Below are 1,027,415 nucleotides of genomic sequence, written 5' to 3'. Positions count from 1 at the left end.
CCCTTATTTCAATTTGAGTATACACAGAGTTGGTTGTAATATTTCTGGATTCTAAATAAATTATTTAATTACTGAATTTTCATGAAAATGGCACCACTTTGCCACCACCAGGAAAAATTGCCCTAGGATGAGCTACTAATGTACTGTTACAAGGGTTGCCAAATATCAGAACTCAAAATCAAAAACGGATCATGCAATATGCTTTATGTATTTTGGACAATTTTTTTATGATGTTGACTACTTTAAAATCAAAAGACCAAATCGCCCTCAAATGGTCTCATGGATGGAATGTTTTTCATATTTTTCAGAATTTCATTGTTAATAAAGCCGCTATGACCTTGCATTAATGTTTTTCCTGTCCAACAGCGCCACCATGCGGCGCAACAAACATACTTTATAGGTTAGCTCGACTCATCACTGAGCATGTGACAAATTTCATCAGTCAGAGAGAGTTTTTGTATGGAGGTCAATGAGTGTTGAATTTAGTTAACAAAAAATGGAATTGCTTATTTGATAGAACATAAATGTTGTAATTAAGTTGTTACAACTGTACTGATTATAAGTAGGACACGTGATATCCTGGAAACTTTAAGAAAAAACACTTCATATCAGAGTTGTGCCTGGTCATCACTGGTTACCACATCCACAAAGTCCTAAACCCTGCCTATCTCTATTTTTAACCTAACCTTAAACACACTGCTAACCCTAACCTTAAATTGAGACGAAAAAGCACATTTTTGTTTTAATTTTTACGAATAGCCAACTTGGACTTTGTAGCTGCATTAATTAGTGGAAACCATTGTGCCGGTTGTTCATGCGTCAATCTGCCCTCTCAGTGGCTAGAATGGTCCCACCTGATATTGCCTCCCAACTGCCTTCCATTTAGATTTTAATTTATTTGTTGGAGTGGCCTCGGGAGTATCTGGTCAATATACTGGAAAATCTGTGGTTTGGAATGCATACCAAGTTTTTTTACAATATGAATACAAGTGACTGATTTATATGAATTTGTGACAGACCACGCCCATGTGAATGCTTATGCTCATGTTGGTTTAGGTACTGGAAAATATTGCTTTAGGAGAACTTAGTACAAAGATGCAACACATCATGTTTTGTGCAGATGGGTCATTCTGTGCCAGAGGAGTAGTGGTTTAAATGTTTTTCACAAAATTTGAAATGAAGGCCCTTGAGGCAAACGTGTTCCTTGTGAGGAGAGTGACCTATGTTCCGAATTGTATGACTAGGTCAAATGGGGTGAGGGGCGTGACCTTTCAATTTGCATTTTCAATCGTTTGATATAGCACCACCATCGTGGCAATTGGCATTGCATGATAGGGTGTGGCCCTTACCCCTTTACGCAAAGTTGCACCCTCCGAAGCCTTACCATCTCACGGGAATTTAAATGGTAATGTTCCATTGTGGAAGAAGAGGAATAGTAACCAAGGGCAACAAATCCAATAGGGTTTCACCAGCGAGGTAGGCAAGTGGTGGTTTCTTCCCTGTCCTCTCTGTGGCTATGGCGTGAATGATGAATAACTGTAGGCGTGTGCAGAGGCCCGTTGGTCGGAGGCTTGACCACTTTGAGCTGACCAAATCCGACATGACATAAGAACTGCCACTGACAGAACTCCAGGGGTTGCTAAAATAGCTATCCTCAAAATAGTCTGTTATGGACATGGGCTTACTGTGCAAGTGCTTATCTTACAGAAACGAAGGCCACCTCTACTGCGTATGCAGACAATCTGATCCACCACATGAAACTTATCACACCAATGAGGTCTAGGATCCAAATTTACCGCGTCTGCCTTGATGTTGATAAAACTTCACGGACCCCTCTTGTGCAGTGGAGCCCAGAAGGATATGTGACCACCTTGTTACGGTGCTGTCCTATCAGCAACACGATTCGAAAGGTGCTCAAACCGCTTAAAATAACCCTCAGTCAACATTAAGATATGTTGCCTACGCCTACTGTCCTACTTATCACTTATTATTATTACAAATATAAGACTATCACTTCTCACAATTGTTCTCGATTAGTAAATTTAGATCAAAGCTGAATCAATGTCTTGCAAGATAATGATGAACTTCAACTTAATGATGAATTTGTATCTTGTATAACAGAACTGAATATGATAGCATATACTGTAGCACACAGCCTGGTCTTATAGACTGGACATAAATAGTAAATGTAATTCTGGGACACTCAAATTGGTATGATATGTTAAGTTTGATATGGTTACATAAAACAGAAGGTTACTTAAAGCAAAAACTAACAGTGGTTGGTCATGGTGGATGGGTGGGCGTTTTATGCGAACGACTAGCAACCAAAGGTTGCGTGTTTGAATCTCATCACTATAGCATTGTAGATAATTAGCTACTTTGCAACTATTCACTACGTTTTAGCTACTTTGCAAAAAAAGAAATAACCTCTCACTGTCAATTGCATTTATTTTCAGCAAACATAACATATGTAAATATTTGTGTGAACATAAGATTAAACAACTGAGACATAAACTGAACAAGTTCCTAATGTGTGACTAACAGAAATGGAATAATGTGTCCCTGAACAAAGGGGGGTCAAAAGCAAAGGTAACAGTCAGTATCTGGTGTGGCCACCAGCTGCATTAAGTACTGCAGTGCATCTCCTCCTTGTGGACGGCACCAGATTTGCCCGTTTTTGCTGTGAGATGTCACCCCACTCTTCCACCAAGGCACCTGCAAGTTCCCAGACATTTCTGGGGGGAATATCCCGAGCCCTCCCATCCAACAGGTCCCAGACGTGCTCAATGGGATTGAGATATGGGCTCATTGCTGGCCATGGTAGAACACTGACATTCGTGTCTTGCAGGAAATCACGTACAGAACGAGCAGTATGGCTGGTGGCATTGTCATACTGGAGGGTCATGTCAGGATGAGCCTGCAGGAAGGGTACCACCTGAGGGAGGAGGATGTCTTCCCTGTAACGCACGCCTTGAGATTGCCTGCAATGACAACAAGCTCAGTCCGATGATGCTATGACACACCGCCCCAGTCCATGACAGACCCTCCACCTCCAAATCTATCCCACTTCAGTGTACAGGCCTCATTGTAACGCTCACTCCTTCGACGATGAACGCGAATCTGACCATCACCCCGGGTGAGACAAAACCGCGACTCGTCAGTGAAGAGCACTTTTTGCCAGTCCTGTCTGGTCCAGCGATGGTGGGTTTGTGCCCATAGGCGACATTGTTGCCGGTGATGTCTGGTGAGGACCTGCCTTACAACAGGCCTACAAGCCCTCAGTCAAGCCTCTCTCAGCCTATTGCGGACAGTCTGAGCACTGATGGAGGGATTGTGCGTTCCTGGTGTAACTCGGGCAGTTGTTGCCATCCTGTACCTGTCCCGCAGGTGTGATGTTTGGATGTACTGATCCTGTGCAGGTGGTGTTACACGTGGTCTGCCACTGTGAGGACGATCAGCTGTCCATCCTGTCTCCCTGTAGCGCTGTCTTAGGCGTCTCACAGTACGGACATGGCCATTTATTGCCCTGGCCACAACTGCAGTCCTCATGCCTCCATGCAGCATGCCTAAGGCACGTTTACGCAGATGAGCAGGGACCCTGGGTATCTTTCTTTTGGTGTTTTTCAGAGTCAGTAGAAAGACCCCTCTAGTGTCCTAAGTTTTCATAACTGTGACCTTAATTGTGTACCGTCTGTAAGCTGTTAGTGTCTTAACGACCGTTCCACAGGTGCATGTTAATTGTTTATTTATTGTTTATTGTTCTTTGAACAAACATGGGAAACAGTGTTTAAACCCTTACAACGAAGATCTGTGAAGTTATTTGAATTTTTACTAATCATCTTTGAAAGACAGGGTCCTGAAAAAGGGCTGTTTATTTTTTTGCTGAGTTTACTTAGCCTGTTAGCTAACCCTCCCCCTAACCTTAACCCTTCCCCTAACCTTAACCTAAATCCTTACCCCTAGCTAACGTTAGCCAGCTAGCTAATATTAGTTCTAGCTAACGTTAGCCACAACAAATTGAAATTTGTAACATATCATACATTTTAGTGAATTTGTAACATATTGTAATTCGTAACATATTATACGAAATGGATGATGGACATCCACATATTAGGAGGCAAGTAGCCTAGTGGTTAGAGCGTTGGACCAATAACCAAAAGGTTGCTGGATCAAATCCCCGAGTTGACGAGGTAAGAATCTGTCGTTCTGCCCCTGAACAAGTTAGTTCAGGTTGAATTTGGGAAATAAATGGGACACTTCCTGCATTTCCTTCTTCTGTAAGCTCTTTCGGAATCTATCCAACATATTATCCCAACACATGATACATTTATGAAATCCTCAAGATATTTCCTTATCACATAAAAAAAAAAAAGTGATATCATATTCACAAGAGGCATGACTCACCCTTTTATGTACACTGAGTCAAAACCATATGTTCAGTTCACATTTGGTAGACTGGGACAGTAGGTTAAATAAACTGGTACACCATTATTATAGTCCTAATTGTACCCTAATGGCAATTAAATTACATTGTGTGTGATTAGAAAACATCTGAGGAATTCAGAAATGTAGGCTATCATGTGTTGGGATAATATGTTGGATATATGTCTGAAGAGGTTACAGTAGGGCCGTAGGCCTGTGTGGACCCATTGAATATTTATTTGTATTTTCATGCTTTACTTGTCAGTGTTCCAAATGGGACATTATTTGTCTTTACTGGACTTGAACAGTACTTGACTTGGGCAGGCACCACACGGAACTGAGTACCATCACCGCATAATGTATTCTGCTGAAGTTCCTGCACCTACTATAGAATATTAGCAAAAAAGTATTTAGGAGTTTGTGCACCTAAATATAAACTGTACATGCTCCCAAAATGAGTACCGGCACCTATTTCAGTCCAAGTCGAGCACTGGCCTAAACATGCATACACCATCAAATAGAATTTATTGCAAGCAGTAGGGAAGGATTGGGAAAACTAAAGGGATATAAAGTGAGCTCCATAAGTATTGGGACAGTGACATTTTTTATTGCTGTTTTGGCTTTGTACTCCAACACTTTGGATTGGAAATGATACAATGACTGTGATGTTAAAGTGCAAATTGTCAGATTTAATTTGAGGGTATTTTCATCCATATAGAGTAAATAGTTTTGAAATTACAGAACTTTTTGTACATAGTCCCCACCATTTTAGGGGACCAAAAGTATTGGGACAAATTCACTTATATGTGTATTAAAAAAGTCAAAAGTTTAATATTTGGTCCCATATTCCTAGCACGCAATGATTACATCAAGTTTGTGGCTCTACAAACTTGTTCATGTATTTGTTGTTTGTTTTGGTTGTGTTTCAGATTATTTTGTGCCCAATAGAAATTAATGGTAAATAATGTATAACACTTCTACATTAATGTGGATGCTACCATGATTGTGGATAGTCCTGAATGAATGGTGAATAATGATTGGTCAGAAATTTACAGAGGCACAAATATCAAACCCTCAAGACATGCTAACCTCTCACCATTACAATAACAGTGGAGGTTAGCTTTTTGGGGGGGGGATATTATATTATTTTCTCATTATTCACGACTCATTCAAGATTATCCTTAATAGTGACTTTATCCTAATAAAAGTGACTTTATGAAAGTCTTAAGTTACATTAAAATATGAAAGAAAATGTATTCCAAAGAACACAATAGCATTTTCATTAGTTCATGTCACTGTAATGCACCAAAGAAAAACAGTAAAACACCACAATGTGGTAATCCATTCAAGTGTTAAAGCCATCCAAAAGATCATTCATTATTCATTTGTTAAGGGCAGGTCTTAAGGAATGAATAAATACATTTAAGAAAATGCATTTCAAAAGAAAATAATGCACATTCGAGTTTAAATATATTGCTGTGCTTTGAGTGTTGTGAGTGCATGTAATAGCAGTTATTCTGCCCAAAATAAGGTTATGTTCTGAAATAGAGCTCAAGGGGGTTTTTTAAACAGGTGTTTAGCAATGACAGGTGATTTTGGCACTCGGCTTCGTTTCCCTGCTTCTGTGTCAATTCCAAATTGCGCTGTTCATCAGATTCTTCATATACAATTTAACAATTGATAATATTCTCACCCATCTGACTATTCTTGATTTAATCTTGTCTTTTGGCAAACTTTATTATTATTATATGTGTGAAATTAGTTTTGATATAGTTTAGGTGTAGTTTTGAAGGGCCATCATCAGCTGCAAAGGCCTGACAGGTAAGCGGGAAATATTTTCAAATTCTGTTTGTGATATTAAGATTCTAACAACTATAGTGTGTTGGATAGACTTATGGGGGGAAATGGGGGGCATAATGAATATGACTATTTAATGAAAGCTATTCCAAATTATATCCTTACTTTAATGAAGGATCAATTACACCAGGAGTGTCAAATTCATTCCATGGAGGACCTAGTGTCTCCGGGTTTTAGTTTTTCCCTTTCAATGAAGACCTAGACAACCAGGTGAGGTGAGTTCTTTACTAATTAGGGACCTTAATTCATTAATCAAGAATAATGGAGGAGCGAAAACCCACAGAAACTCGTCCCTCTATGGAATGATTTTGACAAGAATATTACATGCACTATATTACAGGGGTAGGCAACCCTGGTCCTGGAGTTGCGCAGGCACTTCTTGTTTTTGATTTAACCAACCTGGAAGACCAGGTGTTGAATTTAGGCAAATACCGAACTGATCAATTAGCTCAGTTGGTCAGGCGTGGTGCCGAGTTGGAACCAAATCCTGCAGCATCTGCGGCACTCCAGGAAGAGGGCTGCGTACCCCTGGTGTAGAAATGAATGGCATCAGTATATTAGATAAAAAATGTAACAACAATTTAGTCAGATAAATTATTAACAGGAAGTTTACCTCTGCCGCAATTTTTCAATGAGCATCTTCATTTGATGTGAAATGGCAGCATGACTAATCCACATAAATATTTGATAACTAATAAAGTGAGAGAAGTCTCTTACAAGATCCTAGTAAAATATTTTGGACAGATATGAAAATATATATTGCATTGTGAATTTTTTTCATTTTACTCATTTTACGTTGCAATATTTTTTTTATTGATTTAGAATATTATAGAACAGGCCTGAAAGGAATAAATAGCACATTCTCAAATAACAAAGTGTATCTTGTCTATAGTGTAATATATTTGTTGGTGTCTCTGGTTTTATGTATTATCATTTATGTATTTTGGGGTCTTTTGTTATGTGTGATATTTCTATATTGTTTTGTACAATGTGTGTGATGTAACAACAACAACAACAAAAATGGCAGAGTATGTAAAAAAAAAATTAAAAAAAATGTTTTGAGTCAATTTGTTGCTCTCGGCTCTCCTAGTGTTGAATGGTTACATTTGTGGCCACCTAGCCTACCCTACTATCTCCTGGTAGCTGAGCCAGTGAGAGGCTGCCAAGCCTATTGTGATTATTACCTTTATATCAGGACATTGTGTTCTCGTTTCATGGTCTTATAGGCCTATGGTTTATTATGTGTAGGTCTATGTTAAATGCAAGAGTCATGGATTACGTAGGCCTACAAGACAATTACAGTAGGTATAGGGTAGGTTATGCTTTTATGTTAATATAATGAGGATTTGAGAGCCCAAATTTTGTCCCACCTACATTTTTGCTGGCCCTGTCATCAATGGATTTCTGCCTATGCCATTATGTTTCAGAAGACAGAAATGCAAAAGTGTCCCACTTTTTATGAATTATGATTATATTAATTTAGATAGACATAAAGAGCATTGGGATTGACTTTTTCTATGGAAAATTATAACTTCTGAAATGTTTGACAATCTTTCAGCTGTCAAAAGTCTTGCCATCCTGTGACGTTTGTGGTACGAGCCGTTTTTTTCCATACAGACTCCTCCCCCAGAATCTTGGCCAAGTGTAAAGATGGCGTCGGTCATGGAGGGACCGCTAAGCAAATGGACTAACGTCATGAAAGGTTGGCAGTATCGCTGGTTTGTTTTGGATTACAATGCGGGTTTACTGTCATACTACACGGTGCGTATTTTCTTGTTCTTGATAAATAATAAGCCGAAAACCTCGTGGTGTCCGGTAGTATAAGTTACCAATGCATTGCTTGTCAAAACCGAGTACTGGAGTGGGGACAGAGGCCTGTGTGCCAGGAGTTGGGTTTGGGAATCTCAGCTGGCAGAAAAGGGCGGCGACTTTCAATGACAGATCCATTGTTGACCAATCATATCCATGCTGGAGGACCAACTAACAAATTAAATGCCAGTATTTTCTCTACTTCCTGGAATTCGCTAATAATAACTACGATGTGCTGTGTTCTTTTCCTTGTTGCTAACCTGCAGCATTTGTCATCGTTGTATTTATCTCATTTTCATGTCCATGTTTTGCTGTCAGTTAGACTTAAATACGGTTGATTATTCGAGGCATTAAAAGCTACGTAGTAGGAGTAATTTATAAGCATGTCAATAAAAGGTGGAGGCAAGGTTAGCTACTAATCATGTGAAAATGAAAAGTGTTTTTTTTCTTTTTCTCCTGGTTGCTTGCTTAACTTGATTGCCTGCGTAATAATAGATTTGTAGAATTCACCGTTAAGGTCTACTGTCACAAGAGTCAGAGTTAGCAGACATTGCCTTACCATGCCACATCCCTCTTGTTGATTTTTAGCTAATACGCTTTGTCGAAGGCAGGTGTATCATTAATTGCACCCGTCATAAAGCTACATAAGCTGCTATCGACATTTCGACAGCCCCCCCCACACTCAGTTGACAACCTAAGCCACTTGATTATATCATTTAAACAGCCTGCCACTTTGGTGTGTAAACTGATGGATGAGGCTGGAGGTATGTAACGATTGACAGGGCTATGTATGAGTTAAATATCTATGATATTTTAAAGCCAAAGAAAGGCAAACAAGCTACAGTTTGTTTACAAACATTCAAATGGCAACAAAATGTACAGTTGCAAAAGCTACTAGTTACTGGCCTGATAAGGCATTATAGCTAAGTCAAGAATCATTGGGCATATACTCGGTGTCCAGTTTATTAGGTATACCACCCCATTCACAAAACTGGTTAGCTCCTACAGACAGTGAGTCACGTGGCTTGTTATATAGGCATTGAGGTATTCAGCTACTGTTAGATTGAACTTTAGAATGGGCAAAACAAGTGACCTACGCGACTTTGAGCGTGGTATTATCGTCTGTGAAAGGCACTCTGGATCCAGTATCTCTGAAAATATCTTGCCTCCTGGCCCTTTTCCACGCGCACGTCTCTTACAGTTTACAGAGAATGGTGTGACAAACAACTCATCAGTCCTTGTCACGGATGGGCTATTGCAGCAGATGACCACACCAGTTCCACTCCTATCAGCTAAAAACAAGAAGAAGCGGCTTAGGGGGGCACGCGATCCCCAACACTAGACAATTGAGGAATGGAAAAACGTCACCTGGTCCGACGACTCCCAGTTGCTCTTGTGTCATGCTCATGGTAGAGTCAGGATTTGGCGTAAGCTGCATGAGTCCATGGCCTGGTGTCAAAAGTGCAGGCTGGTGGCAGTGGTGTAATGGTATGGGAAATGTTGACCTGGCACAAGTTAGGGTCCCTAGATACCAATTTGAGCAACGTTTCCATGCCCTGAAGAATTCAGGCTGTTCTGGAGGCAAAGGGTGGTCCAACCCAGTACAAGATGAGTGTGCCTAATAAACGGTCCACTGAGTGTATATGTCCATGAACAGAAGGAACTTCATGAAAATATGGTCCACTGTGTCACATCAAAATGGTTCTATCTCACAGGTAACAATAAATATGCCCATTTTACTGTCATTTGCGAAGATGGGAAGGTTTCACAAAGCAGGTAGGCTAAACTCAATATCTCAATCCCTAATCAAACTATCTGCTGAACAATGTGACCCTTCAGTGAATGACCGTAATAGGGGCACTTTCGGTTACAGTGTATGTCATCTATAGCCTGAGTGCTGTCATGTTAACTTGTCACACCGAACATTTGGCTTGACAATGACCAATGAAGTTGGCAAGAGCACAAACAGAATATATATATATATATACACACACACACACACACACACACACACTTTAGCTATGCATGTGACACTTGCAGATGAGATGCAAGCCCAGGGCACTTACAATTCAGGTTAGCAGCTATTTTTATCAGAGAATCTTGGCTTGCTATATGTATGAAGTTCCATGAACTTTCCACTGGTGAACTTGATAATGAATAAACTTAAACTTGGGGTGAAAATGTTTGTGTGAACGAAGTATGCGGAAATGATAAAAATAAAATTTGTTTTGTTTTCTTCTCTTCAATTTCAGTCCAAGGACAAGATGATGCGTGGCTCTAGGAGAGGTTGTGTGCGGCTCAGGGTAAGGAACTGGCCTGTTCATCGTCTGCTTGGAGAGAGAGTTTGCACCAGCTAATTGAGTAGCTATTTTTCCTAACTAGCCTAATTATGTTCTCTTCTTTGTCTATATAATACACGTCCAGCACTGCAGGGTATCCATATATATTTATAAATGCATTTTGTTTTACATACCTACAGTAGAAAAGAGGAGTATCTTATTTCTAATGATGTCAACTTTATTTCTCAACTCCAATTACACTCACTGGAGTATCTGACATCGGCACCTGCATCGCAGGTGCTCACTGAGCAAGAAAAGGTTAAAGATCCCTGCAATACAAGGCTATTAAATATAATAACTTGCTATATGTTTGTGTAAAAATATTGCCACAAGATGGCAGTATTCAATGTATTCTAATTGGACTCGACAGTTACAAAATAGGATTATAATGTGGTGTTTCCTAAAGGATCCTAGCTGGCCCATTGTGTCTTGCCCTTTTTTTCCCCCTTCTGTCCTCAAGGAATTAAGCATACCTAATTTAGTAGCAAATGGTTCTCAGATCTGTTTGACTTTGAGCCAAATCAGAGGTTTTACTTTTAACGCTTGACAAATAGTTTGATTGAAATGTCTTGGGGTCAAACTTGTTTAGCACATATTGTTTATCAAGTGTAGGCGTATCACACTGTGTAGTTATCTTTGTTTAGTTTTTTTGACCTGTAGTTATGGCAGGGATTTGTGAGGGATCTGATGCAAAATCCAATGTCAGAACCTGTTTCTTTTTGCCTAGAGACAATGTTAGCAAGACCTTCAAAGACATCACACACCACACATAGAAATATCTACATTCAGAGTAGCTTTGAGAAAATAACATTGGCTAGATTATATTCGATTGTTGGAGGTTTCATGCCAGCAACTAAATTTATAAGCTTATTTTTCAGTCAGATGATAGATAATTCAATTACAGAGACCTTTCTCATGTGTTTCTTCAGTTTTGTGTGCTGGTTTTAAAGGGATACGAGCAAGTTATCTTCAGTACTATCATACTACTGTGCTATACATTTGACTACTTCCAGTAGTTAGTATTTACGATTCCCCTCCTTAGCTTTAGACTAAGACAGTACTGTGGATTTTACTTATGGCTCGTGGAATTTTCTCCTCAGACACATACGTAGGCTAAATGCACACCACATGTATAAACACACACATCTTAGTCTACATTATTTATAGTCTTAATTCCACTCATGGTTAGTTGAACTCGCGTTCCTCATTTTGTCTGTGTGAAGCCGACAGCCAGGGCATCGTCTTTTAATGAGTCATCACATGGTTCTAATGTGATAATGGATGCCTACACCTCATCAGCAGTACATGGGAAGTCTTAAAGTAACTTTCCAGAGAAAATCTCAATTTAAAAGTTAATATTCTGTTAACACACACCCAAATAATGTTGTTGACTCATCCTATACTCGTATTTGTTGCCAAAGCATAATTTGGAGAAAGAACACTTCAAAAGCCCCACCTCAAACTGACCGTTTCAAAAAAGCTTGCTATTGCCTCAGAGGATGATGTCATCCTTCTGAGGAGGATGAGCTGGCTAATCAGCGGTCTACTCGCATGAATATTTTGAACGACCAGTATACGCCCATACCATTCCAACACAGAAAGCTGATTTTTAACATGAGTAATACTTACACATTTACATAAGGAAAACTATTTTTCACTCATATTGTAATTAATTATAGGTCCTATTTAATAGAAATCTGGAAACACTAGACAGTTACTTTAATGCAGATTTGTGACCTATCAGACATGTTTTATTTAAATGGCATATGCTTATCTTAATTTTTTTCAGGTTGGTTTTGACTGGCAGGCAGGTTTGAGATATACTGTTGCAAGGTGCCATGCTACAGCCATAGCTCTGAAATGTTGCTCTTTCCTTCCTTCCTTCCTTCCTTCCTTGCTGCTGGTCCCTAATGTCTCTTCTCTACCCTTTCTTGCCTCTCACTCCACCCAGACACCCCCCTCCTCTTTTCCTCCTTCTCCTTGGTAGGTGTGTGATAGAGTGAACAAGAGAGAGGGATGGTGACGTCTCCTCTCTCACTGCCTCCTCTTCCTTTTTGCTTTTCCAGGGAGCTGTAATAGGAATCGATGATGAAGACGACAGCACATTCACTATCACTGTGGACCAGAAGACTTTCCATTTCCAAGGTTAGTCTCTTGTTCTTTTCTTTCTCCTCCTCTCCCTCACCTCCCACTTTGCTCGCTTCCCTGTCATTTGTAGTGAATCCATCAATGCTGCATACTGCCGGCTGCTCACATGTAGGCTCTATTTGTAGCTTGTTCTCTCTCGCGCGCTCTCGCTCTTTCCAGCCTTTTTCTTCTTAGTTTTTAAAGGGGGATTATTTTGTCGGTGCGCTAACACAAGCAGACACACACCACACACGTCGAGCTCTAGGCATTTGAATGGCTAGTCGTCTAGAGGCTAAAGCAAGATTTATTCCACAGCAAGATTCCTCTGTAATGGAAAGAAGCGAAGGAGGCTATATTTAAAACAAAATTGAAGATTATTAGCATTTTCTACCGCCTATGGGAATAAAGAAATACTGCTGAGCTGCACTGCCGATCCACACCCTGAACACTTCAGAGACAGGTCTGGTCCCCTTCCCAGAACGCTCTCACCCCACCCCCTTCCTCCGGCCAGCAGCTGCACTGACCATCCACCCAGCGGACCAGTCTCCTCCAGGTCTCTAACCTCCTTCACCCTGTCACCTCCATCGCTCCCCCCCACACAGCCACCACTACCTCCACCGCCACCAGCATTCTGTCCACGGTGGGCCCATTTCGTCCACCTCCATGCCCTCTCCTATTGCTATGTTCCGAAACTGTATGCTGTGGCTCTACAATAGGAAGGGTAAGGAGATGCATGATGTCTGCATGTTGGCCTCTTGTCAGGTTGAAGGGCATGGCTCGGTGAGGCATTGGTTGTAACCTTTACCGAGGCATTTGTGTTTGTTTTAGTAGTTTACTGCTTGGTTTGATTTTAATGTTTAATAAAAATATATATATGTATAGTGGTTGTTTACCATGGAAGAAGTATTGTATGAAAGAAGTATCGTATCTTTAAAAAATATATTTTTAGGCTAAGATTAAAGAAACAATCTTTCATAATATTGTTTCTAAGAGGTGCTTTGTGAGGTCACCAGTGTTTATTATGATTGTTGAGGTTCGCGAATTCTATGATATTATTATCGGTCTGATTCAATTTGAGATTAATTCCATATCAAGTTGGTCGAGTTAGAATTCTATGGTCATAACCATGTTTTCATTTTGTCTTTTGGTCTACTTGCTCCATTATGTGTATCCAGTCAATTTTATTGGAGTTCACCCTTTAAAAGATGCATTCGTGAAATAGGATGCTCCTCCAGATGATTCCTCCAAGTTGGAAAGTAATTATAAGATTACGTGGAAAAGATGGGAATGTCACAGCCATTATACAACCTATCTAACACCCAAGCCTGTAGGTGATTTAAAAACAATTCCTATATCACAACAAGGGACATACCAATTTGCACGTGAAAAGGTTAACAAAGATGTATGTGCTACTCTCCCAGATGTTGCCTGCTGGAGATGCATTACTGTTGTATTCATCCTTGTAAAGGATCCAGCTGATGTTACACACATTTATTCTGGTGTGGCGCTGCGGCAGGCAAGCAGGGGGGCTGTGTCATCGTCGGAGGACTATAGCAGAGCATTGGTGAGGTATGGGGTGGCCACAGATGAAGGCTGCGGAGAGAGTGAGAATATGTATTTCTATTTAGAGGAGCATCCATAATTCATCTGGCTCTTTTCCTGGCGGAGCATCAGAGCTGCATGAGAGGCCGTCAACTCCCCCTCCCCGCTTCCCCCCCCACTTCCAAAGCAGACCTTGTGTGCTAAAGAGCTCTACATGGCCCCATACAGACAAAGCTGCTTAGCCTGGGAAACTGCTGAATGCATTGACCAAGCCCACGATGAGCAGGTCGCGTGTTGTAGAGCGGGTGTCTAGTGGTTCTGGTAATGTATGACATACCCAGTCTTTGGAGTATACAGTGGGTCCTCATTTAGTAGTTGCGTAATACCGTGGCGCGGGATGCTGCGGTATGCTACGGTGTGTTACAGTGCATAGTATTTACTGTTAGCCGTTGTTGCCGTTAATGCTCGTTCGAACCACCAGAAGGAATCTTTGAGGGCATCTTTATGAAGCTTGTTGGTGCTTGCTTCCTTTTCCAAATGATCCTACAGAGGTCCATGCAGGCCAGACGTTTTGATTGCATTAACCTATCTGAAAGAGCCTATTCTAAGGTTTTTAAATATTCTAGTTTTTCCAAACAACACAAAAATATTGCCCAGATGGTCTGTTTCAAAATATAACGTTTTCCTAGAAAACCTCTGCTCCATGCGTAGCCTACTAGCAACAATCAGCAAATACCTATTTGGGAAAAAATATCCTTTCTATTTAATTCTGTTGTATTCCATCATATTATTATTGTAAAATATACACCGTGTACAAAACATTAGGAACCCCTGCTCTTTCCATGGCAGACTGACCAGGTGAAATCTATGATCCTTTATTGATGTCACCTGTTAAATCTTCTTCAGTCAGTGTAGATGAAGGGGAGGAGACAGGATAAAGAAGGATTTTTAAGCCGTAAGAAAATTGAGACATGGATTGTGTATGTGTGCCATTCAGAGGGCTAGACAAAATATTTAAGTGCCTTTGAACAGGGTATGGTAGTAAGTGCCAGGTGCACCGGTTTGAGGGTGTCAAACTGCAGCGCTGCTGGGCTTTTCACGCTCAACAGATTCCCTTGTGTATCAACTACCACCCAAAGCATATCCAGCCAATGGCAGGCCATTGGTCGAAAACGAGTCTTTGATAGGGCTATGACAGTAATTGGATAACATTGACAGTTATGACAGTGATTGTGACATTGACGGTTTTGGGTCAAAACCATCATGAAAATAAAATAAGTCAAAACCATTTAATAAAAAATGTGGGTGGATGGGTATGCCTTTTTTCATTGTAACAGTAAATTGGAGGAGTGAGGTGATAAAGATGGCTCTCGTAGCAAAACAAATGTAACAGCTTACGACGATGGAGAACCAGATGACTTGGACCAGTCTGTCTGCAGAATATGTGCAAAAAGTGTACCTAATGGAGAATTCCAGAACCACAAACGGGACACCGATAAATGGCGAGAACTGGCAGACAGTCTAACTTCTTATGTAGGAATAGAAACCCACCTTTGTAGAAATGCTCTGTAAATTTGACGGTTAATAGGGAGAAAGTACAGTATTTCTCTCATAGCAGTCCCTACATTGTTCAACAAGGTGGAAGTTCAGACAGCTAAAGGATGTCTTATATTTTTTAATAAATAATAAAAATTGTATTTGCACTAGTCAAGTGTAAATATGACTGGACACTTAAATCCCACTGTTTAGAAACAATCTACATGGCGGAATCCCACACAGCCGGCGGAATCCCACACAGCTGGCAACCTGGCTGACGTCCTGCGTTCGGGCTTGACTAAAATAAACTGCCCTGTATCACCACAGACACCGGGGCCAACATTGTGGCAACTGAACTGGCCTTGGCTAAATTGCTTTGGCCACAATCTCCATCTTGCCGTCACCAACGGTGTGAACAGCGAGAGCACACGCACAGAGGTCGGGTTCTAAGCCTATGTAGAACCCTAGTGAAGGCCCAGATGGAGCTGAACCTCAAATCACAGCCTCATTCTGGTGAGAAATTAAGTTTAATCAGCTATAATAACCATTTAAAAGAACAAGCTACGTGAAATTATTGTTCATGTATAATTATGTAATTCAGATGCCCTAGGAAATCAACAAACAAAATAGGCATATTTCCTTGAATCATTCAAGGGCGGTTTCGCGGACAGATTAGACCTAATCCTAGACTAAATTGCACTTTTAAACTGGACTAAATGACATTGCATTTCTCAGACATGTTTTAAAGTAGCCTGACTTTCACTAGATTTAAAAAGTCTGTGTTCCAGAGGGATGATTTAGAGCTAGATCTAAATAAAGGCTTAAATTTAACCTGGACAGAGGCAGGTTTAACTTCAGATTAATGGATGTGTGCCCCCAGGTTGTTCTGGGCAACGGAGAAAGATGGATTAACTAGACTATTTCAATGATGATCAAAGAGTATCACCAAGGCCAGACAGAAGGGTGCTTATAGACAGGAGCAACCCACTGAAAGATTTTTATTAAATCAATTTCTGTGTCCTTCTCCGTATGTACTAAGAAAATGCAGCTGACATTTGTTTGCTTGAAACAAGCCTTTCATCTGACTCTTTGGGGAAGGCCCATCCTTCCTTCCCTACAAGTTCTGATCACCTTGAGGTTTATGGCTTCTGTAACCTTCCGTCGTGAAACAGGATATTTGTGTGGTGCAAGTGATCTGACTGTATGCAGAATAGTCCACAAAGACTGCAATGCTATATGTGAACTGAAAGACAATTACATCAAGTTCCCTGATGCTGCTGCCCAAGCCAACAACAAGGTAGAGTTCTATGAATATGGGAACTTCCCACAAGTAATCGTTCTATAGATGGATGTCATATTCCCATCGTGTCCCTCTACAGCAGATGCTGAGGAGTGTAGGAACCTTAAACTGGTTCTCAATAAATGTACACAGTGTGGGTGCTTCCAATTTGCAGTTCTCCAACATTGTTGCACGTTGGAAAGGGACAACTCATGACTCAAGGATTTTCCAAAACTCCTCTTTGTATGCTCAGCTTGAAGGAGGACAACAGAATGGAACCATATTTGGTGACAGTGGGCATGCACAGGTTAACTTGTTGTTCACCTCCTAGAGCATTGGGCCAGTAACCAAAAGGTTGCTGGATCGAATCCCCAAACTGACAAAGTAATCTTTCGTTCTGCCCAAGGCTTAACCCACTGTTCCCCGTGCACTGAAGACATGGATGTCGATTGAGGCAGACAACGCACCTCTGATTCAGAGGTGTTGGGTAAATGTGGAAAACTCATTCAGTTGTATAACTGACTAGGTATCCCCCTTTCCCCTTCTTCATGCAATAGCACCTGAGCAACAACGAAACAACCAAGTTCATATCCTCACCAGAGGTGTAGTGGAGCGCAGGTTTGGTGTATGATGAGTCATTTCCAGTGTCTCAAACACATTGCACTTTCAACCTAGAAGATGCTGAATTGTCATAATTGCAACCGCAGTGCTTCACAATTGCCTTAAACAGCATGGCTGCCCAGATCCTGGCATTGAGGATGACCCAGATGTTACCATGATTGAGGCAGACAATGACAGAAATGGACAAGCCTGCAGAGAGAATTTTCTCACAACAAAGATGGCTTAAGTGATTGAAGCAAACAATAGCCATGGATTGGTAACAAAAGGTTTTTGATTCAGGAATGGAAATATCAGGACCTCGTACTGCTGATGCTTAATGTTTCTCTCTTGCTTCATAACCAACTCAACATAAAGGATTTGCATCTTCATATCATGCTTTTACATTAGCTTGTGCTCATGAAATTCCATGGCCAGTTTCTCATGCATTCTCAGCCTCTTTTGTCTTTGTCCTCCAATCTTCCCTCCTGGCTGCTGCAGATGTAGGGGGCTGACCTTCATCCTCTTAAGAGAAGTCTCCTCCAAACTATGGCGATCATCCGCCTCTAGAAAATGATTACATTGCTGCCTTAGAGAACATTAGTTCTTCAAGAGTTAACTTCATTACATTTTTATTATGGGAGTGCAAGAGATGACTGACAACATTACATATTCTCTGCAGTCTGGGGATGGCACATGTTGAATGAATGTGTCCTACCATATGAGGATTGAAACGTTCCCCCATCTAAACTGTCCAAATGGTCATCATCTGGGATACCTTCCATTGGTTGCTGGCTATCAATTATCCCGGTAAAGTCCCCCAGCTCATCTGTCTCTGGTCTTAAGTCTTAACACTCCCTACGAGCAAAAGCATTTGTCTTTAAGTAGATTTTTGTTGTTCCACAGGACCTTAGAAACATGAGACAATATAGCAATTATATTAGAAATTATGTATAACATTGTTTGTTACATTTCTGTCACACATACATTTAGGCCCCACTGTTATGCAATAACTAACATTTCAAAGTGACTCTGATTTGTAAAAGTGGGCCAACAATAAATAGTGTCTTAGATGAAGTTTTTGGAGCGTCCTTTTGTTTACTCTTTCATTTGAATTCATTACAAATGGTAGTCCAGGCATTCTTCTCGTTTTCTGTTGAATCATGTTGTTTGTTGTCAATAATTGGGTGGTTTGACACAATTCGCTGAAGAGTGTTTTGTATATAAAATGAATCTTTTACCTCCGTCCATTGTTTGTTTTAGGTGACTTGCTCCAATTCCACACAATGCTTATGTATTCCTGTCCCATCCCGGGTTATTGTAGCATCCTCAGATTAGCACCGAGTGCACATCGTTAATCTAAGCAGGCTTCACAAAGATTAATTTGTTATGCCTTATTTACCTTAACTGGGACTCCTTAATCTAGAACTAATACATCTGAAGTTAATAAGATCTCAGAAAGTTTTGTAAATCTGGATTCATTTAAGTAGAACTAGCTTAGTCCTGACTTAAATCTAAATCAAATCACATTTTATTTGTCACATACACATGGTTAGCAGACATTATTGCGAGTGTAGCCTAATGCTTGTGCTTCTAGTTCCCGCAGTGCAGCAATATCTAACAGGTAATCTAACAATTCCTCAACTACCTAATACGCACAAATCTAATGGAATAAGAATATATACATTATAAATATATGGATGAGCAATGACCGAGCGGCATAGGAAAGATGCAATAGATGGTATTATATATATATATATATATATATATATGAGATAATGCAAGATATATGTAAACATCATTATTAAAGTGACTATTGATCCATTTATTAATGTGGCCAATGATTTCAAGTCTACACCGCCCATAACAGGCAGCAGCCACTAACACAGAGAGGCAGCAGCCTCTCTGTGTTAGTGATGGCTGTTTAATAGTCTGATGGCCCTGAGATCGAAGCTGTTTTTCAGTCTCTCGGTCCCAGCATTGATGTACCTGTACTGACCTCGCCTTCGGGATGGTTGCAGGGTGAACAGGCAGTTGCTTGGGTGGTTGTTGTCCTTGATGATCTTTTTGGCCTTCCTGTGACATCGGGTGCTGTAGGTATCCTGGAGGGCAGGTAGTTTGCTCCCGGTGATGCGTTGTGCAGACCAAACCACCCTCTGGTGAGCCCTGTGGTTATAGGCGGTGTAGTTGCTGTACCAGGCGGTGATGCAGCCCGACAGGATGCTCTCAATTGTGCATCTGCAAAAGTTTGAGGGTTTTAGGTGACAAGCCAAATTTCTTCAGCCTCCTGAGGTTGAAGAGGCACTGTTGCACCGCCTTCACCACATTGTCTGTGTGGGTGAACCTTTTCAGTTTGTCCGTGATGTGTACGCCGAGGAACTTAAAACTTTTCCACCTTCTCCCCTGCTGTCCCGTTGATGTGGATAGGGGGGTGCTCCCTCTGCTGTTTCTTGAAGTCCACGATCATCTCCTTTGTTTTGTTGACATTGAGTGAGTTTATTTTCCTGACACCACAGGAAAGTGCCCTCACCACCTCCCTATAGGCTGTCACGTCATTGTTGGTTATCAAGCCTACTGCTGTTATCATCTGCAAACTTGAGTGGAAGTGTGCATGGCCACGGAGTCATGGGTGAACAATTCAATTCTGTCCACAAAACTGCGCTTCAATGTTGCATTGCCGTAGGCACATTGTATTTTCACAACGAAATAAGCCTCTTTTTTTTGCCAATCAAACTCTAGTTAAACCACTGATTATACTTAAATAATAATGATAATCTATAAAATATTATGGGAATCCTGTGTGTACTACACTAGAAAGCATGATTTGGAGGATCATTTGCTTGTTTAAAAAAAAAAAGTGGGGGAAAAAAGTGGGGGAAAATAAAGCTGTCGATTTGTTTTTAAGTCGTAGAGCCTGTCGGAAGGCAGCGGATTTGGAATATAGGCTACCTAATAGAATGAGTCAGTAAAAGAGAGGCCGAGCCAGGCATGTCACAATATAAAAAATAAAAAAAACAGTACAAAGCAATTGGCTATTGCTGTTAAGAGAAGACGATAAAAAGACAGATTAGTCTTAGTTATAAAAATGTACAGTGACTGAGCAAACAGTTAATGGAACTAGCAGAGCATATCCCTGGTGAGTGTGCATATTCACTGTCTATCATTGGTTCATTGTCACTTGAAAGTTGTATTAAAAAAATATTCAGTAGAAAATAAATATTAGCCTAAATGATGAAGATCCATTTTACTCATCACATTAGGAATAGAAGGCTTCATATTTTGGGGGGTGAAAATTAGCTCCCCCAACTCACGCCACCTATGAGCAGGACATTGAGGCCTAAATGCGTTAATGTTGTTCCTTTGCTAATGCTGTGCCCCCCCCTCCATCGAGTACTGAAAGTATTAAAATAACATGTATCCACCAATCCAAAGAGTGGAATAGCTGGGAGTTTGAAAGCCCGCTCTTCCACTCTGTGGACAAAGAATCCCATTGTTGCTCTGTCAGAAGGGCTACAATTTTGGTATTTTATTAGGATCCCCATTAGCTTTTGCAAAAGAAGCAGCTTCTCTTCCTGGGATCCATACAAAACACAATACCTAATGACATAATACAGGACATCAATGGACAAGAACGGCTCAAAAACAGAACTACATAAAAATAAAAAAAGTTTAAAGGCACACGTAGCCTTCATATCAATGCATACACAACTATCTAGGTCAAATAGGGGAGATGTGTTGTGCTGCTTTGTGTTTTGAAAATCAGGTTTGCTGTTTTATTTGAGCAATATGAGATGGAAGTTCCTTCAATTAGGGCTCTCTATAATTCTATTCGCTTTCTTGAATTTGTTCTGCATTTGGCAACTGTGAAAAGACCCCTGGTGGCATAAGTGTGTGTCAGAGCTGTGTGTAAATTGACTATGCAAACAATTAGCGATTTTCAACACAATGTTTCTTATAAAAAGAAGTGATGCAGTCAGTCTCAACTCTTAGCCAAGAGAGACTGGCATGTAATAGTATTATTATCAGCCTTCTGATTACAATGAAAGCAAAATGTGCCGCTCGGTTTTGGGCCAGCTGCAGCTTCACTAGGTATTTCCTTGCAGCACTGGACCACACAACTGGACAATAATCAAGATTAGTCAAAACTAGAGCCTGCATAACTTGCTTTTGGAGTGTGGTGTCAAAAAAGCGGAGCATCTCTTTGTTACGGACAGACCTCTCCCCATCTTTACAACCATTGAATCTATATGTTTTGACCATGACAGTTTACAATCTAAAGTAATGCCAAGTAATTTAGTCTCCTCAACTTGTTCAACAGCCACACCATTCATTACCAGATTCAGCTGAGGTCTAGAATTTAAGGAATGATTTGTACCAAATACAATGATCTTAGATTTAGAGATGTCCAGGACCACTTTATTACTGGCCACCCATTCCAAAACAGACTGCAACTCTTTGTTAAGGTTTTCAGTGACTTCATTAGCTGTGGTTGCTGATGCGTATATGGTTGAATCATCAGCGTACATGTACACACATGCTTTCTTTAATGCCAGTGGCAAGTCATTGGTGAAAATGGAAAGAGTAGAGAGCCTAGAGAGCTGCCCTGCGGTACACCACACTTTACATGTTTGACATTCGAGACCCTCACATTAAAGAAAAGTTATATTAGATGGCTCTGAATCCACGATATGGCAGAGGTTGAACAGCCATAACATGTTTTTTTCAACAACAGGTTATGGTCAATAATATCAGACTGCACTGAAATCTAACAGTACAACTCCCACAATCTAATTATTATCAATTTCTTTCAACCAATCATCAGTCATTTGTGTCAGTGCAGTGCATGTTCATTGTCCTTCTCTATAACGTGCTGAAAGTCTGTTGTTAATTTGTTTACAGAGAAATAGCATTGTATTTGGTTGAACACCATTTTTTTCAACAGTGTGTTATGAGCTGGCAGCAAGCTTATATGTCTGCTGTTAGAACCAGTAAAGGCCACTTTACCACTCTTGGGTAGCGAAATTACTTTGGCTTCCCTCCAGGTCTGAGGACAAAGATTTTTAATCTGAGCCTAGAGGAAAGTATGAAAGATAGGAGTGGCTATGGAATCAGCTACCATTCTCAGTAGCTTTCCATCTAAGTTGTCAATGCCAGGAGGTTTGTCATTTATTGATAACAATTTTTCCACCTCTCCCACACTAACTTTACAAAATTCAAACTTGCAATGCTTTTCTTTCATTATTTGTTTTATGCATGACAGTCCAGTACAACATTGGTTCCCAAAGACCCATAAATGGATACACAACTCCTTGTACCTTGACACAAATGGGGTATGGTGTCCGACAACCTTACAGAGTTACAATTCTTTCAGCAAAAAAACAAATCACTGCGTTTGCAGTGGACTAACGAGCTAAAACACTAGAGAATTGGAACCACATTGCCTGGTCTGATGTATCCCGGTTCCTGCTGTTTCAAGCTGATGGGAGGACTAGGGTATGGAGAAAACAATACATCCATCAGGTGCATCCCTTCATGTCTGCAATGTATCCATATGCAAATAGATTTGTTTCAGTAGGATGACGCCACAAGGCTAAGATTGTCCAGGAATGGTCCCACAAACATGACAGTGAATTTGGCTTACTGCGGTGGCCTGCCCAGTCACCAGATCTCAATCCAATTGATTATCTGTGGGATGAGATTGAATGAGATATTCACAGTAGAGATCCACTACAAGCCAACTTGACACAACTGTGGGAAGCATTGGCGTTATTATGGGACAGCACCACTGTGGAACACTTTCGAGTCCATGCCCCGATGAATTGAGGCTGTTCTAAGGGCAAAAGGGGTGCAATGCATATGTAGGTGTTCCTAATGTTTAGTACACTTAGTGTATGTGTGACGAAGTAGGACGGAGAAATATAAACGTGTGATGTCCGCTAAATGAACATGTTCATTTCACTGACATGGCGCAGGCACAGCCTCCGCTACTATAGCATAAATTAATCTTTCTTAGTATTCTGTCTTGTCTATGTTTTTTTATGACCTTCCTATACAAAATATTAATGGATTACTTTGTGTATATTTAAATGGATTTATTAGACTGGTGGCCATTGGTACTCCTCAAGTCCCGACTGTTCTACTGTTAAACGGTGCAACAGATCTTCATGGCGCATTGAAGGATGAAATGCTCAGTTTGTCTTTCACAATATTTATCTAAAAGTAGGCCTACTGTTACTGTAATTTTACATCTAGGAAAAGTCAGGGACAGGTGGGTTGAAGGTTATTTTAATAAAGTCATTGAAATTACGTCCAACTATAGGCCTAAGAGTGTGTCCTGTTTAACGTACCTTATTGGCGTGAAGGCCTACGTCAACAAACAGTGCATTTGGAAATTATTCAGACCCCTTGACCCCAGACCCCTTTTCCCACATTTTGTTCTATCCTCCTACACTTCTTGATTTCTTACAATTATTAAAATAAGAATAATAATAAGTAATGTCATTATCATTAGTAGACTAATAGCCTTCTATAACCACCATTGAGCAGTAGGCCTAAGAGCATGCCTTTTACAGTAGCATATGTATAGCCTACCTACAACATCTGTTAATACATTTCAAGTCCCTTAAAAATAGAAATCAACTTGACAAGAGTCTATTGTCCTGCTTCCTTTGTATTCCAATTAATTGATTGAATAGGTATGGCTGCCAAATAATTTACACCTGGCTCATAGCTTTGTAGCGTATTTACAGTGCACTTTCAGTCAGAAGTGCATCCCAAGCTTTCTGTAGTACATTTTATTTATCAACAATTACATTGAGCAAAGGGCACTCACATCGGCCATTCACAGTGAGTGCATAAGCCTATACTCCGCCCAACCCTGACCATCTCCTCCCTCACCCCCTTCAACGAGTCATTCTCCGCCTGACTCTACCATTGCCACCGAATGCATCTTCCGGTCTCAAATAAATCATTACATATAATCATATACGTATTAACCATAAGAAGCCCCTTCTGTCTCTCTGCTTGGTAACAGGGTTAATTACACGTGATTACAGTGTTCACCTTTGAGTTTTTTTCTGTTTTAACAGTTCAGGCATTCATTCCAAGTGGTTAAGGTTTGGGGAAGGCTTAAAACAAAGTAATAAAAAACAATATATTGCTATAAATATCTTGTTATATCAGCTATCGACTTTCATTAGGTTATTAGAAGGCTATTTCAAAGCGATTTTGAGTTGTCAATGTGCAACATTGTGAAAATGTAAATGTATTTACATTTTTTATCGTATTTTGTTTGGTAATGGACCACGAAGCCCCTTATTTCTTCAATGTAATCATTTATTCATTCATAAGGGTAGCCCTTTCCTGCAGTCAAATGACCTAGTGGCCTCATGGGTGGAATGTTATTCATATTTTTCAGATTTTCATAATCAACATTGTTTATTCAACATTGAAAATCCAGTGTTTTGATGTCCAACAGTTTTGTTATTTCAGTCTTCTGTGATGTATATAATGTGTAATATTGGGATGCAAACTCAATGTAATACATTTCAGCTCTATCTGACATGGTCTTTTTAAACGTTTTTTTTAAAGCCCATAACAATGTGTGTGAGGTGCATATTTTTTTTGTTTGAAAGTAGATTTGTTTTAAGACTACCACAAAACACTCTGTGACCTTGATTTAGCCCACTGCAGTAAAAGGTTATTAAACCGATAGGTCTTAGGGCTGCATTAAAAAAAAATAAGATTACCAGGTTCATTTTTCAAAAGATTTTACTGCCTGCAGTATGTAGGCCTACAGTAGAGAGGGGGTAGCCGATTTATAGCTTTAACATGCTTGTTCTCAACATTGATGAAAAATTAACTCTATAGGCTAATAGGTGTGTTGGAAAAATTACAAGCTCACAACACGCATCGGATTCTTCATTAGGATTTATTTGATTTCATTTGTTGACGTTCATTTACCATAGAGTCACAAATAATTGGAACACAAACAACATGAGCATATTAACTTGGTCAAAAATGTTGTTTAGTGAAGATGTTCAGAAACAATGTGTCGGTACTTATTTGTGGCTTTGGTTCAAAATGAGTCAAAATAGCCTAAATGAATCAATTAAATTGTCTAAATAAATTGGTACATGTAAAATATTGTCTGACATTCTGCTAATTTTCTGATCTATTAAACATTCGATCTCCATACAGTTTTCTGTTTCCAAAACTAGGATCTGTAACAGAGTGGACTGCGTTTTGGAGCCTTTCTAAAAGTTTCTAAAATGTGCATTGTTTAAAAGGAGTGCAAGGGCGAATGGAGTTATTGCACCCGCGTACTTCACAGAGTAGGCGTTCCCTAATAGAAATATGCAAACAAATGCTAGAACATGCCATTAGGATCTCACTAGCTCATGCTTGGCTCTGCACACTTCCTTGCTTGTTCTGCCCACTAGGATTTTAATTTGCTCCCATTGGAAATGTCAGGCTCTGGTCTGTCTTGGGTTGGTTATACAAATCTTTACTAATAGGCTACAGTCCAGTTACAGCTACTTCTGACAAAGTAGAAACCAAAAAAAAATGTATTTTCACGGGTGTGAGGAGTTGTGCACGCGGAACAGAAGAGCAAGTCTTACACTGTTCTAAATTCATTCATCCTCATTCAGTTCATTCATTATTCAGTCGTGCACAATTTATCAGTTTCTATCACCTATTCATTGACGTTATTCATTCAGCAAGGAGAGAGACAAATACAGTGCCTTGCGAAAGTATTCGGCCCCCTTGAACTTTGCGACCTTTTGCCACATTTCAGGCTTCAAACATAAAGATGTAAAACTGTATTTTTTTGTGAAGAATCAACAACAAGTGGGACACAATCATGAAGTGGAACGACATTTATTGGATATTTCAAACTTTTTTAACAAATCAAAAACTGAAAAATTGGGCGTGCAAAATTATTCAGCCCCCTTAAGTTAATACTTTGTAGCGCCACCTTTTGCTGCGATTACAGCTGTAAGTCGCTTGGGGTATGTCTCTATCAGTTTTGCACATCGAGAGACTGACATTTTTTCCCATTCCTCCTTGCAAAACAGCTCGAGCTCAGTGAGGTTGGATGGAGAGCATTTGTGAACAGCAGTTTTCAGTTCTTTCCACAGATTCTCGATTGGATTCAGGTCTGGACTTTGACTTGGCCATTCTAACACCTGGATATGTTTATTTTTGAACCATTCCATTGTAGATTTTGCTTTATGTTTTGGATCATTGTCTTGTTGGAAGACAAATCTCCGTCCCAGTCTCAGGTCTTTTGCAGACTCCATCAGGTTTTCTTCCAGAATGGTCCTGTATTTGGCTCCATCCATCTTCCCATCAATTTTAACCATCTTCCCTGTCCCTGCTGAAGAAAAGCAGGCCCAAAACATGATGCTGCCACCACCATGTTTGACAGTGGGTATGGTGTGTTCAGGGTGATGAGCTGTGTTGCTTTTACGCCAAACATAACGTTTTGCATTGTTGCCAAAAAGTTCAATTTTGGTTTCATCTGACCAGAGCACCTTCTTCCACATGTTTGGTGTGTCTCCCAGGTGGCTTGTGGCAAACTTTAAACGACACTTTTTATGGATATCTTTAAGAAATGGCTTTCTTCTTGCCACTCTTCCATAAAGGCCAGATTTGTGCAATATACGACTGATTGTTGTCCTATGGACAGAGTCTCCCACCTCAGCTGTAGATATCTGCAGTTCATCCAGAGTGATCATGGGCCTCTTGGCTGCATCTCTGATCAGTCTTCTCCTTGTATGAGCTGAAAGTTTAGAGGGACGGCCAGGTCTTGGTAGATTTGCAGTGGTCTGATACTCCTTCCATTTCAATATTATCGCTTGCACAGTTCTCCTTGGGATGTTTAAAGCTTGGGAAATCTTTTTGTATCCAAATCCGGCTTTAAACTTCTTCACAACAGTATCTCGGACCTGCCTGGTGTGTTCCTTGTTCTTCATGATGCTCTCTGCGCTTTTAACGGACCTCTGAGACTATCACAGTGCAGGTGCATTTATACGGAGACTTGATTACACACAGGTGGATTGTATTTATCATCATTAGTCATTTAGGTCAACATTGGATCATTCAGAGATCCTCACTGAACTTCTGGAGAGAGTTTGCTGCACTGAAAGTAAAGGGGCTGAATAATTTTACACGCCCAATTTTTCAGTTTTTGATTTGTTAAAAAAGTTTGAAATATCCAATAAATGTTGTTCCACTTCATGATTGTGTCCCACTTGTTGTTGATTCTTCACAAAAAAATACAGTTTTATATCTTTATGTTTGAAGCCTGAAATGTGGCAAAAGGTCGCAAAGTTCAAGGGGGCCGAATACTTTCGCAAGGCACTGTAAGTGCCTAGGTACTAGAGGTTGACCGATTTAATGATACCGATTATTGGAGGACCAAAAAAAGCCGATAGGGATTAATCGGCCGATTTTAAAAATAAATAAATTAAAATAAAAATGTATTTGTAATAATGACAATTACAACAATACTGAATGAACACTTATTTTAACTTAATATAATACATCAATAAAATCAATTTGGCCTTAAGTAGATAATGAAACATGTTCAATATGGTTTAAATAATGCAAAAACAAAGTGTTAGAGAAGAAAGTAAAAGTGCAATATGTGCTATGTAAGAAAGCTAACGTTTCAGTTCCTTGCTCAGAACATGAGAACATATGAAAGCTGGTGGTTCCTTTTAACATGAGTCTTCAATATTCCCAGATAATAAGTTTTAGGTTGTAGTTATTGTAGGACTATTTCATTAACCTTTGACTATTGGATGTTCTTATAGGCACTTTAGTATTGCCAGTGTAACAGAATAGCTTCCGTCCCTCTCCTAGCTCCTCCCTGGGCTCGAACCAGCAACACAACGACAACAGCCACCACATCGAAGCAGCGTTACCCATGCAGAGCAAGGGAAACAACCACCCCAAGGCTCAGAGCGAGTAGCGCGCGCTAACTAGCCAGCCATTTCACTTCGGTCACACCAGCCTCATCTCGGGAGTTGATACGCTTGAAGTCAAACAGCGCAATGCTTGACGCACAACGGAGAGCTGCTGGCAAAACGCATGAAAGTGCTGTTTGAATGAATGTTTACTCGCCTGCTTCTGCCTACCACCACTCAGTCAGATACTTAGATACTTGTATGCTTGTATGCTCAGTCAGATTATATGCAACACAGGACATGCTAGATAATATCTAGTAATATCATCAACCATGTGTAGTTAACTAGTGATTATGATTGTTTTTTTATAAGATACGTTTAATGCTAGCTAGCAACTTACCTTGGCTTACTGCATTCGCGTAACAGGCAGTCTCCTTGTGGAGTGCAACGAGAGAGAGGCAGGTCGTTATTGCGTTGGACTAGTTAACTGTAAGGTTGCAAGATTGGTTCCCCCGAGTTGACAAGGTGAAAATCTGTCGTTCTGCCCCTGAACGAGGCAGTTAACCCACCGTTTCTAGGCCGTCATTGAAAATAAGAATGTGTTCTTAACTGACTTGCCTAGTTAAATGAAGATTAAATAAAGGTGTAAAAATAAAAAAATTGGCAAAGCGGTGCCCAAAAATACCGATGTCCGATTGTTATGAAAACTTGAAATCGGCCCTAATTAATCGGCCATTCCGATTAATCGGTCGACCTCTACTAGGTACAAACTCTTTTTCATTGTGTGTTGCGCAATGACACAGTAATGCAATGTAATGTACTATGCCACAACTTACCTCAATGTCCCACGGCATAGTCTCAACTTACTTCAACCCCCTCTCTCTCCTCCAATCAAGATACTACTTTATTGTGTTTACCAAAAACTGTTGTGCGTCACGCCATCTAGCTTCTCTCTTTGTATTACAGAACATTCCATTCATTTAGCCAAATGATGGGAAGCAGAAGAAGAGGTGAACAGTAAATAATTCACATCCTTTGGAGGAATCCTGAAGAGCAGTTTGGAGTAGTGTGTTTTTAGGAATGTGATAATGAATAAGCAGAGAGGAAATGGAGTCATGTCATCTGCTGCTTGTTAGACACAGTGCTAGCGCCTGTCTGAACACTGTCACCTTGCTGAAGGCTCTCTGGTTTTTCCACTGCCCATCTCTGTATCTCTCTGTGCCTGGCTATCCGTAATAAGACGTGCTCTAGAGAATGGCCTCTTTGTGCACTAATGGCCCAGGAGTTGCACTTTGCTTTCAGCCAGAGGAGCCACTCTACCTTCCTGGGGAGAAGGGAAGCATTAGGCCCTAATTGGGTTGTGAGAACGTGCCATGTCATGGCCTGTTTGGGCTCAGTGTTGAACACTCAGGCACTGCACAGGTTTCTGACCTGCCTGGGCCTCAAACCACCACATTCATACCAAGAGTTCAGATTTTCCCAGTTCATATTATGCGAATGAGGGAAATCATAACCATGAGGACTATCAGAACTGAAGTGTTTTTGCTGTACAGAACAATAGTTTTATTGGTCTCCAAGTTATGTAAGTGTTCAATGTATTATATTAGTGTTAATGATTTGCTGTTGCTATCACTTCATCAGCAATGTCTGTAGCTTATATCACACTCAAGACTGACCCCAGTAATGATGGTTGGTGTTATGACAGATGGTGTATCCTCTCATGAGACTGCATCCCTCTGTTAGTAAGGAGTGGCCATGTTTGGGATGCACTGTAAATGGCACACAGAGATGGCACATTGCTTGCAGGTCACAGATAGGTGTGGAACTGACCAAACAGGGCATCCTCACTGTCACACAAAGAGCTTAAGGTAGAAGGGAGATACATCATTAGTTCTTTACATGCCATGCAACCAAGTGGTAACTACTACTGTTTTCACGTAGGATTTCCTATATTTTGCCTGTAACAAAAATTGGGCAATGATTTATATGACCCCCTTAGAAAAAGGCCCATTATTACCACATTCTTGCCTGCATACGCCTTTTATACCAATTGTGTGCATGTCGGAATGCTGGGGACCAGTGGTAGTAGTGGTGTGCAGATTTGTGTGGGCGTCGATTTGAATAATTCCATTTAAATATACACCAAAAATAAATCAATTTTTCGTTTGTTTAGGCAGGTCTTAAGAAACATACAAATAATAAAAGGCATTTTCAAAAGGCAAGAATATAGCATATTTTAAGTTTTAATGTCAAATGAAATCGATAGCTCCTTATTTTGTTCATTTAATAGACAAGTAACACCTACCCGATCACAGTCAACACGCATATATTTTATAATGGAATATAACAGAATAAAATACATATTTTCCCACAACTTGTGTCACGGGAACGTGTTGAACCACTGTCAAAAAATATGTAATATTTTGAAACGGAGCCCAAGCCCATACTTTTTTTTTTATGCACGTTTCGCTCCACTTTGTTAGGGAGCAGGCGTAGGGTCTTACCTTCAGCATGATACCGATTTGAAAATAATAGCCATCATATTTTAATTGAATCGTTTACTTAAAATATTTTCTCCCCAATTTTGTGGTATCCAATTGGTAGTTAGTCTTGTCTCAGCGCTGCCACTCTACGGACTCGGGAGAGGCGAAGGTCGCGAGCCGTGCGTCCTCTGAAACACAATCCAACCAAGCCGCACTGCTTCTTGACACAATGCCCTCTTAACCCGGAAACCAGCCACAGCAATGTCGGAGGAAACACTGTGCACCTGGTGACCGTGTCAGCGCGCACGGCTCGCCACAGGAGCCGCTAGTGCGCGATGGGACAAGGATATCCCTGCCAGCCAAACCCTCCCCTAATCCCTAACCCGGACGATGCTGAGCCAATTGTGGGCCGCCCCATGGATCTCCCGGTCGCGGCCGGCTGCGACAAAGCCTGGACCTGAACGCAGAAACTGCAGAAACTCTTGTTCATATTTCACAACCTCTGTGGGCTTTTGAGCAAAATAATAGACCTTCACTTTAAGCAACATCATTGCATACTAAATGTATCTGATCAGAGAGAGATCATATTTGTTTGCTACAAATAGATGAGCGACAGTGCATTTGGAAAGTATTCAGACCCCTTGACTTTTTCCACATTTTGTTACGTTACAGGCTTATTCTAAAATCAATCTACACAGAATACTCCATAATGACAAAGCGAGGACAGTTTTTTTTAAAACATGTTTGCTAATTTAGGGATGGTCACTCTGACAGAGCTCCAGAGTTCCGCTGTGGAGATGGGAGGACCTTCCAAAAGGGACATGCCATCTCTGCAGCACTCCACCAATCAGGCCTTTATGGTAGTGGCCAGACAGAAGCCACTCCTCAGTAAAATGCACATGACAGACTGCTTGGAGTTTGCCAAAAGGCACCTAAAGACTCTCAGACCAGAATAATAATGAAGACAAACTATGAAATATTACATATGGAATCATGTAGTCATCAAAAAAAGTGTTCAACAAATCAAAATATATTTGAGATTATTCAAAGTAGTCTCCTTTTGCCTTGGCAGCTTTCCACACAGTGACTGCTACTGTCATTTAGACAGGTTACCTTTGAGTTCTTGGGCACAGGGACTATGGTGGTCTGCTTGAAACCTGTATACTGAATAAAAATATAAAAGCAACATGCAACACTTTCAACTATTTTACTGAGTTACATATGAGAAAATAAATTAATTGCAATAAATTAATTAGGCCTTAATCTATGGATTCCACAGGCGAGCAGCCATGGATGGGCATGGAGCCAGGCCCAGCCAATACGTTTTTACCCACAAAAGGGCTTTATTACAGTGGGTACAGTGGGGCAAAAAAAGTATTTAGTCAGCCACCAATTGTGTAAGTTCTCTCACTTAAAAAGATGAGAGGCCTGTAATTTTCATCATAGGTACACTTCAACTATGACAGACAAAATGAGAAAAAAAAAATCCAGAAAATCACAGGATTTTTAATTAATTTATTTGCAAATTATGGTGGAAAATAAGTATTTGATCACCTACAAACAAGCAATATTTCTGGCTCTCACAGACCTGTAACTTCTTCTTTGAGGCTCCTCTGTCCTCCACTCGTTACCTGTATTAATGGCACCTGTTTGAATGTGTTATCAGTATAAAAGACACCTGTCCACAACCTCAAACAGTCACACTCCAAACTCCACTATGGCCAAGACCAAAGAGCTGTCAAAGGACATCAGAAACAAAATTGCAGACCTGCACCAGGCTGGGAAGACTGAATCTGCAAAAGGTAAGCAGCTTGGTTTGAAGAAATCAACTGTGGGAGCAATTATTAGGAAATGGAAGACATACAAGACCACTGATAATCTCCCTCGATCTGGGGCTCCGCGCAAGATCTCACCCCGTGGGGTCAAAATGATCACAAGAAGTCCTAGTGAATGACCTGCAGAGAGCTGTGACAAGTAACAAAGCCTACCATCAGTAACACACTACGCCGCCAGGGACTCAAATCCTTCAGTGCCAGACGTGTCCCCCTGCTTAAACCAGTACATGTCCAGGCCCGTCTGAAGTTAGTTTTTGGTAAAAACTCAACTCGTCGTGTTTGGAGGACAAAGAATGCTGAGTTGCATCCAAAGAACAACATACCTACTGTGAAGCATGGGGGTGGAAACATCATGCTTTGGGGCTGTTTTTCTGCAAAGGGACCAGGACGACTGATCCGTGTAAAGGAAAGAATGAATGAATGGGGCCATGTATCGTGAGATTTTGAGTGAAAACCTCCTTCCATCAGCAAGGGCATTGAAGATGAAACTTGGCTGGGTCTTTCAGCATGACAATGATCCCAAACACACCGCCCGGGAAACGAAGGAGTGGCTTCGTAAGAAGCATTTCAAGGTCCTGGAGTGGCCTAGCCAGTCTCCAGATCTCAACCCCATAGAAAATCTTTGGAGGGAGTTGAAAGTCAGTGTTTCCCAGCAACAGCCCCTAAACATCACTGCTCTAGAGGAGATCTGCATGGAGGAGTGGGCCAAAATACCAGCAACAGTGTGTGAAAACCTTGTGAAGACTTACAGAAAAAGTTTGACCTCTGTCATTGCCAACAAAGGGTATTGAGTATTGAGATAAACTTTTGTTATTGACCAAATACTTATTTTCCACCATAATTTGCAAATAAATTCATTAAAAATCCTACAATGTGATTATCTGGATTTTTCTCATTTTGTCTGTCATAGTTGAAGTGTACCTATGATGAAAATTACAGGCCTCATCTTTTTAAGTGGGAGAACTTGCACAATTGGTGGCTGACTAAATACTTTTTTTGCCCCACTGTACTCCTCAGTTTCATCAGCTGTCCGGGGTGCTGGTCTCAGACGATCCCACAGGTGAAGAAGCCAAATGTGGAGGTCCTGGGCTGGTGTGGTTACACAGGGTCTGCAATTGTGAGGCCAGTTGGACTTACTGCCATATTATCTAAAACAACATTGGAGGTGGCTTATGGTAGAGAAATTAACATTAAATTCTTTGGCAACATCTCTTGTGGATATTCCTGCAGTCAGCATGCCAATTGCACGCTCCCTCAACTTGATACATCTGTGGCATTGTGCTGTGTGACAACTGCATTTCTCCTTTGCCAAAACTCTTGGCAAAGGAGAAATGCACCCTAACAGGGATGTAAGCACATTTGTGCACAAAATCTTAGAAAATTACGCATTTTGTGTGTATGGAAAATTTCTGGGACCTTTTTTTAATTTCAGCTCATGAAACGTGGGACCAACTCTTTACATGTTGCGTTTTATATTTTTGTACAGTATAGGTATTAGATTCAGTCAGGAGGAGTTTGAAAATGTCAGGGAAGCTGGTCAGCACATGCTCGGGAGTACTCATCCTGGTAATCCACCTGGCCTTGTGAATGTTAACCTGCTTAAAGGTCTTACTCACATCGGCTATGGAGAGCGTGATCACACAGTCGTCTGGAACAGCTGGTGCTCTCGTATGATTCAGTGTTGCTTGCTTCAACGCAACCCTGGTAGGTAATTTAGTGCATCTGGTAGGCTCGTGTCACTGGGCAGCTTACGGCTGGGTTTCTCTTAATTCGTAGTAGTTTACAAGCCCTGCCACATCCGACAAGTGTCAGAGCCGGTGTAGTAGAATTCGATCTTGGTCCTGTATTGATGCTTTGCCAGTTTGATGGTTCGTCGGTGAGGGCGTAACGGGATTTCTTATAAGCGTCCGGATTAGTGTCCCATTCCTTGAAAGCAACAGCTCTAGCCTTTAGCTCAGTGCTGATGTTGCCAATAATCCATGGCTTCTGTTTGGGATATGTACAGTCGTGGCCAAAAGTTTTGAGAATGACACAAATATACATTTTCACAGTCTGCTGCCTCAGTTTGTATGATGGCAATTTGCATGTACTCCAGAATGTTATGAAGAGTGAGCAGATGAATTGCAATTAATTGAAAAGTTCCTCTTTGCCATGCAAATGAACTGAATCCCCCAAAAATATTTCCTCTGCATTTCAGCCCTGCCACAAAAGGACCAGCTGACATGTCAGTGATTCTCTCGTTAACACAGGTTTGAGTGTTGACGAGGACAAGGCTGGAGATCACTCTGTCATGCTGATGGAGTTTGAATAACAGACTGGGAGCTTCAAAAGGAGGGTGGTGCTTGGAATCATTGTTCTTCCTCTGTCAACCATGGTTTCCTGCAAGGAAACATGTGCCATCATCATTGCTTTGCACAAAAAGGGCTTCACAGGCAAGGATATATTTCCGATTGTTTGGAGCATCCGGAAAAAAGCTTGTCCGGAGAAGACAAGTTGAGCGCTACCATCAGTCATGTGTCATGCCAACAGTAAAGCATCCTGAGATGCTGTGTGGGGTTGCTTCTTAGCCAAGGGAGTGGGCTCACTCACAATTTTGCCTCAGAACACAGCCATGAATAAATAATGGGACCATCACATCCTCCGAGAGCAACTTCTCCCAACCATCCAGGAACAGTTTGGTGACGAACAACGCCTTTTCCAGCATGATGGAGCACCTTGCCATACGGAAAAAGTGATCACTAAGTGTCCTGAGGAAAAAAACATCAATATTTTGGGTCCATGGCCAGGAAACTCCCCAGACCTTAATCCCATTGAGAACTTGTGGTCAATCTTCAAGAGGTGGGTGGACAAACAAAAACCCACAAAGTCTGACAAACTCCAAGCATTGATTATGCAAGAATGGGCTGCCATCAGTCAGGATGTGGCCCAGAAGTTAATTAACAGCATGCCAGGGCGGATTACAGAGGTCTTGAAAAAGAAGCGTCAACACTGCAAATATTGACTCTTTGCATCAACTTCATGTAATTGTCAATAAAAAGCCTTTGACACTTATGAAATGTTTGTAATTATACTTCAGTATTCCATAGTAACATCTGACAAATATCTAAAGACACTTTCAACTTTTGGCCACAACTGTACGTTCAGTGACTGTGGGGACAACGTTGTCAACACAATTATTAATAAAGCCGGTGACTGTGGTAAACTGCTCAATCCCATCGGATGAGTCCTGGAACATATTCCAGTATTTGCTAGCGAAACAGTCCTATTAGCTTAGCATCCGCTTCATTGGACCACTGCTGTATTGAGCACGTCACTGGTACTTCATGTTTTTGCTTGTAAGCATGAATCGGGAGGTTAGAGTCAGATTTGCCAGATGGAGGGAGAGCTTTGTATGTGTCTCTGTGTGTGAGAAGATCTGGAGTTTTTTTCACACCTAGTTGCAAAGGTGACATGCTGGTAAAAATGAGGTCAAACGGATTTCAGTTTTCCTGCAGTAAAGTCACCAGCCAGTAGGAGCGCCGCCTCTGGGTGAGCATGTTTTGTTTACTTATGGCCCTATACAGCCCGTTGAGTGCTGTCTTAGTTCCACCATTGGTTTGTTGTGGTAAATAGACAGCTACAAAATGTATAGATGGAAACACTCTTGGTAAATAGTATGGTCTACAGCTTATCATCTGTCCGTCAGAGTGGAGGGCCTCTCTGGTCTTTTCAGTGTAAATGTCAGACGTTTTGTTTGCTCTGTGTCTTTGCTCTGAGGGTGCAGCCTGGCAACAGGCTGTGTCTCTCGTCAGGAGACCTGCCTTGATAGTCTCTTGCCCAGCGACGCACCAGACGGGTTGCAAGAACCCCCTTAGCAGCTGCAAAGGCACAGCACAATGAGCACGTAGTTAACTTGTTGGGCCAGATGAGCACAGATGAGGTGCTCTAGTCTTTCTTGTAGCTACAAGGTTACTACTAGGTGAAGCACTCTGTTGCTGTTGTAATAATTCCTATCTCGACTATGGCTCATCTGCTGTGTTTTGTGTGTTTTTCTTCTCAGCTCGAGATGCAGACGAACGGGAGAAGTGGATCCATGCCTTAGAGGGGACTATTCTCCGTCACACCCTCCAACTGCAGGTAAGTCACTCACTCATCTGTTCAGACCAGCTTCACTCTAGTAATACTGGGGGTACTAGTCCCAAGCCATTGAGTTCAGCTAAAGAGGAGAAAGATTTTGCTCAACTTTTTATTTGAAATAAGCTTTCTCAAATGATGGGGATAACTCTTGCTGCTGTTGCATTGTAAAACACATTTTTTTTTAAGTGTGTCTGTGTATTAACCTTCAGAGGGAACATAATTTGAACTGTATTTCTTCAATTTGTTATTTTACCTAAGACCACAGGAAATAATAGAGGAACTGTTGAGAACATTAAGCAATAGCAGTTTGTTTCACCTTTTGGCAGCATGTGTTGTCAAAATAACCTTTCATGCTATTTGTTGAGGTCTTTTGGATGCAGGAAATCGGGATATAGAATTAATATCATGCCTCTGTCAGCTTCTTCTCAACTAGTAGCACTGGGACACTGATGGCAGGCAAAAGCACTCTTGTCCTAATCAGTGAAAGGGTTAATTAGTCATCTGAGAATATAAGGAAATGAGTCTGGACACAGTAAGAGTGTCTCTGTGTGGTTAGGAGCACGGTTTGGTTAGACTGTTGGATGATGGGCATCATGTTTATCTATGAAAGCCTGTTTTTAAAGAGTGCTGTGTATTAGTTGCTCTCTAAACTGCTAATTTCCATCTCTTATTTTGGTCTGTGCCCTTTGTGGCTCACAAATAGGTCTCCTTTCTCTCACCAGCCTTAATTCTACCCTCCAGTTGTTTATGTGCCTTTTGTTCTGCTTTCCTTCTCTAACCCACTCCTCCCCTCTGCTACCCCTCCCTCTGCCTCACTCTCTCCGATCCCCGCCCAACACTGCTGACTGGCTGCCTGCTTGCAAACACTGTGTAAGCGTGGAGTCATAGCGGGGTCATGTGACCTGGACCAAATCAGAGCCCTGCTTACTCTTTCAGCCAGACATCTGCACCTCCGCTTTATCCAATCAGAGCAGCTGTTGTTGCTTGTCACATGGGCTTGTGCTGCCTTTTTTCTATTTTTTTTAAAGAAAGTCTGTACTTCCTGTCAGAGAGAAGAGGATCCTGGATTAACTTTGCCTGCGTGTGCTGCTGCTCAGCTGATGTAGAACATACCACAGATGTACCAGACGATGCTTTTGGTGTCCCTGCTGGCAGTCTATCGGAGTAGAGAGTACTAGAACAGTCGTTTGTTTGCGTAAGGGAGGAGAGAGGAGCTTTAGGGTCAGCTTTGGCCTGTGCATTTTGACTAGGCATGTCCCTCAGAGCTCTGCGTCCTGTGAGTACCACACTGGGGGGAAATGGTTGGTTGGAGTGCGACAATGCAGTTAACTGGGTCATGCTGTGTGGAAAGCCTAACGGGGAGGGGGTGAGGTGTCTGAGTGAAGGGTGGGCTAGATTGGTGAGCTTTGAGGTTTTTTATTTCCAATGTCTGGTGGTTAGTGGGGGTGGGTGTGGTACACTAGCATAGGGAGGGATTGTCTGGTTAGACAAAGCTCTTTTTGGAACAGAATGTGTGAACATGCCAAAGCTGCAGATACAAGCCTACATGACCGTCCTCTGGTTTTATAAGCTGCTCTAGTCCAGCAGAAGGATCCCTTCCATCATGGTGATATGGGCTTGTGTTGACATAACAGAAATAGAGAGCAATAGGGACTCTCTTTCCCTCTTTGTTTGTAATGTTAACTGCTTTGTCCCTCTGCAATTATGAGGTCCGTGTCATATTGATAGCATTTTTCTTAACCTTTTGAACCTGAAATACAGCAGGGGCCCGCTCAACAGTTTTTGGTATGTAAGTGTATGGTAGGACTTTTCTATGTGAAAATTGGGATGGAAATTACTCTAAAGAAATTACTCTAAAAGTCTGACATGAATAGAGGGAAACTCCTGTTCTATGTCATGTGTCTTTGGATGCAGGTGTTCAAACAATACAGCTTCTCACAGGTGTCAAAATCAGTCCATGTTGTGATACCTTACCCTCACTCCAAGCCAGCACTATTACTGTCGTAAACATAACCATGAGCATGCATTTCCCCGCAAGTAGGTTGACGTCGCTTTCAAATTCAGAATCTACAGTCGTGGCCAGGATAAAAAAAAAATATTCAGTTGATTTCCTTGCTACCCATTCACATCGCTCCAGCCAAACACCTCACCCTCTAACGTTTCTTCTCCACCTTGAGTCTGGATTTGAACTCCTCATCTCCTCGAATGTGAACGCATTCAAATCGTTCGGATTGGTCCCAGAAATCAATGGCTTGGGCCAGAGCCTGAACACACGTGGGTAAAGCGGTGTTTCCAGAATAGTCATTGGCTTTGATACTCTGATTGGTGTGTGTTGTTTTGTACCAAGCCCTTCACTTTGACGTAAGCAGAAATGACTACGTTGGAAGTCTGAGACTTAATGTTTATAGTGATTAGGGCAGTAGAATTAAATTCAGTATGAGTCGTCAGGCAAGGATTTGATATCCGGCATTTGTATTTATTAGGAATTCTCTTTTCTGCCTCTTCAAATGTTGTTGATAGAGGAAGAACAAGAGCGACAACCGGAGCTGTCTGTTTCTTAGACACAAACGTGAAGCTGTGTAGATGTCTGCTTGGCCACAAACACAAAAGAAACACCCACGAGAATCCCGATGCCCTCAGTCCTGGGACTGTGACCACTTAAGGTTTATATATAAAAAAGCACAAAAAATATATATATATATTTTTTTTGTGCTTTTTTTTCTCTCCCAAATTTCATGGTATCCAATTGGTAGTTAGGCGAAGGTTGAGAGCCGTACGTCCTCCAAAACACAACCCAACCAAGCCGCACTGCTTATTGACACAATGCCCGCTTAACCCGGAAGCCAGCCACACCAAATTGTCGGAGGAAACACCGTACACCTGGTCAGCGTGCATGCGCCCGGCCCGTAAAAGGAGTCACGAGAGCGTGATGTGACAAGGACATCCCTGCCGGCCAAACCCTCCCCTCTAACCCGGACGACGCTGGACCATGGGTCTTCCGGTCGCGGCCGGCTGCAACAGAGCCTGGATTTGAAGCAGGATCTCTAGTGGCACAGCCTTAGACCACTGCACCACTTGGGAGGCCCTTCACTTAAGGTTTTTAAAGAGGAGACGGATGTATTTTTCTTGTTACCCCAAGCTCTAAAGAGCACTAATGCCAGACTCCTCTTCCCCACAGATTGAAAGGGGACTATTCTTTAGCTTAGCAAAGTACCTGTTTTTATTTTATTTGCTCAGGCACCTCTTTAGCCACCAACACTAAGCAACTTGCTTCTATATTGATAGCGAACCACCTTTGATCCTAAAGGAATTTTAGAAAAAAAGGCCCAGACTTTGGTCTCTTTAAAGCTTGTTATGTTTTTACAGTTTACACTTTAGACAACGCTGGGGTTAATGTGTGTTAATGGCTTTTCTTCACATCCCTGTACGATACATTTCAGTTGAGAAACAGGCGTCGTCCAAAGGCGCCTGCCAAACCATAGGACATGCTAAGACCAGAGCAATACTGAGAGAGGGGAGTATATGGTTTACTTACTGTCCAGCAGTGGTTATGGATGTGTTTTATGAGTTGTAATATTGTAAGGTTCGACTGCTTTGGTTAAGCATTAGTTTTCAGGTATTTTTGAGGAAGTTGTTGGGTATTTCATTTCTGTATTTTAGCCAAGCTAACTTCCAGGTAGTGAAGGGACTGTTCTTGATTTGTTATCAGCAGGTATGGTCAGGCAGGCTAGCAGGCAAAGCCTTTAAACAATGCTAGTTGAACAATTCATATCACTCTACTTACTGGAAGCTTCTCCCAAACAGTTGCTGTTTTGTGCTGCTACCTGCTTTTTTTTAAAGCCCCACCAGGAGAATATTTAACTTTTTTTAATCTGCTAACAAACTTTCAGAGTAGAGGTGCACTGGCAGTAAAATCTTTGTCCGAAATAGGTTACTGGTGGAAGCAGAAAACTGTCATACTGTGCTGTGAAGTTCTGCTCTTTTGTCATTTTCTATTTTAGGAGGCAGAGACAGGATTTGTTCCAAGTGTCCAAGACTTCGAAAAGAAACTTGCAGAGGCTGACGCGTACCTACAAATTCTAATTGATCAGTTAAAGGTGAGGCTTTTTCACATTTGAGTGACTAAGTATGACAGTGACTTTCATAATAACGGTGACTGACTCGTCACTGCATCATCGATGAATGTGTTTTTATTCGGCTCCTGATTTGAGTGTATCCTCTTCAGCTTCTCATACATATCCTCTCTTCCAGCTCTTTGATGAGAAAATCAAGGATTGCAAAGAAGATGAGTCGCGCAGAGTGAGTGATATGTTTCTTCTCTTGTCACCAGAACTGTGGCTGATAATTATTGACTCAGATTTTCTGTCAGTTTCTTTAGTAGCTGTGATTCACTTCCTTATTGAGATCATGAGTTTAGTTTTAGGTCAGTTTGGAACATTTAAACTCTAGGTTATTTAATATGGTGAAGACAATGACCTGTTCTGTTGTGATGAACATGAAATCACTGTTTGGCTGGTCTAATGCCATGATTGTGAAAGCGTTTGAACAAAGCATGTTTCTGCGTTGGTTTCACTGTGCCGATCTTTCTCAGTCAATGACTCACCTAACTTTGAGTCCTGAAGTCTAGTTAGGTGTTAAAATAAAGTCTGAAGTGAAACAGCCATTTTTCATCATGTTTTTCTCCTTTTAAGAAAATTGAAAATTTGAAGGAAACCACATGTGTAAGTAAAACCCCATTTTTAAAAAATCCTTATTTTCAGAATCACCTGTCTGAATTTGAGTGCTGTGTTTCATTCTCTGTTCTGTTTCTCTTTTCAGAGTATGGTAGAGTCCATCAAGCACTGTATTGTATTGCTGCAGATTGCCAAGGTAAAAAGGACTCATTCATTTGACTGTGGTGGGGCTCTCATTGCATCACTGTCATGTCATTGTTGTGAGACCACATCACGGTACACTGCATGTTTTCCCCACGCCAGTAGTTTTCCACTTAACTACAGCCTGGGTTGTTGTTTATTGTGGGCAGTTTGCTTCATTCCATTAGGTTCCATTTTGACATTTTGGAGAGGTGATTCTCACATATGCTCGATAATCTTAGAGCTCATAATGATGTTACCATTACAAATGTTCTGACTTTCTAAATAACTTGATGGCTGCTTGAAAGAGAAGCTCTTAACAAGCTCATATCATCATTACATACAAACAGTTGAACATTCCTCAAGTAACGTTTTCTTCTCAAAATTTTAAGGATCAAAGTAACGAACAGCAACACGCATACGGACTGATAGTAAGTTCTGACGTTCTCTGTCCATTAGAAATATCAAAATCAACCAAACCTCTATCCTTTTCCGATTTTAATTCATGCTAAACGATAGAAAAAAAGACGAATCAGATCTGTAAAAGTGCATGCCATTTGTTTAGAAAAATAGCTTCATCTCGTATATTGCTCTTTCTTTGCCACGCCACTATCCCCTTTCTCAGCTGAAATCATTGTATTTTTTGTTGCTGATAATAGTGAGAAACTTTACTACTCCTTTTAGACACAACATCATTCTGCTTCTTTTATGACACGTTTGTAGGAGTGTGTGTGAGTGTGCTTATACCCTCCCCCAAATCACCATCGATTTTTACTTACTGTGCATGCCTATTGAACCGTCAAGGGCTAATAGATGTCAACCAGTCAAAGGCTGTTTACTGGCTTCCCATAGATGTTTTTAAGTCGGAATCCCATAGAATCAGCCTGCCAGGCCAGTCTTCTGACAGTAATCTCTCTGGCCATTAGCCTTACATATATAGACCCTCTTCTAACCATGCCTTAAGCACACTCTAGCTCTAACCCCTTCCCTCAGCCTACACTAGAGGCATCTTTTACTGTTGGTTTCATCTCTAACTAGCGAGGCCACACTGGTTCCACCACGGTGGAGCAGCAATGTTTCTGTAATTGGCTATAATTAGGAGTGGCTGCCTTACTTTCCAGAAAGCACGTGGACAGGGGGAGGGTGGAGTGAATGGAAAATGAGAGAAATCTCCCAAATTTCACTCCGACTCCTGTTCTAAAGGGCAGAGAGAGGACTGAACTTCACTGCATGCCTTCATTTCCTTGATTTTTTTCTTATTTTTTTATATTTCCACTTTCCTGACTGCAAAGATCCTTAGTTGACGTAGTGACTTCTGTCTGCTCAGTAGAGTAGTGTGAAATCTTCCATTCTGCATGGTGCCCAACTTATTTTCAGACCACACTCTCCTTCATTCTCTGTCATACCTCAGTATGCTGCTCACTGTTGTGTTCTGAGATTGTGTAGGACTTGATGATTTCTGACCACCTCTTGTTCTGCCTTTTGCTGTTGACAGGGTCAAAGGTATCACTGACCCATAAAGCTATGGCAGCAGTGCACTTTGTATAATGTGTGCACCACAGTTAAATATACCTAGGATTAAAGTCTGTGGGTTTCAAATCTCAAGAACTTTAATAAGAGAGAAGTTATGCCATCACATTATGTAACTCGCTGGAATGTCTTTTTGTCCTAAATTTATCAGGGTGGAAAATATGTTTGATCATATTAGATTTTACTGTAAGTGTTGTGATATACAGTGCCCTCTAGTTGTTGTTTTGGCTCTGTACTCCAGCACTCTGGATTTGAAATTAGGTTAAAGTGCAGAATGTCAGCTTTAATTTGAGGGTATTTTCATCCATGTGGTGTGAACTGTTTATTACAGCACTTTTGTACATAGTCCCCCCATTTTAGGGGACTAAAGGTATTGGAACAAATTCACTTACAGTGCATTTGGAAAGTATTCAGACACCTTCCCAGGGAGGTGACCAAGAATCCGATGGTCACTCTGACAGAGCTCCATAGTTCCTCTGTGGAGATGGGAGAACCTTCCAGAAGGACAACCATCTCTGCAGCACTCCACCAATCAGGCCTTTATAGTAGAGTGACCAGCCTGAAGCCATTCCTCAGTAAAAGGCACATGACAGCCCGCTTGGAGTTTGGAAGCATGGTGGCAGCATCATGCTGTAGGGATGTTTTTCAGCGCCAGGGACTGGGAGACTAGTCAGGATCGAGGAAAAGATGAATGGAGCAAATTACAGAGCGATCCTTGAAAACCTGCTTCAGGACCTCAGACTCGGGCGAAGGGTCACCTTCCAACAGGACAACGACCCTAAGCAGACAGCCACGACAACGCAGGAGTGGCTTCGGGACCAGTCTCTGAATGTCCTTGAGAGGCCCATGTACAAAAAGTGCCGTAATTTCCAAACGATTTACGATTTATGGATGAAAATACGCTCAAATTAAATCTGACAATTTGCACTTTAACCTCATAGTAATTGTATAATTACAAATCCAAAGAGCTTGAGTACAGAGCCAAAACAACAACACGTTTAACTATCCCAATAATTCCGAATGGCACTGTACGTAGTTAGATATTTATTAGGTAGAACAACATTTTCCAATATTTACCGGAAGCAGAGTGAAAGGTAATTGATCTTTCTAGTCATTGGCAGTGTGTATTTATTTTGTCCTTATAGTCTGCTCCGTATTGGTGCGTTAAGTGCTACTGCTGGTTTAGAGCAATGTGCGTTGCAGATGTACCTAACTACCTATTATGTCTTAAGACTGGCATCATTTTGTCTTGCCCTGTACAGAGCACCATCAACCCAGTGGATGGGATATTTCAGCCTCAGGACACTTCTTTAGTCAACTTAGCCATGCCAACACAGACCACCCTTCCCAAAGGTACAGTATACAGAGAGCCATACACACAATCTAATCTACAATCCTATCAGGAAGAGTAGCTCCTCAGAATAAAAATATCAATTTGAGTTCACATACGGATGGATATTGTATACAAAATTGACTATTTGATTTCAGTGGATTTAATACTTTCAGATTTTTGTACCTTATACATTTTTATTTCCTGAAACACAAATCTATAGTGCCCCCTGGTGTGCTTGAATCCCTATTTTTCAGCACGTCCACTTCCCAATGTAGGGCAATCTAAATTAAGCTTTCTCTGAAATTGGACACAAATCCAATCCCAAGGTCGAGACCCCGTGTCAGCAAAGTTTAACATTTTAAGTCACAGTTTAATAGATACCTATGACTGCTTTGCAGGTTTAAAAAAATAATGTAAAGCTTGCTCTCTCAGGTCTGTAATGACATTGTCTGTTGCATTATAAAGCAGTGTTCTCATGCCAGAGCCTTCTCCTTTTTCTTGTCTCCTTTCTGTAGATGGCTCCAAGATTTGTAAAGGAGAACAGCGGCCATCCACTCTATCAGTGGGGCCTGTTGTCACGGTGATGGGCAGCCTGCAGACGCCGACCCCCAACAGCACAGGTCAGAGGTCATCACACTCTAGTGGTCAGGTTACCCACACTTACAGTTCCTTCAGAAAGTATTCATGCCCCTTGACTTATTCCACATTTAGGTATTTTTTTTAAAATTATTATTTAAAAAAATGTTACCCCTTTTTTTTCTCCCCAATTTCGTGGTATCCAATCTCATCGCTGCAACACCTGTACGGACTCGGGAGAGGCGAAGGTCGAGAGCCATGCGTCCTCTGAAACACAACCCAACCAAGGCGCACTGCTTCTTGACACAATGCACATCCAACCCGGAAGCCAGCCGCACCAATGTGTCGGAGGAAATACCGTACACCTGGCGACCTGGTCAGCGTGCAATGCACGCTGCACCCGGCCCGACACAGGAGTCGCTAGTGGGCGATGAGACAAGGATATCCCTGCCGGGCAAACCCTCCCTAACCCGGCGCCGCCCCATGGGCCTCCCAGGCGCGGCCAGCTGCGACAGAGCCTGGGCTCGAACCCAGAATCTCTGGTGGCAACAGCTAGCACTGCGATGCAGGGCCTTAGACCACTGCGCCACCCGGGAGGGCGAATTTAAAATCTATTACTTTTTCCCCCCGCATCCATCCACACACACGACCCCATAATGACAAAGGGAAAACATGCTTTTTATTTTTTTCATTTACTGAAAATAAAATACAGAAATATCTCATGTATGTAAGTATTCACATCCCTGAGTCAATACATGTTAAAATCACCTTTGGCAGCGATTACAGCTGTGAGTCTTTCTGGTTAAGTCTTGAAGAGCTTTGCACACCTGGATTGTACAATATTTGCCCATTTTATTATTTTCAGAATTATTAATGCTCTGTCAAGTTGGTTGTTGGTCATTGCTAGACAGCCATTTTCAAGTCTTGCCATAGATTTTCAAGCAGATAAGTCAAAACTGAACATTCAGTCTTCTTGGTAAGTGTAGATTTGGCTGTGTGTTTTAGGTTATTGTCTTGCTGAAAGGTGAATTCATATCCCAGTGTCTGATGGAAAGCAGACTGAACCAGGGTTTCCTTTAGGATTTTGCCTCTGCTCAGCTCCGTTCCACTTATTTATTTATTTTATTCTGAAAATCTCCCCAGTCCTTAATGATTAGATTACAAGCATACCCATAACACGATGCAGCCACTACTATGCTTGAAAATATGGAGAGTGGTACTCAGTAATATGTATTGGTTTTGGCCCAAAAAACACTTTGTATTCAGGACAAAAAGGGAATTGCTTGGTCACATTTTTTACAGTATTACTTTTGTGCCTTGCTGCAAACAGGATGCATGTTTTGGAATATTTTTTATTCTGTACAAGCTTCCTCCTTTTTACTATGTCAATTTGGTTAGTATTATGGAGTAATTACAGTGCTGTTGATCCATCCTCAGTTTTCTCCTATCACAGCCATTAAACTGTTTTCAAGTCACAATTGGCCTCGTGGTGAAATCCCTGAGCGGTTTCCTTCCTCTCAAAGGGATATTCAATGTCTGCCTTTTTTTTTCTTTTTTTTTTCACACATCTCCCTGATTGAATCTGTTTGAAATTCTGTTTGACTGAGGGATCTTACAGATAATTATATGTGTAGGGTACAGAGGTGAGGTAGTCATTTAGAAAATTACTATTATTGCACACAGAGTGAGTCCTTGGAGCTTAATTATGTGACTTGTTAAGCAAATGTTTACTCCTGCACTTATTTAGACTTGCCATAACAAAGGGGTTGAATACTTATTGACACAAGACATTTCAGCTTTTCATATTTAATTAATAAATAAATCAAAATGAAAACATATTTTCGCTGACATTATGGGGTATTGTGTATAGACAAGTGACCAATAAAATCTTAATTTAATCCATTTTAAATTCAGGCTGTAACAGAACAAATTGTTTCAAAAGTCAAGAGGTGTGAGTAAGGCACTGTAGCTAGCAGCTGTACTCTGACAAACATTTCACTCTGTCACCTAGAACTTGCATTTAGGGCTTGAGTATCCACTCAGTGGGGATGTCACGTCATAATCACCACACATATAAAACAGTATTGACTTTTTAAAATTTACTCAATTGTATTTTTCAAAATGGGTTTTCATTAGGTTTGTGTCTCTTGCTAGAAACCGCTGTTAGCAACAGGAAGTTTTGTTTTACTGCTAGAATGTCTGGGGTGTATGTGAAGCAAGGAGAGCACCTTAGGTACTTTCTCCAAATGTCATTATTCCTCTGGCTTGGTGGGTCCTGCCTGTTTTCAATCCTGCTGATGCTGCGGAATAAAAGCTGAGCTGTGCACTAAGGAAGAAACCTGGGAGCACACATTGCACTGCAGGGGAGATTATGCAAGGAATAAACTTCTCATGGTACTCTAACAATATGGGAACAGTAAGAACAGAAAAATGGTGTCCATATGATCACAGAGGAAAAAAAGCTGCATATAGCCTCTGTATATGATTTTAGTTCAAAGCAGTAAACAAATATAGCAATTTTTGCTATACATGGTTTAGGACCATCTCAGCTGGGACCTCCTGCTCACCCCCACCCTGTTTTCTCTATCTCTCTGTCTGTGTTTCAGGGAGTGGCCCCTCGGCGCCCAGCAGCAGCGTTGCCTCCCCCAGTCACATGACCATCACCTCCCACTCGGTCCCTGACTTCTCTTACTCCAGCAGTGAAGACGAGTTCTATGACGCTGACGAGTTCTCCCAGAACAGCACGTCTCCCAAACACTTCCTAGAGTGAGTATTTACTCTCTTTATCCATCCACACAGCAGTTTATTGGGGATTACAGGGACGAAGGACGGTGATGGAAATGGTCCACCTGACCACATCCTGGCACTCTATTTCATGATTTTATTGATCCTTTGTTGTCATTGTACATTTGTGAGTTGTGCTTGTGTACAAATGGCAATTTCCTGAAACTGGTCTGATTCAACCCCATGTTAAATACTTGATGGGTAGGGCTGTGGCGGTCATTCAATTTTGTCAGCCGGTATTGTCATGCAAAAGACTGCCGTTCTCACGTTAAATGGCTTTAACATATACACGTTTAGCTGCTCCAGGCCTCCATGCACACGCCTTTGGAACATCCACATATATACACACACATAATAAATCAATTGAATATATACCATCACAATAAATTGATTATTTATTTCAGGCAGGTCAAAAAACCTGATGTATTTCAGAACAGAATGTGAGTTGGCCGACTATGTTATCTGGCTGTGGCCATGCTATAGGCTGTAGGCTTGTTCATTTAGCTGACAAGATATGCCTAAGTCCCGTGCCATTATTTTATATTATATGATTTTATAGTAAAAATAATATAATTGCACCTAGCTGAATAAAATAGCTATGTAGAGCGTAGACGTTTGAGCTCTGTTCCTTCCCTCGGGCTGCACACACTGTTCTCTCATCAAGTGGTCATATTTTCACACCTCAGACTATTCTCTTGTCTTTACTAATATGTAACATTTGTTTAGATTTAGAATGGCCCATTATCCAATAGGCAGGAACGGGCACAGGCAAAAAGGCATCCATATGCACTCGAATAGGCGGTTAGTTTTTCAATCATGCAGGGTAGGCTACTCCAGTTATTTCACTGTACACATCAACCACTGTTTGAGGAGCATGCAGCCTCTTGCTGCACGACAGGTGATATTCCACCCAAACTCTGTATGCCATGGGCTCTCCAACCATGTTCCTGCAGCTAGCCAGTGCTTCATTTGGGAAACCAAGTGAAATCTGTTAGGGAACATCGGTAATAGAAAGTTTGGAGCAGAGCATAAGGTAACCAGTCCATCCAGTATGCATAATAATGCAGTCCACACTCAAAGGCAATGACTAAAATGTGTTTAATTTTGGAGTGTAGGATAGACCAATTATGTACCAGACACATTAAAAAAAAAAAAATTAATGTTGCAGTGCGTAATATGTGGTAGGCTATTTATTGCATCACGGAAAATATTATTTTCATTTTAATTTTTTCGTCCTTGATCACATATATAATGTTTGAATGAATTATCACCTAAGAAAGCACTGTCTTATGTTGTTAGGCTTTGAAACAACATCCACAACGACCATGTTTTCCATTCAGTTTCAACCTGTTGTTGAACTTCTTCAAATTTTAAAAGCACATACTGTTTTGATAAGTGTTTGATGTGATTTTCATTTGCATTGACGTCAGTGGTTAGAGGGACAATAGAGCCCTGAGTACCAGGCCATTAGGACCTGATGGTAGTTAGCATTTTGGGTACTTCCAATGCATGTCCAGTGTGCATGGAATTTTACTGCGGTCATGACTCATGACTGCCGGTGTGGCGGTAATACGGTCTCCGCAACAACCCTAGGTATAGGAAAATGCAACTTGTCATAAGCTGATTGTGTTTTGCTGGAGGTGTGTTTTAATCCTGTGCCTTTATGGCATATATTTCCTATTAGGTAATCAGTTTTTTCTTTCTGTGCATCCCTCCACCTTCATCTCTCCCTCCACCCTTCTCTCTGTCAGTCCCTCTAGGCCTTCTGCTGCTTTGCCTCACAGCGATGATGGAACAGTGCTGAAACGACCAAACACTAACGAGTCCCTCGACTCCTCCATGTCTAACGGCACCACTGACGCAGGTGACACACACACACAAACACATGCACATTGCCCTACTTATCCTCACACCTGTCTACCTCCAACAATAACCTACAGTGAGACCCAAAAGTATTGGGACAGTGACATGTTATTGTAATGGTGAGAGGTTAGCATATCTTGGGGGTATGATGTTTGTGCGTCTAACTTTCGTACTCATCATTATTCACAATTCATTCAGGACTATTTGTAATCATGGTAGCATCCATATTAATATACAAGTGTTTAGAAACATTCTATTCTTATTTACAATAAAATTAACTACAAAATGACACCATACATTATTTACCATTAATTTCTATTGGGCACGAAATAATCCGAAACACAACCAAAACTAACAGCAAATGCATCCAACAGATTTGTAGAGTCACAAGCTTGATGTAGTCATTGCATGCTAAGAATATGGGACCAAATACTAACTTGTGACTACTTCAATACACATTTGTTCAAATACTTTTGGTCCCCTAAAATGGAGGGGCTATGTACAAAAGGTGCTGTAATTTCAAAACGGTTCACCCAATATGGATGAAAATATCTGCACTTTAACATCATAGTCATTGTATAATTTCTAATCCAAAGTGCTGGAGTACAGAGCCAAAACAACAACACAATTGTGACTGTCCCAATACTTTTGGAGCTGAATGTATTTTTATGTAACATCACACATTCTGTTATCTTTGTGGCTGATGTTTTTCTTTAGTAACCGAAAAGAGGATGTCAGGCTGTCCTGTATCAGTGGTGTAGGTGTTTTTAACTGTCTGCTGTCTGCTCTGGTCAGATCAATTTGACAGCCATGATGATGAGGCGGAGGATCAGGGGGAGTCTGTGGAGGAGCACAAGAGTGTCATCATGCACCTGCTGTCCCAGGTGCGACTAGGCATGGACCTCACCAAGGTAAGAGCTCTGTGTGTCTGTCTGTCCTTCTTGTCACTGTCTCTTTCTCTCTTGCTAACTGTTTCTTTACCTTTCCCTCTCTTCTCTCTCCTCAGGTGGTCCTGCCCACATTTATCTTGGAGAGGAGGTCTTTGCTGGAGATGTATGCTGACTTCTTTGCACATCCGGATTTGTTTGTCAGGTACGTCACTTCAAATTCTCTCCAACAGTTTCCAAAAATAAGGAAACAGTTTTGTTTCAGAATCCCATCCATGGCATTATGAACAGATCTTTGCTTAGTTGGGGTCCTATTCTTTGATCCAGTGGTGTGATGGCTGATGTTCTCATCCCCAGTATCGCGGATCAACTGGAACCCAAAGAGCGCATGGTGCAGATGGTAAAATGGTACATGTCAGCCTTCCACGCAGGGAGGAAAAGCTCAGTGGCCAAGAAGCCTTACAACCCCATCCTGGGAGAGGTTTTCTTCTGCCACTGGGACCTGCCTTCAGAGAGTGAGGAGCCCACTGCAGTGGTGAGCATTGACAGAGCCCATTGTACCACAGTAAAGACTGACAATTTATATTCATATGATTTGATTTTTAAGTAAAACTGTAATCAATGTTTGTTTTTTTTTAATCAATTATTTACTAATAAATCAATGCTAACCACCAACCCCTCAGGAGCCATCGTCAGAGGGTCCAGTGCCATGGTCTTCAGCCAACAGTGTGTCTTTTGTAGCAGAGCAGGTCTCTCATCACCCCCCCAGTGAGTCTCTCCACCCAGTCAACATTACAGACAGCTGACAGAGAACCAGAGTCATGGAGTTAACTGTACTGTTGCCTTTCCTCTTCCTTGTAGTTTCTGCATTCTACGCAGAGTGTCTGAGCAAAAAGATTCAGTTCAACGCCCACATTTGGACCAAGTCAAAGTTCTTAGGAATGTCAATTGGAGTCCACAATATTGGCCAGGGTAAGACATCTCTTCAAGCACTTACGTTGTCCATAAATGTGTGTCCTCACACACTTAAAAAAACTTATGGTGTTCTGTGTGTTCTGATATGTGTGCTTCGCTCTCTCTCCTGTAGGCTGTGTGTCCTGTCTGGAACATGACGAGCACTACATACTCACCTTCCCCAATGGCTATGGCAGGTAGACTCATGCTTTAAACGTGAATAACACAAACGCACTCACTCACACTGTCTCACGTTTGTTGTTCTGGAAATAAAAGCCCCAGTTCAATTCAAAATAAGTGAACTCCAGTACAGCGCACATGATTTACTGTATGTAAAGTGAGTGTGTATAAATTGGTATAATATGTTATCAGTATTCCCTGACATGTAATGGGTGCTCCTTCTCTCTTCAGGTCGATCCTGACTGTCCCATGGGTGGAGTTGGGTGGAGAGTGTAACATCAACTGCTCCAAAACGGGCTACAGTGCCAGCATTGTGTTTCACACTAAGCCCTTCTACGGTGGCAAGAAGCACAGGATCACCGCTGAGATCTTGTAAGGGGATTTTCCTATTTTTAATCATGCATGTAGTGTTGCATGCTGACCCCACCGCTCGCGTTATAAAATAAATGTACACATACATGTTATTCAATCATTGCATTCAAACTGCTCCTGCGCGTCAACAAGCATCTGTGTAGCCAGGCACTAAAATAGAACCAGGTTCTATTTGTGATGCTTGACTCACTGCAAGTCCCGTCTCTCCCATCTCCTCATTGGTTTTTAGGAGCATATACCCACGTGGGTGTGGGTATGAACATGAACTGAGGTCCACACTCCAGCTAAATTGGTGGTGGTAATGCACCTTAAAGTTGGTTGCCAACTGCCATATAAAGTACAAATAAGAAGACTGAAGGAGGAGAGATTACTAGAAACTAACTCGGGTTACCATTTTATCTGTAGATTAATTGTCGGATTAGAGGACCTTGTGCATTTCAGGTAAAATAACAACCTAATGTTTATATCCTAGAACTAGCTAAATTGCCATAAATGTTTAATGTTTTTCAACCTGTCCCCAAATTAATATAGTTGGTTCTGAGTTAGTTAAGATATTTCAACCTGTGTGTCTTGATCGCGTCTGGTGTGGATGGACAAAATCAACATGCGAATGCACGCGCACACCCGGTCTAGTCAGCATGTTAGCCTGTTCTTGCTTTATTTACTGTGCTCACAGCAGTATATAGAAATCAGTTTTTGTTGTGATGTTAGATGTGTTCTAAAGGTTTTGTATCATTTCAGCCAATAGTAGCACCCACAAGCCAAAACTGGTTCTCAAAATGTTGTATTATATATTACAAATGTGTTTGTTTGCAGTCCTCCCAATGACAAGAAGTCGTTCTGCTCCATTGAAGGAGAGTGGAATGGAGTTATGCACGCTAAGTGGGCATCTGGGGTGAGTTGAGTTTAGAAATGTGATCTCTGCTCGTTGTCAATGTGGGATTTTCAGGAAAGAATTGTTATTTTACATTTTATGCCTGACCTCGAAACACTGAAGGTTGACCTCGTATATTAAAATCAAAATAGAAAGTGTTCATATTTTATTCGTAAAATAGAGTTGAAAGTGTCTATCTCTTGAATCCAGGAAAACTCCTTGTTCATTGACACGAAGAAAATGGGCTGTATCAAGAAGAAGGTGAGGAAGTTGGAGGACCAGTTGGAGTATGAGTCCCGCAGGTGAGAAGCCTCTCTTCATATTATCATGGCCACAGAACTACAGTAATAAGTAGCTGTTTTTTATTTGTTCTGTCCAGTCCCCTTTCTGTGGATGTGGGGGTAGTAGCTCCTGTCATGGCATCCAGTTTAATGGCGCTAAATCAAATCAAATCCAATCAAATTTTATTTGTCACATACACATGGTTAGCAGATGTTAATGCGAGTGTAGCGAAATGCTTGTGCTTCTAGTTCCGACAATGCAGTAATAACAAGTAATCTAACTAACAATTCCAAAACTACTGTCTTGTACACAGTGTAAGGGGATAAAGAATATGTACATAAGGATATATGAATGAGTGATGGTACAGAGCAGCATAGGCAAGATACAGTAGATGGTATCGGGTACAGTATGTACAAATGAGATATCAATCCAACCAGGCACAAAATAAAATAATCAGATTTTAACAACATATTTATTTTGTTTGGTCTGAAACCTCAAGTCACTGTTTTGTGTCTGACCCTCAGCCTGTGGAAGGATGTGACGGTCAGCCTGAAGTCGAGAGACATCGATGCAGCAACGGAAGCAAAGCACAGGCTGGAGGAGAAGCAGAGGGGGGAGGCCAGGGAGAGGAAGGAAAATGAAATGCAGTGGGAAACTAGGGTGAGTGTGCCTATTCTTATCACACATCTCCAGAGCCCTGACAGCAATATTAACAGCCACCAGTCCATATCAAGGTTAATAGTTCACGGTCATGATTGTTTAATATGTCGATGGAAAGTATATGACTCATAGGGTGCCTCGCTTGCTTGTCAAAATATTTGTGAATTGCAGATGTAAATGTTAACCTGTACCTTTTGGATTTTTGAAAGAGGTGTTTTAGTCCCCAATGATTAAGTCTCCATGTTTACTCCCTGCAGTTGTTCCATGAGGATGGAGAGTGCTGGGTCTACGATGAGCCTCTACTGAAAAGAACTGGATCACAGAGGCACTGAGGCCACAGATACAGATCTCGGAGTCTTAATAAGAACTCTTTTTCAAACCACTTCTTATCCAGGCCTTGGAATGACTGATGATTGAACATGTACACAGCTTTGCATTTTCAAAGTTAAAATGGAATGAAATTAAGAAGAAACATCTACGATGTAAAAAAGAAAACCCCTTGTTTTCGCCAACACCACCTCCACCTCTCCATCCCCTAAACGACTAAAAGAAGCATAATAACAAAACCAGTACCAATGCCCTTCGGCTACACAAACAAGCTCTCACAATCTGTCAGGAGGATCCCACGAGGGTCCCTGAGGGGGAGGGTGTTTTGATTGAACAATCCTTGAAAAACAGCATTCTATATCTCAGGGAAACTGGTGACTGAGGAATGAAAGCTGTACCTCTGGGAGTTTGACGGCCTTATGGTGGAATCACAAGGGGGAGAACTTGGCTTGCCTACAACTAGCTACAGCTGTTTATATATAGATACATATGATGAATATATATTATTTTTTATTTCCTTTCTCTTTCCTTATGGCAATAGTAAATATTTGAGGAAATTAACTCTGTGGCAACACATCAGGAATCATTCCATTTCCCCTGCTACATTTGTCCCCTCAAGTTCGTCGACATTGCCTTTCCCAATGTACTAACTTACCCTCTAGTGTGTGTTTATCTGCTCAAGAGGACCAGAAGAACCCAAGAAGTATGCATTTGCAAGATAGACAGAAGGTGGAGTCGAGGAAGAGGACTTGTCTCCATGTTGATTATTTTCCCTTTTGGCATTTATGAACAAATGTATGTTTTGTTTTTTGTTTTTCAGATGATTGGGTAACATGTTAAGGAGCTTTAATGAGAGTAGGTTTTATTGAGTGCTGCTAGTGTCCAAATTTGGTTGAGGGTGCAAAATGTGCTTTCCAATTGTTGTTCAATAGGAAAGCATATAATAGTCTCATGTCTGCTTTCAAAATAATGGTTAATTCCCAATTCAGTGCAACATCATTTTAACCTCAATAAGCAGATGTTTGGATAAGTACCTAAAATAAAATACAGATTTTTTTCACTTGAGCATATGAATCATTATGTATATTTGTGGATATTCTTTAGCGAACCCATTATGTGCAATATTGTAAGCTAAAGTCAGATATGTTCATTTACCCCTCGGAAGACATTTTTATCAGTAAGCAAGGCCAGGTTATACAGTACATGAATGGAATTTTTGGTCAGCGGAAAGGAGTTGTGACCGAAACAATGTGTAGGGATATAGAGCACATTCCTGCTGAATACACGCATGCGATGATTGCCTGCGGTGAAAAACTCAAATTCAGGTGGATTTTCATCCTATTCTCTATAAAGTAGGTAAAAACTGTGTCTTCTAAAATAGTAGAATTTACAGAGTTTACACACAAAAAAAGCCATTATTTTTTCATGTTATGTCTTTGTAAATTAATATTGAATTGAGGCCTTGCCATACATTTCCACAGCACTGTTTCGCTTCAAAGGAGCAATCAAAACAATGTATTTTTTATTTCCTTGAAATCATAACACTCGATTGTATCGCATTTTCATGTTCATTGATGCAAAATATTAAATCTCCCTGAGTTTACCTCTGTTTAGTGTTTGACACCCTTCATTAAAAAATATTGACCATGGAGCGCCTTTATGCCACAATCTGACGTATTAATTGGCCATGCATCATTTACAATGAGTGGTACGGCCTCTGCAGTTGTCAGGGCATTCATACTTCTTGCACTTCACGGATCAGCGCAGAACTGTTGAAGAAAGTGAGTTTGTGTTTATATTGGACCTCCCTCCCCCACGTATCTTCAACCAATCATGTCAATGCGGAACTAAACAGAGCCATCGATGCGGTATGGAGCTCAATTTGGCCTCTGCATGTCACCAGAGGCCCCACAATTGCGTCACACAATATATGGCGCCTCCGACCACATTTTTGGATCAAGCATAAATTGTCTCCAAATGCTGCACGGCCAATGCAGAGAAGAGATTGACCATGTAGCGCCTTTAGTTTTTCACATTCTCATTGTTTCTCAGGGTACGACCCATTAACCAAACTCGTGTTTGGCCAAACATAGAAGACGATGCTGACTTCCCATAACTCAATGCGAATGCGTGCCATACAAATTCAACCTCCACTGTTCCATTGGTCTCCTTCGCCTCTTGAGTCTTAAAGAAAGGTTATCATCGTGGCTTCTATTGTATATGCCAACTTTTTGTATTCTGTGAATTACATGCATGTTGTTCCTCAAACTTGAATAGCTATGGATGTTAAACGTGTCGTTCTTGGGCAAGGACCTAGTTAGGTCGTTTTGCACTCGCTAACTAGTAGGCCTAACTTCACCATGTATTGTGAACAAGTATGTCTTCTGTATCAACCACACACAACTGTATTCTAATGGGCACTGTTAAATTTAGAAAGTCGGGGTAACTAACGCAGGAAAGTACACCGGAAAGCTAAGCCTCACATGATGAATAAGTGTTGATGAATAAGTGTTGATAGGGACATCTGAGTTAAATTGAAGAAACGCCAACCGTTTTTACCTTGTGAGCAAATGCTATTGCTTTGTATCATGTTATTGCACGTCGATAGTTAAGTGTCATTGTCTCTCATAGGCTCCGTTTTCAGGAATATCCTCGTGGCTCACCTTCGGTAAGAGTGCTAAATTAAATCACAGAAAACCATTTCGCTAGAGGCGTTTTACTTTAAACTAGTCTACATTTGTCAATACCAGTTTGCAGGATCTTTTATTTTTTTGTGTGCAGGTATTGGGGAGAAGTACGTCAAGTGGAATATGCAAAATTCGGTATGAACGATTATCTGGGTTTTAACATCCATGGTATTAGCATGGTTTGGTGTAACCCAAGATTTGAGACCTGTCCCATTGATGACCCCCATTTGCTACTCTCGACCTGTCAGGATGACGAATCTTCAACCACCAATTGCATGTTCTGAGGCGTAACATGAGTATGACACATCTGTTAAGCACTTTTATTAAACGATATTTTCTCCTTTTACAGCTGCAAACCTTAATCTGTATTTTTCCACTTAATCTCATAGCAATTTTCGCATGTACTGTAAATGATTCGATTCATAAACATTGGTGATCTCTCAAAAGTAAATGTTTTTATTGACAGTGCAGTTTAATTTAGTTCAGCTCTTCTGGTCTCTGAGCTGAAATGTAACATTTCTTATCTGTAAATGGCTTACATTGTGGGAATGAAATGATCTTGACCTGTTATGGTAAATTACCTTGTGCACTCAACCAACATGAGACTGCTATCATCTGATTCAATGATGACTGCATAGTTAAGCAGCTAAACCATGATGAATATTTAGCGTTGTCTTTCACTCCTATCTGATGTGTAGGGTTGATTAGGTCTTTGACCCCTCACTGCATAGGGAAGCATCTAACTTTGTATTTCATTCAGAAGATAGTGGAAATGCCAAACACTGGACAATGTTGAAATGGTTTGCCTAGGCTAACATTTTTGACACTGACTGCATTGTTCATCTGATTCTGTGACAAAGTATCTTTTGCACCTGTGCTGTATCCTTCAAACTGACAAGTCATTTTGTTGCTTAACAGGTTCTTTACAGGACTCTGCAGGTGTCCTGATGACCACATGGTATGACAGGATACTAGTGGCTGAATGAGGTAACCAACAAAGATCCCATATGAACCGGCAGTAAAAGGCAGTGCTATCTGAAAGAATGACATAGAACCAGGTCTCTGATCTTTTTGAGGACATATTGTTACACACTCTTATGATTGGTGACTGCTTTTTGTGTTCTTGGAAACATTGAGCATTTTGAGTATAATTTATTTTCAGTCCCAGTAGATGCAGAACAAGGATCTTGTGTGATTAGGATGAATACGGTGAGCTACAAATATATATATTTTTTAATAAAGTGGATGCTATTGAATCAGTTTTCTGATCTTGTTGAGATGTTATTGTTACACTGATCTTAGATTGCGGGCCTTGTCCATTGCGTTCTTGGTCATTTTGACAATGCTTCATTTATTTGCAGGAGCAGTGGAAACAGGCATGATGGATGTATATTTGAGGAGTTCTCCCTGTCAGGTTGGTATACATGCCTTTTGTGTCATCCACAACAGGTTTCACTAACTCTTACAAATGTCTGAACTTAGTTATGTTGACTTGATTGTGACTGAGGAACCTGGACATATTGTCAAATACTGCCCCTTTTAATTTCACTCCTCTCTAGATGACTGGATGGTGAATTCACAAATTACTTCTTGTGTGGTTTTTATTTTTTTTAATTTAACCTTTATTTAACCAGTGAAGGAAGGAGAAATAGTGGGGGCTTGGGCGGGTTGCTGTGGAGGGTGCCGGGCAGTTGACCGTGTTAGGGGTAGCCAGGTGGAAAGCATGGCCAGCCGTAGAGAATGCTTATTGAAATTCTCAGTTATAGTGGATTTATCGGTGGTAAGTGTTTCCTAGCCTCAGAGCAGTGGGCAGCTGGGAGGAGGTGCTGTTATTCTCCATGGACTTTACAGCGTCCCAGAACTTTTTTTGAGTTTGTACTACAGGATGCACATTTCTGTTTGAAAAAGCTAGCCTTAGCTTTCCAAACTGCCTGTGTATATTTGTTCCTAACTTCCCTGAAAAGTTGGTTTTTAATTTTTTTAATTTAACCTTTATTTAACCAGGTAGGCTAGTTGAGAACAAGTTCTCATTTACAACTGCGACCTGGCAAGATCAAGCAAAGCAGTTCGACACAAACAACAACACAGAGTTACACATGGAATAAACAAAATACAGTCAATAACACAGTAGAAAAAATAAAACAAGTCTATATACAGTGAGTGCAAATAAGGGAGTTAAGGCAATAAGTAGGCCATGGTGGCGAAGTAATTACAATATGTCAAATAAACACTGGAATGGTAGATGTGCAGAAGATGAATGTGCAATTAGAGATACTTAGGTACAAAGGAGCAATAATAAATAAATAACAATATGGGGATGAGGTAGATAGATGGGCTGTTTACAGATGGGCTATGTACAGGTGCAGTGATCTGTGAGCTACTCTGACAGCTGGTGCTTAAAGCTAGTGAGGGAGATATGAGTCTCCGGCTTCAGTGATTTTTGCAGTTCGTTCCAGTCATTGGCAGCATAGAACTGGACGGAAAGGCGACCAAAGGAAGAATTGGCTTTGGGGGTGAGATAGACCTGCTGGAGCACGTGCTACAAGTGGGTGCTGCTATGGTGACCAGTGAGCTGACATAAGGCGGGGCTTTACCTAGCAGAGACTTGTAGATGACCTGTAGCCAGTGGGTTTGGCGAAGAGTATGAAGTGAGGGCCAACCAACGAGAGCGTACAGGTTGCAGTGGTGGGTAGTATATGGGGCTTTGGTGACAAAACGGATGGCACTGTGATAGACTGCATCCAATTTGTTGAGTAGAGTGTTGGAGTCTATTTTATAGATGATATCGCCGAAGTCGAGGATCGGTAGGATGGTCAGTTTTACGAGGGTATGTTTGGCAGCATGAGTGAAGGATGCTTTGTTGCGATATAGGAAGCCGATTCTAGATTTCATTTTGGAATGGAGATGCTTAATGTGAGTCTGGAAGGAGAGTTGACAGTCTATTCAGACACCTAGGTATTTGTAGTTGTCCACGTATTCTAAGTCAGAGCCGTCCAGAGTAGTGATACTGGATGTGTCGGCAGTGATCGATTGAATAGCATGCATTTAGTTTTACTTGCATTTAAGAGCAGTTGAAAGCCACGGAAGGAGAGTTGTATGGCATTGAAGCTCGTCTGGAGGTTAGTTAACAGTGTCCAAAGAGGGGCCAGAAGTATACAGAATGGTGTCTGCGTAGAGGTGGATCAGTGAATCACCAGCAGCAAGAGCGACATCATTGATGTATACAGAGAAGAGAGTCCTCCCGAGAATTGAACCCTGTGGCACCCCCATAGACTGCCAGAGGTCCGGACAACAGGCCCTCCGATTTGACACACTGAACTCTATCAGAGAAGTAGTTGGTAAACCAGGCGAGGCAATCATTTGAGAAATCAAGGCTGTCGAGTCTGCCAATAAGAATGTGGTGATTGACAGAGTCGAAAGCCTTTGCCAGGTCGATGAATACGGCTGCACAGTAATGTCTCTTATTGATGGCGGTTATGATATTGTTTAGGACCTTGAGCGTGGCTGAGGTGCACCCATGGCCAGCTCTGAATCCAGATTGCATAGCGGAGAAGGTACTTGGGATTTGAAATGGTTGGTGGTAATCTGTTAACTTGGCTTTCGAAGACCTTAGACAAGGTAGAATAGATATAGGTCTGTAGCAGTTTGGATCTAGAGTGTCACCCCCTTTGAAGAGGGGGATGACTGCGGCAGCTTTCCAATCTTTGGGAATCTCAGACAATACGAAAGAGGTTGAATAGGCTAGTAATAGGGGTTGCAACAATTTCGGCAGATCATTTTGGAAAGAGGGTCCAGATTGTATAGCCCGGCTGATTTGTAGGGGTCCAGATTTTGCGGCTATTTCAGAACATCAGCTATCTGGATTTGGGTGAAGGAGAAATGGTGGGGGCTTGGGCGGGTTGCTGTGGAGGGTGCCGGGCAGTTAACCGTGTTAGGGGTAGCCAGGTGGAGAGCATGGCCAGCCGTAGAGAATGCTTATTGAAATTCTCAGTTATAGTGGATTTATCGGTGGTAAGTGTTTCCTAGCCTCAGAGCAGTGGGCAGCTGGGAGGAGGTGCTGTTATTCTCCATGGACTTTACAGCGTCCCAGAACTTTTTTTGAGTTTGTACTACAGGATGCAAATTTCTGTTTGAAAAAGCTAGCCTTAGCTTTCCAAACTGCCTGTGTATATTTGTTCCTAACTTCCCTGAAAAGTTGCATATCACAGGGGCTATTCGATGCTAATGCAGAACGCCACAGGATGTTTTTGTGCTGGTCAAGGGCAGACAGGTCCGGAGTGAACCAAGGACTATATCTATTCCTAGTTCTACATTTTTTGAATGGGGCATGCTTTTTTAAGATGGTGAGGAAGGCACTTTTAAAGAATAACCAGGCATCCTCTTCTGACGGGATGAGGTCAATGTCATTCCAGGATACCCCGGCCAGGTCGATTAGAAAGGCCTGCTCGCAAAAGTGTTTTAGAGAGCGTTTGACAGTGATGAGGGGTGGTTGTTTGATCGCAGACCCATTACGGATGCAGGCATTGAAACAGTAATCGTTGAGATCTTGATTGAAAACAGCAGAGGTGTATTCAGAGGGCGAGTTAGTTAGTTAGGATATCTATGAGGGTTCCTGTGTTTACGGATGTGGGTTGTACCTGGTAGGTTCATTGATAATTTGTGTGATATTTGTGTGAGATTCAGGGCATCAAGCCCCAGTTTAGGTCACCTAATAGCACGAGCTCAGAAGATAGATGGGGGCAATCAATTCACATATGGTGTCGAGGGCACAGCTGGGGGCAGAGGGTGGTCTATAGCAAGCGGCAACAGTGAGAGACTTGTTTCTGGAAAGGTTAATTTTTAGAAGTAGAAGCTCGAATTGTTTGGGTACAGACCTGGATAGTAAGACAGATCTCTGCAGTAGATTGCAACACCGCCCCCTTTGGCAGTTCTATCTTGGCGGAAAAGGTTTTAGTTAGGGATGGAGATTTCAGGGTTTTTGGTGGTTTTCCTAAGCCGGGATTCAGACACAGCTAAGACATCCGGGTTGGCAGAGTGCTAAAGCAGTGAATAATACAAATTTAGGGAGTAGGCTTCTAATGTTAACATGCATGAAACCAAGGCTTTTACAGAAGTCAACCAATGACAGCACCTGGGGAGTAGGAGTGGAGCTAGGCACTGCAGGACCTGGATTAACCTCCACATCACCAGAGGAACAGAGGAGAAGTAGGATAAGGGTACGGCTAAAGGCTATACGAACTTGCCGTCTAGCACGTTCGGAACAGAGAGTAAAAGGAGCAGGTTTCTGGGAACGATAGCATAGATTCAAGGCATAGTGTACAGACAAAGGTAAGGTAGGATGTGAGTACATTGGAGGTAAACCTAGGCATTGAGTAATGATGAGAACGATATAGTCTGTAGAGACGTTTAAACCAGGTGATGTCATCGCATATGTAGGAGGTGGAACAACACAGTTGGTTAAGGCATATTTGAGCAGGGCTAGAGGCTCTACAGTGAAATGAGACCGTAATCACTGACCAGGACAGTAATGGACGAGGCATAGTAATATTAGAGAGAAGCATGCGTAGCCAAGTGATCACATGGGTCCAGTGAGTGGTTGGGCTGTCTGGGGGACACGGCGATTCAGACAGTTAGTAGGCCGGGGATAACAAGTTAGCAGTTAGCAGGCCGGGGTTAGCAAGCAAGCAGTTAGCAGACCGGGGTTGGCAAGCAAGCAAGCAAGCAGTTAGCAGACCGGGGTTGGCAAGCAAGCAAGCAGTTAGCAGGCCGGGGTTGGCAAGCAAGCAGTTAGCAGGCCGGGGTTGGCAAGCAAGCAAGCAGTTAGCAGGCCGGGGTTGGCAAGCAAGCTAGCAGTTAGCAGGCCGGGGTTGGCAAGCAAGCTAGCAGTTAGCAGGCCGGGGTTGGCAAGCAAGCTAGCAGTTAGCAGGCCGGGGTTGGCAAGCAAGCAAGCTGTTAGCAGGCCGGGGTTGGCAAGCAAGCTAGCTGTTAGCAGGCCGGGGTTGGCAAGCAAGCTAGCAGTTAGCAGACCGGGGTTGGCAAGCAAGCTAGCAGTTAGCAGACTGGGGTTGGCAAGCAAGCTAGCAGTTAGCAGACTGGGGCTCGCAGTTAGCAGACCGGGGCTAGCAAGTTTGCAGAAGGGCCTTTGGGGGACGTCGCGATGGAGGTATTTCTGTTTTTGCCTCTTCGTGCGGTGATGTTGATAGACCAGTCATGGATTAGTTGGGTTACAAGTAGCTCTAGGTAGCTATCAGGCCACGGTTAGCAGAATGGGCCTTCAGCGGACCTGAGGGGCCTGTTGGAATCCTCGGGCAAATTATGTCGGTATTCCAGTCGTTGAGGATCGGCGGGGTTCCGTGCCCCATACCGGCAGTAGAAGGGGTCCGGATATTGTAGCCCAGGAGTGCTCGTTGCGAAGATCCAGATATAAATGTTAAGAGTTTGCGGTAGGAATCCAGTGATATGGAGAGAAAAGAAATAGGTCCGTTATGCTCTGGTTTGAGTGACGTTGTACGAACTGGCGAGAGCTTTCCGAGCTAAAGGTTAGCTGATGCCCGTTAGCAGTGGTTTGCTGGTAGCTAGTTAGCTGACTAGCTTCAGTTGAGGGATTCCAGATCCGAAGTAAATAGAAATAAAAAAATAAACAGGTTGTAGGCGGGTTGTAGGAAAGTATTTTGAAGTTGAGGTTTAAGAAAATATTTTTAAAAGATATGGGAAGAAAAATATATATACAAGGGACACGACAGGACAAAGACGTCTGACTGCTACGCCATTTTGGAAGAGACATGTAAAATATATAGTGGTCCTAAAACGGAGCCTTGAGGAACACCAAAATGTTAATTTGTCAGTTGATTTGTCAGAGGACAAACCATTTACAGAGACAAACTGATATCTTTCCGACAGGTAAAATCTAAACCAGACTAGAACTTGTCGTATAGACCAATTTGGGTTTACAATCTCTTCAAAATAATGATTGATGGTATCAAAAGCAGCACTAAGGTCTAGGAGCACGAGGACAGATGCAGAGCATTGGTCTGACGCCATTAAAATGTAATTTACCACCTTCACAAGTGTATTCTCAGTGCTATGATGGGGTCTAAAACCAGACTGAAGCGTTTCGTATACATTGTTCGTCTTCAGGAATGCGTAACTATTTTCTCAAAATATTTTGAGAGGAAAGGGAGATTCGATATAGGTCGGTAGTTTTTCATATTTTATGGGTCAAAGTTTGGCTTTTTCAAGAGAGGCTTTATTACTGCCACTTTTAGTGAGTTTGGTACACATCCGGTGGCTAGAGAGACGTTTATTATGTTCTACATAGGAGGGCCAAGCACAGGAAGCAGCTCTTTCAGTAGTTTAGTTGGAATAGGGTCCAGTATGCAGCTTGATGGTTTAGAGGCCATGATTATTTTCATCATTGTGTCAAGAAATATAGTACTAAAACACTTGAGTGTCTCCCTTGATCCTAGGTCCTGGCAGAGTTGTGCAGACTCAGGACAACTGAGCTTTGAAGGAATACGCAGATTTAAAGAGGAGTCCTTAATTTGCCTTCTAATGATCATGATCTTTTCGTCAAAGAAGTTCATGAATTTATCACTGCTGAAGTGAAAGCCATCCTCTTTTGGGAATGCTGCTTTTTAGTTAACTTTGCAACAGTATCAAAATACAATTTGGATTGTTCTTATTTTCCTCAATGAAGTTAGAAAAATAGGATGATCGAGCAGCAGTGAGTGAGGGCTCTTCGATACTGCACAGTACTGTCTTTCCAAGCTAGTCGGAAGACTTCCAGTTTGGTGTTGCGCCATTTCCGTTCCAATTTTCTGGAAGCTTGCTTCAGAGCTCGGGTATTTTCTGTATACCAGGGAGCTAGTTTCTTATGACAAATGTTTTTAGGTGTGCGACTGAATCTAGGGTATTACGCAAGGTTCAATTGAGTGCCCCAGTTAGGTGGTTAACTGATTTGGTTGACTGTTTTTTTACTCTGACGTCCTTGGGTAGGTGGTGGGAGTCTGGAAGGTCATCTAGGAATCTTTGGGTTGTCTGAGAATTAATAGCACGGCTTTTGATGATCCTCGGTTGGGGTCTGAGCAGATTATTTGTTGCGATTGCAAACATAGTAAAATGATGGTCCGATAGTCCAGGATTATGAGGAAAAACATTAAGATCCACAACATTTATTCCATGGGACAAAACTAGGTCCAGAGTATGACTGTGACAGTGAGTAGGTCCAGAGACATGTTTGACAAAACCCACTGAGTCGATGATGGCTCCGAAAGCCTTTTGGAGTGGGTCTGTGGACTTTTCCAAGTGAATATTAAAGTCACCAAGAATTATAATATTATCTGCCATGACTACAAGGTCCGATAGGAATTCAGGGAACTCTGTGAGGAACGCTGTATATGGTCCAGGAGGCCTGTAAACAGTAACTATAAAAAGTGATTGAGTAGGCTGTATAGATTTCATGACTAGACGCTCAAAAGATGAAAACGCAGTCGTTTTCTTTTTGGTAAATTGAAATTTGCTATTGTGAATGGAGGAGGTCTTTATTCTAGTGAGATTGCTAAGGTGAACACCGCCATGTTTAGTTTTGCCCAACCTAGATCGAGGCACAGACATGGTCTCAATGGGGATAGCTGAGCTGACTATACTGACTGTGCTCGTGGCAGACTCCACTCATAACAAACCACTCATTGTTAAATTCGTGACTTGTGTAATGTTTATGTCCAATGGCCGATGAGCACCGATACGTTTTATCTATAATTTCTCATTATTTCTCTTCAAATGACAAGGATTAAAAGGATTAAAAAGGATTTGCAAATAGATTGTCAACTTGATTCATGAAAAATGTTGAAAGTATGATGTTGACAGTTCAATCAAAGCTACTGTAGATATAACGTGATTTGACGTAATTTTATCTGTGGCCGCTGACCTTGAGCCTTCTTGGATGGGCACTTCTATTCTAACTCTATGGCAGCACCCAAGGGGCTTGAATATCTGACAAATATAACAGCAGAGGGTGCACCCCCCTATCCACATCGACGGGACAGTAGTGGAGAAGGTGGAAAAGTTTAAGTTCCTCTGTGTACACATCACAGACAAACTGAAATGGTCCACCCACACAGACAGTGTGGTGAAGAAGGCGCAGCAGCACCTCTTCAATCTCAGGAGGCTGAAGAAATTCAGCTTGTCACCAAACACACTCACGAGCATCCTGTCGGGCTGTATCACCACCTGGTATGACAACTGCTCCGCTCACAACCGTAAGTCTCTCCAGAGGGTGGTGCGGTCTGCCCAACGCATCAGCTGGGGTAAACTACCTGCTCTCCAGGACACCTACACCTCCCGATGTCACAGGAAGGCCAAAAAGATCATCAAGGACAATAACCACCCATCACTAAACAGCTATTATTTTTTTATTCCTGGTAGATGCCAATGCTGTAGAGATATGCTTAGCGGACTGAAACTTCACTCTTGTAGGCATAATCAAATCAAATTGTATTGGTCACATACACATATTTAGCATATTTGCGGGTGTAGCTAAAAGCTTATGTTCCTAGCTCCAACAGTGCAGTAATATCTCACAATTCACAACAATACCTAATTGTGAAGTAAACTTAACTAAGGAGTAATATAGAAGGGAAACTTTTAACTTGAAAACGTACAGGATACCTCTTTCCGGTTTCCCTGACTTCCGTTTTTTTCTATACTGTGTTATGTTTGTTCGCGTAGCACTCCTTACAGGCCGTTTGGTGTACGTTTTTTTGGGGGGTGAGATGAAATCTCCAATTGTGAAAGGTATTATAGTACATCATTATTGCAACACAAGATTTGTTCAAACCTAAAATGTTAGTCCGTAATCGTAACATGGTGTTTTGCATGTTCACAGATTAAATGTAACGTTTACGTTCCATGTTTCACGCATTGCTTTTCTTACTATCCTAACAATTTATTAATGGATTTTCTAACGATACGTACATTCCATCTTTTGGCAGATATTTCGCTCCATAGTATGACAGGTTTGAATGGACAGAGGTTTGAAGAATGCCATCATTAACGACCACTCTCTTATAATCGCACATTTACGGCGTCACTGATGTTCTTCTACCCACTATTGTCCATATTTTGGGCTGTTTCTGCAAAGGCAGATTTCTTTCAATTTGACAGTATTTCTAATGTATCTACGTATTATTTCAATTATATTTATTGTAATATATGGGAAGGGGAGTGTCAACAGAATCAAGATGATGCGACTCAGCAAGGTATGGTGTTAATTTAATTTCTGCAAGTTTAAAAAAACAATGTTTTCTGTAGAAATATCAAAATTGAGACCGTAATTCCAACAGTCTGGGAAACAGACGCACTGGAGGAATTATTTGTAAGGCATAAATTCGTTTTTTACACAGGACAAAACTATTTGTATTACAATGCAGAGATCGTAAGCAACGATGATTAGCTAGTTTATTCAAACATGGAGGGAATGTCTTATTTAATTTATTATCCGGTGAGGATATGTAAAAGCGTTAACATTTTCCTTGCAAACTTGCCTTGAGCAGAAATGATAGTGTTGTTTAAATGATTGCAACAGCTATGTCTAACTCTGCATTACACTGTACATTTGTGTGGACATTTTAGTACCTACTAGGGACCTATGGGCAGCATTCCCTCAAGACTATATCAGTTTGCTGTCACAGTGGTATTGCAGCCTGGGACAGTGCTGTGAATCAGGGGATTGTCGGATAACAAATAATATTACAGGTAAGATTAAGTCATATTGAGGCAATATTTATATTAATGCATGTTCCACCAGCTATGTCATTTTTGTGCAGTGCTCATTTTGATGTTTTGTTTCAGGTCTGGCTAGTGATCTACAGCTAAAGCTTCATGGGCAGCACCTTGCCCAATCAGTGGTTCTGAAGGCTGTGCAGGGCTTCATCAGTAACCCTGAATCCAATAAGCCATTGACCCTCTCCTTCCATGGCTGCTCCGGCACCGGCAAGAACTTTGTGACCCGGATTGTAGCTGACAACTTGTACCGGGACGGGGTGAAGAGCGAGTGTGTGCGTCTGTTCATCGCCCCATTCCATTTCCCCCATGCCAGACTAGTGGACACGTACAAGGTGAGCCTAGCTGTTGGTACAGACATGACTCTTCTCTGCCAGGAACATGTGCAGAACAGAACTATGTTGTGAATATGGGTTAATAGATTATATAATAAATATTTTGAGTCCCTGTTTTATTGCCATGTATTGTCAACATTCATGGAGTAGGACTACCTAAATATTTAGTTTAAAAATAAAATGTTATCTTTGACATTTTCCAGGTCACCACCTAAATAAAAGTTATTGGAACTCCCACCAGCTAGGCACCCTTCCAACCAATTATAAACTCAATGTTAAATTGCATAATATTTCAAAATGATAGTGACAACTCGATCTTGACCAAAGTAGGAATTAAACAAATATACAATAGTATGTCCAAACTCAGCAAATTGAGTGCCATTTTTTTGTGGATAAAACATGTAGAATAATACATGGAATGCCTGTGCATATTTTAATCTCGTGAATATATTGCACACCTGTCTTAAATGGGAACGAGTGAGAGGTGATATTTTTGTGCTCACCATAGCGCTCTCTTTCCAGGGCCAGCTCAGAGAAGCTATCCGGGACATGGTGCTGCGTTGCCCACAGACACTTTTCATCTTTGATGAGGCTGAGAAACTGCACCCCGGCCTTATAGATGCTATCAAGCCCTATATGGACCATTATGACAATGTGGATGGGGTCAGCTATAGGAGGGCTGTCTTCTTATTCCTCAGGTTAGCCATATATACCCTTTAAATTATTGGGAGGCCTCTTCCACTAACTCATGTAAGGAAACCCAACTGACCCTAATCAAGATATGTTGTAATCATTATTTGTAGTAATATAGGTGGGACCACCGTCAACGATGTGGCCTTGGACTTCTGGCACTCAGGGCAAAACAGAGAGGACATTGGGATGGAGGACTTGGAACACCGGCTACGTGCTGAAGCTATGGATTCTCAAGGTACCAACAGTGGCTTTACAATCACACACTCATTCTCAGGTTTTAGGTATAGTGCATTTGGAAAGTATTTAGACCCCCCTTTTTCCACATTTGTTACATTACAGCTTTATTCTAAAATTGATAAAAAATACTACATAAAGACAAAGCAAAAACAGTTTTTTATACATTTTTGCAAATGTATAAAATAAATAAAATAAACATCACATTTACATAAGTATTCAGACCCTTTACTCAGTACTTTGTTGAATCACCTTTGGCAGCGATTAAAGCCTCTTGGGTATTAAGCCACAATCTTGGCTGGCACAACTGTATTTGGGGAGTTTCTCCCATTCTTCTCTGTCAGGTTGGATGGGACACGGCTATATTCAGGTCTCCAGAAATGTTTGATCGGGGGGGGATGGTAGGGGACGCCATGTGCGACTGACGTGTTTTCCGTTTGCTCCCGTGGTATTCTTAAAGTTTATGTGAATTCTGCAGCAAAACCGTATTTATTTTCAAATATTAATTTGGTGATCCCTTTCTGTAAAAACCAAGACTACTTTGCTTCCGAATGTCAGCATGTCGACCAAACATAAGGCCAAGAACATGACTTTGAGAAAACCCGGCCTACAAGACCCGCTCTCATCACCGCCCTCTCCTGAGTCTGAGGGCCCGGGGACGCACACTTTACCCGTGGGCGCGGCTTGGCCTGGCGGTGCTGAAATGAACATTCTCGAGGCCATCAAACTACTACGCTCTGAGATAGTTGAAATGAAAACACAGGTGGTTGCTACGATTGAGGCCAGAATACAGGAGGTTTCTGATACTTTAAAAGCAGATTTAACCATCCTGCGGAACGAGACTGTGCCGGCAATTACATCACTCAAAACAACAACTGCGTCACACACTACAACGATTGCAGCACTGGAGGCCTCCGCTACTAATGTCTCCGATTTAACTACATCCCTGGAGGCTGAAGTTAAACGCCTAGCTGCGGATTTGAAAAAGGTGAGGGAGAGCTGTGTGAGTTTAGAGGGATTCTCTCGCCGCAATAATCTGAGGCTTGTATCAGTCCCAGAGTCCGCGGAAATGCATCGCGCCACGGATTTTGTTTCAGGGCTGCTGAAGGATGTTCTTGCCTTAGATGAAAAGCCCCTGATTGATCGAGCCCACCTGTCGCTGCGCCCAAAGCCCCGGGATGGGGAGAGGCCCCGTGACATCATTCTTCGAGTGCACTTTTTTCATGAGAAGATGGAGATCCTCCGACGAACCCGCAATACCACTCTGAGCTTTCAAGGACAGAGCTTTTCCATATACCAGGACTACTCCCCCACTGTTTCCAGGCAGCGCGCAGCTTTCGGACAGGCCAAACGAGTACTTCGGGACCATCCAAGTGTGAAGTATGGACTGCGATTCCCGGCCCGTTTATGGATATCTCATGAGGGTAAAGACCACACATTTGAATCTCCAGAGGAGGCTATGGCTCACATTCAACGTCACATCAAGAAGTCTTGAATATGCTCACAGTTTAGCAACTGTTGCTTGCGAACTGTGGATAGTAAGTACCCCACTTGTGGTACAATTATGTTTAGATATAACAGGCTAGTCTTGTATAGTTGGTGATCTATTCAGGCTTATTTGATGTGATCTAATGTTTTGATCATCTAGTGTGCGTGCCTTATCTCGCTCACCTATTTAGTTTGTTTACACATTGTCTCAGTGACTCAAAATATTTTTGGTTATTTGTTTACTGCATCCGTTTGCATTGACCCAGTAAACAGTAAATGTCTCGCGAGGCTACACGGTTTCTGGGGCCTCACTTTAATTTTAAAAGTTTTGAGCGTCATTTAAGCCCAGCAAACGTTCAACGTTGCGCAGACGTAGTTTTTTGGGATTGGTTGTAAACTGTCTCAGCTTCAATTAGACTACTATTATAATTACTATTATTTTTGATTGTCTTACTACGATTTCCTTACTTCAAATTAGATTTTTGGCTGAGAGCCTTTATACATTTTATTTATTTTCTCTCAATGCCTGTTATAAGACGGGGAATACAATTATATACATCTACAAGTGGTGCTTTTGTCATTCCGTTTGCACAGGGGATTCGCCTTTTTTTTATTTGAAAAAAATACATACAAATCTTTCTTTTTGCTGCTTGATCCACTAACAAAACGCGACTTTAAAGAGCGGGACTGTGGGTTTAGGTTTAAGACCGCACTCTCACAGACATACTGTGCGAAGAGAACATGTTCTATTTAGGCTTGTACCTCGTTTGGGGAGGTATTGTCTGGGATGGGGGGAGGGGGTGGGGGGGCAGGTTGAATTGTTCAGTTCTAATGTTGTCATTCTGTCTTTTTAATTTTTTTTTCTGATTTTTTTTTTTCTGTACTTTTTCCAAACATTTACCACCGTACATTATTACTCTGAGACAAGTTATTCTGGGGGTTTTGGGCTCTCATTGCTTTTCCATTCTATGCTCTAATGACAGGGTTGAATAACGGGAATGCCCAGAGGGGCCGAAATAATACGATCAAGTACATTTCTGGGAATACCAAAGGGGTTAACAACCCGGTGAAGCGTAAGAGGGTGTTGACACACTTAAAGGGTTTGAATGCAAATATTGCATTTCTACAAGAAACTCACTTGAGGACTGGTGAGCATTTTAGGATGCGTAAGGACTGGGTTGGTCAAGTGTTCCACTCAAACTTTCATAGTAAATCAAGAGGTGCTGCTATCCTGGTTGATAAGGCTACTCCCTTTGTAGCTTCTGAGGTTATTGCTGATCCTAAGGGACGATACGTCATAGTAACCGGTGAACTGTTTTCTACCCCTCTTGTTTTGGCTAGTGTTTATGCTCCCAATTGGGATGACACAAGTTTCATTTCTTCCTTTCTGTCTGCTATTCCCAATTTAGATTCTCATTTGTTGATTTTAGGGGGGGATTTCAACTGTAAAATGTCCCCAGTTCTTGACAAGTCCTCACAAACAAATACAGGCCCATCTAAATGTGCCCTACTTATTCAATCCTTTCTTCAGAAATATGCTATGTTTTGAGGCCTGGCGTTTCCTACATCCTACAGATAGACAGTATTCCTTTTATTCTCATGTTCATCAAACATACTCCCGGATTGATTACTTCTTTTTGGACAAAAAAACTTCTGCCTAACCTTCGGCAGTGTACTTACGAGATTATTGTTATCTCTGACCATTCACCATTAGTGCTTGAACTAGAGTTTCCCCAGCGACCTCCTAGGTGTTATCAATGGCGTCTCAACCCCATTTTACTCTCAGATAAGGAGTTTGTCAATTTCATTTCTTCTGATATTACCTTATTCCTAGAAATTAATTAAACACCAGGTATGTCCTGCTCTACCATATGGGAGTCTCTCAAAGCATACCTACGTGGCCAAATGATTTCTTATACAGCCAACCAAAACAGAGTTCGCTCCCAGCGACTTCGGGACCTGAGCAAGTCCATAGCCACATTGGATGAGAAGTATGCTACGGATCCTTCCTCTGATCTGCATAAAGAGCGCCAACTACTCCAATCTGAATTTGATGAGCTTCCTACCAGGCAAGCTGAACATTTACTCTTGCGAGCTCGATACAAAGTCTATGAACAAGGCGACAAGGCCAGTAAACTCCTTGCACATCAGATCCGTAAATCTGAGGCCTCACGTTTAATCCCACAAATAAGGACCCCGTCTGGTGCCACCACAGTTATACATAAAGAGATCAATGATCAATTTAAACAATTTTACTCTGCGCTATACACCCCTGAATCCCCTCAAGACCCTTCGCTGATTGACTCCTTCTTTAATGGCTTGAATATGCCTTCAATTGATACAGACTCCCATTACTGTCTAGAAGAAGAATTTACGCTTGAGGAGATTGCAACAGCAGTGTCCGCAATGAAAAGTGGTAAATCACCGGGTCCGGACGGTTTTCCAACTGAATTTTACAGGACGTTTTCTGGTCTGCTTTGCCCATTCTTGTCCCGACTATTTGCAGAGTGCCTCAATACTTCAAAGCTGCCGCCTAGTCTTTATCAGGCTTCAATTTCATTACTACTAAAGAAAAACAAAGACCCCCTGGAATGTGGATCCTATCGCCCAATCTCGCTTTTAAACTGTGATTACAAAATCCTAGCTAAGCTTTTAGCCATCCGTATGGAAGGCTTGCTGCACCAAGTAATACACTCTGACCAGACTGGCTTTGTGAGAAATAGGCATTTATTTTTCAATATTAGGCGCCTTATGAATATACTGTACTCCCCAGCGTCGGGGGACCCGGAGGTGGTGGTCTCACTTGATGCCGAAAAAGCGTTTGACCGCGTTGAGTGGGATTACCTAACAGCTGCCCTTTATAGATTTGGCTTTGGCCCCAAATTCATTGCGTGGATAAAGATTCTTTATTTTTCCCCCATGGCTTCGGTACGGACCAATAACTTGTCCTCTGACTATTTTCCCTTGCACCGCGGATCCAGACAGGGTTGCCCACTCTCCCCCTTGCTGTTTGCTTTGGCAATCGAGCCTCTCGCCATTGCACTACGCTCTAATGATGCCATTCAGGGCATAATCAGGGCGGGCTGGGAGCAGAAAGTCTCGCTATATGCTGACGACCTCCTTTTGTTTATCTCCAACCCCGATACCTCATTGCCACGTGCCCTATCTGTTCTTAAAAAGTTTGGATCAATCTCAGGGTACAAGCTGAATCTAGGCAAGAGTGAGCTCTTTCCGGTAAACAAGGCTGCTTTAAAGTGCTCTTTCACAAGTTCTCAGTTTAGGATTGTCCGGGATCAATTCACTTACTTGGGAGTAAAAGTGACAAGGAAATATTCAAATTTGTTTCAGGAAAACTTTGTTGCTCTAGCAGACAGATTGAAACAACCTTTTACTTTTTGGAATTCGCTACCCCTTTCTCTTATCGGAAGGATTAGTGTCATTAAAATGAATGTGTTGCCCAAATTTGTATATTTATTTCAATGTTTACCCATTTTTATTCCAAAATCTTTTTTTATTTCACTGGATCAAACATTCATGCATTTTATTTGGAATGGCAAGGTACCACGGATTGGTAGAAAACATTTACAGAAGCCTAGGTCATTGGGGGGTTTAGCTTTACCAAATTTGCAGACATACTACTGGGCTGCAAATTTCAGAGCCGTTCTGTACTGGCTGCAGACTGATCCTACTGGCCCTAGACCACTCTGGGCCCAGATGGAGTCTGAATCGTGTAAACCTGCAGCACTTTCCTCTGTGCTGTGCTCGTCTCTCCCAGTGTCCCTAGGCAAAAGGTGTGCCAACCCAATTGTAAAGCAGTCTCTTAAAATTTGGAATCAGTTCCGTTTAGCCTTTAGCCTCCGAGGCTTTTCTCTATCAGGCCCAATCAATCAGAACATTTTATTTCCTCCATCTTTGAATGATGGGGCTTTTGGCATTTGGCACTCACTAGGCCTTTCCTCGCTAGCCCAATTATTCTTTGATGATACATTTGCCTCTTTTTCTCAGCTGCAGGAAAAGTTCAATCTCCCCAATCCCACTTTTTCCGCTATCTCCAGACTAGAAACTTTGTCAGGGCTAACACACCTAGATTTCCCAATAGGCCTGCGAATACTGCTATAGAGAGCATCTTGGAGCTGAACAAGCTTCCTAGAGGCGCAATTTCAGATGTATATGCAATCATTCATGACCTACAGAACCCTTCTCTGGTGCCTTTAAAGACTCGATGGGAAAAGGATTTGGGGGAGGAACTTGGGGAAGACGCCTGGGAATCTGTGCTGCGCAGGGTACACTCGTCCTCTTTTAGCACTAGACACAGCCTCATTCAATTCAAGGTGGTTCACCGTATCCACTGGTCGGGGGCCAAACTTGGAAGAATATTCTCTGATTTTGATCCTACCTGTGTCAGATGTAAGGTGGAACCAGCCACACTGTTGCATATGTTTTGGGGCTGTCATAAACTGTCAGGTTTCTGGGAATTAATATTTAAATGTTTATCTGAAATATATGACACTGTTATAGATCCGTCTCCCCTTACAGCCCTTTTTGGAGTACTGCCCATGGGTACCCCCCTATCAAGAATCCAGTCGGACACTGTTGCTTATACAACTCTTTTAGCTAGACGGCTAATACTACAGAACTGGAAGATGGCAGCTCCCCCATCTTATAAATATTGGGTGAGGGATGTGTTGTGCTCTCTGAAACTAGAAAAAATTCAATTCAATTCACGTGGGAACCCCAAACTGTTTGAGGCTTGGGCTCCATTCCGGTCTTACTTTAAACAGTCCATCCTCTGATGGCATTCCAATTAATACTAAAATAAGTCTGTGACTTAAGGGTTGGAGGAGCTTCTCTCTGTGTTTTTGCTGGGGGGGGTATTAAGGTCCATGTGCTTATTGATTGTGGTCCGCAGATGCCTTGTTCATCTTGCCCAGGCAGAGACTGAAGTGTTAGCTTGTTTTTTTTATTTTTACATTTTGTTCACGCCTACATGAATAATCATTTTATTTTTTTTATTTTAAAGCATTGTAAACTTTTTTTTTGTCCAGTGTATGGTCGGTCTGTGGCCATGACTCTCTGTGAGTGGTTGCATTTCTCCACCCTTATCCCTTGACTGTTTACAGGAACAATGGTGAGGTGTTTGCTCTGTCCCTGTACTATAGATTGCCCTTTAACCTCTGTAGCCTTCTGCCTGGTGTGTTTAACTTGTCTAAAGTATGGTATCTTTAAAGCTATTTTTTTATTTGTATTTTTATTTGTATTTTTTTCTAGTTGAGTATATTATTTATATTGCTTTGTCTTGTCTGTGTGTGTGTATGTTCAAAACTTAATAAACAGAGTTAAAAAAAATAAAAAAAATAAAAAAATAAAAAGAAATGTTTGATCGGGTTCAAGTCCGGAACACTTTCCAAATGCACTGTAAATACGTTTTCACAGAGCAAGATTGAAGATGTTTTACTCATAAACGCTACTACACTGTTAACACAAACAAATAGTTTGCAAAATACAGAATAATAATTAGAAATAGATTAAAACATTTTGAATTACATAACATGTTTTGATGTAAAATACCTTTCTCGAATTGTGGATTTACCAATTTGTCTGCTTTCCAGGAGGCTTTGCACAGAGTGAACTGATGTCAGGTCACCTTATTGACTTCTTTGTGCCCTTCCTACCTCTGGAGTACCGTCATGTCAAGCTCTGTGCCCGTGATGCCTATGCAGCGCGGGGTCTGGAGCCAGACGAGGGAACACTGGACGAAGTGGCGAAGGCCATGCTATATACACCCAAGGAGGAGAGGCTGTTCTCTGCCCAAGGCTGCAAATCCATACCACAGAGGATCAATTTCTTCCTACCCTAAACAGACCAATGCAACACATGAACAGTGTTTTGGCAAAAAGGAAAAAGTATGTCCTGCTGACATATTGAACATTTCTGCAATGGCACATGTCAATCGAACATGTGGTATGCCCACTCTTCACCCTACACTGCCAAGAAAGGAAGCATAGAGCATCTGGCTATAGTAAGATTCAATCTGATAACGAAGAGATTTTAGAGTGCATTTTCAACTTCCTCAGACAATTTTTATGCAATTATTTTACGTGAAGTAGTATTATTATTTGCATGTACAGTACCAGTCAAATGTTTGGACACACCTACTCATTCAAGGGTTTTCCTTTATTTGTACTTTTTTCTACATCATAGAATACATATAATATATGTAGAATAATAGTGAAGACATCAAAATGATGAAATAACACATGGAATCATGTAGTAAGCCAAAGTGTTAAAAATCAAATTATATTTGATTCTTCAAAGTAGCCACCCTTTGCCTTGACAGCTTTGCACAGTCTTGCAATTCTCTCAACCAGCTTCATTAGGTAGTCACCTGGAATACATTTTAATTAACAGGTGTGCCTTGTTAATTTGTGGAATTTTTTCCCTTAATGCGTTTGAGCCAACCAGTTGTGTTGTGACATGGTAGGGGTGGTATACAGAAGATGGCCTTATTTGGTAAAAGACCAAGTCCATATTATGGCAAGAACAGATCAAATAAGAAAAGAGGAATGACAGTCCATTACTTTAAGACATAAAGGTCAGTCAATCTGGAAAATGTCAAGAACCATTAGGTGTTTTGATGAAACTGGCTCTCATGAGGACTGCCACAGGAAAGGAAGACCCAGAGCTACCTCTGTTGAAGAGGATAAGTTCATTAGCGCTATCAAGATGGCGCTGACAGAGGGTCATCTCACCTCTAGTCCTTAGGAAACAATACAGTATTTCGTTTTTTTTACGTTGTTAGGCTAGAAAATCTTTAGTGTTATTACATACAGCCGGGAAGAAATAGAGGATATCAGAGCGACGGCAACTTACCAACATTATGTCCAGGAATATGACTTTCTCGAAGCGGATTCTTTGTTTGCACTGCAACCCAGGGCGTTGGATCTCATTCCAGAGGCCGACCCAAAGCAACGTCTCTGCAGAAGAGGTAGACAGAGCAGCCTCCTGGTCAAACTTTGGAGGCTTGCACACCACCCACCGCTTCCGATTATATTACTCGCCAATGTCCAGTCTCTAGATAACAAGGAAGATGAAATTTGGCAAGGGTTGCTTTCCAGAGAGACATCAGGAATTGTAACGGTCTGTTTCACGGAAACATGGCTCTCTCGGGATATGTTGTCGGAGTCGGTACAGCCACCGGGATTCTTTAGGAGTCGCGGCAACAGAAATAAATCTCTTTGAAGAAGGGCAGGGGTGTATGCTTCATGATTAATGACTCATAGTATAATCGTAACAACATACAGGAACTCAAGTCCTTTTGTTCACCTAACCTAGAATTCCTCAAAATCAAATGGCGATCATATTATTTCCCAACAGAATTCTTGTCCGTTATTGTCACAGCTGTGTATATCACCGCTCAAGCCGATATCACGACGGCCCTCAAGGAACTTCACTGGACTCTATGCAAACTGGAAACCATATCCTGAGGCTGCATTTATTGTAGCTGGGGATAACAAAGCAAATTTGAGAACAAGGCTACCTAAATTCTATTAGCATATTGATTGTAGCACTCGTGGATCACTGCTTCTACAACTTCCATGATGCATACAAGGCCCTCCCCCACCCCCCCCCCCCCCTTTGGCAAATCTGACCATAAGTCCATTTTTCTCCTCCCGTCCTATAGCCAGAAACTCAAACAGGATGTACCCGTGACTAGAACTATTCAACGCTGGTCTGACCAATTGGAATCCATGCTTCAAGATTGTTTTGATCACACCGACTGGAAATGTTCCGGGCAGCCTCGGAGAATAATATTGATTTATATGCTGATTCGGTGAGTTTATAAGGAAGTGCATTGGAGATGTTGTACCCACTGTGACTATTAAAACCTACCTTAATCAGAAACCGTGGATAGATGGTGGCATTCGTGCCGCAAACCACCGCATTTAACCATGGAAAGATGACTGGGAATATGGCCGAATACAAACAGTGTAGTTATTCCCTCTGCAAGGCAATCAAACAAACAAACAAAATGACGGTTTAGGGACAAAGTGGAGTTGCAATTCAACGGCTCATACGTGAGACGTGTGTGGCAGGGTCTACAGACAATCACGGACTACAAAATGAAAACCTGCCACGTCACGGACACCTACGTCTTGCTTCCAGACAAACTAAACACTTTTACCTGCTTTGAAGATAATAATAGTGCCAACGATGGAGCCCGCTACCAAGGACTGCGGGCCCCCCCTCTCCTTCTTGGTGGCCGATGTAAGACATTTAAACGTGTTAACCCTCGCAAAGCTTCCGGCCCAGACGGCATCCCTAGCCGTGTCCTCAGAGCATGGTGCAGACCAACTGGCTGGTGTGTTTACGGACATATTCAATCTCTCCCTATCCCCATCTGCTGTCCCCACATGCTTCAAGATGGCCACCATTGTTCCTGTACCCAAGAAGGCTAAGGTAACACAACTAAATTACTATCTCCCCGTAGCACTCACTTCTGTCATCATGAAGTGCTTTGAGAGACGAGTCAAGGATCATATCACCTCCACCTTACCTGCCACCCAGGACCCACTTTAATTTGCTTACTGCCCCAATAGGTCCACAGATGATGCAATTGCCATCACACTGCCCTATCCCATCTGGACTAGAGGAATACCTATGTAAGAATGTTGTTCATTGACTACAGCTCAGCATTCAACAACAGTACCCTCCGAGCTCATCGTTAAGCTTGAGGCCCTGGGTCTCAACCCCGCCCTGTGCAATTGGGTCCTGGACTTCCTGACGGGCCGCCCCCAGGTAGTGAAGGGAGGAAACAACATCTGCACTTTGCTGTTCCTCAACACTGGGGCCCCACAAGGGTGCGTGCTCAGCCCCCTCCTATTCACCCATGCCTGTGTGGCCATGCACGCTTCCAACTCAATCATCAAGTTTGCAGACGACACAACAGTAGTGGGTTTGATTGCCAACAACAACGGGAAAGCCTACAGGGAGGACGTGAGGGCACTCAGTGTGGGGTGTCCGTAAAACAACCTCTCACTCAACGTCAACAAAACAAAGTTAATGTTCGTAGACTTCAGTAAATAGCAGTGGGCGCACCCCCCTATCCACATCGACGAGACAGCAGTAGAGAAGGTGCGTTCCTTTGCGTACACATCACGGACAAACTGAAATGGTCCACCCACACACACAGTGTGGCAAAGACAGCACCTAATTCAACCTCAGGAGGCTAAAGAAATTTGGCTTGTCACCTATAACCCTCACAAACCTTTACAGATGCACAATTGAGCGCATCCTGTCTGGCTGTATCACTGCCTGGTACGGAAACTGCACCGCCCACAACTGCAGGGGTCTCCAGAGAGTGGTGCGGTCTGCCCAACGCATCACCGGGGGCAAACTACCTGCCCTCCAACTACAGCACCTGATGTCACAGGAGGGCAAAAAAGATAATTGAGGATAACAGCCATCTGGGCCACTGCCTGTTCACCCTGCTACCATCCAGAAGGTGCACAGTACAGGTGCATCAAAGCTGTGACCGAGAGACTGAAAAACAACTTCTATATCAGGGCCATCAGACTGTTAAACAGCCATCACTAACACAGAGAGGCTGCTGCCTACATACAGACTTGAAATCCTTGGCCACATTAATAAATGGATCACCAGTCACTTTAATAATGGCACTTCAATAATGTTTACATATCTTGCATTACTCATCTCATATGTATATACTGTAATTTATACCATCTACTACATCTTGCCTATGCCGCTCGGTCATCGCTCATATATATATTTATTCTTATTCCATCCCTTTACTTAGATTTGTGTGTATTAGGTAGTTGTGGTGGAATTGTTAGTTTACTTGTTATATATATTACTGCACTGTCGGAACTAGAAACACAAGCATTTCACTACACTCGCAAAAACATCTGCTAACCATGTGTATGTGACCAATAAAATTGTATTTGATGTAGAGTTAACTGCACCTCAGATTGCAGCACAAATAAATGCTTTACAGAGTTCAAGTAACAGACACATCTCAACATCAACTGTTCAAAAGCGACTGCGTGGGGCCTCCCGGGTGACGCAGTGGTTAAGGGCGCTGTATTGCAGCGCCAGCTGTGCCATCAGTCCCTGGGTTCGCGCCCAGGCTCTGTCGTAACCGGCCGCGACGGGGAGGTCCGTGGGGCGACGCACAATTGGCCTAGCGTCGCCCGATTGGCCTAGCGTCGCCCGGGTTAGGGAGGGCTTGGTCGGTAGGGGTGTCCTTGTCTCATCGCTCACCAGCGACTCCTATGGCGGGCTGGGCGCAGTGTGCGCTAACCAAGGTGGCCAGGTGCACGGTGTTTCCGTGCACCTGGCTGGCTTCCAGGTTGGATGCGTGCTGTGTTAAGAAGCAGTGCGGCTTGGTTGGGTTGTGTATCGGAGGACGCATGATTTTCAACCTTCGTCTCTCCCGAGCCCGTACGGGAGTTGTAGCGATGAGACAAGATAGTAGCTACTACAACAATTGGATACAACGAAATTGGGGAGAAAAAGGGGTAAAAAAATTAAATTAAATTAAAAGCAACTGCGTGAATCAGGCCTTCATGGTCGAATTGCTGCAAAGACACCACCTCGAAAGGACACCAATAAAAAAAAAAAGAGACTTGCTTGGGCCAAGAAACACGAGCAATGTACATTAGACTGGTGGCAATCTGTCCTTTGGTCTGATGAGTCCAAATTTGTGTCTTGAGATGCAGAGTAGGTGAACGGAGGATCTCCTCGTGTGGTTCCCACCGTGAAGCATGGAGGAGGAGGTGTGATGGTGTCAGTCATTTATTTAGAATTCAAGGCACACTTAACCAGCATGGCTACCACAGCATTCTGCAGCGAAATGCCATCCCATCTGGTTTGCGCTTATTGGGACTATCATTTGTTTTTCAACAGGACAATGACTCAACACCTCCAGGCTGTGTAAGGGCTATTTGACCAAGAAGGAGAGTGATGGAGTGATCTCCTCATGTGGTTCCCACCGTGAAGCATGGAGGAGGAGGTGTGATGGTGTGAGGATGCTTTGGCCTCCACAATCACCCAACCTCAACCCAAATGAGATGGTTTGGGATGAGTTGGACCGCAGACTGAAGGAAAAGCAGCCAACAAGTGCTCAGCATATGTGGGGACTCCTTCAAGAGTGTTGGATAATCATTCCAGGTGTAGCTGGTTGAGAGAATTCAAGAGTGTGCAAATCTGTCAAGGCAAAGGGTGGCTACTTTTAAGAATCTCAAATATAAAATATATTTTTATTTGTTTAACACTTTTTTTGGTTCCTAGATGATTCCGTATGTGTTATTTCATAGTTTTGATGTCTTCACTATTATTCTTCAATGTAGGAAATGGTCAAAATAAAGAAAACCCCCTGAATTAGTCGGTGTGTCAACTTTTGAGTGGTACTGTATATCCTTTTGTTTTGTTGGCACTGATGATATATTACAATTATCTGCTTAAGCAGTGGTAAGCACGTTCAATGCAAAGGAAGAAATACTGTAAATTGCAGCAAACTAGACTAAATATAATTCAATTAACTTTTGAAGGGCATGTTAATGATTATTCTAGAATTGTATATAGATTACTTGTTTTACAGGTTGATTAAATATTCACAGGTTAACAGTGTGACATCACTTTAAATAATTTATAACCTGCTGAATAATTACAATTCAGGTTTGAAGAAAGTAGTATTGATGTGCAATTGTACAGGCAACTGCTTATTGTTGAAATGGTTACTGAACTACAGTGCATTCGGAAATTATTCGGACCCCTTGAATTTTTACCCAAATTTTTAACCTTACAGCCTTATTCTAAAATGTATTAAATAGCTTTTTTCCTCATCAATTTACACACAATACCCCATAATGAAAAAGGAATGTGTTGCACATTCCTTAAAAATAAAAATCCAATTTACATAAGTATTCAGACCCTTTCCTCAGTACCTTGTTGAAGCACCTTTGGCAGCGATTGGTCTTCTTGAGTCTTCTTGGGAATGACGGTACAAGCTTGGCAGTTTTTCCAATTCTTCTCTCTCAAGATCTGTCAGGTTGTATGGGGAGCATCGCTGCACGGCTATTTTCAGGTTTCTCCAAAGATGTGCGATCGGGTTAAAGTCCGGGCTCTGGCTGGGCCACCCAAGGACACTCTGAGAATGGTCCTGAACCCACTCCTGCGTTGTCTTGTCTGTGTGCTTAGGGTTGTTGTCCTGTTGGAAGGTGAACCTTCGCCCCAGTCTGAGGTCCTGAGGGCTCTGAAGCAGGTTTTCATCAAGGATCTCAAGGGCTCTCTGTACCATCTTTCCCTCGATCCTGACTAGTCTCCCAGTCCCTGCCACTGAAAAACATCCCCACAGCATAATTCTGCCACCGTGCTTCACCGTAGGGATGGTGCCAGGTTTCCTCCAGAATTGGCATTCAGGCCAAAGAGTTCAATCTTGGTTTCAACAGACCAAATTATATTTTTTCTCAGAGTCCTTTAGGTGACTTTTGGCAAACTCCAAGCGGGCTGTCATGTGCCTTTTACTGAGAAGTGGCTTCCGTCTGGCCACTACCATAAAGGCCTGATTGGTGGAGTGCTGCAGAGATGGTTGTCCTTCTGGAAGGTTCTATCTCCACAGAAGAAATCTGGAGCTCTGTCAGCGTGACCATCGGGTTCTTGGTCCCCTCCCTGACCAAGGCCCATCACCCCCGATTGCTCAGTTTGGCCGGGCAGCCAGCTTTAGGAATAGCCCGATGTCTTGGTGTTTCCAAACTTCTTCCATTTAAGAATGATGGAGTGTTCTTGGGGATTTCAATGATGCATACATTTTTTGGTACCCTTCCCCTGATTTGTGCCTCAACACAATCTTGTCTCGGAGCTCTACGGTCAATCCCTTCGACCTCATGTCTTGGTTTTTGCTCTAACATGCACTGTCAACTGTGGGACATTATATAGACAGGTGTGTGCATTTCCAAATCATGTTCAATCAATTAAATTTACCACAGGTGGACTCCAATCGTGTTGTAGAAACATCTCAAGGATGATCAATGTAAACAGGATGCACCTGAGCTAAATTTTGAGTCTGATAGCGAAGGGTCTGAATCCTTTTATTTATTTTTATTTATTTATTCTCCCCAATTTCGTGGTATCCAATTGGTAGTTAGTCTTGTACCATCACTGCAACTCCCATACGGGTTGAGAGCCGTGCATCCTCTGAAACACATCCCAGCCAAGCCGCACTGCTTTTTGACACAATGCCGTGTTAAACCCGGCAGCCAGCCACAGCAATGTGTGCACCGTGCACCTGATGACCGTGTCAGCGTGCATTGCGCCCAGCCCGCCACAGGAGTCACTAGTTGTCAATGTGACAAGAACATTCCTGCCGGCCAAACCCTCCCTTAACCCGGACGACGCTGGGCCAATTGTGCACTGCCCCATGGGTCTCCCGGTCGCGGCCGGCAGCGACAAAGCCTGGACTCGAACCTGGATCTCTAGTGGCACGCTAGCACTGCGATGCAGTGCCTTCGACCACTGTGCCACTCGGGAGGCCGTAATGGTCTGAATACTTATGTATTGTATAAGTTGTTTATATTTGCTAAAATTTCTAAAAACCTTATTTAGCATTGTCACTATGGGATACTGTATTGATGAGTATCTTTATTTAATCAATTTTGAAATAAGGCTGTAATGTAACAATGTGGGAAAAAAAAGTCAGTCACGAACAAATTCTTATTTACAATGACGGTCTACCCCGGCCAAACCCGGACCACTCTGGGCAAATTGTGTGCCACCCTATAGGACTCCCAATCACGGCTGTATTTAATACAGCCTGGATTCGATCCGGGGACTGGGGTGATGCCTCTTGCACTGAGATGCAGTGCCTTAGACCGCTGCGGCACTCAGGAGCCCATTATTATAATCTGATTATTCCAACTATGTTTTGATGCTTTTTTTGTCCATTGTTATGTGTTATTTGCACAATACACCTAATTATAATTAGCAAGTACATATATATCAAGTTTTTATAAGTGTTCCATTGTCTGTACATGTGTTTTTCCGTCATTGTAAAAAGTGTTAGCATATTGACTGCACATTTATGTGTGAATGAATTTATGTGTGAATAAATTCAATAAGATTTGCAAGCATGCAACATTTCAGAATGAATGCAACTCATTTACTAAACTTGCAACTGGTGAATTTTCTGTGAATCAAAACTACATTTGTTGATATATGGAGAGAGACGTTTTCTGTTGAGAGATCCTATATCTGGTGTAACAAAACATGTACTAGATGTTTATGTATTGACAGTTGGATGGTTTCAGAGGGCTTACGAAAGGATGTTTCTGTTCATATTCTTGACACGCCTAAAACAGACCATAGAGCTATTTGCATACAAGCTAAAAATATTTCTCTGTAATGATAGTCAGTCCAAGGCTTTATAATGGAAACTTAATAGCTCCATATTAAAAGATGAAATAGTCTAATTTGATATATTATGCATTATACATTTTTGGAATAAGGTCCAGCGTGAAAGTCTCCAAAGAACAAACTGGGAAGTTCTAAAGTTTGTAATGGCTAAATATTTAAGAGAAAATAGCAGTGATCTTGCGAAGATTTGCTCTTCCAGAGACCTAATAGTCTTTCAGATACAGATAAAGCGGAGTTAATTAAGGAACAAAATAACCTTGTAAATTTCACCCAGTTTAAGGAAGAGGGTGCTTTCGTCAAGAAGGAAAGCAGAACTCTGCTTATTTTTTCAGACTGGAGAAATTTCACTCTAAAAGTAACTCTTTTGAACAGTTAAAGGTGAATAATATGATCTAGGACAATTGCCAACTACTGTGCCAATTTTTTACACCTCTAGGTAGTGTGAGGAGTCTGCAGCTCTGTTCTTTGATTCTCTTGGAAATGTTGTCTCTTGATTCTTCTGATCAGGAATTATGTGATAATCCCATCTCCTTAGAGGAAATTATAGAGGCTATTGATCACTTTCAAATTAACAAATCCCCTGGGGTTGGTGGTAATACTACCATCAACAGAATTCTGCAGAAGTTTTTCCAAAGAATTTGCCCTCTTTCTATTGGAAGTGAACTCTGAAGTACAGCCAATGAAGCACTCCCTCCCACTCTAACGCAAGGTTTAATTACTCTAACTCCTAAAAAATACTTGTTACTCATTGATAATCAGTGTCCAATTTGCCTTTTAAATAACTATTATAAGCTAATAGCGCTTGTCAAATCAAATCAAATGTATTTATATAGCCGTTCTTACATCAGTTTATATCTCAAAGTGCTGTACAGAAACCCAGCCTCAAACCACAAACAGAAAAAATGCAGGTGTACAAGCACAGTGGCTAGGAAAAACTCCCTAGAAAGGCAAAAACCTAGGAAGAAACCTAGAGAGGAACCAGGCTATGAGGGGTGGCCAGTCCTCTTCTGGCTCTGCCGGGTGGAGATTATAACAGAACATGGCCAAGATGTTCAAATGTTCATAAATGACCAGCATGGTCAAATAATAATAATCACAGTAGTTGTCGAGGGTGCAGCAAGTCAGCACCTCAGGAGTAAATGTCAGTTGGCTTTTCATAGCCGATCATTAAGAGTATCTCTACCACTCCTGCTGTCTCTATAGAGTTGAAAGCAGCATGTCTGGGACAGGTAGCACGTCCGGTGAACAGGTCAGGATTTCATAGCCGCAGGCAGAACAGTTGAAACTGGAGCAGCAGCACGGCCAGGTGGACTGGGGACAGCAAGGAGTTCTCATGCCAGGTAGTCCTGAGGCACGGTCCTAAGGCTCAGGTCCTCCGAGAGAGAGAGAAACAGAGAATTAAAGAGAGCATACTTAAATTCACACAGGACACCAGATAAGACAGGATAACAAACTGACCCTAGCCCCCCGACACAAACTACTGCAGCATAAATACTGGAGGCCGAGACAGGAGGGGTCAGGAGACACTGTGGCCCCATCCGATGATACACCCGGACAGGGGCAAACAGGAAGGATATAACCCCAACCACTTTGCCAAAGCACAGCCCACACCACAAGAGGGATATCTTCAACCACCAACTCACCATCCTGAGACAAGGCCGAGTATAGCCCACAAAGATCTCCGCCACGGCACAATCCAAGGGGGGGCGCCAACCCAGACAGGAAGATCACATCATAGACTCAACCCACTCAAGTGACGCACCCCTCCTAGGGACGGCATGAAAGAGCACTAGTAAGCCAGTGACTCAGCCCCTGTAATAGGGTTAGAGGCAGAGAATCCCAGTGGAAAGAGGGGAACCGGCCAGGCAGAGACAGCAAGGGCGGTTCGTTACCAGAGAGCCTTTCCGTTCACCTTCACACTCCTGGGCCAGACTACACTCAATCATATGACCCACTGAAGAGATGAGTCTTCAGTAAAGACTTAAAGGTTGAGACCGAGTCTGCATCTCTCACATGGGTAGGCAGACCATTCCATAAAAATTGAGCTCTATAGGAGAAAGCCCTGCCTCCAGCTGTTTGTTTAGAAATTCTACGGACAATTAGGAGGCCTGCGTCTTGTGACCGTAGTGTACGTGTAGGTATGTACGGCAGGACCAAAGCAGAGAGATAGGTTGGAGCAAGCCCATGTAATTCTTTGTAGGTTAGCAGTAAAACCTTGAAATCAGCCCTTGCCTTAACAGGAAGCCAGTGTAGGGAGGCTAGCACTGGAGTAATATGATCAATTTTTTTTGTTCTAGTCAGGATTCTAGGAGCCGTATTTAGCACTAACTGAAGTTTATTTAGTGCTTTATCCGGGTAGCCGGAAAGTAGAGCATTGCAGTAGTCTAACCTAGAAGTAACAAAAGCATGGATTAATTTTTATGCATCATTTTTGGACAGTTTTATTTGAGATGACTGTACAACCATTAAGATTAATTGTCAAATTCAACAGAAGATCTCTTTGTTTCTTGGGACCAAAAAAAAGTATCTCTGTTTTGTCCGAGTTTAAAAGTAGAACATTTGCAGCCATCCACTTCCTCATGTCTGAAACACAGACTTCTAGCGAGGGCAATTTTTCTGGCTTCACCATGTTTCATTGAAATGTACAGCTGTGTGTCATCCGCATAGCAGTGAAAGTTAATATTATGTTTTCGAATGACATCCCCAAGAGGTAAAATATATAGTGAAAACAATAGTGGTCCTAAAACGGAACCTTGAGGAACACCGAAATTTACAGTTGATTTGTCAGAGGACAAACCATTCACAGAGACAAACTGATATCTTTCCGACAGATAAGATCTAAACCAAGGCCAGAATTTATCCTTGCTAAACGATTAAGGGCTGTTTTGGATGCCATTATAGAGGAGACCCAGTTTATTAAAAACTCTATGGAGGGAAAATAGTGACTTAATTATACAAGCATGCAAAGTATAATTTTCCAATGTAAAATATGAGTTTATGAAAAATAGACTAGTAACCTAGAATAATGTCAGACTGATACTAGAGATCATAGATTACTCAAATGTGTTCTCTGATGAGAGTTTTATACTATTTTAGGATTTTTAGAAAGCCTTTGATACAGTAGAACATTACATGTTATGCCCTTAAAAAATGTGGCTTTGGAAAAAGCCTCTTATTATTTTTTTATGAAATTGAACACAATATTAACACAATTTCTTCTCAAAACAAAAAAGCAATCAAAACGTTGAACGTTCATAAGTTTTACAAGGTCTTTAAATAATGTATTGTCTTTATTCCCCTGACCATTGTTTGTATACTATGTTCTATACTCCGTTTGTTTTCCATATTGTAATTTTTAAATTGCTTTACAAAAGAAATAAGAAAAACTACTACCAGAATCACAGAAGGTGCACATGATTTATCGCATCTGGCGGGTGTGTGGCGTGTTTTTTTCTACCCATTCTACTGCATTCGTGCAAACTCCGCTCTCTCACCCCGGGCGCCGAGCGAGAGATAAAGACCACCTACCCATTCGGCTACTGAGGGGCGTTTGTGAAGCAAACGCGTGGTCAGCTGGCATTGGCTGAAATGCTTTTTTCAATTAATTCGATTGGTTAAAGGTTGTTACGCTTCCTCCTGGAGCTGCTATCCAATGTTCGGAAACGAGAGCCCATCAGCAGCGTTTGGGGCTTGCAGTAAGTACAGCATTTGAGGTCAGGATTTTGACCAATATAGCATGTAACTAGCCATAGCTAGTTTTACTGCTAGATTTAGTGTCTATAAAATGTATGGTATTTATTTACATTGTTAATTACATTTTCTATTTTAGAGGGTGTTTTTTTTTTTTTTTAGCAAGCTGAAATGACAACCCTGTCGATGCTTTTGATGGCCGTATCGATCGCATCACTATTTGCTGAGTCCTCCATTTATTTCCGAGAACAATTTGAAGATGGGGGGGGGGTGTAAGTTCTGAATAAATACTGAACCTTCCTGTTTTTTTTGGGGGGGGGGGTCGAGATTTGAAATGTGGTGATTGGACTACATGTCATATGTTGGATGAGTGTCACAGAGACACAATTTCATAGCCTGCTCACTTTATGCAATATCAGCTTGACATGCTCAAAATGTAGTTCACATTTAGCTGACATGTTCTGATTTAGTGATTACTCATCAATGGGTTGCATGCACTCCCTCTGCTCTTTTCCCAGATCAACTACACAGGTACATGGCCCTTGCCGAGTGGCTCTGTCCTCATTACTCAGGTGACTTACTTACACCTGATTTTTGAATAACATTTCGCAGATGCCTGGAAAAGCTGATGGGTGGAATCTAAACACAAGTCAGACTATGGGAAGTTTGTTCTCACTGGTGGGAAATTCTATGGAGACGTTGACAAAGACAAAGGTGCCTCTGTCATTTTGTCATTTAGGCTCCAGCAATAGAATCTGGTGTGTCTAGCTGTTTCTCAATAGGTTGACACTTGATATGAGTATTTCTTGAGCGTTTTAAACATTTCAGGCCTTCAAACCAGCCAGGATGCTCGCTTTTACTCTGCATCCTCCCGCTTTGAGTCCGTCAACAACAAAGACCAGTCACTGGTAATCCAGTTTACTGTGAAACATGAACAGAACATTGACTCTGGTGGAGGCTACCTCAAGCTTTTCCCAGCTGATCTCAACCAGGAGGAAATGCATGGAGAATCCACAAACAACATCATGTTTGGTAAGTATAAACATCCTATTTGTAACTGGGAACATTGGAAAGTAGGTTATGACTCACTTGTCAAATTCCTTTCTGTTTTGAGAGTCCCCTAGGTATTGTTCCCCGTGTTAGTCTCACTGTCTTGAGTTGCCTGGCTACTTTACACCACATACTATTGGCAGTGTGAAGTTAAATTCCTGTGTTTGTGGTTTGGCTGTCTTGGGTCCAGACATCTGTGGTCCAGGCACTAAGAAAGTGCTGAGAAGCCCTTTTGTCCATAAGCAATTCTGCTATATTTTCTAGTCAATGGTAACAGTTGTATTTATCTATGAGCTTCACCATCTGTTATCTGTCGACCATTTTTGCTATCCCACCTTTTTCTCAGTATTATGTTTTAAAAGTATTGGCCTTAAAGAAGTTAAATAAACATTATTTTGTTTTTGCATGCAGTAACTTATTTTGTGTGTTCCCTAGGATGATGAATATACCCACATGTACACACTGGTAGTCAATCCGGATAACACCTACGAGGTGGAGATCAACAACAAGAAAGTTGAGTCTGGAAGCCTAGAGGAGGACTGGGACTTCCTCCCCCCAAGAAGATAAAGGACCCTGATGCTGAGAAGCCAGATGACTGGGATGAGAGAACATTGATGATCCTGAAGACAAGAAACCAGAGGTATGTTAACAAGACATTAAAGAATGCATGAGAACACCATTTCATTTTCTGTAGAAAATGCAGGTGACTCTGTGCAAAGGACATTATTAAGCCACTGTTTCCTTTAGGACTGGGATGTGGCTGAGACTATCCCTGACCCTGATGCCAAGAAGCTTGATGACTGGAACGATGAGATGGATGGTGAATGGGAGCCTCCCATGGTCACGGACCCTGACTATAAGGTAGGCCTCCACGGTTGTTTGTACTCATGGCCACAAGGATTTGGTGTGAATGTGGTCACGGTGAAATGTTTCACTCGGTGAAATGTGGTCTTGCCATTTTTACTAATTTGCCTATTTACTTGGATACATAGTGGGGAAAAAATACTTTTGCATAGGGAACTAAGCACTTTCTGACATTGTTTTTCACAGGGGGAGTGGAAGCCCAAACAGATTGACAATCCTGCCTCCAAGGGGAAATGGGTGAACCCTGAAATTGACAACCCTGACTACACTGCTGACCTTGAAATATGCCAGCCTGGGGGTGATTGGATATGTGGCAGGTAGAGTGACTGACTCTAATCCTTGATTAATGTAACATGGTGTGTAGTGTTTTACTATTCTTTTGACTTTCATTTTTTTTGAAGTGAATGGTTAAGATTTAAATAAACAATGACCCTTTATCATTTTATAGGTGAAGTCAGGGACTATTTTTGACAACTTTCTCAATGACCCAAAGCTTGCAGAAGTAGGGAACGAGACATGGGGTGCAACAAAGGTAAGCCGATGGTCTCCTTTTTTTGTGTGATATACAATCAACTTTACCAGTTATGTTTAGATTGAGTTGTCATTATAATATGCCCTCTCTAAAAGGTGATGTGTGCATCGTCTCCTACCCTGTCAATATATATATATATTTTTTTGCGGTCTACACAGGACCCTGAAAAGATGATGACGGACAGTCAGGAAGAGGAGAGAAAGAAACGGGATGGAGAAGAGATTAATAAAAAGGAGGGAGAAGAGGATGAAGAAATTGACTCTAAACACAAAGATGAGATGAACTTCTGAAAAGGAACCCTGTCTACTATGATCCATTGGCGCAAGGCTGAAGATGGGGCTTTGTTTGGCCTTTCCGTTAATGATTTATGCTTCTCCCCCAAAACAAATGGGTAGCTATTGTTTTGCCTACATCACAAGGGAAGGGGCGAAAACTAAGGACAGCAATTAGTTATGTTTCCATGTTATGTTGATAATCTATAGGAGTTCAGATTTGAGATTTGGTTGAAGATTTATTGTTAGATTTGAGATTTTTATTTTTTAGCAGTGACATGCCAGTAATTGTTTTTGAAAGTGAAGTTTACAACAATTTGAATCTCATCTCTGAAAACAATGTTCTTCTGCTAACTACATTAAGTATATTGACCATCTCAAATTTCCTGACAATGTTTACCTCAATGCATTTTTTTTGTGTATTTAAAAAAAAAAATCTGACACATTTTTGTTGAGTCTGTGCTACCTGATGTCTGGTAGGTGCTTGTACCCCAAACATGTATATGGCATTATGATGGTGTATATGTGTGTGGAGAGATATATTGTTTTGGCTATGGTGTGAAAGTCTACTGATTATCCTTTTCTGCAGCTTATTTTCAGCACTCATGGGGTCACTCTGTGTATTGGGTAGGCAGTTTTCACTAACTACTCAAGCTACCTTAAATCAAATGCACCTATTTTCTAAATTGAAAATAAGCTCAGACTGCATACATACAGCTGTTAAGATATTCTAAAGCAGGAGGCTCTGATATTGATATGTTCATTTTGGGATTTTTTTTTTAAACTGGAATTTTCCCCCCTCTGGATTTTAATGTAAATGTTTCTGCACTGCTCTACCCTAAAGCCTTGTCCCTATGCTGATTGGAAGTTGACCCTGTTGTGAAACATTTTAGACTATGTATGGGGAGGCTGTTTTCATTTTATTGTGGAAGGAAGAAGTTCTTATACAGATTACTCTCCAATAATGCAACATAAAGGAAGTGACTCAATTTATTGGTTTTGTCTCATTCTTATATATTCTATAACGCTCACCGTGTGTGTCGCGTAATTTGAGGTTAACTCCACCTTCCCGTGGTTAAGTTTGCAGCGTTGCAAACAGCCATTCATTATTACACTGGCATTAAACTCGTTCACATTTACACCAGAGCACTGCTGCAGACAGTCGCGGGAGCAGCGCCATCTGAAGCTGATTGAATGACCCCCATTCCAGTACACAAATTCCAGTGCCTCGTTTTTAAAGCTGCCTCTAATCTATCGTTACGCAGAATGAAGTAGTGGGAACAGAAACATTATGGCTGCCAGTCTTTCCCTGACTCAGGTAAGTATTTTATTTCAAAACGAATGGTGATTAGTATGTAGGTGCTTTGTACTTATTGGGCAAATGGATTTAAGGAATAAATGGTTTTGAACTGCTGTGCCTCGCGGTCTTGAACTCTTTTGAAGTTTTCCTCAACCCAAGATATGACTGGGTAAAGTTTCTGCCTAACGCCTTTAGCGACTGCGTAAGGGCGTTGCTAGTTAGGCTAACATTAGCTGCCTGTTGTGTCAATTTTGGAATGGTCGGATAGCTACAGTAGCTAGCTAGAACTTTTGCCTAGTTTTGTTTCTTTTGATTGTATTCACTGGTCACTACATTACCTAGCTAACTTTGAGAGCTCCTTTATTTCAATATGCAAAGTTCCTATTTGTTCGACTGTCAACATTTATTTGTAAGCGTAATGTTAGCTAGCTAACTACCAGTTTGCATTCATGCTGTGTGAGCCGCATAGCAAAGCTAGCACGGTAACGTTAACTAGCTTCAATCCACTTTCCTCTCTTTGTAAACTAACGTTTATTGTAACGTATTAGGTAGAGGATATCAAGTCAGCTGTCCGATATGACCGTTTTAATCATTTATTAAACTGCCAATACAAACTAACTTTAATTAGTTAGCTTGCTATCATCAGCTAGTCAGAGAAGAGGAAGTAGCCGCATGTTGTCCCATATGACACTGCCAATGGCCAACTATGTTGCAGACGACCGCTGTTTTATTAATCACATTGATATTAGTATTGGTTTTCTGATTCATTTAAGTTGATAGTGGACGTTATTTGCCAGCAGTATTCTACTGGTTAAACTAGCTAGTTAGTTTAGCTGACATCCTGACTATTGACATTGTTAATCTCATAGTTACTACATATTTTGACTGCATAATGATTGCGTTAGCTATATGTCATTAACTAGCTAGCGAAGTTAGTATGCACTGATTTATATATTTGTCTTATGTTATGGGATATTACCATTCTTCAATGGAGTGACATGTTCTTTACCTCGGCTGAGCTATACCAAGGCAAAAGACTGGGGTTGGTAACTACAGTTGGTGCAATTTCTTGGCAGCAGGGCTGTGCTGTGCGGGGGGAATAAGGATTGGACAAGAAAATACTGCATACAGCACAGTATAGCTAGTATCATCTGCAGTTTTGTGAAGAGTATTCATTGCTATGCAATTAGTCACACAAAGACTCTGTGTTTAGGCAGCCAACAGTGCCAGGCACACAATGGTTTCCAATAGAAAATGGTGTGGGGGTCTGGGAAAGATATAATGATCAGATTATGAATGTATTATTGAAGTAACATGCAATGTCATACACTTTTCAACGAGTAAGCTAGATCTATATGTTTTATATAGCCTTTTTGGAATCGTCTGACTCGTCTATAGTACTGTAAGGTTGCAGTTGTTAAAACATTACATTTATTAGTTAGCTGTTCTTTGAATATTAATATTTTTGTAAAAGTGCAAAGGACAAGAGCACATCCAATATTTAGTCTGTTCACAGACAAAGCTCTTACTGGTCAAACACTCCCATTGTGAATGCACCATAAGGAGCCACAGGAAGTGAGTGTCAGGAAGTCCATCATGGTTTTCTTCTTCGGAAATCAGAAAATACCCATTCCTTTATTACATTACTTGAGAGGCGCCATTTGTATGTTAACTTTAAACAAGGTGGGATAGTGCTTGTCTATTTCATATGATCATTGGCAGATGACGGTCTTCTCCTGATCTGATTTCATACTTAGGCTAGACCTTATTCATTGTGTAAAATGTGGTAGTGCAGGCTATTCGTTTCTTTGGAGGAGTTCAGGTGGTTGGTTGACTCATGTTACTGAGGAATGTGATTATCAGTACGATTGATTATCTATGATGTTTGTATGTGTGTTTACGTCTATAATTTGTTTATGATATCTAAGTTGTTATGTCTGGAAACATTGTTCCCCTGCTGCTGCTGTCTTGGTTGGACTAGGTCTCTTGAAAAGTAGATTTTATCTCCGTGAGACTACCTGGATAATAACTTAGTTTAGCCTGTTGCTTGGACTAGGCATTCCACTTTCCTAACCACTTGATTTCAAGCGCTGCACACACACAGTACTGAAGTACACATTGCCAGCCTATGAATGTATTGGCCTAAATGTAATTGAAACGCTGTCTTGGTAGGGGAACTTGAGACACACTGATTAACTATTAAGATGAACATGATGCATAATGCTCAGAGGAAACATTGATTTCCTGTAGAAATAGGCCTATTTGTAATTTATTAGCCTTGCTTTTTGGCAGCTGTCAGGGCAATGTAATACAGGCTTGGCCAGAAGTCAAACAACCACTTGTGGATCTCAGCTAATGGGTCTACTGTGAGTGTACTGTGTTCTAGACGGTGTACTGGTTATTTAACTAGCTAGTGCTTGCACGTTGATATGTAGGCCTAGCTTTATATAATGTATTATATTTTTCTACTCAGAAGTCCTATGCTGCTTTGCTTTTGCATCTTGGTTGATGTTGGACAAATTATTGATTGACATGTAATCTTATGAATGGCTTGCTTGAAGGGTGTTGTCTGGCCCTTTTTACGATCATAAAATGTGTCTCAAGGAGTATTTTATGTCTATCTCCACAGCTCTCAAGTGGAAATCCTCTCTATGACAAATACTATCGACAGGTAAGGTGTCTTTTTGTGAGTCCATGGGCGAATTACCAGGATGTAGTACCTTGGTTTATAAACTGAGTAACAGAGAATCTCTCATTTGGATGAGGGCTGTTCAGATGAGAGAGCACCAGATAGAATGGGAAATGCTGTGTCGCATTAGCCAGCAACTGCAGAACTGCACTGAACATGTCTCCAGGCTTTTCTCCACTCTGTGATCTACTCTGTGCAAGATGAAGCTTCTTTATGAATTAATGATAACTCTTTGCTAACCCTGTCATTGCAGAGGCTCAAAGAGGACTAAGTGAAATTGTTAGACACTGCAATGGGAAAATGTGATGTATTAAGGACTCCCATCAAAGTATTAGCCTATACTTAAGCATACCTGTTTTTAAATACTCAATAAAATTTTGTATTGCAAAGTCAGCACAAATTAGCTAGAGATCTGGTGCTTTTACTGGCTAATTCTTCTTTCTAGTGTTGACTTGTTTTGTCTGTGGTGTAGGTTGACCCGTCTGGTAGTGGACGGGTGGCAGCTGCTGATGCAGCCTTGTTCCTGAAGAGATCAGGCCTGGCAGACCTCGTCCTGGGCAAGGTAAGATACTAGATGACAGCCATTCTGGCTGATGGCCAGAAACCAAGCTATGGTACTTACCCAGTATGGTTGTTTACGGGAATTCCTATATGACTGATGTAATTTAAGTGATTTCAAATGTCTTCTTAGATCTGGGATTTGGCAGATTCAGAACGCAAGGGGTGCCTTAACGATCAGGTAGACCAGCTGTTACTTAGTAGATTTACAATGTCGTGTTGGACATATTCAAAGATTCCTTGTAGTAAGACAACCAGAATACACTTCTTGTCTCTGCACCCATCAGCAATTCTTCATTGCTCTCCGGTTGGTGGCCTGTGCTCAAAATGGACTGGAGGTGGCACTCAAGAGTCTCAATTTGGCAGTTCCTCCCCCAAAGTTTGTGAGTACAATCATCACTGAAACCCACAGTCTCTATTCAAGAAACAGATGTTTGATTTAATCGCATGTGAGCTTTACTACTGCAAAAAAAACAGCACCTTTGTTAATGATGCTAACTTTATTATTTTTATTTTTTTGTCTCAGCATGACACAAGCAGCCCACTTCTACCTGGGGGAGTGTCCATTGACAGCCCATGGGTGGTCAAGGTGAGGGGAAACCAATCAATATTTCTTAAAAAATGTAATCATGTAATTTTGTCCTGGTCTCTAATAATGAAAGCAGTAACAAACCACATGTGGATGACACATTTCTTTTTTTAACATTTACCTCTTATTCAAATCAGTTTTTCAAAGCCATTTCAAGGGGGTTCCGAACCTTGCAAAATCAATTACTTTTAACTAAAGTGGAAATTATGCTTGAATCACCCACCTGTACCATGTCCCTGTGTGACTTTTCAGACGGAAGAGAAGCTGAAATTTGATGCCATATTCGAAAGCCTCTCCCCCGTTGGTGGAATGCTCTCTGGGGAGAAGGTCAAACCAGTGTTGCTCAATTCCAAACTTCCAGTGGATGTACTGGGAAGGGTAAGCCTAACATACAGTATCTTCAGGGCTCCTAATGAATGAGTTTTGGTGACCACCACAGAGTAAATGCATGTGTGCCCACTGGGGGGTGGTCTTGTGTTAAACATTTCTGTTGCTTTTCCAAACTTGACTTGGATGGTCTATTTTACGACTGGTCTATTTTATTGATTTGATGAATTTTGTTAACGTATTGCTGGGTGTAGTGAACTCCCCCATAAATAATGTTGCAGGTATGGGAACTGAGTGACCTAGACAGAGATGGTATGCTCGACCGAGATGAGTTTGCTGTGGTAAGAAATGATGAATCATTAAAGTGTAATATAAACATTTAGTATGTTGTAAGATGAAATGTGGACTATTTTGTCAGATTTAGTGTGGGGTTGTGCTTCTCAAATAGAATAATTAGTTTGTCAACATTGGACTTCCCTGATCTTACATTGAAACAGACATGAAAGGCAGATTTATGTATGTAAATCGTATATTTATGCGTATATGTTCTCCTTCATTAGGTCATGTACCTGGTCTACAGAGCTCTGGAGGGGGAGCCCATACCCATGTCTCTGCCTGCTACCCTTGTGCCACCCTCCAAGAGGAAAAAGCTCCCTGTCTCTGTACCCCCTGTGATGCCCCTTTTACCCTCGCCCCCCTCCATCAAAGAGAGACGCTCCTCCCATTCCGGGTCCAAAACCCTGCCCTCCAAACCAGCAGCGACCCCAGTCACAGTGAGTATCCTATTCATCCTAGTATGAAAGTGGGGCTGAAAGACTTACCCCCATCTCTAACAATCCTGTCCCCTCTGTCTCTTTTCAGTGGGCTGTATCTCCTCCAGACAAAGCCAAGTATGATGAGGTTTTTGCAAAGACCGATCTTGACATGGATGGTCTGGTGTCTGGGCCTGAAGTCCGAGATATCTTCCTAAAGACTGGCTTGCCCTCCGCCACACTAGCACGCATCTGGTAAGACATATCAGGACATGTTTAGTATAATTCAGGCGACTTAGATAATATGCGGTGCCTGCACTTGCATTTACTAATTCAATCTGGACATTGGTCATACAGGGCTGGTTTCTGGACCTAGAGTAAATTCTTGGACTAAAAAGCTATTTCAATTAAGATTTTCTATTGAGCAGAACTAGGCTTAATATGGGTCTGTGACCTGCCTATAGTTTGACAATATTATGCCCATTCCTGGAGGGGTAAATTGATCTTTCTATTGTGTAATGTGGTCATCTGTGTTCCACAGGGAGCTCTGTGACATTGGGGACATAGGGAAGCTTACCAGGGAACAGTTTGCACTAGCGCTGCATCTAATTAACCAAAAACTGACCAAGGGTGTGGACCCACCCCAGAACCTCTGTCCTGAGATGATCCCTCCCTCAGACAGACTAAGCGTTGCAGCCAAGCAGGTAAGACTCCTCTCTATTGTCCTGCACGTTGCAACCCAGTCTTAGACAGCCAATAATCATAAACTGTGAATATCTTATTTTTATCCAGTGTATTTCTCTATGAAGAATGTCGGACTATTTTGATGAATAGGCTACTTAATTGTGATGCGGATTTGGTAACGTCTATTTCCTGATGTTTTACTAAACCTTTCCTTCCCTTCTCCTGTGGTGTGGGTTTTTGTGTTCTAGCTTGCTGCTGTGTCTCTGACCCTGTCTGTGTATGCTGTCTCTTTGCGTTCTTCCTCATGACTCATGCATTGTACACAAGGTGGGATCTCCCTCTAACTGGGGACTCTCCTGAGTGTTGGCTTCACGGTGTCTCCGGTTAGCCCCTGGCAGTGTCACCCGCCCATGTACCTACCTCATAATATTTCCTTGGCTTTCCTCCAAGTTCAACTGTTAGTCATTTCAGAGCCCTCTACCATTTGTTTGCATGTAGATGTGCTTTCGGTGTTGTCCCCCATTCAGTTTATCTTGTATGGGTCATTTTGTGATTTCTTTAGCAAAATGGGTTTGATTTAACTGGTGAGATTGATTAGTTGCCACTTTAGCTGGAGGCTCATATTATTCCACATCGTGTTTGCCATTCCATTGAGTTAATGTTTAGACATTGTGTATATGTTGTAGTGTATGTCTGGTCAGTAAAGCTACACTGATGTGAATGTAAACATTGTTTTCTGCTCTCAATGATCTCTCCCCACCAGAGCAATGCAGCAAATCTGGCAGCAGACTTTTCTGCCATCAAGGAACTGGACTCGCTCAGCAATGAGATTGTAGATCTACAAAAGTGAGTGGCAAGCAGTTGTGTTCGAGGGATGGGTTAGCTCCAGCTTTGTTTTGACAGGAGTTTGTTGGAGCTTGTAACTTCTCCTGTTAAGGTTGCTATGACAGCCAAGGAACTGGGCCTTGCTCTGTCTCACATTGGAATATTTCAGGGAATACATGGTATAGTTGCATGTTTTAAGGGGAATCTTGAGAAAAGAGACAATGTATGTTTGTTGTCTGCAGAAAGAGCAGATGGAGGGGAGCTGGTAGACTGACCAGCTGTCCAGGGACTCATAAGTGCGGAAGGGAGCCTTCAAGCAGGGTCTCCAGAGGTTCTCTGTCTCACTCTTTGTGTGTGTATGTGTGATGAGGGAGAAACACCTGCTGAAGGGGAAGGTGCGGGGGGTCTCTTAAAATGGATCTCTTTATAGTTTGTAGTTGTTACTTCCCTTTTCTGGTAAACAAAGATTGAGGATAGTAGTAGTCTGCATCAGTTTATGAATATCAGCTGTAAGTTTCAATTTTAGGAAAGATGAGGAAAATTTGGATTTTAGCATAGTGGACCATAAACTGCAAAGATGATTCATGTTTTCAAGATTGCTGTGAGTGTCCTCGAAGGTGCTGCTGTCCTTGAGGAAAGGTATTCATGCGGTGTACTCTACCCTATGGAGGGGCATTGGATGAAGCTGTGTTTTTTTAGCTGAGCCTGAGAGCATTACTGGGTGAGGGTGTCATAGATTTAGAATGATTGTCTGAAACCAACATTTTCTTATTTTTGGCTGACATTGGAAGAGGTGCATGGGATGTTGTCTACACATGTTGTTTCTGGATGATTGCCAGCCAGGGCATTGCAATATACAGTCAGTTAAGTTAGTACTCCTGACTCGTACGTCGCCTACCTCACTTCAGATTCTCTCAACTGGCTCTACACTCTCTCTCAACATGTGGGGCTGTTTGTATCTGGCTGCCTTTTTGTTTCAACAGTCTTCATGTTGAGCAAAACATTTCTATTATTGATTTGATTAATATAATCTGTAGTAATATCTATTCTGTTGCATATGACTTTTGGCATTTTAGTGTTCTACCTTGCTAAATGAATGGTTTTGTTATTGTCAGTAGATTTAAGGCTTTGGACTTGGTAGGTAGAGCAGATAACCGAAGAGGTCCTGCCTATTCTGCATATTTTCACACATTTTAAAATATTTTTTAAATCTTTATTTAACTAGGAGAGTCAGTTAAACAGCTGACTGCTGACAGCTGACCCCCCTACTTTTTTCAATTTCCGTCTGAAGACATACCCAAATCTAACTGCCTGTAGCTCAGGCACAGAACCAAGGATATGCATATTCTTGGTTTCATTTGAAAGAAAACACTCTGAAGTTTGTGTAAATGTGAATTGAATGTAGGATAATATAACACAATAGATCTGGTTTAGATAAAACGTATGTTTTTTTCATTGTATTTTCATTTTTATTGTATCTTTAAAATGAACAAGACAAAACAAACATTCAGATAGGATGATGGGGACAATTTCAGTGAAAAACATAAGAGGGCAACAGTACTTGTGCAAAGTTTCAGAATGATGGAATTTTTGTTCTCATTTTGTCTGTCATAGTTGAATTATACCTATGATGAAAATTACAGGCCTCATCTTTTTAAGTGGGAGAACTTGCACAATTGGTGGCTGACTAAGTACTTTTTTGTCCCACTGTATATAGAGTACAGGCAACATAAGGTTGAATATATTATTATAGACCTGCTAGATCTACTGTCTCCATTTCACTTTGGCCATTGTTGTGGGCCTGTCCTCCCCTCAACAGCCTCAAATAGGCTATTTCATGTGGGGGTGGGGTGGAGCGGCAGACACGCATCTCGGCCATGCTCCCTCTAATCCACAATATGTATATATACACACACAAACATACCCACAATGTATAGCCAACGTGTACTTTACACATTTCATTACATTTTTATATATTGCTACAATTTTTTTTTTTTAAATCACATATTTTATATTATTAATTTCAAACAACGGCATTAGCATGAGAAGAACTTACCAGTCCAAAACGATGTCCTCTCCGTTCAAAAAATATTCCTCCATTTGGGAATCGCTAAATGAATCGTCCTCCAACAATCTCTGTCCCACGTTCCCGATCAATTTCTTCTAAAATTGTGTGTACATCTGTATATCTAGACTTAGATTTAGCTTTCTCTGACTTAGTCGCCATACTGATTGATATATAAACAGCTGAAGATGCGCTTTCCCAAAACAATGCTGTGCGTAACATGCGTGGCTCCTTCTGGTATGAATCTTCAATGGCGAATAACCCTCTTTACGCCGGAGTTTACTACATGGGTTGGTCTTCCAACACATAACCATTACATATTGCAGTTTAGCTCAGGTCATTGGCTATCTACCCAGCTAGATTTCAAGACGATCAGTGGTCATTGGGTTAAAATACAGTCAATCAACGAAACAGAGGTCATATCATTGGTGCACAATGATGTCATTACTTGTTGTCTTCAAATCACTTTCTTTCAGTCAGTACGTCCCGCGAAATGACCCATCACGTTTGGTTGTGTTACAAACAAACCAGTTGATTGCAATGAAACCAAACATGACTGGAAAAGTCACGTTTAGTGTGTGTATTTACATCGAATGTGTCGTCGAAAATTGAATGAGACGGAATTCACGACAAGCGGTTCACAAAATGTTTCGTGTTAGGCTATAAAAATTGATTTTTATCAACAATGAGCATTGGGATTGCAAACCTAGGAATATCGTCAAAGGTAAACAATTTATTTTATTGCAATTTGTGATGTTACGCTGGTTGAAATAGTTTTTTATGGGGCTTTGTTCTCAGATAATCGCATCATAAATCCTTTTTAAATCTGACAACGCAGTTGGATTAGCAAGATTCTAGGCTTTCGACCCATGTGAGACATTTGTATTTTCATGTTTAATATTTATGTAGCGATCACCGTATATTGTCGAATTTAATCCCGCTAACGGGTTCGGTGCGCAGAGAGGTTAAGAGCAAATTCTTATTTTCAATGACGGCCTAGGGTTAACTGCCTGTTCAGGGGGAGAACGACAGATTTGTACCTTGTCAGCTCGGGGATTTGAACTTGCAACCTTTTGGTTACTAGTCCAATGCTCTAACCACTAGGCTACCCTGCCGCCCCCAAATCACATCCTCTGCTCCTTCCTTTTTACCTTGTCATCTGACCATGCAGGGATGGGAGGGGTAGGTGGGAGGATGAACTGACAGGGAAAGGAAAGATATTCATCCCTCCCTCTCTGCTGAATCACTGAGACTTCCTCCAGGCAGCCATCTACACACAGCCCTGCCCCTCTCTCCTTCTCCTGCTCTCCCATCTGCCAGAACACACACACACACAATACCCTCTCTCGCTTAAGGCTGTTGCTGCAGGCATTAGTCGGTCAGTGTGGTCTGCTACAGAGGATCAGGATGGTGGTGCAGGGAGAGGAGCTGTCATCTGGTGGTGGGGTGGTAGCCTGGCTGGGGGTGCCCTCAGTCTCCACGGCGATTAAAAACTCATGTCTTCTGTGCTGGTCTTACAGGGAGAAGAGCTCTGTAGAACAGGACATTAATGAAAAGGAGGAGCGCGTCAGAGAAAGGACCAGTGAAGTCCAGGTACAGTAAACTTGCTGCCTGCATGCCCTTCAGCTCTCTCACTACCCTTAGATTGTTTATTTTCATGCAGTTGATGACTGTATTGTCTGAATTCGTTTTTTGTTGTTGTAAGATGTTACAATGCTGTAATATTCTACTGTTTTAGCTGCTCTTGTTGAATGTGTTAGCGGTAGTCTGCTTGGTTCTATTAGGCTGTGCGTCTGAGTATTAGTCAGAGCCGTCTCCAGTAGTTCTATGATGCACACGTCTACACATTGTACAAAACATTAGGAACACCTGCTCTTTCTATGACCGGCTGACCAAGTGAATTCAGGTGAACGCTATGATCCCTTATTGATGTCACTTGTTAAATCCACTTCAGTCAGTATAGATGAACGGGGAGGAGACGGGTTAAAGAATGGCTTGTAAGCCTTGAGACAATTGAGATTAGAGGTCGACCGATTATGGTTTTTCAACACCGATACCGATTATTGGAGGACCAAAAAAGCAGTTTTTAAATGTTTTTTTATTTGTAATAATGACAATTAAAACAATACTCAATGAACACTTATTTTAACTTAATATAATACATCAATAAAATCAATTTAGCCTCAAATAAGTAATGAAACCTGTTCAATTTGGTTTAAATAATGCAAAAACAAAGTGTTGGAGAAGAAAGTAAAAGTGCAAAATGTGCAATGTAAGAAAACACATTTAAGTTCCTTGCTCAGAACATGAGAACGTATGAAAACTGGTGGTTCCTTTTAACATGATTCTTCAATATTCCCAGGTAAGAAGATTTAGGTTGTAGTTATTATAGGAATTATATGACTATTTCCCTCTATGCCATTTGTATTTCATTAACCTTTGACTATTGGATGTTCTTATAGGCACATTAGTATTGTCAGTGTAACAGTATAGCTTCCGTCCCTCTCCTCGCTCCTCCCTGGGCTCGAACCAGGAACACAACGACAAAAGCCACACTCGAAGCAGCGTTACCAATGCAGAGCAAGGTAAACAACCACCCCAAGGCTCAGAGCGAGTGACGTTTGAAATGCTATTAGCGCGCGCTAACTAGCCAGCCATTTCACTTCGGTTACACCAGCCTCATCTCAGGAGTTGATAGGCTTGAAGTCATAAACAGCGCAATGCTTGACGCACAACGAAGAACTGCTGGCAAAACGCACAAAAGTGCTGTTTGAATGAATGTTTACGCGCCTGCTTCTGCCTACCACCGCTCAGTCAGATACTTAGATACTTGTATGCTCAGTCAGATTATACGCAACGCAGGACACGCTAGATAATATCTAGTAACATCATCAACCATGTGTAATTAACTAGTGATTATGATTGTTTTTTATAAGAAAAGTTTAATGCTAGCTAGCAACTTACCTTGGCTTACTGCATTCGCATAACAGGCAGTCTCCTTGTGGAGTGCAACGAGAGAGAGGCAGGTCGTTATTGCGTTGGACTAGTTAACTGTAAGGTTGCAAGATTGGTTCCCCCGAGCCGACAAGGTGAAAATCTGTCGTTCTGCCCCTAAACGAGGCAGTTAACCCACCGTTCCTAGGCCATCATTAAAAATAAGAATGTGTTCTTAACTGACTTGCCTAGTTAAATAAAGATTAAATAATTGTGTAAACTTTTTTTTTACGATTGTTATGAAAACTTGAAATCGGCACTAATTAATCGGCCATTCCGATTAATCGGTCGACCTCTAATTGAGATGTGGATTGTGTATGTGTGCCATTGACGGTGAATGGGCTAGACAACATATTGAAGTGCCTTTGAACGGAGTATGGTAGTAGGTGCCAGGCGCACCGGTTTGAGTGTGTCAAGAACTGCAACGCTGCTGGGTTTTTCACTCTTAACAGTTTCCCGTGTATATCAAGAATGTACCACCATCCAAAGGACATCCAGCCAATTTGACACAATTGTGGGAAGCGTTTGAGTCAACATGGGCCAGCATCCCTGTGGAATGCTTTCAATACCTTGTAGAGTCCATGGCCCAATGAATTGAGGCTGTTTTGATTGCAAAATAATTAATTTGAATTAAATTAATTTTATTTAATTTTACCCCCTTTTTCGTGGTATCCAATTGTTAGTAGCTACTATCTTGTCTCATCGCTACAACTCCCTTACGGGCTCGGGAGAGACGAAGGTTGAAAGTCATGCGTCCTCTGATACCCAACCAAGCCGCACTGCTTCTTAACACAGCGCGCATCCAACCCGGAAGCCAGCCGCACCAATGTGTCGGAGGAAACACTGTGCGCCTGGCAACCTTGGTTAGCGTGCACTGCGCCTGGCCCACCACAGGAGTCGCTGGTGCGCGATGAGACAAGGATAACGCAATGCCAATTGTGCGTCGCCCCACGGACCTCCCGGTCGCGGCCGGTTACGACAGAGCCTGGGCGCGAACCCAGAGTCTCTGGTGGCACCCGGGAGGCCGGGAAGGTGTTCTTAATGTTTTGTACACTGTATAGTGCACCGTATTGATGTTGAGATTGATGACACAAACTGAACTGATGTGATGTAGCCTCAAGTTGTATAGTTCCTGCTTCAGTAACCAGGTTTCCATCCAACATTTTATACTTGAGTAAAGTACATGTTGGATAAAAAAAATGGGCCTGATGTAAAAATAAAATGTCGGTAAAACGTTCCAAATGATGACAAAACTAAATACGCTAGACAGTGGGATCCCTTTTTGTTTTATTTTAGGGATCCCTTATACCCCTTTCCCGCTCTAATCCCATTAACGGGATTGATTTGACAACATCCAGCGAAATTGCAGCGCGCCAAATTCAAATCCAGAAATACTCATTAAAACAATGTATAAAACATACAAGTGTTATACATCAAAATGATGCTTAACTTCTTGTTAATCCAGCCGCTGTGTCAGATTTCAAAAATGCTTTACGGCGAAAGCAGACCATGCGATTATCTGAGGACAGCACCTCTCAGACAAACACATGAAAATCATATTTCAACCAGGCAGAAGATCTTCTGTTGGCACTCCAAAATGTCCCACAAACATCACAAATGGTCCTTTTTGTTCGATAATGTCATTTTTGTCCCAAAAATGTCCATTTATTTGGTGCGTTTGATTCAGAAATACACCGGTTTCAACCCGCCCAACATGCCTACAAAGTATCTAATAAGTTACCTGTAAACTTGGTCCAAACATTTCAAACAACGTTCCTAATCCACACCTTAGGCACCCTAAAACGTAAATATTTGATTAAATTTAAGACGGAATTAACTGTTTCTAATACCGGATAAAAACAATGTGAAGCGCGTTCCAGGTCACGCGCACCAAAACACTTGAATCCATCTGAGTGACACATGGAAAGAATAGGACAACTTCTTAATTTCTCAAAAGAAAAACATCAACCAATTTCTAAAGACTGTTGACATCTAGTGGAAGCCATAGGAACTGCAACCAGATTCCTATTAAAAAGGGCTTCCCATAGAACTAGTGGAAAACACATTGACCTCAACATTTTTTTCCCTGGATGGATTGTGCTCGGGTTTTCACCTGCCAAATCAGTTCTGTTATACTCAGACATTATTCAAACAGTTTTAGGAACTTCGGAGTGTTTTCTATCCAAATCTATGAATAATATGCATATCCTAGCTTCTGGGCCTGAGTAGCAGGCAGTTTACTTTGGGCCCGCTTTTCATCCGGACGTAAAAATTCTGCCCCCGAGCCCAAAGAGGTTTTAACCGCCTTAATGCGCAAATATTGATAACCATCATATCGAAGTGAACTTGGAGTCACGACTCAGGAAACCATGTAGTTTATTAGGATACAGATGAAATAATTTATGATGAACTTCACAGGGTGGTGAAAGTGTACGATCTTGATGCACCTTCACAATAACTATTGAGTGTCTAATTCTGGTGACATGATTGACGCTTTACTGCCGTCGGACAAATAAAAAATATTCTCGCTCTCAACCATAATCTCATTTAGACTAGCCAACCCGCACTGTATCTGCGAGATGTTGGCATGTGCTAAAACCAGAGTCGGCACATTTGCTATTTAACGTCAGATTTTTATTGGGTACGTTAAAAATTTAGGAGAAAAGTGTGCACTACGTCATCACGCACTGATTTTTATCCACAGCGAGTCCGTTTGTGGGAAACACGACCACTGCTGAGAGAATTTGCATATTTTCTTTATGTGGATTTGAGAATAATTGCATGAAAATCTGCCGCCAATTGGCTGGAAACCTAGCTAGCGATATTAAAAAATGTATATATATTTTTTTACAATTACCTCCATGTTATTATCAAGGATATTAATTGATTTATTGATATAACCTATTTAGAGGAAGTATGTTATTATACTTTCATATTCTGTCATCAGGGGTTGCCAATCTTATTTTATGCAAACAAATGCATTTTTAGGAAAACGTTAAGTGTTCTTGAATAAGCCAGTGCCATAGCAGAGGTGTATCACCTGTAAACCATAAGCCTGTGTGTGACTATCACCGTGTCTCTATTTGATCTTACTGGATGTATGAATGTCAGGTTTATTATCTCCTCTCTGGTCCTGACTTCATTAACATTTTTAAACACCTAGAAAAAGGTGTACATTACCACACTTTCATCCCAAGTGATCAAACGTAGAACTCTATAGGCTATATTAACTTCCATTCAAGATTAATTGTCTGCTGTGTATTTGTGAAAGACTGCTTTTTCTTTGGTACTGTAGGTGTTAGCCAGTGGTGTGAAGGGCTGCCATTAGACAGACAGCACTGTTTTCTCACCCCAGGCTTCTGCTCCGCAATGACCAGTCACTGCCAATTAGCCAGCATCCATATATTCATGGTGGGGGAAACTAGCTGATTTTTCAAGAGCTGTATGAGTAACTAAGATTGGATTGTACAGTAAAATGTAAGGCCCAAAAAATATTTCCTCAGTGATCATGGATTATTCTCTCTACAATACATGTTTATTAAGTCATATTGTACTTTCTGACTAATTATTCTGAACAAAGAGGGATCAATAAACTATTTGCATGTTAGTAGGCTAGCCATGAATCCTTGGCACGTGTAGCAGTCCCTTCAAAATGATTAGGCGATGTGGGCAGGAGTGCTTTGCCACTGTGCTGACGTTGGTTTGATAAATGGTTTCTATTTTGGGCTGCGACTCCCTGGCTACTTTAAACAGACATAGCTTAGAGTGCAGAAGCTCCCTAGAGGAAACGGACAAAGACTTTCATCCTTCTGGGCCTGGGCTGAGGAGCGGCAGATTAGTTTTATACCACCAACCACACCCTTCCACATACACTTCCCCAAGAAACCTCATGTAGGCATTAACACTAAGTCAAAGTGTGATGCCACTTTGGGTAAACTCGCATTGATTTGGTTGGAGCACCTCGTCAAGGCTGGCTGTCATAATGGTTAGACTCTGACACATCCTCTCTGCAGACTGCTCAGTTAGTCTCTATTCCTCTGCTCCTCTATCACTTATTTTTCTCTTTCTCTGGCTGTTATGTGACTCTGTTATGACTTCCCCCCCCCCCAGGAGTTGCAGAATGAGGTGCAGAAGGAGAGCGGGGTGCTGCAGCGGCTGCAGTCTCAGCGCCAGGAGGTCCAGGATGCTCTGGAAGAGCTGGACCAGCAGAAGACCACTCTGGAGGAGCAGCTTGGTCACATCCGCCAGCAGTGCAGCCATGAGAACCAGCTGGTGAGACTACATGACCTATCAACCAACCATAACCTCACACAGCACCTGGAACACCTTCAGAGAGGAACCAGTCAATAGCAAGTGTATTTGTTGGTCCGCTTGTCCTCTTTTGTTTTAACTCTTCTTTTTTTTCTCATTGCGTGTGTGTGTGTGTGTGTGTGTGTGTGTGTGTAGATCTCATCACTAGAGGTGGAGCACGCGGAGCAGGAGCAGAGGATAGAGGAGTACGAGGAGCAGCTGGTGCAGGCCAGAGAGGAGCTGCTTCGGCTGCAGGAGGAGACGCAGCATTTGGAGGAGAAGGTGCAGGCAGCGCGTGAGCAGCTCACCCCCTTGCAGGAGTCTGTCCGAGACTCCTTCTCTCAGGTCTCTCAGGTGAGTCTACGCAGACTCACCATCATTACTACCACAGTGGTGGCATGGTGCAAAGATTTAATGGTGGTGAGACAGAGCAAAATCAACGATTTTATAGTGATTGGTGTAAATTCAGATTTCACTAATGTCTATTCCTGACATAGGAAAATATACAAGAGAATATCAGTTAAAGGGTGAGTTAGTGGATTGCTCTCTCTCTCCCTTCTATCCCTCTGCCCTTTACCTCTGTCTGCACTGGGGGCAGGTGGAGCAAAAGCTGAGTGATCTACAGTTGGAAGAGAGGACAGTCACATCCCAGCTCAGCTGGAAGAAGGCCCTAGAGGAGGATCCAGTGCTGGTGAATGGTTCAGTGGATGAGCAGCATCAGGAGGACCAGGCAGAGGAGCTGAGAGTGGAGCCTCCAGCCATCCAGCCACAGATGGGGCCTGCTGAACCGAGAGAAGAACAGATAGAAGTAGTGAAGGAGGACAGGTCTAAGACCCCAGAGGAACCGGTGCCTAAGTCTGATGCCTTCGAAGACCTCTATAACAGCCTGTCTTCCACTACCTGGCCAGTACTACAGGACAACCCTGTGAAGGCAATAGATCATACTCTGAAATATGTCATTTACAATTTTGTTCATAAGTCTGTATTCTGTCATGCCATCATGATGTCTGAAATGTGTTTTCACTTCTCTTTCCTTAGGAGCACATTAGTCCTGTTGCTTTCACTCTCCAGGAGCAGAGAAGTCCTATGTCTGAAGTTGAGGTAGAACAACAGGAAGAGGAGTCATTTTAAGCTAGCACTCCCAATGAACAATATGGTCTCATAATCTTTAGCCATTGGATTCTTCCCTGGGCTCATGCCTGACCACTGTACTGATAACCTGTATCTTCTCAGCAGGTGGAATCCCCAGAGCCAGAGGGGAGACCAGAGTCAACTGAGCCTCCGCAGGCTACCCCGCCTGCCCTGCCCCCACAGACCACTCCCCCTCCACTCCCTACCCAGCCTACCATGTCCCCAACGACCAGCCCCCCTCCGCTCCCTGGCATGGACTTCTTCCAGTCAGACCCCTTCATTGACCGTGAGTTCCCCTTCCACCTCACAAATGGTACAATTAACAGGAGCCATTTCGAACTTGAAAAACCTATGTATTTAATGACATCCCAACTGATTATTGTATTTCCTTCCGTCTCTCTGTGCAGATGATCCATTTAAAGATGATCCGTTTGGAAAGGCAGATGTTTCCTGTGAGTGAGTCTTATTAACTCACCAAATCGTATTATCACCATATCAGATATTTTCATATTAGCCTATATTTTGAATGTTAACCTATAACATAGCTGTTCTTCATCAACAGATCCATTTGGTGGAGACCCGTTTAAGGGCACAGACCCCTTTGCTGCTGACTCCTTCTTCAAGCAGTCTTTGGCTGCCCCCTTCCCTTCTGCTGACTCCTTCACCCTCGCCGACCCCTTCAGTGGCAGTGCCAGCCTAGCAGAGCCCAATCTGTTTGCCGCTCCACTCAACAATGCTGCCGGAATGGACCCCTTCAGCTCCAAACCCCAAAACAAGGCAGCCAGGGACGCATTCAGTGCCAAGGTCAACAATGTGGATGCGGATCAGTTTGGATCCAAAATCGACTCCCTGGCAGAGCCAGATCCGTTTGGCTCGCAGGGCACAGCAGGCCCAGATCCCTTCAGCTGCTCCCAGCCAGGCTCTGAGCTCCCCACCGTGAGTGGTGCCTCCATAGAGATCCTATTAAATTAACATAGTATTCTCATTCCTAATTCTATGGGTGCCACAGTGCTGAACTGTCCATATGCCTTAGGAACACTCACTCAGGCAGCTACCCAATTTACCCCAATCCTTCCCCCTGCACCAACACTTTGTGTTAATTATGTTCCCAGAAAGACTCTGTGCATGGTTATGAAGATTGACTGTGCACTTACTCCTGTCCTTAATTATTCTAGCTAGGTTGGCACTGTTTTTTGTAAGGATTTGAGTCATAAAACTGACATTGTATGTGTTTTTCTCCCAGAAGGATCTCACTGCAACAACTAATGACCCTTTTGCACCTGGAGGCACTGCAGTAAATACTGGCTCTGACCCAGGTAAGACTCCAGGGATGGAGCTTCCCTCTGGGCAGTGGGTGGTAGGGCAGATGGTAGCACCCTGTTTGGCTAAACTGTGTGTGCTGAGTAATATCTACACTGTGTGTGTCCTTCAGATCCATTTGCTGCCGTCTTTGGCAATGAGTCATTTGGACTTGGATTTGCAGACTTCAGCGCACTGGCCAAGGTAAAATCCTGATTGGGTTCTCTAGTTGTCCCTGTTGTGTATCATCATAGTGAGGAGGACTAGGGAGCACTAGCTATTAACAGGGACTTCCGTTTAACCTCCGTGTCCTTTTTTTAGATAAGGAGTAGTTTGATATCTGAGCATGTCTGGAGAGGACTGCCTGTTAACACATCCCCCTCAATTATTCATGCTGTCAAGGAGGAAGGTGTTGGTGGTGTTGATGTAAACATAAGAGAGTAGTCAGTCATGCTCTTCTTGACCTCTGGTTGTTTGCCAGTCGAACAGTTGTGACCCCTTCGCCTCATCGAACCCGTCCAACAACAAGAACCTGTTTAAGGAGGACAGCCAGCCCAGCAGCCCAGATGTTCCGCCAGCTTTGCCCCCCAAGACGGGAACGCCCACCAGACCTCCCCCTCCACCCCCAGGTCAGTTCTCCTGCTGCTCCTAACTCTGGAAAGCTTATTTTCCTTCATGGTGTTTGTTGTCAGTGCTTTTCTACTGCCAATTACGAGTAGCAGAATGGCATTTGTATTTAAAACATGGATATTTAGTACCTAGTGTTTTTATAGTCCTTGTTACACTTGTTAGGAGTTCTTCCCTGGGCGCTTAATTCCTTACTGAGGTGTGTGTGAATGCAGGTAAGAGATCCTCCATCTCCAGATCAGAGTCGTCGGAGTCTTTCCACAGACGGGGACCATTTCTGCCCCAGGGCTCAGGAGATTCCCCTTTCTCCCAACCTGCCAAGGACACTGCCCAGGACCCCTTCGCCCCATCCTCACCCCGCCAGCCCGCACGGGACCTTGACCGATTTGCCAGCTTTGACAAAGTGAGCACCTCTCCTGCCCCCTCTCACCTTCCTGACAGCGACTAGGTCGCCCTCCTCTGTTTCCTCGCTCACAAGGCACATCCAGCAAACAGCACTCTCAGCATCTCCTCCATCCATAGCCAGACTCTCAACCTTAACTATCTGAGGAGCATGTTAAGGCCTTAAGGAACTCTGTGTGTGTATATAGACTTTTGATTATTTTAAATGCATTCCTTTGTTTTGCTAAAGAGGTCATCTCTATAATTTTGTTAATTTCTCTATATTCCTTCTGCCTTGTGTATTCCATAGTTATTTTATTAGCAATGTTATGTTTCTTTATGTAAAGTTTTTTATTTATATCTGTAGTTACATTTCTGTTTATTTCTAAGTTGAACTGGAGTTTAGCCTTGTAATAATTGAAGATGTTCCCTTGATTAACTTGCACTGCCTATCTTTACTCATTTAATAGTGTAGATATAGATATACACTGAGTGCACAAAACATTAGGAAAACCTGCTATTTCCATGACGTAGACTGACCATGTGAATCCAGGTGAAAGCTATGATCCCTAATCAATGGATCTTGTTAAATCCACTTCAATTAGTGTAGATGGAGACAGATTAATGAGGGATTTTTAAGTCTTGAGACATGGACTAGACAAAATTTTGTAGTGCCTTTGAACGTAGTATGGTAGTAGGTGCCAGGCGCACCGGTTTGAGTGTGTCAAGAATTGCAACGCTGCTGGTTTTCATGCTCAACAGTTTCCTGTGTGTATCAAGAATGGTCCACCACCCAAAGGACATCCAGCCAACTTGACACAACTGTGGGAAGCATTGGAATCAACATGGGCCAGCATCCCTGTGGAACTCTTTTGACACCTTGTAGAGTCCATGCCCTGACAAATTGAGGCTGTTCTGAGGGCAAAGGGGGGTGCAACTCAGTATTCCTAATATTTTGTCCACTGTGTATATTAATAAACATTCTAATATATTTAAAATCAATCATCTTCACTGAGTGACATTAGTCACCACTAACTGGACCAAAAGCACACGTGTATTCTGCATATCACTCATGAGCCCCTGGTTGGCTGTGGATGGAAAGGCTGCTTGCTTTGACTCCTGTGATTTTATTTATTTAGCACAACCCCAGAAAGGATGAAAGGCTTGCTCGTGCTCCTTCTCCTCCCTCTGACTGCCTCCACCCTGCATGACCTCCTGCGCCCTGCATACACTGTGTCCTTGTGTCTGATTGGCTGGTTCCCAATGACCCTCCACAGCTCCTCATCACCCGCTCACTCTGACTGGAATCATTCCTCATCCTGCATCCTACCATTTGTCCTGCTATTACCACTAATACCACCCATTAGCACTGACTGCACTGTGGAGGATACTTCTGCTCTTGAGTTTTTACTCTTCTGTTCCTCAGTCGAATAAGCTCAATAAAAGGTCTGAAGGGTTCCATCTCTGGGCTCCATGTGTATCCATATTCACCAGGTTGATTTCCCACAGATTGCTGCTGTTTGTGTAACGGGAGTTAAGAACGTACCATAAGCGCGCTCCACAGCTAACTCAAAATGTTGTGGATTGAGCCATCCAATTGGTACCTTTTTTTGGGTGGCTCAACCCGTTGGAACATTGTCAAGGAGAGCAGTCACATGTGTTGGCAAAGCAGAGGTCCCGAGTTGGAGCCAGTTTATGAGCCGGGGGGGGGGGGGGGGGGGTACTAGCTAAGAAAGCAGCGTGACGTCCGTAACATTGGGTCCTTTTTTATGTTCTAATATGATGCGTCAATTCTGGTGTAATCAAATCCTGGATTCAATTATGACTTGAGCTGTAAAAAAATAACAATCGGTTTGCTCTGAATTCACTAACCTAGTTTTACTAGCCTCTTTATAAGCATGTATGGATGTTTGTTAAATTGAGTAGCCATTTTATGAGTAGAGTAGCAGAAGTCAAATGGTCCAGAGGGTTGAAAGGGCAAAAAGAACCTCTGTCTTCAGATTAACACTAATGTGTGAATGACTCCATGCATTAGGCAATTGGGATGGTCAGACTACTTTGACTACAGTTAACGTGATTGAATTTGTGCATATAGTTCTAATGACACTACTTACTACTAGTTGTTAACCTTTGTGCTCAACTCTCTTCAAAGTACCCTTTATTAATATTTGTGCCAAACACCAGGCAGTGAACAAGACTCACATGCTCATTATCTATAGGGAAGTAATAATCTTGTAAAAACAGTATAATGTCTCCCAGGTCTTGACTGTTAACCTTTGTGACCTCCTTGCCAATGTGCAGAACTCTATATAGAACTTATGCTTTATCTTTGTCGATCTACCACATCTCTCCTTTTGGTATCATTCACATGCACTTTAGGACTTGTCACAATCTGAGCCAATAGTCAGCATATTGCAGTACAATACTGTATTAATTTGCATTCACATTGATATAGATGGGACACTGCAGAGACACGCATGCTTCTTATTATATTCTGTATGTACTCACTAAACACTAACCAGGTTTTGCCATCCCACTGTCTTATGTGCATGATGTCTGTTGCTGTTTGAAACAGACTTGTAAATTCTGTCACATGACTCTGGGGTGGGGGGTAATACATTTTTCATTTTGATTTTAAACATTGTGAGAAATTGCAACTGTTTTGCTATTGGAACAAACAAAAAGCTATATTGTAATCTGTAGAATGGAACAGTTTACCATAACCAAGGCGATCAGTATGCTGTTGCTTCGGAGAGACATGGCTGTTTTTAATACAGAGAATTACAGACATGCTGTGTCTTGGGGAAATTTGTGATCAATATGGGGGATGTTAAATTCAGTGGATGTCTTTGGGGGGGTAGTAGTATGTATTTTCTGGATCTCTGAGGTGTTCTGATGGGGCTGTGCTGTGTCTATGCGTGTGTTTTTGTGTGTTTCTATGTGGTGTGAAGCAGCAGTACCCTACCGAGGAGGACATGATTGAGTGGGCGACGAGGGAGAGTGAGCGGGAGGAGAAGGTGCGCTTGGCCAGACAGGCACAACAGGAACAAGAGGATCTGGAGCTGGCCATTGCCCTGAGCAAGTCAGAGTTCTCCTGAAAGACTCTGGTCACCCCTTGTGACCCAGCACGCACCAAAGGAAGGAAGGAAGGAAGGAAGGAGTGAGGGATGGGGAAAACTGAACTAAAGGGCCTACTATTCGGTCCCAATTAAGATATTTGAGTATTTGCTCCTCGCTCCTACCCACCCACCAACCCCCACAATTCCACCAACTGTCTTTTTGTTTCACTCACAATTGGCATTTTCAGAGTTTGTCTATGTAATAACAAATCCTCATGTTTGTTATTTTTGGTGTTTGGCTGAGTAGTAGGTATAGAGATGATTGGCTGTTAGACTTCAGTAGTCCTCCTGATACAATCTCCATGTCTATACTGTATGTGTAGCTGTAATGTCCCCTCATTTCAACTACACAGACCATATTGCTAATAACCAACTGCAAAAGTTCAGTCCCCATCTGCATTGCTCTTGCCTGCTCCAGACCAGAGGGTATTGAGCTCTTTAAAAAAGATATTGACTTTATATGATTAACTCTAACAAGATAGGAAAAGAGTAATGCTCATCTAATTAATCTGGGTGAAAACCAATGTCAAATTGGAATCCATATGTGATCAAGCGTTGCCTGGGGCAAGTGACCTGAGTAGTTGTGCAAGTTGACTGCTTTGTGGTTGCCCCATTGATGACAACCCCAATGCAAAGAATTCCAGTAGTCTGGTCTTTCTGGTTCCTCACGTGTGTAGGTGAAAAAGGCTACTTTACATTTTGATCATAATCTTTGTGCAAACCAGAAAATACTCCTGACTTGCCCAATGGGTGCCTTTTCAGACCTTAATGTCAATCTCTGTCATTCATCTGGCTATACACCAGACATCTACAGTACAGAGTGAATTGGATTTCATGGCTGGGGTGAGATCTTGCTTGTGTAAAAAAAAAACAATGTTCTTAGATGACCTGACGTATGTCCTTACGTCAAGGTCTACCAAACTAAATTAATTGGCGTTTTATGAGTAGAGTAGCAGAAGTCAAATGATCCAGAGGGTTGAAATGGCTAAGAGGACATCTGTCTTCAGATAAACACTAATGTGTGAATGACTCCATGCATTAGGCAATTGGGATGGTCAGACTACTTTGACTACAGTTAACGTGATTGAATTTGTGCATATAGTTCTAATGACACTACTTACTACTAGTTGTTAACCTTTGTGCTCAACTCTCTTCAAAGTACCCTTTATTAATATTTATGTGCCAAACACCAGGCAGTGAACAAGACTCACATGGTTGTACAGGTGCTAAAAAGAACTAAACCAGTAAAACCACTTATGTCCAAACCTCTGCATGTAGCCCCAAATGTAGGCCACTTTTAATGATCTTGATATATAATCTGCCCCTCCCAACACTACGCACCAATACAGTCAAAAGACGAAGAACATGACAAAACTATTTTATTTTGTGGTTCATGAAGTAATGTTGTGTTAAATATCAGATGTCAAGATTTTGGAAAGTAGGTCGGTTGTACAGGAATATTATTGAAATGTATTTTAAGTTGAAAGATACGATTGAATTGTTAGCTAGAAACTTGGATACATGTGTGAAAATACTTCCTACTAGAATAGCTGGTTTTGCCATCTTCTGTAATGTCTGATTCCAAATGTCACTATAATCTACAACATATGACACCTTGTCTCATCTCTTTAGAGATGCAATAGTTTAGTCATGTATTCTGGATAAAGGAGTTTTTCCTGTACTCTGGCTCAGAAATACTCCTGGCCCCACTATGGAAAATTCTCCCTTGTTTTATATACACTGCATTTTCAACACGTCTAGTTTTAGGTGAATACAGCCGTCAGTAGGGGGTTCCGTTGTAAAGCAAACGGCTGTCGCTGCTCATGTTAGTGTTGTAAAGCTACGCATCTTTTTTGTGTGTGTTTCACTGAAGTGATTCCACAGTGTTTGACTGCATTTCAAAGTCTTAACTGACTGAGGAAAGTATCCGTTGCCTGTTTGTACAAAGGCTGTTCTTCTGTCTGAACTTCAGGGGGGGGGGGGGGGGGTACTTACAAAGCCCTGTTGTGTTGGCAAGGAGAGGCCGAATTGGGGGTGAAATTAAATTAAGGCATGTTAACATCTCAAAGCATACCATTAAATGTTTTTTTTGTTTGGTTATTTGTTTTCAGATGAAATGAGACTGTCACTAATCAAGAGGGCTATACTGTGAACGTACACTGTTGACAAGGGAAAGGCAAGGCGCTGGAGTGATATGGGCTGACTGTTTTCTAACCAATGCACAACTTCTCCTGCTTTTCATCCAGGTTGTTTGAGTTCATCAGTAGAGAGCATTCTGTAAATGAGCTTTGTGGTCAGTTATGACTTTCTAGTGTTTTTCATTCAATACATGGTTCTGTTTGTAAATACAATGGAGTTGTCGATTCTCCTGAGATAGCGGTTTCTTTTATACCCTCATCTAGTATTTAAAGGCTATCAAATACTATTGATCATTTGTATAGACTTCTATTTTCAAATTATAAACCACTTCTTTCTAGGCCGTCTACGTATAGGCTTTTAAAAAGGGGCTAATTGTAGGCCTATTTTAGTTAAAAATGTAAACATGTCAGTATTGGGAGTTATGGTCAGAATATGGTATGTGCAACATTTGAATTGAAAACAGAATAATAAATATATATGTCTCGAACAACACTGGACTGTTAAATGCTTTTTTTGTGTGAGGATGGATGGTGTCAATCAAAACTGACAAGCGTATTACCAATATACTGTTTTTAATAATAGATGTGAAAGCCTTCATGTATTTTATAATGGCTAAATGCCAAGCAACTCCATAGTTGACTTCCAAGACCTAGGGCAGCAACACGCTGGAACATTGGTAGGTCTACATTGTTTGGAGGCCACCCATCTGACTTGGGTTTCTCCAAACCTGATCCTGGAGGGCTACCCTCCTGTAGGTTTTTGCTCCAACCCCAGTTGTAACTAACCTGATTCAGTTTATCAACCAGCTAATTATTAGAATCAGGGGCGCTAGATTAGGGTTGGAGCAATGACCTACAGGACAGTAGCTCTTTAAATGTATTTCAGAAATGCTTCAAAATTCACAAAGTGACTAGCTGATTAAGATTATCATAGAGCAGAATATATAAGATCTCCTAAACCGGTGTTTACCACAGACCTTATTTTCGTTGTTTATCAAAAAACTCAATTTCCCCATAGGCTTTGTCCAACGAACTATAGCGGAGGTAGTGCCTCCAAAAATACATTATTGCTCTCTAGAATACCACAGTAGGAAACATAATACACTTAACCTAACAGTCAAACAGGGAAATGGTTCCAATCGTTTCCCCACCATTCAATTTTCACATACTGGATTTTAGAAACACGTCAAATAAGACCTGTGTTTCATGTAGGTTTGATAACTGTGTAAATCTCTATAGGGCAAGTTGATTTATCAATATAGTCACCTGTCTTTAACCCCAAAAAATGTAATGCTAATGTGGCTATCATAAAGAACTACAAATGACATGATGATCTGGACGAGACTGCCGAATCGAGGCAATGGTAAGTATCTCTGGATTAACTATCTGTTAGCTAAATGCAGTAAGGAATAAAATTGGCTACATATCTTTAAATGGACAATTCTGTGAACTATCTTGTGCAAGTTTTACTGTTACACAATACCCGTTAGCAAAAGTGTCAGCTACAGATGACATTCAGGAGCTTGTAGTGATTTGTTGTTTTGCCTGATGTCTACTTTTACGCTAATTAGCATTTCAGAATCTGAGAGTAAATAGACCCGAATATATTGATAAAATTATAAAAGTCCACTTGTACGAGAGAGATTGGGATGGTTATCAAAACGTCACGCCAGGGTAAGCCTACACAAAACACAGCCCTTATTTTAAGTGTTTCTAATATCCCCTATGGGAAAAATGAATGGTGGAAAAACGATTGGAACCATTTCCCTGTTTGACCGCTAGGTTTTACGGGTATCATGACACCACCACTGTGGGGCTGTATTGGAGCGCTCTAAGACCTTGTAGCAGTACTACTGACCCACATTCCATTACACTTTAAACGGGATCTGGTTATAATAGTGATGAGTACATCCACTTAAAAAAAACTAGGTCAGGAAAGAGGAATATAGTTATCAAGAAGACACAACCTCTTCCTCATACTTTCTCAAACACTCGCCAGATACATTATCACCTGCGCACAGGTAAAAACCGTGTGTCATTTTAAGGATAATCAGGCGCCGCACTTTTTTCTGGATATTCTGCAAGTTTACAGTATTTCAGTGCAGTGGAATGAGTGTTATCACTAGTTGGAGACGCAGCGTGAAGAAAAATGGCAGCAAAGGGTGAGTCGCAAAATCCACGGAACTATACAGTAGGCTAGTTGTAGTAGCCTTGACAACGTTTTTTTTACGAATAAACCCAGCAATATTTGTATTTACAGTCTACAGTAGTCTAAGCATGTTGTATTTGTGGTCAGAACAGTAGCTATGTTTCCATTAACTTGTCCAGTTATGTTTGTCGACATTTAGAAAGTTTGCATAGAAACCCGATGCAACAATTACCTGCTAAGCTGCGTTTTGATTTAATTATCTTCTGTCGATTATAAACGTCTGGGCGTAATGACGTGACACCCAAACCTACAGTGTCGAATAAAAATATATTGGTTGAACTGTTTCCATTACCCATTTAGGCAAATTGCGCATTAATATATTGGCGACAGCCTGCATGTCCTCCAACCAATCTGTTTCATGTCTCAGGTAGCCCACGAAAGCCAGCATTTTACTGATATGCCATACTCTAATAATTATCATGCCAATGTATAGCCACGATCAGTGCCATGGTGAAACCTGCATTCCTGTAGATCTGAAATAATTATATCTTGAAATTCGCCAACAAACCAGAAAAGCATGGCGAAGTAATTTTGGGATTCACCAAAATTAAGACAATAATTGTCCTGCTAAGAAACATTATTAGACCTTTATTCTGCATAATTTATTCGAAAAATACCGTTTCCATCATTTGTCGAACGAATAAAAACGTTATCTTTAGAAAATGTCTTCTATATCTGCCGTTTCCAATACATATTTAGCAAGGATTTCTTTTGCGACATTTCTTTTTGTCGAATAAATCTAGGTCAATGGAAACCTGCCTAGTGTTTAATGATTGATTTGTGTGATGATTTTAGATTACCTATCAGGTTATTGAAGACGTGGCAGACGGATTTGATAAATATTGAGTGATTATGTACGTATTCTGATTATGATACTTTTTTTATTTGACAGAAATTGGAATGTTATTGCCAGCTGTTATATTAGCATTGAGATGGAGACAGCATGTAGTAGGAAATGTAATATATCTCAATTCTGCAAAGTAAATAAGAAAATGAAGCCACTTTAGATTACTTTTTCTACACATCAAATCAGTTGATTTTCAGACTCAAAAACATAGGAATAGCTTCTCTAAAGTATAATCTAAGATACATTTCTATAAAGTATAATCTAGGTAAAGCACATTTGTAATCACAGGACCACCACGTGGCTCTTTAACATTACATGCCATCACCAGTGGTTACATCTGGAGATAAGTGTACAGTCAAGGAAGTTCAGTTAAGTAAAATTACGTTTACTGTTAAGGAAAACCTTTGTAATATCATGTTAACAAATATTTATTGGCAGTTACGGAATTCATACAACTCTTTTCTTCAAAAATACAAAAAGGAAAGAACTAAACTGCACAGTAACAGGCTAATTAGTAACTAGCTTGTTACAAAGTATTTACACAAATTGTTCAACTGATAGTTATTCTGGAGTAAGGCCTATGTAAAAGAAAGCAACAGCTACCAACCCCTCTCAGGTGACTTGCTTTGATAAAGAAAAATACACTGTGCTGAATATAAAGCTACTTAGGGAAACCCATTCACTGAAATATAAACATAAACTACAATGGTAAATGTCTCCAAAGAATAGCATCTACAGTAGAGGCCTTGTATTACCATTGGTGATCTCAGCATTGGTAAATGAGACACATCCCTAGTACTTACTGTTCTGTCTGTTATACTGTGACCCTAGGGACGCCCTGCAGGTGAAAGAAATCTCAGCCGACCCCAATGGCTGCCCAACACTGTAAGTTTACATGAAAAACATGGAACAGTTTCTGTGAAAACTATATTTATCCTCATTGTGCCAAGGCATTGAATGGGATTTGATTAATATAAACATTTTATAACAGCATGGTTTGCTTCTAGGTTGTCCATCATAAACAGTCCAGAACTTGACCCCAAAGTCACAGATTTCAAGTAAGTGACATCGCTCCTTCCTGCTGTTCAATTTATCAATCATTCAGATAAGGATGCCATTAAAGCTGGCAATCTCAGCTCCGGTCCAGGCAGGGATTGACCAAGAGTAAGATGAGCCTACCTTGTCATCCATAGAGATATTATTACATTTCAATGCCTCTCACCTCTCACCAATGCTTCTCACATGTGGGAAGAAGGCTGTTGTTGTGACCACACAGTTTTATTGACATCACATGATTGAAGGTGGAGCTGTCCCTGAAATAAATTGCTTTCCCATGATCATGTATAACACAAAGCAATTCCACTGACGCAAAAAGAGCAGGAGCCCAAAAATGTTTTTGGACTAAATTGAACCTCTGGATGCTGTCCTAGTGCTCATAGATTTAAAAACGTCAACTGATTCAGCTTAACAGATGTCAGAGAGAAAGCTAATAGAACACTGTAAGTGTGTGTGCATGAGCTGACCTCTTTCCTGTGTCTTGAGATTTACAGATTTACCATGTTTCAGATCACTTCTCCTCTATGACTTAAATGTAGACAGCTGTCTGAGAGCTCATTCTGACAAGTGGCTGGCTCCTTTCATGGGTCATTCACTTTCAAAGCGATTGGCTGTGGTGTAATTACTGGGTCTCAATGGTACTCATCTCTCAACCTCTCCTAAGCTCCTAAACGCTACACAGTGTTCTACTAGCTCTGTCCTATTGGCTCTGTCCTACTGGCTCTGTCCTACTGGCTCTGTCCTACTGGCTATGTTATAGTGGGCAGTGTGTCTGTGCTGCGGCAGTAGTTAGCCTGAGTCACTGCAGTAAAGGCTTCCTTCTTTACAGGACTCTTCCTCTCACTGGCATGAAGTCACTTTACATCTCTGTACGGAATCTTACTGAGTGATTTTAAAATCGTCTATTCAATATATTCAGAGATCTGAATTAGTACCTGAATATTTTTTTTATTTTTGATAGTTTGAGTGCAGTTGCCTGTCCTCTTCGGTTGATGTAATAGCCAGGGTACCTCTTATCTGTGCTGCATAGTTCCTTTTTTTGTGTATGATTTTTGTTGTTTATCATTTGACTGGAGTCCTGTGCGGCTAGGCCAGCCCTGCCACTGCCTCAGCCAATCAGTGAGGCGACTGCAGTGTGTAGCGTGAGTGTGATGATGGGAAGAGGTGGGATAGGAAGAGAGTTTAGGGACTGTGTGTGTGAGAGCGATAGAGTGTGTATGCATGTGTGTTTGGATGCAGAGAGTTGGGGGGTGGAAGATGTTTAGTTTCCCTACGTGTGATAGTCATCCCAATCTTATTAAGAGCTGCGATCTTCCTCCCCTCTACTGCCTGCTGCTGCTGCTGTTGCCAGAAGGAGACAGTGTGTCGGGCTGCGCTGCTGGAAAGGCCGGAGCCAGAGATAGTCAATTATCTTCTGCGTTTGCTGTCTTTACTTCCCTCTAGTACTCTGTCTGCCAGATGAAAATGTCAGGAGAAGCAGAAACTCTATCAAACGGGTAAGAGTTATGTAGATACTGCTGCGTGGTGAAGTGATAGGTACTGACAATGTGTTGAAGTAAACAGAGAGATGCTGAGTTTGTGGTTTTGTGTGTGTGTGTGTGTGTGTGTGTGTCTTTGAATGGGATATACTGTCACTATGAATCATTTCTGATTTTGACTGATTGAAATAAGAGAGGATTTGTAATTGAGCTGTATCCAGTAAAACTGGACAGGTTTTTTAAAGATCCACCTCATCTCTTTTGTCTCATGACTTCGCTGTGTTTAGGAGCAGCTTGTTTTACTGCTGTAGTGCTTTGTTTGCCTTTCTGTTACTCAGCCTCCAGTACTTTAATTCAATGGAAAATAACAGTGGTGAAAGAATTCAGGAGGAAGTCAGGTAAAAGCTATGTTTTGTCACTCTATCTTTGTGTGTGTGTTTTGTGTTCAAGTTTCTCTCCAAATAAATCAGCATCAGAGAGTTGCTGACTTCAATTCATTAATTATCTGGATGTATACTATGTACAACCTTTCAGGAAACAATAGCCTCCATTATGTGTACATTATCATGCCATTTCTCAGACCCACCTACATTATTCCCCTGTTGAGTTGATGGTTAACCGTCTTTATAAGTGTGCTATGTTCATTCAAATGGCCATAGTAGCCAATAGGCCAATGTTAAACTACATTGTCCTGCTTTAGCACTGTCTCTTGAACAAGTCTTCTTGAGTTGTCTGATTTACATCGGTACTCTCTGCTGGACAAGTTTGCTATCTTTGGTCTGATAAACAACTTAACTTGCTTTCCAACATAACAGCCAAGTCACTTGACATTTTTGATGTGCGTCAGCAGGTTTTCTTTATTCAATAAGAAATATCACATTTTATTAAAGGTGGTGTACTGATTGTAGCAACTGATTTGAAACTGGGCTTTATGGACCTTTTTAGATGGAAATACAGAAGCTACTGGAATGCATCCATCTTTCTGTATCTTTATACTGCATTACTTTTCAGGTATTGCTTATACATTTCATTATAACTAAGTGAATTGAATATGTTCATGACTGTGTGTGATACTATTAGGCCCTAGACTGTCTGTGTTGCGCTGACATTCATCACTGTGTGTTAGTGAGCAGGAAGTTACAGGCTGGTGCTGGTCATAGGTTGGATGGATGGTATGGTCATCCCCATGTCATTAGCCTGTGAATGAGTGGAAATACAGGCTTGTTGTTCCATATGATCCCTAGTGGACTCATAGTTTGAGAGATTTCAACCATGGTCTAGCACAGGGATGGGCAACTGGCAGTACACCCTCTTGTAGGCCCGTGGATTCATTTAGGAAACATAGAAACTCAGTTGCGAGAACTCAATTGCGGTCTCAACTTACTGTTGAGTTAAAATAGTACTTAAGGTGCAATTTCGAAATTTGTTTGCGCATCAGCAGTTTTTCCTCTTATGTCAGTCACGGACAGTCACTCAATTAGCCCATTTCAGGATTTGTTTTTTAGATTGGTCGAATCACAGAGCGTGGGGCTCCCATTGATTTTGTTAGTCATTCTCACTCAGATATCATACTAAAACCTGTAAACATTTCTCTCCACCCTATGGCAGAAGGTGTACAATTGCAGTAAATTAGCTGTAAAACTGCTAATTTGTCTCTTCGTCTCATGACAAAATTAGTAGAATTGCATGAAATGAATTATAAAATTGCTAAATCTTTTCTCCGCCCATGGCAAAATGTGTAGAACTACAGCAAACTTGCTGTAATTTTTTTATTTTAAATCTCCGCTGTCAAGAGCAGGGCCGCTACAATGTTTGGTTTACAAGGTGGGGCCCCATTTGGGCACCCAAAGGGTTAAGGCCGGCTCTGACTGCATGTGTTGGTATGGATGTCGTTGAACAGACCCACGAGACACTTCTGCCCCTAATGATGAATTTAGATTTTTTATGGTTCCCACCCCATCAATGTTGCCCTGGTCTAGCATAAAGAAGTCCTATGTATCACTGATCTGCAGGAATGTAAAGGGATGTCAGTTAGCAGTCTTCATTGTAGAGATTCTCCTCAGTTGTGTCAGCCAGACTCCATTGTTTGGTTCAATACATTGTGTCCATGAGCCCAATTTGCTGAGAAGACATTATGTCGACTTTGGGACTGTTAAGCTTGGGGTGGTTTAGGTATGGTACAGTTTGGCAAATAGTGTGACGAACCCCCACTTTGTTGTGAACTTCAGAGGCCTCAGCCAAATTGTTGCTGTGTCTTTCTAGGTATAACTCTGGACAGCTTTCTTGGAACCTTTTTATGAAATGTTATTGTGGTCACACCGTGGCTTCAAAGGTACAGATCCTTTCTAAAATATCTGTTGTAAACAAACATAAAACATGTTAATCAATGAAAGTACAGTTGAAGTTGGAAGTTTACATACACTTAGGTTGGAGTCATTAACTCGTTTTTCAACCACTCCACAAATTTCTTGTTGACAAACTATAGTTTTGGCAAGTCGGTTAGGACATCGACTTTGTGCATGACACAAGCCATTTTTTCAACAGTTGTTTACAGAGAGATTATTTTACTTATAATTCACTGTATCACAATTCCAGTGGGTCAGAAGTTTACATACACTAAGTTGACTGTGCCTTTAAACAGTTTGGAAAAATCTGGAAAATTATGTCATGGCTTTAGAAGCTTTTGTTAGGCTAATTGACATAATTTGAATCAATTGGAGGTGTACCTGTGGATGTATTTCAAGGCCTACCTTCAAACTCAATGCCTCTTTGCTTGACATCATGGGAAAATCGCAAGAAATCAGCCAAGACCTCAGAAACAAATTGTAGACCTCCACAAGTCTTGTTCATCCTTGAGAGCAATTTCCAAACGCCTGAAGGTACCACATTCATCTGTACAAACAATAGTACGCAAGTATAAACACCATGGGACCACACAGCCGTCATACCGCTCAGGAAGGAGACAAGTTCTGTCTCCTAAAGATGAACATACTTTGGTGCGAAAAGTGCTAAACAATCCCAGAACAGCAGCAAAGGACCTTGTGAAGATGCTGGAGGAAACAGGTACAAAAGTATCTATATCCACAGTAAAACTAGTCCTACAGTGCCTTGCGAAAGTATTCGGCCCCCTTGAACTTTGCGACCTTTTGCGACATTTCAGGCTTCAAACATAAAGATATAAAACTGTATTTTTTTGCGAAGAATCAACAACAAGTGGGACACAATCATGAAGTGGAACAACATTTATTGGATATTTCAAACTTTTTTAACAAATCAAAAACTGAAAAATTGGGCGTGCAAAATTATTCAGCCCCTTTACTTTCAGTGCAGCAAACTCTCTCCAGAAGTTCAGTGAGGATCTCTGAATGATCCAATGTTGCCCTAAATGACTAATGATGATAAATACAATCCACCTGTGTGTAATCAAGTCTCCGTATAAATGCACCTGCACTGTGATAGTCTCAGAGGTCCGTTAAAAGCGCAGAGAGCATCATGAAGAACAAGGAACACACCAGGCAGGTCCGAGATACTGTTGTGAAGAAGTTTAAAGCCGGATTTGGATACAAAAAGATTTCCCAAGCTTTAAACATCCCAAGGAGCACTGTGCAAGCGATAATATTGAAATGGAAGGAGTATCAGACCACTGCAAATCTACCAAGACCTGGCCGTCCCTCTAAACTTTCAGCTCATACAAGGAGAAGACTGATCAGAGATGCAGCCAAGAGGCCCATGATCACTCTGGATGAACTGCAGAGATCTACAGCTGAGGTGGGAGACTCTGTCCATAGGACAACAATCAGTCGTATATTGCACAAATCTGGCCTTTATGGAAGAGTGGCAAGAAGAAAGCCATTTCTTAAAGATATCCATAAAAAGTGTTGTTTAAAGTTTGCCACAAGCCACCTGGGAGACACACCAAACATGTGGAAGAAGGTGCTCTGGTCAGATGAAACCAAAATTGAACTTTTTGGCAACAATGCAAAACGTTATGTTTGGCGTAAAAGCAACACAGCTCATCACACTGAACACACCATCCCCACTGTCAAACATGGTGGTGGCAGCATCATGGTTTGGGCCTGCTTTTCTTCAGCAGGGACAGGGAAGATGGTTAAAATTGATGGGAAGATGGATGGAGCCAAATACAGGACCATTCTGGAAGAAAACCTGATGGAGTCTGCAAAAGACCTGAGACTGGGACGGAGATTTGTCTTCCAACAAGACAATGATCCAAAACATAAAGCAAAATCTACAATGGAATGGTTCAAAAATAAACATATCCAGGTGTTAGAATGGCCAAGTCAAAGTCCAGACCTGAATCCAATCGAGAATCTGTGGAAAGAACTGAAAACTGCTGTTCACAAATGCTCTCCATCCAACCTCACTGAGCTCGAGCTGTTTTGCAAGGAGGAATGGGAAAAAATTTCAGTCTCTCAATGTGCAAAACTGATAGAGACATACCCCAAGCGACTTACAGCTGTAATTGCAGCAAAAGGTGGCGCTACAAAGTATTAACTTAAGGGGGCTGAATAATTTTGCACGCCCAATTTTTCAGTTTTTGATTTGTTAAAAAAGTTTGAAATATCCAATAAATGTCGTTCCACTTCATGATTGTGTCCCACTTGTTGTTGATTCTTCACAAACAAATACAGTTTTATATCTTTATGTTTGAAGCCTGAAATGTGGCAAAAGGTCGCAAAGTTCAAGGGGGCCGAATACTTTCGCAAGGCACTGTATATCGACATAACCTGAAAGGCCGCTCAGCAAGGAGGAAGCCACTGCTCCAAAACCGTCATAAAGCCAGACTACGGTTTGCAACTGCACATGGGGATAAAGATCACACTTTTTGGAGAAATGTCCTCTGGTCTGAACAAAAATAGAACAGTTTGGCCATAATTACCATCTTTGTGTTTGGAGGTAAAAGGGGGGAGGCTTGCAAGCCGAAGAATACCATCTCAACCGTGAAGCACTGGGGTGGCAGCATCATGTTGTGGGGGTGCTTTGCTGAAGGAGGGACTGGTGCACTTCACAAAATAGATGGCATCATGAGGAAGTAACATTATGTGGATATATTGAAGCAACATCTCAAGACATCAGTCAGGAAGTTAAAGGTTTGTCGCAAATGGGTCTTTCAAATGGTCAATGACACCAAGCATACTTCCGAAGTTGTGGCAAAATGCCTTAAGGACAAGAAAGTCAAGGTATTGGGGTGGCCATCACAAAGCCCTGACCTCAATCCTATAGAACATTTGTGGGCAGAACTGAAAAAGCGTGTGCGAGCAAGGAGGCCTACAAGCCTGACACTGTTACACCAGCTCTGTCAGGAAGAATGGGCCAAAATTCACCCAACTTTTTGTGGAAAGCTTGTGGAAGGCTACCCAAAACGTTTGACCCAAGTTAAACAATTTAAAGCCAATGCTACCAAATACTAATTGAGTGTATGTAAACATCTGACCCACTGGGAATGTGATGAAATAAATAAAAGCTGAAATAAATTATTCTCTCTACTATTACTCTGGCATTTCACATTCTTAAAATAAAGTGGTGATCCTAACTGATCTAAGACAGGGAATCTTTACTAGGATTAAATGTCAGAAATTGTGAGTTTAAATGTATTTAGTCAGGTGTATGTGAACTTCCGACTTCAACTGTACATAGTGCTCTATTGTTTTTAATGGAGAGTCTTGACATCACCAACAGAGATTTGTTTGGATGAAGATTCTAGCTTTATATTAAAAGATGTGGTGAAACCCCACTTATTTTTTTAATTAAATCACCCATTTGAAAGACCCGTAATTTGATGCAGAGCGAATGAGAAAGCAGCTCACTGAAGAAACAGTGAAAAGAATCCAATCTTGTCAGATAAGAAAAATCTAGCGTTAGGCTGATAGCAGTAAAAGAACACTCAATAGTAGATGCAGTGAAAACCATGTACACTGAACAAAAATATAAATGCAACATGCAGCAATTTCAAATAAGGAAATCAGTCAATTGAAATAAATTATTTAGGCCCTAATCTATGGATTTCACATGACTGGGAATACAGATATGCATTGGTTGGTCACAGATACCTTTAAAAAAATGTATGGTATCTGGTGTGACCACCATTTTCCTCATGCAGCGTGACTTCTCCTTTGCATATAGTTGATCAGGCTGTTGATTGTGGAATGTTGTTCCACTCCTCTTCAATGGCTGTGTGAAGTTGCTGGATATTGACGGGAACTGGAACACGCCGTGGTACACTTCAATCCAGAGTATCCCATTGGTATTTCACCATTGGTGAAATGTCTGGTGAGAATGCAGGCCATGGAAGAACCGGGACATTTTCAGCTTCCAGGAATTGTTTACAGATCCTTTCGACATGGGGCTGTGCATTATCATGCTGAAACATGAGGTGATGGCGGCAGATGAATGGCACCTCAATGGGCCTCAGGATCTCGTCACGGTATCTCTGTGCATGCAAATTGCCATCGATAAAATGCCATTGTGTTCGTTGTGTGTAGCTTATACCATAACCCCACCACCACCATGGGGCATTCTTCTTCACAATGGTGACATCTGCAAACCGCTCGCCTACACGACGTCATCATCATCTGCCCAAGAGCACACATCTCCAGCATGACAGTGGCCATCAAAGGTGAGCATTTTCCCACTGAAGTCGGTTACGACGCCAAACTGCAATCATGTCAAGACCCTGGTGAAGAGGACGACCACACAGATGAGTTTGGTTGGTTGTGTGGTGCAAACCCAGAGTTTGGTTGGTTTTGTTGTGCAAACCCACAATTTCATCAGCTGTCCAGCTGGAGTGGTTACACGTGGTCTGTGGTTGTGAGGCCGGTTGGATGTACTGCCTAAATCTCTACAACAACGTTGGATGCGGCTTATGGTAGAGAAATTAACATTCAATTATCTGGCAACAGCTCTGGTGGACATTCCTGCAGTTAGCATGCCAATTGCATGCTCCTGCAACTTGAGACATCTGTGGCATTGCGTTGTGTGACAAAATGGAACATTTTAGAATAGCCTTTTATTGTCCCCAGCACAAGGTGTACCTGTGTAATAATCATGCTGTTTAATCAGTTTCTTGATATACCACACCTGTCAGGTGGATGGATTATCTTGACAAAGGACAAATGGTCACTAACAGGGATGTAAACAAATATGTGCACAACATTTGAGAGAAAAAAGCTTTTTGTGCATATGGAACATTTCTGGGATCTTTTATTTCAGCTCATGAATCATGGGACCAACACTTTACTTGTTGCGTTTATATTTTTGTTCAGTGTAAAAGCCTGCTCAGATTGGGTGGGAAAGTGAGACAATATCATGACCTACACTCCTCACAGAATGTTTGGAGGTTGTCCGTGTTCCCCTTGCCCCCCCCCCCCCCCCCCCCCCCCCCCCCCACACCCCCACTAACAACAGAACAGGGGCACTGCAGCAGAGCTGCCTGGGAGAGAAAACAAGTGACGTGGCTCTTTTTAAAGATATCCGTTACTGTAGATGGAGCCAGTGAAGTGCTCCTTTGTCATTAAAGCTGTGTCATCCTACTCTACAGGCTGCTACTCTACATAGAACTCAGACATGTCACCTAGTTGACATGAACAAACACAGGTTTTGTCCTGGGTTTCATTCATAAAATAATAGAATATATTTAGGTCCACTGGGAAGTTGGCAGTAATCAGCTTCTTTCATTCAACAATGTCAAGAATATAATGTGTTATTCTAACATTTTGGTCCTGCACTGAGAAGCAATGGGTAGGTACTTAATTGACCTATGCTTCATCTCTCTGTCCCCTTTACCCCTTTTCTGTGTCTCAGGTCCCAGAAGTCGGACCTGTCTTTGGCCCTGGAGGACTGCATGGCAGCAATGGACCTGTTCCTGAGGAATGACTTTGATGAGGCCCTGTCCAGGCTTCGCTGCAGGTGAGAGACCTGTACCCTGGTAATGTAGTGTCCACACAGGTGGCTGGTGGTAATACACAATGTGACTGGTGCTACAGTGTACACTCTGAGCTAGTTTCATAACCACCTCTCCTGTTTGACACCCATTCAGCATTGTGTTCAAACACATCATCATCAGGTTTCTTAAATTTCCTCTGTGAATTTTCTCCTCCATTATCATGGCCTTCCTAACATTCAATCTTTTCTCTTCTTTGGCCACTCCCAAGTCCCAGTTTCTCTCCAGCTCTCCCTACTGTGTCTTCCATTTGCCATCTTTTCACTGTTTCACAACTCAATAGATGTACTTAATCCCTTTCAGTTCCCAATGTTGATATCCTGTCTTAGTTCTGAATACATGGTAGCCTAGTCTATGTATACAATTAATCTCTCCAAGTCTTGGCATATTTTGTCAGCTGTCACCCTGGGGCGAGACAAGGGGAGTGATGGTAGACTGAGTTGTGTATGCAGAGCAAAGGTGTAGACACTTAAACTCCCCTATGGCTTCCTTTGTTTGCTATTCCAAGAAACCCTTTGTGAGAAAAGCCTCAAGAAAGCCTCCACGTCATCAGAATCCTAGTGTGTAATATCACCTAATGTTTGTTGAGCATAGGTTTACACAGCATTATGTGGTAGAATAATGATAAGAGAAAATCTATGGAAGGAAAAAAACCTGTAGAGAAAGCCTGTGGTGCTGAAATAGCAATGTCTCTCTCTCTCCATCTCTTCTTCCCTCTCTCCCTCCTTCCCCTGAGGCTGATGTATTGTACTGAGGCAGTAAATTGGGCCAGGTATATTCCACTACCTCTGCAGAGCAGTGAGCACACAAAGTGGCAGGCTTTCTCCCATATACTAAACTCTTGTAATAATGCAGAGTATGTTTATACTGTGGGGTCTGCCCTTCCATGTCACAGAATGATGAACACAGCAATATAATGTATGTTTTAACAACTCATGGTGTAATCGTAACAACATACAGGAACTCAAGTCCTTTTTGTTCACCTGACCTAGAATTCCTCACAATCAAATGCTGACCATATTATCTCCCAAGAGAATTCTCTTCGGTTTTTGTCACAGCCGTGAATATCCCCCCTCAAGCCGATCCCACGACGGCCTCTCAAGGAACTTCACTGAAACCATATATCCCGAGACTGTATTTATTTATTGTAGCTGGGGATTTTAACAAAGTAAATTTGAGAACAAGGCTACCTAAATTCTATCAGCATATTGATTGTAGCACTCGTGCGGGCAATACACTGGATCACTGCTTCTCTAACTTCCGCGATGCATACAAGGCCCTCTCCCTTCCTCCCTACGGCAAATCTGACCATGACTCAATTTTTCTCCTCCCGTCCTATAGGCAGAAACTCAAACAGGATGTACCCGTGAATAGAACTATTCAACGCTGGTCTGACTAATCGGAATCCACGCTTCAAGATTGTTTTGATGACGCAGACTGGGAAATGTTCCGGGCAGCCTAATATCGAGAATAATATCGATTTATACACTGATTTGTTGAGTGAGTGCATTGGATATGTTGTACCCACTGTAATTATTTAAACCTACCCTAACCAGAAACCGTGTATAGATGGCGGCATTCTCGCTAAATTGAAAGCGCAAACCACCGCATTACACCATGGAAAGATGATTGGGAATATGGCCGAATACAAACAGTGTAGTTATTCCCTCCACAAGCCAATCAAACAAGCAAAATGACGGTTTAGGGACAAAGTGGAGTCGCAATTCAACGGCTCAGACACGAGACGTATGTGGCAGGGTCTACAGACAATCACGGACTACAAAAATAAAACTAGCCACACGGACACCAACGTCTTGCTTCCAGACAAACTAAATACCTTCTTTGCCCGCTTTGAGGATAATACAGTGCCACCGACGCGGCCCGCTACCAAGGACTGTGGGCTCTCCTCCTCTGTGGCCGATGTGAGTAAGACATTTAATTGTGTTAACCCTCGCAAGGCTGGCATCCCTAGCCACGTCCTCAGAGCATGTGCAGACCAACTGGCTGGTGTGTTTACGGACATATTCAATCTCTCCCTATCCCAGTCTGCTGTCCCCACATGCTTCAAGATGGCCACCTTTGTTCCTGTACCCAAGAAGGCAAAGGTAACATAACTAAATTACTATCGCCCCATAGCACTCATTTCTGTGATCAGGAAGTGCTTTGAGAGACTAGTCAAGGATCATATCACCTCCACTTTACCTGCCATCCTAGTCCTACTTCAATTTGCATACCACCCCCAATAGGTCCACACTGCCCTATCCTATCTGGACAAGAGGCATATTTATTAAAGAATGCTGTTCATTGACTACAGCTCAGCATTCAACACCATAGTACCATCCAAGCTCATCATTAAGCTTGCCGTTGAGCCCATGGTCTCAATGGCAACTGCACCGCCCACAACCGCAAGGCTCTCCAGAGGGTGGTGCGGTCTGCCCAATGCATCACCGGGGGCAAACTACCAGCCCTCTGGGACACCTACAGCACACGATGTCACAGGATGGCCAAAAAGATCATCAAGGACAACAACCATCCAAGCCACTGTCTATTCACCCCACTACCATCCAGAAGGCGAGGTCAGTACAGGTGCATCAAATCTGGGACTAAAAGACTGAACAACAGCTTCCATCTCAAGGCCATCAGACTGCTGCTTGTTCATCGCTCATCCATATATTTATTCTATCCCTTTACTTAGATTTGTGTGTATTAGGTAGTTGTGGTGAAATCGTTAGATTACTTGTTAGATATTACTGCACTGTCGGAACTAGAAGCACAAGCATTTCGCTACACTCGCAATAACATCTGCTAACCATGTGTATGTGACCAATAAAATTTGATTATTTGATTAACTATACAGTACCAGTCAAAAGATTGGACACACCTACTTATTTGTTGGGGGACTGCACTTGAAGAAACGTTCAAAGTTCTTGACATTTTCTGGACTGACTGACCTTCATATCTTAAAGTAATGATGGACTGTCATTTCTCTTTGCTTATTTGAGCTGTTCTTGCCATAATATGGACTTGGTCTTTTACCAAATAGGGCCATCTTCTGTATACCACCCCTACCTTGTCACAACAACTGATTAAATTAACTTTTAATAAGGCACACCTGTTAATTTAAGCTGACAAATGCTTGAAAGTGGAAAAAGGCACTGCAATGACATCAAAACAGCCAGCCTCATACTTTTAATTTCACAGCTTTAGCTTTTCTGATTAGAGAGTAAAATTATGCATTGCTTTCTGCTCTCTGAAGCTACTATTTACCTGTACAAACATGCAGACTGGGCAAGGAACAGCAGCAGGCCTTGCATAGTTGTCCTATCCCAATCAAGGACTTGCCAGTCCCACCTCATTCCTGACAACTATTGTGAGAGAAATTTCAAGATTGTTATAATACTGTTATTGCATCAAGTTGTTGTTTTATGCAACAGAATAGAGGGTTCATATAACTCTATTCTGTCTGTGTGAACTGAAAGTGGGCCTCTGGGAGATTTAACACTGACAGTGGATTTACAAGGGATTGGAGATAAACCTAACAAGACGGCATTCCCTTGCATGATTAGTGTATGTGTGCCTGACTGGAAGTTACCAGGAAGAGATGACTCGGGGCCAGACCCTGGTTTGTACACAATGAGAAGTTTTTACATTAGATACTGTCGGCTCTGAATTATAAGTATCTTTCAACCAAATATTAACATTGTGACCCATTCCATACATCTATTGTTTGTCATGTAGACTGAAGGGGGTGTATGTTGGCTATAAAATAACTTTGTACCTTTGTCTTGGGGCACTCAAGGAATCATCTGAGGGTGATTCATCGACCAGCCATCATTATCGTAAAGCACTCAATCGATTCACTTTATATATGTGTGTTGTATTGACCTGCTCCCTTATTAATAAGTGAATAAAGATTTAGTTGAAGTATAACTCTGACTTGTGTGATACGTTTGTCTCTCCTCATTTGATAGTAAAGAAATTAACCACCACACTACAGTGCCTTGCGAAAGTATTCGGCCCCCTTGAACTTTGCAACCTTTTGCCACATTTCAGGCTTCAAACATAAAGATATAAAACTGTATTTTTTTGTGAAGAATCAACAACAAGTGGGACACAATCATGAAGTGGAACGACATTTATTGGATATTTCAAACTTTTTTAACAAATCAAAAACTGAAAAATTGAGCGTGCAAAATTATTCAGCCCCCTTAAGTTAATACTTTGTAGCGCCACCTTTTGCTGCGATTACAGCTGTAAGTCGCTTGGGGTATGTCTCTATCAGTTTTGCACATCGAGAGACTAACATTGTTTCCCATTCCTCCTTGCAAAACAGCTCGAGCTCAGTGAGGTTGGATGGAGAGCATTTGTGAACAGCAGTTTTCAGTTCTTTCCACAGATTCTCGATTGGATTCAGGTCTGGACTTTGACTTGGCCATTCTAACACCTGGATATGTTTATTTTTGAACCATTCCATTGTAGATTTTGCATTATGTTTTGGATCATTGTCTTGTTGGAAGACAAATCTCCGTCCCAGTCTCAGGTCTTTTGCAGACTCCATCAGGTTTTCTTCCAGAATGGTCCTGTATTTGGCTCCATCCATCTTCCCATCAATTTTAACCATCTTCCCTGTCCCTGCTGAAGAAAAGCAGGCCCAAACCATGATGCTGCCACCACCATGTTTGACAGTGGGGATGGTGTGTTCAGGGTGATGAGCTGTGTTGCTTTTAGGCCAAACATAACGTTTTGCATTGTTACCAAAAAAGTTCAATTTTGGTTTCATCTGACCAGAGCACCTTCTTCCACATGTTTGGTGTGTCTCCCAGGTGGCTTGTGGCAAACTTTAAACAACACTTTTTATGGATATCTTTAAGAAATGGCTTTCTTCTTGCCACTCTTCCATAAAGGCCAGATTTGTGCAATATATGACTGATTGTTGTCCTATGGACAGAGTCTCCCACCTCAGCTGTAGATCTCTGCAGTTCATCCAGAGTGATCATGGGCCTCTTGGCTGCATCTCTGATCAGTCTTCTCCTTGTATGAGCTGAAAGTTTAGAGGGACGGCCAGGTCTTGGTAGATTTGCAGTGGTCTGATACTCCTTCCATTTCAATATTATCGCTTGCACAGTGCTCCTTGGGATGTTTAAAGCTTGGGAAATCTTTTTGTATCCAAATCCGGCTTTAAACTTCTTCACAACAGTATCTCGGACCTGCCTGGTGTGTTCCTTGTTCTTCATGATGCTCTCTGCGCTTTTAAAGGACCTCTGAGACTATCACAGTGCAGGTGCATTTATACGGAGACTTGATTACACACAGGTGGATTGTATTTATCATCATTAGTCATTTAGGTCAACATTGGATCATTCAGAGATCCTCACTGAACTTCTGGAGAGAGTTTGCTGCACTGAAAGTAAAGGGGCTGAATAATTTTGCACGCCCAATTTTTCAGTTTTTGATTTGTTAAAAAAGTTTGAAATATCCAATAAATGTCGTTCCACTTCATGATTGTGTCCCACTTGTTGTTGATTCTTCACAAAAAAATACAGTTTTATATCTTTATGTTTGAAGCCTGAAATGTGGCAAAAGGTCGCAAAGTCCAAGGGGGCCGAATACTTTCGCAAGGCACTGTATATGTGAGTGTTGTACACTAGGCATGGAACTGTTGGTAGTGTATACGTCGTGAAAGGTGAGGGAGGGGCTGTTCATCTATACTGAGAAATATGTAGAGATGGAACACACATGTTCATTGAAAGGGTGTAGCGTAATCGCCTAGCCAGACTCTGTCTCATTGGCTGTCCAACAATCTTCTGTAATTTTGGTAAATAACAGGTAATATATGGCAATCTATGGTAACTTTCTTAATTTACAGTGGGGCAAAAAAGTATGTAGTCAGCCACCAATTGTGCAAGTTCTCCCACTTAAAAAGATGAGAGAGGCCTGTCATTTTCATCATAGGTACACTTCAAATATGACAGACAAAATGAGGAAAAAACATCCAGAAAATCACATTGTAGGATTTTTAATGAATTTATTTGCAAATTATCGTGGAAAATAAGTATTTGGTCACCTACAAACAAGCAAGATGTCTGGCTCTCACAGACCTGTAACTTCTTCTTTAAGAGGCTCCTCTGTCCTCCACTCGTTACCTGTAATAATGGCACCTGTTTGAACTTGTTATCAGTATAAAAGACACCTGTCCACAACCTCAAACAGTCACACTCCAAACTCCACTATGGCCAAGACCAAAGAGCTGTCAAAGGACACCAGAAACAAAATTGTAGACCTGTACCAGGCTGGGAAGACTGAATCTGCAAAAGGTAAGCAGCTTGGTTTGAAGAAATCAACTGTGGGAGCAATTGCTAGGAAATGGAAGACATACAAGACCACTGATAATCTCCCTCGATCTGGGGCTCCACGCAAGATCTCACCCCGTGGGGTCAAAATGATCACAAGAACGGTGAGCAAAAATCCCAGAACCACAAGGGGGACCTAGTGAATGACCTGCAGAGAGCTGGGACCAAAGTTACAAAGCCTACCATCAGTAACACACTACGCCGCCAGGGACTCAAATCCTGCAGTGCCAGACGTGTCCCCCTGCTTAAGCCAGTATATGTCCAGGCCCCTCTGAAGTTTTCTAGAGAGCATTTGGATGATCCAGAAGAAGATTGGGAGAATGTCATATGGTCAGATGAAACCAAAATATACCCTTTTGGTAAAAACTCAACTCGTCGTGTTTGGAGGACAAAGAATGCTGAGTTGCATCCAAAGAACACCATACCTACTGTGAAGCATGGGGGTGGAAACATCATGCTTTGGGGCTGTTTTTCTGCAAATGGACCAGGACGACTAATCCGTGTAAAGGAAAGAATGAATGGGGCCATGTATCGTGAGATTTTGAGCTAAAACCTCCTTCCATCAGCAAGGGCATTGAAGATGAAACGTGGCTGGGTCTTTCAGCATGACAATGATTCCAAACACACCGCCCGGGCAACGAAGGAGTGGCTTCGTAAGAAGCATTTCAAGGTCCTGGAGTGGCCTAGCCAGTCTCCAGATCTCAACCCCATAGAAAATCTTTGGAGGGAGTTGAAAGTCTGTGTTGCCCAGCAACAGCCCCAAAACATCACTGCTCTAGGGGAGATCTGCATGGAGGAATGGGCCAAAATACCAGCAACAGTGTGTGAAAACCTTGTGAAGACTTACAGAAAACGTTTGACCTCTGTCATTGCCAACAAAGGGTATTGAGTATTGAGATAAACTTTTGTTATTGACCAAATACTTATTTTCCACCATCATTTGCAAATACATTTATTACAAATCCTACAATGTGATTTTCTGGATTTTTTTTTTCTCATTTTGTCTGCCATAGTTGAAGTGTACCTATGATGAAAATTACAGGCCTCTCTCATCTTTTTAAGTGGGAGAACGTGCACAATTGGTGGTTGACTAAATACTTTTTTGCCCCACTGTACCTTGGAACAACTTTCAAAATGTTTATTCATAAACCGTACCAGTCAAAAGTTTGGACACACCTGCTCATTCAAGGTTTTTTCTTTATTTGTACTATTTTCTGCATTGTAGAATAATAGTGAATACATAAACTATGAAATAACACATGGAATCATGTAGTAACCCAAAAAAGTGTTTTGGTTACTACATATAAAATATATATTTTATATTTGAGATTTTTCAAAGTAGCCACCCTTTGCCTTGATGACAGCTTTGCACAGTCTTGGCATTCTCTCAACCAGCTTCACCTGGAATGCTTTTCCAACAGCCTTGAAGGAGTTCCCACATATGATAGGCACTTGTTGGCTGCTTTTCCTTCACTCTGCAGTCCAACTAATCACAAATCATCTCAATTGGGTTGAGGTCGGGTGATTATGGAGGCCAGATCATCTGATGCAGCATTCCATCACTCTCCTTTTTGGTCAAATAGACCTTACACCGCCTGGACGTGTGTTGTGTCATTGTCCTGTTGAAAAACAAATGATAGGAACTAAGCGCAAACCAGATGGGATGGCGTATCACTGTAGAATGCTGTGGTAACCATGCTGGTTAAGTGTGTCTTGAATTCTAAATAAATCACTGACAGTGTCACCAGCAAAGCACCATCGCACCCCCTCCTCCATGCTTCACTTGTCTATCTCCACAACAGTCAACAACAGAAGCCAGGCAGCAGGCACAAACATCCCAATTCATGGCCTGTTTTTACCATTCTGCACTTTCTCATGACTAAATATCTCTTGATTTATGTCTTCCTTTTAAATAATATGTGTATGGTTCTTGATGTGACATACATTTGATGATAAAGTGTATATTTACACATAGTGAAAGTGAGTCACACAAAAAGCAAAACTTTATTTTCGATAGGTAAGGTACCCAGGAAGACACTACTCATCTTGTGACTAATAGACTAATGATTTTGTAAATGCTGCTTCTTTTTGTACAGAAGTCCTCTCGGTAGTCCCATGAGTTGTTTTGTGGTCACTGGCAGTCAAATGTCAGGCATGCAGACATGCAACATTCCAGTTAAGAGACTTCTGTCGCACCTGCATTGTCTCATAGCTACTTTGACTATGGTGGAACTTTCTGGGAACCAGTCAGACCAGCACCTCTTGGGTGTGCATTGTCAGATCTGCAGTGTCACATTCAGGGACTTAACTTGGGCCTGTTTCCAAGGGAAAATGTTATAACTTAGGGTATTTTCACATATAGTTCTCTTTAAAACAACCAATCTCAGTCCTCTTTAAAGTGAACTCTCGGGTAAAAAAAATGGCAAAATTACTCTGTTCTCTTTGTATTCACACTGCCCTTGGCTTTGTATGAGGACTCAACTCTTTTGCCTGTTCACTTCACCTATTTTGTGGTCTGTCCTCTTTGCATTCACATTGCTATGTTTAGAATTGGAACCAATAACTTTTTCCTACATTCTCTCAATGCACTCTGGGTTTTTACAAATGCAGGACAAGCTATTCCATCAGAATGTGTTATTCGACAGCTAGATATACGTACTTACAGTGGGGAGAACAAGTATTTGATACACTGCCGATTTTGCAGGTTTTCCTACTTACAAAGCATGTAGAGGTCTGTAATTTTTATTTTAGGTACACTTCAACTGTGAGATACGGAATCTAAAACAAAAATCCAGAAAATCACATTGTATGATTTTTAAATAATTAATTTGCATTTTATTGCATGACATAAGTATTTGATCACCTACCAACCAGTAAGAATTCCGGCTCTCACAGACCTGTTCATTTTTCTTTAAGAAGCCCTCCTGTTCTCCACTCATTACCTGTATTAACTGCACCTGTTTGAACTCGTTACCTGTATAAAAGACACCTGTCCACACACTCAATCAAACAGACTCCAACCTCTCCACAATGGCCAAGACCAGAGAGCTGTGTAAGGGATAAAATTGTGTACGGGATACAATTGAAGACCTGCACAAGGCTGGGATGGGCTACAGGACAATAGGCAAGCAGCTTGGCGAGCAGGCAACAACTGTTGGCGCAATTATTAGAAAATGGAAGAAGTTCAAGATGACGGTCAATCACCCCCGGTCTGGGGCTCCATGCAAGATCTCACCTCGTGGGGCATCAATGATCATGAGGAAGGTGAGGGATCAGCCCAGAACTACACGGCAGGACCTGGTCAATGACCTGAAGAGAGCTGGGACCACAGTCTCAAAGAAAACCATTAGTAACACACTACGCCGTCATGGATTAAAATCCTGCAGCGCACGCAAGGTCCCCCTGCTCAAGCCAGAGCATGTCCAGGCACGTCTGAAGTTTGCCAATGACCATCTGGATGATCCAGAGGAGGAATGGGAGAAGGTCATGTGGTCTGATGAGACAAAAATATAGCTTTTTGGTCTAAACTCCACTCGCTGTGTTTGGAGGAAGAAGAAGGATGAGTACAACCCCAAGAACACCATCCCAACCGTGAAGCATGGAGGTGGAAACATCATTCTTTGGGGATGCTTTTCTGCAAAGGGGACAGGACGACTGCACCGTATTGAGGGGAGAATGGATGGGGCCATGTATTGCGAGATCTTGGCCAACAACCTCCTTCCCTCAGTGAGAGCATTGAAGATGGGTCGTGGCTGGGTCTTCCAGCATGACAACGACTCGAAACACACAGCCCGGGCAACTAAGGTGTGGCTCCGTAAGAAGCATCTCAAGGTCCTGGAGTGGCCTAGCCAGCCTCCAGACCTGAACCCAATAAAACATATTTGGAGGGAGCTGAAAGTCCGTATTGCCCAGCTACAGCCCCAAAACCTGAAGGATCTGGAGAAGGTCTGTATGGAGGAGTGGACCAAAATCCCTGCTGCAGTGTGTGCAAACCTGGTCAAGAACTACAGGAAACGTATGATCTCTGTAATTGCAAACAAAGGTTTCTGTACCAAATATTAAGTTCTGCTTTTCTGATGTATCAAATACTTATGTCATGCAATAAAATGCAAATTAACTACTTAAAAATCATACAATGTGATTTTCTGGATTTTTGTTTTAAATTCCGTCTCTCACAGTTGAAGTGTACCTATGATAAAAATTACAGACCTCTACATGCTTTGTAAGTAGGAAAACCTGCAAAATCGACAGTGTATCAAATACTTGTTCTCCCCACTGTATATTTTTGAAGCTAATAGATTGCATTTAGTTAAAAGATGAGACATAATAATTGTTATCAGAAGATACAATTACCATGTAAATATTATTGGTAACAGAATAAATAGCTGAAGAATAACTGCGGATTAAATAATACTATAATCGAACATTTTACACCCAATGTAGGCTACTGCCCCTTTAAGAGCTAGAATAGATTTTGAACCCTATGTTGGTGTCTTCTCATGCTATTCGAACCCTACAATCGAATAAACAGCTTGTGTAAAGAAATAATCTTCACTAAAAACTGCACACATGTTTTTAAATTTCTATGCATCCTTGACAATCGCTAATCAATAGGCCTAACCAGTGGCAATTTGAGCATATAAATCTTGGTCAGGCAAAAACATTTTTTTGTGGGAACAGCAAAGCCACAACGCTAAACAATACATGAATTGCACTATAACGGTGACAAAAGCTGCACACAAACTGGTAGGGTAGGTAGGGCCTACATAAAGCTATCCCAACAGCAGAGTCCCAACACCTTATCACTGCTACACCTGGATATCAGCTGAGCCTTGTCTGGCAGCGAAACAGTTCATTCAGCCTCATTTACTGCCTTTAAAAAAAACATAGCTGATATGGCTGACTTGCTTAAACAATTAAATAAATGTGGTTTCTACTGACAATTGAGAAGTGCAAACTATAGCATGAGGGGACAACAAGAGGATAAGAGGCAATCCGTAATTTCGATTAAGACATTAATTGACGACGGACGTAGTCAATATAACTATTTGTTCAGCACTTTTGTACAGTGACAGAATTCAGAACATGGGCCGTTCTTACAGTGTACTCCCTGTATAACAAGTCAGAACCGTAGGATAAATAAATGGGTCATATGAAAAGACAATGAAAGCTCTCACAATATTCGATGATTACATTTCTCTAAAACAGGTGTTTGGCTACATGTGCACCACCAAGTCAGAAAAGTAGGCGAAATTAAGAGGTGAAAATAGACCAAATTATTAGGGTGAGACACATTGAATGCCGTTTGGCTCTCTTTGACGCAATAAATAAGCTTTTCATTTGACACGTCAAATAACACAATTCTATTATAGAATGCTGTGTGTGCTGAATTTGAACGTGCAAGCCAAGCACCATCACTCCTATCAGTAGCACTGTCAAAGTTGTACAAAAAAGTTTGCAAACAAGCACACACCGGCCACCGGCCACGAACGATGTTTTTACAATACCGCGTTGGTGAATAGACCAAATTATTAGGGTGAGGCACATGGGCTTTTAACAGCTTACTACACAACATACACTTAGTATAACTTTCTTAGCTACAGTATACATATCTACCTTGCATATTACATCAATTATGCAGTAGCATACAATACATTTTTGGGCTCACCTTGTGAAGGTGGTGTGGCGGTCCTTTGTGGACATATTTTGTCATCAAAGTCTGGCATTCTCTGGATTTATAGTGGGACCACACAGCCACTACACTGATTAGCAGGCTAGTGGTTGCTTTGCAATGCTTGCAGTTAGCCACTGATTCCTTACAAACCACTCATTGTTGAATTTGCGATTTCCAACTTGTGTAATCTTAATGGCCGATGAGCACCGATATGTTTTATCTATAATTTCTCTTCATTATTTCACTTCATATGACAAGGCTTAAAAATGATTTGCCAGTAGATTGTCGATGTGATTCATGAAGATGACTGCTTGTCTAGCTTGCTGGCTAAGACTTTGAAAGTATGATGTTGACATAATCAGTCCAATATAAGCTTCTGTACATATAACGTGATTTTATCTGTGGCCAATGATCTTTAGCCTTGTTGGAAGGGCACTTGTAATATAACTCTATGGCAGGCTCTGCTCCACCTGCCCTGAATGACGGGTCGCCACTGGGCCTAACCAAAAACATTGTGGCTACATTGATCATCCTTGAGATGCTTCTACAACTTCATTGGAGGCCAACTGTGGTACATTCAATTAATTGGACAAGTTTTGGAAATCTGCACACCTGTCTATATAAGTTCCCACTGTTGACACTGCATGTCAGAGCAAAAACCAAGCCATGAGGTTGAAAGAATTGTCCATAGAGCTCCGAGACAGGATTGTGTCGAGGCACAGAAATGGGGAAGAGTACTAAAACATTTCTGCAGCATTGAAGGTCCCTAAGAACACAGTGGCCTCCATCATTCTGAAATGGAAGAAGATGGAAGAACCTTCCAGAAGGACAACCATCTCTGCAGCACTCCACCAATCAGGCCTTTATGGTAGAGTGGCCAGATGGCCATTCCTCAGTTAAAGGCACGACAGCCCACTTCAAGTTTGCCAAAAGACACCTAAAGGACTCTCAGAACATGAAAACCCCAGAATATCTGGTCTGATGAAACCAATATGGAATTCTTTGGCCTGAATGCCAAGCGTCACGTCTGGAGGAAATCTGGCACCATCCCTATGGTGAATTATGGTGGTGGTAGCATCATGCTGTGGGGATGTTTTTCAGTGGCAGGGACTGGGAGACTAGTCAGGATCGAAGGAAAGATGAACGGAGCAAAGTACAGAGAGATCCTTGATGAAAACCTACTCCAGAGCACTCAGGACCACATACTGAAGGTTCACCTTCCAACAGGACAACAACTCTAAGCACACAGCCAAGTGTAAGAGTGGTTTCGGGACAAGTCTCTGAATGTCCTTGAGTGGCCTTGCCAGTGCCCGCACATGAACCCAGTCGAACATCTCTGGAGAGTCCTGAAAATAGCTTTGCAGCGACTCTCCCCATCCAACCTGACAGAGCTTGAGACGATCTGCAGAGAAGAATGGGAGAAACTCCCCAAATACAGGTGTGCCAAGCTTGTAGCGTCATACCCAAGAAGACTCGAGGATGTATTCGCTGCCAAAGATGCTTCAACAAAGTACTGAGTAAAGGGTCTGAATACTTATGTCAATGTGATATTTCATTTTTTTATTTATATAAATTTGAATACATTTCTAAAAACTGTTTTTGCCTTGTCATTATGGGATATTATGTGTGGATTGATGAGAGGGAAAAACCTTTTAATCACTTTTGGAATAAGACTAACGTAACAAAATGTGGAAAAAGTCTGTGGTCTGAATACTTTCCGAATGCACTGTATTGCACTGTTGAATGCACTGTTGAATGTCAATGACTATATACTTCAGAAAGGATTCACACCCTTGACTTTTTCCACATTTCGTTGTGTTACAAAGTGGGATTAAAATATATATATTTTTGTCAACAATCTCTCAAAATGGAAGAAAAATGTTAACAGTTGTAAAAAAATAAATAAAGCACTAATACAGTATATCATGATTAGATTAGTAAGTCAATACATGTTAGAATCACATTTGGCAGTGATTACATCTGTGAGTCTTTCTGGGTAAACTTTGCACACCTGGATTGTACAATATTTAGATTGTACTATAATTCTTCAAGCTCTGTCAAGTTGGTTGTTGATCAACTTGACAAGTCTTGCCATTGATTTTCAAGCAGACTTAAGTAAAAAATGTAACTAGGAGACTGAAGAACATTCAATGTTGTCTTGGTAAGCAACTGCAGTGTATATTTGGGCTTGTGTTTTAGGTTATTGTCCTGCTGAAAGGTAAATTTGTCTCCCAGTCTCTGTTGGAAAGCAGACTGAACCTGGTTTTATTCAAGTATTCTGCCTGTGCTTAGCTCTTTTCCATTTATTTTTATCCCCAAAAAATCCCTTGTTCTTGCATGATGCAGCCACCCCCATGCTTGAAAATATGAAGAGTGTTAGTGATGTCATGTGTTGTGTTTGCCCCAAATATAACGCTTTGTATTCAGGACATATAGTTAATTTCTTTGTCACATTGTTTGTTGTTTTACTTTTGTGCCTGGCATGTTTTGGAATATTTTTTATTCTGTACAGGATTCCTTCTTTTCACTCTGTCAATTAGGTTAGTATTGTGGACATTAAACTCTGTAACTGTTTTAAAGTCACCATTGGTCTCCTGGTGAAATCCCTGAGCAGTTTCCTTCCTCTCCGACAACTGAGTTAGGAAGGACGTCTGTATCTTTGTAGTGACTGGGTGTATTGATACACCATCCAATGTGTAATTAATAACTTCACCATGCTCAAAGGGATATTCAATGTCCTTTTTTTATTTTTACCCATCTACCAATAGGTGCCCTTCTTTGCGAGGCATTGGAAAACCTCCCTTGTCTTTGTGGTTGGATCTGTGTTTGAAATTCATTGCTCGACTGAGGGACCTTACAGACAATTGTATGTGTGGGGTACAGAGATGAGGTAGTCCTTCAAAAATCATGTTAAACACTATTTCACACAGAGTGAGTCAATGCAACTTTTTATCAAATCAAGCTTTATTTTTATAGCACTTTTTGGATGCAATGCGCTTCATAGGAAAAAACATTAAAAAACAAAAATAATATCTGAAATATTTACTACACAACAAATAAGAGGTTACAATAACAGGTAACAGGTAACAAAAAAAACTGAAAGACTCAAAAAGGTGTAACTTGTTAAGCACATTTGTATTTCTGAACTTATTTAGGCTTGCCATATCAAAGGGGTTGAATACTTTTTCAGCTTTTAATTTTTCATTAATTTGTAAAAATTTCAACAAACAAAATTATACTTTTACAATATGGGGTATTGTGTGTATGCCAGTGATAAAATCAGGCTGTAACACAACAAAATGTGGAAAAAGTCAAGGGGTGTGAATAATTTCTGAAGGCACTATACTTGTGCTCCTCCTCTTTTCAAGACGTGCAAAGGAATATTTTTTGTTGACTCATCTGATTGCATTTTGAGGATGCAACAATAGCTGCTAAAAATAGAGCTGAATATTTTTGTGCTGTCTTTTTTCCCCCCTTCCTAGAACCAAAGACAGCATGTACCATGCACTCACATACGCCACCATACTGGAGATGCAGGCCATGATGACCTTTGACCCGGAGAACATCCTGGCAGCTGGTAACACCATGAAGGAGGCTCAGGCAGTGTGTCAGCGGTAAGGCTCATTTGTAAAGGATCCACATTCAAAGAGCAGGAAAATGTCTCCGCACCCTTCCAGTTAGATGCACATTTCTTTAATTGTGGATGAGCTTACGTCAGTCTACCTTCATCAGAGCATGTCTCCACAAACAATAGTGGGACAGATGAGGCCACACAGTGAGACAGTGGTAATTACAGACACCTGTGGTAATCTAAAGTACCACTAGATGTCATAATATCAGAAATACAGTACAAATACTATCAAATATTTTACACGTATTTCTACTAGAACAAAATCCATGTACAAATAAAACATTTGGTGTTCGTATAAGGAACAAGGACCACATACTTGCAAAAAGAGAGCAATACAGCCGAAAAGAGTCATTAAAAATTGGGTCCATGTAAAATATATTGATTTTCAAAGTTATTTTTATTTAATAAATTCAAAAACAAAAGTTTTGACTTGGTGGTAAGGCTCCCTTATCAGATCTATTCAATCATGAAGAGAGGAACTATATGATCCGATCAAGTGAAATCACTTTGTGAATTGTGTAACACGTGTTTTTAACCAAGTAAGTCTCATTTAACTCATTTAATTATGAACAACAACAATATACAGAGGAAATCCATTTGGCTCTTGATAAACCTGGCCATTCCACTGGTGAGGGCCTCTGGCTATTTTGGGAGATGTCCATCCTGGTCTGTGGTGGCTGGTGAACTCCATGTTCTGTGAGATAATCACAGAGTAGATATCACCCAGGTTCTATCAGATCTTGCTGGCTGGGGGAGTTTGAGTGGCCTGTAACAGTGAGCTCTGGAGTCAGTGTGTGAAATGTCCTGTACGGACGCGCCTTTCCAAAGGCTGGAACACACACACAAACTCCCGGATTGGGCCTGCCACACCTTCTGAGACCCTGGGGGGGGGGGGGGGGCCCATGACACAGCCATCTGCCTGGCTACAAGGCCCAGGACCCTGTGTTAACCTGGGAGACGCTCTACATCTTACCAACATAAGCCATGGAATGTGGCTGGGCCACACTGATTTGCATGAAATGTAGATATCTATGCAAATACAACTTTTACAGGAGCTTTAATGTTTTCCCATGGGATCACAGTAAACCACTCATTATACTTGTGTATCTCCCTTAATCTATGTTATTCGTCTAATTCTGAAACCTGATTTTAGTTAGAAATACTGTCTGTCAATGTCTGTCTGAATGTGGTTACTACATATCACTGTTTTTCAATATCCAAGCACAGGAATGTGTTGAATTCCCAGATTCTTAGCTCACACATCCACAGACTGGTGTTGAGTTGTTGTGAACCAAACACTGCTATATCTGTCTCATCAAACACTGTAATGTGGCATGTTGGATTTGGTGTGTAATGAAGTGTATTCTCTCCCAGGTTCCGCAAGAAGACAACCTTTAGCAACAGAAACTCCACAGAAGGTTAGTATAGTTAAAACATACTTATACTTCAGTACATTCCACTTAGACGTAGACATATTATTTTACCACAGGCCTCTTATCTTATCACTCATTTTGCGAGTGTAAATTGAACAACGTTTTTTTTATAGCTGTGTATTCCTAAGTAAATAAAACTGCTGTGATACTGGAGAATATACTCTGTTTTTGAGTGATTTTAATGTATTACTCCATTGCTTCAAGCCATGGTGGTTGTTCACTAGTTGTTCAGTAGTTGAGAATACAGTTTAAAATGTGTTTCTTGTCTGTGGGTTTATTGTTCAGCCTCCTGCTGATGTAGTGGTTTCAGCATGTCAGAAGATAATTGTGCTGTCATTTTCACCTCAGAGGAACTCCACGCTGAAGTCTGCTATGCAGAATGTCTCCTGCAGAGGGCAGCACTCACCTTCCTTCAGGTAACCCACTGCTACCACAACATCAGTAACACCCACCCACGCACTCTTTATCTCGCTGAAGCACTGATACAGATTTAAAAGTTGATTGTGCATTTATGATATTGTTCTTTGTATCCTTAAACGTTTTCTTTCCCCCTGTTTTTGTAGGATGAAAACATGGTCAGTTTCATCAAGGGAGGAATTAAAGTGAGGAATAGCTACCAGACATATAAGTAAGTACTCTCGATGTAGTGCATTGCCCTTATAGTGCATTCCCCTTATGTCTCAACTCATACTATAGTAAAGAATGTATATCTGTATTTCAGAGAGCTTCATACGGTCCTCCAGTCCTCAAGCTACGTCCATGGTGACAATCATGGGCATTTTGAAGGCGGGGTCAAGCTTGGAGTGGGATCCTTCAACCTGGTGAGGGAAATGCTTCATGTCAACAACGTTTGTGGTCCAGTTTGCTGGGCTAGTAGACTGTATAGAAGGACCTTTTGGGGTGTTATGGCTATAGCTACTCTGTGTAACTCAAAGCATGGTCCAGATTGGTACAATATGTAATTGTGTCTGGCTCATCTTCTCACTCTTCCACACCTGTGTTCTTGGGTTTTGTACAGATGATCTCCATGCTGCCCACTCGGACCCTAAGGTTGCTGGAATTTGTGGGTTTCTCTGGAAATAAGGTAGATCTCCTACTGTTAGGCAGGTGGCCCTGAGATGACGTGTGAGATGCTGGACTAGACTGGGCTGGACTGGGCAGGTTTAAGCTAAGCCCCCTGTGTCCTGTGTTGTGTGTGTCTGCAGGAGTTTGGCTTGCAGCAGCTGACGGAAGGCGCAGCAGGGCAGACGTTCAGGTCCTTCCTGTGTAATATGCTGCTGCTCTGCTACCACACCTTCATGAGCTTCATCCTGGGTGAGAGAAAGACTGATGTTGCCACACATCAAATGTTTCCACACTGACCTTTTCAACTGCCAAAACAAGCTCTATACTGTAGTCTAGCCACATTCTGGTTGGTGGTCACCTCTACAGGAAAGGAAAACCCTGGTCCTATCTTGCAGAAATGTCTTAAACTAACATGAAATAACATTGTATTTTTCTCCTCGTGGCTTGCAGGCACTGGGGAAGCGGATGTGGAGGATGCAGAGAAACTCCTTCAGCCATATCTCAAACGGTATCCTAAGGTCAGTGAGAACATTGTAGCATGTACACTGAGTATACAAAACATTAAGAACACCTGCTCTTTCCATGATATAGACTGACCAGGTGAATCCGGGTAAAAGCTATGATCCCTTATTGATGTCACTTGTTAAATCCACTTCAATTAGTGTAGGTGAAGGGGAGGAGGCAGGTTAAAGAAGGATTTTTAAGCCTTGAGACATGGATTGTGCCATTCAGAGGGTGAATGGGCAAGACAAAATATTTAAGTCCCTTTGAATGGGGTATGGTGGTATGTGCCAGGTACACTTTTTGTGTCAGGAACTGCAACACTGCTCGGTTTTTCACGCTCAACAGTTTGTATCAACAATGTTCCTAATGTTTGGTATACTCAGTGTACAGTTAAAATATATTCCAGTTGTATTGATTTTGTGAAACTACTCTGAATTATTTAGTGCATAGGCCTGTACACACACTCTGTCCCATCAAAACAGTTCATAGTGTGTTGTTTTTAGGGGTCTATCTTCTTGTTCTTCGCTGGTCGAATTGAGGTTATCAAAGGAAACCTGGATGCTGTGAGTGGATCAATGATTCTGACTACTACCAAAATGATTTTGTATTTAGACTCCAAATCTGGCCAGCTGTCACGTGTGTGTGTGTGTGTGTGTGTGTGTGTGTGTGTGTGTGTGTGTGTGTGTGTGTGTGTGTGTGTGTGTGTGTGTGTGTAACAGGCTATAGTGCGCTTTGAGGAGTGCTGTGAAGCTCAGCAGCAGTGGAATCAGTTCCATCACATGTGCTACTGGGAACTGATGTGGTGTTTCACATACAAGAGACATTGGAAGATGGCCTACTTCTATGCTGATCTGCTCAGCAAAGAGAATGCATGGTCCAAGGTGGGACATTCTGGAGTAATTGTATTTGTGCATATCAGTTCAATATAGTGCAGTATGAAGGACATCTGTTTCAGTACAGTAATGGTTGCATTATTTCGCTGGTAAATGCGATATAGATTTGTTTGTTTAACAGTTTTTAATGTATTCCGCTTAGCCTTTAGAGGGACAAATCTATGTTGATGCTTACAGAGTTGCGGTAGTAAAACATGCACATTTCCCTCCAGGCAACATATGCGTATATGAAAGGTGCCTACCTCAGCATGCTGACCAGGGAGGAATGCCAACCATTCAGGGAGAGCGAGGTAGCGCTATTCAGGTAGGTCACTGCAACAAAGACAATGCTATTTCTCTGTAAACAAATGAACAACAGACTTTCAGCATGCTTATAGAGAAGGGCGCTCAACAAATGACTGATGATTGGTTGAAAGAAATTGATAATAAGAAGATTGTGGGAGCTGTACTGTTAGATTTCAGTGCAGTCTGATATTATTGACCATAACCTTTTGTTGAAAAAAACGTATGTGTTATGGCTTTTCAATCTCTGCCAAATCGTAGATTCAGAGCTATCTAATATAACTCAAAGGGTTTTCTTTAATGGGAGCTTATCTAATGTCAAATATGTAAAGGGTGGTGTGCTGCAGGTCAGCTTTCTAGGCCCTCTACTCTTCTATTTTTACCAATGTAGAAGGCATTCGGAAAGTATTCGGACCCCTTGACTTTTTCCACATTTTGTTATGTTACAGCCTTATTCTACAATTGATACCCTATGATAACAAAGCAAAAACAGGTTTTAATAAATGTTCACAAAAAAAACAGATACCTTATTTACATAAGTACTCAGACTATGACACTCAAAATTGAGCTCAGGTAAATCCTGTTTCCATTGATTATCCTTGAGATGTTTCTACAACTTCATTGGAGTCCACCTGTAGTAAATTCAATTGATTGGACATGATCTGGAAAGGCACACACCTGTCTATATAAGGTCCCACAGTTGACAGTGCATGTCAGAGCAAAAACCAAGCCTTTGGGTTCGAAGGAATTGTGCGCTGAGCTCCGAGACAGGATTGTGTCGAGGCAAAGAATCAATCAATCAGATTTATTTATAAAGCCCTTCTTACATCAGCTGATGTCACAAAGTACTGTACAGAAACCCTGCCTAAAACCCCCAAACAAGCAATGCAGGTGTAGAAGCGCGGTGGCTAGGAAAAACTCCCTTGAAAGGCCAGAACCTAGGAAGAAACCTAGAGAGGAACCAGGCTATGATGGGTGGCCAGTCCTCTTCTGGCTGTGCCGGGTGGAGATTATAACAGAACATGGCCAAGATGTTCAAGTGTTCACAGATGACTAACAGGGTCAAATAATAATAATCACAGTGGTTGTCAAGGGTGCAACAGGTCAGGTGAGGTGTAAATGTCAGTTGGCTTTTCATAGCCAATCATTCAGAGTATCTCTACCACTCCTGCTGTATCTAGAGAGTTGAAAACAGCATGTCTGGGACAGGTAGCACGTCCGGTGAACAGGTCAGGGTTCTATAGCCGCAGGCAGAACAATTGAAACCGGAGCAGTAGCATGGCCAGGTGGACTGGGGACAGCAAGGAGTCATCAGGCCAGGTAGTCCTGAGGCATGGTCTTAGGCCTAAAGTCCTCCGAGAGAAAGAAAGAGAGAGAAAGAGAGTGAGTGAGAATTAGAGAGAGCATACTTAAATTCACACAGGACACCGGATAAGACAGGAGAAATACTCCAGATATAACAGACTGACCCTAGCCCCCCGACACATAAACTACTGCAGCAGAAATGGGGAAGAGTACCAAAACATTTCTGCAGCATTGAATGTCCCTAAGAACACAGTGGCCTCCATCATTCTGAAATGGAAGAAGTTTGGAACCACCAAGACTCTTCCTGGAGCTGGCCACCCGGCCAAACTGTGCAATCGGGGGAGAGGGGCCTTGGTCAGAGAGGTCACCAAGAATCTGATGGTCACTCTGACAAAGCTCCAGAGTTCCTCTGTGGAGATGGGATAACCTTCCAGAAGGACAACCATCTCTGCAGCACTCCACCAATCAGACCTTTATGGTAGAATGACCAGATGGAAGCCATTCCTCAGTAAAAGGCACATGACAGCCCTCTTGAAGTTTGCCAAAAGACACTGAAAGGACTCACAGACCATGAGAAACCCAGATTATCTGGTCTGATGAAACCAAGATTGAATTCTTTGGCCTGAATGTCAAGCGTCACATCTGGAGGAAACCTGGCACCATCCCTATGATGTATCATGGTGTTGGCAGCATCATGCTCTTGGGGATGTTTTTCAGTGGCAGAGACTGGGAGACTAGTCAGGATCGAGGCAAAGATGAACAGAGCAATGTACAGAGATCCTTCATGAAAACCTGCTCCAGAGCACTCAGTACCTCAGACTGGGTTAAAGATTCACCTTCATACAGGACAATGACCCTAAGTACACAGCCAAGACAGCGCAGGATTGGCTTCGGGACAAGTCTCTGAATGTCGTTGAATGGCGGCCCAGCCAGAGCCCGGACTTGAACCCGATCTAACATCTCTGGAGAGACCTGAAAATACCTGTGCAGCGTTCCTCATCGAACCTGACAGAGCTTGAGAGGATCTGCAGAGAAGAATTGGAGAATCTCTCCAAATACATGTGTGCCAAGTTTGTAGCTTCATAGCCAAGAAGATTTGAGGCTGTAATCGCTGCCACAGGTACTTCAACAAAGTACTGAGTAATGTCAGGTGCGTGAATGAGGACCCAAAAGCGAATTAACAAAACAGAGTTTCTTTAATGACGAAACACACGTAGGCTCAGATGGACAGGCAGATTCCGACAGGACAGGACAAGGTTAGCTGAACAGGCAGATTCCGACAGGACAGGACAAGGTTAGATGAACAGGCAGATTCCGACAGGACAGGACAAGGTTGCAGCAAACACGACGATAGTCTGGTTCAGGCATGAGTAACACAAACGAGAATCCGACAAAGACAGAAGCAGAAAGAGAGAGAGATATAGAGACCTAATCAGAGGGAAAAAGGGAACAGGTGGGAAAAGGGGTGAACGAGGTAGTTAGAGAAGACAAGGGACAGCTGGGGGAAAGAGGGGAAGAAAAGGTAACCTAGTACGACCAGCAGAGGGAGACAGGGTGAAGAGAAAGGACAGAAACAAGACACAACATGACAATACATGACAGTACCCCCCCACTCACCGAGCGCCTCCTGGCGCACTCGAGGAGGAAACCTGGCGGCAACGGAGGAAATCATCGATCAGCGAATGGTCCAGCACGTCCCGAGAGGGAACCCAACTCCTCTCCTCAGGACCGTACCCCTCCCAATCCACTAGGTACTGATGACCACGGCCCCGAGGACGCATGTCCAAAATCTTACGGACCCTGTAGATAGGTGCGCCCTCGACAAGGATGGGGGGGGGGGGGGAAGACGAGCGGGGGCGCGAAGAACGGGCTTAACACAGGAGACATGGAAGACCGGGTGGACGCGACGAAGATATCGCGGAAGAAGAAGTCGCACTGCGACAGGATTAATGACCTGAGAAATACGGAACGGACCAATGAACCGCGGGGTCAACTTGCGAGAAGCCGTCTTAAGGGTAAGGTTCTGAGTGGAGAGCCAAACTCTCTGACCGCGACAATATCTAGGACTCTTAGTTCTACGCTTATTAGCAGCTCTCACAGTCTGCGCCCTATAACGGCAAAGTGCAGACCTGACCCTCTTCCAGGTGCGCTCGCAACGTTGGACAAAAGCCAGAGCGGAGGGGACGCTGGACTCGGCGAACTGAGATGAGAACAACGGAGGCTGGTACCCGAGGCTACTCTGAAAAGGAGATAGCCCGGTCGCAGACGAAGGAAGCGAGTTGTGGGCGTATTCTGCCCAGGGGAGCTGTTCTGACCAAGACGCAGGGTTACGAAAAGAAAGACTGCGTAAGATGCGACCAATAGTCTGATTGGTCCGTTCTGCTTGACCGTTAGACTGGGGGTGAAAGCCGGAAGAGAGACTGACGGAAGCCCCAATCAAACGGCAAAACTCCCTCCAAAATTGAGACGTGAATTGCGGACCTCTGTCCGAAACGACGTCTGACGGAAGGCCATGAATTCTGAAAACATTCTCGATGATGATTTGTGCCGTCTCCTTAGCAGAAGGAAGCTTAGCAAGGGGAATAAAATGAGCCGCCTTAGAGAACCTATCGACAACCGTAAGAATAACAGTCTTCCCCGCTGACGAAGGCAGTCCGGTGACAAAATCTAAGGCGATGTGAGGCCACGGTCGAGAGGGAATGGGAAGCGGCCTGAGACGGCCGGCAGGAGGGGAGTTACCGGACTTAGTCTGCGCGCAGACCGAACAAGCAGCCACGAAACGACGCGTGTCATGCTCCCGGGTGGGCCACCAAAAACGCTGACGAATGGAAGCAAGCGTACCCCGAACGCCAGGGTGGCCGGCTAACTTGGCAGAGTGAGCCCACTGAAGAACGGCCAGACGAGTAGGAACGGGAACGAAAAGAAGGTTCCTAGGACAAGCGCGCGGCGACGGAGTGTGAGTGAGTGCTTGCTTTACCTGCCTCTCAATTCCCCAGACAGTCAACCCGACAACACGCCCCTCAGGGAGAATCCCCTCGGGGTCAGTGGAGGCTACTGAAGAACTGAAGAGACGAGATAAAGCATCAGGCTTGGTGTTCTTAGAGCCCGGACGATAAGAAATCACGAACTCGAAACGAGCGAAAAACAGCGCCCAGCGCGCCTGACGCGCATTAAGTCGTTTGGCAGAACGGATGTACTCAAGGTTCCTATGGTCAGTCCAAACGACAAAAGGAACGGTCGCCCCCTCCAACCACTGTCGCCATTCGCCTAGGGCTAAGCGGATGGCGAGCAGTTCGCGGTTTCCCACATCATAGTTACGTTCCGACGGCGACAGGCGATGAGAAAAATACGCGCAAGGGTGGACCTTGTCGTCAGAGAGGGAGCGCTGAGAAAGAATGGCTCCCACGCCCACCTCTGACGCGTCAACCTCGACAACGAACTGTCTAGAGACGTCAGGTGTAACAAGGATAGGTGCGGATGTAAAACGATTCTTGAGGAGATCAAAAGCTCCCTGGGCGGAAACGGACCACTTAAAGCACGTCTTGACAGAAGTAAGGGCTGTGAGAGGAGCTGCCACCTGACCGAAATTACGGATGAAACGACGATAGAAGTTTGCGAAGCCGAGAAAGCGCTGCAGCTCGACGCGTGACTTAGGGACGGGCCAATCAATGACAGCTTGGACCTTAGCGGGATCCATCTTAATGCCTTCAGCGGAAATAACAGAACCGAGAAATGTGACGGAGGAGGCATGAAAAGTGCACTTCTCAGCCTTCACAAAAAGACAATTCTCTAAAAGGCGCTGGAGGACACGTCGAACGTGCTGAACATGAATCTGGAGTGACGGTGAAAAAATCAGGATATCGTCAAGGTAAACGAAAACAAAGATGTTCAGCATGTCTCTCAGGACATCATTGACTAATGCCTGAAAGACAGCTGGAGCGTTAGCGAGGCCGAAAGGAAGAACCCGGTATTCAAAGTGCCCTAACGGAGTGTTAAACGCCGTCTTCCACTCGTCCCCCTCCCTGATGCGCACGAGATGGTAAGCGTTACGAAGGTCCAACTTAGTGAAAAACCTGGCTCCCTGCAGGATCTCGAAGGCTGAAGACATAAGAGGAAGCGGATAACGATTCTTCACTGTTATGTCATTCAGCCCTCGATAATCTATGCAGGGGCGCAGAGACCCGTCCTTCTTCTTGACAAAAAAAAACCCCGCTCCGGCGGGAGAGGAGGAGGGGACTATGGTACCGGCGTCAAGAGCTACAGACAAATAATCTTCGAGAGCCTTACGTTCGGGAGCCGACAGAGAGTATAGTCTACCCCGGGGGGGAGTGGTTCCCGGAAGGAGATCAATACTACAATCATACGACCGGTGTGGAGGAAGAGAGGTGGCCCTGGACCGACTGAACACCGTGTGCAGATCGTGATATTCCTCCGGCACCCCTGTCAAATCACCAGGCTCCTCCTGTGAAGAAGAGACAGAGGAAACAGGAGGGATAGCAGACATTAAACATTTCACATGACAAGAGACGTTCCAGGAGAGGATAGAATTACTAGACCAATTAATAGAAGGATTATGACAAACTAGCCAGGGATGGCCCAAAACAACAGGTGTAAAAGGTGAACGAAAAATTAAAAAAGAAATGGTTTCGCTATGATTACCAGAGACAGTGAGGGTTAAAGGTAGCGTCTCACGCTGAATCCTGGGGAGAGGACTACCATCCAAAGCGAACAAGGCCGTGGGCTCCCTTAACTGTCTGAGAGGAATGTCATGTTCCCGAGCCCAGGTCTCGTCCATAAAACAGCCCTCCGCCCCAGAGTCTATTAAGGCACTGCAGGAAGCTGACGAACCGGTCCAGCGTAGATGGACCGACAAGGTAGTGCAGGATCTTGAAGGAGAGACAGGAGTAGTAGCGCTCACCAGTAGCCCTCCGCTTACTGATGAGCTCTGGCTTTTACTGGACATGAAGTGACAAAATGACCAGCGGAACCGCAATAGAGACAGAGGCGGTTGGTGATTCTCCGTTCCCTCTCCTTAGTCGAGATGCGGATACCTCCCAGCTGCATAGGCTCAGCACCCGAGCCGGCAGAGGAAGATGGTAGTGATGCGGAGAGGAGTGCAACGGAGAACGTGAGCTCCTTTCCACGAGCTCGGTGACGAAGATCAACCCGTCGCTCTATGCGAATAGCGAGTTCAATCAAGGAATCCACGCTGGAAGGAACCTCCCGGGAGAGAATCTCATCCTTTACCTCTGCGCGGAGACCCTCCAGAAAACGAGCGAGCAAAGCCGGCTCGTTCCAGCCACTGGAGGCAGCAAGAGTGCGAAACTCAATAGAGTAGTCTGTTATGGATCGATTACCTTGACATAGGGAAGACAGGACCCTGGAAGCTTCCTCCCCAAAAACAGAACGATCAAAAACCCGTATCATCTCCTCCTTAAAGTCCTGATACTGGTTAGTACACTCAGCCCTTGCCTCCCAGATTGCCGTGCCCCACTCACGAGCCCGTCCAGTAAGGAGAGATATGACGTAGGCGATACGAGCTGTGCTCCTGGAGTAAGTGTTGGGCTGGAGAGAAAACACAATATCACACTGGGTGAGGAACGAGCGGCATTCAGTGGGCTCCCCAGAGTAACACGGCGGGTTATTGATTCTGGGCTCCGGAGATTCGAAAGCCCTGGAAGTGGCCGGTGGATCGAGGCGGAGATGGTGAACCTGTTCTGTGAGGTTGGAGACTTGGGCGGCCAGGGTCTCAACGGCATGTCGAGCAGCAGACAATTCCTGCTCGTGTCTGCCTAGCATCGCTCCCTGGATCTCGACGGCAGAGTGGAGAGGATCCGAAGTCGCTGGGTCCATTCTTGGTCGGATTCTTCTGTCAGGTGCGTGAATGAGGACCCAAAAGCGAATTAACAAAACAGAGTTTCTTTAATGACGAAACACACGTAGGCTCAGATGGACAGGCAGATTCCGACAGGACAGGACAAGGTTAGCTGAACAGGCAGATTCCGACAGGACAGGACAAGGTTAGATGAACAGGCAGATTCCGACAGGACAGGACAAGGTTGCAGCAAACACGACGATAGTCTGGTTCAGGCATGAGTAACACAAACGAGAATCCGACAAAGACAGAAGCAGAAAGAGAGAGAGATATAGAGACCTAATCAGAGGGAAAAAGGGAACAGGTGGGAAAAGGGGTGAACGAGGTAGTTAGAGAAGACAAGGGACAGCTGGGGGAAAGAGGGGAAGAAAAGGTAACCTAGTACGACCAGCAGAGGGAGACAGGGTGAAGAGAAAGGACAGAAACAAGACACAACATGACAATACATGACAAGTAAAGGGTCTGAATGTAAATGTGATATTTCAGGGGGGTTTTGGTAGGTTGTTTTGCAAAGAAATCAACTTGTTTTTGCTTTGTCATTATGGGATAGTATGTGTGAATTTATGATGGAAAAAAACTATTTGTCGTTTCTTTGGCATCATTAAATTGAAGACTGTTATTTTATCAAATCAATTCTCTGTTATTATTATTACGTGATTAAACTAATCATGTAAATGTAATTAACTAGGAAGTTGGGGCACCAAGGAAAATCTTCAGATTACAAAGTTATAATTTTCCTAATATAACTCTTAATTAGTCTTCTAATTAATGAATTATTCTTTACCTCACGTTAGTCTCATTCCAAACGTCGTAAATTGTTGGTTATGTTGGTTATATGAATCATCCAAACATCAATTGTCTTAATCATTTATTTACTAACTAACTAAATAATCACAGACATGCATAAACAAACAAACAGTAGATATGGTTACAAGGAAATGATAGGGGAGGTTCCCTAGTGGGCTAAGCCGATATGACGGCTTGGTGGACAAAGGGAAGTGGGTGTGGACTGAAAAGGGCGCGAAAGACAAAAGAGTCACTACACAGTTGATAATTATATGAATTGAAATGCTAATCTTTTGCACCTTTGAAGGCTCACTCATTCAGGAATAATTGAAATCAATATATATATTTACACTCAGTGTGTCGTCGTGATCTCTGTTGGAAAGTTAATCTGCTCGTCTCTCCATCTGCTTCCAAGAAGTATTTAAAAAATATATATTTTACCCCTTTTTTCTCCCCAATTTCGTGGTATCCAATTGGTAGTAGTTACAGTCTTGTCTCATCGCTGCAACTCCCGTACGGACTGTTTGTGCTGACGGGGGCGGGCCAATGACTTAAACTTTGACGGAAATACAATTCTCTCACATTAACGGTTCAACATCACATTACATAATTTCACAAATAGTTTAATCTTTACTCATTTATTTTATACAACAATTAGATGCACACCTCATAACGGAGGCTCCTGTATAAACAGAGTTATGGTCATGTGGCTGTATTGTCTTTCATGAGGTCACAACATGAAACAAAACGGACCGGGTCGTAGCTGGCTACTCCACCGACCATTTACACATTCTCCAAAACATGGATATTGTTCAGTTCTGAAGTTCTGTGATGTAGAAGAAGTTCCTTTGTTCTACTGTGAAACCCTCTCTCTATACTGCCTGGCCATGAGGAGAGAGTCTCCTCCAGGAATTTACAACCTAAGATAACAGAACCTGGGTGTAGGAGGGAGAGTGAGAGAGAGAGGGGGGGTGGTACTCGCTATACCCAAAGAGGGCCACGCCATGACAAATTTAATCAATTTTTACATTTATTTTATTGATTTAATTCACCTTTATTTAACCAGGTAGGCTAGTTGAGAACAAGTTCTCATTTACAACTGCGACCTGGTCAAGATAAAGCAAAGCAGTTCGACACATACAACAACACAGAGTTACACACGGAATAAACAAGCATAGAGTCAATAATACAGTAGAAAAAGTCTATATACAGTGTGTGCAAATGAGGTAAGATAATAAAGGCAATAAATAGGCCATGTTGGCAAAGTAATTACAATATACCAATTAAACACTGGAGTGATAGATGAATAAGGATGTAACATAAAACAAAATGTGGAAAAAGTCAAGGGTTCTGAATACTTTCCGACACAGCACTGACACACTCACTTACCCCACCAGACATGCCACTAGAGGTCTTTTCACAGTCCCTAGGTCCAGAGCAAATTCAAGGAAACGTACAGTGTTATACAGAGCCATGAGTGCATGGAACTCCCTTCCATCTTATATAGCGTAAGTGAACAGCAAAAAAATAAAAATAAAAATAAATAAATAAAGCAACACCTCATGGCACAACACCTCTCACCCATGTGACCTACTTGTTGTGTGTATGTACTGACATGTATGTGTAACTGATAGATGCGCACACACACACACACTACATGTTAATGTTTTTAAATGTATGTAAATTGTAAAAAAAAAAAAAAAATGTCTGTAATGTCTTCTTCGTTATGTGTCGGACCCCAGTAAGACTAGCTGTCGCCATTGGCGCCGGTTAATGGGGATCCTAATAAATAAAAACAAAAAGAAGTCATTCTAACCAAATGAATCTATATCTTATATTTATCTATTGTCTATCCATTCCAGGCAGGTACATGGGCTTAAGCAGAAAATTGCTGGAAAGTCTTTGCCAACTGAGAAGTTTGCCATCCGAAAAGCCCGTCGCTACCTGACTGAGAACCCAGTTACACTACCTGCACCTCCTCTGGTCAGTACAAGTCTCCGAAACCCGACCCTAGGTGACTTTTTTGGCATTGAAGAATTGAGTCGCTGCCTACGTCACTACCTTATTCGCTTAAATAAAATTGAAAATGTAGCTAGCAAGGTTATTTTTAATGAGTGAATTTCGCAAGTGGGAAGTGCATCGACTACCTTCACTAAAACCACTGGAACGGTTTTGCCTGCAAACTTTGGTTTAAAATCGTAATGTTCTGGCATGTCTGCCTTGTGATTTGTTGAGAGAGTTGTCTGTCTGAAGAGGACCCACCACAGAACAAATTTCTTTCCATTATCGAAGTTGCCAAAAGAGTCCGTCATTGCCTCCCGGGTGGCGCAGTGGTCTTGGGCTGTGCCACCAGAGACTCTGGGTTCGCACCCAGGCTCTGTAGCAGCCGGGCACGACCGGGAGGTCCATGGGGCGACGCACAATTGGCCTAGCGTCGTCCGGGTTAGGGAGGGTTTGGCCGGTAGGGATTTCCTTGTCTCATCGCGCACTAGCGACTCATGTGGCAGGCCGGGCACAGTGCGCGCTAACCAGGTCGCCAGGTGCATGGTGTTTTCTCCGACACATTGGTGCGGCTGGCTTCCTGGTTGGATGCGCGCTGTGTTAAGAAGCAGTGCGGCTTGGTTGGGTTGTGTTTCGGAGGACTAATGGCTTTCGACCTTAGTGTCTCCCAAGCCCATACAGGTGTTGTAGCGATGAGACAAAATAGTAACTACTAACAATTGGATACCACGAAATTGGGGAGAAAAGGGGGTCAAATAAAAATTAAAAATAAAAAAAATAAGTCTGTCATTGAAACCAGACCCTAGTTACTATTGGCTAGGGTCTTGTTTTCAAGACTAGGTCAGTACTGCGTGATCTGACCGCATGTTCACTATTACAGTGTAACTGTGACACCCTGTGGCCTTGTCTGTCCTCTGCAGGAGATGATGTATATCTGGAACGGCTACACAGTCATCGGGAAACACAAAGACCTGACAGAGGGCATGCTGAAAACACTGGACGAGGCACAGGCGAAACTCGAAAGTAGCCCAAGTAAGTAACACAAACTCATGTCCCCCTTAGAGACTTGATATTGCCTCTACACAGTCTATTGTGAGAGAGTGATGGGCCTGAGTGTCGTATGTTGTGTTCCTCAGGGACCGAGTTCTCCATAGACGACCAGTGTTTGCTGAGCCTGCTTAGAGGTCTCTGTCTGAAGCACCTGGGACACCAGGAGGAGGCTGAGCACTACTTCACCCTTGTCCTCTGCAAGTGAGCTCAAAACACACTAATATTGAGCACATACTCAAATTTTCACAACATGACAGTAGAAGAGACCTACTCGTTTACAATTCCTTACAAGTTTAGCAAATACTTCCTTTCTTGTTTAAATCCTGATCTCTGCTGTATTTTTACTCTTGTCAGTGAAACACAGATCAAGTTTGATCACTACTTGGTTCCCAATGCACTGCTGGAGCACGGGCTGCTATGTCTGGAACAAGGGAGGAAGGAGGAGGGAATCAAACTACTGGAGACAGCCAAGTGAGTGTCTTGGTTCTTACACAACATTATTATCTCTACCCATCCCATTACAGTAGTTCATTGGAATTCTTAAACATGACTTGTTTACAATAATTATATTAGAACAGATAGTTAAATCATCTGGTCAAGCTGTTTCATTGATCTGCTCTTTCCCCAATATTTAAAGGCAAAGTTACAAAAACTACTCCATGGAATCGCGGACACATTTCAGAATCCAGGCTGCTTTGCACAAGGCCAAGGCCACAGGCGAGAATGGAATTCACACCATGCCCTCCAGCCCGTAGCTGGAGGGCATGGCAGGCCCAAAGTCCAGCCATCCCAAAGTGCACAGCCCAATGCAGCAGGGATGAGGCAGAGTACCAAACCACCCACTACCAGCAACAAGTGCTTGACTTGCCAGCCATCAAGCTTTCAAAAAGACACACAACACTACACTATTACACTAAACAGTCAAAAGCATACAGACACTAGTATTTACTCAGACAAAGAAAATCTACGCAATATATAGAAAATACCTCACTAATAGATGGAAATTTACAGGGTCTCATCCGTCATTGCAAAAACCTATTCGTTACCAATGCCTGAATATTCTCCCTCTAGTATAAATACATACATTCACTGACAAACATGTATTTTCACACCTGTCACAAGGGTTTTTGCAACATACAGTATTCGAGTGGTTAACGGTATTCTCCTTCCTGGGTTTTACCCTCTGCTCGGAGCTAATGACTAAAATCACTGTGTCCAATCTTGGACAAGGTCTGTCTTGGGTTGACAATGTTCTATGGCAGATAACATCCTCCCCTAATGCTTTTATCTCTGTGATTATTCTACTGGATTTATTCTTATTTCTTCATTTTCACCCTCCTTTCCCCACTCTGAACAGCTCAATGGAAGTTTTGGCACATTGGATCAACTGAAACACTTTCTGTGAAGGCATGCGTGACCAGTCCAACTGAATTTTTGCGAAAATAGTGCCCACTGACTGCACAAAGTTAAGTCATCCAACCGTGCAAACTCACATTGCAGGAATACACGTGTGATGGTTAAGGGGTTATTTTGTCTGTATTTATTTATTAACTGTAATGGCGCCTTTTACTAAATTGTCTCGTTTTAAGTGGACAGATGAATGTGTCTTTTAGAAAGGCAGACTCCTTCCTTGTTATCTTAATGTGGACACAATCCAGCAGTACTTGAGCTCAAACAAACAGTTCCATCTGTAGTAAGTGAAGCATTGACAACCTCTAGAGCCTTCCATATATATACATATACACCTCCAACATCAACCTATACAAGAATGACTTATAGGAAACGATTATATATTAAATAGTTCCTTTCCTGTGTAATAAATGAGCTAATAGACTGTGTATGACCAATGTTATTTGTAATTCGATTTTTTTTCTCCTTTTTCATGTTCTATGATTATTGAAACTTTATGTGCAACAAGATGAGTGTCCAACCCCAAGCACTAGAATGGTGTCTCAAGTTTAAATGTAATCAGAACTGATTTATTCATACTTAGAATATGGTTTTGCGTGAAAGCAATTGACCAGTCATTCATTTAGACTTTTCTAACGGGCAGAGGAAATGTAGACATTGATTTATTTATAGATTTATAGATTTAAATATAGAGATGATTGTAGTTTGGGATGTTCAAATTATTATGTTAGACATTACTTGTTTTGTTCCATGGTTTTCTTTGAATTAACTGATATTAGTACAAACAATCTTATTAGCACTGTGATGTTGAGGTCAGCATATTATATGGGAACTGGCTACTAAACAGATTGACATTCCTGGGCCTGTACATACTGAATGTTTGTTTATTAATTTAAGATTAAATGATATGTAACTGAAATTGAGTCTGGTTATTTTTTTTACTCTTGTATGAGCCATTTGCTTTTGGATGAACTGCACTCTGAACACCAAGCTACTGTCTGGTTTTCAAATTGGTATTGTTTGTGTACTTATTTCATATAACAGTATAAAGTGACTAGGAACAGTCAAAACTGCCATATTAGGCAGCCAGGAACCAACTACGACGTGCTGTAAGGTACATTAAACTAAATTGTATCCCCTCCTTCAATAAAACACAGAAATTACAAATATATTGCACATTTAACATAATAGGTATAGGCATTTTATACCACAGTAACTGCTACTGAAAGAACGTTTCCTTGTGATTACGCACTACTACTAGTGTACATGCAGACGCAGTTATGTAGAAAACTGCCAACGAACAACTATCTATATCTGTACTTAGCTACATACTTGCTGGTTACATTGTAATTCATGTTAAATATTACCAAATATAATGATGTATCATGTTTTTAACAACGGTCTGATTGGTGAGATGGTGGAGAGCTTCCTTAATACAAATGGCAGTTGATTGGTCCGTGCATCAAGGGGCGGTGTTTCATGTTGCTAAGTTCGTTACCTTCCCCGCGTTTGACGGGGCTGGAAAGTCCCTTTCAAATGGTCTTCAGTCTGAAGATGAGAATCCGTTTTTAGAGCATTAATAACTATTAGGTGTTTAGCATTATTACGTTCAACCTGCACACAGGCGTTGTGAGAGTTCTAGCTAGCAAACAACCGCTAAATCACTTCAGTTTGAGGGTGTACATTGGCTAGGTGGCCAGCCAGGCTCTTTGTGTAGGGATGTTTTGTTTTTGTTGATCACAGCTCTCGTAGCTTGTTAGATCATTTGCAATGTGTTGAAGCCCATAATATTGATAGCATACGGTGCTATTTTTTACTGAAAGGTTAGAAAAAGTAGCCTGTGGACGTTGCAAAGCGACAAATATATAAGGAGTTTGACGTCGAGGAGATGGGGAATTGTCTAAAATCTCCAACCTCGGATGATATTTCCTTGCTTCATGAATCACAATCGGATAGAGCTAGTTATGGTGATGGGGCAGATCCAGATCAGGAACCACCGCCACCATACCAGGTAGGTTATTAGCTAATAGCTACTGGTTAGCTTGCTGGCCAGCTATACAGTATTTAAATAAATTCAAGGTTTGACATGCGAAGGAACTTTACAATTTGGTGCTGCCTTTATGTGGCGCTGGCAGCTGGCTAACCGAAGTAAAAAAAAAAAAACACTGCACTCTAGCTTGCCAGCCAGTTATGATTTTCAGATGTTCATGTAAACAGTAATAACCAGCTGACTCTGGGAGATATGGCAGGTATACATACACACACAGCCTTACATTGTTTATCAATGCTGCACACAACCATCAACTAGCTGTCCTTTTACATTATCATCTTGTTCTATTTCTACAAGGATTTAGGGGTGTAATGACAAGTTTACTATTGCTGCAGTCTTTAGTTTTATCAGACCATCATGTCTTCCTTCATTACATATCATCATCACAGAACACTGACCCAAGGGACTCATGAGATGCAAATTATCTAGCAATGCATTTTATGAGAACAGACATGTAGTCACTCCAGCAAAAAGAGCCTGGAGATGCTCATCATACTCCTGGAATGAAGTGTATGGTCTGAAGTGTTGAGGGAGAGACGAGGCAAAAGCTGGCTGTTTTTTTAAGCTCAAGCTAGAATCCAAAAATATACTTGAAATAGGCCTAGACCAAAGACTACAGAAGCACCCACCTTTGCTTTTAGCTCAACAAAGAAAGATGATAACTTCAAAAGTAGAATGATCTTCAGAACCTGTAAGCTCCCTGATACAGGCAATGGCAAAAGCCTACATTGGAGAACACAGATTGAACTCTTATGCTGATGAGAAAACAGCAGTCTTTGTGCTCCCTAATTTTTTGGGGACCAGGTTGTTGCAGGTCATTGTCATTATAATAATCCAAATATGGATTCCTTTTCTGTAAGTCGGTCATGTTACGAAAGACTTTAGCCAGGAAGGAAAGAGTGTCACCAGGTTAATTCCCTATCTCAAATGTGAAGATAAGCATGTTATACACAGATCTTGATAGCTGGAGTCCCCCTGCCGGAACCCTTCCAATAAAGGTATTCAATGGCCATGGCTGACACGGGTGTCAGCTTCCATAACTCCCAGAGCTTTGGCCGAGGAGGTAGTCTTTCACCATAGTCTCCGGGTCTCATGTGACACCAGAATTATCCATTCATTAGTTTGAGCCTACTTACCAGAGTAGTACAAGACTGTAAGACGTGTTCAAGAGAACATGAAGTCTGATCATACACATAGCTTGCAAGATGACTTATACCTAACTAATTTCAAAAAGTAATTTTTTCCTTAAATCTGTTTAGATTTTCTACTAATCTACATTTAGAATATGTCTTTGTTCTTAAAAAAAATGACATTACAAACAATTTACCAACCGGTAGAACTGAAGTTGACTGCATATGTCAACATTATAAGGGAGTACAGAACAGAATAAGTCATTTTTATTTTACCAATATGCAAAGACCTATAATACCCATGAGGCCATTTAAAAGCCAAGGGAAAACAGCCTCTCTTAAGTGGCATCTGTCCAGATTATACCCCATAATACAAAGAAAACAAACAAAAACATTTTACTATAATTTGTACAGAAATGCAGATTCACACACCCCGGATACTGTGTTTTTCTGTTGAAAACCACTCGTCTCTCATTTTCTCAGAATTTCAGTGTTTACTTGAGTCCCTTGGGTCCAGGATCAGGAATTAATAAGAAGGGCTGGAATTCAACAGTCTGGAGCTGATTTTCCAGTAACAGACTGGATGGCAGGACGCATTGTGCAATATCCTGGTTAAACAGCTGAGGCTCTTGTTGGATTTTTCAACACTAACTGTCTTGTTTGAACCATAGCTTGAGCAAAGGAAGGCCAGATATCTACTTTAGGACCCACATAATTTCCAATTTAGACACTTGCCTTGGGCACTCGCCAAGCATTTTTGATTGTACTTTTTTCTTTTAAACAGAGACCTGCCAATGCATGGTATGTTTGGAGAGCCTTGGAGCTGCACTTCTCTTGCCCATTTTCATTAAACAGCTGCACAGTTGCACTAAGTTTTGATTGAAAAGGTCTATAATCATCAAACCTTCAGAGTAGAAAACTGGTAACATTTACAAATTAACCTAGGCTATGGTTAGACAAAAATGTAGCATATAATAATAAGCAAGTAATGTAAGAAATCACTTGATATTAGACTAGGATTTTTTGTTGTTGTTGTTGTTGTTGTGGGAGTAAATACCATTTGATTCCTTTACAGTTCTCAGCCCAGCAATGGGGCTGTAAACACCAATAATGTTGATTTTCTTTTTTTTTCTGGTAAATAATTTCTTAATAAACAAGACTGACACCTCCTCCTTGATTACCAGCTCAAAGGAGATGTTTATTGGGGGATTGTGTTACTGTCATCACCCTCCACTGCGTGGTGATCTGAGGAAGAAGGCTCCCCTATTATTTACTGTGTTACTCTGCAGTCTGTTGTGAGAGGAAGGGGTGTACAGAGCTAGTGGTGATTTGGATAGCAGCTGGCGAGAGTGCTGACTGACTGGGCCAGAGGAGATAACTGCCCGTCTGTGTGAGTGAAGGGGGCAGGGTGTGCTATATATATATGTATATTTAATTTTTATTTATTTAACCTTTATTTAACTAGGCAAGCCAGTTAAGAACAAATTCTTATTTATAATGACGGTGTACCAAAAGGCAAAAGGCCTCCTCTGGGGACGGGAGCCTGGGATTTAAATAATAAATAAATACAATATAAATATAGGACAAAACACACATCACAACAAGAGAGACACAACACTACATAAAGAGAGACCTAAGACAACAACATAACAGCAAAACATGACAACACAGCATGGTAGCAACACAACATGACAACAACATGGTAGCAACACAACATAACAACAACATGGTAGCAACACAACATTGGGCAAAGTCAACAGCACAAAGGTCAAGAAGGTAAAGACAACAATACATCATACAAAGCAGCCACAACTGTCAGTAAGAGTGTCCATGGTTGAGTGTTTGAATGAAGAGATTGAGATAAAACTGTCCAGTTTGAGTGTTTGTTGCAGCTCGTTCCAGTCGCTAGCTGCAGCGAACTGAAAAGAGGAGCGACCCAGGGATGTGTGTGCTTTGGAGACCTTTAACAGAATGTGACTGGCAGAATGGGTGTTGTATGTGGAGAATGAGGGCTGCAGTAGATATCTCAGATAGAGGGGAGTGAGGCCTAAGAGGATTTTATAAATGAGCATCAACCAGTGGGTCTTGCAACGAGTATACAGAGATGAACAGTTTACAGAAGAGTATAGAGTGCAGTGATGTGTCCTATAAGGAGCATTGGTGACAAATCTGATGGCCGAGTGGTAAAGAATATCTAGGTCCCATCACTGTAGCTACTGTCATCAAGTTTCCTGACATGACTAATCCGAGGTCTATTTACCTCCTCACCCAATGACAGAGCAGAGGCCCTCTTTTATTGATCATATTCAGTCTAGCACAAAGGCCATTATCCTATTTTATTGATTATATTCAGTCCAGCACATTGGCAATTATCCTGTTGTCAGTGTGTTTTATGGTTTGACCTCATTGGATTGGAAACCTTGCAGACATTGAAAAGGCTGCCTTCCTGTCACAGCCAGGGCTGGAGGGGAGAGCATGATCTAAGACTTACCAGCAGCGTGTGCTGCCCTGGACTGAGAACTAACACTAAATCTCCCTTCAGAGGTGTCATGAGGCCTGGAGGAAAGAATTGGAGGCAAAAGGAGGAGAGAACCTGTATCACAGTCACTGCTCTGGTGAATGGAAGTCTGGTCAACGTTTTGCTTTGAGCCAGCAAGCTCAGTTCGGGCTGTGAAGAGGGAAAGATTTTGCTTTGGAGGGGCGGTCTAATGAGCTGTCAGACCTACTGCTGGCGGGAGAGAAAGGTGAGCTAGTGAAGGCAGAGGGCAAGAAAGCAATGAAAACAAAGCTTCGATTGGAATAGATGCTGACTTCACAATGTTTAAGACACTCACATTCACACCGCTGTACCAATAGTGAAAGGAAAATATGGGGATCATTTAAAATAATAATTCCTCACCAGTGAATTCCTGAGATGTGACCGACCGTTTTTGTGTGGAGCTGCTATGGTACCTGGTTCACCTGCAGATCCTTGGTCTCCCACTCCCACAGTGAACCAGCTGTCTAGCCTCACTTGCCTGGCTGTGCTTCCATAGAAATGCTTGAGGATAGGAGATGCAAAAAGAGATCAGTATTACTGTACTCTTGGTTCCCTGTTGTACTGCACCGTCTTGCACAGTGTGTCCTGTCTAACATTGTTGATTTGCAATAAAGTATCGTATTGTGTATAATGATAAATGTTTATCCCAGGCTCTGGCAACTGGGACTAGTTTTCTTCTAGTGGAAATCACATTTTATGGTATGCTTCAAGAGAAACGACCCTCCTCAAATGATCCAGTACAAAGACAAAATATACTTATTTTTATTTTATTTCACCTTTATTTAACCAGGTAGGCTAGTTGAGAACAAGTTCTCATTTGCAACTGCGACCTGGCCAAGATAAAGCGTACCAATTCGACACATACAACAACACAGAGTTACACATGGAATAAACAAAACATACAGTCAATAATACAGTAGAACAAAATAAAAATAAAATTCTATATACAGTGAGTGCAAATGAGGTAAGTTAAGGAAATAAATAGGCCATGGTGGCGAAGTAATTACAATATAGCAATTAAACACTGGAATGGTAGATTGGCAGAAGATGAATGTGCAGGTAGAGATACTGGGGTGCAAAGGAGCAAAATAAATAAATAAATACCAGTATGGGGATGAGGTAGGTAGATAGATGGGCTGTTTACAGATAGGCTAAGTACAGGTGCAGTGATCTGTAAAATGCTCTGACAGCTGGTGCTTAAAGCTAGTGAGGGAGATGTGAGTCTCCAGCTTCAGAGATTTTTGCAATTGGTTCCAGTCATGGGCAGCAGAGAACTGGAAGGAAAGACAACCAAAGGAGGAATTGGCTTTGGGGGTGACCAGTGAGATATACCTGCTGGAGCGCGTGCTACGAGTGGGTGCTGCTATGGTGACCAGTGAGCTGAGATAAGGCGGGGCTTTACCTAGCAGAGACTTGTAGATAACCTGTAGCCAGTGGGTTTGGCGACGAGTATGAAGCGAGGGCCAACCAACGAGAGCGTACAGGTCGCAATGGTGGGTAGTGTATGGGGCTTTGGTGACAAGACGGATGGCACTGTGATAGACTGCATCCAGTTTGTTGAGTAGAGTGTTGGAGGCTATTTTATAGATGACATCACCGAAGTCGAGGATCGGTAGGATGGTCAGTTTTACGAGGGTATGTTTGGCAGCATGGGTGAAGGATGCTTTGTTGCGATATAAGAAGCCGATTCTAGATTTAATTTTGGATTGGAGATGCCTAATGTGAGTCTGGAAGGAGAGTTTACAGTCTAACCAGACACCCAGGTATTTGTAGTTGTCCACGTATTCTAAGTCAGAGCTGTCCAGAGTAGTGATGCTGGACAGGCGAGCAGGTGTGGGCAGCGATCGATTGAAAAGCATACATTTAGTTTTACTTGCGTTTAAGAGCAGTTGGAGGCCACGGAAGGAGAGTTGTATGGCATTGAAGCTCGTCTGGAGGTTAGTTAAAACAGTGTCCAAGGAGGGGCCAGAAGTATACAGAATGGTGTCGTCTGCATAGAGGTGGATCAGAGAATCACCAGCAGCAAGAGCAAAATCATTGATGTATACAGAAAAGAGAGTCGGCCCGAGAATTGAACCCTGTGGCACACCCATAGAGACTGTCAGAGGTCCAGACAACAGGCCCTCCGATTTGACGCACTGAACTCTATCAGAGAAGTAGTTGGTAAACCAGGCGAGGCAATCATTTGAGAAACCAAGGCTGTCGAGTCTGCCAATAAGAATGTTGTGATTGACAGAGTCGAAAGCCTTGGCCAGGTCGATGAATACGGCTGCACAGTAATGTCTCTTATCGATGGCGGTTATGATGTTGTTTAGAACCTTGAGCGTGGCTGAGGTGCACCCATGACCAGCTCTGGAACCAGATTGCATAGTGGAGAAGGTATGGTGGGTTTCGAAATGGTCAGTAATCTGTTTGTAAACTTGGCTTTCGAAGACCTTAGAAAGAATAGGTAGGATAGATATAGATCTGTAGCAGTTTGGGTCTAGAGTGTCACCCCCTTTGAAGAGGGGGATGACCGCGGCAGCTTTCCAATCTTTGGGAATCTCAGATGATACGAAAGAGAGGTTGAACAGGCTAGTAATAGGGGTTATAGGTTATCATGCCTGTATTGTACATTCTTCAAGTATGAACACAATGAAGGACATGTTCCTTCGAAAAGACGTAAGACTGACTGTAATCTGGAGGCATTACAACATTGTGGCGTTCCCAAATTATATATTTAAATGTTACGTCAGAACTAACTGACAAAGGACAAACAAACAGGCCTTTGTCAGCCAGGCCAGCCTTGGCCAACATGGGGCCAGTCGGTCAGCCAGTAGAGTGTGTTTACTGTTCCTGTTTGAGAGATCCCCAGGTCTCCTTACTGTACTGCTGTATGTATAACAACTCTGCACTGATTCAGCCTGTTACTACTCTGACTGTCTCAGGCTCTGATTGGCTGTTAGATATACACTTGTTTGTTTAACCTTCCCCATTGAGATAACCAACTGTTTCCCCCTTCATACCTCTAGCTCCCGTAAGTGCTAGTGACTGAGGCGACATGTTGGGGGGCTTGAGTGGGGGGCCTATGTAAACAAATGTTTCAGTGGCAATATTTGTTCATATTCGGTTTATGATGTGGCGTTTAGCTGTACTGATAGAATAATGGGTAATGTCTACCTTAAAAAGCACAAGAAAGAGGACCCACCATCTCAGATTGTTCTGAAATTGTTCATGTAGTTAGAAACAGGTTAGATTAGCATTCCTGCAACATTATTTTGTTGAAATATCATTTGAACTCTGAGAAATTAAGCTAATTGATTGCAAATTGGGTATTTTAAAATTATAGGATTCATATAATATTCAATAAATATAGTACATGACATCCAATTTGGACCCAGAAAATTTTGAATAATAACAAAGACGCCAATCCCAAATCGACAACGATTGTACAGTTTCTGTTTCAGTGTGTATGACAAGTAGTATGGAGCTGCGGCTCAGAGTATTATTTCTTCATCCTATGAAACGTATTCTCAGTGAATTTGGTGATTGGATTTTTTCCCCCTGTTCAGCGAAATTAGTTGTTGAAGATTTATGTCCCATCCTACATCCTGATATTACCAGGTTCTGACCACTAGATGCTGTTTCTGCTATTAGATTATTTTATTTTAAGTCTCGCCCCCACCCAATGTGATATTTTTCATCCAAATTACAAAATGACATTGGTTTCCTTACCCTGTAAGCAATCTATGGATAAAAAAAATCAAGACAGCTGTGATTGAACAAGGAGTTTCGGTACAATTTTTAAAATGCTGACAGATCATTTGTTCGTTCGACATGGTGGGATCTTTTTGTGTCGGTAAAATTAATTATGCGAGAAATAGCAGTGGAAAAGCCTTTATGCGCATATATTGATATAATATCCATCATATCAAAGTCAATTTGGAGTCACATGATATTGTGTGAGGTCCTCCCTCTGCGAATCGGGAAACCATACAGTTTATTAGGCTACAGAGAAAATACAGTGCCTTGCAAAAGTATTCATCCCTCTTGGCATTTTTCCTATTTTTTTTGCATTACAACCTGTAATTTTAAATTTATTTGTATTTTTATTTCATGTAATGGACATACACAAAATAGTCCAAATTGGTGAAGTGAAATTAAAAAAATTACTTGTTTAAAAAAATTATACAAAACCCCCCAGAAAATGGTTGCATACATATGTATTCACCCCCTTTGCTAGGAAGCCCCTAAAAAAGATCTGGTGCAACCAATTACCTTCAGAAGTCACATAATTTATTAGATTGCACACAGGTGGACTTTATTTAAGTTCACATGATCTCAGTATATATATACACCTGTTCTGAAAGGCCCCAGAGTCTGCAACACCACTAAGCAAGGGGCACCACCAAGCAAGCGACACCATGAAGACCAAGAAGCAAGGAGGGCATTAATCAGAGCGGCAACAAAGAGACCAAAGATAACCCTGAAGGAGCTGCAAAGCTCCACAGCGGAGATTGGAGTAGCTGTTCATTGGACCACTTTAAGCTGTACACTCCACAGAGCTGGGCTTTACGTAAGAGTGTCCAGAAAAAAAGCCATTGCTTAAAGAAAAAAATAAGCAAACACGTTTGGTGTTCGCCAAACGTCATGTGGGAGACACCCCAAACATATTGTAGAAGGTACTCTGGTCAGATGAGACTAAAATTGAGCTTTCTGGCCATCAAGGAAAACGCTATGTCTGGAGCAAACCCAACACCTTTCATCACCCCGAGAACACTATCCCCACAGCATGGTGGTGGCAGCATCATGCTGTGGGGATGTTTTTCATCGGCAGGGACTGGGAACCTGGTCAGAATTGAAGGACTGATGGATGGCGTTAAATACAGAGAAATTCTAGAGGGAAACCTGTTTCAGTCTTCCAGAGATTTGAGACTGGGATGGAGGTTCACCTTCCAGCAGGACAATGACCCTAAGCATACTACTAAAGCAACACCCGAGTGGTTTAAGGGGAAACACTTAAATGTCTTGGAATGGCCTAGCCCAGTCAAAGCCCAGACCTCAATCCAATTGAGAATATGTGGTATGACTTAAAGATTGCTGTACACCAGGAGAACCCATCCAACTTGAAGGAGCTGGAGTAGTTTTGCCTTGAAGAATGGGCAAAAATCCCAGTGGCTAGATGTGCCAAGCTTATAGAGACATACCCCAAGAGACTTGCAGCTGGAATTGCCGCAAAAGGTGGCTCTACAAAGTATTGACTTTGGCGAGGTGAATAAATATGCACGCTCAAGTTTTCTGTTATATTGACTTATTTATAAAAAATATTTTGCATCTTTAAAGTGGTAGGCATTGTTGTGTAAATCAAATGATACAAACCCCCCCAAAAATATTTTTTAATTCCAGGTTGTAAGGCAACAAAATAGGAAAAATGCCAAGGGGGGTGAATACTTTCGTAAGCCACTGTAACTTATGATGGGTGGTGAAAGTCCACAGTGATCTTGATGCTCCTTTCCAATAAATATCTAGGGTCTTATTCTAGTGACATGATTGATGCTTGACTGCATTTTGACAAGTAAAAATGTTTTGGCTCTTATCCATAATAATCTCATCATGTAGACTAGCCTACCCGAACTGTATCTGCGAGCTGTTTGCTAGACCACTCGTGGCAAGACCAGTAAGCACATTTGCTATTTAACGGCAGATAGAGTTGAAAATGCGATGGAAACACATTGAACTTTAGATTTTTATTCCGTACATAAAAACTTAAGCCAAAAGAAAAGTGCATTTTGTTTGCACTACGTCATCACAGTGATTTTTATCCACAACAAGTCCATTTGGTGGAAACACTCCACTGGTGGGAAAATGTGCATATTTTCTTCGTGTTTTTTTAATTTATTAAAAAATATATATATTTTCATTGAAATATGTTGCCAATTGGATGGATACCTAACTAGTGTTAGAATGTTTTGGGATCCAACTCAGATGTTATATGCTGTATGAATACAATCTTACATTTGGTGCAATCAATTAGCTTAATTTCTCAGTTCAAATTACATTTCAACAAAATAATGTTGCAGGAATGCTTATCTGTTTTTAACTACAGAAAGGATTTCAGAACAATCTGAGATGGTGGATGTCATGGCTTGCTGAAATGACATGGAACAACCCTAATGTGATATGACTAATCTGACAGTTACAGGCTTTCCTGTGAGAAAATGTAAGACAACATCCATTGATGTTCAGGTTTTTCTCCCCTGTTGTGTCGTTATACACTACAAGGGTGTACACTATAGTGTTTGCAGGTTAAACGAATGACTTGGTTGCTCTGAGGAGCGCCAGACTGACGGCTAAGATTTCACAGCGAGGGCTACAGTTTCTTCTGTTGTTTTCAGAGGGAATAATGCAAAGTCATGCTGCCTATTGTATAAGGCCTTGTTTTGTTTATTCCTCAGGAAACCGCTGAAGATTTTAGTTGTGAAAGCAGCATCTAACTCTTTGCATCACTGATGACATTGCTGTTTGAAAACAGGCTGAAGAGAAATCTGTGTCATCAGACATTCTCTTTCACTGCTTCCCATATCAACCGAGACTTGGACGTGCCTGTAGTCTCCACACAGACGCAGGCCAGTGGCCACAGGGACACAGCCACTCCCTCGGTGGCTTCCTTCAGGGAAGTGTGTGTGTGTGTGTGTGTGTGTGTGTGTGTGTGTGTGTGTGTGTGTGTGTGTGTGTGTGTGTGTGTGTGTGTGTGTGTGTGTGCGTGTGTGCGTGTGTGCGTGCGTGCGTGCGTGCGTGCTGCTGTGCATCTCCAGGGCTGTGCTTCAGTGCCAGGCTCTCAGACGGAGTTCAGGCAGCCAGCAGAGCCTTCCATTGTTTGTCCCCTGAAGGAAGCCACTGAGGTAGTGGCAGTTGCTACTGGCTTGTGTCTGTCTGTGTGGAGATTACAGGGCCTGGAACTCCTACTGCAGGCTGAGAGGGCGCATCTGTATGCCTGTTTGTCTGAGTTGAAGGGTGGGGGAGTGGATGGTAGAAGAGGAACAGACCCACGCCCTCTCTGTCTCACTCACTCGCTCACTCTCTCTGTCTCGCTCACTCTCTGTCTCGCTCGCTCTCTCGGTCTCGCACATCGTTACAACAGTATTGTACGATGTGCAAATGGTTCAAATAAATAAACATGGGTTGTATTTACAATGGTGTTTGTTCTTCACTGGTTTCACTTTTCTTGTGGAAACAGGTCACAAATCTTGCTGCTGTGATGTTACACTGGTATTTCACCCAGTAGATATGGGAGTTTCCCTCTCGCTCTCTCTGTCTCGCTCTCTCTGTCTCGCTCTCTCTGTCTCGCTCTCTCTGTCTCGCTCTTTCTGTCTCGCTCTCTCTGTCTCTCTTTCGTGCTCTCTCTGTCTCGCTCTCTCTCTGTCTCTCTCGGTCTCGCTCTCTCGGTCTCTCTCTGTCTCGCACTCTCTGTCTCGCTCTCTCTGTCTCGCTCTCTGTCTCTCTCTCTCGCTCTGTCTCGCTCTCTCTCTCTCTTGCTCTCTGTCTCTCTCGCTCTGTCTCGCTCAATCTCTCTCTCTTGCTCTCTGTCTCTCTCTCGCTCTCTCTCTCTCTCTCTCTCTTGCTCTCTGTCTCTCTCGCTCGCTCTCTTGCTCTCTCTGTATCTGTATCTCCGTATCTTCAGTGAGTCTGTGGGGGAAGGCTGGCAGCCAGTATTGTCTGCTGAGTCTCTGGCTGCCCAGGGCTTGGCAGTGCACATAGGGCTGCTCTGTGACTCTGCTCTAGCTTTCACTCTCCCTCTCTCTATGGGCTCCCTGTCTGTCTATCTGCTCCCTTCTTCACATGTGTTATCCTTAGAGTTACCAGTGTTCAGCCTATATTCATTTAGCAGCGGAGGGCTGCTTAAAAATTCAGGATGGTAAAACGTTTTCTGTGTAAACAAATTACTAAAACCAAATATAATGTATGCAGAAAGGATAATGTATCTATGTAATTATAGTCTTTGAGAACGAACAATCACCAAAATAAAAATAGTCAGGGACACAAGATATACAAGATACTTTGATGAAGAGAATCTTAAATTCCCAAAATGTCATGGCATGGGCCCCCATTAATTTTGTTATGTTTAGGTCACTCAGATAGCATAAGAACAAAATAAAATAACATTTTATTGGTCGCGTACACATACTGTATTTAGCAGATGTTATTGCGGGTGTAGCGAAACGCTTATGTTCCTAGCTCCAACAGTGTAGTAATATCTAACAATACACACATCTAAAAGTAAAATAATGGAATTAAGAAATATAGAAATATTAGGACGAGGTGTGTGTGCGTGTGCGTGTGTGTATGTGTATGGGATGTATAGACATTATGGACAGTATGTGGATATAATATGTAGTATATCTGAGGAATATGTAGGATAGAATAGTATATGTGCAGCAATAGTTAAATAGGATGGCCTTGAATAGAATACAGTATATACATATGAAATGTGTAAAACAGTATGTAAACATTATTAAAGTGACCAGTGTTCCATTATTAAAGTGACCAGTGATTCTATGTACATAGGGCAGCAGCCTCTAAGGTGCAGGGTTGAGTAACCTGGTGGTACCCCAGCTGGTGACAGTGACTAAGTTCAGGGCAGGGTACTGAGTGGAGGCCGGCAGTCTGATGGCCTTGAAGATTGAAGCTCTTTTTCAGTCTCTCGGTCCCAGCTTTGATGTACCTGTACTGACCTCGCCTTCTGGAATATAGCGGGGTGAACAGGCTGTAGCTCGGGTGGCTGAGGTCCATGATGATTTTCTTGGCCTTCCTGTGACACCAGGTGCTGTAGATGTCCTGGAGGTCAGGCAGTGTGCACCCAGTGATGTGTTTATTTTCCTGGCACCACTCTGCCATGGCCCTCACCTCCTCCCTGTAGGCTCATCATTATTGGTAATCAGGCCTTTCACTGAACATTAGTGAAGTGGTGGATGGTGTGCACGCCTCCTGAGTCAGACTAAAAGTCCACTCCGAATACTACTTCTCTGCCGGCGGCATCTTGGAGCAGCATCTGGGAAGTTAAATCACCTTGGAGGGTAGTAACAAAGGATCCAATTCAGGAAAGTCATATTTCTAATCAAAATGCTGGTTAGTTACCAACGCTCTGATTTCCAAAAGTTATTTCCGGCTGTATGTAATAACGCAAAAAACGTTCGGGGCTAAAAATTAGCAGAAATTACCAAAAATATATATATTACAAAAGTGGCTTAGTAGCTACAAACAGGGTGGCCATGTCTATCAGCGCCATCTTTAATTCTACACTGCATAAACCAAGGCAAAATGTGTAGAATTGCAGGAAATTAGCTTTAAAACATTGCCATTATTGGGCACAGGGGAGGGTGATGCATTTTCTCCCAGGTTTACATTTGCCCTTTTGCTGGTTTGACTATATATTTTCTTCCATCCTAGCTAAATTTCCTAATCTCCTAGCATGCACCTCCACTATATCAAGGTGTTTTGGTACTTGCCTTATGCGTTACGCTTTAACGTGCGCTAACTATACCACAGGTCAATATGGTCTACAGTCTGGTTTAGTGATGCACCGATATGATATTTTTAGCCGATACCGATATCCAATATTTTCCTTGCCCAAAAAAAACCCAATACCGATAACCGATATAAGATTTTTTTTTGTGGCCTTTTAAGCATTCTAGTACAGTTAAATAGTTAACACACATGGACGCAGCGGTCTAAGGCACTGCATCTCATTGCAAGAGGCGTCGCTACAGTCCCTGGTTCTAATCCAGGCTGTATCACATCCGACTGTGATTGGGAGTCCCATAGGGCGGCGCCCAATTGGCCCAGCGTTGTCCGGGCCATCATTGTAAATAGGAATTTGTTCTTAACTGACTTGCCTAGTTAAATAAAGGTTACACACACACCACACTGACCAAAAAGTTATTTTGTTGGCATTTACATATCCCCATTACCAGTAAAACATAATGAAAAACCTATTTCTTTCACTTACTTGCTGTGCTGTTTCGTTGTTAATTTGTTCAGTCGTTTCATTCTCAATCAGGATTTCTATGAAACCAGTTTGGGTCTTTGCGTGTCATAAAAGATACATCTCAAATAACACTATTTGACCAATCAGGACCTGAATATGACTGCATGTCACATAATAATACATTTACATACATTACATAATAATACATTTACATACATTACATACATTTTTTATGTAGTTCTTACACATAGATTACCCTATCAGTCGTATTTCATATGTCACAACGATTCATTGATACGTATGCTATGATGCTGGTAAAGTTATCTTGTGCACCTACAGTGCTGGTCATAAAAAAAGCTAGCTAGCTCATGGATGCAAACAATGTTCTTCCACAAAAACATAGCAAAACGACAATCTGTTTCAGTAGCTATAATTAGCTAGCTAAGTATATAGCTAGGTGTCCTCACCTAAAATAACCCTAATTTATGAGACAGTTCTTATTTGATTAATGGTGGTTGTACCCATCTATTTGAAGCTTGCCAAAATAAGGATTAGCCACAATAGTGGACTTTGCAATTAGCTTTCAAAATAACAGTTTGGCATATTTCTACTATTTGTATTCATTTGCATCACTGTCAATGACATACTTTATTTGGAAGGAAAACCGCCAATTCCACTATTGTGCCTAGTCCTTATTGTGGCTAGCTTCATAACCCGGTCCGGTAGAGCCTCACTAGCCAGATGAAGCTAGCTGGCTGCTTATAACGTTAGCTTTGGGCAACAGGGTTAAGTAGCTTGCTAGCTATTTATTTTCATAAACTGAAGTTCAATTTCTATTGGCAACCTAGCTAATACTTACTCAAAAGGATTCCTAAATCATTGCTAAGAATAATGAAAATGACTGCAGAATCTACTGGTCATTGTTTTCAGGCTGGTTGTATTGGTGCCAGCTAGGTACCAAGCTAAAGCTAGCTACCCCAGAAGTTGCGGTCGAACAAATTATGCTTTATTACCAACGCAGTATTCTAAAAACACATTGTTCGTGGCCGGTGTTTGCTTGTTTGCCGACGTTTTTGTACAGCTTTGACAGTGCTAGTGTATCTTTTTTGACACGCAAAGACCCAAACAGCGTTCCGTAGTAAACTTAGGGGAAAAAAGAAACGTCCTCTCACTGTCAACTGCGTTTATTTTTTAGCAAACTTAACGTGTAAATATTTGTATGAACATAAGATTCAACAACTGGGACATAAAATGAACAAGTTCCACAGACATGTGACTAACAGTAATTTTATAATTTGTCCCTGAACAAAGGGGGGGGGGGGGGTCAAAATCAAAAGTAACAGTCAGTATCTGGTGTGGCAACCAGCTGCATTAAGTACTGCAGTGCATCTCCTCCTCATGGACAACACCAGATTTGCCAGTTATTGCTGTGAGATGTTACCCCACTCTTCCACCAAGGCACCTGCTAGTTCCCGGATATTTCTGGGGGGAATGGCCCAAGCCCTCACCCTCTGATCCAACAGGTCCCAGACGTGCTCAATGGGATTGAGATCCGAGCTCTTCGCTGGCCATGGCAGAACACTGACATTCCTGTCTTGCAGGAAATGAACGAGCAGTATGGCTAGGGACATTGGCAGCTGGAGGGTCATGTCAGGATGAGCCTGCTGGAAGGGTACCACATGAGGGAGGAGGATGTCTTCCCTGTAATGCACAGCGTTGAGATTGCCTGCATTGACAACAAGCTCAGTCTGATGATGCTGTGACACACCGCCCCAGACCATTACGGACCCTCCACCTCCAAATCAATCCCGCTCCAGAGTACAGGCCTCAGTGTAACGCTCATTCCTTCAACGATAAACGCGAATCCGACCATCACCCCTGGTGAGACAAAACCGCGACTCGTCAGTGAAGAGCACTTTTTGCCAGTCCTGTCTGGTCCAGCGACGGTGGGTTTGTGCCCATTTGTTGCCTGGGATGTCTGGTGAGAACAGGCCTACAAGCCCTCAGTCCAGCCTCTCTCAGCCTATTGCGGACAGTCTGAGTACTGATGTAGGGATTGTGCATTCCTGGTGTAACTCGGGCAGTTGTTGTTGCCATCCTGTACATGTCCCGCAGGTGTGATGTTCAGATGTACCAATCCTGTGCAGGTGTTGTTACACGTGGTCTGCCACTGCGAGGACGATCAACTGTCCGTCCTGTCTCTCTGTAGCGCTGTCTTAGGCGTCTCACTGTACGTACATTGCAATTTATTGCCCTGGCCACATCTGCAGTCCTCATGCCTCCTTGCAACATGCCTGTTCACACAGATGGGCAGGGACCCTGGGCATCTTTCTTTTGGTGTTTTTCAGAGTCAGTAGAAAGGCCTCTTTAGTGTCCTAAGTTTTCATAACTGTGATCTTAATTGCCTACCATCTCTAAGCTGTTAGTGTCTTAACGACCATTCCGCAGGTGCATGTTCATTAATTGTTTATGGTTCATTGAACAAGCAAACAGTGTGGGAAACAGTGTTTAAACCCTTTACAATGAAGATCTGTGAAGTTATTTGGATTTTTACAAATGATTTTTGAAAGACAGGGCCTTGATAAAGGGACGTTTCTTTTTTCGCAGTTTATGTACAGTGGGGCAAAAAAGTATTTAGTCAGCCACCAATTGTGCAAGTTCTCCCACTTAAAAAGATGAGAGAGGCCTGTAATTTTCATCATAGGTACACTTCAATTATGACAGACAAAATGAGGGAAAAAAATCCAGAAAATCACATTGTAGGATTTTTAATTAAGTTATTTGCAAATTATGGTGGAAAATAAGTATTTGGTCACCTACAAACAAGCAAGATTTCTGGCTCTCACGGACCTGTAACTTCTTCTTTAAGAGGCTCCTCTGTCCTCCACTCGTTACCTGTATTAATGGCACCTGTTTGAACTTGTTATCAGTATAAAAGACACCTGTCCACAACCTCAAACAGTCACACTCCAAACTCCACTATGGCCAAGACCAAAGAGCTGTCAAAGGACACCAGAAACAAAATTGTAGATCTGCACCAGGCTGGGAAGACTGAATCTGCAAAAGGTAAGCAGCTTGGTTTGAAGAAATCAACTGTGGGAGCAATTATTTCTGTAATGGAAGACATACAAGACCACTGATAATCTCCCTCGATCTGGGGCTCCACGCAAGATCTCACGCTGTGGGGTCAAAATGATCACAAGAACGGTGAGCAAAAATCCCAGAACCACACGGGGGGACCTAGTGAATGACCTGCAGAGAGCTGGGACCAAAGTAACAAAGCCTACCATCAGTAACACACTACGCCGCCAGGGACTCAAGTCCTGCAGTGCCAGACGTGTCCCCCTGCTTAAGCCAGTACATGTTCAGGCCCGTCTGAAGTTTGCTAGAGAGCATTTGGAAGATCCAGAAGAAGATTGGGAGAATGTCATATGGTCAGATGAAACCGAAATATAACTTTTTGGTAAACTCAACTCGTCGTGTTTGGAGGACAAAGAATGCTGAGTTGCATCCAAAGAACACCATACCTACTGTGAAGCATGGGGGTGGAAACATCATGCTTTGGGGCTGTTTTTCTGCAAAGGGACCAGGACGGACGACTGATCCGTGTAAAGGAAAGAATGAATGGGGCCATGTATCGTGAGATTTTGAGTGAAAACCTCCTTCCATCAGCAAGGGCATTGAAGATGAAACGTGGCTGGGTATTTCAGCATGACAATGATCCCAAACACACCGCCCGGGCAACGAAGGAGTGGCTTCGTAAGAAGCATTTCAAGGTCCTGGAGTGGCCTAGCCAGTCTCCAGATCTCAACCCCATAGAAAATCTTTGGAGGGAGTTGAAAGTCTGTGTTGCCCAGCAACAGCCCCAAAACATCACTGCTCTAGAGGAGATCTGCATGGAGGAATGGGCCAAAATACCAGCAACAGTGTGTGAAAACCTTGTGAAGACTTACAGAAAACGTTTGACCTCTGTCATTGCCAACAAAGGGTATATAACAAAGTATTGAGATAAACTTTTGTTATTAACTTATTTTCCACCATAATTTGCAAATAAATTCCTAAAAAATCCTACTATGTGATTTTCTGGATTTTTTTTCTCATTTTGTCTGTCATAGTTGAAGTGTACCTATGATGAAAATTACAGGCCTCTCTCATCTTTTTAAGTGGGAGAACTTGCACAATTGGTGGCTGACTAAATACTTTTTTTGCCCACTCTATGTCGTGAAGCTAATAGCAGTGACGCTACTGCTGTGTAACTCCGGTAGGGCGTTCTGAAAAATAGAGCACTTGGTAGTGTGTACCGGTACTCAACCAGTCGGCAAAAGCCAACATCACCCATGACAGAGAACGGTTGATTGTCAAGGGCAATGAATTCCATTATCTTGGCTTTAATGGTTTTCGCCTTTGAGTTGTGTCGCTGAAATGTTCTTACTCTTTCAAATGACTGCTTGACTTGTTGACTGCTCTATCCATACAGCAGACATTGTGGGCTAGGTTAGGAATGCTGTGTTGCACGTGTAGTGCAAATATTCATGTGGCGTTATTATGTAATGTTCCTACGTTTTATAGCTATGCACGGTAGCTTTGACAATGTTTTTTAACATCGCCGTTAAACTAGACATCGGGCCGATACCGATGTTCGCATTTTTAGCTAATATCAGCCGATTCCGATATGTTCACCGATATATCGTGCCTTTCTTGTCTGTCTATCCTGCACCCTATACATAATTCATAGTGACAATAGTGGTAAGTAGGTCCAGATCAGCAATATGCTAACTAGCAATCATACCACACACAAAATCATTCAAAGCTGCACCAATTTTCAATATAAGTGGAGAGAGGCCATGGTGTGTCATTGCGCATAAAAGAACAGTGAAGACATGAGACGCTCAGCTCAACGCTCCCCTATTGATCTAGTTTAGGGACACTACAATTATCCTCCCTAGGCTAGTCTACAATGCCACATTACAATGAGTAATTGCACTATTGTTTTTAAGTAAGTACAAAATTCTACTCTAGGCTGTAAACTGCGGTGAAAATATCATTTTGAATAATGGCGCAAAATATTTCATTCCAATTGGATCAATTGTGGGTCTATTCTCGACAGTTTATAAGGTACAGAAAGACACATTAGCATGCCAGTCTGGCTGTATTTTTAGTTCTGATACTGAGATGCGCTGTCTGTTGCGGATCATCATTCTCCCAAGTCATCCTATAATGTTGCCACATATGCTCCCAGCAGGCCCAGTTATTCAGGAAAGCTTAATGCCATCTCTGCCTCCTCCGATTCAAGCCTCTATTCCTTGCCCACCTAGAACTCATAACTCTTCAATAGCATATAGCCTAAATATTTGTATCAACTTTTAAAATGTATTATCTTTTGCGTGGCATAAACACAACCAGGTCCAGTGTTTTAATCTGATTAGGCTACTTCAACCGTCTCCTGTAGGCTACCTGCACACAGGGCCGGCCCGCCCATTAGGCAGAATTAGACGCTGCCTATGGCGCCAGATTGACGATGGCGACATTTTCTGAGCTAAACTGGCCAAGACGCACCTCCAACAACACATAAAACCTCACATAATTCTGCCCCAAAACAATGTCAATTTCTTTCAACCAGTGGCATATGGGCTTTTTAGGTGAGTACTGATGCCGCCCTGTGATAAGCAGTTCCCACTTTGTCAAAGGCAGGGAACCCAAACCCAAAACCCAAATATCTTGTTTGGTCCCTGCGCGCCTCTCCAGGGTGCTGTTGGAGAGCCGCATCATCTCTGCAGCGCTCCACCAACGTTCCGTCAAAAAATGTATCTATAAAATCATGTAGCAGATATAGCATAATGGTAGAAAGAGTATGTGGACTTTTCTTTAGCCTACAGACTGAAGTTAAAATGTATGACAATGTAAATGAGACGGAAACTTTTTACATCATGCAGGCTTCTCCAATTTAACTAGCTAAACATAAATGGCGGACAATCGAATGAAAATTCACTGGCATGTTAACAAACAACATATCCTTAAAACAGGTCAAAGTGAACAGTATGGAATGGACAATCAGGCTACTCACAGCTGCTGCCTGGGAGTTTCATTGGGTTAAATTGTCACGATTGGTGGTTTTCAAGTTTGTATCCATAAATATTTTTATGAGTTGATCATAATGAAATGAAATAAAATACTTCTGCATTTCCCGCTGTGTGAGCACATTGCAAATAGGCTCAGGATAACTCCTTCTTATAAAGTTGGGTAGCTGATATTCAGAGCTTAAATAGCCAAATTGATTAGTCACAGGAAATTCTATTTCAGGCGACAATGTAGGATTTGGACATATTTTTGTTGGTGCCGTGTGAACCAGCCTTGATTTCCATGTCCACAGATGTTGGTTTTTGTTCTGGACCAAATCTAAACCAATCAGACGTTCAGATTTGGTCCGGTCTGGACCAGCCTTGATTTTGCCCGAACATAGACGTCTATAAATGAAGTCTTTTCAACTTTCACTTAATTATCCTGATTTCAACATCCGGAAAAGACACATTTTCACCTTTCATTCAGAATTTAAATTGAACCTAACTTCAATGGAATTTTGCTTACTGGGACTATTGTAGTTTTTCGGGGGTGGCAATTTTTTTGGTCTCGTCGTCTAGGGTGGCAGAACGGCCCGGATGGCAAACCATGATGTGGAATTAGACATTTAACTCACAATTTACTGGAGGGGGGGGGGGGGGGGGGGGGGGCTGGTCTCGAGATAGACCAGTCCCCCAGTTTTTTTCAAACTGTCCTTTAGGTAATTGAAGGGTGTCTGTTCTAGGGTGACTTTTTGAGTTAAATGGGAGAGCAGGGAGAAGGACAGTCAAAAGGAGAGGCCGAGCTGAGCCGTCACATCCCAGCTAATGCCCCCGGGACAAAGAGACTGCTGACTGCTGCACTACGTCCCCTGGCCCCACTGCCACACCCCCAGCTAATCACACAGCCTCCCACCAGACCTCGTCTGGAAAAGTTATTCTGACACTTTTATTCTCAGTCTGTCTGTTTTTAACACACAAGTGGACAGGGAGAATATAATTCAGGGCTGAAAATGATGGCCTGGCTATTTTGTTAGTTAAATGCTGAGTCACAGCTTTTCAAAAAACACTGAGTGACTGTATAAGGGATTGAGGGACTGTGACTGAAATCCCACAGGAACTTCATCACTCATGTTTCACTTTTGCTTTACACAATACAGTGCCCAGTGCAAAAAGCCTAACGGATATGAATAGTTTGGCCTTTACGCCTATTAAAACTAAGTTTCAAGTTGAACCGTTTGCATGCTTGAGAGATGTTATGATTCTGACATTAGTAAATGTGTGTACAAAGAAGAAGCACTTTTACCCTGTTTTTCATTATACTGAGTGTGTGATCCATGTTGAGGTGAGATTGGATGACCACTTTGAGTGAGGTTTCCATGGGAGAATATTAATTGCAATTTTCTTGATTCTTTGCATCCTCTCTCCTCGCCTCTTTCTCAAAACCCATTGGATGAGAAGGTCAGAGGTCCCTTCTCTATGACCTCATCCAATAGGTTTTGGGTGGTGAGGACATGAGGAATCAAGGAAAAGTTTTTGAGCTTCTCCCCATGAGATAGCATTTGTGCCTGGAGCGCATTGGTCTGATGTGATGTAATCTCAGTCTGACGGGCTCTGACAATAAGAGGTAAGAGGACTCTAGTACCCAAAAGGCTGTTTTAGCATGGGCAGCACCATTGACGACTTTCACCATTTTGAAGTAGTCAACTGGGTGGGACCTCCTATGGGTTATTAAGGAAGGATCACATAATTCCATTCAGGTCATCAGGAGAGATCAGCCAATGAATTATACTCTTGAGCAAACATCTTAGCTTTATATCTGTTCAAACAACACACTCCAGGTGGCAGTATGCACCCTTTCAGTTTATCAACTTAAAACATAGGTGGCGGTTCAAATTTGGGGAAGTTAATTTTCACCATAAAAATTAACCTTTATAATAAAGCATACCATGCATCATTGCATTTGCAGACTTGCGGAAGATAGCCTTCTATTCCTAATGCGATGAGTAGATTGGATAGTCATTATTTAGGTTAATAATATAACTCAATCACTGTTCGGCAAAAAAAACTTCAATGCATGGCTGAGCGCAACGTGGCGTCGAGTAGGCCTAGGCTTTATCAAATGCATTTCTTCTCCTTTACACAGGAAAAATGTTCCTTTTTTTATAAACACATTTCATGCAATTCTACTACACTTTATATGACTGGAGACATTAGCAGAATCTTTTTTAATAGGAAAAAAATTGCAGGGAAGACAGATTAATAAAAACAACGTTGTCTGATCCATATAATAGGTCTACGAGAAGGGGAGACACAAATACAATACAATAACTTGGAGGAAATGATTGTCCAAAAACAAACTGTCAAGTGGCACTGACCCAGCAATGATAAAGACTGAATATGTGCACTCACTGGGGACATGGCCGATGCTCTCCGTTGGTGCCAATAAGATAGGCTATTACTGTTCTCTCAGTTAAGTTGATCATTTTGAACTAAAACACAGATTAGTCTTCATTTTTTTCCCATAATTTAATTTTAAAATATTGCAATATGCCTAGCTGGGCCTTTCTACTTTTTACTGACAGTTGCAACTCAACAATCATCTATTTGATATTTGCTGCGCAATCTACCAAAATTGCAGGCCCTTCCGACTATAGACACTGCAATTTTTAAAGAAGCTAAAGATCCTCTGTGGCCAAATCATGCTTTCTTGGTAATCTGTTTTGAATGATTTTATTTATTTCTGTATAGAAAGGCTTATTAGGTTATACAATTTTGTCAATTTAATTCAATTTACTTTAAGGGAAGCTTCAAAATGGAGATGGCCTCAATGGAGCTGCCCATGCTCTTACAGACGCCATAATGGTACAGATACAATGTTGCATCCTCCAACTCTCTATGACTCTGACTTTTATATATATGCACATTCGAACATTAGTAAATGTGTGTACAAAGAATAAGCACTTTTACCCTGTTTTTCATTATACTGAGTGTGTGATCCATGTTGAGGTGAGATTGGATGACCACTTTGATTGAGGTTTCCATGGGAGAATATTAATAGCAATTTTCTTGATTCTTTGCATCCTCTCTCCTCGCCTCTTTCTCAAAACCCATTGGATTTGCACTGACGTCACCTGGTGAAAGGGCGGCCTACCCCGGGTTTGGCCGGGGTAAGCCGTCATTGTAAATAATAATTTGTTCTTAACTGACGTGCCTAGTTAAATAAAGGTTAAATAAATAAAGAGGACTTAAGAATTTTCCAAAAGGGTTGCATTTTGAGGAATTAACCGGTTTTGTTGTTTTAAGTCCAGCTTTCACCCTGCACTAATTTCTTGCTTATTTTCTGTCATCCAGTTCTTGCTTTAATCCCTCAGAGTTGAGACTCCCTCCCATCTTTTAGGTTACATACACAGTACTATGCATACCCTCACTACATCATTGCCTCACTACCATTGAGGCTCTGTTGGTTTTGAGAGTGAAGTTAATCTGTGACCTGGTTGTAGCTTCCTGTAAATTGGCCGAACAGCCGAGCTTAACATCTGACTGAACTGGGCTCTGAGACCGTGAACTGGTCTGAACTCCGGTCTCACAGCCAGACTCTTGACAGAAATAACCCCAGAGAGGACAGAACGACAGATTGGGAAGTCCATGTGCTCTGTTCATGCAGACACACCACAGACAGATCACTTTCTGGCAGACCACATATCACATGATGTACATCATAGCCAATCCCATTGAGAAGATTCACAGATCACACACTAAGTAGGCCTAGACTATAGCTTAGACGGGTTGTTGTGAACTTCTGATAAATGGACACCATCGAAACCCTGAATCAAGGAGATTCCGTTGTGGTTATTCCTATTACATAGTACACTTTCCTTAAATGCCCCACTTATGTTCAATTAGCGAAACAAACTATACTGAACAAAAATCTAAACTCAACGTGCAACAATTTCAACGATTTTACTGAGTTACAGTTCATAGGGGGAATCAGTCAATTGAAATAAATGAATTAGGCCCTAATCTATAGATTTCACTTGACTGGGCAGGGGCGCCACCATGGGTGGGCCTGAGAGAGGATAGTCCCACTCCCACCCACTTGGGAGACTGGCCCACCAACTGGGGAGCAAGGCCCAGCTAATCAGAATGAGTTTTTCTGCACAAAAGGCTTTACAGACAGAAATACTCCTGTTTCATCAGCTGAATCCCGCAGGTGAAGAAGCCGGATGTGGAGGTTCTGGGCTGGCATAGTTGTACGTGGTCTGCGGTTGTGTGGCCGGTTGGACTTAATGCCAAATTCTCTAAAACAACGTTGGAGGCGGCTTATGATAGAGAAATTAATGTTAAATCCTCTGCCAACAGCTCTGGTCGACATTCCTATAGTTAGCATGCCTATTGTACGCTCCCTCAAAACTTAAGACATCTGTGGCATTGTGTTGTGTGACAAAACTGCACATTTTAGAGTGGCCTTTTATTGTCCGCACCACATGCTGTTTAATCAGCTTCTTGATATGCTTGATATAACACATTTGTGCACAAGCTTTGATAGAAATATGCTTTTTGTTCGTATGGAACGTTTCTTTTATTTCAGATCATGAAATCATGAGGCCAACACTGCATTTATATTTTTGTTCAGGAAACCAATTGAATGGTATTTGGTAATTGATATAATCTCTTCCAATGCGATTGGGAATAAGATTATTTTTTGTTTATTAGGCCTAAACTATGTGTCACGATCGTCGTATGGAGTAGACCAAAGCGCAGCGTGGTTATAATACATTCTTCTTTATTAATGAAGAACACTAAAACAAAACGAATAAGACGACCGCTATATAAACAATGTGCTAACGTGCAACATAACATAGACAATAACCCACGAAATACCCAAAGAAGATGGCTGCCTAAATATGGTTCCCAATCAGAGACAACGATAAAAACCTGCCTCTAATTGAGAACCAATCTAGGCAACCATAGACCTACATAAACACCTAGATGGAAACAACCCCATAAATCTACAAAAAACCCTAGACAGTACAAACACCCTAGATGAGACAAAAACACACATATCACTCATGTCACACCCTGACCTAACCAAAATAATAAAGAAAACAAAGAATACTAAGGTCAGGGCGTGACACTATGCTGCTTATCCGTGGAGATATTGTCACATTGAAGAACATTTAACATTCTTCCATCAGGTTTATTGTCCCTGGCCTGACTGCAGAGATTCATTTACATCATTTAAGGGTTAAAATACTTGCTATATTAATCCGCAAATGCATGAAATTGAGGTCTTTGCCATGCACGCCATGCCTCTATGAAAATTGCTGGTGTTACACAGTGTGTGCAAATAAAAAGATCAGTCAGGATTTCTAATGGCTAAGCAGAAAAGCCAATTTCATAATCAGTGTAAGTACTATGTTTGTAACATTAGAAGCTACGTATGATGGGACCTGATCAAGTTATGGTTGATTAGGAAAACGTAGACAAAGCTTCTGGCAGGATTTGGATATCTACAGTGCCTTCAGAGCGTATTCACACCCCTTGACTTTTTCCACATTTTGGTATGTTACAGAAGGGATTTTGTACATTTTTTGTCAACAAACTACACAAAATATTCTGTCAAAGTAAAAGAAAAAAGCTAACTTTTTTTTAATTAATGGAAAATTAAACACAAATATATCTTGATTTAGATAATTATTAAACCCCCTGAGTCGAGGTAGCCTCGTGTTTGGAGCGTTGGGCCAGTAACAGAAAGGTTGCTGGATGGAATCCCCGAGCTGACAAGGTAAAAAATCTGTCGTACTGCCCCTGAACAAGGCAGATAACCCACTGTTCCCTGGTAGGCCGTCATTATAAATAAGAATCTGTTCTTAACTGACTTGCCTAGTTAAATCAAACTTTTTTTATAAATGCATGTTAGAATCACCTTTGGCAGCGATTAAAGTGTTTTTCTGGGTAAGTCTCTAAGGACTTTGCACACCAGGTGGATTGTACAATATTAGCCCCTTATTCTTATTTTTAAAAGTCAAGCTCTGTCAAGTTGGTTGTTGATCATTGTTAGACAACCATTTTCAAGTCTTGCCATAGATTTTAAGCCGATGTTTAAGTCTAAACTGTAACTAAGGCGCTAAGGAACATTCAATGTCGTCTTGGTAAGCAACTTCAGTGTATATTTGTTCTTTTGTCTTAGCTAATTGTCCTGCTGAAAGGAGAATTTGTCTCCCAGTGTCTGTTGGAAAGCAGCAGTTTTCCTATAGGATTTTGCTCGTGTTTCTTTTTATCCTAAATTCCCTTGTCCTTGCCAATGACATGCATACCCATAACATGATACAGCCATGTCATGTGTTGCTGGATTTGCCACTAACATAACACTTTGTATTCAGGACAAGAAGTTAATTTCTTTGCAACATTTGTTTTAAATATTACTTTATTGCCTTATTGCAATAAATGTTATTCTGTATAGGGGTGTCCTTTTTTATAGTCTGTCATTTATGCTAGTATTGTGGAGTAACTACAATGTTGTTGATCCATCCTCATTTATCTCCTATCACAGCCATTAAACTGCAACTATTTTAAAGTCACCATTGGCCTCATGGTGAAATCCCTGAGCGGTGTCCTTCCTCTCCGGCAACTGAGTTAGGAAGGGCGGCTGTATCTTTGTATTGACTGAGTGTATTGATACACCATCCAAAGTGTAATTAATAACTGCACCATGCTCAAAGGGATATCCAATGTCTGCTTTTAATTTTACCCAACTACCAATAGGTGCCCTTCTTTGCGAACCATTGGAAAACCTTCCTGGTCTTTGTGGTTGAATCTGTGTTTGAAATTCACTACTCTATTGAGGGACCTTACAGATAATTGTGCAGTATTTGTGGGGTTCAGAGATGGGGTAGTCATCATAAAAATATTTACTCCTGAACTTATTTAGACTTGCTATAACAAAAGGGTTGAATACTCATTTTTTATTAATTTGTAAACATAAAAATAAATCCGCTTTGACATTATGGGGTATTGTGTGTAGATCAGTGACACATCTCAATTGAATACATTTTAAATTCAGGCTGTAAGACAGCGAAATGTGGAAAGTCATAGCTTGTAAATACTTTCAGAAGTCCCTGTAAATAGTGTAATGAACCTTAAAGGGATAGTGCGACATTTTGGCAATTAAGCCCTTTTTTCTTGCTTACCCAGAGTCAGATGAACTCATGGGAATCGGATGTGCAAAAATGATAGGATTTGAGTCACTTCAAACGGTCCAACGTGAACACGGCTTAATAGTTTACGCTGCCCTTGCCAATCACTCCTTTCATTGGTAACAGATTTCAATAGGACACTGTCTTGCATTTTCTCAATTACAGTCATTTGAACTGAACCGCCCATGTTCCCCTTTTTAGAGTGAAAGTTCTCTGACTTGGGAAAGATTGCCACCTGCTGGCTCTATAATTTCAAACCACCTCTAATATTCTCGTTCTAGTTGCACTACAGTGATGCTCTTTACTCCAGTCAACACATAACTTGGTCGTTTGAATGTAAAACAGTGTAATGGCCTTGTACGTTATATTCACAATAAACAAGGGTTTTTCAACGTGGGTGTTTTCACTAATCCCCTCTGTGTTACCTAGGCCTATTCTCAGGCCTCTAAGTGCAAGTTCCTATGTGTCATTGTGCCCATGCAGGAGCAGCCCTATGTGCCAGTGTACCACCCCACGCCCAGTCAGGCCCGCCTGGCCAGCCAGCTAACAGAGGAGGAGCAGGTCCGCATTGCCCAACGCATTGGCCTCATACACCACCTCCCCAAGGGAGTGTACGACGCTAGCAGGGACGGCTCCGAGAAGAAAATCAGAGAGTGAGTACCACCGGCAACAGCACTCAAACGCAACACATCTCCAAGCATTAAAACACTTATGTTGTAATTGTGTTGCATTAATGTGCCTCGTACTGAATGGAAATGAGAATCTGCATTACCTCTGCATGCACATCGGGTACAGTGCCTTGCGAAAGTATTCGGCCCCCTTGAACTTTGTGACCTTTTGCCACATTTCAGGCTTCAAACATAAAGATATAAAACTGTATTTTTTTGTGAAGACTCAACAACAAGTGGGACACAATCATGAAGTAGAACGACATTTATTGGATATTTCAAACTTTTTTAACAAATCAAAAACTGAAAAATTGTGCGTGCAAAATTATTCAGCCCCTTTACTTTCAGTGCAGCAAACTCTCTCCAGAAGTTCAGTGAGGATCTCTGAATGATCCAATGTTGACCTAAATGACTAATGATGATAAATACAATCCACCTGTGTGTAATCAAGTCTCCGTATAAATGCACCTGCACTGTAATAGTCTCAGAGGTCCGTTAAAAGCGCAGAGAGCATCATGAAGAACAAGGAACACACCAGGCAGGTCCGAGATACTGTTGTGAAGAACTTTAAAGCTGGATTTGGATACAAAAAGATTTCCCAAGCTTTAAACATCCCAAGGAGCACTGTGCAAGCGATAATATTGAAATGGAAGGAGTATCAGACCACTGCAAATCTACCAAGACCTGGCCGTAACAATGCAAGACGTTATGTTTGGCGTAAAAGCAACACAGCTCATCAGCCTGAACACACCATCCCCACTGTCAAACATGGTGGTGGCAGCATCATGGTTTGGGCCTGCTTTTCTTCAGCAGGGACAGGGAAGATGGTTAAAATTGATGGGAAGATGGATGGAGCCAAATACAGGACCATTCTGGAAGAAAACCTGATGGAGTCTGCAAAAGACCTGAGACTGGGACGGAGATTTGTCTTCCAACAAGACAATGATCCAAAACATAAAGCAAAATCTACAATGGAATGGTTCAAAAATAAACATATCCTGGTGTTAGAATGGCCAAGTCAAAGTCCAGACCTGAATCCAATCGAGAATCTGTGGAAAGAACTGAAAACTGCTGTTCACAAATGCTCTCCATCCAACCTTACTGAGCTCGAGCTGTTTTGCAAGGAGGAATGGGAAAAAATTTCAGTCTCTCGATGTGCAAAACTGATAGAGACATACCCCAAGCGACTTACAGCTGTAATCACAGCAAAAGGTGGCGCTACAAAGTATTAACTTAAGGGGGCTGAATAATTTTGCACGCCCAATTTTTCAGTTTTTGATTTGTTAAAAAAGTTTGAAATATCCAATAAAAGTCGTTCCACTTCATGATTTGTGTCCCACTTGTTGTTGATTCTTCACAAAAAAAATACAGTTTTATATCTTTATGTTTGAAGCCTGAAATGTGGCAAAAGGTCGCAAAGTTCAAGGGGGCCGAATACTTTCGCAAGGCACTGTATTTCCATGTAAAAGACCCCATGAGGACCAACACGTGAAGTTCATGGGAGCCTATCAAATGAAAGCTAAGAGTTTATATTTTGGGGAAATGAAGCCATAGATACATTTTTCAACCATTTTCCATCTTAAATATTTGGCAAAAGTAATTTCTGGATAAACATCTTCCAGAAAAAAAGTCAAATAAGGAATTAGAAATACATCAAAACACAATGTTGATGTAAAGACCGTTGGCAACTAATATCAACACTTATATTTAGTTTTGGAGAAATTGTTTGCCTTCTGTAAGTTTAAGAAATATTGCCTTGTGCCTTGTAAATCCGTGATCAAAAACTCACATATCTATAAGATATTTTCAAATTTCTCTACCTCATGAGAGAGGATAATGATAGTTCACAGATGTAACAAGTAAAGTTAATTAGTTATAGTGATTTTTATTTTTGTTTATTAATTATTTTGCTTATGAATTATTAAAGGTATACTTTGGTATTTTGGTATGCTAGTAGATACACATAGACTTTTAGTCATTGCGCTAACACTAGTTAGTATTGGCTCATGAAACTACCTCGAACCTCCTTCATACTGGACACCGAGACATAAAGATGGCATCCACAAGTTCATCTGACTCTGGGGAATTAGAGAAAGGGCCTCGTTGCCAAAATTTCTAAGTATCCCTTTAATGATTAAAATTCATAATTTTGTTACCAAATCGGTAACAGAATTACAAACAAATCTGTAATGTAATTACTGCAACTGAATTGGCTTCAATGGGAAATCATAATAGTCACAAACCACAGTTGGGTCCCCTGCTACTTTATTCCCTTCCATGTTCAGCTCATATCTGTTTTTTCTTTCTCTTTCTGTCATCTGGTGGTCAAACCAAGAGTGTTATAACGGTCTGAGTCTAGACAACTCATCCCTCTCGCTCTCTCTGCTTCTCTCTCTCACTCTCCATTTGTCACCTTTCCTAGCTCTTACTGACACCTACCCATGAGCTCCCTCTCTTTCCATCGAATGTAACCAGCATCCTCACACTGAGCAGTGACCGTCACCGGATGCCCATGGATGTTAAAAAGTAGTTGCAATTTGGTCCACCCTGGCCTTGATTTCAACGTCCACAGACAGACTAGACTGGACCCAATCTGAACCTACCATACCATACCATACCATAGGTGTATGTTTCACAAGTTTGGAGAGCACAGTACAGTACACTACAGTGAGTAGAGCACAGTACAGTACACTACAGTGAGTAGAGCACAGGACAGTACACTACAGTGAGTAGAGCACAGTACAGTACACTACAGTGAGTAGAGCACAGTACAGTACACTACAGTGAGTAGAGCACAGTACAGTACACTACAGTGAGTAGAGCACAGTAGAGTACAAGACCGTGCACTACAGTAGATTAAAGTGCAGTACAATACTGTACAGTAGAGCACACTACTGTAGTGTACTGTATAATGTACTGTACTGAACTATACTGTACTTTACTGTAATATACTGAACTCTGCCGTACTGAACTCTACCCTACTCTACTTTATTCTGCTGTGTTGTGCTGTACTGTACTGCAGTCTATTCAACTGTGCTGCACTGTGATGTCCAAACATGTGAAACATGAGGAGAATGACATTCATATCCATAATTATGCATTGCTGTGTAATACAGATACGGGACCCATGATATAATTACGTTACCGTAAATATGTTATCGGGTGTTAATCCACTTCACTTAATGTAGTTCAAAGCCCAAAATATATTTTTTCTAACTCAAGGTGTCATGTCATAGCTGACACCCCATTCTTTCTGCAGACATATTTGAATCTTAATTCGGGCATATATTTAAGAGTTTTTGTAAAAACATGGTCGCTTAAAAACCTGAGGGAGATTTTACCGTAATTCTGTTACCAAAGTTGGCACCTGTACATTTCTTCTACAAAATTTGTTTTTGTAAAATATTCTACGGAAATTGATCAAAGTAGTTGTATGGTTTGTTAAACTTTGAAATATTTTTTGTTTGTTTGTCATACATTTTAAAGTGAAAAAACTGGTAATGTAATTCTGTTACGGTGGAATTGCCCCGATACATTACTGGTGCTGAATGTCAATTTGTAATAAATGAAAATACTGCATAGGATAAGTAGGTAGATACAACTTCTTTCTAAATCCCGCATGATACAAACGTTGTCTCCCCATCTGTGCAGGTGTGTGATTTGCATGATGGACTTTGTGTATGGAGACCCCATCCGGTTCCTGCCCTGCATGCACATCTACCACATGGACTGTATAGATGACTGGCTGATGCGCTCCTTCACCTGCCCCTCCTGCATGGAGCCAGTGGATGCTGCGCTGCTCTCCTCCTACGAGACCAACTGAGACACAACAGCACCACCGCTACCACCCCTGCACACTGTTTTGACTTACTCCCGCATTCCACCTATGCGGCCCCCTCCAGCATCCCCATGACCCACAGACAGCACCTCCAACATGGGGGAGGGTCACAGCCTCTGGGAGCAGTTGAGGGCTGTGTGGTGGTGTTGAAGGGTGCTGTGGAGGCGATGGATGGCTAACACAGAGAGGGGGCCTCTACCTTCTGGCCTGGCCTGCTGGACAGGAAAGCACAGGCTGGGGGAGGACTGTGGATACTGGTGACCAAGACTGTCTCTTACTGTCATATATCACCCTCTGTCCACAGCCAACATTTTTAACACGTTAAAACTCTCTAGAAATACAGATATATGCAAAGATCTCTTGCAAGGAGGTGATTCACTGGCTTTCCTCTCCTTAACATTGTGTTCAAGTCGGAAGCTCTGTTCTACCAGTCCTCTTAAGGGCTCATTATTAGGAGCAAACTATTAATGCACATGTACACAAATCAGAAGAACTTCCACTTATTTTCTAGCCCCAGTGGAAGAGTTCAGCATATGCTTACAAAATATTTGAATAGAAACACTTCATTTTCTCATATTCAGTAACCGCAACATGATTGTTTCAACCCAATGGTAAGGTTTGTTTTCCTGATTTGGTGAGTTTCTTAGACTAATGATCAGTCAAAAACTGATCATATTGGTCTGCTAGGGGTTGGTCGCAAGGTGTGTTCGATCAAAATACTCTTGTTTAGCACAGTCTTTCTAGACTGCACATCACGTTTCATACCAGAGATATTCAACCGTCGATTCACCCCATTCAGAACAAGTGTCTTAGTCATATTACCAAGACCATATGATTTATCACAATTAGGCCCCTGTGTTTTGGTTAATCATGTCACATGACCTGGATTTTAACCTTTTCTTTTTAGCCTTTTCCAGAATTTAGATTAAAAATGAAAGCAAATTGTCTAAGGATGGAGCTGATGCATCTGACATAAAAAGTTTGATGAAAAAGCTTTAAATAATGGTTGAAATCCAGGTCATGTGACATGATTAACCAAAACACAGGGCCCTAGTTCATAATGCATACACACAAGTCATTCAGTTAGTTTCAATGAATTAAGTTACATGCCCTAGTGTTTATTTATTAGTTCAACATATGAATCATCAGGTTGTTGTGCAAGGGGTTTGGAAATGAGTGTGCTAACCACCCCAAACCTTTAGATTTTTGTGTTCGTCTGCATCTGTCTGAGCACGTGTTTCCTCATCCTACTTGTAAATAATGTTGTTTTTCCAAGACTTTCATGATTTTCATACTTAAACATAGAAAAAATCTTGAATGTATTATGATAACATGCTGGAACCTTTTAACAACTATTCAATCAGCACAGTTCGCTGTAACCAATAGTTAATAAATAATGGGTGTGGTTTTGGTCATGTTATGTTGCTGTATTTTGACTGGCTCGAATTAAATGCAAATGTTTATTTTAAATGGGGGCAAGGTATCTTTCATGTTAAGTGATCATTTTACGACATTTAATAAAAGTATTTTAGATGTATTTTGTTAATTGAAAACCTGTTCTCTCAGAGTTGGGAAAAATATGCAAATGTTCCATAAATGACTATGAAAGTATAAAATGTTGATCCATTTTGTTAGTTCGAAGTTTTTGGATGTGAAGAGCGGTATATTATCTATTTTACAAAGGAAGTCATGTAGTAACTTGTTTTCACTGTGTTCTCCTCATCCCAGACATTGAATTCACCACCGCCAGCTCTCTTTGGCATTCAGAGTGCTCGTCACATTCGTAATAATTTACAGATCTTTGATTTTCTCAGTGGAGGTAGAAAACATGCCTTGAGTGATCATTAGTCCACTAGTGATACAGTCCCAAAAGGTTTTCAAGATATTGGACTTCACCAGAAGTCACCAGAAGATAGTGTTTGTATGGATTTTTCCTTAAATCTTTTAGTGTTATTTTGATCTCCATTCAATGTGGAGTTCCATTCCCTTAGGTCTTGTGAGATGGAGGTTGATTAGCTCCCAGTCTGGCATGGGACCCATATTATCTCAAAGAGATGAGGGGAGTGAACATGGATCCCAGACATGGCTTAGGAATGGCCTGGTCGTTGCCGATAAGTTTTATGGACACTAGAGATGGTGGGAATACTGAAAGATGAAGCAACAATGAGATTGTGTACTTCAAATTATCCACAGCCCCCAACAGCATAAATTACTGGAATGCACTGCAAGACTAGAAGATATACAATACCAGTCAAAAGTTTTAGAACACCAACTCAATCTAGGATTTGTAATACTATTTTCTACATTGTAGAATAATAGTGAAGAGATGAAAACTATGAAATAACACAAATGGAATCATGTAGTAACCAAAAAAGTGTTTAACAAATCAAAATATATTTGAGATTCTTCAAAGTAGCCACCCTTTGCCTTGATGACAGCTTTGCACACTTGGCATTCTCTCAACCAGATTCATGAGGTAATCACCTGGAATGCATTTCAATTAACAGGTGTGCCTTGTTAAAATTTATTTGTGGAATTTATTTCCTTCTCAATGCGTTTGGGCCAACCAGTTGTGTTGTGACAAGGTAGGGGTGGTATACAGAAGATAGCCCTATTTGGTAAAAGACCAAGTCCATATTATGGCAAGAACAGTTCAAATAAGCAAAGAGAAACGACAGTCCATCATTACTTTAAGACATGAAGGTCAGTCAATCTGGAAAATTTCAAGAACTTTGAACGTTTATTCAAGTGTAGTTGCAAAAACCATCAAACGCTATGATGAAACTGGCTCTCATGAGGACCGCCACAGGAAAGGAAGACCCAGAGTTACCTCTGCTGCAGAGGATAAGTTCATTAGAGTTATCAGCCTCAGAAATTCCAGCCCAAATATTTTTATTTTTTATTTCACCTTTATTTAACCAGGTAGGCCAGTTGAGCAATTCATTCCAGTCATTGGCGGCAGAGAACTGAAAGGAAAGGCAGCCAAAGGAGGAAAAGGCTTTGGGGGTGACCAGTGAAATATACCTGCTGGAGCGCGTGCTACGGGTGGGTGCTGCTATGGTGACCAGTGAGCTGAGATAAGGCGGGGCTTTACCTAGCAAAGACTTATAGATGACCTGGAGCCAGTGGGTTTGGCGATGAATATGAAGTGAGGGCCAGCCAACGAGAGCATACAGGTCGCAGTGGTGGGTAGTATATGGGGCTTTAGTGACAAAATGGATGGCACTGTGATAGACTGCATCCAATTTGTTGAGTAGGGTGTTGGAGGCTATTTTGTAAATGACATGGCGCAAGTCAAAGATCGGTAAGATGGTCAGTTTACGAGGGTATGTTTGGCAGCATGAGTGAAGGATGCCTTGTTGCGAAATAGGAAGCCAATTCTAGATTTAACTTTGGATTGGAGATGTTTTATGTGAGTCTGGAAGGAGAGTTTACAGTCTAACCAGACACCTAGGTATTTGTAGTTGTCCACATATTCTAAGTCAGAACCATCCAGAGTAGTGATGCTGGACGGGCGGGCAGGTGCAGGTAGCGATCGGGTGAAGAGCATGCATTTAGTTTTATTTGCATTTAAGAACGGTTGGAGGCAACAGAAGGAGAGTTGTATGGCATTGAAGCTCGTCTGGAGGTTAGTCAACACAGTGTCCAAAGACGGGCCAGAAGTATACAAAATGGTGTTGTCTGCATAGAGGTGGATCAGGGAATCACCAGCAGCAAGAGCGACATCATTGATGTGTACAGAGAAAAGAGTCGACCCGAGAATTGAACCCTGTGGCACCCACATAGAGACTGCCAGAGGTCAGGACAACAGGCCCTCAGATTTGACACACTGAACTCTGTCTGAGAAGTAGTTGGTGAACCAGGCGAGGCAGTCATTTGAGAAACCAAGGCTGTTGAGTCTGCCGATAAAAAAATGGTTCACAGTGTTCAAGTAACACGGATCTCATTATCAACTGTTCAGTGGAGACTGCGTGAATCAGGCCTTCATGGTCAAATTGCTGCAAAGAAACCACTACTAAACTATACCAGTAAGAAGACTTGCTTGGGCCAAGAAACGTGAGCAATGGCCATTAGACCAGTGTAAATCTGTCCTTTGGTCTGATGAGTCCACATTTTTGATTTTTGGTTCCAACCGCTGTGTCTTTGAAAGGCGCAGAGTAGGTGAACGGAGGATCTCACTTGTGGTTCCCACCGTGAAGCATTAAGGAGATGGTGTGATGGTGTGGGGTTGCTTAGCTGGTGACACTGTGATTTATTTATAATTCAAGGCACACTTAACCAGCATGGCTACCACAGCATTCTGCAGCAATACGCCATCCCATCTGGCTTGCAATTAGTTGGATTATCATTTGTTTTTCAACAGGACAATGACCCAACACACCTCCAGGCTGTGTAAGGGCTATTTGACCAAGAAGGAGAGTGATGGAGTGCTGCATCAGATGACCTGGCCTCCGCAATCACCCAACCTCAACCCAATTGAGATGGATTGGGATGAGTTGGACCGCAGAGTGAAGGGAAATCAGCCAACAAGTGCTCAGCATATGTGGGAAATCCTTCAAGACTGTTGCAAAAGCATTCCAGGTGAAGCTGGTTAAGAGAATGCCAAGTGTGTGTAAAGCTGTCATTTTAGTCCCATTCTCCCCTGGGTGTAAAAGAGACCAGGAGTTGCACCAACAGTGTTAGGAGTGTGTAGATTTTATTTATTTATTTTATTTAAACTTTATTTAACCAGGTAGGCAAGTTGAGATCAAGTTCTCATTTATAACTGTGACCTGGCCAAGATAAAGCAAAGCAGTTCGACACATATTACAAAACAGAGTTACACATGGAGTAAAACAAACATACAGTCAATAATACAGTAGAAAAATAAGTCTATATACAATGTGAGCAAATGAGGTGAGATAAGGGAGGTAAAGGCAATAAATAGGCCAGGGTGGCGAAGTAAATACAATATAGCAATTAAAACACTGGAATGGTAGATTTGACAGTAGATGAGTGTGCAAAGTAGAAATACTGGGGTGCAAAGGTGCAAAATAAATAAATAAATACAGTAGGGGGAAGAGGTAGTTGTTTGGGCTATTTATAGATGGGCTATGTACAGGTTCAGTGATCTGTGAGCTGCTCTGACAGCTGGTGCTTAAAGCTAGTGAGGGAGATAAGTGTTTCCAGTTTCAGAGATTTTGTAGTTCGTTCCAGTCATTGTTAGCAGAGAACTGGAAGGAGAGGCGGCCAAAGGAGGAATTGGCTTTGGGGGTGACAAGTGAGATATACCTGCTGGTACGTGTGCTACGGGTGGGTGCTGCTATGGTGACCAGCGAGCAGAGATAAGGCAGGACTTTACCTAGCAGGGTCTTGTAGATGACCTGGAGCCAGTGGGTTTGGCGACGAGTATGAAGCGAGGGCCAGCCAACGAGAGCGTACAGGTCACAGTGGTGGGTAGTATATGGGGCTTTGGTGTCAAAACGGGTGGCACTGTGATAGACTGCATCCAATTTGTTGAGTAGGGTGTTGGAGGCTATTTTGTAAATGACATCGCCGAAGTCAAGGATCGGTAAGATGGTCAGTTTACAAGGGTATGTTTGGCAGCATGAGTGAAGGATGCCTTGTTGCGAAATAGGAAGCCAATTCTAGATTTAACTTTGGATTGGAGATGTTTTATATGAGTCTGGAAGGAGAGTTTACAGTCTAACCAGACACCTAGGTATTTGTAGTTGTCCACATGTTCTAAGTCAGAACCATCCAGAGTAGTGATGCTGGACGGGCGGGCAGGTGCAGGCAGCGATCGGGTGAAGAGCATGCATTTAGTTTTACTTGTATTTAAGAGCAGTTGGAGGCCACGGAAGGAGAGTTGTATGGCATTGAAGCTTGTCTGTAGCGTTGTTAACACAGTGTCCAAAGACGGGCCAGAAGTATACAGAATGGTGTCGTCTGTGTAGAGGTGGATCAGTGACTCACCAGCAGCAAGAGCGACATCATTGATGTATACAGAGAAGAGAGTCGGCCCAAGAATAGAACCCTGTGGCACCCCCATAGAGACTGCCAGAGGCCCGGACAACAGGCCCTCAGATTTGACACACTGAACTCTGTCGGAGAAGTAGTTGGTGAACCAGGCGAGGCAGTCATTTGAGAAACCAAACCAAGATACTTTGAAGAATCTCAAATATAAAATATAATTTTATTTTATTTATAACTTTTTTGGTTACTGCATGATTACATGATTCCATGTGTTATTTCATGGTTTTGATGTCTTCACTATTATTCTACAATATAGAAAATAGTACAAATAAAAAAAAACATTGATGTTTTTAGTTAACCTTTATTTAACTAGGCAAATCAGTTAAGAACAATTTATTTTTTACTAAAACAGCCTACCCCAGACAACGCTGGGCCAATTGTGTGCCCCCCTATGGGACTCACAATCACAGCCGGATGTGATAGCCTGCATTCGAACCAGGGACTCTAGTGACACCTATTTTACTGAGATGTAGGTCCTTAGACCACTGTGCCACTCTGTGCCACTCAGGAGCATAATGAATGTCTAGGTGTGTCCAAACTTTTGACTGGTACTGTATGTAAGGAGTTTTTGTACAGTATGTGTGTTTGTATGGGTGCCTGTGAGAATTATCTTTGTAAAGTATACATTTGCATATGATATGTACTACAGGCAAATAATAAATATAAACTATGCTATGGGACATGTTTGTGTGTGATTTATTTCATGGTGTCTTAGAATAGAAACTGCTTGGTTTTAGATAACAAATGTACTCTGGTTTGCAAACCCTTCAATCACAAGCAATGTGTGTTGTTTCTACAAAATGTTATCCTTACATTTCCGGAATTAACCAACCAAACAACAGTTGCACATTGTGAACTTGTAATTGAAAATATGTCCAGTAGAGGGACATGATATTAATTATAAACTTGCCTCCATTGTCAAAACACAACCAATATTTCGAACAGAGTATAAAAATAAATAAAAAACAGAAAAACAACATTCACAATTGCTTTACACAAGACATTGACCTATTCGGTGCAGTGTCCAACTCAGAATTGTAGCACACTTTTATACATAGACAGAGCCAAGTAGTAATCCTAAAGTAGTATTCAAGTAGAAAACGATAATACATCTGTATACGTGAGGATTTACATTTTCTACACAATCTGCTTACTGATCCTCCCTGCAGCCATGCCCCACACTCAGAAAGTCTTTGGGAGGAAGCTGCCTTTGATGAAGGCCCTCTTGTCACTCTCCCTAACCAGAATACACTGCTGAAAGAAATAGGAAGTATATATATATATATCTCCCTAACCCTGTTGTGGTTAGGTGTTCTTTGGCTGCAAACACTTTTTTATGAATCATCTCTCGAGAACAAAAGGGAAATATCTCTTTGCCATATCTATGAGAAAGGTAACACATTCAAATTCCAGTGTAGATAGAGGTCATGTTCCAGGAGTTGGGGATGACACAGAAGACAAAGGCTCTCTGGACACTATTTTCATGTCAAAAAGGTTTTTAGTCCCCTACTCCCCAGGGTGTAAAGAGACCAGGAGTTGCACCAACAGTGTTAGGGGTGTGTAGCTGTTGATCAACTCTTAATGCAGTGGGCCACAGGGCAACTTAGTGATACAATCCTGTTAGGAAATCAGACAGTAACAGAGGATGAGATCGTACATTGTCGCTCTCTCTCTTTCTCTCTCTCTTGTTCTTTCTTTTTTTCTCACTCTCGTTCTCCCCCCACCACTCTCTCTCTCTCTCTCTCTCTCTCTCTCTCTCTCTCTCTCTCTCTCTCTCTCTCTCTCTCTCTCTCTCTCTCTCTCTCTCTGGGATCTAGCTGATTGTGAAAAACATTCAGTGCCATTTGAAATGTTTGTTGACTTTCGTCACCTTGAACCCTGGATAATGACTAGACAGCCCACATCTTACTGGAACTAAATGTCTCCCTTGTAAAGAGACTATATGTGTCTCAGTGGGCCTATTACTGGTTAAATAAAGGTAAATTAAATTAAATTGAATAAAATGATTGTTCCACTGCTTTGTGTTTGGATAGAATCGACTGACTCAGTTGCAGAGGCAATGAAACAGCTATAAAGAAAGGAGACATAAGGGGTGACACTTGTATGAGGGTGAGTGAGAGAATGGCCAAAATAAGGTACTGATAAGAACAATGAATATTGAGGATGTCTAATGATATGGGGAAAATAAACATTTTATTTATTATTATTTATGATTAATCAGCCCATGTGGAATCTCAATCAGGGTTATTAAGGTATTTTCTATCCAAATCATGTTTAGGGTCATCGCTTTTAGATGCGACTTCCTTCCAATGCGCACCAGAAGTGCTCAACAGTGATACTGTATCATATTTCAATATTCGTCATGCGTCATACACGCCACCCCCCCCCCCCCCCCCCCCCTTGCGCGCTCAAGTTGTGGAAAACTGTATGACAGTGCAGAATTGCCAGGAATCCAGGAGTATCTGAAAAACAGCCTATTTAAAATCCATAACCATTATACACGTTCTAACATCCTTTAATGAACAAGAATCCAACATTTGTCATTTCAAACCATATCAAATCTAGCCTACATCTGAATCGACTGCGCTGCAGGACAACGGTGAAGATGAACTGATAATTACATTCAATCGGATACCTACCTGACTAGTGTCTTAGTGACTGTATCCCGATTTATTAAAGCAGTCTCTTCGCTTTGCTTGCAATAATTATTAAACTTGTTTAAGCGACAACACGATGAGATGCACACAACCAGGAAGAAGCCAAATCAATAGTTATATTAGCTATTACATAGCCATTCACAGTTTGACTACACTGATATGTATGCAATGTGTTTTCTTCTAATAAATATTTACGTTTTCTCGCTTCTGAAAGAACAATAACATTGCCATTCAAAGCGCCAAAATTCGAAAATATGACCGTCGGACAAAAAAAGGACATGTTCCTCCTACTCACCTAACGGTTGTAGGCTATGCTTTTGCATTTCTCCATGTGGCATGCACAAGCGTGTGACTGTTTTAAGTTCGTGTTTTAATGTTCATTGCACTGTCAATTTGCAAAGGAATAACAATATATATAAAACATTATATAAGAATCGCCGGTCTCTGTGGTGAGTGGCCTATAATTTAATGCAGATATTATTAGTGTTGGTTATATATCAAATAATGTTGTCTAACATGTGCCATAATCGCATCTGAAGTATCCTATAAGTATTACTGTAATTGTAAGTGAGGCATGCCGAGATTATGTACTGATTCAAAATCTGTTTGAATGTGAAATTAGGGTGGCCTATAGACAGACAATTGATGGCTTGAATAGCCCCATAAAATAAAGCAACTCTATAGTCACAGCAAAACTAACATTATGTGATTTCATAATCACACTGATATTACTAGACAGTCAATTCAGAAGTAACGGGGATGTCATATAGCCCATGTTTGGATATGAGTAACAATATTTGCAGCATTTTTCATTTTGAACACTATGTAGGCAATTTACGCTCCAGCTCAGATATTTAATTCCAATATATACTTTCAAAAGCCTATATTTTCTTCTAATGACTGAGTAAAGGAAAGGCTATAGTGTAATGCAAAATGAGTAATGTAGGTGCTTCCATTCCATTCCACAACTGTAGTGCTGAGTAGCCTCGGCTATCATGAAAGCATGGGGATCTAGATAAAAAGGTCAAATGCTAAAAGAAAAACGACAACAATCGAATAATCAGTGGACAACTGAATTTATTCGTCTCACAAATGACAACAGTGCAAAACATTGATTAGCAATATTCAAACAGACGACAATACAGAAAAATGACGGCCGTCTACATTCTATTTCAACCTAATTTTGACCTGACACGCCAATCAGAAAATGAAACAAACAGGTTAAACAATGCAGACCTGTAGTCAGTTGCTGTCTTTGGTACAAAATAAAACGTCAATATTAGCAAACGCATGCTTTCACAGTTCATTACAAAATGTACTTGTTTCCCTATTTACAAAGTGCAAATAAAATCGAAGAGAATCGCCACATCAGTCAGGCTACCATTAGATTGGTCATTTATTACCAATGGTATGCATGGAAAAGGAGAAGAAAGGTATAGGCTACAGCTTTTTAGTCAAAATATCATGAGTTTAATTAACCGTGACAAATGGGACAAAATAAGACATTTGCTATGGTGCACAAGAGTACAATGGATGAAGAGGGTAATCTTTTTAAATTGTTACAGTCTAAAGAAGTTAAACGATACAATGTTGTTCCTCGTTTCATTTGAAATGGTCGTTATAGCCTACTAAACCCATCTCAAATTCAGTTATTATATTATTGGGATTGAATTGAAAGACAAATTCCTCTTCACTTTAACCAGCCATTAGGCTTACATTAGGCAACATCCCAAAACGCAAGATCATGTTGCCGCTCGAGATGTTGAGTTGTTAGGGAAATGTTATGGGCCTAAAAGTTTTAAATGGATTCAAATTATTGTTATAGTTCCAGTGGCATATAATCGTGTCACATTTGTTTCGCAATGGAGCAAACTGGAGTCAAAACCTATATGGAATGTGTTCTTATCAGGTTACAAGGAAACGTAACTCAACCTGAGTTCATGATAGTCTTTATGGTTGAAATTGAGGCTATCATGTCTGAAAACATCCAAACATATATTAACATAGGAGAGGTAGATTACATGTTTACTACTCTCTCTCCACCTCTTTATCCCAGTCAGGATTGTCCCATGTATATTCATAAATTCATGTGCGCCTGAATGTATAGCGCAATGGATACTCTATTGTTCATAGTCGCCAAATCATAAGGTGTATGGCCTCCGGAGTTGTGCCTTGCGGCGTCCTTCGTACAACCAACAAGGAGCTGAACCACGTCAAGATAGCCTTCTCTTGCGGCTAGATGCAATGGAAGATTGCCGTCGTTGTCCAAGAGGTTGACGTCTGCGCCATGATCTATCAGGACGCGTAGGGTGTCCACGTATCCATCCCTTGCAGCATCATGAGTGATAGTGAGACCCCTGACATGGTCGCGCACGTTTGGATTTGCGTTAGCCCTCAGCAGCGCCTCCGCGATGGCTGGGTTACCAAGTTTCATCACCTGTAAAATATAATGAGAAGAGGTTATAGAGCAGGATAATTACAAAAACAAAATAATAATTATAAAGACAAAATGTACCCTATAAAAAAGCTACGGTTTTAATATAAAATATAAATCATTTAGGGATATGTTGCAGAGACACAGGTCTAGATTTACACCTATGTTTTCAAAAGGAATGATCAAAAATAAATCGTACCCACAAAAAGATTTATCAGTCCTGGGATATAAATGATTATCTTCACCTTTTTTTATTCTTCTTCAGACCTAAATGCTGTAGACCAATTACCGTCTGATAAACAGAGTACACTTAATTAAATAATAGAGCCTTAGTTGATCATCAGTATTTAACTAAGTTTCATGATAGGCCTATATATTTTTCATTTGGAAGAGAGGAGCGATACGAATAGCTCATTACAGTTTTGTGGCAGTTTTTTGTTTGACACAGTGTTGTGTCATAGGCCTACTTAGATTGTAATTTTTTTTTAAATAAGGTCAAGCTTTGAGCGCTTTGAATAAAGTATGCCAATTTGTAAATTGTCGTTATACATTCAACAGGCTAAAGCAACTTGTCCTAAATCTCTCAAAAACGTGTGTTATGGTTCAGTCAATGAACCATACTTGAACCACTTTTAGCATTTTCATCTGTGCCCTGTGCCCTATGACATGGTAAGAGATTATTAGCCTATCTGAAAATCTATGCAGCTTGGTCATATGAACAGGCTGTCCAAATCAACCAAGTCTTTCACAATCTGCAATGTGTTCGTTTTTCATATTAGTTTGATTGTGTAACTTGACAAAACAATAAACGGTAGTTACATTCCTATAGCATACATAGCATGTTGGGACTCCCATGTGGTACAAGGAAGTTATTCAAAGGTATCGGTCAAGGTGGTAACAATACAAGCAAATCAATACCGTATAAGTTCTCAACCACCATAATTGAAGTATGAGATGAAAAAACAGATAATTTTTACTATATTTCTATAAATCGAGAAATATTATTGTTGAAAAGTATTAACGTTTTCATAGGCCTATTTGAGTGTGCATGCGGGCCCAAAGTGCATGGGGTCATGCAGGGTCTTGATGTTTCTATCTTATTTTCTTATCACTACTGATCAATGATCTAAGGCACACATTATTCTTAAAAAAACAACAACATAATCACATTGTTCAACGAGTTTTCATAGTGAACCCATGTGATTCACCATCTTCATTAAGACATATAAAGCTGCTAAACTTCTAGCCTACAAAATGTGTAAAACAACAATATTACATTGCATTTAGAGTGTTGTATTCTGTATTTCACGTCTCTGGTAAATCATATATAAATCATTAATCTACATTGTTTTTTTTAGTGGTTCAGATAGTGCTACTAAATTAAGGCCTATAAATCACTTTAAAGCCCTCTAATTCCATAAATCATACAATAAAATTATGACATCCAACATAGTAGTCTATGCTTTATAAGGCCTTGAAAATCACTTGGATTTTTTGAAGTAAATCCAAGTTACAGAAATTGTATAGCCTCTTAATACCTTTACCACTTTGTTACCAAAGCACACCGTTCAGTCTATTTGACATTATGTCAATGCACAAATATGCTAATATGTTGTAGTTTAAGTTGAAATCGATCATATAACTTCTGAATAGACCGAATAATGAATTTATAGATTTAGGCTTCATAAAAAATGCTTTACCAACCTGTAACGGTGTCCTGCCGAATACATTGTTTGCATTAACATCTGCTCCGTTCTGTAATAACATCTCAACTTCTGCCAAGTCTCCTCTCGCAGATGCACTGCTCAGTCTGTTTGCCTCTCCAGTCATTCTTGGTGGACGAAAACAATAAAGAGAATAAGGTTATATAATACAGGATAAAAACCTTGATAGGCCTCCTCTGTATGTGCTTGATTTTGGTTGTAAGTCTTGGTTGTGACACAAGGCACTGCTAAAGTGTAGTAAATAGTCTGTAGCCCTCTGAAAGAAATTGGTAGGCTACACTGCCAGGGTCCGCCTCCCTTTTTAATGCCATCCCACTGTAACAACTCGCTTCGGCACGGAAAACAACAGGGATGTCACGCCATTTCTAACACAAATTCATGGTCATCATCACCTTCCTTAAAAATATAAATTTTCATCACGTTGGATTGGTGTTTGGGATTTCCAATAGTGGACCAAGACGCACGAAGTTGAAAAATGTCTAACTAATTCCAATCGTCCAGCTGCAGTGTTGACGTTCATACTTATTATTGAACCCCGTTCACGTGCAGTCGGTAACATTTGAGATTCTAAAATAGAGTTCATGGATATTCCCCATGTTTATGTATAGGCTAGACCGGTGTTATTCCAGATGATTTTACCCAACTCTGCAGGTAGCATAGCCTACCCTCATTAGATTTGAACCTATAGCCTGATAATGTATTCTAAATGCAGAGGGGGGGGGGGGGGGGGGTATGTCCATGAAATTATATCATCCAACAGTTACAACGCATTAGGCTACAACTCACATTCAATGTCCAATTCGACCTTGAGTAAAAACCCATATTAAACTATTCTGTTTCATAGACAGCCTACTCCGTTCGATAGTCTACTTCACTCTGGGACTGACAATATAGGTTAGCCTACAGGTGCAACTCCCCAAAATGCTGGTCTGCTGCTCTCAAAAGCGTTGATTTTGTCCTGCAACTGTATCCATGGCTGCCGTTTCGATAAGGGCTTGCAACTTTGTAGCATCTGATTGCAGACTTGCTCTCTCACCAGTCCCGGATGAGAAAGAGAATGAAAAAATATTCTGACAACGTTAGGTTATCCAATGACATTTGGAGAGATGCTTGTTCAGACTTTTATGTAAACTTCCCGCCCATTTTCAAATGATGAAACTTGGTCTGGATATCGTCCTTCTTTTGGTTCATTAATAGTAAAGCGTTTGTTCAGACAGTGCGCGGGAACAGTTTCGTCATTTGATAAGCAATGTTCTCTTCTTCCACTTAGCACAATGTAGCAGTATAGGCGACCATCTGTTACAATTAAAATAGTTAGACTACTAAACTTTTGTAAAGGTGGGTAAATCAATAAAAAAAATCAACCACACCACGGAGTTTACGGGACTTAGTAGCGTTTCAAGTTCAGCCTGCAATAGGCATATGCCGGGTAGGTGTAGCCTAGTCGTGTAGGAATATTAAACAGAAAAGCTTACACGATTTTCGATTTATAGCCTAGACTTTATATAACATCCCCTACTTACTAGATACAACACCTCAGCATCAGTTGTTGAATGAGTTCACTCATTCGATTGGTTGGCAGTCAATATTTAGATGGGAAAAAAACGCAGGTTTTGACATAACTTATTTTTGAAATACAGAGCCATACGCCCACATAACAGTCGACGAGAGCAAGAGAAAGAGGGCGGGACAAAAAAAGACTGCAGTTGTGACGATAGCCTGGGCTTCTTTCCCGGTTGTAAAATAACATTTTCATAACCGAAAAATGCCACGACGTGTTGCTCTAGAACAGTTAATATTGCTTTCTGGTTAGTTTCGGTAGCGCTCTATGGGAAAGACAACAACGATAACCTAAATCATAAGCATGATTATTTTGCTATGAGGTCTGTATGCCTAGATGACGTATTGAAAGCCCAGTCTTTATCATTTCAACACCCCTTTGATAAAATGAGGGATGGAAAATATTCATAGGCAGAGCTAGGATGCAATAATTGATATTCCATGAGATTGATAATTTGAACAATCATTTGAAATATATTGCTTTTAACCTACATTGTTAAAAGGCTCAATTGACAATAAAAAAAACAACCGTACATTTTGCGTTACGATGGGGGGCAGCTGTAGGGCCTATCACACTAAGCACGGACCGACGCAGACGTCTTTTGGATGTATTTCTTTGGTCCTATCTAGACCGCCCGTCTTTTTAAATGTATTTTATTGGCGCGGTCCGAACCCGCCTTGATTTCAACGTTCATAGATTTCTATGTTTGCTTAATCTTTGGTCCGGTTCGGACCGACCTACATTTACCGAGGTAAACTTGGTTTTATATTCACACATTCGGACATTCAACAGACAATTCAACAGACATTCGCCAAAATCCTTATAAAAATGAAAAAATCAATAACTAATTCACCGTTTGTCACGGAATCATCAAACTAGATATGATTTATTCTATAAATGTCTTGCATACTTTTACAATCTTTGTTTTGAGTAGAAATTCCAGTTTTGACTTGATAGAAATACATACAATCTAGGAAAAATGCCATTTAAAGCGGTATAAATCAATAACTAATTCACCGTTTGTCACAGAAACATCAAACTATGTATGATTTATTCTATAATGGTCTAGCATACTTTTACAACTTTTGTTTTGACTAAAAATTCCAGTTTGGATTTGATAGAAGGCATGTAGTCTGTCTAGGTCAAAGTTCTAACGAGTCTGTTATACCCTATTAGAAGGTGCCTGGCGTGAACTTTTGCATCTTCAGTCATATTACATTTGACTACAGGACAAAACAATGGGATGAAGGGGTCAGGCCTGCCTAACCAAGAAGACAGGTGGACATGGACATTCCACAGGGGACATAAGGAAAACTAAGAGTGAACCATAACATACACTACCGTTCAAAAGTTTGGGGTCACTTAGACATGTCCTTGTTTTTGAAAGAAAAGCATTTTTTTGTTGTCCATTAAAATAACATCAAATTGATCACAAATACAGTGTAGACATTGTTAATGTTGTAAATGACTATTGTAACTGGAAACGGTTAATTTTTAATGGAATATCTACATAGGCGTACAGAGGCCCATTATCAAATCAAACTTTATTTGCCACATGCGCCGAATACAAGTGTTGACTTTACCGTGAAATGCTTACTTACAAGCCCTTAACCAACAGTGCAGTTCAAGAAGAAGAAAATATTTTCCAAGTAGGTTAAAATAAAAAGTAATAATAAAAAGTAACACAATAAGAATAAGAATAACAATAACGAGGCTATATACAGGGGCACCAGTACCGAGTCAGTGTGCAGGGGTACAGGCTAGTTGAGGTGATCTATACATGTAGATGGGGGCAAAGAAACTATGCATAGGTAACAAACAAACAGCGAGTAGCAGCAGTGTACAAGGGGGGGTGTCAATGTAAATTGTCCTGTGGCGATTTTTATGAATTGTGCAGCAGTCAAATGGCTTGGGGGTAGAAGCTGTTGAGGAGCCTTTTGTTCCTAGACTTGGCGCTCCGGTACCACTTGCCGTGCGGTAGCAGAGAAAACAGTCTATAACTCGGGTGACTGGAGTCTGACAATTTTATGGGCTTTCCTCTGACACCACCTATTATATAGGTACTGGATGGCAGGAAGTTTGGCCCCAGTGATGTACTGGGACGTTCGCTCTACCCTCTGTACCGCCTTACGGTCAGATGCCAAGCAGTTGCCCTACCAGGCAGTGATGCAACCTTGTCAGGATGCTCTCGATGGTGCAGCTGTAGAAACTTTTGAGGATCTGGGGGCCCCTACCAAATCTTTTCACTCTCTTGAGAGAGAGACTGTGCCCTCTTCTCGACTGTCTTGGTATGTTTGGACCCTGATAGTTCATTGGTGATGTGGACATCAATGAACTTGAAACTCTCGACCCGCTCCACTACAGCCCAGTTGATGTTAATGGGGGCCTGTTCGGCCCGCCTTTTCCTGTAGTCCACGATCAGCTCCTTTGTCTTGGTCACATTGAGGGAGAGGTTGTTGTCCTGGCACCACACTGCCAGTTCTCTGACCTCCCTATAGGCTGTCTCATCGTTGTCGGTGATCAGGCCTACCACTGTTGTGTTGTCAGCAAACTTAATGATGGTGTTGGAGTCGTGTTTGGCCACACAGTCATTGCTGAACAGGGAATACAGGAGGGGACTAAGTACACACCCCTGAGGGGCCCCAGTGCTAAGGATCAGCGTGGCAGGCTTGTTGTTGCCTACTCTTACCATCTGGGGGCGGCCCGTCAGGAAGTCCAGTCCAGGATCAGCAACCATCACTCCTGTGTTCCAATGGCACGTTGTGTTTGCCTCACAAGTCCTCAACTGGCAGCTTCATTAAATAGTATCCGCAAAACACCAGTCTCAATATCAACAGTGAAGAGGCGACTCCAGGATGCTGTCCTTCTAGGCAGAGTTGCAAAGAAAAAGCCATATCTCAGACTGGCCAATAAAAATAAAATATTAAGATGGGCAAAATAACACAGACACTGGACAGAGATATAGCTTTTTCTTTGCAACTCTGCCTAGAAGGACAGCATTGTTAAGGTTTTCTTCCTCTGAAGATGAGGTGTAGCAGGGATCGGACCAAAATGCAGCGTGGTTATTTGTATACATCTTTAATAAAGATGAAAACACGAACAGTATACAAAAACAATAAATGTGGAAAACCTAAACAGCCTTATCTGGTGCAAACAAACACAGAGACAGGAACAATCACCCACGAAACACTCAAAGAATATGGCTGCCTAAATATGGTTCCCAATCAGAGACAACGATAAACACCTGCCTCTGATTGAGAACCACTCTAGGCAACCATAGACTTACCTAGACAACTCTACTATACCACAATCCCATAACCTACAAAAACCCCAAGACAAAACACACCACATAAATAACCCATGTCACACCCTGGCCTGACCAAAATAATAAGGAAAACACAAAATACTAAGACCAGGGCGTGACAGAACCCCCCCCTCCCAAGGTGCAGACTCCCGGCCGCACACCTAAACCCATAGGGGAGGGTCCGGGTGGGCGTCCGTCCACGGTGGCGACTCCGGCGCGGGACGTGGACCCCACTCCAACAAAGTCTTAGTCCGCTTAATTCGCGTCCTTAGATTGGCGACCCTCGCCGCCGACCTTGGCCTAGTAACCCTCACCAAGGGCCCCACTGGACTGAGGGGCAGCTCCGGACTGAGGGACAGCTCGGGACTGAGGGGTAACTCGAGACTGAGGGGTAACTCGGGACTGAGGGGTAGCTCGGGACTGAGGGGTAGCTCGGGACTGAGGGGTAGCTCGGGACTGAGGGGTAGCTCGGGACTGAGGGGTAGCTCGGGACTGAGGGGTAGCTCAAGACTGAGGGGTAGCTCAAGACTGAGGGGTAGCTCAAGACTGAGAGGAAGCTCAGGCAGGTTGATGGCTCTGGCAGATCCTGGCTGACTGGCGGCTCTGGCAGATCCTGGCTGACTGGCGGATCCTGGCTGAATGGCGGATCCTGGCTGAATGGCGGATCCTGGCTGACTGGCGGCTCTGGCGGATCCTGGCAGACTGGCAGCTCTGGCGGATTCTGGCAGACTGGCGGATCCTGGCAGACTGGCGGATCTGGCGGATCCTGGCTGACTGGCGGCTCTGGTTGCTCCATGCTGACTGGCGGCTCTGGCTGCTCCATGCTGACTGGCGGCTCTGGCAGCGCTGGACAGGAAGGAGTCTCTGGTAGAGCTGAACAGGCGGGAGACTCCGGCAGCGCTGAAGAGGAGGAAGGCTCTGACAGCGCTGGACAGGCGGGAGACTCCGGCAGCGCTGGAGAGGAGGAAGGCTCTGGCAGCGCTGGACAGGCGGGAGACTACGGCAGCGCTGAACAGGCGGGAGACTCCGGCAGCACCTGACAGGAGAAAAGCTCTGGCAGCGCTGGACAGGCGGGAGACTCCGGAAGCGCTGGAGAGGAGGAAGGCTCTGGCAGCACTGGAGAGGCCTGATGCGTGGTGCTGGCACTGGTGGTACTGGGCCGAGGACACGCACAGGAAGCCTGGTGCGGGGAGCTGCCACCGGAGGGCTGGTGCGTGGAGGTGGTACTGGATAGACCGGACCGTGCAGGCGCACTGGAGCTCTTGAGCACCGAGCCTGCCCAAATTTACCTGGTTGAATGCTCCCGGTCACCCTGCCAGTGCGGCGAGGTGGAATAGCCCGCACTGGGCTATGCAGGCGAACCGGGGACACTGTGCGCAAGGCTGGTGCCATGTAAGCCGGCCCAAGGAGACGCACTGGAGACCAGATGCGTAGAGCCGGCTTCATGACACTTGGCTCGATGCTTACTCTAGCCCGGCCGATACGAGGAGCTGGTATGTACCGCACCGGGATATGCACCCGCACTGGAGACACCGTGCGCTCCACTGCATAACACAGTGCCTGCCCGGTCTCTCTAGCCCCCCGGTAGGCACAGGAAGTTGGCGCAGGTCTCCTACCTGGCTTCGCCATACTCCCTGTGTGCCCTCCCCCAAGACATTTTTGGGGCTGACTCTCGGGCTTCCATCCGCCGTGCTGCCTCCTCATACCAGCGCCTCTCCGCCTTCGCCACCTCCAGCTCTTCTTTGGGGCGGCGATATTCTCCAGGCTGAGCCCAGGGTCCTTTACCATCCAAGATTTCCTCCCATGTCCAGAAATCTGGATTTCGCTGCTCCTGCTGCCGCTGCCTGTCACCACGCCGCTTGGTCCTGTTGTGGTGGGTGATTCTGTTAAGGTTTTCTTCCTCCTCTTCCTCTGAAGAAAAAACCTAAACAGCCTTATCTGGTGCAAACAAACACAGAGACAGGAACAATCACCCACGAAACACTCAAAGAATATGGCTGCCTAAATATGGTTCCCAATCAGAGACAACGATAAACACCTGCCTCTGATTGAGAACCACTCTAGGCAACCATAGACTTACCTAGACAACTCTACTATACCACAATCCCATAACCTACAAAAACCCCAAGACAAAACACACCACATAAATAACCCATGTCACACCCTGGCCTGACCAAAATAATAAGGAAAACACAAAATACTAAGACCAGGGCGTGACAGGCATCCTGGAGTTGCCTCTTCACTGTTGATGTTGAGACTGGTGTTTTGCAGGTACTATTTAATGAAACTGCCAGTTGAGGACTTGTGAGGCGTCTGTTTCTCAAACTAGACACTCAAATGTACTTGTCCTCTCACTCAGTTGTGCACCGGGGCCTCACACTCCTCTTTCTATCCTGGTTAGAGCAAGTTTGAGCTATTCTGTGAAGGGAGTAGTACACAGCGTTGTACAAGATCTTCAGTTTCTTGGCAGTTTCACACATGGAATAGCCTTCATTTCTCAGAACAAGAATAGACTGACCAGTTTCCAAAAAAGTTACTTGTTTCTGGACATTTTGAGCCTGTAATCGAACACACAAATGCTGATGCTCCAGATACTCAACGAGTCTAAAGAAGGCCAGTTTTATTGCTTCTGTAATCAGCACAACAGTTTTCAGCTGTGCTAACATAATTGTTAAATGGTTTTCTAATGATCAATTAGCCTTTTAAAATTATAACTTGGATTATCTAACACAACGTGCTATTGAAACACAGGAGTGATGGTTCCTGATAATGGGCCTCTGTACACCTATGTAGATATTCCATAAAAAAATCTGCTGTTTCCAGCTACAATAGTCATTTACAACATTAACAATGTCTACGCTGACCCCTTCATCCCATAGTTTTTTCCTGTAATCTAATTGAATATGACTGAAGATGCAGAAGTTTATGCCAGGCCCCTTCTAATAAGGTATAACAGACTTGTTAGAACTTTGACCACACGCCTTCTAGACGGACTTCATGCCCTCTATCAAATCAAAACTGGAATATTTAGTCAAAGCAAAGATTGTAAAAGTATGCTGGACATTTATAGAATAAATAATACCTGGTTTGATGTTTCTGTGACAAACAGTGAATTAGTTATTGATTCATACTAAATGGCATTTTATAGATTTTATGTATTTCTATAAAATCAAAACTGGAATTTTTCCTCAAAACAAAAGGTTGAAAGAAAGAAACTATGCATAGGTAACAAACAAACAGCGAGTAGCAGCAGTGTACAAGGGGGGGTGTCAATGTAAATTGTCCTGTGGCGATTTTTATGAATTGTGCAGCAGTCAAATGGCTTGGGGGTAGAAGCTGTTGAGGAGCCTTTTGTTCCTAGACTTGGCGCTCCGGTACCACTTGCCGTGCGGTAGCAGAGAAAACAGTCTATAACTCGGGTGACTGGAGTCTGACAATTTTATGGGCTTTCCTCTGACACCACCTATTATATAGGTACTGGATGGCAGGAAGTTTGGCCCCAGTGATGTACTGGGACGTTCGCTCTACCCTCTGTACCGCCTTACGGTCAGATGCCAAGCAGTTGCCCTACCAGGCAGTGATGCAACCTTGTCAGGATGCTCTCGATGGTGCAGCTGTAGAAACTTTTGAGGATCTGGGGGCCCCTACCAAATCTTTTCACTCTCTTGAGAGAGAGACTGTGCCCTCTTCTCGACTGTCTTGGTATGTTTGGACCCTGATAGTTCATTGGTGATGTGGACATCAATGAACTTGAAACTCTCGACCCGCTCCACTACAGCCCAGTTGATGTTAATGGGGGCCTGTTCGGCCCGCCTTTTCCTGTAGTCCACGATCAGCTCCTTTGTCTTGGTCACATTGAGGGAGAGGTTGTTGTCCTGGCACCACACTGCCAGTTCTCTGACCTCCCTATAGGCTGTCTCATCGTTGTCGGTGATCAGGCCTACCACTGTTGTGTTGTCAGCAAACTTAATGATGGTGTTGGAGTCGTGTTTGGCCACACAGTCATTGCTGAACAGGGAATACAGGAGGGGACTAAGTACACACCCCTGAGGGGCCCCAGTGCTAAGGATCAGCGTGGCAGGCTTGTTGTTGCCTACTCTTACCATCTGGGGGCGGCCCGTCAGGAAGTCCAGTCCAGGATCAGCAACCATCACTCCTGTGTTCCAATGGCACGTTGTGTTTGCCTCACAAGTCCTCAACTGGCAGCTTCATTAAATAGTATCCGCAAAACACCAGTCTCAATATCAACAGTGAAGAGGCGACTCCAGGATGCTGTCCTTCTAGGCAGAGTTGCAAAGAAAAAGCCATATCTCAGACTGGCCAATAAAAATAAAATATTAAGATGGGCAAAATAACACAGACACTGGACAGAGATATAGCTTTTTCTTTGCAACTCTGCCTAGAAGGACAGCATTGTTAAGGTTTTCTTCCTCTGAAGATGAGGTGTAGCAGGGATCGGACCAAAATGCAGCGTGGTTATTTGTATACATCTTTAATAAAGATGAAAACACGAACAGTATACAAAAACAATAAATGTGGAAAACCTAAACAGCCTTATCTGGTGCAAACAAACACAGAGACAGGAACAATCACCCACGAAACACTCAAAGAATATGGCTGCCTAAATATGGTTCCCAATCAGAGACAACGATAAACACCTGCCTCTGATTGAGAACCACTCTAGGCAACCATAGACTTACCTAGACAACTCTACTATACCACAATCCCATAACCTACAAAAACCCCAAGACAAAACACACCACATAAATAACCCATGTCACACCCTGGCCTGACCAAAATAATAAGGAAAACACAAAATACTAAGACCAGGGCGTGACAGAACCCCCCCCTCCCAAGGTGCAGACTCCCGGCCGCACACCTAAACCCATAGGGGAGGGTCCGGGTGGGCGTCCGTCCACGGTGGCGACTCCGGCGCGGGACGTGGACCCCACTCCAACAAAGTCTTAGTCCGCTTAATTCGCGTCCTTAGATTGGCGACCCTCGCCGCCGACCTTGGCCTAGTAACCCTCACCAAGGGCCCCACTGGACTGAGGGGCAGCTCCGGACTGAGGGACAGCTCGGGACTGAGGGGTAACTCGAGACTGAGGGGTAACTCGGGACTGAGGGGTAGCTCGGGACTGAGGGGTAGCTCGGGACTGAGGGGTAGCTCGGGACTGAGGGGTAGCTCGGGACTGAGGGGTAGCTCGGGACTGAGGGGTAGCTCGGGACTGAGGGGTAGCTCAAGACTGAGGGGTAGCTCAAGACTGAGGGGTAGCTCAAGACTGAGAGGAAGCTCAGGCAGGTTGATGGCTCTGGCAGATCCTGGCTGACTGGCGGCTCTGGCAGATCCTGGCTGACTGGCGGATCCTGGCTGAATGGCGGATCCTGGCTGAATGGCGGATCCTGGCTGACTGGCGGCTCTGGCGGATCCTGGCAGACTGGCAGCTCTGGCGGATTCTGGCAGACTGGCGGATCCTGGCAGACTGGCGGATCTGGCGGATCCTGGCTGACTGGCGGCTCTGGTTGCTCCATGCTGACTGGCGGCTCTGGCTGCTCCATGCTGACTGGCGGCTCTGGCAGCGCTGGACAGGAAGGAGTCTCTGGTAGAGCTGAACAGGCGGGAGACTCCGGCAGCGCTGAAGAGGAGGAAGGCTCTGACAGCGCTGGACAGGCGGGAGACTCCGGCAGCGCTGGAGAGGAGGAAGGCTCTGGCAGCGCTGGACAGGCGGGAGACTACGGCAGCGCTGAACAGGCGGGAGACTCCGGCAGCACCTGACAGGAGAAAAGCTCTGGCAGCGCTGGACAGGCGGGAGACTCCGGAAGCGCTGGAGAGGAGGAAGGCTCTGGCAGCACTGGAGAGGCCTGATGCGTGGTGCTGGCACTGGTGGTACTGGGCCGAGGACACGCACAGGAAGCCTGGTGCGGGGAGCTGCCACCGGAGGGCTGGTGCGTGGAGGTGGTACTGGATAGACCGGACCGTGCAGGCGCACTGGAGCTCTTGAGCACCGAGCCTGCCCAACTTTACCTGGTTGAATGCTCCCGGTCACCCTGCCAGTGCGGCGAGGTGGAATAGCCCGCACTGGGCTATGCAGGCGAACCGGGGACACTGTGCGCAAGGCTGGTGCCATGTAAGCCGGCCCAAGGAGACGCACTGGAGACCAGATGCGTAGAGCCGGCTTCATGACACTTGGCTCGATGCTTACTCTAGCCCGGCCGATACGAGGAGCTGGTATGTACCGCACCGGGATATGCACCCGCACTGGAGACACCGTGCGCTCCACTGCATAACACAGTGCCTGCCCGGTCTCTCTAGCCCCCCGGTAGGCACAGGAAGTTGGCGCAGGTCTCCTACCTGGCTTCGCCATACTCCCTGTGTGCCCTCCCCCAAGACATTTTTGGGGCTGACTCTCGGGCTTCCATCCGCCGTGCTGCCTCCTCATACCAGCGCCTCTCCGCCTTCGCCACCTCCAGCTCTTCTTTGGGGCGGCGATATTCTCCAGGCTGAGCCCAGGGTCCTTTACCATCCAAGATTTCCTCCCATGTCCAGAAATCTGGATTTCGCTGCTCCTGCTGCCGCTGCCTGTCACCACGCCGCTTGGTCCTGTTGTGGTGGGTGATTCTGTTAAGGTTTTCTTCCTCCTCTTCCTCTGAAGAAAAAACCTAAACAGCCTTATCTGGTGCAAACAAACACAGAGACAGGAACAATCACCCACGAAACACTCAAAGAATATGGCTGCCTAAATATGGTTCCCAATCAGAGACAACGATAAACACCTGCCTCTGATTGAGAACCACTCTAGGCAACCATAGACTTACCTAGACAACTCTACTATACCACAATCCCATAACCTACAAAAACCCCAAGACAAAACACACCACATAAATAACCCATGTCACACCCTGGCCTGACCAAAATAATAAGGAAAACACAAAATACTAAGACCAGGGCGTGACAGGCATCCTGGAGTTGCCTCTTCACTGTTGATGTTGAGACTGGTGTTTTGCAGGTACTATTTAATGAAACTGCCAGTTGAGGACTTGTGAGGCGTCTGTTTCTCAAACTAGACACTCAAATGTACTTGTCCTCTCACTCAGTTGTGCACCGGGGCCTCACACTCCTCTTTCTATCCTGGTTAGAGCAAGTTTGAGCTATTCTGTGAAGGGAGTAGTACACAGCGTTGTACAAGATCTTCAGTTTCTTGGCAGTTTCACACATGGAATAGCCTTCATTTCTCAGAACAAGAATAGACTGACCAGTTTCCAAAAAAGTTACTTGTTTCTGGACATTTTGAGCCTGTAATCGAACACACAAATGCTGATGCTCCAGATACTCAACGAGTCTAAAGAAGGCCAGTTTTATTGCTTCTGTAATCAGCACAACAGTTTTCAGCTGTGCTAACATAATTGTTAAATGGTTTTCTAATGATCAATTAGCCTTTTAAAATTATAACTTGGATTATCTAACACAACGTGCTATTGAAACACAGGAGTGATGGTTCCTGATAATGGGCCTCTGTACACCTATGTAGATATTCCATAAAAAAATCTGCTGTTTCCAGCTACAATAGTCATTTACAACATTAACAATGTCTACGCTGACCCCTTCATCCCATAGTTTTTTCCTGTAATCTAATTGAATATGACTGAAGATGCAGAAGTTTATGCCAGGCCCCTTCTAATAAGGTATAACAGACTTGTTAGAACTTTGACCACACGCCTTCTAGACGGACTTCATGCCCTCTATCAAATCAAAACTGGAATATTTAGTCAAAGCAAAGATTGTAAAAGTATGCTGGACATTTATAGAATAAATAATACCTGGTTTGATGTTTCTGTGACAAACAGTGAATTAGTTATTGATTCATACTAAATGGCATTTTATAGATTTTATGTATTTCTATAAAATCAAAACTGGAATTTTTCCTCAAAACAAAAGGTTGTAAAAGTATGCTAGACATTTCTAGAATAAATCATATCTAGTTTGATGATTCTGTGACAAACGGTGCATTAGTTATTGATTTTTACATTTTTAAATGGCATTTGGCGAAAATCTGTTGAATGTCCTAATGTGTGACTATAAAACCAACTTTACCTCGCTCCTATATTTGGCCCAAATACAGACATCTATAATTGGTTTAGATTTGGTGCGGGCCTTAATTTGGCCCAAACATAGACATCTATATTTCACAAGTTTGGACAGCACAGCACAACACAGTACAGTAGAGCACAGCAGACTACATACAATACATTACATTACAGTAAAGAAAAGTAGAGTATATTACAGTACAACACAAAAGAGCACAATAGAGTACTGTAAAGTAAATAAAAGTATTGTTCAGTACAGTATAATGTACTGTATTGTACCCTACTCTAATTAAAATATACTCTACTGAACTAAACTGTGCTCTACTGTACTATATTAAACTGTACTGTACTCTACTGAATTAAACACTACTGTACTCTACTGTAGTCTACTGTACTGTATGTGAAATTTCCTTTCGTAGGATAGCCGGAGGCAAAGTCATTATTATGTGTCTGGTGATTAGTTGACGCTTCTTGTGTGCTTGACATCACTCCGAGCCCTTACCAAAACACAAAACAATGGCAGACAATTTCTCTCACCTTGGATCTAAAACCAGTAGTAGCTAACCACCAACTTCAATGACAGTTATCTTAAAATTAAAAGACATCTAATATTCCCACTGTCACGGCTTCTAGGAGTAGTGGGTGGAGGAGTCAGGCGCAGAGAGCAGAATTAGTTCAAACGTGGGTCTTTATTCCAGGAACAGAGTAACGGTCACACCAAACACACGGGCGCATAAATAACCAAGTCCAAGAAACAGGACAAAACCGTCCGGAAAAAGGAATCCACATAAATCCACACACATGAACAGAAAAACAAGCCCGCACAAAAGCAGGCGGGCATACCGGGTTTAAATAGCCCAAAACAAAACCCAAACAAGAAACAGGTGAAACTAATCAGACAAAACTAACTGAAACAGAAAAGGGGATCGGTGGCAGGTAGTAGGCCGGCGACGACGACCGCCGAGCGCCGCCCGAACAGGAAGAGGAACCATCTTCAGCGGGATTCGTGACAGTACCCTCTATAACATACCTCGTTTATCCTCCTCAGGACTTTAAATGGCCCCACACACTGCGGCCCCAGCTTCCGGCAGGGCAGGCGGAGGGGCAGGTTTCGGGTCGAGAGCCAGACCCTGTCCCCTGGTGCGAACACAGGGGCCTCACTGCGGTGGCGGTCAGCGCTCTTCTTCTGCCGTCCACCAGCCAGGGCTCCTTAGAGCGCTGCACCCACTCCTCCACCGCAGGAGCTTCGGTCTGACTCTGATGCCACGGAGCCAGGACCGGCTGGTAGCCCAGCACTCATTGGAATGGCGACATGTTCGTGGAGGAGTGGCGGAGTGAGTTCTGTGCCACCTCTGCCCATGGGACGTACCTCGCCCATTCTCCTGGCCGGTCCTGGCAATATGACCGCAGAAACCTACCCACTTCCTGGTTCACTCTCTCCACCTGTCCATTACTCTCGGGGTGATAACCAGAGGTCAGGCTGACCGAGACCCCAGACATTCCATAAACGCCCTCCAAACTCGGGACGTGAACTGGGGACCCCGATCAGATACAATGTCCTCCGGCACCCTGTAGTGCCGGAAGACGTGGGTAAATAGAGCCTCCACAGTCTGTAGGGCCGTAGGGAGACCAGGCAATGGGAGGAGATGGCAGGACTTAGAGAACCGATCCACAACGACCAGAATGGTAGTGTTTCCCTGAGACGGGGGAAGATCGGTAAGGAAGTCCACCAACAGATGAGACCAGGGCCATTGTGGAACAGGGAGGGGCTGTAGCTTCCCTCTAGGCAGGTGCCTAGGAACCTTACTCTGGGCGCACACCGAACAGGAGGAGACATAGAGCCTCACGTCCTTAGCTAAGGTGGGCCACCAGTATTTCCCCCTAAGACCGCGCACTGTCCTCGCAATACCTGGATGACCTGAAGAGGGTAGTGTGTGAGCCCACCGAATCAATTGATCACGGACACCAAGCAGCACGTACCTGAGACCAGTAGGATCATGTGAAGGCGCAGGTTCCAACCACAATACCCGCTCGATGTCCGCATCGACCTCCCATACCACCGGTGCCACCAGCCTAGAAGCTGGAAGGATGGGAGTAGGATCGATGGACCGGTCCTCAGTGTCATAGAGACGGGACAGCGCGTCGGCCTTAGTGTTGAGGGAACCTGGTCTATAAGAGATTGTGAATCTGAATCGGGTAAAGAACATGGCCCACCTAGCCTGACGAGGATTCAGTCTCCTTGCCGCCCGGATATACTCCAGGATGCCTGGTCATTCTTTAAAAGTAACTTCCTCACCATTTTAGATAAGCATGCTCCGTTCAAAAAATGCAGAACTAAGAACAGATACAGCCCTTGGTTCACCCCAGACCTGACTGCCCTCGACCAGCACAAAAACATCCTGTGGCGGACTGCAATAGCATCGAATAGTCCCCGTGATATGCAACTGTTCAGGGAAGTCCGGAACCAATACACGCAGTCAGTCAGGAAAGCTAAGGCCAGCTTCTTCAGGCAGAAGTTTGCATCCTGTAGCTCCAACTCCAAAAAGTTCTGGGACACTGTGAAGTCAATGGAGAACAAGAGCACCTCCTCCCAGCTGCCCACTGCACTGAGGCTAGGTAACACGGTCACCACCGATAAATCCATGATTATCGAAAACTTCAATGAGCATTTCTCAACGGCTGGCCATGCCTTCCGCCTGGCTACTTCAACCTCGGCCAACAGCCCCGCCCCCCCCCCCCCGCTGCTCCTCGCCCAAGCCTCCCCAGGTTCTCCTTTACCCAAATCCAGATAGCAGATGTTCTGAAAGAGCTGCAAAACCTGGACCCGTACAAATCAGCTGGGCTTGACAATCTGGACCCTCTATTTCTGAAACTATCCGCCACCATTGTCGCAACCCCTATTACCAGCCTGTTCAACCTCTCTTTCATATCGTCTGAGATCCCCAAGGATTGGAAAGCTGCCGCAGTTATCCCCCTCTTCAAAGGGGGAGACACCCTGGACCCAAACTGTTACAGACCTATATCCATCCTGCCCTGCCTATCTAAGGTCTTCGAAAGCCAAGTCAACAAACAGGTCACTGACCATCTCGAATCCCACTGTACCTTCTCCGCTGTGCAATCTGGTTTCCGAGCCGGTCACGGGTGCACCTCAGCCACACTCAAGGTACTAAACGATATCATTACCGCCATTGATAAAAGACAGTACTGTGCAGCCGTCTTCATCGACCTTGCCAAGGCTTTCGACTCTGTCAATCACCATATTCTTATCGGCAGACTCAGTAGCCTCGGTTTTTCGGATGACTGCCTTGCCTGGTTCACCAATTACTTTGCAGACAGAGTTCAGTGTGTCAAATCGGAGGGCATGCTGTCCGGTCCTCTGGCAGTCTCTATGGGGGTGCCACAGGGTTCAATTCTCGGGCCGACTCTTTTCTCTGTATACATCAATGATGTTGCTCTTGCTGCGGGCGATTCCCTGATCCACCTCTACGCAGACGACACCATTCTATATACTTTCGGCCCGTCATTGGACACTGTGCTATCTAACCTCCAAACAAGCTTCAATGCCATACAACACTCCTTCCGTGGCCTCCGACTGCTCTTAAACGCTAGTAAAACCAAATGCATGCTTTTCAACCAATCGCTGCCTGCACCCGCATCCCCGCCTAGCATCACCACCCTGGATGGTTCCGACCTAGAATATGTGGACATCTATAAGTACCTAGGTGTCTGGCTAGACTTCAAACTCTCCTTCCAGACTCATATCAAACATCTCCAATCGAAAATCAAATCAAGAGTCGGCTTTCTATTCCGCAACAAAGCCTCCTTCACTCACGCCGCCAAGCTTACCCTAGTAAAACTGACTATCCTACCGATCCTCGACTTCGGCGATGTCATCTACAAAATGGCTTCCAACACTCTACTCAGCAAACTGGATGCAGTCTATCACAGTGCCATCCGTTTTGTCACTAAAGCACCTTATACCACCCACCACTGCGACTTGTATGCTCTAGTCGGCTGGCCCTCGCTACATATTCGTCGCCAGACCCACTGGCTCCAGGTCATCTACAAGTCCATGCTAGGTAAAGCTCCGCCTTATCTCAGCTCACTGGTCACGATGGCAACACCCATCCGTAGCACGCGCTCCAGCAGGTGTATCTCACTGATCATCCCTAAAGCCAACACCTCATTTGGCCGCCTTTCGTTCCAGTACTCTGCTGCCTGTGACTGGAACGAATTGCAAAAATCGCTGAAGTTGGAGACTTTTATCTCCCTCACCAACTTCAAACATCAGCTATCTGAGCAGCTAACCGATCGCTGCAGCTGTACATAGTCTATTGGTAAATAGCCCACCCATTTTCACCTACCTCATCCCCATACTGTTTTTATTTATTTATTTTTCTGCTCTTTTGCACACCAATATCTCTACCTGTACATGACCATCTGATCATTTATCACTCCAGTGTTAATCTGCAAAATTGTAATTATTCGCCTACCTCATGCCTTTTGCACACATTGTATATAGACTCCCCCCTTTGTTTTTCTACTGTGTTATTGACTTGTTAATTGTTTACTCCATGTGTAACTCTGTGTTGTCTGCTCATACTGCTATGCTTTATCTTGGCCAGGTCGCAGTTGCAAATGAGAACTTGTTCTCAACTAGCCTACCTGGTTAAATAAAGGTGAAATAAAAATAAATAAATAAAAGATTGCGGTGATCAGTCCAGATGAGGAAAGGGTGCTTAGCCCCCTCAAGCCAGTGTCTCCACACCTTCAGGGCTTTCACCACAGCTAACAACTCCCGGTCCCACACATCATAGTTTCGCCAAACCCAAACAAGAAGCAGGTGAAACTAATCAGACAAAACTAACTGAAACAGAAAAGGGGATCGGTGGCAGGTAGTAGGCCGGCGACCGCTGAGCACCTCCCGAACAAGAAGAGGAACCATCTTCGGCGGGACTCGTGAAACACACACCCCAATAACATTGTTGCCGAGGTGGGCTTGTTAGTTAGCTACAGGGTTTGAGTCACCTCAGCCATTTTGTACCTTTATTTAAGTAGGCAAGTCAGTTAAGAACAAATTCTTATTTAAAATGACAGCCTACCCCGGCCAAACCCGAACGATGTTGGGCCAATTGTGTGCCGCCCTATAGGACTCTCAATCACAGCCGGATGTGATACAGCCTGGATTCAAACCAGGAACTGTAGATGCTGTGCCTTAGGCCACTGCGTCACTCAGGAACCCATAGGCTTCAGGAGCTAGCTGGTTAGATTCCACCATGGGCAACAACAACTGGCGACAAGTTCGTTTTCAGACAAATATGTTCAACTCATAGTCTATCCACTGACCACCACATTTAGAAGGATAGCTAAATTACTAAAATGTTACTGGCAAACTAATCGTGATTTCATATTCTTTGATACATTTGGTTTAACTTGCTCATATCGAGTAACAGACAGTTTGTGGAAAGGTAAAAATAACAATAAGTGGACTAGTTTTATGAATCGGACAGGGAAACTAAAATAGATATGTAGCTAGCTGGTGAGGGTTTCATTTATTCTCCAGTTAATTAAGCTGAAGCTGGGTTTCCCGAGTTTTTCGGTACTTCTGTATCTGCATTGCTTGCTGTTTGGGGTTTTAGGCTGGGTTTCTGTATAGGACTTTTTGACATTGGCTGATGTAAAAAAGGGCTTTATAAATCAATTTGATTGATTGATTGACTTACTGCTCATGCTGGCAAGCAAGCTAAACAGACGGCTCTGCAGCGTATCTGTGTGATGTCACACACCCTAGAAGGCTCAACCAATCACCCACCATAAGTCATGAATAATAATATTTTTGTAGGAGTATTTTTCTCCTCTCTGCTGACCAGTATTTTTCTCCACTCACACAGGAGTAATAAAGGCCTAGTGCACTAATTTGGTGGCCCAAAAATGTTATAAATATATTTTTTCAATATATATTTTATCATTTTGATTTATCAGGGTGCTGCATCACACTCAGCACTGCCTACTTCCCCACGGCTATGCATTGGAAAGGAGGAAATTGCCTTTGTTAGCATCACTATTTGTCAGACTTTTATGTACGATTAATAACCTAGCCTACGTAATTCCAGTGGTGGAAAAGTACTCAATTGTTCAAGAAAAGATAGGAAAATTACTCAAGTAAAAGTGAAAGTCACCCAGTAAAATACTACTTGAACAAAAGTCTAAAAGTATGTGGTGGTGGAAAAGTACAACATTGTCATACTTCAGGTGAATTCAGAAAGAGCGGGACATCATATAAACAGGGACAGCTTAATCCTGACACGTTTATTTCTTGGTCTGACATAAAAAATCTTGTTGTTTCTAAACCACATGACCAAAATTACATCCCTTCATTGGTGTGACATCATAGAGGGCCGGAAGCTCACCCGGCTCAGTGACAGCTGTTTTTCTGTTTTGATGTTAAGGTTATAATACGGTAATAAATAATGCACTGTCCCAAATTGTGATGTAAATTTGCATACTATGAACTGGTCAATCAAAACACATAAAAGAGTTGCCAATATTAGGTTTCAATTTTGTAATTCTGTTGTTTTTTTTGTCATCCCACTTTACCATCCATAGTTAGCTAAAGTAAAAGAGCATGGAATTACCCTGTACTTAGGTTAGGCAGAACTCGGGTTCTTGTAGTACTATTCATGTATTTCTTGTACTGTTATTGTCACGGCTGGCTGAAGGACTGGACCAAGGTGCAGCATGGTAAGCGTACATTTTAACTTTATTTAAAAATGACCCCGACAAAATGAAGAACAAAAAAAACAACCGTGAAGCATTGGGCTATGTGCCCTGAACAACTACAAAGTTAACTTCCCACAAAACAGGTGGGGGAAAAGGGTACCTAAGTATGGTTCTCAATCATATACAATGATAGACAGCTGTCCCTGATTGAGAACCATACCAGGCCAAGACATAGAAATACAAAACATAGAATGCCCACCCTAGTCACACCCTGGCCTAACCAAAATAGAGAATAAAAAGCCTCTCTATGGTCAGGGCGTGACAGTTATTTGAGTGAATTCAGAAAAAGTGGGACACTTTTTGCGTTTCTGTCTTTTATAACTTCTTCCGACATCTAGCCAACATATTAGCCCAACACATGATAGATTTCTGAAATCGTCAGATGTTTCCTAATCACACACAATTGAATTGAATGGTGTCCCAGTTGATCTAACCTGCTTGGTCTAGTCTACCGAATGCAAACTGAAAATAGGATTTTGACTCAGTGTACACATGCCTCCTGTGAATATGATATCAGCATTTACTTTGTGTGTGATAAGGAAACATCTCGAGGATTTCAGAAATGTATCACGTGTTGAGCTAATATGTTGTATAATGTCGAAGGAGGTTACAGAAGACTGAATTGCAAGAAGAGTCCCACTTATTCCGTATTCCCCCGACATCAAATTCTTTATATTAAGCAAACCAGACGGCACCATGTTATTATTTTTTAAATTACAGACAGCCAGTGGCACATTCCAACACTCAGACATTATTTACAAACGCAGTATTTGTGACCGCCAGATCAGAGGCAGTAGGAATGACAACGAGTTATATTGATACGTGTGAATTGGACCATATTACTGTCCTGCCTGAGTCAGGGAAAATGTATGGGAGTAAAAAGTACATATTTTCCTAACCTCTTAGATGTATTGGCAAAATAGACATACCCAAAAGTAACTGCTATTCATGTGTAATTGCATGATTCTGACATGCCAAAACTTGGTATATTTGGAAAGAAGATATCTGGGAGATTATGAGGAAATTATGAGAAGGTAGATATGAGTTACACAGTTCAGAATACACAAGATCAAGCACACACAAAGTAAACGTTTTTTTTATTTTGAAAGTAATCTTTAATTGACAACCTATCAGTGAATTATTGATGCCCAGAGCTGGAAACACATCAGATGGCTTCCACAACATGTGAACAATATCAGGAAAAAATGGGATTGATAGAATTAACAACTAGAAATGGGCAGTTGTTTTTCGTAAGTGGTGTCAGGTGTGGTCACAGGACGTTTCAAAGTGTTCCTAAACCTCTCCAAATCAAATTGAATCAAATGTTATTGGTCACATACACGTATTTAGCTGATCTTATTGAGGGTGTAGCGAAATGATTCTGTTTCTAGCTCCAACAGTGCAGTAATATCTAACAAGTAATATCTAACAATTTCACAACAATATACACAAATCTAAGTAAAGGAATGGAATTAAGAATATATACATATATGGATGAGCAATATCAGAGTGGCATAGACTAAGACACAGTAGAATAGAATACAGTATATACATATGAGATGAGTAATGCAAAATATGTAACCGTTTTTAAAGTGACTAGTGTTCCATTATTAAAGTGGCCAGTGATTTCAAGTCTATCTATATAGGCAGCAGCCTCTAATGTGCTAGTGATGGCTATTTAACAGTCTGATGGCCTTGAGATAGAAGCTGTTTTTAAGTCTCTAGGTCCCAGCTTTGATGTACCTCGCCTTTTGGATGATAGCGGGGTGAACAGGAAGTGGCTCTGGTGGTTGTTGTCTTTTGATCTTTTTGGCCTTCCTGTAACATCAGGTGCTTTAGGTGTCCTGGAGGGCAGGTAGTTTGCCCCCAGTGATGCGTTGTGCAGACCGCACCATGCTATTTGTTCAGTATAAAAACACAATTTCTACCATTTCAACCTCACTCAAACATTGTGGTGGTGTTATGGGGTATCAAGTATCCTTTCAACTTCTCTAAAGTGTCCGAATTTTTGCACACTGGATGTGCACCACCCTCTGGAGAGCCCTGCGGTTGCGGGCGGTGCAGTTGCCGTAGCAGGATGCTCTCAATTGTGCATTCATAAAGGTTTTTGAGGGTTTTAGGTGCCAAAGCCACATTTCTTCAGCCTCCTGAGGTTGAAGAGGCACTGTTGCTCTTTTTTTCACCACACTGTCTGTGCGGGTTGACCATTTCAGTTTGTCCGTGATGTGTACGCTGAGGAACTTTCCACTTTCTCCACTGCGGTCCTGTCGATGTGGATAGGAGGGTGCTCCCTTTGCTGTTTCCTGAAGTCCACGTTCAGCTCCTTTGTTTTGTTGACATTGAGTGAGAGGTTGTTTTCCTGGCACCATACTCCCAGAGCCCTTACCTCCTCCCTGTAGGCTCATCATTGTTGGTGATCAAACTTACTACTGTTGTGTCTCCTGCAAACTTGATGATTGAGTTGGAGGTGTGCGTGATCATGCAGCAATGGGTGAACAGGGAGTACAGGAGGGGGCTGAGCACGCACCCTTGTGGGGCCCCAGTTTTGAGGATCAGCGAAGTGGAGGTGTTGTTTCCTACCTTCACCACCTGGGGGCGGCCCGTCAGGAAGTCCAGGACCCAGTTGCACAGGGCGGGGTTCAGACCCAGGACCTCGAGTTTAATGATGAGCTTGGAGGTACTATGGTGTTGAATGCTGAGCTGTAGTCAATGAACAGCATTCTTACATAGGTATGCCTCTTGTCCAGATGGGATAGGGCATCGTCTGTGGATCTATTGGGGCGGTAAGCAAATTGAAGTGGGTCTAGGGTGTCGGGGTAAAGTAGAGGTGATATGATCCTTGACTAGTCTTTCAAATCACTTCATGATGACAAAAGTGAGTGCTATGGGGCGATAGTCATTTGGTTCAGTTACCTTTGCTTTATTGGGTACAGGAACAATGCTGGCTATCTTGAAGCATGTGGGGACAGCAGACTGGGATAGGGAGAAATTGAATATGTCCGTAAACACTCCAGGCAGCTGGTCTGTGCATGCTCTGAGGACACGGCTAGGGATGGTGTCTGGACCGGCAGCCTTGCAAGGGTTACCACGCTTAAATGTCTTTCTCACGTTGGCCACAGAGAAGGAGAGCCCACAGTCCTTGGCAGCGGGCCGTGTCGTTGGCACTGTTATACTCAAAGCGGGCATCTCATGTATCGTGTCTGAGCCGTTGAATTGCGACTCCACTTTGTCTCTATACTGATGTTTTGCCTGTTTGATTGCCTTACGGCGGGAATAACTACACTGTTTGTATTCGGCCATATTCCCAGTCACCTTGCCATAGTTAAATGCGGTGGTTCATGCTTTCAGCTTTGCGTGAATGCTGCCATCTATCCACGGTTTTTGGGTAAGGTAGGTTTCAATAGTCACAGTGGGAACAACATCTCCTATTCACTTCCTGATAAACTCAGTCACTGTATCAGTGTATTTGTCGCTACCTGGAACATATCCCTAGTCCATGTAATCAAAACAATCTTGAAGCATGGATTCCAATTGGTCAGACCAGCGTTGAATAGTCCTTAGCACGGGTACTTCCTGTTTGGGTTTCTGCCTATCGGAAGGGAGGAGCAAAATTGAGTCGTGGTCAGATTTGCCGAAGGAAGGGCGGGGGAGGGCCTTGTAGGCATCCCGGAAGTTGGAGTAGCAGTGGTCAAGTGTTTTAGCGCGAGTACTACAGTCTATGTGTTAATAGAACTTCGGTAGCATTTTCTTCAAATTTGTTTTGTTAAAATCCAGAGCTACAATAAATGCAGCCTCAGGATATGTGGTTTCCAGTTGACATAAAGTCCAGTGAAGTTCTTTGAGGGTCGTTGTGGTATCGGCTTGGGGGGAATATACATGGTTGTGACTATAACCGAAGATAATTATTTTGGGAGGTAAATAGGTCGGCATTTGATTGTGAGGTAATCTAGGTCTGGTGAACAAATCACACCATGAGTAGTTAATCATAAAACATACACCCCCGCCATTCTTCTTCCCAGAGAGATATTTATTCCTGTCTGCACGATGAACTGAGAACCCAACTGGCTGTACGGACTCAGACAGTATATCCCAAGAGAGACAAGTTTCCGTGAAACAGAGTATGTTACAATTCCTGATGTCTCATTGGAAGGAAATCCGCCCCCTCAGCTCGTCAACTTTATTACCCAGAGATTGAACATTAGCGAGTAATATACTCGGAAGCGGTGGGTGGTGTGCGCGCCTCCTGAGTCAGACTAGAAGTCCACTCTTCTCCGCCGGCAATATTTTGGATCTGCCTCTGGATCAGTTCAATTGCCCTGGGGGGTATGAACAAAGGATCCGATTTGGGAAAGTCGTATTCCTGGTCGTAATACTGGTAAGTTGTCGCTGCTCTTCTATCCAAAGTTCTTCCCGGCTATATGTAATAACACCAAAAAATATCTGGCCTAGTAATGTAAGAAATAACACATTAAAAAAAACTGTAAAGTTGTGTAGGGGCTAGAAGCACGGCTGCCCTCTCTATAGGCACCATTTTGTGGCATACGTCTGTAAATTAGATAATTGCTATTGTGCTTTTACATATTTGTAATCCATAAATTATATTTGTTCAGTATAAAAACACAATATATACCATATCAACCTCACTCAAACACTGTAGTGTTGTTATGGGGTATCCAGGGTACATTCAAGTGTCCTTTCAACCTCTCCAAAGTGTCCAAATGTGGTAATTGTACTGTTTTTGCACAATGGATGTGCCTTAAGTTATTGTTCACTATAAAAATGAATGTCTACAACACCAACCTCTCTCAAACACTGTGGTGGTGTAGGGGATATCCAAGTGTTTTCATCATATTTTTCATGCACAAAGATGAAGTCATACATCATCAGATAACATTGGCAGTAGGCTAGATTTGTTCCAACCTAAGCATTCATTTCATACACCCCATGTAGCTATAGCTCAAACACAGACCAAATCTAAGATGTTTGCTGTTTGGTGAAAACGTTGTGTACAATAAAAAATGTCACTCTCAGGGCTGCTGATCAATAACGGTAGGTCACAGGCAGACAAATAAGACATCCTCATGATCTGTGGAGTCCCGGTTTTCGGTGTGAATCAACGTATTCCGTGTTAATTTCGTTTATGCTTCACAGCGCTAACCGGAATGTAGGTAGCAGCCATCTTGAAATTAGGTCTGTATACGGGCATTTGTATGCCCATATATGGTAGTATCACACCAAAGATTGTGCACAGATCAATAGCCAAGACACTCAGCTTTCCGCAGACACACTGCTTTTGCAAATAGGGACTACCGTTCACATACCAGACTGAATTGAAAATAAATAAATAAATAGGATCCTCAAATATTGTGACTTTACATTTAAGAGGTTTAGGGTTAAACTTTGTGCATACAGTGAAGGCGCAAAGTTACAATGTTGCAGATAGAGCCCTCTTGGAGACTTTTTGTGCTTATACATTTCATTCCATCTGCATTATTCAGAACATTGTGGCAAAATTAACCATATACATAGAAAATAAAAGAGGCTTCTAGAGGCCAAAAGGCCGTTTTTGCATGGGCAGCGCCATTGAGGACTTCCACTATGCTTCCACCATTTTAAAGTAGTCAAAGTAGGCCCAGTCAATTTGGTGGGGATTCCAATGGATTGTAGCCTAAATGGCATTGTGCCCATGCTGTCACAGACACTATAGATGGGTTAGCTGACAACGTCACAAAAAGGATGCGCACGCTTCAATGGGGAGTTGTGATTCTGGATAGCCAGGTAGCTACCAACAATTACAAGAAACTGCCATGTGGGGAATCATAAGTGACTCGTTGGAGCTAGTTTCATCTTGTTCTTGATACAATGTCTTGTTTTGAGGTGTTTTGGCTTGATTTCATGTCAATGGTAATATGGCTCAAATTCGCTAGCTAGCTAACCAACAACTGTAATGATGTATTTGAGAGATAAACGCTCATTGTTTAAATGTATTTATGTTCTCAATAAACATTGGAGACAAAATATAATTTACATGTTGTCAACAATATATATATTTTAAAATTATTTATTTAACCAGGTTGGCCAGTTTAGAACAAGTTCTCATTTACAACTGCGACCTGGCCAAGATAAAGCAAAGCAGTGCAACACAAACAACAACACAGTTACACATGGAATAAACAAATGTACAGTCAATAACATAATAATAATCTAAGCCAACCCTGTCTGTTTTCCCCATAGTTGCTCACGAGTCGGTTGTGTTGCTAAACATCCAACCCGCATATAATAGAGAAATAGTAATGGCGTCTTTTTGTAGGCACTAACTCCACTATGGTTCATTGAACAATCCCTATTGAGAAAATGAATGGCGTTTCAGTAGGGTTTTTGGATAAACACTGAAAATAATGTATGTGGTAGCCTAAACACTGGCTTAGGAGATCTTATATGTTTTGTTCTATGAGATAATGTTAATCAGCTAACATCAGTTTTTGTGAATTTTGAAGAATGTATGTTATTTTTTTTTAAATCACATAGGCTTCATAATTCATAGTCATGTTAACTGGCTACTATTATCTCATAGAACAAAACGTATAAGATCTCCTAAGCCTGTGTTAAATTAAGACCTTATTTTATGCGTTTATTGCAAAATCATATTCTTTCCCCGTTGATTTTCCATATAGCGATAGCTGAAACAACCAGAGCAAACTATTTTCCGGGTTTTAGGACTACAAGTTGGCGAGCTCTATGGCACAAATATAAAGATGAGTCCTCTATCAATCTCTACTACGTTATCCCACTTTGTGATTGCCGTAAAGAGAAGACAAAGCCGTGAATACCAACCAGAAAAAAAGTGACGATAACAGAGAATTGAAATTCATTTAAGTCGTAAAACCCAACCCAAAGTGCGGCATTTGCAACTTACATAGCTACCGCATATATATGTATTGAGTTTACTTAAGCAGATATTTACATGATATCGTACTCACCATTTGCTTGAGTGAGTGAGGCGAGAAAGCAAGCGATAGCTAGACGAAGAATCGCGTTTAAGCAGTCACTGCGATGGCCTCCGATAGCATGGACAGAGAAATGATTCTTGCTGACTTTCAGGTGGGTTCGGACTTTCCTTAGGATACACAACTATCTAGATTGCTAGTTTAATTATGTTGAACCTTAACGTTAAACAATAGGCAGTGTTAACGTCAACAGCAATGTCTCGTCAGCTGACACGGCAAACACATTAGCTTACTAGCAAGCTAGCTAACACGATAGCTAGCGAACATTAGATGCGTTACTAATGAACGTTAACTAGCTAACGTTACGTCTAGACGCAGGAGCGAGTTTGCTACTAAATAATTGCATTGTTGCATAGCATTTCGTAAAGCTGTCTACCCCAAGAGTATCTGAAGTCAGAAATATAATATACCAGTATGTCTGGTAGCTATCTAACAGTACTGTTAGACGTCAATTTAGCGAACCAACGTTAGTTGTTAGCTAAAAAGCTAGCTAGTTAGTAAAAGCTGGGATCATCGTAGCTAATTATAGAGGAATTTAAAAACAATATAGCTACCGTTAGCTTGCTTTGTCATTTCTCAGCGAAGATATATGCTGTATGAATTGTAAATGTTCTCAACTGAGTTGGTTAGCTAGCTAACTTGTGTTTGCTTAACTCTCAAACTAACGTTAGGTAGCTAACTACTTGCTTGGTCACTATTGAGTTTAGCTAGCTAGCCTACTATCAAGTGACATCACTAGCGTGCATTTCTTGTGCATGTTTCCAAGCTCTGTAAATGTAACGTTCGTGTTGAACGCTTGAGCTCTTCATCCTGACAATTTACAGGTCTTTGAATAAGTAACAGGGCCACAAAAAACTGAAGAACACAGTTTTAAGCTGTCAGTGCTACATGCACTCCTTTTTAGCTCCTCGTTAATCATATTAGGCTACATGGAGGTAAATAGTAATTCTGGAAAAACTTTCTTTCAATGTAGCACTAATACTAGCTTGAGCATAGTTGGTTGGTGCAATGTAAATACTTCTAGCCCACTGAAACATGTCGTTATACTGACAATGACCAGTCAGTCAAACCACCCAGTGATATACTGAGTGGAGGACCAGATTAATTTGGGTGGTTGATACCAGGTAAATTACAGTATCATTCAGTGTTATGGTATTGATAATGGCAATTTATGCGAGCAGAGTACTTTCAGCTCACTGTCCATTAGGAACATTTGGAATGTGGAACTTTTTGAAAGTCCGCTATAAACCCAATATCAATATATCAATCAATCAAATGTATTTATAAAGCCCATTTTACATCAGCAGATGTCACAAAGTGCTATACAGAAACCAGCCTATAACCCCAAACAGCAAGCAATGCAGATGTATGGTGGTTAGGAAAAACTCCCTAGAAAGGCAGGAACCTAGGAAGAAACCTAGAGGAACCAGGCTCTGAGGGGTGGCCAGTCCTCTTCTGGCTGTGCCGGGTGGATATTATTAGAGTATATGGGCATCAAGGCCAGATTGTTCTTCAAGATGTTCAGATATTCATAGATAACCAGCAGGGTCAAATAATAATCAGTGGTTGTAGAGGGTGCAACAGGTCAGTACCTCAGGAGAAAATGTCAGTTGGCTTTTCATAGCCAAGCATTCAGAGGTCGAGACAGCAGGTGCGGTAGAAAGTCGAAAACAGCAGATCTGGTACAAGGTAGCGTGTCTGGTGGAACTGGAGAAGGAGCACAACCAGGTGGACTGGGGACAGCCAAGAGTCATCAGGCCAGGTAGTCCGGAGGCATGGTCCCAGGGCTCATGTCCTCTGTGGGGGGGGGGGGGGGCGAATTAGAGAGAGAATAATACAATTCACACAGGACACCAGATAATACAGGATAATTACACCAGATATAAGACTGACCCTAGCTCCCTGGCACATAGACTATTGCAGCATAGATACTGGAGGCTGAGACAGGGAGGTCGGGGGACACTGTGGCCCCGTCCGACGATACCCCCAGACAGGGCCAACCAGGCAGGATATAACCCCAACCACTTTTCCAAAGCACAGCCCCCACACCACTACAGGGATATCAACAAACCACCAACTTACTACCCTGAGACAAGGCTGAGTATAGCCCACAAATATCTCCTCCACCGCACGAGCCCAAGGGACAACAAACAAATCTGCTAAAACTCGTCAGTTTCTAAGAAGATGTCAAAGTTGGCCTTGGTTTATTTACCAGATGCTTTTATCCAAAGTGACTTAGGCTACAGAACAGGTCATAGTAGCAGATTCAGTATATGTTGCAGGATGCAAGAATCAAATCTATAATGCTGGTATTTTCGGTCAGCGTCATAAATGCTCAATTACACTTTCTATTGGTTATTGTGTTTTATGTACATGACCTCTTCTGTTTTTCTCACAGGCTTGCACTGGCATTGACAACATTGCAGAGGCAATCACGCTCTTAGAACTCAATAATTGGGATTTAGTGGTAAGTTCACACATCAGTAGGTCATACGAACCTGACATTTTCTTCTTTTAAATTGAAAATATATTATATACTTATTTTGCTATCAAAATTGTTAAACAACCTGGCCACTGTAGTGACTATAGCCTTTACCTCATTGGTCCCCAATCATAGCCGTGGGCCTATTTTCTTTTTTTTTCCCTGAACAGATGATCGGGGGCCAGAACAGAAACTAGTTTTCTATCCAATTGGCAAAGATTTCCATGCAAATATTCTGAAATCTGCATAAAAACAATGTTTTTTTCCCCATCAGATGTTTCCCTCAAATTTACTTTTTGTGCAAAAAAGGCTGTGTGACGACGCGGTGCACATAAAAATGTCTTTGGCAATTAAATTCTCATGTACCCAATTTTAAAAATAAATAATAATAATAATAATAATTTTAATGTGTTTTCATTATGTACTCAGCACTAAAAGAAACGTCCTCTCACTGTCAACTGCGTTTATTTTCAGCAAACTTAACGTGTAAATATTTGTATGAACATAAGAATCAACAACTGAGACATAAACTGAACACAGACATGTGACTAACAGAAGGGGGGGGGGGGGGGGGTCAAAAGTAACATTCAGTGTCTGGTGTGGCCACCAGCTGCATTAAGTACTGCAGTGCATCTCCTCCTCATGGACTACACCAGATTTGCCAGTTCTTGCTGTGAGATGTTACCCCACTCTTCCACCAAGGAACCTGCAAGTTCCCGGACGTTTCTGGGGGGGGGTGGCCCTCACCCTCCAATCCAACAGGTCCCAGACGTGCTCAATGGGATTGAGATCCGGGCTCTTTGCTGGCCATGGCAGAACACTGACATTCCTGTCTTGTAGGAAATCACGTACAGAACGAGCAGTATAGCTGGTGGCATTGTCATACTGGAGGGTCATGTCAGGATGAGCCTGCAGGAAGGGTACCACATGGAGGAGGAGGATGTCTTTGCTGTAATGCACAGCGTTGAGATTGCCTGCAATGACGACAAGCTCAGTCCGATGATGCTGTGACACACCGCGCCAGATCATGACGGACCCTCCACCTCCAAATCGATCCCGCTCCAGAGTACAGGCCTCGGTGTAACACTCATTCCTTCAACGATAAACGGGAATTAGACCATAACCCGGGTGAGACAAAACCGTGACTCATCATTGAAGATTTTTTGCCAGTCCTGTCTGGTCCAGCGACAGTGGGTTTGTGACGTTGTTGCCGGTGATGTCTGGTGGGGACCTGCCTTACAACAGGCCTACAAGCTCTCAGTCCAGCCTCTCTCAGCCTATTGCGGACAGTCTGAGCACCGATGGAGAGATTGTGCGTTCCTGGTTTATTTTGGGCAGTTGTTGTTGCCATCCTGTACCTGTCCTGCAGATGTGATGTTCGGATGTACCGATCCTGTGCAGGTGTTGTTACAGGTGGTCTGCCACTGCGAAGATGATCATCTGTCCGTCCTGCCTCTCTGTAGCGCTGTCTTAGGCATCTCACAGTACGGACATTGCAATTTATTGCCCTGGCCACATCTGTAGTCCTCATGCCTCCTTGCAACATGCCTAAGGCACATTCACACGCGGATGGCATGTGGGCTGTAGCCAACAGCTCGCAGATGCGGTGTGGGCATTGCCTACATAATGATTATGGTCAAAAGAGCAGGATTATTTTTATTTGTCAAACTGCAGCCAAGCATCAATCATCATGTCACCAGAGTAAGACCCTCAATTTATTGGAAAGGAGCATCAAGTGATTCACCTTGCACTTTCACCACCCTGTGAAGTTTATCATAATTTGTTTAATCTGTAACCAAATTACTGCATGCTTTCCCGAGTTGTTGTTGTTGGAGGACCACACAACGTATCATCGCAAGACTCCCAAGTTTACTATGATTTGATGGTTATTACAGTGCATTCAGAAAGTATTCAGACCCCTTGACGGTTTCCACATTTTGTTATGTTGCAACCTTATTCTAAAATTGATTTAATAAAAGAAAATCCTAATCAATCTATGCACAATACTCATTATGACAAAGTGAAAACAGTTGGAATTTTTGCACCTTTTTATTAAAAATATTTAAAAAACACCTTTATTTACATAAGTATTTAGACCCTTTTGCTATTGGACTTGAAATTGAGCTCAGGTGCATCCTGCTTCCATTGATCATCTTTAAGATGTTTCTTCAACTTGATTGGAGTCCATCTGTGGTAAATTCAATTGATTGGACATGATTTGGAAAGGCACACACCTGTCTATAAGGTCCCATATTTGACAGCGCATGTCATTGCAAAAACCAAGCCATGAGGTCAAAGACATGATTGTGTCGCGGCACAGATCTGGGGAAGTGTACCAAAAAAATTCTGCAGCATTGAATGTCCCAAAGAACACCGTGGCCTGCATCATTCTTAAATGGAAGAAGTTTGGAACCACCAAGACTCTTCCTGGATTTGGCTGCCCGGCAAACTGAGCAATCGGGGGAGAAGGGCCTTGATCAGGGAGGTGACCAAGAATCCGATGGTCACTGACAGAGCTCCAGAGTTCCTCTGTGGAGATGGGAGAACCTTCCAGAAGGACAACCATCTTTGCAACACTCCACAATCAGGCCTTTATGGTAGAGTTGCCAGATAGAAGCCACTCCTCAGTAAAAGGCTTGGAGCTTGTTAAAAGGCACATAAAGGACTCAGACCATGAGAAACAACATTCTCTGGTGTGATGAAACCAAGATTGAACTCTTTTACCTAAATGCCAAGCGTCACATCTGGAGGAAACTTGGCACCAGCTCTACGGTGAAGTGTGGTGGTGGCAGCATCATGCTGTGGGGATGTTTTTCAGGGACTGGGAGACCAGTCAGGATCGAGGGAAAGATGAATCCCGCAAAGTACAGAGAGATCATTGATGAAAACCTGCTCAGACCTCAGACTGGGGTGAAGGTTCCCCTTCCAACAGGACAACGACCCTGAGCACATAGCCACTCCTGCATTGAGTTGGCTTCGGGACAAGTCTCAATGTCCTTGAGTGGCCCAGCCAGAGCCTGGACTTGAACCCGATCAAACATCTGGAGAGATCTGAAAATGGCTGTGCAGCTATGCTCCCCATCTAACTTGGCAGAGCTTGAGAGGATCTGCAGAGAAGAATGGGAGGAACTCCCAATATACAGGTGTTCCAAGCTTGTAGTGTCATATCCAAGAAGACACGAGGCTGTAATTGCTGCCGAAGGTGCTTCAACAAAGTACTGAGTAAAGGGTCTGAATACTTATGTAAATGTCCTTCTTTTATTAGACATTTCCGCCGCCATTTCTCGCATAATGAATAATTCACAACTCTCTACTCCTGGCTTAGTCTACATGGTGAACCTGACCAAATCATACTACAGTACAACTGTGAGCACTGGTGCTTGCTAGTTACTTCAACTTGTAAGCCAATTCAAATGACCAATTAAGCAAAAAGCATAGCTGCTAAAAGCACACAGTATGTGATTTCATTACCTGTTTCAGTTTGCTTCCTATTTGAACTAAAATGCTACACTTATTACTGAGATGTATCGTCAACTTGATTGTGACATTTCAATCAACAATGCACCATCATTGCCATGTGTCTTCATTTATCAGTGAGACATCATTTGGGCTACCTACCACCCCTCTTTAACGGGCATATAAAGAAAGTCTTGTGTCAGCTTTGATTTCAAGTTTGAGATTCAAAGAAGCGGTATGAAACGGTTTTACTTTATTTCCACAATGTAACCCTTTATCATAGTGTGTGTTGGATGGGGTGGGCTATATTTAGCCGAGAGCTGTTCTTGTGCTGGCAGCTTTTCAAAGCAAGCAAGTAGAGCCTAAGCAGTGGTTAAACGCACCTGTAAATGTGATGACTTGCAGTTCCTTTTCGGTGCTGTTAGGTTGAGCAAAATGTACAAAAGAAACCTGTGTGTTGGGACAGGACAGCGAACAAAAGAAATCTGTGTGTTGGGACAGGACAGCGAACAAGTGTTAAATACTCAGTGGCCCTTTCTCATGGATTTGTGGCTTCACTAGTAGACCTACTTACAAACTTTTCTTAATATTTGCCAAGTTTTCACAATTACAATTTTCTCTGGTATTTTTGTCAATTTTTAAATATTTTCTGTTCATGTACTTTTTAGTTGATGGTACATTTTGCAATGTTTGGAAACACTGCTGGACATTTCCCAGTGTTCTAGAGCACTCATCTCAATAGGTCTCCTAACAATGGGCCAAAAATAAACTCATTGCGAGTATTGTCCTCTCGCTGCTCTGTGTACTCAACAGTTCCCCTAAATCAGTTTCACTGTTTAAAAAACTTTCTGAGGCCAACTACGTACTTCAACCTCCTTTCTCATCAATGATCTGTTCTCGTATGAATGTCATATCATCGTTTGGGCACCAGTGCCCCCTCATTTTCTTGCATTACGTTCCCTTTGCGTTGAGTCCAAATATGATAAAAATCAAATTGTTTTAACAGAAAAGAGTAGCCGATCAATGCATGCCTATACCTAATGTGTCTGACTATCATCCTACCTTAGTACACTAACATTCATTTCAGAATTATAGTTGCTGTAGAGAGACTCACAGCCACTCTTATGGCTACCAAAAGTTGCCTTTGAAATTCAAATGACTAGTTCTATTGGCAGGAACTGGCAGTAGATGGTTATGGGAACGTTTACTGTTGATTATCAGTGTTTGAACATGCATGCTCTCAAGAGTGTAATACTTTGCGACACCATTTTATTCCATGGTCTTTAATCTTTTTACAGGCAGCCATCAATGGTGTGATGCCACAAGAGAATGGGATCTTGCAAAGGTAATATGCCAGAAATGACTGTTGCATCTTCAGAAGTTAATCAAGTGTTCACTGTGCGTTTTCTAAACATCCCCTCAAATGAATGTTTTGACCATATTGCAAAAATTAATATGTTAACCAAAATAGGAAGCACAACTTGTACACAGGAGGTAAGCATAAGGGAAAGGAAAGGGGGATACCTAGTCAGTTGTACAACTGAATGCATTCAACTGAAATGTCTCTTCCGCATTTAACCCAACCCCTCTGAATCATATGGCATAGTGTCATATGCAAAAATGCGTCGCCGTCAATGTGACGTTCTACCTGCTACACAGAAACAAACCAAAATCAACTTTATTTGTCATTTCAATTCACAAGCTAGAATACAAAACTACCATAGCACATGCCCACACCTGTGCTTACATGAAGAGCAAGGCCAATAACCTTGTTTTGTTGACCTGAATATCAATCAAATGTATTTATAAAGCCCTTCTTACATCAGCTGATGTCACAAAGTGCTGTACAGAAACACAGCCTAAAACCCCAAACGGCAAGCAATGCAGGTGTAGAAGCAGTGCAGAATTTTGTATGAATTTTTGCTAGAGGTTATAGAAATGTACTGTCTAGAACTCTCAGTGAAAGCACATTTTGGAGCAATGGTGGTTACTTGTTCATGCAAAATAATTTTTAGCATTTTATAAAGTGCAGCTGTGGTCTCGTCTGTGTAGGCCTAGATGTCAAGAGCTAGGTTTTGTTATGTTTTAAAACGGCAATATTTTTAAAAATTTAACCTTTATTTAACCTGGAAGGGCTCATTGAGATTAAAATATATTTTTCAAGAGTGCCCTGGCCAATCGAATTGTAACCTTGTGGCCTGATGACGATTGAGGAGTTCAGAAGATTTAGGATACATGTAGTAATCAATGGCTACATCAGTCACTTGACCTCTTGAATATGTAGCTCTCGTTTTTGTACAAAGCCTATTGAGTAGGCACAAACTGACATGATGGAAAAAATCGTGATCATCAGTGCAGGAAATTGAGGCTTTGGATCTCATTTCCCCCACAAAGCTCAGTGTCATGTAGTTATTCAGTCAGATTTGTAGCCCATAGCTGGTCAATATCAAGTGAAATACTGTGGGGGTGGTTATAGTTTGAAGTGATATTCAAAGTTGTAGGCTTGACATGGCTTTGAATTACTGCATTTCAGTGGTAGGCAGAAAAATAGAACTCTGATAGTATTTGGTATGCTCTTTGAGTAGAGTATCAACAGAAACAGAAGTGTTTTCATGTGAAAGAACATAGAGAGGAATATCTTCCCAAAAACTGGAATTAAAACGGCTCCTGAGAAAAACGCCTCTGAGGCATTGTGGCTCACGTTTTTTCTCAACGGTCAGTCCGAACTCCATGAATACACTGGGCTGAAGAACAAATACATTGACTGGGCACATTCTGTTAAACGGTTTATTTTGCGAGTTTCTGAAGACTTTGGGCATGAGGACATGGTTTCTTAAGGGCACACATAATTATGAATGGAGCCTGGCTGTGTGACTTGCAGTCAGCCCGTATACTGGCTGGCACCAGGCTGCTCTCGTAGGATGGCACTCCTCCTCAGTAAACGGCTCCATTGAGGTGACCGGAGCCAGCTGGAGGCCTGCTCTTAGCCCCAAGCCTGCCTCCTGACTAGGTGGAGAGCGACATCTAGATGTATGCCATGGAACAACCATTTGTATTATTTTTAACACTCATAATAGTCAACGATCCTCTGTATTAATGTGCCAAGTTTCAAATTGTAGCTTAGAATGCTTACAAAAACCTTCCATCACGTTGCAAGGGAAATGTATAGCCTACTGTCTAGGGTGAATTATGACTTTGCTTCTTTCATCCTGTTTAAGAAATTGCGTAGCATGTCCTCATTGTTAGACCATGTTATGGTTTCTTTGGTTGTCTACACCCCTGATGAGAGTACAACTCAAACACACCAACATCTTCTATGATGGATATGAATGACAATCAACTGTGTATAACAGTTTTGCACCAAGATACTGAAACTGAAATATCAGTGCACTCTAGTTTTCTAATTTGTGTAGGTACAGGAAGTGTTTATTTGCGGTATTGGCTGTTATTTCACTCACTGAATTTACTCGCTAATGGTGAGTTACCTCAAACTGTCAGTTTGTTTTCTGTGTAAATGTAAATGCTTACTGCATAGCTGATTATGACTTGATCTAATTTTCCTAACATCCATGCTTGTAGACTTCTTATTCTGTGGTTCTTAAGAGGTCATTATGCACCTGTGCAGATCTCTGTAGGACAGGTGTTTGTCCATGCAGACTTAGGCGGTTAGACCTTTGTATATGTCCAACAACAAGCCTCTGCTCTCCCTGAAACGTCATTTCCACCTGCCTATGACGGTAGGCCTAATTCTTGGCTGTGGGTGAATCCAAGCCTCACAAGTGGTTTCTGTGTACGGTATGTTGTTTTTATGCCATTATCATGGAGCATTGATCTCTAATGATTTCCTACGTGCCCTCAGAACCCCCAACGTCTTTAACCTTTTTGGTATTGTAATCAGGTTGGATAAATACAGCCTTTGTGCAAGACCCTGCTCTCCCTCCCAGCACGATATGTGCTGACCCACGAGGAAAAGAGAAGCGTCTTTGTCCGGGTTGGGAGAGAGAAAATACATTATTTACTGCCGTGTGGGACAGAGCCTCGAGGGAATTCAGGCCTTAGACATGGAGAGAGGCTGAGAAAAAAATATGTTTTGTGTCTCTGGCCTCTGCAGCAAAATAAGACTGAATTTGCTCTGTGGCAGACAATTCAGCATCTGCCCATATTATCCACTAAAGCCTGTTTACACTGACTCTGAAACTGTTTGTATTGCTGCTGAGAGGCTCTTGTTGCTGCCTCAGAAGGGGGCTGTGGGTATTTTGTGGATTTTTAATATTTCTGTTCAGTGTTGCTTGTACAATTTGTGATAGGGAAGAAGCAAAAAGCATAAAATTATTTTTAAAAATCATTTTCAAGCTATTTCAAAGGTTTAGCCCAGTTTTCAATGAGGTTCGGAGGGCTGGCCTGAATGTGTTATAGTCTTTTACCCAAAACAAAACCAAAATTTTTTGATGCTCTCTCACCGTCTAGCTTTCATTTCTGTGATTATTAGTTTGCTGGACACAGTCAAGAAACCTTATGAATGTAGGTCCTTTATCACTTCTGCACAGTTTCTATTTGGTTTTTAGTTTTTTTTAAAGTATGAGTTTTATTTTTTTGCTCAAACTACCCGTGGGCCGGATTGAACCCCTTGTTTGACACCCCTGCTTTAGCCTATTTAAGTGGACAATACTTTTTTTCCTGCAGTGGACAAAGTATTCAGAAACCCAGTAAAATCTAAATAGGCTAAATGTTTGAGTTTATTTAAATATTTTGCTTTGTTTTTGCATTTCAATGGTGTTGAGTAAAATTACACATGTAGGGTTTAGTCTGAGAATTACATTATTTTGGTGGTAGACTTTCTACCTTTTTATAGACACACTTAACTCTGTATACAATTCAATATGATATTGAACTGCACAACATGATGCTCCCTGTGTTGATGTTTTCTGAACCTCTGCCTACTGTCTGAACCCACAAAAACTTCCCCAGCGAGGTGTCTCAGGCCAACATCTATGGGCCTCACAACCAAGCAGCAACAGCAGAGGCAGCAGTGGCCCCACCAGCTACCTCATCGTCTTCCTCCTCTCCGCCATCCTCCTCCTCAGCCTTCTGCCCTGTCCTCCCCTCTCGACACATTGTGGAGCGGCAGCCGCGCATGCTCAACTTCCGGGTGGAGTACCGCCAGCGCACTGTGGAAGTGGTCGTAGAGGAGGGCAGCGCAGTTGGTGAGGAGATACACTACTCTTCATACTATGGTTCCTTCACTAATATTCCACTATGGGCCTACTCATCATTAATATGTTGTGAATGTCTTGTAATTAAAATGTATTACTGCCTTGATTTTGCTGGACCCCAGGAAGAGTAGCTGCTGCCTTGGCAGGAACTAATGGGGATCCGTAATAAATACAATACATCACACGCCCTTACTGCTTACTCAGAGAAAATGTGGGTGTTACAGATGTGGTGTTACTGAGAATCCAAAATATTGTGTGTTTCTGGTAAAAGGAGCGATGTTGGTCAATACAACACCTAGGTATAGTGCTTTCGTTTTTAGACTTTGAACCCTTTCTCAGAATCTACACCCTTGTACACAGTGTTGAAACTATTTATGTTGTGAAGATAAGGTAGTGGAAGTGTGTATTACAAATGTTTTACTCAAATGTAAATTGCTTTTAAAGGTGTGAACTTTCATTAATACACAGTGAATTTTGTACTTTGCTTTGAAAACACGTTTTCTCATCTATTACTGCCGTCTTACGGTGGGGATATGTCCAACTGCCAGTTCATAATTCTACAACTTGTTTCTTCCTTTTCTTCTTTGTAGGGGAAATCAAACATATTCTTGAGACAGAGCTTCAGGTCCCCATATCACAAATGCAGTTAAAGGGTTGGAAAAGTGGAGACGTATCTGACGTTGTGAGTATTTCTCTCAAAACAATTGTTTTGGTTAATGTAATACCTCTTGAAATGAGCATGTTTAAAGCATCTCTTTGCCACTTTTTTTTGTTTTCTCTTTTATTTTTCACATCGGATGAGGTTTCACAAATGTCACTCACACCCATCTAGTGGGGATGGATAAAGTACCACTTAGTATTATTTATTGGTCTGTCCCTGTGTCCTCAGACGGTTCTGCGAAGTTTACACTTGCCCAAGAACAACAGCCTGTATGTGCTCACCCCAGATATCGCCCCCACTGCCAGCACCAGCCAAAACAGGTACGTACCCAACTTGACTCCTCTTTTGTTTCCTGTTTTGAGTCACATTATCTTCAGCAAACAATTCCCAGCAGGTAACTGACACTGTTTACCCAATACCCTCCAGTACCTCAATATGCAGCTGCATTGATTGTTACACTGATTGTTACCCACATCAAAAGGACTGGTAAATCAACAGGACTGCACCACTTTGCCAACAAAGCCATTTTCATATGGGTTGAACACTAGGTGGCACTGTACACCTAGTAATAAAAAAAATAGTTTATGGAATATATGCCATGAATATTGTACAATAGCTTCCAATTTGAATATTTACAAAGATATTTGACCCTTGTGCACAGAAGTTATTTTGACATTTGAAGTGAAATCCTACTGAAATATTCTTTGTATAATGTAAATAATGCTCTTTATTGCTGTATTTGTTGCTATTTCCAGTCTTTATTTTGTTGCTGAAAATATTATCTTCCTCTACAAATAGTAGAGCAGCCTTTTCACTTCTGTAATTTTGAGAGAAATTTGAAATTCAATGAGGAGGATCCATTAAGCCACTCTAGAAGGTCATTCTACCAAGCTTTATGAATCCAATGAGGCTTTAGCCACTTCTCCTTCTAAAATGTCATAATATTCATCATTGAGCTATAATCCTGTCACGAAGGCTGGTTTTGTCACTGATCTGATATTTCATCTGTATCAGCCAGGTTAAGTTCATACTAATAAGGAAATCCCACTCACTGTAATAATTATCTCTGGTGCATCTGCTCACCAGCATGGCAACACACCAATAAGGCTTGTCAATATTTGGTACGCTGTACACGTTCAATCTTTATCTGAGCATACTTTAGCAACATCCTATTCAGATTTCCCCGAATGTAGAGCGAGAACGGTGTGAAAGGCACTAAGGCATTGCTCCTGTAATTGTTGATGAGCTGAAGTGCTGTTGGAGTGTGTCTGTTGTCGGTTGTAACAGGAGGGATGTGTCTGTGTAATTATCTGTGCTGATTAGGGAGGCTGTCGGGCCCAGAGGGGTTGCTGAGGAGATAGACACGTGGCACTGCCATGCATTATGAAGAGTTGCTCCGGTTCTACTAGCAGTCCTTGTGCACCGACGTGTGTCGGACAGGAGGACAACAGTCAATACAGCTGGTCTCATGTTTCTTCCCCCGTGTTCATCTCAGAACCCATTGAATCAAACGCAGAGAAACGGCCAGATACCGGCATGGGTCAAATATTGCAATGCCTTGTGTGGTTAGGGTTCTATAATATGTAGGGTGTTGATTTCCAAAAAGAGAGAACGCTGCTGCTGCCGTTGGCTGTGCTGCTTTGACAACCAGTAAGTAGAGGTTTGACTGTGTGTAGCAGGCAGCTAATGGCTATTTTCTAACTATGGCCACTATGGTCTCTTGGTGGTACAATTCTCTTAGTGCTATAGCTATCATTTTCAGTGTTAGGCGCTCATTATCCTCCATAAACTATTTTGGTAAGGGTGTGTGGCGACCCTGTTGTGATCTTTGCTGCTGGAAGAGGGTGACAGATCACACCGCTCAGAGGAGCAGGCCTCCTACAGGGAGGGCAGGCAAGCTGTTAGCACAGCGGCATTAAAAATAACCATTGCAGTGCATTCACAGAGCTGGAAGTCTGCTGCTGTCAGAGAGCTGCCATCCCACCGTTCTGACAAACCCTGTACTAATACCTGCTGAAACAGGGCACTACTAGCAGGGCTAGCTTGGGTACCACCTTTTTAAATCCCAGGGAACAACCAAGATGTACTGTAGCACTTCTGAGTTGTACTGAAGAGGGTTCATTCAAGCCTGCTTAGCTCTAATTGAAATGAAACTTTGTAGTAGGCAGCAAGCTGAAAAGACAATGAAATCAAGTACAAGTTGGAAATAATACGTAGGCCTAAATCGTAGGCCATATACAATTAGTATATGTCATTAACACTTTTTACTATTTATCTATTGCCTTCAGTTATGGAAGGCCATTATGTTTGGTGGCAATTTATTTATTCCAAAATAATCATATTGACTGCTTGCTGGAATAGACCTTCAGTATTTAGTACTTCACTAGGATGTTTGTGTATTACTATGCAAGGAGTACTTGTGTCCATATGTAATATAGTCATTGCTTGAGTTTAAAATAACATTTTACCTCTGATTTAGTTCCTATTCCTTTGTAATAATTGGGAGAAGGTTCTGAACATGGGACATAACTTAACAAATAAAAGCCACAGTAGGCAATTACTTCAAAAGCACATCTCTGCACACCTAAACCAAACAGACTAATCAAATAGTTATCCATATCACCAGGCCCACTCAGTCAATCCTCTGTTTGATTTGAAATAAATTGGGAGGCTTTGGAGATTTCAGACAAGCGCTCCCTCCTCAAAGGTAGTTACCGAGATCCACTCCTGAGCCAAACAAACGTTTCCCGGTGTCTGTGTTGACTGACGGTTAATACAGGAGGGTATCTAGATGGAGCTAATCTCTTGCATAAATAATGTAGGGTGATTTTATATTTTAATGTGACTCATCTATTTCTGTTGCTTCCAGGAAGTGTTTTATTGAAGGTTATTTTAATTTGAACTCAATGTGAAATACAAATGGATTATTAGACGTTTGGTATTAATTTGCAGCGTCCCTCCCTCCCCAGTTTGTTATCCCCTCAGAGATACTGATGCCTCATGCTGGCTGGCAAAAATCTGTGGAAATTATTAACAATTAGTATGCTGGTTGGTCTTGAGACAAAATGGCAGACCAAGACATACCAGATCATGGGAGATTGCGTATTTGCCTATTATGTTGCAGGTCCAGAATGTGGAGGTAGGATGGTTATGCATGTCTGACTGTAGTTTGGCTTCTTTAGATCATACATCACAGATGAGATGGTCAATGTGTGTGGTGTTCTAACGTAAAGGGAAAAGTGTGTGTGTCTCTCTGGCAGGGCTATTTTAATAAAGTCTGTGTGTCTGCTCTGTGCCTGGGGACCCTCAGAGGCTTATCTCAGAATGAAACCAATCTGTCGAGACTGCTCCTCCCCTGCAAAACGGTTTATTTTTTTGTCTATAAAGTTAATTGACATTTTACTCAGAACACCTCATGCCGTGTCAAGTACTCCTGAGAGGACACGCACGGTGCCTCCATGTATAGAGGTCGCTGGCGCAAACGCTCAGACGCAGGACAGCCTGATGGGAGTGTAGGGAGAACGTCATGAGAGGAGCTGAAAGCACTTTGAGTCAATAGTAGGACCCCGGAAGCAAAGATATTAATTCTCCTCTATATATTTGCTTAGGTCTTTTATCTCAATACCACCAACTTGCTGGAAGCCAAATCGCTAACTAACAGAGGAGACAAATGCCTCACAGTATGGGCCGCATAGTCCGCTCACGTTCAGTCTTTACTGTGTGAAGCCATAAGTCCCCATATTATTATTATTATTATTATTATTATTATTATTATTATTATTATTATTGCTGTCTTCACAATGGCTTATGGTAATGCTACAACACAGCTACCCACTTTTCCCCTATGCTGTTTCGTCTGCCAGAATCAGTCAGGACTGTGTCTAAACAAATCATGCTGATATTAGCTTGCTCCCCTATGCGAGTCCCCTCTCCCCTGCCTGCCTCTCCCTGCTCAACCCATTACATATGCATCCAGTCCTTCCACACCACACATTTTCAATCTTCCCAGTTAGCTACAACAAACATTACATTTACATATTGATTTCGTAGTTTTAGTCAATGTAAATATGCTGTCATTACAGTAAATTTGAGCTTCTGTTAACATAAGCTCGTCCAGATCTGCACAGATTAAGGCAGTGATTGCATAATTAATGTGTGCTACATATTAATTCCGACTATCCTTTTCCTCCTCGCTTCGAGTTGAGCTCTGATTAACTGCCTGGCTTGGACTAAGCTTCCGATTCATATTCACGAACACAGACTGAGCGTTTGCTCAAACCGCTACTTAACCTCAACGTTTATTATAAGTGAAGCGTCCAAAACTTTAATCTCTCTGTGAAGCACACAGTGTCTTCCTGTACTGTACACATCCTCAGTCATTGCTCATAGCTGCAAGCTAGGGCCTAGAACTCTCCACTTGTCTGCCCTTAAAAACCACTCTGGCCCAATGTATAGGAGCAACTTTGAGAAAAATCAGTCTGACAAATCAATACATTGACTTGTCTGCCAGACGAGCAATGTTGAGGGGGCTGTGAACAGGTTGTGTAAGTGTGTGTGTGATGTCACTGCTGTGGCCCTGTGTCCTGACCACCACATGCGGTCTCAGGGAGCAGGCTAGCAGGCTGCTGAGCAGAAGAGGGACCCGGCACCAGGCCTGTCTGGACAGAGACGGAGGAGTGGGCACGAGCCCCAGGGGAGACACAGGGAGCCATCTCACTGCAGGGATAAGTGTCTGACTAGTCTCAGCTTGTTCTCCACTTGACTCTGTTTTATTTGTTCCTCCTTCTCCAGCGTTCTTCAGGAGTCATTAAATCAGAACTTCCTGCTTGTCATCAGCCACCGTGAAGCCCAGAGAGACTACAACCTCAACTTCCCTGGCAGCAGAACCATACAGGAGGTGGGTCTCCCTCTCTTCACATAATGTCCTGTCAGTGCTGAAAGTTCTTCAAGATATGGCCTACTTCCAGTAGGATAGTTGTAAGGTTTGATTGATATTACAGTTCTTATAAAACATAACTGCCATCACTGAGTAGGAACATTTTTTAATATTTGAATTGACTATACAACTCTAATAACCGCTAACTGCAATCAAAGTTTTGCTCAGCCATGTTGCTGCAATAAGAATTAATATCAATATTCTACATGAATGCTCAAATTTTACACACAGCTGTGGTGCATTGTTTGCTTACTGCAAGCACCTCAATAGAGTTGGTAGTTATAACTTCTCCAAGATTGCCCATCTATCAGGTCCACACAGCCAGTGACTTTCTAAATGTCCGAAAAGCTGTTTGAGGACAAATTGGCAAGCAACATTGGGGAGAAATTTTATTTTTTAATCACCAAAATAACTAGACAGTCGGAGAATCTAAAATTCAAATGTCATGGAATCGGGCCATTGATCATATGTTTGAGTCACTCATAGTATAAAAGCAACGTGTATAATTGTAGGATGTTAGAAAGAAAGAAAAAAAAACCTCTGCAGCCAATAGAATGATAGTAAAAAGCTGTGGAGCACCTTAAATTGTGTTTTGGGCCAACAGGCAAACTGCTCCATCATTCATTGAATCAGATGGCTCATTCATCACAAATTGCACTGATATTGCCAACTACTTTAATTATATTTTCATTGGCAAGATTAGCCAATTTAGCTATGATATGCCAGCAACAAATGCTAACACTACACATCCAAGTATAACTGATCAAATTCTGAAAGACAAGCGTTATTTTGAATTCCGTAAAGTGATTGTGGAAGAGGTGAAAAAATGATAGACAACAATCAACAATGACAAGCCACTGGGGTCTGACAACTTGGATGGAAAATTATTGAGCATAATGGCGGATGATATTGCAACTCCTATTTGCCATATCTTCAATCTAAGCCTACTAGAAGGTGTGCGTGTGTGCGCCCTCAGGCCTTGTCGCACCTGTTCTACTGTTCAGTCATGTGGTCAGGTGCCACAAAGAGGGACCTCAAATTACTATTGGCTCAGAACAGGGAAGCACGGCTGGCCCTTAAATGTTCAAGAAGAGCTAACATTAATAATATGCATGTAAATCTCTCATGGCTCAAAGTATAGGAGAGATTGACTTAATCACTGCTTGTTTTTGTAAGAAGTGTTGACAGCTCGGTGCATTCAGCCTATCTTTTTAAACTACTTGCACACAGCTCGGACACCCATGCATGTCCCATAAGACATGACATCATAGGTCTCTTCACTATCCCCAAGTCCAGAACAGACGATGGGAGGCGCGTAGTACTGCGTAGAGCCATGGCAACATGGAACTCTATTCCACGTCAGGTAACTGACGCAAGCAGTAGAATCTGATAATAATACACATTATGGAACAGCAGGTACTGTGAAGAGACATGTGCACAGATACACATGTAAGACACACACACTACCCACACATACACATGGATTTTGTATTGTAGGTAAGTTAATTTGTTAAGTATTCAGACCCCTTCCCTTTTCCCACATTTTATGTTAGTCTTATATTTTAAATTGATTAGATAATTGTTTCCCTCCTTAATCTACACACAATACCCCATAATGACAAAGCGAAAACAGTTTAAAAAAAACAACATTATTTACCACATTTTCTTCACACCCTTTGCTATGAGACTTGAAATTGAACTCCGGTGCATCCTGTTTCCATTGATGATCCTTGATGTTTTACAACTTGATTGGAGTCCCCATGTGGTAAAAGCAGTTGATTGGACATGCTTTGGAAAGGCCCACACCTGTCTATATAAGGTCCCATTGTTGACAGTGCATGTCAGAGCAAAAACCAAGCCATGAGGTTGACGGAATTGTCTTTAAAGCTCAGAGACCGGATTGTGTCTCAGATCTGGGGGAAGGGTACCAAAACATTTCTGCAGCATTGAAGGTACCCAAGAACACAGTGACCTCCATTATTCTTGAATGGAAGAAGTTTGGAACCACCAAGACTCTTCCTTGAGCTGGCCTCCACGGCCAAACTGAGCAATCGAAGTAGGTCAGGGAGGTGACCAAGAACCCAATGGTCACTTGACAGAGCTCCAGAGTTCCTCTGTGGGGATGGGAGAACCTTCCAGAAGGACAAGCATCTCTGCAGCACTCCACCAAACAGGCCTTTATGGTAGTGGCCAGACGGAAGCCACTCCTCAGTAAAAGGTACATGACAGCCCGCTTGGAGTTTGCCAAAAGGCACCTAAAGGACACTCAGACCATGAGAAACAAGATTCTCTAGTCTGATGAAACCAAGATTGAACTCTTTGGCCTGAATACCAAGCGTCACGTCTGGAGGAAACCTAGCACCATCCCTACAGTGAATCATGGTGGTAGTAGCATCATGCTGTGGTAATATTTTTCAGCAGCAGGGACTGGAAGACTAGTCAGGATTGAGGGAAAGATTAATGTAGTGAAGTACAGAGATCCTTGATGAAAACCTGCTCCAAAGTGCTCAGGACTTCAGACTGGGGTGAAGGTTCACCTTCCAACAGGACAATGACCCAAAGCACACAGGCAAGACAATGCAGGAGTGGCTTCGGGACATGTCCTTGAGTGGCCCGGACTTGAACCCGATCGAACATCTCTGAAGAGATCTGAAAATAGCTTTGCAGCGAGGCTCTCCATCCAACCTGACAGAGCTTGAGAGGATCTGCAGAGAAGAATGGGAGAAACTCCCAAAAATACATTGCCAAGCTTGTAGCATCATACTCAAGGCTGTAATCACTGCCAATGGAGGTTCAACAAAGTACTGAGTAAAGGGTCTGAACACTTATGTAAATGTGCTATTTCACTATTCAGTATTTCAGCAGTTCTTAACCTGTTTTTGCTTTGTTATTATGGGCTATATTATGGGCTATAAAAAAAGAACAAATAAAAAAGACGGCAGATACTAACATTGACCTTCATTGTACTGTTGCATGGGATAGCATATTTAGAGGCCAAAACTTAACTCAAGCATACAAAAATAATCATATTAGGTGTTATACACTGCTCACAAAAATAAAGAGAACACTAAAATAACACATCCTAGATCTGAATGAATGAAATATTCTTATTAAATACTTTTTTCTTTACATAGTTGAATGTGCTGACAACAAAATCACACAAATTATCAATGGAAATCAAATTTATCAACCCATGGAGGTCTGGATTTGGAGTCACACTCAAAATTAAAGTGGAAAACCACACTACAGGCTGATCCAACTTTGATGTAATGTCCTTAAAACAAGTCAAAATGAGGCTCAGTAGTGTGTGTGTGTGTGTGTGTGTGGCCTCCACGTGCCTGTATGACCTCCCTACAACGCTTGGGCATGCTCCTGATGAAGTGGCGGATGGTCTCCTGAGGGATCTCCTCCCAGACCTGGACTAAAGCATCCGCCAACTCCTGGACAGTCTGTGGTGCAACGTGGCGTTGGTGGATGGAGCGAGACATGATGTCCCAGATGTGCTCAATTGGATTCAGGTCTGGGGAACGGGCGGGCCAGTCCATAGCATCAATGCCTTCCTCTTGCAGGAACTGCTGACACACTCCAGCCATATGAGGTCTAGCATTGTCTTGCATTAGGAGGAACCCAGGGCCAACCGCACCAGCATATGGTCTCTCAAGGGGTCTGAGGATCTCATCTCGGTACCTAATGGCAGTCAGGCTACCTCTGGCGAGCACATGGAGGGCTGTGCGGCCCCCCAAAGAAATGCCACCCCACACCATGACTGACCCACCGCCAAACCGGTCATGCTGGAGGATGTTCTCCACGGCGTCTCCAGACTGTCACGTCTGTCACGTGCTCAGTGTGAACCTGCTTTCATCTATGAAGAACACAGGGCGCCAGTGGCAAATTCTGGGTGTTACCGATTTGTTGTGAGCCCCTTCTCTCTCCACTGTGATAACACCATATTATCCAATGCATGGTGGAAAGCATGATTCAGGCAAATCGGGCTGTCAATGTATACAGTGGGTATGTTAAGAAAATACAGAATCTGTTTCCAGATCCCAAGAGTGTGACATGTCTGGGTTAGAGTCAAAAGTGGCTTTTTTCACATGCTGGGCTGTTAACAAGTGCAGGGAGTGAGGAACATTTGACCGGAGGTCTGCTCAATCAAAAGTCATGAAGGCATATCATTCTGTCAGATCCCAGTTCAACTTTCCCTCCAGAAAGACACAATGTTCATATTAGCAGCCCAATAATACAGTTTAAAGTGAGGAAGGCCAAAACCCCCCTTGTAACTTGTACTTTCTTAAATGCTTCTTTGAAATTCTGGCTGCCTTGTTATCCCATAAGAATGGAATTATTATTGAATCCAGTTTCTTAAAATAGCTTTGGTATGAAATTGGGTAGATATTGGAAGAAGTAAAGAAACCTGGGTAGGACAACCATTTTGAGTGTTTATACGACCAACCAAGGAGAAAGGCAGAGTTCTCCAAAAATCTGTTTTTGTTTAAGCTGATCAATTTTCATTTCCCAATTCGTTTTCAATAGCTGATTTAAGTTTTGTTACTGATGCCACGGCTTTTGAACTTGTCCATCACTGTTCTAAATGGGGTAGATTGCAGAAATGGCATAATCACAGGCGGTGATATTGGCATCAATTTGCTTTTTTGCCAGTGTATCTCGTAGCCAGTGTATCTTGTAGCCAGAGAAGGAGCCAAATGTATTCATCAAGTTAAAGGGGGAATAGAAGTTTTAGGCTTGGATAAAAACAAAATAACAGTCTGCATTGAGGGAAATTTTGTTCTACGTGTCTTATTTTAGCGGGAGCTATATCGGCACATACACAAATGAGAGTAGCAAGGGGTTCCATGGCTATAGTGAAGAGAGCAGGCAAAATTGGGCACCCCTGTCGGTAGCCTTTGAACAGGTGGAATGACTGCAACATCTCATGATTGGTTACCACGGATGCCATTGGGTGTGCATAAATAATTCTTATCCAATTAATACGTTCCTTTCCAAACCCGAAATGCTCCAGAACCGACATACTTCCGCTCAGTCTGATCAAACGCCTTCTCTGCGTCGAGCAATTACCACTGCCTCAACTTTATGATCATGATACATTCCGTTGAAACGGCATCTCAAATTGTAGTATATATGTCGACCTGGAATAAAACCTGTCTGGTCAGGGTGTATGATGTCAAACATTTTTTTCTATCGGTTTGCCAATATCTTAATCCACATTTTATTTTCTATGGGGAGCAACAACACGGGGCGATAAGAAAACAACATCTCTGTGGAATCTTTTTTCAAGATCAGTGCTATAGTAGCCTCATACAGTGTTTGTGGGAGTTTGGCATTTTCTTTGGATTGTTTAAACATTCGCAACATAAGTGGAGCTAGACTGGTGCAGTACTACTTATAGAATTCTATTACATATCCATCGGGCCCAAGTGCCTTGGTGTTTGGAAATTGTGCTATCGCTGTGTTAATCGCCTCTAAAGTTATCCCAGCATCAAGTGCAGCAGCTGCCCCCCTGTCTAGATTAGGAAGTTCACATTCGGTGAGAAAGCGTTCCATAGTTTGGATCAGTAGCATCACATTTCGATTGATATAGCTTTGAGTTAAACTGCACAAAACATTTATTAATATCCTGCGGGTCTGTTACTATTTTACCATTGTCTCTTATTTTATGAATGGTTCTAGATGCCTGTACATGCCTTACCTGTCCTGCTAATAATCAATGTGGTGTTTCACCCAGTTCAAAATAATTTTGTTGTGTTCTAGCAAGTAAAGAGCCCACCCCTTTCGACAGGATGGTACTGTATTCATATTTCAACTTTGATATTCGCAAGGACTGCAATCGAGGAATTTGTAATAAAACCTCCTGTTCCACAAACTCTTTCAATTTCTTTCAGCCTCGTATTGGCGTGTTTCTTCCTCTCTGATGTATATGAAATAATGTAACCTCTAATCACAGCATTGAGAGATTCCCAAAGGGTGGAGTAGTCAACATCCCCCGTGTCGTTAGCTCCGAGGGTGAATAAAGCTATCTGCTCTTTCAAGCACTGACAAAGTATCATCTTTCAACAAGTATGCGTCTAAGCGCCACGGTCGCAGACACATTGTCGAGTTTCAGCACCATGGACAACGGAGAGTGGTCCGTAATTACAATCGGGTGATGTGTAACCGACGCAGCTGCTGAAATTTAGTTTGGAGTCCAACAAAAAAAAGTAAATGATGGAATATGACTTATGAACTGACAAAGAATGAGCCACCCAATAGATGGGCATTAGTCTCCAAATATCGACAGTGTTACGGGTTGTCATCAATGTATTTAGACTGACACTGGCATTTGATTGATTGTTGAAGTGCCTTGATAACTGTTTAACTGTACATTAGATCCTCTTTTAGATAAAGTCACCTCCAACAATAACACTTGTATTTGAGATATTTGGTGTGGCCTTAAATATCGTTTGAAAAAATAATGGATCATCGACGTTGGGTCCATATAAATTGACCAAGGTTATTAGTATCGAATTCAGTGTACCAGACACAATAATATACTGATCATTTAGGATCTGAAATCGAGGATGGGTAAATAAAAGGAATGTTTTTCCTTATCAGGATTGCTACCCCTCTAGCTTTTGAATCAAAATTAGACTGGTATATCTGACCGATCCAGCTGACTCATAGTTTTGGCTTGAGCCGACTGTTTTATTGAGGTTCTTGAAGAAGCACTCTGTCAGAGCCCAGATCTTTTTAAGATGAGTAAAAACATTAGCTCTTTTCACGACATGACCTATGCCATCAGTTCCAACTGACTATCTTTAATCCACCAGGTCTACTCTGTGCCTGGTCACTTTGGCATTTCTTATTTTAGAGCAAATTGTTGCTGTCTTACGAAACCCAAACGAAAAACATCCCACCGTGTGGGAACTTGTCATGCCACCTGTACTAAAAGTAAACATGAAACACACGTCCTCTTACTGAGTGACTTAACCAAACGAAGCACTCCTTGACTAACACAAATATTAGGGTGCCTAGACAAAGCCTGAACTAACTCGGCATCTATAGGCTCTGCATATAAAAACAAATATTAGATTACACTTAACTCTCACATTGGGACTAAAACATGATAGGCTAAACAATGCTGTATAAGCAATAACATCTCATCCAACATAAGTCCCAATCTTTGATCTTCTGATCAAAAAGACATCAGTAGGAAATTCAAACACATTCCTGGCCTCCGATAAGCCACTTTGCTGGTTGACACAGCAGTTCTGTATCCTCAGCCAGGGAGCTTGCTTGACAAGAACATGTCAACCTCTCTTTGTCAAACGTACTTGTTGATCCCTCGACTGTCACCTTAAACCAGGCTGGGAAGAGGAATCCATGTCGCATGTTGGCCGCCCTGCATTTCTTGTGCAACTCATCATACTCTTTCTGTTGGTTCCTCACCCCCTTAGTAAGATCTGGGTAGAAAGACACCCTGGCTCCTTTGTAGTTAAGGGGGAACTTTTGACTAGCCAGTTTGAGAATGAGTTCCCTGGTCTAGAGAGAGTGCAGTCGTGCAATGAATGTCCTTGGTGGTGCGCCCTTGGCCGGCTTCGTTGCCTGTGATCTGTGTCCGCGGTCGATTGGGATGGGTGTTTTGAAGTGTTCACTCTCCAGCAATGCTGGTATTGGCTCTGAAACAAATTCAATGGGTTTCCCTTTCTCAGTGTCCTCCTGCATCCCAAATATTCGGATGTGCTGTGTTAAGAAGCAGTGCGGTAGGGTTGTGTTTCCGAGGACGCATGGCTTTCGACATTCGTCTCTCCCGAGCCCTTACGGGAGTTGTAGCGATGAGACAAGATAGTAATTACTAACAACAATTGGATACCATGAAATTGGAGAAAAGGGGGTAAAATGTATTTTATTTTTGAATTTTACCCCTTTTTCTCCCCAATTTTGTGGTATCCAATTGTGTTAGTAGCTACTATCTTGTCTCATCGCTACAACTCCCATACGGGCTCGGGAGAGACGAAGGTTGAAAGTCATGCGTCCTCCGATACCCAACCAAGCCGCACTGCTTAACACAGCGCGCATCCAACCCGGAAGCGGCCGGTTACGACAGAGCCTAGGCGAGAACCTAGAGTCTCTGGTGGCACAGCTGGCGCTGCAGTACAGCGCCCTTAACCTGTAGTGACGCCCAGCCCGTGAACGGGACCGTTATCATCATCTGACACTAATTAGCATAACGCAACTGACATAAATCTTCCTAGAAAATCTTCCTATTCATGAAAATCACAAGTGAAATATATTGGAACACAGCTTAGCCTTTTGTTAATCACCCTGTCATCTCAGATTTTCAAAATATGCTTTACAGCCAACGCTAGACAAGCATTTGTGTAAGTTTATCATAGCCTAGCATAGCATTATGCCTTGCTAGCAGCAGGCAAACTTGTCACGGAAATCAGAAAAGCAATCAAATTAAATCGTTTACCTTTGATGAACTTCGGATGTTTTCACTCATGAGACTCCCAGGTAGATGGCCAAAGTTCATTTTTTTCCCAAAATATTATTTTTGTAGGCGAAATAGCTCCGTTTGTTCTTCACATTTGGCTGAGAAATCGCCCGGAAATTGCGGTCACCACAATGCCGAAAAATATTCCAAATTAGCTCCATAATATCGACAAACATGGCAAACGTTGTTTAGAATCCATCCTCAAGGTGTTTTTCTAATATCTATTCGATATTATATCCGTCGGGACAATTCCTTTTTCTCTAGGACTGGTTGGAGTAATGGCTACCTCTGCACTTTACGCGAGAATCTCTCTCGGAGCCACCATGTGACCACTTACGCAATGTGCCCCCATACGGCTATTCTTCAACAGAAATGCGTAAAACTACGTCACAATGCTGTAGACACCTTGGGGAATACGTAGAAAGCGTAAGCTCGTTGATGGTACATTCACAGCCATATAGGGAGTCATTGGAACGCAGCGCTTTCAAAACCTGGGGCACTTCCGGATTGGATTTTTCTCAGGCTTCAGCCTGCAACATCAGCTCTGTTATACTCAGACAGTAACTTTACAGTTTTGGGAAACGGGAACGTTTTTTTTTCAAAAATGAAAATACTGCCCCCTAACACCAAGAGGTTAACCACTGCGCCACCCGGGAGGCCTGATAAAATATATATTTTTTAAATAAATAAAATTGAGCGGTGCTCTAACAAAACATGTCCTTTCCATAGCTTGATCTCTAGCGCCCCCATTACTTAATGTCTTGCGAAAAGTGTTATCTAAAATACTGTCTCAATGATGCTGGACCCCAGGAAGAGTAGCTTCTGCTTGCGATCCTTAATAAATACAAATAGGATGGCCACCATTGCCCCCCCCCCCCCCCCCCCCCACCACTAACTTTACCGCCAATGCTGAGAAAATCCTAGGGGAAACACTGCAGTTGCTCTCTTTTCATCCATTGCAGCTTTAGCCTCTAGTGTTTCCACTTAGTTAGCTCAGAGGACTAAAAAAATGGTTATATTATAAGGACACACCTCATCCTCTTTCTCTTGTTTTAATAGCATATGCAGAGTAATCTGAAATGGCTCCATTAATTATTCACAGCAGGTAGTCTGGTCCACGTTAAGTGTAATAAGCTCCCCATGGACTGACGGTGTCGCTGAAATCCCTCTTCAATGTGAGCGATACTTTGGTATGTAACTCACTCGGAGTAGCCTCCATTTTGAAGTTTGAATCAAGTTTGTTGGGACCAAGTAAGAATGTTGAGTTGGCAATGACCTCTTACAGTCCCAAGGCACTGACTGATAAAAAACAAGATGATATTCAAGTACAAATGTTTCACCTTTGTAGTAAAGTTGTTTTCATTCTATTCTGTTCATGTCAAAGGCAGAATTTCCACTACTGGTGACTCTAGCGACGCCAAAGTGCCAGTGGTTATTGTTTCTGTCTCTCATAATTAGTCTGACTGCAGACAGACCGTTGTGTTTTGCTGGTGCATCGGTTAGATTGGTTTCCTGGGCCCCAGCGTCCCCTGCTCTTGGTGTTGCTGCCTGTATGGCGCTGGTGACCATTACTGTAATCAGCCTACTTTACGGGTTTGTAATGGTGCTAATTGAAGAGATTAATACAGCAGCAGCGGCGTGAGGGTGTCCTCTCCCCTTCCTCAGGCAGATGGTTTTGATGAGCACCCACTGTGAACCTTAAGTGTTTCTGCTGGGATTACAAACACTGGGGAGGGGTCCCTGTTGTGAAGAGTGGGGAAAAGAAAAGAGGAAGAGGGCTGGTAGCTTGGTGGGGGAGCAGGAGAGGGGACAAAGCAGAATCAAACAGTCCTCCATGTCCTCCCACATGCTTGTCTTTAGGCATTCTGTTCCCTCAAAAGAGAATATGAGGCCCAGCACCTTTACCACCGTACATTGATCTGTGGTTCACTGCGTGTTGGGCACATATTTACTGTTTGGTCATTGACAGTTTTATTTAGCATTTTATTTTTTGCACCAAAACCTGTAGAACATAATGAAAGATGCAGGTGATGTTTCATAAACAGGTGGAAAACTGCTATTTGTATCGTCAAGGGCCAGGCCTAAAGAACATCAAAGGGTTTTGGAATACTTCATAAAATACTTCATGAAATTCTAAGAATAAGTAGTGTGGGGAAATATTTAGTTGGCTGTCTATTAATTGACTTGCCAAGTACAAGTTCTAATGGAAGCGATTGTATTGCGGTCATGGAGATCTGAATGATCAAATAAGAAGGCAACAAAGAAGCAACACCGTATTCAAAGATGCAGCCCCCTTTCGTCCATTCTGTCCCCAACACCGCCACATAGGGAGCCCAGTGCAAACCATCTTTCTCATCCTCTTTTGTCTTAGTTGAAGACCAGCCGATGGTCTCTGCTTATGCATATCAATGGGGAGAGTCCTGTCCTCTTGTTTGTCTTTGCCAAAAGCTCTGGCTTTGCCTTGTGGCTCCCAGGGAACGGCTCCCTGCTCTCCTCGCTCACCACAGTTCGTCCTCGGGGGCTCTGATTGGCATTCACAGCCAAAATGTGGGGGTACGCTAAGCTGGAGTGCAAATGTTTGCCAGGAAAGTGGCGGGTAGAATAGTGATGGCCGATGGGTCTGGAGTGTCCGTGATCAGAAGAGTTGTCCGGGGGATTTCTCCAGCCCTTGCCGTTTCTACTCTGCAGCTGGAGAGAGGAACGGAGAACAGAAAAGAAAGGGGGGAGAGAGACTGAATGAAAGGCATCTGGTGCTGGAGAGCTTGTGACTGTTTAACGGCAACCTTTTCTTCTCTTTGATTTTGCTCCAGCCAAGGATTACTAGTACTTGGCATTTAGAATGATTTGATCATTAATGTTTCTGTGTATGTTGCCCAAGCACTGTGATATTGAGTACATGCTGGTCTCAGCCTTAACAGCAGGGAAGGGCTTTCTGTGTGTTAAAAATGGTTAAGTTATATATTAATGTGTTATTACAGTGGATAATTCATTTTCTATCTATATCCTTGCGTAAAATGACACCGCCTCAAAGCATTTGTCACAAACTTTTTTTCATTGTCTGCGTCTCAAACTGCTATTACCTTTTGTAGTCACAGCCCTTTTGTTATTATTTAAACATTTACATTTTAACAGGGAAATCCCATTGAGACAAGGCATCTTTTGCATAGGGAACCATGCATGTATACAAAATTTACAAATACAATGTAATATTAACATCCAATATTTGCAAGCAATTTAACAGCAATCCCATTCCTCAACAAGGAGGTCCTCCATTAACTACTACCCCACTCCAGAGCATCAAGGTGCAGAGAGCTCTGCAGATCATTCTATCCACGGGTGCAAAAAAATAACCAAATGCAGATTTACCTAATTCCATAGAGATCAGCGGGACCTCTAGAATTTCTGTGGAATGTGGATTTGCACAAGGCGTTTGACAGGGTTGACCATAGTATCATTCACTACAAGATAAAAGCCCTTGGTCTTAACCGCAGGACCAAATGGTGGATGTTAAAGGAAAACATTCTAGTGCGAAAGGGATCAGCTGTGGAGTCCCGCAGAGGAGCATCCTTGGTCCACTTCTCTTCCTACTGTACATTTAACGATAAAATCAGCCTGCTCTCATAATTCGTTTTTTTTTATGGGTAACTACTCTACTGGTGTCCCATAAGAACAAAGCCTTGGTCAAAGAGCTCCTTAGTGCAGAGTTATCCAATATCAGTAAATGGCTTTCAGATAACAAGCTTTCTCTGCATCTTGGAAAAACAGAATCCATCTTATTTGGTTCCAGAGTAAAGCTTGCATGATCCCCTGATTTTAGTGCCAAAGTGGGCTTACTCGGTGGTTACACCAAAAAAATTCCTGGAAGCTGAAAATGCCCCAGTTCTTCCATGGCCTGCATACTCACCAGACATGTCACCTATTGAGCATGTTTGTGATGCTCTGGATTGATGTGTACGACAGCGTGTTCCAGTTCCAACCAATATCCAGCCACTTCGCATAGCCATTGAAGAGGAATGTGACAACAATCAACAGCCTGATCAACTCTATGCGGAGGAAATGTGTTGTGCAGCATGAGGCAAAAGGTTACTAGATACTGACTCGTTTTCTGATCCACGCCCTTTTTGTTTCAAGGTATCTGTGACCAACGGCTGTATATCTGTATTCCCAGTCATGATTAGGGCCTAATGAATTTATCTCAACTGACTGATTGCCTTATATGAACTGTAACTCAGTAAAATCTTTGAAATTGTCACGTTGGGGTTTTATATTTTTGTTCAGTATATTTATAGTTGGCTATCCATGTGATCTGGTTTGGTGACTCGTGTATCTGGAATTTAACAATGAACTAAGGTACTGCGGAAGTTTTTAAGAGGGCTTTATAAACAAAGAGAGCAGTGTATCAATCTACGAGACTTAAGAGAGGGCCAGCCTGCTTTCTGATATAGGATGCAATGATGTGTACTCAACCTGTCCCCTGTAATAAAGGGAAATGTGCTGTGGTAAACTGCATCTAGTGGTTTCAGTGTAGTGGCAGCTGCATTCATATAAATGGTGTCACTGAAGCCCAGCACTGGCAGGAAAGTTGACTTAATTATCTGTTTTCTCCTGTTCATGCAGAGGCATAGTCTATTTCTAAAGAAGCCCATTTTTTTTATTCAACTCAACTCATTTATCCATATGCTTTTTTAAATAACTTTTAATCAATCCATATGCCCAGATATTTATTTATAATATAATAATCTGAGAACTTGTACCGTTTCTTAACATGTACCATTCTAAATATTCTACATAAAGGGGATTGGGCTACATGTTAAGAAATGGTACAAGTTGTGTGTGATTTTAATGTAATGTATCTGGTGAAGTGAGACCCTAATCAAGCTGCTCTCAAAGTAAATACAGTTCTCTGGCAGACAGGGGGCAGCATTAGACAGCACTGTTATCAGAGTATGTGTCTAACTGGCCTTACTAGTAATGTGATGGGCTTTTTTGAAAAGTGAATTGTAATATCGCTTTCGTCAGCAGTGGTAATGGTAGGTTGCTTTGGTGAAAGCTGAGCTGGGCGATTTGGCATTTTAATGAGATTTGTAATTGGAATGCCTAGCAAAAGGCTGTAGTACATAGATTGCATAAAATCATCATGAATAGTTAATGCTGGTTCTATTTAGCCAGATATTGATAAAAAAGGAATCCTGGTCTTATGTTGATATTGATTTTAGGGCAGCTTCAGAGAGAATTGGTCAAGATGGTTGTTATAAGCAAACATAATTAGCCTAATTGCTCATTCAGTTCTTTCCAAATTAGGGATGGGCATGAGTACTTTAACGGACGTCAAATTTCCATCTTTAACCAGAAATACTGTTAACATTTTTGGTGGATGTGAGTTGTGGGTGCCGGAACAGGCAAGTGAAATGTTGTCTTGAAGACCTAGTTAATTTTCTTTGACTCTAGTGTTCCATTAGTACATGTGCATTTGTGGGTCACAAAAAAAATAAACCAAGCCAAGCATCACACCGTTCTTCTCCCTAAATTACTTTTCCCCCTCAGTGTCTCATTCACTCAATTGCCTTCCAACTGCTCCCTACACACACACACACACACACGTGTGCGGAGTGCGCGCACGAGCTCCAGTTAGGCCTACAGAAATAAATGCCTTTCAAAACACATAACTAATGGTACACAAGCTACATTCCTTGACAAATGACAGTTTTAACACATTCTAAATGGACTGGATTTATTAAGCATAGGCCAAAGAAAATGTCAAAGAACAGGCAGAATTTTGTAAATTGAACATCTGTATATCACCCTGTTTCAAATAATAATTATTTTAGAGTTTAACTGGTCCAGATGTGAAATGTGCATCACCACTTTTCTTTATTCATTTGGAAAAATATTCTGTTCTTTTTGTGATTTCATTATTATTATTTTTTTTTACTATAAAATAATTGTCTTGACTGTGAGGGCTCAGGAAATATGGGTGTCTTGTCTGCTAAATTTAACCTTATTTTGTTAAGCCATTGCACATCCATAGGCTTCTACAAGCAAGCACCACTGCTGAGGTTACTGCCTTTTTGAAGATTGCGTTGCACCATCTTATTTAACCAGTTGATATTATGGTTTCAATAAATACATTTTATGGCACTTTTTTTATGGACTGACGTGTATACACTACATGACCAAAAGTATGTGGACACCTGCTCATCTAACATCTCATTTAAATATCATGGGCATAAATATGGGGTTGGTACCCCCTTTGCTGCTATAACAGCCTCCACTCTTCTGTGAAGACTTTCCACTAGATGTTGGAACATTGCTGCGGGGATTTGCTTCCATTCAGCTACGAGCATTAGTGAGGTCGGGGTTCCAATTTTCAAAATCAGTGTGTAAGAACTTGACTGGCCTGCACAGCCAAGACTTCAACCCATCGAACACCTTTAGGATGTTCAACGAGCAGGTATCCACGTACCTTTGGTCATGTTGTGCATCTTACTTTTAGAAACTGTTCTCACAGTTCTGTCAACTTTCTTGTTGGTTTTGAGGCTCGCCTTCCTGTTCTGTCTGCTATGCACGTGTTAGAGTATGTGGATACGTTGTGGTAGGGAAAACCGTCATTAAAGCAGGAGATTGTAATGCGTCTCGTAAAATCTGATAGAATAGGTTTGGTTAAGGTGCTGTTTCCAACTTGCAGCCACCAGGACCTCCTTTATGGGCATTAGTTTGTTGTTTCTCTAAGGCTGCCTTAACCTTTGACTGGAGACGCTTAATTACAGCTGGGTGCTAGTGTTTATGCCTGCCTGTCGGTCAGCGCTAGGAGGAGAAATCCCTGTAGCCCTCTGGTCAAACACAGATATTACACTCTGTAATAACACTGGCCACCCGGCCTGACCCCACTCCACTTCATAAAGAAAGGCACTGTGCATGTGTGTGTTTGGGACTGGCGAGAGAATGAGGTTTGAATATCGTGATCCCATGTCAGCCACGCATTGTCTAAACTTTTACCAAGGCATTTTCAGGCCAGTCTGCTTCTTACCAAGTAACACAGACCTCAACACAGACACTCGTCTGCAGAATTGTAGACTTTTATTCAACATAAAAAAGCACTCCATCTGTGGGCACGAGACCGCCGTCTCGGCAAGGATACATCTCTCCCTCTGAGTGTTGGAGGATTTGGCTGTGTGTGGAGGGAGCTTTCCACCACAATGGCCAGTTTGCTCAGCATCAGTATCTACCCCTGCAGGGTAGTGCATTCTGCAGGGGTAATGCGCTAGAATCCAGCACTCAGGCGACACTAGCTTTGATCACCCTCGCCTTGCGCACATCAGGCTGGCATTGTGCTTTAAACCATCAGGGCAGGGATGGTGGGAGCTTGGTGCTCGTGGGACGCTGCTAATGGTTAAAAAGCACGGAATATTAAGTGCAGATACACCGGTCAAGAATGGGAGAAGAGAAATACTGTTCATTTGAGTGTTTCTGTGCATTAAGCAAGGCATATGTGGAATGCAGATGACACAGCTTTTTCTCTCTGTCCAATGCCCTGTGCCCTCCCTCCATCTTTGTTGTTCCTTTCCACACCTCCACGGGAGATGATCAAAGCTATGCCGACACACCAATGATGTTGTCTCTCATGATGTGTTTACTGTTATAGTTCGGTATAGGCTACTTACTGATATTTGCAGTTATTTTCTTCAGGATTTCCATTAAAAGTATTCATGTTTTAATCTGAAATGATAGATTTAATAATTATTTGCCATTGTCTTTCTTTCCAGGTGAAAAGGAATGTTTCAGACCTGACAAACATCCCAGTGCGACACCAACAATGGGAGGGCTGGCCTGCTGCGGCATCTGACGATTCGGTAAGGATCAAAAACACATGTCTCTCAGGCTTGGACTTGGGAACACCACTCCATTTCCATGTTGTCTTTGGACCTTATAGCTGCTGTTCACCAGCAGTCTTACATAAATTAGGAAAATATGTTACCCATGTTTTCATTTACTGAATATATTTTGATTTAAGAAGGTTAAAGACCCGGGTTAAAGTTTATTCCATGAAGGCTTGATAAAAGCCTATTTTACATGTAGTGAATCTCGGTTTGAGAGAAACTGTTAAATGTTTTCAGTGCTGAAACCATCTGTCCAGTCTAAAAGTAAGAGGTAGAAACTAATTAAAATGTCAGGACAGTCTGCAGGGGTTTCCAGGGTCCTTCTATCTGTGGACATTAAAGCTCACGTCATTGAGTGTCACTGACCTCTCCCGCCTGGGGTCACCGTTCAGCCATTCAGCTAAATTTAGTCAAAGTGATCAGACGGGGTCATCACACGGAGCCCTGAGGAACTCCGACCAACCCCCCCCCCCTTCTTTGACAGCTTGTATGTTCCCATGCTAATTTTATGGATGATTGTGCAACTGGGTTGTTCCATACACATTCTTTTGGCTCTTCAACTTTTATATTTGCTGTTGTTTTAAAGTATTACCTCATATTCCATTATTTTATGGCATCCTCTTTACTACCCTGAACTGGGTTTTCTTGCTCTGATCATGATTAAAATCTACAATTACATTTCTATTTTAGATGTAGTACAGGGTGTGGTCACCTGGTGAGAACCTGTTCTCTAAATGTTGTGTGGTTCTTATGGCAACCCTCTCTTTTCCCATCTACCATCTACATTCAAATATTCACTTTGGCAAATTGAATTAACAATCCCTGCATCTTTTGTTGTTTTGTTTAAGTGGAGCTTTTATGTCTCGTTTGGTTTCTCTCTTGTCAAAGCAAATACGTACATTGCAACCGTTTATTTTCCTGAAAGCTGAGACAAAAGGTTATATTTCTTTTTTGTTCTAAATTGTTTGCTCTTTGTGTGCCTTAATGTAAAGCGCAGTGGCCAAAGGCAGCCTCTCAAACCACAAACCATATACAGCACTGATATGGATCTATTTAATTGTTATCCATCTCTTTCCTTAGACAGCCAATCTAGCCAAGATATCAAGTCCAACCTGAAACCACAGTAAAGTGTACATTATCACTTCTCACCCACGGCCCTTTGGAACCCACAATATTCCGGAATATGAGGTGGGCTGCTTGTCAATGAGTCTTGGCTCGACCAAAGCTCTTAGGTGGCTTGGGGATGAATAGAAAGTGGCTTTAGGTCATAGCAATGTGCCTGGCCATAGCCTGGCTAAGGCGGCTCACTGCTCCCATGTTTCTTGGGAGGAGATATTAAAAGCATTGACTGCAATATTAGGCCTCTCCAGCCCAAACCCTTATTGAAATGTCTCTGAGCACTACAGAGAAAGCCCTTGCATGCCAGCCTGACTCTTCCATTGCATATCTCATTAACCTCGCCTCATCTCTGGGGATTTGTACCAATAAACATGGCAGCTAGGGTTTGAAATTACATTTTCAAGGAGTCAGAATCGGTGACTACTTTCTCATTATTTTTCAGCCTTTTTGTCATTCAATGCACTCACTTAATATTTAGTGGGGGGAAAGTCAGAATTCTTTTTTACAGTGTAATCATTTGTTGTTCAATTTAGGGATCAATATTGTTCAAACTTAGAGGTTTTATTGTCACCAGGCTGTTTTTATAATTAAATACCCAATTTAAGCCACGTCAGAAATTATTTGTCTACGTTCTATGTTTTTTTCAGACAGATAAACAACACAAACATGCATACTGTTAGATAACAGGCCTTTATATTTGTGGTGCACAGTTTTGTACACTGCTGGAGCATCTCTGGAGTTAAAGATCAGTTCACAAGCTCAGCTGGGCACCACTTCTGCCAGCCACTCCAACACCCACTGCCTTTTGATAACCAATTACCCAGACGCATTTTTATTTAAAGCCTTGCAGAGGTTGAAAATACAGTTTTCACATCCAAGGCTTAGATTTGTCTAATTAAACATGAGCTAATTGATTAACTTATTTACCTACTGCTTATTTTATAACTGTGCTTTACACTCAGAAATCGTCATCTTCAAAGATTGTTAGGTTGTTTAGTTTTTTTGTACAAGAAGCCAAATGTGGTAGGAGCTTACCTGTGGAGAAACAAGTGATTGATTGGTTTTGGTACTTCACCTCCCTGATTCCGTGCCTTTGGGTATTGATCTACAAAGTGTTAGCCTACATCAAATTTAAATCGGAGCAGGAAGAAGCACCTCTTGTTTTGGTTGGCAATATGATTCAGTGAGGTAATTTGATACTAAAAATGAAAAGGATGTGAAATATAAAAGGTGATGAAGGGAACTGCAAGCAACCTGGCCACAGAAACAAGAGGGTAATGCTCATTTGGCAGTGTTAGCCTATATCCATGGTGCCTTAGATTATGATGAAGCTGATGCTTTAAAGTCCCCATGCAGTCTTAAAATGATTGTTTTTAAATCACTGTCATGTGTATTGAAAATAATAACTTTTTGTAATGTATTTCCCTGTGCCTCCTTTTGCCATTTGAAATGTTAAATAAAGGTTCAACTGGGCAAGTCAGTTAACAATTTCTTATTTACAATGACGGCCTACCCCGTCCAAACCCGGACGACTCTGGGCCAATTGTGTGACGCCTCCGCCCTATGAGACTCCCACTCACGGCTGGTTGTGATACAGCCTAGAATCGAACCAGGGTCTGTTGTGACACTTTTAGCACTGAGATGCAGTGCCTTAGACCGTTGTGCCACTCGGAAGCCCCTCCAGTGTCGTCATGTGTTTACATTAACAACCCTGAATGGCGGATAGGATTGTCTAGAATCTAGAGCAGGGCTCTCCAACCCTGTTCCTGGAGAGCTACTGTCCTGTAGGTTTTCACTCCAACCCTAATCTTCCACACCTGATATTGGAGACCCCTGCTCTAGAGCTTACCCCTTGAAAGTTGGAGGGTACATATGGAAATAAAAGATGACTGACCATTGGTCTAAATCAGATTTTGATGATCTGGGCCAAAAACATCTCAGCTGAACAGACTGAAATTCCTGTATTAAAAAAACATAATAATAATAATAATTCAAATGACTCTTACACAAAAAGGGCATTATCATAATTTCACAATTTGAGTTTTTTTCTGACCTCTCTGTGGAAATATCATTAGAGGGGCAGTGCAGTCAAAAGTTTTTGGGGTTAGCTGAGTTGAAAAAACAAAAGGCACATTGTGGAGAAACAGTTGTTGCTTGAGGTAATGGGCCATTGTCTGACTCCCTTGGTGTGAAAGATGATTGATGAGTGAGACTTCCTTATTACCACCACTTTCGTCTACTCCTTTGAGGAAACAAGCCGAGCCAAGCGGCAAGTATTCTGGCCATTCTGATTGACAGAGCGGTCCTGCACCTGTGGGAGTGATTGACAGACAGTGAGACATCCTTATTAGACTCTGCTTTTTTCTCTTAAGCCATAATTGCTGACATTTATCCAGTGTTTCACGGTGTTTGCTAATGTATTAATGCAGTCACTCTGAGGGCTCTGAGCCCGGCTCCTCTCCTCCTGGTTTTTAATGGATTCTCTGGTTGACAGCCTCATGCAGGCTTATTGGGGCCTGCTGGTTGCCGTAGCGACAGGGCTCAGTGATAAGCCAAGAAAGAGCCCCCTGTGTGATTGCTGTCTTCAGGTAACATTCAGTGGGGCCAGACTCAGTGAGGAGGACATGCGCTGCATGGAAGAGAGACTGTGTAGGCTCAGCCTCTATCCATCTCCCTCTGACCAAATGCATTTGCTACTTTGAGGGCTTTAATGCATAAGTCCCCTCCCCATCTCCAGAATGTTCCTCATTTGTTTGGTCACTTCTTGGATCCCCTGCTCTGTGAGCATAGTAGTGAAATGCCCCGCTGTTGATTTCAGCAGCATTTTCCTTCAACACTATGACTTTCTGTGGAGAAGCTGGTGTGTGAACCTCAAACACTTGGTGCAGGACCCCTGATCTTAATCAGGAATGACATACTGTAAACAGGCAAGGAAGAACCTATAAGAGACCAACAGGTGTTTAGGGTGGGGCTTCTTTTCTTCTGTCTTTATTTTCTCAGGCTCTGTTGTCCCCCTTTATCAAAGAGTTGTTGAACAAGGTGGTATTGGGGCTCTGGGTACTGTCAGTGCAGCTGTCAGTGATAATTATCTCACACTCACAGCCAGAGACCTAATCCAAACACTGCCCAGACAAAAAAGAAACAGAAAGAGAATGAGGGAGAGCGGGAAAGAGAGGCGGCAAAGGGGGGCAGAGAGAGAATTCTTTCCTGGCATCGCTCCCCAATGCTTAGAAGCTTCAGTGCAAGTGTTAATTAAAAGAATCCAAAAAAGAGGAGCTTGTTCTTTGTGTTGAGATGGAGGAGAAGGTCAGTGGGGGGGGTTAACCTCTCCCCTGTGCCCCACAGCGTTCCGCCACAGAGCTGGGAAGCTGCACTTATCCCGCAGCATCAGTGGAAGGCACGGGGTCAAAGCTTGGCTTGGATGACCGTTCAACTTTATTTTTCTGATTTTCAGCACATGTCGTCCCTCCCCTCAATGTCCCCCATTGACAAGAGAAGTGATAAACTTTATTTATACACATATTAGGGCCTTGGAGGAAACCTTTTATTGTCGAGGGGGTCCACTTAGCCGCCATTAAGATTCTCACGTTGGATTGCCACTTGATTGGAGAGGCAAGAGAAAAGAGCAAGACATTCCTTCACATCTCAAAGCCCTCGTCTCTGTCCTGCTCAAGGGGTCAGCCTCTCAAACCACTGTGTCGATAATTTTTTAACAGCACTTGGATTTCTATGGAGCACTGTTTAGAAATGTTCTTTCAAACCAACAGTGTGGCAACCAGAGTCAATTTACAGTCAAGGATATTTCCATCCACTTCCATTTGATTTAATAAGATCAACTTGGCTAATGAGAAAATAGGAATTGTACCGTTATACAATAATACTTAACCTGCTAAAGAATTAGTGTGGGAGTATTTTTGTTACATGAACCATGTCTGGCAATTCTGCTAAGTGTTCTTCCTAGGTGTTCCAGTGTTATTCAGTGTAAGTGTTAATGCTTTTAATTAACACTTGCACTCAGCTGTCCCAGCCATGGCAGCCTAGTCCTGCCTCTTTATTAATACGTTTTATTTTAAAGTACATTTGCTTTAAGTTAGTTGTGAAAGACAAACACAATCTGTCTTGTGTGTGGGCAGCGGAACTAACGAGGCCAAATGGGAAGACCATGACAAGAAGATGGTCACATGACTTTACGGACTCGGCTTTCCTGCATCTTCCAAAGGCACTGTGCTGCACAGCAGGGAAATAGCTATGGGCCACAGCAGGATATTGCTCATGCTTTATTTGTCCAGGGAATACTGTTTTTCTGCTGTTTTTCCTGTTGAGCAAGTGGGAATTTGACTTATTTCTTGCGCCAATAGTAATTTAACAGTGGATTCAAATGAGAATGATGGCTCTCTCTATATTTGTATATGTTCTGTTTTTATCATCCAGCAAATCAGGACTAGTGGTTACTCTTCTCTGGCTGAATTACTTTAAAAGAGACGTGGAAAACTCCGGCAGTCACTCTGCTTTTGAAACTCAATTGCCGTTACATGTAATCGGGTCCTGATTCAACAATTACCAACTGGTTTTGTTGGCTAGAGGACCTGACAATAGCAAAGATTGCCACCCCCTGCTGTTGACGGCCAGGGACTTTCCCTTTTGTCTGTCCGTGTCAATCACGGCATTAGGGTTAAACCTCCAGTTAATGCCACTATAGCACTTGTTTGCAATAAACATAAGGTTGTTTTCTCAAACGATGAACCAGTAGGTAAATACATGTTTACTTTATTTGAATTGTAGTGAATGAGTTGGCTTGCTAACGTTGATTATGAACAGACTAAAATACTGTATTAAGTAGAGATTATTTCTGCTAGGTTTTGACAATGCTTTTATTAATTTGCCGCTTGTCTTCAGTGGGCCATGTAGGATGTTGTGGTCAGGTTCAGATCATCTGCCCCATACTTGAAATGAAAGCCTTTTAAGACATTGCATTATCGATTTAACACTGATAATCCCTTACTCTCTCAGGGAGAGCAGGTTAGTGAGTAGCATAGTTAGAAAGATGGGTGCTGGGGCCCCATCACTTTCCATGGCACCTGCCTCTATCTTTACCCTATCCCATTGGGTTCAGCCGTATAGACCGTCTTTAATGAGTCCCTCCAGTGCTGCGGTTGGTGACATTTCCCGTCTTTAATTAGATTGTCCATAAACCATGCCTGTACATTTTATTCTGGGCTTCCTCATAATAGTCTGGATAAATGTTTTGTTCTAATCCTAACAGAAAGTCAGAATGGTTTATCTGTGAATGTGGAACTTGGATCTCTTTCTGCCTTTATGCCTCCTTATAGAATGTTAATGCATTGTTCAGATTTTATTGTAAAAAAAAATATATGTTTCTGTCCTTAGATGACACTAGCTGCCTCTGGAATCAGCTACCCCTGCCATCACCTCAGTGTGTGTCGAAGGTCCTCACCAGCCAACAACCAGGAGCCCACAGAAGAGGTAGAGCAACACACAGTACATTTGGCTTTGTTTTACATTTTTCATTGTGTTTGATAGGTCAACAATACTGAAGTGAATATGTTTGAACAGTGCGCAGATGTCCACATGGTAAGCGACAGCGAGGGGGATGACTTTGAGGATGCGTCTGAATTTGGAGTGGACGAATCAGAGATGTTCGGTATGGGGTCTTCTACAGGCTGTCGGAAAGCCGCCTTGAGTACGTACCTCACTTAGCATGATGCTACCACTCGATTCAAAAAGGTTGATTTGGTATTTAATTGTTATCAAGCTAATGTGTTTTTTTCTCTGCAGTGCCAGAGAATAGTGAGAATGAAAGTGATGCCTTACTGCACTTTACTGCTGAATTTTCAACAAGGTACGTATTTACTATTGTTTTAAGGGGCCTGTGCTTCTTAAACGATGTGGAAGATCCATGCATTCTTTTTTATGGGTCAATCTCCTATGTGTGTGTTGCAGGTACGGAGAATGTCATCCAGTGTTCTTCATTGGTACTTTGGAGGCAGCATCTCAAGAGGCCTTCTATGGCAAAGCCAGAGATGTAAGTAACAGTAGAGGAGCTGGTCTCAGTAGTATAATTTACAGGTTAACAGGACATGATACTAGGTGCCTTCAGAAAGTGTTCATACCCCTTGACTTAATCCACATTTTGTTGTTACAGCCTGAATTCAAAATGTATTAACCGCTTACAGCTACCCCCCTACTTTTTTCAATTTCCGCCTGAAGACATACCCAAATCTAACTGCCTGTAGCTCAGGCACAGAACCAAGGATATGCATATTCTTGGTTTCATTTGAAAGAAAACACTCTGAAGTTTGTGTAAATGTGAATTGAATGTAGGATAATATAACACAATAGATCTGGTTTAGATAATACAATGAAAAAAACATACGTTTTTTCATTTTTATTGTTGTATCATATTTAAAATGAACAAGACAAAACAAACATTCAGATAGGATGATGGGGATAATTTCAGTGAAAAACATAAGAGGGCAACAGTACTTGTGCAAAGTTTCAGAATGATAACATCCAAAATGAGTGTCTTTGGAAGACCCTCAGTCCTCTACACAATATTGTGCTGCTGATACCAGGTGCCAAAGTAGTCTCTTTCTGCTGTAAAGCAGAGGGTCACCAAGCATGTGGTGCAGGTGATGGGGGACTTCATTTAGCAAAGAACACAGCGACGCCTCCATGCTGTGCCCTTTTGGCCCTGAGGCAGATCCATGCCTGCAGAAATAAATGTGGGCAGATGAACACCACTTGTGGCAGGAGCTGGATGAACCAGATTCAGTGGGGGGATGGACACCTTGGCACTGGGGGCACCCATTCGGAGTCAGTGTCACTGTGAAAGAAAATGTTCATTTAGAATAGTTTCACATATGAGCCCTGTATCAACAGGTATAATAAACAGATATACAGTGGGGCAAAAATGTATTTAGTCAGTCACCAATTGTGCAAGTTCTCCCACTTAAAAAGATGAGAGAGGCCTGTAATTTTCATCATAGGTACACTTCAACTATGACAGACAAAATGAGAAAATAAAATCCAGAAAATCACATTGTAGGATTTTTAAATGAATTTATTTGCAAATTATGGTGGAAAATAAGTATTTGGTCACCTACAAACAAGCAAGATTTCTGGGTCTCACAGACTTGTAACTTCTTCTTTAAGAGGCTCCTCTGTCCTCCACTCGTTACCTGTATTAATGGCACCTGTTTGAACTTGTTATCAGTATAAAATACACCTGTCCACAAACTCAAACAGTCACACTCCAAACTCCACTATGGCCAAGACCAAAGAGCTGTCAAAGGACACCAGAAACAAAATTGTAGACCTGCACCAGGCTGGGAAGACTGAATCTGCAATAGGTAAGCAGCTTAGTTTGAAGAAATCAACTGTGGGAGCAATTATTAGGAAATGGAAGACATACAAGACCACTGATAATCTCCCTCGATCTGGGGCTCCACGCAAGATCTCACCCCATGGGGTCAAAATGATCACAAGAACGTTGAGCAAAAATCCCAGAACGGGGGGACCTAGTGAATGACCTGCAGAGAGCTGGGACCAAAGTAACAAAGCCTACCATCAGTAACACACTATGCCGCCAGGTACTCAAATCCTGCAGTGCCAGACGTGTCCCCCTGCTTAAGCCAGTACATGTCCAGGCCCGTCTGAAGTTTGCTAGAGCGCATTTGGATGATCCAGAAGAAGATTGGGAGAATGTCATATGGTCAGATGAAACCAAAATATAACTTTTTGATAAACTCAACTCGTCGTGTTTGGAGGACAAAGAATGCGGAGTTGCATCCAAAGAACACCATACCTACTGTGAAGCATGGGGGTGGAAACATCATGCTTTGGGGCTGTTTTTCTGCAAAGGGACCAGGACGACTGATCCGTGTAAAGGAAAGAATGAATGGGGCCATGTATCGTGAGATTTTGAGTGAAAACCTCCTATCAGCAGGGGCATTGAAGATGAAATGTGGCTGGATCTTTCAGCATGACAATGATCCCAAACACACTGCCCGGGCAACGGAGTGGCTTCGTAAGAAGCATTTCAAGGTCCTGGAGTGGCCTAGCCAGTCTCCAGATCTCAACCCCATAGAAAATCTTTGGAGGGAGTTGAAAGTCCGTGTTGCCCAACCACAGCCCCAAAACATCACTGCTCTATAGGAGATCTGCATTGAGGAATGGGCCAAAATACCAGCAACAGTGTGTGAAAACCTTGTGAAGACTTACAGAAAACATTTGACCTCTGTCATTGCCAACAAAGGGTATATAACGAAGTATTGAGAAACTTTGTTTTTGACCAAATACTTATTTTCCACCATAATTTGCAAATAAATTCATTAAAAATCCTACAATGTGATTTTCTGGATTTTTTTCTTATTTTGTCTGTCATAGTTGAAGTGTACCTATGATGAAAATTACAGGCCTCATCTTTTTTAAGTGGGAGAACTTGCACAATTGGTGGCTGACTAAATACTTTTTTGCCCCACTGTATAGAGTACAGGGAACATAAGGTTGAATATATTATTATAGACCTGCTAGATCTACTGTCTGTTTTATATTATGACATTTCAGCTAGATCTGCCATTGTTGTGGGCCTGACCTCCCCTCAACAGCCTCAAATAGGCTATTTCACATGGGGGTGGGGTGGGGTGGAGCGGCAGACGCGCATCTCAGCCATGCTCCCACTAATCCACACAAACCTAGGCTATGGGTCATACACATACATACAAACACCCCCACCCACAATGTATAGCCAATGTAGTGTACTTTACACATTTCATTACATTTTTATATATTGCTACTGAAATTGTAAATAATCACAAATATTGTGTATTATTAATTTCAAACAACGGCATTAGCATGAGAAGAACTTACCAGTCAAACGATGTCCTCTCCGTTCAAAAAATATTCCTCCATTTGGGAATCAAAGCTATGCTACCTAAATGAATCATCCTCCAACAATCTCTGTCTCACTTTCCCAATCAATTTCTTCTAAAATTGTGTGTACATCTGTATATCTAGACTTAGGTTTAGCTTTTGTGTTGTTTAAGTGTTCCCTTTTATTTTTTTTCGATTTTTTTTGAGCAGTGTATATCAATCAGCATGGCGACTAGTCGCCATACTGATTGATATACACTGCTCAAAAAAATAAAGGGAACACTTAAACAACACAATGTAACTCCAAGTCAATCATACTTCTGTGAAATCAAACTGTCCACTTAGGAAGCAACACTGACAATACATTTCACATGCTGTTGTGCAAATGGAATAGACAACAGGTGGAAAGTATAGGCAATTAGCAAGACACCCCCAATAAAGGAGTGGTTCTGCAGGTGGTGACCACAGACCACTTCTCAGTTCCTATGCTTCCTGGCTGATGTTTTGGTCACTTTTGAATGCTGGCGGTGTTTTCACTCTAGTGGTAGCATGAGACGGAGTCTACAACCCACACAAGTAGCTCAGGTAGTGCAGCTCATCCAGGATGGCACATCAATGTGAGCTGTGGCAAGAAGGTTTGCTGTGTCCGTCAGCGTAGTGTCCAGAGCATGGAGGCGCTACCAGGAGACAGGCCAGTACATCAGAAGAGGTGGAGGAGGCCGTAGGAGGGCAACAACCCAGCAGCAGGACCGCTACCTCCGCCTTTGTGCAAGGAGGAGCAGGAGGAGCACTGCCAGAGACCTCCAGCAGGCCACAAATGTGCATGTGTCTGCTCAAACGGTCAGAAACAGACACCATGAGGATGGTACGAGGGCCCGACATCCACAGGTGGGGGTTGTGCTTACAGCCCAGCACCGTGCTGGACGTTTGGCATTTGCCAGAGAACACCAAGATTGGCAAATTCGCCACTGGCGCTCTGTGCTCTTCACAGATGAAAGCAGGTTCACACTGAGCACATGTGACAGTCTGGAGACGCCGTGGAGAACGTTCTGCTGCCTGCAACATCCTCCAGCATGACCGGTTTGGCGGTGGGTCAGTCATGGTGTGGGGTGGCATTTCTTTGGGGGGCCGCACAGCCCTCCATGTGCTCGCCAGAGGTAGCCTGACTGCCATTAGGTACCGAGATGAGATCCTCAGACCCCTTTTGAGACCATATGCTGGTGCGGTTGGCCCTGGGTTCCTCCTAATGCAAGACAATGCTAGACCTCATGTGGCTGGAGTGTGTCAGCAGTTCCTGCAAGAGGAAGGCATTGATGCTATGGACTGGCCCACCCGTTCCCCAGACCTGAATCCAATTGAGCACATCTGGGACATCATGTCTCGCTCCATCCACCAACGCCACGTTGCACCACAGATTGTCCAGGAGTTGGCAGATGCTTTAGTCCAGGTCTGGGAGGAGATCCCTCAGGAGACCATCCGCCACCTCATCAGGAGCATACCCAAGCGTTGTAGGGAGGTCATACAGGCACGTGGAGGCCACACACACACACACACACACACACACACTACTGAGCCTCATTTTGACTTGTTTTAAGGACATTACATCAAAGTTGGATCAGCCTGTAGTGTGGTTTTCCACTTTAATTTTGAGTGTGACTCCAAATCCAGACCTCCATGGGTTGATAAATTTGATTTCCATTGATAATTTGTGTGATTTTGTTGTCAGCACATTCAACTATGTAAAGCAGTGTATAAACAGCTGAAGATGCGCTTCACCAAAAAAGTGCTGTGCATAACATGTGCTTCTTCCAGTATGAATCTTCAATGGCGAATGACCCTCTTTACGCCGGAGTTTACTACAAGGGTTGGTCTTCCAACACATAACCATTACATATTGTCGTTTACCTCAGCTCATTGGCTGTCTACCCAGCTAGATTTCAAGACGATCAGTGGTCATTGGGTTAAAATACAGTCAATCAACGAAACAGCGGTTATATCATTGGTGCACAATGATTTAAGACCTGTTGTCTTAAAATCTTTTTTTTTTTTTCAGTCAATATGTCCCGCGAAATGACCCATCAAGTTTGGTTGTGTTACAAACAAACCAGTTGATTGCAATGAAACCAAACATGACTGGAAAAGTCACATTTAGTGTGTGTATTTACATCGAATGAGACGGAATTCACGACACAAGCGGTTCACAAAATGTTTCGTGTTAGGCTATAAAAATTTATTTTATCAAACAAAATACCATCAATTGTGTAACAATGAGCATTGGGATTGCAAACAGAAAACGATCGCAATTTGTGATTTTGTTACACTTGTGCTGGTTGAAATAGTTTATTTTTATGGGGCACTGTCCTCAGATAATCGCATCGTATTCTTTCGCAGTAAATCCTTTTTTAAATCTGACAACGCAGTTGGATTAGCAGGATTCTAGGCTTTCGAAACATGAGACACTTGTATTGTCATGATTGTTTAATATGACTATTTATGTAGCGATCACCGTATGTTGTCGAATTTAATCCCGCCAACGGGTTCGGTGCGCAGAGAGGTTAAAACATTTATCACCCATCTACACACAATACCCCATAATAAAAGTGAAAACATGTTTTAAGACAATTTTGCGAATTTATTGAAAAATGCTGAAATATTGCTTTTACATAAATATTCACACCCGAGTCAACACTTTTGGTGGCATTTAGTTGTTTTTAAACTTTTTTTTTCTCACCAATTTTGTGATATCCAATTGGTAGTTAGTCTTGTCCCATCGCTGCAACTCCTATACGGGCTAGTAGAGGCGAAGGTCGAGAGCCATGCGACCCCTGAAACACGATCTTGCCAAGCCGCAGTGCCAGCTTAGCCCGGAAGCCAGTCGCACCAGTATGTCAGAGGCGACCGAAGTCAGTGTGCTGCGCCCGGCCTGCCACAAGGAGATGCTAGAGCGCGATGGGACAAGGACATCCTGGCCGGCCGAACCCTCCCCTAACCTGGATGATGCTGGGCCAATTGTGTGCCACCTCATGGGTCTCCCGGTCATGTCCAGCTGCGACACAGCCTGGGATCGAACTTGGGTCTGTAGTGACGCCTGAAGCACTGCGGTGCAGTGCCTTAGACCGCTGCGCCACTCGGGAGGCCGAGATTGCAGCTTTGGTCTTTAGTGTTTCTGAATCGGCTTTGCACATCTGGATTTGGGAATTTTCTCCCATTCTTCCTTGCAGATTTTCTCAAGCTCTGTTAAGTTAGATGGTGAGTGCCGGTGAACAGCAATATTCAATTCTTTCCACAGATTTTCAATGGTATTTAAGTCTGGGCTTTGTCTGGGACACACAAGGACCTTCACATCCTTGTTCTGAAGGCATTCCAGCATTGCTTTGGCTGTATGCATTGTCCTGTTGTCTCCCCAGTCTAAGGTTGTTTGCACTCTGAAGCAGGTTCTCATCAAGGATTTGCCTGTATTTGGCTCCATTGATTGTTCCCTCTATCCTTACCTCTCTGCCTCTGAAAAGCATCCTCATAGCATGATGCTGCCACCACCGTGCTTTACGGTAGGGATGTTGTTAAACGGGTGATGAGCTGCGCCTGATTTTTCTCCAGACAGCGCTTTGTGTTCAGGCAAAAGAGTTCAGTTTGTCTTATCAGACCACAAAATCTTTTTCCTACTGATCTGAGTCTTTCACATGCATTTTTTTCAAACGCCAGATGTGCTGTCATGTGCCTTTTTTTTCAGCAGTGGCTTCCATCTTGGTCACCTCCCTGACCAAGGTCCTTCTTGCCCGGTTCCTCAGTTTGGTTGGATGGCCAGCTCTAGGCAGAGTCTAGATAGTTCCATATTTTGTAAGTTTATTTCACAATGGTGGGGGCCACTTTCAACACTCTAGTAATTGTTTTATACCCTTCCCCAGATATACAGTACCAGTCAAAAGTTTGGACACACCTGCTCATTCAATGTTTTTTCTTTATTTTTACTATTTTCTACATTGTAGAATAGTAGTGAAGACATAAAAACTATGAAATAACACACATGGAATCATGTAGTAACCACAAAAGTGTTGAACAAATCAAAATATATTTTATATTTGAGATTCTTCAAAGTAGCCACCCTTTGCCTTGACAGCTTTGCACACTCTTGGCATTCTCTCAACGAGCTTCATGAGGTAGTCACCTGGAATTTAAATTAACAGGTGTGCCTTGTTAACCTCTCTGATCTCCCAAACCCGGATCCGGTATCGTGACTACAGCCTCAAGCTCATTACCATAACGCAACGTTAACTATTCATGAAAATCGCAAATGAAATGAAATAAATATGCCATCTCTCAAGCTTAGCCTTTTGTAAACAACACTGTCATCTCAGATTTTCAAAATATGCTTCTCAACCATAGGAAAACAATAATCTGTGTAAAAGTAGCTAGCTAGTGTTAGCATTAGCGTTAGCATCCAGCACGCAACATTTCAACAAAAACATAAAAGCCTTCAAATAAAATAATTTACCTTTGAAGAACTTCTGATGTTTTCAATGAGGATACTCTGTTAGATAGCAGATGCTCAGTTTTTCCAAAAAGATTCTTTGTGTATTAGAAATAGCTCTGATTTATACATCACATTTGGCTACCAAAAAAACCAGAAAATTCAGTCCTCAAAACGCGAACTTTTTTCCAAATTAACTCCATAATATCGACTGAAAACATGGCAAACGTTGTTTAGAATCAATCATCAAGGTGTTTTTCACATATCTCTTCATTGATATATCGTTCTTGGACGCATGGTTTCTCCCCTATATCAAATGGAAAAGTACAAGCAGCTGGCAATTGCGCACCGAATTCCACGCAGGACACCAGGCGGACACTTGGAAAATGTAGTCTCTTATGGTCAATCTTCCAATGATATGCCTACAAATACGTCACAATGCTGCTAAGACCTTGGGGGAACGACAGAAAGTGTAGGCTCATTCCTTGCGCAATCACAGCCATATAAGGAGACAATGGAAAACAGAGCTTCAGAAATTCTGCTAATTTCCTGGTTGACGCATCATCTTGGTTTCGCCTGTAGAATGAGTTCTGGGGCACTTACAGACAATATCTTTGCAGATTCTGAAACTTCAGAGTTTTCTTTCAAAAACTGTCAAGAATATGCATAGTCGAGCATCTTTTCGTGACAAAATATCGCGCTTAAAACGGGAACGTTTTTTATCCAAAAATGAAATAGCGCCCCTAGAGATCCAACAGGTTAAAAGTTAATTTGTGGAATTGATTTCCTTAATGCATTTCAGCCAATCAGTTGTTGTGACAAGGTAGGTGTGGTATACAGAAGATGGCCCTATTTGGTAAAAGACCAAGTCCATATTATGGCAAGAACAGCTCAAATAAGCAAAGAGAAGGTGGGCTGAGGGGGAGGGTGTGTCTTAAGTGTTTCTGTTTCTACTTGAATAAACTTTCAAAGTTATTGGCTGCATTCCAGTCACAAAATCCATCAAGCGCTATGATGAAACTGGCTCTCATGAGGACCACCACAGGAAAGGAAGACCCAGAGCTCTGTTGCAGAGCTAACAATTTCTTAGTTACCAGCCTCAGAAAGTGGAGCCCAAATAAATGCTTCACATCTTTGGTCAGATGAGTCCAAATTGTAGATTTTTTTTTTTGTTCCAACTGCCGTGTCTTTGTGAGATGCAGAGTAGGTGAAAGGATGGTCCCCACTTGTGTGGTTTCCACTGTGAAGCATGGACAAGGTGGTGTGGGGGTGCTTTGCTAGTGACACTGTCTGTGATTCATTTAGAATTCAAGGCACACTTAACCAGCATACCTACCACAGCATTCTGCAGCGATACGCCATCCCATCTGGTTTGGGCATCATGCCTCCAGGCTGTGTAAGGGCTATTTAACAGAGGAGGAGAGTGATGGAGTGCTGCATCAGATGACCTGGTCGCCACAATCACCCGACCTCAACCAATTAAGATGGTTTGGGATGAGTTGGACCGCAGAGTGAAGGAAAAGCAGCCAAGAACTACTCAGCATATGTGGGAACTCCTTCATGATGGTTGGAAAAGCATTCCAGGTGAAGCTGGTTGAGAGAATGCGAAGTGTGCAAAGCTGTCATCAAGGCAAAGTGGCTACTTTTAAATTTATTTTTGATTTAACACTTTTTTTTTTTTTTGGTTACTACATGATTTCATGTGTTATTTCATAGTTTGGATGTCTTCACTATTATTCTACAATGTAGAAAATAGTACAAATAAAGAAAAACCCTTAAATGAGTAGGTGTGTCAACTTTTGACTTGTATTGTATGCCTAATCATAATTATATCTCTGAGATCTACAGACATACTTGGACTTCATGGTATAGTTTCTGCTCTGAAATGTACTGTCAAATGTGGGACCTTACATAGACAGGTGTTTCTTTTTTTAAATCATGTCCAAACAATTGAATTGGCCACAGGTGAACTCCAATCAAGTTGTAGTGACATCTCAAGAATGATCAAGGAAATTGGATGCACAATTTGGAGTATCATAGCAAAGGGGTATGAATACTTCTGTAAATGATGTATTTCTGTTTCATTTTCAATACATTTACTAACATTTATAAAAATAAAAAAAATCACTTTGTCATTATGGGGTATTGTGTCTTCGAGCTGCATCACAGCAAAGTGGAATAAGGAGTGTGAACACTTTGAAGGCACTGTAAATTACCATTGTCTTTTCTTTTACATCTAAAGGTGGGAGTGTTTGTTCAAAAAGAGCCACCATTTGATTCCTCTCATAAACCTCATTACATTTTCATCATGACAGCTGTCACTTTTATTTTTAGCCCACAATTTTTCTTCATTTTTCTGCTTTGTCCTTAAGGAGGGTTGTATCAACTGACAGCTTGTGTGGATTACTGTCTTATTAGAATGGGAGAACACAGCAAGATGTTTGGGGGGTTTTAGACCGTGAGGCAGAGGCTCGGCTTGCCTCCCAGCTGATATCCTCTTCCCTAAGCCAGCTCAGTATGGCCCCCTCTCCGTTGAGCTCTCTGTGGTGCAGCTGGAGACTGTACATTGTGTCAATGAAAATAAACCAATATGAAGGGACACATGCAGCTGACCCCCTACTCTCTCTCTGTATCCTTAGAGGAGATGAGACGGGAGAAACACACATCTGACTCACTGTGACCATCGGGTGTCAACTTCTGAAACACCCCTCCCCAACCAGCACCACCTCCCTCTTCCCTCTTGAAGAAATTGGTCTAAATCTCTCCTCTCTTGTCATCGCAACTAGCTGTTAATTTAGTGGATATTGGCGCCAGCTGTGCCAACAGAGACTCTGAGTTCGCGCCCAGGCTCTGTCGTAACCGGCCGCGACGGGGAGGTCCGTGGGGCGACGCACAATTTGGCCTAGCGCCGTCCGGGTTAGGGAGGGTTTGGCCGGTGGGGATATCCTTGTCTCATCGCGCACCAGCGACTCCTGTGGCGGGCCGGGTGCAGTGTGCGCTAACCAAGGTTGCCAGGTGCACAGTGTTTCCTCCGACACATTGGTGCGGCTGGCTTCCGGGTTGGATGCGCGCTGTGTTAAGAAGCAGTGCGGCTTGGTTGGGTTGTGTATCATTGTGTATCGGAGGATGCATGGCTTTCAACCTTCGTCTCTCCCGAGCCCGTACGGGAGTTGTAGCGATGAGACAAGATAGTAGCTACTAAAACAATTGGATACCACAAAAAAGGGGTAAAATTAAATAAATAAATATATATTTTTTTGTAGTGGATATTGGTATGATGCAGGTTTCAGGGGAAGGAGGGCCCAGGGAGAGATTTTGCAGAGGAATCTGTCACACTCAATGTCTGATGGGCTAATCACTAAGTAAAACACTACATTTGATGAAGCGTTTCTGGAGGGAGAGATGCGCCTCAATCCAGCCTTAATGAAAATGCTTTGGGCCCCTGAGCCCTCCAGAGGATCAGCAGTAAGGCCCTTCAGACAGGCCACCCATCACTGCCAAGGCTCCCCTCAAATCCCCTTAACGGTGCGGTTAATCGGAGTAACCCTGCTCTCTCACTCACACAAAGGCACACATCAAAATTCATAGCAGTGCCGGGGTGAGGGTTTTATCACACTCGAGTATCCGCTTAAATCCCCCGTAGTTTAGCAAAAGAGCAATGAGAGGGAGAGAGGAGAAATCGATACCATGGGTAGGGAATGGATAAACACATTTTCATCCATCTCTCCCTGCTCAGGTGAAAGTGATCCCATTTATTGTTTTTATTTGTTTCTACTAGAACACTTCCAGTCAGATGAACTGATGCCCAGCTGAATATTTTGACTATTATAGTTTCATGTGTATAAAGACTGAGGTTTATTATGTTAAGGTGCAATATGTATAAATCTTTCTGCCATTACCTGGTTGCAAAAATTTGAATAGTTCGCCTAATTTCAGCTTATGTGACAAAACAATGTATAATGTTGATTGTTGTACCATCTAAACCACTGTCAAATATATTTTCAATAACCCAAAATATTTTATTTTCAGCTGTTTTTGAAGCTGATGTCCAAAAGTAAAAGATGCAAGAACAGGGAGCATAGAATAGTGTACCTAGAGAAGATCTACTGCTTCTTAGACTCACAGGTCTATAACTCACATTTATATGTACGTTTGGTTAGGTCGCCCACAAAGTTACATATTGCGGCTTTACATTCAATTTGACAATTGTGTGCTATTTTGTCTTCACTAAAATTTGACAAGTTTATGGCACCTTAAAAAAATGAAATCAGAACTGGTTACTATTAATACAAAATGTATTTTTCAATCATTTCAATCATGTACCTACCATCTGTTAAACTATTGATCCGAACTTGTGTTCTCAGTGTGTGTGTGTGTGTGTGTGGCAGGGGAGCAGTAATTTGAGGTCTTCATTTTGAAGTGTTTGTTTTTCTTTGGGCTACTGTGGATGATCACTTTCCCCCGGCTTCTTTGCTCCCCAACACTGGCTATAATTAAAAACGTTCTCTCACAACACTAATGCATAAACTGAATGAGACTAATGAAAACGGATGGCTGGCACAAATTACATATGGTAGTGTATTTATCCAGGGCCATGGTTATCAAGCAGGTGTATTTTCACAAACTTTTTGTCGAACAAAACAAATGCTTGTATTTTTCACTGGAGTCGTGCTGCATTATCGCAACCTGTGTCTGAGTGGTGTGGTTAAAGATGAGATGAGTTCAACATTTCACAAACTTTGTGAGTCGTTTTATTCTGACTGGTCTACTGCATCTTTCGGTTGTCATTCTATTCATCCCCCCAGTGGCACACCTGTGTAGAATTCCTGCTCATGTTGCAGATAATCATACGGTCCAGGCTGGACACAAAGACCATCCGGATGTGAGCTGAGCCCATTCTGCTCCCCCAGCTCCTGGCCAACGGCTACCTGTTTCACATGCTCTAGTCTACACTAGGAGAGGGACAGACGGAGTGACAGAGAAGTGAACACTGACAGGGTGCTATGTGAAAATCACTTCAGTCTGGCTCACAGAACAGATCGGTTTTCTCTCGTTTCTTTACTCTCTCCTCCCCTCTGTATGGTGAACAGGTGGGAGGATTCACACCAGAAAGAGGGCCTTTTGGGTCACTTTCTAGCCCAGGTTGAACCTAGTAAATTAGTTTTAGGGGATTTGTCCTTGCTAAGGAAAGCATTAGGAAAGAAGATATGGAACAGTTGGAGAAGAGAGGGAAAGACAGTTTAAGTAAAGTGAGGGAGTTGGTGATTGAATGTTATTATAGGAGAGGGGTTGTTCCCTCTTTACAAAATGTATGTTTTTGAACCTACTGTTTGTAAAAATGTCCTTTTGGAGACTTAAAACAAGTTGCAGAGGAACGAATGTGTGTGCGTCGTATGTATGTATAAGATAATGAGTGCAAGGGTGTGTGCGTGTGTCTTATTTCATCTTTTTTGAGAAGGAGGGGGGGGCACTCTCAATGCTGCATTTGCTTGTCTTCTCAGCATGAGTGTTTAATCTTTTCAGGGCGTTCAATTGGGCCACTGAATGAGCCCCAAGCTCCTTCCCGCTAGGAACCGGGGAGCTTATTCTAAACCTCTAATCGCTGAGCAAACACAGCAGTGCTCTCCCACTCCTTTTCGACACAGGCCACAATATAGCACAACTTTCTTTTAACTTTCCCTCACTTTTCTGCCTGTGCTTATTTTGCTTTTGGTATGTAGCTACAGCTCCTGAGAAATCACCCCCTTGAGTTTTGCAAGGAATGTAGGGGGTCAGAAAGAAATTTGTGAGTTATGTAATTTAGAGGGCTTTATTTCCTACACCACCCAAGATAACCTTTTCTGTTTGTAGGTGTTTTTTAAAAATGTATTAGTTGTCAGTGAGTCCTGAGAATCTGTCGATCATATGACGGTGTCGATATCCTTGGATTTTAGAGCTTTGTCGATATTTCCCACCCCTGCTGCTAACCTGAGAAGGCCAGTGGCATTTGGTGTAAAATAAATTAAGTGATTTGTCTGTTTTTGTTTTCTCATCGGCCCCCTCAAAGGAAGTTTTATATACTCCCTGTTCATTTGATTTTGTGTGTTTTGCTTTTCATTGGTTTGGCCTTGCTGTCGGTGAAAGCAATCGCTTTACTCACGGTCTCCTGTTGAGCGACGTGTGAAAGCTGTATAAAACCTCTCCCTTCAATGATTCAATTCTGAGCAAGGACCAGACTCTGCGCAAGGACACTTTTCTCACCCTGTGTTTCAGGGTCTGGTTGGTCATTAGCTTCTCAATCCGCACACACCTCTGCTAATGAACCTCTCTGATGTCCATTTCCACAGAGAAAACTGCTGGCCATCTACCTCCACAATGACGAGAGTGTGCTCAGCAACGTCTTCTGCTCCCAGATGATGTGTGCAGACTCCATAGTGGCCTATCTGAGCCAGAACTTCATCACATGGGCATGGGATGTCACTAAAGAAGCTAACAAAGCCAGGTATGTATGAGTACTCTATGCCCTCATCACAACTCAGGAATCCACCGCTGTAGCCCTGAAAACAAAATGAATATCAGATTGTCTGACAAGTGGATGCCATCTTAATAGCTGAGAATCATCCCCAATCCCCTGCTCCGCACCACTCTTTCTCTTTAACTCAAGCCCCTCTTCATCGGTGAGGGGAGGGGGATGTGTGCTAACAAAAGCAGTTGTGTTTGCAGTATGAGGCCCCAATTGGGCAATCTTCACTAATCTGCCTCAATGTTAGAAATGAAGGTCCCATGAAGTCTGCATTGCCTGGGAGAACATCTCTATTTCCCCAAGGCTGAGGGCGCTCATGACATGGCAGCCTTATCAACCCAACTTCATCTTTCCTCCATAGCAATTCACAACCCAATTCCATTATTTCCACCAATGTCCTGCCTGTCTCAGTATGTGACTCCCTGCACTAGCAATACTCAACAATACTCTCAAGCCTTCAACTCCTGACCCCAAAGCCAGGCTTGACCCTCCCTGGCCATGCTGTATTCCCCTAGCCAAGGGCAAGAATGGGGCAGCGTCCCAGGTGTGATGTGGGGAATGGTAGAGAGGGCCGGTAACCAGAGGGAGGTTTGATTGGGGCCCAGCAGCAGCCTCTTGCTCCGGGGCAGGCCCTAGCTTTTCCTTCCACTAGACTTCAGGGCTAAGCCCACCCCCTGGTAGGAGGCGTTTAAGAAAGACTGGGGAAAGGCTCAGACACTGACTTTCCCTCATTCCGCACCCTTTCTCCCTTTTGGTTCTTGCTTTTTGCCCCAGCTGAGCCTTTTTATTGCAGATTAAAGGCAGGCAACATCTGGAGCTTTTCATAATGTGCACTGCTACTTGCTCTAACGTATGTACGTACACACACGTTTTTCCCACATTCTCACGCTCGTAGGTTGATCCTGAGTGACTGGTGATTGGCATGAGTCACAGTGGCTATAAAGAAGGTATTCTAACTCATAGGGCCTCAAAGCGTATCCTTTAGTTAAGTGAAAAATGATGCATAAAACCAGACCTGTCGAATACGTGCCAATGTAATTGTTGCCTATGGCAAAATGTCTCTGAAATACCAGACACTGAGCCTCATGCACAGCTAGTATTGAACTGAATTATGAATAAATATACTCAACACTACATCTTTCAGATAGTTGTTAGCTTTTGATTCCATGCTTTTTGCGTTTGACTGCATACTTTCATACCACATCTCATCTATTTTAATTTATCATACGGTGCTGTACCGATCAATAATGGTATTGAACTCCTCGTAATTGAGCACATTACCAGTAAAAGTGTCATGCACTCATCTGACTTGTTCAGAAGCACTGTATTCAAAACGTGAGAATCGCCTGAGAAGTGCTATTTTCCATTCAAAACATGTCTGCGCAGAGTATCTGTGTTTCTGTGTAGCATCCGGTTCCTATTCCACGTGATTGACTAAAGCACACCTGAGAGTTTGTTGTATGCTCACTGGAGTGTATGTAAAGTTGCAGCAGTCTCTCAACATCTCATGCATGACTTTGATGTAAATAAGTGAACCTGACAGTCCAGGGAAACATTAACACTTTGCCATGTGGAGAGGAAGAGAGTGAGCAGAATTAGAAGCTTGTCACTCTCATTACCAAACCAACCATGACCTGATATTCAAGGACCAGGTGTTTCCAGTAGTTAGAAAAAAATAACTCCCTTAAGGATTTTGTGAGAAGCAAAGCTATACATTCTTTAAGATATGTTATGGCTGAAAGAGACTGCAGTGAACCGCTCACCTTATTGACCTTATTCCTTGGTTTCATTTCTACTTCCTGCGCTTCAGACACGATTTTCACCCTTCATTTGTGATGCTGTGTCAGTACTTGTTATTGTGCACCATATACAGGTTGATGTTTATTGTCATGAATCTTGCCCTGGAGGCAGAACTGGGTGATTTCCGCAAGATGGCCCAGATGCAATGTCAAAATTGTCTATCGTAAAAATGTGTGCAAATTAAAGGTTAGTGTTAGGCATTAGGGTTACTGTAGCAATGTGGTTAGGTTTAAAACCAGATTGACTGACTTTGTAGCTGTGCCAGCTAGTGACCACTATGCAGAGCAGCCTCCAGTATGAGTCATCCCAATAAATGTTGACCTGCGAACCATTTTATAGAAACATTTCTGCTCTTTAGGGTTACTCCGGAGTTAGTCAAAAGATTAAGCAGCAGTACACTATGTATGGTAGTTGTAAGAGAAAGGTGTTGGGTTGACTCCTACCTACGGTGTTTGATTGGAACCAAAGGAGGTTGTGTTTAATATGGGAATTAAGATTGGGTTTCTCTGAAGGCTGTGGCGATTGTTCCCAAGACCTTGGTAACAGGTTAGAATTACCTCTCTCCATTGTTTTGGCCTGGCTGTGTTGAGGCCTTTTCAGGGCCCCCTAGAGCAGGGACAAGGACGGGGCATGGACATCCTCATTGTGTCATGGGGAGAACCCCTCCTTAACCACAGCTGGATGGTCAAAAGACTGGTCAGCCACATTGTCAGAACCCATGATCAACTACAGTTGAAGTCAAAAGTTTACATACACTTAGGTTTGAATCATTAAAACTCGTTTTTCATCCACTCCACAAATTTCTTGTTAACAAACTATAGTTTTGGCAAGTCGGTTAGGACATCTACTTTGTGCATGACACAAGTCATTTTTCCAACAATTGTTTACAGACAGATTATTTCACTTATAATTCAATGTATCACAATTCCAGTGGGTCAGAAGTTTACATACATTAAGTTGACTGTGCCTTTAAACAGCTTGGAAAATTCCAGAAAATGATGGCATGGCTTTAGAAGCTTCTGATAGGCTAATTTACATAATTTGAGTCAATTGGAGGTGTATCTGTGGATGTATTTCAAGGCCTACCTTCAAACTCAGTGCCTCTTTGCTTGACATCATGGGAAAATCGCAAAAAAATCAGCCAAGACCTCAGAAAAAAAATTGTAGACCTCCACAAGTCTTGTTCATCCTTGAGAGCGATTTCCAAATGCCTGAAGGTACCACGTTCATCTATACAAACAATAGTACGCAAGTATAAACACCATGGGACCATGCAGCCGTCATACCGGGGGGGTGCTTTTCTGCAGGAGGGACTTGTGCACTCCACAAATTAGATGGCATCATGAGGCGGGAAAATTGTGGATATATTGAAGCAACATCTCAAGACATCAGTCAAAGTTAAAACTTGGTCGCAAATGGGTCTTCCAAATGGACAATGACACCAAGCATACTTCCAAAGTTGTGGCAAAATGGCTTAAGGACAACAAAGTTGAGGTATCAGAGTGGCCATCACAAAGCCCTGACCTCAATCCTTTACAAAATTTGTGGGCAGAGCTGAAAAAGTGTGTGCGAGCAAGGAGGCCTACAAACCTGACTCCGTTACACCAGCTCTGTCAGGAGGAATGGGCCAAAATTCACCCAACTTATTGTGGGAAGCTTGTGGAAGGCTACCTGAAAAGTTTGATCCAAGTTAAACAATTTAAAAGCAATGCTACCAAATAGTAATTGAGTGCATGTAAACTTCTAACCCACTGGGAATGTGTTGAAAGAAATAAAAGCTGAAATCATTATCTTTCCTATTATTCTGACATTTCCCATTCTTATAATAAAGTGGTGATCCTAACTGACCTATGACAGGGAGTCTTTACTAGGATGAAATGTCAGGAATTGTGAAAAACCGAGTTTAAATATATATGGCTAAGGTGTATGTAAACTTTCGACTTCAACTGTACATGAGCTATTTGGTGTAGATTTTGCGTAAGAGTTTATTTAAGCATCAGCTGTCAGAGCAGCTTACCGATCACTGTACCTATACACAGCCGATCTGTAAATAGCACACCCAACTACCTCATCCCCATATTATTATATATTTGTTTTTTCTTTTGCACCCTACTTGCACATCTATCACTCTTTGTTAATGCTAAATTGTAATTATTTTGCCTCTGGCCTATTTATTGCCTTACCTCCCTAATCTTACTACATTTGCAAGCACTGTACATAGACTTTTTCCAGTGTATTATTGTTTAGCCCATGTGTAACTCTGTTTTTTTTGTTGCACTGCTTTGGTTTATTGTGGCCAGGTCGTAGTTGTAAATGAGTACTTGTTCTCAACTGGCCTACCTGGTGAAATGAAAGAGTAATGTTGTGGTTGAAATGACCTTGTTTCTCCTGGAATGCTGATTGGAGATTGGTGCTAATGCTTCCCATGGTTAAGTGTTGAGTTGATGCTGTTCCATCTCAAAGTTTGAAAAGTAATGCAACCTACACTCTCAACTTTGATTTCATGATTAATGAGTAGCACCCCCGACCAGACCAATCACTCCATCCCTCTGACCTCATCCTCCACCCATTTCATTACTCCTGTATTTTGCCAGCCAGTTATTAAAGTGGATCTTATTAAAAGGCGAGCAAAAAAATATAATCTGTATTTGCATTCACTCTATAGCAATTCATTAATATTATGACATTTACAGTGAGCGCCAAGGGCCTGCCTGCTAGCCTTTTCCTTCTAGTGAAATGTTAATTTAAAGTTCTGTCTTTGTAATGGAATAAGAAATCCTCTCTGCCCTATCAGTTCATCACCACTGGTGGGGAATACTAATTTGTCTACTAGGCCTATTTAGACAGGGACGTCTCCTGGAAGAAAAGGCAGAATTGGTTTTAACGTCCTTAATGGTATGAGCCGTGTACCTCTCAAGTGCTGTTCATGTGAAAAATGTCCGTCCTGTCTTTTCCTTTCCTAGACTACTCACCATTTGCACGAGGCATTTTGGCAGTGTGGTGGCACAGACTATTCGGACATACAAGACCGATCAGTTCCCCCTGCTCCTTATTGTCATGGGAAAGAGGACATCAAATGAAGTTTTAAATGTTATTCAAGGTAATGAATGTCAACAATTATTTTATGTTCTGGATAAAGGGAGGGGTTTATGAAGCTATACTTAACTATAGCTATAATTTAGCAATTTACTCTGACCCTTCTGTAATGATAAAATAGTAAGTATTTGTGCGAAGAAAAAAAATGTAATGCCTTGTTTTTTATTATTCTTTTGAAGGCAATACAACAGTGGATGAGTTGATGATGAGGCTAATGGGTGCAATGGAAATCTTCTCAGCTCAGCAGCAAGAGGACATCAAGGATGAGGTACAGATGAGAGGAACTCTGAAAGCACACAGAAGAACAGAGTCTTTAAGGGGGAGTAGATGTTTGAAATGTAAGCCATGATTAGGCCATGGCCACTGAAATATACCATGATTTGTTTAATCAGAGGCAAAGAGGGAGACAATTATTGTGCCATTTGAGCCGTTCTCATAGAATTATGCCATAGTTTGTCTTGGAGCTAAATGGGGACACGCGGAGACAAATCGGAATGCATTGTGACTGCCACCAGCTCCATTTAGGGCCAAGGCTAGGAACACACATCTGAGAGGCCCTTTGTCTGGGGCAGGGGGGCGAAGCACAATTAATTTCCCTCCCATTTGGTTTTAGTTAACTGTGCCTAAGGTCTTCACAATGGGAGCAGGATACAAACTCTTCTCTTTTTCACCATTCTCTGTCCATTGCCGTTTTAATCCAATAGAAACTCGACAAACAAATTCCAAGCTCCACTCTGAGAAGAAAGCAGCGAAACAGAAGCGGTATTCTTTCATGTGAGGACAGGAATCTTGGGACAGTATGGCTGGGGTCCCTCTGTGTCAGACATTTACCTGACCTCATGAATGCTGTCTTTCATGTGTCGAAATGGATGGATTTAATCATTCTCCCGTTCTAGCAGATATTTACTCAACATCAAATAAACAAAGAACGGCATTCTAGTTTTGTCTGACCCTTTAAACAGGTAGTTCCCCTCAGCTGACTACACTAGACCATGTTGTCTTTGGCATACAGTTGTTGTTAGTGAATACAGATGACTCAATGCCCTGTTTCTTTGTACTGTTTAAACCTCTCATTAATCAGCAGTCTGGAAGAGATGAAGTGGGAAGACGTGCCATCAGGCTCAGACCAATGTGCTCAATACTTAGCGTCAACTTGTCAGTGGGAGATGACTGACTACCAGTACACATTCTCTCTCACCGACATATCTTTAGACCTTTCACTCTTGTTGATGGGATAGAGGTTTAAAGAAAGAAATGGTCACAAAGTGGTTACTGTCTCTGAGATGAAAGGCATCTCCAGCAGCGTGTTGTAGTAGATTAAAACCTGAGATTGTCTCATGTTCCTCAGCACTAGGCCTGGCTGGTTGCCTGTCTGTCTTAGTCACATCATATGAGGAATGTGTTCGACTCCCACCGTGTTTACTTAACAATACTAGTTTAGTTACCTTTCAGTGTTTGATTCGTTTAGTTATATCATATCGTCATGGGAATTGTGAGACAGTGTTGTTTTGCGCACAGCCGGAGGGGTAACTGTAGGTGAGCCAATGAGTGTCTGCAACTGGGGTTCCCATTAGGTTCTTATTGGATGCCTACCCTTTCAGAAAAAAATAATTAAGACAAATAAGCAACAAGAAGTGTGTACACTGTGCACATGTCACTAAGCTGTATGTCGTGTGTCCAGGCTGGATGATACAGCACCAAGCTGTGACCAGGCTGGATGATACAGCACCAAGCTGTGACCAGGCTTGGATGATACAGCACCAAGCTGTGTGACCAGGCTTGGATGATACAGCACCAAGCTGTGTGACCAGGCTTGGATGATACAGCACCAAGCTGTGTGACCAGGCTTGGATGATACAGCACCAAGCTGTGTGACCAGGCTTGGATGATACAGCACCAAGCTGTGTGACCAGGCTTGGATGATACAGCACCAAGCTGTGTGACCAGGCTGGATGATACAGCACCAAGCTGTGTGACCAGGCTGGATGATACAGCACCAAGCTGTGTGACCAGGCTGGATGATACAGCACCAAGCTGTGTGACCAGGCTGGATGATACAGCACCGTTTAGAGAAGTTGAGGGACAGGTTTTCATGGGTAGAAGCTTGGGTGGTTGCGTTGCTATTGTCTTCATAGATGCAAAGCGAATATGACAGCTTTTGATGTCAACAGAAATACTGTTATTCACTTAACATACCATGCAATTTGGTTCTTAATGACTTTTCAATTTGACATATTTAGAATGTTTCTGTTCATGACAAGTAGTATATTATTTTCTGGCATATTGACAAGCGATCTGGCTCCATAAAGGTCACTGGTTGTGTTAATTACACAGGCCTGTCGGGATTGATGGAAATGTGAAGTGATAATGTCACAAATCAGGAGAACAAATGATCATGAGTGGGTAATGTACCAGAGTGATTAATAACCGCAGGAATCTGGAACCACATCCTGTAAATGCCAGACCATATACATCTTCGCTGTGAAGTGAACTTGTCACTCCTTGAGCTCTCCTACCGCCTTTCAATCATTGGAAAGAGTTATCATATTAGCTAAATCTCCTCACTACGTTTACAGTCATAGATATTTAAATACAATTGTTTGGCCCCTTGGCCCCCTTATCAGTTGAATGCCTTGGGTTAGATTTATGTACAGCATGTCAGTAATCAGTCATCATTTGGACTTGAGAGAGTTCAAGCAGAGGACTCCTAAGGCTAGGGGTGTTGGTGTACTTTGAGTCACCCTTCAGTACAGGTCACTCAGAAGAATTCAGGTTCACCCCAGGAAGACTAGCTGTCGCCATTGGCGTCGGCTAATGAGGATCCCCCAAAAAATCTAAACCTCAGTCCCTATATTCCGACCTGATGTTCTCCCATTGCCACAGCCCCCGCTATCCCAGACTGCTCTGAGCTCACACATACTCACTGTCTGAGGCTGTCCTGCTCTGCTGGCCCATTCTTCTGAGGACAGACCCAGACATCTGCCAACATCACACTTGCATTCCTCACTAACTGACTGACATGCCTGGGAGGTGGACAGACTGCAGCAGAGCCAAAAAGTTACTTTCACATAGATTTGAACGAACTTGACTTTACCAAACACACCTGGATTGTCTGTTTAGTTAGTTATGGACTGTGCATCAACAGCAGGAAATACCTGGCTGTTAGAATCTGTTCCATACTTTTTTGTTTATTCCTTTAATCTATTTTAATACCAGATAAAGGCTACATAAGTAGTTGGAAACTGTATTGTATAGTATCACTTCAATACCCAGTAAATGAAGAAAGGTACCTGTCTGTAATGTTATGGGTAGTAAAGGCAACGTTTGTTTGTTTCATGATATTTTATTAAAGGGGTGTATTTTATTAAAGGGGAATGAACAGAATACGGAAGATTATACTTTACAGTAACTGTTATTGCGTGACTGCTGGACAAATGCACTTACGATAAGTGAGCCTTTATTCTTTTGTCCTCAACCATGCTATTACAATGTCTATTCAGCGACCAATATAATTTAGGACAACAGAAAAATGTATCCTTTTCATTCTCAGGCTTGCAAGAATTGACCACTCCCCCTGCCATGTGCACAAACCCCACAAATCACAATAGCTTAACTTTTTCACGTCATTGGCACAAAGTCCAGGGTTCAGAAAAGAAAAGGTAGTCTCCCAGGCTCCAAAACAAATGCCATTGCTGACACAATGGAAACAGTTCTTTCTCCCTGCTTTAGAAAGCCTATTACACACAGCCTGTAGAAAGGCAGTCGTCTGCCTCTGTACAAACAGGAACTCTGAGGGAAAAGAAAAGAGCCCTCAGGTCTGTTAAGGAAGTCAAGGCCCGGATGGATTCCCTTCTCCCACATGATACTCTTTCAAGCCTTGTCTGGCTAAACCACACAAAGCATTCAGTTCTCTCATTCTACTTCCTGCTGCTCAGCTGCCAGGTATCACAGCTATTCAACACAGAACAATATAACATGTGGCAGAGGAAGAAAGCTACTTTGTTTTTACTTTAACTACTTCAGTTATTGGTGTTATTGGTTACCTCATAACTTGAGGGTATTTGACTTCTCTTCTAACGTGGTCTCTTTCTCTATCCAGGATGAACGTGAAGCCAGGGAAATGGTGAAGAGGGAGCAGGATGAGGCCTACCAACTGTCATTAGAGGCTGACCGTAAAAAGGTTGGGCATCATCTACAACACAATGGCATGGATCCATTCTCATCAGATTAATGTTAGAGGGTTTTTAGCATGCATTTTAGCATTAAACTCAAGTGAAACATTATACAGCGCACAACTTTAAAGTGGATACCCTTCTATAATCATGTTATGATTGTGGCCATTACTATATGTCGTTAATGGTTATTGTGAAACCACCCAGTAAACCTGTTAACAGTCGCATGGTTGATTGTTTGATCACTATTCGTAATGGTTTGATGTCGGATGGATTAATAAAAATATATTTCTGTTTCAGAGAGAAGCACAGGAGAGAGAGCAGGCAGAACAGCTTCGCCTGCAACAGATCCAGAAAGAAGCAGATGATGAGAAAGAGGTGAGAACATTAACCATAATGTTTAGAGTTAAACAATAATTTCCTACTTAGATAACTGAAAACACATGGTCACTTTGTTAGATAAAAAAATATATACATGATTTATACAGTACATGACCAAAAGTATGTGGACAGATACTTGTCAAACATCTCATTCCAAAATCATAAGCATTAATATGGAGTTGGTCCCATCTTTGTTGCTATAACAGCCTCCACATGACTGGGAAGGCTTTCCATGAGTTGTTGGAACATTGCTGCGGGTACTTGCTTCCATTCAGCCACGAGCATTAGGGAGGTGTGGCGCTGAGGTTGGGTGAATAGGCCTGGCTCACAGTTGGTGTTCCAATTCATCCCAAAGGTGTTGAATGGGATTGAGGTCAGGGCTCTGAGCTGGCCAGTCAAGTTCGTCCACACCAATCTCAACAAACCATTTCTGTATGGACCTTTCTTTGTGTACGGGGCATTGTCATGCTGAAACAGGAAAGGGCCTTCCCCAAACTGTTGCCACGAAGTTGGAAGCACAGAATCTTCTAGAATGTCATTGTAGGCTGTAGCATTAAGATTTCCCTTCACTGGAACTAAGGGGCCTAGCCCGAACCATGAAAAACAGCCCCAGACCATTATTCCTCCTCCACCAAACTTTACCGTTGGCTGTATGCATTGGGGCAGGTAGTGTTCTCCTGGCATCTGCCAAACCCAGATTAATCAGTCAGACTACCAGATGGTGAAGCGTGATTCATCACTCCAGAGAACGCGTTTCTACTGCTCCAGAGTCCAATGGCGGCGTGCTTTACACCACTCCAGCCGACGCCTGGCATTGCGCATGGTGATCTTAGGCTTGTGTGCGGCTGCTCGGCCATGGAAACCTATTTCATGAAGCTCCCAACGAACAGTTCTTGTGCTGACGTTGCTTCCAGAGGCAGTTGATAGTGAGTGCTGCAACCGTGTTGCAACCGAGGACAGGGTTGTTTTACACGCTAAAGCACTTGGGAGTCCCGTTCTGTGAGTTTGTGTGGCTACCACTTCGCAGCTGAGCAGTTGTTGCTCCTTGGCGTTTCCACTTCACAATAACAGCACTTACAGTGGACCAGGGCAGCTCTAGCAGGGCAGAAGTCTGACAAACCGACCTATGGCGGTGCCACGTTGAAAGTCACTAAGCTCAGTAAGGCCATTCTACTGCCAATGTTTGTCTATGGAGATTGCAAGGTTGTGTGCTAAATTTTATACACCTGTCAGCAATGGGTGTGGCTGAAATAGCCGAATCCACTCATTTGAAGGGGTATCCACATACTTTTGTATAGTATTTGAGTCTGTTTCGTGCTGCATGTCCAATAATGTTGTTTGTGGAGTGTATGCTAACATGTGATCCCCATGGTGGAGGCAGAGAGAGAGAGGGACATGTACTAATCTCTTGTGTGTACAGTAAGCCCTATCCCTGTTAAGCTTGTCATACAGAGATGGTATTGTTCTGTTTGAATTCCCTACAACACACAAGCTCATATTGAAACCAAGTGAACAAAAGATGCAGCACAAAGCACGGTGGGACAAAGAAAAACAATTATGGCAGTGGGAACGCAGTGGTGGATGCTGTAGATATAGCTCCTTTTAGCCAGCTGATTGGCTATTTACTCAGCAGCAAACTCCACAGACAGTAGGGATCAGGTGAACCAGCTAGCTGAGATAATTTGTCACATTAGTTAAACAGCCACGAACAAAAGCCCTTTCTGTCCAGTCTTAATTATATCACTGTAGTCCTCTAGCCCGTTGCCATGGTTTCCTCTCCACCAACCGACCCTGCTTGTATGCAACAGTGTAGATATTCAGAAACATGATACCCAACAATGGCCCCTCTGTTGTTTACATGCAGTCTATACCACATCCTTTACCTCAGACAGGCTTACCTTATTGTGGCCCTAAAGTCTAAAGCAGGGGAAAACACAATCTAGTCATTGACCTGACCTGTGTGTGACTGTATCAGGTGTATTTTCACCTGTCTGGTTGTGTGTCTGCCTGGTCAAGTGTGAGGCAGGCAGGAGGGCATGTGGTGTGTTTTTAGTAGGGTTTCACATTTTGGGGAATATTCAGAGGTGGAAACTCTCCGTGGGAATTAACAGGGAATATATATGGGAATTAATGGAAATACTTGCATATTAATACCATTTAAATTGGTCAGTCTGTTGCGTGTGTGTTCCCAAACAATGACCAGTTGCGCTCTGAGGCGGCTGATGTTGGTGGAATTTGTAGGATGAGGGGAAAGAGCCTCAGATCCACAAAGTCCCTTCCACCAGGTGACTGATGCAATATGGCAATCGTGCCAGCATATCATCTCCATCCCAAAGCCCTTGCTTGGAAGTGTACTTCGCCAGACTGCCAAGAACCTTGCCCTCATCCAGGCCAAGGTGGTGAGACACGGTAGTGATGACACCATAGGTCTTGTTGATCTCTGCACCAGGCAGGATGCTCTTGCTAGCATACTTGGGGTCCAACATGAACGCTGCATCGTCTATGGGATTCAGGCAGAAGCCATACTTTTTGATGTATTTCAGATCTGCAGTTTCCTCTGCTTGGAGCAACAAAGAAGTGGGCAGTGCAGTACGGACTTCTTCTCTTACATCTGCAAGCAGAGTCTGAACATCAGACAGGATGGCATTGTCTCCCTCAATCTGTGCAATGGCCACTGCTATAGGTTTCAGGAGTTTCAGGCTGCTTACCACTCTCTCCCAAAATACATCATCCAGGAGGATGCTCTTGATGGGGCTGTCCATATCGGCAGACTGTGATATGGCCATTTCTTGGAGAGACTGCTTCCCCTAAAACATGATGACAACGCCACCCCAATGGGTGTTGCTGGGCAGCTTCAATGTGGTGCTCTTATTCTTCTCACTTTGCTTGGTGAGGTAGATTGCTGCTATAACTTGATGACCCTTCACATACCTTACCATTTCCTTGGCTCTCTTGTAGAATGTATCCATTGTTTTCAGTGCCATGATGTCCTTGAGGAGAAGACTCAATGCATGAGCAGCACAGCCAATGGGTGTGATGTGAGGCTAGGACTCCTCCACTTTAGACCAAGTAGCCTTCATGTTTGCAGAGTTGTCTGTCACCAATGTAAATACTTTCTGTGGTCTTAGGTCATTGATGACTGCCTTCAGCTCATCTGCAATGTAGAGACCGGTGTGTCTGTCCTCTTGTAGAATACTGGTTAAGGTGTGGCGATATAGTCAATTATTCCTTGCCCACGAACATTCGACCACCCATCAGAGATGATTGCAATAGTCTGCTTTCTGTATGATTTGCTTGACCTTCACTTGAACTCTGAATCCAGCAAATTAGTAGATAAAGCTTGTCTGGTTGTAGGAGTGTATGTGGGCGAAGAATATTCAGACATCTCTTACAATACACATTGCTTGTGAGCGTCAGTTGCATACACAGCTCGAGCAAGACATTCATCAGCTTTTCTCTGACTACGTTCCTCTATTTAGTCAATAACTTCTGATTCCAGGAGGACTATGAGCTGTTGCTATCGATAAGGTGTCTGATTCCTCATTTTCACCTTGAATAGAAGTAGAGGGACTTTTGTCAGGGTTGCTTGTTGTGAGCGCTGTGGGAACTTTATGCACTTCGCCAGATTCTGCATCTTTGTTGCATTCTTCACAAATGATTTGGCACAGTATTTGCAAATGTACACAGCTTTTCGTTCTACATTAACTGCAGTGAAATGTCTCCGCACATCAGATGGTGCCCGTGGCATTTTCCTGTAGAGTAGAAAAACAATGAGGAAAAGAAAATACAATTCCATGTACAGATAAATAGTTAGATTAAACTCCTTTGTAAGATAAATGTTTTAAAATTAAACATGTATGGAAACAGGTGAATTAACACTCCTCAGTTAGCAGGCTTAACCTCTTGGTGTTAGGGGGCAGTATTTTCATTTTTGGAAAAAAAAACATTCCCGTTTTAAACGGGATATTTTGTCAGGAAAATATGCTAGAATAGGCATATAATTGACAGCTTTGGATAGAAATCACTCTGACGTTTCCAAAACTGTAAAGATATTGTCTGTTAGTGTAACACAACTGATTTGGCAGGCGAAAGCGCCCCGGGTTTTGAAAGCGCTGTGTTCCAATGACTCCCTATATGGCTGTGAATGTACCATCAACGAGCTTACGCTTTCTACGTATTCCCCAAGGTGTCTACAGCATTGTGACGTAGTTTTACGCATTTCTGTTGAAGAATAGCCGTATGGGGGCACATTGCGTAAGTGGTCACATGGTGGCTCCGAGAGAGATTCTCGCGTAAAGTGCAGAGGTAGCCATTACTCCAATCGGTCCTAGAGAAAAAGAAATTGTCCCGACGAATATATTATCGAATACATATTAGAAAAACACCTTGAGGATGGATTCTAAACAACGTTTGCCATGTTTCTGTCGATATTATGGCGCTAATTTGGAATATTTTTCGGCATTGTGGTGACCGCAATTTCCGGGCGATTTCTCAGCCAAACGTGAAGAACAAACTGAGCTATTTCGCCTACAAAAATAATATTTTGGGAAAAAATGAACTTTGGCCGTCTACCTGGGAGTCTCGTGAGTGAAAACATTCGAAGTTCATCAAAGGTAAATTATTTAATTTGATTGCTTTTCTGATTTCCGTGACAAGTTTGCCTGCTGCTAGCAAGGCATAATGCTATGTATGCTAGGCTATGATAAACTTACACAAATGCTTGTCTAGCGTTGGCTGTAAAGCATATTTTGAAAATCTGAGATGACAGGGTGATTAACAAAAGGCTAAGCTGTGTTCCAATATATTTCACTTGTGATTTTCATGAATAGGAAGATTTTCTAGGAAGATTTATGTCCGTTGCGTTATGCTAATTAGTGTCAGATGATGATAACAGTCCCGTTCATGGGCTGGGCGTCACTACAGGTTAAGCAAGCTAAACCTCAGAAACTGTTAACAAGTTAGAAATTATTTAAACACACTTTGCTGTAGGCTACTATTTACTAGTTAACAATAAATCATTTGTCATATAAAATATATTCACCCCACCCAGTATTGTAATCAAAACTTACCAGAAAGCATCTCATTAGTGTGCAAGATCTTGAATTAGCTGTACATGTGATGGAGGGATGCACTGCATACAGAGGGTTGCAATTCCATTGAATTGGGGATAGTTTAACCAAAATATTCCACAAGACCTATAATTGCCTTGTGTGTATCCCACAAAAAAAGGTTCACTGTTATAAGCTTACTTTTTTGATGAATTGAAGCAAAATTCCCCAAATTCCCGGGCTTAACTTCCCATGGAAAATATTCGAGAAAATGTCGGAAATTTACTGGAACATTTCCAACCCTATTTTTTAATGATGAGAGTGGAGACTGAGACACACTGTTGGATTCAGTAATGAAGCCTCAAGGACACTCCCCACAACAGGAGAGTGACACAAACAACCTGGAGGAAGACCAATAATAAGCCACAGACACACATCAACACACATCATTCCACAACCATAATCATGTGCAGGGATGAGGTAAAGGGAGTTCTTTGTGTGTATGCCATTATTGTGTATGACAGGCTTTCACAGGTGGTACATCTTCATAGATTACGTCTAGATTTACATCAAGTATTTGACATACATTTTGTACCTATATCTGAACTTAATGACTCATCACACAACCGTAACTGGCACTGGAACCTCAGATGTACAGTTGAAGTTGGGAGGACTCCACTTAGGTTGGAGGTTTTCAACCACTCCACACATTTCTTGTTAACAAACTATAGTTTTGGCAAGTCGGTTAGGACATCTACTTTGTGTATGACACAAGTCATTTTTCCAACAATTGTTTACAGACAGATTATTTCACGTATACTTCACTGTATCACAATTCCAGTGGGTCAGAAGTTTACATACACTAAGTTGACTTTGCCTTTAAACAGCTTGGAAAATTCCAGAAAATGATGTCATGGCTTTGGAAGCTTCTGATAGGCTAATTGACATCATTTGAGTCAATTGGAGGTGTATCTGTGGATGTATTTCAAGGCCTACCTTCGAACTCAGTGCCTCTTTGCTTGACATCATGGGAAAATCGCAAGAAATCCTCAGACCTCAGAAAAACAATTGTACACCTCCACAAGTCTGGTTCATCCTTGGGAGCAATTTCCAAATGCCTGAAGGTACCATGTTCATCTGTACAAACAACCGTCATACCGCTCAGGAAGGAGACGCGTTCTGTCTCCTAGAGATGAACGTACTGGTGCGAAAAGTGCAAATCAATCCCAGAACAACAGCAAAGGACCTTGTTAAGATGCTGGAGGAAAGGGGTACAAAAGTATCTATATCCACAGTAAAAAGAGTCCTATATCGACATAACCTGAAAGGCCGCTCGTCAAGGAGAAGCCACTACTCCAAATCTGCCATTAAAAAAGCCAGACTATGGTTTGCAACTGCACATGGGGACAAAGAGCGTACTTTTTGGGAAAATTTCCTCTGGACAGATGAAACAAAAATAGAACTGTTTGGCCATAATGGCCATCGTTATGTTTGGAGGAAAAAGGGGGACGCTTGCAAGCTAAAGAACACCATCTCAACCGTGAAGCACGGGGGTTGCTGCATCATGTTGTGGGGGTGCTGGTGCGCTTCACAAAATAGATGGCATCATGAGGCAGGAAAGTTATGTGGATATATTGAAGCAACATCTCAAGACATCAGTCAGGAAGTCGAAGCTTGGTCGCAAATGGGTCTTCCACATGGACATAGACTATAAGCATACTTCCAAAGTTGTCGTAAAATGGCTTAAGGACAACAAAGTCAAGGTATTGGAGTGGCCATCACAAAGCCCTGACCTCAATCCTATAGAAAATGTGTGGGCAGAACTGAAAAGGTGTGTGCGAGCAAGGAGGCCTACAAACCTGACTCCATTACACCAGCTCTGTCAGTAGGATTGGGCTAAAATTCACCGAACTTATTGTGGGAAGCTTGTGGAAGGCTACCCAAAATGTTTGACCCAAATTAAACAATTTAAAGGCAATGCTACCAAAATACGAATTGAGTGTATGTGAACTTCTGACCCACTGGAAATGTGATGAAAGAAATAAAAGCTGAAATAAATCATTCTCTCTACTATTATTCTGACATTTCACATTCTTAAAATGAGGTGGTGATCCTAAGACGGAATTTTTACTACGATTAAATGTCAGGAATTGTGAAAAACTGTGTTTAAATGTATTTGGCTAAGGTGTATGCAAACTTCTGACTTCAACTGTATTTAGACAAGGCTCGAGTTCTAACCACAGACCTAGTTCCAGATTGTTTCGCTCGATCACCCACTACTACTGCTGTCGGTCATCAGGTAGAAGGTTGGGAGATAATATGCGGAGCCTGTGTGTCTGTATAGTGTGTGGAGGAAGGACAACAGCTGTCCCAACCATTCAGAGTTGTGCTGCTTATCCCTGGCTGCTCCAATGCCTAATTTCTCTGACATTGTGTGTGAGTAAACAAGGCAGCATGGTGTCCCACACCTGGAGCCCAGCCAAACACCCACCCACTCAGCCGTCCGGGACTACACACTGTCTGTACCCACAGACCAGACCTCAAGTCTGCCTCACGTCTCCGGCTGTCTGCCCTGCACCACCCGTCACAATGCCCCGCAGGGTAACAAACCGCTCAGTAGACCCATGAGTACAAGGGGAAATGCTTTCTGTGATTTTGTCTTTGTGTGGAGAGGGAGATGAAAGGATGAGAGGCAGGGGGGGGGAGTGGTGATGTCATTATTTACTGGTACCAGTGGCCTCATGGTGCTCCTGTCAGGTGTGCACACTTCCCCCTCTCGCCCCTCCTGTGGTGGTGGTTGTTTTTTGCGTTGAGTGGTTATGCTCCTGTGTGTTCTTTGTGAGAAGCAGGCCCTAAGTGAGGCGTGCGCTCTGTGGCTTTACAGACGCCACAGTTCAGTGTGCTGCTGGGGGGCCCTTTACCAGGCATCTACCTGGGGAGTGCCTCTGGCACGCTCCCACTCAAAGCCTGGAGCTGCTAATGAGCTACTGTTGTACACTTTTATGAAATATAATTGCATTATGGTTGGTAAATAAAGCTGCTGTGTGTTGTCACAGCATATGCTACCCTCTGTCAAAACAGGAACAACAAGCTGGATGGAAAGAGCCCCGCGGGAGCAGCAGGTCCTGCTCTGTGACACTGGAGACCTGATTAATTTCCCTGCTGTTGATGAGGCGATCCTATTTGTTCTGGGCAGTTATCTAATCTACCCCGGCACGAGTTAGCGTTGTTCTGCATGTCTTTATTAATGAGACTCACCGACTAGCCTACACGTTTTGGAAGAAGAGGCCAGAGGATTTAATGCCTTGTGGATTCAGTGTAATTTATATGTTGCCTCATAAATAGTTGTTTTAAAGTTCCCCTTTCTCCCACAGTTTGTTCCATGAAACAAAGTGAATCTATGTCATTGTAAGCAAAGTAATCACACTTAAGTCATTGTCCAACTGTGAATAATCACCCCCTTCCCTACCTAACTCTATGATCGCTTTGTCCCTCCCCTTTGTTCAGGCCATCCGTCTCTCATTGGAACATGCCCTGCCGCCAGAGCCTGCGGAGGAGGGAGGAGAGCCAATTAGCAAGCTGCGTATACGAACTCCCAGTGGTGAGTTTCTGGTGCGGCGCTTCCTGGGCAGCACCAAGTTGCAGGTCCTCTTTGACTTTGTGGCCTCCAAGGGCTACCCCTGGGATGACTTCAAACTGCTCACCACCTTCCCCCGCAGAAACGTGAGTATTTACATTTTTAGCCTTATCCAAAGCGACTTATAGTAGTGGAATGCATACATTTTCCTACTTTTTTCGTACTGGTCCACCTCGTACTGGTTCCCACAACCCTGGCATTGTAAGCGCCATGCTCTACCAACTGAGCCACACGGCACCACAGTGTGTTTATATTAGGAATGTAGCGATTCACCAATACGTATCGGTCCCCAATAAAAATATTTAAGATACAAGTGCATCGAGCCACAAACCGATTGAAATGTAGCATGCGTCGATCAGAAAATATTTTATTATGTTCTTTCTAACTTCCAAAAAAAGAACTCCTCTATTGTGACAACTGATGCATCCTCTCGTTTAGTGTGGAACTACGTGTAGGCTTAACTGTGAGTCATTGATCTACAAGTCATTTTGCATGCAGAACAACTACAGGCAATGTCAGTAGCCTAGTCAAACTGAGCACTGTGCCCAGCTTCGCGCACTGACCAACGTGAGGTAGGCGGTCTGTTCCTGATCTTGCTTATCTGCGCGGCACCTTCAGCATTCAAATGCTTAAATGGCTTGCGTGATATTAGGCTTTTTTAGTTGAGTAACAACCGAGCAAATTAAATAGGTTATCTATGTGCTGTTGAAAAAGTGTTTTACGGGAATGAAAGTAAGATACTGGAGACAAAAAACAGGCTCCATTAAACACCCCTAATCTGATAGTGGTAGTGGGGTGGTAGAAGCCTGGTCTCCCTAATAATTGTTATTATTAGGTGAGTGCTTACATTTGTCCTATTTCACACATTAGTGTGTATTATACAAGTGTGAATTAGTCATGTTATGTTTTTGCATATCCCACTCTCCCTGAGACACCCTCGGAGAGTGGGGCCAGGGATCAGCCATTGACGGCGACCCTGGAGCAATTAGGCTTAAGTGCCTTGCTGAAGGGTACATTGACTGACTTTTTTCACCTAGTCGGCTCGAGGATTCTAACCAGCGACCTATTGGTTACTGGCCCAACGCTATTATGGCTCAACTCAGGTGCCTACATAGTCCATATGCCATAGACCTACACGGATTATACAAAACATTAACACCTGTTCTGTCCATGACCTAGACTGACAAGGTGAATCCAGATGAAAGCTATGATCTCTTATAGATGTCACCTGTTAAATCCACTTCAATCAGTGTAGATGAAGGGGGAAGACATTTTTAGGCTTTGAGACATGGATTGTGTACATGTGCCATTGAGAGGGTCAATGGGCAAAACAAAAGATTGAAGTGCTTTTGGACGGGTATGGTAGTAGGTGCCAGGCTCACCGGTTTGTGTCAAGAACTGCAGCGCTGCTGGGTTTTTCAAGCTCTGTTTCCCATGTGTATCAAGAATAGTCCACCACTCAAAGGACATCAACCAACTTGACACAACTGTGGGAAGCATTGGAGTTGACATGTGGAAATGTTTTGACACCTTCTAGAGTCATACCCCAACAAATTGAGGCTGTTCTGAGAGTAAAAGGGGTGTGGGGGGGGGGTTGTGCGCAACTCAATATTAGGAAGGTGTTCCTAATATTTGGCATACTCGGTGTACAATCATTTACACACCAAACACAGAAGTCAGCTCAGACAGATCAAGCTCAGAGGCCTAGGTCATGAGCTCGAACAGCAACAACAAATGTTAGTGCATCGGATTGCGTTGAACCGAATTCCATCGATTTGTTCTCCAAATCATTTAACTAAAACGTATCTTGTATCGAATCGTCTTGAACACATCCCTACTTTTAACAAGGTGGAACCAAAGTGTAACTAATGACCATTATTTAACTCTACAGTATGTTTATCTTTATTTGCTCAGTACCTTTGGCTGGCTAACTACAGGTACTAAGCAGTGATCAACACAGCAGCCTGTAATGTAACATCTCTGCAGGAGAAGTCCACAGTCATAATTGGCTCACCCCTGCATGTGGCTCCAGTTTGTTGCTCATCTCAATCCCTAGAGTCCAGAGAGTGTGACTGTTCAGATAGTTAGAGGATTTCTGTATAATTAAAAGCCATGGTGGGCTAATGAGAAATGTGTTTTTTCGTGTGCTTGCGTGAGTGTGTGTGACTTCTATCCACAAGTGCATTTATAATGTGTTGAATATTAATTAGCCAGTACGTATACACAGAAGAGCGCTGGCTACTTAGGATACAGTCAACAGAATTCTCCTCGGTTGGTTCCTCTGCATCCGCGGTGCACGGCGCCGCACCGACTGGAGTTCTCCTCCCAGTAATTAGAGCTGTTGGCCACGCTCTGCTCTGTGCTGTGGCAGGTAGCTAATGAGCACCATTTTAACTCCCTGCTTAATTGGAGTGGTGGAAACAAAATGGGATTTCCATTAATCAAGGGGAGTGTGTGTGTGTGCAGGCCTGCCCAGACAGCCTGCCATCCAGGTCTGTAGGGAACATGGGGGTACAAACACTTCACTCTAGCTAACTCACACCACACGCACACACACATGCACACACTTATACACATGCTTACACTACTCATACAGTACACAAACATTGGCGCACATACAAATGCTCACACACTCAGGTGGGCACACATGCCTTCATCTATTCAAGCATATCCATGCCTTATTCACATCTTCTTAAATACACTTTAAAATACATGTGTTTTATGCCAAGATAAAAATTTCTTCATCTCCAATGAAGTTCTAGGAGAGATGTGGTGCAGAGGACAGGAGAAAGAGAGAGCAGAGTTTATGGGTATGTCCAAAATGGTACCCTGTTCTCTATATCGTGCACTACCCTGTGGGCCCTGGTCAAAAGTAGTGCACTCCCCTGTGGGCCCTGGTCAAAAGTAGTGCACTACCCTGTGGGCCCTGGTCAAAAGTAGTGCACTACCCTGTGGGCCCTGGTCAAAAGTAGTGCACTACCCTGTGGGCCCTGGTCAAAAGTAGTGCACTACATAGAAAACAGGGTGCCATTGTGGACATCACCAAGCAGTGTGTGCCAGAGTGTTTGTGCATCTGAACAGTGCCCAGTCCGTCTAATCCTGCAGCTCTCCTCTCTAATTAAAAGGAGCCTCAATCTCCTCCAGACGCTTCCACTGTTGCTCTGCTCGGATTAGCGGATGTACCACTATTGCATTTGTAATACACCGCAAATGTTTAAACTTCTTCTCTCCTTCCCCTGCATGACAACTAAAGATAATTGGCAGCAATAAGAAAGCAATTAAGTGGAAGATGATTAAACAGAAATAAAATCAAATGCATCGCTGACTTTATACTTTTGTTTCTTTGGCTGCTTGTTAGTTATTGGAGGAATTGACATGTTTTGCTCTTTGCGTCAACATGTTTCTTCACACTCACCAGAACCAGTATGTACTGTGTATGTGGTCTAGATACTTAGTAGTTCCAGTCGTGAGTGAACTTAGCTCAGTCTAGGTTTTAGACCCCCAAACATTCTTCACAGGATATTTTTCTTCACGTTGTGATACTGTACTTTGTGCTGAGTTTAACCTTACCCTAATTGTTGTTCCAGGTTTCTGAAAATGGAATGTTTGAACAGTACCAATGTGTAGAATGATTTAGACAAAACTCTAGATTTAGGAAAAATAAACAGTGCTATGAAATGATCCTCGTGTCCAACTGAACTAGACATCACATCGGCACAACTTTCAAGGAAGAACAATTGCAGTTTATTGATTTAGTCCCAAAATTCATACTCCATCCCCAAAAGTATTTCCATCATATCCTCTCCCACATGTATGAATGCATGTGGGATATAGCTCCATGTAGGTTATAGCTCTGATTCCAGTCGCTCTTATCCAGAGCGACGTACAGGAGCAATTAGGGTTTAGTGCCTTGCTCAAGGACACATCAACAGATTTTTCACCTAGTCAGCTTGGGGATTTGAACCAGCGACCTTTCGGTTTCTGAGTCAAAGCTCTTAACCGCTAGGCTACCTGCTCCCCATAGTCCTGTACATGCGTACTGTACTCAGTCTCACACTTTATGCACTGTGTGTGTGTGGGACTGGTGTTTGTGTTGGCTCCGCTCTAGACAGCATATAGGGGACTTCTGAGAGCAGATTGCTTCCCTGTTCCAGAGAAGTTAAAAGCTCAGGGCCTGTTCCCCTGGGGAACGGCAGCCCCCCTTTTCACCCTCCTCCCTCTCTCCAGGCCGCGCGGCGGCCCACTTTGAAGTGTGTTGTTCACGCCCTGGCTCTACGTGTTGTCATCGTTCCTGGAAGCACATAATGATCTCCCACTGCTTTTGTAATTGGCCAAATAAACACTTGACAACACAAGTTTTTAAAACAGACAAGCTATATGGTTTGAATTAACACAGAACCTAAATGGCTTCATAAAAAAATGTTATTTCAGCTGCACGTTTGATTGTTAGAAACTGACATCTTGAGACGGGTGTTTATTTTTTCACTCGTCTCAAGTTATCAAATGTTTTATTCATACTAATGAAGTGATTTGCAATATTTATTTTTACTTCAACTTAAGTGTTAATTATGTTAAGCACGATAATCATAACACTGAAGACAATGACATGGAGTTAATCCATTATTTTGTAGATGTGATGGCAGATCCTCAAATGGATATAAAGAAATGTTCCTACTAGTCCTTTACTAAAGATTGAAGGTAAAGATCCAACATTCTCTCAAATAAAATCTAGAAATTCTACTTAGTATGACATCTGAGGGTAGTCATAACATTTCTTGTGCGTTGTCTTGATACAACCCACATTGATGTTCACACACTGAAACCTCCATAGTCCTTGGGTAACTTGCATAAGTAGTGTACGTGAATGAGCCTGTTTTAGACCAACATTTGCCATTAGTTTTAATTTGATGGAGAACTGTTTTATATGACATCTTCAGAGGAATTAGACTATTTTGGCAGTAGTAGTGGGTCTCTCAAGGAAGGTGGCATCTTGTTCTGCTCCGTCAGGATCAGTGTGATCGGGTTAGATGATTATCCAGCAACATTGTCAAGCACTTGAGAAAACACCGCTGCTACGGATTAAACCGCAACCTTCAAAACACTTCAAATGGCCCTCCACAGACTGATGCTAGACTTTCATGTTGTGTGCCAGACATCTAGTTGGTTTATCTACTACACTAAAATGTAATTACAAGTCATACAGTACAGTTTAAATGCTTGTGTATTGCCTTTATCATAGAGCTGTTCATTGATAAGATTGCTTTGTTGGCCATATCATGAATAATGTAGGCCTGTGTATGTTTGTGTCAGGCTCTGCCCGGCTGCTGTATGTGTCAGTCAGGGGAGAAGAGAATTCATCGGATATAGGGAGAGCCAGACAGTGAAAATATAGAGGATATCGTGACGCAGAGTGGAGAGAAAAACAACAGCTTTGTTTGTTGACAGATGCCTCAATGCTTATGGTCTCTTAATTGGATAACAATGTAAACAATCACTGATGGCGCTTGTCTCCTGTGTCAGTGTGGCATCTTGTTTCTCGACTTTCTTTTTAGTCAGATGCTCTCCCCTCCCCCCGTCAACACACACACAGCCGCACCTGCTCCTCCCTAAACCCTAATTTACTCATACCTGATGCTGTGGTGTCATAACAGCCTGTCAGGTTCATTAGCATAGCTGGCATTTGTGAAATACTGAGCAAAAGGTGGGGGGAAAAGGTGTTCAGTTCACCCGTTGGGATGTAATCTTTTAGCAGCACACCATCTTGCTTTCCCCTGGCTGCGGTGCGTTGTGTAGGTTGACGTGACACCCCTCCCTGTGCTGCCTTATGAGCTCAGGTCATGCTGGGGAGCGAGGAGCACTAATGACAGGAGAAATGAGTATGAGAACGTGATGTCAAAGAGCCTCCATTGGTGTGACATTTCCCTTTTCCTCTGGGAATAGCTGTGTTTGCTGATGAATTCTTGCTCCTCTTTGACCTCCCGGCATCATACCGTTGAAATTATGTAGCTCTATTGAAGGTTAGGTTTTGATGACTCAATGATCATTGGAAATATGACTCATTAGGAAAGACGACTCTTTATTTATATTGAGGGAAGATTAGTTTATTACCATATGTGTGTGGTAGAACAGAAGAACATGTCATATCAGGGAGAAGGATCAGCCTGTTGGCGGCATAACAGGCACAATACATCCAAATTCAACGGTGAACCGGGCAGGACAACTGACAACTGCAGGGATTACTTCCCCAGCCAGAGCAGAGGTTGAGAGAGAGAGCGATCTGTCAGGATAGTTACAGAGCAAACTGACTCCATGGTGAAAGGAGAGTTGAGGTGGGTGTTTAACTTGGTTTCAGACTCAAAGGTCTTCCAGCTTTCACATCATCCAGCAGTGTTTCTCCACCTAATGTCGTTGTGAGGATGGTCTCATCGGTGTGAGGTGAACTCGGACCTTCTTGCGCTGGTTGTCTGATGCCTGCTAGTTAATTACCACCCCAGTGATCATAACAGGAGGTCTAATCAGAGGCTGTCACCACAGGCAACAGATAAGCCCTGCCCTGGCCCCCACGTCACAGTAGACAGAGGGCCCAGGTGTGGGGAAGGGGATGACGGGGGCCTATGTAACAGGAGACTCCCGGTGATTAACCCTCATAAGCTAGCAGGCTGGGTTGTCTCATGTTAAACAGCATAGGTTACCCGTGTGTCAACATGACGAAATTGGCTGCATTATGGGTGGCAATGCATTATTACCATCTTGCTCTGCCGATGCCCTCAACCTGGATTTGAATGATGAATATTTTGACACTTATTGATACTGTATGTCTTTTTTTATATTAGCATCTACCTTATGTCTTTTTGTTTGTTTTGTTTTTGTAGGTAAAGGTGATTAGTTTAAGGTCGTAACACACATCGTTCAAGGCAGGTCCTTGTTGAAACCACAGCTGTTTAGTTTGGATGGAAGCCTTAGAAAACAGAAATGATCAATCTCTGGGGAAACGCAACGCTGGCCACCAAAACAGAGATGATCAGATTACTGTCTCACCGTCAACGGCTTTTCCACTTGATGATGTAGCTTAGAGACATACCCCAAGCAGAGGCCAAGTTAACACCTTTTCAGTACGTCTGTTTGCATGGTGTACTTTGGTACGTTCACATTTGTGTACATGTCCCAAGGTACACAGAAAAGTGTTCAATGATAAAAAGATTAAGAATTGGACTAGTTGATAGTTTGTACTTTTTACCAGGCACATTGCAACTTAACAATTTCCATGTATGCACATGTGGTTAAATGCCACTTCCAACTGGAGCTAGAACAAGGACTTGTGTAATGACTGTCATGTATCCTGTATGAATGTGTCCTCTTCTCATGCTTCTCTTGTTCTCTTTCTCTGCAGATCACCCAGCTAGACCCAGCCTCGTCTTTACTGGAGGCCAAGCTTTTCCCGCAGGAGACCCTGTTCCTGGAAGCTAAAGAGTAGGACAGCCTGGCCATGTGGTGGTGGGACTGGCTGGAAGAGTAGTGAAGAGTTAGCATGGTTTTAGTGGGTCTACAGAGACAGACCACCCTCTCACATGGAGGTGAACTCTCAAACACACACAATACACAACATATACAGTACACTATTCACACTCACCCCCCCCCCCCCCCCCCCCCCCCCCCACACACACACACACACACACGCGTAAGCATCCCTGCTCTCGGCCTGTGCATCGTACATGAATGCCTAGTGTACACGTCTGCACAGAGAAGCTACCACAAGCACACAGCCAAACACTCTCGCCCCTCACTTAATTGCAGTGTCATGGTTTTCTCTGTCCACACTTACAGTATGATAAAGGATATTAATAAGAAACTTTTGAGTAGAAGAACAGCATCACGGACAAGGACTTCCCACTACAGTACGGCTGCTTTTTTTAAGTCATGTTTTGTTTGAATAAAATAAGCAAGGAGACATTTCCTGGAGAACGCTGGACTATCTAATCTCCACCTGCAATTGGCCGTACCCCCATTGCTCCCACCTGCCCCTCCATGCACCCAACCAGGGATGGACCCCCTCCTGCCCCCTTCCCACCCGCAGCCAGAGAGGCTCAATGTTCCTGATCTGCACCCCTCCTGCTCTGCTCTGACCAATCTGGTTTTAATTTCAAAATGCTCCACAACCAACTGTTACTACTTTATTTTTCTTGATCCTTTTTAAGTTTGATGCTGTATTAGTTTTAGTTTGATATACATTATATAAAATATATATGAACATGCATCCGTCTGAGCCAGCACTCTCTTGGAACGCGCACACACACATACACGTCATATGAATTTTGTATTATTGTGGCCTTTTGTGATTTTTTTTTTTTTTTTTTTTCCCCCCTAATTTAAGTGGTATCGTTAATACAGATTTGACCGTGAGTGTGTTGAGCTGTAGTGGAGAGATGGGTAGGCTATTCATTTTGTAAATCTGACTTGGAACATTTAGTATTTTAAGTGGCTATTAGGTTTTATTTAAATTTGGTTTATTCCTTGTCACCTTCTGAGTCATTATTTCAGGGTTTCTGTCAATGAGACCTCAGCAAACTTTCTACAAAACATTAAAGCTATTATATTATTTAAACCATTTATTGTCTATTTGGCCAGCAGGCTATGGGCTGTCCTTGTATGAAGGATCTGAATAGGAGTTTTTGTGTTTGACTCTAAAGTGTGTACGTCAGCATGCTGAACTCCGTTAGCTAACATGGTAAGCTTCCTGTCAAGCCAGGCATGGGGAAAATACACCACATCTGGTCAGCGATTGGCTCTCTGGAGTAGCTGTGAAGACTACATGTCGATATGCAGCCTGAGTTTGCTTTAGACATTTGAGACATTTCTAAAAGCAATACGTTTGGATGAACTTCAGTGTACTGAGTGACTGAATTCCTGATGGACAATCAGTTATATTATCTAATATAAAAAATTTAACTAGTGATGGGTATCAGTGTATGATCATGCGTCAGTATTTGCTATTCAGTAACAATATACACTATACATACAAATGTATGTGGACTTCATAGGAACAGCAGTTACAGTTGAAGTCGAAGTTTCCATACACTTAGGTTGGAGCCATTAAAACTCGTTTTTCAACCACTCCACACATTTCTTGTTGACCAACTAGTTTTGGAAAGTCAGTCAGGACTTCTACCTTGTTCATGACACAAGTAATTTTTCCAACAATTGTTTAGATGATTTCACTTTTATAGTACACTGTCACAGCACTAGTGGGTCAGAAGTTTACATACACTAAGTTGACTGTGCCTTTAAACAGCTTGGAAAAAAACTGATGTCATGGCTTTAGAAGCTTCTGATAGGCTAATTGACATAATTTGAGTCAACTGGAGGTGTACCTGTAGATGTATTTCAAGGCCTACCTTCAAACTCCGTGCCTCTGCTTGACAACATGGGAAAATCGTAAGAAGTCAGCCAAGACCTCAGAAAGAAAATTGTGGACCTCCAAGATTGGTTCATCCTTGGGAGCAATTTCCAAATGCCTGAAGGTACCATGTTCATCTGTACAAACAATAGTACGCAAGTATAAACACCATGGGACCACGCAGCTGTCATACTGCTCTGGAAGGAGACGTGTTCTGTCTCCTAGAGATTAATGTACTTCGGTGTGAAAAGTGCAAATCAATCCCAGAACAACAGCAAAGGACCTTGTGAAGATGCTGGAGGAAACGGGTACAGAAGTATCTATATCCACAGTAAAACAAATCCTATATCGATATAACCCGAAAGGTCGCTCAGCAAGGAAGAAGCCACTGCTCCAAAACCACCATTAAAAAAGCCAGACTACGGTTTGCAACTGCACATGGAGAAAAATATGGACATTTTTGGAGAAATGTCCTCTGGTCTGATGACACAAAAATAGAACTGTTTGGCCATAATGACCATCGTTATGTTTGGATCAAAAAGGGGGAGGCTTGCAAGCCGAAGAACACTATCTCAACCGTGAAGCACGGGGGTGGCAGCATCATGTTGTGGGGGTGCTTTGCTGCCGGAGGGACTGGTGCACTTCACAAAATAGATGGCGTCATGAGGAAGGGAAATTATGTTGCATCAATATATTCACATCTCAAGACATCAGTCAGGAAGTCTACATACACTATATATACAAAAGTATGTGGGTACCCCTTCAAATTAGTGGATTCGGCTATTTCAGCCACACCCGTTGCTGACCGGTGTATAAAAGCACATTGGCATGCAATCTCCATAGACAAACATTGGCAGTAGAATGTCCTTGCCCCGTGACTTTCTACTTGGCATCATCATAGGATGCCACATTTGGTCCAATTTCTGCCCTGCTAGAGCTGTCCTGATCAACAACTGTAAGTGCTGTTATTGTGTGGTAGAAAGGTCTAAGCGCAACAATGGCTCAGCCACGAAGTGGTAGGCCACACAAACTCAAAGAATGGGGCCGCCGAGTGCTGAAGCGTGTAGCAGGTAAAAATTGTCTGTCCTCAGTTGCAACAGTCACTACCAAGTTCCAAAGTGACCCTGGAAGCAACGTCAGCACTGTTCGTCGGGAGCTTCATGAAATGGGCTTCCATGGCCAAGCAGCCCCACACAAGCCTAAGATCACCATGCGCAAGGCCAGGCGTCGGCTGGAGTGGTGTTAAGCTCACCACAATTGGACTCTGAAGCAGTGGAAACGTGTTTTTCTGGAGTGATGAATCACGCTTCACCATCTGATAGCTGACGGACGAGTCTATGTTTGGCGGATGCCAGGAGAACGCTACCTTGCCCGAATGCATAGTGGCAACTAAAGTTTATTGGAGGAGGAATAATGGTCTGGGGCTGTTTTTCATGGTCCGGGCTAGACCCCTTAGTTCCAGTGAACATTCTAGACGTTTCTGTGCTTCCAACTTTGTGGCAACAGTTTTGGGAAGTCCCTTTCCTGTTTCAGCATGACAATACCACCTTGCACAAAGTGAGGTCCATACAGAAATGGTTTGTCGAGATTGATGTGGAAGGACTGCACAGAGCCCTGACCTCCTTTGAGATGAATTGGAATGCTGACTGTGAGCCAGGCTTAATCGCCCAACATCAGTGCCTGACCTCACAAATGCTCTTGTGGCTGAATGGAACCAAGTCTCTGCAGCAATGTTCCAACATCTAGAGGAAAGAGTGGAGGCTGTTTATCAGCAAAGGGGGGACTAACTCCATATTAATGGCCATGATTCTGGAATGAGATGTTCGACAAGTAGGTGTCCACACACTTTTGGTCATGTCGTGTATCATGGTAGAGACTAGCTTGCTTTTCCTAAAAAAAATGTAATTTGTATTATTTTCTTGGTTTAGAGCAATATTTTCCAGACATCTCCTGGTATTATCTGCCACAAAGGCAAAAAAAAATCTCACTTCCACGACAAGCTTATAAGCTTATCTCTCCATCTGAAATGGCGTTCTTTTAACAGCAAAAAGCAACGTTTGAGCCGGCACAGTGGGCCCAACAGTAGAGCCCTCCTGTTCACTGAGGACTTTTCCTTTTATCAAAGAGGCAGGTTTTGGGAATCAGGATTAGTGCTCTCAATGCATGCCTCTAATGAAATGACCAGAATAGATTTAGTTATTTCTGGCGTTCTTATTTATTCTTTGGGTGGAGGGTCAGTCATTAAGTTGGAACAGGAGCTCATGCAGTGTGTTTCAGAGCAGGAGTCTGACGTTCATTGGGTCATTGGTTAAAACAGGTGGTGAGCAAATAAGAAAATCTAGACATTCTTAATCTTCTTGTCAGATTGTGTTCATATGACCTCTGTTTAAGTGGAGAGGAAAGAATCTCTCCATCCTTGAGGCGAATTCATCCCTCTGCAACATACCCACCGCTTTCTTGGTTCTCACGCAAGGAATTTGAATGTTTAATGTGTTCATTCAGTCAGACTTCCCCAGGCTGCTGTGTGTGTGCCTGGTGAGACCAAGCAGAGCATGTGTCAGTCGGTCACCTTCACAACCTGACATGACACACCATGTCAGTAACATACTGCTCACAGCATTTAAATTCTCATTTGAATTATCCAGGATTATACAAAGATAGGAAAACTGTTCCTGATACCCTGGCGAAACAAATAACTGTCAGTGACAAACTTCCCTCATGCTTTCCCATTTTAAGCTCCCACAACTCTGACTTGTTTAAATAGGTAAGATTATGATTTGAAATGGAAGGATCTTGCTGCATGTCAGAGGTGGGCACTTCCAGATACAGAGCTACCTGTTTTGGGCCAGAGTTGACATCATGGCTGTAAAAATAAGGAATCCTGAACAGAGCTTAAGGCAGAGGAGAGGTCACTGGAAGGTCAGGATTTCATTGAACATATACTAGGTGCACTTAATCAAGAGACAGGTGCATAATCCTTGTCAGGCCTTCTTCCCCAGGGAACTATGTGGATTGTGCAACTCCTGGTGTGTGATATTACTGTTTCAATCATTGAATGGTTCACTAATGCACTTGGGCATCTCTTTTGTACAGCTGCAACTAATGATGATGATTCAGTCAGAAATGCCTATTGGATATTATGATATTTCTCTCAACTTGATCCAACTTGTCACCTGATTTTTTTTAAAATATTTTTTTAAGGCCAGTATATGTTAACTGTGCCATGCTAAAACAACATTTTACTGTACTAGAATTGCAATTTGTCCTGTTGAAGATTTATCTTCCAGAGAATTGGTTGGGTATTGATGTCTACACGGTTGGTTATTCAAAACCACTTTATCGCTAAATAATTTGTCCGTAAAGGCCTGTTTTTACAATATTGTTGAAGTTTGTAGGAGTCATCATATTCCCCAGGAAAACCGTTCTCAGGCATAATGTTGCAGTAAACAGTGGGTGAGGTGAGTCTCAATGACTTGATCATTCAGAATTGTAAAACTTGCTTTCTTCCAAAAATATTCGACTTCACTGTCCCACTTCCATGTATGGGTATGATGCTTAGTATAAATGTTGTTGACTGTGAGATTTTCCACCATCTCTCTTAGACTGGACCGTACCATAATTATAACAAGGTAAGTGTTGTGTAGGCCCATGTTCATATGGATATTAGAATGCAGATAGCTGTTATTATGCATGTACAAATCAAGTCAATATGGCTTGGCTATTTGGTGATGTCAGCTTGAACTCCCAGGACACCTATTTTGTTGGGGGTTCTTGGTCAATCTTTGGATGTCAGTGTCTTAAATATGGTGGCTGTCACTCAGGTTCTGATCTTGTAATGCCACCACCGTTAAATCCCACAATTTGAGAATGTGGCGGTGTGACAATGGACTTATTCTCTGGCTTCCTATGACACAGATTCACTGGTGGCAACATCAGGTGGTGACTTTCTTCTTCCCTAACAAAAGGGAAGTGTTCAATAATGTTTAACCGGTCTTCCAGGGTCAAGAATGTTGGCCCCTGGTGAGGGAACAGAATTCCTGATGCAAGTCATCTCTCCTTTTTGAAGTAAGATGTGATCCCACAGCATTCTGCTTTTTAAATCTACTCACCAAGTGATGGAGGGATCCCAGACTAAACTAACCTGGAGGGTCACTCAAAGTTTACTTTCTCAGAGATGTTGGCACTCGATGAGTGCCAAAGAAACAGAATCTATGCAGCTTAAACTGTTGGGCACAAAAGGGGGCTCATTTCTCTCTGGGTTTCTTGTTCAATAAGAGGGAGTGTGGTGGTGGGGGTAGAGCAAGCGAGAGTCGATGTGTGCATGGTCGATGGACAGTGAGTAGGGGAGGTGGAAGAGTCAAAAACGTTCATCTGAAGCGACAACTTTTTCCAAATGAATGCATATTAATTGTACCTCCCTTCACAACATAGCATCAGAAAATATGATTCATTAGGTTTAACAGCCTTATGATGAGCCTTATCATTATTACCTAATACCCCACCCCTAAAGTAAATTTAGCTTTGGATGATGCAAATATAAAGGTTGTGATAGTAAAAGTATTATTTAGTAGAAATAAACGTGTGTACACACACTCTCTCTATAGGTAAAGTAGCTATGTGGAACACTAATCGGTAACCTGCATATTTTATATGGTGTAAATCTATAAGCTTACATGTATACTGTACATTGGACCGTTAAATACTGATTACAGTGAGTCCCCCTAGTAATAAAACTCAACTGTTTTTCGATTGATATTAGGATTTATGGCATATGAAAAATGTATCATTTCTGTTTTTAGGTCTTTTCTCGCATTATTGTTGGTCTGTCTTTTATTCAATTTGTAGAAGTAAATAAAGTTCAGAACTTAATTAAACCTCTTGAAGCCTACAAAAATAAATGCCTTTTTATAGAATTGTATCCTTTATGTAAATTCAAACGGAATAAGAACTGTTTAGGATAACGCAGACCATTTTAAACTATTTTTAATGCAATTGGCCACAAACATTGGCACAGCTACAGTACGTTTAAAATGTTTGTTTCATGTAGTTTATAGGGACTGTAGGCCATTTAAAATATCTATATATATATATATATATATATATATATATATATAATTATTATTATTTCACCATTATTTAACCAGGTAGGCCAGTTGAGAACAAGTTCTCATTTACAACTGCGACCTGGGCAAGATGAAGCAAAGCAGTGCGACACAAACAACACCGAGTTACACATGGAGTAAACAAACGTACAGTCCAGTAACACAATAGGGGAGAAAAACGTATCAATATGTTCCATTTTTAGGCCGTTTTATTTTGTTAGAATATAATAATTACAGCCTCCGTAGGCCTACACTTATAAATTATGTATTGTGAACAGCATTTTAATCAGGGCAAAAGCGATGCAGTTACGTTTCGCTGCGTGCTTAGAGGATCAATTAGCATACAAGATTATTTTTTTTCTTCCATTTATGAAATTGTTTAACTTTCCCTCATTCGTTGCCCTACTGAGTTGTAGCTTTTACGATTTGTTATTTTTCCGTTTTTTTTATTCCTCACTAAAAACATTAGATAGTGAGTAGATATGCGGAGTGCTATTTTTATAAACTTATTTCTGACTGCATGAATAGCCAACCACCAAAATAAACTAAAGGCGCAAAAAAAACAAGCCAATAGGTTTGTTTCCCGACCCTCGTGTAAATTGCATGACAATCTAAATGCTGTGTGACATAGCTGTTCAGTTATTACAAGATCTGAAATACTAACACAACTGTGAACTCGTGTCAGTAATTTCAGCTCTTGTAAAAACACAAGGAAGAAATATTATCAATGCCATCATGCCAATTGGTGATGTTTACTGTTTTGTAATTCTAGTAAATTGGTAATCGATTAAACTCAAATTGACGCTTAATTGACTGTAGTTGTGTTTTTATTATGGGCCTAACATCCGGCTAAACTTTAGGCCTGAGCGAAAAGCTATAATTCAGCAGGCTGGTATTGCAACGACATGGAACATTAATTTATTTAACGAGTCCCAAATCAATTTAAATGCAAAAAATATATACGCCAAATAAATTAAATCGGTTGCTTTCGGATTATCATGCCCTGGAATAAAGCATTAAGCATAGCTAAAGGGAGTTGAATGGGAGCAGTGGCGTGCGAAGTGAAGCAGAGTAGGCTAATTATTGCTTCATAATTGTGTTATTTTTCTTTTTGAGCACGGTCTTGAGGCGAGCATTCAGGAGGTGACATTTAGGAGGCAAGCCTTTGTACTGAACACTTCAAGTTTAAAAAACAAGGCCAATTGAAGCGGCAGAGCTCAAAGCCCAGCCCATTGTAGGACAACACATTGAGTTTTGATTGGGGACAATGGTGTTTCTCAAATTTCGAGCAAAAACCCATACTCCATCTGTGATCTCAATGAACGCCCATTCATGGGCTACCTTTTCTGTGCCATTCGTTTGCAAAGGAGGCAGATGTGGAAGGATAACGTCTGCATTTTAATTGGCTGTGCGGACGTAAGTAACACACACACACACACACACACACATTTAGGCTACTCTAAAACTGTTTAACATTTTAGAATTGGAGGCGTGGAATGGTTGTATATTAATAGCTTGATTACTTTTGTTGACGTAGTTATATGCACACTGTTGTCATTATTGTATGGGTGGGTCTAAGGCTAAGTAGCCTAATACAGTATGACATTATCAAATTAATCTCCTTATGGATAAATTAATGTTAACCCCCACTATGTAAAGTGAGGGATGATACCTCTGCCGCACTGCCTCTTGGGCAGAAGAAACGGCCGGCTTCAAAAAGAGTGTGCGTGCACTGCCACAAAGGTGGGGAAAAGGTTTGGCAAAAAGACCCATAAAATGTGATGTCGGGGTTATCCCTCATTTAGAAATGCGTGATCCATCGGTCAAGAGTGGGGAAGAAGGGCTCAAGTGTTTTTTTTTAGGGACTGTGTCCTTCCACGTATTCTCAGAGAAATGTACAGCAATGCCAGTGTCTCGCCTTGAGCCTATGGGACTCATTATTTGAAGAGTAATCCATGAGTTACGGGTAGAGTAAATTAGGCCTAAATACGACCAAGCGTAGTCTATTTTTACTGGGGTGGTCTGTGAGGTTCAATATAGCTCAACTAGTTCATGGCCTATATTGTGGGTCACAGCAACAAAGGGGTATTTTTATGCAGTTATTTTAAGGTTTAGATCTAAAATGTATTTCGGGAAATGCCACTATTCGCTTAAACTCAACATCGCCAGAGCCTCATTTGAACTAGAGGTTAACAACCTAATGAGCACTTGGTGAACAGATGAAGCGTGTAAATGCGCAGTGGTTTTTCCACCAAACCCGGTGCCGCTTACACTTTGTATAACTGCTACTCTCACCTCGGTCTCGTTTAATAAACTATGCTAGTTCAGCGGAAGACCCCAGGAGGCAATCCTGGTTCAGCCGTGCTCAGGCAGGGCGTCAGCAGCGAAAGAGTTCGCTCGAAAACTTTACCAGGGTGCTGCGGTAGCAGAAACATGCTGCTACATATGTTGTGTCAAGCATTCCTTTTGTGGCTGTCTAAAAAGGTGTAAACTCAGTCACCTAGCCTTTCGTAAAGAAATGAAAGCCTCACATGTTTTTTTATGCATAGGCTTAATGAACAGTTCATAGAATGTTGAATTTCTTAAGTGCCCACAGTCACTTAACTGCGCTGGGGCATTTCATTGGAAACCATGAGAGAACCCAGATAAGAATGTTGTATGGTACTAGGCCTATTGAATTCTTATTGAACTACTATTTTAAAGGAAAATGCCTTCCCAAAATTATCTTTTGGTATTTCTTTCATTGTTGATATAGTCCCAAAAATATTTTGCATGTCAGCAATCACGTTTTAAAGATGTACAACTTTAAAATGACAGAAATACAGAACTTGATTGCTGACATGCAAAACCATTTGGGAGTATATCTGCAATGGACTAATGAAACAGCAAAATATAGTTTCTGGGTGGACTCTGTCAAGGCTATTATATTTTAAACTTTAACCGATATTGTTAGATGAATGCTTAGTGCCACACAGCCCTGAAATGATTTGTGTGCTTGTGTTTAATTAGCATGTTGATGTTTATCGTCAAAATATTAATCAACAAATTTGTTCAACATTTACTACAGGTTAAAAAACTACACCTTTTTTAAAATAAAATATCACATATTAACCAACACCGTGATTTATAGTGAACGCAATGAACCCCTCTTTTTTCATGCGTGTGAGATCTGCTGCCGACATTACTTGAATGTAAAAATATGTATTTAATATCTTCTATTAGGTAGGCTAATTAACGGCTCAGATGACAGCTGCATGGAAAACAGGTGTAATTTGCTTACTGTGATTCTGTAGGTAATCAATGAGTGGCAGTTCCGCGTGCTGGGATACGCAGCGCGCGGAACAGTGGGGCATACACCTCCAGTGGAGGAGCCCAGAAAAGCCCTATACCAAATGTGGAAAGGTGCTCAGGGTTATAGAGGTACAGGTTATTATGTTTTGGTTTGCTTTTGTGAAGTTACTCATGCAGCCCTATCCAGTCAATATAGCCTAAACCCACATTCATTAGAATACCCATGTAGGCCCATGTAGGCCCATGTAGGCCTACAAGTGAAATGTTTAGCCGACCTGTATTAAATTGAGTATTATTACTAAAGGTTACTGGAGAGGGGACATGGGTAAAGTTGGGTTTTCTGCGGTCCATCAATATCACTGTGAAATTACAGAATTGTAGGCCCTATGTTTGTTAATTAATTTGGTGCAAGTAAAACGTAACACTCAACATTGCATGATCCACTAGGATCGAAACACAAAGGCCTACAGACCCATTTGCTCTTGATATTTGCGTTTGTTTACTGGTAGTAATTGTGACATTTTAAAAGGGTTATTGGAGTCGACTAAATTAATCAAAATATTCTTATTGAATTGATCCACTCGAATTGATATTTCTCCCCCGTTTATATTTTATAATAGATCATTATCGTTAATTATTTGCCTCATTATTTAAATGGTTTGTACAAATTGAAAAATTGTTCTACGGTTGATGAAAATTGACCCAGTAGAGCATCGGCGAAGTTTCATCCAATTTATCAACAATACCCACGTCGTTTACAATTTGATTGTAGGCATAGATCATCGAGGGCAGGGATCCAAGGCACCATCAGGATCCCAAGTTCATCCTGGAGTGACATGAACGATTGCAACATCATCCCCTGGTGTCCATGGCGGGCCAGCAACCTTCAAGTTAGTATCACCTGCAATCTGGTCGTCCAAAAGTACAAATTAAATATCTTGGTATGTTGTGATTTTTTTTTTTTTTTTAACAATTCAATGTACACTTAGGCTGCAAGTTGAATAATGGTTCATATACAGGCTAAGTTGGAATTTATTTGTCATAATTCAATATGAAACTTTCAACATTTTCTAGTAATATAATTGTTAATTTGTGTAAATAATTACTTACTGATTCTCACGTTGGCAGTCAATGCATTTTAATGATTGTCTTAAAATATTAAATAAATTAAGCTAAACCATAAAAACACTTATGAACATCGATTTATTAATAGAAAATAATACAATTATAAACTTGATTGTAGGAAAATGTAGACGTTGTCTATGGAGTAATTTTAAGAATTTCGCCTGTTTTTTTTCTTGGGGTGCTGCATACAGGCTTTGACTACTGTTTGCACTTGACTTGAGGTATTGCCTACTGACAAAAGCCAACGTGACAAGCAGCAATTATTTCAAGATGGTTATTCTCAAAAATAATTCCACGCAAAAGACCAGTCTGTCAAGTACGAGGTTGTTTGATTTTATATTTTCTCACGACCTCAAATGCTGTTTACTGTAATTGCAAAACATGCGGTCTTTAAATTTCCGGCTCACTCACAGTAAATTATTTGTTTAGGCTATAGCCTATCAACTCAATAAGGTTAGTCGTTTTTTTTACAATTTGATTCATGCATGTTGAAGGTACTTGGTAGCTATGTGCTTGAATTGAAATATTGTACCCCCAAAAATTGAATGGAAGGATAGTTGTTGGCTCACTGTTTTGCTGACAACGTAAATAATATGTAGGCTACTTTTCGATATGCCAATTCTATTCCTAAACTTAACCGCACTGTAATTTTTTTGTATTATTGTCAGTGCACAATAGGCTACTTATCTTACGTAGGCTATGTATCGAAGGGTCCGGCTTGGCTCAATCGAATCGCATAATGAATGTCCATGAGTAGCATTAAAATCGTGTATAATGGTGCTATTATTGTCCATTTGTACAATAAAAACACGTAAATTACTATTATGACAAAAAGTTGTATTTTTATTTAAGACATGTTTTTCCCAACTCCATGCACAACATTCTACCAGCTCTTGCACTGCATAGGCTAGTCTATTTGAATCAATATGTAAATGTACTTACCTTGTGATTTGACGGAATTAAAGGACAGTGACGTCAGTGAGCCTTTAAACATTGTCTTAATAATAAAAAAAGCGTAAATGAAAGGATCAATAAAGGCGTTTTATACAGGAAAGACACGTGACGATACATCAAGCAATATAATCAAGTAAAGCAATACAGATCAACTTCAGAAATCGAATTATTGCCTGAATGTCTCGATAATTGCATTTGATATGAGCTTTGGAATCTTTCCATAATATTACATTTTTTTATAAATATTACTTGATTTGATATGTAGTTTTCTTTTTGCTTTTGAATTGAAGTTGACAATTATGTATTTTAGCTCTTCAGGATCCCCTTCAGATTCTAAACACTTGTTATTTGAGAAAGAACTCAGGTGGACACAGTTGAAAAAGTGACAGGCCAATCAGATTGCACCTTCCCCCTTTGGCCAATGACAGGCGCCACATTGTTGTCAAATTTGTCTAATGAAAACGTAGCAGTAACAATGGAGAGAGGAGGATCTGTATCTAGTGGCAATCTCTTGAGTAAGTTAGTGTCTCACGCTGGTGCGAGTATAGCAACCTCGGCTCCTTTTAGGTGATATTAAGTTAAAACAGGGCACTAATTTCTGCAAGTCTCTTGGATTTCTCCTCGTACATAACACTTTAAAAGTTAGTTTTTCAGTACAGATTGTTGCAGAGTTAATCCACTCTTGACAGGCTGCATGGCGTTTTTATACCTTACTCGCGCAAGTTGACAATCGGTATTTTATCTGGTTGCTGCTACGTATCGTTATCTTCAATGGACAGAACACCAGTAGATTAACCTACGTTAGAAGTTGTGCAGGGATGTTGACAACTGTTCGACTGGTGTGAACAATTTACTCCTCAGCATCAATACAAACTACGCTGCATCATCACGTTACTTTTTCCGATTGATAGTAGATATTGATCAGCAATAGGACATGGATCTGAGACCAGAGCTCTCCACCGCACCGTCAGGATCCCAGGTCCACCCTGGAGCCGGAGCGTCTGTCAACATCCCCGTCTCCATGGCCAGTAGCCTCCTGCGGGGTCCAATGCTATATCGCGCAACGGAGAAGTATCCTCGCACCCCGAAGTGTGCCCGCTGCAGGAATCATGGCGTGGTATCTGCGCTGAAGGGCCATAAACGCTATTGCCGCTGGAAGGACTGTATGTGCGCCAAATGCACCCTAATCGCTGAGAGACAGCGCGTAATGGCCGCACAAGTGGCTCTCCGTCGACAGCAAGCTCAGGAAGAGAACGAAGCCCGGGAGCTGCAGCTCCTGTACGGGACAGCAGAAGGGCTAGCTCTGGCGGCCGCCAACGGCATCATACCACCTCGTCAGAGTTATGAGGTCTTCGGTTCTGTCAACAACGAAAGTAACTCCGGTAAGTGGATTTATATATTATCCTGCTCAGAGTAGCCTGCTCATAAACACTGATAGGCCGACGTAATGATATTCGCACAATGTAGGTCAGATTTTGTGCGTAAGCGTGTTTTCCGCAACTTTGAAGAGTAACGTAAAGGACCTTGATGGAGAAATGTTTGAGGTGACGCATATTTCAAGATGACAAGTTGGCATTTTAATTTACCAAACTGTCAAGTGACACTGAACATCTTGGTAAAACAATCAAACTGAGCGTATTGGGCGTCTTTGTTATTTGACTGACATCTCATCGTTTTTTTAATGTATCTATTTCACAGATTCAAGCATGCAGAAGTTTGAATTGTTTCCGAAGTCCCAAATGTCAGTATCAGTGACCAAGCAGCAGACTGTGGGCAAATCGGTTTCCACTGACAGCGAACCAGGGATCTCATCCCCAGACGGGCGTCATGGCTCAGGCTCCGAGAATGGAGACGGAGAGTCGTTCATTAGCTCTCCTGTCTCCAAGGCAATGAAAGACGGAGAGGACACCCCGGGTTCGATTAGCCCCTTAGGATCTGACTCGGGTTCGGAGACCGACAAAGATGATCAAGAACCATCGGCCGCCTCCAGGCAAATGAACCCCATCGACATATTGACCAGAGTGTTCCCCAGCCACAAGCGAAGTGTTCTCGAACTGGTTCTACAGGGCTGCGGGAAAGACGTGGTGCAGGCCATCGAGCAAATTCTCAACAACAGTGGACAAGCCAAGGCCCCGGAGCAGGTGTGGACAGCAGAACGCATGCTCCAGAGCGCACAGCCGCACCTTTCTTCCACTCCAAGGCCCATGTTACCCGGAGCAATAACGCTGAGCAACCGCTCCGCCTTCTCCCCTCTGCAGCCAAATGCGCCACACTTTGGCGCGGATCCCAGCACCTACCCCCTGAGCACCCATCTGGGACTAAACCCCTTGCGGCTGGCCTACTCGGCCCACAGCAGAGGGCTCACCTTCATGACACCCTACTCCACCACGGGGTTGATGCCAACTCTGGGCTTCAGGCCACCAATGGACTACTCATTCAGTGACCTCATACGGGACAGGACACTCTTGCACAAAGACCAAGGGTACACCAATGGCCTGTATGGGCCCCTCGTCAACAATAACCCAGACAAACCGTTAGACTGAGAATGTGCAATGTTTCATTAACTCAGTCGTGTTGGGGCTAGGATTCAAGTGGACACATTCAGAGAGGAACAGTGTATTTGTAGCCTAGCCACAAGTGTTGAATGTTATGAAGAAATCAGTCATGTTTGATACTCCACTGCTGTACATAATGCTTTGTTTTTAGTCCCATGCGAACCCAGGCTCACTTATATAACTTTGTTTTCTCAGAGAGAGCCTATTATTCCATGGGCATATACACAATTGTTGCTTTAAGTCCCCCGCCAATCATAGTGTGTAACCTGAAAATATCTCGCCAATGAAAGTATTTTGTCTGAAACATTACTAAAGGGGTTGCAATTCCAGAAAAACGGACAGACAAATTATTCATCACACCATAATGTATGCAGTAGCATAATACTGAAGTACATATATGAAGCACATCCAAATTATAACTTAGATATGGTTCCTGTAAATTGTAGGGTTTTGTGAGATTGAAAAAAAGTGGTGCAACCCAATTTCACTTTTTGAAATATTTGGGTTGTTGTGTTTGGTGAACCTGGTGCAATTGTTACTTTTTATTTTTAGTATAAAACAAATAAATCTGGAGGAAACATCCAACCTTAGTTACTAAGGAATTATTGCTCAAACTTAAAAAAAAAACAGTTTTTTAGGACAGCCAAGCTTTAAAACAAAAACCGTTCAAGTGGGATCAAGTTATTTCCATAACGTTTAGGTTACTGACTTTGAACATTACAATCGAAAGCTTAATTGTTAAAACGAATGATGTATTGGCATTATTTTTCTGACTTTTTATCCAACAGTACATTGTATATTGCATTTGATTATATAAGATTGATTATATTATAATTGACTTTACCTGTGTACTTTATCCAGCATTTTATCAACTACACTACAACACTTCTCTGTTTTGTGAAATTGCATTTGTTTGCAAGTCTATTGCTCCTCTGTCACAAGCTGTAGTGTCACATGAAATTACTGGAAATAAATGTTATTTTATACAAAATGATTGCCAATTATTTCTAGACACCACACAAACTATTTACTGATATTATTTTTATTATTCCTACAAGGCTATTATTTGCAGTAATTATCATATAGTGCGTATTCAAATATTATGTAACCTTTGCTAACTTTTATGTTTCAGAAATTTGTCATGTCTCGTCATGCACCCCAAAAATCTGATGGGGCACAAAGTATGTGAGGGTGGCCTGGTGGTGCTCGGGAGGGGGTCATTTTTCTAACACCTGAAAACGCTTTTTCCTGCAATCTACAGCCATAATCATTATGCTTCATTCTATGTAAAAAACGTGTTTTTCTGCATTTCTAAAAATACGTCTTGAGCTGTCTGTATACTCTTGACTGTTGGTTCTTTTTTTTTTTTTATTAAAGAAACGAAATATACATCTCTGCTAAAATCGGGGTAAAGAAATTAGTCTTATTCAGTACATTTAGTTAGTGGTTGTTTTTCTTAAGTCTACCAACCTTGCCAGCAGGGCATGCCAGCTAAGATAGTTTGACAAGCCAGCTACTCTAACTTGATTTCTAGCCTGAAATGGCTTCTTGGTAGCTAGTTATGAAGTTGGGAGATTGGGAACCTAGCTGGGCTAGCTAAAGCCAACTTCATGAAATTGTTAGGTGGCTAGTAATATTACAGGCAAACAATATTTATATATACACACAGTACCAGTCAAAAGTTTGGACACATCTACTTATTCAAGGGTTTTTCTTTTATTTGTACTATTTCCTACATTGTAGAATAATAGTAAAGACAGAACTATGAAATAACACATGGAATCATGTAGTAACCAAAACAGTGTGAAACAAATCAAAATATATTTTACATTCAAAGTAGCCACCCTTTGCCTTGATGACAGCTTTGCAAATGCTTGTCATTCTCTTAACCAGCTTCACCTGGAATGCTTTTCCAACAGTCTTGAAGGAATTCCAGATATGCTGAGCAATTGTTGGCTGCTTTTCCTTCACTGTGCGGTCCAACTCATCCCAAACCATCTTAATTGTGGAGGCCAGGTCATCTGATGCAACACTCCATCTCTTTGGTCAATTAGCCCTTACACAGCCTGGAAGTGTTTTGTGTCATTACCCTGTTGGAAAAACAAATGCGCAAACCAGATGGCATGGTGTATCACTGCAGAATGCTGTGGTAGCCATGCTGGTTAAGTGTGTCTTGAATTCTAAATAAATCACAGATGGTGTCACCAGAAAAACAACCCCACACCATCACACCACCACCTCCATGCTTCACGGTGGGAACCACAAGTGAGATCATTCGTTCACCTACTCTGTCTCACAAAGACATGGCGATCGGAACCAACAATCTCAAATTTGCACTCATCAGACCAAAGGACAGATTCCCACTGGTCTAATGTCCATTGCTGGTGTTTTTTTTGGCCCAAGCAAGTCTCTTCTTATTATTGGGGTCCTTTAGTAGTGAAGCTGGTTGAGAGAATGCCAAGAGTGTGCAAAGCTGTCATCAAGGCAAAGGGTGGCTACTTTAAAAAATCTCAAATATAAAATATATTTTGATTTGTTTAATACTTTTCTGGTTACAACATTATTCCATATGTGTTATTTCGTAGTTTTGTTGTCTTCACTATTATTCTACATTGTAGAAATAATTAAAATAAAATAAAGAAAAGCCATGGAATGAGTAGGTGTCAACTTTGGACTGGTACTGTGTAAATATTTTTTACAGGACAAATCTGAAGGGGCACGTGCCCGTGTGGGCATGACGCCTCTGTCTCATGACAATATTTGTATTCCTTTGTATGCATTTTTTAAACTTATAGTAATCGTATAGACTTTCCAGCTATAGACCTGGTCGCATACCTTTTGAGAGGGAAAACAGAAACACACTGGGGAAGTGGCAAAGAGCACATTCATTTCAGAATTCAAATTTCACTACTCTTGAAATATGCCGTGGAAACCTCATCTCTCTTGCTCAGCGGAATTGAAGTGTTCACTCTCACCTTCCAAATAACAATGTAAACAAAGTCATTGACAGAGTGCCTTCATAATGACAAACGGAAAACGAAACCCAACACTTACTGAGAAGCCCATTATTACACATTTCATAAAGTGTATTTGTTGTAATAACTTCAGAGCTACATTAAATGACCTGCCACAATGAATGATAATAAATCTGGTTTTCGAATATCGGATTGAGCAATCCTTGTAGTATCTGGACATTCAAACCCTGCGGTATAATCGTTTCTTTTATACTATGATTGTCTTTTGGACCAAGTAATTGTCAGTCAGCCGCATACATCACATGTTCTTAGTAAGGAATTCGATAGGAATGGGATAGAGCTCATTTGATGGCTTTAATTTAACTGGAAATACATGTTCTCTGTTATTCGATTCATATCTTTAAATTATTATTTGTAAAAAAAATGTATAAATGGTTTTTGATTAGTTTTTCCACATCACAAACGCAACACAACAACCAAACGCCCACTATACAACACCTTCCCCGGTGATCAAAAATAAAATAACATTTTATTTGTCACATAGCGCGGAATACAACCGGTATGGACCTTACAGTGAAATGCTTACTTACAAGCCCTTAACCAACAATGCAGTTTTAAGAAAAATACATATGGTTTCCAAATTTGGTCAAACACTTCCGGTTTTTGTTTACCTTTTATAATATACAAAATCCGTAGCTAGAGTACGTAGCTAGATAGTTTGAGGGTGAAAATGAGGCTTTCCAACTGATGGCTCTACATTTTTTTTGCAGCAGCAATTAGATTACAAAACTTTGATATTGAGAACCAATATTTACAATATTTACATTTCCCAACAGACATAATCGTGGAGATGGATGGGTATAAATTCCTATACACAATGAAATTATAGCACATACATGATCCCAAAATGGTATCAGTTTATCACAGGACCACAGCATATGTAATAGGGTTCCTACAGAGATCTGATATTTCTGAATGCATTGCATGCATTCTGGCAGGAGTGCAACCTGGTCAGAGCATTTTGGATCATTCTGTACATAAATCAGAGACTCCATTTAGTATGATACATGTTAAATTTCGTATGGTATTTATTAATTTGTGGATGTCCATCACCCATTTCGTATGACATGTTACGAAATACAATTCGTATTATATGTTACACATTTGCAAAACGTACAATATGTTACGAATGAGCTAAATGTATATGTTGCAAATTCTAGCTAACGTTAGCTAGCCTAGGGGTTAGGGTTAAGTTTAGGAGTTGGGTTAAGGTTAGGGGAAGGGTTAGTGAAAAGGGTTTAGGGTTAGCTAACATGCTAAGTAGTTGCAAAGTAGGAAATAGTTGAAATGTTGCGAATTAGTTAAATTGCTAAAGTTGTTCATGATGGAATTTGAACTCGCAACCTTGGGTTGCTTTATGTTCAGGTTATACACCCACACATCCACCCTTCAACCATTTAAGCCTAAAGTAACCATCTGTCTTCTGTAACCATACCAAACATAACACAACATACTAAATGGAGTGTCTCAGATTTAGTATATAGTAATATGAAATGCTCTGAGACCAGGTTGAGGAGTGTAGTAACTCCTATGAATCATCTTAAATTACAGTAGTTTGTCTTAGATTTTAGGAGCAAGTATGAACATTTTCACATATCTGGGATCAATGGTTCTCCTCAATTTCTTCCTTTAGATCTGTTTCCATTTTTCCCTTATACAGTGGCTTGCGAAAGTATTCATCCATCCCCTTGGCATTTTTCCTATTTTGTTGCCTTACAACCTGGAATTAAAATATATATATCTTTTTACACAACATTCGTTGTGTAAGATGCAAAATAATTTGCTCCATCTCCTTAAAGTTGGATGGGTTCCGCTGGTGTACAGCAATCTTTAAGTCATACCACAGATTCTCAATTGGATTGAGGTCTGGGCTTTGACTAGGCCATTCCAAGACATTTAAATGTTTCCCATTAAACCACTCGAGTGTTGCTTTAGCAGTATGCCTAGGGTCATTGTCCTGCTGGAAAGTGAACCCCTGTCCCAGTCTTAAATCTCTGGAAGACTGAAACAGGTTTCCCTTAAGAATTTCCCTGTATTTAGCGCCATCCATCATTACTTCAATTCTGACCAGTTTCCCAGTCCCTGCTGATGAAAACATCCCCACAGCATGATGCTGCCACCACCATGCTTCACTGTGGAGGTGGTGTTCTCGGGATGATGAGAGGTGTTGGGTTTGCGCCAGACATATCGTTTTCCTTGATGGCCAAAAAGCTTCATTTTAGTCTCATCTGACCAGAGTACCTTCTTCCATATGTTTGGGGAGTCTCCCACATGCCTCTTGGCAAACACCAAACATGTTTGCTTATTTTTTTCTTTAAGCAACAACCTTTTTTCTGGCCTCTCTTCCGTAAAGCCCAGCTCTGTGGAGTGTACAGCTTAAAGTGGTCCTATGGACAGATACACCAATCTCCGCTGTGGAGCTTTGCAGTTCATCAATCCAATCCAAGATGGCGTAGCAGTCAGACGTCCTTGTCCTGTCGTGTCACTTGTATATATCGTTTTACATCTTTTTCGTCGCATATCCTTTAAAATATTTTGCTAAACCTCAACATCTAAATACTCTCCTGCAACCCGCCTCACCCAATGTGGCGTGGATCTGCTTTTTTTCCCTAAAGTATTTATATTTACTTCGGATCTGGAATCCCTCAACTGAAGCTAGCCAGCTAACTACCCGCTATCAGTCAGCAAACCATTGCCAGCGGTCATCAGCTAACCCTCAGCTCGGAAAGCTCTCGTCAGTTCGAACAACGTGACTCTAACCAGAGCATAACGGACCTGTTATTTTTATCCCCGGATTCCTACCACAAACTGAACATTTTCATCTGGATCTTCACAACTAGCTAACCGCAATCCCGGATGACTACTCCTGGCTAGCGTTTCCATCCCAGAGCAAGCACAAATTAGCTTGAAGCTAGCCCGGCCAGGGCTCCTGTGCTACCACTGAAGTATACTCCTGGGCTACCACCGAAGTATACTCCTGGGCTACAATATCCGGACCCCTTCTACAGCCGGTACGGCGCAGATCCCCTACGACTGGAATACCGACATAATCTGCCCGAGGACTCCCAACAGGCCCTTCAGGTGCGACACCCGCTGAAGGCCCATTATGCTAACCAGTTAGGCCTGCTAGCTACCTAGAGCTACTTGGAACCCTACTAATTCCACGACTGGTCTATCGACGTCACCGTACAAAGAGGCAAAAACAGACTTACCCCCATCGCGACGTCCCCCAAAGACTAACTTTCTAGCCTCTGCTATCTGCTTGCTTGCTAACCTGGTCGGCTAACTGCTAGCTTGCCTGCCCGGTCTGCTAACTGCTAGCCCTTGCTAACTGCTTGCTTGCTAACCCGGTCTGCTAACTGCTACCCCCTGCTAACTGCTTGCTAACCCAGCCTGCTAACTGCTAGCTTGCCCCGGCCTGCTAACTGCTAGCTTACCTGCCCGGTCTGTAACTGCTAGCCCATGCTAACTGCTAGCTTGCCCCGGTCTACTAGCTGCTAGCTTGTTTAGCCCCGGCCTACTAACTGTTAGCTTGTTAGCATCGGCCTGCTAACTGTCTGAATCGCTGTGTCCCCAGCCAGCCCAACCACTCACTGGACCCATATGTTCACTTGGCTACACATGCCTCTCTCTAATATCAATATGCCTTGTCCATTACTGTCCTGGTTAGTGACTACTGTCTTATTTCACTATAGAGCATCTAGTCCTGCTCAATATGCCATAACCAACCATGTTGTTCCACCTCCTACATATGCGATGACATCACCTGGTTTAAACATCTCTAGAGACTATATCTCTCTCTTCATTACTCAATGCCTAGGTTTACCTCCAATGTACTCATATCCTACCATACCTTTGTCTGTACACTATGCCTTGAATCTATGCTATCGTGCCCAGAAACCTGCTCCTTTCATTCTCTGTTCTGAACGTGCTAGATGGCCAGTTCGTATAGTCTTTAGCCGTACCCTTATCCTACTTCTCCTCTGTTCCTCTGGTGATGTGGAGGTTAATCCAGGTCCTGCATTGCCTAGCTCCACTCCCACCCCACAGGTGCTCTCATTTGTTGACTTCTGTAAATGTAAAAGCCTTGTTTTCATGCATGTTAACATTAGAAGCCTACTCCCTAAGTTTGTTTTACTCACTGCTTTAGCACACTCTGCCAACCCAGATGTCTTAGCCGTGTCTGAATCCTGGCTTAGGAAAACCACCAAAAACTGCCCGGCATCCTCCACAGCATCCCACCAAAACCCCCACCATTTCTCCTTTACCCAAATCCAGATAGCTGATGTTCTGAAAGTGCGGCAAAATCTGGACCCCTACAAATCAGCCGGGCTAGACAATCTGGACCCTCGCTTTCTAAAAATATCTGCCGAAATTGTTGCAACCCCTATTACTAGCCTGTTCAACCTCTCTTTCGTATCATCTGAGATTCCCAAAGATTGGAAAGCTGCCGCTGTCATCCCCCTCTTCAAAGGGGGTGACACTCTAGACCCAAACTGCTACAGACCTATATCTATCCTACTCTGTCTCTCTAAGGTCTTCGAAAGCCAAGTTAACAAACAGATTACTGACCATTTCGAATCCCACCATACCTTCTCCGCTATGCAGTCTGGTTTCAGAGCTGGTCATGGGTGTACCTCAGCCACGCTCAAGGTTCTAAACGACATCATAACCGCCATCGATAAGAGACATTACTGTGCAGCCGTATTCATCGACCTGGGCAAGGCTTTCGACTCTGTCAATCACAACATTCTTATTGGCAGACTCGACAGCCTTGGTTTCTCAAATGATTGCCTCGCCTGGTTTACCAACTACTTCTCTGATAGAGTTCAGTGTGTCAAATCGGAGGGACTGTTGTCCGGTCCTCTGACAGTCTCTATGGGTGTGCCACAGGGTTCAATTCTCGGGCCGACTCTCTTTTCTGTATACATCAATGATGTTGCTTTTGCTGCTGGTGATTCTCTGATCCACCTCTACACAGACGACACCTTTCTGTATACTTCTGGCCACTCCTTGGACACTGTGTTAACTAACCTCCAGATGAGCTTCAATGCCGTACAACTCTCCTTCCGTGGCCTCCAACTGCTCTTAAACACAAGTAAAACTAAATGCATGCTATTCAATCGATCACTGCCCGCACCTGCACGCCCGTCCAGCATCACCACTCAGGACGGCTCTGACTTAGAATACGTGGACAACAACAAATACCTGGGTGTCTGGTTAGACTGTAAACTCTCCTTCCAGACTCACATTAAGCATCTCCAATCCAAAATTAAATCTAGAATCGGCTTCTTATATCGCAACAAAGCATCCTTCACTCATGCTGCCAAACATACCCTCGTAAAACTGACCATCCTACCGATCCTCGACTTCGGTGATGTCATCTATAAAATAGCCTCCAACACTCTACTCAACAAACTGGATGCAGTCTATCACAGTGCCATCCATTTTGTCACCAAAGCCCCATACACTTACCCACCATTGCGACCTGTACGCTCTCGTTGGTTGGCCCTCGCTTCATACTCGTCGCCAAATCCACTGGCTACAGGTATCTACAAATCTCTGCTAGGTAAAGCCCCGCCTTATCTCAGCTCACTGGTCACCATAGCAGCACCCACTCGTAGCACGCGCTCCAGCAGATATATCTCACTTGTCACCCCCAAAGCCAATTCCTCCTTTGGTCTTCTTTCCTTCCAGTTCTCTGCTGCCCGTGACTGGAACGAATTGCAAAAATCTCTGAAGCTGGAGACACATCTCCCTCACTAGCTTTAAGCACCAGCTGTCAGAGCAGCTTACAGGTCACTGCACCTGTACTTAGCCCATCTGTAAACAGCCCATCTATCTCCCTACCTCACCCCCATACTGGTATTTATTTATTTTGCCCCTGTGCACCCCAGTATCTCTACCTGCACATTCATCTTCTGCCAATCTACCATTCCAGTGTTTAATTGCTATATTGTAATTACTTCGCCACCATGGGCTATTTATTTCCTTAACTTACCTCATTTGCACTCACTGTATATAGACTTTTTGTTTTCTTTTGTTCTACTGTTGACTGTATGTTTTGTTTATTCCATGTGTAACTCTGTGTTGTTGTATGTGTCGAATTGCTACGCTTTATCTTAGCCAGGTCGCAGTTGCAAATGAGAACTTGTTCTCAACTAGCCTACCTGGTTAGATAAAGCTGAAAAAATAAAACAAATAATTTTAAATTTAAAAAAGCTCCTTCAGGGTTATCTTTGGTCTCTTTGTTGCCTCTGATTAATGCCCTCCTTGTCTGGTCCATGAGTTTTGGTGGGTGGCCCTCTCTTGGAAGGTTTGTTGTGGTGCCATATTCTTTCCATTTTTTAATAATGGATTTAATGGTGCTCTGTGAGATGTTCAAAGTTTCAGATATTTTTTTATAACCCAACCCTGATCATTACTTCTTCACAACTTTGTCCCTGACCTGTTTGGAGAGCTCCTTAGTCTTCATGGTGCCCCTTGCTTAGTTGTGTTGCAGACTCTGGGGCCTTTCAGAACAGGTGTATATGTACTGAGATCATGTGACAGAGCATGTGACACTTAGATTGGACACAGGTAGACTTTATTTAACAAATTATGTGACTTCTGAAGGTAATTGGTTGCACCAGATCTTATTTAGGGGCTTCATAGCAAAGGGGATGAAAACATATATATACACGCACCACTTTTTTCTGTTTTTTGTTTGTTTGTTTTTCTGAAACAAGTCATTTTTTTCATTTTACTTCACCAATTTGACTATTTTATGTATGTCCATTACATTAAATCCAAATAAAAATCAATTTAAATTACAGGTTGTAATGCAAAAAAATAGAAACATGCCAAGGGAGATCAATACTTTTGCAAGGCACTGTAGATTTTTGTATATGCTAGATGCCTTAGATCCATCCAGATTCTGTTGAAGCGATTGAATAAGACTTCTGAGTTGTAAAAAAATAACTTCAAGAAGTCAGCCTTGGATAATCCAAATATTTATTGTAATTGATTGAAGGACAGTAGAGATCCATCATAGTGCATGTTCAAAGTTCATGATGACAGTTTGGAACCAGGACAGGTGTTGTCATATTGGTTCCTGAAATTATGTACATTTTCCCAAATAAGAATGGAATTTGAGAATCCATGGATTTACTTTTTTTCTTTAACACCTTGGACCTGAAGTAATGAATATGTTTTAGATCATAAGGGATTACATTTATGGCTTCAATATTCCTCCATGCACATATTTTGCTGTTCATTGTTTAAGTGAATTGTTCACAGACACCTGGGCTTCACAATAAGTCTCAGGATCTCCTCACAGTATTTTTGTGCATTCAAATTGCCATTGATGAAATGTAATTGTGTTTGTTGTCCGTAGATTATGCCTGCCTATACCATAACCCCACCGCCACCATGGGGCACTTCACTACATTAACATCAGCAAACCGCTTGCCCACACAACGCCATACATGTGGTCTTCGGTTGTGAGGCCGGTTGGACATACTGCCAAATTCTCTAAAAAGACGTTGGAGGCGGCTTACGGTAGAGAAATGAACGTTCAATCCTCTGGCAACACCTCTGGTGGACATTCCTGCAGTCAGCATGCCAATTGCACGCTCCCTCAAAACTTGAGACATCTGTGGCATTGTGTAATGTGACAACTGCACATTTTACTGTGGCCTTTCTTTGTCCCCTTTCTTGCTGTTTAATCATGCTGTTTAATCAGATTCTTGATATGCCACACCTGTCAACTGAATGGATAATCTTGGCAAAGGAGAAATGCTCACGAACAGGGATGTAAACACATTTGTGTACAAAATTTGAGAGAAATAAGCTTTTTGTGCGTATGGAACATTTCTGGGATCTTTTATTTCAGCTCATGAAACATGGGACCTACACTTTACGTGTTTCGTTTAGATTTTTTTTGAATGTATAATCATTTTGATTATGCTGACCCTACCTAACATAGAAATAGGGAGATATCTCAATTTCTGAATATCAGATTCAATCTAATCTATTAAAGGAACATAATAGTATTGATATGCCTCCTCCAGATTGTATGGTATCAGGCACAAGTATTTCATGTGTCTTTGGCCATTTCCACGTACATTTACTTTTTAAGCTTGAGAAGTCATAACTTGAATAATGGCCATTTAACATTTTCTCCCAATTCACTTTGAATCATGATACAGCACCATGTGTCCAACAATGATCCTTTTCAATGACAAACAATTCCATGATATACCATGGGCCTACATCTTGACCCAATTTAAGTTCTCTTTTTTATTTGCTATAACCCAGAAATTAGTGGAACTAGCTATCTATTTCTGTTAATTTAACCACAGCCCTTTTATACAATGTACAATGTTTAAAGTGCATACACTGATACTCTGTATCAAAGCATAGCCATACCTCAAACAGCAATTACGTAAACAGTGTAGACCATAGTTTTATTATAGACATGGCTTAATTATATCTGATCATCTTTAGCCAAAGCTGAAAGCATCATGAAACAGCCTTTCAGACTAAGGCCACCACAGTTATGCTACAATGGTTAAACTAAGCCCTGTTTTCATAGGCAGGCTATACTCCAGAGGTGACTCTGGACATGTGAACTGTCAACCACGTTACATTCTGAATGTCAGTGGCAGACAGTTGAGTATGTCCATAGCCAGTTGACAGTAAACAGTAACAGTTTTTTTGGTTAATCTCCTATTCCTCAATATGTAAATATTTTGCCCTGAAAGCTTTTAGGGTGATGGTTTGGCAAACCTTACATACTTTATTAGTGTAAAGGGAAGATATCTCTCAGTTCAAGTATATGAGAGACCACTTTGTAATTTAGGCAGCCACATGACTCCATATCTGGGCCCATATTCAATAGGTAACTGCATACCTTTTCCCTGCCACTGTTGAATCACTCCCTTCGATGGGATAGGATTTGATATAGGTGTAAGCTCCTGGTTGGTAAGCCTTATGTCAGACACTCAACCTGGCCTTCTAGCTAGCTTAGTGGAGCTACTACCATATTGCTCAAACACTTCCAATCCTTTCAGATCAGCAAGGGGTACTCAACAAGGGCAGAGAAAATGGAGCAAGATATTGAATTGAGATTAATCCCTGGATACAGCCTAGATGACTAACAATGTCTCTCCTGCTCTTAGCTGTGAGAGTGGAGTAAATCCAGGACTGGGCGGAAACCTCAGATCTGAGAATTCATTTCAGTGCATATACGTACAGTACACTGTGTCACTAGGGTTTTACTACATTTTTGTTATTTTAAAAATAAAGTCACACTTAAGACGCTTTCTCTAAACAACCTTATACTTAGGGCTCAGCACAGCACATTTTTTTTTGTTTCGCGGTGTCGGAGGTGGAACTGCTTTAGAGCTGTCAAATCCGCAAGCGGCTCCTGGTAATGTACCTAAAGCAGACATTGTCATTGGTCGCATGGTGTCGCATGATGAGAAATCCCATGTAGCCTTGTTTACAAATTCGAACTCTGGAATGTGAGATGTCATCTACACCTTGATTAGGCTGATAGAAATCCTCATTAATTCGTTGAATGATTTTTCACGTTGAGCTTAATTATTTCTATATAGCCTTCACTTTCAGAACATCTAACAGGAGTGGGTGGGTGTGGCATTGTGACAATGATTGCAAGAGCAGCTGCTCACTGATTTGACAGCTCCAACTCAGTTCCACCTCAAACACTGACAAAACATCTGGTATGCGGGTGTCTGCTACCGCAGGTTGATCTGATTGAATCTAGGCCCTAGATTTGATCAGTGATGTATATACACCCTGGATTGCTGATGCTATGTATTGGCCATTAAGAGGCTTGGAAGCCACCGGTCGGCCATTTTCTCTGCGTTGTTGATAAAGCGCCTGCAAGTAGGCATTTTACTGTTAGTCTACACCTGTTGTTTACGAAGCATGTGACAAATAACATTTGATTTGATTATTTGGCATCGGCTTTGGCCTGTCATCTTCCATCTTCATCATCAAGTTTAATGCAGCCAGGGTACAAATCTTTTGCTGTCATGATCCCAGAACTTGTCTGACCACGGCCTCTGCTGTAAATTATTGTTATTACAACTTGGCAGCATCTTAGTGACAACACCACCTGCCTGCTGTTGATCAATTTGATGGCCACTGTGATAGGACTCTGTTGCATCCCTTACGTTTTCTTTCTCTTCCAGAAGGGCGTCAAGAGCGTTGCCATTTAGACCTGTTTGAGATTGATAGAACAATACAGATAGAACAATACAAATTTAACAATTGATAGAACAATGCAGATTTCACAAGTTATAGAACAATACAATTTTTTTCTAAACGGTCTGCAGATGTAACGTAAGTTGGAAGCCCCAAGGGCTTATATGAAAATCGCACCACAAAAAACAATATCCAATAGATAAGTACAAAAATAAAGGTTTGTTGAAACCGATAACAAAATCTACTATACTGAACAAAAATATAAACGCAATATGTAAAGTGTTGGTCCCATGTTTCATGAGCTGAAATAAAAGATCCCAGAAATGTTCCATATGTACAAAAAAGCGTATTTCTCTCTAATTTTGTGTAGGAATTTCTCATTTGCCAAGATAATCCATCCACCTGACAGGTGTGGCATATCAAGAAGCTGATTAAACAGCTTGTTCATACTTGAAACTGCAGATTACCTTGATTCTCCTCTCAGCCTTGAAGAAGTTATCCAGTCTATCAAGTCAATGCAAGGCAACAAAGTTCCAGGGCCTGATGTGTTTCCAACTGAGTTAGCCCCTTTACTTTTATCTATGTATAATGAGTCACTTGAACGTGGCTCGCTGCCACCTACCGTAACACAGGCTTCAATAGTGCTTATTCTTAAGAAGGGGAAAGACCCCGCTTCCTGTTATTCATTTAGGCCCCTAAGCCTCAATGTGGATGTAAAGGTGCTAGTGAGGCATCTGGGAGTAGTCATAACCAGTATTCATATCACAGGAACAAAGTTGTTTTATAAAGGACAGATACAATTTTTTTTATATCCGGATGCTGTTTAACATGATTGATTCTAAACCATTCTCCAACTCCCCTGAGGAGGTAATCTCCCTAGATGCAGAGAAAGCATTCAACAGAATTTAATGGGAGTACCTATTTGCTGTTCTTAAATCATTTGGATTTGGGGACAAATTTAGCTCATGGATCTCTTGTATACATCTCCCCAGGCCAGTGTCTGTAGCAATGACACATGTTCTGATTATTTTGCCCTGGAATGTGGGACACGCCTAGGCTGCCCACTGTCCCCTTTATTATTTCCCGTTGCCATTGAGCCCCTTTCTGTAGCTTTACGGGTATCCTCCTCTTTCCAAAGTGTAACACGGGAAGGAGTTGAACATAGAGTAAGACATCATCTGCATATAATAATAACCTATGTAAATAACCCTGTAACCTGTTTACCTTCTATCCTTTCTATTCTGAAGAACTTTGGCTCCTTCTACAGTTACAAGCTGAATCTCCAGAAAAGTGAATGCTTCCCAATCAATCCAGCAGCGCAACAGCTCCAGTAGACCGACTCGCCTTTTCAGCTTAGCCGCTCTGGTTTCAAATATCTTGGAGTGAACGTAACTCATAACTCATTCATAACATGCTCTGAGTGGCGCAGCAGTCTAAGACACTGCATCTCAGTGCAAGAGGCGTCACTACAGTACCTTGTTCTAATCCAGGCTCTATCACATCTGGTCGTGATTGGGAGTCCCATAGGGCAGCGCACAATTGGCCCAGCGTCGTCTGGGTTTGGCCAGGGTAGGCCGTCATTGTAAATAAGACTTTGTCCTTAACTGGCCTTACGCAAATGAAATGGGGTAGCTTACCACTATCACTTATAGGAAGGATTAATGCATTGTTTTTACCAATGTTTTTTTAGAAAATCAATCAATCAGGCTGTTACCACATTTATTTGGGGAGGAAAGGTACCCAGAGTCAGTAGACCTTTACTTCAGAGATGCAAGTTTAGTGGAGGGCTTGCACTAGCCAACTTTTCATATTATTACTGGGCAACCAACTTTCAGAAATTGCCATTCTGGTTAGTTGGTCCTGATACCCCATGGTGCCACCTAGAGGCACATTGTATTTCTGCTTCTCTTCCTGCTTTACTCTGCTCTTCTCTCCCAGCGTCCCCCTCTCGCTATACTGGCAATCCTGTAGTGCTTTCCACACTTAAGATTTGGTACCAGTTTCATTTTAAATTCTCCTCTGGAACTATTATGGGTCCTATTGATAATAATCACTTATTCCTCGCTTCCCTAATAAATAATACCTTTCCTTGTAAAGTAAGAGAAAGCATTAAAGTCCTTCCAATACTTATATGTACATGTTTTTTTTCTAGTTTTCCCAACCTGGTCTCTAAATACTCTTTGCCTCATCTCACTTTTTCCGTTACCTTCAAATTAGGCATTGTGCCTCCTTGCAATTTTCTGGCTTCCCTGCTCCACCCCCTTGCCAACCCTGGGATGACATATTGACTCTATTACCTCGACAGAAAGCAATAATTTCTCAGATCTATTTGTATTATGTCATTGGACAAACACTCCACCAACAAAACTAAATCTGCTTGTCAATGGGAAATGGGTGTTGAATTTACACAGGAGTGATGGGATGAGGCGATTCATAGAGTACTATATATTGTGCTCATCTTGGCGTCATACAATTTAAGGTTTTACATAGAGTGCATTTTTCCAAATCCAGATTGTCTGAGACATATCCAAATGTAAATGATCAGTATGATATATGTTGACCTTAGTCACATGTTTATTCTACACTCTAAACTACAAAATTACTGGGATTCTATTTTAAACATATTATCTGAGGTGCTTGAAATAAACCTGCAGCCATGGTTCTTGCTAGCTGTTTTTGGTATTGCAGAGACCTTGTTCTCCTTGGACCCAAATATACCGATATTGTTGCTTTTTCATCCTTAGCAGCTCGACGTATACTTTTTTTTCCAGTGGAAGTCTGCTCATATCTGCTCTACTTTTCAATGACTCAACAATGTAATGTTCTTCCCAAAGCTTGAGAAAATTAAGTTTTCTCTTAGGGGCTCCAATGATATGTTTGTTAGAAAATGGCAACCATTTATGTCATACTTCAATGGCTTGCAGAGGCTCCCATCTGATAAGATACATTAAGGTTTCCCAGTAGTCATTACATAATAGGTACAATCATCAATATAATGCTATCCAGTTGTCTTAGGTTTTTGGATCATTTATTCACTTATTTTTATTACCCCCTTTTTCTCCACAATTTCGTGGTGTCCAATTGGTAGTTACAGTCTTGTCATCGCTGCAACTCCCGTACAGACTTGGGAGAGGTGAAGGTTGAGAGCCGTGCATCCTCTGAAACACAACCCAACCAAGCCGCACTGCTTCTTGACACAATGCACACTTAACCTGCAAGCCAGCTGCACCAATGTGTTGTAGGAAACACCGTACACCTGGCGACCGTGTATTGCATCTGGACCGCCACAGGAGTCACTAGTGCACAATGAGACAAGGACATCCCTGCCGGCCTAAACCCTCCCCGAACCTGTGCGCTGTCCCATGGGTCTCCCGTTCGCGTCCGGCTGCAACAGACCCAGAATCACTAGTGGCACAGCTAGCACTGCGATGCAGTGCCTTAGACCACTGCACCACTTGGGAGGCCTTATTTCTGTTTTTGTTGCTCCACTTTTTGTATCTTGAATCTGTACTGAGTTATTTATGTGAGTGGATGTCTTGAGTGGAGGGAGGGAGGGTGGTTGGGATATGATAAAATTGGAATTACCTGGATTTCTGCATAAACCTGTCATAAAATTCGATCTGATCTTGATCTAAGTCACAACGATGAACAAACACAGTGTACTTAAACTAATAACACACAAATTATTGTATTTTCTTGTCTATATTGAAATCATAATGTAAGCATTCAAAGAGTAGGTTGGGAAAAGTATGTGAACCCCTAGGTTAACTTGAATTCCCAAGTTTTTTACGACATTTTGCAGGAGAATGTAAGGTTATCTGTCCGCCAATTGAAGCTCAACAGAAGTTGGGTGATGCAACAGGACAACGACCCAAAACACAGAAGTAAATCAACAACAGAATGGCTTTAACAGATGAAAATATGCCTTCTGGAGTGGCTCAGTCAGTCCTCACTTCAACCCGATTGAGTTGCTGTGACCTCAAGAGAGCGGTTCACACCAGACATCCCAATAATATTGCTGAACTGAAACAGTTTTGTAAAGAGGAATGGTCCACAATTTCTCCTGACCGTTGTGCAGGTCTGATCCGCAACTACAGAAAACTTTTGGTTGAGGTCATTGCTGCCAAAGGAGGGTCAACCAGTTATTAAATCCAAGGGTTCACATACTTTTCCCACCCTGCACTGTGAATACGGTGTGTTCAATAAAGACATGAAAACATATAATTGTTTGTGTGTTACTAGTTTAAGCAGACTGTGTTTGTCTATTGTTGTGAATTACATTCAGATCAGATAACATTTTATGATCAATTTATGCAGAATTCCAGGTTAATTCCAAAGGGTGTACATTTTGTAAAACTTGAATGAAACAAATCATTAAATTATATATATATATATATATATATATATAAATAAAACAGCATGATCATTACTACACAGGTGCACCATGTGCTGAGGATAAAAGGCCACTAAAATGTCCAGTTTTGTCACATTACACAATGCCACATATGTCTCAAATTTTGAGGGAGTGTGCAATCAGCATGCTGACTGCAGGTATATCCACCAGAGCTGTTGCCAGAGAATTTAGTGTTAATTTCTCCACCGTAAGCCACCTCCAAAGTTGTTTTAGAGAATATGGCATTATGTCCAACCGGCCTCACATCCGCAGACCAAGTATAATCACACCAGCCCAGGACCTCTACATCCTGCCTTCTTCACCTTCGGGATCGTCTGAGACCAGCCACCCAGACAGCTGATGAAACTGAGAAATATTTCTGTCTGTAATAAATCCGTTTTGTGGGGAAAAACTCATTCCGATTGGCTGGGCCAGGCTCCCTGTGGGTGGGCCTGGCTCCCAAGTGGGTGGGCCTACAGCTGCACCTCTGCCCAGTAATGTGAAAACCTAATGTGAAAACCTGTCTCCCAAGTGGGTGGGCCTAATGAATTTATTTCAATTGACTGATTTCCTTATATGAACTGTAACTCAGTAAAATCATTAAAATTGTTGCATGTTGCATTTATATTTTGTTCAGTATAATTATAAATGTTTTTTGATTAGCTTTAAAATGACATTTCCATTTTAGTCATTTAGCAGACACTCTTATCCAGAGCAACTTAGAATTAGTGTATTCAACCTAAGGAAGCAAGGTGAGACAACCACATATCACAATCATAGTAAGTCAAATTTGATGGGAAAGATCATGCATTTATTGTTGCAGATTTTGGATGATTTGTTTCTAATGCTTATTATTCTTATCTAATTTATTGATAGTATGTTTAGCAAAATATGTCTTTCTTGATAAAAGCAACTTGAATCACCTGCCAGCTTTGTTTGATGAGGAGGATCATTTAGAAACTACAATACCCATAAACACCTCATCCATGATTTGCGCTTCATGACTTAAAGAAATTTACTGTTGCATGCAAGTCTGATTAAAGACACTAGATGGCAGCCTATCCATACGAATGCCACCTCCAGCCGAAATATGCAGCATGGATGTCTGTCATGTAAACAACAAGGTCAAACATGACCCTGCATGCCCCTAATAACTGCACTTCATATCACACAGTCAAGTAGCTTGCATCATGTGGAAATGTTCTAAACACACCATCCTATTGCTACAAGGATTATAGTGAACCCCACCAAAACAGTCTTAAGAATTGTAATGTTTCAGAAATGTTTTTGCTTATATTTTTGTTTAGGCCTACTACCTTTATTTTCATTGTGACTGATGGATGTGAATATACTGTATGTTTTCAGGACATGGTTGCAGAGGCATGGAAATACAGATTGTGGAATACCAGCACGGTGTATTGCCTAAGAATAGTTCTAATGCCCACAGAGCTGCATGTGTCTCTACAAGATAATGCTTTAATCCATTTATTTATCTGACTCAGTTCTGTCTACCCTCTTCTGTCGCCCCGACAACAGCAGTCTGCATTGGTGATTGATTAGTTTAGCATGTTCGAGCGTGTCGTAGTGTAGTGGCGAGTTTGGAGAGGGGCCAGGTGGGTGAGTGGTTGAAGGGCTGTGGAGCAGCAATAGCGTAGGAGTTGGGGAATAACAGTTAAGGGTTCATTAGAGTGGAAGTGTTTTGGCAGAGAGAGAGCACCATCTTCTGGATGTAAGCTGGTAGAGCACTCACTGAGCTCAAATCATCCAATTCATTCCCAGTGCACACGGAGTATACCAAACATTAGGAACACCTTCCTAATATTGAGTTACACTCCCCTCCTTTTTGCCCTCAGAACAGCCTCAATTCATCGTGGCATGGACTCTAGGTGTCGAAAGTGTTCCACAGGGATGCTAGCACATGTTGACTCCAATGCTTCTCACAGTTTTGTCAAGTTGGCTGGATGTCCTTTGGGTGGTGGACCATTCTTGATACACACAGGATACTGTTGAGTGTGAAAAATCCAGCAGCGTTGCAATTCTTGACACAAACCGGTGCGCCTGGCACCTACTACCGTACCCCGGTCAAAGGCACTTAAATATTTTGTCTTGTCCATTCACCCTCTGAATGGCACAAATGCACAATCAATGTCTCAGTTGTTTCAAGTCTTAAAAATCCTTCTTAAACCTGTCTCCTCCCCTTCGTCTACACTGATTGAAGTGGATTTAACAGGTGACTTAAATAAGGGATCAGTCTATGTCACGGAAAGAGCAGGTGTCCTCCCCTCCCATGTTTTGTATAGTCAGTGTACAGTATATGCCCCACACCAATGACATGAAACCAGTGATCAACGGAATCTTTAGGATGTGATAATCAAATGATTAATTCTTAAATAACAGCAACATCCAGTTGTGTCAGTCAATGATGATCATCATTTTTTAAAAGTCAAATTTGACATGACATTATTGCAGGATAACTACAAAGGGATTACCCATGTATCGATCTTCTAATCTACTCAGCATGTACAGGCAATTACACAGTACTTAAGCCACTGTTGAAACTATTTTCCAATAAATTATTAAAAAGGACTGCATGTACTTATGACAATGTCATTTAATGGGTTAGGCAAGTGATATAAAGTACATGTAATATCATTAAAGTGTTTCCCAGAAAAGTTGCTGATGGCACCCTTTAAATTATATTCCAGAAGGGCTTTTCAGATGATCTCCAAGAACTAGGGTGCTAAAACGAGAAACAAAATTGAGGCACTATTTTGAGAAATACGGTGCTTCTATCTGACTGTATGTTTTCCATGTTTTCCCTCAGTGTGCTGTAATGAAAAATTAGCCAGTAGAAGATAAATAGCCACAGGGCCTCCTAGTGTAGAGAGAATCCATTTAGGTTGTTATTCCTTACATAAAACTCATTTTCATTTTAAGAGCCCTGTTTACTGTCTGCACTGAATTAAAAAACAACAACAAAAGGAAACCATTGCTTTCGTTGTACTGAATAGACCCAACTACACACAACGAGCTAACATACCAACTTTTACTTAGGTGTTACAGTATATGCATTTGGGGGTATTGTGTTATGAGTTATGACCCTGGTGTGGTGGTGGGAATGATGGTTGACAGCCATCTGTATTTTCTTGTCCGGTCAAGGTAAGGTGTCTCAACTGGAGAGGGGTGGGGGAAGAGGGTCAGAGGTCGCTATTGGACATAGTTCATCTCTGCATGCATTTATAGCGGAGCACCTTGAGCTATATTGATTCAAGAATCATCATTTGAATGGTCCTTTTGTTATTTGGGCCCTGGGACCCACTCCCCCTCCTTAGTTCCTTTGATCCTCACACACAGGGCTCTATTCTTTTTTTTTAACTAACGCAATGGTAAATGTTAGTGTTGGTGGTTGCGCTGTATGTGTGTCAGAAATAATTGTTATATTGTCACATCGGGAATTATGAGCACGGTGGAGCGAAAGGGCTGTGTTTTGAGGAATAGTTGGTTGTAGGTGTGTCAAGGATTGACCCCTTACTGGCCAATCAGAACGTACTCCATGGCTAAATATGTGCTTTCTTCAAGTGGTGCATTCATGGTATTTTATGTATTGTCATGAACTCCAATTAGAATGTTAGTCCTTTATAGCCTCCCGAGTGGTGCAGCGGTCTAAGGCACTGCATCGCAGTGCTTGAGGCATCACTACAGACCGGTGTTCGATCCCAGGCTGTGTCACAACCAGCCATGACCCGGAGTCCCATAGGGCAGCGCACAGTTGTCCCGGTTAGGGGAGGGTTTGGCCGGGGGGGCTTTACTTGGTTCTTTGCGCTCTAGCGACTCCTTATGGCGGACTGGGCACCTGCAAGCTGACTTCGCTCGTCAGTCAAATGGTGTTTCCTCCGACTCATTGGTGCGGTGGGAAGTTAAGGAGCGTGGTTTGGCGGGTCATGTTTAGGAGGACGCATGACTCGACCTTCACCTCTCCCGAGCCCGATTGGGGAGTTGCAGCGATGAGACAAGATCGCAATTGGATATTACAAAATTGGGGAGAAAGAGGTGGTACATTTATTTTTAAACAAACAGGAAGTCTCTAGAGTAGGCTTAACACACTGGGTTTTATGTAGTAATATGTGCTGATGTCACCAATTTCTGCATGGATATTGACTTCTTTATAGCCTATAGCCGAGTTTGTTAAATAGCCTATAGAAACAAAATATGTGTAGGCTGTAAGAAGCCTAATCGCATGGCTTCAATCAGCGCTTGACTTGGGACAGTTTAGTGTTCAAGTGTATTTGCCATCTGTGAATCGATGTGTGACAGTAGGCTGTTCGAGATTGCACAGATTGAAAATGCATCAGCCTGAATGCACATAATGCGCTGTTCCAAATTGTCAAACTAAGGTTTGTAAGGTCATGAAAAGTTATGGGACTTAGTTTCATAATTGTTCTTAATGTAATTCATTAAGAAACACTTCAAAATATTATAAAGTCTGCATGTCAGCATTTATCGAAATGACCCTTCAGCTTGTGTCTGTGTGTGCTACGTGTGCCAGTGCAAGTGGACAATTTCAGCAGCAGGTATAAAATAATGAGAGACAACTGCTACAAGTTATGTTTTGAATTAGCTATCTCGCTAGTTAACTATAGCTAACTAAGCATGACTGTCGTTGTCGCCTGGCAACGGCACTGTAGATAGCCTAAATACATCTGCACTGTTGGAAAGCTGGGATTCCCCTATTAAACAGTAGCCATGTCATTGAGACAACGTTTGAAATATTCTAAGAATAGCTAATTGACAAATAACTTGCCGTGCATTAGATCTCCACAGAAACATTCATATTTTAGCTTTATCCTTTTAAGGATCGTACCCTTTTTTTCAATGTTTGCCTAAAATGACATACCTAAATCAGGACCTGAAGCAAGGATATGCATATTCTTGATACCATTTGAAAGGAAACACTTTGAGGTTTGTGGAAGTTTAAAATGAATGTAGGAGAATATAAAACATTAGATCTGGTGAAATGTATGTATATATTTTTTTCTTTGAAATGCAAGAGAAAGGTCATACTTGAAGATAGGAGTCTAGATGTAATTTAGGTTTTGCCCGCCTTATGGCAGCAGTGTGTGTGCAAAGTTTCAGATGGATCCAGTGAAGAATTACATTACTGCACAATATTTTGTATCAAGTCTGCGAGGAGTTTGCCCAAATGTGCCGAATTGATCAATTGATACATTTTCAAGTACATAACTATAGAGAACATACAAAAATGCTATGGTGATAAATTTTTTTAAGTTTACACACTCCCAGGAATGTCATACATGATGGATCATTAGCTTATACACTAACTTTCACACATCTAGATGGCCGGGCGTGGTGTGTGTGGAGCCAGAGACAGCAGAGGGGTCAAACTGTAGGCCCCAGTTCCTACATTTGAACATAAAAAATGATTTTATCCAACAAGACTATGCTACAATTTATCTCTGGGACCCTCAGGATGACAAATTAGAGCAAGATTACTGAATGTAAGTACAATATTCACCTTCAGAGGTCAATGTATCAAACCAGTTGCCGTGATAAGTTTTTTGTTGTTGTTCACTCTCCTCAAACAATAGCATGTTATTTTTTCACTGTAATAGCTACTGTTAGTTGGACACTGCAGTTAGATTAACAAGACTTTAAGCTTTCAGCCCATATAAGACAGTTGGCTGTTGTATACAACGTCATTCTAGTCACATTAGTGAACGTTAGCAACAACCGCTCCGGTTTAGGGACACCCATCCCTTAGAGGTCAAACAGTGCCTTCGGAAAGTATTCAGACCCCTTGAATTTTTTCACATTTTGTTACATTACAGGCTTAGTCTGTAATATATTTTTTCCCTCAGCAATCTACACACAATACCCCATAATGACAAAGCGAAAACAGGTTTTTAGATTTTTTTGCAAGTATATTAAAAATTAAACAGAGAAATACCTTATTTACATAAGTATTCAGACCCTTTGCTATGAGACCTGAAATTGAGCTCAGTTGCATCCTGTTTCCATTGCTCATCATTTATATGTTTCTAAAACTTCATTGGAGTCCACCTGTGGTAAATTCAATTGATTGGACATGATTTGGAAAGGCACACACCTGTCTATATAAGGCCCCACAGTTGACAGTGCATGTCAGAGCAAAAACCAAGCCATGAGCTTGAATGAATTGTCTGTAGAACTCCGAGACAGGATTGTATCAAGGCACATATCTGGGGAAGGGTACAAAAAATGTCTGCAGCATTGAAGGTCCCCAATAGCACAGTTGCTTCCATCATTCTTAAATGGAAGAAGTTTGGAACCACCAAAACTCTTCCTAGAGCTGGCCACCCGGCCAAACTGAGCCATCGGGGATAACTCTGACAGAGCACCAGAGTTCCTCTGTGGAGATGGGAGAACCTTCCAGAAGGACAACCATCTCTGCGGCACTCCGCCAATCAGGCCTTTATGGTAGAGTGGCCAGACTCCTCAGTAAAAGGCACATGAGAGCTTTCTTGGAGTTTGCCAAAAGACACCTAAAGACTCTCAGACCATGACAAACAAGATTCTCTGGTCTGATGAAACTATTTGGCCTGAATGCCAAGCATCACGTCTGGAGGAAACCTGGCACCATCCCTACGGTGAAACATGGTGGTAGCAGCATCATTTTGTGGGGATATTTTTCAGGGACTGGGAGACTAGTCATGATCGAGGGAAAGATGAACGGAGAAAAGTACAAAGAGATCCTTGATGAAAACCTGCTCCAGAGTGCTCAGTACCTCAGACTGGGGCGAAGGTTTTACCTTCCAACAGGACAAATAACCTAAGTACACAGCCAAGACAATGTAGGAGTGGCTTCAGGACAAGTTTCTGAATGTCCTTGAGTGGCCCAGCCAGAGCTTGGCCACTCAGACACTTCCGGCGCCGACAGAGATGACCGTATATATTCCCCCCCAAGCAGACACATCGATGGCCCTGAACTAACTTTATCTGACTCTATGTAAACTGGAAACCACATATCCTGAGGCTGCATTCATTCAAGGCTAATCTGAAAACAAGACTCCCTAAATTCTATCAGCATATCGATTGCGCAACCAGGGCTGGTAAAACCCTGGATGATTGTTATTCTAACTTCCGCGACGTATATAAGGCCCTCCCCCGCCCTCCTTTCGGAAAAGCTGACCACGACTCCCTTTTGTTGCTTCCAGCCTACAGACAGAGACTAAAACAAGAAGCTCCCGCGCTCAGGTCTGTTCAACGCTGGTCCGACCAATCTGATTCCACGCTTCAAGACTGCTTCGATCATGTGGATTGGGCTATGTTCCGCATTCCGTCCAACAACAACATTGACGAATACAGTGATTCTGTGAGCAAGATCATTAGAAAGTGCATTGACGATGTTATACCCACAGCAATGATTAAAACATTCCCAAACCAGAAACCGTGGATTGATGGCAGCATTCACACGAAACTGAAAGCGCAAACCACTCCTTTTAACCAGGGAAAGGTGACCGGAAACATGACCAAATACAAACAGTGTAGCTATTCCCTCCGCAAGGCAATCAAACAAGCTAAGCGTCAGTATAGAGACAAAGTAGAGTCGCAATTCAACGGCTCAGACACAAGAGGTATGTGGCAGGGTCTACAGTCAATCATGGATTACAAAGAGAAAACCAGCCCCGTCGCGGACCAGGATGTCTTGCTCCCAGACAGACTAAATAACTTTTTTGCCCGCTTTGAGGACAATACAGTGCCACTGACACGGCCCGCTACCAAAACCTGCGGACTCTCCTTCACTGCAGCCTACGTGAGTAAAACATTTAAACGTGTTAACCCTCGCAAGGCTGCAGGACCAGACGGCATCCCCAGCCGCATCCTCAGAGCATGCGCAGACCAGCTGGCTGGTGTGTTTACGGACATATTCAATCAATCCTTATCCCAGTCTGCTGTTCCCACATGCCTCAAGAGGGCCACCATTGTTCCTGTTCCCAAGAAAACTAAGGTAACGGAGCTAAACGACTACCCCGTAGCACTCACTTCCGTCATCATGAAGTGCTTTCAGAGACTAGTCAAGGACCATATCACCTCCACCCTACCTGACACCCTAGACCCACTCCAATTTGCTTACCGCCCCAATAGGTCCACAGACGATGCAATCGCAACCACACTGCACACTGCCCTAACCCATCTGGACAAGAGGAATACCTATGTGAGAATGCTGTTCATCGACTACAGCTTAGCATTTAACACCATAGTACCCTCCAAACTTGCCATCAAGCTCGAGACCCTGGGTCTCGACCCCGCCCTGTGCAACTGGGTACTGGACTTCCTGACAGGCCTCCCCCAGGTGGTGAGTGTAGGTAACAACATGTCCACCCCGCTAATCCTCAACACTGGGGCCCCACAAGGGTGCGTTCTGAGCACTCTCCTGTACTCCCTGTTCACCCACGACTGCGTGGCCATGCACACCTCCAACTCAATCATCAAGTTTGTGGACGACACTACAGTGGAAGGTTTGATTACCAACAACGACGAAACGGCCTACAGAGAGGAGGTGAGGGCCCTCAGAGTGTGGTGTCAGGAAAATAACCTCACACTCAATGTCAACAAAACAAAGGAGATGATTGTGGACTTCAGGAAACAGCAGAGGGAGCACCCCCCTATCCACATCGACAGGACAGTAGTGGAGAGGGTAGTAAGTTTTAAGTTCCTTGGCGTACACATCACGGACAAACTGAATTGGTCCACCCACACAGACAGCGTTGTGAAGAAGGCGCAGCAGGAGGCTGAAGAAATTTGGTTTGTCACCAAAAGCACTCACAAACTTCTACAGATGCATGATCGAGAGCATCCTGTCGGGCTGTATCACCACCTGGTACGGCAACTGCTCCGCCCACAACTGTAAGGCTCTCCAGAGGGTAGTGAGGTCTGCACAACGCATCACCGGGTGCAAACTACCTGCCCTCCAGGACACCTACACCACCCGATGTCACAGGAAGGCCATAAAGATCATCAAGGACAACAACCACCCGAGCCACTGCCTGTTCACCCTTCTATCATCCAGAAGGCAAGGTCAGTACAGGTGCATCAAAGCGGGGACCGAGAGACTGAAAAACAGCTTCTATCTCAAGGCCATCAGACTGTTAAATAGCCACCACTAACATTGAGTGGCTGCTGCCAACATACTGACTCAACTCCAACCACTTTAATAATGGAAATTGATTGGAATTTATGTAAAAATGTATCATTAGCCACTTTAAACAATGCCACTTAATATAATGTTTACATACCCTACATTACTCATCTCATATGTATATGTATATACTGTACTCTATATCATCTACTGCATCTTGCCATCTTTATGTAATACAGTGCCTTGCGAAAGTATTCGGCCCCCTTGAACTTTGTGACCTTTTGCCACATTTCAGGCTTCAAACATAAAGATATAAAACTGTATTTTTGTGGGACACAATCATGAAGTGGAACGACATTTATTGGATATTTCAAACTCTTTTAACAAATCAAAAACTGAAAAATTGGGCGTGCAAAATTATTCAGCCCCTTTACTTTCAGTGCAGCAAACTCTCTCCAGAAGTTCAGTGAGGATCTCTGAATGATCCAATGTTGACCTAAATGACTAATGATGATAAATACAATCCACCTGTGTGTAATCAAGTCTCCGTATAAATGCACCTGCACTGTGATGGTCTCAGAGGTCCGTTAAAAGCGCAGAGAGCATCATGAAGAACAAGGAACACACCAGGCAGGTCCGAGATACTGTTGTGAAGAAGTTTAAAGCCGGATTTGGATACAAAAAGATTTCCCAAGCTTTAAACATCCCAAGGAGCACTGTGCAAGCGGTAATATTGAAATGGAAGGAGTATCAGACCACTGCAAATCTACCAAGACCTGGCCGTCCCTCTAAACTTTCAGCTCATACAAGGAGAAGACTGATCAGAGATGCAGCCAAGAGGCCCATGATCACTCTGGATGAACTGCAGAGATCTACAGCTGAGGTGGGAGACTCTGTCCATAGGACAACAATCAGTCGTATATTGCACAAATCTGGCCTTTATGGAAGAGTGGCAAGAAGAAAGCCATTTCTTAAAGATATCCATAAAAAGTGTCGTTTAAAGTTTGCCACAAGCCACCTGGGAGACACACCAAACATGTGGAAGAAGGTGCTCTGGTCAGATGAAACCAAAATTGAACTTTTTGGCAACAATGCAAAACGTTATGTTTGGCCTAAAAGCAACACAGCTCATCACCCTGAACACACCATCCCCACTGTCAAACATGGTGGTGGCAGCATCATGGTTTGGGCCTGCTTTTCTTCAGCAGGGACAGGGAAGATGGTTAAAATTGATGGGAAGATGGATGGAGCCAAATACAGGACCATTCTGGAAGAAAACCTGATGGAGTCTGCAAAAGACCTGAGACTGGGACGGAGATTTGTCTTCCAACAAGACAATGATCCAAAACATAAAGCAAAATCTACAATGGAATGGTTCAAAAATAAACATGTCCAGGTGTTAGAATGGCCAAGTCAAAGTCCAGACCTGAATCCAATCGAGAATCTGTGGAAAGAACTGAAAACTGCTGTTCACAAATGCTCTCCATCCAACCTCACTGAGCTCGAGCTGTTTTGCAAGGAGGAATGGGAAAAATGTCAGTCTCTCGATGTGCAAAACTGATAGAGACATACCCCAAGCGACTTACAGCTGTAATCGCAGCAAAAGGTGGCACTACAAAGTATTAACTTAAGGGGGCTGAATAATTTTGCGCGCCCAATTTTTCCGTTTTTGATTTGTTAAAAGAGTTTGAAATATCCAATAAATGTCGTTCCACTTCATGATTGTGTCCCACTTGTTGTTGATTCTTCACAAAAAATACAGTTTTATATCTTTATGTTTGAAGCCTGAAATGTGGCAAAAGGTCGCAAAGTTCACGGGGGCCGAATACTTTCGCAAGGCACTGTACATGTATCACTAGCCACTAAACTATGCCACTTTATGTTTATATACCCAACATTACTCATCTCATATGTATATACTGTACTCTCTACCATCTACTGCATCTTGCCTATGCCGTTCTGTACCATCACTCATTCATATATCTTTTGAACATATTCTTTATCCCTTTACACTTGTGTGTATAAGGTAGTAGTTGTGGAATTGTTAGGTTAGATTTCTCGTTGGTTATTACTGCATTGTCGGAACTAGAAGCACAAACATTTCGCTACACTCGCATTAACATCTGCATGTGTATGTGACAAATAAAATTGGATTTGATTTAATTTAATTTGATTTGACTTCTGGTGAGACCTGAAAATAGCTGTGCAGCAACGCTTACCATCCAACCTGAAAGAGCTTAAGATGATCTGCAGAGAGGAATGGGAGAAACTCCCCAAATACAGAGCTACAAGCTTGTAGCACCATACCCAAGAAGACTCAAGGCTGTAATTGCAACCAAAGGTGCTTCAACAAAGTACTGAGTAAATTATCTGAATACTTGTGTAAATTGATGTAGAATTTAGAATAAGGCTGTAACAAAATATGGAAAATTCAAGGGCTCCGAATACTTTCCGAATGCACTCCATATAAACATGTCTAGTTAGATAATGTACCTTGCTTTTAGGTAGTCTACCTTATCAATCAATTAAATGTATTTATAAAGCCCTTTTACATCAGTAGATTCACAAAGTGCTATACAGAATCCCGGCCTAAAACCCCAAACAGCAAGCAATGCAGATGTAGAAGCATGGTGGCTAGGAAAAACTCACTAGAAAGGCGGGAACCTAGGAAGAAATCTAGAAGGGACCAGGCTCTGAGGGATGGCCAGTCCTCTTCTGGCTGTGCCGGGTGGAGATGGTACATGGCCATGAAGGCCAGATTGTTCTCCAAGATGTTCAGATGTTCATAGATGACCAGCAGGGTCATTCAGATGTCGAGACAGCAGGTGCAGTAGAGAGAGAGAGAGAGTCAAATGCAGCAGGTCCAGGACAAGGTAGCACGTCCGGTGAACAGGTCAGAGTTCCATAGCTGCAGGCAGAACAGTTCAAACTGGAGCAGCAGCACGAACAGGTGGACTGGGGACAGCCAGGAGTCATCTGGCCATGTAGTCCTGAGGCATCCTAGGGCTCAGATTGTCCAGTAGGGGAGGGAGAGAGAGGGAATTAGATGGAGCATACTTAAATTCACACAGGACACCAGATAAGTGTCCTGTGAAGAATTACACCAGATAAGACAGGAGAATTACACCAGATATAACAGACTGACCCTAGCCCCCCGGGCTACTTTGCAGCATAGATACTGGCGGCTGAGACGGGAGGGGAAGGGGGCACTGTGGCCCCATCCGACCATACCCCCTGACAGGGCCATCCAGGCATGATATAATCCCACCCACTTTGCCAAAGCACAGCCTCCACACCACTAGAGGGATATCAACACACTACCAACTTACTACCCTGAGACAAGGCTGAGTATAGCCCACAAAGATCTCTTCCACCGCACAAGCCGGAGGGACGCAAAACCGGACAGGGTGATCATGTCTGTGACTCAACCCACTCAAGTGATGAACCCCTCCTAGGGACAGCATGGAAGAGCACTAGTAAGCCAGTAACTCAGCCCAATAATAGAGTCAAAGACCGAGAATCCCAGTGGAGAGAGGGGAGCCGGGCAGAGACAGCAAGGGCGGTTCGTCGCTCCAGTGCCTTGCCGTTCACCTTAGCACCCCTGGGCCAGACTACACTCAATCGTAGGACCTAATGAAGAGATGAGTCTTCAGTAAATACTTACAGTTGAAGTCAGAGGTTTACATACACCTTAGTCAAATACATTTCAACTCAGCTTTTCACAATTCCTGACATTTAATCCTAGTAAAAATTCCCTGTCTTAGGTCAGTTAGGATCAACACTTTATTTTCAGAATGTAAAATGTCAGATTAGTAGTAGAGAGAATGATTTCAGCTTTTATTTATTTCATCACATTCCCAGTGGGTCAGAAGTTTACATACATTCAATTAGTATTTGGTAGCATTGCCTTTAAATACAGTAGTTTAACTTGGATCAAACATTTCGGGTAGCCTTCCACAAGCTTCCCACTATGAGTTGGATGAATTTTGACCCATTCCTCTTGACATAACTGGTGTAACTCAGTCAGGTTTGTAGGCCTCCCTGCTCGCACATGCTTTTTCAGTTCTGCCCACAAATTATCTATACGATTGAGGTCAGAGCTTTGTGATGGCCACTCCAATACCTTGACTTTGTTCTCCTTAAGTCATTTTTCCACAACTTCGAAAGTATGCTTGGGGTCATTGTTCATTTGGAAGACCCATTTGCGACCAAGCTTTAATGTCCTGACTGATGTCTTGAGATTTTGCTTCAATATATCCACATAATTACCCTCCTCATGATTCCATCTATTTTGTGAAGTGCACCAGTCCCTCCTGCAGCAAAGAACCCCCACAACATGATGCTGCCACCTCAGTGCTTCATGGTTGGGATGGTGTTCTTCGGCTTGCAAGCCTCCCCCTTTTTCCTCCAAACATAACAATGGTCATTATGGCCAAACAGTTCGATTTTTGTTTCATCAGACCAGAGGACATTTCTCCAAAAAGTACGATATTTGTCCCCATGTGCAGTTGTAAACCATAGTCTGGCTTTTTTATGGCAGTTTTGGAGCAGTGGCTTCTTCCTTGCTGAGCGGCCTTTTGAGTTATGTCGATATAGGACTCGTTTTATTGTGGATATACAGTGGGGCAAAAAAGTATTTAGTCAGCCACCAATTGTGCAAGTTCTCCCACTTAAAAAGGCCTGTAATTTTCATCATAGGTACACTTCAACTATGACAGCTATGACAACTATGACAGACTGACAGACTGGGATTGATTTGCACTTTTCACACCAAAGTACGTTCATGTCCTTCCAGAACGCGTCTCCTTCCTGAGCGGTATGACGGCTGCGTGATCCCATGGTGTTTATACTTGCGTACTATTGTTTGTACAGATGAAAGTGGTACCTTCAGGCATTTGGAAATTGCTCCCAAGGATGAACCAGACTTGTGGAGGTCTACAATTTTTTTTCTGAGGTCTTGGTTGATTTCTTTGATTTTCCCATGATGTCAAGCAAGAGGCACTGAGTTTGAAGGTAGGCCTTGAAATACATACACAGGTACACCTCCAATTGTCAGAGGCTTCTAAAGCCATGACATAATTTTCTGGAATTTTCCAAGCTGCTTAAAGGCACAGTCAACTTAGTGTATATACACTTCTGACCCGCTGGAATTGTGATACAGTGAATTATAAGTGAAATAATCTGTTTGTTAACAATTGTTGTAAACATTACTTGTGCCATGCACAAAGTAGTCCTGACCGACTTGCCAAACTATAGTTTGTTAACAAGAAATTTGTGGAGTGGTTGAAAAACAAGTTTTAATGACTCCAACCTAAGAGTATGTAAACTTCCGACTTCAACTGTACATGTCGAGATCGAGCCTCCATCTCTCACATGGATAGGCAGACCATTCCATAAAAATGTAACTTTATAGGAGAAAGCCCTTCCTCCAGCTGTTTGTTTAGAAATTCTAGGGACAGTAAGGAGGCCTGCCATACATGTAGGCATGTATGGCAGAACCAAATCGTAGAGATAGGTAGGACCAAGCCCATGTAATGCTTTGTAGGCTAGCAGTAAAACCTTGCGATCAGCCTTAGCCTTAACAGGAAGCCAGTGTAGAGAGGCTAGCACTGGAGTAATATGATAATTATTTTTGATTCTAGTCAAGATTCTAGCAGCCATGTTTAGCACTAACTAAAGTTTATTTAGTGTTTTCTCTGGGTAGCCAGAGAGTAGAGCATTGCAGTAGTCTAATCTAGAAGTGACCAAAGCATGGACTAGCTTTTCTGCATCATTTTTGTACAGAAAGTTTCAGATTTTTGCAATGTTACGAAGATGGAAAAAAATCAGTCCTTGAAATACTCTTGATATGTTCGTCAAAAGAGAGTTAAGGGTCCAGTGTAACACAGAGGTCCTTCACAGTTGTATTTGAGATGACTGTACAACCATCAAGATTCATTGTCAGATCCAACAGCAGATATCTTTGTTTCTTGGGACCTAGAACTAGCATCTCTGTTTTGTCCAAGTTTTAAAGTAAAACATTTTCCCCCATCCATTTCCTTATGGCTGAAACACAGGCTTCCAGGGTAGGCAATTTTGGGGCTTCACCATGTTTCATCGAAATGTAAAGCTGTGTGTCATCTGAATAGCAGTGAAAGTTGACATTGTGTTTCCGAATTACATCACCAAGAGGTAGAATATATCGTGAAAACAATTAGCGGTCATAAAACGGAACCTTGAGGAATGCCGAAATGCACAATTGATTTGTCAGAGGTCAAACCATCCACAGAGAGGAACTAAACCAGGCAAGAACTTGTCAGTGTAGACCAATTTGGGTTTCCAATCTCTACAAAAGAATGGGGTGATCGATGGTGTCAAAAGCAGCACCAAAGTCTAGGAGCACGAGGACAGATGCAGAGCCTATGTCTGATGCCATCAAAATGTAATTTACCACCTTCACGAGTGCGGTCTCAGTGCTATGATTGGGTCTAAAGCCAGACTGAAGCGTTTTGTATACATTATTTGTGTTCAAGAAGGTAGTGAGTTAAATGTTTCTAAGTAGGACTCCGTCTCACACAAGCTAAGTGTCATGTATTGTCATGTTGTGTCTTTCTGTCCTTTCCTTTCACCCTGTCTCCCTCTGCTGGTCGTATTAGGTTACCTTTTCTCCCCCGCTTTCCCCCAGCTGTTCCTTGTCTCCTCTTGACTACCTCGTCACCCCTTTTCCCACCTGTTCCCTTTTTCCCTCTGATTAGTCCCCTATATCTCTCTCTGTTTTTGTTCCTGTCCTTGTCGGATTCTTGTTTGTTGTGTTTCATGCCTGAACCAGACTATCGTCATGTTTGCTGTAACCTTGTCCTGTCCTGTCGGAATCTGCCGGTCTATCTGAGCCTACCTATGTTTGGTTATTAAAGAAGCTCTGTTTAAGTTAGTTCGCTTTTGGGTCCTCATTCACTCACCGTAACAGAAGAATCCGACCAAGAATGGACCCAGCGACTTCGGATCCTCTCCACTCAGCCGTCGAGATCCAGGGAGCGATGCTAGGCAGACACGAGCAGGAATTGTCTGCTGCTCGACATGCCGTTGAGACCCTGGCCACCCAAGTCTCCAACCTCACAGAACAGGTTCACCATCTCCGCCTCGATCCACCGGCCACTTCCAGGGCTTTCGAATCTCCGGAGCCCAGAATCAATAACCCGCCGTGTTACTCTGGGGAGCCCACTGAATGCCGCTCGTTCCTCACCCAGTGTGATATTGTGTTTTCTCTCCAGCCCAACACTTACTCCAGGAGCACTGCTCGTGTCGCCTACGTCATATCTCTCCTTATTGGACGGGCTCGTGAGTGGGGCACGGCAATCTGGGAGGCAAGGGCTGAGTGTACTAACCAGTATCAGGACTTTAAGGAGGAGATGATACGGGTTTTTGATCGATCTGTTTTTGGGGAGGAGGCTTCCAGGGTCCTGTCTTCCCTATGTCAAGGTAATCGATCCATAACAGACTACTCTATTGAGTTTCGCACTCTTGCTGCCTCCAGTGGCTGGAACGAGCCGGCTTTGCTCGCTCGTTTTCTGGAGGGTCTCCGCGCAGAGGTAAAGGATGAGATTCTCTCCCGGGAGGTCCCTTCCAGCGTGGATTCCCTGATTGAACTCGCTATTCGCATTGAGCGACGGGTTGATCTTCGTCACCGAGCTCGTGGAAAGGAGCTCGCGTTCTCCGTTGCCCCCCTCTCCGCATTACTACCATCTTCCTCTGCCGGCTCGGGTGCTGAGCCTATGCAGCTGGGAGGTATCCGCATCTCGACTAAGGAGAGGGAACGGAGAATCACCAACCGCCTCTGTCTCTATTGCGGTTCTGCTGGTCATTTTGTCACTTCATGTCCAGTAAAAGCCAGAGCTCATCAGTAAGCGGAGGGCTACTGGTGAGCGCTACTACTCCTGTCTCTCCTTCAAGATCCTGCACTACCTTGTCGGTCCATCTACGCTGGACCGGTTCGTCAGCTTCCTGCAGTGCCTTAATAGACTCTGGGGCGGAGGGCTGTTTTATGGACGAGACCTGGGCTCGGGAACATGACATTCCTCTCAGACAGTTAAGGGAGTCCACGGCCTTGTTCGCCCTGGATGGTAGTCCTCTCCCCAGGATTCAGCGTGAGACGCTACCTTTAACCCTCACTGTTTCTGGTAATCATAGCGAAACCATTTCTTTTTTAATTTTTCGTTCACCTTTTACACCTGTTGTTTTGGGCCATCCCTGGCTAGTTTGTCATAATCCTTCCATTAATTGGTCTAGTAATTCTATTCTCTCCTGGAACGTCTCTTGTCATGTGAAATGTTTAATGTCTGCTATCCCTCCTGTTTCCTCTGTCTCTTCTTCACAGGAGGAGCCTGGTGATTTGACAGGGGTGCCGGAGGAATATCACGATCTGCGCACGGTGTTCAGTCGGTCCAGGGCCACCTCTCTTCCTCCACACCGGTCGTATGATTGTAGTATTGATCTCCTTCCGGGAACCACTCCCCCCCGGGGTAGACTATACTCTCTGTCGGCTCCCGAACGTAAGGCTCTCGAAGATTATTTGTCTGTAGCTCTTGACGCCGGTACCATAGTCCCCTCCTCCTCTCCCGCCGGAGCGGGGTTTTTTTTTTGTCAAGAAGAAGGACGGGTCTCTGCGCCCCTGCATAGATTATCGAGGGCTGAATGACATAACAGTGAAGAATCGTTATCCGCTTCCTCTTATGTCTTCAGCCTTCGAGATCCTGCAGGGAGCCAGGTTTTTCACTAAGTTGGACCTTCGTAACGCTTACCATCTCGTGCGCATCAGGGAGGGGGACGAGTGGAAGACGGCGTTTAACACTCCGTTAGGGCACTTTGAATACCGGGTTCTTCCTTTCGGCCTCGCTAACGCTCCAGCTGTCTTTCAGGCATTAGTCAATGATGTCCTGAGAGACATGCTGAACATCTTTGTTTTCGTTTACCTTGACGATATCCTGATTTTTTCACCGTCACTCCAGATTCATGTTCAGCACGTTCGACGTGTCCTCCAGCGCCTTTTAGAGAATTGTCTTTTTGTGAAGGCTGAGAAGTGCATTTTTCATGCCTCCTCCGTCACATTTCTCGGTTCTGTTATTTCCGCTGAAGGCATTAAGATGGATCCCGCTAAGGTCCAAGCTGTCATTGATTGGCCCGCCCCTAAGTCACGCGTCGAGCTGCAGCGCTTTCTCGGCTTCGCGAACTTCTATCGTCGTTTCATCCGTAATTTCGGTCAGGTGGCAGCTCCTCTCACAGCCCTTACTTCTGTCAAGACGTGCTTTAAGTGGTCCGTTTCCGCCCAGGGAGCTTTTGATCTCCTCAAGAATCGTTTTACATCCGCTCCTATCCTTGTTACACCTGACGTCTCTAGACAGTTCGTTGTCGAGGTTGACGCGTCAGAGGTGGGCGTGGGAGCCATTCTTTCTCAGCGCTCCCTCTCTGACGACAAGGTCCACCCATGCGCGTATTTTTCTCATCGCCTGTCGCCGTCGGAACGTAACTATGATGTGGGAAACCGCGAACTGCTCGCCATCCGGTTAGCCCTAGGCGAATGGCGACAGTGGTTGGAGGGGGCGACCGTTCCTTTTGTCGTTTGGACTGACCATAGGAACCTTGAGTACATCCGTTCTGCCAAACGACTTAATGCGCGTCAGGCGCGTTGGGCGCTGTTTTTCGCTCGTTTCGAGTTCGTGATTTCTTATCGTCCGGGCTCTAAGAACACCAAGCCTGATGCTTTATCTCGTCTCTTCAGTTCTTCAGTAGCCTCCACTGACCCCGAGGGGATTCTCCCTGAGGGGCGTGTTGTCGGGTTGACTGTCTGGGGAATTGAGAGGCAGGTAAAGCAAGCGCTCACTCACACTCCGTCGCCGCGCGCTTGTCCTAGGAACCTTCTTTTCGTTCCTGTTCCTACTCGTCTGGCCGTTCTTCAGTGGGCTCACTCTGCCAAGTTAGCCGGCCACCCTGGCGTTCGGGGTACGCTTGCTTCCATTCGCCAGCGTTTTTGGTGGCCCACCCGGGAGCATGACACGCGTCGTTTCGTGGCTGCTTGTTCGGTCTGCGCGCAGACTAAGTCCGGTAACTCCCCTCCTGCCGGCCGTCTCAGGCCGCTTCCCATTCCCTCTCGACCGTGGTCTCACATCGCCTTAGATTTTGTCACCGGACTGCCTTCGTCAGCGGGGAAGACTGTTATTCTTACGGTTGTCGATAGGTTCTCTAAGGCGGCTCATTTCATTCCCCTTGCTAAGCTTCTTTCTGCTAAAGAGACGGCACAAATCATCATCGAGAATGTTTTCAGAATTCATGGCCTTCCGTCAGACGTCGTTTCGGACAGAGGTCCGCAATTCACGTCTCAATTTTGGAGGGAGTTTTGCCGTTTGATTGGGGCTTCCGTCAGTCTCTCTTCCGGCTTTCACCCCCAGTCTAACGGTCAAGCAGAACGGGCCAATCAGACTATTGGTCGCATCTTACGCAGTCTTTCTTTTCGCAACCCTGCGTCTTGGTCAGAACAGCTCCCCTGGGCAGAATACGCCCACAACTCGCTTCCTTCGTCTGCGACCGGGCTATCTCCTTTTCAGAGTAGCCTCGGGTACCAGCCTCCGCTGTTCTCATCTCAGTTCGCCGAGTCCAGCGTCCCCTCCGCTCAGGCTTTTGTCCAACGTTGCGAGCGCACCTGGAAGAGGGTCAGGTCTGCACTTTGCCGTTATAGGACGCAGACTGTGAGGGCTGCTAATAAGCGTAGAACTAAGAGTCCTAGATATTGTCGCGGTCAGAGAGTTTGGCTCTCCACTCAGAACCTTCCCCTTAAGACGGCTTCTCGCAAGTTGACCCCGCGGTTCATTGGTCCGTTCCGTATTTCTCGGGTCATTAATCCTGTCGCAGTTCGACTTCTTCTTCCGCGATACCTTCGTCGCGTCCACCCGGTCTTCCATGTCTCCTGTATCAAGCCCGTTCTTCGCGCCCCCGCTCGTCTTCCCCCCCCCCCCCATCCTTGTCGAGGGCGCACCCATCTACAGGGTCCGCAGGATTTTGGACATGCGTCCTCGGGGCCGTGGTCACCAGTACCTCGTAGATTGGGAGGGGTACGGTCCTGAGGAGAGGAGTTGGGTTCCCTCTCGGGACGTGCTGGACCGTGCGCTGATCGAGGATTTCCTCCGTTGCTGCCAGGTTTCCTCCTCGAGTGCGCCAGGAGGCGCTCGGTGAGTGGGGGGGTACTGTCATGTATTGTCATGTTGTGTCTTTCTGTCCTTTCCTTTCACCCTGTCTCCCTCTGCTGGTCGTATTAGGTTACCTTTTCTCCCCCGCTTTCCCCCAGCTGTTCCTTGTCTCCTCTTGACTACCTCGTCACCCCTTTTCCCACCTGTTCCCTTTTTCCCTCTGATTAGTCCCCTATATCTCTCTCTGTTTTTGTTCCTGTCCTTGTCGGATTCTTGTTTGTTGTGTTTCATGCCTGAACCAGACTATCGTCATGTTTGCTGTAACCTTGTCCTGTCCTGTCGGAATCTGCCGGTCTATCTGAGCCTACCTATGTTTGGTTATTAAAGAAGCTCTGTTTAAGTTAGTTCGCTTTTGGGTCCTCATTCACTCACCGTAACACTAAGGCCCGTGCATGGATACTTACTTACGTCAAAAAAATCAAATCAAATAAAATGTATTTGTCACATACACATGGTTAGCAGATGTTAATGCGAGTGTAGCGAAATGCTTGTGCTTCTAGTTTCTGCCATGCAGTAATATCTAACAAGTAATATAACTTAACAATTTCACAACAACTACCTTATACACACAAGTGTAAAGGAATGAATATGAATATGTACATAAAAAATATATGAATGAGTGATGCCCGAACGGCATAGGCAAGATGAAGTGGATGGTATAGAGTACAGTATATACATATGAGATGAGTAATGTAGGGTATGGAAGTGGCTAGTGATAAATTGATTACATACATTTTTCCATTATTAAAGTGGCTAGCATTGAGTCAGTATGTTGGCAGCAGCCACTCAATGTTAGTGATGGCTGTTTAACAGTCTGATGGCCTTGAGATAGAAGCTGTTTTTCAGTCTCTCGGTCCCCGCTTTGATGCACCTGTACTGACCTCACCTTCTGGATGAGAGTGGGGTGAACAGGCAGTGGCTCGAGTGGTTGTTGTCCTTGATGATCTTTTTGGCCTTCCTGTGACATTGGGTGGTGTAGGTGTCCTGGAGGGCAGGTAGTTTGCACCCGGTGATGCGTTGTGCAGACCTTACTACCCTCTGGAGAACCTTATGGTTATGGGCGGAGCAGTTGCCGTACCAGGCGGTGATATAGCCCGACAGGATGCTCTTGATTCTGCATCTGTAAAAGTTTGTGAGTGTTTTTGGTGACAAGCCAAATTTTTTCAGTCTCCTGAGGTTGAAGAGGTGCTGCTGCGCCTTCTTCACCACACTGTCTGTGTGGGTGGACCATTTCAGTTTGTCCGCCAAGGAACTTAAAACTTTCCACCCTCTCCACTACTGTCCCGTCAATGTAGATAGGGGGCTGCTCCTTCTGCTGTTTCCTGAAGTCCACGATCATCTCCTTTGTTTTGTTGACATTGAGTGTGAGGTTATTTTCCTGACACCACATTCCGAGGGCACTCACCTCCTCCCTGTAGGGCGTCTCGTCGTTGTTGGTAATCAAGCCTATCACTGTAGTGTCTGTCGTCTGATGATTTGATGATTGAGTTGGAGGCGTGCATGGCCACGCAGTCGTGGGTCGTGGGTTACTGGCATTATCTAATTTCTCGATTCATGATGGAGGGGGTTTTACGCAACTCAACCAATTTTAAATCAGAACTAGATGTTGAACTGATGTCTGGTCCCAGTGGGAGAAGGACTGAATAGTTTAGAGGAGTGCATCTTGAACAAGCGAAAGGAAGTATGCAGGCATGTTGATTGTGAATCATGAAAAAGCATGTGGGCAAAAAACAAAATATTTCAAGGCACTCTCAGTAGACCGTTTATAACCACTTTATCAAAATCAAACCAAATCAATCTTTATTTGTCACATGCACCGAATACAACAGGTGTAGGTAGACCTTACCGTGAAATGCTTCCTATAATAAGAAAATATTTACCAAATAAACTAAAGTAAACATTTTTTTTTAAAGTAACACAATAAATAACAATAACAAGGCTATATACAGGGGTACCGGTACCGAGTCAATGTGCAGTGGTACAGGTTAGTCGAGGCAATTTGTACATGTAGGTAGGGGTAAAGTGATTATGCATAGATAATAAAAAGCGAGTAGCTGCAGTGTAGTAACAAATGGGGCGGGGGGATGTTAATGCAAATAGTACGGGTGACCATTTGATTAATTGTTCACCAGTCTTATGGCTTGGCGGTTAAAGCTGTTAAGGAGCCTTTTGGTCCTAGACTTGGTGCTCTGGTACCGCTTACCGCGCGGTAGCAGAGAGAACAGTCTATGACTTATGTGACTGGAGTCTTTGACAATTTTTCCTCTGACACCGCCTATTGGGTAGGTCCTGGATGGCAGGAAGCTTGGCCCCAGTGATGTACTGGACCGTTCGCACTACCCTCTGTAACGCCTTACGGTCAGATGCCGAGCAGTTGCCATACCAGGTGGTGATGCAACCTGTCAGGATGCTAGTTCATTGGTGATGTGGACACCAAGGAACCTAAAACTCTCGACCCACTCCACTACAGCCCCGTCAATGTTAATGGGGCCTGTTTGGCCGCCTTTTCCTGCAGTCCACGATCATCTCCTTTGTCTTGCTCACGTGAAGAGAGAGGTTGTTGTCCTGGCACCACACTGCCAGGTCTCTGACCTCCTCCATATAGGCTGTCTCTTCATTGTCGGTAATCAGGCCTACCACTGTTGTGTCATCAGCAAAATTAATGAAGGTGTTGGAGTTGTGTTTGGCCACACAGTCGTGGGTGAACAAGGAGTACAGGAGGGTCTAAGCATGCAGTGTTGAGGATCAGCGTGGCAGACGTGTTGTTGTCTACCCTTAGCACCTGGGGGTGGCCCTTCAGGAAGTCCAGGATCCAGTTGCAGAGGGAGTTGTTTAGTCCCAGGGTCCTTAGATTAGTGATGAGCTTTGTGGGCACTATGGTGTTGAAAGCTGAGTGTCTTCAATGAACAGCATTTTCACATAGATGTTCCTTTTGTCCAGGTGGGAAAGGGCAGTGTGGAGTGCGTGTCATGTATTGTCATGTTGTGTCTTGTTTCTGTCCTTTCTCTTCACCCTGTCTCCCTCTGCTGGTCGTTTTAGGTTACCTTTTCTCCCCCTCTTTCCCCCAGCTGTTCCTTGTCTCCTCCTAACTACCTCGTCACCCCTTTTCCCACCTGTTCCCTTTTTCCCTCTGATTAGTCCTCTATATCTCTCTCTGTTTTTGTTTCTGTCTTTGTCGGATTCTTGTTTGTGTTATTCATGCCTGAACCAGACTATCGTCATGTTTGCTGCAACCTTGTCCTGTCCTGTCGGAATCTGCCGGTCCATCTGAGCCTACGTTTGTTTTGTTATTAAAGAAGCTCTGTTTACGTTAATTCGCCTTTGGGTCCTCATTCACGCACCGTAACAGTGCGATTGAGATTGAGTCATCTGTGGATCTGTTGGGGTGTTAAGAAATGGAGTGGGTCTAGGGTATCCGGGATGATGGTGTTGATGTGAGCCATGACCAGCCTTTCAAAACACTTCATGGCTACCGACAAGAGTGCTATGGAGTGGATATCATTTAGGCAGGTTACCTTCGCTTTCTTGGGCACAGGGACTATGGTGGTCTGCTTGAAATATGTAGGTATTATAGACCCGGTCAGGGAGAGGTTGAAAATATCAGTGAAGACACTTGCCAGTGGGTCCGAGCATGCTTTGAGTACACGTCCTGGTAATCCGTTTGGCCCCGCGGCTTGGTGAATGTTGACCTGTTTAAAGGTCTTGCTCACATCGGCTACCGAGAGCATTATCACACAGTCGTCTGGAACAGCTGGTGCTCTCATGTATGCTTCAGTGTTGCTTGCCTCGAAGTGAGCATAAAAGGCATTTGGCTTGTCTGGTAGGCTCGTGTCACTGGGCAGCTCGCAGCTGGGTTCCCTTTTGTAATCCATAATAGTTTTCAAGCCCTGCCACATCCGATGAGCATCAAAGCCGATATAGTAGGATTCAATCTTAATCCTATAGTGACACTTTGTTTATTTGATGGTACGTCTGAGGGTGTAGCGGCATTTATTATAAGCGTACGGGTTAGTGTCCGACTACTTGAAAGCGGCAATTCTAGCCTTTAGCTCGATGCGGATGTTGCCTGTAATACATGGATTCTGATTGGGATATGTACGTTCGGTCACTGTGGGGACGACGTCCTTGATGCACTTATTGATGAAGCCTATGACTGATGTGGTATACTCCTCAATGCCATTGGATGAATCCCGGAACATATTCCAGTCTGTGCAAGCAAAACAGTCCTGTAGCATAGCATACGCGTCATCTGACCACTTCATTATTGAAAGTGGTCAAACGGATTTAAGTTTGCCTGCATTAAAGTTTGCCTGCATTAAAGTTTGCCTGCATTAAAGTCCCTGGCCACTAGGAGCGTCACTTCTGGATGAGCATTTTCTTGTTTGAATATGACCTTATACATCTGGTTGTGTGCGTCTTAGTGCCAGCATCAATTTGTGGTGGTAAATAGACGGCTACGAATAATTTAGATGAGAACTCTCTTGGTAGATGGTGTGGTCTACAGCTTATCATAAGGTACTCTACCTCAGGTGAGCAATACCCCGAGACTGCTTTAATATTAGACATCGTGCACCAGCTGTTATTGACAAATAGATACACACCCCTCCCCTTGTCTTACCAGACGTAGCTTCTCTATCTTGCCGATGCATAGAAAATCCAGCCAGCTCTATATTATTTGTGTTGTCGTTCAGCCACGACTCAGTGAAACATAAGATATGACAGTTTTTAATGTCTCGTTGGTAGGATAGTCTTGCTCATATATCATCCAATTAGTTTTCCAATGATTGCACGTTGGCCAATAGAACGGATGGTAGTGGAGGTTTACTCACTCACCTATGAATTCTCAGAAGGCAGCTGATCTCCGCCCCCTTTTTCTCTGTTTTTTCTTCATGCAAATGATGAAGATTTGGGCCTGTTCCCGAGAAAGCAGTGTATCCATCATGTTGGATTCGTTAAAGAATTTGATGTTTGATGTGAGTAATGACTGTTCTGAAGTCCAGAAGTTATTTTAGGACATAAGAGACGATAGTAGCAACAAATACGTTTTTAAAAATGGTCTCTATCTGTTTCATCATTTTCCTTAAATATGCAAGGGGCTGAATGTATCCCATCAGAGAAAGCATCCAAGCGAGCGAAAAAGCGTCCCTCTGGCTCTGTATGTGTAGCTCATCTATCTGATGCTGTCTGGTCAAAAACAATATATGATATTGTTGCGGCCCATAGCATTGAACGCAAAGGAAGCCAGCGAGCATTTGGCCCCCCTTGATATTTTTTTTAAACAATAATAGCCAATCAGCATTGAGCTAAACTGAGTGAACTCAACAGTGAATGGTCCTGGTGCAGCAAAAAAAGTGTCAAGGGAAGCCAGTTTGAATTTGGCTTCCCACCAATCACATCAAAAGCCAAAGGTTATTGACAGAAAAAAGCTTTAATTGTTGCATCTCGTTGTGTTGTTGTCCCCCGGTGGCTAGCTAGCTAAAAAAAAATAAAAGCATGTACTGTATGACAGAATCATAGACAATTTTGGCAACATGAAAGAGAGGAGGATGGCATTGGCATTTCTATACAGTGGATTCAGAAGATTTCCACATTTTGTTACATTACAGCCTTATTCTAAAATTTATAAAGGGTTTTCCCTCATCAATCTACACACAATACCCCATAATGACAAAGCAAAACTGTTTTTTAGAGATGTTTGCAAATGTATTGAAACTGAAATATCACATTTACGTAAGTATTCAGACCTTCTACTCAGTGCTTTGTTGAAGCACCTTTGGCAGAGATTACATTCTTGAGTCTTCTTGGGTGTGACACTACAAGCTTGGCACACTTGTATTTGGGGAGTTTCTCCCATTCTTCTCTGCAGATCATCTCAAGATCTGTCAGGTTGGATGGGGAGCGTTGCTGCATAGGTCTCCAGAGATGTTCTTTCGGGTTCAAGTTCAGGCTCTGGCTGGGCCACTCAAGGACATTCAAAGACTTGTCCCAAAGCCACTCCTGTGTTGTCTTGGCTGTGTGCTTAGGGTCATTGTCCTGTTGGAAGGTGAACCTTCGCTCCAGTCTGAGGTCCTGAGTGATCTGGAGCAGGTTTTCATCAAGGTTCTCTCTGTACTTTTTATCACTGTACCAATCGGGCTTCAGGAAGAAGCATAGCACAATTACAGCAGCCATGAAGGTTTTAAATGATATCACTGAAGCCCTTGACAAAAAACAGCACTGTGTCTCACTTTTTATTGACCTCTCTAAGGCTTTTGATACAGTTGATCATGCTATACTAAGGCAGAGATTGTCGAGTGTAGGTCTTTCAGAGCATGCAGTTGCATGGTTTGCTAACTATCTGTCTGATAGAACTCAGTGCACTCAATTTGATGGGTTTATGTCTGTTAAATTGTTTGTCTTTAATGGTGTGCCCCAAGGCTCTGTACTTGGTCCTCTCTTATTCACTATTTATATAAATTATTTAGACAAAAATGTCCAAAATGCGCAACTTCATTTTTATGCTGATGATACTGTTATTTACTGTTGTGCCTCATCTCTTACAAAAGCTTTCCAGAACTTGCAAACTGCTTTTTATACTGTTCAACAGTCAATCGAAGCTTATCCTCAATACTGACAAAACTAAACTAATGGTGTTTTCTAAAGCAAGAAATAGACCTCAGAACCTTTCACCTATTACTACCTGTCAGGGCAAAAAGATTGAGGTTGTAACCTCATAGAAATATCTTGGAATTTTAATTGATGACGGCCTCTCTTTTAAATTGCATGTTCAACAACTTACAAAAAAATTGAAGCTGAAATTGGGATTTTATTTTAGGAATAAGGCCTGTTTTTCTTTTGAAGCCAGAAGGAGGCTAGTATCAGCTACATTTATGCCTTTACTAGAATATGGGGATATTTTATATATGAATGCTTCCGCTCAGTGTTTGAGATCAATTGACACCCTTTACCATGGCACTTTGAGATTTATTTTAAACTGCAAAACCCTTACGCACCACTGCACTTTGTATACCAGGGTTGGCTGGCCTTCGCTAGTCACTTGTAGGCTCAGGCACTGGTATACTTTTATTACAAAGGCATTTTGGGTTTACTAGCTTTTTATTTGGGCATTTTTATTGTTCAGAAATGTGGTGGGTACTCTTCGTTCGCTGGACGTTATCCTGCTAACTGTTCCAAATGTCCGAACTGAATTTGGTAAAAAGGCTTTTATGTACTCTGCGCCATCGTCTTGGAACGCCTTACAAAATACTTTTAAACTGGAAGAATTTCTCCCGATTGGTATTTTTAAATCAATGATGAATTATCTTGAGACTGATTCCCTGACCTGTCAATGTTTTTAATTAGCTGTTTTGATTTTGTTATACTCTTGTGAATTCTGTGGTTTTTACTAGATTACTTTTAGTTTTTCTTGTTGTTTGTCTGTAATTTTTGCAATGACTTGGTGCTGCCTATCTTGGCAAGGACGCTCTTGAAAAAGAGATTTTAAATCTCAATGAGCCCTTACTAGTTAAATAAAGGTTAAATAAAATTAAAATAAATACATGTATTTCCCTCGATCCTGACTCGTCTCCCAGTCCCTGCCACTAAAAACATCCCCACAACATGCTGCTGCAACCACCATGCTTCACCGTAGGGATGGTGCCAGGATTCCTCCAGACCTGACACTTGGCATTCAGGCCGAACAGAGTTCAATCTTGGTTTAATCAGACCAGAGAGTCTTGTTTCTCATGGTCTGAGAGTCTTTACATGCCTTTTGGCAAACTAAAAGTTGGCTGTCATATGCCTTTTACTGAGGAGTAGCTTCCGTCTGGCCACTCTACCATAAAGGACTGATTGGTGGAGTACTTTGGAGATGGTTGTCCTTCTGGAAGGTTCTCTCATCTCCATAGCAGAACTCTGGAGCTTTGTCAGAGTGACCATCGGGTTCTTGGTCACCTCCCTTACCAAGGCCCTTCTCCCTCGATTGCTCAGTTTGGCCGGGCAGCCAGCTCTAGGAAGAGTCTTGGTGGTTCCAAACTTCTTCCATTGAAGAGTGATGGAGTTCACTGTGTTCTTGGGGATCTTCAATGCTGCAGACATTTTTTGTACCCTTCCCCAGATCTATGCCTTGTCCACTCTGGAGCTCTGTCAGAGTGACCATCGGGTTCTATGGACAACTCCTTCGACCTCATGACTTGGTTTATGCTCTGACATGCATTGTCAACTGTGGGACCTTATATAGACAGGTGTGTTCCTTTCCAAATCATGTCCAATCAAAGGAATTTATCACAGGTGGACTCCAATCAAGTTGTAGAAACATCTCAAGGATGATCGATGGAAACAGGATGCACCTGAGCTCAATTTTGAGTCTCATATAAAAGGGTTTGAATAAGTCATGTATTTCTATTCTAGAAACCTGTTTTTGCTTCGTTATTATGTGGTACTGTGTCTAGATTGATGAGGAAAACAAGTCATTTAATCCATTTCAGAATAAGGTTGTAACGTAACAAAATGTGGAAAGAGTCAATGGGTCTGAATACTTTCCAAATACACTGTAGGGTGAGTCAACATGTTTTTTCCACACACACACACACACACACATGAGAAACGAGAAAAAATATCCAGAAAATCACATTGTATAATTTTTTACGAATTTATTTGCAAATTATGGTGGAAAATAAGTATTTGGTCACCTACAAACAAGCAAGATTTCTGGCTCTCACAGACCTATAACTTCTTCTTTAAGAGGTTCCTCTGTCCTCCACTCATTACCTGTATTAATGGCACCTGTTTGAACTTGTCATCAGCATAAAAGACACCTGTCCACAACCTCAAACAGTCACACTCCAAACTCCACTATGGCCAAGACTAAAGAGCTGTCAAAGGACACCAGAAACAAAATTGTAGACCTGCACCAGGCTGGGAAGATTTTTTTTCTCATTTTGTCTGTCATAGTTGAAGTGTACCTATCGATGAAAATTACAGGCCTCTCTCATCTTTTTAAGTGGGAGAACTTGCACAATTGGTGGCTGACTAAATACTTTTTTGCCCCATTGTAGGTTGTAAAATTGCATTTTTTTCCTGGCTTTGATTTCCAGTGATTTTACCGCTACTGGCAACACAGTATTAGTGAGAGACAAAGTCTGTGAATCTTACATTGAACTTCTTGCTGTCTCTTTCTGCCCATTTTATCTGCCTTGTGAATTCCCCCAACTATTCTATGTTGTTGTTTACAGTATATCCGCCCACGTGCTAATGTTGATGAAGCCACAAAGCTCTTAAAAAACACCCTTCATAAACTGGATACCATATCACCAGATTCTCCCAAGTTTGTTCTTGGGGATTTTTACCATTGCCCCATGGATAAAGCACTAAAAGGCTATCATCAATATGTGACTTCTGCCACTTGCCAAAATAGGATTCTGGACCCAGGAGCCTATAGGTCACTCCCTCTGCATCCCCTCGGATCAGCTGATCACCATATCGTTCTACTCGCCCCTGCCTACACTCCAGTGGTGAAGAGAGTAGAGAGGGAGGTGAGAATAGTTAAAACGTGGACTGCCCAAAGTATTGATGCACTGCCAGGCTGTTTTGACTGCACCAATTGGGAACTGCTCTTAGAGTTATGCTCCAGCTTAATTTAACAAGTACTAACAGTGTCAAAATACCTAACTTTTTGTGTTGACTCAATAATCCCAACAAACCCTGGGTGACCAAGGAGCTCAAGGGCATTCTTAATGAGAAAAAAGGGGATTTTTCACAGGTAAGGTGGAGCAGAAAAAAAAGGTTAACAAAGAAGTCAAGCAAGCCATTAGACAAGCTAAAAATCAATCTAAAAACAAGATTGAGTAGAAGTTTGAGCAGGTGAACTATAGGGCAGCCTGGCAGGATATTAAAATCATGGCTGCTGTAAGCGTGCTGTCAGAAATGAGGCTTGTGAGTTTGGAGGGATCAGTAACTCCTCTATGCCCAATGAGCTGAACATATTCTACACTCGCTTTGAGAGGCCCGACCTCACCCCTGACGCGGTGGAGTTTAAGCAGAGTTTCACGCCATGTGCCACGTTCACCCCTCAAGCCGTGATGAAACGTATTAAATCCACACCAATCAACAAAGCCCCGGGACTGGGTGGAATCTGTGACCCTCCGGTACTGTGCTGAGCAGCTCAGTGGGGTCCTACTCCAGATTTTCCAGTCCTCGCTGGACCAAAGCCTTGTCCCACCCACTGCCATGGAAAACATCAAATCAAAATAACATTTTATTTGTCACATGTGCCGTGCTTACTTACAAGCCCTTAACCAACAATGCAGTTTTAAGAAAATACCCCAAAAAGTAAGAGATACAAATAAATAATTAAAGAGCAGCAGTAAAATAACAATATACAGGGGGTACCAGTACAGAGTCAATGTGCGGGGGCACCGGTGTCGAGGTAATTAAGGTAATATGGACATGTAGGTAGAGTTAATAAAGTGACTATGCATAGATAATTATGGATTTTTTAAACTGACAGGCCACAGAGAGTCTATACTAATGGTACCATGTCAGACACCCTACTCACTTGCACAGGGACTGACCACGGCCCAGCCCTTTAGGACTTCATTGACTGGTGTGGCAGTGCACTGCTGGAGTTGAATGTCTCCAAGATGAAGGAAATGGTTGGTAGCACGTCCGGTGAACAGGTCAGAGTTCCATAGCTGCAGGCAGAACAGTTCAAACTGGAGCAGCAGCACGAACAGGTGGACTGGGGACAGCCAGGAGTCATCTGGCCATGTAGTCCTGAGGCATCCTAGGGCTCAGATTGTCCAGTAGGGGAGGGAGAGAGAGGGAATTAGATGGAGCATACTTAAATTCACACAGGACACCAGATAAGTGTCCTGTGAAGAATTACACCAGATAAGACAGGAGAATTACACCAGATATAACAGACTGACCCTAGCCCCCCGGGCTACTTTGCAGCATAGATACTGGCGGCTGAGACGGGAGGGGAAGGGGGCACTGTGGCCCCATCCGACCATACCCCCTGACAGGGCCATCCAGGCATGATATAATCCCACCCACTTTGCCAAAGCACAGCCTCCACACCACTAGAGGGATATCAACACACTACCAACTTACTACCCTGAGACAAGGCTGAGTATAGCCCACAAAGATCTCTTCCACCGCACAAGCCGGAGGGACGCAAAACCGGACAGGGTGATCATGTCTGTGACTCAACCCACTCAAGTGATGAACCCCTCCTAGGGACAGCATGGAAGAGCACTAGTAAGCCAGTAACTCAGCCCAATAATAGAGTCAAAGACCGAGAATCCCAGTGGAGAGAGGGGAGCCGGGCAGAGACAGCAAGGGCGGTTCGTCGCTCCAGTGCCTTGCCGTTCACCTTAGCACCCCTGGGCCAGACTACACTCAATCGTAGGACCTAATGAAGAGATGAGTCTTCAGTAAATACTTACAGTTGAAGTCAGAGGTTTACATACACCTTAGTCAAATACATTTCAACTCAGCTTTTCACAATTCCTGACATTTAATCCTAGTAAAAATTCCCTGTCTTAGGTCAGTTAGGATCAACACTTTATTTTCAGAATGTAAAATGTCAGATTAGTAGTAGAGAGAATGATTTCAGCTTTTATTTATTTCATCACATTCCCAGTGGGTCAGAAGTTTACATACATTCAATTAGTATTTGGTAGCATTGCCTTTAAATACAGTAGTTTAACTTGGATCAAACATTTCGGGTAGCCTTCCACAAGCTTCCCACTATGAGTTGGATGAATTTTGACCCATTCCTCTTGACATAACTGGTGTAACTCAGTCAGGTTTGTAGGCCTCCCTGCTCGCACATGCTTTTTCAGTTCTGCCCACAAATTATCTATACGATTGAGGTCAGAGCTTTGTGATGGCCACTCCAATACCTTGACTTTGTTCTCCTTAAGTCATTTTTCCACAACTTCGAAAGTATGCTTGGGGTCATTGTTCATTTGGAAGACCCATTTGCGACCAAGCTTTAATGTCCTGACTGATGTCTTGAGATTTTGCTTCAATATATCCACATAATTACCCTCCTCATGATTCCATCTATTTTGTGAAGTGCACCAGTCCCTCCTGCAGCAAAGAACCCCCACAACATGATGCTGCCACCTCAGTGCTTCATGGTTGGGATGGTGTTCTTCGGCTTGCAAGCCTCCCCCTTTTTCCTCCAAACATAACAATGGTCATTATGGCCAAACAGTTCGATTTTTGTTTCATCAGACCAGAGGACATTTCTCCAAAAAGTACGATATTTGTCCCCATGTGCAGTTGTAAACCATAGTCTGGCTTTTTTATGGCAGTTTTGGAGCAGTGGCTTCTTCCTTGCTGAGCGGCCTTTTGAGTTATGTCGATATAGGACTCGTTTTATTGTGGATATACAGTGGGGCAAAAAAGTATTTAGTCAGCCACCAATTGTGCAAGTTCTCCCACTTAAAAAGGCCTGTAATTTTCATCATAGGTACACTTCAACTATGACAGCTATGACAACTATGACAGACTGACAGACTGGGATTGATTTGCACTTTTCACACCAAAGTACGTTCATCTCCTTCCAGAACGCGTCTCCTTCCTGAGCGGTATGACGGCTGCGTGATCCCATGGTGTTTATACTTGCGTACTATTGTTTGTACAGATGAAAGTGGTACCTTCAGGCATTTGGAAATTGCTCCCAAGGATGAACCAGACTTGTGGAGGTCTACAATTTTTTTTCTGAGGTCTTGGTTGATTTCTTTGATTTTCCCATGATGTCAAGCAAGAGGCACTGAGTTTGAAGGTAGGCCTTGAAATACATACACAGGTACACCTCCAATTGTCAGAGGCTTCTAAAGCCATGACATAATTTTCTGGAATTTTCCAAGCTGCTTAAAGGCACAGTCAACTTAGTGTATATACACTTCTGACCCGCTGGAATTGTGATACAGTGAATTATAAGTGAAATAATCTGTTTGTTAACAATTGTTGTAAACATTACTTGTGCCATGCACAAAGTAGTCCTGACCGACTTGCCAAACTATAGTTTGTTAACAAGAAATTTGTGGAGTGGTTGAAAAACAAGTTTTAATGACTCCAACCTAAGAGTATGTAAACTTCCGACTTCAACTGTACATGTCGAGATCGAGCCTCCATCTCTCACATGGATAGGCAGACCATTCCATAAAAATGTAACTTTATAGGAGAAAGCCCTTCCTCCAGCTGTTTGTTTAGAAATTCTAGGGACAGTAAGGAGGCCTGCCATACATGTAGGCATGTATGGCAGAACCAAATCGTAGAGATAGGTAGGACCAAGCCCATGTAATGCTTTGTAGGCTAGCAGTAAAACCTTGCGATCAGCCTTAGCCTTAACAGGAAGCCAGTGTAGAGAGGCTAGCACTGGAGTAATATGATAATTATTTTTGATTCTAGTCAAGATTCTAGCAGCCATGTTTAGCACTAACTAAAGTTTATTTAGTGTTTTCTCTGGGTAGCCAGAGAGTAGAGCATTGCAGTAGTCTAATCTAGAAGTGACCAAAGCATGGACTAGCTTTTCTGCATCATTTTTGTACAGAAAGTTTCAGATTTTTGCAATGTTACGAAGATGGAAAAAAATCAGTCCTTGAAATACTCTTGATATGTTCGTCAAAAGAGAGTTAAGGGTCCAGTGTAACACAGAGGTCCTTCACAGTTGTATTTGAGATGACTGTACAACCATCAAGATTCATTGTCAGATCCAACAGCAGATATCTTTGTTTCTTGGGACCTAGAACTAGCATCTCTGTTTTGTCCAAGTTTTAAAGTAAAACATTTTCCCCCATCCATTTCCTTATGGCTGAAACACAGGCTTCCAGGGTAGGCAATTTTGGGGCTTCACCATGTTTCATCGAAATGTAAAGCTGTGTGTCATCTGAATAGCAGTGAAAGTTGACATTGTGTTTCCGAATTACATCACCAAGAGGTAGAATATATCGTGAAAACAATTAGCGGTCATAAAACGGAACCTTGAGGAATGCCGAAATGCACAATTGATTTGTCAGAGGTCAAACCATCCACAGAGAGGAACTAAACCAGGCAAGAACTTGTCAGTGTAGACCAATTTGGGTTTCCAATCTCTACAAAAGAATGGGGTGATCGATGGTGTCAAAAGCAGCACCAAAGTCTAGGAGCACGAGGACAGATGCAGAGCCTATGTCTGATGCCATCAAAATGTAATTTACCACCTTCACGAGTGCGGTCTCAGTGCTATGATTGGGTCTAAAGCCAGACTGAAGCGTTTTGTATACATTATTTGTGTTCAAGAAGGTAGTGAGTTAAATGTTTCTAAGTAGGACTCCGTCTCACACAAGCTAAGGCCCGTGCATGGATACTTACTTACGTCAAAAAAATCAAATCAAATAAAATGTATTTGTCACATACACATGGTTAGCAGATGTTAATGCGAGTGTAGCGAAATGCTTGTGCTTCTAGTTTCTGCCATGCAGTAATATCTAACAAGTAATATAACTTAACAATTTCACAACAACTACCTTATACACACAAGTGTAAAGGAATGAATATGAATATGTACATAAAAAATATATGAATGAGTGATGCCCGAACGGCATAGGCAAGATGAAGTGGATGGTATAGAGTACAGTATATACATATGAGATGAGTAATGTAGGGTATGGAAGTGGCTAGTGATAAATTGATTACATACATTTTTCCATTATTAAAGTGGCTAGCATTGAGTCAGTATGTTGGCAGCAGCCACTCAATGTTAGTGATGGCTGTTTAACAGTCTGATGGCCTTGAGATAGAAGCTGTTTTTCAGTCTCTCGGTCCCCGCTTTGATGCACCTGTACTGACCTCACCTTCTGGATGAGAGTGGGGTGAACAGGCAGTGGCTCGAGTGGTTGTTGTCCTTGATGATCTTTTTGGCCTTCCTGTGACATTGGGTGGTGTAGGTGTCCTGGAGGGCAGGTAGTTTGCACCCGGTGATGCGTTGTGCAGACCTCACTACCCTCTGGAGAACCTTATGGTTATGGGCGGAGCACTTGCCGTACCAGGCGGTGATATAGCCCGACAGGATGCTCTTGATTCTGCATCTGTAAAAGTTTGTGAGTGTTTTTGGTGACAAGCCAAATTTTTTCAGTCTCCTGAGGTTGAAGAGGCGCTGCTGCGCCTTCTTCACCACACTGTCTGTGTGGGTGGACCATTTCAGTTTGTCCGCCAAGGAACTTAAAACTTTCCACCCTCTCCACTACTGTCCCGTCAATGTAGATAGGGGGCTGCTCCTTCTGCTGTTTCCTGAAGTCCACGATCATCTCCTTTGTTTTGTTGACATTGAGTGTGAGGTTATTTTCCTGACACCACATTCCGAGGGCACTCACCTCCTCCCTGTAGGGCGTCTCGTCGTTGTTGGTAATCAAGCCTATCACTGTAGTGTCTGTCGTCTGATGATTTGATGATTGAGTTGGAGGCGTGCATGGCCACGCAGTCGTGGGTCGTGGGTTACTGGCATTATCTAATTTCTCGATTCATGATGGAGGGGGTTTTACGCAACTCAACCAATTTTAAATCAGAACTAGATGTTGAACTGATGTCTGGTCCCAGTGGGAGAAGGACTGAATAGTTTAGAGGAGTGCATCTTGAACAAGCGAAAGGAAGTATGCAGGCATGTTGATTGTGAATCATGAAAAAGCATGTGGGCAAAAAACAAAATATTTCAAGGCACTCTCAGTAGACCGTTTATAACCACTTTATCAAAATCAAACCAAATCAATCTTTATTTGTCACATGCACCGAATACAACAGGTGTAGGTAGACCTTACCGTGAAATGCTTCCTATAATAAGAAAATATTTACCAAATAAACTAAAGTAAACATTTTTTTTTAAAGTAACACAATAAATAACAATAACAAGGCTATATACAGGGGTACCGGTACCGAGTCAATGTGCAGTGGTACAGGTTAGTCGAGGCAATTTGTACATGTAGGTAGGGGTAAAGTGATTATGCATAGATAATAAAAAGCGAGTAGCTGCAGTGTAGTAACAAATGGGGCGGGGGGATGTTAATGCAAATAGTACGGGTGACCATTTGATTAATTGTTCACCAGTCTTATGGCTTGGCGGTTAAAGCTGTTAAGGAGCCTTTTGGTCCTAGACTTGGTGCTCTGGTACCGCTTACCGCGCGGTAGCAGAGAGAACAGTCTATGACCTATGTGACTGGAGTCTTTGACAATTTTTCCTCTGACACCGCCTATTGGGTAGGTCCTGGATGGCAGGAAGCTTGGCCCCAGTGATGTACTGGACCGTTCGCACTACCCTCTATAACGCCTTACGGTCAGATGCCGAGCAGTTGCCATACCAGGTGGTGATGCAACCGGTCAGGATGCTAGTTCATTGGTGATGTGGACACCAAGGAACCTAAAACTCTCGACCCACTCCACTACAGCCCCGTCAATGTTAATGGGGCCTGTTTGGCCGCCTTTTCCTGCAGTCCACGATCATCTCCTTTGTCTTGCTCACGTGAAGAGAGAGGTTGTTGTCCTGGCACCACACTGCCAGGTCTCTGACCTCCTCCATATAGGCTGTCTCTTCATTGTCGGTAATCAGGCCTACCACTGTTGTGTCATCAGCAAAATTAATGAAGGTGTTGGAGTTGTGTTTGGCCACACAGTCGTGGGTGAACAAGGAGTACAGGAGGGTCTAAGCATGCAGTGTTGAGGATCAGCGTGGCAGACGTGTTGTTGTCTACCCTTAGCACCTGGGGGTGGCCCTTCAGGAAGTCCAGGATCCAGTTGCAGAGGGAGTTGTTTAGTCCCAGGGTCCTTAGATTAGTGATGAGCTTTGTGGGCACTATGGTGTTGAAAGCTGAGTGTCTTCAATGAACAGCATTTTCACATAGATGTTCCTTTTGTCCAGGTGGGAAAGGGCAGTGTGGAGTGCGATTGAGATTGAGTCATCTGTGGATCTGTTGGGGTGTTAAGAAATGGAGTGGGTCTAGGGTATCAGGGATGATGGTGTTGATGTGAGCCATGACCAGCCTTTCAAAACACTTCATGGCTACCGACAAGAGTGCTATGGAGTGGATATCATTTAGGCAGGTTACCTTCGCTTTCTTGGGCACAGGGACTATGGTGGTCTGCTTGAAATATGTAGGTATTATAGACCCGGTCAGGGAGAGGTTGAAAATATCAGTGAAGACACTTGCCAGTGGGTCCGAGCATGCTTTGAGTACACGTCCTGGTAATCCGTTTGGCCCCGCGGCTTGGTGAATGTTGACCTGTTTAAAGGTCTTGCTCACATCGGCTACCGAGAGCATTATCACACAGTCGTCTGGAACAGCTGGTGCTCTCATGTATGCTTCAGTGTTGCTTGCCTCGAAGTGAGCATAAAAGGCATTTGGCTTGTCTGGTAGGCTCGTGTCACTGGGCAGCTCGCAGCTGGGTTCCCTTTTGTAATCCATAATAGTTTTCAAGCCCTGCCACATCCGATGAGCATCAAAGCCGATATAGTAGGATTCAATCTTAATCCTATAGTGACACTTTGTTTATTTGATGGTACGTCTGAGGGTGTAGCGGCATTTATTATAAGCGTACGGGTTAGTGTCCGACTACTTGAAAGCGGCAATTCTAGCCTTTAGCTCGATGCGGATGTTGCCTGTAATACATGGATTCTGATTGGGATATGTACGTTCGGTCACTGTGGGGACGACGTCCTTGATGCACTTATTGATGAAGCCTATGACTGATGTGGTGTACTCCTCAATGCCATTGGATGAATCCCGGAACATATTCCAGTCTGTGCAAGCAAAACAGTCCTGTAGCATAGCATACGCGTCATCTGACCACTTCATTATTGAAAGTGGTCAAACGGATTTAAGTTTGCCTGCATTAAAGTTTGCCTGCATTAAAGTTTGCCTGCATTAAAGTCCCTGGCCACTAGGAGCGTCACTTCTGGATGAGCATTTTCTTGTTTGAATATGACCTTATACATCTGGTTGTGTGCGTCTTAGTGCCAGCATCAATTTGTGGTGGTAAATAGACGGCTACGAATAATTTAGATGAGAACTCTCTTGGTAGATGGTGTGGTCTACAGCTTATCATAAGGTACTCTACCTCAGGTGAGCAATACCTCGAGACTGCTTTAATATTAGACATCGTGCACCAGCTGTTATTGACAAATAGATACACACCCCTCCCCTTGTCTTACCAGACGTAGCTTCTCTATCTTGCCGATGCATAGAAAATCCAGCCAGCTCTATATTATTTGTGTTGTCGTTCAGCCACGACTCAGTGAAACATAAGATATGACAGTTTTTAATGTCTCGTTGGTAGGATAGTCTTGCTCATATATCATCCAATTAGTTTTCCAATGATTGCACGTTGGCCAATAGAACGGATGGTAGTGGAGGTTTACTCACTCACCTATGAATTCTCAGAAGGCAGCTGATCTCCGCCCCCTTTTTCTCTGTTTTTTCTTCATGCAAATGATGAAGATTTGGGCCTGTTCCCGAGAAAGCAGTGTATCCATCATGTTGGATTCGTTAAAGAATTTGATGTTTGATGTGAGTAATCACTGTTCTGAAGTCCAGAAGTTATTTTAGGTCATAAGAGACGATAGTAGCAACAAATACGTTTTTAAAAATGGTCTCTATCTGTTTCATCATTTTCCTTAAATATGCAAGGGGCTGAATGTATCCCATCAGAGAAAGCATCCAAGCGAGCGAAAAAGCGTCCCTCTGGCTCTGTATGTGTAGCTCATCTATCTGATGCTGTCTGGTCAAAAACAATATATGATATTGTTGCGGCCCATAGCATTGAACGCAAAGGAAGCCAGCGAGCATTTGGCCCCCCTTGATATTTTTTTTAAACAATAATAGCCAATCAGCATTGAGCTAAACTGAGTGAACTCAACAGTGAATGGTCCTGGTGCAGCAAAAAAAGTGTCAAGGGAAGCCAGTTTGAATTTGGCTTCCCACCAATCACATCAAAAGCCAAAGGTTATTGACAGAAAAAAGCTTTAATTGTTGCATCTCGTTGTGTTGTTGTCCCCCGGTGGCTAGCTAGCTAAAAAAAAATAAAAGCATGTACTGTATGACAGAATCATAGACAATTTTGGCAACATGAAAGAGAGGAGGATGGCATTGGCATTTCTATACAGTGGATTCAGAAGATTTCCACATTTTGTTACATTACAGCCTTATTCTAAAATTTATAAATGGTTTTCCCTCATCAATCTACACACAATACCCCATAATGACAAAGCAAAACTGTTTTTTAGAGATGTTTGCAAATGTATTGAAACTGAAATATCACATTTACGTAAGTATTCAGACCTTCTACTCAGTGCTTTGTTGAAGCACCTTTGGCAGAGATTACATTCTTGAGTCTTCTTGGGTGTGACACTACAAGCTTGGCACACTTGTATTTGGGGAGTTTCTCCCATTCTTCTCTGCAGATCATCTCAAGATCTGTCAGGTTGGATGGGGAGCGTTGCTGCATAGGTCTCCAGAGATGTTCTTTCGGGTTCAAGTTCAGGCTCTGGCTGGGCCACTCAAGGACATTCAAAGACTTGTCCCAAAGCCACTCCTGTGTTGTCTTGGCTGTGTGCTTAGGGTCATTGTCCTGTTGGAAGGTGAACCTTCGCTCCAGTCTGAGGTCCTGAGTGATCTGGAGCAGGTTTTCATCAAGGTTCTCTCTGTACTTTTTATCACTGTACCAATCGGGCTTCAGGAAGAAGCATAGCACAATTACAGCAGCCATGAAGGTTTTAAATGATATCACTGAAGCCCTTGACAAAAAACAGCACTGTGTCTCACTTTTTATTGACCTCTCTAAGGCTTTTGATACAGTTGATCATGCTATACTAAGGCAGAGATTGTCGAGTGTAGGTCTTTCAGAGCATGCAGTTGCATGGTTTGCTAACTATCTGTCTGATAGAACTCAGTGCACTCAATTTGATGGGTTTATGTCTGTTAAATTGTTTGTCTTTAATGGTGTGCCCCAAGGCTCTGTACTTGGTCCTCTCTTATTCACTATTTATATAAATTATTTAGACAAAAATGTCCAAAATGCGCAACTTCATTTTTATGCTGATGATACTGTTATTTACTGTTGTGCCTCATCTCTTACAAAAGCTTTCCAGAACTTGCAAACTGCTTTTTATACTGTTCAACAGTCAATCGAAGCTTATCCTCAATACTGACAAAACTAAACTAATGGTGTTTTCTAAAGCAAGAAATAGACCTCAGAACCTTTCACCTATTACTACCTGTCAGGGCAAAAAGATTGAGGTTGTAACCTCATAGAAATATCTTGGAATTTTAATTGATGACGGCCTCTCTTTTAAATTGCATGTTCAACAACTTACAAAAAAATTGAAGCTGAAATTGGGATTTTATTTTAGGAATAAGGCCTGTTTTTCTTTTGAAGCCAGAAGGAGGCTAGTATCAGCTACATTTATGCCTTTACTAGAATATGGGGATATTTTATATATGAATGCTTCCGCTCAGTGTTTGAGATCAATTGACACCCTTTACCATGGCACTTTGAGATTTATTTTAAACTGCAAAACCCTTACGCACCACTGCACTTTGTATACCAGGGTTGGCTGGCCTTCGCTAGTCACTTGTAGGCTCAGGCACTGGTATACTTTTATTACAAAGGCATTTTGGGTTTACTAGCTTTTTATTTGGGCATTTTTATTGTTCAGAAATGTGGTGGGTACTCTTCGTTCGCTGGACGTTATCCTGCTAACTGTTCCAAATGTCCGAACTGAATTTGGTAAAAAGGCTTTTATGTACTCTGCGCCATCGTCTTGGAACGCCTTACAAAATACTTTTAAACTGGAAGAATTTCTCCCGATTGGTATTTTTAAATCAATGATGAATTATCTTGAGACTGATTCCCTGACCTGTCAATGTTTTTAATTAGCTGTTTTGATTTTGTTATACTCTTGTGAATTCTGTGGTTTTTACTAGATTACTTTTAGTTTTTCTTGTTGTTTGTCTGTAATTTTTGCAATGACTTGGTGCTGCCTATCTTGGCAAGGACGCTCTTGAAAAAGAGATTTTAAATCTCAATGAGCCCTTACTAGTTAAATAAAGGTTAAATAAAATTAAAATAAATACATGTATTTCCCTCGATCCTGACTCGTCTCCCAGTCCCTGCCACTAAAAACATCCCCACAACATGCTGCTGCAACCACCATGCTTCACCGTAGGGATGGTGCCAGGATTCCTCCAGACGTGACACTTGGCATTCAGGCCGAACAGAGTTCAATCTTGGTTTAATCAGACCAGAGAGTCTTGTTTCTCATGGTCTGAGAGTCTTTACATGCCTTTTGGCAAACTAAAAGTTGGCTGTCATATGCCTTTTACTGAGGAGTAGCTTCCGTCTGGCCACTCTACCATAAAGGACTGATTGGTGGAGTACTTTGGAGATGGTTGTCCTTCTGGAAGGTTCTCTCATCTCCATAGCAGAACTCTGGAGCTTTGTCAGAGTGACCATCGGGTTCTTGGTCACCTCCCTTACCAAGGCCCTTCTCCCTCGATTGCTCAGTTTGGCCGGGCAGCCAGCTCTAGGAAGAGTCTTGGTGGTTCCAAACTTCTTCCATTGAAGAGTGATGGAGTTCACTGTGTTCTTGGGGATCTTCAATGCTGCAGACATTTTTTGTACCCTTCCCCAGATCTATGCCTTGTCCACTCTGGAGCTCTGTCAGAGTGACCATCGGGTTCTATGGACAACTCCTTCGACCTCATGACTTGGTTTATGCTCTGACATGCATTGTCAACTGTGGGACCTTATATAGACAGGTGTGTTCCTTTCCAAATCATGTCCAATCAAAGGAATTTATCACAGGTGGACTCCAATCAAGTTGTAGAAACATCTCAAGGATGATCGATGGAAACAGGATGCACCTGAGCTCAATTTTGAGTCTCATATAAAAGGGTTTGAATAAGTCATGTATTTCTATTCTAGAAACCTGTTTTTGCTTCGTTATTATGTGGTACTGTGTCTAGATTGATGAGGAAAACAAGTCATTTAATCCATTTCAGAATAAGGTTGTAACGTAACAAAATGTGGAAAGAGTCAATGGGTCTGAATACTTTCCAAATACACTGTAGGGTGAGTCAACATGTTTTTTCCACACACACACACACACACACATGAGAAACGAGAAAAAATATCCAGAAAATCACATTGTATAATTTTTTACGAATTTATTTGCAAATTATGGTGGAAAATAAGTATTTGGTCACCTACAAACAAGCAAGATTTCTGGCTCTCACAGACCTATAACTTCTTCTTTAAGAGGTTCCTCTGTCCTCCACTCATTACCTGTATTAATGGCACCTGTTTGAACTTGTCATCAGCATAAAAGACACCTGTCCACAACCTCAAACAGTCACACTCCAAACTCCACTATGGCCAAGACTAAAGAGCTGTCAAAGGACACCAGAAACAAAATTGTAGACCTGCACCAGGCTGGGAAGATTTTTTTTCTCATTTTGTCTGTCATAGTTGAAGTGTACCTATCGATGAAAATTACAGGCCTCTCTCATCTTTTTAAGTGGGAGAACTTGCACAATTGGTGGCTGACTAAATACTTTTTTGCCCCATTGTAGGTTGTAAAATTGCATTTTTTTCCTGGCTTTGATTTCCAGTGATTTTACCGCTACTGGCAACACAGTATTAGTGAGAGACAAAGTCTGTGAATCTTACATTGAACTTCTTGCTGTCTCTTTCTGCCCATTTTATCTGCCTTGTGAATTCCCCCAACTATTCTATGTTGTTGTTTACAGTATATCCGCCCACGTGCTAATGTTGATGAAGCCACAAAGCTCTTAAAAAACACCCTTCATAAACTGGATACCATATCACCAGATTCTCCCAAGTTTGTTCTTGGGGATTTTTACCATTGCCCCATGGATAAAGCACTAAAAGGCTATCATCAATATGTGACTTCTGCCACTTGCCAAAATAGGATTCTGGACCCAGGAGCCTATAGGTCACTCCCTCTGCATCCCCTCGGATCAGCTGATCACCATATCGTTCTACTCGCCCCTGCCTACACTCCAGTGGTGAAGAGAGTAGAGAGGGAGGTGAGAATAGTTAAAACGTGGACTGCCCAAAGTATTGATGCACTGCCAGGCTGTTTTGACTGCACCAATTGGGAACTGCTCTTAGAGTTATGCTCCAGCTTAATTTAACAAGTACTAACAGTGTCAAAATACCTAACTTTTTGTGTTGACTCAATAATCCCAACAAACCCTGGGTGACCAAGGAGCTCAAGGGCATTCTTAATGAGAAAAAAGGGGATTTTTCACAGGTAAGGTGGAGCAGAAAAAAAAGGTTAACAAAGAAGTCAAGCAAGCCATTAGACAAGCTAAAAATCAATCTAAAAACAAGATTGAGTAGAAGTTTGAGCAGGTGAACTATAGGGCAGCCTGGCAGGATATTAAAATCATGGCTGCTGTAAGCGTGCTGTCAGAAATGAGGCTTGTGAGTTTGGAGGGATCAGTAACTCCTCTATGCCCAATGAGCTGAACATATTCTACACTCGCTTTGAGAGGCCCGACCTCACCCCTGACGCGGTGGAGTTTAAGCAGAGTTTCACGCCATGTGCCACGTTCACCCCTCAAGCCGTGATGAAACGTATTAAATCCACACCAATCAACAAAGCCCCGGGACTGGGTGGAATCTGTGACCCTCCGGTACTGTGCTGAGCAGCTCAGTGGGGTCCTACTCCAGATTTTCCAGTCCTCGCTGGACCAAAGCCTTGTCCCACCCACTGCCATGGAAAACATCAAATCAAAATAACATTTTATTTGTCACATGTGCCGAATACAACAGGTAGACCTTACAGTGAAGTGCTTACTTACAAGCCCTTAACCAACAATGCAGTTTTAAGAAAATACCCCAAAAAGTAAGAGATACAAATAAATAATTAAAGAGCAGCAGTAAAATAACAATATACAGGGGGTACCAGTACAGAGTCAATGTGCGGGGGCACCGGTGTCGAGGTAATTAAGGTAATATGGACATGTAGGTAGAGTTAATAAAGTGACTATGCATAGATAATTATGGATTTTTTAAACTGACAGGCCACAGAGAGTCTATACTAATGGTACCATGTCAGACACCCTACTCACTTGCACAGGGACTGACCACGGCCCAGCCCTTTAGGACTTCATTGACTGGTGTGGCAGTGCACTGCTGGAGTTGAATGTCTCCAAGATGAAGGAAATGGTTGTTGACTTCAGGATTAAGCCCCACAGGATGGACCCAGTGATCATCCATGAAAATGAGATGGACAATTTGGACAAGTATAAATATCTTGGTAGCATCGTTGATAACACCCTGAAATTTGAACAAAACACAGACACCGTCATCAAAAAAGCCCACAAGAGACAATACTTTCTCAGGAAACTGAACTCATTCAGTGTCCACAAATCAATACTACAAATCTTTTACAGTTCTTTCATCGAGAGCATTCTGTGTTTCTCTTTCAGATGCTGGTTCACATCCCTCTCTGTCAAGAACAGGAACTGCCTCCAAGCCATTGTGAACACCTGCTCTAAGATCACCTGGGGGCCTCTCAGAAGTCTGTTCTCATTCTTTGAGCAGAAGGCCAGGAGGAAGGCCTATGATATCCTGGATGACAGCACCCATGTCCTCAACCCGCAGTTCCAATTTCTCCCCCTTGGACGCCTCCAACCTCCAGCTGTCTCAAGTGTCCCACCAATAGGCGCAGGGCCTTGTTTGTGCCCTAGGCCATCCACTTGGACCACCAAGGAAGATCTAGGGACTATTCCAGAGATAGTTTAGCCCTGCAATTAATTAAAACTGTGGCTACCATTTAACTTTTAGTGTCTTAAATTGCATCATGCACTTTTAACTGATATCTTAATAAGTGTTTATATTAAATGTTTTATACTGTCTGTCTGTGTTTGTCCTGTTTGAAGCATCCTGTCAGCCCTGAACGAATTGCCCTTCTGGGATTAATACAGTTTTATTGTATAATGTATGGCCAGGATAAATTATGACATTAATTTCTGCTCTCAAAATCCATGGGATCAGGCCTACCAACTGCCTGTCTCTTTAGACCTGCTTTTGGTGGGTCTTAAAACTTCCCTTTAGTGCTGCATGAAATTGTCACTTTTGCACTTGTTTTTAAGGACACACCTTAGATATCGCCACCCCTCACAACTCAGCGCAAGCAAGCTGATGTTAGACAGGTAAACTGCTGAACCTGGCATAAGGGGTGGAAAATTCCAGTGCGCCAGTTTTTCCATGATGAAATTGCGAACTAACGTGCGTTTGAGACTTGCGCCTCCTTAGCGCCAGCCGAAAATAGAGCCCACAATCATTTCCTCTCAACCCAATGGGTCAGGTATGGTTCCCTTGGTAAGACACTGCATTATATGTTGCCTAACAGACTGTGCATCTGTCCATGTTCATTCAATGATTGATTTGAAAGCTCACTGGATTGTGTGAATTGATTGTAATGTACTCATTTTCTATAAGAACAGGAGGCAGAACAGGGATTCTTGTTTGGTTTAAACATGCTTGCTAACCTTGGCTCGATGTAATCATAATCGGAGTGTGTATGTGTGTGTAATTCAAAGTACACAGAAAATGGGCCTTATGCAAGAGTGAGATGTCAGAATCTGGCGATTACTGAGAAGGGAAGAGAGGCAATTTGCTTCCCAATAGTATGGCCATGTAAACCAGGAGCTCTGTACTGGGGCAAACAGTCCTGACAGATGATGATGTGCCCCGCCTCCACAATGTAGTGTGTAGCATCCACAGAGAGGTTGAGGTGCTCGTTGAAATTGCTCATATGAGTTTAAGGATAAATGTACGTCAAGCTGTGCCAGCACAGCATGAACTAATTTAATCACTTCAAGTATGGTGTGTCAGTCAACTCTGCTGGTGCAGATAAGGTGTTTGTGTGTGTGCGTGTGTGACACTATACCCGTGCATGTGTGATTATGCATGTGTGTATGTATGAGAAGAGGGAGGGCATCTTGTAGTGTGTAAACAGAAGAGGTCCTACTGTAGTCAAGCAATAGTTCAAACTTTCCCTCCCTCCCTCCCTCACTCACTCACTCACTCACTCACTCACTCACTCACTCACTCACTCACTCACTCACTCACTCACTCACTCACTCACTCAATCACTCAATCACTCAATCACTCAATCACTCAATCACTCAATCACTCACTCAATCACTCACTCACTACTAAGCCAGAAAACTTCACGAGTTCTAAAGGCAGCTGTCTAAATATGGCAATTTTCTTAGAAAGCGTTGGATCTTCTGGATGTGACTCCCCATGCTTTAAGATTTCCGGGATGAAAAACCAGGACTTCAGTGTACAGAAAACAGAAACATCCTAACATACACTACAGCCGCCCATGTAGTGTTCAGGTGGTGTGGAAGCTTTTGAAGTGTATGACTCAACAGATGAGAGACACCCCCAGTCTGAATGACAGAAATAGGTCTGTATGAAACCTGCCATACTACCTCTCCATGCTACCTCTCTGGCTCTCTCTCTCACATTGAATTATGCTACAGCAGCTGACTGACTGAAAGTCATCAAATGAAGATTAAAGATGAGGCTGTTTCTAGTGACAGGCACCGTCGCCAGGCTTGTCACTGGGCCTCTGGGGAATGGAGACAATTACATTTAGAATGGGATTCATTCAAAGTGTTCAACAACTTATTAATTGCATATTGCAAACAGTACATTTCAGCAAAATGCATTGATGAGGAACTGTAAGAAGCTGCCACCATTTTAATGTGTGTTCGGAATTCCTTATTAGCATATCATATAGAGAGATGGAAAAGTTGGAATTAATTTTCTTGCGCATACAGTATTTCTCTCATAAATGGCTTCTTCCATTTGTTTTGAAGTTTGCTTAAAGTTAAAGATATTCTCCAGTACCTTTGTATTATTTTTATCCATTAGTTCTGAAAGCAACACATGAGCCGAAAATTGCGATCGATGTCACAAATGTGCAGATATGTGCACCACGTCATTGCTCTCTCTCTCGCTCTACTGTGTGTGCGTCTTTCTAGCTGGTACTCAAATGGTGAGGGGCTGAAGCTTATTGGTTGAAACTCAAATTGCTAGGGGGCTGGCCCACGTGGAGTTAAATGTATGGAAAATGGCGCCACAAATCTTCCAGAAAACTATCTTTCAAACTAGGAATTTTGTGGCTAATTGAGGTAAGACTCATAGATTATGCATGTATGAAATACACATTGACACATCCAGCCCAAAGTGGGAGGTTTCAAAAATATTTACTAGTCGCCAAAGTACCAGAGCACGTCTTTAATTTATGATTTTTATGTAAAGAAAAATGCCACAGAACCAGTGGTCTCATTATACTGATTATATGTCAGGTACACTACATGACCAAAAGTATGTGGACACCTGCTCGTTGAACATCTCATTCCAAAATCATGGGCATTAATATGGAGTTGGTCCCCCCTTTGCTGCTATAACAGCCTCCACTCTTCTGGGAAGACTTTCCACTAGATGTTGGAACATTGCTGCGGGGATTTTCTCCCATAGCCACAAGTGCACTAGTGAGGTAGGGCGCTGATTTTGAGTGATTAGACCTGGCTCGCAGTTGGCATTCCAATTCACCCCGAAGGTGTTCGATGGGGTTAAGGTCAGGGGTCTGTGCAGGCCAGTCAAGTTCTTCCACACCAATCTCGAAAAACTTTTGGACCTCACTTTGGGCACGGGGGTATTGTCATGCTGAAACAGGAAATGGCCTTCCCAAAACTTTTGCCACAAAGTTGGAAGCACAGAATTTTCTATGCTCTAGCGTTAGGATTTCCCTTCACTAGAACTAAGGGGCCTAGTCTGAACCATGAAAACCAGCCCCATACCATTATTCCTCCTCCATCAAACTTAACAGTTGGCACAATGCATTGGGGAAGGTAGCATTCTCCTGGCATCCGCCACACCCAGATTTGTCTTTTGGACTGCCAGATGGTGAGGTGTGATTCATCACCCCAGAGAACACATTTCTAATGCTCCAGAGTCCAATGGCGGCGAGCTTCAAACAACTCCAGCAGGCGCTTGGCATTGCGTATGGTGATCTTAGGCTTGTGTAGGGATGCTCTGCCATGGAAACCCATTTCATGAAGCTCCTGACGAACAGTTATTGTGCTGACGTTGCTTCCAGAGGCAGTTTGGAACTTGGTAGTGAATATAGCAACCGAGGACAGGCGATTTCTACACGCTTCAGCACTTGGTGGTCCCGTTCTGTGAGCTTGTGTGGCCTACCACTTTGCAGCTGAGCCGTTATTGCCCCTAGATTTTTCCACTTCACAATAACATCACTTATGTATGAAAGGTGGCATCCTACAGTGGGCTTCAAAATTACTGCCACTGGCAAAGCACAAACAATGCTTAAACAAATATAAACAATATAATTATAGAGATAAACTCAAAATACCAACATGTGAGAAATACTGTACTTTATTAATGTTTCAATGGAACCAACCAAAATAATGTATTGGTTTAATTGAAAAACAATATCCTCCAAATCAAGGTTTCACAATTAATGGCATCCTTAAAGATTATTGTAAATAACATCTACCAAAATTAAACCACAAATTAAATTATACTTATTTAAGTTGATCTAAGTCTTAAGGAACTATATTGAGCCACTACATCGCTTCCTGTTTCACTAGGGTATAAAAATGAGGTAACACACATGCAATATTCCACTGTCATCCAACACCATGAAGAACACAAAAGAACTAGCAGTTCAAACGAGACAGATGGTCGTAGATCTTCATAAATCTGGTAATGGCTACAAGAAGATCCACAAACGATTGAATATACCACTGAGGGCAATTATTAGAAAATTCAGAAGATATGGAACAGTTGAAAACCTCACGGGTAGAGGACGAAAATGCATTTTGCCCCCCAGGATAGGGAGGAGGATGGTGAGAGAAGCAAGAAAATCCCCAAGAATCACTGTTAAAAAATTGCAGGCCTTGGTGGCGTCATTTCAAGGTCCTGGAGTGGCCTAGCCAGTCTCCAGATCTCAACCCCATAGAAAATCTTTGGAGGGAGTTGAAAGTCCGTGTTGCCCAGCCACAGCCCCAAAACATCACTGCTCTAGAGGAGATCTGCATTGAGGAATGGGCCAAAATACCAGCAACAGTGTGTGAAAACCTTGTGAAGACTTACAGAAAACATTTGACCTCTGTCATTGCCAACAAAGGGTATATAACAAAGTATTGAGATAAACTTTGTTATTGACCAAATACTTATTTTCCACCATCATTTGCAAATAAATTCATTAAAAATCCTACAATGTGATTTTCTGGATTCTCATTTTGTCTGTCATAGTTGAAGTGTACCTATGATGAAAATTACAGGCCTCTCTCATCTTTTTAAGTGGGAGAACTTGTACAATTGGTGGCTGACTAAATACTTTTTTGCCCCACTGTATATATAGAGTATGTAGATGAGTATGCTTAAAGTGAACAAAAAAGGTTATATAATTGCTGTTCCTATGACGTTTAGGAGATCCTACAGCCAAAGGGATCCCTCTCCAACAGATACATGTTTCCTCTGCTAGTGTAAGCAGCAGGAGAGGATGGCAGTCCAAACACACAGCAATAAGAGGAATCCCTGGGGAGCTTCCAGAGTTGTTAAGGCCATTAATATTTCAAGGGCCCTTTGTTTCCCCTCAGGGTGATCTTTTACAAGCAGCCAATTAGCAGCTGAGGATTCACGTGGGCCGGGGCTTTTCTTAATCATTGACCGTCAATTAGTGCCCATGTGCCTTTGTACAGCTGTGCATGGACGAATCGTGAGACCCAATTGTTTGTCCAGTTCCAAACTGTGGAGATATCCCTTATGGCTTGTATTACTGGTTGCTTGGAAAACACCAGAAAAACTATTCAAGAAGATTGCCTAAATGTTCTTGGGCTTTCAAATGAGTCAATACCCTGTCCTACTTTTCCACAAAGTAACTTGTCTTGATTTGATAATCATATCACCACCTGACTTGTGTTATGATTATTTTTAAATGTAGAATATCAGTGGTTAACAGCAGCAGTTAGCACAGTCCTGGGATTTCTTTTTTTCTCAAGGTAAATTAATTAACAGCGTATCACTTTATGGAAACGCTGGATGCAGCTGAGTGCTTCGCTTACTCTGCAGGCAGCGCAGAGATTTGGGCTCCCTTGACAGCTCTTAACACACCCTCTGTGGAGAAACTCACAGAATCAACACCACCAGATCCTCAAGCACACACATTCAGACAGTTGCTTTGTAAATAATTCCTTTTATATTTTTTCCTTTTAATACTCAACAAAGGTTAACTAACTTGAAGTACTGTGTATAAAATTGAGAGACACAAAGGCCTTATAGTTTGAGCGTTGTTTGTGTTGGGTTATGTGTATTTTCTAATGGTCTTGAAGAGAAAGAGGGATTGCGGAAAGTGAGAAGGGAGCGAAGAAGAAGAAAGTGGGTCAGGTTGAGAGGTGGGCAGAGTGGTGACCTGTGATAACATTAAAGGCCTCCCTTTTCTGACCAGCAATTAGAGCCCTCCAAATGATGATCTATACTGGCAGAGTGTGCTCAGCTATGCAATGGAGATGGATGGAGAGGGCGCAGGACACTGCAGATTGATTATTGATTGGGAGGACAGTGATGGATCGGGACTTAGAGAGAGAGACTTAGAGAGACCCTGAGAGTACAGCGAGTGGGGGTGGATTTAAAGGAATTTATGTTTTTGGAGTGTGGCTTGCGGGAGAGGGGATGAGAGGGTGTGGGAGGAGTATTGATCAACTGCCCATTGCAACCTTGAGTGGAAGCTTTTCACTATTAGTTCACACATTTCTGAGTTGCTAAGTTTTAATGTATAAGACAAAGCAAAATATTTCTCATAATATGTAAGATAATGTAAAAGTTGTAATATTTGTATTATCCAAAGAAACTTAATTGAAACAAAAATGATAAATGTCCTCATTCTGGAATATAAATTCTGTGATTTAACAATGGAAGGTATGTTCCAATCCCAGAAGCCATTTTGTTAATCAAGATCATCTGAACATAGCACTCACTCCATTAATGAAATGGAACAAATGTGAACCGTAGATGATGCACTATAGAATATGTAGGCTTTGTTATAGGAGGTGAGTACAGGAAGGATTGCTCATGAAGTCATCTGTCTTTGTATCCAGTCTCTGCATGATTCAGATCTGAGAGATTGTTTTCCAAACAGTAGAGAACTATAAATCACACACCTAGATGCCTGAGCCTTTAATCAGTATGGACAGCTCTGGACTTGTGCCTGAGTGTGTGCATACATGTGTGTGCCAGTGAAGGCTACTGGGAGGAGCTATAAGAGGACGGGCTCATTGTAATGCCTGGAATGGAGCTAATGGAATGGTATCGAACATAGGGAAACCATATTTGACTCTATTCCAGTCATTCTATTCCAACCATTCGAATGACCCCGTCCTAAAGCTCCTCCCATCAGCCTCCACTGGTGTGTGTCTCTCGCTCTCTCTAGCCTTGTTTATACCTGGTGCAAACATGCGTCCTTTGTCCTGATCTTATCCACATTCTGATTGTGCCCACATTGTAGCTGTTGCATCTACTCTGCGCCATCTTGTTTGTCCACCGTTGTTCCTGTACCAAAGAAAGCAAAGGTAACTGAACTAAATGACTATCGCCCAGTAGCACTCATTTTGTCATCATGAAATACTTTGAGAGGCAGCCTCATCTTTAATCTTACCCGACACCCCAAACCCCTCAAATTTACTTACCGCCACAACAGGTCCACGGATGATGCAATCACCATCAAACTGCCCTATATCATCTGGACAAGAGGAATACCAAAAGTGCATTCGGAAAGTATTCAGACCCCTTGACTTTTTCCATATTTTGTTAAGTTACAGCCTTTTCAAAAACGGATTAAATAAAAAATGTCATCAATCTACACACAATACCACATAATGACAAAGTGGAAACAGACTTTTTAGAATTTTTGGCAAATGTATTACAAATACAAAAGATAAAGTAGACCCTTTGCTATGATACTTGAAAATTGAGCACAGGTGCATCCTGTTCCCATTGATCATCCTTGAGATGTTTCTACAACTTCATTGGTAAATTCAATTGATTGGACATGATTTGGAAAGGCACACACCAGTGCACCATAAGGTCCCACAGGTAACAGTGCATGTCAGAGCAAAAACCAAGCCATGAGGTCAAAGGAATTGTTCATAGAGCTCTTGTGTCAAGGCACAGATCTGGGGAAGGGTATGAAAAAAAATTGTGCAGCATTGAAGGTCCCCAAGAACACAGTGGCCTCCATCATTGTTAAATGGAAGAAGAAGGAACCACCAATAATCTTCCTAGATCTGGCTGCCCTGCCAAACGGAGGAGAAGGGCCTTGGCCAGAGAGGTGACCAAGAACCCAATGATCACTCTGACAGAGCTCCAGAGTTCCTCTGTGAAGATGGGAGAACCTTCCAGAAGGACAACCATCTCTGCAACACTCAACCAATCAGGCCTTTATGGTAGAGTGGCCATGCGGAAGCCACTCCTCTGTAAAAGGCATGTGACAGCCCGCTTGGAGTTTGCCAAAAGGCACCTAAAGGATTCTCAGACCATGAGAAACAAGATTTTCTGGACTGATGAAACCAAGATTGAACTTGTGTCACATGTGGAGGAAACCTGGCAGCATCATACTCATCATACAAAGGTTTCTCAGTGGCAGGGACTGGGACACTAGTCAGGATCGAAGGAAAGATGAACAGAGCAAAAGTACAGAGAGATCCTTGATGAAAACCTGCTCCAGAGCGCTCAGGACCTCAGACTGGAGGAAAGGTTCACCTTCCAACAGGACAATGACCCTAAGCACACATCTAAGACAACGCAGGAGTGGCTTTGGGACAAGTCTCTAAATGTCCTTGAGTGGCCCAGTCAGTGCCCGGACTTGAACCCGAAAGAACATCTCTGGAGAGACCTGAAAATAACTGTGCAGCAGCGATCCCCATCCAGCCTGACAGAGCTTGAGACGATCTGCAGAGAAGAATGGGAGAAACTCCCCAAATACAGGCGTGCCAAGCTTGTAGCGTCATACCCAAGAAGACTCTAGGCTGTAATCTCTGCCAAAGGTGCTTCAACAAAGTATTGAATAAAGGGTCTGAAAACTTATGTAAATGTGCTATTTCCATTTTTTTGGCAAAAATGTCAAAAACCTGGTTTTGCTTTGTAAATTATGGGGTTTTGTTATTGTGTGTAGATTGATGAAGAAAACAAACAATTGAATCCATTTGAGAATAAGGCTGTAACGTATCAAAATGTGGAGAAAGTCAAGGGGTCTGAATATTTTTCGAATACACTGTATGTCAGAATGCTGCTCATCGACTACAGCTCAGCTTTTAAAACCATAGTGCCCTCCAAGCTAATCCCTAAGCTCTGGGCCCTGGGTCTGAACCCCGCCCTGTGCAGCTTGGTCCTTCACTTCCTGACAGGCCGACCCCCAGGTGGTGAGGGTAGGCAACAACACCTCCGCTACACTGATCTTGCCGGAACCTGTTCACCCAATACTGCGTGGCCACGCACGTCTCCAACTCAATCATCAAGACGACACAACAGTGGTAGGCCTGATTACTAATCACCAGTAATTAATATCTGGCCGTGAGCAGCACCTTGATGCAGTACAAATACTCTCACTTACATCTGCTGTGAGAATTTGCAAATCATTTGCCTCTTCACACACCAGGATGCCAAGGTCAGCACATCTGAATGTAAGTGACAGTATTTGTACTGCATTAAGGTGCTGCTCACGGACGGAAATTAATTATTTGGAAATGGGCAGTAAATTAATGGACCAAATATTTACCCAACTTCTATTGGCTCAGTGTTCTGGGCAAACACATTCACTCGTCCTCTGTTCTGGTCCATTCTTATGCCTACTTTCTCCATTGTTAAATTTGCATTATTAATTTGTGGATCACAGAACAGTGTACTGCCAACATTCGGTTTGTTGTTTTTATGAAATCGTTTTCTTTAAATCGTTTTTAATCATAGCTAAAGTTTGTGTTGCTACTGATTCCGTGACGTGATCAGCCTTTACGGCTGTGTCCTGGATTCCTGTTAAGTAGCAGTTAGCTGCTAGCCATCATGAAAATGGAGCAGGCTAACGCTAGCAGTGCTAGCCCAGCAGTGTTTTTAACGACGGCTAGGCACAAATGCTTCAGGTGTGAGATGATTTCAATGATCTTAGAGCTAACACAGATGCCAAACAGCTCTTTATCTGTATACTCTTGAATTTAAGTGCTGCATTTGACATTGTTGACCATGATGTCCTTCTGGACAGACTGGAGAGGTGGGTTGGCCTCTCCGGTCCAGTTCTAAATTGGTTTGGGACACATTTAACAGGTCAAGAGATTTTTTTTATCACCTTTGGTGAACATAACTCAGAGAAAAAACATGTCATGTGGCATTCCACAGCGTCTGATTTTGGGTTCGGTACTGTTTATATATGCTACACCTTGGCAGCGTTATCAGAAAGCACAGCATTCATTTTCACTGCTATGCAGACGATACACAACTTTACATTTCTGTGTCACCAGAGGATGTTAGCTTCATGGATCTATTATTAGACTGTATTAGTGATTGAAATACTTAGATGGTTCACAACTTCCTCCAGCTAAATCAAGACAAGGCCGAGGAACTTATTGCTGGAGCCAAAGTACAGAGAGAGAATCTGGCCGCACATTTTAATTCACAGGCAATAAAGATAAAACACCAGGTAAAAAAACGAAGTGTTATTTTAGATTCTGAACTCTAATTTCGAATCACACATTAGGAATGTGACCAAAATAGCTTTTTACCACCTGAGGAACATTGCCAAGGTGCGAACATTTCTCTCTCAGGCTGATACAGAGAGACTCATCCATGCTTTAATTACATGCTATCCTGTCTGGTCTACCCAAGAAACCCATTGGCCAACTGCAAAACATACAGAATGCTGCAGCACGGGTACTGACCAAGACCAGATGGAGGGCACAGTTTTAAGGTCTCTGCACTGGCTGCCTCTGAGTTTTAGAAGTTTTAGAATTTGAAGATTCTTCTATTGGTTTTCAAATCAATCCACGACTGTGCACCCCAATACATGTCAGACATGCGTTTAAGATATGTACCCAGTAAGTCAGTAAGTCCCTCAGGTCCTCTGGTACTGGCCTTTTAAATATCCCAAAGCCTAGGACCAAGAGGCATGGAGAGACAGCCTTTAGTTACTATGCCCCCAGCCTCTGGAATAGCCTGCCAGAGAACCTGAGGGAGGCTGAAACTGTGGACATTTTTAAAAGATATCTTAAAATACACCTTTTTAGCTTTGCTTTTCCTTAGTGTGCAATTTAATCGTTCAGTTTTTATTGTTATTCTTTAGCTTTTTGTCCTCTTATGTTTGTTGTGTAGTAAATATTTCAGTTTTTATTTCATTGCTTTTGTTTGTTTTTCCTGTTAAGCACAGTGTTACATTCCATGTCTGAAATGTGCTGATTTGAAATAGAAAAGCACAACTTGCTGGCAAAAAGGCTGATGCATCATGTGTTGACAGTTGGTACAATGATTTAAAGGGTTCTCCTGGAACATTGATTTCAGTGTACCCAATGGTCATAATATAAGTTTTGTTGCAGTCTATATATTCATGCCATTTCAGACCTAAATACTGTTTGATATCTACTATTTCAGGACTCTATTACTTGTAAAAAAAAAACATACTTTCCTCTTACACTTCTATTTTTGATAACAGAATATGGTCCATATCTCAGAGTAATTGAGTCTTTGGCCACACAGGTCCTGCTTACACAGTGAGCCTCTTTTTGCTGGCCTGGTCAACTTCCTGAAATGCAGCGAGGTGAACAACTGTCCTGAGATAACATACGAAGCTGGGAAATCTGGTATTTTTGTTCTATTTGAAATTATTTTCGTTTTTTACTGTGCGTTGAGCACCTCCTCCGCTTTAGATTAATCACTTGCAAAAGACTGACGAGGGCTAAATTAATGCCAGTGATGAGGGCTAAATTAATGCCAGTGAAGAGGGATAAATTAATGCCAGTGATGAGGGCTAAATTAATGCCAGTGATGAGGGCTAAATTAATGCCAGTGATGAGGGCTAAATTAATGCCAGTGATGAGGGCTAAATTAATGCCAGTGATGAGGGCTAAATTAATGCCAGTGATGAGGGCTAAATTAATGCCAGTGATGAGGGCTAAATTAATGCCAGTAATGAAGCCATTAGTGTAATTACAAGTGTGAATCAATCAGTGTCAATCAGCCCGTATTTTGACCTATTTTTTTTGCGTGTAGCTGACAGAAAACACCTCACCAACGTGTGGAAGGGGGCTCTTAAAACTCCAACCTTCCATCAGCTGCCCCCTTTCCCTCTCCCGGTGCATCCACACACCCCTACACACACATGCTCCAGCAGCCTCCCTGGCTGAGTGGGAGTTTTGTCTCCAGGCCACAGCAGCCCCCCAGTGGATGGTCACTGTGGACCCTGGGGCGGTTATTTAGTCCCTAGGGAGACCTGCTGAGTGTGCAGGAGAGGGGGAGACCAGGGTAAGGAGCTACAGAGTGATGTGGGGCAATCGTGTTCAAATAATACCACCTCTTAACGAGTTAGCTGGTGTGCGTGATGCGTTGCGCTGCTTATAGTCCTGCCAATTAGCCACTGTTTACAGCTTTAAAAAGCTCCTTTAAGCCACATTAAACATGCACATCTCAAGAAATGGTTGTGTGGCAGAGAGGTTAATGAATTTTCTTTCCACCAAGGCGAAGGAAATTATCAAGTGGATCAGGAAGAGATGGCCGCTTCTGAGTGTCAACAAACACTTTGTAAATCCTCTGTCCACTACACACATCGACCTGCCTCTTCCTAACACATGCACACACACACGTACATACTCACACACTTATGCTTACGCACACACCAATAACTAGTCTATATGAAATCCCAGTTTGGGGTGTGTGAATTCTCCCTGACTCGTACAAATCAATGAGGGAGAGGGGAAATTGTGCAAATTAAGAAATGGAAAAAGAGGGGACAAGAAAGACCTGTGCAGAATTGGGAATGAAAGAAGTGTGAAATATCTTGAGGCCTCCTGGTTTAACAAAGAGCATGTAGGACTGCTGCATGTTTACAGGCTTACAATGGGGCTCCTTCAAACCAAAGTCCACGAATACAATACAGTAAACCAAAAAGTGTTTTTCTGCTTTCATCTCAGAGCTATATAAATTTGACTGATGTATATGGTTGGGGTAAAAAGTCAGCCTGGTCTCAGAGAAAATGTATTATATATTACAAAAATCTGTGCCACTCTATTTAGTATGATATGTTCCTTTACATTAGGTTGCTTTACATTGACTACATGTAACATAGTAAATGTAAATCTGGGACACTCAAATTGGTATGATATGTTATGTTTGTTATGGACAGTAGATTACTTAAGGCAAAAACAAAAGTAGGCGGATGGGCGGATGGGTGGGCAGGTTGACAAACAACTTCAAACAACTTCCGCATTTTAGCTAATTAGCTACTCTGCAACTACTTAGCATATTAGCTAACCCTTCCCTTTACCCAAACCTTAACCCTTTAACCTACTGTATCTCCTAACTCTAACCTTAACCATAACCTTAATCCCTAACCTAAAGTAGAATATCATACTAAAACACTTGATTGCAGCATATCACACTAAATGGGTAAAATGTGATCAAGACATAGGCTACTATACGTTCTGCAATTTATATTACATTGTATGAGCTATTACATTGGTAGGCCAATGTAATGTAACCTAAAGTAAAGTAACATATCATACTAAATGTGGCACAGAGTTTTGTAAAATATAATATGTTTTGCTCTGACCAGGTTGAAAAAGTCTATCTTATTGGAAAGGTTTGTTCTATACTGCGTGAGATGTTTTATTCACTGACTCCCCCCACTGGTGTGTTCCACTCTGAGAAACGGTTTGGTGTTTACAGAGAGAAAACAAACCTGACCTGAATAAGCCCACTGTAGCTAGTTCTCAAACAGAGAGGCTGGTAGAGAGTAGTGAGAGACAACAAGGGAGAGCAGAGGGGGAGTCAAACGGTTCCTCTGGATCAGAAGTGGCAGCTCCCTTTAAAGTCTTAGCAGACGTAGGTGGGGGAGGCTGCCTATATGTTCCACTGAGGAGGAACTGATTTTTGGGTAGTAGCTGATGTGTTATTTATGACATTAGGTAGGTATCCTTTGTTGCCATTGGAGATTATGCTTTTTTTTTTAAAGATTGTCTTTCTTTTCAAGAAAACAGGAAGGAAAACAGTCTCACAGATGCTCTCTCACACACACTTGCATACTAATATGATTCTTCAGGGCATCAATGAAGAATCATTCTGGTTACTCTAAATCTTTGTAGTCATCCTAATATTGTATTTAATGGTGCGTAGTGCTATTTTGTATAACACTTATATACGAAACTTCTATTGTTTTTCTTTGGTGGCTCATCACATAATGCTATAAATGGCTACCTTGGGTGTTTATTCAAGTTTTAATGTCACATGCACAAGTACAGTGAAATGCCTTTCATGTAAGCTCTAACCCCAACGATGCAGTAATCAATAGCAATCTAACGTTAAAATAACAAGGTAGAAAAAATACATACGAGATATAAACATAAGAAATAAGAAGCACACGATAAAGTAAGTAAGCATATGCTATAGACAGGGTCAGTTCCATGTATGTGCATACTATGTGTGTATGAGCAAATTATGGAGTGAGTGTTTGTATGTGTGTTGGAGTACCGGTGTATATAAGTGGACTCCCGAGTGGCGCAGCGGTCTAAGGCTCTGCATCTCAGTGCTAGAGGCGTCTCTACAGACACCCTGGTTCAGCGGTCTAAGGCTCTGCATCTCAGTGCTAGAGGCGTCTCTACAGACACCCTGGTTCAGCGGTATAGGACACTGCATCTCAGGGCATCACTACAGACACCCTGGTTCAGCGGTGTAAGGCTCTGCATCTCAGTGCATCACTACAGAAACCCTGGTTCAGCGGTCTAAGGCTCTGCATCTCAGGGCATCACTACAGACACCCTGGTTCAGCGGTCTAAGGCTCTGCATCTCAAGGCATCACTACAGACACCCTGGTTCAGCGGTCTAAGGCTCTGCATCTCATTGCATCACTGCAGACACCCTGTTTCAGCGGTGTAAGGCTCTGCATCTCATAGCATCACTACAGACACCCTGGTTCAGCGGTCTAAGGCTCTGCATCTCATAGCATCACTACAGACACCCTGGTTCAGCGGTCTAAGGCTCTGCATCTCAGTGCATCACTGCAGACACCCTGGTTCAGCGGTCTAAGGCTCTGAATCTCATAGCATCACTACAGACACCCTGTTTCAGCGGTCTAAGGCTCTGCATCTCAAGGCATCACTACAGACACCCTGGTTCAGCGGTCTAAGGCTCTGCATCTCATAGCATCACTACAGACACCCTGTTTCAGCGGTCTAAGGCTCTGCATCTCATTGCATCACTGCAGACACCCTGTTTCAGCGGTCTAAGGCACTACATCTCAGTGCATCACTGCAGACACCCTGGTTCAGCGGTCTAAGGCACTGCATCTCTGTGCTAGAGGCGTCACTACAAACACCCTGGTTCAGCGGTCTAAGGCTCTGCATCTCAGTGCATCACTACAGACACCCTGGTTCAGCGGTCTAAGGCTCTGCATCTCTGTGCATCACTACAGACACCCTGGTTCAGCGGTCTAAGGCACTACATCTCAGTGCATCACTGCAGACACCCTGGTTCAGCGGTCTAAGGCACTGCATCTCTGTGCTAGAGGCGTCACTACAAACACCCTGGTTCAGCGGTCTAAGGCTCTTCATCTCAGTGCATCACTACAGACACCCTGGTTCAGCGGTCTAAGACTCTGCATCTCAGTGCATCACTGCAGACACCCTGGTTCACCGGTCTAAGGCACTGCATCTCTGTGCTAGAGGCGTCACTACAGACACCCTGGTTCCATTCCAGGCTGTATCATAACCGGCTGTAATTGGGAGTCCCATAGGGCGGCGCACAATTGGCCCAGCATCGTCTGGGTTTGGCCAGTGTAGGTCGTCATTGTAAATAAGAATTTGTTCTTCACTAACTTGCCTAGTGAATAAAATAGAAGTGTGTATGGTCTTGTGAGTGTGCATAGAGACAGTGCAAAAATAATAATAAAATACAAGGGTCAACTCAGAGAGTCTGTGTAGCTATTTAGCAGGATGGGTTACTACTGAAGTTGTAAGGTCAGAGGACCACAGAGGTTGGGGTGAAAAGGGAGAGCACCAAGCGGAGGGAAAGGTTACTGCCCATGAATAGGTATTAAGAAATTGTTCAATATGGCATTCGTTATGAGCTTAATGGAAATGGAAGAAAGACAAGAGAGATGGAAAGAAAGGGCTGAAATAATTCTGAATAATGTATCGCTGGCCTCTAATGCCTTCTGTTTAGGGCTCGCCTAAATCCCTCAACTTCTCGTAAAACTTCAACAATTTCGCAGTCGAGTAATCTTCAGATTTAATAACCTTAAGCTTCCCTAGCTCCATAAATCTGACGTTCCTACGCCCCCTCCCTTCCTCCTTCCCTTGTTCAGAGCGTCTGTGCATTTTATCTCCATAATAACACAAAGCCTCGTTCACAGCCTCGGTGGGCGAGATAACGGAAATTCCTGCCCATATTTTAATAGCTTCTCTCAGCTATCTCTGGCTCCCAACTCCTCAGGACCGAGCGCACTCACCTTGGAAGCGGTGCCTGGAGAAGATTCCCTGAGAAAGGCGTGACTAGCGTGCGTGAGCACACAGGAAGAATCTTAATGTCATGGCAACTCTGTCTCCTCTCTGTTACCTCTCACTGACCGCTCCCTATTGGTAGTCACTGCCTCAGCAGAGAAAAACACAAAGATGGTTGGAAAGGAGAACATTTCTGTGGTTCTAAAACACACACTATGGCAAAACTGAAAGAACACCAAGGCTCCATTGACCAGCAAGTGTCGGTATGAACCGATGATAGGCAACTCTGTCTTCAAGATGGATAATGTGGATGTCATATACACTACATTACCAAAAGTATGTGGACACCTGCTTGTCGAACATCTCATTCCAAAACCATGGGCATTAATATGGAATTGGTCCCCCTTTGCTGCTATAACAGCCTCCACTCTTCTGGGAAGTCTTTCCACTAGATGTTGGAACATTGCTGCGTAGACTTGCACTGAAGTTGGGTGATTAGGCCTGGCTCGCAGTCGGCATTCCAATTCATCCCAAAGGTTTTCGATGGGGTTGAGGTCAGGGCTCTGTGCAGGCCAGTCAAGTTCTTCCACACCAATCTCGACTAGCCATACCTGTATGGACCTCGCTTTGTGCATGCTGAAACAGGAAAGGGCCTTCCCCAAACCGTTGCCACAAAGTTGGAAGCAAAGAATCGTGTAATATGTCATTGTAGACTTTAGCATTAAGATTTCCCTTCACTGGAACTAAGGGGCCTCATTCAATCCATTAAAAACAGTCCCATAACATTATTCCTCCTCCACTAAACTTTACAGTTGGCACTATGCATTGGGGCAGGTAGCATCTCCTGGCATCCGCTAAACCCAGATTTGTCCATCGAACTGCCAGATGATGAAGCATGATTCATCACTCCAGAGAATGTGTTTCCCCTGCTCCAGAGTCCAATGGAAGCGAGTTTTACACTACTCCAGCCAACACTTGACATTGCGCATGGTGATTTTAGGCTTGTGTGCAGTTGCTCAGCCATGGAAATGCATTTCATGAAGCTCCCGACGAACAGTTATTGTGCTGAAGTTGCTTCCAGAGGCAGTTTGGAACGTTCTGTGAGCTTGTGTGGCCTGCCACTTCACGGCTGAGCCGGGGCAACGTGGCAACCTATGACGGTGCCAAGTTGAAAATACTGAGCTCTTCAGTAAGGCCATTCTACTGCCAATGTTTTTCAATGAAGATTGCATGACTGTGTGCTCGATTTTACACACCTGTCATGCCCGGGTGTGGCTGACATAGCCAAATCCACTAATTTGAAGGGCTGTCCACACACTTTTGTATATATAATGTACAAAGAGTGATTATTAAGATTACAAAAGCCCCTGAACACGATGAGTAGCCTTGAACAATGTGATTTTATAAGTGGGAATTTAGAAAGGGTGTTCTCACAGTGCAACCAGGGCATGTAGAATTAATCATACAACTGAGTCTGACCTCAGACTGTGAATTCCTGCTCTGCTAATTAATACCTCTAAATAATAATACATTATCTGGCTAACCTATCGTACTGGTGCTTAAATAATATTTTCAGCATATGCCATGTGTTTATTCTTTATATTCGTACTGATGTTGTTTGGCCATAGTTGTGCCTGCTTGAGGTGGTCCAATGAACCTGGTAAATACTGAATACATGGCTTCATTTTATCTCGTTACCAACCCAACTAGGACAGCTCCCCGATGACGCTGCATTTCATTGTCTCAAATCTCAATATAATTTCTTGGTCTACGTCCTCCAGAAATTAGCTCAACATGTAAATAAACATGTTCTGATGCCTTTTAATTCATCTGAGTCAATGCTGAGGTATTTATGAACACCTGCTGCCATCAACTCCTGAGGGAAATATAGATTCAGCTGTGTAAAAAAAGGAAAGTACAATTCCATCATACCAGTAAGGGGTATGGAAGGAGGCTGCAGAGGCCTGATAGGATGTGTGCCAACTGGGCAGAGCACGGTGCTACACACATCACGGGGCAATACATGTCATGGTGTTACTAACTATACACATCATGGTGTTACTAACTATATACATCATGGTGTTACTTACTATATACATCATGGTGTTACTAACTATATACATCATGGTGTTACTAACTACACACATCATGCATCAACTATCTACACACATCATGCTGCTACTAACTACATATATTGTGGTGCTAATAATTATATACATCATGGTGTTACTATCTATATACATCATGGTGTTACTAACTATTTACATCATGGTGTTACTAACTATATACATCACGGTGCTACTAACTATATACATCATGGTGTTACGAACTATATACATCATGGTGTTACTAACAATATACATCATGGTGTTACTAACTATATACATCATGGTGTTACTAACAATATACATCATGGTGTTACTAACTATATACATCACGGTGCTACTAACTATATACATCATGGTGTTAATAACAATATGCATCATGGTGTTACTAACTATATACATCATGGTGTTACTAACTATACACATCATGGTGTTACTAACTATATACATCATGGCGTTACTAACAATATACATCATGGTGTTACTAACTATATACATCATGGTGTTGCTAACTATATACATCACGGTGTTACTAACTATATGCATCATGGGGTGACTTACTACATACATCGTGGTGTTACTAACTATATACATCATTGTGTTACTAACTATAGACATCATGGTGCTGCTAACTACATACATCATGGTGTTTCTAGCTACACACATTGTGGTGCTACTAACTACACACATCATGCTTCTACTACCTACACAATTCATACTGCTACTAACTACACACATTGTGGTGTAAAGAACAATATACATCATGGTGTTACTAACAATATACATCATGGTGTTACTAACTATATACATCATGGTGTTACTAACAATATACATCATGGTGTTACTAACAATATACATCATGGTGTTACTATCTATATACATCATGGTGTTACTAACAATATACATCATGGTGTTACTAACAATATACATCATGGTGTTACTAACTATATACATCATGGTGTTACTAACTATATACATCATGGTGTTACTAACAATATACATCATGGTGTTACTATCTATATACATCATGGTGTTACTAACAATATGCATCACGGTGTTACTAACTATATACATCATGGTGTTTCTAAATGTATACATCATGGTGTTACTAACTATATACATCATGGTGTTACTAACTATATACATCATGGTGTTACTAACAATATACATCATGGTGTTACTATCTATATACATCATGGTGTTACTAACAATATACATCATGGTGTTACTAACTATATACATTCGGTTTTACTAACAATATGCATCACGGTGTTACTAACTATATACATCATGGTGTTTCTAACTGTATACATCATGGTGTTACTAACTATATACATCATGGTGTTACTAACTATTTACATCATGGTGTTACTAACTATACACATCATGGTGTTACTAACAATATACATCATGGTGTTACTAACTATATACATCACGGTGCTACTAACTATATACATCATGGTGTTAATAACAATATGCATCATGGTGTTACTAACTATACACATCATGGTGTTACTAAAAATATACATCATGGTGTTACTAACTATATACATCATGGTGTTACTAACTATATACATCATGGTGCTTCTAACTATATACATCATGGTGTTTCAACTACACACAATGTGGTGCTACTAACTACACACATCATGCTTCTACTGACTACAAACATAGTGCTGCTACTAACTATATACATCATGGTGTTACTAACAATATACATCATGGTGTTACTAACTATATATTTCATGGTGTTACTAACTATATACATCACGGTGTTACTAACTATATGCATCATGGGGTGACTTACTACATACATCGTGGTGTTACTAACTATATACATCATTGTGTTACTAACTATATACATCATGGTGTTGCTAACTACATACATCATGGTGTTTCTAGCTACACACATTGTGGTGCTACTAACTACACACATCATGCCTCCACTAACTACACACATCATACTGCTACTAACTACACACATTGTGGTGTTACGAACTATATACATCATGCTGTTACTAACTATATACACCATGGTGTTACTAACAATATACATCATGGTGTTACTAACTATAAACATCATGGTGTTACTAACTATATACATCATGGTGTTACTAAAAATATGCATCATGGTGTTACTAACTATATACATCATGGTGTTACTAACAATATGCATCATGGTGTTACTAACTATATAAATCATGGTGTTACTAACAACATACATCATGGTGTTACTAACTATATACATCATGGTGTTACTAACTATATACATCATGGTTGTTACTAACTATATACATCATGGTGTTATTAACTATATACATCACGGTGTTACTAACAATATGCATCATGGTGTTACTAACTGTATATATCATGGTGTTACTAACAATATGCATCATGGTGTTACTAACTATATATATCATGGTGTTACTAACAACATACATCATGGTGTTACTAACTATATACATCATGGTGTTACTAACTATATACATCATGGTGTTACTAACAATATGCATCATGGTGTTACTAACTATATAAATCATGGTGTTACTAACAACATACATCATGGTGCTACTAACTGCACACATTATGGTGCTACTATCTATGTACATCATGGTGTTACTAACTATTTACATCATGGTCTTACTATCTATGTACATCATGATGCTACCAACTATATACATCATGGTGTTTCAAACTACAAACAATGTTGTCGTACTAACTACACACATCAATCTTCTACTAACTACACATATCACGCTGCTACTAACTACACACATTGTGGTGTTAATAACTATATACATCATGGTGTTACTAACTATATACATCATGGTGTTATTAACTATATACATCACGGTGTTACTAACTATATACATCATGGTGTTATTAACTATATACATCACGGTGTTACTAACTATATACATCATGGTGCTACTAACTATATACATCATGGTGTTTCTAACTACACACATTGTGGTGCTACTAAATACACAAATCAAGCTTCTACTAACTACACACATCATGCTGCTACTAACTACACACATTGTGGTGTTAATAACTATATACATCATGGTGTTACTAACTATATACATCATGGTGCTACTAACTACACACATTATGGTGCTACTATCTATGTACATCATGGTGTTACTAACTATATACATCATGGTGCTAATAACTATATACATCATGGCGCTACTAACTACACACATTGTGGTGTTACTAACTATATATATCATGGTGTTAATAACTATATACATCATGGTGTTACTAACTATATACATCATGGTTTTACTAACTATATGCATCATGGTGTTTCTAACTACATACGTTGTGGTGTTACTAACTATATACATCATGGTGTTACTAACTATATGCATCTCGGTGTTACTAACAACATGCATCACGGTTTTACTAACTATATGCATCATGGTGTTACTGACTATATACATCATGGTGTTATTAACTATGTACATCATGGTGTTACTAACTATATACATCATGGTGTTTCTAACTATATACATCATGTTGTAACTAATTATATGCAACATGGTGTTACTAACTATATACATCATGGTGTTACTAACTATATTCATCACAATGTTACTAACTATATACATTATGGTGTTACTAACTATTTACATCATGGTCTTACTATCTATATACATCATGGTGTTACTAACTGTTTACATCATGGTCTTACTAACAATATACGTCATGGTGTTACTAATTATATGCAACATGGTGTTACTAACTATATACATCATGGTGTTACTAACTATATACATCACGGTGTTACTAACAATATGCATCATGGTGTTACTAACAATATACATCATGGTGTTACTAACAATATGCATCATGGTGTTACTAACAACATACATCATGGTGTTACTAACAACATACATCATGGTGTTACTAACTATATACATCATGGTGTTACTAACTATATACATCATGGTGTTACAAACTATATACATCATGGTGTTAAAAACTATATTCATCACAATGTTACTAACTATATACATGATGGTGTTACTAACTATTTACATAATGGTCTTACTATCTATATACATCATGGTGTTTCAAACTACAAACAATGTTGTCGTACTAACTACACACATCATTCTTCTACTAACTACACATATCACGCTGCTACTAACTACACACATTGTGGTGTTAATAACTATATACATCATGGTGTTACTAACTATATACATCATGGTGTTACTAACAATATGCATCATGGTGTTACTAACTATATAAATCATGGTGTTACTAACAACATACATCATGGTGTTACTAACTATATTCATCACAATGTTACTAACTATATGCATCTTGCTGCTACTAACTATATACATCATGGTGTTTCTAATTATATACATCATGGTGTTACTAACTATATACATAATGGTGTTACTAACTATATACATCATGGTGTTATTAACTATATACATCACGGTGTTACTAACTATATACATAATGGTGCCACTAACTATATACATCATGGTGTTTCTAACTACACACATTGTGGTGCTACTAACTACACACATCATGCTGCTACTAACTACACACATTTTGTTGTTAATAACTATATACATCATTGTGTTACTAACTATATACATCATGTTGCTACTAACTACACACATTATGGTGCTACTATCTATGTACATCATGGTGTTACTAACTATATACATCATGGTGCTACTAACTATATACATCATGGCGCTACTAACTACACACATTGTGGTGTTACTAGCTATATATATCATGGTGTTAATAACTATATACATCATGGTGTTACTAACTATATACATCATGGTTTTACTAACTATATGCGTCATGGTGTTTCTAACTACATACGTTGTGGTGTTACTAACTATATACATCACGGTGTTACTAACTATATGCATCATGGTGTTACTAACTATATACATCATGGTGTTATTAACTATGTACATCATGGTGTTACTAACTATATACATCATGGTGTTTCTAACTATATACATCATGTTGTAACTAATTATATGCAACATGGTGTTACTAACTATATACATCATGGTGTTACTAACAATATGCATCATGGTGTTACTAACAACATACATCATGGTGTTACTAACAACATACATCATGGTGTTACTAACTATATACATCATGGTGTTAATAACTATATACATCCTGGTGTTACAAACTATATACATCATGGTGTTACTAACTATATTCATCACAATGTTACTAACTATATACATTATGGTGTTACTAACTATTTACATCATGGTCTTACTATCTATGTACATCATGGTGCTACTAACTATATACATCATGGTGTTTCAAACTACAAACAATGTTGTCGTACTAACTACACACATCATTCTTCTACTAACTACACATATCACGCTGCTACTAACTACACACATTGTGGTGTTAATAACTATATACATCATGGTGTTACTAACTATATACATCATGGTGTTACTAACAATATGCATCATGGTGTTACTAACTATATAAATCATGGTGTTACTAACAACATACATCATGGTGTTACTAACTATATTCATCACAATGTTACTAACTATATGCATCTTGCTGCTACTAACTATATACATCATGGTGTTTCTAATTATATACATCATGGTGTTACTAACTATATACATCATGGTGTTATTAACTATATACATCTCGTTGTTACTAACTATATACATCATGGTGTTTCTAACTACACACATTGTGGTGCTACTAACTACACACATCATGCTGCTACTAACTACACACATTGTGGTGTTAATAACTATATACATCATGGTGTTACTAACTATATACATCATGTTGCTACTAACTACACACATTATGGTGCTACTATCTATGTACATCATGGTGTTACTAACTATATACATCATGGTGCTACTAACTATATACATCATGGCGCTACTAACTACACACATTGTGGTGTTACTAGCTATATATATCATGGTGTTAATAACTATATACATCATGGTGTTACTAACTATATACATCATGGTGTTACTAACAATATGCATCATGGTGTTACTAACTATATAAATCATGGTGTTACTAACAACATACATCATGGTGCTACTAACTGCACACATTATGGTGCTACTATCTATGTACATCATGGTGTTACTAACTATTTACATCATGGTGTTATTAACTATATACATCATGGTGTTATTAACTATATACATCACGGTGTTACTAACTATATACATCATGGTGTTATTAACTATATACATCACGGTGTTACTAACTATATACATCATGGTGCTACTAACTATATACATCATGGTGTTTCTAACTACACACATTGTGGTGCTACTAAATACACAAATCAAGCTTCTACTAACTACACACATCATGCTGCTACTAACTACACACATTGTGGTGTTAATAACTATATACATCATGGTGTTACTAACTATATACATCATGGTGCTACTAACTACACACATTATGGTGCTACTAACTATATACATCATGGTGCTAATAACTAGATACATCATGGCGCTACTAACTACACACATTGTGGTGTTACTAACTATATATATCATGGTGTTAATAACTATATACATCATGGTGTTACTAACTATATACATCATGGTGTTTCTAACTACATACGTTGTGGTGTTACTAACTATATACATCATGGTGTTACTAACTATATGCATCACGGTGTTACTAACAACATGCATCACGGTTTTACTAACTATATGCATCATGGTGTTACTGACTATATACATCATGGTGTTATTAACTATGTACATCATGGTGTTACTAACTATATACATCATGGTGTTTCTAACTATATACATCATGTTGTAACTAATTATATGCAACATGGTGTTACTAACTATATACATCATGGTGTTACTAACTATATTCATCACAATGTTACTAACTATATACATTATGGTGTTACTAACTATTTACATCATGGTCTTACTATCTATATACATCATGGTGTTACTAACTGTTTACATCATGGTCTTACTAACAATATACGTCATGGTGTTACTAATTATATGCAACATGGTGTTACTAACTATATACATCATGGTGTTACTAACTATATACATCACGGTGTTACTAACAATATGCATCATGGTGTTACTAACTATATACATCATGGTGTTACTAACAATATGCATCATGGTGTTACTAACAACATACATCATGGTGTTACTAACAACATACATCATGGTGTTACTAACTATATACATCATGGTGTTACTAACTATATACATCATGGTGTTACAAACTATATACATCATGGTGTTACTAACTATATTCATCACAATGTTACTAACTATATACATGATGGTGTTACTAACTATTTACATAATGGTCTTACTATCTATGTACATCATGGTGCTACTAACTATATACATCATGGTGTTTCAAACTACAAACAATGTTGTCGTACTAACTACACACATCATTCTTCTACTAACTACACATATCACGCTGCTACTAACTACACACATTGTGGATTTAATAACTATATACATCATGGTGTTACTAACTATATACATCATGGTGTTACTAACAATATGCATCATGGTGTTACTAACTATATAAATCATGGTGTTACTAACAACATACATCATGGTGTTACTAACTATATTCATCACAATGTTACTAACTATATGCATCTTGCTGCTACTAACTATATACATCATGGTGTTTCTAATTATATACATCATGGTGTTACTAACTATATACACAATGGTGTTACTAACTATATACATAATGGTGTTATTAACTATATACATCACGGTGTTACTAACTATATACATAATGGTGCCACTAACTATATACATCATGGTGTTTCTAACTACACACATTGTGGTGCTACTAACTACACACATCATGCTGCTACTAACTACACACATTTTGTTGTTAATAACTATATACATCATTGTGTTACTAACTATATACATCATGTTGCTACTAACTACACACATTATGGTGCTACTATCTATGTACATCATGGTGTTACTAACTATATACATCATGGTGCTACTAACTATATACATCATGGCGCTACTAACTACACACATTGTGGTGTTACTAGCTATATATATCATGGTGTTAATAACTATATACATCATGGTGTTACTAACTATATACATCATGGTTTTACTAACTATATGCATCATGGTGTTTCTAACTACATACGTTGTGGTGTTACTAACTATATACATCATGGTGTTACTAACTATATGCATCACGGTGTTACTAACAACATGCATCACGGTGTTACTAACTATATGCATCATGGTGTTACTAACTATATACATCATGGTGTTATTAACTATGTACATCATGGTGTTACTAACTATATACATCATGGTGTTTCTAACTATATACATCATGTTGTAACTAATTATATGCAACATGGTGTTACTAACTATATACATCATGGTGTTACTAACTATATTCATCACAATGTTACTAACTATATACATTATGGTGTTACTAACTATTTACATCATGGTCTTACTATCTATATACATCATGGTGTTACTAACTGTTTACATCATGGTCTTACTAACTATATACGTCATGGTGTTACTAATTATATGCAACATGGTGTTACTAACTATATACATCATGGTGTTACTAACAATATGCATCATGGTGTTACTAACAACATACATCATGGTGTTACTAACAACATACATCATGGGGTTACTAACTATATACATCATGGTGTTAATAACTATATTCATCCTGGTGTTACAAACTATATACATCATGGTGTTACTAACTATATTCATCACAATGTTACTAACTATATACATTATGGTGTTACTAACTATTTACATCATGGTCTTACTATCTATGTACATCATGGTGCTACTAACTATATACATCATGGTGTTTCAAACTACAAACAATGTTGTCGTACTAACTACACACATCATTCTTCTACTAACTACACATATCACGCTGCTACTAACTACACACATTGTGGTGTTAATAACTATATACATCATGGTGTTACTAACTATATACATCATGGTGTTACTAACAATATGCATCATGGTGTTACTAACTATATACATCATGGTGTTACTAACTATATTCATCACAATGTTACTAACTATATGCATCTTGCTGCTACTAACTATATACATCATGGTGTTTCTAATTATATACATCATGATGTTACTAACTATATACATCATGGTGTTACTAACTATATACATCATGGTGTTATTAACTATATACATCTCGGTGTTACTAACTATATACATCATGGTGCCACTAACTATACACATCATGGTGTTTCTAACTACACACATTGTGGTGCTACTAACTACACACATCATGCTGCTACTAACTACACACATTGTGGTGTTAATAACTATATACATCATGGTGTTACTAACTATATACATCATGTTGCTACTAACTACACACATTATGGTGCTACTATCTATGTACATCATGGTGTTACTAACTATATACATCATGGTGCTACTAACTATATACATCATGGCGCTACTAACTACACACATTGTGGTGTTACTAGCTATATATATCATGGTGTTAATAACTATATACATCATGGTGTTACTAACTATATACATCATGGTGTTACTAACTATATGCATCATGGTGTTTCTAACTACATACGTTGTGGTGTTACTAACTATATACATCATGGTGTTACTAACTATATGCATCACGGTGTTACTAACAACATGCATCACGGTGTTACTAACTATATGCATCATGGTGTTACTAACTATATACATCATGGTGTTATTAACTATGTACATCATGGTGTTACTAACTATATACATCATGGTGTTTCTAACTATATACATCATGGTGTTACTATCTATATACATCATGGTGTTTCTAACTATATACATCATGGTGTTACTAACTATATACATCATGGTGTTACTAACTATATACATCATGGTGTTTATAACTATATACATCATGGTGTTACTAACTATATACATCATTGTGTTACTAACTATTTACATCATGGTCTTACTAACTATATACGTCATGTTGTTACTAATTATATGCAACATGGTGTTACTAACTATATACATCATGGTGTTACTAACTATTTACATCATGGTGTTACTAACTATATACATCATGGTGTTACTAACAACATACATCATGGTGTTACTAACTATATACATCATGCTGCTACTAACTATATACATTATGGTGTTACTAACTATTTACATCATGGTCTTACTATCTATGTACATCATGGTGCTACTAACTATATACATCATGGTGTTTCAAACTACAAACAATGTTGTCGTACTAACTACACACATCATTCTTCTACTAACTACACATATCACGCTGCTACTAACTACACACATTGTGGTGTTAATAACTATATACATCATGGTGTTACTAACTATATACATCATGGTGTTACTAACAATATGCATCATGGTGTTACTAACTATATAAATCATGGTGTTACTAACAACATACATCATGGTGTTACTAACTATATTCATCACAATGTTACTAACTATATGCATCTTGCTGCTACTAACTATATACAACATGGTGTTTCTAATTATATACATCATGGTGTTACTAACTATATACATCATGGTGTTAATAACTATATACATCATCGTGTTACTAACTATATACATCATGGTGTTACTAACAATATGCATCATGGTGTTACTAACTATATAAATCATGGTGTTACTAACAACATACATCATGGTGTTACTAACTATATTCATCACAATGTTACTAACTATATGCATCTTGCTGCTACTAACTATATACAACATGGTGTTTCTAATTATATACATCATGGTGTTACTAACTATATACATCATGGTGTTACTAACTATATACATCATGGTGTTACTAACTATATACATCATGGTTGTTACTAACTATATACATCATGGTGTTATTAACTATATACATCACGGTGTTACTAACTATATACATCATGGTGCTACTAACTATATACATCATGGTGTTTCTATCTACACACATTGTGGTGCTACTAACTACACACATCAAGCGTCTACTAACTACACACATAATGCTGCTACTAACTACACACATTGTGGGGTTAATAACTATATACATCATGGTGTTACTAACTATATACATCATGGTGCTACTAACTACACACATTATGGTGCTACTATCTATGTACATCATGGTGTTACTAACTATATACATCATGGTGCTACTAACTATATACATCATGGCGCTACTAACTACACACATTGTGGTGTTACTAACAATATATATCATGGTGTTAATAACTATATACATCATGGTGTTACTAACTATATACATCATGGTGTTACTAACTATATACATAATGGTTGTTACTAACTATATACATCATGGTGTTATTAACTATATACATCACGGTGTTACTAACTATATACATAATGGTGCCACTAACTATATACATCATGGTGTTTCTAACTACACACATTGTGGTGCTACTAACTACACACATCATGCTGCTACTAACTACACACATTTTGTTGTTAATAACTATATACATCATTGTGTTACTAACTATATACATCATGTTGCTACTAACTACACACATTATGGTGCTACTATCTATGTACATCATGGTGTTACTAACTATATACATCATGGTGCTACTAACTATATACATCATGGCGCTACTAACTACACACATTGTGGTGTTACTAGCTATATATATCATGGTGTTAATAACTATATACATCATGGTGTTACTAACTATATACATCATGGTTTTACTAACTATATGCATCATGGTGTTTCTAACTACATACGTTGTGGTGTTACTAACTATATACATCATGGTGTTACTAACTATATGCATCACGGTGTTACTAACAACATGCATCACGGTGTTACTAACTATATGCATCATGGTGTTACTAACTATATACATCATGGTGTTATTAACTATGTACATCATGGTGTTACTAACTATATACATCATGGTGTTTCTAACTATATACATCATGTTGTAACTAATTATATGCAACATGGTGTTACTAACTATATACATCATGGTGTTACTAACTATATTCATCACAATGTTACTAACTATATACATTATGGTGTTACTAACTATTTACATCATGGTCTTACTATCTATATACATCATGGTGTTACTAACTGTTTACATCATGGTCTTACTAACTATATACGTCATGGTGTTACTAATTATATGCAACATGGTGTTACTAACTATATACATCATGGTGTTACTAACAATATGCATCATGGTGTTACTAACAACATACATCATGGTGTTACTAACAACATACATCATGGGGTTACTAACTATATACATCATGGTGTTAATAACTATATTCATCCTGGTGTTACAAACTATATACATCATGGTGTTACTAACTATATTCATCACAATGTTACTAACTATATACATTATGGTGTTACTAACTATTTACATCATGGTCTTACTATCTATGTACATCATGGTGCTACTAACTATATACATCATGGTGTTTCAAACTACAAACAATGTTGTCGTACTAACTACACACATCATTCTTCTACTAACTACACATATCACGCTGCTACTAACTACACACATTGTGGTGTTAATAACTATATACATCATGGTGTTACTAACTATATACATCATGGTGTTACTAACAATATGCATCATGGTGTTACTAACTATATACATCATGGTGTTACTAACTATATTCATCACAATGTTACTAACTATATGCATCTTGCTGCTACTAACTATATACATCATGGTGTTTCTAATTATATACATCATGATGTTACTAACTATATACATCATGGTGTTACTAACTATATACATCATGGTGTTATTAACTATATACATCTCGGTGTTACTAACTATATACATCATGGTGCCACTAACTATACACATCATGGTGTTTCTAACTACACACATTGTGGTGCTACTAACTACACACATCATGCTGCTACTAACTACACACATTGTGGTGTTAATAACTATATACATCATGGTGTTACTAACTATATACATCATGTTGCTACTAACTACACACATTATGGTGCTACTATCTATGTACATCATGGTGTTACTAACTATATACATCATGGTGCTACTAACTATATACATCATGGCGCTACTAACTACACACATTGTGGTGTTACTAGCTATATATATCATGGTGTTAATAACTATATACATCATGGTGTTACTAACTATATACATCATGGTGTTACTAACTATATGCATCATGGTGTTTCTAACTACATACGTTGTGGTGTTACTAACTATATACATCATGGTGTTACTAACTATATGCATCACGGTGTTACTAACAACATGCATCACGGTGTTACTAACTATATGCATCATGGTGTTACTAACTATATACATCATGGTGTTATTAACTATGTACATCATGGTGTTACTAACTATATACATCATGGTGTTTCTAACTATATACATCATGGTGTTACTATCTATATACATCATGGTGTTTCTAACTATATACATCATGGTGTTACTAACTATATACATCATGGTGTTACTAACTATATACATCATGGTGTTTATAACTATATACATCATGGTGTTACTAACTATATACATCATTGTGTTACTAACTATTTACATCATGGTCTTACTAACTATATACGTCATGTTGTTACTAATTATATGCAACATGGTGTTACTAACTATATACATCATGGTGTTACTAACTATTTACATCATGGTGTTACTAACTATATACATCATGGTGTTACTAACAACATACATCATGGTGTTACTAACTATATACATCATGCTGCTACTAACTATATACATTATGGTGTTACTAACTATTTACATCATGGTCTTACTATCTATGTACATCATGGTGCTACTAACTATATACATCATGGTGTTTCAAACTACAAACAATGTTGTCGTACTAACTACACACATCATTCTTCTACTAACTACACATATCACGCTGCTACTAACTACACACATTGTGGTGTTAATAACTATATACATCATGGTGTTACTAACTATATACATCATGGTGTTACTAACAATATGCATCATGGTGTTACTAACTATATAAATCATGGTGTTACTAACAACATACATCATGGTGTTACTAACTATATTCATCACAATGTTACTAACTATATGCATCTTGCTGCTACTAACTATATACAACATGGTGTTTCTAATTATATACATCATGGTGTTACTAACTATATACATCATGGTGTTAATAACTATATACATCATCGTGTTACTAACTATATACATCATGGTGTTACTAACAATATGCATCATGGTGTTACTAACTATATAAATCATGGTGTTACTAACAACATACATCATGGTGTTACTAACTATATTCATCACAATGTTACTAACTATATGCATCTTGCTGCTACTAACTATATACAACATGGTGTTTCTAATTATATACATCATGGTGTTACTAACTATATACATCATGGTGTTACTAACTATATACATCATGGTGTTACTAACTATATACATCATGGTTGTTACTAACTATATACATCATGGTGTTATTAACTATATACATCACGGTGTTACTAACTATATACATCATGGTGCTACTAACTATATACATCATGGTGTTTCTATCTACACACATTGTGGTGCTACTAACTACACACATCAAGCGTCTACTAACTACACACATAATGCTGCTACTAACTACACACATTGTGGGGTTAATAACTATATACATCATGGTGTTACTAACTATATACATCATGGTGCTACTAACTACACACATTATGGTGCTACTATCTATGTACATCATGGTGTTACTAACTATATACATCATGGTGCTACTAACTATATACATCATGGCGCTACTAACTACACACATTGTGGTGTTACTAACAATATATATCATGGTGTTAATAACTATATACATCATGGTGTTACTAACTATATACATCATGGTGTTACTAACTATATACATCATGGTTGTTACTAACTATATACATCATGGTGTTATTAACTATATACATCACGGTGTTACTAACTATATACATCATGGTGCTACTAACTATATACATCATGGTGTTTCTAACTACACACATTGTGGTGCTACTAACTACACACATCAAGCTTCTACTAACTACACACATCATGCTGCTACTAACTACACACATTGTGGGGTTAATAACTATATGCATCATGGTGTTACTAACTATATACATCATGGTGCTACTAACTACACACATTATGGTGCTACTATCTATGTACATCACGGTGTTACTAACTATATACATCATGGTGCTACTAACTACACACATTGTGGTGTTACTAACAATATATATCATGGTGTTAATAACTATTTACATCATGGTGTTACTAACTATATACATCATGGTGTTACTAACTATATGCATCATGGTGTTTCTAACTACATACGTTGTGGTGTTACTAACTATATACATCATGGTGCTACTAACTATATGCATCACGGTGTTACTAACTATATGCATCATGGTGTTCCTGACTATATACATCATGGTGTTATTAACTATGTACATCATGGTGTTACTAACTATATACATCATGGTGTTACTAACTATATGCATCATGTTGTTACTAACTATATACATCATGGTGTTACTAACTATATACATCATGGTGTTACTAACTACATACGTTGTGGTGTTACTAACTATATACATCATGGTGTTACTAACTATATACATCATGGTGTTTCTAACTATATACATTGGGGCAAAAAAGTATTTAGTCAGCCACCAATTGTGCAAGTTCTCCCACTTAAAAAGATGAGAGAGGCCTGTAATTTTCATCATAGGTACACTTCAACAATGACAGACAAAATGAGAAACAAAATCCAGAAAATCACATTGTAGGATTTTTTATGAATTTATTTGCAAATGATGGTGGAAAATAAGTATTTGGTCACCTACAAACATCATCTTTGTATTGTTCAATTATGGCGTCTGGGACAGCAGGGGAAGTGCCATTGAGGCTATCTCCCTTCTAAAGTAGTCCATTTCTTATTCTACTACTTCTATGAGTTAGTAAACAAACTGAAAGGGTGCATACTCACCTCAATGGCGCTGGCAATGCTAAAATGGGCTTTGGGGCACGAGAGTCAAAGATAAAACTCTGTGCTAGAGTTGTCTATGTTCCAACTTTGCTTCATTGGCATAAATGTACCACTTGAGCTGGTCTGGAATTGGTGAGAAAATTGGAATTTGATTCAAAGGAAGAGTGAATCTGAGACCGGAAATGTTGTTGTACAATACGCTAAGAGACAGTTTTGCAAACAGGCAAGTCTTCAGAGATTGTTGTTTTATTTCTCTGAAAGAGAGAGAGAGAGAGAGAGAGCTAGGAAGCAGCTCTGTAGAGGGAGCGGTGTGTAGTGAGTGTGGAGAAAGGGGCAGCTGGTATAGGATTAAATGCTGACATTCTGCATTTCTCATTTCTCCAACCCAAAAATACCCCCCTACTTCAGGGAAAGCCTGCCCTGAGGTTTGGCAGCAGGCTCTCGCAGTTATGGGCAGAAAGGATTTGCTTCTAAGTCACTCAGCTTTATGTAATAGCCTCCCGTATGCTCCATTCCAGGGAGGCATCTGTGGAGAAGTGACAGCATTTAGCTGTTGTGGCTTTGCTGGCTGCCAACACTAATGTCAGAGAAAGGTCCCTCAGAAGGGTGGGGGTGTAAGGGGGGGATAAGGGGGGAGGGAGAGAGAAAATATGTAGGAAGAAAGTTGATTGATCATCACAATGCCATATTATGGCTGGAAGGTGACACTGAATCTCACCAATATGTCCAATGCCATAAGTCTGATCTGAGGATGGGAGACGTGTCCCACAGCTTGAGGAACGAAACCTCACTGCCAGAGTTTTAAATCCAGAGGAGATCAGTGCAGGGAGATACGCAAAGAGGCGTTCTGGTTGTATGAAAAACATAATTGAAATTTATGTTGATATTTTAAATTTAACAGTATTAGTAGCGCAAGTCCATTTTGATTCCTCCCCTCAATTCAGAGGTTGAACATAATATGTATAGAATTTGTATAGCATGTGTAGGATGGAGTTTACATACATTAGTTTAGGTTTCAACCTTAAATGTGGATGGGAGAACTCTCAACTTTAGATTCCCTCTGACTTATAAACTGTTCATGAACTCAATCAGTGGTTTGTCTGACTGTCTGTCTGCCTGGTTAATTACTGGTTAATTATTTCTTCAGACACAGGTCGCCATGGCAAGTATTAGCTGTAACATCCTTAGCTGACAGGGACTGAACCCCTGGAGAATTTGTTTCCTTGCTGAACTTTTTCGAAGTGTAAATTTCAACAGATTCTGTCTGAGAGTTTCCCACCGTGGGTTAGTGGGGAGCGCTTGTGAAAGAGTGAGATAGGGGAGGTAACTTCCCTATTTAAAGGACTCATCCAAAGGACACTTCAGTGTGACACATCTGCTTGTATTGACAGCTCTCTGTTTTGTCGGCATAAATAAGATGAATAGCACCAAATAAAATGAAAATAATACATTTAAAAGCTTAGTGTGCGCATATGGTCCATTACGCATTTTCCTGTTGTTTTTATTGCTGGTTTAATCTTTTTTAATCTGTCAGAAAATCAATTTTTCATGTTGCTGCCAAGTTGCTGAGTAGGACACTCCATCATATTTACAGTGTCTGTCTGAGGCTGACTGGACGAGGCCTCATACTTTGCTTACCACTCATCGGACGTGCCATAGGCCACCACTTCAAAGACTGATGATGTGGAAATAGTGTATGATTTATTGTTCTTCTTCACAGTTTTGAAGCCATCAGTTTAATCAGTGATACGTTAACACAACATCAATTCCATCATGGATTGTTTTCCTTTGTCATCACTGTGTTGCACTTTCTATCTCTTCACAGTGGAGGACTGCATGATTTTGCATTAATATGTGCAGTTGGATTGTCCTGTACGAATATACTAGTCTTGTTAGTGTATGAAAATGTACACTGATGTCCTCTGGGGCTCCTGATGATACCTTTCTAATAAAGTGCCATTATATTGTAATATATATGTTTCTCTGGATGACATGACACCGCACATGTTATATCTAGTGCTGGAGAATCTCTTATAGCTAAATAGCCCTTGTCATGTTTTCTGAACATGTGGTGATTTCTGTTGAGGGTTCTCTCTGGGGTCTAGAGAGAGACAGACGGGGTTACGTGTTTTCAATGTATAATACATGTTTTGAATGTGTTTAACCTGAAATGCAAGTTGAATGGTAAGCTAATTCCCCTGAATATTCATTTATATCCTTATTTCCATCAATTATATATTGCCATGAATCTGATCCAAATCAGACCTGGCATATGTTCACAGAGAATCCTACGTGTAAAGTCTCCTGGTACTTACTAGTTCTAATCTGTGTATGACTGCAGGGGAATGAATCACATTCTGTGGCTGAAAGAGAAGGTGAGAATTTCCTCTGACATCAGATCAGTCAGTGTGGGGGAACAAAACTCTGGGTTTTCCTTCTAAACCCACAGTGAAACCATGATTATCTGCATTCAGCAAAAATGAAATGTCTATAATTCCAGTGGGGGCAGGATGCTAAAATACCTCATTTGACAGAACAAGTATAACTATAAAATGTATTTATATATTCATCAGGGGATTTAGCTGAGAACCTAGGCTACCTGGAATAAAGTGGGTTTACTGAATCCATTACTGCTGTAGGGATTATTAACATCGCCACCAGTTGCAACGACTGATACATTCACATTAAGACATTGCAGGGCATTGAAATATGTCATTTTTATTCACAGCCGCAGTGCCTCCGAAGCAGAAACTATTAATATTGTAAGCAATTTATTTGTCAGCTTAAAAAAAAAGCTCTGTTTTGTAGAAACCTTTTTTGCGAGGCTATTTTCCCCTTGAGCTCACTGGCTTATTAGAGAGACACAGAGCGTTATTTGCTTATGCAGTGAAGCCTAAAACAGTGGAGCAGCAGTATTTAAAGCCGCTTCGCCCCTCCATTTCCCTGAATGATTACCTCTGTCAAGGCTCCAGCAGACCCCAGAGCCCCCGACCACAGATACTGTATATCACTATGAGAGCCGTACAACACCTGTCTCTTAAAACGCTCCAGAAAACCTGACGGGCCTTTTTGACACACCTCAGTGTGCATTAACTGTAGCAGAAGGCATCTTTAAATGCCTGCCCATGAAACCAGTAAGGGAGTGAGAGGTAGGGGTCTGAACCATTAGATGACTACTATTGGCACCGGGATGTAGCTGCACACCAGCTAGAAACCATTATCCAACCATTACTCTCACATCCTTAGACAGTGTACATTTCAAGAATCTTCCAAAGAGTGTGTGTTCTCCAAATTGCACATGTCATGGTATGGGTGTTGAGTGGCCTAGGACTGCACCAAAGAGATATCAGATCAATCAAGGCTAATGCAGAGTGGGCAATGTTGGCTCCCCATGACCTTACAGCGAGAGGATGGGGTGTTGTAAAAGGGTGAGGTTAAGGGAGAGGTCATGTGTTGCACTGTCCAATGCCCAAATGTAAGGCCCTCAGTGCAATGTTCAGGGCCAGCGAAGTGTTAAGCCCTGTGATGGATTAGGGCTAAATGAGAGTGCTTACTGGATGCTGTCACGCTTGGACTGTTTCTACCTCTCACTCCCAGACACAGGAGAAAGAGAGAGGGGGGGTGGAGTATGTCTGCAAAATTCTAATTTCCTCTCCCCTTTATGTTAATGGACTCAGGGGGGAAAACCAAATGTCCTTAAAGAAAGGTGGAATGAAATGCGCTGTAAATGCCAGTGAATGACAGATCAGAGAGATAGTGCGGACGAGAGAGCGAGGGATGAGGCGAGCGCTTTCTCCACCCAGTCCTTCTCCTCCCACCGCAGACCTCCCCTCACCCTTCCATCTCTCTTCTCACCTATCTGTAACCAGGCATAAAACTACATTTTTACTGCTTAATAATGGAGGAAATATAAAACCTCCGTGAATATGAGTAGGTGAGGGCATTCTGCAATACATCTCCTTTAATTAAAAAGAAGATGGAATGACAAAAGGGAAAGAACCTGGGGACTTGTTCCTTATTTTCTCTCTCTTCTTTTTAGGACTTTTACGGTCTCTACAAAATATTTTATTCCTTTGCAATTACATGTACGGGTGCTTTAACAGCAGAGGCCATAACGACCTGGTCCCTGGGCAGTCGTGTCATGGTAGAGGCTTCAGTGTTGGAGTAGGAGTCATTTATCTCCATGGCTGATGGGCTTTTACCACAGACATGGATTGAGATATAATTTTGTGCATACTTCCACCTAGCTCACAGGTATAATTCATTGGCTGAATCATGTGATCCTTAACCCATAGGAAGTCACACCCAGTTGTCTACTTTAAAATGGTGGAAGCCCTCAATGGCAATGTCCACACCAAAACGGGGTTTATCCATCTAGAGTTCTCTATCTAACTCTATAGCTTTTACACACTGTTATTAGGGTAACTATCAAACAAAATGCAATGGTTGTGGCCTTTTTAAATAAATGTAAACGTTCAAAGTGTTTGGGCAGGTTGAAATAAAAAACACTCCCACTCTTTTATGTAATCATACATTGTTCATATACCCATTTGGTTTTTAAACTCATGAGTTATGGAAACAAAATATGGATAGTCTTTTCAAATGTTAGACCAGTGTTATTTCTACCTCCATTAATTAATGTGTTGTTTGCTTTGTTTTGCAGGGCATGTTTAATGAATGTACTGATTTCCCTTGAAGTCGACTATGCCATATGCACGAAAATAAATCAAAGGCCTTTTTGGTGAAAGAAAGGAAATCAAATGCTTGCAGGATTCCGAGGGCCAAAATAGCCAATCAATATCCGTCAAATGGAATTAGCTTTTTCTCCAGGAGTGGGCAGGCCTTTCTAGATGACTCATCCGTGCTTTCCCCTCTCTCAGTTATGGAGATGTTTCCTCCTCACCACAACAGTCATGTTGTTCCACTGTTCTCTACCCACCACAGATCTATTCAAGAATGTACAATGTGATTCGCTCTCATCCCTGGCTTGTACAAACCCTTCATTCAAAGGGAGGTGTACAAAAGAATCCTGTTGAAAATGTATCAGACCAAAGTGCTCTTCTGAATCAAGCAGCTCTCCTACGACATGACCTTTGCTCTGATACTAAGCGTGACCTGTCAGCTAAGGGGCAAATCAGGAGAGGTTTGTGAGCTATAAAAAATGCAGGCAAATCATTGAACATATTAAGTTACTGCCCACTTCATACTTCCTAATTAATTATCTGTTCTGGTCACAGAGGTACAGCGCATTCGGAAAGTATTCAGACCTTTTGAATTTTTCCACACCTGTTGTATTCGGCGCATGTGACAAATACAATTTGATTTTATTTGATTTGAGACTCAAAATTGAGCTCAGGTGCATCCTATTTACACTGAGCATCCTTGAGATGTTAATACAACTTGATTGGAGTCCACCTGTGGTAAATCCAATTGATTGAACATGATTTGGAAAGGCACTCACCTGTCTATATAAGGTCCCACATTTGACAATGCATGTCAGAGCAAAAACCAAGCCATGAAGTTGAAGGAATTGTCCGTAGAGCTCCGAGACAGGATTGTGTCAAGGCACAGATCTGGGGAAGGGTACCAAATCATTTATGCAGTATTGAAGGTCCCCAAGAACACAGTGGCCTCCATCATTCTTAAATGGAAGAAGTTTGGAACCACCAAGATTCTTCCTAGAGCTGGCCGCCCAGCCAAACTGAACAATCGGGGGAGAAGGGCCTTGGTCAGGGAGGTGACCAAGAACCCACTGGTCACTCTGACAGAGCTTCAGAGTTCCTCTGTGGAGATGGGAGAACCTTCCAGAAGGACAACCATCTCTGCAACACCAATCAGGCCTTTATGTTAGAGTGGCCAGACGGAAGCCACTCCTCAGTAAAAGGCAAATGACAGCCTGCTTGGAGTTTGCCTAAAGGCACCTAAAGATCTCAGACCGTGAGAAACAAGATTCTCTGGTCTGATGAAACCAAGATTGAACTCTTTGACCTGAACGCCAAGTATCACGTCTGGAGGAAACCTGGCACCACTATCAAAGCTGCTTCAACAAAGTACTGATTAAAGGGTCTGAATACTTATGTAAATGTGATATTTCTGTTTTTAATTTTGTATCAATTAGAAAAAAATTCTATAAAACTGTTTTTGCTTTGTCATTATGGGGGATTGTGTGTAGATTGATTTAATAATCAATCTACACACATTCTACACATGATACTTTTGGGACAAGGCTGTAACCTAACTAAATGTGGGAAAAGTTGAGGAGTCTGAATACTTTCCGAAGGCACTGTATGTTTCCCATGCCAATAAAACCCTTTGAATTGAATTGAGAGAGAGAGAGAGAGAGAGAGAGAGAGAGAGAGAGAGAGAGAGAGAGAGAGAGAGAGAGAGAGAGAGAGAGACAGAGAGAGAGAGAGAGCGAGAGAGAGAGAGAGAGAGAGAGAAAAACAGAGAGAGCGAGAGAGAGAGACAAAAACAGAGAGCGAGAGCGAGAGAGAGAGACAAAAACAGAGAGAGAGAGAAAGAGCATATTGTGCCTACAAACTTGTTTGGAAGTAGGAAGTTTAAGCCACTGAAACGTGTTATTGTTAATCAGTGTTATCATAGCAACAGCAATAAAAGCTTTATTTGTGTTTATATAATTAATCTCTACTTGTTCTGAGTAGTTTTCAAATGTATGTACTGACTGTTGTAGTGAAACCTAGTTAGGTTAAAATTGTAATGAAATTATAGTATAATTTGTATGGTTTTGCTAAGACATCAAGGAGACCCTTTATCAGAGAGAAAATGGGGGAATGGGACAATTAAGAGGGAAAAATAGACCAAACATATCAGCTCTTTTCCTGAGATGGCCTCACTTGGGAGGATTCACCATTTCTGTTGCCGTTGTAATGTGAGATATTTTTAAAGGCAGAAGTGTGAGTGAAAGTAACATTAGTGGGAGTATAATGATGGATAAAATGGCATTTGAGATTCATTAGTACCTCCCCGACAAACTCTCTCTCTCCCTGCTGTGATACACATTTAATTTAATCTTCAAACAAAGTCTAATTTCTGAGCGAATCGGTCTTGGGCAGCTTTTTGAGCTAACATAGATAACCATCATGTTGTCACTATGTCATTCTACCCACTGTCACTGGACTACCTCTGATACCAGGGGACTGTAGTCCTGAGAACTGGGTTTGACATTGATGACTCTGTTAGGGCCACGTGTTTTAGCAGAACACCTTCTTTACAAAGATACATTGTATCCCTGTGGCCCAGAGGCGAGGGGAGGTTTGTGTGCTGTGTGTTTTGCCCTTCAGATCCGGTATGTAGACAAGCAAAGACATCAGAGATGGATTTATGTAATGTATTTCCTAAAGAGCAAACCCAATGTTGTCTTGACTTGATTTAAACATTAATATATAGACTGTTATTTTATCACGTTTCAGGTAAGACCAAGATGCAGTCAATGTCAAATTAACTAAAGTTTAATACTAGTACAGGTGCAGGCAAAACGACAGCAGTCAGTAATACAGGTAGGGTGCAAAAGGTCCAGAACGGCAGGCAGTCTCAGCGCCAGAGCAGGCAGGGGTCAATAATCCAGTGTGGTGTGGCAAAGTACAGAACGGCAGGCAGGCTCAGGGTCAGGACAGGCAGAATGTTAAAAACCGGGGAAAACTAGAAAACAGGAACAGGAACAGACAGGAAAGGGGGAAAACGCTGGTAGGTTTCACAAAACAAAACAAACTGGCAACAGACAAACAGAGAACACAGGTATAAATACACTTGGGATAATGGGGAAGATTGGCAACACCTGGAGGGGGTGGAGACAAGCACAAAGACAGGTGAAACAGATCAGGGTGTGACATATTTATCTAATTAACTAACTATGTTTAATTGTTACCCGATTAAATTAATCATGTAACAATTAACTCATTAGGATCTGGGGCACCACAAGAGCGGTTCTTTAAATAGTTATCATCTCCCGAATTAAACTCTGAAAGATCTTTACCTATCACATCTATAAACAGTAAATTTATTAATCATAACCCTGTATCATATCATCATTCTGAACAGTCGTAACGCCTTGCATCTGCAAAAACCCAAGCCTTACTTATGATTCAGTACTACACAAATTGGTTTCATTATTTATTTACCATCTAATTGAATGTGAACACAGGATAAACATACACACTTTGCGCCTGTTATTGACTGGAGACGTAATACGCTGAAAACAGGTCCCTAGCGGAATGACAACAACATTGATGCTTGTTAAAGAAAAGATGGAGAGGGAGAGAGAGAGGGACAGAGACACTTACATTGTTCCATTCAGAAACTACTCTCACCTACAGTAACCATATACTTTGCACACGAACCGCCACTCGCTTTGAGTAAGAAATCATGAATTTATTTATGTGAAAAGCATGGGCTCGCCAGGGATCTGTCGGTGAACAGGGCAGCCTTGGAAAGGGGGTTGGGCCTTTTCGCGGCACGCTTGTAAGGCTCTGATTGTCCTGAACAGAACTACAGAGTTTTCTACTGCAAACTTCCATTCACTCTTGAAGATGCTTCTTTGAAGATAGGCTAACCAACTGTATCGATGGTTTCCCAGTGGGGTGATGAGAGTAGCGTAATACGTTGGTTTGAGCAGAGTAACAGGATGGTCCTTCTTAAATTAGCTTTCGAAGATTCTTTACTTAGGACAGCTAGTCAGCCGTACTAGTGATTGTCCGGGAGGTGAGTTTATCGTCTCCACCTTGTGTTGAGATTCAAAGTTCAAACCACTTTAAACGTGCAGCTGCAGCTTCACGTCTTTCTGGTCTGATGTGTTTTTTTCTTAATCCATCATTTATACAGTTTGCTCAAAAGGGGCGTTTCCGGCAGGCTGGCACGCTCCCTGACCTCACTCCGTGCGGTAACTACTCACTGTGCAAAGTTTATGGAAAACAATTATCTCTTATAACTTCTGAAATCACATCCCTCTCTTAACAAAAACACTTTCAGAATTGTTCATATTACATTCGTAATATGGAAAATTTGTGTATGTACAGTAGTGGGTATACTTTCCAAGTTACAGTATTTCTTTATAGCATTTTTAATGACATCACAAAATAACATTAGTGTTCTATAGGTTGCCTCTGACCATTCCCCACATTCTATGTTAGAAATATTGTTCCAGTATTCGCTTTGAACGTGTTAGAGTATCAGCGGGAAAAAGTCTGCTGAAACAAAGTACATTCCTTTGGTGAATCTTGAGAGCACAGGGCTGGATCATCTCCCCTGATACAACAGGACATGAGTTGTTAGCCCCCACTAGTTATCCCCCCCCCCCCCCCCCCCCCCTCTATGGGAGAGAGGGGGTCTGATTGAAGTTATTCATTGCAAACCTAATCTGACCTATTTGGATTCTCATGGACTTTCATGACAATGTACAGCATGCCATCTAGAATTCTGATGAATTGCTTGACTTATTGATTTACTTATTGTTTGGTTGCACTACATGGCTGTCTACAATGTTAACATTTGGATGCTGTTGGACATGTCACACTTCACAAAATAACCTGTCTCACATATTTTCATACCAATTAGTTTCATCCTGATTAATATACCAACTGTTAAAGCTATTAGGAGTACATGGGTGTTAGGTTGGAAATGTGGTTACCTACAAAGGCTAACTCTAATATAATTAGCTAGAGTTTTAACAATCAGGAAATGGGATGCTCATGTTTTTATAGCGTTCATCTTAAACGTTCCCCCGTCAAAAATAAAAGAGACATTTGAATAGGGAAAAAGACTTCCTCAAATATAGCTATTTTATTTGAGTCAGATTACCAAGTAATCAGAAAGGATTAAAAAAGTTATCATTTTTTTTGTAAAGAAAAGCATTATATTGTGAGTTGAGAGTAATGAAGATAATTTGCAAGGGAACAGATGGTGGGTGTTGATGTTCTCGTTGACAGGTAGCATGTTGTCAGTGCTTGGTGTTGTTATCATACAGAGAACAGCAGCTTTGAGTCCTAATTGGGACCCAGAAGGATTTTGCTTCAGAGCTGGGAGTGGAGGAAGAGAGAGGAGCAGAGACAGGAGAGAGCAGCCAGAGCTTGGTATTAAAGAGAAACGCACATCAAAAAACACACCAGCTGGCCCATCATTTTCCTGAAAAGAGAAGAGGGTTGAAATGGTGGAAATTCTTTCTAAGGGGCATATGAATACATAAAGAGACAGATCTGTTTTCAGTCAGTGTGTTGATAAAAATAGATTATGTTTGTTTATTTATTTACTGTTTGGTGCAATGCATGGCTAATGTAACATAAAATAATTTTTTGTCGATATCCAAAACCTACTTTTAGAATTTTAAGCCCATATTCACGGTTCTCCAACCTTGTGACAATACCATGTTGTAGAGCAGGGGTATTCAACTCTTACCCTACGAGTTCTGGAGCTTGGTGGTTTTCTGTTCTACTTTATGATTAATTTCACCCACCTGGTGTCCCAGATCTACAGTAAATCAGTCCCTGAATAGAGGGCAACAATGAAGAAAACGCAGTGGAACTGGCTTCGAGGTCCAGAGTTGAGTTTGAGGGTTGTAGAGGTAGATACCTGAGAGAATGAAAGGTTAGGGTTAGGGTTAGGTCTTGGGTTACAGCTAGGGCAATGTTTGATTAGTGGTGTGGACATGAATTTACAGATAGGGTTAGGTTTTGAATAAAATTAGGGTTTGGGTTATGGACCAAGGATAGGATTAACCCTAAACCTAACACTTAATCCTATTTTTGGATCTTGAACCTTGGATCTAAATGGAATATAACACAAGTATATATCCGCTCTGGAAACACAGCATTTTCATAAGCATCTTTCAGTTTCTCAAGTACATACCTCTACAACATGTTGCTTGTCAGATGGTTGAAAAATAGTGGATACAGTGCATTCGGAAAAAAAGGTTACAACCTTATTTGTCACGCACTGATCTTTTTTACCTGTCCTTGTGATTGTCTCCACCCCCTCCAGATGTTGCTTATTTTCCCAGGTGTATTTATCCCTGTGTTTCCTGTCTCTCTGTGCCAGTTCGTCTTGTCTTGTCAAGTCAACCAGCGTGTTTTTCCCATGCTCCTTCTTTTTCTTATCTCTCTTTTGCTAGTCCTCCCGGTTTTGACCCTTGCCTGCCCTGACTCTGAACCCACCTGTCTGACCATACTGCCTGCCCTGACCTCGAGCCTGCCTGCAACTCTGTACCTCCTGGACTCTGACCTTGTTATGATATTTTTGCCTGTCCACAACCATTCTCTTGCCTGCCCCTTGGATTAAAATAAATATCAGAGACTCTAACCATCTACCTCCTGTGTCTGCATCTGGGTCTCGTCCTGTGCCCTTATAGTATGAACTGGCCATGACAGACCCAGCAGACTTGGACCAGCTCGCCACGCTGTCTCCCTGCAGGGAGCCACCATTGGGAGGCAGGAGGAGCTACTACTGGACCTTTTGGAAGGGCTTCGTTCCCTGACGGAACGCCACGACCAAGGGTTTAAGGCTATTATGGAGCAAATCAGGGAGTTAGCTCATAGGCAGCCTGCCACCTCAAGCCCCCAACCACCCAGTAACCTTTTTTCTATTAGTGGTGAGTTTGTACAGCCTACCCCGGCTCCCAGAGAACCCCGCTCCTCCGGAGCAATATTCTGGGGATCCTGGAACCTGCCGGGGGTTTCTATCTCAGTTTCTTTCTTTTCTTTCTTCCCTTATTTTTGAGCTACAGCCCTCTTCGCTCCCTTCGGACCGATCAAAGATTGCATATATTATTACGCTAATGTCGGGAAGGGAGCTTTCCTGGGCTATGGCAGTTTGGGAGCAACAATCCTCCATTTGTTGTCATCTAGAGCATTTCTTGGCAGAGGTGAGGAAGATGTTCGATTCTCCGGTATCTGGGAGAGGCGGCCTGAAAACTATTTGAATTATGTAGTGTGGCAGACTCCCGTAGTGTGGCAGACTACGCTGTAGACTTTCGCACGTTGGTTGCCGAGAGTGCCTGGAATCCGGAGTCCCTTTTCGATACCTTCCTCCACGGATTATCAGCAGTAATAAAAGGTGAGCTAGCTGCTTGGGAATTACCGGTTGACCTTGATTCCCTCATCGCTCTCACCATAAGGATTGATGGACGTCGGATTACGGGAACGCAGGAGTGAGAGGAGGTCTGGCCAAGGTCACACTCGTCATCCACTGTGGCTCGCTCACCTCAGAGGGAATCCGGAAGTCCCCAAAGACTGTTTTTCAAGAGGATCCGAAGCCACCCATTACTAGGTACAAGTACACTGGTGAGCCAGACTGGGAATCATCTAATTCCTATTACCCGTACCCCTTTTGCTGTTATCCTGCTGTGGGGAGCTCATTGACTCTGGGGCTGATGAGAGTTTCATGGACGCTACCCTGGTATCCGAACTAGGTATTCCCACTCAACTCCTCATTCCCATGGATGCCAGAGCACTGGACGGCTGTTCCATAGGTACAGCACAGTTCCCATTAATCTGCGGATATCTGGTAATCCCAGTGAGTCAATACAGCTTCTCCTCATTGAGTCTCCTCACATCCCTGTTGTTTTGGGATTTTCTTGACTCCAGAAGCACAATCCCGATAACAATCCCAATATTGACTGGACCCCGGGTTCAATCCTGGGTTGGAGCCCATTCTGCCATTCTCACTGCCGAAAGGCGGCGCAGCCTTCCCCAGAACATCTGCCTCGGGGGTTAAGTACGGCTTCGGATCTCTCTGCCATTCCCGCAGAGTATCATGTCCTCCGAGAGTTTTTCAGTAAGGCTCATGCTATCTCCCTTCTTCCACATCATCCTTACGATTGTGCTATTGACCTCCTCCAGGGCACCACACCGCCTCGAAGCCGGCTATATTCCCTGTCTGGACCTGAGACCAAGGCCATGGAGGAGTACATTGAGAACTCTCTGGCTGCTTGAAGAGCATTCGCCCTTCTGCATCTCCTGCGTCCATGTATTGATTACCGGGGCCTCAATCTCCATGGGGCAACCAACTATGACATTGGCAACCGGGAACTCCTAGCGGTTAAGATGGCTCTGGAGGAATGGAGGCATTGGCTGGAAGGGGAGGAGCAATTTTGGTTTGGACTGACCATAAGAATTTAGAATCTCTGAACAGCAGGAGGGGGCTTCAAAGGCTGCGAGAGACTCCTGCCACTTGGTGGACCCAAAGGCATATCGCTGCAGAATGCTGTGGTAGCCATGCTGGTTAAGTTTGCCTTAAATTCTAAATAAATCATAGACAGTGTCACCAGCAAAGCACCCCACACCATCACACCTCCCCCTCCATGCTTTATGGTGGAAAATACACATGCAGAGATCGTCCGTTCACCCACACCGTGTCTCACAAAGACATGGATGTTGGAACCAAAAATCTGAAATTTGGACTCCAGACCAAGGGAAAATTTCCACAGGACTAATATTCATTGCTCGTGTTTCTTGGCCCAAGCAAGTCTCTTCTTCTTATTGGTGTCCTTTAGTAGTGGTTTCTTCGCAGAAATTTGACCATGAAGGCCTGATTCACACAGTCTCCTCTGAACAGCTGATTTTGAGATGTTTCTGTTACTTGAACTCTGTGAAGCAATTTTTTGGGCTGCAATTTCTGAGGCTGGTAACTCTAATGAACTTATCCTCTGCATCAGTGGTATCTCTGGGTCTTCCTTTCCTGTGGCAGTCTTCATGAGAGCCATGACCTTCATGTCTTAAAGTAATGATGGACTGTTGTTTCTCTTTGCTTATTTAAGCTGTCCATAATATGGACTTTGTATTTTACCAAATAGGGCTATCTTCTGTACATCCCCCCTACCTTGTCACAACACAACTGATTGGCTCAAATGCATTAAGAAGGAAAGAAATTCCACAAATTAACTTTTAAGAAGGCACACCTGTTAATTGGTATGGGTTCCAGGAGACTATCTCATGAAGCTGGTTGAGAGAATGTCAAGAGTGTGCAAAGGGTGACTACTTTGAAAAATCTCAAATATAAAACATGAAAAAAAACAAGGGGTCTGAATACTTTCAAAAGGCACTGTAAGGTCCCACAGTTGACACTGCATGTCAATGCAAAAATCAAGCCATGAGTTTGAAGGAATTGTCCATTGAGCGCCGAGACAGGATTTGCACGAGGCACAGATCTGGGGAAGGGTACCAAAATATTTATGCAGCATTGAAGGTCCCCAAGAACACAATGGCTTCCATCATTCTTAAATGGAAGAAGTTTGGAACCACCAAGACTCTTCCTAGAGCTGGCAGCCCGGCCAAACTGAGCAATCAGGGGAGAAGGGCCTTGGTCAGGGAGGTGACCAAGAACATGATGGTCTCTCTGACAGAGCTCCAGTGTTCCTCTGTGGAGATGGGAGAACCTTCCAGAAAGACAACCATCTCTGCAACCCTCAACCAATCAGGCCTTTATGGTAGAGTGACCAGACGGAAGCCACTCCTCAGTAAAGGGCACATGACAGCTTGCTCAGAGTTTGCCAAAAGGCACCTAAAGGACTCTCAAACCATGAGAAACAAGATTCTCTGGTCGGATGAAGTCAAGGTTGAACTCTTTGGCCTGAATGCCAAGCGTCACATCTGGAGGAAACCTGGCACCATCACTACGGTGAAGCATGGTGGTGGCAGCATCATAATGTGGGGATGTTTTTCAGAGGCAGGGACTGGGAGGACTAGTCAGGATCGAGGGAAAGTTTAATGGAGCAAAGTCCAGAGCGCTCAGGACCTCAGACTGGGGCGAAGGTTCACCTTCCAATAGGACAGCAACACTAAGAACACAACCAAGACAACGCAGAAGTGGCTTCAGGACAAGTCTCTGAATGTCCTTGAGTGGCCCACCCAGAGCCCGGACATGAACCTGATCGAACATCCCTGAGAGACCTGAAAATTGCTGTGCAGCAACGCTCCCCATCCAGCCTGACAGAGCTTGAGAGGATCTGCAGAAACTCCCCAAATACAGGTGCCAAGCTTGTAGCGTCATATCCAAGAAGACTCGAGGCTGTAATCGCTGCCAAAGGTGCTTCTACAAAGTACTGAGTAAAGGGTCTGAATATTTATGTAAATGTTATATTTTCGTTTATTTTTATACATTTGCAAACATTTCTAAAAACCTGTTTTTCATTTGTCATTATGGGGTATTGCTAATCATTTTTAGAAAAAGGCTGGAACTTAAAAGGGGTCTGGATACTTTCCCAATGCACTGTATGGGCTTAAAATGATAAAATCAGGTTTTAGATATGGACTAGAAAGATATTTGATGTTAATTGAGAATTGCATTGCCCCAAGTAAATAAATTAATAAACATATTGGTAAGATTAAGGTAGGGATTAAAAATAATTTACACTTGTGCAGACATACGTAGCATTTAGCATGAACTTGATCTCCACAAAAGTCGAAGAGAATTCCTTTAAAAGTTGCATTATTGGCTGAATAGCATCCTGCGCTGTAACACCCCTTCAATTGAATCTCGGCCCAAGTTCAAAACCCTCAAGTCAACTTTCATGCGTTCACAAAAAAAGGATGACAGCAGGTTACTAACCTTTTCTCACAAGTTAGAGAACTACAGCTGCAAACACGGATACTTCATCTGTCTTTCTTCAACTCAAGAGAAAGCATCTCATGACCTTATTTTTGGGAGAAAATTAGTCGTTTTTGTTTGTTTTCTGGCCATATGGCTCCTTTAGTGTGTAATGACTTCCGAGCCCCCCAGGACATTTAACACAGCCTCCAGTGGCCATTTACATTATATAGTCTATCATGCACCAGTTGGCATGTGCCAGTTTGCATGCGTGCGTGCGTGTGTGTGTTTGGCATAGGCTTGCGAGTATGTGCAAGAATATGAAATTGAAGTTTATGTATTTGAAAACTTTGTGACGATGACAAGGGTTGGTGAATGAGAGTGCCTAAAAGCTTTTGAAACAAAGTACAGCAGAGTGCAATAAACAGATTACATTACTGTACATTAATTACATCCTTACATTTCTCCAGCCCCATCACTCAGCTTTTTACCAAAACAGTGGCAGTGTCCACTTTGCTATTCTTTGAATTGCAGATTGCCGCTTTAAGGAAAAGGCAAAATAGTGAGGACATACTAGAGAATTTGCATAGTCACAAAGTTTTCTTCAATCCCAGTATTTTCAATATAGAGTTATTATCAATGCTATTTAGCAGATTTGGTTGATTTTGTGGTCTCAAACCAATGAGCGTAACATTGTTCATCAAGAATATGGTCAAACTGGAATTATTGACAATGAAAAAGGTGGAACTGTTGTTCCCTTGTCATATAATTGGTACATTTAATATCAATATTGGATCACGACTGAGACCTGGTTCAATTTGGGTTCCGTGGCAAAACCTGTTGAGAACCACTGCTATGTATGACTTAGTGGTGCAGCTGCATGGTAAAGAGGAATGAGAATGAGAATCTATCTGACTTGTGGTAGTTTCCCCACTGTGTTGAAGGAGGAGGACCAGGGACTTCAGGATATACAGTGTCTTCAAAAAGTATTCATATCTCTTGACTTAGTCAACATTTTGTTGTGTTCCAGCCTGAATTCAAAATTGATTCAAAATCTGTTTTCTTGTCGTCCATCTACACACAATACCCCGTAATGACAAAGTGAAAATGTGTTTTTAGACATTTTCGCCATTTTTACTGGAAATGAAATATCTCATTTACTTAAGTATTCACACCCCTTTGCTATGGCTCTCCAAATTGAGCTCAGGTGAATCCAATTTCATTTGATCATCCTTGAGATGTCACTATCAATTTATTGTAGTCCACCTGTGGCCAATTAAATTGTTTGGACATGATTTGGAAAGAAACACACCTCTTTACAGTGCCTTCAGAAAGTATTCATACACCTTGACTTATTCCACATTTTGTTGTGTTGAGTTGGTCCCCCCTTTGCTGCTATAATAGCCTCCACTCTTCTGGGACTTGCTTACATTCAGCCACAAGAGCATTCGTGAGGTCGGGCACTGATGTTGGGCGATTAGGCCTGGCTCGCTGTCGGTGTTCCAATTCATCCTAAAGGTGTTCGATGGAGTTGAGGTCAGGGCTCTGTGCAGGCCAATCATGTTCTTCCACAACGATCTCAACAAACATTTCTGTGTGGACCTCGCTTTGTGCATGGGGGCATTGTCATGTTGAAACAGGAAAGGGCCTTACCCAAACTGTTGCAACAAAGTTGGAAGCATAGAATTGTCTAGAATGTCATTGTAGGCTGTAGTGTTAAGATTTCCCTTCACTGGAACTAAGGGGCCTAGCCCGAACAGTGAAAAACTGCTCCAGAACATTATTCCCCCTCCACCAAACTTTACAGTTGGCACTATGCATTGGGGCAGGTAGTGTTCTCCTGGCATCCGCTGAACCCAGATTCATCCATCAGACTGCCAGATGGTGAAGCGCGATTCATCACTCCAGAGAACGCGTTTCTACTGCTCCAGAGTCCAATGTCGGTGAGCTTTACACCACTGCGCATTGCGTATGGTGATCTTAGGCTTGTGTGCGGCTGCTCGGCCATGGAAATCCATTTCATGAAGAACCCGACAAACAGTTATTGTGCTGACGTTGCTTCCCAAAGCAGTTTGGAACTCAGAGTATTGCAACCGAGGATATCACTTTGCGGTCCTGTTTTGTGAGCTTGTGTGTCCTACCACTTCACGGCTGAGCCGTTGTTGCTCCTTGACGTTTCCACTTCACAATAACAGCACTTACAGTTAACTGGGGCAGCTCTAGCAGGGCAGAAATTTGATTAACTGACTTGTGACTAACATCCTTTGCCGGTGCCACTGAGCTCTTCAGTAAGGCCATTCTACTGCCAATGTTTGTCTATGGAGATTGCATGGCTGTGTGCTCGATTTTATACACCTGTCAGCAACGGGTGTGGCTGAAATGTCTGAATGCCCTTATTTGAAGTGGTGTCCACGTACTTTTGTATATATAGTGTAGAATACACAACAAATAAAATACAATCCAATGCAAAATACAATATGAAATACATAAAATGTATGTGTGTCTCTTCTATGTTATAGCTGACTTTTCTCATTCCTGATTAATTTAGGATTTTAGACAAACTGATAGATTTGACCAAATTTCTGGACACATCTTTTAGGAATCACGGTTTTGAGAGAAGTCACAGAGGGCTATTGCAAGAAACTATTGTGTATAAGATCATTTTCCAGTTCATATCCATAATTGGCTTTTTTATATATTTAATTTTTTCACACGTTTTTGGAGAGTTTGAAATTGGGAGAGTTATGAAATTGCTCCGGACAAGGTTCTTTCCAGGCATAGAGCCGACATGGAACTTTGTAATATTGAAATGCATGAACACTTAAAAAACAAAGATTTTCTTTATAAAATTCCCGTAAATGTACATTTTAAGCTCAAATAATACAAATACATATATTCTTTTTTTTTCTTCTTTTTTTTTATAAAGCTTCCCTGCCGGACAAGGATTGTCCTGACTTTCAAGAATTCCTGAGCTAATTTCCTATAATTCCACACATTTTGCCATGAGGCTGTGAGACATTTTTGCAGTTTTAAATCTAATTTCCTGTAATTCTAAAAGTAATAATTCATGGCTTAGGACGTGTTCATATGCTTTCTGGGCGGCCCAACCTCCAGGGGGACCCCAACCCCAAATGCTAGTGCCATGTATTCTATCTTCTGCTAATTAGTTGGCAAGATGCAGTGCAGGGTCTGCTGCTAGGGAGAATAATGTGGATGGATTTATCTCCTTATTGTTTGATAACTAGTAATAAAAAACAGAGTAAAACTCTGATAGATGAATACATCAAAGATGAACTTCGCTGACCACCTCCAAATCAGTATGGCTGTAATGTCACTGATGACAAAATCAATGTAGAAAAGATACAGATATACTGTACTACTTCATCAAACAGTACAGGGGTTCAGATGAAGCCACCATGTTTTACTGCTATGTTTCTTGGTTGTAGACATCCATCTGACTTTCCATCCCAAGTTATTTCTATGCAGTTGATGTTAAGTTAATAAGGAAGACCTGGAATTAAAAAGGGAGATAATTCCTGGGCTGATGGCTACATGGAGCGAATGGGAGGTTGATGAGGGCGGTTTGTTGGCCCATTGTCTACTAGTGGGGTTGCCCTATGATTAGTCAGACAGTATTCTGACTAGAGGGAGACCCCCCGCCTGCCTGCTTTGACTCAGGGAAGCCCATCACATCATTACGCTCAGTTGTTGTGTTACTGAGGTAGACTCACCCTCTCGTCACAGCCATGCATTCACACAAAAAACCCACTCCAGGAGACCCTGTCAGTCTGTCTGTCTTTATGTCCGATTTTGACTACCAGTCTGGAGGTGAAGAGCTCTCCACACTTCCAGACAAATAGTGCATTTTGATGTCCCCTTTCCTTGTTATGGTTACAGACCATCTTACTTTCTGACAGGATCTTGAGGTTTCAAGCTTTTTTTGCATTTACTTAGGAACTAATGCCCTTGTTATATGCTTAATTTCCTGAAAGTTTTATATAGGAGGTTGTCAGTTTGTGATCTGTCACTGTTTTCATCCCCTATCATTTCTGCTTCAATTATCTCAGCACTCTGGCTGTCTTCTCCAGCACTTCTTGCACTTGAGTTACTTCACAGAGGATGTATGCCCTTGAATAAACATTAGACTGACGGGATGATATTCATTAGCTGCCATTCCTCAGCTGTCTATCTCTGCTCTGCACTCTGTCCCATGGAGCAGCATCTAGACACCAGACACACCAGACCCTCAACATCAACACAGATTCCTTCCTCGGACATCATTGCACACCCACCGCTGTCATCGCTGAGCTCTACAGGCGTATAAGCCCTGAGCTTATTTGAGCTCCAACATGGATCACATAGCAGGACTCCTTCTGCCTGCTGCAGCCTGCCGGGGCCCTGGCACACTGGTTACGCTGGCCCATGGGGAGGCCTGTCCCTGGACCTTGACAGTGACTGCTGCTGCCTGGCCCTGCTGATGGAGTATGCCTGGCCAGCTGTTGTTTCACGCCAGATTAGCCCTCCTGTGGTCAATTTGGTTTTCCTAATGTCAGGTCCCCTCTGCTGCTAGATCGCCTGTCGCCTAGCAACACTGGCTGCAGTCAAGAAGCTCAGCCATGCATGTGAAATTCTACCTGCACGGTAGAGGGCGGGAGGTCCTGTGTGAACTGCCTCCAAATTATGTGTGGTGTGCACACATTCTACTGCAGGAACACAGAGGAGGCCAAGAAATCACTGGCAACCAGGGATCTCTCTCTCCAAGGCTCTTCCACTGGACCCACTGGTCCTGCCTCCAGACTAGCAGAGCTGATTTAGTGGCTGTAGGGCTGGTGGTGTTTCTCTCTAGCTGGTGCAGTAATACTGTCTGTATCTCTCCCCCAGTCTCTAGGCTCAGAGCTGTAGACTCAGTCTCTCTTATAGAGTGTACTTCTGGGGAGGTTTGATGGGGTGGTGGGTTATACGTCTTCCCTGGATGTACAGTACATGCCAGAATGGTTTTTCTGGGGAATGGCATCGAGAGCTGCACTTGATTACATTTGCAAGGCATGAGCACACAGAAGGTCAGTGAATCAGATACCAGCTCAATACTGCACACTTTAATGCAGGACCTATGCGGTAGTCGGCCAGGATGAATGCAGACGAAGCGTTTTCTTTGTGTTAAGAATTTTGACCATGCCAATGCATAAGAGCTGACTCTGAGAACTGGCAACAGTCCCACTCATTTCCTAAAGAGGAAACTTTGTTACTGAGCAGATGTCAAAGCAGGGAGGGACCATAATAAATACCCAGTCACTGTTATTTGGCTGCACTAGCAGACATCTTTCTCTGCTCTTGTAAACGAAGGACATTTAGTGGACTTAACTGATAGACTGTATACTGTATATTATATCTTACTTGTATTTGGGCAGTGCTTCAGGATTTTCTCTCCCTGTTTCCTACCTATTACACCATTGGTGGACAGTGTGATCAAGAGGGTCAAGATTTTATTGTACTCCAGCGCTGTGTATTATCCCCGTAATTGACCCAATGCCTGAGAGTGGAACCCTCTGTAAAATGTACTAGCGGCTAATTGTGAGTACTCCACCAGGAGAGCAGTTCATATCCATTACCACTTCCCCTGGTCTTGGCCAGAAGAGGACTAACAGCACTGGTGGTCTGACAGCTCTCTGCTGCGCCTGGTGGAGTGGGCTGTTGAATCTGGTGACCAGTGCCACAGCACTCACTCTCCTTTTTATCACCATGAGTATCCATTTCAGACTTTTTCCTAAAGCCAGATTATTAAAAACCATCTACTTCAATGATCTCCCACAGATGTCATTAAATTCACTGTGTTTAATGTCACTATGTCCGTAGCACGGAAAATATGAGGTGATTTCAATGTCCACCACATCAATAAACACCAAACAAAGTACATGGTATGTATGGCTAATTAGACCTGGAGGTGAAACTGAGGTGAGAGGGTGTTGAGTCTATTGACCTGGAAGAGAAGCATTCACAACAGACAGACAGTGGTGACAGCAGGAAGGACGAGGGTGCCCGCCAGGCACCAGGTGAACCACTACTTGCCTGGCTGCCTGTGTGTGTGTGTGTGTGCGTGCGTGCGTGCGTGTGTGCGATTCTCACAACAACATCCTATTCCACGGACCAAGGGCCAAATTAAATCCACACTGTGCCTGACCCACTGATTTCAAATTATACGCACAGTGCTGATGATAGGTTCCTCTTAGGCCTGAGGCAAGAGCCAGTACCTGCCAGGCAACTGGATATGTGCAGTGTTTTAATCTAATCATAGCCTGTGGCTGGTGTTTGGATGTTTTTATGCCTAGCAGCTTTAGACAGTTGGCACCATATTTGGTCATCTCAAACAGGTCACCCATTTCCAGAGCTGTTTTCAGTGTAGAGGTTCTAAGCTGGACCTGTGATGACAGGTGTTAAAACATAGTGAACAAGTGGGGTGAGACCTCAGACAGAAAGGCCCGTGTACTGTGTGCTCCATCAGACTGTAACTAGAACTTGCTGTCCATTGGCTTTTTGAACTCTATCTTTAATCATTTCAAATGCAGCATAAAGTCAGTGGATCACGGTATATCTGTTTCAAGGGTTCATTATCACTTACATTCTCCTCAACATTTGAAGAAAGGACAGGATTATGGCACACTTATATTTCGAGGTTTATTAAATCCTCTCTTCATGACCACCATTTGAAATTGGTCTGTTCTGCAACCTGATGGGCCTCAGGGATTTAGAACCAAGGCAAGCAGTACAGTATTTGACTCTAATCTGTCTCGACCCTCTTCAAAAGTTCAGTGTGCACATGCATGGTTCAGAATCCAGTGAGATATACCACACTGACTATACCCTATTGTTGAGAAATCAGCAAAGTTATATCCATCATGTTATGGAACTCAGCATTGTTTTATCTTTACTGGCTGTGGATTATGGAACCTTTTCTCATTGTTTTTCCAACAGCTGATCAGGAGTGTATTTTTAGCAGCGTTGCTATTTGTCTGATAGCATAGCATGGTATCTCTCTTTGGACTTGTGGTGAGTAAGTAATTGTTGTAGAAACCAAAGTTACATCAATGGCAGTCGAAAGTCATGTTTTGAAAGCAGGGTCTGTGTGTGTGCAAGGTGTGGCTGGTGTGTATGCTGACAGATACATGTGTCATAGTTTGTCATTGTCTGTCTATGAATGCGAACCTGGCATTGGGTTGTGTCCCAGCCTGCTGTTGGAATGCGGAGCGAGAATTCTAGGGGTCTTGGAATGAGATGATTGGCTTTTGAACATGGCCGCCCTCTGTGACAGATGGTTGGATGCTGTGGTTGCTGAGCCGAGATATACAGATCTATGGGACATTTCTGGCCACTGTCATTCCTTGCTTTGGGAAAGGATAAATTATATTTGATGATGGAACTACTGGCATATGACGAGCTATGTTTTTCAAAGTTTCTGCAGCACCATCAGACCATCATAAACTGTATCTCTGGATCTTGGGTATATCTTCAGGTTGGGAGCACAACAGTGTAATTTGCCATGCAGTGCACTCTTGTAATGTTCCACTTTATCGTTGGGAGGATGAAAGCCAAACGGAAGAAGAGAGAGAGAGAATACAGCATGTGCTGCTTGGTGCCAGGGCCAGTGTGAGGGGCTTTAGCAGAGGCCTGGAGCTGAGAACTGAACACAGTGGAGTCACACCGTCTGTCTCTAAACAAACAGGCAGTATAGGGCGCCCAGTGCTGGTGCCAGCCACCATGCCGCTACGCAGCGCAGAGAAAGACGTCTGCTGCCTGGGGAGGTGACAGAGGGGCGAGGGGAGAAGAGGGGCGCAGCCACACTGCCATATGGATTTATATTTGGTGCAGAAAAAAAAACCTCATGTCAAAACGTGTCTCCTACTGAGGCAGCTTCAGGCTTTTCTTTTGGCAGCTTTGCTCTCTATTGCACCAGCGCAGGATGCTGACATTCACACGACGTAACAAGTGTGATCAGAGGTTTATATAAAACTGAGAATCACAATCATATGTCACCACCACCAATCAGAGTCCAAGCTGGAGGGGATGAGGGATATCTAGGGAAGTTACCCTTACAGTGCCTTTGTTCTCGTTACAAGTTAGTTTGTTTGAGAAACGGGTCAGTGCTAAACTTCAGTCAAGTCACCATTCTACGTCCATCCATGATTGGGGATGTTGGGAGATGATGTTGAAACTGTCCACTAGGGGCATCAGTGAGCACTGTTACCTTCAAGTAGGTTTTGCTAGGGCGTTGTGTACAGGAATGGCAAATGGGCGCAGGGGATGGCGGATGGGCGTAAGCATCTGCCTTTGATTCCAAAGGTTGCAAGTTTGAATCCAGTAATAGAATGTTGTTTTTGAGAGTTTTGTTTTAAGCTTATCCCAAACCTTAACCCTTACCTTAATCATTCGGAGTTAATGCCTAAGTTTCAGATTTTGGAGTTAGTGCTTAAAATTAACCCTAACCTTAAATATTTGGAGTTAATGCCTTAACTTAAACACTTGGAAATTTGATGTTTGCAACAACTTTGAAATTTGACATTTGAGGAACATAGAAGAATTCTGACGTGAGACTGTGAGAGCGAGTTAGTAAATGTAATGGTCAGATTATTCCAAAAGTATGCTGAAGGCAGAGACTGAAGGCTGGTTTGAAGGGGACTCCAGAGCAATGGAACAGTGACTCGTTCTCAGAACCCGGCCTTGATGGGATTCCTGCCTCATTAAACCATTAACAACAGGAAAACACAAAGCTGGATGGACAGCACCTTTTATATCCATAATCTCCTCAGCATCCATAATGGCCTTTGTTTTTATTTAAGTGATTATTGTGGCAGGAAAATGTCTCACATGAACAGACAAGATTGGGCTATATTTCAGTAGCTAGGTTTTCATCCAATAGGCAACAGATTTTTCTGCATAAATATGTGCATTTTCCCACCAGAGATGTGTTTCCATTAAATGTACTTGTTGCAAATAAAAGCCTGTGGGTGATGGATGACGTAGTGCACACGAAATATAGGTCTATTTTTATGCTTACATTTCCATGTACAGAATACAACATCTAAAGTTTGATGTGTTTCCATCGCATTTTCAACTCTACCGATAGTTGTCATAAAAACTGTTGCGTTGAATAGCAAATGTGCCTACTCTGGTTTTAGCACATGCACTCGAGACAATATCTCGCAGATACAGTGCAGGTAGGCTGTGCTGATAGGCTAGTCTACATGATGAGAATATTATGGATAAAAGCGAGAATAGTTTATTTGTCAAACAACTGTCAAGCATCGATCATCATGTCACCAGAATAAGACCCTCAATATTTATTGGAAAGGAGCATCAAGATCATCGTGCACTTTGACCTGTGAAGTTCATCATCATTTATTTCATCTGTTGCCTAATAAACTGCATGGTCCCCCAAGTCATAGTGGGAGGCAGGGGCACAACTTTGGGTTTAGAAGTGTGGAGGGGGATATAACTTGGTGGGGGGGTCTGGGGGTCCTCCCATTTTTGTGGGCATCTTAAGCTCAATTCCTGCATTTCTACAAATCTAATATGACCCATGGCCCTTCTAGCCGTCTCTGTTTAGAACAACATAAAGTAAGCAAAAATGCTCAGTCATCAAGCTAAGTAAGAGATCATTGTTAAATATGTTTAAGTGATTGATAAGACTGAACTAGATCAATCATAATTAAATAATCAATATTGTGTTGCACCTTTAACCAATTGCCTAACAAAATGAACACACCAATAAAGTACAAAGACTTTCGATTGTCTTTATTAACACTGTCAGCCAGACCACCAAGCCAGCCCGAGCTGCCTGCACACCTGACCACCACCAGCCTCTCCCCAACACAACTTCCTCCCCATCATTTATTTTTATGTCTTAAGGAAAGGTTTGGAAAACTACAGTTTTAGAAAAACACATGCCCCTACACATTAACACACAGAAACAGTACACCCGCCATATAATTCATATCATAGGTCTACTAGTACTGTAGAGCTCTTTTTACTTGCACACAATATAGCTGGGTCACCCCGTCCTGTCCCTAGGGGTCCACAGCACTGCAGCGCCCCAACCTAACACACCCCACTCAGCTTTACGATCTTAGTGAAACATTCATCAACCAACAATATGGCAGAACTCCAGGGCCAGGACTGAGCAGCCCAGCAGCTAGGGATTGACTAAATAGGTATCTCCCCTGACGTGGGCATGTTTTCAATATAGACTCCTTTTGTCGTACTGTATTCTGTATAAGGCATCCAGACCTTATGAAAGTTGCACAGTATACCCTTCATTTTGTAATAAATGTAATCTAGTGATACATATGTTTACATTTCTTCCATCCATTGTGGGAGGATAACCAACCTTCCAATTAATGGCAATGCATTTGTTTGACGCTATGAATGCTAGGTTACACAGTTTCTTCTGATAACAGTCTCCAGTATCAACATTTCCAAGCAAACATGAACAGAGAGAAGGGAGAATCTGTAGACATGCTGAGATAAAAGAACACACTCTTTGCTAGAATTCCTCCAGCCTTCACAAGACCCTAACATATGCAAATATCTCCCCTTTTGTGTTTTACACCTCCAGCAGAATAATTACATTTATGAGTGCATGATATTCAGTTTCACTGGCATATAATATGTTCTGTGGATGGTCTTAAACTGCAGTAATTTATGTCTGAGGTTATATGAACATGACTGGGCTTTCTAACATACTGTATCTGTACCATTCATCATCATCAATAGCGTCTCCTAGCTCTTCCTCACATTTTTGTTTTACACGTGTGTCATCAGGAAAAGCCTCGATCAACCCTTGCTACATTTTGGAAATCAACTTTAGAGGTCTGTCAGGCTGCCTTAAAATAGTTTCCATCTTTGAAGCTTCTTGCTTGTCCAGTGTTTGCTGCACAGAGAAAAAGAAAGTGTTGTATCTGCAAAAATTCACCTCAGCTCTGTCACAGACGGGTCTTCCCTGGCTGCTTGACCTCAGCTCTGTCACAGACTGGTCTTCCCTGGCTGCCTGACCTCAGCTCTGTCACAGACTGGTCTTCCCTGGCTGCCTGACCTCAGCTCTGTCACAGACTGGTCTTCCCTGGCTGCCTGACCTCAGCTCTGTCACAGACTGGTCTTCCCTGGCTGCCTGACCTCAGCTCTGTCACAGACTGGTCTTCCCTGGCTGCCTGACCTCAGCTCTGTCACAGACTGGTCTTCCCTGGCTGCCTGACCCTGATAAGACTCCTGTCACCATCTGACCCTGCTCAGATGAAGCATGACAAAGAATTACATTGGTGTACATTAAATGTATACCAATGTAATTCTTTAATACATTATATTATCCATAAATATAATACATTTTTCAACAATTAAAATTACCATTATTCGAAGATCCCAGACTATAGCCTACCCATCAACTCAAAATGGAACTTTGTATCCATTCAATGATTGTTATAATATACTGCAAAATTTACCTGAGCTCTGTAGACTGGTCTTCCTTGGCTGTCTGACCTTGCAGGGACACCTGTCACCATCTGATCCTTCTAAGACATGATGAGCATAGTGTTGTGTACTGACTGTGCACCATGACAGTGAAGCCTGTAGAGCTGTTTATACAGTATCAGTGTGAAAAGTAGGGAAGTCGCTAGAGAAACTGACAGATCAATAACGTTACATTGCTATACTGACTAATAAAAGCTCACATTGGGCTGAAAAACATTAGAATATCGGTCTTCAGTTGTTTGGCCGCTGGTTTCATCATTTGATTCAGGTCTAGTGTGATTGAGGCAAAAATAATAGCTAAATTTAGTGCGCTAGCTAGCTAACGTTAGCCAACTTTTGGCTAGCTCTGCTAGCTAATGGTACAATGAGACATCATCAAATTTACTTCTGTTGAAACAGGACAAAACTAAGGCTACAAAACATTTCCATACACACAACAGCTGTTAAATACTGCTACCTGACAGATAGCTAGAGGCTAGCTAGAGCTGAATTGCTAATACTTAATTCACTTAAGTCGAGAGGGTGATGAAACAATAGCTAAGGTAGCATGTCATTTACACTACTAGCTCAGCACTGGAGTAAATATTAGTTTTTTTGTCAAACAGCAGTTACCATGCCAGCTAAATCAGTCAACTAAAGAGTAGTCAGTTTCTGCTATGCTTGCTTTTACAACTCAGAGAAAAAGCACAACACATACAGCAGCTGCCTCTGTTCATCTCTCCTGTGCTGGTCCTATACGTCAACCTTTCAGAAACTTTGCCTTCACACAGCCTGTCCGCACGCTGTGTGATGTCTGTGCTCTGTGGTGTTTGTGAGGTCCTAAATGGAGCTGACTGAAACTCGAAAGCAGCCTACCCAACCACTCTGAGGCGTTCGCATGGTCCTAAAACACACTGGAGCCGAGTTTTGTATCACAGTGCAATGATAAAACTGGGGGTACAAAAATGCCATTTCAGAATGTGGGGGGGTCATGGTCCCCCCGTCCCCAGTGAAGTTATGCCCCTGGTGAGAGGACCACACACCATGTCATCACGTGACTCCACGTTTACTTCGATATAGTGGTTGTTATATCAATATCTGCGCATAAAGGCGTTTCCACTGAAATCTCTCACATTATTAATCTTACCAGCACAAAAAGATCCCACCATGTTGAACATACAGATTTGGATATTTATACAATTGTACCGAAACTTCCTGTTTCCATCACAGCTGTCATGATTTTTTTTATACAGTATGACTTTACTCACATAAAATCTGTGGATGGAAACGTGGTTAATGTCAACAATGTGAGAGGTGATAATCTCTGATGTTAGAAATAATACTTCAGCAGGGATGCAGGGGGCACTAGTATCTCACAATTTCACTTTTCCACGTGCCACCTGACTGGGTTTTATGTGACTGTCTACAAGACAGAGGACAAATGCCTTTTATCTCATCACTATTACAATTTAGTGTATTTCATGGTGTTAGAAATGCATCAGTTTCGAGTGTTTGAGAAAGATATGAAGCAGTTATGATAGTGAAATATTTTATATTGAGCAGTGAATAATTCTCTATGAAATCTATATTGAAATTGACATTTAGTACTCCCAAGGCAGCAATTGGGTCACAGGTGTCAAACTCATTCGACGGAGGGCTGAGTGTCTGCGGGTTTTTGCTCCTCCCTTGTCCTTGATTGATGAATTAAGGTCACTAATTAGGAAGGAACTACCTGGTTGTCTCTGGCTTAATTGAAAGAAAAAAAGAAAAACCTGCAGAAAATAGGCCCTTCGTGGAATGAGTTTGACACCCCTGAGGAAGCTGAAGCTTCAGAGCAGGAGAAAGCAACTCTTGTCCTGGAGTGCAACAGGGACTTCATGTTTTGGATTTAACCGAACTGGAAGACCAGGTGTGTTGAATTTAGGCAATCACTGAACTGATCCATTAGCTCAGTTGGTTAGGTGTGGTGCCTAGCTGAAACAAAATCCTGAGGTACCTGCAACACTCCAGGAACAGGGTTGCCTGGCTACCACTGCTTTAGAGATGCACCATTATCCCAGAAACCCTAGACCCACTCCAATTTGCATACCGCCCCAACAGATCCACAGATGATGCAATCTCTATTGCATTCAACACTGCCCTTTCCCACCTAGACACAAGGAACACCTATGTGAGAATGCTATTCATTGACTACAGCTCAGCGTTCAGCACCAGAGTGCACTCAAAGCAAAAAAAAAAAAAAAAATATATATATATATATATATATATTTTTTTTTCACCTTTATTTAACCAGGTAGGCTAGTTGAGAACAAGTTCTCATTTACAACTGCGACCTAGCCAAGATAAAGCAAAGCAGTTCGACACATACAACAACACAGAATTACACATGGAATAAACAAACATTCAATCAAAAATAGAGTAGAAATCTATATACAGCATGTGCAAATGAGGTAGGATAAGAGAGGTAAGCAATAAATAGGCCATGGTGGCGAAGTAATTACAATATAGCAATTAAACACTGGAATGGTAGGATGTACAGAAGATGAATGTGCAAGTAGAGATACTGGGGTGCAAAGGAGCAAGATAAATAAATAAATACAGTATGGGGATGAGGTAGATTGGATGGGCTAATTACAGATGAGCTATCTACAGGTGCAGTGATCTGTGAGCTGCTCTGACAGCTTGTGCTTAAAGCTGGTGAGGTAGGTAAGAGTCTCCAGCTTCAGAGATTTTTGCAGTTTGTTCCAGTCATTGGCAGCAGAGAACTGAAGGAGTGGCAGCCAAAGGAGGACTTGGCTTTGGGGGTGACCAGTGAGATATACCTGCTGGAGCGCATGCTACGGGTGGGTGCTGCTATGGTGACCAGTGAGCTGAGATAAGGAGGGGCTTTACCTAACAGAGACTTGTAGATGACATGGAGCCAGTGGGTTTGGCGACAATTATGAAGCGATGGTTAGCCAACGAGAGCGTACAGGTTGCAGTGGTGGGTAATATAGTACATCACCGCCATTCAGGACCTATATACCAGGCGGTGTCAGAGGAAGGCCCTAAAAATGGTCAAAGACTCCAGCCACCCTACTCATAGACTGTTCTCTCTTCTACCACACGGCAAGCTGTACTGGAGCGCCAAGTCTAGGTCCAAAAGGCTTCTTAATCTCATCTACCCCAAAGCCATAAGACTCCTGAACAGCTAATCAAAGGGCTACCCAGACCCCCCTCTTTTACACTGCTGCTACTCTCTGTTTATTATCTATGCCTAGAATTTTATATATTTTTTTACTTAACACGTTTTTCTTCTTAAAACTTCTTAAAGCCTTGTTGGTTAAGGGCTTGTAAGTAAGCATTTCACTGTAAGGTCTACTACACCTGTTGTATTCGGCGCATGTGACAAATAACATTTGATTTGACATCACTCTGGTCTACGGGATCTAGCACCTAATAACCTCAAACTCAACTCTGGACCTCGAAGCCAATCATTTTTTTCATTGTTCCTATCTAATCAGGGACTGATTTAGACCTGGAATAAATCAGCAGGCTCTAGACCTCGTTGGGTAAGAGTTGAAAACCCCTGATCTAATATATTACACTACTTCTAAGATGTGAGTTTGGAGTAAAGCTAAATACCATGTGCAATTGATCACTTAATAACGGCATACAAGAGAATCAACAACAACGCTCTTCAACACCTCATTTTATTGTCCCAACATTCAAAAGTACAAATAATTCAAACACAACAGTTTTATGGAGAAAAAAAAAACATTTACAGCAAGATTTTTTTGTTTCCAGTTTCAGAAATGACCTAAACTAGCAAGGATAACATGAAGTCATTCATCGCAGTAATTGGATTAATAATAAGGATAAGAATACTAAGAATAATAGCAATAATAATAATTGATAATTGATAAGGAATAACATAAATAGGAGAGACCAATTAGGCTCTGAAATTTTTTCTTCTTTTTTGTCTTTAAAGATAGTTTATAGATTTTCAGATAGTAAACAAACACATTTCAGGAGAAAATGAAAAATGACAAGAGCCTTGTTTCTCTCTTAACCTTCCCTCCTACACTACTGGCTGTTGATTTCCTATTGGCAGGCTGCCACTAGAAGGCGCTACAGGGGATGTGAGCCATAGGGGTTGGGCATAGACCGAGGTGACACAGCCCCATGTTTCAAACACCCTTACAAACACATACACACACACACACACACACACACAAACGTGTTCACAAACACACTCATGAGCATGAACACAGTTCAAAAGACATAGGAAATATGTTCACACATCAGAACAACATTCTACTGGGGTCGTTGCATAATTCAAGCTCCAAACAGCTCTGGAGCATGAAAAGGGGTCTGTTGGTGTTCTGAGGTCAGAACTGTATAGTGGTTGGATGATGACAGATGGTCTGCCTAAGATGTGGTTATGAGAGAGTATATATATATATGCATGTGTCTGAGTGTTTACAATTTTCCTACACCTCATGTTTCCTGGCTCAACAAAATCCAATTCAGTACTTCAGGAACCATTCCCTATCTTTACCTTTCAAAATATATATCATATTATAGTATATAAAATATAGAATGGGTATAATCCATTAAATACCTTCAGTATTTTTAAATAGCAACAACTGCCATAAGTACAGTTAGTGTACAATGATCAAGATCTCTTTAAAGAGATGTTCTTATGTAACTTTCAAACATGATTCTCTAAAAATAAGTTTGACTCTTAGGTGAGTTGACTGATTAGTCCAGTGCAATGAATGACCCTCAAATACAATGGACATTTGCTCATCGAATTCAGGTGCCTGAGCCTCCAAAATTGGATGTTATAAAATGTTTGAAAACTGAAAATTATGCTTCAGACCCACATTTTTGCATAAAGTTTCATCACAAAGCGGTAGTGTGGAGGGAGGGTGCGGAGTGGCTTTAAAACGACACAAACTGATCACAGGTTATATTGAACCAGAACAACTGTTATAACATTATATTAAGACTAAACTGTATTGAAAAAGATTTAAAGATTTTGTTTAACAAGACAAGAAAAAAGCAATAGCAAATTTAACTATCAACTAGGTTATGCATAGCGAGTAACTGTTTCTAGTAATAAGGGAAGAGCGTTTTTAGTTTTCAACTTTTAGATTTTTTTATATTGTAATTTATATCGGTACAATATCGGTACAAAGCACAAACGTACTAAAAGTTCTCAGTGCAGTGGACTAATGGAAGAGCCTCTCCCCTAGTCGCTTTGTTCCCTTTTGCTCAGAAACGTCACCCCTCCCTGTACCAGATTCACGCAAATACACAGACAACAGAACAAATAAATATAAAAATAAATAAATAATCAATATAAATAAATAGTTGAAGCAATGAAACAATCAATCGATCAATAAATAAATGAATAAATAGTTATTTTCTAAGCTTTTGTTCGGTTTCTTTTGCCGCGGCAGATACCAACATTTTTCTCCAAATCTTTTTTACATTTTTTTTTTACAAGCGACATGACAACATATTAAACAGGATTCCTCACGTGTTTTCTAAGTAACTGAACCATCACTTCATAACGTTGTCATATGAAAAAGACAAGCTCAAACAAAAGACAGTGACAACTTATATAGATATAGATATTGTAAAACAAATGTAGACTATATATTATCTATTTGTACACAACAAATAAAGACACAGTTGTATTAGATCCTTTGAGGAAACAAATATCTAGACTAACAGAACTAGCTAATTATTATTGAATTTTGACAAGGCTTCACACTTAGCAAGTAACCTAAAAGTCAGCAAGCCAAAGAAAACTTGTTAAGTGATTCTTACACGGCCCAAAGTCCGTCATCTGGTATTTCAGCAAGAAATAGTCTAACCAGATGGGGGCCAACAACAAAAATAAACAAGAACAGCAGCTCAATTCAATGCCAACATCAAAGTATTTTTTCTCTGAACAACACATAGAACAACAAATGTGGATATTTAAGATATGTGAATCATGTAATATAGCACCTACTGTTGATCGCTAAAGGAAGTTATTTTAAAATTCCACAAAATTATAGCAAAGAAAACAATAGATAATGTATGTTTTCTAAATGGATAGATGTGTGTATATTCATTACTGATATCCCATAGGCTGATGACAAAAAGAAAACAAGTGGACAATGGGTCTTCTTGCTTTGGGCTCTCAACTGTGAGGATGGTTAGGCCTTGAAAGACCCCTCTCCCTTCCCTTTTGGGTATCGCTGTTGAATAATTACGCACTATGAAAAATTACAACGATCACCCGCCTCAATTTGCATCCCTTGACAAAACCTTCCATCTACAAAATCATCGCCAATCAATTTCTCCTAAAAACAAACAACCTTTGCTCCTAAAAAGTACCACGGCAGAACGAACAAGACAAGGTGGCGCCCACCCCTCCCCCACCGCCTAATTAGCCAGTCAAAATATTTTTCTATTTTTTCAAATCCAGATTCTTGTAAAAATTCTTCAATAATTATTTTAATTATCATATTATAAAAATAGATTTTCTTCTCTTTATTTTTTATTTTTCTAAACGCATTTCAAGCAAAGAGATTTTCTCTTTGGCAACAGTGTTTTTTAAATCACTTAACCTGTCATCAGGATTCCTAACCCATCCCTTCCCTCTCCCCATCTCCCAAACCCCAGTGAGGAAAGACGTGTTTTGTTTGCAATACAAAACAAACAAATGTTAGAAATTCTTTTTTCTGCATCAGAGAAAACAGGATTGTGTCATCCCTTAGAATTGTTAGGGGTTTTTAATATACACAAAAAATGAATGAATGGTCACCAATTTAAAAAAGAGCCCCCTCCCTTCTTCTGTCAGGGAGGCATAATTCTAACGACAGTGGATCCGGATTTAAAAAAAATAATAAATCCTCAATCAAGACCAAGAAAGTTAAATCTAAAAAGGACATTCTCTTCTTTGAAATAAGGGGACTGGTTTTTGCTACTGTTTACATAGAAGAGAAAATAGTTTAACAACCACAAGAACAGAAAGGATATACAACAGGAATCCTGTAGAACCACAGGGGTTCCAAATCATGGATATTTTAATCTTTCATTTTGTAATACTTAGGCAACATTGGCTTATAGTTCCAAAGTTATAGTATAAGCCATTTCTAGTTCTTTTTTGTTTGTTTGTTTGCTGTGTTCCTTCTGGAGAGTTGCTGTGTTGGGCGACTGTAAGGTGGTAGTGGTAGTGGTGACAGGGGATTTGGAGTGAGGAAGGGTTCAGGATTTGTGGGTCTTGTTGGTCTTGAACGAGACTTGCAAGACGCGGTCTCCCAACCGGTACCCGTTGAGACTGGCGATGGCCATGGCTGCCTCATCGTAGTTCGTCATGGTGACGAAGCCGAAGCCCTTGCACTTGTTGGTATTGAAGTCGCGGATGACCTTGACGTTGTTGACTGCTCCGAAGGGCCCGAACAGCTGCCATAAGACGCTCTCGTCAGAGTCTGGAGACAGGTTGTAGACAAAGATGCACCAGCCAGTGCCTGTGTGGCCAGGGATGTTCATGCCCACCAGGCTAGTCATGCTGTCAATGGTGATGGGAGAAAACCTGCACCACAAGATAGACAGGGAGAAAGAGAGAGGGAGGGAGAGAAAAAGTACAATGTTAAGTGAAACAAATGCCCAATTGAGAGAAATAGAAAAGCAACTGCGTGTGCATGGATTTACAAGCATTGAGATTGCAGGCCAAGGCATTTCCCTATACACTCAAGTTCCTCTCCAAGTGTCCAAAGTGAACCTCGCCATGACCCCACTCTCTGAGTGTGTCTCAGGGAGAGTTGCGATATGCAAAAAACACATTTCTAATTCACACATGTGTATTAAAACACTTGTACATGTGTGAAATAGGACAAATAAAAGCACCCACCCACATACAGTACCAACCAAACAGTTCTAGCATTCCTGACCATCCTACATTGATTATTACATGTGCAACCCAGTGCACATGATGCACTATGACTAAGGGTCTGTCTGTGTACTGTATCCTCCTGCTAGACTATTTCCCCTCTGTGCGCCTCCATATTGACTGAGTGGCCTTTTCTCAAGGCTGACTGCTCTGTGGGGGGCCTGCTGGGAAATGGCTTCAGCAGCATCCGAGGGAGGGAGGGATGCACAGGGGAAGCTTTTCTCCCTCGGTCTTCCTGAGTGCCTCTATTGGGAGCTAAATTACAGGAACTTGCTGAATTAAAAGATTTTGAAATTCATCAGAGATTGAGTATGCAACCAAGTAAATCTGCACTTATTCGCCTTGTAATCTTCTCCCTTTTTGCGATAGAGATTTGAATGCTCAGTTGACTTCACTTAATTGCCTTTCCGCTTAAAGGAAATTTCCACTTTAAATAAAAGGTAAATTGGATAAAAGGTTAATTTCTTATGCCACCTCTCAGAATGACTATAGGCATTATTGGGTATGCTTTAATTGAGATTTCCGCTTTACTGCAGCTGTCTCAGAGAAGCCTCCCTTCTTAAGGAAGGGAGGAAGGAAGGAGCAAACGAAATGGAAAATGGAAACACTTTTACAACCCAGTAGTATTAGGAACAAAGTGTATTCCATCCACCCACTCCTGCAGTCATCTGTTGTGGGGCGGATGAGGATGACAGTGATCGATAGTCTTGCTCAGACCACAGAGCCTCTAAGTATCGGCAAGAATCACTCAGACCTTTCATCAGTACTTTGGCCACGACTTGAGCTTTAACATTTTTGCCAACACAATATCCTTTTTGGTTCTTTTTTGTGTCTCATTACAGTCCCTGTGTAAAATGTATATTTTCTAACAGCAAGTATTCCCTTCACTAGGATCTTAAAACCTCTAGTCACGTCAAGGCCTTTTCTAACACGTTCAATTGTATTCGGATCTCTCTGTCTGGGTGAAATAACACCTCCATAGTAATTTCGATGCAAATCCAGGTATGTGTGAGTGTGTGAGGGTGAGAGACAATCAGGCTGGCTAACAGAGCCACGGAGGAGACTACAGTGGTGTCTAACAGGGCAGGATCAAACACACTGTGTGGTTCTTCCATAGAAAAGGAAAGGAGTTGCATAGCAACAAGGGCTGACCTGCAGCCATCCCACCCTCCCCTAGCTCCCACCTCCACTGCTCACTTCTAAAGCACACTGACTACTACTACACTTGCCTTTGTTCATTAATCATCACCACTTCAAACCATGTGCCAAGCAAGCAAGAGGCTGTTCTGAAGGCAGGGCTTGTTGGATTTCTGTATTCCAAAACTCTACTGCTTTGACAGTTTGTACATTTTCAATAGTCTTTGCCTTGGTACTGTGTTGTTCAACCAGCAGGCACTGCAGCATATTGGTGAATATTATAAATGTCTTCTCTTCTTTTTGTTGTCATTTTCTTGGCCAGATCTTTTGCATCCCCCTTCAACTGAATTAATTGTTTCCTGCCCCCAGTACAAATAGAGGTATGTTAGACAAACGAGTTGCTGCCTGGGACATTGAGGTAGAGCTATGCGCTAAACAGTCTTTCCCATGCATCATTCTGTCACCGTCTTATAGTTGAGCCTTCACTCTCAGCAGGAATTGCTGCTAATCACTGCTATGGAAACCGATGAATTCAGTGGATTTGCTCTTTTCACAGAAAAAGCTATTTAATCATTCCATTTAAAAAATTTAAAAAGCAAATGCTTATTTTTTCATGCTACATCTGGGATCACAGCCTTTCTATTCCAGTGAGTGGACATCAAAGGAACTCACTGATTACTCTAACATGCAACAAAATGTCATCAGCTGATATCATGATGTCTCACAGCCGCTTCACTTCATGTTACATCAACAGTAGCAAAAGCAAAAGTTATGAGCAAAAAGAGGTGATCAGAAGTTGAGCTGGCTGCAGTGAAACAGCATTTCCTGCAGGGATCCAGGTGTCTCCAGCCTCTCCCATCTTGCCCCTTACTGACCCCTTAACCCCAACGCCCCATCACTACTGCTTACTGCTGTAATAACATGTTGTAATACATGTATTATTACATCCATTATGGCAAGTCCTATTGAATTGGGTGGTTTGTTATTGTAAGTTCCATTCACTGCTTTGATATTAGTGTTTTCAAACTGAACTTGATCCCAATGTAACGTCTAAATCTGGACAGAGGTTAGGCTAGAGTACCTGAATCCGGTAGAAAAACACGCCTAAAAACAAGAGAACAGAAATATACACAGAAACTATCCAAAGCAATCGGAATGTAAAAGTCAGCACTCATCATACTCAAAGCAAACTGAACATTAGAAAACAAAAGACCATTGTTTTCCTTTTGGACTAGTGGTTGGTGGATTCAAATGAAACAAGGCTAAAGAAAACCAAAAACATCAAGGCAGAATAACCTTGAACTGATTCGAATGCAAGTGACTTCTAAAAATGAAGAAAACAGGATAGAAATCATTTTGTCAACATGGACATCTGGCATTCGGTGAAGTTTTAATTACCTCTTTACGCCATAGGCCATATTAAGCAAATTGTCCAGCCTGTAAAGAGAAGGAGGGTTCTGGGGTTAATGCCAGGCAGATGGTTGACTCACTCAATGGAACTAATTCTACATTCCTGCCTCACTCAAAGAAGAAAGCCATCCAGAGATGGGCCATTACACTGAGGAGCCCCACCAGTCAGGGGTGGTGTCATTCACACAGCAACAAAGCAGCAGGCTAGCAACAGTACTGTACAGTGCTAACACAAGAGGCCACTCTGTGGCCCAATCAGCCAGCACACAGCGACATTTTCTTTTTTTAGCATGAGGCCCTATGGAGAGCACTCTCACGCTCCACATTCTTATGCTGCACGGGGCTTTCAGAGTGGTTCCGTTGTACATCTGTGCTGTTGTGTTGAGGTCAAATCATTTATAAGTCATTTATAATTGTGAGTTCAGCCATAGTATTGATGTCAAAGAAAGTTTTGAAATCTTGTCTTTCTCAAATTCAATGTCGATCCTGACAGCATAACGAAATAATGATTATTTATGTCATAAACTATGAAAACTGCTTTGCATCATTATTCCAATTGCCCCTCAGGTACTTTGGCATTAAGTTTGTCATTTTCAAGAAGGTTGAGAGACAAATTGAACATATATTATACTACTAAATAGTATAATAATTCTAAAAAAAATAGAGTTCTGTCAGTGTAATGGTTTGGCATTTTTTGAGAGATGGTAAAGGTTTTAAGAGAGGAAGATGACAAATCAGGGAATAATGTTGCATGGTTTGGACTAAGTAAACACTACTGAATAGTAACTGACCAAAAAAAGGTGCATTCTTTTGACACCTGTCCATGTAGAATGTCAAATGGAATGGTGTTTGTTAGTCAGTTGGTCGGGAGGAAAAATCAGACCGGTCCTGCAGACAGATAGTCACTGTGCTCAGTGGGCCAAGGATGGAAGCCACTCAGCCACATAAATCAGAGGCTTTTTGAGTGAGCCTTGCGTGGCCACGCAATGACCATCATTTGTCACATGGGTCTGCACTGTCTCATGTCTTAGTAAGCCTTTCAGCCTAATGGAAGGGTTGGGAACTAAAGTACCTCTCCCTTTCAAAACACTGTCTGTGCTGCAGGTCATCAGTGGGCAGAGATGCCGTCTGTGAACCTGACCAAATAATCTAAACAAAGCACAAAAATGTGTTGACTCATTAAAGCAGCAATTAGGCCATTATGCGGGCTGGGACTGAGCAATCTGCTTTTGTGGGTAAATTAGTCAATTGGACTGGAAGCTCTGAGGAGGCGCTTCAGGCCACTGTGCTGGAGACATCTGATGGGCTACTGCTGTAAAAAAAAAAAAAAAAAACCTGCCTTGGATGCCAGCTTTTCACAAACCCTCTCCAAGCCCACAGCATACAAAAGTGGTGCCTCTCAATGCATGTAAATGGGAACCGTCCGTTTAAAAAGTCTGTTAAATTAAAACCTGCTCCTACCTTAAATATAATAAGCCTAATTGACCAATTACTGTCATTAGTAATGTGGAGCATCACTAATAACTGAAATCTACAATATTTTGCTTAAAGGATTATATTGCCTTCTTAGAGGTGGATCAGACAAACAGACATTATATTTACTGGTGGCAAATGGGCAACATTGACAAGATATGTGATGCATTTCTGTCTGAGTTTGTGGATTAGGTTCAGCCCTGTGGCTGTTGGTTGTAATGCTGAGGAAGTTGAAAGGCTCTGGATCTGCAGTGCTCAGACCCTGGATTCTACTGAAAATCATGTTGTATATTCCTAACTTTGTTGGTCTAACTTTTCATAAATATATATACTTTTTTATTATAATAATTTGCTCCACAATCTTAAATATTTTTTTCATATATTCTCATTGGGACTACAGTCTGGAATCGGTGAGTATCAGGCTAAGTATGTGTTGGGAATGAACAGTGGATGGAAAGAGGGGATGACAGCTGGTTGCATTATGGAATAAGGAGGGTGATGAGGTGATGTGATGGAGACATTGTGAACGACAGAACCCCACTGTCTCTTGTAAATAGTTCTTCTCAGTTATGGGTGGAGCTCCAGGAAACCCACTCTTTGGAACAAAAATGCTTTCTTGGTTGAATGCACAAAGAATCAAACATCGTATTGGTGACTGATGACTTACAAGGTGGTTGATCGTTGCAATTAGACAATAAAATGCCATACTCAACTCTACAGTACATATAACAGTAGAAACATATATTTGAACCAATAGCACAATGGCTGAACCTGACCTCTCGACCCTTGTTGTGAGCCCTAGGTATTTACCTGAACCTCTGGGCCTGGTGGTGCAGGGGGCCTGGGTACCGGCGGTTGGGGGACTGGTACAGCTGGGACAGTAGGGCTTGGCTGGTCTTCTGGCTGGGGTTGTTGGCGAACTTGACGGTGATGGGCTCAGCAGCTCCAGAGGGCTTCTGTCCATTCAGCCCCTTAATGGCCTCCTCAGCCTCTATCCTCTTATCAAAGCGAATGAACCCCACACCCCGCGAACCACCTGTGGGGCCAACACATCACAAACATAGGGGCGTCCTTTTACTTCATGTGGTTCCGGCTAGATTACACACACACACACACACACACACACACACACACACACACACACACACACACACACACACACACACACACACACACACACACACACACACACACACACACACACACACACACACACACACACACACACACACACACACACACACACACACACACACCCTAACAGCCCTTATTATCTCTTTCATACATGGTACAGAGATGATGTCTGTTGTTGCTTTTAATAACATTGAAAGCAACGTTTTGTAAAGAGGATACTATGAGTTGGTCATTATTTGTATTCCATACAGAGAGGGATTGTGTTATGTGTATAACAGTGTTATTTGAAGAAGACAGTATAGCGCAGAGGGAAAAGCGAAGGCACCACCATGATTTCCTGTGCTGTCAAAGAGAGGAGGCTATAGAGGAGCTGATGCCTGCTGATGCAGAAATGCTGTTGTGTTGTTTGTGTGCTAGCTGCTGTAGTGCTGTGTCTCCTCACAGCTCATTGAGGCTACTCCGTGAGGTGCGTTGGACTCAGCACACACTGCAGCTCTCCTCCTAGCTCATGGCCACACACCCAGGCCTCACGCCATGTTGCTGGCGACATTTGAGTCGTCTCGAGGCAATGTTTTTTGACCGCCACCTGAAAGTAACATTTGGAGAGACGTACTGCCCAGGAGGTCTTTTCTTGGTCTCCATAAACGCGTGCTGCTCGTTTTTAATGAGGCTGGCTGACTGGCCCAGGGGACACTCGCTCAGTGACAGCATGCTGCCACGACTATTTGCATAATACTGTGTGCGCACATCTATACACCACACACAGAAACACTTTTTATTGTCATTTCTCTCTCACAACGCCGCTTGCGCTTATTGATGTTTTTCTGTTCCGCTGTCTCATTTTCTTCTCGAATCAGACTCTTTTGATATGTGCAGCCCTGAACAAACATTTACACACAATCTCTCCAATGCCGAATGCTTTCATTCACTCTAATGCTGAATAATTTAACTTATGGGTTGCTGCAGCTCTTGACAGACTCTCCCAATCCCTCCCTGCCTTCCCTGTACCTGTACATTATAATTAGGTTGTCACTGCTAGAAAATAATAAACACAGTCTGTTATTCCAAAGGGGTTTGAATTGTTGGCATACAGCTCTGGCTCCGATGTGAAACTAGGGTCACTGCTGCTTCGGTAGAAAATAATGTCATACTGATATTCCTAGGTGGTAACAAGTGCATACTGTTTTTGTACATTATGTTGATTTGTTTGCAGGGTTCTACACTAACTTTTTCAGTTGTTGGCACCATCACGATTTGGTTGCACAAAATGTTAAAAACATTTTTTTCAATAATTGATGATGACCTGTCCCATAATGTACCTGCATTCCATACAGAACCAGGCCAATAATGACTAGCTATCTTTTACATTAGCATGCCCTTGTGTTCTTACATTGACTTGGAGAGATTTACTGTAACGGCAAAGAAAAGAGACTGTTACAATAAAGTGCTAAATATATTTTTTGCAGATTTCAAAGTACCATGTTTTCTGCGAAATCCTCTAGAGGGCAGAACTGGAAAAAGGATACTTGATACCAAAATTATATCACAGTAAAAAAATGTTTACCTTTCCATCTACCTAAAAACGCTTAGGCTATCATTAGCATTGCTAACAGATACACAAAGTGGTAGACTTATAGGCCCTACTCGCACCGCACACAGCAAGGCTTCAGATAAAATTTGCCAGAGGCACACCGGGCTAGTGCCTACTGAAAGCTACTGGACCGAATAAAAAAACACTGTCCCAGGTTAAGATCTGACAGGAAAGCAAATGATACGTGCATAATTCCAATAGCTGGTGATTTGATCTTTCATTTACGGGCTATCCAAGTAGCCTATACAGCAGGGCTCTCCAATCCTGTTCCTGGAGAGTACTCTCCTATAGGTTTTCGCTCCAACCCCAGGTGTAACTAACCTGATTCAGTTCATCAACCAGCTAATTATTAGAATCAGGTGCTCTAGATTAGGGTCGGAGGGAAAACAGAGTTCTTTTGTATTTTTTTTGTACCATCATCTATGAAATGTTTTTGTTAAAGAATTTGGATCAAGACTGCCGAAATATACCTAATTTGTTTATTAATAACTTTTCATGTTCAAAATTGTGCACTCTCCTCAAACAATAGCATGGTATTATTTCACTGTAATAGCTACTGTAAATTGGACAGTGCAGTTAGAGCAGTAGAACTTCTAAATAGGCTACCTTAACTTCAATTACTTTTCAAGGACCAGAGAACCTTAGAGGAAAAGTCTGATTTTCAAGGTAGGCTAAAATGACTAAACTGCACATCGCAAATATTCAACCAAGACTTTGAACTTTTAAATATCTGGTTTGCATACCCATTCTTGCCAGCATTTACTGGTAAATATCATTTGGAACATATTTACTATCGCTGTTGGTCTTCGGTGAGTTGCTCTACACAACAACCAGCTGTTTATGAGCTGCTATATGTGTGCAGCCGCGCGTATGATAAATAATCGACACAACGAACGAACTGTTTTGGTAATCCGTCTTAAAAAAAATAAAAATCACTGGCCCAAGCGGGCCACTGACGGGGATGATTGCCTGGCTCGGAGGGTTCCCGAAACCTCCCTTGTATGTCGAGCCCTGACACACAAAGACAGGGGCATTCCCGGGCAGTTGTTGCCTCTTTAGAAATATGGTTTATTTTTGGCCAGTTGCACATTACTGTATGAATAAAACATGATAAAAGTGAGGCAAAAACGAACGGGACTAGATGAAAAATAATAAAAAATCACCGGCACCCTTGCCACCAATAAAAAATGTGTCGTATTGCTAAGTCAAACGGTCGCAAATGCAACTGTTTTGGTCACAGTATCGAACCCTGGTTTGTCACTTTCACTTTAATAATTTCATAAACATTTGTCAATCCAATACAATCATAGTTGTGCTTTGTTTCCCAACTTCACTTCATGCATAGTTGTTTATTTTTTTTCTCCATAAACCCACTAGCTACTCATGTCAAGAATGCCCCTTGTGGAAGAGTCGGGACATTATAAGACTTAAAGACTACAGTATTTTTGAGTTTCTAGAGCAATGAAACACCTGTTTACACCCTGTGGACTCATCTCCTGTAGGGATATGACCACACCTCTAGTGAAGAGAGCAGACAAGCACCAGTAGTCTATGTATGCCCCTTGGCCTTGAACTGCACCAGGCTGCAGCTGTTTGAAGAGATCTACACTACAGCAGTGCTTAGCATACAGCTGAAGGCTGCAAACCCACATTCAGGGTGGGATCTGAGAAAAACACCCCAGCCACTTGAATGAAGTGTTGACTTGAAGTGGTGTCCATTAAGGAAGGGGTGTAAAGAGTGGAGGGCTAGTGCAGTGGTCTCTTGAGAACTATGTCTGTCCCTGTCTATGTGGAGAGGTGTGAGGATCTCTGTGCCTATATGGTAGCACTGTGGAGAGAGGTGTGAGGGTCTTTGACCCCACGGACAGTAATTCCTTTCATTTCTCCTTTCACTGCCGTATAGACCTTCTGGGCATGAGGAGAAACACTACTACTGCACTGTAAGGTCAGCAGGGCCTAATGCAATTACACCACAACAGGTCAGGCGATCATGAACTTTGAACCAGTGACTGTGATATCCTGGCAGAGAAAAGAGACTCCATACAAACAGGTCTGTGTGTCAGACAGTTAACAGCAGTCGCTTCAGAATACAATCTAATGTAGGGTATAAGTTTAGGCTTTCATCAGTGGTTCCCTCAAGCAAGGCAGAAATCTAACAAAACAATCCCAGAAGTTATCTACTTAATAGTACTTTATTTTTTTTACTGAATTACTGTCAGTGTTGATATTGTGGAGTACCCCCCCCCCCCCCCCACTAGCTTTTTCAACATTTACATAATGAGCTTCCAGATGTTTTTTTGCATATCAAAACAAAGCAATGCAAACAGGCAGGCTGAGGAAAGCTGGGAAACAGACGGTGGCAGGCAGGCAGCTTCAGCCGGTTCCAGCACTTATCACAGGCCATACAGCATTAGGCCACAATGTACTACAGGCTACAGGCAGTTTCATTCACAGTAATCAGCCATGGCTTATGTAACTCTACCTGTACTTATCTCTTCTGAGCACACATGAACACAGAGAATGGCTGGTTTATTAATAACCACAACCAGGGAAGACAGTGGCAAGGAGCTGCCAGTGCCCTGACAAAGCTTTCTGCACGCCCACTGCACCCAGACACTACCACGGTGCTCCCCAACACTTCGCTCGGCAAACATTCCTCTGGGAAATCTGGAGGGATCTGAGAATCTGTCCAGGCGGCTGATGAAAGCTTTCTCTCTCCGCTCCAAACCTGAGCGCTTTGCTACCGTTTGTCATTCCGCTCTTTGAAGTGGCTGTAGCAACTGTATGGAATGTTTGTTAAACTTACACATTAAATACATTAGGAAAGAACCTCTCCCTGCCTCCTAATCAGAGAGAGAGAGAGAGAGAGAGAGAGAGAGAAAGATGGAGAGAAAGACCTGTTCTTGTTTTATGTAACTTAGTTTGTGGGGATAGATACAGATGGTCTTTGAAAAGGCAGTGTGAAAGAAGCCTTTGAAGAGCTTAGGTGCTCTCTGCTCCGCTCAGTAAAAGCAGAGTTAAAGCCATCTGTCTGCTTCTATGTGTGACCGCAGGCCAAGGTAACTATGCAATACACTCCATGTTATGGGTTCTGGTGGGTTATAGAGACACCAGGAAAGAGATGAGTTGTACAAGGTCTTATTTTATCTGTAAATAAATCAGGTTTGCTCATACAGTACGTAGCCTTGATCTTCAGCCACACATGGTGGGGATTTTAGACGAGCCAGAATGTATTACAACATTCATCATCAACATCCACTGTAAAAGTGTAGATGTGTCTATGGAGAGGAAGCCACACACTGATTGATCAGGGTTTTAGTATATGTGTGTATGAATGTTTTGCATGCTCTAGTCTGTGTGACTAGGCGTAACTTATAAAAGAAAGCTCTCCGGATCAATTGTATTGTCCTTATTGAGGAGATGTGTATTGACTGATTGCTGTGTGCCTGGGCCCTGCAGAGATGTTGAGAATATTTAACTATTGATCAAAGCCTCTCCGTATTATATTTCCTTCACATTGAGTTTCTGTTCGCATTGAACATCATGATCCGACAACTTTCCCCAAAGGTTAGAGAGAGTGAGGCGATATAAAAATGCTTCTCTGCGATATTTGTTCTGATAGAGGGGAAATACACATATCCATTCTGCAGAGATCAACAGAAAGAGAGAAGAGAAAGATACTAATATTGACAAAACACTTTGGTTACATGATTGATGTGTTATGCAATGACTGCCAGGCCTGCATCAGTGTGGATGAGCGACTGGCCTACCGTGTGATGTTCTGATTGGTTATAAAGGTCATTGGGGTTATTTCTTGATGGACAGCAAAATCTTCATGATCAGGACAGTGGCAATAAATGTGGGCTTAGGCTTTGTAATAACATAATTCCCCAGTCCCAACTCATTGTCAAGTCAATGTGAGTTCAGTCTGCCATCCTTGGACTATTTGTAACAGAACATTGTCTTCTCTGACTGTGAACTATGCAAACTGTGACTCAAAGTTCTTTCTGATGATACTGAGCAGGAGACTGACTGCAATATGCATCACGTTGATGGTCTGTGAAAATGAACTAAATCTCCTAATTAGTGGGTTTGAGCATATTTGTCCAAACCAAACCGATTCCTAGATTGGCCTTTGGAGCTTGTGTGCTCACTCTGAGCCACAGTAATGTCTGAAACTGAACAGATGGAGGGGAATTCTGATTTGGAATATCAAATTATGTTGATGATATTGGCGTGTGTGTGTGTAATGATGTTGAAATCAATGCTTGATTAACTGTCCTATACATATGAATGGTTAACCACTAAAAAGTAAAGGACAAAGGCAACATTTTTAAACTAATCTCTCTCTCTCTTCCTCTCTCTCACCCCACAGTTACACTTGTGTGAGTCGCAAGAGAGTTTTAATTTACGGTCCATTTCTCTTTATGGCAGTACGTGTGATGTGCCAGCTCTGAGCTCTCGGGCTCCTCTAAAAACCCTCCTTGTTTCTTAATCACCAGCAACTCAAATTTAATTAGAAATTCCTTCAGCAGATCCCCCTGCCTCAGGGGAGGCCTCTCTGGGCCGGGTAGGGCCTGTATGTGCTGGTGGGCCAGGCACTGTGTGTGTGTGTGTACGTGTGAGTGAGAGGGAGACAGAGGGAGAAGGAGAAAGAGAACGTGTGCACGCATCTGAGGCAGAAGATTTGCCTGTCTCTCTCTCGGTGGAGTGGTTCTGGCACTGTGAGACATGTAAGGTTATGATCCTGCCTACTGTTCCCTTCAACAGTGTGATTGGGATACAATGGAGAAGAAGAGACTGTTGGCACACCAACAGGATGAGCATTGGGCTTGTGGAGAACATGCTTGGGAAACTGTTTCTGTCTCATAAGACCAACTGTGTGCAAGCATGGTAATACCATTAACTATTTAGACATTTTCTTTTTTTAAATACTGCTCCACAGAATGCGTCAGACATTCCATTCCATTTAGGCTATTCAGAGGTTGATTTATTTATGACAGTGGTATGAGACAAGGTTAATGGGAATATCTAGCTGGCTAGTACTGTAGTTATATGAACAGATGTGTTTTCCACTGCCTTTACTTTTTGTGCTGTTGTTTGTGATCCCGAGGGCTGTGTGGAACAGGTCTTGTGGAAACATAGCTGCAAATAAACAGACCTGCTCTAAATTTGATCCTGCTCTGTTGTGTGTGGAGGGCCCCAGTGTCAGGGCTGATTTATTCTGCTTAGGCAAATGAGTGTGGCTTACAATGTGTTGTACGCATTCTGCTTCTTCAGTACACATAACACTGGAGCCTGCCGCAGGCAGACAAAACCTCTGAAATGGATCTAAGAGCTGTGCAATGGAAGTCATGCTGCATGTTTTGGCATCATGGTTTAATCTCTTTTTGTGCCTGTGCTCGGGTTGTGTGTAGGGTGTGTATGACTCAGATGAACATACGTTTATGTATATATGTGTGTGTGCATATTTGTGTGTGTTATCATGTTTAGGCCAATGCATGTGTGCTGTGCTGGCTAGAGGGTTAGAGTGTGTGTGTGTGTGTGTGTGTGTGTGCATGCACAGGTTTGTATGTATATAAATGAAAAGGCTCCCCATGGATACCTGTGACCTGGTCCACCAGGATGCGGGAGGTGATGATACGTCCGTACTGGGAGAAGAGCTGCTCCAGGTCCTTCTGGGTCATGGTCTTTGGCAGACCACTCACATACAGGTTAGCGTCTCGGATGGAGGCTGAGCTGGGACGTGCATATGACACCTTAGGAGATAGGTAAGAGATAAAAATGACTGTAGCATCTATGAGAACATTTTAAGCGTAGAGCATTGGTTTGTATTTTTTCCAGGGCATTGGTAGAGATGTTGGTGTAAGTTGTTTTTAATGACCTGAATCACAGGGCTTCACCTTACTGAGCTTGTTTTAATTAGCACATAACTTGCGTTACAGCAGATTCCATCTAAAAGCCACTTACACATTAGCATAGCAGACCCCATGCAGAAGAGATGTGAGGAAGTTAGGTTGGCACCAATTTATCTTCCGTTTTATTTGTTGTATAACATTCATATTTGTGTACTGTAGCAAAAGGCTCACACATCGAACCCTCATCAACCCTCATCATTAATATGGAAGTATTGGACAAAAATATATCGCTCTTGTTAATTCTTACATAAAAACAAATGCACTCACACATACAGTAGATGGGAGAGAAGGTGTATTTACAGCCTGGAGATGAGGGTGGGAGAGAGAGAGAAAGAGACGAAAAGAGGTCGTTTGTAAATCCTATTTTGGTGAGGGGGGGGGGGGGGTTTATGGGGATGAATTGAACTAACTATAACTATGCAACCTAAATGAGGTGGGTGCCTTCTCTCACAGATCCCTCCACAGTTCTGTAACACCCTCTCTTCAGTGTGCCACACTCACCAGCACCTTGGACAGCGCCTCTCTCTCACACACTCGGAGTCCCTCACACTCCCACTCTCACACAGACTGTCGTTGCTTGGCTGTCATCTCTCCTGTTAGCCTGGGTCACAGCTCTCATTCTGTCAGAGCACACACTCACCTCCCTCAGTCTAATTTAGATGCTACCATTTCCTTAACTCTTATATTAAAAGGTCATATAAACTGTAGTATTACACTATATTGGAAGCTACTATTTGAAGGCTGTTCTGTTTGTCATTGACAGGGTGTTCTTCATGATCTTTAACTGGCAAATTAGACCTTGATATTGCAGTCGTGCCATGTTCGCTCTCTCCTGAAACAGTTCCTGTCCTTTGCTGAATGCTGTTCTAATTTCTAGATTGTGATCTGGTTTTACTTTTTCAAAATGTGAGTTTAATCTTGTTACCATTGCTGACTGGAGAACCTTTTCCATCCAGGGTATTCATTCAAAGACATAAATCATTAAACACTGCCTCCTGAGTGGCGCAGCGGTTTAAGGCAGCGTCGTCCGGTTTAGGGTTTGGCCAGGGTAGGCCATCATTTTCTAAGGCTTTCCACCTGGTTACCCCTACCCCGATCAACAGCCCTCCATCCCCACAGCAACCCTCGCCCAAGCCTCCCCCATTTCTCCTTCACCCAAATCCAGATAGATGATGTTCTGAAAGAGCTACAAAATCTGTACCCCTACACATCAGCCGGGCTAGACAATCTGGATCCTCTCTTTCTAAAATGATCTGCCGAAATTGTTGCAACCCCTATTACTAGCCTGTTCTCTTTGTATCGTCTGAGATTCCTATAGATTGGAAATCTGCCACAGTCATCCCCCTCTTCAAAGGGGGAGACACTCTAGACCCAAACTGCTACAGACCTATATCTATCCTACCAAGTTAACAAATGGATTACCGACCATTTCGAATCCCACCGTACCTTCTCCGCTATGCAATCTGGTTTCAGAGCTGGTCATGGGTGCACTTCAGCCACATTACTGTGCAGCCGTATTCATAGACCTGGCCAAGGCTTTCGGCTCTGTCAATCACCACATTCTCATCGGCAGACTCAACAGCCTTGGTTTCTCAAATGATTGCCTTGCCTGGTTCACCAACTACTTCTCTGATAGAGTTCAGTGTCAAATCGGAGGGCCTGTTGTCCGGACCTCTGGCAGTCTCTATGGGGGTGCCACAGACTCTCTTCTCTGTATATATCAATGATGTTGCTCTTGCTGCTGGCGATTCTCTGATCCACCTCTACGCAGACAACACCATTCTGTATACCTCTGACCCTTCTTTGGACACTGTGTTAACTAACCTCCAGACGAGCTTCAATGCCATACAACGCTTCTTCCATGGCCTCCAACTGCTCTTAAATGCAAGTAAAACTAAATGCATGCTCTTCAACCAATCGCTGCCGCACCTGCCCGCCCATCCAGCATCACTACTCTGACTTAGAATATGTGGACAACTACAAATACCTAGGTGTCTGGTTAGACTGTAAACTCTCCTTCCAGAATCGCATTAAGCATCTCCAATTCAAAATTAAATCCAGAATCGGCTTCCTATTTCGAAACAAAGCATCCTGCCAAACATACCCTCGTAAAACTGACCATCCTACCGATCTTTGACTTCGGCGATGTCATTTACAAAATAGCCTCCAACACCCTACTCAACAAATTGAATGCAGTCTATCACAGTGCCATCCATTTTGTCACCAAGTCTCTGCTAGGTAAAGCCCCGCCTTATCTCAGCTCAATGGTCACCATAGCAGCACCCACCCGTAGCACGCGCTCCAGCAGGTACAGTGCCTTGCGAAAGTATTCGGCCCCCTTGAACTTTGCGACCTTTTGCCACATTTCAGGCTTCAAACATAAAGATATAAAACTGTATTTTTTTGTGAAGAATCAACAACAAGTGGGATGACTCTGGATGAACTGCAGAGATCTACAGCTGAGGTGGGAGACTCTGTCCATAGGACAACAATCAAGTATATTGCACAAATCTGGCCTTTATGGAAGAGAGGCAAGAAGAAAGCCATTTCTTAAAGATATCCATAAAAAGTGTCGTTTAAAGTTTGCCACAGGCCACCTGGGAGACACACCAAACATGTGGAAGAAGGTGCTCTGGTCAGATGAAACCAAAATTGAACTTTTTGGCAACAATGCAAAACGTTATGTTTGGCGTAAAAGCACCACAGCTCATCACCCTGAACACACCATCCCCACTGTCAAACATGGTGGTGGCAGCATCATGGTTTGGGCCTGCTTTTCTTCAGCAGGGACAGGGAAGATGGTTAAAATTGATGGGAAGATGGATGGAGCCAAATACAGGACCATTCTGGAAGAAAACCTGATGGAGTCTGCAAAAGACCTGAGACTGGGACGGAGATTTGTCTTCCAACAAGACAATGATCTAAAACATAAAGCAAAATCTACAATGGTTTAAAAATAAACATGTCCAGGTGTTAGAATGGCCAAGTCAAAGTCCAGACCTGAATCCAATCGAGAATCTGTGGAAAGAACTGAAAACTGCTTTCACAAATGCTCTCCATCCAACCTCACTGAGCTCGAGCTGTTTTGCAAGGAGGAATGGGAAAAAATGTCAGTCTCTCGATGTGCAAAACTGATAGAGACATACCCCAAGTGACTTACAGCTGTAATCGCAGCAAAAGGTGGCGCTACAAAGTATTAACTTAAGGGGGCTGAATAATTTTGCACGCCCAATTTTTCAGTTTTTGATTTGTTAAAAAAGTTTGAAATATCCAATAAATGTCGTTCCACTTCATGATTGTGTCCCACTTGTTGTTGATTCTTCACAAAAAAATACAGTTTTATATCTTTATGTTTGAAGCCTGAAATGTGGCAAAAGGTCGCAAAGTTCAAGGGGGCCGAATACTTTCGCAAGGCACTGTATATCTCACTGGTCACCCCCAAAGCCAATTCCTCCTTTGGCTGCCCCTCCTTCCAGTTCTCTGCTGCCAATGACTGGAACAAACTGCAAACATCACTGAAGCTGGAGACTCACATCTCCCTCACTAGCTTTAAGCACCAGCTGCCAGAGCAGCTCACAGATCACTGCACCTGTACATAGCCCATCTGTAGCCCATCCAACTACCTCATCCCCATACTGCATTTATTTATTTATCTTGCTCCTTTGCACCCCAGTATCTCTACTTGCACATTCATCTTCTGCACATCTACAATTCCAGTGTTGAATTGCTATATTGTAATTAATTTGCCACCATGGCCTATGTATTGCCTTACCTCCCTTATCCTACCTCATTTGCACATGCTGTATATAGACTTATTTTTCTATGGTATTATTGACTGTATGTTTGTTTATTCCATGTGTAGCTCTGTGTCGTTGTATGTGTCGAACTGCTTTGCTTTATCTTGGCCAGGTCGCAGTTGCAAATGAGAACTTGTTCTCAACTGGCCTACCTGGTTAAATAAAGGTGAAATAAAAAAAATAAAAAAATTGTAAACAAAAATTTGTTCTTAACTGACTTGCCTGGTTAAAAAATGTACTTGTGCAAATAAAGAAACATCTCGGCATAATCACAAAAAAATCCTCTTTAACTCTGAAGGCAAAAGCATTGGCAGTTAGCTTCCCCTGTGGCCCTCGTCTTTCAAACCTTCCTTCCTTCTTTCCCTTTGGTTCTATCACTTTCACTCCTTCTCTCCCTGTCAGCCCACCCCAGATGTCTTATCCATCAACACCTCCAATGGCTGTAACAAGTAAGTGTGTGTGTGTGTGTGTGTGTGTGTGTGTGTGTGTGTGTGTGTGTGTGTGTGTGTGTGTGTGAAGAGAGACTGTGTAGCCCTGCTCTTCTCACCTCCAGCGTGCTCCTTCCTCTCACACCTCCACAGGGTAGCAGCAGCAGAGTTGTGCTGAGAAACTCTGAGGTGTCATGGAGGAGGAAACCACACGCTTTAAAAGACAGAAACATACCCCAGAAAGACACCACCTGTGTGTGTGAAACTCTGTGGCGAACCGAGACGCTCCTTTTTGTTTACACCCTACAGTGAGGGAGCACTGAGGGTACTAGTGTTATGGGGGTACTAGAAGGGAAACGTGTGTATGGAACACAGATGTGTCTGTGAGTATTATGTGTACACACATACGGATGGATATTCCCATAGGCTTACTGTACACGATCGCCTACATATTAACTACAGTATTGTACTGCATAAAAAACACACGTTTCATCAGCTGAGGCTTGGTGTGAAACTGGAAAGTCATATCAAAGACACTAAGCTCTTCGTGTCAAGTGTCTTCCCGAAAAGAGGTCTCCAAATGTTTCCTCTGCACATCGACGTATGAACTGTAGTTCAATGACACCACAAGCAGCTCTCTCTTCTCTCCCACCAGAGAGCCTCACACTGGGCTGCAAGACAGAGCTGTCTGCTGCTATTAGGAAGTCTGTCTTCATTTTCATGGCTGCTTAAGATAACCTCTGGTGCAGAAAGAAAGGCCTGTGGCACTGCATGGATATTTTAAGTAGATAATGACCTTGAACACACTTATTAGAAGTTGTAAAAAGGGGCATTTTCTTCAGTGCTGCTAAAAGGCCTTATTGATATGGGTAACACAGTCTAAATAATGGGTTTCGCACAATGGCAAGAATGAAAAGAGCAAAACTCAAATCGAAGGGAGAGACAGACAAAAGGGCTGGCCTAAACCTCTCATGCAGAGAGGGAATCTGCTGCTATCACTGAGAGCTAGGGTGAAGTCGAAGATGCTGCTCCGTCTGACTGGATAAGATGGACAGACAGAGGAAGCTGAACGATGTGGAACGCTGTGTGTGTATTTGTAAGCGAGAGAGATAGGGGAGGACAGTGCGTGTGGGGGGATAGAACATCGCTCACTGGTGTACTTGCTCTTTGGACTGTGTGCTCCAGGATGATGGACACGGAAGATCGCTCCCGTTTTATTACACACAAGCAGTGGGAGGAAGAGGCTGTGCAAGAGCTGAGGAAGCGAGGAGTGTGTCTAGCTCTGGATATGTTATGGGTTTTGACAGCGTCAATGAGAAACAGCAGTAGGCTCTTCTCTCTAGCCCAAGGGGACAGGCCATGGCACGCTGGTGATTCCTAAGTGGGATGCTTCCTAAAGACAAGCCTGATGCGTGGGGACTTGGGAGGACTGGGGAGCGTCACTGCTACAGTAGCCTGGGTTGGGGGCCTGGGTGCTAGCTTGGCCCTCTGGTTTTCCATCTCAGCAGACTTCATTAGTGAGGGAGAGTGGCAGCGGGAATCTACAGACACGGACCCAGTGACTCATCCTAACGCCTGTCAGCTACGCTCAGTGGGTGAGACCTGCGCTAGAGTAACTGTGGGTCATACTGACTGTCACACTCTGACACGCACAGACATACACAGAGAGCTCTGGCTGTCTCCCCACGCCCTTGCCTCTCAAGAGCCCACTTCAAAGCACTGTGCTGGATTGAAAACAGGCTGGGCTGTGTTGATCTGGTGTGGCTGTTTCCCTTTACAATATTGACCTGTCATGTTCAGGGCTGTCGAGGGATTGGGGATTGTGTATGGGCTTTTCCCATTCAGCTCGGCAGGGTAATCTGATCTGATTAGATTTAGAAATATGTTACTGAAAGGGCTTGGATTATGGTAGCAGAGCAGATTACAGTATGGCTTAAAGCGAACAGCATAACGGAGCCATATGAGGGGATAGCGATCATTATCCTGCTCAACAAGTAAAGACAAACGACTATATAAAATGGATATTGAGTATACTAATAAAACTATACTACTTATGAAATTATACTTTTCCCTTCATCTATATTTGACTTCCCAACCTTTAATAAAATGTAATATTAATTTGCGTCCTCTATTTAACTTTGGCAGCATGTAATACATGTTTTTTCCCTACTGTCTGAAAATCTTTCTAGTTTCAGCTTTACATTTTGACATTTTAGAACTGAATTAGCATATCAGTTATACCTCACGGCTTTTTATGCTCTTTGATTCAGCTACTCTTTCTCTCTCTCTCTGCATGTATTTAAATGAGTATGAATCTCCTCTCTAGCTTATCAGAAGCCTCAGTCACTGCCCAACATTCCTAAAACCTACATGGGCACTGAAGCAGTGCGTTCCTAATCACATGGCCGCTGGGTGAATTGATATTCAGGGTACAGAACAGTTTTTACCAATCTGACTTACCTTGATAGTTTTGGTTTGAAGTCTGAGTCCGTTTAATGTGTTAATGGCTTTCTCTGCATCCTTTGGGTCTATGTAGTTGACGAACCCATAGCCCAGACTCTGTCCTGTAAAACAGAAAGAGCATTTTTACAATACATAATTCTACCCAGTACATTCAGAATTGGTACAGATACATTCTAAGTCCAAGTAATGTCTTCACAACTGAAAGCGAAAAAATGTCATTGTTTTTGAAAAACGTCTGACATTGTCATTAATACCAGATTTGTTTTGATTGAACATTTTCCTGACATCTCTGGATATTTATTTCAGGCAGAGTCGGCTTTGATGAGCTCGTTGACTTTCGACAAACGCCCAAAGCTTTTGTGGCTGTGTGATAGTAAAATAAACAAACTTGCTACACAAGTGCCTGGCAAGTCCAAGTGGAGCAACGTACTTATAGCCATTAATGGAACCAGACAGCAGTAAGTCCACAGTGGAATCTCAAATGTAATACAACGCTGTTCTAGCGCCAAGTAAATAGCATCCAAGGCAAGCTGCAGCTTTGGGCCAAAGGGAGCTGTATTTCTCACATCAAACACGATGCTTCTCCCTCACTTTCAGTGGATTACCCTGGATTATCATTTCTCCATTGTTCATTAAAAACCTCCTGTCCGGGAGAGAATCTCTGTGGTTCACAGCTATTTTTACCCTTCATCTCGCTGACACTGATCTGACAGCACCCCTCGGAAAGTTTGGACACTAAAATAGAACTATGCCATTAACGCAAAAATATCCGTGGGCCTGTGGATATGTATTCAATATCAAAGTGCCTTCGCAAAGACATCTCTTCTCATACTCCTCAATGTGGGTTGCCGATAATTAGCCAACTGCAGAGCGGCTCCCCCCTCTCTGTCACCTTCCTCCTCCCCCTTCCACTGCTTCACAAGGAGAACTTGAGGCTCGACAAGCATAGCTTACAAAAGGTTAGCTGAAATGAAGTGTGCTTCCGAAGCGCACTCATGCAGAGGCGCCTGGATGTGCTGGGTTGCGATTAATGAAACAGTTACATTGCACTTGGGCGGGCAGGCAGGTAGGCAGGCAGGCAGGAGCTGTGTGTGAAGAGAGTCTCAGGTGCTCATCCCTCCTCTGCATTCTCACCCTGACCCTCAGCGCTCAGCTCTGAGAGGCCATCAGGGCCCCTACACTGTCATGTCCGCTGTGCCAAGCACCTCTCTAAAGTACCTGTGTGCTTGTATATGTTTGTAGGCACATGTGCCGTATACATACTATAAACACGTGTCTGTGTGTGAATGGATTCCAAATAAACACAAGGACCTGTCTCTGTTTGTGATCCCTCACTCCCTCCAATTCTGGTGCAGTCTACACCAGTGTGTCTTTGGGAGTTGCATTGGGAGTTGGCACCAGTCCCTGTGCCCACCTTGGCAAGGCTGGATGGGAGATATGGGTGTGCCCCTCCTCCCACCCCCTGGCACCACTCCCTAGGTGAGTGGAGAAATGGGGTGAGGCAGCTGCTTTCAGCACGAGGCAGCTCCAAGAGGGGATTCCACCCACCAGTAACAGAGTAGCCCACAGCAGGGGTCCATGGGCTGACTGCTTCCCGGAGACACAACGCCAACGCACAGAAACATACACTCATACTGCATGTAAACCCTTTTTTTTTGCAAACTATGGACCGCTGATGTGAATATAGCACTAAAACGTACACAGTAAATAGAAAGTGTACACACACACACCCTGACAGGGTCAAAAAGCGGTAGTGCGCAGACTGTGGGCCAACATTGGCAGGCAAACTTGTCGTGGCCTTTCACAACAACGACTTGCTCTGCACGCACGCAGTCCAGCAGGTTCAACCCAGCACGATGCCTGACTGAAATAAATACACAGGCCTAGCACAGCACGGTTCAGAACAGCACAGCTCAGCACGGCGCAGCACAACATGCCTCAACGCTGTTCTACACAGCACAGCAAAGCTACTACTACAGTACATAGCTGTCCAGGAGAGCACAGGTGTTTTAGCACAAAAATGTTTTAGCTTTTTGTATAAAGGCTTATTTTCAGGTTGTTTACTGTGTTATATATAGGAATCTAGATCCACGTGTCACTAGAAAGGCTGAGTGCCATTTTGAAGGATTGTACAAATGCCATTAAGGATAATTATAGACAAACATCTGGGAAAAAAGGCATCCCAGGAAGCTGAAAATGCCATTAAGATAGCATAATAAATACCCTCTAATGGAAGAGCAAACAGGAAATTATCCCTATGCCGTTTAATTTGTCTAATGGATACATTAACTTACACATTTTAATTGTCAATTAAAACCCCAAACCAAAATGATGCATTGCAGTTTTAATTAGCTTTTAATGAGGATAGATCTTCATTTTCCATGACTTTCAGCTCCTAACAACAGCAATCCCACCCCATCCCCAAATCTGGAGGCGTTTGAACAACATGTACAAACTAAAAAGACAATGCTTAACATCAGTTAAAAGGGATATTCTTCATAAATAAACAGCTTAGTAATGTTATTAGTGGGATCGTGCTGAGCTCCTTCATTAGGATGAGTTGAGCTAAAAGCACAGGGCCAATAGTTGTGTGTGACAGTGGATCCCCCCTCTTTGTGATCCAGAGTGGTGCGTTGGTTCGTAGCAGACGTGCGCGGGGATAATTGAGCTCATTAGTTGTGACATTAACACAGCAGTGCCATAATGCTTCATAACAGCTGTCCCGTTTTAGCCCTAACCACTACTGATGAGAGAGCGGGCCGGGGTAATTGAGACCACCTCACCAGGTCTTCACCGCTCCCCGTACAGTCAAAAAATAAATACAAGGGGGAAATAGGCAGTGCACCAAATGTTTTTCCTTGGCAAATCACTGCTATTTCCAGTGAGTGGCTCCTCTCGGTGGTGCTACAGTATGACTAAGTCATTATTTGTTTCCCGAAGAGCAGCAGGTTGCGGAATGTGTGAGATGATAAAATGAGTGTGTTTCCAGGGGGTGTTCTGCCTCTCCCGATGTGGTGACTTGCACAGAGAACCACAGACACTCACACCGTGTGGAAAGAGAGTTGCCCGCTGGGGCCTCCTCTGTCATGGCTTCCATACACTTATGGTCTTCCTTCCTTCCTATTGTTTTGTATTGTTAGATATTACTGCACTGTTGGAGTTTTGCTACACCCGTGATAACATCTGGAAAATATGTGTACTCGACCACTAAAATTGTATTTATTACCTTTAAGTACCCTGTAGATAGTTACAGTACCTCCCTTCCATTTATTAACATGCATGTCTGTACACAAGATATGATCTGTAACCTAGTAGTAAACAATATCCTTCTGTGATTGGGCCCTTCATAAAAATAAGAATTGCCTTAATATTTCACAATGGTTAAGACAACATTGCGATGCTCTGTATTAATGACTTACAACCTGTTCTCTCTAAGCCTCCATGTTCGGTCTGTGTCTCGGAGTCCCCACTCCATCCATGTCAGTGAAAATGGCTTCAATCTGTCATATAAGATGCCATGGGATGAGAGCGAAGAGGGGGAAAGTGCACTGTGCATAGGATGACAGTGCTATGAAAAGCTGACAGTAACATACCTTGATAGCACCAGGTTCCTGAGGTAGAAACAGGCTTATTGGTTTGGTCAGTCTTAAATTTAGCCACATTTAAGATTTGGAGGAGGAAAGAAAACATTCCAGTTTGTCAAAACAGATGTGTATCATCGTGTTGGTTCCCTGACATTTTACCCTCGCTGCAACAGCAACTTGGGAATTATTTTTGACCGACCAGCACTCTCCAAAATATTTGCGAGAGTAGTCACCAACTTAAATTCCGACAAATACACATATACAAACTTCTAGAAGTTCCCAGTTCAGTATTATATTGTTAAAGTTCAAGAAGTTCGGTTTTGTTTGCTAATCTCCTAAAGAAAGTAGAATGACCTAATGTGCAGTTTTATGATATGATTGAATATACATTTATAATTCACACTTTAAATCTACATAAACCACTTAGCTGCGGTAAGTGCTTCTAGTACGAAAAACTGACAGAGGCTCAGTTCATTCTAACTGGCTGTTAATAGCAAAAGTAATTTGATTACAGCAAACGTGGACTCAGAGCTATTAAGGGCATTTTGTATGCCACTATTTACCATTTGCATTTTTGGCCATATTTCATTTTTATACCTACAGCAATGGCATAACACTGAACAATTGACAAACATTAGGTCATAATATAAACATTTGACTATAATGGCATTCAAACACTAATACAGCCTTACTATAGCTATGTGCTTACATTAGTGTGACTAAATTGCTGACCAAATAAACATTCCACGCATACACTGCCTCCGCTCAGATGTCTGTTCTCTAGGGTTGCCAAGGTAGCAGCAACTGTAATATGCAGGAGTCTCCCACCCACCCCCAGTCCCTCCTCCCAATCGGTGGCTGCTGCCTGAGGCGAGTTGGATGGAAGCTCAAAATGTGTAGGATGTCTGGGAGGATAGCAGAGTAGCAGGAGAGGACCCCTGTGAATCTGGGACACCCCAGCTCCATGACGTCAGGCCCTGGATATGACAACAGCGACAGCAGCAGCTAGAGCCGGAGGAGTGCGACGGTCCTCCAGATCTGGGGACTGTCTGACTGGCCCACTCTCCCTCTCCCATGTATGGGCCACTCAAGCAGCACAGGGAGTGGGGGGAGAAGAAAGGAGACAGCCAGGGTGTTTTATGCCTGGGATTCTAAAAATGTATTGTGAACACACATTTCAGTTTTTGAGTTCCAGGCATCTGCACTTATGGGCCTGGCTGGTCTGTAATACCTGGGTTAGGAGAAGACGTCAGATGTGTGTTCATCTCGTCCCATACCAGGTATATTAATGCCTTCTTTAACCTTCTATGATTTCTGTCTTACAGTATATTCATGTATTCTGGATTTAACAAATGACAGCGATTTGAAATGAAGTCAATTGGTATCTGCTAGTATGTCTAAGGTGGTGCAGAGTTTGTTTTCTATCTTTCACTTTGGTCCAATTTAAGAGCTACCAGCCTCATTGTCATACTAAGTATTTTATATCATGCTGTTTTTATCATCAGCGTTCTACGGAGGAAGCTATTTTATGCACGCTTGCATCATATTAATTGTTATATGAACCAGTGAGATTCATGTGAACCGGAGGAGGGTGAATACACACTGTGTTCCACTCTGCAAATCACTGACATTCATTCCTGATGCTCACCACTATGGAACGTTTGAATGCGCAAGACATTGGTAAACAAACAGTTCCAGCAACAAACCATGTATTGGAAGTAAATAAAACACATTGGCTTTGACTGTGAATCATTTGAATGTACAGGTAACTGCCAAACAACAAAAAAAACAAATGATGGAACCCCACGAGCTTAGAAAAACTTCAATCCACCGTGGCATAGATTCTACAAGTGTCTGGAACTCTACTGGAGGAATGCGACACCATTCTTCTTTGAGAAATTCCATAATTTGGTGTTTTGTTGATGGTGGTGGAAAAACGCTGTCTCAGGCGCTGCTCCAGAAACTCCCATAAGCAGCTACTCTTCCTGGGGTCCAGCAAAATTAAGGCAGTTTATACAATTTTAAAACATGACAATACATTCACAGATTTCACAACACACCCTCCGGCCCCTACTCCACCACTACCACATATCTACATTACTAAATCTATGTGTGTGTGTGTGTGTGTGTGTGTGTGTGTGTGTGTGTGTCAATGTTTCTGTTGCTTTACAGTCCCTGCTGTTCCATAAGGTGTTTTTTTATCTGTTGTTTAAATCTAATTTTACTGCTTGTGTCAGTTACTTGATAGAGTTCCATGTAGTCATGTCTCTATGTAGTACTGTGTGCCTCCCATAATCTGTTCTGGACTTGGGGACTGTGAAGAGACCTCTTGTGGCAGGTCTTGTGGTGTATGCATGGGTGTCCAAGCTGTGTGCCAGTAGTTTAGACAGACATCTCGGTGCATTCAACATGTCAATATCTCTCATAAATAAAAGTAGTGATGAAGTCAATCTTTCCTCCACTTTCAGCCAGGAGAGATTGACATGCATATTATTAATATTAGCTCTCTGTTTACATCCAAGGGCCAGTCGTGCTGCCCTGTTCTGAGCCAATTGCAATTTTCCTAAGTCCTTTTTTGTGGCACCTGACCACACCACTAAACAGTAGTCAAGGTGCGACAAAACTAGGGCCTGTAGGACCTGCCTTGTTGATATTGTTGTTAAGAAGGCAGAGCATCGCTTTATTATAGACAGACTTCTCCCCATCTTAGCTACTACTGCATCAATATGTTTTAACCATGACAGTTTACAATCTGGTGTTACTCCAAGAAATTTAGTAATCTCAACTTGCTCAATTTCCACATTATTTATTACAAGATTTAGTTTAGGTTTAGGGTTTAATGAGTGTTTTGTTCCAAATACAATGCTTTTAGTTTTAGAAATATTTAGGGCTAACTTATTCCTTGCCACCCACTCTGAAACGAACTGCAGCTCTTTGTTGACTGTTGCAGTCATTTCAGTCGCTGTAGTAGCTGAAGTGTATAGTATCGAGATACATAGAAACTCTGGCTTTAGTCAAAGTCATGGCATGTTGTTAGTAAAAAATGAAAAAAGCATTGGACCTAAACAGCTACCCTGGGGAATTCCTGATTCTAACTGGATTATATTTGAGAAGCTTCCATTAAAGAACACCCTCTGTGTTTTGTTAGACAAGTAACTCTTTATCCACATTATAGCAGGGGGTGTAAAGCCATAACACATACGTTTTTCCAGCAGCAGACTATGATCGATAATGTCAAAGCTGCACTGAAGTCTAACAAGACAGCCCCCACAATCATTTTATCATCAATGTCTCTCAGCCAATCATCAGTCATTTGTGTAAGTGCAGTGCTTGTTGAGTGTCCTTCCCTATAAGCATGCTGAAATACTGTCAATTTGTTCACTGTAAAATAGCATTGCATCTGGTCAAACACAATCTGTTGTCGGCTATTTGAGCCAGTAAAGGGGGCTTTACTATTCTTGGGTAGCAGAATGACTTTAGCTTCCCTGGTTATAAATACAAATGCATTCATTTTCCTAAAGAAATGCAGCCTAGTGCACAAAATTATCCAGAAAAATGGGCAACTGACAATGATCCAATTCCTGCCTTGGTGTCGCCTGATCAGTCATTTCCATTCTCTGTATGCTGATGACCCGAATCACTAAAACTTTCCTAATGTATTCCATTAAAAGTTGTCATTCAATATGTTACCAGGTCCACAAGAATATCACTAGCTCTCCCCAAGGGTGTATGTTTATGTTATTAGAGGCAGACAGAGACGGTGATGGCTGAATTTTTACTGAGGATTAGGATTTTAATACCGTCTTCATAGAGATACACACAAGTCTGTTGGAGAACCTTCTGTTTTAGTCAACACCTCAAACACCCTGTCCTTCACTCCCTTCCCACTGAAAAGTGGAACCTGCTGCCACACAATACAACTCACTTTGTGTCTCTCTTTAGTTTTGTCTTCAGCCTGAGAGAAAGTTGAGAGGGTGATGTGCCAGAGTCAGTAAGGGCATGTGTGGGCTCTAGCGATGTGCGTGTAAGTTTGCCTTAAATAAAAGATTAACCTGTAGGTCCCTGGTGTATTACATGCGCAGCAAGAAAGGCGTGGGGAGCAGGGTAAACAATCTGAGGTGGCACTTCACTGAGCTGGAGCGGGCCTGACAGACGAGCGCAGAGTGGCCGGGTGGGCTTGTACCTCACGCCGCTCTCGCTTCATCAAAGCTGACAGCACCCGGTCCAGAGAAAAGAGAAGCCTGTCTCTTACAACGCTCGGGCTTAGGTAGCTCTCATCACCTTGTCATCACAGACATCCTCCTTCCCTTTGAACTGCAGTGTAAAGGAATTTCACATTCTGTACTTAAAAAATGTACATACAGTTAACTGAAAGGGCAGGTCCATATGCATTAATGTCCTGTATGTGGTGTTTGAGAATGTAGTGTTTTAAATGGTATTCTGGTCAAATGTCTAGAAAGGTATGTTTGGAAATGCACAAGAAAGGGCTCAGGTGTATATTAAGCTTAAAAAATAGTCCTCCCCGAAAGTCAGATAATGATACCAAGTGGTTGTGCATGCAGCCTCCTGGCATTCCCTCAACTGAGAGGGAGAAACGGTTTGTTAGTCTAAAAGTTTCAACGACGAAATTGCACCCATGGGAGCACAACACAGACATCCACTGGAGAAGGGGGATATTTATAACACACTTTGTGTTCCTAAGTCATCAGAGACCTTGTATGGTAGAGAATAACTTTCAACGTTCTCAGAAATGGCCTTACTTTCCCATTTAGGTCAGTGAGAGCTTCCTGGTAATCTTGTGGTCCTTTGTGCCTCAGTTGGCCTGCAACACCACATTTTGTGGGTTTTACTCCCGCTGGGGCCACACATACGTAAAATGTATACACACATGACTAAGTTGCTTTGGATAAAAGCATCTGCTAAAGTCATATATTATTACTCTATGATGTCTCTTTTTACTCTCTCCGATATAAAATGTTAGACCTCACTGTTTACTGTGCATCACACATATGGAAAAAATATATGTAAAATGAGTGGAGAGTGTGGTTTCCAGGTGCTATTCTTATATATACTACACATTACCTTCCTGCCAGCTCAGGCCCATTATTGTAAAAGATGGCCCTGTACTTCCATCAGCCTGCTGCTGCCTGAGCCACTGTCTAGCCTGGCTGCTTCCCATGGTCAAGAGTAGATGTTGCTCTTCAACACTGGCCCTTTTTAATGAGATTATCAAGGAAGAAGTGTCACTAAGTAGGATCTAAAATGAAAGCCATTATCTGGCATTATCTCAGAGCAGCCTCCCCCATCCATCTGCTATACCACCCACACAGCCACTAGGCTGGGATTAGAGGCATGATTAGCTGGGAAGTGCTGCTTAAACACCCCTGTGCCACATAGCACTGGGTTTCTTCACTTTGCTGCTCACCGGCCAGCTCCAGGCCAAGCCCCATCCTCCTGCTCTGCAGTAACCAGCTGGAGTACTGTCCAGGATCATAGGCCTCTGGCACCATGCCATCCCACCCTGTACCACACCCACCCACTTCCTTTCTTCCCATGGCCAGTGTTTCATCGTACCTGTGATCTTGTCGCGGACCAGTTTGCAGGACTCAATCTCTCCGATGCTGCCGAACAGGCTGCGGAACTCCTCCTGGGTCATGTTCTGGGGCAGGTAGTTGACGATGAGGTTGGTCTTGCTGTCGTCGGTGGGGCCTCCAGTTTGCATGGGTGAAGGGCAGCTGCGGCTGTTGCTGGACGGCCCGTTAGCCGTGGTGCCGTTGGGGCCGTTCGTCACCTGAGGCTCCATGTTGCTGATTATCTGAGGGAGGGAAGGGTTCGGGAAGAAGAACAATTAAAGGGGGTAGGAGGTATGGCGTCTCAATCTGAGAACCATGATTCATTACTGGACCTCACATAAACACAGTAAACATCAAATCTACATTCCAGGCCATCAAAACTCAGACAAAAGAAACACCAAGTTTAACTCATAGTATGAGACCATAAAGTGAACACTATATGTACACATGCAACTTAAACTCCTACATATTCATGCAGACATAGCTGTTAGAGACATGAGTGATATTTTTTAGTTCTTCTCTGTGCTTTGATAGCTGGTGCAGTTAGAGAGTGGTAAAAATTTGAGCGATTCAGCGGGGCACTGCTGTCTGTCACAGGGAACATTTGCGGCTGGTTTTGCAGTGTGCGTTAAGAGCAGGTGTTTGAAGTAGAGCTTGCAGGCCCTTGAGGGAGGAGGCACTGAGGAAAGGCAGTCTGATGTGCTTATCTACTGGCAAACACTTATTTCAAGATCCCAAGACTGCCACCAAATATATTCAGCCATTAGCATAAAATCTGTGTGTTTAATGGTATTATTTGATTCTCGGTTACAGTCAGTTGATTACCATCATCCACTTACACAGAGAAGCTGAGCCTAAGAGGTTTATGGAAGGTCTGTGCGAGGTGTGGTGTGTTTGTGTTTGGAGATATAGGGTGACAGAATAGGAACCTCAGGGTGCCTGCTGTTAAAAGCATCTGCCCCACATGGGGGTGAAAATACCCCAAACAAGGTTCTTTGAAAGGTAAACTTGATGGGCTTTTAACTAAAGAAGACGACATAGGGAAATGTAACAGTGTGAACAACAGCCAGAGCACTGATTTACTTTTCTGTGTTTTATTGAAAGTCTGTACCAGAGACACTGTGGCTGTGTAGACTCTGAGTTTAATCTGTCAGTGTCTGTACAACACAACTATACAAAATCATTAAAGCTGCAAAATGTAACTTTTTGGGTGACCCGACCAAATTCACACAGAAATGTGAGTTATAGATCTGTCATTCTCATTGAACGCAAGTCTAAGTAACGGTAGATCTGTTCTGTGCACTATTTCTATGCTTCCCATTCTTAAGTTTCGCTTTTGCGTCTTTAACTTAGGGTTTTGTACACCAACTTCAAACAGCTGAAAATATATATTTGGTTATTGAAAAAATATTTCACAGCGGTTTGGATTGTACAATGATTCTCTACACTATACAATGCTTGTTTGGTCACATAAACTAAATGAACCATTAGAATTCTACCATCGAGGAAATGGCAGAGAAATTTCTGCATATTGCACCTTTAACAAAGAACCTTGGAAAAAAACACAGGTAAACACTTCCAGAGGTGAAGCAAAATGAACTAAGGGTAGTATAAAGCTCCTCTAAAATGACTGTTAATTTGGTGTCATTTAAATAAAGATCTAAAAGATGAGGAAAATAGGTTTCTAAATATGCTGGTTTTGAATAGAGGTACAAACTTCAATGTTATAACATTGAAGTTTGTACCTCTATTCAAACCCAGCATATTTAGAAAGGTTTCCCCATCTGACTGTAGCTAAGTTAATGTTTTGATAGCAATGATGTTGTTGAAAACTGGTCTAAAAACTAAAATAGACAATATTTTATCACAATATTCTGAACAATCATTATCAGTCATGTAGATCTCAACTCTATTGTTTTCTCCTTTGGTTTTCTAACACGAACCTCAAGCCTGAGACATACATTATCTACAGTGGAGGAGGGTATATCATAAATAAACTTGAATGTGAATCATTTCAACCCCCATCTTCTCATTCCACACACACCAGTCTACTTTACAATGGAACAACACACAAGATAACGCCTGGAGCACACAGCAGAATACAAACAGAGAACCGCCTCTTTAAAAGCGCTCATGATCTATTCTGCATGCAAATTGTGCTTTTGACAGTATCCTCACCACTCCACCAAAGAAGGACCATGGAGACAGCGAGGAAGAAGGGATAAAGTACCTAGCAGTAACAACGTTGATTGGGGGGGGCCTTATTAAATTTGTTTACACTTCCTGCTGGGCTTCATTCTGTCAAAAATACTTTCAACTCCATGGGACGTGTGCTTTGAGTTTTCACCAGGGAAAAAAAATGGCTACCTTGAATTACCCAAGACCTGTCAGTCAGATTGACCAATTATAATTTCTACCCCCTGCCACCGGCACTACCCATGCTCAGCTGTCCATTGTGCCTCAGTGGCTGGGTATCTCTGCTCTCCCACAGAGTAGCCCAGTGCTGAGAAAGGCAATATCTCCATGGTCTCTCTGGGTTCCTGGCCGAGGCACTACAGCACACAAGCAAAGCCTTCAAAGGAGCTCTAGCGTCAGCCTGAGGACAGATACCGGGCCTACTGATTCAACAGAACGCTAGCTAGCTAACACTAGCTTCAGATTAGAGCTTGTTTCCCCTGACCGGGCTGAAACACAATGCTGGATTTACAGCCTCCATTAATGCCACTGGGCATGGTGTGTGGGAGGGACCTGCTTCCTCTGGACTAAAATGGAGGCCTTAGTGGGTTCAGAGTGTAGGAAATAAATATTGGTTCATGAATCTAATGTGTGTGAGTCATGCAAGGCGTGAGTAAGGCAGTGTCTCTGGAGGCTGTGTCTGTGTGGAGGAAGACGGAGGGGATAGAGGTCCATTAGAAGAGGTTAAAGTTCACCCCTTTAGATGAGTGACTTGACAGAAACACATCATCCAGGCCTATCCTTAATACTTATGTACTGGTGATTTAATGTCATGGGTTTTTATTATCGAGGATTTTGTTGTGTATTATTTAGATTTGAAATAAGATTGTATTTATGTGACTATGAAACAGTACCTCACATTGGGAGTGAGGTAAGAAGTGATTTGCAAGGCTGGAATATTTTCTCATATCGTACATCACAACTTGACAAAATGCATAAATTTTCCATTACCTATACTGTCTTCATTATTCAATAAATAACACACCAGATGCAAGAACAAAATTACAGAAGGGGAAATATATAGCCGACATAAAAACATTTGGATGCAAAATTTTGAGCATTTATATTTATAGGACCTAAAACATGTACATTAAGGTTGATGAATGGTTAAAGCATTATAATTTTACATCCAATATTGTAAAGATTCACATATTTATATTATATATAAAGCTATATTTACTCTGCATCTTTTTTTCCACTCACAGTAAATCAATCAGCATCCTCCCAGCACACAGTACATTAGGTTGGCAGAAAAAGTAGCTGGCGCAGTGTGTCTGCCCGGCCGGCCTGCATCAGGGCCCCTCCCCTCTGGCCTAGCAGACAGACAGGCCTGCTCCTTCAGCAGCACTGTCATCACCATTGATAATGTCGGGTCTCCTTACCATCTTTGGCTGTGTCAGCAATCCCTTCTCTGCCCAGCCCTGTAGCTGCGGGAGTTCTGCCTGACGCCACTGTGTCTCTGTCGATCCCTAGGAGGTTTCAGGGTCAAGATTTAACATGCTTGTTTTTCTACACAGGCCTTACGGTCACCAGCCACACTAAAACACACAGGTGGCTTTAATTCCTTCCAGGTAGGGGTTGGTTTCTGTATAGGAATACTGCTCATTGAGACTTGCGTATAATTCAGATAAGGGACCATTACTGTAATGTTGGTGTTGAGTATGACGTGGTCTATTTGGGGAGAGGAGGATAGACCTGACTTGGGAACTATGGTGACCTCTGTAGCATTAATGATGTGGATATCCCTCTCACTCCTGGTGAGTAAACAAGCCCCTTGACAAAGACAGCTCCTCAAATGAGCTGCGGGCTGCAGGCAGCAGTATCCTCTGCAGAATATAGAGCTGAAGCTGTAACACCAGGATTTTGAGGCTGACCCCTTGCTTCATTTACTCTCCCAGACAGAGGGATGAGAAGGTAGAGGAATGCAATGGGATGTAACCAGTCAGGTGATGGAGGAGACCATTCATCCTCTGGGGGGTGTTATTGGGGTTCCAAATGAGAATGGACTGTCAGTTGGAGAGGGGAATGGGGAATAGAGAGGGGCAGCTTGTGTATGCTGATAGGTCGGCGTGTGTCAGGATGTTTGGGTTGATAATTTGGGGAATGTAAATTGAGCCAATGAATTATGGGTACATTTCCTTTACCAGATGCCACCTCTGTTTTAGTTTAGGTGAAGACCGAAGGTTATAGCAACATCTTACAGCTTTAGAATATAAAGAACACACTGTATTACACATTCATCTTTGGGGGATTAATACTTATGGTAATATACATTTTTGATGTAGCTTTTTCTTATGATCTAGATTTTCCCATTCACAGGGATTCAGATGAAACAATACACTGCTTGAGTCAACCTGAACCATCATATACACAGGATTTGTCAAAATGAATACAGGTATGACACAGACCCCTATTTTTAGCCAAAGAAAGCAGCATGGGCTGGATAGCCTTAAATAGATATGCCCCCAAGGCTTGGATACCCAGTGGACATAAGAGGTCGCCCAACATGGTGGACCAACGTCCATTTTAAAGGAGAAGGGATATTGATCATGCAACATCCTTTTTTCCCATTGAGTTTTCATCTCATTTAAAATTCTGAAAGCTAACCTGAAAAGAGATGTTAAACAAAGGTGAAACATTAAAAGCATTTTTCACCCCATCTGCTATGGATAGCTTTGAATGGGCGAGTCTAAAATGAATGATTTTGCCAAAGTAAGCATAATATGCAGCATGTTCAAATGAGGTCCCAAAACATGGTGAAAAGCAGCAAGCAGGTGTAGGACTAAACATTGGCTATGGTTTCCAAAACATTTGATCAAATGATGTACTACCCACTCTACTGAGAGGTTGTGGGTAGTATTGCAGCAAAAGGGTAGTTTGTGTTCCTTTTGTATTTACATACTGTAGCTACAATATTAACTCTATGCAAACAAATATCTATTCTAAAACCAATTTCCAAGCAAGATTTTAGTGGGTATTAGATATACGTATGGTAGCTGAAATCTACATTCTATTGTTTTATTACCAGTAGCATAACAGATATGCAGCCAAGTGTATCAATACAGCCACTAATAATGATTCTCTCCCTCTTTCTATGTCGGTCTGGCTCTCTCCAGTATGAACACACACACACACACACACACTTCCTGATAACATCTCAAATAATATTCAAATGAAGGGACAGTGCAATTACGTAAAAAACAACAACAACAGATGAGCAATCGCTCATGGGTACAATTTCCATTATTCAGGGAATATATTTTGGTTGTGCGGAGCAGACATTAGACAGAGTTATTATATAATCCATATATTCTCTAGTGTGTCAAATATTTGACACCCTGTAAGGGCTCCCCATCTCCTTGAGCTCCTGAGGTGTGTCTGGTATGGCAGTCATGTAGAAAATGTTATAACTGCCCACAGAGGACATTATCTCCCTCCGCAGCCTGCGTCATCTAGCAAATCTCACATGACCAGAAGCCTCTCCTCTGCCACGGTGACACTGTAAAAGCGCCACTTTACTGCCAGGCAGACCTCCTCTGCCCAAACGAGCTTAGACAATCAATTTCCAGTGACTTTGCTGGGATGGATGCGGAGAGGAGACACTGCAGTGGATCAGAATGCGACAGTAGTATAATTGAACTGATAGCGCCTGGCACAAAATGGAGGTCAGTTGGATGGTTGGTTGTGATTTCAATGTCTCGCCACATCCCAGCATTCTCCTATATGCTAGAACAGAGGATGACCCCAACAGGATATTATACACTGACTATCAGTAAAATGATCCTTTCAGATGTTCCTGTTTACATGGACATGTTCAATCATATAAAACACAAGGAAATCTAATGTGTTAAATATTTCATATCTTTGAATCAAAGGGTTGTCCATCATACAGTAAAGTATTCTGTAATTCTGTCATCTAATACAGTGAAAGGTCATAGTGTCCTCGATCCATTGAAATGCTCATTTCAAGGAGAGGGTAGGTCACACACTCAACCATTGAAACCCCAGTATGCACCAACTCCCTCAAAGTGCTTCAGAGTAAGAGGGAACTTGAGTTCTCAAAGCGATTCAGACACATTTATATGATTTTTGTATCTTAACTCCAGGTCAGTGAAGTTCCCTCCATGCTATAGATTTTTTTTCTCCATCTTTTTATTTTTCGTTGCCTTTTCAGTCATCCTGCAGGTCAGACGGAAGCTGGGTCGGATCAATCAGGAAAGTAATCTGGAACACCTTGCGCCGCACCCGCCTGACTCCACCAACATCGATCCGCATCTACTTTGCCAAATTGATTTTTTTCTTCCCTTCTCTGTGTGACTCAGAATAATAAATGTTTCAGTGCTGTATGTAAGCAATTTTTCATTTCACTTTGCTTGACTTTTTCCCCTTATGATGTCCACTGTTTTATGGGATCGATAGAACTTTCCCAGAACCCTCTCTTGGCCTCTCCACTGAGTAATCTACGTACACTCTCTAGGGTCAAAGGTCAGGAGACGAGAAGGCAACGCGCCGCTATTAATTGCAGAAGATGTCTGCAGCAGAGTCAAGCTCTTTAAATATCACAGCTACATCTAGTCTAATCTCAGACTACCTTGGAGACATCAGTCTTACATTGTTTCAATTTCATCAATTCTTTATTATATTGTCCAACTGTAGACACTTATTTAAATCTCAGAATGTATCCTCAAAACAAACTTAAAATATACACTGGTTATACAATAAATATGAAATGCATCCAAGGTCTGCTTCTAGAAGGTCCTAGCCTGACATTCTTTGACCATGGGCTAAATCTCAGATCCGACAGCTAAGTCTGTCAGTGTTACTCTCCACTTCTGAAAGCACCATGTGCATCAAATGGATTTCTCACTCTAACTCACTGGCTGTTAAAGCTTTCTGCTAGCATCTTAAATCACCCTCTCCTTCTTCCCAGCTCTGATGGTAATTGGAAAAACAACTTATCTTTTAAAAAAGCAAACACTAAAGCACAAGTAAACGTCCGCCAGACTACTTTCAGGAAAGTTCAAATTGCAAACAAAAGACCACTTAATAACCACTAGAAGGGAAACATTGGGAGAGGCTGAAACTTTTTCCTACACAACTGAATTATAATTAGGCCTGAATTCAATCAAAATGTAATCTAGCTTCTCTGCAGTGAGCTTTTTCCTGATTTGTTTTCGTGGCATTGGAGTTGTAAACTGCCTTAGTCTAGAGAATAAGCAGCCCACGGACAGTGACCAGTTTCCTGCCACTGCCAAACCCTAGGTGGACTCAAACCATTTGTACATTGGCTAAATCCCAACTCTGCACCAATGCATGGAAGCAGAAAATTGGTGAGCATCTTGATTCTGAGATGACACTTCAATTTGTGTGGCTCCACTGACCTGTGCCATCCTCCCCTCCCCTGAAGTGGTGTGAGAACTCCTGGCCACCTGCCTGGCAGCTTGGCCGTACCCTGTACCCTAGACGTACATGTTCGGCCCCAGCCCTGGGCCAAGGGGCCTCTGGGGGTCCTGTCCATGAGCCAGCATGGGGAGAGGAGCTGTGATATCCACAGGCTGCAAAAGGCCAGCTGAGACTGAACTCTGAACACAGTGGTCCACTCAGAGAGCCTCACAGCCTCATCACTGACAAAACATCAATACTACATGTGCATAGGTCTAATCACACCGCTCATGTGGGATATTAATGTTCCCTTAATAGGTTATTAAGTCTTCATGACAGATTACATTATTTCATTTAATACAGTTTAACTAAAGGAGAGAGAGAGAGAGAGAACAATACCCCCCATGTCTGCTAACCCCAGTCCTAAGGCTGATTCCCAACGACAGGGTCAATACACTGTCACCCCTCACTATGCACGCACCCGCGCCACTCTATCACTACTACATGACTGGACCCTCATCTACACAAGTGGGATACTTCTGAATGAAGGTGACTACAGTACAATGCAGCCTTGGTTTATATTAGTTCGTATTTTAAGTGAAAGCTCATTACCATCTTGAGGTTGTTTTTAGCCAGTGTAGAAGCCATGGTTCCACTGCATCAACACCAGGTGTCAGATCACTGCACCTGTGCAGGCATCAATGTTCCTGACCAACAATAAGCTCCTCTCCTTGTTCGTAATGTCTAAAATAGAAATTATATGTAAAATCCCCAGCCTAGTTGTAATTAAATATTTACATTTTTTTGTTCAAATTAGAATGAACTAATGTACTTTGGATTCTAGTTCATCAAACCTTTGCACATGCCTAAACACCATCCCCTGATTCTACTTTTAATTAATGCTAATTTGAAGCTAGGATGAGTCATATTTGCTTGGGTAAAACAGGTATAGATGTACAAATAGCCTGTAGGTAAAAGACCAGAAACTAAGCTGCATTAGGGCAAAGCCTTGTCTGCCTGCCTATAAGACAGAGAGGGAGAGGAAGAGTCCCAGGCTCCCTGCGCGCACACACACACACACACACACACACACACACACACACACACACACACACACACACACACGCACACACACGCACACACGCACACACGCACACACGCTCTGCTCTGCTCTGGCTGGGCCTCAGTAAGGCTCCTCCTAATCTAATCACTGCCTATGATCTCTGCTGCCCCATCAGCTGCTTCCCAGGCTGCCTGCCTGCCTGCCTGCTTGTGTGTCTCCAATGACCAGAATGTGTGCCTGCCTTCTCCTGACAGTCAGGGGCCTTGCAGCCCACACAGGAAGCTAAATCACACAGACACCAGCCGTTGCACAGGGCTTCATTCCAAGGCCCATGATGACAGTACATTGCTAGGAGCTAATCTGGTTATTGATTAGAATCTGAACCTCAGCTCATATAATCAAATAGATGACAGGTTGTCCTTTCGTCTTGCAGCTATCTTAAGTCAATAAAACGACGGAAAATACAGAAAAGCAAGCACCTGGACGGAGACAGTTAATACATTATTTGAGAAGAGCAGGAGAGACAGATTCATTACATATAATGTCCTTGTATGACAGTTTAATGTACAGTATGTTCTGTATTAGCATCCATTGTTATATCTATCCATGTGCAGTATGTTCTGTATTAGCATCCATTGTTATATCTATCCATGTACAGTATGTTCTGTATTAGCATCCATTGTTATATCTATCCATGTGCAGTATGTTCTGTATTAGCATCCATTGTTATATCTATCCATGTACAGTATGTTCTGTATTAGCATCCATTGTTATATCTATCCATGTGCAGTATGTTCTGTATTAGCATCCATTGTTATATCTATCCATGTACAGTATGTTCTGTATTAGCATCCATTGTTATATCTATCCATGTACAGTATGTTCTGTATTAGCATCCATTGTTATATCTATCCATGTACAGTATGTTCTGTATTAGCATCCATTGTTATATCTATCCATGTACAGTATGTTCTGTATTAGCATCCATTGTTATATCTATCCATGTACAGTATGTTCTGTATTAGCATCCATTGTTATATCTATCCATGTACAGTATGTTCTGTATTAGCATCCATTGTTATATCTATCCATGTACAGTATGTTCTGTATTAGCATCCATTGTTATATCTATCCATGTACAGTATGTTCTGTATTAGCATCCATTGTTATATCTATCCATGTACAGTATGTTCTGTATTAGCATCCATTGTTATATCTATCCATGTACAGTATGTTCTGTATTAGCATCCATTGTTATATCTATCCATGTGCAGTATGTTCTGTATTAGCATCCATTGTTATATCTATCCATGTGCAGTACATTTAATTGTACTGGTACTAATCATACTATACAAGCTCTATTATGAGAATATTCATATAAAAAAAAGTGCATCTGTGAAACTAATCCTCAATTTTTTTGTGATATAATATACTAACTTGGAGCATATTAGGTCATTAGAAAATTGGAAACAAACAAAAAATCTACTCAAATTTAGCTTCTGCTGCAGTGAGAAGACAAAGCCTAAATGTATACTCACAGCTAAGATTACCCCTCCAGCATATCAACTAAACCATAAAATGTGGCATGCATTCAAAATAGAAGATTAATCTCCTTCTGCCGTGGTACAGTGTAATTGAAAATGCCCACAGGAGACTATCTATGTTCATATAGTATGTGCCAGAAAATATAGGGCTATTTCCATGGAAAATTCTGGAATGGAGTTTTATATCAATAGCATGCCGGGGAGACATGTATTTGGAAGATAGCAGATTGTACACATCTATCTCTCTGGATCCCAACTTGATAGTAATGTTAATTGCTTCAAATGTTTATCTGTCTTGATAGATATCTGTAGTGAAATTCATCTTTCCATCTAGTTTGAGGAGAACGTTTTACAGTTGATATGAAGGGAATAGGCCAGCGTTTTTCAAACTTGGTCCTGGGGACCCCAAGGGGTGCACATTTGAGTTTTTGCCCTAGCACTACACAGCTGATTCAAATAATGAACTAATCATCAAGCTTTGATTCTTTGACTCGGCTGTGTAGTTCTAGGGCAAAAACAAAAACTTGCACACCTTGGGGTCCCCAGAATAGAGTTTGGGAAACACTGGTATAGGCATTGACAGGATGAAGCCCTTTCCCAGATGAGAAAACCTCTGATGGCAGTGGAATTGTTTCATGTCATTTCAGATAGCCATGACACTCACCATCTCAGATTGTTCTGAAATTGTGTATGTAGTTAGAAACAGGTGTGCTTGGCATTCCTGAAACATTATTTTGTTGGCATTTTATTTCATCTCAGATAAATTAAGCTAATTGATTGCACCCAAATTGGACATTCTAATTTATAGGATTCAAATATGTATTTATTTTTATTTTGGGGGGGATTCAATTAGTTTAATTTCTCAAATTCAATAAAATGATGTTTCAGGAATACTAATTGTATCTGTTATGAACTACAGAAACGATTTTAGAACAATCTGAGATGGTGGGTGTTGAAATCCTCTTTCTTGTGCTTTTTGAGGTGGAACGACCTAGTGATCAAATCTCATCGCCCTCATGCTTGCCTCTGCTTTTGACAGCGATAGAAAAATAAAGGTATGAACCATAGACTTTTAGGCAGTAACGCTTTTATGTTCTCAATAGGGATTGAGGAAGCTTCTGTCAGCTCCACCACCCTGACCCCTTTCCTGTGGGTACCCTGTCCACTACGGGTCTGTGGGTAGATCTGACTAGGAAATATACTTCCTTCCTCCTTCTATCTCATTCTTAATCCTCCTCCCCTTTCTTTCTCTTGACCTACAGCAAGTAGAAACAGAATATTTCCCTGTTTATATTTACAGTACTAGGATTTGATGGTGCAGACTTTGTGTAACGATGTAGGGAAGCGATAGGCCTAATGTGTTTGTTTGTAATCGAACCAGCAGTGCCATTTTGTTGCATGTTGTTATGTTGCATGTTAAATGTGTAATTCATCCGGCAACAGAAATATAAATGTTTGATGCCTTCCAGGCTGTGAAAAAAATCCCCTGTTGGAGGGATGACCTTGAAACGTCCTTTATCATCACAGTAACTGGCCACTTTACTTGGCAACGTTGAACAACGAGCCGGAGCAACTGCTAACGATACCAAGCCTGCTGCTGCTTTCTTTTCTCCTTTTCCTGGGATGCAAAATGTAGATCAGAGGGGTGTGAGGTTTGGGCACAGTCTCAGGAGTAACTGCCACTCAAATCCAAAAGTATGTATGAATACCAAAACGCACGGAATACAGAGGAGGATGAAGAAAGAGAAGAGTAGAAATATGGAAGTCAGTCTTTGAATTTTTTTACCTTTATTTAACTAGGCAAGTCAGTTAAGAACAAATTCTTATTTTCAATGACAGCCTAGGAACAGTGGGTTGTGCCTGTTCAGGGGCAGAACAACAGATTTGTACCATGTCAGCTCGGGGATATGAACTTGCAACCTTTCGGTTACTAGTCCAAAGCTCTAACCACTAGGCTACCCTGCCACCCCAATGAACAGAGATAGAGAGGATATATTAATATCTATCTATTTCCTTACTTTCCTTTAGTATATTTACTCAGAAAAGCAGGAGCAACAAACAACAAGAGCATGACCCTGTGTTTGCTACCGGGTTGTTTGCGCTAACAATTTGTAGCTGATTATTGTCTGTCTGTGGTACTTTCAATTTCCGCCAAAGGAATTAGGCTTGTATTTGTGAAGTCAGTTCCCCCTCACAGCTGAATTCCTTCATCTCTCCTTTCTAAAGGGGATATTTAAATAAATAAATAAAATATCACTGTGGAAGCCTATTACATTTTTAACTAAACCGTTTTGTTAATATTCATGTATGTTTAGTCTTCACACAAAAGGAATATTTAATAACAAAGTCATATATTTGAGACAATGGTTCAGAGTGGCTTATTCAAATGGGCATTAGCTCATTAGTCCTTACTGTTTTTGTCTGAGTATAGGCTAAGTTATGTGGAAAATGAGTGTTTTTCTTGCTTACATTAGTAATATTGATAACACCAAAACATTTTATTATTATTATTAATGCTTATGGGATTCAACTGTTATAATTTCCTTGCTTTCCAATTCATGCAAATGCATAGTGTTATCAATAAAACAAAAAGCTTTTTTTGAATCAATTATAAACGAGAGACATTTATGGCATAAGTTTGAAATTAAAATGTGAATCTATTTTACAAAGAAAATGTTCTACTATATGTGATTTATCATCCTGCTTTAAATCTCAATCCAAATGAATTACTATAGATCCCTCTTCAGGGCATAAATAATCAAAACATGCAATTATTTAACAAATCACCACTTTGATTAAGATACTGCCATGTTAGTGACTATGCCTGACTGGAAGCAGGCAGGAGATAGATGATTGAGAGGACACCAACATGACCATGTGGCATTTCTGCTGGGAGTTGCATGTGAATAATTACCCATGCTTCTCAGGGACTGGAGACTCAGTCCAAGTCCTCTCTTAGGCACGGTAGCATGTCAACAGAAACAACACGATCCCATCTCACACAAAACATTGGAGAGCTGCGGGGTGTTTATTTGTCCACATCTGGCTATTCAACGGATCTACAGATTGATTCAGAACTAAGGGCGAGGCATGTGGTCAGTTATATAGCTGTAATTAATGGTTAGATGCCTCTATGACAGGGATAGTACTGAATATTGATATTATGCACTGATTACAGATGGGTAGAAGTAAACTTCCCTGTTGAGTAATGGCAAAGTATTCCACTGTCCATTTTAGTCAGCCTCACTCCTCTCTTAATTTGTCTACTAGTTAATCCGGCTCTCATTTGTCTATCTACATCTGGACACTCTATGACAAACTGCATCTGCACAGCATAGGATACGATACATTAACTACAAGACATCCATGACAAAAAAACAATGTTTTAGCAGTTTATTTCCTATTCAGTATTATATTGCAGCCAATATGTTACTGTTTACCATGCAACTATCATGTAATCCTTTCAAATACATCCCGTTGTTACATGTCTAAAAATGTAACCACGATATTTCATACCTGATTGGATGGATGGAAACAGCACTCAGCAAGCTGAACTTTACCTTTACATGTTTGATTTGAGTACACTATTCTCAAGAGCACTACTCTCAAGGGCACAGAATCTAAGGCGGAGCAAGCTAATTTAATCACCACAAACCACCACCACGGTTGTTCGGCAGAACCTCTAATAGCTTTAATACTGTTCTTACACCCGTACTTATACCTCCTTCACCATTACTTGATTCAGGTATAAATAAATATCCTATCGCTGCTTGAGGCAATACTGGTCCGTTTTAGAATGACTTCTCTTCACAATAATGCTCGCCTAAGCAAAGAGAACACAACCTGATCTTATAAAATATGATTCTTATTCGTCTCTTTACCCTCTCTCACTCCCTGTCCAACTGTGAGAATCTGAGAGCCCCGTTGACACTCCACAGTTATGCGTGTTAGCACCGTCAAGTGCAAACTCTCCCACCTTCTGAACCACACCATCCACAGCTCTTTACTCACCCCCAGTTCTCCCACTGAGGTCAGCAGCCCCCTCCTCTACCCACACCAGTCTGTGGCATACCATCCAGCTGCTCACAAAACCCTACTTTATATTAATCTGAGTATCTCTACTTATTAGCATTGATATGTAACCTGGATAGTAAAGATTGCACCCTGAGTGTTGTAACTCTAATGGAGGGCAGTAGAAGTGTGGTGACACTGCCCAGTGTTTGAGCCCCACTGACAGACAGCAGGGTGCTGCTCGATGAGGAGCACGCTCAGTTCCACACCGTAAACACTAGCGTTAGATACCCCCCCCCCCCTCTCTCTCCTTCCTTCTATCACTCCCAATGTCCCTGCCTCCCTTCTTTAGCACGGAGTTACTGGCAAACCCCTCCATCACTACGCTACAGAGAGCAGTCAGGGAGACAGGGTGCTATCGGTGTCACCATGGTTGGGAATTGCTTTCTTTTCAATTAGCATTTTGATTGCACGGAAAAGCCCACACACAAACGATCAAATATTCACTTCGAAAAATGAATAATGCTTCCCACATTCAAGATGCTAATATGGAAGCTGGCAAATTCCTTTTGTGACAGGGACAACATTTTAAAAGCAGTATAATGCCATTTGAACATTTTATTCAGCTTATTATTAACAGCATACAGTAAAATAATGTTTGATATGTCTATGGAAATGTAGAAGTCAGGGAAAACAGCCTCTGTGAATGCAGAAAGGTTTTACAAAAATATGTGTTTGTTGATTTGTTAAGTCAGCCCTGCCACTTGGCTGTATGTTGTTGTTGTGGATGGATCAGAGTTAAACTGAGTCCCTGGCAGGCACTGCCTCCCACCAGCCGGAGGACAGCCCGGGGAGGAAGTGACTCTGAGCACTTAGTCAACAATGGATGCACAAACATCCACCATGCAGCACAGACAAGACCTACCAGCAGCGTCAGAGGCAGAAGCAGAGGAGGCACAGGCGATTCTTTAAAAACCTGTCTAAGTGAGGGGAAATGTACACCAATGCAGGCATGCATCTCACACACACACACACACACACACACACACACACACACTCTCTCTATTTCTACATAAACCTATCTCCCTCTGATACACTACACATTCACAAATGCTATTCACAACCGTAGGCCTACAGTACATACACTGTCAAACATTACAAAAATAAAACCTACCAAAATGTGCACTATAAAACATGAATATACCAAACCTACAAAAGTACCATCAACTATTTACAATGAACAACATCATGAACAATATCATGCAGGCAAAATATCAGATAAAACAATGTACTTTACGTTTGCTCTGCACAGGTAACATGAATAGTTTACGATTGTGCAAACCTACGGGGAGGACAGGAGATTCACGCACCACTTCATGGTCGTAAAATGGGTGTCGATCCCCGAAACCTCTCCACTGCCCCTCGCCTCCATGCTTTTCCTCTCATAGCAATGACTATACCCATCGCCTTCTCCCAAAACTGGATGAATAACACCCCGTTAACTGTTAGGGAAGGAAGGCACACTGAGTGAGGCATGGTGCTACTGCTGCAGGCTGTCGGATGGATGCAAGGACACAACAAGCAGCTGGCAGGCTGCAGCCTCCTTACCATTTTAAACCCATTCCACTCCATTTGTGAGCCGGCAGCTGTTTTCTCTCCCCAGCGCCTGAGCAAATTTCCCCCTCACTTGGAGCTCTGTCTCTTGCTTTCTCTCTCTGTGATGGTCAGACAGTAGGCGTCTTGTGAAAGCAGGCATGCCCTTCTTCCAGAGCGGCTGGGTGAGAATGTAAAAGGCTTCAACGTGAGCTCTGGGCTGCAGCCCCCTCCCCGGTCTCCTCCTCATCTGTGAGGTCAGAGCTCCCCTCTCTCTGGAAGCGTGTGCTGCAGCATTCTCACTGGCTCCTGCGCCTGTCTTTCCAGCCCACTCCTCCACAAAGTTAACACATTCACTCTGGTAGCCTCACAGATGCGAGGAGCGCTTGGCAAAGAAAAGCTTTTTGGTACCAGCAAAGCAATCAATCGCTGCTAAGGTCTTTGCTTGAGTGAGCACAAAGAGTGATTGCACCCTCAGGCACTATGGTAATAGGATGCCTGAACAGCACTATGTATATAAATTAGCTATTACTGCATGCATGATTAAGTCTGCAAATATACACTAGGCTAGTTGTACACATTCATATGTGTTGATATTTGTTGCATGTATCTTATTCAAATAAGGATGGGGAATCCAGTTAAAACGCATGTATTTTGCAATTCATGAAACATATCATTACATATTGCTAAAACAAATTCAAAATACAAATGTTATATAGCCTAATTTTAAGTTGCAGTTATTAAAAAAAAAGAAAAAGGCTGTTAAATAACTAAGCCAGCCTTGGGTTAACACAGGCTACTACTGATATGCACATAGCTATCTATTTTAACAGTGCATTGTGAGTGAATGAATGTATCAGTGTCCTCTGTTTTTAGTGTATGCAATATAACGGTCTGACTTTTAGAAGTGTGTGATGTGAGAATGTATGTGTGTGATCGTTTTAATAGAAGGTAAAGCCAAAGAAAAATGTCCATCCTGGATGGACAATAAAGTTGTATTCTATACTCAAGTCAAACTGTAAATCTCTCTCTCTCACACACACCTGCAGGAGCGACACATCTAGAAACAACAAAGCGCCCCCCAAAAATGGGATAGGCTCACTACGGTTTCAAACACAAACCCCATACGGAAGTGTATCTATCACCTGGCTCGGCTACTGCTGCAGAGATGCAATGATGCCGGTTACTCAAAGCAGCTCATTAAATGTAGACAAATAATAAGATAGATATAGCTTATAAGACAGATGCCTTAGCATAGGCTAAACAAATTGTTCCCTACTCACCATGACCATTCTTGTTTTAGGTTGAGGAGGATAAAGCGAAAGGAGAGCAGCAAGTATTTAGTCTTCGTGTGGATAAAGAAAATCGGTAGCTGAAGGAGTCGATCCTAGTGCTGGGCGCGCGTGGTCCCAATGACAATCGGATAAAGAAGGCGCGTGTGAGTGGATGAACGTGAGCCTGCAGTGTGTGCAGCGTGTCAGAGGCGAGCCGTGGGTGGAAATCTCTTCGGGAGCGTCGGAGAAAAGAAACGGTCCCAAAAAATAAAACTAAACTAAAAGGGTAAGTCTTCACTGAAAGGAAACAGCTAATGCAAGCAACCCTTTTCCTTCAAACCATTTATGGGTTATTCAGTCTGTATGGTTTAGAATCTCATTGGCTGCGATAGAGCGGGGAAGGGGTGGTGCGCTAGTGGAGGAGAGTGTTGGAGGAGGGCTATAGACGGAGCAGCAGGGAACTACGGGGGGCGATGGTACCGACGTAAGATGCTATTTATATTACGCACTACAACATCTACAGTATTCATCTAACCTCCAAGCGAAGGCAGAGAAGTTAATTGGCAGCTGTAACATGGAGCAAGGTAATCAATAACCACCTCGAACCCCCACACACGGTGTGATGAGGTTTTGTAGCCTACATGGATGGAGACCTAGCACCATTAACATTGTATAGAGAAGTACAGCAGCTTAATCGTTCCTCTGCATGGCATTAAACAGTAGTATATCTGCCCTTTTGATGTTGAGGATTTTGTTGATGTTACAGCCTTGCCCAAGCTCGCCACTCTATACCCCCTGCTACCTCCTGTCTTTTCTGTGAGCTTCAACCACATGTGCTTTCCTTCACAGCTGCACGCAAGCACCATCAATAATTACAGCTCTGTGGTTGTAGTGCTCTGGTGGGAGGACTTTTGTACCTGGGTAGGGGATGCATCTCATGCCATACCTATAAGCCTACTACTAGGCAGGGCAAACCCGTTTAGGTGATTTCTGCTATATCACCCAAATAAATAAATCACAGCACGTGTTTGGACTCAATCAGTAGTTTTTACCTGATTAAGTACAATACCATTGGAAATTAATGTTGAAAGTTAAATTTGTATTCCTAAAACTTAAATTGAAAATGATGCTGTAGCTGCTTCCTGTTGACAATACATTTGGATAAATAGCCCAATGTAAAAACACAGTTTTAAAGTGTCCAAATGAATAACCAATATACATACACAGGAGTACACTACAGGACCAAATGTATGTGGACACCTGCACGTCGAACATCTCATTCCAAAAATCATGGGCATTAATATGGAGTTTGTCCCCCTTTGCAGCTGGAACAGCCTCCCCTCTTCTGGGAAGGCTTTCCCCTAGATGTTGGAACATTGCTGCGGGGACTTGCTTCCATTCAGCCACAAGAGCATTAGTGAGGTCGGGCACTGATGTTGGGCAACTAGGCCCAACGCAGTCGGCGTTCCAGTTCACCCAAAAGGTGTTTGATAGGGTTGAGGTCAGGGCTCTGTACAGGCCAGTCAAGTTGTTCCACACCGATCTCAACAAACCATTTCTGTATGGACCTCGCTTTGTGCACAGGGTCATTGTCATGCTGAAACAGGAAAGGGCCAAACTGTTGCCACAAATTTGGAAGCACAGAATCGTCTAGAATGTCATTGTATGCAGTAGCGTTAAGATTTCTGAACTGGAATTAAGGTTCCAAGCCCGACCATGAAAAACAGCCCCAGACCATTATTTCTCATCCACCAAACTTTACAGTTGGCAATGTGCATTCGGGCAGGTAGCGTTCTCCTGGCATCAGCCAAACCCTGATTCATTAGTCTGACTTTCAGATGGTGAAGCGTGATTAATCACTCCAGAGAACGCATTTCCACTGCTCCAGATTCCAATGGTGGTGAGCTTTACACCACTCCAGCCGACGCTTGGCACATGATGATCTTAGGCTTGTGTGTGGCTGCTCGGCCATGGAAACCCATTTCATGAAGCTCGACAAACAGTTTGTGTGCTGACGTTGCTTCCAGAGGCAGTTTGGAACTCAGTAGTGAGAGTTGCAACCAAGGACAGACAATTTTTATGCGCTAGACGCATCAGCACTCGACGGTTCGGTTCTGTGAGCTTCTGTGTCCTACCACTTAGCGGCTGAGTCGTTGTTGCTCTTAGATGTTTCCACTTCACAATAACAGCACTTACAGTTGACCGGGGCAGCTCTAGCAGGGCTGAAATGTGACAAACTGATTTGTTGGAAAGGTGGCATCCTATCACGGTGCCACGTTGAAAGTCTGAGCTCTTCCGTAAGGCCATTCTACTGCCAATGTGTGTCTATGGAGATTGCATGACTGTGCTCGATTTTATACACCTGTCAGCAACGGATGTGGCTGAAATAGCTGAATCCACTAATTTGAGGGTTGTCTACACATTTTTGTATATATAGTGTATTTCTGTCTGTAATAAAGGCCTCTTGTGATGAAAAACTCATTCTGATTGGCTGGGCCTAGCTCCCCAGTGGGTGGGCCTATGCCCTCACATGGCTGCACCCCTGTCCAGTCATGTGAAATTCATAGATTAGGGCATAATCAATCTATTTCAATTGACTGATTTCCTTATGTGAACTGTAATTCAGTAAAATCTTTTAAATTGTTGCGTTTATATTTTTGTCCTGTGCTCATACACTTTTTTTGATGAATCACTGTTATCGATATCACTCTGAAATAAATAGAATAAGGGGCAAACGTTTGAGACAGAAAGTCCCAACTTCGACAGACAAGTGTCTAATTCTCACTGAAGTTTCTAGCCACATCTAGTAACTAGGTAGCTGGGAAGGGCTCATCAGGACAAATCACTGACTAAACCAAATCCGTTCGTCTCCACTCTACTCTCGCTGTGTGACATACGTCAGCAATCTGGGCACCGGGTGTGTCCATATAGCCTCTCCCTCCTTCGTCCCTCTAGCATGGTGTTGGAAAATGTTGCTTCATAAAGAATGTATTCATCTTTTCCCTGCCTCGTCGCCATTAAATCTAGTTCAGGAGGAAAACGAAGCCTTTGCAGCCCGAATGGAGAATGTTTTATGTACGAACCGGTCCGTGGGGGATACGAGCTGCATGCATTCCCTTTGGACGGTAAGATGAAACCACTCAACATCACCATCTGCCGGCCTTTGGGCCAGTGTGAGGTAGTAGCACAAACTGTCCACATTAGGAAAATTAGCGCATAATAAAATGATTTAGCATGATTATATGTTGCCGACTCACAAACTATTGCAACAATGACATATTTGAGAGTTAACATTTTTTCTCAAACACAATGTAACCGGGCCTCTCTAGACTAGAGCCTCCATAGTGTCTGTGCAGCAGCCTGAACATTTGACATCCCTGTATTACTGCAGTCCTGTCAGTCCTACCCTGCACAAGTTAACTACAGTACATGGCACATCTCAAACATAAACTTCAGTAATGCCACCTCTGCATTATGAGAATGCCTCCATAAATGTATTCAGTGTGGCCTCCAACACACAGCTATGATTTGATGTAGGCCACACAATAATTCATAACTAGATTTTACAATGATAAAATAACAATTCATATTTTATACAGTATTTTAGATGCAATAACAATGCATATTTTATACAGTATTTTAGATGCAATAACAATGCATATTGTATACAGTATGTTCTATACCTCATCTACCTTAATCTAGCAGCCACATCCTCTTGGGGATAGTCTGATTTGATTAGAATAGCTTTTGGTATGAGAGCTGCAGTGACCAGAGAGGCCATAAAATATCAGATTTACCCTAGCTGGCCCCAGACTCAGCAACAAGGAGAGCAAGCACCTGCATACTCTAATTAATTTAGTTGACATGGCACAGTATATTACACTTTGCTGTGTTGTTGTTTTGTTACTGCCCAATGTTTTGTTACAGCATTTGCCTGTGTGTTAGGCAGCAGTAGGGCTATTTTATCCATTGTTCAACACTGCGTCATTACAGTACATTGTTTTATTCCAGACACCAGAGACATCTAGCTAGTCCTCTTTTATTCAATTAGGAGGAGGTGGCTCTCATGGCAGACAGACTAACTTGAGTAAGTCCATTAACCTCTGGCTGAGTTCACCAATCTCCAGCTGAATGAGCGCTGATGGCAAATCACACAGAGCTCTTGACAGCCAACGCTGCAGCTCTGTTAGCCCAATCCATAATACGCCCAAAACATTTTCAGGAGTTTTTTGGTGTGGACGTGGGCTTGGAATGACTCAAATGTTCATTTCTCAATATGTAAAGAAGACAATGTATGTATTTTCTTTATGAATGCATGCTATACATACTATATCTGCACGTAATATGTATGCAATGTATGTATATTTGTACATGTACAGTAGTAGTACACTGTATAATATCCATATACAGTATTTACATGCATAGTGACAATGAGAAGAGACCAATAACGTTGGTCAACTTTCACAGGGCACAGAATTTCCCCACAGTGAGAAACTGCTAGGAAGAGCTTTGAAGCTCTCCAATCTCCCCACTGCACCTCTGGCCCCTCCACCTCACTGAGTACTAAAGCCATGCACAACAATGTGCTTGAAATACTAATGAGCATTAATTAAAGCTATGGCTAAAGCATTGCCACCATCAATTAGGAATCAACAGGACTCGGGTGTTTCCCGAATGGACGTGTTTTCTGGAGTTATTTTAATTTATGTGTGGTATCTTCCACTATCCCTAACTGCCAGGGACAATATCACATACCAACTGCCTATTTGTTTCGGGAGTTTTCTGGTGCAATGCTTCTCAGTCTAGAAACCTGCAATTAATACTAGACTAGGTTCTCTATCGCTTTTATTCTTCCGACTTGACCTTTCAGAATCCATTGCATTCTGTGCAAGCTTGGGAAGTAATTCTCTGCCTCACTGACTTTAATATTCTCTCTGGCACCATGCTTTTATTGCCACCTTTTAATTCTTGGCTGTGAATATCAGAACATAACACAGATGGAAAACAATCCTTTTTATTTTGGATTACAGAGAACTGTAACAATTTAATAATGGGTACGCAGTAAAGGGGCTCCAGGAAGACGATTCTTATCTACGCACCGGCATCCTCAATAACTCAAAATAATTCAAATATCCAAAATATCCTCTATTGTAATTGCTTTGTTTCACCATATTATTTTCTTACGTTGTTTTAATCAATACTGTAGAATGTGATGGATGAGAGTGAATGGGGTCTTAAAGCAGTGCTACATTTTGCTCTCTCCAGTGTTGTCAGATGGGGGAGGTTGGCTGCCTGGAGACAGATGGAGTGAGCTGTTTGAGAGATTCTAAATAGGATGCCATCCATGCTGGGAGATTTCAGATCTAGTCACTGGAGTTGCTGGACAGGAAGGTTTACCTCCCTTGGGCTTTGGCTCTTTATATACACTGTGTATGTGTGTAGGGCTGGCACAATAATCGTATAATCATGTAACCGACAATGATTAACAATAACCGTGAACTAAGGAAAATAACTGCTATAACAATAATTATACTTTATTTTCAAGTGGATATCGTTTACCCAATAGCAGTTTTTCATTTTTACATGAAGGGGATAAAGTTGGTCATTATAGGAGCAGAATGGCATGGTCAGGAGGAGAAGCTTTATTTCCAAAAGTTCCAAGGGGTCAAAACCTTTCGCTTTTGAGACGGGTGTCACCCAAGCTGTATTGTATTCATTAGGTGTGTCAAAGCTCATTTTCAAATATCCATTATGATACATTACGAGCTCAAAACATTTTCAAACAAAAATAAAATGTATGACAATAACCGTGACTATTTGCTTGACAATTCATTGTTACTCAAAATTACATAATCATCACAGCCCTGTATGTGCGTGCGTGTTTGTGTGACAGATATAAGGAAGGTACAATCTATCAAATTTGTCTAATTTAGTTTTCGGGATTTTGTAAGATGTTGCATAAAAATAAATGTGAATTCATCTTAAGCCTTATGTACTGTACTGTGTATTTAGACTATTCTGGAATGTTTTAGTTTTTTTGTTTATGCTTCCATTTTTTAAAGTGGAAAGCTTTACTGGCCCTAACCCAGGAGGATTGCCAACGGTGCAGTCAGCAATGTAAAGCCCGTCTCATTGATTGTCTCTGCCTGGACATGCCCAGACGCTCTCTCTCACACCCTTTGTTCCCAAAGTACCTCCGACCTGACACACCGATTGCTGTAGCCCTAATTATAGTGCCCCACCAGAATGGCTCCTGCCTCTGCTGAAAGCCTGCTAATTTTGAGACCAGCATCTGGCTAATTGTCATGAACTCCGCCTGCTCCCTCCTGTCCTCCCTACTCACCCTAAACCCCTCCCACTCAAAACCGCTCCACGGATTAACATCCAGTGAATATTTTTTTCTGCTGATGCAAATAGGGATCGGTCCTCAATGCTGACTTGAGTTTCAACCAATGATTTTGATAATTTTTACTGCTGACTACACACGCACGCACACACACGCTCTCTCTCTCACATACTGTACACTTGATTTTTGCAGTTAGAATAGCAACATTGTAAGATATCTCTTCTGTATGTAGTTAGTATGAAATCAGTTTAGGCATGCAGCAGACAGTCTTATAGTGTCAACTTCATTTAAGTCAAAGCAATCAACTGTTAGATCCAGTGTGTTTGACTCATGTTTCACTCTGAATAATTACAGGTTTATTTAAAAGGTAGCAAAGTGTAGGTGTCACCTGAAATGTGTCAAGAACTGTTAACATTGTAAGAAGTTTCAATATGTCATGCTCATACATGTAACTAACCCTCTGTGCTTAATGTCATACATGTAACTAACCCTCTGTGCTTAATGCCATACATATACTAACCCTCTGTGCTTAATGGCATACATATAACTAACCCTCTGTGCTTAATGCCATACATGTAACTAACTCTCTGTGCTTAATGCCATACATGTAACTAACCCTCTGTGCTTAATGCCATACATGTACTAACCCTCTGTGCTTAATGCCATACATGTAACTAACCCTCTGTGCTTAATGCCATACATGTAACTAACCCTCTGTGCTTAATGCCATACATGTAACTAACCCTCTGTGCTTAATGCCATACATGTACTAACCCTCTGTGCTTAATGCCATACATGTACTAACCCTCTGCGCTTAATGCCATACATGTAACTAACCCTCTGTGCTTAATGCCATACATATACTAACCCCCTGTGCTTAATGCCATACATGTAACTAACCCTCTGTGCTTAATGCCATACATGTAACTAACCATCTGTGCTTAATGCCATACATGTAACTAACCCTCTGTGCTTAATGCCATACATGTAACTAACCCTCTGTGCTTAATGCCATACATGTAACTAACCCCCTGTGCTTAATGCCATACATGTACTAACCCTCTGTGCTTAATGCCATACATGTACTAACCCTCTGTGCTTAATGCCATACATGTACTAACCCTCTGTGCTTAATGCCATACATGTACTAACCCTCTGTGCTTAATGCCATACATATAACTAACCCTCTGTGCTTAATGCCATACATGTACTAACCCTCTGTGCTTAATGCCATACATATACTAACCCTCTGTGCTTTATGCCATACATGTACTAACCCTCTGTGCTTAATGCCATACATGTAACTAACCCTCTGTGCTTAATGCCATACATGTACTAACCCTCTGTGCTTAATGCCATACATGTAACTAACCCTCTGTGCTTAATGCCATACATGTAACTAACCCTCTGTGCTTAATGCCATACATGTACTTTGAATAAACAATATAGATTTCAGAATTTGTTGCATTCATCCATGGACTCATCCATATTTTAAAATATCACTCATTTATATTTTTTAAGAATAAATCCAAAATTCCCTTTGATTTTAAAGAATAAAAAACTGATCTGTATTGAAATGGTGACTTTCACAATGCTGTTTGAATGACCACCAGAAAACCAGGTCAGTGAAAGGTCACCAGTCCTTGATTAATTAGCATGTCACACCGGGCCTGTAGTTAGATCCTCAGCTTTGCTAACAGGAGGCCTCGCCTCTTCCAGCCCGTGCTGTGACATTTCCTATGAGGGACACTAACCGGATTGAAAGTGTCCTCCCCTGCCTGCTTTTCTAGCCCATTTATGCCTGTTTTGGCATAGGAAGATAGACCTCAAAAACATTCTGTTCATCATGCACTTTCCATGGAACTGGGCCTGTCATGGAAAAATCCCAGCACAGTACGTTCCTCATAAATTAGCTGATTATTTTTAATAAACACCCAGGTTTCTCTTCTCCTCAGTATACAGGAGCTTACGTAGCTCTTTTTCATTTCCCTTGAAGAATCCATTTACTTCATGTATCCAAGTTTTGGCTGCACCTGGCCGTGCAACTCAGATTGATTATCATCACTTACCTGGCTTAAGTCCAGTCTGCACCCGTAACAAATCAACAAATTGGGGTCAGACCTTTTGTCTCGATACAGTGTGACAAACTCAGCATTGCTTACTCCGAGACATCAGGCATCAATTACACATTTGCATTCTGGCTTCTCTTATCTTTGATGTTTAAGACGACAGACAAGCATTCCGCCAAATCCTTACTCAGCTCCTAAAACTGCATGAGAAACTTTTCTCCGGTAAATACCTATCTTTCCATGTCATTGGACATGAACCACGTCCATTTCAACTCATACTCATATCACCACCTAAGAGAAACTTCTCAACAAGACATTCATTCTCATTGTATTTTTGTGCATTCAAATTGCCATCGATTAAAATGCAATTGTGTTCGTTGTCCGTAGTTTATGCCTGCCCATACCCTAACCACACCGCCATCATGGGGCACTATGTTCACAACGTTGAACATAGAAAACCGCTCATCCACACAACGCCATACACGTAGTCTGTGGATGTGAGGCCGGTTGGACGTACTTTCAAATTCAAAAAAAGAACATTGGAGGCGGTTTATGGTAGAGAAATGACCATTCAATTCTTTGGAAACAGCTCTGGTGGACATTCCTGCAGTCAGCATGCCAATTGCACACTTGAGACATCTGTGGCATTGTGTTGTGTGACAAAACTGCACATTTTAGAGTGGCCTTTTATTGTCCCCAGGACAAGGTGCACCTGTGTAATGATCATACTGTTTAATTAGCTTCTTGATATGCCACACCTGTCAGGTGGATGGATTATCTTGGCAAAGGAGAAATGCTCACTACCAGGGATGTTAACAAATGTACACAAAATGTGAGAGAAATACGTTTTTTGTGCAGATTGAAAATGTCTGGGATATTTTATTTCAGCTCATGAAACATGAGACCAACACTTTACATGTTGCGTTTATATTTTTGTTCAGTTTAGCTGGAGCTTTTAGACTTAAGAAGTGACATGGCTTGTCTACCTGCCTAAGATATTTCTGTCTGTGGAACAGAATGTGATGGGAGAAAACCACATACTGTATATGGAGAGATGGCCACGTCACAAAATGCAGGTAGTAAGACAGTTATTACAATTCAATAGCGGTGGTAGTTATTACAAAAAGCAGTGGCCACGCCAAAGGACCTTTGTTTTACAAATACTGAACCACAACAAGGTAGCCTACATCTCAAGTATATACTTCCAAAAAATTGTTTGGGAGAAAGGACTTAGGCCCCTATAACCTTTAACTGAAATGAGAGGGCTGTACAATTGCACAGGGGGGTTTGCATGGTTGACATGTATTCTGGCTCAGATGGTGCAATCACAGCAGGAGACCTTGGATTACAGTCCATTTGGATTACAGAGGTGTTGCCGCTTGATAAATGATATTCAACTGCAACGACACGTTGCCTTCTCCCCTTGTCATTACCAGTGTTGCCCCTCATCGTTATTGGCGTCTGTGTTGCAATTGTGTGTGGCGAGTGCTGTCATGGTGGTGTAGTGGTTGGCTGTGGGGCGGCCTGCTCTGTGTTTGATCCCAGTCGGGGTACCTCCACGCTCTGAGGGAGACCACTGCGGTCCATCTGGCTGGGGCTTTAATCAGCACCTCCCCTCAGAGCGGGGAATCATTCTCCTGCCTGGCCCCAGCCCTTCGCTGTGCTGCCTGCCTGCCTCAGAGCACTGGAGCCCTTCTAACATGCCCACGCTGCACATTTCATCTTTCTAAATGTCACTTCATGGTTTACTGCTCCTCCTTATGATGCTAGTAGGAAAGCGAGTGCACAATGCTAGCCTAACTCTGCAGTATTTTAGTTTAACAGCATATATCCTTGTCGAATAGCTTCACCTTGTATGTTGTAGTAGCTGTGTTTTATTAAACAATAAAACCCCTTGTTTAGAAAGGCGTAGACCTATGTTTGATAAAATGCAATGCATTAATAAATTATGTTGTGTTTCTACACTAGCTATGAAAGGAATGAATACAGCCCTCAGAATCAGGTGTGTTTTTTCTGTGGCTACAACAAAAGTGTGTGGTGTTGGGGGAACACTTGAGGTCGCAGGTTGCCATTTACTGAGATTACTCATGTACTGGAGGCAGCTCTAGCTGGCATAGCCACAAAGTCATAACATCTGATGTTAAACCCAACCCAAACCACACTGCTAACCCTTATGCCTAACCTTCAATTATGATCAAAAAACACATTTTTGTTTTCATTAATTTTTTATTTTGTAGCTGGCCCATCCAGCGGAAACCACTCCGTTCTGCCTCCAGGGCAAGACTCATGACAATAAACATCAACCTGCCTCGAGGACTGGAGTTGGGAAACACTGCTCTGAAAAAACAAGCCCCCCCACCCATCCCACACACGCACGCACGCTCTTTCTCAGGAGGATAGAGAACGAGATAAGGAGAGTAAAGAAATGGAGAATGGAGACGCAGCAGAGAAGAATACCTTAAGGAATAATTACCATACATAAATACGCTTTTCTCCTGCTTTAAATTGGGTTATTTTAGAGTCTTGTCACTGATGTTCTAGGAAGACTCCATGGTAACACATTTAAACCTGAATGCTGCTGTTAGAAAGGATGAATTATTAATGGCTTGGAAAACTAGTAGGGATGATGCTTTCCCAGGGCTGTGAAGAGAACCGCTATGTGTCTACGGAAGTAATGCCTGGCCTCGCAGGTCTTCCTCAGTAATGTACACGTCAGGCACATATCATTTATTCATGACCGCAGCCGTCACTCTCTAGCTCCCAAACAATTAGTAAATCAATAAAAGGGATGTGCTAAGAAACTATGTCAAGATTCAGCCACAGCCTATTGCTCAGGTGTTGGCTACATTTATCACTTCACCAACGGTCAGTAGCTGTGATCTATAGCATTCTTGAATCTCTTAAGATGGAGGCCCGATACTGACTTGCTCTTGAATAGCAGGTGCATTCATTTGACTGACATTTTTTTGTTTTATATTCTTATGCATCATAATGTGCAATGCAATTTTGAATACAATTAAAATGCATTTTTTAATAATATAGACACTTCAATTGTATGTCTTGAAAAGGTAGAATGTGTCTTTTGTGAGGAGATAATCTTGACTAGAGCGTCATTGTTATTTTTATTCAAGATGGAATCCGCAGGTCGTGGGTGTCCCCATTCCACCCCACTTCTTGTGTTGTGTTTTGGGATTTTGAGCCCAGTCAGCTAAGAGAGATTACAATAGTAAACTACACTGGTCAGTAAGGGCTCAAGCTGGGTAATGCCTCCTTTGTTATGGTTGGTGGTGTGGCCCATGTTTATGCTGCTGGAACTGAGTGTACGGAAACAGTTGACTGAGATTGGCATAAAGCTGTGTCTGTTTTCCCCAATACCCTTTCACCGTTCCACTCTAATTAACAGTAACATTCATTACTGTGTGTACACAGACGAGAGTAAACCTCGCTCTCAGGCAATAAAGACAACACAATTCCATTTTTTCTCTCCAAACTTTTCAACGTTGTTCCTTTTCTAATTACTCTGTTAACAGCCGTGAAATAACTGTGATTAGATATGAAACAATGGCCACAGTAAGCATACTGGTAAATAAAAGTGGCTCTAAAATGAAATGTCGGTTTAATCAACACAATATAACTGCTCTTGGGGGTTGTAAGAGGAAAAAGCAGTAATGCTTGCTATTAAAGTTTGTGGTTTCAAACTATTGTAAGTTTTAGGCGCTCCGACATAACAGTCAAACTACAATTTCTGTTCTCAAAGTCATGGTTTTCAAACTATCATCATAATTGTATTCTGTGTTTCTCTAGTCTTCAAACGCCTCTCTACGGGTGAAATCACAGACTTACTTCCAGGTCAGGCTACCTGTATTCAGAAAGCTGACCCTTCTGCTAAGTGTTATGGATGACAACCACCTCCCCCTATATATCTATCTGGACCTTCAGCACCATGGACAGTGACATTGCTAGCAAAACATGCTAATGTGATCACACTTAAATGTACTCAGAGGACAAGTTACACAATAGGGTGGCTGGGTATTAAAAGACAGCCCCTGGAGGAGGCACTGTGAAGGAGTAGAGAGAGAGAGCGAGAGAGAGAGTGGGCCACCTGTCCTCTGCGGGGCAAACAGTGCTGTGGTCGGCCCTGCCCCCCCTCTGGCTTAGAGAAGCTTTTTGCCTGGCTGGAGACACCTGCTCCACTCAGCGGCGACGGCTCCCAGCGGGACACTGGCTCAGCTGCTGCTCACCAGGCCCCCCTTGCAGCACTGGCCCCCTCTCAGTGTGGCACTGCCAGCCTGCCCTCCCGGCCCTGCCTGCCACGCAGGAACACAGTACAGTAGCTACCACAGCCGGCTCAGAAATCAATTATGATGGCATTGACTTGACACGATCAGTGTGATTGGCATTCATTGGACAGTTACTGGGTTCTTTACAAGAAGCTGACAAAGCATACCCTATACCACACAGGCCACCTGACCCAACAGTTAGTTTCTTTATGGGCATAATTAGCATGTAGTAAGCATGTAACTATTCAAGTAGCTCAGCATATTCTCTAACAGCCTTATTGTTCAGTTCTTAGAATATGTGGACAACTATAAATACCTAGGTGTCTGGCTAGACTGTAAACTCTCATTCCAGACTTACATTAAGCATCTCCAGTCCAAAGTTAAATCTAGAATTGGCTTCCTATTTCGCAACAAAGCCTCCTTCACTCATGCTGCCAAACATACCCTCGTAAAACTGACTCTCCTACCGATCCTTGACTTCGGCGATGTCATTTACAAAATAGCCTCCATATACTACCCACCACTGTGACCTGTATGCTCTCGTTGGCTGGTCCTCGCTACATATTCGTCGCCAAACCCACAGGCTCCATGTCATCTCTAAGTCTTTGTTAGGTAAAGCCCCGCCTTATCTCAGCTCACTGGTCACCATAACAGCACCCACCCGTAGCACGTGTTCCAGCAGGTATGTTTCACTGGTCATCCCCAAAGCCAACACCTACTTTGGCCGCCTTTCCTTCCAGTTCTCTGCTGCCAATGACTGGAACGAATTGCAAAAATCACTGAAGTTGGAGACTTATATCTCCCTCACTAACTTTAAGCGTCAGCTGTCAGAGCAGCTTATCGATCGCTGCAGCTGTACACAGCCCTTCTGTAAATAGCCTATCCAACCAACTACCTACCTCATCCCCATATTTGCTTTTGTTTTTCTGCTCTTTTTCACACCAGTATTTTTACTTGCACATCCTCATCTGCACATATATCACTCCAGTGTAAATTTCTAAATTGTAATTACTTTGCCCCTATTGGCCTATTTATTGCCTTACCTTCTTACTTCATTTGCACACACTGTATACAGAGTTTTCTATTGTGCTATTGACTGTACATTTGTTTATCCCATGTGTAACTGTTGTTTTTGTCGCACTGCTTTGCTTTATCTTGGCCAGGTCGCAGTTGTAAAAGAGAACTTGTTCTCAATTGACCTACTTGGTTAAATAAAGGTGAAATAAACAAAAAAATAATAACAATAAAAATTGTGGACTCACACTGCAATAATCTATGATAAAATGTTCCACAGCCTATATGTAGTTAACAGCTGTGCCGCAGTTTGAAATGGGCTGTAGTTCTGCAGCTGTATGCAGATGACCGCTGATTGACCTGCAGGAGAAATAGCACTTTTCTTCCTAAAACTGAAGAGAGCTCTGCCAAATCGCATTAACCTAGCCACATATGATTGAGCAAGGTTCTGGTACCTCTGCTGAAAAAGGAAGCGTTCCTTTATTTTCAGACAACCACACACTGAGTGATTGTGTGTCTTGGCTCTTTCTTACTCATACTGCTGTTTAAAAAAAAATCTAAATCCGGTGAACCCATATGGTTCAATGAATCATGTTGGTATTGACATGTTATCAATTGAGATCTTTGTTCAGTTCACTCAATATTGGTCCAAATCCACCATTTAACAAATCCTGGTTATTTCTTAATTTCATTATTCACCGATAGTAAATCCTAAAATGATGCTCCTGTAAGTTAATCGATATCAATATATGGCCTTTTTATCTGAGATATGATTTTGTGTCGCAGTTAGGTGGGTGATTCTACCTACTTGGCACAGTGCACTGCCTCTCTCAGAGATGATACATGCCTCTGTATATTGCACCTGTAACAGCAAAGGCAGGCTTGTGGAGCTTAAATTAACTAATTTCCTGGGGTAAATTAACCAGAGAAACACTGCAATCAGGGAAGGAGGAAGTGATGGAAGCGGCAGATGGAAAGAGCTAATCATTGTTGTGAAATAGAGATGACCCTTACAATCTATGGGGTGCCAATATGCCTTTGCCAACTGCTGTACAATTCCCTCTACTCGCCTTGCTTCTGTTTGTCGTGACGATGCCTTAAATGAGTTAAGGTAAATCTAACCTTTTTTTTTTACTGAAGAATGGAGTTACCAAAGAAAGCACTGTGTTATGAAAAACAACAGCAGCATGACGACAGTAATCAGGGGCTCACAAATAAACGGCATTCAAAACAGACAGTTAAGAAATCTTAATTTATTCCTCACCCATATCTGCCTCTGAATACTATCCATGCTGAAGTTCTTGGATCTTTGTTAGACCATTCATAGCAACCAATGTGGCTGATATTCTGAATGGTGTGTTCTCCTCCCAGTCTATGCTGGCTGGATCCATTGGTTCTGATAGAAAACTCAGTAGAGTTTTAGAACATGTTAGACAGCCTTTTAAACACAATGTTCTCTAGCTCACCTAGAGCCTGACAAATGGCTGCCTGGACTACAGGGACATTGTTCTAGACTGTAACCATTTAGCAAGCTATGTATTTTGCTTTATTACTTTGCTATACTGGATTCCCTTGAAATATATTTGAAGGTGTTCAGTATCATACCAGTATAATAACAACCTTTTATTATTGCGTTTGATTTAATTTTGTCAATCCTTCAGTTTTGATTTCATACTGAAGCATATGCATACAGTGGTATTACACAGCTCACACCGAAAGACAGCTCAGACATCTAGAACTAAACATTTTGGTCTCTAGTATCATAATATTATGCCTTGCATCCACCAAAATAATTAAAACAATCCAGCTCTCCAAGAGCAAAGCCTCAACAATCTTCCAGCACATTTATCTAATGTATGCAAATGATCTAGCTGTGCTTAATGAAGGTACCATTAATCATTGTAACGATGGTCAGTTTTAACCAGGGTAATCAGAATCCCAGACACGCCTCATATATTCTGATTTACATACAACTCATGTATTCACATTTATTTTAACAGGAAGTAGCATTGTATTTGTGCATTTTCGGGATCACATAGAAACAGGGTCTGCATTTACTCTGATCATAGCTTGAGAACTGTCTGCCTACTCAGTCAGATATAATGAAAATGAATATAAACATCCACATCACGTTTTTCTAACCCAAATGCAAAATAATTTCACGTGTTGCAATTAAAAGGCTTGTAAGAGGTGATATAATAACTTGCCATAACCTCACTATCTATTATTACAATCCACTATTCAATTTTCATTTCAGCAGAAATTAAGGCACTGTGTGGTACTATTGTTATATGTGAAAGAGAAATCACAGCATCAATCTATTTGTCATATGCAATTTAAGTTTATATTTCCCTCAGTAGTATAACTACTGGGATTCTTTACAGGTAGCTAGATAGCATGACTGTGTATGCGAAAATAGTCTGTGAGTGAATAAGACGGTTCTGCCAGGTGAATAAGAACATTAAGTCTTTATGGATGACCAAACATTTCCTCTGCATTCGCGTACTGTCAACAGCAGACCTCAATGCTGTCAGCATTACAACGATTTCTGCTAAATTCAGGAAAGCTCTAGGGTGGGAAGCTGAGCCTGTTTTGAAGGGAAGCCGAATGAGAGCCCGTCACAGATTAGACACCCACAGTTTCATGTAGATGTAATGCACCAAGTAAGGGATTTTCTCTCAACGTTTTCCAGTGAGGGTTTTCTCATGCCTCTCTTCCCCTTGAACTACACTACATTATAAACAGCACATACTGTAGACTCACGTTCTAACAATAACGAGGAAGACTGGAATAAATGATCTCAAAGACCAGACTTAATGTGGGTACATTGCTGCCTCCTCTTCTCATTACGCACAGAATTGAACTGTTAATATAGCGTTATGGTTTAACTTCAGGTTGACTTAGTTGCCACTAAAAGCCACCATCTTCATTACATAAAGAAATCAGATCAGTACCCTGTCTAAACAAATGTTAGAAAAAGTAAAACAATTGAATTACACTATATCCATACTTGTATATTCTGTCCATACAGAGCATCAGGTATTAAAGATAACATTTATGTTTTACAGTATTTTATAATTGTAGCAAGGTTTCATTGTTCTTGCAGTAGCCCTGTGTTTCTAAGTTGCCGCACATCACATCTGGCAGTTACGAGTGTCAACATGGTGAATGTAGTAATGTACCCAACCCCACACTTTTCAATGAAAAACTATTACCTGACGCCATATTACATACTCATTTCCATATTCTAATTTGATCTGTTTCAGATGTAAAAAATGTTTTTTAAAATAAATTGTTTATAAATATTGCAGTAACTATGTCCATGCACATAACGGATAAGCTTACACACATACAAAATTCACATAAAGATGCTGGCATTGGCAAACTACGCACACAGGGAGGCTGCTACACTGAATTCATACACACTGAAAATTCACTCTGCCGCTCTTACTCCCAAGATAACGGACTGATTGACAGAGGGTTAAATAAGGCAAAGTAGGCGGATATTTTTGAGCACACACAAGCATGTAAATAGCTGCTAATACAATTCCTGGGGATAGTCATCTTCTTAAATTGATCTATTCTCTACTGCTCTCTCTCACTTTGTCTTTTATCTCCTGTTAGTGTTTTAAGAGTGAGATATTTCTGTCTATCCTCTTACCAAAATTGACCTGGACCCCATCTGGGTGGATGGGAGATCCCTGGGAAATAGCGGCGAGAGCCTCTCAGGGACGGAGCCGTCAGCAGTGGCTAGTCCCGAGAGCTGGGGGTACCGCACCATCATCTTGAGATGCTGCTCACAGAGTGCACGCTCACACACAGATAGAGAGAGGGGGAGAGGGAGAGAAAGGAAGAACAGAAACGGAAGGTAGGAAGGACAGAAACAGAATGGCAAAGGATAGCGGGAGTGAGGAGACGAAAGAAGAGAGAGGGGGGAAGAGGAGGGCAATCACAGTACACTATGCACTCACACACAAGCTTGTGTGTATATGCACACACACCCACACACAAGCACACAATCATATGCTCATACACATATGTACGTACACACATTTTGAGCCCAAGATGGGCGATTCCTCAAGCAAGCTTAGCATTGATAGCTACCTTGCTTTGGGTAAATTAGGGGAAATTAAACAGCCAGCCGCCTAGCATCCCATTTGTTACTGCAAGCAAGAATGAGTGAGAAGCGTAGTGATCCTTTTCTACTGCCAACCATCAAGCTTGGATAATAGGCTAAGCATTAATCAACCCTGCATCTTTACACTTAAACCATGAGCACAGAAATGCACACACACTATAATACACAACACAGAATGGTAGGCAGCACATACACTGGGGAGGTGAGAAGAAACAAAGACAATTTCTTTACCTCATTGCTCAACAAAGCAGCGTTGAGAGTTCGGCTGATTTCGAACATCTTGTAGACAATGCTTTTTTCGTCCTTTTCTTATTTTCTAAGGGCTCTCCTTCAGTTATTGTCTCCCTCTTTCTACTGGAAATGGGAGTCAGTCCCAGGAAAAAACAAATAAAAAAATAAATTAATTAAAAAACAGGGGGAAAAAATCCTCTATAATATCTGTTTAGTGTCAGATTTTTGTCCACTTTTCCCCCTTTTTTGGTACACCTCTGGTGTATGTGGCGCTTGTGCCCAGGGTCTCAGCACACGACTGAAGAGTCAATATTTTTTTTTATCTCCCCAGTCAGCACATTAAAACAAGCAGTCGGGCTGGCGGGCTTGTTCCCTTATCTGTCCACCGCACACTCGCTCACACAATGCGCTCCGATCCTCACACTGCTCTCTAGCAGATTAGTTTGTCCCAAAACATAGCTCTTAGTTTAAACTCCCTCTCTCTCGCCCTTTCTCTCCCTCTCTCTCTCATTCCATCTCTCTGTGTCGCTCTCTCCCCCCCAACTCGCTTGCTCACACTCTCATGCAGGCAGCTACAGTTCACTTTGCTACCACAAGGTGGGAAGACAACAGCGACGCCACCACATCTGCCTGTTCTCTCGGTTTCCTGTATGTGTAGAAGACATGAGACACAGGGATCAGGCCCATTCCTTCTCCTTTTCTGCCTAGTCCTCATCTCAATAGGACCACTTAATAGCAGGATGATGGAACACCACCATAAATATACTATTGTGTATTCAGTGTATTCCTTTTCAGCATGACAAGTAAAAAATAGCCACATAAAACATGAACATTGGTGTGAGACATGTTATTTGTGATACAGTCACCTGTACCGTCTCTCTTGAGTCAGATTCTTTGGGTTTGCACTGTATGTTATTTAAGGCTTGGGATACTACAATTACTATGTAAAAGCATGTTTATACAACCCAATTATGACAGTAATTCCAGTGTTACTACAGAGAAACATAATATAATTTCCTGTAGATGTATTTCTACTGAATATAATAAACTGCGTGATGATACCGTTCATCAGTTTGGTTTGACTTCATCTTAAAATAGTGAAAAAGTGTCAGTACCTCCACAAGCAGCATGGCTTGTCTGTCTCCAGTGCACTCACTGTATGTACTTTTTTTTGCCAGGCCCCAGGAGAGGACTGTGGCCAGTTAATAGCAGCCCATTGACACCAGACCATCTGCTGGTATGGACCACAGCCAGGAGAGGACAGAGTCACTGCAAGCAGAGAAGAGAGACAGTCTGCAATTTTCTCCTAATGCTGTTAATGTTGTGCATTTGAACGTGTGATGATGTGTATACTTGCATGGATATGTAAAAGTTAGTTAGAAGGCGAGAGAGTAAGAATATGGCTGAAATCGTACATACCTAGAGAACAGCTGAGACCATACAGCACTAGTCAATAATACAACTACTAGGTGTTTTTTTTCTATCATGGCCTTATTCTTACATTTACCTCACAAAGGCTGCTACCGTGTACAACTGGCTTCTCAAAACAGTCTCTCTGGGGACAGCCAGGCCACCTGTACTCTGGGATGAGCTGTCACTTGAATCATCCAGTCTGAGGGTTGATTTCTCTGTCAGCTGCCTTTCAAGCCCTCTTCTCTGACCTGCTCAGTCCCAAGTCTCTTGATTGCTGTCGCCATAGTGATGGTCTCTTATGCCGCCTGTTCTTTCCAGTCCCCCATGTCCTGTCTTTTGATTTTGCATGACTTCCTTTTCGTTGCTGGTGCTTTATATGTTGGAAGTCCCTACATGGTCAAACTAAAAAGGGTTTCCCTGTACCAACACTGTATATGAAAATACATGGTGTTCCACAGGAAAAGACAGACTAGAAGCAATCACTAAGAGAAGTTGTTTTTTAAAATAATTTCAGTCATGCTATAAATACAAATATTTTAAAATAGTAGCATTGAAAGGAGCATTTGAAAATATATCTTGTGTAGTAGCAAAACCCTTTCCCTGAGGGTTTCCTGTTTTCCTGTTCTGCTATGAGCAGTGTGGAATGGTCTCCTCAAAACATGATCACTAACAACCCATATCAAAAATAGGCGTGGAATATCAATGACTGTACAAATACTTTTGTTTCTCGTCTCACAGTAATTTCATTGAACATCAGTCCCCAAATAAATCCAGCACCATGGAGCCCATTAATTGGTTAGAGTTAAGGGATGACATGCCATGAAGGACAGCTATTCAATTTTCTGGAAATATTGCACAGCAATGTTATTTATAATTTAAGAAATAATAATGCCGCCCTAGTTGTTTAGCTGCCTGTAGCTATCAAATATGATCACAGGGACAACAATCATTGCCCTCCTCCCAGCCTTATTTATTTGTTCCTGTTACACAAAGCTTATAACTTGAAAATAAGCAACAGAAAGTCTATATGCCTCTTGCTCTGGAGTCATATGGCCATTCATTTGATCCAGCTAATCAGGTGTGGCGGTAATAATGGAAAGCAATTGGCTTAATGACATATGCTCCAATTATCTAGAAAGCCTCTAGCCCAATAATGGACTAAACGAGCCTAACGTAACCATATAGTCCAAGAAATGTACATCATCTCGAGGCAAAATGGCTCTGGCAGCCAAAACAGCTAAATACTCCATCTAAACATGAATCAATTCTCAATTGCGGTACGGTTCTAGAAAAGTAATGCACTATACTTTAATTTCACAAATGCAAAATATACACTTACACTGTTTTAACTGGTTTCAACACAGTTGCAGCTGACCGTGTGTATATATACATATATATATATATTTTTTAAAAATAAATGTATTTCTTGCTGATATAAAATACAAGTTGCTTGTTTCCAAAACTGTACAGCAAGCGATGCGTATTAACGTTTATAGCAAGTGTCAGGCCTCTTAACGAAACTCTCCTAACCAGAAGATAGTCCTACTATCGTCAATAGGCGCTAAAGATAGTTAGCATTTATGAATGGGATAGAAATCCTCATGCTTTAAAGCTGCAATATGTAACTTTTTGAGTGACATAAATGTGAGTTATAAGTCTGTCACTCAATGAAAGCAAGTTTAAGAAGCGGTAGATCTGTTCTATGTGCACTATTTCTATGGTTTCCATGCTTAAGTTTTGTTTTTGCTTCTTTTACTTTTGTACACCAGCTTCAATCAGCTGAAAATGAAGAAAAAAAATGTGGTTAAGGAAAATATATTTCACAGCGGTGTTCACAGTCTGAAATTAGGCAAACTATTAGACATTTTTGCAACCAGGAAATGGAGCAATTTCTGCATAGGGCATATTTTATCAATCCGTAGATAATTTAGGGCCATTGGCAACAGCGAGACATTGCATTTCTAAAATCACGATTGAAAATCATGCTACATGTTCAGGCTCTGTAGCCTACCATGTTCTCTCTGTTAGCTAAAAAAATAAGTGGGGAAAGGAGCATACATTGTTAGTGGAGATTTCCAAAATAAGGCTACTTCCACTACCAGAGATTAAAAAATGAAAACATGTATTTCTTGGACCCAAACACATCGAAATAAACAACCAACTTAAAACAAACATACCTTCTCAGAAAACATTTGACTATACAACTCAAAAACAGCATGGTTGCGCTCACACCAACAGACTAGTAGTGCAACGACATAGCTCATGACCTACAGGACAAAAGTTCTCATCTGTATCAGTATCAACAGAAGTATACAACAGGGATGCCCAATTTCGCCATTTCTATTCATTTTGGTTGTGGAACTTCTATCTCTAGATATTCTGAATAAATAAATACATTTGTATGGCTTAACCATTTTTAACAAAGAAATCAAAATTTCCCAACTGGCTGATGATACTACTCTTTTCTTAAGAGACAAAGACCAGGTTGCCCATGCCCTTAATGCTATAACTGCATTTTCTATTGCATCAGGATTCATTCTGAATGTTTCTAAATGTGAAATCTTATGTTTATTTGACTCTGATGATAAAGAAATAGAAAATATGCCTGTAAAGGACTGTGTTAAATATTTAGGAATACATCTGTCAAAAAAACACTTAGTCAGACAACATTTGAATTTCTCTCCTAAAATTAAGAGAACTAAACATATATTTAATAATTGGCTACAAAGAGATCTTTCTATACTTGGGAGAGTACTTCTGTCCAAGGCAGAGGGACTGTCTCGTTTTGTGTACCCCTCATTATCGTTATGAATGTATGTAAAGAGATCAATAAGACCTTTCTTGACTTCATCTGGAAAAATATGTCTCACAAACTAAAAAATCAGTCCTTTCTAACAAAAAAGCTGAAGGCGGTCTAGAAGTGTTGGATTTTGTTGACATAAATAACACTTTCAAGATAAACTGGTTGAAAAAATGTTTGATCAATACTGATTCAATATGGTATTTCATAACAAATAATGTGTTTAATAAATTGGGAGGTCTTCAATTTTTACTGAAATGTAATTATATTCCTGAAAGATTACCTACTAAATTGGCTAGGTTTCACCAACAAGCTTTAATGGCTTGGAAAATATGTTTCCTGCACAGTTTTTCCCCACATAAAGCTATTTTGTGGAATAATTCAGACTCAACTATAAGGAAAAAGTAATTGTTCTACCCCAGCTGGCATGAGAGGAATATTGACTTTGTTCTTGATATTTTCGACAACAAGGGTAAAATGTTCACATATGAACAATTTCTAACATTGAAAGAGTTTCCAATACCTTTCAGAGCATTTATTTCTGTGATCAATGCTGTTCCCAGTGGTCTAACTACACTAATGAAAACTCATTTTAGTTTTGGTAATGATCACAAAATTAATCCAGAACTCAGATTGGAAGGCGTGGGCTTATTTGAGAGATCTTGTTGTAATAAATATATAAGACAAATTCTTCATTCACAAAACCAACTTACACCGAGAGGAAAGTTTTTCTGGCACCTGCTTTTGACTTGCTTAGGGCAACCCCAATGGGTCGTCACAAAGTTATAAACTCCGCGCATTTCTATAATTTATCTTCTTAAAATTAAATTGTAAACCTAACCCTAACCACGCTACTAACCCTTATGCCTAACCCTAACCTTAAATGCAGACAACAAAGCAAATAGTTGTTGTAGGCTTGTAACAAATTTTGACTTTGTGGCTGAGGAATCTGATTGTGGAAGCTAGTGGAAACCACCCAACTCCCTCCCACCTGTCCTTATCCCTAGACTGCGTTGCCGTGGCAACACTCAGCCAGCGTTGTGCGCTGGTGTGTTGTGCAAAAATGGAAAGGAAGATGGAGGAGAACATGAGAGACGTCGACGCTGGTGTGTAAATAGTAGTGCTACCTACCTCCTATAGTACCTATATTCAAGTGCATGAGAGTGCATAGCAGGTTGCTGCACATTTAGTTATGAATGAGTCTGGACTGCTGCATCAATCACCTAGACCGACACAACATCGTTTGTAAACACCACTTTGCTAGTTAGCTAAGTAAGCTTCTACTAGCTAACGACGTTATTTTGTTAGGTAACGTTAACCTTCTAGTTAGCTAGCTACTAATTTAGCTACCTGATATAAATAATACTAGCTAGTAGCATGAAAATGTTCAGCAAATTGAAGTGTTTGCCGTAAACACTCTGCCTGGACAGACTACTTGCTATGCATCTAATGTGCGGGATTTGCTCTGTGACTGAGTTTAGCAGCTAACCTTAGCTAGTGCTAGCTCTGGTCCAGGGCGTCGTTCTGCTGTACTCTCAACCGAACGACGCCCAGGACGAGAGCTAGCAAATACTAGCTGCCTCTTGCAGCAACTGGCTGTGGCAAGTAGCTGTGTTAGACAGAAGAAGTAGTGGTTCCCTATATATCTATGGTAATAGCATGGCTGTGGCTACACGTCATTGTAAGGGTTTTAATTAGGTGTGCTTTGCTTTATAAACTGGTCATGCTTATTATTATTATTATTTCGCTGGAATCTCTAATACCAAAACCGTAAACACCATAACAACTTTAACCTTTAACTGGCACACCAATAAAACATTTTATCTGAAAAATGATTGTTATGCAAAATATGTGTGTTTAGCCTCAATATAGGTTTATTTGACAATGTAAAACACAATACAACCACACATGTGGATAATGCATTTAAAATCATTGAGGATGACACCAAAACTTTGAAAACGTATTTTCATTGTGGTCTTCTTAAATAAATGTTTAAAACATTTACAAACAACATTGTAGGCCTAGGCTTCACAGTAGACCTAGCCTAATAGGCATACCTAGCCTAATAAGCATACACCTTTAAAACATAACAAAACAAATGACAGGATGACATTGTCATAACCATAGGGTATGACTCCCTCAATATATCCGCGATTTCAGGCTCCTAAACTGAGTTAGATTATGGTTTGATGATGGTGATGCCAGATATTGGCTAGAAATTAATAATTTTTGTGTGCATGACTTTGATAGAAACTTAAACTTTGATAGATAATGCATCACAAACATCTCAACCAGCAGGTTGAGTTGCCCAATTAAAGTAAACTAATTTTGTATTGGAATTTGCATAGATTTTTTAAATCATCAAAAACAGGATACATTCATTTACATCTTGTCTGCTTAATTTACTTATAATGGAAGATGGGCCTAGTTAAATGAGGACTGATGATCTGAATAAATATGATACATGTAAATGAATGCGTTTACAGTTCATATGCTTAGAATAACAATAACATTTCATGTACTGAATGATGTTATAAAACATATTGAAGATAACAGGCAGGCAGTTAATAATGATCCCATAATAATATTTTTCTATTGTCCAAAATTATATCTAGCGTTGGCTTAATATGGCGGCGCACAATTGGCCCAGCGTCGTCCGAGTTAGGGTTTGGCTGGGGTAGGTGGTCATTGTAAATAAGAATTTGTTCTTAACCCTTTAACAGGCAGCTAATGTTGCCATATTTTATCATCTCAACCAATGCCATTTCATAAAATGTCATGCGGTTTTCATTATCGGACTCCCATATATTTTTAGAACACCCATCCAAAGATGGTTGAAAATCAGGAAGTGAACATACCCCAACCAGAGGCCATGGATTACAGGGAACATTCACACTGAACGTAAGGGTAGAGCTGCTGCTTTCAAGGTGTGGGACTCTAACCCGGAAGCTTACAAGAAATACCGCTATGCCCTGCGACGAACCATCAAACAGGTAAAGCGTCAATACAGGGCTTAGATTGAATCATACTACACCGGCTCCGACGCTCGTCGGATGTGGCAGGGATTGCAAACTATTACAGACAACAAAGGGAAGCACAGCCGCGAGCTGTCCAGTGACACAAGCCTTCCAGACGAGCTAAATCACTTCTATGCTCGCTTCGAGGCGAGCAACACAGGCATGCATGAGAGCATCAGCTGTTCCGGACGACTGTGTGATCACGCTCTCCGTAGTCAACGTGAGTAAGACCTTTAAACAGGTCAACATACACAAGGCCAGACGGATTACCATGCTCCGGGCATGTGCTGACCAACTGGCAGGTGTCTTCACTTACATTTTCAACATGTCCCTGATTGAGTCTGTAATACCAACATGTTTCAAGCAGACCACCATAGTCCCTGTGCCCAAGAACACAAAGGCAACCTGTCTAAATGACTACAGACCCGTAGCACTCACGTCCGTAGCCATGAAGTGCTTTGAAAGGCTGGTAGTGGCTCACATCAACACCGTTATCCCAGAAACCCTAGACCTACTCCAATTTGCATACCGCCCAAACAGATCCACAGATGATGCAATCTCTATTGCACTCCACACTGCCCTTTCCCACCTGGACAAAAGGAACACTTATGTGAGAATGCTATTCATTGACTACGGCTCAGTGTTCAACACCATAGTACCCTCAAAGCTCATCACTAAGCTAAGGAACCTGGGACTTAACACCTCCCTCTGCAACTGGATCCTGGACCTCCTGACGGGGGTAGGTAGCAACACATCTGCCACTCTGATCCTCAACACTGGAGCTCCCCAGGGTTGCATGCTCAGTCCCCTCCTGTACTCCCTGTTCACCCACGACTGCATGTCCGGGCACAACACCATCATTAAGTTTGCAGATGGCACAACAGTGGTAGGCCTGATCACCGACAACGACAAGATAGCCTATAGGGAGGACATAGGAGACCTGGCCGGGTGGTGCCAGAATAACAACCTATCCCTCAACGTAACCAAGACTAAGGAGATGATTGTGGACTACAGGAAAAGGAGGACCGAGCACGCCCCCATTCTCCTCGACGGGGCTGTAGTGGAGTAGGTTGGGAGCTTTAAGTTCCTTGGTGTCCACATCAACAACAAACTACAGTGCCTTGCGAAAGTATTCGGCCCCCTTGAACTTTGCGACCTTTTGCCACATTTCAGGCTTCAAACATAAAGATATAAAACTGTATTTTTTTGTGAAGAATCAACAACAAGTGGGACACAATCATGAAGTGGAACGACATTTATTGGATATTTCAAACTTTTTTAACAAATCAAAAACTGAAATATTGGGCGTGCAAAATTATTCAGCCCCCTTAAGTTAATACTTTGTAGCGCCACCTTTTGCTGTGATTACAGCTGTAAGTCGCTTGGGGTATGTCTCTATCAGTTTTGCACATCGAGAGACTGACATTTTTTCTCATTCCTCCTTGCAAAACAGCTCGAGCTCAGTGAGGTTGGATGGAGAGCATTTGTGAACAGCAGTTTTCAGTTCTTTCCACAGATTCTCGATTGGATTCAGGTCTGGACTTTGACTTGGCCATTCTAACACCTGGATATGTTTATTTTTGAACCATTCCATTATAGATTTTGCTTTATGTTTTGGATCATTGTCTTGTTGGAAGACAAATCTCCGTCCCAGTCTCAAGTCTTTTGCAGACTCCATCAGGTTTTCTTCCAGAATGGTCCTGTATTTGGCTCCATCCATCTTCCCATCAATTTTAACCATCTTCCCTGTCCCTGCTGAAGAAAAGCAGGCCCAAACCATGATGCTGCCACCACCATGTTTGACAGTGGGGATGGTGTGTTCAGCTGTGTTGCTTTTACGCCAAACATAACGTTTTGCATTGTTGCCAAAAAGTTCAATTTTGGTTTCATCTGACCAGAGCACCTTCTTCCACATGTTTGGTGTGTCTCCCAGGTGGCTTGTGGCAAACTTTAAACGACACTTTTTATAGATATCTTTAAGAAATGGCTTTCTTCTTGCCACTCTTCCATAAAGGCCAGATTTGTGCAATATACGACTGATTGTTGTCCTATGGACAGAGTCTCCCACCTCAGCTGTAGATCTCTGCAGTTCATCCAGAGTGATCATGGGCCTCTTGGCTGCATCTCTGATCAGTCTTCTCCTTGTATGAGCTGAAAGTTTAGAGGAACGGCCAGGTCTTGGTAGATTTGCAGTGGTCTGATACTCCTTCCATTTCAATATTATCGCTTGCACAGTGCTCCTTGGGATGTTTAAAGCTTAGGAAATCTTTTTGTATCCAAATCCGGCTTTAAACTTCTTCACAACAGTATCTCGGACCTGCCTGGTGTGTTCCTTGTTCTTCATGATGCTCTCTGCGCTTTTAACGGACCTCTGAGACTATCACAGTGCAGGTGCATTTATACGGAGACTTGATTACACACAGGTGGATTGTATTTATCATCATTAGTCATTTAGGTCAATATTGGATCATTCAGAGATCCTCGCTGAACTTCTGGAGAGAGTTTGCTGCACTGAAAGTAAAGGGGCTGAATAATTTTGCACGCCCAATTTTTCAGTTTTTGATTTGTTAAAAAAGTTTGAAATATCCAATAAATGTTGTTCCACTTCATGATTGTGTCCCACTTGTTGTTGATTCTTCACAAAAAAATACAGTTTTATATCTTTATGTTTGAAGCCTGAAATGTGGCAAAAGGTCGCAAAGTTCAAGGGGGCCGAATACTTTCGCAAGGCACTGTACATTCATGTACATACTACCTCAATTGGCCCGACCAACCAGTGCTCCCGCACATTGGCTAACCGGGCTATCTGCATTGAGTCCCTCCACCCGCCAACCCCTCTTTTTACGCTACTGCTACTCTCTGTTCATCATATATGCATAGTCACTTTAACCATACCTACATGTACATACTACCTCAATAAGCCTGACTAACCGGTGTCTGTATATAGCCTTGCTACTGTTATTTTCAAATGTCTTTTAACTGTTGTTTTATTTCTTTACTTACCTACACACACCTTTTTTTCACACTATTGGTTAGAGCCTGTAAGTAAGCATTTCACTGTAAGGTCTGCACCTGTTGTATTCAGCGCACGTGACAAATAAACTTTGATTTGATTGTGTGCAAAACCAAACCTAATTTACACATTTTAAAAAAAATACTAATTGTGTATAAAATAGGAAATTACAAGGTTATAAATTGTTGTTGACTTCTAAGACATCATTTGATAATGAAGAAATTACTAATATGTTTTATAATTTTACGAAATATGCTCTCCCAGGCAGTTTAGTTGCCTATTAAAGGAATACTATTATTTTTTAAAAAGTGTTTAATTTAACTAGGCAAATCAGTTAAAACATGGCGACTGGTATTGGAACTGTTGCTTTGATACTACTTGTACTTTTCACACTACAACCACGTTTGTATTAATCCCAATGCATTTCAGGGGCCATAGAATTGAATGGGCAAAAATTCTGTCTAGTCTTCAACCGTTTAAGCTAGAAACGCCATTCAAACTCTAAAACGAGCAGACCAGTCTGGAATAGTGTGCTTGTATTCAGCTTTTTATACTATTACCTCATAAACGATAAAATGTATTGTATCCCCGTTCATTTCAATGTTGGAATGCAGGCTTCAATACTCTAAACTGAAATCACTGCCACAAAACTTTCAGAATGTTCAAACAATTTTATTTTGAGAGCTTAAAAACACCTAATGATGACATAACACTCACTCTAGCCTACTATACTAGCCCATAATCAGTGGTGGAAAAAGTACTCAATTGTCATACTTAAGTAAAAGTAAAGATACCTTAATAGAAAATGACTCAAGTAAAAGTGATACTACTCGTTTGAAAGTGTCTGGTTTTAAGTGTACTTAAGTACAGTGGTGGAAAACATACTCAATTGTCATACTTGTAAGAAGTAAAAGTAAATGCTATACATAAAATTAACTATATTAAGCAAACCTTTCTTGTTTTAAAAATTTTAACACTCAGACATCATTTACAAACGCAGAGTTTGTGTTTAGTTAGTCCGCTAGATCTGAGGCAGTAGGGATGACAACGCGTTATATTAATAGGTGCGTGAATTGGACCATATTGCTGTCCTGCCTGAGCATTCGAAATGACGAGTACTTTTGGGTGTAAGGGAAAAGGTATGGGAGTAAAAAGTACATATTGTCTTTAGGAATGTAGTGGAGTAATAGTTGTCCAAGATATAAATAGTACAGGGCCCGGTTGCATAAAACACCTGAAGTTAATTTTCCCCTTATCTTTCCCTTAAAGTTTTCTTAACTGTAAGTCACTTGCACAAAACATTTTAAGGTGAATGTCCCCCTTAAATTAAGGGTGCCCATGAGGTCCCTTAACTGCTTAATTCAGTATGGATATCAGTGTAAACATCATTTGTGGAGGTGAATGTTGCTTTCATCAGCCTTGTTTACAAAAGGAAAACATCAACCAACTGGGTACTTAGCTAAACATTGGAAGATGCAAAATCCATGGCTACAAACTTTTCTTCTGAAGCAATTTTGTTGTCCTGTGTTGATTGTGGAAGTTTTGCTATCTAACAAAATAAATGTGATCACTTTGAAGAGACATTTAGTCAGTGAATCATGTCAGATACTCTTTCTGCCATGCATGCCTTCAAACTATGGTAAAAGCCCGAAAGTATGGCCTTAAGAAAAACACTTAAGAAATGTTATGCAACCAGGCCCAGATATCCCACAAAAACTACTTAAGTAGTACTTTAAAGTATATTTTACTTAAGTACTTTACACCACTGACTATAACGACTCCACACCTACAAACCACCCAAAAATAGGTCACTATAACTAACACATAGCCTTTGAAAACCCTATTAATACCATTGCTGTCACTACCACTATATCACAACCATAAATACTTCAAGACTAGCAAGCACATCACACCACATTTAAATGTCCTTTTCTAGTCTACAATTACAAGACCTGAGTTCATAGAGTTAAATCCTAATCCACATGTGTAGGTTAACATGCACAACATATTAGCTACCTAGAATGTACTGTAATTAAATGCAACACTATCAGGGACACTTGATAATTATTCATGCATTATCTGCAGGTAAAGGACAGTTTGTTTCACTCCAAATAGCATAGGCTGTTTAACCACCTGCTTTAGCACCTGTCAAAAAAGCAGGCCAAGCACTTGTTAGACCTGGCTATAGCTTTTAAAAGTTGTGAAGTTTTAGCTAGTAACACCATTTGTTTACAATAGTGAAATCTCTGAACACACCAAAATAAATCATTTCACGCCTTTTTGTTGTCTTGAGGTTTTTATTTAGCTCTAATACAATACAAGTAGATATATTTCTGCAAGGTGACCTCAGTTAAGGCTTTACCAACAGCATGCCTTACTTACTATGCATAAGGCAGGCAAGCCACATTTGATGCACGAAATAAATCTTGTCATACCGTATCTACTTCTGATAAGGCACAAAGTGTGAAAATATTGAGATATCTAGCCTTAATATGATATTTACCGCATGTGATATCCTTAGAATGGTGGGGTGTTTAATAGATATTAGTTCAGATTAAGTTGTTTGACAAGTGATATGTGGTTGTCCTAGGCAGTGAAGCTGGAGGAGAGGATGCCTTAGTGGGCAATGTGAACAAGCTGATGGTGACTCCACCAGGATACACAGGAGTTCCACGGAAAGGCCACCTTGTCTTTGATGCTTGCTTCGAGAGTGGTAAGTACAAACTGTAATGAGGTGTAATATCACAATTTAAACTACTGTAACATTTGATATATTTATCACAATATTTGTAAATGCATCCACAGACTAGGCTTATCTACGCTAATTAGGCTAACTTAGAATTTCCTTTACCTAGCTTAAGTAGTTATAGGCTATGTAATTTCCTTTACCTAGCTTAAGTAGTTATAGGCTATGTAATTTCCTTTACCTAGCTTAAGTAGTTATAGGCTATGTAATTTCCTTTACCTAGCTTAAGTAGTTATAGGCTATGTAATTCTATTTTGATCACAAAACAATCCAGTGTTATTAAGTGATCATTCTATGATGATATTATTGTCATCCCTCAATTTAAAAAGGGCAGTATAAGACTTAGGCTATAGTAAATAATGAATATAATGTAGGCTACGCCTGCTGGTGCAAGGCAGGTTGACAGGTCATTCGTCAGTATATACCAGATTTCTGGGTACTGTATTACATTTTCAGCCAATTTTTTTTCTTGTTTACTAATATACAGGAAGACCCACATGCACCCAAACAGGTTGTTTTGTAGTGCGATCTTCTGATCCTCCTTTACAGATCTCATATACGTCAGTTACGAAACCATTTTATTTCCTTAGATATGTTTCTGTGATTTGAATTGCATCCTATCGAAGCAGTGAAATTATATTAAATATTGCCTATTAATAAAAGCAGAATATTCTATACAACTAGGCCTAAATCATTTCTTTGATTGTGTCTTTTAATGGTTAATTAGCTATAGAAAAGGGTAACAAAAAAATTAAAAGGTTCTAAGTGAGTCACTGCTCTTTTACCTTGTCCATCTTCCTAGTTGAAGACTGTAATTAAACAAGTTAATATGTTCCAGAATGCTTTGTAAATGGCCTTTGTTTTGAACTTTTCAACCAAATGAATGGCACTGCAATGAAAATAAAGTGCTTTCCTCTGTGACAAGGTCAAGTGGGCAGCAAAGAGAGTGACTCTGGGCTGGAGTGACAGTGAATCAGTGGGCCAGTGGAACATTCACAATATCATTCTCTGCTGGGAGATTAGGTTCAGGGTCTTCAACAGATGAGACATAGCTTTCATATTCTTGGCAGGCAACCAATTTCTGGCTGTGCAGAGATGACGTTTAACTTGTGATTCTGTGCTGTTTGGCCCAGCTGTCAGAGGATAGACTTTTTAAGTTGATTTTTATTTTTTGACTTTGTTTATTTGGATAGAATGTGAAACTTCTGAGAAGAATCTATGTGTTTTTCTCCCAGACATAATACTGAATAAACAAGTGGTTAGAGGTTTATTAGACACCATTTTTTAAGGTAAGCTTATACTACCGAACGGCACTGTCAATCAAATGAAATTAATATGATAGGGTATTACTATAATATCATATGATATTGTCAGTCACACCATGGCACCACATAACAGGTGAGAGGTTTGAAAGTTAAGAGATAAACAAAGAGCTTCTAACTAAGATCTGGGAAGCCATGAGGATTTGAGGATTTGTCTAAAAGTGAGTGCTATGCTCGATCCCGAGTTACAAACGAATATTAAAACGGCTATGCATGTGGCCTGTCAAAGGGGAGTGAATAGAGAGGGGAGTAGACAAACATATGTTTTAGGAGGTTGATATGGATATGAATAAATAATCAGGAGACTTACGTTTCTTCCGGGTTTTTAAATAAGTTTCCTTATTTTCCCAGATGACATGCTCGGAGGACCTCAGACATTGATTAATGGGCGTTGAGCTCTCAGACTGAGATCCGCTAACATGTATAACATTACCCAGATGTCTCTAGGTCCGGAAATTCTCCTGAATGATTTATGGAATTGATATTAATCTCTTTCCAGTAAATGCATTACTAAAGTTGGAAACTGAGAGGAATTGAACTACGCTAATGTCAAATTAATGTTGTGTTGCTGTTTCAACGAAGCAACACTGCAGCTAAACTATTTTAACCACTTATAAGCCAACAGGTCTCCTATAAGGACTAAATGATAAAAAGTCATTTTTCACTTAAGTGGTCATATGGTGAGTATCTGCCAATACATTTCACAAGGAGTGATATGTTTTTTTCAGGACTTAGCCCTCACTGTTCATAAAGAATTGTGGTTTGTTTTGTTGGTGGAATTGAGAAACGAAGAGGACTATTCATAATCCAGCGATTTGGCATTGCCTACCTTGAGTAGCAACACACATTCAATATCAATGTGTTTTCACTGAAGAAGAATACCTTTCATATTACCAAGGTGTAAGCATATTTAAAACATGTTCGTTTGCCAAGAAGATTCAAGATCAATATCTACTGTTGAATATCTACTGTTGATGTAGTGCTTAAATTTACCCTTTAGATTACATCAATATCTAGACAGTATCACTCACTGCATGGTCAAATAACTAGCATCCATATTCCATGTAGTGACAGTGATATCTGTGAAGGTCTCACATTTCCAATTCATGCATTTGTTATATAATATGACACTGACAGGAAGAGCATTTGAATACCCTTATAGAGGCTACTGTACAGATCACTATATGGATCACTTCACCTCAAACAATTTATTGCCTGAAACATGTGAATTCAAGCAGACATTTATTTGAATTTATGCAGAGATATCACTCAGTGAGGTTCATGCTGCCAATATTGCCACTTTTTTGTAGGACAGCTGTCAACATTTTGCATTTTTAGATACATACATACATTTTTAGAAACTAGAGATTTTATTTTATTTCTTTAGTATCTCTGGTAATACATTCTAATTGGTTTATTAAAACAGACTACGGTAATGTAAGCTATTTACTAAATGTATAAAACCCCTAATTTACATTTAGATGAGACATAATTCAGTTTCTTGTCAACCATATGCAGATTATGTCAGTGGTATATATTTTCATAGGCATTGCAGCCCACAGGTCTCTGAGTCACACTAGCTTCAGCAGTCCTCTCTTCCTTTGCTTTTTAAGATAATACAAGAAAATGCAGACTTTGATAGTATAGAAAAAATAATGACTATTTCCTCAAGCTGTCATTAAAACCATATTGATGGTTCTGTAGATATGGAGTTATGAAAAACAATGTCAATTGTCATAGACTTCTATATGCTTAATTGAGTTTTAATAGTTATAATGATCTCTTTAGCCCATCAATTTCATTTTTGTTATGGATGTTTATTAATCAATGGGTTTTTATTTAGAGAAAGGAACATATTTGTATCTATTATTACTTGGACCTTTATCATTAGTTTTACCATGTGTACATGGAGAAATGAAATGGTTGTCACTTTGACAGTTATTTTCTATCAATGTCAGACAGAATTATGGCATTGCTTTAATGTGAAAGCGGATTAGTGCTTGAAACATAATTCTTTACATTGGTAATATTAGTCACCAATCACAAATCAAATGAGCTCCATTAGTTTTACGAATAAGCAGAAATAATTTGAACTGTCAAATTAGAATAAATTAGAAATATTCTATACAGTGAATCATTTTCCAGAATTCAACCTGTGCATCCATCTGTGCACAATTAGGATTTAGCTAAACCATTCTGTAGCTTATATTTGTAGGAAAATCTTTCCTACAAATATATTAATAATAAAGTACTTGTCAGATCTAATGATGAACTTTGAGAGCTGCCTGTAGGTATTCAATTGAATCCTACATCTTTTTGTGGATTCTGAATTTAGGTGGTCAATGGCTTGATTGCCTCCAGCACTGTGTTTCTCATTAAAGGATGACACTGACAGTGTTAGCATATTGTTTTACTGTTCCTGTTGACCATTCACAGAAGTTATTAAGCCATCATTGATTATTGCCTGAACTCGGTCTTCAGACATCAAGTTGCATGGAGAGGGAGACCGAATCAAAGTAAAGGCTTTGGAGATCGCAGATATTTAGTAAGGTTAATTGATAAGCGTACGATACCCTACAACAGAACTCTGACTCACATATTCATGTGACCTTCCATTGTGGGATATGCAGCACCTGTAAAATCCTCTAATTGATTTGTTTCACACTGACTGCAGACACAACTCATTAAGCCTCATTGATTGTTATGAGTTCGGCTGTAATATCCAAAATCACCTGTAATTGCCAACATCTTTTGTCTAAGTAGCAGTTCAACAAACTTTGTATTTTGTTATAGACCTATTGTATGTCACTGTTGTTTTTATTTAGCATTATTCCTCTTTCTCAGGCCACAGCTTTGATATTGTCATGTGAGTTGAGGGAATTGGTAATAAGACAGATAAAGAAGTAGGGATATTATGATGGTATGCCAGAGAACAGGGAAAAAGTCTAACTGAAGAAAGAAAAGGGGATTTATCAAGTCGAAACAGATGCTCTTTTCACAGACCTGGAAGTGCTAGCGACTGTTTTTGTATTTGCTATGCAGATACCTTGAGTCCACCACAGCATCCACTGCTGTTGGAAGCCATTTCCCTTCACACTTCATCAACTGTTTTGCCTGCATGCGTCTGCCACTCGCATTCACCATTTTCATGGAATATCAGGCTGATGCACCTCATTCGTGCTCTGGGCAAATCCTGTGCCCACCTATCAGACGAGGCATAGTGTTGTTTTTCCTACTGAGATAACACTGCATATTTATTTTTTAATCTTTATTTAACTAGGCAAGTCAGTGTAAGAACAAATTCTTATATACAATGACGGCCTAGGAACAGTGTTCAGGGGCAGAAAGACAGATTTTTACCAACGCTTGGTTACTGGCCCAACACTCTAACCACTAGGCTACCTGTCACATATACACTCTTAGAAAGAAAGGTGCAATCTAGAACCTAAAATGGTTCTTCGGTTGTTCCCATAGGATAACCCTTGGAAGAAGGCTTTTGGGTTCTATGTAGAACCTTTTACACATGGAAAAAAAAGTTCTACATGGTACCAAAAAGGGTTCTACTGGAACCAAAAATGGTTCTCCTATGGGGACAGTTGAAGAACCCTTTTTTCTAAGAGTGTAGGGAGGGGTTTCCTTCCAAAATATAACCATTTCTGTACCGTAATGTTTATTCATGTGGCATTTTGTGTTTCTAATCGTTTGTGATGTAAATGTTTTATCCAAATTTAGAAAACAAATGTAATTTATGCAACTTTTACATGGCTACATTGTAACAGATAAAATTGACATTTTCTGCACTGCTGACTGCTAAATGACATCAAAGAAGGACAAAATAACACCAAATTATTGTGTACAAATGATTTTAAATGGAAGTTTTGTTTTTATATGACACGGATACCTCTGAAATGCCAACTAAATGTGTCAACATAGTCTGAGAGGAGTAAGTAGCAACTGAATAAATAAGCAAAAGTAGGGAATATACTTATGTTTATTCTTGATAATACAATTGTTTCCAAATGCAAAACGAATGTATCCGCCATAGACATTATAGAAAGTATGGAACCTCTGAAGCATTTCATGGATTTGCTACGTGGATTTGAAATCATGCACAGTAATGATAATAGATGAAAAAATATTTTTGGAATCAGTGAACAATAGAAAACTGTAAAAAAAAATTGACTAAAAGGATTCTGCAGAGAGATTACTAATGAGGATAAACACTATGAACAATTCCTGCACTGTTCACTGCTGATGAAGGTTTAATTGTTTTTTATTTTCCCAAGCATTTTACGGAATCTATCTTGCCTTATCTTCTCTCAGAAGTGTTCATGTTGCAATTGCAGAGCCCATCTACAGGATGAGTGATTACAGCCAGAGCCAAAGCAACATTTAGAGAGGAAAAAAACTAAACAGGAACTGAACGAATGCTGGGGGGAAATGCAGTCAAGCTTGTCAGAAGACATTTATATACTCCAGAGTACCCATGAATCAAGACAGTTGGGTCTTCATTGATTAAAGAAAAAGGAAACGCTTTAACAATCAAGCAAGATGCTTAGCACAAGTGGTTTGGAGAGGGCTGAGCTACAGTGCCACTCCTGATGTCCTGTTGTTGGTTTTATTCCAAGACTAAAATGTGATTAAAACATAACATAGTGGAAAGCAGTAGACAAAACTTGTTTTTCTTCTGAAAAGGAAAAGCAGATCTAAAGCTGTGCATCGTGATTTCTGATTAGATTGGTAACCAAATATAATTAAATTAAGGATATACTGTAAAAGTTGCTTATTTATCTTTGGACCGTGGGTATAATTTTGGATGTCATTGCATCTTACAGTCACTAGCTAGCCATTCCACATAGGCTAAAATGAATGTTTTAACTTTGTCTTATATAAGTTTATGTAACTTTAACTGAGTTATGGGTTTTCCAGATGAATATTTTGTTGTGCAGTAACACTTAGGCTATGACTCTGATGTATTGAGAGGAAATCTAGCCTCTCCGTCTCCCTTACTTGTCCTTGGTATTGGATTGGCTTCACTGCCCAAAACACTAAATGGTCTTTTCACTTTTTTTTAAAGCTTTTTTCCTTCTTCTTTTAAGTCGGGAGGAGATTATGGAGATAAATTTGGGCTGTCAAGTGAGAGTCGGCTAGACTATTCCTTTTGATTTATTCTATTTATCAACCCTTTATAACTATGAGTTAAAATATATTTATTTATATTATTACATTTCTCTATGTCCATTCCCTTGCTTTCTCGCCCTCTTCTCTGGACTCTTTTTTTGTCCATTTTTTATTTCCTTTTACCTCCCATCTGATACCCAGTGAGTGTTGTGTCGTTATATAGGCATGGCCCTGAAGGAAACAAAACATCCCAAGATTAAGGTGCTACGCTTAAGCAGGCATAGAGCTTTGTAGCTCTGGAGACATGGGCAGCCATTGCACTTAACCCAGGGTCACAGCATGAGCAGAATCTTTGCCAATCCCCTTGCTAGTCTGTAGAATGCACTTTGTACAGGTAAAATACTATGTTAATGATGTACAGAAAAAATACATATTGTAAGAATACTGGCTCCATTTTCTCATTGCAAGTTTGAGCAGAGCAAACGTTTCAGAAGAGTCCCATCTAGTGTCATAATATTTGCAAGCTACAGTAGTCTCAGTTATCATATGTGTCTGTGCAATGTCACTGAGCGAGGCAGGGGAGGTGATATCAGGTTGGTGCAAAAGCAGAGCAAATGAAACGGGCGATAATCCTGTCTGACATTCTCGCCTGCCGCTCTTGGTTTCATCTAATCAGAGAGGGAACACATGGCCCAGTTTGCTCTGACACAGACACTTCTCCTGGCAGAAGTAGTACAAACATCTTCAATATTTTGAAAGTTAATTGTTGATTGTTGAGATACATAAAAATATTGAGCTGGCCTCTTGTTCTCAAAATGTCACAAAATGCTAGTAACCACACAAACGTTTTGTAAGATTTGTAGGGTAATTGTTTAAACAGAATATTCACATTGCTGGCAAATGTTTCCTCTACATGGTGGTGCTTTAACGATAGGTAGAAAAGGTTAATTTATGCAACAGTCATACACTTTATTGCCATTATTGCTTATGAACCCTTCTAAAAGGGATAATATTATATTTTTGCAATTAAGCCCTGTTTCTACTGTACTTACCCAGAGTCAGATGGTTAACAATGGCTTGTGACACTACCATCAACTTCCTTCAACTGCACACAAAGACATAAAAATGTGTTTTAGGTTGATGTTGGCTTGCTCCCCTTTAGTGTTGACATGTGTTTGGGTGCTTGTACAGGATGTTTGGCTGTGATGAATCATGTTTTTTGTTGTCTCTAAATGATCCAGAGATGGTAGTATGGGGATTCTGGGCCTTTGGGTCATAGTCCTCAGGGTCCATGCTTCTCCTCAATCTCTCAGATGTTAATATGTTGTAAGTGAACATGACGGCAACAAGCTTCTATTGCACTTGTGGTGTGTGAACGCAGAGCTCCAATGATTGAGTAATTCATTTCCAAGCAATCCTGATTCCATAAACACAGTTTCTAGGCAAACGTGTCGTTTCTCATCTGAGGCAAGAGGGTGCAGTTTGGGAAAATGGCGAGGATTTGTAACACTTTAGCAGTTCATGTTTTTTAAGCTGCCTCTGTTTATTTTGCTGATTTATTTAGAATGCCTTCCTGAGATGAGTTTCAGTCATGTGTCAGGTTTTGTTTGATATCACAAATTCATGCGCAGAATATGTTTGTAAAGTGAAGTGCAAAATAAGACTATTTTGATAGAATACATGAGATTTTGATACAGACGGCTGTCTTCCGCTATTCATAGTAGACAACATTGAAATGTACACCACATAAAGGTTGAACAAGATCTCATATTGAATGTAAGTATGTATCCCCTTTAAAATAATTTAGTTGAAATATTGCAGAGATATTTTGATGTCACAGTTGGAAATAGAATATAGGATATTTAGCCAGGTACAACTGCTTTCAGTGGTTTGCATTTGTTAGTGATGACCAGTTGCTTCAGGGTAGGTAGACTTGACAGAGCTTCCTACCAGGATAATGACTTTATATTGTTTCTGTCTTCCCTCTGCCAAACACTGTGCATAATATGCAGGCCGGGTTCTGGCAGATTGGGAGAGAAGTTGTGAAGCTATTAGACGATCATATTCTCAAAGGCTAGGCTATAATTCAATTTCTGACGCTACAATATTCATTGATGGGGCAACCACCTATGAATGCCATCTTGGTAGAAATGGGATTTTAGCGCTTTTTAATGTTTCTGCCCTGATTTATTTTGACACATGAGGATAGTGGATGTATGCCTATAAGATTTTATTGAAATGCTCAAGGCTAAACAACTAGTCTTGATGTAGGTTAATGTGCATAGCTCAATGATTGTTATGACTAAGCTAATTATTAATCCCATTTCCCAATAGCACGTTGCCATGATATGCAGTACAGACAAGTCAACCAATTGATTTAATCTTATCTGATTTTGACATGGATGGACATAAAAACTTATGTGGTCAAAATATCATGACAGACAGCTTATTTTCTGATGCAAGCCTGGCCCTTCACATACATAGGCATCACATTGTGAGCGATTTGTGTCTTCAAAACACTTGAAAGGATTTTCTAGCGAATGTGAGATGCCTCTATGGACTCCAACATTTACCAGAAAAACAATTTGAGACTGCCCACTGGCTGTGAATAAGGGCTATTTGAGTATTTTAACAATATTTTTCTAATGAGAGGGACACTTTGCATCCCTCTTCTGAAGAATGTTAAATCTGTGCTCTGCTCTTGGAAACCTCTGGGATCTGCACTTCCTGCAGTGATGAAGAATTCGTAGCCAAAACGTCCCTCTTCACTATTTTCTTTCTTGATAAAAGATTTTTGTAAATTGACATGTCCAAAATATGCATCTTCTCTTACATCCAATGCATTTAATAGAGATTAGGATGTCTGTGGATGTGTTGTCTTTGCCTTTCTGGTATTTAAAAAAAAAGAAGTTATTATTAATATTTTATTTTCTTTGTACTTTTTGACTTTGTTATATATATATTTATTGCTCTGTTGCTTAATTTCTCTTAAGTAATTGCACCATGCTTGGGTACAGCTTGCCAGAGTGATTGCACAAAAACCTGATCCTCTGCCAAGCCTTTTGAATGACTTTCAATATAGCCTTTTTCCTGTCCTTTCATTTTTGTGTAAAGCTGGCTGTGCATTGACAGTAGCAGCACTTTGTGTAATTCCCCAGATTGAAAAGCTGTTTCACAATGAGAGATTTCCTCAGCGTTGCTCCTGACGGTTGGAAACCACACTGGGATTTACAGACATCCTCTTCCCGACTAGCTCAACTCTCAGATTCACTTCAACCTCCCCTTAACTATGGGCCTATCCGATTAACACACAATACTGGACAGGTGCAGGTAAAAAAAATAGAAATATTTTTGAGCAAATTCATAGCAGTGATGTTGATCCTCAGTTTGGCCTGTGACTTTGACTCTGAGGGTTGGCACCTCCCTCTCTGTCACACTGTATTGAATGTCAAGAGTCACTTACTGTCAGATTACCTGCCAGGGGCTTCATTGGGGACCCTGCCCTCTCCTCTTCTATTGGGGAGATTTGTTTGGTTTCAAATGGAAGGACGTGCATGGAGAGAAGAGCCATACTAGTAGTTCACTCTCCTTTTGTCTCCACTTGCATTTTCAGTGAAACTTTTTTTTTTCTGCTGACCTATTGGTATGGCCGTTGATTTCTAGTCTCCCTTGTTTCTCCCCTTTTCTTTTGCCCACTCCCTGTGTTCCTGAACTCATTACAGCTCAATCAGCCCAGCCCCAAGCACTGAAGTGTGCACCCAGAAGGAGCAATAACTGTAAATAACCAGGACTGCAGGCTTCCCGATAACATGTTACCAAGATGATAACAGCCCTTCTTAGCAGTCCTGTTGACCTTCTCCCTGCCTTGGGCTCGCCAAGGACCCTTCAGCTCTCTCTGTTTTTATCTCCAAACTCTCTGCAGGGAAGATTATTCTCCTGTGTTGTGAGAGGCAGAGAGAGAGAGAGAAAAAGAGAGGGAGAGTGTGTCTGGGAGAAGAAGAAACAAAACAGACAAAACAACAAAGACGAGACCTGGACTGTTGTCCCTCTGCCAAAGCCTCTCTTGTCCTTTGTAGGCCTCCACATAATTAACTTGTAAGAAGATAGCATGAAATTGGAACAGACTTGTATTTATTCTCTGAAGAGGCCACCACTGCATAGCACAAAATGATAAGAGGAGAGGAAAACACAAACGCAACAAAACAAAAACAATGCACAAGCTTACTATAGATTCCTCTGGTAAAACCTGATAATGTAAGGCTTCAGAAATCAATAAATGTAAAGATGATAATGTTTAAGTGCTTTTACAGGCTCATGTCAGGGGCTAGCTTGATGTGACAAGAACTTGTGGGCTAACACATTGGCTGGCTGAGATTGATAATACAACAAAGCCAGTTTTACTAAGAATACATGCATCACTATGAGTATGACCCATTACCATACCAACTGCTCTGGATGTAACATACTTGCTTTAGGGTCTTTTGAAAATGATTATAAAAGGGCAGCGAGAAAATGTGGTCTCTTTTGAATTTACAGGCTTTTACATCATTTGTGCCAAATATGTGGGCTGCATATCTCACTGGTATCCCCAGGCTGAGCCATTTTAATATCTGTTAGAGTTTGCTGGTGCTCAAATGGTTTCATAAAGGGATGATGTTGTTTACCTTGTTCTCTCCACTTCAGTTGTTATCTCCTTTTTTTCACATACAGATTCACTGTCTTTTCAGGGCTGTCTCTGGCATTCTGTTAATGCAAAAAAATGTAAAATAGTTTAAAGTTCTAACAAAAATGTATTTAAATTCGCTATGTTTTGACACTTGTGAGAGAGTTTGTGTGGACCTTGGAGGTTAAGTGTTTTGTCCTTGTTCAAGGCCACATCGACAGATTCTTCACCTTGTTGGCTCGGGTTCTCGAACCAGTGACCTTTCGGTTACTGGCCGAACGCTCTAACTGCTAGGTTACCTGCCACCCTATTTAATGATAAGGTAGAGGAAAAACTGATTTTTAGAAGTCCTGAAGCAAGAGATTGATGTTTTCTCTTTGACAACTTGCCTTTAGATACTGGAGGAAAAGTGCAAGGACAGACATTTTGCCTCAGGTCTAAACTGAGACACCTCTGCTGGATGGAATCAATTCCGTCTTTATCAGTTGTCTGTACCCTGAAATTCTCACACCAGGGGCAAACTGATGTGTTTTCCAATAATGAAATGGAGCACATATCAAAAATACATTTAAAAGGTTCCCACTCTCAGAAGTCCCTTTTAATTTCCAGTAAAGTTTGTATCACGAAGGAAAGCCCAGGAAAAAGACAGATGGATGTCTTTGACCAGCCCTCATTTTTTGTGTACACATTTTTGAGGTGGAAATTGCAGGGGTGTTTTGAGGGAGCGTGCAATTGGCATGTTGACTGCAAGAATGTCCACCAGACCTGTTGCAAGGGAATTGAATTTTCATTTCTCTACCATAAGCCGCCTCCAACGTCGTTTTAGAGAATTTGGCAGTATGTCCAACTGGCCTCACAACCGGAGACCACGTGTAACCACGCCAGCACAGTACCTCTACATATGGCTTCTTCACCTGCGGGATCGTCTGAGACCAGCCACCCGCCACCCGGACAGCTGATGAAACTGAGGAGAATTTATTTCTGTAATAAAGCCCTTTTGTGGGAAAAAACTAATTCTGATTGTTTGGGCCTGGCTCCCAAGTGAGTGGGCCGATGCCCACCCATGGCTGCTTTCCTGCCCAGTCATATGAAATCCATAGATTAGGGACTAATTTATTTATTTCATTTAACTGATTTCCTTATATGAACTGTAACTCAGTAAAATCATTGAAATTGTTGCATGTTGCGTTTTATATTTTTGTTCAGTATAGATGCAGTTGTCAGTGTAAAGTGCTTCATACCAATAATACCACAAGACATTACTTTATCAAGCAATATTCAGCAATTTATTGGTGTTGGTATTGAAAATTGATTTTCAACACTTCACTTCATGTGAGCAGTCAATTTGTCTTCATGTGTAAAGTCAATTTCCATTCTCAAGCCTTTTATACTATTTCATTTCAGACACATACTGTATGTTATTCTGTTTATTGTGGCGAAAGGACATTTCTGGGGGAGCAAAATGTTGTGGAAAATGTTTATTTATCATTTTAGTTAGGCTACCCTAAATGGAAGTCATCACAAGTATAGCCATAAATCAATCATTGAAATAATGCATTTGAAAACAACTATCTACATTACTATGGCTCTGTTGAAGACAGCACCCCGGGCATGCTGCATGATACATCTGCATGGCAGAGGCACACAGGCCATCCATCCAGAGCAGCTACAGGCTGTCACATTGTGTGGGCTGAGCACTGTGACTGCTCTCCTTTGTACCTCCGTAATGGGATTAGATTAGCCATGTTTTCTCCTGTGAGTCCATGTGTGAATGACCTTCCTCTTGCCTTACCCATGCACTGGCTGCCATTTTGCACACTTCTGCAGTTACAGGTTTTGCAGCTCCCATGTTACTGTCAAATGAACAGCGTTTTTTTAACAAAGCACATAAGTAAATGTATTAAACCATGGTGTAAAATAGAGACCTGGTAGCAGTTGTACGGGCAGAAATGTTGTAGGAGGCAGCCAGGTTCAGGTGCAGATGTTTAGCTTGCTAAGGTTTAGGCTACTACAAACGGAGCGAAACGGGGAGGGACCTGCCTGAATTTGTCCAATAGAAACTTTCTAGGCGGTATTGAATGTGTCAATGTCACCTCGATTACTACAATTTGTCTCTCGACATGTGCTACATTATAAACTTTAATTTGTAGCCTAGGTTGTTGCAACATCATGATGGATATAGGACAAATTTGAGTATCATTTAGTAGCTTAAACCTATCGATGTTACCTTGAGCTGGGTGAATGGAATATGAATGACAGTCATTCAGTATGCTGTAATAGAAATAAGACCATACTCATTAAAAAAATCGTCCTCCCTTGGGCTGTTACGGTGACCGTATCACCGGCAGTCACGAGTCATGACCGCAGTCAAATTCCATGTGACTGTTGAGTCATGGTTACTAGTCTTCTCCAAAACTGTGCTCTGATGCCGCTGATGGTCATTAGGCTACTTGCTAATGACCTGGTACTCAGGGCTCTATTGTCCCATTTAATCACTCTGACATCAATGCAAACTAAATCAAATCAAACAGTTCAGCCCTGACATTGAGCTTGAGCGGAATAAGATCACCTGTTGCACAGAGAGAGCCAGCTCCTCATAGCTGGTTGATGCATGGAATGAAATAAGGGTTATATTTGCTCAACATTTCTATAGGCTGTGCAATTGCATGAGAAAAACACGTTTTGATGCTGTCTATTAAAAAGAGGAGTATCCCATCATCTTTGTATAGGCTAGGCCTACTATATTTATTTCTCTACTTTCCTTATATTAAGCACATTGCTTTGCTTTATAACTGATGTAACCTACCTGGCTGGCATGAAAATGAACCACGGGAAAGCGTTCTCCACTCGTTATTCAAGTGCGTATGGATTCCGTTTTTTTTACCTTGCCCCTGTTCCGACAGGTGCATGGTAATTCTAAATCAAAACTCATTTCACAAATAGATTATTTAGTATATGTAAAGACCAGATTATATTGAGAATAGTCTGATGGGTGAGAATATTATCACTTGTGAATGATGCCCAGCGTGTGCAGTCTAAATGCAACAAATAGTGCATGCATTTTTTTTGCTACTTTTTTAAATCATAGTGGACTGCATCATGTATCCTAGCCCATAGGCCTTCACTGCCTTCAGAAAGTATTCATACCCCTTGACCTTTTCCACATTTTGTTGTGTTACAGCCTGAATTTAAAATGTATTACATTGAAAAATGTTTGTAACTGGCTTGCACACAATACCCCATAATGCCAAAATGGAATTATGTTTTTAGAAATGAAGACAGGAAAAGCTGAAATGTCGTGAGTCAATAAGCATTCAACCCTTTTGTTATGGCAAGCCTAAATAAGTTCAGGAGTAAAAATTTGCTTAACAAGTCACATAATAAGTTGCACTCTGTCTGCAATAATAGTGTTTAACAGGATTTTTGAATGACTACATCATCTATGTACCCCACACATACAATTATCTGTTAAGTCCCTCAGTCTAGCAGTGAATTCCAAACAGATTCAACCACAAAGACCAGGGAGGTTTTTCAATGCCTCGCAAAGAAGGGCACCTATTGGTGGATGGGCAACCATTTTAAAAGCAGACTTTGAATATCCCTTTGAGCATGGTGAAGTTATAAATAACACTTTGGATGGTGTATCAACACACCCAGTCACTCCAAAGATACAGGCCTCCTTCCTAACTCAGTTGCCGGAGAGGAAGGAAACTACTCAGAGATTTCATCATGAGGCTAATGATGACTTTAAAACAGTTACAGAGTTTAATGGATGTGATAGGAGAAGAACTGAGGATGGATCAACAACATTGTAGTTACTTCACAATACTAACCTAATTGACAGAGTGAAAAGAAGGAAGCCTGTACAGAATAAAAAATATTCCAAAACATGCATCCTGTTTGCAACAAGGCACATGTGAACCTTCATCATTATAGGGTATTGTGTGTAGATTGAAGAGGAAAACATTTAATTTAATCCATTTTAGAATAAGGCTGTAACATCATGTGGAAAAAGTCAAGGGATCTGAATATATTCCGAATGCACTGTACATTACATCTGGATAGATAGTATTTAATTGTATTTTCAGTCATATATACAGTTACGTCGAAAGTTTATATACACTTAGGTTGGAGTCATTAAAACTCGTTTTTCAACCACTCCACAAATGTCTTGGTAACAATCTATAGTTTTGGCAAGTTGTTTAGGACATCTACTTTGTGCATGACACAAGTAATTTTTCCAACAATTGTTTACAGATATATTATTTCACTTATAGTTCACTGTATCACAATACTAGTGGGTCAGAAGTTTACATACACTAAGTTGACTGTGCCTTTAAACAGCTTGGACAATTCCCGAAAATGATGTCATGGCTTTAGAAGCTTCTGATAGGCTAATTGACATAATTTGAGTCAATTGGAGGTGTACCTCTTTGCTTGACATCATGGGAAAATCAAAAGAAATCAGCCAAGACCTCAGAACATTTTTTTTTTGTCATTTTTGGGAGCAATTTCCAAATGCCTGAAGGTACCACGTTCATCTGTACAAACAATAGTACGCAAGTATAAACACAATGGGACCACGCAGACGTCATACCGCTCAGGTAGGAGACGCGTTCTGTCTCCTAGAGATGAAAGTACTTTGGTGAAAAAGTGCAAATCAATCCCAGAACAACAGCAAATGACCTTGTGAAGATGCTGGAGGAAACGTGTAGAAAAGTATCTATATCCACAGTAAAACGAGTCTTATATCGACATAACCTGAAAGGCCGCTCACCAAGGAAGAAGCCACTGGTCCAACTGCACATGGGGATAAAGATCGTACTTTTTGGAAAAATGTCCTCTGGTCTGATGAAACAAAAAAAGAACTGTTTGGCCATAATGACCATCGTTATGTTTGGAGGAAAAAGTGGGAGGCTTCCAAGCCGAAGAACACCATCCCAACCGTGAAGCACAGGGCTGGCAGCATCATGTTGTGGGGTGCTTTGCTGCAGGAGGGACTGGTGCACTTCACAAAATAGATGGCATCATGAGGAAGGAAAATCATGTGGATATATTGAAGCAACATCTCAAGACATCAGTCAGGAAGTTAAAGCTTGGTCGCAAAGGGGTCTTCCAAATGGACAATGACCCCAAGCATACTTCCAAAGTTGTGGCAAAATGGTTTAACCTTTCTGATCTCCCCATCCCGGATCCGGGTTTGTGAATACAGACTCAAGCTCATTACCATAACGCAACGTTAACTATTCATGAAAATCGCAAATGAAATGAAATAAATATGCTAGCTCTCAAGCTTAGCCTTTTGTTAACAACACTGTCATCTCAGATTTTCAAAATATGCTTCTCAACCATTGCAAAACAAGCATTTGTGTAACAGTATTGATGGCTAACGTAGCATTTAGCATTAACATTCAGCTGGCAACATTTACACAAAAAAACAGAAAAGCATTCAAAAAAATCATTTACCTTTGAAGAACTTCAGATGTTTTCAATGAGGAGACTCTCAGATAGCAAATGTTCAGTTTTTCCTGAAAGAGTATTTGTTTAGGACAAATCGCTCCGTTTTCTGCGTCACGTTTAGCTATGAAAAAAACCCTGTATCCAGGATTGTGTAAATCTATCAGCAAGCTCATTAGCATAACACAACGTTAACTATTTATGAAAATCGCAAATGAAATGAAATAAATATGCCATCTCTCAAGCTTAGCCTTTTGTAAACAACACTGTCATCTCAGATTTTCAAAATATGCTTCTCAACCATAGGAAAACAATAATTTGTGTAAAAGTAGCTAGCTAGAGTTAGCATTTCGCGTTAGCATTTAGCGTTAGCATTAGCGTTAGCATCCAGCACGCAACATTAACAAAAACATAAAAGCCTTCAAATAAAATCATTTACCTTTGAAGAACTTCTGATGTTTTCAATGAGGATACTCTCAGTTAGATAGCAGATGCTCAGTTTTTCCAAAAAGATTCCTTGTGTATTAGAAATAGCTCCGTTTTATACATCACATTTGGCCACCAAAAAAAATCCATAAATTCAGTCCTCAAAACGCAAACTTTTTTCCAAATTAACTCCATAATATCGACTGAAAACATGGCAAACGTTGTTTAGAATCAATCATCAAGGTGTTTTTCACATATCTCTTCATTGATACATCGTTCTTGGACACATGCTTTCTCCCCTGAATCAAATGGTAAAGTGGAAGCAGCTGGCAATTGCGCACCGAATTCGACGCAGGACACCAGGCGGACACCTGGGAAATGTAGTCTCTTATGGTCAATCTTCCAATGATATGCCTACAAATACGTCACAATGCTGCTAAGACCTTGGGCGAACGACAGAAAGTGTAGGCTCATTCGTTGCGCAATCACAGCCATATAAGGAGAGAATGGAAAACAGAGCTTCAGAAATTCTGCTAATTCCTGGGTGATGCATCATCTTGGTTTCGCCTGTAGAATGAGTTCTGGGGCACTTACAGACAAAATCTTTGCAGATTCTGAAACTTCAGAGTGTTTTCTTTCCAAAACTGTCAAGAATATGCATAGTCGAGCATCTTTTCGTGACAAAATATCGCGCTTAAAACGGGAACGTTTTTTATCCAAAAATGAAATAGCGCCCCTAGAGCTCTAACAGGTTAAGGACAACAAAGTCGAGGTATTGGAATGGCCATCACAAAGCCCTGACCTCAATCCTATAGAAAATGTGTGGGCAGAACTGAAAAAGTATGTGCAAGCATGGAGGCCTACAAACCTGACTCAGTTACACCAGCTCAGTCAGGAGGAATGGGCCAAAATTCACCCAACTTATTGTGGGAAGCTTGTGGAAGGCTATCCGAAATGTTTGACCCAAGTTAAACAATTTAAAGGCAATGCTACCAAATACTAATTGAGTGTATGTAAACTTCTGACCCACTGGGAATGTGATGAAAGAAATAAAAGCTGAAATAAATCACTCTCTACTATTATTCTGACATTTCACATTCTTAAAATAAAGTGGTGATCCTAACTGACCAAGGACAGGGAATGTTTACTAGGTTTAAATGTCAGGAATTGTGAAAAACTGAGTTTAAATGTATTTGTCTAAGGTGTACTGTATGTACATTTCCGAATTCAACTGTATATTATAGAACATGAACTTCTAAATCTACCCCTCTGCTACTCTCATCCATCCCACCTATCTCTGTAAACCGCCATGTTCTGATTTTTTTAACTGTGCTGAGATGTTTCACATAAACTCTGAACCTGTCTAATCGCATTCTATAGTATCTACAGATTGTGAGTTAAAGATAAGTATTTTTACTAAAAGTATTATTATATTGTTGATTGATTGACAATGGTTTTCCAAATCTCCCAACAGTGCTATTTGTAGGGTTATTTTTTAGATAAATGTTGTGATTTTCCAGCCGTACCTGAAATTGTGACCAGATACAAGCTACATATGGACAATACAAAAATTAATGATCTAGTGATTCTGCCTTTTCGTAGCAAAATCTGCAGAGCTGAGCTGGTTGTATGCCCCATTACCTAACATTATATTTGTGGCAAGAATTTAGTGAAATAATTTTAAATTGAAAAACTCAAGCGTTGTTTTGCGTATATATTCGGAAACCATGTTCCACGGAATCGGCACTTCAAAAATCTCTTCCCAACTATTTTGAAACTTGTATATATAATAATAAATACATCATTCATTAATTAATAAATAATTGTTTTATTCTTGACATTTTTTTTGTTGCAAATATGGTCTTTAATATAGGGGAGACAAACAAGTTCCCTACTTTCTTCCATTTGCATCCTCCATTTTTGCAGATTGCTTCGGTAGGTTACTTTACAGTTACTTTACAGTTACTAGTTACCTGTCCAAAATTGTAATCAGTAAAATACCTTTTGTATTACCGAAACTCGGTACGGTAATAATATCACTTTCTGTTACTTTTAAGATGCATTAGAAGAAGACTAAAAGGATCCTTCAAACGCGTTTGGTTTGTCATCATATGTCAATGCCATTGCAAAAAAAAACCAGAAGGTGTCATAATGCATTTTTATTTAAAATACAAAAAACTATCCCAGGGTTTAAAACATTGAGGTAGGTTTTCCCATTTTTTTTACTTGGGCTTTGCTCCTTTCATATTTATTTTGATTCTGACAAACTCCCCATTGCCTGCCAGTGACAAGCATACCCATAACATGATGCCGCCACCACATTACTTGAAAATATAGACATTTGCTAATCTTGCTTGGCTGATGATTATGAAGTAAAAATGTATCTTGTTTCGTCTGTATTGGTCAAAGGTAATACCGTAAGTAGCACAGAGTGCAGTTGCTTCTCATATGTAACATTTGATGCGTTCTCCACACTCTCATCCTCACAAGAACGTACTCAAGAGAACTTTCTTGGAGACTGAACTCGGAGCATGATAGTGTGGAGCAGCGTAGTATGCATATTGAGAAACACCTACAGTCTATGGTGGGATCTCACATTTTGAAACATGTTTTGAAAATGCATGTGATCAAACAAAGCATCACATTTTGTTGTCATTTAAATTTCATACAAGCTTTTGTACTTTTGTATCGGATCAGACTGCTTTGAAAATTTGACACACGCACATTTATTGGGTATAAAATGAACTAGCAAATGTTCATGTGCACTTTAAGCTTGCACCCACTCAGAGGAGAGGACATAGAAAAAGAAATGCAACTTACTGTGTACCGAATTTTACAGAAATATCGACAATGTTGCAATATCTGGAAAGGGAATGAGATTGGGTAGCGCTAGCCAGTAATTACTCTAAGATTATATGGAATATAAATGTAACATAAATTGATTTGAACTTTGGGAAACATTAACACATATTTATAATGGGGGAACAAAGTACTCAAATCGTGGGAGTTTGGACAGCACACAGCAGTAGTGGAGACAAAGAGAGACACATGGTGTGTCTTCACTAAAACCGGTATACATTCAGATGGTTCAGCGTTTCCCCCAATCTTTTAATTAAGAAAATAAAGATATAGAGACTAGAAAGCGAGAGAGAACGAGAGGTGGTTTCGTACAAACTATGGAGTCCTTATGGAGAACCTGTCATGTTTAAACTGATTTCCAAAGAACAGCAAAGCCTTTAGTAGGTTTACTCAGCCCACTGGGTGGGTTTTTACAGTTAGGCCATTTGTTGAAACCCAATTTATTAAATTGTAAGTGCTTCATATGTTTCTCCCAATGGTTGATGATTGATATATAATTAATTCTAAATAACTTAATAATTATGACCCACCCCTCACTATTGTCATTGGTTGCACTAATTGCACTGTTTGTCTACATAACCCGGTTCAAGTATTCATGATATTACCCTGAAGGCACAGTGATGCCCAAACTTTGGTGATTTACCCAATAAATGACTGGGAGTTTATGTGTGCGACTCTCTTTTATATATATTTTTTTATAGATGATTGATATGGAACATAACTTATGAAACCTCCACTAAGGACGAATGTAGACACACAAGCCTTGCAGTAGTAACTCTTATTAGATAACTGATGTTTTTCTCTGTTGCTTGCTCCCTCTTTATCTTTATTTTTCCTCTAGTGTAGCCTACACTAATTACACTATAGTTTGACTGCATCTTTGTGCAAATTAATAAAACAACTTTAGATAAGTCACTCTCACTTTTCCAAGTAGTCCATAGGCTACCAATATGATGGTATTTTTTATGCTTTAGGATTTAGAGAGGTCTGTTTGCCATTTATGTTTGTTAAATACTGAATAATATGGAATTGATTAGCTGCAGCATTGGAATCTGGAGTTAGCCACCATAAAATTACAATTAAAATCAATACTGTGTCATATCCCTGCTCCACAAGCTGAACATGCCATTCTAACCTTGAGGCCTGTGCTATCCCTCACTTCAGGTCTTCAAGCATCAAGCTCAATAACCTAGCAGTGCGTGGCTACTGTGCTTTGAAGTAGAGATAGCATTTTCTATCTCCCTGCAATGACATCCTCAGTTTGTTTTAAAAGTTGGTTCATCATCTTTGTATTTGTCTGGTACTTTTCTGATGGGTAACTTCTACCTCACCAGTTTGTGGTATGGTAAATGCACTTTTGGTTTGACTCTTTTTTCTTCATCCATGAAGAGGAGATAAGTGGCATGCCATTCAATGAAGACCTTCAGTGCTTTCGTTGAAATTCCTCTGAACCTCTTGTTGTAGTTGTGCCTGAGAAAGTCCTACTGTATATGCTTATCCGCTGTCCATGGTCCTGAAATGCCAAACGAATGGAAAGGACTCTGGCTGCAGTCTGAGTGAGAGAGCCAGAGAGTTAGTGAGATTTTGATAGCTCTTTATGATGTTGCATTAGTGTACACAAGGTTTCGGTTTAGTTGCAGCCTTGTGCTATTTGGAGCCATATGACGGATTCAATGGACTTAGTCATTATTTAATGTATATTTAGAAAGTTGTATTGCATGCAATATATTTGTCTCTTCATAAATCATATGCCGTTAAATAGCTTCAGAATCTCTTGACATTTATTTTTAACACACTTATGTTTAGTCCATGTTTACATGTCTGTAGTTTACAAACCTGTAGATACATCCTTCAATTTTATTAATTTGAATAGTGAAAGTAGCTTAAATAAATCAGTCAACAAAAACAGTAGCTGTGATATCCACACTTCCATATGAAACAACCTTTAGAGGCTATCTGCGTCCTCTAATAGCTAATATTTGGTAGGGCAAACCAGATAAATCGCTAAGACATTGGAATTAGAGATGATAGATTATACAGCACATCTGGTTGGAACAGGTGCAGTTCTCATATCCCCATCATGCTATCTGCAGCTGTGCTTGTTTCAGCTAACAACTATGGCTCTGGATTGCTTTGCCAGCACCTGACACTTCTCAGTCGGTTTGTACAGTAGGTGGTTATTTCAAGTAAGGGTTGTAAAACAGATGTGTCTTTGGTTTGTGGTATAGTGTGTTTCACTTATCTTCTCCCAACTACCACCAAGTGTAGCAATATGTTGTGCTATGGGGTAGACTAGGTGGTGTGTCATTAAATGAAATAGCTGTGATGATACATTACACCCTTTTAAACTACACACGAGTGCAAGCACACAATGTTCGTTCATGTAATGGGCACAGTAAAGGTCAGTTATCAACCTTTGCCATAGGTGTCTGATAAGTTGTGAACAGCTCTCACTATGTCTGACCCCTATTTGTATTCTTACAGCTCTAGCATTGTTCACAAGAGCTACAGTCACAGTGTAATCAGTTAGAGTGCCAATATTCATTTTTGCAGAGAGCATTTCCATTTTGCAACCAATGTGTTGGAATGAAACGCCAGTAGCCATTAGTGCAACAGGAAAGCTGTTAGAGAATGGCAGACATGTAAATACAGAATCATGTGTTACAAAATAAGCATACAATTTGTAAGACACTTCCAAAATGATTTCCAGATCATATTCTGTAGGGGTTCTTTTGTCCATAATCCATATTGCATTTCCCAGTGGGGTCTTTGATGTATTTGTATAAAAAATAATAAAGCATATATTTTAGAGCTCATACAGGAGCAACATGCAGTTTCCTGTGAGGGTTGGTAGATGATGGTATTTCTGTGGACAGCGTGACGAGTGAAGGGATTTTCAGGAAGCGGGTGGATTAGCCCTCTCAGATGGCAGAAGGAGAGCGATCTGCTCTGACAGTGTGGTGGTTACCCCATCTGTCGATAATTAGCTCTGTGCTACCTGGCACCAGGTGGTCGGTCGCTTCCACACTCCATCCACACCACATGGACAGGCTGAGGGACGCGGAGCAGAGCAAAGCAGGTTGTCCTCTTGCCTGGGGAGTTAACTGTCTGCGAGCCAGTGGGCTAAGCCGGGCCTCTGGTCTAGGCTTATTTGACATTGTATAAATCACACAGCGGTGGATAGATCCGTGCTGTGAAATATATATATGTGTGTATGTAGCCCTGAAAATGAAAGCTAGATGAACATCTTTGACGGCTTGTTATTTTGAAGATACCACCATTCAAAGCTTTCCCATTTTTCACCTGAACAGTAGCTAAGTTCCATTCTCTTCATCCCACGTATTGTCACTGTCGCTGTGCCTGCAGGGAGAGGCTATGGTGAGGGATGGACAGGGTTAGTCCTCCCATCCGTGTCTGATACATTATATACACATCTAACGGATAACAAGTTGATCACTTGAATTTTAATGAATCCAATGGAAAATATATCCCAAGGTTCTAGCTACATGAGTGGTGAAGGAGATGCCTGCAACATAAATGCATCAATGAAGACCTTTCTAAATATAACATTTTCAGATTTATTTCAGTAAGCAGCATATGTAGTATCTTGAAATCTATTAATCTTGGAACGGGGGGTTATGCATCACATTTTCAAAAGCATCTAGTTGAGGCATAACTTGCAACTAGACTACTTGCCAGGATGTGAAATGATTCCTGAATGTGATCTTCATTTTCCCAGGTAACCTTGGACGTGTTGATTACATCAGTGAATTTGAGTTTGATCTGTTCATCAGACCTGACACCTGTAACCCTCGCTTCAGAGTTTGGTTCAACTTCACAGTGGAAAACGTGCGGGAGACACAGGTAGGTGGTGGATTTCCCTGAATTTGTATTAATACTGTATACTGCATTCCAAATATACACATATTTTCTTTATTGACTGTTACTATTAACCTGTCTGCCTTTATTCAAATTTCTATGCACACTTTTATGGGTATTTAAAAACGAATGTGTCCGTAGCTCACAATTACAAATGATTTCAAGTTTTGTTGTATCCTAGACCTTCAGAACAGAAGAGTTGTTTGTTTCATACCTGCTTCCTCATCACAGCACTGAGAAGCGCTAGCCACTTGCATGCGTTGAGCTCTCGGATTGGCTGAGAGCAGTGGTCACATGCCACAGAGATACTGTGTGAGGGAACAGAACGCGTGTTTCATGTCTGCGGACCGCTCAGGCTGCTGCCGAGGGCATTTGTTTAATTTTATCAACTCTGATTGGAGCTTCATCAGTTCTGTCATTTCGATCTAATTCAGAGAGAGAAAACAAGATATTAAAAAGGAGTCAACCGGCAGCGGAATTCTATTCCTGCTGTCTAATGTGTAGGCATACAAGCCTGGGTAGCTCTATGTTGAAAAGTGAGAGCCTGGGCTAAGAGACAGACGGAGCGAGAGAGCGTGGATGAAAAAATGGAATGCTGTCTTCTGCAGCCCTGCCCTATCGGCCCCATCTCCCTGCAGTGCTGTAGTCAGCGCTAATCAAATTTTATGGCCAAGAGATGAATGGGAGCCCTTAGCCAGGAGCCTTATCGATTTTAGGGCCAGATACGGCCCGGCATCCTGCGCCAACAGGATATTTGCTGTTGTGGCAAAAAAAAGAGGAGAGCGAAAGGCTAGTGAGAAGCCCGCACGAACATACACTCAATGACTCTTGCATACACACACATACACAGACATCTACAGGTGGGGGAAAAAGCAGTAGGAATAAACATTTTCACAATTAGCTTCTGAGTGTTTTGTTGATGCCACACAGTCCTTTCTTTATTTTATTATATAAATATCTCCAATTTCCTTTTTTAGAATGCGAGCATGTGGGAATTGAATCAACTTCAGTAGGAGGTTGTAGGGTATCTGGTGCTTGTGTGTTTTGGTATGGTGTCGTGTGTGTTATACGTATGTGCACTGTAACTGTGTGTGTGTGTGTGTGTGTGTGTGTGTGTGTGTGTGGTGGGGGGGGGTGAGAGAGAGTGAGTATGTTTGATGTAATTGTTATTTGGCGGTTTACTTGCATTTTATAAATAGAAATAAATAAAAATATGGCATGAGTAAATAAATAAATAGAGCTATGTGGAAGCTGTGCTATAGAGATATCAGTACATTCACAAGGAACTGGGCTAGAGTGTTTTATCCAACTAAGCCGACCGACTCTCAGTCGAGAACAGTGAAATTGGAAACAGTAAAAGCCCGTGATATTGGAACTGAGATGACCATTTTGAAGGAATGTAAGCTGGTGAAAAAGATTTGGTCGGCCTCAATCAGCTTAGCAGCTTTGTGGAAATTGGCTGCACCATAGCACGGTTATGATGGATGGATGTCTTTTTCTTTTCTTCTCTACAAAACCTTCACCTCAAACTTCGTCTTGCTTTTGGTATGGTGAGACTGATGCTGGTTAATTATGTTGCAACGACTGAGCAAAGCATAGCAGCACTCTAAACTGGAGTTATCATTCAAGTCATTTTGACTGTTGAGCCAGTTATTAAATCCTAGCACTTCATGTTAGTCCAATGTCACCTAACCATAAAATATAGTCTACATATTTATGGACACTGATAGTGTGTCAGTGATGAATTGATGTTAGACCGCTTCTGCTTGTGATATAATCTCTCTCTTTTTTTTTTAACATTTTTTTTTTTAGATATACTCGTGTAGCAATTTTAGGCAATAAGCCAGCCATGTTACTGCATTTATCTGTGTAGTACAAATATATCTCTTTCATGCAGTATTTCAAATTGGGAGAGCATGGAAACTATTCAAGATTCTTCCCCACATTTTCTCACCTCTGAAAAATATATATTGAGCTTTTTAACCAGTGGAAACAGTGATGTGCTGTGCTTATATTTAATCCATGCTGTGGACGGTGGCTGTTTGACATCAAGCTGCGTGAAGGGCATGGCTGTGAGGTATTATCATAGAAATCTTTGGGGAGCAATACTATATATAATACAGTAAAATGACTGCCTTCAGCTACTGAAATTCATGTGTGATTTACAAGCTTCACTTATCCAGGAAAAGCTCAGCAGAGGCAGTTATTCTCCATAATCAAAAAATAGAAAGAATTTAGTTAGAATGTGAGGTGTCTTGAATTCCTAAAGGACAATAATCTCTCCAGAACTTTTTATATTGACATTTATTGATGATGATATGGTCTAATCTAACATGAAATATATGGCACATATATTAAATGACATTTCATCTCAGGTGACTGACTCATTTTGGGCAGTGTCATGCTGATAGGAACTATTCGATCATTCAGTTGTGCCCGGCTGGGTGTCAAAGGGCATGATATAGATTTCTCAGATTTATGAATATTTCTAATTGAGCATAAAAGGTCTTCACATTTCCTCTGCACTTTGCTATATTCTGAATAGAATGTGAAATGTACAATTTGCACATCAGTTTTAAGAGATGTGAATGTTTTGCAGTGTATTGAGGAGAAGAGAGAAAGGCTGAGTAGTTTGGAGTCCCTGACTTGTCCACGAGCACGGTAATGGATGTAATGCACATTGATTTGTTTTCACAGAGGAGGGATGGGAATGTAGTTACGAGAATTGTCCTGTTTTTATGTTCAGTTAGGTCCGAAATTATTGACACCCTTCATAAAGATGAGCAAAAATGACTGTATAAATTATTCAAATACTGAGCTACATTGTATGCAGAAAAAAAAGGAAATTATTTTATACTAATAGAATTGGTCAGAGAAAGAGATTTTGTTTAACAAGTAATACATTTTTTTTTCTCAAAAAGGTAGGGGTCAATATTGGTTTCAATACCTTTCAATACCTCACCTTGGCATTAATGGCATTGAGAATTATTATTATTTTTTGTATTTTTTATTTCTCCTTTATTTAACCAGGTAGGTCAGTTGAGAACAAGTTCTCATTTACAGCTACGACCTGGTCAAGATAAAGCAAAGCAGTGCAACAAAAACAACAACACAGAGTTACACATTGAATAAACAAAAGTACAGTCAATAACACAATAGAAAAATCTATAGACAGTGTGTGCAAATGTAGTAAGGAGGTAAGGCAATAAATAGGCCATAGTAGCGAAGTAATTACAATTTAGCAAATTAACACTGGAGTGATATAGGTGCAGATGATGATGTGCAAGTAGAAATACTGGTGTGCAAAAGAGCAAAAAAAGTCAATAAAAACAAAATGGGGATGATGTAGGTAGTTGGATGGGCTATTTACAGTTTTATGAGTTGAAGTACACATTGGGAGGGATCCTTCCAGATCCTTTATATCCTTCATCTGCGCTTATGGATTGCCCTCTTGGTCATTGGAAAATGTTGATTTTTGTGACCAATTAACCATTTCTTTGTGGATTTTGATGTGCGCTTGGAGTTATTGTCTTGCTGGAAGATCCACTTGCAGCCAAGTGTCAGCCTCCTGCAGAGACAACCAGGTTTTTGGCTAAAATGTCCTGGTACTGGCTAAAGTTCATGATGCCATTGACGTTAACAAGGGCCCCTGGACCAGTGGAAGCAAAATAGCCCCATAACATCAAAGATCCACCACCATTTTTTACAGTAGGTATGGGGTTATTTTCTGCTTATGCATTCTCATTTAGATGCCAAACCCACCACTGGTGTGCATGGCCAAAGAGCTCTACTTTCATGTCATCTGACCACAGCACTGGTTCCAATCCAAGTGCCAATGCCGTTTAGCAAACTCCAGATGTTTACATTTGTTGGATAACATGAAAAATGCTTGCCAAAGCCGGCTTCTAGAACCTCTTGAATGCTGTATAATGTTTTTTTAATTTAATTTTTAAATATCTGTGATGGTCAGGTTTGACCAGGGTGCTGTGGAAGGAAGCCTTGGTCCATGTCTGGGCGTGGCTATTTAACCCCTCCTTTCCTCTGTTGCCTGATGTCCTTCACTGCTGATGGGGACAGCCGGGTCCCCCGTGACTGCCGGAAGATGAGTGTAATCATGGCCGGCATGCCGTGGTGCGGCAGCGTGGTGTGGGGGCATGCCTGTGGGAGGGCTTACGGTGCTGAGCTCCTGGATTAGAGGCTGCACAAGCAGTTTATCAGGTCTCTCCACACTGGCTCCCCCACTCTGCAACAGGTCTCATCCTCTGTTTACTCTGCAATACTAAAAATACTGCACAGGCAGAGTCCCTGTTTTTTATCCTTTACCTTTTTTCCCTTCTTGCTTTGCTTTGGGAGCAGGACAGCCATTTATATTTCCTATGCCTGCTCTGCTGCTGTGGGGAATGCTTTCAAGGTTTCTCTCCCAGTCACTATAGAAGAGGAATGGGCTTTTGTGGTTTATTCAAAGGGATTATTCAACAAAGTGGGATTTGGGAACAAATAGGCTTACATCGGATATAAAGTTTTGGATTGTAGGTTTAAAGCGTGGTAAGAACATAGTAAGAGAAAATTGCGAATTTGAAAGATAGTCATTAAACAGTGCACTCAGAGAGTTCTGATGATATCAAGTAACTTTCCTCTCCAAGGGGAACTAATGGATCTTATTCTTTGTCAAGACCAATAGTCTTCAGATTTTGCATAATGAAATAGACAAAAGGATTTGAGGGCACACATTGGATTTTCTAATTATAGCAAAATCAGTTTCCATGGGTTATCTTCTGATACGATACTCCTTATAAAAATGTATTGCTTTATTTTTTAGCTTTATTAATTTAAAGCCTAGTCAAATACATTCTGATCTGAGTTATGTTTTGAAACAGAACAGACACCAAGTAGACTGAAGCCAACTTAGCAGTAGGCCTACTTCTGTTTTTATGCAGCGTTTGAAATATGATCACTATAACAGAATTCCTCTCAGTATTCACAGTATTAGTAATGATTGTTATTTAACAGATATACAATCTTATTTTGGATTTGACAGTATAGAACCCCATCTCTGTATGCTGTGTTCATCAGGACTGTATATGCATCTGTGCACCATACAACAGAGTGAAAATGTGTGAATAACTGCCAAATCCAGATACAGATTCTGGTGTTCGTCCCAAATCATGAAAGAGGACGATTACATCTGTATGGCACTGCTACTACAAATATCAGACAGACACATGTGACCAATTTATATACATTAAAATATATATATTTTTCAACGTTTGATGTCTCCGCCTTTTGATACTCCTTGCTATGGGTGGTGGGGGTGCCTGGGAGGCCTTTTGAGGTCCTAAAAGGCTGAAATTGGCTGAGCAGCACTGCTGAGCCCAGCATGTGAGGCGGCAGAGAGGAGATGAGCAGAGCCGTTGTAAGGGAAGCACTGGGGCCATGTGGAGCGCTGTGCATCTGCATGAAATTATCAATGCAGAGTCAGGACATGGATCATCCTTTACACAGCGTAATGAATACAGATTGCGCACCGGATAGAGATGCTCTGCAATCTGCTGCGCCACAAATGAAACCACGGCTGTTCTAATCAAATAGTATTTTCATGCCAGCGCAGCCTTAAATTGGACTAAATTCAATTCCAAATTCTGGGTTATAAATGTTGTAATTAGGCTATTGTTTTAAAGGGGGGCCTGGTGTTGGCTCCCTTGCAGTGTGAGCGTTCCCCGTTCTGTTGTTGTAACCCGTTGGTGTCCAGATAATGGGAGGACAGAGTCCGATCACAGCACCACAGGGTTTAACGCCAGCATTCAGATGCAGACACGTTCATTATGCCAACTAGTGGCCTGGGAGCACACATTTTTCCCTGTTTATTAAACAGCAAGGAGCTACTAAGCAGCACTGTGGTGCTGCTTTGATGCTGCTTTTGTTTCTATTTATGTGGTTAATTCAATCAGCAAACATTCTCCTTCTTGCTGCACTGTTTGCTCATAATGGCTAATTACTTCATTCTCATTATGTTATATCTGTGTTTATATCCAATGGGGGGCATGGTGATGGTTGTGCTTTAGCATTGTGGAGTTGGGCTACACGTTTGTTGACTGTCTGGGGATTTTGGTAATGAGATAGAGAAGTGTTTCAGTTGTTCATTTGCTTACCCTTCACTTTGGAGTTGGTATAACATGGAAGATCTAGGCCTTCAGTGCATTATAAAATCAACACATAGATTCCTCATAGCTGGCTATCAAGCAGTAAGTGCTACACTCAGAACCATCACTCTGTAGGAGTGTATACCGAAGCCTTGACTAGGCCTCATATTGAATATCTAATTAAATCTCCATGTTGTTGGTCTAATTATCACTCATGTAACCAAATCAACCGTAAGACTAAATGAGTAGTTCGAGAGGGAAAAAAACAACCCTTCTGTAAGATAATATAGGGACCACCCAGGTTAAATGAATTTCACAACAGTGAGATGCCCCTAATGTACTGTATTTGTTTGAAAAGCCAGGCAGGTTTGTCTTGTTTTGAAACATGCGAGTCCTCAGCCCACATTTGCATTTTCATTCTATTCAGTGGCTTTCACTTATTACTCAAATGTTGTTTTTGAATCTCTAATTCCCTGGATGGCTCTCTGTATTGAACGCAATCTCCCCTGTATTATTTGCTGTAGGAGGCTGCAGAGGGAGCTGCTGTCAATCTGTGTTCACGGTTAATGTTGTTAAGTAAAGCCAATATGGTTGTTTTCGCTGCGTGTTGTCATAAAGGTGGGACTGGCGGGCGGTGTGCCTGGTAACATGAGAGCTAAGCGTGGGCGTCTGACTCCCCTGCTGCAGAAGAGGAGAGAGAGGAGAGGAGCCCATGCTAGGAGAGCCATTGATAGCCACTGCAGTTGGGGCTTACAGTGAGGTGGAGGGCCAGCATAACACACACTCACAATGGGCTGCAGTTTAATATAGGTCTCTAACTGAGGTCTCACGCTTAACCATGCTTAGGCAGATTCAGGTGCTCTTGCTATAAATGCCCTAATGGTGCCAAAATGCTTTGAGATAATTATTGTAGGTAAAGGCGATGTGAATAGTAATAACTTAATTGTTTTAACCATGTAACAGTGGCCTAATTATGGGAACCACTCTTTATTTCCTTTCTGAATGTACCCTTCTTAATAAGGATAATCTGCTATTAGCCTGTGTTGTGGAAATAATATAGCCTAATCAAAAAAAACAACCATTTCAAAAATGTTTTAATATGTTAATTAATCAGTATTGCTTCATGACATTTGCAGTAGAATTCAGCTTTATTAAATCTAACATATCAGGCGTGTTGTTGCTAGCTGGTCCGTATAATAAAATTAAGCAATAAGGCCCGAGGAGGTGTGGTATATGGCCAATAGGCCACAGCTCAGGGCTGTTCTTACGCACGACGCAACGCGGAGTGCCAGGACACAGCCCTTAGCCGTGGTATATTGGCCATATATCAAAAACCCCTGAGGTGCCTTATTGCTATTATAAACTGGTTACCAACATAATTAGAGCAGTAAAAATAAATGTTTTGTCATACCAATGGTATACGGTCTGATATACCACGGCTTTCAGCCAATCAGCATTCAGGGCTCGAACCACCCAGTTATAATATAATAATATATGGTGTGTCGCAGTTAGCCTAGATATGGCGTGATATGATGTCTTGGCCTTGGAGGGGAAGTGTGCGGTGCGACTAGCTAAGAGGGGAGTGTGGCGATGGTGGTCCGTGATGGGTCGTTGGTCCATGCAGGATTTTATCTCCCAGCAGCACCTTGGGGTCGCTGCCGCCTGAACTCTGCAGTTCTATAAATCAGAGCCGGGGCCTTGACAGTGTGTATTCTTCCTGTCGTGGCTGCAGGTAGATCCAGAGAGGCAGGATGTCAATGAAACAAAGCAGAACATATTCATGCTGTGGCGATTCCGTGCAGACCAGAGCCCTAGGGGATTTCTCATCGTCCATTTTTTCACTTCCTCCTCTTTGATGCCTGGGGTGAATCCTGCTTGAATTTGTCACGACTTTGCTTACCAAGGGCTACCTCCTATCATTGGATGTACGCGCACGAGCACACTCTTCTCTCTCACACGCACTCACACACATTGAATGTTTATGATGTTTTTTTTATCAGTTGCCTTTTTGGGTCCATCATGCCTTTGGTGGGTGCATCATGTCATGCAAATTGCATGGATGCAAAACCAATTAGAATTTTATCTTGAATATAACCCTGGAATCCCAGTGTGATAGAGACTTTGAAAACCCACTGCTTGTACATCATGTGTGTGATATCTACACCACAGCCTAGCCAGAGATTGTTTGCTAGGAGTAAACAGATGTTGTTTGTCTTTCAGATGTAGAGATTTTATGTACTCCAGGGAGCCAATGGACCTGTCCTTCTGTCTAAACTTCCTAACTGAATCAAAAGTTGCTCATTGTTAACATATTTGGCTACACAAAGAGTGTTAAAAATAAAAAGGGGGAATGTTAGAAGTAGAGTGAGTGAGACAACATCTACCAGCTATATCACTATATAGGGCGGCAGGTAGTCTTAGAGGTTAGAGCATTGGGCCAGTAACCGAAAGGTAGCTGGTTCGAATACCCAAGCCGACAAGGTGAACAATCTGTCGATGTGCCGTACTACTATGGTTGACTCTGTAAAACAACACATTTCACATCCGGTGTATGTGGCAATAAAACATTATAAGAATATGTACAGTACCAGTCAAAAGTTTGGACTCATTCAAGGTTTTTTTTTCTTTTTTTTCCCCTATTTTCTACAGTTAATTATAGTGAAGACATCCAATCTATGAAAACTATGAAATAACACATATGGAATCATGTAGTAACCAAAAAAGTGTTAAACAAATTTTAAATTCTTCAAAGTAGCCACCCTTTGCACACTCTTGGCATTCTCTCAACCAGCTTCATGAGATAGTCACCTGGAATGCATTTCAATTAACAGGTGTGCCTTGTTAAAAGTTAATTTGTGGAATTTATTTCCTTCTTACTGCATTTGAGGCAGTCAGTTGTGTTGTGACAAGGTAGGGGTGGTATACAAGATAGCCCTATTTGGTAAAAGACAAAGTCCATAGTATGGCAAGAACAGCTTAAATAAGCAAAGAGAAATGACAGTCCATCATTAATTTAAGACATGAAAGTCAGTCCATTCACTGCATGAATCAGGCCTTCATTGTCGAATTGCTGCAAAGAAACCACTACTTGCAGCAATTCGACAATGAAGGCCTGATTCATGCAGTCTCCTCTGAACAGTTGATGTTGAGATGTGTCTGTTACTTTAACTCAGTGAAGCATTTATTTGGGCTGCAATTTCTGAGGCTGGTAACGCTAATGAACTTATCCTCTGCAGCAGAGGCAACTCTGGGTCTTCCTTTCCTGAGGCAGTCCTCATGAGAGCCAGTTTCATCATAGCGCTAGATGATTTCTGCGACTGCACTTGAAGAAACTTTCAAAGTTATTGAAATGTTCCGCAAAAGAAGAGACTGGCTTGGGCCAAGAACCACGAGCAATGGACATTAGACCGGTGGAAATCTGTCCTTTGGTCAGATGAGTCCAAATTTGAGATTTTTGGTCCCAGCTGCCGAGTCTTGGTGAGACGCAGAGGAGGTGAATGGATGATCTCGGCATGTGTAGTTCCCACCGTGAAGCATGAAGGAGGAGGTGTGATGATGTGGGTGTGCTTTGCTTGTGACACAGTCTGATTTATTTAGAATTCAAGGCACACTTAACCAGCATGGCTACCACAGCATTCTGCAGTGATACGCCATCCCATCTGGTTTGCGCAACACACTTCCAGGCTGTGTAAGGGCTATTTTACCAAGAAGGAGAGTGATGGAGTACTGCATCAGATGACCTGGCCTCCACAATCACCCAACCTAAACCCAATTGAGATGGTTTGGGATGAGTTGGACCATAGAGTGAAGGAAAAGCAGCCAGCAAGTGCTCAGCATATGTGGGAACTCCTTCAAGACTGTTGGAATAGCATTCCAGGTGAAGCTGGTTGAGAGAATGCCAAGAGTGTGCAAAGCTGTCATCAATGCAAAGGGTGGCTACTTTTAAGAATCTTAAATATAATATAAATGTTTCTTTGTTTAACACTATTTTGGTTACTACATGATTCCATATGTGTTATTTCATAGTTTTGATGTCTTCACTATTATTCTACAATGTAGAAAATAGGAAAAATAAAGAAAAACACTTGAATGAGTAGGTGTGTCCAAACTTTTGACTGGTACTGTATATAATGTACAGTTGAAGTCAGAAGTTTAGCCAAATAGATTTAAAGTTTTTCACAATTCCTGACATTTAATCACAGTAAAATTACCCTGTCCTAGGTCAGTTAGGATCACCACTTTATTTTAAGAATAGAAAATTACAGAATAATAGTAGAGAGAATGATTTATTTCAGCTTTTATTTCTTTCATCACATTGACAGTGGGTCAGAAGTTGACATACACTCAATTAGTATTTGGTAGCATTGCCTTTAAATTGTTTAACTTGTGTCAAAGTTTAGGGTAGCCTTCCACAGGCTTCCCACAATAAGTTAGGTGAATTTTGGCCCATTCCTCCTGACAGAGCTGGTGTAACTGAGTCAGGCCTCCTTGTTCGCACACACTTTTTCAGTTCTGCCCACAAATTTTCTATAGGATTGAGGACAGGGCTTTGTGATGGCCACTCAAACACCTTGACTTTGTTGTCCTTAAGGCATTTTGCCACAACTTTGGAAGTATGCTTGGGGTCATTGTCCATTTGAAGACCCATTTGCGACCAAGCTTTAACTTCCAGACTGATCTCTTCAACATATCCATATTATTTTCCTACCTCATGATGCCATCTATTTTGTTATCTATTCATCTATTCATGATGCTGCCAGCCCTGTGCTTCACAGTTGGGAAGGTGTTCTTCGGCTTGCAAGCCTCCCCCTTTTTCCCCCAAACATAACGATGGTCATTATGGCCAAACAGTTCTTTTTTTGTTTCATGAGACCAGAGGACATTTCTCCAAAAAGTATGATTTTTGTCCCCATGTGCAGTTGCAAATCGTAGTCTGGCTTTTTTTATGGCGGTTTTGAAGCAGTGGCTTCTTCCTTGCTGAGCGGCCTTTCAGGTTATGTCGATATAGGACTCGTTTTACTGTGGATTTTGATATTTTTGTACCTGTTTTCTCCAGCATCTTCACACGGTCCTTTGCTGCTGTTCTGGGATTGATTTGCACTTTTCGCACCAAAGTGCGTTCATCTCTAGGAGACAGAACGCGTCTCCTTCCTGAGCGGTATGACGGCTGCGTGGTCCCATGGTGTTTATACTTGCGGACTATTGTTTGTACAGATGAACGTGGTACCTTCAGGCGTTTGGAAATTGCTCCCAAGGATGCACCAGACTTGTGGAGGTCAACATTTTTTTTCTGAGGTCTTGGCTGATTTCTTTTGATTTTCCCTTGATGTCAAGCAAAGAGGCACTGAGTTTGAAGGTAGGCCTTGAAATACATCCACAGGTACACCTCCAATTGACTCAAAGTATGTCAATTAGCCTATCAGAAGCTTCTAAAGCCATGACATAATTTTCTGGAATTTTCCAAGTTGTTTAACGGTACAGTCAACTTAGTGTATGTAAACTTCTGACCCACTGGAATTGTGATACAGTGAATTATAAGTGAAGTAATATGTCTGTAAATAATTGTTGGAAAAATTACTTGTGTCATGCACAAAGTAGATGTCTTAACCGAATTGTCAAAACTATAGTTTGTTAATAAGAAATTTGTGGGGTGGTTGAAAAACAAGTTTTACTAACTCCAACCTAAGTGTGTGTAATCTTCTGACTTGAACTGTATACTGTTATTTTTTGTGACATATGTCAACATTATATTCAAAATCATCAAAAGAATCTTGAAATGTGTTTGACCAAATACAAGAAGTCTGCATATGACATTCCATTTACATTTTAGTAATTTAGCAGACACTCTTATCCAGAGTGACTTAGAGTTTGTTCATTCATCTTAAGATATCTAGGTGGGACCGCCACATACAGTACCTCAGTCATAGTAAGTACATTTCTCCTCAGTAAAGTAGCTGTCAGCAAAGTCAGTGCCAGTAAAAATAAATGTGAGTGTTAGTTCATGAAAAGGCAAGGTTGTTGTTGTTGTCTAGTTGTTTTTTTGGGTGTATTAGCTGTGTGATTATTTAAGATACTCTTTGAAGAGGTAGGGTTTCAGACGTTTTCGGAAGATGGGCAGGGACTCGGCTATCTTAGCTTTAGGGGGAAGCTGGTTCCATCATTGGGATGCCCGGACAGAGAAGAGCTTTGACTGGGCTGAGCGGGAGCTGCCCTCCCATAGAGGCTAGGGCCAAAAGATCTGGGCCTAGATTCACAAATCCTTCTTAATAAGAAATGTCTTCTTAACTATATACTTATGAAGAAATGTAAGCAAAGTTGCTATTCCTCCAAAAGGATATTGGAAATGTTCTTGCATTATTGCTTATGTTTCTCCTTAAGCAAAAAAATTAAGAAGAAATTATTGAAAATAAAGTTATTCAATTGTTCTTGGAGATGTTCGTTATTCCAAGACAGCTAAACCCTTGTCATAAACTCAGGGCAGTGAGATAATAAACCAATGTCAGCAATTAAGTATGTTTAATTCACTCACAAACTTCATCAGCTCTTAGCAAACTGTTAGAAAAAAAGCATTTGACCAAATACAATGCTATTTCTCTGTAAACAAACTAACAACATACTTTCAGCATGCTTATAGAGAAGGGAACTCAACATGTACTGCACTGACACAAAATACTGATGATTGGTTTGTTAGATATTGATAATAAGAAGATTGTGGGAGCTGTACTTTTAGATTTCAGTGCAGCCTTTGATATTATTGACCATAACCTGTTGTTGAATAAACATATGTGTTATGGCTTTTCAACCTCTGCCGTATCGTGGATTCAGAGCTATCTATCTAATAGAACTCAAAGGGTTTTCTTTAATGGAAGCTTCTCTGATTTCAAACATGTAACGTGTGGTGTTCCGCAGGGCAGCTCTCTAGGCCCTCTAGTCTTTTCTAATTTTACCGATGACCTGCCACTGGCATTAAACAAAGCATGTGTCCATGTATGCTGGTGATTCAACAATATACGCATCAGCAACCACAGCTAATGAAGTCATTGAAACCCTTAACAAAGAGTTGCAGTCTCTTTTGGAATGGCTGGCCAGTAATAAACTGGTCCTGAACATCTCTAAATCTAAGAGCATTGTATTTGGTACAAATCATTCCTTAAGTTCTAGACTTCAGCTGAATCTGGTAATGAATGGTGTGGCTGTTGAACAAGTTGAGGAGACTAGATGACTTGGCGTTACCTTAGATTGTAAACTGTCATGGTCAAAACATATACAGTGGGGCAAAAAAGTATTTAGTCAGCCACCAATTGTGCAAGTTCTCCCACTTAAAAAGATGAGAGAGGCCTGTAATTTTCATCATATGTACACTTCAACTATGACAGACAAAATGAGAAGAAAAATCCAGAAAATCACATTGTAGGATTTTTAATGAATTTATTTGCAAATTATGGTGGAAAGTAAGTATTTGGTCAATAACAAAAGTTTATCTCAATACTTTGTTATATACCCTTTGTTGGCAATGACAGAGGTCAAACGTTTTCTGTAAGTCTTCACAAGGTTTTCACACACTGTTGCTGGTATTTTGGCCCATTCCTCCATGCAGATCTCCTCTAGAGCAGTGATGTGCTGGGCAACACAGACTTTCAACTCCCTCCAAAAATGTTCTATGGAGTTGAGATCTGGAGACTGGCTAGGCCACTCCAGGACCTTGAAATGCTATTTACGAAGCCACTCCTTCGTTGCCCGGGCGGTGTTTTTGGGATCGTTGTCATGCTGAAAGACCCAGCCACATTTCATCTTCAATGCCCTTGCTGATGGAAGGAGGTTTTCACTCAAAATCTCACGATACATGGCCCCATTAATTATTTCCTTTACACAGATCAGTCGTCCTCGTCCCTTTGCAGAAAAACAGCCCCAAAGCATGATGTTTCCACCCCCATGCTTCACAGTAGGTGTGGTGTTCTTTGGATGCTCTCTAGTAAACTTCAGACGGGCCTGGACATGTACTGGCTTAAGCAGGGGGACACGTCTGACACTGCAGGATTTGAGTCCCTGGCGGTGTAGTGTGTTACTGATGGTAGGCTTTGTTACTTTGGTCCCAGCTCTCTGCAGGTCATTCACTAGGTCCCCCCGTGTGGTTATGGGATTTTTGCTCACCGTTCTTGTGATCATTTTGACCCCACGGGGTGAGATCTTGCGTGGAGCCTCAGATCGAGGGGGATTATCAGTGGTCTTGTATGTCTTCCATTTTGTAATAATTGCTCCCACAGTTGATTTCTTCAAACCAAGCTGCTTACCTATTGCAGATTCAGTCTTCACAGCCTGGTGCAGGTCTACAATTTTGTTTCTGGTGTCCTTTGACAGCTCTTTGGTCTTTTGCAACAGCTAATGGGGACCTAATAAAATACCAAATACCTAAATCTGAAAGTTTCAGTGTTGATTATTTTAAACCAAATATTTTTTTTTAGAACAGTAACCCAGTATGAAATATGCTAACATGATTGTGTTTGCTAGCTAAATTGGTTGCCTAGGGACAATAATCTTAAGATAGTTAAGAAATTTGTTAGAAGATATTTTCAAAGTTCGCAAGAAAATCATTAACATAGTGCTGAGGAATTGACTCTCTTATGAACGTGTTTTTTAAAAAGAAGCTTCTTACGTTTTTGCATGAGAAATGTTTTAGGAATCTGGGCCCAGAGGTGGCAGAACAGAGTACTCGGGTTGGGGTGTAGGGTTTGAGCATAGCATGAAGTTAGGGAGGGGCAGTTCCTCTTGCTGCTCCGTAGGCAAGTACCATGGTCTTGTAGTGGATGCGAAAGGTTGCCAGATCTGACATAGGAAAACTTGAAGGTTGAACACCATGCGGGCTGTGGCATTCTAGATCATTTGCAGACACCGTCTATTTACAACCACAAACCTATGCTGGCACCAAGACCGTACTCATAGAGCTGTATAAGGCCATAAGCAAACAAGAAAATGCTCATCCAGAAGCGACATTCCTAGTGGCCGGGGACTTTAATGCAGGCAAACTTAAATCCGTTTTACGTCATTTCTACCAGCATGTAACATGTGCAACTGGAGAGAAAAAAATAACTCTAGACCACCTTTAATCAACACACAGAGACGCTTACAAAGCTCTCCTTCTCCCTCCATTCGGCAAATCTGACCATAATTATATCCTGCTGATTCCTGCTTACAAGCAAAAACTAAAGCAGGAAGTACCAGTGGCTCGCTCAATGTCGAAGTGGTCAGATGACGTAGATGCTACGTTACAGGAGTGTTTTGCTAGCACAGACTGGAATATGTTCCGTGATTCATCCAATGGCATTTAGAGATATACCACCTCAGTCACTGGCTTCATCAATAAGTGCATCGACGACTTCATCCCCACAGTGACCGTAAGTACATATCCCAACCGAAAGCCATGGATTACAGGCAACATCAGCACCGAGCTAAAGGCTAGAGGTGCCGCTTTCAGGGAGCGCGACACTAATCCAGACGGTTATAAGAAATCGCGCTATTCCCTCAGATGAACCATCAAACAGGCAAAGCATCAATACAGGACTAAGATTGAATGCTACTACACCGGCTCTGATGCTTGTCGGATGTGACAGGGCTTGCAAACTATTACGGACTACAAAGGGAAACTGCCCATTGACGCGAGACAACAACAACCTTTCCCTCAATGTGAGCAAGACAAAGGAGATGATCGTGGACCAAAAGAAAAGGAGAGCCAAACTGGCCCCCGTTAACATTGACAGGCTGTAGTGGAGCGGGTCGAGAGTTTCAAGTTCCTTGGTGTCCATATCACCAACAAACTATCATGGTCCAAACACACCAAGACAGTCGTGAAGAGGGCACGACAACACCTTTTCCCCCTCAGGAGACTGAAAAGATTTGGTATTGGTCCCCAGATCCTATACATTACTGTAGCTGCACCATCATGAGCATCCTGACCGGTGGCATCATCGCCTGGTATGGCAACTGTTCGGCATCCGACCGTAAGGCACTACTGAGGGTAGTGGGTACGGCCCAATACATCACTGGGACCAAGCTTCCTGCCATCCAGGACCTATATACTAGGTGCTGTCAATCTTTTATTTTGTAAATATTTTCTTAATTCTATTTCTTGAACTGCATTGTTGGTTAAGGGCTTGTAAGTAAGCATTTCACGGTACGTCTACACCTGTCGTATTCGGCGCATGTGACGAATAAAATTTGATTTGCTTCAATATAAGATACATTTTGCATTAATAACATTACGCCCTCATTGTTAAATCGTTTGACATATTACTAGACTTATTTAAATGCAGTTATTTATGAAGTAAAGCCCATTAATACAATTGATTTTGTATGTTTTTGGGACACCTGTAAATAACATGAAACTATTGTTTCCCTTCTTTGAAATGTCATATCAGTGTTGGCCAACATAAAACTGACAGGCTATCAATGCTGTCAAACTATTTCTCCCAAAGGACTGCCACCGTGGGTGGCTGGCAGTGAATATATGATGCTACGCAGTTGAAAAGCGTGAAATGCTGAGGACTGAAAAATAAGAAAATGGAAAAGACGTACATAAAAGCCGTAGAGAGTAAAAGTTTGGAGTATAATGAGCAGTTGGAATGTGTGTTTTGTTGAATTAATCAGCCAAGAGGAGTGCTGTTAGAACACATAAAAAGTAGGCTGAATGCTTTTCATGTGACATGTGTAATTAAGAATGATTTTATACTCCTTGTTTTCACAGGCTCTGAGAGAGCGGACGAAGAATGTTCATCTCCTTCTGTAGTTGATGAGATGCAGCTTTTAATTACACCCCTATTAGAATGACACCATTTCCCTTTCCAAATGTAAATCTTACTGTCATACTTGAATGTTGGGATGTTTTGAGAGAGGGCCCTTTTGAGAAGTCTGTATTTACTCTGACACCACACCATCTCTACAGCCAGAACATTCTTTATTAGACTCACTTTGACATTTGGAGGAGTGTGCTCTCATTTTGCCTGCAACAAGTGAATAATAGGCTAGATCCTTGCCTGTCTCAAATAAGCCCAAAATCAGAGTTGTGTTTTACATGTCAACAGGACCTCTAAAAGCAAAAACAAAGCCCCAAAAGAGAGATGGTACGGGGCAGATCAGACGTGAATGATGGAGCGCTGGTGTTATGGAGAAAGACACTGGCTGTAGTGGACTGCCAGGTGCCATCATCTCACTGAGCAGACAGGAGTGGAAGACCGAGGGCATGACACTGGACAAGTATATCTGCTCAGGGTTGTCTCTGCTGTCTCAGTCTGTCATGGTTACTTCAACATTTTCAATTGTATGGAGAGGAATTGGTTACTCTGTTTGTTTTGGTATTTTGTTAGATTCGAAATGCACAGAGAACAAAATGTTTTCCCTTGGACTCTATTTATTACTCCACATGTTAATGTTCTGTCGGGGTGAAAATATTAGCGTTTTTGGGTTCAGCATTTACAGCTAAACAACTTATTTCACTTGTCTGATGGTACAGTAGATGTGCTGGAGGAAAGACACCACAACCAATATAGGCCTTTTTCTTGTCGGTTTGCAGAATCTCACGTCTTTACTTTAGTGTGCCGAGAAGCACTACATAACCATTATATATATTCCAAGCAAGAGGAATTGTCATCATTATCAAATCAAGCAATGGAATGTCCATTGAAATGATTGCTATCAACATTTTAGGGATAAGTAATTGCACGGTATCTAATGTAGACAGATGGGCCTTGCAGACTGGCCTATTTTTAACGCAGGTTGAGTTGTTTTGGCTGAGCCCGTCATCAACAAAAACTACATTAACCTCAGCAGCCATGCCTGTGGGGCTCATACTTCAATTTCTTACCGAGAAATAAAGTTCCTGGCTCAGGGCACACAGGCAAGCAGTGTTGTTAATGGCTTATTTACTGTTTAATGGCTATACTGAACCAAAACAGCAATTCATGTAAAAAAATGGCAATTAAACAGCAGGGTTTGGTGGAAGTTATTTGCTAACTTCTGGGCTTTGCATTTTGCACACCTCTGATAATTTTGGCTCATTTTATGTGGAGGCAGAGGAAGCTTATATTACAGTTACTTCCAATTCAGGAAATAGGCTAGTATCTATACACAACCCTTTCCTGCACTACAGATAGTGGCCTTTATATGCCATGCTTTTCATGTATTCTATGGATGCCATCTTAAAACACAGCTTTTAAATCTGCTTATCATCAACCTCTACTCTATGTTTTACTATTCCAGATCATGAAAAGCCAACAACATAGCTCAATGTGCTTCATAATATCCATATTTAAGCAGTTGGGTCCTCTTTTTCGCCATCTCCTTTTCTCATTGACTCTTTTTATTTATCTCCTATTCCAATTTCCAATCCCCACAATCTCTTTCTCTTCCCATCCTTTTCTACTCTTTCTCTGTGACTCTCTCTAGCCTTGATAATACCATCGCTCAAGCAGTGAGGTGTTGCAGGCACTTTGTTGCTGACCATGGTGCTGAAAGCCTCCTGCCTTCAAATTGCCAGAGTGTTCATTTCATGGTTCATATACCCCGGTCTCCATTTGTCAGGACGCCGTTAGCGTGGGTGCTTATTTCTTTAACCCCTTCCCTTACAAATGATAACAAATCAAACACACATTTGTTTCGGCTCATGGGGACGGCTCTCTGCCATGGCCGTGATTTCAATTAAGGGGGTGGGTACGTGTTGTGTTGAGTGAGTGGTTATTTGAGCTGTGTGCCACCCTTGGCCATTGTTCTACTAGCTGTTTAGTCTTTGAATTCCCCTTTCGAGAGGCTAGGTCAATGTTGCAGTCATGTATGGTACTTAAGGCTGTAATATGTCACTTTTTAGGCAACCCAACCAAATTCACATAGAAATTTGAGTTATACAATGCCTTCAGAAAGTATTCACACCCCTTGACTTTTTCCACATTTTGTTGTGTTACAGACAGAATTTAAAATGGATTAAATATAAGAAAAAAATGTCACTGGTCTACACACAATACCCCATAATGTCAAAGTGGAATTATGTTTTTCAGAATTTGTACTAATTAATTAAAAATAAAAAGCTGAGATGTCTTGAGTCAATAAGTATTCAACCTCTTTGTTATGACAAGCCTAAATAAATTCAAGAGTAAAACTTTGCTTATTATAGTGTAACATGATTTTTTTTATGAATATCTAATCTCTACCCCACACATACAATTATCTGTAAAGTCACTCAGTCGTGCAGTGAATTTCAAACACAGATTCAGTCATCATGACCAGGTAGGTTTTCCAATTCCTCGCAAAGAATGGCACCTATTGGTAGATGTGAAAAAATAAATAAAATGAAAGCAGATGTTGAATATCCCTTTGAGTTTCAATACACCCAGTCACTACAACGATACAGGTGTCCTTCCTAACTCAGTTGCCGGAGAGGAAGGAAACAGCTCAGGGATTTCACCATGAGGCCAATGGTGACAGTTACAGAGTTTAATGGCTGTGAAAGGAGATAACTGAGGATGGATCAACACCATTGTAGTTACTCCACCACACTAACCTAAATTACAGAGTGAGAAGAAGGAAAATTGTACATAATAAATATTTTCCTAAGCATGCATCCTTTTTGCAACAAGGCACCAAAGTAATATTGCAAATATTTTGTCAAAGCAATACATTTTTTCCACAGAATACAAAGTGTTATGTTTGGGTCAAATCCAATACAACCACTCTCCACATTTCCAAGTGTAGTGGTGGCTGCATCATGTTATGAATAAGCTTGTAATTGTTAAGGACTGGGGAATTCTTCAGGATAAAAAATAAATGGAATGGAGCTTTGCATAAGCTAAATCCTAGAGGAAAACCTAGTTCAGTCTGCTTTCCACCAGACACTGGGAGATTAATTCACCTTTCACCAGGACAATAACCTAAAACACTAGGCCAAATCTACACTGGAGTTGCTTACAAAGACAACATTGAATATTCCTGAGTGGCAGAGTTACAGTTTTGACTTAAATCTACTTCAAAATCTATTAAAAATACCTGAAAATGGTTGTCTAGCAATGATCAACAAACAATTTGACATATCTTGAAGAATTAAGAATTTTAAAATAACGGGCAAATGTTACACGATCCAGGTGTGGAAAGCTCTTATAGACTTACCCAGAAAGACGCACCGCTGTAATCACTGCCAAAGGTGCTACAAAGTATTGACTCAGGGGTGTGACTACTTACAGTACCAGTCAAAAGTTTGGACACACCTTCTCATTCCAGGGTTTTTCTTTATTTTGAATATTTTCTACATTGTAGAATAATAGTGAAGAAATCACAACTATGAAATAACCAAAAAAGTGTTAAACAAATCAAAATATATTTCATATTTGAGATTCTTTAAAGTAGCCACCCTTTGACTTAAATTTTTTTTTTTTGATGACAGCTTTGCCTTGATGACAACTTTTCACACTCTTGGCATTCTCTCAACCAGCTTCACCTGGAATGCTTTTCCAACAGTCTTGAAGGAGTTCCCACATATTCTGAGCACTTGTTGGCTGCTTTTCCTTCCCTCTGCTGTCCAACTGTGGAGGACAGGTCATCTGATGCAGCACTCCATCATTCTCATTCTTGGTCAAATAGCCCTTACACAGCCTGGAGGTGTGTTGGGTCATTGTCCTGTTGAAAACAAATGATAGTCCCACTAAGCGCAAACCAGATGGGATGGCGTATCGCTGCAGCCATGCTGGTTAAGTGTGTCTTGAATTCTAAATAAATCACTGACAGTGTCACCAGCAAAGCACCCCCACACCATCACACCTCCTTCTCCATGCTTCAAGGGGGGAACCACACATGCAGAGATTATCCGTTTACCTACTCTGCGTCTTACAAAGACTGTAACACAACAAAATGTATAATAAGTCAAGCTGAATGAATACTTTCTGAAGGCACTGTAGATTTGTCCTTTTCATTGAAAGCAAGTCTAAGAAGTGGTAGATCTCTTCCATGTTTGCTATTTCTATGCTTCCCATTCTTAAGTTTTGTTTTTGCGTCTTTTATTTTCGGTTTTCTACACCAGCTTCAAACAGCTTAAAATACAACATCTTTGGTACAATGATTCTATTCAGTATGCATTGCTTGTTTGTCACACAAATGTAAATTAGGCAAACTTTAAACATTTTGCAACAAGGAATCACTGTAATCATAATTGGATATGTATTGCACTGTACTCTTTGCTCTGCAACGACTCAAACATTAACAGGCTGCTGATATTATGGACTTGGTTTCTCAGAATACTGAGGTAGTTTCAAATCAAAAGAGCAGAACAAGATTAAATGGTCTTGACTATATGTCATGAAACATACTAGGCTCCTGAACTAGATACTGTAGCTTTGCTCTTTTAAATCTGAAAGGAGCGTGACATGCTTCTACTGTTCTTTGGTAACTAAGGCATTAGCATCCTGCAGACTTTGGCCTCCTGTCCTGTCGCAGGCATCATATGCCTTTGAAAAGTAGATGGGCTGACCTTATAGGCTTTGCCAAGGTAGAGGGAGATCTGCAAGATGAGTAAATGTGGTGAGCTCTCCCACTAAAGCAACCCCCGTGCTTCCTCCCGCTTACTCTCCAGTGTCCTTGATTTAGAGTGCTGCTTCTCTGAGGTCCAAATTGTCCTTCATGCCAAGCTAGATTTGTGAGCGGTATGCCAAACACTTAAGTAAATGTGTTTTTCAATCTATCAGCTCCCCTACTGCCCCCTCCCCACCACCAAATCCCCCATGCTTGCTAGAGCCTTCCTTCTCTCTGTCTTCTACTTCTGCCTGTCATGCTGTTGTTGCCACCATCCTATAGAGCATCATCCCTCACAGGCCTCGATAAATAACCCTCTACCTTTGCCCCTGAGTTGCGCTGAATCACATTTGTTAAACCATCCCCTGCAGTGAGGGAATTTATGCTCTTGCTATTTGCTCTAGGGAATTGAGTTTTAAATTGCACAGTACAAGCCTGAGTGCTAGAAGGCTTTGGATTACAACAAAAACCCCAGACCGGATATTTACACCATTAATTTGTTTTATAAAATAGTGATTCATAATTTCTACTGAGAAGTCTCCAACTGCAAATCTGTACTGCAGTCCTTGGCCAAACAAGTTCTGCATTGTATTGAAAGGAAGACACAACAGGAAAACCATTTGTCATTTTATGTCATTTTTTAAAATGTCATTTTAGGTGGAAATTGAAAAAAGGGTCCCATCCTTAAGAGGTTTTAAAGACCATTAAAGAAAATGGGGCATTTAATTTGCAGAGTTCCCTAGCTCCCCAAAAGGAGTTGTTTTGCATATGAATGAAGATTGATCAGGGCTTCTTGTACACACACACACACACACACAGAGGCATATACTAGTTGAGGAGTGAAATAGTAACTTCATTAAAAATGAATAACTGTTTCTCTTTTGGTTATACTCCATTGCTCTAGAGCCTGGTACAACGGAAAATGCCCAGATGACCAGGTAAGAAGTCTTCTCTGAGATCGCCACTATCCAGATGGCACCATTAACGATTAAGCCAGTACATTTTCCTTTTATAATTGACTCCATAGGCTATTAAGCAGGTTGGCACAAGGTTGGCTCTGTGAAACTTGTCCAGATGTTCTCCTGTAGACAGCCGTGCGTCAAGTGGAGATTTATTTTGGGGAGTGCAGGTTGTTGTTGTGGATGCATGCGGTGGGTCCAAGGCTGTGTACAGATGGACAGAGGGGTGGGTGGTGGAAGAAGTCAGACTCAATTATATCAATGTCTCTATCAGTCTGGCTGCCCCCTTCTGCTCTATCCCTCTTTCTGCAACCTCAGGGAATGATCTGAGACTGATATGTTCTCCTTCCTGTTAGAAATATTTGTCTGTTTTGGTTTTATTTACAGATGTATTTTGCTGCCACTTCCTGTATACATAAGCAGAGAGTTGTTTAAAATGTTGACTTTAGATGATGCTGATAGATACATTTTTGTCAAGAGCAGTATAACGCTCATCAAGTATCATGCAACAGGAGCTGACAATGTTTGTGTTAAGTTTTAGCATGTCAATGACTGGTGTTATTATTGATGATGTGTCATAGGATGATGAACAGTAGTCTATTTGTTATGATGTAGACTTAGATATGGCCCAGAGATCATGTTTGAGGTAGTCACCTCATACAAGTACTTGGGAGTATAGCTAGTTGGTAAACTGTCCTTCTCTCATCACATATCAAAATTGCAGGCTAAAGTTAAATCTAGACTTGGTTTCCTCTATCGTAATCGCTCCTCTCACCCCAGTTGCCAAACTAACCATGATTCAGATGGCCATCCTAACCATGCTAGATTACAGAGACATAATTTATAGATTGGCAGGTAAGGGTGCACTCGAGCGGCTAGATGTTCTTTACCATTCGGCCATCAGATTTGCCACCAATGCTCCTTATAGGACACATCACTGCACTCTATACTCCTCTGTAAACTGGTCGTCTCTGTATACCCGTCACAAAACCCACTGGTTGATGCTTATTTATAAAACTCTCTTAGGCCTCACTCCCCCCTATCTGAGAGATCTACTGCAGACCTCATCCTCCACATACAAAACCTGTTCTGCCAGTCACATTCTGTTAAAGGTCCCCAAAGCACACAAATCCCTGGGTCGCTCATCTTTTCAGTTCGCTTCAGCTAGCGACTGGAACGAGCTGCAACAAACAATCAAACATTCAAAGACTCAATCATGGACACCCTCACTGACAGTCGTGGCTGCTTTGTGTGATGTATTGTTGTCTCTACCTTCTTGCCCTTGGTGCTGTTGTCTGTGCCCAATAATGTTTGTACCATGTTTTATGCTGCTAGTTAAATAAAGGTTAAATAGATAAACATTTTTTTTTATTTTTTTTTAAACAAAACCAACATCATGATTAGAATGACAGTCTATGCTCAATATATCCATTGTGAGTTGATAAATCCTCCCACAAGTAGGTAAATATAGTATAAATGTTTGCTTTCTCTCAATAATAGATGTGCTAATCTTGTAAAAACATTCCATGTTCACTTTGGATTTGTCTGTCAGGCCCCATATTGAGTAGCGTACAATACCAGCTTTCAGACTCCAGACAATTTCTCCACAGTGTATTCAGCTTAGCGAAGCATAATGAAGACAATTTACAGCAATGAACCAAGCTAGCACATAACGTTCTGAGAACCAAATGATTTCTAGAGCTCGGTGAGAGCGTCATTCTTTGGTTATTTTGCATGCAACCATCCCAAACCTTTCTGGGAATGGTGCAAGATAGTTGCTTGGCTTTGGAACATTCTCAGTCAATTTAAGGAGCTTGACAAAAAATGTTTTTAAATATTGGTATTTAATACAAAACGTTTTCTAAAACAGGGGTTCCCAAACTTTTTCACTCGGACCCGTGGCAAAAATCGAGAACACCCCGTGCCGCCCTCCCCGCACGTGTGGGTACGCGCTACGTCTATTTCATGACACAAACTGTTCATGAGCACTGTTCATGACACAAACTTTTTCAGGTTTAAGGCTTATTATTTGCTATTCTATACATGTTTGCCATGTCTAATGTGTATTCATGTGATATTTGAGTGACAAAAAAATTACAACAATATCTATGGGCTAAAAAACCTAAATATTTATTTTAGCTGACATAGGCTAGTTGATTTGAACATTTCTGGCAAGTTATAAATAGCTCTCTAAGGTATGCAATGACTAACATAAAAAGAGGAACTGATGATGCTCTAACCTTGTGCATTCTTCTATTACAAATTTCAAGAGTAAGTTTAAAGCCAGACTTGAGTTCCTTTAACCTCTCTGGGATATGTGGGACGGTAGTGTCCCATCTGGCCAAAAGCCAGAGAAAATGCAGAGCGCCAAATTCAAATAAATTACTATAAAAATCAAACTTTCATGAAATCACACATGTAATACCAAATTAAAGCTACACGTGTTGTGAATCCAGCCAACATGTCAGATTTCAAAAAGGCTTTTCGGCGAAAGCAAACGATGCTATTATCTGAGGATAGCACCTCTGTAAACAAAAGAGAGAAAACATATTTCAACCCTGCAGGCGCGACACAAAACGCAGAAATAAAAATAGAAATCATGTTTTACCTTTGACGAGCTTCTTCTGTTGGCACTCCAATATGCCCCATAAACATCACAAACGGTCCTTCTGTTCGATTAATTCCGTCGATATATATCCAAAATGTCAATTTATTTGGCTCGTTTGATCCAGATAAACACCGGTTCCAACTTGCGTACCGTGACTACAAAATATCTCAAAAGTTACCTGTAGACTTTGCCAAAACATTACAAACTACTTTTGTAATACAACTTTAGGTATTTTTTAAAGTAATAATCGAGAAAATTGAAGACGGGATGATCTGTGTTCAATACAGGAAGAAAATAAACTGACGCTACCTTTCTGGTCACGCGCCTCTAACAAACAGTACACTTGAAGTGACCCTCGTTTTGAACAGGGTCACAGGGTACGCAAAGGAAAAACCTCAACCAATTTCTAAAGACTAGTGACATCCAGTGGAAGCGGTAGGAACTGCAAGAAGGTCCCTTAGAAATCTGGATTCCCAAAAGACATTGAAAAGAGTGACCTCAACAACAAAAAAATCTGAATGGTTTTTCCTTGGGGTTTTGCCTGCTACATAAGTTCTGTTATAGTCACAGACATGATTCAAACAGTTTTAGAAACTTCAGAATGTTTTCTATCAAAATATACTAATAATATGCATATCTTATCTTCTGAGGATGAGTAGCAGGCAGTTGAATTTGGGCATGCATTTCATCCGGACGTGAAAATTCTGCCCCCTGTCACCTAGAAGTTAAAAATATATATATACTTTTTTTGAGGGGACACCCTTCCCTGCCGACCCCTCACACCCCACAGTTTGGTAACCACTGTCTTAAAAGTTCAGACATGGTTACATATTATTGCAATTTTGGTTTGTTCTAGGAACGTTCTCCAACTGGTTTGACATTGGGAATATTCTCAAATCGTTCAACACTTCGGCATAACATTTCCTACAGGTTTCCTTGTGGTTCTATTTAAAGTAATGTTCTCAAATTGTTTCAAGAATGAAACAACATTCTTCTGTGGGAATTTCAGTGTTTCACATTAGTATTGCACGGTATATTGAAACGTATGTACTTTTTTGATACTATAGTAGAACATGAAAAAAGGTTAGGTACTAGAATTATTGTTTCTTTTGGTAATTCTGTCAAATGTGTCTCACGTCATATACGGATTCAGAGGATAGAATCTGTCTAGTCATTTTTCTGAACCTTCTCAATGGGCAGTAGCTAACCAGGCTGTTCTTACACATGCATCTGACACAGCGCAAGCCACTTTTGAGAAGCAAGCAAGAAAAGAGAAAATGCAGACCGCATGGCTTCTTCTAAAGAAAATATCATACCTCCATGCCGCAGCTTGTGGATAAAACTGGCTCCGGATGCAAACTATGGGAGTACTTTAATTACATAGCTTTGATTACATTACTCACATTAGGCATCTCCAATCCAAAAGTAAATCTAGAATCGGCTTCCTCGTTTGCAACAAGGCCTCCTTCACTCATGCCGCCAAATATACCCTTGTAAAACTGACTATCCTACCGATCATTGACTTTGGCGATGTCATTTACAAAATAGCCCCTAACACTCTACTCAGCAAACTGGATGTAGTCTATCACAGTGCCATCCGTTTTATCACAAAAGCCTCATATACTACCCACCACTGCGACCTCTATGCTGTCATTGGCTGGCCCTCTCTACATATCCGTCACCAAACCCACTGGCTCCAGGTCATCTATAAGTCTTTGCTAGGTAAAGCCCCGCCTTATCTCAGCTCACTGGTCAACATAACAGCACCCACCCGTAGCACGCGCTCCAGCAGGTATATTTCAATGGTCATCTCCAAAGCAAAACACTTTCTTTGGCCGCCTTTCCTTCCAGTTCTCTGCTGCCATTGACTGGAACGAATTGCAAAAATCTCTAAAGCTGGAGTCTTATATCTCCCTCTCTAACTTTAAGCATCAGCTGTCAGAGCAGCTTACCGATCACTGTACCTGTACACAGCCAATCTGTAAATAGCACACCCGACACATCCCCATATTATTACTCACCCTCTTGCTCTTTTGCACCCCAGTATCTCTACTTGCACATCATCATCTGCACATATATCACTCCAGTATTAATGCTAAAAATGTATTTATTTTCACCTCTATGTCCTATTTATTACTTACCTCCCTACTCTTCGACATTTGCACACACATCTTTCTATTTTTCTTTTATTTTGTGTTATTGACGGTACGTTTGTTTATGTGTAACTCTGTGTTGTTGTTTTTGTCGCACTGCTATGCTTTATCTTGGCCAGGTCGCAGATGTGAATGAGAACTTGTTCTCAACTGGCCTACCTGGTTAAATAAAGGTGAAATAAATCAAATTAAAATTAACATAGCATGATACAAACTGTTTACATAGCAGATGATGAGAAACAGCCCACCAAAATAAATAAGCATAATGTGTTACTAAGCAGTGCACTGCAAGGGAGGTTCTAAAACTACACTACTGTTCAAAAGTTTGGGGTCACTTAGAAATGTTCTTGATTTTTAAAGAAAAGCTATTTTTTTGTCCATTAAAATAACATTGATCAGAAATACAGTGTAGACATTGTTAATGTTCTAAATGTCTATTGTAGCTGGAAAGGGCTGATTTTAAATGGAATATTTACATAGGCGTACAGAGGCCCATTATCAGCAACCACCACTCCTGTGTTCCAATGGCACATTGTGTTCGCTAATCCAAGCCTATAATTTTAAAAGGCTAATCAGCACAGCTGAAAACTGTTGTCCTGATTAAAGAAGCAATAAATCTGGCTTTCTTTAGACTAGTTGAGTATCTGGAGCATCAGCATTTGTGGGTTCGATTACAGGCTCAAAATGGCCAGAAACAGACTTTCTTCTGGAACTCGTTAGTCTATTCTTGTTCTGAGAAATTAAGGCTATTCCATGTGAGAAATTGCCAAGAAACTGAAGATCTCTTGCAACGTTGTATACTACTCCCTTCACAGAACAGCGCAAACTGTCTCTAACCAGAATAGAAAGAGGAGTGGGAGGACCAGGTGCACAACTGAGCAAGAGGACAAGTACATTACAGTGTCTACTTTGAGAAACAGACACCTAACAACTGGCAGCTTCATTAAATAGTACCCGCAAAACACCAGTCTCAACGTCAACAGTGAAGAGGCGACTCCGAGATGTTGGCCTTCTAGGCAGAGATGCAAAGAGAAAGCCATATCTCAGACTGGCCAATAAAAAGAAAAGATTAAAAATCAGTTGTTTCTAACTACAATAGTCATTTACAACATTAACAATGTCTACACTGTATTTCTGATCGATTTGATATTATTTTAATGGACAAAAAAAGAGCTTTTCTTTCAAAAACACAGACATTTCTAAGTGTCCCCAAACATTTGAACGGTAGTGTACATTAAAAAAACTATTTTACACATTGCATTTTCATCATAACGATGTCATTATTTTTCTAAACCACTCATTTAATTCAGTAAATGGTTTAGCTGTAATGAATAATTCATTATTGGTGTAATGAATGTAATTTGACCCAATATTATGGCAATAGATGAGCAAATTAACCCTGATATGTGTCAAATTACATTTTAAAACAGTTTAGATGTAATTGTACAATTATTTTGTCTGCTCTGAGTACTCATTATGGTTTTGCATAAGGAACATTTAAGGTATTTCTTCTGTTATTTATTATGGTGTTTTATTTTTGCAAGAAATTGAAAATAGAATATAATATATATTTTTATTTGTTTTACCAGTTATCAACTTATTGTTGTTGATTAAAAAGAAATATATAACGTAGAAATAAATAAAAATTGTTTTGAATTTTTACCCCCTTTTTCTCCCCAATTTCGTAGTATCCAATTATTAGTAGTTACTATCTTGTCTCATCGCTACAACTCCGGTACGCGCTCGGGAGAGACGAAGGTCGAACGTCATGCGTCCTCCGAAACACAACCCAACCAAGCCGCACTGCTTCTTAACACATCGCGCATCCAACCCGGAAGCCAGCCGCACCAATGTGTCGGAGGAAACACTGTGCACCAGTCAACCTTGGTTAGCGCGCACTGCGCCCGGCCCACCACATAGTCGCTGGTGCGCGATGAGACAAGGATATCCCTACCAGCCAAACCCTCCCTATCCCGGACGAAGCTAGGCCAATTGTGCGTCGCCCCACAGACCTCCCATTCCCGGCCGGCTGCGACAGAGCCTGGGCGCAAACGCAAAGTCTCTGGTGGCCTGGTCTCTGGTGCCCTAGACCACTGCGCCACCTGGGAGGCCCACATAGAAATAAATATAACACATTTTGTACACAATGTTTCTGCCACCGTCTCTTATGACTGAAAAGAGCTTCTGGATATCAGAACAGCGATTACGGAACTCGTACTGGATGAAGATTTTTTTCTTTAACGAGTCGGACGCAAAGGATTTACTTCAGACCCTGGAAAGGCCTAAAGCCCGTAATTTTCATGAAGAAGAGACAGAGATATCAAGTGTCTTCACTAACATTTTCAACCTGTCCCTGACGAGTCTGTAATTCCAACATGTTTCAAGCTGACCACCATAGTCCCTGTGGCCAAGAACACCAAGGTAACCTGCCTAAATGACTATTGACCCGAAGCTCTCAAGTGCTTTGAAAGGCTGGTCATGGCTCACATCAACACCATTATCCTAGAAACCCTAGGCCCACTTTAATTTGCATACCGCCCCAACAGATCCACAGATGACACAATCTCAATTGCACTCCACATTGCTCTTTCCCACCTGGACAGAAGGAACATCTATGTGAGAATGCTGTTCTTTGACTACAGCTCAGAGTTCAACACCATGTGCCCACAAAACTCATCACTAAGCTAAGGAACCTGGGACTAAACACCTCCCTCTGCAACTGAATCCTGGACTTCCTGATGGGCACACACCCAGGTGGTAAGGGTTGGCAACAACGCATTTGCCACACTGATCCGCAACACCAGGGCCCCTCAGGTGTGAGTGCTCAGTCCCCTCCCGTACTCCCTGTTCACCCACCACTGCGTGGCCAAGCACGACTTCAACACTATCACTTAAGTTTGCTGACGACACATCAGTGGTAGGCCTAATCCCAGATAACGATGAGACAGCCTATAGGGAGGAGGTCCGAGACCTGGCAATGTGGTGCCAGGACAACAACCTCTCCCTCAATGTGAGCAAGACAAAGGAGATGATTGTGGACTACAGGAAAAGGAGGGACGAACTGGCCCTCATTTAAAATCGACTGTGCTGTAGTGGAGCGGGTTGAGAGTTTCAAGTTCCTTGGTGTCCACATCACCAACAAACTATTATGGTCCAAACACACCAAGACAGTCTTGAAGAGGGCACGACAACACCTTTTCCCCCTCAGGAGACTGAAAATATTTGGCATGGGTCCCCAGATCCTCAAAAAGTTCTACAGCTGAGAGCATTGGTTGCATCACTGGCTGGTATGGCAACTGCTCAGCATCCGACCGTAGGGCGCTACAGAGGATAATGCGTATGGACCAGTACATCACTGGTGCCAAGCTTCCTGCCATCCAGGACCTCTTTACCAGGAGGTGTCAGAGGAAGGCGAGTCATAGACTGTTTTCCCTGGTTCTGCACGGCAAGCGGTACCGGAGTGCCAAGTCTAGGTCCAAAAGGCTTCTAAACAGCTTCTACCCAACAAGCCATAAGACTCCTGAACAGCTATTGAAATTGATACCTGGACTATTTGCATCCCCCATTTTTACACTGCTGCTACCCTGTTAATTATCTATGCATAAATCAAATCAAATTGTATTTGTCACATACACATGGTTAGCAGATGTTAATGCAAGTGTAGCGAAATGCTTGTGCTTCTAGTTCCGACAATGCAGTAATAACCAACGAGTAATCTAACCTAACAATTCCACAACTACTACCTTATACACACAAGTGTAAAGGGATAAAGAATATGTACATAAAGATATATGAATGAGTGATGGTACAGAACGGCATAGGCAAGATGCAGTAGATGGTATCGAGTACAGTATATACATATGAGATGAGTAATGTAGGGTATGTAAACATTATATTAAGTGGCATTGTTTAAAGTGGCTAGTGATACATGTATTACATAAAGATGGCAAGATGCAGTAGATGATATAGAGTACAATATATACATATACGTACGACATGAGTAATGTAGGGTATGTAAACATTATATTAAGTGGCATTGTTTAAAGTGGCTAGTGCTAATTTTTTTTTACATCAATTTCCATTAATTTCCATTATTAAAGTGGCTGGAGTTGAGTCAGTATGTTGGCAGCAGCCACTCAATGTCAGTGGTGGCTGTTTAATAGTCTGATGGCCTTGAGATAGAAGCTGTTTTTCAGTCTCTCAGTCTCTGCTTTGATGCACCTGTACTTACCTCGCCTTCTGGATGATAGCGGGGTGAACAGGCAGTGGCTCGGGTGGTTGTTGTCCTTGATTATATTTTTGGCCTTCCTGTGACATCGGGTGGTGTAGGTGTCCTGGAGGGCAGGTAGTTTGCCCCCGGTGATGCGTTGTGCAGACCTCACTACCCTCTGGAGAGACTTACAGTTGTGGGCGGAGCAGTTGCCGTACTACCCTATCCACTACTGTCCCGTCGATGTGGATAGGGGGGGTGCTCCCTCTGCTGTTTCCTGAAGTCCACAATGATCTCCTTTGTTTTGTTGACGTTGAGTGTGAGGTTATTTTCCTGACACCACACTCCGAGGGCCCTCACCTCCTCCCTGTAGGCCGTCTCGTCGTTGCTGACAATCAAGCCTACCACTGTAGTCTCGTCCGCAAACTTCATGATTGAGTTGGCGGCGTGCATGGCCACGGAGTCGTGGGTGAACAGGGAGTACAGGACATGGCCCAGAACGCACCCTTGTGGGGCCCCAGTGTTGAGGATCAGCGGGATGGAGATGTTGTTACCTACCCTCACCACCTGGGGGCAGCCCGTCAGGAAGTCCAGTACCCAGTTGCACAGGGCGGGGTCGAGACCCAGGGTCTCAAGCTTGATGACGAGTTTGGAGGGTACTATGGCGTTAAATGCTGAGCTGTAGTCGATGAACAGCATTCTCACATAGTTATTCCTCTTGTCCAGATGGGTTAGGGCAGTGTGGTTGCGATTGCATCGTCTCTGGACCTATTGGGGCGGTAAGCAAATTGGAGTGGGTCTAGGGTGTCAGGTAGGGTGGAGGTGATACGGTCCTTGACTCTCAAAGCACTTCATGATGACGGAAGTGAGTGCTACGGGGCGGTAGTCGTTTAGCTCAGTTACCTTAGCTTTCTTGGGGACAGGCACAATGGTGGCCCTCTTGAAGCATGTGGGAACAGCAGACTGGGATAAGGATTGATTGAATATGTCCGTAAAGACACCAGCCAGCTGGTCTGCGCATGCTCCGAGGACGCGGCTGGGAATTCCGTCTGGGCCTGCAGCCTTGCGAGGGTTAACACGTTTAAATGTTTTACTCACGTAGGCTGCAGTGAAGGATAGTCCGCATGTTTTGGCAGCGTGCCGTGCCAGTGGCATTGTATTTTCCTCAAAGCGAGCAAAGAAGTTATTTTTTCTGTCTGGGAGCAAGACATTCTCGTCCGCGACGGGGCTAGTTTTCTGCAACATACCTCTTGTGTCTAAGCCGTTGAATTGCGACTCTACTTTGTCTCTATACTGACGCTTAGCTTGTTTGATTGCCTTGCGGAGGGAATAGTTACACTGTTTGTATTCGGTCATGTTTCCGGTCACCTTGCCCTGATTAAAAGCAGTGGTTCGCGCTTTCAGTTTCACGCGAATGCTGCCATCAATCCACGGTTTCTGGTTTGGGAATGTTTTAATCGTTGCTATGGGAATGACATCTTCAACGCACGTTCTAATGAACTCGCTCACCGAATCAGCGTATTCGTCAATGTTGTTGTCTGACGCAATACGAAACATATCCCAGTCCACGTGATGGAAGCAGTCTTGGAGTGTGGAATCAGAATGGTCAGACCACAGTTGAACAGACCTCAGCGCGGGAGCTTCTTGTTTTAGTTTCTGTCTGTAGGCAAGGATCAACAAAATGGAGTCGTGGTCAACTTTTCCGAAAGGAGAGCGGGGCAGGGCCTTATATGCGTCGCGGAAGTTAGAATAGCAATGATCCAAGATTTTTCCAGCCCTGGTTGCGCAATCGATATGCTGATACAATTTAGGGAGTCTTGTTTTCAGATTATCCTTAAAATCCACAGCTACAATGAATGCAGCCTCCGGATATATGGATTCCAGTTTACAAAGAGTCAAATAAAGTTTGTTCAGAGCCATCGATGTGTCTGCTTGGGGGGGAAATATATACGGCTGTGATTATAATCAAAGAGAATTCCCTTGGTAGATAATGCGGTCGACATTTGATTGTGAGGAATTCTAAGTCAGGTGAACAGAAGGACTTGAGTTCCTGTATGTTGTTATGATCACACCACGTCTCGTTAATCATAAGGCATACCCCCCCCCCCGCCCCTCTTCTTACCAGAAAGATGGTTGTTTCTGTCGGCCCGATGCGTGAAGAAACCAGCTGGCTGCACCAATTCCGATAGCGTCTCTCGAGTGAGCCATGTTTCCGTGAAGCAAAGAACGTTACAGTCTCTGATGTCTCTCTGGAATGCTACCCTTGCTCGGATTTCATCAACCTTGTTGTCAAGAGACTGGAGATTGGCGAGTAGTATGCTAGGGAGTGGTGCGCGATGTGCCCGTATCCGGAACCTGACCAGAAGACCGCTTCGTTTGCCCCTTTTACGGCGCCGTTGTTTATGGTTGCCGGCTGTGTTCCGATCCATTGTCCTGGGTGGAAGGCAAAACACAGGATCCGCTTCGGGAAAGTCATATTCCTGGTCGTAATGATGGTGACTTGACGTTGCTCTTATATTCAGTAGTTGCCCCCGACTGTATGTAATGAAACCTAAAATTACCTGGTGTACCAATGTAAGAAATAACACGTAAAAAAAAAAAATACTGCATAGTTTCCTAGGAACGCGAAGCAAGGCGGCCATCTCTGTCGGTGCGGTCATCTCTGTCGGCGCCGGAAGTCCCAGCTCTCTGCAGGTCATTCACTAGGTCCCCCCGTGTGGTTCTGGGATTTTTGCTCACCGTTATTGTGATAAATTTGACCCCACTGGATGAGATCTTGCGTGGAGCCCCAGATCGAGGGAGATTGTCAGTGGTCTTGTATGTCTTCCATTTCCTAATAATTACTCCCATAGTTGATTTCTTCAAACCAAGCTGCTTACCTATTGCAGATTCAGTCTTCCCATTCTGGTGCAGGTCTACAATTTTGTTTCTGGTGTCCTTTGACACCTCTTTGGTCTTGGCCATAGCGGAGTTCGGAGTGTGACTGTTTGACGTTGTGGACAGGTGTCTTTTATACTGATAACAAGTTCAAACAGGTGCCATTAATACAGGTAACGAGTGGAGGACAGAGGAGCCTCTTAAAGAAGAAGTTACAGGTCTGTGAGAGCCAGAAATCTTGCTTGTTTGTAGGTGACCAAATACGTATTTTCCACCATAATTTGCAAATAAATTCATTACAAATCCTACAATGTGATTTTCTGGATTTTTTTTCTGATTTTGTCTGTCATAGTTGAAGCGTACCTATGATGAAAATTACAGGCCTCTCTCATCTTTTTAAGTGGGAGAACTTGCACAATTGGTGGCTGACTAAATACTTTTTTGCCCCACTGTAGGTCTAGATTGTGTATCACTATCACTAGCTTTGGAAGTTGCTGGAGCCGTTCGCAATCCACACCGACCAACTTAAGTCAGTCGTAGATGTGGTGTGATGTGGTGGTCATGCCTTCTCAATCTTGAGTCACACTTGCAGTCAACTACTGTTGCAAAACAGTTGGCACAGGCCCTCCTGAAGTCACCGCGTGAGTGCATCGAATGCATACTGAATCAGTCAACTTTGATCCAACCTCTGCAGCAGCTTGACTGATGGACCAAATTCTATCTCTGGCACTGATGAGGGAAGCAGAGTGTTTTGTACAGCCGAGGCGCAGCAGGACCCCCGGAAGATGCCAGCATGATGAATTCAGCAAGCATCTCAACAACAGTGCAGAAATATACACTATATATACAAAAGCATGTGGACACCGTTTCAAATGAGTGGATTACGTTATTTCAGCCACACCGGTTGCTGACAGGTTTATAAAATTGAGCACACAGCCATGCAATCTCCATAGACAAACATTGGCAGTAGAATGGCCTTACTGAACAGCTCAGTGACTTTCAACGTGGCACCGTCATAGGATGCCACCTTTCCAACAACTCAAATATCTGCCCTGGTAGATCTTCCACAGTCAACTGTAAGTGCTGTTATTGTGAAGTGGAAACATCTAGGAGCAACAATGGCTTAGCCGCACAAGCTCACAGAACAGGACCGCCAAGTGCTGAAGTGCATAGCGTGTAAAAATAGCCTGTCCTTGGTTGCAACACTCACTACCAAGTTCGAAACTGCCTCTGGAAGCACCGTCACCACAAATCATTCTTTTTTGGGAGCTTCATGAAACGGGTTTACATGGCAGAGCAGCTATAGATCACCATGCATAATGCCAAGCGTCGGCTGGAACAAGTCCCTGAAGCAATGTCCCAACATCTAGTGGAAAGCCTTTCCAGAATAGTGGAGGCTGTTATAGCAGCAAAGGTGTTCTTTTAGATTATTCAAAGTAGCCACCCCTTTGCCTTGATGACAGCTTTGCACACTCTTCGCATTTTCTCAACCGGCTTCACCTGGAATGCTTTTCCAACAGTCTTGAAGGAGTTCCCACATATGCTGAGCACTTGTAATCTGCTTTTCCTTCCCTCTGCGGTCCAATTTATCCCAAACCATCTCAATTAGTTTGAGGTTGGATGATTGTGGAGTCCAGGTCATCTGATGCAGCACTCAATCACACTCCTTCTTGGTAAAATAACCCTTACACAGCCTAGAGGTGTCTTGGGTCATTGTCCTGTTATAATAAAAAGGATAGTCCCAATAAGTGCAAACCAGATGGAATGGTGTATCGCTGCAGAATTCTGTGGTAGCCATGCTGGTTAAGTGTGCCTTGAATTCTAAATAAATCCCTGACCAAAGCACCAGTCAGACCTCCTCCTCCATTCTTCACGTCGGTGTCGTGGAAATTCATGTACACTGAGAGAGACTTTGTAATTTCTTCAGCCAATCATCTTTATTTAATATTGATTCATTATTGCAGTAATGAACCTGGTCGACTGCACAATCTAAGGTGTGTTCCAAGAGCTTAACCTTTACAGAGGAATCCTGCTTCTTATATTGCTGACTTAAGAGTTCCACACCCCTCCCATGCAGATCGGGGAGCACCACAAGCCACCCTGGGTTCATCCTGTGGTCATCTGCACCCGGTGCCTTTTCCCAGATGCAAGAATGATTAGACACAATAAGGATTTTGTTCTATTCCTCCAGGCTATCTCTATCTCGGTTACACCCTCCACATCTTATCTATGGAATGCCAGCTGTAGGTCAATTGTCAGCTCAAGCTCCAGAGGCCCAACTCTGCTCCACAGACACAGATGAGAGAGTACTCATCATAGCTATTCGATGCATAAACAGTATTAAACATGATCTTGTAATTTTTCTCTCACATTCCCCCATTTTGAGACTTACAAGCTTTAAAAAGACATTAAAATATCGTTAAGAAATTCTCAGCAATCTAAGTCATGTTTCATCAGTACGAAGCAAAATCATCATGTTGATGCTGAACATATTCCCATCGGTCAGCATGGTGGAAATAAGTATTTCAATCCCCATAGCACCATATGTAGAAACAAAAATGAGCATATCTTGTTTGACAAATCCAGGTAGTGACTGCCAGTTTAAGTAAAATTTATTCACTTTGGTGCCTAATGAACATGACCCAGGACAATTATCATGATCCCACTATTTATAAGTCAATTCCTATGGCTATGTGCCATTAGCACAAACCTGATATACAGTGGGGCAAAAAAGTATTTAGTCAGCTACCAATTGTGCAAGTTCTCCCACTTAAAAAGAGGAGAGAGGCCTGTAATTTTCATCATAGGTACACTTCAACTATGACAGACAAATGAGAAGAAAAAAAATCCAGAAAATCACATTGTAGGATTTGTAATGAATTTATTTGCAAATTATGGTGGAAAATAAGTATTTGGTCACCTACAAACAAGTAAGATTTCTGGCTCTCACAGAGGCTCCTCTGTCCTCCATTCGTTACCTGTATTAATGGCACCTGTTTGAACTTGTTATCAGTATAAAAGACACATGTCCACAACCTCAAACAGTCACACTCCAAACTCCACTATGGCCAAGACCAAAGAGCTGTCAAAGGACACCAGAAACAAAATTGTAGACCTGCAACAGGCTGGGAAGACTGAATCTGCAATAGGTAAGCAGCTTGGTTTGAAGAAATCAACTGTGGGAGCAATTATTAGGAAATGGAAGACATACAAGACCACTGATAATCTCCCTCGATCTGGGGCTCCACGCAAGATCTCACCCCGTGGTGTCAAAATGATAACAAGAACGGTGAGCAAAAATCCCAGAACCACACGGGGGGACCTAGTAAATGACCTGCAGAGAGTTGGGACCAAAGTAACAAAGCCTACCATCAGTAACACACTATGCCGCCAGGGATTCAAATCCTGCAGTGCCAGACGTGTCCCCCTGCTTAAGCCAGTACATGTCCAGGCCCGTCTGAAGTTTGCTAGAGAGCATTTGTATTATTCAGAAGAAGATTGGCAGAATGTCATATGGTCAGATGAAACCAAAATAGAACTTTTGGTAAAAACTCAATTCGTCATGTTTGGAGGACAAAGAGTGCTGAGTTGCATCCAAAGAACACCATACCTACTGTGAAGCATGGGGGTGGAAACATCATGCTTTTGGGCTGTTTTCTGCTTGACTATGCATATAATTGACAGATTTGGATAGAAAACACTCTGACGTTTCCAAAACTGCAAAGATATTGTCTGTGAGTGCAACATAACTGATGTTACAGGCGAAACCCAGATAAAAATCCAACCAGGAAGTGCCACATTTTTTGAAACCGCCTCATGCCAATGACTCCTTATATGGCTGTGAATGAGCTATTCCCCAAGGTGTCTACAGCATTGTGACGTCTTTTTGTGCATTTCCGTTGAAGAATAGCCGTAAGGGACCATATTTAGCAAGTGGTCACATGGTGTCTCCCGCAGAAAATCTTGCGTAAAATACTGAGGTTGCCATTTTTCCAATTATGAGAAACCAATTGCCTCGACGGATATATTATCGAATATATATGTTAAAAACACCTTGAGGATTGATCCTAAACAACGTTTGCCGTGTTTCTGTCGATATTATGGAGCTAATTTGGAAAAAAGTTTGGCGTTGTATTGGTAGCATTTTCCGGTCGATTTCTCAGCCAAGCATGATGAACAAACAGGAGCTATTTTGCCTACAAAAATAATATTTTTGGAAAAAAGGAACATTTGCTATCTAACTGGGAGTCTCCTGAGTGAAAACATGCGAAGTTCTTCAAAGGTAAATGATTTAATTTGGTTGCTTTTCTTATTTTCGTGAAAATGTTGCCTGCTGCCAGCAGAACCTAGCATAGCATTATGCCATGATAAACTTACACAAATGCTTGTCTAGCGTTGGCTGTAACGCATATTTTGAAAATCTGAGATGACATTGTTTTTAACAAAAGCCTAAGCTTGTGTTTGAATGTATTTCATTTGCGATTTTCATGAATAGGAAAAGTTTCTAGGGGTATTTATGTCCGCTGCGTTATGCTAATTTTGTTTGAGGCTATGATTACGCTCCCGGATCCGGGATTGCTAGTCGCACAACTTCCTAACACATGTCACTACTAGCATAACAACAATCAAAACAATGAATACATGAATTGCTCCACTCATATAGTTATTAACATACTAACATCTTACTTACTCAAATAATTTAGTCAGTTTTAAAATGAATTCCGTTTCCAAATCATAATCATAACCCAATTAATTATCCAATCAAATTTAGGATGACATTCTTCAGTGATTCACATTGGTTCTATTACTCAAAGTTAAAACCCTCAACTTAACACACATCAACACCGGCAGAATGTACATTTATATTAACATGCAATATATTGATCTTATAATTCTAGTATTAACTTTCTCATCACAGTTATAATTACAGATTAGTATCTAACAGCATTAGCCTAAATTACTATACATTTAGCCGTGTGTAGACCTCCACAATCAACCTGATGCCCCAAAATAAACACATTTTGACAAGTCTACATCAATTACGGGCAAGGTTGACCAAACGGATCTCTCATGCTCACTCCACATGGACTTCTGTCACACTCCTGAGTGAAAAAAGCATGAGAGAAAAGGAGTTGATAGCTTTGACTGGATGCTGTGTACAGGTTGCTGGCACGGACTCAGGTCTCTCGAAAGAAGTGGTGCAGGACAGGACCACCTTCCATGCATCTAGATACCATCTGTAGTCACCTTCTCCATAATCTCAAAAGAGGACAGAACAGAACAACAATTTAGTTTAGTCAATTTCTGATTCAAGAAATCCAGACAAACATTGACTGTGTGACAAATTATCACTTCTACCACACTGTCGACCTCATCGCAGAGTCACAGGTTCAAGAAGTTATCCCAATCATCCAGCAACCCAATATGGTGAGATTTGTATTGAAACAAAACAAGCAAACAACACAACAATACACGCCTTTACATATCACTCGATACATATATCACTTGATGTGTAAACTTCAATCCAAAAAACCTCAAAGGACTGGTAATTCCCCCATTTTGACACGAATCACCTCGTGATTAATGTGTAAAAACCACAACCCTGCAAATCAAAGTAGAATTAATACCCTTAAGAAAATAAATGGTACCCATAAGCTGATAGTAAAACAGACTAGAGACAGGTCTATCCTTCTCGTGGTCCGAATCACACATATAACTATTAATTATAAACTTCTTTGTAATTATCAGTATTACAAATGACCTTTAAAATCAGTATTACGTATGACCTTTAAATCATCATCCAATGTCTCTCAGCTTTCTAGTGAGGGTGATCAAACCACACTAGAAAGTCAGGTCAAAGGTCATTCAAACCTTTCATATGTTTCTTTCTCTATTAGATTAATTATGTAAAAACAGTCAAACATTTCATACATTTCGTATCCCAGGTTACAGTAAGTTTCTTCAGTACATTTCTTATAAAAAATAATTAACGTGTTCAATTAAAACTCTGAAAGTAAAACCTCTAAAAATTCAATTTGTGTGTGCCTTTAAAATACATTGTCTTTAACCCGTGAAAAACACACTACAACCAAACGAAATACACTACTCACAATAAATCAGACTTAGCATTAAAAACACTAACAGATATTCATAATGTAAGGTTTAAACAAACACAATTTGCCAGGCCTCATTTAATGTGGGAGCTCCCTCTATGGCCGAATCGGGTACCTTTATACTTTATAAAACTGCAGAATTTCACTAACTGCTGGCAACAAGGCAACAATCTCGGAAACATTTGAACGGGAGAGAAATAAACATTTAGTTAGTTGCCATTTTGCTAAATCTTAATCAGTCCAAACAATTCAAATTCAAAACTCTTACTTTCCATTTAACTTCCCATTTCCTTTGTTACCTTCACTAGTCTACATCTGTTTTCTTTAACTCAGAAAGCCCTCTACAATCTCTACTATACTCTACCTCTGTCTTTCCGTCTAATGTTACTTTACCAGGTGAACAATAAAACATTTGTTAAAACAAACAAAACTTCTGTTCACAGGGAGGCCACTTTAATTACAATGTTATATTTTGTTTCGCTGGTTGTACTTTCCTATATGATACCTTGTGCCCTTGCTCTACCAAAGAGTTTACTAATGTGGTGACGTTTGCATATGAGTTTCTTTGTCTTTTTACGCCAATAACAAATTCACTACATATTGTATCAATACAGAGCCCTCAAAGTTACACCATTTATTGATTGTTTAAATGCGGCGTGATACAAAGTTTGATTATTTGTAAACATCATTCCTGCTCTCGCCCATATATACTGCCAATTTGTTACCTAATATCCACTGTCTTTGATTCTCACAAGGATTATTCAACTCCAAAATCGGCTCCACTTATATCCATGTAAAATGATCCAGTCATTGTTAATGGGCATATGTTTAAAGACATGGCTAATAGCTGTATCTCCTTAGAAACCTGTTTTAACAAATCTAGGACCTCCAAAATGTTGGTGCTGTCTCATCAGTGCAATTGTCAAAACGACCTACAATCCACTTCAGTTACTTGACACTGTTCCACATAATGGAAACAGATTATAATTTTAAATGCTCAAATTCTCTGGTGTTACCTAAACTAAAAAACCGAGCAACAATAATCAAACTTTCAAAGAACGTTTCCGATTCAACTATTCAGACCTCTGCTTCAAATGTCCCACTACGCTCTTTACAGCCTGCTCGCTTTCAACCGCAGCTAATCTATTTTTCAATCTGAAGGCTCAATCATTTAACCTTGTATTGAAACCTCAGCAAAATACATCAGCCAATTCTTAAGGAAAATACCAAATAATTCACAATACGAGAGCCTGTTCCTGCCCACAACTTCAATTCATTGCTGTTATATCCTTGTTTTATCATGCAATAACTAATCCCCATGTTCAGTTATCAATTAAGATCATTGTCACAGCTCTATCGCAATTTCCAATCAGCTGTTATTAGAATGCATTCGATTTAGGTAACTGTCCTTACAGTTGATTACGCTACAGGTAATAAAACAAACACTTGCAATTGTTGACAAACATATATTCAGTTCATGATTCAGTGATTCAAATAGGACTCCATTCTCAGTTGTCTGTTGTAGCAGACCATTATGCAACACAAAAACATATTACCTCGAAATTGCTTCGCTATTGATGTTTAATAAATTAGCCTTTCAATTTGAACTAAGCAAGCTGTTAAAGTGTTCAGTTTACATCTTAAAACAAACACTGGCTGCTATATCTATCTAAGAAAAACATGATAATAGTTGAATTACATCCTTTTCCCTGACGTTTACTGACACCGGCCATATTCAACGGGTGTTGAGCGTTCGTAAATTCATCAGTTATTCTATACTCTGAAATCAGAACAAATAGCCAGGGCGAATTTACAAGCACCCCATTTAGCAATGTCCATTGAGAACGCACAATGGCTACACCATTTAGCTAAGCTAAGAATGACGTGAATAATCAAGTCAATAAACGTTGGGTAGTTGGATAGCATATTGTTAATATACTAGCAAGTTCGATGCAATGATATGCTATGCAGTTCATAAGGATAGCGTAACCAACAAATATGTCAACCAACATAACGTATAATGTAACTTTATTTGAAAAGTCATTCCTTTATAACATTGTTCAGCATGTTCTTAACATTTGTCATAATTAGTTAAATCAATGAATTTGTGTCTTAAGACCAATAAGCATACTACATACTCAATTTACTTCACAAATGTTACGGTAAGTGCGGTTACGCTGAGTACATCTACTAACCTTGATTTTATCGGTTTTGCTTTTCATTTGATAGGACGTTAACATCAATACTCTAGTGTATTGAGCTTTTGATTCTTCTTTTATGTCATTGTGCCAAGTCAAAAATCTAATCAAATTATATTTTATTGGTCACATATACATGTTTAGCAGATGTTAATGCAAGTGTAGCGAAATGCATGTGCTTCTAGTTCCGACAGTGCAGTAATATCTAACAAGTAATCTAACAATTCCACAACAACTACCTAATACACACAAATCTAAGTAAAGCAGTGGAGTAAGAATATGTACATATAAATATATGGATGAGCGATGGCCGAGCGGCAATAGACAAGATGCAATAGATGGTATAAAATACAGTATATACATATGAGATGAGTAATGCAAGATATGTAAGCATTATTAAAGTGACTTGTGATCCATTTATTCAAGTGGCCAATGATCCAATGATTTTATGTATGAAGACAGCAGCCTCTCTGTGTTAGTGATGGCTATTTAACAGTCTGATGGCCTTAAGATAGAAGGCTGCGTCTCTCGGTCCCAGTTTTGATGCACCTGTACTGACCCCCTGGATGGTAGGAGGGTGAACAGGCAGTGGCTCAGGTGGTTGTTGTCCTTGATGATCTTTTTTGGACATCCTATGACATCGTGTGCTGTAGGTGTCCCAGAGGGCAGGTAGTTTGCCCCGGTGATGCGTTGTTCAGACCGCACCATCCTCTGGAGAGCCTTGCGGTTCTGGGCATTGTATTTGCCGTACCAGGCCAGATGCAGCCCGACAGGATGCTCTCAATTGTGTATCTTTAAAAGTTTGTGAGGGTTTTAGGTGACAAGCCAAATTTATTCAGCATCCTGAGGTTGAAGAGGCTCTGTTGTGCCTTCTTCACCATACCGTCTGTGTGGGTGGACCATTTGAGTTTGTCTGTGATGTGTATGCTGAGGAACTTAAAACTTTCCACCTTCTCCACTGCTGTCCCATCAATGTGGATAGGGTGGTGCTCCCTCTGCTGTTTCCTGAAGTCCACGATCATCTCCTTTGTTTTGTTGACGTTGAGTGAGAGGTTGTTTTCTTGTCACCGCAAACTTGATATTTACGTTGGAGGCCTGCATGGCCATGCAGTCATGGGTGAACAGGGAGTACAGGAGGGGGCTGAGCATGCACCCTTGTGGGGCCCCAGTGTTGAGGATCAGCGGGGTGGAGATGTTGTTTCTTACTTTCACCACCTGGGGGCGGCCCGTCAAAGTCCAGGACCCAATTGCACAGGGTCGGGTTGAGACCCAGGGCCTCAAGCTTAATGATGAGCTTGGAGGGTACAATGGTGTTGAATGCAGAGCTGTAGTCAATGAACAGCATTCTTACATTAGTATTCCTCTTGTCCAGAAGTGATTGTGCAGTGTGATTGCATCGTCTGTGGACCTATTGAGGCGGAATGCAAATTTAAGTGGGTCTAGGGTGGCAGGTAAGGTGGAGGTTAAATGATCATTGACTAGTCTCTCAAAGCACTTCATGATGTGAGAAGTGAGTGCTATGGGGTGATAGTCATTTTGTTCAGTTATCTTTGCTTTCTTGGGTACAGGAACAATGGTGGCCATCTTGAAGCATGTGGGGACAGCAGACTGGGATAGGGAGAGATTGAATATGTCCGTAAACACACCAGCCAGCTGATCTACGCGTGCTCTGAGGACGCGGCTAGGGATGCCATCTGGGCTGGCAGCCTTGCGAGGGTTAACGTGCTTAAATGCCTTACTCACGTCGGCCGCGGAGAAGGAGAGGGGGGGCAGGCCACGTCGGTGGCACTGTATTATCCTCAAAGCCGGCAAAGAAGGTGTTTAGTTTGTATGGAAACAAGGAGTCGTGTCCGTGATGTGGCTGGTTTTCTTTTTGTATTCTGTAATTGCCTGACATACGTCTCGTCTCGTGCCTGAAAAAGTCCCAATTGCGTCCCTGAATTCTCTATTAGATTAGAATTTTCCTGTCAGCAGGGAAATGCTGCCGAATTTTATCCATTATATTTTCCCATATTCAAGCCGAATTGGTAGAATGCTCATGCGCTTATTTTAGTGCCTCTATGGCTTTCCTATAGTTTACCTCTTCTATGATGTTTATTTCTGTGCCTCTCTCAACGGTATCCAGAGTTTGGATTTCCTAAATAACGGTTTTAATATATGCCAATCATTTTCTGAGACTATCTCCCAGATCATGTAGACAGCCATATAGTCCTTTAACTATATCTCTATCAAATGATCCATAAAGGGACCACTCTGAACCTTTCAGAATACCTTTTACACCCGTTACGTATGGGTGTGCAAGGTTGTATATTATTATTATTTCCATGACCATATCTCCAGTAATCGATTATACGCACATGCAATTTCAAAATGTTCTATATCTTCACAGAATCCATGTATAACATTAGAAATATTAGGTACTTACATTAACCACTCCATTTGCGCTTTCAACGACTCTTCATCGCTAAAAAGCAGCTCATCAAACATACTCCCAGCGGAACCCAAAAAACTCAAGTTTCCCTTATGCTGCCCGGCCGGTCATGGAAATAATGCTCCACACGGATCCTCAACGGTTCTCAAGACTTTATAGACTTGACGCTACAGTTCTAAAATAACATCCCGCGCACAATACCACCCCGTAATATTCTATGATGGGCAGTGATGGACGGAACCCCAAGATAACGCTGCATATCTCGAAACTTGTTATCCAAATTTCAATCATCTTATTATCCAAATTTAAGATTAACACTTATTTCCACACTCACACAACTCTCATATTGCATTCACAAACACAGGAAGAAACAGGGGAATGAAACAGACAAGACGGACAGGACGGTTAGCTCTTTTTGTTTTGTTGTCAAATCCTGTCTATATGAACAGGGAAACCCTTACCATTATCAAAATATTGCCTCATTTGTGCTCCTAAAACGGGGCGATGTATCCACACTGGGATATCGCCCACTGCGATTACTGTGGTATAGATTCTGTTACGTCTATCCAAATGTGCAAAACTACCCACAGAGTACCCGTGTCTCCTATCTAATTGCGTAACATGGTCCCAAAAATCCAATCTTATCTCGTATTTTCTAACCTCCACCTCAGGTGAAGTACCAGGAACTAAAGTTTGCATACACTTAGGTTGGAGTCATTAAAACTTGTTTTTCAACCACTCCACAAATTTCTTGTTAACAAACTATAGTTTTGGCAAGTCGGTTAGGACATCTACTTTGTGCATGACACAAGTCATTTTTCCAACAATTGTTTACAGACAGATTATTTCACTTATAATTCATTGTATCACAATTCCAGTAGGTCAGAGGTTTACATACACTAAGTTGACCGTGCCTTTAACTTGGGTCAAACCTTTTGGGTAGCCTTCCACAAGCTTCCCACAATAAATTGGGTGAATTTTGGCCCTCCTGACAGAGCTGGTGTAACTGAGTCAGGTTTGTAGGCCTCCATGCACGCACACGCTTTTTCAGTTCTGCCCACAAATGTTCTATAGGATTGAGGTCAGGGCTTTGGGATGGCCACTCCAATACCTTGACTTTGTTCTCCTTAAGCCATTTTGCCACAACTTTGAAAGTATGCTTGGGGCCATTGTCCATTTGGAAGACCATTTGCGACCAAGCTTTAACTTCCTGACTGATGTCTTGAGATGTTGCTTCAATATCCATATATTTTTCCTACCTCATGATGCCATCTATTTTGTGAAGTGCACCGGTCCCTCCTGCAGCAAAGCACCCCCACAACATGATGCTGCCACCCCCGTGCTTCACGGTTGGTATGGTGTTCTTCGGCTTGCAAGCCTCCCCCCTTTTCCCCCCCAAACATAACGATGGTCATTATGGCCAAACAGTTCTATTTTTGTTTCATCAGACCAGAGGACATTTCTCCAAAAAGTTTGATCTTTGTCCCCATGTGCAGTTGCAAACCGTAGTCTGGCTTTTTTATGGAGGTTTTGGAGAAGTGGCTTCTTCCTTGCTGAGCCGCCTTTCAGGTTATATCGATATAGGACTCCTTTTACTGTGGATATACAGTGCCTTGCGAAAGTATTCGGCCCCCTTGAACTTTGCGACCTTTTGCCACATTTCAGGCTTCAAACATAAAGATATACAACTGTATTTTTTTTTGAAGAATCAACAACAAGTGGGACACAATCATGAAGTGGAACGACATTTATTGGATATTTCAAACTTTTTTAACAAATCAAAAACTGAAAAATTGGGCGTGCAAAATGATTCAGCCCCCTTAAGTTAATACTTTGTAGCGCCACCTTTTGCTGCGATTACAGCTGTAAGTCGCTTGGGGTATGTCTCTATCAGTTTTGCACATCGAGAGACTGAAATGTTTTCCCATTACTCCTTGCAAAACAGCTCGAGCTCAGTGAGGTTGGATTGAGAGCATTTGTGAACAGCAGTTTTCAGTTCTTTCCATAGATTCTCGATTGGATTCAGGTCTGGACTTTGACTTGGCCATTCTAACACCTGGATATGTTTATTTTTGAACCATTCCATTGTAGATTTTGCTTTATGTTTTGGATCATTGTCTTGTTGGAAGACAAATCTCCGTCCCAGTCTCAGGTCTTTTGCAGACTCCATCAGGTTTTCTTCCAGAATGGTCCTGAATTTGGCTCCATCCATCTTCCCATCAATTTTAACCATCTTCCCTGTCCCTGCTGAAGAAAAGCAGGCCCAAACCATGATGCTGCCACCACCATGTTTGACAGTGGGGATGGTGTGTTCAGCTGTGTTGCTTTTACGCCAAACATAACGTTTTGCATTGTTGCCAAAAAGTTCAATTTTGGTTTCATCTGACCAGAGCACCTTCTTCCACATGTTTGGTGTGTCTCCCAGGTGGCTTGTGGCAAACTTTAAACAACACTTTTTATGGATATGTTTAAGAAATGGCTTTCTTCTTGCCACTCTTCAATAAAGGCCAGATTTGTGCAATACACGACTGATTGTTGTCCTATGGACAGAGTCTCCCACCTCAGCTGTAGATCTCTGGAGTTCATCCAGAGTGATCATGGGCCTCTTGGCTGCATCTCTGATCAGTCTTCTCCTTGTATGAGCTGAAAGTTTAGAGGGACGGCCAGGTCTTGGTAGATTCGCAGTGGTCTGATACTCCTTCCATTTCAATATTATCGCTTGCACAGTGCTCCTTGGGATGTTTAAAGCTTGGGAAATCTTTTTGTATCCAAATCCGGCTTTAAACTTCTTCACAACAGTATCTCGGACCTGCCTGGTGCGTTCCTTGTTCTTCATGTTGCTCTCTGCGCTTTTAACGGACCTCTGAGACTATCACAGTGCAGGTGCATTTATACGGAGACTTGATTACACACAGGTGGATTGTATTTATCATCATTAGTCATTTAGGTCAACATTGGATCATTCAGAGATCCTCACTGAACTTCTGGAGAGAGTTTGCTGCACTGAAAGTAAAGGGGCTGAATAATTTTGCACGCCCAATTTTTCAGTTTTTGATTTGTTAAAAAAGTTTGAAATATCCAATAAATGTCGTTCCACTTCATGATTGTGTCCCACTTGTTGTTGATTCTTCTTCAAAAAAATACAGTTTTATATCTTTATGTTTGAAGCCTGAAATGTGGCAAAAGGTCGCAAAGTTCAAAGGGGCCGAATACTTTCGCAAGGCACTGTAGATACTTTTGTAGCTGTTTCCTCCAGCATCTTCACAAGGTCCTTTGCTGTTGTTCTGGGATTGATTTACACTTTTCGCACCAAAGTACGTTCATCTCTAGGAGACAGAACGCGTCTCCTTCCTGAGCGGTATGACGGCTGCCTGGTCCCATGGTGTTTATACTTGTGTACTATTGTTTGTACAGATGAACGTGGTACCTTCAGGCGTTTGGAAATTGCTCCCAAGAATGAACCAGACGTGTGGAGGTATGACATTTTTTTTGGCTGATTTATTTGTATTTCCCCATGATCTCAAGCAAAGAGGAACTGAGTTTGAAGGTAGGCCTTGAAATACATCCACAGGTAAACCTCCAATTGACTGATGATATCAGTTAGCCTATCAGAAGCTTCTAAAGCCATGACATCATTTAACTTCTTGTTAATCTAGGAACCGTGTCAGATTTCAAAAAGGCTTTACAGCGAAAGCAAACCATGCTATTATCTGAGGACAGCACCCCATCAAGCAAAGACATGACAATCATTAGTCAACCTGCTAGGCGCGACACAAAAGTCTGAAATAATGATATCATTGATGTCTTACCTTTGAAGATCTTCCTCTGTTGGCACTCCAATATGTCCCTTAAACATCATAAATTGTCCTTTTATTCGATTAATTCCATCGTTATATCTCCAAAATGTCCATTTATTTGGTGCGTTTGATAAAAAAAACACCAGTTCCAACTCGCTCAACATGACTACAAAATATCTAATAAGTTACCTGTAATCTTGATCCAAACAACTTTCCTTATACAACATTTTTTAACGTAAATAATCAATAAAATTTAAGACAGGATAAACTGCGTTCAATAGCGGACTAAAACAAAGTGGAGCGAGCTTTCTCGTTCTGAACAGCCCTACTTCTTCATTTCTCAAAGGAATAACATCAATCAATTTCTAAAGACTGTTGACATCTCGTGGAAGCGATAGGAACTGCAATCAAGTGCCTTAGAAATCTAGATCCACATAGAAAACACATTGAAAACACTGTTACCTCCCAAAAAATGTATCATGGATGGTTTGTCCTCTGAGTTTCGCCTGCCAAATAAGTTCTGTTATACTCACAGACAAGATTTGTAACAGTTATAGAAACTTTAGAGTGTTTTCTATCCAAATATACCAATTATATGCATATCCTCGCTTCTGGGCCTGAGTAGCAGGCAGTTTACTTTGGGCACACTTTTCATCCGGACGTGAAAATACCACCCCTTAGCCCGAAGAGGTTTTAACCTCTTAGTGCGGATATCCCATCACCGGGATCAAATTCGAAAACATCCGGTGAAATCGGAGTGCGCCAAATTCAAAATACAAAATCAAATTATTAAACATTCATCATTATACAAGTGTCCTACATTATTTAAAAGCTTAACTTCTTGTTAATCCAGCCACTTTGTCAGATTTCAAAAAGGCTTTACGCCTCGCGTACAAAATCATTACAAACATTTTCCAAACAAGCAGAGGTGTCACAAAAGTCAGAATAAATCCTTTTGAAGATTTTGCAATCTGTTTGCAATCCCAAGGGTTCCAGCTACACATCAAATGGTTGTTTTGTTCGATAAAGTCCTTCTTTATATCCCAATAAAGTCAGTTTAGTTGGCAAGCTTGATTCAGCCTGTTTACCTCGTTCAAAATGCATACAAAGGATTCCCAAAAGTTACCAATAAACTTAACCCAAACAAGTCAAAGAACGTTTCTAATCAATCCTTAGGTATCCTAATATGTAAATAAACGATAAAAGTTACGACTGAGAATAGTATGTTCATTACCGGATATGAATAACGAACTGCACGCCATCATCCAGTCAAAATGGGAGCCACCTAGAAGAACTACAAATTCTAGCTAATTTTTCAAAAAACAAGCCTGAAACTCTTTCTAAAGACATCTACTGTTGACATCTACTGGAAGCCCTAGGAACTGCAATCTGGGAGGTATTCCTTTGATTTTCCCAATAACAAGGATTAGTATGGGCAAGACACAGAGGAATCCTGGTACATAGCTGACACTAAGAATTCTTAGTCATGGCTGGTTCCACACCCCTCCCATGCAGATCGGGGGGCACCACAAGCCATCCTGGGTTCATCCTGTGGTCATCTGCACCCGGTGCCGTTTCCCAGATGCAATAATGATTAGACACAATAACGGTTTTGTTCTATTCCTCAAGGCTATCGCTATCTCGGTTACACCCACCACATCTTATCTATGGAATGCCAGCTGTAGGTCAGTTGTCAGCTCAAGCCCCAGAGGCCCAACTCAGCTCAACAGACACAGATGAGAGAGTACTCATCATTGCTATTCGATGCATAAACAGTATTAAACATAATCTTGTAATTTTTCTCTCACGTCAGGAACCACACATGCGGAGATCATCCGTTCACCTACTCTGCATCTCACAAAGACACGGTGGTTGGAACCAAAAATCTCAAATTTAGACTAATCACACCAAAGGACAGATTTCCACCGGTCTAATATCCCTTGCACGTGTTTTTTGGCCCAAGCAAGTCTTCTTCTTATTGGTGTCCTTTAGTAGTGGTTCGACCATGAAGGCCTGATTCACGCAGTCTCCTCTGAACAGTTGATGTTGAGATGTGTCTGTTACTTGAACTCTGTGAAGCATTGACTTGGGCTTCAATTTCGGAATCTGGTTACTCTTATGAACTTATCCTCTGCGGCAGAGGTAACTCTGGTTCTTCCTTTCCTGTGGGGGCCTCATGAGAGCCAGTTTCGTCATAGAGCTGGATGGTTTTTGCAACTGCAAATGTTCAAAGTTCTTAACATTTTCCGCATTGACTGACTTTCATGTCTTAAAGTAATGATGGACTGTCATTTCTCTTTGCTTATTTGAGCTGTTCTTGCCATAATATGGACTTGGTATTTTACCTAATAGGGCTATCTTGTTTACCACCCCTACCTTGTCACAACACAACTGATTGGGTTAAATGCATTTAGAAGGAAAGAAATTCCACAAATTAACTTTTAACAAGGCACACTCGTTAATTGAAATACATTCCAGGTCACTACCTCATGAAACTGGTTGAGAGAATGCCGGTTGAGAGAGTGTGCAAAGCTGTCATCAAGGCAATGGGTGGAGGAATCTAAAATATCAAAAATATGTTGATTTGTTTAACACTTTTCTTTAGTTACTACATGATTCCATATGTGTTTTTCCATAGTTTTGATGTCTTCACTATTATTCTACAATGTCGAAAATAGTACAAATGAAGAAAAAACCTGGAAAAGGTAGGTTTGTCCAAACTTTTGAATGGTACTTTATGTTCCCACAACTTCTAAGGAACCTAATGTGCTAGCTGTATATGTTGCAATATATTTGTGAAAATTCATTATTTGTCTAAAACCATGCCTTTTCCTCATCTGGGTACTCACTCAGACTAGGCTGTAGGTATACCATACAAACTTTCACAGACTTCTACACAATCTTCTCAGTTATGGGAAGCATAATAAAGACAATTTAGAGATGTGAATGCAAAACCTTTTTTGTGAAAATAGTTTAGTCTCGTCTAAATCATGCATTTTCCTCTGTCTGGGTGCTCAGACTAGGCTGTAGATATAAACTACAGCTGGGGCTTGATTCCGAGAACATGCTGTACAGCTTGGTTGTCTAATGTCAGTGTTATTTTACTAATCAGACTTTCAGCAATTCCTTTATAGCACAAAAATAACCAAAATGCTATTGATTATTCAATACTCTGTCTGGTTTGATAGCAGAGAGCCAGGCTACTGTTTCCACCCACTATTAGTAAACAAATCAATGCAACAGATTTAGCCCAATGTCAATTCATGCTGATCAGCCCTTTACTTGACTTTCAAGACCAGCTTAGAAAACAGGCTAATACACAATATTCTCTATAAAAAAGTGATTCAGAAATAGAGAGAAGATTTGATTGTGGTCTGCTGATAATACTTAACTTTATTGCAGATTTTGTTGAACTATCTGGGTGTTTATTTCAAACATATTGTAGATTCCTTAAATCAAATCAAATGTTATTTGTGCGCCGAATGAAACAGGTGTAGGCTTTGCAGTGAAATGCTTACTTACGAGCACATTCCCAACAATGCAGAGTTAAAAAAGTAAGATAAATATTTGCTAAATAAAAAGGAAATAATAACACAATAAAAACAAAAATGAGGCTATATACAAGGAGTACCGGTACTGAGTCAATGTGTGGGTACGAGGTAGTTGAGGTTATATAGTATGTACATTTGGGTAGGGGTAAATGTGGCTAGGCAATCAGGATATCTAATAAACAGAGTAGCAGCAGCATTTGTGAAGAGTGTGAAAGTGTATCTGTCTGAGTGTGTGTGTGTGTGGCATCAATATGCGTGTATGTAGTGTGTGTGTATGTATGTGTGTGTGATAGAGTGTCAGTGTTAGGGGTCGACCAATTAATCGGCATGGCGGATTAATTTGGGCTGATTTCAAGTTTTCATAACAATCGGTAATCGGCCTTTTTGGATGCCGATTATGGCCGATTACATTGCAATCCATGAGGAAACTGCATGGCAGGCTGACCACCTGTTACGCGAGTGCAGCGTCAAAATGACTTGGTGACTGCAAGGAGCCACTGTAAGTTGCTAGCTAGCATTAAACTTATCTTATAAAAAACAATCAATCTTCAGATAATCACTAGTTAACTACACATGGTTGATGATATTACTAGGTTAACTACATTGTCCTGAGTTGCATATAATCAATTCATCATTAATTAATTCATCATTGAATCACAGCCTACTTCAACTTTGCCAAACAGGTGATGATTTAACAAAAGCGCATTGGCGAAAAATGTACCTAACCATAAACATCAATGCCTTTGTTAAAATCAATACACAGAAGTATATATTTTTAAACATTAATATTTAGTTAAAGAAATTCATGTTAGCAATATTAGCTAGGGAAATTATGTCACTTTTCTTGCGTTCAGTGCAAGCAGAGTCAGGGTATATGCAACAGTTTGGGCCATCTGGCTCGTTGCGAACTGTGAACTAATTTGCCAGAATTGTACATAATTGTGACATAACATTGAAGTTTGTGCAATGTAACAGCAATATTTATACTTAGGGTTGCCACCCGTTCGATAAATACGGAACGGTTCCGTATTTCACTGAAAGAATATACGTTTTGTTTTCGAAATGATAGTTTCCGGATTTGACCATATTAATGAGCAAAGGCTCGTATTTCTGTGTTTATTACATTATATTTAAGTCTATGATTTGATATTTGATAGAGCAGTCTGACTAAGCGGTGGTAGGCAGCAGCAGGCTCGTAAGCATTCATTCAAACAGCACTTTACTGCCTTTGCCAGCACTCCTAGCAATGCTTGAAGCACAGCTCTGTTTATGACTTCAAGCCTATCAACTCCCGAGATTATGCTGGCAAAACTAAAGTGCCTGTAAGAACATCCAATAGTCAAAGGTATATGAAATACAAATGGTATAGATAGAAATAGTTGACGCGTCATAATTCCTATATTAACTACAACCTAAAACTTCTTAATTGGGAAAATTGAACCACCAGCTTTCATATGTTCTCATGTTCTCAGCAAGGAACATAAACAGTCCCAAGGTCCTTAGCTTAGTGATGAGCTTTGAGGGCACTATGGTGTTGAACACTGATCTGTAGTCAATGAACGGCATTCTCACGTAGGTGTTCCCCTTTTCTCCAGGTGGGAAAGGGCAGTGTGGAGTGCAATAGAGATTGCGTCATCTGTGGATCATTTGGGGCGGTATGCAAATTGGAGTGGGTCCAGGGTTTCTGGGATGATGGTGTTGATGTGAGCCATGACCAGCCTTTCAAAGCATTTCATGGCTACAGATGTGAGTGCTATGGGGCGGTAGTCATTTAGACAGGTTACCTTGGTGTTCTTAGGCACAGAGACTATGGTGGTTTGCTTTAAACTTGTTTACTGAACAAAAATATAAACGCAACATGCAACATTTTAATTTTTTTTACAGAGTTACAGTTCATATAAGGAAATCAGTCAATTGAAATAAATTCATTATGCCCTAATCTATGGATTTTACATGACTGGTCAGGGGCGCAGCCATGGGTGGGCCTGGGAGGTTATAGGCCCACCAACCTGGGAACCAGGCCCAGCCAATTAGAATGAGTTTTTCACCACAAAAGGGCTTTATTAAAGAGAGAAATACTCCTCAGTTTCATCAGCTGTTCGTGTGGCTGGTCTCAGATGATCCTGCAGTTGAAGCAGCTGAATGTGGAGATCCTGGGCTGTAGTGGTTACACGCGGTCTGTGTTTGTGAGGCTGGTTGGACGGATCTCCAAATTCTATAAAACAACGTTAGAGGTGGCTTATGGTAGAGAAATTAACATGAATTTATCTGGCAACAGCTCTCGTGGACATTCCTGCAGTCAACATGCCATTTACACGCTCCCTCGAAATTTGAGACATCTGGGGCATTATGTTGTGTGACAAAACTGCACATTTTAGAGTGGCCTTTTATTGTCCCCAGCACAAGGTGCACGTGTGTAATGACAATGCTGTTTAATCAACTTCTTGATATGCTACACCTGTCAGTATTATCTTGACAATGGAGAAATGCTCACTAACAGGGATGTAAACTAATTTTAAACAATATTTTATCTCAGCTCATGAAACATGGGACCAAAACTTTACATGTTTAGATCCGTTTATATTTTTGTTCAGTATAGGTATTACAGAATGGGTCAGAGAGAGGTTGAGGTTGAAAATGTACGTGTCATGGTAATCCGTCTGGCCCTGCGGCCTTGAATGTTAACCTGTTTAAGATCTTACTCACATTTGCTACGAGAGCATGATCATACAGTTGTCCAGGACAGCTGGTGCTCTCACGCATGGTTTAGGGTTGCTTTCCTCAAAGCAAGCATTGAAGGCATTTAGCTCATATGGTAGGCTCGCATCACTGGGCAGCTCTCGGCTGGTTTTCCTTTTGTAAGCCGTGGTAGTTTACAAGCCCTGACACATTCGCCGAGTGTCAGAGCCTGTGTAGTAGGATTCAATCTCAGTCCTGTATTGGAAGTTTGCCTGTTTGATGGTTTGTCGGAGGCCATAGTGGGATTTCTTAAAAGCTTCCAGATTAGTGAAACCGGCAGCTCTAGCCTTCAGCTCAGTGTGGATGTTGCCTGTAATCCATGGCTTCTGGTTGGGATATGTATGTACGGTCACTGTTGGGACAATGTCGTCAATGCACTAATTAATGAAGCCGGTGACTGATCTGGTAAACTCCTCAGTGCCATCGGATAAATTCCACTGTGCTAGTGAAACAGTCCTGGAGCTAAGCATCTGCTTCATCTGACCACCGTATTGAGCTGGTGCTTCCTTTTTGAGTTTTTGATCGTAAGCAGGGATCTGGAGGATAAAGTTATGGTCCGATTTCCCAAATGGAGGGTGGAGAAGAGCTTTGTATGCGTCTCTGTGTGTGGAGTAAAGGTGATTTAGAGTTTGTTCGCTCTAATTGCACAGGTGATAGGCTGGTAGAAATTAGGTAAAACGTATTTCAGTTTTCCTGCATAAAAATCACTGGCCACTGGGAGTACCGCCTCTGGATGAGCATTTTCTTGTTTGCTTATGTCCCTATATAGCTGGGTGACATTGTTGTACGCATGAGGCACAGTCTTACCACTTTTGTGTCGGTAGGAAATTATGCATCTCTGCTATGATAACGCAGCTCAGTTTGTCACTGTAATCCAATTACTTTAGCAAGTTACTAATTCGGTATTGTGGTAATTATAAACTTACTTGTTAACCGCCTGTAACGGAATTGAATTTGCTCGGTGAATAAGAGTAATATGATTGAGAATACAGAAAATCAATACAGTTCTGCTCATCATCTAAACAATATGTATGCTGAATGAATCGGTAACTTGAGGGAATAATCTTAATTAAATCTGGTAAAGCTAACATGCTTTCTGCCCCCATCACTGTGTTGACAACAGTTCCATCTTGATTTGAGTTGCCGGGCATCAAAGGAATTGCCTGTAGTGCTCCGAGACAGGATTGTGTCGAGGCACAGATCTGGGGAAGGGTACCAAAACAATTCTGCAGCATTGAAAGTCTCCAAGAAAACAGTGGCCTCCATCATTCTTAAATGACAGTTTGGAACCACCTAGACTCTTCCTAGAGCTGGCCGCCCAGCCGAACTGAACAATCGGGGGAGGAGGGCCTTGGTCGGGAGGTGACCAAGAACCCAATGGTCACAGAGTTCCTCTGTGGAGATGGGAGAACTTTCCAGAAGGACAACCATCTCTGCAGCACTTCAGCAATCTGGCCTTTATGGTAATAAAACACAGAAGCCACTCCTCAGTAAAAGGCACGACAGCCCGCTTGGAGTTTTCCAAAAGGCACGTAAAGGACTCTCATGAGAAACAAGATTATCTGGTCTGATGTAACCAAGATTGAACTCTTTGGCCTGAATGCCAAGCTTCACATCTAGAAGAAACCTGGCACCACCCCTACGGTGAAGCATGGTGGCAGCAACATCATGCTTTTAGGATGTTTTTCAGCAGCAGGGACAGGGAGACTAGTCAGGATCGAGGGAAAAATGAGTGGAGCAAAGTACAGAGAGATCCTTGATGAAAGCCTGCTCCAGAGCGAGCGCTCAGGAACTCAGACTGTGGCGAAGGTTCACTTTCCAGCAGGACAACGACCCTAAGCACACAGCCAAGACAACACAGGAGTGACTTGGGACAAGTGTCGGAATGTCCATGAGTGGCCCAGACAGAGCCCTGACTTGAACCCGATCGAACATCTCTGGAGAGACTTGAAAATAGCTGTGCAGCGACGCTCCCCATCCAACCTGACAGAACTTGACAGGATCTGCAGAGAAGAATGGGAGAAACTTCCCAAATACAGGTGTGCTAAGCTTGTAGCGTCATACCCAAGAAGACTGGATGCTGTAATCGCTGCCAAAAGTGCTTCAACAAAGTACTGAGTAAAGGGTCTGAATGCCTGACACCTACTCATTCCAGGGTTTGCCTTTATATTTGCTATTTTCTACATTGTAGAATAATAGTAAAGACATTAAAACTTTGAAATAACACATATGAAATCATGTAGTAAACACAAAAGTGTAAAACAAATCAAAATATATTTTATATTTGAGATTCTTCAAAGTAGCCACCCTTTGCGTTGATGACAGCTTTGCTCACTCTTGGCATTCTCTCAACCAGCTTCATGAAGTAGTCACCTGAAATGCATTTCAATTAACAGGTGTGGTTGTTAAAAGTTCATTTGTGGAATTTCTTCCCTTAACCTTTTCACGCAAGAGTACCAAATATCTCTAACTGTCGCCGCTGCGTGAGTTTTTTCATGCTCGTGATTTCAGAATGCTCTCACTGTTACGCAACAGGAGAATTAACCTCGCTGCTCTCAAACCAAGGCACGCTGCCTGCTAATTATCTATAGGCTACTTGTCAATTTCAAATTATTTTCGAACAAGTTTTATTTTCTAACAACAGTTTGAATTGAGCTGTGTTCCGCCTTCTCGTTAATTTGCATAAGAAGTAGCCTATTTCACTGTTGCGGGCAATTTATGTTTGATGCTTTACTGAGCGGACATACGGCTCCTCTTTTCAGTTCCCTGCAGCTAGCGACTATAAAGATGACGCCGAAGAACATGGCAGACGTTTTACATTCTCCCAACCAATTGTGCTATTTTGTTAGTTTTTTTTGCGTTTTGTGTAACTTATTTTTTTAAACTTATTGTGTAAATAAATAATGTTGCTACCGTCTCTTATGACCGAAAATAACTTCTGAACATGAGAACAGCGATGACTCACCGCAGACTGGAAGAAACTTTTTTCTTAAATTAGTCCAACGAGAAGGATATCCTGCTTTTACTGGAACAGGCCCAGATCCATGCTTTTTGCATGAAGAAAAGACACAGGAAAAGGGTCCGCAGATCGGGCAGCCTTCTGAGAATCCATAGGCGAGCGAGTAAACTCCCACTGCCATCTGTTCTTCTTGCTAACGTGCAATCTTTGGAAAATAAAATTGATGACCTACGACTAAGATTATCCTACCAATGGGACATCAAAAATTGTAACATCTATGTTTCACCGAGACTGAACGACGATACAGGCAATATAGAGCTAGTGGGATTTTCCATGCACCGGCAGAACAGAGACTCTACCTTTGGTAAAACGAGGGGTGGGGGTGTGTGTCTATTTGTCAGTAACAGCTGGTGCGCAATGTCTAATATTGAGGAAGTCTTGAGCTATTGCTCGCCTGAGGTAGAGTACCTTAGTATAAGCTGTAGACCACACTATCTACCAAGAGAGTTCTCATCTATATTATTCGTAGCTGTCTATTTACCACCACAGAATGAAGCTGGCACTAAGACCGCTCTCAACCAACTCTATGAGGCCATAAGCAAAGAAGAAAATGCTCACCCAGAAGTGGCGCTCCTAGGGACTTTAATGCAGGCCAACTTAAATCAGTTTTACCAAATATTTACCAGCATGTCACGTGCAACCAGAGAGAAAAAAATCTTAGACCACCTTTACTCCACACAGAGATTCATACAAAGCCCTCCCGCGCCCTCCATTTGGCAAATCTGACCATGATTATATTCTCCTAATTCCTGCTTACAAGCAAAACCTAAAGCAGGAAGTAACAGTGACTTGCTCAATACGGAAATGGTCAGATGACGCAGCTGCTACACTACAGGACTGTTTTGCTAACACAGACTGGAATATGTTCCGTGATTCACCCAATGGCATTGAGGAGTACACCACCTCAGTCATCGGCTTCATCAGTAAGTGCATTGACGACGTCGTACCCACAGTGACTTTACGTACATATCCCAACCAGAAGCCATGGATTACAGGCAACATCCACATCGAGCTAAAGGCTAGAGCTGCCACTTTCAAGGAGTGGGAGACTAATCCGGACGATTATAAGAAATCCCGCTATGTCCTCAAAAGAACCATCAAACCAAGCAAAGCATCAATACAGGATTAAGATTGAATCCTACTACACAGGCTTTGACACTCGTCGGATGTGGCAGGGCCTGAAAACTATTACGGATTACGACGGGAAACCCAGAAGCGAGCTGCCCAGTGATGCGAGCCTACCAGACAAGCTAAATTCCTTTTATGCTTGCTTCGAGGCAAGCAACACTGAAGCATGCACGAGAGCACCAGCTGTTCTGGATGACTGTGTGATAACGCTCTCGGTAGCTGATGTGAAAAAAACCTTTAAACAAGTCAACATTCACAAAGCCGCTGGGCCATACGGATTACCAGGACGTGTACTCAAAGCATGCGCAGACCAACTGTCAAGTGTCTTCACTGACATTTTCAACCTCTCCCTGACCGAGTCTGTAATACCTACATGTTTCAACCAGACCCCCATAGTCCCTGTTCCCAAGGAACACTACAGGAACTACCTACTCACGTCGGTAGCCATGAAGTGCTTTGAAAGGCTGATCTTGGTTCACATTAATAGCATCCTCCCGGACACCCTAGACCCACTCCAATTCGCATACCTCCCCAACGGATCCACAGATGACGCAATCTCAATCGCACTCCACACTGCCCTTTCCCACCTGGACAAAAGGAACACCTTTGTGAGAATGCTATTCTTTGACTACAGCTCAGCGTTCAACACCGTAGTGCCCACGAAGCTCATTCCTAAGCTCAGACCCTGGGACTAAACACCTCCCTCTGCAACTGGATCCTGGACTTCCTGACGGGCCACCCGCAGGTGGTAAGAGTAGGCAACAACATGTCTGCCACTCTGATCCTTAACACTGGGGCCCCTCAGGGGTGTGTACTTAGTCCCCTCCTATATTCCCTGTTCACCCACAACTGCATGGCCTAGCACGACTCAAACACCATCATTAAGTTTGCTGACAACAAGACAGGGGTAGGCCTGATCACTGACAACAATGAGACGGCCTATAGGGAGGAGGTCAGAGAACAACAACAACCTCTCCCTCAATGTGACCAAGACAAAGGAGCTGATTGTGGACTACAGGAAAAGATGGGTCCAAACATACCAAGACAGTCGTGAAGAGGGCACGACAAAACCTTTTCCCCTTCAGGAGACTGAAAAGATTTAGCATGGGCCCCCAGATCTTCGAAAGGTTCTACAGCTGCACCATCGAGAGCATCCTGACCGGTTGCATCACCACCTGGTATGGCAACTGCTCGCCATCTGACTTTAAGACGCTACAGAGGGTAGTGTGAACGGCCCAGTACATCAGGGGCCAAGCTTCCTGCCATCCAGGACCTATACAGTAGGCGGTGTCAGAGGAAAGACCATAACATTGTCAGAGACTCCAGTCACCCAAGTTATAGACTGTTTTCTCTGGTTCCGTATGGAAAGCGGTACCGGAGCGTCTAAGACCAAAAGGCTCATCAACAGCTTCTACCCCCAAGCCATAAAACTGCTAAAAAATGTATAAAATTGCCACCAGACAATTTACATTTTTCTTTTTGTACACTGCTGCTACTCGTTGTTTATTATCTATGCAAAGTCACTTCACCCCCACCTACATGTACAAATTCCCTCAACTAACTTGTACCCCCGCACGCTGACTCGGTACCGGTGCCCCCTGTCTATAGCCTCGTTATTCTTATTGTTTTACTTTTTATTTTTGTATACTTGGGAAATATTTTCTTAACTCTTCTTGAACTGCACTGTTGGTTAAGGGCTTGTAAGTAAGCATTTCACGGTAAAGTCTACACTTGTTGTATTCGGCGCATGTGACAAATAAAATTTGATTTGACTAGAACGAGCTGCAAAAAATACTCAAACCGGACAGACAGTTTTATCTCCATATCTTCATTCAAAGACTCAGTCATGGACACTCTTACTGACAGTTGTGGCTGCTTCGCCTTTGCGCTGTTGTCTGTGCCCAATAATGTTTGTACCATGTTTTTTTGCTGCTACCATGTTGCGCTGCTGCCATGTTGTGTTGCTGCCATGCTATGTTGTTGTCTTAGGTCTCTCTTTATGTAATGTTGTGGTGTTTCTCTTGTTGTGTTGTGTGTTTTGTGCTATATTTTTATTTTTAATCCGAGCCCCTGTCCCCGCAGGAGGCTTTTTGCCTTTTGGTAGGCTGTCATTGTAAATACAAATTTGTTCTTAACTGACTTGCCTAGTTAATGAAGGTTAAATAAAATACAACATCTCAATATGTTACGATCAGGGTGGACTGTTTTGTAGATTTTACCCGTTGCCAAAGTTTCTAAAAATGCCGTTGTTCAGGAGTGCAAGGGCAAATGTAGTTATTGCACATGAGCAATTCACAGTGTAGGCGTTCCCTAAAAGAAATATGCAAATACGTGCTAGAACGCGCCAATTGACTTTCGCTAGCTCGTGCTTGGCTCTGCTCACCTCCTTGCTTGTTTTGCATCTTAGGTTAGTCATAAAAATCTTTGGTAAAGTCTCATTCATCCCCACCAATGAAATATAGCCTATGTATGAGTGTAACATTTAGGCCTAGACTGACAACTCTCTATTGTATTCTACTGTTTGTACAAAGAAATGTATAAGATACAGTATCACCAGCTTCTGCTGCATTGACAAATGTGTTACATCTACATGGGTGGGGGTACTCTTTGGCTTGAAGGACTCGTGACAGTTGCACCTCCCTCGTGATGGAGCCTGTGACCTGAGGAGATGGTGGAAATTCCTTTTAATGTGCGGCAGAACAGCAGTCCCTCCTGATGGATGGGCCCTGTAAAGCTGCAGCGGGCCAGGGCACTTCCTCAAACAGATTGGTTACTCCAGGCTTAGGCTGCCTTTCTTTATCTCCATCTTTATTCCCCTCCTTTACTTTGACTGTTTCTCAGTCATTTAACCAGCCCTAAATTATTAAACTGTTATGGGGGATGTAACAGAGGGCACAAGGGTTTTGTTCCACTCTGTCTGGGAAATGCACACAGTATTGTGTTTACTGTTTGAAATTCCAATACGGTCCAATACTCTCTGTAGACTTGATAAGAACTTGATAGCTAGCTGCAGTGCTCTTATTATAGAAACTGTGTGTGCTGCCATTATTTTATCTTTAAGAGATAAGATAAAATACAGTGGTATAGTGCACATCCTTCTCTCCCCTCCCAATCAGCCAGGTAATCAAACCTGAGTTAGAGTGCACCATTATTACCAAGGAATAGGCCAATGTCAATAAAATCTATGAGTTCCAAAAAATCAGGAGTTTTGCTTGTTTAACCCACTCTCGAGAAAGTGACTAGAATTTTGAAATCAAAGAATAACATTGTGTGTTGTGAGGTATCTATTTGTTTTAGAATTTGTATGATGTTATCTTTATGTGCTCAAATATTTTTTACCCTGTCTACTCATGGGTCCTGGCAATTTTTTCCCAATTCCAAGACACGTTTTTATTTGAGTGAGCTTGATTTGATTCTGCACATTTTGTTGTCTCACAAATAATCTCATAAAGAATATAGAGTGTAGTGAAAACCATCTCGTTCAGTGATAGCAGAGAAGGGGAGATCCCTAGAGCTATGGAGAATGGGTTTTGTAACCTGATGGGTTTTTCTAGCTTTTCTAGCTTCTTATTAAGTTGGTTAGTGTTAAGGTGGTTAGTGTTAAGGTGGTTAGTGTAAGGTGGTTAACACACTGAAGGGTGCTCACTGTTTTGGCCTTTTACAAATCCGATCGACTATCTGTCATTCTTCCATAATGCTTATTATTTAATGCTTGTCATGCATCTTCTTTTTCCCATCATTGAGTTGGTTACATCAGCAGCATTGCAGCCTATCCCCCAAGGTCATGGCTTTAATTCTATAGATTCTGCTCTATTTAGGAGGGAGGGGAGGAGGAGAAGGTATTCCCTTACGATATATCCCCTTTACAATGATGGAATAGTTTGAGGGAAACAGGAGGGAATCATTGCTAGCCTCAGAGAAGCAGAAGCTATTCAACAGGGACGCCCACGGTACCAAAGCCATTTCCAATAATGTCCTCTTTCTGCAACAACAATTGTGCTTAACCCCAGTGGCTTCAGCTAGCCTCTATTTTTCATTCCCCCTCCCTGCCATTACACTGGCAATTGGAATGGAAATCTGGCCATGTTTTGGTAGACATTTCATCATGTGACTCATTGCGGGGGCACAACAAAGAACGTACAACTATTTGATATCAGTGAAAACCCTAGATGAAATCATGAAAGTTTTTATTATATTCAGTTAAATGTGTTCAGTAGAGCAGATCTGAAGGTCAAATTCAGCCTACAAATTCAGGAAGGAAAGAATGTTGAAGAATGAAATCATATACCTGCATCTAGGCCTAGTGTCTTCTATCTCAACCTTCAGCTTCAGCTCAAATACATCTCATACTGTAGTTTGGATGAGATCCAGTTCCCATCTTCTGTTCATCTTCAAGACTGAGGGAAAATCTTATCTGCATTACTATTGTCTTCAGTGTGTGTTTGTCCTTTTCTAAGAGTAATATGTAACAACTCCTGAAAACACAAGTCCTGATGACACAACTCCTGAAGACAGCTCCTGAAGACTCATACTGAGAGCGTCCTAATATGGACACAGTAGTATTCACCAAAACTCAGTAAGATGTTCTCTGAAATAAGTTATGTGCTGTGAGAATACATGTTCCTCATATGTGACCCGTTTCAGGAAACTAGGCGTATGTCGCAGGTCACTACTTCACACGAGAGCAATTTGAACGTAATCTTTTTTTTTGTGTTCTTTTGGCAGAAATGCCTTCTGGAATATGCAAACTTTCATATGCCTTAATAACAAACTTGTATGCCATCTGTAAATATGAATAGAATTGTTAAATTACGAGCCTAGTTGGTTTAGCCACAGAAAAAGGCAGCAACCTTACTGCTTGCCATGATTGGCTGAGATAATGAGTGGGCTGGACATGCCAAGAGATGAGTTCGGATTGGTCTGCCATATAGCACGGGTCTGTCTATTTGAGCTGGTTAGTATGTGTAGGTAATCCTGTCTAACGCCGTTAAAAATAAATAAATAAATATACACTGATCAAAAAAATTAAGGGAACACTAAAATAACACATCCTAGAGCTGAATGAATGAAATATTCTTATTAAATACTTTTTTCTTTACATAGTTGAATGTGCTGACAACAAAATCACACAAAAATTATCAATGGAAATCAAATGTATCAACTCATGGAGGTCTGGATTTGGAGTCACACTCAAAATTAAAGTGGAAAACCACACTACAGGCTGATCCAACTTTGATGTAATGTCCTTAAAACAAGTCAAAATGAGGCTCAGTAGTGTGTGTGGCCTCCACGTGCCTGTATGATCTCCCTACAACGTCTGGGCATGCTCCTGATGAGGTGGCGGATGGTCTCCTGAGGGATCTCCTCCCAGACCTGGACTAAAGCATCCACCAACTCCTGGACAGTCTGTGGTGCAACGTGGCGTTGGTGGATGGAGCGAGACATGATGTCCCAGATGTGCTCAATTGGATTCAGGCCTGGGGAACGGGCGGGCCAGTCCATAGCATCAATGCCTTCCTCTTGCAGGAACTGTTGACACACTCCAGCCACATGAGGTCTAGCATTGTGGGGGCTGTGCGTCCCCCCAAAGGAATGCCACCCCACACCATGACTGACCCACCGCCAAACCGGTCATGCTGGAGGATGTTGCAGGCAGCAGAACGTTCTCCACTCTGTCACGTCTGTCACATGTGCTCAGTGTGAACCTGTTTTCATCTGTGAAGAGCACAGGGCGCCAGTGGCGAATTTGCCAATCTTGGTGTTCTCTGGCAAATGCCAAACGTCCTGCACGGTGTTGGGCTGTAAGCACAACCCCCAACTGTGGACGTCGGGCCCTCATACCACCCTCATGGAGTCTGTTTCTGACCGTTTGAGCAGACACATGCACATTTGTGGCCTGCTGGAGGTCATTTTGCAGGGCTCTAGCAGTGCTCCTCCTTGCACAAAGGTGGAGGTAGCGGTCCTGCTACTGGGTTGTTGCCGTCCTACGGCCTCCTCCACGTCTCCTGATGTACTGGCCTGTCTCCTGGTAGCGCCTCCATGCTCTGGACACTACGCTGACAGACACAGCAAACCTTCTTGCCACACCTCGCATTGATGTGCCATCCTGGATGAGCTGCACTACCTGAGCCACTTGTGTGGGTTGTAGACTCCGTCTCATGCTACCACTAGAGTGAAAGCACCGCCAGCATTCAAAAGTGACCAAAACATCAGCCAGGAAGCATAGGAACTGAGAAGTGGTCTGTGGTCACCACCTGCAGAACCACTCCTTTATTGGGGGTGTCTTGCTAATTGCCTATAATTTCCACCTGTTGTCTATTCCATTTGCACAACAGCATGAGACATTTATTGTCAATCAGTGTTGCTTCCTAAGTGGACAGTTTGATTTCACAGAAGTGTGATTGACATAGAGTTACATTGTGTTGTTTAAGTGTTCCCTTTATTTTTTTGAGCAGTGTATATATATATATATATATATATATATATGTATTGCTTAGTAGAACTGCGTAAGTGTTGCTTTCCACTTTCTGTAGGACCGAGTTTTGAAATCAGTGGAATTAGAATACGATGGCTAAGGAGATGGAGAAAACACCTGTCTCTGGATTATATCTTCAAACTAAAGGCAACCATGGCATCTGTGAATGGGAGAGGCGTCCAACCATGATGTATACAGCTAAGATTGTCTAGCCAGCTACATTTTTTGATATTACACGTTTCTAATTTTGACATTCGTTTTCATTTCAAGTTAAAGTGTACTGTTACCTAGCTAGCTAATGTTAGCTGGCTGGCTCGCTAGCTAACGTTACGTGTATGATCTTATTATCTCAGACCCATTTGCTTGGATAGTTATAGCATAGTGTTAGCTAGCTAACATTGAACATGGTTGGTAAGCTATCTGCAGATTCATGCAGGGTAGTAATGTCATACATTGGGATTATGGTTCATTGTTTACCTAGCCAGCTAGCCACATGTTGTTATGGCTGCAATCCCGCTAACAGGATAGATATGACAACTACCAGTGAAAATAGAGCCAAATTCAAACCACAGAAATCTCATAATTACAATTCCTAAAACATACATGTGTCTTATATCATTTTAAAGGTAATCTTGTTGTTAATCACACCAAAGTGTCCGATTTCAAATATGCTTTTCAGCAAAAGCACTACAAACGATTATGTTAGGTCTCCACCAAACCACAATAAGCATAGCCATTATCCAGCGAGATATAGCATTCACAAAAAGCAGAAATAGAGATCAAATTAACCACTAACCTTGAATAATCTTCATCAGATGACACTCATAGGACTTCATGTTACACAATACAGGCATGTTTTGTTTGATGAAGTTCATATTTATATCAAAAAATCTTAGTTTACATTGGCGTATTAGATTCACTAGTTCATGTCCAAAAACATCAAGTGATTTTGCACAGCCACATCGTTTCAACAGAAATACTCATCATAAATGTAGATGACAAGTTATACACATGGAATTATAGATATACCTCTCCTTAATGCAACCGCTGTGTCAGATTTCAAAAAAGGTTTACGGAAAAAGAAACCCATGCAATAATCTGAGACGGAGCTCAGAACAGTAGCCTAATCAGCCGCCATTTTGGAGTCAACAGAAACCAGAAAATACATGCTAAATGTTTCCTTTGATGAACTTCATCAGAATGCAGTCCTAGGAATCGCAGGTCCACAATAAATGCTTGATTTGTTTGAAAATGTCCATTATTTATGTCCAATTAGCTATTTTGGTTAGCGCGTTTGGTCACAAAGCGCGTCCACTATAACGTGACAAAATGTCCAAAAGTTCCGTAACAGTCAGTAGAAACATGTCAAACGATGTACTGAATCAATCTTTAGAATGTTGTTTACATACATCTTGAATAACGTTCCAACCGGAGAATTAGAATGACTTCAGATGAGCGGTGGAACGTAGGTCCTTTCCCTGTGAACGTGCATGGTGAAAGCATGGTCAACTTGTGGCAGTGGTGACTATTTCCTGTCTCATTCGACCCCCCTTCACATTAGAGTAATCAGACAAAGTTCTATTGACGGTTGACATCTAGTGGAAGGTGTAGGAAGTGAAAACTCATCCATATCTCGCTGTAATTTCAATGAGAGCTTGGTTGAAAATCTGCCACCCCAGAGAACATCCAAACAGGAGGTGGAATTTCTCAGGTTTTTGCCTGCAATATGAGTTATGTTATACTCACAGACATAATTCAAACAGTTTTAGAAACTTCAGAGTGTTTTCTATCCAATACTAATAATAATATGCATATATTAGCAACTGAGACTGAGGAGCTGGCCATTTACAATGGGCACCTTTTCATCCAAGCTACTCAATACTGCCCCTGCAGCCATAAAAAAGTTAACAAAAGACTCCACTATGCAAGTAACCATTTCGGGTGCATTCGTAGATTCAGTCTGGCCATCTACTCCTATTTCCGAGCACTCTTATCTGATTGTACCAGAGTGCAGAATAACTGATGAATTTGTGTAAGATATATCATTTTGTAGCTCTGTGTCTATGCTTTTATACAATGTAAAAAAAAGAATCACATTTTGCTACATACGACTGAATCAAGGCGGTCACATATGCGGTCTTAGGTATGGTTTTTGTTTGTTTTGCACACCACATCTCTACAATTCTCAAATAATTAGGAATGGAATGAAGATGTAAGTCCTGTTATCCCTCTGTCCCTCCACGTGTCAAGTTTTTCTTCTCTTACCTTCCTAATTTGATCCAAATCTCTACCTCTCTCTCATCACATCTGACTTTTTCTTTCTTCCTCTCCCTCTCTTGCTCTATCTCTAATATCTTTCCCATTCTCCCTGTCCATGTGCTGTGTATGAGGAAGTGATTTATCCCCCCCATGACACACATGAACACATGCATGTGTGCTTGTCGCTACAGCCACAAACATGCACACATGCACACAAACACACTCAAATCATATCACATTTTATTGGTAGCCTACAGATATTTTGCAAATGTTATGGCGGGTGTAGCGAAATGCTTATGTTTCTAGCTTCAACAGTGCAGTATACCTAACAATACACACAAATCAAATGCAAAAAAATTTAAATAAAAGACATTAAGAAATATCAGAACGAGCCATGTCAGAGTCCGGAATTGAATATACTGTTTGTATATAATGGGGTGTATATAGACATTATGAATATAATAGGTATGTACAGCAGTAGTTATATAGGATGAGCCTAGACTAGAATATTGTATATATTTATTCTTATTATTTATACATACAGTATGAAGTGGGTAAAACAGTGTAAACATTATTAAAGTGACCAATGACTACGTAGGGCAGCAGCCTCTAAGGTACCGGGTGGTAGCCAGCTAGTAAATATGACAAAGGTTCAGGGTAGGATACTAGGTGGAGTCTGGCTGCTGGTGACTATTTAACAGTTTGATGGCCTAGAGATGGAAGCTGTTTTTCAGTCTCCCGGTCCTAGCTTTGATGCACATGCACTGTCTCCACCTTCTAGAATCTAGATGGTAGCGGGGTGAACAAGCTGTGGCTCGGGTGGCTGAGGTCATTGATTGTCTGTGTGCCTCTTCTCCTATGTCTTTCTCATTGTTGTCCCTCATTTTTGTTTTTTGTTTTCTAAAAAGACACTTGTTAGTGAACTGAACACCCACGTTTGATTCCACTGTACAAATTGATGGATTGGATAGTTTCTGTCACAGGTCAACATTTACATAGCCATGGGAAGATGTTTGGGGGTAGGGGTGCTGCTATCTTATCGCTGACGGTGGGATTTTTTGTTGTCAACAGGGACCATTAAAGGCCCAGTGCACTACTTTTGTAGAAAAATAATTCAGGGGGTGCTGTAGCACCCACAGCACCTCTACTTCCCGCAGCTATGGGCATTTATTGTCATGAATCTTGCCCTGGAGGCAGCTCTGCAGAGTGGTCACAGCCACTAGCTGGCACAGCCACAAAGTCATAAAATCCACTCTCTTTTCTTCCACTCTCTTTTAAACCTAACCTTATCCCTAACCTTAACCACACTGCTAACCCTAAACCCTAACCTTAAATTAAGACCAAAACTATTTTTTACGATATAGCCAGTTTTTACTTTGCAGCAGGCCCAACTAGTGTAAATTACTCAGTTCTGCCTCCAAGGCAAGATTCATGACAATTAACTTCAACCTGCGTTTCAGTCATAGAGATGTGAATATGTGGTGAAACCTCTGATAACCTTCAGAGGAAAAGAGAGTGGCGCACAATGCAATATGAATGGAGTAGTGTATCTCTTTTTATCTTGTTCTTATTTTGACGGGGCAGCTCAGGTGATTATTTACACCCTCAAGCAGATGCATCCATCTGAAGGGTGATTCAGTCCAAACAGATATCCACAGAGTATTCAAAACATTAAGAACACCTACTTTTTCCATGATATAGACTGACCAGGTGAAAGCTATGATCCCTTGTTGATGTCACTTGTTAAATCCACTTCAATCAGTGTAGATGAAGGGAAGGAGAGGTTAAAGAGGGATTTTTAAGCCTTGAGACAATTGAGACATGGATTGTGTATGTATGCCATTCAGAGGGTGAATGGACAAGACAAAATATTTAAGTGCCTTTGAATAGGGAATGGTAAAGGGTACCGGGCACACCGGATTGTGTCAAGAACTGCAATGCTGCTGGGTTTTTCAACAGTTTCCTGTGTGTATAAAGCATGGTCCACCACCCAAAGGACATCCAGCCAATGTGACACAACTGTGGGAAGCATTGGAGTCAACATGGGCCAGCATCCCTGTGGAACGCTTTCTACACCTTGTAGAGTCCATGCCCCAACGAATTGAGGCTGTTCTGAGGGCAACTCAATATTAGGGTGGTGTACCTAATGTTTGGTATACTCTGCGTATATAACATGGAGGAAAGCACCGCACAGAACAAAGCTATTGATTTTGAGTGTAGTCAATGGAGCCAATGGATAAAATGGATGAGGAAAAGGACTATTATTGTAGATGTACAGCACATAAAGGAGGAGAAGCTAAAAGGAGAATGCTATTGAGGTGAGAAGGAGATGGCAGGCTGTATATGGCACAGATGGAATATATTCTCTGGGATTACTGTGTTTCTGGGGGAGGAGAAAGATGGTAATTGCATTTTAATTACAGTGTTGATGGTTTCGTGCTCTGCCAGATGGAAGGTTCTTTACAGATATGCACAAAATAAATCAGAGCTTTGCAGCACCCCTCCAACTCCCAGTGCTCACGATTACTTTAGTCCTAGTCTAATTCCCACCCAGCTCTGTTTCGCCTTTGGCAGCCTTTCCGCTGGGATCACACTTCCAGTAACTTACTCACAACTTTCACCTTTCCTGGGCACTGATCCATAGAAGGTTGAGAGATAGGAGTAGGCTTTTTATTATAACCATACAACATTAAAGACAAACCCACTCATCAAACTCATCAAATAAGCAGTTAAGAATTTCATAGTCATATTTAGCATAAATCTTATTTTTTAAGCATATCCTGGAATTGCTTTTACATCAATTTCTTCAAATGCATTAGCATTCTTCTTCAGAAAAGTTTAAGTTTGACGTTTCAGTTGACTTCCTCTCCAAATCCAGGTGAGACCTTCACCTTGTATTAGTTGTTAGTGACAGGATTCCTCTTGAAAGGGTTCTACTCCAAACATTGCAGGGATTTCTGGGGATGGATGACCTGTAGCTGTGCCGTTCCCTCAGTCTATACTCTTTGCTAACTGTCTGAAAGAGATAAGCCTCCGCTGATAAGCTGGCTGGCATGAAATGCTCTCCTGTATCCGTAGAACTGTACCTTAGAGGACAATATATTAATACATCACAGGCTCACACGGGTGTTGGAGAGGTGATAGCAACTTAATAGGTTTATTATACAGGGAGAAAATCCTTCCTGTCTTTCCTTTCAGCCTAATGACTGGGATTGCAACTTGAGAGAGATGGAGACAGTGAAAAATAACTCAGGGTTTCATCGACCAGTACTGGTGGCTATTTTTCTTCGGCAAAAGAGGTCAATCCAATCTCAACACAAGCTTATCGGAATTCTGCAACAATTAACTTATATATTAAACCTGCAACTAATTTTCACCTTTCAATTAATATTGCCAATACGCATTCCAACTTCTCCAGAGATATGTGCAGCAGAGTGTGGCGGCAGGTTTACAGGCGTAATGGTGTTGGTGTGTAGGTCATTTTAATAAATTCACCAATTATAACAACATTCATTTTATCTTGCCTGGAGCCAAACCATTGCTGTTGTGATATTTTTGAGAACATTACAGTTGCAACGTTTCCCTCGCTGTAGAAATGGACAGGGTAATTTGCTGAGAAATTACCTCTGTTGCCTTGTAATGTAAGCTGGGCAGTGCAATTTTGAAACACAATGACACTCCGATACAATGTTCCGAGCTTAAATCCACTTATTATACGGACATGTTAAGGTTAAGAAAGCTATTTATATGCTAGTCAAATAACTATTTGTGTTGAAATATGCAGTCTTTAATACCTGCCATTTTCTGTGTTCCTGTTCCTGAGTTAATCTGACACATTTACCAAAGGATTTCCCTTGTAGAGAGCAACAATAAACTAACCTTTGCAAAAATGCCAAGTAGTTACATAAATTCAACAACATCTTAGGCACTATGAAATGGTACATAGTTGATGTTGGAAGTTTACATACACCTCAGCCAAAGACATTTAAACTCAGTTTTTCACAATTCCTGACATTTAATCCTAGTAAAAATTCCATGTTTTAGTTCAGTTAGGATCACCACTTTATTTTAAGAAATGTCAGAATAATAGTAGAGAGAGTGATTTATTTCAGCTTTTATTTCTTTCATCACATTCCCAGTGGGTCAGAAGTTTACATACACTCAATTAGTATTTGGTAGCCTTTCAATTGTTTAACTTGGGTCAAACGTTTCGGGTAACCTTCCACAAGCTTCCCACAATAAATTGGGTGTATTTTGGCCCATTCCTCCTGACAGAACTGGTGAAACTGAGTCAGGTTTGTAGGCCTCCTTGCTCGCACACGCCTTTTCAGTTCTGCCCACAAAATGTCTATGGGATTGAGGTCAGAGCTTTGTGATGGCCACTCCAATACCTTGACTTTGTTCTCCTTAAGCCATTTTGCCACAACTTTGGAAGTATGGGGTGGCAGGGTAGCCTAGTGGTTAGAGTGTTGGACTAGCAACCGGAAGGTTGCAAGTTCAAACCCCCGAGCTGACAAGGTACAAATCTGTCATTCTGCCCCTGAACAGGCAGTTAACGCACTGTTCCTAGGCTGTCATTGAAAATAAGAATTTGTTCTTAACTGACTTGCCTAGTTAAATAACGTTTTTTTTTATGCTTGGGGTCATTGTCTATTTGGAAGACCCATTTGTTACCAAACTTCCTGACTGATGTCTTGAGATGTTGCTTCAATATATCCACATAATTTTCCTTTTTTCATCTATTTCATCTATTTTGTGAAGTGCACCAGCCCCTCCTGCAGCAAAGCACCCCACAACATGATGCTGCCACTCCTGTGCTTCACGGTTGGGATGGTGTTCTTCGGCTTTCAAGCCTCCCCCTTTTTCCTCCAAACATAACGATGGTCATTATGGCCAAACAGTTCTATTTTTGTTTCATCAGACCAGAGGACATTTTTCCAAAATGTATGATCTTTGTCCCCATGTGCAGTTGCAAACCATAGTCTGGCTTTATTATGGCGGTTTTGGAGCAGTGGCTTCTTCCTTGCCGAGTGGCCTTTCAGGTTATGTTGATATAGGACTTGTTTTACTGTGGATATAGATACTTTTGTTTCTGTTTCCTCCAGCATCTTCACAAGGTCCTTTGCTGTTGTTCTGGGATTGATTTGCACTTTTCGCACCAAAGTACGTTCATCTCTAGGAGACAGAACGCGTCTCCTTCCTGAGCGGTATGACAGCTGCATGGTCCCATGGTGTTTATATTTGCGTACTATTGTTTGTACAGATGAACGTGGTACCTTTAGGCGTTTGGAAATTGCTCCCAAGGATGAACCAGACTTGTGGAGGTCAACATTGTTTTTCTGAGGTCTTGGCTGATTTATTTTTATTTCCCCATGATGTCAAACAAAGAGGCACTGAGTTTGAAGGTAGGCCTTGAAATCCATCCACAGGTACACCTCCAATTGACTCAAATGATTTGAATTAGCCTATCAGAAGCTTCTAAAGCCATGACATAATTTTCTGGAAATGTCCAAGCTGTTTGAAGGCACAGTCAACTTAGTGTATGTAGACTTATGATCCACTGGAATTGTGATACAGTGAATTATAAGTGAAATGATCTTGTCTGTAAACAATTGTTGGAAAAATTACTTGTGTCATGCACAAAGTAGATGTCCTAACCCACTTGCCAAAACTATAGTTTTGTTAACAAAAAATTTGTGGAGAGGTTGAAAAACAAGTTTTAATGACTCCAACCTAAGTGTATGTAAACTTCCGACTTCAACTGTATGAGGATTAGTGGTTTCTTTATAATGAGAATGTGAGTTCCAAGATGGATGCTTTGTGTCGGGGCTTGTATGTTTTCCCATGTTTTCTACATGTTGCTAGAGTGTTGCTTTGGTAGGAAGTGCTGTGTTTAGTGGGATTAAACCTTATTTATCTTCCTATGGTGTCAAGCAAAACAAAGCTCAACCTATTGTGTTTACTGGATTCTCAATAATCCTTTTATATGAAAGTGAAAACACTGCCTGTTATCGAGCTCAAACATTGGTTTAACTAACTTGTCTCCTCTCTTTCCAATGAAGCAGTAGGCTAGCTGTCTATTGAACTCTTGGTGAAGTCCTTATATTGAGAAACTAGAGATACTATTTTCCTGTTTTTTGTACTGTAGTTTGTTTCTGTTACAGTTTCCATGTTTACTGGAAGTCCAGTAACCTTGTGTGTGGAATGGTAGTATCTACTGAATTTGTTGTCATGAATTGAATCAAAACATGGCTTTTGATCCTATATAGTTATGTAACACATAGGCTTAAGTCTGTGGTGAGACTCAGTTAAACCTCAAATAAGGCAAATACTAATTTAATACTGGAATGGCTGGAGCAGTTTGTGTTATGGACTGTGTGTTAGTATTAGTGTAAGATTCTACAAAACTTCCTCTTGTGCCTTCCCCCTCCCCAAACACACTCTTCCCCTAGATGCCTTGTTTCTGATCTGCCAACATTTGTTGAAAATGAGATTCCTACAAGATGGGGAATTCCGGTGAGACAAGCAGCCCACTTTAAACGCTGCTGGCTTCTACAGCCTACGTATTCAGAGGTAGAGTAATGAAAAAAATGGAAAGGAAAAACTTACTGTACACATACACACAATGGGGAATTTCTGGTGTCCTGTGGTTTTGCTGAAAAAAGTACTTTGACTGTGAAGTGTCTGAGGTAGGTGCTTTTGTATCTTGTAAAATGCCAGAGGATGACGAACCACTGCAGTGTGTAAACATGTTGTTAAATTGTGGTCATAGAGCACTGTACATTGTACTGCTGCCTCTTGATACCAACCCAATCAACACTACTGTAATGTTTTGGGGTTGAAACATTTGTATCTTGTCACTTCCTGTCTATTGTGCCTGTGTTGAGTGTGTGGGTATGATGGGGCCGAGCGTAATACAGGATAATTGAGTGTCTTGCAACAGACAGCTCATCCCCACACCAGACTATGTGAGCGGAGCGGAGCCAATTTTACTGGAGCGTGGAGCGAGATTCCCAGAGCCTGGAGCGTCGGCCTTCTCGCCTGCTCCAAATTTGCTCCAGTACCGCTCACTTCATAAACTCAGGGCATGCCCGGCCCAGCATGCATTTGTAGTCTACTTGTGTGCTACTATAGCCCCTAGCTTTAGCTACTATCATGGTGTTCACTAAATATTTTCATAAAGAAACTGATAAAACACACTGGTGCAAAATCAAGGTGACTTACAACGATGAGGAGGACCAAGAGAAAGAGAGGGGGTGTGGTGATGTATTGTCTAAAGATGAATTGTGGAATCTGAAAATACACGTATCTCGAAAGCATGATGGTGTACTTACTACGTGCACACGATAAAAGAAAGGAACGAGGTGGGTAGATAATTAAGTGTGTCATTGTAGCAAAGTATTTATAAACTAAATGGCGCCGAAAGAGATGGTTGCCGTTTTACGATCCCGTAACCAATTGTGCTATTGAGTATGCTTTTTTGCGTTATTTGTAACTCATTTTGTACATAATGTTTCTGCCACCATGTCTCATGACCGAAAAGAGCTTCTGGAAATCAGAACAGCAATTATTCACCTTGAACTGGAAGAATAATTTCTCTTTAATGAGGCGGACGAGAGGGATTTACTCCAGACACCCGAACAGGCCCTCATCCCCATCATTCGCAGGAGAATGAGGCGGAAAACGTATCTCGGAAGGAGATTGGGGTGCCTTGTAAGGATCCGCCGACGAGTGGCTAATCTGCCTTTGCCATCGGTACTATTGGCCTACGTACAATCGCTGAATAATAAATTGGACGAACTTAAAGCATGTATATCCTACCAACGGGACATTAAAAACTGTAATATCTTATGTTTCACCGAGTCGTCGTGGCTGAATGATGACATGAATAACATAGAGCTGGTGAGTTATACAATGTATCGGCAGGATAGAACAGCAGCCTCTGGTAAGACAGGGGGTGGCGGTCTATGTATATTTGTAAACAACAGATGGTGCACGATATCTAAGGAAGTCTTGAGGTTTTGCCTCAAGGAGATCGAGTATCTCATGATATCTCATGATGAGCTGTAGACCACACTATTTACCTAGAGAGTTTTCATCTGTATTTTTCGTAGCTGTCTACATACCACCACAAACCGATGCTGGCACTAAGACCGCACTCAATGAGCTGTATACTGCCATAAGCAAACAGGAAAACTCTCATCCAGAGGCAGCGCTCCTAGTGACCGGGGACTTTAATTCAGGGAAACTTAAAACCGTTTTACCTCATTTCTACAATCATGTTAAATGTGCAACTAGAGGGCGGAAAAAAACTACACCACCATTACTCCACACACTGCGACTCGTACAAAGCTCTCCCTCGCCCTCCATTTGGCTAATCGGACCATAATTCTGTCCTCCTGATTCCTGCTGACAAGCAAAAATGAAATCAGAATGCACCAGTGACTCGGTCAATAAAAAAGTGGTCAGATGAAGCAGATGCTAAGCTACAGGACTGTTTTGCTAGCACAGACGGGAATGCAGGGCCAGACGGATTACCAGGACGTGTACTCCAAGCATGTGCTGACCAACTGGCAAGTGTCTTCACTGACATTTTAAACCTCTCCTTGTCAGAGTCTGTAATACCAACATATTTCATGCAGACCACCATAGTCCCTGTGCCCAAGAACACTAAGGTAACCTGCCTAAATGACTACCGACCCGTATCCTTCACGTCTGTAGCTATGAAGTGCTTTGAAAGGCTGGTCATGGCTCACATCAACATCATTATCCCAGAACCCCTAAACCCACTTCAATTTGCATACCGCCCCAACAGATCCACAGATGACGCAATCTCTATTGTACTCCACACTACCCTTTCAAACCCAGACAAAAGGAACACCTATGTGAGAATGCTATTCATTGACGACAGCTCAGGGTTCCACACCATAGTACCCTCAAAACTCACCACTAAGATAAGGACCCTGGGGCTAAACACCTCCCTCTGCAACTGGATCCTGGACATCCTGACGGGCCCACCCCCAGGTGGTAAGGGTAGGTAACAACACATCCGCCACTCTGATCCTCAACACGTGGGCTCCTCAGGGGTGTGTGCACAGTCCCCGCTGTACTCCCTGTTTACTCATGACTACACGGCCAAGCACGACTCCAACACCATTATTAAGTTTGCCGATGACACAACAGCCCGATCACCGACAACGACGAGACAGCATATAGGGAGGAGGGCAGAGACCTGGCTGTGTGGGGCCAGGACAACAACCTCTCCCTCAACCTGATCAAGACAAAGGAAATTATTGTGGACTACATGAAAAGGAGGACCACGCACGCCCCCATTGTCATTGATGGGACTGTAGGTTGAGAGCTTCAACACGACAAAACCTATTTCCTCTCAGGAGACTTAAAATATTTGCCATTGGTCCTCAGATCCTCAAAAGGTTCTACAGCTACTGGTTGCATCACTGCCTGGAAAGGCAACTGCTCGGCCTCCGACCGCAAGGCGCTGCAGAGGGTAGTGCGTACTGCCCAGTACATCACTGGGGCCAAGCTTCCTGCCATCCAGGACCTCTATACCAGGCGGTGTCAGAGGAAGGCCCTAAAAATTGTCTCCAGCCACCCTAGTCATAGACTGTTCTCTCTGCTACCGCACGGCAAGTGGTACCACACACACACACACACACATACACACACATACACACACGCACACACGCACACACACACACACACACACACACACACACACACACATTTCTGGTGTCCTGTGTTTTTTAGTTTTTATTACTGCGACTGTAAAGTGTCTGGGGAAGGTGTTTCTTGTAAAATGTCAGAGGATGAATAACCACAGCAGTGTGTAAACATGTTTTTAAAGGCTCAATGCAGCCATTTTTATATCAATATTAAATCATTTCTGAGTAGCAATTAGGTACCTTACTGTGATTGTTTTCAATTAAAAAGGTCAAAAAGAAACAGAAATAGCTTCTTAGCTAGAGCAATTTCACAAGCAATAATTTAGCTAGGACTGTCTGGGAGTGGTCTGAGTGGGAAGGGAAAAACTTAAAACTAGCTATTAGCAGCAGAGAGGTTTGGAACTCTTTCTTATTGGTCTATTAACTAACTACTTTACCATCTGGTGATGTCTCTAGGCAGGCCAAAACTCCATCACACCAAAACAGGCAGAATTTTTTTCTCAAACAGCATTATCCACATTTTCACAAATTCGCACTATTATTCCAACTTCATAGTGTGGAAATAAATATATGTAAAACAGGAAATTCACATTTTTTACTGCACTGGGACTTTTAAAGTGTGGTCATAGAGCACTGTACATTGTTCTGTTGCCTGCTGGTACCAACCCAATCAACACTACTGTAAGGTTTTGAGATTTAAACATTTTGGTCTATTGTGCCTGTGTTGAGTGTGTGGGTATTATGGGGCATAGCGTAATACAGGATAATTGAGTGTCTTGGAACAGGCAGCTCGTCCCTAACTACCTTGTCATCTGTGTGCTGTTACAGGGCCCATGAGACCTTGGGGCCCAATAATGGTACATGGAACAGGCATGTTGAAAAGGCTCAGATGAACAACTGTGTGTTATGGAGGACAAACATCTCTAATTTCCTCCTGTCATTAGCAGATCCTACATCATTTCCATTTCACAATGCAGGTCCTTTCAACCTCTCATGTCAAATATTCTTAAAGCCCATTTCAGCTTTCATTTTTTAGATGTAGGCCTAATCATACTCAAGAGTACAATTGGGATGCTCAAACAATATATTGCGAGACTATGAAAGAGTTATTTTCTACTTGTGCTTGGAGATTGCTTGTTGATTGCCTTTTTTCCCGCCTCAAATCACATTTGTGCCGCTTTCCAGGCTGTGATAATCCTAGCCAAATGAAAGCATGACCAGTTGATAATCCAGGTGCTTGAATGTCCTCTGAGTGTCCCAGTTAAACACTCTGGGATGTTAATGAACCCTCATCTGCATGAAGCGTTATCTGGGATGCTGCTGAGGACATGAACAACTGGCTGCACTGCTCTCTGTAGTCATTCAAAAATAGAATAAAAAAGGGGATCTATTTACATGTATGGTCTTATTGCATGGGTTCAATGCACCTTAAAAACAAACCCAAAAGTTAGATTGTCATCTCCCATCTCTCCGAGAACTAAGTTCTCCAGTATAGACAAAGCAAGCCTAATGTAACATGGACTTCCATTGTTCTCCCAGTCGTCCATATAAGTTCACGCTAGGCTTTCCGGCTTTCTCTGCTCCCCAAACTGTCTACTACTGTATGTCCAACACATTAAAACTGTTTAAAACTTTTTCAATCCCAGATCTGATGCTGCATTCACACTAATGCCACAGTAACCTGTGGCATCAGCCGTTTTACACTATTAATCCATTTACACTTTTCCTATACTTTGGAATGCATGTGATTTTATTGGTGGTGTACGGCAGGCGGTGAGGTGCGGTGCAGCGCTGCCTGGGGAGGCAGCAGGGTTTTTTGCCTGCTGCATATTGATGTTTTCAGCTGATGATTTATAGCCTCCGCTTAGAGATCCTGCTTGGCATTAGTGGAGTCACATTCAAAAACACCAACCCCCAAAATAGGCTTAGACATTGACATTCTCATTGGTAATTGATGATAGTTTGCGGACAGTGCATGCCATGCAGTTTTGATTGTGTTTGTACAGTGTACTGTGTTTGTATGTATGTGAAATTTGTGATATTAAATATTTGGAAGAACAAACAGATAACAATAATGAATCTATACATTAGAAATAGTTACCCTCTTTGTATAGCTTTTACATTTTAATGTAAACAGAGCAACTTACAGGAGCAATTAGGGTTAAGGGCCTTGCTCAAAGGCACATTGACAGGTTTTTCACCTATTCGGCTCAGGGATACGAACCAGTGGTTACTGGCACAACGCTCTTAACCGCTAGGCTACCTGCCACCCTTCACCTCTGAAGACAATAGGGTGCACATAGTGTGAGTGTACTTTCATTTTTAGGAGAAAATAGAACATAGATGATAACAGAAGACAAAAGAGAAACAGAAATTCCATACAGTCGAGTGCAATAGTCAATTGCAAGTGTGTCAGGGGTCACAGTCAATTTCAAAAGGAGCATTCCTTCTGTATTAGTCTAGAAACCTTCCTGCTCTCAATCATCAAATCTCTCTGTTAGAGCAGGGCCAGATTTGATCAACATAGACCCTGTGTAAGTCCCAACTGTACTCGTTTTTGTGAGGGGTTGTATAACAATACAAAGGAACACACGGACTGTGAATTAGTTACTAATATTCAGGACCCGGTGCTTGACCAGAACTACACAGGACAATAGTGTGTCTTCAAAAAGTGAAGAAAAGCAGTAGTATGTGTGTGTTTGTGAATGTCTGTTTGTGTGTGTGCACATGTGATGTGGTTGTGTATGTGTATTCATCAGTGGCTGTGTGAAAGACCTGGGGGTTCCTGAGGAGTTGAGGGCTCTCTTCCTGTTACACTGTCACTGTGCCCCTCTCTCCCAACACTCAACCCAATGCTGCCCTGCTCTCACCCCATCCCCATTGCTATTCATTGTGACAGCTGTCTTTTTCTGCTACACTGACACAGACGGCGCTGTCTTAGTTACCGGGAGCCCGAGGACTCCCGCACCAGCCATCAGATTGAAAGCCTCATTCATTCCCCTCCTCAGGGTCTGTTTAGCACTCTCCTTGATGAACCGGCAGCTGCCACCAGCCACAAGCCTTACCCTTTCCAATCGCTTTGTTAGCTTAGCCCTTCACGGTTGGTACAGTGCCCATAGCAAAGTAGTCTGTTGGGTATGTACGTTCTCAAAATGCTTCGTTTGTAGACATAATAGTTGATGCAGAGTTCTGGTTTTGATTTCATGCCCTAGACTGGATGTGCTATGAAGTCTTGGTAGGACACTGCCAATATACTATTAGCGTATCTTTTCTTGAAAGGCCCACGGCTGTTCCTCCTTGGCTCCTTGGCTCCTTCAGTATTATGGAGACCCGTGTGAAAGCTGTTAATTGACGTGAGTAGAGTTGACATCCCGGGCAACGCAGCACAGGTTTATTCTCGACTGGGACAGAGCAGCCCATCATTGCCTGTTATTAAGCACCTTGTGCTTGGCTGCACTCACTCGGTGTGAGAGAGTCAGCGGTGGAAGGAAACCCATGTGTCTGCTGGCGGAGCAGCAGAGGTAATGCACAAGGCTGCATTAGTCTCCCCCTCCAACAACCTCCCAACAGGTCAGGCCAGGACTCTGGGATCACTCTACTCTGCACAGCTCTTCAGCGGGGCCAATATGTCTCTTCCTGTTAACAAGCCATCTCTCCTGAGCGCAATGATACCCCCCCCCCCCACACACACACACACACACAGGCGCGTGCACACACACGGACAGATAGATATACACAATCTAGGGAGCTCAAGTAGCGATGCAGTCATTTAATTTGATCAGCTCTACTGGTTAACATCATGATGATGTTAATGCCATTCATTCACTTCAGTAGGTAGAGACAGGAGCAGTGGAATGCATTTTACAAATTTCATATTGAACACACTCCAATTCCTATTCAGGTATTATATGTACCAATATGTAATGCTTGGTTCATAAACCAGCTGATTTACCTGTTTGAAACTTAAACCAGACAAAAAAGTCCATGATTGGGAGAAAGGTCACGGTGCTCACAGGAGAAAACTGCTCTGAGCTCACGGCAATATTGGGCTTCCTCTGCCTTGTTGGAACCTGTTTCCCGGATGATAGAGTAAGCGTGATATGCTCAGTGTTCTGAAATCTGCCCTGAGCTGGTGCTTACCCTTGGAAACTCACATCCATCAATTCCATCCTAATGAGAGCTGTTCCGCCTTTGATGGAATGTTCCTTTCACTGAGGTTAGCAGGTGTGACTCTACCCACACCCCGCTGTATTCATATTAAATTACAGATGCACGTGCCATCACACCTCTTCGTTCTCATTCCATAAACTATCATCTTGTGGATAATCTCTACAGCAACTGAACAGGAGAGGACTCTGTTCTCTACATTTGGGTTTTTACTGAAACTGTAGTGAAACGTCTGTATTTAGTTGTTATACTGAGTCGAACACACAGGAACTGTTGTCCATGGTCCTCAACAAGATATACAGCTGCACCATTGAGAGCATCTTTTGATTGGCTGCGTCACCGCTTGATATGGCAACTCCTTGGCATCCGACCGGAAGGCACTGCAGAGGGTAGTGTGTATGGCCCAGTACATCACTTGGGCCGAGCTCCCTGCCATCCATGCCCTCTATACCAGACGATGTCAGAGGAAAGCCCTAAAAATAGTCAAAAACTCCAGCCCCCCAAGTCATAGACTGTTCGCTCTGCTACCACACGGCAAGCGATACCGATGCACCAAGTCTGGAGCCAACAGGACCCTGAACAGCTTCTACCTCCAAGACATAAGACTACCAAACTACCCGGACTATCTGTATTGATTCTTTTTGCCGTGTGATTCTTTTTGCAATCAGTTGTGTTGTGACAAGGTAGGGGGGGTATACAGCAGATATCCTTATTTGGTAAAAGACCAAGGCCATATTAATACAAGAACAGCTCAAATAAGCAAAGAGAAATGACAGTCCATCATTACTTTAAGACATGAAGGTCAGTCAATCCGGAAAATATCAAGAACTTTTCAAGTTTCTTCAAGTGCGGTCGCAAAAACCATCAAGCGCTATAATGAAACTGGCTTTCATAAGGACCGCCACAGGAAAGGAAGACCCAGAGTTACCTCTGCTGCAGAGGATAGTTAACTGCACCTCAGATTACAGCCCAAATATATGCTTCACAGAGTTCAAGTAACAGACACATCTCAACATCAACTGTTCAGAGTAGACTATGTGAATCAGGCCTTCATGGTCAAATTGCTGCAAAGAAACCACTACTAAAAGACACCAATAATAAGAAGAGACTTGCTTGGGCCAAGAGACACAAGCAATGAACATTAGACTGATGGAAATCTGTCCATTGGTCTAATGAGTCCAATTTGTTTTATTTTGGTCCAGCCGCCGTGTCTTTGTGAGACGCAGAGTAGGTGAATGGATGATCTCTGCATGTGTGGTTCCCACCGCGAAGAATGGAGGAGGAGGTGTGATGGTGTGGGGGTGCTTTGCTGGTGACACTGTCTATGATTTATTTAGAATTCAAGGCACACTTAACCAGCATGGCTACCACAGCATTTTGCAGAGATACGACATCCCATCTTGTTTGTGCTTTGTGGGACTATCATTTGTTTTTCAACAGGACAATGACCCAAAATAAACCTCCAGACTGTGTGAGGGCTATTTGACAAAGAAGGAGAGTGATGGAGTGCTGCATCAGATGACCTGGCCTACACAATCACCCGGCCTCAACCCAATTGAGATGGTTTGGGATGAGTTGGACCGAGTGAAGGAAAAGCAGCCAACTAGTGCTCAGCATATGTGGGCAATCCTTCAAGACGGTCGAGAAAGTATTCCCCATGAAGCTGGTTGAGAGAATGCCAAGAGTGTGCAAAGCTGTCATCAACGCAAAGGTTGGCTACTTTATTGTGATTTGTTTTGGTTACCAGATGACTCCATATGATTTCATAGTTTTGTTGGCTTCACTATTATTCTACAATTTCTAAAAGAGTAAAAATAAAGAAATACACTTGAATGAGTAGGTGTGTCCAAATTTTGACTGGTAACGGTGACTAACCCCATTCCGTACAAATTTGCGCTACCGTGGCAAATGACGCTGCAATGAAAAATAAAGGGACTGTAGTGACTGTGTTTGCATCAAAATCCGGGGTGTGAATTACATTTCTATTCAAAATCAAATCAAATTGATTTATATAGCCCTTCTTACATCAGCTGATATCTCAAAGTGCTGTACAGAAACCCAGCCTAAAACCACAAACAGCAAGCAATGCAGGTGTAGAAGCACGGTGGCTATGAAAAACTCCCTAGAAAGGCCAAAACATAGGAAGAAACCTAGAGAGCTAGGTGGCCAGGCTATGAGGGGTGGCCAGTCCACTTCTGGCTGTGCTGGGTGGAGATTATAACAGAACATGGCCAAGATGTTCAAATGTTCATAAATGACCAGCATGATCAAATAATAATAATCACAGTAGTTGCCGAGGGTGCAGCAAGTCAGCACCTCAGGAGTAAATGTCAGTTGGCTTTTCATAGCCAATCATTAAGAGTATCTCTACCGCTCCTGCTGTCTCTAGAGAGTTGAAAACAGCAGGTCTGGGACAGGTAGCACGCAGGGGGAACAGGTCAGGGTTCCATAGCTGCAGGCAGAACAGTTGAAACTGGAGCAGCAGCACGGCCAGGTGGACTGGGGACAGCAAGGAGTCATCATGCCAGGTAGTCCTGAGGCATGGTCCTAGGGCTCAGGTCCTCCGAGAGAGAGAAAGAAAGAGAGAATTAGAGAGAGCATACTTAAATTCACACAGGACACCGGATAAGACAGGAGAAGTACTCCAGATATAATAAACTGAGCCTAACCCCCCCGACACATAAACTACTGCAGCATAAATACTGGAGGCTGAGACAGGAGAGGTCAGGAGACACTGTGGCCCCATCCGATGATAGCCCCGGACAGGGCCAAACAGGAAGGATATATCCCCACCCACTTTGCCAAAGCACAGCCCCCACACCACTAGAGGGATATCTTCAACCACCAACGTACCATCCTGAGACAAGGCTGAGTATAGCCCACAAAGATCTCCGCCGCGGTACAACCCAAGGGGGGGGGGGGGCGCCAACCCAGATAGGAAGATCACGTCAGTGACTCAACCCACTCAAGTGAAGCACCCCTCCCAGGGAAGGCATGGAAGAGCACCAGTAAGCCAGTGACTCAGCCCCTGTAATAGGGTTAGAGGCAGAGAATCCCAGTGGAGAGAGGGGAACCGGCCAAGCAGAGACAGCAAGGGCGGTTCGTTGCTCCAGAGCCTTTCCGTTCACCTTCACACTCCTGGGCCAGACTACACTCAATCATATGACCCACTGAAGAGATGAGTCTTCAGTAAAGACTTAAAGGTTGAGACCGAGTCTGCGTCTCTCACATGGGTAGGCAGACCATTCCATAAAAATTGAGCTCTATAGGAGAAAGCCCTGCCTCCAGCTGTTTGCTTAGAAATTCTAGGGACAATTAGGAGGCCTGCGTCTTGTGACCGTAGCGTACGTGTAGGTATGTACGGCAGAACCAAATCGGAAAGATAGGTAGGAGCAAGCCCATGTAATGCTTTGTAGGTTAGCAGTAAAACCTTGAAATCAGCCCTTGCTTTAACAGGAAGCCAGTGTAGGGAGGCTAGCACTGGAGTAATATGATTCTAGCAGCCATATTTAGCACTAACTGAAGTTTATTTAGTGTTTTATCCGGGTAGCCGGAAAGTAGAGCATTGCAGTGGTCTAACTTAGAAGTGACAAAAGCATATATTAATTTTTCTGCATCATTTTTGGGCAGAAAGTTTCAGATTTTTGCAATGTTACGTAGATGGAAAAAAGCTGTCCTTGAAACAGTCTTGATATGTTCGTCAAAAGAGAGATCAGGGTCCAGAGTAACGCCGAGGTCCTTCACAGTTTTATTTGAGACGACTGTTCAACCTTCAAGATTAATTGCCAGATTCAACAGAAGATCTCTTTGTTTATTGGGACCTTGAACAAGCATCTCTGTTTTGTCCGAGTTTAAAAGTAGAACGTTTGCAGCCATCCACTTCCTTATGTCTGAAACACAGGCTTCTAGCGAGGGCAATTTTGCTGCTTTTTAGTTAGCTTTGCAACAGTATCAAAAATGAATTTCAGATTGTTCTTATTTTCCTCAATGAAGTTGGAAAAATAGGATGATCGAGCAGCAGTGAGGGTTCTTCGATACTGCACGGTACTGTCTTTTCAAGCTAGTCGGAAGACTTCCAGTTTGGTGTTTCGCCATTTCCGTTCAAATTTTCTGGAAGCTTGTTTCAGAGGTCGGGTATTTTCTGTATACCAGGGAGCTAGTTCTTATGACAAATGTTTTTAATTTTTAGGGGTGCAACTGCATCTAGGGTATTGCGCAAGTTTAAATTGAGTTCCTCTTTTTGTCCTCTGACGTCCTTGGGTAGGCAGAGGGAGTCTGGATGGGCATCAAGGAATTTTTGTGTTGTCTGAGACTTTTGATGCTCCTTGGTTGGGGTCTGAGCAGATTATTTTTTGCGATTGCAAACGTAATAAAATGGTGGTCCGATAGTCCAGGATTATGAGGAAAAACATTAAGATCCACAACATTTATTCCATGGGACAAAACTAGGTCCAGAGAATGACTGTGACAGTGAGTAGGTCCAGAGACATGTTGGACAAAACCCACTGAGTCGATGATGGCTCCGAAAGCCTTTTGGAGTGGGTCTGTGGACTTTTCCATGTGAATATTAAAATCACCAAAAATTTGAATATTACCTGCTACGACTACAAGTTCCGATAGGAATTCAGGGAACTCAGTGAGGAACGCTGTATATGGCCCAGGAGGCCTGTAAACAGTAGCTATCAAAGTGACAGGTAGTGTGATTGATTAGGCTGCATAGATTTCATGACTAGAAGCTCAAAAGAGGAAAACGTATTTTTTTTTGTAAATTGAAATTTGCTATCGTAAATGTTAGCAACATCTCCGCATTTGCGTGATGCACGGCGGATATGGTCACTAGTGTAACCAGGAGATGAGGCCTCATTTAACACAGTAAATTCATCAGGCTTAAGCCATGTTTCAGTCAGACCAATCACATCAAGATTATGATCAAATCCAATCAAATCAAATCAAATGTTATTTGTCACATACACATGGTTAGCAGATGTTAATGCAAGTGTAGCGAAATGCTTGTGCTTCTAGTTCCGACAATGCATTAATAACAAGTAATCTAACTAACAATTCCAAAACTACTGTCTTGTACACAGTGTAAGGGGATAAAGAATATGTACATAAGGATATATGAATGAGTGATGGTACAGAGCAGCATAGGCAAGATACAGTAGATGGTATCGAGTACAGTATGTACAAATGAGATGAGTATGTAAACAAAGTGGCATAGTATAGTATAAAGTGGCTAGTGATACATGTATTACATAAGGATACCGTCGATGATATAGAGTACAGTATATACGTATGCATATGAGATGAATAATGTAGGGTAAGTAACATTTATATAAGGTAGCATTGTTTAAAGTGGCTAGTGATATATTTACATCATTTCCCATCAATTCCCATTATTAAAGTGGCTGGAGTTGAGTCAGTGTCAGTGTGTTGGCAGCAGCCACTCAGTGTTAGTGGTGGCTGTTTAACAGTCTGATGGCCTTGAGATAGAAGCTGTTTTTCAGTCTCTCGGTCCCAGCTTTGATGCACCTGTACTGACCTCGCCTTCTGGATGATAGCGGGGTGAACAGGCAGTGGCTCGGGTGGTTGATGTCCTTGATGATCTTTATGGCCTTCCTGTGACATCGGGTGGTGTAGGTGTCCGTGATTAGTTAATTGACTATAACTGCCTTTGAAGTGAGGGATCTAACATTAAGTAGCCCTATTTTGAGATGTGAGGAATCACGATCTCTTTCAATAATGGCAGGAATGGAGGAGGTCTAGAGAGATTGCTAAGGCGAACACCGCCATGTTTAGTTTCAAGTGTTGATTAACATGGTATTGCCCCGATAGTATTGGACTAAAGTTGAAAAAACTGACCACCCTAAAAACCCGATTCAAATTCGACACAAACCTGTAATGACACATTATATAAACTTTTTATAGTGTCTTATTTACATTTTAGAAGTGATAAGTTGGACAGATGGGAAAAAAGCAGTTTCCCCACACAACATCAGTATCACGCAGTAGGTTTCGCTTCCCAACCCTCCATTTTTAAAAAGACCCAACGGAGCTCATTGCCTTCTTCAATCATGCAGAGACGGGCAGCATGAAGGTCCCGTCATTGATTTTGCTGGAAAGGGGGGAAATTGTGCTTTACAATGGTATTCATATTACAGTTGACCTGGAAGGATTACAGCTCTAAAATAAGGTAAATTGTACGGAATAGCGTGATGTACAAAAGTGCGTTAGTTACCGTTACTCTACATATCTACCTCAATTACTTCGTACCCCTGCACATCGCCTCGGTACTGGTACCGTGTGTATATAGCCATGGTATCGTTACTCATTGTGTATTTATTCCTCATGTTATTATTTTTCTATATTTTTGTCTCTTTGTTTGGAATTGCCAGTAAGTAATAATTTCACTGTTACATGCTGAACAACCACTCGCATTACGTTTGCGAGCTTTGCAAAATAAATGTACACATACAGTTGAAGTCGGAAGTTTACATACACCTAGGTTGGAGTCATTAAAACTTGTTTTTCAACCACTCCACAAATTTCTTGTTAACAAACTATAGTTTTGGCAAGTCGGTTAGGACAACAATTGTTTACAGACAGATTATTTTACTTAGAATTCACTGTATCACAATTCCAGTGGGTCAGAAGTCTACATTCACTAAGTTGACTGTGCCTTTAAACAGCTTGGAAAATTCCAGAAAATGATGTCATGGCTATAGAAGCTTCTGATAGGCTAATTGACATCATTTGAGTCAGTTGGAGGTGTACCTGTGGATGTATTTCAAGGCCTACCTTCAAACTCAGTGCCTCTTTGCTTGACATCATGGGAAAATCAGAAGAAATCAGCCATAAAATTGTAGATCTCCACAAGTCTGGTTCATCCTTGGGAGCAATTTCCAAACGCCTGAAGGTACCACGTTCATCTGTTTAAACAATAGTTCACAAGTATAAACACCATGGAACCACGCAGCCGTCATACCACTCAGGAAGGAGACGCATTCTGTCTCCTAGAGATGAAAGTACTTTGTTGCGAAAAATGCTAATCAATCCCAGAACAACAGCAAAGGACCTTGTGAAGATGCTGGAGGAAACAGGTACAAAAGTATCTATATCCACAGTTAAACGAGTTCTACATCGAAATAACCTGAAAGGATGCTCAGCAAGGAAGAAGCTACTGCTCTAAAACCGCAAAAGTAGCCAGTCTACGGTTTGCAACTGAACATCATACTTTTTTTGGAGAAATGTCCTCTGGTCTGATGAAACAAAAATATAACTGTTTGGCCATAATGACCATCATTATGTTTGGAGGAAAAGGGGGGAGGCTTGCAAGCCGAAGAACACCATCCCAACCGTGAAGCACGGGGGTGGCAGCATCATGTTGTGGGGGTGCTTTGCTGCAGGAGGGACTAGTGCACTTCACAAAATAGATGGCATCATGAGGTAGGAAAATTATGTGGATATGTTGAAGCAACATCTCAAGACATCGGTCAGGAAGTTAAAGCTTGGTCGCAAATGGGTCTTCCAAATGGCTTAAGGACAAGAAAGTCAAGGTATTGGGGTGGCCATCACAAAGCCCTGACCTCAATCCCATAGAACATTTGTGGGCAGAACTGAAAAAGTGTGTGCGAGCAAGGAGGCCTACAATCCTGATTCAGTTACACCAGCTCTGTCAGGAGGAATGGGCCAAAATTCACCCACAATAAGGGAAGCTTGTGGAAGGCTACCCAAAATGTTTGACCCAAGTTAAACAATTTAAAGGCAAAACTACCAAATACTAATTGAGTGTATGCAAACTTCTGATCCACTGAGAATGTGATGAAAGAAATAAAAGCTGAAATAAATCATTCTCTCTACTATTATTCTGACATTTCACATTCTTAAAATAAAGTGTTGATCCTAACTGACCTAAGACAGGGAATTTTTACTCGGATTAAATGTCAGGAATTGTGAAAAACTGAGTTTAAATGTATTTTGCTTAGACAGGGAATTTTTACTAGGATTAAATGTCAGGAATTGTGAAAAACTGAGATTAAATGTATTTGGCTAAGGTATATGTAAATGTCTGACTTCAACTGTACATTTTATTCAATCATTGCATCCAAACTGCTTGCACGTGTCAACGAGCGTATGTGTTGCCAGGCACAAAAATTGAACTTGGTTTGTGACCCTTGACACGCTGCAAGTCCCACCTCTCCTATCTCCTCATTGATTTTTAGGAGCGTATAGCCACGTGGGTGATTGAAAGATGAACTGAGGTCCACACTCCTGTCCAGTTGGTGGTGGTAATGTGCCTTAAAGTTGGTTGCCAACCGCCATATAAAGTCAAAAGAAGAAGAAGAGAACTGAAGGAGGAGAGATTACTAGAAACTAAATCAGTATACCCTTTTATCGGTGAATGAATTGTAAAATGACATCCCAACGTTTATATCCCAGGACAAATTAGTTAGCAACAGCAAGCTAGCTAGCTAAATTGACATGAATGTTTAATGCTTTTCGACCTGTTAATATAGTTGGTTCATTTTGATATTTCAACTTGCGTTTCCTGATTGTGTCTGGTGTGGATGGACAAAATCAACATGCGCATGATGGCGCACGCGCCGCTTGGTCTAGTCAGCATGTGACATGTATTGAATACTTATCTAATGAAGATATATTAGTGTTTTATTTTTCATATATATATTGACTTACACATTTTATAATTTGTCTTCCACTTTGACAGTACAGAGTATTTTTGTGTAAAATGACAATGAAATCCATTTTAATCCCACTTTGGAACACAACAAAATGTGGAAAAGATAAAGAGGTGTGAATACTTTCCGAAGGCACTGTACCTAGGTATTAATGGGCATTCAGACTCTCATGTCCAGGCAAGAGTAATGATGTCACATTCTTTCGTCATTACCAGGATCCTAGCAGCCTTGACTGCATATCATTAGTATTATGACTCGGGATCGATCTGCCTTTCTAATTATTATTGTTGTAAAATGTTAGGAAGAGGAAATGTGGCCCATATAGTGCATCTCTCTCCCTGACATTTCCACCTGCCTCATCTACCTCTTTGCCACAATGAGTTTGCAGTCTGTGGAAAAACTTTGAAGTGGATTGAGATAAATATAAAAAGGCACAACCACCGAAGAATAGGCCTTTTGCTTTCATTCCACAGATGTTTTTTCGCTGTCGCTTTTTTCATCCCTTATAGTAAATCCATAATTGGACATTTTCTCTGCTTAGCTGTCAATCTGACTCATAATGTACTTTCCATTTTCTCTCTTGCATGGTGAGGGAAATGGAGCATTGTCTCATGTTCAAGAGTGAAGCATGGTCAGAGGACTTATCTAAATTGAATATCTGCTTTGTTTTGGGTTATAATGAGATTGACACAGTGAACATGGGGGTCCTTTCCGTAACTGACGGCTCATCTTTTTGAATGGGTGACAGATAACAAAAAAATATGATTTGTGAAAGCACTTGACAAGCCTATGTAGGAATATTCCACCCTAACAATGCATCAATAAAGAAAACAGCATGTGCCTATGATTAAAGTGATTGAAATTTCAGCTCAGGCTACAGTTCTCAGAACAGGTTTCTCAGAATAAAGGGTGGGACCTAACACATTTATTTGAAAAGTTGAATGTGTTGTTAGTTGACAGGACATGCAATGTTTTTGTAAAACATTGATTTTAAGAATATTGTTTGTGGGGTGAATCAACTGTTAATACAATTAAGCAGATCCCTCTGGGTTTCATAGACATTTACAGTGCCTTGCGAAAGTATTCGGCCCCCTTGAACTTTGCGACCTTTTGCCACATTTCAGGCTTCAAACATAAAGATATAAAACTGTATTTTTTTGTGAAGAATCAACAACAAGTGGGACACAATCATGAAGTGGAACGACATTTATTGGATATTTAAAACTTTTTTAACAAATCAAAAACTGAAAAATTGCAGCAAACTCTCTCCAGAAGTTCAGTGAGGATCTCTGAATGATCCAATGTTGACCTAAATGACTAATGATGATAAATACAATCCACCTGTGTGTAATCAAGTCTCCGTATAAATGCACCTGCACTGTGATAGTCTCAGAGGTCCGTTAAAAGCGCAGAGAGCATCATGAAGAACAAGGAACACACCAGGCAGGTCCGAGATACTGTTGTGAAGAAGTTTAAAGCCGGATTTGGATACAAAAAGATTTCCCAAGCTTTAAACATCCCAAGGAGCACTGTGCAAGCGATAATATTGAAATGGAAGGAGTATCAGACCACTGCAAATCTACCAAGACCTGGCCGTCCCTCTAAACTTTCAGCTCATACAAGGAGAAGACTGATCAGAGATGCAGCCAAGAGGCCCATGATCACTCTGGATGAACTGCAGAGATCTACAGCTGAGGTGGGAGACTCTGTCCATAGGACAACAATCAGTCGTATATTGCACAAATCTGGCCTTTATGGAAGAGTAGCAAGAAGAAAGCCATTTCTTAAAGATATCCATAAAAAGTGTTGTTTAAAGTTTGCCACAAGCCACCTGGGAGACACACCAAACATGTGGAAGAAGGTGCTCTGGTCAGATGAAACCAAAATTGAACTTTTTGGCAACAATGCAAAACGTTATGTTTGGCGTAAAAGCAACACAGCTGAACACACCATCCCCACTGTCAAACATGGTGGTGGCAAAATCATGGTTTGGGCCTGCTTTTCTTCAGCAGGGACAGGGAAGATGGTTAAAATTGATGGGAAGATGGATGGAGCCAAATACAGGACCATTCTGGAAGAAAACCTGATGGAGTCTGCAAAAGACCTGAGACTGGGACGGAGATTTGTCTTCCAACAAGACAATGATCCAAAACATAAAGCAAAATCTACAATGGAATGGTTCAAAAATAAACATATCCAGGTGTTAGAATGGCCAAGTCAAAGTCCAGACCTGAATCCAATTGAGAATCTGTGGAAAGAACTGAAAACTGCTGTTCACAAATGCTCTCCATCCAACCTCACTGAGCTCGAGCTGTTTTGCAAGGAGGAATGGGAAAAAATGTCAGTCTCTCGATGTGCAAAACTGATAGAGACATACCCTAAGTGACTTACAGCTGTAATCGCAGCAAAAGGTGGCGCTACAAAGTATTAACTTAAGGGGGCTGAATAATTTTGCACGCCCAATTTTTCAGTTTTTGATTTGTTAAAAAAGTTTGAAATATCCAATAAATGTCGTTCCACTTCATGATTGTGTCCCACTTGTTGTTGATTCTTCACAAAAAAATACAGTTTTATATCTTTATGTTTGAAGCCTGAAATGTGGCAAAAGGTCGCAAAGTTCAAGGGGGCCGAATACTTTCGCAAGGCACTGTATATTTTATTATTTATCTTATAGTTCTATTTGTATATAGTTACTACTTCCTTAGATAATAAGACCCTCAGGGTTGTACCTAGTTGGGCTTGTATTTGGCTAGTGGCAGATCTACTCTTTCAACACAGCACCTCTGCTGAAGCCCAATGACACTGCATGACAAATAATGCCTTCAGGAGGTTTTTGCTGGCTTTTCATTCCGGAGGTATGATAGCACAGCCAAAATGGTTATTGAATTGTGTTGTTCCTTTAACTTTAACCTTGTCTTTTGATAATGCCTTCTTTTAGAGGAAATTAAAGTTTGGGAGGTGGGAGAGCAATTGAGATATAAGAACAATGGTCTTACCTGGTAGTGTGATGGTGGTATTATTAGGCTATGCTATGCTATGCTATTCTGTCATAATGTTAAATCCACTGTTGTCATCAAGGTCAGTAAAGTGCTGCTCTATTTTGATTAAATATTACGTAATAATAAAAGTTTCTTATTAAAGAGGAGATCATATTTAACCTCAAAGTAAGGTTTACTATAGCAAGACAACAGCTCACTATAGACCTACAACATGTGTCAGTTTGGTACAAGACACTACATAATGAGGAGACAGATTGTATTTATGAGCATATTAAACATGCAGAGGGCTGTAGCTAGATGACTGACGGGCAGACAGACTATTGAGAGATCCTACCACTCAGGTTGACTGGAGGGACACCAGAGCAGTCTCTATCACTGTCGCAGCCTCTCAAGACAACATAAGGCCACACACACACAAACTAAGAGACCAATCTCATATGTCCATCCAACACACACACAGACCATCAGACCATCTTGTTTTCAAAGACAGCCGTAGGCTGTTTCTGTTTTTCTTTGTTTTTGTTTTCAGAGAGGAACATTTGGCCCTATTTAGATTCGGTAAACAGACCCACTGTTGTGTCTGATGTTGATGAAATGCTTTTACTGTGTCGCACAGGTTCCCTCTAAATTTCATCCTAGATTAATTCAAAATAATCTGTGCTGGATGAGTACCCAATTGGATTTTATGAGCATACCCAAGTTAATTTATTTTCTCTCTTGAGGTTTTAAACATTTGGTTGACGTTTTAAACATTTGGGATTGTTTTTCCTCCTAAATGAAAACTAGTAGAAGATACATGTGCTTAGTGTACTCACAAGACATCTTGCTAACAGGATTGCTAATTAACAGTAGATAAAACAGAGTAGGTGAGAGTCTCTGAGTAGGAATAGATGTGTTAGTTCTCACATGCGCTTGTGTTGCAGTAGTTCTGCCAAGTGCCTTTGGTGAATATACCTTGTTGAACTGGACTAGGTTTTCATGGAATCTCTTTTCTCAGTATCACCAAAGTAGCTTAACATGTTTCGATAATGCTCACAGGCCTCCCTCATAACAGTTTTATTGGAAATAGAAGGCAGCCCTTCATTTGAACTTACTTGATAAGGCAGTGATCCATATGTTGTAAAGGTAGCGTTGTATAGCTTGTAAAAGTATCAAATCGTTTTTGTCATAATATCATGATCACAGTATATCCACCTTTCAAATAAAGAGTTACCGATTGTATCTAGGCTCTGGGTGGCAGAATCTTCAACAAAATCACGGCCTTTTTCTTTGTCTGTCTGGTTTGAAAGGAGCTTGAATGCAAAAAGAGTAACTTTGAATCATTAGAGGGAACATACAACAGAGAGTGTGTTGTAGGGAGGGGTTTGTGTGGGGTAAAATAGATCTGCCTTCAGAGAGAACTATTAGAGCTAAAGATCGCTCAGGCCGTCTCAGAGCTCAAGCCTTTTAAAAGGTTGAAATGGGTTCTCATGTCTCCATTATCGGCAATTGCCATTGTTTGTTTGTTTTTAATGTAACATGAACCCCTGGTGAAGCTCAAGGCCTTTTTACAGCTCGATATGCGGTTATTGTCAGGCTCCATTCTGCTGAACTGCATGCTGACACCCCTTTCAACCCCCTCTCAGGGAAAGCACTTTGACGAGAGGGAGCACTGACTCTGAGCGCTTGGAGATTAAGTGACTTATAATGAAAACTCACTGGCTTTAGTTACTGTACTGCGCTACTGCAGGAAACGATTGACACACACCAGGAAAAAAGGTGAAAATAAAGTGCAGTCTATCTGGTAATCTACACAGTCTTACTATTGGCTTTGTCAATAGACACCCGTTAGTGGAACCTGTCTCAAGCACAGGGCTTGCTAACTGAGATCCATTGTGGACCTCTACCTGCTACAGAGAGAGAGCTTTGGAACACTGCTGCTTCAGTATCGGCCTAGTGTTTGTGTCCAAGGTCATCTGGCTCATGGCTGAGACTGTGAGCTCTTCCCCCAGTGATGTTAGACCCTCATGACTGAGCAGACTGCTATATTTAGGACACTTTGGCTCAGCTGGCCATGGTTCCTGGTTCCACAGTACCCACATCCCTCCAGGCCTGTCATACTGCTCAGCACAGGGTGGGTGACTCCTGGGTAATTGATTGAGCTGGCTAGCCAGTCAGAAATCACTCTGATTAAATTCCTCAGACTGATCAATGACTTATGTGGACTTTTGGCAGACAGACAGCAGTTTGTCCTGTGCTTTCTCTAAAGACATATGAGGAACATTATCTTGTTCGCCTTTTACCTTGGCCTTACCTGTAGCTTTACTGCAGTTGGGTTTGAATCCAAATAAGCAGAAAGTAACGTAAAATTGTAATAATGATTAATTCTAACCAAGGCATATGAAGATGTAGCTTAATTGAAACTGCCTTTAAAATACATCAAATACCTTCCATGATTACAGCAATGCTTGTTTCATTGAAATTCCATTCCTCCTGTATGTTATCCACCTGTTATAGATTGATTCACCTCTTTCAACACCAAGTAATCAGTTAACTTTCCCTTCTGCAGTACACAATGGTATATAGGGTGTGGAGCGCACAATGTTTTTCTCTCACTGTGTCAGCCCAGTGGTTGGCTTGGCAGTAGGGGCCAACGACTTTGGAAGAAGTCCATTTCTCCGGATTAGACTGTTCCAGGGGGAGTCAGGAGGAGGTGAGAGAGCCAGTCAAGAGGAAAGACTAGGCAGCTCATCTTCCCCAGAGGCATTTGAAATTACCCTGCTAGTTTTAGAGTCCAGCTTAGACCAGACTCTCCAGCCCCCGGAAGAAAACTAGTTCAACCTCCTCCAGTCCTCAGGCCATTCTTCAGCAGTATTGCATTTTCTACACCTCAATGAGAAGCATTTTGGTACTTTTATGCAAAGGAAAATGTATGAGATATAGTGCTAGCTAGCACTCTGTTTCACTGCCATATGGATAATAGTTAAATATCTGGTCTGGAAATCCTTAGGATCCCAATCTCTGTGGTGGGTGTTGAGGAGTCGCTGACAGACAGGGTTGTGTGCCCTCCCCCTTAGCTCCTGTGTCTGGCAACCCTTTGCGAAGGTCATCTCTAGAATTGGAAAATGCACTTTGCGAACGAAACCGATGCAGGCCACAGATACCGCAGTGTTTATCTAATCTTGTATCAGCTGCTGTAACGAAGTACAAACACAAAGTCCTGAAATCAGATGGGAGCTTAGAAGCTTTTTTCCTTTCAAGGACTTGATATATTTAGTCGAGGCAAGTCGGCTGGGGTTGATTTTGCTCAAAACACTCACAACTGTAGTTCATGGTGAAGGTCCCTGGATTACAAGCCAGCTAACTCTCCCTGCAACCCTACTCCTCCATACCTTGGTGTTCTGATTCACATCCCCTGATTTCTCCCTGTTAAGCAAATGAGTGCTCCAGAAATTGACTGCAATTTCGCTGGGTTGCTGGGGACCCTGAGTAATTGTCTGGGAGCTGAAGCAAGACCTAGACTCTGGGCTGAATAATGATGGTCGTACATTGACTGAGGTCTTAAATTAAGGGTACTTATCTTAATTGAACATCTGAAATAATGTTTTATTTACAACAAAGGAAAGGTGCAAGAGAAATTAACCGATTGCTAGTGCTGTCAAGCGCTCGCCTCTCCGTCATTTGCTCTCGTTTGCAGAGCTGCGGTACATTACTGATGAACTGGCTATGGCTCACGCGTTTGCAAAAGTCAAGGTCATTATGGAATCAGGTTTGAGTTACTGTAGGGGTCACCCTGTTCAAGTGTTGATAACTGGGAAATAATAATCTTAAATGGTTGTACTCTGTATGTGTTGAATATTATTACACTGGTATTGTATAGCTTCTAGCTGTAGTTTTAGGCTCATGTTTTAGTTATGAGTGCATGGTTGTTATAGTCTGCAACCAGTACTGATGGTGAGAGGAAGAATGGTGTGGCCAGACATATTAAGTAACGTGGCAAAGGACAAAGAAAAATATCCATTACTTTTCCAGTTGATTATAATGCCACTGTTTCCCATCAGAACTAATCAACTGTATTGTACTGCAGTCAACGTGATTTCACTTTCATCAAGGTGATTATGCTGATTAAACCACAAAATGTCATACCCCCAGTAACACCTTCTGTGAAGTAATGTCACTTGAAGATTTATATATTGGATATTTGACCAAAACCACTTCTTTGTTACTGCAGTGATAACATTAAATGACCAGTTGAGGAATAGATTGGTGAAGATAGCATTTAGCACACAGAAATCCTAATCATTTTATTACAATTGTAAGTAATTACACATATACATAAATGCACAAGGCCTATTCAGTGTGTTCCTCTCAACAGCAATTTTAACAGCTACTTTCGCTCTTAATACATTCAGTAGGAGAAAAACCCCAAACACAATTGCACTTAGGGCCCCCAAAAGTCTAGGGCCGGCTCTGATTGCATGTGTGGGTATGGATGCGGGTACACAGACCCGCGAGCCACTGCGGCCCCTCGTAATGAGTTCAGAGTTCTTGTGGCCCCCACCCCCATTGAAGTTGCCCATCACCTTCTAATGAAGTATGCCAATACACATTGGTGTTGGGGAGTGTATGTCTGGCACAACATTATCATCATGAACGCAATCAGCAATTAGATTATTGCACTCTGCACAAGAACTTTGATAGAGTTACATTGCACAGTGGGTTATGTATTATGCATGCGTTTCCTCACAGTATCACTTAGACATTTGAACAATATTCCATCCATCTGAAGTTAGAGATCAATCCTGAACTTTTCCCCTTTGACTGTACTGTCAGTCATGTCTGTTCCCTGTAGAGGGTAGTATATCAGAAAGCAGAGGGAGGCTGCTCCATGCTCCAGCAGGATGGAGATAAGAGTAGAGGAGTTAGTGGGGACGAGGAGGGCCCCCAGACCTCACCCCTGACCACGGCTGATAGATGGTCTTCAGTTCAAGGATAATATTACTCTCACACACGGCTCTGACAAGGGGAGACTCATTGCACCTTCAATTAAATAAAGGTTAAATAAAACAATTAAAATTAAAATCATAGGGACCTTGATTGTGCTTTTTTTTCAGCTTTTCAAAACTCTTGAGGGACAATTCTAACCCCACTCTCTTCTTAGGACCAACTTCTGGATTACAACCCCAAATTTCTTACTGAGATTTAAAGGCCTCTTCCACTCGTCCACACGTTCACTACTGTTAGTGCTTGGAAGTACTTAGGGCTGTGGTTTTTTCCCCAAGTGGTTTCTCTTACTTAACCTCTAATAAATAATGTTTTAGTGTCAGAGTGTATCCTGTGTGGTGTGATACTTGTTTTTGTGTCGAAAAGAAGGTGAAAAAGTAGCTTCTCCCTGACTCCCACTCCCATCTCCCCATCTCCCTGTGCTCCTTCCACAACTTCCCCTGGAGTTTGCAGACTCTCATGGTGACAAATGGAGCATCTCTGGCTCTGCGTTTGACTCCAGGTAGATATTTCTTCATTCTCTGTCAGCCTGGGCTGTTACAGTGCTTCTTTAGACTCACAAGCTAATGAAGTAGCAGATGCTGGCAGTCTCCCCACCCCCTCCAGCTCACACGTTTTTTTTCTTGTGGCTGCGAACTCCCAGCTCGGTGCTAGCTACCTCCCACCTGCCTATTTGTTCCACCTGAACCAAATTAAATCAGATGGAACTGTCAAAGAATGATGGAGGCCCACCTGAGCAGAGGGGCCCTGGAGCACCACAGCCATGGAGCCCTAGGCCTCCCCAGGCATGAGACACTGCCTGTTGAAACTCCTATAAAACAACTTCTCTGAAAAAACAACCCTAACTCAAAAGCAACAAAGACGTAAATAAAAGTCTGTGTTTTCTCAGTTTCAATTTATTTGTTTTTCACTTGTATTACTCCTCCTCGCTTCTACCCATTTACATAAATAATGTTGATTTCTACAGTCTGAATGTAGTGCTATGATGAATTCCTGTGAAGAATCACATAATGGGGAAGGGAGACAGTGTCCTGAAATGTGCCCTCACACTGATCACTTCTAATTCACGCCCACTACCTGCTCTGCTGCCTTAAGCAATTTAGGCATGACTAGTCAGGCTTGGCTTAAGATCACTGTGTCAAATCATTAAAAAAAAATCTTAATGTTAATTATGTTATCGAGCCTAGAAATTCATGGGATGATTAATGTCAGATCATTACTTTATTAAGGGAGAAACACTACTGAAAAGGTTTGGGGGTTGGAAGAGGAATATAATTATTATCGATCACCCCCCACTACTCACACCCCCCCCCCATATTGAGTTACTGGTCTGCAGTGCTTAAGTCATTTGTAATGGGCATTCGCCATCCTATTTTGTGATGGCTGGATAATGTGATCAAGAGCATTTTAAGCTGCTGTTATTATTCCTCTGAAATATATCACACTCAGAAGCCTCTTTCCTATTTGATTTGATTAGAAGAGTGAACTGCCATGCTAGTTTTGTTTGCATCCTGCTGCAGACAGTTGACCTTGACATGGCAGACTTGTCCTACAAGTTCTATCTTCTCAAAATACACGGTGTATGACTCAACATTCTGTGGAAAACAAACAAACAGCACTGCCAAGCTCTTCTGTTCTCTCTGACTCAGAAGAACACTCATACAGTGCCTTTGGAAAGTATTCAAGCCCTTGACTTTTTTCACATTTTGTTACGTTACAGCCTTAGTCTATAAAAATGATACAAAAATCATCAATCTACACACAATAACCCATAAGGACAAAGTGCAAACAGGTTTTTATAAATTTTTGCAAATCTATTAAAAATCAAAAACTAATACCTTATTTACATAAGTATTCAGACCCTTTGCAATGAAACTCGAAACTGAGCTCAGGTGCATCCTGTTTCCATTGATCATCCTTGAGATATTTCTACAACTTGATTGGAGTCCACCTGTGGTAAATTCAATTGATCGTACATGATTTGGGAATGCACACACCTGTCTATATAAGGTCACACAGTTGACAGTGCACGCCAGAGCAAAAACCAAGCCATGAGGTCGAAGGAATTGTCCGTAGAGCTACGAGACAGGATTGTGTAGAGGCACAGATCTGCAGCATTGAAGGTCCCCAAGAACACAGTGGCCTCCATAATTCTTAAATGGAAGAAGTTTGGATCCACCAAGACTCTTCCTAGAGCTGGCCACCCAGCCAAACTGCGCAATCGTGGGAGAAGGGCCTTGGTCTGAGAGGTGACCAAAAACCCGATGGTCACTCTGACAGAGCTCCAGAGTTCCTCTGTGGAGATGGGAGAACCTTTCCGAAGGACAACCATCTCTGCAGCACTCCACCAATCTGGCCTTTGTGGTAGAGTGGCCAGACGGAAGCCACTCCTCAGGAAAAGGCACCTGATGGCCCGCTTGGAGTTCCACAATAGACACTTAAAGATCATGAGAAACCAGATTCTCTGGTCTGATGAAACCAAGATCAAACTCTTTGGCCTGAATGCCAAGCATCACATCCGAAGGAAATCTGGCACCATCCCTACGGTGAAGCATGGTGGTGGCAGCATCATGCTGTGGGGGTGTTTTTCAGCGGCAGGAACTGGGAAACTAGTCAGGATATCGAGAAAGATGAACGGAGCAAAGTACACAGAGATTCTTGAAAACCTCCTCCAGAGCGCTCAGAACCTCAGACTGGTGGCGAAGGTTCACCTTCCAACAGGACAACGACCCTAAGCACACAGCCAAGACAACGCAGGAGTGGCTTCGGAACAAGTTTCTGAAGGTCCTTGAGTGGCCCAGCCAGACCCCGGACTTGAACCCGATCGAACATCTCTGGTGAGACCTGAAAATACCTATGCAACGATGCTCCCCATTCAATTTACAAAGGAGAATGGGAGATACCCCCTAAATACAGGTGTGCCAAGCTTGTAGCGTCGTAGCTCAAGAAGACTTGAGGCTGTAATCACTGCCAAAAAACAACAACTATTTAATCAATTTTAGAATAAAGCTGTAACATAACAAAATGTGGAAAAAGTCAAGGGGTCTGAATACTTTCCGAAGGCACTGTATGCCTAATGTGAAATTAGAATCATAACTGATTTTGGCTGACTACTAGAATATTAGGTAGTATACTAGTAGCTAGTAGTTAATAATACTATTATTAGTACTTTTAGGATTGAATTACTATTTTAATTTGCCTTTGAAAACTGTGGTACTTACACAGTATTAGATTTGCTGTAACTGTCTGAACTGAAAGAGAAACATCTTCATCTCAGGAGTAGCCAAGAGCATTTCCATGAACAATAATAAATGTGAAGATATTAAAGTGCTGTCAGGAAGCATTGTCTCTGAATACCGCCACATATTGTTGGAATACACTCACACTTACAGCTCACAGTTGCCGCTGACAAACTTAGTAACACTCAGTGTGCAGTGTGAGGTTCTGTCAGAAACTCTGGCATCAAGAAACATATTTATTTCCTCCCTGCCTCTTGTCCCAGGGGAGCTGTTTAGTATGAAGGCGGTGGTTTGTGGCAGTGAGGGTTTTGCACATTTCGAAAATCAGAAGTGTGCACGTGGAAGCTGAGTGTTAGGTGGTGGTGGCAGTGAAAGGCGAGCCCTTCTGTGCTCTGATGTGTGGCAGGCAGGACTGGGCGCGGCCGGCCGGCTGGGACATAGGAAGGAGGTGACAGCTGAGTGCTCGCCCTTGGGCTCCCCAGACACTGGCACGAGGAGGGGGAGAGCTGCTCACATTCTGCTGAACCAGCAGCCATCGCTCCCCACTCACCACTGCTCTCTTCTCCTCTGCTCTTTATGGTGGAGCAGCCAGGTCACCTTCTCTGGACAATGTAATACTGGGGCGATAAAAAAAAAAACGGGGGAAATTAAGTGGTATAACTTGAGCTGGGCTCAGGGACAGTGGGGCAGATGTACAGCTGCTGAGGACACATCAGTCTGCAGGTCTGACAACTAGAGCTAATGCCTAATACAGCAAGCTTAATATGTTTCTGTTGTCTGGGATAAACACACACATAAATAAGCTTTGGCACTTATGGCTCATTAGCAAGCAGGTCACCTTTTTCAAGCTGCGAGTGTGATTCATTTAGATTGGAACAATAAAACAGAAAACATAGCTTCAAGCTGAGATAACAGGGACCGAGAGGGACAACAATAACAACAACAACATAGCTTGACTTGATCACAATATGGAATCATTTCCTCATTGTATTCTAAAAATTACAGGCTTATGGCGATTTTTGTTTTTACCAAATATTTTGCAATTAGACCCTTTCAATAGGTAGTTTTGTTTAAACCCAATAAACTCAGTAATAATGTAAATCAGATGCCTGTTTGTTTTATAACGGGCAGACATACTATATAGGTTGTTGTTGAGGATTTTGATAATGGAGGTGGTGGTCAGGTTTTTCTGATTTAACTAGAAACATTGGCTGGAGTGTTTGAAAGGAGACATGTTTTGTATGTAGGCCTAGGCTAATATAATGTATTTTGTAGCGGATAATACCTTCTATGTATATTCCTATCACTGTTCTGTGCATTGGCCTGAGGTAGTCTGCCCAGTACAGGCCCCAATATTCTATTTTTAACTTTTGTCTCCCTGGATTGTTGTTTATGTGCTGTTTGTGCAGTTGTTTCCCCTATAAGAAACTGTCTGTGTGAGTATTCTTTGAAACAGTACAGTGTGTTGAACTGTTTTGCTTATGTAAGACACTCTGACATGTCTAAAATAACTATTTGGGTGTTTTTGCTGTGACTGGCGTTTTAGCGTGGTTTGCATGCTGGAGCTCTCTGTGGAACAGGATGATGGTCTGTGGCAGCCAGACAGAAAGGGAGGGCTCTATTGGGACTCTTAGTGTCTGTATAGCAGAACTAGTGCTAACCATAAAAGGTGGCCACTTCATGCACCTCATACAAGCCTGTTTTCAAGTACATTTTTCGTACTAGTACATTTAAGCCCCGGTTACAGTTAGGTTTTTGAATTGTAGAGGTAATTCTGAAGCGTTATTTAGCTGTTTCTATTATTAAGTTTAGTTTTTGCGTCTTTTACTTTTGGTTTTGTACACCAGCGTCAAAGAGCTGAAAATACATTTTTTGGTTCCGGAAAATGTATTTCATAGCGGTTTAGATGGTATAATGATTCTCTACACTATACTTCCTTGTTTTATCACATAAACTGAAATTTGGCGAACTACACCATATATACAAAAGTATGTGGACACCCCTTCAAGTTAGTGGATTCGGCTATTTCAACCATACCTGTTGCTGACAGGTGTCGGGGAAAAAAATTTGAGTACATAGCCATGCAATCTCCATAGACAAAAATTGGCAGTAGAATAGTCATACTCAATAACTTTCAACGTGGTACCGTCATAGGATGCCACCTTTTCAACAAGTCAGTTCGTCAAATCTCTGCCCTGCTAGAGCTGCCATGGTCAGCTGTAAGGGCTGTTATTGTGAAGTGGAAACGTCTAGGAGCAACAGCGGCTCAGCTGTGAAGTGGTAGGCCACACAAGCTCACAGAATGGGACCGCCGAGTGCTGAAGCGCGTAGTGCGTAAAAATGGTCTGTCCTCGGTTGCAACACTCACTACCGAGTTCCAAATTTCCTCTGGAAGCAACGTTAGCACGAGAATTGTTCGTCGGGAGCTTCATGAAATGGCTTTCCATGGCCGAGCAGCCGCACACAAGCCTAAGATTACCATGCGCAATGCCAAGCGTTGGCTGGAGTACCGTAAAGCTCGCCACCATTGGACTCTGGAGCAGTGAAATCCTGTTCTCTGGAGTGATGAATCACGCTTCACCATCTGGCAGTTTGATGGACGAATCTGGGTTTGGCAGATGCCAGGAGAATGCTCCCTGCCCGAATGCATAGTGCCAACTTTAATGTTTGGTGGAGGAGGAATAATGGTCTCAGGCTGTTTTTCATAGTTCGGGCTATGGAAGCATGTCCCCGCAGCAATGTTCAAACATCTAGCGGAAAGCCTTCCCAAAAGAGTGGAGGCTGTTATAGTAGCAAAGGGGTCACCAACTCCATATTGATGTCCATGATTTTGGAATGAGATGATCGACGAGCAGGTTTCCACATACTTTTAGTAATGTAATGTATTAGAATATTAGCAACCAGGAAATGGCGGAGTGATTTCTGCATAATGGATCTTTAAAGCAACATAGTCTAGCTACATCCTATCATAACAAAATAATAGTGTACTCCAAAGAATCAGTGTTTCATTTTGTACTGATAAATCTGTGAAGGAATCTGTTATCTGCCTAACACATGCTGTACTATGAACAGGAGACTGATTGGAAAAAACAGCATGGAGCCAACATCCTTCTGAACACCCTGTTGCTGAGAGATTGTGCATCAGCCAGCCAGGTCCACTCAGTGACTGCAGCAGAGCAGGCTGAGTGCCCAGCCCAGTCTGGTATCCACACAGGGCTCACATATGGCTTGGACTCAGCTCTACTGCCAGATCTCCAGTGTTGGGAGAGGAGAGGGTGAATCAGTGCTGGGTATTGTGTGGGCTGCAGCTGGCCCATTGAAACCTGGCACTGCCTCCTGTTTCATCACAGTACTGTCAAACTCACTCACCACGGCTGGTAATGGTATTCTATCTGAAAGTGTTCAAGTTGTGGCCCAAGGTACACATGGTTGTGTTTGCCGTCTGTCAGTCATCATAAGTCTTCTCACACCAGTTATTTCTTTATTTCACCAGGCAGCAGTGTGAAGGGTCTTCACGCAAGTTATTTCTTTATTTCACCAGGCAGCAGTGTGAAGGGTCCTCACGCAAGTTATTTCTTTATTTCACCAGGCAGCAGTGTGAAGGGTCCTCACGCAAGTTATTTCATTATTTCACCAGGCAGCAGTGTGAAGGGTCCTCACGCAAGTTATTTCTTTATTTCACCAGGCAGCAGTGTGAAGGGTCCTCAACTGGTGCAAAACAGAGCTGTGTGTTGATGTGAGCATCTGTGGAGGTGCAGGGCTGAAGTGAGTGTTGAGGGAATAGCTGGAATGGAAGGGAGCATCAAAGAGATTTGGTTATACAGTAGTTGTAACATTCATTTTCTTGCCATTTTGAGTTAATTTACCTCGCACATTACTATATTACAGCATTGAAATTGATACAGTGGAATAAACACATCATAATCTGTAAGTCGTGACTGGAGTTCTAAGGCAACAGTGGGGCGAGGGTCACAATAATGTTTTTGTGCAATCACCTCCACGTAACCTCTCTGGCCCAGCATCCCCACAGCCACTGCCAAGCTGCTGTCTGAGAGGGGCACACAGACACACACACACACACACACACACACACACACACACACACACACACACACACACACACATACACATACACACACACACTTTTGCCCATTAGAGCTGTAATGTGAACATATAAACATCAATGGCTCCCCCAGTGGCAACTTTTAAGATTATTTTTGAATTCTCTGTGTTCAGGGAGCTTTATGCTGTTTACTTCTATAATAAATAGATACATCAGCTGGCATTGCTGAAGCCAACCCTCTTCTGTTCTTTTATTAACCCATTGGTAACCTTGCTCAAGCAGAGGTTTTGACTCGGCACAAAATAATCTTGGTGCAATGCACATAATTATGGATTCCCTGGAATAGTGTCGTCAGATGAGTAATCTCTATCTGTTCCAAACGAGATGCAGATTTACCAAATGTATTGACCAACTGCAGAAGGAATAGTGTCGTCAGATGAGTAATCTCTATCTGTTCCAAACGAGATGCAGATTTACCAAATGTATTGACCAACTGCAGAAGGAATAGTGTCGTCAGATGAGTAATCTCTATCTGTTCCAAACGAGATGCAGATTTACCAAATGTATTGACCAACTGCAGAAGGAATAGTGTCGTCAGATGAGTAATCTCTATCTGTTCCAAACGAGATGCAGATTTACCAAATGTATTGACCAACTGCAGAAGGAATAGTGTCGTCAGATGAGTAATCTCTATCTGTTCCAAACGAGATGCAGATTTACCAAATGTATTGACCAACTGCAGAAGGAATAGTGTCGTCAGATGAGTAATCTCTATCTGTTCCAAACGAGATGCAGATTTACCAAATGTATTGACCAACTGCAGAAGGAATAGTGTCGTCAGATGAGTAATCTCTATCTGTTCCAAACGAGATGCAGATTTACCAAATGTATTGACCAACTGCAGAAGGAATAGTGTCGTCAGATGAGTAATCTCTATCTGTTCCAAACGAGATGCAGATTTACCACCTGTATTGACCAACTGCAGAAGACACTTTTTTGTACTTCTGTAATTATTTGGTATTTTTTTTGCCAGACATATATTTTTAGACTGCTGAAAATGCCATGTTTTATATGACTAACATTTCCTAAGCCTGAATGCATGTATATTTCCTTTACTCCTCTTCTTTCCTCCATCCAGACAGTTTTGTATTTCAGCTTTTATTCCAGTAACAGAAAAAGAAAGCTCTCTGACAAAATGGCTTCAGTCTATCTCAGTATATGTGGTATTTGAACCCAAAAGAAGGTAATCTGCGGATTATGAGAAATTAGAAATAAAATGCATAAATGAATCAAATGAGTGGCAGAAGCTAAATAAGTTTGGGCAGCGCTTCGCCCACTGAGTGTTCTGGCTGGTGGGGTCGGGTACGACGGGGAGAGGAGGGTGCTGCTGTTGGTAGCTGGGATGGGGCTACAGAGTTGACTAAATATAGATTACAGTAATTTACTTTCAAACAACTCATTTTCTCTGCTTGACACGTCCATTAACCCAAGCTAAAAAAATCATTAATTTTTCACCAATGAAGACATTAGTCATTTGAATGACTTTCATTACTGTCTGCTGCACAGGCGAAAGGGAGCAAGATCTCACTGCCCATAGCCATCTCCAGACACATGCACACACACAGAGATAGAGACTCACTAGCTTCTCTATCGTGGCTTATCGGGGGCTTTATTGTTCCACACAATGCTGGGTAATTAGGTGTCCTCTGCTATGCCTGGCTCTTTTTTTTTTAATTGTTGAGAAATAGACCTGTCAGTATTTGGGCACAAGAAAATTCAACAAATGGTAAGCAGTATGGTTTTCTTTGTATCCTGGTGGTGCTTTGCATTGATTTCTCTTTTTCTCTTTAGTTTTTCTCTCTTCTCTTTCAACTTGACCTCTACCTCTAAATGTGTGGCAGAACTCCGAAATTGCATGTGTAAAAAGACGACTACCACTGTTATTCAACTGAACTGAACTGATGAGACTCGTTGGCAGAGGAAGCAGTGTGAATTATCGCGCTATATTAACAACAAAGATATTGATAATGCTCATTAGTGTCAAGCTCAAATCATCATTTCATTTTTCCAAATGTTTTGTGGCTTCCTTGCTCAGTGATATACTGCAGGCTGGGCTTGAAAACAACACCAGCAGCATACAGCAACATAATGTGTCCTTGTGAATTTCAAGGGCACTACCTCAATATGGTTGAGAGGGAGAAATCTCTTCAGGTTAATCCCTACATTCCTGACCTGTCAGCACGATGTCACATAAAACCAGGAGGAAGGGAGAAGGTGCTAGAACACTCAGCAGAGATCCAAACACCTGGCTCAGTCCCAGCCCTAACCCCCCACAAATACAGAAAAACACTCACAGACAGGACAGACAGGCAAACAAATAAGAAGAGAACATAGGGCTATTAAAGGGCCGGTGATGGGGTCATGGTTTTAGGAACAAGTCCAACCACAAGCTTGGACAGAAACAAAACAATCTTTTTTTTATTGAGGGAGTAACTGCAAGGTGTTGTGCTGAACAACAAATAATTGCCCTCTAGTGTTATACCCCTACTGCATCTTTTGAATTACTTTAATGCATCTAACTGCAGTAACACTTTAGACAACTTCAGATCAGGTACTCGTTGTACAGACAGATAGACACAGAGAAGTCACACTTTCAAGCCATCTTTGTTAAAACGTTGCATGCAGGCATAGATGCTTAAATTCCTGCTGGAGAACTATGGTAGGTCTGTCTGACGACCAACTAGACATTACTGAGCTTCATAGTACCTTGGCTGAAGGGCTCTGGCTTACATTGGGGAGTATATTATCTGGATATGATGGGGGGGTCATTCATAGCTGTCATGCCTGGCTGATATATTTCCCTACCTGTCAAATCCAGCGAGGGAAAGAGGAGTGAGACACCACCTTCACCCTCTCCTCTGGTTGTGGAGTGTCATGTCAAGGTGACCTCCTGTAGGAAATACTGCAGCATGCAGATCAAAGAGAATCCCTGTTATACAGCACTTCTCATTTACTGCACTTTCGACAGATCAAACACTCAAATATGTGGTGACAGGGGTTGAATATTGTACCTTAGAAAATCACTCTGAAGCCTCTTCTAAAGCAGAAATTCATTGTACATTTGTATTTTGTCCAGCAGGTAAAACATTAAATGTTCAGTAACCATTGCATAGTTCCTTAACTATAATTATGATTACATTTGAGTAGTTTAGTGAACTTGATGTAAAAATAGCATAGCATGGCTATTCATAGATTTTGACATTCTGAATTTGTCAAAAGAAGACAGAATGCATTAGGGTCTGTTGTATAAATAGATAATGGATCGGAGCGAGATATTATATTTATCCAACTCAATAAAGCAAGACGAGGAAGATAATTCTATCCCGAGTCACAGAGATAATGATATCTGGCTCCAGCCCATTACAGGCTGCAGCACTCTTTAAAAACCCTCTGCTCTCGCCATATAGAGAGGCTGGGCTGTTAGGAGACTCCTGTGGCCTGCCTAAGCCCAGGACTGCTTGAGTCAGCCCTCTGCTGTTCCATGAAAGTCACCTTCCCATGCACTCCATCCCCACACTGGGGTTAGGGGAGGGAGGATTTATTTGCATAGTTCCAGAATTCCAGGGGCCAGGTGGGCTCGTTACTCATGTCAAATGGAAGTTGTGAGTAAAATGACAGGCCTTACGACTGGTTGCTGCCATCAGATTAATTTCGCCCCCTATTAGCATAACGAATAGCTCATTTCAAGTCATATTAAAACACTGCAGATCAATTAGCCATAAGAGCTATAACCTTGGCCCAGGGAGTGGTGGTGGGAAGTCTGAGCTGCTACCTGGAGCTCTGTCCCTGTTCTGATGAGCCCTTCCCAGCTTTCCTTACATCTCTCTCCCTCCACTGCCATTCTCCTGCCCTCAGCACACATGTACTGTAATCCTAGCAAACCCCTTAGAAATGGCTACTTTCAGCTGACTCCCTATGGCGTTGTGTGCTTACACCATCACATTGCCGTCTTCTTTAACTTTGTCTTCTGACATGGAAAAGTGGTGTCTGTCTCTTGGTTGAATGTTGCACTTAGTAGTAAAAATACAATTTATTTGAACAAAGTATACATTTGTCTCAAATTCACATTTGAGGGAGTGCTCCAAAAGGCTTAGCCAGTGTGTGGCAAACAAATGTGAAGACCAGGCTACTTTGTTAAACTTTGTTATACTTTGTGTTTGGTGGTCCTCTTTGGTCTGAAGCACTAAACTACTAAAATCACTTGTACAACTTTGTCAGCCATTCCATTCCAATTTGTACCTCTTTGAATACGGCTGATAAGAATGGATTATTATGAGTTTCTTAAAGGCATCTACATAATCCCTTGACAAAGCTTTGACGTCTTTGCATGGTGTTCTTCACTTAAAATGTAACGCTAAATGATGTGTTTTGGGCTCGTGCTACATTTGACTCTGTAAAGTCGTTCTAATCAAGACTTCATAGACACATGATTTGAGTCCCTGCTGTTCAACAGATCTGAAATTCTCTGAAGCAGCAGTTCACTTCTTCCAAGGTCCCAGCCCCTCTCTGTCTGATTGCAATAAAAACACCTGTGATTGGATTGTCTCTGATTGAAATGATGTGGGTCTACCAAAGTGATGGCCCCACGTTCCACAGAACAATGGAGGGTTTCACTTTTTTTAACCACACGTTATGCACCACCATCTCAGAGATGTTCATCCACTGAAAGCCAAAAAGTGGCATTGACTTTATGTGTGTGCCATGTGATTTTATGTGATACTGACAGTGATTTGATGTTATTTCTAAACAGCAAACGGAGACCATTTGTCTTGCAGTCATAAACAGGACTTAAGTAAATGTTTGTAATAGGCTGTTTCTCTATCATTCATATCACTACAGGATAATAAATATGTACAGTGTGGAGCTGCATAAATATAATTTGCAGAATGAGATTGATACCACACTGGCATTAGTAAATGAATTACTGTAGTTATTGAAAACCACGCTCTTGCACATTACTCTTCTGGTGTTGAAAACAAGAAGGGTTCAATAAAAAGTGAGTGTTTAATGTTTAACTTCATGCTCTCCCAACTAAATCAGTGTTTGATAAAGAATAGTTCTCAGGTTCATCACCAAAGTCTATTGGGAAACCTTTTACAGTGTTTAGATGCATTGCAGTATGGTACAGTATTTATGGAATGATGCGTGGTGGGTAATAATGAGGTATGAGAAAGACATTATTCAAGTAGAACAGTATTATGGTATAGATAGATTATAAGTTAGGATTCAGTAGGGCATACATACTCGAAGACATGGGAAATATTAGTATTATTCAATATTATTCATTGAAAACAATGTAATGAGCAGGCTATTCAGACTCAGTTGTGGAGGAAACTCACTTTGAACTGAAGTTGAACTACTGTAGATGTGGAAAGTTTCACAGTAAAACTGGATCATCAATTTGCTTTGGAAAAAAATAATGGGGTCAGTCAACAAACATCACTTTCCTTTGAACCATCAGTAACAGTCTCTTTCATTGCACACTATTCTCTAATGAAACAGAAGTGATGCCTAGAAGGCTCTGCATGAGTGGTGAAAATCGCGGTTGCCCTCGTCTACGATCTTGTTTTGGCTTGTGCTGAGCCTGGAATGACAGCCATTTGTGTTTGCAGTTGATGTAGTAGTGACTCCCTGGGCCCTCAAACCCATTTTTCCTACCTCTGTGTTTGGGGCGAAGGGAACCTAACATCGTCCCACAGGTTCCTTTAAAGGTGTATTCATTTAATCTTTTCTTAAAAAGATTTTGGTGCGAGGTCACAGATCAAATCAGGGCTGCTTTCCGACTCAGTGACCATTTAATCAAGCTCGAGTCCATTTGCAGTGCTCTTTCACGCTACCTTTTGTTCATGGTGTGCAAAGGTGATGTCATTCAACACAGACCTAAGAATCCCATTCCTCCAAGCTTTAGAGGTTGGGTGGGTGACTTCCACTCAACCTTTAGAGCACAGAGGATTGGTGTATGTCCGTCCTTGCTTGAAATGCGTCCCTGAACATTTACTTCTACTTCTTCTCTGACTGGCAGTATTTAAAGAGATCGTTCAGTACATTTAGACTTTAAAGCATCTATCTTATTACATTATGTTCACAGACAGGTGTCCTGTTGCCTGAATCTGATTTCATTATTTGGATGTTCCTTGCATTATGATACTAAAAAGGGTTTTACCTGATGATTTATCAGACGGAATAATCATCAGACATACTCTATTTGATGACAAGGTCAGGTCAGGCAGAGGTCGGTAATCTAGATTAGGGTCAGAGGCACAGGACGGCAGGCAAGCTCAGGGTCAGGCAGAGTGGTCAGGCAGGCAGGCTCAGAGTCAGGACAGGCAATGGTCAAAACCAGGAGAGCGAGAAAAAAAGAGGCTGGGGAAAAGCAGGAGCTGAGAGAAAACATTGGTTGACTTGACGAACTGGCAACAGACAGAGAACACAGGTATAAGTACCCAGGGGATAATGGGGAAGATGGGCGACACCTGGAGGAGGGTGGTGACAAGCACAAGGACAGGTAAAACAGATCAGGGCGTGACAATGTGATTAACCTAATACATGAATCATTTAAACAGTTTTTTGTCGTTCAAATGACTTTTTTAACCTATTGTGATTGATTATTGTTTATTTAAACTGCCGATCATAGGCCAACAGAACTAATTACATAGTTTTAATGTATATTTAAAGCACTGCTAGATTATTACAACTGTGGCATGGGGGGGAAATGATTTGATGTACCTTTTTCAGTTTACTTTGGGTATTTCATAGTTTAATCTTTGTCAGCATGGGGAATTACTACTGTATGCATGTACATGTTGAAAAACATTTGTTCTTTTGAGGATGTTCCTCATAAAAATTGTCAACACACAATCTATAGATATTTTCCGTTTTAGCATGACTGATGTAACATTTTAGCCCTTCAACAGACATCCTCATTCATAGCAGCTTGCAATCAGTCCATTTCAATTTGAACGCTGGATAGTGGTACAAATACAGGGATCACAATCTCTTCAACAGTAAGTACCTAGTCATAACATTCTGTACCATACACTTTTTCTATAAGGTGCACAAACACTGGTTGTAAAAAGGAGAGTAAAATGCTGGATAACCTGCACACACTAAGCGTATCCATTCAGCAGCACGTTGTTGATGGTGTGGCTCAGCGGTTGTGTTGCTCCACCATACCAAGGCTGTTTGTGTTTAAGACATGAGAAGTCAGCTCTCCTGTAATTCCCTTATGGCAGATAGGGAATAAACCAGTCAAATCATCAGATCTCTAAAGTAAACTGTTAACGAGCCATGATTACATACAACAGAAACAACCAAACTCATTTTTTCAGCTGCTCATATGTGAGCTTTACTTTGATTTGTTTCCTTTGAGTTTCCATAAGAGAGATATTAGTAGTCGGGCTGCAAGTGTCACATATAGGTGTCTCAGCCATTGACCAATCATGTGCTTGTAAAGCAGTTAGCTAAAGATACTATACACAGAGGGTGCGTTCGTAAATCCTCTCTAGACTGTCAGTGTTTGCTCTGAGCCTTGTCATATTGTCCATTCTGAAATTCAGAGCGTTTTGCTCTCGGATTGTTCAGAGTGCACTGTGTAGACTGCTGAGGAAAAAATCAATTTAATCCATTTTAGAATAAGGCTGTAATGTAACAATATCTGGAAGAAGTCTGAATACTTTCTGAACGTACTGTATTTCCAGACACAAATGAGAGAACACCTCATTCATTTTACCAGCAGAGCTGCTAGAGTGTTTTATTGTTATCAAGAGGGTTAATGACTGTAACTGTGTTACTGGCAACAATTTAATTCAGTTTTTTTGTCGATGTTTACTTACACCTGTCATAACAACCGAGTTTAGGGCGTTCGTAAATTCCCCTATTTATTCTGTGCTCTGGCACTCTCACACCAGAGTGCTCTGAAATCGGAGTAGGTTGCCAGGGTGAATTTACGAACGCAGCCAAACTGATGATCCTTATTCATATCCAAGAGTGACACACCTCCTTCCTATCACTATGGCAACTCAGATTCATCAACATAACCTTTTTTTTGTTTCTCTCTTGCGCTCTCTCCTCTTTCATTCTGTGTAAACTTTCCTCCCTCCCTCTTCTTCTTGTTTTATCTATGTGGTGGATTCATTAATTTGAAATCCTGGACTGATATTCTCTTTAGCATCTTTATGGGTTTTACTCCTGCATTTAATTAGGCCTCTCTTTTATACTGAAATATGAGAGGAGAAGACTGTTTAGATTACTTTATCTATGCATTTATCAGATCCTTTTGGGCACAAATGTTGTGTTGATTCATTTGGTATGGTACTGTAGCATCAATTCATTTAAATCTTGGCATGTAAGCCAACATTCATCCTAACTTTGTTTTGTCTGTTGTTCCCACCTTTCTGTGACCTTACCTGCAGTCTTCCTCCACTAATATGTGCAGTGCTAGTATGTGCTGCACATATGGAAGTAATGAATTGACGGTGATCCTACTGTGCTCCTATTTCAGAGGTAAATCTATATCGGAATACAATGTCAAATTTGTTCTTGTTATCTTTTTATGTTATATTCAGTCAGTTAATATCGTGCAGCATGATAGTACTTTAGTTAGTTTAATACAAATGGCATGCTGTTACGTCCGTTGTTAGAAGGAGACCAAGGTGCAGCGAGGTAGGCGTACATTATACTTTTATTTTAAATGACACCAAAAAACAACTAAATGCAAAACGAACGTAAAGCTACATACAGTGCAGAAAGCAACTACACACAAACAAGATCCCACTGAAGGTGGGAAAAAGGGCTGCCTAAGTATGATCCCCAATCAGAGACAACGATAGACAGCTGCCTCTGATTGGGAACCATACCCGGCCAACAAAGAAATAAACCAACTAGAATGCCGACCCAAATCACACCCTGACCTAACCAAAAGGAGAAATAAAAAGGCTCTCTAAGGTCAGGGCGTGACACATGATGTACCCTGTCGGGACATGGGTACAATATTTTAGTTTAAAGCCTTTCAATCGAGAGATATTCCCACTCCCAGCGACCGGAGGTGAAAGACTGCATATAAATCAGCATTACATTCTCAACTCACTAATCCCTTTCTTTAACACACGTATGAGTATGGTGTGTCAGTGGAGAAATACTCATCAAGTGGTTTTATGTCTTTTTATCATGGGAAATGTAAACTATCATAGCTACAAGAGCAGTACAAATTGAAAATGTTTGTTTTTCTCCTGTAATTCCCATTTAATGGTATATCCCGCAATGAAATGTTAACAACTCTTCAGTAGGGGCAGCTCATACGCAACAATTTAAAATGTAAACCATGTTACACTGTGATTGAATCAAGCATTCCACTAGAACTAGATAACTTCATGAGTGGTGTCATAACTAAGATACATAGTGGTCTGTTTATAGGTGGATGAGGGAACATTTGTTCTAAATGTAATAAGAAACAGCTACAGTCATTCTTTAAGGTATGGATTTGCTGTAAGGTGTGCTGGTTGTAGGTTTTGAGCTTGAAGAATTCTTGGATTTTCTGTTGTGTGTGCTTGTGTTTATTGATTTGTTTTCCTGGGAATCGATGGTGGGTGTGGTGTTTTCCATGGTTATCAGACTGTAATCAGTCAACTGCAGGAAAACCATCACTTTTTGTTACGCATGACGTTGCAAAGGTTACTCTGCGTTAATGCGATCATGCATTCAATAAAAAGCAGGCATTTTTGGAGTCATGATGCATTACATTAGCGGAGTGCTATAAAGGCATCACAAAAAGCCATTAGACATCTCAACACATTTTTCAAGTGATGAGTCTGAGTCTATTGTCCTCTTTCTTGTACTTCTGTACATTTAACATTTACATTTGCGTCATTTAGAAGACACTCTTATCCAGAGCGACTTACAATCAGTGCATTCATTTTAAGGTAGCTGGTATAAGACAACCACATATCACTTTACTCTGCTCTCTTGCTTTTCCAAGCTGTTGACACGAACAGATGCAGCAGAGTTGTCCGTTTCGATCCTTTTTCATAATCTGCAAACAAAGAGGCCCTTGGCGCTAAAACCAGCATGGCTCCATAATAAACTGTGTGCCATGTTTTAACTGTCTCCCTCAGAGGCATGTGGGCAGACACGCAGCGTGCATGTAGATGAGCCCTAGTCTAGAAGATTGCTTTTTTACAGCCTCTCAATCAAAGCCAGAGTGCAAACACTGCAGCAACAGATGGGGGCAGAGTGTACCTCCCGCATTACAATACTCTCCCACAGCCATTGTTGCTGTAGGATGTGCCGAGACACAGAGGGGTTAAAGAAGAAGGGGAAGGAGGGAAATAAAAAGCATGGAGCAGGCCCTACAGAGGCGGCTGATAAATGAATTAGGGTGTTACCTCACGAGTGAGGAGTGCACAGCAACCAGATTGATATTCTTCAGAGATGTTTAGCCATTCACACTGAGCTCTCTCAGGAGCCGCTGCTGATCCGGCAGGGCTGTGGGGTCCAAGTCCCCTGGGGATCACTGCATTAAAAACGTTGACCTGTGACATCACTTCCTGCCAACGCAGCACTGTTGTCATGACTGTGACGTCCTTGGACCCCCTTGTTGTTGGTCCTGTTTACCAAGGTTTGCTCTCTTTTCCCCCCTTCAAATTGGTGTCTATGTTATTTTGGGGTGTGCTATTGTCAAGGCCTTTGACAGTGAGGCGAGGCCGAAAATATGCCTCTGCCAACGGTGCTGGACACTCATTAACCTCCCCCTCTCCTCTCCATCACCACGGCCCTGACATATCACCCTCCAGAGTGTCATGAGCAATAAAGCCGTGCTACTTACATTTTTTAATTTGGGCTTCTGTTGATGTGTGAACAGCTGTAAGACTGAATGGCACATCTATCATCTTCCCCCTCAGAATGTAGCAGGGTCAAATGCCATCAGTTACTATCACAGGAAACCCCTGATGCTTTTATTTATTTGGCCTTTTCTCAGATCTGCATATTCATGTGCGTAGTAGAGAGATGAGAGAGCACCTGCTGGTGTGGGCTCTGTGAGATGTCCAGCCCTGTTATTTATAGCCAGGATCCTGGGTTCACTCTTAGATGTTGGCACTTCCCCTCTAGACAGTAATGCATTATTCATCTCAAAATGACAAATATTTCGCCCCATGGCTCTTAGCAATGTGCCAGGATTGACCAATGGCTGTGTTGTAATTAATGCAGACCGAGCGAAAGGCAAAATAACATATTTACTTTCATGCTTGATATTTTTTGCGCGCTTGACTGAAACACTTCCAGTGGCTAAATCTAAAATACTCAACTTAACCCACACACCCAACACCAGGCGTAGAGATGGCAAGACCAGATTGGTTCTCTGCAATGCCCATCTGCCTCCTCACAATATCATTGGTTTTTGACCCCGAGGTTGCTAGGATTTGAAGTTCAAGCTGTAGGATGAAGGTTTAAATGTGGACAGATCAGTGAGAGGGAAGGTAAAGGCTCAAACTGTTTAGCAGCTCCATTGGATCACCTTCAGGTAAGCATAGGAACTCATTGTGTGGGGATATATAGACGGATGACTAAACCAGTCAGCATTCATACCCCAGCCAGATCAATGGAAACCATTCCCAGAAAAGTGCTTCTCTGTCAGGGAATGGATTCAGTGTGAGAGTGGTTAGTTAAAAATATCCCAGGACGCCATTAGCTGATGCTTTTCAGCTTGTGTGTGTGCTAAGCTCTGTGATGGTATACTTCAGCCTTCATTCCTGTCTAGATGTTCATTGCAATGATGGCATGTTTGGTAATCACACCAACCGGTCTCTGCTGCAGTGCAAAAATAGATAGACAAATAAATATAATTAAATACATCATAAACATGTCTCAGCACAGGAACAGGATTCCAATCTGGGAGAAATTTGGGCCCTCCGAAGATTTCATTGGAATTTAATGAGCCACAGAATATAAATGAAAAATGTGAACATGTCTGATTAACCTCAGCATAAACTGTGTAATAGGTTGACAGATAGGCTAGAGATCATTTGCTCAGGTACCATTACAGTGGCTTCCACTGCAGTCAGGAGTAGGTGGCCACGTTTCACAAGCTCAAATTATTGATAAAGCTAGTCAGAACGCTCTTTTGCATGTTATTAGACTGCAATCAAAATAACATTTACATGTTAATTTATGTATATTACCCTGTTTTCTGAAGAGATGTGTCAGCTCCCTATACTTAAATAGAAATGTATTCCACCATTCAGCATGTCTCCTAGTCTCCTAAATTTTTTTTACTGAAAAGTCATAGATCAAATGTGGTCATATAAAACATAATTGCAACATCAAATTGATTGAGTTGCAACCTATGTCTTAGCCCAGTAAATTTCCAGTAGGCCTAAATGTACAATCTGTAGTTTTATTGACATGGTAGGACTGATGAAGAGGGTTTTTGCATGAGCGAAAATTATTTGTAAGACTTACAAGACAAGACTTATAAGTGGTCTTCTTATTGTTCTGACATTATAGTCTATGTCCAATCACGTTAGTACATTCTTGGAATTTTATATGAGTTACACAGTTTAGTCCACTCCTGTTCTCTATTCAGGTTTTAGCCCAAAGGAGGGTTTAGATGCAACTTTGCTTATTTAAGGACTTGACCCTGGAAAATACCCCCAATTAGTGGGAGAATGAAACCATTTAATTGCATTAACATAATGCCTTCTAACGATCATTATGTCCACCAGAATAGTCATGATAATAAAGTAATTACTATTTTGAGAGCACAATTAGCCTCACACCTTTCAGATGCTATAATTACAACCCATACATATAGATGGGCCTGTGGAGAAGTTGGATGTAGAGTCACCAGATAGGTTGTCAGAGACTAGCCTGTCAGTATAAAGATGTTATGGTGTAGTGACATGGTAAGAATGCCCTTCAAGAGACAAATTGGTTTTTCTGTTTGCGTGAATATTTGTGTTGTTTTTCACACTTTCTCCATTAGAAAAGCTTTTAGGAACAGAGGCAGTTGAAATAGAGAGAGTGAGGTGGTATGAGGGAGAGAGGGAGGAATGAGAAAAACAGATTGGTTTTCATGCCTGGTAGTCAGCGGGCCTGTAAATCTCCCAGGAGCGGTCCGGAAGACAGCAGAAGGTTGATAGTCATCCATCACTTCTGACAATTCCAGCGCTCTGGAGTGGGCTTGACGGGGGACCCTGAGCAAAAATGCTGCAAGAGATGCAAGAGATGGAGAGAGCTGCTAGACTGAGCAAATGAACTCTGCCATGTTTAAAGCAAGAGGAACATCAGTTGGCTCTGAATTAGGTTTATTCATTTCTTGATTTGACCATCTTCTTGGTCCTCGTCCTGCAGCAGGAGACTGTTGTCTGTAGAGGCTGTCATTAGTTCTAGCCTGGCCGTATGAGGTGAGTGGACCTGTAGGACTGGCAGCTCCTCTAAATCATACAGGAGGGAATCATAGAGGGGAAATGCTTCAGTAGGAGAGAAATAGCCAGGTATCCTCAAGAGACCAGAGATTGTACTTAATATTTAGAGCATGTGCATTTCTCTTGCCAATGTGAATATATTAAAAGCATGGGCTGTCAGTATGCATCGCTCTGCTCTTTACTTGTGTGGATGTTAGAGAAGACACATGTTTGATAGGGGAGGGTTGTGTGAGCACAGAGATACTTTGTGGCGCACAGATATCAATATTCCTCATATTTATCTGGTTGAGGGTTTATCCATCTGAAAATTCAGCAGGCGAGAAATGAAGACCAGGCTAATAAAGATAGCTGCATGCTCACAGCATGCGTCAAAGCTCGCTGTGTTTTATTGCCTGAGAGCTATCAAAACACTCTGCCGATTACATTGGAGGCAGTGGAGTCTTTTCATATCTGAAGCAGTGTGGCAAGCTGACCATGGAAAACACACACACACACAATCAATACATGTAACGCATTCAAAGTATGCATACATATTCACACTGTATATAAACATCTATAGGCTACATATGGTAACTTAGTTATATGCTGTATATATATGCTTGAAAATGCTCCCATAGCGCAGTAGTGCCGAGTCTGTTATACAAAGTATTTTAGCAGTTTTATATTATTATTGCCTCAGCTGTAAAAATGTCCTCAATAGGTTAATGGAATGCTTTTTGAACTCAGAGGGTATTATTGTCTCTCTATGTCTGACCTTCTACATTGTCTGGAGGATATTGAGCTTGACTGTCAGACACTCAAAGGAAAGGCCTAATTAAACTTGTTTGAATCGTACATGGCCATACAATGGATTTATAGATTGCCTTTCACGTAAAGACCCAAAGCGTGAACTTCCTGGTTCTCTGGTTAAATAATAGATACCAATACAAAAGGCTGTGAATGCCTATCCAAACAAAAGGTCTGACGGCTGCTTTAAATGACTGTCACCGTTTCCTGTAATCTGATAGCTCTGAAACAAGACTTTTGAATACATATTTTTTTGAGAAGTAGAAGGAAATTAAAAGCTGACATTTAAAGGCTACCCAGCAGGTCTTCAGATCAATAGTTAGGTATCTGAGACTTCACATTACTTTATTTTACAGAGGACATTTCAAAACAATACAAAACCCTATTTTTGTTTTGTCCATGTGAAGCTCAGGTGGTGACAGGAAGACAACAGGAGATGCCCCTGACAGTGTAATATTTTTAACCTGAGGTCAGCGTCCCCTCCACAGGCCGCCACCCTGAGCTGACATTGGCAGCTTGTGAGCGTCCTGTCAGGTCTTCCAAAGCAAAGAGCTCTCCTGCTCCTGCTAATCCCCCACAGGAGACAATCCTGTCCCTCTGCATCTTGAACTCATGGCCATGCAGTTTTTTTTTTTTTTTTACAACCGGTGTGATGAAGAGAGGATAACCACAGGTCATGATTGTGTTGCATTAGACAGGACCTTCACCTCTGGGGCCAATAGAGTAAAGCCTTAGGATTGCAGTGTTCTGACTGTGTGAATCCTCAAAGGCATACCCCATAGCACTAAACGTGTGAAATGTAACCCTTGCCGTATCTTTAGGCTGAGGTCTAGCCCTATGTTTTATAGGGAAGAACTGTGGCTGGTGCCCCTGCGTTTCCCCTCTGTATTCCTGTCTGCCGTGGCATCAGGGCTGTCAGTTACTTCATTGTGAATCTGATGTAGGCCTGGTGGTGATGCTTTTCCAGCGATCGACTGATCAAAGCCTGCTGGAGAGGAACAGGTAGGCTGCCACGAACAATAAGCCTGGGTGTCTGTGATGACTGGAGACACTCTTTTCACGCCATTTCACCCGGTGGGTGGTGCTGTAGATTTCAGCGCGCATACGGGTGCACACTATATACAGTCATTGGTGAACACATTGATCGAGAACGAGCCAAGCACTTGCTCAAGTCTGGATGGTAGAATCTACTCAACACACCGCTAAGCCATAGAATACTGGTTGGCTAAGCCTGACTACACTAATGGATCTTATTCTGTTTCATCAGGGAGCCACAAAGATTAAGTAAACAATTGTAATCGCTGAATTCACGTTATGTTTGCTGTTTCATGCAGCCACAGAATTGAAAGAAGCTAAACAAATTATTTTGTATTTGAATTTCGCATTGTTTTAAGTAGAGAGATATCATTCACACAAAGTAATGAGACTGGGTATGTGAGTATTCCTCCAGGATAATATGGTAAAGTTGGCCTCATGTATAGGCCCTCAAACAAATAAATAAGACCAAGGACATACAAAATCCATCAGATTAACCGGTTTTAATTAAGCCAGCATCGCTGATACCAAATTCATTATTGTTAAGAAAAAAAATCATTATTACATTGGGAGAGATAGAGAGAGATGCTCACACACATAGAGCTAATGCTACTACTGTACAACTCACACACGTATCATGCATATCAATGTATTTATACATGATCATTGATCGTACTGACCTGAAGTATTGGTTGGCTTTTTTTTTGTAGTTCACATCAGTCACTGAAAAGGGAGGGGTAAAGGGTAGGCTCAGTAGTTCTGATCTTGTTCATATAAACGCAAATAATTCATCTCATTGATTGAGAGTATACAGGTATTATTGCATGTTGACTAACCATCACAGTGAAATTAGATTAAATCTAGTCATATTTTTAATTCAGGTAAATTTAGTAGATTGGCTTGATAGCGGCATTGACATTGTTGGTTGGCTAGTAAGCTAAACTTGACATTACACATCGTTCACTTTTGGGAAAACTGGTCCAGCCACTTGGTAGCTAGCTATCGTTAGTTCAAATAAAGCAATTATGTACTAATATGAAAATGCAATTGTAAACAATAACGTATAAACCCACCATAGTGATGTTGGTGAAGAGGTTAAGAATGAGGTCCCACGCGGAGGGTTCTCGTTGGACATGGACGCGCATCAGACAGTCCTTGCACTTTTAAATCCACACCCACTGTAGCACCGCCCACTGGGCGAAATGGCGTAAAAATAGTGTTTCTAGTGATGACTGAGGGGCTCTCTGCTGTGTACCGTGAGCCAGACAGACACAGATCCACTGGTTCTACAGTCCTGTATGTGTTCCACAGAGGGCATCGTGTCACTTCCTATTCTCTCCCTAGACCACTTAACTCTACTTAGTACCCATGACCCTTGATTCTCAATGTAAACAAAATAGTCTACCATTCAACTCTGAAGTCTGAATCATGATTCATCATGCCTTGCTGCACTTCACTGGATCTCTCAACTTGCACTTCTAGCTAGCTAGATTACATGTTGTGTATTTTTGTTCCACTGGTAGAGGGATTGCGTTGTCCGTATAGACTACCACCCCATTAAGAATAGTCTCTTTAATATTTCAGTGCTGGTTTCAGTTAAGGAGCTGGGCTCAGTTCAGGAGCTGGGCTCAGTTCAGGAGCTGGGCTCAGTTCAGGAGCTGGGCTCACTGTGGATTGATGTGTATCAAAAGACAGCATTTTGCACCCAAATGCTGTTTGACATATAGCTATTTTAGTGTGGAGCCTGGACAGGGTTATCAGTGCCTGGCCTGGGAGCTCTGAGTGCTGTGTTTCTGTAGAGGTCAGTGGTTAGGTGAGGGCCCCACTTCACATTCACTACCCTGATGCCTGTCAGGGGCGGGAGGTAGCCTAGTGGTTAACAAGCTGACTATGTGAAAAATCTGTGTCCTTGAGCAAGACACTAAACCCTAATTGCTCTTGTAAGTTGTTCTGGATAAGAGTGCCTGCTAAATTAGTAAAATGTCAAATGTAAAAATGTTTTGGGGGAATTGTTGGGGAAGCTACTCTGAAAATATAGTTGACCAAGATACCAATTACTTCACACTGGAAGAAGTTGAGCTACACTAAAGCTATCTTTTAATAAAAGATAGTTTACTACATTCAAACTACTTTCTGATAAATTATCATAACTAAGTCTGAAATGTCATAGACTACACATTGCAATAATAGATCACTCTGGGGTCAGATGTTAACATAATATAATATGTTAACTTAACACAAAAAGTGACAATTAGGCAGGTCTGATTTAACAAAAGAAGTGTAGTTCAAGTAGTTAGCTACACCGCTAAATGGCAAAAAAGTAATTTACTGAAAACACCAAGATTTGAATTTAGTTCAACTACCACCAAGATACGACAATATGTAGTTGAACTATATGTTCACACTGCTTCCTTCTCTACTGCTTACAGTCAACACATTGGAGCTAGATCAAAACATTCAGAAATGTATGAGATAGTACTCAACGTAGAATTTCTTGTTTTTTATTCATTTTACACTATTTTGCCAAAGGTTTCGCCAAAGGCAGAAATCTTCAACGAATGGTTACGTAGTGGTTACACGGTGCTTGTATCTTGGTGTGTGCTGCAGGGTGACAGAGAGACACCTGTTTGGGCTCCGCTCTGGCAGTGACAGGGACATAGGGGGGTTTGACATGCTTCATGAAGATGACAGCTCAGACAGCCTGGATGTTAATCTGTTCAAACTGTTCAATGTGTAATTACATTTCCAGGACAGTGCTCTCCGCACCTAGGGAGACGGGCACCCAAATTGGTCCTGGGTGTAGGCAGAGTTTATAACAAGAGTGGTGGGCCTAAAGCACCCTACCGCCAGTCAGTCTTCCTGCGTGTGATGAGTGGGCTCCAGGCGGCGTAGGCCACACAAACCACTTAATGACCCCAAAATAAAAATACTCTCCAATTTGACTCCTCTCGTCCTCATCTCAATCTCCCATTGGCCTCAATTTATGATGCTGTAGGACTCTGCAGACTGGCGAGGATCGCTGGAGAGTCACTCCTCATGATAGCTAACACAGCTAACACCGCTAGCACAGCTAATACAGCTAGCACACCTAGCACAGCTAATACAGCTAACACAGCTAATACAGCTAGCACAGCTAACACATCCAGATGTGAGCCGCAGCATCAGCAGTACCAGCAGTTTTTGGATGTGGAAAGATTAATGTGTGCATAAGCACAGAGAGGCAATCACGGCTAGTGATGATTTTCCATGATAAAGGACAGGGACACACATGAGCTATGATGCAGTGTAGGGTACATGTGAGAGGCTCGGTGTCAGGGAAGTGGATGATGAATGATGACCCTCCAGTGTAGATCTGTCACACTCATGCCACTTCTGTTCCCAGTTAATGCCAGTGAAGGGTGAAGGTTTAAAGGCTTAAGAAATTCAACCCCCCAATGATGTGATCAATCTGAGAGCCAAACCTTACAGCAGCATCAGCACTGTGCTGTAGGCCTATATGCTGTGGTTTGGTCTACTATTTTTTGAACAGTTGCTCAGTTTCTCCATCTACATGTTGTAAATAAATTCCCTCACAGGTAAGCTGGCTGGAGGATTAACTTTCAGGCATGCATGCTGTTGCAATGAGTTTGGACTATAAAACAGTGAATCTGCCTAGATACAACACCATTGTGCATCATGCAATGAAATCAATAACAGGTCTCTATGTTTACGGGTCTCAGTGAAATATGACTTCAAAGAACACAGTCTTCTCTTCCTTGTGTGAGTCTTCATGTGATCCAGGGTTGAGCTTGAAGAAGAGGGAAGGAACCTCTTTAATCACCTTGTCTTGACAGAAGCACAGAGACTGTTGCAGCCTGCCTGCTTTGGTGGAGTACAGAGCTCCCCCTCGGAGTTCAGACGCTTAACAAATAGATTACAGACATGAGACACAGCCACTGAATAAGACAATCTGAATTGGAGAAAAAGAAGAAAGATGACCAATGTAAGGCAGAGAATGAGGATGTATTTGCCTGAGGAAAAGCTGAAAGTAGGCTGGCAACAGATGTGCAGGGCAGTAAAGTGTAATTGAAATGCCAGCAGCGATGGTCTTATCTCCACGGTACAGGAGCCTGCTGCCAGTCTGAACATCAGTTAAATGTCATTTTACCTAAGTCTGAATCAGCCTGCCACAATCCCTGCTCCTGTGATGGCAAGGGGGGAGGGGGAAGAGGAGGGGGTGTTGTAATAGGATTTCAGTAGCACACAGTTCACTTCCACCACCTGGACTTAGTTGGTAATTTGATATGGTCCATCAATAGGATTCATTGGTGATATTATTATCATTATTTATATATTTATTATTCTCTCCAACCTACCTATTTCTTCCCCTGATTCTAATCAGGGATCCTGGCGGAGGAGGGGGGTCCCAGTGCATTTCCTGGGAGAGTAGGACATATCCCTCACTCAGCCATGAATGAGGGTTTTAAAGCCAAGCTGGCCCCATGGTAGCCTGCCAGTTTCAGCATGATCCTCTGCTAGGCCACCGCTTCACCACGCTATCTGTTGACAGACATGTCTTTTCATCTCTACTTTATAGTGTGTTGTACTATCATGTATTGAAGCTCACTTTCTTATCTCTACTCTGACATAATAATCAGTCAGTATATACGATTGATGAGTGGTGTGTTGGCATCACGTTCCTCTATTTCCCTCTCAGTGCTCACCTTCTGATATTTCTACCTTTTCATATCATCCCCCTTCTCTTGTTCTTGAATTCTTCTAATGGAATGTTCACGTTTGTCTTTCAGAGGGTGATTTTCAACATTGTCAACTTTAGCAAGACCAAGAGCCTGTATAGAGATGGCATGTCTCCAGTGGTGAAGTCCACCAGCCGGCCTAAATGGTACGTTCACGGTTTTCAAAATAAAAGATGTAAACTGCACATTTTGTAACATGACATGCGATACAAGGACCTTCATGATGAAAGCTTAAACCCACACATTAACTGAGGTTTTACTTTAACCTGAAACCTTCATGTTTATGATGATAGGAAAACCTACATGTAGTCAACCTCAGGCCATAACAGATCGATCCAGCAAAGCTTGTCCAAACTGTCAGAATCAGAGTCATCTAACAGGTGCATAAAGGGGCTGTTTGATCTCACTCAAACACGTCTTTACCAACGCAGTAGGTAGTGGTTGAGGGCAGATTTCTAGATTCTAACTTTTTCCAAAGTACCACTTGCTTGTTTATTATTTAGTTGTGCTAAAATTGGTCTGCTACAACCTGTTCAACCTGTACCTCTAGTTTTCCAGACATTAAAAATAGTGTTTGAAGTTGTGAGATTGGATATGTTGCTAAAGATGTTCCGTTGCCATGGCAGCGATTCCCTGGTAGTTAGAGGGACAGTGACAGGGATGTTGATTAGAGAATTAGACATGAGGCAAGAGCAGTTACATACAGTACATAACGCTTTATCATAGACTTGGACCTACATAGGCTGTTGTTTTTTTTTTAGAGGGAGGATCAGCTTAATATTGCGGAAAGAATGTTACTTCCAATGTAATTGTCTGCCTCATTTCCAATCCCCCATATTTTTTGGGTAAATATATATATCCATACACACATGCATACATATGCACATATATACATACACATACCTATATAGACATAATACTTTTTTAAAGAATATACCTTTATTATTATTCCCCGCAAACCCTACCGCCGATCCCCCAATTGGAGTAAACGAATAAACACTTCTGCTTTTACCTTCAATTTATACATCTTATACACATTTTACAGACACAGTCTACTTTACAATAGTTCTCTCTTGTTTGTTCTTAGTCCTTCCTCTATTTCTGATGTCCATCCAGTTTGATGATTTCTATTTGTAACTATGCTATTTCACAGAAGTTCCGAACCTATATACATTTTACAGATCCCCTATGCTTTACATTGTTTATCTTGTTATTTGTCCCACCCTTCAGCTCCACTCAACCTCTCCCATCTATCTCTCAACATCATCCATTTCGGATTTCTATTTGCCATATATTTTTCAACAGTGCTGTGATGCATCACAAAATAATTGAACCTTCCTATTCTCATAGATTCTACAGATTGTAAATAAAAAAATAAACATTTTTGCTAAAATAATCATTATATTATTGATTGATTGACTATGGCTTTTCAAATCACCCAGTATTGCTATCTGTAGCGTTAGTTCTAGGCAAATGTTGCAATTCTTCAGCCATTCCTGGACCTGTGACCAAAAACGAGCTACATATGGACAATACCAAAATAAATGATCTAATGACTCTGCCTCCTCACAGCAGAATCTGCAGAGCTGGGAAGATTGTATCCCCCATATATATAACATTCTATTAGTTGCAAGAATTTTGTATAGTAATTTATATTGAAAAATTTGAAGTTTTGAATCCGGCGTTGTTTTCCGTATCAATTCATAAACCATGTGCCATGGAATGGGTACATCGAAAATCTCTTCCCAACTATTTTGGTCCTTAAATGAAATTGGTATATGTTTTTATTTATCACACCTTTCTTTAACCATTTATGTTCTTTACTACAGGGCCGACATACAAGTTCCTTACTTTTTTCCCCTTCTACTTGCCTCTTCCATTTTTGTGGTAATGCTGCAATTAATTGGTTGTAATTTTAGATAGAGCAGACATTTCCATATGTCTGTGTTAGCAACATGTGTGACATAACTCCACCAGTCCTATTTATGATATCATTCACTAAATTTATACATTTTTTAAACATTTCTTCGATAAATACAGTTTTTTTAATCAATTTGTATATTTGAATTTAACCACAATATTTGTTGTACTATTTGTTCCGTCCTTTCAGGTGGATTAAACTGAAATTGCAACCAACTTTCTTAGGCTTATTTAAAAAATAAAGATTTTTTGAAGATTATTTCCTTTTCAAACAACCGAAAGTGAGCAGGTGTAATCTGAATAAAGGGGAAAAGGCCCTTCCTGAATATAGGATGAGACATTCGTACCAATTGACTAGAGAACCAGTTTGGATTTAAGTATAACTTTTGTATGACTGATGCCTTTAGTGAGAGGTCTAATGCTTTAATATTTAATAATTTAATATTCGTTATATAAATAGGCCCTTTTCATTTTATCTGGCTTGCCGTTACAATAACATTTTTCATATAATTTAAAAAGTAGGTCACGAGGTGTAGGCAAAGCCATAAGCAAATAGGTGAACTGTGATATGACTAAGGAGTTAATCAGGGTGATTTTTCCACAAATAGACAGGTATTTTCCTTTCCATGGCAGCAAGATCTTATCTATTTTTGCTAACTTTCTATAAAAATGTATTGGAGTGAGATCATTTCTTTCCTTTGGGATTTGTATACCGAGTATGTCCACATCTCCTTCAGACCATTTAATTGGTAAACTACATGGTAATGTAAAATGTGCATTTTTTTTGTGATCCAATACGTAATATGGTACATTTATCATAATTTGGTTTTAATCCAGAGAGGATAGCAAAAGTATCTAGATCCTCTAAGAGGCCGTGGAGAGACTCCAATTGTGGTTTTAAAATAAAACATGAATCATCAGCGTACAATGACACCTTAGTTTTTAAGCCACGGATTTCTAATCCCTTAATATTATTGTTTGATCTAATCTTTGCAGCTAACATTTCGATGGCAATAATAAATAGATATGCCGATAGTGGACAACCTTGTTTTACTCCTCTAGACAGTTTAACACTTTCTGAGATGTAGCCATTATTTATTATTTTACACCTAGGGTTACTATACATAACATTAACCCATTTTATAAGCGATTCCCCAAAATTGAAATATTCTAGGCATTTATATATAAACTCCAGTCGTACTTTATCAAAAGCCTTTTCAAAATCAGCTATGAAAACCAGGCCTGGTGTCCCCGATATTTCATAGTATTCTATTGTTTCCAGTACTTGTCTTGTATTATCTCCAATGTATCGTCCATGTAAAAACCTGTCTGATTAGGATGAATAATATCTGACAATACTTTTTTAATTCTATGTGCCAAGCATTTTGTTAGGATTTTTGCATCACAACACTGAAGTGTAAGAGGTCTCCAATTTTTTAAATGGACTGGATCTTTATATATACCACTTGGGTCCTGTTTCAGTAATAATGATATCAGACCTTCTTGTTTCATGTCTGATAATCTACCATTTATATAGGAGTGGTTAAAACAAGCCATTAATGGTCCTTTGAGTATAGCAAAACAAGTTTGGTATACTTCCACTGGTATGCCATCCAGCCCTGGAGTTTTCCCATCGTTAAAGGCCCCAATTGCCTCAAGCAGTTCCTCCTCAGTAATTTGGCCTTCACATGAGTCTTTCTGTACAGATATTAATTTTACATTATTATTAGGAAAAAAATCCATACAATTAGTTTCAGTTAGTGGAGATGGAGGAGCCTGAAATGAAAACATATTCTTAAAGGACTTTACTTCCTCTTTCAAAATATAATTTGGTAAATCATGCGTGACTCCATCATTTGTAACAAGTTTTAATAAAACAATTTTTGGTAGCATTTCTATATCGAAGATTGAAAAAGAATTTGGTGATTTTTTTCCCCATATTCCATCCAGTTCGCTTTATTATTATAATATATTACACTGGATCTTTCTTGAATAAGTTCCTCCATTTCTTTTTGTTTTTCCTCTAACTTATTCTGTGCCTCTATAGTACCGTATATGGACTCTTTTGATCTAAATTGCTTTTGTTTTATAGATGAGTACTGAATTGCATTGCCTCTAAAGGCACATTTAAAAGTGTCCCATACAATAAGGGGATCTGCTGTACCTATGTTATGTCTGAAAAAGTCACTTATAGATTCTTCTGTCCTAGTTCTAAACAATTTATCATCTAGTAGGCTTTTATTAAATTTCCAATATCCTCGCCCACGTGGAAATTCTGTAAGAATAATATATATGCCAATTATGTGATGATCCGACCGCATTCTGTCCCCTATCAACACTTTTTAAACTTTTGGTGCCAGAGAGAATGGTATAAGAAAGTAGTCAAGGCGACTTGCTTAATTAAGCCTCCGCCATGTATATCTCACTAGGTCAGGGTATTTAAGTCTCCATATATCCACTAATTCCAATATATCCATGACATTCATGATTTCGTTAAGTGCCTGAGGGTGATAGTTTGTAGTGTGATTTCCTTTCCGGTCCATAGAGGTATTTAAGACCGTATTAAAATCTCCCACCATAATAATAGAGTCTAGTGTTGCTTGTAGAGTTGATAAATTCTTATATATATTTTCAAAGAAGCTTGGATCGTCATTATTCGGACCGTATTGGTTAATAAGCCATATCTGTTTATTGTCCAATAACCTATTTTAAATAATCCATCTACCTTGAGGATCTGTTTGGACAATTTGCACATTTGGATCAAAATTATTGTTAATTAAAACCATCACCCCCCCAGTTATTTTTCCACAAAACTTCATTCAAAACTGTTGAATGGGTTTACTGTAAACAATAGATATTATATTCCTTCTCTTTTAGCCAGGTAAATACTGATTGTCTTTTCTTATTATCTGCTAGGCCATTACAATTGTAACTGGCTATACTTATTTCACCACCTATCATAATGAGACACAACTTTCAATAATTTTTATCAAAATATATGTTTGTAAACGTGCCATTAAAAAGTAACATGATGACTGAGTGTCTATATAGCTGTACCATGATCTTTGCATTTCTACTAAGTAAACCTCCAATTGGTCCCTACTATTCCACCCGCTAAAAGCCCTCCTCATCCTGAGTTGGGTTGTCATCCCAATGCCCTGCAGACCACCCTCGACCCCCTGTATCTCATAACCCATAACCGACTGGGATCCATCCTTTTGAAAAGAGCACACAGTGCCATTTACCGAATTGAAGTTGATTAACTGCCAAATGCATTTCCATCGTCCTCACCTCAATTTGTATTATATACTGTATAGCTGTGGATCATCCTCTATTGTCCCTAACATCTTTTACTCCTTCGCAACAGTTGTTGGATACACACATACACCCACACACACTCAACCCATAACCCCACACAACCATAAGCTCACTTACTCAACAATTGCACCACCCCAGAGCCCAACTCAAGAAAGGTCTTGATTTACAAATGCACTTGAAGTTGCAGCTGCACGAGAAGGCCTGCAAGACCGCACAAAAAATAGGCAAAAATGTAGAGATTTTATTTACCATTGTCACATCCTAGATGATAGAGGTCAAATGTACACCTTTTTCCTGAAACACCCACAATACGGTTACCAATATTGACCATATTCCCAAGCATCCCATGCAGTCCGACTTGATTCTGTGCCACTAAGGTCACAATAATATACCCCCTCTCTGAATGTCCAAGTGTGACCCCCTCCCCATGGGTTACTGCAGCTTGTGTTGCAGTACTGCCACTGCCTGGGTGGGGGCACCCCACCGGAATCCCCACCGGCTAGGTACAAGGTCGTGAAGGTTCTCATTAGCAGCTTTGAGAATTTCCTTGTATATTATGCTCTCCCTTTAGGGGGCTTTGGCTTTGCAGGACCAACCCTGCCAAGCAGGCTCAGAATCTAGAGGGGGCAGTGCTGCTCTAGGTCTCTGACTGCATTTTGGCTGCATACGGACTGCTTACAGCAGGCCCATAAAACAGTTAGGGACTTCTCCTTAGTATCTGGGTCATTCAGGTGGGTGTCTAGGGTATAGGGTCGTGGACCGTACCATTAAAATAGGATCATAAATAAATAATTAGATATAATTTATTTTAAAAATGTAGTTCCCCATGATAGGACAATAACAAATCAAATGTATCATCTATTTTAAAACTGTTCCACCATGATAGGACAATAAATAAATAAGACATACAGTGCCTTGCGAAAGTATCCGGCCCCCTTGAACTTTGCGACCTTTTGCCACATTTCAGGCTTCAAACATAAAGATATAAAACTGTATTTTTTGTGAAGAATCAACAACAAGTGGGACACAATCATGAAGTGGAACGACATTTATTGGATATTTCAAACTTTTTTAACAAATCAAAAACTGAAAAATTGGGCGTGCAAAATTATTCAGCCCCCTTAAGTTAATACTTTGTAGCGCCACCTTTTGCTGCGATTACAGCTGTAAGTCGCTTGGGGTATGTCGCTATCAGTTTTGCACATCGAGAGACTGAAATTTTTTCCCATTCCTCCTTGCAAAACAGCTCGAGCTCAGTGAGGTTGGATGGAGAGCATTTGTGAACAGCAGTTTTCAGTTCTTTCCACAGACTTTGACTTGGCCATTCTAACACCTGGATATGTTTATTTTTGAACCATTCCATTGTAGATTTTGCTTTATGTTTTGGATCATTGTCTTGTTGGAAGACGAATCTCCGTCCCAGTCTCAGGTCTTTTGCAGACTCCATCAGGTTTTCTTCCAGAATGGTCCTGTATTTGGCTCCATCCATCTTCCCATCAATTTTAACCATCTTCCCTGTCCCTGCTGAAGAAAAGCAGGCCCAAACCATGATGCTGCCACCACCATGTTTGACAGTGGGGATGGTGTGTTCAGCTGTGTTGCTTTTACGCCAAACATAACGTTTTGCATTGTTGCCAAAAAGTTCAATTTTGGTTTCATCTGACCAGAGCACCTTCTTCCACATGTTTGGTGTGTCTCCCAGGTGGCTTGTGGCAAACTTTAAACGACACTTTTTATGGATATCTTTAAGAAATGGCTTTCTTCTTGCCACTCTTCCATAAAGGCCAGATTTGTGCAATATACAACTGATTGTTGTCCTATGGACAGAGTCTCCCACCTCAGCTGTAGATCTCTGCAGTTCATCCAGAGTGATCATGGGCCTCTTGGCTGCATCTCTGATCAGTCTTCTCCTTGTATGAGCTGAAAGTTTAGAGGGACGGCCAGGACTTGGTAGATTTGCAGTGGTCTGATACTCCTTCCATTTCAATATTATTGCTTGCACAGTGTTCCTTGGGATGTTTAAAGCTTGGGAAATCTTTTTGTATCCAAATCCGGCTTTAAACTTCTTCACAACAGTATCTCGGACCTGCCTGGTGTGTTCCTTGTTCTTCATGATGCTCTCTGCGCTTTTAACGGACCTCTGAGACTATCACAGTGCAGGTGCATTTATACGGAGACTTGATTACACACAGGTGGATTGTATTTATCATCATTAGTCATTTAGGTCAACATTGGATCATTCAGAGATCCTCACTGAACTTCTGGAGAGAGTTTGCTGCACTGAAAGTAAAGGGGCTGAATAATTTTGCACGCCCAATTTTTCAGTTTTGGATTTGTTAAAAAAGTTTGAAATATCCAATAAATGTCGTTCCACTTCATGATTGTGTCCCACTTGTTGTTGATTCTTCACAAAAAAATACAGTTTTATATCTTTCTGTTTGAAGCCTGAAATGTGGCAAAAGGTCGCAAAGTTCAAGGGGGCCGAATACTTTCGCAAGGCACTGTATAATTCATTAGAAAAGTATATCCATCATCTGAAAAACATGGAAAGCCCTCTCATACCCTGGCCCACAGCAATACATTGGCTCTGAGATATGCAACCATTTCATTAATCACTCACTCAACTTACAAACATAACAAATCAAAATAAACATACACCATCCACACATACTGTGCTTTCTGTTTACTTAGTTTTTATCTTCACTATGTTGAATTAGTGCTTGTGTTTTCAATTAGTTATATGTGAAGATATATAGAAAAGCTATATTTTTTATTGTATTGTTACAATCCATAACCGGGCTAGAATTGTATTTATTTTCCTCATCTATGAGAACTTTGCAATTTTTAAAATAACCATGGAGTAGTCTTTGAGTCTCTGAACAACTGGTTATCAATATATAGGTTATCAACGACGACAGCTACTCGTTTCCCTTTTAATATATTTTCTTTGAAAATTGGATACAGAACTTTGCGCCGTTCTGCAGTGTCCTTCAGAAACGGATCATTCATGCCAATTTTGGTCCCAGCAAGTCTTTTACCTACATAGGCTTAATGTTCTCCTGTACCTGAAAACTTGTCCTCTGTGTCACACTGTTCTGTGTCAAACATAAGGCCCCTTCACAGCTAGATCAACTAAAATGTCTGTTGTCATTCAACGAGAGACACATCGTTTTTATGAACAAAAATAATATTGAAGAAACACTGAACCAAACATCTTGGTTAGATGTAAAATTGTGGGACTAAAATTTCCTCGGCTAAAACGTCAACATTTATGACAGATTTCTTTAGTTATCTTAGATTCATTTTGACTATTTTGAGGACAAACATTACTATTGCCAATTTCTCATTTTTCAAGCGAAGGTCTTTTAAGGGAGTATGCGAGCGCACTCGTTCGGTTCACCTAGCCGAGTTCGGCTAGGCACCAGCCGAACCAAAGCATGTGGAAGGCTTAAGACTGATGCATTAGAATTCCAAAACGGATGTGTCTGGACCCATTTGCATGTGAACCGTTGGGTGCTTATGTGATGGCTGTCGGAGGTAATAGTCGGAGACTGATGGATGCAGAGGTGGGGCGGGAGGGTGTCGTGGGGCTGGCCGCTGTCTGCCAGACACACCGAGGCACGGGGCGTGCCCGTTCAACAGGAGCCTTGACATCTGTCATAAGGCGATCAAGGGCAGCCATTGAAACACCAGGCATCTGCCACAGGAAACTGTCGACGTCTGCCAACCCCTGGTCACAGGCTAATGGGGAGAGACAATGAGAATGAGATGCCAGAGAGCAACAATAAACTACTTTGCATCTCACAGCCAGATTCACACTTTTTACATGCCATGTTACCATAGGGCTGTTCTGACTCTTTGAGCTCCACTTTCTCTCAATGTGTTCCGTTCAATGGCTTTGTGTGCAAATTTGTTTTATCTTGATCTGGTGGGAAACTTTATGGGAAAATGTAAAAAATAAAATACATTTAAAAAAAGATAACTTGTTGTGCTGTAAGAAATGCTATTACTCTATTCTACCTTGTTCTATTCCTGTTGTGAGAGAAAAAGTGGATACCTATCAATATTTTCTACAAGATGTGTTAAAGGATACAATGGGGAATAGATGTTTTTGGCTATTGATGTGGCTATATGTGGAATTGCAATGACCCTGTGCCATTTATGAAAGGGGAATATCCAACTGAGCCCACTTCTGCCTACAAATGCCACAGTCCACCTCATCAAAGAGCTGCATGGGGAGGCCTAATCTAACAGTGCCACCCCCCATTTCCACAACACCAGTCTCCCCCCACTGCCACAACCCCAGTCCCCCCACTGACACAACCCTAGTCCCCCCCACTGCCACAACCCTAGTCCCCCCCACTTCTACAACCCCAGTCACCCCCACTGCCACAACCCTAGTCCCCCCCCCCCCCCCACTGCCACAACCCCAGTCCCCGCCACTGCTACAACCCTAGTCCCCCCCCACTGCCACAACCCCAGTCCCCGCCACTGCCACAACCCCAGTCCCCGCCACTGCTACAACCCTAGCCCCCCCCACTGCCACAACCCCAGTCCCCCCCACTGCCACAACCCCAGTCTCCCCCACTGCTACAACCCTAGTCCCCCCACTGCTACAACCCGAGTCCCCCCCACTGCTACAACCCTAGTCCCCCCACTGCCACAACCCCAGTGCCACAACTCTAGTCCCCCCCAGTGCCACAACCCCAGTCCCCCTGCACTGCCACAACCCCAGTCCCCCTCACTGCAACAACCCCAGTCCCCCTCACTGCCACAACCCCAGTCCCCCTCACTGCAACAACCCCAGTCCCCCTCACTGCAACAACCCCAGTCCCCCCCACTGCAACAACCCCAGTCCCCCCCCACTGCATCAACCCCAGTCCCCCCCACTGCAACAACCCCAGCATAGTGGGAGGCCAATGCTGGGAAGAGGATAAGACAGTGTTCAATGTTCTAATGAATCTGTGTTGTTTCTGGAGGATCTCTGACTGAATTGCAAGGATAGAGCACTGCTTCTCTGTTTTCTATGAGATGACAGAGGTGTGACAAACTCCAAGAGGGCCTGCTTAAACACTTACAGTGCCTTGCAGAATTCCCCTTGGATTTCTTCACATTTTATTGTGTTACAAAGTGGGATTCAAATGGATTTAAATGCAATGTTTTTGTCAACAGTCTACTCAAAATACTCTGTCAAAGTGGGGGGGAAAAAAAGAAAAACAAGTACATAACTAAAATATAGTTGTTGCATAAGTATTCAGCCCCTTTGTTTAGGCAATACTACCTTAGTTCAGGAGTAGAAAGTTGGCTTAACAAATCACACAATAAGTTTCATGGACTCACTCTGTGTGAAATAATAGGGGTTGACATGATTTTTGAATGACTAACCCTTCCTCTGTCCCCCATACATACAACAAATGTCAGGTCCCTCAGTCAAGTATTACATTTCAAGCAAAGATTCATCAAGCAAAGATTCAACTACAAAGACCAGGGAGCTTTTTGAAATCCTCACAAAGAAGGGCAGTGATTGGTAGATGGGTAACAATAACACATCAGACATTGAACGTCTCTTTAAGCATGGTCAAGTTAATAATTATGCTGTATGTATTAAACCACCCAGACACATTAAAGATACCGTTGTCCTGAACTGAGCTGCAGGACAGGAATGAAACTGTCCAGGGATGTTATCATGAGGCCGTAGAGGATTTTAAAACAGAGTTCAATGGCTGTGATGAGAGAAAACTGAGGATGGAGCAACAACATTGTAGTGACTCCACAATAATGACTTGAATGACAGAGTGAAAATAAGAATACAAGTATACAGAATATTCCAAAACATGCATCTTGAATGCAGCAAGGCACTAAAGTAATACTGAGGAGAAAAAAAACACGACAACATAATACACTTTTTGGCTTAAATGCAAAGCCTTATGCTTGGCGCAAATCCAACACACCATTGAGTAACTGCCTCCTTATTTTCAAGCATGGTGGTGGCTGCATCATGGCATGGGTATGCTTGACATCGGCAAATAGTGGCGAGTTTTTCAGGATAAAAAGAAACGTAATGGAGCTAACCACAGGCAAAATCCTAGAAGAACTGCTTTACACCCGACACTGGGAGAGGAATGAACCTTTCAACAGGACAATAACCTACAGCACAAGGCCAATTCTACACTGGAGTTGCTTACCAAGAAGACAGTGAATGTTCCTGAGTGGCCAAGTTACAGTTTTGACTTAAATCTGCTTGAAATTCTATGGCAAGACTTGAACATTGCTGTCTAGCCATGATCCCCAACATCTTGACAGAGCTTGAAGAATTAGGAAAAAAATGATGGGCTAATATTGCGTAATACAGGTGTCTAAAGCTCTTAGAGACTCACAGCTGTAATCGCTGCCAAAGGTGTTTCTAACTTGTATTGACTCAGGGACCTTCAAGTGAAGGTCTTTTAAGGGAGTATGTGAGCACATTCGTTTGGTTTGGCTAGCCGAGTTCAGCTAGGCGCCAGCCAAACTGAAGCAAGCTGACGCCTTAATAAATGCATTTATATATTGTATGCTATTGGAAAAATTATATTTTGGTTCTGTTTATGAAGGCCTTGGGCAACATCAAAATACGAAAAAAAATCTATTTCAAAGAATACAATAGCATTATCATTCGTTTATGTTACCGTAGGCTATCCATTGCCTCATGCTCACTGTGGAGCACATTGGAACGGTGGTTACACATTGGAACGGTGGTTCTTAGAAAAAGTTATATTTTGAAATAGAGCTCATCTCTTCAATTTGTATAGTTATTTGGCAATGTTAAGGGTTTTGGAATCCTCAGAATTAGCTCTTTCTGATACTATATAGAAATCAAAACGTCTTACCTGTTGTGACTCTAAAGGAGGATTAGAAAAAGTTACGTGTCCTCTTAAAACTGCTTATATCACATTTGGTTTGTGTTATCAAAATTCTTACAACATATGTGTGTTAAATAGACATATTTAGGAAAAGTCAAGGACGGAGGGGGGCATGATTTTAAAAATGGCAGAGATATTTGAATTATTATGTCATATTGAGTCAAAATGACTCACTCGGCTCTTCTAGCGTTACATTGTGTGTGAAACAGTGAGGGAACTATGGTCAAGATGAATTCCCAGACTTGGGAGAAGACTAATAGGCTACATTTAACATTGCTGTCACTCTTAATAGTGGGCGGGGCCTATTGTTACTTTGCAGTCGCTAACCCAGTGTTATCAACAAATTAGGTGGTGATACTGTTGATATTTTGAATAACAAAACTCCCTCTTGATTCATGGTTGAATAAAGTTTATTCCGTTGTCCCCAGCTGGAGCTGTTAGGCCTACATTAGGTAGACTTGTTACTGTAAGCCTATTGGTTTTAAGCTGTTTAATACTGCATTAATCATTTAACTCTGGTCATGTTTTAAGTAATTAACCTTTTAAGTATTTAAGGGACAGGCACAGCATGAGTACCTCAGTATTCTAATACCTTGTTTAATCAAGGCTCAGTAAAACTTTAGAAAGGCTTTTTAAACCCAAATGAAAGAATGAATACAACTCTGTGAGCTTACTGAGACAAACATGACATAGTTTTTTTGGCCATAATTGGTCAAGATGCTTTTAAAAGAGCTTCCATTTGCTTTTCATCATGACAACAAAGCAGGCTCAAAAGTAGCAATCTTCTTTTGACATTGACAGATATGAAATAAATACAGTGCATTGGGAAAGTATTCAAACCCCTTGAATTTTCCACATTTTGTTACAACCTTATTCTAAAATTTATTAAAATGTTTTTTCCCCTTATCAATCTATACACAATACCCCATAATGACAAAGCAAAAAATATTATATATATTTTTTCCAAATCTATTAAAAAAATATATATATTTCACATTTACATAAGTATTCAGACCTTTTACTCAGTACCTTGTTGAAGCACCTTTGGCAGAGATTATAGCCTTGAGTCTTCTTGGGTATGACACCTATATTTGGGGAGCTTCTCCCATTACTCTCTGCAGATCCTCTCAAGCTCTGTCAGGTTGGATGGGGAGCATTGCTGCACAGCTATTTTCAGGTCTCTTCAGAGATGTTAGATCGGGTTCAAGTCCGGGATCTGGCTGGGCCACTCAAGGACATTGATTCTTGTCATGAAGCCTCTCCTGCGTTATCTTGGCTGTGTGCTTAGGGTCGTTGTCCTTTTGGAAGGTGAACCTTTGACCCAGTCTGAGGCCCTGAGTGCTCTGGAGCAGGTTTTCATCAAGGACCTCTCTGTACTTTAATCCATTCATCTTTCCCTCGATTAGTCTCCCAGTCCCTGCCGCGGAAAAACATCCCCACAGCATGACACTGCCACCACTATGCTTCACCGTAGGGATGGTGCCAGATTTCCTCCAGATGTGATGCTTGACATTCAGGCCAAAGAGTTCAATCTTGGTTTCATCAGACCAAAGAATCTTGTTTCTCATGGCCTGAGAGTCTTTAGGTGCCTTTTGTAAAACTCCAAGAGGTCTGTCATGTGCCTTTTACTGAAGAGTGGCTTCTGTCTGGCCACTACCATAAAGGTCTGTTTGGTGTAGTGCTGCAAAGATGGTTGTCCTTCTGGAAGGTTCTCCCATCTCCACAGAGAAACTCTAGAGCTCTGTCAGAGTGACCATTGGGTTCTTGGTCACCTCCCTGACCAAGGCCCTTCTCCCTCGATTGCTCAGTTTGGCCGGGCGGCCAGCTCTAGGAAGAGTCTTGGTGGTTCCAAACGTCTAACATTTAAGAATGATGGAGACCACTGTGTTCAAATCATATCAAATTTGATTTGTCACATGCACAAATACAACCAACAATGCAGTTTTAAGAAAATAACAAAAAAAGTAGGAGATAAGAATAACAACTAATTAATGAGCAGCAGTAAATAACAATATCGGGGCTTTATACAGGGGATACCGGTACAGAGTCAATGTGCGGGGGCACCGGTGTCGAGGTATTGGGGTAATATGTACATGTAGTTAGAGCTATTAAAGTGACGAAAAGGGGGTAAAATTCGAAAAATATGCATCGATAATAACAGTAGAGTAGCAGCAGCGTAGAAGAAGGGGACCTTCAATGCTGCAGAAACGTTTTGGTACCCTTCCCCAGATCTGTGCCTCAGCACAAGAGAGAGAGAGAGAAATGGGGAATAGATTACATTTGCTGTATATATCAGTGAAAAAGTCACACTTTTTAAAATATTTTTAGAATTTTACCCCCTTTTCGTGGTATCCAATTGTTTGTCTCATCGCTACAACTCCTGTACGGGCTCGGGAGAGACGAAGGTCGAAAGCCATGCGTCTTCTGAAACACAATCCAACCAAGCCGTTTCTTAACACAGCGCGCATCCAACCCGGAAGCCAGCCAATGTGTCGGAGGAAACACTGTGCACTTGGCGACCTGGTTAGCGTGCACTGTGCCCACCACAGGAGTCGCTAGTGTGCGATGAGACAAGGATATCCCTATCGGCACAAACCCTCCCTAACCCGGACGACGCTAGGCCAATTGTGCGTCGCCCCATGGACCTCCCGATCGCGGCCTGGTGCGACAGAGCCTGGGCTCGAACCCCGAGTCTCTGGTGGCACAGCTAGCACTGCGATGCAGTGCCCTAGTCCACTGCGCCACTCGGGAGGCCCTTTTAACCCAGAAATTTCTATCCACAGGAGCAGTTCTGCCTGGGGCCCCTGGTTGTGCTACTGGGGGCTAGGTTGTGTTCCCCTGTGAGAGACAGCAATCAGATAAGAACCCATTGCCAAGTGCAGGGATCCATCGTAGACCTGAAGGTGCAGTAATAAGAGGAGATAGAGCACTGTATTTTGATTGTGTTACAGCAAGCAGTTTATGCCAGGTGATAAATGCTAGCGTTGAGGGAGCTGACATAGCTGGAGCACCTTGTGAGCTGCTGGCCCATTCTGACACCCTCCATCAGTATTAGTTTGATCAGAGTTGGGAGAGATGGGGTGATGGACAGTGTGTAATGTTTAGGAGATGTCAGCCAGTGAGTTAATGTTATGTGAATGGCCCCGGGCCATTGTTATCCAAATGGGACTTTTTATTGGAAGCCCTCCCACTTCTTGATATATCTCCCAAGTGAACTTCACTGCTCTGTAGTTAAGTGGATCGAAGCCAGTGTACAGCTCATGCGTGGGCGTGTGGAGTCAGCCTCTTCTCAACAGGTCTGTGGGCTTTTTAACATTCTGCTCATCCACCCCCGAGCTGCATGAGGAAGAGCTTGCAGACAATTGAACCGGCTGACTTCTGATCTCTCCTGTTTCCTTAGAGGAATATAGGATTTCCCTGGGAGGGGTCGGGCTCAAGCTATGACATGACTCATCTCTTTGCAGTGTGATTCTCTGATTTTTACCATCGCAGAGCTCCCCACCACCAGCCCAGCAAAATCCACCACTAGCAATAGCAGCAGATAATCACATCTTTCCTTTGTTTATTCTCTTGACTACTCCTCTCTCTATGGAGGAGCTCTCCTCCTCCAGATTGTCGTTGCATTACAAATGGATGTGGAACTGTGATGAGAGGATGCAGCCATAGAACTGGCATTCTCAGTTGTTTGTGTGTTGTGTTTGCGTAAGCTCAGAGAGTGTGCCATATTTTCCTCTGCTTTTCTTTCCAAGGTGTTGACCTTCTGGACAATGCTGTCTGCCAACGGGCCCCCTTGTGTTCACTTATTTGTTGGACTGATAGAGCAAAGAATTACTAAGCATCCTTTTTTCTCCAGAGCAAATAAAAAAATCTGTGTGTGTAATGTAATTCAGCGCATGGCATCCAAGCTTTTTCTAGTTGGGAGCATGCTGAATGGCATAGTGGCTCAAACCACAGATGCTGCTGGGAGCTCCCAGGTTGAGGGGAAGAGAAGGAGATAACTTCTGTCTATAACAGCTCTCATTATGTGAGCTGAAGCAAGTGAGAAAGCAGCATAGATCCGCCACAATATAGCACTACCTTTTAGACAGGGATTTATTGTGTTTTGCACTCAAACTTATATGTTTTATTGATAATTCTCTTCACGTCCAGAATTCTGTCAGCTGTAATTAGCATTTAATTTTTTCAGCACTCAGCAGCTTTCAAGTAAAAATAGACAGCCCTCTTAACTGAGCAAACAAATTAAGAGTTGGAGAAAGGAAAAGTAGAACAAAAACAGTGACAAAAGTTAGAGGTAGCCAGCCTTGGACAAGGGTTTTATGAAAGAAAAAAAACATACACACTAAGTGTTCTGTAAGTAGCAGTGCTCCGTTTTCAGTTGGTGGGGCAATTTTTATTTTGTACAAAATCCTATCTGTGAGCATCTGATGCTACAAAATAGTAAATTCTATTTGGAGATGTCTCCAGCTCCATCAGGGCTCATGTTAGCGGTAATTGCTCTGTCAATCACAGCAAGTCCTGCTGCGCTCTGGACCATTTAAGCCCTGGGTAAGGGAGGCTGGCCTCAGTGGGGGAGACAGACAGACAGACAGCGTCTCAGGTCTCCCCTCTGCATCTCTCCTCTCCCCTGCCCATCCGTCTCAAACATCCTGCTCTCCGATCATTACTGGCCACAGCAACTACCTTTGTCTTTATCACAGCCCAGACACAGTTGACAGTCCTAAATGTCTGGACATTTAAAAATAGTTTTAAAAAATAAATACAAAAATGCTCTTCAGGTCTCTCACAAGAGTATGTGCAGTATCTCATTTACTAACAATAAGGTAGTGTACCATATTAGCTAGCTATGTTTTCACTCTAACTTGTCCTTGAAAAGTAGCTTGTTTAATTTTGTTTTTATATTTTCAGCAATAAAGTTATGGAAGTTTCAATGAACTTCAAACAGTGGCGGCCGATGACTGGAGGGGGAGGGGTGGGGGGTCGGAGGGGTTGGAGTTGTCAACAAAGCAGCATGGCAGAAATATGATGCCAAGGTGTCAAATTAGCGGTAGTTTCTTTGAGAAGATAATAAAGTGCTCTGTGCATTTGAACAACAGCATTAATACACCTATTTCACTTTTGCGTGTCAGAAACCATATGACCACTGCTGCACATGCTGCCACTGTTTTGAACAGATTAGTTATACTATTTAGAACGAGCAGCCAGCTCATGAACGACTGAGTGCACCAGGGAGAACGCAACAAGCATGCAGATGCAATAAGTGAAAACACATTATCTATCTGGGGATAGCTAGCATAATGTCTCAAAGCATGATAGCCAGTTAACTTTGATAACTTCATATTTCCCAGTTAGTCAGATATTAGTTTAGATAGACTTGAAATTGGGTAAGGGGAAAGGGGATACCTGGTCATTGACATGACATTGACATGTTTCTTCCGCATTTAACCTAACCCTTCTGAATCAGAGAGGTGCTGGGGGCTGCCTTGATCGACGTCCTTTCTCTGCTACCGCACGGCAAGCGGTACCGGAGTGCCAAGTATAGGAACAAAAGGCTCCTTAACAACTTCTAACCCCAAGCCATAAGACTGCTGAACAATTAATCAAATGGCCACCGGACTATTTACATTGATATCACCCCTTGTGCAAGGCACTTCAGAGGGTAGTGCGTATGGCCGGGTACATCGCTGGGGCTAAGCTGCCTGCCATCCAGGACCTCTACACCAGGCGGTGTCAGAGGAAGGCCCTAAAAATTGTCAAAGACCCCAGCCACCCCCAGTCATAGACTGTTCTCTCTACTACCGCATGGCAAGCATTACCGGAGTGCCAAGTCTAGGACAAAAGGCTTCTCAACAGTTTTTACCCCCAAGCCATGAGACTCCTGAACAGGTAATAAAATGGCTTCCCGGACTCTTTGCATTGTGTGCCCCCCCAACCCCTCTTTTCACTGCTGCTACTCTCTGTTTAACATATATGCATAGTCACTTTAACTATACATTCATGTACATACTACCGAAATTGGCCCGACCAACCAGTGCTCCCGCACATTGGCTAACCGGACTATCTGCATTGTGTCCCACCACCCGCCAACCCCTCTTTTTACGCTGCTGCTACTCTCTGTTCATCATATATGCATAGTCACTTTAACGATACCTGCATGTACATACTACCTCAATAAGCCTGACTAACGGGTGTCTGTATATAGCCTTGCTACTATTTTTTCATGTCTTTTTACTGTTGTTTTTATCTCTGGGACCCACAGGATGACAAATCAGAGCAAGATTACTGAATGTAAGCCCATTATTTACCTTCAGAGGTGAATGTGCTGTGCAAGTGCTGTGATAAAAGTTTTTTGTTGTCTCATCAAACAATATCATGGTATTTTTTCACTGTAATAGCTACTGTAAATTGGACAGTGCAGTTAGATTAACAATAATTGAAGCTTTATGCACATATAAGACATGTTTATGTCCTGGAAGGTTGGATGTTACTTACAACGTCATTCTAGTCACATTAGCGCGTTAGCAACAACCGTCTAGGGATAGGGACACCAATCCAGTAGAGGCTAACTAGCTAGCAAGCTACCAGCTAGTTATAGCTAGTTAGCTAGCTGCTTATCAAAGGTTATCAACTGGTTAATTTGACCAACAAATTGACCCGACTATTTATACATTTTTCTTCTCAAAATTAATGTAGCTGACTAATTAATTTGATATGCTCTGTGATACACCCGGTTTTATGCTGTTTTCGTCACCTACAGTAGAACCTGATGAACATAGCGGAAACAATACAATTATTTTTTGTCCTACCAGAGAAGGTTCTAGCTAGTGTACTGTATCCCTCTGTCCTTTGACTCTTGTTGGATGTAATAATATATGCCATTTAGCAGACGATTTACATGCGTGCATACATTTTAGGTATGGATGGTCCCAGGAATGGAACCCACTACTCTGGCATTACAATTCATTCCACAGGTGTTCGAGGGGGTTGAGGTCAGGGCACTGTGTAAGCCAGTCAAGTTCTGCATGGACCTCGCTTCGTTCATGGGGGCATTGTCATGCTGAAACAGGAAAGGGCCTTCCCCAAACTCTTGCAACAAAGTTAGAAGCACAGAATCGTCTAGAATGTAATTGTATGCTGTAGCGTTAAGATTTCTCTTCACTGGAACTAAGGGGCCCGAACCATGAAAAACAGCCCCAGACCATTATTCGTCCTCCACCAAACTTTACAGTAGACACTATGCATTCGGGCAGGTAGCGTTCTCCTGGCATCCACCAACCCAGATTCGTCCGTCGACTGCCAGATAGTGAGGCGTGATTCATCACTCCAGGGAACACGTTTCCACTGCTCCATCACTCCAGCTGACGCTTGGCAACTCGGTAGTGAGTGTTGCAACCGAGGACAGACAAGTTTTACGCGCTACACACTTCAGCACTCGGCGGTTCCGTTCCGTGAGCTTGTGTGGCCTACCACTTTGCGACTGAGACGTTGTTGCTCCTGGACATTTCCACTTCACAATAACAGCACTTAAAGATGACCGGGGCAGCTTTGACAAACTGACTTGTTGGAAAGGTGGCATCCTATGACGGTGCCACGTTGAAAGTCACAGAGCTCTTCAGTAATGCCATGCTACTGCCAATTTTTGTCGATGGAGATGGCTGTGTGCTCAATTTTATACACCTGTCAGCAATGGGTGTGGCTGAAATAGCCGAATCCACTAATTTGAAGGTGTGTCCACACACTTTTGTATATATAGTGTATATTTTTGGGGGGGGAGGTGACCAATCACAAAATGGGCGGGCCGCGACTAACTTCAAATCTATTATGCATTCATGGCATGCACAAACATAGCACTATATTACGTGGCTCTTATTATATCCTATATAAAGTCTTAAATACAGGCATTCTTAATATAAAAGAGTTTGTAGAAAGGGTTACACCGTTATGCTTCCTTTGGAATGTTTTTAAAGAAGTGGCTGCTTAGTTACATATTTGTTTAGAGAATTTGACAATGTAAAAATATATAAATAAAGTCAAAGTTGAATGAAGTACTTGGCAGAGAAGCCCAGGACTCATTTGGTAATGGTCTTTGATTGCACTGGGAAGGGCCATATGAATTCTTAATGGAAAGTCATTTCTGATGTAAGAGCCTAGAGGATGCATTAGGCTGATTTGATATTTATTTTTTCTTTACTAAATGTTTAAGTTGTTTTGATTCAACAACCTTGAATATTGATTAAGGTATTCTTATTGTTTTGTTTTTGTTATTAAGTATATGACCTCCTCTCTTCAATGTTACTGGTGTCCTCGGGAGCGGTTTGAGTGTGCTGAGGGTCTCCGTGAGAGGTAAACTCTAGCCCTACTGAACACCAAAGGAGCAGTCTGTGTTTGCCAGGCTTTGTACCACAGAGAGGTAGTCTCCAACACACATAGAGCTCAATCACCAACCACAGAGGGAGGGAGAACGCTTGGCCACGGAACCTAGGAGACCCTCTCTGAAATGACACAGCATGCAGATCAACCGCATTAACTCCTATCAATCCCTACTGTCCAAGAACAAAACAAACTATTTTCAAATTCGCCCACTGCAAACCTGTCTGGAAGTAAACAGTTGGTGTTTAATGGTAACCAGGACAAGTTATTTCCTCCTGAAGAGTACAATAGCAGAACCACGAGAGAATTCAGACATTTTAAAAGAACGATAGAAGATAGACAGGAAAGGTTGCAGGGACTACTTTGATTCCCAACTCCGGGAGTCTGTCACTTGCCGCGCTGCTAAGCCACTCACACAATTAACCGTGTGGCATGCTTTTAATATTAGGCCCTTTAATTGTCTACAAATTAAGAGTGATGTAAAATAGCTAAGAGCTTGTGCTAATTAATAAGGGAATTGAATGCTTGTTAATTAAGGGCAAACAGGACAAGGACCGGCTCTGGTAATTTGAGCTATAATGCCAGGCCTAACGACTCATTTTCAAACAGTCGTGATTCATAAAAAAAAAGGTCAAACAGCCCGTTCTGCTCCTGATGAACCCCCCTACCCTGCCCCGACCTCCAACCCCCCCCCCACACACACACACACACAAATATGTTCCTTTTAATAACTTTATTGGAAAATGTATTTCCATGTGAGCACAATATCTACTTACAGTAAATTGTGTATTTCAGTTGCATGTGCTCACATCTCTTGGTGCATGCATTCTGAATACTTTCATGTTTTGTTTAAATTGTTTTCTAACCTCCCTTACCCCATTTGGATATTCAACATTTTGCACAGTGGAGCCCATATAATTTATTTGACAACCCATGGATTCTGTAGGATTTTAAATTAAAACCTGGAATATAGGATTTTCAGTCAACATCATCTGTGTGATAAGGGATATGGACAAAATGTTATAGTGAAAAGAAAGGAAAGAGGAAAATAGGAGGAAAGTACTGACATATAATTGTGTGTCATGAGTTCGATGAAGGGACATGGAAAGGGATATCAATCTGAGAGAATATTTAAAAAATAATATATTTGATGTGGCAATATTAGAGTTCAGTGGCACTACCTAAAATGTAAGTACCAGTCATGTACCAGGGCGATTTCTTGTACTGCAACCTGGGTTTAGCAGACTTTAGGCTTTGTCAAAAAGAAATTACAGAAGTATATTTATTAGATGGAATGGCACCTCATTCTATTTTCAGCTTCCAATCCCATTTTGGAGGCTTCATTCACATGTGTATTACATTAGGAAAAATAGGAAATGGAGAGCAAGTGGGGGCTCCAATGGGAATAATCTATGGAGCTCCGTTGTTCAGAGGAACTCATTAGCATTCATGAAGAGATGAGGTAAAAGAGGATTATTTGAGAAATAATGTGTGAAAATGTAACAAATAGATTAATAGCCTTCCAATGAGGATAACAGGGTGCAATTGTGTGTGCTTGTGCAGGGGCGTCTTGCACCCCATAAATCTGAGGGGGCACAAAGTACGTGAGGATGGCTGGGGGGTGATGCATCCGTAAATTTGAGAATTTTGCATTTTTCAAACACCTGAAACATATTTTTCTAGCATTATAGAGCCATAATCATTATGCTTAATTCTATGTAAAAAAAATAATTAAAAAAAGGGATATTTTTCTGCATTTCTAAGCATACTTCTTGAGCTGTCTGTATCGTCCTGACTGGTGGTTATTTTTCTAAAGAAACTAAATATGCTTCCCTCCACCATGATATCTGTTTCGGAAAGTATTCAGACCCCTTTACTTTTTCCACATTTTGTTACGTTACAGCCTTATTCTAAAATTGATTAAATCATTTTTTGTGTGAAGCGCTTCCACTTGCTTTTCATCATGAGAACAATGCAGGCTCAAAATTAGCAATCTTCCTTTAACATTGACAGATTTGAAATAAATACAGTGCATTGGGAAAGTATTCAGACCCTTTCACCTTTTCCACATTTTGTTATGTTACAACCTTATTCTGAAATGTATTAAAATGTTTTTTCTCCTTATCAATCTACTCACAATACCCCATAATGACAAAGCAAAAAACGTTTTTGCAAGTGAATATAAAAATAAATAAATGAAATATCACATTTGCATAAGTATTCAGACCTTTACTGAGTACTTTGTTGAAGAACCTTTGGCAGCAATTACAGCCTCCAGTCTTCTTGGGAATGACACTACAAGCTTGGCACACCTGTATTTGGGGAGTTTCTCACATTCTTCTCCGCAGATCCTCTCAAACTCTGTCAGGTTGGATGGGGAGTGTTGCTGCACAGCTATTTTCAGGTCTCTCCAGAGATGTTCAATCGGGTTCAAGTCCGGGTCTGGCCGGGCCACTCAAGGACATTCAGAGACTTGTCCCGAAGCCACTCCTGCATTGTCTCGGGTGTGTGCTTAGGGTCGTTGTCCTGTTGGAAGGTGAACCTTCACTCCAGTCTGAGGTTCTGAGCACTCTGGAGCAGGTTTTCATCAAGGATCTCTCTGTACTTTGCTCCGTTTATCTTTCCTTCGTTCCTGACTAGTCTCTCAGTCCCTGCCACGGAATAACATCCCTACAGCATGACCCTGCCACTACCATGCTTCACCGTAGGGATGGTGCCAGGTTTCCTCCATACTTGGCATTGCTTGGCATTTCATCAGACCAGAGAATCTTGTTTCTCATGGTCTGAGAGTCCTTTAGGTGCTTTTTGGCAAACTCCAAGCGGGCTGTCATGTGCCTTTTACTGAGGTCTGGCCACTCTACCATAAAGGCATGATTGGTGGACTGCTGCAGAGATGGTTGTCCCTCTGGAAGGTTCTCCCATCTTCACAGAGAAACTTTGTAGCTCTGTCAGAGTGACCATTGGGTTCTTGGTCACCTCACTTACCAAGGCCCTTCTCCCCCGATTGCTCAGTTTGGCCGGGTGGCCAGCTCTAGGAAGAGTCTTGGTGGTTCCAAACTTCTTCCATTTAAGAATGATGGAGACCACTGCGTTCTTGGGGACCTTCAATGCTGCAGAATTTTTTTGGTATCCTCGACACAATCCTGTCCCTGTCTCTGTCTCAATTCATTCGGATTATGCTCTGACATGCACTGTCAAAACTTTGGGACCTTATATGGACAGGTGTGTGCCTTTCCAAATCATGTCCAATCAATTGAATTGACTACAGGTGGACTCCAATCAAGTTGTAGAAAAATGACATGGATGATCAATGGAAACAGGATGCATCTGAGCTCAATTTTTAGTCTCATAGCAGAGTCAGAATACTTATGTAAATAAGGTATTTATGTTTTTGCTTTGACATTATTGGGTATTGTGTGTAGAATGATGAGGATTTATAATTTAAAAAAATATATTTTAGAATAAGGCTGTAACGTAACAAAATGTGGAAAAAGTCAAGGGGTCTGAATACTTACCGAATACCCTATTCTTTCAAACAGGGCAAATCTGAGGGGGCACGTGTCCCTCTGCCCCCTATGGGCATGACACCTCTCTCTGTGTGTGTGTGTAAGAGAGAGAGAGAGAGAACAAGAAGCAAGGGTGGTGCAGAGACAGCTTGCTCCTGGCTCTCCATTCAACCCGTAAATGACTTACCTGGACAGTTTTATGTTTGCCTGGAGGAGAATTAAAACTGATTTCATTTCCCATTTTAGAGTATAGCTGTTCGTGTCACCACAGTACTTTCTGAAAGCAGTCTAATCTAAATGCTTTTGTCAGGGGAGATTTTGTAGATTGCAGCAGCCAGAGCTACAAATTGGTTGTGTCATCTTATAATGAACTATATGAGTGTTGCCGTTTCTGCAGCCAATAGTTCCATGAATACTGCAAGTCAGTCCTCCATTTAGCACCCTCACTACCTGCTTTCCCGACTCCCGTTGTTCCTGCTCCAACCTAATAGTATAAGGAGCGTGAAATGTTGGGAGAGTATCACAGGCCACATCATGCGAAAGCTCATCCAAAAGTATTATACACTTGCCTTTTTTTGAGCCTGGCAGGAGTTGCAGTAATTAGTGGCCAGGCCTGCATGTTGTGGAGAAATAAGGCGGGTGTGCAGTTGATACGGGTTGCGATGCTGTGCAGGGGTTTATTGGGGCGTGCTCAGCACAGTGGTGAGGTGACCTTTGACCTGAGTGGGGAGATTATGGGTATCTCAGCGATTTCACAAAGCTCTCCTGTCAGCCGCTGACAGGACACATTAGGACACTCCGAAGGGTTTGTTGATATCTGTATTCTGTTCTGCAAAGACTTTATGTTATTTCTCGGCAGCATACAAGAGAGCGTGGCAAATTCAAACAGCTCTGCTAAGTCAACAGCTTGACTAGAGGAGCCCAGACAGATGCTTCTGCTGCATGTATCAGCACAGAGCAGGCCTGGAAACCATTTTCCTCCCTTTTGAAGATGGGTCCTTGAAGAAATCCTCCTCGTACTAATTGCATTCACTCTCTCTCTCTCTCTCTCTCTCTCTCTCTCTCTCTTCTTCTAGTCCTCTCTCCTAATAGTCCTCTCTCCTTCTAGTCCTCTATTCTTCTAGTCCTCTCTCCCCCTCTCTCCCCCCCCTCTCTCTCTCTCTCTCTCTCTCTTCTTCTAGTCCTCTCTCCTAATAGTCCTCTCTCCTTCTAGTCCTCTATTCTTCTAGTCCTCTCTCCCCCTCTCTCTCCCCCACCCCCCCCCTCTCTCTCTCCTTCTAGTCCTCTATTCTTCTTGTCCTTTCTCCTTCTATTTCTCCTTCTCTCCTCTTCTGCCAGCCATCCACTAAAGTATCCCTCCTCAGACCACAGGCCCTGCTGAGCATTTTGCTCTCCATTTAATTAGCTGTCATCCCAGGAGCTTTAAGAAGAGGGGGGTGGCACAGAAATGTATTTGATTGCACAGCTCTCAAATATTTAAATATATAAACAATATATACATATGTGATAAGTTCTTGATATTCATCCATGTGACAACGGTTTTCATTCATGTGTTGTGTACGATTTTGTATTTAAATGGATATTTTGGTCTTGCTCTGGTGCTCCTCTGTCAAAAATGTGAATGAGTAAATGGAGTGTGAAGACTGGGGGATTGGGCTGTCTCACAAATCAGAGCTGGGATTTAATTATTGCAGCACAGAAAGAATCAAATTTAGTCTGAAAGAATAATGATTATTTATTCTGCAGTAGCACGGTTTGCTGTCCATGTACTGCCTTCCAGAACTCAGCTATAACCCATATATTGTGAAGAATCTATTTACATTTGTACATACTTTTTTTGTTGTTGTTTATATTAAATGTAGCCTTTGAAGTTATATTAATTTAATACATCTGAGTGTCTTGTGTCATATTTGTTGTAAAGGGTTACAGTATAGTGTTCCTGTCATATTGTTGTACTTATCTCAGGCTGCAGTTTGCTTTATAATGCAAATAACAGCATTGTTCTTGTCATTCATTCAGAAAGGTAAAGAGAAAACAAGGCAGTCCTCACCACTCTGAGAGCTTGTTGAGATTGTAGGACTACAGCGTAGATTATTATGGATCTGAGGAAACAGCTAATCTGAATATAGATTGGTCCCATCTGTTTTGGGCTGGCACCACTCGTATGTCATTTGGTAAGCATCTAAGCATTTGGGGCTGCTAATGCAACAAAAGGCACATTAGAGGCTGAGGGAGAATTTGTCAGTATTTGACTGGAAGGGAAAGGTGGGGCATCATGAATATCTCCCAGAGTGTGCTGAGAATATCCAAGGGCCATTACTACAGGACACCAGGATACCTATAAGTCATCATATAAAAGTCATAGTATCCTCTAATGTGGTTCATTAAATCCGATCTTCAGAGAGATAGGCAGCACTATATGTGATGAGGGGATACTAGTTTTATCATTGCATACAAATCTAGCCGTGGTTCTACAGCACGTGTATCAAATTTTATAAGACACTGTTAACTCTTCATAACGTGGACGGTGGTGATCAGTAAGACTAGAGCGCTTCAACATGGGAGTCATTCCAGGTTTTAAGGCCAGCCCGCCCTGTGAGCTCTCTGTATTGCAGGCCAATGTCACACTGTGTCACCGCTGCAGGGTCTCCTGTTCACCAAAACAAACATTATTACAGTTTCACTCTGCCACTGCTGAAATGAAGAGATATTAAATGTGGCTGACCCTCATGCCTGTGTTGGATTACACAGGGAATGGAAAGCTACAGACCCCTCTTAAACTTTATTATTGTATTGCATTTATTTCTCTCAACAGATTTCCCAGTGGAAATTAAATGAAAAAGCAATCGTTTTCCTTTTTATTACTGTCTCTTTGTTTTTGGCCTGTGAAGTAAATTGCCTTGCTTTGAGAGGACAGAAGTCACACTTTTACCCCATTTGAAATGGGAAAACAACAACAACAACGCCAAAAATATACAGGCTTCAAAGTGAATGTGTTGGAGAGTGGAATGTGTGGCTGCCTGTGTGGCAGCATGTATTCTGTAAAAGCTGCCAATCATTGCCTTGGTGAGCACTACATTACTCAGACTTATTTGTGATTCGATGAATCAGTCCATAACCTTCATGTTTCCAGATAGCAGTGTGGTCATGGAGTTGAACAGAGGTTGTTTTGAAGAGATTAGGAGCAGAGTATCTGTCTGTGGGAGCCCTTGGGGTCCGACCCAGCCATGCTGAGAGAGAGACAGAAAGAGCATCAGAGTGATCATGCAGAACGACTCAATCATTTATTTATGACCTTAATTAGAGAGAATTACAAGGCTGCTCATGGCCATAGGTCACTCACTATTTGTCTTTACACGTGTTCTTTAAAAAAATATTTTGACTTAATTCTCTGTTATTTGTACATCAATACAGTGGTTCATGTGGATACTTAGTTGCATTTCTAGACATTTGAATCTTGGAAAGATTCCATTCAAGAGGGAATATAACCCCAAAATCTAGTTTCATGTTTTCTTTCCCAGTTTTTTTTTTCTGAAAATACCAAGTACAAAGTGTATTACAGTCATTCTTAAGAATAGTGAAATGTTTACTACCACTCACAGTATTATTTCATTAACATTTCCCATAAATTGCTACCATAAAACATAAACTATTCCACCCATCAGCATACAACATCCCTACTGTGTATTGCACATTCATTTCCCAAAGACTCAACAGTAGCATGCAGTCATCATAATTTGAGAAGACTGGGATAATGGTGAAAGTGTCCTGTAGACCTTGATCTACGTAATTATAACTTTGAAATGTAATTAAGGAGGCGGAGAAGGAAACAGATTCCATAATTTATTGAACAATGCAGCCCAATTTTCTCATGTTGATTCGGCACCTTGAATGACTAAATCACATCCATGCAATCAGTCTGCTAAAAAACAGTGCTTGTTTGGAAACATGACCAGTGCTTCCCAAAATAGGCTAAATGTGTTAATTCCAAACATATCTTCTAGTTTAGACCCTCCCGATTAGAAACTAAATGCATTAGAGGTTAGTATTCAGACGGATTTGTGATTTCTCTCACTTGAATTGGAAACGATTTTGCCAGATCTTTTTCCAGGTACAACAAAAACGATTTGCTCTGGGTTTAGTATACGATTTAAGTTTTCAAGTGCACAACGATTGCAGTGTCCTCCACTTAAGTCAAATACATATTGATCAAAATCCAGTCAGTATCAGTAGTAGAATAAAGCACCACGCACAACGTGCCATGGCCCATGAAATAATGTCCCTTAAAGATAGAAGAGAATTCTCAAGCAGAATGTGAAAATAATATTTCAGTTTAATGCCTAACTTCCTCTTATTGCCCTTGCATATTCCACTGCTCTCCTCCTCCTGCCATATTAGAAGACCCTTTGTCGCTGATGTCTTTGTCTCTGATTGGTTCCATTAAAGTAACTGGTGGTCCAGTGAATTTTGACGGGTTCACTCAATCAAAGAGTTACAAATCAACCCATTAGGTGACGCAGGGCCCCTGGCGAGTGTGTTTGAACAGGATCTGGAGCGTTTCTAGCCACCCGGCCCTGGCCCCCTAATGGCGTTTCTAATGATGTGTCCCTCCCAGCCTGCAGAGGCACAGTGTGCAGCCTTCTGTAGCACATCCTCCTCCGCTGCTCCTCTCTTCCATGCTTCTCACATCAGTCCTCTTCACTGGCGACTGCAGGGCACAGTGTCAGAAAGTTACACTGCTTTTGGCCTGTTTGCTCTATCTCTTTGCATACATCTAAGATGCAGTACCACATGTACCACGCCAAGGTAATTCATGGATGTCATGTTGTTGGAGACATGTGGTTGTACTGTGCTCTGTGTGTTGGTCTACCCTCTGTGTGTTGGTCTACCCTCTGTGTGTTGGTCTGCCCTCTCTGAGCCCAGACCTACCAGGGTCTGGCTGTGACTACCGTAGGATGAAAGGAGGGGTGGGAGGGGCCACAGCCAAGCGACTGATTACTGTGGAGCGCCTGCTGGTTAGGGGTCAAGTCAAGTTCACTTGAGAGACTCTAACTCCTCCAGCTCCTTGACGAGATAGAAAATAAAATCTTCACCTCTCCATCACTTGAATAATGTTGGGAGGTGTTGACACCTCCCTCTCTCCCTCCCCACCCACTGAGACATGTTTCATCAAATAGGCCCATCCGGGGTGGTACGTTAGGGGACTGATCCTCACCACTAATTCTTGCCATCAGTGTTTTGATTTCTCTCTGGTTCTGTGTGTTTTTCAATATATGAATGGGAACAGAAGTCATCATAATCACGCTGTCTTCCTTTCTTCACAGACAGAGCATACTCCCTCTAGAAGATCAATGTGGGAGTGTTAATTCTATCATTTAAGGAGGGGAAATTAGGAGAAAAATACTTTTGGGCAGTTTCCATTCAGCATAATGAAAGGGAAATATGTTATAATCTAATTAGACAGACACAGCAACATGATGATCAAGGAAATGGGATTAAATATCCCTCCTGTCATTGGTAAATTGTGAAGGGTGTCTGATCAGGTTGCAGAGCTCTTCTCTGTGTGTTCTGATGTGCCAGGTCTCTTAGAGGTCAAACAGAATAGAATAGTTCCCTCCTGTAGGCAAGACATGATGAAGACACTGGCCTACTGGTGCATGTTCTAGAGGGGTAAAATATCTAGGCCCCTCGCTGGACCTCCTGAAGGACATGATGAAGACACTGGCCTACTGGTGCATGTTCTAGAGGGGTAAAATATCTAGGCCCCTCGCTGGACCTCCTGAAGGACATGATGAAGACACTGGCCTACTGGTGCATGTTCTAGAGGGGTGAAATATCTAGGCCCCCCGCTGGACCTACTGAAGGACATGTGATGTCATAGCCTAAGGGCACCCACTTCCCCACAAACATGTCTGACAGCTCTTTGCCTTTTGGAAAAGGGACTGTCATTTGGGCAAAGGCCTGAGAACGGGCTGTTTAAGTTGAACTGGTTCTCATTTGTCAGGACCTGTCAGTGCTTTGGATATGTCTATCTCAGCCATGTCACCAGGCTGCACTGCTCTGAGATATTTTCACTAGTCACTCCGGAGAGAGAGGCTATGGCTTTGCCCTGAGGCAGTTGTCGGTAGGGGAGTGGGTCTTCACTCACAGTGGCACTTCACCAGTTTTAGGAGCCAGCTGAACAGCTGGGAGACAGAGATTGCCAGCTCATCAAGGCAGTTTATCACAAAGCCAAAACGTTCAAGTGTGCTGTCAGGCAGATACTGAGCCCTTTACCTTAATAAAGTTGGGAATCACAGGAGGCCTTTATGTTGGAAAACATGTAACAGCATCATTGGAAGAAGAGGGTCTCATACAAGGAACTAATAAGAGTTGATTGGGTAATGGTGAATGATAGAATCTCAATGAACAGCACACACACAATATTCTAGTAAATATCAGCACCAGTGAATCCCACAGTGTAAATTAGATCTGTTAAGTATAATTATTTTTGCAATTTGCTCTTGGTTTGGAGGTTAGCATTTTGTAGTAAGCAAATGCTTTTCTTGGGTGAGGCTCAAATCAGTGGGTGGGCCATTAAAGGTAGATACATTTGTTTATTTTAGGCATTACACTGGGTGGGCAGAGATCAGTCCATCTGCAATATCCTTCACTGGACTGACCTACTTTACCACTATACAATCACTTTAACCGTCCTCCCAGTGTTTCACTGCTACGTTAGCAACCAGCAGTAATCTGTAATAGGCCTCTCTCCTCCTGCTGGGATAATGTCTTTTCGGACACTTTTCCCATTAAATTTGGTCAGACAGCTTGCAGGAACCCTCGGTGTTAGGTATTGTGCAAAATATGTTATATTACTCCCATAAACTAGCTAGAAAGTGTAAACGTCTTTCAGATCGCCTTGCAGTCTCCCTCCTCTCAGCTCCCCTTCAGAAGGGAGGGAAATTATTGTGTGAAATTATTATTTAGCAAGATCCCCCATGTGCAACTTTCTTGTCTTGTCTTTGTGTGAAGGCAAACAACATATCTGTTTAGATAAGAAAGCCAACGCAACGCTTTTGATGTTTCTGTAGGGACTCACTGAGGCAGAGCTGACAGGGTACTGTATACCCAGAGATTCCAATGCAATATAGTTGAATGATCCTGCATAGTAGTCATACACAAGCACCTCACTTTTGTATATAATAAGGATTGTAAAACAGCATTTTCATTTTAGCAGACACTCTTATCCAGTGCGACTTACATTTTCATACATTTTCCTTGTGGGAATTGAACCCACAACCCTGGCGTTGCAAGCGCCATGCTCTACCAACTGAACCACACGGCTCATTTGTTTAAAGCAAAGTAATGAGCCTGCAGCATTTGGCAGTGCACTTCCCTTTGGCCCTCATATAACATGGCCTCCATCACTGTAATAAGGAGAGTGGAGATACCTCATCAGATGAAGATAGAAATAAGTAGACATGTCTCCTGCATCTAATGAGATGTTGCAGCCACACAGAAATGGGTATGTATCATTGCACCGATAGGAGATAAGATGAGTTTTCTTTCTGTGTGGTGGAATTCCGTATAGGTCGGGAGATAATATTATCAGCATCCTTAACTATAACTGTGACAAATGAGAGCTTTGATCCTGTACGATAAGCACCATATTCATTTGTTTAATTAAAACAGCTTGTCTCTTCGTGGTGAGGGGTCATTTTAAAAATGTTAGAATTAAAACACGTAATTAAGTGGAGCCCAGATAAGGACCCCTGTGTGGTGGTTGCTTCTGCCAGTGGGGAAGGCAAACGTCATTTATCCCCTGTGCAATCCCACAAGGTCGTTCAGTTTATTAAAGTTAGCGGTGCGCAAGCACGATAAAATATCTGATGTACTTGTTGGAGGGGATGGTTAGCAAAGATTTTTTTATATCTAACCCAAGATAGACCACAGTCTGTCATTTCCAATGGGAGCAAATTAATGGGCAGAACAAGCAAGGAGGTGGCCAGCCAAGCACGAGCTAGCAAGATCTTATTGGCGCGTTCTAGCATGTTTTTCTGTTACAGAACACCTACTCTATGAAGTGTGCGTGTGCAATAACTCCATTCACCCTTGCACTCCTTCTAAACAACGCACATTTTACAAACTTTAGGAAAGGGTAAAGTCTACAAAAGTTAGTCCAATCTGTTCGTAGCTGATTTTTAGTTTTGGGAACAGAATACTGTATTGAGATCAAATGTTTAATTGATTAGAAAATGTGCAAAATGTCGGCCAAAATCAATCTCACTCCATCTTCTCCCATTGTCAGCCACTGGGCTTCCTCTCATCACCATATTTGGTGGTGAGTGTAAATGCCAACCGGATGCTTCAGATTTATACATTTGGTTAAATATCTGGCTCATTGTTCCACCTGTGGGGTTAGGGTGAGTCGGTGCCCAATGCTCATATAGTCTATGGGATGGAGGCAATTAAGATGGCATGTTATCATGTCTTTGAGAACATGAGAAGGACTTGTTTAGCAACAAGCACCTTGACAAAGATATCTGTTTGGGCAATGGAGTGTAGCATTAATTATCACACTCTTTGATTAAATGCATAGTCTGGGAATGAATATCATTTGTCTTACCTGGTTTCAACATGGGAGCCATAGAGGGTCATATTTTGTTTGACTCTGAACTATTTTTAGGCAGTTGAATGGAAGCCCACTTTCTGTGGCATCTATTACTATCTGGTCTCACAGGAAGGATTGCCTTCCGGCATTTCAACTAGGAAGCTTTGTGTCCTTTACATGTGTAGTCGTGTAATACCTCAATCTCACACAATTCAAAGAGTAATCCAGACATTCAATAAGTCCACTCTGCACGCTATCAATACTGTCTATCCCAAACAGACAGCCATGGAGAATGGCTTTCTAATACATGTCTCACAATTATTATGAATCATATCACAGATGTGACTGGTAGGTGTGTTTAGAGGGAGGAACCATCAGAGGCTAAATACGATGACTTGGTTTGGTCTTCTATCTCATAGGGATGTAGGGGTTACGTGTTCTTTCTGAACATGTTGTTTGAACTCAATTAAATGAAGGAGGTGGGGCTTCTATACCTCTGTGTAATCAACTAGTTCTACTTTCTTCTGTGAACTAGTGAGGTTCCTCTAACTGGTTGTTCTTTTGCGCTTAGCAATATGCTAAAGCTGGTAGTTGTTTTGTTAAGGATTATCATTTTCCGAAGATAAGTTTTTTTATTGTAGTGGATTTTTTGTAGTGGTTGTTTGTTAAACAGTGAAAGTAGTGCAGGATTGAGAGTGACATGTTTTAGTCACTTTGACAAAGAAAACATTGGCCACAAGAATAGGTACAGTAGCAGACTTGTATAACCACAGTATCTTTATACTCACATAAAATTCACACAGTAGATTCCTGCTGTGTAAAATAGAAATTCCCAGTAAAATGAAGGAAACAGGTGAAGACTAGAGGATATATTTTCTCACAAAATCTCTTTAGCAACTTTTCTTGAGAGTTAGTCTTGCCATAAATCCATTGAAGCAGTTGGTGTTTGTATCTAAGCTAGACCTATATCTTATCTTTTTTTATTGCTATTCCTTCATCATCCTGTTTTTAGAACAGGTGATTTCACACTCCCTGTAGCCCTCTTAAGTCTCATTATCATTCTGTGTCCCTCTCTTGCCTCTTTTAGACTCCACTCCATCAAGGCTGCTGCGTACTACAGAATCACTGGCTTCAGATCAGGGAGGAATAAATCCTCTGGTTAACATTGCCAGCACTGCTTTTTGTTTGGTTACGTAAATCATCAGATGTGCACCTAGACATATATTTCAAAGGTCACTTCAAATGTGAAATCAAATGGAGTTGAGCCTAAAGGAGGGGAGGCTTGTTCTGGCTGTAGAAGGCAGGTCCAGGGCCAGTGGCAGCTAGTGGGGAGCTGGGGAGTCTGAGCTGAGGCACGCCATCTTCTGGCAAAGCTATACAACTAGGGAGAAGAGGCCAGTGTGATCTGCTGGGAGCAGAACACAAGTACACTCTCCACTTTTACTGGTCCAGTCCAGGTAGTAATTCCCTATAGGGATGAGAGTCAAGCCTACATTTGTCAGAGTCAGAGGTTGTTGTGTTTATCCTGTGGTACCAGTGGAGAGTTCAGTAGTCTCTCTAGGGCCTTAGGGACTGTGTGTGTGTCTCTGTAGAGGCTAGATTCTGCGGACCCAGAGCACGTCTTCATTCACCGGCACCAGCGGTGCCTGGGGTTGCTAACAGACACCCAGTGGCACTCCATGATTCAACAGCACGGTTTCAAGGCCGAGGAAAGAAATATCCAGATTTTCCTATTTCATTGTGTGTCAGTATGAAGAAGAAGGGCGACAGGTGTAATGCATAAAACGGCCCGCGGCTCCATCAGCCCTCTGACAGCTTTATGGGGAGAGGTGTTTCAATCACACAGCAGCGTCGACGTGCATCAATCTCCACACCACTGCACAGCATAGGGCATGGAGGGAGTAGAGAGAGAGGAAGGAAGACTCCTGACAAACACAGTAGGAAGATTACTAATAGACCAGCAGGACTCTAGGGAACCCGCACTAGTACAACAAGTTTGAGGACTGAAACGCACATATACTTGGACCATCTACCTTAGTTAGGTAGTAGGTACTTTGGCTGGAGCCGAACACTGTAAGCAGAGTGAACAGCAGCAGTAAGGTCTCTCCAAGGTACCAGCTGTAATGAATATGGGTGAGGACTGCCTAAATGACATTTGTGTTTGGATGCGTTTGTGTGTGTGTGTGTGTGTGTGTGTGTGTGTGTGTGTGTGTGTGTGTGTGTGTGTGTGTGTGTGTGTGTGTGTATTGTGGGAGGTTAAATGAAAGTCACTGAGCACATGTGAAACATCATAAGCAGACAATGAAAAATGACTGTGGCAAAACTCCTGCAATTTCACAGTGGGAGTACAAGTAGGAGAATGTTGGGCGATAATCACTGAGCTGGCACTAGTGGACTGCTAATTCATCCTGTCCTGGTCTCATCTGGGCCTGTTGTCCATTCTTCCAGCTCAGGTGCAGGCTATTGCCTCTCTCTGTGTAATTCTGAGTGGGGTTGACTGGGGAACCTGCTGTACTGGCCGATTGCTCTCAGCTTGCTCTGAACGTAAGCCTAGTGATTTCACCGAGCGGGCATATTGTAAGGCAGATAGATGTGAGTGAGTGTGATTTGCTATGATTTGGCCATACGCGGCCCGCCACACACTATCTCTGCCAGGTCTGCTCCGAGTGGGGTTAACCCTTTATGCCCCAAAGGACAGTGCAACTATAACAAACGTTGATTAAAGGAGGAATCTAATTCTTGGAAATATCATCTTGATATTATTACATTTTGCTCCAATGCTTTTTTAATGAGCCGTCTTTTTGATGCATTTGTATTTAGTGAAATCCCCTCGAGCCTTGACCTCTGTGTTGTTTTTATTAACCACAGGCTGGCCCATTACAGTTTTGCAGTGTGTTAAAGAGATTTCTGCCGTGTTACAGTGTGGGCAGGAGGGATGCCATCATGGCAACAGTAATCTGCAGTCCAGCTCGCTGCTAGCTCACTAAATCCCACTCCACGTCCAACAGAAAAATAAATAAGTTATAGTTTCATTAATCCTCTCCCACCTTCAAAATAATAACCCTGTTGCTTCATGGAACATTGATGTGGCTCGTACATTATTCATAGTGGAGGTCCTGTTCTTTTGTTCTGGAGAGGAAATGAAAGATGGGTGACAAGGAGTAGAACTGTCGGGAGGAGGACAACGTGCATGTTGAGGACGGCGACGCCTTCCAGGACGCTGCTAGGCATCACTCTTTATCTCCACTCTGGCCAACTGCTTATTTCCTGCTGTGGGATATTTGAGTCAGTGCAGGGCGACGGCATGACAGTCTGCTGTGAAAGGGATGGATCTTTGTCTACGTTTCACGGCACCAAGGTGTAAAATGCCATTTGTCTTTTCATTATATGAGACTGTTGTTGAACCATGTCGGAGACAATTGTGGGTATGCACTCAACAGAAGAGTGAAAATTGGCATCATCCATAATGGGACTATTGCCTAGGGTTTTTGTTGTGCTTTTTGCATTGTGTCCTCATTTACATATTACTTGTATGAGAAAATGTGTTTGACATCGCTGATTTAGTAGGCGTAATCATGCTATTGCTATGGTCTAATTTGAATATTTAGTAATGGGGTTGCATAGAGGAAAAGGTCATTGTGTTTCTTTCTTCCCATAGCCCTGTTTCTTAATTAAGACAAATCTTGAAAGCGTTCCATATTGATTCTGCTTCTCTCAAGGCCGCACTTTGAACTATGGTTAGTAATGGGGGAGATAATGGTTGTTTGTATGCAGAAGGTTTGGTGATAGTTTATTGGGGCCAGCCAATGATTTCCAGCAGCAGCTCCCATCATCTCCATGGTGTGTGATGGTGAGAGATGAAAGGAGGATGAGAAAGAGGGGTGGTTGGTGGGAGTCTGACAGGACTGAGGTGGGAGTCTTCCCATGTTTTATTATGATGAGGTGAAATTTTCTAATGCTGTTACATGACATGGAATGCAAACCATCAATCAGACACCGTGCCGTTCTTCATGCCAATGGAAACAAAGCCGTGTCCTGAGGGAACCGTACAGTATGTTTCAAAGAGCTGAGGGGTTTGCTGGGATATTACCATATTTTGGTAAGACAACATGCAAAGACATTGTTTTTATCTTTTATAACATGAATATTCCTGTCACCATGTATCACCATGTTAGAGGTGTGTGGTCTTAATGGGTTCCTGTGTTATGAGGGGATGTATATTTGTGCTTATTAGACACTCGATAGAAGGAGAGAAAGCCATCTGCCTACCTGCTGAGTACTACTGTACATGGGTCACGGAAAGTACTGCTAGGCCAACATACAGTACAAGCATACACACTCACTCACTCACTCACACACACACACACACACACACACACATATATATATATTTATAAAGCCCTTCTTACATCAGCTGATATCTCAACGTGCTGTACAGAAACCCAGCCTAAAACCCCAAACAGCAAGCAATGCAGGTGTAGAAGCACGGTGGCTAGGAAAAACTCCCTAGAAAGGCCAGAACCTAGGAAGAAACCTAGAGGAACCAGGCTATGAGGGGTGGCCAGTCCTCTTCTGGCTGTGCTGGGTGGAGATTATAACAAAACATGGCAACACACACCGTGTTGTATTCCTTCCAAAATCCTATTTTCCCTAACCCTTAATCTAACCATAACTCTAAACTTAACCCAAAGCCTAACCCTAAAACTATACCTAAACCTAAACGTAACCCCTAACCCCAACCTTAATTCTAACCCCAACCATAATTGTAACCCTAAACCTAAAATAGCGTTTTTCCTTGTGGGGACCGGCAAAATGTAAAAATCTAATCAAATTGTATTGGTCACATACACATGGTTAGCAGATGTTAATGTGAGTGTAGCGAAATGCTTGTGCTTATAGTTCCGACAGTGCAGCAATTTCTAACACGTAATCTAATAATTCCACAACAACTACCTAATACACACAAATCTAAGTAAAGGTAAGGAATAAGAATATATAGATATAAATATATGGATGAGCAATGGCAGAGCGGCATAGGCAAGATGCAATAGGTGTTATAAAATACATTGCACCAATTGTGCAAGTTCTCCCACTTAAAAAGATGAGAGAGGCCTGTAATTTTCATCATAGGTACACTTCAACTATGACAGACTAAATGAGAAAACAAAATCCAGAAAATCACATTGTAGGATTTTTAATTTATTTATTTGCAAATTATGGTGGAAAATAAGTATTTGGTCACCTACAAATAAGCAAGATTTCTGGCACAGACCTGTAACTTCTTCTTTAAGAGGCTCCTCTGTCCTCCACTCGTTACCTGTATTAATGGCACCTGTTTGAACTTGTTATCAGTATAAAAGACACCTGTCCACAACCTCAAACAGTCACACTCCAAACTCCACTATGGCCAAGACCAAAGAGCTGTCAAAGGACACCAGAAACAAAATTGTAGACCTGCACCAGGCTGGGAAGACTGAATCTGCAATAGGTAAGCAGCTTGGTTTGAAGAAATCAACTGTGGGAGCAATTATTAGGAAATGGAAGACATACAAGACCACTGATAATCTCCCTCGATCTGGGGCTCCACGCAAGATCTCACCCCGTGGTGTCAAAATGATCACAAGAACGGTGAGCAAAAATCCCAGAACCACACGGGGGGACCTAGTGCATGACCTGCAGAGAGCTGGGACCGAAGTAACAAAGCCTACCATCAGTAACACACTGCGCCGCCAGGGACTCAAATCCTGCAGTGCCAGACGTGTCGCCCTGCTTAAGCCAGTACATGTCCAGGCCCGTCTGAAGTTTGCTAGAGAGCATTTGGATGTTCCAGAAGAAGATTGGGAGAATGTCATATGGTCAGATGAAACCAAAATATAAATTTTTGGTAAAAACTCAACTCGTCGTGTTTGGAGGACAAAGAATGCTGAGTTGCATCCAAAGAACACCATACCTACTGTGAAGCATGGGGGTGGAAACATTATGCTTTGGGGCTGTTTTTCTGCAAAGGGACCAGGACGATTGATCCATATAAAGGAAAGAATGAATGGGGCCATGTATCGTGAGATTTTGAGTGAAAACCTCCTTCCATCAGCAAGGGCATTGAAGATGAAACGTGGCTGGGTCTTTCAGCATGACAATGATCCCAAACACACCGCCCGGGCAACGAAGGAGTGGCTTCGTAAGAAGCATTTCAAGGTCCTGGAGTGGCTTAGCCAGTCTCCAGATCTCAACCCCATATAAAATCTTTGGAGGGAGTTGAAAGTCCGTGTTGCCCAGCAACAGCCCCAAAACATCACTGCTCTAGAGGAGATCTGCATGGAGGAATGGGCCAAAATACCAGCAACAGTGTGTGAAAACCTTGTGAAGACTTACAGAAAACGTTTGACCTCTGTCATTGCCAACAAAGGGTATATAACAGTATTGAGATAAACTGTTGTTATTGACCAAATACTTATTTTTCCACCATAATTTGCAAATAAATTCATCAAAAATCCTACAATGTGATTTTCTGGAATTTTTTTTCTCCATTTTGTCTGTGTACCTATGATGAAAATTACAGGCCTCTCTCATCTTTTTAAGTGGGAGAACTTGCACAATTGGTGGCTGACTAAATACTTTTTTGCCCCACTGTACATATGAGATGAGTAATGCAAGATATGTAAACATTATTAAAGTGGCATTATTTAAGTGACTAGTGTTCCATTTATTAATGTGGCCAGTGATTTCAAGTCTGTATATAGGCAGCAGCCTCTCAATGTTAGTGATAGCTGTTTAACAGTCTGATGGCCTTGAGATATAAGTTGTTTTTCAGTCTCTCAGTCCCTGCTTTGATGCACCTGTACTGTCCTCGTCTTCTGGATGATAGCGGGGTGAACAGGCAGTGGCTTGGGTGGTTGTTGTCATTGATGATCTTTTTGGCCTTCCTGTGACATCGGGCGCTGTAGGTGTCCAGGAGGGCAGGTAGTTTGCCCCCGGTGATGTGTTGGGCAGACCGCACCACCCTCTGGAGAGCCTTGCGGTTGTGGGCGGTGATACAGCCTGACAGGATGCTCTCGATTGTGCATCTGTAAAAGTTTGTGAGGGTTTTAGTCACCACTTGTCTGAATTTTCCTTGTTTTACTATCCTTGTGAGGACTTCTGGTACCCTAAGGATAGTAAAACTAAAAAACACACACACACAGCAAGAGGGGAAATCTAATTGTATTTGGATATGAAAATGCACGGATATGTTTAAATGACATTCCCGGGGCTCCAGCACGTTGAATGATTTACCTTTGTGGCGTAATGGAGCAATTTCTTTCTTTCTTTCTTTTTTCCGCTTTTCAATCTACAGTAAAAATTCTCGCTTAGCTCTGCGACAAGTCATCTGTCACTCTGCGCATGGCGGATGAGACTCTGGTGACAAAGTGGCCCCAAGACTTGCTATTCTGTCTCCCATGAGGGATATTAAAGAGCAGCAAGCATCAATTAAATACTACAGTGCTGCTTAGTGCAAAGCAATGCTGGATAGTCATGTAGTTGATCAGTTGGGGACCTGGGACAGTGTGGATGGTTAGCTTTTACTCTCAGGTATATGTTAGGGAGTTGTTTTATGGGGGTGATGATGGAAGTCAGATGTGATGGAACATCAGTGTAAGATTCTAGTTGTATGTTTCCTTTGTTTGTTTTTCTGTTACATTAGGCATACAGAGGTTTGTATTTTGTTGACCCGACTGTAGAAATGTTGTTTGAGAGCATTGAGGCTTTAAGGGCAAGGCTTCGGCAGCCAGAATCTCTCCAAAATGACCTGTAATTCCCAGTGTCCAAGGTAATCACTGTAATGGCCTGTCAACACAGCCAGAGAAAGCAAGCAAACAATGCGCATTACTCACCCACTGTCAACTCATCCCTGCTTGGTTTCTGACCAGAAAACGTGTGTGTATGTGTTTCCATGTAACTGTGTGTGTGGACGTGTGTGAAAGAAAGAGAGAGAAAACCCCCCACAATAAGTCAAAAAGCCCCTTCTCTTCAGAGAGCAGAGTTGATCCCCTTTCTTGCCCAATGTCATGGCTGTCACATCCCCTCTGTGCTGAGTGTGTGTGAGGGAAGGAGAGAGAGAAAGAGAGGGTGGGGCGGGCTGTGGTCCAGGGGTCAGGCTCTGTTTTCACACTGCTGTCCTGTGGCCGAGCAGGGCTGTCACTCACACTCACACCAACACATCACATCAGAGAGGCTGAGAGCTGGGATGGTCTCCCCGGCCTACCTGTGAAATACAGTATTTCGTGCCTCTCCCCTCATCACAATCTGCTCCTCATCTACACCACACTTGTTGGAGGCCATTCTGTTTTGTCTCACTCCCTCTATTGATGAGCTCTCCATGTCATGTCATCCATCCCTATTCTATTATACACCTACAGTATACTCCTACCATCTCTTAGAGAGGCTACGGTCTAGCTGGCCTTATTTCATCCCACAAGGTTGCCTTTTGTTATTCTGACTGCGCTACAATTCGCCGAGTTCAATCAAAGACTGAGATTGCCAGCCCAGCTGTGATAAAAGTACATTCGGCTCTAAATTAAATTCAACATAACTGGGAAATGAAGCAAATGCGAATAAACAAAAGCGGATGCTCGGGTGATTTGACTGTGAATGATAGCGGTGGAGTGTGAAGGGTAATGTATTGTTTCTTCCTCTACCGTAATTGAGCTGTGCCTCTCAGAGGCTCTGATGTGACATGTGGTGCCCCGGGACAGGGCACAGAGACAGTAAGAGGATAGTAGTGCTGTGCTAAGCCTGTGATTCGCTAGCTGACTCCAGTCAACCTCAATAAGTGCGGTGCCCGCTCCTGCTCCCGCTCCCCCAGCCCCAATACCAGCCTGTGGCGTGGAAGTTAATTGGCAGCATCTGCTGTCTGGGAGCCCGAGCGCCCAGTTACCCCCCTGGCACCTGGAGCCACCAGTCTGCCTGCAGGCAGCGAGCGGAGAGAGCCCAAACACCACAGCTGCCACCGGTGCCAGGGGGGATGTGGTCAGACAGGCTGGCCGGCTGTGCCAGGCAGGGACACCCTCAGGGGACAGATGGTTTACAGATCTGGGTGGTAGTGGGGAGAGAGAAAGCAGAGAGAGATAGAGACTCACCTGCCATGCCCTAACAGGCACAACACTGATTTCCATTTAGAGAAGGTGAAGAGCCTGCTGGATTTGGTTGTTGTGTAAAATTGGCTTATTTTAAAACAACAAAGTGGAAAATGTAGCATTTTTGTAGTAGAATCACAATGATTATTTTAATGCCGGTTGTGGTCAAATTATACTTGAAGCTTTTGTTGAGGCAGTATCCTAAATCCAAAGTGCAGATCCTTTCCAATATGATGTTATTGTTTTGAATCTCATAAGGATTGTAGCTATCCTTTGTCCTAATGTCCTTGTGTATGTGAGAGGTCATTCTCCAGTGAAATTACTGGTTCATGCTCTTCATTTCCTGTGTACACTATGACATCACTCTAAGTGTATGACATTATTCTGATGACCTCATTGTGACCTCATGATTTGTCATGTTGCCATCAGGAGAGTGGATGATCTCATCAGCCTAACCTCTATCTGATGAGTCACAGTGACACAGACACAGTAACATGGTTATGATACGGCTGAGATCATTGTTGTCGTACTCTATTTAATGACTATGTGGATGTGCATTTTTTAGATTTACGTTATGGCTGAGAGAAAGCAACAAAGAGGTTTTACACAGAGAGCTGAGATGGGAATACTTTCATCATTGGAATTTCACTTTCAGAAATTACGTTTTTTTGTTGCAGAATACATGTCTCCTTTGATGAACACATTTCCAACACAACTTATATATTTCAGGAACCTGCGGGTGAATTTACTGTATATGGTTTACTCTACAGGAATCATTACACATTTCACGTTAGACTCCTGTCCTATCCCAGTATGAATGTTTACGTAAATACTTGAGGTAAGTTCACAGACAACAAAGGAGTGAGAGGGGAGGTTGTCTGTCTGGGAAGATAATGCTATCAGAGAGCAGGCAAATTGAATCTGGAGATGCATCTGCATTAGCCCTCAAAAAGCCCTGTCACTCCACCATCTCTACTCCATCTCAACAGCATCTCTCCAGCACACTGCCCTAGGCTACATTAAGCTACATGTCTGCCTTCCTGTAATTAACAGAGAGAGCTATTGTTCGCCTTCTATGGAGAATGAATGCGGTACAGTTGTCAGGAGCAGATTGCTCTACAGTATGTCTCGGATCTAAGAAATGTGTGTGTGTTTTTGTTGTTGTTTTTTTGAGTTGGTTGTGTGCTTATGTGTGCTTGAGTGTGTGAGTGTGTGAGTGTGTGTGTGCGTGAGTGTGTGTGTGCGTGAGTGTGTGAGTGTGTCTGAAGTGTTGTTTGCCTGCCAGTCTGGCGCCAGGCTGTCTCCCTGGGTCCACTCCACCCAGTGAGCTGATGCAGACAGTAGACACATCCACATCTCCCCTGGGAGAGGAGAGTAGAGGAGAGAGAGAGGTCTCACAACCACTCCACCTGCTCTCTCTCTCTCTCTCTCTCTATCTCTCTCTCTCTCTCTCTCTCTCTCTCTCTCTCTCTCTCTCTCTCTCTCTCTCATAGACACTGTATTTGTTTACAACATGCTTTCAGACACCTTTTACTGATTTATCAGTGTGTCTAATAGAATGTGTGATTTCTCTGTTGTTTGCGGCTGGGCAAGGCCAGCAGTTTTTTTGTTGCCTACAGAAGTGAGTGCATCTCAAACAGCTTTTCTATTATGAGTCATTATGACATTTGCTTTACTCCATGTTTAGCATATTCACATTAGCTGTAGTCCTAGTATGATGGGTGTGATGGGTGTGTTGGTGTCAGCCGTCAGCCAGACCACTCTGTGGCATTGTGGCTCCCCTGGGACCTGGCTGAGACTGAACACTAATGTGGGGTGGGGTCTAATGCTGCATGGTGTAGGTGCATGGGGAGCTGGTGTTTGTTCCTGTTATCATAACCCCTCTTACACATTTATCAACACACACACACACACCAGGGTAAAACACTGACATCATGGTTGTGGCGTGTCAGTGCCCCCCTCCCAGACTAATGCCACCTGCCCTCATGCCCCAGAGGGGGGTGGTGGCGCCACGCTGGCAATGGCAGGGTGATCATCTGCTCTCAGCACAGTGGGACCTGTAGCTGCACCAGCATGGAGCCATGGGCGGGCCTGGGGGAGGGGAGGGTGCTGCGGTATAGTCAACCCTCTGCCCTGTCTGGCACATAGTCCACTGTTAATCAAATTAATTTACCCCATTGAGAAAAATCTAAACTATCCACACCAAGTTTGTATTCAAACTTTCAGATTGGTTCACAGGTTTTGGATGAAGTTTAGTGCTATGGTATTGAACACAGTACTTTAGAGAGATCTAGAGACAGGCGAGTGGACCTGGGACTGTCTGTAGCAGGGAGGGGAAGGTCATGCCACTACTGAACACCACCGAGAGGTGTGGCCATCTGCTGGTCAATCAGGGTGCTGGCACAGCTACACTCCTCTCCAGGATGATTCTGAGCACTGAGCACAGTACAAGGTTGCTTGATCAGACAGGACAGGATTCTCAAGACCTCATTTAAGACATGTTTGCCCTGGTTTTGATTCTGAATGCGATCGCAAGCCACTGGCCCTACATCACATCGACATCCACATAACACCCGTGGAGATGTCTGTCTGTTGAACCGGCTGTGCATGAGTGATATGTGTATGAATGAGGTCCACTGTTTGCACACGGATGTGAGTGGAATATTTCCGCACCACAGAGTAATATAATGCAGCCCACTCACCAGAAGAGGGGTTGTAGAAGGACTATCCTCCATCACAAGCCTCTATGCTTCACCACTGACCCTACTGTATGAACCCACTTTACAGTGCTGCCTGCCTGGCTCCCTCCAAACCACCACTACCCAGCCAACCCAAACTGGAAAAAATCTTCCACTGCGTTTCAAAGAACTGTCAGCAGTACCGTAATTTATCACCCCCGAGCCCACTGAGTAATTCTAATGGCATGTATTTTGATGACTTATTTTGATATATTTAATGACGCCATAAAACGAACCCTGAAGTTGAGTCGATGCCTCTAGCTGAATACTTAAGTACCCAGTGTGTGTGTTCTGAGTGATTTGGTCGAGAGAATTTGCGACGCTCTTAAAACATGAATAAAAGTGAGCTGGGGAGTGGTGTCTTGTTTGTGTGATAAACAGAAGAAGCACCATGGTGATGCGCAGCGACCTTACATGTTCTTATGTGACCTGATACCTACAGTGCCTTGCGAAAGTATTCGGCCCCCTTGAACTTTGCGACCTTTTGCCACATTTCAGGCTTCAAACATAAATATATAAAACTGTATTTTTTTTGTGAAGAATCAACAACAAGTGGGACACAATCATGAAGTGGAACGACATTTATTGGATATTTCAAACTTTTTTAACAAATCCAAAACTGAAAAATTGGGCGTGCAAAATTATTCAGCCCCTTTACTTTCAGTGCAGCAAACTCTCTCCAGAAGTTCAGTGAGGATCTCTGAATGATCCAATGTTGACCTAAATGACTAATGATGATAAATACAATCCACCTGTGTGTAATCAAGTCTCTGTATAAATGCACCTGCACTGTGATAGTCTCAGAGGTCCGTCAAAAGTGCAGAGAGCATCATGAAGAACAAGGAACACACCAGGCAGGTCCGAGATACTGTTGTGAAGAAGCTTAAAGCCGGATTTGGATACAAAAAGATTTCCCAAACTTTAAACATCCCAAGGAGCACTGTGCAAGCGATAATATTGAAATGGAAGGAGTATCAGACCACTGCAAATCTACCAAGACCTGGCCGTCCCTCTAAACTTTCAGCTCATACAAGGAGAAGATTGATCAGAGATGCAGCCAAGAGGCCCATGATCACGCTGGATGAACTGCAGAGATCTACAGCTGAGGTGGGAGACTCTGTCCATAGGACAACAATCAGTTGTATATTGCACAAATCTGGCCTTTATGGAAGAGTGTCTAGAAGAAAGCCATTTCTTAAAGATATCCATAAAAAGTGTTGTTTAAAGTTTGCCACAAGCCACCTGGGAGACACACCAAACATGTGGAAGAAGGTGCTCTGGTCAGATGAAACCAAAATTGAACTTTTTGGCAACAATGCAAAATGTTATGTTTGGCGTAAAAGCAACACAGCTGAACACACCATCCCCACTGTCAAACATGGTGGTGGCAGCATCATGGTTTGGTCCTGCTTTTCTTCAGCAGGGACAGGGAAGATGGTTACAATTGATGGGAAGATGGATGGAGCCAAATACAGGACCATTCTGGAAGAAAACCTGAAGGAGTCTGCAAAAGACCTGAGACTGGGACGGAGATTTGTCTTCCAACAAGACAATGATCCAAAACATAAAGCAAAATCTACAATGGAATGGTTCACAAATAAACATATCCAGGTGTTAGAATGGCCAAGTCAAAGTCCAGACCTGAATCCAATCGAGAATCTGTAGAAAGAACTGAAAACTGCTGTTCACAAATGCTCTCCATCCAACCTCACTGAGCTCGAGCTGTTTTGCAAGGAGGAATGGGAAAAAATGTCAGTCTCTCGATGTGCAAAACTGATAGAGACATACCCCAAGCGACTTACAGCTGTAATCGCAGCAAAAGGTGGCGCTACAAAGTATTAACTTAAGGGGGCTGAATAATTTTGCACGCCCAATTTTTCAGTTTTTGATTTGTTAAAAAAGTTTGAAATATCCAATAAATGTCGTTCCACTTCATGATTGTGTCCCACTTGTTGTTGATTCTTCACAAAAAAATACAGTTTTAAATCTTTATGTTTGATGCCTGAAATGTGGCAAAAGGTCGCAAAGTTCAAGGGGGCCGAATACTTTCGCAAGGCACTGTATATAATCCACTTCCTTCTTACTCCTCTCTGCAACAATAGCTCTCATTTTTATCCATTATCCACTTTCATCCATTACCTCCTCTAATTTCATACTCTGAAAATCCACTCTGTCAGTCTATGATTTCACATTTAATCACCAGTCCAAATAGAGATAAAGATTTTTGATTTTTTTTTATATAGATGTAAGAAACCCCTATTAGTGAATTTTACCTTAGTGTCTTGGACGTGGCTCAAGTTCCTCATAGTTTCCATTTCTGCATGCAAGCAGATTGGAATATACAACCCCAGTGCATTTCTCTGGGTCTTTGAGTTTATGGTTTCAGGTCTAATGACCCAATGATTTAAGGTCTGGGAGGCTGTATGTGTGTGCTGCTGTTCGCCAGGCTCTTAGCTCTAACATGGCTATGTCCCCATAGCATTTATGTGTGGAGGTGAAGCATCACCCGCATGCTCTTGCAATAGAACAAAGTACGGAGCCAAGGCATTTTTTGCTCTTACACATAGTACTTGGTGCTTTTAGGTGGGGTTTGTTTAACTCTGATAGAATACTGTATCTGCTGCTGCATACTATTCAATCATGGTAAGCTCTAGGAATTTGATCTGATATTGATTGTTCGCCTGTTTGTTCATCTAATTCACCCAAGGGTTTGTAATTTATTGTTCTCTCTAAAGAAAATGATATTTTAAACGCTGATATCAGACAGCATAACGTTGGGGAGACAGATTTACCTAGGCTGAATAGAACAAGCAAATCATGAGGGTTGAATGGTGAGAAGTGAACACTTCTGACATGGATGTCACATCTCACGTGTGATGCCTTTTCTCACTTCTGTCTTCCCCCAAAATGCTGTGGGGAAAGGGACAAGACAGCAAATTAAATCTCTTAACGGTTTTGATGTTAACACCTTAGAAAATCTTCCAGCGGCTTGTTTAAACCACTCGGCTTCAGAGGGTCCCTGTTCAGGCTCAGATGTCTCTGTAAACTACTTATTGTCTCCCCAGAAAGTGGGCTTTGAGATGCCTTTCCAAAGGAAAGCCCGGAGCCTACTAACAACCCATGACTACTGTACATTGTTTTAAACCCACGCACTGATTTGATGCTTTCCAGGACATTCAGTGACTTGCAGTGGCAATCACTATACACTATACTACAGTATACCATCAGTGATCACATACGGCCAACAGAATGACAAAGCAAGAGAGGTTGCTTAGTAACAGTGCGATTGGATACCGTCTTTATGTCTGATCTGCATCCTAAAAAGATGGATAGATACATCACACATGTGAGTAGGAGGCATACTTGACTGTTTTCAGATCATTCTAAAGCTATTTTCTGCTTGGATTAGTATGCAAAAGAAGGAGGCTGTGCCATGTTTCAACAAAAGTGAAATTGTTCAACATCTGGCAGCGTAGGTAGAGAGATTGGCTCTTCAAATGCGGCTGGTCGTACATTATGGTTGTATTGTATCATTGTGAAAAATATCATCCAAATGTAAACATTTTTATTTTAGGAACAGAGCTTCCATTTGTCACAAATTGATGGTGTAGAACTGTGGCACTTGTGGGACATATTTTAAACCATTCCCAACATTGAGCGCTTGACAGGCTCAGCTCTGAGCAGAGAGAGAAGCGAGTAGCGTGACTGCAGTGACCTCTACGCTTGATTGATTTGAGAATGTAGACAAGATGTCCCTAGTATGAAAGCTACCAATTTTATCCCTCATCTCTGAGACTTCTGAAGGAAACAGATCAACATCAAAATCAAAGCCCCTCTTGTATCTGCTAACAGTTGAGAAGTTGAAAAGCAGAGGGAAGGAGAGTGACACCTCAGTAAAGGCTTGCTTTTAGCTGCTAGTGCTCTGCTCTCTTTGGTGTTGACCCGGATTCTGCTGGAGAAGTCGTGTTATCACATAAGACATTTCAAGCAGAGTTTTGTTTTTCTTATCTTCATTTATGCCTGCTCTTGTATAGAAGTTGTGTTAACACGTCTCACAGCCCTCGTTCAGTTGATGACCTTGAGCTTTAGGATGGAACTTTCTGTGGTGTAGAATATATTTGTGACGTGTGAGCGTGTGTTTGCTGTGGCACTGGATTGTGAAACCACGTTTGTGCACATTATCATCGGAGGCGGCTTTTTTGTTGTTGCCACATGCAGTGATAAATCTGTTTGGGAATGGGGGCACTGTACCACATCCTGAAGTACGAGAGGCATGGGGCAGCATTATTTAGATAAAAATGAATTGCCAGCAGCCGTTCAGGAGCAGACACTGCAGAGATATAAACCAGGGTGACAGCAACCTCTGCATCGCTGCTCTCCAGAGGAAGACACAAAGCTATTTTCTTTGGCCCATAACAGTAAAGCAGTCCTGCGATGGCCAGCAGTAAATTCCTGTTGTGTAATTACAATCAATATCGAAGACTCGCTCAGTAGCCAACAAGGTCAAATGGTACAGAGAAGAGCTGCACGGCTGGATAATGCCAAACAGATAGATGAATAAATAACTGGATAAAGTGTCATCTTATTTCATTCTTCCGAGGTGGGGTGTGACAGGGTAAAATGCGGCCCCCTGTTTTCAGCCTGCCAGGTCTCCTGGGTGTGCAGGGAACAGCAGGAGGTCCTGCACTCAGCCCTGGATAAGCAATGGAGGAAGCAAAACACCTGGGACCTCCTGACACAAACTATCATTGTGCTGTGTTTGTGTGGGCGTCCATGTGTGCGTGCGTGTGTTTGTGTGTGCGTGTGTTGGTGCGTGCGTGTGTTTGTGCGTGCGTGTGTTGGTGCGTGCGTGTGTTTGTGCGTATGTGTGTTTGTGCGTGCGTGTGTTTGTGTGCTTGTGTGTGCGTGTGTTTGTGCGTGCGTGTGTTTGTGTGTTTGTGTGTGTGTGTTTGTGCGTGCGTCTGTTTGTGCGTGCGTGTGCTTGTGTGTGTGTGTGTTTGTGTGTGTGTGTTTGTGTGTGAGTGTGTTTGTGTGTTTGTGTGTGCGTGTGTTTGTGTGTTTGTGCGTGCGTGTGTGTGTGTGTGTTTGTGTGTGAGTGTGTTTGTGTGTTTGTGCGTGCGTGTGTTGGTGCGTGCGTGTGTTTGTGTGTTTGTGCGTGCGTGTGTTTGTGTGCTTGTGTGTGCATGTGTTTGTGTGTTTGTGCGTGCGTGTGTTTGTGTGTGTTTGTGCGTGCGTGTGTTTGTGCGTGCGTCTGTTTGTGCGTGTGTGTGTTTGTGTGTGTGTGTGTTTGTGTGTGTGTTTGTGTGTGAGTGTGTTTGTGTGTTTGTGCGTGCGTGTGTTTGTGTGTTTGTGCGTGCGTGTGTGTGTATGTTTGTGTGTGAGTGTGTTTGTGTGTTTGTGCGTGCGTGTGTTTGTGTGTTTGTGCATGCGTGTGTGTATGTGTGTGTTTGTGTGTGAGTGTGTTTGTGTGTTTGTGTGTTTGTGCGTGCGTGTGTTTGTGCGTGCGTGTGTTTGTGCGTGCGTGTGTTTGTGCGTGTGTGTGTTTGTGTGTGTGTGTGTGTTTGTGCGTGTGTGTGTGTGTGTGTGTGTGTGTGTGTGTGTGTGTGTGTGTGTGTGTGTGTGTGTGTGTGTGTGTGTGTGTGTGTGTGTGTAATTCACATGAACAGGACAAACACTTCACCAATACACATTTTTCATCCCACATTCCACCAATATGTTTGATTAGGATTAAAATCCTTTGATTTAAATGAAAGGTAATATACTTAATTTAAGTTAAAGGTAATTGCATGAGCCAAGATCCCAAAATATCACATTGAGTATACTTGATTACACAAGCAGATTAAAGTTGGTGAAAATGTAGAAATTCTTCAAAGAAAAGTTTTTAATTATTGCTTCCTTCTCCCATTCCTTCTCCTCTTCATGGCGCTTGTTGAGCACATGTATACATACGAATGTGTGGTGTATGTCTTTGGGCACGTGCCCAGTAGTATTGTCGACTAGCTCGTCAGCCACCTAATGCCCTGTAAGATGCAGTGCAGGGATGTGGGAGAGGCACCCGCCCAGGCAGCCAGCCTTGGGGCTCTGCAGACACTGGATAAGAGCCTTCTCTGGAGGTGGGCGGGCCAGCACTGCTTACTGCCCCCTCTCCTCTCACTCCCCTCTCTCTACCTCTCTCCCCTCTTTCTCTCTCCTTCCCTTCAGCCAGGCATGAGGCAGGGCGGGGTGGCTGCATTAGTATTCTGCTGAGACAGGCACACTTGCACAGAGATAGGAACACTTTCTCCTCTACCAGGGGAATAATCAGCTTGGCCTTTTCCCCCTTTCCTCACTTTGCCTTATACAACTCGGCTAATTTGGTTTGATTTTAATTTTGTGTTTCACTTTGTAGCGGCAGCAGCATTTTCTGTGAGTGTTTGTTTGTATATATATATGCGTGTGTGTGTGTGTGCGCGTGCACGTCAGCATAAAAACCAACAGCCTATTTCCCATCTGCCCATCCCTAGTTGAGAGGCGATAGAGTATGGGGCTTATTGAGAGGGGGGTCAGTGAGTCCCAGGTTCATTTGAGACAGGCTGCCTGCTGCCCTCTGCTTATCAGATAGGCCGCTCAGGACGGCAGGCTGCTATCAGATACAGATAGCATCTCAATCTGATCCTGGTCCTACAGGAGGGACGCCAGCCTGCCATCACAGCCTCTGATCTGCCTCCTCTTTCTCATCCTCTCCTTATCTTCTGTCTCCCTCCTCCTCACTCACTCTCTCTCCCCCTCCCCTTCCCATCATCCTCTCTGTGGCCTCAGCTCAATGCCTGTCCGTTATTGCTTTTTCCCCTCTCAGAAGATTCACTCTCTTCTACTCCTCTTTGCCAACATTTGTTGTGGATCGTTATTCACCCCCCCCCCCCACCTTTTCTCTCACATATCCTTGTTGTCAGCTTTTTTATTTGCATGTGCACAGGCTTTATATGCAGTTATCAGCTGCGTAGACACTCATTCAGCTGGGATGTACCATCAATTGTTAGCCTGTATGAAATATCCATAGTCTACCATTGTCCTTCTTTATTTACTGCTTAATACAGTTAGTTTGGGATGCAACTCAGATGATGCCCAGTGAACAGAAGAGATGCAGAGGCAGCCAGGGGAATAGAGAGAGCAGAGCAGAGCAGTAAACTGAGAGGCTGTAGGGGATGCAGTAGTGTCACATTTCTGATTGATCGCTACTTAAGGCCCCTGGATCACTCTCCTTGTAGCCCTCGGCATTACCACAACAGACCGGATGACAGCGAGACTAGAAACTTTCTGTACTGTTCCATGCTCTCACATTGATACCAATGACCTTATAGACAAAATGCTGCAAGCAGTTGTCCCTTTATAATCGGTTATCAACCTGATAGAGTCTGGGGAAAGGTTCTGAGGGAATTATCTAATATGTATACAGTATGTATTGTATATGAGACATGAATTTTCTCTAAATCCTTGAAATGTTCCCCTGTCCTTGCAGGCAAAGACTCCCGACTAAGAATGTGTACTACTACCGTTGCCCTGACCATCGGAGAAACTACGTGATGTCTTTTGCCTTCTGCTTTGATCGAGAGGATGATGTGTACCAATTTGCTTACTGCTACCCCTACACCTACACCAGACTGCAGCACTACCTGGACAGCTTGGAGCGCAGGAACCTGGACTACCTGCAGAGGGAGCAGCTGGGGCTCAGTGTGGTGAGTGTGTGTGTGCGTGCGCATGCGTGCGTATACGTGTGTGTCCTCTCTCCCTCATCAAACAGTTTTCAACAGACTACCAAAGAGCCCACAGCCCAGGTCTATCCACCAGTCCTACGCTTCACATTTTCATGTTATCAGTATGACTGTTCAACTCTGTGTGATTGTAGCCAGAGGACAGGAGGGATCCTTGACTGTGCTACTGTAGGTGGTGTGGTGGTGAGGCTGGTTGAGCCACACAGAGTGTCTCCTCTCTGTGTTGTGCCTGTGCAGCGCTGCACGCTGGTTGCCCTCTGAGGGAGAACACTGCTGCCTGTAATCAGGAGAGCTCTCTCTTTTCACAGGAACAGGAAGAGGATCTTTCACACTGCCTGCAGTATTGTCTGCTCTTATCAAATAATAGTAGGAGAAAAACACATTAGAAATGCTTATTATTATTATTTTTGTATTATTATTTAAAAAAATAACATTTGTCAAGGAGAGCTAGCTGCAAGGGGCAATGTTGAAAGTGCATTTATTAATAAGGAATGTGGCGTAAATTTTAAAAGGAGTCACATAGGGCAGATGATGTTGGTGAAGAATAATTTCAGAAAGTGATCTCTCAACTAATAGGAGTCCAGAATTGGCAACAAAGACAAGAACAGGTATCGGCATATTCCTTCAATAGTTCCCATCATATAATTATAATTCTAGAATTCTATTCGTTTTTCTATGCTTCCCACTGTCCTATGACATGTCCAAGTGCAAAATGAGGGCTCCAAAGTGTGCAGCATTAGTTCTACTTTTTAGCCTCACCAGCACTTTGTGATAAATACAAGAAGTTCAGACATAAAACTGAGTAAGTTGGCACTCAGACTAAGGATTAGTTTAGTATGCATAGTCATAGAGGCGTTTTATGGCCTTATTTGTCTTTTAATGTCCTGCGGTCCTGGATCTCTGACAGCCCGGCCCAGCAATCTCATTACGACCTGCAATGAGAGAGGGATGAGGGGACCTTTCCGTCTGCTGCTGTAAAGAGCCCAAGTCCCTCCAGTGGCTTCACACACCCACATGATACATGTTAGCTGGAATAGCTTACCATATACAGTACCAGTCAAAAGTTTGGACACATCTACTCATTCCAGGGTTTTACTTAATTTTTTACTATTTTCTACATTGTAGAATACTAGTGAAGACATCAAAACTATGAAATAACACATATGGAATCATGTAGTAACCAAAAAAGTGTTAAACAAATCAAATATATTTTATATTTGAACCACCCTTTGCCTTGATGACAGCTTTGCAAACTCTTGGCATTCTCTCGACCAGCTGCATGAGGTCACAAAGTCACCTGGAATGCTTTTCAATTAACAGGTGTGCCTTGTTGAAAGTTCATTTGTGGAATTTATTTCCTTCTTAATGCATTTGAGCCAATCAGTTGTGTTGTGACAAGGTAGGGGTGGTATACAGAAGATGGCCTTATTTGATAAAAGACCAAGTCCATACTAGAGTATGGCAAGAACAGCTCAAATAAGCAAAGAGAAACGACACTCCATCATTACTTTAAGACATAAAGGTCCGTCAATCTGGAAAATGTCAAGAACTTTTAAAGTTTCTTCAAATGCAGTCGCAAAAACCATCAAGCGCTATGATGAAACTTGCTCTCATGAGGACCGCCACAGGAAAGGAAGACCTTGAGTTACCTCTGCTGCAGAGGATAAGTTCATTAGTCCGAATTTTAGATTTTTGGTTCCAACCACCGTGTCTTTGTGAGACACCGAGTAGGTGAACGGATGATCTCCACATGTGTGGTTACACCGTGAAACATGGAGGAGGAGGTGTGAGGGGTGCTTTACTGGTGACACTGTCAGTGATTTATTTAGAATTCATTGCACACTTAACCAGCATGGCTACCACAGCATTCTGCAGTGATACGCCATCCCACCTGGTTTACTCTTAGTGGGACTATCATTTGTTTTTCGACAGGACAGTGACCCAACACACCTTCAGACTGTGTAAGGGCTATTTGACCAAGAAGAAGAGTGATGGAGTGCTGCATCAGATGACCCGGCCTCCACAATCACCCGACCTCAACCCAATTGAGATGGTTTGGGATGAGTTGGACCACAGAGTGAAGGAAAAGCAGCCAACAAGTGTTCAGCATATGTGGGCACTCCTTCAAGACTGTTGGAAAAGCATTCCAGGTGAAGCTGGTTGAGAGAACCCCCCCCCCCACACACACACACAGAAACCACATGTGCATATCTACACACACAATGAAAGAGTTATTTTTGTTCCATTGCCCTTTCAGATGCAGACTCCATGAAGAAATGACACTGTGGCATTAAATAGCAAATGGACCTATAGTAAATCATCAGGGGGTAAAACAAAAGCCTCAACATTTAGTGTGGCGTTCACTGGTGAGCTTGACTGATTGCCTTAGCATGAACAATAGAATTTTCAATCAGCCTCTCACTCAGTTTAACTTGTGCATGAAGGCATAAGATAGAAAGTGTGCTGTACAATGCTCCTTATTTCTGATCATTAGGTATGGCTTGCTCATAGGCTAGTCATAGCTCCAAATGGAACTTGTTGGAAAGCTTGATTTCAGAGATGTAGCTACACATTTGAGGTGTGATTATAAATCAGAGGTTGCTTGGATTGTTTCAGACCAGAATGAGCCTGAAAGTGCTTGTCAGAACTGCAGGGCTAGAATTTGTCAGTGACACAGTTCCTCCACTTTTCTGCTACTCCGTATTAACTTTCAACTTTCATTGTTGGAGGGATTTGAAAGGAGGGTTATGTCAGTGTGTACATTGGCTGATGTCTCAGGGAATGTAAACAAGTGCCAAAGTAAGAAAAGATGAGGAGGAGACAAACTGGACTCAGAGTGACAGACTTAGAGACTGGAAGACAAGCACAGGGAATCAGGCCTCAGGGCCAAGCAGCTGTAGCACACTAGGTCTACCTGCCTACCGATAAACAGCTGCAGTAATTGTGATGCCTCGTCTCCACCAAACACAAAGAGAGATCATAGCTCCACTGTAATAGGGGAGGACTACTATAATTGCACTTCTGGGATAATAACAAATGCTTGAACTGCATATTGCCTTTTAGCCTCCGTCTCTCTACCATCCCTTTATCGTTTTTCTCTCTCTCTCTTCTCCACTCCCTTTTTATATAGCGCCTAGATCTGCTTCAGGGACCAATAGTAAAACAGCTTTTTGATGGCGTATGTGCTACTGTAGGTGAACACCAAAGCTTTGCAAGCATACTAAGCAGTATGCGTTTGCATGTTTGTCAGTCAGTGTATGGAAATATTTTTTGCCATCTGCTTTGCCCAGGTGTCATTCAATGAGGTGTGGGGTGAGGTTTGAAAAACCTCTGTTCATCTGTGACAACTTAACAGGCAGCTCGGGCTTTTGTTTATGGCCAAAGGTTTCTTTCCTTCAGCTCTTTTAAGACAGACATTACAGACATACTGGATGTCTCTCTTGCTTCTTGTACCCTAACACATTCTTTGTGATGGTCTACAGTCCTGTGATGGACTAGTGGGTTATATGAAAGGTTTTATAGAGTTTATGTTGGAAGGGTTAGGCAGTGTATCCATTTCCCTGTTCTCTCTTTCTGAACATTTCTCCTACAATCCATTCCTTGACTGTTGTGTTAGCTACTCTCCCCCCTGAGGGACAAGTCCATGAAGACAGAGTGGATGCTGCTTGGACCTTTCTCTGCTAACAAGTGTGTGCACTCCAAGCAGAAGTTTCCTTAAACTATTCCACCATTTCTCTCGTATTGACTGCTAAAAAGACGGCCAGGGCCCAGTATTGAAAGCACACCAAGTGTGTTTGCTACACAAGTTGACAAAGCATTTTCTTATGGGCAGAGTCAGTCTAGGAGTTGCAGAGAAAGCACTTTTACCATTCCCTTCCTGTCATGATTTGTCACCTCTGACAAAGCAGCCCTTGTCTGCAGCCATCTATGATTAATGTGCAAATAAGAGCTGCTCAGGATGATAAGTGAGGAGTCGATGACCATCCTTAAGTCTGCACCCCTCAGCTGCCATCACTGTTCCACAATACTTACTGTGTTTTATGAGGGAAAAAGAATCACCCTAAAAGTATTTTCTCAAAACAGAGGATTTTATCATTTTGAAGTGTGCAGCTTAAATAAGGAAAACAAGTTCCTCAAATTTGACATAGGAACACAATAAACTGACATTGTTGCAACGGAGTTACACAATGCTTGCTGGAATAACCACAAAACCCTTTTCTCCTCATTCTAAACCAGCTCTGAGCTTGTCGACAATAATAGGCCTTCTAAGTGCCTTGTGGATGTCACCTTCAAACGTTCAGGGCTCACACAGACTGAGGATGTAAAGAGGCCCTTCCATCCCAATGCTCCAAGGAGGAAAGAGGCGTGTGGAAACGTCAGATGATGTGCTGGTCTGGGAAGGTGATTTTCTACGGTCCTAATGGCCACTGGGTCTCCTGCAGACAGGCTGTAGGGGACTGTGTCTTCGTGCCTGTTAGTGGGAATAAAGGATGAGAGGGGCCTTTGGCCCACGGAGTTGGCACTGCGGCTGTCTGCTGGGCTTATCGCTGTGTTTGTACACTGCGTGCCAAGATTTAATCAATAGCCACTCTACCTTCCGCTAGGAGAGAAGGTCAAACTGACTTGAGCGTTAGTAGCTGATGCTAGAGAAGAGAAGAGAAGAGAAGAGATGGAGACTAGGTTTGTCTTTCCTACTGCATGGTGGATGGATGGCCATGCTGTGTGAAACCAGGCTGCTGGGTAATTGCACGAGGTCTTGCCATTTACTGGCTTAACAGCAGCCAAAGTGTCTCACACAACATCATGAAGCATTTTGCTTTCCCTTTGTGTCCACTCTTTCACATCCCCGTTCAAGGATGCTGTTGACAGCAGCCATGTCTGTTCTTCCATGAATGATTCTATGATGGCGGTCTAATTTGGAGAGCCCTCCAACAGTTGACTGGTATTTTTGAGCCGCTATCAGACTGCCTGGGCAAGCCTTCATTATCATCTGTATGAGCTGAGAGCACAATATCACATACAGCGACCGCACTAAGTGGAAGTCGTTTGGAACATACAGAGGGAATTGATGATCTCTAGTTCTGACGTCTTGCTGAGGAATGCTGTTTGCCTATATATGATAACACTGCAGCAGCCTAGAATGTCATACACCAGACCTCGGCTCAACCTTTCTGAAGGGTTGTGGGGTCATGCATGATCACTTTTGCTTGACCCTGGCTGCTCTGGTTGCTATGACAAGAAGCTGGCCTTTATTGGTATTTGACCTCTATTCCAACATAGTTGGAAAGTGCTGATGTAGCTGGATGTGCATTTAGGGATATAAATGGGTCTGTTTCACCTGTTATATCTCAGCGAGGTTGGATCAATGGCTTGGCCTCTGACCCCAACAGTAGAGCAAGGAATTTATTCCACATGAAATTGAAGATAAAACGATTTATCCGACCCCATGCTATTGAGCTGGCCTTCTATCTAGACCAATGAGATTCCTCTAGGCTGTTGTCCCAGTGCTTTATTGCATATCATGACCCCTATAGCAATGCCATCTCACCAGTATTTAGTATAGTAATGACGAAAGAATGGAGTGGGCTGGAGAAAAGGTAGGTATGGCTAGTGTGGTGGAGACAGTGGCCATTGTCATTAACATACGTTATCTTAAGTGGAATTGGAGGCCATAGCCTATGTGTGGTAGAAAGATAATTCAGTAGAATGTTTGTCAGATGGTGGTGTATTTTCCAACTTGACTTATTATAATGCAGGCACAAAAAGAGCAGATTTGCTCAGTCAGAGATAATATTTATTTTTGAAATTGGAAATCGCTCACACCTTTAAGGCTTAACGCTCTCTCAATATTGTGGAGCGGCTCTGTGAGCTACTTTATATTCACGGGCCCGCAGATAGAATGACTGAGTGGTGAGAGAGGAGAGGGGTGCTTTATGGACAGGAGGATATCACCCAGCATGGCTTATGTTGTCACTTAGCTGGCAGCAGCTCTCTCAGCCTCAGATACAACACCTCTGCCTCCTCTCTCATCCTCTCTCTCCTGCTGCACTCGCCTATAATAGATAGATCTTCTCCATCATCAACAACCCTGTCCTCACATACTGAGGCCTCGGCACCAGAGGAGAGGTGGTACTGTTAGCAGACCCACAAGCCTCACAGTGCAGGGATGACATTTCTCACTGGCACCTAGCTCCAGTGGTGGGCTAGGTAGGTAGTGGTGGTGCTGGGAAGGAAGGCTCTGCTGAGGGAGAGTGGGTACTGTAGGTGCTGCCTTGCAGTGTGGGAGTCGTGTGGAGGTGGTTGGGAGAGTGAGTTATCGAGTGACAGAGGAAAAGGGATGCGTTGTCAAATGGATCCGCTGCAGCAGACACGCTCGTTTGCTCCTTCTCAGAGAAATCTAATCCAAGCCACAAAGCTCTGCACTGCCGTCCCTCTCGCTCTCTCTGCCGCCCGACAATGAATATTTACTAACCACTACTTTCTAGATGACTCCATGGATGGAGGACTGTGCATGTAAAAAAGTATCTGTTTCATTTTAGTGTCAGTCCTCCTCTCCCATGGGGCCAAGGAAGAGGAAAAAGAAGAAATAGTTTTCTAAAAGTGTTCAGGTTTTTTAATAGGTCAGAATACACTTTTCTGACAGTGTAATTGCTTTCCATTGCTAGACCCATAGTGGGGAGTTGGGACCCTGGAAGGAAGAAGAAAGAAAAGAGGAGAGATATAAAGAGATATGGAAGGAGAGAGAGAGAGAGAGAGAGAGAGAGAGAGAGAGCGAGGTGTACAGTAGATCATTTGTTAGGAGAAAAGAATGAAAATTAATGAAAAGAGAGTTGCTCACCCTCTGAATGCAGCCAAGCTTGAAATTCACTTTGAGGGAAACTTAATTTGTTGTAAATGGGTGAAAAACATATTTAGGAATAGGGAGGAGAGGCTGCGGCGCCTGTCTGTGGCAGATGAGGATGCTATGCTCTGAATGCTTAAGCTGAATGGGGAGGAAATGCATAGCCTGTTATTTTCATCCATTGTAGATGGATAGTCATTATTACTCCCTCCTATAACATCATTGTAGATGGATAGTCATTATTACTCCCTCCTATAACGTCATTGTAGATGGATAGTCATTATTACTCCCTCCTATAACGTCATTGTAGATGGATAGTCATTATTACTCCCTCCTATAACATCATTGTAGATGGATAGTCATTATTACTCCCTCCTATAACGTCATTGTAGATGGATAGTCATTATTACTCCCTCCTATAACATCATTGTAGATGGATAGTCATTATTACTCCCTCCTATAACGTCATTGTAGATGGATAGTCATTATTACTCCCTCCTATAACGTCATTGTAGATGGATAGTCATTATTACTCCCTCCTATAACATCATTGTAGATGGATAGTCATTATTACTCCCTCCTATAACGTCATTGTAGATGGATAGTCATTATTACTCCCTCCTATAACGTCATTGTAGATGGATAGTCATTATTACTCCCTCCTATAACGTCATTGTAGATGGATAGTCATTATTACTCCCTCCTATAACGTCATTGTAGATGGATAGTCATTATTACTCCCTCCTATAACGTCATTGTAGATGGATAGTCATTATTACTCCCTCCTATAACGTCATTGTAGATGGATAGTCATTATTACTCCCTCCTATAACGTCATTGTAGATGGATAGTCATTATTACTCCCTCCTATAACATCATTGTAGATGGATAGTCATTATTACTCCCTCCTATAACGTCATTGTAGATGGATAGTCATTATTACTCCCTCCTATAACATCATTGTAGATGGATAGTCATTATTACTCCCTCCTATAACATCATTGTAGATGGATAGTCATTATTACTCCCTCCTATAACGTCATTGTAGATGGATAGTCATTATTACTCCCTCCTATAACATCATTGTAGATGGATAGTCATTATTACTCCCTCCTATAACGTCATTGTAGATGGATAGTCATTATTACTCCCTCCTATAACGTCATTGTAGATGGATAGTCATTATTACTCCCTCCTATAACATCATTGTAGATGGATAGTCATTATTACTCCCTCCTATAACATCATTGTAGATGGATAGTCATTATTACTCCCTCCTATAACGTCATTGTAGATGGATAGTCATTATTACTCCCTCCTATAACGTCATTGTAGATGGATAGTCATTATTACTCCCTCCTATAACGTCATTTGGGATGAAAATAAGTCTGTGATACTAGTGTATTTCTGAGAACTTCAGCCTGTCAAAAGTTACCTAGAAGGATAATAGTGTGTGGCCCAGTTGGCTTAGGGACAGATCCTATATGTCTTTGTGTCTAATTCCACAGGGGAAGATTATGTTGTGCTGGTTTAGAATCTTCAATACTGTATAGATCGTTACAGCCAAATGTGTTTTCTGATTAGCTGGTGGCTGTGGTATGGAATTACTGCCAGGGTATTTAAATCAGAAACCTGGTCCGTTTTATCCCTGCCTGCAGTTATAGCCTAGACCTCAACATACATGTGGGGACAATTTTCTATGACGCAAGTCATTTTATTTAGAAAGGCTGAACAAAGTGAAGTCCTTGACCCTGGTATACAGCACTCAGTACCCCTCTCCAATGTTCCCATAGCATAGTAGTTGGAGCCAGACAGTTGGAGCTCTCTGAGTGGGTGTGTGGGTGAGATGTACTCCCATGGAATTGAATGTGAGGATAAGAGTCAATGAAGAGGAGCAGCCATCCCTGCAGTGACTTCAACAGAACAACTCTAAAGCCTATGAGAGTTACATAAGTCTGATCTTCATTCCAGTCCTTCTTTTATGAGCCTGTCTGTCACACAAGGCATCCTCAGATGCTGCTGACCACAGTATGGTAAACGTGTGAGGAGAGGACATATTGTTCCTGTTGAATAAAACAACAAGAGGCAGTCTCACTATAAATTAAACACACAGGGCCTTGAGGCAGTCATAGGGAGGACAGCCCAAGGGTGAGGGCGTGTGTTTAGGGCGGTCAGGGTTGGGGATGAGCAAGCGTGGTCACTGAAGCGCTTTCTCTCTCTATGTGGTCCTGGGGTCCTCTACAGAACAGTGGCCTCCACCCTGGCCACAGGCCCTAACCCTACACTCCTCCGGGATCAGCCCCTCTGCCTCGGCCCAGTGCCCTGACATGTGGGGACTGGAGACGACTGATAACAAACATCTCCAGTCATCCTCCTCTGCCTCTCACACCCACCAGGCTTTTTATCCGCCCTGCACAGATACTCTTGTCCATTCCACACTTCTCTTTTAACTCCCCTGTTGCACTTCTCCTTTTTACCTGAAGTAAAGAAAAAAGGAAGGATGTGACTGGGCCCATTTTTCCTCCACTTTCTATTCACTCCTCTTCCTTTCTCCCTCAGCTCCCCCCAGTGTCTGTGTGTCTGCTCTTCTCCCCAACACTGGAGTGTCTGCCTGAGAGAGATGGATGCCAGCTCCTCTCTCTCCAAAGGCACAATGTCTCTCCTCTCTAGCACGCCTGCACCTGCATATTGTGATATAGTGCTTCTATTCACTAGAGTCGATTGCCTTTAACGGAACCCAGGCAGACTGGGGAAATTGAAAGGGATTGCGGCCTGCTTTTCATCAGAGCAGGAGCGGCGCAGGCTGGAGGGTTTTGGGTCACGGGGGGCTCTGGGGGAGCTTGGCTGGAGAGGGGGTATGAAGGGAGGGGGGACTTGGATGTCAAGGAGATGGACTTGGATCTGCTGCCAGGTGGCGTGGCAGTTGATTTCTGTCGATTCACTCCCATCTGCATGGCTATTCATCTCTTTGGCGCCGGTTATGTTAGGAAATACTGTACTGCTGAATGAAATTATTCTCAGGAGAGGAGCGTAAAAGTAGAAGCCTTTTGTTCTTCTATGGATTTGTTTCCATGTAGGAGTTCCTATTGATCAGTTAAGTATTGAAATAAAGAGGGAAGCGCAGAAAGAAAATACACATCTTCAAGGAATATCTCATGTTTTTTTCCATTTCATATCAATGTTTAGTTCATTCTTTGAACATGTCATGTTTAAGCTTTCCCTTTACGCCTTCATTCCTCTTGGAGAGAATCACTAAATGTAATTATTGGTCTTTCTAACGAGTTAGCAACACATTTACATTACGCTTGTTATCGCTGTGGAGTGATAGATCGGCAGCTATATGCAAATGAGCAGTCAACTGTGAATGCTGCTAAAGAAGAGCGAATACCTCAATGTGAAACCAGCTCTAAGAACAAAGAGATCTTTTTTTTAATGGAAACTAGCTATTGATATCAAAGGGAATTAAATGATTCCAATTAAAATGACAAACTATTGACAGGGTCGTGTAGGATTCATGATGAGAACGGTGTGGTTCATATAGTGGACTTCTCTCTCTAGATGGTTTTCCCTGAAACTCTGTAGGCCATACAGTCGGTTATATCAGACTGTATCTGTGTGATCTACAGTAGTGAGTCTGATACGTTAGCCCTGATCGTCTCTGAATGGGAGCCATACGACAAGCTGTTTAAAGCTCAACATTTCTGCACACTTCACCAAATATACAATACTATATAACTGTAAGCCCTAGCTAATTTATACAAAATGTATCTTCATTTGTTTGTATGGTCAGTTTTAAATTAGGTTGGACACTTCCGGTTATGTAAGATTTGTAAGGCGTTGATGTTAATTTGTGCGAGGGCAGAGTGAGAGGAGAGAGGCTGTGGCCAAAGAGGAGCATGGCTCTACCATGAATGGACCCTCCTATGATCACTGCTACTGTAGCAGACACTTAATGATCTCTTTAGAATGCAATAATAAAAGAGAAGTGCATTAAGCCCCATCCCGATATAATTGGATTATGTTAAGATAAATTAGTCGTGTCACTTCCTTGCAAGGCTGTCTTTGGAAGTTTAGATCTGTCATATGTAATAAAGTTTATGCCGTTCCTGAAAGATGTGTTTAAATATTAGGGATTTGTGCATGAGTAATTGTGACAGCCCTTCCCTATACCTTCTTGGTTTCTATGGATACACCTTAGAGACGGGCAGATTTTAGCTTCCTGTCACCTATTATTTCTATTATAAATTGAAGACTTTTGTCCCATAAATACCTCTGTAACAGATCAATCTTCACATTTCCCCCCATTGCTACCACAGAACATGGAGGGAAAATAAAATAGTCTCATCCACATGCACAAAAGCGCTCTGTCATGAGAAAAATCTGATATCTATTCAGTGACTTACCCTCAGATGTTCCATGACTTTTCCACATTGATTTGAAGGAGGTGAAGAGGCTGAGGGGTGAGGCAGAAAAGGGGATGGAGGGGCCACTTGAAAAGGAAATAACCTTTCGGACTGCGTGGATGTTAGATATAGCATCCCATAGATGCCCATTGTGGAGCCGTCAAGCTGCCACCCTATGATTTGAAACTTGCATTGGTGAGGCACAAAGCGGCTGCACTGGGCTTCCAGCGTCCATCTCTTTTCACTGAGCGATCAATAGTTGTCTTTGTCTCCTCGCTCTCCTCTTGACAGGCCTGCTTTTAAATGGCTGGTTTAACTAGTTACTTACAGGTCTCCTCAGCCTCCCATTTACATCTAAATCAATCACTCTAATGAAAATTAATGGCACAGTGAAAGCATAAGAATTGGCGTACAACAGTTCACTCTCCATGACAGACCTGTTTTTTTCCACACTATACTGTAAATGCACAATTACAGCACTGTTGTTGTGGTTTTTCTACATATCATTGACTCCTCACTTGGCTGTCTGTTTGAAGAATCGCTATTGGAATAGGATGTATTGGTCCATTCAGATTAGAGGCTAGTGTGCTGTAATGGGTGGTGTAAGTCTCTCAGTCAGCTCCATTCTGCAGAGAGAGCTGCAGGGCTTTCCTAATGATTCAATATATGAATGATGCTGATGAAGAGCATCGCCTCCCTCTCAAAGCCAGCCTGCTCATTCTGAGAGGAAGGAAGCAGCAATCCCATAGGACTGACTGACGCACACTGGCGAGGCAAAACAATATGACAGAACGATGGAAGCCCTCTGATTATAGAGCTTTGTCTCAACAACGATGACCTGTTTGAATTACAACTACAGGAATGATACATTTGATCGGTTTCATGTGTGTCCATTAGATTTTTAACAACCGATGCATAAAGCTCTGTCCTTGACCAGCTAGAGGAGATCCTAACGCTTGGGTATACTGGCATGGAACTGTGTTTATTTCAATTTAACCAAAAGGGAAGAAATTGTAAAGAATATGCCATTTATACCCCCAACAGTTTGTCTACGTTATTCAGAGTAAACTTATGCCCAGCCATTTGAAATAACAAGACGTTGACTAAATTGTTGACTACATAATCATGTCAGTAATAGACCTGTTTTGTTCACGATAATCTGCTTCTTTATGTTAATTTTTCATCAAATAAATGATAACTTTGGTCTAGAGTTATGAAGCCTGTGCATCTGAAGGAGCTGATTAAGGGCCCATGTGCATGTGAAATCACAGCAGTGCCATCAGAATGCCTTTAAATTCCATGGCTGATTTAAGTACCTTGCAAATGTAACTAGATAGATAACAAAGGAGCTATTAAATAACTGACAAAGTACCAAGGTAGAGGCAGGGAGGATTAGCCTTTAACTTCACATAAGATTAGATAGCCTTGAGTTCTAATTAAAATCCTCATTCCCCTTCTAAGGTAGTAATTTCGATCTAAAAGAGAGAAGAAAGTTTGATGTTTTGCAGACATCTTCTTCCCTGTTCACTTCCCAACCTGTTTCTATCTTTCTCTTTTCTTAGACTTGATTGAAATCAATGTTATCTCTTCCACTGGGTAACACTTTCTTGCCCTTCCTCTGCCTGAAAGTCAAATGCCTTAATTTAATTTACCAGAGAACCAGTCCACTATACACCAGCACACAGATAAAAAACATACATACTATGCGAATTTTTCCTCTATATCCTGTATGTTTACCTTTCAGATAAGGATTTTTGTCTAAAAAGTCATCCTCATGAATGCAACCTTGTCCTTTGCTCCTCTGGATGTTTCTTGTCAGAGGCGGTAGGTATTGTCTTTAATGCTCCTCTGGATGTTTCTTGTCAGAGGCGGTAGGTATTGTCTTTAATCCTCCTCTGGATGTTTCTTGTCAGAGGCGGTAGGTATTGTCTTTAATGCTCCTCTGGATGTTTCTTGTCAGAGGCGGTAGGTATTGTCTTTAATCCTCCTCCGGATGTTTCTTGTCAGAGGCGGTAGGTATTGTCTTTAAAGAACAACAACAAACGGGTTGTTCTCCAGTGGAGAAGCCTTTACATTGAGCCACTGGTTAGTTGTGAAGGGTAAGCAGGCTGCATGAGCTGGTAAGAGGGACTGATTTGTATCTACATGAAGAAAATAACAATTAAGCTGATGGAGGAGAGATGGTGGCAACATTGACCCAAATGTTCAATAGCAGACAGACAGACTGTTAAAAAGGAGTTTGACCCTGTTCTCGGTGCCTGGCCCAATTTAGTTAGGTCATTATTTCCTCTGTGCTTGTTGTGACAGAGGGATGTTTACCTTGCTTTTAAAACTCCTCCACCTCATGGTTTCAGTTTCCCTTCTCCCCCTTTTCCAGCTCATTAAACCCAAACCATTATATTCTAGCAGAAAGCCTCATAGGTTGCTGTCTTAAATGAAAACAGTCAGAATTGAGCTGATGGGATGGATCACTGTGCCCAAGCAAAAAGTTATCATCACTGTGCTTGATTTATTTTGCTATGTTCACTGCATGTATTTAGGATAGACCAGACTAGTCGTAAGGGTCACTGCAATAACCATTATTCTACAAAAGAGTATTCTAATAGTCGACCCCTGAAATTAAACAGGCAATTTTACCTGGTAATTGGGTGGTAGGATATTGTATCAAACCCTGTGCTAAGGACCATACACTATGGCCATTCAGACAAAAACCTTTTCTGTTTTTTTCCAAACATTTGAGCAGAGACAGTAAAAGAGAAGAATTACCCAGAGTAAGTGTTCACTGAAAGTCTTATATGATAACTGGTAAGTAATATACTGTATGAGGCGAGGGACCTTCGTTTTCAATAAGATTTCAGGTGCTAAAGAAACATGTAGCAAGGCCAAATTTGTTGGCCTTATTGACTTATTTCTCTGGTCAATGTTATTTATCTAAGTGGGAAAACATGGTCACAACAAACCAGGATCTAAGGGTTTTCTTGCCTCAAGTCACAGTGAGATAGATAGTTATTGGTAAAATGAAGCGTTTCTCTGGCCATCTGCAGTGATTTAAACAGAGAGAGGAAACTAACCCTCAGGAGACACAAGGACACCACCTCACCTCAGCCAGCTCCTCAGTTCATACACACAGGCTCAAACTGACACATAGCAGACACAGAACAGCCAGACACGCCACTGTTTTATTAATCAGTTGAACTTGAAACGCCTTTTGAATTTGAAATTGACATCCTAAATGGTAATATACTGTATCTCAGGGTTAAATAATAAGAATTCTCTCAGTTAGCATCATAGAGGCAGGGAGCTGTAATTGCCATAAACATAGTCTAATTAAAGGTCTTTGGTGTACAGTATGTGATATTTTTTTACCCTGGCACATATCTTGTGCATAAATACCATTTATAGCTTTAGTTAAGTATCAGTATTTGTGCAGGGATTTAATAACTTGCGTAACCAACAGATGGCATTTTTCCAGTGTTTGCTTTTTTATAGTGGATGTTTGGTGTTCAAAGACACTGAGAAACCCAATGGGGGAACACTGAACAGTGATAGTCAGTGTTAGTCACCAGGATCAAACAGCAGGACAGCCTGATGATACCTTAGTCCTACCGTTCGGAGCTACTTTGCCTCCCCAACCCCCTCCGGTTCTCCACTTTGAACTCCACTTCTGAGGCTGTTAATGAATGTTTTAATGGGCAAAATTGTAAACGTGTAATGGTGGTAGACCAGAGAGCCAATTAGTCATGAAGATTCATCTTCAACCAGAGGTTGTTTAGAGAGGTAGCATGAACATTATATAGATCCAAATGGATAATATCCCTGCAGTACTGTACCTAATGCATATTCCTCTCATTTGTAACATTTCCCTATGTAACCTATGGCTCACTTTACATGTACAATGGGGTCTGAAATGATTGACACCCTTGAAAAAAATGAGCAAAAATGACTCTATCAAATAAATAATTAAAATACTGAACTATATTGTATGCTCAAAAAAATTGGGAAATCATATTATTTTATACTAATGCAATTGCTCAGAGAAAGATTTGTTAACCAAGTAATACTCTTTTTCAATATTTGAATTATTTAATTTATACAGTCATTTTTGCTCTTCTTTATCAAGGGTGTCAATAATTAAGGACCCCACTGTACATCATCATGTTAGTGATTAGGTATGTTAGACTGCTGAAAAGAAAAGGCATCGTTTTATTGCCTTATTGACTTATTTCTCTGCTCAATGTTATTTATCTAAGTGGGAAAACATGGTTACAACAAACCAGGATCTAATGGTTTTCTTGCCTCAAGTCACAGTCAGATAGATAGTTATTGATAAAATGAAGCGTTTCTCAAGCTAACTTTACGTTTCATACAGTATAGATAAGTGGCAGACATACGGTACGTTCGGAAAGTATTCAGACCCCTTCCCTTTTTCCACATTTTGTTACGTTACAGCCTTAATCTAAAATTCATTAAATACATGTTTTCCCTCATGAATCTAAACACAATATCCCATAATGACAAAGCGAAAATAGTTTATTTTTAAATTATTATTATTATTTTTTTTTACATTTGAGCAAACGTATAACAAATACAAAACAGAAATACCTTATTTACGTAAGTATTCAGACCCTTTGCTATGAGACTCGAAATAGAGTTCAAGTTCAACTGTTTCCATTGATCATCTTTGAGATGTTTCTACAACTTGATTGGAGTCCACCTGTGGTAAGTTAAATTGATTAAACATGATTTGGAAAGGCACACACCTGTCTATGTAAGGTCCCACAGTTGTCAGAGCAAAAACCAAGCCATGAGGTCGAAGGTATTGTCCGTAGAGCTCCGAGACAGAATTGTGTCGAGGCACAAATCAGGGGAAGGGTACCAAAACATTTCTGCAGCAGGTCCAAGAACACAGTGGCCTCCATCATTCTTAAATGGAAGAAGTTTGGAACCACCAAGACTCTTATTAGACTAAACAATTGGGGGAGAAGGGCCTTGGTCACTCTGACAGAGCTCTAGAGGTCCTCTGTGGAGATGGGAGATCCTTCCAGATGGACAACCATCTCTGCAGCACTCCAACAATCAGGCCTTTATGATAGAGTGGCCAGACAGAAGCCACTCCTCAGTAAAAGGCACAACAGCCTGCTTGGAGTTTGCCAAAAGAGTTTCTGGTCTGATGAAACAAAGATGAAACTAAGATTGAACTATTTGGCGTGAATGCCAAGTGTCACATCTGGAGGAAACCTGGCACCATCCCTACGGTGAAGCATGGTAGTGGCAGCATCATGCTGTTTTTCCGCTGCAAGGACTGTGAAACTAGTCAGGATCGAGGGAAAGATGAACAGAGCAAAATACAGAGAGATCCTTAAAAACCTGCTCCAGAGCGCTCAGAACCTCAGATGGGGCGACAATTCACCGTACACCTTCCTAAACACGCAGATAATACAACACAGGAGTGGCTCTGGGACAAGTGTCTGAATGTCCTTGAGTGGCCCAGCCAGAGCCTGGACTTAAACCCGATCTAACATCTCTGGAGAGACCTGAAAATATCTGTGCAGCGACTCTCCCCATCCAACCTGACAGAGCTTGAGAGGATCTGCAGAGAGGAATGGGATACACTCCCCAAATACAGGTGTGCCAAGCTTGTAGCGTCATACCCAAAAAGTCTCAAGGCTGTCATCACTGCCAAAGTTGCTTCAACAAAGTACTGAGTAAAGGGTCTGAATACTCATGTAAATGTTTTATCTGTTTTTTTATTTGTAATTACTTTGCTAACATTTCAGAACCCTGTATTTGCTTTCTCATTATGGGGTATTGTGTGTAGATTGATCCATTGAATCCATTTTAGACGTAAAAAATGTGGGAAAAGTCAAGAGGTCCGAATACTTTCCGAATGCACTGTAACTTAGGTTAGGTTTGGTTAGATAGCTAACTATATATATACAGTTGAAGTTGGAAGTTGACATACACCTTAGCCAAATACACTTGCACTTAAACTTTTTCACAATTCCTGACATTTAATCCTAGTAAAAATTCCCTGTCTTAGGTCAGTTAGGATCACCACTTTATATTAAAAATGTGAAATGTCAGAATAATAGTAGAGAGAATGATTTATTTCAGCTTTTATTTCTTTCATCACATTCCCAGTGAGTCAGAAGTTTACATACACTTAATTAGTATTTGGTAGCATTTCCTTTAAATTGTTTAGCTTGGGTGAAACGTTTCGGCTAACCTTCCACAAGCTTCCCACAATAAGTTGGGTGAATTTTGACCCATTCCTCCTGACAGAGCTGGTGTAACTGGGTCAGGTTTGTAGGCCTCCTTGCTCGCACATGCTTTTTCAGTTCTGCCCACAAATGTTCTATAGGACTGAGGTCAGGGCTTTGTGATGGCCACTCCAATACCTTGACTCCTTAAGCGATTTTTCCACAACTTAGAAAGTATGCATGTGGTCATTTTCCATTTGGAAGACCCATTTGCAACCAAGCATTAACTTCCTGACTGATGTCTTGAGATGTTGCTTCAATATATCCACGTAATTTTCCTGCCTGATGATGCCATCAATTTTGTCTCAATCCCTCCTGCAGCAAAGCCCTCCCAAACATGATGCTACCAACCCCGTGATTCACGGTTGGGATGTTGTTCTTCGGCTTGCAAGCGACCCCCTTTTTCCTCCAAACATAACGATGGTCATTATGGCCAAACAGTTTTCATCAGACCAGAGGACATTTCTTCAAAAAGTACAAACTTTGTCCCCATGTGCTGTTGCAAACCGTAGTCTAGCTTTTTTATGGCGGTTTTGGAGCAGTGGCGTCTTCCTTGCTGAGCGGCCTTTCAGGTTATGTCGATATAGGACTCGTTTTACTGTGGATATAGATAATTTTGTTCCTGTTTCCTCCAGCATCTTCACAAGGTCCTTTGCTGTTGTTCTGGGATTGATTTGCACTTTTCACACCAAAGTACATTCATCTCTAGGTGACAGAATGCGTCTCCTTCCTGAGCGGTATGACGGCTGTGTGGTCCCATGGTGTTTATACTTGCGTACTATTGTTTGTACAGTTGTACAGATGAGCGTGGTACCTTCAGGCATTTGGAAATTGCTCCCAATGATGAACCAGACTTGTGGAGGTCTACAATTTTTTTTCTGAGGTCTTGGCTGATTTATTTTTATTTTCCCATGATGTCAAGCAAAGATGCACTGAGTTTGAAGGTAGGCCTTGAAATACATCCACAGGTATACCTCCAATTGACTCAAATTATGTCAATTAGCCTATCAGAAGCTTCTAAAGCCATGACATCAAGTGAAATAATCTGTCTGTAAACAATTGTTGGAAAAATGACTTGTGTCACTCACAAGGTCGATTTCCTAACCGACTTGCCAAAACTATAGTTTGTTAACAAACTAGTTTTAATGACTCCAACCTAAGTGTATGGAGTGGCTGCGGATCCAACTTCTCCCTGACCTTTTTTTTTTCAGACTAAAGATCCCGAAGCCTCTTCTCATGTGTTTCTTTCCCTCTACTTTACGCACACATTTTTGTGGTCTCCTTCCCTTCACATTTCTCACTGTGAATCATGAATGATAATTCTTCAAGTCCATGCAGTATCTTCCACACCAACCATTTGATATTAATCAGTTTCATGGGGATATGCATTCAGAATGTTAGAGCAGATGGTGTTAACAAACTGTAGCATAACCTAGATGTGTATTTTGCCTCTGCGCACACTGTTGAGAAAAAAATGCCTTGGGTTTTCCGTCTTACTGTAATGTTATAGGCTACCACAGCCTATAAAATAACTGTTATTTTGTGAATCCTTTTTTTCCTCATTGTGTGTTTTTATAGCCCTCCCCATCCATCATTCTCTCTAATTTACCACTCTTTCTCTCCGTCTACGCTGGGATGTCAAAAGGCTTATGGCCCTATAAACCTGAGAGAAGGTAGCAAATGGAGCTGCATTGTCAGGTGCAGGTTGGGCCCTTATCAATAGAGCAGGACTGCCAGTAATTAGTAGCATAATCACCTTGGTAATTTAACCACTGCTCACTGTCGCGCCCTGCTCTCTCTGCTCTGTAGCAGGGCTGGGGACGGAAAATACACTGCAGTACCATCAGGGCTCCAGGACACGTATCTCGGTGTCTTTCTCTCTTTTGTATCTATCGATTGATCGATCTATCTATCTGCTTATCTACACTGAACAAAAATCTAAACGTAACATGTAAAGTGTTCGTCCCATGTATCATGAGCTGAAATAAAAGATCCCAGAAATTCTACATTACACTCGAAAAGCGTAGTTCTCTCAAATTTTGTGCACAAATTTGTTTACATTCCTGTTAGTGCAGTTTTGTCACACAACACAATGCCACAGATGTCTCAAGTTTTGAGGGTGCATGCTATTGGCATGCTTTCTGCAGGAATGTCCACCAGAACTGTTGGCAGAGAATTGAATATTCATTTCTCTATGCCGTTTTAGAGAATTTGGCCGTACGTCCAACTGTCCTCACAACTGCAGACCACGTGTACGGCGTTGTGTGGGCGAGCGGTTTGCTAATGTAAACGTTGTGAACAGAGGGCCCCATGGTGGCGGTGGTGTTATAGTATGGGCAGGCATAAGCTACGGACAACGAACACATCTGTGTTTTATTGATGGCAATTTGAATGCACATACTGTGACGAGATCCTGAGGCCCATTGTCGTGCCATTCATCCTCCATTGTTGTGCCATTCATCCTCCATTGTCGTGCCATTCATCCTCCATTGTTGTGCCATTCATCCTCCATTGTCGTGCCATTCATCCTCCATTGTTGTGCCATTCATTCTCCATTGTCGTGCCATTCATCCTCCATTGTCATGCCATTCATCCTCCATTGTCGTGCCATTCATCCTCCATTGTTGTGCAATTCGTCCTCCATTGTCGTGCTATTCATCCTCCATTGTCGTGCCATTCATCCTCCGTTGTCCTACCATTCATCCTCCGTTGTCCTACCATTCATCCTCCATTGTCGTGCCATTCATCCTCCATTGTTGTGCCATTCATTCAGCAGGCAACATTTTCACAAAAACAAGAAAAGCATTCAAATAAAATAATTTACCTTTGAAGAACTTTGCATGTTTTCAATGACGAGACTCTCAGTTAGATAGCAAATGTTCATTTTTTCCAAAAATATTATTTGTGTAAGAGAAATAGCTCCGTTTTGTTCATCACGTTTGGCTAAGAAAAAAACCCGAAAATGCAGTCAACACAACGCCAAACTTTTTTCCAAATTAGCTCCATAATATCAACAGAAACATGGCAAACGTTGTTTAGAATCAATCCTCAAGGTGTTTTCACAATTCTATTCGATGAAAAATCATTCCTGCCAGTCGGTTTCTCATCAAAGGCAAACGGAAAAATACTGCTGCTGGAGATTACACAATAATTGCGATGGAGGACACCAAGCGACCACCTGGTAGATGTAGTCTCTTATGGTCAATCTTCCAATGATATGCCTACAAATACGTCACAATGCTGCAGACACCTTGTGGAAAACGTAAGCTGACTCCTAACTCCTCCACAGCCATATAAGGAGTCATTGAAATGAGGCGGTTTCAAAAAAATGCGGCACTTCCTGATTTATTTTTTATCTGGGTTTCGCCTGTAACATCAGTTCTGTGGCACTCACAGACATTATCTTTGCAGTTTTGGAAACGTCAGAGTGTTTTCTTTCCAAAGCTGTCAATTATATGCATAGTCGAGCATCTTTTCGTGACAAAATATCTTGTTTAAAACGGGAACGTTTTTCATCCAAAAATTAAAAGAGCGCCCCCTATATCGAAGAAGTTAATGACCAAAGGCTCGTATTTCTGTGTGTTATTATGTTATAATTAAGTTTATGATTTGATAGAGCAGTCTGACTGAGCGATGGTAGGCAGCTGCAGGCTCGTAAGCATTCATTCAAACAGCACTTTCGTGCATTTTGCCAGCAGCTCTTCGCAAGCACAGCGCTGTTTATGACTTCAAGCCTATCAGCCTAATGGCTGGTGTAACCGATGTGAAATGGCTAGCTAGTTAGCTGGGTGTGTGGGTGTGGAACTCAAACGTTAGCTTTTTTACATGGCACATATTGCACTTTGACTTTTCCAACACTTTGTTTTTGCATTATTTAAACCAAATTGAACATGTTTCATTATTTATTTGAGGGTAAATTGATTTTTATTGATGTATTATATTAAGTTAAAATAAGTGTTCATTCAGTATTGTTGTAATTGTCGTTATTACAAAATGTAAAAAATGGTCAGATTTTTCGGTATCGGCTTTTGGCGTTGAAATATCATAATCGGTCGACCTCTAGTGATTAGTGTCAGTGGATGCTCCGGTGTAGGTTGTAGCCCCCTGGCTGGGCATCGGCACAAAGGAGGACTCCGGCCATGGAGCTGGATTGGACGCCGTGCCTGGACTGGGCACCGGCGCAAAGGAGGACTCCGGCCATGGAGCTGGACTGGACGCCGTGCCTGAACTGGGCCCCAGCGCAGAGGAAGGCTTTGGAGCTGGACTGGACACTTTGCATGGACTGAGCACCAGCGCAGAAGAAGGCTCCGGCCATGGAGCAGGACTGGACGCCGTGCCTGGACTGGGCACAGAGGAAGGTACCGGCTTTGGAGCGGGACTGGAAGCCATGCCTAGACTGAGCACCGGCGCAGAGGAAGGCTCCTGCCCTGGAGCGGGACTGGACGCGGTGCCTGGACTGGTTACCGGCGCAGTAGAAAGCTCCGGCCATGGAGCGGGACTGAACACCGTGCCTGGACTGGGCATCGGCGCAGAGGAAGGCTCCTGCCTTGGAGCTGGGTTGGACGCTGTACCTTGACTCTCCAGACCGTTGACCGTCACAGGAGGTTCCGGACTGTGGATCGTCGCAGGAGGTTCCGTGCTGTGGACCGTCGCAGGAGGTTCCGTACTGTGGACCGTCGCAGGAGGTTCCAGACTGTGGACCGTCGCAGGAGGTTCCGGACTGTGAACCATCGCCAGAAGCTCTGGACTGGGAACCGTCGCCGGAAGCTCTGGACTGGGAAACGTCGCCAGAACCTCTGGACTGTGAACTGTCGCCGGAAGCTCTGGACTGTGAACCGTCGCTGGAAGCTCTGGACAGTGAATGCGCACTGGAGGCCTAGTCAGGGCGAGTGCGGGGAGCAGGCACAGGACGGACCGGACTGGGGAGGCGCACTGGAGGCCAGATGCGTGAAACCAGTGCATATGGCACCGAACTAATGTCACGCTCTTCAGCACGCCTGTGCTGCAGCATTCTCAATGCTACCACCTCTCTCCGGAATCTTTCATCAAATTCCTCCTCCGACTCCCAAACTGGCTCTGGCACTCTCCGCTGCTCGACCGCCAGCTCCATGTGCCTCCCCCCAAAAAGCGTCGTCGCTGTCCCTCCATGCTCCTTGGCGACTCCCGCCAAGGAAGGGTCTCGTGTCCTCTCATGTCCTCCCAAGTCCAAAACTTCCTTACCTCATTTTCACGCTGCTTGGCGCTTTGTTGGTGGGATATTCTGTCGGCTGTCGTAAGAATGGGACCAAGGCACAGCGGATGTTGAGTTCCACATATTTACTTCAGAGAAACTAAAACAAAACCAAATATATCAATAAATGAACAACTAAACATGACTACGTGGTGCACATGCACAAACACAAAACAATATCCCACAAACATAGGTGGGAAAAAATATCTACTTAAATATGATCCCCAATTAGAGACAACGATTACCAGCTGCCTCTAATTGGGAACCATACAAAACACCAACATAGAAAATATAAAGTAGAACACAATATTAAATTGTTAAACTAGAATACCCCCTAGTCACGCCCTGACCTACCACACCATAGAGAAACAAGGGCTCTCTATGGTCAGGGCGTGACAGGGTAGCATTTGATAAGATGTTCAGGAGTCTTATGGCTTGGGGTAGAAGCTGTTTAGAAGCCTCTTGGACCTAGACTATGCTACCGCTTGCCATGCGGTAGCAGAGAGAACAATCTATGACTAGGGTGGCTGGAGTCTTTGACAATAACAATAATAATAATAATTTTTAGGGCCTTCCTCTGACACCGCCTGGTAAAGAGGTCCTGGATGGCAGGAAGCTTGGCCCCGGTGATGTACTGGCCGTAAGCACTCCCCTCTGTAGTGCCTTGCGGTCGAAGGCAGAGCTGTTGCCATTACAGGCAGTGAGGCAACCCGTCAGGATGCTCTTAATGGTGCAGCTGTAGAACCTTTTGAGGATCTGAGGACCCATGCCAACTCTTCTCAGTCTCCTGAAGGGGAATAGGTTTTGTCGTGCCCTCTTCACGACTGTCTTGGTGTGCTTGGACCATGTTAGTTTGTTGGTGATGTGGACACCAAGGAACTTGAAGCTCTCAACCTGCTCCACTGCAGCCCTGTCAATGAGAATGGAGGCGTGCTCGGTCCTCCTTTTCCTGTAGTCCCCAATCATCTTTTTTTGTCTTGATCACGTTGAGGGAGAGGTTGTTGTCCTTGCACTATACGTCTCTCAGGTCTCTGACCTCCTCCCTATAGGCTGTCTCATCGTTGTCGGTGATCAGGCCTACCACTGTTGTGTTATCGGCAAACTTAATAATGGTGTTGGGGTCGTGCAGTCATGAGTGAACAGGGAGTACATGAGGGGACTGAGCACGCACCCCTGAGTGGCCCCCTTGTTGAGGATCAGTATGGCGGCTGTGTTGTTACCTACCCTTACCACCTGGGGGGCGGCCCGTCAGGAAGTCCAGGATCCAGCTGCAGAGGGAGCTGTTTAGTCCCAGGGTCCTTAGCTTAGTGATGAGCTGTAGTCAGGCACAGGGACTATGGTGGTCCGCTTGAAACATGTTGACAGGGACAGGGAGAGGTTGAAAATGTCAGTGAAGACATTTGCCAGTGGGTCAGCGCATGCTCGAGTTACACGTCCTGGTAATCCGTCTGGCCCTGCGAATGTTAACCTCTTACTCACATCGGCTTTGGAGAGCGTAATCACACAGTCATCCGGAACAGCTGATGCATGTTTCAGTGTTACTTGCCTTGAAGCAAGCATAGAAGTTATTTAGCTTGTCTGGTAGGCCCGTGTCACTTGGCAGCTCTCAGCTGTGCTTCCCTTTGTAGTCTGTAATAGTATGCAAGCCCTGTCACATCCAACAAGCTTTCGGAGCCAGTGTAGTACAATTCATTCTTGGTCTTATATTTACGCTTTGCCTGTTTGATGGTTCGTTTGAGGGCTTAGCAGGATTTCTTATAAGACTCCTGCTCCTTGAAAGCAGCAGCTCTACCCTTTAGCTCAGTGCAAATGTTGCCTGTAATCAATGGCTTTCAGTTGGTGTATGTAGTACAGTCACTGTGGGGAAGACATCATCGATGCACTTTTATTTATTTTTAGTTTACCTTCATTTGACTAGACAAGTTAAGAACATATTCTTATTTACAATGACGGCCTAGGAACAGTGGGTTAACTGCCTTGTTCAGGGGCAGAACGACATATTTTTACCTTGTCAGCTCAGGGATTCGATCTAGCAACTTTCCGGTTACTGGCCCAACACTCTAACCACTAGGCTACCTGCCGCTCACTTATTGATGAAGCCTGTGACTGATGGCGTACTCCTCAATGCCATCGGAAGAATACCAGAACATATTCCAGTCTGTGCTAGCAAAACAGTCTTGTAGTTTTTCATCTCTTTCATCTGACCACTTTTTTATAGACCTAGTTACTGGTGCTTCCTGCTAAAATTTCTGCTTGTAAGCAGGAATCAGGAGGGTAGAATTATGGTCAGATTTGCCAAATGGAGGGCGATGGAGAGCTTTGTACACATCTCTGTGTGTGGAGTAAAGGTGGTAAAGAGTTTTTTTCCCCTCTGGTTGCACATTTAACATGCTGATAGAAATGAGGTAAAACTGTTTTAGTTTCCCTGCATTAAAGTCCCTGGCAACTCGTCACCTGATCCTCACAAGGCACCCAGATCTCTTTCCGCGAAATCTCAGTTTCTTTCTCCTGTAAATGACGGGAATGTGGGCCTGTTCGTATGTTTGGAGTATATCCTTCCTGTCCGATTGCTGTTCATAAGAGACCGTAGCAGCAACATTATGTACAAAATAAGTTACAAACAATGCGGAAAAACAAACAAAATAACACGGTTGGTTAAGAGGTAATAACAAGGCAGCCAACCTCTCCTGCGCCATCACTCCTGCGGCGTTGGCTTGGCTGTGTGCATAGTGTCTTTGTCCTGTTGGAAGGTGAACCTTCGTCCAGGTCAGAGATCCTGAGCTCTCTGGAGTCGGTTTTCATCACGGATCTCTCTGTACTTTGCTCCATTCATCTTTCCCTCGATCACGACTAGTCTCCCAGTCCCTGCCGCTGAAAAACATCCCCACAACATGATGCTGCCACCACCATACTTCACCGTAGAGATGGTGCCAGGTTTCATCCAGGCGTGACACTTGGCATTCAGGCCCAAGAGTTCAATCTTGGTTTCATCAGATCAGAGAATCTTGTTTCTCATGGTCTGAGAGTCCTTTAAGTATCTTTTGACAAACTCCAAGAGGGCTGTCATGTGCCTTTTACCGAAGAGTGGCTTCCGTCTGGCCACTCTACCATGAAGGCCTGATTGATGGAGTGCTGCAGAGATGGTTGTCCTTCTGGAAGTTTCTCCCATCTCCACAGAGGAACTCTAGAGCTCTGTCAGAGTGACCATCGGGTTCTTGGTCACCTTCCCGACTAAGGCCCTTCTCACCTGATTGCTCAGTTTGGCCAGGCGGCCAGCTGTAGAAAGAGTCTTGGTGGTTCCAATCTTCATCCATTTAAGAATGATGTAGGCTACTGTGCTCTTGCGGACCTTCAATGCTGCAGAATTTCTTTTGTACCCTTTCCCAGATCTGTGCCTCGACACAATCCTGTCTCGGAGCGCTACTGGCAATTCCTTCGGCCTCATGGCTTGGTTTTTGCTCTGACATGCACTGTCAACTGTGGAACCTTATATAGACAGCTGTGTGCTTTTCCAAATCATGTCCAATCAAGTTGTAGAATATCTCAAGAAACATGTCAAGGAAACATCTGAAGGATGATCAATGGAAACAGGATGCACTTGAGCTCAATTTTGAGTCACATAGCAAAGGGTCTTAATACTTATGTAAATAATGTATTTCTGTTTTTTATTTGTAATACATTTGCAAAAATGTCTACAAATCTGTTTTGGCTTTGTCAATATGGAGTATTGTGTGTAAATTGCTGAAGATTTGTATGTATTTCATCCATTTTAGGATAAGGCTATAACATAACAAAATGTGGGAAAAGTGAAGGGGTCTGAAAACTTTCCGAATGCGCAATCTATCTATCTCGCTCTCTCTCTGTCTTTTTTTTCTGTGTCTATCCGATCTCTGGCTCTCTGTCCCTGTCTCTTTCGTTCTGTCTGTGCTTCTCTCTCTCTCGCTCTGTCATGCTCTCTCTTTTTTCTCTCCAGGTCTCTTTCTCTCTCCTCTCTCTCCTTGTCTTTGCCCGCTCCGGCGGCACAAACTTAGCACAACTTGGGGAATTCTTCTCATTAGCCGCTGGCCCATGTGACTGGAGGGTGGCTGAACTCGGGCTCAGAGAGTAAATGATCTGTTTAAGGATTGATGTTTAATACTGGTCAATTTATGCAAAATGAAGCTGTGGGAAGGATAAGCACGCCAGTGGAGGCAATAAAGCCAATGACCCTGTCTTCAGTGTGGGGTTATCACTGGGGCTGATGGAACCATGCCCACAGAAAGCACATTTACACTATTGTCTGGATACGTGCTCTCTGGGAGAGAGACAGTACTTTAACTCTCCTAGCATTGATTCTACCCTCTGTAATATGTAGTACGTGTGCGTGCACAACTAAATTCTTGCCTAACTTTTTAAATGATACCATACGATTTTGCAGAGGAGAGGGTTATTACTCCTCAATTTTACATTTTATGGTTAGTATGAATTGTAAGCAATGACTGATGTGAACCTCAATTCCTGGGAATACTTTGGCAATACTCAATATTCCTTCAGTTACAGAGGCTACATTTTCTGCTCTATAATGTGTGTTAAAACATGGATTATGATTACAGAGCTAGGTGCCGGGCGGCGTATATTTCTTTGTTGCTGCTCCTCCATCTTAGAGTAAGCAGATGATGTGGCAAAGCCAAAGCGGATTGGAGATGTGAGTGGAGGGAAGCTGTAGGAGCAGCTGTCTTTCTGTATGTGGTGTGGATTGTGTGTATGTGTGCCAGCAGGGCCTGGGGAGATATAGTGAATGCATACACTGATGGAGCCTCGTGGGACGGCCTGGCATGCGCCTCTCCTGCTCTCCTCTATAATATGATTTGTCCTGGCTATTGATACCCCCAAACCCCCCCCCCCCCCCCCCCCCTTCCAATTTCCACACCAACTCAATTAGCATCTCGTCAATAATGCTCAGCATTTCATTTTGCTGCTTTAATTAACAAATTCAATTTGCTCGAACCACTGTGAAAACAAATTAAAAGCGTGCAAAATGAAAGCCTGCAGCTCCAAGGATGTGGCTAAGGTGATTACAGATGCGTCAAATGACTGTTTTCTTGTTTATTTTATCTGGGGAGGAAAAAAGGCGTGAGGAGAAAACACATTGATTTTGTGCGGGTCCAGGGACTGACTGGTAGTGGATGGGGGAGGTGGGGAGCCCTTCCCAGTGGCATCAGTGAGGAGCATCACGTCAGCTTGGCTCTGCCCTCACATCATAACCATCTCCCTTCTCTCTGGGGGACCACAGGGCACAATGCTCCTTAACCTGCATACACTTATCTACCCATTTACACTCCATTCATGCTCCTGGAGAGCTGCTGCTTTCTTGTAGGGCCTTCTCCAAGGCCAACTGTAACCCACCATACTGTAGTCTCTGCCTGTATGCTCTCACAGTGTAACAGTCGGAAGGACCAAAGTGCAGTGTGGTAAGTGTTCATGTTATTTTTATTTAAACTGAACACAAAACAAAATAACAAAGAGAATGCACGAAAACGAAACAGTCCTGTAAGGTGCAGAAACACAAAACAGAAAACAACTACCCGCAACCCATAGTGGGAAAACAGGCTGCCTAAGTATGGTTCTCAATCAGAGACAACGATTGACAGCTGCCTCTGATTGGGAACCATACCAGGCCAAACACATAGAAATCTAACACACAGAACAAAACATAGAATACCCACACCAACTCACGCCCTGACCAAACTAAAATAGAGACATAAAAAAGGAACTAAGGTTAGGACGTGACACACAGCCTCACTAAGAATCATAGTAGCAGTTCTGGATGCTCTGCCTGAAGAGCCATATGGCTCTAGAGCAAAATAATCAACAGAAAAAAATTATCTGAGATATCAGATCTTATTCTAGCTATTACCTCTGGATTACCTCTGACTAGAGAGTGGATGGAGACAACTAGAAGTGCAACATCTCACTCAGTGTTTTTGTCAATTTAAATCAGAACTCGTTTCCCTCACGTTGTGTCTGTAAGTAGCTGAGAATGAGCAGAAGAATCTGGGGAAGGAATGTCACAGTAAATCATCAAAGAGCAGGCACAGTCAGCCAGTTGTCATGGATAATAGTGTCCTACAACAATGTCCTCTGCGTGCGTTTAGTATGCCACTCTCGGCCTCCTCATGTCGTTCTGCCACTGTGGAAATGCAGCCAGACCAGCCGGGATAATCCCCTTGACATTGTACAGCTGTCATGTAAATAATACACGCTCTGTCCTCCCCATTCAGTGCCTCCACCTTGCCATCTCAGAAATGACTAATGAAATTAGCCAAAAGCCATGTACAATGGCCAATGCTTTGTTTCTTTTGTTGCTAAACTGATTTGGTAAGTTCCAAGTCACAAGGCAGGATATTGGCATTGGCAGATCCCTTGTGTGAGAAAACAGATTTTTGAGGGCCTCTATTAAAGTCAGCTTTCTATAGGCTTGGCCTACTATATTTATTTCTCAACTTTGCTAATATTAAACACATTGCTTCTCTTTACAACATGAGTATAGACTGGCATGAAAATTAACCACGGGATAAGCGTCCTCATTCGCTATTTAAGTGCTTAGATATGACTGACCAGCTCAAATTGGTCTTATGGTCTTATGTAGCAAATTGAAATTGGGTCTTTTACATTGAAAAATAGAGACTCGGAGCTACAAAATGGTATATCATACACTGCATTTGAGGAACAATGGGAAAGTAATTCTGCTTTGTAAGTTGATCAACTTGTAAACTCACTTTGAAAGGAGTGCTGTCCTTTGTCTACACCCATTCAGCATTGTTCTTACCCTCTTAAGCCAGCCCCACCCATCTCTTTAAGGATTCACATGTAAGATCATGTGCTAAACAGTAAGTAGTGTAGTAAAGATTAAGACTAACAGTGGTAGTAGCCTACAATAAGGAACAATTCCAGGTAAACATAGTGTCCGATGAAAATTGTTATAAATATTCGACACTTACCCAGACACATCCAGTGGTGGAAAAAGTACTAAATTGTCATAGAGTAAACGTATAAATCATTTCAAATTCCTTATATTAAACCAGACGGCACAATTATTTAAATTTTTTATTGATGATAGCCAGGAGCACACTCCAACACTCATTTACAAACAAAGCATTTGTGTTTAGTGAGTCGGCCAGATCAGAGGCAGTCGGGATGACCAGAGATGTTCTCTTGATAAGTATGTGAATTAGACAATATTCCTGTCAAAAAGTACTTTTCGGTGTCAAGGAAAATGTATTAAGTAAAAATTACATTATTGTCTTTACGAATGTAGTGAAATAAAAGTAGCTAAAAATATAAAATAGTAAAGTACAGTAATGTACAGATACCACAAAAACTACTTAAGTAGTTATTTCAAGTATTTTACTTAAGTACTCTACACAACTTCCCAAATGCCTTCACACCATACATTGGCATCATTTATATACTGTTACACATGCACTTATCACATAGTATTCCATACATAAGTTAAGGCCATGCAACCTGAGTTGAAACCTGAGTGAGGTGCACATGTACAGTACATAAACAGATGCAAGCACCATATATAGTTGAAGTCGGAAGTTGACATACACCTTAGCCAAATACATTTAAACTCAGTTTTTCACAATTCCTGACATAAGGAATTGTGAAAGGACAACAAAGTCAAGGCATTGGAGTGGCCATCACAAAGCCCTGACCTCAATCCTATAGAACATGTGTGGGCAGAACTGAAAAGGTGTGTGCGCTTAAGGAGGCCTACAAACCTGACTCAGTTACACCAGCTTTGTCAGGAGGAATGGGCCAAAATTCACACAACTTATTGTGTGAAGCTTTTGGAAGGTTACCCAAAATGTTTGACCCAAGTTAAACAATTTAAAGGCAATGCTACCAAATACTAATTGAGTGTATGTCAACTTCTGACCCACTGGAAATGTGATGAAAGAAATAAAAGCTGAAATAAATCATTCTCTGTACTATTATTCTGACATTTCACATTCTTAAAATAAAGTTGTGATCCTAACTGAGCTAAAACAGGGTCTTTTTACTAGGATTAAATGTCAGGAATTGTGAAAAACTGAGTTTAAATGTATTTGGCTAAGGTGTATGTAAACTTCTGACTGTATGCTTGGGGTCATTGTCCATTTGGAACACCAATTTGCGACCAAGCTTTAACTTAACTGATGTCTTAAGATGTTGCTTCAATATATCCACATAATTTCCCTGCCTCATGATGCCATCTACTTCGTGAAGTGCACCAGTCCCTTTTGCAGCAAAGCAACCCCACAGCTTGATGCTGCCACCCCCGTGCTTCACGGTTGGGATGGTATTCTTCGGCTTACAAGCCTCCCCCTTTTTCCTCCAAACATAACAATGGTCATTATGACCAAACAGTTCTATATTTGTTTCATCAGACCAGAGGAAAAAAGTACGATCTTTGTCCCCATGTGCAGTTGCAAACCGTAGTCTGGCTTTTTTATGGCGGTTTTGGAGCAGTGGCTTCTTCCTTGCTGAGCAGCCTTTCAAGTTATGTTGATATTGGACTTGTTTTACTGTATACAGTGCATTGCAAAAGTATTCGGCCCCCTTGAACTTTGCAACCTTTTGCCACATTTCAGGCTTCAAACATAAAGATATAAAACTGTATTTTTTTGTGAAGAATCAACAACAAGTGGGACACAATCATGAAGTGGAACAACATTTATTGGATATTTTTTAACAAATCAAAAACTGAAAAATTGGGCGTGCAAAATTAAGTTAATATTTTGTAGCGCCACCTTTTGCTGCGATTACAGCTGTAAGTCGCTTGGGGTATGTCTCTATCAGTTTTGCACATCGAGAGACTGAATTTTTTTCCCATTCCTCCTTGCAAAACAGCTCGAGCTCAGTGAGGTTGGATGGAGAGCATTTGTGAACAGCAGTTTTCAGTTCTTTCCACAGATTCTCGATTGGATTCAGGTCTGGACTTTGACTTGGCCATTCTAACACCTGGATATGTTTATTTTTGAACCATTCCATTGTAGATTTTGCTTTATGTTTTGGTTCATTGTCTTGTTGGAAGACAAATCTCCGTCCCAGTCTCAGGTATTTTGCAGACTCCATCAGGTTTTCTTCCAGAATGGTCCTGTATTTGGCTCCATCCATCTTCCCATCAATTTTAATCATCTTCCCTGTCCCTGCTGAAGAAAAGCAGGCCCAAACCATGATGCTGCCACCACCATGTTTGACAGTGGGGATGTTGTGTTCAGGGTGATGAGCTGTGTTGCTTTTACGCCAAACATAACGTCTTGCATTGTTGCCAAAAAGTTCAATTTTGGTTTCATCTGACCAGAGCACCTTCTTCCACATGTTTGGTGTGTCTGCCAGGTGGCTTGTGGCAAACTTTAAACAACACTTTTTATGGATATCTTTAAGAAATGGCTTTCTTCTTGCCACTCTTCCATAAAGGCCAGATTTGTGCAATATACGACTGATTGTTGTCCTATGGACAGAGTCTCCCACCTCAGCTGTAGATCTCTGCAGTTCATCCAGAGTGATCATGGGCCTCTTGGCTGCATCTCTGATCAGTCTTCTCCTTGTTTGAGCTGAAAGTTTAGAGGGACGGCCAGGTCTTGGTAGATTTGCAGTGGTCTGATACTCCGTCCATTTCAATATTATCGCTTGCACAGTGCTCCTTGGGATGTTTAAAGCTTGGGAAATCTTTTTGTATCCAAATCCGGCTTTAAACTTCTTCACAACAGTATCTCGGACCTGTCTGATGTGTTCCTTGTTCTTCATGATGCTCTCTGCGCTTTTAACGGACCTCTGAGACTATCACAGTGTAGGTGCATTTATACGGAGACTTGATTACGCACAGGTGGTTTGTATTTATCATCATTAGTCATTTAGGTCAACATTGGATCATTCAGAGATCCTCACTGAACTTCTGGAGAGAGTTTGCTGCACTGAAAGTAAAGGGGTTGAATAATTTTGCACGCCCAATTTTTCAGTTTTTGATATGCTAAAAAAGTTTGAAATATCCAATAAATGTCGTTCCACTTCATGATTGTGTCCCACTTGTTGTTGATTCTTCACAAAAAAATACAGTTTTATATCTTTCTGTTTGAAGCCTGAAATGTGGCAAAAGGTCGCAAAGTTCAAGGGGGCCGAATACTTTCGCAATGCACTGTAGATACTTTTGTACCGGTTTCCTCCAGCATCTTCACATGGTCCTTTGCTGTTGTTCTTGGATTGATTTGCACTTTTCGCACCAAAGTACGTTCATCTTTAGGAGACAGAACGCGTCTCCATCCTGAGCAGTATGACGGCTGCATGGTCCCATGGTGTTTATACTTGCATACTATTGTTTGTACAGATGAAAATTGCTCCCAAGGATGAACCAGACTTGTGGAGGTCTATAATTTTTCTCTGAGGTCTTGGCTGATTTATTTAGATTTTCCCATGATGTTAAGCAATGAGGCACTGAGTTTGAAGGTAGGCCTTGAAATACATCCACAGGTACACCTCCAATTGACTCAAATTATGTTAATTAGCCTATCAGAAGCTTCTAAAGCCATGACATCAAACCGGTGGCTGTATGTAGCCTCGCTACTTTTATACCCTCGCTACTGTATACAGTGGGGGAAAAAAGTATTTAGTCAGCCACCAATTGTGCAAGTTCTCCCACTTAAAAAGATGAGAGAGGCCTGTAATTTTCATCATAGGTACACTTCAACTATGACTGACAAAATGAGAAAAAAAATCCAGAAAATCACATTGTAGTATTTTTAATGAATTTATTTTCAAATAATGGTGGAAAATAAGTATTTGGTACTGCAGATAGTGCTGATGACTGGTCCATCCAAATCACGCATGAACAAGGGAATCTATATTTGGAGAGGCTGTTTCTGTCCTGCCTTTGACTTTGGTGCAGGGCATGTGATGTCCATAGCCTCTTCGTCGCAAAACTCCCTGATCTTGTCAAAAATATATTTTGTCTAGCTATGTCCAGCCCAAGTGGTGCTTTTACAGGCAGACCATCTATGGGAGGAAGGATACTCAGCAGCTGAAACCTGGTCCAGACAGTCTGAATGCACCTTGAGGACAACTCCAGGCTCCAGCGCATCGAAGCTGTAAAACAGAGAATACTAAAAAATCAGAAGACATTACAAATATGCACAACATCAATTCACCTCCCAAGTTTAGATAAGAATAACCTAATACAATTTAAATTAATTTTTACTTGAAGTGCTAGTACTGCTTGATCTGTGGCAGCGGCCTGAAGAACAGAGTCAGGTGTTGTTGCCAGCCATTATTTTCCACCAGCACTGTAACATCCTTCAGTCCAACCAGCTGTTGGATGTTGACCCCTGTCACAGTGGTGTCCTTCACAACACCAGCAGTCTCAGACAAAGAGTTCACTCTGGTCTTTCTGAATCGCTGCTTGAAATGTCACATGACCAAGAAAACATTTCTGCCAAAAAACGGATTTTGATTTAAAAAAATATTCACGTTCAAAAGGCTCTCCTGTGAATTTGTGACTTGCGACATACGCCTAGTTTCCTGAATCGGGTCACACATAACATGTAATGTTTCGAAACAGGTGTATGATAATTGTCTTTTCTAAAACAAAACAAATTTCACACATAAATTATTTAGTATAGGTAAAGACAAGATTAAGTCAAGAATAGTCTGATGGGTGACAACATTAGCCTTTCACTTGTGAATGATATATTATCACTTGTGAATGATGCCCAGCTGAAGGCAAACAACACATGCATTTGTTTTGCGTCTTCTTCAAATCATAGTTGCACACCTCATGTAGCCTCATTGCTTTTAAAATATTTTTTGAGGCTAGTGGTTGTATTAGTTTGGGATCTATTGCATCCCACAACTGTCCCAGGCTATGTTTGGAATATTTATTTCTTGCACAGAATAGAATAGGTCAACTTTTGTTAAAGTTGAGGGCTACTCGTCTTGTTGACTGACGAAAAGTAAATGTGGACAGTTCTTCCAACATCAACAATATGCGCCTCGGAATTTGATAAGGAAGCACGTAGTTGCGTCCCCGATGTGTCTGTCTTCACTTGTAGCCTGTGAGAAGGATCCGATCACGTGACGGGCCTTGGCTAATAAGAATTTAGATATCTGAGAGAGCCATGTGAGTGAGAGGTGCTTTGGAGCACGCAGCTGGGAGAAGTGAATTATAATTGTTATATTCAGCCCACAAAAGCCACTGGGCGCAAAAGGCATGGATTTTTCGGGGGCATTACGGCCACACAAAGGGGATGCTGCCGGGAAATTCGAGGCATTAACAAGTGCTTGTCAAATTGTGAATGAGAGAATGATGAAGGGTGTGCAGCCTGCGTTAAAAAAAACAAAGCAGAGCTCATGCCTTTCATCCAACTTTAGAATCGCATCATGCATCCTTAGAATGTATTAAAAATCCAACATTTTGCCCAACGTTTGTATCTCAAATAAAGTTGCATAAATAACTCTAAATTAAGTATATAGGAGGACCTGTTTCTTTGTTAACTGCACAACACAGAATAGCCGCATGTGCGCACTCCCTCAAATTGTTTGGAGAAAATATCCTTTCTATCATTTTCAGCTATGTTCAATTGTATTCTTCACACTATAAAATAATTGAAAATAATGCCACGGAATTCTAAGCAAATCTTGTCTGCTAAATGAACTAGTCTATCCCACAGCCATATGGCATGGCCAGATCAGGGCCTAACATCAGAACAACTCAGACTATTATATTCTGTTCTTCTGAAATAGACTACATTTTCTTCATATGGTGTTTATTTGGACCTGTCTAAAATAAATAATACATTTATTGTGATGGTGTAGGCTATATTACATGGATTTGTTAGACTTTTAAAATGTAGATGTTTCAAAGGTCTGCGTCCGTGGAAGCCAGGAAATGCTAAATGTGTTTATGTTAATTAACGGTCAATAATCGTGCGCATCGGTTTCTCTGTCTCTTTTTTTATGTAAAAAAGTTTCCACCCTCCAAGTACAATTTCTGGGAAGCCAACATGTCTACATCTTTTGGATTTGTTTTATCCTTGTGTGAAGTGGCACGGTGAATTCCCAAATGTGTCATTCTTTAAACCGCTCTCTCAATAAAAACATTTCAGCCTCCTTCCACATCTCCATATTATTTCTTCTACTATTTTTATTTCCCCAAGATGTTGTGTTTCCATTTCCCACCCAACTCTGTGCTTTCTGTGCATTCCACCTGCTCAGACGCACAACTTCTGGGATTGTAAACATGACTCGTAGATTGCTCGCACACTAATTATTGTCCTTTTTAATTACCAGCAAGAGTATTCAGCATGTATTCCCATACCTGAATGAAGTACTGAAATTGAAGTTCTTCAGTCCCTGATACTGTTACGGGGTGATTACAACAAATGAAATGTGAACTAGCAAAATAATAGAGAAGAAGCACCTGCATTGGAGACAATTATATATTTATTTGTATTATAATTTCATTCACTTCTCTTTGACCTGCACTGTTGGAGCTCCAGTAGTGGCGTGTGGATAAAAATCACTGGGGAAGCCAAGACAGGAGGAAAAAGCAATATTACAACCTATGTGTTGTGATTATTGCATTGTTTGCTCCATAACTTGTTAGTTCAAAGGCCTTGCCACCATGATATACAGTGCCTTCGGAAAGTACTGTATTCAGACTCCTTGACTTTTTCCACATTTTGTTACGTTACAGCCTTATTCTAAAATGTATTAAATAACTAAAAAATCCTCAGCAATTTGCACACAATACTCCATAATGACAAAGCAAAAACAAGTTTGTAGACATTTTTGCAAGTGTATTAAAAATAACAAATTTGACAAAATAACAAAGTGGATAAAAAATACCTTATTTACATACAGTGGGGAGAACAAGTATTTGATACACTGACGATTTTGCAGGTTTTCCTACTTACAAAGCATGTAGAGGTCTGTAATTTTTTGGTGTTGGTGTTCTTGGAGTTGTACTCATCCTTCTTCTTCCTCCAAACACAGTGAGTGGAGTTTAGAGCAAAAAGCTCTATTTTTGTCTCATCAGACCACATGACCTTCTCCCATTCCTCCTCTGGATCATCCAGATGGTCACTGGCAAACTTCAGATGGGCCTGGACATGGGCTGGCCTGAGGGGGGACCTTGCGTGCGCTGCAGGATTTTAATCCATGATGGCGTAGTGTGTTACTTTGAGACTGTGGTCCCAGCTCTCGTCAGGTCATTGACTGGGGCGGCAGGGTAGCCTAGTGGTTAGAGTGTTGGACTAGTAACCGGAAGGTTGCAAGTTCAAATCCCGAGCTGACAAGGTACAAAATCTGTCGTTCTGCTCCTTAACAGGCAGTTAACCCACTGCTCCTAGGCCGTCATTGAAAATAAGAATTTGTTCTTAACTGACTTGACTTAAATAAAGGTAAAATAAATAAATAAATAAAAAATTGTCCTGTAGCCCATCCCAGCCTTGTGCAGGTCTAAAATGTTACCCCTGATGTCCTCTGGTCTTGGCCATTGTGGAGAGGTTGGAGTCTGTTCAATTGAGTGTGTGGACAGGTGTCTTTTACACAGGTAACACTTAATACAGGTAATGAGTGGAGAACAGGAGGGCTTCTTAAAGCAAATCTTGTCTGCTAAATGAACTAGTCTATCCCACAGCCATATGGCATGGCCAGATCAGGGCCTAACATCAGAACAACTCAGACTATTATATTCTGTTCTTCTGAAATAGACTACATTTTCTTCATATGGTGTTTATTTGGACCTGTCTAAAATAAATAATACATTTATTGTGATGGTGTAGGCTATATTACATGGATTTGTTAGACTTTTAAAATGTAGATGTTTCAAAGGTCTGCGTCCGTGGAAGCCAGGAAATGCTAAATGTGTTTATGTTAATTAACGGTCAATAATCGTGCGCATCGGTTTCTCTGTCTCTTTTTTTATGTAAAAAAGTTTCCACCCTCCAAGTACAATTTCTGGGAAGCCAACATGTCATCTTTTGGATTTGTTTTATCCTTGTGTGAAGTGGCACGGAGAATTCCCAAATGTGTCATTCTTTATTAAACCGCTCTCTCAATAAAAAATGTTCAGCCTCCTTCCACATCTCCATATTATATCTGTCGTTCTGCCCCTTAACAGGCAGTTAACCCACTGCTCCTAGGCCCTCATTGAAAATAAGAATTTGTTCTTAACTGACTTGCCTAGTTAAATATTGGTTAAAAAAATATATTTGTAAAAAAATTGACCAGGTCCTGCCGTGTAGTTCTGGGCTGATCCCTCACCTTCCTCATGGTCATTGATGCCCTGATGTCCCCACGAGGTGAGATCTTGCATGGAGCCCCAGACCGAAGGTGATTGACCGTCATCTTGAACTTCTTCCATTTTCTAATAATTGCGCCAACAGTTGTTGCCTTCTCACCAAGCTGCTTGCCTATTGTCCTGTAGCCCATCCCAGCCTTGTGCAGGTCTAAAATGTTATCCCTGATGTTCTATGGTCTGATGTCCTCTGGTCTTGGCCATTGTGGAGTGGTTGGAGTCTGTTTAATTGAGTGTGTGGACAGGTGTCTTTTACACAGGTAACGAGTTCAAACAGGTCCAGTTAATACAGGTAATGAGTGGAGAACGGGAGGGCTTCTTAAAGAAAAACTAACAGGTCTGTGAGAGCCGGAATTCTTACTGGTTGGTAGGTGATCAAATACTTATGTCATGCAATAAAATGCAAATTAATTACTTAACCTCTCTAAGGTATGTGGGACGCTAGCGTCCCATCTGGCCAAAATCCAATGAGATTGCAGAGCGCCAAATTCAAATACAGAAATGCTCATTATAAAAATTCAGAAAACATATTTTACATAGGTTTAAAGATTAACTTCTTGTTAATCCAACCACGGTGTCAGATTTATAAAATGCTTTTCGGCGAAAGCATACCTAGCCCAGAACATACCTAGCCCAGAACATAGTCCAGTTCACAAATTATTACAAACAGTAACCAGCCAAGCAGAAGCGTTACAAAACTCAGAAATAGAGATAAAATTAATCCCTTACCTTTGATGATCTTCATATCATGGCAATCATTAGACATTAATTTACTCAATAAATGTTCCTTTTGTTCGATAAAAAAGTATCTTTATATCCAAAAACCTGTTTTGTTCGCGCGTTTTCTTCAGTAATCCACAGGCTCAAACGCAGTCAAAACAGGCAGACAAAAAAATCTAAATTGTATCCATAAAGTTTATAGAAACATGTCAAATGATGTTATATTCCATCCTCAGGTTGTTTTTAGCCTAAATTATCTATAATATTTCAACCGGACAATAACGTCGTCAATATAAAAGGTAAACAAGAAATACACTCTCTCGGGATTGCGCATGAAAAAGCTCTGCGACACGGTAGGGTTCACTCATTCAGACTGGTCTTATTCCCTCATTTATAAGAATACAAGCCTGAAACAATTTCTAAAGACTGTTGACATCTAGTGGACGGCATGGGAACTGCAAATTGAGTCCTAAGTCAATGGATACTGCAATGGCATTGAATAGAAAACTACAAAACCAAAAGAAACCTACTTCCTGAATGGATTTTTCTCAGGTTCTTGCCTGCCAAATCAATTTTGTTATACTCACAGACATTATTTTAACAGTTTTGGAAACTTTAGAGTGGTTTCTATCCAACTCTACCAGTTATATGCATATGATATCTTCTGGGCCCGAGTAGCAGGCCGTTTAATTTGGGCATGCTTTTCAATCCAAATTTCCGAATGCTGCACCCTACCTTAGAGAGGTTAACAGTGCATGTCAGAGCAAAAACCAAGCCATGAGGTCGAAGGAATTGTCCGCACCGCTCCGAGACAGGATTGTGTCGAGGCACAGATCTGGGAAAGGGTACAAAAAAAGGAAGCCACTCCTCAGTAAAAGGCACATGACAGCCCACTTGGAGTTTGACAAAAGTCACCTTAATTAAGAAACAATATTCTCTGGTCTGATGAAACCAAGATTGAACATTTTGGCCTGAATGCCAAGCATCAAGTCTGGAGGAAACCTGGCACGCGAAACCCGAGCACAATCCATACATGGAAAAAAAATTGAGGTCACTGTGTTTTCCAATGGTGTTCTATGGGAGACCTTATTTAATAGGGTCCAGATTGCAGTTCCTATGGCTTCCACTAAATGTTAACAGTCTTTAGAAATTGTTCTATGTTTTTCTTTTGAGAAATGAAGAAGTAGGGCTGTTCTTTGTAGGTGTCACTCTGAAGGGCTTTTGTCTTTTGTTGCTTGTGAACTGGAGCGCGCTTCACATTGTTTTTATCCGGTATTAGAAACAGTTTATTCCCTCTTAAATTGTATTGTTTATTTACATTTTAGGATCCCTGAGGTTGGATTAGGAACATTGTTTGAAATGTTTGGACCAAGTTTACAGGTAACTTATTAGATACCTTGTAGTCATGTTGAAACCGGTGTATTTCTGAATCAAACGCCCCAAATAAATTGACATTTAGGGGATATAAAGAAGGAATTTATCGAACAAAACGACCATTCATTTTGTCACTGAGACATTTGAGATTGCAAAAAGAAGAAGATCTTCAAAGGTAAGGCATTTATTATATGGCTATTTCTGACTTTTGTGTCGCACCTGCCTGGTTGAAATATGTTTTTCATGTGTTTGTATGCGGGGCGCTGTCCTCAGATAATCGCATGGTTTGCTTTCGCCGTAAAGTATTTTTGAAATCTGACACAGCGGCTGGATTAACAAGAAGTTAAGCTTTATTTTGATGTATTACACTTATATTTTTGTGAAGGTAAAATATTGATATTTCTGTAGTTTGAATTTGGCGCACTACAATTTCACTGGATGTTGTCAAATCAATCCCGCTAACGGGACTCGAGCGGGATTCGCGCTTAATTAAGGATATGGCAGACATATGCCCCCTTTGGAGAGATTGGGTACCCCTAGTAAACTGAAAAAAAAATCTGTCAAAAATTGCTAATATATGCATATAAAAATTATTATTGGATAGAAAACACTCTAAAGCTTCTAAAACCGTTGGAATTATGTCTGTAAGTATAGCAGAACTCACAGGGCAGGCATTCTTCCAAACTAGTTTTTGTGGTCATGAAAGTTGGAGCAACTTTGACGTCATCGCCCCCACCCTTCCCAACCAGTTATGATTCTGGGGAGACTTTCTATCTCTTCCGCTAGATGTCCTCTTTCAGTAGAGCTTTGAATCGTTCAAATCCCGCGAGAATTGACCCTATGGGAGTGAAATTAGTGCGTGCCACGAGAAAATAGGTTGTGCGTAGTGGCGCGAATTGGTCCCAGCCATTCCTTTGTTCCAGCACTCAAGAGAAGGGCAGACGATGGCCGATTGAATTGAAGTTTGTTTTGTGTGTCTAAAACATCATAAAGCTTGCTTCTGCACTTAGTTTGACCTGTTTAGTCGACATATAATATGTAATTTTGAAGTTTTGATGCGCAACTTTTCCGGACCAGAGGACGTTTTGGGTGCATTTCAGCTGATGTTATTAGCAGTAGCTAATACAAAGACGCAAGACTTGAAACCAAACGATGTATTGGGTAAGTATGAAGCCTTCCAGAACATTCTGAACGAAGACCATCGAAGGTAAGGGAATATTTATGCTGAAATCTGTGTTTCTGTTGACTCCAACATTACGTAGAAATGTAGCTTGTATCTGAGCGCCGTCTCAGCATATTGAATAGTGTGCGATTTCTGTAACGTTAAAAATAAATCTAACAAAGTGGTTGCATAAAGAAGCAGTGTATCTTTCTAACTATATGTAGAACATATTATTATATATTATATATTATTATATTATATATTATTATATATTATATATATTATTACATATATATTTAGTCAAAGTTTATGATGTCTATTTACGTTATCTTGCCGCGCTACCTAGATTTCCTGCGGGCATTTTTGAGTAATTTCTGAACGTGAACTCACTGTAAATGGACATTTATGGATATAAATGGCATATTATTGAAAAAAAAAAAAATGTACTGTGTAACATGTCCTATTACTGTCATCTGATGAAGATTTTCAAAAGGTTAGTGAACGATTTATTTTTTAATCCTGCGTTTGTTGATTGCATGTTTTGGCTATTCAAATGAGCTGTGTCTGGTGGTGGTTTGACATATATATGTGCTATGTTTTCGCCGTAAAACATTTTAGAAATCTGACTTGCTGGCTAGATGAACAAGGTGTTTATCTTTCATTTGAGCTATTGGACTTGTTAATGTGTGGAGGTTAAATATTTTTAAGAATATTTTTGCTTATGTAAATGTGATATTTCAGTTTTTATTTGTAATACATTTGCAAAAATGTCTAAAAACCTGTTTTTGCTTTGTCATTATGGGGTATTGTGTGTAGATTTATGAGGAGGAGAAAAAAACAATTTAATACATTTTAGAAAAAGGCTGTAGCATAACAAAATGTTGGAAAAGTCAAGGGGTCTGAATACTGTACTTTCCGAAGGCACTGTAGGCCTACGGCCGAGACAGTAAGAAGACACAGTGGGAGAATAAACAGTGTGAGAATACACCTTTGTTTCACCACGATACCAGAGAGCAGCAAGCCCACAAAACATATTGCATGTAACAAAGAGTTACCTGACCTACAGCATTGTCAATCAAGTTAACGTTTGCAACATTTTCAAATTACTAAACAATTATTGATTTAGAACCACGGAGAGTTACCGCAAGTCACAAAGAAAACAGGAGCTGCCTCCACTATTCCATCACCATTTCAACTTCAACATCATCAAATCACCTGTGCTTAGTCTAATACAGTAACAACTAAAAGATTCCAAAAGCAATTTAGTCCAATCAACATAAGCTAAATATTATGTGGCTGTCCATGGTACTGATTTGTGTGTAAGTGCGTGCAAGTAGAAAAAGCATGTTGACTCACCCTACTTGTAGAGAAACACCAATGCCATCCTCCTCTCTTTCATTCTGCCGAAACGGTCTATGACTCACTCTGTCATACAGTAGGCTACACACTTTTAGTTTTTGTTGTCCTGGCTAAGATTCTTGCTCGCTAGCCTAACTTCCTTTCATGGGCAATGATGAGCCAGCTAGTTAACATTAGCCTACTATCGACATCTAGCTACATATTGAACTTCCATCCTCTCAGGTCAGGGGCAAAATGTATGAATTTATGGTTGGATCAGAATTGCTGTTATAGTCATTGGCCAGTACGGATAATTAAGTAAAACCACGTGTCCAAACCCCTATCTCCATCCATGTCACGGATCCCTCTGGAACTTTCACTGCGGACACCTGGCCCCTATTCCCACGGATTATATTTGTATATATGTGCCCTTTGTTCACCATGGTGCTGTCGATTATTGTTACAATGTCCGTTGGTGCGTGTGAGCACCTGTGCTGTATGTTTTAGGATTTCGTGCCCTTGTGGATTGCGCAGATGATTACGGGTTTCGTCCCGTAATGGTGTGAAGCCTAATCCAAACTGGCTTCCCTTGATACTTTGTTTTGATGCTCCAGGAACATTCACAGTTGAGCTCACTCAGTTTCCCTTGCATTCAATGCACCCGGCAGCAACAATATCATAGTCTTTTTGACCAGACAGCACCAGATAGATAGGCTACACATACTGAGGCAGAGGGACGCTATTTTGATCTCTTGGATGCTTTCTCTGCTGAGATGCATTCAGCCTCTTGCCAATTGCAAGAAAATTATTAAACACAGAGAGACGAAGATAAATGATGTATGTTTCTTTCTTAGTACATTTTTTGGAGAGGCCTGGCTTCCCTTGGCATCCATGAATACATGCCACTGTGGAGTTTGGCGTTTAAGAATTTCACTGTACCTTGCAAATACAGTGAGCTCCAAAGGTATTGGGACATTGACACATTTTGTTGAAATGATAAATGATACCGGCTATGGGGTTAAAGTGCAGACTGTCAGCTTTAATTTGAGGGTATTTTCATCCATATCGGGTGAACCGTTTAGAATATTTGTGTACATAGTCCCCCCATTTTAGGGGACCAAAAGTATTGTGACAAATTCGCTTATGTGTATTAAAGTGGATGCAACCATGATTACAGATCATCCTGAATGAATTGTGAATATTGATGAGTGAGAAAGTTACAGAGGCACAAATAACATGCCCCACAAAAATGATAACCTCCCCTATTATTGTAATGGTGAGAGTCCAGCATGTCTTGGGTGTATGATATTTGTGCATCTGCAATTTTCTCACTCATCATTATTCACAATTCAATCAGGATTATCTGCAATCATGGTAGCATCCACATCAATGTAGAAGTGTTTAGAAACATAATTGATATTCTTATTTACAATAAAAGTGAATCCAAAATGACACAATGCATTATTTACCATTCATTTGTATTGGGCACAAAATAATCGGAAACACAAACAGCAAATGCATCTAACAAATGTGTTGAGTCACACACTTCATGTAGTCTTTGCGTGCTATGAATATTGGACCTAATACTAAACTTTTTGCTCATTTAAAGCTGCAATACGGTATGTAACTTTTTGGGTGACCCGGCCAAATTCACATAGAAATGTCAATTATAGGTCTGTCATTCTCATTGAAAGCAAGTATAAAAAGCAGTAGATCTGCTCTATGTAACCCTAACCCTAACCCTTTTCTACACCAGCTTCAAACAGCTGAAAATACAATATTTGTGGTTATTGAAAATATATTTCATAGCGGTCTAGATGGTACAATGAGTGGTTGTTTTGTCACATAAACTGAAATTAGGCAAACTATTACAATTTTAGCAACCAGGAAATGACGAAGGGATTTATGCATGTTGCACATTTACTACACATACAGTATAAGTGAATTTGTCCCAATACTTTTGGTCCCCTAAAATGGGGGGGACTATGTACAAAAAGTGTTGTAATTTCTAAACGGTTCACCCAATATGGATGAAAATACCCTCAAATTCAAGCTGTCAGTCTGCACTTCAACCTCATAGTCATTGTATAATTTCAAATCCAACGTGCTGGAGTACAGAGCCAAAACAACAAAAAATATGTCAATGTCTGTATACTTTTGGAGCTGTGCATATGACTAATAAAATCACCTATCATCTATAGCATTATTAATTATGCATACACATTCATAAAACATTTAATCTACAACCGCAATAAACCAATTTAGGGATACTCATTAATTGACCATTGACCCTAATTCAGTTCTATGGATTGAACTTTTCAGTGTTAAGATGACATGACATGTCACGCCTGCTCCCGCTCTTTTTAATTAAAATTTTATTTAACCATTATTTAAGTAGGCCAGTCAGTTAAGAACAAATTCTTATTTACAATGACAACCACCCGGGGAACAGTGGGTTAACTGCCTTGTTCAGGGGCAGAAGGACAGATTTTTACCTTGTCAGTTCGGGGTTTCGATCCAGCAACCTTTTAGTTACTGGCCCAACGAGCTAACCACTAGGCTACGTGCCGCTTCCTGCTTCCTCTTCCCCCCTGGCGCATGAGGGTGCCGGGCTACCCCAGCATTACGCCCTCCTGCCACCATCATTACGCACACCTACTTCCCTAGTCACGCGCATCAGCAATCATTTGGACTCCACTGGACTCAATCACCTGTGTTATTTCCTTCCCTATATATGTCTGTCCCCCAGCTCTGTTCCCCGCTTCCGCATTAACGTTCGGATGTTCTTTTGTTATCCTTGTGCTGACGCAGTTCCTGTCTTGTTCCTTATTAAATGTTTGACTCCCCGTACCTGTTTCTCGACTCCAGCATCGGTCCTTACATGACATGGTTGTCAGAGCTGCTATTTAACGGGATTACACTGTGGTTGGTGGAGGTTGTACACTGTGTTTGCTGGTAGGGGGTCATTGGTCATAGCCTCTGGTAAATACCAGGTCACTTGATCTGCACTCCATTGATGAGGGGTCAGTTAGATTCCAATTGCTCAAATAATGAGGGTTAGGGTGGACCATTGTATATGTTATGCCTGTTCTTAGATCATTGATCAGTCACCATGTCAACATGATGTCATTGATTCTCTTCCAGGTCACAGAAGAAGGTCAGTTGGTGTTCAATGTTCAGCGGGTTTGGGGTTACCACCAGAGTCCAATACTCTTATGACTACTACTGTATATAGCCCTGAGATGGATTGCCATGTAGTTGAAGTGAGAGACTGTGATGAACTGTTCCCCTCTGTTCTAATAGCTCCAGCCCCTGTCAGGCCCTGCTCATGTAGATGGGTGGCAGGCAGTGTGTGACTATGGCTTCAGGCTCCTGTGCCTCATTCCTAAAGTGATGTATTCAGTTACTGCAGTGTGCGTGATTATATATCACCCATTCATCCTCCCTCCGCCAGCCACAAATCAAAGAGTGGTTCTTCGCCTATGAATGAATCACAGTCCATAAGGCATATGAAGGGGCTGCATGCTTCTATATGATATCAGAGAGGAAGAGGCCAAACTCTCGCCAAAATCTGTACAAAATAAGCCCAATGTGTTTCTATGGGCTTATTTTGGACCTAAGCTTGTCACCTGTCTTCCCGCCTTTTGAACAACGACTCCCATTGTTAGCATCTTATCATTATACACAGATCTCTGATGATATCCTCTCTACTTCCATCTGTAAATATGCCTGTTTGTTTTTAGCCCACAGGGTATTTTGAGTGGCTGTACTTCTTGTCTCGGGTCCCTGTCTCCCTGCCTGCCTCTTTCCTTGTGTGTGAGAGAGACTCAGAGGATTTGGAGGGAGGGGAAGCAGGAGGAGTCAGGGTCAAGCATATGGACTCTCTGGGTCCACTTTCAAAATTGGTCATCTGATGGACTAGCAGTGACAGAATGATGGAAAGGGTTCTTGCAGCCTGCTAAGCTTCTCTTCTAATTGGCCTTTATGAATATTTAATGAAATCAAGATGAAATTCAATCATGGTTTTTAACTGCTGAATCGGAGAGTGGTGTGTCGGCCAGGGCAGAGGCAGGGGAAGGCTGGTGCGTTATTAGATTTCTCTGGTCTACTGTGGAAGGAGGACTGCAGGAGTGCAGGTGGCAGAGTTACACTATTGGTCTGAGGGGAGCCGGCGCTCTCTCTCTGAAGGATTTCATATTTTATTTGTTTCATTGTTGTTTTTAACCAAGGGCTCCTGGTCACGCAATAGCATCCCCTGCCCGGACCTGAGATTTTTACACAGTCCTACAGTTTTTAATTGCATGCATACCGAGTGATAGATACATTTTTGCCACACTGGCAGCCATTTAAAATAGAGCCAGATCAATAATTACCCTTGACACCTTTTAATGTTGTTTGTACTAATGCAGGTAATAATGAGGTGAAATTGCCAGGATTATTTTTCATTATACACTCTCAAAACAAGTGTACACACTGAAAGAAAATAAACCAATCAAGACTGCCATTGTTTGCAATTGAATGGTTAATATTGATTAATATCTATTCATCTTAAATGACACAAATCCCCCACAGCTATTTCTAGAATACTCTGCAGCTACATGTCAGTCCCATATTCATGAAAATATATACAGATATGGATAAACCAGAGATGAAAATTGCACCTTTTTGTACAAAATAGTAATACAGGGCCAATAAAACAATAGCCAGTATATTTTATGTTTTAGCTTTTGTGCATGTAAATGACTTGTTATTGCCAATGATAAAATTGATGTGGAGCATCTTGCAGAATATCCAGTATTCAATCATGTAATATAACAGGCACTCACAGTATTGACCTGTGAGTGTGAAGGCAAAACCCAGGAGACGATTAGCTCACTATTACCTCACTCCTGTTTCTCCCTTTGGAAGATGAGTAAGAGACAGAGAGGCTTCCCTAACTTGATCTTGTGGTGTGTTAGTGCATCATGATGTGGCAAGCTGGCTACAGACTGGGGCGTGGGGGAGTTGAGCGTGTGGCGTGGGGGAGAGATTGAGGGGGAGGCAGTGTGGTTACTCACAGTAGGGGGGAGTTTGATTTGATCTGCTCCTGGTCACGCAACAGAACTCTCAGAGAAAAAGAGATGGGGGCTGGTGGAGAGGTGAGTCAGATTATTGACACCCCCCTCCCCCTCTGTCTCCTTCCACATCTCCCAGTCCAGACCCTGGTAAGCAGGCGTCAGACGGAGAGATCCTGGGGGACACAAGCAAGGACATTAAGTCCCTGAGCAGGGAAGGAAGCAGACGGTTTAAATAGCTCCCTGCTAATTTCCCTTACTTCAACTGGACAGAGACAGGGTTCACCAGGGTCAATAATAACTGTTCCACAATCAGGTGAAAGTTTTGCTTCATGCATTTACTCCCCCTGTGGATGTTCCTGCAAGATTTGCCTCCACAATATTATTTCCTTGGTAATATAACCTTACCTTAGTTTAATTATATTTGCGCTATATCCATCTATATGTTTAAATTGATAACTGGGAAGGGGTGGAAGGTGAAACCTGCTGTAATTGTATAATATTGACCTTTCATTGAATCTGAAATTAACTACAAAATGGTGGGTGGATTTGAAATACTCCCCCCTTTCTTCACTCACATGATAATCAGCAAATATGAAAAGTCAATTCAGGGGGAAATATTGCAAATGGGTTTGGGTAGATTGTGCATGAATATTTAATTTAGTCATAAAAGTGAGGTTTAGTAAAAAATGAATGGTTTTACAGACGGTTGTGGTCTCTCCCTAGATTGTTGCTGTGGAGGGAGCGCTCTCTCCTGTCTGCTGGCCTGCTCTGTTAATTAAAGCTGTGCTGCTCATCACTTGCACCAGATTACACCTACATTGGACAGGGGGAGAATCGGACAGATCAAATGAATGACTTTTGGAAATAAAGTTTCAGGTGTCCGTTTTTATTTGCTGATGCTTATGGTGAATCCTGTTCAACAAAACAGAGTGAAATAAGCCAATCACTCAGTCAAGCCGGTCTATAATTGTTTAGCCAGTAGTTTTGTATAGACTGAGTGTACAGAACATTAGGAACACCTTTCTAATATTGAGTTGCACCCCCTTTTGCCCTCAGAACAGAATCAATACGTCGGGGCATGGACTCTACAAGGTGTCAAGCGTTCCACAGGGATGCTGGTCCATGTTGATTCCAATGCTTCCCACAGTTGTGTCAAGTTGACTGGATGTCCTTTGGGTAATGTATCATTCTTGATACACTCAGTAGCGTTGCAGTTCTTGATACACTCAAACCGGTGCGGCTGGCACCTACGACCATACCCCGTTTAAAGGCACTTAAATACTTTGTCTTGCCCATTCACCCTCTGAATGGCACACATATACAATCCAAGATGGAGTAGCAGTCGGACATGTGTTTGTCTTTGTCTTATCCCGTGTAAATAGTTGTTTTTTTGTATATATTTTATCTCACTTTCTATCTATGAACTAAATCTATTTTCCTGCAACCCGCCTCACCCAATGTGGTACGGATCTTCTGTTTTTATTCCTTATAACCGGAATCTCCATCAGGAACTAACTAGCTACTAGTCTTTGTTAGCCATTGCTAGCGGTCTTCACCTTTAGCTCAGACACCAGCCAGCTTTAGCCCGGACAATACCTGCCAGTCTTCACAGCACGCGATAGCAACCCAGAGCATATCGGACTGCTTCTCTCTACCACATCACCGGATTCCTCCCGCTCTGGATCATTACACCGGATCATCGAAGCTAGCTAGCTGCAAACGAGTGGCTACTGTTAGCTAATGCCTCTGTCCCGAAGCAAGCAGCAGTTAGCCTTGAGCTAGCCTCGAGCTAGGCCTATATACCAGCTAATTCTAGGGCTACAATACCTCTGTTGCCAATTGGTCTGGACCCTTTATTGTCGACACGGAGCCCCGCCGATCCATCACGACTGGTCTGCTGACGTAATTGCCCGATGTGATCTCAACAGGTTATTCCATTACGATGTTCCTGAAGAACCATCTGCTAGCCCCAGCCCCGTAGCTTTCTGAATGCTGTGTTCCACGCTCGCCTGGTGTAGTAGTGACTACCGAACGGCCCCCTGACTCACCTATTGCTGTTTTTTGGACCCTATGATCACTCGGCTACACAGCTGTTTCAATAACACGGTACCTCATTTTGTTTATCTGTCGGCCCCAGCCTCGAACTCAGGCCTTTTAACTGACCCACTCTACCCATTCATCACCATTTACCCGTTGTTGTCTTAGCTCTCCTGATCAACACCTGTGATTGCTTTATGCCTCTCTCTAATGTCAATATGCCTTGTCCACTGTTGTCTCGGCTAGTTCTTATTGTTTTATTTCACTGTAGAGCCCTCAGTCCCGCTCAACAGGCCTTAGATAGCACTTTTGTCCCACCCCACACACATGCGGAGACCTCACCTGGCTTAACTGGTGCCTCCAGAGATTAAACCTCTCTCAACGTCACTAGGTTTACCTCCACTGTACTCACATCCTACCATACCCTTGTCTGTACATTATGCCCTGAATCTATTCTACCATGCACAGAAATCGGCTCCTTTTATTCTCTGTTCCCAACGCACTAGACGACCAGTTCTTATAGCCTATAGCTGTACCCTTATACTATTCCTCCTCTGTTCCTCTGGTGATGTAGAGGTTAACTCAGGCCCTGTAGCCCTCAGGTCCACTCCTATTCCCCAGGCTGTCACGCCCTGGCCATAGAGAGGTTTTTATTCTCTATTTTGGTTAGGCCAGGGTGTGACTAGGGTGGGCATTCAAGTTTCTTTATTTCTATGTTGGTGTGGTTCCCAATCAGAGGCAGCTGTCTATCGTTGTCTCTGATTGGGGATCATATGTAAGTTGTCCTTTTTCGTTTGGGTTTTGTGGTTGGTTGTTTTCTGTTTAGTGTCTGCACCTGACAGGACTGTTTTGTTATTTTGTTCGAGTGTTTTGAGTATTAAATTTATCATGAACACTTACCACGCTGTGTTTTGGTCCTCTCCTTCATACGACGATCGTTACACAGGCGCTATCATTTGTTGACTTCTGTAACCGTAAAAGCCTTGGTTTCATGTATGTTAACATCAGAAGCCTCCTCTCTAAGTATGTTTTATTCACTGCTTTAGCACACTCTGCCAACTCTGATGTCCTAGCTGTGTCTGAATCCTGGCTTAGGAAGGCCACCAAAAATTCTGAAATTTCCATACCCAACTACAACATTTTCTGCCAAGATAGAACTGCCGAAGGGGGCGGAGTTGCACTCTACTGCAGAGATAATCTGCAGAGTTCTGTCATGCTATCCAGGTCTGTGCCCAAACAGTTCGAGCTTCTACTTTTAAAAATCCACCTTTCCAGAAACAAGTCTCTTACTGTTGTCGCTTCATATATACCCCCCTCAGCCCCCAGTTGTGCCCTGTGAATTGATTGCCCCCCATTTATCTTCAGAGTTCGTACTGTTAGGTGACCTAAACTGGGATATGCTTAACACCCCTGCCGTCCTACAATCTAAACTAGATGCCCTCAATCTCACACAAATTATCAAGGAACCTACCAGGTACAACCCTAAATCCATAAACATGGGCACCCTCATAGATATCATCCTGACCAACTTGCCCTCTAAATACACCTCTGCTGTTTTCAACCAGGATCTCAGCGATCACTGCCTCATTACAGCGAGCAGGCCTTTCTAATCTACCTGGCCGGGTATCCTGGAAGGATATTGACCTCTTCCCGTCAGCAGAGGATGCCTGGTTATTCTTTAAAAGTGCTTTCCTCACAATCTTAAATAAGCATGCCCCATTCAGAAAATGTAGAACGAAGAACAGATATAGCCCTTGGTTCACTCCAGACTTGACTGCCCTTGACCAGCACAAAAATCCTGTGGCGTACGGCATACTGCATTAGCATCGAATAGCCCCCGCGATATGCAACTTTTTGGGGGAAGTTAGGAACCAATATACACAGTCAGTTAGGAAAGCAAAGGCTAGCTTTTTCAAACAGAAATTTGCATCCTGTAGCACAAACTCCAAAAACGTTTTGGGACACTGTAAAGTCCATGGAGAATAAGAGCAGCTCCTCCCAGCTGCCCACTCCACTAGGAAACACTGTCACCACCGATAAATCTACAATAATCGATCCTTTCAATAAGCATTTTTCTACAGCTGGCCATGCTTTCCACCTGGCTACTCCTACTCCGGCCAACAGCTCTGCACCCCCGCACAGCAACTTCCCTTCCCTATATCAATGATGTTGCTCTTGCTGCTGGTGATTCTTGGATCCACCTCTACGCAGACGACACCATCCTGTATACTTCTGGCCCTTCTTTGGACACTGTGTTAACAAACCTCCAGATGAGCTTCAATGCCATACAACACTCCTTCCGTTGCCACCAACTGCTCTTAAATGCAAGTAAAACTAAATGCATGCTCTTCAACCGATCGCTGCCCACACCTGCCCGCCCATCCAGCATCACTACTCTGGACGGTTCTGATGTAGAATATGTGGACAACTGCAAATACCTAGGTGTCTGGTTAGACTGTAAACTCTCCTTCCAGACTCACATTAAGGATGTCCAATCCAAAATTAAGTCTAGAATCGGCTTCCTATTTCGCAACAAAGCTTCCTTCACTTATGCTGCTAAACATACCCTCGTAAAACTGACTATCCTACCGATCCTTGACTTCGGCGATGTCATTTACAAAATAGCCTCCAACACTACTCAGCAAATTGGATGTAGTCTATCACAGTGCTATCCGTTTTGTCACCAAAGTCCCATATACTACCCATGACCTGTATGCTCTCGTTGGCTGGCCCTGGCTTCATATTCGTCGCCAAACCCACTGGCTCCAGGTCATTTATAAGTCTTTGCTAGGTAAAGCCCCGCCTTATCTCAGCTCACTGGTCACCATAGAAACACCCACACGTAGCACTTGCACCAGCAGGTATATTTCACTGGTCACCCCCAAAGCTAACTCCTCTTTTGGCTGACTTTCTTTCCAGTTCTCTGCTGCCAACAACTCGAACGAATTGCAAAAATCACTGAAGCCTTTTATCTCCCTCACTAACTTTAAGCCTCAATTGTCAGAGCAGCTTACTGATCATTGCACCAGTACACAGCCTGTGCCATCTGTAAATGGCCCACCCAAATACCTCATCCTCATATTGTTATTTATTTTTTGCACCCCAGTATCTCTACTTGCACATCATCATCTGCACATCTATCACTCCAGTGTTAATGCTAAATTGTAATTATTTCACCTCTGTGGCCTATTTATTGCCTTACCTCCCTAATCTTACTACATTTGCACACACTGTATATATCTTTTTTCTATTGTGTTATTATAAGGGCACAAGGCAAGACCCAGATGCAGACACGGGAGGCAGATGATTTGAGTATTTGGTATTTACTGATAATCCAAAAGGGGTAGGCAAGAGAATGATCGTGGACAGGCGAAAGGTCAAAACCAGTTCAGAGTCCAGGAGGTACAGTGTGGCAGGCAGGCACGAGGTCAGGGCAGGTAGAATGGTCAGGCAGGCGTGTCCAGAGTCCAGAAAAGAGGCAAAACTGTGAGGACTAGCAAAAGAGCCTAGAAAAGGCTTGAGGGCAGGGAAAACCACACTGGTTGACTTAGAACATACAAGACGAACTGGCACAGACAGACAGAAAACACAGGTTTAAATACCCAGGAGATAACTGGGAAGTTGGGTGACACCTGGAGGTGGGTGGAGACAATCACAAAGACAGGTGAAACCAATCAGGGCGTGACAGTTATTGACTGTACGTTTGTTTATCCCATGTGTAACTGTGTTCTTTTTGTCCCACTGCTTTGCTTTATCTTGGCCAGGTCGCAGTTGTAAATGAGAACTTGTTCTCAACTGGCCTACCTGGTTAAGGTGAAGAAAAAATAAATAATTCAAAATGTCTCAATTGTCTCAAGGCTTAAAAATCCTTCTTTAACCTGTCTTTGTTTTATTTATTTATTTAACCTTTACTTAACTAGGCAAGTCAGTTAAGAATTTTTTATTTTTTATTTACAATGACGGCCTACCCCTGCCAAACCCTAACCCTGACGACCCTGGGCCAATTCTGCGCCTCCCAATCACAGCCGGTTGTGATACAGCCTGGAATCAAACCAGGGTCTGTAGTGACGTCTCTAGCACTGAGATGTAGTGCCTTAGACCGCTGCGCCTCTCGGGAGCAGCAAGTGGATTGAAAGGTTACAACAATAAGGGATCATAACTTTCACTAGAATAATAGTGAAGACATTAAAACTATGAAATAACACACATGGAATCATGTAGTAACCAAAAAATATATTTTATATTTGAGATTCTTCAAAGTAGCCACCTTTTGTCTTGATGACAGCTTTGCATACTCTTGGCATTCTCTCAACCAGCTTCATGAGGTAGTCACCTGGAATGCATTTCAATTCAAATAAAATATAGGTCACATACACATATTTAGCAGATGTTATTGCGGGTGTAGCGAAATGATTGTGCTCCTAGCTCCAACAGTGTAGTAATATCGAACAATTCACAACAATACACACAAATCTAAAGTAAAAGGATGGAGTTAAGAAATATATAAATATTAGGACATGCAATGTCAGAGTGGCATTGACTAAAATACAGTAGAATAGAATACAGTATATACACATGAAATGAGTAAAGCAGTATGTAAACATTATTGAAGTGACTAGTGTTCTATTATTAAAGTGACCAGTGATTCCATGTCTATGTATAGCCTCTAAGGGGTTGAGTAACCGGGTGGTAGCCGGCTAGTGATGGCTATTTAACAGTCTGATGGCCTTGAGATAGAAACTGTTTTTCAGTCTCAGTCCCAGCTTTGATGCACACTTTGGCCTTCCTGTGACCTCGGTTGCTGTAGGTGTCCTGGAGGGCAGGCAGTGTGCCCAGGGTGATGCGTTGGGCAGACCACACCACCCTCTGGAGAGCCCAGCTGTTGTGGGCAGTGAAGTTCCCGTACCAGGCGGTGATACAGCCCGAGAGGATGCTCTCAATTATGCGTCTGTAACAGTTTTGTGATGGTCTTAGGGGCCAAGATGAATTTCTTCAGCCTCCTGAAGTTGAAGAGATGTTGTTGCCCCTTCTTCACAACACTGTCTGTGTGGGTGGAGCATTTCAGATTGTCGGTGATGTGTACACCGAGGAACTCACCTTCTCCACTGCGGTCCCGTCGATGTGGATAGTGGCGTTCTCTCGAGGACCTAGTTGCACAGGGCAGGGTTCAGACCCAGGACCCGAGCTTATTAATGATGAGCTTGGAGGATACTATGGTGTTGAAGGCTGAGCTATAGTCAATGAACAGCATTCTTACATAGGTATTCCTCTTGTCCAGATGGGATAGGGCAGTGTGCAGTGCGGTGGGGATTGCATCGTCTGTGGATCTATTGGGATGGTATGCAAATTGAAGTGGGTCTAGGGTGTCAAGTAAGGTAGAGGTGATATGATCCTTAACTAGCCTCTCAAAGCACTTCATGATGACAGAAGTGAGTACTACGGGGCGATAGTCTTTGCTTTCAACAGGTACAGGACATCTTGAAGCAAGTAGGGACAGCAGACTGGGATAGGAAGAGATTGAATATGTTCGTAAACACTCCAGCCAGCTGGTCTGTGCATGCTCTGAGGATGCGGCTAGGGATACCGTCTGGGCCGGCAGCCTTGCGAAGGTTAACACGTTTAAATGTCTTACTCATGTCGGCCACGGAGAACGAGAGCCCACTGTCCTTGGGAGCGGGCTGCTTCGGTGGCAGTGTGTTATTCTCAAAGCGGGCAAAGAAGGTGTTTAACTTGTCCGGGAGCAAGACGACATGGCTGGTCTTCCCTTTGTAATCCATGATAGTCTGTAGACCCTGCCACATACGTCTTGTGTCTGAGCCCTTGAATTGCTACTCCACTTTTAGTACTGACAGGTGTGCCTTGTTAAAATGTAATTTGTGGAATTTCTTTCCTTCTTAATGCGTTTGAGGCAGTCAGTTGTTTTTTGACAAGGTAAGGGTGGTATACAGAAGATAGCCCTATTTGGTAAAAGACCAAGTCCACATTATGGCAAGAACAGCTCAAATAAGCAAAGAGAAATTAAAGTCCATCAATACTTTAACTTCTTTCGGATCAGTGCACCTCGACAACATCCGATGAAATTGCAGAGCGCCAAATTCAAATTAAATTACTATAAATATTTAACTTTCATAAAATCACAAGTGCAATACATCAAAATAAAGCTTAACTTGTTCTTAATCCAGCCACCATTTCAAAAAGGCTTTACGGTGAAAGCAAACTATGAGATTACATTTATTTGGCGCGTTTGGTTAAAAAAAACACAGGTTCCAACTCACCCAACTTGACTACAAAGTATCTAATAAGTTACCTGTAAACTTGGTCCAAAAATTTGAATCAACTTTCCTAATCCAACCTTAGATATCCTAAAACGTAAATAATCGATAAAATTTAAGACGGAATATACTTTGTTCAATAGCGGATAAAAACAACGTGGAGCGAGCTCCAGTTCACGTGCGCCACACAGAAGAGTCCATTTGGCTTGACACTCACACTGAACAGCCCTACTTCGTCATTTCTCAAAAGGAAAACATCATCCAATTTCTGAAGACCGTTGACATCTAGTGGAAGCCATAGGAACTGCAACCAGGTTCCTCATAAATATAGTTTCCCATAGAAAACCAATGACCTCCAATTTGATACAGTGAATTATAAGTGAAATAATCTGTCTGTAAACAATTGTTGGAAAAATTACTTGTGTCTTGCACAAAGTAGATGTCCTAACCGACTTGCAAAAACTATAGTTTGTTAACAAGAAATTTGTGGAGTGGTTGAAAAACGAGTTTTAATGACTCCAACCTAAGTGTATGTAAACTTCCGACTTCAACTGTATATATATATATATACACACACTACCGTTCAAAAGTTGGGGTCACTTAGAAATGTCCTTGTTTTTGAAAGAAAATCACATTTTTTGTCCATTAAAATAACATCAAATTGTTGTAAATGACTATTGTAGCTGGAAATGGCAGATTTTTTATGGAATATCTACGTAGGTGTAGAGTCACATTATCAGTAACCATCACTCCTGTGTTCCAATGGCACGTTGTGTTAGCTAATCCAAGTTTATGATTTTAAAAGGCTAATTGATCATTAGAAAACCCTTTTGCAATTATGTTAGCATAGCTGAAAACTGTTGTGCCTATTAAAGAAGCAATAAAACTGGCCTTCTTTAGACTAGTTGAGTATCTGGAGCATCAGCATTTTGTGGGTTCGATTACAGGCTCAAAATGGCCAGAAACAAAGAAATGTCTTCTGAAACTCGTCAGTCTATTCTTGTTCTAAGAAATGAAGGCTATTCCATGCGAGAAATGCCAAGAAACTGAAGATCTCGTGCAAAGCTGTGTACTACTCCCTTCTCAGAACAGCACAAACGGGCTTTAACCAGAATAGAAAGAGGAGTGGGAGGCCCCGGTGCACAACTGAGCAAGAGGACAAGTACATTAGAGTGTCTAGTTTGAGAAACAGATGCCTCACAAGTCTCAACTGGCAGCTTCATTAAATAGTTCCCACAAAACACCAGTCCCAACGTCAACAGTGAAGAGGCGACTCCGGGATGCTGGCCTTCTAGGCAGAGTTCCTCTGTCCAGTGTCTGTGTTCTTCTGCCCATCTTAATCTTTTATTTTTATTGGCCAGTCTGAGATATGGCTTTTTCTTTGCAACTCTACCTAGAAGGCCAGCATCCCGGAGTCGCCTCTTCACTGTTGACATCACAGGAGTGATGGTTGCTGAAAGTGGGCCTCTGTGCGCCTATGTAGATATTTCATAAAAAATCTGCTGTTTCCAGCTACAATAGTAATTTACAACATTAACAATGTCTACACTGTATTTCTGATCAATTTGGTGTTATTTTAATGGACAAAAAATTTGCTTTTCTTTCAAAACAAGGACATTTCTAAGTGACCCCAAACTTTTGAACGGTAGTGTGTATGTATATATATATATATACAGTGGGGAGAACAAGTATTTGATACACTGCCGATTTTGCAGGTTTTCCTACTTACAAAACATGTAGAGGTCTGTCATTTTTATCATAGGTACACTTCAACTGTGAGAGACGGAATCTAAAGCAAAAATTCAGAAAATCGCATTGTATGATTTTTAAGTAATTAATTTGCATTTTATTGCATGACATAAGTATTTGATACATCAGAAAAGCAGAACTTAATATTTGGTACAGAAACCTTTGTTTGCAATTACAGAGATCATACGTTTCCTGTAGTTCTTGACCAGGTTTGCACACACTGCAGCAGGGATTTTGGCCCAGTCCCCCATACAGACCGCCTCCAGATCCTTCAGGTTTCGGGGCTGTCGCTGCGCAATACGGACTTTCAGCTTCCTCCAAAGATTTTCTATTGTGTCCAGGTCTGAAAACTGGCGAGGTCACTCCAGGACCTTGAAATGCTTCTTACGGAGCCACTCCTTAGTTGCCCTGGCTGTGTGTTTCGGGTCGTTGTCATGCTGGAAGACCCAGCCACGACCCATCTTCAATGCTCTTACTGAGGGAAGGAGGTTGTTGGCCAAGATCTCGCGATACATGGCTCCATCCATCCTCCCCTCAATACTGTGCAGTCGTCCTGTCCCATTTGCAGAAAAGCATCCCCAAAGAATGATGTTTCCACCTCCATGCTTCACGGTTGGGATGGTGTTGTTGGGGTTGTACTCATCCTTCTTCTTCCTCTAAACACGGCGAGTGGAGTTTAGACCAAAAAGCTCTATTTTTGTCTCATCAGACCACATGACCTTCTCCCATTCCTCCTCTGGATCATCCAGATGGTCATTGGCAAACTTCAGACGGGCCTGGACATGCGCTGGCTTGAGCAGGGGACCTTGCCTGCGCTGAAGGATTTTAATCCATGACGGCGTAGTGTGTTACTAATGGTTTTCTTTGAGACTGTGGTCCCAGCTCTCTTCAGGTCATTGACCAGGTCCTGCCGTGTAGTTCTGGGCTGATCCCTCACCTTCCTCATGATCATTGATGCCCCACGAGGTGAGACCTTGCATGGAGCCCCAGACCGAGGGTGATTGACCGTCATCTTGAACTTCTTCCATTTTCGAATAATTGCGCCAACAGTTGTTGCCTTCTCACCAAGCTGCTTGCCTATTGTCCTGTAGCCCATTCCAGCCTTGTGCAGGTCTACAATTTTATCCCTGATGTCCTTACACCCTCTCTGGTCTTGGCCAATGTGAAGAGGTTGGAGTCTGTTTGATTGAGTGTGTGGACAGGTGTCTTTTATACAGGTAACGAGTTCAAACAGGTGCAGTTAATACAGGTAATGAGTGGAGAACAGGAGGGCTTCTTAAAGAAAAACGAACAGGTCTGTGAGAGCCGGAATTCTTACTGGTTGGTAGGTGATCAAATACTTATGTCATGCAATAAAATGCAAATTAATTACTTAAAAATCATACAATGTGATTTTCTGGATTTTTGTTTTAGATTCCGTCTCTCACAGTTGAAGTGTACCTATGATAAAAATTACCGACCTCTACATGCTTTGTAAGTAGGAAAACCTGCAAAATCGTCAGTGTATCAAATACTTGTTCTCCCCACTGTATATATACAGGTAACTGCCAGTAATGGAAGCACTAAGTAAATGAGGGATACAAAGTATACACAGGTGTGCCTCCTGAGTTAATTAAGCAATTAACATCCCATCATGCTTAGGGTCATGTATAAAATGCTGTGCGGGTCTTTATTTTGGCTACGATGGCTATGCCCCTATACGATGACAATGTCCCCATCCACACGGCACCTGAGACAGTGTTTTCCACCACCATCAACTAACACCAAATGATGGAATTTCTCGTGGAAGAATGACGCATCCCTTCAGTAGAGTTCCAGACACTTGTAGAATCTATGCCAAGATGGATTGAAGCTTTTCTGGTTCGTGATGGTCCAATTCCCGATTAAGACACTTTATTTTGGTGCTTCCTTTATTTTGGCAGTTACCTGTATGTTTTATTGTCACATACACTGAATAGGTGCAGTGAAATGTGTTGTTTTACAGGGTCAGCAATAGTAAGTAGTATGTTGCCCCTGGACCAAATTAGGGTCAAGTACCTTGCACAAGGGCAGATGGACAGATTTTTCACCTTGTCGGCTCAGGTGGTCGAACCAGCAACCTTTTGGTTACTGGCCCCACACTCTAACTGCAAAGCAAAGGCCAGAGGTTACAGAAGTTGCAAGGAAGTAAGATCAATCCTAATTTACTGGAGTGGCAAGTAGCCTAGCAGTTGAGAGTTTTGGGCCAGTAACTCTGGTTCGAATCCCCGAGCCGACTAGGTGAAAAATCTGTCGATGTGCCCTTGAACAAGGTACTTAAGTCACTCTAGATAATAATGTTTGTTAAATTACTAAAACATAAATCAAAACCCAACCTCGGTAAGTCCTTTAAACATGATCTTGTGTTTGTTTGCTATGGTGTGATACTGGTACCTTTAGTAGGAACATTGGGGGTTTAGGTGTTACCATGACAGCTGGGTAGGTGTATTGGCAACCTACAGTCTGTTCCCAGCCTCACAGCCATTTAACCTGTTCCACCCACTAATCTTAGACTCTGGCTGGGCCACTGGAAATGATCAGCACTGTCAACTTGATGTACACATGCACACACACACTCTGACACAGTATCATTCTATATCAGGCCTTGGTTAAGCCCTGTGACAGCGTTGGAGCACTGGACACCAACTCCGCGTGGTGGCTGTGCTGGCAGAGAGTGTATTGGGTGGTGTGATTCCACAGCTCTTGGCTGCGTTTGATAAAGATTAATACAATCCTATTTTCTGCCCAGGATTGCCTTTCCTAATGTGATTCTTCTCTCTTTCTCTCTCTCTCTCTCTCTCTCTCTCTCTCTCTCTCTCTCTCTTCCTGGGAAACACTAAGCACCTTATCCATGTAAGGAGTGACAATGAGAGAGTGATGCGAGCTGTGTTAGTGTGCTATAATACTCTAATTCACTGTAGATTAATTATCTCAGGATAAGCAGCGTCAGGGTACAGGATTGGGCCAGGCTGAAACACTGTTTGGCAAATCTCTTCAGTTCCTCTCCAGGCTGGCCAGTGGCACACAGTAACCCTGTGATATGTACGGGCTCGTTACAGTGACGTACAGTATATGGCAGATCTATATAATTTTACTGAGAGCTGTTGTGAATGGGTTTTCACACCTGTATGAATATGGTTTCTACTCTCTTTATTTCACTGAACTGAGTATTCAGGCAACACTAGAATGAATTGTCATGTGACATTTTGATGGATTTTTGTGAATTAGTTACAAGGGAAATGTCTTCATGTACACAATATTCTCTGAATGCTGTATCTGTACTGAGCATAGTTTTGTACTTAGAGGTAATCGGTCTGAATATGCCATGTTGAATGTTTTCAGGGGACTGATTTTAATAACATGGACATACTCCAGTGATTTTGATCACGCAGCCAGCCTTACTTTCCCAAAGAGAGTGTGTCTTGACAAGAGGGAATCATTGTTTTTCTTCCTCTCCACTTTCACTTGCAGAGTAACAGACTGCCAGTAGAGGGCGATACAACGTTCTAAGTAGGAGTTCTGCATGAACATCAGCCTGTTGGTTATTCAAACAAAATCAGAGCGAGGTCATTTATGAATTAGGATAGAATCATTTCAAAATGACTTTATTACAGAAATCAATCAATGGACCAAAAAGATCATGTTGGAATTTTGATTGAATAATTTGTCCACTGCGGTATATGTTTTCCTCTTAAATGACATAACATACTTTTTTTAATCTTCAAAGTTGCTTTGAGTTCATGATATGTCTCATGTAATGTAAGCTAAGATAGCATTCTCTGTGTTACAATATCTATATGTAGCAACAGTGAGGTCTAGATCCATCTTTCTGTTTTGATATTGATTAGTGCAGTGGCTCCATATCAAATAAGTGGTGAGTCAACAGCCTACACAGGTGTCTTACTGGGGCTGGTTGCTCTCATGCTGTCACAGTGACCTCTGCTGCCTCGACTACCACTTCCTCCCTCTCTCTATACGCCACAACACTCACTGTGCATTCATCTGAAATTTGTTCGGTGCATCTGAGAGGTTCTGACTCTTGTCCATATGGTGAGAGTGGACCTGAAGCACTGTTGGCTTTGGAGGGATACATATGTGTGTTTTTACATTAAGATGCTTGAATCTTAAAGGAGTTGGCTTCATCCTCTGATTACATTTGCATTGATCACAGTCTGTGGCCCAGCAGGTGAACCTATCGTCAGCATCCAATCAAGGCAATGACAAAAATATGTAGCATCGCGTGAATACACAAACATAAACACACACACACACACTCACACCTCCCTAGCCTGTGGTGCATGATCTGGTTCCTGAGGGAGAAGGTGTTGATTAATGCAGCACTCAGGAGCCTGCAGCCTTGGCAGAGGGTTGAAGAGAGGGGTGAGCTAGCACCTCTTCTGGCCCCCCTCTCCAAACTAGAGACATGAAGTGTAAAATTGGGCACACTCTCATAAACACTCCATCACACAGCCCGAGTGGACAGGCAAGGCACATTCCCCTGGCTGCAATAGAGACAACACAGAGAACGAATGTTGAAAATGGATCAGACAAACTATTGCCTTGTGCAAAAATAATAAACTGATGCTGACCAATTTTATGACTGAGATAAACAGTAAATGGCTGTTTGTGTCCAGTCACAAACAGATTTTACTTGCTATATGCCCATAATATAATGTAGCATACATGTTATATATACTCTAATTTTATATTTTATTTGTTTTGAAGAGATTTCGACTTGACCAACCCATTTCCGCCCTAAGACCTTCTGACCTGGCTTCTCTTCTCTTTTCCTTACAGCAACAGCGACGTCTTGACCTCCTAACCATCACCAGCCCTGGTGAGTGCCCAGTGTTTCCTAACTCTACTGATGCTGATGGGGTGTGTGTGAGAGCGAGAGTGAGTGAGTGTTGACATTAGATTGAAAAAAACAGTGGACAGAAAAAAACTTCTGTTTGCAGAGCTGATAGTGACTACTAGCACAGAGTACACGTTAAAAGATGAAGGTTCCCTGGATAATGGGGCACTACAGGATCAGTTACCAGACACCCTGGGGTCATTGCTTTGTTCATTTTAGCACCCTGATAGCGTACACTCACATCCACTTTAAACATTCAAAACGTCTGCACGATGATCTAGCAAAGTGAATGAAGACATCAAAATAGCTATTATGTTTATTTTCATTTAATTGGATTTAATGGGAATAACTCTTGTCTATTATTTTCATATTATATGGTATCAATGAAAGAGCATGTGTCTGCTGCTCAGCGGAGCTGCGATGTATTGTGATCTGGAGCGCCCCAGTTGGACTGGTGCTGCTCTTTGCTGGGGAAGGCGAACCCAATGTCTTGTAAAAGCAGCTGGGTGAAAGGCGCAAATTGCAGAGATGGCGAGGGGAAACAGATGGGTACGCCAGAAATGATACAGTGTCTATTATGTCTAAATTATCTGGATGGTCTAATATGCTTTGATTAAAATAATGCTTATGTGAGGGAGGCACGTGGAGCCTGCTAATTTCACAGATTTATTTGGCATCTGTTCCCCATGCCCAGGAAAGACTATCTCTGACCTTGACAACTCTGAAAAGGGCAATCAGACATGCAGAGCATTATATGTCATATCAGGGTCTTTGTTTCTTTTTTAAGTGGCAACTCTTCTGCTCAATGCATTGGCCAGTCTGGTTAGTTTCCTGGTTTTTGATTTTTATTTTGGCTGCGTATACAGGCAGGTCTGCTGTACTGTACTCCTTGCAGACATATTGTATGGACCTGCACTGTGCTTATTACAATTCACAGTGGGAGAACAATAAGGAGTCAAATATAAAAAAAAAAAAAAGCATTGCTCACTTCCCCCCACCTGTGACTCTTCACTGGGCCCTTGCAGTCTGTGGTAATGTTATTATGCCAGTTGTATGGAAAACCGCCTGTGCTTTTAGATGAATGAGGCTGATACGGAGGCAACAACAAGAGGACACTCTCTCACTTTCTGCCTCAAGATTAAAGGAGACTTGATCTCTTCTTCTCTCCCTATCTTTTCTCTCCTATCTTTTCAATCCCTTCCTTTCTATCTTCTCTCCAAGACATCTCTCCGCTCTCCTCTTTCTCTTACAGTACATGCAGTCGGGCAGCGGGGTTGCAGACGGTGCTGGAGGTGTGAGGACACTAATAAGATCAAGTGGGGCCATGGCTGTGGGTGTGGGTGTCTGAGGGAAGGTCAGAGGAGGAGAGACCCTCAGTGGTTCACAGGGCCCATGCAGCTCAGTGGGTGATGGTGTATGTGAGAGGGGAGGGCTGCAGGATGCTCCATGGATCAGCATCAGCCATTCTGGCCCCAGCCTCCGTCCAGGGGCCCTCATTAGCCCCTCTGTCTGAAGTGCGCTTCCCCCACAACCTCGGTATTCCGTCTTTAATTGGACACTTGAGCGGAGCGATGTGCATCTGGGTCTATTGAAGTCTGACATTTCAGACTGCTGACCTTTCCAGACCTGCCACAACTAAATAATGATTAGCCCTGGCCATTGTTTTCACCACAATGGTACACTAACACACACACCGCGGTGTGCCCAGGAAGAGAGGAAAGGTGCTAAACTAAACACCTGCAGTATCTACACTCTCTGACCAAAATACACATACTGTACCCAGAAACCTTTATTCACACAAATGCTGGGAGAATACGCTTTGGGTGGTCACAATTTTTTGAGAACATATTGTCAATCTATTGATCTCAATGACCTTTTCATATATCTGGACTCCCTACAATAGTGTTTTGAACTAAATTAACTTAGCTTGGCTGTGTTAAGTCCCTTTTCCCCTTCATATGCTCTGTGCGTTACAGGGGGGAAAAGGTCAATCACATTCATGAGATTTGGATAGATGTGCGAGGCCTCGGAGCAGAGAGATAATAGGCAACCTTCAGATGTCCTCTAATGGTATGGTTGTTTCTCTTCAGTCTCAGTCTTCAGTCTCTCTAGGGCTGTGGGACTCCACTCTCTCAGGGCCCTGATATTACTATACACAGGTTGGCAGTTAAGCAACAAAAACGATTAACACAACCATGGGGCAAAACAGATGAGGTTGGCTTAGATTGTTGACAACATGTAGGCTACAGTATGTTTTGTCTCCAATGTTTATTGAAAACATAAATACATTTGCACAATGAGAACTTGTATCCTCTCAAATATATATTTACAGTTGTTGGTTAGCTGGCTAGAGAATTTTAGCAATAATTATTAGCATTGACATGAAATCAGTCAAAACACCTCAAAATAAGACATGGTGTCAAGGACAAGCTGAACTGAGCCATTTATGATTCCCCACATAGCAGTTTGTCATTCTTGCTTGCAATCTGGCCATCCAGAATCACAACATCTATAGAGCCCCCCCTCCCCCCCAACGCTTGCTCTTTCCATCTATATTTCCTTCTCTCTCGATCACTCAATACCTTTCAGTTCCTCTTCATTTATCTCAATCTCACAATTACCACACATGCCTCAGAACAAGGGCCTCATAAACAAATTAGCCCGATGATAGGTGGGCTGTTTGTGGGGAGAAATCTTGACAAGTTCCCTCACACCTCTTATGCATGATGTGACAGTCAGTATGTTTTGCACAATGTTGTATTGTCCTTCAGTTTTCATTTACAGATAAGCAACAGTATGTCACTTTTTATCTCTGTTTAACACATGCCCCTCCAAGTTAGAGAACTGGAGTCTGGAGTAGACTAGATGTAGGCCTATACAGAAAGCCATTCATTCCTTGTGAAAAGCTGAAACTGAAAGAGCCCATTTGTGCATTTATTTTTCCTAGTGGCATCACATTGTCTCATGCCAGATTTCTGAGAGGCTGCATAGCTTTCAGTCCGAGTCTGCTGGTGTGATATCCACTGGTGAGAGGCCTAGTTGCTGGCTACTGGCTAGGCTCCCCAGGACAGGCCTCTGCTCTGTGTGTGGATGGGACTCTAGGGTTTCAGCCAGCAGGGCAGCGGGACAGCTGCACAGGCCTGCTCTCAATACCTGGGCTCTGGAGCTGGAGCAGGGAGATGTGTATTTAATGGAATGCAGGGACTTAGTGCCTTGCTGCGATAGGGGCATTATTTATAAAACACTATCAGGGCTTTGTATAAATGAGCAGCTGTGAAAACAACACTTTCTAATATTGCCCTAATTATATCCTTTCTCTGTGAATTTGCATATTTTATCTCCCTGAAATTCATTATAGGGGACTTTGCTATCGTTTTAATGAAGGAAAGAATACAACACAACAAAGAGATGGCTGAGCAGTGGAGGGGGCTCTCTCTTCTCTGGGTGCTTTATATTGACTATTTTCCAGTAGATTTTTTCGAAACCCTCTCAGAAGCGTGGCTAAATAAGCAAGAGCATGCTAATGAATTGAGAATGAGTGTGATAATTCAGCAGGCAAAGACGAGTGAGGTCCACAGTAGGGAAAGATATTTAGAAAATATGCATCATTAAACCATTATTTAAAATCATGTATCTTTCCTACACTCAATATTTCTGACTACTAATGCCGAGAGTAAATATTCCCTGTCTTGCAAATACCACAATTTCACACTCTTCACATAATCAGCCACGGTTTTCATGTTTGGCATTTGAACAACAAAGCTAGAACTCAAAGGACACTAAATGACAATTCACAACATTGCTTTCCGGGTAACTCCCCCTGTCTTATTTGAAGAAAGAAGATGTTGGAAAACGTAAACAACATTTTAACAGCATCTTTGCTCCAACAGGGAAGACAGCTGTGATTATTTCTTTGTCACCAGAGCCACCACTGTTGCTGAGCACTGCTGTGTAGCAAATCCTTATAGAAAAAAATAGATTGGATTTTTGTTCCTGGGTGCCTTTTGTATCTCCAGTAAGGGAGTGTATAATAGAGGTTGATTCCGTGGTGTCTGTCCTGTGTGGATTGAGTTGGTGGGGGCTGGTGTGGTTGTGTGGAGTTGTGCAGCAACCATTGCACCCATTGAACAGCAGCAGTCTCTGCTCTGCGACCTGCTCAGGCTCTCTTTCACAGCTGCTGGGCTAATATGGTTGATATGGTTACCTGTCGACTAGGCAGGCTTGTTTGCAGGGTCACTTCATTAGCCTTTTCTCAGTCTCTTACTTAGCAGTGGCGTCGTGTGTTGGCTCAATAAGGAGCAGCTAGCTGTCAGGCTGTATCTGCTGCGCCGTGTAGCACCTGGTTATCAGATCATGTCTCCATGTTCCCTTTCCCCTCTGACATTTACATGTTCTAACAGCCCAAGATGAGCTGTGTTTTCACTGTGTCATATTAACTTGCCTCCATTATCTGGATGTGAAAGGAGATGCTTGTCACCATCAAAAGGGAATCTTGCTCCGTTTGCTCATTTTGAAGGGGCCCTTCTTTACTGAGAATGATGTATGTAATGTCTCTTTGCGGTGGGTGTGTTTCATTATGGACCTTTTGTTTCTCTGCTTTTGCAGGGAACAACGGTGCGCCACAAAAAAAACGTGTTATTACTCTGATTGAAAATTGACCAAGCCGTTAAACAAATGTGAGTGTCCATTTGAAATAGCCTGAGTGTATTAATTTTGAATTCCAAGAACTTAGATCCCCCCTCTACATTGTAGGCGGCGTACAAACGAATGGCGTTGAATGAGGTATTTCTCAAAAAATAAAACAGCAAGAACCAAAAACATGACATGGCTCTTTGGACATTAATTCAATCACTCAGCTATCATATCTCATAAGCTCAAAATCCATTTCAAGCTCCAGTTACAGGCATATAAACTGATGCTGAGAAGGTGTTTGTGAGATGACCCTGAGTGTCCTTGACTTGTATATTTGGCTTCAGGATCCTGCTGAATGGCTAAAGGCACAGTTCTTCCTCATATGCCGCCTGTCCCTCAGCGGGCTAACTTCTGTTTGGGCATGGGTTTATCTGCTATTATCTGTCAAACATCACACACGAACGACATTGGCCTCTGGTGCAATCCCACAGGCAAGCTGCTGTCATACCAACACCTTCAATGTGTCACTTGCTGCCTCCATTTGTGGCAGCTCCAGGGGCTGTAGGGATAAGCATTAAACCCTATTCCCTAGGACCAAAGCCTCCCTAACAGCTAGGCCTATGTATTTAGTAGGCTGACAGTTTTTGGACATGGAAAAATATACTGTGAACAATAATATTTTGTTTTCCTGTTCAGATGGATTAAATAAACCAGAACTTACTTTTATTTGACATTTTCTGTCCATTGTTTGTCATATAGACATGTTTACCTCAGTGAAAATATTTGAAATATTCATCATATATGCAACAAATTGCCAACAAGTTTTAGCTAAGTAACTGTGGTGTCTTTATAGTCTATATGTCCATACATCCTTGAGAATTCATATTGAGAGAGTGCAGAATATATCCCCATGACCCTCGCCCAGTGATGTAATGTACTTAAGTAAAAAATACTTTAAAGTACTACTTAAGTAGTTTTTGGGGGGTATCTGTACTTTACTATGCATGTTTTTGACAACTTTTACTTCACTACATTCCTAAAGAAAATGTCATTTTTACTCCATACATTTTCCCTGACACACAAAAGTAAATTTTGAATGCTTAGCAGGACAGGAAAATGGCCCAATTCACACACTTATCAAGAAAACATCCCTGGGCATCCCTACTGCCTCTGATCTGGCAGACTCATTAAACACAAATTCTTAATTTGTAAATGATGTCTGAGTGTTGTAGTGTGCCCCAGGCTATCCGTAAATTTTAAAAAAAGCATTGTGCTGTCTGCTTTGCTTAATATAAGCACTTTGAAATTATTTATACCTAAGTATATTTAAAACCAAATACTTTTAGACTTTTACTCAAGTAGTATTTTACTGGGTGACTTTTACTTGAGTCATTTTCTATTAAAGTATCTTTACTTTTACTCAAGTATGACAATTGGGTACTTTTTCCACCACTGCCTTCGCCAATCAATACAAAATAACCAGGGTAAAGAGTGGCCCTAATGAACTGAATAGTTTGGAGCTGAAATATGATCACTATTTCTGCGGCAGTCATTTGTTCTTTTAAGAAAAGATCAATGTCCTCTGGCATATCAGTGAGAATACACTGTAGGCAGGGGGAGCAATGATACCTCTCCAAATATTTAATGAAGGAGTTAGACAAAGTTTGTTCGTGCTCTTGCTGTCAGAAGTCTGTCTTTGGGCCACACTAGTAATTAATGTCCCTCAGCCTATTGGGAGCCACTGTTCATTTCATGCGCTATCACTTTTTTAAATTGGAAACGGACTACTTTCATGGCCAATTAATTATTTATGAAGTGCTAATTAAGAAGCAAAATAAAGGAACACTAAGACCATACTTAAAATGTAAAAAACATAATTGTTATGTAAATAGTCCCTTGATCAATAGACCCAAGTTTTTTTTTAATCCATCTTGGATTCACTTCCATACTGTAATGATGTGCGCTGAGAGTCTGGAGGCAAGTTCAGAGAGTGAGTATTTTAATAAATAAATGAAAACATAATACAAAACAAGAGACATGAACAACGCACGGACATGAAACAGAAACAGTGACACCTGAGGAAGGAACCAAAGGGAGTGACATATATAGGGCAGATAATCCAAGAGGTGATGGAGTCCAGGTGAGTGTCATTATGTGCAGATGCGCGTAATGATGGTGACAGGTGTGCTCCATAACTAGCAGCCTGGTGACCTAGAGGCCGGAGAGGGAGCACACGTGACACGTACCCTCATTTCCTGCGAATGTTTACCTTACACTTGTGATCTTAAAGGGATACTTTTGTTTTTGTTATTTTTTGGTGGTAATGGCGCTGGTGGGAGTAGCGGCCGTTTTACAGGCTCCTGACCAATTGTGCTATTTTGTGTGTTTTTTTGCGCTGGTCTTAACTGTTGTACATAATGTTTCTGCCATTGTTTCCTATGACTGAAAAGAGCTTCTGGACATCAATACAGTTATCATTAACCCCGATTTGGACAAAGACTTCTACTTCAATGAGTCAGAGGTGAAATACATAATTATTGATTATCCCGGACCAGGCTCAAATCCCTGACAATCGAAGAAGGAGGAGACTTGACTATAGAGGCCGGCGTGTGGGATACCTCATAAGACTAAGTTGGAGGGTGGATTAATCGCCTCTACCCTCTGTTCTATTGGCGAATGTGCAATCACTGGAGAATAAACTGGACTGTGTGATCTGTGATCTGAAGAACTGTAATATCCTATGTTTCTCAGAGTCGTGTCTGAACAAGGTTAAGGTAATATAAAATATAGCTGGTTTTCTATACATCGGCAGGACAGAATGGTGGCGTCGGGGAAGCTCAGGGGAGGTGGTGTATTTGTATTTATTAGGGATCCCCATTAGTTCCTGCCAAGGCAGCAGCTACTCTTCCTAGAGTTCAAACACACCAAAGCACCAACATTACATATTAAACAAGAAATACAATTGTGAACTATGTTTATACTGAATGAGCTAAAGATAACTACATGATTCCATATGTGTTATTTCATAGTTTTGATGTCTTCACTATTATTCTACAATGTAGAAAATAGTAAAAATAAAGAAAAATCCTTGAATGAGTAGGTGTTCTAAAACTTTTGACCGGTGGTGTAGTTTAGTCACATGATTTCTTAATATGCAGTACGTTTGCCAATCAGTTGGTCTGCCAGACTTATTTGCCATACATTTTGCCTGATCCCTCTCAACCTTAAAATGTTTCAATTCCTCATCAATCCAAGGAGATTTAACATTCTTTACATTCATTTTCTTAATGGGTGCTTGCTTATTAGTAACTGGAATAAGCTATTTCATAAATGTGTCAAGTGCAGTATCTGGTTGCTCTTCATTACACACACCAGACCTGCAAATATTCTTTACATCATCAACATATGAATCACTACAAAACTTCTTGTATGACCTCTTATACACTATATTAGGCCCAGCCTTTGGAACTTTGGTTTTCACAACAAAGTGGTGCGCGATCTCTAATATTAAGGAAGTCTTGAGGTTCTGCTCGCCTAGGTTAGAATAGCATGATAAGCTGTAGACCATACTATTTATTTTCAACTATATTTTTCTTCCAAATCATCTTGACTCCTGGACTCTGTTCGCACATTTCAAGGCTGCGTTAAGACAATTACTTATCAATGACCCAAGACCAGCTCAGTTAATCCCTACCATTTTGACAATGAGTCATCATAATGCTGCATCAAATGTACATTATACTAGAGGCATTGGCAGACACAATGTAAGTAACTTAATTTATGTCCCCTAATTGCCCTGAACACCTCTGTTAATCCTACAGCTATTGTATGCAGTAATCGTGAGCCTATGAACCAGATTTATACTGTTAGCACTGAGGCGGTGTGCCCTAGAAGGAAGACCAGTTCGTGCAGCTCACCCTGCACTATCAGCTCCAATATAAATAACATGAGCAAGTCTACTTCGGAATAACTTCCCAATAAAGCATTAAAAACAATCAAGCAACCTAGAAAAGTACTAAAAATAGCCCATATTAACATACGCAGCCTGAGAAACAAGGTCCATGGAGTCAATAACTTGCTTGTAACAGATGCCATTCATATTCTGACTATCTCTGAAACTCACTTATATAATACCGTTGATACAGTGGTAGCAATACATGGTTATGACATGTATTTAGAGATTATCTAATGTTAAATACTGTTGAAGTAATATGGCTACAGGTTCATTTAAAGCCCATTCTTGTGGGAAGCTGCTATAGACCACCAAGTGCTAACAGTCAGTATCTGGATAATATGTCTGAAATGCTTGATAATGTATGTGATATCAACAGAGAAGTATATTTTCTGGGTGATTTAAGTATTAACTGGCTCTCATCAAGCTGCCCACTCAAGAAAAAAATTCAAACTGTAAACAGTGCCTGCAACCTGGTTCAGGTTGTCAGTCAACCTACAGTACCAGGGTTGGCAGCAGGATCCATAATAAACACAAATAGCTGTCTATTTACAGTTGAAGTCGGAAGTTTACATACACCTCAGCCAAATACATTTAAACTCCGTTTTTCACAATTCCTGACATTTGATCCAGTAAAAAATGTCCTGTTTTAGGACAGTTAGGATCACCACTTTATTTTAAGAATGTGAAATGTCAGAATAATAGTAGAGAGAATGATTTATTTCAGCTTTTATTTCTTTCATCACATTCCCAGTGGGTCAGAAGTTTACATACATGCAATTAGTATTTGGTAGCATTGCCTTTAAATTGTTTAACTTGGGTCAAACGTTTCGGGTAGCCTTCCACAAGCTTCCCATAAAAAGTTGGGTGAATTCCTCCTGACAGCTGGTGTAACTGAGCCTCCTTGCTCGCACAGGCTTTTTCAGTTCTGCCCACACATTTTCTATAGGATTGAGGTCAGAGCTTTGTGATGGCCACTCCAATACCTTGACTTTGTTGTCCTTAAGCCATTTTGCCACAACTTTGGAAGTATACTTGCGGTCATGGGCCATTTGAAAGACCCATTTGCGACCAAGCTTTAACTTCCTGACTGATGTCTTGAGATGTTTCTTCAATATATCCGCATCATTTTCCTGCCTCATGATGCCATCTATTTTGTGAAGTGCACAAGTCCCTCCTGCAGCAAAGCACCCCCACAACATAATGCGGTCACCCCGTGCGTCATGGTTGGGATGGTGTTCTTCGGCTTGCAAGCCTCCCCCTTTTCCCTCCAAACATAACGATGGTCATTATGGCCAAACAGTTCTATTTTTGTTTCATCAGACCAGAGGACATTTCTCCAAAAAGTACGATCTTTCTCCCCATGTGCTGTTGCAAACCTTAGTCTAGCTTTTTTATGGCAGTTTTGGAGCAGTGGCTTCTTCCTTGCTGAGCGGCCTTTCAGGTTATGTCGATATAGGACTTGTTTTTCTGTGGATATAGATACTTTTGTACCGGTTTCCTCCAGCATCTTCACAAGGGCCTTTGCTGTTGTTCTGGGATTGATTTGCACTTTTCGCACCAAAGTACGTTCATCTCTAGGAGACAGAACGCGTCTCCTTCCTGAGCGGTATGACGGCTACATGGTCCCATGGTGTTTATATTTGCTTACTATTGTTTGTACAGATGAACATGGTACCTTCAGGCATTTGGAAAATGCTCCCAATGATGAACCAGACTTGTGGAGGTCTACAATTTTTTTTCTGAGGTCTTGGCTGATTTCTTTTGATTTTCCCATGATGTCAAGCAAAGAGGTACTGAGTTTGAAGGTAGGCCTTGAAATACATCCACAGGTACACCTCCAATCGACTCAAATGATGTCAATTAGCCTATCAGAAGCTTCTAAAGCCATGACATATTTTTCTGGAATTTTCCAAGCTGTTTAAAGGCACAGTCAACTTAGTGTATGTAAACTTCTGACCCACTGGAATTGTGATACAGTGAATTATAAGTGAAATAATCTGTCTGTAAACAATTGTTGGAAAAATGACTTAGAAGTAGATGTCCTAACCGACTTGCCAAAGCTATAAAAAATGTGTGGAGTGGTTAAAAAACAAGTTTTAATGACTTCAACCTAAGTGTATGTAAACTTCCAACTTCAACTGTACCTCCGCCAACCGATGCTGGACGTAAAACCACACTCAACAAGATGTATAGGGCCATAAGCAAAGAAGTAAATGCTCAACCAGAGGCGGCGCTCCTAGTGGCTGGTGACTTTAATGCAGGATATCTGAAATCCGTTTTACCTCATTTCTACCAGCATTTCACCTGTGCAATTAAAGGTGAAAAAACTCTAGATCACCTTTACTCCACACACAGAGACGCATACAAGCTCTCCCTCGCCCTCCATTCTGCAAATCTGACCATTTCTCTATCCTCCTGCTTACAAGCAAAAACTCAAAGAGGAAGTACCAGTGATGCGCTCAATACAGAAGTGTTCCCATGAATCGGATGCTAAACTACAGGACTGTTTCACTAGCAAAGACTGGAATATGTTCTTGGATTCATCCAATGGCACCGGGTTCATTAATAAGTGCATCGACGTCGTGGTCCCCACAGTGACCGTACGTACATATACCAACCAGAAGCCATGGATTACAGGCAATATCCGCACTGAGCTAAAGGCTAGAGCTTACGCTTTCAAGGAGCAGGAAACTAATCCGCTACCACCTCCGACGAACCATCAAACGGGTAAAGCGTCAATACAGGACCAAGATCAATTCCTACTGCACCGGCTCTGACGCTCGTCGGATGTGGCAGGTCTTGCAAACTGTCACAGATTACAAAGGGAAACCCTGCCGCGATCTGTCCATTGATGCTAGCCTACCAGACAAGCTAAATACCTTCTATGCTCGCTTCGAGGCTAGCAACACTGAACCATGCATGAGAGCACCAGCTGTTTTGGATGACTGTGTGATCACGCTCTCCGTAGTCGGATGTGAGTAAGACCTTTAAACAGGTAAACATTCACAAGGCCGCAGGGCCAGATGGATTACCAGGACACGTACTCAGAGCTTGCGCTGACCAGCTGGCAAGTGTCTTCTGACATTTTCAACCTCTCCCTGACCCAGTCTGTAATACTTACATGTTTTAGGCAGACCACCATAGTCTGTGTGCCCAACAACGCCAAGGTAACCTGTCTAAATGACTATCGCCCCATAGCACTCACATCTGTAGCCATTAAAAGCTTTGAAAGGCTGGTCATGGCTCACATCAACACCATATACCCAGACACCCTGGACCCACTCCAATTTGCATACCGCCCCAACAGATCCACAGATGATTCCATCTCTATTGCAATCCACACTGCCCTTTCCCATCTGAACAGGAACATCTACCTGAGGATGCTGTTCAGCGTTCAACAACTTCTGTGCTCTCCAAGCCCATCACTAAACTGACCCTAGGATTAAACATCTCCCTCTGCAACTGGATCCTGGACTTCCTGAAGGGCCACCCCAGGTGGTTAGAGTAGGCAACAACACATCCGCCATGATGACCCTCAACATGAGGTTCCCTTGAGTGTGTGCTTAGTCCCCTTCTGTACTCCCTGTTCACCCTCGACTGCACAACTCCAACACCATCATTAAGTTTGCTAAAAACACGAAGGTGGTAGGCCTGATTACCGACAATTATAAGACATCCTATAGGTAGGAGGTCAGAGACCTGGCAGTATGATGCCAGGAAAACAACCTCTCCTTCAAGCTCAAGAAAGACAAAGGAGCTGATCGCTGACTACAGGAAATGGAAGGCAGAGCACGTCCCCATTCACATTGACGGGGCTGTAGTGGAGCGGGTCAAGTGCTTGAAGTTCCTCGGTGTCCACATCACTAAGGATCTATCATGGTCCACACACATCAATATAGTTGTGAAGATAGCACGACAACGCCTCTTCCCCCTCTGGAGGCTGAAAAGATTTGGCATGGGCCCTCAGATCCTCAAAAAGTTCTAAAGCTGCAACATTGAGAGCATCTTCACCACTTGGTATGTCAACTGCTTGGCAAGGCGCTACAGAGGATAATGAGTATGTCCCAGTAAATCACTGGAGCCGAGCTCCCTGCCATCCAGGCCCTCTCTACCAGGTGGTGTCAAAAGAAGGTCCTAAAAATGATCAAAGACTCCAGCCACCCAAGTCATAGACTCTTCTCTCTGCTACCGCACAGCAAGCGGTACTGATGCACATTGTCTGGAATCAACAGGACCCTGAACAACTTCTACTTCTAAGCCATTAGACTGCTAAATAGTTAGTTCGGGTAGCTATTGGTTAACGATTCATCTGCATTGACCCTTTTTGCACTAACACTTTTGACTCATCACATACGCTGCTGTTACTGTTTATTATCATCCTGTTGCCTAGTCACTTTATCCCTACCTATATGTACATATCTACCTCAATTACCTCGTACCCCTGCACATCGACTCGGCACTGGTATCCCGTGTATATAGCCAAGTTATCTTTACTCATTGCGTATTTATTCCTTGTGTTATTATTTTTCTATGTTTTTTTTGTATCTCTTCATTGTTTTGTAAGGGCCGTATGTAAGCTTTTCACTGTTAGTTTACACCTGTTGTTTACAAAGCATGTGACAAATAACATTTTATTTTATTTTATACTTTGGGATTTTGGCAATTAGGCCCTTTACTTCCCCAGATGCTAGTAGAGTCAGATGCTAGTAGATACCCATAGACTCCCAGCCATTGCACTAATGCTAGTTATGCATTGGCTCACAAAACTACCTCTAACTTTCTTCATACTGGACACAGAGACAAAAAAATGGTATCCACAAGTTAATCTGACCCTGGGGAAGGGATGCATTGCCAAAATCCCGAAGTATCCCTTTCAACGCATATTTCGATTAGTTCACCAAATTATCCTGCTGTCCCTGCTGTATGCTCATTTGCCTGGCAAAGGCTGTGGCGTTCTGCATGCCAGCCTGCTGGCGTTAAACCCAGCCAGCCATCAGGCACACCTGTGCTAGCGTCTGTCCATCGCACATATTGGCACAGGTGCTTTGTTTTGATTGGCTGTGCTCTAATGTTAATGCATCCCTAGCATCACAGCGTTTTTACCAAAATCCCATGTCCACTTGAAAGCCCCAGGCGTGAAGGGACTAAAGGCCCGCTGTGAACATATGCGAAGCCCTTTTGAATTCCAGGCACAACGAGATGACGTCCGTCTCAGCAGTCTAATTCCATCATCATCATTATTGCTATTATCCCATGTCTCTTTTTAATACAGGGTAATGTATCACCAATAAAGATAAATGAGAGAGGCAGCGAGGAGCTAATTGGCAGGACATGATGTCTGACTCTACACTGACTAAAGTTTACAGTGTTAACTGCTCCCAAAGCTTCAGGAAAATTCAACCTTTATCTAGCCCAACTTCTCTGTTAATACCACTGAGGGGATAGATTTTGTCCTCATTGTATTACCTTCTAACTGTGCTATAAAGGTGTATTTAACATGCTGCTTTTATGTATTTAAGGGTGGGGAAACGTCAGTCTACACAGTTTCTTGTGTAATGTCATTTTTACATATGGCAGCCCTACTTTTGGTTCGTAGTTTTAATAGTTTTAAGTATATCTATTCTCATTCCACAGTGAGTGCAGTGTTTAGAATTAGTGTGCAGATCCGTTAAGGCACATGCTGGGGGTCAGGTTGCTTGAGGTAGGACAGGGGAAGTTCAGTCTTAAGCCTGAGACACTTCAAAACAACAGCTCCTGGAATTGAGCTGTTTTATTGTGCCAGACACAGGCTTGAGGACCTAGCCATTGGACAGTAGATTAGATTAACAGGAATCCTCCATTGGAGACATTGGAGACGAGAAGCTGCTGAAATCTTGCCTACCAGTGATACTCACTGGTCTAGTTTATTACAAGTGTCCTTTGTCTTTCTAAAAAATGTTGTTTTTCTCATTGTCTTATCCCAGGATGATTGACGTTTAACTCATACACAACTCATTTTCCTACGAATGTTAGCAATTTACACTGAGTGCACAAAACATTAGGGACACCTTCCAAATATTGAGTTGCACCCCCTTTTGCCCTCTGAACAGCCACAATTAATTGGCGCATGGACTCTACAAGGTGTCGAAAGCGTTCCACAGGGATGATAGCCCAGGTTGACCCCAACGATTCCCACAGTGGTGTCAAGTTAGCTGGATGGTGTACCATTCTTGATACACACAGGAAACTGTTGAGCATGAAAAACCCAGCCGCTTTGCAGTTCTTGACACTCAAACCAGTATGCCTGGCACCTACAACCATATACCGTTTAAAGGCACTTAAATATGTTGTCTTGCCCATTCACCATTTGAATGCCACACATACACAAGCCATGTCTCAATTATCTCAAGGCTTAAAAATCCTTCTTTAACTTGTCTCCTCCCCTTCACTGATTGAAGTGGATTTTACTGGTGGCATCAATAAGGGATCATAGCATTCACCGGGATTCTTCTGATCAGTCTATGTCATGTTTTGTACACTCAGTGTATATCAGTGTATTACTTAGCACTTTATTTTGGTACTGTTTCCCACTCACATGTACACTACAGAAAATATTTTAGCTGCCCAGAGAGATCCCCCTGGGGTTACAGCGGTAGTAGCTAGCTACCACATTGAAATAGGAGATCAAACTCTAGTACAACAATTGAAATAGCCAACTGGTTACCTGTCCTCATTCTCCGTCAGAAAACATCTCCACTGGACAACAACTCTCAGAACCCTCAGTAAGAGGAAACTCATAAGTGAAATTACAGCAACCTATGCCCCGAGCCTTGATGTCTGATCTGAATCAAAAAATGAAATTAAATAACAGAGTAGAAAAGGCATCCAAGTTCTGCATCAGTTACTTTTCAATTACGACAGGCGAAGCAGAACGAAATTGTTAGTGCCATTTATCGACTATGCTACTCTCTATTAAAGTACAAGTGAATAAATCCATTCCATTGTGAAACAGCCGGACTATTTTACTATGACAAAGAGTTTCCTTTCTGTCAGATGGCTTTTGTCATCTAGTGTGAAGAAAAGGTACACCAGGCAACACATTGACTGAGACACACTTGTACGCCCACAGACAAATAGAATCAGAGATCAGACCAGATAATCATCTCTGTGGCCCTTCTTCTCTTCTCTTGGTTTCATTCCAGGGGGTTGAGGACTCAATGGGACCTACAGAGGCAGAATGAAAGTAATAGGTGAATGTATTGATTACAATAATGATTGGTTTGTGGAAATGCCATGTCTTTAACTGGAAGTATCTGGAAAGAAACAGCAGGAAAAAAGCTGAAAACCATTTTTCTTGAATATCCCCAGTAGTTTAGAAAGTTGACTTTTATTGTATTTCAAACTATGATTTCCATATGTACAAACACCAAAATAAAGATTCCTTTAGATTAAATTTCTGTGATGACAAATGTGTGATTTATCACAGACAGTCACAATCACAAACAAGGTAATATCCTGCATATCCTTTTGAGTTACAGTAAGGGGAGGACTTTAAAGCAATCACGTTTTGTGTCCCCGCCCCCTACAAAAAAAATTGAAAAGCATTAAAAAAAAAATTTAAATCACTTTATGGCGCAAAGACTGTAATTTTTCTGCTGTCAGGGTTGAGATGCGGGTTTGACTGAATCCCTGTCCATGCCTTTACTGTAGGATATTATGTGTGCCCTGTGTTGATATGTGTACTCTGCCAGTAAATATATATTTAATGAATTTATTTTACATTTAATTTTGATGAAGAAACTATTCTTCTTCTCTCCATTAGCAATGTCTTGTGATGGAGCGCGCGGCAAATATCCTGAAGTGATGTAGACCAGGCCAGAGTAGCAGAGGGCAGAATAGAAACCCTCTCCAATTCCACTTTATATTTGTTTAAATACTTATACTTAGAGGGAAAACTGTCAACCAATCCAAAGTAAAGGACCAAAGAAAAATAATGTATGCTTTTGTGAGGTTCTTGGAAGACGATATGTGCTACGCTTTACCTGCTTCAAATGTGAAAGATTTTAGACCTCTGCACAAAACAGATTTTGATAATCAGGTGTATATGGTTCTCAGAACAGAAGAGAATGGTGCAGGCCAGCCGGGCAAAGCACAGATTCTTGCCCTTGCAGGTAAGTTCGCTTCATGTTCTCTTTGTTTTACTGTTTATGCATTGAAATAGTTAAAATGTTTGAAGTGAGACATATCAGAGAAGAAGATACCACGGTCTTCTGTCAAAAACACTAACTTAGCTAGCTAGCTATTAGGCTAACATTGTTCTCGCAATGATGCTATTGCTAACGTTACCTAGTTTGCAAGTTTACATATATATTTGCTCTCATCACATATGTACATATGAAAGCTACATAGTTATTGCTGACATTGTTTTCAGCTAACGTGGCTAGCTATCTAAACTAGCTAATGTATAGCTAGTTAAGTCACATCAACGTTAGCGTTTTTGCTAATGTTAGCTGACCCAGCCACTCACACATCCAGCTTGCTTACTAACATTGGATACGTTAGCTAGCAATACACAACACTTCGATAGTTAGCTAACTACGTGATGTGATGACTGTCACTGTCAGTCGACCTTTGGTAGCTAGCTCGGACAACGTCAAGCCAGCTGCATGCAAGTTAGCTAGCTATCAATATGTATCCAGCACGTCACCGATTATAGCAAAAACATTTCCCCCTACACATATTTGAGTGGAACGTTTTGTTCATGCGTTCACACTTGCATCGTGTAACAGAGTAGCCACAAGTAGCTAGCTAAGCTTTGCACCATCCATAACTATGGTATTTAGCACGATTATTAATAATCCTCGTGTCTGAACAGTCCCTGGGTTTAAATATCGAATGATCTCAGGTCCCTGGCTAATGTCAATTGAGTGTGCATTGGTTTGGGTTGTTGTTGTATGAGATTGTCATAGTGTTGCTCGCTAACCCAACAAGATTTCTCGCACAACAGAATTAGACGTATATGCACATTCTATAAACGTACAAAAAAATTGCTTGAAACTTCAAATTTCGAAGTGTTATTGTTGCTCTAGCTTTCCATTTATCCAGACTTAAAATGTAGAAGTTAGGTTTAGGCACTCATTCCGAATGGTTAAGGTTTGGGATAGGGTTTAAACAGAAAATAAAAACCAGTGTAAAAAAAAAAACTGTCCACGACTGTGATCGAACATGCAACCTGGCTCACTTTTTAAGACATTTCTCAACGTCCTCAGGTCATGGATAGACATCCAATTTCTATGTCAATCTTGAACGACCTGGCTGAGCTAACCGTATGCCTCTCTAGGTTCACACTGGATAGCTAGGTATGGAGCGAGATAGCAGCCAAAATGTTGAACATGCTTATCTTAAGGAAATCCATATGTAAATTGTTACGATAGTAAACCGATGTCAAAGCTGACTTGCATACATATATAACGTAGGTAGGCACATGACGTAATGACGCCATGTACAATTTTGCGCAACACAGCATTCCTAACCTAGCCCACAATGTCTGCTGTGTGGAACGAGCAGTCAACAAGTTGAGCAGTCATTTGAAAGAGTAAGAACATTTCAGTGAGGCAACTCAAAGGCGAAATCCATTAAAGCCAAGATAATGGAATTAATTTTCGTTGACAATCAACCTTTCTCTGTCGTGGGTGATGTTGGGTTTCACGACTGGTCGAACACCGGTACACACTACCAAGTGCGCTATTTTTCAGATGTTACCCTACCGGAGTTACACAGTAATAGCGTCACTGCTATTAGCTTCACAACATACTATGGACACCTGTTGGGTCTTTGCATGTCTAAAAAGGCACACGTCAAATAACACTATTTGGCGTGTTAAATAAGCTTTTAATTTGACATGTCAAAATACACAGTTCTATTATAGAATGTTGTGTGTTCTGAATTTGCACATGCAAACCAAGCCGACAACGACCAGACAGCCTATACGGAGGTCAGAGACGTGGCCGTGTGGTGCCAGGACAACAACCTCTCCCTCAACGTGATCAAGACAAAGGAGATGATTGTGAACTACAGAAAAGAGGGCCGAGCACGCCCCCATTCTCATCAATGGGGCTGCAGTGGTGCAGGTTGAGCGCTTCAAGTTCCTTGGTGTCCACATCACCAACAAACTAACATGGTCCAAGCACACCAAGGCAGTCGTAAAGAGGGCACGACAAAACCTATTCCCTCTCACTAGACTGAAAAGATTTGGCATGGGTCCTCAGATCCTCAAAAGGTTATTCAGCTGCACCATCGAGAGCATTGGTTGCATCACTGCCTGGTATGGCAACTGCTCGGCCTCTGACCGCAAGGCACTACAGAGGGTAGTGCGAACAGCCCAGTACATCACCGAGGCCAAGCTTCCAGCCATCCAGGACCTCTATACCAGGCGGTGTCAGAGGAAGCCCCTAAAAAGCTGTACAAAAAGTCTGCAAACATCGGCCACAAACAATGTTTACAATAGCGCATTGGTAATAAGCATTATTTGACCGCAACTTCTGGGGTAGCTAGCTAGCACCAATACAACCAGTCTGAAAACAATGACCAGTAGAAACTGCAGTCATTTTCAATATTCCTAGCAATGATTTAGGAATCCTTGTAAGTATTAGCTAGGTTGCCACTTCTTGTTCGCCTATTGAAATTGAACTTCAGTTCATGAAAATAAATAGCTAGCCAGCGTCTTAACCATGTTTCACAAAGCTAACGTTATAAGCAGCCAGCTACAGTGCCTTGCGAAAGTATTCGGCCCCCTTGAACTTTGCGACCTTTTGCCACATTTCAGGCTTCAAACATAAAGATATAAAACTGTATTTTTTTGTGAAGAATCAACAACAAGTGGGACACAATCATGAACTGGAACGACATTTATTGGATATTTCAAACTTTTTTAACAAATCAAAAACTGAAAAATTGGGCGTGCAAAATTATTCAGCCCCCTTAAGTTAATACTTTGTAGCGCCACCTTTTGCTGCGATTACAGCTGTAAGTCGCTTGGGGTATGTCTCTATCAGTTTTGCACATTGAGAGACTGAATTTTTTTCCCATTCCTCCTTGCAAAACAGCTCGAGCTCAGTGAGGTTGGATGGAGAGCATTTGTGAACAGCAGTTTTCAGTTCTTTCCACAGATTCTCGATTGGATTCAGGTCTGGACTTTGACTTGGCCATTCTAACACCTGGATATGTTTATTTTTGAACCATTCCATTGTAGATTTTGCTTTATGTTTTGGATCATTGTCTTGTTGGAAGACAAATCTCCGTCCCAGTCTCAGGTCTTTTGCAGACTCCATCAGGTTTTCTTCCAGAATGGTCCTGTATTTGGCTCCATCCATCTTCCCATCAATTTTAACCATCTTCCCTGTCCCTGCTGAAGAAAAGCAGGCCCAAACCATGATGCTGCCATCACCATGTTTGACAGTGGGGATGGTGTGTTCAGCTGTGTTGCTTTTACGCCAAACATAACGTTTTGCATTGTTGCCAAAAAGTTCCATTTTGGTTTCATCTGACCAGAGCACCTTCTTCCACATGTTTGGTGTGTCTCCCAGGTGGCTTGTGGCAAACTTTAACCGACACTTTTTATGGATATCTTTAAGAAATGGCTTTCTTCTTGCCACTCTTCCATAAAGGCCAGATTTGTGCAATATACGACTGATTGTTGTCCTATGGACAGAGTCTCCCACCTCAGCTGTAGATCTCTGCAGTTCATCCAGAGTGATCATGGGCCTCTTGGCTGCATCTCTGATCAGTCTTCTCTTTGTATGAGCTGAATGTTTAGAGGGACGGCCAGGTCTTGGTAGATTTGCAGTGGTCTGATACTCCTTCCATTTCAATATTATCGCTTGCACAGTGCTCCTTGGGATGTTTAAAGCTTGGGAAATCTTTTTGTATCCAAATCCGGCTTTAAACTTCTTCACAACAGTATCTCGGACCTGCCTGGTGTGTTCCTTGTTCTTCATGATGCTCTCTGCGCTTTTAACGGAGCTCTGAGACTATCACAGTGCAGGTGCATTTATACGGAGACTTGATTACACACAGGTGGATTGTATTTATCATCATTAGTCATTTAGGTCAACATTGGATCATTCAGAGATCCTCACTGAACTTCTGGAGAGAGTTTGCTGCACTGAAAGTAAAGGGGCTGAATAATTTTGCACGCCTAATTTTTCAGTTTTTGATTTGTTAAAAAAGTTTGAAATAGCCAATAAATGTCATTCCACTTCATGATTGTGTCCCACTTGTTGTTGATTCTTCACAAAAAAATACAGTTTTATATCTTTATGTTTGAAGCCTGAAATGTGGCAAAAGGTCGCAAAGTTCAAGGGGGCCGAATACTTTCGCAAGGCACTGTAGCTTCATCTGGCTAGTGAAGCGCGACCGGACCGGGTTATGTGTTGTGAAGCTAGCCAAAATAAGGATTAGGCATAATAGTGGAATTTGTGGTTTGCCTTCAAAATTAAAGTACCTCTTTGAAAGTGATGCAGAAGGTTACAGTTGGTGGAATCATGCCGTATTTAAAGTAGATGATGATAAACAAGGTTGGAATATGAAGCAATAAAATAGGGTATCAGTCTACTCTGTGACACCCACAGAACACAACTGTGAAGAGTTTACGCAAATATTAGCGTTGTACCTGTTGTCGCGGGACTGTGACTGTGTGAAATCACCTCCCCAGTTAGCCTATTGAGTTGTCTCGCTGAAAGATTTCGCCTCCAAAGATTTTCTATGGGGTTGAGATCTGGAGACTGGCTAGGCCACTCCAGGACCTTGAAATGCTTTTTATGAAGCCACTCCTTCGTTGCCCTGGCGGTGTGTTTGGGATCATTGTCATGCTGAAAGACCCAGCCACGTTTCATCTTCAATGCCCTTGCTGATGGAAGGAGGTTTTCACTCAAAATCTCACAATACATGGCCCCATTCATTCTTTCCTTTACACAGATCAGTCGTCCTGGTCCCTTTGCAGAAAAACAGCCCCAAAGCATGATGTTTCCACCCCCATGCTTCACAGTAGGTATGGTGTTCTTTGGATGCAACTCAGCATTCTTTGTCCTCCAAACACAACGAGTTGAGTTTTTACCAAAAAGTTATATTTTGGTTTCATCTGACCATATGACATTCTCCCAATCTTCTTCTGGATCATCCAAATGCTCTCTAGCATACTTCAGACGGGCCTGGACATGTACTGGCTTAAGCAGGGCGACACGTCTGGCACTGCAGGATTTGAGTCCCTGGCGGCGTAGTGTGTTACTGATGGTATGCTTTGTTACTTTGGTCCCAGCTCTCTGCAGGTCATTCACTAGGTCCCCCCGTGTGGTTCTGGGATTTTTGCTCACCGTTCTTGTGATCATTTTGACCCCATGGGGTGAGATCTTGCGTGGAGCCCCAGATCGAGGGAGATTATCAGTGGTCTTGTATGTCTTCCATTTCCTAAAAATTGCTCCCACAGTTGATTTCTTCAAACCAAGCTGCTTACCTATTGCAGATTCAGTCTTCCCAGCCTGGTGCAGGTCTACAATTTTGTTTCTGGTGTCCTTTGACAGCTCTTTGGTCTTGGCCATAGTGGAGTTTGGAGTGTGACTGAGGTTGTGGACAGGTGTCTTTTATACTGATAACAAGTTCAAACAGGTTCCATTAATACAGGTAACGAGTGGAGGACAGACTGCTTTTTCTCTACCACATCTCTGGATTCCTACCGCAAGCTCTGGACCATTTATACCGGATCATCGCAGCTAGCTAGATGCAATCCGAGTGGCTAATCCTGGCTAATGCCTATGTCCCGAAGCAAGCACCAGTTAGCCTTGAGCTAGCCTCAAGCTAGGCCCATCTCCCGGCTAGCCGAAAAGGTCTACAATACCTCTTTTGCCAATTGGCCTAGACTCTTTATTGCCGACACGGATCCCCGCCGATAAATCACGACTGGTCTGCTGACGTAATCGTCCGAGGTGGTTTCAACATGCTTTTCCATTGCAATGTCGCCGAAGACCCATCTGCTTGCCACGGCCCGCTAGCTTTCTGAATCACCGTGTCTCCAGCTCGCCTAGCGTAGTAGCGACTACTGAACGGCTCCCTGACTCACCTATTGCTGCTCATTGGACCCTATGATCACTTGGGTACACATGCCTCTCCCTAATGTCAATATTCCTTGTCTACTGCTGATTTAGGGTAGTTATTGTTTTATTTCATTGTAGAGCCCCAGCCCTACCCTAAATGCCTTAGATAGCTCTTCTGTCGCACCCTCCACCCATGCGGAGACTTGACCTGGCTCAACTGGTGCCTCCAGAGACGCAACCGCTCTCATCGCCACTCAATGCCTAGGTTTACCTCCACTGGACTCACTCACAACGGGTGTCCTGACTCTCTGAGGTCATTAAAGATCCCATGGCACTGATCGTAAAAGTAGAGGTTTTAACCCCGGTGTTCTGGCTAATTTCCCAAGCTGTCCCTCATACCGTCATGGTCACCTAATCATCCTCAGCTTACAATTGGCTCATTCATCACCCTCCCCTCCCCTGTAACTATTCCGCAGGTCATTGCTGTAAATGAGAATGTGTTCTCAGTCAACTTAGCTGGTAAAATAAATCCTACCATACCCATGTCTGTACATTATGCCCTGAATCTATTCTACTACACCCAGAAATCTGCTCCTTTTATTCTCTGTTCCCAACGCACTAGACGACCCACTCTTATGGCCTTCAGCCGTACCCTTATCCTACTCCTCCTCTGTTCCTCTGGTGATGTAGTGAGCCCTGTAGCCCCCAGCACTACACCCATTCCCAAGGCGCTCTCATTATGTTGACTTGTGTAACCATAAAAGCCTTGGTTTCACGCATGTTAACATCAGAAGCCTCCTCCCTATGTTTATTTTATTCACTGCTTTAACACACTCCGCCAACCCTGATGTCCTAGCCGTATCTGATTCCTGGCTTAGGAAAGCCACCAAAATTTCCATCCCCAACTACAACATTTCCCGACAAGATAGACCTGCCAAAGGGGGCGGAGTTGCAATCTACTGCAGAGAGAGCCTGCAGAGTTCTGTCATGCTATCCAGTGCCCAAACAATTCAAGCTTCTACTTTTAAAAATCCACCTTTCCAGAAATAAGTCTCTCACCGTTGCTGCTTGTTATACACCCTTCTCAGCCCCCAGCTGTGCCCTGGACACGACATGTGAATTGATTTTCACCCCCATCTATCTTCAGAGTTCGTACAGTTAGGTGACCTAAACTGGGATATGCTTAACACCCCTGTCGTCCTACAATCTAAGCTAGATACCCTCAGTCTCTCACAAATTATCAAGGAACCTACCAGGTACAACCCTGAATCCGTAACCATGGGCACCCTCATATCATCCTGACCAACTTGCTGTCTTCAACCAGGATCTCAGCGATCACTGCCTCATTGCCTGTGTCCGTAATGGGTCCGCGGTCAAACGACCACCCCTCATCACTGTCAAATGCTCCTTTTAAACACTTCAGCGAGCCAGCCTTTCTAATCTACCTGGCCCGGGTATCCTGGAAGGATATTGACCTCTTCCTGTCAGTAGAGATGCCTGGTTGCTCTTTAAAAGTGTTTCCTCACCATCCTAAATAAGCATGCCACATTCAAAAAATGTAGAACTAAGAATAGATATAGCTCTTGGTTCACTCCAGACTTGACTGCCCTTGACCAGCACAAAAACATCCTGTGGCGTACTGCATTAGCATCAAATAGCACTCGCGATATGCAACTTTTCAGGGAAGTAAGGAACCAGTATACACAATCAGTTAGGAAAGCTAAAGCTAGCTTTTTCAAACAGATATTTGCATCCTGTAGCACTAATTCCAAAGAGTTTTGGGACACTGTGAAGTCCATGGAGAATAAGAGCAACTCCTCCCAGCTGCCCACTGCACTGAGGCTAGGAAACACTGTCACCACCGATAAATCTGCGATAATCGATCATTTCAATAAGCGTTTTTCTCCAGCTGGCCATGCTTTCCACCTGGCTTCCCACCGCCTCTCCTTCACCCAAATCCAGACAGCTGATATTCTGAAAGAGCTGCAAAATCTGGATCCCTACAAATCAGCTGGGCTAGACAATCTAGACCCTCTCTAAAATTATCAACCGAAATTGTTGCAACCCCTATTACTAGCCTGTTCAACCTCTTTCATATCGACTGAGATCCCCAAAGATTGGAAAGCTGCTGCGGTCATACCCATCTTCACAGGGGGAGACACTCTAGACCCAAACTGCTACAGACCTATATCCACCTACCCTGCCTTTCTAAAGTCTTCAAAAGCCAAGTTACCAAACAGATCACCGACCAGTTCGAATCCCACCGTACCTTCTCCACTATGCAATCTGGTTTCCGATCTGGTCATGGGTGCACCTAAGCCACGCTCATCGTCCTAAACGATATTGTAATCGCCAATCGATAAAAGACGGTACTGTGCAGCTGTCTTCATGGACCTGGCCAAGGCTTTCAACTCTGTCAATCACCGCATTCTTATCGGTAGCCTCAACAGCCTTGGTATCTCAAATTACTGCCTTGCCTGGTTCACCAACTACTTCTCTGATAGAGTTCAGTGTGTCAAAACGGAGGGCCTGGGGGTGCCACAGGGTTTAAATCTCGGGCCGACTCTTTTCTCTGTATATATCAATGATGTCCCTCTTGCTACTGGTGATTCTCTCATCCACCTCTATGCAGACGACACCATTCTGTATACATCTGGCCCTTCTTTGGACACCGTGTTAACAAACCTCCAAACTAGCTTCAATGCTATACAACACTTCTTCTGTGGCCTCCAACTGCTTGTTTACTGTAATGCTAATAAAACTAAATGCATGCTCTTCAACCGATTTGCTGCCCGCACCTGCCCGCGTGACTAGCATCACTACTCTGGATGGTTCTGACTTAGAATATGTGGACAACTACAAATACCTAGGTATACAGTGCCTTGCGAAAGTATTCGGCCCCCTTGAACTTTGCGACCCTTTGCCACATTTCAGGCTTCAAACATAAAGATATAAAACTGTATTTTTTTTGTGAAGAATCAACAACAAGTGGGACACAATCATGAAGTGGAACGACATTTATTGGATATTTCAAACTTTTTTAACAAATCAAAAACTGAAAAATTGGGCGTGCAAAATTATTCAGCCCCCTTAAGTTAATACTTTGTAGCGCCACCTTTTGCTGCGATTACAGCTGTAAGTCGCTTGGGGTATGTCTCTATCAGTTTTGCACATCGAGAGACTGACATTTTTTCCCATTCCTCCTTGCAAAACAGCTCGAGCTCAGTGAGGTTGGATGGAGAGCATTTGTGAACAGCAGTTTTCAGTTCTTTCCACAGATTCTCGATTGGATTCAGGTCTGGACTTTGACTTGGCCATTCTAACACCTGGATATGTTTATTTTTGAACCATTCCATTGTAGATTTTGCTTTATGTTTTGGATCATTGTCTTGTTGGAAGACAAATCTCCGTCCCAGTCTCAGGTCTTTTGCAGACTCCATCAGGTTTTCTTCCAGAATGGTCCTGTATTTGGCTCCATCCATCTTCCCATCAATTTTAACCATCTTCCCTGTCCCTGCTGAAGAAAAGCAGGCCCAAACCATGATGCTGCCACCACCATGTTTGACAGTGGGGATGGTGTGTTCAGGGTGATGAGCTGTGTTGCTTTTACGCCAAACATAACGTTTTGCATTGTTGCCAAAAAGTTCAATTTTGGTTTCATCTGACCAGAGCACCTTCTTCCACATGTTTGGTGTGTCTCCCAGGTGGCTTGTGGCAAACTTTAAACAACACTTTTTATGGATATCTTTAAGAAATGGCTTTCTTCTTGCCACTCTTCCATAAAGGCCAGATTTGTGCAATATACGACTGACTGATTGTTGTCCTATGGACAGAGTCTCCCACCTCGGCTGTAGATCTCTGCAGTTCATCCAGAGTGATCATGGGCCTCTTGGCTGCATCTCTGATCAGTCTTCTCTTTGTATGAGCTGAATGTTTAGAGGGACGGCCAGGTCTTGGTAGATTTGCAGTGGTCTGATACTCCTTCCATTTCAATATTATCGCTTGCACAGTGCTCCTTGGGATGTTTAAAGCTTGGGAAATCTTTTTGTATCCAAATCCGGCTTTAAACTTCTTCACAACAGTATCTCCCACCTGCCTGGTGTGTTCCTTGTTCTTCATGATGCTCTCTGCGCTTTTAACGGACCTCTGAGACTATCACAGTGCAGGTGCATTTATACGGAGACTTGATTACACACAGGTGGATTGTATATCATCATTAGTCATTTAGGTCAACATTGGATCATTCAGAGATCCTCACTGAACATCTGGAGAGAGTTTGATGCACTGAAAGTAAAGGGGCTGAATAATTTTGCACGCCCAATTTTTCAGTTTTTGATTTGTTAAAAAAGTTTGAAATATCCAATAAATGTTCCACTTCATGATTGTGTCCCACTTGTTGTTGATTCTTCACAAAAAAATACAGTTTTATATCTTTATGTTTGGAGCCTGAAATGTGGCAAAAGGTCGCAAAGTTCAAGGGGGCCGAATACATTCGCAAGGCACTGTAGATTGTACTTTTTCTGGGCTCAGGCAAAGTTAACCAAACACTAGGCTGAGTTGCTCATCACGTGCACAGTCACCGAGCCACTTCTTCCTGGTTAGTTGTTCGCATGATGAGTACCCTTGCATGATACCTTATGGGTTGCATTGGTGATAGACTGGTTTAGTGGGATAATGTGCACTTTTTCATTTTTATTTGAAATTAAGAATATCCATTTACCATTTTCAATTAACATTTTTCTATTTTAATTTTAACTTTGCAATTGAATTGTGGCATGAATCATGCACACTGTTTTGAAAATAAAAACACATTTGTAATTTTCACATACCAATTTAGAATCTCGAACTGGCACTGATCACCCTCCATAATATTTGCCGTAACACAACAAATTCACTCTGATTTTGAGAATCTTTTTTTCTCTAATGTAACCTTTTACTTCTCTCTGAGGAGTTTATATATTTGATTTCAGCTGACACTAAGCTCTATTTTGCAGATAACATTGATGAGTTTGAACACAATATAATGCAAAAGAAGATGAAAATTCCTAAAATGTCGACAAGGAATATGGGAATTTCAGTTGAGAACCACTTTGGGGAGGAACGACTGCCATTGAGACATAAAAAGGTAGGTGCAACAAAGCAAGGTAGTCAAAACTAGCCATGGTTTTCAAACTGTTAGAGCATTTCTGTGGTTTGTGCTCAGTGAATTTGATGGTGCGTAAGTAAGTATTTGACTGTTAGTCAACACCTCTTTATGAAGCATGTGACAAATAAAATTAGATTTGTGTGATTCAAAATCTTCACTAATAACGCTGTTCTCCAGGAATATGAAGAATACTTATGGTAATTTGTCTTTTTATAATTTAACAAACTGTTACTATGAGTTTGGACGTTCCCCAAAAATCCCCCTGCTTTTTGTTTAACCATATGCTGGATTAACACATTCAGCACTCTGGACAGCTGCCCTTTTAACAGGCAAGTCCTCTGAGTATCTCATCAAATAACCTCATGACTCTTCCCAGTAATTATAGCACATCAAATGATATGGACATCTATTCAACATTTACATTTTAAACCATTTTTTATATATATATATATATATATATATATATATATATATATATATATATATATATATATATATATATATATAAAAATGGTTTAAAATGTAAAAGCTTTATATATATCTTGCAAAGCTTTATTTATTTATATATATATATGTATGTATATATATATATATGCTTTGTACCTCCACATCCGGCTTCTTTACCTGCAGGATTTCCAGAGACCTGCCACCCGGACAGCTGATGAAACTGAGGAATAGTTCTGTCTGTAATAAAGTTATTTTTGGGGGGAAAAATTCTGATTGGCTGGGCCTAGCTCCCCAGAGGCCCACCCATTGCTGATCCTTTGCCCAGTCATGTGAAATCCATAGGGGCTATTGAATTTATTTAATTTGACTGATTTCCTTATATGAACTGTAACACAGTAAAATCATAGAAATTGTTGCATTTCTATTTTTGTTCTGTATATAAATATATATAGTCACATTTATTACAAAAATGTTACTGAAAATATGACATTTATGACACACCAGATCACTCTTGTCACATGAAATGATGACGCAGGCTCAATTTCATTATTATCACATACATAACCCTTGTGTTGTAAACAATGATAACCTGCATTAAATCCTATTTGATTCTACAGGCCCAGACACAGGACCATGGGCGTCCCACAGCCAACTCCTCGAAGAGCCTGGCAGCGGTGGTGGCCCGCCTGGAGAGGAACGCTGTGAGTTCCTGCATAGAGGGAGATGATGACCTGGAGGAGGACAGGCTGGCTGAGTTGGAAGAGGAGGAGGAGGGGGACTCTGGACCTGAGAAGGCGGTGGTACCGCGGATTCTGTATGAGGAGCTGGTCCACAGCTACAGGCAGCAGGAGGAGGAGGTGAGGAGGCTACAGCAGGAGCTGGAGAGAACCCGCAGGCAGCTGGTCCAGCAGGCCAAGAAGCTGAAGGAGTATGGCAGCCTGCTGACAGAGGTGAAGGAGCTGCGTGACTTCAACAGGAGGCTGCAGGACGTACTCCTCATGAGGCTCGGCAGCGGTGAGAGTCACACACTCTCCAGTCACCTCTCACTGCAGCCTGCCTTGCACATCTGTTCAGGTTAAGAAAAAACTGTTTTACTAGACTAGTGTCACCCACATTGAGTTCATCGATTTAAAAAAATTATAATAATATCTGTAGGTTTGGGTACTGTCATTATATGCTTTTTAGCAATCAGCTGCAGAGTTGATAAGTTATGAAGTATTTGGTTGTTATTAGAGGTCGACCAATTAATCGGAATGGCCGATTTAATTAGGGACGATTTCAAGTTTTCATAACAATCGGAAATCGGTATTTTTGGGCGCCGATTTAGCCTTTTTTCTTTAAAAAAGTGTTTATACCTTTTTTTTATTTAACTAGGCAAGTCAGTTAAGAACACATTCTTATTGTCAATGACGGCCTAGGAATGGTCGGTTAACTGCCTTGTTCAGGTGCAGAACGACAGATTTTCACCTTGTCAGCTCGGGGGACCCAATCTTGCAACCTTACAGTTAACTAGTCCAACGCTCTAACCACCTGCCTCTCATTGCACTCCACGAGGAGCCTGCCTGTTACGCGAATGCAGTAGAAGCCAAGGTAAGTTGCTAGCTAGCATTAAACTTATCTTATAAAAATCAATCAATCATAATCACTAGTTATACATGGTTGATGATATTACTCATTTATCTAGCGTGTCCTGCGTTGCATATAATCGATGCAACGCTGGGGGATGATTTAACAAAAGCGCATTTGCGAAAAAAGCACAATCATTGGACAACTGTACCTAACCATAAACACCAATGCCTTTCTTAAAATCAATACACAGAAGTATATATTTTTAAACCTGCATATTTAGCTAAAAGAAATCCAGGTTAGCAGGCAATATTAACCAGGTGAAATTGTCATTTCTCTTGCGTTCATTGCACGCAGAGTCAGGGTATATGCAACAGTTTGGGCAGCCTTGCTGAATGCGAACTAATTTGCCAGAATTTTACGTAATTATGACGTTGTAGGTTGTGCAATGTAACAAGAATATTTAGATGCCCGTTAGATAAAATACCGAACAGTTCCATATTTCACTGAAATAATAAACGTTTTGTTTTCGAAATTCTAGTTTCCAGATTCGACCATATTAATGACCAAAGGCTCGTATTTCTGTGTGTTTTTATGTTATAATTAAGTCTATGATTTGATAGAGCAGTCTGACTGAGCGATGGTAGGCAGCAGCAGGCTCGTAAGCATTCATTCAAACAGCACTTTCGTGGATTTTGCCAGCAGCTCTTCGCAAGCACAGCTCTGTTTATATGACTTCAAGCCTATCAGCCTAATGGCTGGTGTAACCGATGTGAAATGGCTAGCTAGTTAGCTGGGTGTGCGCTAATAGCATTTTAAACGTCACTCGCTCTGAGACTTGGAGTACCATGTTGAACATGTTTCATTATTTATTTGAGGCTAAATTGATTTTTATTGATGTATTATATTAAGTTAAAATAAGTGTTAATTCAGTATTGTTGTAATTGTCATTATTACAAATACATTTTTTAAAAATCGGCCGATTTAATCGGTATCGGCTTTTTTGGTCCTCCAATAATCGGTATCGGCGTTGAAAAATCATAATCGGTCGACCTCTAGTTGTTATCATTAAAGTCTTTAGTGTGTTTATGTTGTAAATCGTAGTATTTGCTTGATACTACAGCTATTTGTGGCGGCAGGTAGCCATAGTGGTTTGTGGTTGGACTAGTAACCGAGAGGTTACAAAATTGAATCCCCGAGCTGACAAGGTTAAAATCGGTCGAACACTCGCATTTGCGACCCTTTTGACTTGGCAGTGTGACACCAATTTGTAATTGGACCCTAGCGTGCCAGTGAAAGTTTTTTATAGCTTAGTTTAATGTTGCTTAGTATAGGCCTACCAAAACTTTGGTACGTTTTCGATAATAGAACATACACTTTTTGTTACTTTTGGTACTTCTGTGAAATGTGTTTCACGTCGTCTACTGATTGAGAGAGGATCAAGTCTGTCAGCGCAGCCTATGTCCCCTTACAGCACGACAGCACCGTGCCTGCTCCACTTACTCATTGCTAGCTGTAGCCTGTCCTGAGGAACCACTGCACTGGAAGTCTAGGCTGCATCATGTTAGCTCCCCACTCATGCTGCACAGAAGTTAACACACTTGAATAATGCAACACGGCATGTAGAAATATTGCAAATGATATTTACAGTTCGCAAAACTGTGCATTACAGGCTATAACACTTTACAATGCAGGAAGATACCAGTAGCTTCCAGCTATGTAGGCTAACATTCCTTGCTAAGGGGGGGGTGTAATTTATTTATTTTTTTGCTTTGGGAAGTAAAAAAAAAAAAGTTTTATCAGTTATAGGGGTGGGTAGTGTGTTGTTTTTTCTCCCCTGGTTTACATTTTGCAGGTTTGACTATATAATTTATTCCATCCTAGCTAAATTTAATCTGCTAGCATGCGCCTCCCCTATATCAAGGTGTTTTGGTACTTCCCTTATGTTCTACGCTTTTCCGCATGCTTACTAGACCACAGGTCGATTATAATCTACCAGTCTCTCTATTCTTCCCTCTATCCACCATTCATAGTGACAATAGTGGTAGGTGGATCGTTTGTCCAGATCTGCAATAGGCTAACTAGCGATCATACCACAAAAACAAAATCATTCAAAGCTGTACCAATGTTGTATTTATTTTTTATTCCACAAGAACATGGCGGTATAGCTGATAGGCAGCGGAGAGGTCTGGTGCCTCATTGCGGGTGGAAGAACAGTGAAGACATGAGACACGCAGCTCATAATGCTCCCCTAATTATCTCTTTTAGGGACATTACAGTTATCCTACCTAGACTCCTACAACACCACAATGCAATGAATAATTGCATTACTGTTTTCGAGAGAGTACACAATTCTACTCTAGGCTGTAAACTGCAGTGAAAATTACATTACATTTTAACGGCGCAAAAGCCCTGTAATTTGAATGTTTCATTCCTTTTGGGTCAGTTGTAGGTCAACTCTCAACAGTTTTATAAGGTTTGGAATAACACAGCAGCACACCAGTCTGGCTGTATTTTTACTTCTGATACTGAGATGCGCTGTCTGTTGCTATGCTCCCAGCAGGCCCAGTTATTCATCAAAGCTGAATGCTCTGCCTCGTCTCTGATCCGAGCGGCTATTCCGCTATTTTGGCAGTGTGTCAAGAAGCAGTACGGTTTGGCAGGGTCGTGTTACAGAGAACGCATAGCTCTCGACCTTCGCCTCTCCCGAGTCCCATCGCTGCAACTCCCGTACGGACAAGACTAACTACCAATTGGATATCATGAAATTGGGGGGGAAAGGGGGTATAAAAAAATATATATATATAGCTGAAGTCTGAAGTCTGAACACCTTAGCCAAATACATTTAAACTCAGTTTTTAACAATTCCTGACATGTAATCCTAGTAAAAATTCCTTGTTTTAGGTCAGTTTTCTATGGGTTTGAGGTCAGTGCTTTGTGATGGCCACTCTAATACCTTGACTTTGTTGTCCACAACTTTGGAAGAATGCTTGGGGTCATTGTCCATTTGGAAGACCCATTTGCTACCAAGCTTTAACTTCCTGACTGATGTCTTGAGATGATGCTTCAACATATCCACATAGTTTTCCTGCCTTATGATGCCGTCTATTTTGTGAAGTGCACCAGTCCCTCCTGCAGCAAAGCACCCCCACAACATGATGCTGTCACCCCCGTGCTTCACGGCTGGAATGGTGTTCTTCGGCTTGTAAGCCTCCCCCTTTTTCCTCCAAACATAACAATGGTCATTATCACTGTGGATATACAGTGCCTTCCGAAAGTATTCGGCCCCCTTGAACTTTGCGACCTTTTGCCACATTTCAGGCTTCAAACATAAAGATATAAAACTGTATTTTTTTGTGAAGAATCAACAACAAGTGGGACACAATCATGAAGTGGAACGACATTTATTGGATATTTCAAACTTTTTTTAACAAATCCAAAACTGAAAAATTGGGCATGCAAAATGATTCAGCCCCTTTACTTTCAGTGCAGCAAACTCTCTCCAGAAGTTCAGTGAGGATCTCTGAATGATCCAATGTTGACCTAAATGACTAATGATGATAAATACAATCCACCTGTGTGTAATCAAGTCTCCGTATAAATGCACCTGCACTGTGATAGTCTCAGAGGTCCGTTAAAAGCGCAGAGAGCATCATGAAGAACAAGGAACACACCAGGCAGGTCCGAGATACTGTTGTGAAGAAGTTTAAAGCCGGATTTGGATACAAAAAGATTTCCCAAGCTTTAAACATCCCAAGGAACGCTGTGCAAGCGATAATATTGAAATGGAAGGAGTATCAGACCACTGCAAATCTACCAAGACCTGGCCGTCCCTCTAAACTTTCAGCTCATACAAGGAGAAGACTGATCAGAGATGCAGCCAAGAGGCCCATGATCACTCTGGATGAACTGCAGAGATCTACAGCTGAGGTGGGAGACTCTGTCCATAGGACAACATTCAGTCGTATATTGCACAAATCTGGCCTTTATGGAAGAGTGGCAAGAAGAAAGCCATTTCTTAAAGATATCCATAAAAAGTGTCGTTTAAAGTTTGCCACAAGCCACCTGGGAGACACACCAAACATGTGGAAGAAGGTGCTCTGGTCAGATGAAACCAAAATTGAACTTTTTGGCAACAATGCAAAACGTTATGTTTGGCGTAAAAGCAACACAGCTCATCACACTGAACACACCATCCCCACTGTCAAATATGGTGGGGGCAGCATCATGGTTTGGGCCTGCTTTTCTTCAGCAGGGACAGGGAAGATGGTTAAAATTGATGGGAAGATGGATGGAGCCAAATACAGGACCATTCTGGAAGAAAACCTGATGGAGTCTGCAAAAGACCTGAGACTGGGACGGAGATTTGTCTTCCAACAAGACAATGATCCAAAACATAAAGCAAAATCTACAATGGAATGGTTCAAAAATAAACATATCCAGGTGTTAGAATGGCCAAGTCAAAGTCCAGACCTGAATCCAATCGAGAATCTGTGGAAAGAACTGAAAACTGCTGTTCACAAATGCTCTCCATCCAACCTCACTGAGCTCGAGCTGTTTTGCAAGGAGGAATGGGAAAAAATGTCAGTCTCTCGATGTGCAAAACTGATAGAGACATACCCCAAGCGACTTACAGCTGTAATCGCAGCAAAAGGTGGCGCTACAAAGTATTAACGTAAGGGGGCTGAATAATTTTGCACGCCCAATTTTTCAGTTTTTGATTTGTTAAAGTTTGAAATATCCAAGAAATGTCGTTCCACTTCATGATTGTGTCCCACTTGTTGTTGATTCTTCACAAAAAAATACATTTATTTATATATATATTTATTTATTTATTTATTTATTTATATTACCCATATGGAAGGCTGGTCCTTGTGGAAGGCTGGTCCTTCCACATGCGCAGATCAAAAACACAACTGGAACGCTGATTTTAAGGTTTTAAGGTGTAGCTCTTAAAGAGAGTACACACTTTTATAAAATAATAGTTTGCTTCTTCTATGCAAATGTTGTTGATCACTAGTGGCTAGAGCGTTGGGCCAGTAACCGGAGGGTTGCTGGATCGAATCCCAGAGCTGACAAGGTAAAAAATATTCTGCCCCTGAGCAAGGCAGTTACCCCACTGTTCCCCGGGCTCCAAAGACGTGGATGTCTATCAAGACAGCACCCCGCACCTCTGTGATTCAGAGGGGTTGGGTTAAATATGGAAGACATATTTCAGTTGAATACATTCAGTTGGACAACTGACTAGGTATCCCCCTTTTCCTTTACAGTACAATAAAATAACTCCCAAATGGAAGGGAAACATTGTTTTTCATCTGTAGCCCCATGAAATCAGCCAAAAGAAGCCCCATAACTCAATGCATGCACACACTCCTTTTGAATATGCATCCACCTGTACTGTGAATAGGCCTAGGGTATTTCATCTTTATCAATAGAGATTTACCATTCAAATAAATGATTACCATTATGTAGTCAGAGTGGTAAAAACAAAGTCAAATTGATTGTATAATTGATTGTATAAACGGACACAGGTCAGGTCACAGCTGTGAAACATTGGTGTGACCAAAATCGTGCTGGTTGCCATCAACTGAAAAAGTATGTGCCACCAGTGGAGGAAGTTAGTCTAGAACCCTGAGACTACTGTAGTGTGGAAGTGCAGCCCTCAAGCCAGTTCCATGGCCAGCTCCGTGTGTTTTGCATTGGTGCCACTGGAGTGTGATATGGGAGCCAGGCGGTGTAATGGATAGGCTAAAGATTAGACTGGCAAGTGTGCTTTTGGGTCAGGAATGTATTGCGCTGACCAATATTAAAACTTATCAGCTACATTAGCTCTTAGTGTGGCCAACCACCAAGCCAGCTTACTGGGTAAAATAGCCCCATAGTCTTGAGGCACAGTGAAGCCTTGCTGCAGGCGCCAGTCCAACGCTAAGACTACAACTCCCTAACCACATACTGTTGTGGATGAGTCAAGGCCTCTGTCAGTGTTCTAGGCTTGTTGTCACCTGAGAGACTAACAACACTATACAATGTGCCTAGAGATATGCATCTCAACATTACTTTTGATTTTGCACCTTATGCAGAGCCTATGCATGACAATGGCACTCAGACAATCAAAGCAGAGGTGGCGGAGCCTGTCGTTGACCCACAGGAAGTGTGCAAAGAAGAGGCCAATACCAGCTCCAGCCACTCACCCTCCCCTAGAACAGTCTACACTTGTAATGATGGCAAGGTGAGTGTCACCGGCCCTGGTCTCACCCCCTTTCTTTCTTCCGCGCTGTGGTTGCTTTGATGGGGTGGAAGCATTCTATTTTCCCTTACATGGGAACTTGTATTGCACAAGCGTTCACCTCTCCTTGAGGGTAAACAAGGCTGAGATGATTGTCCGTATAGCTTAGACATCAGTACTGTTTATTGCCCTGATAGTGGTTGCAGGGCTATACACGTAGTAATTCTGCTTGCTTCACATGACAGGGGGGAATTTGTGTTACAAGCAAAGAGCCTCTCAGTTCAAGCGTGAAGAACAAAAGCAAATTAGAACTCTCACACATTGCCGGCTATTAATTATTTCTACCAGTGGAATTGAAGTGACTGACAGGTAGCCATAGAAAGAAAAAAGAGAAAGGGCTCCTCTAAGTTAAGAGCAGTGAAAAGCTTGTCTGCTGGCAAGGGTCCTAAAGCACATTAGCTGCAAAGGGAAAAGCCTTTGGATGCCAGCCTAAAGACTTCTCAGCGATAAAGGCAGGACGGCACACATGGCGCTCTCTGCATTCGCTCACCTTTAACCCAGGGCAGGCCTGTCTCTATGCCAGTATAAATACTCATTGCAAGTCATCCACGCTGGAAACAATTGCCTCTTACTTATTGATGTAGCTGCTGAAACATGGCTCTTTTGATTTATAATTTGGGCTGAATAGTTGTGGGATGGGTTGCTTTGCTGCTGTTGGTTATAGTTCAGTGTGGTCACAGGTCTGGGTGTAGGTGACCCTCACTACATATCTGTGCTGTGTTGCTGCAGGTGCACCTGGGCGGGGGCATCTGGGTGCAGGAAGATAAGTGGCACCAGCTACAGCGGACACAGGGAGACTCCAAGTTTACCAAGAACCTGGCCGTCATGATCTGGGGCACTGAGACCCTCAAGAACAGGAGTGTCACTGGCGTGGCCACCAAAAAGAAGAAAGATGCCCTTCCCAAGCCCCCGCTCTCCCCAAGCAAGCTGAAAATAGTCAGAGGTAGAACTGTGTAGGCCTGCTTTCAGATGTTTTAGGCACTGTTTGCAACTCACAAAGTTTGGAATATCGCTTCATTTTTGGGGATGAATAATGCACTCTTATTTCCTTTTTTCCAGAGTGTCTGTATGACAGAGTGTCTCAAGAAACAGCAGACAGCACAGAGATCACACAAAGATTGTCCAAAGTGAACAAATACATTTGTGAAAAAATTATGGATATCAACAAATCCATCAAGAACGAGGAGAGGCGGGAATCGAAGCTGCTCATTAGACAAACTGTCAAGAACGAGAATTTTACCTATGATGGCATGTAGTGTCGTAAAGTTGTCACCATACTGTACATCTAATTTTTTGGTGGGTAGGATCATGTGTGCCAGCACTAGAGGTTTTCAGTGAGGGCCCAAGGCCCTAAACAATCCATCAGCTGTAAGACAGCTTTACCTTCCAGTCAATGCCATGAGTGGTTGAGTGCTTTGGTGTGAGTCATATGAACGGGTGTGAGTATTTTTACAAGCTTTAAGTAGGACTTTCTTGAACTGCACTGTTGGTTAATGGCTTTTAAGTAAGCATTTCACGGTAAGGTCTACATGTTGTATTCGGCGCATGTGACCAAGTTTGATTTGGCTGGGTGGACCTTGGTTTTTAGAGATGTTTTTGTGTGGAGAGATTCTTAAAGCAATCTGGTTGTTAGAGAATGCAGTCGCGCTCAAACCAAATGTTCTGTGTCAGAACATGACATTGAGTACTAATATTCTCAGTGATTTCCCTTGAAAAATAAGTATTCTGGTTGTAAGAAGATATTTTGGAATGATCATGTTCGTGTGTGTGGTGGAAAGGTTAGCCATGACGAAGGCCTTAGTGTTGAGGTCTCTGTGTGCGCTATTGGTACTTAATGTGTTTTGGGGAGGATGGCGAAGATGCACTTTTACAACAAGGTCTTAATTGATCGAGGCCACATTGCACAGATATTCTGTTGCTCTAGAGATTATTGCTGTGTATCTTCCATGGAAATATGGATTTCCATAGTATAGAGCACCAATGAACATTAAGAGTTTGGTTCAGAGGTTTATCATTGTTTCAGTGCGGCGCTTGTCCACGTCAGACTGGCAACGGTCTTGAGAAGATACAATATGTTATTTTCTGGATACTGGGTTTACAGTATTTATCTATCCTACTTGAGAGATCGAATTTAAGAGTTTATTTTAAGAATGGGAAATGTCAGAATAATAGTAGAGATTTATTTCAGCTTTTATTTCTTTCATCACATTCCCAGTGGGTCAGAAGTTTACATAAACTCAATTAGTATTTGGTTTCATTGCCTTTAAATTGTTTAACTTGGGTCAAATGTTTCGGGTAGCCTTCCACAAGCTTCCCACAATAAGTTGGGTGAATTTTGGCCCGTTCCTCCTGACAGAGCTGGTGTAACTGAGTCAGGTTTGTAGGCCTCCTTGCTTGCCCACACCTTTTCAGTTCTGCCCACACATTTTTCATGGGATTGAGGTCAGGGCTTTGTGATGGCCACACCAATACCTTGACTTTGTTGTCCTTAAGCCGTTTTGCCACATCTGGGGCGGCAGGTAGCCTAATGGTTAGAGCGTTGGACTAGTAACCGAAAGGTTGCAAGATCGAATCCCCGAGCTGACAAGGTAAAAATCTGTCGTTCTGCCCCTGAACAAGGCAGTTCCTAGGCTGTCATTGAAAATAAGAATTTGGTCTTAACTGACTTGCCTAGTTAAATAAAGGTAAAATAATAAATTAAACGTTGGAAGTTCATTGTCCATTTGGAAGACCCATTTGCGACCAAGCTTTAACTTCCTGACAAATGTTGCTCCAATATATTCAAATAATTTCCCCCCCTCATGAAGCCATCTATTTTGTGAAGTGCACCAGTCCCCTCCTGCAGCAAAGCACCCCACAACATGATGCTGCCACCCTCGTGCTTCATGATTGGGATGGTGTTCTTCAGCTTGCAAGCCTTCCCCTTTTTCCTCCAAACATAACGATGTTCATTATGCCAAACAGTTCTATTTTTGTTTCATCAGACCAGAGGACATTTATCCAGAAAGTACGATCTTTGTCCCCATGTGCAGTTGCAAACCGTAGTCTGGCTTTTTTATGGCGGTTTTGGAGCAGTGGCTTCTTCCTTGCTGAGCGGCCTTTCAGGTTATGTCGATATAGGACTTGTTTTACTGTGGATATAGATACTTTTGTCCCTTTTTCCTCCAGCATCTTCACAAGTTCCTTTGCTGCTGTTCTGGGATTGATTTGATCTTTTCGCACCAAAGTACGTTCATCTCTAGGAGACAGAACACATCTCCTTCCTGAGCGGTATTACGGCTGCGTGGTCCTATGGTGTTTATACTTTTGTACTATTGTTTGTACAGATGAACGTGGTACCTTCAGGCGTTTGGAAATTGCTCCCAATGATGAACCAGACTTGTAGAGGTCTGCAATTGTTTTTCTGAGGTCTTGGCTGATTTTCTTTTGATTTTCCCATGATGTCAAGCAAATAGGCACTGAGTTTGGAGGTAGGCCTTGAAATACATCCACAGGTACACTTCCAATCAACTCAAATTATGTCAATTAGCCTATCAGAAGCTTCTAAAGCCATAACATAATTTTCTGGAATTTTCCGAGCTGTTTAAAGGCACAGTCACCATACTGTTTGTAAACTTCTGACACACTGGAATTGTGATACTATGAATTATAACTGAAATGATCTTGTCAGTAAACAATTGTTGGAAAAATCACTTGTCATGCACAAAGTAGATGTTCTAACCAACTTGCCAAAACTATAGTTTGTTAACAAGAAAATTGTGGAGTGGTTGAAAAATGAGTTTTAATGACTCCAACCTAAGTGTATGTGAACTTCAACTGTAAATGTCATTGTTGTAGAAGTTATCTTTATTCAAACTGTCCTGCAGGTCATTAAACTGTTTTGGAGAAAGGCCTTAGAATATGGCAATTATTGGGGACTGTGTCCTCAAGTTTTCTAGTAAGCTGTGATTGTAAAGTAAAGCTGATATAGCTTTAAACTGCACTTTGGTGTCTGAATGTGAAAAGTTGCCAGATACTGTGTGTGGCTGTAGGTAAAGCTGTCTGCAGCGGCCAGTGTTAGTCTTGATCCCTGTGGGCCTGGATTAAGCCAACTTCCTGCTCTCTCACAGCCATCTTTTTTGAGGCACACCACTTGGAATGAAATAAGGTATAGTGACAACTTCCAATGACATGCCATCAGAGCTTTTCAAATGTCTTCTTTGTTTTTCCCCAAACGGCTTGTCTGGCTGTCTGCGATCTGGAATTAAATGCTGCAGATTGAATTCTCAACTGTGACCATGTGGCTAACTGTGAATCACCTGCAGGTCTGCCTGTCAAGCCTTTTTGTCTCATCACTTTCTATTTTTGTTTGTGTGTCTGTCTATGGTTTTTCTTTATAGTTCTTACCATTCAGTCAACCTCTTGTTAAGCTACCATATGTGGGGATATTTTAGTGTGTATATAACTAGTCTTTTTTTTCACAAATCGGGGATTTTCAGTTTTTAGTCTGATTTACACGTTACCATGGTAAATACCTTTTCGGTCTTTGTCTGGTTCGTTAATTGACATTGCAATTCCTTTGTTACTTGGTGATTTATTTTTCTGTTTGTTTATTTTCGTAATCATTGTTGGCTTTAAGCTTGATGTTGTATCCAAAATGTATATCAGGAGCATCTAAACTCAAAGAAATGAAGTGTCTCTCGTGTGACCTCAAGACAAACCACAACACTCTGACATATCTTATGTTTCCCCTGTTTTAAGGATTGGTCAGACTAGCAAATCAATCATTGAATGCACTTTAAATCTCTTGTGACCGATTGTCTATTTCCAAAGAAATGGATTGTTTGCAAAATGGAAAAAAGACAACTAACAATCAATGTATTATATATTTGAGTTCTGGTTTGCTATTTGTATGAACTGAATAAGTGTGAAGAGTGATCCTTAGTAAGCAATGCCACTGGCACTTACTGCTTTATATTCCCCAGGTTTAGCCTATTCCCTGCCACTCCACAGATATTGGAATAAGCTTTAGACCTCAAACTAATGTGTAAAACAAAGATGTTTTGTTTTTTAAAGCAACTTCCTTTGAGCCAGACGATATAATTCTACAGAGGAACTGCATAATAGTTGTTCAAAATGTTAAGATAATCTTGTCTGCTGCTCTCTTGTCCCGTTGTTTCCATGTTTGACAGTTATTTTTCTGTGCTTTGAATTGACCCTATTATTTAAATGATGTGATTGTTTAAGACGCAGACTAGGGAGTGGGATGCTGGGAACACTGGAAGTTCTGCTGGAATCATATCCTGGTTGAATGATTGCCAAAAAATAATCTACAGCCCTTTTCAGTCCACTGTTATTTTTGTCAAACAAATGTTCAAATCTGAGAAATTGCGCATTCCCTGTATTTTGTGGTGCGGAGGAGTAATTAAGAAAAAAGCCCAGTTTTATAACCGGCCCCTCCCTCTCTGTTTGGACAGCTAATGGTTAAGGTGGGCACAGCCATTTACTATACAATACATGGCTTGTCGTCACTCAGCCCTCACAGCCATTGGTCCCTTTATGGCCCGCCATGTCATGTTGTAGCTTTGCTGTTATTGACTGTAGAATCACACTGAACCCTAGGCTGCACTAGATGCCAAGCTATCGCTAGTGGTTAAACATGGGATCCATCTGTGTTACCAGACAGGATAATGTGTTGGAATGGCTATAGAGCAGGGAAGGGCAGCTCTGAGCCACAGGGATGGCAGACTCCATCAGCTCAGTACAAACAGATAGCATGGGAACTGACTGGGGATGGGGAATTGGGTGGGTTGACATATCAAACAAACAAGGACTGTACTGTGCTATTTCATCTAATGTGATTCACAAATTCAAGGACCTTGGCAATGGAGATGTGCATTTACGAATGGATTGTGTGCTCTTAACTGAATGTGTAGCGGTGCTGGATATATTGAGTGTTGTTGTGGATGAGTTGTAATAGTAAGACAAAGTATTGAATGCTGACGATGTAGCGGGGAAAGCTGGTGAGGAAATAGGCTGGGTTTGAACTTGCACAAAAACGACCCTTGCCAAGTTTAGTCCAGAGTTATCTAAGTTACCACAGAGACTTTTTTATTTTTATTTTTATTCTCCCTAATGTAGATGTCCTGCTATCATTTCTGTAGTAATCAACATGGTCCTGTCGAGTCCTTATGCACACTATGTATTACAATGCATACGTTTTAAAGCTTTTAGGTTGTGTGTGAAACTGTTCTGCTGTGTGGACTGCGATGAATTCCTGTGACATGTTATTGTTGTTTACTCATTTGTTTTCTGATGCCAAAACAGGGTGTGTGGTTAAACAGTGATGAATATTGGACTATATTGTCACCTGACCAGTTCATGAAAAGATGTTATGTCTCTGATGCTGAGGACCAGTCCAGGTTTAACCCTCAACTGCCCAGTGTTCCTACTACAGTACTATCACTGCCACTAGACGTAGTGACAACACTTCCTTAGGTTTGAAGTGGATATGAGGTTTTACAAAAATAAGATTAATTTGTCATATCCTCACTATGGCAGTGAGTCATGGACTGTCAGCATGTCTTACTGCACTCTCGGTCTTGCTGTCTGTCTGATTCATGAGGCCCAATGTACTCACCTCAGATAAAATGTCAAGCTTACACTAAATTAGATGTTTTTTGTTCTGTAATTTAAAAAAATGTATTCTTGCTCATCTTTACATGTAGCTTTATTCTACAATCCATTAGCCAGGTATACTTCATCTAGCATCACCGCCCTACCTCATTGCTACTCTTGTGTCTGTGTGATGTATATATTTAAAATACTATAGGAAAATACCTTACTGGTAACTCCTTTCCACATGTATATGTAAACTCGTAACCTCAATACTACACAGTTGATATCATTATTGGGAAATCTGTTTTCTAACCTGCTTACTAAAGATGCGACTGTCAAGGGATGCCCAGTTGTCTCCAAATATATATTTCAAATCATTGCTATGCTGTAACTTTGATGGGTGTTTTAAGTCACTTTCTGAGATTTTCACAGTTGATGGTGCTACCAGCAAACAGATTAACTGATCTGTGTATCTTACCTCAAATGGTGCTAATTTTTTCTATCTTTTTATTCTCATTAAACTGTTTATTCAGGTTGGTGATCCCAAAATCAACGACAAGTCAAATTTCTTATTCTTTAAATCATACATTCTGGTTGTAGTTTTTAAGTCAAGTACTTCATAATTCCTAGTTCATCTTAAAATATATTTTTAGCAGTTATCTGCATACTTAGGAATTGGACAATTTGAGCTTGCTTCAGATTTTGACTTGTTCTCAGATCACCATTTAACCAAATACTGCTATTAGCTTGTTGCATATTGGCTTCATGGGCAGTTGTGCTAAAACCATTTTCTAACTGGACTGGGCAGTTCTATAAGAGAGATTTGGTCCTCAGTAAATGTTTGGTTATCCACAGGTCAATGCTGTGACGACACTTCTACAGACAGATTGCAGTTACAGTACAAGGTTATTTCTAAGCAGTGTCTAGTATTTAGCAGAAAATTCAATATTGACTTGGATGGGATTGTGAATTTATCTCAGAATATTAAATGTACTCCTAATTTTTTTAAATCTTGTAAAAATATTTTATAGATGGGTGTGAACTGTCCTGACAACCTCTTGTTGATATGTGACATCATTTGAAAAATGTCAAAAATGCATCAATTTCACCTCTAAAAATTGTAATCGCAATCAATCACAAGTTTTTTTTCACTTCTTGTTGATCTTCATTCTTGCTACTCTTCCTGACCCCAGGAAGAGTAGCTTCTGCAAAAGCTAATAGGGAGCCAAATAAACAAATTCATAAAAAATATATATAAATTATTGCGAACATGCTCAATTGCTGTGAACCAGAACCATAGATCTATGAACAGTATATGTACTCTGTGTATATGTACTCCATCTGTGGCTCTGCTGTAGTCATGTGGTCTTTTTACATCCCTCTTTTCTTGGAGTCAGAGATACAGGTTTCAGGAACAGTCTAGTTTTTGAGATCATACATATTCTTGTGTAAGGTGGTGTGCGGAGCCAAGCTCTGTGAATTTGTCCTTGGGAAGGGGGTGTGGCCTCATCAGTGTGTCCTAGGGTGGGTCTGAGACCCTCAGTCACCATCCCCAAAAGGTGTCATACAGAAAGAAAATGTTATAAATATACATGTCCTTGCAGATCGGTCACACCTCTGCCATGCAACCGATTTTGACGCTTAGCATAATTGTGTGTTTGATGCGGTCCAGGTACACCTGTTCAATGTACAGAGCAACAAAATAAATCCAGACTTTTATTCTATCAGAACATTTGACTCATGGCTCTTTTTCCATTGCACATCGTTGCCCTCAGGCAGCAGAAACCCTTTAAACTCCTCACAACCCCCCCCCCCCCCTCCCCCCCCAATTGTTTTTAAAGGTCCAATGCAGATGTTTTTATCCAAAGATAATAAAATAATTTCTGGGTAACAATTATGTACCTTACTGTGATTGTTTTCAAATAAAATGGTCAAAAATAAACAAATTACTTACTTCTCAAGCAAGAATTTTGTTAGGACTGTCTGGGAATGGTTTGAGAGGGGAGGGGAAAACTGAAAACTAGCTGTTATTGGAAGAGAGTTCTGTAACTCTATTGGTCTATTAACTAATTTGTTGCCTGATGATTACACCAGGCAAGCCCAAACTTAATCTCACCAAACAGGAGAAATTTCAGGCAGACTTTTCAAACAGCTCCTGAGCGGCGCAGCGGTGTAAGGTACTGCATCTCCGTGCTAGAAGCGTCACTACAGACACCATGGTTCAAATCCAGGCTGTATCACAACCAGCCATGATTGGGAGCCCAATGCGGCGGACAATTGGCCAAGCGTCGTCTGGGTTTGTTCGGTGTAGGCTGTCATTGTAAATAAGAATTTGTTCTTAACTGACTTGCCTGGTTAAATAAAACGATCAAATGGATCCATTCCACTAATTGCACTCCAGCAATTACCATGAGTTTATCCTTCCCAATTAAGGTGCCACCAACCTCCTGTGGTTCAAAGGCACTTAAATCTTTTGTCTTGCCCATTCACCCCCTGAATGGCACACATACAAAATCCATGTCTCAATTGTCTCATTTAACCTGTCTCCAATTGTCTTATTTAACCTGTCTCCTCCCCTTCATCTACATTGATTTGAAGTAGATGGAAAAAAGCTGTCCTTGAAACAGTCTTGATATGTTCGTCAAAAGAGAGATCAGGGTCCAGAGTAATGCCGAGGTCCTTCACAGTTTTATTTGAGACGACTGTACAACCATCAAGATTAATTGTCAGATTCAACAGAAGATCTCTGTTTCTTGGGACCTAGAACAAGCATCTCTGTTTTGTCCGAGTTTAAAAGTAGAATGTTTGCAGCCATCCACTTCCTTATGTCTGAAACACGGGCTTCCAGGGAGGGCAATTTTGGGGCTTCACCATGTTTCATCGAAATGTACAGCTGTGTGTCATCCACATAGCAGTGAAAGTTAACATAATGTTTTTGAATGACATCCCAAGAGGTAAAATATATAGTGAAAACAATAGTCCTAAAACAGAACCTTGAGGAACACCGAAAGTATTATTGCGTCAGGTCAAGTGCAGTTAGGCTACTTTTTTGTTGTTGCTTCAGGACAAAGTTGTACAGTTAGCCTACTTTTCAGGACAATATCATATAAAATATGATGTAAAATGATGGCCTTTATCAATGTTTATTCCAACATATCCACTGAGATTCACAGGGTCATACATTCTATGGGCCAAAGGAACCTAATTGAGCAGTTAGGATCATACCCTCTGATAGTGAGGACAGTTAGCTTGAGGACAGTGACAGCGAGGAAGAATGGGCCCCAAGAATCAGGTTTGAGAGGCAGTGAAATACTAGTTTATGCCCAACTTGTATTATCTTATGAAATGAGTGCTTGTTTATACCAGGTTCACTTAATACATGTTCTGAAAATATATGATTTTCCTTGGTGTTTTAGTACCCTCATGGTATAGCATTATCAGAATGCCTGTATCTTGGAAAAACCTAAATGTGTGGAGTAGAGTTAAAGAATTCATTTTATTTAACGTTCTGTCTCTAACTTATTTCCTAGTTAAATAAAGGTTAACTAAATGTAGGCCTACTGTATGTTTATGAAAAAAACAAAAATCTGTTAATCCCTTAAAAACAAACCTACCTGAGTCTCAAGCTCAGAAAATAGTCTAACTTTGTCAGTCTTTTGTTGTTGACAGCAACTTTGACTGGAGTTGTGAAACCAAGCAGGCAGACAAATAGAGATGAGCCCAGTGATACATCACAGCTCTGCTGAGCGTAGCATACGCAAATTAGACACCTTGTTTGGTATTTAGATTAGCATTATGGCATTTTACAGTAGATCACACATAAGCTCTGTATGCACTCTGAATTCTTTTCCTATCATCGCTGAGATCAATCCTCGCTCCCCATCTCTTCCTGGAGCTTTGACTTTGGATATGGGACACAGGCTGGCGGGCTGTGTCTGATGTGCTGGTTTCACACGAGGCGGAGTGGGCTGGGGATTAAAAGGCAGATTGATCTGGGTGTCAGCCAGAGATAAGCGGACAGGGGCTCTCTGATTTATTGGGGAGACGGGAAGTTAATATCAGCCCACATGCTGCAGTGGCACACAAAAACAAGAAAATCTGGCAATACTAGGGGTTTAGAATGTATGACAATGTCAAAGCTCCAGTGTAATATTAAACGAGCAATTATTGCAGCGATTGAGAATCTCAATCTTTTACAATGTTATGGGTGGTGGTGGTGGGGGGGACAGATTTTCGTCTGTTTTGCATTGAATTTGTCTTTTGTATATTGTTAAATATGGTGGTGAAATGGCACTCCTTGTGAGCAAGCCCTTTCTGTTTGCCTCATAATGCATTCCATGTATTATTGCCTTACTAAGCAATGTGTTGTGCAGCTAGGCTTTTTCTCTGCCCAAGGGGACTGCTCAATGTCATTAACGCTAACAGTTGCCACATGCCTGTAATGTATTGCTGCATCCGTTATTGACAATGAGATGATTCCGTGTAGTAATGATGGATTGGCCTAGGAGGAACAGACAGGGCTGGGCTCTGCTTCCTGCAACCAAGCGTCGGTATACTGTGTCCTTTTAGTCACCGCTGCAGTACTGGAGACACATTCATCTTAAACACTGTTTACATTACACATTGTAGGGTATTCATTTAAATCCCTTTTATATTGCTGTTGGTTTTAAAAACCTGTGTTTAAGACAACAGTGACAACAGGTCTACATACTATACCTTGCATTTGAACAAATATGACCACATACTCCATTGCCACAGTCTTGACCAATACATTACATGATATCTGCAGTATAATCAACAGGATTTGAAAAAAAATTGTGCTAGGCCTTTGTTCCCTCTCAGAAACCGTTGCCTATTTGGATATCTAAATTAACATTCACAATAGTAGGAAGAGGCTGATGTGACATTTGCTATGAAAGCCTGAGTCTCATTCTACCATCAGCAGTTCTCAAGATAATGAGAGTATGAATAGAAACCTGGCAGCGGTGATCAGCTCCACTGTTCTATTTAGACCAGGCCTCATAGAGGGAAGTTCAGTCATATGGTTTAATTCTGTTTGGCCAGTTTGGTGTGACCTGTCTGCTGCCTTTCAGTTAGACCACCCAGTTGAAGGATGCCTTATTCATTATTAGTGAAAATAGTGACAGAAGGAGTCTATTATTATTTCTAAGCACACTGTGTGTGACCACTGGAATCCTTAGCTTTGGCGGTTAAATCATGCTATTTTGAGACAATTGGAGAAGGAGAGAGGGGGTGTTATAGAGCAGAGGGGTGAGTGGCACCTCAAAATGTATGCCTGCTTTCACATCATTAAAAACCTTGGTGACCCTGAACACTATTTCACTCTCAGCGCTTGAGCTGCCATTGGTGACGGGTGGGAGTCTGGAGAGGTGTCAGCTCCGACACGGACTGGTTTAATCAGCGCTGCTGCTCCCAGGCTAACGTCCATCAGACTCCCTTTGATGTGCTGTCAGATAGCTAGGCCCCGGCCGCCTACTTCAGTCAGCACCTACCGACGCTTCACATTTCATCCCTTACCTGGGAGTGAGCTTAATTGGGCCGATTCTGGGACAAATGCTCTAGCCGGAGGGGGACACAAGTTATGGAGACACGAGTTATGGAGACAGAAGGTAATGGAGAGTGTGTAGAGATAAATAGTCCTGCAGGCATCTATTTAGAATTCCTCATGTGAAGAACCCACTCCATAATAAACTGGTGGTCTTTTGACAGTCTTGAAGCACAGCAGTGTCTCTGCGTGTGGAGTCAGTAGAGCGGTTAATACTATGTATCATATGGGAGACTATTACTGGCTATACAGACGTAAGTAGTCATGCATCTGCCATACCGTTGAAAAAGCCTGTAGGAGAGGAATCTGTTTTTGTCCAATTTGCAGCCCTGGTGAGGTACATACCCCATGTGTCCATATTGTTACTGAACCTACAGACAGCTGCCGCCTTCTCCTATGGTTCTGATCTCAACTATCCAGTTGTTTCAAACTCAATGCTCAAGATTCCATGTGAAAGACTTCCCCAGATGTTGTCTTTGTTTTGTTTTTTCCCCAATATAATCAAAATCCCTCAGTCATCTGTATGAGTGCACAGTAGAGGGGTTTTAGCTCTAAGTACTATTGTGGATGATTGGTATTCACTTATAGTATTTACCGACAGGTATACATTACTTTTCCAGATCACAGTGACTAATCATTGAGTGACATCTTGCAACAGTAAATGTTATTTTATGGTTATACTATATTGATGCGTACACATTGATCCAGCTAATGTTGTCGAAGCGTTTGCTTTTTGTTCTGAGTAATTTATTTTTGTGCTGCTCTTTTTTTCATGTTAGTAAATAAACTCCAGGGTTAAACAGACAATGAGATTCTTATAATGAATTCTGCCATTGGTCTTCAAAGTCATCAAATCATTTGCATGGTTAAGCATGCCAATCAAGCAATCAGGTTAAAATCTCTCACTCTCTCCCCCAATCCATCCATGGTGGTCCTGGTGTCCATGGAAGAGGTGTCTGGAGACGTTCTGCTCAGTGTGACTGAGATGCCCTCTAGTCAGCTTCTCATCCCCGGAGGGTAACAGAGAGGACGTCAGTCTTAACACTACCTCCCGCAGCGCCATGGACACAGTCTCTTGTTTCTCATATAATATTGAATACAGAGAATGATGTAAAAATGAGATGTTCTAAAAAGATGAGTCTCTTATGCTTCTCTCCCTCTCCCACACGCGCACACACACACACACACACACACACTAGAATGAAATGTTGAGGAGGTTTGGCGTCTGTGCGGGACCATATGTCCATGGAGTCTCACATTCTCACAAATTGGCCTTATTTAAAAGGAAATGGGTAAGGTGGCTCAGACACCTTCCTTTGGATTACTCTCTCTTTTTCTTGAGCAGAAGGCTTTAAAATGGCTTCGATTAATGCATAATGTTCCCTCAATTAAAAAATCCAAAGTGATCATGAATTTTTCATTCTTGGAGCGTTTAAGCTAATTATGGCACAAATGAAGAACATTGTGGTGAAACTCCACAAAGGGGTCTGACATTGACGGCCAATGTCACTGTCACGGGGCCACTCTGCTGCGATGCTAATCACCACAGCTGTTTAATATTCCTGCCTGTGTATTCTCCTCTCTACTGTCCTCTATCAACGCTCTCTCTCTCACCCTCCATCAGTCTCTCTCACCCACCCTATTTCTCACTCTCTCTCTCCCTCTCTCTCTCTCTGTGGATGGTGTTTATAATGGAAATTAACTAATTGTTGTAATATAATTTTAATGATTGTATTATATAATGCAGTAAATATAGCTTGTTACTTGCTAAGCAATTTTGTCACATTTCAAGGGCAATCAATTTGTATAAGATCAAATCTGCCCGCCTCTGTCATGAGAGACAAAGGGAATATTGGGCTGCTCCCCCGACTAGATATTCATGACAACCCACTGACAGCCTCAACAATGACTCTAATGATAGACAACGTGTCAGCCATATGGAGGTCACTTACTGCCTGCCTGAATATCTGCTGAATTGATGATACATTGATGGGAAGTTGATATACACTACCGTTCAAAAGTTTAGGGTCACTTAAAATGTCCTTGTTTTGAAAGAAAATCACATTTTTTGTCCTTTAAAATAACATCAAATTGATCAGAAATACAGTGTAGACATTGTTAATGTTGTAAATGACTATTGTAGCTGGAAACGGCTGATTTTTAATTGAATATCTACATAGGCGTACAGAGGCCCATTATCAGCAACCATCACTCCTGTGTTCCAACGGCACATTGTGTTAGCTAATCCAAGTTTATCATTTTAAAATTCTAACTGATCATTAGAAAACCCTTTTGCAATTATGTTAGCACAGCTGAAAACTGTTGTGCTGATTAAGAAGCAATAAAACTGGCCTTCTTTAGACTAGTTGAGTATCTGGAGCATCAGCATTTGTGGGTTCGGTTACAGGCTCAAAATGGCCAGAAACAAAGAACTTCTGAAACTCGTCAGTCTATTCTTGTTCTGAGAAATGAAGGCTATTCTATGGGGTTGAGTTCAGGTGATTGTGAAGGCCAGATCATCTGATGCAGCACTCCATCACTCTCCTTCTTGGTCAAATAGCCCTTTTACAGCCTGGAGGTGTGTTGGGTCATTGTCCTGTTGAAAAACAAATGATAGTCCCACTAAGCGCAAACCAGAACGCATGGAGTATTGCTGCAGAATGCTGTGGAAGCCATGCTGGTTAAGTGTGCCTTGAACTCTAAATAAATCACATACAGTGTCACCTTCAATGCACCATCACACCTCCTCCATGCTTCAGGGTGGGAACCACACATGCAGAGATCATCCGTTCACCTACTCTGCGTCACAAAGACATGGCGGTTGGAACCAAAAATCTCAAATTTGGACTCATCAGACCAAAGGACAGCTACTACTGCATCAATATGTTTTGACCATGACAGTTTACAATCTGGGGTTACTCCAAGCAGTTTAATCATCTAAACTTGCTCAATTTCCACATGATTTATTACAAGATTTAGTTGAGGTTTAGGGTTTAGTGAGTGATTTGTCCCAAATACAATGCTTTTAGTTTTAGAAATATTTAGGGCTAACTTATTCCTTGCCACCCACTCTGAAACTAACTGCAGCTCTTTGTTGAGAGTTGCAGTCATTTCAGTCGCTGTAGTAGCTGACGTGTATAGTGTTGAGTCATCTGCATACATAGACACTCTGGCTTTACTCAAAGTTAGTGGCATGTCGTTAGTAAATTTGAAAAATGCAAGGGGCCTAAACAGCTACCCTGGGGAATTCCTGATTCTAACTGGATTATATTTGAGAGGCTTCCATTAAAGAACACCCTCTGTGTTATGTTAGACAAGTAACTCTTTATCTACATTATAGCAGGGGGTGTAAAGCCATAACACATATGTTTTTCAGGTAGCAGACTATGTCAATGTCAAAAAGTGTACTGAAGTCTAACAAGACAGCCCCCACAATCATTTTATCATCTATTTCTCTCAGCCAGTCATCAGTCATTTGTGTAAGTGCAGTGCTTGTTGAGTGTCCTTCCCTATAAGCATGCTGAAATTCTGATATGTAGTGCCTTATACCTCTATGCCACTCAGGAGCCCGACAGCAACTTTCACTGGAGTTGTAAAACTAGGCAGGCAGAGCCGTGATAAACTCAGCAAAAAAGAAACGTCCTCTCACTGTCAACTGCATTTATTTTCAGCAAACGTAACGTGTAAACATGTGTAACCTTTCAGGTTATGTCGATATAGGACTCGTTTTACTGTGGATATGGATACTTTTGTACCTGTTTCCTCCAGCGTCTTCACAAGGTCCTTTGCTGTTGTTCTGGGATTGATTTGCACTTTTCACACAAAAGTACGTTCATCTCTAGGAGACAGAACGCGTATCCTTCCTGAGTGGTATGACGGCGGTATGACGGCGTCCCATGGTGTTTATACTTTCATACTATTGTTTGTACAGACGAACGTGGTACCTTCAGGCGTTTGGAAATTGCCCCAAGGATGAACCAGACTTTCAAGTCAGTAGAAAGGCCTCTTGGAGTGGGTTCTTCACACGAGGAATTCAAAAAAGAGGTCTTGGCTGAGGTCTTGGCTGATTTATTTTGATTTTCCCATTATGTCAAGCAAAGAGGCACTGAGTTTGAAGGTAGGCCTTGAAATACATACACAGGTACACCTCCAATCGACTCAAATGATGTCAATTAGCCTATCAGAAGCTTCTAAAGCCCTGACATAATTTTCTGGAATTTTCCAAGCTGTTTAAAGGCACAGTCAATTTAGTGTATGTGAACTTCTGACCCACTGGAATTGTGATACAGTGAAATAAGTGAAATAATCTGTCTGTAAACACTTGTTGGAAGAATTACTTGTGTCATGCACAAAGTAGATGTCCTAACCGACTTGCAAAAACTATAGTTTGTTAACAAGAAATTTGTGGAGTGGTTGAAAAACGAGTTTTAATGACGCCAACCTAAGTGTATGTAAACTTCCGACTTCAACTGTAACAAGATTCAACAACTGAGACATAAACTGAACAAGTTCCACAGACATGTGACTGACAGAAATGGAATAATGTGTCCCTGAACAAAGGGGGGTCAAAATCAAAAGTAACAGTCAGTATCTGGTGTGGCCACCAACTGCATTAAGTACTGCAGTGCATCTCCTCCTCATGGATTGCACCAGATTTGCCAGTTCTTGCTGTGAGAGTTTACCCCACTCTTCCACCAAGGCACCTGCAAGTTCCCAGACATTTCTGGGGGGAATGGCCCTAGCTCTCACCTTCGGATCCAACAGGTCCCAGACGTGCTCAATGGGATTGAGATCCGGGCTCTTCGCTGACCATGGCAGAACACTGATATTCCTGTCTTGCAGGAAATCACCCACAGAACGAGCAGTATGGCTGGTGGCATTGTCATACAGGAGGGTCATGTCAGGATGAGCCTGCTAGAAGGGTACCACATGAGGGAGGAGGATGTCTTCCCTGTAACGCACAGCGTTGAGATTGCCTGTAATGAAAACAAACTCAGTCCGATGATGCTGTGATACACCGCCCCAGACCATGATGGACTCCGAATCGATCCCGCTCCAGAGTACAGGCTTCGGTGTAACGCTCATTCCTTCGACGATAAACGCGAATCTGACCATCACCCCTGTTGAGACAAAACCGTGACTCGTCAGTGAAGAGCACTTTCTGCCAGTCCTGTCTGGTCCAGCGACGGTGGGTTTGTGCCCATAGGTGACGTTGTTGCTGGTGATGTCTGGTGAGGACCTGCCTTACATCAGGCCTGCAAGCCCTCAGTCCAGCCTCTCTCAACCTATTGCGTACAGTCTGAGCACTGATGGAGGGATTGTGTGTTGGTGGTGTAACTCGGGCAATTGTTGTTGCCATCCTGTACCTGTCCTGCAGGTGTGATGTTCGCATGTACTGATCCTGTGCGGGTGTTGTTAGACGTGGTCTGCCACTGCAAGGACGATCAGCTGTCCTTCCTGTCTCCCTGTAGTGCTGTGTTAGGCGTCTCACAGGACGGACATTGCAATTTATTGCCCTGGCCACATCTGCAGTCCTCATGCCTCCTTGCAGCATGCCTAAGGCACGTTCACGCAGATGAGCAGGGACCCTGGGCATCTTTCTTTTGGTGTTTTTCAGAATCAGTAGAAAGGCCTCTTTAGTGTTCTAAGTTTTCATAACTTTAATTGTCTACCGTCTGTAAGCTGTTAGTGTGTTAATGACCGTTCCACCGGTGCTTGTTCATTAATTGTTTATGGTTCATTGAACAAGCATGGGAAACAGTGTTAAAACCCTTTACCATGAAGATCTGTGAAGTTATTTTGGATTTTTATGAATTATCTTTGAAAGACAGGGTCCTGAAAAAGGAACGTTTCTTTTTTTGCTGTTTACATCACACATTTCTGGGATCTTTTATTTCAGCTCATGAAACATGGGACCAACACTTTACATTTTACGTTTGAGTTTACATTTTTGTTCAGTGCAATAACTAAGGGGCTATAACATTGACACAAGACCCTGATAGAAGGACTTATGATACAAGAACAACAACTAACTTGAGTAAGGAAGTAATCTGGAAAGAAATCAAAGCAATCAACAAAGAGAAACTCCATAGCCCTAGTAGGCCTACAGATCATCAGTACTGTCTGCGTGTGTATATCAGAAGCCTATACACGAACAGAATCCCTGTGTCCTTTGAAAAGGTCTGTAGTGAACTGTGATGCTTTATATTAATAGCATTACTACGTTTCTGGAAGCAATGCTGATTAAATATTCATTGACTTTGATTACAGTGAAATTAAGACTGAAGCCTCGTCTCAAATCCAGAGGAATAATGGCACTGTAAATAATGCATTGTTCCTAAATCGAGAACAGCAGATTTGACGCCCCTACCCTGATTGTTTAGCCATTTGTCTGAGGCAGTCATTCTCTGTGTACATATTTAGATATCACTGCAGTGGCACTCTGACAGCAAGATGGCTCTCACAGGCTGTCTTGACTTTGGAAAACTTAGTGGAGAGGTATGAGCACACTGGGCGAAGGTTAGGCTGACTGATATTATAATTGTACTGTAGTTTGGTTGTATGACCATGTCATCAATAATCAAGGGTCTTGCTGTCCATTTTGTGTCCTTTTTGCGGGCGGGTGTGCGTGCGTGCGGGTGGGTGGGTGTGCGTGCGTGCGTGCGTGCGTGCGGGTGGGTGGGTGGAGTTCTCAACAGAACACCCCCGTTTAATGTCTACTTAACTTTCTGAGTCATATACATTGTTATCAGTTAGTGATTAGATGTATACCTTTTAAGTAAAGATTGGAAATGCATTCATATTTATATTCCTTGGCACATCAACTGTTTTCTCAGCTTAACACACACTCATATGATGAGGAAGGGTTAGAGTAGAAAGGGAGAGTGAGGAAAAAAACTATTTATTTCCTCTTTTTAAGTTTCAGCATCGGTCATTTAGCTGGCTTGTTTATTTAAATGTTAATGTGCCGCAAGTGAAACATGCATTGCAAATCGAGTTGAGAAGAAAGTGGACTTCAAATAAGAAGTGGCAAGCGCTTGCTTTTGAAAGAGCCTGCGTGAGTTTATCTTTGTCCTTTTCTCGGTTTTAAGAGGGCTACAAAGTTGGGAGTTTTGTGTGAAGATGACATCTCCCCTGTGACTGTGAATAATTAATGATAAATTATTCCATTCTCGACCAACACTACCGCCACCATCACCATCCACACCAATCCCTTTGTGCCAGATAAGTATTACAATTTCAGTCTTATCAGTCTTCTAAGACTTGAGATGTAGAAGTTCCTGTCAGTCGGCGAAAGCTGTGAAGTGTCAGCCTTGTGACATTATGTTAAAATAAACCATAAACCTTGATTAACTGTGACCTGACACGCCACCACTCTCCTCTCAAATAAAGAGGCTGCTATTTTTGGGGGGAGGGTTGGGCAGACACAAGAAGAAAGTTACAGAAAGGGTTTTATACATTCACGTTTTATTAGCCTCATGTATGGGATACGCATGCTTACTTGCAGGTTTCTTGTCTGCAATGCAACATCAATAAGAAATAATACAAGATGAGGATACGAACATAAAGTAAATGGCTCAGTAGAATATCATATATTTTTTAGCATACGTATAATACAGAAAGGAACCATTTATAGTCCAATATTTATACATGAATTGGGGAGGGGGGATTGAGTGGCAGAGTCTGGGAGCAGCAGTTGTGTTGTGTGTGTAGCATGAATGTACAGTTGGAGTCATTAAAACTAGTTTTTCAACCACTCCACAAATTTCTTGTTAACAAACTATAGTTTTGGCAAGTCGGTTAGGACATCTACTTTGTGCATGACACAAGTAATTCTTCTTTTTCCAACAATTGTTTACAGACAGATTATTTCACTTATAATTACCCGTATCACAATTCCAGTGGGTCAGAAGTTTACATACACTAAATTGACTGTGCCTTTAAACAGCTAGGAAAATTCCAGAAAATTATGTCATGGCTTTAGAAGCTTCTGATAGGCTAATTGACATAATTTGAGTCGATTGGAGGTGTACCTGTGTATGTATTTCAAGGCCTACCTTCAAACTCAGTGCCTCTTTGCTTGACATCATGGGAAAATCAAAAGAAATCGGCCAAGACCTCAGAAAAAAAATTGTAGACCTCCACAAGTCTGGTTCATCCTTGGGAGCATCTTCCAAAAGCCTGAAGGTACCATGTTCATCTATACAAACAATAGTCCGCAAGTATAAACACCATGGGACCAGGCAGCCGTAATACCGCTCAGGAAGGAGATGCGTTCTGTCTCCTAGAGATGAACGTACTTTGGTGCAAAAAGTGCAAATCAATCCCAGAACCACAGCAAAGGACCTTGTGAAGATGCTGGAGGAAATAAGTACAAAAGTATCTATATCCACAGTAAAACAAGTCCTATATCAACATTCCCTGAAAGGTTGCTCAGCAAGGAAGAAGCCACTCGGGACGAAGATCGTACTTTTTGGAGGAATGTCCTCTGGTCTGATGAAACAAAAATAGAACTGTTTGGACATAATGACCATCGCTATGTTTGGAGGAAAAAGGGGAAGGCTTGCAAGCTGAAGAACACCATCCCAACCGTGAAGCACGGGGGTGGCAGCATCATGTTGTGGGGGTGCTTTGCTGCAGGAGGGACACTGGTGCACTTCACAAAATAGATGGCAGGAAAATGATGTGGATATATTGAAGCAACATCTCAAGACATCAGTCAGAAAGTTAAAGCTTGGTCGCAAATGGGTCTTCCAAATGGACAATGACCCCAAGCATACTTCCACAGTTGTAGCAAATGGCTTAAGGACAACAAAGTCAAGGTATTGGAGTGGCCATCACAAAGCCCTGACCTCAATCCTATAGAACATTTGTGGGCAGAACTGAAAAAGTGTGTGCGAGCAAGGAGGCCTACAAATCTGACTCAGTTACACAAGCTCTGTCAGGAGGAATGGGCCAAAATTCACCCAACTTATTGTGGGAAGCTTGTGGAAGGCTACCCAAAACGTTTGACCCAAGTTAAACAATTTAAAGGCAATGCTACCAAATACTAATTGAGTGTATGTAAACTGCTGACCCACTGGGAATGTGATGAAAGAAATAAAAGCTGAAATAAATCATTCTCTCTACTATTATTCTGACATTTCACATTCTTAAAATAAAGTGGTGATCCTAACTGACCTATGACAGGGAATTTTTACTAGGATTAAATGTCAGGATTTGTGAAAAATTGAGTTTAAATGTATTTGGCTAAGTGTATGTAAACTTCTGACTTCAACTGTATATGTGTGTGTGCGTGAGTAAGTGCATGTGTCCTAAGGTGTGGTGAATCAGAGCAGGTGGTCAGTCCAGTTCATGTGTTCAGCAGTCTGATGGCTTGTACATAGAAACTGTTTTTGAGCCTGTTGGTATTCAGTTTTGAAATGGCCTAATGTGCCAGTACTATATGAGTTATGATCCAAACGATTGGTCCAAATGTGTATAAAGTAGTGTTTGGACCCCCCAGGTAGTGAGTAATAGGCTCAGGGGCCTCCCAGTGAGTGCGGCCTGCCGCACAGCTCCCAATCCAGCCTGCAGTTGGGGAATGTCCTTCTGCCTGCTGGCTGCTCAGGACCTGACTGAGGCTAATGGATTGCTGCACACCTTGCGACATCTCAGCACTTTCCCCCAGCTCAAGCACTGCTCACAAATTACCTTCACATAATGTTATTTGTTGCAGAGTGAAAAGTTTGAAGGACAAGGGTGTATAAAAGGAAAGGTAGACTGGCCACTTGCCTCCTCACTGATAAATATTCCTCCGGGGAAGGAGAGGAGACAGGGAGGGAGAGGGCCGTTGTGCAGTGGCTGAAGGAGTGGGTGCTAAAGGCCACAGGAGGGGAGGGTTATCAATCAGCTGCTGTGGCAGCTGAGATGAGGGGTGAGGACGAAGGGAGGCCCTGTGGGAGTCTTAAAATCTGAGGAGACTGAGGCGGTTTTGTCCTGTTCGGCTCCTGTCTGACTGTGTGTACCTGAACAGGATGCTGAGGGCCCTCTTCACTCAGGTCTCACACCGCACTGCAGCTGAACATGTTATCACTGCTCAGCACCTGGCTGGGCCCACTATCATTCTTCTGTCTCTCACACTCATTTTCGTCAAAGTCTTATTCAACTGAATCTGCTGTGGAATTCTCTATGACTATGAGATGTTTTCACTCAGTGAGCACCAGCACCATACCACCCTGCATCACACTGCTGGCTTGCTTTTGAAGCAAAGCAGGCTTTGTCCTGGTTGGTCCCTGGATGTGAGACCAGATGCTTCTGGAGGTTGTGTTGGAGGGCCAGTAGGAGGCAACCTTTCATCTGGTCTAAAATATATATCCCAATGTCCTAGGGCAGTGATTGGGGACATTGCTCTGTGTAGGGGGGGGGGGGGGGGGGGGGGTGTTAAACAGGTGTCTTGACTCTCTGTGGTCACTAAAGGTCCCATGGCACTTATTGTACGAGTAGGGGTGTTAACCCTCGTGTCCTGGCTAAATTCCCAATCTGACCATCATGCTCACCTAATCATCCCCAGTTTACAATTGGTGCATTTGTCTCCTCTCCTCTGTAACTATGCCCCAGGTTGTTGCTGTGAATGTGTTCTCAGTCAACTTACCTGGTTAAATAAAGAAAGCACTGGGATTCTGAATAGAAGTGGACTTGTAAGTACCTTCTCTTAGTATTATTCACACAGACACCAAACTCAATGAAGCAGCTGCGTAGGTTAAAATCCAACTCATTCTGTTTCTGAGGGAATCTGTTTTTCCCTGGCTAATGCGATATTGGCCTTAAGTAGCTGTAAGGGTGGAGAGTGGAGGGCCTGACACTCAAAGAGTAAACTGACAAGTGTTGTCCCTCCTCACTGTCACCGGCTGGTCCCCAGAGACTGCATTATAGGAGGTGATATTAAGTGCCCTCCCCTGCCAGGCCCATGTTAATTAGAGACCTCTAAAACTGTCAGATAACCCATACCCATAGAAACAAACAGCATCTTCATGTCCATAGAGCCGGAGGCAGCAGATAGCTCGGCCCTCTCTACTGCCACTCCCAGATTGCACCATGTCTCAGAGCAAGGGACCAGAGCTCTGTAGAACACGGTTTATACCCATGATACATCAGGTCATATGTACTGTATGTAGAAGTTTTTACATTGGCTCATATTGTACTGTATGTACTCAACCAAGTGGCCATTTGTGCATTAGATCACACAATGTTTAAATGCAGGGGTCCGCATGAGTATACTGTACATGACATGGGCTAAAAGCAAAGGAAAAGCTGCACACTCTAGTACGGGGTAGGCAACTAGATTCAGATGAGTTTTTGTCGGGGGGCCGGACCATAATTCGAAAACATTTTACACTGCAAATTGACGACATCTAAGCCAAAAAAGAGATGTAATTACATTGAGACACGATAACATATGCAAAACAAAAAAAGGACCTTGTGAAGGTGCTGGAGGAAACAGGTACAAAAGTATCTATATCCACAGTAAAACGAGTCCTATATCGACATAACCTGAAAGACCCCTCAGCAAGGAAGAAGCCACTGCTCCAAAACCGCCATAAAAAAAGCTAGACTAAGGTTTGCAACTGCACATGGCGACAAAGATCGTACTTTTTGGAGAAATGTCCTCTGGTCTGATGAAACAAAAATAGAACTGTTTGGTCATAATGACCATCGTTATGTTTGGCGGAAAAAGGGGAATGCTTGCAAGCTGAAGAACACCATCCCAACTGTGAAGCACGGGGGTGGCAGCATCATGTTGTGGGTGTGCTTTGCTGCAGGAGGGACTAGTGCACTTCACAAAATAGATGGCATCATGAGGGAGGAAAATTCTGTAGATATATTGAAGCAACATCTCAAGACATCAGTCAGGAAGTTAATGCTAGGTCACAAACGGGTCTTTCAAAATGGACAATGACCCCAATCATAATTCCAAAGTTGTGGCAAAATGGCTTAAGGACCACACAGTCAAGGTATTGGAGTGGCTAGTTTTGGCAAGTCGGTTAGGACATCTACTTTGCACATGACACAAGTAATTTTTCCAACAATTGTTTACAGACAGATTATTTCACTTATAATTAAATGTATCACAATTCCAGTGTGTCAGGAGTTTACATACACTAAGTTGACTGTAAACTTCTGACCCACTGGAATTGTGACACAGTGAATGTAAGTGAAATAATCTGTCTGTAAACAATTGTTGGAAAAATTACTTGTGTCATGCAAAACTATAGTTTGTTAACAAGAAATGTGTGGAGTGGTTGAAAAGCAAGTTTTAATGACTCCAACCTAGTGTATGTAAACTTCCGACTTCAACTGTATGTCACTCCCTTTGGTTTCTTCCCCAGTCGTCATTGTTCCTGTTTCATGTCGGTTCGTGTTTCTTTTGTTCATTTATTAATGAAATGTATTCACTCGCTTCCCGACTCTCAGCGTACATCATTACATTCCTTTGTTAATATGAATTATTTTGACCTAAATTGTTTTTGTTTTATAGATGAGTACTGAATTGCATAGTCTCCAAAGGCACATTTGAAAGTGTCCCATACAATAAGGGGATCTGTTGTACCTACACTACCGTTCAAAAGTTTGGGGTCACATAGAAATGTCCTTGTTTTTGAAAGAAAAGCAAAACATTTTTTGGTCATTAAAATAACATCAAATTGATCAGAAATAGTGTAGACGTTGAATGTTATAAATGGCTATTGTAGCTGGAAACGGCTGATTTTTTTTTTGTGTTTTTTTTTTTGAATTTCACCTCCCTTTCTCCTCAATTTCGTGGTATCCAATTGTTAGTAGTTACTATCTTGTATCATCGCTACAACTCCCGTACGGGCTTGGGAGAGACGAAGGTCGAAAGCCATGCTTCCTCCGAAACACAACCAAGCTGCACTGCTTCTTAACACAGCGCGCATCCAACCCGGAAACCAGTCGCACCAATGTGTCGGAGGAAACACCGTGCACCTGGCGACCTGGTTAGCGTGCACTGCGCCTGGCCTGCCCCAGGAGTCGCTAGTGCACGATGAGACAAGGTTATCCCTACCGGCCAAACCCTCCCTAACCCGGACGACGCTAGGCCAATTGTGCGTTGCCCCACGGACCTCTTGGTCACGACCGGCTGCGACAGAGCCTGGGCGCGAACCCAGAGTCTCTGGTGGCACAACTAGCACTGCGATGCAGTGCCCTAGACCACTGCGCCACCCGTGAGGCCGGAAACGGCTGATTTCTAATGGAATATCTACATAGGCGTACAGTGGCCCATTCTCAGCAACCATCACTCCTGTGTTCCAATGGCACGTTGTGTTAGCTAATCCAAGTTTATAATTTTAAAAGTATAATTGATCATTAGAAAACCAGTTTGCAATTGTTAGCACTGTAGAATAGCTTTCATTTCTCAGAACAAGAAAATACTGACAAGTTCTTTAATCGAACCCACATGCTGATACTCAAGTAGTCTAAAGAAGGCCAGTTTTATTGCTTCTTTAATCAGTACAACAGTTTTCAGCTTATGTTGGAATAGGTCAGTTATATATTTTTCTGGTCTGATTAAAAACAAGTTGTCATCCACTCGGCTTTGGTAACATTTCCAATATCCTCGCCCACGTGGAAATTCTGTAAGAGTTATATACAGTATATGCCAATCATTTGATAGTCCGACCACATTCTGTACCCTATCAACACATTATAAACTTTTGGTGCAAGTGAGAATGACATAAGAAAGTCAAGATGACTAGATTGATTGAGCCTTTTTTTTTGTGAGAATACTTGATTTAAAAAAAAATTGATTCCTGGTGTTTCTACATTAATTTTTTTTATTTTTACAAAAAACAAAAATCCTCCCACAAAAATAACATTAAAAAACATTTGGAGGGTCCAAAAAATTATCCCGTGGGCTGGTTTTGGCTCGCGAGCCGCCTGTTACCAACTCCCGCTCTAGTGGCTCCGATGCAATCATTTATTAACCAACATTTAGCCAGCAAACTGTCCTAATCAGGGTTTCATGACTAAAATAAATGAAATGGGCTCATGAGTTCATCCTTTTCTTGCTTCGGACAGGGTTCTGGAACTTGCCAGGAGGTTCTGACGACAGCAGGGCCAGGCAGGGAGGTAGGGACGACAGGCAGGCACGCATAGAGGATGGAAGTGTGTCTGGCATTGGGGGCCAGAGTAGATGGAGGTGATGATGGCTCCAGTCAGAGCTGCTCAGCATGAGCTGAGGGCCGGCAGAGAGAAAGAGGGAGAAAGAGAGAGAGAGTAGAAAGAGAAGGAGAGAGAGTGCCAGTGCTCCCCAGTGCAGTTGGGCAGCATGACTGTGACTTCCTGCTGGCCGCCTGTCTGTCTGTCTGTCTGGGAGCTGAAGCGGCGACCCAGCTGCTGTCAGTTCGCCTCTGTGTCCCCAAGAGTGGGACAGGCACGCTGGCTGTCAACTCCACACTCGTCTCTCCTCACCAGTCTCCTCCATACTCCTCTCTACTCCTCTCCTCTGCTCCTCTCTTCTCTCCCTCTCCCATTGTTAACACAGCACCACAGCCTCCTAACGTATCACGTTGTGGATGACAAAATAAAAGATGGATATATGGGGGGAATATTTCCATCGTTGACAGTTAATTACACTTTGTACTCTGGTATCATCTGAAATCAGATCTGGTTCGAATGACCCTCTGGCCCCAGTCTGTGCTTCAAGGTAGCCACCACAGGCACGTTTGAGTCTGACTGTTCTGGTGCGCTCCTGTGATGACAATAAGGGGGAACAGTGTTGAAGCCAAGCTGAGAGAGTTTGACTGTGCGTGTGGCTAGTGAAAACTCATCCCGACAGCTAGCCAGCAGCCGTGTACCTGCACACAGCAAGGTGTTGGCCAAGCGGTGAGGCGTGAGGCTTTTACTGGAGAATAACACGAGCTGAGAGGGCCTTGTCACCCATTGAGGATTCCCTGCTCCTGCTGCTGTGTGACAACAAAAATAGAGGAAGAGGCAATTGGATTTGACACATTCTTTCTTTTTTAACTTGTGGGTGGTTTGCAGTGCCAGGACTTCATTTGTCAGACTTAAGGAAATAGTGTTAAACTGTGACGGTGTCACACTTAAAGAGCTATCTGTTCCACTGCCTCTGGATGCCTTTTGTTGAGGTCATAATTAATGAGAAGTGTAAAAAGCTGGTAGCTATGGTTTCCAGATAGCTGTTTGCCATGTGTCAAGGCTTCATCGGGGGGAGGGGTTGTGTTTGTGTGGGTGCTTGTTGGCATGAGTGCATACAGTGATTATATACTTACTGTTCAGAATGATTGCCAACAGTGAATCACATATTTTTCGGTTAGCGAGCATCCATATAAACAAGATAGGCCTATTCATGTTGAATATATTAAGATAATGTATTATGTGCTGCTGTCATTATTACTTACCAATGGCATGCTGATGAAGAGGAATTGTTCATCAATCGTCTGTATTGATGACATTTTCTATGATATCTGTAAATTATATGTGTTTCCTGTTCTATAGTATGAAAGTGAGAAAATGAAGTGAGTTGAAGTGACATGGTCCCGAGCTAGTATCCCAGCTGGAGTTCCTTTCCAGCCCATATGTTTCTGCCGGGACTCTCATGGTGTTTGGCTGGGTAGGGATATAGGGCTGGTAGCTGGTGACACTCTCGTCACCGGCTGTGTGACGGCAGAGATCGCAGCCATTCTAGTGTGGAACCCCAGAGCACATCTGAGACTAGTGTCTGTCTGTCTGTCAGGGAAGGAGCAGTATGGTCCCACCAGGGGACATGGGGGTGTCAGGGGGCTTTGGGCCTCATCCCCACACCCCTCCATCTGACAGCAAAGGTCAGTGGCTTCTCCTGCCTATCTCTCTCTGCTCCTGACAGGCCTTCCTGTGGGACCAGGCCGGGCCCCTGCTCCGGGCCCCTGCTCCGGGCTCCTGCTTGCTGACACACGCTGCGTCCAATTAATATTTCATCACTGTTTTCCCTTCTCTTTTAATCCACCCACAGAGTTCCTGATAGGGGCACTTCTGATGAGAACACCTTTTCACACCCCTGATCTTCACCAAACCTGCAGAAAGTTAGCCCAGGAAGTCTAGATGTGACGTACATGCTAAAGCAGGGGGGAGGGGTCAAACATACAGCCCGTGGGTGGCTTGAGTAAAAAACATAACTCATTATACTTTAAAATAAACTGTATAGAGATTATAATGAACCTACATTTATACAGTTTCTTGGCTGTGTTCGGTTCGCTAATAGTCACCGGAATGAAAGCTAGACAGTCGGGGACGATCAAAAATTCAAAAACGATGGATAGAGGACTTTCTTTTGTAAATTTTGACGGCGAGGAAATATAACACATTTTCAGTGCGTACCTCGTTGAAGACCGAATGCGGCCACCGGGGCAAAATGTGTTTAGCACCCCTGGGCTAAAGGATTTGGAGAGTATTACTGCATCACTTGCGTATACAATTGATAAAGATTCTACTATTCTCTTGAGAATTGCAAATCACTGAAGACAGAGCATGGTGTGTTTTTTGCTTCTGACTGGGAGGTTCATTTTCCTGGTTTAGAGTGTTTGTTGGAGTGATTTGGAGTGTTAGTCAGAGCTATTGAGAGCCTAAATGCAGAAGAGACTTGTGTTGTGCATAGAGCATGTCCGTCAGCGGAGTGATCATATCAAACAGAGATATTTGAGCCATTAATAATACATTAGCCTATCTGATGCTCCTGCTATGCAATAATCACCCATTCATCTCCCACCCTGCAGACCTGACAGACAGTCAAATGAGGGGGGAAGGTGGCACTAATGCCATTCTGGAAACACATACAGGGGGGAGGAGTGGCAAACCCATATCACCTACAGCTTATTATAGAGACAGATCCTCTATAAAGGCCTCTATGGAACAGTCTGTACTGCTGAACGTTAATAACATGGCATTATTTCATCCACTATACCCAACATAATTCTGTTGTTCCAAGTTCAAAAAATTAATAAATAACAACATCCATCCTTGGGGCACCGTGACTCACAACGGCATAATGGCAGTGTAACAGTTCCACTTTGGCAAGCACACAGCCCCAACTAGGCCTGAGAAATATATGACCTTTGTGCCTGACTTGTTCGAGTAATGTGGTTTCTGCTCTGAGAATAGCCACAATAAAGTGTGACTTGGGGGACATGGTTGGTTGGGAGCGGGAGCGCCGGCCTATGCATTTGTCTGAATCATTGCCCCCAGCCCGGGTCCTGACTGCCGTGCTCTCTGCCACAGCGTGATGGAGGAGCACTGGGGCCCTGTGTCACACCCTGAGCACTAAAGCACTCGACCTGCCTCCGGTGAGCCTACATGGCTTTACACTTTGCCTGCAGGGAAGCACGCGCCATTCATCCACAAAGCATACACACACACTGAATTGGCCTCTAGTTTGCCTACGGACCCCTTTACTTATTCCACATTTTGTTACGTTACAGCCTCATTCTACAATGTATTCAATTGTTTTTTCCCCCCCTCATCAATCTACACACAATACCCCGTAATGACAAAGCAAAAACAGTTTTTATGTTTTAAACTAATTTATTAAAAAATTAAAATAAATATATCACATTTACAAACAGTATCAGTCAAAAGTTTGTACACACCTACTCATTCCAGGATTTTTCTTTCTTTTTTTTACTATTTTCTACATTATATAATAATAGTGAAGACATCACAACTATGAAATAACACATATGGAATCATGTAGTGACCAAAAAAAGTGTTAAACACATTATTTATTCAAAGGAGTGACCCCTTGCAGTCGCAAAAGCCAACAAGCGATATGATGAAACTGGCTTTCATGAGGATCACCACAGGAAAGGAAGACCCAGCAAAGCTGTCAACAAGGCAAAGGGTGGCTATGAAAAACATAAAATATAAAATATATTTTGATTTGTTTAACACTTTTTTGGTTACTACATGATTCCATATGTGTAATTTCATAGTTTTAGTGTCTTCTATATTATTCTACAATGTAGAAAATAGTAAAAATAAAGAAAACCCTTGAATGAGTAGGTGTGTCCAAACTTTTGCTGGTACTGTAAGTATACAGATGCTTTACTCAGTTCTTTGTTGGAAGCACCTTTGGCAATGATTACAGCACCGGTTGTTCTTGGATATGAAGCTACAAGCTTGACACACCTGTATTTGGGGAGTTCCTCACATTCTTCTCTGCAGATCCTCTCAAGCTCTGTCAGATTGGATGGGGTGTGTTTCTCACAGCTATTCACAGGTCTCTCCAGAGATGTTTGATCGGGTTCAAGTCCAGGCTCTGGCTGGGCCACTCAAGGACATTCAGAGACTTGTCCCAACGCCGCTCTTGCGTTGTCTTGGCTGTGTGCTTCGTTGTCCTGTTGGAAGGTGAACCTTCGCCCCCAGTCTGAGGCCCTGAGCTCTCTGGAGTACGTTTTCATCAAGGATCTCTCTGTACTTTGCTCCGTTCATCTTTGCCTTGATCGTGATTAGTCTCCTAGTCCCTGCCGCTGAAAAACATCCCGGCAGCATGATGCTGCCACCGCCTTGCTTCACCATAGAGATGGTGCCAGGTTTCCTCCAAACGTGACGCTTGGCATTCAGGCTAAATAGTTCAATCTTTGTTTAATCAGACCAGAGAATCTTGTTTCTCATGGTCTGAGAGTCTTTAGGTGCCTTTTGGCAAACTCCAAGTGGGCTGTCATGTGCCTTTTACTGAGGAGTGGCTTCCACTCATTTTTTGGTAGCATTCCCCAGATATGTGCCTCGACACATTCCTGTCTCGGAGCTCTATGGGCAATTCCTTCGACCTCATGGTTTGGTTTTTGCTCTGACATTCACTGTCAACTGTGGGACCTTGTATGGACAGGTGTGTGCCGTTCCAAATCATGTCCAATCAATTGAATTTACCACAGGTTGAGTTCAATCAAATTGTGCAAATAATCTCAAGGATGATCAATGGAAACAGGATGCACCTGAGCTCAATTTCGAGTCTCATAGTAAAAGGTCTGAACACTTATTCCTGCATTTTATATTTAACAAATTTGCTAACATTTCTAAAAACCTGTTTTTGCTTTGTCATTATGGGATATTGTGTGTAGAATGATGAGGATTATTTAATTCTTAAATCCATTTTAGAATAAGGCTGTAACCTAACAATATGTGGAAAAAGTAAATGGTTCTGAATACTTTCCGAAGGCACTGTGTGTAATGTTATAGCAGAGACAAGGCCCATGTGTGTCCTGTCTTATAGAAGATTACATGGGCTGATAGACAGACAGATTGTTAAGTGTTCAAGGTAATTGTGAAGGTACTGACTGTGATACGGACTGTGAGCAGAAAGACTGGTGACCCAGGATGTTCTCTCTGCATGCACAAATGAGCCTCAGTACGCCCCGTAGCGAGCCCCCTTCTGAGCCACACCCCAGGACTAGTCTGTAATGAGTACTATAACCAGCAGACGATACCAAGGCCAGCTCGGCTTGTTCTTATAGCTTCCCTCTAACCTTGAGTGTCACGAGCAGCACTTCATGCAAATCTCTCTCTCCTGTGAATGAGCTTTTCTTCCCATTAGAGAGAATGGACTGTAACAACACATTCTACCAGAGGACTCATAATCATTAATGCCTAACCCTGTGTGTGTGTGTGTGTGTGTGTGTGTGTGTGTGTGTGTGTGTGTGTGTGTGTGTGTGTGTGTGTGTGTGTGTGTGTGTGTGTGTGTGTGTGTGTGTGTGTGTGTGTGTGTGTCTGTGTGTGTGTGTGTGCGTGTGCGTGTGTGTGTGTGTTGAGCAGTCCCACTATTACTGTACAATGGCATGGAGGGACAGCGCAGGCATTTCCATGATTCAGGGCCTTTCAGTTGGAGACACTATAAAACACCATCAGCCATGTAGCTTATTCTGTGCCCTCCAGTATGTGTACATTGTCTTGTGTTTTCTGTGTAAAGAAAGGTGGGGAGGTGGGAGACAGTTTCCTCGAGTGGCTACTCTCTCTCTGTTTTCCCTGTTTTCTTCTCTCAGTCATCTACATAAAAAAGGGAGTGATTATCAGTTAAGGGAGCTGGCAGTCGTGGATTTCTAAAAGCTGCCTTCAAGACAGGACTATATTCCACAGATAACTAGTTTCTCAGAAGCCCTGTTTGTTCTTGAGGTTTGCCCCCACTACAAACATTTTCTTGATCAAAGTGCCTGCCACTTCAAACATAGGCCCCCATTCCTCCATATAGGTCTGCCTGCTCATCGCCATGGCAACTCCATAATCCTCCAACCTCTATGGAGCAGGTAGCCAGGAGTGTGAAGGAAGTGACAAAGGCCTCATTTAAATTAGCTCAACCCTTTTTCCATCTTATTTAATTGATTTCAAAGGTGAGCTGTGTGGCATTACTGAGGTGCAGCATTAGACTATTGATATAGTGAGTAGCCCACACACACACACACACACACACACACACACACACACACACACACACACACACACCCTACTCGTTCCGTTTGTGTATTCATTGGGAAAATCCAAATGAGGTCAAGCCAATTAAATCAAAAGATAGCAGCTTTCCTTAGGGTTCAAATCATTCCCTCGACAGAATCCCAACTGAGCAGCCAGCTCAGCCCTCTTTAAACTAACATGTGGAGTTATTTATCAAGTCAATTTGTTTCAAAGACAAGTAGCGATATAATCTCACACTTTTGATGTTCATTTTATTAGTGGGTTATAGTAACAGCGGGTATTAAGGTGTGTATTAATGTATTTTATGTAAAGTTACAAAGGAATTAGAATGAGGGATAGGACTTAATCATTCCACTGGAGTGAAAAGCTATTCTCAAAGTTAACACAAAGATCAAACTTTACCTCATCTTTGAGGGATTCTCAGATACTTTTGTATACTTTTTAGCCAGTAGTTCAGGAAAGTATAAGTAGCTAACTAAATATTACTTGTGTAGTTGTACTGACTCTAAATCTCTATATGTCCCTAACTATGGTTACGGTGCATGTCCCTGTAAATTGCGTACTACGTCACGTGCAGATATGTGCACCACATCATTGCTTTCTCTGTCACTCTGTTGTGTGTGCATGACGTGCCTCTTGCTAGCTGTCACTGAAATGCTGAGGGACAGAAACTCATTGGTTGAACTCAAATTGCTCGGGGGCTGGCCCACATGGGAGGAAATGTAGGGAAAATCAATCGCTTTCAAACTAGATATTTTGTGGCTAATTGAGGTAAAACAGTAATTCTGCTCATAGATTATGCATGTATGAACTACACATTGACACATCCAGCCCAAAGCGGGAGGTTTAAAAAATAGTCGCCAAAGTTACGGAGCATCTCTTTAATATGTTGTCAGTGACAGGGCTCTATGTGAGCTGTATCTTCATGCTGCATGCATTCATCATCATTAGGGATTGGCTACCCAAGGTTTTTTATATTTATTTCACCCAGCCTATCAGGATTCCCCAGAATTAACGGACATTTCATTAATCTCTATCAAAGTCTGGCTAACTACATCCTCCATTATTGCTGTTGCAATAAAGCCTACAGGGCATTATTACATTTCACAGCATCATTGTAAAGGAAATGGCAAATGCATTCAAGTAAAAGGGCACAGAGGATGTGTCTCTTTAAAAGACAAACCCCAATGAAATTAGAAGTGCTCAGTTGGACATACCCAGCACAAACCACGTCTCTGCCCTTTTACTGCTGTGTTTGATACATTCTTCAAATGTCTACTCCACAGGGAGCAGCAAAGCACCCTTTAGCTTCTAAAAAGCACACAGAATTCCACACCCCTTTAATATGTGCTAATGATTATGATAATTTTAGAGTATCATCTTTTCCCAAGTCTGGAGATTAATTTAAGATAACTGTGTAGTATTTTCTCCTGAAAAGTTAGCTAACTAAATAGTACTTGTGTAGTTGTACTGACTCTAAGTCTCTATATGTCCCTAACTATGGTTATGATGCAGGACTGTAGAACTGATTGGTTGTTTTGTGCTGATCCTCTGTTGCAGAATGTGAGTGAAACAGTAAGTGGATGTTAATGACAGAAATGTGGCTGTGTTTTTAAATAGCAGCAGCCTATTAGTGTGTTATTAACAGGGTAATGGCCTGTTACTAAACTGCAGTGTGACATTGCTGCTCAGGCTGCCTGGGAAGCTGCATGCTGCCCTCTTGCTCCCCCTCCTGCTCCCCCTCCTGCTCCCCCTCCTGCTCCTCACTGAGACTGCAGCAGAGATGGAGAGACAGGAGGTGGAGGAGAGGAACTCCACACACATGGACAGACAGAGAACAGAGAGGAAGAGAAGGAATAACGCCCAGAGCTTTGATCTCTGTTAAAATGATCTTCAAAGAGAACCATTGATACCCAATTTGAACCCACATACAAGTCTTGAACATTCAATGTTTGAACAGATACATGTCCCCAATAGAGATACACTCTATGCCATGGCAAAATGTTTAAAGTAAATTGAGTTAGATGTGTTGAAAGCATCTGCTTCATCCCTGAATGATCCAGTTGTCTCATTCAAATAACAAAACTTTATTGAATGCTCTGTGTGAATGCACATCCACTACTCAAAGCTTTTTTATCAAAGCTCTTATTGTAGTCTGACATTTTTGATGTGCCCGTGTTGAACCTGAGCCTTCTGTTCAAGAGGTCTCACTTCACTGATTAGTGTGGGAGAAAGACAAAACCACTGCTCCTCTTCTCACACTGCTTAATCAATATTCCTCAGACAGACAAGCGGGGCGTGGCAGTGGAAAACGCAAGGCTCACAAGAAAATGGTTTGCCATCCACAATTGAAGCCCCGGGCCAAAAGCAAGGGGTTGTGTGTTGATATATTTTTTGAGAGTATGAGATAGAGATTGACAGTGAGAGAGAGCAAGGCTGTAAATTGAGTGTCAGTGATCTCACTCAACTTCTACGCAGTGGGAGATAAGATGAGAGAAATTAAACCTCAGAGCTGTAACAGAGTAATAAAGCAGGATGGGGTTCAGTGTCTGGACTTTGTTGCTCTCAGAAATAATTTAGAACTCCGGGGAGAGGAACTAATAATATATATTAAAACGGCAAGCCTTTCTCTTTCCACTCTGTTTATAGTCCAGGGTTCAGAGGGGTTTGCTTCATGTGCTGCCAGAAATAACCTCTGATCTCGCGTGAACAACAACTCTATATTAGGGCCTCATTGGCCTTTAGAGAACAATAATGAGATCCCTCATTTTAAGTTGAGATTGGTAGGTTCAAGTATAGTGCAGACGCAGCAAATGTTGTCTGTCTCTGGATCAGATCACTGTGAATAGAGAACACTAGCAGTGTAAAGCTGCGGTGTTGTTGGAGCACATGCACCAGGTGAGTTAGTGTATTAGGAGTCCCCTCCATGTTTCTCACATTGACTGCTCTGTGGTCTCCCTCAGGTGTGTTCCGCCTGTTTGGCCCCGAGCCCCTGTTTGGCCCTGGTCCCCAATGGCTCATGGGAGGTTGCCTTGTGTGTGCACCGGCTTGTGGCTTCAGGCCAGTTGCCACGGCAGCAATGTGTTCCCCCATTCCCCCCACCCCTTAACCACACAACCATGCAAGGATAGGGCAGCGCAGTGGGGTGTATTTCCCTGGGGAATCATTTCTTCCTCTTCTTTCTTGTTATTTGTAACTTGTCCTTTCAAGCAAGACAGCCCTAAAGTTCAGTGGCGCATTCTTCAAGAAAGGCTATTACTGCTTCCTTCTGATTCTGTATCATGCAGTGCACAGACCAGTCATCCCTCTTTTTTATCTGCCTTTCTTCCTGTCACATTTTTGAAGCGAAGAGGAGAAGTCAGAGTTTGAGGAAAGGACTATGACCAATGCCTTTAAATGGAAAGCGGGCTTCTCCTCTGAGTTTGCACAAGTCATCCAATACAGTGAAAGTGCTTTGCGCTTGACAGAGCTGTCTCTCTCTTTATGTTTTTGTCCCTTTATGGTAAGAGTGTGCTTACTTAAATATATTTTCTCCCATTGGCAAAGACATTCAAAAGGGGTGATGATATTAACAGTCATTTTGATCCAGATGTGCCAATTGTCCAAACAGATCCTCAAGGTAGATGGATTATTTTAAATATGTTATTGGACAATAAACAGATATGACTTATTAACCTATACGGTCCAAATAATGAAGCTTCTTTGAAAATATATATAATAATTTATCAACTCTACAAGCAACACTAGACTCTATTATTATGGTGAGGGATTTTAATACGGTCTTAAATACCTCTATGGACCATAAAGGAAATGACACTACAAACTTACACCCTCAGGCACTTAAGGAAATCATGAATGTCATGGATATATTGGAATTAGTGGATATATGGAGACTTAAATACCCTGACCTAGTGAGATATACATGGCGGAGGCTTAATCAAGCTAGTCGCCTTGACTACTTTCTTATACCATTCTCTCTGGCACCAAAAGTTTAAAAAGTGTTGATAGGGGACAGAATGCAGTTGGATCATCACATAATTGGCATATATATTACTCTTACAGAATTTCCACGTGGGCGAGGATATTGGAAATGTAATCAAAGCCTACTGGATGATAACTTGTTAGGACAGAATCATTTATAACAGACTTTTCCCGACATAACATAGGTACAGCACATCCCCTTATTGTATGGGACACTTTTAAATGTGCCTTTGGAGGCCATGTGTAACGATGTGCGCTGAGAGTCAGGAAACAAGTTCAGGGAGTGAGTGTTTTAATAAATAAAAACTAGCATAATACAAAACAAAAAACACTAACATAAAACAAAACAAAAAACACTAGCATAAAACAAAACAAAAAACACTAGCATAATACAAAACAAAAAACACTAGCATAATACAAAACAAAAAACACTAGCATAAAACAAAACAAAAAACACTAACATAATACAAAACAAAAAACACTAGCATAAAACAAAACAAAAAACACTAACATAATACAAAACAAAAAACACTAGCATAAAACAAAACAAAAAACACTAACATAATACAAAACAAAAAACACTAGCATAATACAAAACAAAAAACACTAGCATAATACAAAACAAAAAACACTAGCATAATACAAAACAAAAAACACTAGCATAAAACAAAACAAAAAACACTAGCATAATACAAAACAAAAAACACTAACATAAAACAAAACAAAAAACACTAGCATAAAACAAAACAAAAAACACTAACATAAAACAAAACAAAAAACACTAGCATAAAACAAAACAAAAAACACTAACATAAAACAAAACAAAAAACACTAGCATAAAACAAAACAAAAAACACTAACATAATACAAAACAAAAAACACTAGCATAATACAAAACAAAAAACACTAACATAAAACAAAACAAAAAACACTAGCATAAAACAAAACAAAAAACACTAGCATAATACAAAACAAAAAACACTAACATAAAACAAAACAAAAAACACTAGCATAAAACAAAACAAAAAACACTAACATAATACAAAACAAAAAACACTAGCATAAAACAAAACAAAAAACACTAACATAAAACAAAACAAAAAACACTAGCATAAAACAAAACAAAAAACACTAGCATAATACAAAACAAAAAACACTAACATAAAACAAAACAAAAAACACTAGCATAATACAAAACAAAAAACACTAACATAAAACAAAACAAAAAACACTAGCATAAAACAAAACAAAAAACACTAACATAATACAAAACAAAAAACACTAACATAAAACAAAACAAAAAACACTAGCATAATACAAAACAAAAAACACTAGCATAAAACAAAACAAAAAACACTAGCATAATACAAAACAAAAAACACTAACATAAAACAAAACAAAAAACACTAGCATAAAACAAAACAAAAAACACTAACATAATACAAAACAAAAAACACTAGCATAAAACAAAACAAAAAACACTAACATAATACAAAACAAAAAACACTAACATAATACAAAACAAAAAACACTAACATAAAACAAAACAAAAAACACTAGCATAAAACAAAACAAAAAACACTAACATAAAACAAAAAACACTAACATAAAACAAAAAACACTAACATAAAACAAAAAACACTAACATAAAACAAAAAACACTAACATAAAACAAAACAAAAAACACTAGCATAAAACAAAACAAAAAACACTAACATAAAACAAAACAAAAAACACTAGCATAAAACAAAACAAAAAACACTAGCATAAAACAAAACAAAAAACACTAACATAATACAAAACAAAAAACACTAACATAAAACAAAACAAAAAACACTAGCATAAAACAAAACAAAAAACACTAGCATAATACAAAACAAAAAACACTAACATAAAACAAAACAAAAAACACTAACATAAAACAAAACAAAAAACACTAGCATAAAACAAAACAAAAAACACTAGCATAATACAAAACAAAAAACACTAACATAATACAAAACAAAAAACACTAACATAAAACAAAACAAAAAACACTAGCATAAAACAAAACAAAAAACACTAGCATAAAACAAAACAAAAAACACTAACATAATACAAAACAAAAAACACTAACATAAAACAAAACAAAAAACACTAACATAAAACAAAACAAAAAACACTAACATAAAACAAAACAAAAAACACTAACATAAAACAAAATGAAAAACACTAGCATAAAACAAAACAAAAAACACTAGCATAATACAAAACAAAAAACACTAACATAAAACAAAACAAAAAACACTAACATAAAACAAAACAAAAAACACTAACATAAAACAAAACAAAAAACACTAGCATAATACAAAACAAAAAACACTAACATAAAACAAAACAAAAAACACTAGCATAATACAAAACAAAAAACACTAACATAAAACAAAACAAAAAACACTAACATAAAACAAAACAAAAAACACTAACATAAAACAAAACAAAAAACACTAGCATAATACAAAACAAAAAACACTAACATAAAACAAAACAAAAAACACTAGCATAATACAAAACAAAAAACACTAACATAAAACAAAACAAAAAACACTAGCATAAAACAAAACAAAAAACACTAGCATAATACAAAACAAAAAACACTAGCATAAAACAAAACAAAAAACACTAGCATAATACAAAACAAAAAACACTAACATAAAACAAAACAAAAAACACTAACATAAAACAAAACAAAAAACACTAACATAAAACAAAACAAAAAACACTAACATAAAACAAAACAAAAAACACTAGCATAAAACAAAACAAAAAACACTAGCATAATACAAAACAAAAAACACTAGCATAAAACAAAACAAAAAACACTAGCATAATACAAAACAAAAAACACTAACATAAAACAAAACAAAAAACACTAGCATAAAACAAAACAAAAAACACTAACATAAAACAAAACAAAAAACACTAACATAAAACAAAACAAAAAACACTAACATAAAACAAAACAAAAAACACTAACATAAAACAAAACAAAAAACACTAGCATAAAACAAAACAAAAAACACTAGCATAATACAAAACAAAAAACACTAGCATAATACAAAACAAAAAACACTAACATAATACAAAACAAAAAACACTAGCATAATACAAAACAAAAAACACTAACATAAAACAAAACAAAAAACACTAGCATAAAACAAAACAAAAAACACTAACATAAAACAAAACAAAAAACACTAGCATAAAACAAAACAAAAAACACTAGCATAATACAAAACAAAAAACACTAACATAAAACAAAACAAAAAACACTAGCATAAAACAAAACAAAAAACACTAACATAATACAAAACAAAAAACACTAACATAAAACAAAACAAAAAACACTAGCATAATACAAAACAAAAAACACTAACATAAAACAAAACAAAAAGCACTAGCATAAAACAAAACAAAAAACACTAACATAATACAAAACAAAAAACACTAACATAAAACAAAACAAAAAACACTAACATAAAACAAAACAAAAAACACTAGCATAAAACAAAACAAAAAACACTAGCATAAAACAAAACAAAAAACACTAGCATAATACAAAACAAAAAACACTAGCATAATACAAAACAAAAAACACTAGCATAATACAAAACAAAAAACACTAGCATAAAACAAAACAAAAAACACTAACATAATACAAAACAAAAAACACTAGCATAAAACAAAACAAAAAACACTAACATAATACAAAACAAAAAACACTAGCATAAAACAAAACAAAAAACACTAACATAATACAAAACAAAAAACACTAACATAAAACAAAACAAAAAACACTAGCATAATACAAAACAAAAAACACTAGCATAATACAAAACAAAAAACACTAACATAAAACAAAACAAAAAACACTAGCATAAAACAAAACAAAAAAGGACACCGACCAAGATGACGATCCCGGGGATCAGGAGCGGAGCGGTCAACTCTGCTAAGGCGTGGGAACATGTCGATCCAGCTGAGGCGCGGGAGCATAGCGACCTAGAGCGCAGAGAGAGAGCATACGTGGCAGTACCCCCGCTGAGGCATGGCAGCCTGTCGAGCCAGCTGAGGCATGGGAGCTTATTGATCCCACTGAGGTATGGAAACCCGTCGAGCCAGCTGAGGCATGGGAGCCTATCGATCCCACTGAGGTATGGAAACCCGTCGAGTCAGCTGAGGCATGGGAGCCTATCGATCCCACTGAGGTATGGAAACCCGTCGAGTCAGCTGAGGCATGGGAGCCTATCGATCCCACTGAGGTATGGAAACCCGTCGAGTCAGCTGAGGCAGGGGAACCCTTCGAACCATGGGAATCCGAAAAACCGGCTGAGGCCTCCCAGGTAGCTCCGGTTCTGACACCCGGACCCGACATTACCTCAAAAACAAAAACAAAAAAACAACTCCCTGATGCTTTCCTTTGGTGAGGCGTCATTCTGTAACGTGGTGCGCTGAGAGTCGGGAAGCGTAGTTCAGGGAGTGAGTGTTTTAATAAATAAATACAACATAATACAAAACAAGCAACACGAACAATGTACAAACATGAAACAGAAACAATGACACCTGGGGAAGGAACCAAAGGGAGTGACATATATAGGGCAGGTAATCAAGGAGGTGATGGAGTCCAGGTGAGTGTCATAATGTGTGTAACGATGGTGACAGGTGTGCGCCATAAAGAGCAACCTGGTGACCTAGAGACCGGAGAGGGAGCACACTTGACCCCATGCAATTCAGTACTCCTCTATAAAACAAAAGCAATTTAGATCAAAATAGTCCATATTAACAAAGGAAATTGAAGGACTAACAGTACAGTTAGATAGCAATAAAAACTGTACCATTGTCACGTATACTCCCTCTCCGGCCTCTAGGTCATCGGGCTGCTGATTATCACGCACACCTGTCACCATCGTCTTGCGCACCTGCACCTCATGACATTCACCTGGACTCCATCACCCCCTTGATTATCTTCCCTATATCTGTCACTCCCCTCGGTTCTTTCCTCAGGTGTTATTGACTCTGTTTCATGTTGGTACGTTGTTTTTGTTTCGTGTTTATGGTTTTGTTTATTTATTAAAACACTCACTCCATGTACTTGCTTCCCAACTCTCAGCACACTCGTTACAACCATAGAGGCACAGAATAAGTTAGAGGAAAAACAAAAAGAAATGGAGGAACTTATTCAAGAAAGATCCAGTGTAATATATTATAAAAATAAAGCGAACTGGATAATATGGGGAAAAATGCACCAAATTATTTTTCTATCTTCAACATAGTAATGCTAAAAAAAAAATCTTTGAAACTTCTTACAAATAATGGAGTCAGGCATGATTCACAGAATGATATTTTGAAAGAGGAAGTAAAGTACTTTAAGAATATGTTTTTGTTTCAGTCTCCATCTCCACCAACAAACGCTAAATTGTATGTTTTTTTTCTCCTATTAATAATGTAAAATTAACATCTGTACAGAAAGACTCATGTGAAGGCCAAATTAGAGGAACTTGTTGATGCAATTAAAGCCTTTAAGTCCAGGAAAACTCCAGGACTGGATGGCATACCAGTGGAAGTATACCACACTTTTTTTTTATATACTCAGAGGACCATTATTAGCATGTTTTAACCACTCCTATATAAATGGTAGATTATCGGTCAAGCAACAAGGTCTGATTTCATTATTACTGAAACAGGATCAAAGTGGTGGATATATAAAGTTCCAGTCCTGTCAAGAGGAGTAAAACAAGGTTGTCCACTATCGGCATATCTATTTATTATTGCCATCGAAATGTTAGCTGTTAAAATTAGATCCAACAATATTAAGGGATTAGAAATCTGTGCTAACCTCTCTGGATTATAACCAAATTGTGATGTGTACTAGATTATGTATTGGATCACTAAAAAATTAAACTTTTACATTACCGTGTACCAATAAAATGGTCTGACAGGGATGTGGACATACTCAGTATACATATCCCGAAAGAAAGAATTGATCTCACTCCAATAAATTTGAATAGAAAGTTGGCAAAAATAGATAAGATCTTTCTACCATGGAAAGGAAAATACCCGTCTAAAAGTTTTAAAAATCACCCTGATTAACTCTTTAGTCATATCACATTTGACCTATTTGCTTATGGTTTTGCCTACACCTAGTGACCTGTTTTTTAAAAATTATATGAACAAAAAATATTCAGTTGAATTTGGAATGGCAAGTCAGGCAAAATTAAAAGAGCCTATTTATGTATATAATGAATATGAATTCAGAGGGCAGAAAGTATTAAATATTAAAGCATTAGACCTCTCACTAAAGGCATCAGTCATAAAAAAGTTATACTGAAATCTGAAAGGGTTCTCAAGTAAATGAGTAAGAATGTCTCACCTCATGTTCAAGAATGGCCTTTACCCCTTTATTCAGATTACAACTGCTCACTTTCGGTTATTTGAAAACGAAATCTCCAAAGTATTGTAATTTTTTAAACAAGCCTTAGAAAGTTGGTTGCAATTTCAGTTTTATCCACCAGAAAACACAAAACAAATAATACAACAGTCAATAGAATAGAATCAATAGTGATTCAACTCAAATATACTAATTTATTTTTTTTTTTTTAATTTTTTGTTAAAAACATTTTTAAAGGTATAATTTTTGTAAATGATATCATAAGTAGGACTGGTGGGGTTATGTCACACATGCAGCTAACACAGACATATGGAAATGTCTGCTCTATCTAAAATTACAACCAACAAATTGCAGCATTACCCCAAAAATTGAAGAGGCAAGTAGAAAGGGGAAAAAGTAAGGAACTTGTCTGTCAGCCCTGCATTAAAAACCATAAATGGTTGAAGAAAATTGTGATAAATAAAAATATATACCAATATCATTTAAAGACCAAAAAATTGACAGCTGTGCCATACAAATTCCAAAATAGTTGGGAAGAGATTTTCGATGTACTGATTCCATGGCACATGGTTTATGAATTAACACGCAAAACAACGCCGGATTCAAAACTTCTCATTTTTAAATTTAAATGATAATACAAATTCTTGCAACCAATAGAATATTATACAGTGGCTTGCAAAAGTATTCATCCCCCTTGACATTTTTCCTATTTTGTTGCCTTACAACCTGGAATTAAAATGTATTTTTTGGGGGGGGGGGGGGTTGTATCATTTGATTTACACAACATGCCTGCGTACCACTTAAAAGATGCAAAATATTTTTTCTTTTGAAACAAACAAGAAAACAGAAAACTTGAGCGTGCACAACTATTCACGCCCCCCAAAGTCAATACTTTGTAGAGCCTTTTTCAGCAATTCCAGCTGCAAGTCTCTTGGGGTGTCTCTATAAGCTTGGCACATCTAGCCACTGGGATTTTTGCCCATTCTTCAAGGCAAAACTGCTCCAGCTCCTTCAAGTTGGATGGGTTCTTTAAGTCATACCACAGATTTTCAATTGGATTGAGGTCTGGGCTCTGACTAGGCCATTCCAAGACATTTAAATGTTTCCCCTTAAACCACTTGAGTGTTGCTTTAGCAGTATGATTAGGGTCATTGTCCTGCTGGAAGGTGAACCTCTGTCCCAGTCTCAAATCTCTGGAAGACTGTAACAGGTTTCCCTCTAGAAGTTCCTGGTATTTAGCGCCATCCATCATTCCTTCAATTCTGACCAGTTTCCCAGTCCCTGCCGATGAAAAACCTACCCATAGCATGATGCTGCCACCACCATGCTTCACTGTGGGGATGGTGTTCTCGTTGTGATGAGAGGTGTTGGGTTTGCGCCAGACATAGCATTTTCCTTGATGGCCAAAAAATCTCTATTTTAGTCTCATCTGACCAGAGTACCTTCTTCTGTATGTTTGGGGAGTCTCCCACATGCCTTTTGGCGAACACCAAATGTGTTTGCTTATTTTTTTCTTTAAGCAATAACTTTTTTTGTGACCACTCTTCCGTAAAGCCCAGCTCTGTGGAGTGTATGGCTTAAAGTGGTCCTATGGACATATACTCCAATCTCCACTGTGGAGCTTTGCCGCTCCTTCGGGGTTATCTTTGGTCTCTTTGTTGCCTCTCTGAATAATTCCCTCCTTGCCTGGTCTGTAAGTTTTGGTGGGAAGCCCTCTCTTGGTAGGTTTGTTGTGGTGTCATATTATTTCCATTTTTTAATAATGGATTTAAATTGTGCTCCATGGGATGTTCAAAGTTTCTGATATTTTTTTATAACCCAACCCTGATCTGTACTTCTCCACAACTTTGTCCCTGACCTGATTGGAGAGCTCCTTGGTCTTCATGGTGCAGCTTGCTTGGTGGTGCCCCTTGCTTAGTGGTGTTGCAGACTCTGGGGCCTTTCAGAACAGGTGTATATATACTGAGATCATGTGACAGATCATGTGAATCTTAGATTGTACACAGGTGGACTTTATTTAACTAATTATGTGACTTCTGAAGGTAATTGGTTACACCAGATCTTATTTAGGGGCTTCATAGCAAAGGGGGTGCATATATATATATATATGCACCACTCACCACTTTATTTTTTAAACAAGTTATTTTCTTTCAACAATTTTAACTATTTTGTGTAAGTCCATTACATGAAATCCAAATAAAAAGCCATTTAAATTACAGGTCGCAATGCAACAAAATATAAAAAGCCAAGGGGTGTGAATACATTTCCAAGGGACTGTATATATGGGGGATACAATCTTCCCAGCTCTGCAGATTCTGCTGTGAGGAGGCAGAGTCATTAGATCATTTATTTTGGTACTGTCCATGTGTAGCTCGTTTTTGATCTCAGGTCCAGGAATGGCTAAAGAATTGCAACATTTGCCTAGAACTAACGCTGCAGATAGTAATACTGGGTGATTTGAAAAGTCATAGTCAATCATTCAATAAAATAATAATAATTTTAGCAAAATATTTTGTCTTTAATTCACAATTGGATGGACATCAGAAATAGAGGACAAAATATAGAGGACAAACAAAATATAACTATTGTAAAATAGATTTCATCTGTAAAATGTGTATAATATGTATAAACTGAAGGTAGAAGCCTAAGTGTTATTGTTTAATAGGTTACTCCATTTAGGGGAGGGGTGGTAGGGTTTGCGGGGAATAATAAAGGTATATTCTAAAAAAAAGTGTGTATATGTATGTATGTATGTATATAGATATATGCATTTACCCAAAAAATATATGGGGGATTGGAAATGATGCAGACAATTACATTGATGGAAGCAACAATCTATCCGCAAACAACAATCTATCTGCTTACTCTAATCTGTGGAAAAAGATCTTCAGTCCTCCATTTCTCTAGAAATATGTAATCATGTAGTGCTATAAGAGATATGTGGATCTGCATTTGAAGGCATTATGACAAAAGGGAGTGTTTTGTTTGCCTGGAAAAACACAGTCCATTGCTTTACATGAAAAAGGAAGCTGATGGGGTACCCTAGCTAAGCTGACCTTGTCTAACGGCTGCACAGAATCATCTGTTGGAAAAGAACACAAAGGAACTGCAGGCTTACATGGTCAATTGTTGCTGTGGGCCATATCTCAGGTCGGCCTCTCACCATTTACATAATTAGGAGCCCTTCATCCAAGAAATTTGTGATAGCGCCTCTTTAAAGAGAAAATTCTCCACCCTCAATCCTCAGCCCCTGCCTCGGAGCTGTCACTTCAAATCGCCCATGACCTCAATTGTCATCACTCTCGCCCTTGAAGTGGAGAAATCTTTTCATTTCACAGTGAAAAGGCATAAGGGCCTTGATTGCAGCAAATCGATCTGTAATCACACTGCGCTCAGTTCTTTTATCCTATGGGCTTCATCTCCACTTGAGAGGCCGAGGTTATATTTACATGCTGCGTTCTCAAGGGTTTCTCCCTCGCCGTGATTCTGATATGAGTGTCACAACATGCCATTCTAATCCTCTTTTCAGGTCATTTCTCACACAAGGCTGACTGTGAAATATCCTCTACTGATTGCCCACTTCAGCTGTCCTCTCATCAGCTCAGTTGGGACAGGGGAGCTGTGTTTTAGAGTGGTCAATCCGCACCTTCGACCAATGTCAGCATCGCACATCATACTGTCCTCTGTTGCCTTTTCCTGGTCCTAGAATATCATGAAATATGAGTCTGCGGTGGCTATCTGCTTTGCTTTTTCATTTTGTGGAGTCAGAGAGGGAGTTGGCATTTGGTGGAATCTAGATTTGGCATGACTGTGAGCTCTGTAGTCTGTATGTGACAGTAGGGATGTTGTGAGAGCCAAGGGTATCTCTCTCTGGGAGTGGATGTGTGTGGCCTGTAGTGGGGAGTGATGGAGGATGGTTTATTAGTGTTTCAGAAGGCCTTGGCACCAACATGCCTCCAAAATAAGATGAGCTGAATAAATCTGAGCGAGACCAGAGGCTTTGTGTTCCCACAATCTTATATCCTGTCATGACCAGACCTATTCAGGAGGAAGAAAACAGTGCCATAAAGTTCTATTGCTTTTAAAGCCCTCTCTCTTCCTCTCTGCCTGTCCTTGAGGAGCAGAGGGTGGCAGGAGGGGGCAGAGAGGGGGGCTCTGATGGTTGTTCGGGCTCAATCGACTGGGCAGAACAACCGTCTGCATCTTATTCCAAGGGCCTGTATACATTTAACGTGAGTGACAATTATTATTATTTATTTTTTTCAAATCACATTTTATTGGTCACATACACGTGTTTAGCATATGTTATTGTGCGTGTAGCGAAATGCTTGTGCTTCTAGCTCCGACAGTACAGTAATATCTCAAATTTTCACAACATTTAACCAAAAAACGCATAAATCTAAGTAAGGAATGGATTAAGAATATATATATACATATATGTCAGAGCGGCATTGGACTAAGATACAGTGGCATAGTATAGAATACAGTATATACATATGAGATGAGCAATGCAAGATACGGAGACATTCTTAAAGTGGTTAGTGTTTAATTTCCTTAAAGTGGCCAGTGATTCCTAATCTATGTCTATAGGCAGCAGCCTCTGATGTGCTGGAGCTGGCTGTTTAACAGTCAGTGGTGTAGTATAGAATACAATACAGTATATGCAATATGCTAACACGATTTAAAAGTGACTAAGATACCATAGAATAGTGTGGAGTGCAGTTTATACATATGAGATGAGTAATGCAAGATATGTAAACATTATTAAAGTGACTAGTGATCCATTTATTAAAGTGGCCAATGATTTCGAGTCTGTATGTAGGCAGCAGCCTCTCTATGTTAGTGATGGCTGTTTAACAGTCTGATGGCCTTGAGATAGAAGATGTTTTTCAGCTTTGATGCGCTTGTACTGACCTCGCCTTCTGGATGATGGCGGGGTGAACATGCAGTGGCTCAGGTGGTTGATGTCCTTGATGATCTCTTTGGCCTTCCTATGGCTTCGGGTGCTGTAGGTGTCCAGGAGGGCGGGAAGTATTCCCCTGGTAATGCGTTGGGCAGACTGTGGAGAGCTTTGCGGTTGTGGATGGTGCAGTTGCCGTACCAGGTGGTGATACAGCCCGACAGGATACTCTCAATTGTGCATCTGTAAAAGTTTGGGGGTTTTAGGTGTTAAGCCACATTTTTTTAGCCTTCTGAGGTTGAAGAGGCGCTGTTGCGCCTTCTTCACCACACTGTCTGTGTGGATGGACCATTTCAGTTTGTCAGTGATGTGTACACCGAGGAACTTGAAGCTTTCCACTTTCTCCACTGTGGTCCCATCGATGTGGATAGGGGGGTGCTCCCTCTGCTGTTTCCTTAAGTCCACAATCATCTCTTTAGTTTTGTTGACGTTGAGGTTATTTTCCTAGCACCACACTCCCAGAGCCCTCGCCTCCTCCCTGTAGACTGTTTCATCATTGTTGGTAATCAAGACTACTACTGTTGTGTCGTCTGCAAACTTGATGATTGAGTTGGAGGCGTGCTTGGCCACACAGTCATGGGTGAACAGGAGTACAGGAGGGGGCTGAGCACGCACCCTTGTGGGGCCCCAGTGTTGAGGATCAGCAAAGAGGAGGTGTTGTTTCCTACCCTCACCATCTGGGGGCGACCTGCCAGGAAGTCCAGGACCCAGTTGCACAGGGTGGGGTTCAGACCCAGGGTCTCCAGCTTGATAATGAGCTTGGAGGTTACTATGGTGTTGAATGCTGAGCTGTAGTCAATGAACATCATTCTTACATAGGTATGCCTCTCGTCCAGATGGGTCAGGGCAGTGTGGTGGCGATTGCATTGTATGTGAATCTATTGGGTCGGTAAGCAAATTGAAGTGGGTCTAGGGTGACAGGCAAGGTGGAGGTGATATGATCCTTGACTGGTCTTTCAAAGCACTTCATGATGACAGAGGTTAGTGCTACGGGGCGATAGTCATTTAGTTCAATTTTCTTTGCTTTCTTAGGTACAGGGACAATGGTGGTCGTCTTCATGCATGTGGGGACAACAGGCTGGGATAGGGAGAGATGGAATATCTGTAAACACACCAGCCAGCTGGTCTGCGCATGCTTGCGAGGGTTAACACGCCTAAATGTCTTTATCACGTCGACCATGGAGAAGGAGAGCTCACAGTCCTTAATAGCGGTCTACATCGGTGGCACTGTATTATCTTCAATGCGAGCGAAGAAGGTGTTCAGCCTGTCCGGAAGCAATACGTCAGTGTCCGCGACGCGGCTGGTTTTCCTTCTTTAATCCGTGATTGACCCTGCTGCTGTACGTCGCGAATATGACGCACATGTCGTGCTTCCACTTCCACGCAAAGTGAAGCGAATTTATTCTAGTGCATTCATAGGGAGTAGGGCCTTGGTAGGGCCAGAGGCTGGGTTAATAAAGTCTTCGGACAGTGGGAGGCAGCACTGGTCTCTCCTCACAGAGACAATCCAGGACCAGTGTGTGACTATAGCATCATTTCACCCTCTCACAGTCCCATTCAACTCAGTCAACTGTTCTACTCATCTGGCTGTTCACTGGTTTGAATGGTCTGTGTGTTTTACGTAAACCATATATTACAGTATTTGAGTTAATAAACAACTATGTAAGAAACATGCATCATCTCAATGAGATATTTAACTAGGCAAGTCAGTTAAGAACAAATTCTTATTTTCAATGACGGCCTACCCCGGCCAAACCTAGACAACGCTGGGCCAATTATGCTCCGCCCTATTGGAAACCCAATCGTGGCCGGTTGTGATATAGCCTGGATTCAAACCAGGGTGTCTGTAGTGACACCTCTAGCACTGATATGCAGTGCCTTAGACCGCTGAACCAGGGTGTCTGTAGTGACGCATCTAGCACTGATATGCAGTGCCTTAGACCGCTGAACCAGGGTGTCTGTAGTGATGCATCTAGCACTGATATGCAGTGCCTTAGACCGCTGAACCAGGGTGTCTGTAGTGATGCATCTAGCACTGATATGCAGTGCCTTAGACCGCTGAACCAGGGTGTCTGTAGTGACGCATCTAGCACTGATATGCAGTGCCTTAGACCGCTGAACCAGGGTGTCTGTAGTGACGCATCTAGCACTGATATGCAGTGCCTTAGACCGCTGAACCAGGGTGTCTGTAGTGACGCATCTAGCACTGATATGCAGTGCCTTAGACCGCTGAACCAGGGTGTCTGTAGTGACGCCTCTAGCACTGATATGCAGTGCCTTAGACCGCTGAACCAGGGTGTCTGTAGTGACGCCTCTAGCACTGATATGCAGTGCCTTAGACCGCTGAACCAGGGTGTCTGTAGTGACGCCTCTAGCACTGATATGCAGTGCCTTAGACCGCTGAACCAGGGTGTCTGTAGTGACGCCTCTAGCACTGATATGCAGTGCCTTAGACCGCTGAACCAGGGTGTCTGTAGTGACGCCTCTAGCACTGATATGCAGTGCCTTAGACCGCTGAACCACTCGGGAGTCGTAGTAACTGACATATTAATACATGAATACTGAATAATGCCAGTAGTATCCAATAAAAAACTGTACTCTGCAGAATGTGATATCCCATGAATCCAGCTCAAGAAAACAATGACCTCAGTTAATTGTATTATGTCAGAAGCCTTTCCAAGTCTTATCTGTCTGAATTAGAAGTGGTGAGACTGTCATGGCAAAAACGCTGAACTGCACAATCAGAGTGACCTTCAAATTTCATTAGATTTAGGATGTTTGTCAAAGACACTTTTCTTCTTTGGTGGAATTTACATATTTATCAGACCTGATCGTAATATGACATCTTAAAATGTTTTCAAGCTCTGAGCGCTAATGTGGCGTATGTGACTTTCTCAGGTGAGAAATATGCTGAGGGAGCAGTTTGATGCTAAGGTGTGGGCAGACATTTTTCTCCCTCTATTTCTCTCTCTTGCTCTCTCGTTCGCTACCTTTAGTTCTCTCTCTCCCTCTCTCTCTCTCACACACACACACACACACAGTCTCCCTCTTACACTCACTTATACTTTTTCCTCCCTGACTCTTGTGACTTTCCTAATGTAAGTCCCCTCCTTATCTGCAGTGCTGTGACAGGCCCATTGAGGTCTGTGATGATGGTAGTGTTAAGAGGTTCATTACATGGAGACCTGCTCAGTAAGAAACTCTCAAAGCTCTCCTCTTATCACCACTCCACTCTGCTTATATGGCACTAAGGAGATGGGGCAGAGCCATTGGTAAAGACTAGATATCATAACAAAATATCTGCTTTTCAAACTTAAACAAGAAATGGAAATTCATGTTTTTCAAGGCTAACTGACAGTGCTGAGTGTATTTGTTTAACAATGAAAAGTGTAGTTTGACTCATTGACTCTGTGGTTGCTTTATTTTGATTCCTTATCCTGTATCTTGAGTGTTGCAATATCATATGTCAGTGTATAAGCCTGGAAAGCATACATCACACACACATGCATCAGACTGTCTTTCCAATGCTTAACCAAAATAAAGTGAGCAAATAACTCAATGATGCTGCAGGAGAATTTGCCTCTACAGCATATTTCTATTGTTTTAAAAGGTTGTATTTCACTCCCTCCTGTTTCCATGGATCCGGATGTGTGGGGGTTACAGCGCCCCCTGCTGATCTTTAGCGGCACCTGCTGGCCAGCATGTGCCACTGCAGCTGTGTGCTGTGCTCTGGGGGCTGGGAACCTGTGGTGCTGTTTGGCTGAACGCTCGGCTGGGCAGAGGCATGCAGGCAGATAGACAGAGAGTTGCAGGCAGGGGAGTGCTTTGGCTGAGGAGGCAGCAGGGATCCTAGGCACTCCCTATACACTGCACTAAGATAAACGGTAGATCTTCTCTAAGCTGCAAGCCTGGTGGAAATTGCACTGATGAAGCGCAATGGCAAATTAGCATAAAACATATATGTACAAGAGCATTATTTTTTAATCCCACACAGATTTCTGTTGTGAGGTGGCTGTTATTTCAAGGTTGTTGGTTTTAATGTGAAGGGGCTTTGTGTGCATGCTACGTTTACTTCCTTAAGTCCTCTCTGAATGAAGCGCTCCCTGTGCTCGCCCACGGCACTATGTGGGCACTGCTCCATTGTTGTGCATCAAGAGCCATGTCGCGTCGGGTCGAGGCCAAGGTGGAATTTATAACTGATGGAATTTCACACCCAAGTGAGCGCTGGGCCTGGTGAGCACTCACATTTACAACCAATGCCCCGGCGGCTCTGCCGAGACTCCTGAATGGCAAAGTCATTTGTCTCTGTGAAGGGCAAAGAGAGAAAGCGAGGGAACTATCTTTTTTTCTTCTCCTTTAAAAACAGAATAATACTTTATGTTTACGCACACCCCCTCACACCACAACCCATGTTTTCCAAAGCCCTTAGAATCGTAATTGGAATTAAAGAGAGGAAAAGGTACGCAGCCCATTTCCAATTAGTATTTTCTCTGCTCAGGAGACGCTCAGGGGGATCAATAGGATATTAAGTTTGTGTACATAGAAATAAGGCACACAATTACTTCCAGCCATTAGCAACACTAAACATGTGGAGAAATGTCGACCTCCGATGGCTGCCTGACCTGTGTTCTGTGACAATCATTTGCCAGTTTTCAAGCTTTACTGAAGTGCATTGGTACAGTTTGCTTCTATTGAGCAAAATAGTATTTGGCCCTGACAAACAGTAGCGATCAACACAATTAGGCTCATGTGGAGTTCTGCTAACAGGTCTGGCTTCCTCTCAGCAGTGGCTATAAACTTCTTAAGACCATCTTTCCAAACATAGTGATCATTTGTGGTCAAGCTGCAGAGTAACATCTGTTATCACTGACTGGCTCTCTGATACCTGCTCTCAGGCTAAAGTTGCACAGCCCTCTAGCATCTCACAACCCTCCAGCATCTCACAACCCTCACAACATTAGCCACAGTCCCCTCTTATCACCCCCGGAACCCTCAAATCTCCCCAAGCCTGGGGCTATCCTATGGAGACCAAAGCAAGAGCCATTATGTATTAGGTCATGCTTGTTTTTACAGACCGTGATATATGTATATATAATTCAAAGAGTGTGCTGAATAATCCATGCTCTTACTTAATGATTCATGTGCGGGGCTGAGAGTGAGGGGGACGTTTTTGTGGGTTGACTTGGGTACCAGTGATACCCCCTCCTCCATACCGGCCAAGGTGTCAATCCATCCTCTTCTCCATTGTGCTTGGCGTCTCTCTATCACTTATTCATCCAATGGACGCCCTGAAGAATCAAAATGCATTCCTCTGTGTGACCACTGGAATATATACATTTATCATCATCTAGGTAAATATAATCTGCTATATGGAATGTAATCATCTATATTGAATAAGAGACAAAGCAAGTGAAGACAGGCTTGACCTGTATGTGGTAAAGTATGGTGTGTAACTACGTGGTGAGGTCCAGGGGTCCATTGTGAAGGCAGAACAGATCCAGGGATAGGGGGACTTTTTCTGTGTTTCTGGTGAATACCAGCGCTCCATTCAGCAGGTAACCATGTTGATGGTAATGAAACCTGCCTGCTCTCTTTAGAAATGAGAGGCAGGGCCTGGTGTTTGGACAGCCCATCATGTAGTTGATAACGAGGGGAACATTGTGCTACATGAACAAAGGCTGATGCTGTGCCAGAGCCCCCTGTCTCCCCGTCCCCCACGCAGAACAGAACAGAACAGAGCAGGCAGGAATAGAAATGAGCGTGACTCGCAGCAGGTGGAGGCAGATCAGCATTTTAAAAGAGCTTTTTGTCCAGCAGCACCAGTATTCATCCAAACGATTTTATTAGCCTGAATGCAATTCTTCCTAATTTCCCATACAGCCTGGTCCTTTCACATAGAGGAAATAGCAGGCAGATTTGATTTATGGTGCATTAAGCTGGGCAGTCTATCATGAACATCATGTAGATTGTGAAAACATACCTCCAGCAGAATACCTCCAAATGGATCTGGAGGTCATTGTAGCATCTTTAGTGGGGAAAACTGCACATGGAATTGAATTTGCTGCATTACAAAGAGCCTGTTCTTACACAACATGAGTTAGAGCAGCCTCACGAGCACACACATCACATCATTTCCAATGGGCCACAATGTCCCTTTTTAACAATGATAAATATATATATATATACTGTATGTTCCTTATTACACCTGTGTGTAGTAGTCACTGAATGTTTTATCCACTTTATCCTGTTTTCTGGGTGATTATCCCTTGAATGAATGCTGAATGCTAATTTACAGCACATACTTGTGAAGTGTGTTTAGTGACCAATTCATTCTGACAGCGGGGCGCCCCTGTGCTGCCCTGTTGTCCGAATATGCATGCATCTAACCTGTGTGTGTTTCATCTCCAGCTCAACAGAATCCAGAGAAGGTGAAGAAGCTAGTTGTCCTTACAGCCCGTGTACACCCTGGGGAGTCGCCTGCATCCTTCATCTGCCAAGGTAGGTCTCTGTCTCCAACCTGGTGCTCTATACACATCCCTAATACTCATGTGTGCACACGGACACACAGCCCAGGTGGAGCATCTCACCAGCAGTTTATCAAGTTCTCGTAGAATTACAGGGAAAAAAGTGGCAAAGGAGCAGATTATTCAAAAAGAGCCTTGGCTTCCACTCATACCTCTCTTAACATGTCTGGCATTTGTCAGGCTGTTATTAAGATTAGCTCTCACCTGAAGAGCCTCTTATTTTGTCGACAAGTAACTGAACTCCTGGAGAGTTTCTCTCCTCAAAATCAAGGACATCTGAACTGTGAAGAAAGAGTGAGTTACAGTTAATGAGATGACGGTTGAAGAGGTTTTACATAAAGCATGGACACAAGACTAACTTCTTAGAACAAAAGGTGCCATCTAGAACCTAAAAGGGTTCTTTGGCTGTTCCCATAAGAGAACTCTGAAGAACCATTTTTGGCTCCAGGTAGAACCCTTTTGGTTCTAGGTAGAACCTTTTTGGGTTCCATGTAGAACCCTTTCAATAGATGATTATACATTGAACCCTGAAGGGTTCTACCTGGAACCAAAAGTGGTTCTACCTGGAATCAAAAAGGGTTATCCTATGGGGACAGCCAAATAATCCTTTTGGAACCCTTTTTTCTAAGAGTGTATGTAAGAGTATTATACTAGCCTGTTTGTAGCTTGGGTTTTGGGGACATGGGTTAGGCTTAGGGTCAGGGTTAGGGTTGAAGTCTGGGCTTAACTGGTCTTTACAGTTTGAGCTAATATCATAGTTTAAGTTAAAGCTTGTCCTTGGATCTTCTTTACTTTTCCATTGACAATACAGCACAGGAAACCGTTAAAAGCTCCCAGTCTGTGGAGTAGTGTTTGGTCACCCCAGAGCCCTGAGAGCAGACAGCCCATGTAGCTCAATGTGACTTTAAGCTCCACAAAGGACCAGCCCCAGCTCCGACACGCAGATGTGCATGAAGTAATCTCAGGAAGTCTGAGTAATTAGATGGCACACTCTGTGGCCTGTACCTGTGTCCCATGCTCCATCTCTCCTCCTGCCTGCCACATTGACTCAATTAGAGAGCTTGTTATGCCTCCATTAATGGTAACGAGCAGGACAGAGTGGGGCGGGCGGCTGTAGTGGGATGGGGAGGGAGGGCTACAGGCTGGCTGTCGGCCCTCTTTGCTTCTTATTTACCTGTCAATTATCCTGCTTCAGTCTAGGGCTGTGGATGGCTTTCAGTAGCCGGTATGTATCTATCTCTCTCTGTCTCTCTCTTTCCAACTCTCTCACTCTCGCTGTCTCATCTGTGGCAGATAGCATTATCTCCCTCACTCAGTGGCTGAGGCCCTGTGGGCTAATTAGGTCCGCTGTCTGTTTTTATCCCACTGTCAGCTCCATTCCATTTCTATCGATTGTGGACGGATGTCTCAGATTTCCCCTCAGATTTATATAATGCCCTCTTTTTGTCCTTTTCTTTTTGTTACTCAAAACTCAATTAACTGGGGCCTTGAGTTTTCCTTTAAAGTCCATTTTACTGGGAGTGTGTGCGGGGGGGTGTGTGTGTGCGTGGTTGTCCATGCTTGCTTCTGGGTGTGAGTGAGAGAGAATAGCTTTGAGCATGATGCTTTCCAGTTATAGAGTGAAATAACCCTGACAGTCTCTCTTGTGTATCTCCATGTTTTATTGTTTAGGAGTGATTGACTTCCTAGTCAGCCAGCACCCTGTGGCCCAAACCTTGCGTGACCATGTCATCTTTAAGATTGTACCCATGCTCAACCCTGACGGCGTCTACTTAGGCAACTACAGGTAAGCTCTACTATCAATATATAAAATCACCCGTTTCTTCATGGACTAAAAGAGCTGTTCAGTTGTTTTATGACATTTACTGCTGTAGTAATTTCCATCATGTTGCTTGAGGTCTACCTCTGAAAAGTTGTACATTTGATGGATTCCGATAGAGATATCTGACTAGGCTGCATCACGTTGCTAGAGCTAAGGAGAGATGATGTGTTTGGTAATGCCCACTGTGTAGGTCTCCTACCAGAGGATTGATATATTCTGCTGTTACAGATATGAATTAAACCAAAGGCCATGTGTGGGTATATCTGGATGGGCAACCGCACCATCTCTGGAATACGACCTGCTGGCTTTCCGATTTTGCCGATCTCTTTTCTCCTCTGTTGACAGTTCAGATCATTGCAATAGCTGCAGTAGTCAATTCCCCCTCTTATTCTCCAGTGCTTGTTGTCAATCAAATCGTGTGTGTAAAGCCAGACACACACACATTTACCAGTGGGGGATGTGTTAGAGTATTTGTGTCACAGACATATAAACCCACATCCACTCTCCCCTTACTCGTCTACATATATTTATTCCTTTCTATACCTATTTCTTGTGTGAGACACATCTTGCCTGTGCCATCTTGCCTGTTCTTGCCATGCGGTGTCTCATACACTCTGCTGAGCGTGTTTTCACAGGGTTTAGTTGTAGTGCTGCTGTTTCTGAGGCCATACGTTCCAGCCTCTGTTTAGCACTGAGGCACAGGCTCCATGGGCATCATTTCCACCTCCCTCTCCATAATTGCCTTTTACTTAATGGGTTGGACATAAGGAATACAAATGTGCTGAGACTCTGGTGCTGCCAATAAAAGTGTTTGTGGCTGCCATCTAGTGGTCGCTTCCCTGCGCTGCACCCAGTCTGTCAATGGTACATCACATCTGCTCTGATGATGACAGGGGTTAAAAACATCTTGTTGCTGATTGTTGACCCTTAAAGGTTGTTTTCATCAACTCTGGAAAATGATGCGGTCGGCCTGGCTGAATGGTGATAAGCTCCATATTAATATGAAGTGAATAAGAGTGTCTCTCTCTGCCCCTCCCAGTGAGGCCTGATTGGCCTTTCTGTGGGCTCAGCAGCACACTGCATCTGGAGGGCGATCGAACAGATGCATGCAGGGATCAGAATCAATCAGTGCTGACCACAGATTAGTATTTCAGGCATGCCTGCTTACACATTGGCATTGACACGCAGACACAGGCCCCCATGAAAGTCATGGATACTGAGCAGCAGCAGCTCAATAGCCCAGCTACCTTCCTTCCACAGCCACTCTGGAATAGACGAGAGTTACTTTATTTTTCCAGAAGGAACTTCAGTTGTGGCATGTCAGATAAGATAAAGATGTATAGTAAACATATACACGACATGACCAAAAGTATGTGGATACCAGCTCATCGAACATCTCATTCCAAATTCACGGGCATTGCAATGGCGTTAGTCCCCCCTTTGCTGTCATAACAGCCTCCACTCGTCTGGGAAGGCTTTCCACTAGATGTTGGAACATTGCTGGGACTTGCTTCCATTCAGCCAAAAGAGCATTAGTGAGGTCGGGCACTGATGTTGGGCGATTAGGCCTGGCTCGCAGTCGGCGCTCCAATTCATCCCAACGGTGTTCGATGGGGATGAGGTCAGGACTCTGTGCCGGCCAGTCAAGTTCTTCCACACTGATCTCGGCAAACCATTTCTTTAGTGACCTCGCTTTGTGCACAGGGGCATTGTCATGCCGAAAGAGAAAAGGGCCTTCCCCAAACTGTTCCCACAAAGTTGGAAGCACAGAAGCGTCTAGAATATCATTGTATGCTGTAGCGTAAAAATGTCCTTTCACTGGAACTAAGGGGTCTAGCCCAAACCATGATAAACAGCAACAGACCATTATTCTTCCTCCACCAAACTTTACAGTTGGCACTATGCATTTGGACAGGTAACGTCTCCTGGCATCTGCCAAACCCAGATTCGTCCGTCGGACTGCCAGATGGTGAAGCGTGATTCATCACTCCAGAGAACGTGTTTCCACTGCTCCAGAGTCCAATGGCAGCGAGCTTTACACCACTTCAACCGACGCTTGGCTTTGAGCATGGTGATCTTAGGCTTGTGTGCGGCTGCTCGGCCATGGAAACCCCTTTCATGAAGCTCCCGACGAACAGTTCTTTCGCTGACGTTGCTTCCAGAGGCAGTTTGGAACTCGGTAGTGAGTGTTGCAACCGAGGACAGACGATTTTTATGCACTACACACTTCAGCACTCTGCGGTCCAATTCTGTGAGCTTGTGTGGTCTACCACTTCGCTGCTGAGCCGTTGTTGCTTCTAGAAGCTTCCAATTCACCTTAACAGCACTTACAGTTGACCGGGGCAGCTCTAGCAGGGCAAACATTTGACTAACTGACTTGATGGAAAGTTGGCATCGTATAAACGGTGCCACGTTGAAAGTCACTGAGCTCTCTCTAGAATATTCTGACTCGTAAGGGAGCCAAACCAGGCAACTACACTAAATGTTAAGACAGGCTCAATAAAACATCTGCAACCTGCAACCTCTGACTAGATGTACTGGCTTTAGCTGCTCTTTGACTGCAGTATAATTACTTTCTAGTGAAATACATTGGATCTTAGATCTCCGATAGGTAAGCTAAAGCTAATTGATTGTTCATATAAAATAAAGATCTGTGTTTCTTGGGAAGGTTTGATTGTTGATTTAATTGATTAGATATAAACACATACAGCCACAGCATCAGTAGTAATGTTAGGTATCTGCAAATGTTCAACTCACGTGTGTGTGTGTGTGTTCATTCCCAGGTGTTCTCTGATGGGCTTTGACCTTAACCGTCACTGGCAGGAGCCATCCCCCTGGGCCCACCCCACCCTCCACGCCGTCAAGCAGCTCATCGTCCAGCTCAGTCAAGACCCAGTGAGTCCCAATCTCCAGCCCGCGACCAACACCTGTATTACACACTTCGTACTGTAGTTACTGTGTGGGCTGTCTATTCCTCACCCTGCAGCACAAAACATGCAACACAGTATCAGAGTCAAGAATATGCATACATTCCACAGATACTAGCTAAATAAAACACCTGAGTTGAGGTTTGAACACTGTTCTGAATCTAAACTCTGTTTCCAGTTGACTTAGTTCAGAAGGTTATGCACTCATGTGGTTGAGAACTATAGAAAGGTGTGCTGTAGGATTGATACTCAGCAGCTCTCTGCAAAGTGTAGGTCTCTGTGACATTAGATTGTACTGAGGGGCCAGTGTCTGTAGTGTACTCTATATTCAGCTTGTACTTTCTTTGTTAGAGGATCGGGCCCTTGTGTTTTTTTGCCTTCGTGTTAATTATAAGTGGAAACGCAGGTTGTTAGATTACTGAAGGTCAGAGTCTGTCCTGGGAATCGTCTGCCCTTTCTTACACTTTCTAATCCTGATAAGACCAGGGTGTTCTGCTGAGCAAAGGGGCACGGCTCTCAGCTTAACCTTTTCCCCCAGCGCTGACATGCTGATCGATGGGCTCCTTCACGGCAGAGTGATCCACTCATGTCCCTCACACTTCTGCAAACTACACACTCCCATCCAAACACACACCACACATAGGTACTCTCGCTCTCTCACTCTCTTACACACACACACACACACACACACACACACACACACACACACACACACACACACACACACACACACACACACACACACACACACACACACACACACACACACACACACACACACACACACACTTGCATTCAGTGTCATACTCACACGCATACATTGTTTTCCCTCACAGTCCCACTCTAATGCACTCCAACTCCCATAGAGAACATGCACATGTAGGTTAGTGCAGAACCAAGGTCTGAGGGAGAGAACCTCTGTCTGCCTGCCCACATGTGTAATTATGATTCCACTGGCTGATCCAGTGGCTGGAAGGAGAACTCTTGTTAAGCTCTCCACCTCTCCACCACCTCACAGTCTCTGAACCCCCCAGCACCCTCAGCACTACATTCACCCATACAGTGCAATCCCAAGCAGGGCCATGTCCCCACATGTCATCAGCCCCACTCTCTCCATCCCATCCTCTGGCCTGGCTGTGGCCGACTGGCCCTGTCAGAGGAGAGACCTGGGCCGCCTCTCTCCAGCTAATCACATCAGACACAGCACTCAGATTTGGGGCTCCCAGATGCCAATCCCAGTGCCAGCTCTATGGCCAGGGGCCTGGCCCTCCATCCACTGCTGTCTCACACTGTGCACATCCACTAATGAGGTTACAAGGTCACGGTCTGAGGACAACAGGAGGAGATCAGTGCCGGGCTAGCATGTTACTCTTTATTTGTCCGCTTCCCTCTAGCTGGCAGATGGTTGCAGACACAGAGGATTTCAAGCTGTCAACGGCCATTTGACTCTTGAAGAATGTCAAACCAAAGCCATTTCTCTAGCTTTAGGAAAGGGCTCAGTGACAGTCAGACTGCAACAACATTTATTTAATCCCTTTTAGTAATATACACGTTTAGTTTTTTTATCTTTGAAAATCTGTGATTGAATCTGTCTTTCATTCGAGAAAGATCCCTCCTTTTTGATAATCTCTAAAAATCCATCTAAGCCTGATTGACAAAGATTTATTTTCATTAATTACAGATTTTAATTGCTTTTTAAAATACCTCAAAGCAGTCTAACACCTTATGTCCTTATTATAGCGCTGAATCCATCTGAATTTTAGGACATTGGAACATAATCTGTTCCCAAGCTCCTTGGTGTTTGTTTTAAAAAAGGAAGAGTGAAGAAACAAATGAACTCATCTCCCACCTAAAGCAATGCTTTTCCAGACCATTTATCAAAGGAAAATAAGATTTATTTTTGATTGGCTGATTACTCAGAACATTCATCATAGTGAACGTATCCTCAGCAATCTGACAGCGCCATTTTGGATAATTTGTTAAGGCTGACATAAGGGCCAGTATTGCCATGGTTCATTTCTGACCTTTTTAATATTAGAAAATTAATTTTCTATCTGAAACAAATGTATTAGGTGCGGTCATACCGGTTAGATGAATATTGCACCTTGAAAATCCCCCCTCCTCCTCCTGGCTGTACTTTCTCTCTTTTCCTTTATTTCTGTGGGGAGCCATTGTCTGCTGTATTCAGGGCGCTTGAGGAAACGGCTCTTTCTGTCTGTCTGTCTGTTGAGATGTCCTCTGGTGTCATCGGCCCATTTCTTATCCATTTCTGAGATTTACGGGCAATTTGTCTCCATCATTACTCCCCCTTTTCAATTCCTCAACCACTTCTCCTCCAGTTTGAGGCAGAACTGTCTGGCTCTCACAGGCAAAAAACAAGAAAATGACACCGCGGAGGAACCCATTTGGGGTGTCTTTCTGGTGTGTGCAGTTTGTACTCAAGATGCTTTGGTGACACAATGGGAGCATAGATCCACCAAACAGACCCAGGGTGTGTGAATTGTTGGGAGGTTGGTAGATGGAATAACAGACTGTGACTGTGGCCAGCTCTTTGACTGACGTTGGTTCAATTACTTGAATTCCATTTAGTGCGTTTTTTGTGCCCAACGCGCTGTTTCTCTAGAGAGAAATAATCTCATTCACGAGAGAAATCGGAGAAATCAAGTCAATAATTATGTGGGACGCTGGGCTGAAGGGAGTTATAGTTTTCAACCTAGTTCAGGGCAGAAAGTGGTATTTAACTATAATGACCATAATCCATTGCACCAGTTTTTTCCAGCTCAAAGACGATCAGAGAGGAAGAGGCGAAACAAGATGTTTAACTCTTGCCAAAATCTGTCCAAAATAACACAATGCGTTTCTATGGATTTATTTTGGAGCTAACCTTGTCGCCTTGCCTTCCAGTGTTTGAGACAACGACTCTCATTGTTAGGGCATAGACATTAGCATCTTGTCATTATATACAGATCTCTGGACGGATACACTTCATGTTAGGTTAGATACACACAGACTGGATAGACCGCACGAGAGAGGAATGTACACAACACATCTAGGAGAAGGACAGAGACAGTTTGTGAAATTATACCTTATCTACTTTGAATAACTAGTAAAATAATTTTTTAGTCAGACAGCTCTGCAGCATACTTAGGCAGGCAAGCTAAATAGGATGACTAAAGACAGTAAAGTATGGCGTGGCTGGTTGACTGCTACTGCTTGAGCAGAGATGAGATGATTACTTTATATAATAAAGTAATCAAATAAAAACTAAGTAATATACACAACTGAAATATTTTATTATTTCATAGTCATTTCCTATTTTTCTGTTGATGTCTACCCAATGTGCACCTGACAGAGACAATGGAATATTTTCAATTAAAAATCTCAAAAATAATTGTAACATCATTATTTCATAATGCATTTCATGTATTAAAAAAAAGAAGAAGAATAGAAACCGAAATCGAAAACCGTGATTATTTATTGATACTCGAACCGAACCGACCTCATAAAGCTCTAATCTCTCAGCACTATTCCAGACAGATGCAGCTGCTTATGAAGCGCTAACAGCCACAGAGTGCTGTCTGAGTGCCCGTTTAGCTTGATTACATGTCACCTCTGTGTTAAAAAGGGCCAAATATGTCCATCAATTAGTCTGTGGCAGAGAGAGAATGAGGGGCTTACGGGCTTGAACACTACCGCGTCTGCTTTCTCTCTCTGCAGCACATCTGGACTCACCCACCGCTCCGACCACACTGCATCACTCATTTCTCTGCTCTCTCTCTGCAGCACATCTGGACTCACCCACCGCTCCGACCACACTGCATCACTCATTTCTCTGCTCTCTCTCTGCAGCACATCTGGACTCACCCACCGCTCCGACCACACTGCATCACTCATTTCTCTGCTCTCTCTCTGCAGCACATCTGGACTCACCCACCGCTCCGACCACACTGCATCACTCATTTCTCTGCTCTCTCTCTGCAGCACATCTGGACTCACCCACCGCTCCGACCACACTGCATCACTAATTTCTCTGCTCTCTCTCTGCAGCACATCTGGACCCACCCACCGCTCCGACCACACTGCATGAATCATTTCTCTGCTCTCTCTCTGCAGCACATCTGGACTCACCCACCGCTCCGACCACACTGCATCACTCATTTCTCTGCCCTCTCTCTGCAGCACATCTGGACTCACCCACCGCTCCGACCACACTGCATCACTCATTTCTCTGCTCTCTCTGCAGCACATCTGGACTCACCCACCGCTCCGACCACACTGCATCACTCATTTCTCTGCTCTCTCTCTGCAGCACATCTGGACTCACCCACCGCTCCGACCACACTGCATCACTCATTTCTCTGCTCTCTCTCTGCAGCACATCTGGACTCACCCACCGCTCCGACCACACTGCATCACTCATTTCTCTGCTCTCTCTCTGCAGCACATCTGGACTCACCCACCGCTCCGACCACACTGCATCACTCATTTCTCTGCTCTCTCTCTGCAGCACATCTGGACCCACCCATCGCTCCGACCACACTGCATCACTCATTTCTCTGCACTCTCTCTGCAGCACATCTGGACTCACCCACCGCTCCGACCACACTGCATCACTCATTTCTCTGCTCTCTCTCTGCAGCACATCTGGACTCACCCACCGCTCCGACCACACTGCATCACTCATTTCTCTGCTCTCTCTCTGCAGCACATCTGGACTCACCCACCGCTCCGACCACACTGCATCACTCATTTCTCTGCTCTCTCTCTGCAGCACATCTGGACTCACCCACCGCTCCGACCACACTGCATCACTCATTTCTCTGCTCTCTCTCTGCAGCACATCTGGACTCACCCACCGCTCCGACCACACTGCATCACTCATTTCTCTGCTCTCTCTCTGCAGCACATCTGGACTCACCCACCGCTCCGACCACACTGCATCACTCATTTCTCTGCTCTCTCTCTGCAGCACATCTGGACTCACCCACCGCTCCGACCACACTGCATCACTCATTTCTCTGCTCTCTCTCTGCAGCACATCTGGACTCACCCACCGCTCCGACCACACTGCATCACTCATTTCTCTGCTCTCTCTCTGCAGCACATCTGGACTCACCCATCGCTCCGACCACACTGCATCACTCATTTCTCTGCTCTCTCTCTGCAGCACATCTGGACTCACCCACCGCTCCGACCACACTGCATCACTCATTTCTCTGCTCTCCAGTCATACAGACACACTTATAGACTTTATCAAATTAAATCAAGGTTTATTTGTCACGTATACAGATTTACAGGTGTTATAGCAGGTGCAGCGAAATGCTTATGTAACTAGCTCAGACAGTGCAGTAGTATGTCTCACAAATACAATACAAATGCAGAAAAAAATAGAAATTACAGAACGAGTCCAATTAACAATCCTGAGTAGATATATTACAGTGATCATGTGTCAGAATTCAAAATATAAATAAGTGCTGTGTATAGACAATAGGTAAATTATTCTGCATTTATAAACACTACTTGCCCTGGATGATGGAGTACCATCTTAGCATGTTCAGCTATATGGTAATAATGTTAACAGAGAGCAAAAGTTAGCAAATGCTAAATGCTTTGTGAGAGAATCAGCTAGTCTGTAATCCTGCTTAAATCAGCAGCATTTTTTCTGTGTTAAGATAAGCGAACCGTTTATGGCCCTTATAGGCCTAGACTAATTAATATGCAGCAGATAAGTACTTGTCGGACAAAATTCATTTGACCTTCCGATTTAAACTAAACTGCAGCAACACCAGTTCAGATGAAGTTGAGCCCGAGTCCTTCTATTGAGTTGTAGGGAGCTTCTGCCGGAACAATCCGTTCTCTGCATCTTTCTCTGAGAGGTTTAATTTGTAATACCTCTACACTCAGATTGTCTTTTGACTTTCATTCTCTACATTTCTTAATTGTCTCTAATTGCTTAATTACAATTTCATATGAACAATTCTCTAGGTCAAGGTGGGTTGTTAATGAAACAATCCATCACTGCTTCAGCCTCACAGTCCTGTCTGCCTGTGATTGACAGCGCATTAGGAGGCTGTTATGCTGGCTCTCAGTTGACATTGTGGGCTGGATTGCACTTCACTGTATCACTGTACTTCCATTGTCCTTGACATTTTAGGGGGAATCACCATAGTGACGTTTTGTTTGGAGACTAAGAGATTCTGTTGGAGATTCACTTTGGCTTCCCAGATTGAATCTTTTATATAATTCCAGAGAAAACTTCTGGAGCACGGCCATTTAAGTGACCCAACGCTGTGCGACCATTTCATTTAGATTCTTAATTACATTGTTAACAGAAGAAAAAAAAGCGAGTGAGCCAATCCAAGTCCATCGTTGCAGGACCTCTGCGCCAGATCAAATTGCACCATTACATACAGTACCCCATCATTCGAGCTGTGCTTTAACAAGGGGTGGTTCCCAACTACCTCCTCCCCTTTAGCTTGGCGAGCGCTGCCGATTAGAGGGCTTTCTGCCTCTATTAGACCCTGGGAACTCCTTCAACTGCGTGATGGAGCTGCCTTAATGGCGGCTGCGTTTTGCTTTCTTTTTCTATTTTTTTGTTGTTGTTTCCCCTTCTTCCGCTTGGGCTCCATCCATCAGGCTGCCAGAGCCTGCTGCCGGCCCACTCCCAGCCACAATATTTCACAGCTAGCCATCAGAGCAGCTGACAGCACCGCGCTTGCCAGGAAATTGCTTTGGCTGTGAGCAGAATTTCAAGCATCGCGTCGCCCTCTCCACCCTCCACCCTCCTCTTCTCCCTCTCCATCCCTCCCCACTCCCTGACGACCCCCGGGAACTGAGGTGCGCTCTGGAATGTGTAACAAGAGTAGGAGAGATAGGGAGGGGAAGGAGGCTGTGCTGAGCTGGGCTGGAGAGTGAGGGGTCAAGGGGAATGAGAGTGAGAGAGGGCCCATTACACCTGATTCGCTGTGTCCAGGGCTAGAGAGAGAGCAAGAGCAAGCCTGAGCTTTATACACTGGCCACAGTAGCATGTGATTGGCCTTGAATCCTATTCTACAATTCAACTGGATAAAATGTAACTGAACTGTTATTCCCCACTGTGTCACCCCTGCTATGCAGCCTTGTCAACTGATAGAGATTTTCAGAAGACTGTCCCTAGAGAGAATGCCTATCACCGTATTGCACTGTTAATGCCAAACTTTTGAAATAAAGCTTGGATTAATGATTTAGGGAGTGTGTTATTTTTGTAAAAATGTTTATTAGGGGGTAGATCAGCTTTAACAAAGCAAAAACAGTTTTTTAGAAATGTTTGCTAAATGTATTAAAGATTAAAACAGAAATACCTTATTTACATAAGTGTTCAGACCCTTTGCTATGAGACTCGAAATTGAGCTCAGGTGCATCCTGTTTCCTTTGATCATCCTTGAGATGTTTCTATAACTTGATTGGAGACCACCTGCGGTAAATTCAATTGATTGGACATGATTTGGAAAGGCACACACCTGTCTATATAAGAAGTGACTAAGAACCCGATGGTCACTGACAGAGCTCCAGAGTTCTTCAATGGAGATGGGAGAGAGAGCCTTCCAGAAGGACAACCATCTCTGCAGCATTCCACCAATCAGACCATTATGGTAGATTGGCCAGATGGCAGCCAATCCTCAGTAAAAGGCACATGGCAGCCCACTTGGAGTTTGCCAAAAGGCACCTAAAGGACTATCAGATCATGAGAAACAAGATTATTTGGTCTGATGAACCAAGATTGAACTCTTTGGCCTGAATGCCAAGTGTCACATCTGGAGGAAACCTGACACCATCCCTATGTTGAAGCATGGTGGTGGCAGCGGCATCATGCTGTGGGGATGTTTTTCAGCGGCAGGGACTGGGAGACTAGTCAGGATTGAGGGAAAGATGAATGGCACAAAGTACAGAGAGATCCTTGATGAAAACCTGCTCCAGAGCACTGAGGACCTCAGAGTGAGGGGAAGGTTCACCTTCCAACAGGACAACGGCCCTAAGCACACAGCCAAGACAACGCAGGAGTGGCTTCAGGACAAGTCTCTGTGGCCCAGTGGCCCAGCCAGAGCCCAGACTTGAACCCGATAGAACATCTCTGGAGAGATCTGAAATGGATTTAATCCATTTTGGAACGAGGCTGTTAATGTAACAAAATGTGGAAAACGTCAAGGCATCTGAATACTTTCCGAATGCACTGTATGTCCTATTTGCTGTGTTTTTATCCCTACTGTGTTGAGAACTTTTGTGTCCCAGTTCCTTTTAAACTCATCAAAAAAAGAAACGTCTTCTCACTGTCAACTGCGTTTATTTTCAGCAAACTTAACATGTGTAAATATTTGTATGAACATAACAAGATTCAACAACTGAGACATAAACTGAACAAGTTTCACAGACATGTGACTAACATAAATTGAATAATGTGTCCCTGAACAAAGGGGGCGTCAAAATCAAAAGTAACAGTTAGTATCTGGTGTGGCCACCAGCTTCATTAAGTACTGCAGTGCATCTCCTCCTCATGGACTGCACCAGATTTGCCAGTTCTTGCTGTGAGATGTTACCCCACTCTTCCACCAAGACACCTGCAAGTTCCCAGACATTTCTGGGGGGAATGGCCCTAGCCCTCACCCTCCGATCCAACAGGTCCCAGACGTGCTCAATGGGATTGAGATCCAGGCTCTTCGCTGGCCATGGCAGAACACTGACATTCCTGTCTTGCAGGAAATCATGCACAGAACGAGCAGTATGGCTGGTGGCATTGTCATGCTGGAGGGTCATGTCAGGATGAGCCTGCAAGAAGGGTAGCACATGAGCGAGGAGGATGTATTCCCTGTATCGCCCAGCGTTGAGATTGCCTGCAATGATAGCAAGCTCAGTCCGATGATGCTGTGGCACACTGCCTCACACCATGACGGACCCTCCACCTCTGGAGCGGGATCGATTTGGAGTACAGGCCTCGGAGTAATACTCATTCCTTCGACAAGAAACGCGAATCCGACCATCACCCCTGGTGAGACAAAACCGTGACTCATCAGTGAAGAGCACTTTCTGCCAGTCCTGTCTGGTCCAGTGACAGTGGGTTTGTGCCCATAGGCAACGTTGTTGATGGTGATGTCTGGTGAGGACCTGCCTTACAACAAATCTACAAGCCTTCAGTCCAGCCTCGCTCAGCCTATTGTGGACAATCTGAGCACTGATGGAGGGATTGTACGTTCCTGGTGTAACTCGGGCAGTTGTTGTTGCCATACTGTACCTGTCCCGCAGGTGTGATGTTCGGATGTACCGATCCTGTGCAGGTGTTGTTACACGTGGTCTGCCACTGCGAGGATGATCAGCTGTCCTTCCAGTCTCCCTGTAGTGCTGTGTTAGGCGTCTCACAGGACAGACATTGCAATTTATTGCCCTGGCCACATCTGCAGTCCTCATGCCTCCTTGCAGCATGCCTAAGGCACGTTCACGCAGATGAGCAGGGACCCTGGGCATCTTTCTTTTTGTGTATTTCAGAGTCAGTAGAAAGGCCTCTTTAGTGTCCTAAGTTTTCAGAACTGTGACCTTAAATGCCTACCATCTGTAAGCTGTTAGTGTCTTAACGATCGTTCCACAGGTGCATGTTCATTAATTGTTTATGGTTCATTGAACAAGCATGGGAAACAGTGTTTAAACCTTTTACAATGAAGATCTGTGAAGTTATTTGTATTTTTTCCGAATTGTCTTTGAAAGACAGGGTCCTGAAAAAGGGAAGTTTCTTTTAAAAAGGGAGTTTATTTTAAGATGTATTATTTATCTAATTAACCTTTCTTCTAATGCTGTCTTATCTATTTATGAAATACTATAAATAGAAAGTTGAATATGAATTATTTTACAACATTCTCTATCTTGAATGGTATAGTGTAGTTGTAGTTTACTTCTTTATCAATTGTTGTATTTTATTTTTTACAGTGCCTTGCGAAAGTATTCGGCCCCCTTGAACTTTGCGACCTTTTGCCACATTTCAGGCTTCAAACATAAAGATATAAAACTGTATTTTTTTGTGAAGAATCAACAACAAGTGGGACACAATCATGAAGTGGAACGACATTTATTGGATATTTCAAACTTTTTTAACAAATCAAAAACTGAAAAATTGGGCGTGCAAAATTATTCAGCCCCTTTACTTTCAGTGCAGCAAACTCTCTCCAGAAGTTCAGTGAGGATATCTGAATGATCCAATGTTGACCTAAATGACTAATGATGATACATACAATCCACCTGTGTGTAATGTGGAAGAAGGTGCTCTGGTCAGATGAAACCAAAATTGAACTTTTTGGCAACAATGCAAAATGTTATGTTTGGCGTAAAAGCAACACAGCTGAACACACCATCCCCACTGTCAAACATGGTGGTGGCAGCATCATGGTTTGGGCCTGCTTTTCTTCAGCAGGGACAGGGAAGATGGTTAAAATTGATGGGAAGATGGATGGAGCCAAATACAGGACCATTTTGGAAGAAAACCGGATGGAGTCTGCAAAAGACCTGAGACTGGGACAGAGATTTGTCTTCCAACAAGACAATGATCCAAAACATAAAGCAAAATATACAATGGAATGATTAAAAAATAAACATATCCAGGTGTTAGAATGGCCAAGTCAAAGTCCAGACCTGAATCCAATCGAGAATCTGTGGAAAGAACTGAAAACTGCTGTTCACAAATGCTCTCCATCCAACCTCACTGAGCTCGAGCTGTTTTGCAAGGAGGAATGGGAAAAAAATTCAGTCTCTCGATGTGCAAAACTGATAGAGACATACCCCAAGCGACTTACAGCTGTAATCGCAGCAAAAGGTGGCGCTACAAAGTATTAACTTAAGGGGGCTGAATAATTTTGCACGCCCAATTTTTCCGTTTTTGATTTGTTAAAAAAGTTAGAAATATCCAATAAATGTCATTCCACTTCATGATTGTGTCCCACTTGTTGTTGATTCTTCACAAAAAAATACAGTTTTATATCTTTATGTTTGAAGCCTGAAATGTGGCAAAAGGTCGCAAAGTTCAAGGGGGCCGAATACTTTCGCAAGGCACTGTATATATATTGTGTTATTACAATCCCTATCATTCATAGTATTGGGTGTTCCATTATTCTAATCCTCTATGGGAAATGTGTAATATTTAGAATAGCCATGTAGTCTTGGTGTCTCTGTACATTTGGTTATCAATATACAGTTTATCGACTACAAGAGCTACACGTTTCTCTTTTAATCTATTCTCCTTGAAGAGTGGTTACAGAACTTTGCACAGTTCTGCAATTTCCTTCGGGATCATATCATTCATGCCACTGGGTCTTTTACCCAGACTTTTAACCATTATTTTATCATTGAAGGATGCAAATTTGGGATGCATATTTCTGTCTGAAAAGGTGTACCCGTTCGAGTTGGATTTTATCGAAGGCATCGCCTGAAATTCTTTCACCACACTTTCAGGACTTCGCCCGCGTTTTCTTTTGATACCAGTACCAGATTTTCTCTCATAGATCTAGTCTGTATGTCAAACAGTGGTGACCTGCCATTCAGGGCAGGTGGGGCATTAGCTCAGTATTCTGTCAGTCATAGGGATTTGCGCAATCGCCAAGCTTCAGTCCTTCAGTAAATGGTAGACATCCAAAATTTCAGCCCTATGAGATAGTTATATTACAAGTGCCCTTCCAAGAAGGCTCAAGGTCATTGGCCACAGAAATCACGTTATATGTACAGTAGTTTTGATTGGACTGATCATTTCAACATCTTACTTTCACAATCTTAGCTAGCAGTCATCATTATGAATCCTGTCTACTGGCAAATAGTTTTTAATCCTTGTCATATGAAGATAAATAATGAAGAGAAAATATAGATAAAACGTATCGGTGCTCATCGGCCATTGGACATAAACATTACACAAGTTGTAAATCGCAAAATCGCAAATTCAACAATGAGTTGTTTGGAAGGAATCGGTGACAGTGGCTAACCACAAGCATTGCAACTGGGAAGTCAGACTGGGAAAATACGTTTTGAACGGTCATACAACTCGGAATTGTAAATCTTTTTCTTTGATGACAAAATTTGCCAAGGACGGACTGCCGTGCACAACAAGGTCCAAAAATGTTTTATATGCTGCTGCATAAATTATGTAATATGCCAGGGAGATATGTTCAGCCATATCAGCTGTGTGTGTGTGTGTGTGTGTGTGCGTGTGTGTGTGTGTACCTTGTAACCTAGGATGGGTCCGAAATGCCCCTGTGCACAAAGTGAGGTCCATACAGAAATGGTTTGTCGAAATTTGTGTGGAAGAACTTGACTGGCCCGCACAGTCCTGACCTCAACTCCATTGAACACCTTTGGGATGAATTGGAGCGCTGACTGCGAGCCAGGCATAATCGCCCAACATCAGTGCCCAACCTCACTAATGCTCTTGTGGCTGAATGGAAGCAAGTCCCCGCAGCAATGTTCCAACATCTAGTGGAAAGCCAGAAGAGTGGAGGCTATTATAGCAGGAAAGGGGGGACAAACTCCATATTAATGCCCATGATTTTGGATGAGCAGGTGTCCCCATACATCTTGTCATGTAGTGTATGTGTGTGCGTGTGTGTGTGACAGCTGGTTCTCATAGTGTTTTCCTCTCAGCTCCTCAGCCTGCTGTGTGGGAAGCAGTGTAGCTACAGTAACTGATAGTCTGAATAAAGCCTGATTGTGTGTGGGCTACTGTATTGTAGTGCAGCTGTATCTGGAAGGCTCTCCCCAGCAAGTCTCCACATCTCATCTGTGTGGGGCCACCAAGCCAGTCTCCTGGGCTCTCCTCTCCTCAGCTCTGTCCCTGGGCTCTACAGGGAATAAAATATGACTAGTATCATCATTCTTCCCTCCCTCTCTCTCTCACTGTCGCTGTGGGAGGTTTGCTAGCTCTTCTGTGATTCTCCTCTGGTGCTCTGCCACCTCGGAGAGTCATCTTTCACTAGGAAGATGCCCTCCACAGCCAAACAAGGCATTTGTGTGACACAGCTTGGTTGTTGTTGTTCCCAATGTTTTTGTAGAATACATGACGTGGGCATTTGAAAAATATGTAGCCAAGGAGTCTTAGTCAAATCAAGATCTTTACATTTTGATAGAAATGGCAATGGCTATGAAATGTGTAAATTGTGTATATTCGGCAGGTTTGTGACACCCCTGCCCTGTGCCCCTTTCTCTCTCTGTGTGTGTGGTGTGTGTGTGGTGTGTGTGGTGTGTGTGGTGTGTGTGTGTGTGTGTGTGTGTGTGTGTGTGTGTGTGTGTGTGTGTGTGTGTGTGTGTGTGTGTGTGTGTGTGTGTGTGTGTGTGTGTCATGTATTCATAAGGTAGGGCTGGAGTTCTACATTGATGTTCATGCCCACTCCACCATGATGAATGGCTTCATGTACGGGAACGTGTTTGAGGAGGAGGAGAGAGTCCAGAGACAAGCCGTGTTCCCTCGCCTGCTCTGCCAAAACGCCCCAGACTTCTCCTTTGTAAGTCCATCACATCAACTGTACCAGGGACAACTTTAGGGCCCAGAGTTGTCCCTGGTCAGGCCATATCAATCCTGACCATACTCATCTCACATATGTTCCACAGGAAATACACCCCACATATTAGCAGGTGCTAGTTGGCTATGCTACAGTAGTTACTGTATCACCCACAGGGTTAACTGAGATCTATCGTACAGCTGGGTGTGGAAGCTATATTTTAAAATTCTGTGTTCCCTTTCACCTCTCAGCCACATTGACCTTCAGCGCTCAGCCAATGTGACATTTTGTATCAGTGCCAGTTACATATAGCCAGAAGAATAACCTTTTTTTGTGCAGTGACACATTCACAGCTCTCATAGAACTTTCTTCACCAGTACACAAGGAAAGTCTTTCAACAGCCAAAATGACTTTAGCCAACCAGCATACATAAAGAATGTCACAGATTGTCCACCACTTATTTATTTTGCTGGCTCAATAAAGAGCTAACCTTTTGTTGTGAGTGTATACAGACGTGTGTGCCTGCATGTGTAAAATAAAATGTTATTTGTCACATGCTTCGTAAACAACAGGTGTAGACTAACAGTGAAATGCTTACTGATGGGCCCTTCCCAACAATACAGAGAGAAAAAAGATAAATAATATAAAAATAATAACACAATGAATTAATACATAATGAGTAACGATAATTTGGCCATATACATCGGGCACCAGTACCGAGGCGATGTGCAGGGGTACGAGGTAATTGAGGTAGATATGTACAAATATAGTCCCCATAATGACAAAGCAAAAACAGTTATTTAGAAATGTTTGCTGATTTTCAAAAAAAATGTAAAATTTAAATTATATTTACATAAGTATTCAGACCCTTTACTCAGTACTTTGTTGAAGCACCTTTGGCAGTGATTACAGCATAGATTATTCTTGTGTATGACACTACAAGCTTGGCACACCTGTGTTTGGGGAGTTTCTCCCATTCTTCTCTGCAGATCCTCTCAAGCTCTGTCAGGTTGGATGGTGAGCGTTGTTGCACAGCTATTTTCAGGTCTCTCCAGAGATGTTCTATCGGGTTCAAGTCCGGGCTCTGGCTGGGCCACACAAGGACATTCAGAGACTTGTTCTGAAACACCTGCGTTGTCTTGGCCATGTGCCTAGGGTCGTTGTCCTGTTGGAAGGTGAACCTTCACCCCAGTCTGAATACCTGAGCGCTCTTAGCAGGTTTTAATCAAGGATCTCTCTGTACTTTGCTCCGTTCATCATTCCCTCGATCCAGTCCCTGCCGCTAAAAATCCTCCCCACAGCATTATGCTGCCACCACCATGCTTCACCATAGGGATGTTATTGGCCAGGTAAGCAGTGCCTGGTTTCCTCCAGACGTGACGCTTGGTATTCATGCCAAAGAGTTCAATCTTGGTTTCATCAGACCAGAGAATCTTGTTTCTCATGGTCTGAGAGTCTTTAGGTGCCTTTTGGCAAACTCCAAGTGGGCTGTAATTTGTATTTTACTGAGGAGTGGCTTCCATCTTTCCGCTCTACCATAAAGGCCTGATTAGTGGAGTGCTGCAGAGATGGATATCCTTCTGGAAGGTTCTCCCATCTCCACAGAGGAACTCTGGAGCTCTGTCAGAGTGACCATCAGGTTCTTTGTCATCTCCCTGACCAAGGCCCTTCTCCCCCGATGGCTTAGTTTGGCTGGGCAGCCAGTTCTAGGAAGAGTCTTGGTGGTTACAAATGTAATCTTGGGGACCTTCAATGCTGCTGACATTTTTTGGTTCCCTTTCCCAGATCTGAGCCTCAATTTGTATTTTTTTTGCTTTGTCATTATGGGGTATTGTATGTAGATTGAGGATTTTTCTTTATTTAATCCATTTTAGAATAAGTTAACGTAACAAAATGTGGGAAACGGGGGTCTGAAGGGGTCTGAATACTTTCCGAATGCACTGTATTCTGTCCATACCATCTTTATATGTATACATGACACATTCAGATATTTCCTATGAGTGTATTGTTGTTTTTCTGCTTGGTATCACTGCACTGTTGGGGCTGGAAACACAAGCATTTCGTTGCACCTGCAATAACATCTGCAAATATGTGTACACGACCAATAAACTTAATTAATTTGCCCAGCCTTTCAAAGCATTTCATGGCCACAGATGTTTATTTTTATTTTTTTTATTTCACCTTTATTTAATTAACCAGGTAGGCAAGTTGAGAACAAGTTCTCATTTACAATTGCGACCTGGCCAAGATAAAGCAAAGCAGTTCGACACATACAACGACACAGAGTTAAACATGGAGTAAAACAAATATACAGTCAATAATACAGTAGAAAAATAAGTCTATATACAATGTGAGCAAATGAGGTGAGATACGGGAGGTAAGGGCAAAAAAAACCACACAAAAAAGGCCATGGTGGCAAAGTAAATACAATACAGCAAGTAAAACACTGGAATGGTAGATTTGCAGTGGAAGAATGTGCAAGGTAGAGATAGGAATAGTGGGGTGCAAAGGAGCAAAATAAATAAATACAGTAGGGGGAGAGGTAGTTGTTTGGGCTAAATTATAGATGGGCTATGTAGAGGTGCAGTAATCTGTGAGCTGCTCTGATAGCTGGTGCTTAAAGCTAGTGAGGGAGATAAGTGTTTCCAGTTTCAGAGATTTTTGTAGTTCGTTCCAGTCATTGGCAGCAGAGAACTGGAAGGAGGCGGCCAAAGGAAGAATTGGTTTTGGGGGTGACCAGAGAGATATACCTGCTGGAGCGCGTGCTACAGCGAGTTGAGATAAGGGGGCACTTTACCTAGCAGGGTCTTGTAGATGACCTGGAGCCAGTGGGTTTGGCGACGAGTATGAAGCGAGGGCCAGCCAACGAGAGCGTACAGGTCACAGTGGTGGGTAGTATATGGGGCTTTGGTGCTACGATGTGAGATGTGAGTGCTACGGGGCGATAGTAATTTAAACAGGTTACCTTGGGCACAGGGACTATGGTGGTCTGCTTGAAACATGTAGATATTACAGACTAGGTCAGGGAGAGGTTGAAAATATCATGAAGACACTTGCCAGCTAGTTAGCGCATGCGCTGAGTACGCATCCTGGTAATCCGCCTGGCCCCATAGCCTTGTGAATGTTAACCTGTTTAAAGGTCTTTCTCACATTGGCTACGGAGATCGAGATCAGAGTCATCCGGAACAGCTGGTAATCTCATGCACGGTTCAGTGTTGATTGCTTCGAAGCAAGCATAGAAGGAATTTAGCTCGTCTGGTAGGCTCACAACACTGGGGAGCTTGTGGCTGGGTTTCCCTTTGTAATCTATGATAGTTTGCAAGCCCTGCCAAATCTGACGAGTTTCAGAGTATTAGGACTCAATCTTAGTCCTGTATTGACGTTTTGACTGTTTGATGGCTTGTCAGAGGTCGTAGGGGGATTTATTATAAGCGTCCGGATTAGTGTCCCGGTCCTTGAAAGCAGCAGTAGCTTTATCCTTTAGCTCAGTGCGGATGTTGCCTGGAATCCATGGCTTCTGGTTGGGATATGTGAGGACGGTCACTGTGAGGACGACGTCGTTGAAGCACTTATTAAATTAATGAAGCCGGTGACTGTGGTAAACTCCTCAATGTCATCGGTTGAATCCCAGAACATATTCCAGTCTGTGCTAGCAAAACAGTCCTGTAGTCTGCTTCATCTGACCGCTTCCATGTTAAGTGCGTCACTGGTTCCTTCTTTTTGAGTTTTTACTTGTAAGTAGTAATCAGAAGGATAGAGTTATGGTCAGATTTGCCAAATGGAGGGCAAGGGAGAGCTTTGTATGCGTCTCTGTGTGTGGAGTAAAGGTGATCTAAAGGTGAGCTCAAGCATCGGTGCTTGTGCACTGCTCCTGTACTCCACCTCCTTTCCAACTGCTCCACTAAAACCCGCTCCAAATTCGCTCCATTCATTAAAATCACAATGTAAATACCCATCTATTTTTGTGACTACCTGGACCTACCAATAGGTATTGATTATTGAAACGAAACCATATGATTTGAATGAAAAGTATTTTAGTAAACAACATGAAAGGTTGACCGTTTGAAGGCTACATGTGGTATTAAACAGCATATAAACACTCTAAATAGGTCAAGAGCCAGACAGGTAGCCTAAGAAATGAAAATGAATTATTTAGACTATTAGCCTATTACCTCAAGGTTATAGCCTACAAATAAACACACTGAGTATACCAAACATTAAGAACACCTTCGATTCACCTTCGATTCATTCATAGGTGTGCCGGGCACCTACTATCACCCTATTCAAAGCCACTTAAATATTTATCTTGCCCATTCATTCTCTGAATGGTACACATTACACAATCCATGTCTCAATTGTCTTCAAGGCTTAAAAATCCTTCTTTAACCTGTCTCCTCCCCTTCATCTACACTGACTGAAGTCGATTTAAGGAGTGACATCAATAAGGGATCATAGCTTTCCCCTGGATTCACCCGGTCAGTCCATGTCATGGAAAGAGCATGTCTCCTTAATGTTTTGTATACTCAGTGTTAATTGTAAAACATTTGCGAGTGCGACACACTAGGCTGGCAGGAACATTAAGCACTCAGCATTTAAACAACATTTTGTTGTATTCAATTAGTATAGTCTATAAATTGTGCATATAGGCTGTGAATTGAATGAAAAATGCCTAGTTAGGCTCAGTCTACAATGCCTTTGAATTCACTTTTGGAATCAGTAGTTTGTCTAAAGTCTGGCTTTAGGCTCATGCGATGGTGCCTGGAGAGCAGGCCACCAGCGGAGAATACAGTCTCCGCTCTTGCAGAGCCACTGGGAATGCTAAACACCCATCCGGCCACTCTTGCCAGGCTGGGTAGGGATGCGGAGATGTTTTTACATTTTTCTATAGGTAGTTCTAAAAGTTTTTAGGCAAAATAACCCTAGCAAAACGTAAAGCTCCTTGAAAGAAGTAAAATGTCAGGCCCATTGGGCCAAAATCAATGTGGGCGAGAAGGCTGACGCTCCAGCCTTTGGGAAACTCACCAGTCAAATTGGGCATGCTCTGCTCCTCATCTGCTCTGCTCACATACTCTGATTCTAACTGAGGCCAGCAAAACCTTGAGACTTAACATTAAAGATTGTGCAACAGCTGCTGTTAACAAAGAGACACATCTCCCCCTTAACCTTATCCGAAGCTGCCGTTCGGTCTTGCTGATGCATAGCAAAACCATCTAGATGTGTATTACCCATGTCCATGTTCAGCAACGACTCCGAGAAACATAGAATATTACAGTTTTTCATGTCCGTTGATAGGATAGTCTTGTATGGAGTTCATCTAGCTTATTCCCTAGTGATTGTACGTTCATCGAAATAAGCAGTACATCCACAGCTGCCGACTCGTTGAAGTAGAAATCGTCACCCAAATCGAGGTCAGTGATCGCTGTTCTGATGTCCAGGAGATGTTTTTGGTCATAGAAATGATAGCAGAAATATTACAGTTGAAGTCGGAAGTTTACATACACTTAGGTTGGAGTCATTAAAACTCGTTTTTCAACCACTCCACAAATTTCTTGTTAACAAACTATAGTTTTGGCAAGTCGGTTAGGACATCTACTTTGGGCATGACACAAGTAATTTTTCCAACAATTGTTTACAGACAGATTATTTCACTGTATCTCAATTCCAGTGGGTCAGAAGTTTACATACACTAAGTTGACTGTGCCTCTAAACAGCTTGGAACATTCCAGAAAATTATGTAATGGCTTTAGAAGCATCTGATAGACTAATTGACATCATTTGAGTCAATTGGAGGTGTACCTGTGTATGTATTTCAAGGCCTACCTTCAAACTCAGTGCCTCTTTGCTTGACATCAGAAGGAAATCAAAAGAAATCAGTCAAGACCCCAGAAAAAAAAATGTAGACCTCCACAAGTCTGGTTCATCCATGGGAGCAATTTCCAAACGCCTGAAGGTAGGGGTGCTTTGCTGCAGGAGGGACTGGTGCACTTCACAAAATAGATGGCATCATGAGGAAGGAAGATTATGTGGATATATTGAAGCAACATCTCAAGACATCAGTCAGGAAGTTAAAGCTTGGTCGCAAATGGGTCTTCCAAATGAACAATGACCCCAAGCATACTTCCAAAGTTGTGGCAAAATGGCTTAAGGACAACAGAGTCAAAGTATTGGAGTGGCCATCACAAAGCCCTGACCTCAATCCTATAGAAAATTTGTGGGCAGAACTGAAAAAGTGTGTGCGAGCAAGGAGGCCTACAAACCTAACTCAGTTATACCAGCTCTGTCAGGAGGAATGGGCCAAAATTGACCCAACTTATTGTGGGAAGCTTGTGGAAGGCTACCTGAAACGTTTGATCCAAATTAAACAATTTAAAGGCAATGCTACCAAATTCTAATTGCATGTATATAAACTTCTGACCCACTGGGAATGTGATGAAAGAAATAAAAGCTGAAATAAATCATTGTCTCTACTATTATTCTGACATTTCACATTCTTAAAATAAAGTGGTGATCCTAACTGACCTAAGACAGGGAATTTTTTACTAGGATTAAATGTCAGGAATTGTGAAAAACTGAGTTTAAATGTATTTGGCTAAGGGTATGTAAATTTCTGACTTCAACAGTATGTAAAACAAGTTAAGATCAGCGTAAAAAAAACACACATAATATCAGAATTGGTTAGGAGTCCATAAGACGGCAACTATCCACTGCAGCACCATCTTCACCACACCGTTTGTGTGTGTGTGTACTTCTGCATGTGCATGCTCGCGTCGAGTGTGAGTGTGAGTGTATACCATTGGGGTGTGTACAGTAGTGGTGACAGCAGGCCAGAAGTCATGCCCTTACTCTGCTCTTTTTTTCCTGCCCATTCAGCACTGCCCAAAGCACATAGAAATCAATAAGTGAAAACTGCCAGGAGTGAAAGCCAACCCTGCATTTACGTTACAGGGGTCAAGTTCCATTCATGTTGAGTGGACTACTAGAGTGCAATGGAAACTAAATTGACTTAATCATGTATTATACTGAAGCTGACTGAAAATACATGTCATATGGAGGGTGTCCACCCACTCTGACCAGAGTAGGTGAAAACACGCTTTGGTGATGAAATTTCACTTCCTTATGTTATATTTTATAACATTTTACCAAGACAAATACGATTATTCATGTTCTGAATCGTTCATTATATCCAAAATGTCGGATTTTGTAACCTATTAAACGGTCGGTTGTTTAGCAACAAAACCAACACATGCACAACTATGGGGTTAAACAGACAGTGATGGCTTAGATTGTTGACAACACATAAACTACAGTGCCTTCGGGAAGTATTCCTGAGCCCTTGACCATTTCCACATTTTGTTATGTTCCAGCCTTTTTCTGAAATTGATTATATTGATAAGGGGGGGGGGCGGGGGGGAACTATCTACACACAACCCATAATGACAAAGCAAAAACAGGTTTTTAGACATTTTTTATAATTTATAAAAAATATAATTGACTTTGAAGCACCTTTGGCAGCAATTACAGCATTGAGTCTTGGGTATGATGCTACAAGCTTGGCACACCTGTGTTTGGGGAGTTTCTCCAATTCTTCTCTGCAGATCCTCTCAATCTCTGTCAGGTTGGATGGGGAGCGTTGCTGCACAGCTATTTTCAGTTCTCCAGAGATGTTTGATAGCATTCAAGTCCGGGCTCTGGCTGGACCACTCAAGGACATTCAGACACTTGTCCCGAAGCCAATCCTGCTTTGTCTTGGCTGTGTGCTTAGGGTCATTGTCCTGTTGGAAGGTGAACCTTCGCCCCAGTCTGAGGTCCTGAGCGCTCTCGAGCATGTTTTCATCAAGGAGCTCTCTGCACTTTGTTCCCTTCATCTTTCCCTCGATCCTGACTAGTCTCCCAGTCCCTGCTGCTGAATAACATCACACAGCATGATGCTGCCACCACAATGCTTTACCATAGGGATGGTGTCAGGTTTCCTTCGGACGTGACGCTTGGCATTCATTTCAAAGAGTTCAGTATTGGTTTCCAGAGAATCTTTTTTCTCATGGTCTGAGAGTCTTTAGGTGGCTTTTGGCAAACTCCAAGCAGGCTGTAATTTGCATTTTACTGAGGAGTGGCTTCCATCTGGCCACTCTACCATAAAGGCCTGATTGGTGCTGCAGAGATGGTTGTCCTTCTGGAAGGTTATCCTATCTCCACAGAGGAACTCTAGAGCTCTGTCAGAATGACCATCAGGTTCTTGGTCACCTCCCTGACCAAGGCCCTTCTCCCCCAATTGTGCAGTTTGGCTGGGCGGCCAGCTCTAGGAAGAGCCTTGGTGGTTCCAAACTTATTCCGTTTAAGAATGATGGAGGCCACTGTGTTCTTGGAGACCATCAATGCTGCAGACATTTTTTGGTACCTTTCCCCGGATCACAGATTACTGCACCTGTACATAGCCCATCTATAATTTAGCCCAAACAACTACCTCTTCCCCTACTGTATTTATTTATTTATTTTGCTCCTTTGTACCCCATTATTTCTATTTCTACTTTGCACATTCTTCCACTGCAAATCTACCATTCCAGTGTGTTACTTGCTATATTGTATTTACTTTGCCACCATGGCCTATTTTTGCTTTTACCTCCCTTATCTCACCTTATTTGCTCACTCACATTGTATATAGACTTATTTTTTACTGTATTATTGACTTTGTTTGTTTTACTCCATGTGTAACTCTGTGTTGTTGTACGTGTCGAACTGCTTTGCTTTATCTTGGCCAGGTCGCAATTGTAAATGAGAACTTGTTCTCAACTTGCCTACCTGGTTAAATAAAGGTGAAATAAAAATAAATTAAATATATCTGTGCTTCAACATAATCCTACGGACAATTCCTTCGACCTCATGGCTTGGTTTTTGCTCTGACATGCACTGTCAAATGTGGCTTTCCAAATCATGTCCAATCAATTGAATTTATCACAGGTGGACTCCAATCAAGTTGTAGAAACATCGCAAGGAAGATCAATGTGGACAGGATGTACCTGAGCTCAATTTCGAGTCTCATAGCAAAGTGTCTGAATACTTATGTAAATAAGTTTTTTTTTACATTTTTATAAATTTGCAAAAATGTCTCAACCTGTTTTCACTTTGTCATTATGGGGTATTGTGTGTAGATGGATTAAATAAATACAAATATTTATCAATTTTAGAATAACGTTGCAAAGTTACAAAATGTGGAAAAAATCAAGGGGCCTGAATACTTTCCAAAGGCATTGTATATGTCTCTCCAATGTTTATTGAAAAGATAAATATAAATAAATATCTAAATATAAATGCAACAGAAAACTATTTCAAGGATTTTACTGAGTTACAGTTCATATATGTAAATCAGTCAATTTAAATGAATGTATAAGGCCCTAATCTATGGATTTCACATGATTGGGAATACAGATATGCATCGGTTGGTCACAGATACCTTAAAAAAATAAGTACAGGCGTGGATTAGAAAACCATTCAGTATCTAGTGTGACCATTTGCCTCATGCAGCATATCTCCTTCGCACAGAGTTGTTCAGGCTGTTGATTGTGGCCTGTGGAATGTTGTCCCACTTCAATGGCTGTACATGTCTGGTGAGTATGCAGGTCATGGAAGAACTGGGACATTTTCAGCTTCCAGGAATTAGGTACAGATCCTTGCAACATGGGGCCGTGAATTATCCTGCTGAAATATTATGTGATGGCGGCAGATGAATGCCAAGACAAGGGGCCTCAGGATATCGTCACATTATCACTGTGCATTGAAATTGCCAAAAAGCAATTGTGTTCGTTGTCCATAGCTTATGCCTGCCCATACCATAACTCCATCGCCACCATGGGGCACTGAATTGAACATTGTGAACTGCAAAACGCTCACCCACACGTCGCCATGCACGTGGTCTGTGGCTGTGAGGAAGGTTGGATATACTGCCAAATTCTCTAAAACGACGTTGGAGGCGGCTTATAGTAGTGAAATTAACATTCAATTCTCTGGCAACACCTCTGGTAGACATTCCTGCAGTCAGTATGCCAATTGCACACTCCCTCAACTTGAGACATCTGTGGCATAGAGTACCACAGTATGAGTCATAATACCCATAAACCCTAGTGGTCAAACAAGAAAAAGCTCCAATTGTTCCCCCCCCATAGGGGATTTTAGAAACTCTTAAAATAAAAGCTGTGTTTTGTGTAGGCTTACCCTGGCGTGACATTTTGATAACCGTGTCAATCTCTCTAGGACAAGGTGACTTATCAATATATTCATCTGTATTTACCCCACAAAAATGAAATGATAATTAGCTGATAGTGTGGCTATCATAAAGAGCTACAAATGCCATGGTGATCTGGACAAGACTGCCGAATCAAGGCAAAGGTAAGAATCTCTGGATTAACTATCTAATGTTAGGTAAATTTAGTAATACATTGGCTAAATGTCTTTAAATTTACAATTTTGCAAACTGTCTTGTGCATGTTTTAAATTGACACTACATGTTAACAAAGGTGTCAGCTAGAGATGACATTTAGGAGCTTGCAGAGATTTGTAGTCTTGCATGATGTCTCCTTTGATACTAATTAGCATTTTCCAATCTGTAAATAGAGACAAATATATTGATGAAAGTAACCTTGTCCGAGTGTCACGTTCGTTTGTAGAGCAGGACCAAGGTGCAGAATAAACACTACTTAAATATGATCCCCAATTAGAGACAACGATTACCAGCTGCCTCTAATTGAGAATCATACAAATCACCAACATAGAAACATGAAAACTTGAACACCCACATAGAAATAATAAACTAGACTAACCCCCCAGTCACACCCTGACCTACTCCACCATAGAAAATAAGGACTCTCTATGGTCAGAACGTGACACCGAGAGAGATTTACAAGAAATTTACAAGAGCCTACAAGAAACACAACCCTTATTTTACGGGTCTAAAATTCCCTATGGGAAAATGAATGGTGGAAAAACGATTGGAACCATTTCCCTGTTTGACCGCTAGGTTTTATGGGTATTATGACACCACTGTGGGGCTCTATTGTGTTGTCTGACAAAGTTACACATTTTAGTGGCCTTTTATTGTCCCCAGCACAAGGTGCACCTGTGTAATGATCATGCTGTTAAATCAGCTTCTTGATACGCTACAACTGTCTGGTGGATGGATTATCTGGGCAAAGGAGAAATGCTCACTAACAGAGGTGTAAACAAATTTGTGCACAAGATTTTTGAGAAATAAGCTTTTTGTATGTATGGAACATTTCTGGGATCTTTTATTTCAGCTCAGGAAACATGGGACCAACATGTTGCATTTTATTTTTGTTCAGTGTACATTTGCAGCAAGTCTGGAACCAACAGGACCCTGAAAATATTTTACCCCCAAGCCATAAGACAGCTAAATAGTTAAACAAATACAGTGCCGTGAAAAAGTATTTGCGCCTTTCTGATTTTCACTTATGTTTTATATTGAATGTTAGCAGATCTTCAACCAAAACCTAATATTAGATCAAGTGATCCTGAGTTTACAAATAACAAAAATTGATACTTAATTAAATAAAATAACGAAGTTATGCAACACCCAATTCCCCTGTGTGAAAAGGAATTGCCCCTTACCACTCAATAACTGGTTGTGACACCTTTAGCTGGTTGACACTTTACCCCTACGCTAAGTTGTCGTTACTCATTGTGTATTTATTTGTGTTATTATCTTTCTATTTTTCTCTCTGTATTGTTGGGAAGGGCCCATATGTAAGCATTTCACTGTTAGTCCACACCTGTTGTTTACAAAGCTTGTGACAAATACAATACAATTTGATTTGATTTTTGATTTGACAATGAGTACTTGTCTCTCAAATACATCGTTACAGTTCATGGTTAGCTAGCTAGTGAATTTTTGCCATATTAGCATAGAAGTGACATCAGTAAAAACACCTCAAAACAAGACATGGTATCAAGGACAAGATAAAACTAGCTGAAACGAGACATCTACAATTCTCCACGTGGCAGCTTCGTGTCATTATTGCAAGCTATCTGGCCATCTAAAATCACAACTGATTGGACTTCTGCCCACATTGAAGCGTGCAAATTGCTTTCGCGACTTTGTCAGCTAACCTGTCTATATCGAGCTCTGTTGACATGGCGGTGCAGGTTTGTCGTAACAACTTGATAATTTAACATTTTGAGGTTGTCGTGGGTAGCATGTTGTTGCCGTGGGTAGCAAAATGCTAAATTAACATGACGAGCTGAATTAAATGTAAAAGGCTTTGAAAATAAAAATCTTGGTTTACACTCAGTGCAGATATTATTTTCGTGAGAAATTTTCGAAAACAGGAATTTATAATTAATGTGAAAAGTGTATAATAAAATACGAAAATAATACATGTCGTGTATTCAAAATCGATACCCTGCCGCCCCGATATTGTTTTATGTCCTGTGGAGTTGAGGAGAAAGATGACGAGTTCAATGGGAAAGTGAGCCTGTCTTGCACAGAATCCGTTCAAATTGATGCAGTTCAATTTTCCAGATTTTTGACCATGGCCTCCATTGATTTAGTCACCCTAATTCTGTCAATCCAAAAGTTTATAAACTCCAATAACTTTTTAACGGATTATAATAGAGACATGAAGTTTTGGACCATTGGTTTTCTTAGAAGTATATTAACACACTTGTTCCATTGGTCAAAAATGCTCTTTTGATTGGACATATATGCATTACAACAAGACCACAATGAGTTGTGTGGGAATTATTAGAATTAAGCATTGAAATTCACCAACATACACCAAAAAAAAGGAGGACAAAGGCACTCTTCATATAATGAATTAAAATACCTTTATTTGAATGGCATGTTCAATGGAAACAAAGTTTAAAAACTCTGACGTGTTTCGGCTTCTATACACATATACTTTGTCACTTGTCTGACTAATTATTGATTTATAATGTTGGTATAGTAGAATATATTCTATATTAACAGTGTTTCACTTCACAGTCCAACACGTCATTTAACCGTGACGTGGTGAAGGCTGGCACTGGGAGGCGCTTCCTGGGTGGCCTGCTGGACGACACGTCCTACTGCTACACCCTGGAGGTGTCCTTCTACAGCTACATGGCAGCGGGGAGCACGTCGCCCGTTCCCTACACCGAGGACACCTGTATCCTTCTCTCTCATTGTCATCAGGGTTCCCAGGGAGCCTGGCCGGGCCCCCGCCTCCTTCTGCCCACGCCTTCCCAGCCTCCCCCGCTGGCTGATGGAGGAGAAAGGAGAGGAGGCATCAGGGGGAGAGACAGAGATGGAGCACACGACACGTGTACACGTGTATGTCTCCTCCCTCCCTCTCTCCCTCCACTAACTTCCCCAAACTTCAGAGCTTCACATCTCATAGAAAGCATGCTGTATTGGTGTCAGAGTTGATTGATAGTTACATCAATACACCCTGTCCATCCATGTAGGACAAGATATGCAACAGGAACAGAGGGGATTGTGTGTTGTGGTGCCTGGGACTAGGGTTGCAAAGGGAGGGTATATTACTGGTGCCTGGGACTTGTGGGATGCAGGCTGCAGCACAGATTGGTTTAAAGGGAAATTGAGTGAGAGGTTCTGTCGTATATTGAAAGGCTCATGTCATTGAGCCAGCAAATCAGTGTACAAACACTAACAGTGTTTTGTGTTTTTGTGGACACCAACACGCATCGAAAACAGAATCCGATTTCTCCCTGAGAGCCCAGTCTGTGCCCAGCGATTGGGCACTGTGGGCAGATTGAATTTGTGTCTTCTTGAGGGAGATACTCTGGACTACAAAAGGTCTGATTCTCCAAATCAATGCTACTCCTGAGTAGACAAAAGCCAGACCTGTGCAGATGTCTTGGCCAGTGAAATTATCTGGGCCGTGTCTGTACACCATGCAACAGAAAAGCCGTCTGTAGAGCCCACTAATGAGGGCTGATGGTGATAATGTCAGTCTATTGTACTGGTTCTCCATCCCCCAGCGTTTATCCACACTGCCTGCCCCTATAGTAACAACCTCATTTAGGGCCAGACGAGAGCCTATTGATTTCCTAGTCATTATTGGAGGCCTGGCTCGATCGACAGGCAGTACAGGGCTGAGATGTAGACAAGTCAGGTCAGCCCTTATCCACCTGAGCGCTGCCTTGCTCTTTTGTTCAGCCAGATACGTAGTGACAGTGGGAAGGCAACACCTGCCCCATTGATTTTGTTTACAAAAGAGGTAGAGAGCATGTGTGTTCTGCTTTTGTTGTGATGAAGAATAGAATACAGCAGGCCTGTTAATTGCATAGTCTTTTGTACACTCCAAATGCATTCAGGGTTAAATGTGTAACCTTTATTTAACCAGGCAAGTCAGTTAAGAACAAACTCTTATTTACAATGACAGCCTACTCCGGCCAAACCCAAACTACGCTGGGCCAATTGTGCGCCGCCCTATGGGACTCCCAATCACAGCCGGATGTGATACAGCCTGAATTCAAACCAGGGACTTTAGTGACTTCTCTTGCACTGAGATGCAGTGTCTTAGACCGCTGCGCCACTCGGGAGCCTTAAAAAATAAATAGGAATTAAATAGACATTCTCTATAGACTAAAATGTTCCTTCAGATTAACTTGTTTTTAACCATTTTAACAAACTTTGTTGGAAAAGAGGAGACACGTCTCAGATCCATGGGATAGAGAACAAGCAGAAAACCAGAGTGGTGTGGAGTCAGCCTACAGGCAGAAAAGTGTACTATACAGTGCCCATATTCCCTGTTTTGAGATGAGAGGAGATGTTCTGTGTACCGTAAGTGCCCTCTAGTGCCAGGAGGGTGAGGTGTCTGTGTGTGGCTCCATGTGGCTCTGTCCCGGCCTGCCTTGTATCACTCTGTCACACTGTAGACAACCCACTGCCAGCGACCCTTATATACAGGGCATCCATTCACTTCTTTGTTTAATTATTTATTTATTTTGTGTTTATATCAAAAGGGCTGTAAAGCCTTCTCATCTCACTCAATGTTTTTCCCCAACCCAGTGCTCCACTGAACTGTCAAGTCCAAGGCCTAGTTGGCTGGCTCGCTATAATAAGAAACCCATTCATGTAGAATTACACTGCCTCCAGGACATTCTTTTCCCTTAGTGTCAGAGAGGGGATGGAAACAAAAAAAATCTCTTTACTGTGTGTGGAAAGAGTCATAATTTACCCGTGATGCTCCTCTCCTTGAAAATGTTCCTTTCTTTGTTTCCCCACATAAAAGAGCTGTGCTGTACAGAGGAGACAGTTGGAACAGAGAGGCTGCTGTAATATGTATGCACATAGCATAACCACGGTGATAGCCACACACTGCAAGTGCATAACAAGTCCCTTGATTATTTGTCACTGTGCAGTGGGCTTAAAGAAAGAGATAAGAAAACAGAACAGAGCTGCTGCGGTCCGTCACACCCCCTTTATGCTTCTGGAGTAGCAGTGTTTACTGGCTGTCTTTGTTGGTCTCTCTGCGCTAAAGTATGCTGGCTGAAAGCAAGATGGATGAGGTGAGGTAATAATGTAAATGGAAGAACATTATATAGGAATACCATGGAGGCGAGCCTAGTGGGTGATCGGGATGTGGAGGGGGGACTGAGTCATGGTAGGGGGCCCTGCTGGAGGCAGGCAGGAACAGGCCTGGGGGATGCGTGTAGCTGGGCTTGGGGAGGGGGAGTGTCAGCACTACGCAGAGAGAGGGCAGCGGGGACTTCGTGTAGAGCAAAGATTGGGGTCAGACAGGTTGAAGGAACCAGCCATGTCGCTTTTTACTCCCTGGTGATCTGGTCTATTGAGCGTGCAAATCATCAACAAAGACCTTTATGCTTTGCAACCCCCCTCCCGCTCTAAAAATGAATGAATTATAAATAAATAATTACCTGGACACCCAAATGAATCCCCCCTTCTCCTGTTTAAAGCCTGTTATATTAAATGAAGTGCCCATTTTGACTCGTCCCTCTGTGCACTCTCTGTGACGTCTATTAAGATTTAACACACTTAACCCCCCCCCCCCCCAAAAAAAAAAAAATGTCTCAAGGTTTCACCATCATTGGAAAGCCCTAGTTATTTGGTTGCTTTGACAAAGTCATTTCTGAAGGCTATTATTTATTTCATGATACATTTTTAAGGTAAAGGAAAAAAAACCTGTCCTTACGTTGAACTGAATTCTCATTTTAATATGGTGAAACTATTCCTTTAAAAAAAATAATTAACAAACATTGAACATCTAATAGTCAAATCATAGTGGAAAAGCAGATGAGCTAGTTCTACTCTTTTTGGCCATTTTCTGGTGTTTTGTGGTGGGTCAAGCATAACACGTCAACCCTGTTACCTATAATTTTACCAATAATTTTTTTTTTGTTAAGCTTGCATTCAGTTGCTCCTCCCTGTTGCACACAACAAGCTTCTATTCCCCCTGTCTCAAGGGGATGTAGGGCTGATTTAAGAGGAAATCATCAACCCTGTTACGGTCAACCCTGTTACGGTCAACCCTGTTACAGTCAACCCTTTTGCTTTATTTATTTGGCACTTAACGGGAACTTACTATAGTATTTTTTTTTGTTTCTTTTTTTAACCTCGAGGTGGAAACAAAGTGTTTTTATTAAGTTGAACATGTGCTCTTCATGACAGAATGTAATAATTTGGTGACATCAACAACACCAAAATCACCAAGTTGCGCTACCCAAAATGGACTAATTTGATGGAAGGACCTTGTAGTCACCATAATTGAAATCTTAAAGGGCAATTCTGCCACTTTTAAACATCATATTCATTATCTCCTGCACAATACTAGTATCTACATACAGTGCCTTGCGAAAGTATTCGGCCCCCTTGAACTTTGCGACCTTTTGCCAAATTTCAGGCTTCAAACATAAAGATATAAAACTGTATTTTTTTGTGAAGAATCAACAAGTGGGACACAATCATGAAGTGGAACGACATTTATTGGATATTTCAAACTTTTTTAACAAATCAAAAACTGAAAAATTGGGCGTGCAAAATTATTCAGCCCCCTTAAGTTAATACTTTGTAGCGCCACCTTTTGCTGCGATTACAGCTGTAAGTCGCTTGGGGTATGTCTCTATCAGTTTTGCACATCGAGAGACTGACATTTTTTCCCATTCCTCCTTGCAAAACAGCTCGAGCTCAGTGAGGTTGGATGGAGAGCATTTGTGAACAGCAGTTTTCAGTTCTTTCCACAGATTCTCGATTGGATTCAGGTCTGGACTTTGACTTGGCCATTCTAACACTGGATATGTTTATTTTTGAACCATTCCATTGTAGATTTTGCTTTATGTTTTGGATCATTGTCTTGTTGGAAGACAAATCTCCGTCCCAGTCTCAGGTCTTTTGCAGACTCCATCCGGTTTTCTTACAAAATGGTCCTGTATTTGGCTCCATCCATCTTCCCATCAATTTTAACCATCTTCCCTGTCCCTGCTGAAGAAAAGCAGGCCCAAACCATGATGCTGCCACCACCATGTTTGACAGTGGGGATGGTGTGTTCAGCTGTGTTGCTTTTACGCCAAACATAACATTTTGCATTGTTGCCAAAAAGTTCAATTTTGGTTTCATCTGACCAGAGCACCTTCTTCCACATGTTTGGTGTGTCTCCCAGGTGGCTTGTGGCAAACTTTAAACAACACTTTTTATGGATATCTTTAAGAAATGGCTTTCTTCTTGCCACTCTTTCATAAAGGCCAGATTTGTGCAATATACGACTGATTGTTGTCCTATGGACAGAGTCTCCCACCTCAGCTGTAGATCTCTGCAGTTCATCCAGAGTGATCATGGGCCTCTTGGCTGCATCTCTGATCAGTCTTCTCCTTGTATGAGCTGAAAGTTTAGAGGGACGGCCAGGTCTTGGTAGATTTGCAGTGGTCTGATACTCCTTCCATTTCAATATTATCGCTTGCACAGTGCTCCCTGGGATGTTTAAAGCTTGGGAAATCTTTTTGTATCCAAATCCGGCTTTAAACTTCTTCACAACAGTATCTCGGACCTGCCTGGTGTGTTCCTTGTTCTTCATGATGCTCTCTGCGCTTTTAACGGACCTCTGAGACTATCACAGTGCAGGTGCATTTATACGGAGACTTGATTACACACAGGTGGATTGTATTTATCATCATTAGTCATTTAGGTCAACATTGGATCATTCAGAGATCCTCACTGAACTTCTGGAGAGAGTTTGCTGCACTGAAAGTAAAGGGGCTGAATAATTTTGCACGCCCAATTTTTCAGTTTTTGATTTGTTAAAAAAGTTTGAAATATCCAATAAATGTCGTTCCACTTCATGATTGTGTCCCACTTGTTGTTGATTCTTCACAAAAAAATACAGTTTTATATCTTTATGTTTGAAGCCTGAAATGTGGCAAAAGGTCGCAAAGTTCAAGGGGGCCGAATACTTTCGCAAGGCACTGTATGTGAAAATGGCCCGTTTCTGTGATTAAAAAGATAAGATGAAAGATCCTAAAAAAAGCTTCACTGTTTCATCACAGGGTAGGATCAAACTTAAGAAAAACGGTTATTTTCAAAAACCTGCAACAGGTTTCCAGCCAGAGAGAGGGTCTTTTCTTGCTCCCCACGTCAATGCGAATTTCATATTTTTCAAATTCACAGATTTTTCCTTACTTTCCTTCCCCCGTCTATGGTCACCCAGGTCTAAAAGGCTCATTATATTGAATGAGCAAGCTGTGAATGTTCCACGCCAGAGCAGTTGGAATATTCTCGGTCGTTTAATGATTTCACCACCTGTAATCTTGCACGAAATGGAGAGAAACAATGTTTCATGCTGAGAATTCACTGAGGCTTTTGCTTTGTTCTTAGACTGATGTCCTATTGGGAAGATTCCACTGTGGCTTCATAGGACTGGTGTCCCTCTGAGTCTATAGTCTCTGTGTGCTGGTCTGTTATGGCTCTCCATGGATAGGGATTGGCAACATTGTGAAGAGATGAGCACTCAAACAGAGGAAGGTACAATACCAACCTCTTGCTCAAAGACTTTGTGATGGAGCTGTTTTCTTAAAATAACTTCAAAAAATACATTATTCAAAATGTTATGTCTTACTTCAAGTATGTCATTTGTAATATATCTGAAGTAGGACGGAGCAGACACATTTGGTCTACCTTTCTGTCAAGGTTATTCTATTTTCTCATTTAGGTTATTGTGGAGGTTTTCAGGTTATTCTAATTTCTCAATTAAACTTGATATTTTTCATGAGGTATACACACTGTAATGTCAGAGCATCATTAACAGGGAGACCAGACAGTGTGAATGTTGAGAGAATCTGGGACCTTATTCAAAACCCAGCTTGATGCTTTGACTGGGAGAGCAAGTAATCTGTGACTTTCATGTCTTCCCACTTGTAGTTTTTTTTATAGAACTTTACACAATGCCTTCCATCTATTTAAAGTAAGATGATGAGGGTTGATTGGACAATGGACTCCAGTGCTAGCTATGTCATGTGACCAGACATGCCAGTGGTGAGAGGGAGCTATGCGTTGCCCTTTTTACTCTTGAGTTAACAAGTCCAGCGCTGGGCTGAAGAGAGACCGCTCCTTGTCCCGGCGGTGTGCCATTTCCCCCTGTCCTTTAGGCTCCAGTCCAGACGGCTACTGAAAGACCTATTATCCCCGGGTCTCACCATAAAAGTCTCACTCAATCAAGCATGGCCATGTTGTCAAACCCTTAGTTTGGTATCACTGCCTCACTTAAGTGTTGTGCTGTCCTGAACACGTTCCATACACATAAATTGATACAGCACGAGGAGCACAATGTGGAACCGGACAGCTCGGTGGTTCCTCCTGGCTTCAACATCAATCACCAGCCCACAGAAGACGGCACGGCCTGACAGCTAGCTGCAGTCTGGGAGATCACTCTGACAACAGCAATACATTGACACACGCAAAGTATGGGAGCGTGACTCACACAGGGACATTTGAATACCAAACCTGCCAATTGAACATTTCAGGCTTCGCTAATCATGACACTTAGTTGATGGACAGTGACAAGTAGGCAGATATTCTCCCACAGTTGCAGTAATATGCTCCTCAGATCATCATTAGACGTGGTAGGATTCTCTCAATTGTTGACTTATTTTCTTTCTCCTTTCCATTAAATCACAGGGTAGGCTTACTTTAATCCACAAACAAATATAATTAGGAATTTCATGCCATTCAAAACCCTATTAGTTGACTTGCGTGACAGTATACATGGAGTCTTAAATGAAGTTTCCTTCATCACCCCTACTGGCTTTTAGACAGACAGATTAGATAGAGGTCATCTGATGCTGCTCAGCCAGTGGCTCTGAGAGCTTTATGGCATGAGATGTACGTACTTACCAATCTAGCCACTGGACGTATCTGCTGCCTGCCCTCTGCACCTCTTAAGTGACGGACACTGGACAGACTCCAGACCTGCAGCACTCAGGGCTACTCCTTATCACTGCTGTCAGTCCCCATTAGGAGTCTGCTGAAGATGAGGCCCTATCTGATAGCTGTGTGTGTGTGCATGTGTGTGTGTGTTCATGCGTGTGTATGTCTTTGTTACTGCATGGATGCCTGTGTTTTGTGTCTGGATGTCTTTAAGGGGGAGAACAGGTGTTGGATGTCTAATGAATGAAGCATTACACATTAGCTACAAAGTTTCTTATAGGAAAAGGACACAAGGTCTTTGAACATAGTTTAGCTGCGGGGGGAAAACATGCTCCCTTTGTGCACCGCTGTTTACTGTTTTAATTAGCATTGTTAATTGGCTCTTTGTATCACCCTGGTGACAGGCCTGTCACTTGATGGTATTGATGGCGCTGATGTCCCTAATTTGTCTTCTTGTTAGGGATGGTCTGCTGTGGACGCTGGTGTTTTGTTCCTTGTCATTGGGGCATCATTGTCCGTCTGTCTGTTTAGACTGGGCACATGACACTGAAAGCAGATAAACAGCTTGGTAAACAAATCATCTGTCGTATCTGCTGTGGAGTGTCCATTTTCCCATTGTCTCGTCACCTCATCAGCCCCATGGTGGCTTGTCCTTGAGTCACAACAAAGGCCTTTATCGATCCTACAAGAGGGTAGAGGAGATATTAAAGCCCCTCATGCTCCAAAGCTGCTGCAGTATCCTCTCTGCCATACTGTAGATCTGGCAGGCCAGAGCACCCAGCACAACTCTCCTCTTCTCATTGACCTGACATTCCAATGTACCAAAAGTTGAGTTCCTATCACCTTACCCAACAAGCACCACAAAGAGGTCCTCTCTGAGCTTTACTGTAGTCTACCTCCGCTGTCCAGTTCTCCATCTGATAACACAATGAAGCACACCCTAATTTACCACCAAATTTCTTGCCATGTTTCCCGAGGACATCCTGTATTCCCTGGCCTGTCCTCTTTGTGAGTTACAGTAGAATGGACTGCTATTGAGTTCAGAGCCAGCTGTCTAGTGTCCAGTCGTTTAGCCTGATGTCCTGTGTTTGTCTCCAGGCAGGGAGATTTAGTATAGAAATTATCCTGAGAGGAAGATATTGTCCATCTTGGCAGGGAAGGTCCTTCAGGGAAGGCTTATTTTCTGCCTGACTGTGCCAATGGGCCTACTTATATTGGGCAGCCTTGTTTTCTATGGAGACAAGGAATTGGAAGGAACTTTGATAGTAATATAGAAATTCTGATGTGCACCTTCATTCTGAAAGGGAAAATGTACTGTCTAGGTGGAATGTGACATGTTGTGTCAGTAAAATACTTACATATTGCCAACTGCATACATTTGTTTCTTTATGCACCATTGCAGGAAGGGCTGCCAAACTTCCACCCCCCTTGATTATGCAACACCTTTCCCTCCTGCCTGGTGTGTTGAGTTGATGTTTTGGAACTTTCCGCCCTCCTTCGCGAGCTGCCCTCAGGCTGTGCTTTGGCAGAGTCCTCACTTCCTGCCGCTAGCAGCTCATCCCGACTGCTCTGGTTGCCCTTGGCAACAGGTCAGCAGCCAATCAGGGTGTTGGAGTGTCCCGCCCGCAGCTGTGATGCAGATGAAGTATTTTCCTTCCGAAGCGGCCATCCATCACCAACTTCCTGTAATAGATGTGAGATGTGACATCACAAGCTGAGAGGCCATCTGCACTCCACGGGTTTCTGGGATATTTCTGTCATTGCTCAGAGCATGCGTTTGTGCTGGCACCGTTTGATCACGGGGTAACACAAAACTTTCCCAAGGTCAAAATGAAGATGTCAGGGATACATGAGGGATGGTGGTCTATCAGTGGCTGGAGAGGCTGATGTAGGATAACCTTATGGAGAGCACTCTGGGTTAAAACAGACCTGTATTGGATTATAACAGTCTGGAGGACAAGTATGTTGTACTGCATCATGTCTTCAGAAGAATCCTCAAAATGATGGTACTCACTTCAGAGGATGGTCAACATGACATAAGGCTGGAATTAAGATACTGCATGTTACCCTTCTAAAATAACTAGAGAAGAAGATTATTGTAACTATAGATGCATAGCAGGTTATGAGCCTAAAATAGTTAATGGCATGATGCAGAGGTTGTAGCGCCAGACAGATGGGTGTAAATACAAGAGCTGGAGCTGTGCGGAGAGTGCCCATCGACCGGCGGAGTGACGAATGGAGGCCCACAGAGACACCACCTTTCCAGGCTAAGGTGACTGAGTAGCAACAGTGGGGTATGGAAGGGGGATGAGGAAGGTGCTGGCACTCAAAGCCAAAATAGGGCAAATGGGAGGCACCCTATACAGACAGTGTGGTGAAGAAGGTGCAACAGCGCCTCTTCAACCTCAGGAGGCTGAAGATATTTGGCTTGTCACCTTAAACCCTCACAAACTTTTACAGATGCACAATTGAGAGCATCATGTCGGGTTGTATCACCTCCTGGTACGGCAACTGCTCCGCCCACAACCGTAAGGCTCTCCAGAGGCTAGTGAGGTCTGCATAACGCATCACCGGGGGCAAACTACCTGCCCTCTAGGACACCTACAGCACCCGATGTCACAGGAAGGCCAAAAAGATCATCAAGGACAACAACCACCCAATCAACTGCCTGTTCACCCCGCTACCATCCAGAAGGCGAGGTCAGTACAGGTGCATCAAATCTGGGACCGAAAGACTGAAAAACATCTTCTATCTCAAGGCCATCAGACTGTTAAACAGCCATCACTAACACAGAGAGGCTGCTGCCTACATACAGACTCAAAATCATTGGCCATTACTGATCTCATTTTTTAAATGTAACCTTTATTTAACTATGCAAGTCAGTTAAGAACCAATTCTTATTTACAATAACGGACTACAAAAAGGCAAATGGCCTCCTGCGGGAAGGGGGCTGGGATTAAAAATAAGTAAAATATAAATATAGGAAAAAACATCACGACAACACAACACTACATAAATAGAGACCTAAGACAACAACAGCATGGTAGCAACACAAAACATGGGACAAACATTATTGGGCACAGACAACATCACAAAGGGCAAGAAGGTAGAGACAACAATATATCACACAAAGCAGCCACAACTGTCGGCAAGAGTGTCTATATTCTATACCATCTATTGCATCTTGCCTATACCGCTCAGTCATCGCTCATTCATATATTTATATGTACATATTATTATTCCGTCCCTTTACTTAGATTTGTGTGTGTTAGGTAGTTGTTGTGGAATTGTTACTTGTTAGATATTGCTGCACTGTCAGAACTAGAAGCACAAGCATTTCGCTACACTCACATTAACATCTGCTAACCACGGGTAGGTGACCAATACAATTTGATTTGATTTGTCTTCTTTGTTAATCTATGACATGTTAGCTTCCATACAGTGTGATGTGTTTGCACGTGCATGTGTTCACTGAAAAGACACAAAGGCATGGACCTCCACCCAGACACTCAATTCAGCCCAAGGATGGATTGTTTATGAGTTAACAGCTTTGGATAATGGGATTTCACCTACAAGGCCTTGGATTTATGTTTCCTAGGTAATATCTGAGCGTTGAAAGGAATAATAATACAAAAAATACACAATTTATTTTTATACGGGCACTTGTTTCAATCATAGAGGTGTGACAGATAGACAGGTCATATCTGAACATCAACAAGGAAATGACAAGAGGTGAACAATTATGTCTCTGTGTCATTTCATCATTTTGGTCTGTCTGGTAAAGAATATATTCATAACAGCACCTTCACTGGGGAACCTATGTGTCCATCTTTGATGAAATATAGATTACTGGTAGTTGTCACTCATTTTTTTTCTTGTTCTGGTCCTATGAATTATAATCGTACATGGGGGAATTTTTTCTCATCGTTTTCCCTATTGTCTTAACAGTATTTATGTGTGTAGTGATTCATCTAGATTGACCAGCATTTAAAAAAAAATGTTTTCTACATTTTGCCTTAATCTAAATCATTTTGTTATTATCTGTGTTTGTGATCTAATCCAGCTCGGCGTCATGGCAACAGCATGCAGAGTAACCACACAGTTTTATGATCAAGTGTCTCAAGTTATTGATGCCTTCCATAATGTGGTGGGGGCTGGGGGCTAGACTTGTGAATTTTTAAAAAGCCTGGGCGGTAAGTAATTGCCACTGTGATGCCTTCCACCTTCGTGTTTTTGGCTGATGCAGTTGATTTACCCCCACTAAGTGCGGAACACAGTGTGTTGTAGCCTGGTAATTTATACTCCACATTTCTCTACTGGTTATTGCTTAGTTATTTACTGCAAATGGTTCTATTTGTTCTGTGAGGAAGAAACTAGGCCTTTTATTTATTTATTTATTTCAATTAATAGTAGCGCGTCAGAGGCAGGATTTAGAGGCTTTGTGAAATGAAACAGTGTAACTCCAGTAAATGCCTCCCAGCCAGGGAGAAATTGCCTTGTTGTTGACTAAACTAAAGGCTAACAGCGCCATATGTTCATGTTATAGGGAAGAACCTTAACATGGTCCCCTCAGACATGAAGCTGGGAAGAAATGTTGCCCGCACCTTCCTCGACTACTACAGGCACAACAACTTCATCGATGACAACAAACTACAAATCCCAAATCACATCAACAGGTAGTATTTCTAATGACACATTTCAATAACTTGTCCAGTTTACATCCTATTTGTTTAACTTGATAATATTCACTAATGTTTTTGTGTCCTCAGTATGGAGGTATTGTCCCAGGGTCGACAGGGGAATGGAAATGGGAATGGGAGGACTTCTGGGAGTGAGAGAGGAGCAGAGAGGAAGAACCAGAGTATCACAGGAGAGTACTAGACACCTGGCAATAACATACTGGAGAGACCAGTCCAGTCTGACCACTGTATAAGGCTCCTGACTCACAGCCCTACACTATATCCACACAGCCCTACACTATATCCACACAGCGCTACACTATATCCACACAGCCCTACACTATATCCACACAGCCCTACACTATATCCACACAGCCCTACACTATATCCTCACAGCCCTCATGAAAATTAGATGCATCAGCCCAAGACAAAGGATGCAATTTCACAAACGGATCACTTTTGGATAACATGTTAATTGGAGGATATTTACCCATGGAACTTCATTAGAGCAAGTTGCTCTGACTGTATGAAATGTATGGGACGAATCAAGCTGACACATACATCTCACGTTCCATTTGAGGCCTTCATACGTCATTCATATATTTTACCACAATGTGCTTTTTCCATTTTAGGTATTGCTTTTTATTCAAATGTATTCACGCATGTCATTGAAAATAAGTGCATGTGTTTTCTCTTGTAAGTAACTTATTTTGTGTTTATCTTGCCGCTCTGTATCCTACATTATTTGGAGGGGTGTAATGGGAGGGGTAACCCATTTTTGTTTAGTCATGACCTTATCGGTATCTAAGTATTCTGTTGATAAAACTATGAAATATAACACACATTTGTAAGTTTGTGAAATTGATGGTCAGTCATTGTCAGTGCATTAGTTTACACAGGTGTTTCCGATTTAAAGGAAACAGACTTAGGGTCAATTTGATTTCAACTGAAGTCATTTCATGGATTATAATATAGAAGAAAATTCATGAATTTGAAATCCCTCTAGAAAATGATGGGTATCTATCAAGTATGAACTTGCCCTGAATTGACTGATATCCATTAATTTCCATATCTTACTGCAATGTAAACATCTATTCAACCTATCTGTTCAGAGCACAGAGTGCTTTTCACTGCATTATGTAAAACACCATCCATGGGACTTGCTCAACACAAAGGCATAAGTAGGAGAGCTAGAGAGAATGGTACATTAGTCAAGTGTGGCGTGAAGAACAACATGTAATTTTCAGACCAGTCATTTGGAATAAGTGAGGCAATCTGTCAGCATAAAAGCATACACAAAGGACTTTTACATGGTTGACGAGAAGATGGAGAGGCTGTACGAGAATGACGAAAGACATTTGTCTTTTGATGCTTTCACTGAACATGTGTCAGACCTGGACCTGTCCAACACTAAAGTGCATGTTAGCGCATCTCTCTCTCTCTCTCTCTCTTGCACATGCACACACACGCACACACACACACACACACACACAAACAAACTGCATGCACACACACAGGAAAATGCTTCCTTCTATTCAAAGTGCACGGTCCCCACTGTGCTGCTATCATTTTAAGCTTTATCTAGAGATATTATTCTCTATTGCTTTCTCAATGAGACTGGGCACATTACTTTCTAATTAATTGTACACAGCTATGCATGCGAGAAGTTGAGAATTGTTAATACATTTTCTCTTCAATAGTCAAGAAAATTATATTTCTAATTAGCCGTCCTTACATTTGTTATGCATTATTTAGCCTCTTACCAAATCCCAGAGGTTCTTGTTTATCTAAGAGGATGGTTAATTGCAGCTGCAGGTAGCCTAATGGTTAAGAGCAGTGGAAATCATCCTCAAGGTCGCTGGTTCAAATCCTTGAGACAACTAGGTGAATATCTGTCAATGTGCCCTTGAGTAAGGCATTTAACCTTAGTTGCTCTGGATAAGAGCATCTGCTAAATTACTCAAATGTAAAAGCACTGCAAACAAGTCTGTTTAGAGCCCCGCTGTGGTCAGTGTCACCCTGTATATAACAAAGCCAGTAGAGGTTGGTGTGTATAACTACTCATCTAAAGGATGATCATGAATGCAAGACTAATGTGGGGTAGGACTGGAAGTTTGTTTTTCTTAGCATTACTCAAATAAAATAAATGCGTGGCATGATCTAAAGTCCACTTATTTGATCGCTCTTCAGCTCTCATCATTTATCAGGACTACTATGTAACTATTTATTCTCAATCTGCCCAATAAATGGTTTTGGACTTTTGTTGGATCCACTGAACACAGTCTACAAAATGCAGACTGATTGAATTCCAGTTTTATTTTCCCCCAAGAGTCACATGACCACCAATATCAGAGTAGCGCAGAAGGTGTTGTATGCTGAAGCAGTGCAGACAATTGAGAAGGATGGGTCCAAGGATAAGGGATCCTGTGAGTAGTAGGTCTGTGCCAGCACAGAGGGATAGGTTAATGAGTAATATATGCTTCAGTATGGTTGGCTTCTCTGCGTTCATAGCAATGGTTATCAACTGTGCTGCAGAAATGGAACATAAATCGTAGAAAATGGATGTTGTGTGGTGGCAGCTCCAGGGAAGTATTTGGGTATACGAGACAAGATTTGACTTTAGAAGAGTTACTTACTGGATGTGTTGAGTGGTGGTGTCCCTTTCTTCCAGGCCATTTGCATGGTACAGGAACAGATAAGGTCAAGGTTGTGGAATGGGTTTTTAATGTTTTAGTGTAGGGTTAGTTGGAAGAGTGTTCTTTTGTATATACAGTACCAGTCAAAAGTTTGGACACACCTACTCATTCCAGAGTTTTTCTTTATGTTTTATTATTTTATACATTGTAGAATAATAGTGAAGACATCAAAACTATGAAATAACGCATATGGAATCATGTAGTAACCACAAAAGTGTTAAACAAATCAAAATATATATTATATTTGAGATTCTTCAAAGTAGCCACCTTTTGCCTTGATGACAGCTTTGCACACTCTTGGCATTCTCTCAACCAGCTTCATGAGGTAGTCACCTGGAATGCATTTCAATTAACAGGTGTGCCTTGTTAAAAGTTAATTTGTGGAATTTCTTTCCTTCTTAATGCGTTTGAGCCAATCAGTTGTGTTGTGACAAGGTAGGGGTGGTATACAGAAGATATCCCTATTTGGCAATAGACCAAGTCCATATTATGGCAAGAACAGCTCAAATAAGCAAAGAGAAATGACAGTCTATCATTACTTTATGACATGAAGGTCAGTCAATCGGAAACATTTCAAGAACTTTGTTTCTTCAAATGTAGTCTCAAACGCTATGATGAAACTGGCTCTCATTAGGACCGCCACAGGAAAGGAAGACCCAGTGTTACCTCTGCTGCAGAGGATAAGTTCATTAGAGTTACCAGCCTCAGAAATTACAGCCCAAATAAATGCTTCACAGAGTTCAAGTAACAGACACATCTCAGTATCAATTGTTCAGAGGAGACTGCGTGAATCAAGCTTTCATGGTCGAAATGCTGCAAAGAAACCACTACTAAAGGACACCAATAAAAATAAGAGACTTGCTTGGGCCAAGAAACACGAGCAATGGATATTAGACCGGTAGAACTCTGTCCTTTGGTCTGATGAGTCCAAATTTGAGATTTTTGGTTCCAACCGCCGTGTCTTTGTGAGACGCAGAGTAGGTGAACAGATTATCTCTGCATGTGTGGTTCCCACCGTGAAGAATGGAGGAGTAGGTGACACTGTCTGTGATTTATTTCAAATTCAAGGCACACTTAACCAGCATGGCTACCACAGCATTCTTCAGTGACACATCATCCTATCTGGTTTGCGCTTAGTGGGACTATAATTTGTTTTTCAACAGGACAATGACCCAACACACCCTCATGCAGTGTAAGGGCTAGTTGACAACGAAGGAGAGTGGTGGAGTGCTGCATCAGATGACCTGGCCTCCTCAACCCCATTGAGATGGTTTAGGATGAGTTGGACCGCAGAGTGAAGGAAAAGCAGAATATGTGAGAACTCCTTCAAGACTGTTTAAAAAATAATAATATTTAGTTAGGCAAGTCAGTTAAAAACAAATTCTTATTTACAATGACAGCAACGCTGAGCCAATTGTGCACTGCCCTTTGGGACTCCCGATCACATCCAGATGTGATCTAGCCTAGATTTGAACCAGGAACTGTAGTGACACCTCATGCACTGACTTAAACCACTGCGCCACTCAAGGAGCCAGTTGGAAAAGCATTTCAGGTGAAGCTGGTTGAGAGAATGCCAAGAGTATGCAAAGCTGTCAAGTCAAAGAGTGGTTACTTTGAAGAATCTCAAATATAGAATATATTTGCCTCCTGAGTGGAGCAGTGGCGTAAGGCACTGCATCGCAGTGCTAGCTGTGCCAATATATATTCTGGGTTCAAGTCCAGGCTCTGTCGCAGCCTGCTGTGACCGGGAGACCCATGGGGCAGTGCAAAATTGTCCCAACGTCGTGAGGGTTTGGCCTGGCAGGGATTGCCTTGTCCCATCACACACTAGAGATTCCTGTGGTGGGCTGGGTGCAGTGCACGCTGACATGGTTGCCAGGTGTCTGGTGTTTCATCTGACACATTGGTGCGGCAGGCATCCAGGCTAAGTGGACATTGTGTCAAGAAGCAGTGCGGCTTGGTTGGGTTGTGTTTTGTTTTGTGGCTCTTTAACACTTTTTTGGTTACGACATGATTCCATATGTGTTATTTCCTAGTTGTGATGTCTTCATTATTATTCTACAGTGTAGAAAATAGTAAAAATAAAGAAAAACCCTTGAATGAGTAGGTGTGTCCAAACTTTTGACTGGTACTGTACATTTTTTTGTTAATTTTAGTTTTTTCTTTTCCCATTTTGTATCAGAAAGTATAATGGATGTATATTATACTCCCGTTGATGGCAGTAATGCAACATATTGTATGCTAACCGCCTTTAAATCCCAAAGAAGAAGAAGAATCTCTCCGCTCCCTGTTAGTGTTTGGCAGCTATGACAACGAAGTTTGAAAATGGGTGGTTTGACACCTCAGAAGAAGAAGCTCTCCTCCTCTAAAATGTCTCAGAAAGCTCTGAAATGCACCGTGCGAATTAAAATCCAAGCTGTAAGTACAACCTGATATGTTATTTTCTCTCACTAAGTTTTTACTTGATCCTAATGCTAATACTATATTCGCAAATGAGCTAGCTAAGCTAACCCAAACCGCACACTCAATAATCTTCGCTAGCAAACGTTAGCTTGTTATCCATCTTCCAACCATCAATATACACACACAAATGCCTAAAACTACTGCAGCCAACTGCTCACACTGTGCACAAAAGTGAACTCCCAAGCAAAATAGCTAGATCAATAACGTTAGGCTTGCCAGCCCATTGTTGGATTTGTCTTTTAACGTTAGCTAATAATAGCTACGAGCTACGGTAGCAATTTGTTGCACAAAGTAAGCAATTGCTATCTAGCCCAGTAGTGATCTACAATTTATTGGTTTGATTACAGATTACTTGTCCAGGGGTTGTGTTACCCAATCAGGAAGACATATACCTGAGTGTCTGCGTCATGGGACAGTTCAAGAAGACTCTCTGTCTGCCGCCTGCCTTCCCTCTTCTATTCCATGAGAACATGGTATTTGTGAAGGTAAGAAGGATAGAAACACATACTATACCCCGACCCACAACATTGCTTACAGCAACACAAAACAATCATGTTATCACCGTCAAACTTGCTTTCATATGTTCTTTATCTCCATCGGAAGACGTTCACAGGAGCTGCTGACCCAGGTCACATTGTGGACCTCCTTGAAGGTAGTCATTTTCTCATTTTGAGCCTTTTTGTGATATAATTTCACAACATAAAATATCTTATGTCTCTTATCTTCCCATAGCTGACACAACATCCTTTGAACTGATTCAGCTTGTGCCTCCAGGTATGACTTTCCAGAAGAAAAAAATGAAACATTTTCATGTTTTTTAAGCATGATAGGGACATGCATTTCATTATTTCTAAAAGTAACCTGTTTACAAATCATCTCGACTTGTTTTTTTCACACTACCTACGCCGAGTAAACAAAACATTAAGACCACCTGCAGAATGCTTCCGGCACCTTGTAGAGTTCATGCCCGACGAATTGAGGCAGTTCTGAGGGCAACTCAATATTAGAAATGTGTTCCTAATGTTTGGTATACTCTGTGTATATTCCCTGTTGTAAATTAGCATGGCTATACAGTACATAGAACAATGGACTAATGAAACAAATACCAAAAACTACACTAAACAAAAGTATAAACGCAACATGTAAAGTGCTGGTTTCATGAGCTGAAATAAAAGATCCCGGAAATGTTCCATATGCACAAAATCTTATTTCTCTACAATTTTGTGCACAAATTGGTTTACATCTTTGTTAGTGAGCATTTTATCCTTTGTCAAGATAATCCATCCACCTGACAGGTGTGGCATATCAAGAAACTGATTAAACAGCATGATCATTACACAGGTGTAACCACACCAGCCCAGGACCTCCACATCTGTCTTGTTCACCTGCGGGATTGTCTGAGGGGTTGGGGCGGGGTGCTCATTCTGATTGGCTGGGCCTGGTTCCCCAGTGGGTGGGTCTATGCCCACCAATGGTTGCGCCCCAGCCCAGTCATGTGGAATACATAGATTAGGGCCTAATGAATTTATTTCAATTGACTGATTTCCTTATATGAACTGTAACTCAGCAAAATCTTTGAAATGGTTGCGTGTTGCCTTTACATTTTTGTTCAGCATATCTTTTTGTATTTCTTTCACTATTCATATAGTCCCAAAATGTTTTGCATGTCAGCAATCAAATTTTGAAGATATATAACTTTGGAAATACAGCCTGCATCATGATGCAAAACACTGCATCATACCGTCTGTATTTTGAAAGTTATATCTTTAAAACTTGCTTGCTGACATGCAAAACATGTTGGGACTATATCAACAATGGACTAATATTTTTTGTGTGGAGTATTACTTTAAGCTATATATTGCTCTGTGGTTTTAGAGGGGGATATTTTGGCCACTATTGAAGAGAAGACCAGAGAATTCCTCTATCCAGGCCCCAAGCTGACACCTAGAGCCGATGGTCCTGAGAGAGAGATGCTGATGAGGAGATCTATCTGTTTCCCTGTGGGTGCACCACCTCCTCCACATGCTTTGTCAAATGTTAAACATCTCCAAAGCCAATTTTCTTTCATTTTGTTTTCTTGAATGCAATGATTGTAGATTTTGTGTTTGCAAATTGATCTTGCAAGCGATGTGTTATCTGAAGTCACTCTCTGGTTGGGTTTCCAGCTCCTTGTTAAAGGCTTTTGTTTTCTACTGTCCCCTCAGGGAATCTCTCCTAAAGTGGAGTTTGCAACCATGTCTGTCATTGAGGAATGTGATTGGAAAGATAGCCAGCCTCAGCCTGCTTCCCCTGTAAGTGTCCTCTCCTTACTGCCCTCATCACACCCAGTGTTTCCGTGTTCACAATTAATTCTGTTCAGCTGAGAGATTTGAATGATACCCAGACAGCCATAGTTAAGAGGAAGGAGATGAGGGTTTCTCATTTCCAGACAAGACAGTGATCTAAATGGTTATTTGGTTTTAAATCCTGTCTTATAGCATACAGTGGGGCAAAAAAAGTATTCAGTCAGCCACCAATTGTGCAAGTTCTCCAACTTAAAAAGATGAGAGAGGCCTGTAATTTTCATCATAGGTACACTTCAACTATGACAGACAAAATGAGAAAAGAAAATCCAGAAAATCACATTGTAGGATTTGTAATGAATTTATTTGCAAATTATGGTGGAAAATAAGTATTTTGTATCTTCTTCTTTAAGAGGCTCCTCTGTCCTCCACTTGTTACCTGTATTAATGGCACCTGTTTGAACTTGTTATCAGTATAAAAGACACCTGTCCACAACCTCAGTCACACTCCAAACTCCACTATGGCCAAGACCAAAGAGCTATCAAAGGACACCAGAAACAAAATTGTAGACCTGCACCAGGCTGGGAAGACTGAATCTGCAATAGGTAAGCAGCTTGGTTTGAAGAAATCAACTGTGGGAGCAATTTTTAGGAAATGGAAGACATACAAGACCACTGATAATTCCCTCGATCTGGGGCTCCACGCAAGATCTCACCCCGTGGGGTCAAAATGATCACAAGAACGGTGAGCAAAAATCCAAGAACCACACGGGGGGACCTAGTGAATGACCTGCAGAGAGCTGGGACTAAAGTAACAAAGCCTACCATCAGTAACACACTATGCCGCCAGGGACTCAAATCCTGCAGTGCCAGACGTGCCCCCTGCTTAAGCCAGTACATGTCCAGGCCCGTCTAAAGTTTGCTAGAGAGCATTTGGATGATCCAGAAGAAGATTGGGAGAATGTCATATGGTCAGATGAAACCAAAATATAACTTTTTGGTAAAAACTCAACTCGTTGTGTTTGGAGGACAAAGAATGCTGAGTTGCATCCAAAGAACACCATACCTACTGTGAAGCATGGGGGTGGAAACATCATGCTTTGGGGCTGTTTTTCTGCAAAGGGACCAGGATGACTGATCCGTGTAAAGGAAAGAATGAATGGGGCCATGTATCGTCAGATTTTGAGTGAAAACCTCCTTCCATCAGCAAGGGCATTGAAGATGAAACGTGGCTGGGTCTTTCAGCATGACAATGATCCCAAACACTCCGCCCGGGCAACGCCCGGGCCCGAGTGGCTTCGTAAGAAGCATTTCAAGGTCCTGGAGTGGCCTAGCCAGTCTCCAGATCTCAACCCCATAGAAAATCTTTGGAGGGAGTTGAAAGTCAGTGTTTCCCAGCAACAGCCCCTAAACATCACTGCTCTAGAGGAGATCTGCATGGAGGAGTGGGCCAAAATACCAGCAACAGTGTGTGAAAACCTTGTGAAGACTTACAGAAAACGTTTGACCTCTGTCATTGCCCACAAAGGGTATATAACAAAGTATTGAGAAACTTTTGTTATTGACCAAATACTTATTTTCCACCATAATTTGCAAATAAATTCATAAAAAATCCTGCAATGTGATTTTCTGGATTTTTTTCTAATGTTGTCTGTCATAGTTGAAGTGTACCTGTGATGAAAATTACAGGTCTCATCTTTTTAAGTAGGAGAACTTGCACAATTGGTGGCTGACTAAATACTTTTTTGCCCCACTGTATTTCCCATGATCTTTGCTCTTGTGTACTTTTGAATTGATTCAAAAGTACACAAGAATTGATTCACTATAGACTTACTTAACAGTGGGAGTACTACCTAACATATTTTGTGTAGTCAGTTTAGGTTTACAGCCTATATTGTATTGTACGGTAGGCTCCACATTTTGTGAGCTGAACATGTATAAACATGTTTCAATTATCCTTACACTCGTCAAGACTTGTCTTGTAGACAGTTAAATGATATGTAAATTGCTTTATATGTTATCATTCAGATTTGTATGTCCTTGATGAAATACAAAAACAGCCTAATACTGTATAGTGCTACTATATCAACATTGGTACCTTTAACAGCTAAAGGCAGAGGTTGATCGTGGCACATATAAGAGCTCAATAATCACACTAGTTTGACATTGACTAATTATTTCTGGATTTCTACAGAATTTATTTTTCTATCATTCTAGTCACTTTCCACCATATACCTATTTTGTTGCCGTGGCTACTGACATCCCGGTAGTTTAGCAGCACATTTTAAGGTATCCTCTCCTTGTGAAGTTAATTATAGAGAAGCAGATCAGTGGAATTGATATCCAGGCCCGGTTTCTGGTGTCTTTGACTGGCTGTTCCTCTAAACAAAGCACAATCAGCGTTCGTATCCGTTGTTCTCACCTGGCTTCTCCTCACTGTGTCCGTTGGATTTAAAGGGCAAGTTGTGCTCAGTTGCATAATATTTCCATTTACTTTTCAAACTGAAGATTTGCAGCTCCTTTTAGGATTTGTGTTTCATAACGGGTGCTATCAATTTTTCTAGTGTAATCCGCTCTGATGGCTATACTTTAAAGGGGTATTTGGCAGACAGACTGCAGGAGAGCGAGAGCAAAGTAGTCATCCATTTTCCCTGAGAACTTAAAAGCCCCTGCAGAATCAGACCAAAAAATAGATTTTTTTATTGTTCCAATAACAAATTACAAACCTCAGGCCTTTGAGTATTATCTATCAAGTCAGTGTTGTGAAATGTAGGACCGTTCTCCAGGTGCTGTTACCAGAGCCATTTATTTTAATGGCCATTATTGACAAAATGGCTGGATTTGGATGGGTGTAGGTATTCTGTCGTGACCCCCAAGGAGATGTGAATCAGAGTAAAGTGATAGGGAGAAGCATCATTGATGCTGCCTTTAGCCTTTCTTCATATGATGCTAATGGATACTCAGGATTCTCATTACCCTGGCAGGTTGAGCAATGCACTAAGGCTCCTCTTTTCCACTTTTACAATAGGAACCCTTTAAAATGTCTTGCCCTGTAATGGAGAATTTAGTAATTCTCTTCTCCCTCTCTCTTGTATCTAGTCTCTCAGACAGCTGTCTTGTCTATTTCCACTGTTGTCACTTCTTTTTTTGTCCGTGTTTGTGTGCATGTCACTCTTTGTGAAGTCTCATGGTGTGGACTTGACATGGCATTCTTTTTAAATGGGTTTTCTCGACATGATTTGCATCCGTTTGAATGGGTCTCATTTCTTGTTTTATACGCTACTTGTGGCTCAGGCTTTGTTGTTTCAAGGACACCCTGCTTTATCACCCATTACCAATACCACCAGGCCCACTAATCATATCAGACAAGCACAACTCATGGTGGAAAATGGGCCTTTTGTGTTTAACCAAAAAAGAGAGAAAATAATTGGGGAAAAAACGACTTAGTTTCATTTCATTATTGTTCCACTCCAAATCTCAACCAGGATTTATTTATTCCATTTCCTAAAAATGTGTTAATATGCCAGGATGTCCAATTAGCATTTAAATTATATTTATTATACAACCATGTAATGCTATTATTAGTCTGAAGCTGGCCATCAAATAACATAAAAAAATACGTATTTATCTGGGCATTGCCCACAGAAACTAAGATATTGCTTCTCAGAATTATGTTGTTAGCAACCATTAGAATCATTGAAGACATTTTGCAACCAAGGTGATATCCAAGCACAGAGGTGTTATTTACGTTGCATAGTTTTAATGGAGGGAATCCATTTTTTTTTCTAATATAGCAATTTATGCTTTTTGTCCCCCCACTTTATCTGAAATCACCATCACCTACTGATTAACTTGTCCGTTTTGCAGATTCAAATTGTTTTGAGCTCGTACTGTCAGTAATTATCTTTAGAAAGTAGCATGGCATTCAATATGATGCAGCTTTTTTTTTTACCCCATCTCAAAAGTGAATGGTTTGGAACGTTAAGGAGAGCTTCTCCCACTCTGATAATGAATGTGACCATGCGCAGCTCACAAAAATGATTGCTTACCTTTTATGAAATTACTCTGTTCATGTAAAAATGACCAAATATATATATACTGACTGTTTTAAAGCAAAATTACCAAAACTATTTACTTATGGTGAACAATCTGAATGATTGGGGTTTTCAATCAGCAGCTGGATGTTAGTTGTGTCCACTCCGGTAGGCTAAAATCAAATTTTCTACAGGGCATTTGGTAACTTTGACCCAGCAAATTACATTGGAGGTCACTCAACTACTAAAGCCTATGATTTGACATTGCGAAAGACATTTCACAAGCATCTGAATGCTGAAGGTGTCGTGCTGATGTCCAAATAGCCTATTAGAACAGGGATAGGCCTACCTCTCGTTGGCCTGAGCAGCTGTCTCCCACACTGTTTGCAGTTGTTAACCAGTTAAATGTAACTAAATGTTATCTACAGTGCCTTGCGAAAGTATTCGGCCCCCTTGAACTTTGCGACCTTTTGCCACATTTCAGGCTTCAAACATAAAGATATAAAACTGTATTTGTTTGTGAAGAATCAACAACAAGTGGGACACAATCATGAAGTGGAACGACATTTATTGGATATTTCAAACTTTTTTAACAAATCAAAAACTGAAAAATTGGGCGTGCAAAATTATTCAGCCCCCTTAAGTTAATACTTTGTAGCGCCACCTTTTGCTGCGATTACAGCTGTAAGTCGCTTGGGGTATGTCTCTATCAGTTTTGCACATCGAGAGACTGACATTTTTTCCCATTCCTCCTTGCAAAACAGCTCGAGCTCAGTGAGGTTGGATGGAGAGCATTTGTGAACAGCAGTTTTCAGTTCTTTCCACAGATTCTCGATTGGATTCAGGTCTGGACTTTGACTTGGCCATTCTAATACCTGGATATGTTTCTTTTTGAACCATTCCATTGTAGATTTAGCTTTATGTTTTGGATCATTGTCTTGTTGGAAGACAAATCTCCGTCCCAGTCTCAGGTCTTTTGCAGACTCCATCAGGTTTTCTTCCAGAATGGTCCTGTATTTGGCTCCATCCATCTTCCCATCAATTTTAACCATCTTCCCTGTCCCTGCTGAAGAAAAGCAGGCCCAAACCATGATGCTGCCACCACCATGTTTGACAGTGGGGATGGTGTGTTCAGCTGTGTTGCTTTTACGCCGAACATAACGTTTTGCATTGTTGCCAAAAAGTTCAATTTTGGTTTCATCTGACCAGAGCACCCTCTTCCACATGTTTGGTGTGTCTCCCAGGTGGCTTGTGGCAAACTTTAAACGACACTTTTTATGGATATCTTTAAGAAATGGCTTTCTTCTTGCCACTCTTCCATAAAGGCCAGATTTGTGCAATATACGACTGATTGTTGTCCTATTGACAGAGTCTCCCACCTCAGCTGTAGATCTCTGCAGTTCATCCAGAGTGATCATGGGCCTCTTGGCTGCATCTCTGATCAGTCTTCTCCTTGTATGAGCTGAAAGTTTAGAGGGACGGCCAGGTCTTGGTAGATTTGCAGTGGTCTGATACTCCTTCCATTTCAATATTATCGCTTGCACAGTGCTCCTTGGGATGTTTAAAGCTTGGGAAATCTTTTTGTATCCAAATCCGGCTTTAAACTTCTTCACAACAGTATCTCGGACCTGTCTGGTGTGTTCCTTGTTCTTCATGATGCTCTCTGCGCTTTTAACGGACCTCTGAGACTATCACAGGGCAGGTGCTTTGATACGGAGACTTGATTACACACAGGTGGATTGTATTTATCATCATTAGTCATTTAGGTCAACATTGGATCATTCAGAGATCCTCACTGAACTTCTGGAGAGAGTTTGCTGCACTGAAAGTAAAGGGGCTGAATAATTTTGCACGCCCAATTTTTCAGTTTTTGATTTGTTAAAAAAGTTTGAAATATCCAATAAATGTCGTTCCACTTCATGATTGTGTCCCACTTGTTGTTGATTCTTCACAAAAAAATACAGTTTTATATCTTTATGTTTGAAGCCTGAAATGTGGCAAAAGGTCGCAAAGTTCAAGGGGGCCGAATACTTTCGCAAGGCACTGTACCTAATCCCCAAAAGTACTTATTTATCATTAGAGGGCCATAAACAATAACTAGTAATGCTGCATACTCAAAGGTTAAAATCTTACCTTTCTGGTTAAAAAAACAAGTTATAAATTGGTGGTCACTTTTGAGGACACGGGCTCAAGTACGCAGTACAAATATGAAATCTTTTATGTATTTCCTATTCAACAAAACTGTATAAGGCTTGAAATGACAAGCTTTCTACATATAGCATAGTCAAGTGATAAAACGGCTAAGATTTCACCTTATAACTGTAAAATACATTTATGTTTAGTGTTAGTGAAAATGGGCATATTTTCAAAAGGTCTTTCTTGATCAGAACATCTGCCCCCTTCACTGTGAACGTCTCACAGAGCTCTTGCTTGGCTTCCTGAACTCGTTAGGAACTCGCCTTTCGTCTCATATTGATCTATGACAAGCGGAAAGTGTTTTGTTTCAAATCTATTAATTATTTTAGATTAATGGCTATAAATTGATCTCTGAATGTGCTACTGTGATGAAACCACTTATTATTAACCCTTTATTTTTACCAGGTAAGTTGACTGAAGACACATTCTCATTTACACCAACGACCTGTGGAATAGTTACAAGGGAGAGTAGGGGGTATGATTGAGCCAATTGGAGGCTGGGGATGATTAGGTGGCCAGGTTGGATGGGAAGTGTCGCTGTACAGCTATTTTCAGGTCTCTCAAAATATATTAGATCGGGTTCAAGTCCGGGCTCTGGCTGGTTCACTCAAGTACATTCAGAGACTTGTCCCGAAGCCACTCCGACATTGTCTTTCCTCTGTGCTTAGGGTCTTTGTCCTGTTGGAAGGTGAACCTTCGCCCCAGTCTGAGGTCCTAACCTGCTCCAGAGTGCTTTTCATCAAGGATCTCTCTGTACTTTGTTCGCTTCAGCTTTCCCTCCATCCTGACTAGTCTCCCAGTCCCTGCTGCTGAATAACATCCCCACAGCATGATGTTGCCACCATGCTTCACCGTAGGTATGGTATTGGCCAGGTGATGAGTGGTGCCCGGTTTCCTCCAGATGTGACGCTTGGTATTCAGGCTAAAGACTTCAATCTTGGTTTCATCAGACCAGAGAATCTTGTTTCTCATGGTCTGAGAGTCTTATAGGTAGGTGCCTTTTGGCAAACTCCAAGCGGGCTGCTGTGCCTTTTACTGAGGAGCAGCTTCTGTCTGGCCACTACAATAAAGGCCTGATTGGTGGAGTGCTACAGAGATGTTTGTCCTTCTGGAAGGTTCTCCCATCTCCACAGAAGAACTCTAGATGTCTGTCAAGAGTGACCATTGGGTTCTTGGTCACCTCCCTGACCAAGGCCCTTCTCCCCCAATTGCTCAGCTCTAGGAATAGTGTTGATGGTTCCATACTTCTTCTATTTAAGAATAATGGAGGCAACTGTGTTCTTGGGAACCTTCAATGCTGCAGAAGGTTAGATCGGTGTCTCGACACAATCCTGTCTCGGAGCTCTATGGACAATTCCTTCGACCTCATGGCTTGGCTTTTGCTCTGACATGCACTGTCAACTGTGGGACCTTATAGACAGGTGTGTTCCTTTCCAAATCATGTCCAATCAATTGAATTTGCCACAGGTGGACTCCATTCAAGTTTGTAGAAACATCTCAATGATGATCAATGGAAACAGGAAGCACCTGAGCTCAATTTTGAGTCTCATAGCAAAGGATAAGAATACTTATGTAAATAAGTTATCTGTTTTTAAATTTGTAATACATTAACAAAAATGTCTTCAAACCTGTTTTTGATTTGTAATTATGGGGTGTTGTGTGTAGATTGAGGATAAAAAAGGGAATTTTTATACATTTTAGAATAAGGCTGTAACGCAACAAAGTGGAAAAAGTGAAGGGATCTGAACTTTCTGAATGAACTGTGTTTTATCAACAAACAAACAAATCAATCAACCACAATATTTGAAATATCAAGAAGTAGCTTATTTGTGCAATTGCAGTATACAGCCTAGTTGCAGTTGTGGTCACATGATTCTTGTGGACTCCAACCTGTTGCCTCTCCCTTTGCAGCCGTGTTGTAGACCATCCCCAGCCAAACAGTCCCCAGCAAGGCGTAGACCAGTCAGAGGGGCTGTTGGGAGCCCTAGACAGACGCTGAAAGGGAAGGATCTGAGTCTGATTGGTCCATCCAGTGGTTATGAGCAGCCCACTGTGGCCTCCCAGGCTCGTGCTCTCTCTCCCTACACCCACCGCAGGATGTGCCAACTGTCTGAGGAAGCCAGGCAGAGACTCAGCTACCTCCAACTTGGGCCCTACAAGTTCAAGAAGGAAACAGAGGCCCAGATCCCCTTTGTGGTTGGTGTTTACGTCTCGTGCTCTCTGACTGTGTTTGTGTGTAGATATATAGCCCAGTTTTCAATGTCCTATTATCTTACTTCTCAGTTAGGCTATTCCATCAGCACTTATTTCACTCTCTTTCTTTAAGGATCTCTGTAAGTATAAATAGTTTGCCCTTGTTTGCTGCAAACATTGTAAATGTACCAGGTTTGAAGGATATGGATATCTTTTCATAGGGAGGTTGTTGCTATGATCAAAGCCAATAGATTCCAAGCCCCTGGGCATGGCTTGAGAACAACTGGAAGGCCTTTCACTGGCTCCTCCTGTTTCTGTTTGATTGTTAATTTAAATAACATCCAGTTCCTGAGGTGTAAATATCAAAGCTGTCATGTCATTAAAGTTAAGATTGGGATTTAGCTGTGATATCAGTGTGGCATTTTCCAGCAATGCAGCCTTTAAAAAGAGAGCGTTTTTACAGAGGAAATCCCGGGGCTACAATTAACCTAGGTAATTAAGAGTCAGACCTTGATTAACAAGTAGTTAGTTATCTATTGAAGTAGCTGAGCCCCGCACTGAATGCATTATCAATGTGTGTTTAAAGCCTGCATTGCGCACATGCTGTATGTGGAAGCAAATGGCTCATTTCCTCAGTGCGTGTGATGATATTCATGTTTAATTGAAGAGTGTGGGGTTCAGTTGACACATCAGCAGCTGAATAGAGGTTGAGTTAGTGGTGTCGGTCAGCCTAAAAAGTTTCTCTCTTTGGTTGAACCTTTTTCTAGTCTTTATATAGAGTGATTAACTCTGGAATGAAAGATAAATATAGCAGGAGAAATGAGCTCCCTACGTGTCATTACATGCTGCTTGGTTAGCACCTCTATTATTACTCTAATAATGACTGACTTTAGCTGATTGTTTTGTCTTTTATATGCTACAGGTCACCAGTACTCGGAGTGTCTCCATGATTGAGACTCCTTCATCTTGTCTCTCCTCTAAAATAAGCCTTCCCCACAGCAGGTCCACCAGCTTTGCTCTAGACCCCTTAGGAGGTGAGTAATTATGTGTAGGAGTATCTGTGTTGGTGGATGTAAATACATTGTCTTTTTTGATATACCTGACTAACTTCTAGATTACAACTTTTGCACTGTATGGTACAGTACTGTTGTTCTTATTTTCTCCTTAGATGTCTCTCTCCTTGGCAGCTATAGACCAAAGCCTGTTAAAGTAAGTGTATATATATATAACATGAAAGACAATATTATGTGAATAATAAACATTACATTAATTATTTTGTGCTTGAAAGGAATGGAAATAAATAGTATTTCAAATACTGCATGTCTTCATGTTATTAAAGGTCCAATGCAGCTGTTTTTATCTCAATATCAAATAATTTCTGGGTAACAATGAAGTACCTTACTGGGATTGTTTTTAAATGAAAATGGTCAAAAAGAAACAAAAATAGCTTCTTAGCAAAGAGCAATTTCTCAAATAAGAATTTTGCAAGGACTTTTCTGGGAGTGGTCTGAGTGGGGAGGGGGAAACTAGCTGTTATTGGCAGGGTGGTTTGGAACACACTTCTTGGTCTATTAACTAATTTACCGCCTGGTGATGTCAACAGGCTGACCTAAAATGGCTGAAATTTCAGAAAATCTTTTCAAAGAGCTTACACTAAAATAAGTATTATCATAATTTTCACGATTTCACAGTATTATTCCAACCTCGTAGTGTGGAAATGTGTATAAAACACATAAAAATCACGTTTTTGACTGCACTGGGCTTTTTAGGACAGATAATGCAGTGTGTTCAACAGTGCTGATCATAGGTTTTCTTGTCTTTCTCCAGGTAGGCACTGGCTGTCTGAAGACTCAGAAATCACCAGGGAAGTCTTCCAGACAGGACTGTTCCAGAACCACAGTCAGGATGGCCCGGTCAGCCCTGGCTGCCCAGTCCTCTACCCCAGTGTGTGGCCCAAGGAGTCCCCTGCTCAGCCGCTCCTCCCTCAGAGAGCGGTAACAACACACCCGCTACTGGAACACAGTTCAACATGTATTTTTCTGTCCTGGCCTCCTGTGGGGTTTTTGCTATTTTAGTTTCCCACACAACCGTCCTCCTGAGATAAAGTTAGATAATAAGGAGCATAATTAAAGTCCCTGCTAATGACTTGGTGTTTTGTCTCTTCCGTCCCCCGAGTAGTTTGTGCAGATCACCAATGACAAGATTTGAAGCTGTGTGTCATTGGGTATCTTCTTTAGCTTAATCTCTATGGTTTTTCTCCCAGATGAGTAAAAAGGGGAAGAAAATACGTTTTTGGTAGAATTTGACTAGACCTTGTTATGCTCGGAGCTAAGCTATTTGTGTTTGCTCAAAAGATGTTGAAAGGTTTGCGGGAGAAACTACCTCTCCCATATTTCCAATTATATGGTATTGACAATTTGGACCTCATGAGAACCTGGCCAGATACAACAGACTTTGTACTTGTAATCTTTATTTTGATAACACTCGACAGCCAAGATGAATATCCCCCTCTCTCAAATGACAGGATCTGATGTCTTGTCATGTTTGTTCATTACCTAAAAGAAAAAAAGGATCCCTGAACAAACAAGGGAAAATGGTATTGATTGTGTTTCAGCAAGACCGAATGCATTTGACCTGACGCACACTTTAATAAATTCTGAGAGACCCTGTCATTGATCTGAACAGCTGCGAGCTAAACCAACAAATGTTTGGTTGTTTGTTACGCCACCTCCCTTTTTTTCAGTTCATAAGTAAACATTAAAATCAATAGGCAATTTTAAACTGGAAAGTAAATTGTAGGAAATGAATGATGCTTCCCTCAATTGAAAACGCGACAAAAGTCACAGTGCTGGAGATTAAGCTGGGTTTTGTAGATTCTGACAACGGGAGAAGGAGCACGTCTTGTGGAAGTCTTTGATGGAAAAGCAAATGATAGATCCTTACATCAACTTTGCCCTCCACCCTCAGTCTATTTATGTTGTGATGGTTTGTCCTTTATGACTATCTGTCTGAAGCAGCGACTACATTTAGCTGTTTAAAGATAAAAGCAGCACCAAATGGCAGGTCTCCCTTACCAATCAGATGTGAATTGGAAGTAATACAGAACTTAGAAGTATTTGTCTTTTGTAAGCCTCTTATTTTATATTGCCCCTTTTCCAGTTACGGACAGCAATACTTTTATGTTGTGCTAAAAAAAATAAGTCTGTCCCTAGACTAATAGACAGTATTCTAACTGTTGACATACCACTGTTTAGGATCGGAACACAGAATCCAATCACACTCTTTTAGAAGAGTTGAATTCAAAGAAATGTGAAACATTCAAAGCCTCAATAATATAGAGTAGTTACCTACATGCTACAATGGGTACATTTGAGGGTTTTTTTTATTGCGGTATGTCTTTTGTCTACATGTTTTATGCCTGTTTTTATATCCGCTGATATTTTTATCCCAGGACTTGGCATACAGCACAGACTAGTGGAGAAAAGGAGTGCTGTTCAGAATACATAGATTACGTGCTTTTTTTCCCGTTAAATATTGTAGATACATTTTAATTTGGTTTCCTGCTTACCATAATGTTACATACTTTGTTGTGTGAAGGGGATGTGACTGTAATGTCATTATTCTAGGTTCCATAGTAGTGAGTCCAGTCCGTCTAAGGAGATCCACAGTCGAGTCCAGAAGATTCTCCACACCCATTCTACTGACAGGAAACTACACTTTGTGAGTAATGTATGACCTTTTAGGATAGACAAAGCATAGGCCCCTACTGATATTGACAGATCAATGCCTAAGACGCATTTATAATATGGAGCTTGGAACACTTCTGTTGGTTATGAAGATTAATATGCATGTTATGGAACATTAGTTTTGCACTACATCTTTGTCTAGGCACACTTTGATTTTACTCATTTGGTGAGCTGAACTTCCTCTCACCTCTACATTTTTGTTCCCCATTTTCATTTAAATTTAAAGCCTTGAAATACCTGTTCGGCTCGGTTTACCTCAAATGGGAAAAGCTGTCGAGTTGGCAGGTGTTGTTAATAAGACGTATCACTTCCCACCCTTTGCTGTTTGAAATATCCTGATGGCGAAACCAAAGGGAAATCTGTTTAATTACCCTAAAGCTGTCTGAAAGCGGCTCTGAAATAAAAGGGAGACGGGGTTCTGTGGGTGGGAGATCTTCAGGCAGTAAGCTTCTGTTAAGGGCTCATCTTCTCCAGCACAAAAATAGAGAAGGTACCAAGGAGCCTCAGCATGGTGCCAACAGCTACATGACTGAAGGAGAGCTTCAAGAGGAATAGATGCTTAATCCACACATAATGAAAAGGAAACACTGAGGGGGATTTACTTAAGAGAATGAAATCAAACAACTAAAAGAGCTTGACTTTAAATAGGATATTTTGAATTATAGTAAACAGTGCTATATTTTTGGGGTTTGTGCAATTAATTGATTCGCTAATGTCACGTCACACACTTGGAGTGCATAATTAGTAAATTTTTTCAGTAATGCTCAATAATTGTAACAAACAAAATATTTGTATATTTTCAGGACGAGGATGGGTGTTCGGCTAAGCGGGGGCCTCCGCTCTCCTGTGAAGACTCTTTATGTGACAGCCAAGACAGGTACACACTCTAGGCCTGTCATAATACTTTGAAACACCTAATCACTGATATCTTCATCATCATAATAACCAGAAAGTTTTCCCACAGACCATCTTTCCGCTGTTTTAACAATATATATTTATGTAGCAATTAATCCAGTATTATTTGTACGTTAGTTATCTTCAAACAATAATTAGAACGATGTGCATTAATGACCTGTACTGTAGCATAAATGTTCTCAACCTGAGGCCTTTTCTGATGTCCTCCCGCTGCAGGGACACTCCTGGAGAGACATCTGTCCACCTGGACAATGGGACATTCTGGAGCAGGCAGGTTGCCTGCTACACAGGGAAACCCCACAGGGCTGTGTTTGAGGACAGTCTGGGACTCATCTACAAGAACATGTACAGGAGGGCCTTGAGCACCACCTGAGACCTACACTATTATTGCTTTAGACACCTGGCTGGGTTCCAATTATGACACTTGATTGCTAAGATGAAGGAACACTGACCCTGTGCTATACCATAACCAAAGCTTTGTCATATGTGCCCTGGTTACACTGATTTTAGCTCATTTATAGGGTTACATGTGTGCACTATTTACAATTTTCCATATTTTTGTACTAAGAATGTTTATCTAAACTGATTTAATGACTGTACTTCTTCAAAATGTCTTTCCTGTCCATCTTGTGGATTTGGTGTACTCATTCTCTGGGTAGAAACTGGTTGAGCAGATGTTAATTCATTTACTCCTAACAAGTATATCAATGGTGGCTATGCATGAAATCTTGATTTCCATTGTTTATGGCCATTAATGTAAAAAGGCCCAGTGCAGTCAAACATGTTTCATATATTGAACAAAAATGCAACGTGTTGGTCCCATGTTTCATGAGCTGAAATTAAAGATCCCTGAAATGTTCCATATGCACAAAAAGCTTGTTTCTTTCAAATGTTAAGCATTTCTTCTTTGCCAAGATAAGCCATCCAGCAGCTGACTAAACAGCATGATCATTACACTGGGGACAAAAGGCCACTATAATGGAGTTGTCACAACAATGCCACAGATGTCTCAAGTTGAGGGAGCGTGCAATTGGCATACTGACTCCAGGAATGTCCACCAGAGCTGCTGCCAGAGAATTTGTTCATTTCTCTACCGTAAGTCGTCTCCAATGTCATTTTAGAGAATACGTCCGGCTGACGTCAACATTGAAGAGTGCCCCATGGTAGCAGTGGTATTATGGTATGGGCAGGCACAAGCTGATGGCAATTTGGATGCACAAAAATACCGTGACGAGATCCTGAGGCCCATTTTTTTTACGGTGTCTGTGGCTAAAGGATTCCCAGTTATGTGAAATCCATAGATTAGGGCCTTATTAATTTAACTCATTAAAAATCTATGAAATTATTACATGTTTATTTTGTTGAGTATATATCCACACTATGCATTTGGAATTAAATTGTGATAATGCCCTTAGTGCGTGCTGTTTGAAAATACATTTCAGCCCGTTTTGGCCTGCCAGGCAGTAAATTAGTTGATAGTTCCAAACCTCTGCCAATAACAGCTAGTTTTCAATTTTCCCCCTCCCCACTTAGGATTGTCTGGGAGTAGTCTGACAATTATTGCTTGAGAAATTGCTATGAAGAGATTTGTTTTCAATTAAAATGATACAAAAAATAAAACAATCACAGTAAGGTACTTTATTGTTTCCCAAAAATGTGATAAAGATAAAAAACCTTTGAATTACAAAGTCAGAAAATCTGTTGATACATAGTTCATGTTAATAAAACATTTAACAGATGCATCGACACTCAGACACTTTAAAAATGGTACTGTGTGTTTAACAGGTTTCATTCAGGCATTAACATATAATGGTCTCAATTCAGTCACTCACTTTCTGAACTTATTATTCTTCTTGCCAGCACCAATGGCTGCTTTTTCTGCCATGATCTGTTGGTATTTCTTCTCGTTTCTGTTGAGGTTAAAAGGGAAAGTATAAGCCCTTCAAGTAGTTCATATCAAATATTTATTGTCAATTGTTATGCATTTCCATACACTATGCCAAAAACAGTTTCAGACATGATATGAACTAATACTGTACATGACAAAGATCAAATGAAGCTTACTGTCTGAACTCTGCATTAGCAAGCAACTCCGCCACCATGGTTCTCTTCCGGTCTTTCTTCAGGACACGGGAATGATAGAAGTCCACAGGGCTTTCTACTACTGTAGCAACGTGGGACAAAGACATTCAAGCACAAAAAGGTTCAAATAGTTCCAAAATAAAAAGTACATTGTAAATACTTACAGTAATTCTTGCTAAGAGTAGTGGAGAATAGTTGCTCAATGTTTTCCCCCCATAGCATTGAACACAACATATGGAGCACTGGGAAAATCAAGCACAGTTGAGGGTTAGATGATTACTGACCTGGAAATACTTGGGGAATCCATCTATGTCGTTCTTCTTGTAAAACCACTTGGGGTCCACTGCTCCATGCATTTTCAGTGCTTTGAGGTCGCCCTTTAGTTACTCTTGTCATTTCAGGAGCCCGCATATTAAACCACCTGGCTCCAGTTGTCAAGTCGCTCTCCTGAGCATGGCAAGCCAAGGAGGAAACATGCCTGCTTGCTAAATGTAGTAAAAATATAACTTCTCCTTGTATCACACTACTTCCTTTTCTAAATTAATAAACAAGGTTACATGGACTTGTATTCACTTTGCGCTTCAGTTTCACAGCCTGTTTGGACTCCCTGTATGGAGGCACAGCATCTTTCTTCTCAAGCTCTGAGCCAATAACACTTTTCTTCATCAACTGCCAACAGAAAAAAACAAATCACAATGTAGAAGCAGAAAATCTGAAAAACGCAGAAATCCATGGCAGTCAAAGGGTTGAAATTCATGAAAAACTTCCTCTCATTATTGAATTACCCAGCCTTGCATAACTGCACAATTCATTACCAATTCTATGCCATATATCACCTTCAAAACAAAATCAATGAAAGTTATTTACCTCATCTTGGCTCTTCTGTTCCTTTAGTTTTTTCAGGGAGTTAGAGACAGTCTTTGATTTGCTGCCATCAAAATTGATGTATAATCCCCCAAGCTCCTTCAATCTCAGGCCCGGGTCAATGCGGCTGGACAACTCTTTCCTATAACAGATTGTCTCAAATAATTACCCGGGAGAGGAAGCATTGTCTAGTCTCCAACTGGTTCGCTCTTGATATGTTAATGAAAATGAATGTGAAAAGTCTTTATACGTGCTTGGCATTGCAATTCAATATTTGAGTAAATAGCTCCATTGCTTGAGATTTGAAAAAAACAAAATCCTGCTATCCATTCAGACTAAAAATGGCAGTGTAGCCCTGTCAACTTATAGCCATTTTTAAATGCACAGATGACATGATCATGAACAACAACAAAAAAAACAGATACTTACAATTGTGGATTTCTGCTTGTGAAGAGGACTTGTGCATATTTATCATAGTCTCCCTCCTGATCAACACATTCTTCCTGATCTTGCTCTTCAATGGCCTCCGTGTCACCAGCAGTGCCCCCCTCCTTTTCCTCTAGCTTGTCAGCGTCAGATACACTGACCTTCAGGTTCTGGATAGAGGTCACCAAAATGGGCTCTGTGGTGTGAGGGGCTTCATCTTGATCAGCCCTTTCATTCTCAGTTACTATTGTGCTGCTCACATCCATAGTCTCCTCACTAGGCACTGCCTTTCATTCCTGGCTATCTACCTCCGATGGAGGACCTGTGTGGGGGTTTACATCTATGGCCTTTTCCTCAGACACCACTATAACAGGGGACATTGCATTTTCACACGCCGTTACTTTTACTGTATGATCGAGAGAGACTTGCGCATCAGCTGGTGTTATCGACTCCTGTTCTATTATCACTGGGGCGTCCGCATCTGCTGCATCCTCAGTGGACAGCTCCCTCTGCTGGTCTTCTGATTCCACTGCAGGCTCACAGAGGGCCTCAGCCATCTCTGCATCAGCACTCTCACAGACTGCTACTCTGACTTCAGACTCTGCTGGGATCACTTTCTCATCTTTTAGGATGTTTTGCTGAGCAGGGACATCCGCCTCAGAGGTATTCTTCTCTGGCTCTTCACGGACGGTTGTCTCAACGGACTCCTGTTGAACACTAGTGACCTCTGCATCATGAGAGACTGTCACACTCCCAGTTTGCTCCAGAGCAGATTTTGGAACTTGGATGGGCTCTGGCTCATCAATCACTACATCCTGATCCTCAAGGATTATCTTTTCTTCACCCACTTCTATCACGGAGCAGTATGTATCAGCGTTGATTGCATCCTCTAATTGATGGTCCTCTGACACACTTTCCTCTGCAAACTCAGATAACCTCACCTTATCTGACTAGCATAGGGATTTCTCAACTAGTATATCCAGGGCATTGGCTGTTAGCCGGGTAAGTGGAGCTGCCCTGGAACTGCGGTTGGATCCAGTGCGACTACTACAGGGGGTGCCCCTGCCTCTCACCGAGCTACGCAGAGGGATATACACATCAGTCTGGTCAGACTCAGTGTCCATTACAGTGGTGCATGTCCGTTTAGGAACAGGCCACCTGCGAGTGGACCTCCTGGGAGTCATACTTGGCCCAGACTCAAAGCCCTGAGTCACAAGTCTGGAGGTCACAGGGAACTGCTTTAACCACACCTCTGCTTCTCCTGTGAAGTAGAGGGGACTTGGAGCCATCTGTGGTTTCCGCTAAATGCATGGGGTTAGCATCAACAATCCAATCCGTGCTGCTTCTGGTAGCTCTACGCACCGTGGACGTCTGAGCAGAGACAAGACTCGGGATCTAAAAACTCAGTGTCCTCAGTATGATACTTTGAAGTAGTCCTTGTGCTCCTGGTCATGCTGGTCTGGAAGTCAAGAACCTTGGACTCAAGACACCACTGAGATGCAATAATTATTATGGTCCTGTTGTTTGGCAGTCTTTGAGAACAGTCTTCCTCAGAGTCCTGGGAGCTCCGCGAATGTTTGGTCCTCTGTAGCCAGACACCGAGGAGGAACAAGAGTCTACCTCAGACACATTCTCTTCCTTTATTGCGTCAGGCTGCGCCCCGCCTGTGGCTATCCTTCGGCCCCTGTGAGCTGGCTGTTTGTTGGGTATAACCTCCATATCTGATACAACCGAACAGCAGGACAGACTCATCAGCTTCATGTGTGGAGTCTACCTGGTTAGAAAAGCCAGTGTGACGTTTGGACGCCCTGGTCTTCCTCTTCACGGTGGAACTCTGGGCCTCAGAGGGAACATCGTGCTTGGAGTCACTGGTCACCTCAGACTGGGTTGCAGTCTCCCTTTAATCAGCCATCCTCCTGGTTCTCCGAGTGGACGCTGGAGTGGCCTGTGGCGAAATGTCAATCCCAGTACTTCAGAACTATGAGAAAAAACACTTTATATAAGCAAAGCAATCTCTGGCATGATGAATCTGTTGAAAACAGTAGGGTGTAGTTGTGTTGTTGACAGTGGAGCAGTGTTAAAAACGAATCAACTTATCAAGATATTAGCAAGCTGGCTATTTGAGTCAGGTGTGTCAGTAACCACATTCCCATCCAGTGTTTTTAACCTCTCATGGGTAGGGGGTAGTATTTTGAAGTTTGGATGAGAAACATGCCCAAAGTAAACAGTATGTTACTCAGGCCCAGAAGCTAGGATATGCATATGCATGGTAGTATTGGATAGAAAACACTGACGTTTCTAAAACTGTTAAAATAATGTCTGAGTATAACATAACTGATATGACAGGCAAAAACCAGAGGAAAGTCCATCCAGGAAGTGGGATTTTTTATGTGAGTTGTTTTCCATTGAATGCCTATTCACTATCTTATGATTTAGGGCCTAGATTGCAGTTCATATGGCTTCCACTAGATGTCAGTCTTTAGACATGCTTTCAGGCTTGTAATTTGAAAATGACGAGTAAAAATACCTTTTGGTCAGAGGACAGTGGAAGAATGCAGAGCTGCTTTGCGCGCGTGACCAATAGCGTGCTGTTCGTTGTTTTTCCTTTCTATTGAAAACGCTATTGTCCGGTTTAAATGTTATTGATTATTTAGACAATAGACAACCTAAGGATTAATTATAAACAATGTTTGACATGTTTCGACAAACTTTACTGGTACTATTAGGATGTATTCGTCTGCATGTTTTGACCACCCTGGAGCCAGTGGATTACTGAACAAAACGCACCAACAAAACTGAGTTTTTGGGACAGAGGGACTTGATCGAACAAAACAAACATTTATTGTGTAACAGGGAGTCTTGTTAGTGCAACCATATGAAGATCATCAAAGGTAAGTGATTCATTTTATCGCTATTTCTGACTTTTGTGACTCCTCTATTTGGCTGGAAAATGTTTGTATGCTTTTGTAAGCGGGGCGCTGTCCTCAGATAATCGCATGGTATGCTTTCGCCATAAAGCCTTTTTGAAATCTGACACAGCGGCTGGATTAACAAGAAGTTCATCTTTAAGCCGATGTATAACACTTGGATATTTTATGAATGATTATTATGAGTATTTCTGTATTTTGAATTTGGCGCTTTGCAATGTCACCGAATGTTGGCCAGGTGGGACGGTAGCGTTCCATAAGAAGTTTTATAGTCCTACCATATATATATAAAAAGTGTCAGTACAATTTGATAAAATGCCAACAATGTTTGAAATGGTGGGATCTTTGTGTTGGTAAAATTAATTATGAAAGAAATGGCAGTGAAAGTGCTTTTATGCCCAAATATTGATATAAGAAGAATCCTATCAAAGTAGACTTGGGAGTCAAGCGATATGTTGTGTGGGCCGCTCACTACCACACCGGAAAGCATGCAGTTTATTAGACTACAGACTAAATAAATTATGAACTTCACAGGGTGGTGAAAGTGCCTGGTGATCAGGTTGATGCTGATTTCCAATAAATATTGAGGTTCTTATTCTGGTGACACAATCGATGCTTGACTGCAGTTTGACAAATAAAAAAAATAATATCCATAAGCTCAACATGTATATGAGCCTACATGCACAATTTACCCGTGAGCTGTTAACTAGAGCGCACGTGCCAAAACCAGAGTAGGCATATTTTCTATCTAATGCAATAGTTTGACAAAACTATCGGTCTGGGTTTCCATCTTCGCAGTATTTCCACCAAATTGGGATACTTTGAAAATGTATTGTCTGTGGCAGGTTTTTGGGCTACTTTAAAATTGCACCACGGCCGCCATGGCATTTCTATCCATAATAGTACCCGTCAAAAGTTTAGACACCCACTCAATCCAGGGTTGTTCTTATTATAAAATAGTGAAGAACTTCCGGGATGCCTACAAGGCCCTCCCTGCCCTTCCGTCGGCAAATCGGATCACAACTCCATTTTGCTCCTCCCATCCTAAAGGCAGAAACTCAAACAAGAAGTCCACGTGCAAAGGACTATTCAACGCTGGTCTGACCAATCAGAATCGACACTTCAAGATTGTTTTGATCACGTGGACTGAGATGTTCCGGGTAGCCTCCGAGAATAACATTGACGAAGACACTGATACGGTGACCAAGTTTATGAGGAAGTATATAGGAGATGATGTACCCACTGTGACTATTAAAACCTACTCTAACCAGAAACCATGGATAGATGGAAGTATTCGCACAAAACTGAAAGCACAAACCATTGCATTTAACTATGGAAAGGTGACTGAGAATATGGCCGAAAACAGTGTAGTTATTTCCCCCGTGAGGCAATCAATCAGGCAAAACGTCAGTAGAGACAAAGGAGTCGTAATTCAACGGCTCAGACACTAGAAGTATGTGGCAGGGTTTACAGACAATCACGGACTACAAAGGGAAAACCAGCCACGTCGAACACAGAAGTCTTCCATCCAGACAAAACAAATCCCACCTTAACCCGCTTTGAGAATAACTGTGCCGCCGACACAGCCTATTACCAAGGACTGTGGGCTCTCCTCTGTGGCGACGTAAGTAAGACATTTAAGCGTGTTAATCCTCCCAAGGCTGCCGTCCCATACGCCATCCCCAGCCACGTCCTCAGAGCACGCGCAGACCAGCTGGCCGGAGTCTTTACGGACATATTCAATCTCTCCCTATCCCAGTCTTCTGTCCCCACATGCTTCAAGATGGCCACCATTGTCTCTGCGCCTAAGAAAGCAATGGTAACTGAACTAACCGACTATCGCCTTGTATCACTCACTTCTGTCATCATGAAGTGCTTTGAGAGACTAGTCGAGGATCATATCACCTCCACCTTACCTGCCACCCTAGACCCACTTCAATTTGCTTACCACCCCAAAAGATCCACAGACAATGCAATCGCCAACACACTGCCCTGTCCCATCTGGACAAGAAGCATACATACCCATTTAAGAATGATGTTCATTGACTATAGCTCAGCATTCAACACCCTGGGTCTGAAACCCACCCTGTGCAACTGGATCCTGGACTTCCTGGCAGGCCGCCAACTCAATCATCAAGTTTGCAGACAACAGTAGTAGGCCTGATTACCAACAATGACAAGACAGCCTACAGGGAGGTGAGGGCCCTGGGAGTGTGATGCCAGGAAAATAACCCCTCACCCAACAACAAAACAAAGGAGCTGATCGTGGACTTCAGGAAACAGCAGAGGGAGCATGCCCCGATCCACAGACGGGACCTCGGTGGAGCAGGTGAAAAGCTTCAAGTACCTCGGCGTACACGTCACTGACGATCTGAAATGGTCCACTCACACAGAGTGTGGTGAAGGTGCAACAGCGCATCAACCTCACGAGTCTGAACAAAACAACATTTTGGCACCTAAAACTTCTACAGATGCACAATTGAGCATCCTGTCTCACCGCCTGGTATGGCAAAACTGCACCACCCGCAACTGCAGGGCTCTCCAGAGGGTGGTGCGGACGGCCCAACATCACCGGGGGCAAACGACCTGCCGTCCAGGACACCTACAGCACCAGATGTCACAAGGTCAAAAAGATCATCAAGGATAACAACCACCACTGCCTGTTCACCCCGCTATCATCCAGAAGGCGAGGTCAGTACAGTACATTCTATCCTTAGTCTATGCCGCTCTGACATTGCTTTTCCAAATATTTATATATTCTTAATTCCATTCCTTTACTTTGATTTGTGTGTGTTGTGAAATTGATAGATATTACTGCACTGTTGGAGCTAGAAACAAGCATTTTCCTACACACGCAATAACATCTGCTAAACACATGACAAAATTTGATAACTATGAAACAAATTCAGAATCATGTAGTAACCAAGTGTTAAATCAAAATATATTTTAGATTCTTTAAAGTAGCCACCTTTTGCCTTGAAGACAGCTTTGCACACTCTTGGCATTTTCAACCAGCTTCACGAGGAATGCTTTTCCAACAGTCTTGAAGGAGTTCCCACATATGCTGAGCACTTGTTGGCTGCTTTTCCTTCACTTTGCAGTCCAACTCATCCCAAACCATCTCAATTGGATTGAGGTCAGGTGATTGCTGGAGTGTTGCACCTTCACACTCTCCTTGGTCAAATAGCCTTTACACAGCTTGGAGGTGTGTTGGGTCATTGTCCTGTCCAAATTATAGTCCCACTAAGTGCAAACCAGATGGGATGGGCGTATCGCTGCAGAATGCTGTGGTAGCCATATCTGGTTAACCTCTCTGGGATATGTGGGACGGTAGAGTCCCACCTCGCCAACAGCCAGTGAAATTGCAGGGCGCCAAATTCAAAACAACAGAAATCCCATAATTAAAATTCCTCAAACATAGAATAATTTACACCATTTAAAAGATAAACTTGTTGTAAATCCAGCCAGTGTCCGATTTCAAAAAGGCTTTACAACGAAAGCACACCTAACGATTATGTTAGGTCACTACCTAGTCACAGAAAAACACAGCCATTTTTCCAGCCAAAGAGTCACAAAAAGCAGAAATAGAGATAAAATGAATCACTGACCTTTGATGATCTTCATCAGATGACACTCTTAGGACTTCATGTAACACAATACATGTATGTTTTGTTCGATAAAGTTCATATTTATATCCAAAAATCTCAGTTTACATTGGCACATTACATTCAGTAATGTTTTGCTTCCAAAACATCCGGTGATTTTGCAGAGAGCCACAACAATTTACAGAAATACTCATCATATATGTTTATGAAAATACAAGTGTTATGCATGGAACTTTAGATACATTTCTCCTTAATGCAACCGCTGTGTGTAACAGTATAACTTCAGACCGTCCCCTCGCCCATACCCGGGCGCGAACCAGGGACCCTCTGCACACATCAACAACAGTCACCCACGAAGCATCGTTACCCATCGCTCCACAAAAGCCACAGCCCTTGCAGAGCAAGGGGAACTACTAATTCAAGGTCTCAGAGCAAGTGACGTCACCAATTGAAACGCTATTTAGCGCGCACCGCTAACTAAGCTAGCCGTTTCACATCCGTTACATGTGTACGATTTCAAAAAAGCTTTACCGAAAAAGCACACCATGCAATAATCTGAGTACAGCGCTCAGACAACAAAACAAGCCATACAGATATCCGCCATGTTGTGGAGTCAACAGAAGTCAGAAATAGCATCAGAAATATTCACTTACCTTCGATGATCTTCATCAGAATGCACTCACAGGAATCATAGTTCCACAATAAATTATTGATTTGTTCAATAAAGTCCATTATTTATGTCCAAATACCTCCTTTTCGTTTGCGCGTTTAGTACACAATCCAAACTCACGAGGCGCGGGCAAGTCCAGGCGAAAGTTCAGATGAAAAGTCATATTACAGTTCGTAGAAACATGTCAAACGATGTATAGAATCAATCTTTGGGATGTTTTTAACATGAATCTTAAATAATGTTCCAACCGGAGAATTCCTTTGTCTGTAGAAATGTGATGGAACACAGGTCGCTCTCACGTGAGCGCGCATGATCAGCTCATGGCACTCTGGCAGAGCCCTGACTCAATCACCTCTTATTCCCCCCTCCTTCACAGTAGAAGCATCAAACAAGGTTCTAAAGACTGTTGACATCTAGTGGAAGCCTTAGGAAGTGCAATATGACTCCATAGACACTGTATATTCGATAGGCAATGACTTGAAAAACTACAAACCTCAGATTTCCCACTTCCTGGTTGGATTTCTTCTCTGGTTTTTGCCTGCCATGAGTTCTGTGACACTCACAGACATCATTCAAACAGTTTTAGAAACTTCAGAGTGTTTTCTATCCAAATCTACTAATAATATAATACTGCAATGCTCTACTTTCAGAAATACAGCACGAAATAAACTTCAGTTAGTGTTAAATACGGCTGCTAGAATCCTGACTAGAACCCAAAAAATGTATCATATTCCTCCAGTGTTAGCCTACCTACACTGGCTTCCTGTCAAGGCAGGGGCTGATTTCAAGGTTTTACTGCTAACCTACAAAGCATTACATGGGCTTGCTCCTACCTATCTCTCCGATTTGGTCCTGCAGTACATACCTACATGTACGCTACGGTCAAAAGACGCAGGCCTCCTAATTGTCCCTAGAATTTCTAAGCAAACAGCTGGAGGCAGGGCTTTCTCCTACAGAGCTCCATTTTTATGGAATGGTCTGCCTACCCATGTGAGAGACGCAAACTCGGTCTCAACCTTTAAGTCTTTACTGAAGACTCATCTCTTCAGTGGGTCATATGATTGAGTTTAGCCTGGCCCAGGAGTGTGAAGGTGAACGGAAAGGCTCTGGAGCAACGAACCGCCCTTGCTGTCTCTGCCTGGCCGGTTCCCCTATTTCCACTGGGATTCTCTGCCTCTAATCCTACTACAGGGGCTGAGTCACTGGTTTACTGGTGCTCTTTCATGCCGTCCCTAGGAGGGGTGTGTCACTTGAGTGGGTTGAGTCACTGATGTGATCTTCCTGTCTGGGTTGGCGCCCCCCCTTGGGTTGTGCCGTGGTGGAGATCTTTGTGGGCTATACTCAGCCTTGTCTCAGGATGGTAAGTTGGTGGTTGAAGACATCCCTCTAGTGGTGTGGGGGCTGTGCTTTGGCAAAGTGGGTGGGGTTATATCCTTCCTGTTTGGCCCTGTCCGGGGGTATCATCGGATGGGGCCACAGTGTCTCCTGACCCCTCCCGTCTCAGCCTCCAGTATTTATGCTGCAATAGGGGCTAGGGTCAGTTTGTTATATCTGGAGTACTTCTCCTGTCTTTATGCTCTCTCTAATTCTTTCTTTCTTTTTCTCTCTCAGAGGACCTGAGCCCTAGGACCATGCCTCAGGACTACCTGGCATGATGACTCCTTGCTGTCCCAGACCTATTATTTGACCATGCTGGTCATTTATGAACATTTGAACATCTTGGCCATGTTCTGTTATAATCTCCACCCGGCACAGCCAGAAGAGGACTGGCCACCCCACATAGCCTGGTTCCTCTCTAGGTTTCTTCCTAGGTTTTGGCCTTTCTAGGGAGTTTTTCCTAGCCACCGTGCTTCAAAACCTGCATTACTTGCTGTTTGGGGTTTTAGGCTGGGTTTCTGTACAGCACTTTGAGATATCCGCTGATGTACGAAGGGCTATATAAATACATTGATTTGATTTGAATATGCATATATTAGATACTGGGCCTGAGTAGCAGGCAGGACAGGATTGTTATTTTAAAACGAGGACATTAAAGACCTAAATAGACTACATGCAAATGTTTAAAATATATACTCTGGGCACCTTATTCATCCAAGCTACTCAATACTGCCCCCCAGTCCCAAAGAAGTTAAGGAAAGAAATTCCACAAATGTACTTTAACAAGGCACATCTATCTGTTAATTGAAATGTATTCCTGGGGACTAACTCATGAAGCTGATTGAGAGAATGCCAAGACACGACCAGTCGAATCGCGTGGCATGCTGAAGAGCGTAAACCGATTGTTTTGTTGATGAAAGTACTAAAGTGAGAATAGTCAAGTTTATCATTCATTCCTTGCGGATGTGTCAAAGATACTTGTTTTTATATGATCTGAAATAAATGAATAGTGATTCTGGAGTAATCATGTTCACCCATCTCATACAGACTTGAAATCATTGGCCACTTTAATAAATTGATCACTAGTCACTTTAATAATGCCACTTTAATAATGTTTACATATCTTGCGTTACCCATCTCATATGCATATACTGTATTTTATACCATTTATTGCATCTTGCCTATGCCGCTCTGTCATTGCTCATCCATATATTTATGTTTATACTCTTATTCCATTCCTGTACTTAGATTTGTTTGTATTAGGTAGTTGTGTGGAATTGTTAGATTACATGTTAGATATTGCTGCACTGTCGGAACTAGAAGCACAATAATTTCACTGCACTCGCAATAACATCTGCTAACCATGTGTATGTGACCAATAAAATGTGATTTGATTTGAACAGTCCGCCGCTCTCCTTCTTGGTCAAATAGCCCTTACACAGCCATGGGTGGCGTATTGCTGCAGGATGCTGTTGTAGCCATGCTGGTTACGTGTGCATTGAATTCTAAATAAAATCACAGACAGTGTCACCAGCAAAACACTATCACACCTCCTCCTCCAAGCTTCGCGTGGGAATCACACATGCAGAGATCATCTGTTCACCTACTCTGCGTCTCACAAAGACACGGTGGTTGGAACCAAAAATCTCAAATTTGGACTCATCAGACAAAAAACTAATTTCCACTGGTCTAATGTCCATTACTCATGGATTTCTTGGCCCAAGCAAGTATCTTCTTATTATTGGTGTCCTTTAGTAGTGGTTTCTTTTCAGCAATTCAACCATGAAGGCCTGATTCACGCAGTCTCCTCTGAACAGTTGATGTTGAGTCTGTCTGTTATTTGAACTTTGTGAAGCATTTATTTGGGCTGCAATCTGAGGTGCAGTTCTAATGAACTTATCCTCTGCAGCAGAGGTAACTCTGGGTCTTCCTTTCCTGCGGCGGTTCTCATGAGAACCCGTTTCATCATTAATGGTTTTTGCGACTGCACTTGAAGAACCTTTTAAAGTTCTTGAAATGTTCTGCATTGAATGATGTCTTAAAGTAATGATGGACTATCGTTTCTCTTTGCTTATTTGAGCTGTTCTTGACATATGGACTTGGACTTTTACCAAATAGGGCTAAATTCCACAAATGAACTTAAGGCACACCTGTTAATTGAAATCCATTCCAGGTGACCACCTGACCACATGAAGCTGGTTGAGAGAATGCTAAGCATGTGCAAAGCTGTCATCAAGGCAAAGGGTGGCTACTTTGAAGAATCTCAAATATGTTTGATTTGTTTAACACTTTTTTGGTTACATTTATTATAAAAAAAAGTGTACCCATTATTTAACTAGGTAAGTCAGTTAAGAACAAATTCTTATTTACAATGATGGCCTACTCCAGGCAAATCCAGATGACACTGGGCCAATTGTGCACCACCCTATGGGACTCCCAATTACAGCCAGATGTGATACAGCCTGGATTCAAACCAGGTACTATAGTGACCACAGCGCCATTCGGGAGCCTACATGATTCCATGTGTTTTTCATAGTTTTGATGTCTTCACTATTATTCTACCATGTAGAAAATAGTAAAAATAATGAAAAACCCTCAAGTAGTTGTCGCCAAACTTCTGACTGGTACTATATATTTTTTTTTATTTTACTGCAACTGCAAACCACAGGAGCCTGCGCTCTTGCAGCTCTGTTAATCATCAGATGGGTGGCCTTGGTTAGGTAACTGAATCATGGCTGGCCCTAGCCTTTGGGGGCCCTAAGTGAGATTTGGTTGAGTGGCCACCCCACCTGGTTGGGAAAACACTTTAGCCCCCCCCCCCCTCCTCCCTCTCGATTGCAGAGAGAAAGTAAATGTTTCCGTGCCCGGTCGGTAGTCGGCGATGATTACGACAAGTTCAGATAGCGGACATTGCTAATTACGTGACTGACTGACTCATAAGAGAAAAACTGGCTTAGCACTATACCTTAACACTGAACACATTTCGGTAATTTAGCAGACACTGATCCAGAGACACTTAAAGTTAACGCATTCATTTTAAAATAAAACACTTAGTCTTTCATCGTTTAATAAACACAATTCAAGGACATGATATACAGAAAATAGCAACATTTTAGTTACAGTACAAGAGAGAAATCAAACTTTTTGGACAATGTCTGGAAGAAAAGCCATGATAAGGCATTATCAGGCCAGACACTTCAGAGCTTGTAATTCATTTTCCATGCCAATCTGGAATTTTTCAGTGCTATTATGTACACAATAAAAGGTGTTGAGCCTACTAATTTAAACCCTAGGAGGCACACCCCACAGTTTGGGAACCACTGTCCTAGTATATTCTCAGTAAGTACAGGGCTTTAAACATATATTAAAATGTTTGACATGACAATACTAACATCCATAAAGTATCACTAGATTTGTTTAAAATAAAATGTGTACACAATCAAAAATAGTTTCTGAACTAACCATAAATGTCAATTGGAATTATGCCTTAATCCCCCCCATTGCCAATAGAGGGTGCAAGTATTATACAGTAGAAGCTGCTCATACACATCAGAGAGCACTAGGACTTTACATATGACTCAAGCTATAACAACAGATCCAAATTTACAATGTAAAAATATCATAGGACATTTCCATAGTGGGTTAGAGGCTGTGTTTCCCATTTAAACTGCTTTTGAATAATTCTGTCATTGTACTAAAATACAAATTCTGTGGTACCAATGCATCTTTTTTCATAATACCCCATAATCCTTGACACAGCAAAATAAAGTAGATGCGGGGAGAAAAGGAGAAAAATCCGCTTTGAAACCATGTTGGATAAAAGTTTAGCTACCCATCAGTCTTTAAAACACAGCTTCTACTGCAATGCAGAAGGGTAAGTGGTTTCATTACTATGAATGCAGTGGTCATGAATAACATCTGAACAACTGGTTTTCAGAGGACATGCTGCAGGCTGCTTCTCTTTGCGTGAACAAGGTAGCCTTTTGCTTTGATGATCCCCCTGCTTTTGACTATGATGGAGTAACGCAAAACCCACTCCAACCTCCAGTCTGCCACCTTCAGGTCCTGAGTGCTCTCCTGCACTGCCTCCTGGAAGCTGGCAGCAGTAATCAGTTCTACAGGAAGAGACAATGTGTTAATTCACTAACCCTCAGAGCATACACACATCCTGTCTGTACCCTACTCATGTAAAACATGAATCTGATTATATAGTGAAAATATCACAAATTCAAATGCAAGAGCGGAATATTCACCTTTTGGGTCATTATGAGTCAGTAGCTGAATGTCAAACTCCTTTGCAAAAGCAGTCAGGTCAGGGGGCATCACACAGCAGGAGGCCAGATTCACCTGGTTACTACTGGGTTTCACCTAGACCAGGAGAAAATAAAACAATTCAAAACCCAAAATACACCAAAGCAATCCTAGAAAAATCTGAGGGTCTCATCAACATCACCACTCACCTGGGCCCAGTTGTAGAGCTGCTCCAGGAGCTCCTTGTCCAGGTCGGAGGTGCCGATGGTAGCGATCTTGTGGCTTTGCACCAGACCCTCCAGTTCACTCCAGGCAGGCTGCAGGTTGTCCAGGGTCTGGCTCACTTCCTCAGGCAGAGCAGGGGGCGCAATGATCACTGAGTCCAGCTGGGAAACAGCCAGGGCCTGGCAAGCTGTCAGAAACAGTCCCTCTTATGAGCATGAAACTTAAAGCACAAAATTGGTTGAGGTTATGCAAACATGAATTGGGTGTGGTCCAGGAACAGACAGAAGTTCACTGATACTAACGTCTACTTTGGTCTGTTGAATTTTGATATGACAGCATGGTCAGGTTTATAGACTATCGCATATGCCAAATGACTTTTGGCAGTCACTGAGTCAATATGGTTCTTTGCTTATTTGTAACAAATGTAATACTCACCCTTATCTACTGCATCTTTGATTGAAGAGAGGTCTGCCTCGCAAATAAATAGTTTGACTGCAAAGCAAGAATATGGTCATGTTAATGACAAAAACAACCCCTCAGCAAGTTACCAGGAAAAGCATTTTTGTCATGCAATTCACATTCTGAGCTCAGAATTCCTCATGTCAATGCCACACTACGGTCTCATATCATCACTATGTCCATTGTCATGAAAGACATAAGTAAGAGTAAAACTCACCTGAAACCTTCAGCTCCTCCCTCTCCTCGGGTGTGATTACTTCTGTAGCTTGAGGGATGGAGCAGTCAATTGTGTCTGGTAAGTCCTAAATAAATAGGTGTCAATCAATATTAGAACATGTACTCAAACTTCAACAAAAGTTTGTCAAAAGGAAAATAATTACAAAAATGAAGCTTAAAATTACATAAAGAACCAGAAGAAACTTCAATTGTGCCTCCACTTTGTTCAAATACGAACCCAGAATTTCTGTTTTACAATCTTGTGGGATTTCATTGCAGGGATGCTCCAATAAGCTTTGGCTTTGTGTACGTAATGCACAGTTCAGACCCCGAACTTATGGCGAGTCGAACTGAGTGGAAATGAAGAGCGGGCTGGCAACCCTACAGCAGACTTCCTCGTTGGTTGGGGGGGGGCAAAGGTTTTAAGGCATAACATTAAGCTCTCACAGAATTCCTCCACCTGTGAATCAGAGATTTATGAATGTGCTTCCGCTGTTGTGTTTGTAGCTAAGCAATCTTTGCATGCAATTAATATTAATATGCATTACCATTTCTCCCGACAGTGGAAGAACTGCTCGCTCTGGCATGCTGCATGAAACAGAGGCGTGCTTCATTTGCACCGAGCCGAATATGCGGCAGAGGCTGCCAAACTATCATCAAAAGTCCAACGAGGCGCACTTAATGGTGTCAGACAGCCCTCTATTCCCGCCCTTCCAAAGAGAACGTGAAATAGTTCTATCACCGCATCGAACTAAAAAGGTTTTATTTAGGGCTTAGACCCCCTCTCCCCTCTGTATTCACTGAGCGTGCTGAAGCAGATTAGCAGAAATACCACAGGGCAAAGCTACGCCAACCTCACAGCAGAAGCACATGTAGAACCTTTCGCAGGCAACTTTGCATGAATGATCAAAATGACAGTTCCCTTTCATCAGTCTGAGGAATTCTTTGCAGTCAGACAGTTATTTTGTTTTCCCAGGAGAAGAATGCCATCACGTAGAAGTAACCCATGGTTACACAAGTATTGTTCATTAATGCTCGATGATGTCAAATGTTACCCTTTTGTAGCTATGTACGTAATAAAACATGCATGGAAAATACAACTAGGCTAGGTGGTAGACACAGAAGGAGTGCTTCTTTGGTTATAGTTGTTTACCACGAGGAGCTCTTTGATCATGGGATAAAATACTATAGAACAAAAGGTAGTTGATGCTGGATAGTTAATGCCAAAAAAACCTTAGTTCAAACACATTTTCAGAAATAATAGAAGCACTTTCATGTAGTGGATAAATTAGACTTTAAAGTGTATGCATAGCAATAATATATATTTTGTTATTACTAAAAACAGATGCTTTGCAGCTAAAAAAAAAAAGTATTTATCAGCGTGGCGAACTACAATGCATTCGCAAAGTTCAGACCCCTTCAATTTTTCGTTTCAGCCTTATTCTAAAATGGATTCAATAGTTTCTCCCCCTCAATCTACACACAATAACCCATGACAAAGCAAAAACAGATGCCATTTTTGCTAATATATTAAATAAAAACAAGATAATCAAATTTACATAAGTATTCAGACCTTTTACTCAGTACTTTGTTGAAGCACCTTTAGCAGCTACTCCAGCCTCGGTCCTTGGGTATGACGCTACAAGCTTGGCACACCTGTATTTGGGGAGTTTCTCCCATTCTTCTCTGCAGGTCCTCTCAAGCGCTGTCAGGTTGGATGGGGAGCATCACTGCACAGCTATTTTCAGGTCTCTCCAGAGATGTTCGATCGGGTTCAAGTCCAGGCTCTGGCTGGGCCACTCAAGGACATTGAGACTTGTCCCGAAACCACTTCTGCGTTGTCTTGGCTGTGTGCTTAGGGTTGTCCTCCTGTTGGAAAGTTAACCTTCACCCCAGTCGGAGGTCCTGAGCAGGTTTTCATCAAGGATCTCTCTGTACTTTGCTTTGTTCATCTTTGCCTCGATCCTGACTAGTCTCCCAGTTCCTGCTGCTGAAAAACATCCCCACAGCATGATACTGCCACCACCACCATGCTTCACCGTAGGGATGGTGCCAGGTTTCCTCCAGACATGACGCTTGGCATTCAGGCCAAAGAGTTACATTTTGGTTTCATCAGACCAAAGAAACTTGTTTCTCATGGTCAGAGCCTTTTTGGTGCTTGTGGCAAATTCCAAGCCGGCTGTCATGTGCCTTTTACTGAGGAGTGGCTTTGTCTGGCCTCTCTACCATAAAGGCCTGATTGGTAAAGTGCTGTAGAGATCGTTGTCCTTCTGGAAGGTTCTCCCATCTCCACAGAGGAACTCTGTAACTCTGTCAGTGACCATCGAGTTCTTGGTCACCTCCTTGACCAAGACCCTTCTCCCAATTGCTCAGTTTGGCCAGCTCTAGGAAGAGTCTTGGTGGTTACAAACGTCTTCTATTTAAGAATGATGGAGGCCACTGTGTTTTTGGGGCCCTTCAATGTTGCAGACATTTTTTGGTACCCTTCTCCAGATCTGTGCAGACACAATCCTGTCTCGGGGCATCACGAACAATTCCTTCGACCTCATGGTATTTGCTCTGACATGCACTGTCAACTGTGGGACCTTATATAGACAGGTGTGTGCCTTTCCAAATCATGTCCAATCAATTGCATTCACCACAGGTTGACTCCAAGTTGCAGAAACATCAAGGATGATCAATGGAAACAGGATGCACCGGAGCTCAAATTAGAGTCACATCGCAAAGGGTCTGAATTCTTATGTAAATAAGGTATCCTTTTTTTTTTTTGATTTTTATAGATTTTCAAAAATGTCTAAAAACCTGTTTTCACTTTGTCATTATGGAGTATTGGGTGTGGATTTTTTAAAATTTTTTAGGCAAGTCAGTTAAGAACAAATTATTATTTACAATGACAGCCTAGGAACAGTGGATTTACTGCCTTGTCCAGGGGAAGGGGTCTGAATACTTTCCCGAATGCACTGTATGTGGTATTGAGTGGGTGGATGGAGTGTGATGTCTCTCCAGATTTTCCACTGCAGTCATTTAGCTCTGGCTCTGCGCCACAGTAAAATCATTGCCACCAGGCCAAAAAAATATCTAACATGAACAATATTTCTGCCGAGGAGCACTTTGAAGATGCTAGAGCAGTCCAGATGTAGTTTTCCTCTGCAAACAAAACAACTAATGAATAGATAAACTATTATACTATGGGTTGTCTGATTTATCCATTTCCCTGGTCGGCTTGTTGTGTGTTCAAGTTCAGTGCCATAGGGAGGAAAACATGCATTCCGACAAGCAGTCAATGCACAACAATTCTGGCAATCGCAGGGAAAACAGCAGTTTTAATGGCCTTTATTAAAAAGAGGGGGATCCCAGCTTTCCATTCCTACTTTATTTCTCAACTCCTAAATATCTGTGAACGGCACCATTTTAAACCCAGAGTTTGCAGTGAGTGCATTGGGGGAGTGGGACTAAATGGAACATGGGTCAATTGTAGGGTAACTTGGGGTAAAATGCAATAACCTCTATATATTTGTTGAGAAGTGACTTAAATTGTGGTGACAGATTACATGCTTAGTTGAACAAAAGTAGTAGCAACCAGGGAAAGTGTTGTGGGGGGTAAATGGTGACATGAAGTGGTTTCTGTTACCCTAGGTGACCCCAAGTTACCCTGACAGGTATGCCTACATTATATTCACTGTGTTTATGCAAGTTTTTTATTTTTTTATAAATCAATAGAATGCTAACTAGATAAAAGATTAAAAGATCACATTTGGGATCTAGCTAATTATTAGTCCAATAGGTTAAATGCAGATGGGCTGAAGCACAGTTTGCCTATTCATTTATAGCAAATGAAGATCAATAAATAAACAAATAAATAAATAAGAGAACTGCCTAACCGTTGGTGAAGTTGGTGGTGGTATCGTGGCAAACCACTCACTAAGTGTAGCTCGAACACAGTCTTGAATCTGGAATGGTAAAAAAAAAAATGTATTAAGAGTGGACTGTAAATGAATGGAAGTGTTAACATGTTTGCTATAAACAACACCTCGTAACTAGGTAGGGCTTTCAATTATGCCTATAGATCACTCAATGATGCTGTGAAAGATTGCCAGACATGGACAGTATAGGATTATTTTGTACACTGCTGGTAATTAGTGACTTGGACAGTACGAAAATGTGCGCATTAAGTTCTGGTACTGAGCTATGGCTTACTATACAAGATCAACACATTAAACGCTAAATGGATATTCTTCGAGTCAAGTTGGGCACAGCTTCAAGGAAATAGTTTTATGATTGTTCTCCATGCCGAATTAAAGCTGGCCTTCAATAATCTACACAAGACAAGTCCTGGCTTTCTTAATTTAAAATGTCCTCAAGCATCTTTAAATCTGATTATCAGGTGAATCATGACCCTGACAGGTCTTGCAATACAGCCATAAACGTCAGACTACATAACGCAAACTGATGTTTTTAATGACGTAATGGGGATGGATATAGGAAAGACAACGCATGGTTGTTGAGCTACCTAAACGCGCTAATTTAAGTCGAGGCCATGGTTTTTCAAGCTAGTTAGCAACAACATTATCTAGCCAGTTAGCTGACCAGCCGTAATGCACTCTTTTCAAACGTCTTACATTAGCTAGCCAGTTATGACAAAGTCAATGGTCAGTCTTACCTCTTCACTAGGTGAAGACGGACATTTTTTCTTGAGACGGCTACGGTTTACTAAATTTCCCGTGTGCAGATTCAATGTCGTAGCATGGTTGAGAAGCACTTTAGCACTGGTGGTGTGATTGTCCATGTGGTGTCCTTGGTTGTCAGTAAATATATAGTAGTGAAACGTCCTTTTAAGCTATCCAGCAACTTATCCAGTTATTTATTTCTGCAGTTAGCGACAGGACTCACCGCGTTTCAAAAACAGTACCTCTGTGAATTGCATATGTACCGGTAGTTTATTTTGCTGGTGGAAACTAGCGCTATGAGCACGCCCACCTTGTAACTGTGCGTTGTGTGCAAAATCTGGCACGGATTTATGTGGAATTTAGCACCCTTTTGACCAATATGTTGTTACAGTTCAGTACTGTACTGACAATTGTAATGTATATTAATCATGACTCAGCTTGTTTCAAGAGAGAAGATTTCCTTTTTAATTCAACATGAAAATCACCACCAGTAACCAGGTTTCCATCCAACCTTTTTATGCTTAGTAACATACATGTCAGGTAAAAAATGTGACAGGTCTGATGGAAAAATATTTTTTTTAGGTAAACGTTCAAAATGTTGAAAAAAAAAATTACGCCAAACTACGTGGGATCTTCTTGTTTCTGTAAAATTAATTATGAATCAGCAAACTGCTCGCCCACACGACGTCATATACGGTTGAGGCTGCGGTTGTGAGGCTGGTTGGATGTACTGCCCAAAACTATAAAATTACATTGGAGGTGGCTTATGGTAGAGAAATTAACATTAAATGATCTGGCAACAGCTCTGGTGGACATTCCCAGAGTCAGCATGCCATTTGCACACTCCCTCAAAACTTGAGACATCTGTGGCATTGTGTTGTGTGACAAAACTGCACATTTTAGAGTGGCCTTTTATTGTCCTCGGCACAAGGTGCCCTTGTGTAATGAGCATGCTGTTTAATCAGCTTCTTGATGTCTGGCACCTGTCAGGTGGATAGATTATCTTGGCAAAGCAGAAATTCTCACTAACAGGGATGTAAACAAATTTGTGCACAAAATTTGAGAGAAGCTTTTTGTGCGAATGGAACATTTCTGGTATCTTTTATTTCAGCTCATGGGACGAGCACTTTACATTTTGAGTTCATATTTTTGTACAGTGTACTTAACGACCGTTCCACAGGTGTATGTTCATTAATTGTTTATGATTCATTGAACAAGCATGGGAAACAATGTTTAAACTCTTTACAATGAAGATCTGTGAATTTATTTAGATATTTACTCATTATCTTTGAAAGACAGGGTCCTGAAAAAGGTTTGTTTCTTTTTTTTGCTGAGTTTACATTTTTGCCACTTTTGACTATTCAGGAATCCTACGTTTGAATGCTAATCAGACAAATTGTGAGAGTGATTTTGATGATTTTGTGTTGTATCCCTTCAGATGCCTGTGGACATCAGTACACTCTCAGAGGAAGAAAGGAAAATCAGGATCTGGAGGCGGGACTCCAAGAAGGGAGCTGTTAAACAGAGGACGGTGGAATTCAAAGACTATTTCAAAGGGGATTAATACAGCAAGTTTTGGAAGATGTGATAGAGCCTGTTGTAGCTACTTAACTTTACTGTTCTGCCATTATTGTGTGTATATATATATACAAATATATTTTTATTCACTTAACTACATATATAATTTTGTGACCATAGGTTTATTTATTTTTTATTATGAACACAACATACAAATGACAGAAATATACAAACAAGAGTACATAAACCTAACAGACGGGTATTACATATCGAGACTAACACTTTTATGGTGCATATTTCTTTTTACATTTACTCTTCATTTCAAAATAATATTTAAAGCATCTTAAACAATGTGAAGAGGGGTTTGTTCTCTGCCCACTACTTTGTATGGATAAATAAATTAACAATGAAAGTTACGTCACTGTCGTCATAAAGAGGAGACCAAGGCGCAGCTTGGTAAGCGAACATAACTCTTTAATTAAAGAGAGAACACTGAACAGAACTAAACAACAAAACGTGAAGCAATATGGCTAGTGCAGAACAGGCAACTAAACATAGAATAACAACCCACAAAATAACCAAGGAATATGGCTAGCTAAATATGGTTCCCAATCAGAGACAACGATAAACAGCTGCCTCTGATTGAGAACCAATCCAGGCAGCCATAGACATATAAACACCTAGACATACAAAAAACCCTAGATATACAAAACCCCTAGACATACAAAAAAACCTAGACAATACAAAACTAAACGTCACACCCTGACCTAACCAAATAATAAAGAAAACTAAGATAACTAAGGTCAGGGCGTGACAGTCACGTTCCATATAATTTGGATCAAAATAAACATTATCAGATTCTCTCAGATTAACATTAATAGTCGTTGCTTTTGGAATAAAATCTTCTAACTCACTCCAAAATCGTCTGACATAAGAACAGTCCCAAAATAAATGGTCAAGAGTTTCTGGGTCACAGCCACAAAATACACATTTGTTATCAATAGCTATTTTAAATCTGTGTATATTAAAGGTCTTCACAGGGTAGGTTCTATGAATGAGTTTGTATGATACTTCTTTCACATTATTAGATATACAATATTTACCAGATAACAATGAGACTTTGTTCCAGTTCACTTGTCCTAGGGCTGCATTCCAGTACATTTTAGCAGAGGGAATAGTAACATATTGACATCGTTTCCTTATATACATGTTATTACATTTATAGTTTAAACTGTCAATTCCTTCTAACTGTATTGAGGCTACAAAATCCTCAACAGTTGCACTTGGAGTATTGTTATATTATCCTAAAAGAAGAATAGCACCTTTAGGGACAGCTCTCACAACAATGTGATACTCTTCAGGAGTGAATGTAACATTGTGTTCTCATGAAGTCTTGATAATCATATAGTTGGCCATCATTATTCAATAATTGTTTAACCCAGATAATGTTCTTGTCAAACCAGTTCTGGAACATAATAGTATGTTTGTTAGCTGCCCAACAGAGCATACAGCACACACATACATATCCTATGGATTTTAGGAAAATGTCACCACTGAAATCTTTCCAGGAAACATCCTTTACAATCTGATAGGTATTTCTGAAGAATTTCCGGTTTATATGTGACCAATGAATGGGGTTCCATATTGTCTTGATAAGCTGATTAATTATTGACTTGCTTCATGCTAGCCTCAAAGTTCACACGGTTTTCTATGTTTTTGTCAAAATGACTTCAACACCTAGTCTTGCGACAACGACTTCTGTGCCTGAATTACCTGAAAAGTTTGCTTTGGAAGCTCTTGATATTGTTGTGGTCGTGGTATACTTTGTCTTTGTTCTTGTTGTGGGAATATGGGTAAGTAATAAACACTCCTATTACCTGGTGGATGCTTTCATTGTATGAAGAGGGCAGACTGGTACAATGACCTAACACTGAAGTTGTACTGTGGAGATTAATTCATCAGAATTATTCCTCTCACAAAATCTGTTGTTCAAATAAATGAAATATTGACTAAATAATAAGTATAAAGCAATGTCATTGAGAAGGCTTTGCTGTAACTAATATCTACAGACAGTATAGTTTGATGTATGATGTAAATTAACTCTTTATTACAGTCTTCTGTCAGGGCAAACCGTGGGACAGTGGGTGGATACTTCTTGGCTGGAAGATCCATGACATGGTGGCCTGTAAGTAGCCTGAGATTATGATGGTATTGAACTCAATGCATTGAACTCAAATAAACTCTATGCATTGAACTGAACATTAGTGAAGAAATTAGTATGTCAACTAGATAAAACGTTAATCATGATCCAGACTATTAAGTATTATCATCTATTTTAAATTAGGAAAGTTGTTTCTTTTATAACATTAAATAATTGGATGAAAATAGTTGATACTGATAATAGCTATCTATATCCAAAGATAAAAATGGACAAAATGAAGTACATTTTGTTCTGCTGTCTCAGATTGGGGCCTCTCTGATGTCCAGTAATGTTGGCAGTGGTTTGTTCATTGGACTAGCTGGCACTGGAGCAGCAGGAGGCATCGCTGTTGGAGGGTTTGAATGGAATGTAAGTAATATGTTAAGTGCATTGTGAAAAAACACCAAGATGATAAACAATCGAGAGGATAATCGAGTTATTACAGTTTGTCAATATTTCCATCAGGAGGTGGACGCACTTTATTATGAAGACCTATCCACAGTATTTCAGCTTAGAATAAGCTTTCATGTTTCACAGGCAGCTTGGGTCCTCATTGCTCTTGGTTGGATCTTTGTGCCTGTTTACATATCTGCTGGTGTGGTAACTATGCCAGAGTACCTGAAGAAGCGGTTTGGGGGCCAGCGCATCAGAATCTACATGAGTGTTCTCTCCCTCATCCTCTATATTTTCACCAAGATATCAGTAAGATGCTCAAATAAAAAAAATCTAAAATGTTTCATACTGCAATTCAGGGTGCTAGTTGAATATTCTTGTTACCTCTGCTGACAGACAGACATCTTCTCTGGCGCTCTGTTCATTCAAGTGTCCCTGGGCTGGGACCTCTATCTCTCCACAGTGGTGCTTCTTCTAGTAACTGCCCTCTACACTATAGCTGGTAACTTTTCAACATAATCTACCAGTCATTTATTCATTCATTACATGGCATTGTTTGTTATTGATTACCATTGGCTGTTATTGATTCCAGGGGGGCTGACAGCAGTTATCTATACAGATGCTTTACAGACGGTCATCATGGTGATAGGCGCATTCGTACTCATGTTCATAGGTACTGTTTTTATGTTTTCTATAGTATAAGTTCAACAGTATACAGTATATACCTCTAAATATGAATTTGTCTAAAACTATTTTAGTATCATAGTATATAATTATTTTATTCATTAGTGATTGGATGATTTATTGTATCCATTTTCAAACGGACCCTTGAACTTTATCTTTAGCGTTTGACAAAGTGGGTTGGTATGAGGGTCTGCTGGAGCAGTACAAGGAGGCCATCCCCACATTGACTGTGCCCAACACTACATGTCACCTACCCCGGTCCGATGCCTTCCACATCCTCAGAGACCCAGTGACGGGGGATCTGCCCTGGCCTGGTCTGCTGTTTGGCCTCACGGTGATAGCCACCTGGGTGTGGTGCGCTGACCAGGTATGAGATGGAACGTTTGTAGTTGACTTGCATTTTGCATTACAGTCAAGTCTAAGTTGTTATTTTGACTTGTTATTTAGGTATGTTACAGTAGACCATTACAAAGAATCCCACATTTTTGGAGAGGCATGAGATTTCCTCACGTAAGTGACCTTGTCCTAACCTGCTCCAGGTGACAGTGCAGAGGTCTCTCTCAGCCAAGAACCTGTCCCATGCCAAAGGAGGCTCTGTGCTGGGAGCTTACCTGAAGGTCCTGCCCATGTTCTTTATAGTGATGCCTGGAATGATCAGCAGAGCACTTTACCCAAGTGAGTTCTCACTTTGTCTATACTAAATCCAATATACAGCAATGAACCCTCTGCCAGATATACAGCAATGGTATTGCCCTTGTTCAGAAGTTGTATAGTATGTTAATGTACTGTGTATTACTACAGTGGGGCAAAAAAGTATTTAGTCAGCCACCAATTGTGCAAGTTCTCCCACTTAAAAAGATGAGAGAGGCCTGTAATTTTCATCATAGGTACACTTCAACTATGACAGACAAAATGAGAAAAAATCTAGAAAATCACATTGTAGGATTTTTAATGAATTTATTTGCAAATTATGGTGGAAAATAAGTATTTGGTCAGTAACAAAAGTTTATCTCAATACTTTGTTATATACCCTTTGTTGGCAATGAGAGAAGTCAAACGTTTTCTGTAAGTCTTCACAAGGTTTTCACACACTGTTGCTGGTATATTTTGGCCCATGCAGATCTCCTCTATAGCAGTGATGTTTTGGGGCTGTTGCTGGGCAACACAGACTTTCAACTACCTCCAAAGATTTTCTATGGGGTTGAGATCTGGAGACTGGCTAGGCCACTCCAGGACCTTGAAATGCTTCTTACTAAGCCACTCCTTCGTTGCCCGGGCAGTGTGTTTGGGATCATTGTCATGCTGAACGACCCAACCACGTTTCATCTTCAATGCCCTTGCTGATGGAAGGAGGTTTTCACTCAAAATCTCACGATACATGGCCCCATTCATTCTTTCCTTTACACGGATCATTCGTCCTGGTCCCTTTGCAGAAAAACAGCCCCAAAGCATGATGTTTCCACCCCCATGCTTCAGGGTAGGTATGGTGTTCTTTGGATGCAACTCAGCATTCTTTGTCCTCCAAACACGACGAGTTGAGTTTTTACCAAAAAGTTATTTTTTGGTTTCATCTGACCATATGACATTCTCCCAATCTTCTTCTGGATCATCCAAATGCTCTCTAGCAAACTTCAGACGAGCCTGGACATGTACTGGCTTAAGCAGGGGGACACGTCTGGCACTGCAGGATTTGAGTCCCTGGCGGCGTAGTGTGTTACTGATGGTAGGCTTTGTTACTTTGGTCCCAGCTCTCTGCAGGTCATTCACTAGGTCCCCCCGTGTGGTTCTGGGATTTTTGTTCACCGTTCTTGTGATCATTTTGACCCCACGGGGTTAGATCTTGCGTGGAGCCCCAGATCGAGGGAGATTATCAGTGGTCTTGTATGTCTCCATTTCCTAATAATTGCTCCCACAGTTGATTTCTTCAAACCAAGCTGCTTACCTATTGCAGGTCTACAATTTTGTTTCTGGTGTCCTTTGACAGCTCTTTGGTCTTGGCCATAGTGGAGTTTGGAGTGTGACTGTTTGAGGTTGTGGACAGGTGTCTTTTATACTGATAACAAGTTCAAACAGGTGCCATTAATACAGGTAACGAGTGGAGGACAGAGGAGCCTCTTAAAGAAGATGTTACAGGTCTGTGAGAGAAATCTTGCTTGTTTGTAGGTGACCAAATACTTATTTTCCACCATAATTTGCAAATAAATTCATTACAAATCCTACAATGTGATTTTCTGGATTTTCTTTTCTCATCTTGTCTGTCATAGTTGAAGTGTACCTATGATGAAAATTACAGGTCTCTCATCTTTTTAAGTGGGAGAAATTGCACAATTGGTGGCTGACTAAATACTTTTTTGCCCCACTGTATATTGTCTCTTTATGTCTGCAGATGAGGTAGGATGTGTTGACCCCATTGCGTGCCAAAGAATCTGTGGAGCCACCGTGGGCTGCTCCAATATTGCCTACCCAAAACTAGTGGTAGAACTTATGCCTGTTGGTAAGACATCCGCACACACGCGTGAACACACCGAAAACACACTTACTATTGATCCTATTTTTGAAAAGGTTCAAATGTGTCATCACTGTATGTGTGTGTCTATATCATTTTCTGAGGATGTTTGTATTTTAAATCTCACTCGCCCAATTTCACTCTTCAATCTGTTATATCTGTGTCTATCCTCTCCAGGCATGCGGGGGTTGATGATTGCAGTAATGATGGCTGCCCTCATGTCCTCTCTGACCTCCATCTTCAACAGCAGCTGCACCCTGTTCACCATGGACATCTGGCAGAGGGTCCGGCCACAGGCCTCCGAGCCAGAACTCATGGTAGTGGGCAGGTAGGTAACGCCATTAAAGAAATGTACAGCAATGTCTTCTAAACATGAGTCAAAGCCAGTTGTTTGACAATAGTTGTGTCTAAACATGCCCAACTTCCTCAGGTTCTGCTTTTGTTTACTCCAGGCACTGTTGTATTTTGTGCTACAACTCCCCTGTGAATAATAAGCTTAGTATAAAATCGCATAACTAAACTGCAGAAGACATTATACAAAATCTAGGCAGCTTAATTAAAGTGTCAATCATTTTTTTCTCAAACAATAATACAAAATGGATGGAGCAAGCATTATTTGTTTTGTGGGAATTCCCTGTTGCAAACATTGCCTTGTTTAGAATGCAAGACTTAAGGTATATATCCCATTAATATGTCTGTTTTATGGAGGCAATTTAAGTTTCCCTGCCCCATAATCCAAACCCATGACCTCTGGTCCAAAGTCCAATGCTGTATATACTCAAATCGGTTACATTTACATACTAGAAAACTGATCAGGATTTTTCTAAATTAAAACTATTTTAGTAAGGCAACGATTCCTAACAAAAGCAACCTATGTACGATTCATTATACAATACTTTAAACTGAAATAATCCTCACCTCCTGTTTGTGGTCATCACCTGCAGGGTGTTCATCTTAGTAATGGTGGTGCTCAGCATTCTGTGGATCCCCATCATCCAGTCAGCCAACAGTGGACAGCTGTTTGACTACATCCAGGCCATCACCAGCTACCTGGCTCCTCCCATCACTGCTGTCTTCATCATGGCCATATTCTGGAGGCGTGTCAATGAGCAGGTCAGATCAAGGGTTTCATGCCATTATTTGTTTTTATGTCATAAAGTACATTGTTGAGATTTGATACAAAACACTGTCCCTTTGTGTGTGCATTCAATGTGGATGACCGTTAACACAGGGAGCCTTCTGGGGTCTGATCGTGGGCCTTGCTGTTGGCTTGGTGCAGATGGTGCTGGTGTTTGTGTATGGCACCCCATCTTGTGGAGAGATAGACATACGGCCAGCCTTCATCAGGGATGTCCACTACCTGTACTTTGCTCTTATCCTCCTGGCTCTCACTGGCCTGGTCATCACTGCTGTCAGCCTCTGCACTCCGGCCATTCCAGAGCACCATGTAAGAGTGCCACATGTAATAATCATAAACATTAAACAGACTTGCAAAATATATGCTGTTACTTATGAGATTAATTTCAGTTAAAAGAAAAGAACATGTACACATTTTGTTACATGTTATAACCTATTCATTCTTCCCCTCTTCAATCCCCCTGCAGCTCCATCGCCTGACATGGTGGACAAGACACAGCAAGGAGCCGCGCATTGACTTCAATGACCCATGGACCACAAAGCCCAGGACACCACCCAGAACTCCTGACCCCAGAGTTGGGGAGGAGGCTGTTGTGGAGGGCGGGCCATGCTGGAAGCGTACTGGAATGTGGCTGTGTGGGCTGTCTGGGCCTGAGAAGAAAAAGTTAACCCTGGAGGAGAAAAATGCCTTGGAGTTAAAACTGACCAACATTGAGGAAGAACCAATCTGGCGGAACGTGTGCAATGCGAACGCCCTCATACTACTCTCTATCAATGTCTTTATGTGGGGCTACTTTGCCTGAGTTAATATAACTCTCATTTTGATTATAGATATTGTTGAATCACATATTGTTTATTGAATTAGTGATCACACACAAAATGCTAATTGGTTTACAATTAGAATGTCAAACAATAATGGTAATGTTGTTTTTAGTTGTTGGGATTTAGACTTTTTATTGCCAAAACTGTCATCTGTATGTGTACTCTTTGATCAGGGTCAGTAGTTAGGTTTCCATCCATTTGGCGACAGATTTTCATGCGAATATTCAAAAATCCGCATAAAAACAATATGCACATTTTCCTACCATAGATGCGTTCCCATCAAATGGACTTGTTACAGATAAAAGGCTGTGCGTGTTGATGTATTGGACATAAAATACCTTTTGCGGTTAAATTCCCCATGTACTGAATAAAAAATGCAAGTTAAATGGGTTTCCATTGCATTTTCAACTCTACTGGAAAAAATGTCAGTCTCTCGATGTGCAAAACTGATAGAGACATACCCCAAGCGACTTACAGCTGTAATCGCAGCAAAAGGTGGCGCTACAAAGTATTAACTTAAGGGGGCTGAATAATTTTGCACGCCCAATTTTTCAGTTTTTGATTTGTTAAAAAAGTTTGAAATATCCAATAAATGTCGTTCCACTTCATGATTGTGTCCCACTTGTTGTTGATTCTTCACAAAAAAATACAGTTTTATATCTTTATGTTTGAAGCCTGAAATGTGGCAAAAGGTCGCAAAGTTCAAGGGGGCCGAATACTTTCGCAAGGCACTGTACATGTCTCGCTTTACTCATCTCATATGTATATAATGTATACTGTTTCATTCACTATCTATTCTTTACTATCTATTGCATCTTATCTGCTCTGTCACTGCTCATCCATATGTTTTATTCTTCTATATTCTTATCCCATTCCTTTACTAGATTGTGTGTATTAGTTTTGTTGTGGAATTTGTTAGATATTACCTGTTGGATACTGCTGCACTGTCGGATCTAGAAGCATAAGCATTTCGCTACACTCGCAATAACGTCTGCTAACCATGTGTACGTGACCAATACGATTTGATTTGCAGACCCCCTTTTGCCCTCGGAATAGCCTCAATTTAACTACAAGTTGTCGCAAGCGTTCCACAGGGAAGCTGGCCCTAATTTTTAAGATACCTCAATAGAAAATGACTCGTGTAAAAGTGAGTCACCCAGTAAAATACGACTTGAGTAGAAGTCTAAAAGTATTTGGTTTTAAATATAATTAAGTATCAAAGTAAATGTAATTGCTATAATATATTTAAGTATCAAAAGTAAAAGTGTAGATCATTTCAAATTCCTTATATTTAGCAAACTAGAGGACCCCAGTTTGTGTTTTTAATTTACGGATATCTAGGGGCACACTCCAACACATAATTTTCAAACGAAGCATGTGTGTTTAGTGAGTCCGCCAGATCAGAGGCCGTAGATGACCAGCGATGTTCTCTTGCTAACTGTGATAATTGGACAATTTTCCTGCCCTGCTAAGAATTCAAAATGCAAAGACTACTTTTGGGTGTCAGGGAAAATGTATGGGGTAACAAGTACATTTATTTTCTTTAGGATTGTAGTGTATATTTTCTGTGTCTGTGTGTTCCACATGGAACTGTTTCGGTTTGTTAATTTACTTTGTTATTTTTGTATTTTGTCGTGTTCAGTTTGTTCTATTAAATATGGACACTTACCACGCTGGGCATTGGTCCTCCTCTTCTCCTTCATACGACGACCGTTACAGAAGCACCCACCACCAAAGGACCAAGCAGCGTGGTAACGAACAGCAGCAGCGATCTCAGGACTCCTGGTCATGGGGGACGGCAAGAACCCTGGACACGTACACGGCAGCGAAACAGGCACGAGAGGCAGCCCCAAAAATGTCTTGGGGGCGGCACACGGGGAGTGTGGCTAAGTCAGGTAGGAGACCTGAGCCAACTCCCCGTGCTTACCGTGGAGAGAGGGGGACCGGGCAGGCACCGTGTTATGCCGTGAGGCGCACACGGTGTCCCCGGTGCGCAGGCATAGCCCGGTGCAGTACATAGCAGTGCCTCGTATCGGCCGGGCTAGAGTGGAAATCGAGCCAGGTGCCATGAAGCCGGCATAGCGCATCTGGTCTCCAGTGCGTCTCCTCGGGCCGGGGTACATGGCACCAGCCCTACGCATGGTGTCCCCGGTTCGCCAGCACAGCCCAGTGCGGGCTATTCCACCTTGACGCACTGGCCTGGCTACAGGGAGCATTCAGCCAGGTAGGGTTGGGCAGGCTCGGTGCTCCAGTGTGCCTTCATGGTCCGGTCTATCCGTTGCCACCTCCACGCACCAGCCCTCCAGTGGCAGCACCCTGCACCAGGCTGTCTCTCCGTCTTCTCCCTACAGGTGCTCCCAACTGTCCAGCGCTGCCAGAGTCTCCTTCTGCCCAGCGTTGCCAGAGTCTTCCTCCTGCCCAGCGCTGCCAGAGTCTTCCTCCTGCCCAGCGCTGCCAGAGTCTTCCTCCTGCCCAGCGCTGCCAGAGTCTCCCGTCTGTCCTCAGCTGCCAGAGCCTGGACACTTATAGAAATGGATCACTAGCCACTTGAATAATGTTTCCGTATCTAGCATTACTCATCTCACATGTATAAACTGCACTCCACACTATTCTACGGTATCTTAGTAACTTTTAAATTGTTTTTACATATTGCATTACCCATCTCATATGTACAGTTGAAGTCTGAAGTTTGCATACACCTTAACCAAATACATTTAAATGCAGTTTTTCACAATTCCTGACATTTAATCTAAGTAAAAATTCCCTGTCTTAGGTCAGTTAGGATCACCACTTTATTTTAAGAATATGACATGTCAGAATAATAGTAGAGAGAATGATTTATTTCAGCTTTTATTTCTTTCATCACATTCCCAGTGGGTCAGAAGTTTACATACACTCAATTAGTATTTGGTAGCATTGCCTTTAAATTGTTTAACTTGAGTCAAACGTTCAGGTAGCCTTCCACAAGCTTCCCACAATAAGTTGGGTGAATTTTGGCCCATTCCTCCTGACACAGGAAACCCACTGGCTACAGGTTATCTACCAGTCTCTGCTAGGTAAAGCCCCGCCTTATCTCAGCTCACTGGTCACCATAGCAACACCCACTCGCCACGCACTTCAGCAGGTATTTCTCACTGGTCACCCCCAAAGCCAATTTCTCCTTTGGTCGCCTTTCCTTCCAGTTCTCTGCTGCCAATGACTGGAAAGAACTGCAAAAATCACTGAAGCTGGAGACTCATATCTCCCTCACTATCTTTAAGCACCAGCTGTCAGAGCAGCTCACAGATTACTGCACCTGTACATAGCCCATCTGTAAACAGCCCATCTATCTACCTCATCCCCTTACTGTATTTTTTTTATTTATCTTGCTCCTTTGCACCCCAGTATCTCTACTTGCACATTCATCTTCTGCACATCTACCATTCCAGTGTTTAATTGCTATATTGTAATTACTTTGCCACCATGGCCTATTTATTGCCTTATCTCCTTTATCTCACCTCATTTGCACTCACTGTATATAGACGTTTTCTTTTTTTCTACTGTATTATTGACTGTATGTTTTGTTTATTCCATGTGTAGCTCTGTGTTGTTGTATGTGTTGAATTGCTATGCTTTATCTTGGCTAGGTCGCAGTTGCAAAGGAGAACTTGTTCTCAACTAGCCTACCTGGTTAAATAAAGGTGATATAAAAAAAAAATGCTATCTTTGTCACCCCGGTTCTTCTGTGGGGTGTATAGGCGGGTGGCATCCAACGTTGTGGTGCATTATCGCCATCTACTGTACTGGAGCGCCACTGCCTCCTGCCTATATACTGGAGTCAAAAATGGCCAATGGAAGTATAAAGGTTCCTGAAGATCCCGGAATGCCTACATCGAGGAACGCCCCGAATTGCGGGATTTTTTTATTTTTTTTATTTTTTATTTTTTATTTCACCTTTATTTAACCAGGTAGGCTAGTTGAGAACAATTTCTCATTTGCAACTGCGACCTGGCCAAGATAAGGCATAGCAGTGTGAACAGACAACACAGAGTTACACATGGAGTAAACAATTAACAAGTCAATAACACAGTAGAAAAAAGGGGAGTCTATATATACATTGTGTGCAAAAGGCATGAGAAGGTAGGCAAATAATTACAATTATGCAGATTAACACTGGAGTGATAAATGATCAGAAGGTTATGTACAGATGCAGTTGAACCCGTCTCAAATCAGCTGTAACTGAAATAGTAAAACAAAGCTTAAAACGATGTTTGAGTGAACACTGAATACAGACAATGAATGGTGAAGTCGCTTTGTCACCACTCTATAGAAATATGTAGGGCGTTGAAGAAGGCTCAAGCCGTACGTAACAGCCAGGACCAGAGGTGCTAGTTAGCGAACGTGCGTCCCATTGAATCTCTTCGAAACCAACGCGTAGTTTATTTAACATTACCTGTTTAAAAGTCTCGTCGACGTCTATACTTTCAGTAGGGCCATGTCGGAGTCTAGCTTTTTTTTAAATGTATTTTTTAAAACAACGGAACATACAATTTGTTTTGTATGTTAGTTATCTCGCTGTTAATTTTTTAGAGACGTAAAAGAGAGAACAGGAAGCGGAAAGTCATGCGCAGTTGTCCGCTAAATAAACGACATCTGGGAACAATTACCAACCGAATGGTTCCTACTTGTGAAATTCTGTGTGTGAATACAGTCACTGGTTTGAATCAAATCAAATGTCAACCTTTCACAACCATGTAATATATTTGAATTTATTAAAGAATATGAATGATCAACTTCGTGCATAAATGTATACATTATAGCTGTCATTTGTTCCTAGTAATATTCTCTGTCTGTGTGTAGTTCAGTCCTGCTGGGATGTTTGTTGGCAGGGAACTACAGCCTGCGGAGCCGGCTGGTATTTCATTTAATTAACCTTTATTTAACTAGGCAAGTCAGTTAAGAACAAATTCTTATTTACAATGACGGCCTACCCTGGCTAAACCCTAACCCGGACAACTCAAATAAAATAAAATTGTATTTGTCACATACAGTACACATGGTTAGCAGATGTTAATGCGAGTGTAGCGAAATGCTTCTGCTTCTGGTTCCGACAGTGCAGTAATATCTAACAAGTAATCTAACAGTTCCCCAACAACTACCTAATACACACAAAACTGAAAGGGGTGAATGAGAATATGTACATATAAATATACGGAATAGCGATGGCCGAGCAACATAGGCAAGGTGCAATAGATGGTATAAAATACAGTATATACATATGATATGAGTAATGTAAGATATGTAAACATTATTAAAGTGGCATTACTTAAAGTGGCATTGTTTAAAGTGACTAGTGATCCATTTGTTAAAGTGGCCAGTGATTGGGTCTCCATGTAGGCAGCAGCCTCTCTGAGTTAGTGATTGCTGTTTAGCAGTCTGATGGCCTTGAGATAGAAGCTGTTCTTCAGTCTCTCTATCCCAGCTTTGATGCACCTGTACTGACCTCGCCTTCTGGTGTGACTAGGCAGTGGCTTGGGTGGTTGTTGTCTTTGATGATCTTTTTTTTTCCTTCCTGTGGCATCGGGTGCTATAGGTGTCATGAAGGGCAGGTAGTTTGCTCCTGGTGATGCATTGTGCAGACTGCACCACCCTCTGGAGAGCCTTGCGGTTGAGGGCGGAGCAGTTGCCTTACCAGGCTGTGATATAGCCCGACAGGATGCTCTCAATTGTGGATCTGTTAAAGTTAGTCAGGGTTTTGGGTGACAAGCCAAATTTCTTCAGCCTCCTGAGGTTGAAGAGGCGCTTCTTCACTACACTATATGTGTGGATGGACCATTTCAGTTTGTTGTTGATTTGCATGCAGAGGAACTTAAAACTTTCCACTTTCTCCACTGCTGACCCTTCAATGTGGATAGGGGGGTGTGCCCTCTGCTGTTTCCTGAAGTTCACAATCATCTCCTTTGTTTTGTTGACATTGAGTGAGAGGTTGTTTTCCTGACACCACACTCCGAGTGCCCTCACCTTGTCACGCCCTGACCATAGAGAGCTGTTTATTCTCTATGTTGGTTGGGGCGTGATAGTGACTAGGGTGGGTAATCTAGGTGATTAATGGTTTATTTTGGCCTGGTATGGTTCCCAATCAGAGACAGCTGTTTATCGTTGTCTCTGATTGGGGATCATATTTAGGCAGCCATTTCCTCATCGTGCTTTGTGGGATCTTGTCTACAAATGCACACCAGTAGCTTCACGTTTCGTTTGGTAGTATGTTGTTTTTGTTCGGTGTTCATTTATTAAAGGATAATGCACGCCTACCACGCTGCACCTTGGTCCAATCATTATAAAGAGCGTGACAGAAGATCCCACCACCAAAGAACCAAGCAACGTGGTCAGGAGGAGCAGGGATCCTGGGCCTGGGAGAAAAGTGAGTGGAGGACATCATGACATGGGAGGAAGTTATGGCAGGGGACAAGACCCTGCCATGGAACCAGGCAGAGGCAGGAGGAGGATGAACGGCGACTCCGAAGTTCACGACCACGACGGAAGCCCGAGAGGCAGCCCCAAAACATTTTTTTGGGGGGGCACACGGGTTGGTCGGCGAAGCCGAGGGGCGAGTCTGAGAGCGAAGAGGAATATTGGGATAGACTGAGCAAGGAGTATTGGGAGATAGTTGAGGGAAGTGATGAGGTAGAGTGTATGTTTTGGTGTCTGGAGCAAGACAATCGCCGTGAGGAGTGTTGGACTAGTCAGGCACCATGTTTTGCGGAGATACGCAATGTGTCTCCAGTGCTCATCCACAGCCCGGTGCGTTCTGTGCCAGCTCCTCGCACTTCCCGTGCGAAAGGGAGCATCCAGCCAGGACGGGTTGTGCCGGCTCAGTGCTCCTGGTCTCCATTACGTCTCCTCGGCCCAGGATATCCTGTGCCGGCTCTACGCACTGTATCGCCAGTGTGCCTTCACAGCCCAGTGCGTCCTGTGCCAGCGCCCCGCACTTGCCGGGCTAAAGTGAGCATCCAGCCAGGACGCGTTGTGCCAGCTCTAAGCTCCAGACCTCCAGCCATACGTACTGTGTCTCCAGAGTGCCTCCACAGTCCAGTAAGTCCTGTGCCTCCTCCCCGCACTCGCCCTGAGGTGCGTGTCACCAGCCCGGTGCCACCTGTACCGGTCCCACACATCAGGCCTCCAGTGCGCCTCCACAGTCCAGAGCTTCCTGCGACAGTTCTCAGTCCAGAGCTTCCGGCGACACTTCCCATTCCAGAGCTTCCGGCGACAGTTTCACAGTCCGGAACCTCCTGAGACGGGTACTGTCACGCCCTGACCATAGAGAGCTGTTTATTCTCTATGCTGGTTGGGGCGTGATAGTGACTAGGGTGGGTCATCTAGGTGATTAATGGTTTATTTTGGCCTGGTATGGTTCCCAATCAGAGACAGCTGTTTATCGTTGTCTCTGATTGGGGATCATATTTAGGCAGCCATTTCCTCATCATGCTTTGTGGGATCTTGTCTACAGATAGTTGCCTGTGTGCACACCAGTAGCGTCACGGTTCGTTTGGTAGTTTGTTGTTTTTGTTCGGTCTTCATTTATTAAAGGATAATGTACGCTGTACCTTTGTCCAATCATTATAACGAACGTGACACACCTCCTCCCTGTAGGCTGTCTCATCGTTGTTGGTAGTCAAGCCCATTACTGTTGTGTCGTCTGCAAACTTGATGATTGAGTTGGAGGCGTGCATGGCCACGGAGTTGTGGGTGAACAGCCCAGTTATCCCTCTTGCTTTGCCGCTTCCTATCTGGTGGTAATTTTTCTATTTTTTATTTAACCTTTATTTAACTAGGCAGGTCAGATAAGAATAAATTATTATTTCACAATGACGGTAATGCTGTAGCCAGAAAACAAGGCTCCCTAAACTGTGCTCCTCAGGCTTGTGTTTGTTAATACATTATGGATGGTTAAAATGTTTTCCTTCAATCATCAATCCTTTCAGTAATACATACTCCTTGTTCACTCACGACTGCGTTGCTTTGCACGACACCAACTCCATCATCAAGTTTGCTGATGACATCACAGTTGTAGGCCTGAAAACCAACAATTACAAGTCAGCCTATAAGGAGGAGGTAAGTGAACTGGCATTGTGCTGTAATGACAACAACTTCTCCCTCAACGTCAGCAAAACAAAGGAATTGATTGTTGACTTCAGGAAGCAGAGGAGGGAACATGCCCCGATCCACATCAATGGGATTGTTGGAGAGTCAAGAGTTTTATGTTCCTCAGCGTCCACATCCCCGAGGACTTGTCATGGACCAACAACACCAACAGCATCTCTACTTCCTAAGGGGGTTGAAGAAATTTGGCATGCCGCCCAGGGTCCTCTCAAAATCCTACCGTTGCACCACCGAGAGCGTCCTGACTGGTTACATCAGAGCCTGGCTGAGAATTGCTCCGTCCATGACCGCAAGGCCCTCCAGCAGGTGGTGAAGACGGCCCAGTACATCACTGGGACGGTGCTTCCACTCATCCAGGACATCTACTCGAAACGGTGCCTGAGGAAGGTACACAGCATCATCAAGGACCCCACACACCCCAGCCACGCAATGTGGTCTCAGATCATTTCGTATTATTCTGTTCATAAATCCAAGACACTCCATTTAGTATGATATGTTATGTTTCGTATGGTATGTGTTAATTTGTGGATGTCAATCATCCATTTCGATATGTTACAAATTACAATTCAAACCAAATGAAATCAAAGTTTATTTGTCACGTGCGCCAAATACAACAGGTGTAGACCTTACAGTGAAATGCTTACTTACAGGTTCTAACCAATAGTGCAAAAAAAGGTATTAGGTGAACACTAGGTAAGTAAAGAAATAAAAACAACAGTAAAAATACAGTGAAAAATAACAGTCAGTCTATATACAGTAGCAAGGCTATAAAAGTAGCGAAGCAACATACAGAGACACTGGTTAGTCAGGCTGATTGAGGTAGTATGTACATAATGCAAATAGTAGTCCGGGTAGCCATTTGATTACCTGTTCAGGAGTCTTATGGCTTGGGGGTAAAAGCCTTTTTGTCCTAGACCTGGCACTCCGGTACCGCTTGCTATGCGGTAGTAGAGATAACAGTCTATTACTGGGGTGGCTGGGGTCATTGAACATTTTTAGGGCCTTCCTCTGACACCGCCTGGTGTAGAGGTCCTGGATGGCAGGCAGCTTGGCCCCAGTGATGTACTGGGCCGTACTCCATGCGGTCGGAGGCCGAGCAATTGCCGTACCAGGCAGTGAATCCAACCATGCTCTCGATGTTGCAGCTGTAGAACCTTTTGAGGATCTGAGGACCCATGCCAAATAGTTTTAGGGGGGGAATATGCTTTGTCGTTCTCTTCACGACTGTCTTAGTGTGTTTGGATCATTCTAGTTTGTTGGTGATGTGGACACCAAGGAACTTGAAGCTCTCAACCTGCTCCACTACAGCCCCATCGATGAGAATGGGGGCGTGCTCGGTCCTCCATTTCCTGTAGTCCACAATAATTTCCTTAGTCTTGGTTACATTGAGGGATAGGTTGTTATTCTGGCACCACCCGGCCAGGTCTCTGACCTCCTCCCTATAGGCTGTCTCGTCGTTATCGGTGATCAGGCCTACGACTGTTGTGTTGTCTGCAAACTTAATGATGGTGTTGGAGTCATGCCTGGCCATGCAGTCGTGGGTGAACAGGGAGTACAGGAGGGGACTGAGCACGCACCCCTGGGGGGCTCCAGTGTTGAGGATCAGCGTGGCAGATGTGTTGCTTCCTACCCTCACCACCTGGGGGCAGCCGTCAGGAAGTCCAGGATCCAGTTGCAGAGGGAGATGTTCTGTGGATCTGTTTGGGAGGTATACAAATTGGAGTGGGTCTAGTGTTTCTGGGATAATGGAGTTGATGTGAGCCATTACCAGCCTTTCAAAGCACTTCATGGCTATGGACGTGAGTGCTACGGGTCTGTAGTCATTTAGACAGGTTGCCTTCATGTTCTTGGGCACAGGGACTATGGTGGTCTGCTTGAAACATGTCCCTGATTGAGTCTGTAATACCAACATGTTGAAAATGTCAGTGAAGACACCTGCCAGTTGGTCAGCACATGCCCGCAGCACACGTCATGGTAATCCGTCTGGCCCCGCAGCCTTGTGAATGTTGACCTGGTTAAAGGTCTTACTCACGTCGTCTACGGAGAGCGTGATCACACAGTCGTCCGGAACAGCTGATGCTCCCATGCATGCCTCAGTATTGCTTCCCTCGAAGCGAGCATAGAAGTGATTTAACTCGTCTGGTAGGCTCGTGTCACTGGGCAGCTCGCGGCTGTGCTTCCATTTGTAGTCTGTAATAGTTTGCAAGCCCTGACACATAAGACGAGCTTTGTCTGTTTTAGGATTCGTCGCAGGGCATAGCAGGATTTCTTGGAAGCTTCCCGGGTTAGAGTCCCGCACCTTGAAACCGGCAGCTCTACCCTTTAGCTCAGTGTGAATATTGCCTGTAATCCATTGCTTCTGGTTGGGGTATGTACGTACAGTCATTGTGAGGAAGACGTCCTCGATGCACTTATTGATAAAGTCAGTGACTGATGAGGTGTACTCCTCAATGCCATTGGAAGAATCCCGGAACATGTTCCAGTCTGTGATAGCAAAACAGCCCTGTAGCTTAGCATCTGCTTCATTTGACCAGTTTTTTATAAACCGAGTCACTGGTGCTTCCTGCTTTAATTTTCCTGCTTTACCCATTTTGCAAATTCGTGTCACGTTCGTCATAGGAAGGAGGCCAAGCTGCAGCGTGGTATAGGTACATTCTTATTTATTTAAAGAATGAAACACTGAACAAACTAACAAAATAACAAAACAAAACAAAGCTATACAAACGAGTGCTGACAGGCAACTACACATAGACAAGAACCCACGAACACAAAAGGGAAAATGGCTACCTACTGTAAATACGATCCCCAATCAGAGACAACAATAAACAGCTGCCTCTGATTGGGAACCATATCAGGCCACCATAGACATACAAATACCTAGACTTACAAAACACCTAGACATACAAAAACCCTAGACAATACAAAACTAGCATACCCACCCTCGTCACACCCTGACCAAACCAAAATATAAAGAAAACAGAGATATCTAAGGTCAGAGCGTGACAATTAGTTTATATTGTACATTTTCCTACTTCCTAACATATTGTAAGAATTGCAGTTTGTAACTTACAGTATCATACGAGTTGTAAATCGTAACATATACGAAATGGATGATGGACATCCACAAATGAATAAACACCATACAAAATGTAACATATCATACTGAATAGGGTGTCTGGGATTTATGTACAGGATAATACAAAATGCTCTTAGACTATGTTGCAGAGCATGGGGTCTGATACCAACAGGCCCAGAGACTACAAACAGTGCATACAGTGCACATCTACATACAGTGTATTCGGAAAGGTTTTTGTTATGTTACAGCCTTATTCTAAAATGGATTCAATTAAATGTTGTCCTCGTCAATCTACATAGTGACAAAGTGAAAACAGGTTCTTCAAATGTTTTGCAAATGTATTAAAAATAAAAACAGAAATTCCTTATTTACATAATGTGGGAAGAAAAAGTATGTGAACCCTTTAGAATTACCTGAATCTCTGCATAAATTGGTCATACAATTTTATCTGATCTTCATCTAAACAAAAGACGAACACAGTCTGCTTAAACTAATAACAGACAAACAATTAGAATTTTTCATCTCTTTATTGATCACACCATGTAAACATTCACAGTACAGGTTGGAAAAAGTATGTGAACCCTTGGATTTAATAACAAGTTGACCCTTTGGCATCAATAACCTCAAACAAACCTTTTCTCTAGTTTCGCATCAGACCTGCACAACGGTCAGGAGGAATTTTGGACCATTCCTCTTTGCAAAACTGTTTCGGTTCCACAATATTCTTGGGATGTCTAGTGTGAACCGCTCTCTTGAGGTCATGCCACAGAATCTCAATGTGGTTGAGGTCAGGACTGACTGGGCCACTCCAGAAGGCGTATTTTCTTCTGTTCTAGCCATTCTGTTGATTTACATATGTCTAATGGGTTGTTGTCCTGTTGCATCACCTAACTTCTGTTGAGCTTCAATTGGTGGACAGATAGCCTTACATTCTCCTGCAAAATGTCTCGATAAACTTGGGAATTCATTTTTCCGTCGATGATAGCAAGCTTTCCAGGCCATGAGGCAGCAAAGCAGCCCCAAACCATGATGCTCCTTCCACCATAGTTTACAGTTGGGATGAGGTTTTGATGTTGGTGTGCTGTGCCTTTTTTTCTCCACACATAGTGTTGTGTGTTCCTTTCAAACAACACAACTTTAGTTTAATCTGTCCACAGAATATTTTGCCAGTAGCGCTGTAGAACATCGAGATGCTCTATTGCGAGCTTCAGACGTGCAGCAATGGTTTTTTTGGACAGCAGTGGCTTCTTCCATGGTGTCCTCCCATGAACACCATTCTTGTTTTACATATTGTAAACTCGTCAACAGAGATGTTAGCATCTTCCAGAGATTTCTGTAAGTCTTTAGCTGACACTAGGATTCTTCTTAACCTCATTTAGAATTCTGCACTATGCTCTTGCAGTCATCTTTGCAGGATGGCCACTCCTAGGGAGAGTAGCAACAGTGATTAACTTTCTCCACCGTCTAGGGGTTCACATACTTTTTCCAACCTACACTGTAAATGTTTAAATGATGTATTCAATATAGACAAGAAAAATACAATAATTTGTGTTATTAGTTTAAGCACACTGTGTTTGTCTATTGTTGTGACTTAGATGAAGATCAGACCATATTTTATGTCAAATTTATGCAGAAATCCAGGTAATCCAAAGGGTTCACATACTTTTTCTTGCCACTGTAAGTATTCAGACCCTTTGAAATTTAACTCAGGTGCATCCTGTTTCCCCTGATCATCATTGAGATGTTTCTACAACTTGATTGGAGTCCACCTGTGGTAAATTCAATTGATTGGACATGATTTGGAAAGGCACACAATTATCATTAAGGTCCCACAGTTGACAGTGCATGTCAGAATAAAAACCAAGCCATGAGGTCGAAGGAATTGTCCGTAGAGCTCTGACACTGGATTGTGATGAGGCACAGATCTGGGGAAGGGTACCAGAACATTTCTCCAGCATTGAAGGTCCCCAAGAACACAGTGGCCTCCATCATTCTTAATTGGAAGAAGTTTGGAACCACCAAGACTGTTTCTAGAGCTGGCCGCCTGGCCAAGCTGAGCAATTGGTGGAGAAGGGCCTTGGTCAAGGAGGTGACCAGGTAAGTGATGGTCACTCTGACAGATCTCCAGAGTTTTACTGTGGAGATGGGAGAACCTTCCAGAAGGACAACCATCTCTGCAGCACTCCACCAATCAGGTCTTTATGGTAGAGTGCCCAGGCGGAAGCCACTCCTCAGTAAAAGGAACATGACAGCCAGCTTGGAGTTTGCCGAAAGGCACCTAAAGGACTCAGACCATGAGAAACAAGATTCTCTGGTCTAGAAACCAAGATTGAACTCTTTGGACTGAATGCCAAGCGTCATGTCTGGAGGAAACCCTAAGCACACAGCCAAGACAAATCAAATCAAATCAAATCAAATTTATTTTATATAGCCCTTCGTACATCAGCTGATATCTCAAAGTGCTGTACAGAAACCCAGCCTAAAACCCCAAACAGCAAGCAATGCAGGTGAAGAAGCACGGACTTGAACCCGATCGAACATCTCTAGATAGACCTGAAAATAGCTGTGCAGCAACTCTCCCAATCCAGCATGACAGAGCTTGAGAGGATCTGCGGAGAAGAATGGAGGAAACTCCCCAAATACAGGTGTGTCAAGCTTGTTGCATCATACCCAAGAAGAATCGAGCCTGTAATCGCTGCAATTCCAGTGCGTCAGAAGTTTCCATACACTAAGTTGACTGTGCCTTTAAACAGCTTGGAAAATTCCAGAAAATGATGTCATGGCTTTAGAAGATTCTGATAGGCTGATTGACATCATTTGAGTCAATTGGAGGTGTACCTGTGGATGTATTTCAAGGCCTACCTTCAAACACAGTGCCTTTTTGCTTGACATCATGGGAAAATCAAAAGAAATCAGGCAAGACCTGATTTGTAGACCTCCACAAGTCTGGTTCATCCTTGGGAGCAATTTCCAAATGCCTGAAGGTACCATGTTCATCTATACAAAGAATAGTAAGCACATATAAACACCATGGGACCACTCACCTGTCATACCGCTCAGGAAGGAGACGTTCTGTCTCCTAGTGATGAACGTACTTTGGCGTGAAAAGTGCCTATCAATCCCAGAACAACAGCAAAGGACTTTGTGACGATGCTGGAGGAAACAGGTACAAAAGTATCTGTATCCACAGTAAAAGGATTCCAATATCGACATAACCTGAAAGACCCCTCAGCAAGGAAGGCACACTGCTCCAAAACCGCCATAAAAAAGTCAGACTACGGTTTGCAACTGCACATGGGGGCAAAGATCGTACTTTTTGGAGAAATGGCCTCTGGTCTGAGGAAACAAAAATAGAACTGTTTGGCCATAACGACCATCATTATGTTTGGAGGAAAAAGAGGGAAGTTTGCAAGCTGAAGAACACCATCCCAACCATGAAGCACGGGGGTGGCAGCATCATGTTGTGGGGATGCTTCGTTGCAGGAGGGACTGGTGCACTTCACAAAATAGATGGTATCATGAGGCACGAAAATGATGTGGATATATTGAAGCAACATCTCAAGACATTAGTTAGGAAGTTAAAGCTTGGTCACAAATGGGTCTTCCAATGGACAATGACCCAAGCATATTTCCAAATATGTGGCAAAAAGGCTTAAGGTCAACAAAGTCAAGGTATTGGCGTGGCCATCACAGAGCCCTGACTTCAATCCTATAGAACATTTGTGGACAGATCTGAAAAGCATGTGCGAGCAAGGAGGCCTGCAATCCTGACTCAGTTACACCAGCTCTGTACAGAGGAATGGGCCAAAATTCACCCAACTTATTGTGGGAAGCTTGTGGAAGACTACCTGAAATGTTTGACCCAAGTTAAACAATTTAAAGGCCATGCTACCAAATACTAATTGAGTGTATGTCAACTTCTGACCCACTGGGAATGTGATGAAAGTAAATAACAGCTTAAATAAATTATTCTCTCTACTATTATTCTGACATTTCACATTCTTAAAATAAAGTGGTGATCCTAACTGACCTAAGACAGGGAATTTTTACTAGGATTAAATGTCAGGAATTGTGAAAAACTGATTTGAAATGTATTTGGCTAGTTTGTATCTAAACTTCCGACTTCAACTGTAATTAGACATTTAAGGTTATTTTTATTTTTTTATAAATTAGCAAACAAAAACAAGTTTTTGCTTTGTCTTAAAAACTATTTAATCAATTTAGTAATAAGGCTGTAACATAAGAAAATGTTGAAAAGATCAAGGGGTCTGAATACTCTCCTAATGCACGGTGTCTACAAGCTATCAGACTGCTGAACACTTGAACTGGACTGACCACCTGTTCTGATTCTCCACACCTTAGCACAAACACATCACATCTGCTGCTACCAGACTCTCTCTTATTATATTGCTCAATTTCTACACTTGCTCCCCATTCCTCCCTTTCCCAATATGCGTTTAACTATTGAACTATAAATTGTGCCTTCCAGTATTAAGTTATTAAGCTAAAATGTTGATTATATTCTACTGCCATTTACTTTATGTTCATATTCATATTTTTTACTATTTTTTTATGTGGTTGCATTGCCGAGAAGGAACCTGCAAGTGAGCATTTGTTGGACGATGTATACCATGCGTAGACTATCCTGTACACACGACTAATAAAACTTGAAACTAGAGTTAACATTTGTTAACATACAGTACCAGTCAAAGGTTGGACACACCTACTCATTCAAGGGTTTTTCTTCATACTATTTTCTACATTGTAGAATAATAGTGAAGACATCAAAACTATGAAATAACACATTTGTAGTAACCAAAAAAGTCTTAAACAAATCAAAATATATTTTAGATTTTAGATTATTCAAAGTAGCCACCCTTTGCCTTGATGACAGCTTTGCACATGCTTGGCATTCTCTCAACCAGCTTCACCTAGAAGGCTTTTCTTGAAGGAGTTCCCAAATATGCTGAGCACTTGTTGGGTGCTTTTCCTTCACTCTGCAGTCCAACTCATCCCAACCATCTCAATTGGGTTGAGGCCGGGTGATTGTGGAGGCCACGTCATCTGATGCAGCACTCCATCACTCTCCTTCTTGGTCAAATAGCCCTTACACAGCCTGGAGGTGTGTTGGGTCATTGTCCTGTTGAAAACAAATGATAGTCCCACTAAGCGCAAACCAGATGGGATGGCATATCGCTGCAGAATGCTATGGAAGCCATGTTGGTTAAGTGTGCCTTAAGTTCTAAATAAATCACTGACAGTGTCACCAGCAAAGCACCCCCACACAATCACACCTCCTCCATGCTTCACAGCTGGAACCACATATGCGGAGATCATCCGTTCACCTACTCTGCGTCTCACAAAGACACGGCAGTTGGAACCAAAAATCTAAAATTTGGACTCATCAGACAAAAGGACAGATTTCCACTGGTCTAATGTCCATTGCTTGTGTTTCTTGTCCCAAGCAAGTCTATTCTTCTTGTTGGTATGCTTTAGTAGTGGTTTCTTTGCAGCAATTCACCATGAAGTCCTGATTCATGCAGTCTCCTCTGAACAGTTGATGTTTAGATGTGTCTGTTACTTGAACTCTGTGAAGCATTTATTTGGGCTGGAATCTGAGGTGTAGTTAACTCGAATGAACTTATCCTCTGCAGCAGAGGTAACTCTGGGTCTTCCTTTCCTGTGGCGGTCCTCATGAGAGCTAGTTACATCATAGCGCTTGATGGTTTTTGCGACTGCACTTGAAGAAACCTTAAAAGTTCTTGGAATTTTCTACATTGACTGACCTTCATGTCTTAAAGTAATAATGGACTGTCAGTTCTTTTTGCTTATTTGAGCAGTTCTTGTCATTATATGTACTTGGTCTTTTACCAAATGGGGCTATCTTCTGTATACCACCCCTACCTTGCCATAACACAACTGATTGGCTGAAATGCAGGAAATAAATTCCTGGAAAGAAGGAAAGAAATTCCATAAATGTACTTTCTAACAAGGCACACCTGTTAATTGAAATGCATTCCAGGTGACTACCTCATGAAGCTGGTTGAGAGAATGCCAAGTGTGTGCAAAGCTGTCATCAAGGCAAACGGTGGCTACATTGAAGAATCTCAAATATAACATTTATTTTGATTTGTTGAACACTTTTTTGGTTGCTACATGATTCCCATATGTGTTTTTCATAGTTTTGATGTCTTCACTATTATTCTACAATGTCGTAAATAGTACAAATAAAGAAAACCCTGGAATGAGTAAGTGTGTCCGAACCTTTGACTGGTACTGCCTTTTAGTCACTTGTGTCCTACTCTGTCATGGTTTCTATTAGCCTTCTGTCAGCTTGGCCACTTCAATAGGCCACATGTGCAAAGCCATTCACATTAATATAGGTTAACTTTTTTTATTTAGCTGAGAAGAGGTAGTATTATAATATTATGTTACTGTATAAAATATCTGCAATGCACCTGCCTTGGTCCTTCCATTCTATCCACAAAGAAAAATTGTGTAATGCAATATTGTCATCAACCAGTAGAGAGCACACAACAATAAGATACTGTTGAGTTTTCAACGTGTCAACCAAAAGGCTATCACCTCTATCTACACAGGTGACCACAGTCATAAACCGGATTTCTACAATTTGTCTTTTTAAAATCTGATTTAAACCTAATTCTAACCTTAATCCTAATCTTAACCACACTGCTAACCTTATGCCTAACACTAACCTTAAATGAAGACCAAAAAGCAAATGTTTGGTTTCATAAATGTTTACAAGAGCCAATTTTGACTTTGTGGCTGTGGTAACTAGTGAAACCCTCAATTTGAAAGGTGTATAACTCTATCAGGGCTTATTTGATTCAACTATGGGGGGTTTTGCCGATCAGACCTGTTTGTTGCTATAGTTGAGTGTAAAGCCTGAAAATACTATTTGTTTATGACACAACAACAACAAAGTTAAACGCATGGCAGGGTACATTTTGTTCCCCAGTAGATGCTGAAATAACTTTTATAATGCCTAGGGTATGAGCAGATGCTTGTTGTAATAAGTAACAAGTCCTCTACTTCCCTTCAAAAGCAACTGTTAGAGATGTGGTGGGTGCATGTGTGTATGTATCTTCTTCTCATCCCTGGAGGCCAGTTGAAAAATAAACATCGTCCAACTGTATTATGATACATGCTCCTATTTACCTCTTCATATCCGGGACCAATTATTCACTTGAACAAAAGAGGATGAATTGTGTAGCAGGTATAAGTGAGTGTTGATAATGATGGAGGCTTATTCTCAGGGGGGTGCAGTTTCCAACCAAAGTGGATCACCATCAATGTTGCTATTAACAATTACCTTACCTGAAGCATTGGCACAAATGTCAGATTTGATATAGTATAGCTTTAGTGCCTGGCTTTTCCTTTTTATGGTCAATGAAAACATTGTGAGATGGCTGAAATGTTTCATGTTAATGTCAAATAAATCAAAAATAAATGTATTCATATTTACAGTCATCATGTTTGTGTTTAATTCCTAAACCATAAATGCATGACAGTGAAATTAGATTCACCAATGGGAGAGGGAAACCTTCTCCTCTTTTATCAAGCATTCCAAAGAGTTATTGTACCAAAACGTCAGTTTTCACCCAATCGCTGTGTATAGCACTGGCCTTTCAACACATACGGTGCCTTTGGAAAGTATTCACACCCCTTGACTTTTTCCACATTTTGTTACATTACAGCCTTATTCTAAAATGTTATTAAATAGTGTCCCCCCCTCATCAATCTACACACAATACCCCATAATGTCAAAGAAAAACAGTGTTTTAGAAATGTTTGGTCATTTATAAAAACATAAAACTCAAATGTCACATTTACATAAGTATTCAGACCCTTTACTCAGTACTTTGTTGAAGCACCTTTGGCAGCGATGACAGTCTCAAGTCTTCTTGGGTAAGATGCTACAAGCTTGGCACACCTGTATTTGGGGAGTTTCTCCCATTCTTCTTTGCAGATCCTCTCAAGCTCTGTCAGGTTGGATGGGGTGTGTTGCTGCACAGCTATTTTCAGGTCTCTCTAGAGATGTTTGATCGGGTTCAAGTCCAGGCTCTTGCTGGGCCAATCAAGGACATTCAGAGACTTGTCCCGAAGCCAATCTTGGTTTCCAGACACGTTCAATCTTGGTTTCCAGACCAGAAAATCTTGTTTCTCATGGTCTGAGAGTCCTTTAGGTGCCTTTCGGCAAACACAAAGAGGGCTGTCATGTGCCTTTTACTGAGGAGTTGCTTCCGTCTGGCCACTCTACCATAAAGGCCTGATTGGTGGAGTGCTGCAGAGATGGTTGTCCTTCTGGAAGGTTCTCCCATTTCCACAGAGGAACTCTAGAGCTCTGTCAGAGTGACCAAGAATGATGGAGGCCACTGTATTCTTTGGGATCTTCAATGCTGAAAATAAATGTTGGTACCCTTCCCCAGATCGGTGCATCGACACAATCCTGTCTCGGAGCTCTACAGACAATTCATTCGACCTCATGGCTTGGATTTTGCTCTGACATGCACTGTCAACTGTGGGACCTTATGTAGACAGGTGTCTGCCTTTCCAAATCATGTCCAAATCATGTCCAAGCCTGTTTTCGCGTTGCCATTATGGGGTATTGTGTGTAGATTGCTATTTTTTAAAATTTATTTAGGAAAAACGTTTATTTAATAGATTTTAGAATAAGGCTGTAACGTAACAGAATGTGGAAAAAGTCAAGGGGTCTGAATACTTTCTGAAGGCACTGTGCATACAGCCAGGTCACTGCACAGGCAAGCCATTCACTATCCTCCCCATGAGAACTTGCCCTTTGTTCCGCTAGCCCAGATGAATCAGTGACCTTATTGTGACATGAATTTATCATCAATCTAATTTATCATCTTTCCGCATTATTGTGCACACCGTCTCAGCTTACTGTGGTCCAGGGTTCTCCCCTTCAAAGCCAGGGCTCAGATTGATGCTGAGTGAAGGTGAGTGTGGGTGATAAATTATGTCTGATGAGGAGAAAAGGCTAGCCTTGTACTCCACAGATGGCAGATGAATACCCAGACAGCAGGTCCCTTATTTCGAAGGTTGGGACAGAGAATATGGTGGATCCGTGACCATTTTGATCTATATTAATCCCAAGGGGAAGAAATGTGACCCGCTCTGCCCATTCATTCATTCATCGCTCTGCCCATTCATTCATTCATCGCCATTTACCCATTGTTGTCTTAGCTCTCCTGATCAACACCTGTGATTGCTTAATGCCTCTCTCCAATGTCAATATGCCTTGTCTACTGCTGTCTTGGCTAGTTCTTATTGTTTTATTTCACTGTAGAGCCCTCAGTCCCGCTCAAAATACCTTAGATAGCTCTTTTGTCCCACCCCACACACATGCGGAGACCTCACCTGGATTAACTGGTGCCTCCAGAGATGGAACCTCTATCATCGTCACTCAACGCCTAGGTTTACCTCCTTTTATTCTCTGTCCCCAACGCACTAGACGACCAGTTCTTATAGCCCATGGCCGTACCCTTTTCCTACTCCTCCTCTGTTCATCTGGTGATGTAGCGGTTAACCCAGGCTCTGTAGCCCCCAGATCCACTCCTATTCCCCAGGCGCTCTCATTTGTTGACTTCTGTAACCGTAAACGCCTTGGTTTCATGCATGTTAACATTAGAAGCCTCCTCCCTAAGTTTGTTTTATTCACTGCTTTAGCACACTCCGCCAACCCTGATGTCCTAGCCATGTCTGAATCCTGGCTTAGGAAGGCCACCATAAATTCTGACATTTCCATCCCCAACTACATTTAATGCCGAGATAGAACTGCCAAAGGGGATGCAGTTGCAATCTACTGCAGAGATAGCCTGCAGAGTTCTGTCATGCTAAACAGGTCTGTAACCAAACAGTTCAAGCTTCTACTTTTAAAAATCCACCTTTCCAGAAATAAGTCTCTCACTGTTGCCGCTTGTTATCGACCCTCCTCAGCCCCCAGCTGTGCCCTGGACACCATACGTGAATTAACTTCAGAGTTTGTACTTTTAGGTGACCTACACTGGGATATGCTTAACGGCAGTCCTACAATCTAAACTAGATGCCCTCAATCTCACACAAATTATCAAGAAACCTACCAGATACAACCCTAAATCCGTAGACACGGGCACCCTCATAGATATCATCCTGACCAACATGCCCTCTAAATAAACCTCTGCTGTCTTCATCCAGGATCTCAGCAATCACTGCCTCATTGCCTGCGTCTGTAATGGGTCCGCGGTCAAATGACCACCCCTCATCACTGTCAAACGCTCCCTAAAGCACTTCAGCGAGCAGGCCTTTCATATCAACTTGGCCCAGGTATCCTGGAAGGATATTGACCTCATTCCGTCAGTAGAGGATGCCTGGTTATTCTTTAAAAGTGCCTTCCTCACCATCTTAAATAAGCATGCCCCATTCAAAACAAGTAGAACTAAGAACAGTCTGGTTCACTCCAGACTTGACTGCCCTTGACCAGCACAAAAACATCCTGTGGCGTACTGCATTAGCATCAAATAGCTCCCGCGATATGCAAATTTTCAGGCAAATTAGGAACCAATATACATAGGCAGTTAGGAAAGCAAAGGCTAGCTTTTTCAAACAGAAATTTGCATCCTGTAGCATAAACTCCAAAAAAGTTCTGGGACACTGTGACGTCCATGGAGAATAAGAGCACCTACCACTGCATTGAGGCTAGGAAACACTGTCACCACCGATAAATCTACGATAATCAAGAATTTCAACAAGCATTTTTGTATGGCTGGCTATGCTTTCCACCTAGCTACCCCTACCCCGGTCAACAGCTCTGCACCCCCCACAGCAACTTGCCCAAGCCTCCCCATTTCTCCTTCACCCAAATCCAGATAGCTGATGTTCTGAAAGAGCTGCAAAATCTGGATCCCTACAAATCAGCTGGGCTAGACAATCTGGACCCTCTCTTTCTAAAATTACCTGCCGCAATTGTTGCAACCCCTATTACTAGCCTGTTCAACCTCTCTTTTGTATCGTCTGAGATCCCCAAAGATTGGAAAGTTGCCGCGGTCATCCCCCTCTTCAGCCAAGTTAACAAACAGATTACCAACCATTTCGAATCCCACTGTACCTTCTCCGCTGTGCAGTCTGGTTTCCGAGCTGGTCATTGGTGCACCTCAGCCACGCTCAAGGTCCTAAACGATATTATTACCGACATCGATAAAAGACAATACTGTGCAGCCGTCTTCATCAACCTGGCCAAGGCTTTCGACTCTGTCAATCACCACATTCTTATCAGCAGACTCAATAGCCTTTCTCAAATCACTACCTCGCCTGGTTCACCAACTAATTCTCAGATAGAGTTCAGTGTGTCAAATAGGAGGGCCTGTTGTCCGGACAAAATGAATGGGGCCATGTATCGTGAGATTTTGAGTGAAAACCTCCTTCCATCAGCAAGGGCATTGAAGATCAAACGTGGCTGGGTCTTTCAGCATGACAATGATCCCAAACACACCGCCCGGGCAACGAAGGAGTGGCTTCGTAAGAAGCATTTCAAGGACCTGGAGTGGCCTAGCCAGTCTCCAGATCTCAACCCCATAGAAAATCTTTGGAGGTAGTTGAAAGTCCGTGTTGCCCAGCAAATGCCCCAAAACATCACTGCTCTAGAGGAGATCTGCATGGAGGAATGGGACAAAATACCAGCAACAGTGTGTGAAAACCTTGTGAAGACTTACAGAAAATGTTTGACCTCTGTCATTGCCAACAAAGGGTATATAACAAAGTATTGAGATAAACTTTTGTTATTGACCAAATACTCTTTTTCCACCATAATTTGCAAATAAATTCATAAAAAATCCTACAATGTGATTTTTTATTTTTTATTTTTCTCATTTTGTCTGTCATAGTTGAAGTGTACCTATGATGAAAATTACAGGCCTCTCTCATCTTTTTAAGTGGGAGAACTTGCACAATTGGTGGCTGACTAAATACTTTTTTGCCCCACTGTATTTATTCCTCTGTTCCCCCTCATGTCTTTGTGTGAAATTGTTTGTGTTACGTGTTAATTGTTGACGCGCCAGATTGGTTTGCTTATACCGTGTTGTTCACGAATATGTTTATTGTTAAACATAAATTATTGTGACTGTTTTGCGCGTTTTGCACTTTTGCCTATGGGCTGGAGGTTTTGACGCAGCCGTGTCTGACTGTTGGTTCCTCCTGCCTCAATAAAGAGTGGCTTGTTCACAACTCTCTGCTCTCCTGCACCTGAATTCGCTACCAGTACGCACACACCTGACACACCTGACAGTGTTTAATTGCAAAATTGTAATTATTTTGCCACTATGGCCTATTTATTGACTTACCTCCCTAATCTTACTACATTTTCTCATACTGTATATAGATTTTTCTATTGTGTTATTGACTGTACATGTGTTTATCCCATGTGTAACTCTGTGTTGTTTGTGTCGCACTGCTTTGCTTTATCTTGGCCAGGTCGCAGTTGTAAATGAGAACTTGTTCTCAACTGGCCTACCTGGTTACATAAAGGTGAAATAGAATTTACAAAAACGTTTTAAAAAATATACACACTGTTATTCAACCCTTACCTTACCGGAGGACAATTTTGTTCAAACAGTAACTGAAATAGTTTGCACAACAGGATTGTTCACAACACTGTTCACAATTGACCGACAGTCTAAAGATGTGTTTAGGGGCTGAATTTAATTACCAAGTGATCAGATGTCTCACAATGGTTAAATGTAATCTTGAGTGAGCGCAGTAAAACTGGAGAAGTAGGGAATGTATGGTGGGAGGGGGGAGTACACTAGCAGTGTCATTTTTCTCAGGGTGATATTTTCCCCTTCCTACAGAGGTGACTTGTCGGGACAGGACTGTCCAGGGGCAATCGTGCAACTAATTTTAGTTTGTCTAGAAGTTCAGTGTAACGACTCTCGTGGGTTGAAGAAGGAGACCAAGGTGCAACGTGGTAGGCATTCATGATTTTTAATAAAACTAAACACCGCACAAAATAACAAAGTAGAAAAAACAAAAGCGAACAGTTATGTCAGGCAACAAAACAGCTAAACAGAAAATAACTCCCACAAAGCCCAAATGGAAAATCACAACTTATATATGATTTCCAATCAGAGACAACGATAGACAGCTGCCTCTGATTGGGAACCACACATGGCAAAAACAACAAAGAAATAGAAAACATAGAATGCCCACCCTAATCACACCCTGACCTAAACAAAAATAGAGAATTAAAAGGCTCTCTAAGGTCAGGGTGTGACATTCAGTCCCTGTACACACAATGGGGACTGACTGCCTCCCTCCATGGAGTCACCATATACTTCTCTGTCAGAGACAGGTCAGACAGGGCCTCAGGTGCCCTGGGGGGGCTTGTTTGGCTTAAGACAGTTGAGTGGCCTAACCAGTGGGGGAAACCATACTTTTCTTACACCTGATGTCATTAACACACCATTATAGTTCCCTTTCAACAAATTGTTGTTTCTCAAGACATTACATGGACTGTTGAGAAGCTTTGCAACAACATATGTGAAACATAAAGCATCTGTAGAATACTTGTTTGAGGCAAATTGTTTGAAATGTTTCCAAGTGTTACCGTATGTAATACAGCTGTGGTGGTAAGTTATGCGCACCACAGATTGCTTGTGCATCACTGATCTCTGTGGGTGCTTTCTCTCCTACTCAGGCAAATTAAAATGTGTCCCAGACAATGTAACAGTTGTTGGGTGTTTCAGAGCGCTTATTGTGTTGTTTTCTGTGCATATCGTTCCTGGCTCTTCAGATGAGCAGTCTTGCATGGCTCCTGCCATTATAACCTAACTTGATGCCCGTGCCAAGCATGTCATCTGCTACGGTTACCAACAACTGACATGTAAATATTTGTAGTCCCAATTACTGTATCACACAGAGAAAGGGCTGCTTGTAGACCCGCTCCCAAACTAAACACATCAATGATGGGTTCTGTCTGGCACTGCAGCATAAATCAAAGGGGAACCTGAGACACAATGCCAAATAGAATCTCATCTTCAAAAAGGGGAAAGGGTATTAAACTATGTTAACAGAGTGCATCACTCACCACTCCTTGGAACATTCAGTTGAATCTAATTAAAATGCATTTGAATGATTACAATGCTACATTAATGGCGCCAGAGAGAATGGCTGCCGTTTTACAGTCTCCATACCAATTGTGTGTTTTTTCGTGTTATTTGTAACTTATTTTGAATATAATGTTTCTGACCGAAAAGAGCTTCTAGACAGCAATTACTCACCTCGTATTGAAAGACAATTTTTTTCTTTAACGAATTGGACGAGAGGGATTTACTCCAGACACCCGACAAGGCCCTCATCCCCGTCATTGGCAGGAGAAAGAGACGAAGATATCGAGAACGAAGGTGAGGGTGCCTTGTAAGGATCCAGCGTAGAGTGGGGAATTTTTCTCTGCCATCGGTCCTATTAGCCAACGTACAATCATTGCATAATAAAATAGACTAACTCCAAGCACGTATGTCCTACCAACGGGACATTAACAACGGCAATGTCTTATGTTTCACTGAGTCGTGGCCGAACGACGACATGAATAACATACAGCTGGTGGGGTTAGACACTGTATCGGCAGGATAGAACAGTAGCCTCTGGTAAGACAAGGGGTGTAGATCTATGTATATTTGTAAACAACTGGTGCATATCTAAGGAAGTCTCGAGGTTTTGCTCGCCTGAGGTAGAGTATATCATGATAAGCTGTAGACCACACTATTTACCAAGAGAGTTTTCATCTATATTCTTTGTAGTTGTCTATTTACCACTACAAACCGATGCTGGAACTAAGACCGCACTCAATGAGCTGTATACGGCCATAAGCAAACAGGATAACTCTCATCCAGAGACGGCGCTCCTAGTGGCTGGGGACTTTAATGCAGGGAAACTTAAATCTGTTTTACCTCATTTCTACCAGCATGTTAAATGTGTAACCAGAGGGGAAAAAACTCTAGACCACCTTTACTCCACACACAGAGACACATACAAAGCTCTCACTCGCCCTCCATTTGGCAAATCTGACCATAATTCCATCCTCCTGATTCCTCCTTACAAGTAAAAACTTAAGCACGAAGCAAAAAAAGTGGTCAGATGCAGCAGATGCTAAGCTACATAACTGTTTTGCTATCACAGACTGGAATATGTTCCGGGATTATTCTGATGGCATGCTCGGAGTACACCACATCAGTCACTGGCTTCATCAATAAGGGCATCAATGATGTCGTCCCCCAAGTGACTGTACGTATATATCCCAACCAGAAGCCATGGATTAATGGCAACATCTGCACTAAGCTAAAGTCTAGAGGTGTCAATTTCAAGGCGCGGAACTCTAACCCGGTAGCTTAACAGAAATCTCTCTATGCCCTCCGACGAACCATCAAACAGTCAAAGCGTCAATATAGGACTAAGATCGAATCGTACAACACCGTCTCTGATGCTCGTCGGATGTGGCAGGGCTTGCAAACTATTACAGACTAGAAAGGGAAGCACAACCGCAAGCTTCCCAGTGACATGAGCCTCCCAGAGGAACTAAATTACCTCTATACTCGCTTTGAGGCAAGTAACACTGAAACATGCATGAGAGCATCAGCTCTTCCGGACGAATGTGTGGTCACACTCTTTGTAGCCAATGCGAGTAAGACTTTTAAACAGGTCAACATTCACAAGTCCAAAGGGCCAGAAGGATTACCAGGATGTGTACTCTGTACTCCAAGAACACTAAGGTAACCTGCCTAAATGACTACCGACATGTAGCACTCACGTCTGTAGCCATGGCGTGCTTTGAAAGGCTGGTCATGGCCATATCAACACCATTATCCCAGAAACCCTAGACCCACTCCAATTTGCATACCCCCCCAACAGATCCACACTGCCCTTTCCCACCTGGACAAAATTAACACCTATGTGTGCTGTTCATTGACTACAGCTCAGCGTTTAACACCATAGTGCCCTCAAACCTCCTCACTAAGCTAAGGACCCTGGGACTAAACACCTCCCTCTGCAACTGGATCATGGACTTCCTGACGGGCCGCCCCCCAGGTGGTGAGGGTAGGTAACAACACCATCCACCTCGCTGATCCTCAACACTGGGGCCCCTCAAGGGTGCATACTCAGTCCCCTCATGTACTCCCTGTTCACTCATGAATGCATAGCCAGGCACGACTCCGACACCATCATTAAGTTTGCTGATGACACAACAGTGGTAGGCCTGATCACCGACAACGATGAGACAGCCTATAGGGAGGAGGTCAGAGACCTGGCTGTGTGGTGCCAGGGAAACAACCTCTCCCTCAACGTAATCAAGACTAAGGAGATGATTGTGGACTACAGGAAAAAGAGGACTGAGCACGCCCCCATTCTCATCGATGGGGCTGTAGTGGAGCAAGTCGAGAGCTTCAAGTTCCTTGGTGTCCACATAACCAACAAACGGTCCTGTTTCAAGCACACCAAGACAGTCGTGAAGAGGGCACGACAAAACCTATTTCCCTTCAGGAGACTGAAAATATTTGGCATGGGTCCTCAGATCCTCAAAAGTTCTCCAGCTGCACCATTGAGAGCTGGTTGCATCACTGCCTGGTATGACAACTGCTCGGCCTCCGACCGCAAGGCACTGCAGAGGGTAGTGCATACGGCCCAGTACATCACTGGGGCCAAGCTTCCTGCCATCCAGGACTTCTATACCAGGCAGTGTCAGAGGAAGACCCTAAACATTGTCAAAGACTCCAGCCACCCCAGTCATAGACTGTTCTCTCTACTACCGCACGACAAGCGGTACCGAAGCACCAAGTCTAGGTCCAAAAGGCTTCTCAACAGCTTCTACCCCCAAGCCATAAGACTCCTGAACAGCTAATCAAATGGCTACCCAGACTATTTGCATTGCCCCTCTCCCCCCTGCCCGTCTTTTATGCTGCTGCTATTCTCTGTTTATTATCTATGCATAGTCACTAATTCTACCTACATGTACATATTACCTCAATTACCTCGACTAACCAGTGCCCCCACACATTGACTCTGTACCGGTACCCCCTGTATATAGCCTCGCTATTGTTATTCTACTCTTTAATTATTTGTTACTTTTATTTCTTATTTTTTACTTATCTATTTTTTTTACTTAACATGGATTTTTCTTAAACTGCATTGTTGGTTAAGGGCTTGTAAGTAAGCATTTCACTGTAAGATCTACACCTGTTGTATTTGGCGCATGTAACAAATAATATTTGATTTGATTTGATAGGCGACAGTCATGGATGTCACTGTATGACACTCACCTTGTCAACTTACTCTTTTTAATAATTTTGTTTCTTTGGTTGTTTCTTTGTTTGTCTCTCCAAACAAACTGAGGATTTCTTTCTTTAAGACATAATTGACTATTAACAAATCTAGTGAATGAAACATGTTTTCATATATCCCATATTATATCACACGTATATTTCCTATAGTAGAAACTAAACAATCATTAGGGACATCTAGAAAGAGTTTCTAAGTTACATCAGTGTGTCACGGATTACAATTGTAAATGTGTGTCTACATACAGTAGTTATACAGTATTTTAAAGATATCTCCAGAAATGGAAATATATAGAGATCCATTTTGAATATAGGCCACATACTGATAAGATAAAAGGTAAATGACACCCGAAGGTCATATCTAGGCAAGAACAATGGTCAGACTACAACAGCTGAAGTGGTTTTTGCTGCCTTCCCTGCATGAGAAAAGTTTAATTATCTAAGTGCTAATAGTCTTGTCCACAGGACCACAGATAATTTAGTGCAAAGAATAATGGTCAATAGGTAAAGCTGGAATTAAGTTTAGGCGAGGATATTTAAATCCTCCGCCTACCAATGTTCTTTGGCTATAATTAAAGTGTCAGATTGCTTCCTAAAGGGATATGGCAGTCCTCAGTCTGTGACCATTGTAATGCATATTACAGAAACAATGGCAGAATCCTCATGAATCAGATCAGATCAATATGAATATTTTGTTCACATCAATTGGACCATAGCCAGGACCTATATCCTAGTTTGTGGAAGGTGGCAAGGATTACGTTTACTGACAGAGGGATGTGAAATGTAAAATGATGGCATGCCATTGAAGTTATTTTGTCATCTATAGAGGGTGGCAATTGTAAAAAATATAAACTGATTCACAGAGACAGAGCACATCTGCAGAGGCAGGTCAGCGGCAGTATGAGAGGAATGTGGATGAAGCCCATCCACGGTGCAGCATCTCCATGGAGAGCTCAGAGCGCAGCGCAACAGAGAAAGTGACATCAAGCAGGATGCATTTGCTTCCTGAAGCCCATTCAGTGTAGATAAGAGTTGGCAGTTGCTGCTGTTATCTCTGCAGCAGAAAAGCGGACCTTTCATCCACTGGCGTGCATCATTGAGGTGTGTGCACTCCGCAGCTTTTCTGTCCCAAGGGACAATTTTACTGCCATGGTTATCGACCTGGCAAAGGAAGATACACCTTTCTCATTCAGAATTCAACTCTCCTCTTCAACTACTCTTTTCGAACTGCTCTTGCGTTTTGGATTGCCTTGAATTGCTCAAGTCTTGTAAGGTAAGTTGTGTGTTTAGTAACTTTATTTCTAAGGCTATCCTTCAATTGTGCATGTTGAACGTGTGTCAATCAGATGGAATGTGGGACATTATGTTCCATTACATTTTTGCATGTTTGATGCTGCAACGCACTCGAAATCTACTTTTAGAAAATCTTTGTTGGAACATTATAGGACATTGTTCATTGCACATGCACCTTCTCATGTTGTGACATGGCATGCAGTTAGTTAGAAGCTACACAGGTAACGTCTTGTGATTTATTGCAGGGTGATGTGTGCTCACATGCATCCCTCAAGAATGTTACCTCTGACTGCCAAATTATGTAAACGATGGGGGAAGAACAAATCACAATTTCATGGGGATTTTCAGTAACTGTTATGATATACACAAACTTTAATCCTTGACATTATGTGTTGTCATAATTCTGTTTATCAAGATGTCTCATGAAAAAGATCAGGGAGTCCACACAAGATACCTTCAACTTGTCATGGATAATACATAAGGTGTGTTTATGCTTGGCTGTTATTATTATATTATATTATATCTTCCTGGGGCATCACTGCAGAGAGAGTCAACTGCTGCATTAACATTAGTACCATGTCTTCTTCACAAGCCCAGTCACGCAGAGTTAGTAATCCAGAATGATCTCTGCCATAGTACCAATAAACCATCTCTGATCCCAGGGTCTCCTGTCATCTACGGACTAATAGGTTTGGTACAGGGACCTTGTATCAGTCCAGACATTAGAGTCAGAAGTGCAAATTAGATCTTTCTCACTGGAAGGCACGTGGATGCCAGGGGGCCTGAGGAATGGGTTATTGCCGTCCTGGGTGTAATTTCAGAAGGAGACAGAGACCTGAGTCCTTTCTGGCAGTGTTTATGAGCTAACCACACCACAGCGCTGCAATATGTTCAGAGCTTTTCATGTGGCCCCCTTCATCATGCCTTAGCACGATGAGGAGGCGGGCGGGCAGACGACTGAAGAGATGTTGCTCTTCCACTCTGCTCCCACAGCTTTCAAACTCCAAGCTCCACAGGACGCTGACAACTGAACTCCACCCAAAATGGCGAGGATTTGAAGTTATGAGCATGCTGTAATCAAGATATGTGTAATGATAACTGTTTGAAGCATGTTCCTCCTGAACTGAACTATTTGAGGCATGCTCAGGGAGGAGCAAATCACGAAGCATGGCATTTGACTTTAAACCTCTACAAGATCGGTGTGTCCCCCACGGGACGGTTAAGCTAACGTAGGCTAATGTGATTGTAAGTAACATGAACATTTCCCAGGACATAGACATATCTGATATGAGCAGAAATCTTAACTTCTTGTTAATCTAACTGCACTGTCCAATTTACAGTACCTATTACAGTGAAAGAATACCATGTTATTATTTGAGGAGAGTGCACAATTATGAACTTGAAAATGTATTAATAAACCAATTAGGCACATTTGGGCAGTCTTGATACAACATTTTGAACAGATATACAATGGTTCATTGGATCAGTCTAAAACTTTGCACGTACACTGCAAATTCTAAATTACGCCTGGGCTGGAAAAATACATTATGGCCTTTTTCTTGCATTTCAAAGATGATGGTACCCAAAAAAACTTGTTTTGTCTTTGTTTTATCTTTTACCAGATCCAATGTTTTATATTCTCCTACATTAATTTCACATTTCCACAAACTTCAAAGTGTTTCCTTTCAAATGGTATTAAAAATATGCATATCCTTGCTTCAGGTCCTGAGCTACAGGCAGTTAGATTTGGGTATGTCATTTTAGGCGAAAATTGAAAAAAAGGGGTGGATCCTTAAAACAACATATTACATAAAAAGTTTAACCAGTTGAGTCTTATTGGTCCTTTCACTTTATTTCAGATGACAGTATAGTGACTTTAGATTGTTATCCACCCACAGCTGTTCGCAAACAATTCTTTATTTTTGAACAACTCTTTTTACTGACTCGAGAGTCAATTAATTTGTCCGAGTGACTTGTTCATTTTAGTCGTTCGGTTGACAATTTATGCTTTCTCCGCCAATGCGATCCAGAGGGTTTGTAATTGCGCAATTGCGGAGCCTCCAGAATCATGTCGAGGCCAAATCGAGCTCCATACTGCATCGCCGTGTACCTCCCAAATTCTGTAACAATTCAGAGGGCTCCATATAGCTCCGTATTAACATGATTGATTTACGGTAGGTGGGGGAGATCCTGTATAAACACAAACTCACTTCCTTGACAACTTTCTTCACAACAGCTCTACTCTGCTCTGCGAAGAGGAAAAGTATGAATGCTTTGACTTCTGTGGAGTCCACATCACAGTAAATGCTGTACGGCCACTGCAGATTGACCATGCAGAACCTTAAGGCTTACCAGCCGAAACACTTCTGTAAGTTTGTGCATATCCTATGACAACATTTTGTGACATTTGTGTTCGTTTTGGATTTCGGCGAGTGTTTTTTCAGCTGTTTGAGCACACAACATTTTTTATGGAGGCAAGCCGAAGTCTGTAGCCGAAGTCTATGCCCCTTCGTCGGTGTTTGGTCAACAGTAGGGAATCTTCAATAAAGTCTTTGTGTCACTCCCTGACCATAGAGAGCTTTTTTATTCTTTATTTTGGTTAGGTCGGGGTGTGACTAGGGTGGGTAATCTAGGTTGTTTTATTTCTATGTTGGCCTGGTATGGTTCCCAATCAGAGGTAGCTGTTTATCGTTGCCTCTGATTGGGGATCATATTTAGGCAGCCATTTCCCCACTGTGTTTTGTGGGATCTTGTTTATGTGTAGTTAGTTGCCTGTGAGCACTCCATAGCTTCACTTGTCGTTTGCTCTTTATTGTTTTTTTTGTGCGGTTCACTTCTAATAAAAACGTCGAACCGATTTCACGCTGCGCTTTGGTCCGAATGTTATTACGACGATCGTGACACTTAGTCATTCAACGAGAGATGACTCGTTTTCATGCACATTTTTTTTCATTCAGAAATACTGCACCAAACATCTTAGATAATTTATTGAGTTATCTTAGATAAATTCTGACTATTTTGTGGAAGTGTATACTAACTATGGTGTCTCAAAATGGACAAACAGTAATATTGCCACTTTCCTTATTTTTCAAGTGAAGGTCTTTTAAGGGAGTATGCGAGCGGGTTCGCCTAGCTGAGTTTGGCTAGCCGCCAGCCCAACTGACTTGCGAGCTCCTGCACCTCATTGGCTCTGGAGATGTGCTCCGACCAGCAACTGTCTATCATGTGCGCAAGGGGAAATAGATCATGCTGCAGGCAGAATAAAGAAAGAAAAATGTTTAGAACTATTAAATGATTATTGAATGCTACTTGATGGACATAGCTTTTAGTAGAACCAAAACATACACAAACTGCCTCTGCTCAACACGCAAACTTGAGAATGAATCGTTGTGGGGGGCTGTTGCAAGCAGTGTCATTCCGTCAAGAGTCCTTCACACTCTAGTCTGGTTGCAGCCGCAACAAGACCTAGTTTCAAAGGTATCAATAAACAATGTTATTTGAATGCCTAGCAATCACAAGTGTACATTGTTTGAAGCACACTTTTATAAGTCTCAATCACAAAGGACAGCTCCAATAACAAACCCCCTATGGCAAATGAGAGACTTGTAGAATCATGATTCTTTTGCATTTTTAGTTCATCATTTTCTGGTAGGGGTCCTGCGTGCTCTGGGTATTAATGAATCAAATGAACAAAATTAGTCAAAATATTTGTTCAGTAAAAAGAGATGAACTTCCCATCACTACTGACAGGATTAACACAAAAATGGTGCTATGAGTCATGGGCAGCATTTATAATTTTGCTCTAACTTAATTCAATTTGAACAATTGATGACCTTGCACCAGCAGAGTAATCAATATCAAATGGACTTAATATATTGTGTAGGGTCACATTCATTGTTAGTTCTCTAATCCTTATCCATTGCTGCCAAGTGTATTCAGCATTTTTGTGCCCTCTGCTGTCTGTGACTGTCAATCTCATACGAGTCCAGATTTCTAATAGATGTTTTTGCAAACAACTTAAAATAGTACATCTCATGAGGATACCCAAGAATTGTGATGTTTATAGCCCAGAAGTGTTTTTAAAAAAGGTGAATATTTCTGAATGGCTAGGTTCTTCACAAGGTGCCGTTTCACTTGACTTTGGCTGGTATTGGCAGCTTATAAAAGCATTTCATGGACCCACAATTAAATAGGACATGGGAAACAGGGCTATATGACATATATGATATGTTTTTATCATTATCTGTGACCTTCAGGAATCCCTTAGGACCTCTATGGCCTTCAGCCTCAGTATTGACATAGAGTTGCAGAGATTACTCCGGTGTACAGTATGTGTTTGTGTGTTAGGATTAGGCTTGGGCAGTATACTGTTTATACCATATACCGTGTTACTCCATTGCTTATTACTTTAAACTAACTATCTAACTATCTTTTAGAAAGAAATAGTGCTCCTTGTGTGCACTGCCAGTAATACCGTATACCCTTGTATGGTACAGGAACGGTATGAAGATGTGGATACCGCCTAAACCTAATTAGGGTTGATGCTATACTGGTAAATATGCATCATATTTGTGTTTGAATGGTTAACTGTGGGACCATGTCAAGGGTTGGGGTTAGGGTTATGCAAAGTCAGTTTAGCAGGAGTGCACTGTCCATAACTCATCAGCACAGTCACGCATACTTGTCAGATCTGTGAATAAACATAGTGTTCACGCAACACCCTCCCACCTAAATGGGTGCCGACCCTCCCCTTCCCTTAGGACTAGGAGTCTTCCACTAGTGTTTACAGTACACTACACAGCTGACATACCAGCGCTATCTAACAGCATGTTAAAAGGGCATGAGTCAAGCCAGAGAATGTGGTGAGTGGTCTTGGCCTGAACGCCACGGCTCAGGCATGGCACTCACTGCAGGGAGGAAACGCACCTCTGTTTGGTTCTGCAGCCTTGTGAAATGTTCCTCTATTACACAAGCATCTCCCATAGAGCTCTGAGCTGGCAGGTTACTGGTAATGGTCAGTTCTGGGTACTTTCATGTCCTGATCAAGTGCACTGATTTCAGGAGACGGGCCGGAAAACTCAACCGTTACAGACTGCTGATAGTAGATCTTCTGCAGTGCTCTGCACATAGATGATGTCCCTCAGCCAGGTTCAGCATGAGTACTGAGTGGGTCATGCTAAATGACTACCAATTTCTAAATAGTCCCTCCATCCCTTCAGCCTTGATTTATATCAGGTTACTGTTGATGATACTAGCGGACCTCGTACAGTCTGTGACTAGAGGCTTGACAAGTTGTCCTTGGTCAATACTGTCTATTCAAAGAGATGGCATCACCCCTCATGTAATGGGCTAAGTTTAGTGGAGCTTTGTGCCGTCAATTATTTGTAAAAAGAAACTTAAAAGACGATGGTCTGACCTTTTTTCCATCATGATATCCCATAATAATGTCATCAGAGAGGCTTTCAGAGCGACAGCCCAGGCCCTCACAACAGACCTTGTATCTGTTTCTATTCGTTATTTTATGATCTCAAAATTGTATGAGATGCATGAAATTGTCTTTTTTGTTTCCCCCCAATATTGGTGATTAATATCCTCAATTTCAGTTGATCCGAAAAGGAAAAACAAATGATACAGAGAAGGAAAAAAAAAGTTTTTTTTTGTTGTGTCTGTACTGTTCATCAGGTCTGCAGTGCAGCAGGCAGTATGTACTGTACATATGGGGGTTGTGCTTACGTCACGAAACTATTTAGTATTCCATGACTTGTCACGGATGAATGCACTCTTATCCGGCAAAAAGTTGCAATTAAACATAATGACTTCCAAATGGTTTTCACTAAGCATATAGGAAACTAAATCAGCAGTTGCTGAGAGGGGGCACATTGAGCAATAACATTCACTAGAATGTATAATGGGCTAGGTTACATCAAGTAAGTGATATATAAAGTTAACTGCAAGAATCCTGTGTGGGAATACAGTCGTTTTTATCCTGTATCAGAATGTTTTCTTAGAGAGGTTACTTTGAACCACCAACGATGATTAGTATGCCTATCTCACTGTGTGCTGACGAACACAAAGAACAGCTGCAAAGCACACACGTACGCACGCGCACACATGCACACACCCCTGCACGCGATCATACACACGCCGTGTCTTTGGACTTGATGTGGATATGGAGAGTAAATGTTGGAATTCCTATCAATGCTGATTGGAGTCCTGATCTGAGCCCAGCTCTGTCCCCTCGTTGCCTCAGAAATGTTTGTCTTTCAGTGGTGGACTGCACACTCTGGTCTGACAGCATACATACCCCCCTCCCTCCCTCCCTCCCCCCACCCACATACACACACACACACACGCATGAATGAATACACACACATGCGCACACACCACAACACACACACAAATGCGATGCTGTCATTAATCAAGAGTGCTCTGGTGGTGTTTCCCTGCATTGTACCATTCATAGAGGCTGCCGGCTGCCTGCGTGTGCCTGCCAGTCAGGGGACCTCCCACTGGTACAGTACAGCAGAGATCTGGCCCTGGGCAATCTGGAACTGTTACATCACTGAACAGAACAGGCCCATTATTTCAGAGGAGAGTCATTCTTTTCATCTAGTCTTCACATCTCTCCAGATTAGCAGAAATGCTTACCTCAGCCTGGCATATAGAACGATTTATCATATTGATATAGTCTGTATTGAGTTGTGGTTGGATGTCAGAAATAATGCTCATATCCACTGATATTGGAATTACATGCCCCATGACCAAATGATCAAACCTGCATCTGTGAAAAAGCGTAGTGGTATTGTAGTTATGTTGGAGGGATGTGTGAGTTTTTCTGTGTGTGGTTTGGCCCAAGCTCTGAGAGGAGAAGATTCATGATATTAGAGTTATTTATTTTCTGCTGAGAATAATAGGTGACCACACTGTTCTTAGCCAGGCTGTTAGCCTCAGTCCTGAGCCAGGCTGGTAGCCTCAGTCCTGAAGGCTGGTAGACTCAGTCCTGAGCCAGGCTAGTAGCCTCAGTCCCGAGCCAGGCTGGTAGCCTCAGTCCTGAGCCAGGCTGGTAGCCTCAGTCCTGAAGGCTGGTAGCCTCAGTCCAGAGCCAGGCTGGTAGCCTCAGTCCTGAGCTAGGCTGGTAGCCTCAGTCCTGAGCCAGGCTGGTAGCCTCAGTCCTGAGCCAGGCTGGTAGCCTCAGTCCTGAAGGCTGGTAGCCTCAGTCCTGAGCTAGGCTGGTAGCCTCAGTCCTGAGCCAGGCTGGTAGCCTCAGTCCTGAAGGCTGGTAGCTTCAGTCCTGAGCCAGGCTGGTAGCCTCAGTCCGGAGCCAGTCTGGTAGCTTCAGTCCAGAGCCAGGCTGATAGCCTCAGTCCTGAGCCAGTCTGGTAGCTTCAGTCCTGAGCCAGGCTGGTAGCCTCAGTGGAAAGGTGTTCTAACATTCCCCCACACAAGGGCTATTTAGGCCAGCTCTGAATAGAACTGTCACGCCCTGACCATAGAGAGCCCTTAGTTCTCTATGGTGTAGTAGGTCAGGGCGTGACTAGGGGGTGATCTAGTATAGATATTTATATGTGGGTGCTGATATAGTTCCCAATTAGAGGCAGCTGTTTATCGTTGCCTCTGATTGGGGATCATATTTAGGTAGTTTGTTTCCCCACCTGCATTTGTGGGATATTATTTTGTGTTTTGTGCATGTGCACCACGTAGTCACGTTTCGTTGTTAGTTTATTTGATTTATTGTTTTGTTTTGCTAAGTTTCACTTTATAATAAGTATGTGGAACTCAACATCCGCTGCGCCTTGGTCCGTCTCTCCTCACGTTCGTGACAAGAACCAACTGGAGGGGCATGAATAGCCTTAACTGGGGCCCTAGGACTGGGGCCTCAGTGTATGTTTAGGGATAGGGAAGGAGTGCAGGAAATGAAGGCGAGATAAAAATCCATCCCACTTGTCTGTCCACCCCACAACACATGATTAGAGTGGAGGGTAATGGCACTGTAATAGTACCAAACAATGAGGAGCTATCAAATAGTGCCCACTTGTCTATCTTCATAGTAGCATATGATGCAATACACTGCATCATCGTGCATGAGTCATTGAACACAAGAAGGGAGGGTGCTGAGGGACACTGGACAAAGCATGTTGTCAGAACGGGTATAGATTTTAAAGTGCTAGGTCAAGAAGATGAATATGAACTCATTGATCCTCCTAAATCTACAGTAGTCTGTCTTAAAGTTTG

General features: G+C 42.0%; 14 protein-coding genes, 1 non-coding gene and 2 pseudogenes across 65 annotated transcripts in view; 13 read left to right on the top strand and 4 right to left on the bottom strand.

The window, feature by feature from the left end:
- Positions 1-7,886: 7,886 nt before the first annotated feature.
- Positions 7,887-55,933, top strand: LOC110524436 (oxysterol-binding protein-related protein 9). 6 transcript variants are annotated; one of them, XM_021604054.3, is made up of 24 exons: positions 7,887-8,040; positions 10,341-10,391; positions 12,494-12,572; positions 36,779-36,855; positions 40,857-40,952; positions 41,107-41,154; positions 41,547-41,576; positions 41,674-41,724; positions 42,101-42,139; positions 44,501-44,591; positions 45,087-45,191; positions 47,754-47,913; positions 49,683-49,795; positions 50,590-50,705; positions 50,801-50,886; positions 51,039-51,216; positions 51,365-51,449; positions 51,543-51,653; positions 51,769-51,832; positions 52,047-52,187; positions 53,004-53,082; positions 53,272-53,363; positions 53,868-54,003; positions 54,261-55,933. In XM_021604054.3, the coding sequence occupies exons 1-24, from the start codon at positions 7,930-7,932 to the stop codon at positions 54,333-54,335; spliced, it is 2,214 nt and encodes a 737-aa protein (XP_021459729.2). In that variant the 5' UTR covers positions 7,887-7,929; the 3' UTR covers positions 54,336-55,933. The 6 variants fall into 6 exon arrangements, with proteins under 6 accessions (XP_021459729.2, XP_036834107.1, XP_090091863.1 ...); XM_036978212.2 differs by lacking the exon at positions 42,101-42,139; XM_090235737.1 differs by lacking the exons at positions 7,887-8,040; positions 10,341-10,391; positions 12,494-12,572 and adding an exon at positions 36,568-36,658.
- A 1,699-nt stretch (positions 55,934-57,632) lies between these two features.
- On the top strand, positions 57,633-57,716 carry LOC118964770 (small nucleolar RNA snR60/Z15/Z230/Z193/J17). The gene has a single exon (XR_005051963.1). It is a non-coding gene; the product is annotated as a small nucleolar RNA snR60/Z15/Z230/Z193/J17 (small nucleolar RNA).
- Positions 57,717-66,698: 8,982 nt separating this feature from the next.
- Positions 66,699-81,942, top strand: LOC110524435 (torsin-1A). 3 transcript variants are annotated; one of them, XM_021604051.3, is made up of 8 exons: positions 66,699-66,809; positions 67,007-67,273; positions 67,647-67,769; positions 67,866-68,131; positions 68,654-68,829; positions 68,935-69,059; positions 76,156-76,449; positions 81,470-81,942. In XM_021604051.3, the coding sequence occupies exons 2-7, from the start codon at positions 67,108-67,110 to the stop codon at positions 76,401-76,403; spliced, it is 1,104 nt and encodes a 367-aa protein (XP_021459726.2). In that variant the 5' UTR covers positions 66,699-66,809; positions 67,007-67,107; the 3' UTR covers positions 76,404-76,449; positions 81,470-81,942. The 3 variants fall into 3 exon arrangements, with proteins under 3 accessions (XP_021459726.2, XP_090091860.1, XP_090091861.1); XM_090235734.1 differs by lacking the exon at positions 76,156-76,449; XM_090235735.1 differs by lacking the exon at positions 81,470-81,942 and having other exon boundaries at positions 68,943-69,059; positions 76,156-77,791.
- A 6,690-nt stretch (positions 81,943-88,632) lies between these two features.
- On the top strand, positions 88,633-92,370 carry LOC110522990 (calreticulin-like; annotated as a pseudogene). The gene is made up of 6 exons (XR_016496273.1): positions 88,633-89,695; positions 90,149-90,353; positions 90,461-90,574; positions 90,764-90,894; positions 91,026-91,109; positions 91,268-92,370. The product of XR_016496273.1 is annotated as a calreticulin-like (transcript).
- Positions 92,371-92,407: 37 nt separating this feature from the next.
- Positions 92,408-117,642, top strand: eps15 (epidermal growth factor receptor pathway substrate 15). 23 transcript variants are annotated; one of them, XM_090235725.1, is made up of 25 exons: positions 92,408-92,699; positions 95,311-95,352; positions 95,843-95,932; positions 96,062-96,109; positions 96,216-96,311; positions 96,455-96,517; positions 96,770-96,895; positions 97,126-97,185; positions 97,405-97,617; positions 97,706-97,851; positions 98,138-98,300; positions 99,044-99,126; positions 102,691-102,763; positions 108,275-108,436; positions 108,611-108,808; positions 109,053-109,385; positions 109,493-109,555; positions 109,688-109,871; positions 109,993-110,037; positions 110,148-110,521; positions 110,832-110,901; positions 111,018-111,088; positions 111,366-111,513; positions 111,727-111,914; positions 114,847-117,642. In XM_090235725.1, exons 1-25 carry the CDS (start codon positions 92,673-92,675, stop codon positions 114,988-114,990), a joined length of 3,210 nt encoding a protein of 1,069 aa, XP_090091851.1. In that variant the 5' UTR covers positions 92,408-92,672; the 3' UTR covers positions 114,991-117,642. The 23 variants fall into 23 exon arrangements, with proteins under 23 accessions (XP_090091851.1, XP_090091850.1, XP_090091849.1 ...); XM_090235724.1 differs by having other exon boundaries at positions 114,844-117,642; XM_090235723.1 differs by having other exon boundaries at positions 110,829-110,901.
- A 1,276-nt stretch (positions 117,643-118,918) lies between these two features.
- ttc39a (tetratricopeptide repeat domain 39A) lies at positions 118,919-163,874 on the top strand. Of its 3 annotated transcripts, XM_036978195.2 has the most exons (21): positions 118,978-119,311; positions 120,154-120,212; positions 121,037-121,090; positions 121,213-121,263; positions 130,558-130,662; positions 146,203-146,334; positions 147,726-147,769; positions 148,133-148,200; positions 148,348-148,412; positions 148,506-148,605; positions 148,803-148,868; positions 148,990-149,098; positions 149,300-149,367; positions 149,857-149,916; positions 150,073-150,234; positions 150,459-150,550; positions 160,357-160,477; positions 161,416-161,527; positions 161,632-161,746; positions 161,900-162,016; positions 162,183-163,874. In XM_036978195.2, coding segments are annotated over exons 2-21 (1,761 nt in total). In that variant the 5' UTR covers positions 118,978-119,311; positions 120,154-120,210; the 3' UTR covers positions 162,301-163,874. The 3 variants fall into 3 exon arrangements, with proteins under 3 accessions (XP_036834089.1, XP_036834090.1, XP_036834094.1); XM_036978194.2 differs by lacking the exon at positions 120,154-120,212 and having other exon boundaries at positions 118,919-119,311; XM_036978199.2 differs by lacking the exons at positions 118,978-119,311; positions 120,154-120,212; positions 121,037-121,090; positions 121,213-121,263 and adding an exon at positions 122,406-122,757.
- A 541-nt stretch (positions 163,875-164,415) lies between these two features.
- Positions 164,416-198,015, top strand: rnf11b (ring finger protein 11b). The gene is made up of 3 exons (XM_021604042.3): positions 164,416-164,966; positions 192,377-192,546; positions 196,213-198,015. The coding sequence occupies exons 1-3, from the start codon at positions 164,844-164,846 to the stop codon at positions 196,382-196,384; spliced, it is 465 nt and encodes a 154-aa protein (XP_021459717.1). The 5' UTR covers positions 164,416-164,843; the 3' UTR covers positions 196,385-198,015.
- Positions 198,016-206,131: 8,116 nt separating this feature from the next.
- Positions 206,132-236,656, bottom strand: LOC110524431 (cyclin-dependent kinase inhibitor 2C (p18, inhibits CDK4)). 6 transcript variants are annotated; one of them, XM_036978192.2, is made up of 3 exons: positions 236,521-236,656; positions 209,210-209,336; positions 206,132-207,508 (listed from the first exon to the last, which is right to left on the bottom strand). In XM_036978192.2, the coding sequence occupies exons 2-3, from the start codon at positions 209,333-209,335 to the stop codon at positions 207,149-207,151; spliced, it is 486 nt and encodes a 161-aa protein (XP_036834087.2). In that variant the 5' UTR covers position 209,336; positions 236,521-236,656; the 3' UTR covers positions 206,132-207,148. The 6 variants fall into 6 exon arrangements, with proteins under 6 accessions (XP_036834087.2, XP_021459715.3, XP_021459712.3 ...); XM_021604040.3 differs by lacking the exon at positions 236,521-236,656 and adding an exon at positions 210,753-210,939; XM_021604037.3 differs by lacking the exon at positions 236,521-236,656 and adding an exon at positions 210,016-210,472.
- LOC110524429 (FAS-associated factor 1) lies at positions 235,739-316,799 on the top strand. 2 transcript variants are annotated; one of them, XR_016496272.1, is made up of 19 exons: positions 235,739-236,060; positions 238,365-238,433; positions 243,203-243,249; positions 246,873-247,108; positions 247,708-247,799; positions 248,007-248,098; positions 252,570-252,675; positions 268,969-269,055; positions 275,590-275,685; positions 275,776-275,902; positions 275,998-276,061; positions 276,163-276,244; positions 286,201-290,042; positions 294,827-294,963; positions 295,139-295,227; positions 299,059-299,139; positions 299,432-299,509; positions 308,068-308,283; positions 315,588-316,799. XR_016496272.1 is itself a non-coding variant. In XM_021604036.3 (19 exons), exons 1-19 carry the CDS (start codon positions 236,013-236,015, stop codon positions 315,669-315,671), a joined length of 1,986 nt encoding a protein of 661 aa, XP_021459711.1. In that variant the 5' UTR covers positions 235,739-236,012; the 3' UTR covers positions 315,672-316,799. The 2 variants fall into 2 exon arrangements, 1 of the variants encoding a protein (XP_021459711.1); XM_021604036.3 differs by having other exon boundaries at positions 289,888-290,042.
- Positions 316,800-328,517: 11,718 nt separating this feature from the next.
- Positions 328,518-331,609, top strand: LOC110524428 (doublesex- and mab-3-related transcription factor A2-like). The gene is made up of 2 exons (XM_021604035.3): positions 328,518-329,445; positions 329,762-331,609. Exons 1-2 carry the CDS (start codon positions 328,998-329,000, stop codon positions 330,604-330,606), a joined length of 1,293 nt encoding a protein of 430 aa, XP_021459710.1. The 5' UTR covers positions 328,518-328,997; the 3' UTR covers positions 330,607-331,609.
- A 126,693-nt stretch (positions 331,610-458,302) lies between these two features.
- LOC110524427 (ELAV like RNA binding protein 4) lies at positions 458,303-526,949 on the bottom strand. Of its 8 annotated transcripts, none has more exons than XM_090235710.1 (8): positions 526,248-526,949; positions 494,685-494,771; positions 491,069-491,309; positions 481,908-482,011; positions 474,910-475,063; positions 467,390-467,615; positions 465,095-465,133; positions 458,303-462,202 (listed from the first exon to the last, which is right to left on the bottom strand). In XM_090235710.1, the coding sequence occupies exons 1-8, from the start codon at positions 526,293-526,295 to the stop codon at positions 461,875-461,877; spliced, it is 1,227 nt and encodes a 408-aa protein (XP_090091836.1). In that variant the 5' UTR covers positions 526,296-526,949; the 3' UTR covers positions 458,303-461,874. The 8 variants fall into 8 exon arrangements, with proteins under 8 accessions (XP_090091836.1, XP_090091833.1, XP_090091838.1 ...); XM_090235707.1 differs by having other exon boundaries at positions 525,540-526,687; XM_090235712.1 differs by lacking the exon at positions 526,248-526,949 and adding an exon at positions 508,179-508,534.
- Positions 526,950-531,397: 4,448 nt separating this feature from the next.
- agbl4 (AGBL carboxypeptidase 4) lies at positions 531,398-939,935 on the top strand. Of its 4 annotated transcripts, XM_090235706.1 has the most exons (15): positions 531,461-531,566; positions 539,081-539,203; positions 562,824-562,948; positions 689,077-689,171; positions 740,978-741,194; positions 803,808-803,847; positions 831,513-831,643; positions 832,729-833,185; positions 894,354-894,443; positions 896,141-896,255; positions 899,075-899,186; positions 912,568-912,717; positions 925,703-925,865; positions 937,671-937,773; positions 937,867-939,935. In XM_090235706.1, exons 1-15 carry the CDS (start codon positions 531,524-531,526, stop codon positions 937,976-937,978), a joined length of 2,076 nt encoding a protein of 691 aa, XP_090091832.1. In that variant the 5' UTR covers positions 531,461-531,523; the 3' UTR covers positions 937,979-939,935. The 4 variants fall into 4 exon arrangements, with proteins under 4 accessions (XP_021459705.2, XP_090091832.1, XP_021459708.3 ...); XM_021604030.3 differs by lacking the exons at positions 831,513-831,643; positions 832,729-833,185 and having other exon boundaries at positions 531,398-531,566; XM_021604033.3 differs by lacking the exons at positions 531,461-531,566; positions 539,081-539,203; positions 562,824-562,948; ... (8 more) ...; positions 937,671-937,773; positions 937,867-939,935 and adding exons at positions 818,844-820,602; positions 839,758-839,906; positions 840,693-840,906; positions 841,023-848,290 and having other exon boundaries at positions 832,729-833,125.
- A 2,674-nt stretch (positions 939,936-942,609) lies between these two features.
- On the top strand, positions 942,610-959,175 carry spata6 (spermatogenesis associated 6). The gene is made up of 13 exons (XM_021604029.3): positions 942,610-942,890; positions 943,283-943,420; positions 943,539-943,587; positions 943,668-943,709; positions 944,811-944,935; positions 945,140-945,226; positions 953,359-953,643; positions 954,563-954,674; positions 954,809-954,849; positions 955,468-955,634; positions 957,267-957,360; positions 958,190-958,263; positions 958,518-959,175. The coding sequence occupies exons 1-13, from the start codon at positions 942,798-942,800 to the stop codon at positions 958,672-958,674; spliced, it is 1,464 nt and encodes a 487-aa protein (XP_021459704.2). The 5' UTR covers positions 942,610-942,797; the 3' UTR covers positions 958,675-959,175.
- Positions 959,176-959,928: 753 nt separating this feature from the next.
- Positions 959,929-963,392, bottom strand: LOC110524423 (uncharacterized; annotated as a pseudogene). The gene is made up of 8 exons (XR_016496452.1): positions 963,294-963,392; positions 961,677-963,044; positions 961,251-961,389; positions 960,957-961,052; positions 960,911-960,913; positions 960,668-960,830; positions 960,366-960,475; positions 959,929-960,211 (listed from the first exon to the last, which is right to left on the bottom strand). The product of XR_016496452.1 is annotated as an uncharacterized LOC110524423 (transcript).
- Positions 963,393-973,302: 9,910 nt separating this feature from the next.
- On the bottom strand, positions 973,303-983,082 carry LOC110524422 (glutamate--cysteine ligase regulatory subunit). 2 transcript variants are annotated; one of them, XM_021604025.3, is made up of 7 exons: positions 980,064-983,082; positions 979,285-979,353; positions 975,405-975,489; positions 975,164-975,220; positions 974,713-974,915; positions 974,506-974,620; positions 973,303-974,367 (listed from the first exon to the last, which is right to left on the bottom strand). In XM_021604025.3, exons 1-7 carry the CDS (start codon positions 980,187-980,189, stop codon positions 974,186-974,188), a joined length of 837 nt encoding a protein of 278 aa, XP_021459700.1. In that variant the 5' UTR covers positions 980,190-983,082; the 3' UTR covers positions 973,303-974,185. The 2 variants fall into 2 exon arrangements, with proteins under 2 accessions (XP_021459700.1, XP_090091830.1); XM_090235704.1 differs by lacking the exons at positions 979,285-979,353; positions 980,064-983,082 and adding an exon at positions 975,642-975,863.
- A 171-nt stretch (positions 983,083-983,253) lies between these two features.
- On the top strand, positions 983,254-989,716 carry slc5a9 (solute carrier family 5 member 9). The gene is made up of 13 exons (XM_021604024.3): positions 983,254-983,441; positions 983,702-983,773; positions 984,053-984,157; positions 984,326-984,490; positions 984,578-984,683; positions 984,774-984,854; positions 985,027-985,232; positions 985,405-985,540; positions 987,252-987,359; positions 987,549-987,699; positions 988,316-988,484; positions 988,603-988,818; positions 988,976-989,716. Exons 1-13 carry the CDS (start codon positions 983,313-983,315, stop codon positions 989,309-989,311), a joined length of 1,980 nt encoding a protein of 659 aa, XP_021459699.2. The 5' UTR covers positions 983,254-983,312; the 3' UTR covers positions 989,312-989,716.
- A 29,068-nt stretch (positions 989,717-1,018,784) lies between these two features.
- LOC110524417 (BCAR3 adaptor protein, NSP family member) overlaps positions 1,018,785-1,027,415 on the top strand; it is a 103,814-nt gene continuing 95,183 nt past the window's right edge. Inside the window, exon 1 of the mRNA XM_090235695.1 lies at positions 1,018,785-1,019,163. The gene's annotated coding sequence lies outside the window, so the exon portion shown is untranslated. The remainder of the gene's footprint in view (positions 1,019,164-1,027,415) is intronic.

This window comes from Oncorhynchus mykiss, chromosome 5, assembly GCF_057628025.1.
Source record: "Oncorhynchus mykiss isolate SJ-2025 chromosome 5, ASM5762802v1, whole genome shotgun sequence".
NCBI lineage: Eukaryota > Metazoa > Chordata > Actinopteri > Salmoniformes > Salmonidae > Oncorhynchus > Oncorhynchus mykiss.
The sequence above is the reverse complement of the archived record's forward strand: the minus strand, read 5'-3'. Positions and strand labels throughout refer to the sequence as shown.

Excerpts from the sequence above, each read along its gene's own strand:
- LOC110524436 (XM_021604054.3), top strand. The coding sequence starts at position 7,930 with ATGGCGTCGGTCATGGAGGGACCGCTAAGCAAATGGACTAACGTCATG. Across the intron at positions 12,573-36,778 it reads GAAGACTTTCCATTTCCAAG|CTCGAGATGCAGACGAACGG; the intron begins GTTAGTCTCTTG and ends TTTTCTTCTCAG. Across the intron at positions 45,192-47,753 it reads GCCGACCCCCAACAGCACAG|GGAGTGGCCCCTCGGCGCCC; the intron begins GTCAGAGGTCAT and ends TCTGTGTTTCAG.
- LOC110524435 (XM_021604051.3), top strand. The coding sequence starts at position 67,108 with ATGTTCTTCTACCCACTATTGTCCATATTTTGGGCTGTTTCTGCAAAG. Across the intron at positions 68,132-68,653 it reads GACTAGTGGACACGTACAAG|GGCCAGCTCAGAGAAGCTAT; the intron begins GTGAGCCTAGCT and ends CTCTCTTTCCAG. Across the intron at positions 68,830-68,934 it reads GCTGTCTTCTTATTCCTCAG|TAATATAGGTGGGACCACCG; the intron begins GTTAGCCATATA and ends CATTATTTGTAG.
- eps15 (XM_036978200.2), top strand. The coding sequence starts at position 93,131 with ATGCTGTGTGAGCCGCATAGCAAAGCTAGCACG. Across the intron at positions 96,110-96,215 it reads AGGGGTGCCTTAACGATCAG|CAATTCTTCATTGCTCTCCG; the intron begins GTAGACCAGCTG and ends TGCACCCATCAG. Across the intron at positions 102,764-108,274 it reads AAAGGACCAGTGAAGTCCAG|GAGTTGCAGAATGAGGTGCA; the intron begins GTACAGTAAACT and ends CCCCCCCCCCAG.
- ttc39a (XM_036978194.2), top strand. The coding sequence starts at position 119,259 with ATGAGTGTTATCACTAGTTGGAGACGCAGCGTGAAGAAAAATGGCAGC. Across the intron at positions 121,264-130,557 it reads CCCAAAGTCACAGATTTCAA|GTCCCAGAAGTCGGACCTGT; the intron begins GTAAGTGACATC and ends TCTGTGTCTCAG. Across the intron at positions 149,368-149,856 it reads ATCTCAAACGGTATCCTAAG|GGGTCTATCTTCTTGTTCTT; the intron begins GTCAGTGAGAAC and ends TGTTGTTTTTAG.
- rnf11b (XM_021604042.3), top strand. The coding sequence starts at position 164,844 with ATGGGGAATTGTCTAAAATCTCCAACCTCGGATGATATTTCCTTGCTT. Across the intron at positions 164,967-192,376 it reads AACCACCGCCACCATACCAG|GAGCAGCCCTATGTGCCAGT; the intron begins GTAGGTTATTAG and ends GTGCCCATGCAG. Across the intron at positions 192,547-196,212 it reads TCCGAGAAGAAAATCAGAGA|GTGTGTGATTTGCATGATGG; the intron begins GTGAGTACCACC and ends CCATCTGTGCAG.
- LOC110524431 (XM_036978192.2), bottom strand. The coding sequence starts at position 209,335 with ATGACTGGAGAGGCAAACAGACTGAGCAGTGCATCTGCGAGAGGAGAC. Across the intron at positions 207,509-209,209 it reads TCGGCAGGACACCGTTACAG|GTGATGAAACTTGGTAACCC; the intron begins GTTGGTAAAGCA and ends TATATTTTACAG.
- LOC110524429 (XM_021604036.3), top strand. The coding sequence starts at position 236,013 with ATGGCCTCCGATAGCATGGACAGAGAAATGATTCTTGCTGACTTTCAG. Across the intron at positions 243,250-246,872 it reads GAGAATGGGATCTTGCAAAG|CGAGGTGTCTCAGGCCAACA; the intron begins GTAATATGCCAG and ends AAACTTCCCCAG. Across the intron at positions 299,140-299,431 it reads TAGAGGCTGACCGTAAAAAG|AGAGAAGCACAGGAGAGAGA; the intron begins GTTGGGCATCAT and ends TTTCTGTTTCAG.
- LOC110524428 (XM_021604035.3), top strand. The coding sequence starts at position 328,998 with ATGGATCTGAGACCAGAGCTCTCCACCGCACCGTCAGGATCCCAGGTC. Across the intron at positions 329,446-329,761 it reads CAACAACGAAAGTAACTCCG|ATTCAAGCATGCAGAAGTTT; the intron begins GTAAGTGGATTT and ends TCTATTTCACAG.
- LOC110524427 (XM_090235707.1), bottom strand. The coding sequence starts at position 525,662 with ATGATGGTGCGGTACCCCCAGCTCTCGGGACTAGCCACTGCTGACGGC. Across the intron at positions 491,310-494,684 it reads TGCTGACACAGCCAAAGATG|ATAATCAGCAACATGGAGCC; the intron begins GTAAGGAGACCC and ends TCCCTCCCTCAG. Across the intron at positions 482,012-491,068 it reads GGTCCGCGACAAGATCACAG|GACAGAGTCTGGGCTATGGG; the intron begins GTACGATGAAAC and ends TCTGTTTTACAG.
- agbl4 (XM_090235706.1), top strand. The coding sequence starts at position 531,524 with ATGGAAAGGAAGATGGAGGAGAACATGAGAGACGTCGACGCTG. Across the intron at positions 831,644-832,728 it reads TGCCATTGAGACATAAAAAG|GCCCAGACACAGGACCATGG; the intron begins GTAGGTGCAACA and ends TTGATTCTACAG. Across the intron at positions 937,774-937,866 it reads ATCCCAAATCACATCAACAG|TATGGAGGTATTGTCCCAGG; the intron begins GTAGTATTTCTA and ends TTGTGTCCTCAG.
- spata6 (XM_021604029.3), top strand. The coding sequence starts at position 942,798 with ATGGGTGGTTTGACACCTCAGAAGAAGAAGCTCTCCTCCTCTAAAATG. Across the intron at positions 955,635-957,266 it reads CGCTCCTCCCTCAGAGAGCG|GTTCCATAGTAGTGAGTCCA; the intron begins GTAACAACACAC and ends TCATTATTCTAG. Across the intron at positions 957,361-958,189 it reads CTGACAGGAAACTACACTTT|GACGAGGATGGGTGTTCGGC; the intron begins GTGAGTAATGTA and ends GTATATTTTCAG.
- LOC110524422 (XM_021604025.3), bottom strand. The coding sequence starts at position 980,189 with ATGGACAATCACACCACCAGTGCTAAAGTGCTTCTCAACCATGCTACG. Across the intron at positions 975,490-979,284 it reads CACCACCAACTTCACCAACG|GACTTACCAGACACAATTGA; the intron begins GTTAGGCAGTTC and ends CTATTTATTTAG. Across the intron at positions 974,621-974,712 it reads AGCTCTACAACTGGGCCCAG|GTGAAACCCAGTAGTAACCA; the intron begins GTGAGTGGTGAT and ends CTCCTGGTCTAG.
- slc5a9 (XM_021604024.3), top strand. The coding sequence starts at position 983,313 with ATGACTTCAACACCTAGTCTTGCGACAACGACTTCTGTGCCTGAATTA. Across the intron at positions 984,684-984,773 it reads TGCCCTCTACACTATAGCTG|GGGGGCTGACAGCAGTTATC; the intron begins GTAACTTTTCAA and ends TATTGATTCCAG. Across the intron at positions 984,855-985,026 it reads ATTCGTACTCATGTTCATAG|CGTTTGACAAAGTGGGTTGG; the intron begins GTACTGTTTTTA and ends CTTTATCTTTAG.